Source organism: Hyla sarda, chromosome 5 (assembly GCF_029499605.1).
Source record: "Hyla sarda isolate aHylSar1 chromosome 5, aHylSar1.hap1, whole genome shotgun sequence".
Taxonomy (NCBI): Eukaryota; Metazoa; Chordata; class Amphibia; order Anura; family Hylidae; genus Hyla; species Hyla sarda.
The window spans coordinates 136,662,954-137,816,386 of NC_079193.1; the positions used below are offsets into that span (position 1 = coordinate 136,662,954).

The 1,153,433-nt window shown below is 43.1% G+C and overlaps 4 protein-coding genes, 1 long non-coding RNA gene and 2 other non-coding genes across 26 annotated transcripts; 2 read left to right on the top strand and 5 right to left on the bottom strand.

Moving 5' to 3' along the window:
* Positions 1–2,138: 2,138 nt before the first annotated feature.
* ITGA9 (integrin subunit alpha 9) lies at positions 2,139–521,164 on the bottom strand. 2 transcript variants are annotated; one of them, XM_056520346.1, is made up of 29 exons: positions 520,840–521,164; positions 460,631–460,758; positions 459,850–459,956; positions 419,950–420,073; positions 408,238–408,305; positions 385,003–385,132; positions 381,813–381,898; positions 378,000–378,068; positions 370,899–371,036; positions 366,860–366,965; positions 364,928–365,022; positions 354,520–354,610; positions 346,670–346,715; positions 340,529–340,683; positions 335,098–335,258; positions 270,276–270,425; positions 236,722–236,781; positions 234,813–234,889; positions 218,277–218,427; positions 126,835–126,921; positions 105,646–105,725; positions 103,901–103,990; positions 101,698–101,806; positions 96,641–96,748; positions 78,284–78,409; positions 64,331–64,450; positions 57,841–57,942; positions 25,816–25,935; positions 2,139–6,582 (listed from the first exon to the last, which is right to left on the bottom strand). In XM_056520346.1, the coding sequence occupies exons 1-29, from the start codon at positions 521,022–521,024 to the stop codon at positions 6,484–6,486; spliced, it is 3,168 nt and encodes a 1,055-aa protein (XP_056376321.1). In that variant the 5' UTR covers positions 521,025–521,164; the 3' UTR covers positions 2,139–6,483. The 2 variants fall into 2 exon arrangements, with proteins under 2 accessions (XP_056376321.1, XP_056376322.1); XM_056520347.1 differs by lacking the exon at positions 236,722–236,781.
* On the top strand, positions 370,723–385,023 carry LOC130273470 (uncharacterized). The gene is made up of 3 exons (XR_008844004.1): positions 370,723–370,807; positions 370,922–371,024; positions 384,929–385,023. It is a non-coding gene; the product is annotated as an uncharacterized LOC130273470 (long non-coding RNA).
* A 143,209-nt stretch (positions 521,165–664,373) lies between the features above and the next one.
* Positions 664,374–833,113, bottom strand: GOLGA4 (golgin A4). Of its 5 annotated transcripts, none has more exons than XM_056520348.1 (26): positions 832,797–833,112; positions 818,966–819,040; positions 812,139–812,237; positions 806,768–806,821; positions 801,039–801,353; positions 785,431–785,478; positions 782,608–782,664; positions 759,723–759,821; positions 757,618–757,738; positions 755,626–755,813; positions 754,555–754,638; positions 746,805–746,952; positions 729,694–729,872; positions 726,484–726,615; positions 725,920–726,075; positions 710,707–714,611; positions 710,484–710,605; positions 709,247–709,377; positions 702,002–702,112; positions 701,895–701,918; positions 693,161–693,229; positions 685,044–685,119; positions 681,033–681,136; positions 676,701–676,787; positions 674,021–674,066; positions 664,374–665,284 (listed from the first exon to the last, which is right to left on the bottom strand). In XM_056520348.1, exons 1-25 carry the CDS (start codon positions 832,869–832,871, stop codon positions 674,037–674,039), a joined length of 6,489 nt encoding a protein of 2,162 aa, XP_056376323.1. In that variant the 5' UTR covers positions 832,872–833,112; the 3' UTR covers positions 664,374–665,284; positions 674,021–674,036. The 5 variants fall into 5 exon arrangements, with proteins under 5 accessions (XP_056376323.1, XP_056376327.1, XP_056376328.1 ...); XM_056520349.1 differs by lacking the exon at positions 664,374–665,284 and adding an exon at positions 673,406–673,516; XM_056520352.1 differs by lacking the exon at positions 693,161–693,229 and having other exon boundaries at positions 832,797–833,113.
* On the bottom strand, positions 697,646–697,835 carry LOC130275198 (U2 spliceosomal RNA). The gene has a single exon (XR_008844693.1). It is a non-coding gene; the product is annotated as a U2 spliceosomal RNA (small nuclear RNA).
* Positions 833,114–912,499: 79,386 nt separating the features above from the next.
* Positions 912,500–933,540, bottom strand: LOC130273474 (uncharacterized). Of its 3 annotated transcripts, XM_056520370.1 has the most exons (6): positions 931,189–933,540; positions 915,651–915,868; positions 915,183–915,269; positions 914,992–915,100; positions 914,460–914,592; positions 912,502–914,148 (listed from the first exon to the last, which is right to left on the bottom strand). In XM_056520370.1, the coding sequence occupies exons 2-6, from the start codon at positions 915,787–915,789 to the stop codon at positions 914,119–914,121; spliced, it is 498 nt and encodes a 165-aa protein (XP_056376345.1). In that variant the 5' UTR covers positions 915,790–915,868; positions 931,189–933,540; the 3' UTR covers positions 912,502–914,118. The 3 variants fall into 3 exon arrangements, with proteins under 3 accessions (XP_056376343.1, XP_056376345.1, XP_056376344.1); XM_056520368.1 differs by lacking the exon at positions 931,189–933,540 and having other exon boundaries at positions 912,500–914,148; positions 915,651–916,785; XM_056520369.1 differs by lacking the exons at positions 912,502–914,148; positions 915,183–915,269; positions 931,189–933,540 and having other exon boundaries at positions 914,557–914,592; positions 914,992–915,182; positions 915,651–916,791.
* A 3,783-nt stretch (positions 933,541–937,323) lies between these two features.
* Positions 937,324–1,100,067, top strand: LRRFIP2 (LRR binding FLII interacting protein 2). 13 transcript variants are annotated; one of them, XM_056520354.1, is made up of 27 exons: positions 937,324–937,869; positions 953,664–953,800; positions 1,000,701–1,000,787; positions 1,004,839–1,004,889; positions 1,009,388–1,009,441; positions 1,010,002–1,010,070; positions 1,027,633–1,027,674; positions 1,031,250–1,031,312; positions 1,035,524–1,035,598; positions 1,036,139–1,036,186; positions 1,038,270–1,038,314; positions 1,039,057–1,039,104; positions 1,039,198–1,039,254; positions 1,045,131–1,045,238; positions 1,048,156–1,048,200; positions 1,067,341–1,067,469; positions 1,068,030–1,068,101; positions 1,079,499–1,079,669; positions 1,080,340–1,080,432; positions 1,080,749–1,080,841; positions 1,083,052–1,083,153; positions 1,084,470–1,084,602; positions 1,085,165–1,085,214; positions 1,085,289–1,085,406; positions 1,086,350–1,086,429; positions 1,087,320–1,087,424; positions 1,098,760–1,100,067. In XM_056520354.1, the coding sequence occupies exons 2-27, from the start codon at positions 953,711–953,713 to the stop codon at positions 1,098,868–1,098,870; spliced, it is 2,139 nt and encodes a 712-aa protein (XP_056376329.1). In that variant the 5' UTR covers positions 937,324–937,869; positions 953,664–953,710; the 3' UTR covers positions 1,098,871–1,100,067. The 13 variants fall into 13 exon arrangements, with proteins under 13 accessions (XP_056376329.1, XP_056376330.1, XP_056376340.1 ...); XM_056520355.1 differs by lacking the exon at positions 1,004,839–1,004,889 and having other exon boundaries at positions 937,326–937,869; positions 1,039,198–1,039,275; XM_056520365.1 differs by lacking the exons at positions 1,004,839–1,004,889; positions 1,080,749–1,080,841 and having other exon boundaries at positions 937,328–937,869; positions 1,039,198–1,039,275.
* Positions 1,100,068–1,119,928: 19,861 nt separating this feature from the next.
* On the bottom strand, positions 1,119,929–1,120,114 carry LOC130275210 (U2 spliceosomal RNA). Its single transcript, XR_008844704.1, has one exon. It is a non-coding gene; the product is annotated as a U2 spliceosomal RNA (small nuclear RNA).
* Positions 1,120,115–1,153,433: the final 33,319 nt, after the last annotated feature.

Genomic DNA, 1,153,433 nt, shown 5'->3' on the forward strand with positions numbered 1-1,153,433 from the left:
TTAAGGGTGAAAAATAACTGGATTTACTAACAGCAGAAAGCCATTATAGCTTACATTACTCTGTGAGAATGAGGAATATTCTAATATCTCTAACATTAATGAAAAGAAAATGGATTTGTAATTCATGCTAGATCCTGTGAAGAGATCAATCAACATACTTATGTGGTTTTCATACATGTGTAGATATATATACAGTAGAATCTCCCAATAGCGGACACTCACGGGAATAAAAAAGTGTCCACTATTATGAGATGTCCCCTATTGGGAAAAAAGGCTTAAACATCTTTCTAAATGATGGAATCCTGTTCAGTACTCACTAAAGAGTGTAATAATCTACAAAACATGATTAAAAGCTAAATATAAATAAATAGTTTTGCACTGTAATAAGGCTTTAAAAAAATCTCAGCAATATAATTAAAGGTGTATTCTGGACAAAAACATTGTCTGATAGCACGGGGCCTGCCGCTGGGACCCCCCGCAATCTCCCTGCAGCACCCGGTTTCCGGGACTGGGGACGAGATGTCACGCCACACCCCCTCCATTCATGTCTATGGGAAGGGGCGTGACGGCCATCATGCCCCCTCCCATAGACATGAATGAGGTAATCATTTGGCAAGGGGGAGAATGATTTGGCACAGGGGGGGGGGGATGATTTGCCACCGGGGGGGGGGGGGGGTGATTTGGCACGGGGGGGGGGGTGAGTGAGCTTGGGGCTTAGCCACTAACTGGGGTATTGGCTGTACCCCCTGATGGCAGACCTGTGCACAAGGTAGGGTGACACATAAGCCTAGTTGTTCCCTATTGGGTGGTTTTTGTCCCCTATTGGGAGTGTTTTGTCCCCTATTGTTCCCTATTGTGTGTGTCCATGACCGTTATTGGGAATGTCCTCTATTCAGTGGGTTCAAATACATTAAGTCCTATGGGACTCTGCTGAGGAATTAAAAACTGTCCACTATTGGGAGGTGTCCCCTAATGGGAGGTGTCCACTAAGGGAGATTTTACTGTATCTACTGTATATATGCATATAAATATAAATTCTAATCTCTGTGTAATATATTTTATGTGCTCCTATACACAACAAAAACAAACTCAAAATACAAAGGTTAAAATAAGCTTCAAATTTGTCCTCAGCAACCATATGCATGATTCATATGATGACCTTCTGATGGAATTCATGTCACGTATAGATAATAGACTCAGTTTTCAGGGTTTATTGATATACAGTATGTTAAATAAATAAAAGAACAACAATATCAATATACACATTACAGTAACTGCAACAAAGGCTTTAAAATGCCTTAAGAACAATAACATTTGACTTATGTCTACTGCAAAGTAAAATGCAACTCTATACTAAGGAAAGGTTGACTTGGCAGTGAGTGCAGTGATTTTAATGTGGTAATGTTTCCATGAGTGCACTATGTCATACAGGACTCCGGTTGTTTCCCCATCCACTATTTATCAAGCTTTTGTAAATATCAAAAATGTTGTGCCTGCAAATGTAAGAAAATTGTGATCATTCTGGATGCAACCCATTGCGACCATGTTCAAGTTGCTTTAAAGGGGTTACCCAGGATTAGAAAAACAGAGATTATTTCTTTAAACAAACAGCACCACGACTGGGAGTGATATTGCAGCTCACTCCAATTGAAGTGAATGAATCCAAATTGTAAACCCCACAACCTGAAGACAGGTGTGGTGCTGTTTTTGGAAGAAATTAGCTGTCTTTTTCTATTCCTGGAAATTCCCTTAAAGGGGTACTCCACCCCTAGACATCTTATCCCCTATCCAAAGGCCGTTGGGGACCCCCGCATTCTACCATGCAGCACCCACCTGTAACAGCTTCCAGAACGGCTGGAGGCCCTCAGGCTAATACCATCCCGACCACGAGAACGGAAGATCGTAACGTCATGACTTCGTCAATGTGTGATGTCACACCTGCCCCCTCAATGCAAGTCTATGGGAGGGGGCATGGCAGCTGTCACGCCCCCTCCCATAGACTTGCATTGAGGGGGCGGGTGTGACGTCACACGGGGGCGGAGTTGTCACAATCTTCCGTTCTTGTGGTCGGGATGGTATTAGCCTGAGGGCCTCCAGCCGTTCCGGAACCTGTTGGAGGTGGGTGCTGCATGGCAGAATGCGGGGGTCCCCAGCGGCAGGACCCCCGCCATCAGACTTCTTATCCTCTGTCCTTTGGATAGGGGATAAGATGTCTAGGGGTGGAGTACCCCTTTAAAATGATAAATTACTGTCTATGGTGAGTGAAATATGAACTCTTTATTCATAACAAAATGATAGAAATATATTCAGAATTCTGTTAATATACACAACATACACTTTATATTATCTGTGTCACTGATAACATTTTGATTTAATGTTTACTAGGGACCCAAGTAAAATGAAGGAACACTCGGGTTTGATCCTAAATCATCCACATCCTGACTGCAGTCAATGCCACATTTAGCATTGTTCCAACCCAATTATAGAATGTGTATGTTGGGTGTGTCATGTTCTAATATTATCATTGATATTTTGCTCAGTCCAATCTTCTGAATGGCATAAAATCGCATATAGACAGGGGGTTGTCGTGGAGAGAAAATTTATTTAATTGTGAAATATATTTATTACATTACCATTCAGCCAGCACTAAGCTACAGTAAAAAGTGTCACTTGCTGATCAAAAATAGATTAGTAAGAACTGTGCCTCTATCTATCCCCTTACACATGGGGGGGTTGCGCTTTGTATAACTGTTTATTTTAGAAGGATACATACAAAGAATACACATGGGGGATGTTTGGCTGCTGGAACATTTTGTGATCATGAGATTAGAGTATTCCAGAAGAATGGAGCGCCTGGATGCGCATTCATGCCACTGCTTCATTCTTTATATTAGAATGAAAGATATCTGTACTTTGCCATCTACCATAGTTTGTAGGAGGAATGAAAGGAGCGGTGAGGCGCATGCACATCCCGCCACTTCATTTTGATAATAGACTCATGTCCCCATTCTTGAGATCACAGGGCATCCCAGCAATCAGCCCCCAAACTATCAGATAGTAGCCCTCTATCCTAAGGTTAAGGGATAACTTGTTAACATGGGACATACCCCCTTAAATCTGGCTTTTCACAGATATAACATCTTAAGTTAAATTAAAATATGCCAAAGTAAGATGTGCCAGATGTTGATTCTAGCATAATTTATTCCAATTTCTCGTGTCAATTGTTAAATCTGAGAAGCTTTGGGAGGTTACCACTTCCCGCTAAGCCCCATCCACAGATTTTTGCGCAAAACATCATTTAGGCAAAAATTTTTGATTTTAGTATATCAGTAAACTGGTGTATGTGGGTATAATCCCTACTATATATGCTGCTGACAGACAAGACTTTGTATGATTTGCAGAGCTTTCTTATGACATGTTTTCCTAACTGTGTGTTTACTGTAAGTTAGAGTGAACTCAATCAATACAGACTCCACAGGATAAGTATAAAACCTACAAGAACCATAAACTATAATGAGCTATAAAACTAATAAAGACCATTAAACAAGCATTGTAAGTCAGCACAGATATCTTCTCTAAATAACTATAGTATATCAACTACTGTGGAAAGAGGGATCTGGCTTCTTCCCAATTAAGTTCTTCAATTCTCATCTTGATGTTAAAGGGGTATTCCAGGATTTCTTTTTTACTTGACTATGCTACATGGGCTGTAAAGTTAGTGTAGTTCCTAATATAGTGTCTGTACCTGTGTGTGACGGTTTTCTCAGAATTCTTATGTGATTTTCACCCCACTATTTATTTTTAACAGCATACAAAATGACTGTTGTCTCAGATTTTTCCCAGGTTGCAATGCGGCCGAGGCCTGACTCACTAGTCAGCTGATGACAGGGAGCCTGTCTGCTTCAATGGGTGGAGAGAGCAATCTGCAAGTAAAGCAACAGCTGGAGGCACCCTGATTGAAAACCACAGGTCTTTTGTTTCAATGGCTGGGGTGACTGATGTGTGAGGGAGGAAAATGGCATTGTGGGATTTGTAGTCAAAAAAACATAAGTCAAACAGGAAATACAAGTTCACAAAACGCTAGCCACAGTGTTATGGTAATCTCATGATATCGCCATTTAGCCCCAAGACAAGCGCAGATCCTTCCTAAGCATGTCCGTTACTGTCTGCTTTAATGGGTGGAGGGATCGCTTGGTGGGAGTGAGATCAATCTGCAACTAATGCAACAGCTGGAGGCCCCCTGATTGAAAACCACAGGTCTTTTGAATGGATGCAGCTCATTTATGTTTCAATGGGTGGGATGGCTGATGTGTGGGAGGGAGGAAAATGGAATTATGGGATTTGTAGGCAAAAAAGAAACCTCAAACAGGAAATACCAGTTCACAAAATGCTATCCACAGTGTTATGGTAATCTCACAACATAGCCATTTAGTCTTAAGACAAGCATGGATCCTTCCTAAGCATGTCCATAATTGTGTACCAGGTTTGTACTAAAATCACCTTATGGTGGATAACTCCTTTTAATGTTTACGTGCATAGTCTTTCTACATGTCAAATGGAATTGCATCATGTTTGTCTAATTGATGAACAACAAATTCCTTCTTTTAAGAAACTACCATTGCAATACAGATATGAGGTGTACAAACTAGAGCTATGCTGTACAAAGCCTAACCTATTTTATGCATGAATAGATATCTGTCCCAACTATGGATTTGTCTTCAACACTTTATATAGAAAACTATGAATTGAATATTCAATAAGAATACTGTCTGTATTGAGTCTTTACAATCGATGTCCCTTCCACACCATGAAATTGTAGAATTAGCATTTTAAAGCACATATTCTTACATATCAATGTGATAAATAGTATAAATTGTTTGCAATTGTTTGATTCATGACAATAACTCACATTCAATTGTATGGCTGTCTCATCTGATTCCTTTTAGAAGAGAATAGTGAGAGCCTCATGCCGCACTACCTCTCTTGAAACCGGCCGGCATGGTGCGGCCTATTTTCTATAGGTAAAAATGTAATTTATTTAACACGTGTCAGGTGTCTATACTACTAACATATCCCCTATTAGAGAGCATGGTCTCAGAGAAAAAAATGAATGGAGCTTACCATGCATTTATCTCTATAATTAAATGACCGGTCGTTTGTCCGGCTTCTAGAACTAAAAGGGTCTTTAAAAAAGTGCAACATAATAACTGCTCCTTATACACTAGACATGGTCCTCTCATAAGAACAAGTCTAACATACAGTAGGTCTAAATTATGCACCACATATATTACACAAATGACAATATTACCCTATAAGATATATACTTGGTGGTAGTGATATCATTCCCTGCACTATGTAAATCAGTGATGTCCTGTCTGTAATGTATAAAAACAAAAATAAAACATTTATAAAACAGTGAAGGCATTAGAGTCACATAAACATCATATCTCTCATTTTTCCCCATATCACCTTCGGCATTATCTTCATTGTTGGCCTTTTCTGTAACTATAGGATGAGACAGTGATCATCTATAAGGTCTATATACCATAATTACAAAGCAGCAATAATGTTTTTGTTTTATTCTTCTTTACAGATAAAAGCTCACACACCTGTAGAAGTACTACACACATGCATTCGAGGTACTGAGTCTTGTGATGGTTGGGAAGTCATATAATGTATTGAAATACATGATAGTTCTAAAAGGTGTGTGTTTATGTACAGAAACACTTGTAGAAATCCATACATGTATATAATATGCAAGGACCCTGATCCCACCAAAATGAGCACTTTAAATGATAAAGCTTAGTCTAGGGCAGTGGTCTCCAATTCATGGTTCTCCTGCTGATGTGAAACTACAATGCCAAGCATGCCCTCACAGCGTGTTACTGGGTGTTGTAGTTTCCCAGAATCTGGAGAGCTCAGGATGGAAACCACTGATCTACTGAACTTCATCCCGAGGATGTGTATTAAGAATCTGCAGTTCAGTGCAACTATTTACAATTGCTTTTACCTAATAGGTTAGGTTTTTCATGAATGTACAGCTTGGTGGGATCAGTACAAGTAGCCAGGCATCAGTGTGTTAGAGAACTGTACAGCTCTTCATTACATACAGTATATCTTCAAATATAAAGACAAGTTCAGTATAAAAGTTGTATATTTATAAAACAAAAAAAAATACTTCTTGGTAATAGCTTTTCCCTGAAGTTTCACCACGTAGTTTACGATGGATTCATAAATATTGCCATTCTCTACAGCATGCTGTCTTGGCAGTGGGAACAGTCTTGCTCCAGTCACTTTATACTGCTTCAGTGGTTGCCTCGGGACACACTATTTTTAGCTAGTCAGCCTGATAAGGGAATAAACAGCATCAACAAGCCTCCGGAAAATCTGGAGAAGATTTTTTTCTTCCACATATGAAAGATACAAAAACAGAGCCAATCAACTAGCAAAAGTGTGTCAGGTGACTGGGCTGGCACATGCCGCTCACTGATTTTTCTGCACCCAGTCCCAACTTTCTTCATAGTCTTTACGATTCCTTTCTGCTTCAATGATTTCTTTGTACCTTCGGCGAAAGAATCCCATCTAAAAGAGAGGTGAAGCACAAAGAGGGTGTTAACCATAATAGAAATGAAAAGAGTAATAGAATTATTTACAGTTACAAACAAACAAAAGTTGTTTTGTTTAGAAAACCCATTTTCAAATACTCCCCTCTATAGACCCCCTCTATCATAGTCTCTTGACTCAATAAAGAACATGGACAACCCTGTTAAATCCAGGTATTCCTGATCCAAATATATACATATTAAAGTGAACATTTATCTTTATATATCTTCTCACATGTCTCCTAGACCAAAGAACAAAAGAGTCCAGAAGCTTTGGTAACATTACCATTGATTTTACTGAAAACACTGTTAACATGTCTTAGAATAAGGTACTTAATACTCTAGGACTAAATGCCCTTCATTTCATTTACACCACCCATCAATGATATGTTCTATTCTGTTTATTAATTTACAATGAGACTGAAATGACAATGTGCCCTCTATTACATCTGTATAGGCAACAATAAACATGTCCTATACACTGTAGATGTCAGGCTAGGAGAAAGTATTATTTATGCAATAAGGTAACTTATCTATAAAAGTTTTGATGTACCACCAACTATATTATATTTTTGCACTGTAGGTATGGGGGGAGTGGCTTCCCCCTTTAGTTGTGAACTCCTTCCATCCACAGGTTATTTTTAAATAGAACAAAGTATAGCTGGAACCTACACGCCTTAAGTACATATAATGCCTAGTAGTGAGTCTGCTTAGAGAGGTTATCAACTTAAGTAAAACGTATCCCTTGTCCACAGGATAGGGAATAATTGTCTGATCGCAGGGGATTCAACCAATGGAATCCCATGTGATCTCCTGAATGGGGCCAGACCCTTACCTCAGAAATGTTGGCGGCTGCTGCTTCTCACCAGAGTGCTCTGGACCCAACTTCTGAGATGCGCTGGTGCTAAACAGAAGTGACAAGCCACTCAGCCAATCACCGACTGAGATGGGACCCCGTTTTGGCTGGTGATTGGCTGAACGGCAGGTAACTGATCTTTAGCACCATCGTATCACAGAAGGTGAGGGGCCAGAGCACTTTTGTGAGATGCAGCAGACGGCAGCGTTTGAGGTGAAAGCCGAGCCCTGTTGGATCCTCTGCGATCAAACCCTTATAATGTTAGGGTTCCATCCGATATGAGGTCAGCTAAGTGCAGTGGATGGGTAACACAATTTGATCAAAATGTGTCCTAAAAGTCTTAATTTTACATGTACAGTAAATATAGCAGTAATGAAGTTTAAAATGTTCCATATGTTCAATGTTAATATGTTTGCAGAGTGCTGCTGTGCTGTCATTTTTGTATGACAAGAAATCCTTCTGATTTAAAAAATACAAATGACACTTGATAACCAATATTCTCATTTAAAAACTTTAAAAATGCAATTTCAAAAACCCTCATCCACCTCACTTTCTGACTGTATAGAACTATATTAAACAGTATAACATGTATTGGGCAAGGGTGCAGTTATTTTCCAAAAGATAAAGAAATACAATGGGGGAGATTTATCAAAACCTGTGCAGAGGCAGAGCGGTGCAGTAACCCATGGCAACCAATCAGATCGCTACTTTCCTTTTTAAAGAGACCTGTGAAAAATGAAAGAAGCGATCTGATTGGTTGCTATGGGAAACTGCACCGCTCTTCCTCTACACAAGTTTAGAGAAATCTCCCCAAATAAGATGTGAAGAAAGTAAAAATTCAAAAATGTTTTACAAAATTAAGATGAAACCAATAAAACTGTGCACATAACTTTTCTTTTACAAATAGAACACTTTTATTCCCCCCATTTTAGATTTTCTCCCAAAAAAACAGCCCTGGCTGACTACTATGGACTACGCACATAGCTTATTAAGGCATCAGCCAGAATTTCTGAGTAATGCGTTCTTACGTGCAGTATTCTGGCATGAGATCTATGGTAAAAGAGGGCCTGGTTTTCCCGAAACCACATTCACAAAGTAAACTTACAGCCAACTGAAATAATGGAACCATTCACTTCTACCAAAGGTAAAAAAATATATTTTATATTGACATTAAAATGACTTCCTTGTACTCACATATTTACTACATATTAACAACTGATTGTGCCACTAGTAGCAATAAACATATTCATTGTAATTGTACTAGGGATACAATGGTAACAGAATTACTGGAGGTTTTAGGCCTCATGAACACTGACTGCCATATTGTGGATCTGTATAGCTCAGAGCTGTAATTATAGAAATCAGATTGTATTTCTCTTTTTCTATATTTTTATTTTCAGGCTGCTGATCCTATCTTGATCACTGGGAAGGTGTTTAAAGAGGACCTGTGGCCACCTTAAAAAAACTGAACCCTTTAAAGAAGCTATGAACCCACATATATTGGGAAGAGTAGTCCATATCAAGAAACTGTCACCCCCAAGCTACTTAATGAAATTGCAAGGTAATTTTTTGGGGTTGGCCACATGCACTCTTTGAGCGTCATAAACATGGCAGTTCCATGTGCACAGGGCACAGAGAGCCCCAGCTGTTCTACACTATGTGGAACACACACACTCCTTGTTCCACTGTATAGTGCCTCCATATGGTACACTGTATTATCATGCCTCCATATGGTATACTGTATTATCATGCCTCCATGTGACACGGTATTATGGATAGATCTTGCCCTAAAACAAAGCTTCTATGTTATCAAATTTAATTACATAGCTAATAAATGTAATATAAAGCTTTTACTCTGATTAATAAAGATGATAAAGAGTTGTGTGTTTCCCTCTAAATTTGTATATATTAATATGTCCACCTGTTGATATGATGATTTTGATGCCATAATGAAATGTGGTGGATGACAAGGGGTGAAAGTCTGGGCTGCAAAACACCAGAAAAGATGCAGGTATGGGCACAGTTCTGGCTGTAAGCATACCTAGTAGCACTGATATGCTATACCAACATGCTAAGGGGGAAAGATTCAGCTAGGTGAAAATTTTTTAGGGATCTCGGCACCAAAGGGGAGTGTATGAGAAGAATGCTTTGAAATGGGCAGAAATAGCGCTACTGGCCGCTGTGGGTCTGATCTTTTGCATTGGAATGCCAGCTTTTTTCTCTGCAGGAGGTGAACAAGGACCCAAGGCTAATGTTGATGGCTGAGAGATGTAGTGCAGACTCATGTGGACTTATATTGATCCTATGCAACCCACAAGTCTCCCACCCCATTTTTCCTTACATTTGGAGCAATATAGTTAACAATCCAGGATTCTTTTTTATTTGACTGTGCTTCAGGGGCTGCAGTTAGTGTAGTTCATAATATAGTGTCTGTTAACTGTGTTTGATGGCTGGTCTAACAATTCTTAAGTGATCTTTGCCTTGGTGTTCATTAGCGAGCTTTTCCCAGGTTGCAGTGTGGCCCAAGCACTAGTCAGGTGTTGAAAGGGAGCATAGTAGTGCTTCAATGGGTGGAGCAACCACTGGGGGGGGGCGGGATCTCATTCTCCAAAGGGCTGCAGGAAATTGTAGTTTCAAGCACAGCAAGCATGGAAGGAAGAGTAGCTGTGCTGAAATTGGTGGTGTGACTGATGTGTGGGAGGGAGAAAAGTGAACTCACACTTACAAACAAGGACTTGTAGTTGGAGGGAGAAAATTACAACAGTAAATGCAGTAATTTCACAAAAAGAAAGCAGCAGCTATATAGTGGACTCACAACACAACAATTTTGCCCTAAGACAAGCACGGATCCTTCCTAAGCATATCTGTCACGATCACACCCTATCGGTCCAGCTAAGACGCTAGAAAGAGATGGTGCAAGGGTTAAGGCCACCAGACCTCTGGGTATCCACTACTAGTCCAAGCAAGTCACCAAATTAACCCTTAGATAAACGTGTTTCCACCAAATCTGATAAAAGGTATCACAGTGCTATAGCTATATATATATATATATATATATATATATATATATATATATATATATATAAATACAGGAACAAATGACATACAGGTACAAAAATATATAAAAAAGTTTTTGTAAGGCAAGTTCAGAAAAACAAAAGATGAAGTTCTTACAGCATGATGATATAGCAGTCCATGAGAGTGAGAGTCCAGCTCTTCTCTGCTTTTTGCACAGCCTTGAACAACCAACTTTGAGTCTAGCATTGTTTTAAATATCATATCTGCTTTCTTGGGAGGGAGACTCCAATCCCCCCTCCACTCTGATCCCACCAGGGGGTCTTCTCTCTTCCTGGCCCCCTTATCTGTGTGATTATATGATGGGACCAGAGTGCCCCTCACATCCTGCTGCTTCAAAAGAGCCTTTGCCTTCAAAGGAGATGTAAACAAACAGCCAGACCCCCAATAAAATGCAATACACAAAAGGATACACCATCTGAATGACCTCTTACCCATGTCTTGGATAATACATCACACACAGTTATAATTTATAATACACATATAGGATTTTAATAATCATGCCTTGGGCCTGACACCTCCCCCTTAAGATGTGGACAGAGAGATCTTGCCTCTCCAGGCTGATAGATCTGTCTCCCTTAACCATCTATTTCTTTTCCTGACACCACAGGCCCTGCATTCCCAGGCAAAGATGGCACTGAAGGGGCCTATTTCCTCATTTAGCTGCCTTTTCTCTGCAGCTAAGAGCTGTGGATTGATCTCCACATCCTGAAGGGATCCCTGGCTCTTAGCTTCCTCCACTAGGTCCAGTAGGGGATCACTACCCAGCCCTTCCTCTGGTGCACTGCATACACTGTGTACCACCTCCTCAGGGTCATAGTATGCCATATTAATGTGGTACTGTTTCTGCCTCTGACCTTTCTCATCAAGGGCAACTACATATGTGGTGGGTTCTAGGCGCTGCAGAATGGGGAAGGGACCCTCCCAGGCAGCCTGCAACTTATTCTGCCTGATGGGGTTCAGAACCATTTCCTTCTGTCCCACTTCATAGACCCGATCCCTTGCATTGTGATCATACCAGTACTTCTGCCTGGACTGTGCTGCTGTGAGGTTGTCATGTGCCAGCCCAGTCAATGTCTGCATCCTGTCCCTGAATCTCAGAGCATACTCCACCACATAAGTCTCAAGGGCAGGTAGCCCTCCTTCCCATTCTTCCCTAACTAAATCTCGGGGTCCCCGCACTTTGTGACCATATAATAACTCAAAGGGTGAGAAACCTGTAGGCTCTTGGGGTACCTCCCTGTAAGCAAATAACAGATGGGGTAAATACTTTTCCCAGTCTCTGCCCTCCGATTCTACAAATGTTTTTAACATTTGTTTCAAGGAGCCATTGTTACCGGACACTCTGTCCAACCAATGTAGAGGGTTGTGATCAGTTATGACAGTAAAATCCCTGCCATACAGGTATGGCTGTAATTTTTGCAAAGCCCAGACCACAGCTAGACATTCCTTCTCTATGACCGCATAGGCCACTCCCAAATGTCCTGCCAGGTGGGTCTCATGGGCCAACCTCAGCAGCTCTTTACTGTACTGCCTAAGAACCACTAACGGCCTTCCTCTCTCCTGGGCCGCTAACATGCCTTTGGAAAGGGACTACCAGTACAAGATATCATTTTCCCAATATACCCGATGCCCATCTGTGTCAACACCTGTATGTTCAGCACGTTGTCTCAGCCCTTCAAGGGAAGGGTCACTGTGCAGATCTTCCCGGAAATGCTCACTTCCCTCCCCCCATCTTTGGGCATCAGGGAGCACATTCCCCCAGGTGAACTAGCATCTCCACCTTCCTCTCCCTCAGTTCCAGACATAACAATGTTACAGGCATCATACACAGGGCTATCCCTCCTTCCCTCCTCCTCCTTAGGCTAACAGGATTGGGACATAGCACTCACTGCTGGTCCCTCATCCTTACATGTCACCAGGGGCACACCAACCCCTCCCCCTAGCCCATCTCCACTAGGTTTTGGCATTGGCAATGCATTGTAACCACATTTTACAATACACCCCATTCCACTTTTGGAAAACATTACAGGTTCAGTCACAGGTAAACAATTATCAATCCCCTGCACTCCCTCCCAGTTACCACATTTCACAATACACCACATTTCACTTTTGGAAAACATTACTGGTTCAGTCACAGGTAAACAATTATCAATCCCCTGCACTCCCTCTCAGTTACCACATTTCGCAGTGTCTCCCAAAGTCTCGCACAGTACCTCAGAATGAACAGGGCGCTCTCCTAGCCCATCCGGTGTGCAGGTAGTGTCCTCTGGAGCATAATGACACAGCATCCGACCCAAATCATTCCCCAGCAGAACATTGACAGGGATGTCCTCAGAGACCCCCACCTCCCGCAAACCCTTGCCTGTACCCCAATCCAGGTACACACGGGCCATGGGCACAGCAGGCCGCACACCTCCAATTCCTTTTAAGGCCATGGTTCTTCCAGGGATGATGTCCTCTGTATCCACCACTTCAGGCCGCACCAAGGTAAAGGAGGCTCCAGAATCTCGCAAACCCACTGTCACCCGGTCACCCACCGTTACACTCTGCAGGTTATCCGCTCTTTTCTCCACTGCTCCTGACACCAGAAGCATGGCTGTGTGTCCTCCAGCTACTGGTGGAGAATTCTTTTTGTTGGGGCAAGTGGCACTCAGGTGCCCAATATTGCTGCATCTGTAACATCGGCGGGTGTCCCTCTGACCCAATGTGGCTCCTGTTGCTTTTGGGGATGATGGCAAGAATTTTCCGGCTGACCTGGTGGTGCTTTGTGGATGTGTGGCTCCCCTCCAGGTACTTGCTCTAGCTTGTGCAGATCCACGCTTTGCTGCTGGTGCCCGGTTGTTGGCAAAGTCATCTCCTAGTTCTGCTGCTTCCATGGCTGTCTTGGGCTTGCGGTCCAAAATCCACTCTCTGGCTTCAAAGCTCCGTGTTTGGAGAAACTGATCCAGGACCATGAAGTCCTCCAGGGCCTCAGAGGTAGTGACTTGTAGGCCCCCAGTCAATTGCCTGAATGCAGTCCTTAGCTGACCTGCATGTTCAGTGCAGCTTTCTGTGGCGCTTTGTTGCAAAGTCCTAAATCTTTTCTGATAAGCCTCTGGAGTCAGATTAAAACTTTTTAGCAGGGCAGATTTTATTGCCTCATAGTCCTGGTCACTTTCAGAGGGAAACGAAGCAAACACATCCAGAGCTTTCCCTCGCAGCCGTGGGGTTAGATATCGTCCCCACTGTTCCTTAGGTAGATGGAACTGCCGGCAAACCTTTTCAAATCCCCTCAGGAACACATCCAGGTCACCATCTTTCTCCAACATGGGGAAATGCTCCAAGCGAGGTTTGTGGTCTCCTTGATCCTGCACATCACTGCGTGCAGATAAAGCATCCCCTCTCAGCCTCAGAACCTCCAGTTCATGCCTCCGCTGGGCCTCTCTTTCTGCCGCCTCTCTCTCTGCGGCTCATGCCTGGGCCTCTCTTTCTGCCGCCTCTCTCTCTGCAGCTCGTATCTGTGCCTCTCTCTCTGGAGCTCGTATCTGTGCCTTTCTCTCACTGCAGTTTGGTACTGGAGAAGCAGTTGGAGTTTCATATTGGCATACACATTCCCAAGGTGTTGTAAGGCAGTCTGCATAGTCCATAGTCCAAGGCCTCATGTGGAGTACTATCCTGATGGGGAGTAATGTTGTATTCCCCAGGAGATATCAGTCCTTGGATGGCAGTTCTAGCTGTAGGACTTTGCCTCATGTCACTCAGCTCTTCTGCACGGGCATCATACTCCACAAGATCAGCAATAAGTTGTTCCTTGTTCTTTCCTGCAGTAGGGATGTCCTTTTCTTGGCACATTAGCTCCAGTGCAGGCTTGGACTGCTTGCTGAAGTTCTTACAGCATGATGATATAGCAGTCCATGAGAGTGAGAGTCCAGCTCTTCTCTGCTTTTTGCACAGCCTTGAACAACTAACTTTGAGTCTAGCATTGTTTTAAATATCATATCTGCTTTCTTGGGAGGGAGACTCCATTCCCCCCTCCCCTCTGATCCCACCAGGGATCAGAGGGGATCTTCTCTTTTCCTGGCCCCCTTATCTGTGTGATTATATGATGGGACCAGAGTGCCCCTCACATCCTGCTGCTTCAAAAGAGCCTTTGCCTTCAAAGGAGATGTAAACAAACAGCCAGACCCCCAATAAAATACAATACACAAAAGGATACACCGTCTGAATGACCTCTTACCCATGTCTTGGATAATACATCACACACAGTTATAATTTATAATACACATATAGGATTTTAATAATCAGGCCTTTGGCATGACAATATCCATTGCTGTATGGCAGGTTAGTACTAAAGTCATCTTTTGTTGGATAGCCCCTTTAACACCAGTAAAACAAAGGCATTATCACCTAACATTTTTTCTCAGCTGCTTCAGACCCTGAAAGCTTTATTTAATTATACCTGGAGAGACAGAAATCTTAATTACTTGGGAGTCACCTTCCTATAATATACTTTACAGAGAGAACGTTCCCTTGCTTTTTCAGGAATTTCACTCCTTGATTTCTAAATAGCATAAACTTCAAATATCCTTATGTAGTGCCCTTATACACAATTATCAGAGTCCATTTTTTTAGATCAACCCTCTGGAGAATCCAAACTTCTCGATACCATCTGGGCATCTAAGCGTCACCTTATTTTGAAATCAGTAACATAATAAAAAATTTCCTTGGGTGGCCTTGGTATCGCAAATGTATATAAATACTACTTTCATCTTTCCCAGTTTCATTACTGGAAATTCTTGCAAGCCTTCAATAAATAGACTGTGATCAAGAAGTTGTGAATGGCTATGGTTTCCCCTAACTCCCTTCACCTGGTTAATTACCATTTCTCCACATTTGCCTCCCTTTCTTGGTCCTATGAAGTTTACCCACAACATCTGGACTTTTTGTAATGAACTATTCCCTTTGCTCTCACCAAAGTCACCCATCACGTCTTATTTATTAAAATCTTTTTAACCTTTTGTTCCATTTTAGTTTGACGTCCGCCACAATTAAACCATGGTTTGAGGATTGTCTTCCACCTTTTAAACATCTTTGACCCTTAACACAATACACGACCATGAAAACATTCCTATATTACCTTGACGTGATGCCACTTTTACCTTGTGATGTCACTTTTTTAAACCAACTCACTTTGGATATCTGTGTAAGCAGAGTGCAGCGGATGCCCCTCTGAAGCACATGTACATGTTCAAAACATAAATTTACTTAGTCAGAGATCTCCTGCATTCTTTTTGGCAGATAATATGGTCCCAGGTGTCTAAGTTCTCAGCATGTGAAACATATAAAGAAAACCATTTCCAGATTTTGATGCACTGGTAACATACTCTGCCCCTCTTCCACAAATTGTTTCCCAAGGTTTCTGATTGTTACAGAGCAGGATGTGGATCCTCTAACCTTTTTGGCTGATGACTCGGACCGTATCGGGAAGCGGAGTCTAAGGTGCCGCTAATCTTCACAAGAGCCCACCGCAAGGCAGGATGGGCTTGCTGCGGCAGGTAACCCCTAGGTCGCTACCCCCGACACGGCTGAACCACACAGGTAGCTGGGCTAGGCGAGGTACCGAAGGATAAGGCAGTAGCGTAGTCAAACGTAGCAGAATGTCAAGGCAGGCGGCAATGGTGCGAAGTCAAATAACGTAGCGTAAGGTCTGGATACACGGGTAAGGCAAAATGGAATGCTTAATCACAGGCTAGGGGCACTGAAGATCTGTCAGGGAAGTGTGGGAGGTGCAGGGACTTTATAATGTAGTGTCAGGTGTAACAACAAATTATGCGCGTACTGGCCCTTTAAATTTCAGAGCTGAGACACAGAGGAGGAGGCGGCAGCGGAGCATGGAGAGTGATGGCCTGGGATTCACATGCGGGCGCATCCCGCGATGCGAATCCCAGCCCCGCTGGCAGTCAGGGATTCAGGGACCATGTGCTCACGGCCAGAGCGCAGTGTGTGACACTGATGGATGCTGGAGATGCTGGCAAGCTGTGGAAACACTCCCACATATTTTTTTTTACAATTTACGATTTTAGCTCAGTTTTGTAGAGACATACAGAGTATTATTATGAGGGTGCTGGATATAGTGAATCTGTTAGATCCTGTGATTTACCTTCTAAATGTCCCTCCCAACTGACTGAGAAAAGTTCCTGCCGGGATGCTTTTATACATTCTCACAATGACTAAATGAATAAGTAATGCCCGACGGGTGTGGATCTGATGTGACACCTTACCAGTTTGATTTAGGATTAAACTTGGGAGCGAAGTCTAAGTATTCTCTAAATATTCACCTTTAATCCACTCCAGGATGAAGAAACTGGACTTCTGCTGCTAGAGGCTACCAGGTCGCTGTCCCAAGAGTGGTCCTGGTAAAGATAGTGGCTGGCCAGGCAGGCCAGACCGCCCCCAAGCCAGACACCAGGAAAAGGCAGAGCTGAAGCTGGTGAAACAGCCTGGAGGTAATAGCACACAGCATAGTCATGTATGTTGTTAAACAGTCAGTAGCAGAAAGCAGCTTGACTAGTTGGTGCTGGTCAGATGCAGGAGATTCAGAGAGAGTTAAAAGAGGACTCCGCCCTAGATAAGTTTGCTTCGTGCGTGATGACTCACGATACAGGGGCTGGAGTATCGTGATGTAATGGCTCCGCCCCATTGTGACATCGTGACATCCCTATGACTTGCATTGAGGGATTGAGGGGGCAGGGCATGGTGAGGGGGCGGAGTCATCACACACGGAGCAAACTTAGCTCTGTGCAGTGATGACTCAGGGGGCTGTAGGAGAGATTGCGGTGGTCCCCAGCAGCGGGACCCCCGTGATCAGACATCTTATCCCCTATCCTTTGAATAGGGGATATGATGTCTAGGGTGGAGTACCTATTTAAGCAGCCACAAGGTAATGATGTAGCAGTGCTGAATATATTCTAGTAACAGAAGGATGAATTACTGGGTATCATGCCCGGATCCACCGCACCGTTCGGCCGTAATCTTCTATTTTCGGAATATGCAAATGAGGTGCTAACTGGCACTGTCCGGGCTAACTGGCACTCTGACATCAGTGCCACTGGCCACAGCGCTGCCCAGCTCATCAATATTCCTCCCCTCTCTCTTCATTACAGAGTGAGGAGAAGAGGGAGAGGCGGAGGGAGGGGAGGAATATTGGTGAGCTAGGCGGCGCTGTGGCCAGCGGCACTGACGTCAGAGTGCCAGTTAGCCTGGCCAGTGGCAGTTAGCACCTCATTTGCATATTCCAAAAACAGAAGATTACGGCCGAACGGCGCGGAGGATCCGGGCACTGTAAGGACCAAACTGATCAGCGTCCCCCACACTACCAGCCAGTACCGCTGGTTAGTGCAGGGGGAGAAAGCTGACAGTTTTCCTTTAAATAGGTAATAGCAGGCAGAGAAATGTGGAGGACACCTTAGGAAAGCTCATGCAGCACCTTTAAATTGCAGTCAGTGCATGTGTGGCCCCTAGAGGGCTGATCAGGAACTGCAGCCAAGGGGGAAGCAACAAAAAACAAAACCATCCACCTTTGCTTGATTATATTGAATGATAACTTTCTCTGCTATCTTCTCCCCTCCCTCTCCTCTTTCCCTTCTTCCTTCTTAATGTGCATTTTTTTGTTCTTGTGTTATGCATTGTTAAGCTGAGCTTTCACTGTTTAGATATTGGCGAACCTGTTTTCTAAGATTAGCTGTTGATGCTCTCTTTACCACATTGAAGTGATTGCCTGTTTAGGAGACTTTTGCATTCTATATGTTTATGATACCTTGCCATCATGGTTACACAATCTGATGTTTTGATGTTTAATTTGCTACTTTTGTTGATCACATGCACTCCTTTCTGGTTTTGTTTGGGTTCCTGCCAGTTCAAATTGGCACACTTTACTTATGTTCACTTTAGTTTTTTTTTGCTTTTTTGTTTTCAATGGTTTGTATAATCAGAAAATTGATCATATGTAAAATCGTAAAATCTGTAAAAGCTGTTATTTTATTAAAAAAAGTAAAATAATTGCTAGTCTATCCAAACCTCTGAAGCTTATAAAGTGAAATATTTTGTAAAGTAATTTGCATTCTGCCCTGAACCCAGTTTCCTTTACCTCAGACTATACACAGAGCAATCATAAAAAAAAACTTGGCTCCCGCATTAATGCAATGTGGCTGGGGTGTTCTTCATTATTGGTCATTAATTACTTCCAGGAACCAAAACGAGAAAAGGAATGTCACAATAAAATGAGCAAGAGGATATCCACAAAGGGAAAATCAAGGAATGCATCTTGGAATGTCCTTTTCTCACAAAGACATCGGCCAACAGAATTCAAGGGAATGCCAGAGGACATAGCAGAAGCAACTCTATTATGGTTTTTTTAGATAAGCTTGGATACGTTTCTTGATTAAAAGCACACAGTATTTTTTAGCCTTACATGCTGTAAGATCTTGGTTCCCCACAGGATAACTATGAAGAGTCTAATTTCCCTGCTAAGAAGTCTTCAGATTTCCATGCGGTGACTTTTAGCTCTAACCTAATCTCAGTGTGTGTGGGTATTCCAAAAGTATTAATGCAACTTCCTACCACACTTATTAAAAAAAGGCAAACATTTTAACTGTGATCTCAGTCCTAGTTGCTAAATATCTTGTATTACCTGCAGTGTGATAAAGTTCTCTAGTATTTTTGGGATCAGCAGAATACAAGACTATGGCTATAAAGAGGTGCAGAAAGTTCTAGACCAGACCAGGGTTATGCTGTGGATGATGTACTGTATGTCAAGACTATAGACCAGACCAGGGTTAGGCTGTGGATGATGTACTATATGTCAAGACTATAGACCAGACATGGGTTAGGCTGTGGATGATGTACTGTATGTCAAGACTATAGACCAGACCAGGGTTGGGCTGTGGATGATGTACTATATGTCAAGACTATAGACCAGACATGGGTTAGGCTGTGGATGATGTACTGTATGTCAAGACTATAGACCAGACCAGGGTTAGGCTGTGGATGATGTACTGTATGCAGGGTTGGGCTGTGGATGATGTACTATATGTCAAGACTATAGACCAGACATGGGTTAGGCTGTGGATGATGTACTGTATGTCAAGACTATAGACCAGACATGGGTTAGGCTGTGGATGATGTACTGTATGTCAAGACTATAGACCAGACATGGGTTAGGCTGTGGATGATGTACTGTATGTCAAGACTATAGACCAGACCAGGGTTAGGCTGTGGATGATGTACTGTATGTCAAGACTATAGACCAGACCAGGGTTAGGCTGTGGATGATGTACTGTATGCAGGGTTAGGCTGTGGATGATGTACTGTATGTCAAGACTCTAGACCAGACCAGGGTTATGCTGTGGATGATGTACTGTATGTCAAGACTATAGACCAGACATGAGTTAGGCTGTGGATGATGTACTGTATGTCAAGACTATAGACCAGACCAGGGTTGGGCTGTGGATGATGTACTATATGTCAAGACTATAGACCAGACATGGGTTAGGCTGTGGATGATGTACTGTATGTCAAGACTATAGACCAGACCAGGGTTAGGCTGTGGATGATGTACTGTATGTCAAGACTATAGACCAGACATGGGTTAGGCTGTGGATGATGTACTGTATGTCAAGACTATAGACCAGACATGGGTTAGGCTGTGGATGATGTACTGTATGTCAAGACTATAGACCAGACCAGGGTTAGGCTGTGGATGATGTACTGTATGTCAAGACTATAGACCAGACCAGGGTTAGGCTGTGGATGATGTACTGTATGCAGGGTTAGGCTGTGGATGATGTACTGTATGTCAAGACTATAGACAAGACATGGGTTAGGCTGTGGATGATGTACTGTATGTCAAGACTATAGACCAGACATGGATTAGGCTGTGGATGATGTACTGTATGTCAAGACTATAGACCAGACCAGGGTTAGGCTGTGGATGATGTACTCTATGTCAAGACTATAGACCAGACCAGGGTTAGGCTGTGGATGATGTACTGTATGTCAAGACTATTCAGAAGCATTTATCACTGTACCATATAAACATTTAGAACAGAAATTCTGGGAACTCTGATCCTGATCATTTAACCATATAGATTAGATATCATTTAACCATATAGATATAGATAGTGATTTTGGACCATTGTGGGTTGTTAAGGCAGCAAGGGCTTAACAAAGGCCCCAAGGCCTGCCATAGTACAGTATATGACTATAAGGCATGAGGCAAAGCCTGATAGATTGCTTGTCTGCTTTGATATACTGAGCATACTAAAGCATTACATCAAAAACAAATGTATTGTAAAGCCTCCTAGTGGGACTAAAAATACTTATAATAGCAGATAATAACAGTGCCAAAAATGTGGTTTTATTTTCTCATACTTTTAATGTGGTTTTAAAACCACATAAGGGCTTTTAAAGGGGTATTCTAGTGAAAAAAAAGTTTTCATATCAACTGGTTCCAGAAAGTTGAACAGATTTGTAAATTAGTTCTATTAAAAAATCTTAATCCTACAGGTACTTATCAGCTGCTGAAGTTGAGTTGTTCTTTTCTGTCTGACAACAGTGCTCTCTGCTGGCACCTCTGCTTGTCTCAGCAACTGTCCAGAGCAGGAGAGGTTTGCTATGGGGATTTGCTTCAACTCTGCACAGTTCCTGAGACAGACAGAGGTGTCAGCATAGAGCACTGTTGTCAGACAGAAAAGTACAACTCAACTTCAGCAACTGATAAGTACTGGTAGGATTAAGATTTTTTTAATAGAAGTAATTTACAAATCTGTTTAACTTTCTGGAGCCAATTGATATGAACAAATTTTTTTTTAATATGGAATACCACTTTAGGCTATGTGATACAATCCATAAGAGAATACATATCTAAATACTGACTACTGAGCTATTGCAAGAGTGTTGATCTGATAGATCAATGTTATACTATGATATTACATTATTCCCTAAGAGTAATCAAGAACTTGCTCATACATATCCCCTAGGGGGGGGGGGGAAGTGTTAGAAAAACCCAGCAAGTTTTTTATTTAAATTTTTTTATACTTTTCCCAATAGTTTTTTTTTTTTTATCACATCTAATAATAGATTAAATAAAACGTGATTAGAAAATCCCATGTTCATTTAAAACTCCACAAAAAAACAGATCATGGTGCAGGCCAATTACAAAGAAACTTACAGATAACATTGAGATCCCTGATAACCTTGCATACTATACTCGGCCCGTGGCATCAATCATAAAATGGACAGGTGCATCTTCACAGGAGTTTCCCAGGAGTATAGTATGCAACACTGAGTTTCTTTGTAACTGGCCCACACTGGCTTCCATAGTGTTGACCATTGAGTATAGTAGCTCCCACGCCGGAGAGAGCGGAGTTCCATACTTAGATCAATATTGGTAATGCTAATAACATAGTTACGATAGTTACCATCATGCTGAGGAAGGCGGTGCAACAAACTTCAGGGGCAAGTACCTTTTTATCTAGTATACAAACATAATTTCCAAGGGACTCATTTATATGCAAATATCCTTATACATATGTATGTTTTTATGCATTGATGTTAATTCTCTTCTTCTATAAAATCTTTACAATGAGTGTCTTGTAAATACAATCCAAATATGGTAAAATCCAAGCATTTAGTATATATACTAGTTGAGTACCTGCCGTTGCCCAGTGTTTTCTACCTAATCCTTGTGGAGGAGGAAAAGCAACAAAGGAGGAAGCTTTTGTCCTCATATCCCGTTCTCATATCCCAATCTCATATCCAGTCCTCATATCCCGTCCTCATATCCCCACCCCACATCCCGTCCTCATATCCCGACCTCATAACCTGTCCTCACATCCCGTCCTGATATCCTGACCTCATATCCCGTCCTCATATCCCGTCCTCACATCCCCACCTCACATCCAGTCCTTATATCCCGACCTCATAACCTGTCCTCACATCCCATCCTCATATCCCAACCTCACATTCCAACCTCATATTCCAACCTCACATCCCAACCTCACATTCCAACCTCACATGCTTCTCTCACATCCCTTCCTCATATCCCAACTTCATATCCTATCCTCATATCCTGACCTTTTATCCCATCCCCATATCCTCTCTTTATATATCATCCTTGTATGCTGTCCTCATATCCTGTTCTCAGGTGGGGCTGAGTTTTGATGAAGATATTGTAAGCCGAAAACAGAAGGGGGAGTGAATTTGTGGGAGTGGGCATGATTTGTCAGCCAGACCAATGCGCAAAAGTAAAAAATAAAAGAGGTGTGGCTTAAATGGTGGGTGTGGCTTTGTGAGATGGGGGTGGCATAAGGAGAGGTTGAGGCTTGCAAGCAGGCCTGATGCATTCACCAGGAGATGAAGAACGGAGCTTGTGGAGCAAGGTACTGGAAGCCCTATATACTTGCATTGGACTTGAAACAAAAACCCCATCCTTCAATTAAGGGGGTAGGTTGGGGTTTATTTAACTATTCTATATTTTTATTTGACATATAATAGGTGTGTGGTGAGGGTGCTGGAAGGGCAGATGTTGTTAATCCTTAGGGCAGATGGTACTAACCCTGTGTGTTCGTAACGCCAGGGCGTGGTTATCCTCTACATCACCAGAGGTATGGCCGCTGGTTCCTGAGCCAGGCATGGGGCATATACTCACGCCGATGCAAAGTTACGGAACAATGGCACTTTACTGAGGCAGACAGGGTGTTAAAGTCTTTACAGCTCAGTTTAGACGCAAGGAGATGCCCAGTGAACTTTAGGAAACTTGTTGGCTCAGGAACACCAGACAACTTCTCAGGTCTTTACTCCACTTTACCTAAGCTACTCATCTCAGAACTGACTAGGCTAGCTCCTCCCTGGTATTTATGAGAGCAATTTAGAGATGTCCCATTGGTCACCAACAAGTCACCAGTTCACCTTGCAACTTCCTTGGTAACATAGGCCTTGACAACAAAGATTTAAAGAGACAAATGCCTCAAAAGATTAACCAGCATATAACATGAAAACTTATTACACTTTATAGTCCTTAGGAGGAATGTGGACCCAGGGGAACACTGAAATGGAAGCCGCCACACAGGATGGGTAGGTGTACAGAATAACAACTCCTGTACTGCGCCACCACATGTGTACCAAGTTTTATCAAAATATCTCCAGCCGTATAGAAGTTATGCTGGAACATGCATTTCCCATAGACTTGCATGGGACTTTTAACAAAAAACCTGACCGATGCAAATGAGTGTAGGTTAGGGTTAAACAAACTATCCTATACAGTGGGGATCAAAAGTTTGGGTGTCCCAGGTAACAATTTGTATTAATGTGCATAAAGAAGCCAAGGAAAGATGGAAAAATCCCGAAAAGGCATCAAGTTACAGATTAGACATTCTTATATGTCAACAAAAGTTAGATTTTATTTCCATCATTTACACTTTCAAAATAACAGAAAAAAAAAATGGCGTCTGCAAAAGTTTGGGCACCATGCAGAGTTAATATCTTGTACTGCCCCTTTTGGTAAGTATCACAGCTTGTAAACACTTTTTGTAGCCACTGGGCTGTCTGTCACGCACTGCTCTTTTAAGGTCTATCCATACATTTTCAATTATGTTGAGGTCAGGAGATTGTGAAGGCCATGGCAAAACCTTCAGTTTACGCCTCTTGATGTAATCCCTCGTGGATTTCGAAGTGTGTTTAGGATCATTATCCATTTGTAGAAGCCATTCTCTCTTTAACTTCAGCTTTTTCACAGATGGCATCAAGTTAGCATCCAAATTTTGCTGAAATTTTATTGAATCAATTTTTCCTTCTACTCGTGAGATGTTCCCTGTGCCACTGCCTGCAATATAACCCCAAAGCATGGTTGATCCATCCCCAGAGGTTCTTTTCATTAAATTCTGTTTCCCTTCGTCTCCAAATGTACCTTTGCTCATTCCGGCCAAAAAGTTGAATTTTAACCTCATCGGTCCACAGAACTTGTTTCCAAAATGCATCAGGCTTGTCTATCTGTTCATTTGCAAAGTTCAAACGCTGATTTTTGTGGTGAGGACGTAGAAGAGGTTTTCTTCTGATGACACTTCCATGAAAACCATATTTGTACAAGTATCTCTTTATAGTGGAATAGTGTACCACAACTCCAGTGTATGCCAGATCTTTCTGCAGGGATTGTGCAGTCAAACGTGGGTTTTGAATAGTTTTTTCTCACAATCCTGCGAGCTGTTCTGTCGGATATTTGTTGGTCTTCCAGATCTTGCTTTAACTTCCACTGTTCCAGATGACGGACATTTCTTAACTACATTCCGAACAGAGGATATTGACATCTGAAAACCTTTTGCTATCTTCTTATAACCTTCACCAGTCTCTGTGTCAGCAGTGCGTTCCTCCTGGGTCTCCTACCATAGCGTTTCATTTGATTTAAATGTCGACGGATAGTTCGCGTTGACTCTGATGCTCCCTGAGCCTGCAGGACAGCTTCAATATCTTTGGAACTTGTTTGGGGCTGCTTATCCACCATCAGGACTATCCTGTGTTGACACCTTTCATCAATTTTTCTCTTCTGTCCACGCCCAGGGAGATTAGCTAAAGTGCCATGGGTTGCAAACTTCTTGATAATGTTGTGCACTGTGGACAAAGGCAAATCTAGATCTCTGAAGATGGACTTGTAACCTTGAGATTGTTGATATTTTTCCACAATTTTGGTTCTCAAGTCCTCAGACAGTTGTCTTCTCTTTCTTTTGCCCATGCTTAGTGTGGCACACACCACAATTCAAAGACTAAGTGAACTTCTCTCCTTTTTATCTGCTTTCTGGTGTGATTTTTATATTGCCCACACCTGTTTCTTGCCCCAGGGGAGTTTAAAGGAGCATTACATGCTTGAAACAATCTTATTTTTCCACAATTCTGAAAGGGTGCCAATAAGTTTGTCCAGCCCATTTTGGAGTTTGGTGTGACATTATTTCCAATTTGCTTTTTTTCCTTCATTTTTTGGTTTAGTTTCAATAAAAACAAAGGGAATAAACATGTGTATAGCAAAACATGTGTTACTGCAATGCTTTTCTGTGAGAAATACTTAATTTTCTTGAAAAATTTCAGGGGTGCCAACATTTAGGGCCTTGGCTGTATTAGGCTATGCCATATCAGATAAATTTACTATAAAGTGTCCAATCCCTTTAAAAGTAACCTTTTTTTTTAAACACTGTATAATCTGTCTAGTAAAGTTTCTTATGATTACAAATACATTCCACAATCCTGGTAGCTTACCTTCCACAGCAGTACAGCTAGCAACAGAAATATAAGGATCCCAACTAGTAAGCTAATGGCAATGATCCAACCCACCACATAACCACGTGGTTCTTGATTGTGTAATGCCTCAAAGACCACCTGTTGAGAAAAAGGAAAAGGGTTTATATAGTGAAAATGTAGTGAAAACAGGCTTCACTACCAAGCATACAATGTACTCAGACTTCTTCAGACGACTTTTTCACCTTTTGATATATTAAGGCCTTCTGCAAAAATAAAATACAAAATCTAATTTCCCCTGATCAGTCTGTACCACATAATGAGAATATGAAAACATATTGCATATTTGATAAAAGGAAAAACTAAAATTTAGCATGAACAAAAGTATTTTCACCCTTTGGTATCAAACTTGAAAGTTAGCTCTGGGGCCTCCCATTTCTCTTGATCATCTCTGAGATGTTTCTACAACTTTATTGGAATCACCTGTGGTAAATTCAGTAGATTGCACAGGATTTGGAAAGATTCAGCACTATCTACATAATGTCTCACAGCTGACAATGCTAATAAAAGCAAAATACAAACCTTAAGCAGGAAAGAACTGCCTGTACAGCTCAGAGACAGGATTGTCAGGAGCCACAGATCTAGAGAAGGAACCAAAACATTTCCACTGCATCTTAAAAAGCAAAATGGCCTAAATAATTCTTAAATGGAAGAATTTTGCAAAAACCAGGACTCCTACCTACAGCTGGCGGCCCAATCACACAAATTAATCAGTGGAAGAAGGGCCTTGATAATAGAGGTGACCAAGAACCCAAAGGTCACTCTGGCTGAGCCCCAAAATCCTATGTGTGGATGGGAGAAACCTTCAGAAGGTCAACCATTACTGCAGCTCTTCTCTATATTGGGCAATATGGCAGAATGGCCAGAAAAAAAGGCCTCTCCTCAGTAAAAGACACATGAAAGCAAAAAAGCCCCTTAAAGACTCTCAGATGGCAAGAAACACGATTCTTTGGTATGATGAGACCCATTGGTTAGGGCAGGATATAAAGGTTACAGACTCTCTCAGGTTAGTCACGCCCCCTGAAGAAGCGGCATAACAGCAAAACGATCGTTGGGGTTCAGGTGTGGGTATGGTTTGGTACCCTTTATTGCATACTTTTGGCAGGTATTACTCTTGTATCCTACCAGCTACCGTGGCATTTACTCCTTATACTTGCATATTTTGATGTATTTGTGTCCTACCATTGTCCTATATCTTTGTATGTCCACCAGTGCCTATCCATTCTTTGTTCCAATTTTAATATCTATTTTTTATCACTAAATTGTATTAATAAAGTTGATTTTGTACATTCTATTACTTTTCTGTTTATTGTGTGGTATGGTTCTCTTTTTGGTGTCATGATGAGACCTAGATTGAACTTTTTTCGGCATCAATTGTAACCGTCATGTCTGGAGGAAACCAGATACTGCCTAATAATACCTGCCTAATATCATTCCTACAGTGAAGCATGGTAGTGGCAGCATTATGCAGTGTTTTTTTTTTTTTTTTTTTTTCAATGGCTGGGAAATGATAAATTTAGTAAATAACAGAAATGTTTTTAGTGAAAACTTGATTCAGAGTATTTTGGTCCTCATACTAGGCTGAAAATTCACCTTTCAACAAGACAATGATCCTCAGCACACAGGCAAGGCAACACAGGACTGGTATCGGGACAACTTTGTGAATGTGCTTGCGTGGCCCTGACCAAAGCCCAATTGAACATCTTTAGAGAGACCTTAAAAATGGATGTCCATCAATGGTTTTCATCCAACTGGCAGGGCTTAAAGGGGTATTCCAGGCCATAACTTTTTTTTATATATCAACTGGCTCCGGAAAGTTAAACAGATTTGTAAATTACTTCTATTAAAAAATCTTAATCCTTCCAATAGTTATTAGCTTCTGAAGTTGAGTTGCTGTTTTCTGTCTAACTGCTTTCTGATGACTCACATCCCGGGAGCTGTCCAGCTCCTATGGGGATATTCTCCCATCATGCACAGCTCCTGGGACGTGACATCATCATTGAGCAGTTAGACAGAAAACTTCAGAAGCTAATAACTATTGGAGGAATTAAGATTTTTTAATAGAAGTAATTTACAAATCTGTTTAACTTTCCGGAGCCAGTTGATATATAAAAAAAAGTTTGTGCCTGGAAAACCCCTTTAAATATGAACGTCAGAGAAAAATGGCAGAAAATCCCAAAATCCAGCTCTGCGAACCTTGGGGCATCGTACCCAAAAAGACTGGAGGTGATGTAAAGTTTTCCTCGATTCATAGAAAACTGAGAGCGCAAGCGCAGCACTCCGCTGACAGCATAGGGCTAACGTAGGCAGTGTTAGGAGCGGAGCCCTGCACATGCACAGTTGTCTGTACAGCGCAGGGCTAGCGGGCAGCTTTCCTCCACTACGCAGTTAGCGTAGGGAGGCTAGTGTATGTTCGCGCTCCGGGTATGTAACTAGCGTAGGTAGCGTTGTGTAGCAGGCAGGGAGTGAGGAAAACCAGTGTAGGGTTAGAGTAGTTTAACATTAGTGTAGCGTATCTAACTTAGATTGTAGCATAGTTAGCGTAGCTTAGGTTTTAAAGTGAAAGGAGCTAGGTTATAGGTTTTAAAGTGACTACAACTCCCAGCATGCCCAGGCAGCCTAAGGATGTCCGGGCATGCCGGAAGTTGTAGTTTTGCATGTTTTACAGTGAAGGGACTACAACTCCCAGCATGCAAAGACAGCTAAAGGCTGTCCAGGCAGGATGGGAGTTGTAGTTTTACACAGGTGTATCGTAGTTGGTGTAGCATAGTTAGCGTAGCGTTAGCGCAGTTTTAGTGTAGTTAGTATAGTATAAGCGTAGTTTTACACAGGTTTAGCGTCGTTAGCGTAGTGTTAATGTAGTTTTACACAGATTTAGCATAGTGTAGTAGTGTAGTGGTAACATAGTTTTACATAAGTTTAGCGTAGTTAGCGTAGTGTAGTGTTAGCGCAGTTTTAGCATAGTTAATGTAGCGTAGTGTTGGCATAGTTTTATTCAGGTTTAGCGTAGTAAGCGTAGCGTAGTGTTAGCGTAGTTTTTACACAGGTTTAGTATAGTTAGCGTAGCGTAGTTTTACACAGGTGTAGTGTAGATAGCGTAGCGTAGTTTTACACAGGTGTAGTTAGCATAGTGCAGTATTAGCATAGTTTTACACAGGTGTGGTGTAGTGTAGTGTAGTGTTAGTGTAATATTACACAGGTGTAGCATAGTTAGCGTAGCGTTAGCACAGTTTTACACAGGTGTAGTGTAGCTAGCTTAGTTTTACAGGCAGATAAAATGTAATTTAGAGAGTGCAGCATAGGGTGTAGCTTAGCTTAGTCATACAGTGAAGGAGCTACAACTCCCAGCATGCCCAGACAGCCAAAGGCTGTCCAGGCAGGATGGGAGATGTAGTTATTGGACTCTGCTACGTTAATGTAACAGAGGCCACTGCGCTCTGCTACATTAAAGTAGCAGGGCCATTGTACTCTGCTACGTTAACGTAGCAAAGGCGAGTACGTCCTTGTACGTAATGTAGCAGAGGCTATTGCGCTCTGGTAAGTTAATGTAGCAGTGGCGAGTGTGCCCTGAGCTGCGCTAGTTAGTTCATTAGGGGTATACAGCTTTCTATATAGATGGCTGTATACCCTATATAGATGGCTGTATACAGAAGGCCACTTACCCACCTCCATTACTGCTCCGTCACTAGATGTGGAGCAACACAGGAAGATAACCGAACTGGGACGGGGGTGGTAAGTTTGGCTCTCCAGGGGAATAACCCTCAAAAATGTACTCACCCATTTTTTTTGTGTTTCTCTTCTCGTTTTAGATACGTGAATGCGTAGGACTACATCGGATTTGGTGGACTGCGAAGATGACCTGCATTTTTTTGTTTGTTTTAATAAAACGAGGACTGAGGGGGAGTGTTTTTCCTAATAAAATGTTTTAACGTGTGTGTGTGTTATAATTTTTTTTTTTTATTACTTTACAGGCTTAGTAGTGGAAGCTGTCTTATAGACGGAGTCCATTACTAAGCCGGGGCTTAGCGTTAGCCCCAAAACAGCTAGCGCTAACCCACAATTATTAACCTGGTACCCACCGCCACAGAGGTACCTACCGCGAAGAGCCGATACTAACAGGCCCAGAGTGCCAAATATGGTGCTCTTGGGCCTAGGCGGTAAAAGGCTGGCGTTATTTACGCTGGGGAGGGCCAGTAACAATGGTCCTCGCCCACCCTGGTAACGTCAGGCTGTTGCTGTGTGGTTCCCCCGTCTTTTCATTCTCAGCCAGATATCAATCAAACAGCTTGATGTTACCAGGGTGGGCGAGGACCATTGTTACTGGCTCTCCCCAGCCTAAATAACGCCAGCCTGTTACAGCCTAGGCCCAAGAACACCATATTTGGCACTCTGGGGCTGTTGATATCGGCTCTTCCCGTTACCCCTGTGGTGGCAGGTACCAGGGTAATAATTGGGGATTAGCTCTAGCTGTTTTGGGGCTAACGCTAAGTCCAGGCTTAGTAAAGGACTCCGTCTATAAGTCGGCTTCCAATACTAAGCCTGTAAAACAGTGATGTCCAAACTGTGGCCCTCCAGATGCTGCAAAACTTCAAATCCCAACATGCCCAGATAGAAAATGACTGTCTAGGAGTGCTGGAGGAATTCTGGGAGTTGTAGTTTTGCAACAACTGGAGGGCCACAGTTTGGACATGCCTGCTGTAAAGTAATAAAAAAAATAAAAAAAAGTTAAAACATTTTTATTAGGAAAAATACTCCCCCACAGCCCTCGTTAACCATTTTATCAAAACAAAAAGAAATGCAGGTCATCGTCGCAGTCCACCGAATCCGACGTAGTCCTCCGCATTCACATATCTAAAACAAGAAGAGAAGAAAAACACAAACAAAAGTGGGTTAGTAAATTTTTGGGGGTCTCTGCTACTTTAACGTGGCAGAATGCAATTGCCTCTGCTACTTTAACGTAGAAGGACGTACTCGCCTCTGCTACATTAACGTAGCAGAGTGAAATTGCCTCTGCTACTTCTGCAAAATACAACTCCCCTCATGTCTTTGGCTGTCTGGGCATGCTGGGAGTTGTAGTCCCTTCACTGTATGACTAAGCAAAGCTACACCATACGCTACACTCTCTAAACTATGCTTTATCTGCCTGTAAAACGAAGCTAGCTACAATACACCTGTGTAACACTACGCTAATCCTATGCTACGCTATCTACACTACACCTGTGTAAAACTATGATAATACTGCACTACGCTATCTACACTACACCTGTGTAAAACTACGCTAAGGGTACGTTCACATGAGTGGACCCACAGCGCAATTTATGCTGCAGACCTGCCGCTGAAGGACCCCTGCATGGTGGCTTTACATGTGCTACGAGCAGACACACTGCTATGCGTACCCTGTTTTCCCGAAAGTAAGCCCTAGCAGGATTATCAGGGTGGGCTGCAATATAAGCCCTACCCCGAAAATAAGACCTAGGCCAGGGGCAGTCAACTGGCAGATGGCGGTCCAGATCCAGACCGCGGCCGCCAGTAATGCCCGCAAACCCCCCCCCCCCCTTTGGCTGGTCCCGTGGCAAGTTACCGTAATTGAACCGGGGCAGGGACGCTGTCGCTTTAAAACGTCCGTGCATATGCCGTGTACCTGCCTCCGGCTGCTAAGCAACAGAAGGAGATCCCGCCGCCGGCAAGAGCTGCAGCTTCCGTACAGTACAAGTTGCGGACGCTACCGTATGAAGGTGGGGAAGGGCTGGTCTCCGCTGGGGATGAAATATGTACCATAGTTTATTATGGCAGAGGGGTGGGGGGCACTGTAGGAGAGTGGAGGACGGGAGAAGGGGAGGATGGGGGGCTGTAGCAGTGGGGAGGATGGGGGGCTGTAGCAGTGTGGAGGATGGGGGGCTGTGGAAGGATGGGGGGCTGTAGCAGTGTGGAAGATGGGGTGGGGGTGCAGCATCCTCCACACTGCTACAGCCCCCCATCCTCCAGACTGCTACAGCCCCCCATGTTGTTCAAGGTACATAAATAAATAAGCCCTACCCTGAAAATAAGCCCTAGTGTGTTTTTTGTGACTAAAATGAATATAAGACCCGGTCTTATTTTCGGAGAAACACGGTAGTATACTCGCACAGCTCTCGGCCTAGCTCATGGAGCAGGGGGAGCGGCCGCAATGTGTGCGAGTACACCGCGCATGCTCGGCAACTCGCACATAGCAGTGTGTCTGCTCGTAGCGCTTATTGCTGTTCCGAGCAGGCACATGTAAAGCCACCATGCAGAGATCCTTTAGCAGCAGATCTGCAGCGTAAAGTACACTGTGGGTCTGCTCGTGTGAACGTACCCTATACTACGCTACGCTATCTACACTACACCTGTGTACAACTACGCTAATACTACACTACGCTAACTACACTACACCTGTGTAAAACTACGCTAACACTACACTAACTACACTACTTCTGTGTAAAGCTACGCAAACACTACACTACGCTAACTACACTAAACCTGTGTAAAACTACGCTAACACTACGCTAACTACGCTAAACCTGTGTGAATCTGCGCTAACACTACTCTACGCTAACTATGTTATACCTGTGTAAAACTACGCTAACTACGCTAAACCTGTGTAAAACTACGCTATCACTTCACTATGAAAAAAGCTGTGTAAAACGACGCTAACACGATGCTACGCTAACTACGCTAAAGCTGTGTAAAACTACGCTAACACTACACTACGCTAACTACACTAACACTGTGTTAACGCTAGACTAACTACGCTACACCAACTACGCCACACCTTTGTAAAACTACAACTCCCATCCTGCCTGGACAGCTTTTAGCTGTCTGGGCATGCTGGGAGTTGTAATCCCTTCACTGTAAAACATGCAAAACTACAACTTCCAGCATTCCCGGACAGCCTTAGGCTGTCTGGGCATGCTGGGAGTTGTAGTCTTTTTACTTTAAAACCTATAACCTAGCTCCTTTGACTTTAAAACCTAAGCTACGCTAACTACGCTACACTAATGTTACTACTCTACACTAATGTTAAACTACGCTAACCCTACACTGGTTTCCCTCACTCCCTGCCTGCTACACTACGCGACCTACGCTATTTTCGTACCCGGAGTAAACTGCGCATGCGCACACCGTTTTCTATGGACTCCTCTGAACAACTGTGCATGCGTGAACATACGCTAGCCTCCCTATGCTAACTGTGTAGTGGAGGAAAGCTGCACGCAAGCTCTGCACGGTACAGACAACTGTGCATGTGCAGGGCTACGCTAGAGCTACTCTCCTAATGCTGCTTACTTTAGCCCTACACTGTCAGCGGAGTGCTGCGCATGCGCTCTCAGTTTTCTACGAATCAAGGAAAACTTTACATCAGAGGCTGTAAACGATACCAAAGGTGTTTCCACTATTGAGCGCAAAATAATGGGGGGACTAGAGTTTTTATTTCAGCATAAGGTTGCAACATAATCAAATGTGAAAAAAGTGAAAGCTTTATTCTGAGGATATAAAAGTGGTTGCTGATACTTTGGAATTACAAGAAAATGTGGTTAGGGAAATAAAAATGTGGTTCTCACTCTTATCTGTTTATTTGTAGATTCTTTGTACTACATTCCATGTGTTGAGGATTTAAAACATTAATAAATAAATACATTTTAGACATTCTACTGCATGTGTTAAAACTATGAAGAAGGTAAACTCACTTAATAGAACACTGACTGGGACTGTACTTTTTACCGTGTAAGGTATGAAAGTTTCAGAAAAAAACATATTACATTCACTGTACACCAGCATCTATAATGTCATTTATAGCTCCTGTAGGCTACTGAATTTCACTTTTCAATGTGTTAAAACATTTCCATCTATATAATTTGGTTTAGTGAAAGCTCTGTACAGTTTTATGGACATTCTTATAAATCCTAGACTGAATGGAGTCTACAGTATACATACATCTACCATATGTGATATTTCCAAATATTCAATCCAAACAACAAATATATCCACATCCACAGTTAAAATCAAAATGATTCTACCCCGCATTGTAAATTAGGATCATTTGCTTAATGTACAAACTTTTAGCCCATGAAAAAAAAAAACAATGAAAAAACAAGGTAAATAGCTGAACAGAAGCCTCAGAATTATCCAGCTTTCAACATAGAATCCCTCATAGGGCACACATTTGTGAATCAGACATGGCCTCAATCATCAAGGGCTTCATTAGTTGCATCAGGTGCACTTGAGATAAAATACATTAAATACCTGGACTGCAGCAGTGTCCCTGTTCCAGCCAGTGATTGGCTGAGCGGGCAAGTAGAAGCAGGTAGAAAAGGATGAGTAGCAAATGGAAACTGCAGTAAGGGGACTGGGGGTGGGTAAGTATCTTTCTTTCCCAATGGCCCCAGCACTATATCACACAAACATAGTCCGTTGCGGATCAATAATTTTACAAGGCAATCACTTGACATGCCATACATACATGACAAAATACATGATATTACAAGGTTTTCCTTTTAATATCAACAGTTGTGGATCCACCATAGCGAATCTTCAGCCTAAAATCTGTAGCGGATCCAGTGTGTGTAAATTTGTAAGCAGGATGTGTCAGATATATATATACCTATGACTGATGCTGCTCACTTGCATCTATCATACATAGAGTCCCATTAAAAATGAAAATAAAAAGTACAAACTTTTGGGCTCCGTCAGGTAGTGTGGGGGGTGGGGTATACGAGCCTGTTTAACACATACATTGGAACCTATCCCAATACTTATATTAAATGGACAATTCACAGCATGGATGTCAGTGAGGAAGAACGGGACAGGGCAGTGGTGTGCGGGGGGAAGTTCTTAGGGCAACGAACCGTATCGCTCAGCTGAGCTTCATCAGGCCCCTCTGGGTGAGCGATACGGTCCGTTGTACACACCGTCTGTAGGAGGAAAAATTAACCACTCAGGGCCTGCTTGGTTTCCTTTGGCCCTGGAAATCTGTATCGTGTGGAGGACAAAATATATCTAACCAAGTATCAGGAAATCCTACAAGAAAGCATCATGGCTTCTCTGACAATGATACAAAGTATAGTCCACAAATATTTGTTTTAAGATGAAGTCCTAAAACAAAATCACTGAGATGGTTTGAATTGGGGTCTCCAAATTACCAAATGTCCACATGTTCTAGGTAGTAGTCATATAGAAAAATGTAAGCGAATAGAGGAGCCACCCATTAAGCAGAAAATAACACAATACTTAAAGGGGTATTCCAGGAAAAAAAATGTTTTTATATATATCAACTGGCTCCAGAAAGTTAAACAGAATTGTAAATTACTTCTATTAAAAAATCTTAATCCTTTCAGTACTTATGAGCTTCTGAAGTTAAGGTTGTTCTTTTCTGTCTAAGTGCTCTCTGATGACACCTGTCACGGGAAACACCCAGTTTAGAATAGGTTTGCTATGGGGATTTGCTTCTAAACTGGGCATTTACCGAGACAGGTGTCATCAGAGAGGACTTAGATAGAAAAGAACAACCTTAACTTCAGAAGCTCATAAGTACTGAAAGTACAATCATGTATAGGGCCCAAAGTCAGATGAACAAACATACAAACATTTTGGCTAACAGGGATAACAAAACTTAAAGCGTACCTGTCATAGTGCAAAAAAAGAATATATATATATATATATATATATATATGTTACTCACTACCTAATGCTGATCATGTGCATATAATCTTTATGTGTCTCGGACCAATATATCCAGAGATATAAGCATTTATCTGCTGTTCAGTTACTTTTCCATCTTGCAGGCTGAAGGGGGCGTGTCTGTCTGTCTCCCTCACAGTGATGACTCATCTGCTCTCAGTCGGAGCGAGCCTGAGCTGTCAGCCAATCACCGCACTCTACTCTGTAACCCTTTCCTCTCTGGTTTCATGCTGTACATGTTACACAGAGGAAGATGCTTGTAGCTTGCCTGCAGTATTCCTAAGCCATTATGGCAAGTTCATAACAGGATAAAATGTATAAATATAAGAATAGATCTTTATAAAATTAGATTTTTTAGATAAAAGTACAGCATTTTTATGAATACATTTTACATTACATCTGTTTTATCTTTTCTTAGTAAAGCTATGGGGACAGAGATGTCTCCGTGGTCCTAGTGCAGACTTATTCACTCAGTGCTGCATGCACTCAGAGTCTCCGACCGGATTTAGTCTGAATAGAGATTCCGCATTGTGAACCTGGCCTTACAAGATCTGATGGTCTCACACAGCTTTTCTAGGCTCCTGAATAGCACATTTGCTTAGTTCAGCAACCATATGGCAGCAATTCTAGGGATTATTGCATGCTTTCTGAAATTTGCCTGGTCATAAAGTAATATAGCTATAAGTAGAAATGCAATTCTGGAGCATAGAAAAGCTAGGTGAGAATATCTGACATAGCTTTTCCATGCTCCTGAATGGCATATCTGCTTATAGCTATATTACTTTATGCACTGGGAAAAATCAGAAATTATATAATAATCCAGGCAAGGGTGGCCATGCAGTTTATGTACAGTTGAGCTTTTACAAGCTCCTGGCACATTCAGGAGCTTGGGAAAGTTGGGGGATGGTGTGGAAGAGGTTTTGCAGCCAAATGTTTTTTTTTATTGGATACATTTTAGTGGGAGTGGGTAGGAATGTATTATTAAACAACAAATACCCCTGAGGATTCCAGGGCATTAATCTAAGCAACAACTTTTAGGGGTGCCCCCCCCCCCAAAAGAGGTTAACCCTAAAACTAGAAATCCACCCTAATTTTGTTAAAATTCCCAATGCTTTGTTTCGACCATTTAAAGAAATATGATATGGAGACAAAAAACTGTGTGTGTGCTCATTAAAAACACAGCCGATGCTCAGTCAGGTCACTGTGAGAGTCCTGTAGATTATTGAGTAGTTCTATAATAATAAGCTTTTAGCTGTGGACATTCACTAATATATTACTGCTGGCATGTATGGCTGCTTATTTAAAAGGTGATGCTAGCCATCCGCCCCCCGACGTTTCGTCAGGCAACGCTGACTTCCTCAAGGGAGCCGGACTCGCACTGGGGTGCACATATCCCCCCCCCCCCCCCCCCCCATGTGTATAGCAGTGTGTGTATGAACATTCCCATACAGGTGGGGGTATGTGCAGAGCATTGCACCCTTGTTTGTAGCACAGACTATGGTGCAATGCTCTGCACATACCCCCACCTGTATAGGAATGTACATGCACACACTGCTATACACATGGGGGTATGGGCAGACTGCAGAGCATTGCACCCCAGTGTCTGTAGAAGACCCTAGGGTGCAATGCTCTGCAGTCTGCACATACACCCCCCCAATGTGTATAGCATAGCAGTGTGTATATGTACATTTAAATACAGGTGGAGGTATGTGCAAAGCATTTCCCCCTAGTCTGTACTACAGACAAGGGTGCAATGCTCTGCACATACCGCCACCTGTATAGGATTGTACATACACAAACTGCTATACACATGGTGGGTGTGTGTGCAGACTGCAGAGCATTGCACCCTTGGATCTGTGGAAGTCACTAGGGTGCAATGATCTGCAGTGCACGTAGTCCCATGTGCAGCAGGGGCCGGGGATGCAGCAGGGGCTGGGGACGCAGCAGGGGCCAGGGACGCAGCGACTATCCTCCAGGGCCGGTTCCACAAAATCCAAGGAGACAAAGGAGAGAGGCACAGGAGTTCATGCAGTGGAGGCTGCTGCAGGATTTTGCGGCACTCGCGGGACCCGCAGGCATCAGCCTCCGGAATGCCCGCATATTTTGAATTGTTCTCGCGCCCGCCCGCAGCAGCCTCCTGACATAATTGTGAATGTGTCCTCCACAGGATGCGAGGTAAGGCCTCTCAATGCTCTGTAGGGGCTGAATTAGCAACTAACCTTGGTGCTTGTGAGGATGCAGTGGAGAGAAGGGGGGGCCTGATTGACTGCCTGTGTGTGCGTGCTCTCTGTGCTCGTTCACAAGCAGTGCGTTCCCGTGCATACACTTTATAGGGATCTCCAATACTGGATACCGGTATGCTTTACGGCCAGTATTTAGTATGCTGCAAAATCTAGACTGGTCTGTCTGGCTTAAAGACAGGCGACCCCAAGTGACAGCTATTTTGAGCTTTAATTTCGGGTGAAAATCTAATTTTTGTTTTATAGTTGTATATTGTGAAATGGCATATTATAATGAGTCCTTCAATGTTCTGCACTGCACGTAGCCCCATGTGCAGAGGCCCTGGCTGGAAGGATAGCAAAGCCACAGTCATTAACAGACCCAGCCGGGGATGCAGCAGGGGCCGGGAACATACCTATACAGGTGGGGTATGTGCAGAATATTGCACCCTAGTGACTTCCACAGATCCAAGGGTGCAATGCTCTGCAGTCTGCACACACCCCCACCATGTGTATAGCAGTTTGTGTATGTACAATCCTATACAGGTGGCAGTATGTACAGAGCATTGCACCCTTGTCTGTAGTACAGACTAGGGTGAAATGCTCTGCATATACCTCCACCTGTATATAAATGTACATACACACACTGCTATGCTATACACATGGGGGGGGGTGTATGTGCAGACTGCAGAGCATTGCACCCTAGGGTCTTCTACAGACACTGGGCTGCAATGCTCTGCAGCCTGCACATACCCCCATGTGTATAGCAGTGTGTGTATGTACATTCCTATACAGGCGGGGGTATGTGCAGAGCATTGCACCATAGTCTGTGCTACAGACAAGGGTGCAATGCTCTACACATACCCCCGCCTGTATGGGAATGTTGATACGCACGGATTAGGAGCTTTTTACATGAATACATAATGTTTTATGACATATATAGACAGTGGTCTATGCAAACAGAGACGATTGAAATGAAAATGTAGTTATCCCCAATGCTATGGTGGAAGATGGAGACAAAGTCCACGCTTATCCACCGAGCCAAGGTTTGCTGTAAGGAAAGGCTACAACACTCATAATGGCTGAGACCTGTCCATCCAGCCAAACAGGGTCTGTTGTATAGGGAGGTCTAAGAGTTAGGCGCATTGCCTTTCTTCTTCCACCATTTGACACCCCATTTAGCTCTTTTTCAATAAGTTTTGTTATCCCTTCACCTCACGCCAAAAAATTTGAATTTTGCCACTGAAAAAGATGGTTCTCCCCAAAACGCGTCTGAGTACTATTGGCTACTATCCAGCAATCTTATTTGCCATTCCTATCCTTGACAAGGACTTAACCTTCATTTTCAAGCACTGGAGTCCCCTACCTGGCAGACCACCATCCACCGAGCAACTGCCACAGCACGAGGACGCGGCCGCAGAGTGTTCTGCCCATCCCCGCTCCCGCAATCCCTTATCCTCGCTGCCGGCAACTCACCTATCCAGGGCCAAACGCAGCTCCGAGCCATCTGTCTAACAGACCTAGACATCTGCCAAGACATCTTCACCACAGACGGGACAAACTCTCAAAGAAGATTGCAGGTATTTTCCATCAGGCCGGGTGAGTTGTGAGCAGCAGTACCCATGCCAACCTGCACACCGCTATTTTATTAATAATTTTTTATTGCATTTTATTACCCTTGTCAAGACTGGTAACCACTATTTTAAAACTATTATTTATGCCATAATATGATAAACTGCTTTTAACATATATTATACCAACTACTGTCTCTGTAGCAAGTGCCCTGTCCTATTTTAAACTATTTAATAAAGTATAAAATATTTTGAGACCAGCCACATCTCTAATCGTATTATTCCCAGTAATACGCGCACAAAGTACTAACTGTGCCTAGAGGTCTGAATTTTCCAATTTTTCACTAAATCCAAGAACACTACCAACACCTCAGGAACACTGCCAGAAGCTGGTGTTCGGCTATACATTATGTTTGCAGCAGGTCCTAACAGCAGTACCAAAGATGTTTTTCAGGAAGAGGTTAAATAATTCTGTAGTAGTCATTAAAAGTGGCATTTATTGTTGAATTTAGAGAAACCACTTGTTATTTTAGTTGTGTTGGGATACTTTAATTGCTCTTGTGCATTTGGCCAATTTTCTGAGCCACAGCATGGTAAAATTGGCATGTAACCTTAATTCTATGGTATGATCTATGGCAGGGGTCTCAAACTCAAATTATCCGGGGGCCACTGGAGGTAGCAGCCGGGTGAGGCTGGGCCGCATGCGCCTCATCATACGCCCCTCATCATCCACCAGCAACACCCTCCACCAGCAGTAGCACCCCCATCATCCACCAGCAACCCCCCCCCCATTCCTCCTACCCCGTGTGGTAATAGCATGAGCTGACAGATGATGGGGGTGCTACTTCTGGGGGTTCCCCACATTAGGTAGGCAGCAGGTTCCCCACATTAGGTAGGCAGCAGGTTCCCCAGATTAGGTAGGCAGCAGGTTCCCCACATTAGTTAGTAGCAGGTTCCCCACATTAGGTAGTAGCAGGTTCCCAACATTAGGTAGGCAGCAGGTTCCCCACATTAGGTAGTAGCAGGTTCCCCACATTAGGTAGAAGCAGGTTCCCCACATTAGGTAGGCAGCAGGTTCCCCACATTAGGTAGGCAGCGGGTTCCCCACATTAGGTAGGCAGCAGGTTCCCCACATTAGGTAGCAGCAGGTTCCCCACATTAGTTAGTAGCAGGTTCCCAACATTAGGTAGGCAGCAGGTTCCCAACATTAGGTAGGCAGCAGGTTCCCCAAATTAGGTAGAAGCAGGTTCCCCACATTAGGTAGAAGCAGGTTCCCCACATTAGGTAGACGCAGGTTTCCCACATTAGGTAGTAGCAGGTTCCCCACATTAGGTAGCATTTTCGATTACCCCCTTCGCCCCCCCCCCACTCTCACACACACACACAGACAGACACCCACACATGCACACACATACACAGACAGACACACACACATGCGCACACACATAGACAGACAGACACACACATGCACACACACATAGACAGACAGACACCCACACATGCACACACACATACACACATGCACACACACACGCAGACAGACACCCACATACATAGACAGACACATACACATGCACACACACATAGACAGACAGACACACACACATAGACAGACAGACATACACATGCACACACACATAGACAGACAGACACACAAGCAGACAGACAGACACACAAACACACACATAGACAGACAGACACACACACACATAGACAGACAGACACACACACATAGACAGACATACATACACATGCACACACACATAGACAGACAGACACACAAGCAGACAGACAGACACACACACACACATAGACAGACAGACACACACACATAGACAGACAGACACACACACACACATAGACAGACAGACACACACACACAAGCAGACAGACAGACACACACACATGTACACACGCAGAAAGACAGACACACACACACACATAGACAACCTTACATAGTTACATAGTTAGTACGGTCGAAAAAAGACATATGTCCATCAAGTTCAACCAGGGAATTAAGGGGTAGGGGTGTGGCGCGATATTGGGGAAGGGATGAGATTTTATATTTCTTCATAAGCATTAATCTTATTTTGTTCCAGGAATGTATCTAATCCTGTTTTAAAGCTGTTAATTGTTCCTGCTGTGACCAGTTCCTGAGGTAGACTGTTCCATAAGTTCACAGTTCTCATGGTAAAGAAGGCGTGTCGCCCCTTGAGACTAAACTTTTTCTTCTCCAGACGGAGGGAGTGCCCCCTCGTCCTTTGGGGGGGTTTAACCTGGAACAGTTTTTCTCCATATTTTTTGTATGGGCCATTAATATACTTATATACGTTTATCATATCCCCCCTTAAACGTCTCTTCTCAAGACTAAACAATTGTAACTCCTTTAATCGCTCCTCATAGCTAAGATGATCCATGCCCCATATTAGTTTAGTCGCGCGTCTCTGCACCCTTTCCAACTCCGCAGTGTCCCTTTTATGGACAGGTGCCCAAAACTGAACAGCATATTCCAGGTAAGGCTGTACCAATGATTTATAAAGGGGGAGTATTATGTCCCTGTCCCTTGAGTCCATGCCTCTTTTGATACATGACAATATCCTGCCGGCTTTGGAAGCAGCAGCCTGACATTGCATGCTATTCTGTAGTCTGTGATCTACAAGTACACCCAGATCTTTCTCTACCAGTGACTCTGCCAGTTTAATCCCCCCTAAGACATACGATGCATGCAGGTTATTAGTACCCAGATGCATAACTTTACATTTATCCACATTGAACCTCATTTGCCAAGTGGATGCCCAGACACTTAGTCTATCCAAGTCATCTTGTAACTTATGCACATCCTCTATAGACTGTACTGTGCTACAAAGCTTGGTGTCATCTGCAAAGATAGAAACAGAGCTGTTAATACCATCCTCTATATCATTAATAAATAAATTAAACAACAGCGGGCCCAGTACAGAACCTTGGGGTACACCACTAATAACCGGGGACCAATCAGAGTACGAATCATTGACCACCACTCTCTGGGTACGATCCATGAGCCAGTGTTCAATCCAGTTACAAACTAAAATTTCCAAACCCAAAGACCTTAACTTACCTGTCAGACGTCTATGAGGGACAGTATCAAATGCTTTAGCAAAATCCAGAAACACTATATCCACAGCCATTCCTCTGTCAAGGCTTCTACTCACCTCTTCATAAAAGCAAATTAGATTGGTTTGACAACTTCTATCCTTAGTAAACCCATGCTGGCTATCACTTATAATACAATTATCCCCTATGTATTCCTGTATGTAATCCCTTATAAGTCCTTCAAACAATTTACCCACAATGCACGTTAAACTTACCTGTCTATAGTTTCCTGGGGAAGACCTAGAGCCCTTTTTGAAGATTGGTACCACATTCGCCTTGCGCCAGTCCCTTGGCACAATACCAGACACCAGAGAATCTCCGGAGTAGTGAAGAAAACTGTGTCTTGAAGCGTTCTGTGTCCCGAATAGCTGAGGAAAGTGCTGAGTCACTGCGCCGAGTGCTGAGACACTGTGATTGGTTGATGGGAGGGGGGTGCAGTCTCTGCTCTGCTCAGGACACAGAACTGCTTCAAGACACAGTTTTCTTCACTACATACCTGGCGCGGGCCACAAACTTTGGGCCGCAAATGGCCTGTGGGCCGGGAGTTTGAGACCCTTGATCTATGGTATGAGGATTCAGTATGATTACAACAATACCAAAGATGTGTACTCTTTGTTTAGCTTTTTTATTTAATTTACATTTTTTTTTTAATGTTCTGACCGCTATAACTTTTTTTCTTCACCTAAGGAGGTGATGGCTGTATCGCCACTAGCAGTGAACCAGGCTTTAGCTCGGACCTTCACCTGGATAGGCGCACTGTACCTTAACTAAAAAAGTGCTTTTGAAAAAGTGGGACACCACGAAACGCTTCAAGCTGAGCTATGCTTCATTTGTACATGTCTGTAAGCTTCTATTTTGAAAGGATTTAATAAAGCCTGTGATTTTATCCACTGAACCCACAAGCACTGGATCTCTTTCCTTTGTTAACTAAAAAAGTAGTTGAATACTTGTGATCTATTCAGTATGTCATGGCAGCCAGTGAGGCACTATAAAGACCTCGGACTGCCCTGACAACCGGTCCGCACCCTGCGTTTACATTAAGCAAGTACCGATCAGCCTCCTGAACACCAATGATGCACGCTAAAACTGTTTAAATGCGATGATCCCTAATGATCACAGCATTTAAACAGTTAAATGACTGGCATGGGAATCACTCCCATGCCAGTCATTTAAATGTTTAAATGCTGTGATCTAATGTCTAATGTCAGTCATTGTTGCGCCATACTCTTTTACCGGACTCATGATGTACAGGTATGTCATAGGATGGGAAGCTGTTAAAGGGGTACTCCGGCCCTAATACATCTTATTATTGCCATTGGAAACCCCCATAATCTGTCATTCCACACACACCTTTGTGAGTTCCACACACACCTTTGTGGGCTCCGAGTGTGAAGAGTGACGACCATGGGGCCAGAGAATTGTGACATCAAGGCTCCGCCCCCGTGTGACGTCACACCCCTCAATGCAAGTCTGTGGGATATGGGAGGGGGCGTGTCGACCGCCACGTCCCCTCGCATAGACTTGCATTGAGGGGGCGGGGTGTAGCATCACACAGGGGCGGAGTTGTGACATCACGATACTCTGGCCCGGTGGTCGTCACGCTTCACACTTGGAGCCTCCAGCGCTGCGGAAAGCTCACAAAGGTGGGTGCAGAATGACAGATTGTGGGGGTCCCCAATGGCGAGACATAAGATAGGGGATATAATGTATTAGGACTGGAGTACCCCTTTAATACTACTAACAGAAAAATAAGAAAAAACAAGTGCTTACTGTCATTTAAAAGAAAACTTTTGACATCACACAGACACGTTAAAAGTTTTGATCAGTCAGGGTCTCAGTGTTGAGAGTTAGTGATAACATCCTTGATAGTCCAGGGCAGTAAAGCGGTATTCCACTGGCCAGTGTTCCGCATCTTACCTGATAACAATTGTAAGTCTGAACACAATAACATCAGTTATGGTAAATATCACCAGGACATTCTCGGAAATGTATTCATTTTCTAACTTTAGCCAGAATATAATCCTCTTGTTGCATTTGACAAAACAACAAGCGGCAGGTTTCCTAAGCTTTGCAGATTTGATTTGTGAGTGAAAAGAAAACTCAATTTGCAGAAAAGTAGCTGTTTTGCACACTGGTTCAGTATACCTGAGCCAAAAGTTTAGGATGACTATGCCAAACAGCAATGTCAGGGGAAAACGTATAATATTGTTGACCTTTTCTTACAAAAACATATTTTACTTTCTCATTGCTATGGGGGTGGTAAGTAGAGAGGAGCCATTACAGCAGATCAACTACTAGATCCTTTGCCAAGTAAAAAGGCAATCCAGAGCCACATTCCAGTTTGTGGTTGCATTCTATAATCTGCATTAATATTGAGTGTTTTAGACTGTACTACTTCACAAGCATTTCCTTAAAATCTAATGTCATGTACTATTATAATGGACAACTTTATGTTTTGCACAACTGTCTACGAAATAAAGGTGCCTCATGTTTGGAGAGTAAAATGTTAATACACTGCTCCAAAAAATAAAGGGAACACTTATCACAATGTAACTCCAAGTCAATAACACTTCTGTGAAATCACACTGTCCACTGAGGAAGCAACACTGATTAACAATCAATTTCACATGCTGTTGTGCAAATGGAACAGACAACAGGTGGAAATTATAGAAAATTAGCAAGACACCCCCAATAAAGGAGTGGTTCTGCAGGTGGTGACCACTGACCACTTCTCAGTTCCTATGCTTCCTGGATGATATTTTGGTCACTTCTGAATGCTGGCGGTGCTTTCACTCTAGTGGTAGCATGAGACAGAGTCTACAACCCACATAAGTGGCTCAGGTAGAGCAGCTCATCCAGGATAGCACATCAATGCGAGCTGTGGCAAGAAAGTTTGTTGAGTCTGTCAATGTAGTGTCCAGAGCTTGGAGGAGACCGGCCAGTACATCAGGAGACGTGGGGGAGGCCGTAGGAGGGCAACAACCCAGCAGCAGGACCGCTACCTCTGCCTTTCTGCAAGGAGGAGCAGGAGGAGCACTGCCAGAGTTCTGCAAAATGAACTCCAGCGGGCCGCAATAGTGCATGTGTCCACTCAAATGGTCAGAAACAGACTCCATGAGGGTGGTATGAGGGCCCGACGTCCACAGGTGGGGGTTGTGCTTATAGCCCAACACCATGCAGGACGTTTGGAATTTGCCAAAGAACATTAAGATTGGGAAATTGGCCACTGGCGCCCTGTGCTCTTCACGGATTCAAGCAGATTAACACTGAGCACATGTGACAGACGTGACAGAGTCTGGAGACAACGTGGAGAATGTTCTGCTGCCTGCAACATCCTCCAGCATGACCAGTGTGGCGGTGGGTCAGTAATGGTGTGGGGTGGCATTTCTTTGGGGGGCTGCGCAGCCCTCCATGTGCTTGCCGGAGGTAGCCTGACTGCCATTAGGTACCGAGATGAGATCCTCAGACCTCTTGTGAGACCCTATGCTGGTGCGGTTGGCCCTGGGTTCCTCCTAATGCAAGAGGATGATAGACCTCATGTGGCTGGAATGTGTCAGTAGTTCCTGCAAGAGGAAGGCATTGATGCTATGGACTGACCTGCCCGTTCCCCAGACCTGAATCTGATTGAGCACATCTGGGACATCATGTCTCCCTCCATCCACCAACGCCACGTTGTGCCACGTCCAGGTCTGGGGGGATATCCCTCAGGAGACTATCCGCCACTTCATCAGGAGCATGCCCAGGCATTGTAGGGAGGTCCTAAAGGCACATGGTGGCCATACACACTACTAAGCCTCATTTTGACTTGTTTTAACCCCTTAAGGACCAGGCCAGTTTTCACTGTAGGACCAGAGCGTTTTTTGCACATCTGACCACTTTCACTTTAAGCATTAATAACTCTGGGATGCTTTTACCTATTATTCTGATTCAGAGATTGTTTTTTCGTGACATATTCTACTTTATGTTATTGGTAAAATGTTGTCGATACTTGCATCATTTCTTAGTGAAAATTTCCAAAATTTTATGAAAAAATTTAAAATTTAGCATTTTTCTAGCTTTGAAGCTCTCTGCTTGTAAGGAAAATAGACATTCTAAATAAATTATATTTTGATTCACATATAAAATATGTCTACTTTATGTTTGCATCATAAAATTGACATGTTTTTACTTTTGGAAGACACCAGAGGGCTTCAAAGTTCAGCAGCAATTTTCCAATTTTTCACCAAATTTTCAAAATCAGATTTTTTCATGGACCAGTTCAGGTTTGAAGTGGATTTGAAGGACCTTCATATTAGAAATACCCCACAAATGACCCCATTATAAAAACGGCACCCCTCAAAGTATTCAAAATGACATTCAGTAAGTGTGTTAACCCTTTAGGTGTTTCACAGGAATAGCAGCTGAAGGAGAAAATTCAAAATCTTCATTTTTTACACTCGCATGTTCTTGAATTTTTACAAGAGGTAAAGGAAAAAGATCCTCCCAAAATTCGTAACCAAATTTCTCTCGAGTAAGAAAATACCTCATATGTGTATATCAAGTGTTCGGGGGGCGCTGTAGAGGGCTCAGAAGGGAGGGAGCGACAATGGGATTTTGGAGAGTGAGTTTTTCTGAAACGGTTTTTGGGGGGCATGTCACATTTAGGAAGCCCCTATGGTGCCAGAACAGCAAAAAAAAAACACATGGCATACTATTTTGGAAACGGCACCCCTCAAGGAATGTAACAAGGGGTACAGGGAGCCTTAACACCTCACAGGTATTTCGAGACTTTTTGTTAAAGTTGGATGTGTAAATGAAGAAAAAATTTTTTTTCACTAAAATGCTGGTTTTTCCCCAAATTTTACATTTTTACAAGGGGTAATAGGAGAAAATTACCCTCAAAATTTGTAACCCCATTTCTTATATCAAAGTTGGATCAGCCTGTAGTGAGGTTTTCCACTTTGATTTTGAGTGTGACTCCATATCCAGACCTCCATGGGGTGATAAATTTGATTTCCATTGATCATTTTTGTGTGATTTTGTTGTCAGGACATTCAACTATGTAAAGACGAAAGTATTTCATACAATTAGTTCATTCATTCAGATCTAGGATGTGTTATCTTAGTGTTCCCTTTATTTTTTTTGAGCAGTGTACATTTGCCCACTACAAGAATATCATTTGTAATTAGAGAATGTAGAGGGTTTTCCCTAGCCTTGTGCTTACCTGTTCTACCTGAAGTGGCAGGCAAGGGCCTGCAATCATACTGGTTCAATTGCAATTCTGTCATTTCTCATGAATCCTCTAGTTAAGGGTGTACCATTTGATCACTGCACCTGGTCATTTAATCAGGCTGCTGGTGCTTATGTTCAGCCAAGTAAACTCATAGGTGGGTTTGGTTCTGTTCACATCATGTGTAGTTTGTATGCGTTTTCATATTCAAAAGGTGTAATAGATATTCCCATGAGGCAAAATTAATTGACCTATGACAATTGAGGCGTTTTCTAAAGATATGAAGTCTTTAAAGCGTTACTGTCGATAGAAACAACTTTTTCCCATTTAATACTTCCTTAAAAACTAAGCATTTTCCTATTATACTTAATTTTATTGCTAAAGATGTGAAAGAAATGTTTAAAACATGGCCACTAGGGGTCTCTGTCTTTTGAAATTTTGATAACAAACCCTGGTATCTAGGGCTCTTTGGTCCTGACAATAAAGAAAGGGACTGGAATTCTGAAGGTAGGGGGAGTGGGGGGGTTCTATCTCCCCTGCTGGCTCCCGTGCCTCAGTACAGTGTATAATCCAGCTTTCAACTGTGTGAGGACCTGTGAGATCCAGACAAGATGCAGACAGCTTGCAGCCTCTTCAGAAGGCGGCATCAAATGCAGCAGAGCTGAATTAGGTGACTTTAGCAGGCAGGTGGTGTAACAACACAGCAGGGAAGCTCAGGTGCAGCAAACTGGAACACTGAAACACTGGAACACAACAGACAGGAACACAGCAGGGAAGCTCAGGTGCAGCAAACTGGAACACAACAGACAGGAACACAGCAGACGACAGCAACTTTCACTGCAGTAAACTACAATGTTGCTCACCACAGGAAGGGAGGAGTGCTCTTTTATAGGTGGTGCCTGGAAGGAATTGGCTGGGAATCTATTAGGGAGTGCACACTGGCCCTATAAGTCTCAGCCAGTACTTGCGTGCAGCCTCTGGAGGACAGAGGAGAAACTGCAGCCATGGCAGAAACAGGACATGGTACAGATCAGGCTGCATGATGTAAGTAAGAAATAGGACACAAAGTACGCCAGTGGTTTTCAACCAGCGGCATTACACTGTGGTTTTCAAAAATTGCTGTGTTTTTACTGTGATTTGCACTAATTCAGTAAATTTGCATTATTGTTGCTGTTACTTTTTTTTCTTTTCTTTTGCTATTATCTATTTTACTATGGAAAATGTGTTAAAGATACTTTATCTAGCATTTAAAGGGAATATGTCATTAGAAAATGACCTATTAACTAAGGCTGGGTTCACATCACGTTTTTGCCATACTGTTTTCAATCCGTTTTTCTAAAGAAAACCGTATGGTAAAAAAACGGATGGAACAGAATGGGAAAAAGTAAACCGTATGCGTTTTTAAACAGTATACTGTTTTTAAAAGTGCATACAGTTCTGTCAGTTTTTATAGAAAAAAAAACATATGTTTTTGAACATTTTGTCCATTTTTAATGGGAGGGGTCTTGGGTGGGGACTTTAGGATTCAAATGCGCATGTGCAAAGTAAAAAAACGTATACGTTTTTCACGTATGGAACCGTATACATGTGCGTTTCCCATTGACGTCCATGTTAAAAAAAAACGGGTGCGGTTGCAGTACGGTTTTTAAACCGGAGTCAAAACCGTGGTTGACCACGATTTTGTCTCCGGTTTAAAAACCGTACTGCAACCGCATACGTTTTTTTAACATGGACGTCAATGGGAAACGCACATGTATACGGTTCCATACGGGAAAAACGTATACGTTTTTTACTTTGCACATGCGCATATGAATCCTAAAGTCCCCACCCAAGACCCCTCCCATTAAAAATGGACAAAATTTTCAAAAACGTATGTTTTTTTTTTCTATAAAAACTGACAGAACTGTATGCACTTTTAAAAACAGTATACTGTTTAAAAACGCATACGGTTTACTTTTTCCCATACTGTTCCATCCGTTTTTCCCCATACGGTTTTTGATAGAAAACATATGCGGGAACCGTAGTGGAAAAACGTAGTGTGCACCCAGCCTTAATCAAGTTTTTATGTTAAACATACTGTATAAGAATGTCTGGTAATGTTTTATCTCCTTTTCAATTTTACACAGTGGTCCCTCAACATACAATATTAATTGTTTCCAGAAGGACCATTTTATGTTGAAACCATCGTATGTTGAGTACATATCTCTATGGAAAACTGGTAATTGGTTCCAGGACGACCATTGTACGTTGAGTTTATGGGGAGTGTTTAACAAACCAGTGTGCCTCCAGCTGTTGCATAACTACAACTCCCAGCATGCCTGTACAGCCATTGACTGTCTGAACATGCTGGAAGTTGTAGTTTTGCAACTGCTGGAGGCACACTGGAAAAGCCTAGGTGAAGTTTTTGTTTCCAGCAACATGAAAAGTACTGCCATGATAGACTAGAGTGGGGACATGTTCCCTTTCTCTAAGGGAACTATGGAAACAGAAACAACCAATGGGAAACCCTCACATAGACACCTCGCTTCTGGGATCACTCCTCCTCCCAGCATCCCCCGCTTTGCCGTCACCCCTGACTCCTGTGACTCTCCGGACTTCACCCCTTTCCCGGGCTGTGCCCCCCTTACCCTTCCCGCTACCACCATCTTCTCCAGGACACCGGGCGTGTAACATCTGTATACAGAAGAGCTTCATGTGACAGGTGTCGGCTGCACTGTAATAGCCGTATAATATCCAGCAGCGCTGTCACCTGTCATACAGATGTCATCCCAGTCAGGTGAGTGAATGTTACTCCCACTCCTACACGGGCCCAGCCTTCTGTTGTGCCCGCCGGACGGCCCTGGCTATCCAGCAGCTGCTGAAGCAGTCAGCACTGCTGGATAGCCGTTTTTGCGATGGAACTGACACAAAGAAGCAATGTATGTTGATGCTGCCTTCAATATACGATGGGCTCTGAGAGGCCATTGTATGTTGAAAGGATCATATGTGGGGGCCATCGTATGTCGGGGGACCAATGTCATTTTTATTATGAAACAATCCTAAAATCTTGCAGTTTTCATTCCGACCACTAGGCTTAATGATAAGCTGACATTCCATTTCTGTACAGATCATTTTCCAGCAGTTTCCTTCTTATCACAGACTAGATTACAGTGAAAGGTAACAGCAGAGTACAGGTAACAGATTATTCCCAATAGCTAATGTTCAGAGCTCAGACACACACACACACACCATGGAAATACCTCTGCACAGAACACAAATGCATACGGTCAGCTCTACACTATGGTTGTCTACATCGTTAGGGACTACTGTAAATTTCTAAATTCTGTTAAAAACAGGTTAGGAAAGATGGCTGCCCAATATTAAAGGAGAAGTCTCATGTACAACAATTTAACCTCTATCCAAAGGATAGGAATATTGATGAGGTAGGCGGTGCTGCAGCCGGCAGCATTGATGTCCGAGTGCCAGTTACACCGCCTGTGCCAGTTAGCACTTCATAAGCATATAGGGAAAAACAAAGATATCGGCAGAACGGATCCAGGCACAGTAAGCATCAGCCAGTACCGCTGGTTAGTGTGGGGGAGCAAGCTCACAATTTTTCTTTAAAGAACATGTTTTAGTATCTGCACTAATCAGTAAAAAAAAAAAAAAAACCTGCAGGTGATACGTTCCCTTCAAAGGCCATACCCCAAGATTACCACTTATTACCTATCCACAAGTATCTGATTGGCAAGATTCCCACCAATCTCAAGAACTGGTGCCCTTTCTCACCCAGTGTAAATAGAGCAGCAATAGGGAATATAAATAGCTGCTCTATTCAGTCTTTATAGGACCGATGGCTGAATACAGCACTTGGCTATCTTTACCAGTTCCATAACACCTGAATTAAGTGGCCAAGTGCCCGCTTGACTGCTACTTCATTCACATGGAAGCACCTGGAACCCAAGTTCTCGTCATTGGTGGGGGAGACAATGGTTAGACTCCCACTGATCAGATAAGTATCACCTGGCCTTTGGATAGATAATACATTATAATTTCAGGATAACCCTTTAGTGCCATAAATATGGAGGGGGAGGGGAGCAATTTCCATACACTGTGCTCTTTAAATTTATAGGAAACAAAGTTCTGTACATACAAAATGTTACGCCGAGCGCTCCGGGTCCCCGCTCCTCCCCGGAGCGCTCGCTACACTCTCGCTACTGCAGCGCTCCGGTCAGATCCACTGACCCGGTGCGCTGCGATACCGCCTCCAGCCGGGATGCGATTCGCGATGCGGGTGGCGCCCGCTCGCGATGCGCACCCCGGCTCCCGTACCTGACTCGCTCTCCGTCGGTCCTGTCCCGGCGCGCGCGGCCCCGCTCCCTAGGGCGCGCGCGCGCCGGGTCTCTGCGATTTAAAGGGCCACTGCGCCGCTGATTGGCGCAAGTGGTTCTAATTAGTGTGTTCACCTGTGCACTCCCTATGTATACCTCACTTCCCCTGCACTCCCTCGCCGGATCTTGTTGCCATTGTGCCAGTGAAAGCGTTTCCTTGTGTGTCCCTAGCCTGTGTTCCAGACCTCCTGCCGTTGCCCCTGACTACGATCCTTGCTGCCTGCTCCGACCTTCTGCTACGTCCGACCTTGCTTCTGTCTACTCCCTTGTACCGCGCCTATCTTCAGCAGTCAGAGAGGTTGAGCCGTTGCTAGTGGATACGACCTGGTCACTACCGCCGCAGCAAGACCATCCCGCTTTGCGGCGGGCTCTGGTGAACACCAGTAGTGACTTAGAACCGGTCCACTAGCACGGTCCACGCCAATCCCTCTCTGGCACAGAGGATCCACCTCCTGCCAGCCGGCATCGTGACAGTAGATCCGGCCATGGATCCCGCTGAAGTTCCTCTGCCAGTTGTCGCCGACCTCACCACGGTGGTCGCCCAGCAGTCACAACAGATAGCACAACAAGGCCACCAGCTGTCTCAACTGACCGTGATGCTACAGCAGCTACTACCACAGCTTCAGCAATCATCTCCTCCGCCAGCTCCTGCACCTCCTCCGCAGCGAGTGGCCGCTTCAGGCCTACGACTATCCTTGCCGGATAAATTTGATGGGGACTCTAAATTTTGCCGTGGCTTTCTTTCTCAATGTTCCCTGCACTTGGAGATGATGTCGGACCAGTTTCCTACTGAAAGGTCTAAGGTGGCTTTCGTAGTCAGCCTTCTGTCTGGAAAAGCTCTGTCATGGGCCACACCGCTCTGGGACCGCAATGACCCCGTCACTGCCTCTGTACACTCCTTCTTCTCGGAAATTCGAAGTGTCTTTGAGGAACCTGCCCGAGCCTCTTCTGCTGAGACTGCCCTGTTGAACCTGGTCCAGGGTAATTCTTCCGTTGGCGAGTACGCCGTACAATTCCGTACTCTTGCTTCAGAACTATCCTGGAATAATGAGGCCCTCTGCGCGACCTTTAAAAAAGGCCTATCCAGCAACATTAAAGATGTTCTGGCCGCACGAGAAATCCCTGCTAACCTACATGAACTCATTCATCTAGCCACTCGCATTGACATGCGTTTTTCCGAAAGGCGTCAGGAGCTCTGCCAGGATATGGACTTTGTTCGCACGAGGCGTTTTTTCTCCCCGGCTCCTCTCTCCTCTGGTCCCCTGCAATCCGTTCCTGTGCCTCCCGCCGTGGAGGCTATGCAGGTCGACCGGTCTCGCCTGACACCTCAAGAGAGGACACGACGCCGCATGGAGAATCTCTGCCTGTACTGTGCCGGTACCGAACACTTCCTGAAGGATTGTCCTATCCGTCCTCCCCGCCTGGAAAGACGTACGCTGACTCCGCACAAAGGTGAGACAGTCCTTGATGTCAACTCTGCTTCTCCACGTCTTACTGTGCCTGTGCGGATATCTGCCTCTACCTTCTCCTTCTCTACTATGGCCTTCTTGGATTCCGGATCTGCAGGAAATTTTATTTTGGCCTCTCTCATCAACAGGTTCAACATCCCGGTGACCAGTCTCGCCAGACCCCTCTACATCAATTGTGTTAACAATGAAAGATTGGACTGTACCATACGTTTCCGCACGGAGCCCCTCCTAATGTGCATCGGACCTCATCACGAAAAAATTGAGTTTTTGGTCCTCCCCAATTGCACTTCCGAAATTCTCCTTGGACTACCCTGGCTTCAACACCATTCCCCAACCCTGGATTGGTCCACTGGGGAGATCAAGAGTTGGGGTACCTCTTGTTTCAAGGACTGCCTTAAACCGGTTCCCAGTACTCCTTGCCGTGACCCTGTGGTTCCCCCTGTAACCGGTCTCCCTAAGGCCTATATGGACTTTGCGGATGTATTTTGCAAAAAACAAGCTGAGACTCTACCTCCTCACAGGCCTTATGACTGTCCTATTGACCTCCTCCCGGGCACTACTCCACCCCGGGGCAGAATTTATCCTCTCTCCGCCCCAGAGACTCTTGCTATGTCTGAGTACATCCAGGAAAATTTAAAAAAGGGCTTTATCCGCAAATCCTCCTCTCCTGCCGGAGCCGGATTTTTCTTTGTGTCCAAAAAAGATGGCTCCCTACGTCCTTGCATTGACTACCGCGGTCTTAATAAAATCACGGTAAAGAACCGCTACCATCTACCTCTCATCTCTGAACTCTTTGATCGCCTCCAAGGTGCCCACATCTTTACCAAACTGGACTTAAGAGGTGCTTATAATCTCATCCGCATCAGAGAGGGGGATGAATGGAAAACGGCATTTAACACTAGAGATGGACACTTTGAGTATCTGGTCATGCCCTTTGGCCTGTGCAACGCCCCTGCCGTCTTCCAAGACTTTGTTAATGAAATTTTTCGTGATCTCTTATATTCCTGTGTTGTTGTGTATCTGGACGATATCCTGATTTTTTCTGCCAACCTAGAAGAACACCGCCAGCATGTCCGCATGGTTCTTCAGAGACTTCGTGACAATCAACTTTATGCCAAAATGGAGAAATGTCTGTTTGAATGTCAATCTCTTCCTTTCCTAGGATACTTGGTCTCTGACCAGGGACTACAAATGGATCCAGACAAACTCTCTGCCGTCTTAGATTGGCCACGCCCCTCCGGACTCCGTGCTATCCAACGTTTTTTGGGGTTCGCCAATTATTACAGACAATTTATTCCACATTTTTCCACCATTGTGGCTCCTATCGTGGCTTTAACCAAAAAGAATGCCAATCCTAAGTCATGGCCTCCTCAAGCGGAAGACGCCTTTAAACAGCTCAAGTCTGCCTTTTCTTCGGCTCCCGTGCTCTCCAGACCTGACCCATCTAAACCCTTCCTATTGGAGGTTGATGCCTCCTCAGTAGGAGCTGGAGTGGTCCTTCTACAAAAAAATTCTTCCGGGCATGCTGTTACTTGTGGTTTTTTTTCTAGGACCTTCTCTCCGGCGGAGAGGAACTACTCCATCGGGGATCGAGAGCTACTAGCCATTAAATTAGCACTTGAGGAATGGAGGCATCTGCTGGGGGGATCAAGATTTCCAGTTATTATTTACACCGATCACAAGAACCTCTCCTATCTCCAGTCTGCCCAACGGCTGAATCCTCGCCAGGCCAGGTGGTCTCTGTTCTTTGCCCGATTTAATTTTGAAATTCACTTTCGGCCTGCCGATAAGAACATTAGGGCCGATGCTCTCTCTCGTTCCTCGGATGCCTCGGAAGTAGAGCTCTCTCCGCAACACATCATTCCTCCTGACTGCCTGATCTCCACTTCTCCAGCCTCCATCAGGCAAACTCCTCCAGGGAAGACCTTCGTCTCTCCACGCCAACGCCTCGGAATCCTCAAATGGGGTCACTCCTCCCATCTCGCAGGTCATGCGGGCATCAAGAAATCCGTGCAACTCATCTCTCGTTTCTATTGGTGGCCGACTCTGGAGACGGATGTTGTTGATTTTGTGCGGGCCTGCACTGTCTGTGCCCGGGATAAGACTCCTCGCCAGAAGCCCGCTGGTCTTCTTCATCCTCTGCCTGTCCCCGAACAGCCTTGGTCTCTGATTGGTATGGACTTTATTACAGACTTACCCCCATCCCGTGGCAACACTGTTGTTTGGGTGGTCGTTGATCGATTCTCCAAGATGGCACATTTCATCCCTCTTCCTGGTCTTCCTTCAGCGCCTCAGTTGGCAAAACAATTTTTTGTACACATTTTTCGTCTTCACGGGTTGCCCACGCAGATCGTCTCGGATAGAGGCGTCCAATTCGTGTCAAAATTCTGGAGGGCTCTCTGTAAACAACTCAAGATTAAATTAAACTTTTCTTCTGCCTATCATCCTCAATCCAATGGGCAAGTAGAAAGAATTAACCAGGTCCTGGGTGATTATTTACGGCATTTTGTTTCCTCCCGCCAGGATGACTGGGCAGATCTTCTACCATGGGCCGAATTCTCGTATAACTTCAGAGTCTCTGAATCTTCTTCCAAATCCCCATTTTTCGTGGTGTACGGCCGTCACCCTCTTCCCCCCCCCCCCCTCCCTACTCCCTTGCCCTCTGGTTTGCCCGCTGTGGATGAAATATCTCGTGATCTTTCCACCATATGGAAAGAGACCCAAAATTCTCTCTTACAGGCTTCATCACGCATGAAGAAGTTTGCTGATAAGAAAAGAAGAGCTCCCCCCATTTTTTCTCCAGGAGACAAGGTATGGCTCTCCGCTAAATATGTCCGCTTCCGTGTTCCTAGCTACAAATTGGGACCACGCTATCTTGGTCCTTTCAAAATTTTGTGCCAGATTAATCCTGTCTCTTACAAACTTCTTCTTCCTCCTTCTCTTCGTATTCCTAATGCCTTTCACGTTTCTCTTCTTAAACCACTCATCATCAACCGTTTCTCTCCCAAACTTGTTTCTCCCACTCCTGTTTCCGGCTCCTCGGACATCTTCTCCGTAAAGGAGATACTGGCCTCCAAGAAGGTCAGAGGGAAAACCTTTTTTTTGGTCGATTGGGAGGGTTGTGGTCCTGAAGAGAGATCCTGGGAACCTGAGGACAATATCCTAGACAAAAGTCTGCTCCTCAGGTTCTCAGGCTCTAAGAAGAGGGGGAGACCCAAGGGGGGGGGGTACTGTTACGCCGAGCGCTCCGGGTCCCCGCTCCTCCCCGGAGCGCTCGCTACACTCTCGCTACTGCAGCGCTCCGGTCAGATCCACTGACCCGGTGCGCTGCGATACCGCCTCCAGCCGGGATGCGATTCGCGATGCGGGTGGCGCCCGCTCGCGATGCGCACCCCGGCTCCCGTACCTGACTCGCTCTCCGTCGGTCCTGTCCCGGCGCGCGCGGCCCCGCTCCCTAGGGCGCGCGCGCGCCGGGTCTCTGCGATTTAAAGGGCCACTGCGCCGCTGATTGGCGCAAGTGGTTCTAATTAGTGTGTTCACCTGTGCACTCCCTATGTATACCTCACTTCCCCTGCACTCCCTCGCCGGATCTTGTTGCCATTGTGCCAGTGAAAGCGTTTCCTTGTGTGTCCCTAGCCTGTGTTCCAGACCTCCTGCCGTTGCACCTGACTACGATCCTTGCTGCCTGCCCCGACCTTCTGCTACGTCCGACCTTGCTTCTGTCTACTCCCTTGTACCGCGCCTATCTTCAGCAGTCAGAGAGGTTGAGCCGTTGCTAGTGGATACGACCTGGTCACTACCGCCGCAGCAAGACCATCCCGCTTTGCGGCGGGCTCTGGTGAACACCAGTAGTGACTTAGAACTGGTCCACTAGCACGGTCCACGCCAATCCCTCTCTGGCACAGAGGATCCACCTCCTGCCAGCCGGCATCGTGACACAAAATACAACAAATCTCATCTTTCCCCTTGAAGAAAGAAGTTATGAGACTTTCTGTAGGCCCCCTGCACAGTATATAGAAACTCAATACAAGAGCAATGTGTAGGATCTCATGTATACAGCCAACACAAAGAATAGTTAGAATGCTCATAGTATATCACGAAGTATGTAAACCATGTTTTATCTGACCGCAAACCACCACATTTTTCTATGTTATCTGAGGCAGAACAATACAACATTTTAAGCCTTACACAGAGTAAAATGAAAACAATATAAATTAGGCATAATATCAAAATGTTATAGTACAGTTTTGAGGTAAAAAAATAACTTGGAGGTAACACACATATAAATAAGTATGAACAAAGGAACAAATTAATTCTACTTACGGTTGCATCCTGCGAGTTCCCATGTGGTACTTCTACCGCCCGTAATTTTAGATCTACTGATAAATGAGCCAGGGTCACAAACTGAATTACTGAAGAACTGTCCTGTGGAGCATAACATATTATAATGAAAGAATCATATTAGTCTACATAATGTTACACAGGAAACATGAGAACATCATGAGATATATAGCCTTCTATGGAGATTTACCAGATTAGTCTACATAATGTTACACAGGCAACATGAGAACGTCATGAGATATATAGCCTTCTATGGAGATTTACCAGATTAGTCTACATAATGTTACACAGGAAACATGAGAACATCATGAGATATATAGCCTTCTATGGAGATTTACCAGATTAGTCTACATAATGTTACAGGCAACATGAGAACATCATGAGATATATAGCCTTCTATGGAGATTTACCAGATTAGTCTACATAATGTTACACAGGAAACATGAGAACATCATGAGATATATAGCCTTCTATGGAGATTTACCAGATTAGTCTACATAATGTTACACAGGAAACATGAGAACATCATGAGATATATAGCCTATGGAGATTTACCATATTAGTCTACATAATGTTACACAGGCCACATGAGAACATCATGAGATATATAGCCTTCTATGGAGACTTACCATATTAGTCTACATAATGTTACACAGGAAACATGAGAACGTAATGAGATATATAGCCTTCTATGGAGATTTACCATATTAGTCTACATAATGTTACACAGGCAACATGAGAACATCATGAGATATATAGCCTTCTATGGAGATTTACCATATTAGTCTACATAATGTTACACAGGCAACATGAGAACATCATGAGATATATAGCCTTCTATGGAGATTTACCATATTAGTCTACATAATGTTACACAGGCAACATGAGAACATCATGAGATATATAGCCTTCTATGGAGATTTACCATTAGTCTACATAATGTTACACAGGCAACATGAGAACATCATGAGATATATATAGCCTTCTATGGAGATTTACCATATTAATCTACATAATGTTACACAGGCCACATGAGAACATCATGAGATATATAGCCTTCTATGGAGATTTACCAGATTAGTCTACATAATGTTACACAGGAAACATGAGAACATCATGAGATATATAGCCTTCTATGGAGATTTACCAGATTAGTCTACATAATGTTACACAGGAAACATGAGAACATCATGAGATATATAGCCTTCTATGGATATTTACCATATTAGTCTACATAATGTTACACAGGAAACATGAGAACATCATGAGATATATAGCCTTCTATGGGGATTTACCATATTAGTCTACATAATGTTACACAGGAAACATGAGAACATCATGAGATATATAGCCTTCTATGGAGATATACCATATTAGTCTACATAATGTTACACAGGCCACATGAGAACATCATGAGATATATAGCCTTCTATGGAGATATACCATATTAGTCTACATAATGTTACACAGGCAACATGAGAACATCTTGAGATATATAGCCTTCTATGGAGATTTACCAGATTAGTCTACATAATGTTACACAGGCAACATGAGAACATCATGAGATATATAGCCTTCTATGGAGATATACCATATTAGTCTACATAATGTTACACAGGCAACATGAGAACATCATGAGATATATAGCCTTCTATGGAGATTTACCATATTAGTCTACATAATGTTACACAGGCAACATGAGAACATCATGAGATATATAGCCTTCTATGGAGATTTACCATATTAGTCTACATAATGTTACACAGGCAACATGAGAACATCATGAGATATATAGCCTTCTATGGAGATATACCATATTAGTCTACATAATGTTACACAGGCAACATGAGAACATCATGAGATATATAGCCTTCTATGGAGATTTACCATATTAGTCTACATAATGTTACACAGGCAACATGAGAACATCATGAGATATATAGCCTTCTATGGAGATTTACCATATTAGTCTACATAATGTTACACAGGCAACATGAGAACATCATGAGATATATAGCCTTCTATGGGGATTTATGCTATAAACATTGGAGATATCTCAACTGCATGTTTGTTAAAGGGGTACTCCGGTGGAAAACTAACTTTCTGAAGCCAGGTGATATGAAGAAAACAAACAGATTTGTAAATTACTTCTATAAAAAAATGCTACAGAGGAAGTTGAGTTGTTCTTTTTTGTCTGACCACAGTGCTCTCTGCTGATACCTCTGTCAGGATCGCACAGCCACTGCGGGCGCGCACATGGTGAAACAGATAGCACATCGATCACGAACCATCGAATGTTCTTTCCTTTTTTTCACAGGATAACCAAGTTTACCTATATTACATTAGGTTACCTCTATCCTTTGATTGCTGTGCATAGGTGTACTTAGCCCCTGAGGAGGCCACCGCTATAGGTGGGCCGAAACGCGTTGGGTGTTGTACAGTAATTTACGTCTGAATCCACTCTGTTTATTGTATTTGGTCAGTTGGACCGCTATATTTAGGCGTAACTAAGACAGTTATACTCTATACCTTTTAACTGTGAGTTATTTCTGTGTGCTAATTGTTCACGGAGCACAATCAGTCTCCTTACTCGATATACTATATCTTGCACTATATATGTGTTTCTTAACAGCATATTCATTAAAAGTTAAATTTTAGTTTACTCCCCCTCAACATTCTTATTGACACCTCTGTCCGTGTCAGGAACTGTCCAGAGTAGGAGAGTTTTGCTATGGGGATTTGCTTCTACTCTGGACAGTTCCTGACATGGACAGAGGTGTCAGCAGAGAGCACTGTGGTCAGACAGAAAAGAACAACTCAACTTTCTCTGTAGTATACTGCAGCTGATAAGTACTGGGAGGATTAAGATTTTTTTAATGGAAGTAATTTACAAATATGTTTAACTTTATAAAGCCAGTTTATTTGAAAAATAAATAAATACATTTGTTTTTCACCAGAGTAACCCTTTAATATCTGCTCATATGGCATGAGGAGTGTATTTTTAGTTATGGAATGCATCAACTGTTAACACAACTATGCACAGTGTATTATGAAAATATTGTATACTTATATAGAGAATGGATACTTAAACATAAGGACTGACTAGCTAGTAAGAAACCAGGGTTGCATCAGCTAATGTAGCCTATTAGTTTGTTACCACATCTCAGAAATATATTCTTTCCATACATACAATATTTTGTTCAAAGTGACATTTTACAGGCAAAAAGTGCATATTTAAGTAACTATGTCAAAGAAAGTGAGAGAGAGAGAATTTTGGCAAACTGTTTATGTTTATGAAGTAAGAAAGAAATTTGTATTATTCTGCAAGGTACAGTGATCCCTCAACTTACAATGGCCTCAACATACAATAGTTTCAACATACAATGGTCTTTTCTGGACCATTGTAACTTGAAACCAGACTCAACATACAATGCTATGGAATCTGCGAAACGTGTCAATGGCTGGAAGAACCGACCAATCAGAACGGACATTTCACTGGTAAAACCCCTGTAGTTCTAAAGTGCATGCACTGACTGGTGTCTGGTAGCGCCCCCTACAGTATAGGGAGGTATTACAAGTTCTGTACTCTTTACCTGTACCAGGATTAGCTACTCCTTTGGACACCAGGTGAGGGCGGCTCCATTTTCCTTTATTTATAGGACATTGCATGTTCTGCACAGGACCCTGAAGAAGCTTCTGCCCCTTATATAGACCAGTGTTTCCCAAAGAGGATGCCTCCAGCTGTTGCAAAACTACAACTCCCAGCATGCCCGGACAGCCGAAGGCTGTCCGGGCATGCTGGGAGTTGTAGTTTTGCAACAGCTGGAGGCACCCTGGTTGGAAAACACTGACATAGACAGTGATTTACAGCTCCCAGCAGATCTTTCTTACTTTTATATGTAAGTACTTGCTTTATCTATATTAGTTATCTTCTTCTTTTTCTTTAATCCTGACTTTTTCCTATTTTTGGATGACCTTTTGGGGCATCAGAACCAATTACCAGGTTTCCATAGAGTTCTGGTCTCAACATATGATGGTTTCAACATACAATGGCCGTCCTGGAACCAATTAATATTGTAACTTGAGGGACCACTGTATATCTGTTCCAAACAGGATCTCACCTAGACTGTCTACCAACCTTTACTGTTCATATATTTTCCAAGACAACAGGGTAGAAATATATACACTGCTGCTGTAATAGTGGCATACAGCTGTTTACAAATATAAACAACATGTAGATCTAGTTTCTTTTTTATTTTTTATTTTTACAAATAAGCCAGTTTATGAACCAATAAGTCAAAGATGTTTTTTCAAGAAAATATGATTGTATATGACAGTTTATGCTTAATACATCTATTGTGTCAAGTAGCTGCATAGTGTTAAAGAGATATTCCAATAAAAACCAACTGGTGTCAGAAAGTAATACCGATTTGTAAATTACTTCTAGTTAAAATTTTTAATCCTTCCAGTACTTATCAGCTGCTGTATACTTCAGAGGAAGTTGCATAGTCTTTAGGTCAGACACTATGTTCTCTGCAGCCAGAGCAGGAGAGATTTGCTATGGAGATTTGCCCCTGCTATGGACAGCTCCTGATCATGACAGAGATAGTAGCAGAGAGCATCGTGTCTGACTGGAAAGACTACATGACTTCCTCCAGAACATATTTATATATATATTCATAATTACTGGAAGGCTTTAGATTTTTAACCAAATATGTATAACTCGCACTCAGACCCCCGCGATCTACCATTTAGCCCATATCCTTCGGATACATTTTTTTTCAAGATACTTGTCCTTTAAGCCCGGCTCTCACCCTTGCCGATACCCGAATGTGGGGTCATGGGCAGCTGTCTTCAACATCATTTCCTATCCTGCAAGACTTTGCTACTTATAGGTACAATATTATATAAAGTAATTGTTTTTCTTTGCAATTACTGTTTATTTCTGAAGATATAATATATAATGAATTGCATTACTGCTATATCAACTATGAATGTAAATTGGGGGTCCTTAGAACACTTTTTGATCAAAACTTGTCCCCATTCCACCACGTGGAGTTGGCTTATTTTAGATGGGACATACATTTTAACATGTGCCATAGCAGCATGCACATCTATCTTCATCTTATTAATAGAGGTGCTGCAGTCATTATATTAATAGAGGTGCTACAGTCATTACCGTATTTTTCACGGTATAAGACGCACTTTTTCTTCCCCAAAATGGGGGGGGGGGGGGAAGTTGGTGCGTCTTATAGGGCGAATACACACCTGTCAGGTCGGTCCCGGTGGCCATCAACGGCCGGGACCCGCGGCTAATACAGGACATCACCGATCGCGGTGATGCCCTGTATTAACCCTTCAGACGCGGCGATCAAAGCTGTCGCCGCGTCTGAAGGGAAAGTGACACTAACCCGGCTGCACCAGGAGGGACCTTACCTGCCTCCTCGGTGTCTGCTCCGTGCCGGGTTCCTTTGCATGGCCGGCACTCTCCTTCGTCGTCATCACGTCATCGCGCACGCCATCCCGTCATCCAACAGGAGCGGTGTGCATAGCGACGTGATGGCGGCGATGGAGAGCGAGGATACCGGGCAGCAGTGACATTCCGGAACGACGAGGACACCCCGGGGACGCAGCGACAGCGATGGAGGGCGACATCCAGGGCAGCGGTGATGAGCGGTAACGGATCCGGAGCGGCGGGGACACATGAGTATTACCTCCTATACCAGTGGTCTTCAACCTGCGGACCTCCAGATGTTGCAAAGCTACAACTCCCAGCATGCCCGAACAGCCAACAGCATGCTGGGAGTTCCGCTGGTTGAAACATCTGGAGGTCCGCTGGTTGAAGATCACTGTGACCTATACTTTACATTGTATTCTAGATTTTCCTCATTTAAAATTGGGTGCGTTTTATATGCCGGAGCGTCCTATAGGGCAAAAAATACGGTATATTAATAGAGGTGCTACAGTCATTATATTACATAAGGATCTAATCTCAGTATAGTTGACCTAAAAAGATAACAGGTTAATTCTTGGCTTCATAGGTTTTTCTGTATTTTTATTTAATTTTTTGGGGTAAACTGCCACTGCATTTTTTGAGTCAAAGTCAGAAGTGGATCCAGCAGGAAGAAGTATAAATCCTTCCTTTACATTTTCCATTCATTTTAAATACATTTTAACGCTTTGGCTCAAATCTCAAATACTGCAGGGGGAGTCTTGCAAAAAAAAATAAAAACAGCAGAAAACAACCAGTGTGGAAACCTAGATTGACTAAAGAATATCAATATATATTTATTTACCGTATATATTTATCCAGAAAAAAAAGAGATCCTCCAGCAGCATATCAAGGTAAACATGGTACTACTTTATTGAAAAGGATAAAACATGATCATGACAAAGATGCAGATTAAAATCACACCGTGCTGACGTTTCATATATATATACTTATATACAATATCATGTATTGTAATCTTACCTTTTTCAATATCTCTGTATTCAGCAGTGTAAGCACATCAATAGTTTGTGTTTCTTCTTTTGCTAATGATGTGAAGTTGCAATTCACTTCTAAACATGGCCAATTTGATTTGTCACAATCCTAAAAGACAAAGTATATTTTTAATCAGGATGAAGATATGCTGTAATATATATCTGTAGAATTCTGGTAGGAGAGACATGCAGAAAAAAAGTGACCCGTTATCTTTATTCTGTAGGTCAATACGATTACAACAATACCCAATTTGTATGGGTTTTGTTTTATTTTACTGCTAAAAAAAAAACCAAAAAAACAAAACTTTTTTTGTCTTAAAGTAATATGCTTAAAACCACACTATTCTGACCCATAACTTTTTTATTTTTCCGTCTATGCAATTGTGTGAGGGCTAATTTTAATACAGTGATCTACAGATTTTATTGATACCATTTCTTTTCTGTTTAGATCGGACATTTTGATCACTTTGCATTAATTTATTTTCTGATATATGATGCAACCAAAAATCAGCAATGTTTTTTTTTTTTTTGGTTTATGTTTCTTAAAGGGGTACTCCCATGGAAAACTTTTTTTTTTAAATCAACTGGTGCCAGAAAGTTACAGATTTGTAAATCACTTCTATTAAGAAACCGTAATCCTTCCAGTACTTTTTAGGGGCTGTATACTAAAGAGAAATCCAAAAAAGAAATGCATTTCCACTGATTTCATGACCACAGTGCTCTCTGCTGACCTCTGCTGTCCATTTCAGGAACTGTCCAGAGCAGAAGAAAATCCCCATAGCAAACATATGCTGCTCTGGACAGTTCCTAAAATGAACAGCAGAGGTCAGCAGAGAGCACTGTGGTCATGACATCACAGGAAATGCATTTCTTTTTTGTATTTCTCTTTAGTATACAGCCCATAAAAAGTACTGGAAGGATTAAGATTTCTTAATAGAAGTGATTTACAAATCTGTTTAACTTTCTGGCACCAGTTGATTAAAAAAAAAAAAGTTTTCCATGGGAGTACCCCTTTAACTTAAATTGGGAAAGTGTGGGGGGGGGAAGAAATGTTATTACTATTTTTAAAACCAGTCCCATAGGGGACTACTGCGAGCAATGTTTGGATTGGTTATACTGTGAAATCAGTGCTCTGCCAGTACGGTCTGCCTAAGGGTGGAGCCACCCTACTGCCATCTTAGCTGAGACAGCGGCCATCAACGCAATAAGATAATGGCATGAATGGATTTGTTATACACACAAAATATGCAAGAAAATCATTAGTCCAAAACTGAATAGGCCCATATAACCACAGTTTCTACCGGAAGGAGACATATGACATTAGAATCTACTATAAACTATTAACAAATCTTGATAGAAAATATCTACAAAATTGCAGTTTTCTTGTGTATGTCAGGAATGTGAATGTTAACATCTGGGGGAACCAAGCAGCTCATGCCCTTTGCTATAGGGCACGCATACAATTGCTATCACAACATCTCACACTATGCCTTTCTACATAATATCTCTGCTACATAATATCAGAAATATTTTGACAAGAGGATAACTGATGTTGTAAAAATATACTAACTTTACTTCTTAAAATGTCAGATGTAGTAACAGGAAGAACGTTATATAACTACAGATGAGAATAGCTAACAGGCCTGACATATTTTATTTTTCTAGACAACTCATGAGAGTGAAGAACAAATTCTCCTCTGTGTCTATACATTGCAATCTAAATATTGCTTGTTAATAATGGCAAATTACCATATGAATGAGCCTGGATGGGTAAACTATGTGCTCTTAAGCCAGTGAGAAGATAAATTGTCTTATAAAGTTACAGACAATTATGTAACTATAATAATAAATATTATTCTAAAACTGTCTTCAGAAAAATGGAAGTTCCCTATGACTTTCATTTCACTGCTTAACCCATTTAAGCTTTAACCCCTTAAAGGAGATGTCCGGTGCTCACTTTTTTTATTTTATCAGTTCCGGGCTGAAAAATAAAAGATTTTCTCTTACCTGCCTACGCTCCCCCGATTCTCAGGTACAGGCGTTCGGTCCTCGGGCTGTATTCTTCTTACTTCCTGTTAGCCCGTCACGTCACACGGAGCTTCAACCTATCACCGGCCGCAGCGATGTCCCGCCTCGGCCGGTGATAGGCTGAAGCTCCGTGTGACGTGCGGGCTAACAGGAAGTAAGAAGAATACAGCCCGGGGACCGAACGCCTGTACCTGAGAATCGGGGGAGCGTAGGTAGGCAAGAGAAAGCTTTTTTTTTTTTTTTTTTTTTTTTGCAGCCCGGAACGGATACAACATGCACCTACATGATTAAAATTGTCATCTTCTGACCCCTATAACTTTTTTTCGCACATGGGGCTATATGAGGGCTCATTTTTTGTGCCGTGACCATTCTTATTTTGATGAAAGCTTTTTATTAGCTTTTTTATGGTATATGAAGTGATCAAAGTTTTGGACTTTACGTGTGCACCATCAACCATGCACTTTAACTAACCTTATAGTTTAATAGTTTGGTACCACATATAATTATGTTTATTTTTTGATTACGTTATTTTATTTAAAAAAATGGGAAAAGGGGGGTGATTCAAACTTTTATTAGAGAAGCGGTTAATTTACTTTTATCAACCTTTTTTTTTCCACACTTTTTTTTTTTGCCCCAGTTCTGAAACCACTTAAAAAATAGTCATTTGGAAGTCTGTATACTGTCTTTCCATTTCAATCATTGTATTTCCCGGTTGAGCAGTACTACAAATCCCAGAACTCATTGTTTCCCCTCTCACCACAGCCCTCTCTGCCTACTCTCCTCCCACAGCACTCCTGTCAGTTCCCGCCATGCTGCAGAACACTGCATAGCATAGCAGAACATTGCAGCCAGTGGCGTAGCCATAGAGGTTCCCAACCAGGGTGTCTTCAGCTGTGGCCAAACTACAGCCAAAGACTGGAGGACAGATGGGGGGGGGGGGGTAGGGGGGGGGTGGAAAAGGAACATCGTGGAGGACAGGGGGGGGGGGGTTGGGGGGAGGAGCATGAATAAGCCCCCCTCTGATCTCCTTTTCCAATACCCCCCCTGAAAAAGGAGCATGGAGGGGGACAGGGAGGTGGAAAAAAGGAGCATGTAGGAGGTTGGGGGTTAGAAAAGGGGCATGAAGCGCCATTCATTTATGGCATGGCTATGAAGTTAGCACAGGAACTCCTGCGCTCACTTCATAGAAGTTGCGCATAGTGACATCCTCTGATCTTAGAAGCCAGTGTTTTCCAACCATGGTGCCTCCAGCTGTTGTAAAACTACAACTCTCAGCATGCCTGGACAGCCAAAGGCTGTCTGGGCATGCTGGGAGTTGTAGTTTTGCAACAGCTGGAGGTGCCATGGTTGGAAAACACTGACTTACAGTAAATATCTTAAAGGAGTACTCTGGGATGCAAAAATTCATTCAGACTGCCGACAGTAAAATAATAGATATACATACCTTCTGTCGCTCCCCTGGTGCCTCCAGTAACCCGCTCCGGCCTCCGCTGCGATCCTTTTCCTGGTTGCCGGTGGCTGGTGAGGCATACTGACAATCACCGGTCACAGCGAAGTCCTGCCTCGGTCGGCAGCGTGCAGTGTGACTCACCGACCACCGGCAACCAGGAAAAGGATCGTGGCGGAGGCCGCTCCCCTGGTGCGTATATATATTTATTATTTTACTGCCGGCGTCTGAATGAAAATTTTTGCATCCTGGAGTACTCCTTTAAGTTAGAGAAAAAAATTATATATAGTGGAAACCTCTCTTATCATAAATCATCCTGTACAGATTAACATTAGGGTAGGGTTACATGTCTGCGGATCCGCCGATGACTTGACTCTATAGAGTGCCTCCTGCTGTTTTCCCCCCTGTGTGCTGCTCACAAAAGCAATCTGCCACTAACAAGCAGCCACAGGTCCGCAGGGACCTGTGAGTCACCATGGGCACGTGCAGTGTATTCTGAGACATCGTGTAATGGCAGATTGCTGCTGCAAGCAGGACATGGGGGAAAACAGCTGGAGGCACACTATAGGGTCAAGTCATTGATGGATCAGCAGCAGAGTAACAGACTACTGATCTGTTACATGTGACCCTACCCTAAGGGTGCGTTCACGTGTGTGTATTTTTGCTGCATATTTGCTTCAGCAGATTTTGCTGATGTGTGTGCATGTATGATGTGTGTATGTACTGTATGTATGATGTATGAATGATGTGTGTGTATGTATGATGTATGATGTGTGTAAACAAGATGTATGTATGATGTGTGGAGATGTATTCTGTGTGGGGGGATCTGGAGGCAACACGTGTATGTATGATATGTGTGTGTATGTATGTATGTATTATGTATGTGTGTATGTACTATATGAATGATGTGTGTGTGTACTGTATGTGGCAGTATTATATTCAGGGGGTACAGTGGGTGGCAGTATAATATTCAGGGGGTACAGTAGGAGGCAGTATTATATATAGGGGTACAGTAGTTGGCAGTATTATATTCAGGGGGTACAGTAGGAGGCAGTATTATATATAGGGGTACAGTCGTGGCAGTATTCAGGGGGTGCAGTAGAAGGCAGTTTTATATTCAGGGGGTACAGTCGTGGCAGTATTCAGGGGGTGTAGTAGGAGGCAGTTTTATATTCAGGGGGTGCAGTAGGAGGCAGTTTTATATTCAGGGGTACAATAGGAGGCAGTATTATATTCAGGGGTACAGTAGTTGGCAGTATTAAATTCAAGGGGTACAGTGGGTGGCAGTATTATATTCAGGGGGTACAGTAGGAGGAAGTATTATATTCAGGGGGTCCAGTAGGAGGCAGTATTATATTCAGGGGGTACAGTAGGAGGCAGTATTCAGGGGGTACAGTAGGAGGCAGTATTATATTCAGGGGTACAGTAGGAGGCAGTATTATATTCAGGGGGTACAGTAGGAGGCAGTATTATATTAAGGGGGAACAGTAGGAGGCAGTATTATATTCAGGGGGTACAGTAGGAGGCAGTATTATATTCAGGGGTACAGTAGGAGGCAGTATTTTCAGGGGTACAGTAGGTGGCAATATTATATTCAGGGGTACAGTAGGAGGCAGTATTATATTCAGGGGTACAGTAGGAGGCAGTATTATATTCAGGGGTACAGTAGGAGGCAGTATTACATTCAGGGGATACAGTGTGTGGCAGTATTTTCAGGGGGTAAAGTAGGAGGCAGTATTATATTCAGGGGTACAGTAGGTGGCAATATTATATTCAGGGGTACAGTAGGAGGCAGTATTATATTCAGGGGTACAGTAGGAGGCAGTATTATATTCAGGGGTACAGTAGGAGGCAGTATTATATTCAGGGGATACAGTGTGTGGCAGTATTTTCAGGGGGTAAAGTAGGAGGCAGTATTATATTCAGGGGGTACAGTAGGAGGCAGTATTATATTCAGGGGGTACAGTAGGAGGCAGTATAATATTCAGGGGGTACAGTAGGAGGCAGTATTATATTCAGGAGGTACAGTAGGTGGAAGTATTATATTCAGGGGGTACAGTAGATGACAGAATTATATTCAGGGGTTACAGTATTTAGCAGAATAATAATGATTGTTGTCTTCATACAGAGAATGAGGATCTACTGACAGTGAGAACCTATGATGTCCGGGCGTCAGACTCTGCAGAGAATATGGAGCTGGAAGACTTCCTGACGTCTGGACCAGATGAAGAAGAAAAGAAAAGACAACAGAGAAGACGTCACTCAGGTCACTGATATTGTGTTTTCTCTTGACTGTCCCATCAGCTGTAGTCACTTGTTAGTTCTGCAGTGATGATAGGTGACGATGTACCCTAATCTGTGGCTCTCCAGCTGTTGCAAAAATACAACTCCCATAATTCCTGAGGCTCTCCAGACATGATGGGAGTTATAGCTTTACAACAGCTGGAGAGCAACTGGAACCAAAGTGATAGGTGGGGGTCCCAGCAGTTGGACCCACTCCAGAAAAATGGGCTGCTTATTCTTAAATGCCTGGGCCTATGTTTTGTCTGTCTGGCCCTGCCTGTTAGTCACTTATATAGTTGTGTATTCTACTGACTGTGTCCCATCAGTGCTGTAGTCACTGATATCTTTGTGCGGCTGAGTAAGCGGTCGTCCGGGATTGGGGAAGCATGTCGTCGGGTGGTGGTGGTGGTGGTGGTGGTGGTGGGGGGGGGGGGGGCGGCGCGTCCCAGGGCAATTTTTCGCACCGGGGCCCTGGGGTTTCTAGCTATGCCCCTGATTTCAGCTGTTTTCATCCTAAGTCTGCTCCTCTGCCTGTGGCACTGTTCAGTACAAGGCAGCATGGTGCAAACACACCTCATTCTTCCCTAAATGTTTCAATAAATATATATGTGTATATGATGGAGACAGTAATGTAGGCAGTAGGGGCTAGTCAGAGGTGGAGACATCACTCAGATCCAGTAAAGTGTTCTGAGACAGCAGAAGATGTGTTGTCTCGGGAAGGAGCAGCCAAGACAACACCACACTGAAAATGGTAGAAATAACTACAAAACTTTTTGTGAGGGGTAATTCAGGCAAAAACATGCTAAAGCCAGTACAAGTAGTGATGACACCGTATTAGTAAGTTATATGTCATGGAGTGATAGTTTTTTTTACATACAATTTTCTGATTCCAGAATATACCTTCAATGCTCTATGATGGATATACCCATCGATAGGATGCCGCAGGTTCTGTCCAGTACCCATGGGATTGTGGCAAAAGCTTGACTGTAATAGAATAGTGACTGTGGAATGTATGGTGTTTGACAGAGGGAGGGGCCTTCTTGACCGTCTATAGGCACCCTGCAATCTTGTCACAGCCAGGTCTGCCATTGTTTTCTAGTTTCATTTTTTTCCCTTGGGATTTTCCAGCCTACCACAACATATGGCAGACAGTTTATTGTATTAAACATTAACAAATATATGGGATATACAAGCTAAAAGATATCTGCATGATATCTGCAAATTGTGACTGTGTGTAATGGGAGAGCAGAAAAATTTGCCATTTGCCAAAGAGACATTGGGGGAGATTTATCAATACCTGTCCAGAGGAAAAGTTGCAGAGTTGCCTATAGCAACCAATCAGATCGATTCTTTCATTTTTGAAGAGGCCTCTATGGTCAACTCAGCAACTTTTCCTCTAAACATGTTTTGATAAATCTCTCCCATTTCGCCTGCACCTCAAAAAAAAAAAAAAACTGTAATTTTGGGGTTTTTATTTAGTCTGCACTGTGCAGTATAAGCTATACTTTGATGTCATACTGTGGGTCATTATGATTATGAGCATTCTAAATTTATATGGTTATTATTTAAAATGTGTTTAATTAATGTTGCATAGATGATGACATTTTTTATTTTACATGTAGCTGTATGTGGTGGACTTTTTTACAGGATGAGTTGTAGTTCTTTTTAGTACTATATTGGGGTATATATGACCAGGGCCGGACTGGGTGTGAAAACCAGCCCTGGAAAAAATTACATACCAGCCCCATAGTGTTGCGTCATTATACCAGCACGTCGTCATTTTCTTGTTCATAAAAGTAAACCAGGGGTAGACACTCCTGTTGCCACTCCACTCCTGTTGCCACTCCAGATGATGCTTTGCAAGCCTTATTGGAGATGTAGTCCAAAACATCTGGAGAGTCGAAGGTTACCTACCCCTGCTCTAAACCAAAAATATATCATATTGCAATATATAATACCATCACCCTAGTCTTTCTCCCTCAACCTATTTACATTTCCTTCCCCACAAATATATATAATATTAAAATATATAACCACCACAGCCCAAGTTGCCTAACTTTAGGCCCCTACATAATATAATCTAAAAATGCCTCATCTCAAATTCCCATGTCAGATCTTTCCTGTCCTCCACTCTTTCCTGCGCTCTAATACAATGCTGACTCCCCTCCTGAGCTCTAATACAATGCTAACTCCCTAATCTAATACACTGCAGACCCCCCTACCCCTAATATACTGCTGATCCCCTTCCCCTAATACACTGCTGTTCCCCTCCCCCTAATGCTGCCCCCCCCTCCTCTCCCATCCCCCCTAATACACTGCTGATCCCCCTCCCATCCCCCCTAATACAATGCTGACCCCCCTCGGATCCCCCCTAATACAATGCTGATCCCTTCTCACCTAATACAATGCTGATCCACCCTCCCCTAATATTATGCTGATCGCCCCTCCCCCTAATGCAATGCTGATCCCCTCTCCCCCTAATACAATGTTGATCCCCCCTACCCCTAATACAATACTGATTCCCCCATCTCCCTAATACAATGCTTAGTTCCCCATCCCCCTAATACAATGCTGATTCCCCCATCCCCCTAATACAATATTGATCACCCCCTCCCCCTAATACAATGCTGACCCCCCTCCCCTTCCATCCCCCCCAAAACACTGCTGCCATCCCCCATAATACACAGTTCCTCCACATTAGGTGTGCAGTATAGTTCCCCCACATTAGGTGCAGTATAGTTCCCCCACATTAGGTGCAGTATAGTTTCCCCACATTAGGTGCAGTACAGTTCCCCAACATTAGGTTGACAGTATAGTCCCCCACATTAGGTTGACAGTATAGTCCCCCACATTAGGTGCAGTATAGTCTCCCACATTAGGTGCAGTATAGTCCCCCACATTAGGTGCAGTATAGTTCCGCCACATTAGGTGCAGTACAGTTCCCCCACATTAGGTGCAGTACCGTTCCCCCACATTAGGTGCAGTACCGTTCCTCCACATTAGGTGCAGTGCCGTTCCCCCACATTAGGTGCAGTGCCGTTCCCCCACATTAGGTGCAGTGCCGTTCCCCCACATTAGGTGCAGTGCCGTTCCCCCGCATTAGGTGCAGTGCCGTTCCCCCCGCATTAGGTGCAGTGCCGTTCCCCCGCATTAGGTGCAGTGCCGTTCCCCCGCATTAGGTGCAGTGCCGTTCCCCCGCATTAGGTGCAGTGCCGTTCCCCCGCATTAGGTGCAGTGCCGTTCCCCCGCATTAGGTGCAGTGCCGTTCCCCCGCATTAGGTGCAGTGCCGTTCCCCCGCATTAGGTGCAGTGCCGTTCCCCCCGCATTAGGTGCAGTGCCGTTCCCCCGCATTAGGTGCAGTATAGTTCCCCCGCATTAGGTGCAGTATAGTTTCCCCGCATTAGGTGCAGTTTAGTTCCCCCACATTAAGTGCAGTACAGTTCCCCACATTAGGTGCAGTATAGTTCCCCCACATTAGGGGCCATAGCAGTAGGTCCCGGGACTGGAGGTGGGGTGGTAGGAACACTGAAGATGACGTGCCGCTGGTCACTTACCATGCGTGCGCGTCCTCCTCACTCCTCCGCTCTGCTATGTTACTATGGGTGCATGCACGGGATGTCAGTGACGTCCCTGCATGCACTACCTCCCGGCGGCCTCTGCGTTTTTAAAGTTAACACGGGGCCACAGAGTGGTAACCGGGCATCCTTGTGTCCCGAATTTTTCTTTATGGGACACAGGGATGTCCCTAATGTGACGGGGGGCCCCCTCCGGGCCCGGAGCAGGCAATATTGATCACCCCCTCCCCCTAATACAATGCTGACCCCCCTCCCCTTCCATTCCCCCCAAAACACTGCTGCCATCCCCCATAATACACAGTTCCTCCACATTAGGTGTGCAGTATAGTTCCCCCACATTAGGTGCAGTATAGTTCCCCCACATTAGGTGCAGTATAGTTTCCCCACATTAGGTGCAGTACAGTTCCCCAACATTAGGTTGACAGTATAGTCCCCCACATTAGGTGCAGTATAGTCCCCCACATTAGGTGCAGTATAGTCCCCCACATTAGGTGCAGTATAGTTCCGCCACATTAGGTGCAGTACAGTTCCGCCACATTAGGTGCAGTGCCGTTCCCCCGCATTAGGTGCAGTGCCGTTCCCCCGCATTAGGTGCAGTGCCGTTCCCCCGCATTAGGTGCAGTGCCGTTCCCCCGCATTAGGTGCAGTGCCGTTCCCCCGCATTAGGTGCAGTGCCGTTCCCCCGCATTAGGTGCAGTGCCGTTCCCCCGCATTAGGTGCAGTGCCGTTCCCCCGCATTAGGTGCAGTGCCGTTCCCCCGCATTAGGTGCGGTGGTAGGAACACTGAAGATGACGTGCCGCTGGTCACTTACCATGCGTGCGCGTCCTCCTCACTTCTCCGCTCTATGTTACTATGGGTGCATGCACGGGATGTCAGTGACGTCCCTGCATGCACTACCTCCCGGCGGCCTCTGCGTTTTTAAAGTTAACGCGGGGCCACAGAGTGGTAACCGGGCATCCTTGTGTCCCGAATTTTTCTTTATGGGACACAGGGATGTCCCTAATGTGACGGGGGGCCCCCTCCGGGCCCGGAGCAGGCGCTCCATGAGCGCCAATGATGATCCGGCACTGGCGGCCGCTGGAGGGGAAAAAAAATGCAGCCACATGTCGAGGCGGCCCCAGGGCCGGCGACCCACCGGGAAATTTCCTGGTATCCCGGTAGGCCAGTCTGGCCCTGTATATGACTGTTTTGTTCTGGTTCACGTTAACTTTTTTTTTTTATATATTATTGGAATATTTTTTTGTAGATAGTCTAATACTGTTCCTGCACTTTAACTTTTAATCATCTGAATGCATCTGTAATACATTTTAATACTTTTGTATTTCAATGTAATATACCTATCCGCTTTACACTGACAGGCCACATATTAGGCTTATAGGGTGACAGAGGGAGCCCCAGTCAAAACAATGAAATTCTACAATCTGCAGTATGTTACAACTGACATCTGCTGAGCATGGCATGGGCACAGCTCTAAAGTACAGTTTGGTGTGTTAACTATCTTCTCACAGCGCCATTTAAAAACAAAATTACTTTCACATCACAAAGATGTGCAGGGGCAGGTCAAAGCAGGGAATATGGAGTTGGCTCCCCAACTCCATTGCACAGAGCTGCGCAATGCAGCTAGAAGATTAAAGACCTCTAACACTGGAAATACTTCATAAATATAATAAAAGACCCTGCAATTTAATGCTGTTCACCTGCACTATAACCCAGTATATTGGGTTTAGTGCAGGTGAACAGCCTGTCAGTTTCCCTTTAAAGTTAGTTAAAATATTACTTTAGTATGTGATGTCCGCACTTATTTTTCATTACTACTGGGCAAACACAATCCTGCCTTTGTGAGTGTTAGGAGAGGAAAAATGACCATCCCTTAAAACAGAAGCGAAGACTCACAAACCAACTTGACGTTCACTTTATCTACATCTATAAACAGAATGCTAAAACCAGAGGTTATAAATGTGGATCAAACTAGCATACCCACCGCTCAATGACAAAACATATTAAGGCTTCCTTCACACTGCTGTTAGAATACGTCAGTGTGACGGCCATCGGAGGAGCTTGGGGGAATAGTGGGAGAAAAATTACTGCATGAGCTGTCTTCTTCTCCCGCTAGTCCCGTCAAAAAATAATGGTGCCCGATAGCCCCATTATAGTAAATGGGAGTCGTCGGGACCTGTTGTTGTCTGATGCTCCTCGTCGTGAGAATAGCTGTTAAAGTCACAAAAAGAAAAAAAAGAGAGACTTTAACGGCCTTTCTCAACGGGGAGGAACAATGGCAATGTGAAAGGGGGCTTAATTCCCTTTCATATGACTTGCCATTACAGCTATAAGATGGAATGGTAAGCGAGATATGAGATGTTTTGTAATTTAATACAGTGCTTCTTCAAATTAGGGGATGTGCTGCCGCTTCCGACACGCCTCCTTCATGTAGTTCTATGGGAGAGGCGGGGAGGCAGCGTTCGCTCAGTGAGGTCAACCCTACGCGCATTAGCCAGCGCACAGTGCAGCAATGCTGTGGCCCCGTTTGGGAGATTGCAGGGATCCCAGAGTTTGGACCCCCGCGATTAAACACTTATCCCCTATCCTGTGGATAGGGGATAAGTGTTATATCACTGCAGATGTCCTTTAATATGCAGAAAGAAAAGTGCAGAGCACAAAATTAACTCATGTTACATACTTTGTGATATGTCTTATCAGAGAAAAATGTCCCTTTGTCCACATGTCTCCTCCTCCCTTGCCTCCTGCACTGTTCACCAATTGCTAAAATCTGTTTTGATAGCAAATCTACCTCCAAGGAGAAGAGGCAGCAATCCAAGGGTAATAACATAATAATTGATTTACCCAGTATCAAACAGAAACAACAGTTCTTCTATAGAGTTTTTTTTTTTGTGATGAGCTTGATTATTAACCCTATGAAAGATTATTTACACTCATGTAAGTAGATACATATTTTTCAACACTCTAATTGCTCTTGAAGATTACCCCTTAGAAAAACAAAAAAACATAAGTCTATTACTACTTCACAACGAGGTAAGAGATTCAAATGTGTCACCAAATATCTGTGTAAGAGCAGAACAATAAAAACACAGAGGCATATAGACAGGGGCAAATACAAAAGTTGACAACAACATTTTGCCTGTTCTTGGTTGTCATCTCACTACCACTGAAGAACCAAGAAGCCACTAAGTGCCGGTGGACCACAGAGGCTTGGCAAGGAAATGTGGTTATCATAGGTCCAACTAAGCAGATTTACTGTTATACTACCTGTCATCTGAAACGATGGGGGTCAATGTTTATAGGTAAATATGTTTATGTCTATGTAGGTATTTATCTAAGCTTACATTGTAATATAACAAACTGCATGCCTATGGCCATGTAAGTCCAGTATGTATCTTTATGTTGTAAGAAAGTTTGCACATTGGCAGAAAAATACAATTCAGACATTTACTTATCAATACGTAGGTTACATTTTTCCTTTTTGAGCCAATAAACATGACAAGACATGTTGTTCTGCATAACTGCAAGTAAACCATAACTGGTGCAATCCACTGCTTGGTTTTCTTGTTTCCGAGACTTTGAAAGAAGTGGCTATGGATATGCTTATCATCTGATTCATGCCAACACATTCCCACTACAGTTGTCTGGTAAGAAGGAAGGTGGTAATCAGGACCCCCCATTCTAGTGATCGGTAAGGGTCTAATTTCTTACAGTAGACTCTGAAGCACTTGTTTGTCCATTTGCAGGAAGATGAGGAGAGAATACAGGAATGAAGTTCAATATAAGAAAAAGCACAGGAATTGGAGAAATATTGGGCCTCATTTACTAAGCTGAAACCGACCAGTTTTTGTCTGGTTATTTTGCCTGAGATATGTCTGAGACATGTCTGCGCCAGTGTGTGACAGTCTGCGCCTGAAAAATCTGACAAACCTGAAAAGGGGGCATGGTCTGTCGCAAAAGGGGGCGTGGCCGGCCAAAGGGGGCGTGGTTTCACAACCCGACCGATTTACTACGGAATTCACAGAAAATCCTGTGAGTAAATGGCTGGAAATATCGACCTAGAAAAATCTGGTCAGAAAATGTTCCCGACTTTTCCCAATAGTAAATAGAGAGGAATCCTGCATGTCTGAAACAACTTTTCCCACTAGTAAAAACCCGACAATCTTAGTAAATGAGGCCCATAATGTATGTGGCTGCTGAGGTGTCTGGTAACCTCTTTCCCACTCTCTATCCACAAAGCTGTGATGTCTAACTGATGGAATAAAGTAAGCATTTAAAGGAGCACAGCAGCCATAGACACTTATCTCCTATCTGCAGGATAGGGGATAAGTGTCTAATCATGGGGGTTCTGACCGCTGGGACCCCCCCCCCCATCTCCCGTATGGGGACCCAGCTGTACCGCATCTCTGCACGGCTAATGCGCATGAGACACAGGCATGCCCCCCTCCATACAGCTTTGTGGGAGAGGCAGGGATGCATGAACGCTGCATCACCGCCGCTCTCACAGGGATAGATGGAGAGGGCAGAGCCAAAGCCCCATACAGGAGATTGTGGGGGTCCCAGCATTCGGACCCCCCGCGATCAGACGAACAAGAAAATAAAGTACTTACCAACACTTTTCGGCCTGATTTTTTGAAGAATGAAAATATTGTGTGAAAGATGTTTTCCTTTTCTTGTGGGATCACACATGGTGCTGGATTTTTGTGAAATGTACAGCGTGCTTTGTCTTGTATAATCTAAGGAAAGAGAAATACATGCCATTGTTTAGTTTGTGCTGTACTGTGCATTGCAATGTTTACTATGACCAGTCATATATTAAACTGCAGTAATAATTCTCCAATCCAAAAAAACTGTGTGAGACTGGGTTCACACAGTATCAAATAAAGAAAAAAATTACAGTATGGCTCCTTTCACACTACCGGTATGCCCCGTCAAATACGGCCGTCAAACTCTTTTTTTTTTTTTGTAAGTTTGACGGCCGTCATTTTGACGAGTCATAACGGGCCCCGATAGACCCCATTATAGTATATGGGGTCTGTAAGGTGCCATTATTTTCAGAGAGAATAACGGGATAAAAAGATGGTGCAAGGACTATTTTTCTCTCGCTATTCACGGATCGCGAATAGTGAGAGAAAAAATTGTGAGAAAAAATGAACCCCAATTTAATAAGAATCTAAAAAACCAGGAGGTAGTGATACAGTCTAATATCATTAAAAAAGTTGGTTGGACCTTTATGGGTTAAAATGGAATGAAAGTCAACATTTATCCCTACAGCCAATAAAACAACACTTTTCCTTGTGCTACATACCACAGCCTTACCAGAATTCAAGAAGGCTGTGGTATGTATACAAGATCCTATGCATCCAAGTATCCTGCTGTTTGGTTGACAATAAAAGGTTACTAAGATAATTCCCATTCTTTACCCACAAAAAAACTTCTAAAGTCTTAGAATTAGTAATTAAAGAATTTCTAAATACTTTCTAATTTAGGTAAACTAGAAAAATGGTCAGAACTCTAGAAACTGACATTTAAAGCAAGATTCCCAATGCTGTTGTGCTCCGGCCCATTCAGGGGCTGATCAGCTTTTTTTTTTTGCATCGAACGGACCCTAAACATGTTGTAGCTCAACTGACACCGCCAGGTCTCAACAGATCCCATTGATTTGTTTGGGGTTTCCAGTATTTTAGGGAAGTTGTAAAACCCAAGGGCTGAATATAGAATATGTGATACAATCTAAGGAAAGGGATTTAGGGGTTAATATTTCAGAAGACTTAAAGTGTACATGTCAGATCCCACGAAAAAGTAAAAAAAAAAAGAAAAGAAAAAAAGGTATATGTTACTCGGTACCTAATCCTGACCATGTAGATCTAATTTGTATGTCTTTATCACCTATATTTATTATAAAAATACCTCTTTTTATTAGCTTACAGTGTTAGAAATCCTCTGAGGGGAAGGGGGCGTGTCCCTCCCTTGTGGTGGTGGGAGGTGATTGGTGTGTCTGGTCATGTCATGGACCAGCCTTATGCTGCTGCAGGACTGGTTAGTGTCCCAGAAGGTGACATCTCACTTGGAGTATTGTGCACCATACTGGAGACGTATGTCCAGAAGGATATAGAGTTACGAGAAGGGCTTCCAAACTAGTACATGGATTGCCAGATAAAACTTACCAGGAAAGGTTAAAGGACCTTAACATGTATAGCTTGGAAGAGATGAGAGAGGGGATATGATAGAAATTTTTCAAATATATAAAGGGAATCAACACAGTAAAGGAGGAGAGTATATTTAAAGGGGTATTCCACCCATGGACCCATCCAAAGTATAGGGAATAAGATGTCTGATTGCGGGGGTTCCGCCACACAGAATGCTGCACAGTGATTGCGAAGGTTCCAGTGGCGGGACCCTTGCAATCAGACATCTTATCCCCTATCCTTTAGATGGGGATAAGATGTCTTTGGGTGGAATACCCCTTTAAAAGAAAAAAAATTATCACAGAAGGACAAAGTTTTAAAGTTGAGGGGCAAAGGTTTATGCAGTAATATTAGGAAGTATTACTTTACAGTGAGAGTAGTGGATGCATGGAACAACCCTCCTGTTGAGGCGGTAACTGCAAACACAGATAAGTAATATAAGCAAGCATGGGGCAGGCATAAGGTTATCCTTCATACAATATAGGGCCAGGGACAATAGATAGTATTAACAATATTGGGCAGACTAGATGGGCCAAATGGTTCTTATCTTCCAACACATTCTATGTTTCTAATAAAGAAACAATTCACATGTACCTTCTGTACTGTACCTTCTCCATTGTCTCAACTTAAACCTACTAGTGGGTTAAATGGAGATATGCCTGCTGAACTGTCTTCTTCTAAACACTCCAAGCTGTTTTAATCAATACAGATACACTCAGATTCCTTTCAGACATCTAAGACTTTGGCTTCTTTCCCATAACTAATCCCTTGTTAAGAGATTTTCCAAGAGACCTTATAATGCCTAAAAAAAGAGACCACTGATGCACATCAGAGCTAATCCTGCTTCCAGCGTACAGTATTACTTTTTACTAAAGTTATGCCTTTCCATTTGGTTCATTTCAAAACCAGTTGTCAAACTGAACAGCAAACACTTCTAAAGAAACAGCAGGTTAATTGCATACAGACAAATGATAGTGCCGAAAAACCTCTCCCACAGCACACATGCAATGTTCATAAAGAACATTAATAACCCAAATCACAATATATTACAGATGATGATGTCCCATCTGTTTAGAATATGGTCTGATAAAGGTAAGGTATAACATATTTGCATGACTGCAGATTAGTCCTACAAAAAATAATATACATGTAAGTCATGAATACTAATTTGTAATACTATGACTTTTAAAGGGAACCTGCCACAGGAACAGTTGTGACAAAAAGGATATTTCATTGGCATCTGGTAGCCAATATATATTTTTTAATCAGAAAAGGTATAGAAAATGACATATTTAAATTCAAGATAGCTGGACATCAAGTGTTAAAACCCTTTACTCAGTACCTAGTTTATGCACCTTCGCAAGTGATTAAAGCCTACAATATTCTTGGGTAAGATGCCAAAAGGTTTACACACCTGGATTTGGGGATTTTCTGTCATTATCTGCAAATACTCTCAAGCTCTGCCAGTTTGGACGAGGGCCATTGGTAGAAGACCTTTTTAGGGCTGACCGGCTTCTATGAGGAGGTCAGTTATAGACAGGATCGGTGGTAGGTTTGATACTGTGCCATACAAAAGGTTAGTACATAAAATGCGGAATCTGGGACTAAGGGAGGATATTTGTATATGGGTTAGCAACTGGCTCAGAGATAGAAAGCAGAGGGTGGGTAGCAATGGAACTTACTATGGTTTGGTGACAGTTACAACTAGGGTACCGCAGGGGTCAGTACTGAGTCCACTTCTCTTCAATATGTTTATTAATGACCTTGTAAAGGGATTATAGAGTAGAATTGTAATATTTGCAGTTGATACTAAACTGGGTACGGTGATCACCACAGAGGAGGATAACATAATATTACAGAGGGGTATACACATAGTAAATGAAGTTTAAAGTTTTAAGGTTATGTACTTGGGCCATGAAAACAAAATGTACAGTTATGTGATAAATCATTAGACATTAGGTAAAAATTCTACCAAAATAGACTTGGAAGTAGTGGTGGACAGTAAGCTTAACTTTAGTGATCAGTGCCAGGCATTTGCTGCCAAGTCTGACAAAATCATGAGATGTATCAAGAAAGGCACAGAAGCTTGTGACAGGAACATAGTTTTGCCTCTGTTTAGATCATTAGTCAGACCGCTCATGGAGTATTATATTTTGGGCACCTGTATATAAGAAAGACATGGCTGAACTGGAGAGGGTGCAGTGGAGGGCGACCAAGATATTTAATAGTATGGGTGGATTACCGTACCAAGACAGCTTATCAAGCTTGTGGTTATTTAGTTTGGAGTTAAGACGTTATGAGGGTGATTTGATCACAATGTACAAATATTTGAATGGACAGTACACAGATCTTTCTAGTGATCTTTTTATACCTAGGCCAATAACAGTGACAAGGGGGCATCATCTACGTCTAGAGAAAAGAAGGTTTCACCATCATAACAGACAGGGATTCTTTACTGTAAGAGCAGTGAGACTATGAAGGGGTGCTTTTCTTGAAAAATATAATATTACAGGTTAAGAATACTAGATTTATGTGGATAGAAAATTGATATAGGGATTTATTCTGACTGCCATATTACAGTCGGGAGGGAATTTTTCCTCTGCTATGGGGCAATTGGCATCCTTCTTATGGATTTCATGGTTTTAGGTTGAACTCAATGTACTCTTGTCTTGTTTTCAATCTTACAAACTATGTTACTATGTAGGTCTTGATTGAGTTTATGTAAGGGCTAAGCAACTCAAAGATGTTCAGAGAGTTGTCCCAAAGCCACTTCTATGTTGTCTTGAGTAAATTTTCATTAAGAATATCTCTGTACTTCATATTTCCCTCAACCGGTCTTCACTGTAGGAACTGTATTAGGCAGCTGCTTAGCAGTCCCTGGTTTTCTCCAGACATAAAGCATACAACTAACGCCCAAAAGATGGATTAAATTTCATCAGAGCAGATAATTTTGTGAGGGTGGTTTCTACCTAACTGGCTACCTAAGTACATACCTGGCTGCCTTATTTCATGCCTGGATGCCTATCTACATACCTGGCTGTCTACCTACATATCTGGCTGTCTAACTACATACCTACATATCTGGCTTACGACTACATACCTGGATGCTTAACACAGTTTTTTCCTCCTCCCCTTCAAAAAATTGTAACGCTTTACATTTTGCACCTACAGACTCATATAAGGGCTTGTTTTTTTTTACTTGTAATGACTAATAACAATCTGTGGCAAAAAAAAATATATAAATATTTGGGTTGAAATAACAATAATAATATTGGTCTCAGTTTTGTTCAGATTTGGTCAGTAACAGTATATGGTAATATGTATGATAATATTCCTCCTCATATACTGGTACTATTGGTAATATTAGTCTCAGTATACAGGTTTTGGTCAGTAACAGTTTGGTGGTAATATGTATGGTGAATATATTTCCTCCTATTATACTGGTAATATTGGTCAGTATGACATATATTGTCATATATTGGTCAGTATGACATTTATTGCCATATATTACCTCATATTAATAAATATACTTTATTCTCTTTTATTTCCTCTATATTCCCTTTTCAATCCCTATATTATTTCCATAATTTTTCATATTCCGTTATACTCATTGTCTTACAGTATATTATTATCCCTTATATCCCTTTTAGAGATGAGCGAACTTACAGTAAATTCGATTCGTCACAAACTTCTTGGCTTGGCAGTTGATGACTTATCCTGCATAAATTAGTTCAGCTTTCCGGTGCTCCGGTGGGCTGGAAAAGGTGGATACAGTCCTAGGAGACTCTTTCCTAGGAATGTATCCACCTTTTCCAGCCCACCGGAGCACCTGAAAGCTGAACTAATTTACGCAGGAAAGTCATCAACTGCCGAGCCGAGAAGTTCGTGACGAATCGAATTTACTGTAAGTTCGCTAATCTCTAATCCCTTTTTTCAGTATATATATATATATATATATATATATATATATATATATATATATATATACATTTCTTTTTTTTTCACCTATCAATCCATCCCTGGTATCTAGTGGCTTACTATCATTAGATTTAGTTATTCCCTCAGCCGTGGCTCCCGCCGCGTCTCTGGAGGCTGACGTCACAGCTGGTGATCAGCTGTTTTCCCGCCCTGTATTTTACCTCAAACCACACTGCTGCTCGCTGTTCCTGTCAGCAGACATCGTGGTCGGTGATGCAGCCGATATCCCTGACTGCCGGTCTCTTCATACAGTCCTGTGTCACCACCTACTGTTCCAACTCAGCTCTTACACTTCTCTAATATCCTTTATTGCCTTATAGATTTATTGTGTATTTATATATATATATATATATATTCTTCATATCTCCCTTATTATTGTTTTCCCTTGCTCTATCATCCTAATTATCTTGTAGTTCATACATTCATTGCCTATATATATCATTAGCTGAATTTATTGATTAATTCATATATTTTAGTCCTAATTCATTAATTAATTATTTTCAGAATTTATTCATCATTATTACAAATTTTAATACTTTTTTAAAATGTTTTCCTGTCAGTGTGTGTGTGTGTATATATATATATATATATATATATATATATGTATATTAATTCATTATTCATCATTATATCATATATTTACACATATTCTTTTGATTAAATTACTATTCACAAATAATTAATTTAATAATTAATTTCTAATATCTGTGCTATCTGTTATTTATTTACATATTTATAATATTTTTCCTGAATTAATTTTCCATATACAGTACAATGGCAAATGAATAACAAAATAAAATGTTTTTTCCACAACCTTATGAAATGGTGGAAGAAGGACTTTTACAGAGCATGGTGGACCAGTCTGTTAACAAATCCGTACAGACTGCTGTTAGGTCCGCTATATCATCAGTTTGTGATGTTATAGCTGTCAGTGGCTATGGCCCTTACCCGTCCAAATCCTAAACACTCCCCCATATGGGTCCTTCCACACCCTCGGATCTTTTTTGGTCAGCCGAGAACTCCACATCTAATAAGGCTGAAGGTATGAAGCCAGGAAAATCTTCCCATAAACCACACTTCAAAACTACCGTTCCTGTTTTACCAAAGCACCATAAAAAATAAAAGAAATTGGAGGACCAGGAAAAATGTAATGCTTTGACACCATGCAATATAAATGATGTACCTAAGTCACACCCATTACCCTTGGCCTCTGAGGAGAAAAGTGGTCATTTAAGGCCTCTGCGAAAGCAAAGCCAATTAATATTACTATTTCATCCAGATCAGTCCTCTGCTTATGAGGCTGAATCCTTGGAACTAGAAGATAACTCAGCCTATGAGGATATATCTGATGATGATGGAGAATATGATGATGTTTTTTGTGTGGAGGATCCCGATTCTGTCATATAAGACAGTGAAGGAACACCCTATTTTGACCCTGGTTTAATAAAACATCAAAGGTCGGGCAAGTGGATCCCTCACCCACAGGTTTCAAAATATATTTCTTTATAGCTTAAAAAAATCCATGGATAAGGATATCAGAAGTAAACTTAAATAGGCACTGTCAGATATAAAAACTTTTGATATGTTGTAAAGTATGCAAAAACAATAGGTTTTGCAATTGCTTTCATTAGAACAGTTTCAGTATTTCATATTGAAAAAGCCAGTAAAAGAACTGCCCCCCTCTGCCTCATGGAATGCATTCAGTGCTTCTGTGAACACTGCTTCTTCCTGGACTCCGGGACGTTTTGGAGGGGAGAGGGGCTGTACACACTGCAGAGACTCATGTGAAGAGAGAGGGAGGGGGAGGGGGAGGGGCAGGAAGCCTGCTGCCGGCTCTCACACTGCAGACATCAATGAGAGAGGCAGAAACATGCATTGCAGATGAAAATGTAAGCGTCCAAGCATGTGTGTGTGTGTGTGTGTGTGTGTATATATATGTGTATGTGTGTAGATCAGTGTGTCTCTAATGTGTATGTATAAGAATATATGAACCCAGTGTGTGTGTAATAAAGGGGGGACTACAATCATATCCTCATGCTGTTTCAAAACTAAAACTCCCAGCATGCCTGCACAGCCACATGATGTGTGGGCATGCTGGGAGCTGTAGTTTTGCAACAGCTGGATGCACCCTGGTTGGGAAGCACTGGACTGAGGAGTGAGGGAGGGGGAGGAGGGGAAGTGGTTATCACAGTGAGTACCCGCCCCCCTGCTTCTGGTAGATAAAATTAAGCTATTTCAGAAATAAAGCTAATTCTGAGAGAAATGTAGGTCACAGACACATACAAAGTACATGTACATGATCAGGATGAGATACTGCGCAACATATAAAAAAAATTTTTTTGAGTGATCTGACGGGTACGCTTTAAGTCCGAATGCCCTAGACCCCCACTTCCAAACAAGTTGTCTAATACTCCGGACTTAGATCCAACACTCATAAATGTTTTATCTAAATCTGGAAAAAACCCTAAGAAAGGAGTTGATAGGTCATTTCGTACTGTCCAAGACAGATTTCTTGACCTTCTCAGCCCATTGACAAAAATACTGGATCTTACGAAGGAAGCCTCCTTATCAGGAGAGCCTATTAACCTTACGGTTCTTAGGGGTTGGGCACAAAGGGCTATATGCCTTTTTGGTAGTGCCAACTCCTCTCTATGCACTGAATGTAAGAGGTCCATTCTCATGAGGCTAGACCCTCAATTAGCCCATTTGGCCACTAATGAGTCTAATGCTAATGATGGTTATCTCTTTTGACTCTTTTATCAAAGAGATGAATAAATATGTGGGGCTTTTCAAGACTCTCGACAAAGCCCAATCCTCACTGAAAAGAGTCTTTCAAGGTCACATCTTTGGCCGAGCTGGGAAAAAAAGGAGTAGTTTTACCAGCCAACAATCCCTGAGGGACAATCTGAGGGACAATCCTATAGAGGCCCCCTACCACCACCTTGCACAGACAGATACTCTCTACCATAGGTCTCTTTCAACCCCACACCATTCTTCCCAACAAGAGGAAGACCCTAGAGGGCTAGAGGCCACAGAGGATATACTAGGTCTAGACCCGCTGCAGGTAAGTGCTCTTCCTCCGTATTCTTCCCTCATTCCCTTGGGAGGAATGTTAATGCATTTTTTCCAGAACTGGTCTGTGATAACATCAGACTCATGGATCCTCAATACAATTTTGGGGGTATCAAATAGAATTTGTGAATCCCCCAAATCAAATTAAACTACCTCATCCCATTGTTTTTTCTCAGACAGATCAAGATCTTATACACCAAGAAATCAGGGAACTATGTTACAAAGGCGCAATCATTCAGGTTCTAGAGATGTCGCGAATTGTTCGCCGGCAAACAGTTCCCGGCAAACTTAGCATGTTCGCATCGCCGGGCGAACATATGTGAAGTTCGATTCTCCCCCTATACTTTACCATTGCGGTAAACTTTGACCCTGTGAGTCAGAGTCAGCAGACACATTACAGCCAATCAGCAGCAGTCCCTCCCTTCCAGACCCTCCTACCTCCTGCACGGATGCCATTTTAACTTCATTCGGCATGCTGCAGGCTTAGAAAGTGGAGGGACAGAGAAGCTGCTCCTGCTGTAATAGGGAAAGCGATAGCTAGGTTGCTGCTAGGTGGTGTATTCAGGGTCCACTTTACTCCTAAAGCACTAGTCTAACATCTGCTTTAAGGATAGCACCCAAAAAAGCCCTTTTTAGGGCTCAAATATCAGTCCGTGTGTCTTGCAACAGCTGGAGGCACCCTGGTTGGGAGGGAACCGCTGGTTAAAAGGGGTACTCCAGTGTAAAACTTAATTTCCTTCAAGCAACTAACTACAATATTAAAAGGGCTATAAGTTCAGTCCGTGTGTCTTGCAACAGCTGGAGGCACCCTGGTTGGGAGGGAACCGCTGGTTAAAAGGGGTACTCCAGTGTAAAACTTAATTTCCTTCAAGCAACTAACTACAGTATTAAAAGGGCTATAAGTTCAGTTTGTGTGTCTTGCAACTGCTGGAGGCACCCTCGTTGGAGACCTCTGCTTAAAAGGGGAACTCCGCTGGCAACCTTTTTTGCTCATTGACACACTATGTGATGCCTAAAGGGGGGCTCTATGTGCTTTTCCATGGGAGTTTTGCCATGGATCCCCTCCAGCACGCCACAGTCCAGGTATTAGTCCCCTTGAAAAAAAAAGAATAAAAGTATAATAGAGATATGTTGTAGTACATAAGTACTACAACATATCAAAAAATAAAGTTGGTGACAGTGCCCATTTAACTTTACTTTCCTGGAAAAGCTGGTGAGTTGCCCATAGCAACCAATCAGATTGCTTCTTTCATTTTTCACAAGGCCTCTGCAAAATGAAAGAAGCGATCTGATTTTTTTCTATGGGCAACTCAGAAACTTTTCCTGGAAAAGTTTCTGAGTTGCCCATAGCAACCAGATTGCTTCCTTAATTTTTCAGAGGCCTTTTCAAAAATGAAAGAAGCAATCTGATTGGTTGCTATGGGCAACTGCACAATGCTTCCTCTACACTGGTTTTCCGCATATGCGCATGTTCGCGAATATTGAGCCCTACCTTCTTTAACCCCTTAAGGACCCAGGACGTACAGGAATGTCCCTGCTTTTTCCGATACCTGCCGCGCGCCGGGCAGAGATCGGAACCGGATGCCTGCTGAAATACTTCAGCAGGCATCCAGGGCAAACGCCGTGGGGGGATATGTAGGCCCCCCATGTCGGCGATCGTCGCAAATCGCAAGGGAATTCGCCCCTGCGATCTGTGGCGATACCGGGCTGATCGGGTCTCTGGGACCCGACCGCCCGGTAATTTTGCATGATCCCGGTTGTCACAGCCAGCCAGAACCATGCTAAAGTATAGGAGCGAGGTGGCAAGCCTGCCACCTCCTCCTATCCCCTTCGATTCTTCGGTTAGCTAACCGACCAATCGCAGGGGGAGGGCGGTTACTTCCTCCCGCCCTGTCCGGCCCCTGGAAGTCCGGAAAGGACAGGAGGAAGACCGGAGGACGCGGCGGGGGACGGGGGAGTGCTGGGGCCCGGCCCGGTACTTACATCGTCCCTGAAGACCCGGATCCCGGCGATGAAGACGGCGGCGCCGGTGACAGGTGAGTTTCTCTTCAGCCGCGGTCGGGCCCTTTACAGCAATGCACGTCGCCGTAAAGCGACATGCATTGCTGTAATGGGACCCTGTATACTACAACTCCAAGCATGTCCAGACAGCCCTTGGCGTCTGGGCAAGCTGGGAGTTGCAGTTTGGCAACATCTGGAGGTCCACAGTTTTGGGACCACTGTGCCCTTCCAGATGTTGCAAAACTACACATCCTCAGCATGCCCTTACTGTCCAGGCATGCTGGGAGCTGTAGTTCTGTAACATCTGGCCCTTCAGATGTTGCAGAACTACAACTCCCAGCATGCCTGGACAGTTTTGGCATACTGGGAGTTGTAGTTTTGCAACATCTGGAAGGGCATAGATTGGGTACCACTGTATTAGTGGTCTGCAAACTGTAGTCCTCCAGATGTTGCAAAACTACAACTCCAAGCATGCTGGGAGTTGTAGTTCGGCAACATCTGGCTCTAAAGATGTTGCCGAACTACTACTTCCAGCATGCCTGAGAATGTTTGGGAGTTGTGGTTTTGCAACAACTGGAGGCACACTGGTTGGGAAACATTGTCTGTTTCCTAACTAAGTGTTTCCCAACCCGTGTGCCTCCAGCTGTTGCAAAACTATAACTATCAGCATGCACTGATAGACTGTGCATGCTGGGAGTTGTAGTTTTGCAACAGATGGAGGTCCCCCCCTGTGAATGTACAGGGTACATTCACATGGGCAGGGGGCTTACAGTGAGTATCAGGCTGCAAGTTTGCGATGCAGCAGATTTTGCGTGGCAGCTCAAACTCGCAGAGGGAAACTCGCTGTAATCCCCCGCCCGTGTGACTGTACCCTAAAAACACTACACTACACTAACACAAAATAAAATAAAAAGTAAAAAACACTACATATACACATACCCCTACACAGCCCCCCTCCCCTCCCCAATAAAAAACGTCTGGTACGCCACTATTTCCAAAATGGAGCCTCCAGCTGTTGCAAAACAACAACTCCCAGTATTGCCGGACAGCCGTTGACTGTCCAAGCATGCTGGGAGTTTTGCAACAGCTGGAGGCACCCTGTTTGGGAATCACTGGCGTAGAATACCCCTATGTCCACCCCTATGCAAATCCCTAATTCAGGCCTCAAATGCGCATGGCGCTCTCTTTGGAGCCCTGTCGTATTTCAAGGCAACAGTTTAGGGCCACATATGGGGTATCGCCGTACTCAGGAGAAATTGGCAAAAAATTTTGGGGGGCTTTTTCTCCTTTAACCCGTTATGAAAGGTAAAGTTGGGGTCTACACCAGCATGTTAGTGTAAAAAAATTATTTTTTTACACTAACATGCTGGTGTTGCTCTATACTTTCCATTTTGACAAGAGGTAAAAGGGAAAAAAGTCCCCCAAAATTTGTAATGCAATTTCTCCCGACTACGGAGATACCCCATATGTGGGCGCAAAGTGCTTTGGGGGCGCACAACAAGGCCCAGAAGGGAGAGTGCGCCATGCACATTTGAGGTGATTTGCACAGGAGTGGCTGATTGTTACAGCAGTTTTGACAAACGCAAAAAAAACAAAACCCCACATGTGATGGAATGTAATGAGGGGTGCAGTGAGAATTTACACCCCACTGGTGTCTGACAGATCTTTGGAACAGTGGGCTGTGCAAATTAAAAATTTTGTACAGCCCACTGTTCCAAAGATCTGACAGACACTAGTGGGGGGGTAAATGCTCACTGTACCCCTTGTTACGTTCCTCAAGAGGTCTAGTTTCCAAAATGGTATGCCATGTGGGTATTTTTTGCTGTTCTGGCACCATAGGGGCTTCCTAAATGCGACATGCCCCCGAGCAAAATTTGCTCTCAAAATCCAAATATGACTCCTTCTCTTCTGAGCATTGTAGTTCGCCCGTAGTGCTCTTCAGGTCAAATAATGGGGTACCTCCATACTCAAAAGAGATGGGGTTACAAATTTGGGGGGGTATTTTCTGCTATTAACCCTTGCAAAAATGTGAAATTTGGGGGAAAACACATATTTTAGTGACATTTTTTTGTTTTTTTTTTACATATGCAAAAGTCGTGAAACACCTGTGGGGTATTAAGGCTCACTTTATTCCTTGTGACGTTCCTCAAGGGGTCTAGTTTCCAAAATGGTATGCCATGTGGTTTTTTTTTTTTTTTTTTTGCTGTTCTGGTACCATAGGAGCTTCCTAAATGAAACATGCCCCCAAAAAACCATTTCAGAAAAACGTACTCTCCAAAATCCCCTTGTCGCTCCTTCTTTCTGAGCCCTTTACTGCGCCCGCCGAACACTTTACATAGACATATGAGGTATGTACTTACTCGAGAGAAATTGGGCTACAAATATAAGTATACATTTTCTCTTTTTACCCCTTGTAAAAATTCAAAAATTGGGTCTACAAGAACATGCGAGTGTAAAAAATTAAGATTGTGAATTTTCTCCTTCACTTTGCTGCTGTTCCTGTGAAACACCTAAAGGGTTAAAACACTTACTGAATGCAATTTTGAATACTGTCGGGGGTGCAGTTTTTATAATGGGGTCATTTGTGGGGTATTTCTACGATGAAGACCCTTCAAATCCACTTCAAACCTCAACTGGTCCCTGAAAAATTGTGAGTTTGGAAATTTTGTGAAAAATTGGAAAATTGCTGCTGAACTTTGAAGCCCTCTGATGTCTTCCAAAAGTAAAAACTCGTCAATTTTATGATGCAAACATAAAGTGGACATATTGTATTTGTGAATAAAAAAAATTATTTGGAATATCCATTTTCCTTACAAGCAGAGAGCTTCAAAGTTAGAAAAAATGCAAAATTTTCTAATTTTTCATCAAATTTTGGGATTTTTCACCAAGAAAGGATGCAAGTATCGACAAAATTTTACCACTATGTTAAAGTAGAATATGTCACTAAAAAACAATCTCGGAATCAGAATGATAAGTAAAAGCATTCCAGAGTTAATGTTTAAAGTGACAGTGGTCAGATGTGCAAAAAATGGCCGGGTCCTAAGGTGTAAAATGGCTGGGTCCTTAAGGGGTTAATGGTATAGGGAACCATGACTAGTGCATTAACTCTGTGATTTTTTTTTGCCCATTGAAACCAATTGACCCATTGTGGTCTATGGGGATCTCACAGCATGTAAAACAGTAAGATAAGCAGGACTGTCTTAGCAGCACAGTGGAATGGGAGACCACCATGAGTTTGAGTCCCGGGGTGGGACAGAGTGTTACAGTGCTGTGGTTTAACTTTACTGGAAAAGCAGCTGAGTTTCCCATAGCAACCAATCAGCTTCTTTCATTTTTCACAAGGCCTCCGCTAAATGAAGGAAGCAATCTGATTGGTTGCTATGGGCAACTCAAACTTTTCCTCTGGACAGGTTTTGATAAATCTCCCTCTATGGGGGAGATTCATCAAAACCAGTGTAGAGGAAGAGTTGTGCAGTTGCCCATAGAAACCAATCAGATCGCTTCTTTCATTTTGCAGAGGCCTTGTGAAAAATGAAAGAAGCAATCTGATTTGATGGGCAACTCAGCAGCTTTTCCAGGAAAGTTAAACCACAGCACTGTAACACTCTGTTCCACCCCGGGACTCGAACTCGTGGTGGTCTCCCATTCACTGTGCTGCTAAGACAGTCCTGCTTATCTTACTGTTTTACATGCTGTGAGATCCCCATAGACCACAATGGGCCTATTGGGTTCAATGGGCCGAAAATCACAGAGTTAATGCACAAGTCATAGTTCCCTGTACCATTAAATAAGGGAGGACTCAATATTTGCGAATATGCGCATACATTTTCGCATATGCGCATACATTTTCGCATATGCGGAAAAAAAATGAATATTCGTAAATTACGAATATATAGTGCTATATTCGCAATATTTGCGAATTCGCAAATATGTGATATTCGCGATTAAAATTCGAATTGCAAATATTCGCGAGCAACACTACTAAAGTCAATCTGCAGAGAGATCTGATCTGTCTTAAACAAACAATTGGTCTCTCTTCGAGCTATCGCTCGGATAGTAGGCGTTTTATCAGCATCCTTCCAGGCGATATTCCCAGCTCCCCTCTATTACAGAGCTCTTTAGCGCCTAAAAGTCCAACATTTATGAAACGGCTTGGGATATTCTGACGAGATATCCCTCACTTTAGAAACCAAAGATGAACTACTTTGGTGGTTACACCATATTCAGACATGGAATGGGAAAGCCATCTTCAACCCTCTTCCAGATTTGTTCATAGAATCAGATGCCAGCCGTACAGGATGGGGCATTCGCTGTGGTCCACTTTCCACAGGAGGGAAATGGTCAGAGGAAGAATCCTTTCTTAATAAATTGTCTAGAACTCTTAGTAGGGTTTTTTGCTCTCAAGAGTTTTGTGAAAGACAGAGCCCACTGTTGTGTCCTACTTTGGATGGACAACATTTCAGCCGTGCAATATATCAATCGGCTAGGGGGCACCAAATCCAATCTTTTAGCCAATATCACCAAGGATTTTTGGCATTTCTGCTTGAACAGAGATATAATTTTGGAAGCGGAATATCTCTCAGGTCTATCCAATTCCATTGCAGATTGGATTTCCCGTTATCTAACGGGAAACTGACTATTTGAAACTAGACCCCTCCATTGTTCATCAATTCAACATTCTGTTGGGTCCTCGACATCTAGATCTGTTTGCATCCCAATTAAATCGTCAACTACCCCAATTCTTCAGTTGGCATCCGGATGCAGAATCTCAAGGAGTAGATGCTCTCCTCCAATCCTGGCCCCCTCATAATCTGTATGCATTTCCACCTTTTGCCCTAATATTGAGAGTTCTATTGTTGACAAAATCTCAGAGATAGACTCTGGTCCTCATAACTCCTCTTTGGCCATCTCAGACTTGGTTTCCCCAAATTTTAGGAATGACAACCGATTTTCCACGAATTCTTCCATCCATTATCCTGGATCCTGCGGGGAACCCTCATCTGTTAGTCAGGTCAGGCCTTTTATCTCTGATAACCTGGTTCATTTCAGGTCAACAGAATCTGGTCTCAAACTTTCACAATCAGCTCAAGACATCCTATCAGATGCATGAGCTCCAGATACCAGATCTGCTTACGGACCAGTCTGGAGATTATGGTCTAATTGGTGCATTCAACAGGAATTGGATCCCATACACGCACCTATAACTCAGGTACTTAATTTCCTGTCCCATTCTTTTGACACAGGTAAGGCTTACTGTACCATCAATGTAAATAGGTCAGCTATATCCTTTTATCACGCACCTATTCATAGTTTACCTATAGGAAAGCATCCATTGATTTGTAAATTAATGAGAGGTATTAAATTTACAAGACCTCCTTTACCCAAGTATCAATCTACCTGGGATGTTACTTTAATTCTTAATCTTCCTAATTCCTGGGACTATAATGATCATCTCCCTTTAAAGTTTCTATCATTCAAACTGAGTTTCAGATGTCCGAGCCCTAGCTATATCTAGTAGACAGCTCTCTCCTCAAGGTGTGACCTTTTTCATTCACCGTCGAACCAAGACTAACATCCATTCAGTTTTTTATCAATTTTTTCCCCAACAAGAAAAACTCTGTGTAGTTAGATGTTTACAGACGTATGAACACAAAGCTGAAGCCCTTGGACCTTCTTCAGCGTCTCAATTACTAATTTCCTTTCGCAAACCTCATTTACCTGTTTCTTCATCAACCCTTGCTAGATCGGTTACTCAAACCATGTCTTTAGCAGGTATAGACACTTCTATTTTGGGAGCTCATTCAACCAGAGGGGCTATGTCCACTCAAGTTAGACAGGCAGGTAGACCTGCTCCTCATGTATCTATGGTTTTATTTTAATTGCATGTGTATATATATTTGTACTTGTTATTTGTACATATTGTTATGTAATCTTCGAACATGCATAATGTGAAGTCTCCCGCTCATGTAAAAAAAAAAAAAAATTGGAGATTTTCCTAGTCCGTTATGATGGAAAATATGAATTTTATTAGACAGGAGACGAACATTATCCCTCCTGATATCCCTTCCCTGTTCTATTTACCTGTTTCCTTTTATTGCAGTTTAATGAAACCTCATTGCTGAAACTACTTCTTCATCTTTGCATGATGGAATTCATCTGTTTCTGAAATTTTCCTGTTGATCTTTGTTTCGGTCTTGTTCTACGTTCCAACAGACTATAGACATTACCTTTATTGTGATTTCCAGTTTGCATCAATTAAAGAGGAATCAGTTGACCTGTGGAGACTCTATATCCCCTATAATGCCTTATGATTGGCTGTCACTCCTACCTAATTTGCATGTTTGAATAAAGTTTTCTGTTAACTATATATTAACCCTTTTGCTGCTGGAGTAGTAAATTAAAGATTTAAAGGGGTACTCCCGTGAAAAACATTTTTTTAAATCAACAGATTTGAAAATTACTTCTATTAAAAAATCTTAATCTTTCCAGTACTTTTTAGGGTCTGTATACTACAGAGGAAATGGTTTTCTTTTTGGAACACAGTGCTCTCTGCTGACATCATGACCACTGTGCTCTCAGCTGTCACGCCCCCTCGCATAGACTTGCATTGAGGGGGGCGGGTGTGACGTCACACGGGGGTGGAGTCGTGATGTCGCGATCTTCCGTGACTAGGGGTGGAGTACCCCTTTTAGTACAATTGGTGTTTCTTGGGGTGAGGCATAGAAGCTTACCAGTTATTTTCATACCAGTTACCAGTTATTTGCATTTCTTAAATGTTACACGTAAAACAATGTAAGTCAATGGATAACAGAGTCGTGACGTCACAATCTTCCGATCTTGTGGTCGAGATGGTATTAGCTTGAGGGCCTCCAGCGGTTCCGGAAGCTGTTACAGGTGGGTGCCGCATGGTAGAATGCGGGGGTCCCCAGCGGCGGGACCACTGCCATCAGACATCTTATCCCCTATCCATTGGATAGGGGATAAGATGTCTAGGGGTGGAGTACCCCTTTATCTTGTAGAAAAATGAAGAGGTATGGAATTCAGCTCTTATGCAAATAAAATCCATGTTTATTCCAGTAGAACAACACAGGATCAAAAGAGGTTACGCGTTTCAAGTGCAAGGCGCGTTCTTAGTCATACACATGTGTATGACTAAGAGCGCACCATGTGCTTGAAACATGTAACCATTTGTGTTCCTGTGTTGTTCTACTGGAATAAACGTGGATTTTATTTGCATAAGAGCTGGATTTCATACCTCTTCATTTTTTTGTTCTTCGGTGTTGTCCAGCACCTGGATCCGTGCTCCATCTGTCCAGGTCGGGGTGAGCTGGTTTTGTCTTTTTCCACTTACTTAACTTGTACTTACAGTAATGAAAAAGTTTAGTAAATTATTTTTTTTTTAACTATGTTTGTCTGCACTTGTCTTCTGATATAGACAAAACAAATGAGGGAACAGAGACCCAAACACGACACTTAACTAGACCTGTAATCAGCAATTTGTGCTTTCAGTTTTTGCCAACATCTATACAACATGTTAACAGATTCAGTCTAAAGAAGACCTATTAGGCTGCAGTATATTGTTTCTGTAATCCTGCTGTATTGATTCCCTGCTATATTAATCTCTGTACTTAACTTTTTCTCTGTACTCAACTTTTCAACTTTTGGCTGTACTGTACTTACAGAACTAATAAAAAAAAAAAGTTATTAGCATTAAAACACTATACTTACTATGATGTCTTGGATCAGAAACATCTCGGCTCCAGAAGCCGAAAGGTGATTAGGAAACAAAATTTTGATGGATGATCCAGGTAAAGTACTAGGTCCAGCATTGAAAACCTGAAATTGTAGATGACATGCACATGAACAAGTAAGATAAAATCTTCAGATACTAACAGCAGTATTGTGTTTTATTTTTACATGTAATAAAAATTTATGTGAAATGCTACCATTAAATTTCCGAGCAGAATCCGCTGGAAAAACTGCTTGGAAATTCTGCTGCAGCAGAGTCCTATTGATTTCAGATTCCTATTGATTTGTTGCTCTGTGCACATTGTTTCTGTGGACTCCAATTGGAAATGCATTGTTGTCTATTGAGATGGTGCATTTCCAAGTGGTCCTAGCGCCGGCAGTACATGCAAATGTGCAGAATGCCCGTGTTTTCCAGGCAGACATTCCACACATTTGCTGCCATGTGGACGTAGCCTAAAGAGGTACTTCAGAGGAAAAAGTGTTTTCAAATCAGCTGGTCCAGAAAATTATACAGATTTGGAAATAACTTCTATTTAAAAATCTAAAGCCTTTCAGTTCTTGTGTAGCTCTTTACAATCTGAGCACAGTGCTCCCTGCTGCCACCTCTCTCAGTGTCAGGAACTGTCCAGAGCAGGAGAGGTTTGTTATGGGGATTTGCTCCTACTCTGGCCAGTTCCTGACACAGACAAAGGTTTCAGCAGAAAGCACTGTGCTCAAACAGGAAAGAACTACACAAATTCCTCTGGAGCATACAGCAGCTGATAAGTACTGGAAGATTTAAGTTTTTAAACAGAAGTCATTTACAAATATGTATTTCTGGTACCAGTTATTTTAAAAATATTTATTTTACCCATTTATTCAAAATATCACTAACAAACATGAATGCTATCATGAATTATACAGGTAAAAGATAGTTCTACAATCAACAAATATATAAGTATAAATGACACATTACAAGGAGAACAGTGGTCAGTCAACCTTACAATCTAAAAGATTATCATTTTTGACATAGAATGAAGGATCTAGATACTTTATAATTTATCAAAAAGTAAATTGTATTGTCTTGCATATGTATGCATAGAGAACATATGGTTCTAACCATAGATTATATAAAACATATCCAACTGCTTGGCATTTCTGCCTATTATAATACCACAGATTCTAGCTATTTTTAGGGAAATTGATAGTAATTTATCTAACCCCCTATCTACTATGTAACAACAGAAATATGTGTAGATGCCAATGTTTCCAACATTGCTGTTTAGTAAAGTCGAATAGAAGAATGCATCAATTCGCATGTGCCGCCCCGTAATCAGATTGTGCTTGCATTAGATTTTGCTGATGGAAGCCAGGCTGCCAGATGTCAGTCAAGACAAGCAGGGGCGGTGTCCCGGTACAGGACCTTGTCCTGTCCCTTGTCTAAAGTCCCCTCAGCTAGAGTCCCTCCATTCATATAGGGCTCTCCTGCAGGGCTTGCCCTTGGTTGCCCCATGTAAAGTGTGTTTATATTTATCTAAGGTATAGAAAATATATGTACAGGACCTTAGAGGTCACATGATGTACGGTTGTGATGTATAAAATGTTCAAGGACCTTAGAGGTCATGTGATGTACCCAGAGTTCACTGGGTTCATAACTTGCAGGTTTTCTGACCAATGAGCTTAGTCCATCCCCTTATTATATAAAGGGCTGTAGTCAATCAATTCGGTCTCTTGCCTCTTAGTTCCTGCTCTTGTTCCTGCACTACAGAAGCACAATCATCTCATCAGCATCAATTCAATTCATCTAGGCCAAAGCCTAAGAACCTGCAGCCACTAAACGTGAGTTACTCAAAGCTCCATCAATCAAATCCTGTGTGACTACTACCAGCTCAAATCTTCTAAATTAGTAGCACAGTGGCCTGCATAAAAGCTCATTGCTTCCAAGTCCCAGCAAACCTGTGAGGAACCTGTATCTCGGTTCACTCTAGAAAAGACTGTTATGTTAAAGACTTTCATAATTTCCGCAAGTAAAGTCTCTTCAGTTTATTCCTGAAATCTGCTGTGGACATTCAGTTATTTGTCCCTGCCGTTTGTGGGACGGTTGGCGGTAGGAACATTACTATTGAGGAAACCTCACCCTGGTGTCACGACAACCAAGGGTTAATACCACCAGGCCCTACACTACCACTGCAACACCCCAGTCACCGTTACTCTCCTGGTTCACCACACAGGGCTTGATCTAGAAGGCACAGAGGCAGGGTTGAACAGTAGATGGGCTGGATGAAGCTGGGGCCATGCCTAGAAGGAACAAGCCCCATGGGCTTTTTAACCTAATTGGCATATGAAGAAATCTGCGCATATTTTGGTACAGACAAGGAGCATGAATAAAAAGGATGCATCACCTGAATTTTACTACTATTATACAGTGTGGTTACTTTGACTCCTTAAATCCTGGAACCTTTCAACAGTTATTTTAATGTCAAACTGCTAACAGCATGATATAGGTCATTTAATTATATTCTAGACATGCTATGAGTAATACATTTGTGGCACACGGGGGAACCTGAGCTATCGTGATATCACACGGGCAGGCCTGAGTCATGAAGTCATCTCTTCAATTCCTCGCCTCCCTGCTGCAAATACGCCTCCTCCAAGATGACTGATGTCACTCCCTGCTTGTGACAACAGCACGAGTTCACATGCAGGATTTCAGACGAGTGTGTTCTGATGTCACAAGGAGGAAGGACTGTCAATTCTTAGGCAGGAAGTGTACTTGCAGAAGGTAAAAGAGGAATTACAGAGATGACACTGTACTTGAGCACGCACTGCAAACGAAGTTTACTATGTTAGTGCATTATTTAGGCAGACAAAGCACAGGCTATGTGTAGAATACATACTTAATGGCCTACATCATGCTGCCAGCAGGTTCCCTATACGTACGCCAAATAGTTGTATAGTAAACAACATATTCTATATCTGCCTCAATTCTTTGCAAGTGGTACAAGTGGTAATCTTCCTTTGTTTTTTTGTTTTTTTTATCTTTGTGTTTTTTTTTTTACCAGTTGCTTAGCACCAGATTTTATTTTTAAAGAGTGAACATATGCTTCAATTTCAACATGATTTTCCAGTGCTGGGAAAAAAATTCCTGTGGTCACTACTGTTTGGTAAAAGAGCATAAACATTGGACATAATTTCATGTCTGCAGAACAAATATATACAGTCATGGCCTAAAATGTTGGCACCCCTGAAATTTTTCTAGAAAAATTAAGTATTTCTCACAGAAAAGGATTGCAGTAACACATGTTTTTCTATACACATGTTTATTCCCTTTGTGGGTATTGGAACTAAACCAAAAAAGGGAGGAAAAAAAGCAAATTGGACATAATGTCACCCCAAACTCCAAAAATGGGCTGGACAAAATTATTGGCACCCTTTCCAAATTGTGGATAAATAACATTGTTTCAAGCCTGTGCTGCTCCTTTAAACTCACCTGGGGAAAGTAACAGGTGTGGGCAATATAAAAATCACACCTGAAAGCAGATAAAAAGGAGAGAAGTTCACTTAGTATTTGCAGTGTGTGCCACACTAAGCATGGACAACAGAAAGAGGAGAAGAGAACTGTCTGAGGACTTGAGAACCAAAATTGTGGAAAAATATCAACAATCTTAAGGTTACAAGTCCATCTCCAGAGATCTAGATTTGCCTTTGTCCACAGTACGCAACATTATCAAGAAGTTTGCGACCCATGGCACTGTAGCTAATCTCCCTGGGTGTGGACGGAAGGGAAAACTGATGAAAGGTGTCAACGCAGAATAGTCCGGATGGTGGATAAGCAGCCCCAAACAAGTTCCAAAGATATTCAAGCTGTCCTGCAGGTTCAGGGAGCATCAGTGTCAGCACGAACTATCCGTCGACATTTAGGTGAAATGAAACGCTACGGCAGGAGACCCACAAAGAACATGAAAACGCAAGACTACGTTTTGCCAAAATGAACTTGAGTAAGCTAAAATCCTTCTGGGAAAACATCTTGTGGACAGATGAGACCAAAATAGCTTTTTGGTAAAGCACATTATTCTACTGTTTACCAAAATCAGAATGAGGCCTACAAAGAAAAGAACACAGTACCTACAGTGAAATATGGTGGAGGTTCAATGATATTTTGGGGTTGTTGTGCTGCCTCTGAGTCCAGATCTAAATCCCATTGAACACCTCTGGAGAGATCTTGAAATTGCTGTTGGGAAAAGGCACCCTTCCAATAAGAGAGACCTGGAGCAGTTTGCAATGGAATAGTGGTCCAACATTCCGTCTGAGAGGTGTAAGAAGTTTATTGATGGTTATAGGAAGCCACTGATTTCAGTTATTTATTCCAAAGGATTGCAACCAAATATTAAGTTAAGGGTGCCAATAATTTTGTCCAGCCCATTTTTGGAGTTTGGTGTGACATTATGTCCAATTCATTTTCTTGAATTTTTTTATAGGGGTGTCAACATTTACGCCCATGACTGTGTGTGTGTGTGTATATATATATATATATATATATATATATATATATATATATATATATATATATATATAATGTATATATTGACATTTATCCTTAGAAACGAACAAGATTAGAATGTGGTGTGGAATGTTTTTCCAGGATTTTTCTGTGGGTTTTCGGCATTTAAACTACATGTTACTGTACCGTACAAATAGAGCTTTGCTCAATCACTCTTTTACTATTTACTGGCTGCGGTGACCAGAAGGCATTCCCTACCAAGTGTCTCTGAGCTTACTCAAAATTATGCTTGTACTCTACCTTTTTATGACATTTGACCCATCGAGACAAAAATGTCTTCAAGAACGTTATAACTAAACAATCCTAAATGTGATCTCAAGAGTTCCCCAGTGCAAATTTACATCTGATGACAAATTGTCACTACAGTACCAATGTTTAGCTGTTGGTTAGATGCCTGGATGGATATCAAAGGAAAGTTTCCCAGGCAACTAAACTGAACAAAAATACTATGCCATGTTTTGTCACAAATATTACTAAAGCACAAAATAAAGCAGACCTGAAATGTGAAATTAAGAGGCTGGAAATGACATTCCTGATCCTGGAGCAGGATAAAGTTTGAAACATCCACTGTATCGCCATACACAAAAGAAGAAGGGGACACAGTCCTGAATAAAACAAAGAAATACATGCTTTGCATTGAGGTCACACATTTCCATTAGGTCAATGACTTATAAGTTGCATACATTTTTATGACACAAGCAACATTCATAGCTTTGCTAACATATTTAAAAAAATGCCATAGCTAGTTGTGCTACAGGTTAATAATTGATCAACGGTTTTAGTTGCATCATCAGAAAGGTACCAATTTTTAAAGGAAAAAAAAACTATCATACAAAAAAACTTAGGAAAGGGATAAGTTTTAGATTGCTGGGGGTCCAACCACTATGGGAGAGCCGAAGATAGCCAGACGGCTCTCCCATAGAGATATATGGAGGGGGCATGGCCATCTGGGGCGGGGGTCGTGATGCACCACTCCCAGTGAGAGCCAGGGCTCCCTACTGGAGATCATGGGGGGCCCCAGCGCTCACACCCCCTGAGATCTAAAACTTATTTTTGCGTAATTGTGCGATTACATTGCAGAGCTGCAGATGGGTCCCCTAGACCCCAGGGGGATTACCAGCATTTAAAAGGGGAGCTCCGTTTCCTTGCTTTTAGAGCTCCACTCCCCAGCATCCGGAAGTTATTGTTCCGAACGATGTGTGCACGGTGCTTCCATGTTCAGGGCCGCCCCTCGTGACGTCATGCCCGCCCCCTCATTGTCACGCCCGCCAATAACAATAACTTCCGGACGCTGGGGAGTGGAGCTCCAAAAGCAAGGGAACGGAGTACCCCTTTGATGTTTAAATGCCGTGATCGCTATTGAACATTTAGCCATTTCAATGACGGACATCGGAGCCAGCACCGATGTCCGTCATTACCTGCAGATGTCAGCTGCTGACCATGTTCTCCTCCCCCGACTCATGACGTACCGGTACGTCATAGGTCGTGAAGGGGTTAAGAGCCGAGGAACATGCTCAATCACCCAAGTGCGTAAAAAAGTTAAAACATGTCACATACACATGTGCTACTGGCATCCACCTTGGTGTTAGTTTGGGTGTCAGCCAAGGAGCCATAAAACTGATTGGCATCCCTGACGAAGGGACAATCCTAGTGAACAAAGAAAATATACAATGTGGCACAGTGAAAAAAAGATAAAATTAATAAGTGAATGTCCACTGTGTAGAACAGCCTGGCCCTCTCTGTGTGGTTCTCCATTCTGTCTTGGTGGTCTAACACACTGCCAACTAACAGAACAGATACTACATATGATCTTAGCCAAAAGGTCAAGAAGCTTCCTTACTTCTGCACTTTGTTTCGTTTTACTGTTATGACCTTGACACCCTACACCTAGTAATATAGAGTCCATCACTATGGTATGAGCCACTATGTATGGCCAACTGCAAGCAATCACAGGCTTCACAGGCTGTAGTTGGTCATATATACTATATATATATATATATATGTGTGTGTATATAAATATATATATATATATATATATATATATATACACAAAGGGGTAAGACGTTTTCTGAGGGGAATGGTGGATGGAGATTTAATAGGCAATTAGCACTCCACTGGGAATTCTGGGAAGAAAAGATATGCAAAGCAGCTTAATGCCATTGCCTTTTTAGCGTTTCACTCCAAATACAGAGGTGTAGAAACCAACTGGCAATTTATGCCAAGCCACAAATCTCTCCAGAAGGAGAGAGTACCTACCTCAAGGAGAATTCTTACCCCTTTGACCCACATAAACAGGCATATCATGAAGCCAAGCCAGCACACCCTGCTCTGTACTGACAAGAGGTAATCACCCCAAAACATCTTTCTGCAGATGGGTACTCCCTTCTTCTGAAATATAAGGTTTTTCTGATATCACTACTTTTCTGATGAATCACTGTGTATGACACTAAATTGTAAGTATTTATATTACCACTAACTAAATAAATAAATAGATGTATTACACACTTATAGGAAAGAGTTGTGAACTCGCCATCAAAGATAACTGTAATGTATCCTGTTTTTACAGCCTGAGAACTGAGGCTGGATGAAAGCTGGTGCCGGAAAGTTTGATATATAAACATGAAAAGAATGTGATTTTCCACTGGGATGAAAACTGTACACTTCCCTTTATTAGTGTAAGATGCCAGGGTGTCACTTACCCTGTTACTGATGAGTCCACTTCATGCTTCAGGGGCACAGCCAGAATCAGGGTGTTGTCATGTAAAGTTTCTGCTCTTTCATTGTTTCCACTGAGAAGAAGATAGAAGAAAACAATTATTTAATCTCCCTAAGTTTTTTTTTTTACATATCAAGTAGAATAAACTATCACTTATGTTACTTAATATGTGAAAATCTGTAAGAAACAAGAACACAAGGAATAAGGTAGATACAAGACTGCTGACTAGGCTCTCTTCCCTCACAATGCAGTAAAGATCAGAGGCGGCTCTACTATTAGGCGAGTTAGGTGGCTGCCTAAGGCCTTGCGACCACCTAAGACGCTGCCCCTAAGAAGCTAAAAATTAGTGCCAATGTGTACAATTTACACATCGGCACTCAGCATTGTACAGGAGCAGGGAAAGTGAATCCCTGCTCTTGTACTTTTACCACTGCTCCGCAGCACTTACACTGCAAGCCCTGCGCGATGAAGTCATTTCATTGCACATGGCATGCAGTAGAAGTCCTGCACTGCACCAGGAGCCTAGACAGGAGGATGCAGAGGGCTTGGTCTCAACGTGGGAGGGAAGGTTAGGTGAGTAGAATTTTTATTATTTTTTTGGAAGGGACCTATTGGGGGCATCTACCTTTATATTGACTGATTGGGGAGGGAGGGGAACACTGACCAAGTTTGGCACAAACAAGCAGATTTTTCTCTAGGTTAAGACCCAGCTTTCCCAGATTTCTGGTGAAACAGTTATAATGCAACCACTACCTCTGTATTACATTATGCATGGGTATAGCTGCAAACAAGAATCAGGATGAAAACCTTGTGGGATCTGTAACAGTAGCTCAATCTCCCGTCACCTAGCTTTCCCAGATTCCTGATGGGCAAGTTATGATATCTACTGTTCCTGTGCTGCATTAGAACTATGTAGACTTATTAGTACTGTGGGAGATAATATTCATAGGATCTGTAACAGAAGCCTTATAGGCTTTCCCTATACTCCTGTTAGGCAATATATAATACTCATTGCTCAAGTAGTGCATCATAACTAAGAACACTCATAATCAGGAATCTGGATGACAACACTGGAAGGATATTGATTTATGGGGGGGGGGGGGGAAATCAGTATCAGTATGGTGCTATTATTTAGTTACTATGTGGTGGTAATGGTAGTGGTCATGGTGTGGCGGAATTATTTGTCACTTGTATACTGGTATTATTGGTGACATTGGTCTGTGTATTAGTGGCTTTCTTTTTCATAACAGTATAATGGTATTATATAGTCACTACAGTAGTAGTTTATCATCCTGGTGTTCATCCAGAAGGTCAACGAAGGCGGCAAGGAGGCGTAGTCAAATAATGTAGCAGAAGGGTCAAGTACACGGGCAAACAGCAGACAAAGGAACACTTAATCTCAGGCTATGGGGCACTGGGGCGGAGCTGCCTAAAATAAGCTAGCAGAAGGACCAGGCCCCAATCAGCAGTGCACTGGCCCTTTAAATCTCAGGAAGCTAGCGCACGTGTGCTCTAGGAGGCGGGGACGAGTGCACCGGGAACCACAGAGAGGAGCAGGTAAGGGACGGGTCGCAATTTGTATGCGGGCACGTCCCACAATGCGGGGAGAGTGGGGAGGTGAGCGCTCACGGTCGAACATATTTTTCCCACAAAACAAATGATAACAAATAATGTAGTAGCTATAAAATAACAAATAATCAACTATATGAACAGTAAATATTATGTTACCTATGGGCAGTGACCAGGAACTGAAGAACATCATCTTCTCCAGATAAGCGGCTAGTATCAAAGATCACACTGAAGTCATACTAGGAGAGCGAATAAAGGTGGGTTTTAAATTAGATCAACTCTCATGAGTTTGACACATTTACAGTGTTACAGTGAACGTTTCTTCTAAAATGTAAATCATTGAGTCAAGCTTAAAAAATCTTTAGCAATATCTGTTTCTAAAAATCCAGGTAAAAAAAGAATATGCCACACTGCAGAACTTACAGGCAGTGTATATGGATAATAAACAATGAAATCATAGGAAACAGTTATTGCACACAGTGATGTCACAGTTGTTGGTTTAGGGCCACAGTGATGTCATGGTACATTGTTAATAAATACTGTGAGGTCAGGAATAATGACAGAGATAATAAATACAGCGATATCATAGATAATGGTTAAGGACATGCAGCACATGTATAAAAAACATGGCATCACAACACAAATATAATATGCAGTGATGTCACAAAACAAGAATAATGTCACCGAAAACAGTGATGTCAAAGTTCAACACAATTATAATGCGCACTGTAATCAAAGTACAGAGATTACTAATGCCCTGATAACAAAGTGCAGGGGTAACAGACATAGTAATAAAACTATAAGATAGTCACACAGCCTTAGTCTCTGCAGACTGGTCATTGGGCCCTTTCACTCCCTAAAGCTCTGCTACAACTGTAAAAACTACCCTCACTACAGTTATGCCCTTGCCCATATAGTGCTGCCACCTAACTCATCACAATGTTCACCTGCTACAACATGTGTCTGGCTGCAGGGGTCACTTGTCCATGTCAAGAAGGGAAAGGAAGTACAGAGACAGGCAGGGGCCAGAAAATGTCAGGACAAGAGCAGTGGAGGATGGGTACGGTGAATATGACCTCCTTTATTATCTATATTATTTATTATCTGATACCAATTTGAGGCATTAAAAAAAAAATAATAATGACAGTAAATAAGTGTCCAGACAAACCCTTAAAGGGTCTGTCTAATTGTTAAGACTTACCAGTGAAAAGGGGATAAGAGTCTAATACTGGGGAAGGGGGGGAGAGGGGGTCAGAGGGACATTAAGCGGGACAACGTGACTGCCAATCCAATGACAATGGGAAACTCAGAACCTTGTTCTTATGATCGTGGCAGACGCCCCCACAATCATACTACAGGAGAAGTGTTAATTGTGCTCCGCTTCCCGGCAAGCCAATCGATCCGTACATTTTTCTACATAGACTTCAATGCAGAAAAAAGTACGGATCTCTCAGCCAGGGAGTGGAGCGCAATACCACTTGCTTCCCCGGCCTGATCTATTTGCCAAAAGTTGTAATGCTTGAAATTAAGCTCACATTGCATGAATAAATACAAAAGTTTTTGTTCCTAATACATAATTATATAAAAAGTCCATATTCCTACTCCTTTTCTCCAAAATAAAATACATAGAAAACTTCATAGAGAGGTGATTCCCCATAACTTATCTAACCACAACTAGTCACCCTTTGTTTCTCACCTCCCAACAAATCTCTGCTCCATCCCCCCCCCAATCCCCATCCCTTCCTCATCCCAATCCTTGATATCACTTAAAAAATATAAACTTTTTTTAAATTATTTGGATTAGCAGACCACTTTCATTAAATTCACAAAACCCTTAAAGGAGTAGTCCAGTGGTGACCCAGTGGTGAACAACTTATCCCCTATCCTAAGGATAGGGGATAAGTTTGAGATCGCAGGGGGTCCGACCGCTGGGGCCCACTGCGATCTCCTGTACGGAGCCCCGACAACCCGCGGGAAGGGGGAATGTTGACCTCCGCACGAAGCCTTCGGCAATCTCAGGCTCTGCCATAGAGATGTATTGAGGGGGCATGTCGGCCGCCGCTTCGTGCGGAGGTCGACACCCGCTATCTGGCCGGAGAGCCAGGCCCCCGTACAGAGAGATCGCTGGGGGGCCCAGTGGTCGGACCCCCCGTGATCTCAAACTTATCCTTTAAAGGGGTACCCCAATGGAAACCCTTTTTTTTTTTTTTTTAAAGAACCGTTGCCGGAAAGTTAAACAGATTTGTAAATTTCTTCTATGAAAAAAATCCCAATTCTTCCAGTACTTATCAGCAGCTGTATAATACACGGGAAGTTATTTTCTTTTTGAATTTCCTTTCTGCCTGACCACAAGTGCTCTCTGCTGACACCTCTGTCAATTTTAGGAACTGTCCAGAGTAGGAGCAAATCCCCATAGCAAATCTCTCTTGCTCTGGACAGTTACTGACATAGACAGAGGTGTCAGCAGAGAGCACTTTTAGCAGCTGATAAGTACTGGAAAGATTAAGATTTTTTAATAGAGGTAATTTACAAAATTGTTTAACTTTCTGGCACCAGTTGATTTAAAAGAATATGTTTTCCAGTGGAATACCCGTTTAAGACAAGTGCTAGAAATTCACCATGGGGGAGATTTATCACAACCTGTCCAGAGGAAAAGTTGCTGAGTTGCCCATAGCAATCAATCAGATTGCTTGTTTCATTTTTAACAAGACCTCGGCAAAATGAAAGAAGCAATCTGATTGGTTGCTATGGGCAACTCAGCAACTTTCCCTCTGGACAGGTTTTAAATCACCCCCCATGTCTTCACCATGTACCCTTATCCATATATATTTCAGGATCATGGTTATGAAAACTTAGGACAACCTCCCCAAAGTAAATTTATTATGAACTGATACCATTCAAATACATAGCCCCTGCTTATAGTATTGAGAGTTTACCTTCTTATTATGAATTCTGGCTGAAAGTATTCACTCAACCCCAACCCCCCACATCCTCCCCATCCTTGAACTTTTTTACATTTTGCAATGGTAACTGCTGCGAAAGTTGGTTCTACCTATAGACTTGGAAATACTTTTGTAAGCAACAGATCATTTCTGTTTGTGCCACAATTAAGGGTATTTTGTCTATATAAGTATATTTGAATTCCATTTGTAACAGTAGCAAAATGGGTAAAAAAAAAGTCCTTTGTATTTGACACAGATATTTACCTTCTTTTACTGAACTAGGAATGCTGCCATACAATAAGCCATTAATGTGAGGAACTAATGTGCAGTGCATACATCTGCTGACACGTGCATGTTCATTCATTAGAAAAAACAAAATCAGACTATGCTAGTAACAAAACAATAGAATCTGTCAAGACTCCAGAAGTTTCTATGTGATCCCAAGCCAAACTGATAACCTCAAGCCACACATAACCTCCCAAACAGAATTTAAATAGAAGCCATGCAGCAGCCTCTATTACTAAAATGTGAACTGCTTAATTCCAGAGAAGCTAAGTTCCCCCAACTACTGACAAGCAATATGGTATAATGGAGACGTATGATAATAAGTCAGTAGGCCATTATATCTACAATCCCTATTAACCAAATGAAAATATATATGGGGGGGGGGGGGTATCCACATATGGGAGACATGAGACTGTTAGAAAAAGAGTACACGTAGTCCTAAAACACCTGACTTAAACAGAAATATTGGATAGATAGATTTATGGTGGACAGATGCATGAATAGATTGGCTGGAACTGTAGTTTTCCAAAACATGAACAAAATAATTATTTGTCTGCAGTTTTAGCACAAGGCCAAATTATGTACTGGACAGCACTAAAACATAAAGTACAGAAACATAAGGATTCAAACAGTCCGTACCCTGCCCATGTATATGCACCTGTAACTAAAGAGGCTTACACATGTAAGTGATGCAAGATTGCAGTTCGTGTCCCTCACATGTAGTTATTGGTAGTATGGGTCATATTTAATATAACGGTATGAAGTTATGAAGTAAAGGACCTTATCTGTCTATACTGGGACCATTACATTACCTGTTTATGATGCAAACAGTCTATTTGTGGCAATGTAAGGGCGTAGGGGCAGAACCACTCAATGCTGTATGACACTACTAGATCAAGCTTGAGGCTCCTCATTACGGGTATCGCATAGGAGAAGTGAATTCAGGAGACAGCAATTCAGGCAGGCTGTGGGAGACAGGCTGTGTATGTGAGGACAGGGCTAAGGGCCTTTCTACAGCCTGTGTAGGTGCCATTAAGTTATACGTTACATTAATTATGCTGTACTAATCCTGAATTATATACTAATAATTGATTGTACTGTATCTGCTGCAATCAGTCAGAGTCTTGAGTCGAACGGGCACACTGGAGAAGTGCAGGGACAACTTAGGGATATTCCTATTAATGTTGGACTCCTGCTTTCAGGGACGTACACACATACGCTTCAAAGGGGGCTCTAGCCCCTGCCCTTTTTTGCAGCTGCCCCTTTAATGCCCTTTTTTTTTTTGTACATCTACAGCACTGCTCAAGTCCAGGCAGGTTGTCAGCAAAACTCCTGATTCACATAACCCACCAACCCCGAGCCCCCCTCCTTCTCCTTCCCCTCCCCCTCTGGTCTGCTTGCTCTCTCTTTCCAGTCTGGCCAGCGCAACATGCCCCCTGAACCTATCCTGAGGCTCCCAGGAGTCCTCTTACTCTCAGGATCCGTACATTAGAGCGCAGGGGCTGCCTGGGTAAATGACGTGCGCACGTCTGCTAGTTCACCTGACCCCAGCAGCGTCATTACAGCAGAGGAGTCCGCGCTCCTGTTTCCCTCTGCATTCCTGAAGTGTCTCCGGTGATCTGTCTGCCCTTTGCCCTGCCTGCCCCGGTAACTCACAACCTCCAGCACACAAGAAAAGAAGGCACTGGACAGTCTGTAGTGCCATCTTGTGTCCTGGAGGTTTTGAGCTTACCTAATAAAATTAAATAATGTAAACAAAAATGAACATATGTGGTATCGCCACGTGTGGAAATGTCATAAAAGTTAAAAAAATCTAAAGTCCTTTAGAAGTTATTCTTGATAACTTCATGTATGAGAAAAAACTGTATAAGCAGTGAATAAAAATTCCAATAAAAACTACAGATCACGGCGTAAAAATTAGCCCTCGTATGGATAATTAAACCTTAACAGAAAAAAAGGAGCATTTTTTCATTTTTGCACTTTTGTATTTTCCTCCTTTCAATTTTCCACCAACAGACCCATATGAGAACTTGTTTTATGCGCTATCAATTTTACTTTGTAATGACATCAGTCATTTCACCACAAAATCTACAAAAATTATTTGTGGGAGAAAATTTAAGAAAAAGACACCATTTTGTTATTTTTTTGTGGCTTCCGTTTCAACGCAGTGTACTTTTTGGGTAAAAATTACACCTTATATCAATTCTCTAGGTTAATACAGTTAACAAGACACCCAATTTATGTAAGTTTTATTTTATTTTACTACTGAGAAAAATTATAAATACATGCACTAAAATGAGTATGTTTAAAATGTGAAGTAATAGTATTATAGTTTTTAGTCTTTATTTGTAATTCAATTTATATAGTCCATTTTTATTATCGCATACATATAATTTTTTAACATCTAGAGGATGCTAAAATACTTCGAAGTGAGATATGGAGCTGAACTTGCTTCAAAGCCGGTAAGTAATGGCTGTTATCAGCAGCCAGAATGCAGTTAATGCCAGACCTCGGCGATCACAGCAATGTCCGTAGCTAACACTTTAGATGCTGTGATCAAAGTTGATTGCGGCATCTAAAAGTGCAAATTACTGGTGCCAGTGGGTTTTAGGGGGGCTGATTGGGACCTACATCGGGTGATGCAGGGTCCTATTTAACTGACATGACAACGGAGGCCCCTACCTCAGGAATTGTGTTTTGTTAAAGGGGAACTCCCATACAGAACATATTACTCCCTATTCACAGGGTCCAACTGCAGGGACCCCCTCTCCCCCACTCTCGAGCCGTGCACCTTGGCTCTTCTCATGTACGGAGTGACCTCAGCACCATGTATGGATTACTGTCGACCACTGCGCGAAGAGGTGGCTGACACGTCCCTCTGTGTATCTCTATGGGAGAACCAGAGATACATGAACGCTGTATCTCCGGTTTTCCCATAGAGATACACGGAGGAACATGTCGGCCACCTCTTCGCGCAGTGGTCGACAGTAATTCATGCATGGTGCTGAGGGCGCTCTGTACATGAAAAGAGCCAGGGTGCACGACAGGAGATAGCAGGGGGTCCCAGCGGTCAGACTCTCTGCAATCAGACAATTATCTCCTATCATGTGAGTAGGAGAGGATAAGATGTTCTGTACCAGAGTTCCCCTTTAACATATGTAAGGCTTTTACTAACATTTCAAAAAAATTTTTTTTATAATTAAGTGCCTTTTTATTATTTGAGCCCCTGCCCTCCAAAATGTCTGTGCACATCCCTGCCTGCTTTAGAACTGACACGGCACTGTTAGTGCACACTGACAGCTGGCGATCCTCTGACTATGACAGTGGCTTCAGCCCAGTGCCCATGAGGGTGGACAGGGCTCCTGCTTTGCATAGGTGGCTGGGTTTATGACATCATCTTCTATTACTTTCTATACAGGGAGATGTCCTCACAGTGTACCAGGTATACAGACAGATGCGGCTCCTGTCTTGCCACGGGATCAAGGGCGGATACAGAGTCCCCCAGACCCCTTTGTCCCCCAGACCCCTCTGTCCTCCTGATCCCTTTGTCTTCTCCAGCCTCCTCTGTCCTCTCCAGTTTACTCTGTCCTCTCCAGACCCCTTTTTCATCTGTCTCCCAGACCCCTCTTTCCTCTGTCCCCCAGAACCCTCTGTTCTCTGTTCCCCAGACCTGTCCCCTGTCTCCCAGATCCCTCTGTCCTGTTCCCCAAACTCCACTGTCCTCTGTTCTTCAGACCGCTGGCCGCACGAGAAATTCCTGCTAACCTGCATGAACTTATTCATCTTGCCACCCGCATTGACATGCGTTTTTCCGAAAGGCGTCAGGAGCTCCGCCAGGATATGGACTTTGTTCGCACGAGGCGGTTTCTCTCCCCGGCTCCTCTCTCCTCTGGTCCTCTGCAATCCGTTCCTGTGCCTCCCGCCGTGGAGGCTATGCAAGTTGACCGGTCTCGCTTGACACCTCAAGAGAGGACACGACGCCGGATGGAGAACCTATGCCTGTACTGTGCCGGTACCGAACACTTCTTGAAAGATTGTCCTATCCGTCCTCCCCGCCTGGAAAGACGTATGCTGACTCCGCACAAAGATGAGACAGTTCTTGATGTCTACTCTGCTTCTCCACGCCTTACTGTGCCTGTGCGGATATCTTCCTCTACCTTCTCCTTCTCTGCTACGGCCTTCTTGGATTCCGGATCTGCAGGAAATTTTATTTTGGCCTCTCTCATCAACAGGTTCAACATCCCGGTGACCAGTCTCGCCAGACCCCTCTACATCAATTCTGTTAACAATGAAAGATTGGACTGTACCGTGCGTTACCGCACGGAACCTCTCCTAATGTGCATCGGACCTCATCACGAAAAAATTGAATTTTTGGTCCTCTCCAACTGCACTTCTGAAATTCTTCTTGGATTACCGTGGCTTCAACGCCATTCCCCAACCCTTGATTGGTCCACAGGAGAAATCAAGAACTGGGGTACTTCTTGTCACAAGGATTGTCTTAAATCGGTTCCCAGTACTCCTTGCCGTGACCCTGTGGTTCCCCCTGTATCCGGTCTTCCTAAGGCTTATATGGACTATTCTGACGTTTTTTGCAAAAAGCAAGCTGAGACTTTGCCTCCTCACAGGCCTTATGACTGTCCTATTGACCTCCTCCCGGGTACTACCCCACCCCGGGGCAGAATCTATCCTCTGTCTGCTCCTGAGACTCTTGCCATGTCGGAGTACATCCAGGAGAATTTAAAAAAGGGGTTTATTCGCAAGTCCTCCTCTCCTGCCGGAGCTGGATTTTTTTTTGTGTCCAAAAAAGATGGCTCCCTACGTCCTTGTATTGATTACCGCGGACTTAATAAAATCACGGTAAAAAACCGCTACCCCTTACCTCTTATCTCGGAACTCTTTGATCGCTTAAAAGGTGCCCACGTCTTTACCAAACTGGACTTAAGAGGTGCTTATAATCTCATCCGCATCAGGGAGGGGGACGAATGGAAGACCGCATTTAACACCAGAGATGGACACTTGGAGTATCTGGTCATGCCCTTTGGCCTATACAACGCCCCTGCCGTCTTCCAAGACTTTGTTAATGAAATTTTTCGTGATCTCCTATATTCCTGTGTTGTGGTTTATCTGGACGATATTCTGATTTTTTCTGCCAACTTAGAAGAACACCGCCAGCATGTCCGCATGGTTCTTCAGAGACTTCGTGACAATCAACTTTATGCCAAAATGGAAAAATGTCTCTTTGAATGTCAATCTCTTCCTTTCCTAGGATACTTGGTCTCTGGCCAGGGACTACAAATGGACCCAGATAAACTCTCTGCCGTCTTAGATTGGCCACGCCCCTCCGGACTCCGTGCTATCCAACGTTTTTTGGGGTTCGCCAATTATTACAGACAGTTTATTCCAAACTTTTCCACTATTGTGGCTCCTATCGTGGCTTTAACCAAGAAAAAGGCCAATCCCAAGTCCTGGTCCCCCCAAGCGGAAGACGCATTTAAACATCTCAAGTCTGCCTTTTCTTCCGCTCCCGTGCTCTCCAGACCTGACCCATCTAAACCCTTCCTATTGGAGGTAGATGCCTCCTCAGTGGGAGCTGGAGCTGTCCTTCTACAAAAAAATTCTTCCGGGCATGCTGTGACTTGTGGGTTTTTTTCTAGGACCTTCTCCCCGGCGGAGAGAAACTATTCCATCGGGGATCGAGAACTACTGGCCATTAAATTGGCGCTTGAGGAATGGAGGCACCTGCTGGAGGGATCAAAATTTCCAGTTATCATATACACTGATCACAAGAATCTCTCCTATCTCCAGTCTGCCCAACGACTGAACCCTCGCCAGGCTAGGTGGTCGTTGTTCTTTGCCCGTTTTAACTTTGAAATCCATTTTCGCCCTGCTGACAAGAACATTAGGGCCGATCCCCTCTCTCGTTCTTCTGATGCCTCTGAAGTAGAGGTCTCTCCGCAACACATCATTCCTCCGGACTGTCTGATCTCCACTTCTCCAGCTTCCATCAGGCAAACTCCTCCAGGGAAGACCTTCGTTTCTCCACGCCAGCGTCTCGGGATTCTCAAATGGGGACACTCCTACCACCTTGCAGGCCATGTGGGCATCAAAAAATCCTTGCAACTCATCTCTCGATTTTATTGGTGGCCGACTCTGGAGACTGATGTTATTGATTTCGTGCGGGCCTGTACTGTCTGTGCCCGGGATAAGACTCCTCGCCAGAAGCCTGCTGGTCTCCTTCATCCTCTGCCTGTTCCTGAACAGCCTTGGTCACAGATTGGTATGGACTTTATTACGGACTTGCCCTCATCCCGTGGCAACACAGTTGTTTGGGTGGTCGTTGATCGATTTTCCAAGATGGCACATTTTATTCCTCTTCCTGGTCTTCCTTCAGCGCCTCAGTTGGCAAAGCAATTTTTTGTACACATTTTTCGCCTTCACGGTTTGCCCACGCATATCGTCTCAGATAGAGGCGTCCAATTCGTGTCTAAATTCTGGAGGGCCCTCTGTAAACAGCTCAAGATCAAATTAAACTTCTCTTCTTCTTATCATCCCCAATCCAATGGGCAAGTAGAAAGAGTTAATCAGGTCCTGGGTGACTATTTACGGCATTTTGTTTCCTCCCGCCAGGATGACTGGGCAGATCTTCTACCATGGGCCGAATTCTCATACAACTTCAGAGTCTCCGAATCTTCTGCTAAATCCCCATTTTTCGTGGTGTACGGCCGTCACCCTCTTCCTCCCCTCCCTACTCCCTTGCCCTCTGGTTTGCCCGCTGTGGATGAAGTGACTCGTGATCTTTCCACCATATGGAAAGAGACCCAAAATTCTCTTTTACAGGCTTCATCCCGGATGAAAAGATTTGCTGATAAAAAAAGAAGAACTCCCCCCATTTTTGCTCCCGGAGACAAGGTATGGCTCTCCGCTAAATATGTCCGCTTTCGTGTCCCCAGTTATAAACTGGGACCACGCTATCTTGGTCCTTTCAAAATCAAGTGCCAGATCAACCCTGTCTCTTACAAACTCCTTCTTCCTCCTTCTCTCCGTATTCCCAATGCCTTCCATGTCTCTCTCCTTAAACCACTCATCCTTAACCGCTTCTCTCCCAAAGTTGTTTCTCCCACTCCAGTTTCCGGATCTTCTGACGTCTTTTCTGTGAAGGAGATTCTAGCATCCAAGACGGTCAGAGGTAAAAGATTCTTCTTGGTCGACTGGGAGAATTGCGGCCCTGAGGAGAGATCCTGGGAACCTGAGGACAACATCCTGGACAAAAGTCTTATCCTCAGGTTCTCAGGCTCCAAAAAGAGGGGGAGACCCAAGGGGGGGGGGGTACTGTTACGCCGAGCGCTCCGGGTCCCCGCTCCTCCCCGGAGCGCTCGCAGCGTTCTCTCATTTGCAGCGCCCCGGTCAGACCTGCTGACCGGGTGCGCTGCGATATTACTCCCAGCCAGGATGCGATTCGCGATGCGGGACGCGCCCACTCGCGATGCGCATCTCGGCTCCCGTACCTTACCAGTTCCCCGTCTGTGTTGTACCGGCGCGCGCGGCCCCGCTCCTTAGGGCGCGCGCGCGCCGGGTCTCTGCCATTTAAAGGGCCGCTGCGCCACTGATTGGCGCAGCAGGCCTAATCAGTATTCTCACCTGTGCACTCCCTACTTATACCTCACTTCCCCTGCACTCCCTCGCCGGATCTTGTTGCCATTGTGCCAGTGAAAGCGTTTCCTTGTGTGTTCCTAGCCTGTGTTCCAGACCTCCTGCCGTTGCCCCTGACTACGATCCTTGCTGCCTGCCCTGACCTTCTGCTACGTCCGACCTTGCTCTTGTCTACTCCCTTGTACCGCGCCTATCTTCAGCAGTCAGAGAGGTTGAGCCGTTGCTGGTGGATACGACCTGGTTGCTACCGCCGCTGCAAGACCATCCCGCTTTGCGGCGGGCTCTGGTGAATACCAGTAGCAACTTAGAACCGGTCCACCAACACGGTCCACGCCAATCCCTCTCTGGCACAGAGGATCCACCTCCAGCCAGCCGAATCGTGACAGCATGTTTTTGTGGAATAATGTAATTCTCATTGGCTGTAGTGGGGTAGATGGGGTTTGCACCAACTTCCAGCATTCCTTGAGAAAACATTACTGGATATGAAACACTGGCATTGGTCTCCTGTGTTGTTCGACTGCGGAGAGATATAAAATAATATGCATTCACGAGCTGCCAAGGATCGAATCTCTTTCTAAAGGCTTTGGCCCAAATTTATCAAACTGAGTGAGAAAAAGTGGAGTGAATTTCCCACAGCAACCAATCACAGCTCAGCTTTCACTTTACCACAACTCATTAGATGAGTTGTGATTGGTTGCTGTGGAAAAATCACTCCACTTTTTCTCTCACACAGTTTGATAAATCTGGGCCTTTATGTCAGCACTTTTCTAAATCACAGAGCACCATCAGTGGGAAGGTTGGACCAGTAACGAGTTCCATGCTGGACAAAGTGTATGCAGGTAGTGCGCACTACTACTGCCCTCTTTACATAGACTTTTGGTAATGGCTTTAGGCTTTGTATAGTAGTTACAGGGTTGTCTGTGACCTCATCTCTCATTTTCATAGTAAGAATTTAGCAATTTTATAGCCATTAGTCCTAACCTATACCTGCATCTTCAAAGACATGTCAAAACTTTTCATCTGTTTTGAGACCCTTACTAATCGATAGAATAAGCCGGGAGAAGTGCTTGCCTCTTTAGCTTGCTACTCTCTCTGTCTTTCTGCAGGAGAAGGAAACCATAGACTTACTATAGAATCTGTCTATGGCATGTTAAAAGTTTTGTTAAATGACGGTAAGGCTAGGTTTACACAGTGTATTTTCATTTTGTTTATTGTAAAAAATGTGTCTGTAAAATTGCAGAAAAGTTGTGTATAGACAACCACTTTCCTAAAGACTTATGTTGATGTTACAAATATGGACACAATTGTTCGCAATTTTATGGATAACATTTTTACAGTTAAATATGTCTGAAAATACACTACTTACACTTTAAGGCTTTGTACACAATAGGATCATGGCTTTCCAAGACTGTTACAATAAACCTGTTATTACCTTTTATGATCTCTGTTTTTTTCACACTGACTTATTATGGGTAAATCAGGTATCTAATGTTTATTTACTGTATTGAAACATACAGCATACTGCACAGTAAAGAATTAAAGGGAAAGAACTAACACAAGTGTAAACAGGATAACAAATACATGAAAGCTTTGGTGTTATTTTGGCTTTCATAATTCTTTAATACATTATGTTTTTCACATGGTTCCTATGATTGCCTTAGTATATTATAAAAGTCATAGTCAAGACAAAAAAACATTCATTAAGTATCACTTTGAAAAGAAACATTAGGTACAGTGCAAGTGAAGACCTCTCTATGAACCCCTTAGGAAACCTCACAAATAATGACTTCTTCAGCTGCCATATCCTCCTCCCACATAGGCAAGTTATGAAAGAAGACAATAATATTCCATGTGTTTGATCAATCACCAGTCACCCCTGTGAACAGCCAGGGGGTCCAGCTTTTTGATTTGGAAACACTTACAAATACAAATAATCATAAAGCATAATGTATACCACACAGAAAATCTCACAGGCACTATATGCAGTAATAAATAGAATGTATATTTTGATTACACAGAGGAACAGGCTGTACACAAGCATAATGGTTACAGTCAGTTGAAGAGGTGCAACAGGCTTTAAACGTTCATTCTAAATTGGTGGGCAAATACACAAACAGAAGAACAGGTGCAAAGAAACAGTCTCTTGCTTGGTTTTGGAAGACTCCAGAGATGGCTGAAAGTTCTTGTCCAAACATTTTATGCTGCTACAGGTCTAAGGGGGAGGGGGGTGTTGCCTAATTCGCAATGGCCAACCTAGAGATTACTGTACCAGGCTCTTGTGGGTCGATGTTCTGGTACATCTTGGGGTCTCTGCAATTGCTAGGCTTCTACCTGTTTCTGGAATTACCACTCAGCAGCTGAATGCACATAGCATGCATGCTGTCTATACTTGAATTTGAATACAGAGCACTTGGCAACACAGTTTAAGTTTAAGGTCCATAAACTGAATAACTGCCTCTTAAAGAGAACTGGTTAACTTTTATAAAGAAGACCTCCTAAAATACAATACATTATTGAATGGGCACTGTCATTTGCAAAAAGTTTTTATATAATGTAGATAATAAAATGTATGTATATTTGTAATATGCATTGGTTAAAAAAATATGTATATTTTTGGGTGAAAAATTGCTTTGTATATCTTACCACTATGGGTCCCTCAACTGTGCTGAGCACTGTCTTGTTCCTGCAGCAATTGTCTGTGTGTCTCAGCTGACAGGCAGAATACAGGAAGTGTGGGAGGGACAAGAAGGGTTCTATGCATGCTTCCGGCTAGTCAATCTGCCTGCTCTGTGAGCCGGGTGTGTGTGTCGCAGAGCCTCTGTAGAGAGCAGCCAGTTATCTGCTCTGAGGAATGAGGGAGGAAGCTCCCACATGAGATGTGAGGGCAAGCAAAGAAATGCCCATCCTCCTCCCCAGTGAACAGAATGCAGTGTGGACACCATAAACAAGGGAATTATGAGCCATAGAAAAGATTAAAACCAGGATTTTGGCACACAGGCAGGGTAAGCACCAGTAAATCTGCTGACAGGTGCACTAAAAATTATCCATTGAAATCACAAAAACTCTTTTGCCAACATGTCCAACACAAAAAATGTACAAGCCACAAGATAACCATAAATGGGGCTTTTTTTTTTTTACAGAGTCTCCTTTCCTATAATGATCATTTCGATACATTGTCCCCTATAAAGTGTTACTTTATTTTTATCTATCTGATTGAAGGCTTACAGTAGACTTAGCATACATTGTTTGCTTTCCTTGACAATGAGTGGAAAAAGGTATGATTTGTTTGTTCAGGCCATTCACCCTCATATTCATAAGCCTTTGTGATTTTCTTAACAATTGTTTTGTTTTTGTTAGTTTTTTTGCACTTGCGAGTTGTTAGCAGCATTTTGCAATATCAATTAATAATAATTAAATAAAGTATTGTGTTATCAAAGGATCTTTTTGTTAAAAGTTAGCCAGTTATTGGAAGATGTTTCTCACACCTGACACCAAATTATAAATTCCTGCACCTCCCACCCCCCTGCTGGATCTTCAGTGCACTTTGCCTAAGAAAAAGCGTTCCCATTGCCTGTTTTGCCTACCCGTGTTACCAGGCTTACTTGCTACGTTTTTTGACTACGAACCTTTGCCGCCTGCCTTGACCTTCTGCTACGTTGACTACGCCTCTATCTCATCCTCCTGTACCTCGCCTTGCCCAGTATCTGTGTGGACGAGCCGTATTGGGGGTAGTGACCTGGGTGTCGCCTGCCGCAGCAAATCCAGCGGCACCTTAGACTCCACTCCCCGATACGGTCAGAGTCATCAGCCACACAGGTAAAGAATCCACTACCTGCTCTGTGACATCCACATCCAGGTAAGTGACAGCAAGATCCGGCCATGGATCCAACTGGGGTTCCTCTGCCTAACAACTCTGATCTTATACCTATCGTGGCACTTCAGTCCCAGCAGTTGGCCCAGCAGGCAAAGCAGCTTAACCAGCTAATCACCATGATGCAGCAGTTGTTATCCGCTCAGCAGCACCTGCCACAGCCTCCTCCATCTCCAGTACAGCCTCCAGCTGCTGCAGTCTCCTCCGGGACCAGACTCCGCTTGTCTCTTCTTGATAAATATGAGGGGGATCCCAAGGCCTGTCGAGGTTTCGTGACACAGTGCTCCATGCGAATTGAGCTCATGGCAGACCAGTTCTCCACAGAACGTGCAAAGGTGGCCTCCGTCATCAGTCTCCTGTCTGGAAAGGCCTTGGCCTGGGCAACTCCGCTATGGGAACGCAGTGATGTCATCACTTCAAATCTTCAGGCATTCCTGACGGAATTTCGCACAGTTTTTGAGGAACCTGCCCGTGCTTCCTCTGCTAAGTCTCTCCCAGGGCAACTCCACTGTTGGCGAGTATGCCATCCGGTTCCGAACCTTGGCGTCAGAGTTATCCTGGAATAACGAAGCCCTCTGCGCTACTTTTAAGAGGGGTTTATCGAGTCAAATTAAAGAGGTGCTCGCTGCTCGGGAATTGCCATCAACCCTGAATGAAATGATACAATTGGCATCCCGGATCGATATTCGTTTCTCCGAGCAACGAGAGGAATTACGTCAAGAAAGGGAATCTGCATGACCCCGGCGCTATCCTCGGTTGGCGGCCGTCTTCCAGCAACCACCGCAATCTTCTACGTTGCCTCCCACAGTGGAGGCTATGCAGGTGGATCGGTCTCGTCTGACCTTGCAGGAAAGGACTCGCCGAAGAACCGAAAATCTTTATCTATACTGCGCCAGTGCAGACCACTTCCTTACGGATTGTCCTCTGCGTCCTCAGCCACAGGGAAATGCTCGCACCTAGGGTTTGTTGGAGAGGCCTCCCTAGGTGAGAATCCCTCCTCTCCACGCTTAAATATGATGGTTCAGCTTCATCTCCCTTCTAAAATGAACCTCTCAGTTTTGGCCTTCCTGGCTCCGCTGGTAACTTCATTGATGCCTCTCTAGTGCACAAGTATTCTCTGCCAGTTCTACGCCTCCCGAAACCGCTATTCATCTCCACGCTTAATGATGAAAAACTGGACTGTACCGTGCTGTACTGCACTGAACCCCTGTTGATGCAAGTCGGAGTCTCACACAGAGAGAGCTTGTCCTTCTACGTACTTCCTCACTGTACTTCTTCTCTCCTGCTGGGTCTACCTTCGTTGCAGATCCATGCCCCACAGCTGGACTGGAAAACCGGAGAAGTCCTTCGTTGGGGTCTGCACTGCAACAATCATTGTATTCACGTACGAGTGGTCAAGTTGGAACCATTGTCTCCCCCACTGCCCGGTTTGCCTTCCTTTCTTCTGTATTATGCTAACATCTTCAGTGAAAAGCAAGCCGAAGTGTTACCACCGCATCGCCCCTACGATTGCCCCATAGACCTGCTGCATTGCACCACACCTCCCAGGGGCAGAATCTACCCATTATCTGTCCCCGAAACTCAGGCCATGTCTAATTATATCCAGGAAAACCTACAGAAGGGATTCATCAGGAAGTCCTGTTCCCCTGCCGGAGCTGGTTTCTTCTTCGTAGAAAAGAAAGATGGGTCTCTACGACCTTGCATCGACTACCGCGGCCTGAATAAAATTACGGTAAAGAACCGCTACCACTTACTCTGATCACAGAGCTGTTTGATCGTCTGCGAGGGGCCAAAATCTTTTCTAAATTGGATCTATAATTTAATCCGTATACGAGAAGGGGACGAATGGAAGCCTGCATTTAATACTCGTGACGGACATTTTGAATATCTGGTACTGCCATTTGGACTCTGTAATGCGCCAGCAATCTTCCAGGAGTTTGTCAATGACATTTTTTGTGATCTCCTATACTCCTTACTCCTGTGTAGTTGTCTACCTAGATGACATTCTCATCTACTCGCCTGACCTCCATACTCATCGTTCTTACCTCCGCCAAGTCTTACAGCACCTCCGAGACAATCATCTCTATGCAAAACTTGAAAAGTGTACTTTTGAGAAGACCAGCCTTCCGTTTCTGGGGTATATTGTCACCAGTCAAGGTCTGTAAATGGACCCTAACAAGTTATCCGCCGTACTGGATTGGCCTCGACCTTCTGGCTTGAAAACGATACAGCGCTTCCTCGGTTTTGCCAATTACTATCGGCAATTCATTCCGCATTATTCCACCTTGGTTGCTCCCATCGTCTCTCTTACAAAAAAAACTGCCAATCCAAAGGTCTGGGCTCCTGAGGCCGAAGAAGCCTTTAACCCCTTAAGGACTCAGCCCATTTTGGCCTTAAGGACTCAGACAATTTAATTTTTACGTTTTCATTTTTTCCTCCTCGCCTTCTAAAAATCATAACTCTTTTATATTTTCATCCACAGACTAGTATGAGGGCTTGTTTTTTGCGCGACCAGTTGTCCTTTGTAATGACATCACTCATTATATCATAAAATGTATGGCGCAACCAAAAAACACTATTTTTGTGGGGAAATTAAAACGAAAAACGCAATTTTGCTAATTTTGGAAGGTTTTGTTTTCACGCCGTACAATTTATGGTAAAAATGATGTGTGTTCTTTATTCTGAGGGTCAATACGATTAAAATGATACACATTATTATATACTTTTATATTATTGTTGCGCTTAAAAAAAATCACAAACTTTTTAACCAAATTAGTACGTTTATAATCCCTTTATTTTGATGACCTCTAACTTTTTTATTTTTCCGTATAAGTGGCGGTATGGGGGCTCATTTTTTGCGCCATGATCTGTACTTTTTTTTGATACCACATTTGCATATAAAAAACTTTTAATACATTTTTTATAATTTTTTTTTAATAAAATGTATTAAAAAAGTAGGAATTTTGGACTTTTTTTTTTTTCTGCTCCTGTGTTGTCGAGACCAGATCCAGTCAAGCCATTTATTTTGGAAGTGGATGCTTCTTCTGTTGGTGCAGGAGCTATTTTGACACAAAAATCATCTAAAGGAAAAACTGTAACTTGCGGTTTCTTCTCTAAAACCTTCTCACCCGCGGAGAGAAACTATACAATAGGAGATCGTGAACTTTTGGCTTAATGGTTTTCTTTTCTACATCATTTACCTTGTGATTGAGCTAACATGTTGTTTTGATACTTTAGGCCGGCCTGATTACAGTAATACCAGATTTGTATAATTTCCGTCAAGTTTTACTAATCTAAAAAAAATTGAGAACTTTTTCGAATTTTTTTAATTGCAATTTTTTGACCACTGTAGCTTTTTTTTTTTTTTTTACGCATTCGAGGCTGTATGAGGGCTAATTTTTTGCACCACAATCTCTTTTTGTATCGGTACCATTTTGGTATTGATCTGACTTTTTATTTGTTTTTTTAACTTTTTTTCTGGGATACTATAAAAATTGCAATTCTGTGGTTTGGTACATTTTTTTTACATTTACGTCATTTACCGTATGGGATACAAAATGTTATATTTTAATAGTTCGTACAATTACGCACGCAGTGATACTAAATATGTTTATTTTTATTATGTTTACATGTTTTTATATAGGAAAAGGAAGTGATTGAACTTTTAACATGGAAGGGATTAATGTGTGTCTTTTAAACTTTTATTAAAACAGTTTTTTTATTTTACACTTTATTAGACTTTTAGGAGGAATCACTAGATTCCTCATATTCCTCATTCTATTGAACTCCATTGATTTGTGTGCTCTTTGATCCATTGATAGAGCCTAGTCCATTGATCCATTGACAGAGCCACGGACACCAGGGAAGCAGAGGTAAGCCTTCCGGCTACCTCTATAGTGGATCTCCTTCCTGCAATCGAGCTCCGAGGGGCGATCCACCCCACTAGCCCACCAGGGAGCATTCGCATGTCCCCTTAGACGTCGCTGTCAGCTGTGACATCGGCGATCTAAAGGGTTAATAGCCAGCCGCGGCGCATGCTGGCTATTAGCGGTGCCCCCAGCTACTAAAAACAGCCGGGGGCCAGGAAGACAACACACTGTTCGGCGATCCCGGTCTTTGTGACAGATCACCCTGTCTGTCCCCCTAATAATTGAGTCCCCCAGTACCTGTCTGGCCTGCCCTGCACTCCTCCCTCCTTACTGGAGCAGACACCCCCCTTGCAGTCAGTGGCAGAGTCCTGCTGCAGTACTGCTAGCTCTGAAATGGCACCCCCCTCATCTGCCAACTGGACAAACTTGTTGGGGTGTGCCAGTTCAGGACTAGCCTCCCTGACACTTTTCTAACTGTAACCCAGCTAGCTGCCTTACTGTCCTACACCTCCGTCCTTTACCCCACCTTTACCCCAGAGAGTACTTGCTCAGTGAGCAGGAGACTCCTCTCCAAATTGTCTATGCGTCTCAGTGTTGTCAGTTGCTCCTCAAGATCCAGGATCTGGGCTTCCAAATGAACAACTCGCACACATCTTGCACAACAATATGCACCTTCAAACTGCTGTTCAAGGATTGCATACATTGTGCAAGATGCACACTGGACTGCCTTTTCCAACATGGAGGCCATACTAGATTTGGGGATTACAAAAATTAACAGTAAAAAAAACAAAAAACAATCAAATGTTTCAATTAAACTCCCTGAACTTAAAGTCCCTTAATTTTAAGTCCCTCTCACTTTTATACTTACACTCACTTGTATACTTCACAGTCTTGTATACAGACAAATAATCACTAGCTCAAACAATCGCCTAGTGTACTTGCTTTTATAGTTACCAGAAATCACCTCTCTCTTCCCCTGCCTGGAAGTGAATGCAAAGGATAGCTGGCTGCAAACAGCTGCAATTTATCAGCTGCTAATGAATTAACTACTCCACCTGTATTCCTTCCAGACAGAGAAGGGGGGAAAAAACACAGAAATGCACTCAACAATGCTCACAATGCTTCTTACAGTATTCCCTTAATTTTAATTCCCTCTCACTTTTATACTTACACTGACTTGTTTACTTCACACTCTTGTATACAGACACACAATCACTAGCTCAAACAATCACTTGCTTTTATAGTTACCAGATACCACCTCTCTCTTCCACTGCCTGGAACACTCTGAAAATTATTTTTTCCTTTTTTTATTCCCCAGGATACTTGTATGGCCAATCATTTGATTGCTCATACAGAGTAATGCAGCACATGTGTACTTTATCGATCGTTTACATCTGTGCTTTAGCAGAGGCCTCAGGCTGCTGTGACAATGGATCACCTTCCTGCAATATGAACAATATTAGCCACTGCACCACCAATAACACATTTAAAGGAAGTTTAAATGCCTTTGTCAGCTTTCAAAATGGCTTCTAAATAGTTGATAACTGGCAAAAGTTATTGCTTTGTGCCAGCTACTAGCAGTAGCCCTTGGGTACAGAAAGCTGCCGGAAACTGCTGCCAAGGGGTTACAGGGGTATTCTGGGATTTTTTTGTTATTTGACCATGCTACAGGGTCTGTAACGTTAGTGTAGTCTATAATGTAGTGTCTGTACCTGTTTTTCATGGTGGTCTTACAATTCTTCTGTTATTTTGGCCACAATGTTTCTTTTTTACCAGCATACAAAATGACGTCTCAGTTTTTTCCAGGTTTCAGTGTGGCCCACGACATTACATCACTAGTCAGGTGATCTAAGGGAGCCTGTCTTTGCTTCAATGGGTGGGAGGGAGATCATTCTGCAAGAATTGTAATTTCTTAACAGCTGTATTTACCCTGGTCTATTGCATTGAAGGGAGCACAAGTGTGTTACAATGTGTGGGGTGGCTGATGTGTGGGAGGGAGAAAAGTGACCTAACACTTACAAACAAGGAATCATGGGACTTGTTGTTTAAGGGAATCAATTCCAACAGGAAAGAACCAGTTCAAAAAAAGATAGCCTCAGTGTTATGGTAATCTCACAACACAGCCATTTAGCCCCAAGACAAGCACAGACTATTCCTAAGCATATCCATTACTGTCTGGCAGGTATGAACTAAAATTACCTTATGGTAGATAACCCCTTTAATTTAAGCTCATGCTTACAACATAACAAAATGTGAAAGGGAATGAAGACTTCCCAAATGCATTGTAAATTGGCCACTGGAATTAACAGAGCCTACTGCAGAAGTGTGAACTTGGCCATTTAATGTGAACTTGGCAGTAGGCTCTGTTAATTCCTTTCCAGATGCCCCTTTCACCAGTAAAATTGACCCACAGTAGCCAATAATAATGGTCCCCTGTAGCCAGTCACATGGTTCCCCTGTAGCCAGTCATATTGCCTCTTTCCCAAAAATAATGCCCACAGTAGCCAGTAGTTATATTCTCTCTCCAGAGTAACAATGCCCATTTTGGTCAGTCACAATGTCTCCTGTGGCCAGTCACAAAGCCCCTGTAGCCTGTTGTCAAAATGTGGAGCAGATGCTAGCAACAGTAATAGAAAACTACAATAACAAAAAAGTTATTCTTGGCACACTTTTCTACAAATATAACTGTTGGCACAATGTTACTGATAGAGATTGTCATTAAGCCGCTTACCTTAGACCGGGACCTCATAAAGGGAAATCCTACACTGCATTTAACATAGTCATCGTCCAATAACTCACAGGAAATTCCTTGTTCTTCCTACAAAAGAGGGAGACCTTGTCTTAACAAATAAGCACAATTTTCTTTTCAGTAGTAACATTAAATATATAGAACTATGCCTATTAACTGGATCATACACATAGCACAATGTCACATTACAAGAGGAGGCGTATACAGATGAATAAAAAAATTATTTTATTAAACAATTTAGCAAAAATGACAAACAGTATATAGAGACATTTAAAATCCATTAAAAATCAATGAGCCAAATATGGATCACTGTTACCAAGTGAAAGAAAACAGAGGGGACTCAGACAAAAGGGAGATCCAGAATATGAACAGGACAAGGTATGCACAAATAAATGTGTAAAGATCTATTGCATATGTGAAAGTGCCAAACACAGCCGATGGTTCAACAGCGTGATGGTCACAGCATAAACATTCTATAGGTTACATATGTTAAGGTACTGACAATCAAAGGTGCAAAGAGTGATATTACCAAGTAACCAAACAGGTAATGGACCTCCGCACCCAACGTTTCAGCTGGAAAGACTTCTTACAGGGCCTCCGGTATCAGGATTTTATGTCTGCGGCCAGGGACACTGCTTTTGCCAGAGCTACAGATCGTATTCTATGCAGGAGTGCTAACCGCCAGAGCTGCTCCGCTAATCACTGGATGAGGCAGGACACCACTGTGGTCAGTGATTGGCTGGGCGGCACTGTGACATCTTGCCAGCAGTTTCAGCTGGCTCCTGGAAAGCAAAGTTTAACGGAGACCGACCGCAGACAGGGTGCTCTGATACTGGAGGCTACGAAACAGTGATGACGGTGAGTTGAAGATTTTATAAGACAGTCTGGGCCCATTTGTAAAATGAAAATGATAAATCTTTGACAAGCAGTACCCTAGCTACAACAGTTAAGCAATCTTTTAGGATAATACAAACAACGGTGGTAATACTTAGAGACAGATACTAATGCCACAACATAATTCTAGAATAATTTTTGGATTACCCCTTGAATTCAGTTAAATTTTTATGTAAAGCAATGAGACTGTGACAATACCAACCAGCTCTACTGACATGTGTTTTATTTTATTCTTATTTAATATTTTCCTTAGCACTGATTGGAGAGTGTATGGACCCCTCCAATCTGGTAATACCCAGTTGCCAAATTATATAAGTCTATAAGGAGTTACAGAGGAATGGTAGAATGCAGAGCTTTAAGAAAAGATGATCCAGAATTGTCATTTCATAGAAGATTTCATAGTTAATATACTCTATATTAACTAAAACATATATGTTAAATAACTGACATGGGCTCTTTACGTGGCTTGTATGTATTTACTATGATCATACCATCAGTAGAAAACGCCAACAAATGCAGTTTCCCATGTAAAAACAAAAAGAGGAAATCACACTTCTTGTTACCATAGTGTGCTAGCAGTGCAAGAAACAGTTATTTATAGCACAAGAGCCAGATTGACGTCACCATCATCATCATTAATTTGACTTAGCTGTGGGAAGCAGAGTAATAAGGAGACTGCATGCATCATTGGCTGATCATGTCAGGCCACGTCTTGTGAAAAGAAATTTCACACAAATGGGTAAAGATAGAAGTGGACCTCTACCAATGAATGGATCACAGTTAATACAAAATATCCACACAAATGACAGTATTACTACAAGCACAAAGTATGTTCTCACATGACACTAAAACTGATCTTACCAATCAACAGCTGATAAAATGTTTGCATGGCATGTTCCATGTTGAATATGCAACTCACAATTATAGATGTTGGATCATTACTTGTTGCACCAACAAATGTGAGATGAATTCAGTAACACAGTAACACAGTTTATAGGATCAAAAAAAGTCCATCAAGTTCAAACTATATTCCTACTGTGTCCCTACTTTGGTGATCTAGAGGAAGGAAAAAAAAAACCTTATGAGGTTTTTCTCAATAGAGGCTACTTGGCATTGCTATGCTTACTGCAACCACCGGGTCAGAACCCCCAATACGGACCTGGATCCCCACCCTGATTTTTTCAGGTGAGCATTTCAGTCTTATAGTCTATCTACAATTATACATCCATAGAATAGAATAAACAGGTCCGATTCTGGGGGAAGTGACGTCATGTAGAGAGGCTAGGAGGCTCCTCCTCTCCCGCATACCATCACAGCTGCCAACCTGCTGGCTTGTCTGGAGCTGATGGGGCCGGTCCGATGCGGGCAGTAAACCCGAGGAGGGTGCAACCAAAAGGGGGGGGGGGGTTTGGAAGAACAGCAGAGCCCCGGTGTCGGATGTGCACAAGAGAGGACTGGAGGGGGAGCAGGTGCCGTGACTGAGGCCAGAATTGGAGCTCGAGCTGCTGGAAGAGGTGGAGGGGCGGAGCAAGAGTCAGGTAGTGGGGGGTTTGAACTGAAGTGGAAGCCCCGGAGTGTGAGAGGCTCTGGGGGGAAAGTGCTGATGGAAGAAGATAAAACTGGGAATCGGGATATTACACCCCATAGCATTGATATGCCCTCTGATATTTCTCACTTGTTAAGCAGCTATAGATGAACACTTAAAGGCATCTTGTGCTTTCCAGATTTGCTTCATTGGAATCTGAATGTGCAGAGCTCAGTAGTTGTTTGATGGGAGCTTATGGGAAAAACTTCTAAATGTGGACTGTTTGCAGTAGTGATATACAATGGTGGCTCAAAAGAGTCAGAATTGAATGTCTGCACAGTATATCCCTAAATAAGTTGAACTGTCTTCTCATTTGATGACCTACTTACTTGATATATAGCTTTACAAGAAATACACTCTGTAACCCAGACTTGCCGCACTGGAATTTGAATGGGCAGAGTCTGATGAATTATCCAACAGCAGCTGGTATATTGGTGATATACTACCTACTAAAGAGACTGTAAACAAAAAAAAAATGGGGGGGGGGGGGGGAATCCCTTAAAGGAGTACTCTGGTGCAGAGTACTCCTGCTCCGTCCTGCCCGGGCTGCAAAAAAATGAAAATAAACCATCTCTCACCTTCCTGGGTTCCCGCGGAGTGCCACTACAGCTGAGCGGTCCTCCGGTCCATCCTCTTCATACTTCCGTGTGTAGCGAAGCGTCACATGGTGCTCAGCCTATTATGGGCCGAGGCAGAACATCGCGGCGGCCAGCGATAGGCTGAGCGCCATGTGACGTTTCGCTCACACGGAAGTATGGAGAAGATGGACCGGAGGACCGATCAGCTGTAGTGGCGCTCCGCGGGAACCCAGGAAGGTGAGAGATGGTTTATTTTCATTTTTTTGCAGCCCGGGCAGGACGGAGCAGGAGTACTCTGCACCAGAGTACTCCTTTAATGTGACGTGAGGAGTGTCTGGATAGCGACATCTTATGCTTAAGAGTGTTTGGATTCAACACCTGTATAGCATATACATTTGAAAAGATAGAGCTTGAGAAGTCCCACCTGTGGCGTCCCGAGACACGTGACATCAGAGAGCACTTAGACAGAAAAGAACAACCTTAACTTCAGAAGCTCATAAGTACTGAAAGGATTAAAACATTTTAATAGAAATAATTTACAAATCTGTTTAACTTTCTGGAGCCAGTTGATATATATAAAAAAGTTTTTTCCTGGATAACCCCCTTCACTATCTCTATTACTGTTACCACACATAACCCCTCCACCTATCCGTTTTTCTTTACACATTACACACACCACTGATTGTATACTCAACCGATACAACTACTGATACAGTTACATTCCATATACCACAGCTACATTAAACATTCTACACATCCCCTGTTTCACATGTAACTGATTCAGTTACTGATACAGTTACACTCCACATCCCACAGTTATACCACACACTATACATACAAATTGGTATATACTGTATAACATTCTATTCCACCAATACTATTTTTCTATATAAATCTATACCACTTCTCAGGTCTTAATACTATGTACTAATTCTCACACACTATACATAGATTAATTTCACAACCATATATTAACTAGCAAAATGCCCAGCCCAATCCAGGCCCACTATACTAGATCCTATTGAAGTACTAATGGGCTGTAGAGGGTCAAAACAAGGGAAAACACACTTTCTTAAATGAGAATTATTATCTTCTGAGAAAGACTTTCTAGCCATGGAGTGTGGAATTTATAGTAGTAACAACTATCAATATAAATAAGCCATCTATCCTTATCTGCTACCCCGCTACCTTGACTAAAAAGCCCACCGCCAGTACCTCAGCCCACTGACTACCCTATAAAAGGATAAAAAAGCACTGGAAGACAGAGCGAGGCAACATATAAAGACTGAAAGTATTTTCTACAAAGACTCTAATAGCAGAGCTGTCTGTGAAACTATACATTTGAGATCTATATTACAGATTAAGAGCTATAGTTGGGAGGAAGAAAAAAATAATGGCTCCAAAAAGAAATCCCACTAGCCCAGTAAAGCAAAAAACAGGACAAAGAATGGATAAATACTTAAGCCCTGTGGCAGAAAAATCTAGAAAAATATGGGAGGAAAGAAAGAGAAAAAGGCGGATGAGACTCCCCCTTGGCTTGTAGGAGTTATTATGTCAGCCATTGAGAAATGTAATACCTCAGTGGGAGGACTTATTCAATAAATTGGGACTATCAGTTCTGAAATCTCTCTTATTAGAAATGACCTCAGGCCAGTTATTACAAACCTAGCAATTGATTGGGGCCCCGAGCTGGCTGGCAGAGCAGGTTCGGGTCCTAATAAAAAAAAAAAGACTCGAACCACTGGGGGGGATGGGAGGGGGGTCTGCAGTAGGGAGGGCATTATGGCGAAAATATATATTTGTATTGTTTTTTATTATTTTTTTTTTCTTCTTTGATGTTTATTTATTTATTTCTTTTTCTCTTTTTTACACATTAGTTACTTTTGGGGCACTTAATATCGTATTTAGAGACACTGAAAATTGGTCTGACGCACTATAAATATGTGATACAAGTTGTGAGAAGATACCAATAAAATACACAAAAGGGAATGGTTAACAGAATAATAACATGGAATGTACGTGGATTAGGGGAGAAGGTTAAAAAAGTAGCGGTAATGAACTATATTAAGAAACACATGCCAGGGATAATATGTTTGACAGAGACACATTTTAGGACACAATTAGGATAGCGTATAATAATAGGTGGGGGTATCAACATATTCGTTGTATTCAAGGGGGGTATCACTGTTTGTACACAGGGGTTTTAAATGGGAAGAAAGGGAAGTTAGAATTGATAAGGAGGGTAGATTTATTTTTATTCAGGAAAAATGGGATGGAGTTGAATACTTGATGGCATTTCTGTATAATCCTCCTCCGTCTTCCACTAAAATTATTGTAGAATTTTTCAATTTCTGTAAAGGAAAAGATCTCCCTACCTTGGTAATAGGAGACGTTAATGTGGGGATGGATGAAATTGTTGATAGATTTAGGGTAGGGAGACCTAACCTAAAAATGGGTCCAACCCCATTGGCGATTATTAGTCAGGAATTGGGATTAATAGATCTATGGAGGGTACGTAACCCTGGTGATCAAGTATTCTCCTGTTGGAATAAAAACCATCAGATATTCTCAAGAATAGACTTGGCTTTAGGAATGTCCACATTTAATCAAAAATTTTTGGAAATTAAATATCTGAACCGAAGTGTATTCGACCATCCGAAATTTAAAGGGAAAGCAATAGAAGGGCAGAAATAAAAATAAATGCCCATTGGTTTAATTTGTTAGGAAGCACTGGAGATCTTGAAGGGAGGTATAAAAATATAAATATATGATTGAAGTCAATTGGGGGTCAGCATGGGAGAGGCCATAAAAGGGTAAGGGGCAAATTATTTGGAACTATTTGTAAACTGAGGAAGAAAAATCAAGAAGAAGAGAAAAGGCTGTTGAGTAGGGTAAAACAAGCGGAAGAACTTTTTCTTAACTCGTAGACAATAAAAAATAAAGAGCAGTGGGAAAGGTGTCAGGGGAAATAGACAGGTTTAATGAGGAAAAAGTTAGGAATAAAATGTTTTTTGCAGGGAAGCAAATGTTTTGGAAGGAGGGGAAAAGGAACAAATGTCTCATATCTTTGATTAAAAATGAGAAAGATAGGAAAGTTATAACTGCATTAAAAACTAAACAAGGAAATATTACTAATGATCAACGGATTATCCTCTATGGTATTGCTGAGCATTCTGACTGAATATATTCCTCTGAAGTATCCTGCTCTGATTTTGAGGTTCGGTCATATTTAGAGCAGAAATACTTCCCGGAAATATCGGAAGAGGATAGAATAGAACTTGATGCTCCACCTACTTTAAGTAAGCTAAATGGAGCTCTAGAACCAATTAGAGGGAACTCTTCCCCTGGAACAGATGGATTTCCATATGAAGTAAACCGGAGATATAAGGAATATCTTATCCCCTGTCTTTTAAGAGTACAGACAGACACATTGGATAATGGTACTCTCCCAAGATCAATGCTCCAAGCTAAAATAATACTTATTTTGAAACCTGACAAAAATCCTTGGGAAATTGAGTCTTATAGACCGATTTCACTTCTAAACACCGATAAAAAAATATACGCTAATATAAGAAAATAGGCTTCAAAAAGTAATTATTAAAATAATTCATAAAGATCAGAATGGGTTTATCCCAGAATTTATCGGCAAATGTAATCTTAGGAGATTATACACAAATATGCAAATGAATGGAGAGAAAGGGTCCCCCTCCATCCTGTTTTATGATGCTGCAAAGGCATTTGACAAAGTGGAGTGGGAATACTTGTGGGGTACAATGAAATCGTTTGGCATAGGGGAGGAATTTATTAAAATGGTGAAAATACTGTATAAGAATGCAGAAGCAAATGTGGAGGTGAATGGAGACTCCTCAAGATGGTTTTCTCTCTCTCGGGGGGCCCAACAGGGTTGCCCATTGTCCCCTCTTCTGTTATTTGGAAAATACTCAGGATTGACTAGAAATTGGGAATAATATATTTTGATGCTGTTAGGACCAGGTATAGATTTGGGCAACCCTGTAGTAAAATTTTTAAAAGAGAATGAAAAATTTAAATACCTGGGGATACAGATATTAATAGATATTAAATACCTGGGGATACAGGAGTTCCATCAATTAAATACCTTTGATTACCTGTGATAAGGGAAGTGGAAAGGAAGACTATAGCCTGGAATAAACTACCAATCTCTAAAGCAGATAAAATAGTGCTTATAAAAGCTATAATAACTCCGAAACTGCTATATTTGGTCTGTGGGACTCCCATATGGTTTGGAGATCAAATATTTAAGTGAATTATTGCTATTTTTAACTCCTTAAAGGACAACTGCAGCGGTATGACACTTATCCCCTATCCACAGGATAGGGGATAAGTGTTTGATTGCGGGGGGTCTGACCGCTGCGACTCCCGCGATCTCCCTAACGGGGCACGTAGCGTCGACCTAGAGGTCGACGGTGACGCCCCGTCTCCTCCCCGTCCCTTACAGTTCTATGGGGGAGGCGGGGAGGCACGAACGCTGCCTCCCCGCCTCTCCCATAGAGATGTATGGAGGAGGCGTGCCGGCTGCAACGTCATGCTGCGGCCGACACGCCCCCTGTACGGGACAGCCGCGTCCCCGTACAGGAGATCACAGGGGGTCCCAGCGGTCTGACCCCCCGCGATCAAACACTTATCCCCTATCCTGTGGATAGGGGATAAGTGTTAATCACGTTGCAGATGTCCTTTAATTTGGGAGAGGAAGAATACAAGAATAAAGGTGGAATGCCTTTGTGTACCAAAAGATAAAGGTGGATTATCGTTCCCAGATGTAAAAATATATTTTTAGCCACCCAACTTGCTTGGTTTATTGATTGGTGGAATGATGGATTGTTGAGATATGTATTCGAAGGCTTCCATGGGAAGTTTAAAAATATATTAGAAATTTTGGAATCTGGTGTAATGGAAGTGTGGGAGTACAGGAAAAACCCAGGGGTGGATTGTTTGTTAAAATTTTTGGTTTTGTTAATCTGTATTAAAACAAATATGAAAATAAAAAATACGGGGAATTCTAGAATAGAATAAACAGGGCACTCACCACAAAGTTTCTGCTTCAGTGAAGGTTTATTAAAGATCCTTTAGTACATCAGGTGCGATACAGACAAACACTTGTGCAGGGGTGTCTCTCTGGGCAACGGTGCCGTTTCGTGCTGTAACTGCACTTTAACAGGCCCACACGTCATCACGTTCAGAGACACGTTTAGATAACCCCTGACCTCTGTAGCCATGGATACACATAAACAACATCAGTCAGGTAAGTGAATTAAAACCAAGTTTAAAAACAATACAGAGAGATCTTACAGTAACACATTTAATTCCGTCCAGTCATTCAAGCCGACAGCCGTAATATTCATCTGGCTTCTTTTCTGTCTATCCACTCATCCCTATTGAAACCCTTGTGTGCCTGTTCTACCCTCTCGAGGCCGGTAAACTGAAAAGCATTTATTTTTCCCTTATGTATTTCATTTACGTGCCTAATAAAATGCACTGCTCCTACACCGAAAGTTACCTATTACAACTACAAGTACTATAGACTATATAAGTGGAATGGCAAGTGATTAACCCCTTAACGACAATGTATATAAATGTACTTCATGGTGACGTGGTACTTAATGCACCATGACGCACATTTACGCACTGCCATGATCGCAAGCACTGAAGCGGTGCTCACGTCATGCCCGGCAGGTCCCTGCTGCTATCATCAGCCAGGGACCCGCTGGTAATGGCGGACATCCGCGATCGTGCGGATGTCCGCCATTAACCCCTCAGATGATCAATACAGATCACAGCATCTGCAGCAGTGCGGTACTTTGAATGGAGGATCGGATCGCCCTTAGTGCTGCCGGGGGGATGGAATCATTCAGCATGGCTGCCAGAGGTCCCCCCACCTGGCTCCAGCCATCTCCCGGGGTCTTCTTCTCTGGTCTGAGATCGAGCAGACCAGAGCAGAAGATCACCGATAATACTGATCAGTGCTATGTCCTATACATAGCACTGAACAGTATTAGCAATCAACTAATTGCTATGAATAGTCCCCTATGGGGACATAAAAAGTGTAAAAAAAAAAAAAAAAAGTTAAAAAATGTAAAATAAAAAAGTAAATTTTTTTTTAATCCCCTCCCCCAATAAAAAAAGTTAAACGTCCATTATTCCCATTTTACCCCCCAAAAAGAGTAAAAACAAATAATGAATACACATATTTGGTATCGCCGCATGCGTAAAAGTCTGAACTATTAAAATATATTGTTAATTATCCCGTACGGTGAACGGCGTAAACGTAAAAAATAAAAAATGTCCAAAATTGCGGCTTTTTTGTCACATTTTATTCCCCAAAAAAATATCAAATATGTATAAAAAGTAAAACCTAAGCAAAAGTGGTACTGATGAAAACTACAGATCATGGCACAAAAAATGAGCCCTCATATTGCCCCATATACGGAAAAATTTGAAAGTTATAGGTGGTCCAAATAGGGCAATTTCAAACATACTAATTTTGTTCAAATGGTTTGAGATTTTTTTTAAGTGGTACAATTATAGAAAAGCATATAACATGGGTATCATTTTAATCGTATTGACCCACAGAATGTCATTTTTACCGGAAAGTGTACTGCGTTAAAAAAAAAAAAAAAAAACTTCCAAAATTTGCTAAATTGCGGTTTTCTTTTCAATTTTCCCACATAAATAATATTTGTTTGGTTGCGCCATACATTTTATGGTAAAATAAGTGATGTAATTACAAAGTACAATTGGTGACACAAAAAACAAGCCCTCATATGGGTCTGTGGATGGAAATATAAGAGAGTTATAATTTTTAGAAGGAGAGGAGGAAAAAACGAAAATGCAAAAATAAAATTGGTCTGGTCCTTAAGGCCAAAATGGGCTTAAGGACCAGGAGGTTTTCTAAAGGGTTAATAGCGCGCTGCACCGCGATCATTGCCGCCCGCTGTTAGCCACGGGCCCGACCTGCTATGACGCGGGGCCACGACGTATCGGTACGTCCTTGGTCCTTAAGTGGTTAAGGGGTTAAAGGGGTACTCTGCTGGTAAAAAAAAAAAAATAAATCTTAAATCAAGTGATGCCAGAAAGTTAAACAGATTTGTAAAAAATCTAATTAAAAAATCTTTATCCTTCCAGTACTTATCAGCTGCTATATGCTCCACAGGAAGTTCCTTTCTTTTAGAATTTCTTTCCAGTCTGACAACAGTGCTCTCTGCTGAAACATTTGTCCATGTCAGGAACTATCCAGAGCAGGAGAGGTTTGCTATGGGGATTTGCTCCTACTCTGGACAGTTCCTAAAATGGACAGAGGTGTCAGCAGAGAGCACTGTGGTCAGAAAGAAAGGAAATTCAAAAAGTAAAAAAATTCCTGTGTAACATACAGCAGCTGATAAGTGCTGGAAGAATTACGATTTTTAAATAGAAGTCAAATCTTTTACAAGCAGAAAAGACAGACGTGCATTGGAGCACTCACCTCGGACACCAGGCAATTTCTTTTGAAGGTGCTTTTATTTCATGCTTGTATGATGGCAGAAAACAGGGAGGTGGATAAAGATGGCAAACAAGCGGGTGGGTGATAGCCGGTGCCCAATTTAAAAGAAATTGCCTGGTGTCCGAGGTGAGTGCTCCAATGCACGTCTGTCTTTTCTACTTGTGAAGTATTTGAAGGCTATCCAAGCTTGTGTAGCACCACACACACCAAGGATCATTAATGCTGGCTGTATATATACCTGTTTGCATTGACGGGAGTCTCCTCTGCATCGAAGTTATAAACTAGTAACAGTGCCAGGTCTATTCCTCCTTCCTTACCGCATTCATTTACAAATCTGTTTAACTTTCTGGCACCAGATGATTTAAAAAAAAAAATGTTTTCCAGCTGAGTACCCCTTTAACTGACTGACTATCATTTTGTAACCATTCAGTAAGTAATTTCTTTTACTTTAGAATTCATATTGTAACCCGGTCTTGTTAATATGTAATTACCGTTGTTTATTATTCTATGTACTTATTTCTTTTCTGTCAAATATCTCTTTTAAAGAAAATTAATTCTTTAATAAAAAAAACAGTTGAACAAAAAAAGAATTCAAATGGCAAAATGAGCAGAACCCGCAGCAAAATCTTCCTGTTTGGTCTTTCAGTTTTTCTTTTTTTTTTTCTCTTCTTTTTTTCAGTCTACATTTATTAATATAATTAATATAATCTATATTAATATAATCTCTCATTGTTCTGTTTTTCTTATATGTGATAATCGGTTAATATTTGGTCAATTCTCTTAGATCGTCATCTCCTTGCAGTAAATTCCAGTTTATGGATGTGGAATTGTAGATGGACCCCTTATAAGGTTGTTGCTATTTGCCCCATACCATATGGCAATCAGAATTAAAGGGGTTATCCAGCATAAGGTGATTTTAGTACGTACCTGCCAGACAGTAATGGACATGCTTAGGAAGGATCTGTGTTTCTCTTGGGGCTAAATGTTGTGAGATTACCATAACACTTTGGCTATCTTTTTGTGAACTGGGTATTTTCTATTGGATTTCGTTCTCAAACTACAAATCCCATAGTTCTATAGTTTGTAAGTGTGAGGTCACTTTCCTCCCTCCCGCACTTCAGCCACCCAACCCATTGAAACACATGCAATGTCAAATAAAAAAAAATCCTGGAATACCCCTTTAATACTTGGATGAACGTTCTGGCCCCTATAAATTTAGTATCAATAACCTGTAAGGGTATTACTCTCCAGAAATGTATCCAGGCCCCTTTCAAACTCTTTTATTGAGCTCACCATGTCCACTACCTCTGACAGAGAAGAGAGAAATGTTCTTTCCTCTAGATGCAGAGGATGCCTACTTGTTATTAAGTCTTAAATGCATCTTAAGACTTGACTATTATCATAGCTTCATGTTCTCGATTCATATTTCTTGAATCATAGTGATGTGAACTATTTTAATGAAAACATTATACCTATTTATTTATTTATTAATTAATTAATCTATCTAGTATTGTATAAACACAGACACATTCTGATCATATATATGTATTAAAAAAAACGTTTACAGGCAATCAGAAGTTGGCATCCATTTTCTATATTGAACATGTATAGTGACAGCTACAACACTCTGAGAGGAAGTTTCTAAGACTAGAGTTTCAAGTGCCAGTCTTAAGTAAAATCCCACTGGCTTTAAGTTTTTTTCTATTTATTAAGAGGTGTGCACCCATTAATAATTCAGGCACAGCAGCTGCTGCCCATTTACTGAACTTTAAAAATGTACACTACCTCCAAAAGTACATAGATTTCAGCTAAAGTTTACTCTAGTTCTGGTCACCGATAAAGTACCAAGACCTACAAATACCATGTAGGTAAAGGTGAACATAAAAAATGAAACACCTAATAAAATGTACTGCACCACAAACAAATTATCAAAAAATATGCATATCTTTATTAGTTTAACACAAAAAGGTTAAAATACTTACAGTGATAGAATCACACAGAGGCACCAGAACACATATAGAAGATAGATATGTAGGCTAAACCCATAGGACATGTAAACATTATTTCAAAGCATGCCAGGCATAAATACACAACGCAGCAGCAAGCATTGTTACTGAGACGATGTTTTACAATAGACCTTGTTGATAAATAACCACTATAAACAAATGATTTAGTCCTACGCAACCTACTTGTTTAAGTTAATCCCACTATTGCACAGGAAGAGCATAGATGAGAGTAGTCAATCTGTTTATGGTTTCATTTGTCTGCGAGGGTGTGCATGATTTACACTGCCTTTCATCTCACAGCATAAAAAGGAAAGGGCAGCCTCCTGGGAGGAAAGAGATAACTTCTAGTGAAAAGGTCCTATTCTCTCATCTGGCATATGAAGAGCTATTATTTAGGCAATAATTACCAAGGCCGAAGTGATTTAGTCATTTATGCTCTTTCCTGTCACTGACTGATAAGGACAAAGGATGCACAATCCAAACATTTGACACATACTCAATACCATAGTTTACATTAATTCTAATTAATATAATAGTTTCTAGCTGAAGCAGAAACAATTTTTTGGCATTTTGGTTTGGAGAATTTTATTTATTACTAACTTTACCAATGAGTACATCTATATATCTATCTACAGACAAAGATGGACAAAATTGTTGGTACTCTGAACACAGAAAAACCCATGAAATAAACGCTCATTAAAATAATTTGAAATGGACAAAAATAATAATGATTAATGATTGAATTGTGGTTTAACAGAATCAGTTTGAAAAACAAAATAAGGGGGCTATGGGGCGGGGCGTGTGGGGGAGGCAACAGCTAGAGGCACACTATGGGTTGGTCACAGGTGTATCCGCAGCGTAATATATGCTGCGGATCCGTTACGTGTGACACTACCCTTAGGCTCAAAAACTGCAGTGGAAGTTTTTCAAAGAAACTGCCAAGTGGTATCCTAGACAAGTGGTATCTCAGCCCACTCCTTATAAGCAAACTGCAACAGCTGTCTCAGGTGTGAATGGTGCTTTCTCCAGACTGCATGGTTTAGCTCCTTCCACAGATGTTCAATAGGATTCACATTACAGCTTATAGAAGGCCAAAGGACAGATGAGAACAAATTGGAGCTCCACGTTTACAGACACAAAAATGAGGCATACACAGAAAAGAACATTGTACCTACTGTAAAGCATGGAGGAGGCTCAGTTATGTTTTGGGGCTGCTTTGCTGCATCTGGCACAGAGTGTCTTGAATCTGTACAGGGTGCAATGAATTCTCAAGACTATGAAGGCATTCTGGAGCAAAATGTGCTGCCCAAAGTCAGGAAGCTTGGTCTCTGGTCGCAGGCCATGTGTCCTCGAACATGATAATGACCCAAAACACATAGCTAAAACACCCAATAATGGCTAATAGCAAAACATATTCTGAAGTGACCTTCTATGAGCCCTGATCTGAATTCTATTGAACATCTTTGGAAGGAGCTAGAACATGTAGTCTGGAGAAGACACCTTAACATCTGAGACAACCGGAGCAGTATCTTAAGAGGAGTGGGCCAAAATACCTGTAGACAAGTGCAGAAGTCTCATTGAGAGTTACAGAAATCATTTGAAAGCAGTGACAGCCTCAAAAGGTTGTGCCACAAAATATTAAATATTAACCATATTTTTGTCAAGGATATTTTTTCAAAATGATTCTGTTGAGCCACATTTCAAAAGAAATGCCTGATTTTAATAAGTCATTTTTTATTCATTATTGCTTTTGTTAGTTTTAAGTTATTTAATGGAGCACTATGGGTTTTTCTGTCTTTATCGGAAGGGTACTAACAAATGTATCCACATCTTTATATAGATAGATAGATAGATTTCTTAACATTCAAATTGAAACATCAAAAAGGAAAAGTCGTGGAATCATGGAAATCACAGGATTGATAGACATCGTAAAAACATTAAATGATGAAAAACTGAATTAAAGGGGTATTCTGGGATTATTTTTTATTTGACTATGCTACAGATCAGGTGGCTAATGTGTGGGAGGGAGAAAAGTGACCTAACACAAGCAAGGAATCATGGGATTTGTAATTTAAGGGAATGAGCTCCAACAGGAAAATGGCCAGTTCACAAAAAGATGGTAATCTCACAACATAGCCGTATAGCCCAAATACAAGCACAGATCCTTCCTAAGCATATCCATTACTGTCTGGCAGATACGCACTAACATCACCTTATGGTGGATAACCCCTTTAACCCCTTAAGGACCAGGCCATTTTACACCTTAGGACCAGAGCGTTTTTTGCACATCTGACTACTGTCACTTTAAACATTAATAACTCTGGAATGCTTTTAGTTATCATTCTGATTCCGAGATATTTTTTTCGTGACATATTCTACTTTAACATAGTGGTAAAAATTTTTGGTAACTTGCATCCTTTCTTGGTGAAAAATCCCAAAATTTTATGAAAAATTTTAAAATTTTGCATTTTTCTAACTTTGAATTGGGAGTCCCTAGATGTAAACTGTAATCACTTATATGGTGTATATATCCTGTGTATTCAAAAGAATGGATGGGTCCAGCACAGTGTCTTATGCAATGACCTTCTTTATTTCAACACCTACCAATACAGGATAAAAAGTAACACATTTCAGCTAGGTAAACTAGCCTTAATCGTCAGCTGTGTACAGCTGATATCTACCTCTATATGATTCTGTGTATAATCTCTTATATGATATAAAGATCCTGTGTACATCTGGTATCTACCTCTATTTAATCCTGTATATTATCAGTTTTTTGGCTTATGGACCCTGTGTACGGCTGGTATCTACTTCTATATAATCACTTATATGATATACATATCCTGTGTCCTGCAGGTAAATACCTCTATATGGTCCAGTATGTAATCACTTATATGGTATACAGATCATGTGTACAGCTGGAATCTACCACTACATGGTAACATAGTAAGAAAGTTCATACGGTTGAAAAAAGACCAGAGTCCATCAAGTTCAACCTATAACCCTAATGAGTCCCTACTGAGTTGATCCAGAGGAAGGCAAAAAACCCTCATCTTAGAGGTAAAAATTATTTCCTGACTCCAAATATGGCAGTCAGAATAAATCCCTGGATCAACACTCTGTCTCTATAAATCTAGTATCCATAACCAGCAATGTTATCACTCTCTAAAAATGCATCCAGACCCCTTTTGAACTCTTTTACAGAGTTCACCATGACCATGATACAGCTTATATTTACCACTATATGGTCATTCTATGGGGGAATACTGGTCAGTGTATTCTGTACAGTATGGTGGTATTATCAAGTTATTGTGTGGTGCTATATATTTCCTCCTTGTATACTGGTATTATTGGTAATGGAAAAGTATCTTACCAATGTTAACATGTTTCATATATATATATATATATATATATATATATAGATTAGTTAGGAGTAGCCGTATTAGTCCAGTGATGCAAAAAGCAAAATCATCGGTAGTTGCAGTATCTTGTAATACCTTTTTTATTGGACTAACAAGATTTTGTAGAGACAAGCTTTCGGGATTCCTCCCTTTATCAAGTCATAAGCTTATGACTTGATAAAGGGAGGAATCCCGAAAGCTTGTCTCTACAAAATCTTGTTAGTCCAATAAAAAAGGTATTACAAGATACTGCAACTACCGATGATTTTGCTTTTTATATATATATATATATATATATATATATATATATATATAAAAAACAAAGGAGCAACAGCACTCAAAAAGTCCAAACGATATATAAGAATAGGTGCAGGCAACCTGTAAAAGGATCAAGTCCAACGATCCATCCAAATGTAGAAAAAGAGAGATCAGGGCAGCACTCCAATAGTGTGAAAAAAAGTTAAAATTTATTCCATCAAAGCAATGTGCAAAACAGCAGCGACGTTTCGATCCTCTCCAGCTTGAAAAAGATCCTGGAGAGGATCGAAACGTCGCTGCTGTTTTGCACATTGCTTTGATGGAATAAATTTAAACTTTTTTTCACACTATTGGAGTGCTGCCCTGATCTCTCTTTTTCTATATATATATATATATATATATATATATATATATATATATAAAAAAAACGTTTGTTTATTTTGTCTGTAGGGGTGGTGCATGAGGAGGGATTTGGGAGGAATAGGGGCTGGGCAGAGGTGTGACCCAGGGCGGTGTCTCAAAGGGGGCCCTGGCTTTATTTGGACTGGGGGCCCTGAGTGTTGTCATTCCGCCCATTCATCTGTTCATCCCCTGCATTTGCTGGTTACTTATTCCATATCTAGTCTTGTTCATTTATTCATCTGCCGTTTATCTTGATTCCGGTTTCTGAACTGTATGTTTGCACGCTATATCCTGCCCTGTTTTTATATTTATATCCTGCCTGGTTTATCTGGTTTTTTGGTTGTTTTCCCGTTAAGTTTCTGACCTGTCCCCAACTTGTACTGTATTATTTGTTTACCTTTTGCACATTGCACTTTAGCGCAGGGAGGGACTGGCTCCAAGTTGTCGATCTGCCTTTTAGGGCAAATGGGCAAGTAGGCAGGGAGAGTGTTTCTATGGACAGCTTAGGGCTCACTCTACCTGTCCATCCCCGGTCATGACAACTGTATTCACAGGCCCTCTAGGCATATATAGGTGCCACTTGAATACTCTTTGTGGGTGGCACATAATACTGCCCCTCACTTGCTACTGTAGCTGGCTCAGGAACACTATTATAGTCACAAATCACTACTGTCTTTACAGGCCCTATAGGCATAAGGTAGAAGAGAAAGAGAATGGACAAACATTGGCTATGCATCAAATGTTCCCAACATCTATATTAATATTGACATCTTCTATATGTTCTGTATATGTATATATTTTGTTATAGAATATTTATTTATAGTTTAAAATAATGTCTGGCAAAAAATATTGTTTAAAAAGGAGAAGACTGGCTTTCAAAAGAAAAAAAAAAAAAGGTTAGTCAACTCCTCCATCCTAGTACTGTCTCACCACACATGAAACACTAAACAGGTCAGGAAACATAGAACACTGTTCACACTGGACACAAACTAGACTCCCCACTCCAAACATGGAGGGACATCAATACAAAAGCCAAATTGACTACTAGCCAGCAGGCACACTCCACCGTGTGATCAAGATATTGGCCTAGAAGGAATCAGAAATATAATACACAGAACACTGGACTACTACAAAACCAAAACAGGAATATTACAAAACCAAACTCCATAACATGGAGGAATACAGATGAGGAATAATAAATACAGAGAAATGGTACAAGTAAGGCTCACAGTGTGAACAGAGACTAAGATATGGGAACGTACTAAAAGCCAACAGATGTACATAAAACCAAGTCACACCACAAAATCAATATAATAAACAGGAATCAACCATAGTTAAAAATCAGATATTAACAAACAGACTAAAAACAGTCAGAGTAAGAACTAATAAACTGCCATAGCAAAGGTAAAACTAATAACCCGCACAGAGTTCAGCAGAGCTCGGGTTTCCATAGCCCCACCCGAGTTCTCATTGGCTAATACCATTAACTATTCCTTAGCAAGGGAGAATAGTACAGAAAACAGTTAATACATAAAGCAAAGTCTGAAAAGGGCCCAAAACGTAAAAATACAAAAAGACAAAAATGGACATTACAACAGTAGTGAACATAATACATTTTTAGCAAAAACCTTCAGTACTCATTGTGCTGTCATCTCTGCCACGCATAAAGCGTTCAAAGCGTTGAAACTTAGATTTGTTAAGTAGGTTGGTGAAAATTCACACAAAAAGGATAAAAGTAACCACAAAAAAAAAACATGTCTGGAAAAGGAGTTGGTGGACAGGGTAGAGGGCAGAAGACCCCCCGCCATGTTCTCTGCAAGTAAAAATGTTAGTGGCAGTACTAGTACAGGTAGCGCCAACAGCAGCCAGGTGTTGTGTGGTAGCCGTGTCAGCCATCTCAAGTTCTCATTGCCTGAGAGAGGTTATGTGGTTTCACAGGATGGTCCAGCTTTCCTGGAATATTTCTGTCATACAACTTCTGAGAAGGAAGACTCTGACAATATGACCGGTCAGTGGATTCCTTGGTGTCTACACTCACATGGGAAGTGGAAAGGTCCATCCTAGAAGCTGTGCTTCCTAATTTTTGGCTTTGCCTCCCCCCTACTGCTACACAGAAGGATGAGAATAGCCACAAGAGAAGTTGTGTGGGGATAGTCAAGCTTTGGAGTGTGTTGGCGAGGTGGTGGAGGTAGACTCAGTGGTCAAGCCCAGCACAAGCGGGATTGGTGGTGGTAGGCTTGATGGGGATACTGTGAGGCGTCGAGGTGGCTATGCTGAAGGGGATCAAGGAGCCCAAAAAGTCCATGCAGTGAGTAGTGGTGTGGACGATGAGGAGTTTGATGTTGACGATGATGTGGTGTTGAACAGGATGTGGGAACCCCCTGGGCATGAGCTGACGTGTTCCGAGCAGGAGGGTAAGGGCAGTGTCAACGGAGAAAAGCATAGTTGAGGTAGGGGAAGAAAACCTGTGAAACGTAACAGGCGTAGGGCTGCTGGTCTGATGACCTCAGGTGACAGCAATGCTGCTGCATTTTCAGGTTCTATTACAAAAATATCCAGAGGAGGGGCACAGTCAGGTGGTGGAATCCCTGTCGAGATGCCTCACAATGTGAGGAAAATGCTGCTGCTGCTACTGATGATCCTCCAGATCCCTCTCAACTGTCTAACAGCCAGGCATCTTCCACAGGCAGCACATTTTTGGGATTTGTCTCATGTGTGTCGTGCCCTTCTCCTCCCCGATCCCTTCAGTTATCCATTAAGTGCTGACATGCTGTGTGCACCGGCTGAGCCTGGACGAGAAAACCCACATAGCGGAGGAGCTGCTACCCTGTCTGCAACAAGAGGTTTTATAATGGTTCACAGGTCGTGAGTTGACATTGGGGGATTTCATTGCTGATAACGGCACAAACATCATCAAACGTTTCTTGACAACTTGTCCAGGTGTCAAGCCATTGGTGTCTACATGCAGGAAAATTTGCATTCAGTTTAGCCATTCATATGCTTTTAAAGAGTACCTATCACAAAATAAACTACTGCTAACACTCCTCCCACCTTTAAAACAATTTTCAAAGCTTTAAAAAGCTCTGTATCTTACTGTTTTTCTTGCTCACATAGTGCAATCTCCCAGCAGGAAAAAGTGGGTGTTTCCCAGCAGGCATGACATCACTGAACACATACCAAAAAAAGTAGGTTAAACCAATGCCTCAATGTAACAAAATAGCTTATATAGATATACAAATCCCAAATATAATAAGCCAAAATAATATGATCAAACTACTAGGTACAAAATTCATAAAATTTTATTGAACATGATTAATTACTTAACAATTACCCATATAAACCATATACACATAAGACAATTAAAAAGATGGTGGGGGAGCAAAGAAAATAGCACAAATGTAATTCATAATACAATTAATATTACAATGCCATAATATAATATGCAATACAGAAATTCCAGTTAATGCAAACTTCATATGGCCAGTGTCAGAATATATAGTAGCAGACAGTAATCCCAAATGGGGGGATTAACCGGAATACAGGTAAATCCCAATGGCAGCTGGTGTAAGAGTCAAGAGACCGGCTCTCCCACCTCACTATCCATCGCATTTCGTTACTACTTTATCTAGGAGCGGTGATGGATTTAGCAGCAGCGAAACGCGTCGGAGGGTGAGGTCGGGGAGCAAGTCTCTTGACTCTTATACCAGCTGCCATTTGGACTTACCTGTATTTGGGTAATTTTTCTTGCTTTCTGAGATGGAGGCTAAATTAGATGTGTATAAGGAGAAGCAACTAAGCCAGCTTGCCACGGCTTTCCAGAAACAAATACCTTCTGAACTGGGGTGTAGTCTCCGCTCTCCACAGAGTCATGGCTCTTCCAGCACTACCCCAGCAAGAGGAAGAGCAACAGCAGCAGCAGTGGTGGCATCTTGATGTTTAAGCACATGATGGCGAAGTTTCTGCATCCTGTATGCTCTCCATGAAAGGGAAGTAAACCACCACCTAAATAACCAGGTTGAGGCTTACCTCAGCAGTGCCCTTTCTCTGACAGACACCATGAGCCCAGACCCCATGGACTTGTGGCTCACCAGATTAGACCATTGGCCAGAACTTACCCAGTTTGCCATGAATGTTCTGTCTTGTCCGCCCTCTAGTGTAGCTTCAGAGAGGGTGTTCAGCGCAGCAGGTGGCATGGTCACCCCGAAATGAACAAGATTGTCACCCAACAGCGTGGAAAAACTGACTTTTACTAAAATGAATCAGACATGGATCAGTGAGGAATTTAAACCTCCTGTGCCAGATGCCACTGATTAGACAGTACTACCACCACACAAGGAAAAGAACAAGGATCCAGCACTTCCGCAAATAGCTATCAGCTTTATTGAAGATTCGGACAACACAGAATTCAGGTAAAATGTTACGGCATCAAAATGCAGTACCCCTTTACCTGAATCCTGTGTTGTCCAAATCTTCAATGAACCTGATATCTATTTGAGGAAGTGCTGGATCATTGTTCTCTTTCTTGCTTTGTGTTGCACACCAGGCTGGGTGAGGGATCTGTGCACAACCATCTCTGAGAGTGAGCTGAACATTCTACATTGTGCTCTCTCAAGTACTACCACCATCCCTGCTAGTGACATCTGTCCGTCATGTCATGCTGTATAATAGTAACAGCACCATCACCAGCCCACCACCTTCCTGCCACTACCAGTATGCCATCTCATGCTGTACACTAGTGATATCAGTCCACCATTTCATGCTGTACGCTATTTATATCTGTCTTCCATCTCATGCTGTACGTTATTAAAATCAGTCAGCCACCACCTGCTGTACACGGGATACCACTAGTAACACCAATCTACCATCCAGTAAGGCCTACACATACACAGAAAAGGGATAATTTTATGTCTCTTTCACCTAGATTTCACACAAAAAATAACATTATTGATGCTCACTGTCTTTTTCATCTTCTCAGAGGGAGGGGGCATGTCCTTCTCTTGCCTGCACTGTGATTACTCCTCCCCCTCCCTCACTCTGCTGAATCACTGCTCTGGGGAGCCTGGCAGGCCTGTTCTGTAACCCTTTCCTCTCTGGTTTTATGCTGTACACACACACATGCACACACTGATTTTTGGAGATTGCCTGTACTCTACCACCAACGACAATATGGTGAGTGTATAAATCAAAGGTGCAAAGGTTTAGTGCCTAAAGTAAAGTAGTTTTTTTATGCATACATTTTTTTTATATGTTGTATATGTTCCTATGTCAATTATGTGTGTCATCCTTAGGCAGTGCTGGGACTTGTAGTTTTGGAACAGTTGGAGGTACAGTGTTTGGATAACTCTTTAGCCTACAGCTTTTACAAAACTACAACTCCAAGCATGCCCAAACCTCCTTTGACTGTCCAGGCATGCTTGGAGTTGTAGTTTTGTAACAGCTGGAGGCACATGTTTGGTAAAACTCTTTGTTACAGCAGTGTTGCTGCAAGCTGTATTCCTCCTGCAGCCTTGTCCATCAGCCATCTCAAGTCCATGATCCTTGGAAAAGCTGATGCTGCCATGGGATAAAGAAGTATATTAAGTATATTAAGAAAAACTATTGTTTTGCCAAGATGTACAACATATAAAAAGTTTTTTTTATATCTGACAGTGTCCATTTAACCCTATTGTTTCTGTGCTGCCATGGGACGATTCCAAACTTGATGGACTTAAAGGGATTTTGCACATTTAAAGAATGCAGCTAAATATTTTCTTTTAATTGAAACCAATGACACTTTCTTATGTAGACCTTTCTTTATTTTGATGTCCTATTGATGTCCTAACTTCTAAAAGAATCTATTGTAGTTACTTTGAGGTTGTGAAGTTAGCGTTAAAAGACTTCTGTTCATAGACTTCCTGTCATGTGACACAGTTGTAAGGTCAAATAACAGAACTTCCACACACAGAAGAGTAATAATTAGTGTTACATTTTAACAATGCAGAGATGGTGTTGAATTTTTATAATTTAGCCAATAACCCTAGTCTTAACTATCTACAACAAGCAGTGACCGAGAGCTACAACATGTACATATACTGTATTTGAACTGTTCATAAGACACATTTTCCTGTGTAATAGCATTATTGCTAAAGAAAAGAAGTAAAATATAAAACAAGCTCGAGGCATTGTGCATGGGCCAGCCTTATCTAAATATCTAGTCCCATGGAACACTTGCCTAGCAATTGTAAAATCCTGAGAAAAAGTTTATTGTTCCCTACATCGTCTACACTTTATCTGATGCACATATTTACATAAAAAGCGCTCTGTGCATTGCAAATACAGTACGTCTTGGAAGTTGTGTTACTATTTCAATCAAGTATTTATACAAAAGGCTTTCAGCTCTTGGCATGTCAGTATATTATTTTAAATCATGTTTAGAATTGTATAAAATCCAGATTTTTTTTATGCTCAGTAAAATGTGAAAAGCTTCAGTTCATGAACATCTAATTTATTAGGTGCAGTTTATTTTCCATAAGAAGGAGCCTCATTTATGTCAGATTTGACTACATGACAGATTTATGGCAAAGCCTAATGTTTATATATAAAGTTTAATGGTAGTTTGATATTAATATACACACAGCTGACTAAAATACAATAAGTAGGACTTTCTACACGCCAAGAAATCAATATCTAATCACATTTATCAAAACACTTGCTAAGAAAATGGTAAACTAAGAAAATGCTGTGCAGTTACAACCACAAATATACATTTGTTGAGTTATTAGCTGGGCTTCCCTGATAGGAAGAAGATTAATGCAGGGTTTTTAATAAAACCTATATCAACTTTGACTCCAGGACAACTAATTGACAAGTTAGTAGAGCAAAATGACAAGCACACTGTTCTTGCATCCATTCAGGTCCATGCCATTACTGGTTCTGGATTGTTCTGTGTCAACTGCATCAAAATAATGACCCTGATTTACTATTGTAAACCTGACCTGTTTTGTCGGTTTGTGTGCTAAAATGTGGCGCAGTGTGCCAGAATTTGGCGTATTGTGCCACATATTGTGTCTGCACCAGTATTTGCGACAAATAAAAAAAAAAGCCAGCCAACTCTTCATTTTAATTAGAAAACCTGAAAAAGGAGTGTGGCTGCTGGGAAAAGGGGTGTGACTGCCAAAAAGGGGCATGGCCCCGACATTTTAAAAATGTGGTGGATTTGAGCTCTGGAAAACGAGCTCAGAGCAGTTGTAAAAAAAAAAAGCAAAACATAGGAAAAAGTGCAAAACATAGGGAAACACTAGCTAATACTGTGGAAAAATACCTGTCAGGAATCAAAACCCATAAAGAAAACTACACTTCACTCTTAGCAGATCAGGTCCAATGTATGAAGGCAAACAAGCCTTCTTGTGCTTTTAAAGGGGTACTCCCATGGAAACATCTTTTTTTTTTTTTTAAATCAACTGGTGCCAGAAAGTTAAACAGATTTTTAAATCACTTTTATTAAGAAATCTTAATCCTTCCTGTACTTTTAGGGGCTGTATACTAAAGAGAAATACAAAAAAGAAATGCATTTCCTGTGATGTCCTGACCACAGTGCTCTCTGCTAACCTCTGCTGTCCATTTTAGTAACTGTCCAGAACAGGACAAAATCCCCTTAGCAAACATATGCTTCTCTGGACAGTTCCTAAAATGGACAGCAGAGGTCAGCAGAGGGCACTGTGGTCAGGACATCACAGGAAATGCATTTCTTTTTTGTATTTCTCTTTAGTATACAGCCCCTAAAAAGTACTGGAAGGATTAAGATTTTTTAATCGAAGTGATTTACAAATCCGTTTAACTTTCTGGCACCAGTTGATTTAAAAAAAAAAAGTTTTCCACGGGACTACCCCTTTAAGATACCACCTTTTCCATGTATAAAATTATAAAACCAAACAACAGGATAAAAATTTAATTTGTTTGCCTGCTACCATATGCATAAAGGATAACTCAACCCCTATATATATATATATATATATATATATATATATATATATATATGTAAACAGGCAAAGGATAACAAGAATATGTCCAACAGTTAGTGGCCTCAGCTGGTTTATTAGACAAACTGAACTGTTAGGCCATGCTCACATTGCGTAAAATATGCGGAATAACCGCATGGAAAACACGTTCAGAACATTTGAATAATCCGGCGGGCGCAAGGTTCGCTTTGAAATGCGTCGTCTCATAGACACAAATGCATTTCCGAGCAAAATCTGCAAAAAGAATACACAAGACTATTCCTTTTGTATTTGCCGGAATAGGGATTTTAGATGTGTGGGACAGCACACTATTCCGGTGTAATTCCGCATGGACATCTGCCATGTGAACATACGCTTACTGAGTGAAATATGTCCTGATAGCACATATGCTGCTTATCTCTATAAGAATGAAGCAGAAAAAAGCAGCCTACTCCATGTTTCTCCTGAAAGAATTATGGTAAAACATTTTATTGTTAGTGCATGTGCTAAAATAGATGGAAAGACATATGAATAAGCAGCTAAACATTGCTACAGGGATTTGCTGTAGTTCTCTCTGATTCCCAACAGAACAGCTCCCTAATGATAAAAAAAAAAGCTCTTTATATCAATGCTCAGCAACTAAGATGCACTGGCAAATATGTGCGCACTCACATCCACTTTTCCATAGACTAATGGAACACACACATTTCGCACTTAGGCTTCATCAGGGGAGCCCTCTGCTAAAGCTCTAGTGTGAAATGTATGTTGGGGTACATAGGTGTTGTTGTTTCAAGCAGCACACATGGCAGGTAGTCATACATTTCTGAGGATTAGGTTCTCATTTGGCCTGATATTTCTATAGTCTCCGGAATATTTTTTGTGTCTTGCTTTCTAGCTGTCCTGCTGAGATTTTTGGCACTGTTATTCATTTGTATACTGCTTTGTGACATATGTACCTGTATGTTACCATGATATGTGGCTTGTCCCCACCACCATCTACTTGTCACGGTGCCGGCTGGCAGGAGGTGGATCCTCTGTGCCAGAGAGGGATTGGCGTGGACCGTGCTAGTGGACCGGTTCTAAGTCACTACTGGTGTTCACCAGAGCCCGCCGCAAAGCGGGATGGTCTTGCTGCGGCGGTAGTGACCAGGTCGTATCCACTAGCAACGGCTCAACCTCTCTGACTGCTGAAGATAGGCGCGGTACAAGGGAGTAGACAGAAGCAAGGTCGGACGTAGCAGAAGGTCGGGGCAGGCAGCAAGGATCGTAGTCAGGGGCAACGGCAGGAGGTCTGGAACACAGGCTAGGAACACACAAGGAAACGCTTTCACTGGCACAATGGCAACAGGATCTGGCGAGGGAGTGCAGGGGAAGTGAGGTATACATAGGGAGTGCACAGGTGAACACACTAATTAGAACCACTGCGCCAATCAGCGGCGCAGTGGCCCTTTAAATCGCAGAGACCCGGCGCGCGCGCGCCCTAGGGAGCGGGGCCGCGCGCGCCGGGACAGGACCGACGGAGAGCGAGTCAGGTACGGGAGCCGGGGTGCGCATCGCGAGCGGGCGCCACCCGCATCGCGAATCGCATCCCGGCTGGAGGCAGTATCGCAGCGCACCGGGTCAGTGGATCTGACCGGAGCGCTGCAGTAGCGAGAGTGTAGCGAGCGCTCCGGGGAGGAGCGGGGACCCGGAGCGCTCGGCGTAACAGTACCCCCCCCTTGGGTCTCCCCCTCTTCTTGGAGCCTGAGAACCTGAGGACCAGACTTTTGTCTAGGATATTGTCCTCAGGTTCCCAGGATCTCTCTTCAGGACCACAGCCCTCCCAATCGACCAAAAAAAAGGTTTAAGAAGAGAAACGTGAAAGGCATTAGGAATACGAAGAGAAGGAGGAAGAAGAAGTTTGTAAGAGACAGGATTAATCTGGCACAGAATTTTGAAAGGACCAAGATAGCGTGGTCCCAATTTGTAGCTGGGAACACGGAAGCGGACATATTTAGCGGAGAGCCATACCTTGTCTCCGGGAGAAAAAATGGGGGGAGCTCTTCTTTTCTTATCAGCAAACTTCTTCATGCGTGATGAAGCCTGTAAGAGAGAATTTTGGGTCTCTTTCCATATGGTGGAAAGATCACGAGTTATTTCATCCACAGCGGGCAAACCAGAGGGCAAGGGAGTAGGGAGGGGGGGAAGAGGGTGACGGCCGTACACCACGAAAAATGGGGATTTGGAAGAAGACTCAGAGACTCTGAAGTTATACGAGAATTCGGCCCATGGTAGAAGATCTGCCCAGTCATCCTGGCGGGAGGAAACAAAATGCCGTAAATAATCACCCAGGACCTGGTTAACTCTTTCTACTTGCCCATTGGACTGAGGATGATAAGCAGAAGAAAAGTTTAATTTAATCTTGAGTTGTTTACAGAGAGCCCTCCAGAATTTTGACACGAATTGGACGCCTCTATCCGAGACGATCTGCGTGGGCAACCCGTGAAGACGAAAAATGTGTACAAAAAATTGTTTTGCCAACTGAGGCGCTGAAGGAAGACCAGGAAGAGGAATAAAATGTGCCATCTTGGAAAATCGATCAACGACCACCCAAACAACAGTGTTGCCACGGGATGGGGGTAAGTCTGTAATAAAGTCCATACCAATCAGAGACCAAGGCTGTTCGGGGACAGGCAGAGGATGAAGAAGACCAGCGGGCTTCTGGCGAGGAGTCTTATCCCGGGCACAGACAGTGCAGGCCCGCACAAAATCAACAACAACCGTCTCCAGAGTCGGCCACCAATAGAAACGAGAGATGAGTTGCACGGATTTCTTGATGCCCGCATGGCCTGCGAGATGGGAGGAGTGACCCCATTTGAGGATTCCGAGGCGTTGGCGTGGAGAGACGAAGGTCTTCCCTGGAGGAGTTTGCCTGATGGAGGCTGGAGAAGTGGAGATCAGGCAGTCAGGAGGAATGATGTGTTGCGGAGAGAGCTCTACTTCCGAGGCATCCGAGGAACGAGAGAGAGCATCGGCCCTAATGTTCTTATCGGCAGGGCGAAAGTGAATTTCAAAATTAAACCGGGCAAAGAACAGAGACCACCTGGCCTGGCGAGGATTCAGCCGTTGGGCAGACTGGAGATAGGAGAGATTCTTGTGATCGGTGTAAATAATAACTGGAAATTTTGATCCCTCCAGCAGATGCCTCCATTCCTCAAGTGCTAATTTAATGGCCAGTAGCTCTCGATCCCCGATGGAGTAGTTCCTCTCCGCCGGAGAAAAGGTCCTAGAAAAAAAACCACAAGTAACAGCATGCCCGGAAGAATTTTTTTGTAGAAGAACCGCTCCAGCTCCTACTGAGGAGGCATCAACCTCCAATAGGAAGGGCTTAGATGGGTCAGGTCTGGAGAGCACGGGAGCAGAAGAAAAGGCAGACTTGAGCCGTTTAAAGGCGTCTTCCGCTTGAGGAGGCCATGACTTAGGATTGGCATTCTTTTTGGTTAAAGCCACGATAGGAGCCACAATGGTGGAAAAATGTGGAATAAATTGTCTGTAATAATTGGCGAACCCCAAAAAACGTTGGATAGCACGGAGTCTGGAGGGGCGTGGCCAATCTAAGACGGCAGAGAGTTTGTCTGGATCCATTTGTAGTCCCCGGCCAGAGACCAAGTATCCTAGGAAAGGAAGAGATTGACATTCAAACAGACATTTCTCCATTTTGGCATAAAGTTGATTGTCACGAAGTCTCTGAAGAACCATGCGGACATGCTGGCGGTGTTCTTCTAGGTTGGCAGAAAAAATCAGAATATCGTCCAGATACACAACAACACAGGAATATAAGAGATCACGAAAAATTTCATTAACAAAGTCTTGGAAGACGGCAGGAGCGTTGCACAGGCCAAAGGGCATGACCAGATACTCAAAGTGTCCATCTCTAGTGTTAAATGCCGTTTTCCATTCATCCCCCTCCCTGATGCGGATGAGATTATAAGCACCTCTTAAGTCCAGTTTGGTAAAGATGTGGGCACCTTGGAGGCGATCAAAGAGTTCAGAGATAAGAGGTAGAGGGTAGCGGTTCTTTACCGTGATTTTATTAAGACCGCGGTAGTCAATGCAAGGTACGTAGGGAGCCATCTTTTTTGGACACAAAGAAAAATCCAGCTCCGGCAGGAGAGGAGGATTTGCGGATAAAGCCCTTTTTTAAATTTTCCTGGATGTACTCAGACATAGCAAGAGTCTCTGGGGCGGACAGAGGATAAATTCTGCCCCGGGGTGGAGTAGTGCCCGGGAGGAGGTCAATAGGACAGTCATAAGGCCTGTGAGGAGGTAGAGTCTCAGCTTGTTTTTTGCAAAATACATCAGCAAAGTCCATATAGGCCTTAGGGAGACCGGTTACAGGGGGAACCACAGGGTCACGGCAGGGAGTACTGGGAACCGGTTTAAGGCAGTCCTTGAAACAAGAGGTACACCAACTCTTGATCTCCCCTGTGGACCAATCCAGGGTTGGGGAATGGTGTTGAAGCCAGGGTAGTCCAAGGAGAAATTCAGAAGTGCAATAGGGGAGGACCAAAAACTCAATTTTTTCGTGATGAGGTCCGATGCACATTAGGAGGGGCTCCGTGCGGAAACGTATGGTACAGTCCAATCTTTCATTGTTAACACAATTGATGTAGAGGGGTCTGGCGAGACTGGTCACCGGGATGTTGAACCTGTTGATGAGAGAGGCCAAGATAAAATTTCCTGCAGATCCGGAATCCAAGAAGGCCATAGTAGAGAAGGAGAAGGTAGAGGCAGATATCCGCACAGGCACAGTAAGACGTGGAGAAGCAGAGTTGACATCAAGGACTGTCTCACCTTTGTGCGGAGTCAGCGTACGTCTTTCCAGGCGGGGAGGACGGATAGGACAATCCTTCAGGAAGTGTTCGGTACCGGCACAGTACAGGCAGAGATTCTCCATGCGGCGTCGTGTCCTCTCTTGAGGTGTCAGGCGAGACCGGTCAACTTGCATAGCCTCCACGGCGGGAGGCACAGGAACGGATTGCAGGGGACCAGAGGAGAGAGGAGCCGGGGAGAAAAAACGCCTCGTGCGAACAAAGTCCATATCCTGGCGGAGCTTCTGACGCCTTTCGGAAAAACGCATGTCAATGCGAGTGGCTAGATGAATGAGTTCATGTAGGTTAGCAGGGATTTCTCGTGCGGCCAGAACATCTTTAATGTTGCTGGATAGGCCTTTTTTAAAGGTCGCGCAGAGGGCCTCATTATTCCAGGATAGTTCTGAAGCAAGAGTACGGAATTGTACGGCGTACTCGCCAACGGAAGAATTACCCTGGACCAGGTTCAACAGGGCAGTCTCAGCAGAAGAGGCTCGGGCAGGTTCCTCAAAGACACTTCGAATTTCCGACAAGAAGGAGTGTACAGAGGCAGTGACGGGGTCATTGCGGTCCCAGAGCGGTGTGGCCCATGACAGAGCTTTTCCAGACAGAAGGCTGACTACGAAAGCCACCTTAGACCTTTCAGTAGGAAACTGGTCCGACATCATCTCCAAGTGCAGGGAACATTGAGAAAGAAAGCCACGGCAAAATTTAGAGTCCCCATCAAATTTATCCGGCAAGGATAGTCGTAGGCCTGAGGCGGCCACTCGCTGCGGAGGAGGTGCAGGAGCTGGCGGAGGAGATGATTGCTGAAGCTGAGGTAGTAGCTGCTGTAGCATCACGGTCAGTTGAGACAGCTGGTGGCCTTGTTGCGCTATCTGTTGTGACTGCTGGGCGACCACCGTGGTGAGGTCGGCGACAACTGGCAGAGGAACTTCAGCGGGATCCATGGCCGGATCTACTGTCACGGTGGCGGCTGGCAGGAGGTGGATCCTCTGTGCCAGAGAGGGATTGGCGTGGACCGTGCTAGTGGACCGGTTCTAAGTCACTACTGGTGTTCACCAGAGCCCGCCGCAAAGCGGGATGGTCTTGCTGCGGCGGTAGTGACCAGGTCGTATCCACTAGCAACGGCTCAACCTCTCTGACTGCTGAAGATAGGCGCGGTACAAGGGAGTAGACAGAAGCAAGGTCGGACGTAGCAGAAGGTCGGGGCAGGCAGCAAGGATCGTAGTCAGGGGCAACGGCAGGAGGTCTGGAACACAGGCTAGGAACACACAAGGAAACGCTTTCACTGGCACAATGGCAACAGGATCCGGCGAGGGAGTGCAGGGGAAGTGAGGTATACATAGGGAGTGCACAGGTGAACACACTAATTAGAACCACTGCGCCAATCAGCGGCGCAGTGGCCCTTTAAATCGCAGAGACCCGGCGCGCGCGCGCCCTAGGGAGCGGGGCCGCGCGCGCCGGGACAGGACCGACGGAGAGCGAGTCAGGTACGGGAGCCGGGGTGCGCATCGCGAGCGGGCGCCACCCGCATCGCGAATCGCATCCCGGCTGGAGGCAGTATCGCAGCGCACCGGGTCAGTGGATCTGACCGGAGCGCTGCAGTAGCGAGAGTGTAGCGAGCGCTCCGGGGAGGAGCGGGGACCCGGAGCGCTCGGCGTAACACTACTGTTACTGTAATCTTAGATCTTAGTGACTTGTGTACTCTTCTTTGGCCCTAGTATTTCTTAGGGTCAGTTAAAGGAAAATGGTCAGCCTGTTCACTCACACTAAAACCGATACACTGGTTATAGTGTGGGTGAGCAGAAGTCCGATGAGGGGTCACTGACTAAAATATGTACCATAGGTTACGAAGATATGTCCCACCAAAGATCTGCTGATATATTCTCTAAACAGGGCCCACCTTACCTCCAGCATGCAATTCAGAGAATATAGCAACGGATCCTCGGTGTGACATATCTCCGGACCTAAGGTATGTGTTTTAGTCAGTGACCCCTCATCGGACTCCTGTTCATCCACACTATAACCCAGTTTGAAATGGAAAAAAAAAAACCTGATGGGTAGTGCAGTGCTGCATGGGGAGACATCTCACAGCAGTAAATTAAAGATGCTAGGCCTACATGCCAAATTTCTTAGACGCATATCCATACCATGTGCTATTAATTTTAACAGAGGGACCAATGGATCCCATCTGGCACTGGAGTCTAGTTGTTACTACTATCTCTACACCCCCTTTAGCTATGTCTCTGATCTATCTATTGACAGAGCACTGTAGTGTCCTTGGCAATAACTGAATTGATAACAATTGTGCATTACTGCATTTACATCACCAGACATGACTGCTGTCACATTCACTTTTGTGACAGACTGAAAGGGTAATTGCTATTTTGCATTTTTCATTGTATGTTTACTCTGTAGTTAACTGAAGTCTTTTTTAAGCGGTCATGGTTTTAAGCAACCACGACAGGTTTACTTTTCATGTATGTGACCCTTTACATCTTAGAGTAGCAGTCCAACAGTCAGTGGCAATTTGATTGACATTACCAGCTAACATCTACAACCACACAATAATCTTGTAATCCTGAATAGGCAGTTAACATTGACTATTTAATTCCCAGTTTTGTGCCTAAAGCAGAATACACTTCATCTCCAATTCATGTTCCAAACTGCTGACACTGTTAAATAGCTGCTAGGACATGGAGACACATGGTACCTTTATATATCAGTTTGTGCTTTTATTTTCTGGTGTAAAATATTCAGAGAGTTCCGTGTCATCTACTAACCCAGAGAATCTCCTTTCTTTTTGTCCTTTATTTTCCTGGCAGTTTATCACATTTATTTCTATAAGGCTAGGTTTCCACTTATTTTTTTTGGCAAAAATGCCAATAAAAATGGCCATTCTGCCGCATGGCGTTTTTTTGTAAAAAAAACGCTGTGGCCAGATGATAGCTTCAAGTCAATAGAGAACTGCAACATGCCATATCCATTTGGCATTTTTCAATTTGCCGTTTTTCAGCTATTTTTGGCAGTTTTTCAAAAGCGACCTCTTGTTGAGACTTTGGCATTTTTTAAAGGAAAATCTTGGCATTTTCCTCCCATAGAAGTCTATGGTAGTGAAAAACACCAAGTGGGTGTTAACTTTGGCATTTTTTGCCAGCGGTTTTTATTCTTTTTTGGACAAAAAAAGTGATGGAGATACCTTTTTTAATAAAATTTCGGAGGGTACCATAAAAAAAAAATAATAATAATAAAAAAGATACAGTAGTCATGGAAATGTATCTTTTTTATAACATCATTTTTATTAATTTTTAAACAAGGATCAATTTATGTGGGCGGACAGGCAACTAAAAATGTAGCCGACAATAATAAAAATTTAGAAAGGGGCCATTGAAATGTAAAAATTATATATTTGTTATAATTCATTTTGTTCAACTTTTTATTAATAATGTATTTTAATAATGTGTTGAATAAGTGTGTGTGTGTGTTTTTAACTTTTTTCACATTTTTTTCTTTATGTTTTAATTTTTTTTAAGGTAGTACTACTACTCCCAGCATGGAACACACTGTTCCATGATAGGAGTAGTAGTACATGTACTAATTGACAGATCGCCCCGGGTGTCACTTCTGACACCCGTTGCTATCCTCCTGTACAATGTATAGGTACGGGCAGGTGGCCGGCCGCTCTTCTATGGTCCCCTGCACTGCCGTATATATACACCTATTCCTATTTCCCGTAGAGAGCTGTGATTCACAAATCTCTGTGGGAAATACGAATAGGTGTATATATACGTCAGTGCAGGGGACCATAGAAGAGCGGCCGGCCGCCCACCTGCATCTATACATTATACAGGAGGATCGCAGCTGGTGTCAGAAGTGACACCTGCTGTGATCTTTCCTTAACTGCAGGTACTACAGCTCCCAACATGGAGTACACTCTGCTCCATGCTAAGAGCTGCAGTACCTGCATTAATAGACAGATCCCAACAGCTGTCAGAAGTGACACTCCCTGTAATCTGTCTATTAATGCAGGTACTACAGCTCCCAGCATAGAGCTGAGTGTGCTCCATGTTGGGAGCAATAGTACCTGCAGTTAAGGACAGATCACAGCACGTGTCACTCCTGACACCCACTGCAATCGTCCTTCATCCTTCATCTATGAGATGCGGAGCGGCTTTTTCCTGCACTCCGCATCTCTGCTCTGTACTCCAGCCGGCCAGTGATGTGAATATTTCCCGCTGAGAGCAGGGATTGGCTGCCACCATCTGGCCAATCAGATCGGAAAATATGAATGAGTGAGATGAATTTCTATTGGCCGGCCCGGAGTTCAGAGCAGAGATGCGAGTGCTGTATAAAGCCGCTCCACATCTCTGCTATATTATGGACGATTGCATTGGGTGTCAGGAGTGACACTCGGGGCGATCTGTCTATTAGTACAGAAACTACTACTCCCATCATGGAACAGTGTGTTCCATGCTGGGAGTAGTAGTACTACCTTAAAAAATGTAAATGAATAAAGAAATAAATGTTAAACACACACTCTTTATTAAACACATTTTAACAAAATTAATTATAAAAAATATATAATTTTTTACATTTAAATGGCCCTTTTCTACATTTTTATTATTGTTGACTACATTTTTAGCTCCCTCTGTCAGGTACATCTTTCCATCCCTACTGCCATCCTTTTTTTTTTGTACCCAACAAATTTAGAAAAAAACGCCAAAGTGGCCTAAAAAGCTATTTTCACTCAAAGGCAAAAACGCCAGAAAAAACACCAGAAAAACTGCCAAAATGTAGGAAAAAGCTGCGGCAATTTTTCTGGCAGTTTTGCTGGCGTTTTTTAGGTGTAAAAAAAAAAATAAGTGGAAACCTAGCCTTACTGTGCATGGATAAGCTAAATTGTATAAAATACATGCCTGGAAACTGAAATATCATCTGGGATCAGTAACCAAATGTTTATTATTCCATCAGTGATTTGTCAGACAGACCAGAGTCCTCACCTAAATATACAGCTACTAAGGTTCCAAGGATTTTGTGTTATTGTGTTTGGAGATTTTCTACACCACATACTCTACACGCATACAGTACTTTATAATGCAACTAAAAAGCATCCCTCCAAGAACATTTATCACCAATACACAGTCTAGGTGACAACATAGTAAGGCTGGAGACTCCACTGCTGGAATGCTAGGTCCTTTTTCATAGAAAGTAGAAGAGACACGCTGCTGCTCAATTTAAAGTCTATAGATCAGATTGAGACAGATAACCTTAACCCTAACCTTAACCCTAACCTTGGTAGACTTGATAATCCTAACACTACCTTATGTCACTTAGGGTTAAAGCAATGTCTTCGAAAATCTTATGAGAATAATCTTTGTCATTGAGAAGGAACAGCTATGTATATAGACTACCAGATAAAGTGCCATTGAAAAAAAAAACATATATGCACATAGAGCTCCTTTAGAAGAGAAAAAACATAATTCTAACCCACTGTTTATTGAAAAAAATAGCATTTACTGTTTTTCCTTTAGGGTCACTTTGATGTTTTAACGCTGTCTAGCATTCAATCACTGCCAACAGATGTAGCCATATAACCAAAAGCTAAAAATACTTGATAAGATCCAGTTATACACAGATAATGCACCGTGGGTCAAAATAACCCAACTAGGTCTTCTTAGAAGCAACCTTCTCTAGGAGAAAATCCTTAGTGGGGGAAAGCCCTCATAAGCTAATCTTGGCTTATCTGTGACACTGAAAGAACGCTATGGTTACCAGAGATTTACATTTTCTGACTTACATTATAGCAAGCCAGAAAATGTATTTGCAAGAATAACTGCACAATTGTATGGACAGGAAATGATTACAATCTCTGTACGTGGCTGCATAATATGTTGGTGCTATATACGTAATCCAACAAAAATAATACACTAATAAACTAAGACATAACTGGCATCTAGAGTGTTTGCATACAATATTTAAATGTGGCATTGATGCAGCATATCCACAATGCATTCTCCTTCAACTATGTCAATGTGAACCATGGCCTTCTAAAAAAAATTACAAATAGTTTTCTTACAAGGAGTTGGTGTCCAACAGCTACAAAAACATATTTTGGAAAATCTGTAGCCAGAAACACCCAAACAGTAGCTCTACAATATATTAAAGCTTGAAACACACACATATTTTGCCAAGCTGGTTGTTGGAACATCATTGTTTATGCAGAAAGTCATTTCTGACTTCTAGGAGAATGCTTTCATATTTCCAAGGAACACTGTCCTATATCTACACTTACTGTTTTGAGATTAATAAAAACAGAATTCTTGACTTAGTAAACATTTTGACAGGTTATACTAACTTCAGGGTGTTGCATTTTTCAGGCAACTCCAATTCAAATGTTTCCCAAGAGGTCTAAACAGATGATATGATATTTCCATAATCCAAATAACCCAGCAAATCTAATAAGGTTGCTTAGTCCTGGGGAGGGCCTTTAGGCCATAATACGGAGGCAGAAAGTCAGGCATATTACGATCATCTGAAACTGATCTTAGGTGGATGTTTTATAAACATTGACAGTGACGTCTCTACCTATCCTTGAACACTGCAAGCATGAGCAAATTCATCTGTTCTTCTTCCTCTATAAATTTTCACTGCACAGATCTGTTCTCAATTTGGAATTTTGTGGGTGTGATACAAAATGCATCACACTGAACTCTCTTTCCTGTTACTTAAACCAGTTATAGGCCCAATTCCCTTTATTAAGCTGGGTATGTCTGTGACACTTGATATAAGATACAGGTCCACAATGGTAGTGAAAGTCAATGATTATATACTATCTATAACACAAGATTTAGGACCCAGGCGTATATCCTTCTTCCCCAAGAGTAGACTAACAAATACCTCACTTGCTGCATAGCATGTAATCAGTAAGTGATTAATTGTACATATCCTGATTGAATGATTGTTACTAGTGGTGAACCACAGGAGTCAATTTTGGGTCCTATTCTTATTAATATTTATTATCTTGTAGGGGGTTGCATAGTATTAATCAAGCTAAGTATTAATCTTTGCAGATAATACTAAGCTCTGTAAAGGGGTTAACACAATAGAGGACAGTGCACTGTTACAAATGGATCTGAATAGGTTAAAGGCTTGAGCTAGGAAGTGGCAGACAGGGTTAAACACTGATAAATGTAAGGTTATGCACATGGGAAGGAATAATCAAGGCTGGGATTATGTGCTAAATGGAAAAACACTGGGGGGAGACTGACATGGAAAATGATTTAGGAGTTTTAGTTAACAGTAAATTTTACTGTAGTGAGCAGTGTAAGGCAACTGCTGCCAAGGCAAGTTGAATGATAGGGTGCATCAAAGGAGGCATAGATGAACACAACATGGAAATAATTCTACCACTGGACAGATCACTAGTCAGATCACACATGAAATACTTTTTAGTACTGGGTGCAAGTGTACAAGAAAGATATAGTGGAGATATAGTGGAGCTAGAAAGGGTTCTAGTGGAGCTAGAAAGTTATATATGGAATAGGAGGACTAGAGTACCCAGAAAGATTATCAGAATTAGTATTATTTAGTTTAGAAAAAAAGAAGACTTAGGGGTGAACTAATAACTATGTATAAATGTATCAGGGGACCGTACACAGATCTCTCCCATGATCTATTTATACCCAGGACTGTATCTAAAACAAGGGGGCATCCTCTACATCTAAAGGAAAGAAGGTTTCTACACCAGCACAGACGGGGGCGGGGGCGGGGGGGGGGGGGGCGGTGGGGTCTACACCAGCAGAGACTATGAAACACTCTTCCAGAGGAAATGGTCATGTGAACACAATAAAAAAAGCTCACTGGAGAGTCCTGACATTACAGGTTATGGATACTAGAATTATAGGGACAGAATGTTGATCCATGGATTTATTCTGATTGCCATATTGGAGTCAGAAAGGAATTTTCCCTATTATAGGGCAAATGGCATCAGCCTCATAATGGTTTTTTTGCCGTCATCTTGATCAAATTAGTAGGGACACAGTAGAGATTTAAACTGAACTAGATGGACTCTGGTCTTTTTTCAACCAAATGAACTATGGGAGAAATTTATCAAAACCTGTGCAGAGGAAAATTTGACTAGTTGCCCATAGCAACCAATCAAATAGCTTTTTTTATTTTTGAAAAGGCTCTGGAGAAATGAAAGAAGCGATCTGATTGATTTTCCTCTGCAAAGGTTTAGTAAATCACCCCCTATGTAACTATGAGGTTTTTATGCATAATTTCCCCGCTTTAGGCATAGGGCTGATTTAACCCATGAAAATTTAGCCATAGCTAATAATCTATAGCTAATAGCAGTCTTTTTGCAAGTGGTTATTTCATGTGTTGTAGGGGAAGGGGGGTTGGGTAAATATAAGGTAGCAGGAAGAAAGTACACAGTGGTTGCTATTTCTAACAAGCCTCTGTGCCTAGGACCTCACCAGTTGTGAATATATCATTGCCGCAACTATTACTCACATTGCGGTAGTTGAAGTACCATGATATAAAGAATATATAAGCGGCAACAAGCTAATATAGGGTTAAATGAATTACACAGCCCACGGAATGGACAAACAACAGAGACGTGCTGTAATAAAGACCAGAATCTGGCTTTCTGCACTGTATGAACACATGGAATGTATTTCAAAAGGCAGTTTCCTCTCAGGGATCATGTATGACATCATAGTAATGCCTCTGTTTGTGTTTCCTTCTCCTATAAAATGCCACTTTATGACACTTTGCACTTCTTGTTGTTTAGGTACTTCATAAGGGGAACATCTATATGAAAAAAGTAAAAAAAATAAATAAATCCCCCAGCAAACAGTAAATCTTGCCAGACTTTTACTTTAGTTTATAGGAAGATAGCTAATGGATCCAGGAAAAAGTGTTCGAGATCCAAGACTTGTAGGATTTGTCATTTGACGGAGTGTGTAAAAACAGTGCACAATGTAATTCTGAAAAAAAAAAAAGCAAAAACTATCACTCACATCAAGGGCCAAAATATTCAACTTTAATGCATTTAAAGGGAAAATAAAAAAGTTGAGTATAAAATGTAAGGGACAAACTAAATGACTGCTCTTTACTACTGAATGTTGGAGTTTGTGCCCTTTCATTTTTCACAGGCCTTTTCAAAAATGAAAGAAGCAATCTGATTGGTTGCTGGGCAACTCAGCAACTTTACCTCTGGACAGGTTTTGCTTTCTGCAGTAAAAAAAAAAAAAATTCAAGGCATCCGGATGTTACGAGCAAGCATACTGACATATATTAATTCAAAATTTAATAAAAGATTTTTTTATATAAACTTATACTTCTTGTTTATATGACATCTTTAACTCCTTAACGCATCTTTAACATCCAATGTGGCCTTAAAGGGGTACTCCCCTGGAAAAAAAATTTTTTTAAATCAACTGGTGCTAGAAAGTTAAACAGATATGTAAATTACTTCTATTTAAAAATCGTAACCCTTCCAGTACTTTTCAGCTGCTGTATACTACAGAGGAAGTTCTTTTCTTTTTGAATTTCCTTTCTGCCTGACCACAGGGCTCTCTCCTGACACCTTTGCCAATGTAAGTAACTGTCCAGAGTAGGAGCAAATCCCCATAGAAAACCTATCCTGCTCTGGACTGTTCCTAAAATGAAAAGCAGCAGAGAGCACTGTGGTCAGACAGAAAGGAAATTCAAAAAGAAAAGAACTTCCTGTGGAGTATATATAAACTGATAAGTACTGGAAGGATTAAGATTTTTAAATAGAAGTAATTCACAAATCTGTTTAACTTTCTGGCACCAGTTTACCCCTTTAAAGGTGTACTCCGCCCCTGGCATCTTATCCCCTATCCAAAGGATAGGGGATAAGATGTTAGATCACCGTGGTCCCGCTGCTGGGGACCCCGGGGATCGCCGCTGCGGCACCCCGCCATCATTACTGCACAGAGCGAGTTCGCTCTGTGCGTAATGACGGGCAATACAGGGGCCGGAGCAGCGTGACGTCATGGCTCCGCCCCTCATGACATCACGGCCCGTCCCCTTAATGAAAGTCTATGGCAGGGGGCGTGACGACCACCACGCCCCCTCCCATAGACTTGTATTGACAGGGCGGGCCGTGACGTCACGAGGGGCGGAGCCGTGATGTAACGATGCTCCGGCCCCTGTATTGCCCGTCATTACGTGCAGAGAGATCTCGCTCTGCGCAGTAATGATAGCGGGGTGCTGCAGCAGCGATCCCCGGGGTCCCCAGCAGCGGGACCCCGGCGAGCTAACATCTTATCCCCTATCCTTTGGATAGGGGATAAGATGTCTAGGGGCAGAGTACCCCTTTAAGGACACAGTCAAATTTTTCAAATCTGACCTGTGTCACTTTATGCATTAATAACTCTGGGATGCTGTTACTTATCATTCTGATGCTGAGACAGTTTTTTCGTGAAATATTCTACTTTAAGATAAGTGTAAATTGTCGTCAATATATGCATCATATCTTTGTGAAAAATTCCAAAATTGAATGAAAAAATTCTAGGAGCGGTTTAGGAGTCTTTGGGTATCTTTTATTGTACATGGAGCTCTTTCCTGTACACAGAGCTGTCACAGCTCTGATCTCCTCACTGATCTCACTGCACTGAGGAGATAAAAGCGGTGAAAGGCAGTTTTTTCAACTGCCTTTGTTGTGATTGGTCAGTCTGGATTGATTGACCAGTCACAGCGATCGGGGGTGGTGCCAGCTGCAGGGCATCCCGCGGCCCATGTTTGTGACGATCAGCTATGACAGATGATGTCACCTTTCTGTCACATTTTTTTTAACAGGGCCCTTGGGGTGACCCCCTAGGCAAAGGAAGCCCTCTACTTGGCACTCACTAAAATATAACTTTTAATGTGTTTATTAAAATATAAAAATAATAGAAAACTCACACATGATTAAAATTATCAACGGTTTGTCTCACTCTTGTATTGGGATTCATTTTTATCCCTTTTACATATACATCCCCCAAGTGAGCACCAGGAAAATCGGACTAACCCGACACTGCATTGTGAAAAGCCAAAAAAAGGGTCATGGTCTGTTGCAAAGGGGGTGTGACCGGGCCAAAAAGGGGCGTGATTTCATAACCCGACCTATTTACTATTGAATTCACAGAAAATCCTGTGAATAAATGGCTGGAAATTTCCACCTAGAAAAAGCTTTTCCTTGTAAATCTGAATCCTCATAGTAAATAAAGGGGAATGCTACAAGTATGAAACAAAATTTCACACTAGTAAAAACCAAACACTCTTAGCAAATGAGGCCCAATGTCTATGTAAAATGTGTCTTTGTTACAGAGGATGGTCCTTGTGGGTTTAGGTGAGAGGAAAAAGAGCTGAACACATGACAGAATAGGACGTTCCTGATAGAAAATATCAGATGCACGGCCATCAATTTTATACCCTGGGGAAACCCCTGTTCTTCCTCAAGTTTGACTAGTAGTTGCAATTTTTTTTTACATAGGTTATTTTATTAAATTGTAACCATCAGTTCAGAAATCTTTTTAGAACCAGTGGGGAGAAGCACATAGTTGTGTATTGCTTTTCCCGATTGTCTCACACTAACTGAAGACGAATCCATCTTCAGTGAGCACATGACAGTGGGGAAAAGCCATGCTCATCCACACTCTTCTCCTGCCTGGTTCTAACGATCAGTGGGGGTCTCAGTACTCAGATCCCACCAATGAAAAGTTTTGACATGTCTCTATGACAGCTGAGATGAGCGAATTTTTGAAAAATTTGATTAGGCCGAAAAAATCTGTTTCGGTCCGAATTTATTTGTGGCAAATTGCTATTGAAAAAAGCTATTTTTGGCCTACAGAAAGCCTCAAAAGGGGTGTAGAACACTGTGCCTTGCTGTAACACGCATAGGGTGTGTGCTGGGTTAGTGAAATAATACTGTTATTCAGTAAGACATTCAGCTCAGAGGCATCGCTTTTAGAATCACTGTCGCAGAGCGGTACAATGACAGAGCCTGAGGGTAGCATCAATATGAGGAGACCATATAGTGGCTGAATGACACAGCGTGGAGGTGTTAGCAACATGAGGAGACCATATAGTGGCTGAATGACACAGCGTGGAGGTGGCGGCAGCATGAGGAGAACATATAGTGGCTGAATGACACAGCCTGGAGTTGGCGGCAGCATGAGGAGACCACATAGTGGCTAAACACCCGCTCTGATGCCAAACTACTGGCTGGGCAGGACAGCTTTTCCAGGGCAAACTCTGCTAGTTGCGGCCACAAAGCAAGTTTGGCTGCCCAGAAGTCCAGTGGATCTTCAAGGTGTGTTGGCATGGTCATGTCAAGGTATGCCACCACTTGCTGGCTCAGGTCCTGCTCCAGGTCTACCTGCTGCTGATTAGTTGATTCACTATGCGGGTGAAGAAAGCTACTCATCATCGACTGTAGACTCAGGCTGCTGCTGATGGAGCTCGTACTGTTCCCGTCACCCCACCCCTCCCAGCAGCCATGGCAGTGGAAGGTGAGTGCAGAGGGCCCCCCGAGTCAGACCTGCGAGAGGATGGATGATGGCGCAGATAGGCATTGGTCAACTGACTACGTAGGATGTCTCTGTAGTAGGTCAGTTTGTCCTCCCTCTCAGTGGGTATAAAAAAGGTCCCCATTTTGTGCTGTTAGCGAGGTCCAATAAGGTGGAGAGCCAGAAGTCATCCCGCTGCCGAATGTTGACAATTCGGCGGTCACTACATAAGAAAGTGAGCATGCATCGTGCCATTTGTCCAAGTGACTCAGAGGGACTCTCTGCCTCCATCTCTACTGAATACTGCCACGGTGTGTCTGGGTCCTCTGTCTCACCTTCCACATAACCCTCTAGCTCCTCTAGCTGCTCCTCCTCTCCTGTCAGATGACTAGAAAAACCGCCCATCTTGCGAAACCTAAACTTCATGACTCTGATGAAATCCATGGCTATATGAGTCCACGGGTATCCGGAATTGGCAAGGGCTGCAAGAGTCCAGCAGGTTTCAACCGAGGAGTTTTGTCACGAGCACAGGTAGTACAGGAACTTACATAGTCAGTGACATCCCGCTTGAGATGCGGCCACCAGTAGTGTCGAGAGATGAACTGAAATGATTTCTTGATCCCCAAGTGACCAGCCAACAGTGAGGAGTGCCCCCAACTGAGGATATGACGTCTGAGACGAGGAGGTATGAATGTCTTCCCAGGTGGGACTTGAAGAAGAGAAGCTGGGCCGCAATAACCAGGCACTCAGGAGGAATTATATGACGGGGAGAGAAATCCTGATCAACAACATCGGATGATCTAGAAAGTGCATCGGCTCTAACATTCTTCTCAGCGGGACAAAAATGAATGAAGAAGTTGAATCAGGAGAAGAAAAGCGACCATCTTACCTGACGGGGATTCAGGCATTGTGCAAATTGTAGATATAAGAGGTTTTCGTGATCCGTAAATATGCTGACAAGATGTTACATAGTTACATAGTTAGTATGGTTGAAAAAAGACATACGTCTATCAAGTCCAACCAGGGAATTGAAGTGAAGGGTGTAAGGGGATAAGGGAAAGGGATGTAGTTTTATAATTCTGCATTAGCATTAATGTTATTTTGTTCCAGGAATGTATCTAACCCTGTTTTAAAGCTGTTAATTGTTCCTGCTGTGACCAGTTCCTGAGGTAGACCGTTCCATAAATTCACAGTCCTCACGGTAAAGAAGGCGTGTCGCCCCTTTAGACTAAACCTTTTCTTCTCCAGACGGAGGGAGTGCCCCCTCATCCTTTGGGGGGGGTTTAACCTGGAACAGTTTTTCTCCATATTTTTTGTATGGGCCATTTATATACTTATATACGTTTATCATATCCCCCCTTAAACGTCTCTTCTCAAGACTAAACAATTGTAACTCCTTTAATCGCTCCTCATAGCTAAGATGTTCCATGCTCCATATTAGTTTAGTCGCGCCTCTCTGCACCCTTTCCAACTCCGAGGGTCCCTTTTATGAACAGGCGACCAAAACTGAACAGCATATTCCAGGTGAAGCCGTACCAATGCTTTCTAAAGGGGGAGTATTATGTCCCTGTCCCTTGAGTCCATGCCTCTTTTTATACATGACAATATCCTGCCGGCTTTGGAAGCAGCAGCCTGACATTGCATGCTATTCTGTAGTCTGTGATCTACAAGTACACCAAGATCCTTCTCTACCAGTGACTCTGCCAGTTTAATCCCCCCTAAGACATACGACACATGCATGTTCTTAGTACCCAGATGCATAACTTTACATTTATCCACATTGAACCCTCTAAAAGATGGCACCATGTGTAGAACCCTCTAAAAGATGGCACCATTCTTCTAAGGCAAGTTTGATGGCGAGGAGATCCCGATCGCCAATAGAATAATTCCTTTCTGCAGGAGAAAAGGTCTTGGCAAAAAAAAAAAAAATAGCAAGTTATGTATTTGCCCTTAGGGGTTTTCTGAGTCAAAACTGCGCCTGCTCAAACGGACGATGCATCTACCTCGAAAAAGAATGGCCTTTCAGGATCAGGTCTCAAGAGAAGAGGTGCAGAAGCGAAAGCAGATTTTAACCAAGAGAAAGCCTCCCTGGCCTCAGGAGACCAATTCTTGATGTTACTGTTCTTTCTGGTAAGGGCTACAATTGGGCCAACCAAAGAAGAGAAATGAGGAATGAATTGAATGTAGTAATCAGCAAACCCCCAAAATCGATGAATAGCCAGTAGACCAGAAGGACGTGGCGAGTCCAAAACTGCAGAAAGCTTGGCAGGATCCATCTGTAGTCCTTGATGGGAGACAATGTAACCCAGAAAAGGAAGACTTGTTCTCTCAAAGAGTTGTTTCTCCAGCTTGGAAAACAGATGATTCACTCAGAGATGCTGCAGGACTTGGAGGACATGAAAACGATGAACTTTCAGATTGGGAGAAAAAATCTGAATATTATCCAGATAGACTACCATGCAGGTATACAGCAGATCACGGAAGATGTAATTTACAAATTCTTGGAAGACTGCGGGAGCATTGCAGAGACCGAAAGGCATGACAAGGTAGTCAAAATGGCCATCTCGGGTGTTAAAGGCCGTTTTCCATTCATTGCCTTCACAAATGCAGATTAAATTGGGTGAACATTCTGGCCCCAGGTAGACGATCAAAAAGTTCTGAAATCAGGGGCAGAGGGTAGTGGTTTTTGATTGTGATCTTGTTATGTACCCAAGCAAGGACAGACAGATCCATCCTTCTTTAAAACAAAGAAGAATCCTGCCCCAGCTGGAGCGGTGAATTTCCGGATGAAACTTTTTTGAAGGTTTTCTTGGATATATTTTGCCATAGCTTGCATCTCAGGTACTGACAGCGGATAAATTCTTCCCCGGGGAGGTGTAGTGCCAGGTTGGAGATCAATGGGATAATCATAAGGAGGATGCGGTGGAAGAGTCTCTGCATGTTTCTCACAGAATACATCAGCAAAATCACGATAAGGGGCAGGAATGCCCGATTTGACAAGAGGCAAAGGTACAACCTTAGGCTAGATGGACTCCAGACAGTAACCTTGACAATAAGTTTCCCAATGAGAAACCTCTCCAGAGTTGCAGTCAAACTGCGGAGAGTGACGCTGAAGCCAAGGAAGTCCAAGAAGGAGTTCAGAGGTACAATGAGGAAGCACTAAGAACTCTATCTTCTCCTTATGTAACACCCCTGCTTGCATGGTGAGAGGTTCAGTGTGGTACAAGACCATACCCTTCAGGTACTCTCTGTTGACAGATGAAATAAATAATGGCTTAGCAAGCCGAGACCAGAGTAGCATCAATAAAGTTTTCCACGGAGCCAGAATCCAAGAAGGCGGAGAGCGAAGACTTTGTAGAGATATGGATTAGAACAGGACGTGGAGACGGATTACTCTCACTCAGGGACGCCTCTCCTACGTGCTCTAGGTGCGACCGTTTCCCTGACACTTGTAACGCCGAGCCCCGCTTCCCCTCCAGAGCGCTCACGGCGTTACTCTCCTACTTGCAGCGCCCCGGTCAGCGAGTCGGACCGGGAGCGCTGCTCTGTGTCCCTTGGCGGGGATGCGATCCCCGTGGCGGGACGTGCCCGCCCACGGGTCGCATCCCGTGTCACTTATCGGCCACGTCTTTCTGCTCAGTTCCGGCACGTGGCCCCCCTCCTTAGGGCGTGCGCGCGCCAGGTCTCTCAGATTTAAAGGGCCAGTGCACCATTAATGGGTGCCTGGCCCAATTAGTTCTAAGCACTCCCCACTCCATAAAAACCCACTTCCCCTTCCTGTCCCTGCCGAATCTTGTTGCCTTGTGCCCTGAAAAAGCGTTTCTGTGTGTTCCATTGCCTGTGTATCCAGATCCTTGCCTTTGCCCCTGACTACGAACCGTTGCTGCCTGCCCTGAACCTTCTGCTACGTCTGACCTTGCTCTTGCCTTGTCCTTGTGTACCGCGCCTGTCTCAGCAGTCAGTGAGGTTGAGTCGCTATCGGGTGGAACGACCTGGGGGTTACCTGCCGCTGCAAGTCCATCCCGCTTTTCGGCGGGCTCTGGTTAAAACCAGTAACCCCTTAGATTCCGTTCCCCTTGTACGGCCCACGCCATCACCTCACTGACACAGCGGATCCACCACCTGTGTCCTCCCCGCATACCAGTCCGGATCCTGACAACACTGAGGACGTAGAGTACACTCTGTAAGAAAATGCTCAAGTTCTCGTTGCGTCAACGGGTTCTTTCTTGAGAAGAAAGTCTAATGTGGTCCACCTGCATGGGCTCCTCTGCTGGTGGAGTTGGTTGTGGATGACGTTGAAACACGGGAGCCAAACGGGAAAAAAGCAGAGACCGGACTGTCTCTCTCTCTCTCTCTCTCTTGGCGTAACTCCTCCTGTCTCTCAGATAACCGCACATCAGTTCGAGTGGCTAAATTGATGAGATCAGTCAGAGAATATGGAAGATCTTGAGCCGCCAAGGCATCCTTGATCCTACTTGAGAGACCTTTTTTAAAGGTAGCACACAATGCCTCATTGTTCCAGGCTAGTTCAGAGGCCAGGATGCGGAACTGTACTGCGTATTAATTTATGGAAGAGTCTCCTTGGCAGAGATTCAGTAAGGCCGTTTCCGCTGAAGAAGCCCGGGCCGGTTCCTCAAATATATTTTGGAATTCTGCTGGGAAAGTCCAGAGATTAGAGGACAACAGGTCATTGCAGTGCCACAGCGGGGTAGCCCAGGCCAAAGCCTTCCCGTAAAGAGGACTGATGATAAAGGTCACTTTAGCATAATCCGTAGGAGCTGCTGCACAAGTGCAGAAAGTTGGGACATCTGCTGTGCTTTTTGTTCAACCAGACTGTCGTGCAACAATGATAGAGAGATCGGCAACACTTGGCAGAGGAATCTGGGCTGGATCCATGGCCGGATCTTACTGTAAGCGGCTGGGTAGTGGATCCACTGGCCTGTGTGGCAGAACCGTAACAGGGAGCAGAGTCTAAGGTGCCATTGGTTTTCACCAGAGTCCGCCGCAAAGTGGGATGGACTTGCTGCAGCTGGTGGCACTCAGGTCGCTACCCCTGGCACGATCTGTCCACACAGGTCGCCAGATGTAACTTGGCACAGATGGAAAGATGCAGTCAGGACTAGCACAGGTCAGAAGGCAGGCGGCAAAGGAGCAAGGTCAGGTCACGGGCACTAGGTCAGGAGGCAGGCGGCAAAGGAGCAAGGTCAGGTCACGAGTAGGTCAGGAACACAAACTAGGCAATCACAGTAAGTACACTTTCTCTTGGCACAAGGCACAAAGATCCGGCACCATGATAGGGAGGTGCTGGACTTAAATAAGGTCTGCCCAGCAGCAAAACAATTAAGGGCGCACTGGCCCTTTAAATGTTGCAGTGCCGGCGCGCACACCCTAAGGAAAGAGGAGGCGCACGCTGCTGACAGACAGACAGATAGGGGATGGGAGCACTGCAGGGTAATGAGATTGCTGGGGCTCGTGTGCGGGCTTGTCCCGCACAGCGAGTTCCAAGGCCACCACGAACATATATAGGGGTGCACTAACAGCCAGGCTGAACGGCCGGGTTGTAAAAGATGAAGCAGTGTAATCCTGTAATCCTGGTGACTGACTAATAATGTGGCTACCTCAAAGGGCCTGAGCCAACGGCAAGTGTCACGTATGAGCTGCCACTGGTTGACATTGAAGTTACACAGGGGAGTCCCTCTATCTGCTTGGATCATCAAGAAATCGGTGATGGCTTTTCTCTGTTCGTAAAGTCGGTCCAACATATGGAGGGTGGAATTCCAATGTGTGGAAAATTAACAAATCAGACTATGTTGAGGGATGCCGTTCTGACGCTGCAGCTCAAAGAGGGTGTGCTTTGCGGTGTACGAGTGGCTGATGTGCATACAAAGTTTCCTTCCCATTGTAGGATGTCTTGCAGATAGGGGGAACACTTCAGGAACTGCTTGACAACCAGATTGAACATATGTGCAATGCAGGGCGCATGTTTCAGGCTTCCTTGTTACAGCGCAGACAAAATGTTCTTCCCGTTGTCGGCCAAAATGGTTCCCATTTCCGATTTTTGTGGAGTAAGCCATGAATCGATTTCTTGATGAATACCTTTTAGCAGTTCCTCCCGTGTGACTCCGTTCCACAAGGCAAAACAAGTGAAGAACAGCGTGACACCGCCGTACCCTGCACATATGGTATGCTGGAGGGGCACTGAGACTTGTCCATGCAGTGGAGGCTGAGAACAAGGTGGAGGATGAGGAGGCGGAGTCGTACACTGTCACAGGACCAACTGCCTGAGAGCGTGGAAGCGGAAGCAGCGTGACCTGTCCAAGTTGCTGTTGTGGCTGTGCAGGAACCACATTCACCCAGTGGACAAAAGGACATGTACTGTACCTGACCATAACTGGACCAGGACTGGACCACCTTCTGTTCCACAAAATTGTGCAGGGCTGTTACTGCCTTCTTCGCAAAGAAATTACGGCTTGGGACTCTCCACCTCGGCTCGGCACAAGCCATCAGTTCTCTGAAAGTTGCAGAGTCCCCCACTTGAAAAAGGAGGGACAAGCACCAGCAACTTGGACAGGAACACATTCAGCTTCTGCGCCATTGGATGAGTGGGTGCATACTGTTGTCTCTCGGACATGGCTTTGCCGAAGGATTGCAAGTGGAATGACTGACTCAAAGTAGGGGGAGCAGGAGCATCTGGAGCGACAGAAGATGGGGAGGACACACAGCTCCCTTCGGCTGAGGTAGTGGAGCTTTGGCTGGCTGAATCAGGGAGCAGCGTGCCACTGGGTGATGCAGCAGGCTGGACCATCACATCGGAGCCACGGTTCTCCTAGGCCGCTTTATGGTGATGCTGCATATGTTGACGCACGGCCGTTGTGCCAACATTTAGACCCTGGCCACGCTTCACCTTCTGCCGACACATCATGCATGTGGCCAGGTTAACATCCCCTGGGATGCTTGATGAAAAACTGCCACACCGCCGAGTAGCTGATTTTCCCACCAACAGTCCGCACTAATTGACTGTTACTGCGGCTGACTCCAGGAATCCCTATTCTACTACCTCCCGGTAAGGTAGGCAGCCGCGAAGCAGGTGGTCTACCCTGGGCACGTTTGGCTCCAGACTTTCCACTTCTGCCACCATGCTGACTGCCAACCATGCTACCACCTTGCTGGCTCAGCTGCTGCCTCAGGGGCAACCTTAAACCCTCTTCACCTGACGATTATGAAGCCCCTTCTGCACCCGGCTCCCAAGTGCGATCGGCTTCATCATCATCATCATCATCATCATCGAGTTGTGTCTACACATCACTGATGTCCTACTCAGGTTCCTCAAAAGTGTCTGTTTCAGGAGCATGAATGCTCGCAATACTACCTCCCACGCCACTCTCCTCATCACTACTTGCCCGCCTAGTGAAGAAAGCGGCAGATGTCTCCTCCACTTCTTGGATGGGCAGTAGCTTCTGACTGTCCTCTAGTAGATCGTTCTCACTAAATAGTGAAGCTGAGCCCACATCATAAGATAATTCTGTGGAGGAGGGAACAGCATAGGACAGAGGCAATGGGAGGACAGGGACTGCTCCCGGGCCATGCCAACTGAGGGTTGTGTCTGAGGAACCCACCGACTCTTGACTGGGGGTGTCAGATGTCACTTGTGATGAAGTGGATGACCATGTTAACCATTCGATGACGGCAGATGGGTTGCTGGTCAAGACATGACCGCTAGCTGATACCGGGAGCTTAGGCCTCTTGCTGCGACTACTGCTGCCACTCGCCCGTAGTCTGCTGCGACCTCTGCCTGATGAATTTAGGTCTCTGACACTTCTCTGTGCACGTCCTGCCACTTCTCTGCCTGATATACTTGGTGCGTATATGAGGGAAGTACAATACGCTCCACTAGGCATAAAACAGTATTTGTCTACAACACCAGCAGGTGTGTACTTTTGGCTGGCCTTTCACAGTATCTAGGCCCTTAAGACTTTAACAGAAACAAAATGGTACACCACTTAACAGGTTACACCACAGGTTACACTTAATAGAAGACAATATGCTTTTAGTGCTCTGCTTACCCTAACTGGCTGGCTTCTATTAGCTTTTTAGTTGTTGTATACACCAGTGCTGCAGCACACAGTCGCTGTGTACTACACCCAAAATTGCACTTTCTCTCTCAATCTCACTCCCTTCCCTACCATTGCTTCTAGGCAGGATTTGGGCTTGAGGTGAATCGCTGCTGTAATAAAGCATTTCTGCGCAACACACTGCTCTCTGTCCCTCTCTGTAATAGAATGCTGATGTGACTTGGAGGTGAATCGCTGCTGTAAAAATGCATTTCTGTGCAACACACACTCCTGTCTGTCTCTTTCTCTCTCTCTCTGCAATAAAAGGCTGAAGTGACTGGCTGCAATATTGCTGCCTATCATATAAATCAAGGACAACATATTTCATATGCAAATATATTTATTCAAGTAAAACATAAGTTTCATATAACAACTTTTGGGGGCCAGTGGTGTTTACATATACATATGTTATGTATATGTAAACACCACTGGCCCCCAACAGTTGTTATATGAAACTTATGTTTTACTTGAATAAATATATTTGCATATGAAATATGTTGTCCTTGATTTATGTGTTTTTGTTCTAACATATTTCCTTTACCCCAGACAAGTAATGTCTACACAAGTTACGTCTATGCGCTGCCTATCATATAAGGCTGTGACATCACATGGGTGGCTGGCTGCTGGTAGGCTGCATGCTTCATGTGATTAAGGGTCATCCCGCCTACTCGCTTTCCCAGGATTCCTTGCCCCATGTCCTCACATGTACGTTCACCATTTTAGATGCCCTGGAGCCTGGACCGCACTAAATGGAGTTTAATTAAATGATTTGCGCAATCAAATCGCGGCGTTATTCGCATTTGTTGCAAATCAAATTTTTCCTGAAATTCAGAACAAATTCAGATTCATCAAATTCGATTCGCTCATCCCTGACAGCTACAATTAACTTTGGATTTACTAGCAATTTACTAGGATTTACTAGGTCCAGCAAAGGTATTACTTGGTTTGTTAGTCTAAGAGCTATCCATCACTCTGGTCAGTTCTATGTGTCATTTACAGCTCACAGAATGCCTTTAGGAACTGATAACTTTATCTGGCATTGCCATGTACTATATTGGACTTGTTTGGCAGATTAAGGTGCAACCCATCCTAGAGTTAGTATATCTCAACCATATCTGGTGCATGAAATAACTTGTAATAACAGTAGAACAAATTACTGTAAAAGGACACCTTTAGATGTTTTAAGAAAGTTTATGCATTGCTTTTGAGCTGTTCCGTAGACCACATGATATTGTGGTGGTAGTATTAAAGGGAAACTGACAGCAGGGTCACCTGCACTAACCTGTATATACAGGTATATATATATATATATATATATACCGTATTTATCGGGGTATTCCACGCACCGGCCTATAACACGCACCCTCATTTTACCAAGGATATTTGGGTAAAAAAAGTTTTTTACCCAAATATCCATGAAAAAATGAGGGTGTGTGTGTGCGTGTATACCCCGATATACCCCCAGGAAAGGCAGGGGGAGAGAGGCCGTCGCTGCCCGCTTCTCTCCCCCTGCCTTTCCTGGGGTCTACAGCGCTGCTGTCGGCCCTTTTCACCCCCTGGTTATCGGCGCCGCTGCCCGTTCTGTCCCCCTGACTATCGGTGCCGGCGCCGATAGCCAGGGGGAGAGAAGCGGCGCCGACAGCCAGGGGGAGAGAAGGGGCAGCGGCACCCATTGCCGGCGCCGCTGCCCCGTTGCCTCCCCCCATCCCCGGTGGAATAATTACCTGAGTCCGGTCCGCGCTGCTCCAGGCCTCCGTCGTGCGTCCCCAGCGTCGTTGCTATGCACGGCGCGGCGCTCTGACGTCATGCGCCGCGCCGTTCAGCGCATAGCAATGACGCCGGGGACGCACGACGGAGGCCTGGAGCAGCGCGGACCAGACCCAGGTAATTATGCCACCGGGGATGGGGGGAGGCAACGGGGCAGCGGCGCCGGCAATGGGTGCCGCTGCCCCTTCTCTCCCCCTGGCTGTCGGCGTCGCTTCTCTCCCCCTGGCTATCGGCGCCGGCACCGATAGTCAGGGGGACAGAACGGGCAGCGGCGCCGATAACCAGGGGGTGAAAAGGGCCGACAGCAGCGCTCTAGATCCCAGGAAAGGCAGGGGGAGAGAAGCGGGCAGCGACGGCCTCTCTCCCCCTGCCTTTCCTGGGGGTGTATCGGCGTATAACACGCACACAGACTTTAGGCTAAAAATTTTAGCCTAAAAAGTGCGTGTTATACGCCGATAAATACGGTATATATATATATATATATATATTCATATACAAAAAACTAGGGCTGTTCCATTACTGCTATTAGTTTAGTTAGGATATCTCCCATGGTGCAGGAAGAAAGCTAAATTAGCCACATGACGTTTTCTTTGGCTTGAGGCAGACTTTTCCTGTCATATTCCATGATCTCATTAGAAATGTAAAAGACACACCCTGTTTTAACCAGCCGCTGCGATACTTTCTAAACTTGTGACACATTACTGAAAAAACATAACTCAGCTATTTATGGATCAGAGATTTCACCTATTCATGAAAGGGACATGCTAATACAACAATATCACACAATTCGGGAAGAAAATCTAAATCCTGTCCTAAATCTTGTGTTATTTGTAGCACAATTCTACAGTAACTACTACTGCAATGAATGAGTTAACTCCAGGCTGAACCTTCTCTTCATATAATGCATCCCTTCTTTCTCTCCCTAGACAAACTGACTACACCCTTACTCAATTACAGCCATGCTCTTCCGATAGTATAACACAGCTTTTGGTAGTATAATAAGTGTATAGAAGAGAAGAAGGGAAAAATGAGGCAATAGAGACCTTGTGTGCATTCAACCCTATCAACTCCATATTAAGAAATGCCTTTTCTCCACAGAAAACTGCTACAACTTCCAGTACTTCAGATATGTACATTTATAGGATTATATATAGACTAGCTAAAATTCCCGGATATTCAACAAATGTATCAACAAATGCATGTTCCAGGTAAGCAATGCCATACTAAAAAACATCCCCCTTATTGATAAAAGATGCCCGGTAATAATGTATGCTTGTAATCTGCAGTTTGTGCTTAGATTATAAAATATAAAGCAGACCTGTCAGCAGGTTTTCAGAATATAAAGTAAGGACATGGCTGTATAGAGCTTTTGACCCCGAATCTGCACATACTTCTGATTAGTTAAATGACCCCTCCAGAGCTGAGATGTTAGAGTTTAACCCGATAACGACCATGGACGTCTATACTCGTCCAATGGCCGTTACCGGGGTATGATGCGGAATCCCGACTCGAGCCCGCGTCATACCGGCCAGCCCCCAGCTGATTCCTGTAGCTGGGGGCCGGGGTTAATAGCCAACATGCGGCGATCGCCGTGGCCGGCTATTAACCCTTTAGATCGCCGCTGACAAAGTTGACAGCGGCATCTAAAGGTGCCTGTATTCAGTCCCTGGTGGTCCAGTGGGGTGTATCGCCCCCCCCGCAGCGCGATCGCGTGGGGGGGGGGGGTTGGCGGACGATTCACTACTGAGGTAGCCTGAGGGCTTACCTCTCCTGCTGCGGCGGCTCCGATGCTCTGAATGCTGCGGCGGCTCCGATGCTCTGAATGATTATCAATCGAGCGCAGAGCACACAAATCATTGTGGTTTTATGAAACCACAATGATCTGTATGAGGAATCTAATGATTCCTCCTAAAAGTCCCCTAAGGGGACAAAAAGTGTAAAAAAAAAAAAATTTAAAAAAAGTTTAAAAACACACACATTAACCCCTTCCTTATTAAAGGTTTAAATCACCCCCCTTTTCCCAAATTCCATATTTAAAATATGTAACCATAATAAAAATAGACATATGTGGTATCGCCGCGTGCGTAAATGTCCGAACTATAAAAATATATCATTAAGTAAACCGCACGGTCAATGGCGTACATGCAAAAAAATTCCAAAGTTCAAAATAGCGTATTTTTGGTCACTTTTCATACCATAAAAAAGGAATAAAAAGCGATCAAGAAGTCCTATCAAAATTAAAATGGTACCGACTAAAACTTCAGATCACGGCGCAAAAAAATAGCCCTCAAACCACCCTGTATGCGGAAAAATAAAAAACTTATAGGGGTCAGAAAAGGACAATTTTAAATGTATAAATTTTTGTGCATGTAGTTATGATTTTTTCCAGAAGTACGATGAAATCAAACCTATATAAGTAGGGTATCATTTTAATCATATGTGCCTACAGAATAAAGATAAAGATAAATGATTTTTTTTTCCGTTTCGCCATACATTTTTGTGTAAAATGACTGATGTCATTACAAAGTAGAATTGGTGGTGCAAAAATTAAGCACTCATATGGATTTTTAGGTGCAAAATTGAAAGGGTTATGATTTTTAAAAGGTAAGGAGGAAAAAGCGAAAGTGTAAAAACTGAAAAATGCTTGGTCTTTAAGGGGTTAAAAAAGATATGCAAATTAGGCTTTGGAGCCCTCTGAGTGTTCCTCTTGGCTGCTAAAACCCAGCGCAGTTTGGCCTCCTAACCAGTTAGTCATTCTCCTCTGTACACTGGTCACCTCCTCTACTCTCTCTAATATAACAGCCAAAGAGAATGTCCAGTGGACTCCAAAGCCTATTTTGCATATCTTTTTTATTTTCTGATATCACAGCACTGGCGGGGTCAATTACCTAAGGAAAAGCACGCATGTAAGCATATGTGGGTCATGTGTGGGTCATGTTAATGACGTAGTACGGTAAACAGCATTAACATAAAAAAGTCCAAAGTTGCTGATTTTTAGTCACATAACATTGCTGAAGGAGTGGAATAAAAAGTGATGAAAAAGCCACATACATGCAAAAGTGGTACCCTCACTAGCAGCATATATGAATTACAGCAGTGAATATGGAAAAATAAGAGAGTTATAGGGGTCAGAATAAGACAATTTTAAGCATACTTATTTTTTACAAAGTTTGATTTTTGTACCTGTCGTCAACAAAAACTTTTTATATAATGTAGATAATAACATTATATGTATATTTGTAGTATACACTGGTTAAAAAATGTGTATATTTTTGAGGGAAAAAATGCTGTCTCTGCAGCTATTGCATATTTGTCCCTGTGAGGAGACCAAATACAAGAAGTGAGGGCAGGACAAGCAGGGCTCTGTGCAGGCTCTTGGCTTGTCAATCATCCTTGTGTGTGAGCCAATAGCATATCACAGAGTCTCACTGCACAGAGCCCTGCTTGTTCTCAGTGCACAGAGCCCTGCTTGTCCTCAGTGCACAGAGCCCTGCTTGTCCTCAGTGTACAGAGCCCTGCTTGTCCTCAGTGTACAGAGCCCTGCTTGTCCTCAGTGTACAGAGCCCTGCTTGTCCTCAGTGCACAGAGCCCTGCTTGTCCTCAGTGTACAGAGCCCTGCTTGTCCTCAGTGTACAGAGCCCTGCTTGTCCTCAGTGTACAGAGCCCTGCTTGTCCTCAGTGTACAAAGCCCTGCTTGTCCGCAGTGTACAAGGCCCTGCTTGTCCTCAGTGTACAGAGCCCTGCTTGTCCTCAGTGTACAAGGCCCTGCTTGTCCTCAGTGTACAGAGCCCTGCTTGTCCTCAGTGTACAGAGCCCTGCTTGTCCTCAGTGTACAGAGCCCTGCTTGTCCTCAGTGTACAGAGCCCTGCTTGTCCTCAGTGCACAGAGCCCTGCTTGACCTCAGTGTACAGAGCCCTGCTTGTCCTCAGTGTACAGAGCCCTGCTTGTCCTCAGTGTATAGAGCCCTTCTTGTCCACCCTCACTTACTGTATTTGGACTCCTCATAGAGACACACAGGCAATAGCTGCAGGGACAAAAAATATACATATTTTTTAACCAATGTATATTACAAATATACATATAATGGTATTATCTACATTATATAAAAAGTTTTTGTTGATGACAGGTACACTTTACAGTACTATAGTAACAGGCAAACATGTAAATTTGGGTATTGTTTTTTAATTGTATTGACCCACAGAATAAAGAGAACATGGCAGTTTTACCATAAAGTGCGTAAAGACAAAAAACCCTGAAAGTAGCAAAATGGCTTTATTTCAATTTCTTCCAATAATAAATCCACAAACTATAATAATTGTTTTAGTTGTGCCTTACATTTTATGGTAACAACTCGAGCTGAACTATCTTTATGTGTTTCAGACTAGAAAAATGATCATTTGTCTTTGATGTTTTAAGTATAAGGTTTCACTTATGTCAATGATTGGATTTACATCTGGACTTTTAACCATGCTACTATGTTTCTTATTTGTAAATATAATTGCTACATGTATTTAGAACTACAGTGCATGGAGCATTAACATCACATCGGTTTGTGCAAGAGGTGCCAGAAGGTTTCTCGCCAAGATATTCTTACTCATTCTTTGTAAAGATCAAAATATTTTATTTTGGTCTTTTTTCTTTCATTACATAGTCAGAACATGTAACACTGGCTGGTAATTGTAGGCTAATAAAGAAATGCTATGCTTATGTCCAAGCTGTTGTATTGAGGGATGAGGTTTCCTCCCTTTGCTTACTGTAACATTCAATTAATTGCTAAGAAACCTGAAATATTATCAACAACAATATGGCAGCACACCAAGCCAAAGCTAAAAAAGGACAAGACTTCAAGGCACAGTTAACATTTCATAGAAAATTCATGAGACAAAGACAAAACAATGTAGATTTTAAAATTTTAATACGCAGAAATACATTGGTCAACTCCCTTTCCTAACTTAAAGGGGTTTTCTTCACTTGAAAACTCCTAGAGGCATAGATTGGAGGAAAAAAATGAAAAACACTTACCCCTCAGATTGCTCCCGGTCCAGCACTGCCATTGCTTTGAAGTGTACATGATATCTAAAGCCAATGATTGGCCACAGTGTCTCAAGTATGGAGATGTCACCAGGGTACTTTCGCTAAGGACTCTGGAGTGAAGGTAGTGGTGGACTGGACAGGCTGAAGAGGTGAGTATAAGTTTTTTCCCCCACCCAATTCATGCTCCTTTTTAGTAAACTCGGAAAACCTCATTAACCATATTAAACACCAACAAAACCCATATGTGATTATACCTGAAAATCATGGTTGGTTAGGGATATTCTACCAACATTATGGTTGGTTATATGGGGCAGAGTAACAAATAACCCAAGTACAAGGAAAATCAGTTTCAGCTCCTCTTTAGCTGAAACATCAGGGGAATACCTCTTATTGCCCCTAACTGGTCAGAATCTATTTGATCCAGTCATTCATCTTAAACCACTTACTTATTTAATATAGTGTAAAAGAACTGATCCTCGACATCCACATGGTGATAGGTGTCTCATATCCCTCTTCTGGAAATGTTGCGTTCCACCCTCCAAGGTGGAACTGTACACTCATATTGAGTATGTACACTTCATTTAGTGAGTACCTATCTGCTGAGTAAGTTCCACCCCACATGGACACTGTAGGACATTTATGCAGCAACCATACACCAACTGTATAACTGCTGGCCTATACTACTTTCTCCCTTATTTAGCTATACTCTTTTTTTTTTCCCCATGTCCCCGTTCTATCACACACACATACACAAAGAAAAAAATTTAGTTCATGGACAATGTAACAGCTGTAATAGGGTCTTCCACCTACCATGTAACATTTATAATGCTGGTAGGCCTCGACTAAACAAAGATTCCAATGAAAACAAAGATTCCTGCTGTATAATTTTCAGAAAATGTATACACAATTGGTAACTTCCAGCAATTCATTAACCAACCAAGATAATAAACATGTATGATCATTTTCCATTGCTTATATAAAGCTAACATATTCCATGGCATTAAGGAATTGTCACCATGTAGATTAGTCCCTGTTCAAAATGGGGCATAGAATCTAGTTTTCATAGGAAACCAATAAAGATTTTTCATACAATATTCATCATTTGGGTGTGCATTGCTTTAGTGCTTTGTCTTTGCCTTTGGTGTATATTGTGCTTTTCTGGCACTTGATAGTATAGTACCCCATATTTATTCTGTATGTTGAGCCTCCTTTCGTTTATCATTTTGTTATTGTTTCATGTTTGTACACCTGCAGAATTGCTAAAAAATGTGTGACTTTCGTGTATCCTTACATTTACAACCTACATCTATGGATTTTTGCGTAAGCGTCATTTATTAAACACAACTTATATTTGGCGAAAAATGTAATGCAGATAATAGCTTGAGTTACTCATGTCTTTTATGTTTAGTTTTTTTTTTTACATTACTTTATTACATTATTTTTTTTTTAATTCTCCATTATTTAATAGTTGAATTAAATAACTGCTCACGCTTGTCTGCCATTATATCTACTGCTGCGAGAGAGATTCTTAGTGCTACGTAACTTGTCACAAAGCAATAACTCAAAGCATGCATTTACACATATGCAACGGTTACCGCAGGTGGTAGTGGATCCTCTGGACCTGTGTGGAAGATGACGTGAGCTGTACCAGGGAGCGGAGTCTAAGGTGCTGCAGAACCCACCGCAAAGTAGGATGGTCTTTCTGCAGCAGGCGGCACCCAGGTCCCTACCCCTGGCACGACTCGACCACACAGGCTGCTAGGTGTATCAACCCCTGGCACGACTCGACAACACAGGCTGCTAGGTGTATCAAGACTCAGGAGGGATGACCCGTAGAGAGGCTGGCAGGAAGGCAGGACAGGCGGTACAGTAGCATAGTCAGGACGTAGCAAGGTCAGTAGGTTGGCGGCACAGGAGCGTAGTCAGGTCACAAGCTGAGTAGTCAGTAACACAGAAAGGCAAACACAATGACTGCTTTCTCTGAGGCACTAGGCACAAATATCCTGCAAAGAGGTGTGGGAGGTGATTACACTTATAGACAAGGGACAGGTGAAAGCAGCTATCAAGGGTGCACTGGCCCTTTAAATGTCAAAGCACCGGCGCATGCCCCGGCGATGCAAGACTACAGGTGTAACAGCAGATAGGGAAGGTGCGTTACGGCCCGAGATTCACATGCGGGCACGTCCCACGATGCTAATCCCGGGCCCGCCAGCAGAAGCGGACGGTAGAGGGTAGCGCTGACATACAGCGTGTCCAGCCGGAGCGTGTAACAGAAGACCCAGACACAGGAGTAGAGACGATGTGCTATTATGAAAACCTGTTGATGATAAATGGCTTGAGAAGGGAGACGTGGGAAGAATTAGGGATGCATAGAGAAGATGGCAAACGGAGCTTGTAGGAGACTGGATTAATTTTCTGCAAGACCTCGAACGGTCCAAGTAGTGAGGACCCAACTTGTAACTGGTGATCCTGATATGGATATACTTAGAAGAAAGCCAGAACCTGTCACCAGGGAAGAAAGTTGGAGGAGACCTTCTCTTCTTATCCGCCTGAGACTTCATACGGGAAGGGGCGTGCTCCAAAGCGTGCCAGGTTTCTTGCCAAATGGTCATGAAATCCCGTAACTGTTCATCCACCGCTGGCACACCAGAAGAGACTGGAAGAGGAAGAGGAGGACGAAGATGAAGACCATAGACAACAAAGAATGGTGATGTCCTCGTAGACTCAGAATCCTTGCGCTTGTAAGAGAATTCTGCCTAAGGTAAGAGATCGACCCAATCATCCTGTCGAGCTGAGACTAAATGACGGAGATAGTCTCCCAGGATTTGATTACTCTCTCTACCTGGCCGTTGCTTTGTGGGTGGTAGGTAGAAGAAAAGTCCAGCTTGATATTAAGGCAAGAGCAGAGAGCCCGCCAGAACTTGGAAACAAACTGCACTCCTCGATCAGAGATGATGTGAGATGGAAGGCCATGAAGGCGGAAGATATGCTGAAGAAAATGTTTCGCCAGTTGCGGAGCAGATAGAAGACCAGGCAAAGGAATGAAATGAGCCATTTTGAAAAAATGATGAACTACAACCCAAATGACCATATTGTTGCTGGACGGTGGCAAATCAGTAATAAAGTCAATAGCGTTGTGAGACCATGGAGTTTCCGGAATAGACAAAGGTTGTAGAAGGCCCGCTGGTCTCTGCCTGGGAGTCTTGTCGTGAGCACAGATAGCACAGGAACGCAAAATCTGTGACATCGCATTCAAGGTTTGGCCACCAGTAATGCCGAGAAATAAGTTGGACAGACTTCCGTACTCCAGAATGACCCACCAGCATGGCAGAATGTCCCCAGTTCAAGACTCTTTGTCTCAGCTGAGAAGGCAGGAAAGATTTCCCAGGAGGAACATGCAGAAGATTGACAGATGTAGCATAAACCAATCGCTCAGGTGGAACAATGTGTGTAGGAGTGGAGTCCAGACCAACATATCGTAAGATCTAGAAAGAGCATCGGCTCTGACATTCTTGTCCGCAGGATGGAAATTTATAAAGAAATAAAACCTGGAAAAGAAAAGGGACCATCTGGCCTGCTGGGGGTTCAAGTGCTGAGCAGACTAGAGGTATCATAGATTTTTATGATCTGTGAAGATGCTAACAGGATAAGATGAACCCTCCAGTAGATGTCGCCATTCTTCCAAGGCAAGTTTAATAGCTAGGAGTTCCCGATCTCCGATAGAGTAATTTCTCTCTACTGGCGAAAAGGTTTCGGGAAAAAGCCACAGGCTACAGCTTTGCCCTTTGGAGTTTTTTGAGTAAGGACAGCCCCAGCTCCTACGGATGAAGCATATACCTCCAAAAAGAGGAGTTACAGTTCTTTTTTGTGAGAGCCACCATTGGGGCAGCCAAGGCAGAGAAATGTGGAATGAATTGTCGATAATAGTTGGCAAACCCAAGAAAGCATTGAATAGCTCGTAAGCCAGTAGGACACGGCCAGGCCAAAACTGCAGACAACTTATTAGGATCCATCTGTAGACCTCATTAGGAAACAATGTAACCCAGAAATGGAAGACTGGATTTCTCGAATATGCATTTTGGCAGTTTGGCATAAAGATGTTTATCTCGGAGGCGCCGTAGAACTTGGTGGACATGAGAGCGATGGACCTCCAATTTGGGCGAGAAGATCAGAATACCATCTAGGTACACCACTTCACATGTATAGAGCAGATCTTGGAAGATGTCATTGACAAATTCTTGGAAGACAGCCGGGGCATTACAGAGGCCGAAAGGCATCACGAGGTACTCAAAGTTTCCATCCCAGGTTTTAAAGGCCGTCTTCCATTCATCTCCCTCACAGATTTGAATGAGGTTATATGCTCCCCCCAAATCCGGCTTAGAGAAGACCTTGGCACCACGTAGACGATAAAAAAAAGTTCAGAAATTAAAGGAAGAGGATGGCGATTCTTGATTGTGATCTTGTTTAATCCCCGGTAGTCAATACAAGGAGGAAGAGAACCATCCTTCTTCCCGACAAAGAAAATAAAGCCCTTTTTGAGATTCTCTTGAATGTATTTTGCCATCGCTTGTGTCTCTGGAACAGACAAAGGATAAATTCTTCCCCGAGGAGGAGTAGTCCCAGGCTGTAGGTCAATAGAACAGTCATAGGGACCATGTGGTGGAAGAGTCTCAGCCTGTTTTTCGCTGAATACATAAGAATAGTCTTGATAAGGAAGAGGCAGACCCGGCAGAGAAGAAGGTGAAGAGACAGACTTGGGCTGGGTAGACACAAGACGTTATAGACACAAATTCTCATTGCGTCGACGCACATCAATTCAAGTGGCCAAATGGATAAGCTCACTCAGGGTAGACGGAGGATCACGAGCAGCGAGAGCATCCTTGATTCTACTAGACAAGGCCTCGTCGTTCCAAGCCAGTTCAGAGGCAAGAGTGCGGAATTGAACCACATAGTCATCAACAGAGGAATTCCCTTGGCCGAGGTTCAGAAGTGCCGTCTCGGCCGAGGAGGCCCATGCGGGTTCTTCAAACACATTGCAGAATTCTGAGAGAAAGGCCTGGAGGTTTGAAGACACATAATTACAGATCATTGCGATCCCAGAAGGGAGTAGCCCAGGCCAGGGCTTTACCGGACAATAAACTGACCACAAAGGCCACTTTAGCTTGCTCCGTAGGAAACTGATCCACCATGAGCTCCAAATGCATAGAGCACTGAGTCGTGGAGAAGGATAAGCAAAGCTTGGATCCGGAAGGAGCTTCAGGTACAGGAGACACAGGCTGCTAGGTGTATCTAGACTCAGGAGGGATGACACGTGGAGAGGCTGGCAGGAAGGCAGGACAGGCGGTACAGCAGCGTAGTCAGGACGTAACAAGGTCAGTAGCCTGGCGGCACAGGAGTGTAGTCTGGTCACCAGCGGAGTAGTAAGGAACACAGAAAGGCAAACACAATGACTGCTTTCTCTCAGGCACTGGGAGCAAAGATCCGGCAAGGGGGTGTGGGAGGTGATCACACTTACAGAGAAGGGACAGGTGAGAGGAGCAATCAAGGGCACACTGGCCCTTTAAATCTTAAAGCACTGACACGCGCGTCCTAGGAGGCGAGGACATGCGTGTCGGTGATGCGAGACTACAGGAGAAACCAAAGATAAGGAAGGTGAGTGAAGTCCCAAGATTTGCATGTGGGCACGTCCCGCAATGCGAATCCCGGGCCCGCCAGCAGAAGAGAATGGAGCAGGGGAGCGCTCACGGACAGCATGTCCGGCCGGATCACTAGGTGTAACAGCAACTTTTTAGAAACCCAATGGACTGATCCTTGGATCACCTTGGTTACTTATTCTTGGTTGTCTATGGCTCACGCCATAATTGACTTAGGGTTTAGTGTGTTTTTCAGGATTGGGGATTGATACTCCCCAACTGCCGTGTTGCATGAATTTATAGGGGATAAGTTTGTTTATTTTTTGGGGATGAGTTTATTTATTTTCTTTTTTACATCTTTAGTGTTCCCTTGTAGTAATGTATGCCTATTTGTCTGCTATTTATTAGCTATAGTATGTCTGCCAGACTTCTTGGCAATTGCTAAGATAGCTGACATGCCCAGAAGAGACTTTGGTGCGCTTTTGCAGAGTAGTATGGACGCCATTGGTTTGCTTATGGTGTGCTCTAAGATTGTCTTTCTGCTCTGTCTCACCCCGGTCAGCTTTCCTATGCACACAATGCTGCTGGGCAGGTGCACTGCTATGTAGTCCACACTTGTTTATTTACATAATGGCAGCCATGTTTATTATCTTATTAGTAAATTATGTGTTTTATATGTTGCACTTGTACTTTTTTCTAACTAATTAGACATTAATTTATATTAATATGGACTTCATGAGAGGTCTTGTTATATATCTCTTATGCACTGACCACCATGTATACACTGTATTTGTGCATTATTCATGAACTTTATAGACAATTTTATGGTTCAATAAGTTGTATTAACTGTCACAAAAAGTGTAATTTCTTACAGTATATACAATCCACCCAAGACGAGGTCACAGCCTCGATTACTGAAAAAGGGGACGAGGGTGGACAGTACTGTAACAAAAACGTAGTATCATATCCACCAACACAAAACAGGTTACACGGGGACAGATGGAAGTGATCATTTAGTCAGCCAAATTTCAAAGGCCGGGAATTAGTGATCAAGCAGACCAAGTTGCAAAGAAAACAGGGGGCTGGTCAGCATCTGTGGAGTGAAGCTCTTCCATCCTGTAGAGGTGTTTTATTGCCTTCACCTACATGCAATGAGAGGAGGGGTGGTCAACTGCCAAACACAAGATATGATATGCCTGCTGTCTATGACAAAATGCCTTATGAGTCCCTTCTTGTTACGGCCAATAGAGTGAGGGAATACCAACAACAAGGCTATAGAAGGGGTAGGCGTAATGGCCATATCACAAAAGTGGTTGCAAAAAGTTAAAGGGGTACGCCACTGCAAAACATTTTTTTTTAAATCAACTGTGCCAGAAAGTTAAACAGGTAAATTACTTCTATTTAAAAATCTTAATCCTTCCAGTACTTATCAGCTGCTGTATACTACAGAGGAAGTTATTTTCTTTTTTAATTTCCTTTCTGTCTGACCACAGTGCTCTCTGCTGACACCTCTGTCCATGTCAGGAACTGTCCAGGGCAGGATAGGTTTGCTATGGGGATTTGCTCCTACTCTGGACAGTTCCTGACATGGACATATGTGTCAGCAGAGAGCACTGTGGTCAGACTGAAAAGAACAACTCAACTTCCTCTGTAGTATACAGCAGCTGATAAGTACTTGAAGGGTTAAGATTTTTTTATTGAAGTAATTTAAATTTGTTTAATTTTCTGACACCAGATGATTAAAAAAAAAAAAATGTTTTCCAGTGGAGTACCCCTTTGAGACCTCCCGCCAAAGCACTGACACAACTCTGCAACTTCCCTTAGAGTAAGGCGGTGGTCCCTTGAAAAAGTGAGCCATGGAACGGCATTGGGGCACAGTGGTACGCTGACAACAATGGGTAAGCACTAAGGCACTTTCCCTGTGTGGATATGAATAGCACCTTAATTAATCCCATGTTTACTATTGCATTTTTGCACATGTGAGGTGATCAGGAAGCAGCAGGACTCATTACTTGGTAGCACTAGACTGTGTGTACAGTAGATCCTGGTTATATGTGGTCCTTCCGCCTATAATTCATTATTCTATTTTTGTCATACATAGGGGGTTTTTCATAGCTACTATGATTCTGGTTTAAGGTGTATGAGCCATCCATTTTTGCACAAAATACATTATATACTGGTTAATGAATTGCCTAGCTAACATACAGCTAACATTGTACCTCTACAGCAGTCCAGGCACTGTGCTTATGTCCATCTCTTCCACATGTTGAGGTGTGTTTTTTAACATGCAATTTATTTGTGTTAATAAAGATTTTGTTATTAATTTAAGTGGTATTTAAAACTCCATTCTTTTCTTTTGGTGGTACGTAATGTATAGAGGAGTTGCCATTTCTGGTTAATTGGTATGATCAAGAGGCTAAGTTTCTAGCCTTTTTTTGGGGGGGGGCACCAAGAAAAAGGCCAATTCTGCCGCATGGCATTTTTTCAGGCAAAAGAGGCTGCGTCCAGATGTTAGCTGTACATCAATGAGAAATCACTGAGAAATCACAAAAATCTTATTCCACTTGACGTTTTTTTAAATAATTTTGGCGTTTTTTCACTCTTTTTTGGCGTTTTTCAGCTTCTTGTTGAGCCACTGGCGATTTTTTTTTTGTCAAAATCGTGGCGTTTTTCTCCCATAGAAGTTTATGGGAGTGAAAAAATGCCAAGAAAAACGATATGTGGATTTTAACTTTGCCATTTTTGCAGGCGGTTTTTATTCTTTTTGGACTTTATTCATAGGGTACCATTAAAAAAAATTTTTTATAAAAAAGATACAGTAGTGAAGGAAAAAATTGTATCTAATGAAATGTATCTTTTTACTAACAAAATTTGTATTCATTTTTAAAACAGGGATCAATTTATGTGGGCAGGCGGGCAGGGACCTAAAAATTTAGCTGACAATAATAAAAATGTGATGTATGTGTGTTTTTCCCTTTTTTTTCTTTATTTTGTAAATTATTTTAGGTAGTACTACTACTCCCAGCATGGAAAACACTGTTCCATGATGGGAGTAGTAGTACCTGTACTAATTGACAGATCGCCTATTGCGATCCTCCTGTATAATGTATAGATGCAGCCAGCCGCTCTTCTATGGTCCCCTGCACTGACGTATATATACACCTATTCATATTTCCCGCAGAGAGCTGTGATTGGCCAGATGGTTCCGGCCAATCACAACTCTCTGTGGGAAATATGAATGTGTGTATATACGTCAGTGCAGGGGACCATAGAAGAGCGGCTGCCCGCATCTATACATTATACAGGAGGATCACAGCGGGTGTCAGAAGTGACATCTGCTGTGATATTTCCTTAACTGCAGGTACTACTACTCCCAACATGGAGCACACTCTGCTCCATGCTGAGAGGTGGAGTAACTGCATTAATAGACATGGCAACTGGTGTCAGAAATTAAACTCGCTGCGATCTGTCTATTAATGCAGGTACTAAAGCTCCCAGCATGGAGCAGAGTGTGCTCCATGTTGGGAGTAGAAGTACCTGCAGGTAAGAACAGATCACAGCAGGTATCACTACTGACACCCGCTATGACCGTCCTGTCTATAGCAGAGATGCAGAGCGGCTCTATACAGCGCTCGCATCTCTGCACTATACTCTGGCCGGCCACTCATTCATTCATATTTCCCTCAGAGAGCGGTGATTGGCTGCAACCATCCGGCCAATCCCCACTCTGGGCGGAAAATATGAAAGAGTTATGTTCTATTCACATCACTGGCCGGAGTATAGAGCAGAGATGCGAGTGCTATATAGAGCCGCTCACATCTCTATCTGCTATATTATGGACGATTGCATCGGGTGTCACGACTGACACTGGGGGCGATATGTCTATTAGTACAGGTACTACTACTCCCCTCATGGAACAGTCTGTTCCATGCTGGGAGTAGTAGTACTACCTAAAAAAAATTAAAAAATAGAGAACAAAAAGTGAAACACACACACTTTATTAAAATTAATTACAATTTAGTTCTAAAAATTTTTAATTTCGTTAACTAAATGTTTTTTTTTATCACTACTGCATCCTTTTTATTTATTTTTTTGGTACCCAACAAATTTTGGGTACCAAAAAAAACGCCAAATGTGCCAAAAATGCAATTTCCACACGCCTGAAAAACATCAGACACAGGAAATTGCACTGGCGTTTTTTCTTGCATTTTTTTCAAACAAAAAAAACAAGTAGAAACTTAGCCTGATAGACACCATAGACACCATAACACATCATGAGATATTTGCAAGGCGGGTGTCAGTTTGGGTTCTTTTGTTTATTAACTTCTCATAGAGATAGAGCATGGATCCTGGACCTGCTGAGCAATGCCAGCATAATGGAGACCCTGACAGATAGCATTCATGTAGTTTTACAGGAGTTCTGTACCACTGTGTAATGATCTTATAGTTTAGCACATGGATTCTACAGGAATCAGGAGAGAGCCAATGTGTGAGAATAAAGGACTTGTGCCAGTGCTCAGGCAGGAGGTCCCCAACCAATTTACTAACCCAAGAGGTCATGAATCCAGGCTAAAAGTCCCCCATCTCATTCTGCATAATAACAACATATGACAAAGAAATGGCATGACAAGGGCCTTAGTGGCAGCACAATTCTGACCAAATGGAGCAAGAGTGTCCAGAAGATGAGTTTTATTATCACATGCTGTTCTCTAGAACAAAGCAGCTATGTTTTTGTTTTGTCGGAGAACCCATTTAACATATACTCATTTTTACTGGATACCACTGTTTGAAATAATATAGTGTATATTTAGGATGTACATCATGAGCATACTTGTTGATCTGAACATAGCCCAGAGGAAATACACTATTCAGGGCAGGATTAAGGTTAGTGGAAGCCACTGGGCAAAATGTTTCAGGGGTTCCTCTTCCTACCTCGGGATCCAAGATCCCACCTGACTCCCTAACGCAGCCACTTAGTAGCAAACTGCCAGGTCCTCTCCACTGAAAAGTAAAGACGATATGGAGAATACTGAGTCAGCAACTCGCATCCAGGAGACTATAAGTAGGAGGGGGGTGGGGGGCCCCTTGTGTTCCTAAGATGTGGAGTCCCAGATTTTAGAAGTACATACATTGAACTAAACAGATAGTGGTCAACAGGTCAGATCCATAATTTACTTTCAAAATCCCAAACACACCACTCCAGGTCATTACCGAATCACGGTAATCCCTGCTACAGGACAGAAGTATTCATTGTGCTGAACTGTGAAATGGCCATTTTGTAGCTATATTCTTTACTAGATGGTACATACATAATTCTTCTTAATACCAATATACAGCACATACCAAGAAGGCCCCAAAAGGCAAGAGGATAACTGGATTTTTAGACACACAAGCAAAACTCAAGCAAGTACTGTGTCCAAAACTAACATGGTTCATATAGCTGTTGTTGACCTCTACATACAGAAGATTTATTTGTGCTTATAAAGAAAAACATAAGTCTTGTCTGAAGGTGTTGCTGCGAAGAGATCACAGACACATATAATACTGTGTAGACAAATCCTCTAGCGAAAAATGGCAGAATGTCAGGGTAACATAATAATATACTGGGAAATATATACATTCCGGAAGGTGAAAGGCCAAAAACTATGACATTGCAAACTGAGACAACAGCAAGTGCAGTCTGTATAAACAGTGAAAAGCACATTCCTAACAATTAATAATACAATGCTTAATAGTTTTAGCAGAGATGGTGCTTCACATCCACATAAGTCCCCATTGGGGACTATAATTTACATTGCCTATGCATCACTACGTATGTGTTTTAGGTGCGGTGACTAGAGATGAGCAAATTTTTTAAAAATTCGATTCGGCCGATTCGCCGAATTTTCCAAAATTATTTGTTTTGGTCTGAATTTATTTGCAGCAAATCGTTATTAAAAACAGCTATTTCTGGCCTACAGAGAGTCTCAATAGGGGTGTATAACATTTTGCCTTGCTGGGTTAGTGAAATAATACTGTTATTCAGTATGACATGCAGATCTGAGGCGCCGCTATTAGAATCACTGTCGTAAAGCAGACAATGACAGAGGCTGAGGAGACAATTTAGTGGCTGAATGACAGAGCATGGAGGAGGCAGCAGCATGAGGAGACCATATAGTGGCAGAATGACACAGCCTGGAGTTGGCGGAAGCATATAGTGGCTGAATGACATAGCCTGGAGTTTGCGGCAGCATGAGGCGAACATATAGTGGCTGAACGACACAGTGTGGAAGTGGCGACAGCATGAGGAGACCATTGAGTGCCTGAATGACCAGCGTGGAGGTGGCGGCAGCATGAGGAGAACATATAGTGGTTGAATGACAAAGCCTGGAGTTGGCGGCAGCATGTTGGCGGCAGCATGAGGAGACCATATAGTGTTGGAATGACAGAGCGAGGAAGTGGCGGCAGCATTAGGAGACCATATAGTGCCTGAATGACACAGCGTGGAGGTGGCGGCCGCATGAGGAGACCATATAGTGGCTGAATGACACAGCCTGCAGTTGGTGGCAGCATGAGGAGACCACATAGTGACTGAATGACACAGCATGGAGTTTGCGGCAGCATGAGGAGAACATATAGTGGCTGAATGACACAGCCTGGAGGTGGCGGAAGCATGAGGAGACCATATAGTGGCTGAATGACACAGCCTGGAGTTGGCAGCAGCATGAGGAGACCATATAGTGCCTTAATGACACAGCCTGGAGTTGGCGACACTATGATGAGCACATATAGTGGCTGAATGACAGAGCGTGGAGGTGGGGGCAGCATGAGGAGAACATACAGTGGCTGAATGACATAGTCTAGAGGTGGCAGAAGCATTAGCAGACCACATAATGGCTGAATGTCACAGCCTGGAGTTGGTGGTAGCATATAGTGGCTGAATGACACAGCCTGGAGTTTGCAGCAGCATGAGAACATATAGTGGCTGAATGACACAGCCTGGAGTTGGCAGCAGAATATAGTGGCTGAATGACACAGCTTGGAGTTCGCGGGAGCATTTGGAGAACATATTGTGGCTAAATGACACAGCCTGGAGGTGGCAGCAGCATGAGGAGAACATATGGTGGCAGTATGAGACAGCTTGGGGGTGGCCGCATCAGGAGTCCTGAAAGTGACCCGGTGACAGAGTGGTGCGGTGGGTGGCAATACCAGTACCTGGTGATGAAGGTGGGTGAAAAAGGAGAACTTCGCATCAGATGTGTGGCGTCAGGAGGATGGCAGGATCAGAATAATAGCTGAGGCAGGTAGGCAGAAGAAAATGGTGTCTTTTGAAAAAGTGTTAATGTGCACATTGAGGATATGCATAACCTAAAACGTAACTTTTAATAATATGCTTAGGATAAAATATATGGAGGCACATTTTTTTTTATCAAACAAAAGGAAAGGTGTGCAAAAAACATTATGTGCCACCTACACCACCAAGTATTGATGTGATGCAAAGACTTCTAAAAGGTAGAAGGGAACAACGTATAGTCCATTGTAACTGGTGGAGGTAAACACTTCCCCTGTAAGGCCCTACTCTCGCACTATTAATTCCCTTCTTGGCAAGTGTTACTCGCCCTAAAAATGGCAGCCCCACACAGGAAACTCTCTATTTCCCCCTACAAACACTGCCATTTCCCAGGGTTTTTAGGTGGACATAGGGATTGGTTCCTGTGTGGGGCCACCCTTTTTAAGAAGAGTAACACTTTCCTCGAAAAGGTGGAAGGGAACAACGTATTGTCCATTATAGCAGGTGGGGGTAAAAACTTCCTCTGGTGGTGCAGGTGGCACATGGTGTTTTTTGCACACCTTTCCTTTTGTTTGATTTCAAAAAAAAATTTGGGTACATATATTTTATCCTAAGAAAAGTTACGTTTTAGCTAATGCATATCCTCAATACTTACTTGTGGTCTAATGCCAAAGAATATCTGTAACTGGGGGGCAGCACCTTAAATATGTTTTGCACTATCCATATTTGTGAAGTGTTGATGTGGCACCATGGTCAATCTATTGTGATGCATCAGGCATTGGTGGGTGGAAATCCTGGCTGATCCATGCCTGATTCATCTTCACAAATGTCAGTCTCTCCACATTTTTTGTGGACAGACGAGTTCTCCTTGAGGTTACTATGGCCCCGGCAGCACTAAACACCAGCTCTGATGGCACACTACTGGCCGGGCAGGACAGCTTTTCCAGGGCAAACTCTGCTAGTTGCGGCCACAAGTAAAGTTTGGCTGCCCAGCGGATCCAACGGATGTTCAAGGTGTGTTAGCATGGTCATGTCAAGATATTCCACCACCTGCCGGTTCAGGTCCTGCTCCAGGTCTACCTACTGCTGATGAGTTGCTTCACTATGCGGGTGAAGAAAGCTACTCATCAGCTACTGTAGACTCAGGCTGCTGCTGATGGAGCTGGTACTGCTCCTGCCACCCCACCCCTCCCCAGCAGCCATGGCAGTGGAAGGTGAGCACAGAGGGCCCCCCTAATCAGACCTGCAAGAGGATGGATGATGGCACAGACAGGCATCGGCCAACTGACTACATAGGATGTCTCTGTAGTAGGTCAGGGTGTCCTCCCTCTCAGTGGGTATAAAAAAGGCCCCCATTTTGTGCAAGTAGCGAGGGACCAATAAGGTGGAGAGCCAGAAGTCCTCCCGCTGCCGAATGGTGACGATTCGGCAGTCACTATGCAAGAAAGTGAGCATGCATCGTTTCATTTGTGCAAGTGACTTGGAGGGACTCCCTGCCTCCATCTCCACTGCATACTGCAACGGTGTGTCTGGGTCCTCTTTCTCACCTTCCATAACCCTCTAGCTCCTCTAGCTGCTCATGCTCCTCCTCTCCTGTCAGATGACCAGAAAAACCGCCCATCTCGCAAAACCTAAACTGTGCTCCACTGTGCCCCTCCCCCTCTTCCTCCTCCAGTTCAGCCCCCACAGGGCTCATGTGGCCGGGAGAAGTAGGCGCCATGTCTCCAGTGCCCTAACCAGCCATTGTTTCCAACACGTCTTGTAGTAGATGAAACAGTGGAATGACATTGTTCATTCCGTAATCCTGGCGACTGACTAATAATATGGCTTTCTCAAAGGGCCTGAGCAAACGGCAGGTGTCACGTATGAGCTGCCACTGGTTGACATTGAAGCTACACAGGGGAGCCCCCCTATCCGCTTGGATCATCAAGAAATCGGTGATGGCTTTTCTCTGTTCGTAAAGTCGGTCCAACATGTAGAGGGTGGAATTCCAACGTGTGGAAATGACGCAAATCGGACTATGTTGGGGGATGCCATTCTGATGCGGTGTACAAGTGGCTGAAATGCATGCAAAGTTTCCTTCCAATTGTTAGAATGTTTTGCAGATGGGGGGAACACTTCAGGAACCGCTTGACAAGCAGGTTGAACACGTGTTCCATGCAGGGCGCATGGCTCAGGCTTCCATGTCGCAACACAGACAAGATGTTCTTCCCCTTGTCGGTCACCATTGTTCCTATTTCCAGTTTTCGTGGAGTAAGCCATGATTCGATTTCTTACTTTCAATAGTTTTTTATTGGTTTTAAAACATAAAAGAAACAAGTAACCACAGTGTTACATATACATATATCAGCAAGTATTCCGACGCTGTCATCTCCCTGTGTCCCCCAACTGTTTGGGGCCAGGCGAACACAAATTACAGAATACAACATTAACAGTATACAACAAATCTGTCTGTCTCTTTCCTCTATCATAACATCTTGGGAAGCCTTCACTGCTGATTTTTAATCTTCATTTTCATTTTCAAGTCGTGCTTTGCTACTTTTAGGAACATGCGTCACAATGGGCTTAAATGCTAAATTCTATAATTTGTAATGATTTATGTCAAAAATATGCTTCTTAATAGGCATCTTCATTTTGGTATCCCCCGTAGGAGGCTCTCTCCCTGCCCCTATGTTAGAGAAACTCCTTCAATCAACTTTAATGCTGTAAGCGGATGCTGCCCAACCCGACCATCTGATGTGGAATTTAGCTAACGATCCCGAACCCCTGGCCAGTGTGTATTCAAACGCATAGGTCAAATTAAGTCTATCTACTACTGTTGTGCGTGTAGGTATTGAGGCAGTCTTCCAGCATCTAGTCAGTGCTATTTTTGCTATTATACAAAAAATACAAAAGAAATCCCTCATTGCATGTGGTATTTCATGCACACCTATAAACAGAAGTACTAGCTGTGGAGACCAATGCACCCTAGCTCTCTGAATCTCTGTCAACAGCGCTCTGCAGTCCTCCCAGAATGGTTTTATTAGAGGGCACTTCCACAATATGTGGATCAATGTACCTTTCTGGTCGCAGCCCCTCCAACATTTGTTAGTAGAGCCCGGATAGGCTAGCGCCATTTTGTCCGGCGTGAAATACCATCTTAAAATGGTTTTGTAAGCTGATTCTATGTGTGAGGAACACTGCAGAGCCCTGTGAACACCCCGGAAAGCTCTCTGCCATTCCCCAATTGGTATAACAATGTTCAAGTCTCTCTCCCATAGTCTAAGCGGATAGGATTTATTGCAAGTGTTCGTTTGAGTATATAGTAAATATAGTGGTGAGAGCCCTTTTATCTGTGAAGCTAGATATGTAAGGGTGGTAGGATTCATGGAGATCTGAGTCGGTTTCAATGATCCCAGAAAATGACGAATTCTAAGAAATTTATAAAAATCAGTACTAGGTAGATTGTACTTCTTCTGTATGTCCCCAAACGTCATTAGTCCATACTCCTCATATAGCTGTCCAATTGTGTTAATATTAGCTTTAATCCAGTTTGACAGGTCCATATCTCGTATGGAAGCTTGAACAAACGTCAACGGTAGGCTCAAGGGGCTCATGTCCACCCGGCCCTCCATTTTCGATAGGTAACTGGACCACGCCCTCAGAGAGGCGCGAACCATAGGGTTGCGGACAGTCGGGACCTCTACATTCCATACTGGAGTGTATAAAATGTCATGTAGTGAAAATGGATCTACTGATAAACTCTCTATCTTCACCCAAGGGGGGGGGGGGGGGGAGGACGACCACCAATGTCTCAGGAAGGATACCAATGTGGATACATAATATCCTTTTATATCTGGAGATCCCAAACCTCCTGCTAATTTAGATTTGGCCATGATAGCTGCATTCAAACGAGGTTTCTTACCGGCCCAAATAAATCTAGAGAGAATAGACGTGGCCTTCCGAAAAAAGGATTCTGGTATGTGAATTGGCATCGTGCGAAACAAATACAGTAACTTCGGCAGTAAAAACATCTTGAACGCCGCTATGCGGCCCATCCAAGATATCTCCATCGAAGAGTATTTATGTACCGCAGAGGTCAAGTCCGCTAACAATGGTTCATAATTTAGAGCATATAAAAGGGAGTGTGGCGAAGCCAAGTTGACTCCCAGGTATTTAATGCTATTAGGGCACCATTCAAAGCTATATGTAGACTTCAAGGACTGCGTAATACAAGGTGGGAGATTCAGTGGGAGTGCTTGCGTCTTGTTTGTGTTTAAATGATAATAGGAAAGCACTCCATATTCCTCTATAGTTTTCATGGCCTCCGAGAGAGAGGACAGTGGGTTGGTCAGGGATAGTATAACATCGTCTGCATATAAAGAAATGAGGTGCGAAACACCAGCTATATCTACTCCAGATATATTATTGTTTAACCTAAGGGCCTGGGCTAGGGGTTCAATGGACAGGATGTATATTAGAGGGGAGAGGGGGCAGCCCTGTCTCGAGCCATTTGTGATCAGAAACTCCCTAGATAGGGAACCATTCGCCAATACTTTGGCTGTGGGACAGGAATAAAGAGAGGAAATAGCAGTGAGAATAGGACCTACGATACCCATCTGCTGTAGGACCGAGAAGGCAAACGACCAACGGAGTCGGTCGAATGCCTTCTCGGCGTCCAGGGCTAGGACCAAAGCCGGGGTGCCCTCAGTTTCTAGATTATAAAAAACATTCAGGAGCCTACGTGTGTTATCCGATGTTTGTCTTCCAGCTACAAAGCCTGCTTGGTCTGAACTAATTATGGAGGGTAATACAGCGGCCAATCTAGAAGCTAAAAGTTTCGCTAAGATCTTTATATCTTGATTTAATAAAGATATAGGGCGGTAGTTTTGCGGAGCATCTGCAGATTTACCGGGTTTTGGTAAAGTGGTTATAAGTGCCTGTAAATTTTCCTTGGGTAATTTCCCAGTCAGCATAGCTGTCTGGCAGAATTTAAGCAGATATGGGGATAGGAGTATAGCATATTTTTTATAATATAAGCTAGAAAAACCATCGGGTCCGGGTGCTTTCCCTACTGGTAAAGATCTTATGGTATCCAACAGTTCTTGATGACTAATCTCCACATTAAGCGCCTTTATTTGTCCCTCTGTAAGAGAAGGCAAGTTCAATTTAGTCAAATAATGTTGAATAGCTGGCATGGGGTCAGTCTCAGGCAGTGCCCGGTCTCCTAAATTATATAAATGGGAGTAAAAGGTTGCAAAACCGTCTGCAATGTCAGCCGGGGTATATAACTTAGTTTGCAATGTGGGATGGATTAGGAAGGGTATTCGGGATTTAATTTGTCGTTTTTTAAGTCGTTGGGCTAGCAGCTTACCTGCTTTGTTATCTTGAGCATAATAACGTGCTTGTAACTTTCGGTGTGCTTTTTCATATGTGTGTAAAAATAAACTGCGAAGTTCCTGCCGTATAGAAAAAAGAGAAGAAGCAGTTAGTGTGGAAGGAGAGGAAATATTCTCCCGTTCCGCTATTTGTAGGCGGGACAAGACATCTTTTAGTTTACTATCCCTTTGTTTTTTTAGTATGGAACTGTATTTGATACAGAGACCCCTAATAACTGCTTTATGGCAGTTCCAGAGGGAAACAGGACTGTCTACCGTAGTATTGTTTATGTGAAAATATTCAGTTATATCCTTTTCAAGCCTTCCAGAATATTCACAATGAGATAGCAAAAAAGGGTTAAGTCGCCATGAGTGTGCACGGGGGGAGGACATAGTATCTTTCAGTTCTATGGATATAGCTGCGTGGTCCGACCACTGAATAGTTTCTAAAGGAGTACCCGTAACTGAATTTAGTAAAGATGCACCAATCAAAAACATATCCACTCTAGAATAGGAATTATGTGCAGCTGAATAGAAAGAAAACGATTTGTCTGTGCCATGTTCAATTCTCCATGGGTCATATAATTCCCTCTCCCATGCCCACCTGGCCAGAACTGAGGAAGACGCTCTAGTATGTGAAGTGGTGTCTAGAGCGGGATCCCACACTGAATTATAGTCACCCCCGAGTATCAGTGACCCCCACATTTGTTTCATTATCTTCCTGTAAAGTGAATTGAGAAAACCCAACTGTCTTGCATTAGGAGCGTATAACGAGACCAAAGTTAACGGGATACTATTAATCGTGCATCTCAAAATGACATATCTACCCTTTGTATCAGCATAAACTTCTTTCAGCTGGAAAGCTACTGTGTTTTTAATTGCTATCAAGGAACCCCTGGACTTAGTTTTGTAGTGAGACTGAAAAATATGTGGATAAGCTGTGTGCTTCAGTCTAAAGGCGTCCCTTGAGAGCAAGTGCGTTTCCTGAGCAAATATCACATCACTTCTAAGCGCCTGTGCCTCTTTCCAGAAATATGAACGTTTACAAGGTGTATTAAGCCCATTAGTATTGATACTACCTATGCGGATCCCCATTGGACCAGCATAATTCCTCTATATAACTAAGTTGAGTGCCTAAGTAACGGGAAGGGGTGTGTGTCTCCCAGCCAGCACCCACACCCCTACAGTGCAGAAGCAAAGCATCACTAACGAAGGCATGAGCATCATTTAAGCGACTTAGACAGAAAAAAACTTTCACCATAAAGAAAAACATAAAATAAGAAAAACACACGAGCCATAGGCCCAACTCAGAAGAGCCCAAAAAACGAAGTGGGGCAACAGTCCAGTCCGAAGCCATAAGTGGACCTACACAGCCCTCCCGAACCTGTAGATAGTAAAATAGTTTCCGTCACCAACTTCAGCTAGGCTACAGCCCATTCTTTTCGTATCTTGGGAGCCGAGTTGGTAGATCTAGATGATCTGCCTTGGATTGGAGGTAAGTTCCATGATGAGAGGAGAGATTGTCCCTCAGACGCTGAGCGAATGACGTGGGTTTTATTGTCCCTTCGTACCAATAAACGAGCAGGAAATCCCCATCTGTATGCGATATTTGCTGACCGGAGGGCCAGAGTGATAGGTTGCAACAAACGTCTCGCTTGCATTGTTGCCGCTGACAAATCAGCATACACTGCCACCTGATGGTAGGGGGCAGGGAGTCCATTATTTTTCCTAGAGTACTCCATAATTTTTTCTTTTATGGTAAAAAAATGGACCCTTGCCAGTATATCTCTTGGGACCGATTCGTCCAAATGGCGGGGTTTAGGTATCCGATGAGCTCTGTCGACCTCCAGTTCCTGAGGTGTGCAATCTGGTAGCACAGTGTGGATTAAGGAGCGTACATATGAAGGGATGTCCATAGGCTGTATTGACTCCGGGACCCCCCTCAATTTAAGGTTGTTGCGGCGGCTCCTGTCCTCCAGGTCAGCTATCTTTTCTCTTAGCATAATGACCTCCTCCTCCAACTCTGTATGGGAGTCTATTAGTATGTTGTGAGATTCAGAGAATTCCTCCATCTTGTTTTCAAGGTGATCTATCCGCCCACCAAGTTCATCTATGGTGCTGTTCAGTGGGGATATTGTTTTTTGCATATCTTGTAAAAAGGTCTGTCTCAGTATCAGTAGCATATTTTTCATGGCAGTGTCTGTCAGTGGTGCTCCAGACACCTCCAGTGAGCAAAGAGCACCCAGTTCCTCCACCTCCCCCTCCTCAGCGACCAGCAAGCCCTGTACCTCCGCTCTGGGTGATGTGCAAGCTGCCTCCTGCGATGAGCCGAGTTCTGGTGTCGTGGCTGGAGGAGGGGAGGCCGGATCCAGCAGTGCAGGCCCCGCTCCTCTTCCATGCAGGCTCCCCGAACGGAGCGCCGGACTTTCGCGGCCGCCATCTTCTGTGTGATTCCTCTCCCCGTTCTTTGCTGCCAAGGAGCTGTGCAGCGCCGGGTCTGACGTGGATCTGCGGGGAGGAAGTTCAACCTGTATGCGAGGTGGGTCCGGAGAGCGGGGCCGCAATGTTTCTGCGAATGTCCCGGAGTCGGCGCCATCTTGCTCCCTCTGCTTGCTTCTTGTGAAGCTAAATTTAGCTAGAGTCCCTTGCCGTGCGATCCTTTTTCTGCGACCGGACATGCTGGGTGATGGTTCCCCCACTTTTTGAGCCAAAAAAGATCGTGGTGACCGCTTGTTTAGTTGCTTTTTCGGGCTACAGGATCGGAGCTCCTATGCTATGCAGCCATCCACCTCGGCAGCCAGACCACGCCCCCATATGATTCGATTTCTTGATGAATGACTTTTAGCAGTTTCTCCCTGTGTGACTCCATTCACCAAAGCAAACCATGTGGACGGGCAATGAGACTTGTCCGTGCAGTGGAGGTTGAGGACACGGTGGTGGATGAGGAGGTGGAGTCGCACACTGTCATAGGACCAACGGCCTAAGAGCGTGGAGGCAGAAGCAACGTGACCTGTCTAAGTTGCTGTTGTGGCTGTGCAGGAACCACATTCACTCAGTGGGCCGTATAGGACACGTATTGTCCTTGACCGTAGTTACAGCTCCACACGTCGGTGCTGCCATGCACTTTGGTACACACCGACAAGCTCAAGGACTGGCCCACCTTCTGTTACACAAAATTGTACAGGGCTGGTACTGCCTTCTTCGCAAAAAAAAAACCATGGCTTGGGACTCTCCACCTTGGCTCGGCACAAACCATCAGTTCTGTGACAGGTGCAGAGTCCACCACTTGAAAAGGGAGGGACTGCAGCACCAGAAACTTGGACAGGAGCACATTCAGCTTCTGCACCGTTGGATGAGTGGGCGCATACTATTGTCTGTAGGACATGGCTTCGCCGATGGATTGCTGGCGGAATAACTGACTCGAAGTAGGCTCAGCTTTTGCCTCATGGGCAACCTGCAACCCTCTTCTCCTGATGATGATGAAGCCCCTTCTGCACCCGGCTCCCAAGTGCGATCGGCTTCATCATCATCGAGTTGTGTCTGCACGTCACTGATGTCCTACTCAGGTTTCTCAACAGTGTCTGCTTCAGGAGCCTGAAAACTCCCTCCCCCGCCACTCTCCTCATCACTACTTGCCCACCTTGCGGAGGAAGCGGTGGATGTCTCCTCAAATTCTTGGCTGGACATTAGCTGCTGACTGTCCTCTAGATCGTCCTCTCTAAATAGTGGAGCTGAACCAACAACATAAGTTACTACTGTGGGGGAGGGAACAGCATAGGACAGAGGCAATGGGAGGACAGGGACTGCTCCCGGGCCATGCCAACTGAGGGTTGTGTCTGAGGAACCCACCAACTGTTGACTGGGAGTGTCAGATGTCACTTGTGATGAAGTGGATGACCGTGTTAACCAATCGATGACGGCAGATGGGTTGCTGGTCGAGACACGACCGCTAGCAAATACAGGGAGCTTTGACCTCTTGCTGCAACTCCTACTGCCACTCACCCCTAGTCTGCTGTGACCTCTGCCTGATGAATTTAGGCCTCTGCCACTCCTCTTAGTGCGTATATGAAGGGAGTACAATACACTCCACTATGCTTAAAACAGTATTTGTATACAACACCAGCCGGTGTGTACTTTTGGCTGGCCTTTCACAGTATCTTAAACCCTTAAGACTATAACAGGAACAAAATAGTACACCACTTAGATGTACGTATGTGGTATGCACTTATGAAGGGAGGACAATGCGCTCCAGTACGCTTAAAACAGTATTTATGTACAACACCAGCCGGTGTGTACTTTTTCCTGGTCTTTCACAGTATCTAGGCCCTTAACACTTTAACAGGAACAAAATAGTACACCACTCAGATGTACATATGTGGTATGTACTTATGAGGGGAGGGCAATGTGCTCCAGTACACTTAAAACAGTATTTGTGTATAACACCAGCCGGTGTTTAGTTTTGGCTGGCCTTTCACAGTATCTAGGTTCTTAAGACTTTAACAGGAACAGAATAGTAAACCACTTAGATGTATGTATGTGGTATGCACTTATGAGGGGAGGACAATGCGCTCCAGTACACTTAAAACAGTATTTGTGTACAACACCAGCAGTACACACCAGTGCTGCAGCACACAGTCGCTGTGTCCTACATCAAAATGGTACACTGGTACAATGGTGCTTAACAGATAACATTATGCTTTTAGTGCTCTGCTTACCTAACTGGCTGGTTACTATTAGCTTTTCAGTTGTTGTACACCAGTGCTGCAGCACACAGTCACTGTGTACTACACCTAAAATTGCACTTTCTCTGTCAATCTCACTCCCTACCTTATCAGTGCTTCTAGGTTGGATTTGGGCTTGAGGTGAATCGCTGCTGTAAAAAAGGTTTTCAGTGCAACACACTGCTCTCTGTCCCTCTCTGTAATAGAACGCTGTAGTGACTGGGAGGTGAATCGCTGCTGTAGAAATGCTTTTCTGTGCAACACACACTGCCCTCTGTCCCTCTCTCTGTGCAACAGAACGGTGATGTGACTGGGAGGTGAATCGCTGCTGTAAAAATGCTTTTCTGTGCAACACATAGCTCTATGTGTTCCTCGCTCTCTCTGCAATAAAAGGCTGGAGTGACTGGCTGCAAGATGGCTGCCGATTATATAGGGCTGTGACATCACAGGGGTGGCTGGCTGTTGATAAGCTGCATTTGATTCAGGGTCATCCCGCCTACCCTTGTTGCCACCTTCCCAGGATTCCTTGCCCCATGTCCTCATATGTGGATCCGCCATTTTAGATGCCCTGGAGCCCGGACCGCACTAAATGGAGTTTAATGAAGGGATTCGTGCAATCGAATCACGGCGATTTTCGCATTCATTGCTAATTGAATTTTTCCTGAAATTAGTACCGAATTAGGATTTGTCAGATTCGATTCACTCATCCCTAGTGGTGACGTTAGGGCAACTTTGTATCCTATAACTGGCACTAGAGACAGAGACAAGGTGGCGCACGCAGTGATAATCTGGCCCATCTTGGTAGCCATGTTAGACACTTTTTTCTTTTTCTTGTAGCATGGTTAACTAACTTTAGACCAGTATTTTGCAAAAAATGTTGCGCTTAAGAACTCTTGTTTTTTATGTCACACCCCTTTCTAGACACATTAAAAACTATTCAGTGAAAAACATGTGACCAAACAAGTGACCAAAAAACATAAAATCTGGGGGCAAGGCATGTACGCCATTTTTTTTAATTTATTTATATTTTTGTGTAAACCGAACCAAAATTCTGTTATATTTAATTTGAACTATTTTGCATTCAGGTTACCGCTAACCTTTTCAGATACCCATGGGAACTGTGGTATGATCACAGCATCATAGCAGTTTCTTAGTATAGGCTTGCTGTCTTTGTAATACCTATAATACCTTAATATCCATAATAAAGCACAACATTTTGGCAAAGCAGGCTGCCTTTATTTGCTCTGTATAAACATAGTTTAGTATGGATATACAGGTGTGAATAAAACAAAAAGTTAATACCAAGAAACTCAGGCAATGCTGAGATCTTAATCTCCTGAATATTGGCTTTTGTGGGACCAGCCGCCAGAGTGATCACTTGCTCCATCAGTTGCCCCCACTGCTGACTCCACTGCAGCCTAAAGGTGTTCATACACTTGTTCTTGCTTATGTTCTCAGGAGAGATCTGCCACAATGATCCCCTTTCCCCTTTCACAACAAATGCTAACTCAGCCGACCTGAGTGTACAATTGTATGGGGCTGTTGACAGAGATACTGTAGTTGTGTAAGTGTACATCCAGTTAAGGCCATTCATTATCTTATTGTTTCAGTGGGGTAAAGGTCTTGCTAGCTATGGACACTTATGCACTGGTTTTTAATAATAGAGACAGTAACAGGGAAGGGGAATGAGATAAATAACAGATTAAAGTGTGGAGGGGTTGGTGGCTAGAGAACACATGGAATAGAGAAAGAGAGTAGAGCACACAAGACAGTCTGAAGGAAAGAATCACATGGACTGTGTACAAGTGTAGATAAGAATAGAGCTCATACAGCAAGCTGCAGAGGCTGTAGAGGGGAAACCAAGCAAAATATTTAACAAAGACCTATGGAGAAAATTTTTTGCACTATAATATAAGTACAAAGCAAGAAAAACAATGTTTATAAAAGACCTTTACAGGAAATGTAAAGAAAACATGGTTTTCTTTTGCCACTCTCTGGATTATAGTTTGTACTCCCATTCCTACGTTCCCCCGTTGCTCCGATATCGGCCTCACGGTACTCCACTGCGATCCTCTTGCTGCGGGACAGTAAGGTCACAGAGCCATTGATAGGCTGAGCACACTGTCATGTAAGGAGGTGATACGCTGATGGCTCTGTGACGTTACCGTCCCCAGAAAGCAGCAAAAGGAACGCAGCGGAGGACCATGAGGCCGCTACCGGAGTACCGGGGAAACGTAGGGAGGTGAGTTAAAGTTTATTTTGTTTATTTTTGCAGCCCGGGCACAGGAGTATGTAAAATTCATGCAGTACAGATGTCCTTTAAAGGGAACCAATCATCAGGTTTTACCCTATATACCGCTTGGCAAAGTGTTATATCGGGTAAAATCTTTATCCTCACCATCCGCGGGGGACGCTCTTACCCCCAGGGATGGTGAGGATATGAACTTATAAACTAGTCACCACCGTGCCCGTAAGTAGTCCCCTAGGCTGAGAGCTTCTCTCACCTAGTCCCTTTCTTCGTCCAATCAATCAAGCGGAGGGGGCATCAGTGCCGGCCGAAGAAGGGGACTAGCTGAGAGGAGCTCCCCGCACAGGGGACTACTTACGGGTGTGGCGGTGACTAGTTTATAAGTTAATATCCTCATCATCCCTGGGGGCAGAAACGTCCTACGGGGATGGTGAGGATAAAGATTTTACCCTATATAACACTTTGCCAAGCGTTATATAGGGTAAAATATGATGATTGGTTCCCTTTAGGAATAGTAATCCTTGGGTTTTTGGCTTTAATAAACCTACATATAAAATAATTTGTTTGCAGAAAGAGTTTTCTTCTTTGTTGCACAACAAAGCAGAGAAATTGAGAACAAGATCAGACATCAAAAAGTACTTGACTGCCTGGAGCAGTGTCTTTGACCCCTTAAGGACACAGCCCATTATGACCTTAAAGGACATCTGCAGCGTTACAAACACTTATCCCCTATCCTCAAGATAGGTGATAAGTGTTTGATCGCGGGGGGTCCGAACGCTGGGACCCCCTGTGATCTCCTGTATGGGGCCACGGCTCTCCCGTGCAGGGGGCGTGCCAGCCGAAGCATGACGTTGCGGCCGGCACGCCTTCTCCATACATCTCTATGGGAGAGGCGGGGAGGCAGCATTCGTGCCTCCCCGCATCCCGCATAGGACTGTATGGGGACGGGGAGGAGACGGGGATAAGTGTTTGTAACGCTGCAGATGTCCTTTAAGGTCATAATGGGCTGTGTCCTTAAGGGGTTTATGTTGATACTCTGAAAATTTGAAAATTTAGCATTTTTCTGACTTTGAAGCAATCTGCTTGTAAGGAAAGAGGACATGTCAAATAAATTACATATTGATTCACATATACAATATGTCTTCTTTATGTTTGCATCATAAAGTTGACATGTTTTTACTTTTTGAAGACATCAGAGGGCTTCAAAGTATAGAGGCAATTTTCCAGTTTTCCACAAAAATTTCAAAATCTTAATTTTTCAGGGACTAGTTAAGTTTAGAAGTGAATTTGAGGGTTTTTATGTTTAGAAATCCCCTACAATGGACCGCATTATGAAAACTGCACCCCTCAATGTATTCAAAATGACATTCAAAAATCTAAATCTCGATTTTAATGTTAATGTAGCCACATTTTTTTTTCATTTTTACAAGGGGTAAAAGGTAAAAAGGCCCCCCAAAACTTGTAATTCATTTTTCTCTCGAGTAAGGAAATACCTCATATGTGGATGTAAAGTGCTCTGTGGGTGCACTAGAGGGCTCAGAAGGGAAGGAGCGACAATGGCATTTTGGAGAGCGAATTTTGCTGAAATGGTTTTTGGGGGGCATATCCCATTTAGGAAGCGCCCATGATGCCAGAATCATTGAAGAACATTAAAAAAAAAAAAACACCTGGCATACTATTTGGGAAACTACACTCCTCAAGGAACGTAACAAGCGGTACAGTGAGCCTTAACATGTGATTGACGAACGTTCGTTAAGTTGGGACGTGAAAATGAAAATAAAATTTTTTTCAATAAAATGCTGGTGTTACCGCTAATTTTTTATTTTCACAAGGGGAAATACGAGAAAAAGCCCCCCAAAATTTGTAAGCCCATATGTTAATGTTAAGTGCTCTGCGGGCGAACTACAATGCTCAGAAGAGAAGGAGCACCATTGAGCTTTTGGAGAGAGAATTTGGTTGGAATGGTTTTCGGGGGCCATGTGCATTTACAAAGCCCCCCATGGTGCCAAAACAGTGGAACCCCCCCCCCCCCCCCACATGTGAACCCATTTTGGAAACTACACCCCTCACAGAATTTTATAAGGGATGCAGTGAGCATTTACACCCCACTGGAATTTGACAGATCTTTGGAACAGTGGGCTGTGCAAATGAAAAATTACATTTTTTATTTTTACGGACAACTGTTTAAAGAATCTGTCAGACACCTGTGGGGTGTAAATGCTCACTGTACCCCATATTACATTCCATGAGGGGAATAGTTTCCAAAATGGGGTCACATGTGGGGGGGGGGGGTCCATTGTTCTGGCACCATGGGAGCTTTGTAAACACACATGGCCTTCAATTCCAGCCTAATTCTCTCTCAAAAAGGCTGATGGCACGCCTTCTCTTCTGAATTGTAGTTCTCCCGCAAAGCACTTTACATCCACATAGGGGTATTTCCTTACTCAGAAGAAATGTTGTTACAAATTTGGGGGGCATTTTTCCTGTTACCCCTTGTGAAAATCAAAAAATTGGGGTAACACTAGCATTTCAAGGAAAAAAACAACACATTTTTAATTTTCATGTCCAACTTTAACGGTAATTTGTCAAAGACCTGTGGGGTGTTAAGGCTCACTATATCACTTGTTACATTCTGTGAGGGGTGTAGTTTCCAAACTGGGGTCACATGTGGGTATTTTTTTTTTTTTGAATTCATGTCAGCACCGCTGTAACTATCAGCCACCTCTGTGCAAATCATCAATTTACATGGTTCATGGCGCTCTCTCACTCCTGAGCCATGTAGTTCATCCGCAGAGCATTTTACACCCACATATGGGGTATTTCCATACTTTGAAGAAATTGCATTCGAAATTTTGTCGGTCTTTTTCTCCTTTTACCTCTTGAGAAAATGAAAAGTATGGGGCAACACCATAATTTTTAAAAATAAATTTTTTTTACACTAACATGCTGGTGCAGCCCCCAACTTTACCTTTTCATAAGGAGTAAAAGGAGAAAAATCCCCCCAAAATTTGAAATACAATTTCTCCTGAGTATGGAAATACCCATATGTGGCCCTAAACTGTTTCCTTGAAATATGACAGGACTCCGAAGTGAGAGAGCACCATGCACATTTGAGGACAAAATTAGGGATTGCCTCCGCTACCAAAAATATTCTACGCCAGTGATTCTCAAACAGGGTGCCTCCAGCTGTTGCTAAACTCCCAGCATGCCTGGACAGTCAGTGGCTGTCCGGAAATGCTGGGAGTTGTTGTTTTGCAACAGCTGGAGGCTCCGTTTTGGAAACACTGCCGTACGAGATGTTTAAAATTTTTATTGGGAGGGAAGGGGGGGACAGTTTAAGGGGGTGTATATGTAGTGTATATGTAGGGGGTATATATCCTGCTGTTGCAAAACTACAACTCCCACCTTGCACTGACTGCTGGAGGCACACTTATTGGAAAACCTTGAGTAAGGTTCTGTTACCTAACTCAGTATTTTCCAACCAGTGTGCTTCCAGCTGTTGCAAAACTACAACTCCCAGCATGTACTGATTGCCAAAGGGCATGTTGGGAGATGTAATTATGCTGGAGGCAGCTGGAGGAACGCAACTACAATTCCCAGCATGCCAAGACAGGCGTAGGCTGTTTGTGCATGCTGGGAGTTGTAGCTTTGCAAGATTTGGAGGGCCACGGTTTAGAAACCACCGGACTGTGATCTCCAAACTGTGGCCCTCCAGATGTTGCAGAACTACAAATCCCAGCATGCCCAGACAGCAAACTGCTGTGTGGGCATGCTGGGAGATGTAGTTTTGCAAGGTCTAGAGGGCCACAGTTTAGAGATCACTGTGCAGTGATTTCTAAACCGTGGCCCTCCAAAATCTTGCATAGCTACAGCTGGAGGCTCCGTTTTGGAGGCAACAACTCACCTGACAGTTGAAGGATCATCGCAGCCACCTCACACAGAGGATCGCCGCAGAAAGGAGGATCACTGCCGCAGAGAGTAGGATCGTCGCTGGTAAGGGACCTCCGGCGCCGCTCCCAGCACAGTTCCCTTGTTCTGCCTGGACTACCATGGGTGAGCAGAGCGGGGGAACTGAACTTTAACCCCCCATCCCCGAACTGCTATTGGTCGTTCGCTTCTGACCGACCAATAGCAAAGATAGGAGGAGTGGCACTCCTGCCACCTCACTACTATCCCTTCAGGGGGATCTGGGCTGTCCAAGACATTATTTTCTGGGTCACTGTCCAAGACATTATTTTCTGGGTCACCGGAGACCCGTATGACCCGGAATCGCTACAGATCGCCGTTTTGAATTGACCGGCAATTGTCGACATGGGGGTGTTTTTACGGGATGCCTGCTGAATGATTTCAGCAGGCATCCTGGTCCGGTCCCTGCCGCTCGCCCTTGGTCCTTAAGTGGTTAAGCTCATGCAACAAAAAGTGTTGCAGTTTGACAGGGAAATAAATTCACAAGCTTTTCACACTGAGAAACCGTCCCACTGTGGCTTGAACCTTTTTGCCTGCAATAAGGGTATGGCAACATTTTTAACATTTTTTGATTGTGATACCAAGAGGATATCTAGTGTTGTTATAATATTTTTTTCCCACCTGAAGTATTCTTTTAAGGCTATGCAGAACACAGGAACTGTTATGGAAGTGATCTAATTAGCAGTACAGTTAAATAATAGTAATTATTTAGTTAAAACTCCAGGCAGCACCTTCTTAGTTGCTCTGAATGGATGCTGGCCATAATAATTCACAGAATAAAGTATAGAGTAAATTTTAAGCAATGGAGCAAGCGTCTTGATTCAAGTTACTAGACAAATAATCCTTTGGCCGGTACCTTACATTTTAAAGAATAAGCTATTCAGAGTTGGCACGGGCCGTCTGCTTCTTAATGACCTATGCAGGCAATGGAAAAGAGCATTCAGAAGTTGAATCCTGAATCTGCAAATTCAAACTTTAGCAGAATTACAATATATATATATATATATATATATATATATATATATATGTGTGTGTGAATATATGCACACACACACACAGGGCTCAAGTCTTGCAGGAACACACATACACACAAACTGCATGGCAACTTTACTATATACACCTCACTAGTACAAGGTTGAATCCCCCTTTGCCCTCAGAACTGCCTTCATTATTCATGACATACTTTCTACAACGTACTGGAAACATTCCAGATATATTGCTTCATATGCACATGATGGCAATACTCAGTTGCTGCAGATCTGTCAGCTGCACATTCATAATGTGTATCTCCCGCTCCACCATATCCCAAAGATGCTCTATTGGATTGAGATCTGGTAACTATGAAGGCTATTGGAGTACAGTTAACTCATTGTCATGTTCAAGAAACCAGATTGAGACAATGTGAGTTTTGTGCCATGGTGCATTTGCCTGCTATCAGAAGATGGGTATACTGTGGCTATTGAAGGATGGGCATGCTCAGCAGCAATACTCAGGTAGGCAGTCGCGTACTTAGGTTCCCAAAGTGCACCAAGCCAATTTCCCCATCACCATTACCCCACCACCAGCCTGAACCATTGATACAAGCCAGAATGGATAAATTATATGTTGTTAAGTCAAATTCTGACTCTTGATCCTGCCATCTGAATGTCACAGCTGGAATGAAGACTCATCAGACCAGGCAACATTCTTCCATTGTTAAATGTCGGCGAGCCTGTGCAAATTGTAGCCTCAACTTCCTGTTCGCAGCTGACCCAAGTGGCACCCGATGTGGTCTTTTGCTGCTGTAGCCCATCTGCTTTAAGGTTCAATGTGTTGTTGATTCAGAGATGGTATTCTGCATACCTTTATTATAACAAGTGGCCACGTTGCCTTTCTGTCACCTCAAACCAGTCAGCCTATTCTGCTCTGACCTCTTAAATCAACAAGGCATTTTGTCCATATAAATGCTGCTTACTGCATATTTTCGACTTTTTAGGATCATTCTCTAAACCCTGGAGATGGTTGTGTGTAAACTCCTTAGTAGTTTAACAGTTTGTGAAATATTCAGACCAGCCCGTCTGGCACAAACAACCATGCCTCAAAGTCACTTAAACACCCTTTCTTCTCCATTCTGATGCTGAGTTTAAACTTCAGCAAGTTGTCTTGATGACATCTACATGTCTAAATGCATTGAGTTACTGCCATGTGATTGGCTGATAAGTTATGGATGTTAACAAACAACTGAACAGGTGTACCAAATGAAGCAGTCAGTGAATACATCCAATTTACAGAAAAGCAGAACTTCAAAAAAGAAAAAAGTCCAAAACAGTTGCTGAGTGGTGCTCCTACAAAAACCCTGTCCAAAGGATAACCAACAGCAAAGAGAACTGCAGCAACCAAACAAAATGTGCTATTCTGGTGAATTATGTTTTCTTTTACATAATTTGGATGTATGTGCATCGCTTACAGTACTGGAGAAGAGATACAACCAGAAAATTCTTTAGGAGGAAGGAAAGCCCACAGAGGTAGTGTGATTCTCTGGGCAGTATTCTGCTAGAAAAAGGCTTTCACATTCATCTAGGTGTTATTCCTTAAAGGGGTTTAAATCAACTGGTGCCAGAAAGTTAAACAGATTTGTAATTACTTCTATTTAAAAATCCAGTACTTATCAGCTACTGTATGCTACATAGGAAGTTCCTTTCTTTTTGAATTTCTTTTCAGTCTGGCCACAGTGCTCTCTGCTGATACCTCTGTCCATGTTAGGAACTATCCAGAGCAAGACAGGTTTGCTATGGGAATTTGCTCCTGCTCTGGACAGTTCCTGACATGGACAGAGTTGTCAGACAGAAAGAAAATACAAAAAGAAAAGAATTTCCTGTGTAGCATACAGCAGCTGATAAATACTGGAAGAATTAAGATTTTTAAATATAAGTAATTTACATATCTTTTTCACTTTCTGGCACCAGTTGATTAAAACAAAATAATGTTTTCCACTGGATAGTTCACCCTACTCCACTGCAAAAAATTGTTCAGGAATAGATTAAGGAGCATGACAAAGAGCTCAAAGTGTGGACTTGGCCTCCAAACTTTGTAGAGTCTCATCACTGCACTTGCAACAAGTGACAGATTAGTGACATATGATTTCTGTTTCCTAACTCAAACTATTGAATATCATATGAGATTCATCTTCATCCTGTCACCTTGTGAAGGCTTTATCCCTGTCAGCTCTTATACACAGAAGAGAAGTGTCATGCTGAATCTCATAGGCTACACTAGAGAATCTGCTCACAAAACAGACAGGCAGTGTGAGTCAGGAGGGTAGACACGGGCCCTCATTTACTATTCTAAACCCGACTTCTTTTGTCAGGTTTTTTTGTCGCATCTTTGTCTGCGCCATGTCGCAGACATCGTGCACCAGTCTGCGACACGATGCGACATTTTTTCCCGACGGACCCGATGTGGATTCTCCCAAACCCGAAAAAGGGGCGTAACCCGACATTTCTGAGCTTTCCCACGTATTTATAAAGGTTTCCAACCCGAATTTGTTGAATTGTTGTGGATTTTTTCCCGACAGCTCAGAGGAGTTGGAAACCAAAACCAACAAAACGCACGTGCGACAAACAAGATGCGACATAATAATAAATACCAGGGGAAAAAAGCAGTCGGGTAAGAAAGCAACATAGACTTACAACCCGATTTTCTAAGTAAATGAGGGCCATGGTGTATATACATATATTTATGGACTCGCATGCCCCAGTATGGCCTGTTACCTAATTACTTCATGACAAGTTAAATAGATAAAAGGTCTGGAGATCATAACAAGTGTTTCGGAACTTACAATATGTGGTCCAAGAAGTTGTCAATGCAAATGAAGGAGACCAGTATGCAAGTTGTATTCTAGAACAGACAAGGGTAAGCTAAATTCCTGTTCTCGGCCTAACTCCAAATTAATGGGAGAGCGCAACTTTGAATGGATACTTCTATGATAAAAAGAAAAGCCATAGTATTATTTGTAGACTTAAGTAGGACCCAGAATCAGCTACTTTTTGTCTGGACTGTGAAGGGAATTGTGGTCAGAATAATAATAAATAGCAATGTGTTGTCTTTCTGGGAGACTGATCCAAGGACATTGTGTAATATTCATAAAACACTTTGAGAAATCTTGTGTTTTATGACTTGTAAGGACTCTGGTAATATTTCCTATTTTCTAATTGTTCATAGCATTTGCATAGAGTTCTACTTAGTGAGATACTCAATAGGATTACAACTACACGTGACACTCAAGTTATTGGATGAACCTGATCAGAAACAATGCATTCTTACATAGGCATGCCTTAGAGAGAATCTATATGAACTCATCTCTTTTATTCAGATAGTGCTCGATGGAAATCAATATCAATAAAAAATTCAGCAGTACCATGGGACGACATCATCACATTTTTTTCTTGCTAACCCAATTCCAGGATGAAACATAAAATGGAAGTAAATGTAGAAAGCTTCGATTTACCTTGAAACTTGTGCTTAAAGGGGTACTCCACTGGAAAACAATTTTTTACAATCAACTGGTGCCAGAAAGATGAACAGATTTGGAAATTATTTCTATCTTAAAATCTTAACCTTCCAGTACTTATCAGCTGCTGTATGCTGCAGAGGAAGTTCTTTTTCTTTTTGGATTTCCTTTCTGTCTGAACACAGTGCTCGCTGTTGACACCTCTGTCCATTTTAGGAACTGTCCAGAGTAGGAGCAAATCCCCATAGCAAACCTATCCTGCTTTGGACAGTTCCTAAAATGGACAGAGGTGTCAGTAGAGAGCACTGTGTCAGACAGAAAGGAAATTCAAAAAGAAAATAACTTCCTCTGGAGCATACAGCAGCTAATAAGTACTGGAAGGATTAAGATTTTAAAATAGAAGTAATTTACAAATCTGTTTAACTTTCTAGCACTAGTTGATATAAAAAAAAAATGTTTTCCAGGGGAGTATCCTTTTAACAGACATCTCTGCATACAGCTCCCCACACGGCGTATTTTATTTCTTTATTAGCGGGAGTCCAAGATAAGAAGGTCAAAAATAATTTCTTGCTGCCATCACTTAATAACAGTGCTCACAAGCCGAGTCATTATGTACCCGTGAGGAGATCTTATCTCCATCATACCTTAACTATGTTTTATAGAATGTTTCAGCACTTAAATCCCTATGAGATGAAAAGCCGTTTCGATGACCTCTGAGCTATTCAGCATACCAGCATGATGTTAGAGCCGGAGTTAATTTCTCAAACAAGACTAATATTTGTTTGAATCCAGATCTTTGCAGTCATTCAGAGCTGTATATTAAACTTTAGAAACTTACCTCCTGCCACATTTTAATAAAGTATAGCTCCCTTGAAAAGTTGAAGAAAACATTGGTGTCGTAAGCGTCATCCCCTTTGTTGGAGATAGAGATGTTAAGTGAAATATTCTTTACGGCTCCCAACGCCAGGTATTCTGTTGTGGAGTCATAGCTGCAGACACAAAAGTAACAGATATATTCACTTTATAATGACTTAAAGGAGGCCATGGCTATACTACAATTTCCATTGTACTATCCTATCCAAAGCTATGTCAAGTGACTTGAATTACAGGATGAAATCATTTTTACCTGTTTGGGCGCATTCACACAATGAATTATTCCTAAAATTTGTTGTGGATTTGAATCATAATTCCTGGCAGAAATCTAAGGTGTGGATTTGCAGTCTGAGATGCAAAAAATATATAGCTCCTTACATTCAGATACATGCGGATTCATTCAGATTCATCCCTTTAAATTTTAAATAATTTTTTATATTTTTACCTTCTATTTTCATGTTAATCATTTTGACTTTACAATTGGTTTACTATTCATTCTAATTGCTTTTTTCTTTTTTGCCTGGGGATGAGTGTGACATAGCTAAAGGATTACTAGACTGCAGAACCAGTTGCTTTTATGATTCCTAACAATAGTTCCTGGCCCTCAGATACCCCCAGGACTTATGGTAGAATAAAACAATGAGCCCCATCACCAGTCATGCAAGAATATTATACATGGTCATATCAAATTTCAAAAACGACAACAATGGCAACTCACTAGAGATTTAAGTGACCAATGGAGGTAGTAGTCCTGCAGGAAGTAGTAGTTGTCTTGTAGAAAGACTCAGATAAGAGCAACAATAAACACATAAAAAAAACAACACAGACTGAGGAAATATCTGACAATGACAGGAACAAAAATTCAATAGAGAACTCAATTAAGAACACCAGAGAAACTCCCCAAATGCCTAAAACACATAGGCAGACTTGAAAAACACAGACAACAAGGCAACTGAGACTAAACTAATTTGTATATCCAGCACTCTAGGCGAGTAGCTGGGCCCTTACATAGACTTAAAGTATGTTTACATGTAAAATCACACCTTAAATGCTTTATGTGAACATACCCTTAATGCTTGACCCAAAACCAAGCACAACAAGGCTCCAGCAGAGACCATTACTCTAGCAGAAACTCACCCACTATCAGAAACCATCTAAAAATTAAAAGACAGGGGAAGACAACATGTTGTAACTAGTCCTGTCATATATAACAATGACCTGGGATACCTGGCACGCAAATATAGATTGAGGCAATACCACTCTTTTCTATGCACCCCAGAAATCACACATGGCTTATCCGAAGAATAAACTAACAATATACTATATATCCGAGAATGTGTATGTGTGTGTGGTGGTTGGGGGGGGGGGGGGGGGGGTAGTGGCGGAGGTAGTGGTTGCCAATGATTTTTATATATAGCACAGCCAGCAATATAGAGGTGTATAAGTGTATACATGTCACTGTCATTAGGGTAGCAAATAACAGCTAAAAGTTGATGGAGCTGTTAATGGGAGAGAAGCTAGTGTCTCAATTATTTCTAGCAGGTGTTGGCTTTATGCCACTGTTATAATCATGTTTATGTAATCCTATCTAGGAATGACAAAGACAAAAAATGTAGGTTGTTGGGGTGAAGCCCTGTATTGCCTTTATATTAATACAGCACAGTACATGGGTATTGTGTTGACATCTACTAGAAACAACTGTTGTAGATTCAGTCAAGTATACCAGGCAAAATAATATGCAGTGCTATTTTGTCCAGTAAAATGCCAGAAAACAAAACCATAATGTAGATGTGCATAAGGCATAGTACAACATCTCCATATGTATATTTGGATGTTGCAACCAGGGTCATAGCTAGAAACCACAGGGCCCCGTTGCAAAAAATTGCCCTGGGCCCCTCTACCCCCTGATGACCCCCTTTTCTCGCACAAAGACATCAGTGACATACTATTACATACATCTGAATATAATCCTGCCACACATTGTACCCTCTGACTATGCCCCCCATATAGCATCAGGCACCCATACTGCGCACATATAGTAGTAGGCCCATATGCTTCCCAATATAACAGTAGACCACCATACTGTCCCCATATACCATATGGGGACAGTATTGAGGGGGTTACTATTATATGGGGAAATATAAGTATGAGTGCCTACTACCCTCTTCCACCATATGTACCAAACTGAAATAAAAAAGCACAAACGGATTGGCTCCGTAGTGTAACACCAGAGTACAATCGGTAACGCTATGTGTGAACTGTGCTTACCACATGAAGTTGTACTACAACCAAGTACAACAATGGATCAGAGCGTATCATCAAAGTGTTTCTGCAGCTTCTTCCCGCTGGAATAAAATCACAATAAAAGCAGAAAATCTCCAAACAAGAGGGCAGGATGTATAGGAGCGCTGAGACCAGGTAAGAGCTTAAAAGGTTTATTGCCACAATGCAACGCGTTTCACGGTTACCCACTTCATCAGGCATGCCTGTTTCCGGGGTCCACACTGCTTCTGGCTCCAACGGTGTCCTGCTTTGTTGCTATGCGCTGTGCTGAGCAATGACGAGTGGACCCCGGGAACAGGTAATTATAAAACCGGGGATGGGGGAGGTAATGGGGCAGTGGCGGTGGCGGTCTCTGGACCCCAGGATAGGCAGGGGCAGAGAAGCGGGCAGCGACGGCCGTCTCTGGCCCAGCAAAAGCCGCTGCAGTTCATTGATTTAAAGCGCCCGCTTTAAATCATTGAACTGCAGCGGCTTCTTTGGGGCCAGAAACAGTTTATCAGGGTATACCCGCACACACACACACGCACCCTCATTTACCAAGGATATTTGGGTAAAGAACTTTTTTGACCCAAATATCCTTTGAAAAATGAGGGTGCGTGTTATAGGCCGGTGCATGGTATAACCCGATAAATACGGTAATACCAGAATAAAATTCATGACCATCATACAGTCATGGCAGTAAATGTTGGCACCCCTGAAATTTTTCTAGAAAATGAAGTATTTCTCACAGAAAAGGATTGCAGTAACACATGTTTTGCTATACACATGTTTATTTCCTTTGTGTGTATTGAAACTAAACCAAAAAAGGGAGGAAAAAAAAGGAAATTGGACATAATATCCCACCAAACTCCAAAAATGGGCTGGACAAAATTATTGCCACCCTTTCAAAACTGTGGAAAAATAAGATTGTTTCAAGCATGTGATGCTCCTTTAAACTCACCTGGGGCAAGTAACAGGTGTGGGCAATATAAAAATTACACCTGGAAACAGATAAAAAGGAGAGAAGTTCACTTAGTCTTTGCATTGTGTGTCTGTGTGTGACACACACTAAGCATGGACATCAGAAAGAGGAGAAGAGAACTGTCTGAGGACTTGAGAACCAAAATTTTTGAAAAATATCAACAATCTCAAGGTTACAAGTCACCAGAGATCTAGATTTGCCTTTGTCCACAGTGCGCAACATTATCAAGAAGTTTGCAACCCATGGCACTGTAGCTAATCTCCCTGGGCGTGGACGGAGGAGAAAAACTGATGAAAGGTGTCAACGCAGGATAGTCCGGATGGTGGATAAGCAGCCCCAAACAAGTTCCAAAGATAATCAAGCTGTCCTGCAGGCTCAGGGAGCATCAGTGTCAGCACAAACTATCCGTCGACATTTAAATGAAATAAAACACTATGGCAGGAGACCCAAAAGGACTCCACTGCTGACACAGAGACATAAAGAAGCCAAAATGAACTTGAGTAAGCCAAAATCCTTCTGGGAAAATGTCTTGAGGACAGATGAGACCCAAGATAGAGCTTTCTGGTAAAGCACATCATTCTACTGTTTACCGAAAACGGAATGAGGCCTACAAAGAAAAGAACACAGTACCTACAGTGAAATATGGTGGAGGTTCAATGATGTTCTGGGGTTGTTTTGCTGCCTCTGGCACTGGGTGCCTTGAATGTGTGCAAGGCATCCTGAAATCTGAGGATTTTGGGTCGCACTGTACAGTCCAGTGTCAGAAAGCTGGGTCTTCCAGCAGGACAATGACCCCAAACATACGTCAAAAAGCCCCCAGAAATGGTTGGCAACAAAGCGCTGGAGAGTTCTGAAGTGGCCAGCAATGAGTCCAGACCTAATCCCATTGAACTTCTTTGGAGAGATCTTAAAATTGCTGTTGAGAAAAGGTGCCCTTCCAATAACAGAGATCTGGAGCAGTTTACAAAGGAAGAGTGGTCCAACATTCCAGCTGAGAAGCTTATTGATGGTTATAGGAAGCTTATTGATGGTTATAGGACTGATTTCAGTTATTTTTTCCAAAGGATGTGCAACCAAATATTAAGTTAAGAGTTCCAATAATTTTGTCCAGCCCATTTTTGGAGTTTGGTGTGACACTATGTCCAATTTGCTTTTTTCCTCCCTTTTTAGCAAAACATGTATTACTTTCTGTGAGAAATACTTAATTTTCTAGAAAAAAATTCAGGGGTGCCAACATCTACGGCCATGAATATGGCAACTGTGTTGGTACACACAGATAAACATACTTTTTTTCTAGTTCAGTCACACTCATTAGTGACCCGGAATCACTCTTTCGTATTGGCATTTATATTGCATCTTTTTATCTGTATGTTTCATGCCTGATGAAGAGCCTGGTTTAGGCTTGAAATGCAAGAGTGCGAAGAACCCAATGAAATAAAGCTGTTTTTATTATCCAAATGAATTGGACCACTGTCTATTCCTTTTTTTTTTAAGAGTCTCACACTGTTCATGCTCATTAACTCCTGCATGATATTGGATCTGAGATAGATCATTATATACAGTGGATATCTCTCCACATAATTTGTTATTGTGTCACTAATGCTCTAGTGACTAAGGTGCATTCATTGTAAAAGCAAAAAACCCTTTAAGGGTATGTTCACACTGAGAATTTCCTCTATTTATTCTGGGTAGGGATTCCCAGTTCAGCAGTGGTAGGATCACACTGACCTGGACTATCACCATTGATGTGTGAGGTGCAGAACTGCGCCACGTGCATATTTATGTCGGCCCCTACCCTCAGCTGTGCGGAGATTTCCGAACATACAGCAAGGGGAGGGGAAAGCCGAGATGGGCAGGATGCAGTTCTGCACCTCCCTCGTCCCTCCCTCAGGAGGAGGACGTAGATTCTCACAGCCCCGCTCCTTGACGGAGAGTTTTACAGCTGTGAAAATCTATGTCCAGGGGCAGTGGGAATCTTGCTCTTCCTGAAGAGGGTTCATGAAAATTTACATCCAGGAGCATGGCTGTGATAATCCCTCTCCTGCCAAGGGAGGTGCACAGCCCCCTGGACCTGGATTTGAACAATGGCTCAGTGACACCACCACAAGTAGAGATTTTTACAGCCCTGCTCCTGGATGTAGATTTTCACAGCTGTCAAACTCTATGTCCAGGAAGGGGGCTCTGAGAATCTATGGAGCTGTGTATGGGGCGAGGGAGGTGCAGAACTGCTTCCTGCCCACCTCTGCCTTCCCCCTCCCCTCGCTGTATGTTTGGGAACCTCCGGACAGCTGAGGGGAGGGGTCGACGTAAAAATGCATGGGGCGCAGTTCTGCGCCTCACAATGGCAATCCAGTCCACACAGAATTCCACTGAAAGAATGAACATGTTCATTCTTTTGGTGGAAATTCTGCAGAGGAAATTCCACAGCCACAATACAGCAGCAGAATACCATTGACAACAATGGGAGACTGGTGCAAAGCAGATTCTCAATGTGAAATGTCCCTCACTCTCCCAGTTACTTAGAGAAGAACCACTTTCCATACGGAGCCAAGTAAAAAAAAATAGGTAGTGAACATGTGCCAGCTCTGCATGCATCAAACATTCCCATCAATTTGTCTTATTGGCAGAATGCTTTCCACCTGAACTTTAGTCACTTTTATTCCCTAATATTCACTGTACAGTCCCCCATGCCCCCTGCCCCTCCCCCTTATCTACCTGCACTATGAAGAATGGTTTTGTGTTTTCAGTAGCAGAGAAGGGCAGGGGTGAGCAGAGTGCTGAGTGCGATGGAGGATGGGGGGGGGGAGGGGGGTTGTGATGACAGGTGGGTCCAGGGTTTGCTGGATTCTGAAGTCAAGCTCCAGGGAGGGAGGTGACTTACAAGGGGCTTGCTCCTGTGACTCCGGTATAGATTCTAGTCAGTCTCTCCCACATGTAAAGTAATCAAAGTTTATGTTCAGCCTCAGCGCTCCAGATGGACGTCACCACGCAGCGACATACGTAGCCTGAGCACTTCCCCCATACGGAGCACAGGTAAGAAGCTGCCGGCAAGTACTGACTCTTCTAGCAAAGCTCACTGCTGTTAATGGGAACTCTGCAAGAAAACTGTGCTTTTCTTGCAGAGGCGTGCTTTGCTTGCTAAAGTGTAATTATATAGCGATACACAGGAGGGCTTTTCCGAGGTGGCTGGAAAAAAATGGTATTGGCAGGGGGGCCTGCAGGGGCTATGGGGCCCTGGCTGTGGGGCCTGGTCGCTATGGCGACGTTTGCGACCTCTACAGCTAAGCGACTGGTTGCTACCAAATATTAACAAAAAATTATTGATATTTTATTTAAACACAATGACTCAGAGTTTTCAATATTGTCTAATCTTTAAAGTGGTTATCCACCATAAGGTGTAAATTGTTGTGAGATTACCATAACGCTGTGGCTATGTTTTTGTGAACTGGGTATTTCCTCTTGGATTACGTTCTCAAACTATAAATCCCATAGTTCCATGCTTGTAAGTTTGAGGTCCCTTTCCTCCCTCCCAGACATCAGCCACCCCACCCATATAAACACAAATGAGTTGCATTCCATTCAAAAGACCAGTGTTTTCTAACCAGGGTGCCTTCAGCAGTCACTCCACCCATTGAAACACACAGGCTCCCTATCACAACCTGACAAGTAATGTCACATCACGACGCACTGCAACCTTGGAAAACCCGAGACCTGAGTAATTTTGTATGTTGTTAAAAAAAAATTTGATGCGAAAATCACAGAAGAATTGCGAGACCACCATCACACACACAGGTACAGACACTACAGTGGGGATCAAAAGTTTGGACACCCCAGGTAAAAATTTGTATTAATGTGCATAAAGAAGCCAAGGAAATTATGGAACAATCTCCAAAAGGCATCAAATTAAAGATTAGACATTCTTATAATATGTCAAGAAAAGTTAGATTTTATTTCCATCATTTACATTATCAAAATAACAGAAAACAATGGCACCTGCAAAAGTTTGGGCACCCTGCAGAATTTATAGCATGCACTGCCCCCTTTGACCTGCCAGTGTCATGGATTGTTCTCAATCATCATCTGGGAAGACCAGGTGATGTCAATTTCAAAGGTTTTAAATGCCCAGACTCATCTGACCTTGCCCCAACAATCAGCACCATGGGTTCTTCTAAGCAGTTGTCTAGAAATCTGAAACTGAAAATAGTTGATGCTCACAAAGCTGGAGAAGGCTATAAGAAGATAGTAAAACGTTTTCAGATGTCAATATCCTCTGTTCGGAATGTAATTAAGAAATAGCAGTAATCAGGAACAGTGGAAGTTAAAGCAAGATCTGGAAGACCAATGAAAAATATCAGACAGAACAGCTCGCAGGATTGTGAGAAAAACAATTCAAAACCCATGTTTGACTGCACAATCCCTCCAGAAAGATCTGGCAGACACTGGAGTTGTGGTTACACTATTCCACTATAAAGAGATACTTGTACAAATTTGGTCTTCATGGAAGAGTCATCAGAAGAAAACCTCTTCTACATCCTCACCACAAAAATTAGTGTTTGAACTTTGCAAATTAACATATAGACAAGCCTGATGCATTTTGAAAACAAGTTCTGTGGACCAATGAGGTTAAAATTTAACTTTTTGGCCAGAATGAGCAAAGGTACGCTTGGAGACGAAGGGGAACAGAATTTAATGAAAAGAACCTCTGTCCAACTGTTAAGCATGGGGGTGGATCAATCATGCTTTGGGGTTGTATTGCAGCCAGTGGCACAGGGAACATCTCACGAGTAGAAGGAAAAATGGATTCAATAAAATTTCAACAAATTTTGGATGCTAACTTGATGCCATCTGTGAAAGAGCTGAAGTTAAAGAGAGGATGGCTTCTACAAATTGATAATGATCCTAAACGCACCTCAAAATCCACGGGGGATTACATCAAGAGGCGTAAACTGAAGGTTTTACCAAGGCCTTCACAATCTCCTGACCTCAAGATAATTGAAAATCTATGGATAGACCTTAAAAGAGAAGTGTGTGACAGACAGTCCAGAAATCTCAAAGAACTGGAAGACTTTTGTAAGGAAGAATGGGTTACCTCAAAAAAGAATTGGAAGACTCTTGGCTGGCTAAAAAAAGCATTTACAAGCTGTGATACTTGCCAACGGGGGCAGTACAAGCAGGGTGCCCAAACTTTTGCAGACGCAATTTTTTTGTTTTCTGTTACTTTGAAAGTGTAAATGATGAAAATAAAATCCAATCTCTTGTTGACATATTATAAGAATGTCTAATCTGTAATTTGATGCCTTTTGGAGATTTTTCCATCTTTCCTTGGCTTCTTTATGGCCATTAATATTCATTTTTACCTGGGGTGCCCAAACTTTTGATCCCCACTGTATATTATGAACTACACTAACTTTACAGCCCCTGTAGCATAATCAAATAAAAAAAATTCTGGAATACCCATTTAAACTAGACAGTCTACGGATGTGCTAGTTTATCGCATTGGCTTACGCTGTTTGAAAAATTTGTCACATATTCCTACTTTTTGAATAACTTTGTATACCAACTTTGCACCTGATGTAAATTTTGGAGCATTTTGTCTTGACTATTTCCTGTTAAAGGGTAGCTCCCACCATCCTATTTTTTTTTTTTGCTAGTCCGTTCCCCCCCCCCCGCCCCCCCGCTACGGCACTAGCCCGTTCCCTCCTCCCCCCCCCCGCCCCGCATACCCCGTTCCCTCTTTACACTTGCAGTTACTGCAGAGTCCGGCAGCGGGCGTGCAGGAACAGCGGCGGCAACGAGGCGGCGGCGATGTGCGGGAGGAGTGGCCACCCAGCCAGTGGCCGGGGAGCCAATGCGCTCGCTCCCGCCTGTCTGATTGACAGGCAGGGAGCGAGTGCAGCCTAACTGAAAAAGGACTCATTGTCACTCCAAAATCAGTCCTTTTTCAGTGGCCGGTTTTTAAATGTAAATTAAACCTTTTTAATGGAAAAAAAAATAATGAAAGTATATTAGAGATATGTTGTAGTACATAAGTACTACAACATATCAAAAAATAAAGTTGGTGACAGTGCCCATTTAGGCCATGCTATCTTGTTATGTAACACCTGGAGAATGTCTAAAACACCACTTTACCACTGTGTCTAGAACTCATAAATAAATGTGTTATGTAGTTTAAACACAGAGTTGAGGAGAATAAACTTTAGTTTATTTTTATGATTGTCTCTCATTTCATTGTTTTAGCCTGATAATGTGTTTTTTTTTGGGGGGAGGGTAGAAATAATATTGTCATGTAATAATAATGGATAATAATTTCTTACAACACTTTGGATACTGTAGAGAAGCCAGGTGTTACCCCCTGAAGGTTCTGGAACAACATGAAGGAAATCATGATAAATAAATTGGGTTGTATTTATGGGAAGAGTGGGCTTGTAACATATTTTAGACACTCGCAGAACAATGCATGGGAAAAAACCTGTAAGAGACCTAACTATGATAGATATAAATATAAGTGGATGTTGTATTCCTAATAAAACTTTCACCCCTTAAGGACTCAGCATTTTTCCATTTTTGCATTTTCATTCTTTCCTCATCACCTTCTAAAAATCATAAAACTTTCAATTTTGCACATAAAATTCCATATGATGGCTTATTTTTTGCGCCACTAATTTTACTTTGCAGTGACAATAGTCATGTTAAATCCACGGCGAAACGGAAAAAAAGATTAATTGACAAAATTAAACACAAAAAGGCCATTTTGTAACTTTTGGGGGCTTCTGTTTCTACGCAGTGCATTTTTCAGTAAAAATGATACCTTATCTTTATTCTGTAGGACCATACGGTTAAAATGATACCCTACTTATATAGGTTGGATTTTGTCGTACTTCTGAAAAAAAATCATAACTACATGCAGAAAAATGTATACGTTTAAAATTGTCATCTTCTGACCCCTATAACTTTTTTATTTTTCCACTTACGGGCTCATTTTTTGCGCCGTGTTCTGAAGTTTTTATCGGTACCATTTTTGCATAATCTGACTTTTTGATTGTTTTTTATTCATTTTTTTATGATATTAAAAGTGACAAAATTACAGATTTTTTTTTTTTTTTGCAATGTTATAGCTCCCATAGGCGGCTATAACACTGCACACTGATCTTTTACCCTGATCCCTGCAAAGCCATAGGTTTGCATGGATCAGGGTAATAGGGGGTTGATTGCTCAAGCCTGTAGCTCAGGCGACAGAGACAGGTGAGGGGATCTCCGCTCGCGTCCTAGCTGATCGGGACATCGCAATTTTATCGCGAAAGTCCCAATCAGCCCGACTGAGCTGCCGTGAAGCTTTCACTTTCATCTTGGATGCGGCAATCAACTTTGATCGCCGCATCCGAAGGGTTAATAGCGCACGGCACAACGATCTGTGCCGCGCGCTATTAGCCCAGGGTCCCGACTATCATTAGGAGCCGGGACCGACCCGGTGTGATGCGGGGTGACCTCGGTTGATTGCTCAAGCCTGTAGCTTAGGCTTGGAGCAATCAAATGCCGATCGGACGCAACAAACACTGGTGAGTGGATCTCCGCTCGCGTCCTAGCTGATCGGGACATCGCAATTTTATCGCGACAGTCCTGATCAGCCCGACTGAGCTGCCGGGAAGCTTTCACTTTCATTTTGGACGTGGTGATCAACTTTGATCACCGTGTCCGAAGGGTTAATAGTGAGCGGCACAACGATCTCGGCCGCGCGCTATTAGCTCAGGGTGCTGGCTATCATTAGCAGCCAGGACCGACCCGGTGTGATGCGGGGTCAAGGCATGACCCCGTCTTAAACACTGAGACCGGACACAGGGCGTACAGGTACGCCCTGAGTCCTTAACCCCTTAAGGACGCAGGGTTTTTCAGTTTTTGGATTTTCATTTTTCCTCCTTACCTTTTAAAAATCATAACCCTTTAAATTTTCCATCTAAAAATCCATATTATGGCTTATTTTTTGCGTCACCAATTCTACTTTGCAGTGACATTAGTCATTTTACCCAAAAATCCACGGCGAAACGGACAAAAAATCATTGTGCGACAAAATCGAAGAAAAAAACCCATTTTGGGGCTTATGTTTCTACGCAGTGCATATTTTGGTAAAAATTACACCTAATCATTATTCTGTAGGTCCATACGGTTAAAATGATACCCTACTTATACAGGTTTAATTTTGTTTAAAATCATAACTACATGCAGGAAAATTTATACATTTAAAAATGTCTTCTTCTGACCCCTATAACTTTTTTTGTTTTCCACATACAGGGCGGTATGAGGGCTCATTTTTTGCGTCGTGATGTGAAGTTTATATCGGTACCATTTTTGTTTTGATCTGACTTTTTGATCACTTTTTATTAATTTTTAATGGTATAAAAAGTGACCAAAAATACGCTTTGAACTTTGGAATTTTTTTTATGTGTACGCCATTGACCGTGCGGTTTAATTAATTATATATTTTTATAGTTCGAACATTTACGCACGTGGCGATACCACATATGTTTATTTTTATTTACAATGTTTTATTTTTTTTATGTGAAAAGGGGGGTGATTCAAACTTTTATTAGGGAAGGGGTTACATTTATTATCTTTATTAACACTTTTTTTACTTTTTTTTTGCAATGTTATAGCTCCCATAGTGACCTATAACACTGCACACACTGATCTTTTACAAAGATCACTGGCGTGTATTAAAACGCCTGTGATCAGTGTTATCGGCGCTTGACTGCTCCTGCCTGGATCTCAGGCACGGAGCAGTCATTCGCCGATCGGACACCGAGGAGGCAGGTAAGGTCCCTCCTTGTGTACTGTAAGCTGTTCGGGACGCCGCGATTTCACCACGGCGGTCCCGAACAGCCTGACTGAGCAGCCGGGATACTTTCACTTCAGACGAGGCGGTCAGCTTTGATCACCGCGTCTGAAGGGTTAATACAGGGCATCACCGCGATCGGTGATGTCCTGTATTAGCCGCGGGTCCCGGCCGTTGATGGCCACCGACCCCATATAACGCTGCGGCATATTGCGGGAGCCGGCGGAGGACGTAAATATACGTCCTTCGTCGTTAAAGGGGGTTCTCCGGTGGAAAACTTTTTTTTTTTAAATCAACTGGTGCCAGAAAGCTAAACAGGTTTGTAAATTACTTCTATTAAATAAATCTTAATCCTTTCAGTACTTATTAGCTGCTGAATACTACAGAGGAAATTATTTTCTTTTTGGAACACAGAGCTCTCTGCTGACATCACGAGCACAGTGCTCTCTGCTGACATCTCCTACTCTCTCTCCTGATTTTCTCCTACTCTGGACAGTTCTTAGAATGGACAGAGATGTCAGCAGAGAGCACTGTGATCGTGATGTCAGCAGAGAGCTCTGTGTTCCAAAAAGAAAAGGATTTCCTCTGTTGTATTCAGCAGCTAATAAGTACTGGAAGGATTAAAACATTTTAATAGAAGTAATTTACAAATCTGTTTAACTTTCTGGCACTGGTTGATTAAAAAAAAAAATTCCACCGGAGTACCCCTTTAATGTGGTTAAATATGAATGCCTTGTCATAATAATGGCTACAGAATATAACACGGACTGTTCTATTCACTTAATGCAGACTAAGAAACTACACATAGAAGCGATCACTCAGAAAGAACTTTGCTGGGGAACGAGCTGATATCCGCTTCCTTCTCTGAGAAGCACGTTGTTGTATGTATAGCTCACACAATGAATACAAAGCATACCAGCCAGCTCCAGCATCTACTATAAATCTTCCATACTAGCTGCTAAGTCATAAAATGGTCTCTGCTGAATGGGGAAAAAAAGCCCTTTATAAAAATGGATTTCCCTGCACACGCATGATTCATAATACCATGTACATAAACACTTATTTGTGGGCTAATAACTTGCAATTGGCACCGTGCACCAGGCTCTCACAATAATAGAATAAATCTTATGTTTACACAAAGCTTCTAGTTATGAGCTGCTGTTTTTGTATGTTCACTACTGGGTTTTAGAAGCAACAGTCCCGATAAACTTACAAAGGTTTTCCCATAGTGGAGCTACATTGATAGGCTATAACACATAAACACATTCACTGATCTTTACAATCCATGCTCTTTGGCTCTGACTTGTCTGATCTGTATTTTGAATCTTAACATGGACAATCCAAAATACTACTACCGCCCCTGCCCCCTTCCATTACACCCCAACAAAAACAACATTTCTGACATTCCCTTCACTAGTCATCACCCACCACATTATCGAGTAAATATGTTTTTTAAAACTGAATGTGACACACGTGGCAGTCCACAACCTATCCCCTTATACGTTTGCCTTTACCTCCTAATACCTCCCCAATTGTCGTCCCTGATGCTCATAAGCTTTTTATTTCTTGTTTATTCTTTTTTTTTATTCTGTGTATCACTAATTTACTATATCAATACATCAGACTCTCTCCCACCAAATTTCAGAAGCAACCTGATACCTTGAGAAAGGCTTGCAACCTGCAATAGTCGGTGTTCAAGGTGTGAGCTAAAGTTTGGATTGCCACTGAAAACAATGGAATATGGACTCCAAAATACCATTAACCCTCATGGGGCTAGGCGGCTGCCCAAGCAATTGAAATCAGTAGCTAAAAGATAGAGTCTGCCAAGTGCTTAAGAGGGAAGACAGATGGGATTTTTACTGATTCTGATCCCTCTGTGTATAGAATAAAGGCAGTAACAGGATTTCTATATACTTGTCTTACTCACTTTTTTATTTTTTAAATAGGTTGGGCTAATAATTTTTCTGAATAACTAATTCTGAATTACACCCCCATCATGTCTCAGGATGTACCTCAGGTTTTTATTAGTTTTCACCCTTATAACTATCCAGTAGTCACTCTTTCTGCCTACAATTTGTATAGCCTATTGGATGTAATAGTTTGTTTGAATATATATATGTGGTGGCCCAGTATGGAAGATGTTGCCCCGTTCCCTTGCTGTCCGTCAGGCAGCCTCCTTCAGTATCCCCAGGGTCCCTTGCACCTGTTTCCCCCTGTACATATGTTCTGCAGTGTATTGTATTATAAAATGTGTTGTATCTTTAAGAGTTATGTCATGTGATTGTTATCCAGGAGGTACCAGTGACCAGGTGATCTCAAGAGTGACCTCTGTGCTCCCTGCTAGTCTCCCCCAAATAAGCCCTGGGTGAGCTACCTTCTCGCTCTTAGCTCTTGCTTCCTGCTGAGGTCCAGTGCAGTTGTGCCTAGTGTGTGTGTCCAGAGTGTTGGAGACCTCAAAGTCAAGTCCTACAGCCACCATCAATTCAAGTAAGAAAAAGTCTTTATGAGTCAAGTCAAGTCAGTCCCTGTCATCTGTCAAGTCAGCGTGGTATGTATTCAATTGTCCAGTCCTACTACAAGTCCCAGTAAGCCCTTAAGGTCTCTGCGTCACTGGTCACCTCTTTGGGTCCTTGCTGAACTGTATAGACTTTACCAACTGTCTACCCTCAGTAAAGCTGCCGTTGTCCATAACTTGGCGTCAGTGTCTTTATTGCCCCCGTGCCTAGCCCAGGATCCGGTGGTATATCTTCCGGTGGTTTTAGGCTAAACCGCACCCTGGCGTCATGAATACAAGGGGTTAATGCCATCTGCCCCTAGGATAACAACATCTGCCCTCATCACACCCCGCTACCACAACTTTTGGCATCCTACGAACAAGATACGGGTGTGTACCTTATGCCGCAAGTCCTCCCCTAGTCTGAACTGTGTCCAATATTGTCTGCAAAAACCGAATGCCCATGCGATATAAGTCTGCGCCAGAAAGTGTATGGGACTTTGCAAATGAAAAGTGGTTTACTCGTGGCGCTTGTGAAATAGAGGTGGAGGTGATGAAAAGTACTGTGTTATCCATGTGCAAGTTTAGGTCTGAAGCTATGTTACGTTGCAAAGTATTGCCTGTTCCTGGAAGGATTAAAGATGTGCTGGAGAAGTGCGTGAAAATGTCCTGCGCTGGTCAGCGTCCCGTCCCTGGGCGTGGAAACCATGTTGCTGCATCCATGCCGTAGTGGAACTGTGAAGATCTGCCACTTGTTGCCGGGGGAGCGGAAGTCAGCGCTGCACCGCTGATGCACTTCCGTCCAGCAGCCATTTTCCCGAAGCCCTGAATAAAAGGAGCAGCGCTGCCGGATCCTCCCAGTTTGCCAGAAGTCAGTCAGAGGAGCAACATGGCGGAACAGGCAAGCACACGTGCAGAGAGTCCCAAGATGGCGCCAGAGGCCCGGAAAGTTGCCGCGGCACAAATGTTTCAGGAGCTGGCAGATCATTTACAGTGTATCTTATGTTGTAGTATCTTCTTTCAATACATTGCTGTCTGTAATAGTGCCCCCTATCTACCATTAGGGGGCAATATTCCATCTTTAAAATGAATTCATAAAAAGAAAAAAAGAGCACTGACATAAGCTTCTGGATATTATATAATGCAGCACAAATTTAAGGATGACTACGGGTCATGTGTGTTTCTGCCAGGTGTGTAAGCCTATTAGCTATGTCCTGACAGCTATACAAATATAAACCTAATTATTATGGGATGGATGATGCCAGTATTATAACTGCCTGACAGTCAATTCACATTAATTTTAATCTCTATAGGAGAAGTTATTTATAGTGTTATGCCAGTTTTCAGGTGGAGCCCCCCCCCTCCCCCAACACACACACACACAAATAAAATTATGGCACACATATGCTTTGCAAAGAAGTTAAAACTGCTTTGGTTTTAGTGATGTTCTTGCCACTTAAATGGGCATGGTTTACCTGGATGGGACCAAACGGAATTCCATTACAGAGGTTAGCATAAATTGTAAGAGAAATACGCAGATCTATGTTTTAGACTGATGTAGAAAACACAAGTGTAAGTTACTCTGGCCCTAATAAATCTTATCCCCTATTCAAAAGATAGGGGATAAGATGTCTGATTGCAGGGGTCCTGCTGCTGGGGACCCCTGGCATCTGTCATTCAGCACCCACATTTGCAAGCTCTCTGCAGCACTGGAGACTCGGACTCACATGCACACTCGGAGCCTCCAGCGCTGCGGAAAGCTCGCAAAGGTGGGTGCTGAATGACAGATCGTGGGAGTCCCCAGTGGTGGGACCCCTCCGATCAGACATCTTATCAAGATACAAGATGTATTAGGGCCAGAAGGGTCAGAGTACCCCTTTAACATAACCTATTGTTTATTTAGTAGAAATAAACCCAGAAAATCTTTGGCACTCACCTTGACAGCAGTAACCTTCCCTTCAGTTGCAAATCAGCAGGGCAGTCTTCAGAGCGACAATTCCTTTCAAAAAAAGTCTGAAAAGAAATATGGACCAAAAAATTAGAATTCCTCATTGTTCCCTTTAAGTCACTTTGTTTAAATTAAAATCTGCAGCAGAAAATCCTGAGCATCAAATCTGCGTACGTGTGAACGTACCCTAAAGTAGCATCATTGAAAAACTGACATTAATCAGACTATTTTATATTTAGGTATTTTTACATCAAGCTGAAAAAAGTGATTGTCCAATATATGCGGCAACAGGTCTAATAGATGTGTAAAGATCTAGTAGAAACAATCCCAGGCATTTGCCATAGGCAGATGTCTATTTTAAATAGCCAGGGCTGTAAGAACATGGGATGTCTGTCCTGGTGCCACTGCTCTCTGATTGGTGGCCCTTGACACCGAGTGACACTTACAGCGCCTGAAGCAGAGGGAAGCAGCCGATGAGGCTCAAGCTAGGCAAGTATATTACAGTCCCACCTTGTCAAATTGCATTCATCAGCCTGTCTGCGACCGTCGGAGGTGGTCAGGAAAGCCAAATGCTGGGAAGTTACACAGTTTGGCCAAAGTGGGGACGTTGCACAACTGCCATTGACTTTAATGGATGTGGTGTAAACGGTGCAAGCCTGCGGGCTATTCTGTTTGCTTAAAGGGGTTTTCCACCATAAGGTGATTTTAGTACCTACCTGACAGGCAGTAATGGACATGCTTAGGAAGGATCTGGGCTTGTCTTGGGGCTAAATGGCTATGCTGTGAGATTACCATAACACTGTGGCTAGCTTTTTGTGAAACGGTATTTCCTGTTTGACTTTTCTTTTTTTGACTACAAATCCCATAATTCCATTTTCCTCCCTCCCACACATCAGCCACCCCACCCATTGAAACATAAATTAGCTGCATCCATCCAAAAGACCTGTGGTTTTCAATCAGGGTGCCTACAGCTGTTGCATTAGTTTAAGATTAATCTCTCTCCCACCAAGCGATCCCTCCACCCATTGAAGCAGACAGGCTCCCTGTCATCAGCTGACTAGTGAGTCAGGTCTCGGTTGCATTGCAACCTGGGAAAAATCTGAGACAACAGTCATTTTGTATGCTGGTAAAAATAAATATCGGAGTGAAAATCACAGAAGAATTGTGAGAAAGCCGTCACACACAGGTACAGACACTATGTTATGAACTACACTAACTTTACAGCCCCTGTAGGATAGTAAAATAAAAAAAATTCCTGGAATACCCCTTTAACTTCTGGAGTCAATAGGAGTTACGTGCATTGTGAAACTTCCCCACTTCAGCTGCTTACAGCTTTCCTAACCACTTCCAGCGGCTGCAGACAGGCCAGAGGTACACGGAAAAGGCAATTTGACGAGGTGGGACAACCCCTTTAACTAATAAATAAGTATGCACTAACTTGGCTGGTTCCCATATCTTTTTCAGTGGAAGAGATGCAGAAGAAAGACTCTGACAAAATGAAAATCATTTTAGAAACCCCCCACTCGCAAAGTACGAGTAGAGTTATGGGTATGATTATTAACCCCTTAACGACAATGTCCTTAACGCACCAGGACATACATTTTTGTCCTGTACATTTACGTTCTCTACAGGCACAGCAGGTCCAGGCTGCTAAATAAATACACATACAGTGCGGCAAAAAAGTATTTAGCACCAATTGTGCATGTTCTCCCACTTAAAAAGATGAGAGAGGCCTGTAATTTTCAGCATAGGTATACCTCAACTATAAGAGACATAATGAGAAAAACTAATCCATAAAATCACATTGTCTGATTTCTAAAGAAATAATTTGCTGATTATGGTGGAAAATAAGTATTTGGTCACCTACAAACAAACAAGATTTCTGGCTCTCACGGACCTGTAACTTCTTCTTTAAGAGTCTCCTCTGTCCTCCACTCGTAACCTGTATCAATGGCACCTGTTTGAAATTGTTATCAGTATAAAAGACACCTGTTCACAACCTCAAACAGTCAAATTCCAAACTCCACTATGGTAAAGACCAAAGAGCTGTCTAAGGACACCAGAAACAAAATTGTAGACCTGCATCAGGCTGAGAAGTGAGGAAATAAACTGTGGGAGCTATTATTAGAGAATGGAAGACATACAAGACCACTGATAATCTCCCTCGATCTGGATTTATGCATTAATAACTCTGGGATGCTTTTACCGTTTATTCAGATTCCAAAATAGATTTTTCGTGACATATTCTACTTTAACATAGTGGTAAATTTTCATCGTTACTTGGTGAAAAATCCCAAAATTTCATGAAAATTTAAATTTTTTTAACTTTGAAACGCTATGGGGGAGATTTATCAAAACCTGTCCAGAGGAAAAGTTGCCCAGTTGCCCATAGCAACCAATCAGATCGCTTCTTTCATTTTTAACAAGGCCTCTGCAAAGTGAAAGAAGCGATCTGATTGGTTGCTATGGGCAACTGGGCAACTTTTCATCTGCACAGGTTTTGATAAATCTCACCCTAAGCTTTTAAGGAAAATGGATATTCAAAATAAATTATATATTGATTCACATATACAATATGTCTACATTTGTTGACATGTTTTTACTTTTGGAAGACATTAGAGGGCTTTAAAGTTCAGCGGCAATTTTCCAATTTTTCACAAAAATTTCGAAATAGGAATTTTTCAGGGACCAGTTCAGAATTGAAGAGGATCTGAGGGGCTTTCATGTTAGGGGTAAAAGGAGAGAAATCCCCCAAACTTTGTAACCCCATTTCTCTCGAGTAAGGAAATACCTCATATGTGAATATAAAGTGCTCCGTGAGTGCACTAGAGGACTCAGAAGGGAAGGAGCGACAATGGGATTTTGGAAAGTGAGTTTTGCTTATATTTTTTTTTTTGGGGGGGGGTAATTACAACCTAATGTGGGGGGAACTATACTGCCAACCTAATGTGGGGGGAACTATACTACCAACCTAATGTGGGGGAACGATACTGCCAGCCGAATGTGGGGGGAACTATACTGCCAACCTAATGTGGGGGAACTACAACCTAATGTGGGGGAACTATACTGCACCTAATGTGGGGGAACTATACTGCACCTAATGTGTGGAAACTACAACCTAATGTGGGGAACTATACTGTGGGTGAACTATACTGCACTTAATGTGGGGGAACCTCAATCTAATGTGGGGAACTATACTGCACCTAATGTGGGGAACTATACTGCACCTAATGTGGGGGAACTATACTGCACCTAATGTGGGGGAACTATACTGCACCTAATGTGGGGGAGCTTTACTGCACCTAATGTGGGGGAACTATACTGCCAACCTATTGTGGGGGAACTATACTGCCAACCTAATGTGGGGGAACTATACTGCCAACCTAATGTGGGGGAACTATACTGACAGCCTAATGTGGGGGAACTACACTGCCAACTGAATGTGGGGGAACTACAACCTAATGTGGGGGAACTATACTGCCAACCTAATGTGGGGGAACTACAACCTAATGTGGGGGAACTATACTGAGAACCTAATGTGGGGGAACTATACCGCCAGCCTAATGTGGGGGAACTACAACCTAATGTGGGGGGAACTATACTGCCAACCTAATGTGGGGGAACGATACTGCCAGCCGAATGTGGGGGGAACTATACTGCCAACCTAATGTGGGGGAACTACAACCTAATGTGGAGGAACTATACTGCACCTAATGTGGGGGGACTATACTGCACCTAATGTGGGGGAACTATACTGCACCTAATGTGGGGGAACTATACTGCACCTAATGTGTGGAAACTACAACCTAATGTGGGGAACTATACTGTGGGTGAACTATACTGCACTTAATGTGGGGGAACCTCAATCTAATGTGGGGAACTATACTGCACCTAATGTGGGGAACTATACTGCACCTAATGTGGGGGAACTATACTGCACCTAATGTGGGGGAACTATACTGCACCTAATGTGGGGGGAACTTTACTGCACCTAATGTGGGGGAACTATACTGCCAACCTATTGTGGGGGAACTATACTGCCAACCTAATGTGGGGGAACTATACTGCCAACCTAATGTGGGGGAACTATACTGACAGCCTAATGTGGGGGAACTACACTGCCAACTGAATGTGGGGGAACTACAACCTAATGTGGGGGAACTATACTGCCAACCTAATGTGGGGGAACTACAACCTAATGTGGGGGAACTATACTGAGAACCTAATGTGGGGGAACTATACCGCCAGCCTAATGTGGGGGAACTACAACCTAATGTGGGGGAACTATACTGCCAACCTAATGTGGGGGAACTACAACCTAATGTGGGGGAACTATACTGAGAACCTAATGTGGGGGAACTATACTGCCAGCCTAATGTGGGGAACTACAACCTAATGTGGGGGAACTATACTGCTAGCCTAATGTGGGGGAACTACAACCTAATGTGGGGGAACTATACTGACAACCTAATGTGGGGGAACTATACTGCCAATCTAATGTGGGGGGAACTATACTGCCAACCTAATGTGGGGGGACCTATACTGCCAGCCTAACGTGGGGTAACTATAACCTAATGTGGGGGAACTATACTGCCAACCTAAAGTGGGGGGACCTATACTGCCAACCTAATGTGGGGGAAATACAACCTAATGTGGGGGAACTATGCTGTCAACCTTATAACTCTTTTATTTTTCTGTATATGGGGATATATGAGGGCTCATTTTTTGCACTGTGATTTGTAATTTTCGGTACCATTTTTGTTTTGATGGGACTTTTCAATTGCTTTTTAGATTATTTTTAATGGTATTTGAAGTGACCAAAAATGTGCAAATCTGGTTAGTGCACTATTACGACTTTTGGGGCCCCACTTTTGATTTTGCCCAGGGCCACGCTAAGCCTAAAACCGGCCCTGCCCATATGGTGCCAGAACAGAAACCCCCTCCCCCACATGGCACACTACACCCTCGAGGAATGTAACAAGGGGTATAGTGAGCTTTAACACCCCACAGGTGTTTGACAACTTTTCGTTAAAGTCAGATGTGTAAATGAAAAAGTTTACATTTGGCTTTCGGAAAACACATTTTACTGAAATGGATTTTGGGGGCATGTCGATTTTAGGAAACCCCTATGGTGCCAGAACAGTGGACTCCCCCCCCCCCCCCCCACATGTTTGGAAACTATACCCCTCACAGAATTTAATAAGGGGTGCAGTGGACATTTACACCCCACTGTCGTTTGACAGATCTTTGGAACAGTGGGCTGTGCAAATGAAAAATGAAATTTTTCATTTTCACGGACCACTATTCCAAAAATCTGTCAGACACCTGTGGGGTATAAATGCTCACTGCACCCCTTATTACATTCCGTGAGGGGAGTAGTTTCCAAAATGGGGTCACATGTGGGGGGGAGGTCCATTGTTCTGGCACTATGGGGGCTTGTAAACACACATGGCCTTCAATTCCGGACACTCCTTCTCTTCTGAGCATTGTAGTTTGCCTGCACAGCACTTTGCATCCACATATGGGGTATGTTCTTACTCAGAAGAAATGGGGTTACACATTTTGGGTGGAATTTTTTCCTATTTTTAGGGTAACAGCAGCATTTTAGTAAAAAAAAAAATGTTTTTCATTTTCCCATCCAACTTTAACGAAAATTTGTCAAACACCTGTGGGGTGTTAAGGCTCACTATACCCCTTGTTACTTTCCGTGAGGGGTGTAGTTTCCAAAATGGGGTCACACGCGGGTATTAATTTTTTTGCGTTTATGTCAGAACCCCTGTAAAATCAGCCACCCCTGTGAAAATCACCAATTTAGGCCTCAAATGTACATGGTGCGCTCTCACTCCTGAGACTTGATGTGCATCCACAGAGCATTTTACGCCCACATATGGGGTATTTCCGTACTCAGGAGAAATTGCGTTACAAATTTGGGGCGTCTTTTTCTTCCTTTTACCTCTTGTGAAAATAAAAAGTAAGGGGAAACACCAGCATGTTAGTGTAAAAATGTTAATTTTTTTACACTAACAGGCTGGTGTAGACCCCAACTTTTCCTTTTCCTAAGGGGTAAAAGGAGAAAAAGCCCCCCAAAATTTGTAATGCATTTGCTCCCGAGTATGGAAATACCCCATATGTGGCCCTAAACTATTTGCTTAAAATACGACAGGGCTCCGAAGTGAGAGAGCGCCATGCGCATTTGAGGACTATATTAGGGATTGCATAGGGGTGGACATAGGGGTATTCTATGCCAGTGATTCACAAACATGGTGCCTCCAGCTGTTACTAAACTTCCAGCATGCTGGAGTTGTTGTTTTGCAACAGCTGGAGGTTCTGTTTTGGAAACACTGCCGTACAATATGTTTTTCATTTTTATTGGGGGGAGGGGGGGGGGGGGGTGACAGTGTAAGGTGGTGTATATGTAGTGTTCTCCAAACTGTATAGTGGTATCCAAACTGTACCCCTCCAGATGTTGCTAGGCAACTCACCAGCTTCCGTAGTCTACCAGGGAGCCAGCTGCACGTCGCCGCCCGTCATCGCTGCCCGCCGCCACCTGCTGCCGCTGGTAAGTGACCTCTGGCACCGGTCACCGTCAGTTCCCCTGTTCTGCCCTGAGTACTGTTGGTGGGCAGAACGGGGGAACTGAAGTTTAACCCCCCGCCCCCGATCTGCTATTGGTCGGTCGCTTCAGACCGACCAATGGCAGGGATAGGAGGGGTGGCACCCCTGCCACCTCACTCCTATCCCTTCAGGGAGATGGTGGGTGTCTTGGACACCCCCGATCTCTTTTATTTTCCGGGTCACCAGAGACTCTATGACCCGGAATTGCCAGAATCGTCTCAGGACCCCCTCGGCGATGTGCCAGGATGCCTGCTGAATGATTTCAGCAGGCATCCTAATCTGGTCCCCGACCGGCTAGCGATGGGGACCGAAATTCCCACGGGCGTACCCATACGCCCTCAGTCCTTAAGGACTTTGAAACGGCCCGCCGTCCTTAAGGGGTTAAAATTCAGGCAATGTGATTTTAGGGATTTTTTTATGCCTCTCATAGTTGAAGTATACCTATTATGAAAATGACAGGCCTCTCTTACCTTTTTAAGTGGGAGAACTTGCATAATTGGTGGCAGACTAAATTTTTTTTTGCCCCACTGTATTTGGTATCGCCGCATGTATAGATTTCCCAACTATTAAATTCAATTTTAACTATCCAGTACATTGAACAGCATAAACATTAAAAGTAAAGTCCAAAACTGCTGCGTTTGGTCACATCCCATTCCAGAAAAATGAAAATAAAAAGCAAATAAAAAGTCACATATACCCGAAAGTGGAACCAATAAGTACCACAGATCACGGCACAAAAGATGAGCCCTCATGTGTACGGAAAGATTAAAAAGTTTGAGTACAATATTAGTAAGGCATGTTAAACCCTTGAAAAGTTAAAAAATTGCAGTTTTCTTCTCAATTTCCCCACAAAATAATATATTATGGCAAAAGGAAGCTGGCTGTGTACTTAGGCCAAAATGGGCTGTGTCCTTAAGGGGTTAATCGCGGACCCAACTAATGGCAGATTTGACACTCATTCTGACTGGTACTTGGTAACATAGAATATTAGGAACTGTACCAGTCTTCACAGGATAGGGTGACTGTTGCTGACCTCTAGGACTCTCGCTGAAAACAATAATGGAGATAAACTGTCCCCCGAGTGAATGGACTGAATTCATTCTCTGTAGGATCTCTGAATGTTGCTGAGAGCTAAACTCTCCTATGTTCAGAAGTCCCACAGGCAGTGAATGGGGTGGTAGAAGAACATGCAAGCTGCTGCTCCATTCAGTCCAAGAAAAACTGACCTCCATTTTTGGTATCAGTGGGGGTCAGAGTGGTAGGACCTCCACCAATTGGATACTTCTCTCCTATCTTGTGTATAAAGGAAAACTTTTAATCTTGGGATAACCCGTTAATATTTCTGCTTATAGTGCAAGATCCCATTTTAGGCTCCCTGTTTTCTCATTATTTTTTTTACCGCCCCTTTTGTGCTAGGTGATATTCATTCAGTGCATTCACAAGGCTATACTTATCCATCTCATCTATCTGGCATTTGATTTTGCTGAATAAAGCTAATTTAGCAGTGTTTAAGAATTTGCTGATTCGCTGCACTGAGACATATGGTTGTCAAGCTGCCAGCTCCTTCATCCATCAGATTGGCATATTTCCATGCATGATGCTCTTTTAAGCTGCTTGCCAAAGCATTTGTCTTGAAGTATTAGGGCTGATCATGAAATGTAATCTATTGTTGTTTTTAACTATTACATCCCAATCTTGGTAGAACTAGTTATAGATCCTTATCAGATATCTTTTAGACAATAAACAAATAATTATAATCACATAGAGGGAGATTTATCAAGGGATTTAAGCAGCTTTTATTGCTTACTAGAGTCGCACAAAAAGTCGCACGTGCGCCTAAGCAATTTTTTGAATGACTCTTGTGGGTAAGCAAAAAATACCAATCTGCTCTACCTAAGCAATTTTCAGTTTTTACTTTGCAGAGGTTCAGGATTTATCATTGCGAAAGTCGCACGTAAGCAAAAAAAATTGGCAAACCCCCTTCAATATAGTCTACATTTTTAAATTATATTACAAATATTACTTCTAACTTTATGTTAAGAATATTAAATAACTAAAGTAATTACACATTAATGTAACAACTGCACAACTATATGAGAGCAACTATTGTAGCATACAACTTCATAACTATTTCCATTTTCAGAGAAGAGCTTAATGAATTGTTACAACTGTAATAGATACAGTCATGGCCGTAAATGTTGGCACCCCTGAAATTTTTCAAATAAATGAAGTCTTTCTCACAGAAAAGGATTGCAGTAACACGTTTTGCTATACACATGTGTATTCCCTTTGTGTGTATTGGAACTAAACCAAAAAAGGGAGGAAAAAAAGTAAATTGGACATAGTGTCACACCAAATTCCAAAAATGGGCTGGGCAAAATTATTGGCACCCTTAACTTAATATTTGGTTGCACACCCGTTGGAAAAAATTACTGAAATCAGTCGCTTCCTATAACCATCAATAAGCTTCTTACACCTCTCAGCCGGAATGTTAGACCACTCTTCCTTTACAAACTGCTCCAGGTCTCTCTTATTGGAAGGGCGTCCTTTCCCAAGAGCAATTTTAAGATCTTTCCACAGATGTTCAATGGGATTTAGATCTGGACTCACTGCTGTCCACTTCAGAATTCTCCAGTGCTTTGTTGCCATCCATTTCTGGGTGACATATGTTTGGGGTCATTGTCCTGCAGGAAGACCCAAAATCTCGGACACAAACCCAGCTTTCTGACACTGGGCGATACAATGCGACTGAAAATCTGTTGGTAATCCAGATTTCATGATGCCTTGCACATATTCAAGGCACCCAGTGCCAGAGGCACTTAAGTTCATTTTGGAAAAATGTAGTCTTGCTTTTTTATATGTCTTTGTGTCAGCAGTGGGGTCCTTCTGGGTCTCCTGCCATAGCGTTTCATTTCATTTAAATGTCGACGGATAGTTGACGCTGACACTGATGCTCCCTGAGCCTTAAGGACAGCTTGAATATCTTTGGAAGTTGTTTAGGGGCTGCCTATCCACCATCCGAACTATCCTGCATTGACACATTTCATAAATTTTTCTCTTCCGTCCACGCCCAGGAAGATTAGCTACAGTGCCATGGGTTGCAAACGTCTTAATAATGTGGACAAAGGCAAATCTAGATCTCTGGAGATGGACTTGTAACCTTGAGATTGTTGATATTTTTCCACAATTTTGGTTCTCAAGTCCACAGTTCTCTTCTCGTCTTTCTATTGTCCATGCTTAGTGTGGCACACACAGACACACAATGCAAGGACTAAGTGAACTCCTCTCCTTTTTTATCTGCTTTCAGGTGTGATTTTTATATTGTTACTTGCCCCAGGTGAGTTTAAAGGTGCATTACATGCTTGAAACAATCTTATTTTTCCACAATTTTAAAAAAGTGCCAATAATTTTGTCCAGCCCATTTTTGGAGTTTGGTGGGATATTATGTCCAATTTGCTTTTTTTTCCTCCTTTTTTTGGTTTAGTTCCAATACACACAAAGGGAATAAACATGTGTATAGCAAAAAGTGTTACTGCAATCCTTTTCTGAGAGAAATACTTAATTTTCTTGAAAAATTTTAGGGGTGCCAACATTTACGGCCATGACTGTAAGTTTATATGTTTATTCTTAATATACATACCACTTATATTTTCATAAAACATTTTACAAACAATGCCTTCTTATCTGTTGACTGACTCGTAAATCACATAAAGGAGAAATAAAATGAACTCTTCACAGCTGCACATTACAAAGTTATGTAACTTTGTAATGTGCATCTATTTGCAGTATAAAGCCTACCCTTATCTTGCATCTCTGCATCTTCTGCGATAACTGGTGTCTACCATACTAAAGTGAACCACGGCCATTATATCAACGCCAAGTTACTGTTTACGTCACCGTCTACAGCCACCCTGTGAGTGATTCCATGCTACCCTTCTCATGAATAATCATAACTGAGCATGCTGAGCCTTCCTTGATTGGCTTAGCACATCTCATTTGATTCTCCACGTCTTGGACAATCAGCTTCCTAACAGTGTGCATGCGCAGTTGTCTCGGTTGGGCCAGTGAGCAGTGGAATGGATGCAAGGGATGATGGGACTTGTAGTAATTTGGCAGCGCTGGGAGGAACATTCAGGAAAAGCTGCGTTTATTTTACTTACTTTCACTAACCTTCCTATGTTCCCCTGGAGCTCCGCAACAGCTGATTGGTCGGCCGGGCTGTCTACTTCCTACTTCCCTTAGCCCGGGACGTCACGCAGTGCTTCAGCCTACCACCGGCCACAGCGATGTCCCGACCGATCAGCTGTTGCGGAGCTCCGGGGGAACGTAGGAAGGCAAGTGAAAGTTTGTTTTCTCATTTTTGCAGGCCGGGCAGGATGGAATAGGAATAGTCCGTACCGGACATCTCCTTTAAGTGTGTTTGGATAATTAAAATTTTTTATGGTTTTGACTAGGGATTCACCGAAAGGGAAATTTTGGTCCAAAACCGAAAATTTAGGTTGTGCTTGGCCGAAAACCGAAAATGCATTGTTCGCCCACTGTTTTTGCAGAACTTCTGACCTCTATAACTTTTTTTATTTTTCTGTAAATGGGGATGTTTGAGGGCTGATTTTTTTTTAATCACTTTTAATGAAGTTGTTTCTGATTAAAACTTTGGTGTTTTTTATATTTACGTTATCAAACGTACGGGATCATTAACATAATGCTTTTATGAACCAGACATTTACGCACCTGGTGATACCAAATATGATTTATTAAAAATTTTTACACTTTAAACATTTTTTTATAGGAAGATGGGAATTTTATTTTTTGTTGGGGAGGGGCTTATTCATTTTAATTAAAACTTTTTTTTTGTTACACTTTTATAGTCCTAGACTATATATTGCAATCTCTAGACTGCAGGTACAGATCAGTGCTCTGCATATGCATAGCACTGATCAGCGTTATCTGTGATCTACTTCTCTGGTCTGCTCGATGGCAGACCAGAGAAGAAGACCCTATGATGGCAGCAGGAGGCAGGTGAGGAGACCTCCGGCTGCCATTTTAGCTGACCTGAGCCATGCGGCCATGCTGCGGGCAATCAGATCAGCCACTGGAACTGCCACAGATGTCATGATCAATAATGATCACGGCATCTGAGGGATTAATGCCGGATGATCGCTGATGTCCAGCAATACGTGCAGGTCCCGTGGTCTATGATGCGAGCGCAATTCCTGCACTCATGTGATAGCCACATCGGGACTCGGGGCATACATGCACATCCTGGTGCACTAAGTCCCGGTTGCCCAGGGCGTACCTGTACGCCCTGTGTCATTTAGGGGTTGGACCGCGCCCCCAAAAGACTTCGGCCCAGAATTCCATCAGCCGAAAATGCCGAAAGGGGCATTTTCAGCCGATAATTTTAGGCGGCCGAAATTTCTGTGCATCCCTAGTTTTGACAATGGATACCGGTATCTCCTTTAAGGGAATTAGCTACATAGAGGTAGGGTTCCTGTTATTAGTATGTCCTATAGTCTCCAACTACTGTGCAGCTGAGCTCAGAGAAAACTGACACTAAAGGTTGCCATACATTTGCAATAACTGTCAGCTAAATGTTCATTCGACATGGCTAAACGTGTATCCTCTATGCAGAGAGGAGAGGTAAACTTTAGGGTCAGACACCTGAACTCTCCCCTAACATCATCTCTTAAAGGAGAATTGGGAGGCTGTCACACATAATATACTGTTTGCTGAACAGGCCTTCTTTGGTGGATTTCGGCCAACATTTGTATAAAATATGTATGGGCACCTTATGTTGAATTCTTCAGAGCTTTTTCTCTACAAAATGTCTCTGTTGATGCATTCTGTATCTACCCAACCAGTGTTTTTTTTCCTTCTCTGTGTCCACTTCAGCTCCATTGCTAATCTGTACTATTGTGGAAAGAATGTTGGGCAAGGTCAGTTTCTCTGTTTTACATTAACAATTCCCAAAACCTCTTGCATACACTCTGTATGTTTGTATGCAAACTCTGTAGGTTTGTATGCAAATATAGTGTCCAGTAAGTTCCTAGTAAGTTTCCTTCCTCTTCTGGCAGCAGCAAAAATAGCCCCCAGTAAGTTCCCCAGTCAGTCTTCCCCCCTGTGCCATAAATATGGTCCCTGGTAAATTTCCCCATAGAATGTTAGATAATAATTGCACAACGGAGTCTGGAGTAGTGAAAAAACAATAAAACTTGCATGCTCACAAGTGCATTCTGATAATAAGTTTCTCTAACCATGGTGTAGATTAACTGTGCTACTGCACAGGCTCTGTTCTCTCCCTGACAAGCAATGTACTCTAGATACTGAAACATGTTCATTGTTCATGTGTTTCTATTTTCTGAATTAAAACTTCAACTGCATGTCAGGATTATTTTATAATATAGATAGAAAAATGAAAAATTCTAAAAATATGTTTAATATAAAAACTTAATTGAAACAATAGATCATTTTCTCATGACACAATGGGGGAGCTTTATCAAAGGATTTAGACAGTTTTTTTCCCGACTAAAATTGTCGCACATAAAGTCGCAGTCTAAACACGTGCAACTTTTTCACGACTTTTGCTTAAGAGGATTTTTAGAACATGATGCATTCTAGTCTATTTTAGACGGAAAAATGCATTGGTGCTGAATTTATCAAAAGCAACTTTTCGGTGAAAAGTCGCATTGACCTAAAGTACTCTGAAATGTCAGACCATGCTGGAGCAGGTTTAAATACAGTCTAAAGCATAGATCTCGAAGTCTGTGTGCAGAATTTATCAAAGGCCGTGCGACTTTTGATAAATTAAGCGCACAATAGACTAACCCTCTGTAGGTTGGTCTATATTGATGCAGGAAATAGACAACTTTGATATATCTCCCCCCCCCCCCCCCCCCATTGCCTTTAAGGGGTTAAATCAGAACATGTGCAAAATCACAAAAGTATGTCTGCTTATTTAGAGCTAAATTACTGTGGTAGTTAAGGGGTAAACAGAATGTGTTCTACAAAAACAGAAAAGTCTTATAACAGAAAAGTCTTATAACAACAACTGCCAACACTAAACTTGTGAAACTGTTTCAAATATTGAAAACAAAGAGCTGAGACAACAGATATGTTAGGATTTTAGTAGAAGTTGAATCTGGCCTACAGCGCTTCCCTGTGATTCCAAAGGTCATAGGAAAAATACAGGAAGCTAGTATGACAGTACTCCAGTCTTTATATCCAAAAGCCAGAAGATTTTGGTTTGTAGAAAAAAAATCTTTATTTCAGCAGATATGTTATAAAGCTTCTCCAGTCAGCCACATTTCCTGAGATAGAGTTCAAACTGTTTGATATTTCCTGAACAACTACAATAACGCGTAAGTGCATCTCTAACTATGTTGAGATGAGAAAATAGCACCAGAGCTGTATCTCCAAGTAAGGGTGGGTTCACACTACGTTTTGTCCCATACGGGAGCGCATACGGCAGGAGGGAGCTAAAAGCTTGCGCTCCCGTATGTAACCGTATGCGCTCCCGTATGCCATTCACTTCAATGAGCCGACCGGAGTGAAACGTTCGGTCCGGTCGGCTCATTTTTGCGCCGTATGCGCTTTTACAACCGGACCTAAAACCGTGGTTGACCACGGTTTTAGGTCCGGTTGTAAAAGCGCATACGGCGCAAAAATGAGCCGACCGGACCGAACGTTTCACTCCGGTCGGCTCATTGAAATGAATGACATACGGGAGCGCATACGGTTACATACGGGAGCGCGAGCTTTTAGCTCCCTCCTGCCGTATGCGCTCCCGTATGGGACAAAACGTAGTGTGAACCCACCCTTATACTGATTCTCCTGCTGAACAATTGGACCAGAGAGTGCATAAAGCCAGGGGTGAGATTAAACCAGTTCTCTGGTTCCCAAGAACTGATAAAATAACAGCTGGTTCTGCAAACTAGGGAGAAGGTGGATTCCCAAACCACATACATAAGATGTATTTACAATTACCGTAAATTCTAAGCGGCCTACTGTATGTGCGGTACAGTATGTGGCTTAATTTCATGTGGGGTACAATATATAGCTAAATTTCATGTGTGGGGTACAGTATATAGCTAAATTTTATATGTGGGGTACAGCATGTGGATTAATTTCATAAGAGGGTACAGTATATGGATTCATTTTATACGTGGAGTAAAGTTTATGGCTTAATTTGATATGTGGGGTACAGTATATGGCTTAATTTGATATATGGGGTACAGTATATGGCTTAGGCTACTTTCACACTGCCGTTGTGCCTTGTCCTTAAACGGCCGGTAATTATTTTTTTCAGCCTTTAACGGGCATTATTGGGACGGGGCACAACGGGCAATAACGGGTCCCGATGGATCCCATTTGCTATACTGTGGTCTGTCGAGCGCCGCTAATTTGTAGCAGGAGTAGCAGAAGAAACAGACAGCGCTATTCTCCTCGGCTTTCCCGACGGTCGCCACACTGCCGTGTCCTAACCGCAGTGTGAAAGCAGCTAATTTCATACGTGGGGGTACAGTATATGGCTTAATTTAATATGCTGGGTAAAGCATATGGATTCATTCCATATGTTGGGGTACAGTATATGGATTATTTTCATATTTAGGGTACAGTATACGGGTTAATTTCATATGTTGGGGTACAGTGTGTGTAATATATTCATATATGGAAGCACAGTACATACATTTATTCAGACATGGGGGTACAGTGTGTTAATTTATTTATGGGGCATTTTATATTATTAATTCATATATGGGAAAACTCATTTGTGAAGCACAGTATATTATAATTGATTTTTGGGGGCATAGTGTATTTTGAATTTCGGGTCTATCGTGTACATTATGAAGAATTTCTGGAGTGGCACAGTTTTAGAGTCTATAGTATGTAGCAGTAGTATATTGGGTGGTAGTATTAGATTCAGAGTGTACAGTGTGTGGCAGTATTAAATTTAGAGGGCACAGTGTGGCAAGGTTATATTCAGGGGCACAGTATCTAGCAGGATAGTAATTATTATTGTCTTCATATAAAGATTAAGAATTTGCTGACACATGAGGAGTCAATGTCGATTCATAATCTCTTTTCTATACAGCAGAGCCTGCTTAACTCTACTCATCTGTAACATTATATTTTGGATAAAATGGCAGAGCTGTAATTTTTTATAACATTTTAATAAATACCATTTTAGTGTAATTTTAGGTCTTACCAAGATCTATATCAGGTGACCAATCTTCTAGTTTACACAGCCCCTTAAAAGGTTCTTTCTAGGGATAAGCGAATCGAATCTGATGAATCCGAATTTGTTACGAATTTAAGGAAAAATTTGATTCGTATGAATGCGAATATCACCGCGATTCGATGTGCGAATAGCTTCATTAAACTCCATTAAGTGAGGTCCAGGGCATCTAAAATGCCGGATCCACATGTGAGGACATGGGGCAAGGAATCCTGGGAAGGTGGGAACAAGGGTTGGCGGGATGACCCTGAATCACATGCAGCTGCAGCCTATCAGCAGCCAGTCACTCCTGTCATTGGAAAAAGAGATGAGTGGATGGGCACCACAAAAATAATGGTAATATATTGAATTGGGTGCAAACAGTGACCGAAATATACAACTAAACCTCCAGTAGAAAACAGCTGATCACTATATTCAAATGCACAACCAAATAATAATGAATAATATATAACCTTTATTAGGAAACACAACACACAGTTAAAAACACTTAAAAAGATACAATCCTAGGTGGAGGAAAGATAAACCTCAAAACACCAAGCCCCCCCAGGGGGAAAACATGAAGGAAAAACCTGTCCTGTGTACAAATCAATCCCCTGATACACAAAACCTATTCACAATATTGCACAGTAATACAGTACAAAATATAAGGTGCAAAAAATAGCAGCGACTGTAATGTGAACAATTCACAATAACAGGGAATAAATGCCCCAATGATAATGCCGCTAAGACCACCTATGCGACCAGGAGAGTATAGTAGCTAAATGCAAAACATAGGACAGGACCCCTCACCACCCTGGGAGGACACAGCAGCTCCACGCGTTCCGCCACCTATTGGTAGCTTCCTCAGGACTCCTGTCATGTCACAGCCCTATATAATCGACAGCCATCTTGCGGCAAGTCACTTCAGCCTTTTACTGCAGAGAGAGAGACAGACAGCAGTGTGTGTTGCACAGAAAAGCCTTTTTACAGCAGCGATTCACCTCCCAGTCACATCAGCGTTCTATTACAGAGAGGGACAGAGAGCAGTGTGTTGCACAGAAAAGCTTTTTTACAGCAGCAATTCATCTCAAACCCAAATCCAGCCAAGAAGCACTGATAAGGAGGGGAGCAAGATTGAGAGAGAAAGTGCAATATTGGGTGTAGTACACAGTCACTGTGTGCTGCAGCACTTGTGTGTACAACAACTGAAAAGCTAATAGTAGCTAGCCAGTTAGGGTGAGCTGAGCAGTAAAAACATATTGTCCTCTATTAAGTGTAACCTGTGCATGCATCTAAGTGGTGTACCTTTTTGCACCTGTTAAAGTCTTAAGGGCCTAGATACTGTGAAAGGCCAGGCAAAAGTACACACCTGCTGGTGTTGTAGACAAATACTGTTTTAAGTGTACTGGAGCGCATTGTCCTCCCCTCATAAGTGCATACCACATATGTACACCTAAGTTGTATACCATTTTGTTCCTGTTAAAGTCTTATAGGCCTAGATACTGTAAAAGGCTAGGCAAAATTACACACCTGCTGGTGTTGTAGACAAATACTGTTTTAAGCATACTGGAGCGCGTTGTCCTCCCCTCATAAGTGCATACGACATACGTACATCTAAGTGGTGTATCATTTTGTTCCTGTTAAAGTCTTAAGGGCCTAGATACTGTGAAAGACCAGCCAAAAGTACACACCTGCTGGTGTTGTAAACAAATACTGTTTTAGTGTACTGGAGCGCATTGTCCTCCCCTCATAAGTGCATACCACATATGTACTTCTAAGTGGTGTACTATTTTGTTCCTGTTAAAGTCTTAAGGGCCTAGATACTGTGAAAGGCCAGCCAAAAGTACACACCTGCTGGTGTAATAGACAAATACTGTTTGAAGCGTAGTGAAGCGTATTGGACTCCCCTCATATGCGCACTAAATATGTCAGGCAGAGAAGTGCCTGGACGTGCACAGGCCTAAATTCATCAGGCAGAGGTTGCAGCAGACTAGGGGCGAGTGGCAGCAGGAGTCACAGCGAGAGGCCTGAGCTACCGGTATCTGCTAGCGGTCATGTCTCGACCAGCAACCCATCTGCTATCATAGATTGATTAACACGGTCATCTACTTCATCACAAGTGACATCTGACACCCCCAGTCAACAGTCGGTGGGTTTCTCAGACACAACCCTCAGTTTGCATGGCCCGGGAGCAGTTCCTGTCTTCCCATTGCCTCTGTCCAAGCATTCAGGCTCCTGAAGCAGACACTGTTGAGGAACCTGAGGAGGACATCAGTGACATGCAGACACAACTTGATGATGATGAAGTCGATCACACTTGGGAGCCGGGTGCAGAAGGGGCTTAATCATCATCAAGAGAAGAGGGTTGCAGGTTGCCCGTGAGGCAGCAGCTGAGCCAGCAAGGTGGTAGCATGGTTGGCAGTCAGCATGGTGGCAGAAGGTGAAAGTCTGAAGCCAAACATGCCCTGGGTAGACCAACTGCTTCGCGGCAGTCTACCTTCCTGGGAGGTAGTGGGACCGGGGTTCCTGGAGTCGGCGGAAGTAGCAGTCAATCAGTGCAGACTGTTGGTGGGAAAATCAGCTACACGGTGGTGTGGCAGTTTTTCATCAAGCTTCCAGAGGATGTTAACCTGGCCACATGCAAGATGTGTCGGCAGAAGGTGAAGCGTGGCCAGGGTCCCAATGTTGGCACCACAGCCCTGCGTCAACATATGCAGCGTCACCATTAGGCGGTCTGGGAGAACCGTGGCTCCGATGTGGTGGTCCAGCCTGCTGCATCACACAGTGGCATGCCATTCCCTGTTTCAGCCAGCCAAAGCTCCACCACCTCAGCCGAAGGTGTGTCATAACCATCTTCTGTCGCTCCAGATGCTCCTGCTCCTCCTACTTTGAGTCAGTCATTCCGGCAGCAATCCATCGGCGAAGCCATGTCCAAGCGACAACAGTACGTGTCCACTCATCCAACGGCGGAGAAGCTGAATGTGCTCCTGTCCAAGTTTCTGGTGCGGCAGTCCCTCCCTGTTCAAGTGGTGGACTCTGCACCTTTCACAGAACTGATGGCTTGTGCCGAACCGAGGTGGAGAGTCCCAAGCCATCATTTGTTTGCGAAGAAGGCAGTACCAGCCCTGCACAATTTTGTGGAACAGAAGGTGGGCCAGTACTTGAGTCTGTCGGTGTGTACCAAAGTGTACAGCGGCGCCGATGTGTGGAGCTGTAACTACGGTCAGGGACAATAAATGTCCTGTACGGCCCACTGGGTGAATGTGGTTCATGCACAGCTACAACAGCAACTTGGACAGCTCACGCCGCTTCTGCCTCCACGATCTCAGGCTGTTGATCCTGTGACTGTGTGCAACTCCACCTCCTCATCCTCCACCGTGTCCTCGGCCTCCACTGCACAGACAAGTCTCAGTGCCCCTCCAGCATACCATGTGTGCATAGCACGGCGGCGTCACGCTGTTCTTCACATGGTTTGCCTTGGCAAGGGAGGAATTGCTAAAGTCATTCATCAAGAAATCGAATCATGGCTTACTCCACGAAAACTGGAAATGGGAACAAGGGTGACCGACAAATGAAAGGACATCTTGTCTGCGACAAGGAAGCCTGAGAAATGCGCCCCCTATAGCACATGTGTTCAATCTGGTTGTCAAGCGGTTCCTGAAGTGTTCCCCCCATCTGCAAGACATCCTAACAATGGGAAGGAAACTTTGCATGTACTTCAGCCACTCGTACACCGCAAAGCACACCCTCCTTGAGCTGCAGCGTCAGAACGGCATTCCCCAACATAGCCTGATTTGCGACATTTCCACACATTGGAATTCCACCCTCCATATGTTGGACCAACTATACGAACAGAGAAAAGCCATCACCGATTTCTTGATGATCCAAGCGAATAGGGGGACTCCCCTGTGTAACTTTAATGTAAACCAGTGGCAGCTCATATGTGACACCTGCCATTTGCTCAGGCCCTTTGAGGAAGCCACATTATTAGTCAGTCGCCAGGATTACAGGATGAACAACATCATTCAACTGCTTCATATACTACAACACGTGTTGGAAACAATGGTGCCTACATCTCACACATCTAACAGCCACATAAGCCCTGTGGGGGCTGAACTGGTGGAGGAGGAGGAGGGGCACAGTGGAGCACAGTTTAGGTTTCACGAGATTGGCAGTTTTTCTAGTCACAGGAGAGTAGGAGCAGGAGCAGCTAGAGGAGCTAGAGGGTTATGAGAAAGGCGAGACAGAGGACCCAGACACACCGTGGCAGTATGCAGTGGAGATGGAGGCAGGGAGTCACTTGCACAAATGGCACCAGGCATGATCACTTGCTTGTGTAGTGACCGCCGAATTGTGACCATTCAGCAGAGGATGACTTCTGGCTCTCCACCTTATTGAACCCTCACAAATGGCACAAAATGGGGGCCTTTTTTATACCCACTGAGAGGGAGGACACACCGACCTACTACAGAGACATCCTACGTAGTCAGTTGGCCGATGCCTATCTGAGCCATCGTCCATCCTCTTGAAGGTCTGACTAAGGGGTCCTCTGACTAACCTTCCACTGCCATAGCTGCTGGGGAGGGGTGGCAGGAGCAATACCAGTTCCATCAGCAGCAGCCTGAGTCTACAGTCACTGATGAGTAGCTTTCGTTATCCGCATAGTGAAGCAACTCAGCAGCAGCAGGTAGACCTGGAGCAGGACCTGAACCAGCAGGTAGTGGCATACCTTCACATGACCATGCCAACACACCTTGAAGATCTTTGACTTCTGGGCAGCCAAACTTGATTTGTGGCCATAACTAGCAGAGTTTGCCCTGGAAAAGCTGTCCTGCCCAGCCAGTAGTGTGCCATCAGAGCGGGTGTATAGTGCGGCCAGGGCCATAGTAACCCCAAGGAGAACTCATCTGTCCACGAAAAATGTGGAGAGACTGACCTTTGTGAAGATGAATCAGGCATGGCTCAGCCAGGATTTCCACCCACCAATGCCTAATGCATCAGAGTAGATTGACCATTGTGCCACACCAACACTTCAAAAATATGGATAGTGCAAAACATATTTAGGGCGCTGCTCCCCAGTTACAGACATTCCTCCGCATCAGACCATATGTGAGTATTGAGGATATGCATTACGTAAAACTTAACTTTTAATAATATTCTTAGGATAAAATAAATGTACCCAAATTTTTTTTATAAATCAAACAAAAGGAAAGGTGTGCAAAAAACACCATGTGCCACCTACACCACCAAGTATTGATGTGATGCAAAGACCTCTAAAAGGTGGAAGGGAACAACTTATGGTCCATTGTAACCGGTGAGGGCAAAAACTTTCCCTGTAAGGCCCTACTCTCGCATTATTAATTCCCTTCTTGGCAAGTGTTACACGCCCTAAAAAGGGCAGCCCCACACAGGAACCTTTCTATATTTGCAACTACAAAAACTGCCATTTCCCAGGATTTTTAAGAGGGAATAGAGAGTTTCCTGTGTGGGGCCACCCTTTTTAGGGTGAGAAACATTTGCCAAGAAGGGAATAAATAGGGCGAGAATAGGGACTTACAGGGGAAGTTTTTACCCCCACCTGCTACAATGGACAATACGTTATTCCCTTCCACCTTTTAGAGGAAAGTGTTACTCGTCTTAAAAAGGGCATTTAAAAAGGATTTTAAAAAATTTGGGTCCATATATTTTATCCTAAGCATATTATTAAAAGTTAAGTTTTACGTAATGCATATCCTCAATACTTGTGCATACTAACACTTTTACAAAAGAGACCGTTTTCTTCCGCCTACCTGCCTCAGCTACTATACTGATCCTGCCACCCGCCTGATGCCACACATCTGATGCCAAGATCTCCTTTTTTTCACCCACCTTCATCACCAGGTACTGGTATTGCCACCCACCGCACCACTCTGTCACCAGGTCACTTTCAGGACTCCTGATGCTGCTGCCACCTTCAAGCTTTCTCATTCTGCCACCATATGTTCTCCTCATGCTGATGCCACCACCAGGCTGTCTCATTCTGCCACCATATGTTCTTCTAATGCTGATGCCACCTCCAGGCTGTCTCATTCTGCCACCATATGTTCAGCCACTATATGCTGTCACCAACTCCAGGTTGTGTCATTCAGGCACTATATGGTCTCCTCATGCTTCCGCCACTTCCAGGCTGTGTCATTCAGCCACTATATGTTCTACTCATGCTGCCACAAACTCCAGGCTGTGCCATTCAGCCACGATATGCTGCCACCAACTCCAGGTGGTGTCATTCAGCCACTATATGGTCTCCTCATGCTGCTGCCACATCCACGCTGTGTCATTCAGCCACTATATGGTCTCCTCATGCTGCCTCCACCTCCATGATGTGTCATTCAGCCACTATATGGTCTCCTCATGCTGCCGCCACCTCCACGCTGCGTCATTCAGCCACTATATGGTCTACTCATGCTGCCGCCACCTCCACGCTGTGTCGTTCGTTCTCTATATGGTCTCCTCATACTGATGCCACCTCCAGGCTGTGTCATTGTGCCGCTCTGTGACAGTGATTCTAATAGCGACCCCACTGATTTGCATGTCATACTGAATAACAGTATTATTTCCCTAACCCAGCATACCCAGCATACACCCTATGCGTATAACAGCAACAACCCTATTGAGGCTCTCTGTATGCCAGAAATAACTGTTTTTAATAGCGATTTGCCGCAAATAAATTCGGACCGAAACAAATTTTTGGGTAAAATTCATTGAATTGTCCGAATCAAATTTTTCCAAAATTCGCTCATCTCGGGATGTTAACAGGACTGACTGCAAATGTAACATCTATAAGGGCAACTAGACTATTCTTTCTTGGTTGAAAAATACATCAGACAGTATGGATTGTATTGGTATATTTCTACCATTTCTTGGAGATAAAGTCCTTCAAATGTGTAGGAAAGCCAAAAAATCCCCTCCAGCTTCTATTGAATGAACATGCAAGCTGCTCCATGGAGTCAAGCATTTTAACTGACTAACAATAGCAGGTATGCAATAACCTAACTAAAGTCATTCTTCGCATGGTAAGATCATTTCTCTCAGCTGGGAGCTCAAAAATTACGAAACTTTAAGTTATCTTAAATGTGTTGCAGATGTGTCAGCTTGTGGAAGCAGCATTAGCATTAAGACATTGTGACAAAATTAACTGTTTACTTGAAATATGCCATCATGTACATCACATTAAGATGGAGGTATGACCTCATAAGAAGAAAGAGGATTACATTAGACAAGCCACAATACATATTAGTAAATATTCACCGTTAGCAAGGCACCATTTGCTTTCAGTTCAATATATATCCAGCTAATATTTCAAAGAAATGTACCATACCTTACACAATCGTGTCTTTCCACACATGAGAGATATGCCACAAAAATGTAGAAATCAGGCTTTCCTCCAATTAAGTTTGGGTCTAAAATCCAAATACAGGCATTGGATGTTGGCATTATAACAGCAACCTTCACTCCAGCTACATTGCAGTGCTAGGAGTTGGCTAGATTTGTTAGAAGCCACCTGAGAGATCTCTGTGAAAAGGGGGCTTGATCTCTTAGGAAAGGGCTCCCAGTGTAAGTGCTAGGCCTGTGGAAGCTACAGCATGGAGGAAACCCAAGTGTAGTGAGACAGGCCAGGCAACTAGTGCTATGGAGCAGTAGGCTCCAAACTAATAGTTAGGGACACTGTTCTGTATAAGTTAGCGCTCAGCTGAGCAGGTTTTTGTTTTGTCTAATGTCCATATGGTTGCCAAAGTTTACTTTGTGGATGAAGAATAATGCTGGCTGAAGTCTGTTTAAAATAAACATTGCTGTGTTTGGAATGCAATTTGTGTTGTGCCAACCATCGCAGATGCTGGAGATGGTGATCCCCGCAAGTGAGTAACCCCTCCAGCTTGTCACACAGATATGTCAAAAGTTTTGATTGTTCAAGGCCCTAGTGAGGCTGTGCGATTAACTCCCTGGCGCATGGCTCGATCTGCATTATTACAGGAAATGGGCATGGGCGTGTTACATTTTGGTCAATAGAAGAAGAAAAAAATTATGAATTGTGATCTGAAAACTTATGAACTTAGACATGCATTGGACTAAACCCCACACAATCACACAGTGAGTTAAAACAAAAACAAAACAAAAAAAAACTCCCTGGAAGCAAACATATAAGAATAAACAGCAACAAACAAAGAGTCCAGCTAACTTCCTACTGTATTAACATGTTGCACACTTCTGCCGGGGATTAATTGAGCAAAAATATACTTTAAGTACAAACATTTTATCCCTGCCATTGCTGAATCCAGACACACACCATCCTGTCAGCAATTGAATGTGTAGTTTTCTTTCCTCTTACTGGAAGCAGACACTAAAGTCCCCATTTCCTTGCATTATTCTTCTGAATAGTGGTTGAATTTAAAGCACAAGTATAAAACCATATGACTAAACCCTCATCTTTATCTCCAGCCTAATATATGTACCATATGCTTTGTCTGTGAATTTCACAGGGACAAGTAATTGTTGAAGATAAAACTGATCAGTTTAGTAATACAGTATATGGGTAGACAACAAAAAGGCTAAATTGAAAGACAGAAGACAATGACATGAGATGTATTGATCTGGCGTGCAGAACTACCGTATATCGCTTTGTATGGTTCATTGAAAAAAATTGGTATTTACAATTCATTTACTTTCTAATGCTAACATAGTATTTCCCTTTACTTGGGTTTCATTCATCCTTTAAACATAAACATGCACAAAATAAAGGATAAGGTTGTAATCTTTCCACTACAGCGACCTAAACACAACATTGCTCTTTTTTTTCTAGATGAAAGATGTGTTTCCAGATGGAAATGAACAGTAAAGAGGTCACTACCTGTTCTATAATCATTTCCTAAGTCTTGTCATCAAGTCCCATACAATAGTGAATACAAGGTAATATTTATTTAGAGCTATTATTAATCTTTCTTTATAGAGATGGAAAACATTAGTAAATTGCTGTCATTGCATCTCTGATAAAAATGTTTTAGGCTACGGTCCCAAGTAGCACTAATGCAGCCTGTTTCATGTTGTGCAAAATGGGCTGCACAGCGGGAAATACTGCGTATTCTGCACTGAGCATACGCTAGCAGCTAGCTGTGTTCAGTGAGGTTTGGGGACGGGGCCACGCATCACAGGCTTGCCGGCTTGTTACAGGCTTGTCAGCAAGGGCCCCCCCCCCAAAAAAAAACCCTACTGAACACACAGAGCTGCTGCCAGCTAGCCCTGTGTGTATGCTCAATGCAGAATACGCAGCGTATTTCCCGCTGCGCAGCATGAAACTGTAGCTTTAAACTGTATTATCTAAGCAGAACTTAATTTCTTATTAGTAGACAGCCACATATACAGTATGGTAGAACTATTGAGAAACATAAGGACTATTCAAGAAGTTATACTGTACACGTATAATATCAGACAAAAGATGTTTGGGACCCATAAAAATCCTTAAATAATTAAACAGCTGTGCATCAAGCATTGTAGTCTAATCAGGAATACACTACCTCTTTAACTACCTAACAAACATACTAAGGGAGAAAACACCAACAAATAAACATAAGTTTATCTTTATTAACTGTTTTATTAGTTACACTTTGCTAGTAACAATTTGGACCCCCTGTTGCAAAAATGCCTTTATTCTTCATGGCATACAATCTACAAGGCGCTGGAAACATTGCTCAGAGATATTGTATCATGCAGTTCCTGCAGATCCTGCTGCATATCCATAATGTGAGTCTCCCATTTCACCACATCCCAAATGTGCTCTAATGGATTGAGATATGGTGACTGTGGCGGCCACTGGAGTACAGTGAACTCATTAGCATGTTCAAGAAACCAGTTTGAGATTATGTGAGCTTTGTGACATGGTGCATTATTCTGCTGGAAGTAGCCATTAGAAGATACTGTGGTCATAAACGAATGGACATGGTCAGCAACAATATTCAGGTAGGCTGTTCCTTTAAACAATGCTCAGTTGTTACTAAGGTGCCCAATGTGTGCCAAAAAAAATGGCCCCCACACCATTACACCTCCACCAGTATGAACTATTGATACAAGGCAAGATGGATCCATGCTTTCATGTTGTCTACACCAAATTCTGACCCTGCCATCTGAATGTCGAAGCTAGAATTCGAGACTCATCAGACCAGGCAACATTCGTCCAGTCTTCCGTTGTCCTCCTTTGGTGAGCATGTGCAAATTGTAGTCTCAGTTTCCTGGTTATAGCTGACATAAATGGAATCAGGTGTGGTCTTCTACTGCTGTAGCCCATCTGCTTTAAGGTTTAATATGTTGTGCAGTAAGAGATAGTATTCTGCATAACTTGGTTGTAAGTGGTTATTTGAGTAACTGTTGCATTTCTGTCATCTCGAATGAGTCTGCCCATTCTGCTTAGACTTCTGACATCAACAATGCATTTTTGTCCATATTTATATTATTTCAGACCTTGTCCGACCATTTATTGTAAACCCTAGAGATGGTTGTGTGTGAAGAGCCCAGTAGTTCAGCAGTTTCTGAAACACTCAGACCAGTTTGTCTAGCACCAACAACCATGCCACGTTCAGAGTCACTTAAAGGAAAACTAAAACGAGTTTTAGGCTGCCCAACCAAGGGCAGCATAAAACTAGTGCAGGCATTGCAAGTCCTGGGCACTTTGATGCAATCTAAGACACTAGGGCATCTCTGAGTAATGATAGTTTAAAAATGCTGCAGGGATCCGGCTAAGTAGTATTTGGGGCGCATCCCATGTGTCTCTGATACTCTATGTGTCCCATGTATACACTGCTAAAAGGAGACATGCCAGCAGCCTGGGGAGCAGCCATTGGGACATAGCCCAAGGAATACTTACCCGAGGACTAGGACTGCAATTGCTCTTGCTGCCATGTGATTAGCTATTTGTTTTAATTTGCAATAAAAAAAATGGTGGCAGCACTCACCAATGGTGCAAAATTCCAATCATCTTTATTAGATCAACAGCTAACAACAGCATACAGCATAGGGGGATGTGGAAAGGAATGGGCTATTTATATTAACAAGCAATTTTACCGATGTACCTAGAAATGTGGCCAGTGACTGTGTTTTCCATCATATACTCATAAATGTTGAAAATGGCGGCATTGTTATCAGTTGTAGCTGGCATTTCTAAAGCCATATGATAATCCTTAACCTCTTAACGACAAAGGACGTAAATGTACGTCATGGTGACGTGGTACTTAGCGCACCATGACGTACATTTACGCGCTGACATGATCGCGAGTACCGGAGCGGCCAGCAGCAAGGGACCCGCCCGTAATGGAGGGCATCCTCAATCGCGCGGATGTCCGCCATTAACTCCTCCGATGCCTTGATCAATACAGATCACGGCATCTGCAGCTGTGCGGTACTTTGCACGGATGATCGGATCGCCCGCAGCGCTACCGCGGGGATCCGATCATCCAGCACGGCGGCCAGAGGTCCCCTCACCTGGCGCCGGCCGTCTCCCGGGGTCTTCTGCTCTGGTCTGCGATCCAGCAGACCAGAGCAGAAGATGACCGATAATACTGAGCAGTGCTGTGTCCTATACATAGCACTGCACAGTATTAGCAATCAACTGATTGCGATGAATAGTCCCCTATGGGGACATAAAAAGTGTTTAAAAAAAAGTAAAAAAATTTAAAATAAAAAAATAAAAAAATTTGAAAAATCCCCTCCCCCAATAGAAAAGTAAAACCGTTTTTCCCATTTTACCCCCAAAAAAGCGTAAAAAAATAATTAATACACATTTTTGGTATCGCCGCGTGCGTATAAGTCTGAACTATTAAAATATATTGTTAATTATCCCGTACAGTGAACGGCATAAACGTAAACATTTTTTAAAAAGTCCAAAATTGCTGCTTTTTGGTCACATTTTATTCCCCAAAAATTAATAAAAAATGTATAAAAAGTAAAACCTAATCAAAAGTGGTACTGATAAAAACTACAGATCATGGTGCAAAAAATGAGCCCTCATATCGCCCCATGTACGGAAAAATTAGAGAGTTATAGGTGGTCAAAATAGGGCAATTTCAAGCATACAAATTTTGTTAAAATGGTTTGAGATTTTTTTTAAGCGGTAAAATTATAGAAAAGCATATAACATGGGGATCATTTTAATCGTATTGACCCACAGAATAACGAAAACATGTCATTTTTACCAGAAAGTGTACAGCGTGAAAACAAAACCTTCCAAAATTAGCAAAATTTCGTTTTTCTTTTCAATTTTCCCACATAAATAATATTTGTTTGGTTGCGCCGTACATTTTATGGTAAAATAAGTGATGTAGTTACAATGTAAAATTGGTGACGAAAAAAACAAGCCCTCATATGGGTCTGGGGATGGAAATATAAGAGAGTTAAGATTTTTAGAAGGCGAGGAGGAAAAAACGAAAATGCAAAAATAAAATTGGTCTGGTCCTTAAACCCTTAAGGACCCTTGACGTACGCGTACGTCATGACACAATGGTACTTAAGGACCCATGACGTACGCGTACGTCATGGACAATTCCGGCCCCCACCGCGCACCGGGTGGGGATCGGACCGGGATGCCTGCTGAAATCATTCAGCAGGCATCCCGTGCAAAGGCCCAGGGGGGTCATCAAACCCCCCCATGTCGGCGATCGCGGCAAATCGCAAGTGAATTCATACTTGCGATTTGCGCGATTCCGGGTCATTACGGGTCTCTGGCGCCGAAGATCCACTTACCGATCCGGAGGCTGCGAGTGACGGAGATCGGCGGGCGGCTACGTCGTGTGGCTGGATCCTACGGAAGCCGGTGAGTTGCCTAGCGACATCTGGAGGGTACAGTTTGAGACCACAAGATAGTGGTCTCTAACTGTAGCCCTCCAGATGTTGCAAAACTACAACTCCCAGCATGCCCAGACAGCTGTTTGGGCATGCTGGAATATGTAGTTTTGCAACAGCTGGAGGGCTACAGTTTGAGACCACTATATAGTGGTCCCTAAACTGTAGCTCTCCAGATCTTGCAAAACTACAAATCCTAGCATGCCCAAACAGCTGTTTGCTGTCCGGGCATGCTGGGATTTGTAGTTTTGCAACAGCTGGAGGACCACAGTTTGGAGATCGCTTTGCAGTGGTCTCTAAAACTGTAGCCCTCCAGATGTTGCAAAACTGCAAATCCCAGAATGCCCAAACAGCTGTCTCGGCATGCTGGGAGTTTTAGTTGTGTACCTCCAGCTGTTGCATAACTACATCTCCCAGCATGCCCTTTGGTGATCAGTACATGTTGGGAGTTGTAGTTTTGCAACAGCTGGAGGCACACTGGTTGGAAAATACTGAGTTAGATAACAGAACCTAACTGAAGGTTTTCCAACCAGTGTGCCTCCAGCTGTTGCAAAACTACAACTCCCAGCATGCACGGTCTGTCAGTACATGCTGGGAGTTGTAGTTTTGAAACAGCTGGAGGTTTGCCCCGCCCCCCCATGTGAACGTACAGGGTACATTCACACGGGCAGGTTTACAGTAAGTTTTTTGCTTCAAGTTTGGGCTGCGGCAAACTCCTAGCGGGAAACTTACTGTAACCCGCCAGTGCGAATGTACCCTAAAAACACTACACTACACTAACACATAATAAAGGGTAAACACTACATATACGGGGTGTATATGTAGTGTTTACCCTTTATTATGTGTTAGTGTAGTTACACTGTCCCCCCAATAAAAATTAAAAAGTATTGTACGGCAGTGTTTCCAAAATGGAGCCTCCAGCTGTTGCAAAACAACAACTCCCAGCATTTCTGGACAGCCACTGACTGTCCAGGCATGCTGGGAGTTTAGCAACAGCTGGATGCACCCTGTTTGGGAATCACTGGCGTAGAATACCCCTATGTCCACCCCTATGCAATCCCCAATTTAGTCCTCAAATGCGCATGGCGCTCTCACTTCAGAGCCCTGTCGTATTACAAGTAAACAGGTTAGGGCCACATATCTCCGTACTCGGGAGAAATTGCACTACAAATTTTGGGGGGCTTTTTCTCCTTTTACCCCTTAGGAAAAGGAAAAGTTGGGGTCTACACCAGCCTGTTAGTGTAAAAAAATAAACATTTTTACACTAACATACTGGTGTTGCCCCATACTTTTTATTTTCACAAGCGTTAAAAGGAAAAAAAGACCCCCAAAATTTGTAACGCAATTTCTCCTGAGTACGGAAATACCCCATATGTAGGCGTAAAATGCTCCGCGGGCGCACAACAAGGCTCAGGAGTGAGAGCGCACCATGTACATTTGAGGCCTAAATTGGTGATTTGCACAGGGGTGGCCAATTTTACAGCGGTTCTGACAAAAAATAAATACCCACATGTTACACCATTTTGGAAATTACACCCCTCACGGAATGTAATAAGGGGTACAGTGAGCATTTACGCCTCACAGGTGTCTGACAGATTTTTGGAACAGTGGTACGTGAAAATGAAAAATGTAATTTTTCATTTGCACAGCCCACTGTTCCAAAGATCTGTCAAACGTCAGTGGGGTGTAAATACTCACTGCACCCCTTATTAAATTCTGTGAGGGGTGTAGTTTCCAAAATAGGGTCACATGTGGGGGGGTCCACTGTTCTGGCACCACGGGGGGCTTTGTAAATGCACATGGCCCCTGACTTCCATTCCAAACAATTTTTTTCCCAAAAGCTCAATGGCGCTCCTTCTCTTCTGAGCATTGTAGTGCGCCAGCAGAGCACTTGACGTCCACACATGGGGTATTTCCATACTCAGAAGAGATGGGGTTTCAAATTTTGTCCTATTACCCCTTGTAAAAAAAAATAATTTGAGGGAAAACTAGCATTTTAGTGGGAAAAAAATAATCATTTACACACCCAACTTTCACGAAAAGTCGTCAAACACCTGTGGGGTGTTAAGGCTCACTGGACCCCTTGTTATGTGCCTTGAGGGGTGTAGTTTCCAAAATAGTATGCCATGTGGGGGGCTTTTTGCTGTTCTGGCACCATAGGGGCTTCCTAAATGTGACATGCCCCCCAAAAACCATTTCATAAAAACTCACTCTCCAAAATCCCACTGTCGCTCTTTCCCTTTTGAGCCCTCTACTGCGCCCGCCGAATACTTGACATACACATATGAGGTACTTTCTTACACAAGAGAAATTGGGTTACACATTTTAGGAAGATTTTTCCGGCGGAAAAACATTTTTTTTTCTTTTTTTAAATCAACTGGTGCCAGAAAGTTAAACATATTTGTAAATTACTTCTATTAAAAAATCTTAATCCTTCCTGTATTTATTAGCTGCTGAATACTACAGAGGAAATTCTTTTCTTTTTGGAATGCTTTCTGATGACATCACGAACACACTGCTCTCAGCTGATGTTATTATTATAATAATAATAAGCCTTTATTTATTGTTGTCCTTAGTGGGATTTGAACCCAAGGCCCCAGCACTGCAAGGCAGCAGTGCTAACCACTAAGCCACCATGCTGCCCTTAGCATACATCTGCTATGCACGGTTGCTAAAATGGACAGAGATGTCAGCAGAGAGCACTCTGGTCGTGATGTCATCAGTGTTCCAAAGAAAGGAATTTCCTCTGTAGCATTCAGCAGCTAATAAGTACTGGAAGGATTAAGATTTTTTAATAGAAGTAATTTACAAATATGTTTAACTTTCTGGCACCAGTTGATTTAGAAAATAATTTTTTTTTTTTTAAATCCACCGGAGTACCCCTTTAACTGTTTTTTTTGCACTGTGAAAAAAAAAAACATGTTCATTTTCCTATTTGTTTTTTTGCATATATTCTTAATGCATTTAATACTATTTATCTGTAGCTAAATGTGTGCACAACTGATGCAGGCCCAAAATCATCTTCAGGCCTTATTACACAGGGCGTCCATCAGCTAAAAAGGCCACTAATTGCTCTGTTTAATATCCCCCCCTTTTCTTTTTTTTACTTGAGCGCATTATAGAAGAGTTTGTTTTTTCTGCATCTGTTTATTAGACAGCACTCAATATGAGGACCATCACTTCCCAGAATGCAAATCTGAAGCTATACACAACAAGCAAAGAATGTTTAGCTGAACCTGGCAGCCTGTAAACTTTAATAAGGTTATAATACAGGCAGCAATTCAAGAACAGTACAAGACAAGTAAACTGTCTGATTGCAAAGTTTCTGTATATTCTAACTATTGTAAATGATAAAAAGGTGATGCTATAAAATATCTCTCTCTAAACCAGCTGACCTCCTATGGGTAGGTCATCTGTGATTCTTTAAGCTAATAGACACTGACAGAAAAATAACCATTTCACTCATCATGTCAGTTTTAACATGAACTACTAGTAATTTAGATATTTGTTTGGGTTTTCTTTAAGACTCCAGATCTAAGTGACTGCATGCTCCTGTCCACACTGGTTATAAATCAGGGAAGCGTGACCCAAATCTAATTGGAAGGTTGTGACCCTTTTAGTGTGTATACCAGGGAATCATTTCCCTTTGTGTCCTAAATGGTGTTAATCATTAGAAGTCTCTGAGCAGATTACATTTAGTAGTTAAGTATCGCCTGATATCAAGCTACTGTGCCATATAAATGTCATAATATAGAAATTAAAGCATAATATTTTTAAATCAAATTATGTTTGTTGGGTCTGTGACTTTGGGACACAACCGATTCTCAGATGGAAGTAGTCCTGGCAATATTTTGTTAAGGACAGCTATGGTGGTTCACAGACCCGTTTCCAATCAGTAAAGTAATTTTGAAAAAAAAATCGAAATTTAATCTAGCAAGGATAAGCACCACTAGACTATACTTTATAGAATGCATGCCAAAATGTGTCATAACAATACTATGGTCTAGTTATATAAGCAGACTAGACGCTTTGAGTATCACTCCTGAAGAAGCTGATGTACAATGATATTCACAAGGAAACTTATTCCACACAAATCTATAGGGGCATGATTGGTATGTACATTTTACATGATTTTTGCCCCAAACAAATAATAACTGTCATTAAAAACAAATTTTTGCAGAGAGATAAGAAAAAACAAGGTGGTGCGCACCTAGTGAAGATCGCCAGATATTGGTATACTATGGTAGAAAGGGAAGATTCGCCTTTTACCGGAAGGTGTTATGCTAAGAGCACAACACCTGTATTCCTGATGTGAAAGAATGGTCAGCTGTCCCACCGGTATAGAGAGTCTGGTATCGGAGTAGAATAAGCCATGAAATCGGACAGCAGAGGTCATCAAATTGGGACATCATATGAAACGCTGGACCATCGAAGATGCAGAGTCAGGCTTGAAAATCCAGCTAGGTTATTGTTTAAAACATATAAAACAATGCCTTTCATAAGGTGTTTCGAGACTGGACCAGTCTCTTCGTCAGGTATACAAGTACTGATAAAAGAGGTACATATATATTGAACCACAAAGAATAGTTCCAGGTCATGACAACGGATGGTAAACAGTTAATGTACGATACATAACACACATAAAAAATACTTCTATCCATAAAATGACAAGAAGATGGAAGTAATCAGCTAAAACGCAATCCAGCCTGTCAAGAGGGACATCAAAATATGTACATATATGTTTTGTGGTATCGGAGGTGCGATATTACTTATATAGTTGGAAGAACGGTATTGGGTATAGTAGGAAGAACGGTATAGTAGGAAGAATGGTAGTGCCCTCTTGCGATCAAAACAGCAAGTGCATCTGCTGGTAGCAGGGACGTGACAAATTGTGATGACGGTATACATAGTATTGACTCTAAAAAGTAGGCGGAGCCAGAAATGAACGGCGGACACGGAGGAAAACATTTTAATAAGAGGAACGGAACGGTAAGTAATATACTTTCTATATGTTAAGCATCCTATTGCTAGTTGTTGAAGGGCAAATATACTGAATGGTTTGGTACCACAAAGTTGAAGCAGTTGTCATTGTGATCCACTCCCTTACTGATCCAACCTTTTTTCTGCATAAAAGTCTATGCAAAAAAAAGGACGTATCTCCCAGCTCCCAGCAGGCCAGAGAGCGGTGTGCAGTAGCATCCGCTTCATCTGCTAATAATTCATGATTGCAGTGGGTCTCAATGCGATCAAACAGCTTTTTGACATATTAAAGCAACATGTCAAAATCTGTTTTTAACAACAGTAATTCTATAATTTAGTATATTGATAAAATTACACTATATTCTGTATCTGCTCAGAATATACATAGTATTCTACCATGTTTAGGTTTAACATACTCAACTATGAGTGGGTTTTTTGTATGTAGTTGCAATAGTTTTTAACATTATTTTGGTGTTACATAACAAATTATATGTTATATGTTTATATATATATATATATATATATATATATATATATATTGTTGGGATTTCACTCTGGGTTAGCTCTGGGATCATCCTTGACACAGACACAGGACACATTTCTACTTCCTTCAGCAGGCAAACAACAATAGGTTTCAGGACAAACAGGGACAAACAAAATCCTAGGCCGTCTAGCCACTGACTACAAAATACAGCATGCCCCGACTATCAATTAAAAGGCTTTTTCCTGCCAGTTGAAACATGCGTCCTGCAACCTTTTACTCACTGTTCACACACAGCATTTGCGGCCTCTTGCCTTTTTGTTCTCAGACCCCTTGTCTGTCTCATACTGGAAAATGAACACTTCACCTATGTTACCACAAGCTGTCACAGTCCACGTCACTGTTGTGGATCACTCACAGAGCCTGGCTGTGTGCTTCTTGCAATGATCCTTGCCTCTCCCACACAGCCACCTTGCTGTCTTCTGTGGAGAGTCCAGACTATTCTGTTTCCTTTCCTTATGTACTGACTTCCCACAGTTCTGCTGGCCTCATTGATTAGGCACCTGATGAGTATCTCTGCTAGCTCACCTAGGATAAAGGACTGGGAAAAACACCCTTTCATTGCCCTCAATCCTGCCTCAAAACAGGATTATATTTAGCTGTAGACTTTCTATTACGTTCCTGACACCCTGTAAAGACTGGATAGGCTGCATAATGGGCCTTTTTTCTTTTAACCTGATCTCTCTAAGGCTATAGACACCTTGGTACTGTCATAAGAAATTTCCTACCACTTCCTGCCGTAGATTCTGTGTTACTCCTTCATCTAGTTGGCTACAGTGCTGTTTCTGATATACTGTGGATAAAACAACACAGTTTCTAGTTTTGTAGCTCACTGTCTACCACATCCTACTATTTGTTTCAGAGATAGGAGGAGACTGAAGAAAATATAATGGGCAAATCATATTGTGGAAATGGAAGCATCCATGTCTGTCAGGACACGGTGTGGTGCTGATATAATAGTGACTACAGCTGCATTCTGGATACAAAGACATCACAACCGGCATGTATTATTAGAAGGGGAAATGACCATATAAGGTGTCTGAACCTAGGAGTAGGCTTCAAACTGCATACCAGAGAGTCTGAAAATAAGCATCGTAGTTTGAATATCGCAACTTTTTAAATTCAATGTTACCACACGAGCTGTCATAGTCAATCATATAAAAAAAAGTACAAAACAAAAACATAACATGGCACACTTCTATCACTCTATCTGTTCTACTCATCACATTTTTTATCTTACCTGATTTCTCTGTGCGATCTTTTGTCCCTTTTTCCAGCGAAGAATAGGCTTTAGAGCAGGCAAGTCCTTCTCCTCTTTTCCAATAACATGTTCTCCAAGACTATAGGATGTTTCAAACACTATGGGTGAAATGACATCTTTCACTCTGCACTGCAAATAAAAAAAAGAGGTATACAATCTAATTAGCATTATTAAATACTAGTATTATTAAGATAATAGTAAGCTAAATATGAAATAAATCTAATATTAGCATCTTACTAAACATCATATAGTGCTTAGTAGACAACACACATTACATAGTTGCTCTCAGCCAATTATTTATTTATGGTAGCTAGTGATGTCAGCTCTATGGGGGAAATGTATCAAGATGACATACAGTAAGATTCTCTTTGCTGCACTAAGGAACCAATGAAAGCCGAGTTGTGATTGGTTGTTATGGGCAGCAGTAAGACAACTGTTGCCCAGTAAGAAAACTGTTGATTGTTATGGGCAACAGTAAGAAAATCTAAAAGACAGCTTTATGAATCTCCCCCTAGGTACCGCCATGCATTGACAAGCTTGATAGAGACGTTTGTAGCAAATGATTATACACATTACTCAATTCAATGTTAGTGATATCTAACACCCAGGGGCACAGAGTAGTAGCTAATGATCCAGTGTTTTAATGGTGTTGCCATCCCTGGGTTTGCTGACACGGGCAGCAGAAGAAGGTGCCAGTCTAAGAGAAAGTCATTATGGTGCTCTTTGTCTGAATTGACATGGCAGCAGTAGAAGCATTGTATGGTGGTGTCTGTAGGTGGGGCTGAGGCAAATCATATAAAACCTCTGTGTTAGGGCCCCTGGAGAGGAGAGTATGTATGCTGAGAAAGTGAAACATGCTGAACGATTGGGCAGAGGTATAAGCAGCCTGAGGATGAGTGGAGTCCATCTGGCTAAAGGGTGGGACAGCAAAATGTAATGAAAGATGGATAGAAGCTAGAAAGTAGATATATGCTGGTAAATGTAAGAGGTTGTTGGGAGCACTGAAACAGGGCTGGAAAAACATTATTGGACACTCAGACTAGGAGACAGTGTGCCTTGAGTAGAGGAAGAATGGATCATGTCTACAGCTGACTATACCGGGGAATCACTGCTAAGGGCTCAGCCTCCTGGAAGTAAGAAAAGGTACCAAGACTCAAAAAGTTTAAAAGGAACTACAACTGTTAAAAACATAAGCATCAACATTATGCCCAATTCTTCAAAAATTACTGAAGGAAAGGTGAATTCTTTATGAATCCTGCTGAAAAAGACAGGTTGTCCTTAGACAAGTGGCTGATGCAGCCCCACAAAACATCTTATGGCAGTGGTAAGAAGTAGCCAGACCCATGGCAGAATGCATAGGCGTGCGCAGCATATTGCATTAGGGTGTGCACCCTAAAGCACAAACTCACGCCGCGCGCATGCATATATATATATATATATATATATATATATATATACACACACACATATACACACACAAATACACTCTTGCTTGCATGCACACATACATAAACAGACCTGCACAATTTGCTCATGCACTCAGTCCCCCCTCCCCACCTTACCTAGACAGGACCATATAGAGATATATACCCCCTCCCACCCAGTAGGCAGGTAGTATGCCCAGATTAGACCCCCCCCCCAGTAGACAGGTAGTACCACCAGATTAATCCACTCCCCTCAGTAGGCAGGTAGTACGCCCAGATTAACCCTCTCCCCCCCAGTAGGAAGGTAGTACCCCCAGATTAACCCCCTCCCCCCAGTGGGAAGGTAGTACCCCCAGATTAACCCCCTCCCCCCAGTAGGCAGGTAGTACCCCTAGATTAGACCCCACTGTCTGATACCTCTGCTGCTGCAGTTGCCGGGAATTCAGGGCAGAACCTTCCCCAGTCCCCAGATAAGGGCTTGCACAGCTATGCGTAATGCGTGGTAATGATGTTCGAGCACGTCACGCTCTCAGAATACCTAGGGCTGGTGTCAGGATGTAGTAACGCTGGCCCTTCAATTCTGGGAGCGTGACGTAAGCGAACTACAATACGAGGCCTATGCGCGTAGCTGTACTTAACTGCGGGGCGGGGACATCCTGAGTTCCCGGCAACTACAGGTGAGTCGGGCACAAAAATAGAAGCCAGAGGCCGAACGGCTTTAGTCTCTGCCTCCCGCTCCAGGCTCTTGCACTGCTGGCCCGGCCGGCCAACAGGTCGAGCTGCCGAACCGGGATAGAGGCAGGAGGATGGCCCAGCACAACAAGCACCTGGTCTGCTCAGGGCTCCGGGCCAGCTCGGGGCCCCAAGCAATTGCTTGGTTTGCCTGTCCTGTAGCGATGGGCCTGAACAAATGCACGGCAAGGCAGTGCAGCACGGAGGTGATAAGAGCCTCAAGTTTGAGGATTGATTAGGGTGTGCCCAGGCACACCCTGCACACCCCATGTGCAAGCCTATGGCAGTATGGTAAGGAGCAGCTAGACCCATGGCAGTATGGTAAGGAGCAGCCAGACCCATGGCAGTATGTGGGTTTCGGCATGGGTCATCAGCCATTTTGGAGCAGCCTGACTACCAGGCCTTGGTAAAAATAGAAACCAATGCAGCTGCTTTGCCCCAGTGGATTAACCCACTTAAACTATGAAACATGTGTACCACTATACCCCATTATGCCGCTATATGTACCAACCAAGTAACCATCAAAAAAGTTGTGCCTTAATGTGTGGGGAGAAAAAAAGCTGTTTACTTGTACCAACAAGTGTCTGTGATATTCCAGTGGGGTAATACCCCAACCTTACACTCCTCATTTTAACCCATAACATATTGGAGGAAACTTACAGTTGTACAGGTATATTTATTTTACCAGGAACCATTTTGAATTAGTATCTATTATGCTTTTTACCTGACAGAGGTAAAAAGCCATTAAAGTGTACCTGTCGTTAACAAAAACCTTTTATATTATGTGGATAATAACATTACGGTATATGTATATTTGTAATATGCATTGATTAAAAAATGTGTATATTTCTGTCCCTACAGCTATCATCTGTGTGTCTATGTGAGGAGACCAAATACAGGAAGTGAGGGTGGACAAACAGGACTCTGTACACTGAGGACAAGCAGGGCTCTGTACACTGAGGACAAGCAGGGCTGTGTGCAATGAGGACAAGCAGGGCTCTGTACACTGAGGACAAGCAGGGCTGTGTGCAATGAGGACAAGCAGGGCTATGTGCAATGAGGCTCTGTGACATGCTCGCGACTCACACAGCAGGATGATGGCAGAAGCCAGGAGTCTGCACAGAGCCCTGTTTGTTCCGTCCACACTTCCTGTATTTGGACTCCTCACAGAGACACACAGGTTATAGCTGGAGAAACAGCATTTTTTATACCCAAAAATATAAAAAAATGTAATCAATGTATATTACAAATATACATATAATAGAATTATCTACATCATATCATGTTAAGGACAGGTACACTTTAAAGGGGTACTCTAGTGGAAAAAAAATTTTTTTTTAAATCAACTGATGCCAGAAATTCAAACAGATTTGTAAATTAATCTAGCAAAAATATGGAGAGGCTCTTGTCAGTCTGACTACCAAATCGACCTGTTATAATTTGTAATTATATTATGCACAATAGATGTAAATTGCATGGAATAGTGGAGTCCGTGTCACACAGGGCCCTTGTGATAACACGGCATCACCTATAAGTGGTAATAAAATTTCAATTCAATATCTAAAATATATGAATAAAATCTATTTAAACTGTGACCACCATAAAATATGTAAAATGAATTAATAACTTCCCAATAAAATATATTCAATTACAAATTCATAAGAAATTCAAAGTTCATAAAAATCAGCTCCAGAAATTACTTATTGTCCATATAGAACATATAGATCAAGTGCCAATAGTGCTCCAATTAATAAAATGTCACTGTAGCAAATCACTTGTCAATTGCTGGTAAAAGTCTTATGTGTTATAACCAATAGCAACTGCCAATCAAAGTGGTGTAACCAATGGTAACCGTCGATTCACTCCTATAGATACCAGTACTATGCAGCCAGCAAAATTACAGCAATCCTGTACTGTATATGCAATTATCGGCAATAGATAAATTGTAGCAGTATATGATACTTTTATGCTCACCACCCGTTTGTAAGGACAATCAGCCGGCATTAAGCCCTTACCTGTGTCAAAGGACAATCAGCCTGTCATTCAGCCCTCAAGCGCGCCTATCAATACAAAAATGGTACCGCTAAAAACTTCAGATCACAGCGCAAAAAATTTGCCCTAATACTGCCCCGTATGGGCAAAAATTCAAAAGTTACAGGGGTCAGAATATGACAATTTTAACCCACCGTTTTTTCCTCCTTACCTTTTAAAAATCATAACCCTTTCAATTTTCCACCTAAAAATCCATATTATGGCTTATTTTTTGCATCGCCAATTCTACTTTGCAGTGACATTAATCATTTTACCCAAAAATGTACGGCGAAACAGGAAAAAAATCATTGTGCGACAAAATCGAAAACAAAAACGCCATTTTGTAAATTTTGGGGGCTTCCGTTTCTACGCAGTGCATATTTCGGTAAAAATTATACCTTATCATTATTCTGTAGGTCCATACGGTTAAAATGATACCCTACTTATATAGGTTTGATTTTGTCGCACTTCTGAAAAAAATCATAACTACATGCAGGAAAATTTATACGTTTAAAAATGTCATCTTCTGACCCCTATAACTTTTTTATTTTTCCACGTACAGGGCGGTATGAGGACTCATTTTTTGCGCCGTGAAGTTTTTATCGGTATGATTTTTGTTTTGATCGAACTTTTTGATCACTTTTTATTAATTTTTTAATGGTATAAAAAGTGACCAAAATACGTTTTTTTGGACTTTGGAATTTTTTGGCGCGTACACCATTGACCGTGCGGTTTAATTGATATATGATATATTTTTATAGTTCGGACATTTACGCACGCGGCGATACCACATATGTTTTTTTTTTGTTTTTTTTTACACTGTTTTATTTTTTTTATGGGAAAAGGGGGGTGATTCAAACTTTTATTAGGGAAGGGGTTAAATGACCTTTATTAACACTTTTTTTTTACATTTTTTTTGCAGTGTTATAGGTCCCATAGGGACCTATAACACTGCACACACTGATCTCTCATCCTGATCACAGGCGTGTATTAACACGCCTGTGATCAGTGTTATCGGCGCTTGACTGCTCCTGCCTGGATCTCAGGCACGGAGCAGTCATTCGTCGATCGGACACCGAGGAGGCAGGTAAGGGCCCTCCCCGTGTCCGGTCAGCTGTTTGGGACGCCGCGGTCCCGAACAGCCCGACTGAGCAGCCGGGTCACTTTCACTTTCACTTTACAAGCGGCGGTCAGCTTTGACCGCCGCTTCTAAAGGGTTAATACCGCACATCGCCGCGATCGGCGATGTGTGGTATTAGCCGCGGGTCCCGGCCGTTGATGAGCGCCCGGACCGACGCGATATGATGCGGGATCGCGGCGTGATCCCGCTTCATATGGCGGGAGCCGGCGCAGGACGTAAATATACGTCCTGCGTCGTTAAGGGGTTAAACGTATAAATGTTTTACTGCATGTAGTTATGATTTTTTCCAGAAGTACAACAAAATCAAACCTATATAAATAGGGTATCATTTTAATCTTATGGACCTACAGAATAAAAGATAAAGTGTCATTTTACCGAAAAATGTACTGTGTAGAAACAGAAGCCCCCAAAATTTACAAAATGGCATTTTTCTTCAATTTTGTCGCACAATAATTTTTTTTCCGATTCGCCGTAGATTTTTGGGTAAAATGACTGATGTCATTACAAAGCGCAAAAAATAAGCCATCATATGGATTTTTAGGTGCAAAATTGAAAGGGTTATGATTTTTAAAAGGTGAGGAGGAAAAAACGAAAGTGCAAAAACGGAAAAACACTCTGTCCCCAAGGGTTTAATATCAATGATCTATGCAGAGAAAAAATCTGGTTCCCATCTGGCCAGGCCTTTTAAAAAGGGTACTTCGCTGGAAAACATTTTTTTTTTTTTTTTATCAACTGATGCCAGAAGGTTAAACACATTTGTAAATTACTTCTATTTAAAAATCTTAATCCTTCCATTACTTATCAGCTGCTGTACTCTCCACAGGAAGTTATTTTCTTTTTGCATTTCCATTCAGTCTGACCACAGTGCTCTCTGCTGACACCTCTTTCCATTTTAGGAACTGTCCAGAGCAGGAGAGGTTTGCTATGGGGATTTGCTCCTACTCTGAACAGTTTCTAAAATGGACAGAGGTGTCAGCAGAGAGCACTATAGTCAGACAGAAGAGAAATTAAAAAAGAAAATAACTTCCTGTAGTATACAGCTGCTGAAAAGTACTGGAAGGATTAAGATTTTTAAATAGAAGTAATTTACAAATATGTTTAACTTTCTGGCATCAGTTGATTTAAAAATAAATGTTTTCCAGCGGAGTACCCCTTTAAGGACAATGGAGCTAATCTGATTGTGTGGACCCAGCTTTAGTCATTTCAAAAATGAACATAGTTCCCAGAACTACCTTAAATATTGTCAGTTTTGGTAATTGTGGGTTAAACAAACCTTTAAGAACTGGGGATTCAGCATATTTAGTTTCATTTATGTACAACTGAATGAGCCACAAAGATTATTTCTGTACTACCAGTTATCATATTGGAAGTATATTTGGATGTCTGTAAGGCACAATGCTACATTCTGGTTCCAAGAGAACAAAAACATATTTCTTAAAAGATCACATATAGTTGATTTACACTCTTTATTTTTTGCATATGTGTTAAAGTGGTTGTCTAATCTGAAAAAAACTCACCAGGACTCTCATCTATAAGCCAAAATAGAAAGCAACTTTCTACAGTACCCGCATATCCCTTCAGTATACTGTACATACTGCAAATGATTTATTAAAGAAGAGTGTAATGCTTTATTTCTCCTGTGGTGGCACTGTAAAAAGCAACAAGTGATCTATTGTTTTAATCAAGTTTTATGTTAAACATACTTTTTTAGGAATTTTTTTTTTCTTATTTTCCATTTTACTTACAATATTATAAAATTATAAAATAATCCTGAAATCTTGTAGCTTTCATTTTGACAATTATACCAGAAACTAAGTTGACACTTTGCGCTCTGTTAAAGATGGTGAGGAGGAAGCTGATGCTAAGTGATCTAAACAGCATTACAATAAAAATATAAACATCACAAGTACTGTATATAGATAAGACAATAGCAGCTCAGTCCCTTACCTGTAGAGTGAACTCTGTATAGGTCACAGAGCCTGTTGTGGCACATTGGCTAGGGGCCGAGGCAAGTGCTTTCTATCACCCAAAGTGCAAGAAAAAGTGCAAACATGTCACACTAAAAAAATGTGCACAAAGGATGTGGTCTATCGCTAAGCCCTTCTCCGACAGGAGAGAGGCCCCCCAACAAACCTACCCTTCACCTCCGGGCCAAAAGGCACCTGCAAGGTTCCAGGTTCGATGCCCCTTTTTGCCGAAGCTACTAAGGGGCGACAAATGCCCCTGGCTTCAACCTAGGCGTTAACCAAGGTATCAGCCAAGGAGCCATATACTGATGGCATCTTGACCGAAGCCAAGATGTCGAGGGGTTGCAGGGAGGTGAGGAACCTAATGGACACACACACACCTCCCCTAGACCGCCAGGAGGCATCCTGACAATCCTATGTACAAAGAAAAACACGAACGTTGCACAGTGACATACAAAAATAATAAATAAGTGAAAGAGTGCAGATATACTGCCGGGTCATCCGGCGGATCTATAAAAATTTCCCTGATCCTAGCCAGAAGGCCGGGATACCAAGCGTGAGTGCCAAAGGTGAAGAGTATGGTGCAGTGCGTTCACTCAGTGAGTTAACACCCAGTGAGTTTCGGCACCTCAGGGTCACCACTCCCCGAGGCACAGAAGTACCTCGGCTCTACACCCCCCAACCTCATTGCGAGACCCGGAGGAAGCTGGTCACATCGGGGCAGCCGTTGAGCTGATTCCTCAGAACCAGCCCTGGAACGCCCCTGTCCACCTGCCTCCTACCATGTAGCACCCATCCCCACCAACTCCATACCGGCGTAGTCTGCCACCGGCATGAAACTGTAAGAACAGATACTACACTACACAGTAGCTAAGGGGGAAAAGCCAAAAGCTAACTACAGGTGAAGGACATTGCTGTAGGAAATGGGGAAAGGCACTGCTGTGATTATTAGGTGAAGGCTACATGCATTGCTGCTGCTACTACTAGAAAAAATAGGTAGGCACCAGTGTAAATATTTTTAAGACATCACTGTTGTTGGGAAAGGATTCTACATAGACTATATTTGCAGAGTACTGCTGTGACCACTGAAAGAGAGAAGGATGGCCATGTTTGCAATTGAAGGGGTGCATATACAAATAAACAACTGATTTGGCATATTTCTAACATAAGAGTGTTTTGAAGGAAAAGTAGAGAGGGCAACGAGAGGTGGGGATGAGGGATATAGCAATTTATGCAACCTGTAAACATACATCAAATAACCCAAACATACTTGTTCCCACTTTGTTTAAATGTAGGAACATTCCTTGTCAAAATGCCACCCTATGAAACATTCCATCTGCCTTTGCTGTCTGCCCGAGTCCCCAGCGATTAATCATGAACTGTGCTCCAGAAACCAAAAGGAAAGTCTGCTTTATTGTCAAGTATATATACAGTATAACAACACATTTTATTTCTAGTACCATTAAATGTATTAGACTTGTGCTCAAAGAATGAAACAATGAATATGCTCAGTTTTAGAAAGTCAAAAAATGTTGCACAACAGTATGTAAACTCTTTCTTTGACATTGAACACAAAATGTGAGGAGTTTAATGCAAACAGAATTGCAAAGCTGTTAGGGTATAAAAGCAAACTATATACACAGAATTGTATATGTAATTAACCCTACAAGGGGGTCTAAATCACTCCCAGCAATATTAAACCAACAATAAAATACCAAATAATAAATTGTACAATGGGAAGGTGCCTAAAACATAACCTTTACTAAGTCATTAAAAGCCACCAAAAATTTAAAATAAGTGCTCACGTGCTAACCCAAAAATAAGGTATAACTCAAGGGTTAAAATTGAATGGATACATAGATTAGATACTTCAACTGCAACGGTATAGTCAATCTACCCAAGTATAATCAGTGATTCATTATATGCTCCCAACGTGTTTCTACCATGCTCAAATGGCATTCTCAGGGGAGGCTTGAACAGCTTAAGATGTCAAAAGATGTACAGGTGAATATATAGACAGATCATATACAGAAGCTGCCCTGAAGTTCAAACATGAAGCTGCGCAATCATCACATTGGGTATCTATCCTGGTGGGCATCATATATAGACAGATGCATGTTACATAAATATGGAGATCACAATGAGGGTCCGGGGCTCCGGGTGTTCAGAGCGCATGATAGCTGCACTTACTGTTGGGCTCCCCGCCACTGCAAGTTTGTGCGCTCCATCCATGGTGCCCTCTGACCAGACAGGAGATCGCAGTACATATCATCTTTTTGCAGGTTGAAGCAACAGTGTGGTTATGGAACCCCTTGTATTTATTTACAGGTATACCTGATGTCCATATATGCACAATACAGCTGCTTATTTTTCTCACAGGATACCCTATATCTGGTGCATATCCCTGTTTTAATTGCAGGTACCGGGACCCTCATTGTGATCTCCATATTAATGTAACATGCTTCTGTCCGTATGTGGTGTCCACCATGTATTTTCTTACAGGAAAGATACCCAATGAAAAGATTGTGCAGCTGCCCATTTTTGAACTTCAGGGTAGCTTCTGTATATGATAAGTCTATATATTCACCTGTACTGCTGTTCAAGTCTCCCCTGAGGACGCCATTTGAGCATGGTAGAAATGTGTTCAGAGCATGTACTGAATCACTGATTATACTTGGGTAGATTGACTATATCATTGCAGTTCACACATCTAATCCTATACCCATTCAGTTTTAACCCTTGAGTTATATCTTATTTTTGGGTTAGCACGTGAGCACTTATTTTTGATTTTTGGTGGCATTTAATGATCTTCCGGATCCATTTTTGATATGGAATGTGCCCTATGAGCAATATCTTCGGATTCGTAAGAATTGTACTTCATTTGAGGATTTTTCAAAACAATCTCTTACTATAAGTGATCGTGTTTTAGAGAAGGGTTACCCTAAATCGATATCATCCCAGGCATACAATAAAGTGAAGAATAGACAACAATCCAATCTTGTATGTCCTAAACCTCACAATAAATCATGTCAGGCTAATAAATATGCATATAATTTTATTACCAACTTCAACTGTGCAGCTAATGATGTTAAACGGATTCTAAGGAAATATTGATCCATTTTAAAAGGTGACCACTTATTGGGTGACCACCTCCCAGTACAACCAGGCGTCACTTTCCGCAAGTCTATGAACCTGCGGAATTTAGTTGTCCCCAGTAGAATGAAAAAGATAGATCTATTATAGATTCTACCATTACAACTCAAAAAAGCACTCTTCCGTGCAATTAAAGAGTGTATTAAACACTCTTTTATTTACCATATTTCCCCCCAAAAAACATACCTAATAAAAACCTGTAACAATTGTGATAGTATGTATGCAATTTATCTTCTGTCCTGTTCTTGCAATCTTCAATATGTGGGCCGCATTGTTCAGACAGTGCGGTCCCGCACGAACAAACACAGATCTAATGTCAAAAAACGTTACATGCTACATAGTGTGTCCCGTCACCTTGTACAAAAACATGATGGTACTTTTGACTTCTTAAAACTGGTAATTATAGAAACGATCCCTTCTTATGTACACAACAGATTTCCGAAATTGATTAATAGAGAGTCCTTTTGGATTTTTACGTTGGATACGCTCTTTCCGCGTGGTCTTAATGAAACCACTGAAAACGCAAGGTAGCATTTGGCGGTTTTTATTATTTTTTGTTTTTCATTTTTTATCAATTATATATATATATATATATATATATAGATGAAAATCAAATCAAGACATTTTTGATTTGCATCTGCATCACTGGACTAACACGGCTACTAAAATTTACTATATATATATATATATATATATATGTGTGTGTATATATTATAAGCATATATTTGTCTAATTCTTGATTGGATATACTTTTTAACTTGGTATGCATATGTCTTTGTATTTGTATTATATTTTGTTATTTTTGATGTTCTGTCTAATTAAGGATTAAATGGTGTCGTATAAATACCATGCACCCTCCCTGTTCTCAATATGCCTGATGAAGTGGTCTTCCACGAAACGCGTTGCATTGTGGGTAATAAACCATCTTATCCCTGAACGAGATCCACGCACCTTGCTTGATCCTGAGATTTCCTTGGAGGTGTTTGTGTGGTGTATTATGCTGTTAGTCCTGGTTGTCAGACCCACAAGTCCTAGCACAATTGCAGGGTCTAATGACCTGAACTAAGAGCATTGTAAAGCTCTATAGGGGAGATTTATCAGAACTTGTGCAGAGGAAAAGTTGCTGAGTGAACCATTTGCAACCAATCAGATCTCTTCTTTCATTTTTGAAAAGACCTATGAAAAATAAAAGAAACAATATGATTGGTTGCTTTGGGGAACTGGTCAACTTTTCCTCTGCACAGGTTTTGATGAATCTCCACCATATGATCCTGTTAATTTAGGTCATTAGACCAATAATCAGTCCTGGACTTGCAGCCTTATTATGCTGGTATGAACCTGGCCTATAACTGAAGAATCTGTCTAGAAACCTATTTTATTTCACCTGCAAAACTAGTGATAAAATAGAAATGCTGAATGTGTATGGAGAAGATGTAATACTATATGTGGACTGGTAACTATGGTGTTCCAAGATTTTTAACCCAAATCAACATGTTGCATTTATCTTTTCTTATCAAAACTGAAACACTGAATTTAAAAATAGAAATTCTGTTAAAGACTCATTACAGTAAATTTGCAGTCTGCTTTCAATATTCGCCACCCAAAACCTTATTAGGGTCTATTCACATGTACAGTATCCTGCGCAGATTTCATGCACATAATTTGATGCGCAGGATTTGAAGCTGTGTTCAGTCAATTAGTTTACATTGAAATCTGCAGCAGAAAATCCTGTGCATTAAATCTGTGCAGGGTACTGTACGTGTGAATACACCCTTAAGGTGTATTAACATTTTGGCCTCAATTTTTCTTATTACATAAAAACTGTTGTTTCCAATCTGCAATAGATCCGCCATTGCAGTAAATACACCTTTATGATATGTAAAGTTGTGGTGGACCCTTTTCTTACCAGAAGATATAGCCACTGGAATCAACAAACACTATTCCTAAGGCTTAGGCTATATAGTCACAATGGGTGTATGACATGTTTCAGATTTTAAAATTGCTGTTTCGCTCTGCCTGCATCATGCTGCATCACATCTAGTGAAAATAAATTAAATGTATTACAACACCCAAGTTGCCATGACCATGATTTGAAATTCAGAAGAAATCTATTCATGGTGAATTTGAGGTTTCAGTGCCCACACTATGTGGTTGCAGCCAAAGTTCTCCCCGCACCGGCTCCAGCATTTGGAACAGTTTGTTCCAAACACTGAGCAGCGGAGTACCCCTTTAATGGTAATGCAATCTTATTCTTTTGAGATTAGCAACAGATGCTCTTTATGACGCTCTGGTAAAATGAAATCTCAGCTGTGATTGGTTCCTATAGGCAAATCAGATTAATAAATCTGGCCCACTGGTTTTAGTTTTTATTTAAAGGGGTACTCCACCCCTAGACATCTTATCCCCTATCCAAAGGATAGGGGATAAGATGTCTGATCGCGGTCCTGCCGCGTCCTGCCGCTGGGGACCCCCGCAATATAGCATGCAACACCCACCTGTTTTTTGTCCGGAAGCGCTGGAGGGTCTTGGGTCCCGACCACGGGAACGGAAGTCCGATCAGACATCTTATCCCCTATCCTTTGGATAGGGGATAAGATGTCTAGGGGTGGAGTACCCCTTTAACTTTCATAGTCTGCATGGGAATTTCACAACAAGCCTGTACCAAAATTTGTATTTGTAAACGTATTCACACAGCAAAAACTGTGTAAGTTTTAATAAACATTGTAATTTTCACAGTGATTCTGTACGTTTCATGGCATAAGCCGATTCAACTGCAAGGTGTGAGCACACCATGATCTTTACACCTCCCAACTATGGGTGCTGGCGTCAGTCTATGGGCTGAACTACTATACTCACATATACTGCTCAATGATCTCTCCTTTTCTTCAGTTAGAGAGGCAACTACAACTATGCGACTAACCTCACAGGCCTGTATGCATTTAGTTTGAGTTGAAAAGTTCAGGCAATTGCAGCATTAAGACTTTATAATCTTGTCTAACATTATTACCATAATAGTAGCAATTCCAAACACTTTTCTTTTTCATGTGTGTGATCTAGAAATATTTGATCACTATGAGGGTATTAAATGGTCTTTTGGTCCATCAGTGACACCATTTCCATATGACACTATTTTGAAGATATAAAGACAGTTCAGAGAATGTTTGCAGTCTTCAATTCCATTAGGATTTGTCTACAGCTATACTTATTCTTGGTAACACAAGCTAGAGGGCCCTGCTGTGGAGAAAGGCCAATTATGTCAGCATGTACTGTGGGGGCTAGCGTTCTGTCACTGTGACAACGCAGAGTCCTGATGCCTGTGGGTCCGGAGGTGTTGGGAACCAAGAAACCCGAAGTCACTCAATAGCATGCATAGAAAGACAAAAAGGTACTGTGGAAGAAGCACGATCTGCGCAAAACTTTGCCGGCAGTCGCCTCCACCCTGAGTGCCCTGCTGTCAGCCTGAAGTCGGATCTGTCCGAGAGGCCATAGAAGTCGGTCTGCTGTTTCCTCGCGGGGAGTGCAGGTACCTTTTTGTCTTTCTATGTATGATACTTATTCTTGGCTTTCTTAAACTCCTTCACAGTGATTTAATTCACGTTTATTTTACTCCAAAAATAAAAAATGATCACACAGCTTCTCAGTCAGATTTATGGTTTTTATACATGGTGTATTGATTTAGAGATGAAGTCCCACTTCCTGTTTCCCAATGTCTTTGTATGTCTCTGTGTATGGCCAAGAATGGTCTGTAGTCTATCCAAACAGCGTCAAACACATGTCCTCTAATCCAAGTCCCACAAACAGATTGTCAGATCAACTCATTTTTAAACAAACAGACAAAACCTAGAACATGATGCATGATGTCATACAGTGAAGTATGTTTTATGTAACATAGCAACGGTCATGACTTTCTTCATGAGCATGCTGTTGTATTAGATCTTCTCCAGCTTTTATAAAATCATGTGCATTTGAACTTCCGTTCAAGTTATTTTTATTCTTCTTTCTTAACTTCTATTTAAATGTATTTTACATTAGTAACGGCAGATTTTGGGTTCAGCTGAGTCTTAGTTCAATGAGCATAAAATACTGTGCATGGCTTTGGCATGACTTGTAGAACGGGAAGCACTGACAGATCTCTTGACCCATGGATTGGAACAGTATTGTTACCACACAAAAGGATTGCAAACATTCAAGCATTGTCGACTAACAGAATGTCAAAAGCTTTTTAGCAGGGAATAAATGAATAGACCTCCTACTGTCTTTACAAGGCGGGCGCAAAGGTCTATGAGCACTACCTTGATTAAGAATAAGAATACACTTTCTATACCTTTATATTGACCTAGTGTTAATTAAATCTAAGCTTTAGTGTTAGGTTTTGTGTTTCCAGGCTTCAGCAATCCTTACTGTAGAGCCAAACGCTGATCTGATAACTTGATTGTCACTACATTGAGTCATGAAACTGTGCCACTGCACTTGTAATACCACACGTGCTGCATATCTTACTCTATTCTTTCCTATTACTATTTAACATTCATTACTTTTCATACATATTATAATTCTCCTGATGAGTCGGTCAAATCAGATGAATTGCGTTGGTACAGAACAAAAGGGTCTTTCTAGGGATTGTACAAAGGGATATATCAGGGCAGGGATTGTCCTTTTTAGGGCTAGTGCCTTGAAAGTCCCTGTGCAAGCAGGAGTAGAGGCATTTGGTGATAGGCCATAATAGGGACAGTGTCCCATCCTGATATATAGGATTCCTGTCATTAGCCCCTCCTCAGCTCTGCTTTTTAGTGACCCTAAAACTTTATTGTAGGGATCTGCATGGTGATGCTGTAGGATAGGGTAAAAGCTAACTTTTTTTTATCACTTGATTACTCATTATGCAGGATCTTAAATGAAGGCCACTACCTTGTATAGATACAATTATTGCTTGTAGTATTTTGGTTTACTACTTATCTATGGTTTCCAATTGTCAGCTACCTGTTTGTGATTCCCATCTTGGTCTGGGGGGACTGTCTATGTGCTGTTGGGTATGGTTTGAATGGTTATAATATAAGTTGCTTTTCAGATTGCCCTGTCATTCTGATTCGTTCTCTTGGATATATAATTGGTCCAGGTAAAACCTGGCAAAGTACTGCGAACCCCCCACACTGCATAAGTCACAGGCTTGCTTTAAAAAAAGAAATATATATATATACATTTTTATTTAGGAAGAAGAAACTGTGTCAGTCTTTTGAGAAGATGATTGATATTTGACTTTAGTCACACTATTCTTTCTTAATACTCCTAAATAAACACATTAACAAACAGATTAAACAGTCTCATGAGAGACAGCCTGCTGATAACCCGGTAGTTGGAGAGCTGAACTCATGAACAAAACAGCCCTGAAATAGCAAAAAAAGGGGGGAAAACAAACAGGATGACGATTAGTAATACAGAAGTCACATGCACATCACCAGATGGTTTGATTTAAACAAAAAAACAGTGGGAATTTTAAGAGTCAAGATTTCTGGGAATGTAAGAGTCTAGAGTGGGTTGCTTAGGAAAACATACAGAAGAGGATTTTCATTAACGTGCACAAGATGCTTGAGAATACTTTCCACTCAACGCCATGCTATGTCATATATACTGTATTACAGAACCTAGAAGGCATTTATTATCTTCTGCCTACTGCAATCAGAAATGTTGTCAGCAAATGTGACTCTTCACATTCATTTGCTTTTCCAGTCTTAACTTAAAGAAAATACATACCGTATATACTCGATTATAAGCAGAGTTTTTCAGCACGATTCCTTTTTCGTGCTGAAAACGCCCCCCTCGGCTTATACTCAAGTGAACTCTCCGCCTGTCAATCCCTTCTCAGTGGTCTTCAACCTGCCGACCTGCAGATGTTGCAAAACTACAACTCCCAGCATCGGCTGTCCGGGCATGCTCGGAGTTGTAGTTTTCCAACATCTGGAGCTCCGCAGGTTGAAGACCACTGATGAAGGGATTGACAGATGGTGATGATGAAAGGGGGGAGATGATGACGGGGGTCTGGATGATGACAGGGGGGGATGATGACATGGGGGGGATGATGTATTTCCCACCCTAGGCTTATAGTCGAGTCAATAACTTTTCCTGGGTTTTTGGGGTGAAATTAGGGGCCTATTAGGGGCTTATATTCGGGTCAGCTTATGGTCGAGTATATACGGTACTACCATTTTGTCTGTCTTCACTGCCCAATAACCTGTAAATAGTCCACAAGATCTGCTTGCAGATCATTCTTGTAAAAGTTATGTAACAGCACAATACATAGAAACATAGCCCCCGTGGATCTGTAAAGCTATTCTGTTCCTCTCCTGGCACAGTAGATACATTTTTCTACGGTATGCATATTACTGAGCCTAAATTTGTAAACTATGTGGTTAGCCACAGGAAAGAAACATGCCCATTAGCTCTGCTTGGGGTAGCAGGAGTATCAATTTTAGTACGCAGCATTTTCTCAATAGTTTGTCTGCTTTGCCTATCGTGCACATCTAGAGCAAAAGAATTTATATTGCTTGCTTCTCCTCATAAAGGTGTTTAGATACATGGCCATCAATATACATGGTAGTGAAAAATGAAGCGTTAATATGCATATCTGAAAGACTGCCCATTACTATCACAGCCAGATAATGAAATAAATAATGTTTTAAGGCAAAATTAAAGCCATGCCAGGGAAAAGTCATATGCAGCTCCTAGAGCAGCATACAATGAGCCTCACAATTGCTCAAGAATACTCCTAGTGGAATACGAATAAGATATGAATCAGCTCTTACTGACGTGATAATGAGAAGCACATATGGTCTTTTAGTATGACTTACAGTAAATCATTGAAATGTGGCTTAAATCAGTTATATACATTATCAAGAATAGTTAACAATAATAAACATAATCTTTCTCAGTCATTTTTTTCTAGATCACAGAAAGTTCCCTTTAGAGTCTGAACACTAGTTCTTAACCTATTTCTCACACACAGAACTCTCACTCTATATTGTCAACCCAGCATACTTTCATATTTAAATATACGAGAATTTGATATGGTGTCACATTAAAGGTTGGTACAAGGATAGGAGGAAAATGTGTGTAAGTGAGTAAGTAACTGGCTCAGTGATAGGAAACAGAGGATTATTATTAATTGCACATACTCTGATTGGGTGACTGTTACTAATGGGGTACCACAGGGCTCAACTTTTAGCCCCTAGGCCCCAAGCCCTTGTATAAATATATCAGGGGGCAGTACAGAAATTTCTTGCATGATCTATTTATATGCAGGACTGTATCTATAACAAGAGGGCATCCTCTACATCCTCTAGAGGAAAGAAGGTTTCTACACCAGCACAAACAGGGTTCTTTACTGTAAGAGCACCCTGCCAGAGGAAGTGGTCCTGGTGAACTCAAGAAAAGAGTTCAACAGGGGCCTAGATACGTTTCTGGAGAGTAATAACAGGTTATGGATACTAGTTTTATAGGGACAGAAAGTTGATCCAGGGATTTATTCTGATGCCATATTGGAGTCTTGAAGGATTTTTTTCTGCCTGGTATGGGGCCACTGGCTTTAGCCTCATAAGGATTTTTCTTTTCCTTCCACTGGATTAACATTGAAGATACACAGTAGGGATACAAGTTGAACCTGATGGACATTTATGTTTTTTCAATCCTGTGAACTATGTTTCTATATTACATTAACTTAACAACGTAACAGGACTGAAATGCAATATCAGAAGAAGTACAAGACAAAGTATATAAAGTAGTAATGCAATGATACCACTATTGGTGCCAATAATAGACATTTGCACGAGTTATTGGGCAAATGTGCCAATACCTATTTTGATACCATTACTGTCCGCTTCTGGTCTTGGAACGCCATTGAACGCGCAATACTATACACCCTCGGTCATGATGCTTGAGTGGTGCAGCCGAGCGGCGCTTGTCGGGAGTTTGCAGAGGGCAGTTTACAGTAAGTGTGGGGCCACCATCTGTAGGATGGCTGAACATGTAACAGTCCAGGCAGCATTGCTCTTTAACAGTCCAAAGTGTTTCCAAAGTGCATTTTTAATACACTGTGGGGGAGATTTATCAAAACCTGTACAAAGGTAAAGTTGCCCAGTTGCCTATAACAACCAATCAGATTGCTCCTTTTATTTTGCAGAGGCCTTGTTAAAAAGAAGTGTGCTGATTGGTTGCTATGGGCAACTGGGCAACTTTTCCTCTGGACAGGTTTTGATAAATCTCCCCCTGTGTGTACAGACAAGAACCTTATTATAAACTTACTTAGAGCACATATATTTTTTTTAACAAAAGGGACACAAATTTTCAGAGATTTGATAGACACATTTATTAAAATACACCTGATAATATGCTGTGTGAAGTAGCCTACAAGTATACTGTATTGAAAAATATGGTGCATCTACATAAATCCCAAATCAAACCTTTACTTTAAAGTCTGGTAGTATTTACTGTACATTAAATGCAATGAATGCAACAGTAAAGTCACAAGTTTTATAATAAAGCTTTGGTTCCTTCATTTTTAGTGCAAAATTTATTTACTTGGCTAGGTTATGTCTTAAGCGATTTCTTCACAATAACCATTCCTTTTATATACTTAATTTCTCAAAAACTGTTCTAGCAACAACGATTCACTACTTCTGTAGAAAAATGACAGAAAATAAGTAAGTATAGGTAAAGTCCAATGCTCTTATTCAACGTGAATTTCTCACCCCTTACTGTGGAGTCTATATGTCTGTTGGTCATTAGGCATATATCAAGGGATGATGGGGTGACACTAAGTTCCCAACATAGCTGGAAATATCCAAGAATGTAAAGATTTAAACAAAGCAGACCTCTACCTGAGAGACAACGTTACAGCCATAAAAGGAGAAGGTATGCATTATACGCTTTAACTTGACAGCTGTGAAAAAGGGAGAGAAACCCAGGGTAGAGTATGGCTTTAATAGAAGAGTGCGCTACCACCTGCTGTTCCTGATTACAAGCCTGGCTCCCATCCAAGTGGGACATACATACACTATGACTTACTCTCTACATTAAGTAATCTGGAATGAATGTTTTATTTAAAAAAGGTAATTCTTAAAAAATAATCCTTATACTTTAACTAAAAATGAACAGGAAAACAAAAACTCAGTCTATGCTAGTCTGCTCTCGTTGCCATACATGAAATCAATGGGAATTTCACCACTCAGGGTCTTTTAGGGGATTAGCGTCTGTATATATAAAATTCCACTCTTAAAACCAGCTGTCTTACAAAGGGAAACCTTTGAGAAGCATATGCATGGCCTTTGTTAGATCGGTATGATTTTATTTTCTTGTTTGTATATCCTGTAGCGGTTCACAAAACCTATGTGAAATATCACACCACAGCTGTATGGCCAGGCTGACCTTAATAAGAAATACTACTAGAAATATCTATGCTGTGCTGTATTCAACTGTATTCTAGAATTAAAGCATGAACGCCAGAAGAAACTCACTTATTTCACACCTCCCGAAATCCTGAATACAATCAGATATGGGGCCACCTATAGACTTTACATTCCGTATATACTCAAGTATAAGCCGAGTTTTTCAGCAAGATTTTTCGTGCTGAAAACGCCCCCCTCGGCTTATACTCAAGTGAACAAAAAAACTTTTCTGGCTTTAGCTGTGAGGGGATGGTCCCGGCCGTCCATCTCCGCCCGTGCAACCCTGTTCAGTGGTCTTCAACCTGCGGACCTCAAGATGTTGCAAAACTACAACTCCCAGCATGATGGGAGTTGTAGTTTTGAAACATCTGGAGGTCCGCAGGTTGAAGACCACTGCCGGGCCTTCGTCATCATCCGGACCCCCCTATTGTTTTCTACTCACCTCCCTTCGGTGGGAAGGAAGCGTGAGCTGGTTCGGGCCATTCATTTTCGACCACCTATGCTGCAGGTGGGGAGGGTTAGTCTTTCCGGGCTGTCCATCTTCACCGGGAGACCATCTTCTCCGCTCCGGGCCGGCCCCAGACTAGTGATGTTGCCTTGACGACGACGCGTAAGGACGTTCATGCGTCACTGTGCGTCATCATCAAGGCAACGTCACTAGTCCGGGGGCCAGCCCGGAGCGGAGGGCCTCCCGGTGAAGATGGACAGCCCGGAACGACTAACCCTAGTAGTTTTGAAACATCTGGAGGTCCGCAGGTTGAAGACCACTGAAGGGATTGACAGGCGGTGATGATGACGGGGGGGGGGGGAATGATGACAGGGGGTGTTAATGACGGGGGTATGGATGATGACAGGGGGGGATGATGTATTTCCCACCCTAGGCTTATAGTCAAGTCAATAACTTTTCCAGGGTTTTTGGGGTGAAATTAGGGGCCTCGGCTTATATTCGGGGGCAGCTTATACTCGAGTATATACGGTAATTTTTATGAGCTATCGGATTCTCAAGGTTACTAATCTGTGTTAACAAGACCAACATCACTGTAGTTAATTCCAAATCATCTGCTTTTAGTGCCCTATTACACAGACTGATGCATGCTCTAAGGCTGTGTTCACATGTTGTGGCTAAGTAGCATTACTGCAGCTAATTATCGCACATGTTTTTTCCACGAATTACTAACATCATTATGGTAAAAAGCTAAATTTTTTAAGTAATTTCGATAATTTATGGCATAAACACATGTAATAAATAGCTGTGGTACTGCTTCCTGAACGCAGCCTAAATAATAGGATGTTCATGTAGATTGGTGCTAGTCTATTAGGCTATTTTCCCTTGCCGATGCATCTATATCCTCACTGGCGAATCTATTAGGCTATGTTCACATGCCAGCACTAGGACTGCTTGGAAATGAGCCATCTCCATAGATAGCAATGCAAGCGGAATCTGCAGAAAGGATATACATGTCGCAGTGTGCACAGTGCAGTAGAATCCCATTGAGTGAACATGGCCTTACAAGACTCGACTGTCATGCAGGGAGGGTTGACAGATTATGGATTGTTCATGCAGCCCTTTTTGCCATCATTCGACAATGTGAAGTGCTTTTTGACAGACATTAGAATAAAGCAATCAGCCGGTGAACAAGTGCTTGCTAGCTCTTCGACTAATCACTGGCTGTTTTATACGGGACGATAATGGCCTGTTCTCATGATTATCGGTCTGTGTAATAGGGCCATAACACATTAAAGTGAATCTGTGACATTGCGCATTGTGCCCTATCTGCAGCACATAATAGAGCAAAAGGAGCTGAAGATGGATATATAGTATTGTCTAAAAGCATGCACGCAGGGATGAGTGCCAATCTGCGAGTAGAACTGCCCTCTGGACTTGTAAGGGAATAAAGGTGAAAAATATAACATACTTGTCAACACTTAAATAGGCAAAATTAGGAAATGCCCACTTTTGGGTCAAATCTGCTAGAATGTCCAACCAAAATCTGATCTGTTGATGTACTGCTACCGTATATACTCAAGTTTAAGTCGACCCGAATATAAGCCGAGGCCCCTAATTTCACCCCAAAAACCCAGGACTCGACTATAAGCCTAGGGTGGGAAAAACATCATCCCCCCCCCCCATGTAATCATCCAGACCCCCGTCATCATCACCACCTGTCAATCCCTTCATCAGTGGCCCGGCCCCGGAGTAGTGATGTTGCCTTGATGACGACGCACAGGGATGTTCATGCGCAACGTCCTTGTGCGTCGTCGTCAAGGCAATGTCACTAGTCCGGGGCCGGGCCCGGAGCGGAGAAGAGGGCCCCCCGGTGAAAATGGACAGCCCGCAACGACTAACCATCCCCACCGGACAGTCCCTGCAGCATAGATGGCCCAGACCAGCTCACCCTAACTTCCCACCGAGGGGAGGTGAGTACAAAACAAAAGGGGGGGGGGCTGGATGATGACGAAGGCTGCAGTGGTCTTTAACCTGCCGATGGCTGTACGGGCATGCTGGGAGTTGTAGTTTTCCAACATCTGGAGGTCCGCAGGTTGAAGACCACTGAGAAGGAATTGACAGGCGGAGAGTTCACTCGAGTATAAGCCGAGGGGGGCGTTTTCAGCACGAAAAATTTTGCTGAAAAACTCTGCTTATACTCGAGTATATAGGGTATACTGAATCTTTTCCCACAAAACCATATACCAATCTGATCAGCTGCCCATTCTCTATTATCTAGTGCCCTCATACTACATGTTTAATGTGACAGATTTTCTTTAATTTACTCGCTGTGGGAACAAAACATCCTTATCTGATATTTTACGGAGTATCACACCTATTTTGTTTAATATTTTTTTAAACAATAAATCTTAAAGGTGGTATTCCTATCTAAAGAAGCCTTCCTTTATCTACAGGATATGGGAAAACAATCTGATTGGTGGGGGTATGACCGCTGGAACCCCTACCAATGGCAAGAATGGAGACAAGATCAGAGGGCACTAGGGAATAATTGGAGTGCTGGCCATTCATGCATTGTGCACTCTGTTCATACTTGGGGCAATTTAGTCCCCATTCCCTGAATCAATGAGGGTTGCAGTGGTTAGGCCCCCATTGATCAGCTTGTTATTCTCTATCCTGTGGATAGGGGATAACTTCTTCAGATGGTAATACCCCTTTAACTGCATTGTATTTCCTTGAGGGCCGTGGATATTTGTATCTGACCTATCTCTGGAGAAGGACTGTTGGAGCGAATTGATGCTTTTAAGGCCAATCAATGTTCCCTGCTGCCATCTGAACAGACACAAACATTTACACCTCAATATAAGCAATATAACAATGGAAAAAAGAAAGCATTACAAAACCCAAGGTATGGGATTCACTACAAAAACCATAAAGTCTGCAACATCTTTAAACATGCTAAATACTAAACCGCAGAATAATTTCAACACAATTAATCAAATAAGAACCATTTGTAATGAAATAATGTCATAACAAGACAAATCACCCATTAAAGCAGAACAAGTAGGATAGTATGTAATAGTGTGATGGGAGTTTTAAGGCATTCTTGCAGCTGTGTTGTTTTGACATTATTTCAATAAAAGTGCTATTTATGAAATTGTGCAGACATTACATTGTAGTTTAGTATTTACACCAGAACGTCTGATTTTCCCATTTATAGAAATATAAAAGTCCAACCAGCATCTTTTGTATAAAGACTTTATCTATCTATATTATCTAAAATATATCTAATTTGCTGTATAATGGAATTTACCTCCCTCTTAGACATGCATTGTGGATAAACAAATATTGCTATTTGACAGCTGGTTCACAGCGCAGCGCACTAAACCCAATAAACTGGGCTATTGTGCGGGTGAACCTGAGTAAAGTGATGTACTACTAAAATCAGTCCAGCCATTTATGAGTTACAGACTCCATTGCTAGTATGCAATTATGGATGGAGGTGGGAGCTGGCTTTCCGAGCTTCCCGGCCTCCTTCCTTCCATATGCCCGCCAATCTTCTGCATATGCATAAAGCTTCACTTTCATGCCCTATGAGAGCCTATGCCCACATGAGCATAGCAGAGCCCAGGCACATCTTCCGCCTTATTACTTCTCACGTCCTAGGAGGCCCTATAGGGTGCTTCCAGCTGTTCTCCCTCCCTGTTCTGCTTGCAGCAGCAATCTGCCGCTACAAGCAGCCAAACAGGGGCAGTGAGTCTCTGCGTGCATGCACAGTATACTGAGACAGCTATAGGGTCAGATGCGGATCCATTACAGGTGACCCTATCCTTAGGCAGGTAATGAGGCCTAAAAAAAGATGGATTGAGTTGGATTATAGGTATGGACTGACGGCTTCCCAGATTTGCCTCCGTTTGAGACTAAGCACAGGTCACACTCCAATAGCAAATAATTTTACTAGACATGTCAAACAACTGTCTCCTCTACATTATTTCTGAATGTTACCTGAAAAGATTGGTTTTAGAAGATTAAGGGGGAGATTTATCAAAACCTGTCCAGAGGAAAAGTTGCCCAGTTGCCCATAGCAACCAATCAGCTCGCTTCTTTCATTTTTAACAAGGCCTCTGCAAAATGAAAGAAGCGTTCTGATTGGTTGCTATGGGTAACTGGGCAACTTTTCCTTTGCACAGGTTTTCATAAATCTCCCCCTTCGTGTCTATTCACACGTATAATATTCTGCACATATTTGATGTGCAGGATTTGAAGCAGCAGATTTTAATGTAAACTGAATGACTAGACACAGCCTTAAATTTACATACTAATATAGTTCATGAGGTTGAAAAAAGACCAGAGTCCATCAAGTTCAACCTATATCCCTAATGAGTCCCTACTGAGTTGATCCAGAGGAAGGCAAAAAACCCTTATACTAGAGGTAAAAATTCCTTCCCGACTCCAATATATGGCACGATATATGGGGAACTCTGGTGGAAAAAAAATGTTTTCAAGTCAACTGGTGCAAGAAAGTTAAACAGATCTGTAAATAACTTCCATTTAAAAATCTTAAAGGGGTATTTCAGGCCAAAACTTTTTTTTATATATCAACTGGCTCTGGAAAGTTAAACAGATTTGTATATTACTTCTATTAAAAAAATCTTAATCCTTCCAATAGTTATTAGCTTCTGAAGTTAAATTGTTGTTTTCTGTCTAACTGCTCTCTGATGACTCACGTCCTGGGAGCTGTGCAGTTCCTATGGGGATATTCTCCCATCATGCACAGCTCCCGGGACGTGACATCATCATTGAGCAGTTAGACAGAAAACTTCAGAAGCTAATAACTATTGGAAGGATTAAGATTTTTTAATAGAAGTAATTTACAAATCTGATAATTTTTATATATATATATATATATATATATATATATATAAATAAAATAAAAAAGGCTTTGCCTGGAATATCCCTTTAACCCTTCTAGTACGGTACTTATTAGCTGCTTTATACTACAGGTATACTACAGAGAAATTTGTGTAGTTCTTTCCAGCCTGACAATAGTGCTCTCTGCTGACACCTCTGTCCGTGTCAGGAACTATCCAGAGCAAGAGAGGTTTTCTATGGGGATATGCTTCTAATCTGGACAGTTCCTGACATGGGCAAAGGTGTCAGCAGAGAGCACTGTTGTCAGACAGAACAGAAATTCACACATTTCTCTGTTTTATACAGCAGCTAATAAGTACTGGAAGGATTGTTTAATAGAAGAAATGTACAAATCTATTTAACTTTCAGGCACCAGTTGATTTGAAAACATTTGTTTTCTACTTGATTCCACCGGAGTTCCCCTTAAACCTGCAACATGGATAGACCCTCAAATCGTATTATATATTTAATTTCCATCTACCACTAGGTATGAAGCCTAGAGAAGAGATGTAATATTCTTATACTGTTATATAAAACACTGATGATGCCCTTCATTAAATATTCAGTCCAGCACCAGTAAATAAAAAGGATATTAAAAAGCTGGGGCTGGTTGAAAGAAGGAAGCTCAGTTCAAGAGATCTCTCACAGAATGTGTTAATACCAAAATAAAAAATAAATAAACAACTGGGCAGAACAATGCACACAAACAGGTCCCAACGGATCCCTCTGATTTTAATGGAGTCAGTCTGGTTTTTGTCTGATATCTGGTAGACAGATTTTGAAAAGGATAAGCCTTTCTCTTAAGAAGCATATGCTGGGCTACTGGTAGAGTGTTCCTACAGAGATGTTTGGCCAATAGGTTGTCAGAAATGTATTTTGTTTTAGTTAATAGGAATAGTTTTAGGAATAGTTTATTCCATTCAGTACACAAAAAATATCACCCCAATGATAAGTACTGGAAGAATTATGATTTTTAAATAGAAGTAATTTACAAATCTGTTTAACTTTCTGGCACTAGTTGATTAAAAAAAAAAAATCGACTGGAGTACCCCTTTAATGTCATATATGACAAACAGAAGGCTCACATGCAATGTAAAGAGAGAATTATTGCGTAAAATAGTTAAACGAATTGCAATTTTCTATAGACTTTCATACATCACATTTTTTATATTAAAAACATGGATGTTTTTCATTCCTATTTTACAGCCGTATTTCCCATGTAATTTTACAATAAATGAACCTTTTAATGTATTCTGCACTCATAAACTATTCTAGGAATATTCATAATTATACACAATGTAGATATTGTGCAGGAGAAATATTGGCACACGTGTTATTATTAAATACTCAGAACCACTTCCTAAAATATTGCTATGCAACTTAACGCAATCCTTAACACGTATATTGTCAGCACCCTGTCATTCTCACTTCACATTTTCCCTATAATGCATTTCATTATCTAAATTACTCCTTGTGGGACCAAAGTAAGAGGATACTTAAGACAGTATTTTACGGTGCCTGTCTTTCAAAAGGTGTCAATATCTGTTACAAAGTGAACAGAAATTGTAAACTGATAAACTGTAAATTGCTACTTCACCTGCATAGTACATAATGGCCCTGATTTACTAAGAGTGTTGTGTAGGTTTCTTTGTGGGTTTTGTATTCCCTACAATATTTTCTTCACTGTATTTACTAAGGTTTCTCTACATTTTCCACTTTCCCTACATTTTTTTTTTTTTTTTACCCATGATCTGATCTGTGGGGTTTTCCTCAGCTCAAATCCACCACATTTTCTGTGGAAACCTTAGTAAATATGTTTGGTTTTTGTGAAAATGTTGGGGACACCCCCCTTTTTTGGTGACCACGCCCCTTTTCCTTACAGCCAAACCTCTATTCGGGTTTTCTTAGTAAAATGGACAGTTAGTCGGGTTTTTTTCAATTCTGACACAAATTCTGGCGCACATTCTGGCACAATTCGCCAGAATCTGGCCCACAACCTGACAAAACATATGGGGTTTGCAATAGTAAATGGGGGCCATTAAGTCTGGAGTGGTTAACAACAGCCGTTTGTAATCTTATGACACTGTCCCACATACTTCAGTCGTTGAGCTTGGACTTCCATATTGTTGAGTGGATTAGGCATTGGCTGAATGACAGACAACAGAGGGTTGTTGTCAATGGAGTATATTCAGAGAAAAGTCTTGTTACCAATGGGGACCTCAGGGATCTGTAATGGGACCAATTTTGTTTAATATCTTCATTAGTCATGTTGCTAAAGTTCTCGATGGTAAGGTATGTCTTTTTGCTGACGACTCAAATATATGTAACAGGGTTGATGTTCCTGGAGGGATTTGTCATATGAAAAAGAATTTGGGTAAACTAGAGGAATGATCAGAACTCTGGCAACTGAAATTTAATGTGGATAAGTGCAAGATAATGCACCTGGGGCGTAAAAACCCTCCGGCAGAATATAGAATATTTGACACAGTCCTGACCTCAGTATCTGAGGAAGGAGATTTAGGAGTAATTATTTCAGAACACTTAAAGGTAGACAAACAATGACAAAGAGAAGCAGGAAATGCTAGCAGAATGCTTGGGTGTATAGGGAGAGGTATAAGCAGTAGAAAGAGGGAAGTGCTCATGCCGCTGTACAGAACACTGGTGAGACCTCACTTGGAGTACTGTGCGCAGTACTGGAGACCGTATCTCCAAAAGGATATAGATACTCTAGAGAGAGTTCAGAGAAGAGCTACTAAACTAGTACATGGGTTGCAGGATAAAAATTACCAGGAAAGGTTAAATGACCTTAACATGTATAGCTTGGAAGAAAGAAGAGAAAGAGCGGATATGATAGAGACTTTTAAATACATAAAGGGAATAAACACAATAAAGGAGGAGAGCATATTTAAAGGAATAAAAACTACCACAAGAGGACATAGTTTAAAATTAGAGGGGCAAAGGTTTAAAAGTAATATCAGGAAGTATTACTTTACTGAGAGAGTAGTGGATGCATGGAATAGCCTTCCTGCAGAAGTGGTCGCTGCAAATACAGTGAAGGAGTTTAAGCATGCATGGGATAGGTATAAGGCTATCCTTCATACAAGACAGAGATAGGCATAAGGCTACCCTTTATATAAGGTAGGGACAAGGACTATTCATAAGTATTCAGAATATTTGGCAGACTAGATAGGTCAAATGGCTCTTATCTGCCAACACATTCTATGTTCACGGAAAAGAAAAAAACTTTTTTTGTCACCATGCTGCATATCGTTATGTTTATTTTTTTATGGGAAAAGGGGGGGTGATTCAAACTTTTATTAGGGAAGAGGTTAAATCACATTTATTAACTTTTTTTTTTTACACCATTTTTCTGTCCCCATAGTGGACTATTACATGTAATCTTCTGATTGCATACACAGTTCAATGCTATGCCATAGCATATATCAGTGTTATCCACGCTCTGCTGATCCAGCCAGTTTCACCGTGGCCGCCCCGAACAGCCCGACTGAGCTGCCGGGAATGGTTTTATTTTCATTAGACGCAGCAATCAACTTTGATCACCACGTCTATGAGGTCAATGCTGGCATCACCGCAATTGGTGATGTACGGCATTAGACATGGGTCCTGGTGGCTAATAGCCGCTGGGACCACCAGGCTATGATGCGGGGTCAGCCCGTGAGCCCGTGTCATAGCAGGGGAGCGGGGAGCGGGTGCAGGGCCTACAGGTAGGAGGTTAATAAACTTGCAACACTCTTGGCATGCTACATTCAGAATTAACTAAATGAGACTGACTAGTTCGGCTTTTGCGGCCCTATTTAACCAGGGCCACATTAAGTCTAAAACCGTCCCTGACCAGAGGTATCTTTAAAGGGAATCTGTCATCAGGTTTACACTGCCCTATATGAGAGCAACATAAAGTAGTGGCAGAGACCCTGATGACAACAATGTATCATTTTTACAAGGTTTAAAGGAGTTATCCACCATAAGGTGATTTTAGTACGTACCTGGCAGACAGTAATGGACATGCTTAGGGAGGATCTGTGCTTGTCTTGGGGCTAAATAGCTATCTTGTGAGATTACTATAATACTGTGGCTAGCTTTTTGTGAACTGGTATTTCCTGTTTGACTTTTCTTTTTTGACTACAAATCCCTCAATTCCAATTTCCTCCCTCCCACACATCATCCACCCCACCCATTGAAACATAAATGAGCTTCATCCATCAAAAGACCTGTGGTTTTCAATCAGGGTGCCTACAGCTGTTGTATTAGTTGCAGTTGATCTCTCTCCCACCAAGCGATAGCTCCACCCATTGAAGCAGACAGGATCCCTGTCATCAGCTGACTAGTGAGTCAAGTTTCGGCCGCATTGCAACCTGGGAAAAATCTGAGACAACAGTCATTTTGTATACTGTTAAAAATAAATATTGGGGGGGCGGAGCCTAGCCACGGACAGACATGGACGTGTGAGCTCGCAGCTCTCCCGTCTGTCTAGAGGAATAACACCCTTAACTACCACTTTTCATGCCGAAAATGGTCAAATATGGCAAACAAACACAGGGTGACCCGGGCGAGTCGCCCAAACCCGGAAAAAGCCAGGCGGAGATGTCTAAATTCTTTAAGAAGAAGGGCAGCATCTCCCCCGCCAGGCATTCCAAGATGGCGCCGGACATAACCCTGCTGGAGGCCTCCGGAGATGAAGACGATCTAGACAGCGGAGGGGAGGATGGGACTCCGACTATACTCACGCCACATTTCCTGAAAACTTTTATGAAAAAGGCCCTAGCCCAGGCAGTGAAACCAGTGATGTCTGAGCTTGCGGAGATAAAATCGGACATCCAAGCAATCGGCTATAGAACTGAAGTGGATTCCGCATGTGCGGCCTAAGTGGCTCATTCCTCCGCTGCAGCTGACCGGGTGGAACTGATGGAGTCTCGCCTGAATTCAGTCTACACACAAATAGAAGATCAGGAGAACCGCAGTTGGCGCAAAAATGTCCGGCTCAAAGAGTCGTGGGCTGCTGATACGCTCCCTGGAATAGCCTGCAAGATTTTCGCAGGTCTGTTGGGCCAAGAGCGCGCGACAAAAGTAGTTATCGAGAGGATTCACAGAGCCCTCAGACCAAAACCTAAACCGAATGAGCCACCCCGAGATGTAATTTGTGGACTGCTATCATTTGTGGACACCGTGGAAATTCTACGTGCAGCGCGGGAGAAACGGCCTATTTCCTACGGGGAAGTTGAATTGGCTCTCTATCAGGACATTGCGCCATCTACTCTTGCGAAGAGACGCCTGCTGAGACCATTGCTGGAGAAACTTAGGGAAAGGAACCTACAATACGCATGGTTGTTCCTATTTGGCCTCTCAGTTATAAATGGAGGCCGCAGGATCACCATCCGCACACCGCTGGACCTTGAAAAAGCGTGGTCGGCACTGGACATCTCACTTGTGGAGGTCCCCTCTTGGCTTCCAGTATCGGATCTTGCACCGTTGCCATCACTTCCAAGACCGGAGGATTGGAGGATCGTATCTTGCACCAAACCGGGCAAAGCCCGGAAGAACCCGGTGAAGGATGGTCCACCCCCTCGCTGACCTCCCGTGGGCTCCGTGAGTACTTATTCATGGGATTATGATCCCTCAGCCCTGACGGAGCCATAGAAGCCACAGCCCGGCCTATCTTACCAATGTTCCAGTCCCATATACCGGTAGACTGTATACCGCTGATTATCCCCCCCCCCCCCCAGTGACTTGTTACTTCACTCACTATTGCCCACCAGTGACTTGTTGCTTTACTCACTATTTCCCCGTCCCCCCCTGAAGTCCTTGTTTACCTCTGTAAGCCCCTGAGCTTTGCACTCCGATTCCGCCTGCACTCTGCAGTGATGACTACTCACCTGAGCTGATATCGACTCTGTCACTGGACTGCGTTGAGTTGGTTCTCCCCCCCCCCGTCCCTCCCTGATTTTCCCCTTTCTCCTAATTTCCCTCTCCCTAATATCAGTCCCCTGTCAGAATTGTTGTCAGAATTGCTGGACATGTCTACGTTTCCACCTTTGCCCCTATGATGGAGGACATCGAAGCACCAAGGAGAGCCCTACCCATCTAACAATATGATTTTGTTTCATTTTTCACATATATTTTATAAGTGATATTCTCCTCGCATGTGTACGTTCTCAGCTCCTTAGATAGAGGTCGTTTATTTCGTGGGGGACTAAACTAAAAAAGGGATATAGGAAGAAGACAGATGAGCTACTCTCTGCTATCTCAGCTCTTGAGAGGCTACATAAGAGGACGCAGGTTGAGGCCACTCTTTCAGATCTTAAGGGACTGAGAGAGCAACTTTTATTTCATCTCCACGACCGATCCTCCGATCCTCCAAAGCATACTTACACCACAAGCAGAAAATTTATGCGCACGGTGACAAGGGTGGGAGACTGATGTCAGCCCTTCTTAAGAAACGGAGAGCCAAACAACACATTCACCACATTAAGAGCAAGACGGCTCCATACTCAGTGACACTCCTCAGATAGCTAGCGCTTTTCAATCATTCTACTCTGAACTGTACAATCTTCAACTGACTGATGATTCTAACCTGTCTACTCCCCTCTCTGTAGCCCAAACGGCCTTCCTTCAGACTTTAAATCTCCCCACGCTTGATCCCTCCATGGCCTCGTCCCTGCTTTCCCTGGTGACTAAGGAGGAAGTGCAAAAAGTTATCAAGCCCTTTCCACCTGGGAAGAGCCCGGGACCTGATGGTCTGCCCCTGAAATACTACACCTCATTTTTAGAGCTACTCACAGCTCACCTTTCTGATTCCTGCAACTCTCTATTAACTGGTACCCCACTCCCCCGTCAGTCGCAAGAGGCTCATATTACATTGATAGCTAAAGAGGGGAAGGATCCGTCGGAGTGTGGCAGCTACCGACCAATATCCTTATTAAATCTGGACTTGAAAATCTGGGCTAAGCTGTTATCCATACGGATCAAGAAACTTTTACCCCATTTAATTGCCCCAAACCAGTCGGGATTTGTCCCAGGTAGGGAGGGGAAGACTAATACACTCAAACTGCTGTCGTCCATACATTATGCACAGTCTCGGAAAATGCCATTGGTCCTTCTCGGTGTAGACGCCGAGAAGGCCTTTGACAGAGTTAGCTGGTCCTTCATGAAAGCGACTCTTCTCCGTTTTGGCTTCCCGGAGGAGTTTGTCGCAGCTATTTTCTCTATCTACGCCTGCCCTTATGCCTCCCTGCAGATCAATGATACTCTGTCCGCACCGTTCCACATCACCAACGGCACCCGGCAGAGATGCCCCCTGTCTCCCACATTATTTGTTCTTGTGATGGAGTCTTTGCTCATAAAGGTAAGACAAGTGCCTGAGATCGAGGGTTTTCAGACCCCAGAAGGAGAGCTTAAAGCACTTGCTTTCGCAGATGATCTGCTTTTTTTTTCTATCTGCCCCGTAGAGGTGTATCCTGAGCCTGGTGTCATTGTTTGAGGAATTTGGTAATCTCTCTAACTTTAAAGTTAATGTCCACAAATCTGAACTATTAAATATCACGTTGCCCTGTAGTAGATTACCCCACCTTAAATAGTCATCCCCCTTCCCTTGGGCCCATTCCTCCCTAAAATACCTAGGCGTGCATATTATTCCTTCCATCCCACAACTTCATTTAGCCAATTTTAAACCCCTAATTGCGGAAATACAGCAAATTATGGTAGACTTTGATAATCCTCTAATTTCCTGGATTAGAAGACTTAATGTTTTACAAACTTGTGTGGTCCCCAAGATCCTGTATAAGCTTAATATGTTGCCGGTTGCATTTCCATCCTCCTTCTTTCTCTCAGTCCGTAGAATCTTCTCACGTTATCTGTGGAGGAACAAGAGACCTAGAATGGCGCACACACTTTTGACCAGGCCTTCTCATAGAGGAGGCATAGGGGTCCCCAACATTCAAGCAATCTACAAAACGATACAGATTAGAAGGTGGATCCTCTGTAGTTCTGCCCCCTCTCTATCTGCACCCTCATTAGAGCATTGGGAGGCGACTTGGGCACGTTGGGCATATGGAGAGGATTTTCTAAAGGACCTCTGGCTTCCTAAGAAACGTAACTACTCCTTTTCCCATCCTTCTCTTCTCTTCTAGGGTCTTTTCACTGTCTGGTCTTCCTCTGCTCCTATTCTCTCCCCTTCACTTTCCCCTCTTCTCCCAGCTGCTCTCATTCCTGATGTCGTGGGTCGGATGTCGCCGACGCACAGCACTTTATGGTCGAGACTAAAGGGTTGTACTGTGAGTCATTTGCAGAATTGCTGTAAAGCATTCTTAGAGAAGTTCCACCCTTTGAGACATATGACGACTTTTGAAACTACTTTGCGATCACCCACATGTCGTTCACATAAGCTCTCTTTTGTCAGAAGACTCTGTGAGTCCATGCTCACTACTTCAATACCAGGTTACTCGACCTCATGGGAAAAGGAACTGGGTGTAGCTCTCTCTCCTTCTGAAAAGGAATATGTTCTCAAATACTCGCAAGGCTTCTCCCGCTGTATTAGGCTCTGGGAGATGCATTTTAAGCTTCTCTCTAGATGGTACAAAACACCGGAATTTTTACATGCACACGGTCTCAGCAACTCAAATCTATGTTGGAGATGTGGTTCCCATGTAGGTAATGTCACGCATATATGGTGGACCTGTCCTTCCCTTAAACCCTTTTGGACTAAAATCGCAGAGGCAATACATTTTATCTTTCCCACATCACCCTCTCTTCAGCCTTACATGGTCCTCCTTGGGAGACCATCTCTTAATTTTCAGCCCCATAGGAATTTGTTGTTGTCCCACCTTTTGTCTGCTGCTAAATCTTTGATCCCCTTGAAATGGCTGAATACCACTCCACCTACTATTATGGAATTGGAATCTAAGGTTCACCAGATATGCCGATTTGAGGAAATGTCTAGTAGAGTGGAACGTGCACATGGAAAATTTCTGTCCGTCTGGTCTCCCTGGTTCAAATACTGCAAACTGCGTGATGTCTGAAATCTAACTACTGAAATTATCTATATCTTAGTCAGAAAACTAATGTGTGGACGGCATGTTAATTGTTAATTGTTGGCATCATATGACTGCCCCTCACCAATGGGATTGAGCTTGGCACGCTCTAGCAGTACTATGCATAACCTTAACTACTCCTCTTACTCTTCTCTATCATTGACCCCTCCCCCTCCCTCCCCCACCTTCTCCTACTCTTCCCTTACTCTTCCCCTCCCCACCCTTTCTTTTTCTCTACCTTTCTCATGACCATAATAATTTCTATACATCTTTCACACGTGACTTGCCTCTGAATAGGTATAACATTTTGTCACCCTAGCGACTTACTTAACTTGTTAGTTTGTTGTTTGTTTATTATTTCTTGTACTGTTTAAGGGCTCTGTGTAGTCCTACTTGGATGTTAAGTTTTTGCTCTATATGCCATGTTATCTTCCTTGGTATTGAAAATGAATAAAAACTTATTTGACAAAAAAATAATAATATTGGGGTGAAAATCACAGAAGAATTGTGAGAAAACGGTCACACACAGGTACAGACACTATATTATGAACTACACTAACTTTACAGCCCCTGTAGCATAGTCAAATAAAAAAAAAATCCTGGAATACCCCTTTAACTCCTTGGGGACGGAGGGCGTACCTATACGCCCTCAGACCACTCCCTTTCTATAATGCGGGGCCTATAGCAACGTCCAGGACCCGTGGCTAATAGCGCGCGGCACCAGTTGAACACCGCATCTAAAGTGAAAGTAAAGCCCTGCCGGTTAGCTCAGGGGGCTGTTCGGGATCGCAGCAATGAAATCACGGCATCACAAACAGCTGTAAAGACAGCAGGAGGGTCCCTACCTTCCTCCATGCTGTCCGATCACCGAATGACTGCTCAGTGCCTGAGATCCAGGCATGAGCAGCCAAGCGGCAGAATCATTGATCAATGGTTACCTATGAGAAACCATTGCTCAATGTAAAAGATCAGTGTGTGCAGTGTTATAGCCCCCTATGGGAGCTATAATGTTGCAAAAAAAAAAGTAAATAAAGGTCATTTAACCCCTTCCCTAATAAAAGTTTGAATCACCCCCCTTTTCCCAATAAAAAAAACTGTGTAAATAAAAATAAACATATGTGGTATCGCCGTGTGCAGAAATGTCTGAATTATAAAAATATATAATTAATTAAACCACACGGTCAATGGCGTACGCGCAAAAAAATTCCAAAGTCCAAAACAGCGTATTTTTGGTCACTTTTTATCTCATGAAAAAATGAATAAAATTGTTATAAATGAATAAAAGTGATCAAAAAGTCTGATCAATACATAAATGGTACCACTAAAAACTTCAGATCACGGTGCAAAAAATTAGCCCTCATACCAAAATCAAACCTTCAGCCTATCACTGGCCGAGGCCAGACATCGCTGCGGCCGGTGATAGGCTGAAGCGCCATGTGACGTACCGGGCTAAAGGAAGTAGGAAGTAAACAGCCCGGCTGACCGATCAGCTGTTGTGAAACTCCGGGAGAACATATGGAGGTAAGTGAAAGTTTTTTTGTTTTGTTTTTGCAGCCCAGGCAAGACGGAATAGAAAAAGTTTGCGCCGGACATCTCCTTTAATGAAGTCAATTTTATAAAATCTGTGGTTTTATCCAGGACACCGAGTACAGCTCCGTAGTCCTGATATTGATATACATGTGCTTGAAAGTCTTGGACATTCATAAACTGCTGCTCCCTCTGCTCACCAGCAGGGATTAGGGATTGTTTCATTCCCCTGCAGCACTATCACCGGGGAAAATTAAGAATGACTTAGAGTCAGTACCCATTACTATGATTATCAAATAATGCAATTTCCCCCGCAGATTACAGAAGAACACTAGTGTACCTGCAAGGGGGCAACCTGTTAGCTTGATTCTACAATTATTATGATGGCATTTACAACTGTCTTAGTAACCCGTCCATGACTTCCTACAGGAAATCAGGTAACCAGTACCGCCAATATACAGTATACTGCATACAATTATACTAGAAAAGAAAACTATTGCTTCTGTTCTTACCCACTCAAATGTGCTGTCCTTAGCTTGTACCTACTCTGCTTATATTGGAAACACATCTCTTTAATGCTGTATATAATGAGAGAAGAGTCATGTGTTTATAGGGATACCGGTAATTGAATTATCATGGTGAAACATATGTTTCCATGCAGACATACTGGTTATTAAATGAATTCTTACATAATTCTGCAACTACATGCACATACTGAGCAGAGGATTACCAGGCGTCTAGAAGGATACCCGCTCCCAGAAACATTTCAGCAAAAATAAATATAACAGTCTCTTGTAAACCCTTCATAAAAATGTATATATATATATATATATATATATATATATATATACACACATACACACATATATATATATATATATATATATATATATATATATATATACATACATACATACACAGTGGGGCAAAAAAAATATTTAGTCAGCCACAAATTGTGCAAGTTCTCCCACTTAAAAAGATGAAAGAGGCCTGTAATTTTCATCATAGGTATACCTCAACTATGAGAGACATAATGAGAAAAAAGAAAACATAAAATCCCATTGTCTGATTTTTAAAGATTTTATTTGCAAACTATGGTGGAAAAGAATTTATTTGCAAACTATGGTGGAAAATAAGTATTTGGTCACCTACAAACAAGCAAGATTTCCGGCTCTCACAGACCTTCTTATTTAAGAGATTGCTCTGTCCTCCACTCGTTACCTGTATTAATGGCACCTGTTTGAACTTGTTATCAGTATAAAAGACACCTGTCCACAACCTCAAACAGTTACACTTCAAACTCCACTATGGCCAAGACCAAAGAGCCGTCGAAGGACACCAGAAACAACTGTAGACCTGCATCAGGCTGGTAAGACTGAATCTGCAATAGGCAAGCAGCTTGGTGTAAAGAAATCAACTGTGGGAGCAATTATTAGAACATGGAAGACATACAAGACCACTGATAATCTCCCTCGATCTGGGGCTCCACGCAAGATCTCACCCGTGGTGTCAAGATGATCGCAAGAATGGTGAGCAAAAATGCCAGAACCACATGGGGGGACCTAGTGAATGACCTGCAGAGAGCTGGGACCAAAGTAACAAAGGCTACCATCAGTAACACACTACGCCACCAGGGACTCACATCATGCAGTGCCAGATGTGTCCCCTGCTTAAGCCAGTACATGTCCGGGCCGTCTGAAGTTTGCTAGAGAGCATTTGGATGATCCAGAAGAGTATTGGGAGAATGTCATATGGTCAGATTAAACCAAAGTAGAACTTTTTGGTAAAAACTCAACCAGTCATGTTTGGAGGAAAAAGAATGCTGAGTTGCATCAAAAGAACATCATACCTACTGTGAAGCATGGGGGTGGAAACATCATGATTTGGGGCAGTTTTTTCTGCTAAGGGACCAGGACGACTGATTCTTGTAAAGAAAAGAACAAATGGGGCCATGTATCCTGAGATTTTAAGTGAAAACCTCCTTCCATCAGCAAGGGCATTGAAGATGAAACGTGGCTGGGTCTTTCAGCATGACAATGATCCCAAACACACTGCCTGAGCAATGAAGGAGTGGCTTCGTAAGAAGCATTTCAAGGTCCTGGATTGACCTAGCCAGTCTTCAGATCTCAGCCCCATAGAAAACCTTTGGAGGGAGGTTAAAGTCTGTGTTGCCCAGTGACAGCCCCAAAACATCACTTCTCTAGAGGAGATCTGCATGGAGGAATGGGCCACAATACCAGCAACAGTGTGTGCAAAACTTGTGAAGACTTACAGAAAACGTTTGACCTCTGTCATTGCCAACAAAGGGTATATAACAAAGTATTGAGATGAATTTTTGTTATTGACCAAATACTTATTTATTTGCAAATAAATTCTTAAAAAATCAGACAATGTGACTTTATGGATTTTCTTCTCATAATATCTCTCATAGTTGAGGTATACCTATGATGAAAATTACAGGCCTCTTTCACCTTTTTAAGTGGGAGAACTTGCACAATTGGTGGCTGCCTAAATACTTTTTTGCCGCACTGTATGTATATACGTGTATATATATAGATAGATAGATATTGTAAGCATTTTTTTTGTTTTAGAAAACATTTATTATTTTTATTTACTGGTTAATTTTATATATTTGTATCTCTTTACATACATAGATTTTTATTTATTTTTTACTAACAGTTCTGTGCATTTTTTTTTTAGTTAATCCAAATATTTTTACAGACTTCCATTAACTTCCTGCATACATCACCACATAAATGTTACTCACATATAAAAACATACACACTTTCAGGATTTACCATTAACATTGGGAAACTTGGAAATGTCCGTCTAGTTGGGGAGGTACTATGTATTTTACACTTATATGCTAAAGAGTTTCTCTTTTGAAGTCTTATGTTTGGTTAGAACCATATAAGGATGTAACTGATATCGGAATACTCTAAGATGTTTGTACAAGATAGAGAAAATGTTAACTAGTCTAAGAACAGTCTTTGGATGTTTCATATGAGTGTAACATCACTTCCTAGTTGTTTCTATTATTTCTCAGGTTAGATACTGTATGTTTAATAAGTATACTTAAATGTAAAACCTGGAAGACAGATGTGATTTTAAATAATGTAGATTGTCACGTTATTGTGACTGTCTAGACCTGTATACACATTTATATCGTTGTGATATTTTACTTTTCAAGTTGCAATTATTGTACTGATGCATTTTTACTTCTGTGAATAAAGTTTATAAAATAAAAAAAAGAAATGTTGCTGTGCACTATCTATCTTACAATTTTTATCCTTAGTAATTGATTTCAAACATAAACCTGATGACAGAACTCCAGGAATACTATCATTAAAACTGGTGTTGGTTCTGTGCAAAGTCTGTCATTAAAAATGGCTGTGGTCAATTGGATCTGATCAATGGCTCTAGAACAATTGTTCTACAGCAGGTAAATGTACTAAACACACACTTAATATGTCTGTATTTATTGTAATATTCATAAATAAGTCACACATTTGCAACCAACACATATCGGGGACGATTTATCAAAACCTGTGCAGAGGAAAAGTTGACTAATTGCCCATAGCAACCAATCAGATAGCTTTTTTATGTTTAGAGGCTTTTTAAAAAAAATGTAAGAAGCATCTGTTAGGTTGCCATGGGGCAACTAGTCAAAGCACCTGCATCAGTTTCCGGGCCCCTTGTCTGCCATTTTCACAGCAGTAGCAGCTTGACAAACCTCTCTTAATGTAAAGATATGCAGAAAGCTACTTATATTCTATCGAGCACATGATATTCATGCCGTGCAGAAAACATCTGTTTTTTGGCAAGACTGATCACCTATGTGATTTACGTAGCATTAAATCATGTCAAACCATGTCTGAACCACATACTGCACTATACATTTGGCCCCATGAGTCCTCTTACCGGTTCTGTTTATGGCTACATTTCACTGATCAATATGTTAAGAAAGACATTGGTATCTTAAACATGTGAAACCGCCGCATGGTTGTTGGTAGTTGAAAATGTCTAGCCTAAATCATAGAAATACAGGAAAAGATATCTCAAGAAAAGCAAACACTCTCAAGAGAAATCCAGCAGGCCATCAAAAATATTTAGGCTGGTTACAAAAAGGTTTAAAAATAAGCTCTGGCAGTTCCACAGATGCCTTTAAAGAGACAAATAGCAAACAGCAGTCTTTTCCAGCTATTTATGACTACATCATCAGAGAGGACTTTTTCCTTTGAGTCCTCTGTAATGAAATTTTCTCTACTTGGTTTTGGCACAGACAGTAAGTGTCAGAGAAAGGACAACCTTTCAGACGGGTCTGCAGATAGAGAGTGCAGCTGTGTTTATGTCCAGGCCAACCAGATGTGGACAGGCTGCCAGATGTACCAGTCAATTTAATCCCTCTGTTTTACTCTCTAGTGGCCACATTTCACACCCTAAAGAACCAGATTATATTTAATGTGGCAGAACAACTTGAATGTGGTTTGCTTTTATTCCCAAAATCTAGAGAATGCCTGGGTGATTGTGAAACAGACTAGCTGTATCTACACATCTATTTCTAAGGACTTAAATAATAACATAATAGGGAAATAATAGTTATAAAATAAAGTTTAAAGGTAAACCAATATGAAGTGGAAAGTGTTAAGGGTCAGAAGAGAAGCCAAATAAAAACTCCATAATTCTCCCATTGATTGTTGCCCTAAATCCCACTCCTGGAACCCTCTGAAGAGGTAATGTAGTACAACATGGCAGACATTCGGAATCTACCTGAATGGGGCAGCTCTTACACATGGCAAATGCCTTACAAACATAAAAAACAGTTGTCTACAGCGCCATATATATATTATATATATATATATATATATATATATATTAACAAAATATAGGGCAATATAGGGCAATGGATATGAAAAGTAAGGATTATATTATTCTGAATACAGTGAAAATCAATATTGCACAGGCAGTGCTCTTCTAAAAGAAGATGTCCAGAATACATAGTGTATGATGGAACAAAACAAAAAAAAAAAAAAAAAAAAAAAATATATATATATATATATATATATATATATATATATATATATCTTCTATAAACAAATCCTAGTTGTTTGGTTATGAAAAAAAGCTTGAGCCAAGGTGACATACATTTTCCATATTACTGCAAACTGCCTACATCATAAATCTCTGCAACCACCAACAATATAAGGTTATTTACCTAGTTAAACACTACTTTTCTTGTGCTGCCGGCCCTCAACGCAGCTTTACATCCTTTGTCGTCTGCTTTGGTTCAGGGTCAGTTTCCTTTCCAAAATCAACTCAGAGAAAATATGTAGTGATTTCCAATAAAAGGAGGCAGTTTTACCACGGGGAGCTGCAGGTGGGCATAACATAAAATGCTAAGAAGTCCTAGCGGAAATCTAAATATTCCCATGCCAAGGTAATCAATCTGTAGTGGTTTCAGTGGTTTAGAGAACAGTACATTACTGTTTGGCAGTAAATATATTATCTTGCTTTGAGAAGAAACCGTTATGGATCATGACGTGTCTACAGAATCACATAGGATTTTCTATAACAGGATAATGTGAGCTTTAAATAAGAGTTGAACACAGGCTGGTGGTGGGGTAATGGGGATCTGATACCAGGAAAGACCCTTTAGGTAATGTCATCTGAATAATGTCTTAGTAATAAATTAATGGTTGCCTTCCTCCTCAGTGACCCCTACTGGATAGCTAGCAGAACTGAGAGGAACCAGTTTGCTGTTTTTTTTATAGAGTTCCTGCTTTTAGCAGAAATATGTGACTGCTGGCTGGTAAATCGTAGATTTAAAATGGAAATATAAACTTATTTTTGGTTTTCAGTTATGATATATTCAGGAAATATCTTTGATTTAAAAAGCTGGTTCAAGAAGTTATAAATCCGATCTGTGAAAGCCTTGTTTTCTCTAAAAAGACAGTACAAGGGAATATAAGAAAATTCACAATTTATCTTGTTAGGGAAAAATTACTCTTTCTCCACTTATCAGGATCCTTTCTTCCAATGACCCATTGTTCAAATCAAGTTTTTATATTATCATATTTTTAAAGAATTATAGTGATGTTTAATCTAATTTTGCATTTCACTATGTACATCTTACAATTATCATGAAATCTTGCAATTTCAATTCTGACCACTAGGGCTAAAACTAAGCTAAGACTTCCTGTTCTGTACAGATAAATTCCCAGTAATGCCTTTATTCTTAGTACAGACAAGGAGAATAGTAAATGTTAACATCATTAAAGATAAAACAATGGATCTACCACCATGCAAAGCAGAGCTTAGCAACCCGCTTCCCTGTAGAATGACCTCTAAGAAGTTCACAGAGAATGCCCAGTAGCATCTTCAATTCATCTGAACGGGACAGCCTAAGTCTATTGTTGTCTATGCCCATATCTCTAAATGCTGTTAAAATAGCTCAGGTGTGATGACAGCCCCCATAATACTGTACAAAAAAAGGAAATATACATAGGAACTGATTAGAAAAAAAACATATTTTAGTATCTGCCTCTAACAAAACAAAAAAAAAATATTAGATACATTCCCTTTAAGTTTAGGTTACTCTATGGAGAAAGAAGGAGGAGTGGCTAGTAACTTTTATATCTTACCCCTGTGATTTACAGCTTACACTGCTAAGTGCTGCTCTACAATGTCCTTTATGCTGCTACTGCTTCTGAGGGTGTGCTATAGAGATATATCTATTCCTGGGTGTGTATGCAGTGTATGGGGGACAGTGTAGCTGCTAGTCTTCAAGGTCTAGGTCAAGGACACCAGAAAGTTAGAGATGGTACCTACAGAAGAATGAATTGGTAATAAATACCATATACAAGTTACGTACAAGTTATCACCACATAAACAAAAAACAAAACAAACATAAATGGGATTCGATTATCCACTGACATGCCACTTTCAAGCATCTAACCTGAGTCAAGTCTGACTATGTATTGTTTCAAAATCTGCATTGTCTTAAGGATCACAAATGCAGCGTCTACTGTTTGGTTTAATAAATTATTATTTACATGGGATAAGTTGCCTTGGATTGTTCTCTCATTTCCATTAAAGTTTATTTCCAAAAGAAAAATCCCAAAAAACAAGAAGCCAAGAAAAAGCTATGCTTAATAAAACATGTGGCTGGTGTCTATAAACAAAATGAATCTTATGTCCTTGTAAAATAAAGATATTAGTGTCATTAGTTCAAATGTTGACGGTTTTCTCATAGATTATATTACTGCATGACCTATCTATGGCATCCCACGGGGGGAGGGGCACTGGAGATTTATTAATACTGTCATAGAGGCATGGAGCAAAAAACTGAAATATATTTTTAAAGAAACATTAAATGCGGCACAATAAGTTAAATACAAGTTGGTAGACAATGTTACGCATTACAATTTCTTACCACGCCACATGGCTGCAGAACATAATAAGAACTCCAGTCTGAAATGGCATCAAATTCTGCTGTTTCATATTTCAAAACTGAATTAGCATTTTCTTTGATGAATTTTGCGCAAGATTGCGTAAAAAAGTGGCGCAAGGCACATTTGCCAATGGTATTTAACCTTGTTTATGCCATGTGTAAAAATGTTTAAATGGGGCATGGCATCAGAAATAATAATATGCAGCAAAAAGTTATTAAAGTTAGCACCACCAAAAATGTAGTGCAGACTTAGTGTAGACAGTGTAAGATACGACTAATTTTCAAACAGCCTGCGTCACTGATAATAATCTGGTGCAATCTAAAAGCTATGTTCCCACGAGCAATGTCCGCGCTGAAAATTTCCGTACGGACATTGCCCCAACAGCATATGCTGGCACTAGGACCGCTCGAAAATGTGCTGTGTCATAGACGGCAGTGCATTTCCGTGTGGACTCAGAGAAGAAAAATATGTGTATTCTTTCTGTAGAATCCAGAATCAGGATTTCTGCAGTAGAAACATCTCTGGGACTCTGCTGCTGTAAAATCTCTGCACAGAAATTCCATCATGTGAACATACCCTTAGGATCTATTCACACGGGCGGAATTTCCGCTTGCTGAATTCCACTCAAATGAAAGCCCAATAGACTTCTATGGGATTCCACACTTCTGAATTTACTCATGCAGAATGACAGAAAAGAAACTGTGTGGAAACTTAGCATAAGGCAGTTTTTAAAAATGTCCCCCATTATAAGATTTAGCAAGTCTAAGTGCTGGCCTTGTAGAAAACCCAAGGACTGAAGAATGGGGGGATAGCTCCACAATAAAAGCATGGGTAACAAAATTAAAGGGGTTATCCAGTAGAGTTTTTTTATTTTATTTTTACAATTTTGGCAATTAACAACTTTCTGGAAGGAAGAGGATCGCCACCGTGGACCAGAGCAGGACACCAGAGGCACCAGAGTGCTTCTTTAATTCTTGCTTCAAATTAAAAAGACTGAATTGCGATATCAGACACAGAGCATGGATAGAAGTGGTACTGGGAGTAAGCAGCAACATTTTTCTACCCTCATACAACCTACAACTTTATGTGGCCACTCTATAAATAGAAATTGCCAATAAGGGCCACATGCCTTAGAAAAAAACACAGCATCTATTTTACCTACATTATAACTAATAAAAGGATAGATCATAAAGCAGCCATATGTACCGAGCATTGAATATAATAAAAACAACATTGTTAACTTTACTAAAGTCCCTTCATTTTATAAAAGCTGCATTGTTATCTGTTAAATAAAAGAATTTTGAGGAAATAATTAAAAACTATCTAGTACACCAGGTTTTTAACAGTGGCTAAGGCTATTTGAAAATCTGCCACATCTTTTAAGCTGTCTAGTCTAAGTTTTTTTGGACAAAAGATGCTAAAATTCGAAATAATTATAGTAGGCAAAACTCTTCTGTACACCAACCAATTAGATTGCTTCTTTAAAGGGGTACTCCACTGGCCAGGGTTCGGATGTAAATGTTCTGAACTCTGTTTTCGCTCTGAGGGGGTCAGCCACGCCCCTTGTGACATCACGGCCGAACGCTGGCCAGTGGAGTACCCCTTTAATGTTTTAGAGGCCTTTTTAAAAATCAGAAGCAATATGATTGGTTGCTATGGGCAACTGCACCTACTTCCTCTACTTCCTGCACCTACTTCCTCTACCTTCTACATCAATGGTGTCCCTTCACACAAAAATACTCAAAATTCTTTCCATGGAAAACATTAAAAAGGTCTTTATCATCGGCACAAGTTCCTTTCAAAAGAAAATGAAACTGCAACAAATGACAAATACTAAAATGTAAAAATCGCACCAAAATTCACATGACAAATACACTTTGGGGTTGGAAAATGTCATGCGTAAGTGTAAAAATCTAGAACACTCCCCTTTTGAGCATAGTACAGTATATAAATCTAATTTATTCAGTGTGAAAGCATTTGAAAAAAACTAAATGTTCAGTGCTAAAATGCTGTGATTCCTTTTGAATACATACCCCATATTATTAAAGGGGTACTCTTGCATTTAAAAACTTATCCATTATATATTTTAGAGAAGTGAGTACATCTCACATTGGGGTGATAGTTTCTTTCCTCGGAAGTAGAGATGAGCGAACTTACAGTAAATTCGATTTGTCGCGAACTTCTTGGCTCGGCAGTTGATAACTTATCCTGCATAAATTAGTTCAGCTTTCAGGTGCTCTCGTGGGCTGGAAAAGGCGGATACCGTCCTAGGAGATTCTTTCCTAGGACTGTATCCACCTTTTCCAGCCCAACGGAGCACCTGAAAGCTGAACTAATTTATGCATGATAAGTCATCAACTGCTGAGCCGAGAAGTTCGTGACGAATCAAATTTACGGTAAGTTCGCTCATCTCTACTCGGAAGCCCCCCATGCAAAGTGGCAAAAATATATTTTCGGTGTTAAACTGACCGCCCTGACCTTAACTTCAATCTTATAATATTAATGATAATGTTCCCAAAGGATATATGAGGATCCACTTGCTGTTGGTCATGAAGTGCAGAGATAATAGATATATATATATATATATATATATTTCTCAACAGAGACTGTAAATAAATATGAATTAGAATCATAATTTATAAATATACTAGATACCATATCTTAGCATTAGGTGTATAACTTCTAATTAAGCTGTAAAACATTTTGAGGGGCATTTACAAATCTTTTACTATGTAGTCTGGTTTTTACCCTGTTTTTTTCTACTTCATTTTTGACTATGTGCGACAGATTTACTAAATTGTTGCACGGCATTCATAAATTTGGCACACATAGGCAAAAGTGGAAAATTAACTTCATGTAGTAGAAAAAAATAGTCTGTTCCTTTTTCCTGCTGTCTGAATAGGTTTGGCTGCTAGGTTTCCTTCTGGATCTTTTGTTTTTGAGTTTTTTTTTTAGCTTTTTCACCACATCTAAATAATTCAATAACTAAATTGTAGTCATGGCTCAGAATAGTGGTAAACGGCGTTTAGTGTGTGTGTGTGTTTATTACATTTCTTTAACACTGTTTTTTTCTCCCTAAATGTACTTACACTTTTTTTTTTTTTTTTTTGTTACTTCTTCTACAGATCCGTGTATCCTGTGGACTCCTTCGGATTCAGTGGACTACTTCGACGACCAGCATTTTTCTTTGCTTGATGTTAATAAAATGGTTAACGAGGGCTTGTGGGGGAGTGTTTTTTTGTAATAAATTTTTTTTTAAACCTGTTGTGTTTTTTTTTTTTTTTTTTACTTTACTAGACAGGCTTAGTAGTGGAAGCTGTCTTATACACGGAGTCCATTACTAAGCCGGGCTTAGCGTTAGCCACAAAAACAGCTAGCGCTAACCCCCAATTATTACCCCGGTACCCAACGCCACAGGGGTGCTGGGAAGAGCCGGTACCAACAGGCCCGGAGCGTTAAAAATGGCGCTCCTGGGCCTAGGCGGTAACAGGCTGGCGTTATTTAGGCTGGGGAGGGCCAGTAACAATGGTCCTCGCCCATCCTGGTAACGTCAGGCTGTTACTGTTTGGTTGGTATTTGACTGAGAATAAAAATAAGGGGGACCCTATGTGTTTTTTTTAAATATTTAATTATTTATTTAAAAAAAAATATGCATAGGGTTCCCCCTATTTTCATTCTCAGCCAAATACCAACCAAACAGTAACAGCCTGATGTTACCAGGGTGGGCGAGGACCATTCTTACTGGCCCTCCCCAGCCTAAATAACGCCAGCCTGTTACCGCCTAGGCCCAGGAGCGCCATTTTTGATGCTCCAGGCCTGTTGGTACCGTCTCTTCCCGGCACCCCTGTGGCGTTGGGTACCGGGGTAATAATAGGGGGTTAGCGCTAGCTGTTTTTGTGGCTAACGCTAAGCCCAGCTTAGTAATGGACTCCGTCTATAAGACAGCTTCCACTACTAAGCCTGTCAAGTAAAGTAAGGAAAAAACACAACAGATTTTAAAAAAATTTTATTACAAAAAACACTCCCTCACAAGCCCTCGTTAACCATTTTATTAAAATCAAACAAAGAAAAACACTGGTCAAAACGCTGGGAGTTGTAGTCTTGCAACATCTGGAGGCACCCTGGTTGGGAAACACAGTTTTAGGCCAGTGTTTCCCAACCAGGGTGCCTCCAGATGTTGCAAAACTACAACTCCCAGCATGCCTGGACAGCCAAAGGCTGTCCAGGCATGCTGGGAGTTGTAGTCTTGCAACATCTGGAGGCACCCTGGTTGGGAAACACAGTTTTAGGCCAGTGTTTCCCAACCAGGGTGCCTCCAGATGTTGCAAAACTACAACTCCCAGCATGCCTGGACAGCCAAAGGCTGTCCAGGCATACTGGGAGTTGTAGTCTTGCAACATCTGGAGGCACCCTGGTTGGGAAGCTTGGGCAACTTACCGGCTTCCGTAGGATCCAGCGCCGCACGACATTGCCGCGCGACAGTGCTGCCCGACGATCTCCGTCACCGATCGTCGCTGGAGCCTCGGAAGGGTAAGTGAACGTCTTCGCCGGTCCCCTTCAGCTGTTTAGTTTTGCAACAGCTGGAGGACTACAGTTTACAGACCACAAACCAGTGGTCTGCAAACTGTAGCCCTCCAGCTGTTGCAAAACTACAACACCCAGCATGCCCTGACAGCCAAAGCTTTTCAGGGCAGGAGCCCGGGCTGACATTACACTGCAGCCGCCTGGGCTCCTCATACTGCCTCCCCGCTACCCTCACTTATGGGGACACTGATATACATCCCCCCCTGTGCCGCTCAGCTCCCGCTGCTACAAGACTACAACTCCCAGCGTGTCCTCACTGTAAGGCTGAGGACATGCTGGGACTTGTAGTCTTGCAACAGCAGACAGATGGGAGTTGTGTGGCGCTGGCAGGTGAGAGGGGTGGGATGTAAATCACTGCAGTGTCCCGGTAGCGCAGTGAGGGTAGCGGGGAGAAAGTATCGGAGCCCGGGCGGCAGTAGCTTTTCCTGCTCCATGTTGGAGCTGGAGTAAATTTAGTCAATTTTTACGGCCGTTGCGACAGTTTATTGCGCAACTGCGACTGTCTCAGTTAATAAATACCTGACCACTGCAAGTAAAAAATTAAAACTTGCGTAAATCAAGCGGGAATTTTTTTTTTTTTACTTTCTAGCTCTTGCTAGAGAAAGTTGCACGAAAAATAGGGTAGGCGCAATTGCGAAAATTTTGCGCCAAAAATAGTCAAAAAAAATGACTAAACCCTTTAGTAAATGCCCCTCTTTGTCATTAGTCTTTAACATGGCTGTACTTGGTGTCTGTCACAGTAATAACAACAATATAAATATTGAAATACCATGCTACAGGGTAGTAAATGCAAGTTGGTGAAAAACGTCACCTAAAATAGAAATATCATATCAAGGTTTTAATAACATCACAGTCATACGGTCCATATTGTGGTCTTGAATCCAAAATGTATTTGATCTTTTGTTGCACATACTACTACATGTGTCCTCTTAACATTCTCTTCCCTGAGAAAAACAGCAGAGTCATCCCCACTGCCCTCTAGTATAACCACAGAAATAACTATCACATTCAGCTTATTTAGTGGTTTCTACCGTTATGCCTTCTAGGGAATTGAGGGCAGAGGTATGGGCTGTGGTTTGTCTCTTCAAATGAAAGTATTAGAAGAAGCTTAGCAGTTCTCTTTAAAAGAAAACCAAAATTAAAATAAAACAAGATTCTATATGAAATACTTTTTGATCCTCATCTGGAAGGCTTATGTCTCTTTCAACAGAAGTATTTCCCATATGCTTTAGTCTAATGATATGGGCCAAGTCAATGGAATCTTTGCTTTCCAAATTGGCATAAAATAAAATAAAAAATTGACAAAAATCAGATTATAAAAATTATGCTAGAAGAGTGTTTCTTTTCTTGTGTTTTTTTTGTTCTGACTTTTGTCTAGATTAATTCTAAGGCTTTTCTCACATTTCTATTAGGAGCCTCCCTTGAAGATTCAATAAAATATCTGGGCACCCTGAAAGAAACCCTATGGACCCCCATTAGAAGAATGCCAATTGTACAGTATATAAAAAATTTACCTCAAATTACCTCCAGAGCTCCTGCGGTGCCTCCAGTCTCCTGCTTTGGTCCCTGGCTGTGAACCTCTTCCTAAGGAAAAGCATGGAACTTGGGCCCAGAGTGACATTAGGGGCCCAAAGTGTCATACTGTTGCTCAGTCAATCACTGGCCAAGCCAGGACATTGTTGTGGGCATTGATCGGCTGAGCGGCAGTATGACACTCTCGGCCCAAGCATTCCTCTTTCTCTCAGGAAGAGGATCGCAGCCAGGGACCGGAGCAGGAGACCGGAGGCACCTCAGGATTTTTCCGAACTCCCCTCCTGCCTGATAACACCTTTAAGCCTCTTGGTCGTCTCAGTTCACCAGAGCTTCACAGGATGCCACTGGAGTCCTCAGTAGGGTTTAGGACAGGACATGTGCTCCGGCCAGTCCATTACCTATGCCTTCAGCTTCTTTAGCAAAGTAGTGGTCGTCATGGAGATGTGTTTGGAGATGTTATCATATTGGAATATTGCCCTGCAGCCCAGTCTTTGAGGGGAGGTGATCATGCTCTGCTTCAGTATATCACAGTACATCCCGGCATTCATGGTTCCCTCAATGAGCTGTAGTTCCCTAGTGCCAGCAGCATTCATGCAGCCCAGACCATGACACTCCACCACCATGTCTGACTGTAGGCAAGACACACTTGTTGCCACACGTGCTTGACATTATCTGATCCAAATAAGTTTTTCTTGGTCTCATTGGACCACAGGGCATGGTTCCAGTAATCCATGTCCTTAGTCTGTTTGTCTTCAGAAGACTGTTTGCAGGTTTCTTGTTCAACATCTTTAGAAGAGGTTTCCTTCTGATGTAAATCTACTTTTTATTACAATGGTGTTTTCACAATCATTCAATATATTTTATTTTAATGTAGCCTTGGCAAGTCTGGAGTTGTCAGCAGTCCATTACTTCTTTCAATTCGCTTCTGTTTATAATACAGGAAATGCTGCGACCATGATGAAAAGAAAACTTAATCATATCTATTGCTGCAGCCGTTCAAGCAGGATTGATCTGTCTGACATATTGCTTGACTTCATACTGTACACACTGGACTTGATTAAATGAGTCTCTTGCTCATCCCATCCTGACTGCATTGAATTAGGCTCCAGCAAGTGGTTCTATCCTCAGCCTTACCTCATATCCTAATCAATAATGTGCAGAAACTATAAGACCTCAAAGTGCTGCTGTCTGTCTGACGGCTTCAATTAGATAGGATTTCTTAATAATCCCTAGAAATATCATCAGAACATTAATGTTTGTCTTGCTATCATGTAGATACACAAGAGGTAATATGCAGGGCAGTGGGATCCTATGCCATAAAATCATTCTTTACTTTTACTTTTAATAAAACGTTTCTATAAAATTGTGAGATACCCATATAACTGTAATAAGAATAAATAATCTTCCTCAACTGGTCAAAAGTCAGTGGGGTGCATTAGTCACACAAACCTGTTAACACGCATAAGTTACGCTCAAAGAATGTGTTTTAAAAAGTACCTGTCATCAAACCATAGTTTCTAAACTAACTCAGATTATATTCCCTACTTCTACACCCCTACTTCTTTTTTTTTTTTATTACAACTTCCACATACAAAATATCATAAAAAGTATAGTATGACACATAACACATAATTTATTCATAGAAACCCTTCCCTCCCACCCTCCCTACTATCCCTGTCAGAAGGCAAAAAATAAAAATAAATAAATAAATAAATGAATTGGAATTTTTTTTTTTTAACTAATAAGAAGTATGGGAGATCTCCAGTCTTCTTACTCATCCCACTCTTCCCATATTGCCTTATACCTGATTAAACCTCTCCTGGAGTTACCAGCACACGATTCCTCATATTTCTTAACCTTAAGGACTAACCTGTTCCATTCTATTATATTTGGACCCGTATTCTCAAAAAGTCCTCTCACGATAACCACCTTAGCCAACATAAGAATACGATTTACTAAGTCACGATGTTTCCCAACATTACACAGATTACCTAAAATAACCTCTGTGCCCAGCCATTCTTTCTTAAGATTAATTTTATTCCCAATGGTCTGAAATATCTTCGCCCAGAATTGCCTCACAATTGGGCATGTCCACAATAAATTAATCAAATCTGTACCTAATGTACCACACTTAGGGCAGTCTGACTTCTCCCAAAATCCTATCTTTTTTGATTGTACCGGTGAGTAATAAAAATGGTGAATTATTCTTAATTGCATAATCTGGTGCCTTTTGTTAATTGAGCATTTTTTAACATTCCTGAGAATGTCATCCCATGCTTCCTTTGTAATTGGACCAAGGACGGTCTCCCATCTCCTCTTTTTATTTTCTTGAAACTTAACTGGCACAGTTTTCAAGATTAATCTATATACAAAATTTAACCTCTTACCCCCCTCAAAATTCATATAATCTATCACCTCGTGTGTAAATATCTTAAATTTCCCTTTCTTTTTAGTGCATCTATATGCTTCCCACAACTGTATATACCAAAACTTGTGTTCATTTTTTAGACCATACTCACTCTGTAGTGTATAACATTTTTTAATCTCTCCGTTTAAAAAAATCTGTGCTACATATTTAATACCCTTGTCTTTCCAAAAGTCACACCCCAACCTTTTCTTAAATTGTTCCTGTTCTATATTATCCCAAATCATAGTATTCCCTATACTACCTACAATATTACATCTCTTCTTAACTACTTGCCAAGTTTTCCTAAATAAACCTATTAATAAGATATGGGCCACTTCTTTCTTCACTGGAAGCCCCCCTTCCACAAATTCAAAAAAAGTCTCATATTGACCTCTATATTCCTTAAATAATTCTGCCCAAGTTGCTTCCCTCCACCCTTGTTTTATATTCTGAAGCTTCCTAGCCAAGTACAACATGAAATCCGGCAATCCCATTCCACCTTCTCCTTCCACCTGTGCCCACCTTACATATTTCATTTGTACCCTACCTCTCCCCCAAATCAAATTACCCATCAAAGCCTCCAATCCTCGAAACCATTTCCCCGGGATCCAACATGGGGATGCTTCCAAGACATATAGCACCTACGGAAGAACCACTTCCACCATTTTAATAAGACCCATCCTATCTGCCATCGAGAGAGGAAGTTTTACCCAAGCATCAACTTTTTTTCTTAACTTACTCATCAGCTTAGTTAGATTACACTGTATAAAGGAACCTACTGAGGGTGACAGTGTAATTCCCAAATAATTCAAATTCTCCCCTTCTGACAAAATCCTCACCCCCATGTCTCCCTTAACGCTACCCGGAACCAGTGGCATTAAAGACAATTTACTCCAATTAATTTTAAGACCAGAGAGCTTCCCAAATTCCTCCACAATTTTAATTGCTTCTGGGACCCCCTCAAATGCATTATCTAGGAACAAAGGATATCGTCTGCATGCATAAGCAATTTTTCTTCTACTCCTTTAATCCCGAACCCCCTGATACCTCCCGCTTTCTTAAACTTCCATGCCAGAGGTTCCAAAAATAACACAAATAACATTGGAGAAAGCGGACAGCCTTGTCTTGTACCTCTTCCAATCGACAGTTGTGGTGATAGAGATCCATTAACTGCTACCCTGGCCCTAGGATTCTTATATAGTAATTTGATCCACTCTACAAACTCCCCCTCAATCCCAAACTTTTTAAGAACTCTCCAAAGGAACCTCCACTCCACCCTGTCAAACGCTTTCATTGCGTCAAGTGACAGGGTGGAGCGGAAGGGACCCGAACCCAGATCAATATTTACCATTGCTCTCAACAAGTTATTGTGAATTAAGCGTCCCGGGACAAACCCGGTTTGCTCAGCTCCTATTATGCCAGACAAGAACGGGGATAATCTCCTGGCCAGGCGTTTCGCCAAAATCTTGGCGTCTGAATTTATCAAGGAGATAGGGTGGTAAGATTCAATATTTGTATTATCCTTCCCTTTTTTGGGAATTAACACTATTTTAGTTTCAAGCATGGAGGGAGGCAGTTCCCTAACCCTCCAAGCTTCCTTCAGTACAAAACAAAGGATAGGCAATAAAACTTCCCCATACTCTCTATAGATTGCATAAGGGAAGCCATCCATCCCTGGGGCTGATGTACCTGAACAACACTTCAGTGCCTCTCCTAACTCCTGTACTGTAATTTCTTTATTAAGGCTTTCCAGGTCTTCCTTCTTAATCTTTGGTAATTCAATTTCTTTAAGATATTCATCTATCTCCCCCTCCTCTGACAATCCCTCTGTACTATATAGCTGTTGATAATATAATTGCTCTATCTTTTGTAACTCCTCCCGTGATGTCTGCATAACTCCATTACTGTCCCGTAGGGCTAGGATTTCTTTACTTTCCCTCTGAGCTCTAACCAAGTTTGCCAATAATTTCCCTGGGCGGGCCCCTTCCACAAAGTCTTTCTGTCCTAAGAAAAAGACCATATGTTGGGCTTTTCCTAAATAATATTCTGCCAATTTATCTTGTACTAATTCTAACACCTTAAAATTTTCTCCCGAGCACGTTTCTTCATATCTCCCTTCTGCAAATTTAACCTTCTCCTTCAGGTCCTGTTCCATCTTTTTAAATTCCCTTTTTTTCCTTTGTATTTCCCTATAAAGAATCCCCCGTAACACCACCTTAATAGTATCCCACGGGCGGTATTAAGGCTACACCCCTACTTCTACTACTTCTAACACCCCTCCTGCACTAAAAAAATGCACTAAAAAATAAAAAATTCTGATCTTTAAAAAGCTCTGCATCATACCTTTCCCCTTGATCACATTGTGTGAGCTCCCTGCAGGAGAAAGTGGGCGTTTAACAGCAGATGCAACACACTGAAGCCTGTGAGAGCTGTGCCTCACCATGTCCCACATGCACTTACTGAGTTTGGTCTCCTGCCAGGCTGGGAGGAGACCAAACTAACTGTTTAAGGCTACTTTCACACTGCCGTTTCTGCTCGGCAGTGTGAAGGCCGTTAGGAGATAGCGGGAAGACAGCAGGAGAAAAATCTGTGCTTGCGCCGTCTCTTTCTCCCGCTATCTTCCAGTGGAAAAACGTCCGCCAGAGAATCCCATTCAAGTGAATGGAATCCTCTGTGCCCGTTATGCCTCCCGTTAGACTCCGTTACAATAACGGACATAAAAGGGGGGGGAAAAAAGAGCCCTTATCTCCGTTTGTATCGGGGCCTTTCACATAGTGTGAAAGTAGCCTAATTTGCGCAGTGAACAGAACAGAGACTCCTAGTGGCATTTTTTCAATCACATTAAAAACATATAACGGTTGAGAATTTTTACGGCAAGTAAATAGCAAAATGTCTTATAATTACATAAGAAACAAAATATTAAAAGTTTAGTTTGGTGACAGGTACTCTTTGAGGTAGTATAAATAAATGTCATATTATCTTCTATACATTAACAAGGAAGAAATGGCTACTTAAATCATATGGCCAATAATCTAACAACATTTTATAAGCTTCACTTTGAACTCAAGACTATGGGGGAGATCTATCAAAAACTGTGTAGAGGAAAAGTTGCCTAGTTGCCCATAGCAACCAATAAGATTGCTTCTTTCTTTTTTAACAAGGCCTCTGCAAAACAATCTGGTTGGTTGCTATGGGCAACTTGGCAACTTTTCCTTTGCACAGGTTTTGATAAATCTCCCCCTATGTTCTTGCACTGTTTCCTCATCTTCTAAATAAAGCAGTATTTATTGTACTGAATGTCATAGACTACTATGGTAGTTTTTGACTACCATAGTATAATTCAAGTCTCAGCCTCAGATAATTCAAGTAAAATGGAAAGCTTAAACAGATTTCCTAATTACTTCTTCTTTAAAAATCTTAACCATTCCAGTTTTTATCAGCTGCTGTATGTTCCAAAGAAAGTTCTTTTCTTTTTGAATTTCCTTTCTGTCTGACCACAGTGCTCTCTGCTGACACCTCTGTCTATTTTAGGAACTGTCCAGAGCAGAGGCAAATCCCCATAGCAAACCTATGCTTCTCCAGACAGTTCCAAAAATGGACAGAGGTGTCAGCAGAGAGCACTGTGGTCAGACAGAAAGGAACGTCAAAAAGAAAAGAACTTCAAAAAAGAAAAGAACTTCCTGTGAAGCATACACCAGCTGATAAGTACTGGACGGATTAAGATTTTTAAATAGAAGTAATTAACAAATCTATTTAACTTTCTGGCGCCAGTTGATTAAAAAAAAAAAAATTCCCAGGGGAGTACCTTCCCCTTTAAAGCAAACTAGACGTAGAGGGGGCTGTTCTCACGCACAATCATTTAAGAAAAAATTAGGGATCCCAAAGGATAGGAGGTTGCATATGCAAATGCTTTGTTTAAAAAAGCACTCTTTTTTTTACATTTTCTGCCTTTTTGGTAGTGCACAGAGAAAGCAGCTTCCAGTCCACTGTGTGGTTTGGAAAATAAGAAAAGTAACTGTGCTACTCTTTCCCATGCCTACATTACCAACAGGATGGAAAAAATCTTTGAGTGCTTTTTTAATATTAATTTGTTTTGTTTTTTTTATTTAAGAAGACCGATACATCTCTGCAACTCTCTTTGATGATGTTTATTGACACTTCATAAGTCTATCCCACATAATATTTTATAAGAAGCAAGGCATACTAGTTACATTAGGTCCACTTTTACTCACAGTTTCTTTAGAAAGATTATTATAACCTTTAAAGGGGTACTCTTTAACATTTTTTTTTAAATCAACTGGTGCCTGAAAGTTAAACAGATTTGTAAATTACTTCTATTAGAAATTTTGGATCCTTCCAGTGCTTATTAGCTGCTGAATACTACAGAGGAAATTATTTTCTTTTTGGAACACAGTGCTCTCTGCTGACATCTCTGTCCATTATAAGAATTGTCCAGAGTAGGATAAAATCCCCATAGCAAACATATGCTGCTCTGGAGAGTTCCTAAAATGGACAGAGATGTCAGCAGAGAGTCTTGTGCTGGTGATGTCAGCAGAGAGCACTGTGCTTGTGATGTCAGCAGAGAGCACTGTGTTCTAAAAAGAAAATAATTTCCTCTGTAGTATTCAGCCACTAATAAGTACTGGAAGGATTAAGATTTTTTAATAGAAGTAATTTACAAATCTGTTTAACTTTCTAGCACCAGTTGATCCACGCTTCAGGCCCGGACTAGTGATGTTGCCTTGACGACAACGCACAGGGACGTTGCGCATGAACGTCCCTGTGCGTCGTCGTCAAGGCAACGTCACTACTCCAGGGCTGGGGCCGAAGCGCGGAGAAGAGGCCCCCCCAGTGAAAATGGACAGCCCGCAACAACTAACCATCCCCACCGGACAGTCCCTGCAGCATAGATGGCCCGGACCAGCTCACCCTAACTTCCCGCCGAGTGGAGGTGAGTACAAAACAAAAGGGGGGGGGGGGCTGGATGATGATGAAGACAGCAGTGGTCTTCAACCTGCGGACCTCCAGAGGTTTCAAAACTACAACACCCAGCATGCCCGGACAGCCGATGGCAACTAAATTGACAGGGGGTGATGATGAAGGGGGGGAGGAGGGGGGTGATGACGAAGGCCGCAGTGGTCTTCAACCTGCCGACCTCCAGAGGTTTCAAAACCGGGCTTGCTGGGAGTTGTAGTTTTGCAACATCTGGAGGTCCGCAGGTTGAAGACCACTGATGAAGGGATTGACAGGCTGAGAGTTCACTCGAGTATAAGCCGAAAAATCGTGCTGAAAAACTCGGCTTATACTCAAGTATATACGGTAGCTTAATTTTTTGTTGCACCTGGCAGGAATTTTTTTTGCATAAATGGCCTGCAAGAAAAAAAATTACATTTTGTTTACTTTACATTCCCATTACTACCACTGAGACAATCCTGAAAAAATTCAGTGGAAAACACTAATGCTGGCTATATGCATTGGATAAAAAGCAGACAGCTCTTGGCCGGTGAGTTGTACATTGGAGTGTGAAAATGATCTCCCTCAAAACATGCAAGGTAACAATGAATAGTGGCAATGTAGGAAAATGTCAAGTATACATATGTGCAAACTAACAAATTATTAGATGTGCTCTACACAAAGTCATACACACAAGAATGTAAACTATTGTTCAGACAATATTTTCAACTGATTTAGAGAAAACGTAATATCTGATATCATATTAACTTGAGCAGCTCAATACAACATAACACGTCACTCTGTACCTGCTTACTATGATGCCTTTTCTGTAGCCAGAAGCAAGAATTGGATTTAAATAAAGTGGACAAGTACAATTCTACCCTTTATACTTTTCCTGCTTTTTATAATCCAATTCTCGCTAAGTCAAAAAACTAAAACAAAGACTTAATTAAAAAAGGCACCAAGAATCCAGGCACTGAATATAAAGTGAAGACATTTTTTTTTGATCCCCTGCTGATTTTGTACATTCTATAATTCCGTATATAATATCATTGGAAGGTTTATTTGAACAATAAGAGATAGAATAACAACAAAAACTCCAGTCATGAATTGAAACAAGTTGTAAGCATTTGAACTCCTATGAATCAGCAAGATTTCTGGATTCCAGGTGTCTTTTATACAGTTACACGGCTTTGATTAGGAGCACTCTCTTAAAAGGAGTGCTCCTAATCTTAGCTGTTTACCTGTATAAAAGATACCTGTCCACAGAAGCAATCAAAAAGATTTTAAATTCTTTACCGTGGCCAAAGAGCTGTAGAAGGATGTCAGGGACAAGATTGTAGACCTATAGAGGGCTGGAATGGGCTACAAGACCATCGCCAAGCAGCTTGATAAGTTTACAGCAAATTAAAGAAACACTAAATAACTGTCAATCTCCCTCAGTCGGGGGCTCTATGCAAGATTTCACTTTGTGGAGTTTAAATAATCATGAAAATGGTAAGGAATCAGTCCAGAATAACAAGGGATGATCCTGTGAATGATCTCAAGGCAGCTGGGACCATAATAACCAAGAAAACAATTGGTAACACACTACACTGTGAAGGACTGAAATCGTGCAGCGCCCAAAAGGTCCTCCTGCTCAAACAAAACACATGTACAGGCCTGTCTGAAGTTTGCCAATGAACCATCAGGCAGCCATATTTTCACAATCCAATGAAATGTGTAACCACCATGCTTAGAGAAACCCCTTGTCATGCCAGTATGTAAAGCATGTGTCACGATGCCGGCTGGCAGGTAGTGGATCCTCTGTGCCAGAGAGGGATTGGCGTGGACCGTGCTAGTGGACCGGTTCTAAGCCACTACTGGTTTTCACCAGAGCCCGCCGCAAAGCGGGATGGTCTTGCTGCGGCGGTAGTGACCAGGTCGTATCCACTAGCAACGGCTCACCTCTCTGGCTGCTGAAGATAGGCGCGGTACAAGGGAGTAGGCAAAAGCAAGGTCGGACGTAGCAGAAGGTCGGGGCAGGCAGCAAGGATCGTAGTCAGGGGCAACGGCAGAAGGTCTGGAAACACAGGCAAGGAACACACAAGGAACGCTTTCACTGGCACTAAGGCAACAAGATCCGGCGAGGGAGTGAAGGGGAAGTGAGGTGATATAGGGAAGTGCACAGGTGTAAACACTAATTGGAACCACTGCGCCAATCAGCGGCGCAGTGGCCCTTTAAATCGCAGAGACCCGGCGCGCGCGCGCCCTAGGGAGCGGGGCCGCGCGCGCCGGGACAGAACTGACGGAGAGCGAGTCAGGTACGGGAGCCGGGGTGCGCATCGCGAGCGGGCGCTACCCGCATCGCGAATCGCATCCCGGCCAGAGGCGGTATCGCAGCGCCCCGGGCCCGGAGCGCTGCAGTGAGAGGAGTGTAGCGAGCGCTCCGGGGAGGAGCGGGGACCCGGAGCGCTCGGCGTAACAGTACCCCCCCCCTTGGGTCTCCCCCTCTTCTTGGAGCCTGAGAACCTGAGGACCAGACTTTTGTCCAGGATATTGTCCTCAGGTTCCCAGGACCTCTCTTCAGGACCACAACCCTCCCAATCCACTAAAAAGAAGGTTTTCCCTCTGACCTTTTTAGATGCCAAAATTTCCTTGACGGAGAAGATGTCCGAGGAGCCGGAGACAGGAGTGGGGGGAACAGATTTGGGAGAGAAACGGTTAATGATAAGTGGTTTAAGAAGAGAAACATGAAAGGCATTAGGAATACGAAGAGAAGGAGGAAGAAGAAGTTTGTAAGAGACAGGATTAATCTGGCGCAAAATCTTGAAAGGACCAAGATAGCGTGGTCCCAACTTATAGCTAGGGACACGGAAGCGGACATATTTGGCGGAGAGCCATACCTTGTCTCCAGGGGAAAAAATGGGAGGAGCTCTTCTTTTCTTATCCGCGAATCTCTTCATGCGTGAAGAAGCCTGTAAGAGAGAATTTTGGGTCTCTCTCCATATGATGGAGAGATCACGAGAAATTTCATCCACAGCGGGCAGACCAGAGGGCAAGGGGGTAGGGAGGGGGGGAAGAGGGTGACGGCCGTACACCACGAAAAACGGGGATTTGGAGGAAGATTCAGAGATTCTGAAATTATACGAGAATTCGGCCCAAGGTAGAAGATCTGCCCAGTCATCCTGGCGGGAGGAAACAAAATGTCGTAAATAGTCACCCAAGATCTGGTTAATTCTTTCTACTTGTCCATTGGATTGAGGATGGTATGCAGAAGAAAAATTTAATTTAATCTTGAGTTGTTTACAGAGAGCCCTCCAGAATTTAGACACAAATTGGACGCCTCTATCCGAGACGATCTGCGTAGGCAACCCGTGAAGACGAAAAATGTGTACAAAAAATTGTTTAGCCAACTGAGGCGCTGAAGGAAGACCAGGAAGAGGGATGAAATGTGCCATTTTGGAGAATCGATCAACGACCACCCAAATAACAGTGTTGCCATGGGATGGGGGTAAGTCAGTAATAAAATCCATACCAATCAGAGACCAAGGTTGTTCGGGAACAGGCAGAGGAAGAAGAAAACCAGCGGGCTTCTGGCGAGGAGTCTTATCCCGGGCACAGATAGTGCAGGCTCGCACAAAGTCCACCACATCAGTCTCTAGAGTCGGCCACCAATAGAAGCGAGAGATGAGTTGCACAGATTTCTTGATGCCCGCATGACCTGCGAGATGGGAGGAGTGACCCCATTTGAGGATTCCGAGGCGTTGGCGTGGAGAAACAAAGGTCTTTCCTGGTGGAGTTTGCCTGATGGAGGCTGGAGAAGTGGAAATCAGGCAGTCAGGAGGAATGATGTGTTGAGGAGAGAGTTCAATTTCAGAAGCATCTGAGGAACGAGAGAGAGCATCGGCCCTAATGTTCTTATCAGCAGGCCGAAAGTGAATTTCAAAATTAAATCGGGCAAAGAACAGAGACCACCTGGCCTGACGAGGATTCAGCCGTTGGGCAGACTCGAGGTATGAGAGGTTCTTGTGATCGGTGTAAATAATAACTGGAAATCTTGATCCCTCCAGCAGATGCCTCCATTCCTCAAGTGCTAATTTAATGGCTAGAAGCTCTCGATCCCCGATGGAGTAGTTCCTCTCCGCCGGAGAGAAGGTCCTAGAAAAAAAACCACAAGTAACAGCATGCCCGGAAGAGTTTTTTTGTAGAAGGACAGCTCCAGCTCCCACTGAGGAGGCATCAACCTCCAATAGGAAGGGTTTAGATGGGTCAGGTCTGGAGAGCACGGGAGCCGAAGAGAAGGCAGACTTGAGTCGTTTAAAGGCGTCTTCCGCTTGAGGAGGCCAAGACTTGGGATCGGCATTTTTTTTGGTTAAAGCCACAATAGGAGCCACAATGGTAGAAAAATGTGGAATAAATTGCCTGTAATAATTGGCGAACCCCAAAAAACGTTGGATGGCACGGAGTCCGGAGGGGCGTGGCCAATCTAAGACGGCAGAGAGTTTATCTGGATCCATTTGTAGTCCCTGGCCAGAGACCAAGTATCCTAGAAAAGGAAGAGATTGGCATTCAAACAGACATTTCTCAATTTTAGCATAGAGTTGATTGTCACGAAGTCTCTGAAGAACCATACGGACATGCTGGCGGTGTTCTTCTAGATTGGCCGAAAAAATTAGGATATCATCAAGATATACAACAACACAGGAGTATAACAGATCACGAAAAATTTCATTAACAAAGTCTTGGAAGACAGCAGGGGCGTTGCACAGGCCAAAGGGCATGACCAGATACTCAAAGTGTCCATCTCTGGTGTTAAATGCTGTTTTCCACTCATCCCCCTCTCTGATGCGGATGAGGTTATAGGCGCCTCTTAAGTCCAATTTAGTAAAGATGTGGGCACCTTGGAGGCGATCAAAGAGTTCAGAGATGAGGGGTAAGGGGTAGCGGTTCTTAACCGTGATTTTATTAAGTCCGCGGTAGTCAATGCAAGGGCGTAGAGAGCCATCTTTTTTGGACACAAAGAAAAATCCGGCTCCGGCAGGAGAGGAGGATTTACGGATAAAGCCCCTTTTTAGATTCTCCTGGACGTATTCAGACATGGCAAGAGTCTCTGGGGCAGAGAGAGGATAAATTCTGCCCCGGGGTGGAGTAGTGCCCGGGAGGAGGTCGATAGGACAATCATAAGGCCTGTGAGGAGGTAGAGTCTCCGCTTGTTTTTTGCAGAAAACATCCGCGAAGTCCATATAGGCCTTAGGGAGACCGGTTACTGGAGGAAGCACAGAGTTACGGCAAGGGTTACTGGGAACCGGTTTTAGACAGTCCTTGGAACAAGAGGGCCCCCAACTCTTGATCTCCCCAGTGGACCAATCCAGGGTTGGGGAATGAAGTTGAAGCCAGGGAAGTCCAAGGAGAATTTCCGAGGTGCAATTGGGGAGGACCAAAAGTTCAATCCTCTCGTGATGAGATCCGATGCTCATTAGAAGGGGCTCCGTGCGGAAACGTATGGAACAGTCCAATCTTTCATTGTTTATACAATTGATGTAAAGGGGTCTGGTGAGACTGGTCACTGGGATGTTGAACCTGTTGACGAGAGAGGCCAAAATAAAATTTCCTGCAGATCCAGAGTCCAAGAAGGCCACAGAAGAGAAGGAGAAGGCAGAGGCAGACATCCGCACAGGCACAGTAAGACGTGGAGAAGCAGAGTGGACATCAAGGATTGTCTCACCTTTGTGCGGAGTCAGGGTACGTCTTTCCAGGCGGGGAGGGCGGATAGGACAATCCCTCAGGAAGTGTTCGGTACTAGCACAGTACAGGCAGAGGTTCTCCATGCGGCGTCGTGTCCTCTCTTGAGATGTCAGGCGAGACCGGTCGACCTGCATAGCCTCCACGGCGGGAGGCACAGGAACAGATTGCAGGGAACCAGAGGAGAGAGGAGCCGAGGAGAAGAAACGCCTCGTGCGAACAGAGTCCATATCTTGGCGGAGCTCCTGACGCCTTTCGGAAAAACGCATGTCAATGCGAGTGGCTAGGTGAATAAGTTCATGAAGATTAGCAGGCATTTCTCGTGCGGCCAGAACATCTTTAATGTTGCTGGATAGGCCTTTTTTAAAGGTCGCGCAGAGGGCCTCATTGTTCCAGGATAATTCAGAAGCAAGAGTACGGAATTGTACGGCATACTCGCCAACGGAAGAATTACCCTGGACCAGGTTCAACAGGGCAGTCTCAGCAGAAGAGGCTCGGGCAGGTTCCTCAAAGACACTTCGAATTTCCGAGAAGAAGGAGTGTACAGAGGCAGTGACGGGGTCATTGCGGTCCCAGAGCGGTGTGGCCCAAGCCAGGGCTTTTCCAGACAGCAGGCTGACTACGAAAGCCACCTTAGACCTTTCAGTGGGGAACTGGTCCGACATCATCTCCAAGTGTAATGAACATTGGGAAAGGAAGCCACGGCAAAGCTTAGAGTCCCCATCAAATTTATCCGGCAAGGATAGTCGTAGTCCAGAAGCGGCCACTCGCTGCGGAGGAGGTACAGGAGCTGGCGGAGGAGATGGTTGCTGGAGCTGTGGCAGTAACTGTTGTAGCATAACAGTCAGTTGAGACAGCTGTTGGCCTTGTTGCGCAATCTGTTGTGACTGCTGGGCGACCACCGTGGTGAGGTCAGCGACAACTGGCAGAGGAACTTCAGCGGGATCCATGGCCGGATCTACTGTCACGATGCCGGCTGGCAGGTAGTGGATCCTCTGTGCCAGAGAGGGATTGGCGTGGACCGTGCTAGTGGACCGGTTCTAAGCCACTACTGGTTTTCACCAGAGCCCGCCGCAAAGCGGGATGGTCTTGCTGCGGCGGTAGTGACCAGGTCGTATCCACTAGCAACGGCTCACCTCTCTGGCTGCTGAAGATAGGCGCGGTACAAGGGAGTAGGCAAAAGCAAGGTCGGACGTAGCAGAAGGTCGGGGCAGGCAGCAAGGATCGTAGTCAGGGGCAACGGCAGAAGGTCTGGAAACACAGGCAAGGAACACACAAGGAACGCTTTCACTGGCACTAAGGCAACAAGATCCGGCGAGGGAGTGAAGGGGAAGTGAGGTGATATAGGGAAGTGCACAGGTGTAAACACTAATTGGAACCACTGCGCCAATCAGCGGCGCAGTGGCCCTTTAAATCGCAGAGACCCGGCGCGCGCGCGCCCTAGGGAGCGGGGCCGCGCGCGCCGGGACAGAACTGACGGAGAGCGAGTCAGGTACGGGAGCCGGGGTGCGCATCGCGAGCGGGCGCTACCCGCATCGCGAATCGCATCCCGGCCAGAGGCGGTATCGCAGCGCCCCGGGCCCGGAGCGCTGCAGTGAGAGGAGTGTAGCGAGCGCTCCGGGGAGGAGCGGGGACCCGGAGCGCTCGGCGTAACAGCATGAGAAACCTCTGTGGAACACCTTAAGCCAAAGTGGCCTGCAAACCACCAACTGTGACCGGGTTGAGGACCACAAGCCTAAGCCATCCCTCCTTAGCCCCATGTGCGCTCACTCTGCACTGCATCATGTGCTAACAGAATTAAAGCAATTTCTATGGCAATATAAAAACATATTAAGTAAAACAGATAAATAAATAATAATCTCAATACTTAAAAATATCTATATAATAAAAAAATCTAGAAACTTAAAAAAGGTTTTAAAAAAAAAGCAATAATACCGGCATAACAAAGATCTGTCAAAACTAGGAGCAGATCACTCCATGAGACAGTCTGGCTTTTCAACATCCAAGCAATATGGAATTCCATACCTAGCCATAAAAAATAGCCTGAAAGTTATAAACTGACAGCAAATTTTCACATTGGTCAGCCAACTCCTTTGTTCAGGGATCTGTCCTGCCTTTCAATAATAATATATACATTTATATTGAATATTCTACTGATATGCATATAAACCTGTAGATCAGCAGGCCTATATGTATATCAACTGTACAGCACATTCTTACTGATTTTAACAGCCATAACAGTACACAATACAACTAGCCTAGTATAGATTTAATATGGAATGGAAGATGACAGCTCAATCACAAAATGTTATACTAGTCAATATAACAAAAACATACCTTTACATGTGCAAGATACTGGTCACACATCTCTCTCATGTGGCTGAGCTGGAGTTTGTCACTGATGTGCGCAACAGTTTCTCCAGATGAGACCAAGAACACCCTGGGCTGCTGACCACTTTCTCTTTTCACAACATCCGCAGTTAAATTGTACATCAACTCTGTAAGATAAGGTCAACTGTCAGAATTTCTAAATCTTTGCCCATAAAACTAAATCTGTACATGTAGGCGTTTGTCGCCTCAAAAGAAAAAAACTGCATTTGCTAAGAATGTCTAATCCAGAAGCAGGACAACTTGTTTTACAAGTCTTCTTGTAAAACGATTTGTGCAAAAAATGGTGACTAGTGATAAGTTTAAAAAAATGATTTGCATCCACATGAAGACATGACCATTCCTTGCACAAATATTTAAACATATTTCTCATATACAGTATAAGGTAAAAAAAAAAAATAATATTTTAAAGTAGTGGAGTACCTCTTTAAATATCACCTGTCTAACCCGGGAAGAACTGCAGCACCATTAAAAAAAAGCTCACGATTGGCAAAAAACCTGGTCCAGTTGGCACTTACCCCTATGCTCTAAGGAAATTAAATTTTTTCTAAATTTAAATGGGGTCTATGGCAAAATAAATTTTTTAAAAAGTTTTAAGGTTTGCCTTAAAAATACAAGGGAACCTCGCTTGCCTATTCCATTTCCTGGTGACATCTCGACACAAATGAAATGTCCACTCAATCACTCAAATACTACCATCGTTCCTTCCCCAGCATGTTCTGTATGAGACACACTGCCAGTGGCCATTGCCAGATTGTCAATATGACTGTCAATACAGTGAATGCAGCAAAACATGTCGGAGTGTGTGTTTGTTTACTTGTAAAAACAGCTGGTGATTATCAGAAATAGGTTTTTTTTAGTTTTGAAAAATAGATGGCTGATGATTCACCTAATAACTATGTATATAACATATTATATAGAGAGATCTGTTTTATTATATATTAATACCGAGGACTGTATCCATAACAAATGAACATCCTTTGTGTCTAGAAGAAAGAGGGCTTCTATATCAACATAGAAGAAGATTCTAAACTGTAAGATCAGTGAGACTATGGATGTCTATTTCAGGGGAAGTTGTAATGGAGAACTCACAAAAAGAGGTCAAAAGTGGACTGAACCCATTTCAGGAGTGTAATAATATTGCAAGTCATAGTCACTATATTATTGAAGGGGGCCATTGATCCGGAAGGAGTCCTTTCCATAAAGAACCCTGGCTTTTACCTTTCTCTCGATCACCGCAGGATCGTATGCTGAATTTAGTGGACTTATGTTGGACCTATGTTTTTTTTCAGCCTTACAAACTATTTTAAAGCTCCAGCTAGCAACACCTCAACCATTAAAGGGGTATTCCAGGCAAAAAGTTTTTATATATATCAACTGGCTCCGGAAAGTTAAACAGATTTGTAAATTACTTCTATTAAAAAATCTTAATCCTTCCAATAGTTATTAGCTTCTGAAGTTGAGTTGCTGTTTTCTGTCTAACTGCTTTCTGATGACTCACGTCCCGGGAGCTGTCCAGCTCCTATGGGGATATTCTCCCATCATGCACAGCTCCCGGGACGTGACATCATCATTGAGCAGTTAGACAGAAAATTTCAGAAGCTAATAACTATTGGAAGGATTAAGATTTTTTAATAGAAGTAATTTACAAATCTGTTTAACTTTCCGGAGCCATTTGATATATAAAAAAAAGTTTTTGCCTGGAATACCCCTTTAACTGGACAGTTAGAAACCAATAAAAATGCTTTTAAAGGTCACAGTCAGGTTATCGTAATGTAAGCCTCCAAGATAAACAGTTCATAAACTCAGACTCGTGGACAAAATATTTACATAGAAAACTGACCCTTCCTGGTAACCTGAATATACTCAAAAACAGAAACATTCAGTCAGCTCTAGATAACTAAAAGACAAAGGATAACATAGAGAAAACTGCAGGTAAAATAAATCCACACACTGTAAAGTAAGCAAAGGGAGAATAATGATATGAGAACCATATAAATATTATTTTACTAAGATAAATATTCAATGGCGTAGTTTACAGTTTGCACAAAAGGCAAAAATGTAAATTAAATATGTATAAATATACAAAAAAAGCTGCATTTACATATAAAGAAATAAGGAGTATAATACATATAACACAATTTATTTTAGTATTAAATGTTCTTTAAGGAATATTAAATTATCTAACCAGAGAAATAAAATGTATACCGTAGTTATAAGAACAGATATGCAGAGGACTAGTCTTATATTATTCATTAAGAAGCATTGTGTAAATCAAGAAAAGGTGTTCAAGGGCCTAAATATAGTATTGATACAACAAGTCAGCTACAACACCCCTGAATTTTTTACAATTTTATTTGAAGATTTTTATTATCTGCACTATACAATGTATTTGGGAAGTTTCTAGATACCTTCACTTTTTCAAATTTTTTTATGTTGCAGTCTTATGCTAAAGTAATATATATATATATATATATATATATATATATATATATATATACATATTCCCAATCATTCTGCATTCTACCCCATAATGACAATGTAAAAAATAGAATTTTAGAACGTTTTGCAAATTTATGAAAAATAACATTTGCATGAATATTCAAAACCTTTGCTATGACACTTAAAAGTTAGCTTAATCTTAATCATCCATGAAACATACAGAGATCTTTGGTCATACAGAGATATTCTGATCCAGAATGCTCTGGACTTCAGATTTGGCCAAAGGTTCACCTTCCAGCCAGAGCCCTGACCTGAACCCTATTAAACATATCTGGAGAAACCTGGAAATGGCTTCCCCCAACCTTTTCCATCCAATCTGACAGAGCTTGAGAGGATCTGCAGAACAGAATGGCAAAATATCCCCAAATCCAGTTGAGCAAACCTTGTGACCCCATACCTAAGAAGAATGGAAACTTTAATCGCTCCCAAAAGGTTCTTTAACAATGTACTGAGTAAAGGGTCTAAATACTGGGTTATATGAAATGTGAAAGAATTTTAGATGGCTCTAACGTACAGCAGTGACGTCTTTATTCCAGCCCGACAGGTACAGACATAATCCAGGCCAACAGGCTATTTTATGCTAGTTGCACTTTCTCATGATCTATTAAAGGTCATGAGGAAGCATAATTGGCGTGAAACGGCCTGTTGGCTTGAATTGCGTCTGTACCTGTAGGTCTGGAATAAAGACGTTACTTCTGTACCATGAATGCCTTCTGATATTCTTTCATATTTCACATTGGACCTGTTTTACTTAAGTGGATTGAGCCCCATGGAGGTGATTTCAGTACTTGGGGATTTTCTCTGTGCTAAGTTCCTATTCACTCGTGCCTGTGGTTGGGTGTGAGAGGCTGTGTCGGTGATTACTATTGTTCTTTTGTTTGTCTAAATACTTATATCAATGCAATATTTTAGTTTTCCTTTTCAATAAGTTAGTAAAGATTTGTAACATTCGGTTTTCACTTTGTCATTATGGGGTACAGAATGAAGGTGGGGGGATGATTTAACAAAATGTTAATGACAATAAATGTGTTTGGGTCTATATATTTCAGTCATACCATTAAAACCACATGCCTAATATTGTGTAAGTTCTTCTCTTGAAGACAAAACAGCTATGATTGGTTGAGTCATGGACTCCACATGACCTCTGAAGGTGTTATGTGGTATATAGGGATTTAGCAGCAGACCCTTTAAATCCTTCAAATTACACAGTAGGGCCTCAATGGATGAACTTGTTTTTCCTGCACATCTTATAGAAGCTTGATTAAGATCTGGGGAATTTTAAGGCCAAGTAAACACTGTGTACTCTTTGTCATGTTCCCCAAACCACTCCTAAAAACTTTGCTGTGTAACAGGGCTCATTATCCTGCTGGAGATGCCTTTGCCTTAAAGGGGTCTACAGGTCTGCAACAATGTACATTTGGTGGTACATGGCAAAGGAACATCCATATGAATGCCATCACTCAAGACTTTCCAGCAGAACATACCCCAGAGTAATATACTCCCTCCACTAACTGGCTTCCTTCCCATACTGTATCCTGGTGCTATATGTTTCCTAATGAAATGACACAGATGCACACGGCCATACTTATGATGTAAAGGAAATGGCGATTTATCACACCAGGCCATCTACTTCTACTATGCCATGGTCCAGTTCTGATGTTCACTTGTCCATTGTAGGTGCTCTGGGTGGAGGATAGCTTGGGCACTCTGGACAGTCTCTGGCTATACAATTAAATGCACTGGGTCTTCTGTGAACTTTCTATCATAGCCAGAACTAACTTTTTCAGTAATCTGATTGAGCCTTAGTAACCTTACAGCAATTTGCGCTACAGTAGCCCTTTCATGTGATCGGGACAGATGGGCTGGGCTTTACTCTTAATACAAAAGCCATGGCTGCCCAAGACTCAGTTGCCCTTTCCCTGGGTGGTCTCTCCTAAGACCATTTTTGTTAGGTGCTAACCACTGCATGCTGGATACACCACTCAATGCCTCCCCTCAGTGAGATCTGACCCAGCTGTCTAGTCATCACAACTTGGCTCTTGTCAAAGTGTCTCAGATCCTTCTAATTGCCCAGTTGTCTTTCTTCTAACACACCATCTTCAAGAACTGACTGTTAATTTGCTGTTAATTATATATTTTCCTTGACAGATGTCATTGCTATGAGATATTAAGGATCAATGTTATTTTTGAGGCTTTAATGTCATAGCTGATGTCAATATAACTGGAGTGGACTTATAAAACAGCAAATCAAAATACAATACATGTATTTAAATTATACTGAAAGCTTCACACTATAGAAGCACTCAGTTCAGAATTGTCACAACATGTTACTAACTGAAATTACACGCCATATACATATTTATCTAAACTTACATGTGAATGTATGTTAAAAAGGAAAAAAAAAAACAGCTTTCTAAATATGTGAAAATAGATTACACAGCTTTCGTGCGCCATTATTATTTCCATTATGGCACTTTACCACTACAGGATGTAAACATTGACAGGAGAATTGACAATGGTGTGTAATTTAGTAGGTGAGTATTGTCTCTTTTGCTACTTAAATATATTCATCAAAACACTATTGTAACAGCTGAACAACTCCATTAAAACAATATTTATAACTCAGAACATAACATTTATAATATAACCCATACTGATTTGAAGAACACCCCCATAAGCTGTTTAGTGAGGTGACCAAAGGCTGCCCCATTCAGACAAAGAAAAAATGGAAAGGTGGCCTACTCATGTCCATGGCTCTCTTCATTCACTTCATTGGCAGGTATGTTCACCTTTTTCATAACTAAATAAAATACTAATCAATATAAGCCCTTTTTTATAGTTATTATCTGTATCCGCATTGAGTAAAAATCTCATTTACCTATTTCACCAGGAACATGTTTGCCACGAAACCGGAAGCAGACAGTAATATTGACACAGTTCACATTTTGTGTCCCATCATGGCACTGTGGTGCAGTGATGTTAATGGCGTTTGGCAGGATTATTGAGGCATCCACAGTAATAACTGGTCTTGCTCTGATAAATAAAAGAAAAAAAAACTGTATATTTAGTATACATTATTTATACCTATATATTTGTGTATATATATATATATATATATATATATATATATATTATCATAAATACAACCACAAAATACCCACAACACCCACAAGATCTAGAGATTAGCATTTCTGTTGTAGCTATGTTTAAACCTGTCTCACATTGCAGATATACTAAAATAACATCCTATATGTCACATTTATAGCAATACAACATACATTATTACAAAGCTTATATATACATAAGAAAAGTGTTTTTTAATTGACAATAGGGAACATGTGAACATGGCCTTATAGAACAGAGCTAAGCAGACTGATATTTGGGTAATATAACTAGTAATTTATAAGTAGTCATGTGGGCAGTCCTACCCAGTGATTGACAGCTACCAGTGTATAATTGTACATATAAAGAGAGCTATCATAACTTATTAGCACCACCCACATGACTAATTATCCCAGTATAAGCAGAGGGTTACATCAACAAATGACAAGTTATCCTGGAACATTTCCTACAAAACTATATATCAATTTGCTTAGCTCCTCCTGCTCTATAGCTCTATAATATGCTGCCTGCTGATTGGACTGATGTGACAGGTTCCCTTTAAGACTACTTTTCCAATATTTACGTAAAAATTTAGGTATTTGTCATATAACAACACAGCCAAATGAATAAAAGAAACAAGTAGAACATCTGAAATAGTAAAAAATATCTTTGGGTTTCAGGAAAAAAGAAAGTAAACTTTATAGAAATCTGTAAAATTTGCACGTTTGCTGAACTGCACTCAAATTGGGTAGGAACAAAAATATGTATTAGGGTGAATTACTCGAGTAATTCCTCTTGAATTCTCCACTCCAAATTAATTCACATCTCCTCTGCCAATTGACCTTAATGTTTTTTCCGCAGTCCTGTAAACACTGCGAAAATTCTGCTAGCGGAATTCCGATGCTGAATTCCGTTCCGCTTGAAGAAAGAGCATGATCATTCTTCAAGCGGAATCCGCTAGCAGAAATCAATAGAAGTCAATGGTAAAAATAAATTCCGCCCGACATCGTTTTCACGCAGAATGTGCGCGGAATTTGTGCGGCATTCGTGTGGAAATTGCTGAAAAACCCTTCACTACTTTCTTCTGCACGCAATTCCGCGTGCCATTCCACGCATATTCCGCGCAAATTTAGCACGAAAATAAAATTCTTTTTTCCGCGCGTAAATTTTTCGGTGTGAATTCCTCTTGATTTACTCCGTGTGAACGCACCCTTAAACAGCACCATATAGATTTAATACATTGCCTAACGCTATGGAGATGCCTTTCGATAACACATAAAGTCATAACTCTAAGGGTACATTCACACTGAGGAAATCGCCAAACTTCCTCAGTGGATCTACACAGTTCAAACTGCCTCTCAATCAGTGATTATTTTGCACTGAACATGCAGCTGAAATAAGTGTCAGAATAGATAGTTCAATTGATTGATGGGACTTTTCTTGTGGATTCCGCAGACAGAATGAACACGTTCATGGAAATTCCGTAACAAAAATTCTACTATCTGATCTGAGCAGCAAAATTACCACTCAAAGCAATGGGAGGCTGCTGAAGCAGATTTTTTATAGTGTAAACTTACTCTAAAAGTCATCTATAAAACTAAATGAACGTTAATAGAATGTATTGCCAGGTACAGCCTACTACTCTGTGATAATTAGATTACAACACTTAGGCTTCCAACATCTGCACTTTTAGTGACATTTCCCATAGTGTATTGTTATCAACATCCTTGTGCATCATCTGTATCACCAGGAAGGGAAAAGGTCAGCAAACAAATGACAAAGAACTTGGCAGTCTTCCAAGTGTTTTCACCCCAAGAGGATAAAGATGCTTAATGAAACTCAATTTCCGTAATTGTTTGCTTGTATGAGCCAGGCAGGAAAATTGCAGATTAGAAGAGTCAGATTCGCTACAGTAATCTCAGGAGTGTGTCTAATGCAATTCATGGCCCCTCTACAAGCATTTAACTCCCTTGGTTGAAAAAAATGTAAGGAAAATCGAATTCCGTGTGTCTTACAGGCAACACTCAAAGGATAGTTCAAAGAAGGAATAAAAAACAATCTAAGAAATCAGAGACATTCAGGTTTCAGCACAAGAGATACTGAATGTTATAAACAAGGAAGGGTTGAAAGGTCATTAGCTGGTTGTCTTAATGACTGAAACAGCATTTGTCTTTGGAGGTTCTGTCAAGACTCAGAAATGTGAAGAACAGAAGATCAGAAACCCACGAATCCCATCACGTGTAAATATCTAAACTTCCCACACAAAATCCAATCTCCATTTATGTCTCTCCTAATCTCACTGTGAACTTGCTGAGTGCATTTATCACTTTATAACCAAATATACCTATATATTTAATCAAATTGTATACGTTCCCTTGAAACACAAATTATATAGCATAGGTAACAAAATGACCACTGACATATAAACCAAAAAATGCCTATAGAAATAACAAAATACTCAATAATACTCAACATTACATGTTTTTTTAAATGACACTAGACAAGGACATAAAAACAACAGAGGCATACCATATATATAGTAAAAATTAGTACTTTATGGTATATATCACACATTAATCCATATGATATACTGAACTTAATCAGACATAATCAGTATGATATCTGTTTGATATCTTTGCTATCCTTAGTACTTAAATTGGCAATATGGAGAGGAGTTTGCGGCTCAATGAGCTAGCAGTCTATGGAGCAGAGGTGGGAAGAATAGGGGTATGGAGATACAGAAGAAGGGGGCAGCTACCTTTGTGACATTAAACGGTGAGGTAGAGGGATAAGGAGGCTAGTCCTGATGTATAAAACTCCAGCAAGTTTGCCAGGTTGGCGGATGAGGGGGGTGTTGATTCAAAGCTAGCAATGCTGCAGCAAGACATTGCCTGTGACAGTCAGGGGGGTATCTGCTCCATTTAGGATGAGAGGAGGTGTGCAGGCAGGTAATGGTAGTGGGTATTCAAATATTAGGGGGCACACTGGGCAATCTGTCACAAACACCAGGATCGTCAAACAGTATGTTGTCTCTATTTGCACTCAAGTTTGGCACATCGCAGATCGGGTTGCCAGATTACTGGGAGGGGCTGTTGAAGACCCAGCAGTCATGGACCCAGCAGCAGACATTTGGCACCAATGACAAAGTAAGAGGTAGGTGGAGTGTCTTTACAAATTAAAGAACTGGGCTGACTTCTCTGTCACATACAGACTCCATCGTAGTGGCTGGCTACACCTCAATGGGGAGGGTACAGCTGTGCTCTGGAAGAAGATAGCCAGAAGGGCTATGGTTTAAACTAGAGACTGGGGGAAGAGGGCAATTACACTAGTAAAGCACAAGGCAGTGTAGATAGAGAACTGGGACTTAGTAATGAACCTGGGGGTGGAGAGAAGGGAGGGTTTAAAATAGTTAAGGGGCCAGGCTTAACAGAAAGAAAAACAAATGCACAGCTAAACTGCATTCTGACTAATGCTAGACGTCTGACAAATAAAGGTCTGGAGTTGATAATGTCTGAGGAATGTTATGACATAGTGGGAATAACAAAGACATGGCTGGACAATAGCTATGACTTGGCAACTTACAGGGTTACAATTTATTTAGGAATGATTGGAAAAATCGTAAAGGGGAGGGATTTGTCATAATGTCCATACTACACTGCAGATGGATATATGTGAGGGAAATGATAATGTGGAGTTATTATGGTTAGAAATATGGTTAGATGGTTATTATGGTTAGAAATATAGAGAAAAATAATAAAATACTGATCAGAATTTGCTTAAAGGGTTATTTTGGGATCTAACATTTTATCCCCTATCCCCTGCCGCTGGGACCCCCCACAATCTCGCTGCAGCACCCTTATTGTATGCTAGATGATTCCAAGACTGGAGATGTGACGTTACGCCCCCTTCCATAGACATTAATGGAGGGGGCGTGGCGTGATGTCATGAGGGGGCGTAACGTTACGTCATGTCTCCAGTCTCGGAAACCGGAGGTTTCTGAAACTGGAGACGCAGCTCGGCATACAATGCGGGTGGTGCAGCGGGATCGCGGGCGGTTCCAGCGATCAGACAACTTATCCCTTATCCTTTGGATAGGGGATAAAATTTTAGCTCCCGGAATACCCCTTTAAAGTCGCCAAATGTAATAGAAGCAGCAGAGAATCTACTGTATTACAGATAAGGCAGCAAATCAAAATGAGGTTTTTATGACATATTTCTGTTACACATTTGCTGTGATATTCCTTTCTTTAAACATCAGATAGTCATGACTATGTATTCATTAGCACAATCTTATTACTGTTACTATAAATTATCTTATTTTACTTCTTATTATTTTTTCCTTTCCTTTCAAAGTTTATGGAAGTGCTCATGATAATAAATACTAGAAAATTGTATATATTATTAATAAATTCAAAATGATTTACTGCATATCACATTTAAAATTGGTTAGATCCAGTACACAGATTTAGGCAGTCCAAAATTAGCATTATGACCATAATTTAGAACTGTCTAAACAATATCAGGAAACAACTATTTGTTTGCCACTCTTTTGCATTTTGTAGCAGTTTTCATTGCATACAAGATAGTATGGTGCTTTATATTATATATATTTATTTACAAATAGCGGTATATATATACAGTATATATACCGTATGTATATTTACAAATAGCGGTGTGTATATATATATATATATATATATATATATATATATGGGAAAGAAAGAGAGAGAGAGAGAGAGAGAGAGAGAGAGCAAAGTGCAAAAATCACAGCACCAAGCAGGTTCAGGATCTTGTGTAAAAAGCTGGAGTCTTTTATTTAACCACAAACTAATGCAACATTTCAGCAGCAGTAGCTTGACAAAGGCTACTACTGCCGGAACGTTGCATTTGTTTGTGGGTAAATAAAAGACTCCAGCTTTTTACACAAGATCCTGAACCTGCTTGGTGCTGTGATTTTTGCACTTTGCTGTATCTACACCTGGGTTGGTTGCCTGGTTGATCAGGGGCAATACAGAGATCTCTTTCATGATTTATTTATACCTAGGACTGTATCTATAACAACCGCTACATCTAGCTACTACTACATCTACTCCAGCACAGACGGGGGTCTTTACAGTAATAAAGGGGGTGTGGATAAATTTCTGCAAAGTAATAACATTTCAGTTTATGGATACTAGATTTATAGGGACAGAATGTCAATCCAGGGATTTATTGTGATCACCATATTTGGAGTCAGGAAGGAATTTTTCCTCTGTCACATTAGGGATTTAGGTTGAACCTGATGGTTGTCTTTTTTCGACCTTATGAACTATGTTTCTATGTTACTGTGTTTAGCATGGGACTACACACAGGTGTGTGTGTAGAGTAGTAGTTAGAAGCAGGGGATCGTTGATTTCGAACTTTAAAACTACTACATGCTAATACCCATGTAACACAGCAATCCCGTGCAGACTGGATCTGGCAGAGTTGAAAAATAGCAATTAAATATTAATATTATAAGGTGACACTTTAAGAGTCCCCATACGGACATGGGGACTGCAAACAGACCATGTTGGAACCTTGCACACTACAGTCTTGGGCAGATAATATAGGGGCAGAGAACTAAGATTAAAGTTCTTGATATAGGCCACTTACAAAGTGTGATAGCTTTTTAAAAGCAGTGCATTTATCAATATTTTTTTCTAGGGTACCCCTCTGAAGAAGTTCTCTTCTACTCTTCTATGGTCTGATTCTTAAACTGCTTGCAATAGGACCAGCTTACACTGCATACCAACTAATGGGAATCATTCTTTTGGCTGTACATAAGCTACTTTCAGCACATATCTGTCCAATGAATCCAGATCATATGGCAACATCATTATTTGTGTTTTATTAGTTCATATAAGTTTGTGGCTCTGTGTAAAAGATTGGTTCTCACCTTAGAAGTACCACACTGTCTGACATAAAAGCCCCGATGGTCACATCTGAAAAAACAACAAACAAAAAAACTAAACAAATGATCAGCCATAAATATTGGGTACTGTAAAGCGATAAAAGTTAAAAATCATTTAACCAATTCTCCACCTTCCCTGTTGATCTTAAAGATGTTGTAAATTCAGAAGTAGAGATGAGCGAACTTACAGTAAATTCAATTCGTCACAAACTTCCGGCTCGGCAGTTGATTACTTTTCCTGCATAAATTAGTTCAGCTTTCAGGTGCTCCGATGGGCTGGAAAAGGTGGATACAGTCCTAGGAGACTCTTTCCTAGGAATGTATCCACCTTTTCCAGCCCACCGGAGCACCTGAAGGCTGAACTAATTTACGCAGGAAAAGTCATCAACTGCCGAGCCGAGAAGTTCGTAACGAACCGAATTTACTGAAAGTTCGCTCATCTCTAGTCAGAAGAATGAGTAAGGCCTACAGGGTTTTATGTCAAGCATAACATATATGAAAGATAACTAAGTACATTAACACATAACAAATGAGCACTGACCATATATGCCCAATGATTGTTCAGTATGCCCTTATGTCATGCTTACAATCTAAAATGGTATTCGTAAATCTCTCCAAATGTGCTTCTGAGGACAGCTACTTTGCAGTGATTTTTTTGTAGTGCACAATGCACTCCAGTTCTGCAAAAGTAGCTGTAGTGTTGGATTTAGTTTAGATTACAGGACACATTTTTAAAGGCTCATATTCGTGCCTGCATGTTGATTTCTTTTTCTTATTACATTTTTAAACTTGGCATTTCAAAAGTATTTTTAAACTATATTTATTCTATATTTTTAATTTTTGAATGGAGTCTGGAGATTACATTTGGTGTGGCTTGCTTTGAACTGGAGGCATGTTTGCTATTGCTGCTTTGTGCTGCAGATTACTAAAATTATGGTACAAAGTGCGTGGTTTACTGTGATCACGGTAAAAACATGGCAGTTCTGCAAAAAAACACAATGTTTCAACACAGCCTCAAAATAAGCAAAGACTTAATGGACAAGTCTCACAGTAAAAAATTGTTCAGCTTTTAGTGCAGAAGGTAAAGTTATATAGGTTTGTAAATCACTTCCATTACCAGTGCTGCTTAGAAACAAGCTTTATCTGCATTCTTCTGTCTGACAGGAAATTCAGCTGTTCCAGATTTTCATGACTTTCGACCCCCTATTCAGGCTGTTATCAGCAGCATCCCGGGGCCGTGACGTGACAATTACCCAGAAAACCCCTGTGCTGCAGAGAGCTCCCTGTGCTCGGCCTTAGCCCCTCCCATCTGATGAATATTCACACTGTCCTCCCTCTGTTCTGCAGTGATTGGCTGAGCAGCACTGCCTATATGCCGGCTGATTCAGATCATAGCAGTGTCAGCAAACAGGCTGATTCTCTCCCCTCTCATTGTTAATGTTTTTACACTGAGAACGGAGGAGAGGGGGGAGGGGAGGGAGCTGTCACACTGAGCACTGGGGAGAGAGGAGTGCAGGGCAGAGAAGGGGGGAGGTGATTGTGCCACCTTAAAGCTATTTCACTGAGAGGAGGAGGGGGAGGGAAGGATTTTACAGTGTAAAACTGCAGCTTTAACTCCAGGGTCCCTCTCTCTGAGCACTGAGATTACATTGTGTTTCCTCGTGGCCACCCTGCTGTATAGGGCTATGATTGGAGCTCAGTGTTATGTGGCCACCCTGCTGTATAGGGCTATGATTGGAGCTCAGTGTTATGTGGCCACCCTGCTGTATAGGGCTATGATTGGAGCTCAGTGTTATGTGGGAGTGACTAACATAAGTTAGGGGAGGTAACAAGCTCTCTGCTCAGGCAGCTGAGAGCAGGAAATGTGAGCAGTGCATGCAGGGAAATGTAGTCTTTGAGATCACAGGCATAGCCACCATAACCAGGAAGTAACTGGAATTTATGAGCTGAATAGCCGGTGAATGGGGGCTGGAAAAAAAATCACAAACATGTCAGAGAGGTGGTAGGTGAATATACTATGGAATGGCTAGGTATTTTTTTTTTCTTTGCTGCATGGGATATCTTCTTTAATTTACCACCTCAACAAATATATATTTTTAAGCATGTGAAAATCTTTTTTGGAGGTGGGTTCTTACTTACCTCCTTATTGGATTTGAATTTAGATGAATCTTTTTTTATTGACTTTTTATTTTTTTGCATTTGTTTCAAATTTCTTTTGCATTTCAAAATTTGTAGACAGTACACTGGTAGAAGTTGATAGTGTTACCGCTACAGTACCGCTATTGAGGTGCCACAAACACAGCCTGAACCATAAACCTGTATGAGGTCTCTAAAGAATACAATAGTAATTTCTCACAATTGCATAACGTATGACTGGCATTTTCCTTCCTACATTTTTTTTTTTAGGAATTTAAATTGGCAAAGAAATGTAAAATTTTGGTGTAAGATGTACAAAAGTGGGGCAACACCAAAACTTTACAAATGTTTAAGCAATACAAGGGAGCTAGGAAAATTTAGCTGCCATTGTCTTCATTATATCACAGAACATTCTTGTGTGGCATAACTTATAAATAACAATGAGTAATGGAAAGTTTCCAGGCTCTTCTAATAGCTGAGTTTAGTTTAGAGGAAAGAAGGTTTCTACACCAGCACAGATGAGGGTTCTTTACTGTAAGAGCAGTGAGACTGTGGAACTCTCTGGCAGAGGAGGTGGTCATGGGGAACTCTGTGTAAAAGTTCAAAAGGGGTCTGGATGCATTTTTGGAGAGTAATAATATTGCTGGTTATGTATACTACATTTATAGGGACAGAACGTTGATCCAGGGATTCATTCTGCCATGAATTGAGTCGGGAAAGAATTTTTACCTCTAGTATGAGGATTTTTTGCCTTCCTCTGGATCAACTCAGTAGGAACTCATTAGGGATATAGGTTGAACTTGATGGACTCTGATCTTTTTTCAACCTTATGAACTATGTTACTATGATGCCTAAGTGACATATGTATATGGTGCATCACCCCAGGTCATATATGGAACGTTAAAGAGCTGTGCAGCAGAAGTAGACGACAAGTTCACAATCACATATGTCAGCAAGTTCTTACTCCAAAACCTACAATTTTCCCTACCAATCCTTCTCTTATTACGCCTTCATCTCTAAACTCCTGAAATGCTTAGTGTACACTCACCAATCTCTTCTTCTGTATCTATGTTTGGTGTTTGATACTGTAGACCACCAGCTCCTACTCAGCATGCTTTATTCTACTGACCGTAAAGAGGTATTACCATTTAATAATTTGATTGCCTATCACTAAAATATGCCATAATTTTAAGATCAATGGAGGTCTACCCTCTGAGACCATCACCAGCGCTTGTATATCCATGAGTCTACTTCTGACTTTTTCACTGGACAACAAAGTTCTCAAGCAACCCAGCAGTGCAGGAAACTGCAGCTGGCCCATTTCTTTAAATGGAGCTACATAGCAGTTCCTACACAGCTGGGCTGCCATTGTACAGAGGACAATCATTGAAGGTGATGCATCAGAACACCAGTGCTGTGTCTCATCCATTCTTAAAGGGCAACTGCTGCGAAATACACTTATCCCCTATACACAGGATAGGGGATAAGTGTCTGATCGCGGGGAGATCCAACTGCTGGGGCCCCCGTGATCTCCCAAATGGGGCCCTGGCATTGCTGCGCTGTGGCCGGCAACTGCGCGTAGCGTGAAGCTCAGTGAGCTTGACGGACACCCCCCTCCATACAGCTCTTGGTAAGCACGAACGCTGCATCCCGCCTCTCCCATAGAGATACATAACGGCAGGTGCGCCTCTTGCACAGGAGAGCCACGGCAGGAGATCGTGGGGTGTCCCAATGTTCAGACCCCCCTGCGATCAGACACTTATACCCTATCCTGTGGATAGGGAATATGTTTAATTTACTGCAGATTTCCTTTAAGATCAGAAGGGGTCCCATAGGTTGGACATCCCACCAATCACTTAGCTTCTCTCTTCCCTTTAGCTGTTAAAGAAAATGTATCATCTACATTTTTCGCGATTAGAGTCAGATAATGAAACGGTTGTTCTTTTTTTTTTAAATCATAGTTGTAATGTTTGTATTCACTCTTTTTTGTACATTATTATATGGGCTGCCATCTTCATGAGCTATTTTTAACAACATTTAGTAATATTCTTTACAGCAGGACCCTTAGACATAGACAAGAATAGACTGAGGTTGTCCTATCAAGATGAGTTGAGATGCTACTCAGCAACCTCTGTGAAGTTTTTAGAGGTCATTCTACAGGGAGGGGGGGATGCTGAATGGTGGTGGATCCAGTGTTATCTCACTACTGGTTTCCCCTTTCACTGTACTCCTTGTCTGCTCTGAGAAAAAAGGCACTACTGGGATATAATCTGTGTAACAGTGAGCGCTCCGGTCTCCTCCTCTGGATCGGAGCGCCCGCTGTCTCTGCCCCGGTCCACTGTGTCCCTGCGCGTCCTGGTCAGACAGCGGGAGCGCAGGGTCTCCTCCGTCGGGGATGCGGTTAGTGTGGCGACCGGTCCCCGCACACATGCCACATCCCATGTCCACTTACCCGCGGCCCCGTCCTCTTACACTGCCTCTGCCTCCCTCTGCCTCCTTAGGGCGCGCGCCGGCTTCATGAAATTTAAAGGGCCAGTGCACCATTGATTGGTGCCTGGTCCTCACTGTTCTAATAAAGGTTTCCAGACCCTTCCTGCCCTCGCCGGATCTTTGTGCCTCGTACCAAGAGAAAGCGTTCCCTATCATTATAGTGTTCCCTGCCTGTTGCCAACCCTTGCCTGTGACCTTCGCCTCTGAACCCGTGCTGCCTGCCTTGACCTGTTGCTAGTGATTACCGCTTCTGATCCTGTGCCGCCTGCCCTGACCTTCGCTACGTCTGACTACGCTTCTGCCTGTTCCTCCTGTACCGTGCATATCTCAGCAACCAGAGGGGTCGAGTCGCTATCTGGTGGAACGACCTGGGGGCTACCTGCCGCAGCAAGACCATCCCGCTTTGCGGCGGGCCCTGGTGAAGACCAGTAGCTCCTTAGATTCCGTTCCCTGGGTACGGCCCACATCATCACTCCTCTGGTCCAGTGGATCCACCTTCAGTTATCTGCCCGGACCGTTACAATCTGTTTAGAACAGGACGTCTGTCACGATTCGGCTGGCTGGAGGTGGATCCTCTGTGCCAGAGAGGGATTGGCGTGGACCGTGTTGGTGGACCGGTTCTAAGTTGCTACTGGTATTCACCAGAGCCCGCCGCAAAGCGGGATGGTCTTGCAGCGGCGGTAGCAACCAGGTCGTATCCACCAGCAACGGCTCAACCTCTCTGACTGCTGAAGATAGGCGCGGTACAAGGGAGTAGACAAGAGCAAGGTCGGACGTAGCAGAAGGTCAGGGCAGGCAGCAAGGATCGTAGTCAGGGGCAACGGCAGGAGGTCTGGAACACAGGCTAGGAACACACAAGGGAACGCTTTCACTGGCACAATGGCAACAAGATCCGGCGAGGGAGTGCAGGGGGAGTGAGGCATAAGTAGGGAGTGCAAAGGTGAGAATACTGATTAGGCCTGCTGCGCCAATCAGTGGCGCAGCGGCCCTTTAAATGGCAGAGACCCGGCGCGCGCGCGCCCTAAGGAGCGGGGCCGCGCGCGCCGGGACAACACAGACGGGGAACGGGTCAGGTACGGGAGCCGAGATGCGCATCGCGAGCGGGCGCGTCCCGCATCGCGAATCGCATCCCGGCTGGGAGTAATATCGCAGCGCACCCGGTCAGCAGGTCTGACCGGGGCGCTGCGAATGAGAGAATGCTGCGAGCGCTCCGGGGAGGAGCGGGGACCCGGAGCGCTCGGCGTAACAACGTCTTAGCTTAGGTTTAGCCCTAGTGGCCATAATGGAAATTGCAATATTTAATGATAATTAAAAAATATAGCTAGTAAAATTCTGAAAAAAAACAACACAAATAAAAAAATTAAATTAAATTAAAAAAACTGATTTATTTACTGGGTCATTTTTTGGATGACACATTCCCTTTAAAGGGAAACTGACAGCCGGTTCATATTCACTAAACCTAATAAATATGTTTATAGTGCAGGTGAACCTGAGTTAAGTGATGTATTATTCACTCTGATCCATAGTTTCATTGTAGACATAGAGACTCCGTTGCTAATATGTAAATATGCGCCTAAGTGCAATGGAAGCATGAGCCAACTCTCTGAGTTTCCCAGCCTCCCCTCTGCTGCCATATGCCCACTAGTCTATGAATATTCATATCCTTTTCAGAATAGTCACATGGGCATAGGTTGTCATTATGTTGCCAACAATAGGATTCTGCTGCACCAGAATTTCCAACTGAAATTCTGGATTAAGCAGAATTTCGGACAGAAATTCCATAGTGTGAACCTACCCTTTTGCACTGATTTATTCTTGTCTTGACTAAATCTCATTGCTAATTGGTTTTACCCTCTAATGCACTACACTGATGCCTCTACCCTGTGCCACTTCATCCACTGCACCTTTCTATATATACTCTGTATGTCCGCTTGTAGCTTGGATTTCCTGCTGTAGCCTGTGCCTGTGCGTAGCAGATGTGCAGCGGGAAATCTGTGGCCACAAACGGACACACAGAGCTACCCTTCCGCAGCAGGGAGCTCACTTGTGACTGCCGATAGAGCAGAGTGAAATACACTGCAGATGCGCTCAGTGTGACCCTACCTTTAATCTATGTTGGTTACAGTTGTTCACACTGGTCATACATGTTACTGGAAGATGGACAGACAACATTTCTGGGCATGTTTTGGGAATGCTCTTTTCCTAAAAGATTGTTAATTGTCTAGAGACTCTTGAACAAACATTTCAAACACGGCCAACTTTCAGACAAAAAAAGTTTGCAATCGCTCAGCTAAAATGAACATTCTTTGTTAAATTTCTCCCAGGAAACAATTATTTTATCTGAAATGAGACATTTTCATCAATTTTAATCTAATGTGCAAAACCTCTGTATTATCCCCACTCATCAGTCATCAACACGAAACTTGGTACGCTATAAAGTTAAAAGGCTATCTGTCTGTAGTGTATGTGTAGTTGATGCGTGTGTTTATACTGTCAAAGGAGAAATGCTTTCAAACAAAAGACAAACAGCATGTCAACTTGGAATTCAGCATTTTGGTCAATTACAGCCTTAAATTGCCTGTAAGATTACAATGTGAATTGGGATTTTATACAACTCATATACTTATCATAGTAAAGTTAAAAAATAAAAATAAAAAAAAGCTATACAAACAATTAACAATGTAAATGTTCCATCCCTTCCAATGGCATGGGACAAAGGGTCATGAATAATACAGACACTTAGAATAAACTTTCAGTGTAGAGCATAAGCCTTTTTTTATATAATGGTTATGGACTGTTCTATAAAATGTTAGTATCATAAGTACATAGGGGAAGATTTATCATAGGATTTAGACTATTTTTTCTCGTCTAAAATTGTCGCACAGAAAGTCGCAGTCTAAATACGTGCAACTTTTTTGCGACTTTTCTTTAGAGGATTTTTAGTACATGATGCATTCTTTTTGGCGAAAATTCGCATCGGGCAAAAGTACGCTGAAATGTCAGACCATACTGAAGCAGGTTTAAATACACCGTAGATCCCGAAGTCCGTGCGCAGAATTTATCAATAGCCTTGCGACTTTTGATAAATTAGGCGCACAATAGACCAGCCTTACGCATGTAGGTTGGTCTATATTGATGCGGAAAATAGACAACTTTGATAAATACCCCCCATAATGTATAAAAAGATTGCTGCAAATTCTCAAACTTACCTACGTAACCATTCTTATCCATATCAATGCCTCCAGAAATTGACTGCCCAAACATCTTCAGAGCTGGATTAATTTTTCTCCCAGCTATCCGCTATAGGGAAATATGAGAATAAGCTTAAAATTAATAGTATTAATATGCAATTTTAAAACCTAATAGAAACCAGGAATATCCAATGTCAGATAGATCCCTGACCTCTCATCTATAAAATCAGAACACGTGAGTACATAAAACACATTTCACAATCCAATAAGGCTATGTTCACACAATGGAATTTCTGCAGCAGCAGAGTCCCATTGATATCAATTGCATTCTGTTGCACTGTTCACACAGCAGAATTTCTGTGCCAGAATGCTCTGCAGGCACACAGTTGTTGGGGTGATGTTTGCACAGAAATTTTCTGTGCAGACATTCTCCCGTGTGAACATAGCCTCACACAATTTTTCTTCAACTAAAGATATGGTGGGAGATTTATCAAGGGATTTAAGCAGCTTTTATTGCTTACAAAGGTCGCACAAAAAGTTGCATGTGCGCCTGAGCAATTTTTGTGCAACTTTTGTGGGTAAGCAAAAAATACGAATCTGCCCTACCTAAGCAATTTTCAGTTTTTACTTTGGAGTGGTCTTGGATTTATCAATGCGAAAGTCGCACAGAAGCAAATAAAAGTTGCAAACCCCCTTCAAAAGGTCGCAAGTGTAAGCAAGGTCAGACCTGGCTTACAAACTTGCTTATGACAGCATTTGCAAAAAGCAGCACAAAAAGTGAGACTTTTTGTGCAAATTTTTTAACTTTCATTTTCACAGGAACCGTCTGACGAGCGGGTAGGAGATGTACACATCTCCGGGCCACGCAACACTACTACAACTCCCAGCATGTCCTTACTGTAAGGACATACTGGGAATTGTAGTTGTGCGGCAAGGGGGGAGTGTGTTAGATGGGCGGGCGGATGACAAGCATGTCACCCACCTGCACCGCATGACTACAACTCTCAGCATGTCCTTACTGTAAGGGCATGCTGGGAGTTGTAGTCATGCAGTGGGGGCAGGTGACAAGCTTGTCACCCACCTGCACATCTCCCCCCAGCCCTGCTGCATGACTGCAGCTCCCATTATGTCCTTACAGTAAGGGCATGCTGGGAGTTGTAGTCATGCGGTACGGTGCGGGCGGGAAATGTGCGGGTGGATTGCAATAAATGTACTAACCTATTTTCCTTGTTTGTTTTTTTTCCTTCTCATTTCAGATCCGTGTATCCTGTGGACTACAACGATGACCAGTGTTTTTTTTTTTTTTGTTTTTGTTTAATGCTAATAAAATGGTTAACGAGGGCTTGTGAGGGATTGTTATTTGGAATAAAAGTTTTTTAAACATGTTTTTTTTTACTTTACAGGCTTAGTAGTGGAAGTCGTCTTATGGACGGAATCCATTAATAAGCCAGGGCTTAGCATTAGCCCCAAAAACAGCTAGCGCTAACCCCTGATTATTACCCCGGTACCCACCGTCACAGGGGTGCCAGAAGAGCCGCTACCAGCAGGCCCGAAGCGTCAAATATGGCGCTCCTGGGCCTAGGCGGTAACAGGCTGGCATTATTTAGGCTAGGGAGGGCCAGTAACAATGGTCTTTTTCCAGCCTGGTAATGCTTGGTTGGTATTTGGCCAAGAATGAAAATACAGGGAACCCTATGTGTTTTTTTTCCCCCATAAATAATTAAATAATAAAAGAAAAATGCATTGGGTTCCCTATATTTTTATTCTCAGCCAGACACCAACCAAACAGCAAGAGCCTGACGTTACCAGGGTGGGTGAGGACCATTGTTATTGGCCCTCCCCAGGCTAAATAATGCAAGCCTGTTGCCGCCAAGGCCCAGGAGCACCATTTTTGAAGCTGCAGGCCTGTTAGTACCGGCTCTTTTGACTCATGTGAGCCAAATTTATCAACCCCCTGTGATAGTATGATAAATATGTCACACATAAGCAAACACAAAGCAAAAAAAAAAATAAAAATTCCCCATGGTTTTAATGATTATAAAACAAAATAATACAACTCTCGTGCTGACCAGCTTATAGGGGTACTACGCCCCTAGACATCTTATCCCCTATCCAAAGGATAGGGGATAAGATGTCTTATCGCGGGGATCCCGCAGCTGGGACCCCACGATCTCTGTGCAGCACCCAGCGTTCGTTTAGAATGCTGGGTTCAGGCAGCGGGCGGCCATGACGTCACATCACGCACCCTCAATGCAAGTCTATGAAAGAGGGCGTGGAGGCAGTTACGCCCCCTCCCATAGACTTGCATTGAGGGGGCGTGGCATGATGTCACGAGGGAAGTGGTCTTGACATCACGACTCTCGTCGCCTGCTCCAAGCATTCGGAACAAAATGTTCTGAACACTGGGGCAGCGGAGTACCCCTTTAAACCACCAACATCTGATTCATATGAATAATGAATGTGATGTATAATTTATAGCGGACATCACATTTACCCAAATAATATTATTAGGTTGGGTTCACAGTATTTTGGTCAGTATTTTTAGCCAAAACAAAGAGTGGAACTGACAGAAAAAAAACTATAATGGAAAGATTTGGCTTTTTCTGTGTTCTTAACCCCTTAAGGACCCAGCCAATTTTCACTGTAGGACACGGCCATTTTTTGCACATCTGACCACTTTCACTTTAACCCCTTAAGGACATAGGGCGTATCCATACGCCCCCGTTTCCAAGTCCTTAAGGACCGAGGGCGTATGGATACGCCCTGAGCATTTCCGGCCCCCGCCGCTAGCCGGAGGGGAGCCGGGGCCGGATGCCTGCTGAAATCGCTCAGCAGGCATCCCGGCATATCGCCCAGGGGGGTCATTATGTCCCCCCATGTCGGCGATTGCCGCAGATCGCTGGACAATTCAGTCCAGCGATCTGCGGCGGATTCCGGGTCAATCGGGTCTCCAGTGACCTGATGACCCGGAATTACTGGCTGATCGGGGCCGTCAGAGACGGACCCGAACAGCCAGAGCCAGCAGGGGTGAGGTGGCACTGGGGCCACCTCACGATCGCCCTGATTTGTCGGCCGGATTCCCGGCCGACCAATCAGGGCGCCTGCTGCGGGTGTCACTCCCGCAACCCGCTCTGCCCCTCTTCCGGAGGACGTGAGCGGGTGCGGGAAGACGACCCCCGGTGCTGGGGACCCCGATCCCCGGCGTCCCTGTTGGGATCGGGGCCCCAGGAGCGACGGTGGCGGCGAGGGACTGACCTGTGCGGCGGCATCGTGGAGCAGCAGCAGGAGGTGAGTGACAGCCTCCTGCTGTTGCTTAGCAACAGCTCCCAGCATGCAAAAAGGGCATGCTGGGAGCTGTAGTTATGCAACAGCAGGAGGCAGACCACCACAACTCCCAGCATGCCCTTATGGGCATGCTGGGACTTGTAGTTTTGCAACAGCTGGAGGCACATTCTTTCTATGGAAAAGTGTACCTTCAGCTGTTGTATAACTACAACTCCCAGCTTGCACAATCAGCTAAAGTGCATGCTGGGAGTTGTAGTGGTGCATCTGGTGGTTGCATAACTACAACTCCCAGCATGCCCGTTGGCTGTCGGTGACTGCTGAGAGTTGTAGTTTTGCAACAGCTGAAGGCACACTGAGTTAAGTAGCAAACCAGTGTGTCTCCAGCTGTTGCATAACTACAATCCCCAGCATCCCCAGCCAATGTAGTATGCCTCCGGCTGTTGCATAACTACAAGACCCAGCATGCCCTTCCGCTGTCTGTACATGCTGGGGGTTGTAGCTTTTGCAACAGCTGAAGGCACACTGGTTGCAAAACACTGAGTTTGTTTCCAAACTCGGTGTTTCACAACCTGTGTGTCTCCAGCTGTTTCAAAACTACAACTCCCAGCATGCACTGATAGACCGTACATGCTGGGAGTTGTAGTTTTGCAACAGCTGGAGGTATTCCCCCCCCCCCCCCCCATGTGAACGTACAGGGTACACTCACATGGGCGGAGGATTACAGTAAGTATCCGGCTGCAAGTTTGAGTTGCGGCAAATTTTCTGCCGCTGCTCAAACTGTCAGCGAGAAACTACTGTGAACCCTCCGCCCGTGCCACTGTACCCTAAAAACGCTACACTACACTAACACAAAATAAAATAAAAAGTAAAAAACACTACATATACACATACCCCTACACAGCCCCCCTCCCCAATAAAAATGAAAAACGTCTGGTACACCACTGTTTCCAAAACGGAGCCTCCAGCGGTTGCAAAACTACAACTCCCAGCATCCACTGATAGACCGTACATGCTGGGAGTTGTAGTTTTGCAACAGCTGGATGTTTCCCCCCCCCCCCTCCCCCCCAATGTGAACGTACGGGTACACTCACATGGGCGGAGGATTGCAGTAAGTATCCGGCTGCAAGTTTGAGCTGCTGCAAATTTTCTGCCCCCATATGGGGTGTTTTCTGAATCGGGAGAAATTGGGCTTCAAATTTTGGGGGGTGTTTTCTGCTATTACCCTTTTTAAAAATGTAAAAATTTTAGGAAACCAAGCATATTAGGTAAAAAAAAGTTTTTTTTTTACATATGCAAAAGTCGTGAAACACCTGTAGGGTATTAAGGTTCACATTACCCCTTGTTACGTTCCCCGAGGGGTCTAGTTTCCAAAATGGTATGCCATGTGATTTTTTTTTGCTGTTCTGGCACCATAGGGGCTTCCTAAATGCGGCATGCCCCCAGAGCAAAATTTGCTTTCAAAAAGCCAAATGTGACTCCTTCTCTTCTGAGACCTGTAGTGCGCCAGCAGAGCAATTTTCACCCCCATATGGGGTGTTTTCTGAATCGGGAGAAATTGGGTTTCAAATTTTGGGGGGTATTTTCTGCTATGACCCTTTTTAAAAATGTAAAATTTTTGGGAAACCAAGCATTTTAGGTAAAAAAATATTATTTTTTTTACATATGCAAAAGTCGTGAAACACCTGTAGGGTATTAAGGTTCACTTTACCCCTTGTTACGTTCCCTGAGGGGTCTAGTTTCCAAAATGGTATGCCATGTTTTTTTTTTTGCTGTCCTGGCACCATAGGGGCTTCCTAAAGGTGACATGCCCCCCAAAAACCATTTGTCGCTCCTTCCCTTCTGAGCCCTCTACTGCGCCCACTGAACAATTAACATAGACATATGAGGTATGTGCTTACTCGAGAGAAATTGGGTTTCAAATATAAGTAAACATTTTCTCCTTTTTATCCCTTGCAAAAATTCAAAAATTGGGTCTACAAGAACATGCGAATGTAAAAAATGAAGATTTTGAATTTTCTCCTTCACTTTGCTGCTATTCCTGTGAAACACCTAAAGGGTTAATACACTTACTGAATATCATTTTGAATACTTTGGGGGGTGTAGTTTTTATAATGGGGTCTTTTATGGGGTATTTCTAATATGAAGACCCTTCAAATCCACTTCAAACCTGAGCTGGTCCATGAAAAATAGCGAGTTTGAAAATTTTGTGAAAAATTGTAAAATTGCTGCTGAACTTTGAAGCCCTCTGGTGTCTTCCAAAAGTAAAAACTCATAAATTTTATGATGCAAACATAAAGTAGACATATTGTATATGTGAACCCAAAAAAAATTATTTTGAATATCCATTTTCCTTACAAGCAGAGAGCTTCAAAGTTAGAAAAATGCAAAATTTTCATTTTTTTCATCAAATTTGGGGATTTTTCACCAAGAAAGGATGCAAGATACCACAAAATTTTTACCACTAAGTTAAAGTAGAATATGTCACGAAAAAACAATCTCGGAATCAGAATGATAACTAAAAGCATTCCAGAGTTATTAATGTTTAAAGTGACAGTGGTCAGAATTGCAAAAAATGCTCTGGTCCTTAAGGTGAAAAAGGGCTCGGACCTTAAGGGGTTAAGCATTAATAACTCTGGGATGCTTTTACCTTTCATTCTGATTCCGAGATTGTTTTTTCATGACATATTCTACTTTAGGTTAGTGGTAAATTTTTTTCAATATTTGCATCATTTCTTGGTGAAAAATTCCCAAATTTCATGAAAAAAATTAAAATTTTTCATTTTTTTAACTTTGAAGCTCTCTGCTTACAAGGAAAATGAATATTCCAAATAAATTATATATGGATTCACATATACAATATGTCTTCTTTATGTTTCCATCATAAAGTTGACATGTTTTTACTTTGAAGTATAGCAGCAATTTTCCAATTTTTCACATTTTCAAAAACGAAATTTTTCAGGGACCAGTTCTGTTTTGAAGTGGATTTGAAGGGCCTTCTTATTAGAAATACCCCACAAATGACCCCATTATAAAAACTGCACCCCTCAAAGTATTCAAAATGACATTCAAAAGGTTTGTTAACCCTTTAGGTGTTTCACAGGAATAGCAGCAAATTGGAGAAAATTCAAAATCTTCATTTTTTACACTCGCATGTTCTTGTAGACCAGTTATTGAATTTTTACAAGGGGTACAAGGAGAGAAATCTTGCTAAAATGTGTAACCCAATTTCTCTTGAGTAAGAAAATACCTCATATGTGAATGTCAAGTGTTCGCCGGGCGCAGTAGAGGGCTCAGAAGGGAAGGCGTGACAGTGGGATTTTGGAGAGTGAGTTTTTCTGAAATGGTTTTTGGGGGGCATGTCACATTTAGGAAGCTCCTATGGTGCCAGAACAGCAAAAAAAAAAAAAAAAACACATGGCATACTATTTTGGAAACTACACCCCTCAAGGCACGTAACAAGGGGTCCAGTGAGCCTTAACACCCTACAGGTGTTTGACGACTTTTCGTTAAAGTTGGATGTGTAAATGATTTTATTTTATTTTTTCACTAAAATGCTAGTTTTCCCTCAAATAACATTTTTTTGCAAGGGATAATAGGACAAAATGCCCCCCAAAATTTGTAACCCCATCTCTTATGAGTGTGGAAATACCCTATGTTAGGATGTAAAATGCTTTGCGGGCGAACTACAATGCTCAGAAGAGAAGGAGTCACATTTGGCTTTTGAAAAGCAAATTTTGCTGAAATGTTTTTTTTGGGGGCATGTCCCATTTAGGAAGCAACAATGGGGCCAGGAAAGCAAAAAAAAAAAAAAAAAAAACAACATGGCATACTATTTTGGAAACTACACCCCTCAAGGCACATAACAAGGGGTCCAGTGAGCCTTAACACCCCACAGGTGTTTGACGACTTTTCATGAAAGTTGGATGCGTAAATGATTTTTTTTTCTTCCCACTAAAAAGCTAGTTTTCCCTCAAATTCAAAATTTTTGCAGGGGGTAATAGGACAAAATGCCACCCAAAATTTGTAACCCCATCTCTTCTGAGTATGGAAATACCCCATGTGTGGACGTCAAGTGCTCTGCTGGCGCACTACAATGCTCAGAAGAGAAGAAGCGCCATTGAGCTTTTGGGAAAAAAATTTGTTTGGAATGGAAGTCAGGGGCCATGTGCGTTTACAAAGCCCCCCGTGGTGCCAGAACAGTGGACCCCCCCACATGTGACCCCATTTTGGAAACTACACCCCTCACAGAATTTAATAAGGGGTGCAGTTTGTATTTACACCCCACTGGCGTTTCACAGATCTTTGGAACAGTGGCCTGTGCAAATGAAAAATAAAATTTTTCATTTTCACGGACCACTGTTCCAAAAATCTGTCAGATACCTGTGGGGCGTAAATGCTCACTGTACCCCTTATTACATTCCGTGAGGGGTGTAGTTTCCAAAATGGGGTCACATGTGGGTATTTCTTTTTTTGCGTTTATGTCAGAACCGCTGTAAAATCAGCCACCCCTGTGCAAATCACCAATTTAGGCCTCAAATGTACATGGTGCGCTCTCACTCCTGAGCCTTGTTGTGCGCCCGCAGAGCATTTTACGCCCACATATGGGGTATTTCCGTATTCAGGAGAAATTGTGTTACAAATTTTTGGGGGTCTTTTTTTCCTTTTACCGCTTGTGAAAATAAAAAGTATGGGGCAACACCAGCATGTTAGTGTAATTTTTTTTTATTTTTTTACACTAACAAGCTGGTGTAGCCCCCAACTTTTCCTTTTCATAAGGGGTAAAAGGAGAAAAAGCCCCCAAAATATGTAGTGCAATTTCTCCCTAGTACAGAAATACCCCATATGTGGCCCTAAACTGTTTCCTTGAAATACGACAGGGCTCCGAAGTGAGAGAGCGCCATGCGCATTTGAGGACTAAATTAGGGATTGCATAGGGGTGGACATAGGGTTATTCTATGCCAGTGATTAACAAACAGAGTGCCTCCAGCTGTTGCTAAATTCCCAGCATGCCTGGACACTCAGTGACTGTCCGGAAATGCTGGGAGTTGTTGTTTTGCAACAGCTGGAGGCTCCGTTTTGGAAACACTGCCATACAATATGTTTTAAATTTTTATTGGGGGGGACAGTGTACGGGGGTGTATATATTGTGTTTTACCCTTTATTATGTGTTAGTGTACTGTAATGTTTTTAGGGTACATTCGCACTGGCGTGTTACGGTGAGTTTTCCGCTAGGAGTTTATGCTGCGGCGAAAAATTTGCCGCAGCCCAAAGTTGAAGCAGGAAACTTACTGTAAACCTGCCCATGTGAATGTACCCTGTACGTTCACCTGGGGGGAAAACCTCCAGCTGTTTCAAAACTACAACTCCCAGCATGTACTGACAGACCGTGCATGCTGGGAGTTGTACTTTAGTAACAGCTGGAGGCACACTGGTTGGAAAACCTACAGTTAGGTTCTGTTACCTAACTCAGTATTTTCCAACCAGTGTGCCTCCAGCTGTTGCAAAACTACAACTCCCAGCATGTACTGATCGCCGAAGAGCATGGGAGAGGTAGTTATGCAATAGCTGGAGGTACGCAACTACAACTCCCAGCATGCAGAGACAGCTGTTTGGGCATGCTGGGATTTGCAGTTTTGCAACATCTGGAGGGCTACAGATTTAGAGAACACTGCAAAGTGATCTCCAAACTGTGGTCCTCCAGCTGTTGGAAAACTACAAATCCCAGCATGCCCAGACAGCAAACAGCTGTTTGGGCATAGGAGTTGTAGTTTTGCAAGATCTGGAGGAATACAGTTTAGAGATCACTGTATAGTGGTCTCTAACTGTAGCTCTCCAGCTGTTGCAAAACTACATATTCCAGCATGCCTAAACAGCTGTCTGGGCATGCTGGGAGTTGAAGTTTTGCAACATCTGGAGGGCTACAGTTAGAGACCACTGTATAATGGTCTCAAACTGTACCTCCAGATGTTGCTAGGCAACTCGGATCCAGCCGCCCGCCGATCTCCGTCGCCCGCTGCCTCCGACGCCCGCCCGGATCGGTAAGTGGATCTTCGGTGCCGGTCCTCTGTCGTTTCCCCGTTCTGCCCCGCCTATTGTGGGTGGGCAGGACGGGGAAAACTAAAGTTAACCCCCCCGCCCCCGATCTGCTATTGGTGGTCGCTTCTAGACTACCAATAGCAGGGATAGGAGGGGTGGCACCCCTGCCACCTCACTCCTATCCCTTCAGGGGCAACGTGGGTGTCTTAGCCAACCGCGATCCCCCTTATATTCCGGGTCACCGGGTCACCATAGACCCGTAATGACCCGTAATTGCGCAAATCGCAAGTGTGAATTCACTTGCGATTTGCCGCGATTGCCGACATGGGGGGGTCTAATGACCCCCCTGGAATTTTGCACGGGATGCCTGCTGAATGATTTCAGCAGACATACCGGTCCCGGAATTCTCCATGATGTATGCGTATGTCATGGGTCCTTAAGTACCAGGGTGTCATGACGTACGCGTACGTCAAGGGTCCTTGAGGGGCTAAAGGACAACTGCAGCGTTTTAACACTTATCAAATATCCATCCGACCGCTGGGACACCCCCCTCATTTTCCTGAACGGGGCCCCCGCATTAATGCTCATTGAGAGCACTAATGCACATAGTGTCGACCTCCACGCCCCCTCCCCATACAGTTCTATGGGAGAGGTGGGGAGACACGAACACTGCCTCCCCACCTCTCCCAAAGAACTACATAGAGGAGGTGTGTCGGCCGCAACGTCATGCTGCGGTCGGCACGCCTCCTGCATAGGAGAGCCGCAGCAGAGCCGTGGCCCCGTGCAGGAGATCGCAGGGGGTTCCAGCGTTTGGACCCCCCGCGATCAAACACTTATCCCCTATCCTGTGGATAGGAAATAAGTTGTTTTCGGCCGCAGATGGCCTTTAAAACAACCCTGGTTTTGCCTAAAATTCCGAACAAGATACAATGTGTGGACTCAAGCTTATTAACTGAACTGGGCAAGCAAACAAAATTTTAAACAAAATATAAACTCTATAATAACGTCAGAATGGATTTTAAGAAACATGCAACAGTATATAAAGGCAGAACTACTTTTATGAAGTATTTTTTCCATCTATTAAAAGTCATTGTAATGCACTAACCATTGAATACTTAGGGACAATGCCATCTTCATCACCATGATATATGTAGACCGCTCCTACATAGTCATCTTCTTTTGGAGCCCCAATAGCAACATCTGTTTACAAAAAGACAAGAAATATGTGGATAATGTAAAACAGATAGGTTGGCAATAGAATTCTCTTGGGGCAAGACATTCATATTGCTTCTTTAAGGAGAAATTAAATATTGAAAATTAATAGAAATGTTTAGCTTCTGCCCAAATTCACTTTACAACTTTCTGTTAGGCACTACATGGTTATGCAACATGTCCATAGCAACCAGTCTGTCGCAGGTCTATCTAGAATCTATATACCGGTATATAAAATGTTATGTATGCATGTATGTATGGATGTTCCAGCAAAACTTCAAAATGGTTGGAGATATTTCAATGAAATTTAGTACACAGGTTACATATATGTCAACTAAAAACATAGTAGTGTTAAATCAACCCCAATTCACCCCCTTATGCAATGGTGTTTTTTTTTTGTCTGAAGTCCTATGCAAGTTTATGGGACTCCCAGCACATCTCTTGATCGCATTACTCTCAGGCTGCAGAGACAGCCCGGGATTTTTGAACATCCTGCTGACTGTCCAGCAGGTAGGTGCAGAGAATAGTTAGTGTGGGGGTCAGATATAAGGATCGGGTATGAGAACAGGATATGAGGAATGGATGAGAGCCACAGTGTTGCCTTTCCTCTCCTACAAGGTTTAGGTAGAAAGACCCAGCAACATCAGGCACTCAGCTTCTTTTCAATAAACTGAGAGCAGAGCAGAACTTTTTATAACAGCTCAAAATGCATGGCTTCACTTTAATCCACCGTTTTAATAAAAAGTTAACGTTTTCCCAGTATACACTAGTGAGTGATACTGACTATACACTAAAGGTGATTTACCAGAGTAGACGATACTCACTGTAGTATAAAACAGTATCTAATGGATACATGGCTGTTAAGAATTTTTGGCAGAAAAGCTTAAATATACATTGTGCTAAGTCAAACACCTCAACACTCTCCTCACACAATGATATCTGCATGTGAAACTGTTGCATATAGGAATAAAAGGAAATAACACCATTGATACGAAAGTAAAGGGCTTTAAGTCTTTGTGCTAAGCTTCTACTTATATGTTATCAGGAAAAGATACCAGACTGCATTTTGATTTTATTTCATGTAAATATTTGATTGCAAAACTAAAGTCTATGGTATTAAAATATAAATGATATATTTTGATATAAAAACACATATACAATTCGGCATGGAAGTAAATATGCCTGCTAGGTCCTAGTCATTGATTTTCATGAACACATCTTTAAAGTATTCTATGCTTGAAATGTTATCCCCTATCCACAGGATAGGAGTTAACAAGCTGAAAGTTTAGGGTCTGACTGCTGGGACCCCCATTGATCACAAGAATGGGGTAAAATTGTCCTCCAAATGAATGGAGTGCACCAAGTGTACATTCTTTGTGAGGCTTCTGAACATTGCAGAGCGCTAAACACTTCTGTGCTAACAGCCTCAATGTTACAAGTATAGCAAAATCTAAATATTCTAAATATTTAATGTTCAGTTTTCTTGTTTACAGAAGAGCGCAGTAGCTTTATTATTTTTGCATTTACATTACAGCCAAAGCAGCGTGCACAGGTACATTTTGATCACTATGCTTAGAGGTGCTGACCATTAATTTTTTGACAAAAAAAAAATAAAAATATATATATATATATATATATATATATACACAGACTTAAAGGGGGTTTTCCAGGATAACTTAATAGTTTATTAACTGCCTCTCTGTGCATTAAAACAACAAAAGCCAGCATACTTACCTCCCCGGCTCCCCCAGCGCTGCAGCTGTCAGATCTTCTGTACATGGTCTATGAGAAGAAAAAACTTAGATTTGTAATACTGGATAATCACCTGGATATCCATCATCATCGATATCTCCAAGGTTTGCCATGCTTTCTCCGAAGTGTGCATTATATGCATTGTCTCCATTCAATGAAATCTGTTCATCCATTACACCCTAGCAAACAGGAAACAAAAGAGGAATCATGGAAACAGTGCATTAGTGATGTAGTTAATAGAAATCTATCCTAATAAACAATAGCGTGTTTCACAGTCAGGAAGCACCTAAGAAGATAATAAGCTTTCTAAATAACACCAGGGAGTATGTTTTTTATGTAGACTACAAACATATATAAAGAGTAAAGACATACTACTACAGTAAGTATGATTTATGGGAGGGGCCGCCACGCCCCCTCCCATAGACTTGCATTGAGGGGACGGGGCGTGACGTGACACGGGGGTGGAGTCATGATGTCACGGACTTCCGTTCCCGTGGTCGTGACCCAGACCCTTCAGCGCTTCCGGACAAGAAACAGGTGGGTGCCGCATGCTATATTGCGGGGGTCCCCAGCGGCGGGACCCTAGGGATAAGATGTCTAGGGGTGGAGTACCCCTTTAAAAGAGTACAACAACAAAAAATAAGTGAATAAGTGAAAAAAAAAGTCAATTAACCCTATCCTTAATAAAAGTTTGAATCACCAGTTTTCCCAGTTTTTAAAATAAAATAATGTAATCAAAAGTAAACTTATTCATATGTGGTACCCCCATATGTTTAAATGTCTGAACTATTGAAATTTAAGGTTAGTTAAAACACATGGTTGATGGCGTACACATACAAAAATACCAAAGTCCAAAACTGTGCATTTTTGGTCCCTTCATATACCATTAAAAAAAAAAAAAAAGAGCTGAAAAAGTCCCATCAAAACAAAAATGGTACAAATAAAAATGACAAAAATAAAAAATGATCCCGTATGCGGAAAAATAAAAAAGTTATAGAGGTCAGAAGAGAACAATTTTAAGCATAATAATTTTGGTGCATGTAGTTATATGTGTGTAGTTAAAAGCAGTTATACCCAGAAAGTCTGAAATGAGTCAACTGTCACTGGATTCACCCACCAATGATTGAAATGCTTCTCCCTATGCACAATGCAGGCAGCTGCTTTCCAGGCGTAAGTGCTCCTAAACTATACAACCCTACAGCATCAGGGATAGAGAGGCCATTGACTTGTATACTTACACTATGAACAGTGGTCATTTGTTTAGGTAAAATGAAGCAATGCTTTTAGGTACAACTTATTTACTAGTTTTCTACCAAATTGTGTTAAAAAATGTGAATGAACAATGCAATGTACAATCTGGCATTGCTTAGTATTTTGTATTATATTCCCTAAAAGGCATGGGCTGTGTTGGGAAATATGGTGCACACTGCCATTCCATACTGGCATGAGGCCAATGTTTCCCTGCCAGATGTTACAAACACACTTGTAATTTCCTTTACAACCATTCTGAAAGGCAATCCCAAAAGACCGAATAACAATTCAATTTCTGTAGTAATTCAAAAATAATTTTTAATTTTTTTAATGAGTCTATCGAAAAAAAAAATATAAGTATACAAATATTGGAAGACATAGAGAAGTTGCTCATATCGAAGGGGAAATAAAATTAATTGAAATAGACTTTGTAAACCAGAGAGATTTGAAACAATGTCAGGCAATAACCAAACCCCTTTTAGATCCGAGATGATAGAAACCTGATTAACATAATGGGTTTACTAGAGAGGCAGTAAACTGAATATCTTCCATTTCCAGCTGGCAAAGCCGTACATCCATGATTTGTCTTTTCATGTTGTAAGAAACACTCATAAGAAAGAAAGACCCGCAATTGTTGAAACCCTGCCAAATGTAATTCTGGGTTACGAAGTCTGTAAATTCTAGGAAATGACTATACGTCTGCAAGTAAAATAGATTTATGTCTAAGGGAAATCAACAGAGAGGAGGCCATAGAGGAGTAAATGCACTCCTCTTAATATAATCCTAAAGAAAGCAAAGCACATGGGTAAGCTTTTAAAGTGACAGTAAAACAATTAACAGATTGTCCACTGAGAATACATTAAAATGTCTCTAAATATGAATTAATTTCACCATATACCGCACAACCAACATGTATCTCAATGCGCCAAAGCACCTGGCTGAACAATCAGGTGAAGACTTTGTTTGCATGGTGCAGTGCTTATGCAAATTTCCAATCAAATCTTAACCCCTTATGGACCTGGCCAATTTTATTTTTGCATTTAGTTTTTTTTGCCTTCTAAAAATCATAACTCTTTTATATTTTCATCCACAGACCCATATGGGGGCTTGTTTTTTGAATAACCAATTTTACTTTGCAATAACATCACTCATTTTACCATAAAATGTATGGTGCAACCAAAAAAAACATTATTTATGTGGGGAAATTGAAAAGAAAACTGCAATTTTGTAAATTTTGGAAGATTTTGTTTTCACGCTGTACACTTAACAGTAAAAATGACATGTATTCTTCATTCTGTGGGTCAATATGATTAAAATTATACCCATATTATATGCTTTTCTATAATTGTACCGCTCAAAAAAAATCTCAAACTATTTTAACAAAATTAGTATGTTTAAAATTGCCCTATTTTGACCACCTATAACTTTCTAATTTTTCTGTGTACGGGGTGGAATGAGGGCTCATTTTTTGCATCGTGATCTTTAGTTTTTATTGGTACCACTTTTGCTTATATTTTACTTTTTATAAAAAAATTTTTTATAAAATGTGACAAAAAAGCTGCAGTTTTGGACTTTTTATTTATTTATTTTTTTTTTTACATTTATGCCGTTCATTGTACGGGATAATCAACATTTATGCATTGCGGAAATACCAAATATGCTTATTAATGATTTTTCAATATTTTTTTTTACTTTTTTTTTATTTTCTTACTTTTTTTTTATTTTTACACTTTTTATGTCCCCATAGGGGACTATTTATTGCAATTATTTGATTGCTAATACTGTTCAGTGCTATGCATAGGGCATAGCACTGATCAGTGTTATCGTGATCTTCTGCTCTGGTCTGCTCGATCTCAGACCAGAACAGAAGACCCCTGGAGATGGCAGGAGACAGGTGAGGGGACCTCTGGCCACAATGCTGGATGATCCATTTTAAGTGCCGCACTGCCACAGATGCCGTGATCTGTATTGATCACGGCATCTGAGGGGTAAATGTCCGCCATTATCAGCGGGTCCCTGGCTGCTGACAGCAGCCGGGACCTGCCGTGCATGATGCAAGCACCGATTCAGTGCTCGCGGTCATGTACATAATGTAAATGTATGTCATGGTATGCTAAGTACCACCCCACCATGACGCACATTTAAGTCCGATGTTGTTAAGTTGTTAAATGGGCACTGTCAGATACAAAAACTTTTTAGATGTTGTACATCTTGGAAAAACATTAACCTTTCTAATATACTTTATAAGAAAAATGTAATTCCTTTTTATAGAAATCATGGCCTATAACATCATGGCTTTGTCCAAGCTGAAGCACAGGCATGTATTATATGGCTCAGCAACACCTCCTTGACACCTGAGCTCTGAGCATGATATAGAGCTGACAGATTATCTTTAAGAAACTAAAAACTAAGACACTACTTAATGCAGATAAAACAAGTCCTTACAAATAAAAGTCAGAAATAATTGCTAAAAAATATACATTTCGTTATACATATACATTAAAATAGTTTCAAGTTATAATGACTGAGGAGAAATCAGGATGAAAATGTTGTAATGTGAGACCACTGTAACTTAGTTGGACCATTTTATTTCCTTTCATATATTAAAATCTAATATTAAAATAAAAATTCTATGCAGTAATTCCTTAGGTATTTCTGTTGTTTCCTTTCTTCTTTCGTAGACTCCTGAATTGCAGATTGCAGACGGAAATGCTTATTTGATGACTTGTGGTCATTGAGATGAGACACGTTTCAGTATAACTGACAGATGGTAAAACTTTTATATGCAAGACACATATTATATAGTATACTGGACAAATATTTATTTCAAAGTAAAGACTTGTCTCACAAGATATACTTACATTTCCTCTGTTTATGTACACAGTAACTTGTCCTTCATCTCTAACCTCGGAGTACATGGGTGCCCCAACCAAGAGGTCTGATAGGCCATCAGTGTTCAGATCAACTGCACATAAGGAGGAGCCAAAGTAAGAGCCCATCTGTAACCAAGTTGAGTCATAACAAAGCATTCAGTATTTCTGCCCATGTAAAGATTTTCTGCATTTAGTTATGAGAATAAGATTAAAGATAACAAGCTTGTTTGTTTGTCTGGTTCAAAGGGGAGAAAAGGGAGAGTGCTTCTTGGTGTGATAAAAGAGAGGTACTCAGTATAAAAATGAAATAAGACAGCAGCTCACCAGATTTGGTTGTGTAACATCATACACAACAATGGTAAGCTCATCAAGAGGTAGTGTATCCGCAGCCCTCCGGATAGGCAAGGTATTCAATCGGTCTGGCTTCAAGGAGAACGCCGGCTCCACGTGGCGCAGGATACAAAAGGAATGGAGATCAGATAAAATCGAGGTCGTTTATTTTCCAAGATGCAACGTGTTTCGCTGCGGGAAAGCTGCTTTCCCGAAGCGAAACGCGTTGCATCTTGGGAAATAAACTACCGCAATTTTATCTGATCTCCATTCCTTTTGTATCCTGCGCCACGTGGAGCCGGCGTTCTCCTTGAAGCCAGACCGATTGAATTGTTTGTCTGGTTTGGCATAGTGAATAATACTTATTACACTTTTTTCTTCAATAGTCTATATCACGGTTGATCTCATCACATTGTAAGGGTATGTACACATTTGTTTTTTTAAGGCTCATTTTCAGGCCTTTTGAGCCTGTTTTTTTTATTTTTGGCCTCTGTAGGGCCACCACTTGCGCAAAAGAAAGTAGATATTGGTGAAACAGGAGAACCAGGAGAACCAATAGAAGGACTGTGTAGCAAAAAGGACTGTGTAGCAAAAGAGCGTTGCTTTGTATCATATGCAACTTATTTATTAAGGCTTCTAAGTGGCATTAAAGGACATTTTAAAGCACTTCTTCATCGCGTTATGTGATGCATGTTACATAAGTTCTGCAAACTGGAGTACCTATTGGCTGATGTTCATCCTACAGTCACTCCAAAAGTATCAAAAACAAAAGAGAGATACAACATTTGTGTATACTGTCGTGTATGTAGTCCTTTACTGGGTTACATGCAATTTTTAATATATATTGATGTATGTACAGAGCATTTATATCATGTTCCAAGCTTGTCTTTTACAGGTGCTGAGCTTAATGACTGCTGCGGAGGGATTACATTTTATAGCAATATATATATATATCATCATGCCATCCAGTAGTAAGCACACTTCCCACTAAAGCTCTACTACAAACATTGTTCTTCAGCAATTACAACAGGACACTTCACTAATCTATTTAATGGCCTGGTTTAGCATATTCAATAACTGCCCATAGTCATGTTAATGTCCACTTGACAGTGATCAATGAGCCCAATTACATATTAGTGACATTGATCTTGTAACATAATTCAACAATTTAATAGTCATGAGGTTAAGAGCAGCAGAGTGTAATAAAATAGATAACACTTTAGGAGGCAGCTCACTTGAATGGCAATATTTATTAGGGTAGTACCTGCCCTCAAGTAAAATGCTTATGTCACTGAAATGATCATAGTTTTAAACATCATAGTATTATACATAGTGTATAATAGTGTTATGATGAATAATCATAATACTATTTAGAAAATATATATTTTCAAAAATATATTTTGAAAATATAAGACACATTGGCCCTGATTTACTAAGAGAGGAGTGTAGTTTTCTTTGTCGGTTTTAATTCCCTATAATTGTTTTTCCCTACATTTTGATTTGTTTACACAAGTTCTGATCTTTCGGGTTTTTCTCAGCTCAAATCCACAAAATTTTCTGTGGAAACCTTAATAAATATGTTTTTTTGTGAAAATGTCAGGGACACGCCCCCTTTTCAGTGACCACACCCCTTTCCCCTAAAACCACTCCCCTTTTCGAGTTTTCTGAGTAAAATTAAACAGATTTGTAAATTCCTTCTATAAAAAAATCTTAATCCATCCAGTACTTATTAGCTGCTGAATACTACAGGGGAAATTATTTTCTTTTTGGAACACAGAGCTCTCTGCTGAATCACGAGCACAGTGCTCTCTGCTGACACCTATGTCCATTTTAAAAACTGTCCAGAGTAGGAGAAAATCCCCATAGCAAACATATACTGCTCTGGTCAGTTCCTAAAATGGACAGAGATGTCAGTAGAGAGCACTGTGCTCATGATGTCAGCAGAGATCTCTGTGTTCCAAAAAGAAAATAATTTCCTCTGTAGTATTCAGTAGGATTTAAAAAAAAAAGTAATTTACAAATCTGTTTAACTTTCTGCCACCAGTTGATTTAAAAAAAAATTAAGTTTTCCACCGGAGTACCCCTTTAAGTGGTACAGACAACCCACTGCAAGCTTGGAAGATTTTAGGCTGGGATACACCAATCTAAATATCTGCTTTAAAGGGGTTCTTTGTTTTGAACAATTTCAATGTGCTAGAAGGATCCCTGGACAATAAGCAGATTACAAAAGTTTCCTTGCTATGATCCAAGAGATCAGCTGCTATCTGTGGGTAAACTTGGCAGCAAGTGTTCAAAATCCCCGCAGCACCACTACAGGTATTTCCCGACAAGTGTATATATGCTCATTTCTGAACCCATTTTGCTCTTGTGAAATTTTCCTTACACAGTACAAATGATGAAATCAATGGTTTGTCTACGTTATTCAGAACAGAACAACTTCTATACAGAAAGAGACATTCTTTGAAGATGCTGTCCACTTTGGCAACTAGAGCAAGACACCCCTCTATTACTTCACAATTTCCTAACAAGGTATATGAAAAGTTTAAACTGGACAACCCCTTTCATGAAAAAGAAAATATAGTAGCAGATAAGGCTCATTCCAATTATAATCACCTAGTCTGAGCAATCCACATTCACTCCATACCCCAAGGAGAAAAATAAACTGAAAATACACTATATGTGGAGCTCAAGGATAAATGGACAAAAAATATATAAATCCATATACCAGTCAGTGACAGCTCCATATGATATGCTGACCGGTATATGTGTTTTAATAACTATATTGGATTTATTTTTTGTCCATTTATCCTTGAGCTCCACATATACAGTGGGGCAAAAAAGTATTTAGTCAGCCACCTTTTGTGCAAGTTCTCCCACTTAAAAAGATGAGAGAGGCCTGTAATTTTCATCATAGGTATACCTCATCCATGAGAGACGTAATGAGAAAAAAATCCATAAAGTCACATTGTCTGATTTTTAAATAATTTATATGCAAATTATGGTGGAAAATAAGTATTTGGTCACAAACAAACAAGCAAGATTTCTGGCTCTCACAGACCTGTAACTTCTTCTTTAAGAGTCTCCTCTGTCCTCGACTCATTACCTGTATTAATGGCACCTATTTGAACTTGTTATCAGTATAAAAGACACCTGTCCACAACCTCAAACAGTCACACTCCAAACTCCACTACGGCCAAGACCAAAGAGCTGTCGAAGGACACCAGAAACAAAATTGTAGACCTGCACCAGGCTGGGAAGACATAAAGGGGTACTCCGGTGAAAAACTTTTTTCTTTTAAATCAACTGGTCCCAGAAACTTAAACAGATTTGTAAATTACTTCTATTAAAAAAATCTTAATCCTTCCTGTACTTATTAGCTGCTGAATACTACAGAGGAAATAATTTTATTTTTGGAACACTGTGCTCTCTGCTGACATCACGACCACAGTGCTCTCTGCTGACATTATCATAATAATAATAACTCTTAATTTATATAGCACTTACACCTATTTGTAGATGTTGTCCTTAGTGGGATTTGAACCCATAACCCCAGTGCTGCAAGGTAACAGTGCTAACCACTGAGCCACTGTGCTGCCCTAACCATATATTTGCTAAAATAGACAGAGATGTCAGCAGAGAGCACTGTGGTCATGATGTCATCAGAATCTCCTCTGTAGTATTCAGCAGCTAATAAGTACAGGAAGGATTAAGATTTTTTAATAGAAGTAATTTACAAATCTGTTTAACTTTATGGCACCAGTTGATTTAAAAGAAAAAAGGTTTTCACCGGAGTACCCTTTTAATCTGCAATAGGCAAGCAACTTGGTGTGAACAAATCAACTATGGGAGCAATTATTAGAAAATGGAAGACATAAAAGGCCACTGATAATCTCCCTCGATCTGGGGCTCCACGCAAGATCTCACCCCCGTGGTGTCAAAATGATCACAAGAACGATGAGCAAAAATCCCAGAACCAAACATGGGGACCTAGTGAATGACCTGCAGAGAGATGGGACCAAAGTAACAAAGGCTACCATCAGTAACACACTACGCCGGCATTGAAGATGAAACGTGGCTGGCTCTTTCAGCATGACAATGATCCCAAACACACCACCCGGGCAATGAAGGAGTGGCTTCATAAGAAGCATTTCAAGGTCCTGGAGTGGCCTAGCCAGTCTCCAGATCTCAACCCCATAGAAAACCTTTGGAGGTAGGTTAAAGTTTGTGTTGCCCAGTGACAGCACCAAAACATCACTGCTCTAGAGGAGATCTGCATGGAAGAATGGGCCAAAATACCAGCAACAGTGTGTGAAAACCTTGTGAAGGCTTACAGAAAATGTTTGACCTCTGTCATTGCCAACAAAGGGTATATAACAAAGTATAGAGATTAACTTTTGTTATTGACCAAATACTTATTTTCCACCATAATTTGCAAATAAATTCTTTAAAAATCTGATTGTCAGGAATGGACAGGGAAGGAATGCACACTATTCTCGCCCACTCCCCCTGTCCCTGCCTACTTGCGTACCTGTCCTAAATAACAGGTCAACAACCACGAAGACAGTCCCTTCCTATATACATGAGAGGCGTATTTGTCAAAATAATAAACTACAATGACACAGACTTAGGTCCGGGGACAGTAGGATAACAGACAGACTAACAAAGAAAGAGTAAACACTAACACAATAAGTCCAATGTCAACTATCCACATCTGAAGCCAGGAGATGTCACAGTACAAAATCGCTAATACCAGAGAGAATAGTCAGAGAGAGGAGCCAAAGGTTCAAAAAGCCAGATATAACAAATACAGATGATAGCTAGCTAGAGTACAAACTGAGCTCTATAGCAGGCACTGACTGGAAGTAGACTGTCAGCTAATATGGGGCCAGAACAGGTGCTCCAATCAAGGTCAGCTGACCAGTCAGACAGTCGGTCAAAATCCAGCAACAAACAACAACAAAGAACCTGTCAGAACCTTTTAACCCTATAGGTTCTGACAGTGATTTTATGGATTTTTTTTTTCTCATTATATCTCTCATAGTTGAGGTATACCTATGATGAAAATTACAGGGCTCTCTCATCTTTTTTTAAGTGGGAGAACGTGCACAATTGGTTGCTGACTAAATACTTGTTTTGCCCCACTGTAGTGTATTTTCATTTCATTTCATGAATAACCCTGTATTTGTAGTGTAACTAAAATAAGTAATACAGTCAGGGTATGTTCATGGGGAAAACCTATGAACATGTGCTGTACCACACCTCTGATCTCTGCTCAGCACCAGGAGGGCCAGCCATGAAGCTCCAATTGATTCCAATGGAAGCTTCAGAGTATAACTGTATGGAAACAACTGACATGTCACTTCTTTTTGGCTCAGTCCCCATCTCCCATTAAAGTAAATGTGAGTGACATGGATATCAACTTTCCTTGTCAAAAAACAATGAAGGGTTTGCCAGTGTGAACATACCCTTACAGGTAAGCTGCTAAGTCACTTGTCTTACCAGAGACATACAGCATATGGGAGAAAAAAACAACATCAAATAGTTTTCATTAGTACAGTAGTACCCCCAAAGTATGCATAAAAATTCCACACAACCCTTACCTCCATGACCAATGTATTTATTAAACAGAAGTTTTACCTTTTCAATCTACCTGCTCCATGAATTGTCACAAAATAGTCCAAAAAATATGAAAGCAACTGTGTGCAAGAATAATGATACCCAAAGGTGTTGTATATTAATTTTCTCACACACGGATAAACTGTCCATACATATTATCTGGCCTGTCCATACAAATTAGCTGGCCATTGTATGAGTGCTGTTTTGGCAGCGTATGCAAGTTCACTGTAATGGGGAAAGGTATAATACAGTTGCCAGGAATGTTCAAATCCAACATACTTTATCCTTCTTTCCTCCAACATCTGTCACTGAAAAACTGTCAGCTACTCTTATACACATTAGATCATTGATAAACCAAAAAGAAAGGGCTCAATCAGTATAAATCAATTTAGAACATGTCTCAGGTGTAGGTAAATATCAAAGAATATCCAAAAAGTCACACCGAGATCAAAAATAATGTAAAGCAGTGTACAATCTTTATTATCAAAAAGTGAGAAATTAAAAACAATTAAAAGGAACAGGAACAGACAGACTACTGAGGTATCCAATTGTAAGGGTATAGAAATGGGAATATGGTGCAAACATCGGATATATCAAGCAAGAAGATAAACTCCAATCCTGTGTATACATACATAAAATAGTACTGGCTGTATAAAATAAATACTAGCACACATATCAATGTAAAAGTATACACACAGAATAAAAGAAAAATACACACTAGCCCAAAAATAAAGAGGCCCGCAGGTAAGCTAAAAGGTTCAGTTATAAAGTGCTAATCGGTTGGTAACAACAACAGGAATTCTTGGACTGATGCACTGCAAACCACAGCCAGTCCAACTAATCCTGTAAACAAACGCCTCAAAGTATATCAAACTAGTAGCAGGCATAAGATGAACCATGCGGACGTCATACCCCACTCCAGGACACCACCCCAACGTTGTTTTGCCAATAGGCTTCCTCAGGGAATGTCTGGCCAACCCAGCCTGAATTAAAATGAAATATGTATGGCCAGTTATATAGCAGAATGCCAGTCCAGGCATGATGTTGTATCACACATCGGGTCAGCAATACACAGGAATTCAACCAAAATTATTATTGATATACATGATTGTAGAAGAAATGTAAAATAACCTGAAAACTCACCTTTTTGCCCAATGCTTGAAAAATCCTAACAAGTGATCCAGATGGCTTATCTGATCTAAAGATATAGACCTAAAAAAAAGTCAAATGAGATGGAGATTTCTTGGCATCAAATGCACCCGTAGCATATCTATTATTTTTTCCCTTGTTCTAAAGGCTGACATTAATAACATGAAAGCATTGTTTTGTATCCCAAAATACTGTAGAACAACTAAGCAGAGGTATCTAGTATAAGGGTTTTTAGAAGATGTAAAATGTAGAACACTGGCGTTGATGATATGACTATTTATTTTGTACTAATTATAATCCAAAAATAAATTACATACATATAAAATTCATACATAAAATAGAGATAGCAGCAACTGATAAATGGACGGCATGGGATGCTAAAATGATGATAACAGCTTTTAGCAAACAGATATAAGGGGCCTTACTACTCAAGGTAAATGCCTCCATACAATGTCAAGGGTACAGGTTGTCCAGCAATTCCGTGTAAAATTGTAGACTTTATTCCAAACGGTAAAACATATGAGACAAAACTTCACCTATTCGGCAACACACACAGAATGGACGCTATTCGAACGCATGCGCGATCTTGATCAGCTGATCAAGAACGCACATGCTTTGGAAACGCATCCATTGCGGGTGTGTTACCGACTAGGTGAAGTGTTGTCTCATATGTTTGACCATTTGGAATAAAGTCTAAAATTTTACACAGAATTGCTGGATCGCCTACCTAATTTTCTTTACTCATTCGTATGAAGTGTGGCCAAGCTTGGATCCAGGCAAGACCAGAAAGGAGGTGAGCTGAAAATACTCTGCATTCTTTGCTATAAGGGTACAGGTTGTGCATATAGGGGGAGAGTTATCAAAACCCGTCCAGAGGAAAAGCTGCTCCATTGCCCATAGCAACCAATCAGATTTCTTCTTTCATTTTTGAACAGGCCTATGAAAAATTAAAGAAGCATGCTGATTGGTTGTTATGGGCAACTCAGCAACTTTTCCTCTGGACAGGTTTTGATAAATCTCCCCCAGAGATTTAAAGTGCAAGTGCCAGCTCATGCCAAACATACTCAAATACAGAGCAATACCCACATGTACAAATCAAGCCAGGAGCACACACGATGGGTGGACCTCCCTAGGAATTGATCCCCGGCCCTATGACACAAGTACAATAAGCTGGGACAGGCACATCCTTGACTTCATGGATGTGTCCTTGCCCAGGCTACTTAGCTCCAAAGTGGGACAGGAACCATGTGGAGCCTCACTCTTTGCTGGGATCTGAGGAGATGTGGTGGGAGGACAGAGGGGTTGGGGTTGGGAGGGAGTAAGGAGAAGGAGGAGAGTGGAGATTGTGGGGAGGAGTAGAGGAGTATGTAGGAAGAGAACGAAGGGGGGAAGGGCAGAGTGGTCTGGGGGAGGAGGACAAAGTGGTCTTGGGGGAACTTAGGGATCTGGAGGAGAAGGGGAGAAAAAGAAGAAAAAAACCCTCTTAGCCCTTGGCACAGCAAAACATAGGGGAGGCTAAAGAAGTGGGTTATAATTAGCAGTGGGTAGCTTAGGCAGGAAACTGTGCCTTTACATATTATGATAGTGGAGATGGAGAAGTGATACGCCATACTGATAAAGCATGTCAATATAGCCAGAAGCAAACCATTCCACTGTCACTAGGAAATTTCATAGTGGTTGCTGGTGAGAGCAGCATACCAATATCAGCCATTAAAGGTTACTGATGTAATTTTAAAATCATTATCAAATTATTTGTAGCTCCAAGAAACATAACATTTCATATATATATATATATATATATATATATTAGCTAAGTTTTTGACTTAATATCCCGTCCCCATATCCCGTCCTCAAATCTCAACCTTATATCCCATCCTCATTTCCCGTCCTCATATCTCAACCTCATATCCTGACCTCCTATACCGTCCTCATATCTCAACCTCATATTCCGACCTCCTATCCCATCCTCATATCCTGTCCTCATATCCCAACCTCCTATACCATCCTCATATCTCAACCTCTTATACCGACCTCCTATCTCAACCTCATATCCTGTCCCCATATCCCTTCCACATATCCCGACCTCCTATCACGTCTTCCTATCTCGACCTCATCCCGCCCTCATATCCTGTCCTTATATCTCGACCTCCTATCCTGACTTCCTATCCCGACCTCCAATCCTGTCCTCATATCTCGAACTCATATCCCATCCTCATATCCCAACCTATCTCAACCTCAAATCCCATCCTCATATCCCAACCTCCTATCCTGTCCTTCTATCTCAACCTCATATCCCGACCTCATATCCCGTCCTCATAGCCTGACCCCATATCCCGTCCCATCTTTGTGAGATGGGCCGTGGCTTGCAAGCCGGACTGACACATTCACCAGGAGATGGAGAGCGGAGCTTGTGGTGTAAGGTACTGGAAGTCCAATATACTTGCAAGTCCAATATACTTGCAAAGGGGTACTCCACCCCTAGACATTTTATCCCCTTTCCAAAGGATAGGGGATAAGATGTCTGATCACGGGGGTCCCGCCCCTGGGCGGAACCCCCGTGATCAGACATCTTATCCCCTATCCTTTGGATAGGGGATAAGATGTTGAGGGGTGGAGTACCCCTTTAAGTACTGGGGTAAGGTCAGAGACATTGGACATAAGCTATGGATCAAATCAGGACTCAGGATGTAGTCAAGCACAGCGCAATGAGGGTTTAAATTGCAGTCCTTATGATCAATGTGAGCCAAAGTATAACTTGCCTTTATTAACGGGATATGACAAGGGTGAAAAAAGCAGAAACTTATGTCTGGCTGAGAAGGTATAATGTTGCCATGCTGACATGATACTATTACACCTTCCCCAGACAGTACATTGTGCTAATACAGGGAGGAACAGGGGGGATGCTGCTGAAACAAGAGGTCAGTCACCTTATGTCTATGTTACACTCATGGTATATTTGCTTTCAGTTGTGGAGTATTGTGCTCTTTTTCTAGCATTGGTACTTTCATTCTTTATGCACCCTTAGCACTATCACATGCCAGATTTTGCCCAATGTGATTTGTGGAGTTTGTGATACTGTGGCAAGGAAAGGGTGTATTTCCTTGGCTCACCCTGTAGAAACCTCCACTTGTGGCCTAATGAATGAGGCAGCAGAGAGGGGAGGTGTTTATAAGGATGAGATTCAGTGTAATCTTGGCTCTCCCTAGGAAACAGCAGGCTGGCTGTAGGGAGACACGGGCCCTGTTGAGGAAACACACAGCCGGAGCTGTAAGTGGTCCAAGTACTGGTGTGAACTGTGAGTAACAGGTTGCAGGAGGCACATGTTTAACTGGCTGAGGGTAGCTCACCAGTTAGTAGTCAGGGCATGCTGATATGTGTAGTCAGTGACCAGACAGTCGTTATGTTTCTTTTTTCCTGCAACCTGTCTAAATAAAGCTGGCAAGGTGCCAGACTTGCATCATGAACTGTTGTCTGCTGATTTATTGAGAGGAAGCATGTCCCGTGGCAATGTCCAGGACGATCCCAGAGCTAGCCTTACAAGTTGTTAAGATCAGTATTTAAAATCAGCAAAAATATAGCTGGCTTGAGATTTCTTTCAATTTAAAATTAAATTACAACCAGAATGTACAACTGTACAATGTACAATCTGTTTTTCACTTGCAGTTCAGGTGCCCCTTACAAACAATACGTAATATCTAATAATAACTCAACAGTTATAAAGGAAACTAAAGTTCATCGCTTTTGTGGAAGTGAGAAAGGCAGTTTTAAGTGTGTCGCATGCACGTTGCATAGTGAAGGAAGCCTCACCTTTCCGATGCCACTATCTCGGGGGGCTCCACCTACTATATCCATGGTGGTGGATTGTGAAAAGTGACCAGCAGTGACCGCATATCCTGCAGTGTAGAAAACAGGGAAAATTAAACAGAACATGAGATTATTAGGCAGTACTGTCTAAAACACAAAGCTTTTCCACATAATTACATAGTTTATAAGGTTGACAAGAGTTCATCAAGTTCAATCTAAAACCCTACTGTGTTGATCCAGAGGAGGGCAAAAAAAACTTCCTTGAGGCTAGGTTTCCACTTGTTTTTTTTTTTTACACCTAAAAAAACGCCAACAAAAAAGCCATAAAAACTGTTTTTTACTGGTGTGTGGAAACAGCAAATTTTGTACCCTGTGGAAGTTTTTTACTGTCTTCAGGGTACCACTCTGTGGGTCAGATGCTGAGCGCCCGGTACACAGAGGTTAAGGAGATGAGGAGTTATGAGGACGAGTATATACAGCTATCTATAGATAGCTGTATATAGTGTATACCGCCCAAGGGGTTAACCTACACTGTACAGAAGTGTAAGTTAACTCTTTCCTTACTGGGCTGGTGGATAGCGCTCAGCTCAGCAAAGGGTTAAGTGAGCCAGCAATGTGTATACTGTATACACATTGCAGGCTCACTGTAACTTCTTACTGGGCAGCAGATATAGGACATACATCTACTGCTCAGCATCAGCTGTTCTCCCGGCTCTGTTGCCGTGACCACAGCTGAGTCCCGACATTCACATCAGTACGATCGCAAAGGTGTCAGGAGGAGTGACATCCGCTGTGATCTGTCCCTTACTGCAGGCACTACTCCTCCCAACATGGAGCACATTCTGCTCCATGCTGGGAGCTGTAGTACCTGCATTAATAGACAGATCGCAGCGAGTGTCCCTACTAAGACCCGCTGTGATCCTCCTGTATAATGTATAGATGCGGCCGGCTGCTCTTCTATGGTCCCCTGCACTGACGTATATATACACCTATTCATATTTCCCACAGAGAGTTGTGATTGGCTACTGGAACCATCTGGCCAATCACAGCTCTCTGTGGGAAATATGAATAGGTGTATATATACGGCAGTGCAGGGGACCATAGAAGAGCAGCCACCCGCATCTATAAATTATACTGAAGGATTGCAACGGACCCAGGGCGATCTGTCAATTAGTACAGGTACTGCTACTCCCATCATGGAACATTGTGTTCCATGCTGGGAGTAGCAGTACTACCAAAAAAAGTTTTTAAAAAAGTGAAAAACACACACACACACACACACTACATTTTTAGTGCCCTACCCGCACACATAAATTGATCCCTGTTGAAAAATGTATTAAAATTTTGTTATAAAATAGATACATTTCGTTAAATACTATTTTTTCCATCACTACTGTATCTTTTTTATTTTATTTTTTTATGGTAACCTATGAAATTTTAATAATAAAGGTATCTCCATCACTTTTTTGGATCGCTAAAGTCCAAAAAAGAATAAAAACCGCCTGCAAAAATGCCAAAGTGAAAATCCACAGACTTCTATGGGAGGAAAACGCCAAGATTTTCCCCAAAAAACGCGATCGTCTCAACAAGAGGTCGTTTTTTAAAAACTGCCAAGGAGCCCAAAAACACCAAAAGGATTAAAAAAACGCCAAACTGAAAAACACCAAGTGGATCTGGCATTTTGAAGTTAACTATTAACTTGCAGCTAACATTTGGGCGCAGCGTTTTTTTCACAAAATGGGCGTTTTTATTGGCGTTTTTGCCCCCCAGAAAACAAGTGGAAACCTAGCCTGAGGCAGATGCCAAATGCCCCATAACAGAAGAAAAATTCCTTCCCAACTCCATTATTACAATCAGAATAATTCTCTGGATCAACATTCTATCCATATAAATCTAGTATTCATGACCAGTAATATTATATTTAAAAAAAAAAAACATCCAGGCCCCTTTTGGACTTGTTTATTAAGTCAGACATTACAATCACAACATCATGTGGCAGAAAGTTCTATAATCTTTATGCTTTTACAGTAAAGAATCTCTGTGATAATGGTGAAACCTTCTTTCCTGTAGTCATATATGTCCCCTTGTCATGATTTCCTTCCTAGGTATAAAAAGATCACTAGAAAGATCTCTGTACTGTCAATTCATATATCTGTACACTGTGATTAATTTACCCCTAAGGCGTCTTTTACTCAACCTAAATAACCCAAAGCTTGATAACCTGTCTTGGTCCTGTAATCTTCCCATACCATTAATTATCTTTGTTGCCCTCTGTTACCAGTTTAGTGTCATCTGCCAATATAAAAAGTCTACTCTGTAATCCCTCTACAAGGTCATTAATAAATATATTCAAGAGAAGTGGACCCAGTACTGACCCCTGCGGTACCCCCACTAGTAACTTTTACCCAACCAGAGTAGGTTCCATTGACACCCACCCTCTGCTTCCTGTCACTGAGCTAGGTAATAACCGATTTACATATATATTTTCCCTTAGTCCCAGCATCCTCATTTTATGTACTATCCTTTTGTGTGGAACAGTATCCAATGCCTTAGAAAAGTCTAGATACACAAAATCCTCAGCCTACTTTCAGCATCTAATAGGACTATGGATATTTGACTTTGTTAAATAAATTGAAACAATTCTCACACCCTTCTGTACATATTGCGGCATCACTGCAACCAGGACTGCCAATTGATGTATAGTATTATCAGTCTCCAGATAAGGAAAGATTATCACATAAAATACTTTTGCAAGAAATTGGGGGTAATGTATATGTTTCAATGGTATTAATCAATCCAGTTTTTTTTTTCCTTATTAAAAACACATTCTCAAATATGAAAGACATATTAATCTTGTGAATGTTGCTTCATAAGTGTTATCCTCACCCATACACATATAGAGGTGTTATGGAACTGCTTCAGTGAGGAACTTAATATGTAATTTATGTGGCACTGTGTGATATTGTAGTATACAGCACTGCAGTACAGAGCAACACTATTCTCCTGTACCATATCAAAATGCTAATTATAGAAATCAAAAGTTTACAATGTGACTATAATAATGAATATTATTATAATAAAAAATACTGTTTTCTTTTTTTTCTTTTCTTTTCTTATAGAGACACCCGACAAGACACTGGTGCCACTCATGAGGGGTTGACAGATCCACTTGAACCAAAAAGGAGATACTTGCCTAAATATGTGTAACCTTTAGCAATGACAGCTTCATTATTCAGCTTGAAGTATGTGTTGTCAGTAAGATTCAGTACTTTAACTGTGCCTGTCCAGTAATACGATCCTGGTGCTCCCATAACTACCAGCTCCTAAAAAGAAAGAAGAAATTTAGAGTGTAAATATACTTGAGTATTTATGGCAACAAAATGTAACAATGTAGAATAATGGTTTTCATATTTTTAGCTGATGGTGTGAAGTGAGGTTAATATTAGAGATGAGCGAACTTTTGAAAAATGTTATTCGAACGATTCGCCAAATTTTTGGAAAAAAATTGGTTCAATCCGATTTTATTTGCGGCGAATCTATATTAAAAACAGCTATTTCTGGCCTACAAAGAGCCTTAATATGGGGTGTTGAACACTTTTATATCTTCTCACACGCATATGGAGTGTGCTGGGGTAGTGAAATAATACTGTTATTCAGTATGACATGCAGATTACAGGCATCGCTTTTAAAATCACTGCCGCACAGCAGCACAATGAGTCTGGAGGTGGCATCAGTATGAGGAGACCATATAATGGCTGAATGATACAGCGTGGAGGTGTTGGCAGCATGAGGAGACCAATGGTGGCTGAATGACACAGCGTGGAGGTGTTGGCAGAATGAGGAGACCATAAATTGGCTGAATGACACAGCTTGGATGAGGCTGAAGCATGAGGAGACCATATAGTGGCTAAATGACATAGCGTGGAAGTGTTGGCAGCATGAGGAGACCATATGGTGCCTGAATGACACAGCTTGGATGAGGCTGAAGCATGAGGAGACATATAGTGGCTGAATGACACAGCGTGGAGGTGTTGGCAGCATGAGGAGACCATACAGTGGCTGAATGACACAGCGTGGAGGTGTTTGCAGCATGAGGAGACCATAAAGTGGCTGAATGACACAGCTTGGATGAGGCTGAAGCATGAGGAGACCATATAGTGGCTGAATGACACAGCGTGGAGGAGTTGGCAGCATGAGGAGACCATATAGTGGCTGAATAACAGATCATGGAGCTGGCAGCAGCATGAGTAGACACTAGGGCTTCACAATCCCTAAGATTAAAAGATGAATTTTGAAATTCAAATTGAAGATTTATGGTAGCTAGTGCTACCATTAAAAAATGTAGGCCCAGACCCAGGCCCAGCAGCATCAGTAAACCATATATTGCCTGTATGACACAGCCTGGAGTTAGAGATAGGAGACAGAAAAAAAGAGGACAGCGCCTCGCGTAATACTGTGGGCTGAAAACCTGAGTGCCCTTTGAAATGATGCTCACCTTTGGTAAGTCTTGGTATCAAACATATCACCCCACACAGGGGGTAGGATGTGGTGGAGATGTGGTACCGCTGGTTGCAGCCCGCAGTGATGGCCGGTCTCCCGTCGGGAATCGGCAAAAGTCGAGCAGGATCAGTACAGGAAAAATAGTTCTGCTTATGGCGCTGCCTTGTGGATATCACAGTCACGGAGGAGACGGTGTAAAAAAGTTACAATGTATTTATTAAACACATTTAACCTTTTTACATGGTGTGCAAGATGCGTTTCAAAGGATAGTTCCTTCTTTATCAATTGCTACAGAGACATACAGTGATAGAAACATATATGTGTGTTTTAGGCACCAAAACCGCTGGACAGAGGTCAGGGTTACATTTGGGCGGAGCCAGAATGACACACGTTAAAATAACATTATTGTGTCATTAGTTGTCAGGGAGAAATGCTGTCAGTGTGATGAGGTGGCGACCAATGGGAGGCCAGGGAGCAGTTACGTCATCTGCTATTACATGTAGGACGTGCCCGGCCGGGCTTGTCCTAGTGATGCAGATTGGAGCCGATGTTCTTCTATTCGGGAGTCACGGGAGATATGAAATAGAGTAGCGGCCAAACAGCCTGTGAGTATGTGATGTCTTTTGGACCAATCAGAAGAATGCCGACTGATTTTTGCAGAAACAGAGTTTGGGGCGTGGTTAGGGTGTCCGGTAAGCCAATAGGATTGGATTGTGTGATGGTCTGTGGACCAATCACAGTTGCGCCTACTGTTCTTATGAACATAATAGGTGAAATGAAGATTATATAGTGTGTTCAATGTATTCATTGAATCCCATGGGGGTCAAAGTTTTCATTTTAAATATCCAGTAATTTTCCCTCCTGCATAGCTGCGTGTATCTTCTGTTTGTGGATGCGGGAATCTCTTTTATCGGGGTGACTGTAAAGCCGGTAAAACTGCAGTTATGGTGGGAAGCTGTATGTCTCGATATGCTGTGCAGTTGGTATCCGTTCTTCACATTGGAGCGGTGTTTGTTCATTCGGCTACTCAGCATTTGTGTTCTCCTTCCGATGTATTGGATGCCACACGGGCATTCGAGGAGGTAGACTATGAATGAGGATTTGCATGACATGCGGCTCCTTATTTTGTAGGTGTCCCCTGTAGTCTTTGATGTTATTTATTTACATCGGTTTTTGATGTTGGCACAGCATTTGCAGTTTGTGCCGCAGCATCTATAGACTCCCACTATTTTGTCTTCACCTGTCAGGAGATGTTTTTTGCTAATGGTTTTGAGCTTGCTGGGGGCCAGGATATTCTTCAGTGACCTGGTTTTCCGGAAGATAATTTGTGGTTTAGCTGGAATTACATCTTTCAAGAAGGGATCCATGAGTAGAATCTTCCAATGTTCCTCTAGGATTTTCTTGATATTTTTGTGGTCAGTAGAGAAAGTGGTAAGAAAGTTGTATGAAAAACGGTTTGTCTCTCCAGTTACTTTCTGGTCAGTTGTTTTTGGTTGTAGGCAGGTCTCTTGAGATAAGGTACCGGCTTTCTTTTTGCTGTTTGTTGTGAGTGATTTGGGATATCCTTTAGCTTTGAACCTTGTGTCCAAAATCTTGCTCTGTATTTGGAAGTCTTTTGTGGAGGTACAGTTCCGACGGATCCTCTTATACTGTCCATAAGGGATGTTTTGTGTCCATTTTTCTAGATGACAACTCGTGTAGTCCAGGTAGCTGTTTACATCCACACTTTTAAAGAATGTTTTGGTTGGGATTTTGCCCTTATTGTGTGATACTATTACGTCCAGGAATTCTGCATCATTTTTAAATAGGATGGATGTGAAATTGACATTCCAAGTGTTATTGTTAAGGGAGGTGATGAATTGATTGAGGAGATCTGATGTCCCATCCCATACAATAAAAATATCGTCAATGTATCTTTTGTAGGTGATACAATGATGGTAAAGGGGATCGCGATATAGTAGTTGGTCTTCAAAAGCACCCATAAATAAATTTGCGAAACTGGGTGCGAATCGTGTCCCCATCGCTGTGCCACAGTGTTGCCTGAATATGCGGCCATTGAACTGGAAGAAATTGTGTTTCAGTATGAAATTGATGGCATCTTTTTGGGGTTCCGGCATCTTGGGATCTTCTTGAAGGTAGTTGGATACGGCAGATAGACCTTGATTGTGTTGGATGATCGTGTACAATGAGGATATATCCATTGTCAGAAAGATATAGTGATCTTGCCACTGCAGGTCGATGATGGATTTAATAAAATCACTGGTGTCTTTGGTGTATGATTTAAGTTTACACACGTATTTCTGCAGATGGAAGTCGAGGTATTATGAGAGATTTGAGGTTAAAGAATTAATTCTGGAAATGATGGGACGTCCGGGGGGTTGAGTGGGGTGTTTATGAACCTTAGGCAAATGGTAAAACAGAGGTGTGTCGGGTTCATTGATTTTGATGTAGCTGTATTCCTGTTTGTTCAAGATGCCATTCTTCAGTCCCTTGTCCAGCAGGGAGGTTAATTCCTCTGAGTAGGGTATGGCTGGGTTTTTGTCTAGGACTTCATAAAAGGATGAGTCGGAAAGGAGGCAGTTGGATTCGGAGATGTAATGCTCACGATCCATGATGACTATGCCGCCGCCCTTATCTGCAGATTTGATGATGATGGATTCATCTGAAGACAGCGTTTTGATGGCTTTTTTCTGTTGTGTATTCAGATTCTGGACATAACATTTTTTTGTATTTTTAGCTAGGTCCTCAAAATCTTTAGATACTCCAGCCATGAATGTTTCAATGAAATTTCCGCGGTGGTGGGTGGGGTAGAAGGTAGACTTCGGTTTCAGCCCGGTGTTGATTGGCGGGGGTTCAAGTGTAGTTAGGTATACATCCTTGTGATTATCTGAGGATGCTGATGTAGTTCCTTCATTTGGTACTGATTTGGCTAGGTTAAAATGCCTTTTGAGGGTTAATTTGCGGATAAATGCATTTAGGTCTAGGAAGAGGTCAAAGTCATTCGACCGGCTAGATGGGCAAAAAGATAAGTCTTTGGATAGCACACTGAGTTCTATTGGTTTAAGAGCTCTTTTGGAGAGATTGAAGATTGTTATGGTTTCAGTGGTAAGTTCTGAGCTCCCTAGTAGCGAGGTCATCGGGGGAGTAGTTATTGGTGGGATAGTTTTTTCCTTTTTGTGTCCTCCTCTTCTTCCTCTCTTCCTTTTCTTTTTGTCCTCTGGGGGCGGATAGGTGTCGCTATATGAACCGTCTCCAGTGCATAGAATGTTGGATCTGGAGTCTGGCCCAGAGTCGGAGGAAGCCTTAAAAAAGACTCTGAATGGGTATGCCTGTTCCTAGGTGGCTTCTGGTCTACAGCGATAAGATCGGGGTTATTGCAATGTGTGTAGAAATGGTTGGAAGAATCTGGGTTGTTGATGTTGGGAGTTGGAGTGATACTCCCGTGGGTAGTGATGAGTGAGTCTTCAAAAATAGAGTCTTCAGGTATGGTTGCGGTTCTGGATGGAGAGAAACATCCTGAGGGTAAAAGATTGTTGTTTTGGGGGTACATTTCAAGTAAATCATCCGTAATCCTGATGGGTTTCGGGATGTTGTTAATTGTTTTTTTTGTTTAGAGGCTTGGTCGGACTTTTCTTCGTGGTGATCGACCGAAGAGATTTTCTTGGTGCCGGGATAGGTTTCTTGTTCCCAAGGGGTGTGTTATTGGAAGGTTGTTTGATGCTTGGAAGGCGGTGTCTTGGAGTTTTGGCTTTTGGTTTATTATTTTTTATATTGTTGTTATTTGTGGTTGATGTATTTATTGTATTTATTGTTATTATTTTTATAATCAGACCTGTCTCTATTCAATTTGTTGAGTTTTTTAGTAGCTAACTCTTTCTCAGTTTGGAGGTAGTGTTTTTGTCCCAACCCGTGTATTCATTTAGATGCTTAAGTTCAGACAGTTTAAATATGCAGTCATCAATCTTATCAGAAAAATTAAATACAAGGTTATTACGTTTCTCAATCAATATATCAAGCAAAATGCGAGAACAGTTATGCAGTGCAGTGTCCCATTTAGAAAGCACATCTGGGTCATCTTTAAAGGAGGCTGCTGCCCGTAGTCTGAGGCCTCTCGGTATAATGTTCTCAGAGAGGTATACGGACAGGAAAAAAGAGTCTAATTGGTGTTGTATCTCAGTCTTGGATAACGCTTCAAATTCAAAGAAAAGTCCACGCATTACCTTAAATTCAATGTCATGGATGGCGGAGTTGCTCTTGGTAACTGGAGCTTCCATAGGTGTATTCTGTGGTAGCTGTACCAGGTTCCGAAAGGTGATGTCCCTTTTGTGAATCCTTGTGGTTTTCAGATCCATCTTGTCTGTAGATAGTCGAATCGGGAGTAGTGTACGCTGTCGCTAAAATCCACCGGCTGATGCTAGCAGCAACCAGTTGCTGGAAACACCAATAGTGATTCCAGATAATGATGCAAGAGATAGGAGACAGAAAAAAAGAAGACGGCGCCTCGCGTAATACTGTGGGCTGAAAACCCGAGTGTCCTTTGAAATGATGCTCACCTTTGGTAAGTCTTGGTATCAAACATATCCCCCCTCACAGGGGGTAGGATGTGTTGGAGATGTGGTACCGCTGGCTGCAGCCCGCAGAGACGGCCGGTCTCCCGTCTGGAATCGGCAAAAGTCGAGCAGGACTCCCATGGGATTCAATGAATACATTGAACACACTGTATAATCTTCATTTCACCTATTATGTTCATAAGAACAGTAGGCACAACTGTGATTGGTCCACAGACCATCACACAATCCAATCCTATTGGCTTACCGGACACCCTAACCACGCCCCGAACTCTGTTTCTGCAAAAATCAGTCGGCGTTCTTCTAAATGGTCCAAAAGACATCACATACTCACAGCCTGTTTGGCCACTACTCTATTTCATATCTCCCGCGACTCCCGAATAGAAGAACATCAGCTCCATTCTGCATCACTAGGACAAGCCCGGCCGGGCACGTCCTACATACAATAGCAGATGACTTAACTGCTCCCTGGCCTCCCATTGGTCGCCACCTCATCACACTGACAGCATTTCTCCCTGACAACTAATGATGCAATGAGGGATATTTATTCCATTGGTCGCTTCTCATCTCAGACGTAACAGCGACAATTACCAAATCATTTTTTGCCTAATACACTAAACTGATATTCTTATGCACCTCTAGCATAGGTCATGTAACACCAACTATGCATATTGGATTTATATCTTTTTGTTACACAATAATGTTATTTTAACGTGTGTCATTCTGGCTCCGCCCAAATGTAACCCTGACCTCTGTCCAGTGGTTTTGGTGCCTAAAACACACATATATGTTTCTATCACTGTATGTCTCTGTAGCAATTGATAAAGAAGGAACTATCCTTCGAAACGCGTCTTGCACTATGTAAAAAGGTTAAATGTGTTTAATAAATACATTGTAACTTTTTTACACCGTCTCCTCTGTGACTGTGATATCCACAAGGCAGCGCCATAAGCAGAACTATTTTTCCTGTACTGATCTTGCACAGCCTGGAGTTGGCTGAAGCATGAGGAGACCATATAGTGTCTGCATAACACAGCCAGCAGTTGGCAGCAACATGAGTAGACACTAGGGCTTCACAATCACTAAGATTAAAAGATGAATTCTGAAATTTAAACCAAAGATTTTGGGTGGCTAGTGCTACCATAACAACATTTTTATTCCCAGACCCAGGCCCGGCAGCATCAGTAAACCATATATTGCCTGAATGACACAGCCTGGAGTTGGCTGAAGCATGAGGAGACCATATAGTGTCTGAATGGCACAGCCAGCAGTTGGCAGCAACATGAGTAGACACTAGGGCTTCACAATCCCTAAGATTAAAAGATGAATTCTGAAATTGAAACCAAAGATTTTGGGCAACTAATGCTACCATAACAACATTTTTATTCCCAGACCATGGCCCAGCAGCATCAGTAAACCATATATTGCCTGAATGACACAGCCTGGAGTTGGCTGAAGCATGACAAGCATGAGGAGACCATATAGTATCTGAATGGCACAGCCTGGAGTTGGCAGCAGCAGTTGGAGTAGACACCAGGGATTTACAATCCCTAAGAAAAAAAAGACAAATTATGAAATTTTCATTGAAGATTAAGGGTAGCTAGTGCTACCATAAAAAATGTTTACGCCCAGACCCAGGCCCATCAGCATCAGTAAAGCATATATTGGCTGAATGACACAGCCTGGAGTTGGCAGCAGCATGAGGAGACCATTGAAATTTATGATTTTTAAATTGAAATTTAAGACTTTGAAATTGAAATCTAGGATTTTGAAATTGAAATTTCACTACTCTGCCTGACATACTTATTGCTTATATGAGGGGAGTATAATACGCCTCACTTCGCTTACAACAGTATTTGTCTAGAACAGCAGCAGGTGTGTACTATTAGCTGTCCTTTCATAGTATATAGACTCTTGACAGATTAACAGGTACAAAATGGTACACTTCTTAGATATAGGTATGTGGAATGCACTTATGAGGGCAGAAAAATTTGAAACAGTACGCTTAAAAATACTTATTTTTACCTGTGTCCCAGATTCCAAAATTCCTTTATAATCAGAAATTGTCAGAATACCACCTGACATTCAAAACAATAAAATGATACATACGTTCTCTGAAGAATAGGATCCTTCATTAGATGATAATATGAGTATTGTGTGTTCCAGTGACAATACCTCATCGGAGGAACAGGAAAACATGATACAACTTAATTCTGCAACTAAAGAACCACAACAAAGAATTAACGACTTAAAGCCTTCTGGAACTGAGGAACTTCAAAATGGTACCACCTGGGATAGTCAGTTAATTCCAACAGCCGGTGGTCAGTATCCACAGTTCCCTGTATCCACAGTTCCCTAGTCCTTGGCAATATTCCTTTTATTACTGGTTTGGTATCAACATGGAAATAATGCTGGGAGAGTAACTCAAGGATACCCACATGTTTCCTACAATACACAGTCATTATATGGATATCATATAGTGGCGGAATTACACAGCCTGGAGGTGGCTGAAGCATGAGGAGACCATACAGTGTCTGAATGGCACAGCCAGCAGTTGGCAGCAGCATTAGTAGACACTAGGGCTTCACAATCCCTAAGATTAAAAGATGAATTCTGAATTTTTAACCGAAGATTTTGGGTAGCTAGTGCTACCATAACAAAATTTGTATTCCCAGACCCAGGCCCAGCAGCATCAGTAAACCATATATTGTCTGAATGACACAGCCTGGAGTTGGCTGAAGCATGAGGAGACCATATAGTGTCTGAATGGCACAGCCTGGAGTTGGCAGAAGCAAGAGGAGACCATTGAAATTTATGATTTTTAAACTGAAATTGAGGGTTTTGAAATTTTACTTTTAACTCCCAAGTTTTAGTGTCCCGGGCCCCGGTGTGTGGGTACAAAGGACCAAATCTAACAAGGAGTCACATATCACATGGCAGCACAATGACAGAAGTTACACAGGGAAGTTCCCCTATTATCAAGAAATCGGTGATGGCTCTTCTCTGTTCGTACAGTCGGTCCAACATATGGAGGATGGAATTCCAACGTGTGGCAATGTCACAAATCAGACTTTGTTGTGGGATAACATTCTGCCGCTGCCGCTCAAGGAGGGCGTGCTTTGCGGTGTACGAGTGGCGGAAGTGCATGCAAAGTTTCTGTTACGCCGAGCGCTCCGGGTCCCCGCTCCTCCCCGGAGCGCTCGCTTCACTCTCCCCGCGGCAGCGCTCCGGTCACGTCCTCTGACCCGGGGCGCTGCGATTCCGCTGCCAGCCGGGATGCGATTCGCGATGCGGGTAGCGCCCGCTCGCGATGCGCACCCCGGCTCCCCTACCTGACTCGCTCTCCGTCTGTTCTGTCCCGGCGCGCGCGGCCCCGCTCCCTAGGGCGCGCGCGCGCCGGGTCTCTGCGATTTAAAGGGCCACTGCGCCGCTGATTGGCGCAGTGGTTCCAATTAGTCTTTACACCTGTGCACTCCCCTATATCACCTCACTTCCCCTTCACTCCCTCGCCGGATCTTGTTGCCTTAGTGCCAGTGAAAGCGTTCCTTGTGTGTTCCTTGCCTGTGATTCCAGACCTTCTGCCGTTGCCCCTGACTACGATCCTTGCTGCCTGCCCCGACCTTCTGCTACGTCCGACCTTGCTTTTGCCTACTCCCTTGTACCGCGCCTATCTTCAGCAGCCAGAGAGGTGAGCCGTTGCTAGTGGATACGACCTGGTCACTACCGCCGCAGCAAGACCATCCCGCTTTGCGGCGGGCTCTGGTGAAAACCAGTAGTGGCTTAGAACCGGTCCACTAGCACGGTCCACGCCAATCCCTCTCTGGCACAGAGGATCCACTACCTGCCAGCCGGCATCGTGACAGTTTCGTTCCCATTCTTAGGATGACTTTCAAATGGGGGGAACACTTCAGGAACTGCTTCACAACCAGATTGAACACGTGTGCCATGCAGGGCGCATGGCTCAGCCTTCCCGCAGGCAAGATGTTCTTCCCGTTGACAGTCACCATGGTTTCCATTTCCAGTTTTCGTGGAGTAAGCTATGCTCTGATTTCTTTATGAATTACTTTTTGCCATTCCTCCCCTGTGTGACTCTTTTCGCCAAGGCAAACACATGGTATGCCGAAGGGCCACTGAGACTTGTCTGGGCATAGAAGGCTGAGGACATGGTGGAGGATGAGGAGGCGGAGTCGCACACTGTCACAGAACCAGAACGTGGAGGATGAAGCAGCATGACCTGTCCAAGTTGGGGTTGTGGCTGTGCAGGAACCACATTCACCCAATGAGCCGTAAAGGACATGTATTGTCCCTGACCGTAGTTACAGCTCCAGAGGTCGGCGCTTCCGTGCACTTTGGTACACACCGACAGGCTGAAGGACTGGACCACCGTCTCTTCCACAAAATTGTGCAGGGCTGGTACTGCCTTCTTCGCAAAGAAATGAGGGCTTGGCACTCTCCACCTCGGCTCGCACAAGCCATCAGTTCTCTGAAAGATGCAGAGTCCACCACTTGGAAAGGGAGGGACTGCAGCACCAGCAACTTAGACAGGAGCACATTCAGCTTCTGCGCCATTGGATGCGTGGGCGCATAGTGTTGTCTCTTGGACATGGCTTCGTCGATGGATTGTTGGCGGAATGGCTGACTAAAAGTAGGAGGAGCATCTGGAGCGACAGAAGGAGGGTATGACACACAGCTCCCTTCGGCTGAGGTGGTGGAGCCTCGTCTGGCTGAAAGAGGGAGCGGCGTGCCACTGGGTGATGCAGCAGGCTGGACCACTACATCGGAGCCACAGTTCTCCCAGGCCGCTTTATGGTGGCGAAGCATATGTTGACCCTGGCCACGCTTCACATTCTGCCGACATATCTTGCATGTGGCTATGTGAACCTCCTCCGGATGCTTGATGAAAAACTGCCACACCACGAGTAGCTGATTTTCCCACCAACAGTCCGCACTAATTGACTGCTACTGCCACCGTCTCCAGGAACCCCTGTTCCACTACCTCCCGGAAAGGTAGGCTGCCACTAAGCACGTGGTCTCCCCTGGGCTCGGTTGGCTCCAGATATTCCACTTCTGCCACCACGCTGACTGCCAACCATGCTACCGCCTTGCTGCCTCAAGGGCAACCTGCAACTCTCTTCTCCTGATGATGATGAAGCCCCTTCTGCACCCGGCTCCCAATTGCGATCGGCTTCATCATAATCAACAAGTGTCTGCACATCACTGATGTCCTACTCAGGTTTCTCAAAAGTGTCTGCTTCAGGACGCTGAACCCTGGCAACTCCCCCTCCCACGTCACTCCCCTCATCACTACTTGCCCGCTGTCACGATTCGGCTGGCTGGAGGTGGATCCTCTGTGCCAGAGAGGGATTGGCGTGGACACGCGGTGGACCGGTTCTAAGTTGCTACTGGTATTCACCAGAGCCCGCCGCAAAGCAGGATGGTCTTGAAGCGGCGGTAGCAACCAGGTCGTATCCACCGGCAACGGCTCAACCTCTCTGACTGCTGAGATAAGCGCGGTACAAGGGAGTAGACAAGAGCAAGGTCGGACGTAGCAGAAGGTCAGGGCAGGCAGCAAGGATCGTAGTCAGGGGCAACGGCAGGAGGTCTGGAACACAGGCTAGGAACACACAAGGAACCCGGAGCGCTCGGCGTAACACCCGCCTAGCAGAGGAAGCAGCGGATGTCTCCTCCACTTCTTGGCTGGGCAGTAGATGCTGACTGTCCTCTATTAGATCATCCTCAGTGAATAGTGGAGCTGAACCCACAGCATAAGATACTTCTATAGGGGAGGGAACAGCATAGGACAGGGGCAATGGGAGGACAGGGACTTTTCCCGGGCCATGCCAACTGAGGGTTGTGTCTGAGGAACCCACAGACTGTTGACTGGGGGTGTCAGATGTCACTTATGATGAAGTGGATGACAGTGTTATATCAATCGACGACAGCAGATGGGTTGCTAGTCGAGACACGACTGCTAGCTGATAACGGGAGCTCAGGCCTCTCGTTGCAACTCCTGCTGCCACTTGCTCCTAGTCTACTGTGTCTTCTGCCTGAAGGATTTAGGCCTCTACCACTCCTCTGTGCACGTCCTGGCACTCTGCCTGACATACTTAGTGCGTATATGAGGGGAGTACAATACGCTTCACTACGCTTAAAACTGTATTTGTCTGGAACAGCAGAAGGTGTGCACTTTTGTCTGGCCTTTCACAGTATCTATGCCCTTGACAGATTAACAGGTACAAAATAGTAAACTACTTAGATGTAGGTATGTGGTATGTACTGATGAGGGCAGGAAAATGCTCTAAAGTACACTTAAAAAAAAGTATCTGAGTGCAACACCAGCCGGTGAGTACTTTTGCCTGGAATTTCACAGTATGTAGGCCCTTGACAGATTAACAGGTACAAAATAGTACACTACTTAGATGTACGTGTGCGGTATGCACTGATGAGGGCAGAAAAATGTGCTACAGTACACCTAAAAACTCTGTATTTTTGTAAAACACCAGCCGGTGATTACTTTTGTCTGTCCTTTCACAGTATGTAGGCCCTTGACAGATTAACAGGTACAAAATAGTACACTACTTAGATGTACGTATGCACTGATGATGGCAGAAAAATGCGCTACAATACGCCTAAAAAGTCAGTATTTTTGTAAAACACCAGCTGGTGATTACTTTTGGCTGTCCTTTCACAGTATATAGGGTCTTTACAGATTAGCAGGTACAAAATAGACACTACTTAGATGTATTTATGTGGTATGCACTTATGAGGTCAGAAAAATGCGCTACAATACCCTTAAAAAACGTATGTTTGTAAAACACCAGCAGTACACAACAGTGCTGCAGCGAAAAAAAGCTATGTACTGAACACAAAATTGCACTTTGTCAAAGACTATTAGGAATGGACTGCTGTGTATTATACCGTCTACAGACTAGTATAACCAGCAAATGATTTTTTGTGGAACAAAGACACAGAATTGCACTGAAAAAAATATTCCTGCCTCCTCTGCTAAGGTTTATGTGCTAAGGTTTATGAAGTTGAGGCAGCTTGTTGAAATGTATGAGGCAACACACAGCTATGTGCCCCTCTCTGTAATACTATGCTAAAGAAAGTGACTGGCTGCAGCTGCAGTAAAAATCCTTTTCAGCGAAAAAAAACCACTGCTCTCCATCCAAGAGAACGCTGATGTGACTAGGAGGATGATTGACTGCACCTGTCTCTGCTGTGACACACGCACAGGTTCTGCATCCTTTGATCCTTCTGCAGGGTATTGTGATGAAGTGACTGGCTGCAAGATGGCTGACGATTATATAGCGCTGTGACATCACAGGGGTGACTAGCTGCTGATAGGCTGCATCCTGCATGTGATTAAGGGTCATGCCGCCTACTTCCCTTCCCGCCTTGTCTTCCCGCCTTTCCAGCGTTCCTTGCCCCATGTACTGACATGTGGATCCACCATTTTAGATGCCCTGGAGCCTGCACCGCAGTAAATGGAATTTAATGAAGCAATTCGCGCAATAGAATGGCTGCGATATTCGCATTCGTTGAAAATCGAATATTTCCTGAAATCCGTAACGAATTCGGGTTCGTCAGCTTCGATACGCTCATGACTAGTTACTATGCTCTCTGTGGTGTCCTCCATCACATAGGTTACTGGGAGAAAACTACAATTTGTCTGCTCCTTATATTTCAACTAAGTCACTGACTCCATTATTAGCAATTGTTGTTATTATGAACTTTGTAAAATACTTCCATGACGATAGCCTCTATCCTGTTACCAAACCTATGATGGGTAAGATCCCAGAGATGCTTGTGCATGTACTATACACCCTAAAGCTGTAAAATAAAAAGTAAAAATTTCCATATATTTGGTTTTTTTATTTGTATTTAATAATGTGTTATATTCAAGTATATGAAAAAGTGGCTGTCAGTGCACACATTGTTTAAAAAATGGCCATAATTCCAACATTTGGGGAAGAAGACAGTGCACAGGCAGAAAGTGGACTTCATTTATATACACACGTGATGGGCTGAAACGTAATCTTTTACACAAAGCTAACTAAACCATATGTCAAATACAGATGATGCTTAAAAAAAAAAGTGAGTAGGAAAACCACAAAAATAGACATTATTCTGCATTCATTTAGTAGTTGAAAAATATTAAAAATTTTAACATTTTGAAAAGCATTTAGATTATATAATTTCCGAATTCCTAGTCTTGGTAATCCATTCCTCCTACACATATAAGCAATATGTTATGTAAACATATTACAAATAAATAGTGTGACAAAATGATATTGCTACTTTGATATAAAACAAGATGCAAATATTGGAAACATCTCTCAAGTGACATACAACTATCAGAAAAGGGTCACACATTTGCACCCCATAAACCATATTCCTGATCATCTTAGGGTTTCACTTCCATGAAGAACCAGGGTTAGAAGGAAATCCTATATGGCCAAGTTTATATTTGGTTTTAAGGCATTGGCAGCAAGAAACCGAGTATGATAGATTTAGAGAATATGCATGATCTATAAAAAGTGTTGTTATTCCGGCATTCCTTTTTTTATTGTTTTATTTGGGATCTGATGACATCTTTATGGTGTTCCATGGTCACCTTGCCTGTATAAAATTAAGTTTCTGACATCTGTTTTGGATCTGAAATTATCTGTTCAGAAATGTCAAACATATTTGACGATACAAAAAGCCAAAGCTCATTATTCTGTTAGCAGGGAGAATAAAACTGTTTTCTTGGAAACTCCAAGCAGTACAGATTTTTTTAAAGGAAATCTGTCACCAGTGTCACCTGCACTAACCTGTCGGTACCGACAGATAGTGCAGGTGACACTGATGACAGCGGTACTTACCCTGTCCCGTTCCTTGGGGGGGATTTTCGGTAATCTCCTCTGTTAGCTCCGCTCCGGGCACCTTGCTTGGGGTACAGGTGTAGCTTACTGACGTCACCACTGCTGTTCTCTCATAGCGGGACCCAGCAGGGAGCAGCAGAAGTGACACCAGTAAGCTCCGCCCATGCCCCAAAATGCGCTGCTGCTCTCTGCTGGCAGCAGCGGTGACGTCAGTAAGCTCTGCCCGTGCTTCAAGCCGGGTGTCCGGAGCGGAGGTAACGGAGGAGTTTACCGAATATCCCGGCCACGGAAGGGGACAAAATGGGTACCCTTGTCATCAGTGTCACCTGCACTACCTGTTGGTACCAACAGGTTAGTACAGGTGACACTGGTGACAGATTTCCTTAAATGGTAAATGTGATTTACTGGGGCATATTTCTAAACATTGGATATGTGTAACTCTTCTGCACCATTTCTCCCAACACAGGGCACATGTGTTTGGGAATACAACATTCCTACAGATTGATGCCAAGTTCGTGTTTGAGGAAAGTAGTGTGACCTCATTGATATGTTTCCTTTATAAGCAAATCGTAAAGAAATCCTAAAAGTAAGTAAAGCTTATTATAATAATTGACTAAGCATCATGTGTTCAGATCTTGGAGGCTGCAGTTTGAGAGGAATGGATTATCCGTGTATATTGTACATAGAATGCTAAGCAGATGTTTTTGTGCATTGTCTCTCTTCTGGAAGGACGGATCAGGTACTTTAGAGAAGGAAAGGAAAAAGCTGGTGCTTTAGAGAAACTGCTCTGATGGTAACAGACAGTGAAGGCAAAAATGTACCAATATTAATGTACTACTATACTGTAGTTGGTAGAAACCTATAAAACATGTCAAAATGATAGTCCATTGAGTTTAAACAACTATACACAATACAATACACACTATAGTGAACTGGGAGCTGACTTTCTAAGACAGATACTTTATGTAACAAGTACTGAAGAATCCAGGTCAACATTTGTGAATTTGCTTCCAATGTAATGTATAGCATCTATGTTAAAATACATAACAATGATAGTTTACCATATTTAAAATCTAAAAATATAAAATAATCAAGGGTATAACTATGAAAAGCACAAAGCTACAACTGATATATATGATTTTACAGTACCAGCTTACACAAATTATACACTGTTTAAATGTCTCAATTTACTCTAGTAATAAGGATATACAGTGGAGCAAAAAGTATTTAGTCAGCCACCAATTGTGCAAGTTCTCCCACTTAAAAAGATGAGAGAGGCCTGTAATTTTCATCATAGGTATACCTCAACTATGAGAGACATAATGAGAAAAAAAAAAACATAAAAGCACATTGTCTGATATTTAAAGAATTTATTTGCAAATTATGGTGGAAAATAAGTATTTGGTCACCTACAAACAAACAAGTCTGGCTCTCACAGACCTGTAACTTCTTCTTTAAGAGCCTCCTCTGTTCTCCACTTGTTACCTGTATTAATGGCACCTGTTCGAACTTGTTATCAGTATAAAAGACACCAGAAACAAAATTGTAGACCTGCACCAGGCTGGGAAGACTGAATCTGCAATAGGAAAACAGCTTGGTGTGAAGAAATCAACTGTGGGAGCAATTATTAGAAAATGGAAGACATACAAGATCACTGATAATCTCCCTCGATCAGAGGCTCCACGCAAGATCTCACCCCGTGGTGTCAAATCGAATCGAAGTACGGTGAGCAAAAATCCCAGAACCACACGGAGGGACCTATTGAATGACCTGCTGAGAGCTGGAACCAAAGTAACAAAGGCTACCATCAGTAACACACTACGCTGCCAGGGACTCAAATCATGCAGTGCCAGACGTGTTCCCCTGCTTAAGCCAGTACATGTCCGGGCTCGCCTGAAATTTGCTAGAGAGCATTTCAATGATCCAGAAGAGGATTGGGAGAATTTCATATGGTCATCGTCGTGTTTGGAGGAGAGAGAATGCTGAGTTGCATCTAAAGAACACCATACCCACTGTGAAGCATGTGAGTAGAAACATCATGCTTTGGGGCTGTTTTTCTGATGACTGATCCGTGTAAAGGAAAGAATAAATGGGTCCATGTATCATGAGATTTGAGAGAAAACCTCCTTCCATCAGCAATGGCATTGAAGATGAAATGTGGCTGGGTCTTTCAGCATGACAATAACCCCAAACACACTGCCCTGGCAACGAAGAATTGGCTTTGTAAGAAGAATTTTAAGGTCCTGGAGTGGCCTAGCCAGTCTCCAGATCTCAACCCCATAGAAAACCTTTGGAGGGAGTTAAAAGTCTGTGTTGCCCTGCAACATCCCAAAACATCACTGCTCTAGAGGAGATCTGAATGGAGGAATGGACCAAAATACCAGCAACAGTGTGAGAAAACCTTGTGAAGACTTACAGAAAACATTTGACCTCTGTCATTGCCAACAAAGGGTATATAACAAAGTATTGAGATTAACTTATGTTATTGACCAAATACTTATTTTCCACCATAATTTGCAAATAAATCAGACAATGTAATTTTATGAATTTTTTTTTCTCATTATGTCTCTCATACATGAGGTATACCTATGATGAAAATTACAGGCCTCTCTCATCTTTTTAAGTGGGAGAACTTTTGGTTGCTGACTAAATACTTTTTTGCCCCACTATAGCTACCGAAATGTATGATCTGACCACTCCTGACACATTTAACTGGTGGTAAAATGGTGAAGAAGAGACTGACGAAACATACGCATAGCTGAGGTAAAGACTTTACTGAGAAGAAAAAGGGACAAGGTTCAGAAGAAATCAGGGTAAGGTTGGGTTCACTTATGTCCGGCATCCGGCATAGGTGAACTCAGCCTAGATCTTTACGCAACTGATGCCACAACTGATCACAAGTTGTCATCAGTCGTATGGCATCCGGTGTCCAATGTTTCTGGACAGCAAGCTGCGATCCCCTGTCTGGTGCCCTCCGGCGTGTCCAACCATCCGGCGTTAAAATTGAGACGCTGGATGATTGTGAACTGTCTGATCAGTTCTAGCATCAGTGCACACCGGAGAGAAACTGTGCCTGACAACTGATATATGTGAACCCAGCCTAAGATCACAGACAATAGAAAGACCTTAACAATTCATGAGCATAACTTGCCTTCAACTGAAGGGCACCAGGGATCCAGAGCATGAATGAAAACCCTGGGTGTCATAAACAAAATTAAATAATACAATATATGAATATAGCTGGTTTCATGTCTATGCCTATTTGTTTCACAAAAAAAAATTAATATTTCTTACACATCATTAAAAAGGATCTGTGGCCATCACCCAAAAATGTTATTGCATTATCAGTAAATTGGGCACATTGATCATACAACTTTTCAGAGTTTTTAGATATGCCCTTACGTATACGCCCTACTCTGAGATATGTGAGTTAATAATTGCTCTGACAATTCAGGTAATCGGACAGAGGGCATCAACTTAAATTTAAAAAACTAAGTAAATATCAGGATTGGTGGGATTATTCAGTCAGGGGGTGTGTATTTGGCATACACACCCCTCAATGTAAAACACTCACACTACCTGACTCGCATATTTAAAATTTATTTCACGCCCATCTGACTCATTCCCTGAATTTTCAGACAAACTATAAAGGATTGTTCACACTGTGGGCATTCTGCTGTGGAAGTACAATTGCAGCAGAGTGCCATTGCTTTCAACAATATTCTGCTGCTCTGTGCAGATTGTGGAATCGTTGCAGCGGAATTCCACTGGTGGAATGATCATCCGCCCAAAGAATCAATATGTTAATTTTGGGCAGAATTTTACACCTGCGCGGTCCTGCCACTGATGGCTTCAGTGGCGCCCACTGCATAAGGACATTCAACCAGCGGAGTTCCGCAGTGTGAACAAGCACAAACCCTCATATCTCAGGCACGGAAGGGCGGATCAAGAAACTGTAAAAAGGTGTATGATTAGGGCACCATAAGCCCCTTAATGATAGTAACTTTTTCCGTGGGTTGACCACAGGCTCTTTTTAAGAATTATCACAAGTAATTCTATAGGTAGAAAAAAGAAAAACTCAGGGGTTACATCATCAGAGATTGCAAATTCACAAATGCGTATCTGGAAACTCTTGCTCATGCTAAAATGAACCTGATACATTGTACATGTGGAACTCCCTATAAAAACAAAATTCTCACACATTCTACTCCTACAGAATATTACATGCATGGCAAGCTGCGGCTGACACCCAATTCTATATTTATAGTACCTTTCTAGTAGTGTGCATACAATCTGCAGTAAATGTGCCATAAACATGAAAGGAAAGCTCAGCATGGGTGGTGAGGAAAGTTTGCTGGTTAGAGAGGTTAAGTATATTTGGATGCAATTCATAGACACACCAGGAAGCATCTGCTGCTGATAGAGCTGTAACTGTTATCAGACACGAGTGATTTCTGCTCATGGACTATTCTCCATTCTGCCACCTGTTTCCTTTCTGTCCTGCTGCACTAGGTAGAAAAAATGCTGAAGAACCCTGGAGACCTGAAATCACAGTATCTACTACTGGTATGCATTCACTAACATATGGAAATAAAATAGAGTTTATACCAAATCAAATTATAATAACTTTTCGGATATTCACTCCTGACTTTGTAACAACCATTGGGCATGGACCCACTGTGCCAGCTAACCAGTTTGTCTTTGGGCTACTCCTGAGGGTGTTATATAATTGTTACCCTGCTTTTTACCCTTTAACCACTATACAAAAATCTGGAATTCGCTGCACAGGAGCACTAGGTTGCTACCTCTAGGAGTGGTCCCGGTGTTGGTGACCACTGGCATTGCGGGTCAAGAGAACCAAGGGGTCAAGCAAGAGATTAGTCTGGATATAGGCAGAGGTCTATGGTGGCAGTGTTTGTGAGTAGTAAGAGCAGGTAACAGGTCAGGGCTGGTTGCACAGGTTTATACTCAGAAAAAGGCTGGGGCCAGACATAGTTCTACAGCATAATACAGAGTGGTGGGAAAAGACAAGTTCAGGAGGTAGGCCAGGGTAAAACACAGTAATAGATCAGCATGCAATAGAACACCTTGACTAGACACGAGCAAGCAAGAAAGTAAATGGATAATATGCCTGTTGATAGACAGAAATTGGCTTCATAATTATTTTGGCTACATGTCATTGTAGTTTTAGTGGGGCAATGTGCTATATAAAACGGAGACAGACAGTGGGCGCTAGGGATACTAAAAGATGAGCAGCATGTTGCCCCAATGCTTTTCAGACCATCACAATATTAAAGGGAAACTGAAAGATAGGTCATCCTCACCAACCTGAATATACAGGTAGTTAGTGATGGTGATTCTGGTGATTCTATATGTCAGGAACAGCTGAATGGATTGGGGTAAAGAAATTTGCAGAGTCTGTTTGCATATTACAATTTTGTGCTATATGTTGGGAACAGCAGAATGGATTGGAGCAAGAACTACATTGTTTTACTCAAGCTCACCCACACTAACCACCTGTATCTTCAGGTTAGTCAGATTGTTTTATCTGTCAGTTCCCTTTAAGAGTACATCACCTGACTAGTGCACAAAGCTACCAACTACCATAGATGTATGCTGTAGGATCGTCTCAGCTACCAGAGATCTATGTTGGAGGACCATCTAACCTACCAGACATACATGCTGGAGAACTGGCATCTTTTTCTAGTCATCATGGCAAAATGTAATATGAATTTGGGCACAAGTGTACTTTTAAAACAGACCCCCAGAAGTGCAGCACCAAAAGGCATTAGATGCCCCCACAACTCTCTTAAAGCAGGTTCTACTTTACAATAGATAACACATATTTGGACCATCACATAACAGATACCAACAGTGTCCAATGAACCCCACTGATCGACATGATGTCTGCGGTTTTGATAGAAAGAATACTGTAAATTCTTCTTTGTTTTCCTACTAAATCGAGAGAACTGCCAATGGAAGTTCCAAAGCCTCTGGCGGAAGTGTGAACTTCTGAGAGGTAACGTAAAAGGCTGGTGGAAGATAAGTGGGGATGGTAACTATTTTTAAGCAGTAAAAATAAATTATTATTACATATTTGGGGTAATTTAGTCACCAGAAGCTCCTAAATACCTCAACATCTGTGTCGCACCTAGGCCGTAGTCACATGTCAAAATGTCCACCCGGAAAAAAGAATTGACTTCGGAATTTCTGAAGCAAATGTTTCTGCCACATTCCACTCAGAAATGATGCCATGAATGGCCCCTTACAGTATATCTGCTTGTATCCTGAGCACCATTACATCCAGACAATCCTGTCTTGGGAACATCCTTTTCTTGTGTATTTATCAGTATTAATGTTGTGCCACACCATTCAACACCACATAAAAGATAACAATAAAATGTGCAAGTCACAGAAAATCTAGGAAGGAAGTCCCTGCCTCTGTGAAGCTGACATTCCACCAAAGAAAAATGCAGATAGTGTATTGGCTAGGAATCATCCATTGTAACAGGTGATCCAGAATGGCTGATGCACATAAATAGATCACTTGTACACATAAATCAGTTATAAATGACAAAGCTATAACAAACTGTATATCATACTCAGAGGTGCAATGTCTGAGATGCCACTAATATCGGTGTATTTACTATATAATTTGAAATGTTTCTCTCCTCTCAGAATGGGTGATGTTCACTGAAGAAGAGGGAGACACAAAATGACACAAATTCCAAGCTTAGTAGGTTTCAATTTCAGTCTATGGGACAGTTTCGCCAAATTTCTTAAGAGGTGTGCACCTCCTTTTTTATTTTCTTTGTGACCATTTTTTTGTTAGTGTTGTCAATAATTTTTATATTCTTTTGCGACTCCTGAACTGAATCTGACAACTCGAAATCTGGCCATATATTTCAAGTAGCTGTGAGCCAAACACTTGCTCTGCTGACACCTATCTCTTCTGATACCCCATACACAGACATTTTCAGTTCAGATTGGCTTGCAACATTGCAACTTACAACATTGAATGTACCGACCCTTCTTTTCCCCAACATCTGCGGTTGGGAAAGAGTACGGCCATGTGGACACAGCGAAATATCCGCAATTCCACATAAATTCCGCCACAATTCTGACGGAATTTCCGCAGAATTCTGTGTTCTCAAAACACAGAATGCTGCTGAAATTCCAAGCCCCATTGACTTTACTGGGATTAAAGGGGTACTCCGGTGCTTACACACCTATCTATCACGCCCCCTCCCGTAGGCTTGCATTGAGGGGCGGAGCGTGACGTCACACGGGGGCGGGGGCGTGACGTCACACGCCGCCGGCCCTGCGGTCGACCGTAATCAGTCCCGGAGCGAACACACTCCGGGGACTGTTTAAAAACGGGGTGCCGCGTGCATGATCACGGGCGTCCCCAGCTGCGGGACTCCCGCGATCAGGCATCTTATCCCCTATCCTTTGGATAGGGGATAAGATGTGTAAGCACCGGAGTACCCCTTTAAGCCTTGGAATTCCACAAAATTAAAGACAGGTCTTAAAATCAGTGGATTGCAGAGTTTCTGCTGTGGAATTTCTGCCGACAAACAATCGTTGTGGGGATGGGACAGCGTAATCCTATTAAAGTGAATGGGCAGTAAATTTCGGCAGAACTTCCGACTGAATTTTTTTTGCGTAATTCCGCACGGAAATTCCACCATGTGTACAAGGCCTAAGGAGGCCTACATACACATCAGATGGGGTACCGATCCTACAGAAATCAGTGAGTTTCAATGACAATAATCTAATCTAAGTATGTACTTAGGAGAATCATTATTAGACTGCACAGAATAGAAATAATCAATTAAAATACATACGAATAAAGTAAGCAGTACTATGATCGGAGAAGGGGCTGGCGTGTGGTTTTGCAAATCTCAAAAAACATTCAGCTAAGTGTTGCATAATGAGTTCAGCAAAGAATTACCCTCATTTAAAAGAATCCAGAATAGAAAACCCCAAAATATTTAAGCTACTTTGGCTTTATATTCTGGACGTTCTTAACCAACACAAGAGAGTGAAGAGTGAAGCGTGTGATTAAAGGGGTTAAGATTTCACTGCAACATTTCTGCTATGGCTATATTTGTAGAAATACTATACCTACTAAAAGAGCAGCTGTGAGAATGGAAGGAACGTGCAGGCCTCCTTTTTCGGCCTGGCTTTCATTAAACTAGGAGGACACTCAATTGACTTTGAAAATGATAAACATTATCCACCTAAACTCTGGATTGCAGACTTTCTAAAGGATAATAAAATAGTAAGGGGGTTATTGCACCGGATTCCTTAATAAAGTCTCCAATTGAGGAGAAGAAACAGCTTTTAGTCTAAAACTCACTTCTTTAGGTTTTTGTGTTCCCTTCACATAAATATTTGGACAAACCTTAAATAACTTTTTATGCCCCTCCTAAAAAATGATCAATTAACAACATTAACAAAGGAACTGTTCATGTAAAGAACATTACCGACCTCCATGAAAGATCCTGCAATCCCGGCTTGGCATGAGCCATGTTCCTCACCATATTTCTTCTTGTATTCTGGAAGGAACATAAATGATAGCGTAGTTATAGCAGTCTGTACAGTTAGCTCTGGCTGTGTGAGGCCTAACATTGTTACACACAGTATATCTTACCACATATACCACCCAACCACAAAAGCCTAAACCTCAGCCAGTTTGGGAAATGACTGAGCCACAAGTATGTAGGCCTGAAAACGACTGCATTCCACATTCGTTTCAGAGCCATGCTGTCGTCTAAGTTGAGAGATTGTGGTAAGTATTATCACATTAATGGTGAAAGAACTGTATAACTGCAGAATGTTGCTAAAATATACATCTAAAGCTAATTCTAGCTGGAAAGGAAGAGTTAACTAAATGAAATATGGATTTAGCTGTGAAAGCCCATAGACTTACATTTGTTATTATTCATATTTGTATAGCAATGTTTCACACTTCTATAAACTGAACTTATTAACAAAGGTTTATTTTCTACACTCCTGTTTTAAAATAAGATGTATTAAAGCTGCATTAAAGAATACAGTATTCTGTGTATGAAAAGAACATGTATACGATAGTTTTGTGGGAAAATACTATACGTAAGAGGATGTGAATAAACACTGGCTTATTTTACATGAAAGGAGTAAAAGGCTGTGAAGAAAACTGCAAGGCACAATAAAACAATACAACGTCTCTTGTCTTTGCACTCAACTTTGCACTGCTGTACTTCTTTGGGTAAAATCTTTGTAGTACAGTCTATAAATATTAGGGGTGATTTGCAAAAGATGCATCATAAAATCAAAAAAATAGCACACAGTGTTAGGACAGCCCAGGTATAAAGTAAAGCGATGGCCGCCTATGAGCCAAGTAACAGACAAGGGGGCCCATCTGAGGATCCACAACACTTAAAGGGGTACTCCACCCCTAGACATCTTATCCCCTATCCAAAGGATAGGGGATAAGATGTCTAGGGGTGGAGTACCCCCTTTAAATTGTTTCCGCAGTGCTAAGATCAGGATACAGTGGAAAACTGACAGAACAGAGAGCCATTGGCTCTCTATTCCATCACTTTCTCTAGGCTGGGGCTACACATTATACAGGGTAAAATATGGTTTCTTACCAGGTCCTTCTTGGCATTTGCTAAAGTGGTGGCTTTTGAGCATGCAGCTGATAACAACATGGTTTGGGACATTTTCAAACTTCATTTACGCCACTTGGGCGGATGTCAAGGACACTTAGGCGGAGTACATCAGGACCTAGTAAGAAACCTTAGTTTACCCTATATAACGTGTTGCCAACAGTTATATACAGTGAGATCTGGGGAAAGGTTTCCTTTAATGTGTGGGTGCCTAACTATATGTGGGGGCACAACTACAGATGGAGACACAAAAAGGGGACCCGACTATAGTTGATGGCACTAAGAGGAGGCCTAACTACAAATAAGGAACACAAAGTGGGGGTCTAAATACAAAGTGTGAGGGCACAATGAAAGGCTCTTTATACATGTGAGGACAAAGACGGGAACCTTCCTACAGATGGTGGAACAGGGGGGGGGGGGGGGGGTTGAGATGGAAGCACAAGAGGAGGCCTAACTACAATGAGTGGGCACAAAAGAAAGGCCTAACAAAAAACAAAGCTAATTATGGTGTGGAGGCACAAAGGGGGCCCTATTACTTTGTGAGGCCTAAATGAAACATTATTATAATGTGGAGCATTATTATAATTTGAAGTACAATGATGGGAAGTATGTGTAGGTGGCAAAAAGGTGAGGGGGTGCAAGAAAAGAGAAGAGCCTCAGATCCTGCAGATTCTGTGTATATATGTTGTGACTGGAAGAAGCTGGTGTGGTGGTCTGAGCTTGATGGAAAGGGAAAGTGAAATGTCACTTTGTATACAGTTTTTATTTAGTAACAGTATGGTGATAATGTGGTGTTAATGGTGTGTTGGCATTACTTGGCAGCAGTATATTGTTCTGTTTGCTCATGGCATAGTCATTATTTGTTCTTTGTCCCCTAATTCTGAAATACATACTGGGAATACAGCTTCATGCATGAATTTAAAAAGTCTTAATCTGGAAATGAATATGACACCATACAGAACGTCTGTACACACAACTTTTTGCACTTGGTTTCCCCACTAGAAGTAGTGCATGACTGTTACAATGTAGCCAATAAATACTCCAGAATTACAGCTTGGCCACTGAATGATGCTTTCTCTACTCCATTTCTTGGGAGATTGCTACTAGAAACACTAGAACTAAAAGTGTGTGTGGTCCACAGATTGGTGCATCATAAAATGAGGAGCCCAGTAAGGACATACTGCAGTCATCTTTACATTATGTTTACTATCATTCCTTAGACAGAGCCTGGAGATTCCTGCTGAATGTATTTCTTCCACAAGCAATAAAACTAGACATGCCATCTTTGAATTTGGTCCTGCAGAGCATCACTGTCCTGCAGAGGATGTCATGTATAACTTCAATACCTTATTTGAGCTGCCACTTTTATACATCTTCATTGTATTCACTTATAGATGTTATTTTATGCTTTTTGATTACAAGATTATTGTCTAAGACATTGCATGACTATTATTTTACAATATGATCCAGGTATCATTATAGAATGCCACGCTGATGTCATATGCCGACTGGTCCCTTATGCCCTATGCAGTGGTCAAAAAAGCTGTGTGGCTTCCTCCTCCTTTGCTGGCCAGGAGGTGCTAAGACTACTACATACATCCCTGTATACAGAGCCAACTTGCTAATACCGTCTATTATCTAAAACCATGATGCAATGAAGTAATGCCGCAGTACAGCATAGAATTCGGATCTTTTATGAATGGTCAGAAAACTCTTCTCTACACAGAAAGAGAACGAGGCTTTAGCTTTTGTATTTTGCAAAACTATATTTGTTTTTGTTGTAGAGCTACAGTATTATATACAATAAATATAGGTACAGTATATTTCCGCAACATCTCTGCCTATTAGACCCTGGCCTCAGGAACACAGTACTTTCTATATTGAAAACTATTCCACAAAGCTGTAAGATGTTTAATGGAGTGGAAATGCCTGTAAATCCCTCACATCCTATGGGTATTGGAGTTAGTTAGGGATATATTTCATTCTAGGGTATAGGAGTTATGAACCAACATATTGTTGGTCATGTCAGTTAAAGGCGGGGAAACAGGAAAAGAATGATGTAATATTACATATGGCAAACCCTCTTGAAGTGAATTATGCTGATGTCTGGAAGCTATATACAGTGATCCCTCAACTTACAATGGCCTCAACATACAATAGTTTCAAGTTGAAACCAGACTCAACATACAATGCTACGGACAGTCCAGATCTGTGAAACGTGTCAATGGCTGGAAGAACTGACCAATCAGAATGGACATTCACTGGTAAAAACCCCTGTATTACTGAAGTGTATGCACTGACTCGTGTCTGATAGCGCCCCCTACAGTACAGGCAGGTATTACATGACTCCATTACTTTTTAGGACACTGTGTGTACTGTACAGGACCCCAAAGAAGCTCCTGTCCTCTGTATAGACCAGTGTTTCCCAAGCATGGAGCCTACAGCTGTTTCAAAACTACAACTCCCAGCATGCCCGGACAGCCTTTGGCTGTGCGGGCATGCTGGGAGTTGTAGTTTTGCAACAGCTGTAGGCTCCCTGCTTGGGAAACACTGACACAGACCGTGATTTGCAGCTCCCAGCAGATCTTTCTTACTTTTATATGTAAGGACTTGCTTTATCTATATTAGTTATCTACTTAGTTTTCTTTAATCCTCACTTTTTCCTATTTTTGGATGATATTTTGGTGCCTTTAGAACCAATTACCAGGTTTCCATAGAGTTCTGGTCTCAACAAACAATGGTTTCAACTTACAATGGTCGTCCTGGAACCGATTAATATTGTAACTTGAGGGACCCCTGTACTTTGCTTTCTAAATAACAGGTTTGTAAAAATAAAAAATGTTTCCAATGTGCATCACTTATCAAAGCTGAGGCACTGTGAAACTGCCCTTATGACACACAGCAACCAATCAGGGCGGAAATAAAAACCCGCACTGTGATTGAATGCTATGGGCAACAAGGCCATTTTTTCTTGTTAGACAATTTTATTAAAATGTTAGGGTATGTTCACACTGAGGAAAATGACCTCACAGAGATTTTGAAGTTGAAAGCTTATGGCTGCTCCATGCTAAAATGAACTGGTAATGAAGCAGAATTGGCACTTATTTTGCACGGAATTTGGAGCAAAAGTTCCATTGACATTGGAATTCTTCTGGAGGCATTTGGATCTGCGTTGGAATATTCTGTGCAGAAATTCTGTTGTGTAAACATAGTCACTGAAATCCTGTTAAAATCATAGGAAGTCTGATTCAAGGTGGAAATACTTCAGAATTTAAAGAGTAACGCTCCATTCACAGTATATGTTGCTCCGTTTTAAAGGGGTACTCCCGTGGAAAACTTTTTCTTTTAAATCAATTGGTGCCAGAAAGTTAAACAGATTTGTAAATTACTTCTATTAAAAAAATCTTAATCCTTCCAGTACTTATTAGTAGCTGAATACTACAGAGGAAATGGTTTTCTTTTTGGAAGACAGAGCTCTCTGCTGACATCATGACCACAGTGCTCTCTGCTGACATCTCTGTCCATTTTAGGAACTGCCCAGAGCAGCATATGTTTGCTATGGGGATTTTCTCCTACTCTGGACAGTTCGTAAAATGGACAGAAATGTCAGAAGACAGCACTGTGGTCATGATGTCAGCAGACAGCTCTGTGTTCCAAAAAGAAAACCATTTCCTCTGTAGTATTCAGCAGGTAATAAGTACTGGAAGGATTAAGATGTTTTAATAGAAGTAATTTACAAATCTGTTTAACTTTCTGGCACCAGTTGATTTAAAAAAAAATAAAAAAGTTTTCTACAGGAGTACCCCTTTAAGGACCCGTTACAATGTCCTGTTAAGAAAACCCTTAAAAACGACTGTTAAACGGCCGTTACAAAATCCCATTCAAGTCTATGGGATTTTTTGATTATCCGTTAAGACCTGTTATAGCCCGGGTGATAACGGATAATCAATAAATCCCATAGACTTGAATGGGATTTTGTAACGGCCGTTTAACTGCCGTTTTTAAGGGTTTTCTTAACGGGATATTGGAACGGGTCTTTAAAACAGAGAAACATATAGCGTGAAAGTTGCCTAAGAATCAGCATGGATTCCACCAGAAATTACCCTCGCTGTCATAAAAAATTTTTTTTTACATGTCGCACAGATTACTTCCGTGAAATAAAAGTTCTACCTCCTGGTATCTGCATTGCTACGGCACTGCTGTGCAAAATGGAGGTGGGGAGCCGGCTTGTTGAGCTCACCTGCCTCCTCTATATGCATCACTTTGCCCACCCACCAGATGAATATACTAATTTCTTCACTCTCACATCCTAGTGATGTGAGAGCCTGAGGGCACGTGAGCGCTCTTCTATTGTAGCAGCGTTGGCGCTGCACCATTGTAGGCTCTCACGTCACTATGACATGAGAGTAAAGAAATTAGAATATTCATTGGATGGGCAGGCAAAGCGCTGCGCGTAGAGGAGGCAAGGGAGCTCTGTAGCAATACAGATACCAGGAGGCAGAAATTTTATGGACCAATTTATGTAAGAGACCCCTCATTTTAAAGGGGTATTCCAGGCCAAAACTTTTTTTTTTATATATCAACTAGCTCCGGAAAGTTAAACAGATTTGTAAATTACTTCTATTAAAAAATCTTAATCCTTCCAATAGTTATTAGCTTCTGAAGTTGAGTTGTTGTTTTCTGTCTAACTGCTCTCTGATGACTCACGTCCCGGGAGCTGTGCAGTTCCTATGGGGATATTCTCCCAGCATGCACAGCTCCCAGGACGTCACATCATCATTGAGCAGTTAGACAGAAAACTTCAGAAGCTAATAACTATTGGAAGGATTAAGATTTTTTTAATAGAAGTAATTTACAAATCTGTTTAACTCTCCAGACCCAGTTGATATATATATATAAAAAAAAGTTTTGCCTGGAATACCCCTTTAATTATGTTTACCTATACTACAACCCAGTGGATTGGGTTTCTTTGGGTGATCCGCCTGTCAGGTTCCCATTAACCCCTTAAGGACCCAGCCAAATTTCACCTTAAGGACCCGAGCATTTTTTGCACATCTGACCACTATCACTTTAAGCATTAATAACTCTGGGATGCGTTTACTTATGAATTTGATTCCAAGACTTGCATCATTTCTTGGTGAAAAATGTAAAAATGTGTTGAAAAATTTTAAATTTAGCATATTTCTAACTTTGAAGCTCTCTGCTTGTAGGGAAAATAGACATACCAAATAAATTATATATTGATTCACATATACAATATGTTACTTTATATTTGCATCATAAAATTGACGTGTTTTTACTTTTGGAAGACATCAGAGGGCTTCAAAGTTCAGCAGCAATTTTCCAATTTATCACAAAATTTTCAATATCAGTATTTTTCAGGGACCAGTTCAGTTTTGAAGTGGATTTGATGGGTCTTCATATTAGAAATATCCCATAAATTACCCAATTATAAAAACGGCACCCAACAAAGTATACAAAATGACATTCAGAAAGTTTGTTAACCCTTTAGGTGTTTCACAGGTATAGCAGCAAAGTGAAGGAGAAAATTCAAAATCTCAATTTTTTACACTAACATGTTTTTGTAGGCCCAGTTTTTGAATTTTTACAAGGGGTAAAAGAAGAAAAATCACCACAAAATGTGTAACCCAATTTCTCTTGAGTAAGGAAATACCTCATATGAGAACATAAAGTGCTCTGTGGGTGCACTAGAGGGCTCAGAAGGGAAACGACAATGGGATTTCGGAGAGTGAATTTTGCTGAAATGGTTTTTGGGGGCATGTCACATTTAGGAAGCCCCTATGGTGCCATAACAGCAAAAAACAAACAAAAAACACATGGCATACTATTTTGGAAACTACACCCCTCATGGCACGTAACAAGGGGTACAGTGAGTCTTAACACCCCAAAGGTGTTTAACGACTTTTCGGTAAAGTCGGATGTGTCAATAAAATTTTCTTTTTCACTAAAATGCAGTTTTTCCCCAAATTTACCATTTTTACAAGAGGTAATAGGAGAAAATGTCCCCCAAAAGTTGTAACCCCATTTCTTCTGACTATGGAAATACCCCATGTGTGGATGTCAAGTGCTCTGCTGGCGCACTACAATGCTCAGAAGAGAAGAAGCCACATTTGGCTTTTTGAAAGCAAATTTTGCAGAAATGTTTTTTAGGGGGCATGTCGCATTTAGGAAGCCCCTATGGTGCCATAACAGCAAAAAAAGCCCCACATGGCATACTATTTTGGAAACTACACCCCTCAAGGAACGTAACAAGGGGTACAGTGAGCCTTTACACCCCACAGGTGTTTGACAAATTTCCGCCAAAGTTGGACATGAAAATGAAAAATTCGATTTTTTTCACAAAAATGCTGTTACCCCAAATTTTTCATTTGCACAAGGGGTAATAGGAGAAAAAGATGCCCAAGATTTTTAACCCCATTTCTTCTGAGTATGGAAATACCCCATATGTGGATGTAAAGTGCTCTGCGGGCGAATTACAATGCTCAGAAGAGAAAGAGCACCATTGGGCTTTTGCATAGAGAATCCGTTTGGAATAGAAGTAGGGGGCCATGTGCATTTACAAAGCCCCCATGGTGCCAGAACAGTGGAACCCCCCCCCCCCCCCACATGTGACCCTATTTCGGAAACTACACCCCTCACGGAATGTAATAAGTGGTGCAATGAGCATTTACACCCCAATGGCATTTGACAGATCTTTGGAACAGTGGGCTGTGCAAATGAAAAATTATTTTAATTTTATTTTCATGGACCACTGTTCAAAAAATGGGGTGTAAATGATCACTGCACCCCTTGTTACATTCCTTGAGGGGTGTAGTTTCCAAAATGGGGTCACATGTGCGGGGGTCCACTGTTCTGGCACCATGGGGGCTTTGTAAATGCACATAGCCTTCAATTCCAGACACATTCTATTCTGAGCATTGTAGTGCGCCCACAAATACTCAGAAGAAATGGTGTTTTAAATTTTGGGGGGCTTTTTTTCCTATTACCCCTTGTGAAAATTAAGAATTTAGGATAACACCAGCATTTTTGCGAAAAACTAAAAAAAAATTATTTTCATGTCCAATTTTAACGAAAATTCTTCAAACACCTGTGGGGTGTTAAAGGGGTACTCCGGTGAAAAACGAAAAAAAATTTTTTAAATCAACTGGTGCCAGAAAGTTAAACAGATTTGTAAATTACTTCTATTAAAAAATCTTAATCCTTCCTGTACTTATTAGCTGTTGAATACTACAGCGGAAATTATTTTCTTTTTGAAGCTGTCTGCTGACATCATGAGCACAGTGCTCTCTGCTGACATCTCTGTCCATTTTAGGAACTGTCCAGAACAGCATATGTTTGCTATGGGGATTTCCTTTTACTCTGGACAGTTCCTAAAATGGACAGAGATGTCAGCAGAGAGCTCTGTGTTTCAAACGGAAAAGTATTTCCACTGTAGTATTCAGCAGCTACGGTAATAAGGAAGGATTAAGATTTTTTTAATAGAAATAATTTACAAATCTGTTTCACTTACTGGCACGAGTTGATTTTAAAAAAAAAGTTTTTCACCAGAGTACCCCTTTAAGGCTCAATATACCCCTTGTTACATTCAGTGAGGTGTGTAGTTTCCAAAATGGGGTCACATGTGGGTGTTTTTTTTTGCGTTTATATCAGAACCACTGTAACGATCAGCCACCTTTGTGCAAATCACCTCAAATGTACATGGCGCTCTCACTCCTGAGCCTTGTTGTGCACTCACAGAGCATTTTACGTCCACATATGGGGTATTTCCCTACTCAGGAGAAATTGCGTTACAAATTTTGGGGGTCTTTTTTTCCTTTTACCTCTGGTATTGGGCAATACCAGCATGTTAGTGTAAAAAATTTAATATTTTTACAATAACATGTTGGAGTAGACCCCAATTTTACCTTTTCATAAGGGGTGAAAGGAGAAAAAGCGCCCCAATATTTGTTAGGCAATTTTCTCCCAAGTACAGAAATACCCCATATGTGGCCTTAAACTGTTGCCTTGAAATAAGACAGGGCTCCAAAGTGAGAGAGTGCCATGCGCATTTGATGCCTAACTTAAAGATTTGCATAGGGACAGACCCGGTTGCAAGAATTAGACTAACTGTTAGCCTGTACATTCACATGGGGGGAGGCAAACCTTCAGATGTTGCAAAATTACAACTCCCAGCATGCTCTTTGGCTGTCCGTGCATGCTAGGGGTTGTAGTTTGCAACAGCTGGAGGCACACTGGTTGTGAAACACTGAGTTAGGTAACAAACTCAGTGTTTTGTAAACAGTGTGCCTTCAGCTATTGCAAAAGCTACAACCCCCAGCCTGCACGGACAGCCGAAGGGCATGCTGGGACTTGTATTTATGCAATAGCTAGAGGCATACTACTAAGACTCCCTGCATGCCTTTTGGCTGCCCATGCATGCTGTGGGTTGTAGTTATGCAACAGCTGAAGGACTACTGGTTGCAAAACACAGAGTTTTTAACTTAACTCAGTGCTTCGCAACCAGCGTGCCTCCAGCTGTACCAAAACTACAACTCCCAGAATGTACGGTCTATTATTGCATGCTGGGTGTTGTAGTTTACAACAGCTGGAGGTTGCAAAACACTGAGTTAGGTAACAAACTGTGTTTTGCAACCAGTGTGCCTTCAGCTGTTGCAAAACTACAACTCTCAGCATGCACTTACAGCCGAAGGGCATGCTGGGACTTGTAGTTATGCAACAGCTGGAGGCACACTACTGCAACTCCCAGCATGCCCTTTGGTAGTTTGTGCATGCTGGGGGTTGTAGTTATGCAATTGCTGAAAGCAAAGAAAAAATGTGCTTCCAGCTGTTGCATAACTACAACCCCCAGAATGCACAAACTAGCAAAGGGCATGCTGGGAGTTGGAGTTGTGCCTTCTGCTGTTGCATAACAACTACCAGCATGCCCTTTTGTACATACTAGGCAACAGCAGGAGGCCAGCCTTACCTCCTGCTTCTGCGCACGTACTGCCTGTCATCCTGCCACCGCCGCTGTCTCACTCATGGGGCCCCGATCCCGCAGCCGATGCCAGGGATCAGGGGTCCCCACTAGAGGTACACACTCCCTGCACCTGCTCTCTCCCTAGGGGTGGGCGGAGCGGGTGCCGTAAGAGACACCCCCACAGCAGGCGTCTTGAATCAGGACGATCATGAGGTGGCACCAATGCCACCTCACTCCTGCTGCTAAAGGGTGATAGGTGCCGTGTCGGACTGCACCTATCACCCTTTTTTTCTGGGTCACCGGGGATCCTATTGATCCGGAATCGCCGCAAATCGCTGATCTGAATTGATCAGCGATTTGCGGCGATCGCCAACAAGGGGACCCCGCCAGGGGTTTGCACGGGGTGCCTGCTGAATGATTTCAGCAGGCATCCCTATTCGGTCCCCGCCCGGTGCGTGGTGGGGACTGGAATTCCCACGGGCATACAGGTACGCCCTGGGTCCTTAAACGGGTTATCCAGGGAAAAAAAAATTTCATACATCACTTGGCTCCAGAAAGTTAAACAGATTTGTAAATTAAATAAAATTAAAAGCGGAGTGGCTCCTGAGTGGCTAACCCAATATAGACCTGGGCAACCCAATAGTGACACCAATACCCAAGGTGTCCAAAAAATATTGTAAAAACTGGTACATAAAGAATTGGGGCTCAAAGGTCAAAGATAGTGGATCCAAATGGTAGGTATGAATAACAGCGATTTATTAAAGATCTAATAAAAATTTACAAGATTGTTTATTACACTATCTTGTATATTTTTATTAGATCTTAAATAAATCACTGTTATTCATACCTACCATTTGGATCCACTATATTTGACCTTTGAGCCCCAATTCTTTAAATTTGTAAATTACTTCTATTAAAACATCTTAATCCTTTCAGTACTTATGAGCTGCTGAAGTTGAGTTGTTCTTTTCTGTCTAAGTGCTCTCTGATGACACCTGTGTCGGGAACTGTCCAGAGTAGAAGCAAATCCCCATAGCAAACCTCTTCTACTCTGTGCAGTTTCCGAGACAAGTAGAGATGTCAGCAGAGAGCACTGTTGCCAGACAGAAAAGAACAACTCAACTTCAGCAGCTGATAATTATTGGAAGGATTAAGATTTTTTTAATATAAATAATTAACAAATCTGTTTAACTTTCTGGAGCCAGTTAATATTAAAAAAAAAGTTTTTTCCTGGAATACTCCTTTAAGTCCCAGGATGTCAGGGCATACCTGTATGCCCTGGGTCCTTAAGGGGTTAAGCTTTGTTGCATGGCAAGAATGTACAAAAATCCTATGGGAGAATTTATCAACAGTTTTTTTGGTTTAGAAAAATCGCTAAATTTGTGCAACATTTTGTTAAAGTGATTCGGACCAAAATATACCTTGGTACATACTTTTGTTATTTCACTTTGCAGTGTTTGCTGATTTATGAAATTAACCTTTGTTTTGTTCTGAAGTGATTTGTTGTTTTTTGCGGATGTGCGCCAAATTTATCAATCCCTATGCATATTAGGACAAATATACACTTACCTTCATAGCAAGGTAAAAGCTTCTTCCCATTGGCCTGCAGATTTGGTGGGAGAATAACGCAGGAACCATACGGAAGTATGAGCTCACTTTCATAGTAAATATTCTTCCAGCGATGAGCACATGCCTAAATAGATATCACAGATATAGTTAATAAGGAAGAGGAGCTAATCCCTAGTGAAAACAAACATAGTTCTATCCACACTGCCAGCAGGGAGCTTCCACATGTAAAGGAATGCAGATGGATATAAACTAAGAACAGCTGTCATGCTAGGTTTAGCTTCTGTCATTGCAGGACTGTAATATTTTATTTATTACCAAGTATTATTGTTCTGGGAGGCTGCACCTGTGGAGCGAGGACTGACACTACTTCTTGCATGTTATGAGAAAGCACATCATATCAAGGTAGGTATAGTCTAGGGCAGGGTACTCAACTGGCGGACCGCGGTCCAGGTCCGGACCAGTCATCTGGACCTCCAGCTGGATCCCCCTTATTCATTGCAGGCCTCAAAACATGTCAGGTCGCCGCACTAGTAGTTAGAGCAGTGTGAGGGCAACGGGAGTGCTGCCGCAGTGCAACTATTAGCAGCGGGTCCGGGGTTGAAATCGATGCCTATAAGGAGCGCAGAGGGAGCAGCACTGACCGCGCTACACATTATGCTGCCACAGCAGGTCCATTTCCTTCATCCTGAGCGAGGGCTCTTTAAAAATCTGTGCAGTGCCGGACAGGTCAGGGGCTGCTGGGAGCAGACGAGCACGTTTGCTCCAAGCCCCTGACAGGTCCCTGCGTCTGACCCCACAGATCACTGGCAGTGCACAGAAACAGCCCCCTCTGCGCCAACTCACATTTTACCAGCGGCACTGGAGGGTGAGTGTACTGCCTGGTGGAGGAGTGAGAAGACTGAGGGGGTGGTGAGGAGACCCATGCATGGATGGAAGGATGGGGAATGTGTGTGTGAGGAGACCGTGGATGGATGGATGGGTTGGGGGGGGGGTGAGGAGAATTAATGGATGGGGGGGTGAAGAGACTGTGGATGGATGGGGGTGAGGAGACTGTGGATGGATAGATGGGTGGGGGGGCAGTGAGGAGAATGAATGGATGGGGGGTGAGGAGACTGTGGATGGATGGGGGTGAGGAGACTGTGGATGAATGGGGGGTGAGGAGACTGTGGATTGATGGATGGGTTGGGGGCGGTAAGGAGAATGAATGGATGGGGAGGTGAGGAGACTGTGGATGGATGGGTTGGGGGGCGGTGAGGAGAATGAATGGATGGGGGGTGAGGAGACTGTGAATGGATGGGGGGTGAGGAGAATGAATGGATGAATGGATGGGGAGAGTAGCGTGGCATCATTAATTCTGGGGGCACAGTGGCATCATTAATTCTGGGGCACAGTGGCATCACTAATTCTTGGGGCACAGCGGCATCGCTAATTCTGGGGGCACAGTGGCATCGCTAATTCTGGGGGAACAGTGGCATCACTAATTCTGGGGGCACAGCTGCATCATTCATTCTGGGGGTGCAGTGGCATAATTAATTCTGTGGGCACAGTGGCATCACTAATTCTGGGGGCACAGTGGTATCACTAATTCTGGGGGCACAGTGGTATCACTAATTCTGGGGGCACAGTGGTATCACTAATTCTGGGGGCACAGTGGCATCACTAATTCTGGGGGCACAGTGGCATCACTAATTCTGGGGGCACAGTGGTATCAGTAATTCTGGGGGCACAACAGCATCACTAATTCTGGGGGGCACAGTGGCATCACTTATTCTGGGGGCACAGCGGCATCACTAATTCTGGGGGCACAGTGGCATCACTAATTCTGAGGGCACAGTGGCATCACTAATTCTGGGGGCACAGTGGTATCACTAATTCTGCGGGAACAGTGGCATCACTAATTCTGGAGGCACAATGGCATTACTAATTCTAGGGGCACAATGGCATAATTAATTCTAGGGGCAGAGTGGCATAATTAATTCTGGGGGCACAGTGGCATCATTTATTTGGGGCACAGAGGTACAATAAGTTGGTACAGGGCACACAGTGTTTGTTGAAAATGTATTTGGGGACATAGCGTGTGGCAGTAATATTGTAGGGGAATAGTGTGTGGCAGTAATATACCAGGGGCATAGTATGTGGCAGTAATATACCAGGAGCCAAGTGCATGGCAGTATTACATTCAGAGGTACAGTGTATGGCAAAGTTATTTTCAGGGGTACAGTGTGTAGCAGTAATATACCAGAGGTACAGTGGTTGGCATTATTATATTCAGAGGGTACAGTCAGGGGCATGGTGTGTGGCAGTTTTATATTCAGGGGCACAGTGTGTAGTAGTAATATACCAGGGGCTCAGTGTGTGGCAGTATTATATTCAGGGGTACAGTGTTCGGTGTTAATATATTCTGAGGGTACAGTGTGCAGCATTATTATATTCAGAGGGTACAGTGTGCGGCAGTATTATATTCAGGGGTACAGTGTGTGGTAGTATTATATTCAGGGGTACAGTGAGTGGCAGTATTATATTCAGGGGTATAGTGTGTGTCAGTATTATAATCAGGGGGTGCAGTGTGTGGCAGTATTATATTCAGAGGTACAGTGTGTGGCAGTATTATATTCAGGGGTATAGTGTGTGGTAGTATTATATTCAGAGGGTACAGTGTGTGGTAGTATTATATTCAGGGGTACAGTGTGTGTCAGTATTATATTCAGGGGTACAGTGTGTGACACTATTCAGGCCATACGTCCTCCACACTTCGGTTGCTCGTTTGGCACTGAGGCCGCTATTTGTGAACAGGCCTTAGCGTTCAGCTTGGACCTTCACCGGATGGCACACTTGGATAAGCGGACCCTCACAAAAAATAGCTGAGTACCCCATGTCTAGGGCTACACGCTCAAACCACATCTAGTCGAACACAAGTTGATGACCACAAAATGTGTGTGATTTGTCTGCGACAAAGTGTCATACTGGGACCATGTGACTACTTTAGAGTGCAATTTGGCTGCAGGTCGCACACAATTTAGAATCTGCACCACTCATTCCATGCTAAAAAAAATGCAGGCATGTCGCAAGTAAGTCACAGTAATACACTGCTTACATTGAAGTCTGGGCTGTCAAAGTCATGTGTACCCTGCAACCAAAATGAATGTCATCATGCAGTTCTAGCCATTTGCTGAACACTCTGGAAGAATGGACTAAGCTCAAAGGTGTCTCCACAGACTTCAATGGAAGTCTTCAGCATCCTGATAACACTTGGCCCAGGGACAACCTTTGATGTCATGGAGGATTGGAAAAGACCTTCCAAAATATTTCTGTCTTTTTTTCTTTTTTTAACCCCTTAAAGACTTGGGGGGAAATTATCAAAACCTGTGCAAAGGAAAAGTTTCCCAGTTGCTCATAGCAATCAATCATCGCTCCATTCATTTTGTAGAGGCCTTGCTTAAAATGAAAGAAGTAATCTGATTTTGCTATGGGCAACTTTTCCTCTAGACACGTTTTGATAAATCTCCCCTTAGGGTTTTCCCATTTTTGCACTTTAGTTTTTTCGTCCTTCCCTTATAAAAATCGCTTTCAGTTTACAAATAGAAGTAGATAGTAGGAGTCGGCACTCGTATGTAGCTGTGGTGCTCGTGGACAACCTAGCCGAAACATGTCCTGCGTGTTACAATTCTGCTCTTATATAGCAAGTATGTGAATAAAGCACCAAAGGTGATTTTAGCAACATCGTGAGTGCCGGGATTCTTTTACCTCTCCTGATTTTAGTAACATAGTTTGTAAGGTTGAAAAAAGACCAGAGTCCATCTAGTTCAACCTATAACCCTAATGAGTCTCTACTGAGTTGATCCAGAGGAAGGTAAAAAAAACCTCATACTAGAGGTAAAAATTCCTTCCCGACTCCAAATATGGCAGTCAGAATAAATCCCTGGATCAACATGCTGTCCCTAAATATCTAGTATACATAACCAGCGATGTTATTATGATATCATTATTCTCCAAAAATGCATCCAGACCCCTTTTGAACTCTTTTACAGAGTTCCCCATGACCACCTCCTCCGGGAGAGAATTCCACAGTCTCACTGCTCTTACAGTAAAGAACCCCCGTCCGTGCTGGTGTAGAAACCTTCTTTCCTCTAAACGTAGAGGATGCCCCCTTGTTATTGATACAGTCCTGGGTATAAATAGATCATGGGAGAGATCTCTGTACTGCCCCCTGATATATTTATACATAGTTATTAGGTCTCCCCTAAGCCTTCTTTTTTCTAAACTAAATAACCCCAATTCTGATAATCTTTCTAGATACTGTAGTCTGACCCTTTTATTCCCATAGGATATATACATCTTACAGTGAGAATTTAAGATATTCCTAAAAAGTCTCCCATTTAGTGTCAGTATTCATATTTTTGAGGACATTATCCCATTTTATATTGTTAAGGGATTCTCTGAGTTGATTGAACTTTTCTTTCCTAAAGTTCATTGTTTTTGTGGCCCCTCGAGAGTTTCCCTTATTTAAGAACAAGTTAAAATGTATTATATTATGATCACTATTTCCTAGGTGTCCATCTACGTGCACATCAGTTACTCTATCAGATGGTTAATATTAAGTCTAGTAGGGCACCCCCTCTGGTTGGGCCCTGCACCATTTGGGACAGATAATTGTCTTTAGCTATAGTCAGAAACCTGTTTCCTTTATGAGATTCACTGGTCTCAGTCTCCAAGTTTATATCAGGATAGTTAAAGTCCCCCATTATTATCACCTTATTATGATTTGCTGCCTTGTTTATTTGCTTCAGTAGTTGAATTACTAAATTGATTTTGATTTACCTCTGTTAAAAAATTATAACTTTGTGCAAGAAAATTCTCTTCTGACCTGGGGATGTATGATGACCCCTTTTTTTTTGCACCGTGATCTGTACTTTTTATCGGTACCATTTTTGTTTTGATGGGACTTTTTGATCGCTTTTTATAAAAAAAAATTGGGTATGCAAACTGACCAAATACGCAATTTTGGACATTGGTATTTTTTTTATGTATACGCCATTGACCGTGCAGTTTAATTAATATTATATTTTTATAGTACTCTCTGTTTCATGCACAGGCAGAGAGCTAGTGCTATTCACTGCCTATGGCCAGACAGCACTTGCTGAGTTTGGTCTCCTGCCAGGAGACCAAAGTCTGTGTTTTTGAGCAGATGGAATGTGGTGTGGACCAGAAGGGAGACCCCTAGTGGCCAGATTTATAAGGTCATGAAAGAGACATAAAAATACTTTTTTTACGAGGAGTAAATTACAAATCTTATTTATTTTACCAGCTCTATTATATGCAAAAAATAATTTTATTGACAGTCTATAAAACAATGAACAAATAAACAGGCTAACATGTAATGTACAGTAGAGCTATGCCCTCCAGAGCAGGAACTATTCTTTGCAGCAGCATGGCTAATAGAAGAGCAGACTTAAAATGAAACATAAGTATGTTATGTTATGTGTCCCATATCACTTCCATAAACTTCCATCCATCAAGGGTTACCCTGTACTACAGTTCTGACATTTTATTCATGAACTGGGAACCTCAGCATGAACCCTGCTGTATGTTCCTCACACGCAGTAGAGGAAATAAAAAATTAAAATAATTCAGTATATGGAATTTTAGGCTGGAATTATTTAAGATTCTTATTAAAGATTGGACAAGACTGCATCTGTAAGGGAAATCTATGGGGCCTTAAAGGGGTATTCCAGGCCAAAACTTTTTTTTATATATCAACTGGCTCCGGAAAGTTAAACAGATTTGTAAATTACTTCTATTAAAAAATCTTCCAATAGTTATTAGCTTTTGAAGTTGAGTTGTTGTTTTCTGTCTAACTGTTCTCTGATGACTCACGTCCCGGGAGCTGTGCAGTTCCTATGGGGATATTTTCCCATCATGCACAGCTCCCGGGACGTGACATCATCATTGAGCAGTTAGACAGAAAACTTCAGAAGCTAATAACTATTGGAAGGATTAAGATTTTTTAATAGAAGTAATTACAAATCTGTTTAACTTTCCGGAGCCAGTAGATATATATAAAAAAAGTTTTTTCATGGAATACCCCTTTAATAATACTGTTTGGGAAAAAACAACATATGCAACTAATGGATTTCCTGTTGTAAGTTTGTTTTATACAAATGCACACATTTACAAATGTTCTCAATAAAATGCTGTGAAAAAGGAAATCTGTCAAATAAACGGCCTAAACAACACTGTCATTCTTACTTGTAAATGAATGCCTGTTGTAGAATTCCTGCACATGTTGGGGGCACGACACACGATTCATGAACCATACATGACTTGCAATAAAACAAAAAATGTGTTCTCCTGGCTCAAGTCTTCACCACAGAACATCTCACATGCACAGTCATCCACATGTTTAAAGGATTAACTGAGCAGTAGAAATCGCGGTTTTCCCTTAATTTTTGGAACATCTTGAGATGATTGTAACACTATGACTATTGTAAAGACTTGTAGCAATTAAAAGCTCGGTCAGGCCCGTCCTTGTTGGCACGTGAGGGGAGAGGGTGCCTGTGATTCCGTATACACAGCACACCCAATGTTAATGTGGTGAGGGTGTTAGAGGGCAGATGGTATTAACCCATGGTTATACTATACACCACCCAAGGTATAGCCAATGTATAGCCAATGATTCCTGGGCCAGGCGCAGGGCAAATAATCACTTTAATGTAAGGTTACAGAACGACTCTTTACTGAGGCAGACAAGGTGTTAAAGTCTTAACAGCTTAGTTCAGGCCCAAGGAGATGCACAGTGAACTTTAGGAAGCTTATCGGCTTGCTGGGACTTGTAGTGGATTTTGACTGACTTGTGCAATCCTCGCTGAATTTAGTAATTTGACAGACTTGACTATCTTGACTAGACTTCTTCCCTGTATTTGTGCTTACTGCCAGGCTTTGACTTTCACCTGTAGGGGTTAACTGGTAGTAGATGCGTGGCTGCGTGACTAGGCCTCAGGCCTTCCTCAGGAACACAAGACAAACTTCTCAGGTCCTCACTCAAGCTGTACCTCAGCTACAACTCCAACTCTCAACTGCACTAAACTAACTCCTCCCAGCTATATATGGGAGCAATTTAGAGATGTCCCATTGGTCACCAACAAGCCACCTGTTCACTTTACACCTTCCTTGGTAACATAGCCCTTAGAAACAGTATTTAAAGGCAAAATAACATAGTATTACTACTCACAGCATTACATTAGCTCAAATATAACTTTATGTTATAAAAGAGTCCTGAGGAGTTTGGGGCCAGGGGACATGGACTGAGTCTGCCTGATAGGACTGACAGGGGTACAGAATGCCACATTCTGTACTGGCCACCACATTAATGTGACTGCACAAATGGCAAATTGTGACGGTAAAATAACATTTTTGGGGAGTATATAATATACTGCCTAACTTTTTAGTTTTATCTATAATATAATATTTGTTATATTTAGTTTTATTGGCATCTTTACCATGATATAACTGTAAAATGTGCATCCATCATCCCAGTGACCATTCATTGATAGCATTTCTTTGTCAGGTGCTGGTTTAAGCTATCTCCCATGACTTATTTATGTGTATTTGCTGAAAAAAGCAGGAGCAGTCAAATATGCCGATACCTCTTTAATAAACAATATCTTCCTTTACTATCAGTAACATTGAGGATGCAGTGCAAACTGCAGGCATCATGCTTATGTGTCCTGTGTGGTCTCCTCATAGCAGCAGAGGGAGAGGGAGGGACATAGAGGGAGCTGCAAGTCACGCACCCGCATGCGCAGTGCACTCATACACCTGGAGGCCTCAAGCCTAACCTACAGCCACATGTCAGTAAGGCAAGTCATCTCTGTATGCTGTCACTATCTTCAGTCAAGTCTATGATAATCATCGTGGCTGCCCTAAAGTCTGTCAAGTCACTGCAAATCCAAGCAAGCTGCAAGGTCCCCTCCGTGTTACTGGCCACCTCTATGGGATCCTGGCCTAGTTTTAAAGACTGTTACCATCTGTCTACCTCAGTAAAGCTACCGTTAACCCTGACCTAGCCTTGGAATCTAATTTGCCCTGCATAACTAGAAATAGCAGTGCTACCGTTTGGGTGGTTATCGGTAAAACCACGCCCTGGCGTTACGAACATTTAGGGGTTGATACCATCTGCCCCTGGGCTATAACATCTGCCCCATACACCTCACCTTCACACCCCGTGGCTCACCACAAAACTTTGGCATCACGAACAGGATACGGATGTGTGCCTTAGCCATAAAGCCACAAGTCCCCCTAGTCTGAGCCTGAATTGTGCCCAAGAAAAATGGAAAGTTTGTGCTAGAAAACTGTACAGGACTTTGTCATTGTAATGTGTCTCTACCGTGGCACTGATAAAGTAGAGGGGAAGGTGAAGAAAACTGTGTTGTGTATTGTTGAAAAGTCTGTGAAAGTGACAATGTGCAAGATCAAAATTGAAGCCATGTTACGTACCAAAATGTCTGCCATTGTACCTGCAAGTTTTAACCAGTTGGTCGAGAAGCGCGTGATAGGGTCCCGCCAAAGCCAGCGTCCCGCCCTTGGGCGTGGGGATCGTGTTGCTGTGTCCAGTCCGAGGTTGAACCCTTGTTGCCAGGGGGGGCGGACAATGAGGATGCACCGCTCCATCACCTCCAGTCCCAGGCCCCGCTGATGATGTCCTTTCGTCCAGCGGCCATTTTGGTGAAGATCAGTATAAGAAGCGACGCGGAGCCCGACCTCTTCAGTTCAACGGAAGTGCTGGCTGAGAGCAAGAAGATGGTGGAGTCACAGCAATACACCTGTACTGAGAGTCCCAAGGAACCGGAGGACCACCTGATTGCCGCGGCACGGGTGTTCCAGGAGTTATCGTATCATCTGTACAAGCTGTCCATCGGGGCCGATGACGTCCACCTGAAGGAGCCTCTGCCAGAGGATGATGGAGAGTGGGTCGCAAACCCGACAGAAGGTACACCAGAGTCGTGAGGTTGTCGCCCCATCAACGGAGCTGGGGTTCCTGGGCAGAGATACAGACGGAGGAGTCGGAAGTAAGTACCCCGGCTGAGGCCACGTTCTCTACCCCTCCATCTACCCCCAGTCCAGAGCCTGCGCCCCAGGTCCAACAGCCTCCAGTACTTTCCCCAGTCACCACCACTACCTAGATGGCTGTTTGGTGACAAGCCCGGATTGATCCAATATATGAGGGAACATCTCCTTCCCCTGCCAGGGAAGCCCCTTCCATCAGTTCCTCCGGCCCAGTCCGAAAGGGCCAGAAGAGACGCTGTGGTTGCTGCTATCATGGAGGAACTGGGGGCCCAGAGATTAGAAAGATGTGGGCCTAAGCCAATGCCGTTTGATGTGCAACATAGGCAGCAGCAAGACACCAAAAAGCTGGAGGCTCTATATATACAGAAGATACAGCACCCCCGGGAGGGTGAACCACTCCTGGAGCGCCGTCACGCCACTGTATTCATGTTCAACAAAGTAAGGGGGTTTGGTACCCTTTTGGACTGCCGACACGGGGGTACTCTCCCTGTGAACAGGAAGGCTGTGCAAAGAGACTATCTCCCCTCAGCTATGCGTTCTCTAGAGAGCGGGAAGATCATGGAGTACATGCCTGTGCAGAGCATGAGAGGAGAGTGGGCAGCTGCGGTGACTCGCCCAAAGAATCCCACTCAGCTTCCATTTGTTTACTTCCCCACAGACGACTGGGATGCAGATCCCTTTGGACTACAATCACCAATAGTCAGAGATGCTGTCCAAAAGGAGAAAGATCATCTGCCCAAGGCGCCAGCGATGGTTCCAAGATACTTGTACAAGTCTGGGATTTTTGCTCACCGTTCTTGTGATCATTTTGACACCACGGGGTGTGATCTTGCTTGGAGCCCCAGATCGAGGGAGATTATCAGTTGTCTTTTATGTCTTCCATTTTCTAATAATTGCACCCACAGTTGATTTCTTCACACCAAGCTGCTTGCCTATTGCAGATTCAGTCTTCCCAGCCTGGTGCAGGTCTACAATTTTGTTTCTGGTGTCCTTCGACAGCTCTTTGGTCTTGGCCATAGTGGAGTTTAGAGTGTGACTGTTTGAGGTTGTGGACAGTTGTCTTTTATACTGATAACAAGTTCAAACAGGTGCCATTAATACAGGTAATGAGTGGAGGACAGAGGAGACTCTACACCCCTTAAGGACTGAGCCCTTTTTCACCTTAAAGGAGTAGTCCAGTGGTGATTCAGTGGTGAGCAACTTATCCCCTATCATAAGGATAGGGGATAAGTTGCAGATCGCGGGGGGTCCGACCGCTGGGGCCCCCTGCGATCTCCTGTACGGAGCCCCGACAGCCCGCTGGAAGGGGGCGTGTCGACCTCCGCACGAGGCGGCGGCCGACACGCCCCCTCAATACAACTCTATGGCAGAGCCGAAGCGCTGCCTTCGGCAATCTCCGGCTCTGCCATAGAGATGTATTGAGGGGGCGTGTCGGCCGCCGCCTCGTGCGGGGGTCGACACCCGCTATCTCGGCGGAGAGCCGGGGCCCCGTACAGAGAGATCGCAGGGGGCCCCAGCGGTCGGACCCCCCGCGATCTCAAACTTATCCCCTATCCTTAGGATAGGGGATAAGTTTTTCACCACTGGACTACCCCTTTAAGGACTCGGCCATTTTTTGCAATTCTGACCACTGTCACTTTAAACATTAATAACTCTGGAATGCTTATCATTCTGATTCCGAGATAGTTTTTTCGTGACATATTCTACTTTAACATAGTGGTAAAAATTTTTGGTAACTTGCTTCCTTTCTTGGTGAAAATCCCCAAATTTGATGAAAAATTTGAAAATTTTGCATTTTTCTAACTTTGAAGCTCTCTGCTTGTAAGGAAAATGGATATTCCAAATAATTTTTTTTTAATTCACATATACAATATGTCTATGTTTGCATCATGAAATTGACGTGTTTCTACTTTTGGAAGACATCAGAGGGCTTCAAAGTTCAGCAGCAATTTTCAAATTTTTCACAAAATTTTGAAACTTGCTTTTTTTCAGGGACCAGTTCAGGTTTGAAGTGGATTTGAAGGGTCTTCATATTAGAAATACCCCACAAATTACCCCATTATAAAAACTGCACCCCCCAAAGTATTCAAAATGACATTCAGTCAGCGTTTTAACCCTTTAGGTGTTTCACAGGAATAGCAGCAAAGTGAAGGAGAAAATTCACAATCTTCATTTTTTACACTCGCATGTTTTTGTAGACCCAATTTTAGAATTTTTACAAGGGGTAAAAAGGAGAAAATGTTTACTTGTATTTGAAACCCAATTTCTCTCGAGTAAGCACATACCTCATATGTCTATGTTAATTGTTCGGCGGGCGAAGTAGAGGGCTCAGAAGGGAAGGAGCAACAAATGGTTTTTGGGGGGCTATGGGCAACTCAGCAACTTTTCCTCTGGACAGGTTTCGATAAATCTCCCCGACTGAGTGGAATGTAACTGGGGCACTTGCCCTAAAAAGGGTGACACCCCCCCCCACCCCTTCTGATGCCTCAGGACCCTGGCACCTGCTTTATTACCTGTCTCCACAGCCATTATAGAGTGCAAAATGCAAAGTAAAATGTGTGATGTATTACATTTTTTAGTCCTTTTTTTTGCATTTTTTTTGTGTGACTTATTAAATGGTCGCAGGGCATTTGATAAATTTTGTGGAGAATAGACATTTTCTGAAATTTCACTCTTCACATACACCAAAAAGCTAAGCTAAGTCTGGGCTGGTGTAGAATTGCGACTTTTAAGGTGGTTTTTGCGACTTTTTTGCAACAGTCGCAGTTGATAAAGTCATTACCACTGCATAAGACTAACCCTTAACAGCTGTTCTGTACGCTCTTTTTATAAAAAAGGTGTAAACCCAAAAGTCGCAAAAAATAGCCTGAGGGGCAGCTCTGCGCTCAAATAGAGATAAATCTACACACAAAAACCTGCTCTATAGACAATGATAAATGCCCCTGAATGTGCTTAAGGGGGTTATCCAGGAAAAAACTTTTTTTTATATATCAACTGGCTCCAGAAAATTAAACAGATTTGTAAATTACTTCTATTAAAAAATCTTAATCCTTTCAGTACTTATGAGCTTCTGAAGTTAAAGGAGTAGTCCAGTGGTGACTCAGTGGGGAACAACTTATCCCCTATCCTAAGGATAGGGGATAAGTTTGAGATCGCGGGGGGCCCCAGCGGTCGGACCCCCCCCGCGACAGCCCGTGGGAAGGGGGCGTGTCGACCTCCGCACGAAGCGGGTGTCGACCCCCGCATGAAGCGGCGGCCCGCACGCCCCCTCAATACAACTCTATGGCAGAGCCGGAGCACTGCCTTCGGCAATCTCCGGCTCTGCCATTGAGATGTATTGAGGGGGCGTGTCGGCCGCCGCTTCGTGCGGGGGTCGACACCCGCTATCTGGCCGGAGAGCCTGGCCCCCGTACAGAGAGATCGCGGGGGGCCCCAGCGGTCGGACCCCCCGCGATCTCAAACTTATGCCCTATCCTTAGGATAGGGGATACGTTTTTCACCACTGGACTACCCCTTTAAGGCTGTTCTTTTCTGTCTATGTGCTCTCTGATGACACGTGTCTCGGGAACCACGCATTTTAGAAGCAAATCCCCATAGCAAACCTCTTCTAAACTGTGCGGTGCCATTTAAATTGATCCACGGCATTTAGTCAGTACGCCGCACACTGAGTCCACACAATGCACACCAGGGAACGGGAGTGTATCATCTCTCGGGAGCTTCCATATTAGGGAAGCAGAGTTGTCACCTACTTCATTGGTCTCTTTATTTGTCATCTGTTGCTTGATTTTCTATAGGAGTCTATAGTGTGTTGTGACACATCTGACTTTTGTGCTATATCAGCTATTATCTTTCTGGTACCCGTGGATTATTTGAACCAGGGCTCCAGTATTACCAGCAATTTAGGATTATGCGATTTAAGATCTCTTCTTGAGTATTCCAACAGTACATCACCCAGTCATCTTGAGTATACACAACTCTATGGGAAGTTTCTATTTGGGCAAGGAACGTATTGTCATATCTATTGAAAGTAAAATAAAGGATTCTCATTCCCATATCTGTGGCCTATGTGGATGAATTCATCTAATTTATCTGTAGCGTCTATTTTTGACTCAGCATCATCGTGCAGCTATTACGTGTCATTTATGTATCACGTGTGTCTCACTATTTTTGGTATTTAGATATTGTATATATTTTTTTTATATGTGGTGTCTTGTTTATTGATTATTAAATATAAAGGTATGTTGACTGTTCCTCCGAGCCCTGATGAACCCCAAATTACAAGTTAGGGTGAAACGTGTAGGTCATAAGGAGTAAGAGTTTAGACATAGTAGGGGAGATTTATCAAAGGATTTAGACTGTTTTTTCCTGTCTAAATTTGTCGCAGAGAAAGTCGCAGTCTAAATATGTGCGACTTTTCTGCGACTTTTGCTGTAGAGGATTTTTAGAACATGATGCATGCAAGTCTATTTTAGACGGAAATGCATTGGAAAATGCATTGGTGCTGAATTTATCAAGTGCGACTTTTGTGCGACAAGTCGCATCTGCCCAAAATACGCTGAAATGTCAGACCATGTTGGAGCAGGTCTAAATGCAGTTTAAGCTGTAGACCCTGAAGTCTGAGCACAGAATTTATGAAGGGCTGTGAGACCTTTGATAAATTAGGAGCACAATAGACAGGAGACTACCACATACGCTGGTCTATAAGCATACCCAGAATAGACTAGATTAGTAAATGTCCCCCATTGTGTCATTTTACTGTCTATTTCTTAATTTTTGACATTTTTGGTTTTGTACATCATTTATATCCCTTGTCCCTGTCCACACGTATTCTAGTCAGCGCAAGGGGTTAGACTAGGCAGGGTTGGCTAGGTCAGGTTATTCACCTGTATCCTATACCCCTCCCTGGATTTATGTTTTTCATCTTGTGATATATATGATGTAGCATTTTTGAGCACTTTATTGTGAGGCATTGTCTTTCTTTTACAGTGATCTTTAATAAAAGTAAATATTTTAGCTTATTGTGTATATATTTTTGGCCTCATTGGTAGATTTAAGTGGATTTACTATTTATAATTTATCTCCAAGGGTGTACGTATCAGTGGTTGAAGGACCATATATTTCCTTTCTTTGGCCATGATCAGAGAGCACTTAGACAGAAAAGAACAACCTTAACTTCAGAAGCTCATAAGTACTGAAATGATTAAGATTTTATAATAAAAGTAATTTACAAATCTGTTTAACTTTCTGGAGCCAGTTGATATATATATATATATATATATATATATTAGGGATGTAAGAAAAAATCGATTCTCGCGATAATCGCGATTTTTCATTTGCCGATACAGAATCGATTCAAAATATTTTTGAATCGATTCTTTTAGGGATGTGGAATTTTTAATAAAACGCACTTTTCTTACCTGCCAACGAGCCCCCGGAGCTCCGGTACAAGTGTTCGGTCCCCGGGCTGTATTCTTCTTACTTCCTGTTAGCCCGGCACGTCACATGGAGCTTCAGCCTATCACCGGCCGCAGCGATGTCCCGCCTCCGCTGGTGATAGGCTGAAGCTCCATGTGACGTGCCGGACTAACAGGAAGTAAGAAGAATACAGCCCGAAGACCCAACACCTGTACCGGAGCTCCGCGGGCTCGTTGGCAGGTAAGATAAAGTGCGTTTTATTTTATTTTGCAGCACCGGAGTACTAGATCGCCGCTGTCAAAGCTGACAGCGGCGTCTATTGGGATCTATGAATGCTCCCAGGTGGGCGATATATCGCGATGTATCGTCACCTAGACGGTATCGCGATATATCGCGATATATCGAATCGTCACACTGGTATCGCGATTCGAATCGAATCGCCAAATTCTTGGCGATTCACACCCCTAATATATATATATATATATATATATATATATAAAGTTTTTCCTGGATAACCCCTTTAAATATAAATAGTAAAATGGTTTAACAGTGCAAAAGCAAAAATTAACATTTTGATATGTCTATACCCCAAATTTTAAAAGTGGTTCTGGATCATACTATAAAGTTTAAAGGGGTACTACGGTGGGAAACTTTTTTTTTTTTTTAAATCAATTGGTACCACAAAGTTAAAGGGGTAATCCAGTGCTTAGACATCTATTCCCTATCCAAAGGATAGGGGATAAGATGCCTGATCGCGGGAGTCCCGCTGCTGGGGACCCCCGTGATCTTGCACGCGGCACCCCGTTTGTAATCAGTCCCCGGAGCGTGTTCGCTCTGGGTCTGATTACCGGCGACCACAGGGCCGACGGCGTGTGACATCACGCTCCGCCCCTCAATGCAAGCCTACGACAGCTATCACGCCCCCTCCCATAGACTTGCATTGAGGGGCGGAGAGTGACATCACACGGGGCGGAGGCATGACGTCACACGCCGCCGGCCCCGTGATCGACAGTAATCAGACCCGGAGCGAACACGCTCCGGGGACTGATTACAAACGGGGTGCCGCGTGCAAGATCACGGGGGTCCCCAGCGGCGGGACTCCCGCGATCAGGCATCTTATCCCCTATCCTTTCAATAGGGAATAAGATGTCTAAGCACCGGAGAACCTCTTTAAACAAATATTTAAATTACTTCTATTAAAAAATCTTAATCCTTCCAGTACTTATTAGCTGCTGAATACTACAGAGGAAATTATTTTCTTTTTGGAACACAGTGCTCTCTGCTGACATCACAAGCACAGTGCTTTCTGATGACATCTCTGACCATTTTAGGAACTGTCCAGAGCAGCATATGTTTGCTATGGGGATTTTTTCCTACTCTGGACAGTTCTTAAAATAGACAGAGATGTCAGCAGAGAGCACTGTGCTCGTGATTCAGCAGAGAGCTCTGTGTTCCAAAATGAAAATAATTTCCTCTGTAGTATTCAGCAGCTAATAAGTACTGGAAGGATTAAGATTTTTTAATAGAAGTAATTTATAAATCTGTTTAACTTTCTGGCACCAGTTGATTAAAAATAAAAAAAAGTACGTCCTGTCCATTCCCGGCCCCCCGCCGCTAGCCGGAGGTGAGCCGGTGCCCGATGCCTGCTGAAATCGTTCAGCAGGCACCGCGGCATATCGCCCAGGGGGGTACATGATGACCCCACATGTCAGCGATGGCCGTAGATCACTGAACAATTCAGCCCAGCGATCTGCGGCGGATTCCGGGTCAATCGGGTCCCCAGTGACCCGAAATTACTAGCTGATCGGGGCCGTCTCTGAAGGCCCTGAACAGCCATAGCCATCAGGAGTGAGGTGGCACTGGTGCCCCCTCACGATCGCCTGATTCGTCAGCCTATTTACCGGCCGACCAATCAGGGCACCTGCTGCGGGTGTCACTCCCGCAACCCGCTCCGCCCCTCTTCCGGAGGACGTGAGCTGGTGCGGGAAGAAGACGCCGGGAGCTGGGGACCCCGATCCCCGGAGTCAATGTTGGGATCGGGGCCCCAGGAGCGGCGGCGGCAGCGAGGGACTGACCTGCAGCGTGGATCAGGAGTTGGAGCTGAGTGACAGTCTCCTGCTGTTGCTTAGCAACAGCTCCCAGCATGCAAAAAGGGCATGCTGGGAGCTGTAGTGATGCAACAGCAGGAGGCAGACCACCACAACACCCAGCATTCCCTTATGGGCATGCTGGGACTTATAGTTTTGCAACAGCTGGAAGCACATTTTTTCTATGTCAAAGTGTACCTTCAGCTGTTGTATAACTACAACTCCCAGCTTACACAATCAGCTAAAGTGCATGCTGGGAGTTGTAGAGGTGCATCTGCTGGTTGCATAACTACAACTCCCAGCATGCCCGTTGGCTGTCGGTGACTGCTGAGAGTTGTAGTTTTGCAACAGCTGAAGGCACAATGGATGTGAAACACTGAGTTAATAGCAAACCAGTGTGTCTCCAGCTGTTGCATAACTACAATCCCCAGCCAAAGTAGTATGACTCCAGCTGTTGCATAACTACAAGTCCCAGCATGCCCTTCCGCTGTCCGTACATGCTGGGGGTTGTAGCTTTTGCAGCAGCTGAAGGTACACTGGTTGCAAAACACTGAGTTTGTTACCAAACTCGGTGTTTCACAACCAGTGTGCCTCCAGCTGTTGCAAAACTACAACTCCCAGCATGCACTGATAGACCGTACATGCTGGGAGTTGTAGTTTTGCAACAGCTGGATGTTTCTCCCCCCCTCCCCCCAATGTGAATGTACAGGGTACACTCACATGGGCGGAGGTTTACAGTAAGTATCCGGCTGCAAGTTTGAGCTGCGGCAGAAAATGCGCAGCTCAAACTGCCAGCGAGAAACTACTGTGAACCCCCGCCCGTGCGACTGTACCGTAAAAACACTACACTACACTGACACAAAATAAAATAAAAAGTAAAAAACACTACATATACACATACCCCTACACAGCCCCCCTCCCCTATAAAAATGAAAAACGTCTGGTACGCCACTGTTTCCAAAACGGAGCCTCCAGCTGTTGCAAAACTACTCCCAGTATTGCCAGATAGCCACTGACTGTCCAGGCATGCTGGGAGTTTTACAACAGCTGGAGGCACCCTGTTTGGGAATCACTGGCGTAGAATACCCCTATGTCCACCCCTATGCAAATCTCAAATTTAGGCCTCAAATGCGCATGGCGCTCTCACTTTGGAGCCCTGTCGTATTTCAAGGCAACAGTTTAGGGTCACATATGGGGTATCGCCGTACTCGGGAGAAATTGTGTTACAAATTTTGGGGGGTATTTTCTGCTATTACCCTTTTTAAAAATGTTAAATTTTTGGGAAACCAAGCATTTTAGGTAAAAAAAAAATTTTTTTTTTACATATGCAAAAGTCGTGAAACACCTGTGGGGAAAAGGTTCACATTACCCCTTGTTAAGTTCCCCGAGGGGTCTAGTTTCCAAAATGGTATGCCATGTGTTTTTTTTTTTTTTTGCTGTTCTGGCACCATAGGGGCTTCCTAAATGCGGCATACCCCCAGAGCAAAATTTGCTTTCAAAAAGCCAAATGTGACTCCTTCTCTTCTGAGACCTGTAGTGTGCCAGCAGAGCACTTTTCACCCCCATATGGGGTGTTTTCTGAATCGGGAGAAATTGGGCTTCAAATTTTGGGGGGTATTTTCTGCTATTACCCTTTTTAAAAATGTAAAATTTTTGGGAAACCAAGCATTTTAGGTAAAAATTTTTTTTATTTTTTTTACATATGCAAAAGTCGTGAAACACCTGTAGGGTATTAAGGTTCACATTACCCCTTGTTACATTCCCCGAGGGGTCTGGTTTCCAAAATGGTATGCCATGTGTTTTTTGTTTTTGCTGTTCTGGCACCATAGGGGCTTCCTAAATGCGGCATGCCCCCAGAGCAAAATTTGCTTTCAAAAAGCCAAATGTGACTCCTTTTCTGAGACCTGTAGTGCGCCAGCAGAGCAATTTTTCACCCCCATATGGGGTGTTTTCTGAATCGGGAGAAATTGGGCTTCAAATTTTGGGGGGTATTTTCTGCTATTACCCTTTTTAAAAATGAAAAAGTTTTGGGAAACCAAGCATTTTAGGTAAAAAAAAATTTTTTTTTTACATATGCAAAAGTCGGGAATCACCTGTGGGGTATTAAGGTTCACTTTAGCCCTTGTTATGTTCCCTGAGGTGTCTAGTTTCCAAAATAGTATGCCATGTGTTTTTTCTTTGCTGTCCTGTCACCATAGGGGCTTCCTAAAGGTGACATGCCCCCCAAAAACCATTTGTCGCTCCTTCCCTCCTGAGTCCTCTACTGCGCCCGCCGAACAATTAACATAGACATATGAGGTATGTCCTTACTCGAGGGAAATTGGGTTTCAAATACAAGTAAAAATTTTCTCCTTTTTACCCCTTGCAAAAATTCAAAAATTGGGTCTACAAGAACATGCGAGTGTAAAAAATGAAGATTTTGAATTTTCTCCTTCACTTTGCTGCTATTCCTGTGAAACGCCTAAAGGGTTAAAACGCTGACTGAATGTCATTTTGAAGACTTTGGGGGGTGCAGTTTTTATAATGGGGTCATTTGTGGGGTATTTCTAAGATGAAGACCCTTCAAATCCACTTCAAAACTGAACTGGTAACTGAAAAATAGTGAGTTTGAAAATTTTGTGAAAAATTGGAAAATTGCTGCTGAACTTTGAAGCCCTCTCTAATGTCTTCCAAAAGTAAAAACTCATACATTTTATGATGCAAACATAAAGTAGACATATTGTATATGTGAACAAATTTTTTTTTTATTTTGAATATCCATTTTCCTTACAAGCAGAGTGCTTCAAAGTTAGAAAAAAACTAAATTTTCATTTTTTTCATCAAATTTGTGGATTTTTCACCAAGAAAAGATGCAAGTTACCATAAAATGTTACCACTATGTTAAAGTAGAATATGTCACGAAAAAAACAATCTCGGAATCAGAATGATATCCAGAGTTATAAATGTTTAAAGTGACAGTGGTCAGATTTGCAAAAAACGCTCTGGTCCTTAAGGTGTAAAATGGCCTGGTCCTTAAGGGGTTAAAGACTTTTAGTTTGTATTCACAGATCACACATTTAGTTGTCATATATGTCTCTAGCCATCCTTGCCACCATATAGACTCAGCACACACATTTATTTTCTTGTTAAATTAAGTAAACCTGATTTCATACACTGTATACCGTATATAAAAGACTTTTTCACTGCTTTGTTTAGATAAGATAGATGTAAAGTGAAGGGGATGTCGTGGCCACAGGACACGTTTCATGCAGCTTTGTATATATTGTAAGTATAATATATACATTGGACAAAAAAAAAAAAAAGATTTTCCAAAGAGGAAACTGGTTATGAAGACTGATCAGGAAGGAAACATTCATAGAAACAAAGATAATATTGTACATGTAAAGTCACAGCAGGGTCAAACCAAAAAAGGTAAAAAGGAGCAATGTATATGACAGATCACATGGCTAGACTATATTAACTGTTGTGTAGGAAATATCAGTAGATAGATTTGTGTTATAAGGACAGTCATTGACAACCAGCATTTTCTGTTCATATGTAAACCATACAAATGCATGATGTCAGGCATCTGATAGGATAGAAATATCTTGTCCATGCAAAATGCTACTTGTCAGTAATATGATCTGAATTGTCACAATGATGGTTATCACCCCAATAACCATTTACATTATATGTGGTCAGAATAATGAAAGTAACAATAAGCTTACAGTACAGTCAATAAAGGAGTACTTCACCCCTAGACATCTTATCCCCTATATAAAGGATAGGGGATAAGATGTTCGATCGCGGAGGGGGGGGGGGGGGGGGGGCGGGTGTTCAGCGGCGGGATCCCGGCTGCATTACCCCAGACATCTAGTGCATGGAGTAAACTTTGCTCCATGCCGGATGACTCGCGATGCGGAGGCTCGTGAGGTCACGGTCACGCCCCTCTCGTGACGTCACGGCCATGCCCCTCAATTCAAGTCTATGGGAGGGGCCCAAGGATTTCATATGTATGTGTTTGTGTTGACCTGTTTATGGCTTAGCCATCTTTTCTTACTTGTTTAACCCCTTAAGGACCAAACCTTTTTTTCCACATCTGACCACTGTCACTTTAAGTATTAATAACTCTGGGTTCCTCTTACTTATGAATGATATTCCAAGCTTGTTTTTTTTTGTGACACATTCTACTTTAACATAGTGGTAAATTTTTGCAGATAGGTGCATAGTTTTTCAAAATTTCATGAAAAATTTTGACATTTATCATTTGTCTAACTTTGAAGCTCTCTGCTTGTAAGGAAAATAGACATTCCAAATAAATTAGACATTGATTCACATATACAATATGTCTACTTTATGTTTGCATAATAAAGTTGACATGTTTTTACTTTTGGAAGACATCAGAGGGCTTCAAAGTTCAGCAGCAATTTTCACAAAATTTTCAAAATCAGATTTTTTCAGGGACCAGTTCAGTTTTGAAGTGGATTTGAGGGGCCTTCATAATAGAAATACCCCATAAATGACCCCATTATGAAAACTGCACCCCTCAAAGTATTCAAAATGACATTCAGTAAGTATGTTAACCCTTTAGGTGTTTCATGGGAATAGCAGAAAAGTGAAGGAGAGAATTCAAAATCTTCATTTTTTTACACTTGCATGTTTTTGTAGACCCAGTTTTTGAATTTTTACAAGGGGTACTAGGAGAGAAATCCCCACAAATTTGGAACTCAATTTCTCTTGAGTAAGGAAATACCTCATATGTGTATGTATGTTTGGGGTTTTCCCACAAATTTTACATTTTTATAAGGGGTAATAGGAGAAAATGCCCCCCAAAAATTGTAACCCCATCTCTTCTGAGTATGGAAATACCCCATGTGTGGAAATCAAGTGCACTGCAGGCGTACTACAATGCTCAAAAGAGAAGGAGCCACATTTGTGTTACGCCGAGCGCTCCGGGTCCCCGCTCCTCCCCGGAGCGCTCGCTACACTCTCGCTACTGCAGCGCTCCGGTCAGATCCACTGACCCGGTGCGCTGCGATTCCGCCCCCAGCCGGGATGCGATTCGCGATGCGGGTGGCGCCCGCTCGCGATGCGCACCCCGGCTCCCGTACCTGACTCGCTCTCCGTCGGTCCTGTCCCGGCGCGCGCGGCCCCGCTCCCTAGGGCGCGCGCGCGCCGGGTCTCTGCGATTTAAAGGGCCACTGCGCCGCTGATTGGCGCAAGTGGTTCTAATTAGTGTGTTCACCTGTGCACTCCCTATGTATACCTCACTTCCCCTGCACTCCCTCGCCGGATCTTGTTGCCATTGTGCCAGTGAAAGCGTTTCCTTGTGTGTTCCTAGCCTGTGTTCCAGACCTCCTGCCGTTGCCCCTGACTACGATCCTTGCTGCCTGCCCCGACCTTCTGCTACGTCCGACCTTGCTTCTGTCTACTCCCTTGTACCGCGCCTATCTTCAGCAGTCAGAGAGGTTGAGCCGTTGCTAGTGGATACGACCTGGTCACTACCGCCGCAGCAAGACCATCCCGCTTTGCGGCGGGCTCTGGTGAATACCAGTAGTGACTTAGAACCGGTCCACTAGCACGGTCCACGCCAATCCCTCTCTGGCACAGAGGATCCACCTCCTGCCAGCCGGCATCGTGACAGTAGATCCGGCCATGGATCCCGCTGAAGTTCCTCTGCCAGTTGTCGCCGACAGATAGAGCAACAAGGCCACCAGCTGTCTCAACTGACCGTGATGCTACAGCAGCTACTACCACAGCTTCAGCAATCATCTCCTCCGCCAGCTCCTGCACCTCCTCCGCAGCGAGTAGCCGCTTCAGGCCTACGACTATCCTTGCCGGATAAATTTGATGGGGACTCTAAATTTTGCCGTGGCTTTCTTTCTCAATGTTCCCTGCACTTGGAGATGATGTCGGACCAGTTTCCTACTGAAAGGTCTAAGGTGGCTTTCGTAGTCAGCCTTCTGTCTGGAAAAGCTCTGTCATGGGCCACACCGCTCTGGGACCGCAATGACCCCGTCACTGCCTCTGTACACTCCTTCTTCTCGGAAATTCGAAGTGTCTTTGAGGAACCTGCCCGAGCCTCTTCTGCTGAGACTGCCCTGTTGAACCTGGTCCAGGGTAATTCTTCCGTTGGCGAGTACGCCGTACAATTCCGTACTCTTGCTTCAGAACTATCCTGGAATAATGAGGCCCTCTGCGCGACCTTTAAAAAAGGCCTATCCAGCAACATTAAAGATGTTCTGGCCGCACGAGAAATCCTTGCTAACCTACATGAACTCATTCATCTAGCCACTCGCATTGACATGCGTTTTTCCGAGAGGCGTCAGGAGCTCCGCCAGGATATGGACTTTGTTCGCACGAGGCGTTTTTTCTCCCCGGCTCCTCTCTCCTCTGGTCCCCTGCAATCCGTTCCTGTGCCTCCCGCCGTGGAGGCTATGCAGGTCGACCGGTCTCGCCTGACACCTCAAGAGAGGACACGACGCCGCATGGAGAATCTCTGCCTGTACTGTGCCGGTACCGAACACTTCCTGAAGGATTGTCCTATCCGTCCTCCCCGCCTGGAAAGACGTACGCTGACTCCGCACAAAGGTGAGACAGTCCTTGATGTCAACTCTGCTTCTCCACGTCTTACTGTGCCTGTGCGGATATCTGCCTCTACCTTCTCCTTCTCTACTATGGCCTTCTTGGATTCCGGATCTGCAGGAAATTTTATTTTGGCCTCTCTCATCAACAGGTTCAACATCCCGGTGACCAGTCTCGCCAGACCCCTCTACATCAATTGTGTTAACAATGAAAGATTGGACTGTACCATACGTTTCCGCACGGAGCCCCTCCTAATGTGCATCGGACCTCATCACGAAAAAATTGAGTTTTTGGTCCTCCCCAATTGTACTTCCGAAATTCTCCTTGGACTACCCTGGCTTCAACACCATTCCCCAACCCTGGATTGGTCCACTGGGGAGATCAAGAGTTGGGGTACCTCTTGTTTCAAGGACTGCCTTAAACCGGTTCCCAGTACTCCTTGCCGTGACCCTGTGGTTTCCCCTGTAACCGGTCTCCCTAAGGCCTATATGGACTTTGCGGATGTATTTTGCAAAAAACAAGCTGAGACTCTACCTCCTCACAGGCCTTATGACTGTCCTATTGACCTCTTCCCGGGCACTACTCCACCCCGGGGCAGAATTTATCCTCTCTCCGCCCCAGAGACTCTTGCTATGTCTGAGTACATCCAGGAAAATTTAAAAAAGGGCTTTATCCGCAAATCCTCCTCTCCTGCCGGAGCCGGATTTTTCTTTGTGTCCAAAAAAGATGGCTCCCTACGTCCTTGCATTGACTACCGCGGTCTTAATAAAATCACGGTAAAGAACCCCTACCCTCTACCTCTTATCTCTGAACTCTTTGATCGCCTCCAAGGTGCCCACATCTTTACCAAACTGGACTTAAGAGGTGCTTATAATCTCATCCGCATCAGAGAGGGGGATGAATGGAAAACGGCATTTAACACTAGAGATGGACACTTTGAGTATCTGGTCATGCCCTTTGGCCTGTGCAACGCCCCTGCCGTCTTCCAAGACTTTGTTAATGAAATTTTTCGTGATCTCTTATATTCCTGTGTTGTTGTGTATCTGGACGATATCCTGATTTTTTCTGCCAACCTAGAAGAACACCGCCAGCATGTCCGCATGGTTCTTCAGAGACTTCGTGACAATCAACTTTATGCCAAGATGGAGAAATGTCTATTTGAATGTCAATCTCTTCCTTTCCTAGGATACTTGGTCTCTGGCCAGGGACTACAAATGGATCCAGACAAACTCTCTGCCGTCTTAGATTGGCCACGCCCCTCCGGACTCCGTGCTATCCAACGTTTTTTGGGGTTCGCCAATTATTACAGACAATTTATTCCACATTTTTCCACCATTGTGGCTCCTATCGTGGCTTTAACCAAAAAGAATGCCAATCCTAAGTCATGGCCTCCTCAAGCGGAAGACGCCTTTAAACAGCTCAAGTCTGCCTTTTCTTCTGCTCCCGTGCTCTCCAGACCTGACCCATCTAAACCCTTCCTATTGGAAGTAGATGCCTCCTCAGTAGGAGCGGGAGCGGTCCTTCTACAAAAAAATTCTTCCGGGCATGCTGTTACTTGTGGTTTCTTTTCTAGGACCTTCTCTCCGGCGGAGAGGAACTACTCCATCGGGGATCGAGAGCTACTAGCCATTAAATTAGCACTTGAGGAATGGAGGCATCTGCTGGAGGGATCAAGATTTCCAGTTATTATTTACACCGATCACAAGAATCTCTCCTATCTCCAGTCTGCCCAACGGCTGAATCCTCGCCAGGCCAGGTGGTCTCTGTTCTTTGCCCGATTTAATTTTGAAATTCACTTTCGGCCTGCCGATAAGAACATTAGGGCCGATGCTCTCTCTCGTTCCTCGGATGCCTCGGAAGTAGAGCTCTCTCCGCAACACATCATTCCTCCTGACTGCCTGATCTCCACTTCTCCAGCCTCCATCAGGCAAACTCCTCCAGGGAAGACCTTCGTCACTCCCCGCCAACGCCTCGGAATCCTCAAATGGGGTCACTCCTCCCATCTCGCAGGCCATGCGGGCATCAAGAAATCCGTGCAACTCATCTCTCGTTTCTATTGGTGGCCGACTCTGGAGACGGATGTTGTTGATTTTGTGCGGGCCTGCACTGTCTGTGCCCGGGATAAGACTCCTCGCCAGAAGCCCGCTGGTCTTCTTCATCCTCTGCCTGTCCCCGAACAGCCTTGGTCTCAGATTGGTATGGACTTTATTATAGACTTACCCCCATCCCGTGGCAACACTGTTGTTTGGGTGGTCGTTGATCGATTCTCCAAGATGGCACATTTCATCCCTCTTCCTGGTCTTCCTTCTGCGCCTCAGTTGGCAAAACAATTTTTTGTACACATTTTTCGTCTTCACGGGTTGCCCACGCAGATCGTCTCGGATAGAGGCGTCCAATTCGTGTCAAAATTCTGGAGGGCTCTCTGTAAACAACTTAAGATTAAATTAAACTTTTCTTCTGCTTATCATCCTCAATCCAATGGGCAAGTAGAAAGAATTAACCAGGTCCTGGGTGATTATTTACGGCATTTTGTTTCCTCCCGCCAGGATGACTGGGCAGATCTTCTACCATGGGCCGAATTCTCGTATAACTTCAGAGTTTCTGAATCTTCTTCCAAATCCCCATTTTTCGTGGTGTACGGCCGTCACCCTCTTCCCCCCCTCCCTACTCCCTTGCCCTCTGGTTTGCCCGCTGTGGATGAAATAACTCGTGATCTTTCCACCATATGGAAAGAGACCCAAAATTCTCTCTTACAGGCTTCATCACGCATGAAGAAGTTTGCTGATAAGAAAAGAAGAGCTCCCCCCATTTTTTCTCCAGGAGACAAGGTATGGCTCTCCGCTAAATATGTCCGCTTCCGTGTTCCTAGCTACAAATTGGGACCACGCTATCTTGGTCCTTTCAAAATTTTGTGCCAGATTAATCCTGTCTCTTACAAACTTCTTCTTCCTCCTTCTCTTCGTATTCCTAATGCCTTTCACGTTTCTCTTCTTAAACCACTCATCATCAACCGTTTCTCTCCCAAACTTGTTTCTCCCACTCCTGTTTCCGGCTCCTCGGACATCTTCTCAGTAAAGGAGATACTGGCCTCCAAGAAGGTCAGAGGGAAAACCTTTTTTTTGGTCGATTGGGAGGGCTGTGGTCCTGAAGAGAGATCCTGGGAACCTGAGGACAATATCCTAGACAAAAGTCTGCTCCTCAGGTTCTCAGGCTCTAAGAAGAGGGGGAGACCCAAGGGGGGGGTACTGTTACGCCGAGCGCTCCGGGTCCCCGCTCCTCCCCGGAGCGCTCGCTACACTCTCGCTACTGCAGCGCTCCGGTCAGATCCACTGACCCGGTGCGCTGCGATTCCGCCCCCAGCCGGGATGCGATTCGCGATGCGGGTGGCGCCCGCTCGCGATGCGCACCCCGGCTCCCGTACCTGACTCGCTCTCCGTCGGTCCTGTCCCGGCGCGTGCGGCCCCGCTCCCTAGGGCGCGCGCGCGCCGGGTCTCTGCGATTTAAAGGGCCACTGCGCCGCTGATTGGCGCAAGTGGTTCTAATTAGTGTGTTCACCTGTGCACTCCCTATGTATACCTCACTTCCCCTGCACTCCCTCGCCGGATCTTGTTGCCATTGTGCCAGTGAAAGCGTTTCCTTGTGTGTTCCTAGCCTGTGTTCCAGACCTCCTGCCGTTGCCCCTGACTACGATCCTTGCTGCCTGCCCCGACCTTCTGCTACGTCCGACCTTGCTTCTGTCTACTCCCTTGTACCGCGCCTATCTTCAGCAGTCAGAGAGGTTGAGCCGTTGCTAGTGGATACGACCTGGTCACTACCGCCGCAGCAAGACCATCCCGCTTTGCGGCGGGCTCTGGTGAATACCAGTAGTGACTTAGAACCGGTCCACTAGCACGGTCCACGCCAATCCCTCTCTGGCACAGAGGATCCACCTCCTGCCAGCCGGCATCGTGACAATTTGGCTTTTGGAAAGCAAATTTTGCTAAAATGGTTTTTGTGGGGCATCTTACATTTAGGAAGCCCCTATGGTGCCAGAACAGCAAGAAAAAGCTCCACATGGCACACTAAAAAGCTCCACATGGAAACAACACCCCTCAAGGAACGTAACAAAGGGTACAGTGAGCCTTAACACCCCACAGGTGTTTGATAAATTTCCGCTAAAGTTGGACGTGAAAATGAAGAATTCGATTTTTTCACAAAAATGCTGGTGTTACCCAAAATTTTTCATTTTCACAAGGGGTAATGGAGAAAAAGCTTCTCAAAATTTTAACCCTGTTTCTTCTAAGTATGGAAATACCCCATAAGTGGATATCAAGTGCTCTGCGGGCGAACTACAATGCTCAGAAGAGAAGGAGCGCCATTGGACTTTTGGATAAAGAATTTGGTTGGAATGGTAGTCAGGGGCCATGTGCATTTACAATGCCCCCCGTGGTGCCAGAACAGTGGACCCCCCCACATGTGACCCTATTTCGGAAACTACACCCCTCACGAAATGTAATAAGGGGTGCAGTGAACATTTACACCCCACTGGCTTTTGACAGATCTTTGGAACAGTGGGCTGTGCAAATGAAAAATTGAATTTTTCATTTTTACGGACAACTGTTCAAAAAATCTGTCAGACACCACTGGGGTGTAAATGCTCACTGTACCCCTTATTACATTACGTGAGGGGCACATATGGGAGGGTCCACTGTTCTGGCACCATGGGGGCTTTGTAAATGCACATGGCCTTCAATTCCAGACATATTTTCTCTCCAAAAGTCCACTGGCACTCCTTCTCTTTTGAACCCTGTAGTGCACCAGCAGAGCAACTTTACATCTAGATATGGGGTATTTATATACCCAGAAGAAATGGTGTTACAAATTTTGGGGGGCTTTTTTCCTATTACCCCTTGTGAAAATGAAAAATGTGGGATAACACCAGCATTTTAGTGAAAAAATTGAAAATTTTCATTTTCACATCCAAATTTTATAAAAATTCGTCAAACACCTGTGGGGTGTTAAGGCTCACTATACCCCTTGTTATGTTCCATGAGGGGTGTAGTTTCCAAAATAGGGTGAGATGTGGGTGTCTTTTTTTTTTTTTTTTTTTGCGTTTATGTCAGAACCGCTGTAACGATCAGCCACCCCTGTGCAAATCACCTCAAATGTACATGGTGCACTCTCACTCCAGAGACTTGTTGTGCTCCCGCAAAGCATTTTATGTCCACATATGGGGTATTTCCTAAATTGCGTTACAAATTTGGATGGTCTTTTTTTCCTTTTACCTCTTGTGAAAATTAAAAGTATGGGGCAACAGCAGCATGTTAGTTACAAATTTTCATTTTTTTCCAATAACATTCTGGAGTAGACCCCAACTTTACCTTTTCTTAAAGGGTAAAAGGAGAAAACGCCCCCCAAAATTTGTTAGCCAATTTCTCACGAGTACAGAAATACCCCATATGTGGCCATAAACTGTTGCTTTGCAATACGACAGGGCTCTGAAGTGAGAGAGCGCCATGTGAATTTGAGGCCTAAATAAGGAATTTGCACAGGACGGACCTAAATGCAAGAATTAGACTTGCCTCCGATACCAAAAATACGCTACGGTAATGTTAAAAAAAAATAATAATAAAAAAAAGGGTTCCTCCATCTGTTGCAAAGCTCCCAGCATGCCTGGACAGTCAATGGCTGTCCGGCAATACTGGGAGATGTTTTGCAACAGCTGGAGGCTTCGTTTCGGAAACAGTGTCGTACATTAAATTTTTTGTATTTACTTGGGGGGGGGTTGTAACTGTGTAGGGGTATGTGTATATGTAGTGTTTTACTTTTTATTTTGTGTTTGTGTAGCGTAGTGTTTTTACACAGTTTCCCGCTGGGAGTTTGAGCTGCAGCAAAAAATTTGCAGCAACTTGCAGCGAATCTCCGGCTGTTGCAAAACTACAACTTCCAACATGCCCTTTAGCTGTCCGTGCATACTGGGGGTTGTAGTTATGCAATAGCTGAAGGCACACTGGTTGCAAAACGCTGAGAGTTTGTTACTTAACTCAGTGTTTTGCAACCAGTGTGCCTCCAGCTGTTGCAAAACTACAACTCCCAGCATGTATGGTCTATCAGTGCATGCTGGGAGTTGTAGTTTGCAACAGCTGGAGGCACACTGGTTGTGAAACACTGAGTTTAGGTAACAAATGCTTTCAGCTGTTGCAAAAACTACAACTCTCAGCATGCAGTGACAGCTGAAGGGCATGCTGGGACTTGTAGTTATGCAACAGCTGGATGCATACTACTAACATTTCCAGCATGCCCTTTAGCTGTCCATGCATGCTGAGGAGTTGTAGTTATGCAACAGCTGGAGGCACACTGGTTGCATAACAAAGAGTTTGTTACTTAACTCAGTGTTTCCCAACCAGTGTGCCTTATGCTGTTGCAATACTACAACTCCCAGCATGCCCAGACAGTCGAAGGACATTCTGGGAGTTGTAGTAGTAGTGTCTAGTGGTGTCCAAACTGTAGCCCTCCAGATGTTGCAAAACTTCAACTTCAAGCATGCTCAGACTGCCCAGGCATGCTGGGAGTTGTAGTTCTGCAAGATCTGAAGGGCCAGATGTTACAGAACTACAACTACGAGCATGCCTGGACGGTCTGCACAGTGGTCTCCAAACTGTGGCCCTCCAGATGTTGCAAAACTACAACTCCCAGCATGCCCAGACAGCCTTCAGCTGTCTAGACATGCTGAGAGTTGTAAATTGGCAACTCCTAGAAGGCAGCAGTGAAGATCACTTACCACCGATCTTCACTGCTCCCTCCGCTACTGTCTACGCCACCGCCTCCACCTCCTTACTGCCGCCGAACCACCGCTGCCTGCCGCCGGTCCTGCCGAGCTCGCTGGTCCCTTTGCTTCCTCCTGCACTCTGGTACCCGCCGCTATCTTCCCTTCACTCTGTCCGGAAATCAAGGGGCAGGCAGAGCGGGGATTTCAACTTTAATCCCCCGCCCCCACCTGCCAATGGTCGGTCACTCCTGACCGACCAATGGCAGGGGATAGGAGGAGGTGGTACCCCTGCCACCTCGCTCCTATCCTTTAGGATGATTGGGGCTGTCTCTGACAGCTCCAATCATCTCTATTTTCCGGCAAAAAAAAAGGGCTCTCGAAAAAGGTCAGAAAATATCTTTTTGCCCCTTGAGATCTATTTAGAAAAACTGTATCCCCATATTAGTGACATGTTTGTAGTTAATATAGTTGCTGTTATTTCAAATTGATCTGCTTTTCTTTACTCCATATCCTCTCCACAGGCTTGCCACACACTGTGCCCTCTGAATACAACATTGCCACACACTATGCCCCTGAATATAATACTTTCACGCATTGTGCCCTCTGAATAATATTCAAACACATTGGCCCTCATTTACTATTGCAAACCCGACATGTTTTGTCGGGTTGTGTACCAGATTCTGTCGCATTGCGCCAGAAAATCTGTCTGTGCCAGATTTTGCGTCTGAGATTGCACCAGAATTGTAAAAACCCCGACTAACTCTCCATTTTGCTTAGAAAACCCGAAAAAGGGGCATGGCTGCAGTGAAAGGGGGCGTGGTCTCGGAAAAGGGGCGTGTTCCCGACATTTTCACAATAACCCACTAGAAAATGTGGTGGATTTGAGCTGAGGAAAACCAGACAGATCAGAGCATGTGTAAAAAAAAAAGCAAAGTGTAGGGAAAGTGGAAAATGTAGGTAAACCTTAATAAATACAGTGGAAAATAAATTGTAGGGAATTAAAACACACAAAGAAACCTACACAACACTCTTAGTAAATCAGGGCCATTGTGCCCTCCTAATATAATACTGCCACACACTTTTCCCTCTGAATATAATACTGTCACGCACTGTGCCCTCTGAATATAATACTGCCACACACTGTGCCCTTAGAACATAATATTGCCACACACTGTTCTCTCTGAATATACACTGCTCGAAAAAATAAAGGGAATACTTAAACAACACAATGTAACTCCAAGTCAATCACACTTCTGTGAAATCACACTGTCCATTCAGGAAGCAAAACTGATTTTACAATCAATCATACATGCTGTTGTGCAAATGGAACAGACAACAGGTGCAAATTATAGGCAATTAGCAAGACCACCCAATAAAGAAGTGGTTCTGCAGGTGGTGACCACAGACCACTTCTCAGTTCCTATGCTTCCTGGCTGATGTTTTGGTCACTTTTAAATGCTGGCAGTGCTTTCACTCTAGTGGGATCATGAGACTGAGTCTACAACCCACACAAGGACCTCAGGTAGTGCAGTACATCCAGGATGGCACATCAATGCGAGCTGTGGCAAGAAGGTTTGCTGTGTCTGTCAGCATAGTGTCCAGAGCATGGAGGCACTATCAGGAGACAGGCCAGTACATCAGAAGATGTGGAGGAGGCAATAGGAGGGCAACAACCCAGCAGCAGGACTGCTATCTCCGCCTTTGTGCAAGGAAGCGCAGGAGGAGCACTGCCAGAGCCCTGCAAAATGACCACTAGCAGGCTACATATGTGCATGTGTCCACTCAAATGGTCAAAAACAGACTACATGAGGGTGCTAGGGTGCTATGAGGGCCCGACGTCCACAGGTGGGGGTTGTGCTTACAGCCCAACACTGTGCAGGATGTTTGGCATTTGCCAGAGATCACCAAGATTGGCAAATTCACCACTGGTGCCCGGTGCTCTTCACAGATGAAAACAGATTCACACTGAGCACATGGGACAGATGTGACAGTCTGGAGACGCCATGGAGAACATTCTTCTGCCTGCAACATCCTCCAGCATGACCCGTTTGGCGGTGGGTCAGTAATGGTGTGGGGTGGCATTTCTTTGGGGGGCCGCACAGCCCTCCTTGTGCTTGTCAGAGGTAGCCTGCCTGCCATTATGTACCGAGATGAGATCCTCAGACCCCTTGTTAGACCATATGCTGGTGCTGTTGGCCATGGGTTCTTCCTAATGCAAGACAATGCTAGCCCTCATGCAGCTGGAGTGTCAACAGTTCCTGCAAGAGGAAGGCATTGATGCTATGGACTGGCCCGTTCGTTCCCCATCGAGCACATCTGGGACATCATGTCTCGCTCCATCCACCAATGCCATGTTGCACCATAGACTGTCCAGGAGTTGCCGGATGATTTAGTCCAGGTCTGGGAGGTCCATCCGCCACCTCATCAGGAGCATGCCTCCTTGTATAGTCATAATGGCCCTCTCTGTAGCTACTAGCCAGATATCATATGCCCTCCTCCACATGATAAGTAGTCATGTTATCTGATCTTCTTTGAATCAAATTAAAAACCATACTGCAGCCTGATCAGACTATAAAATAACAAACTACCCCATGCTCACTGTACTCAGCACCTGGGCTCTGGTCCGCCCCACTCCGCTGCCCAGACTACCACAAGGCACTGTAGTAGACTAAAAGATCAGACCTGAACAGATATTACATACAACAGCAAATTCTTTACTCATCAATATTATAAGGAATATAAGGAACAATGAATGCCACATTGAGAAGAGGTAAAGCTCCATAACATGCGTTCAGTGTCAGACATCATTCCACCCGAACCATTCTTGTGTCAGGTTTACATGGACAGCTGAGCTTTTTACAGAATTGTACAATAACAACCTGAATAACAAGAAGCTGTTCACATGAGATGGGATTTTTTTTTACATTTTAAACATCATGTGGTCAGTTCTCATTACAGAGACCAAAAAGGTGTTAACCAGACTTCAAGGAAAATTACACCAAACCCCGGGAGAATAGGAATGGTTGTCAGTGACCTAAAGAACGGGTTACATATGGATGACATCTTACTCTTCATGTGATCACAATTACTTTAAAGGTCAGCCCCATCTGGATCAGATGACCTCTTCTGCTGAAATCATTGTTTACTTTACATAGATGAACAGAGGCTAGGAGTGCACAGGAATGTGAGTCCTGAGCCCTGGCTAATGTAAGGAGAGACTTCTAGTCACGTCTGCTTAGATGGATACACTTTGACTTCTCATCAATGAATCACAAAGAATAAATTGAATTATGTCATTTAGTAAATCTTGACTGAACTATTAACATAACATCTTCCAATCTATACATATACTGATGTCTCCATGCCAGGGCTTAAAACAGCGGTAAATGTGGTGTGACCATGCAGACATCAGCACTAATGTTAGAATAGCAATACAGGGTAGTAATAGATATCTAAATATATATATATATTTATATATATATATATATATATATATATATATATATATATATAAAAAAGAAGTGAAGCAGCACTCTCAAACAGAGCCAAATCTGTGGGTGCAGGCAAGCTCAGGGACCCCGGTCCTGGGTCCAAAAGTGCTCAGGGAAGAAAAATAGAGATGACCAACCAGGAGATTGTAGCTGGGAGGGGAGGGGTCTGAGAGCTGCATGGAGGAGCATGATTATAGGAAGTCAGTAGTACAGGACAGTCTGACATCCTGTAAACATATCTATAGCAATGTCATTTTCTGGTTGTCAGACTGGTCACATGACATGGCTACAGTAGCAGCTGCTGATCTGGCATGAAAAAATGCAACTGCGGAAATACTGGGGTGAGTTAGCATTATATGAGCAGTGCTTCTTTAACTTTTTGTCTTTTCAAGAAGCCACATTTTCACTCCAAAGCAGAAAAACTGATTATAAACTCCTCGAGGTGACAAAATCTGACAAGAGCTAAATGTAGCAATGGGCTTCCACTTTCATAGGAACACCATGGCTTCATTTACAAACATTAGCCCTACCTTTCTGTGTCTCCTAACATGTGGAGACTCATGCCTGCCTCTTTTCACTCCTTTTCTGATACGAGATAACCCCTTGTGTGTTCATTAATTCTTTAAAATTATAATCTAAAACAGACTGCAAATTGATAGACAAATCCGGCCGTGTGAACGAGCCCTAACGATGATTTTGTGAAGATACATGAGTAATAGATACAAGTGGCACAGATGAACTCTACACAACTTTTACTTATAAAAGGTTTAGTTCATCCAAGGCTTTGCATGTGTCAATTCTCTGGACACAATAAACATTTTTATACATAAATTACATTTTGATGCAAAATTGCATAAAGCCTCCTGTGAGTGTAAAGTGCTGGTTGGCATTCTGATAAAGTGTACAAATGTACGGCAAAAGGGTTAAAAAATACAAGCAACTTCTAGGTCCAGAGAGCCCTACGGATGACCTAACTGATGCCGAATCTTTTTAGGGGCATCCTAAAATCCTAATGTCCTAATACAGCCCTACAATTATGAGCCTTACACCATGACTCAATAGACATAGCCTAATAGACATTTACAGTATTTGAAACGTTTCATTTGAAATGCTTAACAAGGATCTACGATCAGGATCCATAACAGAGATGGACTTATCTGAGTCAGAAAAATCTACTTTTCCAAAATCTGCACAGCTGGAAAGCATACTGGAAAGACTTATTCAGGCATAGAAAACTCTGGAATGTTTAGTAGCACTACTGGTTAAAGCATTTTTACTATTTGCGTTTAAGACTCTTTTATTATATACAAATGGGTGAAAGAAATATAACAGGATTTTCTTAAACCTACTTCCTGCAATTGTAAGACAGATGGGAGACAAATGTATGTCATCTGGGGCCTTAAACACTATTTAGCAATGACATCCTGTTAATAAAACATTGAGGGAATTATCTATAGCTAATAGCTGCCTCTTATAGTATGCTATCAATCTGCATATCATAGTCTACCGTCACTTTCCATAGTACGGGGCCTGATACCAAATACTTATACCAATATATAACTAGATGCACAGGGACATCACAGAGGGGTCCTCACTATATTAACCATAACATATAGCCAATGGATAGGGGGGGCTATATCATGCTACATTTGTATGTGCCCACCCTGATTTCCTTATAGCATTATGTTGTCAGTATCAAGCAAGAGAAGAGAGCGTAGAGAAAAAGGAAAGGTTGACAAGTAATTGGGAGTCTTGTTTCCAGTCCTATATGGCTCCAACTTGCTCTTTTTTAATTGTTATTTTTGTTAACAAATTGTATAATGATTTAGTAAGCATACTATTTGTCACAATCCAGCTTTACCTACTCAAATCATCCCCACTAGAAGGAATGGTTGCAGATATTGAAATATGTGCAATTCTAAAGTTCTGTGCTAAAAATATACCGTAATGATGAACACTGCTTAAAGGAGTACTCCCCTGGAAAACATTTTTTTTAATCAACTGGTGCCAGAAAGTTAAACTGATTTGTAAATTAGCAATATATAGAAACTAGGAGAGGCTCCTATCTGCTAGTTACCTTGATCCGAGCAACTCAAATAGTACCTATACCCACGGTGTCGGAAAGTAAAGTGATTAAAAGGAAAATTGAGGCTCAGGATCTTGAATACTGGATAGACATTAATTAATTAACTGTTTCAAATATGTAATGTGCTCCATGATGCACAGGGCCCTTGTGGGTCAGCGGGGACACAAAATACAACTTAATAAATTATAAAATTACATAGATAGCATAGAATAAATTATAATATAAAAATATGTAAAAAAAAAAAAAATACAATCAGTATAAAAGCCACACGTCTGTGGATATTCCAGCCTGTAAGAATAAAATAGTGGTGCATGTGTCTTTTGAATAGAAAAGAATATGTAAAGTGCAGAATTGTACTGTTCAATGCGCTGTTTGTAGAATGAGTGGTTCCGTTGGCAACAATGTAACAATTATTGCATGGTAACAATGTAGCAATGTCTGGTATACTAGCAGTGTTTATGAGCAAACAGTAGCAATGTTAAGTATACTTGCAGTACTGAAGAGCTGAAGGATAGATCACCGCTTAGAGACTCGGCCGTCTCATATGGATAGCGGCGATAGTGGGCTTCAATGATGGGGACTGCAGCGCTTCATATGTGGCATATGCTGATAGAGACTCAGCCGTCCCAGAAGTTACAGCAATAATGAAAGATCTAGTTTTTTTTAGGCTGTACAGGTAATCCCCAATGCGGTCAGAGGGTATATGGTGTCCTCGTGGCCGTGGCAATGCGCATAAGTACCTGGGGCTTAGCGGATGCCGTAAAAGCGCAACAGCTGTATTCTAATATAGAGGCTTGATATATGTGGCGTTAGTAGCGGAGCTGGACGCGTTTCAAGTCCTCCATAGGACTTTTCTTCAGCAGCTTTAAGCATCTTATATCTTTCTATTATAATGTATTCTATGCTATCTATGTAATTTTATAATTTATTAAATTGTATTTTGTGTCCCCACTGACCCACAAGGGCCCTGTGCATCACAGAGCACATTACATATTTGAAACAATTAATTAATAAATGTCTATCCAGTATTCAAGATCCTGAGCATAAATTTTCCTTTAAATCCCTTTAGATTTGTAAATTACTTCTATTTAAAAATCTTAACCCTTCTAGTACTTATCAGCTGCTGTATACTACAGAAGAAGTTATTTTCTTTTTGAATTTCCTTTCTGCCTGACCACAGTGCTCTCTGCTGACACCTCTGTCCATGTCAGGAACTGTACGGAGCAGGATAGGCTTGCTATGGGGATTTGCTCCTACTCTGGACAGTTCCTAAAATGGAAATAGGTGTCAGCAAAGAGCACTGTGGTCAGACAGAAAAGAGATTCAAAAAGAAATTAACTTCCTCTGGAACATACAGCAGCTGATTAGTACTGGAAGGGTTAATATTTTTTAAATAGAAGTAATTTACAAATCTGTTTAACTTTCTGGCACCAGTTAATTTATAAAAAAAAAATGTTTTCCGGTGGATTACCCCTTTAACATAGTGTGAAAAGACCCTAATATAACAAGTGGTTTGTCCACATCAACATTTTCAATTGTTGCCTCATGTGTACTTGAGTGGACTGACTAGGGCTTTGTTGTCTTTGATCTTTGATGGCATATTCAAAATATCAAGAGAGTGGCACAAAAACGTTAGAAATCACTGCCTTGCACAAACAACAGAAGAATAGAGAAGGATAGCAAAGACTCTCAATGCTCCTAGAAATCCTATAAAAGCATAGTTCACAAGTCCAATTGTCCCTGCCATTTAAAAACAAAAAACAAAACAATCATTAGAAGGAGCATAGTAGCGCAATTCAATCCCTGGTTTGCAGCAATCTCCATCTGCTTCACTGAATGGCCCCATAGACTTAAAATAGAGCCGTCCAGTGAAGGACTAAGAGTTGAGAGTAGGGGACTGAAGCACGCTACTGTGCACTTCTTCCTATGTGTGGTAGCATTTCATTTTAGGCTTATGCCACACTAGTGTCATAGCTTATATCTAGAGATGGGCAAATTTAAAAAAAATTAGATTTGGCCGATTCGATACGAATATATTCGCGGTGAATCACTGTTAAAAACAGCTATTTCCAGGCTTCAGAGAGCCTCAATAGGGCTGTAGAACACTTTGCCTTGCCGTAACACGCATAGGGAGTGTGATTACAGGCGTCACTATTAGAATCGCTGCAGCAGAGCGGCACAACAACAGAGTCTAAATGTGGCAACAGGGTCTGGAGACGTATGTCACTGCCTTCACTGTGGTTGCTTGCAGTCTTTGAATGGGGAGTGCTTCCTGTGATGATCTCAATTGGCAGACTATAAAATGACTTCTAAGCTCTCCCTGCCTGCAGTGATGCGGGGTTGAGGTCAATGGATTTCCCCTGTGCTGAGCTCTCTGTATTGTCAGTAACGCTGATTAGTGACCACACAGTGTCTGCTCTCTCTAGCTAGTCGAATGTGGATTCGCTGCTGTAAAGATCTGTATTGTCAGTAGTGCACACACACAGTGATTAGTGCGCACACACAGTCTCTGCTCTCTCAGGAAAACGCAATGGCTGCCGAATATATAGGACTGTGACACCACAGGGCTGGCTGATGATGGGCTGCATGCTGCCATATGATTCAGGGTGATCCCGCCTACCCACCTTCACAGACCTCCTTGCCCCATGTCGTCACATGTGTAGCCGCCATTTTAGCCCCCGGCCCGCACAAAATGTAGTGAATGAAGTGATTCGTTACCACAAAGTGCAAGGAAATTTGGATTTGTTCAGAATCTAATTTTTCATGAAATTGGAACGAATATACTGGGTATAAACAAAGCTTGTTTAATCATAGTCTTTATACTTGACAGCTATGAGCAGACAGGCATACAATGAAAAAGGTCAGTTTCAGGGAAAGGTTAAGAATATGGCCGGTGAACTGTAATTGGTGGGCATGGTAAAATAAGGGCAATAAGAGATGATGTCTTATAAAGCAACATATAAAAAACATAAAGGGGTTCTCCGGTGCTTAAACATCTTATAACCTATCCAAAGGATAGGGGATAAGATGCCTGATCGCGGGAGTCCCGCCGCTGGGTACCCCGTGATCTTGTACGCAGCACCCCGTTTGTAATCAGTCCCCGGAGCGTGTTCGCTCCGGGTCTGATTACCGGCGACCACAGAGGCAACGGCGTGTGACGTTACGCCTCCGCCCCTGTGTGACGTCACGCTCCGCCCCTCAATGCAAGCCTATGGGAGGGGGCGTGACAGCTATCACGCCCCATCCCGTAGGCTTGCATTGAGGGGCAGAGCATGACGTCACACGGGGCAGAGGCGTGACATCACACGCCGTCGCCCCTGTGGTCGCCGGTAATACGCTCCGGGGACTGATTACAAATGGGGTGCCCCGTGCCAGATCACGGGGGTCCCCAGCGACGGGACTCCAGCGATCAGGCATCTTATCCCCTATCCTTTGGATAGGGGATAAGATGTCTAAACACCGGAAAACCCCTTTAAAGGACTTGTTTGATATGTTAGAAAAATATTTTTGTCGTGGAGTAACATTTACTATAGAAACAAAATACCACATTAACATAGTTATTCAGTGGAATCATTTTAATACTATATTGCAAGGGGGAGAAGGAAGGGGGGGGGGGAATTTGACACAGTGTCTAGAAGCCTCCATAGGCAGTGATATAATGCCAGATCCTAAGGAAAATGTAATAGACAACATCTAAGGACAAAGTGCAACTTCAAGGTGCAGAAAGGTTTCTGAACACCATGTTTTCAAAGACAAATGTGACATACATTCCTATAATAGCTCCAAAAACCTTAATAATAAGCTAAGAACCAGAACATGGTATTAGGAGATTGAAGTGTATTCTAGCTATTACTCACAGACTCCATATAATGTCTCTACAATATCAAAAGAGAATTTAACTAGGAGGTCTACTTTAAAGGTGAATTTTCAACCCAGTGTTTTCTTCTTCGATGACCTATGTACCTACAATCTAACAAAATCAGTTAATCTTGAGACTCTTTTCTGTCTGTATTCTGCAATGAGCCAACAGTGTCATATTTTTCCTATTCAGTAACAAAGAGACCATTCACCAAAGCACATTCCATTTCCTAAAGAAAATGAGGACATGATTATTTTTTATCATGTGAAATGTAGGTAACTGAAGACCAGACCAAGCTGGACAAAAAACATGGCCCGGGGCATAGTCAGAATGTGGTACTCCTGACCTCTGTGACATTAAGCAGTGGGTGCTACACTTCACTCTGTGGTTTAACTGTGCAGCATCATGCTGCCCCACGGCATAAAATGCCATGATGTTTTACTTATCAGACTTTCAGTATAAGACCCAGGAGAATGAATCACATAGACTGCAACTTATTTTTATATAAGTGTGGACAAGTAGCAGTAGATGTAATATTAGTCAAGTATATACCGTACTTTATTAATGATGGGTGCATATAAACTTACCAGAACACTGCCATCAGCCTTTGACTGTCTTGCCAGAGTAACTCCCATCCACTCTTCATCCCTGTCCTCTTTACATGTCTTTCCACAATAACTCCCTCGACTGTTTCCTAAAAGGAGAAGTTGCGAGAAATGAATCCACGTTGTGCTCAGCACAAGTTACAGCATGGCACATAATGACTATAAGCAAATATTCTTAAAAAGCAACTTTAGTGTTGTGGATCTAATGGTAGAAGAAGCTTCAAATGTTCTCTTCATTTTAAAGTCTACCTGTCATTAGCAAAAACTTTTTATATAATGTAGATATGGTGGTGGTGACAGCTGTTTTGGTCCTGAGTGCACTTCTACAGGTCTGTCACCGCTGGTATCATGCTAGTGTCCGTGCCTGTCTGGGTGCTGGATAAATAATTGCACCATGAAGAAATAATGCCACTTTAGGGCACCGCCTATTACAACAATGAAGCAACTCAGTTTAGCTAGTTTCAACCTGTGATCCAGGTTGCAAGAGCAGCAGCCACTTTATCTGAATGGCCTTGGAATTTTCTCAAAGCACTTTCCTTATGCCCTATTAGGGCCTATGGACAACATAGGGGAATGACCCCATTTGGGACCGCATGGAGCTCCCTCGGCAGTAACAGCTTATTGTCCAGGGACTGTATTTCTGGACTAGTCAACTGATTGTTGGCGACTTCAGTCTAAGAAGGGACAGCCCCTTTAAATTTCATGACATTGTACAATCTCTCCAACAACATAAAAATACTGTTAGTTGTTTCAAGTTACTTACCTCTTCCAAGATCCAGCTCTGTACACTTCTTGTCTGGATTGCTGTGAACTCTACATTTAAAAACTGCCCCAGGAGCTTTTAAGAATGAACTATATTTAGAATCTGCTTTGGGGGCTCCAACAAGTATCCTAAAACAGAAAGTAAAAAATGTAAATATAGGCAAGGTTAAAAAAAGGCACATTTTCTGACATTTATATTACTACATTTTATTATTTGTAAAATTTCTAAATTTGTAAACTCTTGTCTGAATTATGGAAATGATGGGGTGAGGAAACTGTCACGAGTGATCCGACACTAATACTTTAGATAGACACTTGAAGCAGTAGGGCTAAATGTTTATTCTAATTATTCAAATTACTCTACAATTTTGCAGTATTAGTTTATTAGAAATATTAGCAACAAGAAACTTATGTGCTCAGCAGTGTAGTAGTGTAGTAGTATGTAAGTTACAGAATTCTTGGCCAATTTGTACCAAAACAGCGGTGTACACAGCCTGGACTATTGTTTTTTTATGTGTTTTAGACACTTTTTGCTCATCAAAGAGGCAGTGGGTATGACTTGACATGACATGAAACAGGTGTGTCGTTAAATAAGACACAGTGGCTCAACAGTGTAATTTTGGTGAAAATATTGACATAAACTAAGCCAATCAAAAAGGGGACAACAGTGTCTTAAGGTGTACCGGATTTGACATATAGCATCAGTCACTTTGACAAATTCCTTTAGTCTGGTCTAAATTTACACTGTTAGGGTGGGTTCACACTACGTTTTGTCCCATACGGGAGCGCATACGGCAGGGGGGAGCTAAAAGCTCGCGCTCCCGTATGTGACCGTATGCGCTCCCGTATGTCATTCACTTCAATGAGCCGACCGGAGTGAAACGTTCGGTCCGGTCGGCTCATTTTTGCGCCGTATGCGCTTTTACAACCGGACCTAAAACCGTGGTCAACCACGGTTTTAGGTCCGGTTGTAAAAGCACATACGGCGCAAAAATGAGCCAACCGGACCGAACGTTTCACTCCGGTCGGCTCATTGAAGTGAATGGCATACGGGAGCGCATACGGTCACATACGGGAGCGCGAGCTTTTAGCTCCCTCCTGCCGTATGCGCTCCCGTATGGGACAAAACGTAGTGTGAACCCAGCCTTAGACAGAATTTGTAAATCTTTTGCATTGTCTCAAAAGATATAGCCAACAGGTTGGTATTCAGTTTCAAACATAGAAAGTTTTTTTTTAAAGAACAAAAAAACTGCACAGTTCATTCCAGGAACAATTTTGCCCCCAGTCTTTGGGTCAGTGGGGGTCACTGGAGTTGGACCTCAGCTAGTTATCACCTATCCTATCAATACCCTTTTTAATAATTTATACGTACATCAAAATGGTTCTATTGACGATATAACAAGTCCTCATACAGCTTTCTTTTAAAAAAGCAAAAAACACGCAAAACACACGTTAAAGGGATTTTTCTGGGATTCTTTTAACCCCTTAAGGACCGGGGGGTTTTCCGTTTTTGCATTTTCGTTTTTTGCTCCTTGCCTTTAAAAAATCATAGCTCTTTCAATTTTGCACTGAAAAATCCATATGATGACGTATTTTTTGCGCCACCAATTCTACTTTGTAATGACGTCAGTCATTTTGCCCAAAAATCTACGGTGAAGCGGGGAAAAAAATCATTGTGCGACAAAATTTTGGGGGCTTCCGTTTCTACGCAGTGCATATTTCGGTAAAAATTACACCTTATCTTTATTCTGTAGGTCCATACGATTAAAATGATACCCTACTTATATAGGTTGGATATTGTCGGACTTCTGGAAAAAATCATACATGCAGGAAAATTAATACGTTTAAAATTGTCATCTTCTGACCCCTATAACTTTTTTATTTTTCCGTGTATGGGGCTGTATGAGGGCTCATTTTTTGCGCCGTGATCTGAAGTTTTTAACGGTACCATTTTTGCATTGATAGGACTTATTGATCGCTTTTTATTCATTTTTAAATGATATAAAAAGTGACCAAAAATGCACTATTTTGGACCTTTGAATTTTTTTGCGCGCACGCCATTGACCGAGCGGTTTAATTAATGATATATTTTTATAATTCAGACATTTCCGCATGGGGTGATACCATATATGTTTATTTTTATTTACACTGTGTTTGTTTTTATGGGAAAAGGGGGGTGATTCAAACTTTTAATAGGGGAGGAGTTAAATGATCTTTATTCACTTTTTTTTTGCAGTGTTATAGGTCCCATAGGGACCTATAACACTGCACACACTGATCTTCATCATTGATCACTGGTTTCTCATAGGAAACCAGTGATCGACGATTCTGCCGCATGACTGCTCATGCCTGGATCTCAGGCACTGAGCAGTCATTCGGCGATCGGACAGCGAGGAGGCAGGTAGGGGCCCTCCCGCTGTCCTGTAAGCTGTTCGGGATGCCGCGATTTCGCCGCGGCTATCCCGAACAGCCCACTGAGTTAACCGTCAACTTTCGCTTTTAGCCGCGCGGCTCAGCTCTGAGCGCGCGGCTAAAGGGTTAATAGCGCGCGGCGCCGCGATCGGCGCTGCACGCTATTAGAGGCGGGTCCCGGCTTCACTATGACGCCGGGCCAGCCGTGATATCATGCGGGGTTACCGTGTAACCCCGCGTTATATCAGGAGAGCAGGACCAAGGACGTACCGGTACGTCCTTGGTCCTTAAGGGGTTAATTTGCTTATATGCTACAGGGGCTATAAAGTCTAGTTAATAATCTAGTGTCTGTACATGTGTTTCATGGTGGTCTTGCAATTCTGTGATTTTTCAGAGGTCTTTCCAAAAATAAAAGAAGCAATCTGATCACTAAGGGCAACTGGTGGACTTTTCCTCTGCACGTTTTGATGAATCTCCTCTCATACTGTATAATTTATGTTGTGAATGATGTACAAAGTCATTGTAAGAGATAAGGAGAATACCAGATTTTTAGTCTATTATTACCTAGATATACTCACTTTTACTCTCTGATGTAGCTTGGGTTGTGAGCACCCAGGGAAAAATATAACCTCCCCACCAGGACAACATATTACTACTGCAGTGACTAAATAATACCATCATATTGAAATACTTTAATTAATTACTTTGATTAATGTCACCCCCAACCCCTTGTCTTCACCCGTTTTACTGATATTCCTAAATATTCCTCTCTGGAAACAACCCCTCTAGAAAGGGACTTTAAAATAAAACAGAAATTCTAAAGACTTGAAAGAAATGTGTAGATGTTTTTTCAAACCGAGGACACTGGTATACACTAGAGACATGACACAAGGGACCGCTACAGGCAAAAAGAAAGACAAATTGTAATAGACATTGGAATGAGGCCCTGATCTATGCCATCAAGTCTACGTCTTAGAGAAAAAAGAAGCCACTTAAAGGGGTACTCCACCCCTAGCATCTTATCCCCTATCCAAAGGATAGGGGATAAGATGTCAGATCCCAGGCGTCCCGCCGCTTGAGACCCCCGGGATCTCCGCTGCGGCACCCCACTATCATTACTGCACAGAACACGCTCGCTCTGTGCGTAATGACCGGCATTACAGGGGCCGGAGCATCGTTACGTCACGGCTCTGCCCCCTTGTGATGTCACGGCCCGTCTCCTCAATACAAGTCTATGGGAGAGGGCGTGGTGGCCATCACGCCCCCTCCCATAGACTTGCATTAAGGGACGGGCAGTGACATCACAAGTATCGCCGGTCACTATGCACAGAGCGAGCATGCTCTGTGCAGTAATAATAGCGGGGTGCCACAGTGGAGATCCTTTGGATAGGGGATAAGATGTCTAGAGGCGGAGTACCCCTTTAACTCTGCAATAACATATCTTACTCTATTATCACCTAAATGGAGCAGGCAGGTCAATCACAAGTAAATCCAGAACAGAAGATCACATCTCTGTTTGTCTAGGTTTATTTCACAGTTTTTTCAATCAGAAAACAGATAATCTCAAACACTGAGATATTAGTTGTTAACATATATTATAGTAGAAAACATTTTCATTAGGGTTTACAAATTGTATTGATTTTTATTCTGGCATTTTGAGACATCAAAAACATTGTTGAACTTCAATGATACCAATGTCTGCTAAAAAAACAAATAAGCAATGCTAGGCTAATGTTTTGGGGTGCAGCATTTTTTTCCAAATTCCTCAGATATTAAACCAATTGAGCATATGTGGGATGTGCTGGAAAAAAAACTAATTTAATCCTTAGAGGGATCACCAAGGTACCCTGATAACATTTTGGTGCCAAACACCACAGGACATCTTCAAGGGTCCTTATAGTTAAATGCGGTGCTCAGGTGTTTTCACAGAGTGAAGATTACTGCTATTACTGTCTAAAGGGGGGGGGGGGGTGCTGCTGCTACTATTACTACCTAAAGGAGGCTGCAACTACTACCACGCAAAGGGAACTGACACTACTACTATCTGCTGCTACTACTACCTAAAGGTGGGCTTCTAATACTACTACCTAAAGGGGACTACTAAAGGGGAGCTGCTGCTTACACCTACCTAAAGGGGGGCTGCTTCCACTACCTATAGGAGGCTGCTACTACTATACATGGGGGGGGGGGGGCTACAGGGGCAGATATCTATACAGGAACCTAACTACACATGGCAGTAATGGGGGTAACCATGTGAAGGACCTGTCTACCTACAGTAGAGACCTAACTACCTAATGGGTGACCTACCTACTCTTCCCCAACCCACTTATCTACCCATTTTACTGTGTGAGACACTAAGTGGGTTATTATTACTGTATGGAGCATTATAGGTGCTTGAAAAGTGCGGAGCCTAAAATGTTTTTCTGCCAGGTTCTGTGGAGATGAGATGTGGCTGGAAAAAATGATCATGATATTCTGGGCCGGATGGAGAAGAAAAATTGAACAACAACCACTATATGGTCACTGTATGGGGAAAACATTTCCACCATATAAACTGGTATTATCAGTATTATTGGTATCAGTATACAGGAATTGGTCAGTAACAGTATGATGATTGGTAATATTTCCTCCTTGCATACTGGTATTATTGATATTATTGGTCTCAGTATACAGGATTTGGTCAGTAACAGTATGATGGCAATATGTATGGTGATAATATTCCTCCTTGTATACTGGTATTATAGGTAATATTGGTCTCTGTATACAGGATTTGGTCAGTAACAGTATGATAGTAATATGTATGGTGATAATATTCCTCCTTGTATACTGGTATTATTTGTCATATTGGTCTCAGTATGCAGGATTTGGTCAGTAACTGTATGGGGGTAATATGTATGGTGATAATATTCATCCTTGTATACCGGTTATTTGATAACTATATGATTTTTTTTAGATATACATGTGTTTGTTTATTTATCTCTCTCTCTCTCTCTCTCTCTCTCTCTCTCTCTCTCTCTCTCTATATATATATATATATATATATTTAAAATGTTTTTTTTTTTACCGTTATATACCCTATTACACTCAAATATGACTGACACTTTACCCCCCTCCCCTTTGTGGCTCCCCCTTCACACAGCCACACCAATAACAGAAATTGGATGCTTAGTCTACAATGCCCAGGCCTATTTTCGGTCTCAGTCAGGTCCTGGTGAATTCTAGATAAATTTTGAAACCATCTTTAGTCCGATCATATCAATTTGTGTAGCTGTACAGAGATGGGTTATTTTGCTTATTTGGGTACAGACTTACAAGAATAGTTTGTCAAATTTGCTTTATATATGGTAGTGTTTATTTTGGTTTGTGGATGTATAGGAATAGTGGTATTCCCTAATTATATTTTCGGAGTGTAAGACTAAACCAACGGAACTGCAAGAAACCACATGAGCAAAACCATACAAATTCCATGCACATGTTACTCTGGACAAATCTGAACCCTTGACACCTATTTGACTGCACAGTCTATTAGTTGTCATCAAGCAGATTTTGTCTAAAGGAAAAGAGCAATACTAGGCATTTCTGGAGAGGAGAGTTTCACTATAAATACAGCTATTCATATTTTCATTTGTGAGCAATAGACTTTATGTAATAGCAGTATTAGATGAGCCAAATGGTTCTTATCTGCCGACACATTCTATGTTTCTATGCCGAGAAAATATATTAACCAAAAATAAAATGAACGTGTTTCATTTTATAGAGGACTTATGGCACACTTGGATGATGATCAAACACAAAATATTAAAATATTACAGGTGTCATAATTTGACTATATTTCTAAAATATATATATATATATATATATATATATATATATATTGGTCTTGGGACCTCCCCGCACCATCCACACATTCCTCTCTCCCCTCAGCACAGCCCCGATGTCTGCTTACCGGTTGTAAAGATGCTCTCACGGTAATAAAGACAAGCAACAAGGTGGTGAGTCGCAGCGTTTTCCTTCTTTATTGTTTCATATATATATTAAGTTCAACTCTCTATTGTGTTGATCCAGAGAAGGGCAAAAAAAAACCTTATGAGGCTGATGCCGACTTCAATATGGTAATGAGACTAAATCCCTGGATCAATGTTCTGTCCCTATAAATCTACTATTCGTAACCTGTGATAATATTACTCCCCAGAAATGTGTCCAGGCATCATTTGAACTCTTTTATTGAGTTCACTATGACCACCTCCTCTGGCAGAGAGTTCCATGGTCTCACTTTTATCACAGTAAAGAACCCCCATCTGTGCTGGTGTATAAACCTTCGTTCATCTAGACATATACGACGTCTCCTTGTCATAGATACAGTCCTGGGTATAAAAAGATCAAGGCAGAGATCTCTTTACTGCCCCCTGGTATATTTATATATAGTTATTTGGTTCCCCTTTAGCCATTTTTTTCTAAACTAAATAACCTTAACTCTGAACATATTTCTGGGTACTGTAGTCTTTTCATTCCATGTATTACTCCAGTTGCCTGTCTTTGAACCCTCTCTAGCTCCACTATGTCTTTCTTGTAGTCAGTCGTCCCCAGGGTTTTCCCACTTAATACATAATCCCAGCCCGGATTTTTCTTCCCCATGTGCATAACCTTACATTTATCAGTGTTGGACCTCATCTGCCACTTCCCAGCCCAAACCTCCAATCTATCCAGATCCATTTGTAATAGTGCACTGTTCTCTATTGACCACTTTACAGAATTTAGTATCAACTGCAAAGAATGACACTTTACTATAAAATCCCTCTACAAGGTCATTAATAAATATATTAAAGAGAGTTGGGCCCAGACCTGACCCTGTGGTAACTCACTAGAATCACCCAATCAAAGTATGAACCATTAATAATCACCCACAAGCCAGTTACTTACCCACTTACACACATTCTCCCCCAGCCCAATCCTTCTAATTTTATGTAACAATCTTTTATGTGGCATCGTATCAAATACTTTGTAGAAATTAAGATATAGGACATCCAGCGATCCCCACCTCAGTCCAGTCTGGAGCTCACCTCCTCAAAAGAGCTGATCAGGTTAGTTTTACAGGACCGATCCCTTAGAAACCCATGATAATAATGAGTCATATATTTATTTTCATTGAGATACTGCAAAATAACGTCTCTTAGAAAACTCTCACATAATTTACATACAACAGAGGTTAAACTAACAGGTCACTTTTTGACCCCTTTTTGAATATTGTCACCATATTTACTATTCACCACTGACCAGTCCTGTCTTCATTTAAATTTAGGCTTGGAGTCACACTGAGAACAGGAAACAATGACATCCTCTGCACAGAGCTGGGAATATATAGGAATATATAAAGAAATAGAGGTTATTGGTAAGGTATATAGTAACTTTTTATATTGAACTTTTTCTATAATTTCTGACTTGAAACAGATCTGCAGATAATCCAGAGCAAAATGTACAATAACAGGGTTTGCTTCCAGATTCTTTGTTCTCCAAAAATAGCATTGAGAAAAAATTTACAACAAATTGATACCTCTTCTTCTTGAGTAATTGACAAGCTACAGATTTAAGAATTCGTACCATGGGTCAATTTCCAATACAAACATTTCCTCTGCATGTGCTTGAGATCAGTTCAAGTATAATCCACATGCACTGTACAGTAATCCACTGCAGATTACTGTAGCAGCCAGCAGAGGATCTGTACCATGAATTTAAATTACATGAATTTAATGTACCGTGAATTTATCCTAAAAGGCGGAATTTAAATGATTAAGACTATGTTTTTGGAACTCACTTTCAGACATATAACTTTCATGTTACATCTTAATGAAACATTAGAGAAGGCAGGGGTTTTTCCCCACTGAATTGCATCAAAGGAAAACAGTCATCCTGTTCACCCACACTAAACACAATACACTGGGTTATAGTGCAGTTGACAAGGAGACTGATGTGGGATCTCTGACTAAGATACGTACCTTCAGTCCGACATGGTGTCCCTCTGATGGTCTACTTCTATCTTCAGTGAATTGTGCACTAAAGGTGTTCCTTCCGGGTGAATTTGAATATTCATGGTCTCTGGTCACGTGAGCACCTGCGCCTACTGAGCGCTCACGTGACCAGCCCCCATGAATATTCAAATTCACCTGGCGGGCCCGCCTCCTGTGTGCAATTCACCTAAGAAAGAAGCGAACCGCCAGAGGGACACTGCTCCAGGCTGCAGGTACATATCTTAGTCATCGGTCTCCTGTCCACCCGTACTATAACCCAGTATATTGGGTTTAATGTGGTTGAACAGAATGACCGTTTTTGTTAAAGGACAGAAAGGTTGTCCATACTAACATGAATTGGGTAATAGTGCAGGTGAAGCTGATCACTACAGTGTTTCTATTTTCGGGCTATGTTACCCGAAACAGCGCTATCTGCAGATGGGAACTCTTTCCTTCTGCAGAGATCTCTGGCTTGGCATTAAATCTCAATCTGTTCCTAAAACTCTGTAGTTGGAGGGAAAAACTGATGGTTAGGAAAAACTACCTGAAAAGATGGTGTAAATAAGCTGCTTTGCATATAAAATTTTCCTTCAGTAGTCAAATTATGGGGTGTCACTTTTATTCCCAAAGGGACATAATGGTAACCATTAGAGAAGAGCAAATCAAAGCTGATGAACCCGAATTCGTTATGTATTTCATTAAAAAATTTGATTTGCAACGAATGCGAATATTGCCGAGATTCCATCGCGCAAATCGCTTCTTTAAACTCCATTTACTGCGGTCGAGGCTCCAGGGCATCTAAAATGGCGGATCTACATGTCGGTACATGGGGCAAGGAACGCTGGGAAGGCAGGAAGGCAAGGCAGGAAGGCAGGAAGGCAAGGCGGGAAGGCAGGTAGGCGGGATGACCATGAATCACATGCAGAATGCAGTCAGTCACTCCAGTGATGTCACAGCTCTATATATTCGGCAGCCATTTTCCGGCTCGTCATTTCATTCATTAAACTGCAGAGAGATAGGATGGACATCGCTGCGTATATGTTAAACAGACAAGCTTGTTGCAGCAGTGTTTCACCTCTTAGTCACCTCAGCCTTCTGTAGGACACAGAGCACAGTGTTTTTGCACAGAAATTTATTCCTACTGCAGCGATTAACCCCTCATTCACTGTGAACAGCATTGTATTACAGGGAGGGGCAGAGAGCTGTGTTGCCTCAGCTGCAGAAACGTTTTCAGAGGAGGGAGAAATAATTTTTTAGGGCAACTAGCGTACTGTAGCACATTTTTCTGCCCTCATAAGTGCATACCTACATCTAAGTGGTGAACTATTTTTGTACCTGTTAATCTGTCAAGGGCCTAAATACTGTGAAAGGACAGCCAAATGTAATCCCCGGCTGGTGTTTTACTCTTATACATATTTTTAAGTGTACTCTAGCGCATTTTTCTGCCCTGTTTGTTCCACCACAAATGGTCTGCTGGTTATACTAGTCTGTAGATGGTATAATACATACCCAGCAGTCCATTCCCAATAGTCTGTGAAAGAGTGCAATATTGTGTTTGGTACATAGCAACTGTGTGCTGCAGCACTGTTGTGTACTGCTGGTGTTGTGCAAAAATATTTTTTTAAGCATACTGTAGTAAATTTTTCTGCCCTCATAAGTGCATACCACATACCTAAATCTAATTAGTGTACTATTTTGTACCTGCTAATCTGTCAAGGGCCCACACACTGTGAAAGGACAGCCAAAAGTAATCACCGGCTGATGTTTTACTCCAATACGTTTATTACACGTACTGTAGCGCATTTTTTTGCACTCATAAGTGCATACCACATACCTACATCTAAGTAGTGTACTATTTTGTACCTGTTAATCTGTCAAGGGTCTAGATACTGTAAAAGGACAGTCAAAAGTACACACCTGCAGCTGTTCTAGACAAATACTGTTTTAAGCGTAGTGAAGCGTATTGTACTCCCCTCATATATGCACTAAGTATGTTAGGCAGAGAAGTGCCAGGACGTGCATAGAGGAGTGGCTGAGGCCTAAATTCATCAGGCAGAGGTCGCAGCAGACTAGGGGCGAGTGGCAGCAGGAGTTGCAGCAAGAGGCCTGAGCTCCCGGTATCAGATAGTGGTCGTGTCTCGACCAGCAACCCATCTGCCGTCATCGATTGGTTAACATGGTCATCCACTTCATAACAAGTGACATCTGATACCCCCAGTCAACAGTCGGTGGGTTCCTCAGACACAACCCTCAGTTGGCATGGCTCAGGAGCAGTCCCTGTCCTCCCATTGCCTCTGTTCTATGCTGTTCCCTCCCCTACAGAAGTATCTTATGCTCTGGGTTCAGCTCCACTATTCAGTGAGGATGATCTAATAGAGAACAGTCAACAGCTACTCCCGAGCCAAGAAGTGGAGGAGACATCTGCTGCTTCCCCCGCTAGGCGGGCATGTAGTGATGAGGAGAGTGATGTGGGAGGCGGTTTTGCCAGGGTTCAGAGTCCTGAAGCAGACACTGTTGAGGAACCTGAGGAGGACATCAGTGATGTGCAGACACTTGTTGATGATTATGAAGCCGATCAAAATTGGGAGCCGGGTGCAGAAGGGGCTTAATCATCATCAGGAGAAGAGAGTTGCAGGTTGCCCGTGAGGCAGCAGCTGAGCCAGCAAGGTGGTAACATGGTTGGCAGTCAGCATGGTGGCAGAAGTAGAAAATCTGGAGCCAAACGTGCTTCGCGGCAGCCTATCTTCCCGGGAGGTAGTGGAACAGGGGTTCCAGGAGACGGCGGCAGTAGCAGTCAATCAGTGCGGACTGTTGGTGGGAAAATCAGCTACTACTACTTGGCGGTGTGGCAGTTTTTCATCAAGCATCTGGAGGAGGTTCACATAGCCACATGCAAGATATGTCGGCAGAAGGTAAAGCGTGGCCAGGGCCCAATGTTGGCACCACGGCCCTGCGTCAACATATGCTTTGCCACCATAAAGCGGCCTGGGAGAAACATGGCTCAAATGTAGTGGTCCAGCCTGCTGCATCACCCAGTGGCACGCCGCTCCCTCTTTCAGCCAGCCAAGGCTCCACCACCTCAGCAGAAGGGAGCCTGAGCGGGAGGCACCGCGATCCCGAGGGGACAAGGAAGCTGGCGCTCTGGTCCGGAGGCGGGGACTAGAGCGTTCGCTGTGACAAGGGGTTAAACTCCCCTAGGGTAAGTAACAGGTGTTGGTAATGTAAAAAAAAAATCACACCTGAAAGCTGATATAAAGGAGAGAAGTTCACTTAGTCTTTGCATTGTGTGTCTGTGTGTGCCACACTAAGCATGGACAACAGAAAGAGGAGAAGATAACTGTCTGAGGACTTGAGAACCAAAATTGTGGGAAAATATTAGCAATCTTAAGGTTACAAGTTAATCTCCAGAGATCTAGATTTGCCTTTGTCCACAGTACCCATGTAACTGTAGCTAATCTCCCTGCATGTGGACGGAAGAGAAAAATATTGATGAAAGGTGTCAATGCAGGATAGTCTGGATGGTGGATAAGCAGCCCCAAACAAGTTCCATAGATATTCAAGCTGTCCTGTAGGCTCAGGGAGCATCAGTGTCAGCGCGACCTATCCATCGACATTTAAATGAAATGCTATGGCAGGAGACCAAGGAGGACCCCATTGCTGACACAGAGACATTAAAAAGCAAGACTACATTTTGCCAAAATCCTTCTGGGAAAACGTCTTGTGGAAAGTTGAGACCAAGATAGAGCTTTTTGGTAAAGCACATCATTCTACAGTTTACCGAAAACAGAATGAGGCCTACAAAGAAAAGAACACAGTACCTACACTGAAATATGGTGGAGGTTCAATGATGTTTTGGGGTTGTCTTGCTCCCTCTGGCACTGGGTGCCTTGAATGTGTGCAAGGCATCATGAAATCTGAGGAATACAAACAGATTTTGGGTCCCACTGTACAGCCCAGTGTCAGAAAGCTGGGTTTGCGTCCGAGATATTGGGACTTCCAGCAGGACAATGACCCCAACATACATCAAAAAGCACCCAGAAATGGAGTGGCCAGCAATGAGTCCAGATCTAAATCCCATTGAACACCTGTGGAGAGAACTTCAAATTGCTGTTGGGAAAAGGGGCCCTTCCAATAAGAGAGACCTGGAGCAGTTTGCAAAGGAAGAGTGGTCCAACATTCCGGCTGAGAGGTGTAAGAAGCTTATTGATGGTTATAGGAAGCGACTGATTTCAGTTATTTTTTTCAAAGGGTATGCAACCAGATATTAAATTAATGGTGCCAATAATTTTCTCCAGCCCATTCTTGGAGTTTGGTGTGACATTATGTCCAATTAGCTTTTTTTCCTCCCTTTTTTGGTTTAGTACACACAAAGGGAATAAACGTGTATAGCAAAACATGTGTTACTGCAATCCTTTTCTGTGAGAAATACTTCATTTTCTTGAAAAATTTCAGGGGTCCCAATATTTACGGCCATGACAATTACGTGTGTCTTTTTTTTTTAACTCATATCTAATAGAAACGATCAATAATAATCTAACCAAATGCAGCTAAATGCTTGTAGTGCTGATATGATATAAACCCTTTAAATACCGAGAGAAATCTTACTTTGCACAATGGAAATCGTTCTTTAAGCTGCTTTTTTAATTTCCAGAAAAAATGACTTCAAGGTCTGTGCTGGAGGGACTTGCTGGGATGGATTCCTGTAACAGTTTTAATGCATTTGGAATGTGAAACAAAGCATATGATGGAGCAGAGCCAAGGATATGTCAAAGAGGCCTTCCGACTTCTCTTCCCAAAAATAGGAAAACCTAACCAAACAGCATGTGTGTGGACACTGTATGACAATGTTCAACAAGAAACAGGGAATATATTTCCCAAAAGCGATTTATGGCTATAAATTGCAGAGTCCTGCTGACATGTCTTTCCATCATGGTGCTTGCACGGACACTATCTAATATTAGTCCAGTTCATTGAGTAAACACGGCAGAATGGAAATGCAGACTAGTTCATTTTCACAAATCAATGCAGCCATCAGCTTTTCATTTCTTACTTACAGAGTCATTTCCTTTTACTCAGCAATTTATTACTGGTTTTACTTTACAAAGCTAATCGCTATTTTGCCTAATGTTCTGGCGGGGGTAAAGTCCATTCGCCCGATATTCAATTGTCCAGGGGACATTCCATTAAGTTCTCCTGCTCTATTAACTATAATCCACTTGGCTGTTCTGCAACATTTACAGCGAAGCTCAAAAGTACATGGAATGCAATACATACTCCTTAAGAATGTACATGCAAGCAATAAATCAAGGACACACATTGCCAATTATTAGTACAGTACAAGCAGAATTTGTTACATTTTCTTATAAAGTATGAACATTTATATATATTTTTTTTAATGATTTAAAGAAGTTGTATCACTACAACAAAGCCTCTCCATATGTTCTGTAAGGCCATATAGATATCCTAAGGGAGGCTCCTCAGTTCAGGACCCTCCTCTATGAGTCTCTGCTCTGTAAGACCTACCATTACATAAACCAGTGTATCCCAACCAGGGCGCCTCCAGCTGTTGCAAAACTACAACTCCCAGAATGCTCGGACAGCCGTTGGCTGTCTGGGCATGCTGGGAGTTGTAGTTTTGCAACAGCTGGAGGCACCCTGGTTGAAAAACACTGACATAAACTGTATTTCATTCAAATGGCAGAATACTACATTTCCTGTGCAGCAGTCACAATCTGTAGCCAGAAATGGCTTCCCTGGCCAAAACAAGTCTGAGGTCAGCTTCTTTTAAAAAAAAGAAGTTATCATGGCAAGACAATCAATCTAATAGACAGCAATAGTGTGCCTATCTATATCTATTTTCCATAAGGCTAAGTTTCCATTTGGTTTTTCTCCTTGCAGTTTTTGAGCCAAAGTCAGAAGTGGATCCATAAGGGAGGAGAAGTGTCGGCCCTTCCTTTATATGTCCTATTCCTCTTGAATACACTTCTGGCTTTACCAAAACTGCAGTGACAGCTATCCAAAAACTGCCAGAAAAAAAACCAAGTGGAAACGTCGCCTTATGGAGAAGGACAAACAAAATCAGAAACTGCAATATTTCTTATTATAGAAAAAAGCCTTTCTCCATTTATTACTCCTCTCCTTATAGAATCTATAGTATCTGTATAGTGTCTACATACTTTGCTCATTGTTCATATCACATGCATTGTTTTATCTTATTGTTTATATGATGTACCTAAACTAATGCTGCTTTAACACTACAGTGTATTCACCGTTATTGTACATCCGTTATCTGTATTAATGGATCATAAAAAAACAGAGGAAATAACGGGTGCTAACGGCTGAATAACGTCCGTCAAAATAATGGGCATATTCATCCGTTAAGACCTGTTATAACATCCGTCATGTACTGTTATTTTATGGCCGTTTTAATACCTCTGCCTACAGACTCCCGCATCATGGGAGTAGTAGTTCCCCCGCTGCGGGAGTCTGCCAGTGGCTGTTGAGGCTACATTAGTGTTTGTACTACTACCCCCATTATGGAACAGACTCTCTTCCATGATGGGGGTTGTAGTACAGGGACTTAGGGATTGATCGCACCTGGTCTCACTTCTGAGACCAATGCAATCAGAAGTTATTAAACAGGGGAGCGGGCGGCATGCTCGTCTCCCCTGCGATGTACGGTGTGTTTTAACTTTCGCTTTTAAATTCCCCACCAGGAGCCCTGAATGGCCAGCACCGAGGAGCCATTCAGGGCTCTGTCAGGGAATTTAAACTACTAAATGTATGCCCCCCCATGCATATTTATAATAATTAATTGGCCCCAGTGTGTTTATAATAATTCATTGGCCCAAGTGTGCTTATCCCCCCCCCCCCCTCGCCCAGTGTCCTTATTTCCCCTCCCACTGCCTGCTCCTCATCTTCTTGGAGCAGGGTAGCAGCGGGACAGTCGGGAACCAGCGGCGGTGATATGGGGGGGGGGGGATCATACATTTACACATGGTGGAATAAGGGGACGCACTGAAGTTTAAAAACCCCACCGGGAGCCCTGAATGGCTCCTCAGTACCGGCCATTCAGGGCTCTCGAGGGGGAATTTAAAAATATAAGTAAAATACATCATACATCACAGGGGAGCGCAGCATGCCACCCGCTCCCCTGTTTAATAACTTCTAATCACATCTGGTTTCAGAAGTGAGACCCGGTGCGATAAATCCCTCAGCCCATGTACTACAACCCCCATCATGGAACAGAGTATGTTCCATGATGGGGGTAGTAGTACAAACACTAATGTTGCCTCCCCAGCCGCCGACAGACTCCCGCATCCGGGGAACTACTACTCCCATTATGGAAACAAGTCTGTTCCATGATGGAAGTAGTAGTAGTCCCAGCTGTGGGAGTCTATAGGCTGAGGTGTTAAAATGGCCGTACATGACGGATGCTATAACGGGTCTTAACGGATGAATATGCTGTTATTTTGACGGACGTTATTCAGCCGTTAGCACCCGTTATTTCCTCCGTTATTATACATCAGTTTTTACACAGAAAACAGATGTTTAACCCCTTAAGGACTCAGGGTTTTTCCGTTTTTGCACTTTCGTTTTTTCCACTTTCGTTCTTACCTTTTAAAAATCATAACCCTTTAAATTTTCCACCTAAAAATCCATATTATGGCTTATTTTTTGCGTCGCCAATTCTACTTTGCAGTGACATTAGTCATTTTACCCAAAAATGCACAGCGAAACGGAAAAAAAAATCATTGTGCGACAAAATCGAAAAAAAAACGCCATTTTGTAACTTTTGGGGGCCTTCGTTTCTACGCAGTGCATATTTCGGTAAAAATTACACCTTATCATTATTCTGTAGGTCCATACGGTTAAAATGATACCCTACTTATATAGGTTTGATTTTGTCACACTTCTGGAAAAAATCATAACTACATGCAGGAAAATTTATACGTTTAAAAATGTCATCTTCTGACCCCTATAACTTTTTTATTTTTCCACGTATGGGGTGGTATGAGGACTCATTTTTTGCGCCGTGATCTGAAGTTTTTATCGGTATGATTTTTGTTTTGATCGGACTTTTTGATCACTTTTTATTCATTTTTTAATGATATAAAAAGTGACCAAAATACGCTTTTTTGGACTTTGGAATTTTTTTGCGCGTACGCCATTGACCGTACGGCTTAATTAATGATATATTTTTATAGTTCGGACATTTACGCACGCGGCGATACCACATATGTTTATTTTTTATTTTTTTTACACTGTTTTATTTTTTTTATGGGAAAAGGGGGGTGATTCAAACTTTTATTAGGGAAGGGGTTAAATGACCTTTATTAACACTTTTTTTTTACATTTTTTTTGCAGTGTTATAGGTCCCATAGGGACCTATAACACTGCACACACTGATCTCTAATGCTGATCACTGGCGTGCATTAACACGCCTGTGATCAGCATTATCGGCGCTTGACTGCTCCTGCCTGGATCTCAGGCACGGAGCAGTCATTCGTCGATCGGACACCGGGGAGGCAGGTAAGAGCCCTCCCGGTGTCCGATCAGCTGTTCGGGACGCCGCGATTTCACCGCGGCGGTCCCGAACAGCCCGACTGAGCAGCCGGGTCACTTTCACTTTCACTTTAGAAGCGGCGGTCAGCTTTGACCGCCGCTTCTAAAGGGTTAATACCGCACATCGCCGCGATCGGCGATGTGTGGTATTAGCCGCGGGTCCCGGCCGTTGATTAGCGCCGGGACCGACGCGATATGATGCGGGATCGCGGCGCGATCCCGCTTCATATCGCGGGAGCCGGCGCAGGACGTAAATATACGTCCTGCGTCGTTAAGGGGTTAATAACGGATGAATACTCATAGTGTGAAAGAAACCTTAGAGACACTCTTCCTGTAGCATTTGTAGCTTCCCTTACACATGTGACTCTGTAGTAACAGCATAAAATGAAGTGAGCAGATTTTCTGTGAATCCACATTAGAATGGGAATTTTTTTTATCTGAGTGACTTTTATTGAGGCATGGTCATCAGTACTAGACTAGCTGAGCAAGTATTTTAAAACTGCCACCCTTGTGGGCTTTTCTTTTTTTAAAGTGACTAGAGTATGACAAGCTTGATGTGACCGAAAAAACAAATCCAGAAAAATCACACGGCTGAAAGTGTGCAGAATGTCCACCCGGAAAACACAGTTGGAAACGGACTGTCTAAAAAACTTGAGGACAAAAGTTGTCAAAGAAGGATATCAAGACAATGATACGGTCATGCACACTGCAGCTGAATAGAACGCTGGTGTCCAATTAACGTGTCTGGATGTACGGATGGGCTATAACAGCTTACGACCAGTTCCACTGCCAAAGCTATCTAAGGGAAACAGAAAGATAAGATGACAATAGGAAAAAGAGAGCAAAAACTGCATCAGTGGAAAAAGATGGTGAGATGGATCCAGATGACTGTTGCCCCATGCTGGGATGGTCAGAATTTGACACAAGAGGCATAAATCGATGAGCCTTGCCTTTCACATATCAACAGCCCAGGGAGGTTTAGGTGGTAAAATGGTCTGTGGACTGTAATCTTGGCACACTTTGGGTCCTTTCATAAATGTGGATAGATGTACGGACAGTAGTGCTTATCTAAACATTGTGGCCCACTAAGTTTGTCCCTTCATGACAGCAGCTTCCCCTATAGCAGAAAAACACTTGCAACAAGAGTTGTATAGCTATGAATCAGCTTGCTTCAGATCTTAATCCTATACTGCATCTCTGGGATAAAGTAGAACGGGCTATTGACAACATTCAGCACCTCCATCTAATGTGTGACAACTGTGAGAAACAACCCTACTTGCAATATTCCTGCAGAGTGGTTTCCAAACCTAATGTAGTCTATGCCACAACAAATGGTTCTGATGTGGTTCTTAAAGGGGTACACCTCTGCCCGTGTCAGGAACTGTCCAGAGCAGGATAGCTTTGCTATGGGGATTTGTTCCTGCTCTGGACAGTTCCTGACATGGACAGTGGTGTCAGCAAAGAGCACCGGGGTCAGACAGAAAATAAATTCAAAAAGAACTTCCTGTGGAGCATACAGCAGCTGATAAGTACTGGAAGGATTAAGATTTTTAAATAGAAGTCATTTACAAATCTGTTTAACTCTCTGGCATAAGAAAAACCCCTTTAAGGCCAAAAAAAGGTCTAAAGATCTACTACATGGATGATGGGTGTCTCTAAAAAAGTGGCCATTCTGTGTATGTCCACTATAATCTTTATGCTTGGTGGTGGTTTGATAGCAGTGTGATACATAAAAATATAGATCGTAGATTTATATGCATTGCTCACGAGATCTTTCAAGCTTTATATATAGTTACATAAAGTTTACACCACTCTATTTCTACTCCATCAATGCTATTTTCACTGACATTGCTTCACTTGGACCATTCTTTTATAGAAAACACTTCACAGTGAACATAAGCCTAGAAAAAAAATCTCCTAAGTAAAACCAGCTTCACAAGCAGCACCGGAGGTCTGAAATGAAGCGATGAGTGCCACAGATGGTGTGAATGATATGAAGAACTGTACTTATTACTACACATCCCTGCGGCTGGACATTATCTACATCAGGTGTGAGCTGACATTGTGCAATTGATCTAAGAGACCTTGTCCTGCAACTCCAGATAAAACCAAGTACAATATATAAGTGCAGGTCATCTCTCTTCTTGTCATACCCTGCATTACTTTGATGTGGGCTCATTTGATAATATACAGAATACAATCACAGATGGGACTCCTATGTGGCATTATCTTATTCTCTGCTTTCCTTTATTGTTAAATGAATTCAGTTTTATTCAGTGATATTAAGGGTTTGTTTTACCAATATACAACATTTCCACTAGTATGAACACAGACCATACCAAAGGGTCATTGAAAATTGGCCTCTACTATATATTTCTTTGAAACACTGTGCAATCGTGGGAGTTGATCCACTGTGCAGGTAGCCGGAGTGCTTACCTGTTCCTCAGTGACTGCCGTAGATCTGTATGTGATTGAGCATACTCAATCAAATGAGCACAGATCACACAGATCAATAGAGTTCAATAGGACTGCATTGATCTGTATGAGGAATCTAACAATTCCTCCTAAAAGTGTAAAAAAAAAAAAGTTTCATAAAAGTTTAGAAAACACACATTAACCCCTTTCATATTAAAAGTTCACATTACCCCCCCTTTTCCCATTTTCCATACCAAAATAAGCAAACATAATAAAAATAAACATATTTGGTATAGGCGCGTGCATAATTGTCTGAACAATTAAAATATAACTTTATATATCCCATCCGGTCAATGGCGTTAATGTAAAAAAAAGATAAAAGTAAAAAGCGTTCAAAAAGTCTGATCAATACCAAAATGGTACAAATATAAAAAGCAGCTTACGGTACAAAAAATTTGCCCTCATACAGTCTGGTATACTGAAAAATGTTACAGAGGTCAAATTTATTTTTTTTTTATTACCGTATTTATCGGCGTATAACACGCAATTTTAAAACTTAAATTTGAGGCAAAAACCCTACCTACATGTTATACACCGATAAATGTGCTGGTCACTGATTTAAAGGGGTACTACCGTGCTGACAACTTATCCCCTATCTAAAAGATAGGGGATAAGTTGCCTGATCTCGCACGCAGCACCCCGTTACCATCAGGACCCAGAACGAACATCCGCTCCGGGTCTGATGACGGGGCCAGTGATCGTGATGTCACAGCTCCGCCCCCGTGTGACGTCACGCTCAGCCCCTCAATGCAAGTCTATGGCAGGGGGCGAGACAGCTGTCTCGCCCCTTGCCATAGACTAACATTGAGGGGCGGAGCGTGACGTCACATGGGGGTGGAGCCGTGACGTCACGATACTCCGGCCCCGTGATTGGCAGTCATCAGACCCAGAGCGATGTTCTCTCCGGGGCCTGATGAGAGCGGGGTGCTGCGTGCGAGATCACGGGGGTCCCCAGCGTGATCAGGCAACTTGTCCCTTATCCTTTAGATAGGGGATAAGTTGTCAGCATGGTAGTACCCCTTTAAAGCAGCCACAGTTCCGGCTGCTTGTTAAAGATCAGCAGCCCGGCCGCGGCCACTTTAAATCAGTGACCAGAGGCGACTGCTGCGGGCCCATACTCCACTGCTTTTCATGTTTTTTATTTTCCTTACCTGGCCATGCTCCGGCAGACTCAGGTCAGGCGGCAGGTCATACGGGCTGTGCGGCCAGAAAAGAATGGCGGGTGACGACTCCTGCTGGCTCCTCTGCACGGCATCAGGGACGTCACTCATCATTCCCTTCAGCCACCGATGGTCACTGTTCTAAAGCTGCCGCTGCAAGGCTGCTGAACTTTAACAAGCAGCCAGCGCTGCGGCCACTCTCCTGTGGCGGCTGGAGGGAATGATGGGTGATGTCCCTGATGCCGCGCAGAGGAGCCTGCAGGAGCGCAGCCAGGTAAGGAAATATAAAAAGCAGGGGGAGGGATAGAGAGCAGGGGGAAGGGATAGAGAGCAGGGGGAATAGAGAGCAGGGGGGAGGGATAGAGAGCAGGGGGAATAGAGGGCAGGGGGAAATGATGAGCAGGGGGGAATTATGAGCAGGGAGATAGAGAATAGGGGGAGATGATGAGGCAAGGGGTAAATGATGAGGCAAGGGGTAAATGATGAGGCACGGGAATCACAGGGGAAAGGAGGAACAAAGGCAAAATAATGAGGCACACATCAAAGGAGGGGGTAAATGTGGCACAGGGGCTGATAAAGGGTGAGGAAAGATGTGGCATGGGGGGGCAAACTGAGGAGCAGGGGGATTCAAAGTTGGGGGCATGATGAGGCATTTAGTTCAGAGCTTTCATTCATTAATTTTACATTTATACATTTTTTACTCAGATTTCCCTGTTAAGATGAGGGTGTGTCTTATACGCCAGTACGTGGTACACGCCGATAAATACGGTAAAAATGTTTCGAATATATTTACATTTGTAAAACATGACGGAAACTAAACAAATTTGTTATAGCTGTAATCAGGCTGACTTAAAGTTTTATAATAACATGTAAGTTTGACCAGAAGGTGAATGTCGTATATGGCAAATATTTTTTTGTTTTGTTTCAGAGCATAAGTTATGAAAAAATGTTAAGTGTCATTACAAAGTACAATTGGTCCCGCAAAAAACAAGCCCCCATATGGGTCTGTAGATGGAAAAATAAGAGTTATGGCTATTATAGGGTGAGGAGGAAAAAAATGAAAGTGTAAAAACTAAATAAATAAACTGATAAAGACCTTATTTACGTACTATTTTGGGTGAAATTGTTTTGTGTACCAGGACAAGTGGATTTTCATAAGGGACAAGTAGATTGTGTTCTATTTTAGTCCCTTGGACAAGTAGTTTTTCTTTTAAATTTCCAAACCCCTCATACACAAATGAGGTATAAATGGTATTACCCACATGTACTAATGTTCATTTTAATCACAACTGTACATGTGTTCTAAAAAAAATCATTGGATTGCTATTAAGGTGTATTTACACACACCGTTTCTGCGTACATTTTTACAGAAATTTGCACAAAATCTCACTACAATTTTGCACATTTGTGTAAAAAACATAACTGCTGCATTTTTTGTTATGGGTCACATGGAAAAAAAAACACACAATGGGGCTTTAGATTACTAATAAAAAAAAAAGCAGTTTTTATTGGCTAACAGCAGACATGACAAAGAAGAATACCAAGATTTTGTTTACTATGAAAAAAAAAGTTAGACTTCCCTAATGTATAATTTAACCATTTATGCTTGTGAGTGGTTTTCAAATGCAATTGACAACCCCATGTGAAATACACTTAAATGGGTAATAAACCTGTAGCTACACACAATTATTTCTACAAGGATTCAGCTGCCGAGAGAATTGCTTTGATCACATATCACTCACAACCTATCCTGGGATGACCTTCTCCGCAATATAAGCCTTTCTACTCCAGTGTCCTAAATATTCACTTTACAAGTAGTAAAGCAGCTAATAGGGTAACACCCCATTAATCAGGATTTGATGTTCCAGTACAATATTCTAGTAAGCACCACTTTACAATTGCGAAAGATTCCTGGGGTGTCGAAGACGCACTGGTTTTGTCAATAACAAAAGTCAACCAAATGGAAATAAACATGGCAGTATTTAGGCCAGTATTTTACATCAGTAAATGTAAACCAAAACCAGGAGTGGGTTCAAAACACAGAATCGGTGCAAATCTTTCTATTATACTTTTTCTGTGGGGCACTTTCCCCATTGACCCCTAAGCGGCAAGCAGTGGTGGTGTGAGACCGGGAGTGACAGGAGAGATAAGAATAGAGAATTTTTTCCCTCATTTCTGCTCCCAATCCCTACCCCCTGGCAATCTGTTCTGCGATCGGAAAAACTCTTATATAACAATACACTATAGGGAGAATTTATCAACAGGTCTACAGCCTTTATTGGTATAAAAAAGTCACAGAAATGTCTCTGTTGCACAAAATTAATGCATAAAGTTAATGTTTGCATAAAGTGATTTCGACTAAAATGACTTTGGTACACACTTTAGTTTTTTCCCTTTGCAGTGCGGTTGCAGAGTTATGAAGTGTGACTCATAAGTGTGTTGCAAAATCCTCAATTTGTTAGGAAACTGCGCTAGCCCAGATCTGGCTTACAAAACTGGCCGTGGAGAGCAATTTAATTTTTTTTTGCAGATTTAGAGCTGGGGCAAGGATTTTTGCCACCCTAGGCAAAAGCTAATTTGACACGCCCCACCTTACTTACTACGCCTTACTTACTTACTACTGGGGTGACACACTGTAACAAACCCCCTCCTCATGTAATCTCCTTACTACTGGGGTGACACACTGTAACAAAACTCCTCCTCATTGGTTCTCCTAACTAATGGGGTGACACACTAACAAACCTCATCCTCATGTAATCCCCTTACTACTGGGGTGACACACTGTAATAAACCCCCTCCTTATGTAATCTCCTTACTACTGGGGTGACACACTGTAACAAACCTCCTCCTCATTGGTTCTCCTAACTACTGGGGTGACACACTAAGTTTCTGTCAGGACCTGTGTGGAGACCCTGGGGGAGATTTATCATTGCTTTTAGAGCATTTTTTTTGTCTACGTTTTGGCGCAGTTCAGGCGCAAGCAGCATATTTTTGAGACTTTTATGCGCCTTTTGATATAGACAGTTTTTCTCTTTTTGCCTAAATGTAGAACTTTTTCTTTTTGACCATGCAGTGGTCACGTATTTATCATTTGCGACTTATGTCAAAAGTCGCTATTTTGTGTGCAAAGGTACACCACCTACCAGTAGGCGTGAGAATCACTTCTACCTTCCACAATTCAACCTTTAACCTCTTGAGGATGATAGCATCCCACTCCCCTTCTGTGACAGGAGCTGAGCGTGGGTCATAGCTGCGTGGTCCTGGCGGCTATCTGCTACCAGGACCCATCTCTAATGCCAGACATCACCGATCATGGACACCGCAATCAAATTTGATTGTAGCATCTAAAATGTAAGTGAAAATGTCCAGGCAGCTCTGTGAAATTAAGTAAAAACACCTAACCTGACAAATTCAGGACCCGGGAAAGTGTCTACTTCCCTCCCTCACAAGCGTCTAGAAAAAGTGTATGTGGTAGAGCTTTTCCCACCACAGCAGAGCTGCGCAAAATTCATCTTCCTGCTGCAACTTCTTGATAAACAAGATCCATGCTAGATAAACCCACCACCCAAATAAACATGGTAAAATAGCTCTACCGTAGACAGTCTTTGATAAATCTGGGCCAGTGTGCAGTAACATTCTTGCCTATAGGTGGAGCCGACCCTGTGTAGATTTGAGACCAATTGTGTGAAAAATTGCACAATATACATTCAAGACCACTGCAAATATTAAACAGACTATTGCATAGATACAAATAGATGAACTTTAGCTCACCCAATTGTAAACCCAAGTCTTGGACTGATGCAGACAAACACCCTCGCTGAGAAAACTTGAATACAAAGAATGTCCAGCGCAGAAGGATGCACTTAAAAATCCATTTTTTCCAAAGGTGCACATGTGGATACAATTAATGGTGAAGCACTCATGGTGCCCATAGTCGCACCCCATGGCATAGCTACACAATATTAGAAAAAAGTGTCTTAAAGGGGTACTCCACCCCTAGACATCTTATCCCCTATCCCAGTGGCGAACCTTTTTGAGCGCAAGTGTCCAAACCGTAATGCACGCCAAACTTTTGTTCCATCAAAGTGCCAGCACAGCAATTAAATCAGAATACTGATGTGTGTGGGGTGATGTATGTTTGAGGGGTGCTGTGTGTGTTTTTGAGGTACGGTTTGTCTAAAGGTGCTGTTTGTGGGGGTGCTGATTGTGAGGTGCTGTTTGTGGGGGTGCTGTGTTTGTGTGTTTGAGGGGTGCTGTGTGTGAGGTGATGTGTGGCTGAGGGGTGCTATGTGTGTGTTTGAGTGGTTCTGTGTTTGAGGGGTGCTATGGGTGCTGTGTGGGCGATGGGGTACCTAATACAAAATACATACATAAAATACATTAAAAAAATGTTATTTCAGCTACCGTGTTGCATGTTAGGGTGGTGCTGCAGTAGTTTTTAGTGTACAAAAAAGAAAGTTGCAACAACACTCTTGGTCAAAAATGGAGGCTCTTAGCGCACTTTTTGATCAAAATGTGTGGCAATTTTTCCTTTTCTTTTTACTTTGTAAGTTGGGGGTGTGGCACCCTCTTTAGCCGTGCACCCCACCCCTCTCAGACTGGAGGTGGTTTAGTCAATGGCTGATCCTGCATGTCACACAGTCAGAGGCCATATGCACAGCAGAGGTGAGTTATCATGTTAGGGTCCCATCCCATATGAGGCCACCTCCGCGTGGTGGATGAGGGGACACATTTTGATCAAAAAGTGCGCTAAGAGCCTCCATTTTTGACCAAGAGTGCTGTTGCAACTTTCTTTTTTGTACATTTTGTATTTGCCACAGCAACGGGCACCTGTGTATTAGGTTGTTGTGCTGGCTATTTTTCCTTTTCTTTTTACTTAGTAGTTTTTAGTATTTTTGCTGGTAGAAGAGCACGGACTGCAGAGAGTGGGCCGTGTCCCGTGTATCAGAACAAAGGAAACGAAAAAAGGTGCCACTTTCAAGGTGCTTGCAGTTTTAAAACATCAAACCTTTAATCTGTATACATTATAAATAGAAAAAGGTGGACATCAATCATAAAAGAGAAGCAAAACTCCAACACGTTTTGAGCTAAATGTAGTTTAGCTCAAAACGCACTGGAGTTTCACTTTTCTTTTATGATGTCCACCTTTTTCTATTTATAATGCATACATATTAAAGGTTTGATTTTTTCATATTACATGCACTTATATCCTTGGAAGAGCTGGAGGCAACTTTCTTTTATCTTTTGTTCTGATTCATAATACATATATACATACGCCATACATACATACACAGATCATACACACATAAAATACATATTTATATATATATATATATATATATATATATATATATATATACACACACACATCATACATACTATACGCATACATACAAACATCATACATATATAATACATGCATACATCATACATATACAATACATACATCATACATATGCACATCATACATTATACATACACAAAGCCATAATATATACATATACACATCATACATAAATACATCATACATCCATAATACATACATAATACACACACCATACATACATAATACACACCATACATATTACACACATCATACACACATACATCCCACCCCCCTCCCGCCCACGGTCGCCTTACCCCAGTCATTTCTCACCAGCTTTGCACCATCGCCCACTTCTTCCTCACGCCGAGGAATGGACACCCGGCGCCAGGAGTTGCGGCCAGGATCATCCCAGGAGGTGGAAGCAGACGTGCGCAGCTGCGGGGCAGACCCTGCGCCTTCCGTTAGCGCAGCAGTGTGCGCGGCCGGGGAAGGGGGAGGAGCGGCCCGAGGGGATAGAACGGCCGGAGGACGAGGTGATAGAGTGGCCGGAGGACTGGGGGGATAGAGCGGCTGGAGGACTGGGGGATAGAGCGTCCGGAGGACTGGGGGGATAGAGCGGACGGAGGACGGTGGGATAGAGCGGCTGTAGGAGAGGGGGATAGAGCGTCCAGAGGACTGGGGGGATAGAGCGGACGGAGGACGGTGGGATAGAGCGGCATTAGCCGCAAGTTAAAAATAAATAAATTTTTAGACATCCCGCAAAGACAGACGGCCGGCCAACCGGTGTGCCCTGAAAGGCATCCATGGCGACCTATGGCCGCGTGCCCACAGAGGGGGCTCGGCGTGCCACCTGTGGCACGCGTGCCATAGGTTTGCCATCACTGCCCTATCCAAAGGATAGGGGATAAGATGTCTGATCGCGGGGGACCCCCGGAATATAGCATGCGGCACTCACCTGTTTCTGCTCCGGAAGCGCTCGAGGGTCTGGTTCCTGACCACGGGAACGGAAGATCGTGATGTCACGACTCTGCCCCCGTGTGACGTCATGCCCGCCCCCTCAATGCAAGTCTATAGGAGGGGGCAAGACGGCCATCACGCCCCCTCCCATAGACTTGCATTGAGGGGGCGGCGTGACGGAGCAGCGGCAGGACCCCCGCAATCAGACATCTTATCCCCTATCCTTTGGATAGGGGATAAGATGTCTAGGGGTGGAGTACCCCTTTAATCTTAAACAAAAGTTGCAATGAGGAGTCTCTAAACTGGAACTGAGACAAATTGTGGATAGGGGATAAGATGTCTGATCGCGGGTGACCCCCGCAATATAGCATGCGGCACTCACCTGTTTCTGCTCCGTAAGCGCTCGAGGGTCTGGTTCCTGACCACGGGAACGGAAGATCGTGATGTCACGACTCTGCCCCCGTGTGACGTCATGCCCGCCCCCTCAATGCAAGTCTATAGGAGGGGGCAAGACGGCCATCACGCCCCCTCCCATAGACTTGCATTGAGGGGGCGGCGTGACGGAGCAGCGGCAGGACCCCCGCAATCAGACATCTTATCCCCTATCCTTTGGATAGGGGATAAGATGTCTAGGGGTGGAGTACCCCTTTAATCTTAAACAAAAGTTGCAATGAGGAGTCTCTAAACTGGAACTGAGACAAATTGTGGATAGGGGATAAGATGTCTGATCGCGGGTGACCCCCGCAATATAGCATGCGGCACTCACCTGTTTCTGCTCCGGAAGCGCTCGAGGGTCTGGTTTCCGACCACGGGAACGGAAGATCGTGATGTCACGACTCTGCCCCCGTGTGACGTCATGCCCGCCTCCTCAATGCAAGTCTATAGGAGGGGGCATGACGGCCATCACGCCCCCTCCCATAGACTTGCATTGAGGGGGCGGCATGACGGAGCAGCGGCGGGACCCCCGCAATCAGACATCTTATCCCCTATCCTTTGGATAGGGGATAAGATGTCTAGGGGTGGAGTACCCCTTTAATCTTAAACAAAAGTTGCAATGAGGAGTCTCTAAACTGGAACTGAGACAAATTGTGGAACAAATTAATACCACAAAAACAGGATATAACCAGTGATAAATTCCCCACAATGTACTTTCACTCTTCTTGTGGCATAACATGTAGGAGACAACTCAGTGACTCAGGTAAAATACTTATTATAAGTCACTGGGATTGTCGCTGTTTTCCTCACAGCTTATATAAAAGTACAGGAGCAAGCTTACAGTCTGGTTACATGACAAGGTCGGGCTAACTCTATCCTTGATGTTATCAGTAAATAAAGTTCTGGATACAGCAGTTTTTTAGAAGGTCATTGAAATGCTAAAGTCCTTTTATGGACAAACTTTAAGCCTAAAAGGAAAACAAAGCAGCCATACAGCAAGCAAATATACAAGGACTGTAAATGAAAGAGAGTTAAAGGCATTCGTGTCCTCATCTGGCCAGGAGACTGAATTACATGGAGCTACAATCAGTCTTCAGTTACCAGACATGGCTTTCTCATACAACCTAGTGCAGATTCCTGCTGACAATGATGTTTCTGGATCACAGACATGTGGTGTACCCAGGCAGGTCAGCCCCCACCGGTCTCCGCAGAACCCCACAGGACAGGAATCATTTTCATATGGACATAGCAGGTTTCTTGGGGGTTTACTCAAACTGTAATGAGAAACGCAATGGTATAGAATGTAGATAAGTTAAATTCCACTGTAGCCAGGGGACTGGAATAATCCATGATACTTTATACTTGCAAGGCTGCAACCTTTGAGCCCCATAAAGCCAACCAGTCTAGAACTCCACAATTATGGGGGGAACAGGGGGAGACACATTGACAGAGGCTTTGGAGAGAGGCAATTATACAAGGTAGCAGAGCTCTGTGGTGGTATGTCAGGCTACTTTTAACCCCTTCAGGACAGTGTCATTTTTGACCTTAAAGGGGTACTCCGCTCCTAGACATCTTATCCCCTATCCAGAGGATAGGGGATAAGATGTCTGATCGCAGGGGTCCGGCTGGAGGGACCCCCTGCGATCTCCAGGTCACCACCCCAGAGTTCTGAACATTTATGTTCAGAATGCCGGGTTGGAGGCTTCCGTGTTTGTGTTGTCACCACAGCCGTCATATATGGAGGGGGCGTAAAAGCTGTGGTCACCTGTCATCTGGCACGGAGTGGAGTTTGCTTTGTGCACCGGATGACTGGGGTGCCCGCGCTGGAGAACATTGGGGGACCCAGCGAGATCAGACATGAATAGAGGATAAAAAGCCTGTGGATGGAGTACCCCTTTAAGGACCATTTTCCAAATCTTTTCTTCTTTATGGTGTGGTAACTTGCGTGACCAATTGTACTTTGTAATGACACCTCTGTTTTTAGCATAAAGTGTATTTTTTTAATAGAAGTAATTTACAAATCTGATTAACTTTCTGGAACAAGTTGACTTGAAAAAAAATTGTTTTCCACCAGAGTACCCCTTTAATTTCACATTTACAATATGTCTACTTTATGTTGGCATTATTTGTTAAATGTTCTTTTACATTTATAAAAGTCACAGGGCTAAGAATATTGGCAGCATTTTTCAAAATTTTAGAGAAAATTCAAGATCAGATATTTTTAGAGACCAGTTCACTTCTGAAGTGGATTTGAGGGGCTTGTATGTTAGAAGCAGCTATAAATACCTCCGTTGTAAAAACTGCACCCCTCAAAATGACATTTGGGAAGTTCATTAACCCTTTAGTTGTTTCACAAAAATTAAAGCAAAGTGGAAGTAGAATTCAAAAATTGCAGATATGCCATTTTGCTTCCTTTCTTTTCTGTAACACAGAAATGGATGTTTTTTATTGGTATCATTTTGGGGTACATGTAATTTTTTTGTTAGATGGTATGAATAAAAAAATCAGTTCTGCCATTTTTTTTCTTACATTTCGTCATTCTCCATGCAGTATAAATGACATGATATCTTTTTTCTGCAGTTCAGTATGATTATGGCGATATACTTATTTGTATGGATTATCACATTTATAGTCACAAAAATAATTTTTTTATTGAAAAGTTTTTTTAGTGTTACCATATTCTGAGAGCTGTAACTTTCAAATTTTTTTATTATTTTTTTTTACAAAAGGAGCTGTGTGAGGTCTTGGTACTTATGTGGGTACGTCTGACATTTGAATCAAGTTCTATTACATTTTTACTGAGGCAGGATTATCAAAAATGTGTAATTTTATTCTGCCGATCGGTACAATTATAGCTATACCACATTTATGTACTTTATTTTATGTTTTATTATTCTTACCCTATAAAAACTATTTTTGATTTTGAAAAGTCATGTTTGTGAATGGCTATTTTCTGAGAGCCATAATTTTTTTTTTTTTTATATCGACAATGTTGTATGGCGGCAATTTTTTTCTGGGATACCTTGACATTTTCAATGGCACCATTTTGGGGTACATATGACAATAATAAGAGGTCGTTCAGAGGTCTCTGGTTGCCATGGCTACCATCGAGACCCCGCAATTGCATTGCGGAGTCTCCATGGAGAACAGAGTGGGCTTCCTCCCTCTGTCATCCCGATTGGTGCTGCAGTCATACTGATTGCAGCACTGAAGGGGTTCACTGTCAGGATCGGATCTCCGCTCCTGACTGTTGCGGTGAGTGCCTGGCAATACACTGCAGCCAGCTTCTGCCACGATCACCCACCTGCAGTGCCGGGAATGAGAATGGACGTATATACGTCTATTTTCATCAAGGCACCGCAAAAATTGATGTATATTCATTTGGGGGAAGCAATGTATTTGCAGTGTCCATAGGAGGTGTACACTTTCAGGATTTCTTGATGGATGCCAATGTAAAAGCACACATTGTATCTGTAGACTATAAGCTCCCACTGAAATGGTCTAACCTGTTTTAGAGCATGTTCTCACTTGGCGTATACGCAGCGTATTTCACGCTGCGCAAAATCTGCAGCAGCAGCGGGAAATACGCAGCATATCCCTCGCTCACCATACACACAAGGCTTTCCGGGGGCAGCCCTATGTGTGCAGTGAAAAAACTCACTGCACACATAGGGCTGCCGCCGGAGATCTTGAGTGGAGCCCCAGATTGAGGGAGATTATCAGTGGTCCTGTATATCTTCCCTTTTCTAATAATTACTCCCAGCGTTGATTTCTTCACACCAAGCTGCGTGTCTATAACAGATTCAGCCTTCCCAGCCTGGTGCAGGTCTACAATTTTGTTTCTGGTGTCCTTTGACAGCTATTTGGTCTTGGCCGTAGTGGAGTTTGGAGTGTGACTGTTTGAGGTTGTGGACAGGTGTCTTTTATACTGATAACAAGTTCAAACAGGTGCCATTAATACAGGTAACGAGTGGAGGACAGAGGAGACTCTTAAAGAAGAAGTTAGGGTGCATGCACACCACGTTTTTGCTATACAGTTCCCGTATACAGTTTCAAGTTAAAAACTGTACGGGACCGTATAGAAAATTGTTGCATCGACTTAACCTTGTAAACCGTATGTCAAACGCATCATCCAGTTTAGTCCGTTTTGCGTCTTATACGGTTTCATCCGTTATTTTACCTGTACCAAAAACCGTAGTCTACTATTTTTTTTGGTCCGGGTGGAAAACCGTATTAAACCATATGCGTTTTTTTTTTTTACATGGGAGTCAATGGGAACCGTACAGAACCGTATGTGCGTACGGTTCCATCCGGTTTTCACCATACGGATTTTTACTTTGCACAGTTTTTTTTCTTGGAATATCAAACCAGTGAAACTTCATTCAAAATGGAGTGAAAAGTTAAAAACGTATACGTTTTTTTCTTAAAGAACGGATGCAACCGAACATCATTTTTCAAAACTGTATAAAGTTTTTAACCGTATACCGGTTGAAATTTGTACACACACGTTTTTGATACAGTTTAGTCAGGTTTTAAGGAATCCATTTTTCATCAAAAACCTGATACAGGAACTGTATTTAAAAAACGTGGTGTGAATGCAGCCTTACAGGTCTGTGAGAGCCATAAATCTTGCTTGTTTGTAGGTGACCAAATACTTATTTTCCATCATAATTTGAAAATAAATTCTTTAAAAATCAGACAATGTGATTTTATGGATAGTTTTTTTCTCATTACGTCTCTCATAGTTGAGGTATACCTAAGATGAAAATTCCAGGCCTCTCTCATCTTTTTAAGTGGGAGAACTTGCATAATTGGTGGCTGACTAAATACATTTTTGCCCCACTGTGTGTCAGATACTGTATGTTATGTAAGATACTATATATATATATATATATATATATATATATATAGTATTGTATATCAGAAATGTCATATATTTCACTCATTTTTCTAAAAGATTCCATTTGCTGCCAACAATGTGACATGCTACGCAAAACAATACTTATGACATCAGGAAGACATTGCTCTCATTGGAGGGCCCACCCTAGACTGGCCTGTCTATGAACATCTGGTGGGCGTAAGCAATGTATAGCCCGGAAGCCTGAAATCCTGGAAATCGCTATTTCATTCACAGGCCACGCCACACTGACATACTCATTTGTCATATAGTATGGCAGGACCTGTAATGTATTAATGTGAAACTGAATGGTAAGCTCTCTGTTTAGGAAAAACTGTGCTAAAATTGTGTCATGAGATGGACACCTTTCTAAAAGATTTTACCACCATATGCACAGGATGGAGCTCTAGCTTGACTTGCCAAAGAGTAGGACCCCCTCCGGCTCCTCAGGCTTTGCCCACATTATGACTGAACAAGTGTGCCTTAAATAACCGCCAAGTTGCTAAAGTGCCCCTAGGTGCATAAACCAGTGAGGGGTGTAGTATCGATAAGGATATATATATTTTTTGTTTGTTTACCTGCATGTTACATTGTGTGTCTCTATATTTCCATGGGTTGCTCCCCAAATTTCTACCAGTAGAGACTAAGGGTCTCTCTTTTCAAATAATCCTTAGAGCAAAGTATATAGGTTCCGCACTTGGTATGTGGTATGCTCAGAAACTGCAACTTGTCTTCTTCATTTAGACAGCACTAGGAAAACATAAAAAAAACACAAGTGCTGCTTCCATATACTTGGGTGCACTCCTTTATTATGCTATTATCCCAAACAGGCAATCGCTTCCACATTAACCCCTTAAGGACCCATGACGTATGCATAAGTCATCACACCCTGGGTCTTAAGGACCCATGACGTATGCATACGTCATGGTCTTTTCCTGGTCTCCGCCGCTCACCCGGCGGAGATCGGAAGCGGATGCCTGCTGAAATCCTTCAGCAGGGATCCAGGGCAAACGCCGAGGGGGGCCATGTAGGCCCCCCATGTCTGCGATCGCCGCAAATCGCAAGGGAAATCACCCTTGCGATCTGCGGCAATACCGGGCTGATCGGGTCTCTGGGACCCGACCGCCCGGTAATTTTGCATGATCCTGGCTGTCACAGACAGCCAGGACCATGCTAAAGTATAGGAGCGAGGTGGCAAGCCTGCCACCTCCTCCTATGCCCTGCGATCCGTCAGTTAGTTAACCGACCAATCGCAGTGGGGGGGGGGGGGGGGCGGTTACTTCCTCCCGTCCTGCCCGGCCCCTGGAAGTCTGGAGAGGACGGGAGGAAGACCGGAAGATGCGGCGGGGGACGGGGGAGTGCTGGGGCCCGGCCCCGGTACTTACCTCGTCCCTGAAGACCCGGATCCCGGCGATGAAGACGGCGGCTGCGGCGACAGGTGTGTGGATCTTCAGCCGCGGTCGGGCCCTTTACAGCAATGCACTTCGCCGTAAAGCGACATGCATTGCTGTATTGGGATCCTGTATACTACAACTCCCAGCATGCCCAGACAGCCCTTGGCATCTGGGCATGCTGGGAGTTGCAGTTTTGCAACATCTGGAGGTCCGCAGTTTTGGGCCCACTGTGCCCTTCCAGATGTTGCAAAACTACACATCCTCAGCATGCCCTTACTGTCCAGGCATGCTGGGAGTTGTAGTTCTGCAACATCTGGCCCTTCAGATGTTGCAGAACTACAACTCCCTGCATGCCTGGACAGTTTTGGCATACTGGGAGATGTAGTTTTGCAACATCTGGAAGGGCACAGATTGGGAACCACTGCATTAGTGGTCTGCAAACTGTAGTCCTCCAGATGTTGCAAACTACAACTCCAAGCATGCTGGGAGTTGTAGTTCGGCAACATCTGGCTCTAAAGATGTTGCCGAACTACTACTCCCAGCATGCCTGAGAATGTTTGGGAGTTGTGGTTTTGCAACAGCTGGAGGCACACTGGTTGGGAAACATTGTCTGTTTCCTAACTCAGTGTTTCCCAACCCGTGTGCCTCCAGCTGTTGCAAAACTATAACTACCAGCATGCACTGATAGACTGTGCATGCTGGGAGTTGTAGTTTTGCAAAAGCTGGAGGTCCCCGCCCCTGTGAATGTACAGGGTACATTCACATGGGCAGGGGGCTTACAGTAAGTATCAGGCTGCAAGATTGCGATGCAGCAAATTTTGCACGGCAGCTCAAACTCGCAGCGGGAAACTCGCTGTAATCCCCCGCCCGTGTGACTGTCCTCTAAAAACACTACACTACACTAACACAAAATAAAATAAAAAGTAAAAAATACTACATATACACATACCCCTACACAGCCCCTCTCCCCTCCCCAATAAAAATGAAAAACGTCTGGTACGCCACTGTTTTCAAAATGGAGCCTCCAGCTGTTGCAAAACAAAAACTCCCAGTATTGCCAGACAGCCGTTGACTGTCCAAGCATGCTGGGAGTTTTGCAACAGCTGGAGGTACCCTGTTTGGGAATCACTGGCGTAGAATACCCCTATGTCCACCCCTATGCAAATCCCTAATTCAGGCCTCAAATGCACCTGACGCTCTCACTTTGGAGCCCTGTCGTATTTCAAGGCAACAGTTTAGGGTCACATATGGGGTATCGCCGTACTCGGGAGAAATTGCCTTACAAATTTTGGGGGGCTTTTTCTCCTTTCACCCCTTATGAAAAGGTGAAGTTGGGGTCTACACCAGCATGGTAGTGTAAAAAATTTTTTACACTATGGTGTTGCCCTATACTTTTCATTTTGACAAGAGGTAAAAGGGAAAAAAGCCCCCCAAAATTTGTAATGCAATTTCTCCCGACTACGGAGATACCTCATATGTGGGCGCAAAGTGCTCTGGGGGCGCACAATAAGGCCCAGAAGGGAGAGTGCGCCATGTACATTTGAGGTGATTTGCACAGGGGTGGCTGATTGTTACAGCGGTTTTGACAAACGCAAAAAAAACAAAACCCCACATGTGACCCCATTTCAGAAACTACACCCCTCACGGAATGTAATGAGGGGTGCAGTGAGAATTTACACCCCACTGGTGTCTGACAGATCTTTGGAACAGTGGGCTGTGCAAATTAAAAATTTTGTACAGCCCGTTACGTTTTTTTTTTTTACGTATGCAAAAGTTGTGAAACCCCTGTGGGGTATTAAGGCTCACTTTATTCCTTGTTACATTCCTCAAGGGGTCTAGGTTCCAAAATGGTATGGCATGTGGGTATTTTTTGCTGTCCTGGCCGCATAGAGGCTTCCTAAATGCGACATGCCCCTGAGCAAAATTTGCTCTCAAAAAGCCACATATGACTCCTTCTCTTCTGAGCATTGTAGTTCGCCCGTAGTGCACTTCAGGTCAACTTATGGGGTACCTCCATACTCAGAAGAGATGGGGTTACAAATTTTGGGGGGTATTTTCTGCTATTAACTCTTGCAAAAATTAGAAATTTGGGGGGAAACACAAATTTTTTAAATTTTTTTTTACATATGCAAAAGTCGTGAAACACGTGAAACGCTCACTTTATTCCTTGTCACGTTCCTCAAGGGGTCTAGTTTCAAAAATGGTATGCCATGTGGTTTTTTTTTTCGTGTTCTGGCACCATAGGGGCTTCCTAAATGCAACATGCCCCCCAAAAACCATTTCAGAAAAACGTACTCTCCAAAATCCCCTTGTCGCTCCTTTCCTTCTGAGCCCTCTACTGTGCCCGCCGAACACTTTACATAGACATATGAGGTATGTGCTTACTCGAGAGAAATTGGGCTACAAATAGAAGTATACATTTTCTCTTTTTACCCCTTGTAAAAATTCAAAAATTGGGTCAACAAGAACATGCAAGTGTAAAAAATGAAGATTGTGAATTTTCTCCTTCACTTTGCTGCTATTCCTGTGAAACACCTAAAGGGTTAAAATGCTGACCGAATGTCATTTTGAATACTTTGGGGGGTGCAGTTTTTATAATGCGGTCATTTGTGGGGTATTTCTAAGATGAAGACCCTTCAAATCCACTTCAAACCTGAACTGGTCCCTGAAAAATTGTGATTTTGGAAATTTTGTGAAAAATTGGAAAACTGCTGCTGAACTTTGAAGCCCTCTGGTGTCTTCCAAAAGTAAAAACATGTCAATTTTATGATGGAAACATAAAGTAGACATATTGTATATGTGAATAAATTTTTTTCATTTTTAGTGGGGAGGGGAGGGGGGCTCTGTAGGGGTATGTGCATATGTAGTGTTTTTTACTTTTTATTTTATTTTGTGTTAGTGTAGTGTAGTGTTTTTAGGGTGCACTCATATGGGCAGGGGTTCACAGTAGTTTCTCGCTGGCAGTTTGAGCCGCAGCTCAATCTTGCAGCCGGATACTTACTGTAAACCTCCGCCCCTGTGAGTGTACCCTGTACGTTCACATTGGGGAGGGGGGGGGGACATCCAGCTGTTACAAAACTACAACTCCCAGCTTGCGTTGACAGACTGTACATGCTGAGAGTTTTAGTTTTGCAACAGCTGTAGGCACACTGGTTATGTATCACTGAGTTTGTGACCTAACTCAGTGTTTCACAGCCAGAGTGCCTCCAGCTGTTGCAAAACTACAACTCCCAGCATGTACAATGCATGCTGGGAGTTGTAGTTTGCAACAGCTGGAGGCACACCGGTTGTGAAACACTGAGTTAGGTAAAAAAAACTCTGAGTTTCACAACCTGTGTGCCTTCAGCTGTTGCAAAACTACAACTCTCAGCAGTCACCGACAGCCAACGGGCATGCTGGGAGTTGTAGTTATGCAACCAGCAGATGCACCACTACAACTCCCAGCATGCACTTTAGCTGTTTGTGCAAGCTGGGAGTTGTAGTTATACAACAGCTGAAGGTACACTTTTCCATAGAAAAAAAGTGCCTCCAGCTGTTGCAAAACTATAAGTCCCAACATGCCCATACGGGAATGCTGGGAGTTGTGGTGGTCTGCCTCCTGCTGACTTCTCGCACCCGATCACGTCCTCCGGAAGAGGGGCGGAGCGGGTTGCAGGAGTGACACGTGCAGCAGGTGCCCTGATTGGTCAAATCAGGTCGATCGTGAGGTGGCACCAGTGCCACCTCACCCCTGCTGGCTATGGCCTGTAATTCCGTGTCACCGGGTCACTGGAGACCCGATTAACCCGGAATCCGCCGCAGATCGCTGGGCTGAATTGTTGGGACCGGAATTCCCACGGGCGTATGGATACGCCCTGCGTCCTTAAGGACTCGGAATGCAGTGCGTATTCATACGCCCTGCGTCCTGAAGAGGTTATAATATTCACCTAAAATTCTATATGATAGCTTATTTTTTGCGTCACTAATTCTACTTTGTAATGACATTAGTCATTTTACCAAAAAATCTACGGTGAAACGGGAAAAAAAAATCAATGTGCGACAACACTGATGAAAAAAACACTATTTTGTAAGTTTTGGGGGCTGCCGTTTTTACGTAGTACATTTTTTGGCAAAAATGACACCTTATCTTTATTCTGTAGGTCCATACGGTTAAAGTGATACCCGACTTATATAGGTTTGATTTTGTATCACTTCAGAAAAAAATCATGAATACATGCAGGAAAATGTATACGTTTAAAATGGTAATTTTCTGACTCCTATAACTTTTTTATTTTTCTGTGTTCAGGGCGCTATGAGGGCTAATTTTTTGCACCATGATGTGTTCTGATCAGACTTTTTGATCACTTTTTTGTGGTATAAAAAGTGATCAAACATGCGCTATTTTGGACTTTGAAATTTTTTTTGTGCATACGCCATTGAACGTGCGGTTTAAAAAGCGGTATATTTTTATAATTCGGACATTTCCGCATGCGGCGATACAACATATGTTTATTTTTATTTACACAGTTTTTTTTTTATTCTTGGAAATGCCGGATGATTCACACTTTTATTAGGGGAAGGGATAATTGAAAGGGTTAATGATTTTTTTACACTTTTCTTATGCAATATTATAGCTCCCATAAGGGGCTATAACATTGCATGTACTGATCTTTTACACTGATTGATCCATCTCCATAGGAATAGATCAATCAGTGTTTTCAGCGATTGATTGCTCAAGCCTGGATCTCAGGCTTGAAGCATTCATTCGGCGATCGGACAGCGCAGGAGAAGGTAAGAAGACCTCCTCCTGTGCTACAGCTGTTCGGGATGCCGCGATTATGCTGCGGCGATCCCGAACAGCTCCCTGAGCTAGCTGGGGACTTTCACTTCCGTTTTTAGCCGCGCGTACGTCATGGGTCCTTAAGGGGTTAAGGACAGGGCCAATTTTATTTTTGCATTTTCATTTTTTCCTCTTCGCCTTATAAAAATCATAACTCTTTTATATTTCCATCCACAGACCCATATGAGGGCTTGTTTTTTGCGTGACCAATTTTACTTTGTTATGACATCACCTCTTTTACCATAAAATGTACGGCGCAACCCAAAAAATATTATTCATGTGGGAAATTGAAAAGAAAACCGCAATTTAGCAAATTTTGGAAGGTTTGTTTTCATGGTGTACACTTTATGGTAAAACTTAAATTTTTTTTTATTCTGTGGGTTAATACGATTAAAATGATACCCATATTATATGCTTTTCTATAATTGTACCGCTTAAAAAAAATCTCAAACTATTTGAACAAAATTTGTATGTTTGAAATTGCCCTATTTTGACCACCTATAACTTTCTCCTTTTTTCGTATATGGGGTGATATGAGGGCTAATTTTTTGCGTTGTGATCTGTAGTTATTATTGGTACCACTTTTGCTTAGGTTTTACTTTTTATAAAAAATGTTATTCATTTTTTTTGGAATAAAATGTGACAAAAATGCAGCAATTTTGGCCTTTTTTATTTTTTTACGTTTACGCCGTTTGCCGTATGAGATAATTAACAACATATTTTGATAGTTCAGACTTTTACGCACACGGCGATACCAAATATGTTTATTAATTATTTTTTTACGCTTTTTTGGGGGTAAAATGGGAAAAACGGATGATTTACGTTTTTATTGGGGGGGGACCAGAGCAGAAGACCCCTGGAGACGGACAGAGACAGGTGAGGGGACCTCCATCCGCCATTATGGATTATCGGATCCCCCCAGCCGCGCTGCGGGCGATCCGATCATCCATTTAAAATACCGCACTGTCGCAGATGGCGTGATCTGTATTGATCACGGCATCTGAGGGGTTAATGGCGGATATCCGCGCGATTGTGGATGTCCGCCATTACCGGTGGGTCCCTGGCTGCTGATCGATTCATGCGCGGCAGGTCCCGGCTGCTAACACCGTACGTCATGGTGCATTACGTACCACGGCACCATGACGTACATTTACATCCATTGTCGTTAAGGGGTTAAAGGGGTTCTCTGCTGCAAAACATCTTTTCTCCTATCCAAAGGTTAGGGAATAAGATGTCTGATTGCGGGGGTCTTGCCCATAGACATGAATGGAGGGGTGTGGCTTGGGGCACGGCCATGACATCATGATCACGGCCTTTGGCTCTGAACATTCTGAACAAAATGTTTAGAAAGCTGAAGCACCGGTGTACCCCTTTAACTAATAGAAACAATGTACTAAAGCCATAACACACTGAAAATAATTTAAAGGGGTACTCCGGACCTAATACATCTTATCCCCTATCCTTTGGGGCTCCGCCGCTGGGGAACCCTGCAATCTGTCATTCCGCACCCACCGTCACCCCCCCCATAGACTTTCATTGAGGGGGCGGGTGTGATGTCACATGGAGGCGGAGTTGTGGCATCATGATACTCCGGCCCCGTGGTCGTCACGCATCACTCTCGGAGCCCCCAGTGCTGTGGAGAGCTCACAAAAGTGGGTGCAGAATGACAGATTGTGGGGGTCCCCAGCGGCGGGACACCCGCGATCAGACATCTTATCCCCTATCCTTTGCATAGGGGATAAGATGTGTTAGGGACGGAGTACCCCTTTAATACTAGTAGCTGAGAGACATGGACATTGCCAGGGAGTGTAGTTTTTAGGAGTAAAGCTTATAAATCAGTTCCTGCTGAGACAGGGTACCCTAACCCACAATGCTTAGCCTCACCTTTGTTATTTATGTGATGGCATCCAGATAATACATTATAGCCTTATATTAATATCATGATTATTATTGTCATATCAATTTTTATTAGGCTGGAAATGTTAGTGTATTTTCTTCACTTTCCAAACTTTATATACAAAAGTGGCTAAGATACTTGACCCAACCCCTTAGCTTTTATGAAACTGTGCAGAGGTAAATTGCCCAGTTGCCCATAGCAACCAATCGGATTGCTTCTTTAATTTTTCAGAGGTCTCTTTAAAAATGAAAGAAGCAAGCTGATTGGTTGCTATGGGCAACTGAACGACTTTTCTCTGCACAGGTTTTGATAAATCTCCCCCAGAGTTATTAAATTGATTTTAAAGGGGTACTCCAGTGAAAACCTTTTTTCTTTTAAATCAACTGGTGGCAGAAAGTTAAACATATTTGTAAATTACTTCTATTAAAAAATCTTAATCCTTCCTGTACTTATTAGCTGCCGAATACTACAGAGGAAATTATTTTCTTTTTGGAATGCTCTCTGATGACATCACAACCACAGTTCTCTCTGCTGACGTTATTATAATAATAATAACACTTTATTTATTGTTGTCATTAGTGGGATTTGAACCCAAGTCCCCAGCACTGCAAGGCAGCAGTGCTAACTACTGAGCCACCATGCTGCCCTTAGCATACATCTGCTATGCATGGTTGCTAAATTGGACAGAGATGTCAGCAGAGAGCACTGTACTCGTGATGTCATCAGTGTTCCAAAAAGAAAGGAATTTCCACTGTAGCATTCAGCAGCTAATAAGTACTGGAAGGATTATGATTTTTTAATATAAGTAATTTACAAATATGTTTAACTTTCTGCCCCCAGTTGATTTAAAAGAAAAAAGGTTTTCACCGGAGTACCCCTTTAAGACTGTCCTGCCAAGAAGTAAACTATCTTTATGTAAAAAAGTCAGAGAAAAGCATGCAAGGCTAAAGGCAGGGTTCTCCATTGTCCAGTAAGCAATGCTTAAAGGGGTATTCCAGGAATTAAAAAAATAGCATTTTTTGTTTCAAAGACAGCGCCCTCCTTGTCTCCACTTTGGGTGTGGTATTACAATTTGGCTCCATTCACTTCAATGGAACTGAGCTGCAGAACCACATACAAACTGGAGACAAACAGCAAAAGGTCTTTGAAAGAAAAAAGGCCTGGAATACCCCATTAATAACGGGCAAAGACTGCTACTGGCGTTATGGCCTAATAATGGACAATATCATTGAGGGCCTGAATATAAACAACCAGTCTCCTGTCAGCCTCATCTGAGTAGCCCTCAATAAAATACTGCAGTAATGGCTCCTGGCAACCACAGACCAATCCTTATTGCAGAAGCGTTGTTGGTATGTCATGCCATGGCATCTATACCATCGTCAGCAGACTGGCAGATAACACTAATAACATAATAGTAACATACAAACCCGTTGCCTCTTATCTTGTTAATGGAGAATTAACTTTGGTGATCAGTGTCAGGCAGCTGCTGCCAAGGCTAACAAAGTCATAGGATGTATTCAAAAGAGGAACAGAGGCTTGTGACATGGTCAGAGTTTTGCCTCTCAATAGATCACTAGTCAGACCACAAATGGAGTATTGTGTCCAATTTTGGGCGCCTGTATAAAAAAAAGGACATGGCTGAACTGGAGAGGGTGCAGAAGAGGGAGACAAAAGTTATTAATGGTATGGGAGGACTATAATACCAAGACAGGTTATCAAGCTTAGGCTGTCTGGGCATGTTGGGAGTTGAAGTTTTGCAACAGCTGGAGGCGCCCCTGGTTGGGAAACACTGACCTATACCATATACTACTTTATAGTCCAACATGCTGGGAGTTGTAGTTTTCCTTTGGAGCAGCTACTGAGCCACAGGCTGTATCAGGGAATGCTAGGAGTTGTAGTTAGTAACTAAATGCAACTCCTGAATTTAATTTAAAAAAAGTGATAAAAAACTACAGATCGGGGTGCAAAAAAAAGACCCCCTTATATAGGCCCGTATAAGGAGAAATCAAAAAGGTTATAGGGGCCAGAATATGTATCCTGTGATGTCACGCATATATAATAAATTATGCAAATTAGCATGGTCGGCATTTTTTTTGCAAGTAAGGTGGCAAGCCTAGACATGGAGTGCCAACGGATCTGCAGTAGCAACCCATAGCACCTTAATGTGTTGCTGTCGTTGTTTCCACAACCACAGCTTTGCCATGTATAGGAGCCGTTTGGAGCTCAGAAGCTTTTATTAAGATTATAAATTAAGCATTCATTTTTGTTATATCCCAACATTACATCATGTTCTATAAAGGAAGATTCCTTTTAAGGATATAGGATTCTGTGGCTATATACTTTACTTATGTATACAGGGATTCACTAAAGGAAAGGCTGACACATATGACATGCAATGCACACACAAGCCTAGCCCCTGATGCCTGCTTTATCCTACATTCTTCATTTAAGCATATACACAGGAATGGAAAGTGTAAAGCACTCTAAATCCCATATGAGACCTTGTACACGCAGCTATGAAGGTTATCTACAGAGCTGTCCAGCCAGGTCCTGTTATATCTCAGGCAAAGTAATAGGTAAAGAGAAAAGAAGGAGAGGACAGCACTTCGCATATTTAAATTACCGTAGGGACCCCAGCTGTGAATCTGCTCACCTGGGGTTGGTCTTGGTCAATGTGTGTCACCCTCCGTAAGAGGTCGGACGAGCGGTCTCAGGCTGCAGCCGGCAGGATCTGGCCGAACACTCAATGAAGAGGTCGGCAAAAGCGATGAGTAGACAAGGAAGGAAAAAATTATCTGCAATGGCGCTGCCTTATGGCGACTCGGTAGTTCAGGCAGGTATTACGTATAACAATCCCATTTATTGATGTATACATCACAAGATACAGCTGAGTGGCTGACCTTGCTGTATCCCCAGACGTACTAATACTAAGACTAGAACAACAAAAGCTAATATCTGATTGGCTGAATAGCTTGTTTTTGAAAAGGCTGACTGGCGCCTCCAGCGTCGACATGCTCCTGATTGGTCACACAGACGAACTTGTACCAACCAATAAGCACAGGGAGTACCCTAGCATCCAGTCATCTACATCGGCATTGGTACTATTGGCCCCTCAGGATTTGAAGATGTCTTCACCAATTGGTCACCATTGAAGCGCGTGACTATATAAATAGAAAACTTCAAACCTATTCTCCCGCACAACAGATGACGTCACGGCCGCCCATTCATGTGATTGGTTACCTGATTTTATGAATGAAATGGCACAAACTCTTTACTAGAACAAATCCATACTGACAAATCACCACTGCTATTATATATTTTATAACCATATATGCCTTTTCTCACTTTTAACACTATAGTTTTATCTCGTACTATGTTTTATCTCGTACTAGCCAACCCCTGACCCGGGGTGTTTTGGCGTTTTTTTTAGCTCTTTAAATCCCACTGTATTGTATATTCTTAGATTTTGCAATTGAGAAAGAGGAAGGCTACCCTCGAAACGCGTCTTGCATTTTTGTCCTCATATGTATACATCAATACATGTGATTGTTATACGTAAAACCTGCCTGAACTACTGAGTCTCCATTGCAGATAATTTTTTCCTTCCTTGTCTTCTCATATCTCAGGCAAGGCCTGAGCCAGAGAGAGTTCAGTTTATATAGTCATAGTAAACTATGGATTTTGGCTATTCTGTGTCCAAAGCAAGCATTCATAACATGACTGATTCATATGATGGAGCTGTGAACACACACCAGTCCAGCTTGAATTGCAGTCATGATGGGGAAACGGTACATGCTGGAAAGTGTAACTGCGGCTTTCCTCTAGAAATCTAGAAATACTAATCTACCGGCCCTTAGGATATTCTACAGGAACAGAGAGTCTCAAGGTCCTGCATCCTTGCATGTGGGACATGAATGGTGGTGGGTCACAACGTATTGGGGTTAACTACAGATACGTGAATTTACAGTTTGCAGATTTGTTGCAGAGAAGCATGCACATGCTATAGAAACATCCCCATCCTCATGTATGGAATGAATTATCGGTTGACAGAATTTCTGCCATATGCGAATATACCACTAGAATTTTAACCTCCACCAATGTTATTGATATTCTGGGTAGGTAGACAAACAGTATATATACTAAGCATGCTAACAGGTGTTCTGCTACAAGTCACTACACTCTGTCTATAGCCATTAGATAGGGTGCTGGATAGAGGAATATAGGGTGTTATCAGTACTCCATGTCCTGCAGGAAAAAGGAAGGGAAAATATTGGATGCAGGATAACCTATGCAAACAAAAGAAAGGCCAGTGAGAAGAGGAGATCTGCATTTTTGTATAAATGATTCTATTTGATGAAATGCTGTGCTAACATGGATGCAATGAGCAGTGATGTTAGTAGTGAGACACAAGACATTGATTCCAACAATATGGAGTCTGTATAGCGACACAAGCAGTCCTCAAGTTGTCTACTACAGTGCTGGGTATGCTCCATGTACCCTGTATGGTGCCTATCTACAGCCCCATATTACAGGTATGATGGGACTTAGTTATGCAGCTTATTAGTAACCTGTAAGTAGCTATAGGGGATGGGGGCTGATCACATACCTGTTTACAGCATCACCCAGAAGCAGAGAAATGGGATTCCATCACATAGTTGTGAATATGCAGTGGTGATAACAAAGTATACATACTGAACTTTTTACACCTTTAAGTCTCGTTCACATGGGCAGATCCACAGCATGGACGATGGACCCCTACAGTGTGCCTCAGATGTGCTTGGTCAGAGCTGCCGCAGGCACATCCGAGACACATAGTAGGGGTCCATCGTCGGCGGATCCGCAGCGTAAAATATGCTGTGGATCCGCCCGTGTGAACAAGCCCTTAATGTGATACTATGGTTTTAGGTCCGGTCCAAAAGCGCATACGGGTCAAAACTGAGCTGACCGGAGTCACCGTTTGACTCCGGTCGGCTCCTTAAAGTAAATGGAGTCATGGGCTGATCCGGCTGGGGTACGGATCCGGCACCCGTATGTAAAAAAACGTGGTGTGAATGCAGCCTTACATGTCTTTTTACGTGTCTAGCATCTATATTTGGCAAGTCCAAGGCAAGCACTGAGCTCGCCCTCACTCACCATGCATTTACTTCCTCCATGAGTCTTATTTTCTGTTTTTTTTAATCCAATCTGTAACTCCTTTCTCTCTGTTTTCAGACAGGAGTCTGATAGGACAAGAGTGAGCACAGAGGAGTGCTAATCTCAATCTCACTTCCTGGACTTTGTCCCAGCCTGTGTCTTCAGCTTGTGCAAAGTTGATTCAGCAGCCAGACAAGACCACGTTTTGGATGGCACGGGGACTTCTAGTGGTCTTTTTTTTTTATAAGCCATGATTTCTATTAAAAGGGGCTAATATTTTTATGAAGTATATTAAAAGGATTAATGTATTCCCAAGATGTACAACTTTCGAAAAGATTCTGTTTCTGACAATGCCCATGACCGTCATGCCCCCTCCCATAGACATGAATGGAGGGGGCATGACGTCACGTCACCAGTCCCGTAAACCCGGAGGTTTCCAAAACTGGAGACGCAGTTCCCACATAGAATGCGGGTGCTGCAGGGAGATCACGGGGGGTCCCAGACGACAGGCCCCCCGCGATCAGACATCTTATATTTTTGCCCGGAATACACCTTTAAAGTGACTCACAAATCACAAATAAAGTTCAGTTGACATTTTCCTCTTGTATCTCAGAGCAAAAGCCATGGTCCACAGAGAGCTTTCAAAGCATCAGAGGGATCTCATTGTTGAAAGATATGAAAGAGTCAGGAGAAGAGTACAAAATAATTTTTTTAAGCAATAGATATACTATGGACCACAGTGAAGACAGTCATCAACAAGTGGAGAAAATATGGCACAACAGAGACATTATCAAGATTTAAATGTCCATCCAAAATTGATGAAAAGTCTGAAAGGAAACTGGTCAGCTTCCAAAAGACCTACTGCAACATCAAAGGAACTGCAGAAATTTCTGGCAAGTACTGGCTGTGTGCTACATGTGACAACAATCTCCTGTATTCTTCATATAAAAGGACAATGGGGTAGGGTGGCAAGACAGAAGCCTTTTCTTACAAAGAAAAACATCCAAGCCCGAAGGAAGTTAGCAAAAAAAATAAATCAAGTCCCCCAAAAGCACGTGGGATAATGTGTTATGGTCTGATGAAACCAAGCATGAACTTTTTGGCCATAAATACAAAAGGTATGTTTGGCTAAAAAACAGCACTGCACATCACCCAAAGAACACCACGCCCTTAGTGAAGCATGGTGGTGTCCACATCATGCCGTGGGACTGTTTTTCTTTACCTGGAACCAGAGCCTTAGTCAGAGTGGAGCCTAATCTTGTAGATTTCCCTATCTTCATTGCTCTGTTTTTTTTTAGAATCACTAAATGCTAGATTTCAGTTTTTTATGATTTTGGCCACTTCTGCTGAGTACCACAGTGGTCTCTTCCTTTTTCTGCTTATACTGACAAGTCTAATGCAATTTTCTGTGGCCTTCAATAATGCGTCTTTTAAGTAGTCCCATTTCTCCGGGACTCCATGTAATCCATTCCAGTCTGATAGGGACTCATTTATGACAAATCTCATTTTTGAAAAGTCTGTTTTTCTAAAATCTAAAACTTTTGTTTTTGTGTGGTGTGACTCCTTCACTGTTCTTATATTAAACCACACTGACTGGTGATCACTAAATCCCAAGCTTTCACCTACAATAACATCATATACCAAATCCCCATTTGTGAATACCAAATCAAAAATGGCCTCCCTCCGGGTTGGCTCCTCAACCAATTCTTTAACTTGGCCAGATGGTCTATATATCACACCTACACGAGTTATATTATTACCAAACTGCAATGTAACCCAAACTGACTCTATGTTGGCCTACTAACTTGTATTAGCTTAGATTTTATGCTATTTTTCACATACAGGGACACTCCTCCTCCTTTCTTGCCTTCTCTGTCTCTTCTGTATAAAGAGTACTCTGGTATGGTTATGTCCCAGTCATTACTTTCATTAAACCATGTCTCAGTAACAGCCACTAAATCTACATTCTCAGATGCCATTATTGATCCAAGATCATTAATTGTATTACCTAAACTGTGAGCATTTGTAGTCAGGACTCTGAACTTGTCATTTCTTAACCTCTGTGCTACTGACATGTTCTGGCATTGTTTTAGAGGGCAATTTGACTCATGGATTTTCACTCTTTTGCCCCCCTCCTAGTTTAAATACTCTTGAGTTCACTGAGTACATTTGTTCCTTTGAGAGAAAGATGAAAACCATCTTTTTGTACAGTTCCTTTCTATTCCAAGTAGAGCTATCATGAGACACAAAGCCAAATTCTTGCTCTTGACACCATTTACTAAGCCATAAGTTGAACTCCTTAATGCGCCTCTGCCTATCATTCTGAACATTATGCACAGGCAGAACTTCAGAAAATGAAACAGTGGATGCAAAATCCTGTACACCATTACCGAGTGTGATAAAAGATCCCTTCACCTTTGAAACTTTATTGCAAGCCAGATCATTTGCCCTAAGATGGACAAGAACATCCATGTCCCCTTCCTGCTTTGCTTGCTTAACAATATTAAGAATATGTCTTCTATCTCTTCTAGCAGTAGCACCAGGGAGACATCTCACAAAACCATTTCCTTAAGCTCCACACTTCTTATGATTGAATCACCCAGCAACAGCTGCTTACTTTCAGACTTCACTTTATCTTTTTTGTCCTTGGCTGCAGTCTTGCATACATTAGACATAGGAGTCGATGGTTCATCACCCTTTGTGCTTGAGCCAATATCGATTTTGCCCTTACATTCTGAGAGTGCTTCAAATGAATTATGGAGAACCACAGACTGTGAAACATGTCTTCTATCCACAACTCTAAGTCTTCCAGAACCTACAGTAACCCATCAACCATTTCTAGGGGTCCTCTGTGGCAGTGGCATTGCAGCAGTCCAAGCCTGAGTTTGTTTAACAGATAATTTAAACATCTCAGATTTAAAAAATGCTATTTCCTGCTGCAGTAAGGAGAACTGTCTAAAGATCTGACAGCATCCAAACCCCCAAAGAGTGGAACATGAAATAAATGCACAACAGTTCCCGCACTGAACCAAGTCTGCCATTTTAAAGAGGAGAAAATTTAAAACAAACAAATCTTACCTTTTTTAGATTGTATCCACCTCCAGCCTACCTCCTGACTATCTCTGCAACATATCTTCAATGCACTCATAATAGCAGCACTTTGAATATGCAGCTAATGACAACAACCCAAATCACCCATCTAAATCCACAAAACCATGGCGTCACCATAAGATTAATTTAGTAGAATGGCCCAGCCAGAGCCCAGATCTTAATCCAAATGAACATCTGTGGGGTGATCTGAGGAGGGCTGTGCAAGGAGACGTCCTCACAATCTGAGAGATTTGGAGCTCTTTCACGAGAGTGGCAAATATTTCTATGTCAAGATGTGCCAAGCTTATAGATTCCTACCCAACAATACTTGTTGCTGTATTATTAGTTTATGGGTGTGCACATTTATGCAACTAGGTTAGAGCGTGTTATTTTTTTTTCTCTTTCCCCCTAAAAGATTTCAGTTTATTTTGCAATTGAATTGTTCCTGTTATAGGTCACATTGAAGGTAGAAAAAGTTCTTACATGATTTATCTTTGTCTCATTCTTTGACATCACACAAACCTGGCATTTAGACTTCTTATATATACTGTTAAAGATGACTTCTTTATTCAAAATTTTCAGACAGCAAAAGACAAAGCACGGGTAACACATTTCAGGAACATCCAGCTCTTGACTATGGGCCGGATGTGCCTAAAATGCATCGGTGTTGCCTTTTGTTGCATTTTATGCTGTTTGGATGATTTGAATAAAGTAGCCATCTTTGATATACATAACAGAAGCGCTGGTATGATTTTCCTTTGCTTGTAGCAACAAGCAACCAACTAGCATTTTTCTTCATGGTAGACCATGATGCACCGGTAAAGTCCAAAAAAGAAAAAAACTAGCGGAAAGTTATGCTGGCGCATGATGTCAGAGGAAGACTAGTGAGTTGAAACTGTCACATAAAATGAAACACTGCCCTGCTACTTTCTTTAGGGAGAATAGGATGATGGAGTGAGGAAGCCCCTACAGAAGCTGTAGGCCAAGATTGCTGCACAGCAGAAAATGAACCAGTCTCCTCTGGTAGTAGGCTACAAAGGAGTAGGGCAGATCCAAGTCCAATAGAGCTTGGGTAAGCAAATTTAATAAGTTGTAAAGTCATCCGGTAATCGGTGGCGATGCAGAGAACCAGGCACTGTAAGCTTGTCTTACTTCATTGGTGAAAAGAGTAACTGCAAAAGCATTAAAGTTATGGAGCTCTGCAAAAGCAAAACTGCTCCCAAGTACTGCTGGTCACAACCTCCATTATAGAGGGTTTTTTTAGGCAGCAGAATTAACAAAAAATCTGTAATTCTGACCTTTTCTTTTTATGGAGTTCACTGTTCAAAATAAATAATATGATAGCTTTGGGTAGGTATGGATGATAAACTTTATTGATCTTCTTTTTACAACACTCTTGAGTACCACTTGTCTAGGCAATCGTTTGATGCTTCTGGAATTAACTTCCACACTTTGCTATTGCAGTGTATCACACCATTTATAAGGGTACGTTCACATGTTAATAGCTCGCAGCGGGATTCACTTGAATAGGTCTGGCGAAAATCTGCGATAGTGGCAAATTTGCGGATTGAGTGCAGACCCCTTCAAGTGAATAGTTGTGAAATTTGCACCAGATCTCCCCATTGCAAAGTATACGCGTGAAGAGCATAAACACAAATTGCCCCTTCGCTGGAGCTAATAGTGGGTGCAAAACTATCTTAACTTAAATCTTCTTATTATTTCTCAAAGAGACGGGCCAAGCTGCTCAAGTGTCATGGCCTAGCATGCCTCCTTGCAGCCCCTCTTTGACTGATCTACAGAGCCATGTAAAATAGTCAAGAAGGGGCTGGTGAGGGCGAGTAAGGGGGTGACAGGCTGTGATACCTGAGCAGTACAGCCCCACCTCCTTGACACTTGGCTGAAAAATAGAAAGGCAATATTATATGTCTTGCAACCACCATTAGCTCCAGAAAAATGAGTTTGATTTTATACCCTACAGTTATCCAACAATATTGGCAGCTTTAAGCAGCAAATACAGCTGACAGACTTCATTTAAATCGCAACTGTCATGAGGTTTGGAGCATATAACCTAACCACAGTGTGTGTATGGTGTGTAAAATGTGTCTGCAGCCTTGCTTTTATCCCTCTTATTATGGCTTTTATTAGCTCAAAAACACTTTTATACGCAGCCACTGACAGTCGGATAGGCGTGGCGGGGTTCGCTATGCACCGCGGCCGCCACGCCTATCCTCTGTACATCGGTGGCGGGACCGCTGTGTGATTGACACACAGCTCCAGACGCATGTGCCCCTTATCTTTCATATGTAAGCGCTCACCGACATTTCTTTACAGAGTGAGCGCTCTGTCTGACACGTCCGTGCTCCCGGGCAATACTGGAGGCACACAGTGAGCGCTCTCTCCCTCTAATGAATGCAGAAGAGTCCAGCGCATCTCCCGCACGGGGAGAAGTTAGAAGAGAAGGCGCACAGAGGTGTCAGACAGTGAAAGTGAGCACTCGCGCTCTGTAAAGAAATGTCGGCGCTTACATACGAACGATAAGGGGCCTTTGTGTCAATCACACAGTGGTCCCAGCGCTGGTGTACAGGGGATAGGCTTGATGGCCACGGGGCATAGCGAACCCTGGCCAAACCTATCTGACTGTCAATGGCTGCATATAAAAGTGTTTTTTGAGCTAATAAAAGCCGCAATAAGAGGGATAAAAGAAAGGCTGCAGACATATTTTACACACCATACACACATTGTGGTTAGGTTATATGCTCCATACCTCATGACAGTTGGGCTTTAAACAATCAGGATAAGAATCATCTCCAACCTCAGTTGATAGAGCGGATTGTTGGGTGTATAATCGCGCCAGCAACCACAATTCATGGCACAAGCACTGTTCCCATGTCATCACTTTTGCATACCCTTCAGAAGCTCCTATGAATAGCACAGCAGCTATAATGCAATAATCACTGGGCAGGAAGGTGTAAAAGTTAATCCTTTAGTAGAGTATGTTGTCATAATACAGCATCTTGTACGTTGTACCGTACCTTGTGTGGTAAGTCCCAAAAAGTCAGAGTTCCTGCGTACCGGTAGGATCCTCCTAGTGGGATAACCCTTAGTCACCTCTTCCTACTTTAATTTTACATGTTTGGTGTATATAATTGTATATAATTTATATATCTGTATAGTACTTCCAGGACCTTAGGTCACATGACTACTAAGCCTACTGTTAAGGTTAAGCTTAAGGACCTTCCAGGTCACCTGAGTGGGTCACATGATGTACCACAATGCTCTGTGAAAGGACTGACAGTTGGTGGGAACCAATAAGCTATGAGTCTGCCCTTTGCCATATAAGGGCTCTGTTACCCAATCATTGTTCTCTTTCCCTTGGGATATGACAGCGAGCGGAGCTCTGTGCAGTTTTGCAAGAGAACTTAGGCCTGAAGCCTGCTCACTTCAGCCGAATACCAAACCATGAGTTCAACTAAACTCAATCCTAAATCTACGTGACTACTGAACCTAAAACCAAACCCTAAATTCAGTGGAACAGCATAAAGCAAGCCTCAGAGCTTAATCCCTACAAGGTCCCAACCAACTGTGAGGAACTGTGAGTCTGGTCCTCTGTAAAGACTGTTACTACTATTAACCTGCATAAACGTTGCAGTAAAGTTATTTCCAGTTTACTAAACCTCCGGTTGTGGGCAATCCTTTATTCCTCCCTATCGTTCCTGGGACGGGTGGCGGTAGGATATATATATATATAGAGAGGAAGAACCCTCACCCTGGCGTCACGACAGTTAAGGGTTAATTCAACACCCTTTCATCACTGCACAGCTACACCCTTCCTACCCTACTTCCCCACAAGCTCACCACAATCTAAAGGAAGATGGCGTGATTTAACAGGCACACAGTGGTATAATGCTGACCCATAGACTTCTATGGACAAGCACTAGAGCTCTGCATAATTTGAGCTGAAATACAGTCGCGTGCATCAAGTCCATTTTACAGGGCTGCCATGAAGTCTCATGCAGTGACATGTCCCTTCCCTGTCACTTACAAGAACAAGTAAACTCACATGAGCAGTAAATCCAGCACAGGCCCCAACTGATGAATGTATAGCCTTTGCCTCTAGCACAGACCCACCATTCCAACCAAAGTCCAAGTAGCAACTAGAAGGTCCAATCCAGCATAAATCAGAACTAGTAGATCCACTCCAATCCAGGAAGGTTAAGGTTTTTAAAAAGGCATAAACTTTATTTCCTGTCACAGTTAGAATACAAACACATGCGGCATTAAGTGTGGATGAATGCCTTTGATGGCGTGTGTTCACACTTAATAATACGGTATATTCCTTTGTATTCTATCTGTGATGTGAAATAAAGTATATGCCTTTTTAGAAACCTGGAGTGGATCTTCTAGTCATCTGCAAGACAAGGGCTTCTCTCACAGACGCCATGATAAACCCCTGTGTGCAGTGCACATACACAGGCAGCAATGTCTGGATTATTATTAGCATCACATCTAGTAAAGTGGCCCATACCAATAATAGTGTTATGTTTAAGGCAATTGATCATACAAAAATGTTCTATGGTGATATTTAGGGGTGTCTCTCCATAACTTCACTGTACAGGCACAGCGCCTTTAGTCCGTCATTTTAGGGGTACATGGTAGTAACAGTGAGGGCAATCCTTTTCTATTATTTAGGTCAGTAATCTACTGTAAGAGGGGTCTAGAGGACAGTAGAGCCTGTGCCCTTTTAGCTATTGTTACCAAATATTTCATCTGTTTCTTTATGAAGGGAGACATTTATAAGTATACATTGTTATGTCATTCTGGGCTATGATTTTCTTTTCTATTAGTGCATGCATGATATTAGTGTAGTGCCCACATATACTGTACATACTTCAGAGCCCGGTGCAGATGCCAACCTCCCTCTGCAGTTCTGTGCACCCCCTGCCAGTTATAGGTCACGAGCAGCCTAGCGTAGCCCACTCCCTGCTGCCTGCTTTTGCCTTATACCCTACTGTTAAGATTAGGGGGGGGGGTGTTCCCTGTATATTTTTATAAACTCTGACCCTCCGCTGCTACCATTGCTCTAGGAAGGGGGTGCTGACCCGGCCACTTACTCTTCTTTATGTCACTGTTACTGCACTCATATAGTTTCCCTGTCATGCTGGTAAAAGTAGAACTAAGTGCTTCCTTATGATGAGAGGTGTTCCCACACCCAGCACTAACAGAGAACATTCTTCTGAGAAAGTCCCAGTAATAAGACAAGGACCAACTGGAAGAGCTGAAAGCAGAAAATTCCCACAACTTTAGGAGCAAAGCCTGAGGCAGTGGGCGGAGGGGGAGAACACAGGAGAGATGCTACACAACTCCTCACACACCGCACCATCAGTGTGAATACAGCACATAGATAGTAAGAAATCACATCACTGACCATACACACGATCCCTACAGACAAAAAGCCCTCAACATGGACTCTCCAACTGTATAGAAAGTTAAATGAAACATGCACTCTATTCCTCCACAGTGACGTAGCCATGCCACCCCTATGGCTTCTCAGGTAGAAATCATTGCTGTCCTAAAACTACAGTCCCCGACCTCTGCTCCCGGGGACCACGTGTTCCATTCAATTCACTTTATTTATCAGTAACATTGAGTAGCCTGGCACCTAAAAAATCTAGTATAACAGGAAAGGCACCTGGGTATCCCATACAAGAGTAATGAGTAACCAGGATGTCCCCACATGAAATTAGAAAAGAATATTTATTAGAAGACAAGGGTTGTCCTTCCATAAACTGCTCCATATTTCTTATTACAATATTTTATGATTTCAGTTATGTCAATTGATAATGTGGTGAGACGTCATGTCACATATATGATACCTAATAATATGATGAGTTACACAAGTGATGGAGACAGTATGCCTCAGTGTGTCCTTCATGGCATGTGCCCTAGGGGAGCCCAGTGTACAGTCAGTGTGCCCTCCAGTACTATGGCATGTGCCCTAGGGTAGTTCATTCTACAGTCAGTGTGCCCTCCAGAACTGTGGCATGTGCCCTAGGGGAGCCCAGTATACAGTCAGTGTGCCCTCCAGTACTATGGCATGTGCCCTAGGGTAGTTCATTCTACAGTCAGTGTGGCCTTCCAGTACTATGGCATGTGTCCTAGGGTAGTTCATTCTACAGTCAGTGTGCCCTCCAGTACTATGGCATGTGCCCTAGGGTAGTTCATTCTACAGTCGGTGTGCCCTCCAGTACTATGGCATGTGTCCTAGGGTAGTTCATTCTACAGTCAGTGTGCCCTCCAGTACTATGGCATGTGCCCTAGGGTAGTTCATTCTACAGTCAGTGTGCCCTCCAGTACTATGGCATGTGCCCTAGGGTAGTTCATTCTACAGTCAGTGTGCCCTCCAGTACTATGGCATGTAACCTAGGGTAGTTCATTCTACAGTCAGTGTGCCCTCCAGTACTATGGCATGTGTCCTAGGGTAGTTCATTCTACAGTCAGTGTGCCCTCCAGTACTATGGCATGTGCCCTAGGGTAGTTCATTCTACAGTCAGTGTGGCCTTCCAGTACTATGGCATGTGTCCTAGGGTAGTTCATTCTACAGTCAGTGTGCCCTCCAGTACTATGGCATGTGCCCTAGGGTAGTTCATTCTACAGTCAGTGTGCCCTCCAGTACTATGGCATGTGCCCTAGGGTAGTTCATTCTACAGTCAGTGTGCCCTCCAGTACTATGGCATGTAACCTAGGGTAGTTCATTCTACAGTCAGTGTGCCCTCCAGTACTATGGCATGTGTCCTAGGGTAGTTCATTCTACAGTCAGTGTGCCCTCCAGTACTATGGCATGTGCCCTAGGGTAGTTCATTCTACAGTCAGTGTGCCCTTCAGTACTATGGCATGTAACCTAGGGTAGTTCATTCTACAGTCAGTGTGCCCTCCAGTACTATGGCATGTGTCCTAGGGTAGTTCATTCTACAGTCAGTGTGCCCTCCAGTACTATGGCATGTGTCCTAGGGTAGTTCATTCTACAGTCAGTGTGCCCTCCAGTACTATGGCATGTGCCCTAGGGTAGTTCATTCTACAGTCAGTGTGCCCTCCAGTACTATGGCATGTGCCCTAGGGTAGTTCATTCTACCGTCAGTGTGCCCTCCAGTACTATGGCATGTGCCCTAATGTAGTTCATTCTACCGTCAGTGTGCCCTCCAGTACTATGGCATGTGCCCTAGGGTAGTTCATTCTACAGTCAGTGTGGCCTTCCAGAACTATGGCATGTGCCCTAGGGTAGTTCATTCTACAGTCAGTGTGCCCTCCAGTACTATGACATGTGCCCTAGGGTAGTTCATTCTACAGTCAGTGTGCCCTCCAGTACTATGGCATGTGCCCTAATGTAGTTCATTCTACCGTCAGTGTGCCCTCCAGTACTATGGCATGTGCCCTAGGGTAGTTCATTCTACAGTCAGTGTGGCCTTCCAGAACTATGGCATGTGCCCTAGGGTAGTTCATTCTACAGTCAGTGTGCCCTCCAGTACTATGACATGTGCCCTAGGGTAGTTCATTCTACAGTCAGTGTGCCCTCCAGTACTATGGCATGTGCCCTAGGGTAGTTCATTCTACAGTCAGTGTGCCTTCCAGAACTATGGCATGTGTCCTAGGGTAGTTCATTCTACAGTCAGTGTGCCCTCCAGTACTATGGCATGTGCCCTAGGGTAGTTCATTCTACCGTCAGTGTGCCCTCCAGTACTATGGCATGTGCCCTAGGGTAGTTCATTCTACAGTCAGTGTGCCTTCCAGAACTATGGCATGTATCCTAGGGTAGTTCATTCTACAGTCAGTGTGCCCTCCAGTACTATGGCATATGCCCTAGGGTAGTTCATTCTACAGTGTGCCCTCCAGTACTATGGCATGTGTCCTAGGGTAGTTCATTCTACAGTCAGTGTGCCCTCCAGTACTATGGCATGTGCCCTAGGGTAGTTCATTCTACAGTCAGTGTGCCCTCCAGTACTATGGCATGTGCCCTAGGGTAGTTCATTCTACCGTCAGTGTGCCCTCCAGTACTATGGCATGTGCCCTAATGTAGTTCATTCTACCGTCAGTGTGCCCTCCAGTACTATGGCATGTGCCCTAGGGTAGTTCATTCTACAGTCAGTGTGGCCTTCCAGAACTATGGCATGTGCCCTAGGGTAGTTCATTCTACAGTCAGTGTGCCCTCCAGTACTATGACATGTGCCCTAGGGTAGTTCATTCTACAGTCAGTGTGCCCTCCAGTACTATGGCATGTGCCCTAATGTAGTTCATTCTACCGTCAGTGTGCCCTCCAGTACTATGGCATGTGCCCTAGGGTAGTTCATTCTACAGTCAGTGTGGCCTTCCAGAACTATGGCATGTGCCCTAGGGTAGTTCATTCTACAGTCAGTGTGCCCTCCAGTACTATGACATGTGCCCTAGGGTAGTTCATTCTACAGTCAGTGTGCCCTCCAGTACTATGGCATGTGCCCTAGGGTAGTTCATTCTACAGTCAGTGTGCCTTCCAGAACTATGGCATGTGTCCTAGGGTAGTTCATTCTACAGTCAGTGTGCCCTCCAGTACTATGGCATGTGCCCTAGGGTAGTTCATTCTACCGTCAGTGTGCCCTCCAGTACTATGGCATGTGCCCTAGGGTAGTTCATTCTACAGTCAGTGTGCCTTCCAGAACTATGGCATGTATCCTAGGGTAGTTCATTCTACAGTCAGTGTGCCCTCCAGTACTATGGCATATGCCCTAGGGTAGTTCATTCTACAGTGTGCCCTCCAGTACTATGGCATGTGTCCTAGGGTAGTTCATTCTACAGTCAGTGTGCCCTCCAGTACTATGGCATGTGTCCTAGGGTAGTTCATTCTTCAGTCAGTGTACCCTCCAGTACTATGGCATGTGTCCTAGGGTAGTTCATTCTACAGTCAGTGTGCCCTCCAGTACTGTGGCATGTGTCCTAGGGTAGTTCATTCTACAGTCAGTGTGCCCTCCAGTACTGTGGCATGTGCCCTAAGGTAGTTCATTCTACAGTGAGTGCCCTCCAGTACTATGGCATGTGCCCTAGGGTAGTTCATTCTACAGTCAGTGTGCCCTCCAGTACTATGGCATGTGCCCTAGGGTAGTTCATTCTACAGTCAGTGTGCCCTCCAGTACTATGGCATGTGCCCTAGGGTAGTTCATTTTACAGTCAGTGTGCCCTCCAGTACTATGGCATGTGTCCTAGGGTAGTTCATTCTACAGTCAGTGTGCCCTCCAGTACTATGGCATGTGTCCTAAGGTAGTTCATTCTACAGTCAGTGTGCCCTCCAGTACTATGGCATGTGCCCTAGGGTAGTTCATTCTACAGTCAGTGTGGCCTTCCAGAACTATGGTATGTGCCCTAGGGTAGTTCATTCTACAGTCAGTGTGCCCTCCAGTACTATGGCATGTGCCCTAGTGTAGTTCATTCTACAGTCAGTGTGCCCTCCAGTACTATGGCATGTGTCCTAGGGTAGTTCATTCTACTGTCAGTGTGCCCTCCAGAACTATGGCATGTGTCCTAGGGTAGTTCATTCTACAGTCAGTGTGCCCTCCAGTACTATGGCATGTGCCCTAGGGTAGTTGATTCTACAGTCAGTGTGCCCTCCAGTACTATGGCATGTGTCCTAGGGTAGTTCATTCTACAGTCAGTGTGCCCTCCAGTACTATGGCATGTGTCCTAGGGTAGTTCATTTACAGTCAGTGTGCCCTCTAGTACTATGGCATGTGCCCTAGGGTAGTTCATTCTACAGTCAGTGTGCCCTCCAGTACTATGGCATGTGTCCTAGGGTAGTTCATTCTACAGACAGTGTGCCCTCCAGTACCATGGCATGTGCCCTAGGGTAGTTCATTCTACAGTCAGTGTGCCCTCCAGTACCATGGCATGTGCCCTAGGGTAGTTCATTCTACAGTCAGTGTGCCCTCCAGTACTATGGCATGTGCCCTAGAGTAGTTCATTCTACAGTCGGTGTGCCCTCCAGTACTATGGCATGTGTCCTAGGGTAGTTCATTCTACAGTCGGTGTGCCCTCCAGTACTATGGCATGTGCCCTAGGGTAGTTCATTCTACAGTCGGTGTGCCCTCCAGTACTATGGCATGTGTCCTAGGGTAGTTCATTCTACAGTCAGTGTGCCCTCCAGTACTATGGCATGTGCCCTAGGGTAGTTCATTCTACAGTCAGTGTGCCCTCCAGTACTATGGCATGTGTCCTAGGGTAGTTCATTCTACATTCAGTGTGCCCTCCAGACTATGGCATGTGCCCTAGGGTAGTTCATTCTACAGTCCGTGTGCCCTCCAGTACTATGGCATGTGCCCTAGGGTAGTTCATTCTACAGTCAGTGTGCCCTCCAGTACTATGGCATGTGTCCTAGGGTGGTTCATTCTACAGTCAGTGTGCCCTCCAGTACTATGGCATGTGCCCTAGGGTAGTTCATTCTACAGTGTGCCCTCCAGTACTATGGCATGTGTCCCAGGGTAGTTCATTCTACAGTCAGTGTGCCCTCCAGTACTATGGCATGTGTCCTAGGGTAGTTCATTGTACAGTCAGTATGCCCTCCAGTACTATGGCATGTGTCCTAGGGTGGTTCATTCTACAGTCAGTGTGCCCTCCAGTACTATGGCATGTGCCCTAGGGTAGTTCATTCTACAGTCAGTGTGCCCTCCAGTACTATGGCATGTGTCCTAGGGTGGTTCATTCTACAGTCAGTGTGCCCTCCAGTACTATGGCATGTGTCCTAGGGTAGTTCATTCTACAGTCAGTGTGCCCTCCAGTACTATGGCATGTGTCCTAGGGTAGTTCATTCTACAGCCAGTGTGCCCTCCAGTACTATGGCATGTGCCCTAGGGTAGTTCATTCTACAGTCAGTGTGCCCTCCAGTACTATGGCATGTGCCCTAGGGTAGTTCATTCTACAGTCAGTGTGCCCTCCAGTACTGTGGCATGTGCCCTAGGGTAGTTCATTCTACAGTCAGTGTGCCCTCCAGTACTATGGCATGTGCCCTAGGGTAGTTCATTCTACAGTCAGTGTGCCCTCCAGTACTATGGCATGTGTCCTAGGGTAGTTCATTCTACAGTCAGTGTGCCCTCCAGTACTATGCCATGTGCCCTAGGGTAGTTCATTCTACAGTCAGTGTGCCCTCCAGTACTATGGCATGTGCCCTAGGGTAGTTCATTCTACAGTCAGTGTGCCCTCCAGTACTATGGCATGTGCCCTAGGGTAGTTCATTCTACAGTCAGTGTGCCCTCCAGTACTATGGCATGTGTCCTAGGGTAGTTCATTCTACAGTCAGTGTGCCCTCCAGTACTATGGCATGTGCCCTAATGTAGTTCATTCTACAGTCAGTGTGCCCTCCAGTACTATGGCATGTGCCCTAGGGTAGTTCATTCTACAGTCAGTGTGCCCTCCAGTACTATGGCATGTGCCCTAGGGTAGTTCATTCTACAGTCAGTGTGCCCTCCAGTACTATGGCATGTGTCCTAGGGTAGTTCATTCTACAGTCAGTGTGCCCTCCAGTACTATGCCATGTGTCCTAGGGTAGTTCATTCTACAGTCAGTGTGCCCTCCAGTACTATGGCATGTGCCCTAGGGATGCCCAGGTCTGCAGTGAGGTCCAGTGATCTTACCATCTCGTGTCGTCATGGTAATGCTCCAGAACCGCATAGCCGAAGAAAGAGCCATTAGGACCTTGGAAGAGCACAGGGTGATCCAGATCTATATTGTAGGCACACACCAGGCTGACGGTCACCAGCCCCAGCAGCACTTCATAGGCACTCCTGCCAGCCGCGCACCCGGGTCCTGCAGCCATCATCCCGTGTCAGATACCAACTCCAGAAAAGTGATGCCAACTATGTACAGTCTCCAGGGGGCAAAGCTGTAGCGAGAGGGCGACTACTCAGCTGGCTCCTCTCACCAGCACTACGGGGCACACTGCTGAGTCCAGGGAGTGGAGGAGTGCAGAACTCTGAAAACACTTCTCTGGAAACTACTGCGGCCCACGCCATCTAGTGTACGTTATGAGGTAGTGCAGGATGATGTACTGTACTCTATTCATCCCCATAGGATGCGCATACACTGGAATCTCTACAGGCTCAGATTTACAATTTACAGACATGAAACACTTTCTATGAATAGACTGGAAAATCAGAAGTGATTGAGGAAGCTTCTAGGTACCATCTCTAGAATTTCATCAGATTAGTATTATTTATACAGAGGAGCCTCACTCCTTGGACCCGCCGCGATCCTCATTACAGGGCGGGATGCGGCCGCCCACTTTCCCGCCTTTCATTAACAATCACAGCAGGTCTCAGTCTTAAGACCCGCTGCTTAAACAACTTTTGACAGGTCTGATTGACATGTCAAAGTTTCTCCTTGCTGGGCTGAGTGCTATCCACCAGTCCAGCAAAGAAAGGGTTAATTAGTGTTACTGAGCGGTGGGTTTGTATACAGTATACAGCCTTTACTGTATACAACAGAAGATCCACTTACCAAGCTTGTTCTAAGGGCCATCGTCTTCTTCTGTAGCCCCGCTTCCAATGACGTCATCATTAGAGGGGATTCAGAAGAAGATCAATGGATCAAGATCAGGGGGGTACAGCCAGTACTCCAGTAAGGGGCCTGGGCTCTCAGGCCCCTTACTGCCCCCCCCCCCCCCCCCCCCCCCTCAGTGGGTGATTTCTCAATGTTTCCTGAACAGGGTGCCCCCAGCTGTGGCAAAAATACAACTCCCAGCATGCCCAGGCATGCTGGGAGCTGTAATTTTGCAACAGCTGGAGGCACCCTGGATGAGAAACACTGATCTATCTCATATCTATCTCATATATATATAACTCTATCTCTCATATATATTTATCTATCTATCTCATATCTATCTATCTCATATCTATCTATCTATCTATCTCATCTATCTATCTCATATCTATCTATCTCCTATCTATCTCATATCTATCTATCTATCTCATATCTATCTCATATCTATCTATCTCATATCTATCTATCTCTTATCTATCTATCTATCTCATATCTATCTATCTATCTCATATCTATCTATCTATCTCATATCTATCTCATATCTATCTCATATCTATCTATCTCATATCTATCTATCTCTTATCTATCTATCTATCTCATATCTATCTCATATCTATCTCATATCTATCTATCTCATATCTATCTATCTATCTATCTCATATCTATCTCATATCTATCTATCTCATATCTATCTATCTCTTATCTATCTATCTCATATCTATCTATCTCCTATCTATCTCATATCTATCTATCTCATATCTATTTATCTCATATCTATCTCATATCTATCTATCTCATATCTATCTATCTCATATCTATCTCATATCTATCTATCTATCTCATATCTATCTATCTCATATCTATCTATCTCATATCTATCTATCTCCTATCTATCTCATATCTATCTATCTCATATCTATCTCATATCTATCTATCTCATATCTATCTCATATCTATCTATCTCTTATCTATCTATCTCATATCTATCTATCTCCTATCTATCTCCTATCTATCTATCTCATATCTATCTCCTATCTATCTATCTATCTCATATCTATCTATCTATCTCATATCTATCTATCTCATATCTATCTATCTATCTCATATCTATCTATCTCATCTATCTATCTCATATCTATCTATCTATCTATCTCATATCTATCTATCTCATATCTATCTCATATCTATCTATCTATCTCATATCTGTCTATCTATCTATCTATCTATCTATCTATCTCATATCTATCTATCTCATATCTATCTATCTCATATCTATCTCATATCTATCTATCTATCTATCTCATATCTGTCTATCTATCTCATATCTATCTATCTCATATCTATCTCATTTCTATCTATCTCATATCTATCTCATATCTATCTCATATCTATCTATCTATCTCGTATCTATCTATCTATCTCATATCTATCTATCTATCTCATATCTATCTATCTCATATCTATCTATCTCATATCTATCTATCTCATATCTATCTATCTCATATCTATCTATCTATCTCATATCTATCTCATATCTATCTCATATCTATCTATCTCGTATCTATCTATCGCATATCTATCTATCTCATATCTATCTCATATCTATCTATCTCATATCTATCTCATATCTATCTATCACATATCTATCTATCTCATATCTTTCTATCTATCTCATATATATCTCATATCTATCTCATATCTATCTATCTATCTCATATCTATCTATATCTATCTATCTCATATCTATCTATCTCATATCTATCTATCTCATATCTATCTATCTCATATCTATCTCATATCTATCTATCTCATCTATCTCATATCTATCTATCTCCTATCTATCTGTCTATCTCATATCTATCTATCTCATATCTATCTATCTATCTCCTATCTATCTATCTCCTATCTATATGTCTATCTCATATCTATCTCTATCTCATATCTATCTATCTCCTATCTATTTCATATCTATCTATCTCATATCTATCTATCTATTTCATATCTATCTATCTCATATCTTTCTATCTATTTCATATCTATCTATCTCATATCTATCTATCTATTTCATATCTATCTATCTCATATCTATCTATCTCATATCTATCTCTATCTCATATCTATCTATCTCCTATCTATTTCATATCTATCTATCTCATATCTATCTATCTATTTCATATCTATCTATCTCATATCTATCTATCTATTTCATATCTATCTATCTCATATCTATCTATCTATCTCATATCTATCTCATATCTATCTAATATCTATCTACAAAAGAAAAAACATTTGCAGCACTCAAACAACGATTAAAGTGAAAAAAGTGGAGCCTTATTCCATCCATAAAGCGACATTTCGTCTGGCTCACTCGGCCATTATCAAGCACAGTATAGACAGAAAATGCATCATATAAATAAGGGTAACAATCGTGTGCGACAATTTACAATAAAGTGCATCAATTTGCAGAAAAGTGCATAAATAATTTATATTATTTGGGGCATTTTCTGTCTATACTATGCTTGATAATGTCTGAGTGAGCCAGCCGAAATGTCGCTTTTTGGATGTAATAAAGCTACACTTTTTTTTTTCACTTTAACCCCTTCCCGCTATATGACGTATGCATATATCATGAGCGGGCTCCCGCGATAGAAGGCGGGGTCACGCGCTGACCCCACGTCATATCGCGTTGGTCCCGGTGTTCATCACCAATCGCATTGATGCCCGGTATTAACCCTTCAGACGCGGCGATCAAAGTTGATCGCCACGTCTAAAGTGAAAGTAAACTTTGCCAGTTAACTCAGTGGAGCTGTTCAGGACCGCTACGATGAAATCGCGGTGTCCCGAACAGCTTGCTGGACAGCGGGAGGGTCCCTACCTGCCTCCTCGCTGTCCATTCGCCGAATGACTGCTCAGTGCCTGAGATCCAGGCAGGAGCAGTGGAACGGCGATAACACTGATCAATGCCCGGCTATTGCCTGGCAGTGATCTGTGTAGAAGATCAGTGTGTGCAGTGTTATAGACCCTTATGGAAGCTATAACACTGCAAAAAAAAGAAAGTGTTAATAAAGATCATTTAACCCCTTCCATAAGAAAAATAAGAATCACCCCCTTCTCCCAATAAAAAAAAAAAAAACTGTAAATAAAAATAAATAAACATATGTGGTATTGCGTAAATGTCCGAACTATAAAAATATAATGTTAATTAAACCGCACGGTCAATGGCGTACACGTAAAAAAATTCAAAAGTCCAAAATATCGTATTTTTGGTCACTTTTTATACCATAAAAAAGTGAATAAAAAGCGATCAAAATGTCCAATCAAAACAAAAATGATACCGATAAAAATGTTAGATTACGGAGCAAAACATGAGCCCTCATACATCCCCATATGCAGAAAAATAAAAAAGTTATAGGGGACAGTAGATGACATTTTTAAACGTATACATTTTCCTGCACGTAGTTATGATTTTTCCAGAAGTAAGACAAAATCAAACCTATATAAGTAGGGTATCATTTTTAACCGTATGGACCTACAGAATAAAGGGAAGGTGTAATTTTTACCGGAAAATGCACTGTGTAGAAACGGAAGTCCCAAAAGTTACAAAATGGCATTTTTTCTTCAGTTTTGTCGCACAATGATTTTTTTTCTGCTTCGCCGTGGATTTTTGGGTAAAATGACTATTGTCACAGCAAAGTAGAATTGGTGGCGCATAAAATAATCCATAATATGGATTTTTAGGTGAAAAATTGAAAGCATTATGATTTTTAGAAGGTGATGAGGAGAAAATGAAAATGCAAAAACGGAAAATACCCCACGTCATTAAGGTGTTCATTATTATTTGAGTGCTGCAAGTATTTTTTCTTTTGTATCTGAAGAGTCCTGGACCAAGACTGTTTGTTGGCGGGTACCTTCATCTGTGCATCCTGGTTGTGCTGTTTCTGTGAATTGTTGGTTTATCTATCTTTCTCATATCTATCTATCTCATATCTATCTCATATCTATCTACAGTATCTATCTATCTATCTATCTCCTATCTATCTATCTAATATCTATCTCATATCTATCTATCTGTCTATCTATCTCATATCTATCTATAGTAGCTATCTATCTCATATTTATCTACAGTATCTAGCTATCTCCTATCTATCTCATATCTATCTATCTATCTATCTAAAGTATCTATCTATCTCATATTTATCTCATATCTATCTATCTCATATCTATCTACAGTATCTATCTATCTATCTATCTATCTCATATCTATCTCATATCTATTTACAGTATCTATCTATCTCCTATCTATCTCCTATCTATCTATCTATCTATCTATCTATCTATCTATCTATCTACAGTATCTATCTATCTATCTCATATCTATCTATCTCATATCTATCTATCTCATATCTATCTACAGTATCTATCTATCTATCTATCTACCCAAGGTAGTAAACCGCAGCACTAAGAGGATAAGGTGCAAAATGAAGTGATTTATTCCATACTAACACTGAGCAGCTGCCATGCAGCCTTTTTCAAGCATCAAGAGTAGTGACACACAGGAAGTATATATATATATATATATATATATATATATATATATATTTGTTATATCTATCTATCTATCTCCTATCTATCTAATATCTATCTCATATCTATCTATCTCATATCTATCTATCTCATATCTATCTATCTCATATCGATCTATCTCATTTCTATCTCATATCTATCATCTATCTATCTCATATCTATCTATCTCATATCTATCTATCTCATTTCTATCTATCTATCTCATTTCTATCTATCTATCTATCTCATATCTATCTATCTATCACATATCCACCAATCTCATATCTATCCACCTATATCATATCTATCTCTCATATCTATCTATCTATCTATCTCATATCTATCTCATATCGATCTATCTCATATCTATCTATCTATCTATCTATCTATCTCATATCTATCTCATATCGATCTATCTCATATCTATCTATCTATCTATCTCATATCTATCTCATATCGATCTATCTCATATCTATCTATCTATCTATCTCATATCTATCTATCTCATATCTGTCTATCTATCTATCTGCTATCCATCAATCTCATATCTATCCACCCATCTCATATCTATCTATCTATCTAACACAAACAAGAATAAATTAGCCAGCACTACTGATACCAAACTACTATATGGACCTGGCATACAGGTGCATGCTGCTAGGCTAAATATACAGCAACAGGAGAATACAGAAGCACACTGCTAGCACAAAGATACAGATAAAACATAAAATGCTATACAACTATAGTGCAAAAAATGAAAAAGTGAAGTACTTAGCTCACAATTTGGCGGCCAAATAGTTTGGACCATCCCACCACGGTAAGGTGACCTCATTGGGACGGACCCTACACTGTGAATATGCCTCTGTACAATCAGTTTAACAGGCATTGCAAGGTCTAAGAAGTCCAGCACCTTATACACACCTAATAGAGGTGGGTGGGGTGCAGGAGCCAACATGGAGGTGGCCACTCCCCCGTATGTATAACACAAACAAGGATAAGTTAGCCAGCACTACTGATACCAAACTACTATATGGTGTGGCAGTATTATTCTCACTTGTATACTGGTATTATTGGTAATATTGGTCTCAGTATACAGGATTTGGTCAGTACAGTATGATGGTAATATGTATGGTGATAATATTCCTCCATGTATACTGTTATTATTGGTAATATTGGTCTCAGTAAACAGGATTTGTTCAGTAACAGTATGATGGTTATACGTATGGCGGTAATATTCCTCCTTGTATACTTTTATTATTGGTAATATTGGTCAGTTTACAGGGGTGTCAGGAAGAGCCAGTATTTCTCCTGGGCCTAGGCAGTAACAGGCTGACGTTATTTAGGCTGGGGAGAGCCAGTAACAATGGTCTTTGCCCACCCTGGTAATGTCAGGCTGTTGCTGTTGTTGGTATCTTGCTGAGAATGGAAATATGGGGAGCTACACACTTTTTTAAAAATAAATAAATAAATATATATGGGTGTGTTTCCCCGTATTTCCATTCCCAGCAAGATACCAACTAAACAGCAACAGCCTGATGTTACCAGGGTGGGCGAGGACCATTATTACTGGCTGTCCCGTGCCTAAATAACATCAGGATGTTACCGCCTAGGCCCAGAAGCTCCATTTTTGATGCTCCGGGCCTGTTGGTAGCGGCTCTTTCGGGCACCCTTGTGGTGGTGGGTATTGAGGTAATAATTGAGGGTTAATCCTAGCTGTTTTTGGGGCTAATGCTAAGCCCCGGCTTAGTAATGGATTCTGTCTATGAGACGGCTTTCACTACTAAGCCTGTAAAATCAATAAAAAAAAAAAACACAATACATGTTTTAAAAAAGCCCTCGTTAATGATTTTAATAATAAATAATAAGAATTTTTTTTTAAACGCAGTAGTCCACCAAATCTGAAGTAGTCCTCTGCATACACAGATCTGAAACAAGAAGAAAAAAAATACATGAAAAATGGGTTAGTACATATTGGGAGAGCGGCCACGAAGCAGTGCGTTCCCAAACAGGGAGCCTCCAGCTGTTGTTAATGTACAACTGCCAATATTTCCAGAGAGCCAAAGGCTGTCTGCAAATGATGGGAGTTGTAGTTAAGTAACAGTAAGCCTCTGGCTTTGGCTGTCAGGGAATAATGGCAGTTGTAGTTTAAAAACAGCTGGAGGCTCCCTGTTTGGGAACACAAGGGCCTCTTCACATAAAAAAAAAAAAGCCTTTTAAAAACAAAAAGGCATGCTGAAAATGCACAATGTAAACAGACTCATACTTACCAGCCTTGTTCTTGGTCGTTCGATCTTCTCCTGTAACCCTGCATCTAATGATAACATCATTGGAGGAGGGGCTACAGAAGAAGACCGATGGCCCACGAACAAGCTTGGTAAGTGGCTCTTCTGTTGAATACTGTATACAAACCCCCTCCAAAAGGTTAATTAGTGCTTAGTAACACTAATCAACCCTCTCATTGCTGGACTGGCGCATAGTGCTCAGCCCAGAAAGAAACAACTTTTGACATGTCAGTAAGACATATCAAAAGTTGTTGATCGCAGTGGGTGTCACTCCTGAGACCTGCTGCGATCCTGAATGACACATCGGGGAAGTGGGCAGTATTACTGAGCTCCAGAGATATTCTTTTATAAATAATTGGGTGTTTGGATCAGCAATTTAATTTTGAGCAATCAAATATCTGAAAGACACAGTAATAAAAGCGGTTTATTGGATGAACAAAAAATGTGCAATATGCATCAAAACAAAAGTAGACAGGTGCATAAATTTGGGCACCCCAACAGAAATATCACATGAATATTTATTTGAGCCTCCTTTAGTAGAAATAATGGCCTCTGGATGCTTCCTATAGCCTGTAATGAGTATCTGGATCCTGGATTTGGACCATTCCTCCTTGATAAACATCTCCAGTTCAGTTAGGTTTGATGGTCGCCGAGCATGGACATCCCGCTTCACATCACACCACAGATTGTCAATGATATTCAGGTCTGGGGACTGGGATGGCCATTCCAGAACATTGGACTTGTTCCCATAAATGCCAGAGTAGATTTTGAGCAGTGTTTTGGGTCCTTGTCTTATGTCCAGCCCTGGAGTCATCTCAACTTTGTGACTGATTCCTCCACATTATTCTCAAGTATATGCTGAGAGTGAAATCCCTGCGATCCTCATCTTTAACAAGACTCCCAGTACTGGCTCTGGTCACACAGCCCCACAGCATGATGGAACCTCCACCAAATGTTACTGTGGGTCACAAGTGTTTGTCTTGGAACGCTGTGTTCTTTTGACACCATGCATAACGCCCCCTGTTACGACCAAATAACTCCAAGTTTGTTTGTATTAGTCACAGCACCTTCTCCCAAAATCAAGCTGGGGTGTCAAAATGTGTGTTTGCATACCTGCTGATACAAATACCTAATTATTTATAAATGAAAACCATGGAAATTGTCAACTTTTGCAAATGACTGTATAGTAGATGATAATACCTGACCTAGTGTAAAGAACCGAACACTACATTGACCAGGTATAGCAGGACAGACACATAGACATAACATTATTATTCCAGACACCACAGAACATGGGCATAAGTCTATCGATTTTATGCATATTTCTTTAATGGAATGAAGAAAAATGTGATCATTCACATTTCTCCAGGGACAGAAACTTTAGAAACCTTCACAAATACATCTATATGAAAATTGTATCCACCTCCACCTTTAAAGGTCCTTTAATTAACTTTCTATTATACATACCAACGTAGTCTGCCCACCAAATTATTTTATCCTTTCCCATACTGTGTATACAGTATATATATAAGAGGCACTGTAAATTATATAACAGGGAATAACACTTTCGACAGCCAGCATCCAAACATGAGCAATGGTCATGAGCAAAATTCTTTTTACCTAGGATTTTCTCAAGGGGAAAGAGTGCTAAATGTATAATATCTAAGCAGTGCCGACATAGGCAGCAAAGTGCCATTTATAAGCAATAGTCTATAAACTGTGCCAGCTAACTGAGCCATACAATAGTGCTGAGGAAATGTAATGGTTGTCTAGGTATTGGTTTCATACATGCTAGTCTGGGTAGTAAAGTGGTTATTTGTAATTACAGTGGTCCCTCAAGTTACAATATTAATTGGTTCCAGGACGACCATTGTATGTTGAGACCATAACTATATGGAAACCTGGTAATTGGTTCTGAAGCCACCAAAATATCATCCAAAAATAGGAAAAGGTGAGGATTAAAGAAAAAGAAGTAGATACTGTAAGGGGTTCCTCCTTGGGGATTAGCTCTGGGATCGTCCTGGTCACTTGCCACAGGACACATTCCTCACAATAACACAGCAGACCACAGTTCCTCATACAAGTCTGGCTCCTCGCCAGCTTTATTTCCACAGGTTGCAGGTAAAACAAAACATAAACAGGAACAAAAATAAAGCCCTAGACCGTCTGGTCACTGACTATACATGTAAGCATGCCCTGTCTATCAACTGGTGAGCTTCCCTCATCCAATTAAAAACCTGTGCCACCTGCAACCTGTTTTTCTACCAGTTCACACCCGAACTTGGACCACTCGCAGCGCCTTCTGCGTGTTACCTAAACAGGGCCCGTGTGTCTCCCCCTTAACAGCCAGCATACCGTTTCCAAGGGAGAGCACACATTAGACTGAGTCTCCATCTCATATACACCTCCCTTCTCTGCTGCCTCATTACTTAAGAAGGAAGCAGGTGAGAGCTTCTGCAGGGTGAGCCAAGGAAATACACCCTTTCCTTGCCACCTTGTCACATACCCCCCCCCCCCCCCCTTTGCTCAGACCACCGGGAGGGAGCACATATGTTTGAAAGGCAGAAACCATCTGCCTTTCCTTTCTCTTGGACAACTTTTGTCCCACAGTCTCTGAAGTCCTTGACTTTTTTCTTCTGGACTTTTACCAGCCACCAATTGCAAGTCTCTCGGTCACACCTCTCCAGTACCAGGTTCTTCACCCTGGTATGGGCAGGGTTCTTGAAATTAAGGACCGAGAGGACCGATACTTCTAACCTTTGTCTTCTTCTGGCTTGCCGGACCTCTGCCTCTGCTTCAGAGAATCTTTCGGCCTCAGTGGCTTCACCCACCACTGTCTTGTTCTCTGTAGCTTCAGAGGACCTCCGACACGGGTCCATGTCAGTTTCAACTTTAGAGGACTTCCCACCTGGATTCAGCTCAGTCCTAGCTTCAGGGTACTTCTTACAGGGCTTCGCCTCAATCTTAGCATTAGAGGACTTTTTGGCTTTCAGAGAAAGCATCCCTGTATCCTGTAACTTTAGCCCCAGAAGCCTTTCTTGAGCCAATTCCACCATATCTTGGTCTCTGCTCTCTTTTAGGACTTCCTGGTCCTCTTTCTTTTTTTCCTATTTCTGCTGCTTACACTGGAGCTTAGCGGACTTAATCCTCTCACTGTCAAGTAACTCTGTCAAGTCCCTGACAGTATCTTCCGAAGACAGCAATTGTTTTCTCAATTGTTCATTGTCCACCAGCACAGCCACCTGCTTGTAGAGTTGCGCTCCCAGCAAAACCAAGGTAGCTACGTGGGACCTTCTACGCGTTTCGTTCTGCGCTTCCAGACTCTCTTTTAAGATCTTCATGTCATCTTCCAGCTTTATATATCTCAGCTGCTCACTCAAGAGCTTTGCGGAGATCATCTTCTCACTGTCCAGCAACTGTTTCTTGGTCTTCTCTAACTCATTGATAGATTTTCCACTGTCACCAATCTGTTCAGAGAGATCTGAGATCTCCTGTTGCAAATTCTTGTTTTCATGTTGCAGAGTCTCAACTTGTTCCAGGGCCTCCTCAGACTGCTCACGGAGCAAGTCATGGTCATGACGAGTAGATTGAAGAGCATGTGCAAGGGCATTTTTCGCCTTGACTTCCTCCTCAAGTTGTCTCTTAGCTTCAGAGAGACACTCTCCAGATTGCTGGCAAGAGCATCAACTTCCATCTTCATTTCATACTTGTCTTTTTCAATTTTTTCCATGGCTACTAGCCTAGCCTTGTGATCACTCCACAGAGCCTGATATGTACCATGTAGAAGACTCACTTCTTCCTCCTGGAATGGCATCCGCTTGGCCAGGCTCTCTACTTCACTCTCCTTGCTGGTCACAAGACCCTGGGAGTGGGACAGTTCATCCTGCAGAGCCACGAACTCACTTTTGTGGTGCTCCATGACTTTTTCCAGCTGAAGTCTCGCTTCTTGCTCTTTCTTAAAGCCAGCAAGCGATTTGTCCCTCTCCTCTGTCAAGCGATGTACCTCTTTTTCTTTCTCCATCAACTTCACAGAAATCATTTGCAGGGTTTCTTCCATATTCTGGATCTGCTCCAGTTTTTTCCCAAGGCCAGCTTGTCTTTTCCGAGACCTTTTACTGACAGCGGTCTCCTCACTCTCGCTGTTAGACCTTGAGACATCCTCTGTCAGACACTCGACCCAGCTCTTCTTCATCTCTAGATGAAGTATCCCCCTTTTCCGGGGTTGCGGCCACTTGTGCCTTGTTATTATCATCAACAACAGGTGCCACCGACACCTGGCACTCTTCATCTCCCACCACGTTGGCAATTCTGGAGACTCTTGCTAAACACTGCCGTCGGACCGGCAATGCCTTGATGGTAAGTTCGTTGCCCCTAGCAACAACTTCAATGTTCTGACCATGGTGGATCACTACTCCAAATGGGTTGTCGTAGTACTTGTTAAAGACCTTACAGCCAAAACAGCAGCCCAGATGTTCTACTCCAATTGGGTACAAACCCTTGAGTTTCTAGAGTCTGTCCTAACGGACTGAGGAACCGCCTTCAAGGCCCAACTCTTCCAGGAGCTGTGTCATTTCCACGCCTGTAAGAAACTTCGGACTACAACTTTCCACCCTCAAGGGAATGGGCTCTGTGAGTGCACCAATCAAGTCTTCATCCATATGTTGCGAGCAGCTTCTGTATCCAAGCATGAAGAGTGGCCCCGATTGTTGGAGATTTATAACAACCATTGTTCTACAGGGTACACTCCTTTCTACTTGATGATGGGGTGGCATGGGCAGCTGCCAAAGGACCGGACGTTTGGGCTTCAGGCCCCATTTAATAACTCCCCACAAGCCTCCATGGAGTGGGTCTCTGACCATCAAAGAAGGATCCAGGAAGCAAAACAGATTTTTGGCAAAAAAATGGGCGGGGCTCAACGAAGACAACAGCAAGATTATAACAGTCATGCCTCCATCACACCCCTCCAGCTAGGTGACAAAGTCTGGCTGCGGAAGTTCCCGAGTACTCATAAACTGGACTCTATGTGTGCTACAGAACAATACTTAGTGACGGCCATACCCTATCCAGCCGCAAGTTGTCCATCGTAACAGAATCAAGCTGTGTCTCAAGGAAGACCTACCCGTGCTCCCAGCGCCTTCTCCATTGGCTGTCTGACCTGCGAGGGAGTATGTATCCACCCATCCATGAATGTCTCTATGTTCTCCCCAAGTCAGCCTGGGGTTTTCTGTATCTCGCCAAACCCGGGACGGGTACAACCAACCTTAGTCGCCACACCAGTCCCATGTCTCTGCCAACAAGTCCAAGTCCTGCCAATCCAGAACAGCTACTTGTTCTAGAATTCGATGAAAGAGAACCTGCTCCAACTCAAGTTGTATCTAGAGCTCCCGAAGAAGTAGGTGTTCCTGATTCTCAAGAAGTGGTGGTGCGTAGGTCCTGACGGTCCACGCAAGGCCAAATCCCAGCCAGGTATAAAGACTAAAGTACCATATAAAGTCATGTACTACACATAGTCCACTGACCCCACGATAAGTCATGCACATATGTCTATATTTACATTAGGGCTGTAGCATTTCCTGTAAGTACCAGTCCACAAGTGTCAATGATAAGAAAGTTTAATGTCTAATATTTTCTTGTGTCCACGTGCCCAGGATACTTTACTGGCCAGAAGGTATTCCTGTTAACTCACTGCACATGTACAAAAATAAGATAACCAATGTCCAATGTTGTCTAGCAATGTATAGAGTTCTGGGGGAAAGTGTGTCCAACCGAGGGACCCCAGTAGCCAAGGCATTGGGTAAATAGCATCCGGCAGCCCAATCTGAAAGAGTTATGTATATTGTCCTTTGATCATGTTACTACAGCAGTTACAAGGTTACTGAGCCTCCACATGTTTTGAGTGTGTAAGGACATTTTTATGCCACTTGGACTCCTTTTGTTCACCTGTTTATTACCACCAGACCTAGATATGGACTGTCATGTCTGTATTGGCCTGTGTTCACACACAGCTATTGGTTTGCTTGTGTGTGAACAGTTTTATGTTCCCTGCCCAGGGAATAGTTAAAAGCCTTTGGCTTTCTAGCCAATAGGACTTAGGGTGTGTCTATTTAATATCAGCCCACTCTAGCCTCTGGGCTGGTGATTGACTTCATTATATCCTCACTTGCTAAGATGCTGGACACGCTGCACGGAACTCTTGGTAAAACACTCTTTGTTTGAGCTTTTAATCTACTATCCCTGTTTTAGCATGCACTTTGTATTTTCTAGTTTTAGCCAAGGTTATGTGACATGCTCTTAGTTGATTTTAAGCTGGGTTTGTTTAGTCGGTTTTAGGATTTATATGTGTCTGTTCACACTGTGTTTTCTCTTCCGTTTATATGAAGTTCTGTGTTTTATATTTCTGTTTTCCTTCTGGGTCAGCTTCTGACCACACTGTGAGTGTGCCGCTGGCCAGTAGTCATTTGGATTTATTATTAATGGCTACTCCTTTAGTAGAGTGGAGTGTCCAGTTTGTGTGCCCAGTGTGAACAGTGTCCTATATTCGATCCCTGGTACTGCTCCATGGGGACTCCTTGTCTACAGGAGGTGTTCGGAGGTATTGCTATTCCCATCTTGTGTTCAGTGTGAATAGTGTTCTATATTATATCCTGTGTATTTAGGCATCCCTGTTACCTGTTCCTGGGGACTCAGAGGGTTTTGTTATTCTTGCGTCTACTGGAGGTGTTCTGAAGGGATTGCGACTTATCCTGTCTTGTGTTCAGTGTGAACAGTGTTCTATAATTATATCAAGTTGCATCCTTTTTTCTGAGTTGTAACTAGGGATCGACCGATATCGATTTTTTTAGGGCCGATACCGATACTCTGTGGAGGTTAGGGCCGACAGCCGGTAACGTATACCGATATTCCGGCATAAGTTATCGGCTATTTATCTCCCCCAACGACCCCAAACCCCCCCCCGCCCCGGTGACACCGCTGCAGATCATTGATTTAAAGCAGGCGCCTTAAATCAATGAACTGCAGCGGCTTTTGCGGTGCCAGAGACCGCTGCCGCCCGCACGCTTCTCTCCCCCCTGCCTTTCCTGGGGTCCTCCTGATTCCTACCACCTGCACACCGCGCCCCCACTGCACCGCCCCGGCCAGAGACCGCCGCTGCCCCATTGCCTCCCCCATTCCCAGTTTTATAATTACCTGATCCAGCATCCTCCTGAGCTGTCACTGTGCGCACTGACGGTGATGTCGCGTTGAGGATGTCACTCGTCATTGCGTAGTGCACAGCGTAACACAGGACACCGCAGGAGCCAGAAGTAGTCTCTGGGCGGTGCGGTGGGGGGGTGCGGCACAGTGCGGTGGTGGGGGATGCGGTGCGGTGGTGGGGGGTGCGGCGGGGGCGGGGCATTATCGGATTATCGGCAAGGTAATTGCCGATAACGTCCAAAATCGTGAATATCGGCCAAACCGATAATCGGTCGATCCCTAGTTGTAACTTGGCATCCCTGTTACCTGTCCATGGGGACTCAGTGTCTACTGGAGGTGTTCAGAGGGATTGCGATTATTCCTGTTTAGCGATAGATCCCGTTCACCTGTCCGTGGGGACTCAGAGGGTTTTGTCATTCCTGTGTCTACCAGAGGTTTTTCTAGGGGATTAAGCTTATTCCTGTTTTGTTCTGGAGTATGTTTAGACTTATCCATTTTCCTGTCTGGTGTTTTGAACTCTATATGTTTATTAGTTCTTTATTCAGATCTTTGGAGTTCTGTTCATTACCGCTTACCTATAGTGTCCTCTGTTCATGACCACTGAGTCCTCTGTTCATGTCAGCTGATAGTGTCCCCTGTGCTGCTCACTGATCTGTGTCCTCTGAACTTAATTCTATGGAGTTCTATGTTTCTGTATGTTTCTGGTTTGTGACCGACTATTTGTTAGTATGTGTTTTTATTTAAGCCCCTGCACTTTAGTTCAGGGAGGGACCAGCGCCAAGTTGTCGATCCACCGGTTAGGGTGGATGGGCAAGTAGGCAGGGAGAGCGGTTTTAGGGTCAGTTTAGGGCTCACTCTCCCTTTCCCCCTGGTCGGTCACTGGCATGGATGTTGTTTGAAATGCCCTAGGAACTGTCTGTGGCCCCTGTGGTCATTCCAGTCCTCCGCCCTCCAGGACTGGGTGTGGAGGGCGACTTCAATAAACATGGGGAGTTTGTGGTAGCCCAGTACAAGATAATGTTTCCCCGTACCCTTCTCCTTCCCTGTCAGGCAGAGTCCCTTTATGTCCCCAGGGCCCCCTGCAGTGTTATACCTTATGTACATATGTTATATGTTAAAAGTGTAATGTTTCTTTGTAATTACTGTGACCATGTGCTTGTTATCCAGGAGGCACTAGTGAACAAGTGACATCTCAAGTGACCTATGGACTCTTTGCTAGACACCCCTATAAAACCAGGGGTGGAGCTACAATCTCTCTCTTCCAGCATTCTTGCTCCTGCTGAGGTCCATTGCAGTCTTCTCAGTGTGTGTGTGTCCAGAGCATTGGAGGCCTTAAGCCTAAAGTCTGCAGCCACAAAGACAGCTCAAGTAAGCTCATCTTCATGTCAATTGTCAAGTCAGTCAAGTCAAGTCTTCTATATAGTTACCGTGGCCTGCACTAAAGTGTCTCTACATACTGCAAGTCCCAGCAAGCCTGCAAGGTCCCCCTGTGTCACTGGTCACCTCCTTGGGATATTGGATGTACTGCATAGACTGTATCACCTGTCTACCCTCAGTAAAGCTACCATTGTCCGTAACTTGGTGTCGGTGTCTTCCTTGCCCACGTGACTAGCCCAGGACCAGTGGTATTACCTTCAGTGGTTAAGGCTAAACCACGCCCTGGTGTCACAACAAGAAGGGGTTAACAACATCTGCCCCCATGCCACATGAGAAAAACATGCATATGTGTCTTATTATATACAATCATGGCCATAAATTTTGGTACCCCTGAACTTTTTCTAGAAAATGAAGTATTTCTCACAGAAAAGGATTTCAGTAACACGTTTTGCTATGCACATGTTTATTCCCTTTGTGTGTATTGAAGCTAAACCAAGAAAGGAAGGAAAAAAAGGAAATTTCACATAGTGTCACACCAAATTCCAAAAATGGGCTGGACAAAATTATTGACACCCTTTCAAAATTGTGGAAAAATAAGATTGTTTCAAGTATGTGATGCTCCTTTAAATTCACCTGGGGCAAGTAACAGGTGTGGGCAATATAAAAATCACGCCTGAAAGCAGATAAAAAGTCTTTGCACTGTGTGTCTGTGTGTGCCACACAAAGCATGGACAACAGAAAGAGGAGAAAAGAACTGTCTGAGAACTTGAGAATCAAAATTGTGGAAAAATATCAACAATCTCAAAGTTATAAGTCCATCTCCAGATATCTAGATTTGCCTTTGTCCACAGTGCGCAACATTATCAAGAAGTTTGCAACCCATGGCACTGTAGCTAATCTTCCTGGGCGCGGACAGAAGAGAAAAATTGATGAAAGGTGTCAACACAGGATAGTCCGGATGGTGGTTAGCAGCCGTAAACAAGTTCCAAAGATATTCAAGCTGTCCTGCAGGCTCAGGGAGCATCAGTGTCAGCGCGAACTATACGTCGACATTTAAATTAAATGAAACGCTATGGCAGGAGACCCAGGAGGACCCCACTACTGACACAGAGATATAAAGAAGCAAGACTACATTTTGCAAACTTGAATAAGATAAAGTCCTTCTGTGAAAATGTCTTGTGGACAGATGAGACCAAGATAGAACTTTTTGGTAAAGCACATTATTCTACCGTTTACCGAGAACGGAATGAGGCCTACAAAAAGAACACAGTACCTACAGTGAAATATGGTGGAGATTCAATGATGTTTTGGGGTTGTTTTTCTGCCTCTGGCACTGGGTGCCTTGAATGTGTGCAAGGCATCCTGAAATCTGAGGATTACCAACAGATTTTGGGTCGCATTGTACAGCCCAGTGTTAGACAGCTGGGTTTGCGTCCGAGATCTTAGGTCTTCCAGCAGGACAATGACCCCAAACATATGTCAAAAAGCACCCAGAAATGGATGGAAACAAAGCGCTGGAGAGTTCTGAAGTGGCCAGCAATGAGTCCAGATCTAAATCCCATTGAACACCTGTGGAGAGATCTTAAAATTGCTGTTGGGAAATGGCACCCTTCTAATAAGAGAGACCTGGAGCAGTTTCAACATTCCGGCTGAGAGGTGTAAGCAGCTTATTGATGGTTATAGGAAGCAACTGATTTCAGTAATTTTTTCCAAAGGGTGTGTAACCAAATATTAAGTTAATGGTGCCAATCATTTTGTCCAGCCCATTTTTGGAGTTTGGTGTGACACTATGTCCAATTTGCTTTTTTTCATCCCTTTTTTGGTTTAGTTCCAATACACATGTAATATCCCGGTACAGGACATGGTCCTGTACTACCCTTAGGCCCTGTCAAGTTGAGACCCTCAGTGAACTGGGGGCTCCCCTGCAAGGTCTCCCCCTGTTGTTTCCAGAATGTTGTGTGTATTGCTTTAATGCCTAGACAGTATCCTAATGTATAGGTAGTACAAAGGACCTGTGGGAGGTCTCAAGGACATGTGTAAGTCTGTCACATGTTATGTTATGCAGTCACATGATTTGTTGTCACATGTTCTCCCAGAGAGCACCAGCTTAACCTATGACCCGCAGCTTGACCAATGGGCTTTAGTCCAGCCCCCCACTACATAAAAGGGCGGCCATTACAATTCATTCTCTTATATTAGCTCTTACCACCTGCTACCTGACTGAGCACAGCAACCACCAGAGATCTCAGTGCAAGTGATCAGTATCTGAAAGACCCCAAAAGCTACAGTCATTCCAGTAAGTCTCAAGTCTATGTCTGCTGTCACTGAAACTAGTCAAGTCCATTCTCGAGTCAAGTTAATTACAAGTATATTGGTCCAGCAAGCTGCGAGGTCCTTCTGGGTCCTGGCAACCTCTCTGGGAAATCTGGCCTTAGCTGTGAAGATAATTCCATCTGTCTTATACTCAGTAAAGCCTCCATTTGACCATAAGTGGTTGTGGAATCTCATTTCACTACTAACAACTGGGATGACGGAGAAACCGGGCGTGTGGTGTTCCGGAACCCTAAAACCACACTGGCATCACGAACACTAGGGGTTAACAACATCTTGCTGCCGGGCTTAATACCATCTGATCCCACCACTCACACGGCCACACCCGTGGTCCCCCCATACACCCGTAGGTCACCACACACACAAAGGGAATAAACATGTTGTAAGGATTCCTCCTTGGGGATCGTCCTGGACACTTCCATGGGACACGTTTCCTCTCAATAAATCGACAGACAACAGTTATTCATGCAAGTCTGGAACCTCGCCAGCTTTATTTAGACAGGATAAAATCCTAGACCGTCTGGTCACTGACAACACATATCAGCATGCCCTGACTACTAACTGGTGAGCTACTCTCAGACAGTTAAACATGTGCCTCCTGCCACCTGTTACTCACAGTTCACACCAGTACTTGGACCACTCACAGCTCCGGGTGAGTGTTTCCTCAACAGGGCCCATGTCTCCCCCTTACAGCCAGTCTGCTGTTTCCTAGGGAGAGCCCAGATTACAGTGAACCTCATCCTTATAAACTCCTCCCCTCTCTGCTGCCTCATTAACTAGGCCCAGGTGGAGGTTTCTACAGGGTGAGCCAAGGAAATAGACCCTATCCTTGCCACATTATCACAATTTGTATAGCAAAACATTTGTTACTGCAATCCTTTTCTGTGAGAAATACTTAATTTTCTTTAAAAATTTCAGGAGTGCCAACATTTACGGCCATGACTGTAGTATATGTAAACTTCTGGTTTCAACTGTATGTATAGCGTATATAAAATATTACCCCAGACACCCAACAAAATAATAGCCTCATAAACAGTGTGTTACATTATGCGCTCCAGCTGCACAGGCTGGCCGTGAGCATATGGTCCCGTTACCTGCTGCTGCCAGCGGGGCCGGTATTCGCATCGTGAGACGTGCCCTCTTGCGAATCCCAGCCTGTCACTCACCTAATGCTTCTCCTGCACCCGCCTCTGCCACTCTGCTCCAGCGCGCGTGTCCCCGTCCCCTAGGGCACGTGCATGCCGGAACTTTAAGATTTAAAGGGCCAGTGCGCCCATTAGTGAAGTAACACCTGTGGCTCATTGATAAATTCCTCCACCTCCCACACTTCCCTGCTGGATCTTTGTTGCCCTAGTGCCTGAGAGAAAGTGTTCCTGAGAGATGCCTTGCCGTGAATCATACCCTTTGCTCCGTGACCTAACCTTGCTCCTTTGCCTCCTGCCTACTGACCACTTGCTACATTCCTGAATACGCTACTGTGCCGCCGCCCTGACCTTCTGCTATCCTGACCACAAGTTTCCTTATCCCACCTGTGCCTCGAATCTCCTCAGCCGCCTGTGTGGTCAAACGGTGCCATGGGTAGCGACCTGGGTGCCGCCTGCTGCAGCAATCCATCCCACTTTGCAGAGGGCTCTGCTGAAAACCAGCGGCACCTTAGACTGCGCTCCCTGGTACAGTCCGCTCCCTGGTACAGTCCAGCGGATCCACTATCATCAGTGTTCCAGTCTACTGAAATGTGAGTGTTACACAGTGACTGTCAGATGGTATTTCTATATTCTCCTATAAAGGTGCCGAATGTTATAAGGTGTTGGTTTAGCCTCCGAATTCCACAGATTTATATCAGGTTGATCATATGTGAGAAGTCCAATCCATAGAGGCCTAACCTTGCAACTAAAAGGGGTACTTCGATGGAAAAATTTTTTTTTAAATCAACTGGTGCCAGCTGTCTGTCCACAGCGCTCTCTACTGACACCTCGGTCCATGTCAGGAACTGTCCAGAGCAGGAGAAAATCCCCATAGCAAACATATGCTGCTCTGGACAATTCCTAAAATGGACAGGTGCCAGCAGAGAGCACTGAGGACAGAAAGAAAAGAAATCCAAAAAGAAAAGAATTTCCTCTGTAGTATACAGCAGCTAATAAGTACTGTAAGGGTTAAGATTTTTTAAAAGAAGTAATTTACAAATCTGTTTTGGTACCAGTTGATTTAAAAAAGCTGGTGCACCCCTTCAAAGCATCTGCTGATAACAGTTTGGCATCAAGTACCACAGGTCACCTTCAAAGGTCTTGGGGAGTCCATGCCTTAAAGTTTTATTAGTGGCACAGGGGTCATCCACAATATTAGGCAGAAAGGGTTAGTGCTGTGACAGTATATAGTGTCAGACAGGAAATGTCAGAATACACAGTTCTCAGAGAAGTGATTTCTAAGCACCAATGCACAAATGCTCATAGGTCACTGCCTCCTGAAATAAAACCTGCAGCTAAACACATTCAGAGATATTTGCAGTCCCAAGTAATATAAAGGCACTTCTATATTTGGCATGGTGCCTGGAGCTAGAAATGCCTCTGTTTGGGTTGGCACTGCTGAGAGACATACAGCTCTTCCATTTGAGTTTTATTTAAAGTTAGTGTGGTGGGCACCCTGGGTATTGTATGCTGGCTTGGGTAATGGTGACAAACAAACAGTTTGTGATGCTAAAAATTATGTGGTGGGCATTATGGGGCTTGTAGTCCTTGCAGACAAACTAGCTTCTTGCTTGACGGTTTTACTTGAAATTGAGCTGAATTTAGCTGTTTAATTTGTAGGAGATTTAGGAGCTGACAGACACTGACTTTTCGCTTCATCTGGGAATCCTGAAGTAGGGCTAATGGCCAGACTGGACCTATATGGAACTTGACTTGACTGAACTTGAATTGGACAGTACAAGGTCTGGTTGGCTGGGTCAGAAGGTTACTGTCACTTTGGAATGGAATTAGTGCTGCAACTGGATCTACTTAGGCCTGACCTCGTGTGGTGAGGCACAGGTCCACATCAGAGGTATAGAGGTGACCTCCACTTTCTTCTCCTCCTCACACTACACTGAACTGACTCCACCCTGTCTAGCAGCCCTGGTTGGCTAGAAGCAAGCATGTATAGTACCCTTAGTATCCTCCTGCACAAACAGGTTAACGTCTTAGGGCACAGTAAGGCATAAAAGTGCATAAACCCCTTAAGGACCACGGATGTACGAGTACGCCCTGACGTCCTGGTACTTAAGGACCAAGGGCGTATGTGTACGCCTGTGGGAATTCTGTTCCCCTCCACTCGCTGGGTGGGGACCGGACCAGGATGCTTGCTGAAATCATTCAGCAGACACCCCATGCAAATCCCTGGGGGGTCCTGAGACCCCCGCCCATGTCGGCAATCGCCGCAAATCGTTGATCAACTCAGACTGGCAATTTGCGGCAATTCCAGGTCAATCGGGTCTTTAGTGACGCGGAAAAAAAGGGTGAATGGTGCTGTCCAAGACAGCCCCATTCACCCTTACCCAGCAGGAGTTGATCACGTGATCGATCAGTTGGAACGACCGACCAATCACTACCCTGCTGGGCAGTGATTGGGGCAGCGATCTGGGAGGTGATCGGGGCCGGCAGGGGTCTCCTACCTTTGCCTGGCCCGGCAGGGGTCCCCTTAGGAGCGGCGTACAAGAGCAGCAGGAGCTGTGGCAGGAGCGGCGGTGGTCCCGTTAGCGCAGGCGGCAGGATATAGCAGGAGGTGAGTCCTGTTCACCTCCTGCTGTTGCTTAGCAACAACCCTCAGCATGCACAGCCAAAGGGCATTCTGGGTGTTGTAGTTTTGCATCAGCTGGAGTTCCAACTACAACTCCCAGCATGCCCTTTGGTAGTCTGTGCATGCTGGGGGTTGTAGTTATGCAACAGCTGGAGGCACATTTTTTCTATGAAAAAGTGTGCATCCTGCTGTTGCATAACTACAACTCCCAGCATGCACGGACAGCCAAAGGGCATGCTGGGAGTTGTAGCAGTGTGCCTCCAGCTGTTGCAAAACTACAACTCTCAGCATCCCCTTCGGCTGTCAATGCATGCTGAGTTGCAGTTTTGCAACAGCTGAAGGCACACCGGTTGTGAAACAGAGTTTGTGTCCTAAGTGTTTCGCAACCAGTGTGCCTCCAGCTGTTGCTAAAATTCAACACACAGCATGCACTGAGAGACCGTACATGCTGGGAGTTCTAGTTTTGCAACCGCTGCAGGCACACTGGTTGCGAAACACTAAGTTAAGTAACAAACTCTCGGTGTTTCGCAACCAATGTCCCTCCAGCTGTTGCATAACTACAACTCCCAGCATGTATGGTCTGACAGTGCATGCTGGGAGTTGTAGTTTTGCAACAGCTGACGGTTTGCCCCCCCCCCCCCAGGTACAGGGTACAATCACACGGGCGGGTTTACAGCGAGTTTTTTGCTGCAAGTTTTAGATGCAGCAAATTTTCCACCGCATCTCACACTCACAGCGAGAAACGCACTGAAAACCCCCGCCCATGTGAATGTACCCTAAAAACACTACACTACATCTACACAAAATAAAAAGTAAAACACTAAAACAACAAACATAGGATAGGTAATTTAACCCTTACTCACCCCCCATTTGCCAGGGTCGGGGTTTTTGTTTAAAGTCCCATACAAGTCTATGGGAAATATATGTTACTGCATAACTTCCAAACAGCTGGAGATATTTTGATAATACTTGGTCACATGTTACTTATATGTCCACTGAAAATCTAGGATAGTTCATTTAACCCTTAACTACCCCCATTTGTGAGGGTCGGGTTTTTGTTTAACCCCTTAAGGACCCAGCCATTTTACACCTTAGGCCATTTTTTGCACATCTGACCACTGTCATTTTAAACATTAATAACTCTGGAATGTTTTTAGTTATCATTCTGATTCCGAGATCATTTTTTTGTGACATATTCTACTTTAACATAGTGGTAAAATTTTGTAGCGTTTTAACCCTTTAGGTGTTTCACAGGAATAGCAGCAAAGTGAAGGAGAAAATTCACAATCTTCATTTTTTACACTCGCATGTTCTTGTAGACCCAATTTTTGAATTTTTACAAGGGGTAAAAGGAGAAAATGTATACTTATATTTTTAGCCCAATTTCTCTTGAGTAAGCACATACCTCATATGTCTATGTAAAGTGTTCGGCGGGCGCAGTAGAGGGCTCAAAAGCGAAGGAGCGACAAGGGGATTTTTGAGAGTACGTTTTTCTAAAATGTTTTTTTGGGGGTATATTGCATTTAGGAAGCCCCTATGGTGCCAGAACAGCAAAAAAAAAACACATGGCATACCATTTTGGAAACTAGACCCCTTAAGGAACGTAACAAGGAATAAAGTGAGCCTTAATACCCCACAGGTGTTTCACGACTTTTGCATATGTAAAAACATTTTTTTTAATTCACTAAAATGTGTGTTTCCCCCCCAAATTTCAAATTTTTGCAAGGCTTAATAGCAGAAAATACCCCCCAAAATTTGTAACCCCATCTCTTCTGAGTATGGAGGTGCCCCATAAGTTGACCTGAAGTGCACTACGGCGAACTACAATGCTCAGAAGAGAAGGAGTCATATTTGGCTTTTTGAGAGCAAATTTTGCTCGGGGGCATATCGCATTTAGGAGGCCCCTATGGTGCCAGGACAGCAAAAAATATCCACATGGCCTACCATTTTGGAAACTAGACCCCCTTGAGGAACGTAACAAGGAATAAAGTGAGCCTTAATACCCCACAGGGGTTTCACGACTTTTGCATACGTAAAAAACAAAAAAAAAATTTTCACTGAAATGTGTTTACCCCCCAAATTTCACATTTTTGCAAGGGTTAATAGCAGAAAATACCCCCCAAAATTTGTAACCCCATCTCTTCTGAGTATGGAGGTATCCCATAAGTTGACCTGAAGTGCACTGCGGGCGAACCACAATGCTCAGAAGAGAAGGAGTCATATTTGGCTTTTTGAGAGCAAATTTTGCTCGGGGGGCATGTCGCATTTAGGAAGCCCCTATGGTGCCAGAACAGCAAAATAACCCCCACATGGCATACCATTTTGGAAACTAGACCCCTTGAGGAACGTAACAAGGGGTACAGTGAGCATTTACCCCCCACTGGTGTCTGTCAGATTTTTGGAACAGTGGGCTGTACAAAATTTTTTATTTGCACAGCCCACTGTTCCAAAGATCTGTCAGACACCAGTGGGGTGTAAATTCTTACTGCACCCCTCATTACATTCATGAGGGGTGTAGTTTCCGAAATGGGGTTTTGTTTTTTTTGCGTTTGTCAAAACCGCTGTAACAATCAGCCACCCCTGTGCAAATCACCTCAATTGTACATGGTGCACTCTCACTCCTGAGCCTTGTTGTGCGCCCTCAGAGCACTTTGCGCCCACATATGGGGTATCTCCGTAGTCGGGAGAAATTGCATTACAAATTTTGTGGGGCTTTTTTCCCTTTTACCTCTTGTCAAAATGAAAAGTATAGGGCAACACCAGCATGTTAGTGTAAAAAAATAATTTTTTTACACTAACATGCTGGTGTAGACCCCAACTTCACCTTTTCATAAGGGGTGAAAGGAGAAAAAGCCCCCGAAAATTTGTTAGGCAATTTCTCCCGAGTACGGCGATACCCCATATGTGGCCCTAAACTGTTGCCTTGAAATACGACAGGGCTCCGAAGTGAGAGAGCGCCATGCGCATTTGAGGTCTGAATTAGGGATTTGCATAGGGGTGGACATAGGGGTATTCTACACCAGTGATTCCCAAACAGGGTGCCTCCAGCTGTTACAAAACTCCCAGCATGCTTGGACAGTCAACGGCTGTCCGGCAATACTGGGAGGTGTTGTTTTGCAACAGCTGGAGGCTCCATTTTAGAAACAGTGGCGTACCAGACGTTTTTCATTTTTATTGGGGAGGGGGGCTGTGTAGGGGTATGTATATATGTAGTGTTTTTACTTTTTATTTTGTGTTAGTGTAGTGTAGTGTAGTGTTTTTAGGGTACAGTCACACGGGCGGGGGATTACAGCGAGTTTCCTGCTGCGAGTTTGAGCTGCCGCGCAAAATTTGCTGCATCGCAGCCTGATACTCACTGTAAGCCCCCTGCCCACAAGAGGGGGGGGGGAACCTCCAGCTGTTGCAAAACTACAACTCCCAGCATGCACAGTCTATCAGTGCATGCTGGTAGTTATAGTTTTGCAACAGCTGGAGGCACACGTGTTAGGAAACACTGAGCTAGGAAACAGACAATGTTTCCCAACCAGTGTGCCTCCAGTTGTTGCAAAACCACAACTCCACAACTCTGCCGTCGTCGATTGGTTAACACGCTCATCCACATCATCACAAGTGACATCTGACACCCCTAGTCAACAGTCGGTGGGTTCCTCAGACACAACCCTCAGTTGGCATGGCCCGGGACCAGTCCTTGTCCTCCCAATGCCTTTGTCCTATGCTGTTCCCTCTCCTAGAGAAGTATCTTATGCTGTGGGTTCAGCTCCACTATTTACTGAGGACGATCTAATAGAGGACAGTCAGCAGCTACTTGGCAGCCAAGAAGGGGAGGAGACATGCGCCGCTTACTCCACTAGGCGGTCAAGTAGTGATGCGGAGAGTGACGTGGGAGGCGGTGTTGCAAGTGTTCAGGGTCCTGAAGCAGACACTGTTGGGGAACCTGAGGAGGACATCAGTGACGTGCACACACCTGTTGATGATGATGAAGCCGATCGCAATTGGGAGTCAGGTGCAGAAGGGGCTTCATCATCATCAGGAGAAGAGAGTTGCAGGTTGCCCTTGAGGCAGCAAGGCGGTAGCACGGTTGGCAGTCAGCGTGGTGGCAGGAGTGGAAATTCAGGAGCCAAACGTGCCCGGGGGAGACCACCTGCTTCGCGGCAGCCTACCTTTCCGGGAGGTAGTGGAACAGGGGTTCCTGGAGATGGCGCCAGTAGCAGTCAACTAGTGCGGACGGCAGGTGGGAAAATCAGCTATTCGGCGGTGTGGAAGTTTTTCATAAGGCATCCGGAGGAGGTTCACGTAGCCACATGCAAGATCTGTAGGCAGAACGTGAAGCGTGGGCAGGGTCCCAATGTCGGCATCACGGCCCTGCGTCAACACATGCTTCACCACCATAAAGCGGCCTGGGAGAACCGTGGCTCCGATGTAGTGGTCCAGCCTGATGCATCACCCAGTGGCCATCCGCTCCCTCCTTCATCCAGCCAAGGCTCCACCACCTCAGCCAAAGGGAGCTGTGTGTCAAACTGACCTTCTGTCGCTCCTGCTTCTCCCGCTTTTAGTCAGCCATTCCGCCAACAATCCATTGGCGAAGCCATGTCCAAGAGACATCCAATGGCACAAAAGTTGAATGTGCTCCTGTCCAAGTTGCTGGTGTTGCAGCCCCTCCCTTTTCAATTGGTGGACTCTGCACCTTTCAGAGAATTGATGGCTTGTGCCGAGCCAAGGTGGAGAGTCCCAAGCCGTCATTTCTTTGCGAAGAAGGCAGTACCAGCCCTGCATAAGTTTGTACAAGAGAAGGTGGGCCAGTCCTTGAGCCTGTCGGTGTGTTCAAAAGTGCACGGCAGCGCCGACGTGTGGAGCTGTAACTATGGGCAGGGACAATACTTGTCTTTTATGGCCCACTGAGTAAATGTGGTTCCTGCAAAGCCACAACAGCAACTTGGTCAAACTGCTTCCTCCTCCACGCTCTTGCTCTCAGGCAGTTGGTCCTGTTACAGTGTGCGACGCTGCCTCCTCATCCTCCTCCGTGTCCTCGGCCTCCACTGCACGTCCAAATCTTGGTGGCCTTTCATCGTACCATGTGTGTAGGGCACGGCGGTGTCAAGCTGTTCTTCACATGGTTTGCCTTGGCGAACGGAGTCACACGGGAGGAACTGCTAAAGTTCATTCGTAAAGAAATCCGAGTATGGCTTACTCCACGAAATCTGGAAATGAGAACCATGGTGACCGACAACGGGAAGAACATCGTGTCCGCGCTGCGACAAGGAAGTGTGAAACATGCGCCCTGCATAGCACACATGTTGAATCTGATTCAACCTATTTGCAAAACATCCTGAAAATGGCAAGAAAACTGTGCATGCACTTCAGCCACTCGTACACCGCCAAGCACACCTTCTTTGAGCTGCAGCGTCAGAACGGTATCCCACAACATAGTCTTATTTGTGACGTTGCCACACGTTGGAATTCCACCCTCCATATGTTGGACAGACTATACGAACAAAGAAAAGCCATCACCGATTTCTTGATGATCCAAGCAGATAGGAGTACTCCCCTGTGTAACTTCAATGTGAACCAGTGGCAGCTCATACGTGACACCTGCCGTTTGCTGAGGCCCATTGAAGAAGCCACATTATTTGTAAGTTGCCTGGATTACGCCATGAACGACGTAATTCCACTTCTACATTTCCTATAACAAATGATTGAAACCATGGCTGGTCACGGAAATGGAGACATTGCGCCTACATCTCAAGGCTACATGAGCCCTGTGGGGGCTGAACTGGAGGAGGATGATGAGGGGCAGAGCGGAGCACAGTTTAGGTTGGATGAGATGGCCGGTGTTTCTAGTCATCGGACAGGAGAGGAGGAGCTGGAGCAGCCAGAGGAGCTGGAGGGTTATGAGGAAGGTGAGACAGAGGACCCAGACACACCGTGGCAGTATGCAGTGGAGATGGAGGCAGGTAGTCCCTCCGAGTCACTGGCGCAAATGGCACGATGCATGCTCAGTTGCTTGCGTAGTGACCCCCGAATTGTCAAAATTCGTCAGCGGGATGACTTCTGGATCTCCACCTTATTAGACCCACCGTCCCAGAATGGGGGCCTTTTTTACACCCACTGAGAGGGAGGACAAACTCACCTTCTACAGAGAGATTCTATGTAATCAGTTGGCCGATGCCTATCGGCCACATGATCCATCCACTCGCATGTCTGACTCGGGGGGGGGGGCCCTCTGTGCTCACCTTCCACTGCCATGGCTGCTGGGGAGGGGAGGGGTGGCAGGAGCAGTACCAGCTCAATCAGCAGCAGCCTGAGTCTACAGTCGCTGATGAGTAGCTTTCTTCACCCGCATAGTGAAGCAACTCATCAGCAGCAGGTAGACATACCTGTGGCATACCTTGACATGACCATGCCGACAACCATTGAAGATCCACTGGACTTCTGGGCAGCCAAACTTGATTTATGGCCGCAACTAGCAGAGTTTGCCCTGGAAAAGCTGTCCTGCCCGGCAAGTAGTGTGCCATCAGAGCGGGTGTTTAGTGCAGCCGGGGCCATAGTCACCCCAAGGCGAACTCGTCTGTCCACTAAAAATGTGGAGAGACTGACGTTTGTCAAGATGAATCAGGGATGGCTCAGCCAGGATTTCCAGCCACCAATGCCAGATGCCTCAGAGTAGATTGACCATGCTGCTACACCAACATTTCCCAATTATGGTTGGTTATGAAACCCTCTTGGGTTATCAATTAGGGTTATGAAACCCTCTTTGGTACTGCCATTGCCTGCTCCTGGCTCATCCTGTGTCTTTCAGGAGCTACTTGCCTCACTGATGCTTCTGGCCTTGGGCCTTTAATTTTTTGAAGTTTAGCAGTAGCTAAATACATGCTTAATGCAAATGTCAACATTGATCTTTAAATGTAAGGGGTTATGAAACCCTCTTGGGTACTGCGAATGCCTGCTCCTGACTCATCCTGTGTCTTTCAGGAACTACTTGCCTCACTCTCGCTTCTGGTCTTGGGCCTTTAATTTTTGGATGTTTTAGCAGTAGCTAAATACATGCTTAATGCAAATTTCAACATTGATCTTTAAATGTAAGGGGTTATGAAACCCTCTTGGGTACTGCGAATGACTGCTCCTGACTCATTCTGTGTCTTTCAGGAACTACTTGCCTCCCTGATGCCTCAGGCCTTGGGCCTTCAATTTTTGGATGTTTAGCAGTAGCTAAATACATGCTTAATGCAAATTTCAACATTGATGTTTAAATGTAAGGGGTTATGAAACCCTCTTGGGTACTGCGAATGCCTGCTCCTGACTCATCCTGTGTCTTTCAGGAACTACTTGGCTCACTGATGCTTCTGGTCTTGGGCCTTTCATTTTTGGAAGTTTAGCAGTAGCTAATACATGCTTAATTTAAATTTCAAGAATGATCTTTAAATTCTTGGCGCTCTGCCAGGGCCTTCTCCTACCCCGCCGGGGCCGATCCGAGGACCTCACTAAACCATCCAATCGGTAGTAGAGATATGCGGTGTATACAAAGGGCAGGGATTTAATGAACCCGAGCTTATGAGCCGCACTTAGTTGTGATTCTTCTTTCCTGGCAAATAATTGCAATCCCTGATCCCTATCCCTACCTGCACCTGTTGGTGAAAGATAGACACGCTGGTCCGTTCACTGTTTTGCGTGTGCAGCCCCGGACATCTGAGGGCATAACACACCTGTTATTGCTCGATCTCACGATTGATCGTGAAATGTAAGGGGTTATTGAAGCCTCTTGGGTACTGCTGATGCCTACTCCTGACTGCTCCTGTGTCTTTCAGGAATGACTTGACTTCATGATGCTTCTGGGCTTGGGATTTAATTTTAGTATTTTTGAAATACATACTGTTACGCCGAGCGCTCCGGGTCCCCGCTCCTCCCCGGAGCGCTCGCTACACTCCTCTCACTGCAGCGCTCCGGGCCCGGGGCGCTGCGATACCGCCTCTGGCCGGGATGCGATTCGCGATGCGGGTAGCGCCCGCTCGCGATGCGCACCCCGGCTCCCGTACCTGACTCGCTCTCCGTCAGTTCTGTCCCGGCGCGCGCGGCCCCGCTCCCTAGGGCGCGCGCGCGCCGGGTCTCTGCGATTTAAAGGGCCACTGCGCCGCTGATTGGCGCAGTGGTTCCAATTAGTGTTTACACCTGTGCACTTCCCTATATCACCTCACTTCCCCTTCACTCCCTCGCCGGATCTTGTTGCCTTAGTGCCAGTGAAAGCGTTCCTTGTGTGTTCCTAGCCTGTGTTCCAGACCTCCTGCCGTTGCCCCTGACTACGATCCTTGCTGCCTGCCCCGACCTTCTGCTACGTCCGACCTTGCTTCTGTCTACTCCCTTGTACCGCGCCTATCTTCAGCAGCCAGAGAGGTTGAGCCGTTGCTAGGGGATACGACCTGGTCACTACCGCCGCAGCAAGACCATCCCGCTTTGCGGCGGGCTCTGGTGAAAACCAGTAGTGACTTAGAACCGATCCTCTAGCACGGTCCACGCCAATCCCTCTCTGGCACAGAGGATCCACTACCTGCCAGCCGGCATCGTGACAGTAGATCCGGCCATGGATCCCGCTGAAGTTCCTCTGCCAGTTGTCGCTGACCTCACCACGGTGGTCGCCCAGCAGTCACAACAGATTGCGCAACAAGGCCAACAGCTGTCTCAACTGACTGTTATGCTACAACAGTTACTACCACAGCTCCAGCAACCATCTCCTCCGCCAGCTCCTGTACCTCCTCCGCAGCGAGTGGCCGCTTCTGGACTACGACTATCCTTGCCGGATAAATTTGATGGGGACTCTAAGCTTTGCCGTGGCTTCCTTTCCCAATGTTCATTACACTTGGAGATGATGTCGGACCAGTTCCCCACTGAAAGGTCTAAGGTGGCTTTCGTAGTCAGCCTGCTGTCTGGAAAAGCCCTGGCTTGGGCCACACCGCTCTGGGACCGCAATGACCCCGTCACTGCCTCTGTACACTCCTTCTTCTCGGAAATTCGAAGTGTCTTTGAGGAACCTGCCCGAGCCTCTTCTGCTGAGACTGCCCTGTTGAACCTGGTCCAGGGTAATTCTTCCGTTGGCGAGTATGCCGTACAATTCCGTACTCTTGCTTCTGAATTATCCTGGAACAATGAGGCCCTCTGCGCGACCTTTAAAAAAGGCCTATCCAGCAACATTAAAGATGTTCTGGCCGCACGAGAAATGCCTGCTAATCTTCATGAACTTATTCACCTAGCCACTCGCATTGACATGCGTTTTTCCGAAAGGCGTCAGGAGCTCCGCCAAGATATGGACTCTGTTCGCACGAGGCGTTTCTTCTCCTCGGCTCCTCTCTCCTCTGGTTCCCTGCAATCTGTTCCTGTGCCTCCCGCCGTGGAGGCTATGCAGGTCGACCGGTCTCGCCTGACATCTCAAGAGAGGACACGACGCCGCATGGAGAACCTCTGCCTGTACTGTGCTAGTACCGAACACTTCCTGAGGGATTGTCCTATCCGCCCTCCCCGCCTGGAAAGACGTACCCTGACTCCGCACAAAGGTGAGACAATCCTTGATGTCCACTCTGCTTCTCCACGTCTTACTGTGCCTGTGCGGATGTCTGCCTCTGCCTTCTCCTTCTCTTCTGTGGCCTTCTTAGACTCTGGATCTGCAGGAAATTTTATTTTGGCCTCTCTCGTCAACAGGTTCAACATCCCAGTGACCAGTCTCACCAGACCCCTTTACATCAATTGTATAAACAATGAAAGATTGGACTGTTCCATACGTTTCCGCACGGAGCCCCTTCTAATGAGCATCGGATCTCATCACGAGAGGATTGAACTTTTGGTCCTCCCCAATTGCACCTCGGAAATTCTCCTTGGACTTCCCTGGCTTCAACTTCATTCCCCAACCCTGGATTGGTCCACTGGGGAGATCAAGAGTTGGGGGCCCTCTTGTTCCAAGGACTGTCTAAAACCGGTTCCCAGTAACCCTTGCCGTAACTCTGTGCTTCCTCCAGTAACCGGTCTCCCTAAGGCCTATATGGACTTCGCGGATGTTTTCTGCAAAAAACAAGCGGAGACTCTACCTCCTCACAGGCCTTATGATTGTCCTATCGACCTCCTCCCGGGCACTACTCCACCCCGGGGCAGAATTTATCCTCTCTCTGCCCCAGAGACTCTTGCCATGTCTGAATACGTCCAGGAGAATCTAAAAAAGGGCTTTATCCGTAAATCCTCCTCTCCTGCCGGAGCCGGATTTTTCTTTGTGTCCAAAAAAGATGGCTCTCTACGTCCTTGCATTGACTACCGCGGACTTAATAAAATCACGGTTAAGAACCGCTACCCCTTACCCCTCATCTCTGAACTCTTTGATCGCCTCCAAGGTGCCCACATCTTTACTAAATTGGACTTAAGAGGCGCCTATAACCTCATCCGCATCAGAGAGGGGGATGAGTGGAAAACAGCATTTAACACCAGAGATGGACACTTTGAGTATCTGGTCATGCCCTTTGGCCTGTGCAACGCCCCTGCTGTCTTCCAAGACTTTGTTAATGAAATTTTTCGTGATCTGTTATACTCCTGTGTTGTTGTATATCTTGATGATATCCTAATTTTTTCGGCCAATCTAGAAGAACACCGCCAGCATGTCCGTATGGTTCTTCAGAGACTTCGTGACAATCAACTCTATGCTAAAATTGAGAAATGTCTGTTTGAATGCCAATCTCTTCCTTTTCTAGGATACTTGGTCTCTGGCCAGGGACTACAAATGGATCCAGATAAACTCTCTGCCGTCTTAGATTGGCCACGCCCCTCCGGACTCCGTGCCATCCAACGTTTTTTGGGGTTCGCCAATTATTACAGGCAATTTATTCCACATTTTTCTACCATTGTGGCTCCTATTGTGGCTTTAACCAAAAAAAATGCCGATCCCAAGTCTTGGCCTCCTCAAGCGGAAGACGCCTTTAAACGACTCAAGTCCGCCTTCTCTTCGGCTCCCGTGCTCTCCAGACCTGACCCATCTAAACCCTTCCTATTGGAGGTTGATGCTTCCTCAGTGGGAGCTGGAGCTGTCCTTCTACAAAAAAACTCTTCCGGGCATGCTGTTACTTGTGGGTTTTTTTCTAGGACCTTCTCTCCGGCGGAGAGGAACTACTCCATCGGGGATCGAGAGCTTCTAGCCATTAAATTAGCACTTGAGGAATGGAGGCATCTGCTGGAGGGATCAAGATTTCCAGTTATTATTTACACCGATCACAAGAACCTCTCATACCTCGAGTCTGCCCAACGGCTGAATCCTCGTCAGGCCAGGTGGTCTCTGTTCTTTGCCCGATTTAATTTTGAAATTCACTTTCGGCCTGCTGATAAGAACATTAGGGCCGATGCTCTCTCTCGTTCCTCAGATGCTTCTGAAATTGAACTCTCTCCTCAACACATCATTCCTCCTGACTGCCTGATTTCCACTTCTCCAGCCTCCATCAGGCAAACTCCACCAGGAAAGACCTTTGTTTCTCCACGCCAACGCCTCGGAATCCTCAAATGGGGTCACTCCTCCCATCTCGCAGGTCATGCGGGCATCAAGAAATCTGTGCAACTCATCTCTCGCTTCTATTGGTGGCCGACTCTAGAGACTGATGTGGTGGACTTTGTGCGAGCCTGCACTATCTGTGCCCGGGATAAGACTCCTCGCCAGAAGCCCGCTGGTTTTCTTCTTCCTCTGCCTGTTCCCGAACAACCTTGGTCTCTGATTGGTATGGATTTTATTACTGACTTACCCCCATCCCATGGCAACACTGTTATTTGGGTGGTCGTTGATCGATTCTCCAAAATGGCACATTTCATCCCTCTTCCTGGTCTTCCTTCAGCGCCTCAGTTGGCTAAACAATTTTTTGTACACATTTTTCGTCTTCACGGGTTGCCTACGCAGATCGTCTCGGATAGAGGCGTCCAATTTGTGTCTAAATTCTGGAGGGCTCTCTGTAAACAACTCAAGATTAAATTAAATTTTTCTTCTGCATACCATCCTCAATCCAATGGACAAGTAGAAAGAATTAACCAGATCTTGGGTGACTATTTACGACATTTTGTTTCCTCCCGCCAGGATGACTGGGCAGATCTTCTACCTTGGGCCGAATTCTCGTATAATTTCAGAATCTCTGAATCCTCCTCCAAATCCCCGTTTTTCGTGGTGTACGGCCGTCACCCTCTTCCCCCCCTCCCTACCCCCTTGCCCTCTGGTCTGCCCGCTGTGGATGAAATTTCTCGTGATCTCTCCATCATATGGAGAGAGACCCAAAATTCTCTCTTACAGGCTTCTTCACGCATGAAGAGATTCGCGGATAAGAAAAGAAGAGCTCCTCCCATTTTTTCCCCTGGAGACAAGGTATGGCTCTCCGCCAAATATGTCCGCTTCCGTGTCCCTAGCTATAAGTTGGGACCACGCTATCTTGGTCCTTTCAAGATTTTGCGCCAGATTAATCCTGTCTCTTACAAACTTCTTCTTCCTCCTTCTCTTCGTATTCCTAATGCCTTTCATGTTTCTCTTCTTAAACCACTTATCATTAACCGTTTCTCTCCCAAATCTGTTCCCCCCACTCCTGTCTCCGGCTCCTCGGACATCTTCTCCGTCAAGGAAATTTTGGCATCTAAAAAGGTCAGAGGGAGAACCTTCTTTTTAGTGGATTGGGAGGGTTGTGGTCCTGAAGAGAGGTCCTGGGAACCTGAGGACAATATCCTGGACAAAAGTCTGGTCCTCAGGTTCTCAGGCTCCAAGAAGAGGGGGAGACCCAAGGGGGGGGGTACTGTTACGCCGAGCGCTCCGGGTCCCCGCTCCTCCCCGGAGCGCTCGCTACACTCCTCTCACTGCAGCGCTCCGGGCCCGGGGCGCTGCGATACCGCCTCTGGCCGGGATGCGATTCGCGATGCGGGTAGCGCCCGCTCGCGATGCGCACCCCGGCTCCCGTACCTGACTCGCTCTCCGTCAGTTCTGTCCCGGCGCGCGCGGCCCCGCTCCCTAGGGCGCGCGCGCGCCGGGTCTCTGCGATTTAAAGGGCCACTGCGCCGCTGATTGGCGCAGTGGTTCCAATTAGTGTTTACACCTGTGCACTTCCCTATATCACCTCACTTCCCCTTCACTCCCTCGCCGGATCTTGTTGCCTTAGTGCCAGTGAAAGCGTTCCTTGTGTGTTCCTAGCCTGTGTTCCAGACCTCCTGCCGTTGCCCCTGACTACGATCCTTGCTGCCTGCCCCGACCTTCTGCTACGTCCGACCTTGCTTCTGTCTACTCCCTTGTACCGCGCCTATCTTCAGCAGCCAGAGAGGTTGAGCCGTTGCTAGGGGATACGACCTGGTCACTACCGCCGCAGCAAGACCATCCCGCTTTGCGGCGGGCTCTGGTGAAAACCAGTAGTGACTTAGAACCGATCCTCTAGCACGGTCCACGCCAATCCCTCTCTGGCACAGAGGATCCACTACCTGCCAGCCGGCATCGTGACACATACATGCTTAATTTAAATTTCAACATTTATGGTGCAATGTATGGGGTTATTAAACACTCTTGGGTAGTGCTTTTTTCAAATTTTCTGATAATTATCACAGTAATAAACTAGAATTTTTCAGAATAATAACCATTACACCATTGAACGCTTGTTGCGTGTGATTTTTTAAAGTAAAATTTCAAAAAAAAATACGGAGAGGGATGAACTCTGCTTCTTTATTTCATAAAAAATTATTTTATAGAAGAATGTCTTTTGGTGGTCCACCGTCCTGCATTATGGAGTCTTCTGGACTCTTGGATATGCGCTTGTTCTTAAACAAAGGTACAAAAAACAAAAATGGCTGGTCAGGGCTATGGAGATGTTGCGCCTACATCTTACGGCCACATGAGCCCTGTGGGTGCTTGTGAGATTAGGTCCTTTGTACCCACACGGCGGGGTCCGGGACACAAATTTTGACTTAAATTTCAAATAAAAAAATCTGACATTTCAATGGTCTCCTCATGCTGCAGCCAACTCCAGGCTGCGTCATTCTGGTAATATATAGAGAGCACCCACTGTCCTAAATTTTCGTAAATTTTTTTTGTCAAACTGTTTGTCATTTTTATTAGGGATTGTGAAGCTTTGGTGCGTACTCATGCATCAGCCAACTCCAGCCTGTGTTATTCAGGCAATAGATGGTTTACTGATGCCGCTGCTGGGCCTGGGTCTGGGAATTTCAAATTTTCTTGTAGGTAGCACCCGCTATCCAAAAGTCTTCTTCATAAATTTCTACAATTGTTGTTTTTTTTTGGGGGGGAGGGGGGGGGGGGATTGTAAAGCCCTGGTGTGTACTCATGCATCAGCCAACTCCAGGCTGTGTCATTCAGGCAAAATATAGGTAGCACCCGCTGTCCTAAGTATTCTAAAAATTTGTTTGAAAATGGTTGTTTTTTCTTTGGGATTCTGAAGCCCTGGTGTGTACTCAATGCTGCTTCCTGTTACACTCTGTGAGCCCGATGGTCCTGTGACAGTGTGCTACTCCGCCTCCACATCCTCCACTGTGTCTTAAGCATCCACTGCCTGGACAAGTCTGAGTGGCCCTTCAGCATACCATGTGTGCAGGGCACGGCGGTGTCACGCTGTTCTTCACCTGGTTTGTCTTGGCGAAAAGTCTTGGAAACAATGGCCGGTCAGGGCAATGGAGACATTTGCGCCTACATCTCACAGCCACATGAGCTCTGTGGGGGCTTGTTGGATTTGGTCCTTCGTACCCACACGCTGGGGTCTGGGACACTGAAAGTTTGTTTTAAATTTCAAATCAAAAAATGATGGCGCTGCTGGGCCTGGGTCTGGGAATTTCAAATTTTCTCATAGGTAGCACACGCTATCCAAAATCTTTTTCAAAAATTTCTAAAATTGTGGTGTTTTTTGGGGGGATTGTGAAGCCCTGCTATGTACTCATGAATCAGCCAACCCCAGGCTGTGTCATTCAGGCAATATATGCTTTACTGATGTTGCTGTGGGGGCTTGTTGGATATGGTCCTTCGTACCCACACGCTGGGGTTCGGGACACTGAAAGTTTGTTTTAAATTTCAAATAAAAAAATGATGGCACTGCTGGGCCTGGGTCTGGGAATTTCAAATTTTCTCATAGGTAGCACACGCTATCCAAAATCTTTTTCAAAAATTTCTAAAACTGTGTTGTTTTTTTTGGGGGGGGATTGTGAAGCCCTGATGTGTACTTGTGCATCAGCCAACTCCAGGCTGTGTCATTCAGGCAATATATGGTTTACTGATGCCGCTGTGGGGCCTGGGTCTGGGAATTTAAAATTTTCTCATAGGTAGCACCCGCTATCAAAAATCTTCGGTTTAAATTTCTTAATTCATCTTTTAATCTTAGGGATTGTGAAGGCCTAGTGCCTACTCATGCTGCTGGCAACTCCGGGCTGTGCCATTCATCCACTATATGGTCTCCTCATGCTGCCAACACCTCCACGCTGTGTCATTCAGCCACTATATGGTCTCCTCATGCTGCCAACATGTCCACACTGTGTCATTCAGCCACTATATGGTGTCCTCATGCTGCCAACACCTCCACCCTGTGCCATTCAGCCACTATATGGTCTCCTTATGCTGCCAACACCTCCACACTGTGTCATTCAACCACTATATGGTCTCCTCATGCTGCCAACACCTCCACTCTGTGTCATTCAGCCACTATATGGTCTCCTCATGCTGCCAACACCTCCACCCTGTGCCATTCAGCCACTATATGGTCTCCTCATGCTGCCAACACCTCCATGCTGCATCATTCAGCCACTATATGGTCTCCTCATGCTGCCAACACCTCCACGCTGTGTCATTCAGCCACTATATGGTCTCCTCATGCTTCAGCCTCATCCAAGCTGTGTCATTGAGCCACTATATGGTCTCCTCATGCTGCCAACACCTCCACGCTATGTCATTCAGTCACTATATGGTCTCCTGACACTGATGCCACTACCAGGCTCTGTCATTGTGCTGCTGTGTGGCAGTGATTCTAAAAGCAATGCCGGTAATCTACATATTATTCTGAATAACAGTATTATTTCACTACCCCAGCACAGTCCATATGCGTTTTAGAACACAGCAAAGTGTTCTAAACCCCTATAGAGGCTGTATGTAGGCTAGAAATAGCCTTTTTTAATATAGATTTGCAGCGAAAAAATTCGGATCGAAACTAACTTTTTCGGAAAATTTGGTGAATCGGCCGAATCGAATTTTTGAAAAGTTCGCTCATCTCTACATAGAACCATAGCGTCTGGGCTCCTCCTAATTTCATGCAGCATGACAAATCACAAAATGGACAAATTTGGGCATGTAAATGGATAAAAATAAGGGGTCTTCTTTTATTCAAAAAGTGGGGGCCTGGCTGCTGAGATCCTACTGATCATCAGAACAAAGGAACAAAAGAGTTTTCTTGGTCCACAGGGATAAGTCCAGCCATTGCTATCAAATACTGCAATGGTTTCTTGCACTGTGGATCTACAATCAAGCTGTGACTTGTAATATACCAGAGCAAAGTGCTCAACTTTTCCCTAAGAAATTCAACATATATTTCTAGGGTGTATTCACATGCGCAGTATTCTGCCCATATTGGATGTGCAGGATTTGAAGCTGCAGAGTTTATGCTGCCGATTTCAATGTAAAGTAAATTATTGAACACAGCATCAAATATGCACAAAGTACAGTGACCGAATATACTGATACTGAATAAAACCCGGAGTAGTTACTTTATTTTTCCTCCAGGCCTAGATGGCGACTTCTTCCATCAGGCTTGTTTACGCAGAATCTGTCAGACAAACATTAGGCTCTGCACTTTTCCTGCATCTTGTACCTATACAGACTTTCTATCCATAGTGCTCCACACTGTGATAATGCCTCTTAAATAGTGTGCCCCCTCACAGTAGTTACTCTCCTTATAGTACCACCTCCAGTAGATTGCCCCATACAGTAGTTACCCCCATAAAAGTGCTCTGACACAGTAGTTTACCCATCAATAGTGCCCCCACACAGTGGTGACCCCCACAGTAGTTTGATCCAAATATAGTGTAGTGATGTTCCGATATCGGGATCAGTGCTGTTACTGGACATTTGCATGAGGTCTTGTACTCGTGCAAATGTTCCTGATACCTATTTCAATACCTGCCAGGGCTTTGAGGCCAGGAGGGGCGCAGAGAAGCATGGTGAGCTGTGGTGTCACAGAGTTACGAGTGACGGTACAGCTGTCATACTAAGTGATAAGTGGAGGGAGGACAGACAGCATCACTTCTGGAGTTAGGGCTTCTGGTCACTAAGAAAGCTGGATGACAAACAGTACAGAGTGCAGGGCTCACAGTACTTCGGCTTTATGTGTACTGCCTGGCATTCAGCTTTCCCAGTCTCCTGAAGGGAATATCTGTCTGCTGAGACAGCCGCATTAAAGACATAAAGTACCAGATGTCACACTAGTAGTATGCCATTCAGGAGACTTATAAAGCTGGGGAAGTTCTGTAGGTCCTGCACTAAGACTCCTGAATGGCAGAATACTAGTGTGACACTTCAGAATATTAGTGTGACACTTCAGGTACTTTACTCCATGTCTCCTCTCCAATATGGCTGCTTCACCAGACAGATACTCCCTTCAGGAGATTGGGAAAGCTGAGTGACAGGCACTTTCCCAGTCACCTGAAGAGAGCATATACCCATATAGTGACCCATACAGTGGATACACATATACATACACACACATTACCTGTATATAATTACATTACTAACAGGCATGCAAGCACAGTTAGGCACAGGACATTTACACACATACACACTTTTTATGCAAGATTAGGCAGATTTAAGGGGTCCACATCTTGTGGAGCCACCAGCTTCTCTGTCCAGCCTGCAGCCCTTCCCTCCTGCTTTCCCCCGAATGCAGAGCTGTATACAGCAGGAGGCCGGGGATCTTACTGAGGGGAGGGGAATGGGCCCGGGAGAGAGGAGAGGGGTTGGGGTACATCTTCCTGTCTGTTTATGGGGAAATGCTGAGCCCGGGAGCTTCCAAGTAGGTAAGTCCTGCAAAGTCCATGCTGGGCAGGGGGACCTTTTTACTTACATGCAGTGTGGAGTGCAAGTGGAGGGTGACAGCCTGCGGGCCCCTGTACACAGTGCTCCAGGTCTGGGCCCCTGACAGCAGTACTGCCTGTAAAGGGGTAACAGAGGGGTGTAGAAAGGTGTACATGGGTAACAGGTGTGTAGAGGAGTGTACATGGGTAAGAGAGGAGTGTACATGGGTAACAGAGGGGTGTACATGGGTAACAGAGGGGTGTAGAGGGGTGTAAATGGATGACAGAGGGGTAAAGAAGATTATACATGGGTAACAGAGGGGTGTACATGGGTAACAGGGGTGTTGGGGGTGTAGAGGAGTGTACATGGGTAACAGAGGAGTGTAGAGGAGTGTACATGAGTAACATAGGGGTGTACATGGGTGAAAGAGGGATGTAGAAGAGTGTACATGAGTGACATAGGGGTGTACATGGGTGACAGAGGGGTTTAGAGGTGTCTACATGGGCGATAGATGGGTGTACATGGGTGTAGAAGAGTGTACATGGGAGATGTAGGAGGTGACAGAGGGGTGTAGGGGGTGACAGAGGGGTGTACATGGGTGACAAATGGGTGTAGAAGAGTGTACACGGGTGACAGAGGGGTGTACATGGGTGGCAGAGGGGTGTAGAGGAGTGTACATGGGTGACAGATGGGTGTAGAGGAGTGTACATGGGTGACAGATGGGTGTACATGGGTGACAGATCGTGTAGAAGAGTGTACATGGGTGTCAGGGGGCATAGGGGGTGACTGGGGTGTAGGGGGTGACAGAGGGTTGTACAAGGGTGTAGAAAAGTGTACATGGGTGACAGGGGGCATAGGGGGTGACAGAGGGGTGTACATGGGTGACAGAGGGGTGTAGGGGGTGACAGAGGGGTGTATATGGGTGTAGAGGAGTGTACATGGGTGATAGATCGGTGTACATGGGTGACAGAGGGGTGTACATGGGTGGCAGCGAGGTGTTGCAGAGTGTACAAAGAGGAGGACGGGTGACAGAGCAGAGAACAGATGGTAGGAAGGGGTGATGGGGTAGACAGAGGGTGGAAAGGGGGGTGACAGTGGGTAGACATGGGTGACAGGAGGTAGACAAGGGGGTGGTCAGAGGGGTGGATAGGGGGGAGGTGAACATGCGTGACAGGGGGATGGACCATGGTGACAGAGGGGTGGACAGGAGTGATAAGGTGGTAACAGAGGGGTGGACAGGGGTGACAAAGGGACAGAGGGGTGAATAGAAGGTGGACATGGGTGACAAGGATGTGGTCAGAGGTGTGGACAATGGGGGGTGAACATGGGTGACGGGGATGGACAGGGGAGACAGAGGGGTGGATAGGGGATGGCCAAGGTGGACATGGATGACAGGAGGGTGGACATGGGAGACAGGGGGTCAGAGGGGTGGGACAAGGGGGTAAAAGAGAGGTGGACAGGAGTGACAAAGGGACAGACGGGTGAATAGGGGGTGGACATGGGAGACAGGGGGTGGACATGGGATACAGGGGGATGGACCAGGGTGACAGTGGGGTGGACAGGAGTGACAAGGTGGTAACAGAGGGGTAGACAGGGGTGACAAAGGGACAGGGGGGTGGACATGGATGACATGGATGCGGTCAGAGGGGTGAACAATGGGGGGTGAACATGGGTGACAGGGGGTGGATAGGGGTAACAGAGGGGTGGATAGGGGGATGGCCAAGGTAGACATGGATGACTGGAAGGGGGATATGGGAGACAGGAGGTCAGAGGGGTGGACAAGGGGGTTAAAGAGGGATGGACATTGGAGACAGGTGGGTGGCCATGGGATACAGGGGGGTTGAACAGGGGTGACGGGGTCAAAAGGATGGACAGGGGTGGCAAGCGGGTAAAAGAGGGGTGGACAGAATAACAGAGAGGGGTGGACAGGGGTGACAAGTGGGTAAAAGAGGGGTCGACAGGAGTGACAGAGAGGGGTGGGAAGGGGTGACAAGGGGAATAATAGGAGGTCGACGTGGGTGACAGAGGGGTAAACTGGGGGGTGAACATGGGTGACGGGGATGGACAGAGTTGACAGGGGGGTGGACATGGATGACAGGAGGGTGAAAATGTGAAGTGGGGTGGGTGAACAGGGGTGGACAAGGGGTTAAAAGGGGTTGACAGGGGTGACAAAGGGACAGAGGGGTGAATAGGGGGGTGGACATGGGGATGGACAGAGGTTACAGAGGGGTGGCCAAGGTGGACATGGATGATAGGAGGGTGGACATGGGAGACAAGGGGTGGACATGGGAGACAGGGGGGATGAACAGGGGTGACGGGGTCAAAGGGGGGACAGGGATGACAAAGGGACAGAGGGGTGAATAGGGGGGTGGACATGGGGATGGACAGAGGTTACAGAGGGGTGGCCAAGGTGGACATGGATGATAGGAGGATGGACATGGGAGACAAGGGGTGGACATGGGAGACAGGGGGGATGAACAGGGGTGACAGGGTCAGAGGGGGGACAGAGGTGACAAGTGGGTAAAAGAAGGGTGGACAGGAGTAACAGAGATTGGTGGACAGGGGTGACAAGGGGGTAAAAGAGGGGTGGACAGTAGTGACAAAGATACAGAGGGTTGAATAGGGGTGGACATGGGTGACAGAGGGGTAGACTGGGGGGGTGGTCAGAGGGGCGGACAGGGTGCCGGTGAACATGGGTGACAAGAGGGTGGACATGGGAGACAGGAGGGATGGACAGGGGAGACAAGAAGGGGGACAGGGGTGGTGGACAAGGGGGTAAAAGAGGAGTGACAGGTGTGACAAAGGGACAGAGGGGTGAATAGGGGGTGGACATGGGTGAAAGTGGGTAGACGGGGGGGGGTGAACATGGGTGACAGGGATGGACAGGGGCGTGGACAAGGTGGACATGGATGACAGGAGGGTGGACATTGGTGATGGGGGGAAGGGTGTATATGAGTGACAGGGGGAGGATGGACATGGGTTACGGGGGAGGGTGGAAATGGGTGACGGGGGAGGGTGGACATGGTGGAGGGGGGAGGGTGGACATGGGTGACGGGGGGAGGGTGGTCATGGATGATGGGGGAAGGGGATACATGGATGACGGGGGGTGGACAGGGGTGAGAAGGGGTAACAAGGGGGAGGTACCTTAAGAAAGCCGGGTTGTTCCTGCTTAATGGAACCAAAACAAGGAGGGGTATCCAGCTCCCAGGAAGAAATTTATATTTAAAAGTTTAATGAATCCATTTTAAAGGATGTGTGAAAAAAAAAACACCCAGTGAAGATAAAAACCCTTACTCCAACGCGTTTTGGACCAAAGGGTCCTTAGTCATGGCACAGGAGGGAATGTAAGCTGACCTTTTATACTCTTCATGTGTCAGCACATGATCCGGGGGAAAAAATCCCATCCTCCATCTGGGAGATGGCGTCTGCCGTCATTTCCTGTAAGGGATTCCAGGATTTCGACAACATTAACCCATTCCTGTATTATATTTAGTTTACGTAAACCACTAGTCTAGGAAAACAATGTATATACCCTCGTGCATATATGATATAAATGGCCTTGAATGATAATTAATCATCAACTAACACTATCGAAATCATTAATTAGGCCTAAATGATAAAAAATGAATCTTTATTAGAACATAAACACATAAAGACATAAATACATTTCACTGACAGTACAGCATTGTGTCTCTTGATCCGATAAAAAGCACAGATCACAGATCAGGTAGGGAAGGGGTAAAGGATACAAGTGAACCCCTACTCCTTAAAGAACCCTACCTAGTCTAAACCCTTGCCCTCACTAAACGATAAGTGTGGACAGGGTAAGGATGGTATCAATATTCCATTAGAAATAACAACATGAATTAAATAGATTTATATGGCATCTCGTGCTCCCTTTCCAACACGTTTCTCCCTTAGCAGATAGCTAGGGTTCATCAGGGAATGGAGGAGAAAAAGTACATATAAATATATAAAGTATTGCAGATGGTGTACCGTGGTGAAGTAAAATCTAATAATGATAAAGATAAAGCACAGTTGAGTAAGTCAAAACTGCATGTGATAACAGTCGGACGTCAGAGCTTTCATTCAATATATATAATATACGTGGAATGATGAATCCCTTTTGTTATAAATATGAAGCTGGCCCAATCCAGAATACGGCCAAAATAAGGTGGGTATAACTCTGTATTAGCCCCACAATGGCACATCAAAATTAGTGAGGTAGTCACTCTGCCACAAGCTGCCACCCGAAGCATGTCACACGCAATCTCCCAATAGGGGAGTTGATCAGGGCCAAAAGGGCTTCCTCAAATAATGTTACATATGAAGAATCATTTCAAGATATAACAAAGAGGCTGCAAAAAAGAGGCTACAGTATCAGTACCTTGAATAGAGCAAAAATTATAGTTGACAACAAGAACCGCAGCGATTATCTTAAATCAGGCATTAAAAAGTTAAAACCGCAGACTTTAAAAAAAAACAACCATCCAGTGACATTTTCTACTCCCTATAGCACCCAATTTCACATGATCAGAGATATTGTTAAAAAAACACCTACCTGTGTTATATGATAATGAGGACAATTGTAAGATCTAATGGAGTAAAATTTGTCACGAAAAAAGGCAAATCATTACAGGGAAGATTGTCTAATAGTGACTTCAAGGAAAGTTGGGACAATTGCTGGCTGAGCACAGTGGGCAACTATAAATGTTCCCGTATGAGGTGCAGCCTATGCAAACATATGACACATACCAAACAATTCTATTCTCCAGTTAATGGAAAAATTTACAATATTAAATCTTTTATAAATTGTGAGACCACACACGTGGTATATTCTGCAAGTTGTACGCAGTGCAATGTACAATACATAAGCTGCACCTCAAGAAAACTTAAAAAGCATTTCTATGAACATTTCAACATAAAACCAGGGGCGATTAGTGGTTCTCGTGCACTTTCTGGCCTGAGCAGGCATATCTTGGAAGTACATTCAGGAGACCCACAGTTTATCATGGTCACAGGTATAGAACTCGTGCCTCGCCCCCAGAGAGGAGGGGACTGGCCTCATGTAGTCTTCAAGAGAGAGGCGTTCTGGATATTAAAGTTATACTCTCGTTACCCAAAAGGGTTACATTTCCGAAACAATTTGTCTTATTTTTATTGCACCTCTACTTTTGTATGCCGGAGGATTGTTTTTTAAGTCTGGAAAAGGTTTTTCTGAAGTACCTTGGAAAAGGTTTTTTCAGAGAATCACAAAATATTGGGAAAGAGTTTCAGTGATTAGGTTGCATATATTTAAAAAAAACTTTTGTATAGTCTGTTTATATATGGAGTACTGGATACTTCTTTTCTCTTTTTTGTATTTAGTTTTTTGGTCTTATTCTTTTGTATGATTAGATTTTTCTGAAATGCTTATCGTCTGAATGGACGTTTATATCTAAACTAAATATAATACAGGAATGGGTTAATGTTGTGGAACTCCTGGAATCCCTCCCAGAAAATGACGGCAGGCGCCATCTCCCAGTATAAAAAGATCAGCTTACATTCTCTGCTGTGCCATGACTAAGGACCCTTTGGTCCGAAACGCGTCAGTGTAAGGGTTTTTACCTTCACTGTTTTTTTTTCTTTCAAGCATCTTTTAAAATGGATTAATTAAACTTTGGACTTTTAAATATACATTTTTTTCCTGGCAGCTGGATACCCCCCCTTGTTTTGGTTCTATTACCTAATTGCACTGAGGAGACGGCTCGGGATCTTCCTGGCTTCCAAAGCATACGAGTGCCCGGAATCGATTCAACAAGAGCAGTGAGCTGGCTACAATTTTTTCTTTGACTGTTCCTGCTTAATGCCTTCTGTGGTGGACCAGAAATCCGGCGCAGCATCCCCAGTGAGTTCATCCCTTTCTCCCCTTCACTACACCAGTCTGTGCCTGTGTGGAGGCTGTGTGCTCAGAGCGCACGCTGGCTTCCCTTCCCCCTGTGGCACCGTGAGTAACAGGCGTGCAGGTCGGGGTGGGAAATAAAAAAAAAAAAAACGATTTCCCACAAGAGCGTCACAGCACACCGGCAAGGAATCACTGCTTTAGACTGTTCAGGTAGTTGTTGCTTCTTGAGGTCTTCTGTTGTATCTCAGGTTTATATCTTAAAATGTATTTCCATGTAATAGGGTTTTACTATATCTTTATATGTTTTCAGCATGCACTGAGCCTAATGTAAGTGTAAGGGGTTAACTGTCTTCACCCAAAATCCTTATCTTTACTGTGAAGACAAAACGTCACATCTGCAGCTTTCACATTGTTAGAAGGAGTTTGCTGACCTGCCTACCGTGTCCCGCTACAAGTGGATGCTTTGGGGACAAGAGCAAAGCTTTCAAGAAAGAGAGGTCTAGGTTTGGGTATCTTTAGAGCCAGCTGTCCAAGCAACACATTAACATCTCAATATCCCTTGTGAATGCCCTTAAAGAAAGTGTCGTCTCAGAACAACCTATAGTAATGTAAGTCACGGAAGGGATCTTTGCAATTTTACCACAGCACACTCCACCCGTGACCCAAGACCCCTAAAGTAAGCCTGTTTAAATTGGACTACAGATAGACCAAGTTAAATCTAGTCTAATGTCAAGTCTAGTCTCAAGTCAAGTCTAATCTCAAGTTAAGTCTAGTCTCAAGTCAAGTCTAGTCACAAGTCAAGTCTGGTCTCAAGTCAAGTCTGGTCTCAAGTCAAGTCTAATCTCAAGTCAAGTATAGTCACAAGTCAAGTCTGGTCTCAAGTCAAGTCTAGTGTCAAGTTAGGTCTCAAATCAAGTCTCAACTCATAGACTAATGTCTTACATGAAGTCTCATCCTGTAAGTGCAGTGTAGGACAGGCCAAACCCACCGCACACCTCTGAGCCTAGCACGTAGCACTAGGGATTAAGACCAGTTTGTGCAGGAGGACTATGAGTCTCAAAACAACCAAATTTCTCAAGGACTGTGACAGTGAAATACTACCAGCTATCTCTAACCATTGTGTTCCAAGTTTGTATGATCTCAAGTGTCTTCTACTGTATTGGAAGAGACACAATACAGATAGTGTGGGCTGGCAAACAGGGCTCTGTGCAGGGCTCTGAGGACAAGTGGGGCGCTGTGCAGTAAAGCTCTGTGACATGCCTCCGGCTCACACAGCAGGCTAACTGACAAGCCAGGAGCCTGCACAGAGACCTTCTTGTCCTCCAACATTTCCTCCAGCACAGAGACACACAGGCAATAGCTGCAGGGACAACACAGCATTTTTCCACCCAAAAATATATATATTTTTAACCTTTAACCATGTACTGTATATTACAATTATACATATAATTTTATTATCTACATTATATAAAAAGTTTTAGCAAACACCAGGTACACTTTAACCCCTTAACGACCACGGACGTAAATGTACGTCCTGGTTTGACGGGACTTCCCGCACCAGGAAGTACATTTACGTCCTGTGTATGACCGCGAGCATCGGAAGGGTCCTCGCGTCATACACGGCAGGTTCCGGCTGCAGCAGCTGGGGACCCGCCGGTAATGACCGACATCCGCGATCGCGCGGATGTCCGCCATTAACCCCTCCGATGCCGTGATCAATACAGATCACGGCACTTTGATTGGATGATCGGATGCCGCGGGGATCCGATCATCCAGCATGACAGCCGGAGGTCCCCTTACCTAGCTCCGGCTGTCTCCCGGGGTCTTCTGCTCTGGTCTGCGATCGAGCAGACCAGAGCAGAAGATCACCGATAATACTGAGCAGTGCTGTGTCCTATGCATAGCACTGCACAGTATTAGCAATCAAACGATTGCTATAGATAGTCCCCTATGGAGACATAAAAAGTGTTAAAAAAAAAGTTGAAAAATGTAAAAATAAAAAAAACGTGAAAAATCCCCTCCCCCAAAAAAATTTAGATTGTCAGTTTTTCCCATTTTACCCCCAAAAAGCGTAACATTTTTTTTAATAAACATATTTGGTATCGCCGCGTGCATAAATGTCCGAACTATCAAAATATAATGTTAATTATCCCGTACGGTGAATGGCGTAAACGTAAAATATTTTAAAAGTCCACAAATGCTGCTTTTTTGTCACATTTTATAAAAAATAATAATAATAAAAAAATGGTCTAAAAGTTTTATGTAGGCAAATGTGGTATCAAAAAAAAAGTACAGATGACGGCGCAAAAAATGAGCCCTCATACCGCCCTATATACAGAAAAATGAAAAAGTTATACAAAAATATAAAAGTATCTAGCCATGGGTATCATTTTAATCGTATTGACCCACAGAATAAAGAACACCTATCATTTTTACCGTAAAGTGTACAGTGTGAAAACAAAACCCTCCAAAATGTGCAAAATTTAGGTTTTCATTAAAATTTCCTCCCTAAAATTTTTTTTCTGGGGGTTTGCCATACATTTTATGGTAAAATGAGAGGTCTCATTACAAAGTACAATTGGTCACACAAAAAACAAGCCCTTATATGGGTCTGTACATGGAAATATAAAGGAGTTATGGATTTTAGAAGGCGAGGAGGGAAAAACGAAAACGCAAAAATAAAATTGGCCTGGTCCTTGAGGTGAAAATGGGCTTGGTCATTAAGGGGTTAAAGAGGCTTAACCATGCATACACACCATCATGATATTAATAATGCTAATAAGCAGGATTATTTAAGCATGTCATAAATGTACAATCATGCACTGTGTCACAAACTGTAGGTTACATGCCGAAAGACCGCCACATGTGACAATTTATTTATGTCAAAAAGAACCAAGGGAAGTTGAAGACCCCTGGAATAAAGGTAGGGAGACCATGTACTTATATAGGCTATGTGTCTCACCAAGACAACACTCAATGGCCCAGATTTATCAAACTGTGTGAGAGAAAAAGTGGAGTGATTTTCCCACAGCAACCAATTACAGCTCAGCTTTCACTTTACCAGAGCTCGTTAGCAGGGCTGTGATTGATTGCTGGGGAAAAATCACTTCACATTTTCTCTCACACAGTTTGATAAATCCGGACCAATATCCCTGAGGAACCATGATTGAAGACATCACAGAGAAATTCATTGGGTAAGTAGTTGAGTTTAAAGTGGCCGCAGGCCTGCAGTGGAATGACCAGGATGTGGAAAGACAGACATGTTATGTTATACAGTGGTCTCAAACCCTGCTGTCAGTGCTGGCAGGTGGCAAGTGACATTGGTCGCTGGGCCCAAGCCCCCTAACACTCCACGCTGGTGATGGTGGCCCTGATGGTTTCTATAGCACTATCCTTGTTTGGATTTCCATTTTTTGGCCAGATGTCCTTTTATGTACACCTAATAAAAGTTAAGTTTTAGGTGAATAAATGTGAACTTATTAAAAGTTGCGTTTTTTTGTTGTTGATAAATATTGCTTTGATGTTCTAGTTTAATGTAATAGTTTCTACTGTTAATATATTTACCTTAATATATTTACCTTCTTGATGGTTTAGAGGTCTTTTAAATACAAAAATTGCCAGTTTAACTTTTGGAGGGGAATTTCGTAGCTATACTTAAAACCTTTATGAGTATAGGAATGAGTTTTGACTTGTTATGATGCTCTAAAAAACCAAGTCAATATGTAGGAAGAATATTGAGTGATATGCAAAAATGTTACTTCAAGCAAATAACCTTCAAAAGGCCTTCACAAATATGCTACCTACTTATTTCATTCTTATATTCTTAATTCTTGCTCCTCTATTTAAGATATCCAGTGTATCATCTGCCCACCTCTGATGTAAAACTGCCCACTCCTCAAATCCTGTCATATCCCTCCATAAAACATATACTAAATAGCAATCCTCTGGCATTTGTACTGAATGAGTCACTAAGCAGTAAAAGAATTTACACTGTGCCTGAATGTTAGTGTTTCTGGCACTTTTTTGGCACAATTTTTCTATAAACACTTTCATGTATATGACACACACCCTATCTACAGATATACAAAATATTACAGTAGGTATCTTGTTAGTACAAAACTTTAAAATAAATAGACATGGGTAAACATAAACTAGGGAAGAGCAAAGGAGAAAAATGTTTGTTAGTGTTTAGTACACAGAGAACATGGCATCCCATGGATCCTAAAGCTGGCAATATACTTTTAATAACTGTTGGTAAAACGCTCATTAACCCCTTAAAGACCAGGGTTTTTTCCGTTTTTGCACTTTCATTTTTTCCTCCTTACCGTAAAAAAAATCATAACTCTTTCAATTTTGCACCTAAAAATCCATATGATGGCTTATTTTTTGTGCCACCAATTCTACTTTGTAATGACATCAGTCATTGTACCCAAAAATCTACGGCGAAACGGTAAAAAAAACCATTGTGAGACAAAATTGAAAAAAAAAAAACGCCATTTTGTAACTTTTGGGGGCTTCTGTTTCTACGCAGTAAATTTTTGGGTAAAAATGACACATTCTCTTTATTCTGTAGGTCCATACAATTAAAATGATACCCTACTTATATAGGTTTGATTTTGTCGTACTTCTGAAAAAAATCATAACTACATGCAGGAAAATGTATACGTTTAAAATTGTCATATTCTGACCCCTATAACTTTTTTTATTTTTCCGCATATGGGGCAGTGTGAGGGCTCATTTTTTGCGCCGTGATCTGACGTTTTTAGCGGTACCATTTTTGTATTGATCAGACTTGTTGATCGTTTTTTATAAATTTTTTCATGATATAAAAAGTGACCAAAAATACACTATTTTGGACTTTGGAATTTTTTTTCCGCGTACGCCATTGACTGTGCGGTTTAATTAATGATATATTTTTATAACTCGGACATTTCCACACGCGGCGATACCACATATGTTTATTTTTATTTACACTGTTTTTTTTAACCCCTTATGGACCTAGGGCGTATGGATACGCCCTGGCTTTCTGGTACTTAAGGACCCAGTACGTATCCATACGCCTGTGGGAATTTCTGTCCCCGCCGCGCGGTGACCGTACCGGGGTGCCCCGCGCAAATGCCCCATGTCGGCGATCGGCGCAAATCGCAAGTGAATTCACACTTGCAATTTGCGCCGATTCGGGTCTATGGTGACCCAATGACCCGGAATAGAAGGGGGATCGCGGGTGTCCATGACACCCACGATCCCCCTGAAGCGATAGGAGTGAGTTGGCAGGGGTGCCACCGCTCCTATCCCTGCTATTGGTCATTAAGACGCGATGACCAGTAGCAGATCGGGAGCGGGGGGCTTTACTTTTGGTTTCCCCGTGCTGCCCACCCACAATAGGCGGGGCAGAACGGGGAAACGACACAGGACCGGCACCGAAGTCCACTCACCCATCGGTGATGGCAGCGGGCAACGACCGACGGCGGCGGCAGCGGGCGACGATCGATGGAAGAAGAGGACGGCGACGCAGCTCCGCTGATCCTACGGAAGCCGGTGAATTGCTTAGCAACATCTGGAGGGCTACAGTCTGAGACCACAAGTGGTAAAAGCAAAAAAAGACCCCCAAAATTTGTAACGCAATTTCTCCTGAGTATGGAAATACCCTATATGTGGACGTAAAATGTTCTGCGGATGCACAACAAGGCTCACGAGTGAGAGCGCACTATGTACATTTGAGGCCTAAATTGGTGATTTGCACAGGGGTGGCTGATTTTACAGCGGTTCTGCCATAAACACAAAAAAATAAATGCCCACATGTGACCCCATTTTGGAAACTACACCCCTCACGAAACGTAACAAAGGGTATAGTGAGCCTTAACACCCCACAGGTGTTTGACAAAATAGTTGGATGGGAAAATGAGAAATATAATTTTTCGATAAAATGCTGGTGTTACCCTAAATTTTTCATTTTCACAAGGGAAAAAAAGCCCCCCAAAATTTGTAACCCCATTTCTTCTGAGTAAGAACATACCCCATATGTGGCTGTAAAGTACTCTGCGGGCAAACTACAATGCTCAGAAGAGAAGGAGCGCCATTGGGATTTTGAAGAGAAAATTTGTCCGGAATTGAAGGCCACGTGTGTTTACAAAGCCCCCATAGGGCCAGAACAATGGACCCCCCCACATGTGACCCCATTTTGGAAACTACACCCCTCACGTAATGTAATAAGGGGTGCAGTGAGCATTTATGCCCCACAGGTGTCTGACAGATTTTTGGAACAGTGATCCGTGAAAATGAAAAATTAAATTTTTCATTTGCACAGCCCACTGTTCCAAAGATCTGTCAAACGCCAGTGGGGTGTAAATACTCACTGCACCACTTATTAAATTCTGTGAGGGGTGTAGTTTCCAAAATGGGGTCACATGTGGGGGGGGTCGACTGTTCTGGCACCATGGGGGCTTTGTAAACGCGCATGGCCCCCGACTTCCATTCCAAACAAATTCTCTTTCAAAAAGCTCAATGGTGCTCCTCCTCTTCTGAGCATTGTAGTGCGCCAGCAGAGCCCTTGACGTCCACACATGGGGTATTTCCAAATGGGGTTAAAAATTTTGGTGGTCATTTTCTCATATTACCCCTTGTAAAAATGTAAAATTTGGGGAAAACACAGCATTTTAGTGAAATCATTTTTTTTTTCATTTACACATCCAATTTTCACAAAAAGTCGTGAAATACCTGTGAGGTGTTATGGCTCACTGTACCCCTTGTTATGTTCCTTGAGGGGTGTAGTTTCCAAAATAGTATGCCATGTGTTTTTTTTTTTTTTTTTTGCTGTTCTGGCACCCTAGGGGCTTCCTAAATGCGACATGCCCCCAAACACCATTTCAGCAAATTTTGCTTTCCAAAAGCTAAATGTGACTCTTCTTCTGAGCATTGTAGTTCACTCGCAGAGCATTTTACGTCCTAACATGGGGTATTTATATACTCAGAAGAGATGGGGTTACAAATTTTAGGGGGCATTTCGTCCCATTACCCTTTGTAAAAATGATAAAAATTTTTTTTCATTTACACATCCGACTTTAACGAAAAGTCGTCAAACACCTGTGGGGTGTTAAGGCTCACTGGACCTCTTGTTACGTGCCTTGAGGGGTGTAGTTTCCAAAATGGTATGCCATGTCGGGGTTTTCTGCTGTTCTGGCACCATAGGGGCTTCCTAAATGGGACATGCCCCCCAAAAACTATTTCAGCAAAATTCACTCTCCAAAATCCCATTGTAGCTCCTTCCCTTCTGAGCCCTCTACAGTGCCCGCCGAACACTTGACATACACATATGAGGTATTTCCTTACTCGAGAGAAATTGGGTTAAAAATTTTGAGGGGGATTTTTCATCTATTACCCCTAGTAAAAATTCAAAAACTGGGTCTACAAGAACATGCGAGTGTAAAAAAATGAAGATTTTGAATTTTCTCCTTCACTTTGCTGCTATTCCTGTGAAACACCTAAAGGGTTAACAAACTTTCTGAATGTCATTTTGAATACTTTGAGGGGTGCAGTTTTTATAATGGGGTCATTTATGGGGTATTTTTTTTAATAAGAAAGCCCTTCAAATCCACTTCAAAACTGAAGTGGTCCCTGAAAAATTCAGATTTGGAATTTTTTTTGAAAAATTGGAAAATGGCTGCTGAACTTTGAAGCCCTCTGGTGTCTTCCAAAAGTAAAAACATGTCAACTTTATGATGCAAACATAAAGTAGACATATTGTATATGTGAATCAATATATAATTTATTTGGAATATCCAAATAATATCCAAGAAATGATGCAAGTATCGACAAAATTTTACCACTAACATAAAGTAGAATATGTCACGAAAAAACTGTCTCGGAATCAGAATGAAAGGTAAAAGCATCCCAGAGTTAATAATGCTTAAAGTGACAGTGGTCAGATGTTCAAAAATGGCCGGGTCCTTAAGGTATATTTGGGCTGGGTCCTTAAGGGGTTAAATGGGAAAAGGGGGGTGATTCAAACTTTTATTAGGGGAGGTGTTAAATGATCTTTATTCACTTTTTTTTGCAAAAAATGGGACTATAACACTACACACACTGATCTTTTACATTGATCACTGGTTTCTCATAGGAAACCAGTTATCAATGATTCTGCCGCTTGAGTGCTCATGCCTGGATCTCAGGCACTGAGCAGTCATTCGGCGATCGGACACCAGGAGGCAAGGTAGGAGACCCTCCTCGTGTCCTACAGCTGTTGGGGATGCCGCGATTTCGCCGCAGACATCCCGAACAGCCCCCTGAGCTAACCGGCAGTGATTTACTTTCACTTTAGACGCAGCGTTCAACTTTGAACGTGGCGTTCAAAGTTGAACGCTGCGTCTAAAGTGAAAGTAAATCACTGCCCGTTAGCTCAGGGGGCTGTTCGGGATGTCTGCGGCGTGGCCCCGCATCATAGCGGGTAGGGCCCAGCCTCTAACAACGGCCGGGACCCATGGCTAATAGCACGCGGCAATGATCGCGGTGCCGCGCGCTATTAACCCTTTAGACGTGGCGTCTAAAGGGTTAATAGCGCGCGGCACCGCGATCATTGCCGCGTGCTATTAGCCATGGGTCCCGGCCGTTGTTAGAGGCTGGGCCCTACCCGCTATGATGCGGGGCCACGTCGTGGCCTGGCGTTATAGAAAGGGAAAGGACTCAGGACGTACCGGTACGTCCTTGGTCCTTAAGTGGTTAAACAAGTGTTTAGTATACAAAGAACATGCCTTCCCATGGAACCTCAAGCCTGCCGTACACTTTTAATAACTGTTGGTCTAACGCTTATTTGGCCGAAAGTTATCTCTCCTGTTCTCGCAATACACATGAACGTTCAATGTTTATGTGTTGTGTGTAGGTTGAGGAAGGGTGAGACACAAACACATGTGGTGCCACGGAGTGTTAGTAGAAATACCTGATCACTTTGTGACGCCAGGACACTGTTATCATATACACGGTCATGAGGACATGAATGAACACACCAACATCAGGTCACAGATAATTGTCTTTACTGAACTGGGTGCAGATGGCAATATACAGACAGCTTTTTGTGGGTGAGCGAGTGCAGCGTAACCCCTTGGGAGCCCTGTTGCCTTCCTGGGACTTGTGGTGCTTTCACCAAACAGATTAATACTGACTTATGAGACAGGGAGATGAATCCTGGTAGGGAGGGTTCTGTCAAGGTACTGAAGCCTTCTCCACCGAGGCATGAACTTCCACCATGCGAGAAATCCTTGCAGAATTACCAGAGAGAGTAGATTTGAGCTAGGCCTTCCCTCAGAGCACACAGCACAACAAACCTGAACCAGACTGTGGTTCAGCAGTAACTGAGACAACTCCTCCCCCCACTACACTACATAGGGGACACTTTATGGGTTCCCATTGGCAGGCAGGGTCATATAGGACTCACTGCTCACTAAGGGCACAGTAACAGAATAACATATACATATAACAACAATATAATTAATTTCGCTAAATATATTATTTTGCAATAGAATCTGAACATAATTAATATAACAGTAAGTCTCTGGTGGGCCCAACACCTTGTGCTACCAAGCTGCCTGAAACATTCCAAAGCCACAGGACAGCTATTGGTGCTGGGACACCACAAACTCCCCCTCTAAAATGCAGCCGACCTCAGCACCCAGTCCTATCAGCTGATGAGTGGTGAAGTGCAGTCCTTGAGGTAAGAGGAAATGTTCATTAGTCCGAAGGTCACGTAAAGTCACTTCCAGATTAGAGTTGGTGCCTTTTGTTCAACCAAATGCTTTGTGTTGTGGATTGTGCCCATTTGCAAGTGGGATGCGGGGCTATTACCCTTGTAACTGCATCTAGCATGCGGAATCACAAACATATAAGACAATACGCACATAGAATCCTGCCTTGACATACACCGTGGGTTACATTAGTCACTTCTGAGGGAACTCTGGAAGTCGGGCTGGCGCTGCCGTAGGCTATCATTTAGCAACCGGTCCTGTGCCATGGGGCCCTTTGACTTTTAGCATCTTCTCCCTACTACGAACTTGAGTCCTCCTCCTTGGTCACACCCAGGGACAGACAAAGACAGACAGCTCCTTCCACAACAAATTTTCCTCCTTGAATTTCTGGGGCCCTCATGCTCTTCATGAGACACTTAAAGTGTACCTTTCATCAACAAAAACTTTATATAATGTAGAAAAAAAACATATGTATATTTGTAATATACGTTGGTTAAAAAAATGTGTATATTTTTGTCCCTACGGCTATTGCATGTGTGTCTCTATGAAGAGTCCAAATACAGGACAAGCAGGGCTCTGTGCACATAGGAAAAGCAGAATAGTGTGCACTGAGGCTCTATAACATGCTCCTGGCTCATACATCAGGATGATTGACAAACCAGGAGTCTGCACAGAGCCCCGCTTGTCCTGCCCTCACTTCCTGTTATTGGACTCCTCTTAGACATAAACAGACAATAGCTGCAGGGAAAGCATTTTTTCATCCAAAAATATGCACATTTTTTTATCAATGTATATGACAAATAGGGATGTCCCGATTCCATTTTTTTAAGAACGAGTACGAGTACCGATACTTTAATTCTAGTACTCGCCGATACCAAGTACGAGTACTTATATTTTAAAGGGAATCTGACACCAGGGTGACCCGTTCTCTGGCGCTGTTTACCATGTTGATATGTGGGTCCTTGTTGTGTACAATGGAGGCGGCTGCTGTAATATGAGCCAAGATTTCTCTCTTCTCCATTGGACAGAACATGGAATTTGCATTTGCGGCGAGACCGATGACCACATGGTGAGCAACGTTAGAAACCGGGTCACCTGCACTATCTACCTATAAATCCAAGTTAGTGCAGGTGACTCTGCTGTAAGATTGCCCTTAATAGTAGGGAGTATCCCCTTGCAGACATCAGCAGCAGCCCCCCTTGTAGACAGCAGCCCCCTTGGAGACATAAGTAGCAGCCCCCCTGTAGACCACAGCCCCCCTTTAGACAGTGGGCCCCCATTTAAACAGCAGCAGGGTCCCCCCCTTTAGACAGCAGCAGGGGCCCCCCTTTAGACAGCAGCAGGGGCCCCCCTTTAGACAGCAGGAGGGCCCCCCTTTAGACAGCAGCAGGGGCCCCCCTTTAGACAGCAGCAGGGGCCCCCTTTAGACAGCAGCAGGGCCCCCCATTTAAACAGCAGCAGCCCCCCCTCCCCCGTTTAAACAGCAGCAGGGCCCCCCCGGTAGACATTAGTAGAAGCCCCCCTCCTTGCAGGCAGCTCACCTCCTCTGTCGGGTGCGGCCGTTGCACTGTCCCGTTCTCCCATCATCCGGTCCGCATCATGTCGTCCTATGTAGGAGCATGTGACATTTACGTCACTCTGCTTCCTCCGTAGCGTTACGCCGGGCGCAAGGGAGGAGGCGGAGTGATGTATATGTCACATGCTCCTCCATAGGACGACATGATGTGGCCCGGAGGACGGGAGAATGGGGCAGTGGAGCGGCAGCAGGTATCGGGCATGGTATCGGGGACATTAAACGAGTCCCCGATACCATGCAAATAGCTAGTACCAGTATCGGTATCAGGACATCCCTAATTACAAATATACATATAATGGTATTATCTACATTATATCAAAAGTTTTTGTTGGTGACGGGTACACTTTAAGACATACTGCATAAAACATAGAAAGATAATACATTCTAACTGGAATTGATAAGACATTTTTCCTACTGTCAGGCTATATGCATTAATCACAACAGTAATTTTAAAAAAGCAAGATAAGATAAAACATCACAATAGAATAAGCGCACTTTAAGAGTTAGGTTATACCGTTATACTGCTCTAGACAATCCTAACTAGGCAAAAGATTTTAAGGCACTGTTAGCATTTGGGCAACCAACTAGGAAGGCACAAGAAAATGTAGAGCGTTCTCGGCATAGCCGGGCACATAAGCATTTTGGCTACTTCGTGACAAAAGGTCAGGCACATTTCTTGAACTGTTGCATACCTTAGAACAGGAACATGTAGCAGAACTGGGGAATTTTTATGAATGTCCTGCACAGGCTGGTGAAAGCTAGATAAATTTATGAACTTAGGCTCTGATGCGAAAAACAGTGTAGTGCAGGAAAAACAGGAAAACAGACAAGGCTTGCAAAGGGATGAGAATTATTATGGCTCACCTCCTCCTGTGATGCAGACCTCCTCCTCTGATGTGGAGGCTGGGGGGTCTCAGAAGGTGTAGTGATACTTTGTATCCAGGAGACCCTGGACACATAAGACCCTGAGATGGGGGGGGGGGCTGACAGTAAGTACGACCTGGATAGAGGCAGCACCCACTGCATGAGCTGCTGTTGATATGGTTGGCGCCCGCTCTTTCGGCCATACCTTAGTGCAAGGGGGCCGTGGCGTTGTGGTCGGGAGGGGTATTGCTTCTCCCTTGGCATGGTGGTAGCCTGAGGAAAAGTCGCCGGCTCCAGTAGTTAGGATGCCCAGTCGTGAGCTGATGCTTTCTTCTCCAGCAGAGGGACAAGGACTTCTTGCATGTACCGGAGTAGTTGGGGCTCATCCCCGAAGACCTCCCGTGGCTTGGGCCTCACAGGTGGCTCCGGCTCAGGATCTGGCACAGCAGCAGATGCTGGTTCGGGACTGGAGCAGTAGGGCGGGGAAGTGAACCCTGTACCAGAAGGGGTACTAACCTCTGACGATTCACTCCAGAGCTCAGCCCAGGATCCCCACGAGGTGAAGTGGGGCAAGAGCCTCACTGGTGATGGCGCCCTCGAGGACGCAGGAGACAGCACACTTGGACTGTCTCCAGCCGGCAGCGTCCCGGTGACTTGCTGGCGTCGCCGACGAGGTCTTTCCAGATGATTGCAAGGGCCGCAAACACTTCAGCCGCTGCCACCACTTGCTTGGCTGAGCTTCTCACGTGGGCTCTCCATCTGGGTGCTCTCTATTCTCTCACAAGACGAATCTGGTGGGTGGAGTCCTGCTGCTGGCTTTATAGCAGGCTCCCCCAAAATGGCCCTAATTCCAAAGATGTATAACTAAGGGCCCTATTAGACGTCCCAAGCCGCATTGTAAACAATCTGATCTTTTAGAGAGCCTATTACATCGCTAAATCGTTCTTGAGAAGCACTAAAATCATCTTGTCATCACTCTGAAGGGTCACTAACCATGCAGTTTTTTTTAAATCTTTTGAAAGGTACAGGTATGTTTTAAGGCACAGAATACATCCATCTTAAAAAATATCTATCATATTATCAGGTCATATTCCCCTAATAATGCCTTGCAACCAGGTGTGTCATTATTAGTTTTGAACATGCAGAATGGCATTGAGATTTATTCATAGTGGTGCCTGCCTTCTCCTTTGGGTCAAGATTTATTTGATCTCACCAATTTTTTTTGTTACATTTCCCTTTAACTCCTAAAGGACTTAGGGTTTTGGCACTTTTGTTTTTTCCTCCTCAGTTTCTAAAAATCATAAGTCCTTTAGGAGTTAAAGGGAAATGTAACACGTAATTATAATGGTCAATTAAAATGGTGAGATCAAATACATCTTGATCAAAAAGAGATGGTAGGTATTAGGGGTTACGCTGCGAGCGCACCCCTGTTCTGTCCCCCGGTCCCGGCGATGCCGCTGTCCACATGTCGGGATGCGGTCGCAGGTGTCCGCCGGCCCGTAACTTACCTTGCCACGCTTCTGCTCCCTCTGTCTGCTGGCGTGCGCGTGGCCGCTTCTTAGGGCGCACGCCAGCTCTCACAAATGTAAAAGGCAAGTATGCCCTTAATTGGTTCTTGCAAATTAGTGAAATTATAAGTGTTAGCACTTCCTCTATTGCCGGATCTTTGTGCCATAATTGCCTTAGAGAAATTTGTGTCATGCCTTGTTCATTTGTGTCTTGCCTTGCCGTGTATCCTGACCTTGCTCCTGTGCTGCCTGATTTCTGCACTTTTGCTACATGACCTGACCTTGCTACAGTGCTGCCAGCCCTGACCTCCTGCCTGTCGCTTACTACGAGTTGCCTCATCCTTCCTGTGCCACGTTACACCTCGGCAGTTGTATCAAGGGTAGCGACCTGGGTGCCGCCTGCCGCAGCAAGTTTGTCCGGCTTTGCAGCGGGCTCTGGTTAATAACAGCGGCACCTTAGACTCCGCTCCCTGGTACGGCCCACACCATCATCCACACAGGTCCAGCAGATCCACCTCCAGGCGTTACAGCAGGCACTAATATGAATAAATCTCAATGCCATTCTGCATATTCAAAACTAATAATATCACAGCTGGTTGTAAGACATTATTAGGGGCATATGACCTGATAATTAGTGTTGCTCGTGAATATTCGCAATGCGAATTTTATTCGTGAATATCGCATATTCGCGAATTTGCGAATATTCGCGAGTATAGCACTATATATTCGTAATTGCGAATATTGTTTTTTTTTTATCACAGTACACATCACAGTGATCATCCCTCTCTGCTTCCAGCATGTGTCGTGTAAAGAAGGCTCTAATACTACTATGTGAGACTGGCGTGCGAATTTTCGCATATGTGTAAATTTGCATATGCTAATTTCCGCATATGCGAATTTTCACTTATGCTAATTTTTGTATATGTTAATTTTCGCATATGCGAAAATAAAACGTGAATATTACGAATATGCGAATTTAGCGAATATATGACGAATATTCGTCCATATATTCGCGAATTCGAATATGGCCTATGCCGCTCAACACTACTGATAATAAGATAAATATTTTTTAAGATGAATCGATTCTGTGCCTTAACATTCCTGTACCTTTCAAAAGATTTTTTATAAACTGCATGGTTAGTGACCCTTCAGAGTGGTGACAAGATGATTTTAGTGCTCTCAAGAATGATTTAGCAATGTAATGAGATCAGCTTGTTTACAATGCGGCTTGGGACGTCTAATGGGTCCCTTAGTTATACATCTTTGGAATTAGGGACTCCGGTACTAGGCTATGTTATTGTCCAATAAGGCAGATTCCCTTTAAACCCATCCTTCTTAATACTATGTGGTCTATTTTATTTTCTATTTCTTCTAACAGAATATTTTTGCAACATAATTAGTTGTTGGCAGATGTTACATGTGAAGCTGATGCTGTCTACATTTAATTGTGTCCGGTATAAGTCTATAGCTAAAAAAAATTTGCAAATTAAGTGGCTCCCTAGGACACTATCAAGATGGAATAAATCAGCCCTTGACACACAGCTAGGATTTAGGTATAAATCTTATGACACCTTGAGCCAAGAAAAAAACATTTGAATCAAACTATAAATATTCTCTTTGTCATATGACCCTGACCACTTATGCTATGGAAGATATTTCATCAGTATAAACTGACATACAGATTCCGATTTCATAATAAAATATTATACGTATTTTTTCTAAAAGCATCAATCGAAAATAAAATTGAAGCTATAGTTTGAAACCACTCTAAAGATTATATTAGGGATTATATTTATCAGTCCCCTATATTAGGTAACCAGCATAGGTTCCACACATTAGGTAAGCAACATAAGTCCCCTACATTAGTTTGGAAGCATTTCCCGCACATTAGGCTGGCAGCAGTTCCCCACATTAGGTAGGTAGCATACGTCCCCCACATTTGGTAGGCAGCAGTTCCCCCAGGAGCGGAGGTCGGAGCACCGAAGCTGAAGTGCTAGTAACTTACAATGGTCTCACCAAAAAACTATGAGGCCAATTATGGAAAAAAAATTTAAAACTTTATTGAAAATGTAATAAAAATGTACATAAAATTACACAAATAATAAATCGGTTGTCACAGAACACATACTGCAAACATGGTGAGTATATCCCCAGTATAAAGGAAAGATACAATAGTGAGTAGACTTATTCAATGCAAATAGTAAGATTTACAAAGGTATTAGTATGGAACATAAAGGATACCAAGAGTGAGAAAATGCATATTAGAATAAGACTATCACCTATAACAGCCTATACAAGAAGGATGACATGGTGAAAATCAGTGAATACGTCACGCCCCCTGACGAAGCGGCAAGCGAAAATGCGTTTGGGGTAGGTTGACCTGTCCCATGATAGGGTGCATGACCGGTTTTTACCTATATTCATTGATTTTCACCTTGTCATCCTTCTTGTATAGGCTGTTAAAGGTGATAGTCTTATTCTAATATGCATTTTCTTACTCTTGGTATCATTTATGTTCCATACTAATACCTTTGTAAATCTTACTATTTGCATTTAATAAGTCTACTGACTATTGAATCTTTCCTTTATACTGGGTATATACTCACCACTGTAAGAGCAGTGAGACTGTGGAATTCTCATGGGGTCATGGGGAACTCTAAAAGAATTTAAAAGGGGTCTGGATGCATTTTTGGAGAGTAAGAACATTGCTGGTTATGTATATTAGAACTATAGGGCCAGAACGTTGATCCAGGGATTTGTTCTGACTGCCATATTTGGAGTCAGGAAGGAATTTTTACCTCTAGTATGAGTTTTGTTTTGCCTTCCTCTGGATTAACTCAGTAGGGACTCATTAGGGATATAGGTTGAACGTAATGGACTCTGGTCTTTTTTCAACCTTATGAACTATGTTACATGTTTTCAGTATGTGTTCTGTGACCACCAATTCATTATTTGTGTAATTTTATTGTCATGATTCGGCTGGCAGGAGGTGGATCCTCTGTGCCAGAGAGGGATTGGCGTGGACCGTGTTGGTGGACCGGTTCTAAGTTGCTACTGGTATTCACCAGAGCCCGTCGCAAAGCGGGATGGTCTTGCAGCGGCGGTAGTAACCAGGTCGTATCCACCAGCAACGGCTCAACCTCTCTGACTGCTGAAGATAAGTGCGGTACAAGGGAGTAGACAAGAGCAAGGTCGGACGTAGCAGAAGGTCAGGGCAGGCAGCAAGGATCGTAGTCAGGGGCAACGGCAGGAGGTCTGGAACACAGGCTAGGAACATACAAGGAAACGCTTTCACTGGCACAATGGCAACAAGATCCGGCGAGGGAGTGCAGGGGAAGTGAGGTATAAGTAGGGAGTGCACAGGTGAACATACTGATTAAGCCTGCTGCGCCAATCAGTGGCGCAGTGGCCCTTTAAATTGCAGAGACCCGGCGCGCGCGCGCCGGGACAAGACAGACGGGGAACGGGTCAGGTACGGGAGCCGGGATGCGCATCGCGAGCGGGCGCCTCCCGCATCGCGAATCGCATCCCGGCTGGGAGTGATATTGCAGCGCACCCGGTCAGCAGGTCTGACCGGGGCGCTGCGAATGAGAGGATGCTGCGAGCGCTCCGGGGAGGAGCAGGGACCCGGAGCGCTCGGCGTAACAGTACCCCCCCCCCTTGGGTCTCCCCCTCTTCTTGGAGCCTGAGAACCTGAGGATAAGACTTTTGTCTAGGATGTTGTCCTCAGGTTCCCAGGATCTCTCCTCTGGGCCACAGTTTTCCCAATCCACCAAAAAAAATCTTTTACCTCTGACAGTCTTGGAGGCCAGAATCTTCTTCACAGAGAAGACGTCAGATGAACCGGAAACAGGAGTGGGAGAAACAACTTTGGGAGAGAAGCGGTTAAGGATGAGTGGTTTAAGGAGAGAGACATGGAAGGCATTGGGAATATGGAGAGAAGGAGGAAGAAGGAGTTTGTAAGAGACAGGGTTAATCTGGCACAAGATTTTGAAAGGACCAAGATAGCGTGGTCCCAGTTTGTAACTGGGGACACGAAAGCGGACATATTTAGCGGAGAGCCATACCTTGTCTCCGGGAGCAAAAATGGGGGAAGTTCTTCTTTTTTTATCAGCAAATCTTTTCATCCGGGATGAAGCCTGTAAAAGAGAATTTTGGGTTTCTTTCCATATGGTGGAAAGATCACGAGTCACTTCATCCACAGCGGGCAAACCAGAGGGCAAGGAAGTAGGGAGGGGAGGAAGAGGGTGACGGCCGTACACCACGAAAAATGGGGATTTAGCAGAAGATTTGGAGACTCTGAAGTTGTATGAGAATTCGGCCCATGATAGAAGATCTGCCCAGTCATCCTGGCGGGAGGAAACAAAAAGCCGTAAATAGTCACCCAGGACCTGATTAATTCTTTCTACTTGCCCATTGGATTGGGGATGATAAGAAGAAGAGAAGTTTAATTTGATCTTGAGCTGTTTACAGAGGGCCCTCCAGAATTTAGACACGAATTGGACGCCTCTATCCGAGACGATATGCGTGGGCAAACCGTGAAGGCGAAAAATGTGTACAAAAAATTGCTTTGCCAACTGAGGCGCTGAAGGAAGACCAGGAAGAGGAATAAAATGTGCCATCTTGGAAAATCGATCAACGACCACCCAAACAACTGTGTTGCCACGGGATGAGGGCAAGTCCGTAATAAAGTCCATACCAATCTGTGACCAAGGCTGTTCAGGAACAGGCAGGGGATGAAGGAGACCAGCAGGCTTCTGGCGAGGAGTCTTATCCCGGGCACAGACAGTACAGGCCCGCACGAAATCAACAACATCAGTCTCCAGAGTCGGCCACCAATAAAATCGAGAGATGAGTTGCAAGGATTTTTTGATGCCCGCATGGCCTGCGAGGTGGGAGGAGTGTCCCCATTTGAGAATCCCGAGACGCTGGCGTGGAGAAACGAAGGTCTTCCCTGGAGGAGTTTGCCTGATGGAAGCTGGAGAAGTGGAGATCAGACAGTCCGGAGGAATGATATGTTGCGGAGAGACCTCTACTTCAGAGGCATCAGAAGAACGAGAGAGGGCATCGGCCCTAATGTTCTTGTCAGCAGGGCGAAAATGGATTTCAAAGTTAAAACGGGCAAAGAACAACGACCACCTAGCCTGGCGAGGGTTCAGTCGTTGGGCAGACAGGAGATAGGAGAGATTCTTGTGATCAGTGTATATGATAACTGGAAATTTTGATCCCTCCAGCAGGTGCCTCCATTCCTCAAGCGCCAATTTAATGGCCAGTAGGTCTCGATCACCAATGGAGTAGTTTCTCTCCGCCGGAGAGAAGGTCCTAGAAAAAAAACCACAAGTAACAGCATGCCCGGAAGAATTTTTTTGTAGAAGGACAGCTCCAGCTCCCACAGAGGAGGCATCTACCTCCAATAGAAAGGGTTTAGATGGGTCAGGTCTGGAGAGCACGGGAGCAGAAGAAAAGGCAGACTTGAGATGTTTAAATGCGTCTTCCGCTTGGGGAGACCAGGACTTAGGATTGGCATTTTTCTTGGTTAAAGCCACGATAGGGGCCACAATAGTGGAGAAGTGTGGAATGAATTGTCTGTAATAATTGGCGAACCCCAAAAAACGTTGGATAGCACGGAGTCCGGAGGGGCGTGGCCAATCTAAGACGGCAGAAAGTTTATCTGGGTCCATTTGTAGTCCCTGGCCAGAGACCAAGTATCCTAGGAAAGGAAGAGATTGACATTCAAAGAGACATTTCTCCATTTTGGCATAAAGTTGATTGTCCCGAAGTCTCTGAAGAACCATGCGGACATGCTGGCGGTGTTCTTCTAAGTTGGCAGAAAAAATCAGAATATCGTCCAGATAAACCACAACACAGGAATATAGGAGATCACGAAAAATTTCATTAACAAAGTCTTGGAAGACGGCAGGGGCGTTGCACAGGCCAAAGGGCATGACCAGATACTCAAAGTGTCCATCTCTGGTGTTAAATGCGGTTTTCCATTCGTCCCCCTCCCTGATGCGGATGAGATTATAAGCACCTCTTAAGTCCAGTTTGGTAAAGATGTGAGCGCCTTGTAGGCGATCAAAGAGTTCCGAGATAAGAGGTAAGGGGTAGCGTTTTTTTACCGTGATTTTATTAAGTCCGCGGTAATCAATGCAAGGGCGTAGGGAGCCATCTTTTTTGGACACAAAAAAAAATCCAGCTCCGGCAGGAGAGGAGGACTTGCGGATAAACCCCTTTTTTAAATTCTCCTGGATGTACTCCGACATGGCTAGAGTCTCTGGAGCAGACAAAGGATAGATTCTGCCCTGGGGTGGAGTAGTACCCGGGAGGAGGTCAATAGGACAGTCATAAGGCCTGTGAGGAGGTAAAGTCTCTGCTTGCTTTTTGCAAAAAACATCAGCATAGTCCATATAAGCCTTAGGAAGACCGGATACCGGGGGAACCACAGGGTCCCAACAGGGAGTACTGGGAACCGGTTTAAGACAGTCCCTGTGACAAGAAGTACCCCAGTTCTTGATCTCTCCTGTGGACCAATCAAGGGTTGGGGAATGGCGTTGAAGCCACGGTAATCCAAGAAGAATTTCTGAAGTGCAGTTGGAGAGGACCAAAATTTAAATTTTTTCGTGATGTGGTCCGAAGAAGGAGTGTACAGAGGCAGTGACAGGGTCATTGCGGTCATAGAGCAGTGTGGCCCATGACAGAGCTTTCCCAGACAGAAGGCTGACTACGAAAGCCACCTTAGACCTTTCAGTAGGAAACTGGTCCGACATCATCTGCAAGTGCAGGGAACATTGCGAAAGAAAGCCACGGCAAAACTTAGAGTCCCCATCAAATTTATCCGGCAAGGATAATCGTAGGCCGGAAGCGGCCACTCGCTGCGGAGGAGGTGCAGGAGCTGGCGGAGGAGATTGTTGCTGAAGCTGTGGTATAGCATCACGGTCAGTTGAGACAGCTGGTGGCCTTGTTGCGCTATCTGTTGCGACTGCTGGGCGACCACCGTGGTGAGGTCGGCGACAACTGGCAGTGGGACTTCAGCGGGATCCATGGCCGGATCTACTGTCACAAATCGGCTGGCTTGAGGTGGATCCTCTGTGCCAGAGAGGGATTGGCGTGGACCGTGTTGGTGGACCGGTTCTAAGTTGCTACTGGTATTCACCAGAGCCCGCCGCAAAGCGGGATGGTCTTGCAGCGGCGGTAGTAACCAGGTCGTATCCACCAGCAACGGCTCAACCTCTCTGACTGCTGAAGATAAGCGCGGTACAAGGGAGTAGACAAGAGCAAGGTCGGACGTAGCAGAAGGTCAGGGCAGGCAGCAAGGATCGTAGTCAGGGGCAACGGCAGGAGGTCTTGAACACAGGCTAGGAACATACAAGGAAACGCTTTCACTGGCACAATGGCAACAAGATCCGGCGAGGGAGTGCAGGGGAAGTGAGGTATAAGTAGGGAGTGCACAGGTGAACATACTGATTAAGCCTGCTGCGCCAATCAGTGGCGCAGTGGCCCTTTAAATTGCAGAGACCCGGCGCGCGCGCGCCCTAAGGAGCGGGGCCGCGCGCGCCGGGACAAGACAGACGGGGAACGGGTCAGGTACGGGAGTCGGGATGCGAATCGCGAGCAGGCGCCTCCCGCATCGCGAATCGCATCCCGGCTGGGAGTGATATTGCAGCACACCCGGTCAGCAGGTCTGACCGGGGCGCTGCGAATGAGAGGATGCTGCGAGCGCTCCGGGGAGGAGCGGGGACCCGGAGCGCTCGGCGTAACATTTATGTACATTTTTATTAAATTTTCAATAAAGTTTTTCAACATTTTTTCCATAATTGGCCTCATAGTTTTTTGGTGAGAGTATTATATAGTGGCCTATGGTACTATAATTGTTTGTAGTAAATTTTTGGCTAATAACTTGCAATGGTGGCCAGCATGTGCGTCCTCCTGTACGCTGCTCTGCTCCTATTGGCACACGGCTGGTACGTAAATGACGTCACTGCATGAGCTACCTACGGACAGCCACTGCATTTTTAAAGTGGCTGCTGGCCCACAGAGGATTAACTGGGACATCCTTGTGTCCAGAAAAGATCTTTCGGGACACAGGGATGTGCTAAATCCTGACAGGACAGGGGGCTGCAAAATATCATCCTGCTGTCCTCAATTGGCCCACAGGCCACGAGTTTGAGGCCCTTGGTCTATGTGTACAGCATGTTGGCTTATGATGTGCTGATAAGCACTGCCAAAAAAACACTTTTGATAAAATTATATCAAGTTGAGCAGAAGAAATTACGCTACTGCTTATTGACTGATACTTTAATTATATTATTTCCCTAAAGGGCCATCTAACAGTAATTAAAAAGAAAAAGCTTAATTAAAAGAATTTATCCCAAGCACCTTCTTACAATAAACAAAAAACAAGTATTAACCATATTAAGCAATGTAATGTTATTTAGAATGTCCACCGGGGTCCTGCAGCCACCATGAAGGGCAAGACAGCACCATAGTATACTGTACTTCAGTCCTCTCGGTTTCTCCCTCATCTTCTGGGATTTCCCTACACTGTAACCTTGACAGCAACAGTGTAATCCTCATCCCTTGGATATCTATTGGTTGTTATTTGGTGGCATATCTAGGTCTTTGGACTTCTATCTTTAGTCCTCTTGGTACCCACGAGTCCGGGTGTTTGGTCCTGGTGCTCCCTGATTGGGACAACATCGTTATCACTAGCTGCACATGGTTACTTTTTTGGTCTTACTGCATATGTGTAATATCCTTGCATTCATCAAGCAACTGTCCAATTGGCTGGGATATCATTTGGCCATGCACATAACCTTATGTTATGGCTACATTATTATGTTATATTATTATCTGAATGTGGTATAATGTTGGAGTTTTGTCCATGTGCACAATATAGTTTTTGACCAAACAAACACCTGTATCTCCTGGTGACTGCTTGACTGACTATCTTTGACCCACTGACGCTGCACTAACCTATCTTTACGTATCTTATTCGTTGTATCTAATATTTTGTATTAACATTAGTTGTGCCTAATCATGTCATCTAACATTTATGTGATTATCAATCCTGCTATCTAATATATCTTTACGGGGTTTGTGTTACCTCTTCAGCCTCCTCTCGTTCCCTGACGAGCCCCATCCATTATTGGGTGAAACGCGTTGGTAGAGAGGTTAGCTCATTTAGTATTATCATCATTATATTTCTCTGTTTCCATTCCCCATCCACACTTAGTTCAGGAGTGTCCACCTTAGATAGGTAGGAACTTCACCTGTACCCTATTCCCCCCATCCCCCACGCTTTGTGGATTGTGTTTAATATTTTAAACGCTCATTTCTGTATATATTGTATGTTGGGCACTTTATTTTTGAGTATATAATAATTTCTAATATCTAGGTTTGCCTAATTGGTGTTTTCTTCTACTTCTAATATTTAGAATGTAAATCTGTTTTTCCTTACCCCTTTTAGCCGCACAAATAGTGGGGAATTCTTTGCCCTGTGGACTGATAGTTCAATTATTTTTTTAATAATTCCACTATACAACAAAATAACCCCCTACACTCTACCTCATGTGTAATTACCTGAATAGAGACTGTATAGGAAAACTGAAGGAGTCCTGTGCTGCTGAAAGGACTTAAAGAAAAACAAATTTACATTCTAAATTGTAAACCTCCCTTAAAGGGGTGCTGTGGGGAAGTAAAGAAAAATGGCCCAAAGCCACCATAATAGCTGTTCTGTGTCCCCTGTAGTTATCCATGTGATTTTGCCAGCTCCTGTGACCCCTGTTGTCTCCTGAATATTCTTTTTTCCTTGCTTGCAGCCCAGACTACAACTTTCAGAAGTCAGTGCGGCTCTGTGTAATGGCTGCCAGCAAATTGCTTTGTGTGCATGCTGTGTTGTTGTAAACGCAGTGAGCAGCACACACTGTACATGTCTTTTCTTTCAAACTATCCTTCCCCCCAGCAATAAATCATGCTATGCTCTGAATGGCAGTAGTCAGTGATAAGAGCAGTGTTATGTGTTGAGGAGACGCTGAACTGGGGAAGGGGAGGTGGGGCTGTAAACAAGACAGAAATCACGTGGTCTTTGTCTTCCAGGAGGGTGGGAGCTAGTCTCTGTGAGGGCTTTGCATAGAAACAAGGTGTATCTGATAATTATGTTTTTCAAACGTATGTAAGTGACAGCTGAAAGAGGGAAACTGCTCTATATAGCTAATTAATGATATTTACATAACTAAATAGGTTGGTGAGAGGGAAAGGATGGGTTATGGGTTTAGTTCCCCCGAGTACTCTTTTAAGTTTTATCAGCAACACAAATCTCCTAGGGAGGGATCTCCTGAACAGATCCTAAGACAGACCTTCTAAGGAAAGTGTCCTCAGAAGATCATTGACAGACATTTATCAAGGGGTTTAGTCAGGATTTCTTTACTATAATTGTCGCTAAATTGTCGCAACTGCGACTACGTGTGTTTTTGTGCGACAATTTGCGTGAAGAACAAGAAAAGCAAGAAAATTCAAACTTGCTTACGTAGTTAATTTTTCAAAATGGATTTGCTTTAGTTAGGTATTTATTAACTGCGACAGTCGCAGCTGTGCAATAAAATGTCGCAACGGCCGTAAAAAATTGACTATATTTACTCCAGCTCCAACATGGAGCAGGAAAAGCTACTGCCGCCCGGGCTCCGACATACTTTCTTCCCGCTACCCTCACTTCGCTACAGGGACACTGCAGTGATTTACATCCCACCCCTCTCACCTGCCAACACACACTCATCCCACCCCTCTCACCTGCCAGCACACAACTTCCATCTGTCTGCTAACTGTTGCAAGACTACAAATCCCAGCATGCCCTTACAGTGGGGACACGCTGGGAGTTGAAGTCTTGTAGCATCGGGAGCTGAGCGGCATGGGCGGGAGATAAGGGAGGATGTATATCAGTGTCCCCATCATTATTAAGTGAGGGTTGCAGGGAGGCAGTATGAGGAGCCCGGGCGGCTGCACTGTAATGTCAGCCCGGGCTCCTTATAACATATACCGGCGCCGCAGACTCCTAAATCCCCTGCTGTCATTTCACATTTCCCACTGGGTCCTGTGATTGGCCAGGACCAGCAGCCAATTACAGGACCCGACCGAAACAGTGACATGATTAGGGGATATAAGAGTCTGTCACCTGCGCTGTGCCCGTCCGTAACCCCCCTCCCCGGCCTTCACCTACACTGTTCCTGGCCTCCGCCCCCACCAGCACCCCTCTCACCCCCCCACCCCCCAAGCTTGTCACTTGCCCACACATCTCCTGCACCACACAACTACAACTCCCAGCATGTCTTTACTGTAAGGGCATGCTGGGAGTTGTAGTCGTGCGGGGTGGGATATGTGCGAGCATTTCAGATCCGTGTATCAAGTGGACTCCTTCGGATTCGGTGGACTACTTCCATGACCAGCATTTTTCTTTGTTTGATTTTAAAAAAATGGTTAACGAGGGCTTGTGGGGGAGTGTTTTTTGTAATAACATTTTTTTTAAAATGTTGTGTTTTTTCCTTACTTTACTTGACAGGCTTAGTAGTGGAAGCTGTCTTATAGACGGAGTCCATTACTGAGCTGGGCTTAGCGTTAGCCACAAAAACAGCTAGCGCTAACCCCCAATTATTACCCCGGTACCCACACCACAGGGGTGCCGGGAAGAGCCGGTACCAACAGGCCCGGAGCATCAAAAATGGCGCTCCTGGGCCTAGGCTGTAACAGGCTGGCGTTATTTAGGCTGGGGAGGGCCAGTAACAATGGTCCTCCCCACCCTGGTAACATCAGGCTGTTACTGTTTGTGTCACGATTCGGCTTCCAGGTAGTGGATCCTCTGTGTCAGCGAGGGATAGGCGTGGACCGTGCTAGTGGACCGGTTCTAAGAGGCTACTGGTTTTCACCAGAGCCCGCCGCAAAGCGGGATGGTCTTGCTGCGGCAGTAGCAACCAGGTCGTATCCACTAGCAACGGCTCTACCTCGCTGACTGCTGAGAAGGCGTGGGACAGAAGGACTAGGCAGAGGCAAGGTCAGACGTAGCAGAAGGTCGGGGGCAGGCGGCAAGGTTCGTAGTCAGGATGGGTAGCAGAAGTTCAGGTACACAGGCTTTGGACACACTAAACGCTTTCACTGGCACAAGGCAACAAGATCCGGCCAGGGAGTGCATGGGAGGAGATCAGATATAGCCAGGGAGCAGGTGGAAGCCAATTAAGCTAATTGGGCCAGGCACCAATCATTGGTGCACTGGCCCTTTAAGTCTCAGAGAGCTGGCGCGCGCGCGCCCTAGAGAGCGGAGCCGCGCGCGCCAGCACATGACAGCAGGGGACCGGGACGGGTAAGTGACCTGGGATGCGATTCGCGAGCGGGCGCGTCCCGCTGTGCGAATCGCATCCCCAACGGCCAAGACAGTGCAGCGCTCCCGGTCAGCGGGACTGACCGGGGCGCTGCAGGGAGAAAGACGCCGTGAGCGCTCCGGGGAGGAGCGGGGACCCGGAGCGCTAGGCGTAACAGTACCCCCCCCCTTAGGTCTCCCCTTCTCTTTGTCCGGTAACTGCCTCCCCTGGGATGAGGACACCGGGAAAGAATGGAGGGTTTCCTCAACGGCAGGCAGTACAGCAGGAGTGGGAATGGGGAGGGAGGGCAGAGGGCGAGGCCTGGCACGGGGCAGTGTGACACCAGGACGGGGGCCATGGGGAGGCACAGAGGCTTGCCTGACGGGACTGGGAGGGGGGGAGAGGCACTTCCTGTGGCAGGCAGAGTCCCAGTTCCTGATCTCCCCGGTGGTCCAATCAATGGTGGGGGAATGAAGCCGGAGCCAAGGCAGACCGAGGAGGACCTCAGAGGTACAGTTGGGGAGAATGAAGAACTCAATCCTCTCAAGGTGGGGTCCAATAGACATGAGGAGGGGCTCTGTGCGGTAACGCACGGTGCAGTCCAATCTGGCTCCGTTGACCGCGGAAATGTAGAGCGGCTTGACGAGACGGGTCACCGGGATGCTGAATTTATTAACAAACGACTCCAAAATAAAATTTCCAGAGGCACCGGAGTCCAAGCAGGCCACGGCTGAGAGGGAGGAGTTGGCTGAAGAAGAAATCCGCACGGGTACCGTGAGACGTGGAGGAGCAGACTTGGAACCAAGAGACGCCACACCCACGTGAGCTGGGTGCGTGCGTGCGTTTCCCAGGCGTGGAGGACGGATAGGGCAATCCACCAAGAAATGCTCGGTACTGGCACAGTAAAGACAGAGATTTTCTTCCCTACGGCGATTCCTCTCTTCCTGGGTCAGGCGAGACTTATCCACTTGCATGGCCTCCTCGGCGGGAGGCCCAGGCGTAGATTGCAACGGATACTGTGGGAGAGGTGCCCAGAGATCTAAGTCTTTTTCCTGGCGGAGCTCTTGGTGTCGCTCAGAAAAACGCATGTCAATGCGGGTAGCTAGATGGATGAGTTCTTGCAGATTGGCAGGAATCTCTCGTGCGGCCAGCACATCCTTGATGCGACTGGATAGGCCTTTTTTAAAGGTCGCGCAGAGAGCCTCGTTATTCCATGATAACTCGGAAGCAAGAGTACGAAATTGGATGGCGTACTCGCCCACTGAAGAATTACCCTGGACCAGGTTCAACAGGGCAGTCTCGGCAGAAGAAGCTCGGGCTGGCTCCTCGAAGACACTCCGGAGTTCAGTGAAGAAGGCCTGGACTGTGGCTGTGGCAGGATCATTGCGGTCCCAGAGCGGAGTGGCCCAAGACAAGGCCTTTCCTGAAAGAAGGCTTACTACGAACGCCACCTTAGACCGTTCTGAAGGAAACAAGTCCGACAACATCTCCATATGCAGGGAACACTGAGACAAAAATCCACGGCAGAGTTTAGAGTCCCCATCAAATTTGTCCGGCAGGGACAAGCGGAGGCTAGGAGCAGCCACTCGCTGCGGAGGAGGTGCAGGAGCTGGCGGAGGAGATGGTTGCTGCTGTAGCAGAGGCAGAAGTTGCTGTAACATGGCGGTCAACTGCGACAGCTGCTGTCCTTGTTGGGCAATCTGCTGCGATTGCTGAGCGACCACCGTGGGAAGATCAGCGAGACTTGGCAGCGGCACCTCAGCGGGATCCATGGCCGGATCTACTGTCACGATTCGGCTTCCAGGTAGTGGATCCTCTGTGTCAGCGAGGGATAGGCGTGGACCGTGCTAGTGGACCGGTTCTAAGAGGCTACTGGTTTTCACCAGAGCCCGCCGCAAAGCGGGATGGTCTTGCTGCGGCAGTAGCAACCAGGTCGTATCCACTAGCAACTGCTCTACCTCGCTGACTGCTGAGAAGGCGTGGGACAGAAGGACTAGGCAGAGGCAAGGTCAGACGTAGCAGAAGGTCGGGGGCAGGCGGCAAGGTTCGTAGTCAGGATGGGTAGCAGAAGTTCAGGTACACAGGCTTTGGACACACTAAACGCTTTCACTGGCACAAGGCAACAAGATCCGGCCAGGGAGTGCATGGGAGGAGATCAGATATAGCCAGGGAGCAGGTGGAAGCCAATTAAGCTAATTGGGCCAGGCACCAATCATTGGTGCACTGGCCCTTTAAGTCTCAGAGAGCTGGCGCGCGCGCGCCCTAGAGAGCGGAGCCGCGCGCGCCAGCACATGACAGCAGGGGACCGGGACGGGTAAGTGACCTGGGATGCGATTCGCGAGCGGGCGCGTCCCGCTGTGCGAATCGCATCCCCAACGGCCAAGACAGTGCAGCGCTCCCGGTCAGCGGGACTGACCGGGGCGCTGCAGGGAGAAAGACGCCGTGAGCGCTCCGGGGAGGAGCGGGGACCCGGAGCGCTAGGCGTAACAGTTTGGTTGGTATTTGGCCGAGAATAAAAATAAGGGGGACCCTATGCGTTTTTTAAAAAATAAATAATTAAATATTTTAAAAAAACACATAGGGTCCCCCCTATTTTTATTCTCAGCCAAATACCAACCAAACAGTAACAGCCTGACATTACCAGGATGGGCGAGGACCATTGTTACTTGCCCTCCCCAGCCTAAATAACGCCAGCCTGTTACCGCCTAGGCCCAGGAGCGGCATTTTTGACACTCCAGGCCTGTTGGTACCGGCTCTTCCCGGCACCCCTGTGGTGTTGGGTACCGGGGTAATAATTGGGGGTTAGCGCTAGCTGTTTTTGTGGCTAACGCTAAGCCTGTCCAGTAAGTAAAAAAAAACAAAAACACAACAGGTTTAAAAAAATTTTTATTACAAAAGAACACTCCCCCACAAGCCCTCGTTAACCATTTTATTAATATCAAGCAAAGAAAAACGCTGGGAAAGCCCTGCTCATAACATGAGAATAGCCCGTATTCAGAAATACTATGATTTTTAATAAATATCTGTAACTACACAGATGAACTCTGCCCGGGAGAAATTCCAATACAACTGAATGCAAAGTGGGCAGGAAAATGAGGAGCTCCAGCGCTGCATAAAGAAAGTTGCATCAATAAAGTTATTACACCCCATCCCAGTTCATATGTTATTTGATTTACCAATTCATATTTTTTGTGATTGCACTAATATCTAATATTCAAATTTTATATCCTGTCATTTTATGTATCCAACCCCCCCTATGACCTTATGACCCGGCAGCACTTCCATGTCAGTACATTTAAGTTGGCGCGTTCTTATGTCTGTAATACATACTTCCTCGTGAAGAATCCTATTCGGATTTGAAACTTTTAAGTTGCACCTTTTTCAATAAAATTGCCTTTTAAACATCCCTTGGCAATTTCATCTCTAAGGAAGGCGCCACCCGGAGAGTCCTAATTTTTATCTTTTCCTTAGGATGAGAAAGAGATGGAGAAAAGAAATGTCTAGCCAGTTTCCTAGGTAGACGACAACTGTGAAGTCCTCTCATAGTAACATAGTCTTTAAAGGTAAAAAAAAAAAAGAGTCCACAGAGTTTAATCGCTTAAGGACCCAGGGTTTTTCCGTTTTTCCATTTTCGTTTTTTTTCCTCCTTACCTTTAAAAAATCATAACTCTTTCAATTTTTCACCTAAAAATCCATATGATGGCTTATTTTTTGCGACACCAATTCTACTTTGTAATGACGTCAGTCCTTTTACCCAAAAATCTACAGCGAAACGGAAAAAAAATCAATGTGAGACAAAATTGAAAAAAAAAAAAAAACGCAATTTTGTAACTTTTGGGGGTTTCCATTTCTACACAGTACATGTTTCGGTAAAAAAATGACACCTTCTCTTTATTCTGTAGGTCCATACGGTTAAAATGATACCCTACTTATGTAGGTTTGATTTTGTCGTACTTCTGGAAAAAATCAAAACTACATGCAGGAAAATTTATATGTTTAAAATTGTCATATTCTGACCCCTATAACTTTTTTATTTTTCCGTGTATGGGGCGGTATGTGGGCTAATTTTTTGTGTTGTGATCTGAAGTTTTTAGCGGTACCATTTTTGCATTGATAGGACTTATTGATTATTGACTTTTCATTCATTTTTTCATGATATAAAGAGTGACCAAAAATGCACTATTTTGGACTTAGGAATTTTTTTGCGCGTACGCCATTGACCGTGCGGTTTAATTAACAATATATTTTGATAATTCGGACATTTCCGCACGCGGCGATACCACATATGTATATTTTTATTTTTATGTACACTGTTTTTTTTTTGTGGGAAAAGGGGGGTAATTCAAACTTTTATTAGGGGAGAGGTTAACCCCTTAAGGACTCAGGGTTTTTCAGTTTTTGCACTTTCGTTTTTTCCTCCTTACCTTTTAAAAATCATAACCCTTTCAATTTCCCACCTAAAAATCCATATTATGGCTTATTTTTTGTGTCACCAATTCTACTTTGCAGTGAGGGCTCATTTTTTGCGCCGTGATCTGAAGTTTTTATCGGTTTGATTTTAGTTTTGATGGACTTTTTGATCACTTTTTGCGCGTACGCCATTGACCGTGCGGTTTAATTAATGATATATTTTTATAGTTCGGACATTTACGCACGCAGCGATACCACACATGTTTATTTATTTTTTTATTTACACTGTTTTATTTTTTTTATGGGAAAAGGAGGGTGATTCAAACTTTTATTAGGGAAGGGGTTAAATGACCTTTATTAACACTTTTTTTTAAAAAATTTTTTGCAGTGTTATAGGTCCCATAGGGACCTATAACACTGCACACACTGATCTCTCATGCTGATCACTCTCATGCTGATCACTTTTTTTTTGCAGTGTTATAGGTCTCATAGGGACCCATAACACTGCACACACTGATCTCTCATACTGATCACGCCTGGATCTCAGGCACGGAGCAGTCATTCGTCAATCGGACACCGAGGAGGCAGGTAAGGGCCCTCCCGGTGTCCTGTAAGCTGTTCGGGATGCCGCGATTTCACCGCTGCGGTCCCGAACAGCCCGACTGAGCAGCCGGGAAACATTCACTTCAGACGCGGCAGTCAGCTTCGATCGGTGATGTCCTGTATTAGCCGCGGGTCGGCCATTGATAGCCGCCGGGACCGACCCGATATGACTCGGGGACACCGCTTGACTGCTCATGCCTGGATCTCAGGCACTGAGCAGTCATTCCGCGATCGGACAGCGAGGAGGCAGGTAGGGATCCTCCAGCTGTCCTGTAAGCTGTTCGGGATGCCGCAATTTCATTTTCGGCATGGTTTCACTTTCATTTTAGACACGGCGTTCAACTTTGAACGCCGCGTCTAAAGGGTTAATAGCGCACGGCACCGCGATCAATGATCAATGCCGCGTGCTATTAGCCACGGGTCCCGGCCGTTGTTAGAGGCCGGGCCCGACCAGCTATGATGTGGGGCCACGCCGTGGCCCCGCTTTTTAGATCAGGAGCGGACTCAGGGCGTACGCCATGGGTCCTTAACAGGTTAACCTAAAATACTACTGTGTTAATCCAGAGGAAGGCAAAAAAAAAAGGGCTGATACCAATTGCACCGTGAGGAAAATGTTCTTTTTGACTTCAATATGGCAATCAGAATAAATCCCTGGATCAACATTCTATCCACATAAACCTAGTATTCATAAACTCTAATATATTTTTTAAGAAAAACATAAAGGTCTGCCTTGAACTTGTTTATTGAGTCAGACATCACAACATCATGCGGCAGAGTGTTCCATAGTCTCATTACTCTTACAGTAAAGCATCTCTGTCTGTTATGATGCTGAAACTTTCTTTCCTCTAGACATACAAGATGCCCCCTTGTCATGTGTAAGGAAGAAAGATGCACCAGGGAGCGGAGTCTAAGGAGCCGCTGGTTTTCACCAGAGCCCGCCAAAAAGCGGGATGGACTTGCTGCGGCAGGTGAACTCCCAGGTCACTACCCCTAGTAAAACTAACCTATAGGGGCGGCCGAGGTGAGACGTGATACAATTTAATAAGAAAACTCAGGGTAAGGCAGGAAGGTCAGGGTAGGCGGTTAGGTACGTGGTCAGGAAACGTAGAAAAATGGAACTGGTACACGGTATAGACTAGACACTGCAAGGAACGCTTTCTCAATGGCTACAAGGCACAAAGATCTGGCAGCGGTCAACAGGAAGTGCAAACACTATATACGGTCAGCACCCGGCAAGGACCAATTACCGGTGCACTGGCCCTTTAAATCTCAGAGAGCCAGCGCGCGTGCCCTAAGAGACGGGTATGCGCACTCCCGCTGTAAGAGGAAGCAGAGGAGCCAGAAGCGTGGAGAGATAAGAACAGCTGGGTGAATCAGTTCGCCCGCAGCATGACATGCGAGCTGCGGTGCTGCCTGTCCCTGAAACAGGACAGGGAGATGGGCTGAGAGTGCGCCTGCAGCCAGCATGACTGGCTGCGGTGCGACATATAACATCATGGTTACCGGCCTAGGTATAAAAAGATCACTAGAAAGATCTCTGTACTGTCCATCCATATATTTGTACATTGTGATCAAATAGCCTCTAAGACATCTTTTCTCCAAACTAAATGACCACAAGATTGATAATCTGTCTTCCTCCCATACCATTAATTATCTTTGTTACCCTCCTCTGGGGCCCAAAATTGGACACAATACTCCTTGTGTGTTCTGACTAATGATTTATGTAACACTCACATTTCAGTAGACTGGAACACTGATGAAAGTGGATGCACTGGACCTGTGTGGTAGATGACTCGGACCGTACCAGGGAGCAGAGTCCCACCAGAGCCCCCCTGGCACGGCTCGACCACACAGGCGGCTGAGGATATTCGTGGCACATGTGGGATAAGGCAACTCGTGATCAGAATAGCAGAAGGTCAGGGCTGGCGGCACAGTAGCGTAGTCAGGAATGTAGCAAGTGGTCAGTAGGCAGGCGGCAAAGGAGCAAGCTCAGGTCACGGAGCAAAGAGTATGATACACGGCAAGGCAACTCTCAGGAACGCTTTCTCTCAGGCACTAGGGCAACAAAGATCCGGCAGAGAAGTGTGGGAGGTGGAGGTGTATCAATGAGCCACATGTGTTACTTCACTAATGGGCGCATTGGCCCTTTAAATCTTAAAGCTCCAGCAAGCGCGAGCCCTTCGGGGCGGTGACACGCACGTCAGAGCAGAGAGGGCGGGGGCAGGAGAAGCACCAGGTGAGTGACGGGCTGGGATTCACATGGGGGCGCATCCCGTGATGTGAATCCCAGCCCCGCTAGCAGCAGCAGGTATCGGAAGAACTTGGGGGCCATTCAACTGGCCCACGACGACCATGGTGGGTGTCAGGTCCGAGCATTCCTAGATGAACAGTTTCCTGGAAAGTGGATTGGTCGTCGTGGGCCAGTTGAATGGCCCCCAAGGTCTCCCGATCTGACCCCCTTAGACTTTTATCTTTGGGGTCATCTGAAGGCAATTGTCTATGCTGTGAAGATACGAGATGTGCAGCACCTGAAACTACAGATACTGGAAGCCTATGCTAGCATTTCTCCTGCGGTGTTGCTATCAGTGTGTGAAGAGTGAGAGAAGAGGGTTGCATTGACAATCCAACACAATGGGCAGCACATTGAACACATTTTATAAGTGGTCAGAAACTGGTAAATAACTCATGAAAGAATAAAGTTACATTAAAACCAAGCATATCATCGTTTTTCTTGTGAAATTCCCAATCATGTGTCACATGACCCTCTTCCTATTGAAAAAACTAAAATTGGATTCAAAATGGCCGCCATGGTCACCACCCATCTTGAAAAGTTTCCCCCCTCACATATACTAATGTGCCACAAACAGGAAGTTAATATCACCAACCATTCCCATTCCACATAAATGGCCCACCCTGTATATCACCTTTATGGTCCCTTTGCTTCTCGTTGCTAGCTAATACAGCCTTGCACATTTTTTTTTGTTTGGCCTTGTACTGACAATAATGCATCCCTCAACATTGAAACTGCAACACCAAGAAAGAAAAGTTAAAGGGGTTATCCACCATAAGGTGACTTTAGTACTTACCTACCAGACAGTAATGGGCATGCTTAGGAAGGATCTGTGCTTATCTTGTGGCTAAATGGCTGTGTTGTGAGTCCATCATAATGGTTCAGCTTTCTTTTTGTGAAATGGCTATTTCCTGTTGGAGTTCCCTCCCTCCAACAACAAGTCCTAGGATCCTTTATTTGTAAGTGTGAGTTCACTTTTCTCCCTCTCACACACCCCACAGTCACCCCACACTTTGCAGCTGAGCTATGTGTATGTGTGTATTAAACTACGATTACCTGCAGCCCTTTGAGGAATGATTTCCTTCCCACTCAGTGGTTGCTACATCCATTGAAGCAGACAGACTCCCTTTCAACACCTGTCTAGTTATGTAATGTCTTAGGCTGCACTGCAACATGGAAAAAGCCTGAGATGACACTCATTTTGTATGCTGCTAAAAATAAACATTGGGGCAAATATCACATAAGAATTACAAGACCACCATCAAACATAGGTTCAGACATTATATTATGAACTACACTAATTTTACAGCCTCTGTAGCATAGTCAAATACAAATAAAATCCCAGAATACCTCTTAAGGAATTGTGAACAGGATCGATGGACATTTTAATGATATGCAACTGATAAAAAAAAAGTATTACATATTTAAGACATCAATATTGAGTATGATTACCATGTGCAGAAATACACACACTTTCAATGAGTTTTCCTATAAACAATGTTTTTAATAGTTTTCTGAGGAATGTTTTGCCACACAGAAAGCATTTATACATGAAAATCATCAAGTTTCACTGTTGGCAGCTACCTTTGAAATTGCAACCAATAATGTCCCAAATGGGAGACAAAACTGAAGAACCTGCAGGCCTCGGTAGCATGATTACAGAAGCACAAGCAACATGAAACCTCGCATTATGTTGAAAAGTGGTTCCTGTGACACTTTGGAGAAATGCCCATACCATTACCAAGTTGTTAGCATACCTACAATGAAGAATAGAGGGGTCTAACTACTGTACATTGCCCCCCCCCCCCCCCCCCTTATACTATAATCCTAGGAGTAGGACCAGTGTGACATTCCTCCATGAAGTTCTTTTTGTGACATTGCTCTCCAGCTTTCATTGCGTATAAAACAAATGAAGGACTTATTGCTGAAAAAGATAGATCTCCATTCCAGCCTCCATTGCTGTCCCGCCCTGCACCATGATAGAACAGCTATGTGGGGTCAATGGAACACCTATAGCTGGGTGTCTGGCTCATAGCCCAATATTACACATGTCTTCTGATGATTGGTATAGACACTGGGCTTTGTATGTGATGTCCATTTTCACTCACAGTACAGAATGGATCACTGCACACCAATCTTTTAATCCGATGATCCATCCGTGCATATTTTTTTAAGCAGTGTGTTAGCATGTTTATGTGTATTAATAAGCACATAGCAAAAAAATATATGGGCATTCTATCTATTTTGTTGTTTTGAGCATTTCACTCACAATAATTTCTATAAGTTAAACACTAATAAAAAGGTTGGTGACTTTGGTGACTCAATATGACTTTCACATTTACAACAAGATACATTTGTGTAAAATATCTGCCTCACTAAAGCTGAACTGGAAAGACCCTACTGTGAAGTTAAAACATGCAGGACCACAACTTAAACAATACCTTATTTTTTGCTGCTTAAAATGTGAATATACAATAAAGATGAGATTTGGGAAAAAAACATGTAGGGCCAAAATCAGCAACAATGGCCGACATTTATCATTGTCTTTAGACAGTTTTTAGTGTCTACAAAAGGCGCAAAAAAGGTGCAAGAAGGGTTTATTTGCACCTTTTTTGTGCCTTTTGGTTTACACATTTCTGCTGATTTGGAGTTTCAATCCGATTTTGGCAATACACATGATATGGACGGGTTTTATGAACTGCGCCTTTTTGTGAAAAGGTGCAAAGCCACTGAAAAGTCTCTAAAACCACACCAGCCCAGACTTAGCTTATCTTTTTGGTGTATATGAAAAGAGAAATTTCAGAAAATGTTTACCTGCTCAAAATTTATCAAATGCTCTGTGACCATTTAATAAATTTGGTGCTCCTACATATTACCAGCACACCTACAATGATAAATGCCAGCCAATGTCTATTAGGCATTCATGGCCCTACAATAGACGGGCTGTGCAATTGACGTCACACACTCTCTCCACAGAGCATGAGGTGGAATGTATCTGCAGGGAACTTTATTTTTATGCAAATATAGTCGCTGACACAGGAGCTATGCTGCTTGTGTGCAATGCTGTATTGTGTCATTGAGTCACACAAAATTCTAGTAGCTGGCACAAAACCAGCAAATCCTCTGTGTCTGAAGTGACAGAGCGAAAGTCCTCCTTGCTGAAAGCAGGAAGAGAAAATGGGCTCTGCTCTGCTATGAGCTTTAAAAAGCAGATGATAAAATCCCTTTAACTTGTTTCTCCATCCCCCACCACACCTACTTCTCTTATCTCAACAGATGATTTTGCTATATATTTTAAACATAAGATCGATAACATCAGAGAAAGCTTCAACTTCTTCACACCTGTCCAATGCTCTTCCCCCTCAAATAATCTCATCTCTCAAAAATTACCAAAAACACGCTCTCCAAACTATTCTCCACATCACACCTCATAACCTCATAATAATAATCACAATTCTCTGTACATTTTCTCCTTGACCTTTCCTCTGCCTGTGACACAGTCGACCACTTCCTCCTGCTAAAAACTCATTCATTCCAAGACATCACAAATTTGTCCCTATCCTGGATCTCCTCATACCTCACTAGCCGAACATACATTGTCTCCCACTCGCACACAACCTCCCAACTTCACCCTCTTACTGTTGGAGTCTCCCAAGGCTCTGTCCTGGGGGCCCCTACTCTTCTCCATCTATACTTTTAGTCAGATAATAGAATCCCATCGTATCCCTTCTATGCTGATGACACTCAAATCTACCTCTCTGGTCCAGATGTCACCTCCCTTCTTTCCAGGATCCCAAGGTGTATTTTGGCTGTATCTTCCTTCCTCTCCTCCTGCTTATTAAAAATCAACATGGAGGAAATAGAATTATTTTCTCCTTCCCCCATCTTGCTTAACCCTTTTACCCGATCTATCAACCACAATTGTTATCCTGTAGTGGGTGGGCGGATAGCATTACCTACACATCCACTGCAGCATAGCCAGGCAGCCCTGGAGAACATGTGACTTATGAAATATTGATTGTGGCCACATGGAATGCTGGGAAAGGTCAGGGACAACAGTTAAATAAAAAAAGCTTGTACTGCAGTACTTCCGGGTCCCGTGAATGAAAACAGAACAAAGCTGCTCACATAGGTAATAGGGCCATATTTACACAGTATTATAAGTTGGCATCCTCGCCTGAAAGGTCAAAGAAAAAAAAAATATCTCTTTAAGGTGGATTTTTATGTTGTCCATATGACTAGTTTTGACCTTAACACCCTGAGGACACAGCCCAATTATTTTTGTAATTGAAGAAAAAGAGCGTTAGATTGTGCTGAAGAGGGTTTCTTCTAATGAAAATACATGGATCAGTGCAGGGAGATAAAATACATTGACAGCTTGTGGCAAGCTAGGAGAACACCTGGCTGTTTCATTGACTTTTTTGTTGGTCACGCCTTAGGTGCGCTTAAACGGCATCGGGTTAAATCACTTGGGGTGCTGGTAACCGGAACGCTGGATGTCATTGGCAGTATCTAAACAAGGTAATTGCCTACCTTTTTCCTTCCTGCTCTAACAAATTCTCTTTTTACGGGCCAGTGACATTCATGAAATTTTTTTGCTGCATTAAAACCTTTATGCTGTTCATTTAGTTGAACTTGTTCATTGCCTCTGCATGTGACGTAGCCAGCTAGGCCTTGGGCACTTTGGAAATCAGCGGATGATTTAACTTGGCACCGTTTGAGCTGACCTGTGGTGGAAAAGTCTGCTAAATGGAGCCCGTCGCTCACAGCTTTCCACAAGCTGACAATGTATTTTATCTCCCTGCACTGATCCATATATTTTAACAAAAGAACCCCTCTTCAGCACAATCTAAAAGGGTGAGTGAAACTTTTTTTACTCCTATTGCCAATACAACCAATGTTTTTTTCCCGTTCTGCACCCCCCTTTCATTTGATACAGAGCTGACTAAAGCTGCAGACTTCAGCTGACTAGTGGACATCGGTATCAAGTCCCCCTTCAATTTTGGAATTTAGTATTTTTTTTTACATTTATGCCGTTCATGGGATCATTAATATTATATTTTAACCTCTTAAGGACGCAGGGCGTATGGATACGCCCTGCATCCCGAGTCCTTAAGGACGCAGGGCGTATCCATACGCCCGTGGGAATTCCGGCCCCCACCGCTAGCCGGTTGGGGACCGGAGCCGGATGCCTGCTGAAATCGTTCAGCAGGCATCCCGGCATATCGCCCAGGGGGGTCATTATGCCCCCCCATGTCGGCGATCGCCGCAGATCGCTGGACAATTCAGTCCAGCGATCTGCGGCGATTCCGGGTCAATCGGGTCTCCAGTGACCCGGTGACCCGGAATTACTGGCTGTTCTGATGGCCCCGAACAGCCAGAGCCTGCAGGGGTGAGGTGGCACTGGTGCCACCTCACAATCGCCCTGATTCGTCGGCCGGATTACCGGCCGACCAATCAGGGCGCCTGCTGCGGGTGTCACTCCGCCCCTCTTCCGGAGGACGTGAGCGGGTGCGGGAAGACGACCCCGGGTGCTGGGGATCCCGATCCCCGGCGTCCATGTTGGGATCGGGGCCCCAGGAGCGACGGCGGCGGCGAGGGACAGCCTGCGATGGAGCAGCAGCAGGAGGTGAGTTACAGCCTCCTGCTGTTGCTTAGCAACAGCTCCCAGCATGCAAAAAGGGCATGCTGGGAGCTGTAGTTATGCAACAGCAGGAGGCAGACCACCACAACTCCCAGCATTCCCTTATGGGCATGCTGGGACTTATGGTTTTGCAACAGCTGGAGGCACATTTTTTCTATGGAAAAGTGTACCTTCAGCTGTTGTATAACTACAACTCCCAGCTTGCACAAACAGCTAAAGTGCATGCTGGGAGTTGTAGTGGTGCATCTGCTGGTTGCATAACTACAACTCCCAGCATGCCCGTTGGCTGTCGGTGACTGCTGAGAGTTGTAGTTTTGCAACAGCTGAAGGCACACTGGTTGTGAAACTTAGAGTTTTTTTTTACCTAACTCAGTGTTTCACGACCGGTGTGCCTCCAGCTGTTGCAAACTACAACTCCCAGCAGTCACCTTACACCATGCTCCGTACATGCTGGGAATTGTAGTTTTGCAACAGCTGGAGGCACACTGGTTTTGAAACACTGAGTAAGGTCACAAACTCCGTGATACATAACCAGTGTGCCTACAGCTGTTGCAAAACTAAAACTCTCAGCATGTACAGTCTGTCAGCACATGCTGGGAGTTGTAGTTTTGCAACAGCTGGATGTCCCCCCCAATGTGAATGTACAGGGTACACTCACATGGGCGGAGGCTTACAGTAAGTATCTGGCTGCAAGTTTGAGCTGCAGCAAATTTTCTGCAACAGCTCAAACTGCCAGCGAGAAACTACTGTGAACCCCCGTCCGTGCGACTGTACCCTAAAAACACTACACTACACTAACACAAAAAATAAAATAAAAAGTAAAAAACACTACATATACACATACCCCTACACAGCCCCCCTCCCCTCCCCTCCCCAATAAAAATGAAAAACGTCTGGTACGCCACGGTTTCCAAAACGGAGCCTCCAGCTGTTGCAAAACAACAACTCCCAGTATTGTCGGACAGCCGTTGACTGTCCAGGCATGCTGGGAGTTTTGCAACAGCTGGAGGCACCCTGTTTGGGAATCACTGGCGTAGAATACCCCTATGTCCACCCCTATGCAATCCCTAATTTAGGCCTCAAATGCGCATGGCGCTCTCACTTTGGAGCCCTGTCGTATTTCAAGGCAACAGTTAAGGGTCACATATGGGGTATCGTCGTACTCGGGAGAAATTGGGCTTCAAATTTTGGGGGGTATTTTCTGCTTTTACGCTTTTTAAAAATGTAAAGTTTTTGGGAAAAGAAGCATTTTAGGTAAAATTTTTTTTATTTTTTTTACATATGCAATAGTCGTGAAACGCCTGTGGGGTATTAAGGTTCCCTTAACCCCTTGTTACATTACCCGAGGGCTCTAGTTTCCAAAATGGTATGCCATGTGGGGTTATTTTGCGGTCCTGGCACCATAGGGGCTTCCTAAATGCGGCATGCCCCCAGAGCAAAATTTGCTTTCAAAAAGCCAAATGTGACTCCTTCTCTTCTGAGACCTGTAGTGCGCCAGCAGAGCACTTTTCACCCCCATATGGGGTGTTTTCTGAATCGGGAGAAATTGGGCTTCAAATTTTGGGGGGTATTTTCTGCTTTAACCCTTTGTATAAATGTTAATTTTTTGGGAAACCAAGCATTTTAGGTAAATGTTTTTATTTTTTTTTACATATGCAAAAGTCGTGAAACACCTGTAGGGTATTAAGGTTCACTTCACCCCTTGTTACGTTCCCCGAGGGGTCTAGTTTCCAAAATGGTATGCCATGTGGTTTGTTTTTTTGCTGTCCTGGCACCATAGGGGCTTCCTAAATGCGGCATGCCCCCAGAGCAAAATTTCCTTCAAAAAAGCCAAATGTGACTCCTTCTCTTCTGAGACCTGTAGTGCGCCAGCAGAGCACTTTTCACCCCCATATGGGGTGTTTTCTGAATCGGGAGAAATTGGGCTTCAAATTTTGGGGGGTATTTTATGCTATTACCCTTTTTAAAAATGTAAAACTTTAGGGAAACCAAGCATTTTAGGTAAAAAAATTTTTTTTTTTTTTACATATGCAAAAGTCGTGAATCACCTGTGGGGTATTAAGGTTCACATTACCCCTTGTTATGTTCCCCGAGGGGTCTAGTTTCCAAAATGGTATGCCATGTGTTTTTTTTTTGCTGTTCTGGCACCATAGGGGCTTCCTAAAGGTGACATGCCCCCCAAAAACCATTTGACGCTCCTTCCCTTCTGAGCCCTCTACTGCGCCCGCCGAACACTTTACATAGACATATGAGGTATGTGCTTACTCGAGAGAAATTGGGTTTCAAATACAAGTAAAAATTTTCTCCTTTTTACCCCTTGCAAAAATTCAAAAATTGGGTCTACAAGAACATGAGAGTGTAAAAAATGAAGATTGTGAATTTTCTCCTTCACTTTGCTGCTATTCCTGTGAAACCCGTAAAGGGTTAAAACGCTTACTGAATGTCATTTTGAATACTTTCGGGGGTGCAGTTTTTATAATTGGGTCATTTATGGGGTATTTCTAATATGAAGACCCTTCAAATCCACTTCAAACCTGAACTGGTCCCTGAAAAAAAGCGAGTTTCAAAATTTTGAGAAAAATTGGAAAATTGCTGCGGAACTTTGAAGCCCTCTAGTGTCTTCCAAAAGTAAAAACTCATCAATTTTATGATGCAAATATAAAGTGGACATATTGTATATGTGAATAAAAAAAAAATTATTTGGAATATCCATTTTCCTTACAAGCAGAGAGCTTCAAAGTTAGAAAAATGCAAAATTTTCAAATTTTTCATCAAATTTTGGGATTTTTCACCAAGAAAGGATGCAAGTTACCAAAAAATTTTACCACTACGTTAAAGTAGAATATGTCACGAAAAAACAATCTCAGAATCAGAATGATAACTAAAAGCATTCCAGAGTTATTAATGTTTAAAGTGACAGTGGTCAGATTTGCAAAAAATGGCCGAGTCCTTAAGGTGAAAAAGGGCTCAGTCCTTAAGGGGTTAATAGTTTGGACATTTCAGCATGTGACGCTATCAAATGTTTATTATTTTTATTTGTAAAATGGAAAAAGTGGGTGATTTAAAGCAGACCATAGAAGAAGAGAGGTGGTCCAGGAACAGGGGAGCAGAGCTCTGGCTACCATCTTGACCCATCAGACCACAGCGACTGCATTGTGGGTGGTCTCTTAAAGCCCCTGTTATACTTCAGGTGCAGTGATCAGTATTGATCACAACATCTAAAGGGTTAATGCTGGGCGACAGCATGTCTGTCATTGGTAGCAGTCAGGACCTGCTGTCTATGAACCTAGCACAGCTTCAGCGCTTGGTTCATAGTCTGGTAGAGACTCAGGATGTACATGTATGTCCTGGTGTGAAAATGACCAGACAGCCGGGGTGTACTGCATCCTCTACAGGTTAAAGGGGAACTCTGGAAAAAAAAAAGATTTCTAATCAACTGATGGCAGAAAGTTAAACAGATCTGCAAATTAATTCTATTTAAAAATCTTAATCCTTCCAGTACTTATCAGCTGCTGTATACTACAGAGGAAGTTGTGTAGTTGTTCTATACAGACACAGTGCTTCCTGCTACCACTCTCCTCCCTGCTTAACTATCCAGAGCAGGAGAGGTTTGCTATGGGGATTTGCTACTGCTCTGGAAAGTTCCTGACACGGACAGAGGTTATATGACTTTCTTCAAGGCGTACAGCAGCTGATAAGTACTGGAAGACTCGAGATTTTTTATTTTTAATAAAAGTAATCATACAACCTTTCTGTCACCATTTGATTAGATTTTTTTCTCCAGAGTACCCTTGTAAAAATAATGCCCTATTATATAGAAATACATTTTGAGTTTATTATATTCCTCTTCCGATTATAATTTATATACCTTCATACTCTGATATTTCTATATACAAGGTTGACCAATTATTATTTTACATTTATGTACCATATATTTTGATTATTCTCTTGCCTCTCAATATGTTCACAGTTGTTTTTCCTCTTTTCTGTACATCACAACTGATTTTAAATACATCTACATCCTGCGATTCTTTTTTTCCAATATTTTTTTTATTCCAAATATCAACATGGTGTTTGTGGTTTTTCTTTTCCTGGCACAAATGTGTATCGTAGTGGTAGAAGGACCTGCTCCTGACATTTGCAGAAAGTTTGCACCCTTCTTCAGTTAACCAATTGGCTGATCCATGTTGGCATGTGTGAGTTTCCCTTTGAGAATGCTGTTCTACAATAGATGTAGCCCTGGAAATGTGCACTTATTTTGTATGAATCCTGCCACTTTCCTTAATGTGCTCATCAACCTAGGTCATGCACAATTTGCATTTGCGAACACCACTGTGTTGTGGAGAGTTATCAGGCTATATTGGTGCCGGTATTGTGAACGCAAACCAAAAAAAATATATAGAGAAGCTGCTAATCAGCCCCTTATGTGGATACAGCGAAACCTGTGCAAAGGACCAGTAGAAATGTAGGGGGGGGGTTGCTTTCGGACTACCAGAAAGGCAAATTTCAGTAAGCTAATTTAAACTTTGTATTTAATCCTATGGCAGCACTGGGAAAACTGATGGGACAATTCAGCAATAATAGAAAAAATGGGGTGGGGGGAGGGGGATCACATAGCTGTTGGTGATGGCATCAAGCTTGTAATGATTTATCATGTTTCACATTCTTACTCTATCTGGACAGTGTGGCTTTTGATGAAGCTTTACCTTTGTTGGAGCCATGAAATTGCAGGAAAAGAGACTCTGAAGACTGAATTGCTTGAACAGAAGAACTGCTCTCCTGACATCAAGCTTATGTAACCTTTTCTGCACTTCTCCAATGGGCTGTTCAAAGCAGCTTGGCAAGAATATCTCCTTATTGATGTCTAAAGAAGCCACCTTAGGTAGAAAACCAGGTTACATGTGAAGGATCAAGCAACTCTGGCGAGTCCTGAGATAAGGTTCTTTACAAGATCGGGTCTGGGTAGGGTCCCACACATTTTGTTTTAGTTATGATAACCAGACAGAAAGTCTTCCAGGAGAAAATATTTGAGATATTTCAGAAAGTGGCACCAAGTGAGTACGCTTACTAAATCATGCAGAATGACTTAAAGATCCAAGTAGACATTCTTTGACCGGTGGTTGCAGGTTCTTAATGGCGTTAAAGAATCATCATGAAAGTGGTTGAGTCAGAGAATTTACAATTGAACATATATAATTCATGTCTGAAAACAGTACTTTTAAGGTGTTGTGTATAAAGTGATGCAATGACTGGAACATCAGAATTTGAAAATTCTGGCTACTCTGTTATACACCTTAATGGTGGAAGGTCTGGTCTACGTGAAGCCATAAGGATGTCAAACACTTCTTCCACCAAACCTTGGTCCATAAATCCCTGCCAGTTTCCATGCTGTCAGATGAAGCTTCTGTGGACAAAAGTGGCAAACTGTAACATCTGCGCTCCGCCCAGTCACGCGGGCCGTGAGCGCTCTCTTGTCATGTCTCCGTTGCCGGCTGGGCTGGGATTCGCATCGCAGGACGCGCCTGCATGTGAATCCCAGCCCGTCACTCACCTCCCCGGTCTTTCTGTTCCTACAGCCCTGGCATGTGTGCCCCTGCCTCCTAGGGCACGCTCGCGCCGGAGCTCTTACATTGAAAGGGCCAGTACTCATTTAATTAAGTGTATTCACCTGTGCTTTTGTTATGAAATACTTGCTTGTATCCCAGACGGATCTTTGTTGCCTTTGTGCCCTAGAGAAAGCTACTGTGTTTCTGTGTTCCTGATTTCTGTGTACCAGATCCTTGTTCAGTTATTTGACCTTGCACCTGTGCCGCCAGCTCAGACCTACTGCTACCTTGACCATGTCTTGCCAGTTTCCTTCTGTGCCATGCCACATCCCAGCAACCTGTGTGGACGAGTCGTGCCAGGAGTATCGACCTGGGTGCCACCTGCTGCAGCAAGACCATCCCACTTTGCGGCAGGCTCTGTTGAAAACTCCGCCTCTGGCATGGCTCACGTCATCATCCACACAGGCCCGGAGGATCCTCCGCCTGCCGTGACCCATTACAGTAAGATCCGGGCATGGATCTGCCTTTGCCAGATGTCTTGGATCTTTCCACCGTCGTGATTCAACAATCGCAGCAGTTAGCCAGTCAGGTGCAATAACTGAATCAACTCTCAGCAGCAACAACAGCAGCCACCTGTTCATGAGCCCCCTCATGTGTCTGCAGCTTCTCCTGGGACCAAGCTGTGTTTGTCCTTGCCTTCTAATTATGATGGAGATACCAAGCGGTATAGAGGCTTTGTGACACAGTGTTCTATACCTCTAGAACTCATGGCGGATCAGTTCCCGACGGAGTGTGCTAAAGTGGCGTTTGTGGTCAGTTTACTGTCTGGAAAAGCTTTGGTCTGGGCTACTCCTCTCTGGGATCGTAAAGATCCGGTCTCCTTGAACCTGTCGGCCTTCCTTGCAGAATTCCGCAATGCATTTGAAGAACCCGCGCGAGCCTCCTCTGCCGAGATGGCTCTTCAGAACCTCTGCCAAGGGAACTCCTCCGTTGGCGACTATGCGGTTCAGTTCCGCACACTCGCCTCTGAACTTTCTTGGAACGACGAGGCCTTGTGTGCTACCTTTAAAAAATGACTTTCGTCTAGAATTAAGGATGCTCTCGCGGCACGACATTCTTTGACTAACCTTAGCGAACTTATTCATTTAGCCACTCGAATCAATGTGCGTTTTGCCAAGGGGCAGATAGAGCTTCCTTTGGAAAAAGAACCTGCCCGAACACGGCGATTACCTCGTCTGGCACCCGTGTTAAAACATCCACCTCTACTGTCTACTTTGCCTCCTGCCGAGGAGGCTATTGAAGTGGACCTTTTTAGTTTAATGCAGCAGGAAAGATCCCTTCGACGCAATAAGAATTTGTGCCTATATTGTGCCAGTCCGGAGCACTTTCTCAAAGACTGTTCTGTACGTTCCTCCGCGTCCGGGAGAGCGCTCTCATCTTGGACAAGTAGGAGTGGCATTCCTTGATGTGAATATTACCTCTCCTCACTTGACCACCCCAGTTCAAGTGTTTACCTCTGCCAAGACTTCTTTCATCGCTTTTGTTTTTTGGACTCTGGTTCCACTGGCAACTTCATTGGTGCCTCCCAGGTCCATAAACACCGTCTTCCAGTGATGCATCTTGCCAAGCCACTTGTTGAGGACAATTTGGCTAAGATCACTGTCTCATGCCTCCTCTTAAACCTGCTAATAAAAGCTTCAGAGCCGACGCTCTTTCCAGATCCTCCGATGTCGCAGTATTGGACTCCACACCAAAGCATAATGTTCCTCATGTGATATCTTCTGTGCCTATTAAATTCAGACATAAAGTCTAGCATTGAGGACATTCTACTTTGCCAGTTGGTCACCTTAGAAGATTGAAGACTCCACGACAGAAAGCTGCAAGTCCCTTACAGCTTTTTGCCCATTCCAGAAACCCCTTGGTCTCATGCAGTGGGGAACTTTCTGAGTTCCAAAGAAGAGGGGAAGGCCAAAGGGGGGGGGGGGGGCCGTACTGTAACATCTGTCTCCGGCCAGACACGCTGACCGTGAGCGCTCTCTTGTCATGTCCCCGCTGCTGGCGGGGCTGGGATTCCCATCGCAGGATGCGCCCACATGTGAATCCCAGCCTGTAATTCACCTCCCTGGTCTTTCTGTTCCCGCAGCCCTGGCACGTGTAGGCCAGTACTCAATTAATTAAGTGTATTCACCTGTGCTCTTGTTATAAGTACTTGCTCCTCCCTTTTATCCTGGCCGGATCTTTGTTGCATTTGTGCTCTAAAGAAAGCTACTGTGTTTCTGTGTTCCCGATTTCTGTGTACCAGATCCTTGTTCCGTTATTTGACCCTGCACCTGTGCGGCCTGCACTGACCTACTGCTACCTTGACCACGTCATGCCAGTTTCCTTCTGTGCCACGCCACATCCCAGCAACCTGTGTGGACAAATCTTGCCGGGGGTAGCGACCTGGGTGCTGCCTGCCACAGCAAAACCATTCCGCTTTGCAGCGGGCTCTGGTGAAAACCAGCGGCACCTTAGACTCCGCTCCCTGGCTCATGTCAGCATCCACACAGGCCCGGAGGATCCACCACCTGCCGGGACCCGTTACAAGAACTCTGGCATAATGGTATCTCCATGAAGCATCATCTTGAAGGTTAAGAGGCAACCAGGCTTTCCTGGGCTAGAAGAAGGGATTGCTATGGCTACTACATGATCTTCCACAATCTGGCAACTATAGGCCAGTAAGTCTGACATCAATAGTGGGGAAATTAATGGATACCTTACTAAAGGATAGGATTGTGGAACATCTAAAATCCCATGGATTGCAAGATGAAAAACAACATGATATTACTTTTAAACCTTTGCCCCTCTAATTTATAACTATGTCCTCTTGTGGTAGTTTTTCTTCTTTTAAGTATGCTCTCCTCCTTTACCGTGTTGATTTCCTTTATGAATTTAAAAGTCTCTATCATATCACCTCTGTTTCTTCTTTCTTCCAAGCTATACATGTTAAGGTCCTTTAACCTTTCCTGGTAAGTTTTGTCCTGCAATCTATGTACTAGTTTAGTAGCTCTTCTTTGAACTCTCTCTAGAGTATCTATATCCTTTTGGAGATATGGCCTCCAGTACTGTGCACAATACTCCAAGTGAGGTCTCACAGTGGCATGAGCACTTCTCTCTTTCTACTGCTTATACCTCTCCCTATACATCCAATCATTCTGCTAGCGTTTCCTGCTGCTCTATTACATTGTCTTCCTACCTTTAAGTCTTCTGAAATAATTACTCCTAAATCCCTTTCCTCAGGTACTGAGGTCAGGACTGTGTCTAATATTCAAAATTCTGCCTGAGGGTTTTTACGCCCCAGGTGCATTATCTTGCACTTATCCACATTAAATTTCAGTTCTGACCATTCTTCTAGTTTTCCTAAATTCTTTTCCATTTGGCGTATCCCTCCAGCAGCATCAACCCTGTTAAATATCTTTGGGTCATCAGCAAAAAGACACACCTTACCATCGAGACCATTTGCGATATCACTAATGAAGATATTAAACAAAATTGGTCCCAGTACAGATCCCTAAGGTACCCCACTGGTGACAAGACGTTGCTCTGAATATTCTCCATTGACTACAACCCTCTGTTGTCTGTTACTCAGCCATTGCCTAGTCCACTCAACAATATGGGAGTCCAAGCTCAATGACTGTAGTTTATTGATAACACAGAGTAGAAAAAAGGAATAAGACTCAGCTCACCAACAGCAGGATAGAAGACTGGAAATTCACTTCAGATATAGAAAGCAGGGCAAGCAAGCAGCGGGCCGTTTCCCGGAGAGGAACATCAAAGAGGGCAAAAAAGCAGGGGCCTCCAGCTGCTCCAAGCAATGGTAATGAGAAAGTAGATTAAAACTTCACTTTTACTTCATATAGTTAAAACCAAAGGATATCCATGGAAGTTAAAAAGCACACATGATACACCGACGCATTTTGAGCCATAGATGGCTCTTAGTTGTGGCAGTGTGTTTGCAGGCAAAAGCCCCTTATAAAGTATACATGTCCAATGAACCTAGCGTAAACCAGCGACTTGCTGGAACCGGAGATAGAATGACGTGTAACTTTCCATGTTTCGCCAAGAACAAAGCCACAAAACAAGAAATGGAATCCAAAAAGGTAGGATGGAGAACAAGGAAAACAAGGAAAATACCAATATGAAAAAACTGAGCTGTAGACACCAATGTGGAGGGTGGTATGTTAAGAAAACAATGTTGATAAAATTGTGTGGAAAGGGTTAAAGAATATTCCAAGCAAAAATAAATAAAAATATGCAGAAAATACAGATATATAACCATTATGCATCTCAGACCTCTTTCCATATCAACAGTATGTTTGTTATAGTGTGAATGTCTCCACATAAGGCATCTACCTCATTATATACACAAAAGAAAAAACGCATGCTAACAGAGACTTGAAATACTAAAGTCCAGGCAGTAGATTAGATAAGAAACAATTGAATAAATGTCTCAAAATAAAAAAGTGTAAAAATGAAAATGAATATGAAAATCAAAAATTAATAATTAAAAAATTAACAAAAAAAAGGGGGGAAATATATATCATTAGGTGAATTGTGCATATATTATTCTGGAAGTTTCGCAAAAATTCACAATAAATTATTATCAGTAAAATATAGTTAATCAATATGTATATGGACAAGATGCTCCAAGTATATGCAGTGTGCTACAGAGGAAGTTTATGTCCAAAAATATGTCACATTGAGTAACCAAATATAAAAATGAATTAAAATGAACATAACTCAGAAAAAAAAAAAAGGAAAGAAAATTGCCAGGCTGTCAGACATGCACACAAGATGCAGAAAAATGGTAATATTGTGTATGTGTATATATAATATTGACACATGTATCTGTGTCTGACAAAATTACATGTGCATCAGTATATGTACATGAGATCATGTCTGGCATTCATTCCCTGGGGGTAACGGGAATCTAGGGTCAAGATCCAGAATGCTTCTCTAGACCTTAGCTTTTTAGTACGATCCCCTCCTCTACGAAACGGAAATACACGTTCGATCCCAATAACCTCGAAGCCAGTCGGATCTCCCTGATGGTAGTCTCTGAGGTGTCTGGTGAGACCAGATACAGATCGATTACTTGTGAATGTATTGGTAGTGCATCGAAAATGCTCTGCAATGCGCGTTTTAAGTTTTCGGGCTGTACTACCCACATATTGTATCTGGCATTTTGTGCAAGTAACCAAATAAACCACGTGAGTGGAATTACAATTTATTAATGTTTGAATAGAATATTTTTGTTTGGTTATTGTAGACGTGAAAGTGGAAGTGTTAGTTATGAAATTGCAGCAGGTGCATCTAGTAGCATTGCAATGATAACATCCTTTTGTTGTTAGCCAATTTGTGACAGATGTATTCGAAGTGAAGTCACTAGGAGATAAAATATCTCCAAGACACTGGCCTTTTTTGGCTACAAACCTAGTGCCATTTTGCAATAAATTAGCAATCTCGTCATCCTGATACAGAATGGGCAGGTGTTTCCGTAGAACGTCACAGATATTTTTAAAATCACTACTGTAAAGCGTTGAAAAAGTAGGTATATAGGTTGAATTTGCATTGGATGGAGAAGAGGATTCACATAGGTATGTTTCCCTGTCCTTAGAGTCTGCAATGCGTTGTGCTCTATTCAAAATTGAGTTGTTATATCCTCGTTTCTTGAGGCGTTTTTGAATATTTTGGCAGGTTTTGAAATATGCAGATGGACTAGAAGAGGCTCTTTTAGCACATATAAACTCCCCAATAGGTAAATTGTGTGTAGGATGATTGCTTTTTGCATGCAATATATTATTACCTGCACTAGGCTTGCGGAACAATTGCGTGTGAACAGTATGATTGTCAGGATCACCAGTGAGAGTCACATCCAAAAAATTGGTGGTGGTGTTGTTGTCCATGTGATATGTAAATTTCAAATTGTGAGAGTTACGACTGAGGTAATTAATAAAAAGGACAGCCTCATCCTTGGTCCCCCTCCACACCAGGAGGAATATAGATGAACCTCCTCCCATTGGGACATGTATAGGTTTGCCAAGGAGGGTGAGAACTTGGCACCCATGGGACAACCAGTTGTTTGAAAATAAAATTGACCATCAAATGAGAAAAAATTATGCTTTAGGACAAAAGAAAGCACATCCAGCATATATTGTTTTAGAATGTCACTGTTGTTGGAATATTTGTTAAGGTGAAAACTCACAGCTGCCACATGAGGCATACAGGTGTAAAAAGCGGTGACATCGCACGATAGCCATTTGTCATCTGTACTCCAAGAAAATGACTGTACAGCTTGTAATAGTGTTTTTGTGTCACGTATGAAAGCCATAGCACGGGATACAAGGGGTTGTAGTAAGTGATCCAGCCATCCCCCTAAATGTTCTTGAAGTGAGCCGATTCCGGCTAAGATCGGACGGAGTGGAGGGGGAAATGTATTTTTGTGGATTTTTGGCTGTCCATGAAAGATAGGGCATATAGGAAAATCAGGTGATAAGTGGACCCCTTCATAAAGCAGTTTGTTAATTTTCATTTTTACAGTTGCGGTGGGGTTGGATGTAATTTTCCTGTATGTGGTTGTATCTTCAAGCTGTTCTAAAATAAGTTTTTTGTACAATAAATTGTCCAAGATTACAACTGATCCTCCTTTATCAGCTTGTCGCACTACAAAGTTTTTATTTTTGTTTCGATTTTGAAGATCCATATTTTGAGTGCGATTAAGATTAGGGGTAGTTGTGTTTGGATTGACAAAAACTGTTTTTAGATCCACCTCCACTCGATGTTGAAAAAGATCCATGGATTCCACTCTTGAGTTGACAGGATAAAAAGACATGTTACTGGTGGAGAAACTTTTGTGTGTTTCCAAAATAGAAGATTCCATTTGTGTGACAGTGGACATATCTTGCAAATCAATAAGATTGAGTAGTGCTGATTGATCCTGGAATAACGATGACAAAGGGAGAGAATTCTTGCCAGTATCATTTAAAGAAGAAAAAGGCATGTGCTGTTGTGTAAGCTGTGGAGTTTCATGTGAATCCTCATGCAAAAAATATTTTTTGACAGTTAAGGCCCTCATGAAACGATTTACGTCTTTAATAGTTTGGTACAGATCCCCTCTTTTGGTGGGGACAAACGTAAGTCCTTTAGATAGTATATTTATTTGTTCTGCAGTGAGAATAGTAGCTGATAAATTGAGTACAGATAAATCAGTGTGTTCTGGATGCATTACTGGTTGCGTTTGTTTCTTGTCTTTATTCTTGTGCTTGCGCCCTGCTCTCCTTGTGGGTCCACTTTTTCTTTTCCTTTTTTCCTTTGTAAATCCATTGATAAAAAGAGGAAGGAGCTGTGGGTGGCAGTGACTTTAAAGATGAATCCGTTTTATGAGAATATTTAGATGTAGGATATCGCTGAGTGTCTATATTGGTCGATTCTTCATAATTGGAAAAGTCTGTACAATTATCTGTACTCTCGTTATCAGAAGAACTGAAAGCGACATTTTTATTGATATGTTGGGTAGTATAATTATTGGGATTCTTGAGAATGGAACGAGGTGTGGATCTACGGTTTATGTGCCATGTGTAAACTACATTGTCGGCATAGTCCTTCAAATCCCTTTTAAATTAGCTTTTTTTGATGTTAGTAATAGCCTCTTCCACGGTGTATTTCCATGTCGTAGAGGAGGGGATCGTACTAAAAAGCTAAGGTCTAGAGAAGCATTCTGGATCCTGACCCTAGATTCCCGTTACCCCCAGGGAATGAATGCCAGACATGATCTCATGTACATATACTGATGCACATGTAATTTTGTCAGACACAGATACATGTGTCAATATTATATATACACATGCACACCACTTGTAATATTACCATTTTTCTGCAGCTTGTGTGCATGTCTGACAGCCTGGCAATTTTCTTTCCTTTTTCTTTTTTCTGAGGTTATGTTCATTTCAATTCATTTTTATATTTGGTTACTAAATGTGACATATTTTTGGACATAAACTCTGTAGCACACTGCATATACTTGGAGTATCTTGTCCATATACACACTAATATACATCTTGATTAACTATATTTTACTGATAATAATTTATTGTGCATTTTTGCGAAACTTCCAGAATAATATATGCACAATTCACTTAATGATATATTCCCCCCCCCCCCTTTTTTTGTTAATTTTTTAATTATTAATTTTTGATTTTCATATTCATTTTCATTTTTACACTTTTTTATTTTGAGACATTTATTCAATTGTTTCTTATCTAATCTACTGCCTGGACTTAAGTATTTCAAGTCTCTGTTAGCATGCGTTTTTTCTTTTGTGGATATAATGAGGTAGAGGCCGTATGTGGAGACATTCACACTATAACAAACATACTGTTGATATGGAAAGAGGTCTGAGATGCATAATGGTTATATATCTGTATTTTCTGCATATTTTTATTTATTTTTGCTTGTAATATTCTTACCACAATTCTATCAACATTGTTTTCTTAACATACCACCCTCCACATTGGTGTCTACAGCTCAGTTTTTTCATATTGGTATTTTCCTTGTTTTCCATCCTACCTTTTTGGATTCCATTTCTTGTTTTGTGGAAATTTTGCACCACTGGTGCAGATAGATGGGAATTGACAGCGCTGTCCACAACCAAGGAAAGTATTTATTTTTTCTTTAGTACTTTATTAAAACATGTAACGCGTTTCAAGGACGCTCCGTCCTCTTCCTCAGACCGTCTGATTTAAGAGTGAATCCGTCTATCCCAGGATCCACACAACCACCCGAGAGGGAAAAAATTGTCACACTCATACGAGCGTTGTGCCTCCATTCAGCACAACTGAATCAGGTGAGTCCTCTCATTAATCGGGGCCTGTCCGCTATCATATCGTTCTTCACAGGGAGCGCTTTTTTGTCTTTTCTTTATTTCTTGTTTTTTGGCTTTGTTCTTGGCGAAACATGGCAAGTTACACGTCATTCTATCTCCGGTTCCTAGGTTCATTGGACATGTATACTATATAAGGGGCTTTTGCCCGCAAACGCACTGCCACAACTAAGAGCCATTTACGGCTCGAAACGCGTCGGTGTATCATGTGTGCTTTTTAACTTCCATGGATATCCTTTGGTTTTAACTATATGAAGTAAAAGTGAAGTTTTAATCTACTTTCTCATTACCATTGCTTGGAGCAGCTGGAGGCCCCTGCTTTTTTGCCCTCTTTGAAGTTTATTGATAAGTCTTCTATGTGGGACAGTGTCAAAAGCCTTACTAAAATCCAGATATGCGATGTCTACTGCCCCTCCGCCATCTCTTATTTTAGTCACGGAGTCAAAAAAAATCAATAAGATTTGTTTGACATGATCTCCCTGAAGTAAACCCAGGAAGTATTACTTTACCGAGAGAGTAGTGGATGCATGGAATAGCCTTCCTGCAGAAGTGGTGGCTGCAAATACAGTGAAGGAGTTTAAACATGCATGGGATAAGCATAAGGCTTTCCTTCATATAAGATAAGGCCAGGGACTATTGATAGGATTCAGATTATTGGGCAGACGAGATGGGCCAAATGGTTCTTATCTGCCGACACATTCTATGTTTCTTTGTTACACATTCTATGTTTCTCTCTATGAGGGAAGAGGGCCAAAAACATACACATAAAGGTCTCTTCAGTTATTTGACACTCTGTCTGGAAAGTCCTTCTTGTTGACTTAGCAAAATCTGTGTAACTTCTTGTTGACCTTGGAAGCCATTTTTCATATCTAGGAGACACAACTTTATGATCACCCATTGGAAGAATTCTGCATGTAGGCTCCATTTTCCCTGGATCATAGGATGGCAAATGAGCCATTCTGCTGTCAGGATCACAATCCCTTGGAAAGGACTTCCACAATTTTGGACAGGTGATTCTCAGCCCAAATTGTTTGTTTTTATTTCAATTTCACCCCACAAATCATGTTTTTAGTAAATCTTACGGTAAAATAAAGAAATGTTAAAAAGTTAAAAGTACTATTGGTTCTACAAAAAACAAGCCCCTATATTGCTTCGTAGATAGAAGCCAAGGAGGAAAAAGCAAAACCACAACTGGCCTGGTCCTTAAGGGCTTAATATAGTGATTAACCAGCATTTTTATTAAACAGTAAAACTCTTCTAGCCCTTTCAGTAAAGACCAAAAGAAAGAACAACATTGAATGAAGTTGTACATGAACTGCGAAAGAGCAGTGAGCTACAACCTGTGGCTCTGCAGCTGGTGCAGAACTACAAATCCCAGCATGCCCTGGCAACCAAAAGCTGTACTATAGCAGTACATGCTTTTTATTGTGTTACTGCCCCTTACGCATTACTGGTAGTTGTCATTGTCTGCTGGGAGTTGTACTGTTGCACCAGCTACAAAGCCACAGGTTGCAGATCTCTGCTCTATAGCACAACCTGTTGGGAGTTGTACTTTTGGGTCAGTTTCAGTTTTAGGCCAAGCACTTCCTAAATTCTTAGTGCGCCACTAAATATGCCTGCATTTTTTTAGGCTTAAAAATGCCAGAAAAACTGCCACTGTTTTTCCCTGCGTTCTTTCTGGCGTGTTTACCTTTGTGTGAAATTTGGCTTTTTGGCCCCTTTGGCATGTTTTATTTATTTTTTTTCAAAAATTTGTCGGGTACCGAAAAAAAAATTTTTTTTTAGGTAGTGCAACTACTCCCAGCATGGAACAGACTGTTCCATAATGGGAGTAGTAGTACCTGTATTAGTAGACATATCGCTGAAAAATGCCAAAATTATTTAAAAACGCCAAGTGGATCTGGCATTTTTACTATTGACTTGCAGCTAACATCTGGACGCGATGTTTTGAAAAAACACTGTGTGGGAAAATTGGCATTTGTTACAATGTTTTTGCAAAAAAATCCTCAGTGGAATTCCTGCCTAAATAACCCCTTTAAAATACTTGAGGCATAAGTGATAAGCTCAGGAAACCTGGAGCCAATCCTAGCCAGAGATCATAGGTATTAACTCCTTAAGGACCAAGCCCATTTTTACCAGAGCCTTTTTTGTACATCTGACCACTGTCACTTTAAGCTTTTACTTTTCAATCTGATTCCGAGAATGTTTTTTCGTGACATATTCTACTTTATGTTAGTGGTAAATTTTTTTGATACTTGCATCATTTCTTGGTGGAAAATTCCAAAATTTCATTTAAAAAAATAGAAAATTTAGCATTTTTCTAACTTTGAAGCTCTCTGTAAGGAAAATAGACATTCCAAATCAATTATATATGGATTCACATATACAATATGACTACTTTATGTTTGCATCATAAAGTTGACATGTTTTTACTTTTGGAAGACATCAGAGGGCTTCAAAGTTCAGCAGCAATTTTCCAATTTTTCACAAAATTTTCTAAATCGGAATTTTTCAGGGACCAGTTAAATTTTGAAGTGGATTTGAAGGGCCTTCATATTAGAAATACCCCACAAATGACCCCATTATAAAAACTGCACCCCTCAAAGTATTCAAAATGACATTCAGTAAATGTGTTAACCCTATAGGTGTTTCTCAGGAATAGCAGCAAAGTGAAGGAAAAAATTCAAAATCTTCATTTTTTACACTCGCATGTTCTTGTACACCCAGTTTTTGAATTTTTACAAGGGGTAATAGGAGAAAAAGCTCCCCAAAATTTTTAACCCAATTGCTCTCGAGTAAGGAAATACCTCAAATGTGTATGTCAAGTGTTCGGTGGGCGCAGCAGAGTGCTCAGAAGGGAAGGAGCAACAATGGGATTTTGTAGAGTGAATTTTGCTGAAATGGTTTTTGGGAGGCATGTCGCATTTAGGAAGCCCCTATGGTTCCAGAACAGCAGAAACATCCCCACATGGCATACCATTTTGGAAACTACCCCCCACAAGGCACGTAACAAGGGGTCCAGTGAGCCCTAACACCTTCCACAGGTGTTTGATGACTTTTCGTTAAAGTCGGTTGTGTAAATGAAAAAAATTTTTTTCACTAAAGTGCATTTTTCCCCCAAATTTACCATTTTTACAAAGGGTAATGGGAGAAAATGCCCCACAAAATTTGTAACCCCATCTCTTCTGAGTATGGAAATACCCCATGTTATGATGTAAAATGCTCTGCGGGCGAACTACAATGCTCAGAAGTGAAGGAGTCACATTTGGCTTTTGGAAAGCAAATTTTGCCGAAATGGTTTTTGGGGGGCAAGTCGCATTTAGGAAGCCCCTGTGGTGCCAGAACACCAAAAGAAACCCCACATGGCATACTATTTTGGAAACTACACCCCTCAAGGAACGTAACAAGGGTACAGTGAGCCTTAACACCTCCCAGGTGTTTGACGACTTTTTGATAAAATTGGATGCGTAAATGAAAAAAAAAAATCTTCAAACACCTGTGGGGTGTAAAGGCTCACTATATCCCTTGTGACATTCCGTGAGGGGTGTAGTTTCCAAAATGGGGTCACATGTGGGTATTTATTTTTTGGGGTTTATGTCAGAACCACTGTAAAATTAGCCACCCCTGTGCAAATCACCAATTTAAGCCTCAAATGTACATAGTGTGCTCTCACTCCTGAGCCTTGTTGTGCGTCCGCAGAGCATTTTATGCCCACATATGGGGTATTTCCGTACTCAGGAGACATTGCATTACAAATTTTGGGGGTCTTTTTTTCCTTTTACCACTTGTAAAAATAAAAAGTACGGGGTAACACCAGCATGTTAGTGTAAAAAAATTTGCACTAACATGCTGGTGTTGCCCCATACTTTTCCTTTTCATAAGGGGTAAAAAGAGAAAAAGCCCCCCAAAATTTGTAGTGTAATTTCTCCTGAGTACGGAAATACCCCATATGTGGCCCTAAACTGTTTCCTTGAAATATGACATGGCTCCAAAGTAAGAGAGCACATGCGCATTTGAGGACTAAATTAGGGATTGCATAGGGGTGGACATAGGGGTATTCTACGCCAGTGATTCCCAAACAGGGTGTCTCCAGCTGTTGCTAAACTCCCAGCATGCCTGGACAGTCAGTGGCTGTCCGGAAATGCTGGGAGTTGTTTTGCTAAAACTGGAGGCTCTGTTTTGGAAACACTGCTGTACGATACATTTTTCATTTTTATTGGGGGGGGACAGTGTAAGGGGTCATTTCACTGCGGTGAAAAATTTTCAGCAGCTCAAACTTGATGCAGGAAACTCACTGTAAACCCGCCCATGTGAAACCTCCAGCTGTTTCAAAACTACAACTCCCAGCATGTACAGACAGACCGTGCATGCTCAGAGTTTTACTTTTGCAACAGCTGGAGACACACTGGTTGGAAAACCTTCAGTTAGGTTCTGTTACCTAACTCAGTATTTTCCAACCAGTGTGCCTCCAGCTTTTGCAAAACTACAACTCCCAGCATGTTCTAATCGCCGAAGGGCATGCTGGGAGATGTAGTTATACAACAGCTGGAGGTACACAACTACAACTCCCAGCATGCCGAGACAACAGTTTGCTTTTTGGGCTTGCTGGGATTTGCAGTTTTGCAACATCTGGAGGGCTACAGTTTAGAGACCACTGCACAGTGATCTCCAAACTGTGGCCCTCCAGATGTTGCAAAACATCAAATCCCAGCAAGCCCAGACAGCAAACTGCTGTATGGGCATGCTAGGAGTTGTAGTTTTGCAAGATCTAGAGGGCCACAGTTTAGAGACCACTTTACAGTGATCTCCAAACTGTAGCCCTCCAGCTGTTGCAAAACTGCAAATCCCAGCATGCTCACAAAGCTGTCTTAGTATTCTGGGAGTTGTAGTTTTGCAACATCTGGGGGGCTACAATTTAGAGACCACTGTATAGTGGTTTCCAAACTGTAGCCCTCCAGATGTTGCTAGGCAACTCATCGGCTTCCGTGGTATCCAGGGAGCCGCATTGCCGTCCTCTGCTGCCGCGGATTGCCGCCTGCTGCCACCGCTGATCGCCGCCCGCTGCCGATGGATAAGTGGACCTTCAGTACCGGTCTCTATCAGTTCCCCCATTCTGCCTGGACAACAGTGGGTAGGCAGAGCGGGGGAACCAAATGTTAACCCCCGCCCACGATCTGCTATTGGTCGTCGCTTCTGAACGACCAATAGCAGGGATAGGAGGGGTGGCACCTCTGCCACCTCACTCCTATCCCTTCAGGGGGATCGTGGGTGTCTTGGACAACTCCGATCCCCTTATTTTCCGGGTCAACGGGTCATTGGAGACCCGTATGACCTGGAATCGCCGGTGTGAATTCACCGGAGATTTGCGGCAATCGCCAACATGGGGGGGGGGGGGCTCAGGACCCCCCTTGGGCATTTGCACGGGGTGCCTGCTGATATATATATGTAGTCAACCCAGTCCGGTCCCCACCCAGTGCGTGGCAGGGACTGAAATTCGAACAGGCTTACAAGGGTGTACGCCCTTGGTCCCTAAGTGGTTAAAGACATGTTCACATGTATAGCGTATTACAGGAGAAACAAAATGGATGGTGATTGTAGAAATCTCATTAACACGCAGAGTAAAATTTGCCAAAAAATCAACACAGAAATAGACAAGCGGTGTGGAGTCACGTTATGCTAGGGATCTATTGCAAATTTGCTTCTGCAGCAAAAAAACTGCAACTAATCTGCATCAAAATCCACACAATTTAGTTCTAAATTGCAGCTACGGCTTTAAATGTTCCATGTAGCCTCACCCTAAGGCCATGTTCAAATGGTTGAAAATGTGCAGAATGTCTACATTTGCTTGATTCAGGAGCAGGACCACTCGGAAGTGTGCACTCTTCATAGACGGTAATTCATTTCCGAGTGGAATCCGCTGGAACTTGAAATGGTTTCATATTTCTGCGGATGCCAGAATTGGGATTTCAGCGGCAGAAACATCTGCCACTGAAATTTCGCCGTGTGCACAGTGCAGCAGAATCCCGTTGAAATAAATTCCCATGGAATTCCACTCAGAAATACTGTGGTGTGAACAATTAGGGAAACATAGCATAGCTATTGGTGAATGTATGAGGGCATAGTTTCAGCCGCATGCTTCAACCTGCATATGGGAATGTGGCCTAAAGGCATCAGGAGTCTTCTGCTGAACCAATAAGCCTAATAACTGAGCTCAGGCCCACTGTATCATCTAATACTTTTCTGTCCCAACACAACCTAGTTAGTGAATAAAAATATTTAGAAAAGCACAAATATCACTTTAATATTAAATGTGCAGCACATCTAAGTCCCCTTATTCTGTATAACCCTCCTGCCGTCTCCCATAATATGATCTCACTGTGAGGCACAGTATGATAATAGTTTATAATAGCAGAATGCTTGAAGTTTAACATATATCTGCTTATCTTTGATAACTTATTGTATTTTTTGGAAGGTTTTCATAGCACCAGCTCTTTGTGTGCCCATACAGAGTGGCCTTTATATGCATTCCAAATAGGTGTTAGTTTTATGAATTAACTTCTTAGTAAAAATCAAGTGAAATGCAAGCGATTTTCCCTACTGGACAGGGAACAGCTCTCAAAATCGTGATAAATAGGTTATTGTTCTCCTTGGGTTTTCACACAAGTATTGCATGATAGTTATCACGTGAAATAATAAACACAGAAAAGCTGAATAATAAAAAGCAGATGTTCCATGAATCTACTCTCAATCTACAAAAGCAGCAATGGAATTTGGACTTTTGGACAAGTGACCCAAGCTAATTGCAACATGCTTTATTTTTAGAGTGAAATTTTAAGGAGGTATAAATAATGTGCAACTGAAAAGACTGACTTACCAGTACTAACATACTGAACGGAGTATAATAGAGCAGCCCTGATAGGGATCCCAGGTATTGGGACGGTGGCATGTCGCATTTAGGAAGCCCCTATGGTGCTAGAACAGCAACAACAAAAAAAAAAATGTGAGACATGAAAATGAAAAATTAGATTTTTTTCATTTAAATGCTGGTGTTACCCCAAATTCTGCTGAAATGGTTTTTGAGGTCATGTCATATTTAGGAAGCCCCCGTCGTGCCAGAACAGCAACAAAAAAAGAAAAAAAAACACAAGGCAAACTATTTGGAAACTACACCCCTCAAGAAACATAACAATGGGTACAGTGAGCCTTAAAACCCCACAGGTGCTTGACAAACTTTCGTTAATGTGGGACATGAAAATGAAAAGTTTAATTTTTTTCACTAATATGCCCCCAAAATGTTTAACCCCATTTCTTCTGGAGAATGAGTCTGGAAATACCTCATATTTGTACATAAAGTGCTCTGCAGGCGCACAACATGGCTCAGAAGAGAAGTAGCGCCATTGGGCTTTTGGAGAGAGAATTTGGCTGGAATTGAAGTTGGGGGCCATGTGCATTTACAAAGCTCCCATGTGCCAGGACAGCGGAACCCCTCACATGTGCCATTATTTTGCAAACTACATCCCTCAGGGAATGTAGCAAGGGGTACAGTGAGTATTTACACCTCACAGGTGTTTTTTTTTTCACTAAAATGCTGGAGTTACCCCACATTTTTCATTTTCACAAGGGGTAATAGGAGAAAATACTCCCAAAATGTGTTACCCCATTTCTTCAGAGTATGGAATGTACATCTTGTGGATGTAAAGTGGGTGATTTTTCAAAACCTGTGTAGAGGAAGAGTGGTATAGTTGCCCATAGCAGCCAATCAGATTGATTCTTTCATTTTTAAAGAGGCCTGTGAAAACTGAAAGAAGCGATCGGATTGGTTGCTATGGGCAACTGCACATCTCTTCCTCTACACAGGTTTTTATAAATCTCCCCCATAGTGCTCTGCGGCCACAACACGGCTCAGAAGAGGAGCACACTTGGGCTTTTGGAGAGCGAATTTGGCTGGAATTGAAGTTGGGGGGGGGGGGGGGGTCATGTGCATTTACAAAGCTCCCATGGTGCCAGAACAGCAGAATCCCCCACATTTTTACTTAAATGCTGGAGTTACCCCAAATTTTTCATTTTCACAATGGACAATAGGGGAAAAAGCCCCACAAAATTTGTAGCCCAATTTATCTCGAGTAAGGAAACACCCCATATGTGGATGTAATGTGATGTGTCAGCTCGCAACAGGGCTCAAGACTCATAGAGCTATGTTCGCATTTGAGACCTACTGTATGACATATCAGTAGCTGACGGTTACATGCATTCAGAGGGAAATAAAAAAAAGAAACATCCACATGTGACCCAATTACAGACAGTACACCCCCTGAAGAATGTGTATAGGGGTGAAGTGGGCATTTTGAATGCATGGGTGTTTCATAAATTTATTTTACAGAAATGGATGAAGTGTAGTTTTGAAAATGATGGCCTAGAGTATAGCCAAAAAGTTAAAATGATGCCCGCCCCAAACCCTATGCTCTGAATCATCATTCTAAGAATGTGATGTGTGTGTGTTACACTATGCGCTCCGGCCTCTCACGCTGGCCGTGAGCGCATGGTCCCCTCACTTTCTGCTGCCAACGGGGCTGGGGCTCGCATGCGAGCCCCAGTCCGTCACTCTCTGGGTATTTCTCCCGCCTCTGCCTCCACCTCTCTGCTCCGGCGCGCGTGTCCCCGTCCCTTAGGGCGTGCCCGCACCGGAGCTTTAAGATTTAAAGGGCCAGTACGCTCATAAGTGTAACCACCTGTGGCTTGTTTATAACTTCTTCCACCCTCCTCAGTTCTCTGCCGGATCTTTGTTGCCTTGTGCCCTACAGAAAGCGTTCCTTTGTATCTCAGCTGCCTGCCTACTGAACTCCTGCTACGTCCTGACTACGCTACTGTGCCGCCTGCCCTGACCTACTGCTATCCAGACTACGAGTTGCCTCATCCCTCCTGTGCCTCGCATCTCCTCAGCCGCCTGTGTGGTCGAGCCGTGCCAGGGGTAGCGACCTGGGTGTCGCCTGCAGCTGCAAGCCCATCCTGCTGTGCGGCGGGCTCTGGTGAAGACCAGCGGCACCTTAGACTCCGCTCCCTGGTACGATCTGAGTCATCTGCCACACAGGTCCAGCGGATCCACATACACCAGAGTCCTGTCTTCAGAAATGTGAGTGTTACAGTGTGTCCCTAAACTGTTGCCCACAAATGCAAGTGACTCGTTGACCCATGATCCATTTTTGGAAAAAAATACCCCAAGAGATCTTATCGGGGTATTATGTGAAGGTTTTTTTGGGGTTTAAAATTTGGATGACAATGTACTCTGGAGTGGTACATTGGGGTCAAATTATGGGAAATAAAAATGGGGTAAGAGGATTAGAAATTTCGAACTCCATGGAAGTGTGGTACTGAAGAAATTGTTAATGCAGAGGTCCAGGACATGTGTGGTGGTGTCCTTCCTTATCCCCCTCCTGCAACACACTCTGCATTTTTTTGGGGACCGTCCCTTCTTTCCAGTGTGGGGGACCTCACCTGGGATGATCCGGGCGACTACAGTTACAGAAGTACTCAGGCCCGATCTTTCCCAGTCACCAAAGATCATGGCTTTGAGGACAAGATCAGGGCCCTGAGGACTTCCTCTTGGAACTGAAGGAATGTCCCTGTGTTGCCAGCGTACTGGGACAGTACAAAAGAGTTGTACTTGGCAACCTGGACCATGTAGACTGCAACTTTTTTGTAACATTCCCGTGTTTTTCGCATGGCATTGTATGGCTTGAGAACTTGATCAACTCCCCTTATATACTGGTTATAGTCCAGAATACAATCATGTTTGAGGACCGCTGCTGCGGCACCTCGCACAGGGACAGGGGTGATGCCATTACCGTTAATTGTTGTCAGCATAAGGACCTACCTCTTCTCCTTATACCTGACCAGCAACAGGTTCTCACTGGTAAGGACCCTGGTCTCACCACTGGGTATAGGTGTCTGGAGGGAATTGGTTGGGAGGCCTCTTTGATTTTTCCGCACCGTCCCACAAGTGACTGTGGATCTGGCGGCAAGGGATTTCAAAAGAGGGATACTGGTATAAAAGTTATCCACGTCCAGTGGTAACCCTTATCCAGCAGTGGATGCAAAAGGTCCCACAGGAGTTTCCTGCTAACTCCTAGAATGGGGGGGACATTCTGGGGGTTCAAGACGAGACTCCTTTCCCTTATACACTCCAAACTTGTAAGTGTACCCTGAGGTACTCTCACAAAGTTTATGAGTTTCACACCATACTTCACCCAGGTTCTCTCATACTAGTATGGGTCACTGGGTCACTTGTATCAGGAGTTTATGGCCTCACATTGCCGCCGCCTTCTGGGGGGCTCATCATCACTAGATTTTTTTTCTAAAGTATTTATTTAAGTTTCGCAATTTAATTAACAACACCACCCACTGTGGAACAAGATAGAACATATAAACAGCAGTAAAACAGAAGGGTGCATCTGAGACCCAACCGGAGGAAGCACAACACTTACAGACCCACTCACACACCTTCAATACACATCCCGGTAACCCCAACCCAGCCCCCTCCCGTAAGAACAGCAGCACACTTAGAAAAGCTATTGGGATAGTCTATCCGGGGGTTTCCGCCAACACATCTAGCAGAAGCCAGGGGATCCATACCTTGTCAACTTTCTTAGGGCACTTACGACTTACATACAGAGCAGGGGAGGACACAGACATCAGAGGGCCCCTGTGCAAAGAATATGCCTGCCCCCCCCCCCCCCCCCCCCCCAGGTAATATGTTTGCTAGGTAAGCGGGTAGTACGTTTGCAAGTAGTACATTTGCTAGTTAGGTAGGTAGAACATTTTCTAATTAGGTAGACAAGTAGTAAATTTGCAAGATATTTAGGCAGTTAGTAAGTTCAGTTGGTAGGAAGGCAGGTAAAATGTGTGGTGCTAGGTAGGTAGGTAGGCAGGTATAAGTTTGGTTGGTAGGTGGGTAGCCATGTAACATTTGGTAGGTAGGCCCTTTGTCCAGTGTTTTCCAAACAGGCTTTGACTGTTTGGCCATGCTGGGAGTTGTAGTTTTGCAACAGCTGGAGGAACCCAGGTTGGGAAACAATGGACTGAGGACCTACCTACCAAACCTGAGTGCCTCCAGCTGTTGCAGAACTAAAAATCCCAGCATGCCTGGACAGCTAAAGACTGTCTGGGGGAATGCTAGGAGTTGTAGTTTTGCAACAGCTGGAGGAGCCCAGGTTGGAAAATACTGACTAAGGAGGTGTTTTCAAAACAGTGTCTCTCCAGGTGGTCCAAAACTACAACTCCCAGCATTCCCGGATCAGTCTAGTGAATAGTGAGTACAGCTCTGGAGTATAATACAGGATATAACTCAGTACATAAGTGATGTAAAGTGACCCTATACAACGTGACATCTTATACAACGGGTGGCACCCATTGTGCAAAATCTAACTATTGCGATAAATGAAGGCTCACTTTACATTACTTATGGTGGAAGCAGCAGGTCACTCACCTCGTCTCCTAAGGAAACTTTTAGATTTGACTGTTGTGAGGCTCCTCAGGTTCTGTTATATGAATGGCGGCTCTGGAGTATAATACAGGATATAACTCAGGATCAGTACAGGAAAAGTAATGTAATGTATGTACACAGTGACCTCACCAGCAGAATAGTGAGTACAGCTCTGGGGTATAATACAGGATATAACTCAGGATCAGTACAGGAAAAGTAATGTAATGTATGTACTCAGTGACCTCACCAGCACAATAGTGAGTGCAGCTCTGGGGTAAAATACAGGATATAACTCAGGATCAGTACAGGATAAGTAATGTAATGTATGTACACAGTGACCTCACCAACAGAATAATGAGTACAGCTCTGGAGTATATTACAGGATATAACTCAGGATCAGTACAGGATAAGTAATGTAATGTATGTACACAGTGACCTCACCAGCAGAATAGTGAGTGCAGCTCTGGAGTATAATACAGGTTATAACTCCGGATCAGTACAGGATAAGTAATGTAATGTATGTACACAGTGACCTCACCAGCAGAATAGTGAGTACAGCTCTGGAATATAATACAGGATATAACTATTATAATTACTAGGTTCACACTGAAAAATCTTCAGACAGCAATGCATTTCTGAGCGGATCTGCAAAAAGATCTGCACGGTCCTAGCGCCACCCAAAGGGATCGCTTCTGGAGATTCATCAATGTGAACCAAGCCTTACACATGTGAGAAGGGGATTACACATGTGAGAAGGGGATTACACATGTGAGAAGGGGATTACACATGTGAGCAGGGGATTATTATAATCCTCCACTCATATATATGTAACATCTCTCCAACACATGTATAATCTAATAATCTCCTCCTCACATTTATAATCGCAAAATCAGATTATACATGTGAGGAGGGGATTATACATGTCAGGAGGGGATTATACATGTGAGGGTGGGATTATACATGTCAGGAGGGGATTATACATGTGAAGAGGGGATTATACATGTCAGGAGGGGATTATACATGTAAAGAGAGGATTATACATGTGAAGAGGGGATTATACATGTGAGGAGGGGATTATACGTGTGAGGAGTGGATTATACATGTGAGGAGTGGATTATACATGTGAGGAGGGGATTATACATGTGAGGAGGGGATTATACATGTGAGGAGGGGATTATACATGTGAGGAGGGGATTACACATGTGAGAAGGGGATTACACATGTGAGAAGGGGATTACACATGTGAGCAGGGGATTATACATGTGAGGAGGGGATTATACATGTGAGGAGGGGATTATACATGTGAGAAGGGGATTACACATGTGAGAAGGGGATTACACATGTGAGCAGGGGATTATTATAATCCTCCACTCATATATATGTAACATCTCTCCATCACATGTATAATCTAATAATCTCCTCCTCACATTTATAATCGCAAAATCAGATTATACATGTGAGGAGGGGATTATACATGCCAGGAGGGGATTATATATGTGTCAGGAGGGGATTATACATGTGAAGAGGGGATTATACATGTGAGGAGGGGATTATACATGTGAGGAGGGGATTATACATGTGAGGAGGGGATTATACATGTCAGGAGGGGATTATACACGTTAGAGGATTATTATAATCCTCCCCTCACATATATTTATCATATCTCCCTCACATGTATAATCTGATAATCCCCTCCTCACATTGATAATCCCCTCACATATATAATATCATAATCAGATTATATGTGAGGGGATTATACAGGTGAGGAGGGGATTATTATAATCCTCCCCTCACATATATGTATTATCTCCCCCTTACATGTATAGTCTGATAATCCCCTCCTCACATTTATAGTCCCCTCACAAGTATAATCTCCTAATAAGATTATATGTGAGGGGGTTATTAGACTATACAGGGGGAGATGATACATACATGTGAGGGGAGGGTTATAATAATCATTATTATCCTCCAATCACATGCATAATTTCTCCCCCCCCCCCCCCCCACACACACACAATCGCAACCCTGCACCCCCCCCTCCCTCCCTCCAATCCTCACCCCACCCCCCTGCCAAACAACCCCTACCCCTCAACTCACTTGTAATCCGGATGATATACCGGTCCATCTGGCGGTGAGTGACGCTGCAGCCTGGAGGCCGTGTGGGGGCTGTAAATCACTGATAGAGAGGAGCGGAGGACTCCTCTCTGTTCCGCTCCTCTCATCTCTATGATGCCCGCGGCCCGCCGTGACGTCGCACGTCACGTCAGCGGGCGTGACTATTTCCCAGGCAGCCACAGCGGTCCTGGGATAGTGGCTGCCTGTGGAAGATTGACGGCGGAGGTGGTGGCAATGAATTAGAAAAAGGCCCCCTCCCAAAAAAGGTAGCGGGCGGCGGCGGTTGTGGGCCCCCTCCCTCCCTCAGTCTAAAATTTTGACGCCTGGCCCGCCTGTTTCCCAGCCTGGGATGTCATGACCAGGGCCCCGAGTGGGGGAAAAGGGGCTAGCTGCTTTTGGGCCCCCAGGAATGAGAGGGCCCGGGGCAGCCGCCCCTTTTGCCCCAGGTTAAAGACGGGCCTGGCCCCAGTGGTCAGTGAGTGACTGTCACTCACTGACTCGCTAACAGTTTCAGTTCCGGCTGGGCCCCCCTGGGCTCCTGAGCCCCTGTGCAGCTGAACAGGCTGCACATATGGTATGTCCGCCCCTGATACAGAGCCTGGTATAATGGGACATATTTGTTAACCAAAGTCAACCAATGAGACAGCGGGGGAGGGGAAGTGTCCTTCCAGGTCATTACTACCACTTTACCGACACAGAACAGCAGGAAGTGAATCAGTAGGCATCTATTTGAGCTAGAAACCACCTCATTAATGACTCCCAGTAGGCATACCACAGGGGTGAGTAAGAAAGGGAAGTCTAGATTGTCAGCCAAAAACCCCATCACCTCCCTCTAGAAGAGAACAATGACGGGACAATCGCACACAACATGCAAAAAGGTACCGATTTCGGAAGAACAGCGGAAACACAGATCAGACGAAGAAACATCAATGTGTTTCACATTTGCAGCGGTATAATACAATCTCAAAACATATCTAGATTGGATCAACATATCTCTACTACTGACTACTGTGGAATAATAAGAGCCTTCAACCTCCTTCCACTGACTTTCAGACAAATCCGGGATGTCAGCCACCCATTTATAAAACGCTAGTGAGAAAGGGCTAGGCCCCAGTGTCTGGAGGAGAGCATAGGCCTCAGTTAGAGGTTTAGAAAGATCTGTAGTGTCCAGGAGAAGCTCTACCTCAGAAAACACAGGAGTAAACGTCAGGGAGCCAAACTGCGCTTGAACCGCATGCCTAAGCTATATACCAATAAAAGGCATTTCCAGGGATGCTATAATGTTCCCTGATGTCCAAGAAGGATAAGAAAACCTGATCCTCCCCAAGCAAGTGGATCACAAATTTGACACCATGAAAACCCCAGAAACTGGCCTCCTGTAACCCATGTAGGTGAGGGAAATGTTCATTCCCACACAAGGGTGCTCTAGGAGATACCAGAGGCTGCGGAAATTCCCTCGACACCATGGACCATACTTTAGCTATAGTTTGAAGGGGAATAGGAAAGGAAGAGTGAGAGTGATACCTGTAGAGTGTGTTAGCAAGAGCTTCATAGGAACCCATAATTGCTCCAGCCAAGGCCGTCGTGGAATTGGACAGATCCAGATCGATCTACCACACTGGATAGACCAGTTGGGAGGCAAGAAAATAGATATCAGGGGCAGCTAAGCCTCCATGCCGCTTAGGAGCCTGGAGGTTTTCCCTGCCAGTAGAAGGATCCTAGAGGACCACATAGTGTACTAAAATATTTCCTAGAGGGGATCATGGGAGCTAAATGGAAAAAGATTTAAAAAAATGTAGGGAGATAAATCATTTAAAAAATATTGATCCTGCCAGCTAAAGAGAGAGGAAGTGAGGACCAGGCAGAGAGCTGCTCCACAGTGGAGCGTAAAAGCATCTCCAAGTTCAGGGTGAGATAGTCTGTCAGGGACGCAGTCACCTCCACCCCTAAATATCTAAAACGGGAATCCAATTGCACCCCTGCCAGAAGAGAGGACGGGAAGGGAACACCAGACGAAAGTGCCATTAGGGAGGACTTAGCCCAGTAGTCCCGCAAGCCTGAAATCAAACCAAACCAGTCAAGTAGATCAATAAAGGACAGGAGAGAACCCCCAGTATCCGCTAAATATACCAGAGTGTCATCTGCATAAAGGAAAACCTTCTCGACAATAAACCCTCTGAGAATACCACAGATAGCAGGTTCCCTGCGTATAGCTGTCGCCAACGGCTCCATTGCCAGCGCAAAAAAGAAGGGAGATAGCGGGCACCCTTGCCTTGTCCCCCTACCCAGGAGAAAGGAAACAGAAACATCCAAGTTAGTTCGAATACAGGCCCTAGGACTATCATAAATTAAGTGAACCCAAGTACAGAATTGGGGACCAAACCCAAACGCAACTAGCACCTCCCACAGATAAGGACACAACACAAAGGCTTTGTAAATATCCAGACTAACCACCACACCAGTAGGAAAGCCCTCCCCTACCGCTGCTATATTGAGTTGCAGACACTTCACGTTTACATCAGTGGCCATACCGGGCATAAACCCAGTTTGGTCAGGATGAATGATAGCATTAATGACCCCATATAGGCGAGTTAGCCAGCACTCTAGCCAAGATCTTAATATCAACATTCAAAAGAGAAATAGGTCTATAAGAATCAGGCAGCAGCGCATCCTTTCCTGACTTAAGTAGCACTACAATCAACACCTATCATCCCATGAGGAAGATCACGTATTGCCTGTTCCACCTCTTCAACTGTATATGGGGCATCTAATGCCTCCCCCTGAGTGTGACTAAGCGTGGGAAGGGATAAGGCATGTAAAAAAACAAAATTTTCCCTTGACAGGGAATAGAAGGGGCAGCATACAAAGAGGAGTAAAAGTCCCTAAAATTAATCAACTGCGGGTCAACCACCACAGCACCCTCTCTGCCTTTAATGCACGGGATAGAGGCAGTAGGGCGACTAGCCCTCGCTAAATACGCCAACAGTTTACCATTTTTATCTCCGAATTCAACAAGGCAGCCTCTCTATCAGCTAACCGCAACTGGACCCTATATTTCTGAATGACCAACAGAGATCTCTGAGCTTTAGCCCACGCTCTCTCGTTCTCAGGGGATGGGTTCCTAACATACTCTGCCTCCAGAACACTCACCTCCTGCGACAGCCTGCCCTCCATAGCCAACCTAACTTTCTTCTAGCCCGCAACATCTGCTATAAAGGTACTCCTAACCGTGGCTTTGTATGCATCCCATTGACAGATGCATCGGACGCCAGACCAGATCAATTCGAGAGAATGACCTATGGGCCGCAGAGTAAAAGGAAAATGCAGTCGGGTACTTCCACCTCCAGAGGTCGGTTAGGTCCAACGCCAAGCGCCAGGTATTAAATGAGGAGGAGTGGTGTGGTCGAGCATCAGATCAGGAGCCACACTGAAATCGCCTACGAAGAGGACAAGATCAGAGGGAAAAGATAACAGTTTGTCAGTAATGAGTACCAGCACAGAGACCTGAAAAGGAGGAGGCACATAAACAGAGACAAGAACAAAGGAAAAAGAACCCAGATAACAATGTAAAATTACAAATCTCCCAAAGTGGTCACAGGCTGCCTGTGAAACCACTAACGGCAGGGTCTTGGTGATTAACACAGAAACACTTCTAGCATAATTGGAGTATGATGCCTGGTAGCCCTTCGCTATCCAAGCCCTTTTTAGGGCAAGAACATTCTGACCTGTGATATGAGTCTCCTGTAAACAAATAATGTGAGGAGAAATGGCGTTTCAAAAAAAATCTAGACATAAGGCCCTTTTAAACTTATAATTAAGCCCCCGAACATTCTAACTACCTTCAGATCCCCATCATGAAAGATAACAAACACTGCATATGCCCAGGAAAACCCACAGGAGGACTAAGACAGTGGAGGGCAGAGCACCGGGACCACACGCAACCAACATAAAGACAAACAGGGCATCCACTGCATCCACCCAGTGAAGAGCATCAGTTGGAGAAGTAAAGCAATTAGTAGAGGCCCCATCCACCACTCTCAGGAGAACAGGATACAACATCGAGAAGCGGCACGCCACTTCACCTCCGCTCCGCTTCCATCACAAACGACCAGGGAGGGACGTGGAGGTCCACCAAGAGGAGGAGGCCGAGTCGGAACTCGGTGGGCCCGCTCTACGGAGAAATAAGGAGAGAATGTGTCTGCAGGAAGAATCTCCTTCAGCCATGTTTCCAGGAACAGCACAGGGTAATTCCATTCCACCTCCTCAGGGAGGCCCACTAAGCGTATGTTATTTCCCCTCAGGCGGTTCTCCATATGATCCATGCAATGCAGAACTCCCGTAACCTGATGCTGCAGGGAATCAACCCGCTCTGGCAGAGGGTGCAAAGTATCTTCCACCGCAGAGACCCTACACTCCCCTTCCTCAGTGCGCTCACGTATCTTTTGGGTCTCATGTCGCAAAATAACAAATTCCTGCCGCAGTTCATCAACTTTAGTCACCATAACAGATTGAGGTAAAGGCAGCAAAGAGCACCGTGAACCGATGGCCCATAGCTGTAGAGTCATAGAGAGGCCTTTCAGGGGACTGTTGCTGCTGAGGAGTCAGTGACCCTTCAAACAATGACAGAGGTGGATCAGGAGAATTACCCCCAGGACAGTCCTTAGGTCTGGAGAACTGGCTCAGCACCTTCACCGCCTGCACAGATACTTTGGTAGCAAACGGGGTCTGAGCACCAGGAACTCAATGAGAAGGGCCACACGAACGGGTGGACCCATAATCAGAGGATGCTTCCTCCTCAGAGGTCGGCCGCAAGGCTTCAGCATATTGTTTGTATTTCTTACTCCTGTGACTACCACGGGGGCCACCCATGATTGACAGGGCCACACACAGAGCAGGCAGAAAGACCTCTATAAAGATGTCAGGCAGGAAGCACTACAAGTCCCAGCAGTCCAGGGCCCCACAGAGAGCAGGTAGAAAGGCACTAGGTAGATAGATCAGGCCTGAGGGGGACCCCAGCGGATGAGGTAGTCCACAGAAGGCAGAGGAAGCACCACAAGTCCCAGCAAACCAGGGTCACACAGAGAGCAGGTAGAGAAACACTAGGCATAAGAGGCAGTCCACAGGAGACCGCAGTAGCACCACAAGTCCCAGCAGGCCAGGGCCTCATAGAGAGCAGGTAGAGAGGCTCTAGGGACTCAACAGAGGGCCAGGCAGTCCACATAAAGCAGAAAGAGCACCACAAGTCCCAGCAAACCAGGGTCCACAGAGAGCAGGTAGAAAGTAGTGTTGAGCAGCATAGGCCATATTCGAATTCGCAATATTTCACGAATACATGGACGAATATTCGTCATATATTCGCTAAATTCTCATATTCGTAATATTCACGTTTTATTTTCGCATATGCGGAAATTAGCATATACAAACATTAGCAGAAACGAAAATTCGCATATGCGAAAATTATCATATGCAAATTTTCGCATATGCGAAAATTCGCATGCCAGTCTCACACAGTAGTATTAGAACCTTCTTTACACCACACAAGCTAGAAGCAGAGAGGGGTGATCACTGAGATGTGTACTGTGGGAAAAAAAAACTGAATATTCCTAATTACGAATATATAGTGCTATATTCGCGAATATTCGCGAGCAACACTAGTAGAAAGTCACTTGGCAATATTGCAGGCAATGAGGGGTATTGTAGGGAGTAGACAGACCCCAGAGGCCAGTGCAGTTACCACTAGTCCCAGCAAGCACTCAGCCAGGGCCCAGATGTACTTACTCAGCAACAGATAGCAGCCAGGAGCAGAAAAGGGTATCAGGCTCCAGCCTGGTCTCACAGCGTGATGTCAGCAGCTGCACTTTCCCTCCAGCGGGAGCAGCTATGACCACCAGGAAAGAAGGCCCCACCCCCGAAGGCCGAAGATGGTGCCTTGTCTTCAGGATGGCCGAGGGTCCAGAAGGGTAGAAGATCCAGGGGAGGCCCCCACAGCTCACCCGCTCCAGCCCGCATCGGCTTTGGCCCTCCACCTCATTCCTCTGTCCAGCGCCGCAGGCCACAGTCACCAGAAGCCACCCACACTACTCAGCCACTGAAGCTGGATCACAGCAGCATCCTGTTCTCCTGCACACAAAGCGACCGAAGGCATGAAGACAGACAGCGACATGGGTAAGATTTCAGGGGTTTATAATAGCAGGGCAGTGGGAGCTCCTAGAGCGCACATCCGCTCACTCCCGCATCCAGGCCACGCTCCATCATCATCATCATCACTAGATGATGAGGAGGACAAGGAAGACAACAGAAAAGTGAGTTCTTCCTTGTCCTTACTGGCACAGTTGGTGAGCATCATTACTGCATTTAGCCTGGCCCTAACTGGGATACCTTTTGGCAATTCTATTAGTACATAAAGGGTGTACATAGCTTTACTAATACTACATGACCTACATTTCCTACTGTGCTTTACTCTCTAAAAACAGCCATTGTGTAGTATGTGTAGAAAATGCTTGCAAACGATTCCCAACATTTTCCATGGAAGTATGATTAATGGAACATATTTTATAATGTCCAACTAGGGAACACAATTGTGCCATGCAAATACTTAAAGAGTGGTAATAGAAGTACTAGAAGATAGATTTTATAGGCTTACAGTATGTGGTGACCCCCATCCTGTCATCTCTGTCTACTATTCTGAAGATTCTTGTTATTAAAGACCTCCATCTTGGCACCAGCCTCAACTGGCTCCCTGTCTACTTAATTCTTTTTGACAAGCATGGAGTGTTTACCCAACTGTCATGGGGTCTTAAGCACAGTGGCCCCTCCCCTCCATAAGTTTGCCTGGTGCAGATGGCAACCCTGCCAAAGGAAAGGTGGGGAAGGGGTCCAAAGGCCATTTTGCCAAATGGGAGAATAAGTAGTGGTATTATATAACAGTGCAGTGATGTGATGGTCATGATAATTGCATAGAAATCTAATAATGATGACTAAATGACAATTAAAGGTGCAAATTTATACTCATGAGCCCCAATGCTAATTTCGTAACAGGATGCCCCACCTACCATGTGCCATTTACAATTCTGGTGTATTCGTATGTGGCCAAGAGGCTTTTGTCACTGCTACCTCTGCACCCACTGTAGGCAGGCAGGGACCAGGTATTTCACACTGTTCCAGCCATATTATATAGTTAGTTTGTAGTTTTAGGAATATGTAGTATTAAATAGTACATAGAAATGAATTTGTTTTTCTAAAAATAAATAACTAAAATAACATTAAATGTGCAAGAGAAAATCTATGCGGATCTCAGAAACCATATAAGGATTTATTTTGTGTCTTAGTCTATTTGTCTGAACTGTTTCATAATGTCTACTGATCTCTTCCAAGTTTTCAAAGTGTTTAGCAATATTCCATTTATGCTGCTGTGTATGTGATTTGTAAAAGTTCCCTTACACAATGCAGATTGTTTTTTTAGGGTTATTTAGATAAAGCTGCTAGAGCATGATGTCATTTACATGTCTGGGAAGACAAAGTGTGATATCACTAGCTATATTTAGCCATTCCAAAGTTAATAAACTGAAGACTTTAAAATGAGTTGAGTGAGCAAAATATAAATATAAAAAATGTATTACAAAGTTTCATTTAAGGAAATGAAATTAATGATGAAATCAAAATGACAAACATAAATTACAGTGTTGATCACAGATTTAAGATTATAGAGTTTGATACAATGCCAAGCTTGTCTGGCACTGTTCTAGGGGTGGGATTAACAATTGAGCATTTGGATAATGTGGATGTGTCTCCGCCTCTCCCATAGAGATCAATGTAGGGGGCGTGTTTGTACCAGTTGACCTGCTGTGTGCAAATGTCACACACAGCAGCTCAGCCGGGGCCAAGTTGGGGCCTCGTACAGGAGATCACATGGGGGTCCCAGTAGTCACACTCCCCCTGATCAGACATTTATCCCCATAGCACTGGACATCTTCCTTAATGTGGGTAATATCCGTAATATCTGTACCCCTGTTCATAATTGTGCCAAGGGACTGGCTCAAGGCAAATGTGGTGCCAATCTTCAAAAAGGGCTCTAGGTCTTCCCCAGGAAACTATAGACCGGTAAGTCTAACGTGCATTGTGGGTAAATTGTTTGAAGGACTTATCAGGGATTACATACAGGAATACATAGGGGATAATTGTATTATAAGTGATAGCCAGCATGGGTTTACTAAGGATAGAAGTTGTCAAACCAATCTAATTTGCTTTTATGAAGAGGTGAGTAGAAGCCTTGACAGAGGAATGGCTGTGGATATAGTGTTTCTGGATTTTGCTAAAGCGTTTGATACTGTCCCTCATAGACGTCTGACAGGTAAGTTAAGGTCTTTGGGTTTGGAAACTTTAGTTTGTAACTGGATTGAACACTGGCTCATGGATCGTACCCAGAGAGTGGTGGTCAATGATTCGTACTCTGATTGGTCCCCGGTTATTAGTGGTGTACCCCAAGGTTCTGTACTGGGCCCGCTGTTGTCTACTTTATTTATCAATGATATAGAGGATGGCATTAACAGCTCTGTTTCTATCTTTGCAGATGGCACCAAGCTTTGTAGCACAGTACAGTCTATAGAGGAGGTGTATAGGTTACAAGATGACTTGGATAGACTAAGTGTCTGGGCATCCACTTGGCAAATGAGGTTCAATGTGGATAAATGTAAAGTTATGCATCTGGGTACTAAGAACATGCATGCATCGTATGTCTTAGGGGGGATTAAACTGGCAGAGTCACTGGTAGAGAAGGATCTGGGTGTACTTATAGATCACAGACTACAGAATAGCATGCAATGTCAGGCTGCTGGTTCCAAGGCCGGCAGGATATTGTCATGTATAAAAAAAGGCAACGACTCGAGGGACAGGGACATAATACTCCCCCTTTATAAAGCATTGGTACAGCCTCATCTGGAATATGCTGTTCAGTTTTGGGCACCAGTCCATAAAAGGGACACTGTGGAGCTGGAAAGGGTGCAGAGACGTGCGACTAAACTAATATGGGGCATGGAACATCTTAGCTATGAGGTATTAAAGGAGTTACAATTGTTTAGTCTTGAGAAGAGACGTTTAAGGGGGGATATGATAAATGTATATAAGTATATGAATGGCCCATACAAAAAATATGGAGAAAAACTGTTCCAGGTTAAACCCCCCAAAGGACGAGGGGGCACTCCCTCCGTCTGGAGAAGAAAAGGTTTAGTCTCAAGGGGCGACACGCCTTCTTTACCATAAGAACTGTGAACTTATGGAACAGTCTACCTCAGGAACTGGTCACAGCAGGAACATTTAACAGCTTTAAAACAGGGTTAGATACATTCCTGGAACAAAATAACATTAATGCTTATGAAGAAATATAAAATCCCATCCCTTCCCAAATATCGCGCCACACCCCTACCCTTCAATTCCCTGGTTGAACTTGATAGACGTATGTCTTTTTTCAACCGTACTAACTGTGTAACTATGTAACGTCTGTTAGGTGCAAATGAGTGAGGCAAGAGCTTAGTCAATAAGTGCTGGTAGACAGAAGATAGTAAAGGTAGGCAGGAAATGAAACCATCTGTTGATTAGAAAAAAAGCCATGAAGGACATTAATAACTCGTGGGGTCAGAGAAGGATGTCAATAATTGTCCTGAAGGACAAGCAGTGCACAGTTAAATTGCAACTGAATAAAATGCTGGTGCGTGGTATTAAAGTCCTTTTACTCAGGCAGATTATCAGGCAAATGATTGTTCTTAGGAATTTTTTTCCCCAATAATTAATGATCTTTCGTGCGGCCAATAAAATCATTATCAGCAGCACCGCACCCTGTGTGAACGCGATGTGTGGCTGAATGATGATTTTAAAGGGCCGAGTGAGCGATCCGGAGAATTGGGGAGCCGTGTAAAGGCTCTGCAAAAAAGCACAGAGAATGCGCTAGTTATCTTCCTCCCAATTGTCCACGTAAAAAAGGGACTTTACATGTCCGAGTTCACAATTCACCGCTCCTTACATGGGTTATAACAGCTGACCATCAGTTCTATTGCCAGAAACAGAAATGCAACACTCTAGTAGACACGTGTGCAAAACTGGATCACTAAGCAGCTGAAGAAAACTGGATACAGAATTCCATTATGCCATGCTAACACGAATCAAGCATTAACCCCTCATACAAGATATCAACAATTCCAGCTGCTGGAAGTGGCAAATTTGTGGGAGGACTGTTCGCTTGGCACATCCTGGGTCTTTTGATGCCTCTGCATGGACATTGGGGATTAAGCATTGTGGCCAACTGAGCTCATCCCTTCATGGCAGCAGCTTACCTTATGGCAAAATCACACTTTCAGCATCATGACACAAAGTTAATATATTCATAGCTTGGAACCAGAAGATGAAAATGTTCCTTGATTATTCGGTCTTGACAGGCACCAGATCTTAATCCTATAGAGCAACAAAGGACTGGTTGTCCACAGGTGGTCAGTATATCCATTTAATTAACCATAACATTGAGGAGCTATCTTGTCCATATGGGCCAATATTCCTGCAAAGTTATTTCAACACCTAGTGGAATCTATGGCACAATATATTGTAGTGGTCCTGAAGGCCAAAGGCGGTCCAAAGGGGTCATTTAGTGTTCCCTATAGATGTTACAGAATAGCAAACAAACATAGTAAAACATTCAGACACTTTTCCCCAGAAGGTTGATCAGTCGTCAGTAACAAAGCAATAAAAATTCCTTAAGGCTCTATTTACATTGTTTTATTAACAATTTTGCCATATGCACTGGAGAAGGTTCTGATGCGTACATCAGATGGATTCATAGGCTTTCCCTGTACGGGAACAGCACAGCAGACTGTGCCATTACATACAAAGGTTACCATTATTAAAAGAAAAACGCTCTGTAAAAGGAACCTATGAAACCCCGCAAAAAAAAAAAAAAAAGAGAGAAATGGAAAGCTTTGACTTCATAGACACAGTACATGCTACCCACAGCAAACAGTACCTACTTCTGCTCAGCGACCTTTGATGAACCCTTGTGGACAAATTTCTTTTACATGATATGTTTGCTATATTGTGATATTTACAGTATACGTTATGGATTCTCAGGGTGTATATATACATATATATACACACACACACGTCTTCAGCCAAGCATGCATTTCCATTAGGGAGAAGGGAGTAATCTACTGCCAGACACTTCTATCGGTAGCTTGTCTCAAGGGAGAACAAAAGAATTGGGGTGTTGAAAGTCAGCAAGCCTGATCTTTCTCTCTCCTGACATTATCGGTCAGGGGGACAACCCACTAATGATGGAATGTTCGGCTATTTTTTTGAATTGTTTATAGGGGCCTTCAGCACTCTTCTAGATTAGAAGAAGATAGAAACTTCCTTCAGCTTTCTAATTTTGCTGCATTTTAGTGGTCTTAACCCCTTATGGACTCAGCGTTTTTCAGTTTTTGCATTTTCGTTTTTTCCTCCTTTCCTTTTAAAAATCATAACCCTTTCGATTTTCCGCCTAAAAATCCATATGAGGGATTATTTTTCGCACCAACAATTCTACTTTGTAATGACATCAGTTTACCCAATATCTATGGCAAAACAAAAAAAAAATCATTGTGCGACAAAATTTAAGAAAAAACGCCATTTTGTAGTTTTGGGGGCTTTCTTTTCTCCACAGTACATTTTTTGGTAAAAATGATACCTTCTCTTTATTCTGTAGGTCCATACAATTAAAATGATGCAAGTAGAAAAAAAGTTGATTGCACTCACCCACTAGTGAAGTTAAAATGTCTTCTTTATTGGAACATCGTTAAAACAAGCTGAAGGGAGGGGTAGAGAGATGCGGTCAGCGTGAGCTGACTAACCGGCCAAGGCCTTGGCCGGTCAGTCAGCTCATGCTGACCGCATCTCTCTACCCCTCCCTTCAGCTTGTTTTAACGATGTTCCAATAAAGAAGACATTTTAACTTCACTAGTGGGTGAGTGCAATCAACTTTTTTTCTACTTGCATATTGCATTTACAAGGTCTGAACTTCTGATTAGCACCCCCTGAATCCATCACCTCTGCGCTGTTCCACGCTCCACACTGTGTCTTTAACCCCTGATATCCCAGCTTTGGTGCCTGCCTTGTCTTTCTCAGCCCAATTAAAATGATACCCTACTTATATAGGTTTGATTTTGTCTTACTACAAAACATAGCTACATGCACAAAAATTAATACATTTAAAAATGTCCTATTCTGACCCCTATAACTTTTGTATTTTTCCGCATATGGGGATTTATGAGGGCTCATTTTTTGCGCCATGATCTGAAGTTTTTCTTGTTACCATTTTTGTATTGATCAGACTTTTTGATCGCTTTTTATCCATTTTTTCATGATATAAAAAGTGACCAAAAATACGCTATTTTGGACTTTGGAATTTTTTATTTTTTTTTTTAAGTGTACACCATTGACCGTGCGGTTGAATTAATTATATATTTTTATAGTTCGGACATTTAGGCATGTGGCGATACCATATATGTTTATATTTATTTTCATTTTTTTTATGGGAAAAGTGGGGGGTTTCAAACGTATTAACCTGTTGGGGACGAAGGGCGTATGCATACGCCCTTGCGTCCTGGTACTTAAGGACGAAGGGCGTATCCATACCGGACCGGACGGGACCGGGGTGACTGCTGAAACCCCCCCCCGATGCCGGCGATCGGCGCAAATCGCAAGTGAATTCACACTTGCGATTTGCGCTGATTCCGGGTCATTACGGATCTATGGTGACCCGGAATAGAAGATCGCGGTTGTCTAAGACAACTACGATCCCCCTGAAGCGATAGGAGTGAGGTGGCAGGGGTGCCACCCCTCCTATCACTGCTATTGGTGGTCTAGACGCGACCACCAATAGCAGATCGGGGGCGGAGGGGTTTACTTTCGTTTTCCCCGTCCTGCCCACCCACAATAGGCGGGCCAGAACAGGGAAAACGAAGAGGACCGGGTGCCGATGTCAACTTACCCCTCCGGAGGCTGCGGGCGACGGGGATCGGCAGCGGCGACGGAGATCGGCGCAGGCGGCGTGCGGCAGAAGACAGCTCCCTGGATCCTATGGAAGCCGGTAAGTTGCCTAGCAACATCTGGAGGGCTACAGTCTGAGACTGTAGCCCTCCAGATGTTGCAAAACTACAACTCCCAGCATGCCCAGACAGCTGTTTGCTGTTTGGGCATGCTAGAATATGTAGTTTTACAACAGCTGGAGGGCTGCAGTTTGAGACCACTATATAGTGGTCTCTAAACTGTATCCCTCCAGATCTTGCAAAACTACAACTCCTAGCATGCTCAAACAGCTCTTTGCTGTCTGGGCATGCTGGGATTTGTAGTTTTGCAACATCTGGAGGGTCACAGTTTGGAAATCACTGTGCAGTGGTCTATAAACTGTAGCCCTCCAGATGTTGCAAAACTGCAAATCCCAGCATGCTCAAACACCAAACAGCTGTCTCACCATGCTGGGAGTTGTAGTTGCGTAACCTCCAGCTGTTGCATAACCATCTCCCAGCATGCCCTTTGGCGATTAGTACATGCTGGGAGTTGTAGTTTTGCAACAGCTGGAGGCACACTGGTTGGAAAATTCTGAGTTAGGTAACAGAACCTAACTGAAGGTTTTCCAACCAGTGTGCCTCCAGCTGTTGCAAAAGTAAAACTCCCAGCATGCACGGTATGTCAGTACATGCTGGGAGTTGTAGTTTTGCAACAGCTGGAGGCACACTAGTTGGAAAATACTGTTAGGTAACAGAACCTAACTGAAGGTTTTCCAACCAGTGTGCCTCCAGCTGTTGTAAAAGTACAACTTCCAGCATGCACGGTATGTCAGTACATGCTGGGAGTTGTAGTTTTGCAACAGCTGGAGGCACACTGGTTGGAAAATACTGTTAGGTAACAGAACCTAACTGAAGGTTTTCCAACCAGTGTGCCTCCAGCTGTTGCAAAAGTACAACTCCCAGCATGCACTGTCAGTGCATGCTGGGAGTTGTGGTTTTGAAACAGCTGGAGGTTTGTCCCCCCATGTGAACGTACAGGGTACATTCACACGGGCAGGTTTACAGTCAGTTTCCTGCTTCAAGTTTGGTCTGCGGCAAATTTTTCGCTGCAGCTCAAACTCCTAGCGGGAAACTCACCGTAACCCGCCAGTGCGAATGTACCCTAAAAACAATACACTACACTAACACATAATAAAGGGTAAAACACTACATATACACCCCCTTACACTGTCCCCCCAATAAAAATTAAAAACGTATTGTACGGCAGTGTTTCCAAAACGGAGCCTCCAGCTGTTGCAAAACAACAACTCCCAGCATTTCTGGACAGCCACTGACTGTCCAGGCATGCTAGGAGTTAAGCAACAGCTGGAGGCACCCTGTTTGGGAATCACTGGAGTAGAATACCCCTATGTCCACCCCTATGCAATTCCTAATTTAGTCCTCAAATGCGCATGGCGCTCTCTCACTTCAGAGCCCTGTCGTATTTCAAGGAAACAGTTTTGGGCCACATATGGGGTATTTGCGTAATCGGGAGAAATTGCACTACAAATTTTGGGGGGCTTTTTCTCCTTTTACCCCTTATGAAAAGGAAAAGTTGGGGGTTACACCAGCCTGTTAGTGTAAAAAAAAAAAAATTTTTACACTAACATGCTGGTGTTGCCCCATACTTTTTATTTTCACAAGCGGTAAAAGCAAAAAAAAGCCCCCCAAAATTAGTAACGCAATTTCTCCTGAGTACGGAAATACCCCATATGTGGGCGTAAAACGCTCTGCGGATGCATAACAAGGCTCAGGAGTGAGAGCGCACTATGTACATTTGAGGCCTAAATTGGTGATTTGCACAGGGGTGGCTGATTTTACAGTGGTTCTGACATAAACGCAAAAACATAAATACCCACATGTGACCCCATTTTGGAAACTACACCCCCCATGGAACGTAACAAGGGGTATAGTGAGCCTGAACACCCCACAGGTGTTTGACGAATTGCCATTAAATTTGGATGGGAAAATGAAAAAAAAAATATTTTCACTAAAATGCTGGTGTTACCCTAAATTTTTCATTTTCACAAGGGAAAATAGGAAAAAAGCCCCCCAAAACTTGTAACCCCATTTCCTCTGAGTAAGAACATACCCCATATGTGGATGTAAAGTGCTCGGCGGGCGCACTACAATGCTCAGAAGAGAAGGAGCGCCATTGGGATTTTGAAGAGAAAATGTGTCTGGAATTGAAGGCCACATCAGTTTACAAAGCCCCCATAGTGCCAGAACAATGGACCCCCCCCCCCACGTGACCCCATTTTGGAAACTACACCCCTCATGTAATGTAATAAGGGGTACAGTGAGCATTTACGCCCCACATGTGTGACAGATTTTTGGAACAGTGGTCCGTGAAAATGAAAAATTTTATTTTTCATTTGCACAGTCCACTGTTCCAAAGATCTGTCAAACGCCAGTGGGGTGTAAATACTCACTGCACCCCTTATTAAATTCTGTGAGGGGTGTAGTTTCCAAAATGGGGTCACATGTGGGGGGGGTCCACAGTTCTGGCACCACAGGGGGCTTTGTAAACGCACATGGCCCCTGACTACCATTCCAAACTAATTCTCTTTCCAAAAGCTCAATGGCGCTCCTCCTCTTCTGAGCATTGTATTTCGCCAGCAGAGCATTTTACGTCCTAACATGGGGTATTTCCATACTCAGAAGAGATGGGGTTACAAATTTTGGGAGGCATTCTCTCCCATAACCCTTTGTAAAGATTGTAAATTTGGGGAAGAAACTGCACTTTAGTGGAAAAATTTCTTTTTTCATTTACACATCTGATTTTAATGAAAAGTCGTCAAACATCTGCGTGGTGTTAAGGCTCACTGTACCCCTTGTTACGTGCCTTGAGGGGTGTCGTTTCCAAAATGGTATGCCATGTGGGGTTTTCTTCTGTTCTGGCACCATAGGGGCTTCCTAAATGTGACATGCCCCCCAAAAACCATTTCAGCAAAATTCACTCCAAAATCCCATTGTTGCTCCATCCCTTCTGAGCCCTCTACTGCGCCCGCCGAACACTTGACATACACCTAGGAGTAGACATATTGTATTTGTGAGAATATAAAGTAGACATATTGTATTTGTGAATCAATATATAATTTAGTTGGAATGTCTATTTTCCTTTCAAGCAGAGAGCTTCAAAGTTAGAAAAATGCTAAATTTTCAAATTTTTCATCAAATTTTGGAATTTTTCACCAAGAAATTATGCAAGTATCGACAAAAATTTACCACTACCATAAAGTAGAATATGTCACGAAAAAACAATCTCAGAATCAAATTTATAAGTAAAAGCATCTCAGAGTTATTAATGCTTAAAGTGACAGTGGTGACAGTTTTTTGCAAAAAAATGCCCCCGACCTTAGGGTTATAATGGGCTCCGTCCCCAAGGGGTTAAAGAAGGGGATAAATCACATTTATTAACTTTTTTGCAGTGTTATAGCCCCCATAGGAGACTATAATATTCAGTACATTGATTGCCAGCCCTGATCAATGCTATGCCATAGCATTGCACTGATCAGTGTTATTGGCGGTCTGGATCTGAGGCTTAGAGCAATCAATCGCTGAATTGGACGCGCAGGAGGAGGTAAGGGACCCTCCTGGTGCGTCCTAGCTGATCGGGACACCGTGGTTTCAGCCGGGAATGCTTTTTTTTTACTTTAGACGCCACAATCAACTTTGATTGCCGCGTCTAAAGGGTTAATAGCGCACATAACCGCGATCAGTGACGTCCACTATTAGCCACAGGTCCCGGCTACTGTTAGCCGCCAAAACTGACCTGATATGGCGCGAGGTCTCCGTGTGACCCCGCGTTATATCGTGGGAGCATGACATACAGGTATGCCCTGCGTCCTTAAGGAACTATTTTACTTAACCCCTTAAGGACTCAGGGCGTACCTGCATTGACAATCCAACACAATAAGCAGCACATTGAACACATTTTATAAGTGGTCAGAAGCTTGTAAATAACTCATGAAAGAATAAAGTTACATTAAAACCAAGCACATCATTGTTTTTCTTGTGAAATTCCCAATAAGTTTGATGTGTCACATGACCCTCTTCCTATTGAAAAAACTAAAGTTGGATTCAAAATGTTTGACTTCAAAATGGCCACCAACCATCTTGAATATACTAATGTGCCACAAACAGGAAGTTAATATCACCAACCATTCCCATTTTATTAAAGGAGATATCCAGTGATGAACCCAGTGGTGAACAACTTATCCCCTATCCTAAGGATAGGGGATAAGTTGCAGATCGCGGGGGGTCCGACCGCTGGGGCCCCCTGCGATCTCCTGTACGGAGCCCCGACAGCCTGCGCTGCCTTCGGCAATCTCCGGCTCTGCCATAGAGATGTATTTAAGGGGGCGTGTCAGGCGCCGCTTCGTGCGGTGGTCGACACCCGCTATCTGGCCGGAGAGCCGGGGCCCTGTACAGAGAGATTGCAGGGGGCCCCAGTGGTCGGGCCCCCCGCAATCTCAAACTTATCCCCTATCCTTAGGATAGGGGATAAGTTTTTCACCACTGGACTACCCCTTTAAGGTGTATCCATATAAATGGCCCACCCTGTACATCCACATATGGGGTAACGTGCTGGGTGCACAGCAAGGCTCAGAAGTCATAGAAATCTTTTTGCATTTGTGGCCTATGGCATATAAGTAGCTGACTGTTACATACAGTCAGTCAGAGGAGAATACAAAAATGAAACACCCACATGTGACACCATTACAGAAAGTACCCACCCTGAGGAATGGGTATAGGGGTAAAGAGGACATTTTGATTGCACGGGTGTTTCCTAAATTTATTTTCCAGGAATGGATGAAGGGTAGCTTTTGAAAATTGCAATTTTCAACCTATACTCTGCTTCATCTTTCTGGGAACAACTAACATGTGTGTCCGAATTGTCGCCTGGAAACACAACAGAGCTCATGACTGAGAACTCTTAGCATTTGAGGCTGATGTTTCTTACGGACCTAACAGTTACATACATTCAGAGGAAAATACAAGAAAGGAAGACCCACAAGTGAGCCTATTACAAACAATACAGCACCTAGAGAAGGTGTATAGGAGTGAAGTGGAACAGACAGGTGTTTCCTAAATTTAATGGGGGGGGGGGGGGGGAATGGAAATTGCAATTTTAATACTGACATGCCAATTCCCAGAATTATGACCAAGAGTATAGCCGAAAGTAAAAAAAAATGCCCGCCCCAAACCTAATGCTCTGAATCATCATTCTGGGAATGTGATATGTGTGGCCATCCCTATTTTGTTACCTCAAATGCCCCGCTCCCCGCTCAGGTGGGGAGAGAGCGCTGCGCATTTGAGGCAACTGCAAACCCCCAATGCTGTTGACTATGTGTCCCATTACCCTTTTTTTTTGAGGGGGGGGGAATATTGGAGTTATTGGCAAAGAGTTTTTATTTATTTATTTTTAGTGGGTGTTTTGGTCTTAAATTTGGAAGACAATTTACTCTGGACTGGTACATTGGAGTCGAATTCTGGGGAATGAAAATCAGATGAAAGGATTATAAATTTAGAACTCCATGGAAGCGTGATACTCCCCCTGAAGCAGTTGTTAATGCAGAGGCCCGGATGATCGGCGCAAGTGTCACGCTAAGTGGTGGTGTCCTTACGAAGCCCCCTCTTGCTACTCACTCTGCATTTTTTCTGGGATCGCCCCTTCTTTCCAGTGTGGGGGACCTCACCTAGAAAGTGTTGGCCGGGGGCCCACAGTACCAGAGGTGCCTTTAGAACTTCCTCTTGAAACTGCACGTATGTCCCTGTGTTGCCAGCATACTGGGACAGTACAAATTAATTAAAAATGGCAACCTATATTATGTAGACTGCAACTTTTTTGTAATTTTAGTTTTTTTCTGATTTTAGTCCAGAATACAATCGGGCTTGAGGACCGGTCCCACGGTACCTCGCACAGGGACAGGGGTGAGGAGGCCAAGGAAATGAGGAAGGTGGGGTCTTCCTCATCCTCTGAGGCACTTTCAGTGTCTGAGGCAAGTATGGGATATGCCTCCTCCGCTGAAAACGCCCTGCGGGCCATTTCCCTACTCTAATGGGGAGTGAAGTATATATATGTGAGGGGAAAAACTTTATTTGTGTATGTGCTGTGTGTGGTGTGGTGTGGTGCGATACTACCTCCCTAACCCGCCCTAACAGAAAAAATATAAACTAAAAGGGGAATAAAACCTTTTTCTTTAAATGGACTTCTAGCGCCAAAAAAAAAGCCCCGTGCCAAAAAAAAGGATGTACCTAATCAGTGGTGTGCGGACTCATTAGTACTTGGTGGTGGCAGGGAGCGCAGAAGTCAGTGGGGGTCCGGCCACTCAGCCCAAAACAGTGGATGGTGGCACGTACAGACCCCCACAAAAAATACCCGAAAAAAAATCATAAAATGCTTAACCCCGAAAAAATCACTGACAGCGGTGGGGCAGGCCGCACACAGAGGTACAGTCCGTCCACACAGCACAGGCCTGCTACTGGTGGCACGGACCTCCTATAAATGCAAACAATAAAAATAAAAAAGCCGGGGTCTGGCCGCTGAACGGAATGGCCGCGTAGAGGAAGAGCTCCTGCTATGCACCACTGAATCTACGGCTTTTACTGCCGCTAGCGACTAACCAGCCTTACGGGGATCTAGCTGACGACAATGGCTACCTTTGGCAGAAAACGCAACTCCAAAACGGGGCGCTACAAACCGATGCAGCAGTTTTTTCAGGTCGGCTCCAAGAAGATGTCCGAGACCAAAGATGGCGCCGAGGAGCGCACAGTGCGGGAGCCTCACACGCGCGAAGCCTCTAAAAGAACCAACTCGCAGAGAGGCGGCGCTGCATGGAACCCTTCCCGAAATGGCTCTAGTGAAGAGGGACAGCCTCGCAGGTTGCACTATGACCTACCGGATCATGGAGGGGACCCGGGGATGTCTTCCCGCCGCCGATATGGTGAGTCCACTCCTAACGACTCCCGTAGCTCAGCTCCGAGAGAGCCCGCGGCCCCCGCCGGAGCCCTGCCAGGCCCGGTGGATATGGATATACCTTCTGTGTCCCCTCAAATCAGCCCACTCAAGCAACGTCCCAGGCTTCAGGCCCCGGAGGGCCTGTTAGCCCCCTCTAACCCAGATGACACCCTTCCACTGCCGGAACCGGACTTATTTAACACTTACCCCACCTCGGACTCAGTGGTCTCGGACACTACCCTGAAGGATATGCTGCTGGCATTCTGCAGCACCCTGCACAAAGACTTTAGCCAACTGCTTAGACCTGTCCAGGCATCTATTCACCAGCTGGACTGCAAAATGGCCCACACTGAAACTAGCCTGACTAACTTTGCGGCAGCGCATAATCTGTTGGCTGATTCACATGATGACTTGAAAGACAAAGTGGCGGCCTTACAATCAAAAATAGTAGATGCCGAAGACAGAAATAGGCGCAATAACGTAAAATTTAGGGGCATCCCTGAGGATATAGCGCCATCCCAGCTCATGCATTATATTCAGGAACTAGCCCATACCCTATTGCCTAACATGGAATCCTACTTCTACAGCATTGACAGAGCTCACAGGGTGCAGAAGCCTCGCTCATTACCGGAGGAGGTCCCCAGAGACGTTTTGGCACGTTTTACATTCTTCCAGACCAAAGATAAACTGCTCCAGTTTTCTAGGAAGCATCCCAAACTCCCAGCCCCCTATGATGGACTTAAAATGTATGCAGACTTGTCGGCCGCCACTTTACAGGCCAGAAGAGATTTTAGTCAGCTGACTGGACTTCTTCGTGAACTTGATATGCCCTACAGGTGGGGATACCCGACTAAAATACTACTACAACGTCAAGGCCGGACCTTTGTCTTCTCCTCAGTGGATGAGGGAATGGACGCTCTTCATGCCTGGGGCCTCCTCGCAGATGAAGATCCATGTGAGCATTCCACGCCTTCCGAGGACCCGCCAGCTAGAGACTCTGACCTGCCCAGACCTATTGATGCTACTAGCCCTGGTTAACTGAAGGTGCAATGCAGACCTTTGTATGTGTTTATTGAATATCTCCACACTTCCCTTAGCGCTGGTATTACTGAATGTAACATACCGCCTGGTTCAAGCTTTATTGCATGTTTTCTCTTTCCCTCCTTCTCAACCCCCTAGTTTCTTACCTGTTGTGATTTTTGTTTCCAATTTCTACTTAGACAGTCTCTGACGCAGTGTGACATCCCTGTCTAGGTGTCAGAAGACACCAGTCAGGTTTTTAACTGACACAACAGTAACCTTTACTAGCACATCTTATCTAACCCATTGGTGTGCCCTGTTTTAAGCAGACTCCAGATACTTGGTAGAACTGTGTGTAACGTACCACCTGGTGCGAACTGTACTACGTCTTTTCCCTACTTCTTTCTCTTCCCTTTCTAGCTTTACATTTATTATAGTGTCTATTCGGTTGTGAATCCGGACAGTATCTGTTGCAGTGTGACATCCCTGTCTAGGTATCACAGACGCCAGTCAGGTTTTTAAACTCTCCTCCAGCAATCCTTCTTAGCGCAATATATCTAGCTCATAGATATGCCCTACTTTGAGCAGAATCTAAATATCCTGTAACCATTAAGGTGTTGTGTGACATCCCTGTCTAGGTGTCAGGAGACACCAGTCAGGTTTTTAATCCCCCCTCATAATCCGCATCTTCTCGTCTGGAGTGGCGTGTGTGTGGTGGAGTAGCATTTAGCGCAGATTCCTATCCCCATTTCACTACATTCTGGTGTGGCGCGACACCCCTGCACGGGTACTGGGTGCTCCCGGCCGGGGTCCTACGGCACTCTGAACATACCTTGCCGCAGCCCTCTCTGACCCCTCCACTGCCTGGTACTCCAATATGGGCATCAACATTATTTCGCTCAACGTTAATGGCCTGAATAGCCCATTTAAAAGGCAACTCCTATGGAGGGAACTAGAACGCAGACGTGCGACGGTGGCCTGTATACAGGACACCCACCTCTCAGCTACTAACACCCCATCCATTCGCCATAGGTGTTTCCCACATGTACTCTACTCCACCTATCGGTCCAAAAAGAGGGGCGTCCTGATTGCAGTAAGGGACAATGTAGATTTTCACATCACAGAACAGATTGTTGACCCCAATAGTAGATACTTAATATTACTCTGCTCCATTGATGGGATTGCTTATACGATTGCTAACCTATACGCTCCCAACTCCCACCAGCTTAGATTTTTTAGGAAAGTATGGAAAGTGATAAACAAACACAAACAGGGGAACCTACTGATATGTGGCAATTTTAACACAATCTCTGACCACAACCTTGATACCTCTCATCCAACGATCAGACGAAGGCCCTCACTGACGGATACTCTGAGAGACCTTGATCTCTTCGATATGTGGAGACTGCACCACGCATCAGAACGCGACTACTCCTACTTTTCCCCCAGATACCACACATATTCCAGAATCAACATGATACTTACCAGCAGATCGCTTATAGATAGAATTGAATCCACAGCTATTGGGGAAATCACTTGGAGCGACCACGCTCCTGTTCTCATGACTATTTCAGACAAAATGCCGCATCACAGCGATTTTGTATGGCGAGCAAACACACACATTATTGCCCACTCTGACCACTCGCAAACCCTCGCTAACACTCTATCTGATTACTTCCAACAAAACTGCACGCCAGAAGTGACGGCCCCCACAGTTTGGCTTGCCCACAAAGCGGTCATAAGAGGTAAATTCATACAACTAGGGGCGTATCTTAAAAAACAGCGTACTCTGCACACTGATGAAGCACTAGCACGAATTGCCACGTTGGAAGCCATCCAAAAGTGCAAACCCTCACCGGAGACGGCCTCAGAATTGATGAGAGAAAGGGTACAACTGCGCAGGCTGCTGCTTTATCAGTGTGAGAAGAGCTTTAAAAAAACTAGATTAAAATATTACTCAAGATAACAAAACTAGTGCCTTACTGGCAAAAAAATTAAAACCGGCCTACATTAAACAAAAGATCCCTCATATGGTCCACCCGTTTACTGGTAAAACGGAATTGGCACCTAGAGCTATTGCAAATGCCTTTCGGGACTATTATGATGCCCTGTACAACCTCAATAGAGACCCCGCTGTTCCCCAACCTATAGCTCCTCAAATCTCTGCTTTCCTCACCTCTTTAAACCTACCAAAACTCTCAGACACAGCAGTAGACTCCTTGAACAGACCGATCACGTCTCAGGAGATCCTAGATGCGATTTCTTCGCTCCCGAGCAACAAAGCGCCAGGCCCAGATGGTCTGCCTAATGAATACTACTCAAAATTTAGCACTATATTAGTGCCTCACTTACTGAGGGTGTTCGGGGGGGCCATGGAGTCAGGTAGCTTCCCACAAGAAATGTTATCGGCATTGATCACCACTATTCCCAAACCTGTGAAATCGACTGACAATACGGCCCACTTTCGCCCCATATCCTTACTAAATAGCGACGTTAAAATATATGCCAAAATACTCTCCACTCGCCTTGGCCCTTTCATGCCCCAGCTACTTCATAAAGACCAGGTGGGGTTTACCTACGGAAGACAGGCTTCTGATAATACCAGGAAAGTGACCTCCTTGCTACAACACTCGGAACACCTTAAACTCCCCACAGCATTCCTTACCTTAGACGCAGAAAAAGCCTTCGACAGGGTGAACTGGCAGTACGCGTTCTCAGCCCTTGAGGCATTTGGCTTCTCTGGACCTATTATTGGGGCGATCAGGGCTCTTTACTCCAACCCTGCTGCTCGTGTCTTTACCAATGGAGTATTATCTGACCAGTTCACCCTGTCGAACGGTACGAGACAGGGCTGCCCTTTCTCCCCCCTTCTTTTTAATCTCTCCATCGAACCCTTAGCTCAAGCTATCCGAATGCACCCAGGCATTAAAGGCATCCAAGTAGGCTCCCACGAACACAAATTAGCTTTATTCGCTGACGATGTCCTGCTGTTCCTGACTGAAGTAGAAACGTCCCTACCCAACCTGTTTGATGTGATAGCCAAATTCAGTTCTATCTCCTACTACAAATTGAATACCTCTAAATCCCAGCTCCTACCCTTCCACCTACCTAACAATGTGCTTCTTTCCCTCCAATCCAGATTCCCTTTAGACTGGCAGGATCACGATGTCTCCTATCTAGGTATACAACTTACCAACCCCACTTCCCATCTTTTCAAGTCCAACTTCTTACCTATGTCTAGCTTACTTTCCACTTCCATGACAGCATACTCTAAAACCATTCCATCTTGGTTCGGGCGTATAGCTGCATTTAAGATGATGCTTCTTCCGAAGATACTGTATCTTTTTCGCACCATTCCCATAACTATCCCACAGTCATACTTTCGCTCCCTGCAGAGACAAGTGTCCCAATTTGTGTGGGCCTCCAGAAAACCCAGAGTCCCTAAACATATAATGACTGCACACAGACTGGGCGGAGGCCTCGGTCTCCCCCAAATGGAAGACTATTATATTGCAAGCTTACTTGACCAAGCACAACACTGGTGGTCCCTTCACCCAGACAAATTGTGGATTGACATGGAGACTACCTATTCCTATCCCTGTTCTCTAAAATCCCGCATACTGCTACTTACAAGGAACCTCAGTCCACCTAAATCGCATATCACAGCACTTACGTCTAATGACAGAGCGTGGAAATATGCCCTTAGGACATTCTCCCTGGACTCCACGTGTTCACTCTCTGACCTGCCCCTAGACTATATAGAATTCCTCATCCCTGACTTAGACCTTAAACTGTGGGGAACACATGGCATTTATTCAGCCAAAGACCTCCTCAGTCCTATGGGCGACGTCAATTTTTCTTATTTACGGGACACGAACCATCTGCCGCACAAAGAATTCTACAAATCTCTACAAATTAGGAGCTTAGTAACAGTTAGTTTTGCAACTGAACACAAAATGCCTACTAGCTGTCGTAGATACTTGAACAGCGACTCACATGCAGACAGAGGTATCACCTTTTTTTTTTACAACCTGTTACATGACAAAAAGAACATAACTAAACAACACTATATGAACAAATGGGAAAAAGACATCGGCCGGGAATTTACCACTGACCAATGGACAAGCACCTTCAACTACATGCGTACCCTGTTTAGAGCCACTAACCACCAAGAGGCGATCGCTAAGACCATTTACAGATGGTACTTTACCCCCTCCAGAATACACCTGATGGACTCTACTTATTCTAATCTGTGTTGGAGAGACTGTGGAGAAGTAGGGAGTCTTATCCACTTATTGTGGAGCTGTCCTAAAATTGCACACTTATGGAAGGGGATAGAGCTGCTGGTCCACAGACTGACACAGATCAAACACCCCCTGAAACCTGAAACGGCTCTCTTACTGATTGACCTAGATACGTTTTCCCCTGATGTGAGGATGCCCCTTGCTCAACTATTCATGTCCACTAAACTACTACTTACTAGACAGTGGAAGTCAAACCAAATACCCCACCTGTGTGAGGTTATTAATTTGGTCAATCTCACCTGTGCCTACGAGAGAGCGTTCGCATTTGCACACAACACCATCCACAAGTACCGGAAACAATTGGAAGTTTGGCTATCTAGTCCTCACTGTCCTCTCAGGTTTAGAGACGAGGTTACTTGAAAGATTGTTACCTGCTTATTGTTTTTTCTCTGGATGACTGTGCCATAGCCCACGTTCCCTAGGGCTACACTCCTTTCTTGTTCTAATGTTCAGAGTGTATCATCACTCTATGTGGAGATCCTATTAGATAGGCTCCGCCTACTGTTGTTCCCTATTGTTTATTTTGTATTAATGCTTCTATACTTGTATACATTGTCATTGTAGATTTTATGTTGATCTCTGAAATACTTCAAAATAAAAAAAATTTTGAATAAAAAAAAAAAAAAAAAGCCGCTATAACCCGAAAAAGTGCCTGCACCACAAAAAAAAAAAAAAAAAAAAAAAAGACGCTGATTAGTACTACGGGACTGATCAGCGGTGGGAGGGCTTTAGCTGATACTGGCGGCAGACTGCAGCAACCAAGTAGGGCCGGGGTCACGCAGCTATAAGTGCTACCAAGTACACCTACGTATGGTACGCTGAAAAAAACAAAAAAATTATAAATCTTTTTTTTAACTCCTAACTGTCCCTACCTAATCTAAAGCTTTCCCTGACTGCTTTGTGTGCCAAGGGGCCACAGAAAGGGGGCAAGGGGGTACTTTATTTTAAACTTTTTTCACTATGAGTGGGGAGATAGCAGAAGGGGGCTCTGCTCTGTCCTACACACCAGATCTCTCAGAAATGGTGGGCAGAATGGAGCAACATGCTCCTACACCCACCTCCCCCTCCCCATACTGCTGAGATTGGTGCAGTCACTACGGCCACCCAGTCACAGCTGTACTGGGGGGTGGCAACACTGCCACCTCCCAGTACTGTACGGATGATGATTGGCGGTGTATGTTACACCACCGATCATCATCCTTATCCGGGTCATGGGGTCACATGTGACCCACGTGACCCGGAAGTGCCACAGACCGCCGGTGAGTGTTAACCGGCGAACTGTGGTGATCGCCAATACGAGGAGGTCTCAGGACCACACCCCCCCGGCCCCCCTCGGCGATGTGCCAGGATGCCTGCTAAATGATTTCAGCAGCCATTTCGGTCCGGTTTCCGACCGGCTAGCGGCGGGGGACCGGATTTCCCATCGGCATACCCATACGCCCTACGTCCTTAAGGACTAAGGATGCAGGGCGAATGCATATGCCCTGCATCCTGAAGAGGTTAAAAACATTTTTTTTAAATATACATGTTCCCCCTAATAAAATAAAAAAAGTAAAAACAAACAAACACCAATCCAACAAAGTTGGTATGTGCAGAAATGTCCTAGCTATTAAAATATAATGCTCATTATCGGGCATAAATGTTTTACAGTAAAGTCAGCTTTACTGCAAAGTGCACTACATAAAAAAAATGCTTTAATGGTTGCAAATTAGCATTTTCTTTTCATTTTACCCTTGAAAAAAAAAAATTCTTTGCAAAGACAACTTTCATTTTACCATGAAATATATGAAACAGTACAATTGGTACTACAAAAAAAACAAGCCCTTATATGGCTCTCTGAATGGAAAAAATAAAAGCGTTAGGAAAATAAAAGACAAGGAGAAAAAACTAAAATGCAAAAATGAAATTTGGTTGTGTTCTCAAGGCCCAAATAGACTGTGTCCTTAAAAGGGGTACTCCAGGGAACTAAACCCATAGCCCATCCTTTCCCTCTCACCAACCCATGTATTTGTCTAAATTTAATTCATTAGCTATATACAGCAGTTTCCCTCTTTCAGCTGTCACTTACAGGCAGGAAATGAGAGAAAAATTTTATTCTCAAATCCACCTTTTCTTGGTGTAAACCCCTCACTGAAACTAGCCCCCACCCTTCAGGACAACGCCCCCTGATTTCTGTTTGGAGATTGTGAAAAAAGCAGTGAAGATTCTTATTCACAACTGAGCACATAGCTGCTGTTTTTCTGCTGAATATCTAATCACTGACTTCTGCTATTAAGAGCATAGCAAGATTTATTGCTGGAGGAAGGATAGTCAAAGAAAAGACATGTACAGTGTGTGAGCTGCAGTGTAAGCATGAACACAGATAGAGAGCAGTTGGCTGGCAGACATTGCACAGAGCTGCACTGACTTCTGGGAGTTGTAGGCTGTGCTGCAAACAAGTAAAGTATTTAGGAGACATCAGGTGTCAAAGGAGCTGCAAAAACCACATGAATAACTACAGAGGACACATAACAGGTATTGTGGTAGCTTTGGGGCATTTTCTCTTCCCTGGAGTACCCCTTTAAGGGGTTAGTTACTTACTTTGAAGGTAAATCATAGGATATTTAGAGGCAACAGACAGAGCAAGATATAACGGTAAAATCGTAAATTTGGAATGCATTCACATCCTTATTTTTTGGCTGTTTTTTCTGTTATCCACAGAACTGTGCCAGTTGTACTTTTCTCCATCATATCAATTTAAGAATTAACCAAATTAATCCCAAAACAAATGTTGACAATGGTTCAAATATTACAGTCTTGTCAATGTGCACCAGAGGTAAACGTCTATGTAGTGCAGTACTAAAATATCATTTTCTGCTAATTTTTACTTAGAACTAAGATCTATTTGTAAAAAGCATAAACTAACATGTTTAAACCAAAAATGTTTTATATGTTGTACATCTTGACAAAATATTAAACTTTCTAATATACTTTATTAGAAGAAATGTTTATTTCCTTTTTTATAAAAATCATGGTTGTGTCCAAGCTGAAGCACAGGCAGGGACAAAATCCAGAAAGTGAGGGTGGGTTAGCAATCTTCTGTGCTCTCTCCTGTCTGATAGGACTCCTGTGTGTTCTCTCCTGTCTGATAGGACGGGAGACAGCACAGAGGAGTCCTATCAGACAGGAGAGAACACACAGGAGTACTATCAGACAGGAGAGAGCACAGGAGTACTATCAGACAGGAGAGAGTACAGAGGAGTGGTATCAGACAGAAGAGAGCACAGAGGAGTACTTTCAGACAGGAGAGAGCACAGAGGAGTACTATCAGACAGGAGAGCACAGAGGAGTGCTAGCCCACCTTTACTTTCTGGACTTTGCCCATGCCTGTTCTTCTGCTTGGGCACAGCCATGATTTTATAAGCCATGATTTATATGAAAAGGAAATAAAATATTCTTATGAAGTATATTAGAAAGGTTAATGTTTTGCCAAGATGTACAATACATAAAAAGTTTTTGAAGGGGTGTTAGCAGAGAGCACTGCACTGTGGTCAAACTAGAAATAAATAAACTAAACTTCCTCTGAAGCAAACCGCAACTGGTAAGTACTGGAAGGATTAAGATTTTTAGACAGAAGTAATTTCCAAATTTGTTTAACTTTCTGGCACCTGTTGATTGGAAAAAAAAAAAAAAAAAGTCTCCACTGGAGTACCCCCTTAAAAGGGTACCCTGCCCCTAGACATCTTATCCCCTATCCAAAGGACAGGGGATAAGATGTCTGATCACGAAGGAGCTGCTGTTGGGGACCCCTCTGATCTCTTCTGCAGCACCCCAAACATCCGATGCAAGGAGCGAACTTCTCTACGTGCCTGATGACTGGCGATGTGGGGCGGGGGCTCATGACGTCATGGTCACGTCCCGCTCGTGAAGTCATGGTCATGCCCCCTCAATGCAAGTCTATGGGAGGGGGTGTGACGGCCGTCACGCCCCTTCCCATAGACATGCATTGAGGGGGCGTGGCCGTGATATCACAGGCCTCCGGCGCTGCACCCGACACTCTAAACAAACGCCGGGTGCAGTAGGGAGATCGCGCAGGTCCACAGAGGCAGGACCCCCGTGATCAGACATCTTATGCTCTATCCCTTGCATAGGGGAGAAGATGTCTAGGGGCGGAGTACCCCTTTAAGGCCAGATTTACACTAGCATAATACAGGTGCATTTTTGTGTCCATATTAAGGCCATGAGTCCCGAGTCCAAATAAGGGTCTTTTACCCCAAACTGACATATGTATTATGTTTGTGTGAGTTGGGCCTTACTTTTAAAACTACAATGTCATACAGGTAGAGTTGATAAAGACTACCCAGTGATGCAAAAACCTGCAAATATATTTCACAAATAAAAGGCACAATAAGGGTTACTTTGGTAGTTTATAGTGAACGATTAGAAGTCTTGCAATCAGGTCTTATTCCACTTAGGCCTATTGAAAGTTAATTATAATAATACCAATTTGCTGTTATCTGCATAATGACATTTTCTGTAGATCAACCTTTTATATTGCACATGTGCATCACATTGTTCTCCTACGCACATATGATTGTATTTTTTCCCTCCAGCACTACTATACAGGCTCCTTTAATTGTAGAACTCCATGGTTTCATTTAGTAGACATTTGTAGGACTTCTCACTTGAGAAGATTGTCACTTGGGAACCATTGACTGTTATTGCAGAAATGACTACCAATGTTTTTCCTGCTTGACTTAACTTAATAAAGGTAAATTATGTAACATTTAAAGAGTTAAACTAAAAAGGCAAGCAAAAAATGAAATGACAACAAAGTTACTTTTTTTAAATAAAATGTATTCTGCTCTCTATTTTTCCAAGATAAACATTTAAACCATCACAAAAACAGAATTTTAATACATTAACGTATTGGCTATTTACAATATACAGTAGTGTATTCAATTATTTGAAAATATAGGTACAAAAGCTAGGAGAAACCCTAATGAGGCACTCCAATATAGGATAGTTCATCATAGATGAAAAGTTAAAGAACTGGCCCATAGCAACCTAAATGAAACCTAGGGGAAGAGAAAATTATGCAAAGCAACAACTGATCAAGTGAGTGCAGTCTTCAAAATTCCTCCCTATAGTAAAATATTGCACAATCATTTAACACAACATGAAAAGGAAACCGAACACAGGTTTTATGATTAACCACCTCAAAGAAAACCAGATTTCTTTTACTATCTCTATGAATCCAACAAAAACTATGTTAGAGGGTTAAGACATTCCAATAAAAAAATAAAACCCTGGAAATAGGATGTAACCAGATAAAGTGACAGGACATGCTGGTTAGTGGGAGAACCACAGCTTGCCTCAGCATGCTTAAAAATGTTATCAGTGGGTTTAACATTTAAAGTTCATTTAAACATTTAGTCTATTTAAAGTTAGCAATATGTTAGGATCATACGCAGTAGATAATGCAAACCGTTGTACCCGATAAGTGATTCAGTCTTCAGCATTTGTTTGAGAGTTAAACTAGAAGAAAAATAGACTGTGACACTGTGGTCACTATGTAGCATCAGCTCAACTCAAGGCAATAATGGTAAAAGTTCTTAATTGCTAAACATTTTATACAGTTTTGGTTCTCAGTTCATTCCATTGGTAGCTGGAAGAAAGAAAAGCAGATATCCACAGGAAGCAGCATCTTGAAGACGACATTACAAAAGTCTTCAGGAAGACGATCTCAGCCATGACTATAAAGGAAACATGAGAACAGTCACTGCAATGTTCAGATCGAAGTCAAAAGACTAGTCAAATACTTTGTGAAAAAAAAATAACATATAATAAAATAAAAAAATCTGGAAATCATGCACAGAACTGCAGACAGGGGCAGGTAGCTGATGGATATCATTTGTTTCAACTCCCCATCTTTAAGCTTATGGCCATTGGCAAGGTTATAAAATAATGTTTTCCTTCCAAACTGAAGTGTCACAGATTTGGTGCTGAGCTGCAGCATTAAAGTTTACTCCCTCACCCCCGCTTGGATTCCAGCACTGAGCGCTGTACATCAATCATGCAGAGCCAGGAAGGGGTGGGAGTGGGAGAAGGCAAGCATGCTGCAGCACATCACCATTTTTAGGACACGAATTTGGAAGTAAAACAGTCATTTGAATTTAGAAAAAAAAAACAACTTATAGTAGGTATGAATAGTTGTATATCCCCATCAGCTATCTGTTCATGTCTGCAGCTCTGAATTGACAGATTCCTTTTAATCATGAAAGTACATCCGTATATCCCTGCACTGATAAGAGTTCTTAGAACATAGTTGTTGATTATAATCCACACAACTTGCCATTCAAAATGAAAACAATATGCATTAACAAATTAGGGTAACTAGGTCTGTTAAGACCACATACAGTACACTGCCAAGCTCCAATCAAAACCTACAAGTTATGTTTTATTTCACTTTCATGCCCTGTCATTTAAGAAAGCCATTGCCCATAATAGACAAGGGACCAGAGGACATGTCGCTTAATATTTATACTTTGTTTAATGCAGTTTTACACCCTCAAAACAGGCAAAAGTAAATTTCGTGAACATTTGGCTTTGTTTCCACACGCTATTAAATGCATTGGACTGAAACCACACCCCTATTCATTCAACAATCTAGCATGTGGGAACACAACCTTATAAATCAAGTATTAATAAATTAAGACAGTATTTTAGCAGATCGGGTGGATAAAATTTTACCTGTTTTGGGTTAGCCCAGAACAAAATAGAAAAAAAAAATAAAAAATAGCTAATTTGTAGCTAAAGGGCTATATTTCTTTACTTACGATGTTTAAAGGAGTAGTCGAGTGGTGAACAACTTATCCCCTATCTTAAGGATAGGGGATAAATTGCAGATCGCAGGGGGTCCTACCGCTGGGCCCCCCCCACAATCTCCTGTACGGGGCCCTGACAGTCAGCGGAAAGGGGTCGTGTCGACCTCTGCACGAAGCGGCGGCCGACACGCCCCCTCAATACAACTCTATGGCAGAGCCGAAGCGCTGCCTTCGGCAATCTACGGCTCTGCCATAGCGATGTATTGAGGGGGCGTGTCGGACGCCGCTTCGTGTGGTGGTCGACACCTGCTATCTGGCTGGAGAGCCTGGCCCCCGTACAGAGAGATCACAGGGGGCCCCAGCGGTCGGACCCCCTGCGATCTCAAACTTATCCCCTATCCTTAGGATAGGGGATCCGTTTTTCACCACTGGACTACCCCTTTAATGAGGACTATACCCATAACAGAACATATATATTAAGAAATATATTTTTCTATAAAGATTTTTTTTTTTTTTTAAACATTACTCAACACAGCACATGCAATTTAATTTCAGCATGGTGGCTTAGTGGTGAGCATTTTTGCCTGGTAGAAAAGAGTTCCTGGGTTTTAAATGGTATCAGAGTAACATCCGCATGGAGTTTGTATGTCCCGTGGGTTTCCTCTGGTCAGTGCAGTTTCCTTTCACACTTCTAAAAACATACTGAGATTGTGGGCCCCAGTAGACACAAGGGCTGAAGTGATAACTCTGTACAGTGCTGCAGAATATGTAAGTGCTATGGAAATGAATAGAAGGTTTTCTATGTAGACAGGGTCAGCAGAGGATGATGGATTTGTCTACAATCTAGAATTGGTGAGTCCATAGTCTAATGTAAAAGTTTCCATCAGTCAGTACATGGTCTAATGTATGGGTTGTCCCTAGCATAATGTAAATGCTGCCCTGAAATGTCTACTGTCTGGTGTAAAGGCTGCTGCTAAAATGTCCACAGTCTAGGGTCACAATGCTTTTCATTTGCGTTGGTTTACGTTTGCAAATTTGGCAAAAAAAGTGCCCTTTGGCACCTAAATGTGAAAGCTTTAAAAAGGTATATGGATTCTGAGAATAAATAGGTTAAAAACAGGAGAAAACCAATATCGATAAAAAAAAAACAACCATTAAAAATGGAAAGCAGTGAAGAAGCAGCAAAAAGCTACAAGGCAAAGAAAATTGTACTGAACAGAAAAAGCATCAAAAGTAGCTGGAGCCAGAGGCTCATTGCCAAAGAAAGTAAAATGAATCCTGAAATGTTCTACAATTATATAAATAGTAAAAAGGTTAAAAGTAATGAGGGAGGAGTTGTGGAGGATAAAAGCAAAATGTATACATTTTTTCTACACTATATTCACAGAGGAAAATGAAAATGGACCACTAAAGAGGACCTGACACTGCTCCTGACCTGCCTCTTTTAGTAAATACTCATATTCCTCATGACATTTATTTTTCCTTATGGCAACAGACATGTAGAGGAACAGGTTGGCAAGGATACAAATCCCTTTGAACACTGTTCCCAGAATACACTGTTCCTTCATATTGTGGTGCATGGATCAGTCAGCAGGAAGAAGTGCAGAGACAAACCCCCATATGATTATTTGGTCATATACCGTAAGTCTATTAAGAATAACACCACCACCACAACATACAGCTATAAAAGATAATCCTAAATGGTTATTTCATGAGCAATACAAGTAGTTACTAAATGGTCAGAAGAGGACACAAATTGAAGGGAATCGGTCAGCAGTATTTACTGGTAAAAGTTACAGATACTATTGGATAGCTGTTAGGGTATAAAAGCAAACTGCACCTTTCCTGGAGCTGATTGTAGGTGCCAAACTTATAAAACTGTATTTTTATTCTACAGCCAAGGGTCAAGGATTCGGGGCCAAGCTGCGCAAGTACCATAGTTTGGCACATCTCCTTGCTTGCTCTCACCTCGAATAATAAAGCCCTGTGCATCAGTCATGGAGCAGCCAGGAGGTTAGAGAAAGTGAGGAGGTGTGCCAGCCTGTGGCACTTGAGCAGCAATCTAACAGTGTATGCAGCTCCCAACATCAATAATCGCTGACAGACCTAGGTGGCAGGACATATGTTTACATTTTCGCACTGCTTGGGTGTAAAGGGAGAGGTATAAGCAGTAGGAAAAGGGAAGCGCTCATGCCGCTGTACAGAGCACTGGTGAGGCCTCACTTCAAGGCTGTCTCTCTAAAATGATATAGATAAGTTTTGAAAGAGTTCAGAGAAGAGCTACTAAACTAGTACATGGATTGCAAGATAAAAACATACCAAGAACGGTTAAAGGACCTTAATATGTATAGCTTTTAAGACAAGACAGAGTGGATATGATAGAAAATTTTAAACACTGTAAAGGAGGGTTGTATACTTAAAAGAAGAAAAACCCCTGTATTGGGCACTGTCAGATACAAAAACATTTTATATGTTGTACATCTCAGCAAAACAAGTTTTTGTAATATACTCAATAACAAAATTGTCATGTTTTAATAAAGTAAACTGCCTTTGAAAATAATGCCTATACCTCCTGGGACACTGAAGAGTCCTGCAGCTGCATCAGTGTGTCCATGTGTCATGGACAAGAGATGACTGATGGACAAGGCTGCATGTGGGGACTAGAGTCTGCTCTGCTCGCCCCGGCCTGTCTGGCAGTGGGAGTGCATGGGTGCCAGGAGCGAGCGGCGCATGGATCTACAGCATCAGGGACACAACTATATATTTCTGTTAGTTTTTCTACCAGGCTATTGTCTTTTACTATTTCTACTCTGCAGCTCTGTGCCTCACAGAGCTTCCATAATGCCCTGATAGCCTGTATAACAGCAAGAGAGTGACAGGTTGGGGATGACTGGTATACAGGCTGTCAGGGCATGATAGGAGTTGTAGTTTTATAGGAGTCCTCCCCAAACAGTATACAACTCCCATCATGCCCTGAAAGCTTGTATATCAGTCAACCCCAACCTGTCACTCTCTTGCTGTTAAACAGGCTATAAGGGCATGATGGGAGTTGTAGTTTTATAACAGATGGGGTGTGACTGTTTGCATAGGATTCATAAAACTTCAACTCCCATCATGCCCTGATAGCCTGTATAACAGCAGGAGAGTGATAGGTTGCAAATGACTGATATACAGGCTGTGAATACATGATAAGAGTTGTAGTTTTATATGAGTCCTCCCAAAAGAGTCACTCTCCTCCAGCTATAAAACTACAACTCCCCACATGCCCTGACAGCCTGTGTATCAGTCATCCCCAATCTGCAACTCTTCTGTTTTACAGGCTATCAGGATATGATGGGAATTGTACTTTTGCAGCAGCTGTAGGCACAGATTGTAACAACACTGCTGTAAATCAGTTTTCCCAATCATGTGCCTCCAGCTGTTGCAAAACCGATCCTGCTTGCAGCAACACTGCTGTAAAACAGAGATAAACCAATCATGTGCCTCAAGCTCTTGCAAAACATCCTTTGGATGACCAGGCAACTTAGAGTTGTAGTTTTCAATTGGCAGCATTTCAAGTGTGTGTATGTGTCTCTACAGCATAAAACCACAAAGGAAACTGTGCAGTGATTGGCTGATTGCCAGGCTCGCTCCCGAGACCAGTGAGTCAGAGCAGACTAAGGGTGGGGGACAAGCCCCCTCCCCTCTGAAAGACTTGAAATGACAGTGAGAAAGATCAGGCCCCTTTCACACTACTGTTGTCACAGGGTTGAGTGATAGCCGCCGGAGCCGCCAGGGAGAATAGCAGAAGAAAAGAAAAAATACTGCTTGCGCTGTCTTTTTCTCCCACTGAAAAACAGCGGCGCCCGACGGACCCATTGGGACCCGCTGTTGCCTGTTGCGTCCTGTCCTGTTTTGCACCAGATTTCAGATATCACAGGGTAAGGTAGGAGGTTCTGGGTGCAGGCAGGCCCTCACAAGGAAGGCCTCCCTGCAGTAACAGGTAGGGGGTCCTTTGACCAGCAGGGTCAGATTCCATGAGGAGAACCATAATAGGCTATCTACCTTAGATACCCGCTACTGGCTAAGTCTACTTGTATATATTGATATTTGTAATTTTGTAATTGTCCACAACTGCAATTATTGTGCATTTTATAATTTGTTTATTATTAAAAGCTATGTTTTAGACCTCTGTGTTTTTCCTATTCTGTAGATCTGTCGATACATGTTATATCACCGTTTTACCTATAGTTTTTTTGAGAGAAATATAGGTCATAGACACACAAAAATTACATGTACATGATCAGGATTAGGTACTGAGTAACAAAACAGTTTCTTACAGCCAGGGACCCACCAGTAATGGCAGACATCAGCGATTGCACTGATGTCTGCCACTATCCCCTCAGATGCCATGATCAATACAGATGCCCTATGCATAGCACTGAACAATATTAGCAATCAAATGATTGCTATAAATAGTCCCCTATGGGGGACATAAAAAGTGTAAAAAGAAAAAAGGAAAAAAAAAAAAAAAGGAAAAAAAAAAAATGTGAAAAATCCCCTCCCTTAATAAAGATGTTAATAGTCCATTTTTCCCATTTTACCCCCAAAATGCGTAAAATCCCACAAAACAATAAATATATTTGGTATCGTAGCGTGTGTAAATGTCCGATAAAAATATAATGATCAGAGATGAGCGAATTTACAGTAAATTCGATTCGTCACGAACTTCTCGGCTCGGCAGTTGATGACTTATCCTGCATAAATGAGTTAAGCTTTCAGGTGCTCCCGTGGGCTGGAAAAGGTGGATACAGTCCTAGGAGACTCTTTCCTAGGACTGTATCCACCTTTTCCAGCCCACTGGAGCACCTGAAAGCTGAACTAATTTATGCAGGATAAGTCATCAACTGCCGAGCCGAGAAGTTTGTGACGAATCGAATTTACTGTAAATTCGCTCATCTCTAATAATGATAATGATCCCGTACGGTGAACGGCATAAACGTGTATAAAAAAAAAAAAAAAAAAAAAGTCCAAAATTGCTGCTTTTTGACATTATATTCCCCCCAAAAATTATTTTATATCACATATACGCAAACATGGTACCGATAAAAACTACAGCTCACGGCGCAAAAAATTAGCCCTCAAACATCCCTGAAAATTGAAAACGTTATAGGTGGTCAAAATAGGGCAATTTTAAACATACTTTTTTTTATTTTATTTTTTTTAAAGCAGTACAATATTCGAAAAGTATGTAATCATGGGTATCATTTATATTGTATTGACCAACAGAATAAAGAAAACATGTCAATTTTACCTTAAAGTGTACAACGTAAAAGCGAAACCCTTCAAAATGTGCAAAATTGCAGTATTCATTTCAACTTTCCCACACAAATAATATCTTTTTTGTTTTGCCATACATTTTATGATAAGATAAAAGGTGTCACTACAATGTACAACCGGTCACGCAAAAAATAAGCCCTCACATGGGTCTGTGGATGTAAATATAAAAAAGTTATGATTTTTAGAATGTGAGGAGGAAAAAACTACAATGCAAAAATAAAATTTCCTGTGTCCTTAAGGCCAAAATGGGTTGTGTCCTTAAGGGGTTAACAAGCCATACTTTCTCAAAACTCTAATATTTCCTTTTCACTGTCCTCTTGAGTACTGTATCTCACTAGTAATTGGTCATCCCCTCTCCAATCTATCATTAAATGCAGCAGCCAAGTTAATCTTCCTGTTCATCCACTGAACATATGCCCCACACCCCATAGCCAGTGGTTGCCCATTTACTGTACAATTCAGGTTGAATAGATTTTTGTCACCCACAATGCTTTCCCAAGCTGAATCTCCCTAAATCTTCTCCTTTATCTCTGTCTACTTGTGGTACACATTCAGAAAACTGAACCCCCCCCCATTCTCCAAGACATTTCTTGAGCTGTACCAGTTCTCCAGAATACAATACCTATACAAAGAGACTAATTTCCAACATATACAATTCTAAGCATGTCCTAAAAACACTTCTTCGTAGACATGCCTACCACATATGAGAATTCCTTCATTGACATATGAGTATCCCTTCATTGAAGATGTCCCACACACTCCATCAACTTCATATCTGTACATAAGCAGATACTGGCAGGTAAATTACTCACAAAGCTTAAAAGGAGTTATCCAGGAAAAACTTTTTTTTAATATATCAACTGGCTCCAGAAAGTTAAACAGATTTGTAAATTACTTCTATTAAAAAATCTTAATCCTTTCAGTACTTATGAGCTGCTGAAGTTAAGTTGTTCTTTTCTTTCTAAGTGCTCTCTGATGACACCTGTCTTGGGAACTGTCCAGAGTAGAAGCAAATCCCCATAGCAAACCTCTTCTACTCTGTGCAGTTCCCGAGACAAGCAGAGATGTCAGCAGAGAGCACTGTTGCCAGACAGAAAAGAACAACTCAACTTCAGCAGCTGATAATTATTGGAAGGATTAAGATTTTTTAATAGAAGTAATTTACAAATCTGTTTAACATTCTGGGGCAAGTTGATATAAAATTTTTTTTTCTTCCTGGACTACCCCTTTAAGTGTATTGTATCAAAGTCAAATACAGAGGTGTGTCTCCTGATTTATTTATAACCAAGGGGCATTCACGGCATCTATAGGAAAGAAGGTTTCTGCATAAACATAGAAAAGGGATTCTTTACTGTAAGAGTAGACTTCGTAACTCTTTACAAGAGGAAGTTGTCATGCTGAACGCACTACAAGGGTTTAAAACGCATCTGGATACCTTTATAGAGTATAGTAATACTACACACTATGAATACTAGATTACTGGAGATTGTTCAATGTTTCAGTAATTTATTCTGATTGTTGTATTTAGCATTAAGAAGGAATTTATTCCCTAATGAGGAAAACTGGCTTTTGCGTCATCGGTGTGTGTGTGTGTGAGAGAGGAGGGAGTAGGATGTGTCTGTCTTCCTCTGGATTAACAATGCAGGAGAGTATATGCACAGATAAGTCTTTATATATGGCTTCTATGTTACTATACTTTATTACTTCCTGGAAACAGTACTAACCAATCAACATTTCTTAAACAATAGACCCCAATCCTTTCAGTTGCCATACAGCACACACATCCTGCAGCATTGTCTACACACAATGATGTGGGTCTCTCCAATATTGCTGTCCTGGGAACTTATTCAAAATGAAAAATAAATAACAAAAACATGGAAAAAAACATCTACATTATTTCTCTTCAGATAAGTCAAAATAATACAAACAGCATAAATACAAAAAAAACATAAGAAGCTTTTCATTTCAAATATTGTGCTACAGTTACCAAAATCAGATTTTTTTTAGCTGGTCATACGCTAAACCCATATCACTTGTATTTACATAAGAAGAATAAAACAGGAAACAGAAACAAAGATTTTGAATAATAATTAAAAAAATATATATTTAATTTGTGAAATATTTCTTAAAAGTGAAAGATAGAATGGAGTATGATGATGGATGGACGTGATACCATAAGCCAGAAAAGCATTCACAGGACAATTAGTATGAGACAAGACAAGGGTCAATCACACTGCAGAAAAGTTCTGATCTACAATTGCAGACAAATACCGAGAAGAACTCTGAATAGGAATAAAAGGCTTAATGAAGAGGATATTTTAGAATACAACACATTTCTTCACTCACCCGCAGGCTAACTGATTCAGAAGATACCACTGCGAGGCGGGGTAAACTACAAAGCCAGGGAGAAAAGAGCTTAGTGCAGTTAATTTAGACATGGAAGGTTAGTCATACATATGCCTATGCAGATTAGCATGGACACATTACTTGGTAACTGATGAGGCGCACTGAAAGACTAAACCATACGAAGACATGCACTATTCTAATGGGCTTTTACGTCCAGCAGAGCTGATAATGCTGAGCCGATTTAAGATCCATCAAGAATCTTTTAGAATAAACAAGCTTATATCAAAGAACTTTTGTACATACAGTTCTTGTGCTGTTGGAAGCAATGAAAGAACTATGGTGCTATAAGCCCCTTAAAGGGGTACTCCAGCCCTAACACATCTTATCCCCTATCCCCTTTGGATAGGGGATAAGATGTATGATCGCGGAGGTCCCACTGCTGGGGACACGTGCAATCTGTCACTGGAAGCTCCGAGTGTGTAGCGTGACGACCACGGGGCCGGAGTATCGTGACATCACGATTGTTACAATTGTGGCATTAATGGTAATCTATCCAATTTCTCCTTGTACTAACATGACACTAAACCATGTGTTAGCACATAAAGAGCAAGTGAAGGATTCTTCATAAATGCTGTAGTGGCACAAGCAGGAAATGTTTTGAAAGTGAAACATATGAAAGTGAAATGTAAAATATAACTGATGAGATAGACTGGTGGGAATCAGTTAAGAAGATGTCATTCTCAGTCTCACAGCGTTACACATATGTATCGTTACTATTCCACCATGAAATACAATATTAGTGGCAACACAGAATGAAATTCGAGACATAAGGTTAGTGGAATTAAGGCTGAAACATAAAAGCCCCTTTTCAAGGGTATAAAACATCAAAAATATATTTTTTTCTACTATTTGCTCTGTCTACAAACAACGCAGATAATTTCATTTCCATATTAAGCTTATCATCCAAATGAAGGAACATGACAGTGTGGATGCTACTAATTAACCCAGGGGTCACTCAAGTTACATAAAGGGTAAATAAGCGGGCTGGAAAACCAGAAACCAATTCCATCATTTAACCCCTGAAAGCACATCCCTCTAACCCCCAAAAAAACAAAGTTCCATACAGCATTTCAATGTCAGGCAGGAAAGCCTTCATGCCACAAACAAGCTGGCATAATTTACAATTGAAAGCAAAAGGATCTGGTAACTTTCCACTGTTCATGTAAATGGAAGAAAGAACTGAAAAGAGGCAGTGTTAAGGCCACATGGATTTAACACAGGCAGATTCATCTTTGATTTTTTTCAAAAAATCTGCAACAGATTATTAAAACTAAAAAAACTCAATACATGATCATGTCCTTCGACAATACTCTTCACTCTTGAATAGTCAGCATGTACCGTATATACTCGAGTATAAGCCGACCCGAATATAAGCCGAGGCCCCTAATTTCACCCCAAAAACCCAGGAAAAGTTATTGACTTGACTATAAGCCATCATCCCCCCTGTCATCATCCAGACCCCCGTCATTAACAACCTCATCATCATCACCCTGTCATCACCCCCCCCTTCATCATCACCGCCTGTCATCATCACCGCCTGTCATCATCACCGCCTGTCATCATCCCACCCCCCCTTCATCATCACCGCCTGTCATCATCCCCTTATCCTCCCACCCACCCCCTTCATCATCCCCTTGTCATCATCCCACACCCCCCCCCCCTTCAACATCCCCTTATCATCCCACACCCCCCCCCTTCAACATCCCCTTGTCGTCGTCATCCCACCCCCACCCCCCCTTCAACATCCCCTTGTCGTCGTCATCCCACCCCCACCCCCCCTTCAACATCCCCTTGTCGTCGTCATCCCACCCCCACCCCCCCTTCAACATCCCCTTGTCATCATCCCACCCCCCTTCAACATCCCCTTGTCATCATCCCACCCACCCTTCACCATCCCCTTGTCATCATCCCACCCACCCTTCATCATCCCCTTGTCATCATCCCACACCCCCCTTCATCATCCCCTTGTCATCATCCCACCCCCCCCCCCCCCACGAAAAATCGTTTTGAAAAACTCGGCTTATACTCGAGTATATACGGTAATTCACCTCTGCGAAAAATAATCTACCCTAACTTAATCTAGGGTTTAAAGCTGGACGTGTGGTGATCAGCTGATTCTCAAGCTGGGTTCAATATTAAAGAGTTACTGTAGTTAAAAACAACTTTTAACATGTTGATCACACATATGAAAAGTTGTTGACTGCACCAGGTCTCATCCTGAGTCCTACTGCGACTAATTAGGCCAGGAGTAGTGGGCGGCATTTTGCTTCGGTCCCAGGTTGGCCAGGAGAACCGTCCATTTCTCTGCATAGAAGTCTATTAGATTTAAGACTACATCAAATGTAATTCTTATTAAAGGAATAAAGAAAATTGTCAATACATCCAAGATTAGTTGCTTACATAGCCACCCACTATCTCCCCTAACAGAAACACATGGCTCAGGTAATCTGAGCATGCATGTTAAGTGCCATAGGAAGAGGAAATAGACCCCTGTCAGATTCACAAAGCATAGGATGTCTCCATATCATCAAAAGCAATGTCAATTCCATCTAATACTATGATCAGCAGAGCAAGTCTTCTAAAAATCGTTGGATGCATGAGACATAGTGATAAGTCTTACCACAGGCCGGGACTCTTCTCTTTCCAAGATCTTTTGAGCCTGATCAGCTGGAAATTTGAGTACCATAGTGATAACTTTTGCCATGGTCTATAAAAAAAAAAAGAAAGAAAAAAAAAAGAAAGGTGCATTAAAAACTTTAAACAAACAATATATTTATAGAACTATACAATTTCCTGGATCCTCCCACTGCCCTATCTTCATCAGCAGATCAGCACACAAAAAGGAGAAGGCAGCAGATTCTGCCCAACTACCTCTCTCTGCTAGAAGAGCTTAGAAGAACTTGGTGGAACAGCTTCTTGGATTCAACTGTAAGTGTTTCGAAATACATCCGCATATTAATACAGAGGAGTCGGAGTCGGGAGTACAAAAAATTGCGGAGTCAGAACATTTATCTACTGACTTCACAGCCCTGGTTAACAGTGTTGACGTGTTTCTGGCATTTGTAAAAACTTCTGACATATCACAAAACATCAAAAGTTATGTTTGAGCAGGGTCAGGGTATTCAGACACTAATTGATCATTAGAAAGAGCCGGGAGAAGCTTGTGGCAGAATGCTGCTCTAACCAGAAATCAGATTCTATAGTATGTCTTTGAGTTGGTCTCCTGCAGTAAGATAGGGAAAGCAATGAACCAGGATGAGAAGTGTTGGCCACGTGCTTTCCCCAACTGGTTCCAACAATTGGTAGGTGTCTGAACAACCAGACCCTGACTGATAAAAACTTTTGACATGCATTCTGTTACTCATTACGTACAAAACATCTAATCTGTTCTCTATTAGAGATGTCTACAACCATCCTGTGAAAAAGGTTTCTGCCTTGTATTTAACCCCTTAAGGACTCGGCCCATTTTGGCCTTAAGGACTCAGACAATTTTATTTTTACATTTTAGTTTTTTCCTCCTTGCCTTCAAAAAATCATAACTTTTATATTTCCATCCACAGACTAATATGAGGGCTTGTATTTTGCGTGATCAGTTGTCCTTTGAAATGCACTCACTTTACCATAAAATGTATGGCGAAACGAAAACAATACTATTTGTGTGGGGAAATCCAAAATTTGCAAAATGGCGGTTCTATTTTTAAAGGTTTAGTTTTCACGCCGTACAATTTACGGTAAAAATTAAGTGTTCTTTATATTTTTGGTCAACACTATTAAAATGATACCCATGATAACATACTTTTCTTTTACTGTTGCGCTTAACCCCTTAAGGACCAAGGACGTACCGGTACGTCCTTGGTCCTGCTCCCGTGATATAACGCGGGGTTACACGGTAACCCCGCATCATATCACGGTGGGCCCGGCGTCATAGTGAAGCCGGGACCCGCTGCTAATAGCGCGCAGCGCCGCACGCTATTAACCCTTTAGCCGCATGCTCAGAGCTGAGCCGCGCGGCTAAAAGCGAAAGTAAAAGCTGCCGGTTAACTCAGTGGGCTGTTCGGGATAGCCGCGGCGAAATCGCGGCATCCCGAACAGCTTACAGGACAGCGGGAGGGCCCCTACCTGCCTCCTCGCTGTCCGATCGCTGAATGACTGCTCAGTGCCTGAGATCCAGGCATGAGCAGTCAAGTGGCAGAATCATCGATCACTGGTTTTCTATGAGAAACCAGTGATCAATGATAAAGATCAGTGTGTGCAGTGTTATAGGTCCCTATGGGAGCTATAACGCTGCAAAAAAAAAGTGAATAAACATCATTTAACCCCTCCCCTATTAAAAGTTTGAATCACCCCCCTTTTCCCATAAAAAAAAAAAAAACAGTGTAAATAAAAATAAACATATATGGTATCACCGTGTGCAGAAATGTCCGAATTATAAAAATATATTGTTAAACCGCTCGGTCAATGGTGGTAGCGCAAAAAAATTCCAAAGTCCAAAGTAGTGCATTTTTTGGTCACTTTTTAGATCATTTAAAAATGAATAAAAATCAATAAATCAATAAATCCTATCAATGCAAAAATGGTACCATTAAAAACTTCAGATCACGGCGCAAAAAATGAGCCCTCATACACGGAAAAATAAAAAAGTTATAGGGGTCAGAAGATGACAATTTTAAACATATAAATTTTCCTGCATGAAGTTATGATTTTTTCCAGAAGTACGACAAAATCAAACCTATATAACTAGGGTATCATTTTAATTGTATGGACCTACAGAATAAAGATAAGGTGTCATTTTAACCGAAAAATGTGCTATGTAGAAACGGAAGCCCCCAAAAGTTACAAAACGGCGTTTTTTTTTTTTCAATTTTGTCGCACAATGATTTTTTTTCCGTTTCACCGTAGATTTTTGGGCAAAATGACTGACGTCATTACAAAGTAGAATTGGTGGCACAAAAAATAAGCAATCATATGGATTTTTATGTGCAAAATTGAAAGAGTTATGATTTTTTTAAAGGCAAGGAGCAAAAAACGAAAATGCAAAAACGGAAAAAACCCCGGTCCTTAAGGGGTTAAATAAAATTGCTAACTTTTTGACCAAATTAGTACGTTTAAAATCCCTCTATTTTGAAGACCTATAACTTTTTCATTTCTCCGTATAAGCAGCGGTATGAGGGCTCATTTTTTGCGCTGTGATTTGTACTTTTTATTGATACCATATTTGCATATATATATAAAACTTTTAATACATTTTTTGGGGAATAAAATGTTATAAAAAAGCAGCAATTTTGGACTTTTTTTTCTTCTACGTTCACGCCGTTCACTGTACGGTGTCATTAACATTATATTTTTATAGTTCGGATATTTACACACGCAGCAATATCAAATATGTTTATTAAATAATTTTTTTTTTTTTTTTTTTTTTTTTTACACTTTTTGGGGGTGAAATGGGGAAAATAGGACATTTTACATTTTTATTGGGAGAGGGGATTTTTCACATTTTATTTTTACACTTTAAAATAATCCCCATAGGGGACTATTTATAGCAATCATTCGATTGCTAACACTGTTCAGTGCTATGCATAGGACATAGCACTGATCAGTGTTATCAGTCGTCAACTGCTCTGGTCTCCTAGATCTCAGACCAGAGCAGAAGACCTGTGGAAGGCAGCGGAGGCAGGTGAGGGGACCTCCGTCCGCCGTTCTGGATGATCGTATCGCCGCGGCAGCGTTGCGGGCGATCCGATCATCTATTTTAGTGACCGCAGCGCTGCAAGTGCCGTGATCTGTATTGATCACGACGTCTGAGGGGTTAATGGTGGACATCCTTGCGATCGCGGATGTCGGCCATTACCGGTGGGTCCTTGGCTGCTATTAGAAGCCGGGACCTGCCGCGCATGACCCGTGCATCTCTCTGATGCTCCCGGTTATGTATAGGATGTAAACGTACGTCCTGGTGCGTTAAGTACCACCTCACCAGGACGTACATTTACGTCCTGCGTTGTTAAGGGGTTAAAATAAATTGTGGATGAAATGATTTGAATATACAGTGCTCTCTCAACTCACAATGGCCTCAAAATAACATTATCAACAAATAATGCTATTTTCTAGACCATTATAACTAAAAACCATCCTCAAGATATCAATGCTATGGACACACCAGATGTGCAAAACGCGTAAATGGCTGAAAGAACTGACCAATCAGAATGAGCATGTCAGTTGTAAAATACTGAAGTGCATGCACTGACTGGTAGAACCACCATACATTACAGAGAGGTACTACATTTTCTATACTAATCTTTACGTGTGCCAAGTTAGCTGTACCTTTAGACACTAGGTGGGTGCGGCTCTATTTTACTTTTGTACTTTTTATTTTACTTGTGTACTGAACAGGACCCCAAAGAAGCTCCTGCCCTTGAAGACTCACATTTTCCAGCAACTTTTTCTAACTTTTATAAGTAAGAACTGGCTTTTTCTGTATTAGTTTACTACAAATTTTTCCGATTTTTGAATGATATTTTGGGGCTTCAGAACCAGTTACTGTACCAAAATTCCATAGTTATGGTCTGAACATACAATGATCATACTTTAACCAATTAATATTGTAACTTGAGGGACCAGTGTATTGTGAAATCATGTTTGCAGTTTTGACACAAACCAGTAGATGTCAGTACAAGCTGCACCTTCACATATGAAAAATGTGTGTGTTTTTCTGTTTTACTGAAAAAAGGGTAGTGTGATATGTATAGGTCAATGTATTACCCAGTAATGATCATTACTGCCACACGACATAACAGGACATTATGTGTTTCTTTGCATGTTTTTTTAATTTACTTGCATTACTTACATTGTATTCATAAAGATTCAGACATATGCACATTCCATAAAGTATGAGAGTGAGTTTACAATCTTTACATTCTTTCTATGCAGGTACAGTATGTGTTATGAAGCTCCTTACCTTAGTTTCCCTTCCCATCATATACTCAAACAAAACTTTTCTCAAGTACTCAAATTCTGTAGGCTCTCCAAAACCAGAAACATCTGTGTACCGATGATTGACACCTGTAGTGAGAAAGGAAGATCTCAGTACTAATGTAGTGTTGAAAAGAAGCATTGAGACCTACTGATGGACGATCCAATTTTAAAGAGTCATTTTGAAAAAAATCTGGCCTCACATTCCATAGAGGTAAGAATTAGAAACATGGTTGCTCCAAGAAGACTAAGGATAAATGCAGTGAGTAAAAAAAAAAGTCCGACAAAACACCCCCAAAATCCAAGAGGGTTCTAAAGAAGCGGAACACATTCCTGTTTATGCTGTAAGAACATATCCAATGTGAGAACTACATTTCGTTCCACCTTCACGCGCCAATCCTCCTCCATTAAGAACCATCTAGACTGTCACTCCTACTTATTTATTTATAACAGAGTGGGGTCCAGACTTCTTGATGGGAGGAGTGAAATAAAAGTAATAAATGCAGGAGGAGAACAATGAAAAAAAAAAGTAAGAAACAGGAGAAAAAGGGGAAGGGGTAACTTAGACCATTTGTATAACCAAAGCATATTTATTGAAAAATATATCTAAAAGTGTATAAATATATACAGGAAATTAGATCTTATACTGCGGCCCCATGCAAAATAGCAAAGATTGTCTAAGTGCTGCATTGAAAACAATGGTATTCTCCTGCAAGTGGAACTATGTTGCTGCCCATTGACTTCAATAGCTGATTTCAGCTATTGTCAGACATATTATAAACCTACATATCTCAGGACCAGTAGAGTGTATCAGGGCACCCTAAACTATTTAACCCCTTAAGGACCCAGCCCATTTATACCTTAAGGACCCGGCCGTTTTTTGAACATCTGACCACTGCCACTTTAAATATTAATAACTCTGGCATGCTTTTACTTTTCATTCTGATTCAGAGACAGTTTTTTTCGTGACATTCTACTTTATGGTAGTGGTGAAAATTTGTCGATACTTGCATAATTTCTTGGTTAAAAATTCCAAAATTTTATGAAAAAATTGAAAATTTTGCATTTTTTTTTTTTTTTTACTTTGAAGCTCTCTGCTTATAAGGAAAATGGATATTCCAAATATATTATATATTGATTCACATATAAAATATGTGTCTTTAAGTACCAGGAAGCCAGGGCGTATCCATACGTCCTAGGTCCTTAACAGGTTAAAGGGGTACTCCGGTGGAAATTATTATTTTTTTTTTAAATCAACTGGTGCCAGAAAGTTAAACAGAATTGTAAATTACTTCTATTCAAAAATCTTCCAGTACTTATTAGCTGCTGAATACTACAGAGGAAATGCTTTTATTTTTGGAACACAGTGCTCTCTGCTGACATCTCTGTCCATTTTAGGAACTGTCCAGAGCAGCATATGTTTTCTATGTGGATTTTCTCCTACTCTGGAGAGTTCTTAAAATGGACAGAGGTGTCAGCAGAGAGTACTGTGGTAATGATGTCAGCACAGAGCTCTGTGTTCCAAAAATAAAAGAATTTCCTCTGCAGTATTCAGCAGCTAATAAGTACTGGAAGGACTAAGATTTTTTAATAGAAGTAATTTGCAAATCTGTTTAACTTTCTGGCAACAGTTGATTTTCCACCGGATTACCCCTTTAAAGAAAAGCTGACAGCTAGTTCACTTGCACTAAACCCAATATACTGGGTTATAGTGCGGGTTAATAGCTGAGGTGTAACTCACATATTTAGGTGAAGCATTTCCTGCCTGTATCTAATTTTGCAGCTATTGCACAGCTTTGTGCAATGGAGGCAGGGAGCCGACTCGCCTAGCTCCCCTTCGTCATCAATATTCATTGCCTGGGGCAGAACGTTCTGCTCCTTGCTACACCTGCAGTGCTTGCATATTCCGGAAGGGGGCGAGCTGGGAAGGGACTATTGATGAGACAGGGGAGCTGGGTGACCTGGTTTCCCCATCTCCATTGCACAAATCTGGCAGAACTCAGGAAAAACTTCACCTAAATATGTGAGTAACCGCTCTTTTTACAGTTAATCAACCGCACTATAACCCAGTATATTGGGTTTAGTGCTAATGAGCTAGTTGTGAGTTTCTCTTTAACAATAATGCAATCCCATTATTTGGGTAGGTCACCTTAACCCCTTAAGGATCAGGCCCATTTTGGCCTTAAGGACCAGACCAATTTTATTTTTGCATTTACGTTTTTTCCTCCTCGCCTTCTAAAAATCATAACTTTTATATTTCCATCCACATACCCATATGAGGGCTTGTTTTTTGCGTCACCAATTGTACTTTGTAATTACATCACTTATTTTACCATAAAATGTATGGCGCAAGCAAACATTAATTATGTGGGAAAATTGAAAAGAAAACCGCAATTTAGCAAATTGTGGAAGGTTTTGTTTAAACGCTGTACTCTTTATGGTAAAAATGACATGTTTTCTTTATTCTGTGGGTCAATACTATTAAAATGATAACCATGTTATATGCTTTTCTATAATTGTTCCTCTTAAAAAAATCTCAAACCATTTTAACAAAATTTGTATGTTTGAAATTGCCCTATTTTGACCACCTATAACTTTCACATTTTTCCGTATATGGGGCAGTATGAAGGCTAATTTTTTGCGCCATGATCTGTTGTTTTTATCAGTACCACTTTTGCCTAGGTTTTACGTTTTATAAAAAAAAATTTTTAGGGAATTAAATTTGACAAAAAAGCAGCAATTTTGGACTTTTTTCATTTTTTTTACATTTACGCCGTTCCCCGTACGGGATAATTAACAATATATTTTAATAGTTTAGATTATTAGGCACGCAGCAATACCAAATATGTTTATTATTTATTTATTTATTTTTTACTTTTTCTTTTGACGTTTTACCTTTTTATTGGGGGGAGGAGATTTTTCACATTTTTTTACTTTTTTATATTACATTTGTTTAGTTTTTTACACTTTAATAGTCTCCATAGGGGACTATTTATAGCAATCATTTGATTGCTAATACTGTTCAGTGCTATGCATAGGGCATAGCACTGATCAGTGTTATCGGCGATCTTCTGCTCTAGTCTGCTCGATCTCAGACCAGAGCAGAAGACCCCGGGAGAAAGCCGGAGCCAGGTGAGGGGACCTCCGGCTGCCATGCTGGATGATCGGATCCCCGCAGCAGCACTGCGGGCGATCCAATCATCCATTTAAGTAATTTACAAATCTGTTTAACTTTCTGGCACCACCGGAGTACCCTTTAACCTCTAGAGGACATGCGACAAACATGTACGTCGCAAGTCTGCTAAGGGACTTTACAGTGAACTCTGGGGGCGGAACTTCCTTCAAAGCCAATGAGAAATGGCTGCCATCAGACAATGGCAGTGAGTCTTGGCAGAGTCTAAACTCATTGCTAAAATCAGTTGCTAGTTAGCTTAGCGGGCTGATCGGGACCACTCTGCCGAAACCGAAGGGTCTTGATCAGGTGAGATGATGGAGGAAGGATCCCTATCCGCCTCCATATCAGCAGATTCTCCAAACTTGTAGGCAGCCTCAGCAGCCTGTACAAGTGGAGCACTTATAACACTGAACAATACTGTGTGATAGCACAGCATTGTCCATTGTTAGCAATTGAAAGATTGCAGGTAATAGCTCCATAAACATATGTGGTATCGCTGTGAACTGAGATGTCAGAACTATAAAAATAAAATAATGAAATCACACACTGAATTTCATAAAATAAAAAAAAAATTCAAAATACCTAGAGATCAAAAAGTTTCATAAAAACATAAAAAATGGTACCGATAAAAATTAAGAATCACATATACAGAAAAATAAATAAATAAAAGTGTTATAGGGGTTAAGAGGGCAATTTTAAGCACACTAATTTTCTTACAAAAAGTTAAAAATTTTTTTTTTTTAAATTAGGCATTATTTTAATCGTATTCACCAACACAAAAAAAAAATGTGCTTAACATACAAATCAGTAAATGTTTCCCACCTTTATAAGGAGTACCAAGGGGAGTCACAAACACACCATGTGAGTAGTTTTTTAACTGGTCTTCCAAAGTGTTGATCTGTAAAAATAAAAGGTGGATGAAAGGGAAAAGAAAAATACAACTAAAAGGTAGCTATAGGAATATAAATAAAATTTATAAATAAAATTTAAATAAAAGTTCTGCTCAAGACCCCTGTTCTTTATTAGCATTTCTAATTCTTTATGCTGGCAGGCTCCATCTTTACCAAGCATTTAGTATTTGGAAACAATTACACAATAAGCTTTAAAGGAGTACTCCAGTGGGAAAAAACCTTTTCAAATCAATTGGTGCCAGAAAGTAAAACAGATTGGTAAATTACTGTATGTTCCAAAGGAAGTTGTGTAGTTTTCTTTCTTTCTTACTGCTTTCTGCTGCCACCCTCTGTCTGTGTCAGGAACTTTACAGGGCAGACGATGATTTGCTTTTACACTTGACAGTTCCTGACATGAACAAAGGTGTCAGCAGAGAGGATTGCGGTCAAAATGGAAAGAACTACACAACTTTCTCCGGAGAATACAGAAGATGGATAGTACTGTAAAGATTAAGATTTTTAGGGCAAATCTATTTTGAAAAGTATAACAAATTAAACAGCATCGAAACAACAACTGCATAAAGAAACCAGTGGACCACGAAATACATAATAGGGGACACGCATGTCCGCAAAGTAGTTAAAGGCAGATTAGAGAAAATACAATGTCACAGTAGATAGGAATAACCCAATAAATCACTCATAAAATGTTACGTGGTGTACAGAGATCATCAAGTAATAAAAGAGAAAAAAGGAAGGAAGGAAGAAATAAGAAACCAGACACAGACAAAGGAACATACAAAGGGCGAGACAAGGACAAGGAAAAACATCACAGAAAAGGAGGAGGGAAGGGCTGGGAGGGTGGAAAGGGTGAGAGTTCACGACAACCAACAAGAAAACTCGGGCATCTCTCGGAAAGAGTCCCACGAGTACCATACGCTAGTTAAGGCGTCGATAGTATCGTTATCAGTAGAAACCAACTCCTCCATTCTGCGTATACAGTTCAGTGTTTCCACAAACTCCAGTCTAGATAAAAGGAGATCCAAGAAAAGGGAGATGAATCGCGCTGCCACAAGAAGTATATATGGGTAAATTTATTGCACACAAAGGATCCACGGAACGGCTTTGAAACGCGTTGCGTGGATCCTTTGTGTGCACTAAATAAATTTATCTACATTTGAACCTGGACGCTGGGAGCCGCAGCAGCCGCGATTACAGGATTCCTGATCAAGAGCATTGAGTGTTGTGCCTCCATTCGCACAACTTGCATAGGTGAGTGCATTTTGATTGGGCTCTTCACTATCTCATCCATCAGGTTCCATTCAGGGGCGTGCACTCTGTTCTCTTTTGTACAAACTCCAGTCTAGAAGGCGTAATTGGAGATTTCCAGTGTTGCAGGATTATGGTCCAAGCAGCAAAGGAAATGTGGCAATAAACCTTTCTTAGCAACCGAGACAGAGCATGAATAATCAGATAGAATTGCATTCTCGGACAAAAAAGAAAAAAAAAAAAAAAGAGTCAGAGCAAACCTGATTAAAAAAGGTTGTATACAGAAGCCCAGAATGGACATATCAAAGGGCAATCCCATCATGTATGGCGTTAAGTGTCAATCGCACCGCCACAGTGCTAACATGTTGCTGAAGCTGAGGGGAACAGAGAGATAAAGTAAGAAGAAACATTTTAGACCGATCCTGTTCTGTGAAGGCCTTGCCCAAGTCTGCCTCCCACTGTAGAATATACTTTGGTTTAGGGATAGTAGGGATCGACAGATATAGTTTTTTTTAGGGCAGATTTATCCCCCCGCGACACCGCTGCAGATCATTGATTTAAAGCGGGCGCTTTAAATCAATGAACTGCAGCGGCTTTTGCGGTGCCATAGACCGCCGCCGCCACCCGATACTCTCCCCCTGCCTGTCCGGGGGTCCTCCTGAGTCCTATCCCCACGACCGCCCCCCCCCCCCCCCCCAACACCGCTCCGCGCCCCCTACCACCCCACCGGCCCCATTGCCTCCCCCATCCCCTGTTTTATAATTACCTGTTCCCAGGGCCCGGGGTCCACTCTATATCTGGCTCCGGTGGCGTCCTCCTGAGCCGTCACTGTGCGCACTGACTGTGACGTCAAGTCACGTCACTCGCCATTGCACAAAGCGTAACGCAGGACGCAGCAGGAGCCAGAAGTAGCGTGGACCCCGGGAACAGGTAATTATAAAACCGGGGATGGTGGAGGCAATGGGGCCGGTGTGGTGCGGTGGGGGATGCGACGCGGTGCGGTGGGTCGCCTGGGGTTGGGGGGCGGCGCATTATCTGATTATCGGCAAGGTAATTGCCAATACCGATATTGCCCAAAATCATGATTATTGGCTGATAATATCGGCTAAACCGATAATCGGTCAATCCCTCAGGGGTAGCCTCAGTTTCTTGTTTCAGCACTCCATAGACCAAGGAGACAGTATGAGTCAGGGAGGAAGAAAGCATGCACAGCTGCTGAAACGGAGTAAGCTTTCTATGGATTTGATTCTTGGGCAGGAGAGACAAATAAAAGTGATGAAGCTTGCCATAGGAGAGCCAATTGTCCGGGATTGAAGGAGATGGAGCCAGAGGAGGAATAAAATTGTCCCCAGAGAGGGCCCGACAAAGACGTGACCTGGTGCCTGGAGAAGGTCCCAGCAGGGAACGATTTCCAGACACATCAGTGTACAACGGATTACTGAACAAGGGAGTCAAGGGACCCGGTCGAGAGGACAGACTCCTCTGAACCATAATAGAATCCCATATAGGGAGCAAGACCCTTGAGATGTACGGAATAGCCAAAACCGAAGGGCGAGATTCAGGGGAAGCCATGGCAACACCACTGGATGAACATGGGAAAGACTGTGTTCAAGGGCGACCCATTGTTTAGAAGGGGAGTGGTGATAAAACATCCAACAATCTGGTGCAGACCGCAGCAAAATAATACAACGAAGGTCAGGAAGGCCAACACAGTCTTTCTCCTTATGCCTTATCAGAAGATGAGCAAGTCTTGGGCCCCCAGGGAACCATATAAACTTGGAGCATATAGAACGCAATCTCAACAGAAAAGAGGCCGGTATGCAAATGAGTAAGGTCTGCATCAGTTCAAAAAACTGAGAAGCAAAGTCCAACACCACAATCAGCAGAATAGTATTCTATCAGGAGTACAGCAGCTTACAAAAGGTACAAAGTCCCATCACGGAGACAGTGCAGCAAAGGAACGTGGTCACTGACTGCCACCGTTCTCTTCTGGGTGCATTTATCGGGCAGATAGGTGTCGGACAGTCAGGCAAGGCCACCAAAGGCAGCTCCAATGTAGCCAAGAACTTAGGTAATTAGGTCCCCCAAGTTCCAAAACAGGGCAGTCTTGCCATTATTGCGGACGATCAATTGAAAGTGAAATTCTCATCTGTAGTATGGCTCTGTAGCAAGTCCAGAAGTGGTAGCAGCACCTGGCGGAGCTGCAAGGTGCATCTGGCAAGGTATGGGCATAGAGCAACAAGGTATGGGCGCCCTCATAGTCGATCAGACCGATGTTCTCTAGCTGCCAGCATAATCTGTCCTTCTCTTCAAAGGAATTGACCCTGCATACTACATCCATCGGAGGGGTGTTATTAGGAGGTTTAGAGCCCAAAGAGCGATGGATACAATCCAGTTCGACTGGGGTGGAGCCATTAGTGCCCAGAGGAGTAGCAAAAATCACTTAAGCAACAGCAAAAATCACTTGAGTCCAAAGCAGAGGGGGCTACTGTCGTGTTCCTTCTCATGTACTGCAGATCAGGACTTCACTGTGGTGGCCATCTTGGGAGCAGACACAAAGAGGACCTCCAAAAGACTCAGGATCAAGCAGGGCGCATGGAACTCAGGTGAAACAAAGACGGTTTATTACCCACAATACAACGCGTTTCGTGGAGAACCGCTTCATCAGGCATGTTGGGAACAGGGAGGGTACATGGTATTTATACATAGAGAAATTAACCCTTCGATATACAGAAGGAATTAACATATAGACAAAATACACAAATTGCATACAAATAATTACACATAAAAACTATATAAAATATATCAAATAGATATTATCAAAGAAAAGTCAAGAAATCACTGCATGCTACTTTGCAATCTCAATGGATTTGTTGGGACCCCAAGGAAATAATGTATTAAGAGTGAAGATCCAAAAGTACTCTCAATTAATTTCTGGAACCCATTATATATCTGTAAAGGAATGGTTTCTCTAACTACCAGACTCAAAACATCAAAATTATTATTATGGTTCTGTATTAAGTGGTGAGATACAATATGTAGCATGTAGTGATTTCTGACAGACCTATGTTGGTTCATGCGGGACCTCACTGTCTGAACAGTGCGGCCCACATACTGCAAAGCGCAAGCACAAGTTAAAAGGTAAATTACGAAACCACTATCACAGTTGTTGTAGGATTTTATCGGATAACTTTGTTTGGTGCTATGAGAAGAAAAAAAACTAGTGGAGTTTTTTTTTATCATAGAATAACATTTGCATTTGTTCCTATTGCATGGAAAGGATCCCTTTTGTGATCCCCCGGAAGAATCTAAAGAAAGTTTAGTCTTTTTTATTTGGCTTGGGGCAACTAGGTTACGTAAATTCATAGGTCTATGAAACGTGACCCCTGGATATACAGGTAATAATTCATTTAATAGGGGGTCACTTTTTAAAATCGACCAGTATTTTTTCAAAATAAATTTATCATCATTAGATGTAGATGTACAGTTAAAATTTGTTATAAAATTATAAGAATATTTTTTGGAAGATTGTATATCTTCCGATTTCTTATCAGGTCTCGGATATACGAGATCTGATTGGTGTTTAAATTTAACATTGTTATACACCTGGTTAATCAAAGCTTTAGGGTAACCTTTTTCTAGGAAACGATTACGGATCGTGACATCACTTCAAATGTGGTGCAATTTTTTTCGTATGCGGAGATATTGTCTGTAAGGTACGTTACTAATCCATTTCGGATAGTGTGAACTGAACTGTTTACATCCACTGCTTTAAAAAATGTTTGTGTAGCGATGTTACCGACTTGGTCCTTTTTAATAATAAGATCCAAAAATTCGATCTCGGTCAAAGAGGTATGTATAGTAAACTTTAAACCCCACTTACTATTATTGAGTTCCTCTAAAAATTTGTGGGCTTGACTGAGCGATCCTGTCAAAATAATAAATAAATAGTCAATAAGTCGCCTATAAAAGGCGACATATTGACTGAACGTAGGAGACTGTGCGATGTGCTGGCACTCGAAACGCCCCATGACCAAATTGGCATAACTAGGGGCGAATTGAGTGCCCATCGCACAGCCTCTTGTCTGTCGGTAAATGGTATCATTGGATGAAAAAATATTGTGCTCCAAAATAAAAGATATCGCATCAACTAAAGATGTGGCTTGAACTAAGGAACCTTGGGAGCAGGGTTGCCGGTCGCCGAGGCTGTTTGGATTCCAAAGAACTGTCAGATGGTACGGGGGTCACCAAGGGGGAAGATCAGCAGTGTCCCATTGTTTCCATGGAGCAGGTCATAAGAGAGGAAGGATCTCTGTTCACGATATGGTGGGGAGAAAGCAGGCATGGAGACAGAGCCACAGCAAGCCATGCCCCCCCCCCCCCCCCCCATGATTAAATGGGAACTCTGTTTGGAAAAAAAGTTTTCAAATCGAATGGTGCCATATAATTAAACAGATTTGTAAATTTATTCTATTAAAAAAATCTTAAACCCTCTAGTACTTATTAGCTGCTGTATACTACAGATATACTTCAGGGAAATTTGTCAAGTTCTCTCCAGCCTGACAAAAGTGCTCTCTGCTGATACCTCTGTTCGTGTCAGGAACTGTCCAAAGCAGGACAAGTTTTAAATGGGGATGTGCTTCTAATCTGGACAGTTCCTGACACAGAGGTGTCAGAGAGAGCACTGTGGTCAGACTGGAAAGAACATTACAAATTTCTCTGTAGTATACAGCAGATGATAAGTACTGGAAGGCTTCAGATTTTGAAATAGAAGTAATTTACAAATCTGCTTAACTTTCTGGCACCAGTTGATTTGAAAACATTTGTTTTCCACTTGTTTCAACTGGAGTTACCCTTAAGATTTTTGAATAGAAGTAATTTACAAATCTTGTTTTTCAATGGAGTACCGCTTTAAAAAGAAGATGTCGTAAAAAGTAGAAAAAGCAAAAACTACTGGAGGAACCAAGGTATTGGTGACTCTTTGCACTATACTACACTGCTCAAAAAAAATAAAGGGAACACTAAGATAACACATCTTAGATCTGAATGAATGAACTAATCTTATTAAATACTTTCCTCTTTACATAGTTGAATGTGCTGACAACAAAATCACACAAAAATTATCAATCGAAATCAAATTTATCAACCCAGGGAGGTCTGGATATGGAGTCATACCCCAAATCTCAAAATCAAAGCGGAAAACCACACTACAGGCTGATTCAACTTTTATGTAATGTCCTTAAAACAAGTCAAAATGAGGCTTAGTAGTGTGTATGGCCACCATGTGCCTTTAGGACCTCACTACAACACCTGGGCATGCTCCTAGTAAGGTGGTGGATGGTCTCCTGAGGGATGTCCTCCCAGACCTGGGCTAAAGCATCTGCCAACTCCTGGACAGTCTGTGGTGCAACATGGCATTGGTGGATGGAGCGAGACATGATGTCCCAGAGGTGCGGGGAACGGGCGGGCCACTCCATAACATCAATGCCCTCCTCTTGCAGGAACTGCTGACACACTCCAGCCACATGAGGTCTAGCATTGTCTTTCATTAGGAGGAACCCAGGGCCAACCGCACTAGTATATGGTCTCACAAGGGGTCTGAGGGTTTCATGTTGGTACCTAATGGCAGTCAGGCTACCTCTGACAAGCATATGGAGGGCTGTGCGGCCCCCCAAACCGGTCATGCTGGAGGATGTTGCAAGCAGCAGGACGTTCTCCACGGCATCTCCACACTCTGTCACATGCTGTTTTCATCTGTGAAGAGCACAGGGTGCCAAAGGCGAATTTGCCATATCTTGGTCTTCTCTGGCAAATGCCAAACATCCTGCACGGTGTTGGGCTGTAAGCACAACCCCCACCTGTGGACGTCGGGCCCTCATACCACCCTCATGGAGTCTGTTTTTAACAGTTTGTGTGGAAACATGCACATTTGTGGCCTGCTCGAGGTCATTTTGAAGGGCTCTGGCAGTGCTTCTGCTCCTCCTCGCACAAAGGCGGAGTTAGCGGCCCTGCTGCTGGGTTGCTGCCCTACTACAGCCTCCTCCACATCTCCCGATGTACTGGCCTGCCTCCTGGTAGCACCTCCTGACTATGCTGACAGACACAGCAAACCTTCTCTCCACAGCTCGCATTGATGTGCCATCCTGGATGAGCTGCACTACCTGAGCCACTTGTGTGGGTTGTAGACTCCTTGTCATGCTACCACTAGAGTGAAAGCACTGCCAGCATTCAAAAGTGACCAAAACATCATCCAGGAAGCATAGGAACAGAGAAGTGGTCTGGGGTCAACACCTGAAGAACCACTCCTTTCTTGGGGGTGTCTTGCTGATTGCCTATAATTTCCCCCTGTTGTCTATTCCATTTGCACAACAGCATTTGACATTGATTGACAATCAGTGTTGCTTCCTGAGTGGACAGTGTGATTTCAAAGAAGTGTGATTGACTTGGAGTTACATTATGTTGTTTAAGTGTTCCCTTAATTTTTTTGACAGTGTATAATTGAATATCGGTCTATTGGGAAAAGCGTACCTGTGATGATCGATCTACTAACCACCGTTATTCAAGCAATAAACCTTCATGCACAAGTCTGTCCATGAAACGGAGCCTATGTGATCAGATCACATCACTTAAATTGCTTTATTATTCATTTTTGGTTACAGCTTTATGTTGCACCTGCTTTTTGTCCTTATTCTAAAGCATGGATAATAAAAGTACCAAAATAATTAAAGACCATATAGAAATTGGACATAAAAATAATATAAAAGAAATCCCCAAACAGCTAACCTTCTCCTTAAGTTCCTGCTCTTTAAGTTTGGCATCATTCAGTTGTGTGGTTTTCTTTGCCAATTGTGCCTAAAGTAGACAAAAAGGAGATTTTTTGGAACTCACCGTCAAATCTCTCTTGTAGCCTTCAGTGGGTGGACACCATACTGATGAGTATATGCTCTTGCCACTAGAAGGCGCTAACACTATGAAAAAAAATTGACTCCTCCCTGGCAGGATATACCCGCCCACAAAGCAGTCACAAAGCAGTAGGAGAAGCCAACAAAGACATAAGTCCGAAGGACCCCGGAAAAGAATCATGTAAAAAGAACCAGAAAAGATCATCCGGACAAAAAAGGAAGATATGGGTGGGTGTGGTGTCCCCTAATGAAGGCTATGAGAAAGAGATTTTACAGTGAGTACAAAAAAATCTCCGTTTCTTGGTTGCTCTTCATTGAGGGACACCTTGCTGACGGGACGTACCAAAGCAGTCCCCGAGGATGGGAAAAACAACCACTAGAGAAAGGGAAACCGTCAGAGACCGAACACACTCGTCCGTAAGGGGTTCAGATGAGACCCCAGGCCAGAGACAACCGAGGCACAGAAAATGATCTCCCGGAAGATCCCTCGTCCATGGAGATGGACTAGGATATCAAGGGAAGGGACAGTCTTTTGCAGAGACTAAACCTACGGTCCATACAGAGAGACAAGAAAAAGGTCGATTAGGAAGCCAGCTGGGCTAGAACCATTCCGGAAGGAAGTAGGAAATCAACCCCAAGGAACACAGAACCAGACAGAGGGATAGCCCGGCTGGGAAACAAAAGATGGAAAAGGGCTCAACAAGAGAACCCCATCTAGAGTTGACCGATTCAAGGGAACATGGCGGAAAGACGCCAGAGAGAGCAGCGTACACCTGAGCAGAAGGCGAGCACAGGAGGTGGAGGCGGAGAGATGGAAACAGGCTCTAGAGCGATGACCCGAACATCTGGAGACCCAAAACCCCTGTCCCAGGGGCCCACCGTGAGCACCCAGAAGGTGAAGAAATTAGCTTGACTGGTGTAATCCGGATGACTCGAACGCCAACGCACTGCCCCCCCCATCTCGGGAGTACATGGACCCTGAAGGTGGAGACAGAAAGCAATAAAAGCCAAAAACAGAATGGATCGCCCTTAAAAAAGGGCATCCCGGAGCGACAGTCATGGGAACTGGAGGTTCCCAAGTCACCTGGAAGATGTACACGGAAGGATAAACAGCCAAGAAGGAGCAGAAGACCCTGAAAAGGAGCATCCCAGAACACCAGAGCGGCTGACATGGGAATTGGAGGTTCCTGTGTCTCCTGGAAGACTTCCAGCTGAAGGGGAAGGAAACCCAACGGCCGCAAAACGCTCCGGGAGACTGCCGTGTTGAGACAAGAAGCGCGGTAAAGAAAGACCACCCCACAAAATCGCGGAGAAGTCTGGGCAGGATCGCTACCCATGCCCGAGACCTAAACCATCACTAAGGCCCAAAGAACCAGGAGGGTCAACCCAAGGAGGCTAACCAGAGTGGGACCCCAGCAGTCCGAGAAGACCAGAGCACTTCGAAGCAACATGCCATCAGGACGGGAATGGAGGGAAAAAACAATGATCCCTGTACCCCCTGTGGAAGGGGGGATTGACAAGTGCGCCAAGTACTGTCAGAGCAGGGAAATGCCGCCCTAAAGCAACGGGACAAAGTACTGGGTGGATGTGGTCCCCCAGGAACCCTACGACAACATATAGAGGGATCGGAATTCGGGACACAGGTGCTGGGCAAAGAAACAAAGACTTGGCTACGAATGCGAGTAAAAAGCACATGCACACCGCAACCAACAGCGTTAAGGGGGAACGCCCCATCGGGGTGAAACCTTGGACCAGATGGGTGCCAACTGAGCCATCCTAGACGTGTCTAAGGCAACAGAGCAGATGCCTGAGCCACCCTGCACAGGAAACCAGGAAAATACCTGGAGGCAGAACATGATCACAGGAAGGCCCGAGGCACACCACACTGAACAGAATGGAGGGTGGGCTCTACACGTGAAGAGGACCTTAGCATACGTAGGGGCACAGGTTACCTCACGATAGTAGTAGGGTACCAAACTGTAGACACGAAGGAAACCGCAGACATCCAGAAGTCCAGCAGAATGGAGGACAGACTAAGCACCCAATGGTGTGTCACAACCATGCCCCTAGCAGATCAACGTGGCACTCTTAGAAAAGGGGAACAAACAGAGAGCAGCTGTAGCCATGAAAAGCCATGGAACCTGCAGGAGACACCCACACCCTATCTCCTAATGGTGCTACACACCAGGACTGCTGTCGCAGATGCAAGAGATCAGGGATGCATGTGGGGCAGGAAACATGCAGACAGAAGAAGTCCCCTGAACCCATAGAGGCACACTTTGTGGAACTTCATGTGGAAGGAGTCGCGGGAGTGGCAGGAATGGGGGGTGGTGACCTGGTGGATTAGAAAGCCATGCAGACACAGTGTGGCTATTTGGCATAGGGATCATGGCCACACTGGGTACCGCTTTTAGAACCACATACTAAAGTGGGCTACAAGCCTTAAGCCACGAGAGCGGCAGGCATGTGGAGAGGGACCTGGTAAAGTAGGGAATCCCACAGACCAGCATGTGGCGCATTGCAGAGGGCCCATGGAGCAACATGGGGAGACCCACTCGGAACTATGCCTAGGCAGTGCGTTACCTGAACTTCCGCCACGCTGTGCAAAGTGTATGGTAGTTGACCGGCGTAGCAGCAAACTACGGGGACAGCCGTCCGGCTGACTGTTGGAGGATTCCTGAGCACACAGGAACATTGTGCGGCCAATCTTATGGGCGACCCGGTGGTGTAGGAGACCATGCAGACTAATGGCTGGCTAACTGGCAGCAGTCCCTTGTGCCTGCAAGAACCCTCTGACAGAGTCCTCACACCAACAGTGAGGTACGGGAAGCCACAGCTATGCATGCAGCAGCCCAGAGATGGTAACCCGACAGCAGAGGAAACTGTGCAGACAACGGTCTGGCGTAATGAGTGCCCCTTCAGGCGCTGGTGATAAGTAGTAATGAGCGGCAGGGGTCATATTTGAATTCGCAATATTTTTCGCTAATGTATTGATGATTATTCGTCCTATGTTCCTGAAATTCGCATATTCGCTGTGTTCGTTCACTTTTTGTTCCATGCGAGAATTCGCATGGAAAATGTACATAATTTGCATGTGAAAAAAATTAATATTCGTCATTACGAATATATATAGCACTATATTCTAAATATTTGCAAAATCGTGAAGTGCCGATATTCATTTGCATTGCGAATATTTGTGCCCAACACTAGTGATAAGGGGACACGGTCAGATAGGCAATAACTGTGCCCCTTTGACGCATGTGAAAGGGCAGTAAAGCCAAGAAGCCATGAATAGAATCCCATCACCAAGGGAGATCGGAGGAGGCTTAGGAGCCGTGGATTGTATCCCCTTCATCCTGCATAGGGTCCAAAGGACACCCTAGGGCACTCCATCGGACACCGTGCACTAGCAGTGCTAGTGCACTGCTTTGGCAGGGTACCTACCGTTATCGGCTCTGCGGGCAGATACCTTGGCTAACGCCAAGGGGGATGCCGGGAGCATTTGTGGTCCCCTAGTAGCTTCGGCGAAAAGGGACATCGAACCTGGAACCTTGCAGGTACCTTTTGGTCCGGAGGCGAAGGGTAAGGTTTGTTGGGGGGCCTCTCTCCTATCGGAGAAGGGCTTGCGATAGACCGCATCCTTTGTGCACGTTTTTTTAGTGTAACACGTTTGCACTTTTTCTTGCACTTTGGGTGAATCGAGAGCACGTTCCTCGGCTTTAAAAAAAACACTGTGCACTAGCAGTGAGGTACCGGAAATTCAGCCACAGATACATCAGCCCTTGGAGAAGCGACGGGTGGCAGAGAAAACCATGCAGACTGGCTTACTGGTATGGGTCCATGTAGACAACAGTGCACTCCAGCGGTCACCTCGCACTAGTAATGGGGTACCGAAATCCAGCAGCGGACGCGGCAGTTGGGAGATGAGTGACAGGTGAGACTACTGTCTGGCCTAATGAAAGCAGGTGTAATCAATGGCCACGCAGGGACACTTCCATGGAGACCTCGCACTGGACGTGGGGATCCGGGACAGCAGCCGTGAATGTGGCAGCCTGTGGAGGAGGGAGTAATTTATGTAAACATCAAGGACATCTGCGGACATGGCACACGTCATGATAACAGGTGGTAGAGGAGAAACAGTCCTGACTGTAACCCCAGTATCTTCCAAGGGATCATGAAATCCCTGGCACAACCCGCCACAGCGAGTCACATATGTCTCTGACAGAGTGAGAACCCTGGCGAAAGCAGGTATGCCAAAGGCATACCTCAACTGACTCAATGCAATGTGTCATATCAGGTCCCATACAGGGCGATGGAGACAAGGGGCCCCCGTATACAGTCCCAGAAAAGAGAGCCCAACAGATATTTTTGGTGCACTGTACCCGAATATACTGCCATATCGGGTCAATGCATGGGGCGACAGAAGAAAGCTTCTAAATCAGCCCCAGTTCTCAAAAATCCATTTAATATAAGGTCCCCAGATAGGGGACATATCAGATATTAAACTGAAGATACAGATACTACACTTGATCTTAGCCAAAAGGCCGAGAAGCAATAGATAGTACAGGCTAAGGCTGTAATTTTGTGTCCCCAGAGGTCACAAGGGTGCATGGAAAATAAGGCAATTTAATTATAAGCCACAAGAGGGCGTCAAACACCAATAAATGGTCTGAGAGAACAGCAGCAGAGATTAACTTTTTTTTTTTTTTAGATATACACACTAAGTAAGGAAGCATGGGGAACAAGGCGCCATGCGCTGAATCTGTCCTTATGATCCCCAAAGGTAGAACGGACTAGGAAGCCCACACCATGTCCCTCATGCAGGGACACTAAGGAATACTCATGCTGCAGCCTCGGAGCGGCGAAGGTATGGAGCAGCACGCTTGGAAGCACCTGCTAAGGTGTCACACAGCTCCAAGGCCAGGGGACACCTGCGGACGCCATCTTCAATACACACCTCAGGCGTCTTCAACCAGCTTATGGCCACGCTGCATCATACCAGGCTAAGATAGCGGGGCGAGCAGGGGCAGCGGGGAACCCGACCCTGGGCACAACTTCCAGGCGTTGGCGAGAAGGGGTTAAAAGTACATACTCTATGCCTGGGCCCCTTCATCGCATATGGGGGAAAAGGTAGCGCCATGCTCCTGAACCCCCACCTGAAAAAGGGAAACAAAAAGGAGAAAAAAACCTAACTAAACAGCCCTTAATAGAAAATAGTAAAAAAAAAGACCAGGTCACGGGAGCTCCCAGACACGTGTCTTGCCTCCTACTGACACTAGCTAAAATGGATTACCTCACTTCCAGTGGGCGGGTATATCCTGCCAGGAAGGAAAACACTTTTTTGTTCTAGTGGCAAGAGCGTTAACCATCAGAAAAGTGTCCCCCAATGAAGAGAGACCGAGAAACAGCAAATAACACAACAAAGAACGTAAAAAACAAACTAGTAAAATACATAGAGTGTTTTCATTCACTGACAGAAAATGAATATTTTGATAAGAGTGAGGAACTGAAACACACATGATGGCAGGTGCAACATGTCATTCCTTTTGGTGCACCATGAATAATAAATTTAGCAGCCATTATAAATCTGGGCTAGTGTATCTCAGAAAGATGTAGAGGGATTAACATTAATTAACCTAAAAGCAGGTAATCCTCTGTAAATTTACTACACGTTATCCTAGATGAACTTTAAAATACATATATAACCGTTTTGTGCTACTTATTCAGGAAATGTTATTAAATTGATTCCTGCTGTAAGAAGCAATGCAGCTGTCAGTCACAGCCATCTATCCTCCTCCATGTGATCACACAGCCACGATGTCCAACATGTTAAAATTAGTAGCTCCCTTGAAAATATTTTTAACCCTTAGGGCACGTTCACACTATGGAATTCCCACGGAATTCCATGAGCAGAATTCCGCGGTGTGAACCTAACACTAGTATGAATGGGTCTCTGTGAGACCCGTTCACACTGCTGAATTTCAGCGGCGAAACATGTTCATTCTTTGCGCATGATTCATCGAGCATTGCATAGCGGTCAATGGTAACGGCACAGTGCCCCGCGGCCCTAGCGCCAAAGTATTTTCGGCGGCGGCCCCCAGACAGAATCTCCACTCGCAGAATTAAGCGAGCAGAGATTCCGCAGTGTGAACGCACTCTTAGGCCTCTTTATTACAAGCCCATTTTGCATTTGTATTACATCTGTAATACGAAGTTCATGTTAATCTATGGGGTTCATATTTATATAGGTGTATAGCATACACCAGAATTTAAAAAAAGCCGCATGGGCTGCTTTCATCTATTTCATTGATGGAAAACACTCACTAAGGGCTATGGAGAGAGATTAAAATACAGATGCATCTGTATGTGATCTATGTTACAACAGCATGCCATCTAAGTGTGCATTCACATCATGATTTTTCTATATGGTTGCATAATACATTTTCAATTTGAAAACTGTATGCAACCGAATAGAAAAACATATACATTGACCTACCATACAAAAACTTGCACAACTAGATGTATCCGGTTGTGTAAGCTTTTGTATGTGTAAGTTTTTTTTTCTGTGCAAAAAACCATCATGGACATGTCTGTTTCATGATTGAAGCAGTAGTAGGAGGGACGGCTCCTGCCGGGGAAGAGAAACAAAAGGGGTAGATCAGCTCACCAAATCCATATGTGTCAAGCATCAGGCAATAGTCCCGGAGCACGGACGCAGGGAGCCGCCACTCCCCGTGAGACTGAGAGGAGAAAAAATGGAAGGGGTCCAGCTCCTGGGTAGGTAATCCAATAAAACTTAACCTTTAATGGCAACCAATTAAAACATGGAAAGTCGCCACAGAGGTGACGAGTGACATGTCACTAAAAACAAGGGGGGGGGGGGGGTGAAACGCCGACGCGTTTCGAGCAGTTGCTCTTAGTCATGGCGTTGGTACCTAGTCACACGGGGGTTTAAATACCCTCTGGCATATGGTCGGGTCCCACCGTGGAAAAAACTCCCCGCCTCCGTCCAGCAGGATGTGACGTGGCATAGGGAAGGTAGTCAAGAAAAAAGAAGGTGCGGCCAGGTAAGAACTGACTAGGTGAAAAAAGATGGCCGATTAACCCATGCGTAACCCGTATGTCAATACATACTACGTGTACAGGCATGCGGTATGTGCGAACAATGCAGTGTAATAGTGCAGCGGCCGCTAGTGGGATCATCATGGACATGTCTGTTTCATGATTGAAGCAGAAACCATCATGGACATGTCTGTTTCATGATTGAAGCAGTAGTAGGAGGGACGGCTCCTGCCGGGGAAGCCTGAGGCATTGTAGTCATAGGCTATGGTTTTTTGCACGAAAAAAAAAAAAAAACAAGGCTTCCCTGGCAGGAGCCGTCCCTCCCACTACTGCTCCCATCATGGACATGTCTGTTTTATGATGGAAGCAGTAGTAGGAGGGACCGCTCCTGCTGGGGAAGCGGGTGGGAGTGCATTGCGATCAGTAGAACAGTATAATTTTAAAAACCCTGCCAAGAGCCGTGAATGGCCACTCTGTGCCGGCCATTCAGGGCTTCCGGCGGGCTATTTGAATATGAAGTGTATACATCTCTAGGGATCGGTGCAGTGCAGCGCAGCATGTCGACGCTCCCCTGGTTAATAACTTATGATCGCAGCGGGTCTCAGAATTGAGACCTGATGTGATCAATCCCTTAGCCCCTGTACTACTACCCCCAACATGGAAGAGACTCTGTTCCATGATGGGATCAAAGTACAATCACTACTGTTTCCCCAGCCGCCTGCAGACTCACGCAGTCAGAGGAATTACTACTCCTATCATGGAAATGAGTTTGTTCCAATATGGGAGTAGTAGTACCCTCCAGCAACGGGGGCATCTGTGGAATTACTTTTCACAGATATAAAAACCGTATACTGTTTTTACATTGCACAATTTTGCATTTGGTTTTGCCAGTTTTTTTGTTTCCCGTTTGGGGAGGGAACCTATACCAAAAAAGGAATTTCAAAATCAGGATGTGAATGCAACCTAATTTTGCATCCATTTTTTAAGTACAGATCAATTACCTGCCTAGAAGACAGCCCATCAGTGTTTACTGTACAGAAATACAGATGCCACACTAATCTCATTTGTAATATTTCCATATATTGGATCCATATTATGGATATTTACTGTAAATGAGTGAAGCTCTGTTCACATCTGCTTTGGAGGCCCCCAATTCATTATATTTGAGGTGATAAAGCGCAGCATGCAGCAACGGCACCACCTGCTCTTAAGACCAGGGGGAAGAGTAACAAGAGGAACAATAACCCATTTGGTTATTCTGTTATATCTGCAGCAGCCACCCAGATGACTTGCCTATGGCAAGTCTATAGCAATGGGCGATCCCATTCTCCCAATAATAAGGGGTTCTAAACCTCTTGAATTTAAAGGGGTTGTCCAGGAAAAAACTTTTTTATATATATTAACTGGCTCCAGAAAGTTAAACCGATTTGTAAATTAAGTTTTTTCCTGGATAACCCCTTTAATATCAAGTCTAATGTGTTAAATGTATAACTCTGTTTCATTTAAAAAAAAATAAGATAAAATAAAAAGTAGACATTGTCATTGGTTCTTACTTGAATCTCGCCTTGATCCTTATCCTAAAAGGGGAAGAAAAAACAATGTATTTGTTTTGTAGTACAGTGTTTTTCTATAAATTCTATACATCTATTCAGCATCCGACCTCTGCTTCTTGAGCTGCCTCTTCTTCCTGTCTCTTTGACAGCTCTTCCTGCATCTTTTCTAGTTGCTCCTGCAATTCAGTTACTTTAGCTGTCATTTCTTCTTCTCTTGCCTACAACAGGTTAAAATGTCTGTAAGAATCAAATACATTTAAAAGAATGCAAACTCAAGTACTACAAGATGTACAATAACTTAAGAGTTAACTCATCACAGCAAAAAGAATCATTTAAAGTACCTGTCATCAACAAAAACTTTTTATATAATGTATATTACAAATATACATATAATGGTATTATCTACATTGGTTAAAAAATGGGTATATTTTTGGGTTGAATAAAAAAAAAAAAAAAAAAAAAAAGGCCATTCCTGTAGCTATTGCATGTGTGTCTCTATGAGGAGTCCAAATGTGGGAAGTGAGGATAGGACAAGCAGGGCTCTGTGCAGGCTCCTGGCTTGTTAATCATCCTGATGTGTGAGCAGGAAGTGTGTCAAAGACCCAATGAGCCCTGTTTGTCCACCCTCAGTTCCTGTATTTGGTCTCCTCACAGAGAAACACAATATCTGTAGAGACCGAAATATACACATTTTTTAACCAATATATATTACATATACTGGTATTATCTACATTATATAAAGTTTTTGTTGACCACAAGTACACTTTAAAATGCCTGACAAAACATAATTACATTTTTATCTAATAGTTACTAACAAATCTATGAACATGAAATTAAAAGTTAGAGTATGCAGAGGATCGCAGGAGGAAAGCACACCATGCACACCCATGGCTGGTACCTCTTGAGACCAAGCAATAGAGAGTAGTTTGTTCCAATGAACAGAATGTAGCTTTATGTGACTGAAGAATATTCTTTGCAGCTCCTAGAACAGTACATGTGTGCCATAAACAATGGAAAAACGCATCTATGCCAACACTAGTTGAGTATTTTGGTCAAGCTTTGTATTTCATAGCTTAACCATGCAGAAGATTTAAAACTGGGTATCCTTACAATGGGCCATCAATATCACATCACTCCAATGAACTCAGTGTTTACCAGGCACTGCTCCATATTTTAGGAGTGGTTGTGCCTGGTATTGCAGCTCAGTCCAATGTACCTGAATGGGACTGATAATCCAATATAATAAAAGATGCAGGGGGCACTCACCGGAGTAGAAAGAAATGCTTTTATTCCAATAACATTTAGGGTGCTAGATGCATGGAATGGCCAACAGTCTGTTTTGCACGACAAGGGCGATGAGTTAAAACTGTTTTTGGTCCCGCTGTATACCTCTGTGCAGCAATCTGTCTTCTCTGCTTATACATTCTGACAGAATCAGGCCGTATAGGCAGAGCACTGACAGCACTGATCTGTGTTATGCAACAGCAAAGCACTGAAGATTTTTAAGCAATCTATTGATAACGTGTAAAGAAAAATATTTGGTATCACCATGTGCAGAAATGTCCAAACTATTAAAATGTAATTAAAATATAAAAATATAACCCTATATAGTGAAGGGCGCACATGTTAAAAAGTAACAAAGCCTAAAATTGCTGCTTTTTTTTATCACATTGCATAAAAAAATTGATAAAAAGTGATCAAAAAGTAACAAATACCAGTGTTCATTTTGTAGACTTTTTTTTTTATTATCACAGTTTTGGTAATAGCATTGAGAATCACTATCCCAAGCAAAGATCACCAATTTTATAGAGCACAAATGTTAGAAATGCTTGGTAATGGTTAAAATGCTGCAAAGGAAATGCGCCAGTTTTGAAGCCACAAGCAAGACTGAATGATTTCAGTATATTGGCTTAAAGATATGTTGGTGTTTTCTCTTAGGACCAGCACCAAAATCATCTTCTAAGATGTAATATCCCTAAATATTGTAAGTAAAGCTCTCATTGATTTCAATGGCCATGCATTTAGGATATTGTGTCTGAGATAGCTAGTGATGAGTTATGCTGAAAAGGTTTTCCATGCACTGGTATTGTACTGGTGACTGGTGGTGGTTAAACTCGACAAACTTCATGGCTTTAACCAAATATAAATCCAAGATGTGTCTGAGGCTCACTTAACTATATTTAAATGTGCACTTTCATAAAAACAAATTTTTGCTATTGCACTCCTTATGGCAAATTAAAAATATTTCTAATGTACTTTGTTTAACCCCTTAAGGACCAGGCCATTTTACACCTTAAGGACCAGAGCGTTTTTTGCAATTCTGACCACTGTCACTTTAAACATTAATAACTCTGGAATGCTTTTAGTTATCATTCTGATTCCGAGATTGTTTTTTCGTGACATATTCTACTTTAACTTAGTGGTAAAATTTTATGGTAACTTGCATCCTTTCTTGGTGAAAAATCCCAAAATTTGATGAAAAAAATGAAAATTTTGCATTTTTCTAACTTTGAAGCTCTCTGCTTGTAAGGAAAATGGATATTCAAAATAAAACATTTTTGGGTTCACATATACAATATGTCTACTTTATGTTTGCATCATAAAATTTATGAGTTTTTACTTTTGGAAGACACCAGAGGGCTTCAAAGTTCAGCAGCAATTTGGAAATTTTTTGCAAAATTTTCAAACTCGCTATTTTTCATGGACCAATTCAGGTTTGAAGTGGATTTGAAGGGTCTTCATATTAGAAATACCCCATAAATGACCCCATTATAAAAACTACACCCCCAAAGTATTCAAAATGACATTCAATAAGTGTATTAACCCTTTAGGTGTTTCACAGGAATAGCAGAAAAGTGAAGGAGAAAATTCACAATCTTCATTTTTTACACTTGCATGTTCTTGTAGACCCAATTTTCGAATTTTTGCAAGGGGTAAAAAGGAGAACATTTTTACTTGTATTTGAAACCCAATTTCTCTCGAGTAAGCACATACCTCATATGTCTATGTTAATTGTTCGGCGGGCGTAGTAGAGGGCTCAGAAGGGAAGGAGCGTCAAATGGTTTTTGGTGGGCATGTCACCTTTAGGAAGCCCCTATGGTGCCAGGACAGCAAAAAAAACCACATGGCATACCATTTTGGAAACTAGACCCCTCAGGGAACGTAACAAGGGGTAAAGTGAACCTTAATACCCCACAGGTGATCCACGACTTTTGCATATGTAAAAAAAAAAAAAATAATGTTTTACCTAAAATGCTTGGTTTCCCAAAAATGTTACATTTTTAAAAAGGATAATAGCAGAAAATACCCCCCAAAATTTGAAGCCCAATTTCTCCCGATTCAGAAAACACCCCATATGGGGGTGAAAAGTGCTCTGCTGGCGCACTACAGGTCTCAGAAGAGAAGGAGTCACATTTGGCTTTTTGAAAGCAAATTTTGCTCTGGGGGCATGCCGCATTTAGGAAGCCCCTATGGTGCCAGAACAGCAAAAAAAAACCACATGGCATACCATTTTGGAAACCAGACCCCTCGGGGAACGTAAAAAGGGGTAAGGTGAACCTTAATACCCTACAGGTGTTTCACGACTTTTGCATATGTTAAAAAAAAAATTTTTTTTTACCTAAAATGCTTGGTTTCCCAAAATTTTTACATTTTTAAAAAGGGTAATAGCAGAAAATACCCCCCAAAATTTGAAGATCAATTTGTCCCGATTCAGAAAACACCCCATATGGGGGTGAGAAGTGCTCTGCTGGCGCACTACAGGTCTCAGAAGAGGAGGAGTCACATTTGGCTTTTTGAAAGCAAATTTTGCTCTGGGGGCATGCCGCATTTAGGAAGCCCCTATGGTGCCAGGATAGCAAAAAAAAAACACATGGCATACCATTTTGGAAACTAGACCCCTCGGGGAACGTAACAAGGGGTAATGTGAACCTTAATACCCCACAGGTGATTCACAACTTTTGCATATGTAAAAAAAAAAAATAATAATTTTACCTAAAATGTTGGTTTCCCAAAAATTTTAGATTTTTAAAAAGGGTAATAGCAGAAAATACCCCCCATAATTTGTAACACAATTTCTCCCAAGTACGGCGATACCCCATATGTGACCCTAAACTGTTGCCTTGAAATACGACAGGGCTCCAAAGTGAGAGCGCCATGCGCATTTGAGGCCTGAATTAGGGACTTGCATAGGGGTGGACATAGGGGTATTCTACGCCAGTGATTCCCAAACAGGGTGCCTCCAGCTGTTGTAAAAGTCCCAGCATGCCTGGACAGTCAGTGGCTGTCTGGTAATACTGGGAGTAGTTGTTTTGCAACAGCTGGAGGCTCCGTTTTGGAAACAGTGGCGTACCAGACGTTTTTCATTTTTATTGGGGAGGGGAGGGGGGTTGTATAGGGGTATGTGTATATGTAGTGTTTTTTACTTTTTATTTTATTTTGTGTTAGTGTAGTGTAGTGTTTTTAGGGTACAGTCGCACGGGAGGGGGGTTCACAGTAGTTTCTCGCTGGCAGTTTGAGCAGCGGCAGAAAATTTGCCTCAGCTCAAACTTGCAGCCGGATACTTATTGTAATCCTATGCCCATGTGAGTGTACCCTGTACGTTCACATTGGGGGGGGGGGGGAACATCCAGCTGTTGCATAACTACAACTCCCAGCATGTAGGGTCTATAAGTGCATGCTGGGAGTTGTAGTTTTGCAACAGCTGGAGGCTCCGTTTTGGAAACGGTGGCGTACCAGACGTTTTTCATTTTTATTGTAGGGGTATGTGTATGTAGTGTTTTTTTACTTTTTATTTTGTGTTAGTGTAGTGTAGTGTTTTTAGGGTACAGTCGCACGGGCGGGGGGTTCACAGTAGTTTCTCGCTGGCAGCTTGAGCTGCAGCAGAAAATTTGCTGCAGCTCAAACTTGCAGCCGGATACTTACTGTAATCCTCCGCCCATGTGAGTGTACCCTGTACATACACATTGGGGGGGACATCCAGCTGTTGCAAAACTACAACTCCCAGCATGTACGGTCTATCAGTGCATGCTGGGAGTTGTAGTTTTGCAACAGCTGGAGACACACAGGTTGTGAAACACCGAGTTTGGCAACAAACTCAGTGTTTTGCAACCAGTGTGCCTTCAGCTGTTGCAAAAGCTACAACCCCCAGCATGTACGGACAGCGGAAGGGCATGCTGGGTGTTGTAGTTATGCAACAGCGGGAGGCATACTACTTTGGCTGGGGATGCTGGGGATTGTAGTTATGCAACAGCTGGAGACACACTGGTTTGCTACTTAACTCAGTGTGCCTTCAGCTGTTGCAAAACTACAACTCTCAGCAGTCACCGACAGCCAACGGGCATGCTGGGAGTTGTAGTTATGCAACCAGCAGATGCACCACTACAACTCCCAGCATGCACTTAAGCTGTTTGTGCAAGCTGGGAGTTGTAGTTACACAACAGCTGAAGGTACACTTTTCCATAGAAAGAATGTGCCTCCAGCTGTTGCAAAACCATAAGTCCCAGCATGCCCATAAGTGCATGCTGGGAGTTGTGGTGGTCTGCCTCCTCCTGTTGCATAACTACAGCTCCCAGCATGCCCTTTTTGCATGCTGGGAGCTGTTGCTAAGCAACAGCAGGAGGCTGTCACTCACCTCCTGCTGCTGCTTGATCGCCGCACAGGTCAGTCCCGCCGCCGCCGTCGCTCCTGGGGCCCCGATCCCAACATTAACGCCGGGGATCGGGGTCCCCAGCACCAGGGGTGCACGTCCCGCACCCGCTCACGTCCTCCGGAAGAGGGGCGGAGCGGGAGTGACACCCGCAGCAGGCGCCCTGATTGGTCGGCCGGTAATCCGGCCGACGAATCAGGGCGATCGTGAGGTGGCACCAGTGCCACCTCACCCCTGCAGGCTCTGGCTGTTCGGGGCAGTCTCTGACGGCCCCGATCAGCCAGTAATTCCGGGTCACCGGGTCACTGGTGACCCGATTGACCCGGAATCGCCGCAGATTGCTGGACTGAATTGTCCAGCGATCTGCGGCCATCGCCGACATGGGGGGACATAATGACCCCCGTGGGCAATATGCCGCGATGCCTGCTGAACGATTTCAGCAGGCATCGGGCACCGTCTCCCCTCCGGCTAGCGGCGGGGGGCCGGGAAAGGACAGGACGTACTCCTACGTCCTCGGTCCTTAAGGACTCGGAAACGGGGGCGTAGGAGTACGTCCATTGTCCTTAAGGGGTTAAAAAATGAAGTTTTCTATATTTTGTGTTTAAAAAAAGCTGCCACTAGGTGTCCCTTCCCAGTCTGTGAATCGGACAAACTGAGCAGAAAATACACAGCAATATCAAGGTAGAAAAAAATTATAATTAAAAAAATAAAGGCAGTGGGTGGTTTATCATGACGGGGGCAGTGAACTGGAAGGATTATAAAATTTAACAAGATCATCACAGATACTCTTTATCCCCTTCCCTCTTTGGAGATTGTTCATTTTTTCACTTTTGTTTTTTCCTCCTCACCTTCTAAAAATCATAACACTCAATTTTCCAAGTAAAAATCCATAAGAGGGCTTGTTCTTTGCGGCAATAATTTTACTTTGTAATACCATTACTAATTTCACTACAAAATCTACAGCAAAACCAGAAAATAATTATTTGTGGGGCAAAATTAAAAAAAAAGCGACTTCTGTTTCTATGCAGAGCAGTTTTCGGTAAAATTGCACCTAATATTTATTCTGTAGGACCATACGGTCGCAAGGATACCCAATATATATATATAGGTTTGATTTTATTTTACTACAAAAAAAAATTATAACTGCATGCACCAAAATTAATATGTTGAAAAATGGCCTCGTCTGACTCCTTTAACTTATTTTTCCATAAGGGGCGGTATGAGGACTCGTTTTTTGTACCGTGATCTGAATTCTTTATCAGTACCATTTTTGTTTTGATCAGACTATCGCTTTTTTTTTTATAGGAGGCAGGTTGGGATCCTCCTTGTGTCCTGCAAGCTGTTCGGGACTCAGCGAATTCACTGCGGCGGTCCCGAACAGCACTACTGAGCTAACCGGCAATGTTCACTTTAGTTTTAGACGTGGCGATCAAGTTTGAACGCCACGTCTAAAGGGTTAATGCCAGACATCAGCCCGATCCCGATGTCCGGCATTAGCCGTGGGTCCTGGTTGCCTATTGCAACCGGGAACCACCGGTAAGATGCGCGCTTACCTGTTGAGCGCGCGTCATACCTCGGGAGCCGCAGATGGACACTAATGAAGATCCATTTGCAGCAAGGGGTTAAGGAAAACTATCTTCATTCAAATACACAGATTGTGTCGAGAAATATATGTAATTGATTAGTACAAAGATAACTCCGTTACCTCCAGAATTTCTTCATACTTCTTGACTGTTCTTTTCAAATCATCTTCCTTCTCTGCAATCTTTTTATGGAGCTGGGTTGTTTCTATATGATGTGATTGTAATATTTCTGCTTCAACCTCTTGAGCTTTACCTGGATCAAGCAAATAGGTCATTAGATAGTAAACACACTCACAAGTAAATGTTTGGTTCAGACCACTAAGGCTCAGATTACCCGAAATTAAATAACAGTCACAACACTGCTAGTACAAAAACTGTTCTGGTCTATATTCAAAATGTCAGATGAAATTACTAACATTCCCAAAGATTATAGATTGTAATAAAACAGTGACATAGCTTGATGGTGCACTGGAAGGGATGTGAAAAGGATTAAGAAATTTCCCTGAACGTTTTAACCTAGAGTCAAAGCAAATAAGTCATGATCACATTACCAGTATGTACTTTTAAAAGTGGTATTCCGGTATCAGATAATTGTATTTAAAACAAGACTATCACCCTAAGATGCATAACTTGCTCATCTAATGTCAAAACAAACTGTAATGGCTTTAGCATGCTTGTGTGCGATTCACCATTGACAGAAGTTGTGCAGTTCTTTCATTTTAAGTGTGGTATTGTCACCAGCTCACATTCCTCTCTTTCTCGCAAGACAATAGATCGTCATTTGCTGCCACAGGACGAGTGGCTGGATGTGGTCTCTAAGCTCTATACCCACTCACTGAGTGATGCCATCCCCTCTTAACAAGCCGCTCCTACATCCTTCAGCACTTTCTCCCTGTCATATACACATATATCTTTATGGAAGGATATGGGTTTGTAGCTTTTTTTTTTTCTCCGCACAAGGCAATATGGTACAGAGTAGCATTCGGGGAATGAATACAGCAGGTGTTACAACCTGTGCAATAGTCTGCTGTGAAATGAGATGTTCTAAACAACATTAGGTGGGAAACTGTCAGTAGTGCTGGGGAGGGGAATAGGCAGGATGGGAGGACTGTAATGAAGAGCTGAGGTAAAGCAATGAACTCTGGACATTTTGTGCTGAATAACTGCTTAACCAGAAAGCAAAGAACTGGAGCTCCAAAAACAAATGGATTTTTGGTGGTTTCAGAACTGGGACAGAGAGGTAAGCAACGATATATGCTTCTGCAGCATTATTTTTCATTTATTTTTTGCCCAATGTCATCATCTCTGCTTTGGGGAGAAAATGCTAAATATAATAGACATAAAAAATAACCATCTCACCAATTGTCTCTTGAACAGCAATTTCAAGTTCACGCTCTTTTTGTGCCATCTGTGTGTTAAATTCCCTCATGAGCTGTTTTAAGGACGAATTGTGCTTTAACTCTTGATCTTCTTGTTCATACCTATGTGAAATGACAAAGTTTTACTGTCAAAAGGAAACACATTAAGGAATGAACATGTAAAACAGCATTGTAGGAAAACTAAATGATGTAACCCCACTTACTTGATTTTCTGTTCAGCTTCCTCTTGTAGTTCCTTCTTTAGCAAATCTAGCTCTTGATTATGTTCTTTGCGTAAAGTCCTCAAATCCTTTTGAAGCCTAGTCACTTCCTTACGGAGTTTCTGTATTTCCCCTTCTGCCTCTTGAAATTTTGCCTTTAATGTATTCTCCTGAGATTGAATTTCATCAAAAAGTATTTTGAGTTCTTGATAAGATTTTAATCTTTCTACTAATTTTTCATTACAAGCTTTCAACTCTGAATCTTTCACAGCTAACTGCTCCTGCAGAGAAAGTAAATCCTCCTGATGTTTGGCAGACAGTTGTTCCAGTCTAAGCTTCTCTGCTTCCTTATCAGTTATCAGGGACAACTCTTTATCATTTATGATCCTTTCACTTTCGTTAAGCTTTTGTTGACTGGTCTCATTCAAGTCTTCCAGCTCTTTGATTTTCTTTTCTTTTAGCAGCAACTCATCCCTAAGGCTAAATAACTCATTGTCCTTGTGAAGGTGTTGCTCTTGTAGAATGCCATTATTCTTTTCAAGTTCTTCTTTCTCCTGGATCAAACTTGCTTGTAAAGCCTGGCCTTCCTTATGTAGATGATTCTTTAGACTTTGCAGTTGCTCTTCTAAATATAGCTTAGATTTTTCCTTCTCTTCTAGCTGCGACATCAGTTGCTTCTTAACCGACGCAATTTTTTGTTCTGCTTTTTTCTTGAGATCTGCTATTTTTTTGGCACTTTCACTAGTCAGTTGCTCCTCCAATGTTTTCAGAGCCTTATCTTTGCTCTCTGTTAGCTCTACTTTTAGTTGTTCCCATTGAATTAGTTTTGCATTACTATCTTCTTTCAAGCTTGAGATTTCATTTTCTAGCCTGAGTATTTGCTGCTGTGCTTCCATAGAGTGACTGTCATTTTCTGAGGAAATATTTTGGATATGTGAAAGCTGCTCTACAAGATGACTTTTTTCAATACTCTGTTGCTGAATTTGCCTTTCTACCTCTTCTATCAAACACTGTTTTTCTTTTGTTAATGTTTCAACTTCTGCCTCCAATTCCTGAATTTTTGAGTTCTGACGTTCTATATTGGTGGTCAACTCAAGGGCCAAACTTTCTCTGCTGGCTTGATCCTTTGCTATGTTGTTACGGAAATGTTCAAACTCTTCTTTGGCAGTCTTAATTTCTCCATCTTTTTCAATCAGCTGTTTATTGGCAATTTCAGTCTTTTCTTGTAAATCCTTAATGGTTTGGTGATTTTGGGTAAACCTAACTTCAGCTTTTTTCTTCCACTCATCTAGCTTGTTTTTCAATTTATCTGCTTCTTTCACAGAGGCAGCTTTTTCTTTATTCAGATCTTTAATATTTGATGTCAGGTCTTGGATCTGCTTAAGTAATTGCTGTTGACTTTCATTGTGCTGGGAACTGATAAAAGCTATAGCTTTCTCCTTTTCTTCCAAGGGCAAACTGTTCTCAAGTTTTAGCTTAAGTTCATTTACTTCAGTGTCTCTCTCTTTTAGTGCAGCAGTCAAAGATGTAACCGTATTGATATTTTCTGAGAGTTCTTTTTTTAGCTGTGTAATGCAAGACTCCTTTTCATCAGCCACTTTTTGCTGGTTACCTCCCTCTTTCTGCAAGGTTTCCTTCTCTATGGAAACAGTCTTTAGTTCTTCTTTCAAAACCAAAATCATATTTTCTTTTTCATGCAAATTCTGGCTGCTTTGTGTCAAGGACGCATTTACAGTCGTATAGTCATTGAATAATTGATTAATTTGCATTTCTAAGTCTTGGATTTTGCCCACTTGTTTTGCAATGGGTTCTTTCAATTTACTTGCTGCTTTCTCACAAATGCTAACTTTAAGCAGCAGTCTATTAATGTGATCATTGTATTTACTACTTAGTCCAGATGTTAATGATTCTAATAGTGACACAGCCTCTTTGCAGAAATTTCCAAATTTCTGTTCATGTTCAAGTTGTAGTTTTCTGCACCAAGCGTCTTTCTCTAAAAGCTTTTCTGACCATTCTTTTGCAAGTGTAGCAGATTCATCACTGAGAGACATTTCTAGTGATTGACATCTTTCTTCTGTTTTACATAGTTTGTCAAGTAAACTGTTAATTTCGCTTTTATTTGCCTCCACTGATGCCTTTAGGTCAATAAGTTCTGAATCAACCATGTTTTTCTCATTTACTAGTGACACTCGCTCATTTTGTAACTTTTCAAGCTCAGATTTTACGTTTTTTTCACTCTGGGTCAAAGACAGAACCTGAACAGTCATCTCTTTTAGCTTCTCTTGAAATTCAAGGAAAGTAATATCCAAGCTATTCTTCTCTTCCTTTAGTGCAATAATATCTTTGTCTACTTCCTCCTTTTCTTTGCTGATGTCACTGAACCGCTGTGTAATCTCCGTTATCTCCTGATCTTTCTCCTGAAGTTCAGCCTCATGTTTTTCCTTCAGTTCCTCCACCTGCAGGCTAAACTTTTTCTCCCAATTTTGTGCAGTCTCCTGTAATTCCCTCTGGTGAGCCTCTTTGACACTGACAATTTGCTCTTTATGGTTCTGTTCCAGCTGAGACAAAGCATCATTAATTCCAGCGGAACTTGCATGGGCCATTTCCAGCATTTTATCATTAAATTGCTTCTCTTTATCATCTAACTCAAGCTGTTTCTTTTCCAACTCTTTTTTGAGTTTACTTTCCATCTCAGAATATTTTTTCTTGGAGGTTTCTTGCATTTCTTTTAGCCTTTGCTTCATTTTTTCAATCTTGTTGTCTTGGCTTTTAGCTTTTGCTTTGTAATCTTCTTGTAAAGATTCTATTTTCTTTTCTTTGGAAGATACATTTTCTTTAAGTTGGTTAATAAGATGGTTATGAGCATCTTTAAGTTTCTGAATTTCATTTTCCTTATCAGCAGAAACCCTGTTCAGTTCATCTACTTGAGACTTGTATTCATTTATCTTTGTCTCAGATTGCAGTGAAAGATCATTGACAAGCGTGGCCTGCTGTTCAATTTTTAGGTTTAAGCTTTGTACCTGCTCTTTATAAGTATCCAGCTCTGCAGTTAAAAGCTTTAGTTTTGACTCCTGATCTTCAACTAATTGCTTAAGTTGGTTCCTCTCCTCAGTTATGAAGTTTAACTTCTCCTGTATATTTTTTATCTCTGTGGTATGGTGCTCAATTTTCTCCTGTGCCTTCTTCTGATATGAACCATGTAGCTCATCCAGTTGGACCGTCATTGTTTTTAACTCCATATCAGCCTTTTTAACAGCATCCTTTAGTTGCTCATTTTCAAGCTGCAAATGTTCCATCTCCTTCTTATTTCCATCTAATAAAAGCTTCAAGTGGTTAATTTCCTCTTTTAGATCTTTTTCTACACCTTGAGTCAGAATCTCCTTCTCTTTTTCAATTGCATCAATATGATTATGGTGCTGCTTCTGCAGCTCAACAAACTGACCTTCATATTCTAGTTTTATTTTGTCTCTTTCGTTCTGACATTCCAAAAGCTTCTCTTCATTTTCCTGACATAACTTTAGAGCTTCAGACAATTCAGATGATAGTGCTTCCAGTTCGGTTTGCTTTATGTCTAATTTTTCTAAGGTTTTTTCATTCATTTCTTCAATATGAGCCTGAAATGCACGCTCTTTTTCTTTTAATTGAGTATCACATTCTTGTTGGCACTTCTCTTTTATTTCAGCGATCTCTGCCCGATGTTCATTTCTTAAACTTTCAAGCTTTTCTACTAAATTCTTTTCACTATCCTGATTACAAAGTTCAAGCTCTTGCTTGTGTTTCTCAATAATTGCTGTTATTTCTGCATTGTGCTTGTTTGTTTCACTTTCCAGCCGAGTAAATAATTCTTCAGATTTTGTGTCACTGTCCTGAGATGTTTTTGCAAGGAAACTTTCCAACTCAAGAATTCTCTGTCAAAAGAAAAATTAGGTTCTAAATAAAAGTATAAGAATGACATGACACAAACATTGTGATTGTTTGCTTTAACATAAGAGATGCAAATCTGTCAGGTTATAAACAAAAAAGACCTCCATCTCTTTCTCTGAATTACATGATGGAGTATGTAATTTCTGACTCCCAAGCATAGTTTTTTTTAACCCCTTAACCCCTTAAGGACCCAGCCATTTTACACCTTAGGACCCGGCCATTTTTTGCACATCTGACCACTGTCACTTTAAACATTAATAACTCTGGAATGCTTTTAGTTATCATTCTGATTCAGAGACAGATTTTTCGTGACATATTCTACTTTAACATAGTGGTAACATTTTGTGGTAACTTGCATCCTTTCTTGATGAAAAGTCCCCAAATTTGTTGAAAAATGTGAAAAATTTTGCATTTTTCTAACTTTGAAGCTCTCTGCTTGTAAGGAAAATGGAGATTCCAAATATTTTTTTATTTTATTCACATATACAATATGTCTACTTTATGTTTGCATCATAAAATTGACGTGTTTTTACTTTTGGAAGACACCAGAGGGCTTCAAAGTTCAACAGCAATTTTCAAATTTTTCACAAAATTTTCAAACTCACTATTTTTCAGGGACCAGTTCAGTTTTGAAGTGGATTTGAAGGGTCTGCATATTAGAAATACCCCATAAAAGACCCCATTATAAAAACGGCACCCCCCCACAAAATATTCAAAATGACATTCAGTCAGCGTTTTAACCCTTTAGGTGTTTCACAGGAATAGCAGCAAAGTGAAGGAGAAAATTCACAATCTTCATTATTTACACTGTCATTTTCTTGTAGGTCCAATTTTTTAATTTTTACAAGGGGTAAAAGGAGAAAATTTTTACTTTTATTTGTAGCCCAATTTCTCTCTAGTAAGCACATACCTCATATGTCTATGTAAAGTGTTCGGCGGGCGCAGTAGAGGGCTCAGAAGCGAAGGAGCGACAAGGGGATTTTGGAGAGTACGTTTTTCAGAAATGGTTTTTGGGGAGCATGTTGCATTTAGGAAGCCCCTATGGTGCAGAACAGCAAAAAAAAAAACACATGCTGTACCATTTTGGAAACTAGACCTCTTGAGGAATGTAACAAGGAATTAAGTGAGCCTTAATACCCCACAGGTGTTTCACGACTTTTGCATATGTAAAAAACAACAACATTTTTTTCACTAAAATGTGTGTTTCCCCCCAAATTTCACATTTATGCAAGGGTTAATAGCAGAAAATACCCCCAAAATATGTAACCCCATCTCTTCTGAGTATGGAGGTACCCCATAAGTTGACCTGAAGTGCACTACGGGAGAACTACAATGCTCAGAAGAGAAGGAGTCATATTTGGCTTTTGAGAGCAAATTTTGCTGGGGGGGCATGTCGCATTTAGGAAGCCCCTATGGTGCCAGGAAAGCAAAAAAAAAAAAAAAAACACATGGCATACAATTTTGGAAACTAGACCCCTTGAGGAGCGTAACAAGGGGTACAGTGAGCATTCCCCCCCCCCCCCCACTGGTGTCTGTCAGATCCTTGGAACAGTGGGCTGTACAACATTTTTTATTTGCACAGCCCGCTGCTCCAAAGATCTGTCAGACACCAGTGGGGTGTAAATTCTCACTGCACCCCTCATTACATTCCGTGAGGGTTCTAGTTTCCGAAATGGGGTCACGTTTTTTTTTTTGCGTTTGTCAAAACCGCTGTAACAATCAGCCACCCCTGTGCAAATCACCTCAAATGTACATGGTGCACTCTCCCTTCTGGGCCTTGTTGTGCGCCCCCAGAGCACTTTGTGCCCACATATGGGGTATCTCCGTAGTCAGGAGAAACTGCATTACAAATTTTGGGGGGCTTTTTTCCCTTTTACCTCTTGTCAAAATGAAAAGTATAGGGCAACACCAGCATGTTCGTGTAAAAATTTATTTTTTTACACTAACATGCTGGTGTAGACCCCAACTTCCCCTTTTCATAAGGGGTGAAAGGAGAAAAAGCCCCCCAAAATTTGTTAGGCAATTTCTCCCGAGTACGGCGATACCCCATATGTGGCCCTAAACTGTTGCCTTGAAATACGACAGGGCTCCAAATTGAGAGTGCCATGCGCATTTGAGGCCTGAATTAGGGATTTGCATAGGGGTATTCTACGCCAGCGATTCCCAAACAGGGTGCCTCCAGCTGTTGCAAAACTCCCAGCATGCTTGGACAGTCAACGGCTGTCCGGAAATACTAGGAGTTGTTGTTTTGCAACAGCTGGATGCTCCATTTTGGAAACAGTGGCGTACCAGACGTTTTCATTTTTATTGGGGAGGGGGGCTGTGTAGGGGTATGTGTATATGTAGTGTTTTTAACTTATTTTATTGTGTTTTAGTGTAGTGTTTTTAGGGTACAGGGGATTACAGCGAGTTTCCCGCTGCGAGTTTGAGCTGCCGCGCAAAATTTGCTGCATCATAAACTTGCAGCCTGATACTCACTGTAAGCCCCCTGCCCATGTGAATGTACCCTGTACATTCACAGGGGGGGGGGGGGGGAGAACCTCCAGCTGTTGCAAAACTACAACTCCCAGCATGCATGGTCTATCAGTGCATGCTGGTAGTTATAGTTTTGCAACAGCTGGAGGCACATGGGTTGGGAAACACTGAGTTAGGAAACAGACAATGTTTCCCAACCAGTGTGCCTCCAGTTGTTGCAAAACCACAACTCCCAGCATGCCCAGGCAGCCGAAGGGCATATTGGGAGTAGTGGTTACACAACAGCTGGAGGAGCACAGTTTGGGGACCACTGTGTAGTGGTGTCCAAGCTGTAGCCCTCCAGATTTAGCAAAACTACAACTCCCAGTATGCCAAAACTGTCCCGGCATGCTGGGAGTTGTAGTTCTGCAACATCTGAAGGGCCAGATGTTACAGAACTACAACTCCCAGCATGCCTGGACAGTAAGGGGCATGCTGAGGATGTGTAGTTTTGCAACATCTGGAAGGGCACAGTGGTCTCCAAACTGTGGACTTCCAGATGTTGCAAAACTGCAACTCCCAGCATGTCCAGACGCCAAGGGCTGTCTGGGCATGCTGGGAGTTGTAGTATATAGGGTCCCATTACAGCAATGCATGTCGCTTTACGGCGACGTGCATTGCTGTAAAGGGCCCGACCGCGGCTGAAGAGGAACTAGCCTGTCGCCGCTGTCTTCATCGTCGGGATCCGGGTCTTCAGGGACAAGGTAAGTACCGGGGCCGGGCCCCAGCACTCCCACGTCCCCCGCCGCATCCTCCGGTCTTCCTCCCGTCCTCTCCGGACATCCAGGGGCCGGGCAGGGCGGGAGGAAGTTACCGCCCCCCCCCCACGATTGGTCGGTTAATTAACCGACGGATCGCAGGGGATAGGAGGAGGTGGCTGGCTTGCCTCCTCGCTCCTATACTTTAGCATGGTCCTGGCTGTCTGTGACAGCCGGGATCATGTAAAATTACCGGGCAGTCGGGTCCCAGAGACCCGATCAGCCCGGTAACGCCGCAGATCGCAGGGGTGATTTCCCTAGCGATTTGCCTACATGGCCCCCCTTGGCGTTTGTCCTAGATGTCTGCTGAAGCATTTCAGCAGGCATCCGCTTCCGATCGCTGCCCGGGGCGCGGCAGAGACCGGAGAAACACCAGGACGTACTAGTACGTCCTGGGTCCTTAAGGGGTTAAGGACCAAGCCCATTTTGACCTTAAATAGGCTCTGTCAGATATAAAAACTTTTGATATGTTGTAAAGCATGCAAAACCAATAGGTTTTGCAATTGCTTTCATTAGAAAATTTTCAGGATTTCATACTGAAAAAGCCAGTCAAACAACTGCCCCCGGCCTTATGGAATGCATTCAGTCCTGCTATGTACACTGCTACGTCCTGGACGTTTTGGAGGGGGGAGGAGCTGTACACATTGCAGACTCATGTGAAGAGAAGGGGAGGGGCAGGAAGACTGCTGCCAGGCTCTCACTGATGTCTGCTGTGTGAGAGAAACACATGGCATTGCAGATGAAAAAGTAAGTGTCCCTGCATGTATGCGTGTGTGGATATGTGTGTATGTGTGTATATCAGTGTGTCTATCTAATGTGTATGTGTAAGAATATATGAAGCCAGTATGTGTAATAAAGGGGGACTACAATCATATGCCTCCAGCTGTTGCAAAACTAAAACTCCCAGCATGCCTGCACAGCCAAATGATGTGTGGGCATGCTGGGAGCTGTAGTTTTGCAACAGCTGGAGGCACCCTGGTTGGGAAGCACTGGACTGAGGGGAGGGAGGGGGAGTGGTTATCACAGTGAGTACCTGCCCCCCTGCTTCTGGTGGACAAAATTAAGGTATTTCAGAGATAAAGCTAATTCTGAGAGAAATGTAGGTCATAGACACTAAAAAAAAAAAGTACATGTACATAATCAGGATGAGATACTGAGCAACACATAACAGTTTTATTTTTTGAGTGATCTGACGGGTACGCTTTAAGCACCAGAGCATTTTTTTGAAAATCTGACCACTGTCATTTTAAGTATTAATAACTCTGGGATGCTTTAACTTCTGAATTTAATGCCGAGATTATTTTATTGTGACATATTCTACTTTATGATAGTGGTAAATTTGCGTCGATACTTGCATCATTTCTTAGTGAAAAAGTCCAAAATGTCATGAAAAATTAAAAAATGTAGCATTTTTCTAACATTGAAGCTCTTTGCTTGTAAGGAAAATGGAAATTCCAAATAAATTATATATTGATTCACATATACAATATGTCTACTTTATGTTTTCCTCATAAAGTTGACAGGTTTTTTGAAGACATCACAGGGCTTCAAAGTTCAGCAGCAATTTTCAAATTTTTCACGAAAATTTCTAACTATGAATATTTTAGAACCAGTTCAGTTTTGAAGTGAATTTGAGGGCCTTTAAGTTAGAAATACTCAGTAATGGACCCCATTTTGAAAACTGCACCCCTTAAAGTGTTCAAAATGATATTCACATTATTTTTTTTTAACCCTTTAGGTGTTTCAAAGGGCAAAAAGAGAGGAGAAAATTCTAAATCTTCATTTTTTACACTAACATGTTCTAGTAGCTAACTAACATTTTTTTCATTTTTACAAGGGGTAAAAGGAGAAAAAGCCCACCAAAATTCGTAACCTCAGAAGGAGCGACAATGGGATTTTGGAGGGCGAATTTTGCTGAAATGTTTTTTGGTTGGCATGTCGCATTTAGGAAGCCCCCATGATGCCAGAACAGCAAAAAAAAAAAAAAAAATAAACATATGGCACACTATTTGGGAAACTACACCACTCGAGGAACGTAACAAGTGCTACAGTGAGCCTTAACACAACACAGGTGATTGACAAACTTTTGTTAACCCCTTGGGGACGGAGCCCATTATGACCCCAAGGACTGGAGCATTTTTTGCAAATCTGACCACTGTCACTTTAAGCATTAATAACTCTGGAATGCTTTTACTTATAAATTTGATTCCGAGATTATTTTTTCGTGACATATTCTACTTTATGTTAGTGGTAAATTTTCGACGATACTTGCATCCTTTCTAGGTGAAAAATGCAAAAATGTCATGAAAAATTAGAAAATTTAGCATTTTTCTAACTTTGAAGCTCTCTACTTATAAGGAATATGGATATTCCAAATAAATTATGTGTTGATTCACATATACAATATATCTACTTTATGTTTGCATCATAAAATTGACGAGTTTTTACTTTTGGAAGACATCAGGGGGCTTCAAAGTTCAGCAGCAATTTTCCAATTTTTCTCAAAATTTTCAAAATCGGAATTTTTCAGGGACCAGTTCAGGTTTGAAGTGGATTTGAAGGGTCTTCTGGTTAGAAATACCCGATAAATGACCCCATTATAAAAACTGCACCCCTCAAAGTATTGAAAATGACAATCAGTAAGTGTGTTAACCCTTTAGGTGTTTCACAGGAATAGCAGCAAAGTGAAGGAGAAAATTCAAAATCTTCATTTTTTACACTGGCATGTTCTTGTAGACCCAGTTTTTGAATTTTTACAAAGGGTAAAAGGAAAAAAATCCTCTCAAAATTTGTAACCCAATTTCTCTCGAGTAAGAAAATACCTCATATGTGTATGTCAAGTGTTCGGCGGGTGCACTAGAGGGCTCAGAAGCGAAGGAGCAACAATGGGATTTAGGAGAGTGAGTTTTTCTGAAATGGTTTTTGGGGGGCATGTCCCATTTAGGAAGCCCCTATGGTGCCAGGACAGCAAAAAAAAACACATCGCACACTATTATGGAAACGACACCCCTCAAGGAACGTAACAAGGGGTACGGTGAGCCTTAACACCCCACAGGTGTTTGACAACTTTTTGTTAAAGTCGGATGTGTAAATGAAAAAAAAATATTTTTCCACTAAAATGCTGGTTTTTCCCCAAATTTTACTTTTTTACAAAGGGTAATAGGAGAAAATGCCCCCCAAAATTTGTAACCCCATTTCTTCTGAGTATGGAAATACCCCATATGTGGATGTCAAGTGCACTGCGAGCGAACTACAATGTTCAGAAGAGAAGGAGCACCACTGAGCTTTTAGAGAGATAATTTGTTTGGAATGGAAGTCGGGGGCCATGTGCATTTACAAAGCCCCCCGTGGTGCCAGAACAGTGGACCCCCCACATGTGACCCCATTTTGGAAACTACACCCCTCACGGAATGTAATAAGGGGTGCAGTGAGCATTTACACCCCACTGGCGTTTGACAGATCTTTGGAACAGTGGGCTGTGCAAACAAAAAAATTTAATTTTTCATTTTCACAGACCACTGTTCCAAAAATCTGTCAGACCCCTGTGGGGCGTAAATGCTCACTGTACCCCTTATTACATTCCGTGAGGGGTGTAGTTTCCAAAATGGGGTCACATGTGGGTATTTATTATTTTGCATTTATGTCAGAACCGCTGTAAAATCAGCCACCCCTGTGCAAATCACCAATTTCGGCCTCAAATGTACATGGTGCGCTCTCACTCCTGAGCCTTGTTATGCGCCCGCAGAGCATTTTACGCCCACATATGGGGTATTTCCGTACTCAGCAGAAATTGCGTTACAAATTTTGGGGGTCTTTTTTTCCTTTTACCTCTTGTGAAAATAAAAAGTAAAGGGCAACACCAGCATGTTAGTGTAAACATTTTTTTTTTTTACACTAACAGGCTGGTGTAGACCCCAACTTTTCCTTTTCATAAGGGGTAAAAGGAGAAAAAGCCCCCCAAAATTTGTAGTGCAATTTCTCCCGACAGGGCTCCGAAGTGAGAGAGCGCCATGGGCATTTGAGGACTAAATTAGGGATTGCACAGGGGTGGACATAGGGTTAGTCTATGCCAGTGCTTCCCAAACAGGGTGCCTCCAGCTGTTGCTAAACTCCCAGCATGCCTGGACAATCAGTGGCTGTCCGGAAATGCTGGGAGTTGTTGTTTTGCAACAGCTGGAGGCTCCATTTTGGAAACACTGCTGTACAATACGTTTTTTATTTTTATTGGGGGGGACAGTGTAAGGGGGTGTATATGTAGTGTTTTACTCTTTATTAGGTGGTAGTGTAGTGTAGTGTTTTTAGGGTACATTCACACTGGCGGGTTACGGTGAGTTTCCCGCTAGGAATTTGCGCTGCGGCGAAAAATTTGCCGCAGCTCATACTTGAAGCAGGAAACTTGCTGTAAACCCGCCCGTGTGAATGTACCCTGTACGTTCACATGGGGGAGGGGGGGGGGGGGGGCGCAAACCTCTAGATGTTGCTATGCAACTACTCACCGGCTTCCGTCGCATCCGGGAGCCGTCCTCTTCTGCCGCACGCCGCCGCAGATCTCCGTCACCGCCGCCGATCCCCTGCCTCCGAAGGGGTAAGTGGACTCCGGCGCCGCTCCTCTTCGTTTTCCCCGTTCTGCCCCGCCTATTGTGGGAGGGCAGGACGGGGAAAACAAAAGTAAACCCCTCCGCCCCAGATCTGCTATTGGTGGTCGCGTCTAGACCACCAATAGCAGAGATAGGAGGGGTGGCACCCATGCCACCTCACTACTATCGCTTTAGGGGGATCGTGGGTGTCTTAGACACCCGCGATCCCCCTTCTATTCCGGGTCACCGGGTCACCATAGACCCGTAATGACCCGGAATCGGCGCAAATCGCAAGTGTGAATTCACTTGCGATTTGCGCCGATCGCCGACATGGGGAGGTCTAATGACCACCCTGGGCATTTGCACGGGGTGCCTGCTGATAGATATCAGCAGTCACCCCGGCCCGGTCCCCGCCCGGCGCGCGCCGGGGGCCGAAATTCCCACGGGCGTATGGATACGCCCTTCGTCCTTAAGTACCAGGACGCAAGGGTGTATGCATACGCCCTTCGTCCCCAACAGGTTAAAGTGGGACGTAAAAGTGAAAAATGAGATTTTTTCACTAAAATGCCGGTGTTACCAAAATTTTTCCCAAGGAGTAATAGGAGAAAATGTCCCACAAAATTCGGAACCCCATTTCTCTCGAGTAAGAAAATACTTCAAATGTGGATGTAAAGTGCTCTCTGGGTGCACTAGAGGCATCAGAAGGGAAGGATCCATTGGGTTTTTGGAGAGCAAATTTTGCTGAAACAGTTTTTGAGGGGCATGTCGCTTTTAGGAAGCCACTATGGTGCCAGAACAGCATAAAAAAAATGTGTACACCCCTCAAGGAACGTAACAAGTGGTATAGTGAGCCTTAACACGCCACAGGTGATTGACCAATTTTTCGCTGAAGTTGGCGTGAAAACAAAAATTTTTACTAAAATGCTGGTGTTACCCCAAATTTTTCATTTTCACAAGGGGTAATAGGAGAAAAAGCCCCCCAAAATTTGTAACACCATTTCTTCTGAATATTGAAATACCCCATATGTGGATGTAAAGTTCTCTGCTGGCACACTACAGGGCTCAGAAGAGAAGGAGCGCCATTGAGCTTTGGGAAAGAGAATTTGGTTAAAATGCAATTCGGGGGACATGTGCGTTCACAATGCCCCCATTGTGCCATTGTGGACCCCCACGTGACCCCATATTATAAATGACACCCCTAGCGGAATGTAATAAGGGGTGCAGTGAGCATGTAAACCCCAATGGTGTTTGACAGATCTTTGGAACAGTGGATTTTTTTTTTTCATTTTCATGGACCACTGTTCCAAAAATTTGTCAGACACCTGGTGAGTTTAAATGCTCACTGCACCCATTGTTACATTCCGTGATTGGGGGGTCCACTGTTCTGGCAGCACGGGGCTTTGTAAACACACATGGCCTTCAGTTCCAGACAAATTCTCCCTTCAAAAGCCCAATTGCGCTCCTTCTCTTCTGAGCATTGTAGTGTGCCCACAGAGCACATTACATTCACATATGGGATAACACCAGCATTTTTTTTGTGATTTTATTTTTTCCCATTTTCACGTCCAAATTTAACGAAAATTCGTCAAACACCTGTGGGGTGTTAGGGTTTACTATCCCCCTTGTTATGTTCCGTGAGGGGTGTAGCTTTCAAAATGGGATCACATGTGGGTATTTTTTTTTGTGTTTATGTCAGAACCGCTGTAACAGCCATCCCTGTGCAAATCACCAATTTAGGACTCAAATGTACATAGTGCGCTCTCACTCCTGAGCCCTGTTGTGTGCCCGCAGAGTACTTTACGTCCACATACAGGGTACTTACATACTCAGGTGAGAAATTAATTTTTTTACACTAACATGGTAGTGTAGACCCCAACTTTTCCTTTTCATAAGGGGTAAAAGGAGAAAAAGCCCCCTAAAATTTGTAACGCACGCATAGCGTTTGCCTCCGCCACCAGAAATATCCTACGCAGTGATTCCCAAACAGTGTACTCCCAGCATGCCCAACAGTCAGTGGCTGTGAGTAGTTGTTTTGCAACAGCTGAAGGCTCCGTTTTGGAAACAGTGCCATACGAGACGTTTTTCATTTTTATTGTGTGTTAGTGTAGTGTAGTGTTTTATGGGTACACTCACACAGGCGGGGGTTTACAGAGAGTTTCCCGCTGGGAGTTTGCCGCAGCTCAAACTTGAAGCAGCAAACTAACTGTAAACCCTCGCCCATGTGAATGTACCCTGTACATTCACATGGGGTGGGGTGTGTGTGGGGTGTGTGTGGGGGGGGGGGGACCTCCAGCTGGTGCAAAACTACAACTCTCAGCATGCACTGACAGACTGTGCATGCTGGGAGCTGTACTTTTGAAACAGCTGGAGGCACACTTGTGGAAAACCTTGAGTTAGGTTCTGTTACCTAACTCAGTATTGCTGTTCGTGCATGCTGGGAGTTGTAGTTTTGCAAGATCTGGAGGGCCACAGTTTAGAGACCATTGTACAGTGATCTCAAAACTGTGGACCTCCAGCTGTTGCAAAACTACAAATCCCAGCATGCCCAGACAGCAAACTGCTGTGCGGGCATGCTGGGAGTTGTAGTTTTGCAAGATCTGGAGGGCCACAATTTAGAGACCACTGCATAGTGATCTCCAAACTGTGGCCCTCCAGATGTTGCTAGGTAACTACTCACCTCTTAGTTCACCGCCCGCCGCACGAGCAGGAGGATCGCCGCCCGGTAAGCCATCTCCACCACCGCTCACATCACAGTTCGGGCAGAGCGGGGGAACCAAACTTTAACACCCCCCAATCTGTTATTGGTATTATAGCAGGGATAGGAGGGGTGGCACCCCTGCCACCTCACTCCTATCCCTTCAGGGGGATCAGGGTTGTCTTGGACAGCCCTGATCACCCTTATTTTGCAGACCACTGGAGACCAGTATGACCCAGAATCGCCGCAGATAAACTGTAAACAACCCAGCTTGATTGCTTTCAGAATCCCAACAACTTCAACCAGATAGGAGGGTCCCAGGGCGCTGTGTTCCACACGTGTGTGATTCCCAAAAGGTGAGCCACCTCTATACATTTATTGCATAAATGTCTAAGATGGGAATGCTTCTAAATAGTCTGAAATCCACTTCTTCACATAAGATACTAAAGACTACTGCTCTGTTCCTTGCAAAGTTTTACCATAAAGTTCCGCTTGGCTAGCTCAACAAACACCATCAATAGGGTTTTTCTATATTTGTAATATCCCTTTAATGGTGGGAATTCACAAGCAATCTTAATTAAAAAAAATAAATCACTAGTAGAAAACACATGTACAAGTCCCAGTTCTATAGTTCACAGAACATTCTGATATGTGCTCTCAGTATAAATAAAAACTGAATTTTTTATATACTAAAAAATAAATTGCAATGAAGATGAAGATAAGCAGTTGAAAAGGTGATGTAACCTACAGTTCTGCATTCTTCGAGCTCTTGTTGCATTTCCTGAAGTTGGTTTTCAGTTTGTGTTTGAATGGCTTTCTTCTGAAGTTCCATCTCTTCTAAAGCAAGTAATGCTTGCTGTTCTTTTTCCTGCACAGCATTCAAATGCTCCTCCTGACTCTTTGTCTGTGGTGAAGTATAAAAAGACCAGGAAATATAAAAGTGTACTGCAATCAAAATATCAATACTGGAAATACTTTAGTGTGTTCTTGTGTGTTAGAACTAAGATGACTCTACAAATACAACAAAGGGCTTGTAAAGAAAAAAACTATTGTAAACAGAATTTATTAGTTAAAAATAAAGTGTACACAATTAGTTTTAATGTTTTTTTTTTTTTTTTCTTTTAAGGAAATATTGCCCTATCTATGACAGAAAAACATGTATACTATGTAAGGAGTATCTGCTTCCTAATCTGTCTCTGTATATGCAAAAGCCTTGGCTCTGGCAAACAGCTGATCCGTGAGGGTTCTGGGTATCAGACACCCCTCCTCAAACCAATCCGATATTGAGAGATTCAAAAAATGTTTTACTTACAAATGTATTCTTTAACTTTTCTTGATACTCCTCTTCCAACATTTTTAGTGTTTCATTGTGTTCCTGCTCTTTAGTCTTTAAGGATTCAGCATGTAACTTTTCCAGCTCATGAATACGCTCATCACAGCTTTTCTATAAAACATGAAAACTGGACATGTTATCAAAAATTACCTCAAGAAGGAATCACACAGGAGGATAGAATATGTAACATGCAAAATGTAATAAAAAATTAAAATCAAGCAAAATGTGCGAAAAGAAGAACTCCAAGGTGACTGTTTCAGAAGGAGAATGCCATGATTTTGCTATAACCATTTTCAGTATTCCTGTCTGTGATTATATCCAAGTAAAGCAGGTCACAGCATTAAAGCAGCCAATATGCAAAAGGCTGTGGACTTTTATTGGTTACCAGCAGTGCAACTTTTCGGCTATAGCATTTGTCAAGCATGATTAACAAGTGAAAATAATGCATATTATATTATATATATATACTACAAATATTTGTGATTGGTACAAATACAGGTATGAGTGCTTACCCACATCTCTCTCATTGGTTGATATTCACATGTGATGTTGTAGTCATAGTGATGAAAATAGTTTATCAATAATCAAATAAAGTCATACAAAATCCAACATCATAAAATCTACATTGATTTCTAAACCACAAACCATTTAGCGCTGACCTGTTCTATGATGTAAATGACAATAGTTCACCGACATCCAGAGTCTCTCATTCCTGTTTGTAAACAATTAAACAGAGCATGCGTGTAACGTGTGTAGCCACGCCCATTGCACATTCTGGTAGGGGAATTCTTGCCCATAACCATACTTGACCATTTTGATAAAGAACACAGGCTTCGGTCCGTGCGGGTCAGCATCTGACTTTCGCTACAGGTCCCTGCGTATCCGCGGGTTCACACTGCGATTTGGAGATGATGTATTGTCTGCGGCACCATGGTTTGATCCTTGCGCATGCACGCTCCGGGAACACACATGGACCGGAGCTTGTCAGAACGTTCTGCGAGTGTGCGGAGAACTGACACATGCGCTCTTTATCAAAATGGGCAAGTATGGTTATGGGCAAGATTTCCCCTATCAGAAAGAGTCAGAGGGCATGGCTACACATGTTACACGCAGGCGCTGTTCAATTGTTTACAAACGGGAATGAGAGACTCTGGATGCTGGTGAACTATTGTTATGTACATCATAGGTCAACAGGTCAGCACTAAATGGTTTGTGGTTTAGACATCACTGTAGATTTTATGATGTTTGATTTTGTATGATGCACTTAATTTATATATATTTGATTATTGATAAACAATTTTCGTCACAATGACTACATTATCACATGTGAATATCAACCAATGAGAGATATGTGGGGATGTGGCTTCCTTATAATAGTAAGCACTCACACCTGTATTTGTACCAATCACAAATGTTTGTACCATATATATGCATTATTTTCACTTGTTATTCTTGCTTGACAAAGGCTAAGTTATAGCCGAAAAGTTGCACTGCTGGTAACCAATAAAAGTCCACAGCCTTTTGCATATTGGAGTTGGCTGCTTTAATGCTGTGACCTGCTTTACTTGGATGTTAATGCTCTGGACTGGTTATCCGGATGGTCATCTGCATAGTAGCTGGGACTGGTGCTTTCCTCCATATCTCTACATGTCTGTGATAATAGTTAGGATAGATTTCTTAAAAGTCATCATGTTCACTTTCACTACTACTTTTTTAGGGCTGCGTTCACACAGCCGTCTAGACCCGTCCCATTCTTCTTCCGTCAAAAATAAAATCGGACTTTAGAAAGAAAAAAAAAAACAGACAATAGGGGATGCAAGCGGATGTTATGCATTTGTATCCATTAATGTTCAGTTAATAAACAAAAATATATTTCTTTTTTGTTCTGAGCATGCTCAGAAGTAAAAACAGATCAAAAAACGGATTGAAAAAACGGATGACATTAGAGGCTCATCAGTCTTCCATAGACTTCAAAGTAAAATTTACTGTATGTTTTTTCTTCTGTTTTTTTGAGGGAAGAAAAAATATTGCATGTCAGTGCAGACAGGTACAAACCGATGTAAACGGATTATAATAAAAATCCCATTGACCTGAATGATTTTTTTTAACCCGTTTTCAATCCGTTTACAGCCTGCAAGAACAGAACCGAAACGGGGACAAAAAAAAACGGCCGTGTGAAAACACCATAACCCATGACGTATCTGCACTTTACTCGAATATTGGAGAAGAACTTGTGTAGAGGCAGTATCAAATATGAACTTTTGGCTGAATAAACAGATACAGTTTTACTGGATGGTATAGGATTAATTTTGGGGCAAAATGCTTTTGGTTTTTACAAATGCATTTACCGGCAGATCAGGGGCTGTGTGAGGGGGATTCGTTTTGCCCCTAGTTATGCAAAGTTATGGGGTGATTTGCACGTATATTGCATACTATAAACATTTCAAAGATAACCTTTTTTTTTTTTTTTTTTTTTTTTTTTAAGTGAGCAAGCTATGCATTTTGTGGATACCCTTAAAGTGAAACGGTCACCTCAGTACAGGTACGGAGGTGCAGTTCCCGTTGTATAGAGCAGAACTTGAAGTAAAAGCGGGTGCTTTTACTCACATTCACTGTGGTCTGTAAAGGAAAATTCTTACTTTATTCTGACGTTGGGCCACAGTCGGATGGGCCGGCCGACTCCCTCAGCGGCACGCCCCCCTCCCCGCTCCTAACATGGAGCGCTGCACGTCAATCATGCTGATCCTACATGATTGACGTGCAGCGCTCCATGCTAGGAGCGGAGAAGAGGCGGGGAGGCGCCGCTGTGAGTAAAAGGGAGTACCCGCTTTTACTTCACATTCTGCGCTATGTAATGGTAACTGCACCTCCTTACCTGTACAGAGGTGACAGTTTCCCTTTAACTGTAAACAGTGAGGTTTCCAATTTACCCTTCAGTTTTTTTTTTTTTAAACACTCACGTATCTTATTTAATCATTTTACGGAGAAAGGTTATCCTATATCCTAAAAGAATTTCGATCCAATGCTTTCAACAGGACCCGTTCTTCAAAATAAAAAGATTAAGTGATCCTGAATACTAGGACCACCCTTTGGATAGGGGATAAGATGTCTAAGCACCGGAGTACCCCTTTAAACAATAGGCAGTTTTCAGGACACATTCCCTTTAAAAGTCAGTGATGAAATTAATACCTTCATAATATCCACCACTTCTTGCTTTACACGACTAAGTTCCTTTTGGATTTTCATGCGCTCCTCCTCACTTGCTTGCTCTATGGCTTTAATGTGTTCTTCCATTTCTTGCTTGCCTTTTTTGTGGGCATCTTCTGTGCTTTGTGAGGCACTTACAGCTTTCTCCAATTGTTCAAATGCTGAAATGAGAATATTATCCAATAACTCCATTATCAACTAAAAGTGAAAAATCATTTCAACTGTCTTTATATGCTTCATACACATGGGGCAATAAAAGGGTAATTCTATCAATAAAGTTGACAAAAAAAACCCCTACAAGAATTAACATAAAACTTATGGAGTACCTGTCATCAAACCATATTTTCTAAACTAACTCAGAATATATTCTCTAACTACTACTAACACCCCTCCTGCCCTTTAAAAAGCTCTGTATCATACCTTTCCCCCTGCTTGCAAGGAACAGAACAAAGCCACCTAGTGGCAGTATTTCAATCACATTAAAGGGGTATTCCAGGCAAAAACTTTTTTTTTATATATCAACTGGCTCCGGAAAGTTAAACAGATTTGTAAATTACTTCTATTAAAAAAATCATAATCCTTCCAATAGTTATTAGCTTCTGAAGTTTTCTGTCTAACTGCTCAATGATGATGTCACGTCACGGGAGCTGTGCATGATGGGAGAATATCCCTTGCGTGATGGGAGAATATCCCCATAGGAGTTGGACAGCTCCCGGGATGTGAGTCATCAGAAAGCAGTTAGACAGAAAACAGCAACTCAACTTCAGAAGCTAATAACTATTGGAAGGATTAAGATTTTGTAATAGAAGTAATTTACAAATCTGTTTAACTTTCCGGAGCCAGTTGATATATAAAAAAAAAGTTTTTGCCTGGAATACCCCTTTAAATACACATAGAAGGTTGAGAATTTTATCAGCAAGTAAATAGCAAAGGGTCTTATAATTACATAAATACAATATATTAAAAGTTTAGTTTGGTGACAGGTATTCTTTAAAGGGGTACTCTTACTCTATGCAGTGTTTTTCGCTTTCCATTTTTGGTCAGGGACCCCAGATTAGGAAAAAAAGAACCCAAACTTACCTTTCTCGCTGCTGTGCCACCGCTGGTATGATGGAGCTCCGGATAGTGTAGAGCTCTGCTTTAGAGTTTGGGGATATGACCCACCTGCTTAGACAATGAGCGGCTGCAGCGATGTCTCACATAAGCGGCTGATTGGCTAAGTGGGCGTGTCACTGCATACCCAAACCTGGAAGCACCGCACAACAGGAAACAAAGTTCCGTGATACTGGTGGTGGCACGGTAGCAAGAAAGTTTTTTATTTTTTTTATTTATATATATATATATATATATATATATATATATATATATATATATATATATATATATATATATATATTATATATATATATTTATTTATTTAATGGCTTCACTGAATAGTAAACTGGATTTGTTCCTAAATGTACTTCACTCGTACAACGATTTTGCATTTTTTAGGCCTTTGTAAAATAGTTCTCCTTCCTTCACGTTCTATCCTATTTGTCTTCTCTTCTGTCTTCGTCAGTTCCACTAATGTTTAAAATGTCCCTGTAATTTAACAAAACTTTGGACATGTCACATAGATCTGCTGCTTGTATAAATCCTTCTGGAATAAATCAAGATGCATTGAATGAATGCTGGATCACTGTTCATTTACAAATTATGTAACAGGGACATGTCACATTTCTCCCCGCTAGTCCCAAAAATCAGTAGATGGTCTTCGCACCATGACCCAAACAAATCATCATTTTTGAAATGTTTTGTTAAATGACAGGGTGATTTAATATTTAAACATCTGCTCAATAAGTTTTCCATATCTAAGATTGACTTTCTTTTCATATGCAAAGTTGCTCCTCCCTAGAAGAAAAATAAACAGTGACACCTGTTTACTACCAAACCCCCCCCCCCCCCCCCTTTACACTCATTGGTTACAGAAAATTCGTCAGATTTTGTTTCTCTCATGTTGATTGGTAATCTTAGTGTGATTAAGTCTCCTTTTGCACTACTTTCAATATTAGTTTTGAGCAACCTTATACTACCTTTTAAACATATTTTTAATCTTTTTCTTCTGTAATCTGTATAAAATAATACAGTTAAAACACCCTTAAAGGGGTTATCTGGTCTGGTTATAAAAAAATGTATCCCCTATTCAAAGGCTCTGAGCTCTATGATCCCTGCACCCCCCCCCCCCCCCCCATCTTGGATGGTCACAAGGTGCTACTGCCTGTTTGGGGACCACAGAAAGGAGAATTAAAAGGAGTTGTCCTATTGTTCAAAACGTATCCCCAATTCATAGGATAAGGGATGCATGTCTGATTGTGGGGGTCCAACCACTCTTGCGAGTGACAGCCTGCTCCTTCAGTGGGGCTGTGGGGGACCACAGCCCCACTGAAGGAGCAGGCTGTCACTCGCAAGACCAGTTTGCCTTCACCTCCTTCCCACACAAACTCCAATAAAAAGGTAAGTTGTCACCGGAAAAATATACACCTGTGCATCCTTAACTTTACCTGCCACATGTGTGTGCGTCCACTGCTGAAGAGTAAGCACCAATGTAAGGTAAAGAGGTTATCCAAGAATGGAAAAAACAGCACCACAACTGTCAGTTTGTGTGTGGTATTGCATCTCAGTTGCAATTAAGTGCATGGAGCCAAGTATTATGCCGGAATAAACAGTCATTCATACTGAGCAGTGTTCTGAAACATCGCTCTAAGATAACGCACTGCAATGCAAACCAACAAAATAACATGTACTAGACTACATGCACTGCAAGGATCTACTACAGCCTTTTCTTGAAAGGTACAGCAATTAAAGGTAGTATTCCGGACTGAAGTCCCAAACGCACAAACAAAAAGAAGTTCCTCTTACTTAACAGTAATGTTGCTGCTCAGACAATTTTACCATCAAATGTACCATTCTATAATAATATGTTTTACTAGTTTTACACCATCTATTGACATATTATAGATACTTTTGCCATTGGTGACACATGCCTATACAACAGAATATGTTGGAGCCTTCTGTCAGAGAGTGACACAAGAGTTAAGAGAGTTAAAAGAGTTAAACGTATGTCCCTGTTAGGTGTGTGTATGTACTCATCCCATTAAGCCCAAATTGCTCTATATCTAATTAAGCCTCTTCTGGAGTTCCCACTTCAACATTTTCCATATTTTCTAACTTTATGGACCAACCTATTCCACTCTATTATATTTGGACCCATACTTCAAAACAACCCTCTCAAGATCACTACCTTAGCCAACATAAGGTACGATTTACTAAATCTCAACCTTTCCCAATGCTACACAAATTCCCTAAGATAACCTCTGTGCCCAGCCACTTGCACAATATTTTAAGACATAGCTAACAGATAGCAGCCAACATGGTTTTGCCATTGTCCATATTGGATTTCCACCTTGATGAAGTTTTCTAATCCTTTCAAACTAACAACTATGTTGATGGGGCCATGCTTTCCTTCAATCAGAAAGCTCAGAAAGCTCTGTAATTTCCCATTTAAAATGTCTATTTTAGGTATATTGACTGGCTGCTTTATCCTAGTTTAAAATCAATACCATCTCTAGTCAAAGACACAAATGAGTTTCTGGGAGTAATTAACAAAATCCCTTGGCAACCTGGTAATCTACTGTGTAGTATTGATATAGAGAGTCTATACTGTACACCAATATCAATCAAAACATTGCGGTCTCCTGCATATCAGAACAACTCCAGGGTTCAGACAGAAGTCTGGAGTTTAGGGAGTTCATATTAGAGGGTCTTTCTCTGGTTCTGTCCAACAATATTTTTCAGTTCAATGAAGTATGGTATACATAGAGAAGTGGTGTAGCTATGGGGACACCGGTAGCATGCACCCTAGCAAATTTTTATGTTGCAGTGTTAGAAAAGCGTTTCATGTTTTCAGAAGCCAATCCATACCGCCATTTCATTTTGGATTATGTACGGTTTGTGGATGATGTTCTTATTGTTTGGACAGGACCAGAGAAAGACTTTGTTTCTTTTGTTAATTTTTTAAACGTGACCAATGATATGAATTTACATTTCACACAAAGTAAGTGACCGTGAAATTGTAACAAGTTACATACAGTAGGATACAGAAAACCCCCAGCAGGTAATTCACTGCTTCACTATACCAGTTACCATCCGTCACATGTTAAAAAAGCAATGCCCTATGGGCAGTATTTGAGACTCCGTAGGGTTAACAGCACCTTAGAGTCATATGATATGCAGGCAGACAGCCTCACTATGAGACTGCTTAGTCGGGGGTACCCGAAGGCAGCCTTAGAAACCGCATATCTAAAAGCTAGACGCCAAGACAGAGATACTCTACTATCAAAAACCCATTGCTCAAAACGTATGCAAAAAAATGATAAAACTAAACCCTCTAGATTCTGCTTTGTCTTTCAACACAGCCCTCTGTCCAATACCATCAAACAAACAATAGAAAAAAACTGGTATTTCATCCAAAATGACCCCTCCTTGGCAGATTACAGTGCACAAAAACCTATTATTGCATTCAAACGGGTCCCTAATTTGGTAGATATCTTAACCAATAGTAAGTACTGTGAAAAGAAAAATGAGAATTGGCTAAAAAAAAGTCCTTACCTAATGGTATCCACAAATATGGTAATTGCAAGTGGTGTTATCAGTTAGATGCCAGACCCAATTATACTTTAGGAGGTGTAGATATCACAGTTAGGAATTTTATTTGCTGCCGCAGCAGTTTTGTAGTTTACGCAATGGTGTGTCAGTGCGGGCGATTTTATGTGGGCAGCACCACTCGCCCTATGCACACACGGTTCCATGAGCACATATATTCATTGAAATCAATGTGTGATTCAACATTTACATGAGTTGCACGGAGGAAATCCTGCATCCCTAAAGTTTTTTGGTCTGGAAAAAATCCCAGTAATAGAAGGTATGGATAGAAAAAAATTTTGCTTAAAGCCGAAGCGGTCTGGATACTCCGCACCATGGCCCAGGGGCCCCTGGGCCTTAACGATAAGATTGATTTTGGAGTTTTTTTTGTAATTAATACATTTTTGTAACTACTATACTGTTCTGCATTAACTGTGCTAATGTTTTTATCATGGTTTTAATCACATGATCTCTTTGTAACACCTGATCAGTGACGTAACACGGGGCGGGTATTTTACCTGTCCTGGCGTCACTGACAGGTGGAGTCTGAAGAAGCCCGCATGCGCGGGTGAAACGTCTGTTACCATCACGCCTGCGGCGTCCTGCACCCCTGCCCTCCACACGCTGTTTTTATATGTCTCTTCACCGGTCCTGAATGAATAAGAAAGTTTGTACCTGCTACTGCGGTGAGTGCATCGTTTTTCCTACCACTATTACATTGTCTATTCGATTTGTGCTTTACTCGCGTAGCAGCACCGCCAGCACACCTGAGATCACTCCCAGTATAGCGGCCACTGCATAAAGCGGAACGGTGTGGATTGACAGTGGGAGAGCTCTAAGGAAGTATCCTGCGGTTGTGCCGGATGTGATTTGTTTCTCCTATTGCATATAATTTACAAATATGTTTAACTTTCTGGCACCAGTTGATTTAAAAAAAAAGAAAAAAAAAAAATGTTTTTCCACCAGAGTACCACTTTAAGGTGAAAATGAGCTGCGTCCTCAAGGGGTTAATACTTTCTGCCAGGGGTTAAAGGCTTCTCGTGTAGTAGCCTGGAAAAATACCACGAAGAAACCCAATCAAAAATAAATGGTACATAGTGCCAACACTAACTAACTAAGTCTGTGGCCACATTAAAGCCAATCCCTTTTACAAAGGGAGCCGGCAATGTTGACTTGATGACATCCAACTTCAGAAAATCACATCTGCTATACGTGGGGGATGCACCAGCAAGCCATACAATTCTTCAAACAGAACAAGAGGTACTCTTTGAGAGCTCACTGCTCTGGCTCACAGAGTTGTAACCAAAACAGATTTGACTCAATGATATCCGTAGCTGGAGAAGGGTCCTATGGAGATGCAGGGGGGAGATCAGTCTCTTATGGTACAGCCTTAGAGCAGAGAGCAACTGAGAGCAGGGGAAAAAAGCTCCCAATTTGGCCGTTTAAATTCAGATTTTAAAATGGAACATATTTACACAAATGACTATTTTGCACAGTGCTGCATGATGAAAAGTTGTCATGTGAAAAAAAAAAAGAGATACAGGGACACTTTAAAAGAAAATGTCCTTCTGCTGAGATATGTCCTTTACCATTCATGTACTGTATTTAATGTAATAGAAGCATAATCCTATATAGGGACATCATAGAAGGCTGACATTGAATCCATTAGGCCTCACTGTTGAGAAAGTTTGAAATTTAATAATACATAAAAAGGATTTATAATTTCTATGATCGTTTTAGGAGTTAAAGCAATTTTTTTTTATTTATTTTGCCATTCTGCTGGGCTGCTACAATGAAGGCCTACAGGCTTCTGGAGCCCAACACATCACACTGCTCTGAGCTAATTGATCTTTTCAGGCTTGGCATGTTACATCATACTGCCACTCAGCCCATCACTGGCCGAAGAAGGTGATCCATGTGGCCGGCAATTAGCTTAGTGCAGTGTGTCGTGTCAGGCACCAAAAAACTCAAAAGAAGATTGGGTCGGCAGATGGGAGAGCTATAAGAGGCGGCACCCATGGAACTGCGGAAAGTAAAATAAGGTTTATTACTTTCACTGCGGCAGCCCGGGCAGAATGATAAAATAAAAACTACTCTCCTTTAAGAGTTTTTTATTTTTTTAAAACACCATTTGGCAGGTACTCTTGTTTACAGTGCCTTTAAAATAAAATATAAATGGTAGGGTGTCTGAAAAGCCATAATCAATAGATATCTAACCAAATTTACTGCACAGACTGAAATGCATACTTTGATTGTCTGAGCAGCAAGGATATTTTCTTTTTATTTATTATCCTAAAATGATAACTAATGAAAATAAACAACCCTTACCCCAATCCTGTTCATACAAGGCTTGGGAAGAGCACCAATAAATGGCATGCATGAATACACAAAATAAGATGACTCGTGTAAGAGAATATGAGGCTAGCAACATGATCAAGTTATGTAAACAGGGACAAGATAAAAGAAACTTCTGGAATAAAAACAATCCCATAGTAAAGGTGATATGGACCTTTACAACCAAGTTTTCTATTCATCCACCATACCAACAATTAAATAAAAAAAGTAAGTAACTTAGATCTGATTAAAGCATCCCTCTAATACCTTGGTGCTTTTTTGTCAATTTTCAAATTGATGTCCATTTCAAATCGGCACCTAAATCCTTGCACAGGGTGAAGTCTTTCTGCTTCCTGGAGTATATTACTGTTTGCTATGGGACAGAGCAGATGCCTGCTATGTGGACGAATCGATAAGCTCTGTCTCGTAATGCAGAGCAATATGTGGCAGGCGCGATGAGAACGAAGCCCCTTTGGGTTTTTAGGTGTGAAATTTGAAATGAATCCCATTTAGACAAATGACTGTTGTGCACAGTGCTGCATGATAATAGTTTGTCTAAAATGCATTAGAGTATTGTCCTTCAAGTATTGTCCTAGCTTTTTGTCTTTATCTATGTAGATCTACATGTCTTTATATATTCAACTAGAGACCATGGGGAAATAAATGCCAATTCTGTGACAATATCATGGACTATTCTGTGCCTGACGCTCCAAAATGTGCCCCACTTTTTGATCAACTCCTTGGGGGAGATTCATCAAGACCTGTGCAGTGGAAAAACTGACCAGTAGCCCATAGCAACTAGTCAGATAGATTTTCATAGGTCTTTACAAAAATGAAATATGCAATCTGATTGGTTGCTATGGGCAACTGACCGACCTGTCCTCTGCTCAAGTTTTGTTGAATATCCCACATTATGTTAGGTTGAAAGCACAGTTCAAAACTGCCTCTCTGAGTTTTAAAACATCACCCGTATTTGTCAAAATGTCACCATCATTTTGTGGCACATATTTTCACACATTGCATACCATGGTAAACTTGGTGGAATGAAAAATGTTGGCGCAGATGCACCAAAAACATGAAAAGATGTACATTTCTTTCATTTATGGGAAGCCACATACAGGTGGAGCAGACATCCAGAGTGCTCAATATTTTTCATTTAATCCCACTCCATGCATATACTCTGACCCCTCCAGGTATAACCCCATTTCTTCCCAGATTTGTACCCAAGTGTATATTTAAAGGGAATCTGGCACAGACAGAAGACAGCATAAGTACAGGGAGATGCATAGGAGCTCTAGACAAAATTTGCTTCATTTGTTTTTTCACAGAAGATGAATCTGAGGAAAAGAAAAATGAATGAGAAGAAGGACACCTATACATAGAAGGGTATCACGTGCACGAGGTTTAGCTATCCCAATCTGATACTATACTTTAGTAATACAATGCTTTGTTTACTTTATAGTCTCCTGAAAGGGTGTTGTCAGATTCTAAATTTAACCCTTAAGGACCCAGACCATTTTCCCCTTAATGGAGTACTCTCGTGGAAACCTTTTTTTTTTTTTTTTTTTTTTTTTAAATCAACTGGTATCAGAAAGTTAAACAGATGTGTAAATTACTTCTATTAAAAAATATTAATCTTCCCAGTACTTTTTAGGGTCTGTATACTACAGAGGAAATGGTTTTCTTTTTGGAACAGAGTGCTCTCTGCTGACATCTCTGTCCATTTTAGGAACTGTCCAGAGCAGCATATGTTTGCTATGGGGATTTTTTTCCTACTCTGGACAGTTCTTAAAATGGACAGAGGTGTCAGCAGAGAGCACTGTGTTCCAAAAAGAAAACCATTTCCTCTGTAGTATTCAGCAGCTAATGAGTACTGGAAGGATTAAGATTTTTAATAGAAGTAATTTACAAATCTGTTTAACTTTCTGGCACCAGTTGATTTAAAAAAAAAAAAAAAAAAAAAAAAGTTTTCCACGGGAATACCCCTTTAAGGACCAGAGCATTTTTTGCACATCTGACCACTGTCACTTTAAGCATTAATAACTCTGGGATGCTTTTACCTTTCATTCTGATTCAGAGATGTTTTTTTCTTGACATATTCTACTTTATGTTAGTGCTAAATTTTTGTCAATGCTTGCATAATTTCTTGGTGAAAAATGCAAAAATCTGATGAAAAATGTGAAAATTTTGCATTTTTTACTTTGAAACTCCCTGCTTATAAGGAAAATGGACATCCCAAATACATTACACAGTATATTGATTCACATATACAATATGTCTACTTTATTTTTGCATCATAACGTTGACATGTTTTCACTTTTGGAAGACATCAGAGGGCTTCAAAGTTCAGCAGCAATTTTTCCAATTTTTTTCTCAAAAGTTTCAAAATCAGAATTTTTCAGGGACCAGTTTAGTTTTGAAGTGGATTTGAAGGGCTATCATATTAGAAATACCCCGTAAATTACCCCGTTATTGAAACTGCACCCCTCAAAGTATACAAAATGTTAACCCTTTAGGTGTTTCACAGGAATAGCAGCAATGTGAAGGAGAACATTCAAAATCTTCATTTTTTACACTCGCATGTTCTTGTAGACCCAGTTTTTTAATTTTTAAAACCCCAAAAATTGCAACCCAATTTAAGTGCTCTGTGGGTGCACTAGAGGGCTCATAAGGGAAGGAGCGACAATGGGATTTTGGAGAGTTTTTCTAAAATGGTTTTTGGGGGGCATGTCACTATTTTGGAAACTACACACCTCAAGGAACGTAACAAGGGGTATAGTGAGCCTTAACACACCACAGGTGTTTGCCGACTTTTCGTTAAAGTTGGATGTGTAAATTAATTTTTTTTTCACAAAAATGCTGGTTTTTCCCCAAATGTTACATTTTTACAAGGGGTAATAGGAGAAAATGCCCCCCAAAATTTGTAACCCCATCTCTTCTGAGTATGGAAATACCCCATGTGTGGATGTCAAGTGCACTGCGGGTGCACTACAATGCTCAGAAGAGGAGTCACATTTGGCTTTTGGAAAGCAAATTTTGCTGAAATGGTTTTGGGGGCATGTTGCATTTAGGAAGCTCCTATGGTGCCAGAAAAGCAACAAACAAAAAAAACACATGGCACACTATTTTGGAAACTACACCCTCAAGGCAGGTAACAAGGGGTACAGTGAGCCTTTACACCCCACAGATGTTTGACAAATTTCCGCTAAAGTTGGACGTGAAAGTGAAAAATGTGATAGTTTTCACTAAAATGCTGGTGTTACCCCAAATTTTTTCATTTTCACAAGGGGTGAAAGGAGAAAAAGCCTCCCAAAATTTTTAACACCATTTCTCCTGAGTAAGGAAATACCCCACATGTGGATGTAAAGTGCTCTGATGGCGAACTACAATGCTCAGAAAAGAAGAAGTGCCATTGAGCTTTTGAAGAGAGAATTTGGTTAGACTAAACGTTGGGGGGCCATGTGCATTTATAAAGCCCCCGTGGTGCCAGAACAGTGCCCCTCCCCCCAACATGTGACCCCATTTTGGAAACTACACCCCTCACACAATTTAATAAGGGGTGCAGTGAGCATTTACACCCCACTGACGTTTGAAAGATCTTTGGAACAGTTGGCTGTACACATGAAAAATAAAAATTTTCATTTTCACGGATCACTGTTCCAAAAATCTGTCAGACACCAGTGAGGTGTAAATGCTCACTGCACCCCTTATTAAATTGTGTGAGGGATGTAGTTTTCAAATTGGGTCACATGTGTGGGGGGGGTCCACTGTTCTGGCACCATGGGGGCTTTGTTAACACACACATGGACTTCAATTTCAGACACATTTTCTCTCCAAAAGCCCAATGGTGCTCCTTCTCTTCTTGTAGTTTGCCCGCAGAGCACTTTACATCCACATATGGGGTATTTCCATACTAAGAAGAAATGGGGCTACAAATTTTGGGGGGCTTTTTTTTCCTATTTTTCCCTTGTGAAAATGAAAAAAGCAGGGTAGCACCAGCATTTTAGTGAAAAAAAATTTTTGTTCTTCATTTTCACATCCCAATTTAACAAAAATTCGTCAAACACCTGTAGGGTGTTGAGGCTCACTTTACCCCTTGTTATGTTCCATGAGGGGTGTAGTTTCCAAAATGTATTGTTTTGTGTTTGTGTCAGAACAGCTGTAAAATAAGCCACCCTTGTGCAAATCACCAATTTAGACCTCAAAATGTACATGGTGTGCTCTCAGCCATATTGTGCGCACGCAGAGCACTTTGTGTCCTCATATGGGGTCTTTTCTTCTTTTTACCGCTTGTGAAAATTAGAAGTATGGGGCAACACCAGCATGTTAGTGTAAAAAAAAAAGAATGTTAGACTAACATGCTGGTGTACCTTTTCAAAAGGGGTAAAAGGAGAAAAAGCCTCCCAAAGTTTGTAATGCAATTTCTCCCAAGTACGGAAATTCCCCATATGTAGCACTAAACTGTTTTCTTGAAATACGACAGGGCTCTGATGTGAGAGAGCGCCATGCGCATATGAGGACAAAGTAGGGGTGGACATAGCTGCATTCTACGCCAGTGATTCCCAAACAGGGTGTCTCCAGCTGTTGCTAAACTCCCAGCATGCCTGGACAGTCAGTGGCTGTCCGGAAATGCTGGGAGTTGTTTTGCGACAGCTGGAGTATGTGTATATGTAGTGCTTTACTTTTTATTTTGTTTAGTGTACTGTAGAGTTTTTAGAGTACATTCACACGGGCGGGGGTTTTACAGAGCGTTTCCCGCTGGGAGTTTGAGCTGCGGCGGAAAATTTGCCACAGCTCACACTTGCAGTGAGAAACTCACTGTAAACCCCTGTACATTCACAATATGGGGGGGGGGGGGGGGGAGTGGGGGGGGGGGGCAAACCTCCAGCTGTTGCAAAACTACAACTCCCAGCATGCCCTTTGGCTGCCCGTGCATGCTGGGAGTTGCAGTTATGCTACAGCTGGAGGCACACTGGTTGCAAAACACAGTTTGTTACTTAAACAGTGTTTCGCAACCAGCGTGCCTACAGTGGTTGCAAAACTACAACTCCCAGCATGTACAATGTCAGTTCATGCTGGGAGTTGTAGTTTGCAACAGCTGGAGGCACACTGGTTGCGAAACACTGAGTTAGGTAACAAACTGTTTCGCAACCAGTATGCCTTCAGCTGTTGCAAAACTACAACTCTCAGCATGCATTGACAGTGCATGCTGGAAGCTGTAGTTAAGCAACAGCTGGAGGCACACTACTACATCACCCAGCATACCCTCTGGCTGTTTGTGCATGCTGGTTGTTGCAGTTATGCAACAACTGGAGACAATTTTTCATAGTAAAAAAGTGCCTCCAGCTGTTGCATAACTACAAGCCCCAGCATGCACTAACAGCCAAAGGGCATGCTGGGAGTTGTAGTTTTGCCACCATCTGTTGCAAAACTACAAATCCCAGCATGCCCTTTGGTTGTGCATGTTTGGAGTTGTTGCTTAGCAATAGCAGGAAGCTAACAACTCCCCTCCTGGTGTATACTGCCGCCGCCACTGCTGCCCGGGCACCTCTGCCAACGAACGAAGCCGACTCGAGGGACCCTCCACGTCAATGGCAGGGTTCCCACCACCCCCCCCCCACGGACAGGTAAGGGACCCCCTACTTGCCCGATCACCTCCCAGCAGGCTCGGTGATTGATCGGTCATCCGAACCAATCACGCGATCGTGAGGTGCCATACCATCTCACTCCTGCTGGTAAAGGGTGATAGGTGGCATCTTGAACACCGCCAATCACCCTTTTTTTCTGGGTCACCGGATACCCGATTGACCCGGAAACGCCGCTAATCGCTGGTCTGAACCGACATGGGGGGGTCCTAGGACCCCTCCAGGGGTTTGCACGGGGTGCCTGCTGAACGATTTCAGCAGATATTCTGGTCCAGTCCCTGCCGTTCACCGTCCCTGGCAATTCCCCCCTGCAGGTGCAATACAGTCTGCACCAATTCATATGTAATACATGGTCAAGCTGAGTCCTTCAGAACAGGAATTACTATTTGGTGTGTCTCTTCACTCTAAGGTGCCCCATTGACGATGTCCAAATGTCAAAAATATTTCCAAATATTGCATTTGAAATGACAACGAACAACATCGAGTCCTACAGACAGAACTTCAACTAATACTTCTAGTTGTTGGGAGTTGGCACCTCTTAAGCAGGCTAACCTGGCCCATTGACACAGAGTTTACCAGTTGTTTCAAAAAGCTGTAGAAGCACCAAAAATAAAAAACTAAGAAATGCCCAAAACAATACCAGGAAAAACAACTCAGAAGAGAACTTCAACAAGCAAACAACCAAGCTTACCAGTAAAAAGGAAATCGGCAGGAGCTATGTCTCCCCAATGAAGACTCGGGAGAAAGATTTTAACTCCTTAAGGACAATGGACGTATATTTACATCCATTGCCCGCTCCTGTTACATGACGCAAGGAGCTGAGCACACTTTATACCTTATGGGTCCCAGTTGCTATCAGCAACCAGGACCCATGACTAATACCGGACATCGCCAATCGGGCAAGGTCTGGCATGGTCTGGAGAGAAGGGGTAGAGGATATCCAGCCACATAGACTTAAGAAACCACTTTTCTGGATATTTCCACTTGTTTTCCTGAAGAGGGTGAACATCTGTAGTCCTTGGTCCTCTATCTGGAAAAGTTGAAAAGGACTAGGGGTTAAGACTCTGAAGTCTTAGGGTCCTGAAGGCAGAAGGTGTCCCCAATAGCTGTAACTATCCTGCCCATATCGGAAATCCTCTTCAGACTGAGACAAAAAGCTCACTAAGAGACTCAAAGCAGCCACTGGAGACTGAGAATGGGCAGCTGAGGAAGATCTAGGTGCCCACATGGAAGACAGAGAAGGAAATAAAGAGTGGGGCTCTATATATTGCTTGAAAAGAGTCTTTTCGAACAGCTACTCAGAAAAAGAGCGCATAAAGGCCTGAGTCTGCCTCCTAGTGACACTAAGGACTAGACTAGACATATTGTATATGTGAATCAATATATAATTTATTTGGTATGTCTATTTTCCTTACAAGCAGAGAACTTCAAAGTTATAAAAATGCTAAATTTTCTAATTTTTCATCAAATTTTGGAATTTTACACCAAGAAATGATGCAAGTATCGACGAAAATTTACCACTAACAAAGTAGAATATGCCACGAAAAAACGCTCTCTGAATCAAATTCATAAGTACAAGCATCCCAGAGTTGTTAATGCTTAAAAAGTGACAGTGGTAAGAATTGCAGAAAATGCTCTGGTCCTTAAAGCGCAACTGTCATCAAATCTGGGCCATATAACCTACACCCAGCCTCTAACGTGTGCAGATTGTGTATTGGGCAGTGTTTTTACCTTCTGTGTGCCGTCCTTTATTACCTCAAAAAACTGTTTTGATGGAAGCCACACACAGTCAGATAGGTGTGGGTGGGGTTCGCAATGCCCCACCTCTGCCACGCCTATCCCCTGCACGTCGGCTCTGGGACCACTGTGTGATTGACACACAGGTCCCAGCGCATGCGCCCCTTCGCTTATCCCCTGTGCGCGCCACGGCGTGTCGTCATGGTAAGCGCTCGCTCCCGCTGCTTCCCTCCTCAGTGCACATGCCCAGTGCTAGAGGCAGGGACCGCGCTTCCTCTCTGCCTCTAGGCACTGGGAATAGAAGCAACACAGCGCGCGTCTCCGGTCACCGGCACAGCAAGAAAGAAGAGGATAGCGGGCACTATAAGATATTCAGTAATAATAAAGGTGCACATCTGACACATGCCGCGGCGCGCACGGGGGGATAAGTGAAGGGGCGCATGCGCTTGGACCTGTGTGTCAATCACACAGCGGTCCCAGCGCCTGACGTGCAGGGGATAGGCGTAGCGAAGGTGGGGCATTGCGAACCCTTTCCACGCCTATCCGACTGTGCGGCTTCCATCAAAACAGTTTTTTGGGGTAATAAAGGACGGCAGACAGAAGGTAAAAACACTGCCTAATACACAATCTGCACACAGTACAGAGGCTGTGTGTAGGTTATATGGCTCAGATTTGATTACAGTTGCGCTTTAAGGTCAAAATGGTCTCGGTTCCCAAGTGGTTAAAAATCAAAAGCTAGAATCTGTTTACTATGGACAACTGCACCACTGTTCCTCTTCACACAGTTCAATAAATCTCATCCATTGTGCTTTGGGCTTTCTGCCTAGAGACTATGTACCCTTATAAAGAATCTTGAATACTTTTATACTATCATTTGACAAGGCAAAGTATCTGCTACTCATATCAGGTCCTGTTGCTGTCAAAAGAAAACTCTTACAGTAAGTACTGTACTAATACACATACAAGCTTATTTATGGGGTATCCTACAGCTGACACCCAATGCTGATGCAAACTCAGCTCCTTAGCCCACACAATCTTTGAATAATGCTTAATGGTGCTGTGCATTTACTAACCTCCACTATCGCTATACATGTACAGCAGGGTGCAGGAAGGAGTTAAACCCAACATTGCCATTTTTCTCCTTTAGACCTCAATTTGTTTTTTTTCACTGCTCAGAAGATAAAAGAGAAGATTTTTTTGTGCCTCTTCTCTCATTATTCATGAGAAATCATTGAATCACATGATCAAAGAATAACATGACTTGAAGTCATAAAGGGTTGACCAGAGTGATCACGGTGGTGGTAAGACATAGAAAACCATGTGCTCACCTAGAGCTGATCCCACGCTGTTTACAGCTTTCTGTTCTCCGACCCAACACATTGGAAATACGCACTAAACCAAGCACAGACTGGGGCAGAGAACAGAAGGCTGTGAGCAGCGGGAATGATGCCTGCAGGAATGTACATGCTTTATGAGGGTTTATTGCTACCCTGAGCACAAATGTTTTTCTGGATAAGTCCTTTAAAGGCTTCTAAAAGCCAGAATATAAGAGCTAGAGCTTAGATCGTGGCATATCAGTGGCCAAAATAATGGTGGTTTCATTATTATAGATCTAATATTCATGGCACACCACATGTGTGAAGTTAAGAAGCAACATTAGACTTTTTAAGTCCTGGGTCTGTGTATTTCTAAGGGAGGGAAAGCTGCAGATAGGAATAGGCTCTGATCATTCATCCTGCTGTTATATCTTCCCCATTTACAACCTCGAGTAAGCTGAGAGAGAGGGGGGGGGGGGGTGTTGGCAGGGGGATGGTGGAACAAACTTTTTTTGTTCTGAATATTTTATATATGCATGCAAGCATAAATACAGGTGACATGTACTGTGTTGTACTCTATCCTGAATTGCATACTTCACATACTTATTATTTATGCCTTAGACTTTGCTTGGGTCAGACTTTCAGGCCATGGGGGTAGGCAAATGAAGTGCACAGCAGGGGATCAAGGGGGGATGAAGAGACAAAGGAGTGGCACAGGGGGTGGTGATCGAGTGGGATGAAGTGGCACAGGGGGTGAATGAGCGGATGAAGAGGCATAGGGGTGAGCATGGGGTGGACAAAAGTGGTCCAGAGTGTAATCAGGGTGGATGAAATGCCACAAAGGGTGAAAAGGGAGGGGAATTAACTGGCACGGGAGGTGATCAAGGGGTGTGAAGAAGTGGTGCAAGGGGTAGCAGCCACATTTGTATTGCTGATACGGGTATCACATCATAGGATGTGTGACATCATATGTGCAATTGGCGGTATGTGTCACAAAACTATGCATGTCTTTAAAAGGATGTCACCAATATGAAACGTTTGGGAAGCTAAGCTGTAAGGAAATCTGCAAGTAAAATCCAGAGTGTGTAATCTGCAAGTAAAATCCAGAGAGTGTTCCAGAGAACAACATTTATCATCAAATCCACAGCACTTGGTAAGGATTGTATGCAGAGGCTTTACACACTATATTACACACTATTTTCTTGCATGAATCCAAGGCATTACTTGTGATCATATCCTTAGTTTACAAAGTCTGCTTTCAAGAGTTCTCTTATTTTCACACATCCAGAAAAAAAGCCAGCTAATAAAAGGAAATTCGACTGGTCATTTCAAAGAGTTGTAATCATCTGAATTTGGAATGATAAGATGTCACACTTACCTGCTTTTTCAGATTTTTCTTTCTGTTCTTGTAACTGTTCACATTTACTAGTTAAATGCTTGACCCGTGTTCGAAGTTGTGAAACCTCTTCTTCCTTTATCATTAGAGTCTCATGCATCTGTCTCTTAGTCTCTGCAATGACCATTCCCTAGAAAAGACCAGTAAATTGCACACAAAAAAAGACAAAGACCGTCAAAAAATGTATGATACATTTTCCTTTTTTATGCCAGATCAGTAAGCTCCTGTTTCTACAGGTGAATGGAATAAAACCTTAACCATTCCAATACTTCTCAGCTGCTGTATGCTCTAAAGAAAGTTGGGTAGTTTGATCCAGTCTGACCACAGTGCTCTCTGCTGCCTCCTCTGTCCATGTCAGGAACTGTCCAGAGCAGGAGTAAATCTCCAAAGATAAAGGAGATTTTTTTATGCTTACCGTAAAATCTCTGTCTCGGAGGATCCATTGAGGGACACAGACCATCGGTATATGCTGCTGTCACTAGGAGGCTTGACACTATGGTAACAAAAAAATCGTCCCCTCCCAGCAGGGTATACCTGCCTACAGGCACCTGAGCTAATCAGTTTTAGTCCTAGTCCTAGTACTAGTCCTAGTAGGAGAGGACCGACAGGTCAAAAAAAAAAAAAAAAAAAAAAAAAAAAAAAAAGCATGAACTGTCCGAGAAAACCACAGAATAAAAAAAATCAACCGAACACAACCTCGGACAGGTAACCGAACCAGGAACACCAGAGAAAAAAGGGTGGGTGCTGTGTCCCCCAATGGATCCTCTGAGAAAGAGATTTTACGGTAGGCATAAAAAAAAATCTCCTTTTCTCTATCGGCTCCATTGGGGGACATAGATCATGGGACGTACCAAAGCAGTCCCTAGGGTGGGTAAAGGAAACCCAGTCAGAAGGAAGACTGGACCACTGCCGCCTGCAACACCTTACAGCCCAGACTAGCATCGGCGGATGCTAAGGTATGAACCTGGTAGAATTTCGTAAAGGTGTGCAAAGATGACCATTTGACCACTTTACAAACTTTCGAAGCTGAAGCCTTGCTGCGGAGAGCCCAGGATGCCCCGACAGAACGAGTTGAATGAGCAGAAACCCTGAAGGGTGGGGTCTTCCCCTTCCGAAATAGCAGGTCGGATCCCCCGAGAAATGGTGTCCTTTGAAGCAAGTTGTCCTTTACGGCGACCCTCCGTAAGAACAAAAAAGTCACACTGTCGAAAAGAAGCAGTGACTGTGAGGTAGGTCCGAACAGCCCTCACCACATCCAGTTTGTGGAGCAATCGTTCTGTGGGATGAGATGGAGCCGGACAAAAGGACGATATCCTCATCAAGATGAAAAACAGAAACAACCTTAGGTAAAAAGGACGGACGAAAAACAACTTTGTCCTGGTGGATGACCAGGAAGGGAGAATGGCAGGAGAGAGCTGCCAACTCTGAAACTCTCATGATAGAGGTAATTGCAATAAGGATCACCACCTTCCAGGAAAGGAGACAAAGAGGAACCTCCCTGAGAGGTTCTGAGGGAGCACCCTGCAAGGCACCAAGAACTAAGTTCAAGTCCCAAGGGGGTATAGGGGATCTGTAAAGAGGGGGTGCATGGGCCACTCCCTGAAGGAAGGTCCGGATATGGGGATTGGATGCTAAAGGATGTTGAAAGAGAATGGAAAGGGCCGAGACCTGACCCTAAAGGGAGCAGAGAGCTAACTGTTGTTCTATCCCCGACTGCAAAAAGGAAAGAAGTCAAGGGAGACTGAAAGTAACTAGAGAAAAGGAGTGAGATTCACACCAACGAAAATAAGATCGCCAAGTACGGTGGTAAATCTTCGCAGAAGAGGGCTTGCATGCCCTGATCATAGTGCAAATCACTTGGGAAGAGAAACCTCAAGCCCTCAGAACCGCGGTCTCAACCGCCATTCCGTCAAATGCAACGACAGTAAATTGGGGTGGCAAATGGGATCTTGAGAGAGAAGGTCTGGATGAAGAGGGAGGCGCAACGGTACATCGTCTAGTAGTCTGACCACGCCGGCGTACCACACCCTCCTGGGCCAGTCCGGAGCCACGAGAATGGGGCGGGGGGGACGGGACGCCCTCTGCTTTGAGCTTTCTCAGGACCCTGGGAAGGAGAGAAGAGGAGGGAAAAGATCGGGTAGGGCAAACTCCGCCCAAGGGATCGACGGGGCATCCACGGCCAGAGCCAAGGGATCCCGGGACTTTGCCACAAAGTGAGGAACCTTCTGGTTGTGGCGGGACGCGAATAAGTCCACGTCCGGAGTGCCCCAGAGGTTGCAGATCTCTGCAAACACCTCCGGATGAAGAGACCACTCGCAGGGGTTGGCTGAGGATCGACTGAGAAAGTCTGCTTCCCAGTTTTTCACTCCCGGAATGTGAATTGCTGAGATGGCCGGAACGCTGAGCTCCGCTCAGAGAAGAATCTTGGACACCGCGGCCATCGCCGCCGAGCTGCGAGTGCCGTACTGGCGATTGATATATGCCACAGCAGTGGAGTTGTCCGACTGAACACGAACAGGATGGTCCCGAAGAAGGATCTCCCGATGGCACAGGCAAAGATATGTTAATGGGGAGAAGGGCTTCTTGGGGGGACCAAAGGCCCTGGACTGTACGGTCCCTGAAAACACCTCCCCAGCCCGAAAGACTGGCATCCATCGTGACGACTTTCCAATGGAGGGGCAGATAGGAGCGCCCTTGTAAAAGCAGGGGGAAATGAAGCCACCACAGAAGGGAATGGCGAGACCTCTAAGGAAGAATGATCCTGCGATCGAGAGATAACGGAGATATGTCCCACCGGCATAGAAGCGCAAGTTGAAGCGGACAGTAATGAAACTGGGCAAATGGAACGGCCTCCATGGCCGCCACCATCCGACCCAGGACCTCCATGCAAAAGCGAATGGAAACTGGAACAAGGTTCTGGAACATCCGAACTCCTGACAAAAGAGTCAGCCGCTTGTCTGGCAGAAGCAGAATCCGGGCGTACGCTGTGTTGAACTGGAGTCCCAGGAAAATTAGAGACTGGGTGGGAGAGAGGTTGGCCTTGTCCTGATTGACCATTCAGCCGAAACGAGACAAGGCCTGAAGGGTGAGACGGAGACTCTCCAGGTTCTGGGTCCTGGTTGGAGCCTTGATCAGGAGGTTGTCCAGGTATGGGATCACTGAGACACCACTCGACCGTAAGAGGGCAATCACAGGTACTAGGACCTTGGTGAAGACCCTCGGAGCAGTGGCCAGACCAAAGGGAAGGGCCACAAACTGAAAATGGCCTTCTGGAACTGCAAAGCGGAGATACCGCTGATGTCCTGAAAAAATTGGAATGTGGAGGTAGGCATCCCGGATGTCCACTAAGGAAAGAAACTCTCCTTGATCCATGGAGGCCACGACCGAACGGAGAGACTCCATGCGGAAGTGGCGGAGATGTTAGTTGAGGCGCTTCAGATCCAGGATCGGGTGAACGGAACACCCTTTTTTGGGGATCACGAAGAGGTTGGAATAAATACCCCGAAAATGCTCCTTGGGAGGAACAGGGACAATTACTCCCTGAATAAGAAGGGACTGGAGCGCGCCACTAAAGGCCCTTGCCAGAGAGGGGGACCGGGGGGCCCGGGAATTAAAAAAACGATCCCATGGGAGAGAGGCAAACTCGATCCGGTATCCGTTGGATATAACATCCCCGAACCAGGAGTTCTGCATATGTGCAGACAAAATGTCCCGGAAGAGTAACAGACGACCTCCCACCCGAGAAAAATCCGCGGGTGGGGGGCATCCCTTCAGGCAAAGGTAGGCTTGCGAAACGGCCGGAACGGTTATCCGATTTTCTGGAGGGACGGGTCTGGAAGGAGGGAGCCTTCTTGTCCCCCGAGGGCACCTGTCTGGACCACCTATTGGAACCAAACGCCCGAAAGGACCAAAAGGAGGTCGTCTTTCGACAGGAAGAATCGTGAGCCTTATTTTGAGGTAACAGGGAACTTTTACCACCTGTCGCCTCTGAGATAATTTCATCTAGGCGCTTACCAAACAGTCGAGAACTGGTAAAAGGAAGCTCCATCAGAGATTTCTTAGAAGCAGCATCCCCGTCCCAGGCCGTGAGCCACATGGATCGACGAAGAGCCACCAGGTTACCTGTGGCAAAGGCTGCACAATGGGACGACTGCATGGAAGCAGAACACAGAGACACAGAGAGCTAAGCCAGCCAATTCCTCCACGGGGGGGGGGATCAGGAAAGAATACCCCGGCAGAGTTGAGAAGCCCAGACAGAAAGGGCTTTTGACACACAGGCAGAAGCAAACGCAAGAAGAAAGGAAGAGCCCACTGCTTCAGAAGGATAATTTTGCCAGTCTCTACCCTCTTGTCCGCCGGATCTTTGAAGGAAGCTGCATCTGCTAATGGCATGGTAGTTGCTTTTGATAGGTGGGAGACTGATGGATCCACTGTTGGAGGAGAGGTCCACCAAGCAATAATGTCCTTGGCGAAGGGAAATTAAACCATCTTAGTTTCTTGAAGGATGTCAGGATCCTTGTCAGGATGCTTCCAGGCAGACTCCAGCAAGGCTTCAAATTCAGCATGAGAGCTGAAAACTTTGGGTTCAGGTCGGGAACGATGAAAGGAAACTTCTGGAGCGACGTCCGAAGTTCCTGGGTCCTCTAGGTGAAAGGTGTCCCTTATGGCCAAGATCAAGGTGTCCACCATGTCGGGCGAATCTGTTTGGTCCTCTGAGTCAGAGGCAGAACCCTCATCTTCCAGTTCTCCAGCAGAGTGGGAACGTGTGAAGGCAGCCTTGTTTGAAGATTGTGAAACTGACCTGATACACGGTTCTTGAGAGCCAGAGCGGTGACCAGGAGAGTGTCCCTTAGAAGAGGGGCACTTACGGGAAGCTGGAGCAGAGGAGCGATACCTATGAGGGAAGTGCCTATGTCTGCTAGCAGACTCTGGAGATGAGTCAGAGGAAATACCCCTAGTACGCTTGTGAGAGCGCTTAGCATAGGGAGAAGGAGAGCGGGTCTCTCTAGAGGGTCGGCATAAGGAAGACCTCTCCAAGGCAGTCACCACAGAACGGAAGACCGGAGCCAAGTCGGAAATAGACTGGGAGAGGGAAGACACTCAGTCCGGAGGGATAGCAGAGCCCACAGGGTCTGGAGGGGGGTCGTGACTAGAAATAACAGGAGGGTCAGGGGGTTCAGTGGTGCAGGCGGAACAAGTGGGTTCAGCAGAACCAGACATTTTCGTATTGCAGCCCTTGCATGTATAATAGATGATGACCAGGTCCCCATAGCTGTCTAAAGGGAGGGACAGTTCTGGGTTCGGACATAGCAAAAGAAAGTAAAATGAAAAAGCCTCACCCAGTGTATGTGTCCCCAGCAAAAGGTAACAGTTGTGATAAGAACTCCGGTCTGCCGCTGAGGAGAGAGACAGGAGGGGAGGAGCGAAGGACCAATGGGAAGAGTGAGCCCAGACTAGGCTACGACATCTCTCGATGGCCCTAAGAAACACTGCTGCGCGCGCACAGCACTAACTGGCAGAGAAAACCAGCAAGAGCCCACGGCCATATGAAGAAAACTGCCGACGCCATAATGGCACTCCCAAACACCTGATGAGCAGAGAGCGTGTGGAAAAGAGCCGTCGGCAGCGCGTGGCCGCCGACAGAATTAATGTAAAATCAGCGCTCCGGTCGCATCGGGCAAAGCGAAGAGGCCAAAGCGAGGTGCCGGCGCTTGCCTGTGAGCGCGGGGAAGAAGCCGTTGGCAGCGCGCGGCTGCTGAAGAAGAAGAAGAAGAAGAAGAAAACTTAGCGCTTCAAAGGTGCCAGTGCCTGCACACAGACAGGCGCATAGTTAAAAGAGTGAGGCAGGGAAAAAAATGCACAGTCCTACACCACTGACCATAGAAAACCCTACCCACGTGCAAAAAGGTAGGGAAGGGGTTGTCCCAGCAACAATAAAGAGGAGTGGGCTCCAAGTAGGGGATCTCCAGAGGTTGAAAGTCCCTGAAACCTGAAAGAAAAGGGGAGAAAATACTCACCTTTGTCAGATGAACTTACCTAATTAAGTATTCAGTCAGCTTTTAGTCACCTGCATCATGCCGGGTTGTAACAGCGAGACGAGCAGGAAAGGTAGGGGGACCCGGACCCATGAGGTACAACCCCAGGCGCTGACCGTTGGTGGAAAGGGGTTGACAGTACATCCACGATGTCTGTGCCCCTTCTTCGTAAATGGGGAAACAGTGAACCCGGTGTTCCTAAGTCCCCACCTGAAAAAAGGAAAAGAAAAGGGAGAGAAAAACCTAACTAAACGTCCCTAATCTCAAAAATAAAAAAGAATTGACCTGGTCTGGAGAACCCCAGACCAGTGTCTGCCTCCTATAGACACTAAGCTAAAACTGATTAGCTCAGGTGCCTGTAGGCGGGTATACCCTGCTGGGAGGGGCCGACTTTTTTGTTACCATAGTGTCAAGCCTCCTAGTGACAGCAGCATATACCCATGGTCTGTGTCCCCCAATGGAGCAGGTAGAGAAACCTCTCCTGCTCTGGACAGTTCCTAACACTGACAGAGGAGGCAGCAGAGAGCACTGTGGTCAGACTGGAAAGAACTACACAACTTTCTCTGTAGTATACGGCAGCTGATAAGTACTGGAAGCATTGAAAGGGTACAGAAACCCCTAAACATCTTATCCCCTATCCAAAGCATAGGATAAGATGTCTCATTGCGAGGGTCTGACCGCTGGGCTCCCCTGCAATCTCTGACGCGGCACCCCAGTCCGCTGGTGTAGGGAGTGAACTGCGCTCCACGGGCGACCACAGCCCTCACACCCCTTCCAATTACGTCTATGGGAGGAGGCTAGACGGCTATGTACTAACTCTCACGCCCCTCCAATAGACATGAATTGAGGGGGCGAGGCGTTATCAACACGGAAGCACCAAACTTCAGTATCCATTAACACAGCGGTGGCGGGCCAGAGATCGCGGGAGAGCCCAGTGGCTGGACCCCCCACAATCAGACATCTTATAAGATAAGATGTCTAGGGGGTGGAGTACCCCTTTAAGATTTTTAAATAGAAGTATTGTAGAGATCTGTATACATTTTTGACACCAGTTTATTTCAAACCTTTTATCCAAAGGAAAGGGGGTAAGTGTCAGATTGCACTGTAATAACAGCCGCTGGGGAAAACTAAAGCAAAATCAGCACCAAAATCCACAAGGTAGATTTCTGTGTAAACATACCCGGATTTTGAGAGACCAACAAAAACTATTGGTTATTTTGTGACTATAGAATAGGATTAACTATGACCATATACAAAGCCTTAGGCTAGGTTCACACTTCGGAATTTCCGCCTGCAATTCCGCTTTGAAATTGCAGGCAGAAATTTTGCTTACTAAAATGTATTGTATAATGAATGGGTTTTCCGTTCACAAATTCCGCTTCAAAAATTCTGAAAGGAAAATCCGCTTTAAAATTTCCCCATGAAGTATGCTCATTCTTCAGGCGGAAATACTTGCATTACACATTGCAGTCTATTGGGGACTGCAATGTCCGCGCGGTCCTAGCGCCGACTGATTCAGACGGTGCTGGCCGCACTCGGAATCTCCGGGTGGAAATTTTCTGTCTGGAGATTCTGCAGTCTGAACCTAGCCTAATTGTGGTGGGTAAAATAAGTGGTCACTGAGAAAAGGTGCCAAGTCAGCACATCTGAATTAAGTGTAAATCTTAGGTGGACATTAATCAGAGTTGGAAATTTACCTTATCTTGTTCCAGTTGCTCAACCAAATTCTTGGCATCCCTCAGCTGGGTTATCAGCTTGGTCTTCTCACTGGTGTGAAGTTCCTGGAATTGAAAACACTACTTATAACAAAGAACACTTCCCTTCTTAGCATATTTTCAGGAAAAAAGTGATGTAACTGCTCATACAGGGAAATATAACATAAGAAATCAGAGAAAATGTTCTATATATAATAAAGCGTTACATAATTTTCTAGTCTGTACATATTTTATTATTACAAACTGACATTCTAATAATTAATGGGTTGGTAAAGCATTCAGTCCATTTACTACTGCATTTGGGTCCCATATATCCCCTATCCGGTTCTCCTTTAATATCTTTGCACTTCACTCCATTTAACTTTCTCTCATCCCTGATTTGTCTCCCTGTCCCAGCCACTGACCCCCCACATTCCACCCATGCATGATGCTGCCACCACCTAGTGGTGGTGGCAGCATCATGCATGGGTGGAATGTGGGGGGTCATACTTTACTGCAGCAATGGTAATGGGCAGGTGATAAGCAGTGTCTTGTTTCCTCCAGACATGATGCATAGAATTAAAAAGGTTAGAAAGTTCACTTTTGGTTTCATCAGACCAGAGAATATTGTTTATTTCAGTATGAGAGTCCTATAGGCATGCTTTCATGAATCTTTTACTGAGCAGAGACTTCTTTCTGGCCACTCTGCCACAAAGCCCAGGTACAGTGCTGCAGTGATGGTTGACTTTCTAGAAGTTTCCATTATCTGCACACAGGATCTTTGCAACTGAGCCAGAGTGACCACTGAGTTCTTGGTCACCTCTCTTACTGAAACCCTTGTCCTTCCCCCTCCCGATTACTTAGATAGCGGGGTTGGCCAGCTCAAGCAGTCCAAGTTGTTCTAAACTTCTTCCATTTACAAATTATGTGGCCAATGTGCTCTTGGGAACTTTGAGTGCAGAAATATTTTCTACTCTTTCTCTAGATCTGAGCCTAAACAAAATCCTGTCTTTACAAAAGATTACAGAACAGAAGCATATATTAAAAAAAATAATAATAAATTACCACATGTACCTTAACTTTTTCAAGCTCTTGGAGCCTCTCCTCGAGTTGATTCTGTAGAGCTTCTTTTTCACTGCTTAGCTGTGCACACTTTTCTTTATGTGTCCGAATCATCTCTTTACATCTCTGAAGGAGGTTCTCTTGGCGTTTAACTCTAACTTGCAGAGCATCAAGTGTGTTTGCCCCATCAATGCTTACATCTTGGGGACAAGAACAAAAAAATTACATCTAATTAAACCCCATTTGCTGAATGTTAACACATTGTCTATAATGAATAATTTCAGCACAAATATTTTAACCCCTTAAGGACCCGGGGTTTTTCAGTTTTTGCATTTTCGTTTTTTCCTCCTTACCTTAAAAAAATCATAACCCTTTCAATTTTGCACCTAATAATCCATTTGATGGCTTATTTTTTGTGCCACCAATTCTACTTTGTAATGATGTCAGTCATTTTACCCAAAAATCTATGGCGAAATGGAAAAAAAAAATCATTGAGAGACAAAATTGAAAAAAAACAACACAATTTTGTAACTTTTGGGGGCTTCCATTACTACACAGTACATTTTTCGGGAAAAATGACACCTTATCTTTATTCTGTAGGTTCATACGGTTAAAATGATAACCTACTTATATAGGTTTGATTTTGTCGTACTTCTGAAAAAATTCATAACTACATGCAGGAAAATGTATACGTTGAAAATGGTCATATTCTGACCCCTATAACTTTTTTATTTTTCCGCGAATGGGGCGGTATGAGGGCTCATTTTTTGCGCCGTGATCTGAAGTTTTTAGCGGTACCATGTTTGTATTGATAGGACTTATTGATCATGTTTGATTCATCTTTTCATAATATAAAAAGTGACCAAAAATGCTAAATTTAGCAATTTTGAATTTTTTGCGCGTACGCCATTGACCATGCGGTTTAATTAACGATATATTTTTATAATTCGGACATTTCCGCACACGGCGATACCACATATGTTTATTTTTATTTACATTGGTTTTTTTTTATGGGAAAAGGTGGGTGATTCAAACTTTTATTAGGGGAGGTGTTAAATGATCTTTATTCACTTTTTTTTTCCCCCCAATGTTATAGCTCCCATAGGGGGCTATCTATAACACTGCACACACTGATCTTTTACATTGATCAGTGGTTTCTCATAAGAAACAACTGATCGATGATTCTGCCGCTTGACTGCTCATGCCTGGATCTCAGGCACTGAGCAGTCCCTCGGCGATCGGACAGCGAGGAGGCAGGTAGGGATCCTCCGGCTGTCATATAAGCTGTTCAGGATGCTGCGATTTCGCCACGGCGATCCAGAACAGCTCCCTGAGCTAACCGGCATTGTTTCACTTTCACTTTAGACGCGGCATCCAACATTGAATGCCGCGTCTAAAGGGTTAATAGCGTGCGGCACCGCAATCAATGCCACGCGCTATTAGCCACGGGTCTCGTGTTCGAGGCCGGGCCGGGCCCGACCCGTTGTGACGCCGTGGCCCCGCGTTATAGATCGGGAGCGGACTCATGACGTACGCGTACGTCATGGGTCCTTAAGAGGTTAAAGGACATCTACAGCAAAAGACAACTAGTCCCCTATCCACAGGATAAGGGATATGTGTCTGATCGCTGGGGGTGCGACCGCTGGGACCCCCGCGATCTCCTGTACGGGAGCGGCTAATGTGCGTAATGGTACGCCCCCTCCCCATGCAGTTCTATGGGAGAGAAAAGATATTGGGGGAGATTTATCAAAACCTGTGCAGAGGTAAACTTGCCCAGAGCAACCAATCAGCTTGCTTCTTTCATTTTTATGAAGGCCTGTGAAAAATGAAAGAAGCAATCTGCTATGGGCAGCTGGGCAAGTTTTCCTCTGCACAGGTTTTGATAAATCTCCCCCATTATTTGTACATTTTATACATACTTAAGTGCATACAAAGTATTTCTATGCATGCTTCTTATGCACTTCATTCGCAACCTACTAATTTTATAGGTGCTTCTGAACTTACCAGGTGTGGGAATGCTGTCTGCTTCTGCTTCCTGTCCAGTGCTCTGATTTTCAGTCTCTGACGAAGTGACTGATGCCTCTGGCTCCTGTCCCTTTCCAAACCGCTGTTTAAGTAAAGTTACCTGAATTAAGTAAAAACAGCAGTCCGTCTGTAACACAGCCCTTACTGAGTCGTATACATATAAAGTGCCAAAGATAGGATCGGACCCTTTCAAATTTAGTAAGAAAAGGTATTCCTACATTTTTCCCCCCTACATTGAGCCATATTATGCATGTGTAGATGCAGTCTTCTAAAAAGGAGTACGATTTTTTTTCCTGCATTGTGGTGTGATAGCCCTGTCTTGCACATGATACAGATGAAATAACAATTGGCGCTCGACTCTCTTCATGAAGTGATAATTAAAAAGAGCAGTTAATTACCAAACTGTACACAATGCAGTTTTTGTACTGTCTTCTGACCGTCCATGGTCACATGGGTTTGAGTAAACCGTTTAACTGCAAAATTCTGTGGCCTTAGACCCTATGGCTGCACAATTACTGTATTTATCAGCGTATAACACGCACTGGCGTATAACACGCACCCCCATTTTAACAGGGAAATTTAAGTAAAAAAGATAAAATGTGAAATAAATGACTAAATGCCACATCATCCCCCCAACTTCATTTTCTTCTACACCTCAGTTTGGTCCTGTCCCCTCCAGTGCCACATCATTCCTTCCCTTTTTGTGCCACATTTACCCCTCTCATTGCCACCCCCAATGTCTCATCATTTCCCCGTCATAGACCACCACTAGCCATACAGACATTAAGCCTTTAGTGCCTCCCCCACCATCATTTCCCTGTCTCATCATCGCCCCACCCTGTCTCATCATGTCCCTCATCATTCCCCCCTCATTCCCCCCCACCCTTTCTCATCATCCCCCCTCATTCCCCACCTCATCATTTCCCCCTGTCTCATCATCCCCCATCATTCTCCCCCCCTCATAATTTCCCAGTCTCATCATCCCCCATCATTCCCCCCCCCCCTCATCATTTCCCCATGTCTCTCATGCCCCCCCGTCTCATCCCCCCCATCATTCTCCCCCCCTCATCATTTCCCCGTCTCATTCCCCCATCATTCTCCACCCTCATCATTTCCCCCTGTCTCATCATCCCCCCATCATGTTCCTCCTATGGCATCCAGTGGTCTTCAACCTGTGGACCTCCAGATGTTGCAAAACTACAACTCCCAGCATGCTCGGACCGCCAACTGCTGTCCGGGCATGTTGGGAGTTGTAGTTTTGCAACATCTGGAGGTCCGCAGGTTGAAGACCACTCTTCCCCTTTCCTTACTTGTCTGCGCTTCGGCTGTCTTGCAGGGTCAGTGAAGCAGATGAGTTACGTCCTCTCCCGGCTTCTCTGTGCGGCACGTCACTTTTCGGCGGAGACTACAGGAAATGAAAAGTGACGTGAGTGATGCCGGGAGAGGACGTAACTCATCTGCTTCACTGCCTGCAAGACCCTCCGCCTGACCTGACCTGCCAAAGCGTAGACAGGTAAGGAAAATAAACTAAAAAAAGCAGGAAAGAGGGAATGATGAGGGAGGGGGAATGAAGTAAAAGTAAAAGTGAAACTCACTTGTTTTCTCCTGCACTATCCACAGGAACTGGTGGATAGTGTGGGAGACACTGATTAAAAGGTAGCGCAGATCCGGGCAAGGTAGGGCTCATTTTATTCAGTGTCTCCCGCACTATCCACCACACCAGTACCTGTGGATAGTGCAGGAGAAAACAAGGGAGGAGACGCCGCTGGTCACTGATTTAAAGTGACCGTAGCTGTGCTGTTAATACTTAACAAGCAGACGCTGCTGCGGCTGCTTTAAATCAGTGACCAGAAGATTTATTGGCGCATAACACGCAGGCAGACTTTTTGCCTTAAATTTAAGTTTTAAAAGTGCGTGTTATACGCCGATAAATACGGTATATAGGAGAAAGAGCAAGCTAAATTGTATAGCCATTAAAAAAAAGTCACAAACAAACCATTCAGAACATTTTTATTTTTAACTGCATCTCGACCAGGTGTATTCTACTACGCCAGAGTCCTTAGCCGGATGCAGCAGGTCATTACCTGAGTTTGCAGCACACTGATTAGCTGGTCCTTCTCCTCCAGAGAGGCATCAAATTCTTCCTGCAGGTGTTTTTTGGCTTGCTGATCCATCTGAAGTTCCTATTGGAAATTATTAAGAGAAGTTGTCTTGTGAATCTTTTCAACTTTCTATTACAGTCATGAAAATTGCTTTTCAGATCTGTAATTTATGGATTTGCCTATAATACTATTTTCAGTTGAATAAATACTGTCCTGTAGAGGACTTGAACAGAAATCTCAGACTTATTTTGTTCACTGTTACTCCAGATTAAGCTGTGGTTAAAGAACATGCCACCCTCACATCCAGCACAATAGGAGACATTTATCAAAACCTGTGTAGAGGAAGAGTGGCACAATTATATCAACCAGATTGCTTCTTTTATTTTTAAAAAGGTCTCTGAAAAGTAAAAGCAGCGATCTTATTGGCTACCATGGGCTACCGGTTTTGAGAAATCTCCATCATTATATTTATATTATAATTTTAAAACTATTTAGGCAAAGTGGTCAGGATTGTAATGATAGATGGTCACACATAGTACATTTTTCTAGAAGCAGACAAACAGGGCTTTTCCCGCCACAACCGTGTGTGTGAAAGTAAGGTTTGGAGGTGAACCCGTGCGTCAGCAGGGGTGTGGAAATTAATATAAAAATAAATAAAATAAAAAAACACCTGCTAAATTGGGAGCACAATCTACTTGTCCCTCATGACAATCCATCTTTTCCGTTTTTGCACTCTCGTTTTCTCCTCCTCCTCGCCCCAAAACAGCCATAACTCTTTTGTAATGACACCTTTAATTTTTCCATAACATATGCTCCGAAACAAAATATAAAAAATATTTGGTAAATTTTTAGGCAAAATATATAAAATTTATAATAAAATTAAAAAATGTAGCAAATTTGGTGGTTTTCTTTATTGCGCCATTAAAGTGGTTCTCCGGTGCTTAGACATCTTATCCCCTATCCAAAGGATAGGGCATAAGATGCCTTATCACAGGAGTCCCGCCACTGGGGACCCCTGTGATCTTGCACGCAGCCCCCCACGTTTATAATCAGTCCCCGGAGAGTGTTCGCTCCGGGTCTGATTACCGGCGACCACAGGGCCGACGGCGTGTGACGTCACGCTCCGCCCCTCAATGCAAATCTATGGGAGGGGGCGTGATAGCTGTCATGCCCCCTCCCATAGGCTTGCATTGTGAGCGGAGCGTGATGTCACATGGGGGCGGAGGCGTGATGTCACACGCCGTCGGCCCTGTGGTTGCCGGTAATCAGACCCGTCCGGGACTGATTATAAACCCCCGTGCAAGATCACGGGGGTCCCCAGCAGCGGGACTCCCGCGATCAGGCATCTTATCCCCTATCCTTTGGATAGGGAATAAGATGTCTAAGCACTGGAGAACCACTATAACCTTGTGGTCAAGCTAACATGTTATTTTGATACTTTAGGTTGGCCTGATAACAGCAGCATCTAATTTGTATATTGTGTCAAATTTTACATACTTTTAAAAAATTCTTAACTTTTTAGATTTTTTTTATTGCCATTTTCTGACCCCTATTTTTTCGTATACGAGGCTGTATGAGGGCTAATTTTTTGCACCATAATCTGTTTGTATCAGTACCATTTTGGTATTGATCTGACATTTTAAAATAGCTTTTTACTTTTTTCTGGGATGTTATAAGAAATTGCAATTCTAAGGTTTGGTATTTTCTATTTTACAATTATGTAATTTACCATACAAGTTACATAATGTTATATTTTAATAACTCTGACAATTACGCACGTCTAACAAATATGTTTATTTTTATTATGTTTACATGTTTTTTTAATATAGGAAAAATGTTTTTTTTATATGGGAAAAGTGGGTGATTTTAACATTTAATATGAAATGGGTAAATGTGTCTTTTAACCCCGTTTTTGCACTTTCGTTTTTTCCTCCTTACCTTTTAAAAATCATAACCCTTTCAATTTTCCACCTAAAAATCCATATTATGGCTTATTTTTTGCGTCGCCAATTCTACTTTGCAGTGACATTAGTCATTTTACCCAAAAATGCATGGCGAAACGGAAAAAAAAATCATTGTGCGACAAAATTGAAAAAAAACGCCATTTTGTAAATTTTGGGGGCTTCCATTTCTATGCAGTGCATATTTCGGTAAAAATTACACCTTATCATTATTCTGTAGGTCCATACGGTTAAAATGATACCCTACTTATATAGGTTTGATTTTGTCGCACTTCTGGAAAAAATCATAACTACATGCAGGAAAATTTATACGTTTAAAAATGTCATCTTCTCACCCCTATAACTTTTTTATTTTTCCACGTACGGGGCGGTATGAGGCCTATTTTTTTGCGCCGTGATCTGAAGTTTTTATTGGTATGATTTTTGTTTTGATCGGACTTTTTGAGCACTTTTTATTCATTTTTTAATGTTATAAAAAGTGACCAAAATACGCTTTTTTGGACTTTGGAATTTTTTTGCGCATACGCCATTGACCGTACGGCTAATTAATGATATATTATTATAGTTTGGACATTTACGCACGCGGCGATACCACATATGTTTTTTTATTTATTTTTTTACACTGTTTTATTTTTTTTATGGGAAAAGGGGGGTGATTCAAACTTTTATTAACACTTTTTTTTTGCAGTGTTATAGGTCCCATATGGACCTATAACACTGCACACACTGATCTCTCATCCTGATCACAGGCGTGTATTAACACGCCTGTGATCAGCTTTATCGGCGCTTGACTGCTCCTGCCTGGATCTTAGGCACGGAGCAGTCATTCGTCGATCGGACACCGAGGAGGCAGGTAAGAGCCCTCCCGGTGTCCGATCAGCTGTTGGGGACGCCGCGATTTCACCGCGGCGGTCCCGAACAGCCCGACTGAGCAGCCGGGATACTTTCAGTTTCACTTTAGAAGCGGCGGTCAGCTTTGACCGCCGCTTCTAAAGGGTTAATACCACACATCGCTGCGATCGGCGATGTGTGGTATTAGCCGCGGGTCCCGGCCGTTGATTAGCGCCGGGACCGACGCGATATGATGCGGGATCACGGCGCGATCCCGCTTCATATCGCGGGAGCCGGCGCAGGACGTAAATATACGTCCTGCGTCGTTAAGGGGTTAAACTTTAAACTTTTTTTTTTTTGACACTTAGGGGACTTTTAAGAGAAATTATTAGATTCCTCATACAGACCAAAGCAGTTCTATTGAACTCAATTGATCTGTGAGCTCTGTGCTCCATTGATAAAGCCTGGTCCAACCAGGCTTTATCAATGACAGAGCCATGGTCCCTAAGGAAGCAGATGTAAGCCCTACGGCTACCTCTACAGTGGATCAGCAATCTAAAGGGTTAATAGCCGGCCGCAGCGATCGACGAATGCTGGCTATTAGCGGTGGCCACCAGCTACTGAAATCAGGGCCACCGAGTATGGAGCGGGCTCCAGTGAGGAGCCCGCGTCATGAACCCTGAGCGCTGCCGTGCTTGTCAGTGGCTTTCAGGTCCGGCCCTGCTTACCCTAGGCAGGGATAGAGGCCAAAAAAATTCACCTGCCAGTCGGGCGATAGGATTTGCACCTCCTTGGTTAGTCATGTGAGCTTGCTGGGCCTGCCTCCAAACCTTACTGCACACACAGGGCTGCGGCAGGGAAAGCCCTGTGTGTCTGCTCATAGCCAAATGTGCAGCGGATTTGTGGGAAAAAAAATCTGCATATGTGCTATGTGTGACCCTACCCTTAAAAAAAATTTCTTTTTTTTAATATTCCTAAAAAGCTAGTCCTAAAAGTAGCAATTTCTTTTTACTGCTAGTACTACAATACTACAAAGTCCAGTGCACTGTCTATCATGACAAAAACAAATGTAGTACCCAAGCTTAACACTCAGCCCATTTGGGCCTTAAGGACTCAATACGATTAAAATGATACCCACGATAACATACTTTTCTATTACTGTTGCGCTTAAAAAGAAAAAAAAAAATCGCAAGCCGTTTAACCAAATTAGTATGTTTAAAATCCCCCTATTTTGAAGACCTATAACTTTTTTATAACTTTTTTTTAATTTTAAAACTATAAAAATTTTTGGGGAATAAAATGTTATTAAAATGCAGCTATTTTGGACTTTTTTTTTTATGTTCACGCCTTTCACCGTGCGGTATCATTAACATTTTATTTTAATAGTTGAGATATTTACGCATGCAGCGATAGATACCAAATATGTATATACATTATTGGGGGAAGGGGTTTTTCACTTTTTCTTTACTTTTATATTTACATTTTAATAGTCCCCATAGGACATAGCACTGATCAGTATTATCAGTCATCTTCTGTTCTGGTCTGCTCGATCGTAGACCAGAGCAGAAGACCCGTGAAAGGCAGCGGAGGCAGGTGAAGGGACCTCCTGCTGCCATGCTGGATGATCAGATCGCCGTGGCAGCGCTGCGGGTGATCAGATCATCCATTTTAGCGTCCGCAATGCTGCAGATGCCGTGATCTGTATTGATCACGGCATGTGAGGGGGTTAATAGCTGCTATTGAAAAAGGAGTCTCCCCGAAATGCGTCTAGCACTCTACCCTACCCTAATGACCACCTATAGGATCCAATTCAAGTTATCCAGACTTGCAACAGCTGGAACCCCCTGCAATAGGGACCACTGTTTGAGACAAACCCGGAAGTGCTCACTCCAACAAGTGAACGCCGTCCATACACGGTATTTGGATCATCACTGCCTGCGTCCACTCACCACAGCTGCTTGCCGCAAAACTCTCCACACCATCAGAGGAGCCCTGAGACTTTACTGCACAGACGCACCGGGCCAGCCGCCGAGCAGAGCCAGTCCGTTCCACGGAGCCCAGCACATCAGGTGCTACCATCTCAGGGATACAGAGCGGTGAGTGGTGCAGAAGCACCAACAACTATCTACCTACCTACCTACAACTATTAACTTTTGTTGCAACTTACGATACTAACTCTGACACCATCTGTTACAATCATTGCGATCAGAACACTCGCTATACTAATCTGCCAAAAGCTATGGCCAAAGTCTACTGATATTCGGTCAGCAACAGACTAATAACTGCTATACAATAGGTGGCTGCTATATGGACTAATTATTTTTACTATTAATTATTTTCTATAATTTTTTTTTTCTTTTCTACTTTTTATCTAATATTATGGTATATTATCATTGCATTAATTTGTATGTTGTCTAGTCCATAGCAAGGGCCCTGCTTGGACTATTCTGTGTAATTTAATAAAATACTGTTATATATACAACCAGTCATATCCCAACTATTTCCTACTCTTACAATTCTACACCACATTTCACATACAAATATATACCTTGAGGTCTGCATCCATTTCTTTTATTGCTTTCACTAATTGACACGTGGGTTACGTGTAATGCAGAAACCTCGGTACATATTGTTTCCACATCTATTAGTGTGAGCCCCCCAATCTCCTTTTATATTATAGTTCATAACAGAGTCTGTACCTGTGCTTGATGGCTGGTCTCACAATTCTTATTTGATCTTTGTTTAAAATTAATGTTATCAGGTTTTTCCAGGTTGCAGTGCGACCTGAGACATTACATCACTAGTCAGGTGTTAAAGGGAGCGTGAGTGCTTTAATGGAGTGACCGCTGGGTTGGTGGGAGATCATTCTCCACAGGGCTTTATGTGTGATGATGTGTGGGAGAGAGATAATTCACCTACCACATAGAAACAAGGGATCCTGGGGATTGTAGTTGGAGGGAGGGAACAAGAAACAGGAAATAGCCAGTTCACAAATACAAGCCAGTAGCGTGATGGGGACACTGAATACGGCCAATAACCATCAAAACAAGCACTTGCTAAGCATGTCCATTTCTGCCTGGCAGGTAAGTACTAAAGTCACCTTATGTTGGATAAACCCCTTTAACACCTTAAGGAAGCAGGGCACACAGGTACGTCCTGCGTCTGGACCCGCACTTTAAAACACGCTCACGAGCTGTGAGCTTCATACCCTGTGGTTTGCCATCAGCAGCCAGGACCAACGATTAATGTTGGAAATCGCCAATTGGGACGATGTTCTGCATTAACCCTTTAGACGCTGCAATCAAAGTTGATTGCGATGCCTACATTCAGGAAATTAGCTTGTCAGCTAGCTCAGCGGGCTCATCAGGACAAAGTCTTGCGGTCCGGTACAAAGGACAGCAGGAGGGCCCTTACCTGCCTCCTCACCGTCAGTTCAGTGCTCCAGGAAGCCTCAGCAGTCTGGCGTGATGTAGCACGGATTACACGCATCAATGTAAATAAATAAATGTGAATAAGCTCCCTCCCTAATAAAAGTTTGGATCAGCCCCATTTCCCATTTTATAAATGTAATAATGTAAACAAAAATAAACAAATCATATGTGGTATGGTCGCGTGTATATGTGTCCAAACTATTAAAATATAAAACATTAATTAAATCGCATGGTCAAGGGCGTACACTCAAAAATAAATACCAAAGTCCAAAACTGTGCATTTTTGGGTCACTTCATTTACCATAAAAATAAATTAATAAAAAGCGATCAAAAAGTCCCATCAAAACAATAATTGCACAGATAAAAACTACAGACCATGGCGCAAAAAATGAGCCCTCATACATCCCAGTTATAAGGGACAGAGGAGGACAATTTTAAAACATACTAAAGACTTTGTATGAAAAGTTTTAAAGTAATAAGTAAAATTAAATAAAACCTAAACAAATTGGGTATCGTAATCGTATGGACCTACAGAAGAATGATAATATGTCATTTTTACCAAAAAGTGTATTGAGTAGAGGCAGATGCCTCATTTTCTCTCTGCTCCTTCCTTTGCACACCCTATTAAAACTAAATTTCCCAGCAGTCCTCACTAGAGATGAGCGAACTTACAGTAAATTCGATTCGTCACGAACTTCTCGGCTGTTGATGACTTATCCTGCATAAATGAGTTCAGCTTTCAGGTGCTCCCGTGGGCTGGAAAAGGTGGAAACAGTCCTAGGTGACTCTTTCCTAGGACTATATCCACCTTTTCCAGCCCACCGGAGCACCTGAAAGCTGAACTCATTTATGCAGGATAAGTCATCAACTGCCGAGCCGAGAAGTTAGTGAGGAATCAAATTTACTGTAAGTTCGCTCATCTCTAGTCCTCACTGCCAACACCTTTAAAGAGGAGACACAGCTTGGTGTTGTGATTTCAGAAGAAGGCGTGGCTTCACGATCTACGATTGTGGGAGGATGACTTGGTTGGACGATGCTAGAAAGGCAGCGTGGCTTACAAGGCAAGGACGTTGAAAGCCAGTACAAAGTGTCCCATGATCTTTCTCGGTTTTAGGGGGGGGGGGGTGAGGAGACTGAGTGGATGAAAGATGACCAAGGTTTGACTCTCCCTAACACCTGCACAAAGTATGGGCAAGTAAGCATATGTGCTGAATAGGAAGAGGGGATTAAAGGAGTACTCTGTCAGGTAAGAGATATCAAAATTAAGAGGCTGAAAGCAGCGGAAACAGGCAAGTTACGCATTTGCGTAAAACAGCGCAACCATGCATGCTACTCTGTTTACGTAACTCCTTACTTAGCTTACAGGGCTATGCCATTTGTACTTTTCCCATTAAAGTCAATTGTACTTTTGAAAATTTTGTAACGTCCCCACTTCGGCTATGCCCACAGACAGGATTCAGGAAATTAGCTTGTCAGCTAGCTCAGCGGGCTCATCAGGACAAAGTCTTGCGGTCCGGTACAAAGGACAGCAGGAGGGCCCTTACCTGCCTTCTCACCGTCAGTTCAGTGCTCCAGGAAGCCTCAGCAGTCTGGCGTGATGTAGCACGGATTACACGCATCAATGTAAATAAATAAATGTGAATAAGCATTTGCGTAAAACAGCGCAACCATGCATGCTACTCTGTTTACGTAACTCCTTACTTAGCTTACAGGGCTATGCCATTTGTGCTTTTCCCATTAAAGTCAATTGTACTTTTGAAAATTTTGTAACGTCCCCACTTCGGCTATGCCCACAGACAGGATTCAGGAAATTAGCTTGTCAGCTAGCTCAGCGGGCTCATCAGGACAAAGTCTTGCGGTCCGGTACAAAGGACAGCAGGAGGGCCCTTACCTGCCTCCTCACCGTCAGTTCAGTGCTCCAGGAAGCCTCAGCAGTCTGGCGTGATGTAGCACGGATTACACGCATCAATGTAAATAAATAAATGTGAATAAGCATTTGCGTAAAACAGCGCAACCATGCATGCTACTCTGTTTACGTAACTCCTTACTTAGCTTACAGGGCTATGCCATTTGTGCTTTTCCCATTAAAGTCAATTGTACTTTTGAAAATTTTGTAACGTCCCCACTTCGGCTATGCCCACAGACAGGATTCAGGAAATTAGCTTGTCAGCTAGCTCAGCGGGCTCATCAGGACAAAGTCTTGCGGTCCGGTACAAAGGACAGCAGGAGGGCCCTTACCTGCCTCCTCACCGTCAGTTCAGTGCTCCAGGAAGCCTCAGCAGTCTGGCGTGATGTAGCACGGATTACACGTTGTTTGGTTCAAAACCTAGAGAATCAGACTCCATCCTTTTAAGAATATATCAGACGGTGATACACAACTAGCACTAGGACCTGAAGAATTATAATGCTGAACTGGGAGAACGGTTATTTAACAGAGCAAGAAATGCAGTTTGTTAAATCTCATGACAGAAACAGATACAAAAAAAGGGTTATTTTAATCATTATTTTTTTGCACCTATGTAAATATGAAAAAAAGGGGGAGAGAGATATTGAACAGGTGACTGGAAAACGTGAAGCAACTACTCAATACAGTAGTGAATTCAAAGCAATCAGCAACATCATTAAAAAGAATATGCCGATTATACACACAGATCCTGAGTTTCGGACGGCATTGAAGGGGGGCATTAGGTGTGTATGCAGGAGAGCCCCAACTTTGGGCCAGACTTTATCCCCCAGCCTCTTCTCTACCTTTCCAAAAAAAGCCTCTACTTGGCTTAATTGCCAAGGTACATACAAATGTGGATCTAGAAAGTGTATTTGTTGTAATTACATGAACAATTCAGTGTCATTTACATCTACTAGCAACAATAAGATATTTAACATCAGACAATACATCAATTGCAACACAGCTGGAGTTGTATATCTGTTTACGTGCCGTGCCTGCAATGTGCAATATTAGAGTACGAAAACATCTATCAGATATTGCACATTTTCAGGCACGGCACGTATCAATGGTCAGCAAGCATTGTGCTGAGGTACATGGTGGAAATACCTCTAGTCTGGTGGTACAAGGTATCGAGAGGGTGGACAAACCACTGAGAGGTGGAAACCTGAGACAGAAGGTGTTGGATCGTGAAATATACTGGATTCTCACCCTTGAGACTAGGATACCGCTAGGTCTGAACAGGAGACTGGATACGATCTTGCACTATTAAATGAGTGGGTTGTTATGACCGTGGCACTATGACAATCCGAATACTATTATGTATGTCTTAGTTCATTCACGTTTTCCAGTCACCTGTTCAATATCTCTCTCCCCCTTTTTTTCATATTTACATAGGTGTAAAAAAAAATAATGATTAAAATAACCCTTTTTTTGTATCTGTTTCTGTCATGAGATTTAACAAACTGCATTTCTTGCTCTGTTAAATAACCGTTCTCCCAGTTCAGCATTATAATTCTTCAGGTCCTAGTGCTAGTTGTGTATCACCGTCTGATATATTCTTAAAAGGATGGAGTCTGGTTCTCTAGGTTTTGAACCAAACATATACAACTGGTGCATAAGATTTATTTTAACAATGTCTTCATTTTTTTATACAATGAATTTTGTTATAAATGTGATGAAATAAAGATTTGATACGTACGTTTTAACATTGTTTGTAATTATATGTGCAGGTGGGATGTCACATGATTCGGGGCTTAGCCCCGCCCGGGACACTACCACCCTGCATATATAAACGATCTAAGTGCTTGTAACATGTGTATGACTAAGGCCTTGCTGGCCGAAACGCGTCACGTTACCTGAGTGTCCGATGTTTCCCATGGCAACTATGCAATAAAGCAGCTCAGTTTTATACGTGTGTGCGCTGGACATTCTTCTTTTGCACATATGTTTATTTTATTTTTTTTACACTGTTTTATTTTTTATATGGGAAAAGGGGGGTGATTCAAACTTTTATTAGGGAAGGGGTTAAATGACCTTTATGAACACTTTTTTTTTACATTTGTTTTGCAGTGTTATAGGTCCCATAGGGACCTATAACACTGCACACACTGATCTTTTACACAGATCACAGGCGTGTATTAACACGCCTGTGATCAGTGTTATCGGCGCTTGACTGCTCCTGCCTGGATCTCAGGCACGGAGCAGTCATTCGCCGATCGGACACAGAGGAGGCAGGTAAGGGCCCTCCCGGTGTCCGGTCAGCTGTTCGGTCCCGAACAGCCCGACTAAGCAGCCGGGTCACTTTCACTTTCGCTTTAGAAGCGGCTTTGATCGCCGCTTCTAAAGGGTTAATACCGCACATCGCCGCGATCGGCGATGTGTGGTATTAGCCGCGGGTCCCGGCCGTTGATGAGCGCCGGGACTGACGCGATATGATGCAGGATCGCGGCCCGATCCCGCTTCATATCGCGGGAGCCAACGCAGGACGTAAATATACGTCCTGCGTCGTTAAGGGGTTAAAGGGGTATTCCAGGAAAAAACTTTTTTATATGTATATATCCACTGGCTCCAGAAAGTTAAACAGATTTGAAAATGACTTCTATTAAAAAAATCTTATTCCTTTCAGTACTTATGAGCTAGGTTGTTCTTTTCTGTCTAAGTGCTCTCTGATGACACCTGTCTCGGGAAACGCCCAGTTTAGAAGAGGTTTGCTATGGGGATTTGCTTCTAAACTAGGCATTTCCTGAGACAGGTGTCATCAGAGAGGACTTAGACAGAAAAGAGCAACCTTAACTTCAGAAGCTCATAAGTACTGAAAGGATTAATATTTTTTAATAGAAGTAATTTACAAATCTGTTTAACTTTCTGGAGCCAGTTGATTATATATATAAAAAGTTTTTTTCCTGGATAACCCCTTTAACCCCTTAAGGAGCCAGCCAATTTTCACTGTAGGACCCAGCCATTTTTTGAACATCTTTCACTTTAACCCCTTAAGGACACAGCCCATTTTCACCTCTAGGACGCAGCCCTTTTTTGCACATCTGACCACTGTCACTTTAAACATTAATAACTCTGGAATGCTTTTACTTATCAATCTGATTCCGAGATAGTTTTTTCGTGACATATTCTACTTTAACATAGTGGTAAATTTTTGTGGTAATTTGCATCCTTTCTTGGTGAAAAATCCCAAAATTTGATGAAAAAATTGAAAATTTTGCATTTTTCTAACTTTGAAGCTCTCTGCTTGTAAGGAAAATGGATATTCCAAATATTTTTTTTTTGGATTCACATATACAATATGTCTACTTTATATTTTCATCATAAAATTGACAAGTGTTTACTTTTGGAAGACACCAGAGGGCTTCAAAGTTCAGCAGCAATTTCACAATTTTTCACAAAATTTTCAAACTCGCTATTTTTCATGGACCAGTTCAGGTTTGAAGTGGATTTGAAGGGTCTTCATATTAGAAATACCCCATAAATGACCCCATTACAAAAACTGCACCCCCCAAAGTATTCAAAATGAAATTCAGTAAGTGTTTTTACCCTTTAGGTGTTTCACAGGAAAAGCAGCAAAGTGAAGGAGAAAATTCAAAATCTTCATTTTTTACACTTGCATGTTCTTGTAGACCCAATTTTTGAATTTTTACAAGGGGTAAAAGGATAAAATTTATAGCCCAATTTCTCTCGAGTAAGCACATACCTCATATGTCTATGTAAATTGTTCGGCGGGCGCAGTAGAGGGCTCAGAAGCGAAGGAGCGACAAGGGGATTTTGGAGAGTACGTTTTTCTGAAATGGTTTTTTGGGGGCATGTTGCATTTAGGAAGCCCCTATGGTGCCAAAACAGAAAAAAAAAAAACATGGCATACCATTTTGGAAACTAGACCCCTTGAGGAACGTAACAACGAATTAAGTGAGCCTTAATACCCCACAGGTGTTTCATGACTTTTGCATATGTAAAAAAAAAAAATAATAATTTCACTAAAATGTGTGTTTCCCCCCAAATTTCACATTTTTGCAAGGGTTAATAGCAGAAAATACCCCCCAAAATTTGTAACCCCATCTCTTCTGAGTATGGAGGTACCCCATAAGTTGACCTGAAGTGCATTACGGGCGAACTACAATGCTCAGAAGAGAAGGAGTCATATTTGGCTTTTTAAGAGCAAATTTTGCTCGGGGGGCATGTTGCATTTAGGAAGCCCCTATGGTGCCAGGACAGCAAAAAAAAACGACATGGCATACCATTTTGGAAACTAGACCCCTCGGGGAACGTAACAAGGGGTTAAGTGAACCTTAATACCCCACAGGTGTTTCACGACTTTTGCATATGTAAAAAAAAAATTTTTTTTTACCAAAAATGCTTGGTTTAGCAAAAATTTTACATTTTTAAAAAAGGTAATAGCAGAAAATACCCCCCAAAATTTGAAGCCCAATTTCTCCCGATTCAGAAAACACCCAATATGGGGATGAAAAGTGCTCTGCTGGCGCACTACAGGTCTCAGAAGAGAAGGAGTCACATTTGGCTTTTTGGAAGCAAATTTTGCTCTGGGGGAATGTTGCATTTAGGAAGCCCCTATGGTGCCAGGACAGCAAAAAAAAAAAAACGACATGGCATACCATTTTGGAAACTAGACCCCTCGGGGAATGTAACAAGGGGTTAAGTGAACCTTAATACCCCACAGGTGTTTCACGACTTTTGCATATGTAAAAAAAAATTTTTTTTTACACTAAAATGCTTGTTTTCCCCCAAATTTTACATTTTTACAAGGGATAATAGCAGAAAATACCCCCCAAAATTTGCAACCCCATCTCTTCTGAGTATGGAAATACCCAATAAGTGGACGTGAAGTGCACTGGGGGCGAACTACAATGCTCAGAAGAGAAGGAGCATCATTGAGCTTTTGGAGAGAGAATTTGGCCATGTGCATTTCCAAAGCCCCCCCGTGGTGCCAGAACAGTGGACCCCCCCACATGTGACCATATTTTTAAAACTACACCCCTCACGGAAGGTAATAAGGTGTGCAGGGAGAATTTACACCCCACTGGCATTTGACGGATCTTTGGAACAGTGGGCTGTGCAAATTAAAAATTTTATTTTTCATTTTCACAGACCCATGTTTCAAAGATCTGTCAGACACCTGTGGGGTGTAAATGCTCACTGTACCCCTTGTTACATTCCGTGAGGGGTGTAGTTTCCAAAATGGGGTCACATGTGGGTATTTATTGTTTTGCACTTATGTCAGAACCGCTGTAAAATCAGCCACCCCTGTGCAAATCACCAATTTAGACCTCAAATTTACATGGTGCACTCTCCCTTCTGAGCCTTGTTGTGCGTCCCCAGAACACTTTGCGCCCACATATGGGGTATCTCCGTCCTCAGGAGAAATTGCGTTACAAATTTTGGAGGCTTTTTTTCTTTTACCGCTTGTGAAATTTTAAAGTATGGGGCAACACCAGTATGTTAGTGTACAAAAATGTTTTTTTTTTTTTTTACACTAACATGCTGGTGTAGACCCCAACTTTACCTTTTCATAAGGGGTAAAAGGAGAAAAAGCCCCCCAAAATTTGTTAGGCAATTTCTCCCGAGTATGGCGATACCCCATATGTGGCCCTTAACTGTTGCCTTGAAATACGACAGGGCTCCAAAGTGAGAGCGCCATGTGCATTTGAGGCCTAAATTAGGGATTTGCATAGGGGTGGACATAGGGGTATTCTACACCAGTGATTCCCAAACAGGGTGCCTCCAGCTGTTGCTAAACTCCCAGCATGCTTGGACAGTCAATGGCTGTCCGGAAATGCTGGGAGTTTTTGTTTTGCAACAGCTGGAGGCTCCGTTTTGGAAACACTGCTGTAGGATACGTTTTTCATTTTTATTGGGGGGGGAAGGGGTGGTGGGGGGGGGGGCAGTGTACGTGTGTATATGTAGTGTTTTACTCTTTATTTTATGTTAGTGTAGTGTAGTGTTTTTAGGTTACATTCACACTGACGGCGGATTACACTGAGTCTCCCGCTAGGAGTTTGAGCTGCGGCTGCTGCAGCTCAAACTTGAAGCAGGGAACTCACTGTAATCCGCCGCCAGTGTGAATGTAACCTGTACATTTACATGGGAGGGGGGGGCAAAACTACAACTCACAGCATGCACTGACAGAACGTGCATGCTGGGAGTTGTAGTTTTGCAACAGCTGGAGGCACACTGGTTGGAAAATACTGAGTTAGGTAATAGAACCTATTACCTAACTCGGTATTTCCCAACCAGTGTGCCTCCAGCTGTTGCAGAACTACAACTCTCAGCATGTACTGATTGCCAAAGGGAATGCTGGGAGATGTAGTTATGCAACAGCTGGAGGCACGCAAGTACAACTCCCAGCATGCCGAGACAGCCATTTGCTGTTCCTGAATGCTGGGAGTTGTAGTTTTGCAAGATTTAGAGGGGTTCAGTATGGAGATCACTGACAGTCTCTAAACTGTGGCCCTCCAGATGTTGCAAAACTACAAATCTCAGCATGCTAAGACAGCAAACTGCTGTCTGGGCATGCTGGGAGTTGTAGTTTTGTAACATCTGGAGGGCTACAGTTTAGAGACCACTGTCAGTGATCTCTAGCCTGAACCCCTCTAAATCTTGCAAAACTACAACTCCCAGCATGCCAACACAGCAAACAGCTGTCAAGGCATGGTGGGAGTTGTAGTTTTGCAACATCTGGAGGGCGACAGTTTAGAGACCACTCTCTAAACTGTCGCCCTGCAGATGTTGCTAGGCAACAGACTCCTGGACACGCGGCGTCATACTCACCTCCACCACCGCCATGATCACAGCCGCCGCCGGGTAAGTGATCGCCGCTGCCGCCGCCGCTACTACACGGTTCCCCCCGCTGTGCCCGGACACCGATGGGTGGGCATAGCGGGGGGAACCGAACTTTAACCCCCCCGCCCCCAGTCTGCTATTGGTCGGTCGCTCGGCCGATCAATAGCAGGGATAGGAGGGGTGGCAACCCTGCCACCTCACTCCTATCTCTTCAAGGGGGATCGAGGGTGTCTTGGACACCCCCGATCCCCCTTATTTTATCGCGGAGCCGCCGTTGATGGGCAGAGGGAGAGCGCTCCCCCTGCAAACACCATAGATGCCGTGATCAGAACTGATCACGGCATCTATGGGGTTACTGCTGCCGGGACCGGCGCGATCGCGGCCCCGGCAGCTGCGGTGGGACTCCAGCTGAGTCCCACCCGCGATCTCCTGCGCTGCCCGCGGCAGAGCAGGAGATCGCTTGGACGTATGCATACGTCCATTTGCGCGAACGTGTAATTCGCCTGGACGTATGCATACGTCCAATAGCGGGAAGGGGTTAAGCATTAATAACTCTGGGATGCTTTTACCTTTCATTCTGATTCCGAGATTGTTTTTTCGTGACATATTCTACTTTATGTTAGTGGTAACATTTTGTTGATACTTGCATCGTTTCTTGGTGAAAAATTCCCAAATTTGATGAAAAAATGTAAAAATGTTTTAATTTTTTTACTTTGAAGTTCTCTGCTTATAAGGAAAATGAATATTCCAAATACATTATATATTGATTCACATATAAAACATGTCTACTTTATGATTGCATCATAACGTTGACATGTTTTTACTTTTGGAAGAGATCAGAGGGCTTCAAAGTTCAGCAGCAATTTTCCAATTTTTCACAAAGTCAAAATTTTTCAGGGACCAGTTCTGTTTTGAAGTGGATTTGAAGGGCCTTCATATTAGAAATACCCCACAAATGACCCCATTATAAAAACTGCACCCCTCAAAGTATTAAAAATGACATTCAAAAGGTTTGTTAACCCTTTAGGTGTTTCACAGGAATAGCAGCAAATTGAAGGAGAAAATTCAAAATCTTCATTTTTTACACTGGCATGTTCTTGTAGACCCAGTTTTTGAATTTTTACCAGGGGTAAAAGGAGAGAAATCTTCCTAAAATGTGTAACCCAATTTCTCTCGAGTAAGGAAATACCTCACATGTGTATGTCAAGTGTTCGGCGGGCGCAGTAGAGGGCTCAAAGGGAAGGAGCGACAATGGGATTTTGGAGAGTGAGTTTTTCTGAAATGGTTTTTGTGGGGCATGTCGCATTTAGGAAGCCCCTATGGTGCCAGAACAGCAAAAAAAAAAAAAACACATGGCATATAATTTTGGAAACTACACCCCTCAAGGCACGTAACAAGGGGCCCAGTGAGCCTTAACACCCTACAGGTGTTTCATGACTTTTTGTTTAAGTTGGATGTGTAAATGATTTATTTATTTTTTTTCCACTAAAATGCTAGTTTTCCCCCAAATTTTAAATTTTTACAAGGGATAATAGGATAAAATGCCCCCCAAAATGTGTTACCCCATCTCTTCTGAGTATGGAAATACCCCAAGTGTGGACGTCAAGTGTTCTGCTGGCGAACTACAATGCTCAGAAGAGAAGGAGTCACATTTGGCTTTTGAAAAGCAAATTTAGGCTAGGTTTCCACTTGGTTTTTTTTCTGGCAGTTTTTGGAAAACTGCCACTGCAGTTTTTGAGCCAAAGTCAGAAGTGGATCCATAAGGGAGGAGAAGTATAAGTCTTTCCTATATATGTCCTATTCCTTTTGAATACACTTCTGGTTTTGGCTCAAAAACTGCAGTGGCAGTTTTCCAAAAACTGCCAGAAAAAAAAACAAGTGGAAACCTAGCCTTAGGAAGCCCCTATGGTGCCAGAACAGCAAAAAAAAAACAACACAAGGCATACTATTTTAGAAACTACACCCCTCAAGGAACACAACAAGGGGTACAGTGAGCCTTTTTTCACCTCATAGGTGTGACAACTTTTTGCTAAAGTCGGACGTGTAAATGAAAAAATTTTTTTCTCACTAAAATGCTGTTTTTTCCCCACATTTTACATTTTTACAAGGGGTAATAAGAGAAAATGACCCCCAAAACTTGTAACCCCATTTCTGCTGGCGCACTACAATGCTCAGAAGAGAAGGAGCTTTTGAAGACAGAATTTGGTTGGAATAGAAGTCGGGGGCCATGTGCGTTTACAAAGCCCCCCCCCCCCGTGGTGCCAGAACAGTGGATCCCCCCCACGTGACCCGATTTTGTAAACGACACCCCAACAAAGCCCCCATAGAGCAAGAACAATGGACCCCCACCCCCACATATGACCCCATTTTGGAAACTACACCCCTCATGTAATGTAATAAGGGGTACAGTGAGTATTTACACCCCACTGGCGTTTGACAGATCTTTGGAACATTTTCATGGACCACTGTTCCAAAAATCTGTCAGACACCTGTGGGACGTAAATGCTCACTGTACCCCTTATTACATTACATGAGGGGTGTAGTTTCCAAAATGGGGTCATATGTGGGGGGGGGGGGGTCCATTGTTCTGGTTTTATGGGGGCTTTGTAAACACACGTAGCCTTCAATTCCGGACAAATTTTATCTTCAAAATCCCAATGGCGCTCCCTCTCTTCTGAGCATTGTAGTTCGCCCGCCGAGCACTTTACATCCAAATATGGGGTATTTTCTTACTCAGAAGAAATGGGGTTACAAATTTGGGGGGGGGGGGGGGGCTTTTTTTCCTATTTTTCCTTGTGAAAATGAAAAATTTTGGGTAACACCAGCATTTTAGTGAAAACATTTTTTTTTTTTTTCATTTTTCCATCCAAATTTAATGAAAATTCGTCAAACACCTGTGGGGTGTTAAGGCTCACTATACCCCTTGTTACATTCCATGAGGGATGTAGTCTCCAATATGGGGTCACGTGTGGGTATTTTTTTGTGTTTATGGCAGAACCGCTGTAAAATCAGCCACCCCTGTGCAAATCACCAATTTAGGCTTCAAATGTACATGGTGCGCTCTCACTTCTGAGCCTTGTTGTGTGCCCCCCGAGAATTTTACGCCCACATCTGGGGTATTTCCGTACTCAGGAGAAATTGCGTTACTAATTTTGTTTTTTGTTTTTTCCTTTTACTGCTTGTGAAAATAAAAAGTATGGGGCAACACCAGCAAGTCGGTGTAAAAAAAAAATGTTAAAAAAAATTTACACTAACAGGCTGGTGTAGCCCCCAACTTTTCCTTTTCATAAGGGGTAAAAGGAGAAAAAGCCCCCCAAAATTTGTAACGCAATTTCTCCTGAGTACGGAGATACCCCATATGTGGCCCTAAACTGTTTTCTTGAAATACGACAGGGCTCTGATGTGAGAGAGCGCCATGCGCATATGAAGACAAAATAGGGGTGGACATAGCTGCATTCTACGCCAGTGATTCCCAAACAGGGCGTCTCCAGCTGTTGCTAAACTCCCAGCATGCCTGGACAGTCAGTGGCTGTCCGGAAATGCTGGGAGTTGTTTTGCGACAGCTGGAGGCTCCGTTTTGGAAACACTGCTGTACAATACATTTTTCATTTTTATTGGGGGGGGGGGGGGGGGGGCGGAGACAGTGTAAGGGGGTGTTTATGTAGTGTTTTACCCTTTATTATGTGTCAGTGTAGTGTTTTTAGGGTACATTGACACGGGCGCAGTTTTACAGTGAGCTTCCGGCTAGAAATTTGCGCCGCAGCTCATACTTTAAGCAGGAAACTTACTGTAAACCTGCCCGTGTGAATGTACCCTGTACGTTCACATGGAGGGTCAAACCTCCAGCTGTTTCAAAACTACAACTCCCAGCATGTACTGACAGACCGTGCATGCTGGGAGTTGTAGTTTTGCAACAGCTGGAGGCACACTGGTTGGAAAACCTTCAGTTGGGTTCTGTTACCTAACTCAGTATTTTCCAACCAGTGTGCCTATAGCTGTTGAAAAACTACAACTCCCAGCATGTACTGATCGCCGAAGGGCATGCTGGGAGATCTAGTTATGCAACAGCTAGAGGTACGCAACTACAACTCCCAACATGCCGAGACAGCTGTTTGCTGTCAGTGCATGCTGGGATTTGCAGTTTTGCAACATCTGGAGGGCTACAGATAGAGACCACTGCACTGTGATCTCCAAACTGTGGACCTCCAGATGTTGCAAAACTACAAATCCCAGCATGCACAGACAGCAAACTGCTGTGTGGGCATGCTAGGAGTTGTAGTTTTGCAAGATCTAGAGTGCTACAGTATAGAGATCACTGTGCAGTGGTCTCTAAACTGTAGACCTCCAGCTTTTGCAAAACTGCAAATCCCAGCATGCCCAGCAGCTGTCTGGGCATGCTGGGAGTTGTAGTTTTGCAACATCTGGAGCGCTACAGTCTCAGACTGTAGCCCTCTAGATGTTGCTAGGCAACTTACCAGCTTCCGTTGGATCCAGGGAGCCGTCCTCTTCTGCCAAACAACATCGCCGCCCGCGCCGATCAACGCCGCCGATCCCGTCCCGCAGCTTCCACCGATGGGTAAGTGGATCTTCGGCGTTTGGTCCCCTTTGGTTCCTTGTTCCCCAGTTCTGACCCGGAATCGGCGCAAATCGCAAGTGTGAATTCACTTGCGATTTGCGCAGATCGCCGACATGGGGGGGGGTCTGATGACCCCCCTGGGCATTGGCACAGCGCGCGGCGGGGACCTAAATTCCCACGGCCGGTCTGGTACGCCCTGGGTCCTTAAGACCCAGGTACAGAAGGCGTATCCATACGCCCTAGGTCCTGTACAGGTTAACAACGAAGGACGTAAATGTACGTCCTGGTGAGTTGGTACTTAACGCACCAGGACGTACATTTACGTCCTAAGCATAACCGCGGGCATCGGAGCGATGCTCGGATCATGCGCGGCAGGTCCTGGCTGTTGATCGCAGCCAGGATCCCGCCGGTAATGGCGGAAACCCGCAATCCAGCGGATGTCCGCCATTAACCCCTCAGATGCCGTGATCAATACAGATCACGGCATCTGCAGCATCACGGTCACTTAAATGGATGATCGCATCGCCCGCAGCGCTGCCGCGGCGATCCGATCATCCAGAACGGCAGACGGAGGTCCCCTCACCTGCCTCCGCTGCCTTCCGGGAGTCTTCTGCTCTGATCTGCCTTCCCGCAGACCAGAGCAGAAGATGACCGATAGCACTGAACAGGATAAGCAATCGAATGATTGCTATAAATAGTACCCTATGGGGACTATTAAAGTGTAAAAATAAAAGTTAAAAAAATAAAGTAAAACATTTTTTATAAACTCCCCTCTCCAATAAAAACGTAAATTGTCCCATTTTCCCTATTTCACCCCCAAAAAGTGTTAAAAAAATATTTTATATACATATTTGGTATCGCCGCGTGCGTAAATATCTGAACTATTAAAATGTTAATGATACCGTACGGTGAACAGCGTGAACGTAAAAAAAAAAGAAGTCCAAAATAGCTGCTTTTTTATAACATTTTATTAAAAATTTAAATAAAAAAGGTATTAAAAGTTTTATATAAGCAAATATGGTATCAATAAAAAGTACAGATCACGGCGCAAAAGTGAGCCCTCATACCGCCACTTATACGGAAAAATGAAAAAAAGTTATGGGTCTTCAAAATAGGGGGATTTTAAACGTACTAATTTGTTAAAAAAAAAGTTTGTGATTTTTTTTTTAAGCGCAACAGTAATAGAAAAGTATTCAGGTAGAAGAAACAGACATGAACGCACATCTACAATCTTGTATAATGATCTAATTGCTTCTCAGCATAATATCAAAAACTAACAGGTTGTTAGTATAAATTTTCGATCAAAAAGTACCAAGCCCACTCGCCACGTCAAGGCCACCTATTTAGAGTGGGTCCCTAACGTCCCTAGCATAAAATGGCGTAGCACTGGGCGGCGACCACCACCTCCGGGACACCAGTGCCCACGGGGGGGGGGGGGGGGGGGGGGCGGGGGTAACGACCCACTGGCAGAGCGGCCCCAATGCCACTCAAACCACCCCCCCACAGACATGGCGCCACGGCAGCAACGGACGCCGCACAGCACCACACCAGTGTGAACAGGATGCAAAAGCTCACTTAACTTGCTCTCCCAGTCAGACTGGGAGGCTGCTAGGAAAGAAATGGCCCTAGTGTAGCTAACTACTACTTATATAGGGTTGGGCTGAGGGGGTGGGGAAGAGTGCAGACACATGTTTAAAAAAAAAAAAAGGAGGAGATAGAAAACACAACGTAAATTCAGGTAGAAGAAACAGACATGGTCGCAAATCTACAATCTCATTGGCATTGGGGCCGCTCTGGCAGTGGGTTGTTTCCCCCTCCCTACCCCCCCCCCCCCCCCCCCCCCCGTGGGCACTGGTGTCGCGGCGGTGGTGGTCGCTGCCCAGTGCTACGCCATTTTATGCTAGGGACATTAGGGACCCACTCTAAATAGGTGGCCTTGACGTGGCGAGTGGGCTTGTACTTTTTGATCAAAAATGTATACTAACAACCTGTTAGTTTTTGATATTATGCTGAGAAGCAATCAGATCATTATACAAGATTGTAGATGTGCGACCATGTCTGTTTCTTCTACCTTAATTTGTAATAGAAAAGTATGTTTTCATGGGTATCATTTTAATCCTATTGACCCAAAGAATAAAGAACACGTAATTTTTACTGTAAATTGTACGGCATGAAAACGAAACCTTCCAAAATTAGCAAAATTGCGGTTTTCAAAAGAACACAAATAGTATTCTTTTGGTTGCGCCATGCATTTTATGGTAAAGTGAGTGATGGCATCACAACGGACAACTGGTCGCGCAAAAAACAAGCCCTCATACTAGTCTGTGGATGAAAATATAAAAGAGTTATGATTTTTTGAAGGCGAGGAGGAAAAATCGAAAAACTTAAAAATAAAATTGTCTGCGTCCTTAAGGCCCAAATGGGCTGCGTCCTTAAGGGGTTAATGAAGGTGTATGCCAAAAGGCGGAGGTGGACATTTATCAATATGTGTCTGTGTGCCACTTCACAGACTTTTTTTTTTTTTGCTGCTGTGTTTTTGGCTTTTGTGCGCCAAATATCTTAAGACGCAAGATTTTGATACATTTTGAACAAATGAAAAATCACCTTAAAACTTGCTGTAGGATGTCATTTTGTAAGGCAAGGCAGAGGTGGTATACATTGTGTTTTTTTTTTGTTTTTTTTTAATTTGCGCAATATTTTTGCATCTAAAAAGAAAAAGCAGTTGATAAATCTTATCCACTGCATAGTCAAAGATGTATCTTTATCCACTGTATAGCCAAAGAAGTATATTTTGAAATTGCGCCAGATTTCAGGCTATAAAATGTCAGGAAGGCAATGATAAATGTTCCCACAGTGCTTTTTTTCCCAGATGCCCAATAATTAAGCTTGACCATCTCTGTGGTAAATAAATACGAGTAAACAGCAGCACCTCCTGCAAAGACCTACTTTTTTCTTGTTATTATTAGCTTGTTGGTACACTACTCTACAGCCATTGAATGGGGTCAGTAGTGCAGCAGTCGGACACAAAGATAAACTTCCAATAGACTTGTGCCTATTCTTTAGCACAACCACCCCAGGTGAATGTACACATGTGGTGAGGTGGCTTGTTCACTGGAAGCCTTTACTCCCATAGGAATGAATGGAGCGCGTGTCGGCTGCAGCACAGGCTCCTCACTGAGCGCCGGGTCCCGTCCCAGTGATTACGGGGGGCCCCAGCGGTCGGACTGCCCGATCAGCTACTTATCCCCTATCTTGTGTATGGGGGATAAAATATTTTTTCACAGAGATCTTTAAGTAAAGGCAGAGGGTCAAAACATACCTCCCGTAGCTCTCCTATTCTTCTTAATGCCTTATCCTGGCTTTGGCTTAAAATTGACTGTAAAAACAAATATTACAAAAACAACGAATATAAGTAAGGTAAAGAAAGCGATACAAAATTAAAATAGATTGGTAGATGGATAATGAAAAATGTAAGATGGAAAATGCATACAAGTCAATAGAACCAGTTTTCTAATATTCATTAGCAGCTGGTAACATAGATTATTAAAGGGAACCTGTCATGAGATTTTACCATATATAACAAGTGGCGGGAGAGATTCCTGCCAGCAGCTTTGGTGAAGATTTGAAAGGTGTCCCATGTCAGCCCATAAGGAGTCCCCTGGGTGGGAGCCATTCTCTTCAATTCCCGTCTACTCAGGTTGTAATCACACTTCTCTCAGCCTTACTCAGCCTATGTCATCACTCTGCTCCATCTGCTTAGGCAGCAAAGCTGTGATGTAGGCTGTCAATTACGTTGAGGGGGTGTGATTACAGCCTGAGCAGACAGGACTAGAAGAGAATGGCTCTAACCCAGGGGGAACCTTTAAAACTTCATGTCTTCATATAAATGAGAGGTGATCTATAGAATATACATGCTGTAAGCACACATGTGGACACTCTTAGTAGTCAATGCAAACAGTTCTCAACATTTGTCCCAAATAGATCTCTTGGATAAAGCAGTGAAACACATCAGGGGTCTATAAAGTGGTCTATATTGTGTTAGTCTACATTTCTGATTATACCAGTCCTGAATGTTTGTTCATGTGCACATTTGTTACAAGTGTAGTCCTACCCTAGGGTTTTCATGTAATTGGGATTCTTTTACTTTTCAAAATACAAGTTGTCGATGTGCGACCATGTCTGTTTTCTCTACTTTCTTCTATCCCCTTTTTTTTTTGCTGTTCTTCCTTGGTCTGTACTCTACCCCTCCCCCCAGCCCTATATAAATGAGCAGGAAGCTGCTCTGGGCCCTTTCTTTTCTGGTAGCCTCCCAGTCTGACTGGGAGCACATGGTAAGTGAGCTTTTAAACCTTGTTCACACCGGTGTGGTGCTGTGCGGCGTCCATTGCTGCCGTGGCAGCATGTCTGTGGGAAGGCACGGCCCTGGGACTGGTTTGAGTGGCATTGGGGCTGCTCTGCCAGTGGGTCGTTCCCCCTGTGGGCACTGGTGTTGCGGCTGTGGTGGGGTGTTGCGGAGCCTGTACTTTTTGATGAATTTATGCTGAGAAGCAAGTAGATCAAAATACAAATTGTGGATGTGCGACCATGTCTGTTTTCTCTACTTGAACTTGCATTCTTTTACTTTTCCCTCTTTATATTTGGGATTGTTTGCATTGATTACTAATAGTGTCTGCACGTGTACTGACAGCATATATACTCTATAGAACACTCCTCTATTTCTGTTGTACATCATCATTACCCCCATGATTGGTCTTTTTTGTGTGTGTTCTTTTATGCTTTTATAAAGAATAAACTTATGGTTTTATATTCTCTATTAGTTTTTTCCTGTAATTAACGGAGTGGTGGTTTAAACTCAATGGGACTGCTGAAGATGGAGTGTTGCACCCAGCTAACTTTGGCAGTTCCATGGATTTTGAATGGAGTGATAGTGTGCTTGTTTGCCAGTCACTGAACTGAAACAGGGTTTAGGAGGCGGACACCACAAACGATTAGAGAGTCTGTCTGTGGTCATCCCTCCAATGATCAGACACTTAAAAATAATGTGTCATTAGATTCACGCTGCCCTACCTGAGAGCAGCATAAACTAGTGACCAAAACGCTAGAGTCTATTCACACATAAACAGCATAATGTACAGAATCTATTTAATGCGAAGGATTTGAAGCTGCAGATCTGAAGATGTGTTCAGTCATTTAGCTTGCATTGAACTCTGCAGCTTCAATTCTTGAGCAGGATAATGTACTTTATGTGTGAAGAGACCCTCAAGGTTCTTCAGCTGCAGGGTGTTGTAGTGTTTACATAGTGTTATGTCACATACTTTAAGATGGCTTCTTGCGGAGGTCCGTAAAAAGCACTTAAAGCATAATGCTGCATTCACACTATGTTTGCAGCCTATGGCTGCCGGATCTGGCTGGGAAATTTAAAAAACGGGAGCTCCCGTATTACAGCCGGATTGGCGGTGAAACCCATTCACTTTAAATGAGCCGACAAGAGTCAGATAGTGACTCCGGTTGGCTCATTATTGCCCCATATCAGGTTTTGTGACCAGACCTAAAACTGTAGTATACCAGTACGGTTAGGTCCGGACACAGGGCAAGAAAGCCATCTGGAGTCCCTATCTGACTCTGGTCAGCTCATTAAAGTGAATGAGAAGCTGCACGGGTACGGATGGAATACGGGAGCTCCCGGTTTTGAAATTTCCCAGCCAGACTGGGCAGCCGTAGGCTGCAAACGTACTGTGAATGCAGCCTAACTGTAATCACGCTCCAGGTGATCTCTGCTTAGATCTCCCGCAACTTCGTAGACCAAGACTACAGAAGTCCGGAAACAGAATTGTCTAAAGTTCTAACACTTGTATTAGACTTCAGGCAAATCCATATCCTGATGGTTGTAATTTCAGACTATGATGTTGCGGGAGATTTAAACAGATATCCTGCCACCAGAGTGCGATTGGACTTACCTTTCATGGACGCAGAACAGACACAAAACCTCTTATGGATAAACTATAAGATCCTCTGTCCTGAAGAGCGCTGATCACAAACCAACTATTACCCCATCATATGGTATTGTGTTACAGCAAGTCTACTGTTGCATTGTTAAACCATTAATTATCCTCTAACACATTACAAACAGATTAAATCTCACCTGTAGTTTTTCTTTGTCCCTCTGAACCGTTCTGTATGCTGTGACTATCTGTAATGCAAAATGACAACATAATGAATAAATCAGCTACCGAGTAACCTAATGTCTAAGACAACTGACAAAAACATGTGACTTATGTAGCAGGAGTATAGTCCTTTTAATGTGTGATGCCCCCTTCTGCTCCAAACTATGGGGGAGATCAATCAAAATATCTGTGTGCAACCACTTTACAGACTTTTTTTGGGCTTCCTTGTGCCAAATTTATCAAAAACGGTGAAAAATTTTGAAAAATTTTGCACAAATAAAAAAATCACCTCAGAAGTTGCTGTAGGAGGACATTTTTCTAAGGCAAGGCAGAGGTGATATGAATGTGCATTTTTTTAAGTTTTTTTTTTGAACATTTGCGCATTATTTTTGCGCCTTTAAAAAAAAAAAAGTTAATAAATCTTGTCCAATGCATAGTGAAGAATCAAGAACTGTATTTCATAGTCACTTTTACCAACATTGTCTACTTTGAAATTGCGCCAAATTTTTGCACAAAAACTCCAAATTACAGCCAATAAAATTTCAGAAAAGCAATGACATTTCCCCCCTATGTCCTCCTATAATGATATCTATTAAATAGCAACACTTGACTGGAGGGACCAGGGATCTTAGTCTCTTAACAGAAAGAAGTATTATGATCACGAACAATAGAAATCGTTGCCTAGGACACATTTTAATTAAGTTTCTCGGTCGCTCTTCATATGGGACACCTTACTGATGGGTATATGCTCTTGCCACTAGGAAAAAAAAGTTGTCTCCTCCCTGGCAGAATATACCCGCCCACCTGCAGTGAGGTAATTAGTTTTAGCTAGTGTCAGCAGGAGGCAAGACACAGGTCTGGGAGCTTCCCAGACCTTGTGTTTTTTTATTTTATTATTTTCTAGTAAGGTTCATTACTCCTTTTTGTTTCCCTTTTTCAGGTGGGGGTTCAGGACACAGGACATTAATGAATGCACCGTTAACCCCTTCCCACCAACGGCCAGCGCCTAGGGTTGCACCTAGGGTCCAGGTCCCCCTATTTTCCCTGCTCGTCCTGTCTGTTGCAGCATGACATGATGCAGGTGACTTAAAAGCTGGCTGAAGACATCTTGAGGTGAGTGTGGGGGAGGGGGGGGGGGGGGGAGAGCTGTGTTTTGTGCATATTAGGTCCTGTGGAAGACAGCCGCCGGCATTTTGTAGCAGCTCCCTTCACAGGAGTTCTCGCTGGCTCACCTCTGAACAGCCTCGCTGTTCTTGTTTCCAGTATGATTTTCTTCCTGAGGGGTCTGCTCTGCGGGCGGGAGTCCAGGGCCCTGGTGGGGCACATGGCCACCCTTCTTACTGCCCTGAATCTGCGCTCCGGGAGGCCAGACTGCGCCTCCTCTACTTTATTAACTGGGGACTATGGCGGCATAGCTCCGCCCTTCTTCCCCTGGTCAGCGCACAAGCCGGGAGTCCATACAGCTCCTCCTCCCCGGCTCGCGCACTGCTGGAGTTTCTAGCGCCGCCCTCCTTCCCCGTTGCCGGGGCTCAGCGCGGGCGAAAGCGCCTTGGCTCCCGAGGCAGCAGCCTGGCAGGAGCTCTAGGTCCGGCCTGTTATTCTCTCCTACCGTCGCCGCTCTAGGGGCTTGCTGTCTGCTGGTCATAGTTGCTGCGGGCAGCACTTACAGGGTTGTGGCACCCTCTTGTGCCAATTCTGGTATTGCAATTTTAGTTTTATTGCAGCCTTAGCCGGCATTGTTGTTCCCTGTCGTGGAGCATATGAAAACCGTTGTGGCGGGTTGTTTCCAGGGATTCAAGTCCCCTTGGAACCTGCGGGTCATATTCCAGCAATATGTTCCCTTCTGCCACTGAGTGCCATACAATGGGCAAGTTCTTTTGCTCTCCTGCCAGACGCTCAGGTTTCTTTTAAGATTCCTCATCTGTCAGGTCTGCTGGCCAATCATCCGAGGGGTGTTTTTGGCATGTCATGCTTGGAATTCCCTTCTCCACAGGCTATCGCATCCGCGGTTAGTGCTACAGATCCCCTCATGCAGCGCACGACCCTCAGGGGAATATTCCTGCGTGGGCATGGATTAGACCTGATATTATGCCAGACTGTAGTCTCGGCCATTTCTCATTTCATGGCTTCCGCGTCCACGGCTCACACTCAGTACTCCACTGCTGGTGGGGTTGACGTATCTGCGGCTGGAGTCCGGTACCTCACTACTGTACGAGGTGCCGACGGGATGAATTGTTGTCTGCTATGGAAACCATACCAGTAAGCCAGACTGTGATCTGCATGGTTGACTACACCGCCTGTCATGCCTCAAACGGCTGAGGTATCTGCAGCTGGAGTTACGGTACCTCACTACTGGGTGAAGTGTCTGTTGGGGTGAACCGTTGTCTGCCATGGACCCACACCAGTCGGCCAAACAGTGGTCTGCATGGTTGCCTCCACCACCTGTCATACATCAAACGGCTGACGTATCTACGGCTACAGTTCCGGTACCCCCTACTGTGTTCAGTACACTTAGAACAGCGTGTCCCACGGACACTATACGGGATCTCAGAAATGCATTCCACGGCTCCTTTGACTCCCTATATCTCTCAGGGGGTGGGGTTTCTCGGCCTCCCCACCCTCCCATCTATGACAAAGGGGCACTGTTCCCTTTTCGCCACACGCCTGCGTGTTATTGTTCAGCCAGACTGTTGTCTACACTGTTCCCGCCGCCATCGGTCTCTGACCCATGGGCTGCCACGGACATAGCCAGGTTTCCCGTACCCCACAGATGGGTGGGGGATCTGAAGTAGGGTCCCTACAGGGACACGGGATTGGTACCAGTCGGACAATCCTTCGTCTGTGGGGGGTTTTCTACACCACCAGATCGCCCATTGGATAGGCCGCACTCTAGTACCCTGCTTTCTGTGGGAGGTTGAATGGAGTGACCCTGGGTGCTCAGGAATCCTACGCCTGCTGGCCAGATTGTTTTCCGCATGGTTTACTACTACGTCGGATCAACTACCATACCCCTTCATCCCGTGGACGGTAGTTCAGGTTACCCACTGCCACAGCGTAGTTTTGAGTGAGTCACCCCCTGTTGCACCATGAGCTTTATAAAATGCACCACAGACTGGTTTACAGGGTTATCTACTTGGCCAGGACTCTCTCCACATGCCTGCTACTCTGTCTACAGGCTTGTATCTCACTTCACTCTGTTTCCGTAGGCGGGACCCGGCGTGGCCACGGTCCCTTTGCCACATAGCCAGACTGTCTCTCCCTGGTGTTCTAATAAACCTGGTCACCTCCCCCGTTTCTGCCGATGATGCAGTCTGGTGTCTCTCTTCCAGGTGCGGTTCCGCAGAGTGTATACCTGTGAGTTCTTGGATCCCTTTCTATCTGTAAGTCACTCTGTGTCTGCTTTTTTCCTGCTCCACATTCATGCTTCATCGCCTGGGTCTGTGTCTGCAGCCTTGGTGTCTGGCACCATTAGGAAATGGGGTGTGGGCTTTTTTTCTGCAGGTTCCAGGGACTCTCTCAGTAACGGCAGCATCACTCTGTTCTCCTTTCTTAGGTTGCGATGTTGGTCTGCTAGAGGCATACCTCCCTTCCTGCTGGTCCCTTGGATGTCTGGGTTTTCTTTCGTGTCTGCAGTCCCGATACCCCTCTGCTATCTGGGGTACCCATGTCTGCGTTCCTATATATTCTAAGACCGCTCTGTAGGTGTAGAGCCCACCTTTTCCCTTTGTTTGGTGGGTTGAGCCTTGGGGCTTCTGGTGATTTTGTTTCTGCAGTTGTGAGCACTTCTGTTCTGACATGGGGCCTGCTGGGCGACAGTCAGTTCAGCCGCTCCCTAGGCCTCCATGTGTTTTTTCCGGAGACTGGCTCTCAACATGTCAATTTTTGCCCATCTCCAGTGTACAGGATTCCGATCCATTTTGGGACACAAGGTAGCCTGGGGGCTCCTTCCACCCAGTACTTGTCCCGTTGCTGTGGGGCAGCATCTCCTTGCTCCTACTGCGCCTGGTGCATTTTGCCAAACGTTTCGCAGACGTCTGCTTTCCTCACTCTTCAGGGGTTCATCTTCCAGGTGACTTTACGTCTTCAGTTTACCTGTCGGTCTCTCCGTTATCCGAGATACCCCCTCTCCCACCCCTTTTTCGGGGTGGTTACCACTCCTTCAGGGTCCATGTCCTCCCGGGTTGGAGGGCGTTTGGCCCATCCGCATTACAACAGTACAGAGATTGTCGCCTTCTTGGTGTTCATGGCGGGCCCCTGGGAGAGGGGTCTTTGGGTATGCAGCTGTGCAGGTCTTTGCTCTCATGCACCGGACATTTTCATAGAGTTCAGTCTTCTTTTTTTCCTGTGGATTCTTGTCTCTCTATATGACCCGGGTGTCTTGGGTCTATACAGAGGACAGCCCTTCCTTGGCATCCTAGTCCATCTCCTTGGACAGGAGATCTTCCGGGAGCTCAATTTCTGGGTCGAGTTTGTCACCGACCTGTGGTCTAGTACGCAGGCCTTGTGGACACGCGAGTTCGGGCTTGGGACTAATTCCTTTTTTCTGGTGGTTGTTTTTTCCCACCCTATGGGACTGCTTTGGTACGTCCCATCAGTAAGGTGTCCCCCAATGAAGAGCGACCAAGAAAAGGAGATTTTTTTGTACTCACCGTAAAATCTCTTTCTCGTAACCTTCATTGGAGGACACCGCACCCACCCATTTCTTCATTTTTTCCGGACTATTTTTTCCGTTTCTTGGGTTGTTTATCCGGGATTCCTTTCTAGGGTACTTCGGCACATATTTCTTTGTTGGCTTCTCCTACTGCTTTGTGACAAAGCGCATTACCTCACTGCAGGTGGGCAGGTATATCCTGCCAGGGAGGAGACGACTTTTTTTTTTCCTAGTGTCAGCGCCTCCTAGTGGCAAGAGCATATGCCCATCAGTAAGTTGTCCCCCAATGAAGGCTACGAGAAAGATTTTACAGTGAGTACAAAAAAATATTTTTTCATAAAAAAAATGTTTTTGGGGGGGGGGATGGGGTTGTTCATTTTTAGGCAGTGGACTTCACGGTAAAACTGAGTGTTGTGTGTTATTTTTATTCAGCGGGTCAATACGATAAAAAAAATGCACAGATTTTCTATTATAGTACCAGTTTTTAAAAAGTCAAACAAAAAAAATGAACATTAAAAATGCTTTAAACTGGCAAGTTCTGACCCTATAACTAAAATTTGTCCGTAAATGGGTCTGTACAATGTCGTTATTTTTTGACAATGTGTCATTGTTTAGATAAGTATTTTTGGATCGCTTTTATAACTTTTTTCTAATTTATGATGTCGTCAAAAATCTTACGTTTTGGCGGGTTTACTTTTTTTCTTTATTTTATGTTTACACTTAACACCACACAGAATCATAAACATTATGTTTTAATCCCTAGGGGACCGAGCCCATTTTGACCCTAAGGACCAGAGCATTTTTTGCAATTCTGACCACTGTCAATTTAAGCATTAATAACTCTGGGATGCTTTTACCTTTCATTCTGATTCCGAGAATGTTTTTTCGTGACATATTCTACTTTAACATAATTTTTCGTCGTTATTTGCATCCTTTTTTGGTGAAAAATCCCCAAACTTTGAAACTCTCTGCTTGTAAGGGAAATGGATATTCCAAATAAATTATATATAGATTCACAAATACAATATATCTACTTTATGTTGACATCATAAAGTTGACATGTTTTTACTTTTTGAAGACATTAGAGGGCTTCAAAAGTATAGCAGCAATGTTCAAAATTTTACATTATAGAAACTACACCCCTCAAAGTATTCAAAATGACATTCAGAAAGTTTGTTAACCCTTTAGGTGTTCACAAGAACAGCAGCAAAGTGGAGAAGAAAAATCTAAATCTGCATTTTTTACACTAATGTTCTTGTAGACCCATATTTTTTTATTTTTTCAAGGGTAAAAGGAGAAAAAGCCCCCCAAAATTTGTAACCCAATTTCTCTCTAGTAAGGAAATACCTCATATGTGGATGTAAAGTGCTTTGTGAGCGAACTAGAGGGCTCAGAAGAGAAGGAGCGACAATGGGATTTTAAAGAACTAATTTTGCTGAAATGGTTTTTGGGGGGCATGTCGCATGTAGGAAGGCCCCATGGTGCCAGAACAGCAAAAAACACCCCACATGGCATACTCTTTTGGAAACTACACCCCTCAAGGAAAGTAACAAGGGGTACAGGGAGCCTTAACACCCCACAGGTGTTTGACGAATTTTCAATAAAGTTGGACGTGAAAATGAAAATTTTTATTTTACTTACTAAAATGCTAATGTTACCCCAAATTTTTCATTTTCACAAGGGGTAATAGGTGAAAATGTCCCCCAAAATTTGAAACCCCATTTCTCTCAAGTAAGGAAATACCTCATATGAGGATGTAAAGTGATCTGCGGGTGCATTAGAGGGCTCAGAAGGGAGGGAGCGACATTTGGCTTTTGGAAAGCGAATTTTGCTGAAATGGTTTTTGGGGGGTATGTCTCATTTAGGAAGCCCCCATGGTGCCAGAACAGCGAAAAACACCCCACATGGCATACTATTTGGAAAACTTCACCCCTCAAGGAACGTAACAAGGGGTACAGTGAGCATTTACACCCCACTGGCGTTTGACAGATCTTTTTTAACAGTGGGCAGTGAAAATGAAAAATTACATTCTTCATTTTCACGGACCGCTGTTCCAAAAATCTGTCAGACACCTGTGGGGTGTTAAGGCTCACTATACCCCTTGTTACGTTCCGTGAGGGGGTAGTTTCCGAAATGGGGTCACATGTGGGTGTTTATTTTTTTGCGTTTATGTCAGAACCACTGTAACCAGCCGCCACCCCTGTGCAAATCACCAGTTTAGGCCTCAAATGTAAATAGCGCGCAATCACTCCTGAACCTTGTTGTGCGCCCGCAGAGCTTTTTACATCCACATATAGGGTATTTCCGTACTTGGGAGAAGGTTTTTTTCCCCCATTTACCTCTTATAAAAATGGGGCAACACCAGCATGTTGGTGTAAAAAATAAAATACTTTTACCCTTAACATGCTGGTGTAGACGCCAACTTTACATTTTCATAAGGGGTAAAAGGAGAAAAAGCCACCAAAAATTTGTAGCGCAATTTCTCACGAGTACAGAGATACCCCATATGTGGCCATAAACTGTTGCCTTGAAATACGACTGGGCTCTGAAGTGAGAGAGCGCCATGCGCATTTGAGGCCTAAATTAAGGATTTTCATGGGGTGGACCCGGATGCAAGCGTTACACTTGCCTCCGCCACCAAAAATACTGTATGTCAGTTTTCCCCAAACAGGGTGCCTCCAGCTGTTGCAAAACTCTCAACATGCCTGGACAGTCAATGATTGTCCGGCAATACTGGGAGTTATTTAGCAACAGCTGGAGGCTCCGTTTTGGAAAAACTGACGTACAAGACGTTTTTATTCTTATGGTAAGGGTGTAGTGTATATCTAGTGTTTTACTCTATTTAGGGTTAATGTAGTGTTTTTAGGGTACATTCACACGGGCAGAGGTTTACAGTGTGTTTCCAGCTGCAGTGTAAAAATTTGGCGCATCTCAAACTTGAAGCGGAAAACTTGCTGTAAACCCCTGCCCGTGTCAATGTACCCTGTACATTCACGTGGGAGAGTTCAAAACTACAACTCCCAAACTCCCAGCATACAGGTACGCCCTTGGTCCTTAAATACCAGGGAGCAAGGGCGAACCTGTACACCCTTCATCCCCAAGAGGTTAACCCCTTGGGGACGGAGCCCATTATGACCCTAAGGACGGGAGCATTTTTTAAAAATCTGATCCCTATCCCTTTAATTATAAATAACTCTGGGATGCTTTTACTTATAAATTTGATTCAGACATTGTTTTTTCGTGACATATTCTACATTATGTTAGTGGTAAATTTTTGGGAATTTCTTGATGAAAAGTTCCCCAAAATTCATTAAAAATCAGAAAATTTGTCATTTTTCTAACTTTGAAGCTCTCTGCTTATAAGGAAAAGGGACATGTCAAATAAATTACATATTGATCCACATATACAATATGTTACCGTATATACTTGAGTATAAGCCGGGTTTTTCAGCACGATTTTTCGTGCTGAAAACACCCCCCCTCTGCTTATACTCGAGTGAACTCTCCACCCGCAGTGGTCTTCAACCTGCGGACCTTCAGAGGTTTCAAAACTACAACTCCCAGCAAGCCCGGGCAGCCATCGGCTGTCCGGGCTTGCTGGGAGTTGTAGTTTTGAAACCTCCGGAGGTCCGCAGGTTGAAGACCACTGCGGCCTTCGACATCATCCAGCCCCCTCTCACCTCCTTTAGTTCTGTACAGTACTCACCTCCGCTCGGCGCTGGTCCGGTGCTGCAGGGCTGTCCGGAGAGGAGGTGGTCCGGTGGGATAGTGGTTCCGGGCTGCTATCTTCACCGGGGAGGCCTCTTCTAAGCGCTTCGGGCCCGGCCCCAGAATAGTCACGTTGCCTTGACAACGACGCAGAGGTACGTTCATTGCCAACGTACTTCTGCGTCATTGTCAAGGCAACGCCTCTATTTCGGGCCGGAAGCGCGGAGAAGAGGCGCCCCCGGTGAAGATAGCAGCCCGGAACCACTATCCCACCGGACCACCTCCTCTCCGGACAGTCCTGCAGCACCGGACCAGCGCCGAGCAGAGGTGAGTACTGTACAGAACTAAAGGGGGGTGAGAGGGGGCTGGATGATGTCGAAGGCCGCAGTGGTCTTCAACCTGCGGACCTCCGGAGGTTTCAAAACTACAACTCCCAGCAAGCCCGGACAGCCGATGGCTGCCCGGGCTTGCTGGGAGTTGTAGTTTTGAAACCTCTGGAGGTCCGCAGGTTGAAGAACACTGAGGGCGGATGATGAGAAGAGGATGATGAAGGGGGGGTGTGGGATGATGAAGGGGGGTGGGGATGATGACAAGGGGATGATGAAGGGGGGTGTGTGGGATGATTACAAGGGGATAATGAAGGGGGGTGGGGATGATGACAAGGGGATGATGAAGGGGGGTGGGGATGATGACAAGAGGATGATGAAGGGGGGTGTGGGATGATGAAGGGGGTGGGGATGATGAAGGGGGGTGTGTGGGATGATTACAAGGGGATGCTGAATCGGGGTGGGGATGATGACAAGGGGGGGATGTGTGGGATGATGACAAGGGGATGATGACAGGTGATGATGATGAGGGTCTGGATGATGACAGGCGGTGATGATGATGAGGATGTTAATGACGGGTCTGGATGATGACAGGGGGGGGGATGATGTATTTCCCACCCTAGGCTTATACTCGAGTCAATAACTTTTCCTGGGATTTTGGGTTGAAATTAGGGGTCTCGGCTTATACTCGAGTATATACGGTAACTTTATGTTGGCATCATAAAGTTGACATGTTTTTACTTTTTGAAGACATGAGAGGGCTTCAAAGTATAGCTGCAATTTTCCAATTTTTCACAAAAATTTTAAAATCAGACTTTTTCAGGGACCAGATAAGTTTTTAAGTCAATATGAGGGTCTTTATGTTGGAAATCCTGCACCCCACAAAGTATTCAAAATGACATTCAAAAAGTTTTTTAACCCTTTAGGTGTTACACAGGAATAGCAGCAAAGTGGAGGAGAAAAATCAAAATCAATTTTTTTTTACACTAACATGTTATTGTAGCCCCCTTTTTTTCATTGATAAAAGGGGTAAAAGGTAAAAAAAGGCCCCTCAAAACTTGTAATTCATTTTCTCTTGAGTAAGGAAATACCTCATATGTGGATGTTAAGTGCTCTGTGGGCGCACTAGAGAGCTCAGAAGGGAAGGAGCGACAATGGCATTTTGGAGAGCGAATTTTGCTGAAATGGTTTTTGGGGAGCATATAGCATTTAGCAAGCCCCCCCCCCCCCCCCCCCCAGATGACATTCAAAAAGTTTTTTAACCCTTTAGGCGTTACACAGGAATAGCGGCAAAGTGGAGGAGAAAAATCTAAATCAAAATTTTTTACACTAAAATGCTGGCGTTACCCCAAACTTTTCATTTTCAAAAGGAGTAATAGGAGAAAATGCCCCAAAAATTTGTAACCATTTCTCTTGAGTAAGGAAATACTTCATATGTGGATGTAAAGTGCTATGTGGGTGCACTAGAGGGCTCAGAAGGGAAAGAGCGACATTTGGCTTTTAGAGAGCGAATTTTGCTGAAATAGTTTTTGGGGGGCATGTCGCATTTAGGAAGCCCCCATGATGCCAGAACAGTAAAAAATAAAAAAAACACATGGCATACTATTTTGGAAACTACACCCCTCAAGGAAGGTAACAAGGGGGTAAAGTGAGCCTTAACAGCCCACAGGGGATTGACGAACTTTCGTTAAAGTGGGACGTAAAAATAAACAATTTTCAATTAAAATGCCAGTGATACCCCAACTTTTTCATTTTTACAATGGGTAATAGGAGAAAACGCCCCCAAAAATGTGTAACCCCCCCATGGTGCCAGATCAATGGACAACCCCCCCCCCCCCCAGTGACCCCATTTTTTGTGGGTGGTTTTTTTTTTTGCGTTCATGTCAGAACTGCTGTAACTCAGCCACCTCTGTGCAAATCACCAATCTAGGCCTCAAATGTACATAGTGCGCTCTCACTCCTGAGCCTTGTTGTGCGCCCGCAGAGCATTTTACACCCACATATGGGGGTTTTCTCCTTTTACCTCTTGTGAAAATGAAAAGAATGGGGCAACACCAGCATGTTAGTGTAATTTTTTTTTTTTTTTTTACACTAACATGCTGGTGATGCCCCCAACTTTTCCTTTTCATAAGGGGTAAAAGGAAAAAAGAGGGGGGGGATGGGGGACATGTAAGGGGGTGTGTATGTAGTGTTTTACTTTTTAATTTTGTGTAGGTGTAGTGTAGTGTAGTGTTTTTAGGGTACATTCACACAGGCAGCAGTTCACAGTGAGTTTTTCACTGGGAGTTTGACCCACTGTAAACCCCCGCCCGTGTGAATGTACCCTGCACATACATATGGGGGGGGCAAACCTTCAGCTGTTGCAAAACTACAACTTCAAGCATGCACTGACAGACCGTACATGCTGGGAGTTGTAGCTTTGCAACAGCTGTAGGCACACTGGTGGGGAACCACTGAGTTAGGAAACAGACTCTAGCTCAGAGTTTCCCAACCAGTGTGCCTCCAGTTGTTGCTAAACTTCAACTCCCAGCATGCACTGACAGCCGAAAGGCATGCTAGGAGTTGTAGTTAAGCAACAACTGGGGAAGAACAGTTTGGAGACGGCTAAGTAGTGGTCTCCAAACTGTAGCCCTCCAGATGTTGCAAAACTACAACTACAAGCATGCCAAGACTGTCCAGGCATGCTGGGAGTTGTAGTTTTGCAACATCTGGAGGGCTACAGTTTGGAGACCACCATATAGTGGTCTCCAAACTGTGCCACATCAGATGTTGCAAAGCTACAACCCTGCCACCTTGCGTCTATCCTTTAGAATGGTTGGAGCGGTCTGTGAGATCGGGTCACAAGTGCATATACTGCCGCACGAGACCTGCGGGATGTGGGGGAGATATACTACCGCACGAAACCTGGGGGTAGGCGGGGGAGATGTACTGCAACACTGGAGTGTACTGCCGACTGCCCAAGTTGCCACAGCACAGGGACAAATCAGAGGAAGAGGCAGTGTAGTGCCGGTGTGCAGTTCTTCACCTCATACCAGAGAGAGTAGTTGAAAGCCATACCCCCATTTTAGGTCACGCCCCCGAAATTATCGACAGGAAATTCCCACAGCCGAAAAGGCCGAAAGGGGCATTTCAGCAGCCGAAATTTCGATGCATCCCTAACAATAATCGGCCCACAAATCGATTATGAAAATAATTGTTAGTCACAATATTACAAACAATAGGTCATTTTCTGATGACACATTACCCGGGACAATGACCATAGGAATTCATCAGTAACATAATAAAAAGACTATCCTTTATTAATGTATATTGTGTACTATAATGTTTAAATCTCCAATGAAGATGCCAGCCTGAAAATAGAACCATGTATCATCTAAGCATGGACTGCTGGGAGTGATAAAGTATCACATACTACATTCCTCTCACATTACATAAGGAAGAATTTGTGCTCTAAGGACAAACATACAAGACAGAAGGGAAACAACAAACAGACAGCTTGCACATATTTGTATTTAGGGGCCTGTAACTTAATATTAACATGTAGACTAGAATGTGTAATGCTAAAAATAGCCTGGGAATCAACTGGATCACACATTACAGGAAAATAAATGCCGGCTTGGTGAGCGATCCAATTGTTTTAAGGATCGATAATGGTTCTGGAGTGGTGCTAAAGATGGAGCCTGTACCAGCATGGCCTGAGGTGGGCTCTTCTACGCACAGACCAGCTTCTCCTCATGTTCAGTCCATGCACTTGGGCTTTGTTTATGTCGACCTTGCCTTAGACTACAAAAAGCTAGCTGCTATAGTAGTGGTGCATTTGGCATCAGATATGAAAGAAGAACTAGCCACTCTCCTCACCTCTCTACACAAATTGCAATCTGAAGTGACTAGCGCATGTTAGGAGCATAGAAGGGGGTCGACCAGCATGTGGAAATAATGGAGGATGAGGCCGCAGGCAATTGTGTGTAGAGTCCAGGTACAGAATGTAGTTCTGTACAGTCCTAAAGTCCCCTGAGGTAGAGTCCCTCAGGTCCACAGGGCTCTCCTGCAGGGTCCCCCTAGGTCATTATTATGGTATTCTATTGTGTATTAATTATGTACATTGTATAGCGAATATAAGCTATGTACAAAGGTTATTAGGATATTTACCCTGTATAGGACCTTCCTAAGGTCATGTGATATGTGATCACATGATACCCAGAGTTCCAGAGACACAGGTAACCACAGGCAACCAGCTATCAATGGGCTTTAGTCCAGCTCCCGATATATAAGGGGCTGTAGTCTCCACACTCTCTCTTAGTTCCTGGACATTAAAGCAAGTACAAGTCAAGTCCAGCATAGCTAGGCCAAAGCCTATAAATCTGCAGCCACATCTAATCAGAAAGTCTTCTATGTCTACAAGTCAAGTCTCTACTGTCCCTATCAGTCATAACAGTAGTACAGTGGTCTGCATCATTATTACTACTACAAGCCTGAGAGGTTCCCTGTGTCCCAGTCACCTCTATAGAAGTTGGCTACCTGTAAAGACTGTTATACTGCCTTCTTCAGAAAAGTTCCAGTTGCATCAAAACCCTGCTTTGGACTCATTTAATATATGCAGTTTTGGGTTGGCTGTCAGCGGTGCCCTAAACTATAAAACCACAGCCTAGCATCACGAACACTAAGAGTTAATAACATCTTGCCCCAGGGGTTAATACAATCTGACTCCACCACTCACACCGCTACACCCGTGGTCCCACCATACAACGGTGGCTCACCACATATGCATATGTCCGCATTTTAAAAAGTGAAAATGAGAAGTGGTGGGTGAGAGTCGACGACATGGAGATTCGCTCTCGCAGGAACAACCTGCACATCGCCAGCCTCCCAGAAGCGGTTAAACCCCAGTACCAGCAGGCACTGCGTGAGACAGAACTCCCAGAGATGCTGGGTTTCTTCCATCCTAGAAAGGTCAAACATGCTCACAAAGCAGAGACTATACTGTGCAAGCATGCAAAAAACAATTACTATTTTTATTTACTACTCTATGGACATAGCCCATAAGTGCAAGGAATTTAGCAATATATGCACTGCTCTCTATAAATGGCGAGTCAAGTTCCAGCCATACTCTGTATTATGGACTCCATATAGGGGATGCTCATACTTTCTGTTAGCCTGCTGGGATGACCGACTACCTAGGCGAGGAGGGTCTTTTTCAAGAGATGGGGACTCTACCTGGCCAAAGGAGTGTTGCTATGCTAAGGAGTGAATCTATACACAGTGTTCACTAGCTGCACCAGACCAACATTCCTATTCTCCTGGATGCCACACCAACAGTTTGTCTAGTTGCATGCCCTGGTCTGCCCCAAGGAAGAAGCGTCCGGCCTGAGTGGCTCATCTGGAGATTGTGTTTGCATATGCCCAAGTATCACTTCTGATTGTGGGGACATTCCTTATTCTTTCTTATTTTTCTCCTGGTGCTCCTTCAAAATTGAGGTCAGCTTCTTAGTTTTGTTTAGATTCTTTTTGGACATATGTTCTCTTACATAAATGTGGATGAGAACTTGCTCTCTTCTGCTGTCTGCTTAGTTTTGTTTGGTGTGTCAAGCGGGAGGGGGCTTACCTTACATGTGAGGAAAAAATAAATAATTAATGTGGAGAAGTAAGATGCTTACTCATGGTTCTTCAGTATTTTGCAGTCTGTTTTATGTTTGTTTGTTTTTTATTTACGCACCGTATGTTATTTTACATGCTCCACACCACAGCACCACACCTATAAGGAGAGATTATCCATTGACAATGCTATACCACGAATTGCCCTTATGCAAATAATATCCTGGAATGTTAAAGATCTCAGGTCGCCTAATAAATGGATTGTCATATTGCGACACGTGGGGAAATTGCACACTGACATAGATCTGTTGCAGGAGACAAATATTGCCATGGCTGATTTCTTTTGCCTAAAGAAGCTGTAGGTTGGCATGGACTACAAGTCATCATCTCAAGCATTAGGCTGGAATCTCAATACTTCTACACAGACAAATTTCTCATACTGTGGTTAAGCATGAAAGCCAAACTGCAGGCAGATTACTTCACCTGGTGATCCAAACATGAGTGGTACATTTAGTCTATAAAATATCTATGGCCCAAAGAGTCTAATGCCCCAACGATGGGATGCCCTGTAATCTCCCTAATGGGACCACGGCTCCCTGAAAGGAGTGTGTGCTGCAGACAGCTTGCTCTTTATTCATTTTCTTTGTAAGCAGAATAGATACCAGAGTACAGCACTCGGGTCTCTTCTGCGCTCCCACAGAGAATGAATGGTGTGTGTGCCACCTGCAGCAAGACAGAGTCTTGTTCAAGAGATTGTGGGGTGTGCCAGCAGTCAGAACCCCCTCGATCAGACACTTAACTTATCCCCTATTCACAGGATAGGGGTTGTCTTTTACTGGACTTTTTGATTAAAATTAGGCATTTTGTACTTCCACACTTTACTGTCTGTTCAGTAGGATGTGTTATGTAAGACTGTGCACTCTCCTGATGCACATGAGGTTTCTCTGCTAATTCCCAGTGAATACTGATTTAGGACCAACTTACTGCTTCTTCAGACAGAATGCAAGCTGCCCTAAACAACACACTGAATTCTATTAAAAGGTTTACAAGGCTGCAGTACTAAAATGCTGATTTTGAAAAATAACAGTCTGATTCCCATGTACTACTGCAGGCTATCACATTACTGTATTAGTGCACTTCACAATGAATGTCTGTTTAGGCCTATCGACATAGCATTATAGTGGCTATTAAAAGAACCAAAAACTATGCAAGCAGGTGACCTTAGCATTAGTAAAGGCAAAAAGCAGTTCATCTACCTTGTACTACAAAGACAATTATTTTAATAGCTTTGTTCCAGTAACAGACATACCTCGGAATACTTCCCACGATAATTTCCCAAGCTCTTCTCCATCCGATGAAGTCGATGAAAAAGTTGCTCTTTAGTGAGTCCTTCATGACCACCCAAAGCATCTTCTGCTTCACTTTCAATATCTGAAGATGGGTCAAACAAAGGCATTGAAGTGTCCCCATCAATACGGTTCAAGGAATCACGTGAACCACTTCTCACAAGCGATTCTTTCGATGAAGATCGGAACAATGTTTCCTTTACTGGGCTGCGAAATAGTGACTCCATTGAAGGGACGCGGAGCTGAAGCTTTTGCGCAAAAGACTGAGGTTCGTTCTTCTGCAATAATCAACATTTAACTGCATTAGAAACACATAACGCAGCCAAACTAACTCTTAAAGTGGTTTTCTGGGTTGCAGCCATAATCCACTGTAGAAAATAGTAAACAGCACTCACCATCCAAATGCAGTATAAAATCTTTGTCTTTATTTCGTCATAAAAAAATTATATAACATGCTGGCAGGCTAGCTGGGAGAGAGGAGGACGAGGAGACAGCAGCGGTACCTACATCACGCACCTTCTGCGCTTCGTTAGGCTATTTTTTAATGACGAGATGAAGATTTTATACTACATTTGGATGGTGAGTGCCGTTTACTATTTTCTATGAATATTTATGCAACTGCATGGACTAGTGTACCCTTCACACACTAGACCATATACTGGATTGAAACAGAGCACCACATCTGGCATTTTTATCACCCATACCCCCTGGCATTAAGGATTCAGTAGTAGACTTTTTTCTCTATAATACTATACATAATCCACTGTAGGGCTGCAGCTAACAATTATTTAAATAATCGATTATTTGTCAATTATTTTATCGATTAATCGGAAAATATATCAAAATGCCAAAAAAGGGTTCAGCTGATTCTACTTGAAAAATGATGTACAATGGCAATATTAAAAGTTTCTAGCATATGATGTGACCAAAGAGCAGCAATTTTGTATATTTTTTTTTCTTTTTTTTACATTTATGCCGGTTGCCGTACCGGATCATTATTAATGATCCTGTACATAAACCAGCATAGCTCTGATACTGCCGCATGGGTAACTGTCTTAACTTTTAAAATAAAATGTTAATGATTCACTAATATTTTAATAGTTCAGACAGTTAGCCATGCGGCAGTATCAAATATGTAAAAAAAAAAAAAAAATAAAAAAAAAAAAAAATTATTTCACTTTTTTTGTATAGCAATAGGAAAAGGGGGAGCTCATTTTTATTTGGGGAGCAGTTCATTTACATTATTTTTTTTTAATTACTTTAGTCTTTTTATATAGCACTCCTATACACATGGGAGTATGTGCAGACTGCAGAGCATTGCACCCAACCCACGTCTGTAGTACAGACTCTGTAGTAATACAGACAGACACTAGGGTGCAATGCTCTGCAGTGTGTGTAGTACACACTATATACTAGTACTGGCCCCACCAAGCTTACTATTGCAGACTGTTATGACAGAGACCCACGCCACCCGTCTGTCGCTATCTTACAGTGCTGCAACCGTGTCCAGCGGCACCCGCCTGGCTCTGGGACTGGGGTCAGATACTGTTAACTTAAAGAGGCTGCTGCAGCCTCATGACTGCTGACGCCCGGCATCCCTTTGCAACGGATCGGCCGATTATTCGATAACAGGATTCGGCAACATCGAATCCAGTTATCAAATGTTATCAATAACATCGATTAAGCGTTGCAGCCCTAATCCACTGCAGTGATCTCTATAGAACTATAACCAAAATGACTTTTTATCTGATTTCAACTAGAAGGATTGTGCTATACCTTCATTAAAGGGAAACTGAAAGATGAAAGAACACCACTAACTTGAATATACTGGTGGATATATTTTTCCTTACCTCATCCCAATAAGCCGTTCCCAAGATAAAGCATAATCTAGGAATATGCAGATGAACTCTTAACTGCATCAGAGGCAGGTTTGAAGACTATCTGCACCATCAATGCCTTCGCCTGGGTCCCATTCAAGCTCATCAATATTCATGTCCTTGATAAGTAAGGGGGTGCGAACAGGACCAAGGGGACGGCGTCAGAGGTGCAGATAATCTTCAAACCTGCTGCCGAGTTAATTTGCACATTGCAAGATTGGTGACAGATTACTAATAGGAATACATCATATTACTCAGGATGACCCAAACTAACTACCTGTATATTTAGGTTAGAAGGCTTGATACATCTGTCAGTTTTCCTTAAGGGTTCATTTACATTTAATAGATTATACCTTGTCCTTCAATAAGAGCGCCCTTCAAAGAGCCACAAGAACAATGAACTTTAAGAGGGCAAATTTTGATCAGCTCAGAAAAGCCCTTAACATTATAAATTAGGATAACGTCCTCAAAAACACAAATACAGACACTAAATGGAAGAGGTTTAAATTCACTCTGAGAGGTACCGTATTTATCGGGTTATAACACGCACCGGCCTATAACACGCACCGGCCTATAACACGCACCGGCCTATAACACGCACCGGCCTATAACACGCACCGGCCTATAACACGCACCGGCCTATAACACGCACCGGCCTATAACACGCACCGGCCTATAACACGCACCGGCCTATAACACGCACCGGCCTATAACACGCACCGGCCTATAACACGCACCGGCCTATAACACGCACCGGCCTATAACACGCACCGGCCTATAACACGCACCGGCCTATAACACGCACCGGCCTATAACACGCACCGGCCTATAACACGCACCGGCCTATAACACGCACCGGCCTATAACACGCACCGGCCTATAACACGCACCGGCCTATAACACGCACCGGCCTATAACACGCACCCTCATTTTTCCAAGGAAATTTTGGTTAAAAAGTTTTTTTTAACCAAAATATCCTTGGAAAAATTAGGGTGCGTGTGTGTGCAGGTGTACCTCGATAAACTGTTTCTGGTGGCTTCTGCAGTTCAATGTTTTAAAGTAGGGATCGACCGATTATCGGTATGGCCGATATTATCGGCCGATAATCACGATTTTGGGCATTATCGGTATCGGCAATTATCTTGCCGATAAGCCGATAATGCCCCGCCCCCCGCACCGCCCCCACCGCAACGCGACCGCCACCCCCTCGACCCGCTGCACCGCACCCCCGACCCACCGCACCGCGTCGCACCCCCCAGCGTGATGCTAGGCGGTATACCGGTATGGATTTTTTCCCATACCGCTATACCGGTCGGGCCCCTCCCCCACCCTCCGAGTCAATAAAAAAATTAAACTTACCCGTAATGGGGGTGGTCCAGGCCATCCTTCCTTCATGTAGTGTCCGGGGGCGTTCCGGGTGGAGGGTGGTCCGGTCCGGGCTGTCCTTCTCCCACGGTCTTCTTCTCCACTCCGGGCAGGCTCCGGCCTAGTACGCTGCATAGACGCCGCTACGTCGTGACGTCAGGTGCGTCGCTGCGCACGGGCGTCACTGCGCAGCGACGTCTATGCAGCGTACTAGGCCGGAGCCTGCCCGGACTGGAGAAGATGACCGTCGGAGAAGAAGGACAGCCCGGACCGGACCACCCTCCACCCGGAACGCCCCCGGACACTACATGAACGATGGATGGATGGATGGCCCGGAGCACCCTGGCAGGTAGGGGAGAGAAGCGGGCGGTGGCGGCGGCGGTCTATGGCCCCACAAAAGCCACTGCAGATCATTGATTTAAAGCGCCCGCTTTAAATCAATGATCTGCAGCGGTGTCGCAGGGGGTTAAATAGCCGATAACTTATACCGGAATATCGGTATAAGTTATCGGCTATCGGCCCTAACCTGCACCGATTATCGGTATCGGCCCTAAAAAAAACTATATCGGTCGATCCCTAATTTAAAGCAAGCGCTTTAAATCATTGACGTGCAGTGGCTTCTGTGGGGCCAGAGTGCCGCTGCTCTATTCCCTCCCCGTCCCTGGTTTTATAGTCAAATATCCCGCCGCCACTGCACAATTCACTCCCCGTCCCCGGTTTTATAGTTTCATGTGCCCTGGGGACTGCGGTCCTTCATGCTCCGGCAGTCTCCTGATTTGTCACTGTGCACCGCGCACTAACTGACAAGTAACGTCGTGTTGAGGACGTCACTCGTCATTACGCAGCTCACAGTGACAGATCAGGAGACCGTCGGAGCATAGAGGACCGCAGTGCCCAGGGCACATGTAACTATAAAACCGGGGACAGGGAGGGAATCGGGCAGTGGGACTCTGGCCAGGCAGAAGCTGCTGCAGTTCAAGGATTTAAAGCGCCCGCTTTAAATCATTGAATTGTAGCGGCTTTTGCGTGGTCACAAACAGCCTACCGGCGTATAACACGCAGAGAGAATTTAGGCTAAAAATGTTTGCATAAAAAATGTGTTATACGCCGATAAATATGGTACATACCGTATGGGGAAAAAAAAGAATCAGAAACAAGAGAAAGCCAATTTGGATGAAATAAAAATGTAAAGTGGGCAATAAATGACAAAAAGAATGCATTTAAGCTACTAAAATAGGAGGGCAGTTAAAGGGGTACTCCGCCCCTCGACATCTTATCCCCTATCCAAAGGATAGGGGATAAGATGTCAGATAGCCGGGGTCCCGCTGCTGGGGGCCCACGGGATCGCGAACCATCATTACTGCACAGAGCGAGTTCGCTCTGCACATAATAACGGGCAATACAGGGGCCGGAGCATTTTTACGCCACGGCTCCGCACCCTTGTGCCATCACTGCTCCGCTCCCTCAATACAAGTCTATGGGAGGGGGCGTGGCTGTCATCACACCCCCTGCCATAGACTTGCATTAAGGGGGCGGGTCGTGATGTCACGAGGGGTGGGGCCATGACGTCACGCTGCTCCATCCCTTGCATCACCCGTCATTACGCACAGAGTGAACTCGCTCTGTGCAGTAATGATAGCGCGGTGCCGTAGTGGCGATCCCGGGGGTCCCCGGCGAGCTGACATCTTATCCCTATCCTTTAAGGAGCTTTAAAAAGCTATAGGGAAAAAACATAAAATATGTGTAAGAAAAAAAAAATAGATAAAAACAGCAAAAAGGGAGACAGAAAGAATTGCCAAAGAGAGTAGGACTAACAACCAAATGTTCTTGAACTACTTAACTAGTAAAAAGTTTAAAAGTGAAAGTGTTGGCCCTTTCAAAAAAAAATAAAAAATGAGGGAGAAGTTAGACGGTGATGAGGAAAAAGCAAATATATTAAAGCAGAAGTCTCATGCCCAATCAGTACAGAAAACGTATCCCCTATCCAAAGAATAGGCAATATGTTTTAGATTGCGGGGGGGTCCAAGCGCTGTGGCCCCCACGATTGTGATTACAGAGCCCTGGCGGGGGCCGCCACAGTTTTTTTTTTTGGCTCAGTGATAAGAGGTACGCTGTAAGTTTGTCAAAAGGACTTTAGAATGAAATGAGAGAGCAAGAAGCTACATGGCTCAGGAACCAACTGTTCCCTCTACTCTACTGAAAAATGTTCTAAACAGATTTATTACAAGATTAGACTAGAAGACTTTAGCAGAGGAGAGATGGTGGCTGGAGACTGAGCCCTTCAGTTACCTTACGTAAAAGAATGCAGGCTGTAGAAGAGAAACTGAGCAAAATATTGAATTAAGACCTACGGAAATATTTTTTGTACCCCATAAGTAAAAATTATTTAAAAAAAAAACCCTGCATACTTTAAATCTCAAGTAAAAGCTATATTACAATGTAGCGTTTACCTGACTGGAGATGGGATCATTGCCATTCATGTTGTCCGCAGACCCTGATACATTCTGTTGGAAATAATAACAAAACTTATAACATGTGCAATGTGGGGTTAACTGAGTTTATTAGTTACAAGACTCACTGAAAAAAGTATAGTCTGTTAGATTTGCAAAACCAAAATTATCTTCATAGGAGTTTAGTGCTAAATGTATACAGGACAATATAGAAAGGAAACTACATAAAGAGTGTAAGTATGAGCGGCAACATTTATCATTGTCTTTAGATTTTTTTGTGTCTAGAAAAGGCACAAAAAAAGGTGCAAGCAGGGTTTATTTGCGCCTTTTGGTTTACACATTTCTGCTGATTTTGAGTTGCTATCCACTGATTTTGGCAATACACATGATATGGAAGGGATTTATGAACTGAAAAGTCACTAAAACTACACCAGGCCAGACTTAGCTTAGCTTTTTGGTGTATGTGAAGAGAGAAATTTCAGAAAATGTGACCTGCACAAAATGTATCAAATGCTCTGTGACCATTTAATAAATTTAGTGCTCCTACATATTACCAGCACACACAAAAAAAGGTGTAGAGAAATGCTTCACTTACACCTACAATGATAAATGCCAGATAAATGCAATAAATGCACCTAGATCATTATCACATTCTAAAACTGGCCTAGACCATTCAATTGTTAAATGATTTAACAAAACATCTATAGAATCTACAAACAGTCTGTTAATGTGGGCTAGAAGAATTGGATTTTAATTTGTCTAAACCACTTCATTTGGGACAAGTGGCACAGTGGCTCTAGCAGTCACTCATTTTCCCTAAGCCTTTTTATGGGGAGTCTGAGAGGTTGGTCACACAGCTAACGTGTGTCTGAATGCATTTTCGGAATTGACTATAAAATAACTTTTAATGCAAAATTACACAAAAAAAATGAAAAATAATAGTCCTGTATACATTCATGCACAAACTTCTACTGTTATGAGCTAAACTACTGGGTCAATTGCATGAAATATATGAGCATATGTTTTCATACATACATCTTTTCCCACATACAATTACTATATTAGTCAATATTACAGGACATGCTATGTTACTTGTTTTCTTTTTATTACCAATTTCCTCTCACCCATGCAATATATTTATTAGTGTCTGGATATATGCATTACAGAAAGCTATTGACTTATTTGGGAGCTTAAAAGAAACCTGTCATCACGTTCATGCTGCCTGAACCATGGGTCCCTGGCTGCTTCTCCCAGCTCCTCCAGTCTTGATAGATCTCTCCTTATTAGGGACTAGAAACAGATCTATTAATTGAGGCTGAAGGGGCAGGGTAAAGCCCACATGGAGTGCCACAAAGACTGGTGGTTCAGGAAGCATAAGAGTGATGACAGGTTCCCTTTACTTAGAATTCCAGCTAATCATTCAGTTCAATGCTGACTGAATATTTTGAATGTGTAAACACTTGGCATTCCCCATTGGGTGTTGTAATAAGTAGCTTTACCAGTCGGGCCTAGTCTTTCCCCACTAGGCCATGCCTTTTTGTGAATGGCCAAAAGGGTGTCTGAAGTATACACCCAATTATATATTAGAAATGATAGGCGACAGGATGCCTGCAATGTTATAATACCTTCAAGTATTTTTGTTGAATAGTTTCGGAGTAGCATGCTACCTCTGCTTTATAGCGAATGTACACTTTTTAACCCCATGTTGCCCTTAGGTCCAACATTTTCTACTGAATAATTTTAGATATATTTTAGAATATATCTTTATAGTAATCGACCACCATTTTTGCAATACAGAAGAATCCGTCACCAGGTTTATGCTGCTGAATTTATGGCAGCATAAAGAAGTGACAGAAACCCTGATTTCTGCTCGATGTCACTTATTTTGCAGTTATTCTAAAATAGTTGTTTATTAGTGGCAGAGAAGTCCCAGAACACTAGTCCTCTATATAGAAGACATGCTCTGTAGTCCCTGGTATTCATGAGATGTGGTGCCCCAGGACCACCTGTGGACTAACTGGTTTCTGTCATTTAGCAGCAGGAGCAGGACCATAAAATTCAGATTTCCGCTGTTGCCACTAGACGAAACTCAGGAGCTAATCTTCTACGTGAATGGAACAGCAGTGGACATGCTCAGCCACCACTCCACGCACTCTCAATGGGACTTCAAAAGGCAGATGAGGACTGTACTTTGCTATCATTAGAAGTCCCATGGGATTGGTGGGGTTCCAGCGATCCGGCCCCCAGTTTGCTGCCAGAAAACAGGGTCGAGGACTACGGCTTCATACTACCTGTGTGTGATATACACATACAGAAGAATACAGTATCTCACATACGAGAGTACACCACTCACATTTTTGTAAACAACACTGCTCAAAAAAATAAAGGGAACACTTAAACAACACAACGTAACTCCAAGTCAATCACACTGCTGTGAAATCACACTGTCCACTCAGGAAGCAACACTGATTGACAATCAATTTCACATGCTGTTGTGCAAATGGAACAGACAACAGGTGGAAATTATAGGCAAATAGCAAGACACCCCTAATAAAGGAGTGGTCCTGCAGGTGGTGACCACAGACCATTTCTCAGTTCCTATGCTTCCTGGAATGTTTTGGTCACTTTTGAATGCTGGCGGTGCTTTCACTCTAGTGGTAGCATGAGACTGAGTCTACAACCTACACAAGTGGCTCAGGTAGTGCAGCTCCTCTAGGATGGCACATCAACGTGAGCTGTGGCAAGGTTTGCTGTGTCTGTCAGCGTAGTGTCCAGAGCATGGAGGCGCTACCAGGAGACAGGCCAGTACATCAGGAGATGTGGAGGAGGTCGTAGCAGGGCAACAACCCAGCAGCAGGACCGCTACCTCTGCCTTTGTGCAAGGAGGAGTAGGAGGAGCACTGCCAGAGCCCTGCAAAATGACCTCCAGCAGGCCACAATTGTGCATGTGTCCACTCAAATGATCAGAAACAGACTCCATGAAGGTGGTATGAGGGCCCAAAGTCTACAGGTGGGGGTTGTGCTTACAGCCCAACACTGTGCAGGACGTTTGGCATTTGCCAGAGAACACCAAGATTGGCAAATTTGCCACTGGCGCCCTGTGCTCTTCACAGAGGAAAGCAGGTTCACACTGAGCACATGTGACAGACTTTAGTCCAGGTCTGGGAGGACATGCCTCAGGAAACCATCTCATCACCTCATCAGGAGCATGCCCAGGCATTGTAGGGAGGTAATATGGACACACACACTACTGAGCCTCATTTTGACTCTTTTAAAGGAGTAGTCCAGTCCTGGAAAACTTATCCCCTATCCTAACACCCCAAGATCTCCTGTACGGGGCCCTGGCAGTCCGCGGGAAGCGTTGACCACCGCACGAAGCGGTGGCTGACATAGCCCCTTAATATTGCGCTATGGCAGAGCGCTCCGGCTCTGCCATAGAATTGTATTGAGGGGGCGTATCAGCCACCACTTCGTGCTGTGGTCAGCACGCCCCCTTCCAGCGGGCTGCCGGGGCCCCGTACAGGAGATCATGGAGGGCCCCAGCGATCAGACCCCCCCCCCCCCCCCCATGATCTGAAACTTCTCCCCTATCCTTAGGATAGGAGATAGGTTTTTCTGTACTGGACTACTCCTTTAAAGACATTACCTTAAAGTTGGATCAGCCTGTAGTGTGGTTTTCCACTTTGATTTTGAGTGTGACTCCATATCCAGACCTCCATGGGTTGATAAATTTGCATTGATTATTTTTGTGCAATTTTGTTGTCAGCACATTCAACTATGTAAAGACTTAAGTATTTCATACGATTAGTTCATTCATTCAGATCTAAGATGTGTTATCTTAGTGTTCCCTTTATTTTTTTGAGCAGTGTATGTTTTCATGGTACAACTTTAATGTTTTGTCCCCTCTAACCTGGGCCCAATAATGAATTCTCCCTCCCTGAGGTCATGTGACTGTTAGGCTAGGTTCACACTATGGAATTCGCGCCTGCAATTCTGCTTTGAAATTGCAGGTAGAAATTCTGCTTACTAAAATGTATTGTATAGTGAATGGGTTTCCATTCACAAATTCACACTTCAGAATTTGTGAAGCGGAATTTGTGAACGGAAAATCCGCTTTGAAATTTCCACCTGAAGAATGGTGCTCCTCATTCTTCAGGCAGAAATACTCGCAGAACCCATTGCAGTGTATTGAATTCAGTCAGCGCTGGCCGCACTCGGAATCTCTGGGTGGAAATTTTCTGCCCAGAGATTCTGCAGTGTGAACCTAGCCTTAGTGTTACAAGGTCTCAGGTATGAATGGTGAGCAGTCTCTGACACAGACTGAGGTGGCCGCAGAAAGCACTGTGGTCATACTGGAGAGAACTACACAAATTCCTCTGAAAACACAGCAGTAATGGAAGGCTTTAGATTTTTTTGTTGTTGTTGTCAAGGTTTAGACATTAAAGGGGTATTCCGGGCAAAAACATTTTATCCCCTATCCAAATGATCGGGGATAAGAGGTCTGATGGGGGGGCATGATCTCCCTGCAGCACCCGCATTCTATGCAGGAGCTGCGTCTCCAATTTCGGAAACCTCCGGGACTGGGGATGTGATGTCACGCCACACCCCCTCCATTCATGTCTATGGGAGGGGGCATGATGTCCATCCTGTCCCCTCCCATAGACATGAATGGAGGGGGCGTGGCATGACATCACGTCCCCAGTCCCAGAAACCCTGAGGTTTCTGAAACTGGAGACGCAGCTCCCGCATAGAATGCGGGTGCTGCAGGGAGATCGCGGGCGGTCACAGCGGTGGACCCTCCGCGATCAGACATCTTATCCCCTATCCTTTGGATAGGGGATAAAATGTTTTTGCCCGGAATACCCCTTTAATGGCTCACTTATGTGAGATACTGTATATTTAAGACATTTTTGCCAAACATTTTTTACACTTAAATATACTATACAAAAAAAATAACTTTCAGAAAGTGTCTTATGGCCTCTTAAGATGGTAACCTATCATGTCCTTGGGAGTGGGACACAACATATGTATGGCTCAGGTTTGTGGATATTATGTAGTCATAACTGTCTAAAAATATGTATAGATGTAAAGACCACTTAAAACAAAAATACCAAACCTGACTGTTAATGCTGCAGGTTATTGTGTCAGAAGCAATAATGGGCAATTACTGCATTTGCTTTGTCCAGAAAGAATTATGAGCAAGCGTTGACCTATTATCACAGAAACAAGTTAATTATATTAAACACCCACATTGAAGCACACAAACATTTAGTGCAGAATACTAATACAAAGTAGCAGGGAATTACTACTGGAAGGGTCTAGAAGCAGATCTAGAGTAATTCCACTTCCTAAAAGGAATGGGTGGACTCACCACACTGCCACTCTGGGGTCTGGACCGTTTGGTGTGGTCCAGAGCAAAAATAGTGTATTCAGAGAGTAAAGCAGGCTCTGCTATCATCCCGGCCAGCAGCTGTGCCACACAATACAATGGGGAGACAGATAATCAGAAGGTTTTTTTTGTCACATTGCACTTCTTACTCTGTGTAGTACCGTATTTCAATTTAAGACTGGGGTACAGTAACAGTTTTCTGGGCAGAGAAGTTTATATAAAAAAAATAAAATAAAAAGCTTCTGAGTGGAGTGAAAATGAAGAATGAATACTCACCTGCCTCTATTCCCCCCACCCACTGCTGCCATTGTGACAGCACATAATCTTTGCTGCAGTGGAATTGATTCTGGAGGCCCATTCCACAGTTACTGTACATGAAAATCTCATAGGTTTTATGCACATAAACACATGCTCTTACCAATGTTGATCAAATGGACACAGTAGTAAATGACCCTGTTACCAACATAACATAACTTTTGAGTACATGTAATCTATAGTTAAAATCCAGTATTAGCTTTGCTTTTTTTTTGTCAATCACCATCCCAGTCATATATTAGGCTACAGCACCTCAGTTGCTGTATTTTGTCGGTGCCATTTTGGGTTTTCTAATATATGTAATAATTATAATGTAATTTCTATTCTATTTATTTATTTATTTAGCTTCCTCTGTTGCAAAGTTAAGTTTTTAGTAGGTATATATCACTATTACATAGTAAGGAGTCATGGTTTGCTTACTATATAAAAGGCCTTGTGGTTCAGTTATGTCAAAGTTTTTTAGGCTGTTTAATGTTACAGCCAATTAAATTTTCTTTCCGCTAAGAGCCATAACCATTATTTCCTTGTCCACAGAGCCATACAGGGGCTTGATTTTTGCAGGACGTGTTGTACTTTTAAATGGCATTTTTCATTTTATCACATAATGTTATCTAGAAACCAACTCATTGTGGTTTGCTTAGATTATCAATACACTTGCAGCAAGAGGTTGCCAGCTGATTGTGTAAAAGAAGTGTGTCTGGTGTCACCGTGAGTTCAAGCAGGGGGTCCAAAGAGGAAGACGACTGGCCTGCCGCTATGATAACAGAAGGCAAAGGGGAATGATGACTTAAAGGGGTACTCCGCCCCTAGACATCTTATCCCCCATCCAAAGGATAGAGGATAAGATGTCAGATCGCCGGGGTCTCGCTGCTGGGGACCCCCGGGATCTACCATGCGGCACCCCACCTGTAGCGGCTTCCGGAACCGCTGGAGGTCCTCAGGCTGAGTCCATCTCGACCACGGGGACGGAAGATCGTGACATCACGACTCTGCCCCCGTGTGACGTCACACTTCGCCCCTCAATGCAAGTCTATGGGAGAGGGCCAGCCAGCCACAGAGACAAAGTCTGAGCCTGCTGCAGCTGTCTGCTTCTTCTTGGTTCTTGTGACTTTTTTTGGGGAAGAACAAAAACACTCAGCTCATTTTATCTTCACTGCACCTGGAGGAACATTAAAAAAAATAAATAAATAAAAACTCTCTGCCCATAAAACCTCTTTAACATAACCCCACTGCCTCCATGGGGATTAACATATAAGTTCTCCATGACCAAACACGCAGGTTAATAGGGCCATAGTGGGTATTAACTTCCCAAAAACCTTTTTTCCCCTAACTAAGGGATTGTCCGGGCCACTAATGTTTTGGGAACAAAAAGTATTCACGGTTATGTAAGAATTTTTTTTCTGCAAGTAAAAAAAAAAAAAAAAAAATGTAAATATGTATATGCGCCTGCACCAATGGTTCACTGTTCAATAGTGACTCTTCTGGGAGTTGGGAGTATAATACAAGAACACGATAATCGACATATATTTGTCTAAAGTGTTATGACCAGCCTGGGGCCTCTATCTGTGTGTCTGTGCTGGAATTTGGAATGAAATAAAACTTTGACTGCACAGACATGGAAGTAGACAGCTGGTAAGTGAGGATTCTTTCAACCTTTTAGAGCCCCGGACAACCCCTTCAACATGTATGGACTGCTTCATTGCTCTATTTTAGGCTAAGAAAAAACAAGAATGACAACAAAAGAAATTATAAAAAAAAAAAAAAAAAAATAACCATTAGAAATAACCTTCTAGTTTGAGTGAAAAAATATACACACCTTGTCGTCATCAAGTATCATTAGTATAGTACAGGCATAGGCAACCATCAGCACTGCAGATGTTTTGGACTACATCTCCCATGATTCTCTTACAACCAAAATGCTGGCAAAGCATCATGGGAGATGTAGTCCAAAACATCTGCAGTGCTTAAGGTTGCCTATGCCTGGAATAGTAATTTCCCACATTATTACACTCAATGACAAAAAAAATAAAAATAGTGCCCCCAGTTAGAAATGTCAGATTGCTGCCATTCTCAGCATGCAGTTATGTCTCACATATGTAAATGAATTATAAGTATGGTCTGGTTTGACACTGGGCCTTGCCACAAGAGGCTGTAAAAGTGCTCCCCCCTATCAAAAGCTTCTCAAATGCCACTTTTGGGTACTGTACCTATTGTTCAGAGATCGTTGACTGCTAAATATGCCTTTACAACACAACCAAGGACATTTTGGACCAGTTGAACGACTGAAAAGGGGCTCATGAATGAACAGAGAAACAGGACGGACCTTTCAAGGAACCGTCCACTGTCTAGACCGTTCTCACCACGCTGTTAGGAGGTGCTGGGCACAGTCATTTCACAAGGGCATGCAAAACACAGCTTTGGACTGCCCAGGCAGACTACCAGTAGAGAGGATTGTTTCATTAACAAACAAGCGCAAACAACTCCCACAGTTTCCTTGTCCACCATGCAGATACAGTTGGGCACCTTCATTCACAGTGGTGTCTTAAGTAACCTGGATTACTACGGATTGGAACCATATTTTTAGGTATTGCATACAATGGTGGGTCACCCCTATATGAGGGACACCTACGCCTATTTGGGCCTTCTGGATAATACTTAGTAACACACAGCAAGGGTTTTCCAGGAATGTCTCCCCCAAACTACAACACTTCTCTGGCCTGCCCAGGTGCCAGATTCATCAAAAATTGCGCATTTATGGCAAGCCAGTATTGGCAACCTTCAAATGTGCAGGATCTACAAGCATAAACATCTGTGGGCAAATGTGCAGCTGGATAACATACGGAACCTGTATGGTGCCACAACCAATCCTATCTCATCTTGTATTAAGGTTAGAGGTGGCTCAAAAGGGCACTAGAGGCTTGTTTTATTTATCTGTACAGTATTTGTAAATCAATATCCTTTCGCTCTTATATTGAAATCACTTACATATATCATTAGCTTCACATATAAAGTTTCATTCGATGCCAACATCTCATTCTTGGTGCTTTATATTTTTGTCATTGAGTATTTATAAAACATGATTAAACCTACACTATATTTGGTTGTCCTTTATGTCATTATGCAAAGTGCACAGGACACATTTTTACTATTTGTATACGGTATATTGTTTTGCTTGGCAAAATACATGTATATACAGCTATATACACCTGCCATCTCTGCAAATCACTGGTTGCAGTAGTATTGGCTGACCAGGCAAGTCCTGCATCAAGCACTCATCTAGGAAGCAGGAAGTAGAGAGAAGATCAGTGGACCAGGACAAGGAAAAATGGGAGCATAGCACAGGGTGGGCCATTTATATGGATACACCTTAATGAAATGGGAATGGTTGGGGATATTAACTTCCTGTTTGTGGCACATTAGTATATGTGATGAGGGAAACTTTTCAAGATGGGTGGTGACCATGGCGGCCATTTTGAATCCAACTTTAGTTTTTTCAATAGGATGAGGGTGATGTGACATCAAACTTATTGGGAAATTCACAAGAAAAAACAATGATGTGCTTGGTTTAACGTAACTTTATTCTTTCACGAGTTATTTTCAAGTTGCTGACCACTTATAAAATGTGTTCAATGTGCTGCCCATTGTGTTGGATTGTCAATGCAACCCTCTTCTCCCACTCTTCACACACTGATAGCAACACCGCAGGAGAAATGCTAGCACAGGCTTCCAGTATCCGTAGTTTCAGGCGCTGCACATCTCGTATCTTCACAGCATAGACAATTGCCTTCAGATGATCCCAAAGATAAAAGTCTAAGGGGGTCAGATCGGGAGACCTTGGGGGCCATTCAACTGGCCCACGATGATCAATCCACTTTCCAGGAAACTGTTCATCTAGGAATGCTCGGACCTGACACCCATAATGTGGTGGTGCACCATCTTGGTGGAAAAACTCAGGGAACGTGCCAGCTTCAGTGCAACAAAATCTTCTGCGTAAACTGAGGGTCCTGTTCCAATTTTTGTTTTGCCCATTCTGCAGCACCTGAAACTACGGATACTGGAAGCCTGTGCTAGCATTTCTCCTGCGGTGTTGCTTTCAGTGTGTGAAGAGTGGGAGAAGAGGGTTGCATTAAAAATCCAACACAATGGGCAGCACATTGAACACATTTTATAAGTGGTCAGAAATTTGTAAATAACTCATGAAAGAATAAAGTTACATTAAAACCAAGCACATTATTGCTTTTCTTGTGAAATTCCCAATAAGTTTGATGTGTCACATGACCCTCTTCCTATTGAAAAAAATAAAGTTGGATTAAAAATGGCCGACTTCAAAATGGCCACCATGGTCACCACCCATCTTGAAAAGTTTCCCCCTCCCTCACATATACTAATGTGCCACAAACAGGAAGTTAATATCACCAACCATTCACATTTTATTAAGGTGTATCCCACCCTGTAGAACAGAAAAGCAGGGCACTCACCATCGGCGTTAAAAACGTATTCTTTATTTCAACTTGAAGTGTACAGGTGCATACAGAAAGCAGGCATGGACGGACACAGGTGCGGGGATGGCTCCACGGGCTTGTGGAGCCATCCCCGCACCCTTGTCCATCTGTCCCTGCTTTCTGTATGCACCTGTACACTTCAAGTTGAAATAAAGAAGAAGTTTTTAACGCCGATGGCGAGTGCCCTGCTTTTCTGTTCTACTTGTGCTATGTTGGATTGTACTTCTACTAGTGCAGTGAGCACCACCTGACAGGTGAAGCTGTCGGAAGTTTGCCTATAATATCCACTCCTAAGGGTGATTGTTATCATTATCAGTGCAGAGTGTTTCTACAAGTGTATTTGGGAAAATGGGAGCAGCAGATGACGGGTAGGCTTGGTCTCTTTCTCTAATCACACTCTCATTACTCGAACAGCATAGAATTTTTAAGATAACACTGGAATACTATTTTAGATTGGTTGAACAAATTTACATCTAAAAAGGGGTTGGTTTAATGGCACAAGTATAAAATTCTGCCAACACTATTCAGATGAATGGGATAGTTGCAGAAGTGATTGCAACAAATCTGCCACATGTGAATTTGGGCTGGGCTAATACCAAGTATCATAAGTATTGAAGGGGATACCAGTATACGTATACTACAGCATACTTGTAGCAGGCCCATTTCAGTTTGGGTTTTGACTGAACACAGTCTACCATAATGGGTATTCTTACTCTATTTCCTCAACATATTTTTATTTTACAGGACTCAAAAGTGCTGGAGGCAATGTTTTAGGTACTGCAAACAAAGTATATGAAGGGAAACCGAATGAACATACTATCTAATCAAATACGTTCAGTCTATCAACTGTTCCAAGTATCTCGCAATATATGCTGGTATATATTTTTCCCAGTATCCTAATGAAATACTCAATAACAGTGAGTGCCCAGCATTTCTCTCACAGAGAAGATCCCTAACCTTAGAATACTGAAAATGAAAGAGAAAACACTAAACTCTAGTGAAAGAATGCTAAAATACAAAGTAAAAAAAACTTTTTAGCCAGCTATCACAATTAAAAATGGCAAGTGAATATAATTTAATATATGTCACCCCCATTAACCTATTGATTCAGGCTGTGGAGCACCACCCGTGCACCAAGCCTGTCGCCCAAATAAGGAGGACAACATTTGAATGGAGTGATGGATCAGGCATAGGTAAGTATCATCAGAGTCACCCGCACTACCAGCCTGTACCAACAGGTTAGTGCGGGTGACACTGAAGACAGATTTCCTTTGATATATTCACATATTTTCTTGCCATAATTGTATAAGCTGATAACTAAAAACTTTCTATTTTGTATTTTAGCCACTTCTGGTGACAGATTCCATTTAAAGTGAAAATTCAGGGGATAATATGTATCTTTTCAGACCACACTTACAGATTTTTACTTAGTATATTTAGGCATTTGTAGTCAGTCAAATCAACCAAGAAGGCAGAATGGAGGCTTGGCAAGAAATTATAAAGGGAAATACATAAACTAACAGGCTACCTATGCATATACCCTAGTATAGAAGTATTTCTGTTAACTGTAAACTACAGTTTTCACCCTGACATAAAAACATGAAAGTATACCTGTCCTAAAAAAAAAAAAAAAAAAAAAGAGGCACTGAGTGTTCACTAGAACAAGCAGTGACAAAAGTGCACTACCATGTGCTTCTCGCCCTGTTGAGACAGTGCACACTTAAAAAGCATGTTGCAGCCTGTTGGAAAAGGAAAGAATCATTTTGTGGACTCCATTCACTATTTCTGGAAAGATGCATGAATAGCCATTTTTGACAATATATCAAAGCACGATGCCTCCAATGTATGTGATAAAATAACACTTTATAGCTAGGTTCAGTTATTGTAAATTTACTAATATTAAAAATTACAATTCACTTGTGGACATCTTACAAATATCAGTGGTACTAGTCAGATATTAAAGCTGAAATCATAACTAGGCTATAGACTGACCTCTTTGTCTGGAGTAGCCATGCTGTCATCCTGCTGGTCGGTCGAGGATGTACGACTTCTATTCCCCGATTGGCCCTAATAGAGAAAAGTTTATTCAAGTAAATAAGTGGAAACTCACATAAGAGGTTTCATTCAGCTTACTGTTTCTATTACTACTTCCTAAAGCTCTATTGTTTGGATGTTATGCTTAAAAAAAAAAAAAAAAAAAAAAATAAAACTATATACACCTGATGAATACATCTTTGGTTTTACACATTGATAAAATAATTAGTATTGTTGAAAACCATCTTCCACTCCCAAAATTATCCTCTATCCATAGAATAGAAGATAACCTGATGGGTGGGGGTCCAACCACTGGGAACCTCAATGATGTAGAAAGCGGATGAAAACTGTCCCCCAAGCGAATGGAAAGCTGCACACTTACACTGCCAGCACTTTGTTCATTCTCTATTGGGTGTCCGAATATAGATGAGCTCAGACGCGCTCCATTTATTGCGTGGACAATATGCTTCCGCTACCTGGACCGGCTGTTTCCAGCGGTCAGACCACCCGTCAATCAGCTTGTTATTCCCTATCCACAGGATAGGGGATAACTTTTGAAGTTGGGAATATCCCTTTAAATTTCTATGTCCAACATGAAGAAGCTGACAGAAGGATCAGGATGCAAACCACATTATTTTATTCATTTTCAGACGCAATTATATGCAATTTTCAACTGACGGATGGTTTGAAGCGGTGAAGTTTTTCCACCACAGATTTTAGCTACAAGGCAACTTAATAGGCATCTTTTTAAAAATGCTTAGAGTTTTGTACAGATTCTTTCCCCTATATGTTAAAAGGGTTTTGCAAAGTAGATCAATATGTATTGTGATGTCATTTTACATATAGGATCTGAACTGGAAATCCAGAGCAAATTTGCCTGTCCGACTGAAGCCTAATGTAGCTAAAGACGCTCAATGTCAGAATTGGGTAATAAAGTAAGGCAGCGGCAGAAAGTTCACACTCCTCTCCTCAACCCTGACAGTACTTAGAGACCTCTTTTACAGTATCTTAATGCTTCATGGAAAAAGACTGCAACCCCCATAAGTACTCTTCTGCATAGTCTCTCTGCTATTTAACCCCTTAAGGACTCAGGGTTTTTCCGTTTTTGCACTTTCGTTTTTTCCTCCTTACCTTTAAAAAATCATAACCCTTTCAATTTTCCACCTAAAAATCCATATTATGGCTTATTTTTTGCGTCGCCAATTCTACTTTGCAGTGACATTAGTCATTTTACCCAAAAATGCACGGCGAAACGGAAAAAAAAAATCATTGTGCGACAAAATCGAAAAAAAAACGCCATTTTGTAACTTTTGGGGGCTTCCGTTTCTACGCAGTGCATATTTCGGTAAAAATTACACCTTATCATTATTCTGTAGGTCCATACGGTTAAAATGATACCCTACTTATATCGGTTTGATTTTGTCGCACTTCTGGAAAAAATCATAACTACATGCAGGAAAATTTATACGTTTAAAAATGTCATCTTCTGACCCCTATAACTTTTTTATTTTTCCACGTACAGGGCGGTATGAGGACTCATTTTTTGCGCCGTGATCTGAAGTTTTTATTGGTATGATTTTTGTTTTGATCTGACTTTTTGATCACTTTTTATTCATTTTTTAATGTTACAAAAAGTTACCAAAATACGCTTTTTTGGACTTTGGAATTTTTTTGCGCGTACGCCATTGACCGTACGGCTTAATTAATGATATATTTTTATAGTTCGGACATTTACGCACGCGGCGATACCACATATGTTTATTTATTTATTTTTTTACACTGTTTTATTTTTCTTATGGGAAAAGGGGGGTGATTCAAACTTTTATTAGGGAAGGGGTTAAATGACCTTTATTAACACTTTTTTTTTACTTTTTTTTTGCAGTGTTATATGTATTAACACGCCTGTGATCAGCATTATCGGCGCTTGACTGCTCCTGCCTGGATCTCAGGCACGGAGCAGTCATTCGTCGATCGGACACCGAGGAGGCAGGTAAGAGCCCTCCCGGTGTCCGATCAGCTGTTCGGGACGCCGCGATTTCACCGCGGCGGTCCCGAAAAGCCCGACTGAGCAGCCGGGATACTTTCAGTTTCACTTTAGAAGTGGCGGTCAGCTTTGACCGCCGCTTCTAAAGGGTTAATACCGCACATCGCCGCGATCGGCGATGTGTGGTATTAGCCGCGGGTCCCGGCCGTTGATTAGCGCCGGGACCCACGCGATATGATGCGGGATCGCGTCGCGATCCCGCTTCATATCGCAGGAGCCGGCGCAGGACGTAAATATACGTCCTGCGTCGTTAAGGGGTTAAAGGGGAACCGTATTCTGCTGATTTTGTATGTTGTAAGGTGAAGATTTCGTCTGCTTCACACCTATGCGCTTATTTTAGCTGCAGTTTCAGCTCAAGTTAGAAAGAGAAACTGGTGTATAAGAACATACAGTTATAGCAATGTCTTACTGTTTGGGGAGGGATGGTTATAGCATATAATAAAATAGTAAAAAAAATGCAATGCAATTTTTAGTAGTCTTCTCACTGTATGCATGTGTATACATATAAACGTAGAACATTATAGGGGGATCTACGCGGTGCCCCTAGTGTCGATTGTTCCATCCAGCATAAATAATATGAAAAATAGGACTACCAGTGTCCAGGATGTGCTCTATAAAACTTAACTTTTAATGTCAAATTAAAGATATTAACAAGTGTCTAGTGTTATGACAAAGGTATGAATAACTCGGTCTAATTAAAGACACTAACAAGGTGTGTTCGGGACTCTGCAGGGCCCAGCCAGTCCCGAGTCACCTCTCACTAGAGGGTGCAGTTTAGTTGCACGCCTATAGAGAATAGTAATCAAAAAACCCAACGCGTTTCTGCTCGCTTGTATATAGCGGGCGTCCTCAGGGGGTATAAACAAAAGAATAAATCAATGACCGAGAGGATATGATATGTATATTCAGTCATCCATATCCATCAACTGTTAAGAGAAAGGTACATCTCTATATATGCAAAATAGAGGAGTCAAGTATACAATGACATCCATAGCATAATATATAAATAAATACAGTGACCCAGGAGCCTGAAAAAAAATTATTTTTTTCTATACCTAATAAAACCTGCAAGGTATAATGTATGCAAGGTGTTTATTCCTGTAGGGAAGAAGAAAGCTGTCCCTAGGGTCACTTATGCACACAGAGATATGATGCAGTCGGCATAAACCAGGTCCACCTATAAAAGAAAAAAAAGACCATTTTGAGGGAACGGACCTGAAAAGAAAGCCCCACACTATACGCTGATAGTGTATAATTACTCACGGTTAGCCGAACTGTAAACTGTATGCAGGCGCAGTCCCGCTATCAGCGGGAGCCGGAGTTGTCCGGCCGCTCTCTCCTCGTGTGGGGAGCGAAGGCGTCTGACGTCACATCCGTCGGCTATTCTGCTTATATGCAGCGCGGCGCGCACCGCCCCTATGATGCCAAAAGGGGCGTGCGATCGCATGTAAACAAAGACACGCCGCGCTGTCATTGTCAAGTAGCAGATGCCGATGTCTGTAGGCGTATTAGTTAAATAGTAGAAGAAAAGGTAAGGAAAGGAGGAATTCAATTATTCTGGATACAAACTATAGATGGCGAGAAACCGAGGCATAGCTGACTAACAAACCCAAGTCATTAATCTTTCTAGTGTCCATCTCTGAATTCCAGACGCAAGTCCTTCTAAAGGGCCTCTCATTTGTTCCCTCAGTCAACCATGACCCTTTTGAATGGACTAAAGATCTACATCTATTTGCCAGAAAATTTAAATGGCACAAGTTCTTTAAAATGAAAGACAAAAGAACTTGTGTAGATCATGGTTTGACTGAGGATGAACTTGCAGTCGCCAGACAATTAGTTGGACTAATGGATGAGGGCGAGCGAATAGAAGGCGAGGGACACTTTACGGACCTTAGGCCAAATAGTAAACTGTTTCCCCCTGTATCCGATACGTCGTGTATAGATGTATTCCTGGAATTAGTTCTGAGGGACCTCAGAACAGTTCCCACGACGAAGGGATACAGGGACAACCTTTCATTCATGGAGAGACGAGCCCTGTCTGAACTCCAGCACAATGACAAACTTATCATAAAAGCGTCTGATAAGGGCGGTAATATCGTCCTTATGGACAAACCCAAATATATACGGATGGCCAAAAGACTTTGAGATGACAGAGACACTTACGAGATCCTTCCCTCTAATCCGACGTCGGCCTACTGTAGAGAACTTAATGTGATCCTCAAAATAGCCCTTGAATATCTATCACCTACCGCTCCCACGATCCCCAAGTTTTACGCCCTTCCCAAAATTCACAAAGGCCTGTTACCACTTAAATGCCGCCCTATAGTGTCAGGCGTGGGAAGTGTTACGCAAAACGTGGGGTTCTATATTGACAAGGTTCTTCGGCAATTCGTATTCAGCTTACCCTCACACTTGAGGGATACGATGGATTTGCTGAAACGCATTGAGGGGATCACTGTCAACAATAATACTCTGATGGCTAGTGTAGATGTCGAGGCTTTATACTCGTCCATCCGCCATACAGTGGGCCTACACGCGGTTGAATACTATCTCAGTACACGGGGATCCCAGTTCCAAGAGCATAACCAGTTAATACTTCAGTTGTTACATTTTACTCTTACAAGAAATTACTTTCTCTTTCAAGGTCGTTTCTTCCACCAGCTCAGGGGCACCACGATGGGGAGCCCCTGTGCCCCCAGTTACGCGAACCTCACCCTGGGCTGGTGGGAGGCGACCACTTTGTTTTGTGATGAGCAGGAACACTTTAGTGACTTAGCCATAATTTGGCTGAGGTATATTGACGACGTGTTTGTTTTGTGGAACGGGACTAGAGATGACTTTTCCCGATTAATACAATCTCTTAATCAAAACAGTCTGGGACTGCTCTTTACTCACGAGATTCAGGATAAAGAATTGGCGTTCCTGGACATCAAGATATTCATTGATAGTGACCATACCTTGCAGAGTACAATTTTTCGCAAAAAAACATCCACTAACAGCCTCTTGAGGTGGGAGAGCTGCCACCCGGGCCCCCTCAAAAGGGGGATCCCCAAGGGGCAGTTCTTCCGCCTCAGGAGGAACTGTTCAAGAACCCAGGACTTTCAGGTGGAGGCCCAAGATATGATTACAAGATTCAGAGATAGAGGCTATCCACAATACATTATAAAACAGGCATACAGAGAGGCAGCATCCAGACCACGCACGGAACTACTAACTCCAAAAACAAGAGAATCCAATCACTCACATCAAGCGAGAATAATTGGAACTTTTGATAAAATGGCTGCTCCAATACGGGAGATTATCTCCCGCCATTGGGAAATTCTAAGAATGGACACTGATCTCCTTGACTTAGTAGGCATTAAACCTCAGATAACTTATAGACGAGGTAAAAGCTTGGGAGACCTTTTGGTACATAGTCATCTTTCCACTAATGACACTCAGGTACATACTTGGCTTAATAGTTCTAAACCTCCACAGGGGTGTTTCCAATGCGGACATTGTCGTGCATGCCAATATGTCTTGAAAAGTACCATGGTTCCACAGTCTTCGATCAAAATCAAACAATTTATGAATTGCTCTTCTACAGGTGTCATCTATGTAGTTGTGTGTACCTGCCCGCTTCTTTACGTAGGAAAGACCATTCGCCCTTTAAAAAAAAAAAAGAATTTTGGAACATGTGGGCGACATACGCAATGCACGAGACACCCCGGTGGCAACACATATTATAGAAGTACACAGAGGAGACCTGAGCCAGATCAAATTTATAGCAATCGAAAAAGTAACTCCCTCTGTACGTGGAGGCAACCTGGACAGGTTGATCCTACAAAAAGAATGTAGGTGGATATACCACCTAGATTCGATATCTCCCAGAGGTTTAAATGAGCAGCTCCATTTTGCATGTTTTTTATAATTTACACTACCCCCATACCTCTTCCCCACGGGTGTTTTCCAGGTAGTTAGGGACGACCTTAGCTGGTCTGACAGGAGTCAACTATCACCCAAACCCTATAATCCACAGGGCCTAACAGTTACAGTCTAGGAGGTTCCTGTGCGGGACCGCCCTTTTTAGGGCGGCCACCCCGCCTAGGTTTAGGGACTGATTACAGGGCTTACTAGGGTGAGTTCAGGATCCCTAGGGCCCCGCTATCCCCACTCCCTCCCCATAGACAGTTAGGATCGGCCCTCCCTCCCTATCCTACCTTACCCTCACCCCCTATTTGAGGGTTACTTTACAACTAATAGTAGTATTACAACCTGCCGTGGAGTGGTCTGGATTCTTGCCTCCATTTTATCTTCTGTATATTTAATAATCATAGCCCCAGTAAGGGGTTTTGATATCTCTTTACAATTACATATTATCCTAATACCCCGACTGTGGGATGTCCATAGATACACCAATCTTGGATTAGAACAATGCATTTTTGATAGCATTGTCCCTACACCAGGTTCATCTGCATATTGACCCCCTCTGTCAATTGCGACAATGACAGTTATACATGAGCGACAGTCAGCTATGCCTCGGTTTCTCGCCATCTATAGTTTGTATCCAGAATAATTGAATTCCTCCTTTCCTTACCTTTTCTTCTACTATTTAACTAATACGCCTACAGACATCGGCATCTGCTACTTGACAATGACAGCGCGGCGTGTCTTTGTTTACATGCGATCGCACGCCCCTTTTGGCGTCATAGGGGCGGTGCGCGCCGCGCTGCATATAAGCAGAATAGCCGACGGATGTGACGTCTGACGCCTTCGCTCCCCACACGAGGAGAGAGCGGCCGGACAACTCCGGCTCCCGCTGATAGCGGGACTGCGTCTGCATACAGTTTACAGTTCGGCTAACCGTGAGTAATTATACACTATCAGCGTATAGTGTGGGGCTTTCTTTTCAGGTCCGTTCCCTCAAAATGGTCTTTTTTTTCTTTTATAGGTGGACCTGGTTTATGCCGACTGCATCATATCTCTGTGTGCATAAGTGACCCTAGGGACAGCTTTCTTCTTCCCTACAGGAATAAACACCTTGCATACATTATACCTTGCAGGTTTTATTAGGGATAGAAAAAAATTATTTTTTTTCAGGCTCCTGGGTCACTGTATTTATTTATATATTATGCTATGGATGTCATTGTATACTTGACTCCTCTATTTTGCATATATAGAGATGTACCTTTCTCTTAACAGTTGATGGATATGGATGACAGAATATACATATCATATCCTCTCGGTCATTGATTTATTCTTTTGTTTATACCCCCTGAGGACGCCCGCTATATACAAGCGAGCAGAAACGCGTTGGGTTTTTTGATTACTATTCTCTATAGGCGTGCAACTAAACTGCACCCTCTAGTGAGAGGTGACTCGGGACTGGCTGGGCCCTGCAGAGTCCCGAACACACCTTGTTAGTGTCTTTAATTAGACCGAGTTATTCATACCTTTGTCATAACACTAGACACTTGTTAATATCTTTAATTTGACATTAAAAGTTAAGTTTTATAGAGCACATCCTGGACACTGGTAGTCCTATTTTTCGTATGCATGTGTATATACAGCATCTATGGGTGGAATTTATCAAGTGTGGTGTAGGTACACAAATAAGTTTTCTACACCTAAAATGTGTGTGGTGGTAATGTGTACATCCGCCAAATTTATTGATTGCTTGCATGGCATGTGATAAATATGGTAGGAGGACACTTTTCTTTTTGTATAGTTCCTCCTCTTTTTTTCGGACTTCTTTACCCAAGTGCGGTCCACAAACAGTTTTGAAAGTCAGGTCTGAGCTGATGTAGTTTTGAGACAAATTGAGCCAGGGCTTGATAAATTCTGATCATGGTGCACAGGTTTTTGTCAGCCCTTTCACATAGGATAAGTCAATCCTTTAGAAAAAAAAAATAAAATGGTGTTACCTACCTCCACCTCCCTTCCTGCCTGTGTTGGGCACTCCGGTGTTACAGGAGCAGTGGACGTCAGGTGAACACAGCAGCCTCGGTGGTGACGCTCTGTACTATGGAGCATCACGGTGAAGCTAATGATTGGCTGCGGCAGTCATGTGACACTGGAGAGCCGCCCAAAGACAGTAATAACAGTGACACTGGGGGAGATGTGGAGACAGTAATGAATGCTCAGATGAGATCACATAACATCACGTTGCGTAGCGACGTTACGTGCAGCATCCTGGCTCCTAACTTTTTTTTGCTGGCTACTAGTTTCATAACAAAATTAGTCAAACCCTGAATTGAGGACTTTGTGACAAATCGCACCGGATACATTCAGGACCACTGCAAATAGTTAACCAGACTATGGCATTGCTACGCAATTTTAGAAGCAGCAGCTAAAACAAAAGCCTCAGTGAAAAGTCAACTGCAACAAAATCGGCAGCACAAAACAGGGTAAAAGCAATGATAAATTTCACCCTCAGTTTTGTATAATGGTTCTTACTAGAAAAGGCCTATAACAGTGGTCTTCAACCTGCGGACCTCCAGATGTTGCAAAACTACAACTTCCAGCATGCCCGGACAGCCGTTGGCTGTCCGGGCATGCTGGGAGTTGTAGTTTTGCAACATCTGGAGGTCCGCAGGTTGAAGACCACTGGCCTATAGCATTGGATCACAAGTGTGTTCAAGGGCACCTACAGAGAAAAGAGGTGTACTAGCCTTGGCGTTGCCTATCCACTGCACTTGCTGCCACATGTATGTCTAGAAGTATAACTACATGTAACAAATGTAAAAAAGGATTTCCAACTGCATTATTTGCCTCATTTAAGCAGTGAGAGGCTTTCACCTGGCCAAATACAGCTTGGTGGATGTTTGACATATGAGTTTCCCATGCTGATCTACAGCTTGTAAAGATCAGCATTGGATGTGCAAAGTAACTGCTCCAGGGCATATGCACTAGCAAGCTTTGGAGCTGTCAGCGTTACAGAGATACTGGGGGTTCTGTGTGCCAGCACTTTTAGCTGTTTATGCAAAGATGAAATAACAGTGACCAGAGGTGTCAGCTAAGAGCCCTTTGGTAAGACTGGAAAGAACTACACAACTTCTTCTGGAGCACACAGCAGCTAAGTACTGGAAAACATAAGATTTTTAAAAATATGTACATTTACAAATCTGTATGATTTTCTGACTTCAGTTGATTTTAAAACATTTGTGAATGACTTCTATTTAAAAATCTTAATCCTTCCAGTACTTATCAGCTGCTGTATACTCCAGAGGAAGTTCTTATCTTTTTGAATTTCCTTTCTGGCTGACCACAATGCTCTCTGCTGACACCTCTGTCCGTGTCAGAAACTGTTCAGAGCAGTAGAGGTTTTCTATGGGGATTTGCTCCTACTCTGGACAGTTTCTGACATGTACAGAGGTGTCAGCAGAGAGCACTGTGGTCAGTTCCAAAAATAAGAACTTCCTCTGGAGTATATAGCAGCTGATAAGTACTGAAATTATTAAGATTTTTAATTAGAAGTAATTTACAAACCTGTTTAACTTTCTAGCACCAGTTGATTAAAAAAAAAAAAATTCTATGGGAGTGCCCCTTTAACCCCTTAACGACGGAGGACATAAATGTACGTCCTGGTGAGGTGGCACTTAACGCACCAGGACGTACATTACGTCCTAAGCATAACCGCGAGCATCGGAGCGATGCCCAGATCATGCGCGGCAGGTCCCGGCTGCTAATCGCAGCCAGGGACCCGCCTGTAATGGCGGACATCCGCGATCCCACGGATGTCCACCATTAACCCCTCAGATGCCATGATCAATACAGATCACGTCATCTGCAGCATCGCGGTCACTAAAATGGATGATCAGACCCCGGGAACAGGTAATTATAAAACCGGGAATGGGGGAGGCAATGGGGCAGCGGTGGTCTCTGGCCGGAATAAATAGCCGATATACCGATATTTCGATATAAGTTAAGTTATCGGCTATTGGTCCTAACCTCCACAGAGTATCGGCCCTAAAAAAATATCGATATCGGTCGATCCCTATCGGGAAGCGCCCAGTTTAGAAGCAAATCCCCATAGCAAACCTCTTCTATACTGGGCGGTTCCCGAGACACGTGTCATCAGAGAGCACTTAGACAGAAAAGAATAACCTTAACTTCAGAAGCTCATAAGTACTGAAAGGATTAAGATTTTTTTTAAAGAAGTAATTTACAAATCTGTTTATCTTTCTGGAGCCAGTTGATATATATATATATATATATATATATATATATATAAAAAAGTTTTTCCCTGGATAACCCCTTTAAGGACCAGGCCAATTTTATTTTAGCATTTTAGTTTTTTCCTCCTCGCCTTCTAAAATCCATAACTCTACAGACCCATATAAGGGCTTGTTTTTAGCATGCCCAATTGTACTTTGTAATGAAACCTCTCATTTTACCATAAAATGTACGGCGAACCCAAAACATTTTTTTAGGGAGGAAATTTAAATGAAACCCACAATTTTGCACATTTTTGAATGTTTCGTTTTCACACTGTACGCTTTACGGTAAAAATGACGTGTTCTTTATTCTGTGGGTCAATACGATTAAAATGATACCCATGGCTAGATACTTTTATATATTTGTACCGCTTAAAATAAAAAAATAAATAAAAAAAAAACGAAAACTTTTTGTACAAAATCAGTAATTTAAAATCGCCCTATAAAACTTTTAGATCATTTTTTTATAAATATATATATATATATATATATATATATATATTATATATATATATATATAGATATTTTTTTTTTTTTTTTTTATAAAATGTGACATATAAGCAGAATTTTATGGAATTTTTAAATTTCTTACGTATACGCCGTTCAATGTACGGGATCATTAACATTATATTTTCTCGCGGTCATACACAGGACGTAAATGTGTGCTAAGTACCGCCACACCAGAACGTACATTTACTTCCGTGGTCGTTAAGGGGTTAAACAGCATACCAATCAACTGGTCAACTTTTCCGCTGCACAGGTTTAGATAAATCTCCCCACTTAACTATAAAAACCATTATACACTCCAATGGTTGGGGGAAAAAAAAGTTACTGAGCTCCTATCTGCTGTTACTTGTGCAGTAAAACATTACATTACAAACCAAATAAACCAGTTTTACATGTTCCAACATAAATGCATCTGCTGTTCACAGACCTGTATAACTGGCTTCCTACAGGAAAGTGCTGTCCGCATTAACTGGTGACATACTGAAAGTCTCATGTACCCATATGTGTACACCACGTTGGAATGTGCTACATACGGGAATGTGTTCAGAATACAGAATATTGGTAAAGATTTCAGGAACATCATTGTGATCATATGCAACATATAACCTGAAGTCACAAGTACTGAAAATATATTAAAGGGATATTTTTATCAACTTGCTCCAGAAAGTTAAACAGATTTGTAAATTACTTCTATTTAAAAATCTTAATCCTTTCCGTACTTATGAGCTGCTGAATTTGAGTTGTTCTTTTCTGTCTAAGTGCTCTCTGATTACACGTGTCTCGGGAATTGTCCAAAGTAGAAGCAAATCCCCATAGCAAACCTCTTCTACTCTGTGCAGTTCCCGAGACAAGCAGAGATGTCAGCAGAGAGCACTTTTGCCAGACAAAAAAGAACAACTCAACTTCAGCAGCTGATAATTATTGGAATGATTAAGATTTTTTAATAGAAGTAATTTACAAATCTGTTTAACTTTCTGGGACCAGTTTGTGTGTATATATATATATATATATATATATATATATATATATACATATATATATACACACACACACACACGTTTTTTCGTGGTATACCCCTTTAAGACATTTTGCAATAGGTAAATGTGTATAGATCTCATAGGTAAATATGGCTAAACTAACCGCTACATATACTATTGAAGTTACATTTCTAATGATATCAGAATGTGTGATGTATACAGTGAATGTAATATACTAGTCATAAGACTGTTGACTTACAAATCTATATTTACCTACAAGATCTATATATACTTACAGTCACAAGTCACAGGTTCCACAGCGGATCTGCGTTTCTCCAAATCAGTGGTCTTAAACCGTGGCCCTCCAGATGTTGCAAAACTTCAACTCCGGGCATGCTGGGAGTAAAAATTTTACAACATCTGAAGGGCCACAGTTTGAGACCACTGCTCCAAATGAACGGACATGTTCATTCTCTCTGCGGAATCTGTTAGTAAAGTCCCCTGTGGAGGACTTTGCTAACTCTACACAAAATTCTACACAAAATAAGCGCCGATTTATATGCAAAGAAATTTTGCTAGGAGGCGTCAACTAGGGATCGACCGACTACCGCTTTGGCCGATATTATCGGACAATATTCACTATTTTGGATTATATCGGTATCAGCAATTACCTTGTCAATAATCCGACTTTTCCCAATAATAAATAGAGAGGAATCCTGCAAGTCTGAAACAACATTTCCCACTAGTAAAAACCTGACACTCTTAGTAAATGAGGCCCTTTGTGGTGAATGGGGATTTCGCTGTCCCATTCACACGGCGGGAATTGAGAAAAAATCATTGAACACAAAATTGTGAGGGAAGTCAGTTTGTTATACATTTTCATATACTCCTTTTATATTTTATACTCCATCTTGTATTTCATCAGCCATGTTGTCTATAAGCCGCCATCTTGTCTGTATTTCTTTCATTATGAACTGTACTAGTAATTATAACCAGGAAACGTGATCTAAGGCTACCTAGTTTGAAGACATTATACATACATTGTCCTTCCTGCTCAGGCTGGGTTCACATCACGTTTTATGCAATACAGGACCGCATACGGCTGGGGGGAGCTAACACCGGGCGCTCCTGTATCCCTGCCGTATGTGGCCCATATGTAATGTATTTCAATGAGCCGACCAGAGTGAAGCGCTGACTCCGGTCGGCTCATTTTTGCCCCGTATGCGGTTTTCCCACCGAACCTAAAAAAGTGGTAGATACATTACATATGGGCCACATACGGCAGGGATATGGGAGCGCCCGGTTTTAGCTCCCCCCCTCAGCCGTATGCTGTCCCGTATTGCCTAAAACGTGATGTGAACCCAGCCTTAGAGACAAGACATCTGTTTGTAACCATATATAATTTGGCAGTGTGCCATCCTTTCATGTATTAGAATCATGCTTTTTGTAGTAAACATCAGAAGAGTCTGTATACAGCTTAGGAGTCTGTCTTTCTTCTCCTAGGCCTAGTAATTTATAACTATCCCCCTAGTAATTTATAACTATCCCCCTAGTAATTTATAACTATCCCCCTAGTAATTTATAACTATCCCCCTAGTAATTTATAACTATCCCCCTAGTAATTTATAACTATCCCCCTAGTAATTTATAACTATCCCCCTAGTAATTTATAACTATCCCCCTAGTAATTTATAACTATCCCCCTAGTAATTTATAACTATTGCTTTGGAATCAAAGAACTCATAGACGGGATCCATTGAATTCATAATCAACGTCTTTAAATTTGGCAGAATACTTTGCAGAATCCTATTAAATTCAATAGGGGTTTGAATTTCGGCTTTGTTCTGAGCACACAGAAATTCGGCCAAAATTCCACAGCAAGCTTTTCAGCATGGTATTAGAGCGGGGTCACATTTCCACTGGCTGAACATCCAGTTTTCTGACAGGTCTGACACCAGTACTTGAGGCCTAATCCTTATTAATAAGTCTCGGTCATACACAGTGACACAAGGTAATCCTAGAGCAGAGCCATGGAGCAGTGACTGGTGCTGGCAGTGCCATCATACCTGTGCCTGGGGGTGCAGGCTGCTCCGGACCGGGGACTGCTCCTCAATAATCTTCTGCTTCAGTTTCTTGAACATGGTGAAGGCGGCGGAGGGTTCAGCAGTACAGGGTGAGGGCTAGGCTTCCTACCGGAGGAGTCACAGTGGCAGCAGCTGCTGAGGGAAGACACGGAACACACTGGGCTCTACAGGGTTACATACTATTTACACATATAAACATGGAGCCTGGTACAGCTTACGTTACAGTGCCCGGCTCTTTCGCTTCCTGGTGGTCGCCTACACTAGCACTAATTGACGCGCAGAGTCATCTGCGCATGTGCGGCCAACGTGGAGCTACTGTGATGTAAAGTTTTCTCCAATCTGTGGAAAACGCCATGCGCATGCGCGAGTTCACGCCATTAGCGTACGCTACGCTAATTGCGTAATGTATGCGTAATGTCACGCATGCGCAGTAAACTCGCGCATGCGTATGGTGTTTTTCACAGATTGGAAAATACCTGCGCGTGGTTCTCAGAAAACTGAGAGCGCATGCGCAGCTTTCCTCCACTACGCAGTTAGCGTAGCCAGGCTAGCGTAAGTTTGCTGGAGTAGGTAGCGTAGTGTAGAAGACGGGGAGAGGGAAACAAGCGTAGCGTTAGCGTAGTGTAACATAAGTGTAGAATAGCTAGCTTAGATTGTAACGTAGTTTAGGTTTTATAGTGAAAGGAGGTAGGTTATAGCTTTTAAAGTAAAGAGACTACAACTCCCAGCATGCCCAGGCATGCTGAAAGTTGTAGTTTTGCATGTTTTACAGTGAAGGGACCACAACTCCCAGCATGCCCAGCTAAAGGCTGTCCAGGCAGGATGGGAGTTGTAGTTTAGCTTATATTACATTGAAGGGACCACAACTCTCAGCATGCCCAAACAGCTAAAGGCTTTCCAGGCACGCTGGGAGTTGTAGTTTTACACACGTATAGAGTAGTTAGCTTAGTGTTAGCGCAGTTTTAGCGTATTTAGCGTAGCTTCGTGTTAGCGCAGGTTTAGCGTATTTAACGTAGTGTAGTGTTAGCGCAGGTTTAGCGTTTTTAGCGTAGCTTAGTGTTAGCGCAGGTTTAGCGTATTTAGCGTAGCCTAGTGTTAGTGCAGTTTTAGCGTATTTAGTGTAGTGTAGTGTTAGCGCAGTTTTAGTGTATTTAGCGTAGCTTACTGTTAGCGCAGTTTTAGCATATTTAGCATAGCTTCGTGTTAGCGCAGGTTTAGCGCATTTAACGTAGTTTAGTGTTAGCGCAGGTTTAGCGTATTTAGCGTAGCGTAGCGTTAGTGCAGTTTTAGCATAGCTTAGTGTTAACGCAGTTTTAGCGTATTTAGCGTAGCTTAGTGTTAGCACAGTTTTTTTGCGTATTTAGCGTAGCGTACTGTTAGCGCAGTCTTAGAGTAGTAGGTTCAGAGTAGTATTAGCGTAGTGTTAGGGCAGTTTTAGCATAGTTAGCGTAGTTGTTACGCAGGTGTAGTCAGCTAACTTAGTTTTACAGGCAGATAAAGCGTAGTTTAGAGAGTGTAGCTTAGCTTAGTTCTAAAGTGAAGGGGCTACAACTCCCAGCATGCCTAGAGAGCTAAAGGCCGTCCGGGCAGGATGGAAGTTGTAGTTTTGCAAAAGTAGCAGAGGCACTTGCGCTCTGCTACATTAAAGTAACAGAGGCCATTGGGCTACGTTAACGTAGCAGAGGCGAGTACGTCCTTGTACGTTAAAGTAGCAGAGGCAGTTGCGCTCTGCTACGTTAATGCAGTATTCAGCCCTCTGTATAGATGGCTGGATACAGTGATCAGAAGGCCACTTACCCACCTCCGTTCCTACTCCGTCACTGGACGTGTAGCATCGCAGGAAGATGACGGAGCTGGAACGGGGTTGGTAAGTTAGGCTCTCCAGGGGAAGATCCCCCAAAAATGTACTAACCCATTTTTTTGTGGTTTTCTTCTCGTTTCAGATACGTAAATGCGGAGGACTATGTCGGATTCGGTGGACTACGACCATGACCTGCATTTTTTCTTTTGTTTTAATAAAATGGTTAACGAGGGCTGTGGGGGAGTGTTTTTCCTAATAAAAATGTTTTAACTTGTGTGTGCTTTTTTTATTTATTACTACTTTACAGGCTTAGTAGTGAAAGCCGTCTTGTAGACGGAGTCCATTACTAAGTCTGGGCTTAGCGTTAGCCCCAAAAACAGCTAGCGCTAACCCCCAATTATTACCCCGGTACCCACCGCCACAGGGGTACTGGGAAGAGCCAATACCAACAGGCCCAGAGCGCCAAATATGGCGCTCTTGGGCCTAGGCGGTAACCGGCTGGCATTATTTAGGCTGGTGAGGGCCCATAACGATGGTCCTCGCCCACCCTGGTAACGTCAGGCTGTTGCTGTTTGGTTGGTATTTGGCTGAGAATGAAAAGACGGGGAACCACACGTTTTTCTTTTTTGTTAAAAATAATTAAAAAAAATGTGTGTGGTTCTCCGTATTTACATTTTCAGCCAAATACCAACCAAACAGCAACAGCCTGACGTTACCAGGGTGGGCAAGGACCATCGCTACTGGCCCTCCCCAGCCTAAATAACGCCAGCCTGTTACCGCCTAGGCCCAAGAGCGCCATATTTGGCGCTCTGGGCCTGTTGGTATCGGCTCTTCCCGGTACCCCTGTGGCGGTGGGTACCGGGGTAATAATTGGGGGTTAGCGCTAGCTGTTTTTGGGGCCAACGCTAAGCCCAGACTTAGTAATGGACTCCGTCTACAAGACGGCTTCCACTACTAAGCCTGTAAAGTAATAATAAATTTAAAAAAAGCACACACAAGTTAAAACATTTTTATTAGGAAAAACACTCCCCCACAGCCCTCGTTAACCATTTTATTAAAACAAAAGAAAAAATGCAGGTCATGGTCGCAGTCCACCGAATCCAACGTAGTCCTCCGCATTCACGTATCTGAAACGAGAAGAAAAACACAAAAAAATGGGTTAGTACATTTTTGGGGGATCTTCCCCTGGAGAGCCTAACTTACCACCCCCGTTCCAGCTCTGTCATCTTCCTGCGATGCTACACGCCCAGTGACGGAGTAGGAACGGAGGTGGGTAAGTGGCCTTCTGATCACTGTATCCAGCCATCTATACAGAGGGCTGAATACTGCATTAACGTAGCAGAGCGCAACTGCCTCTGCTACTTTAACGTACAAGGACGTACTCGCCTCTGCTACGTTAACGTAGCCCAATGGCCTCTGTTACTTTAATGTAGCAGAGCGCAAGTGCCTCTGCTACTTTTGCAAAACTACAACTTCCATCCTGCCCGGACGGCCTTTAGCTCTCTAGGCATGCTGGGAGTTGTAGCCCCTTCACTTTAGAACTAAGCTAAGCTACACTCTCTAAACTACGCTTTATCTGCCTGTAAAACTAAGTTAGCTGACTACACCTGCGTACAACTACGCTAACTATGCTAAAACTGCACTAATACTACGCTGTACCTACTACTCTAAGACTGCGCTAACAGTACGCTACGCTAAATACGCTAAAAACTGTGCTAACACTAAGCTATGCTAAAACTGCACTAACACTACGCTACGCTAAATACGCTAAACCTGCGCTAACACTAAGCTACGCTAAATACGCTAAAACTGCTCTAACAGTAAGCTACGCTAAATACGCTAAAACTGCGCTAACACTACACTACACTAAATACGCTAAAACTGTGCTAACACTACGCTATGCTAAATATGCTAAAACTGCGCTAACACTACACTAAATACGCTAAAACTGCGCTAACACTACGCTAAATACGCTAAAACTGCGCTAACACTACATTACACTAAATACGCTAAAACTGCGCTAACACTAGCTACACTATATACGCTAAAACTGCGCTAACAGTAAACTACCCTAAATATGCTAAAACTGCACTAACACTAAGCTACACTAAATACGCTAAAACTGTGCTAACACTACACTACACTTAATACGATAAAACTGCGCTAACACTACACTACACTAAATACGCTAAAACTGCGCTAACAGTAAGCTACGCTAAAAATGCACTAACACTAAGCTACACTAAATACGCTAAAACTGCGCTAACACTACACTACGCTAAATACGATAAAACTGCGTTAACACTAAGCTACACTAAATACACTAAAACTGCACTAACACTACACTAAATACACTAAAACTGCACTAACACTACACTACACTAAATACACTAAAACTGTGCTAACACTACACTACATTCAATACGCTAAAACTGCGCTAACACTAAGCTACACTAAATACACTAAAACTGCGCTAACACTAAGCTACACTAAATACGTTAAAATTGCGCTAACGCTACACTAACTACGCTAAAATTGTGCTAACACTACGCTAACTACTCTATACCTGTGTAAAACTACAACTCCCAGCGTGCCTGGAAAGCCTTTAGCTGTCTGGGCATGCTGAGAGTTGTGGTCCCTTCAATGTAATATAAGCTAAACTACAACTCCCAGCATGCCTTGGCAAGCTGGGAGTTGTAGTCTCTTCAAAACCTATACCCTACCTCCTTTCCCTATTAATCCTAAACTACGCTAAATTAAAACCTACGCTAGGTACACTACACTAATATAAATCTATGGTAAGCCAAAGGCTACACTACGCTACCCACTAACTACGCTACGCTAATTTCCACGGCTACGCTAAGAGATAAGCTATTAACGTAAGCCTATGATCTTAACTCTATAAAGTATTTTCCAATAAGCTAAATTTACTACTGCGTATGCGCAGGTTTATGCTAGCACTACAGGTCTATGCTAATAGCGTAGACTCGCGCATGCGCATAGCACTTTTCACAGATTAGAAAATACTTTACATCACCGGTATTTTCCAATCTGTGAAAAATGCCATACGCATGCGCGACATTACGCAGACATTACGCAATTAGCGTAGCGTACGCTAATAGCGTGAACTCGCGCATGGCGTTTTCCACAGATTGGAAAAAACTTTACATCACCGGTGATGTAAAGTTTACCTCGATACGTAGAAAACTTAAAGCGCATGCGCAGCACTACGCTGACTAACGTGGGCAGCGTTAGTAGCGTAGCTGTGCACATGCGCAGATGTCCGTAACGTGCAAACAGTTTTCTACGATTCGTAGAAAGCTAAGAGCGCATGCGCAGCTTTCCTCCGCTACGCAGTTAGCGTAGAGAGTCTAGCGTAAGGTAGAGTAGCGTAGTGTAGAAGGCAGGGAGAGAGAAAAACCAGCGTAGGGTTAGCGTAGTTCAATATTAGTGTACCGTAGCTAGCTTAGATTGTAACATAGTTAGCGTAGCTTAGGTTTTATAGTGAAAGGAGGTAGGTTATCGATTTTATAGTAAAGAGACTGGAACTCCCAGCATGCCCAGGCAGCTAAAGGCTGGGCATGGGAGTCGTATTTGCGCAGTTGTAGAGGAGTTAGCGCAGCGTAGTGTTAGCGCAGTTGTAGAGTAGTTAGCACAGTTTTAGCGTAGTTAGCGTAGAGTAGTGTTAGCACAGTTTTAGCATATTTAGCGTAGTGTAGTATTAGCGCAGTTTTAGCATAGTTAGCATAGCGTACTGTTAGCGCAGTTGTAGCGTGGGACACGCAGCATGATGAGGCATCAATAATAAGACAGCATGATTGAATGGAAATCTAAGCACAGCGGCTCCACAGCATGGGACACGCAGCATGATAGGGCATAAATAATAAGACAGCATGATTGAATATACACAAGATTTGCACAGGGGAAAATAGAAATAGTGATATTGAGACATAAAAAACTAATTCATCTTAAATAAATTTGTTTAAAACCATGCATGTTTCCTTTTTCTTTCATGGCAAATTAGTTATCAGATGCAATCAGATGTCTGTATCAATAATTATATTTATATTTATATTCTTATTAGTGATGGGTTGAAATGTATTACCATGTTATATCAATAATGGTAATGGATAGGGAATTTTGATATATATTTTGTGGCTAAAATACATTGATAAAAAGACACAACTGATGTATAAATATAATATATAATATGAAATATATATTAAGATATAATATAAAAAAAAATATATATATATAAAATGATGATAAGTGCAAAATGATAGTAAGTACCAAACCTAGTGGGGAGGGAAATTATGATGACCAGCGGTAGATGTAAGTAGCAGTGCACATTATAGGACCGTTTCCACCATTTCATTGAGCCCCTTTGGTGCTACTGTTGACAGCTTATACATCCAGTAAATCTCTTTCTTCTTTAACGTATCGAACCGATTTGCAGTGTCAACCGGGATATGATCAACTGGAGTGACCGTATAGATGTCCTGTTCTCCTGGATGAAATGTGGCGCAATGCCTGGAGACCCCATGAAGTAAGAATTTATTTTTAACATTTTGTCTGTGTTTGTTTAACCGATTACGAAGAGGTTGTATAGTCCGACCTATGTATTGAAGTTTACAACGACACTCAAGTAAATATATAACATAGGAGGAACTGCATGTTAACCTATGTTTTATTGTGAATTTCTCCCCAGTAACATTTGAGGAAAATTCAGTCCGTTTGTTCCGGATTTCATTGCAACCAGGGCCGGATTAAGAGCATCATGGGCCTGGTGCTGAGAATTTTTCTGGGCCTTTTTATGAAAATATTTTACATAATATATAAAATGAAAGCGCAAAGCAATTTTATTAAGACAAATTAAATAATTTAATTAACATTTAAGTGTGATAACAGAAATGTGTAGAAAAAATGTCTTTGTTTGTAACAGTAGAAAACAGGTTAATTAAATAAAGCCATAATAAATACAACATTCACAACAATAGAACGTAAACCATTAGAGTGCAGTATTACTCCAAGCATCATAATCACTACAGCCTGCTGTTATGGTTATGGTGCAGAGAGTAAGTTATAAACACAAAAACAGGGTTATTCACTCAACCCTTAATTGCATTTTAACCTAAACAAATAAAACAGCCAGATTAAATTAAACTACATATTCACTTTTCTTGCCTTTTTGCAAATTCTTCAATTGTAGAATCAAGCTTAAGTTCACTCAGCAACCCATTTTCAATGCATAACAGAGAGAGTGCATTTAAACACTCCTGACCCATGGAAGATCTTAGTTCATTTTTTACACGTTTTAATGTTGAAAAAGAACGCTCACCACTGCAGTTGCTGACCATTAGACACAAATACATGCGGAGGGTCACATGTGTGTATGGAAATGCACCGACCAGGGATTGTGGGACCACAAACTTGTACATTTGTATTTCTTGACTTTCGTTAGCGACTTTATTTGCAGGTGAAGACTGGTACATTTTGAAAAGAGAGGCAAACTGTACAATTTCTTCTGCAAATAGGGGGTTGAGATCTTCAGGATATTGTGTCACTAGTGTTCTGGCTTTGGAGCATAGACTATCTGTTGCTAGAGTGCACATTTCTGACAGTAAGCCAAATCTTTCCTGAATGACACTGTATGCTGCTTGTCTGTGTCTCAGTGATTCGGTCAGTTGGTCAATTATAAGATAAAAGGTATGCACTTTAAACTTCTCAGAAGGTGTCATATCAGCATCAGCATCTTCTGCATCCCCATAGTCCCACCTCCTATTTCTTTTAATTTTCCTTCCACGTTGAAGCTGGTAGTCCTCGCAGCAGGCAATATTTTTGCCCTGCTGTTCAAATTCAGAAAATCTAGAACGGAGAGACTGCACCAAATCCTTCAGAGAGCTCAGCATGCCTGTTGCTGTATGCAAATCTAATTTTGCATCTTGGAGACTCTGACTGGTTCTGTGAAACATGAGTAAAATAACAGACCATATTTCAATCATAATTCCAGTTTCCAGCTGATCCATAACACTGCTTAGGCCCTTGGCTTGTAAACAGATCTCTCCCTTTGTGGACTCATCATTCAAAATATTTGCCAGGACTTCTTCGATAATACTATACCCTTTTTGTAAGGCATTCACAGCATCATGATGAGCAGACCAACGGGTATCAGCTAACCTCTTTAATGTGGGTATACCACACGTTTTGAAGTGGTTTGTTGACAGATTCCACCGATGAGTTGAAGCAGAAAAAAAACAATATAACTGTTGAACAAAATTAAAGAATGAAACTGCAACTGGACACCTGTTTACAGCATTTTGCCCTACAAGGTTTAGTGAATGTGCACAACAAGGAATGTATTCAGCCAGTGGATTTTTTCCCCGTATTAAGGCCTGCATACCATTATATTTGCCACTCATATTAGATGCATTATCATATGACTGGCCCCTGCAGTCTTTGATGGAAATACCATTTACTTCCAGAAATTGAAGAACTGTGTTTGCCAGTTCCATACCAGTATGTCCAGATATTGGGATAAATGTTGTAAAACGCTCCACTGGACCACTGGCAAGTACATAGCGAAAAATAATGGTCAGTTGATCAGAATGTGCAATGTCAGGGTGTGGAATCAACAGAAATTGAATAATATTTGGCTTCTTTAATTTCATTCACAATTTTCTGTAGCTCTTGCTGACCAATTAATTCAATAAACTCATCACATATTGGGGATGACAGGTACGATATGTGACCTCTTCCCTTGTTGCCATGCTTTTGAATATGTTCGGCAAGGAATGGATCATACTCAGCTAACAGCTCAAGGCAGCCCAAATAATTCCCATTGTGTACTGATCCAATAACTTCATCACTACCTTGAAAAGGCAGACCTCGTGATGAAAGTAGCTTTATAACACTCAGGATACGGCAAAGTATTTGGTGCCAATATCTTTTCTGATTCTCAAACTGTTTAATCAGATCTTTGTCTATGCGTTGACCAGACGTTTTTCTCATGATAAGGGTTTCAATTGCTTTTCCATGAGAAGCACTATTTTCATGCCTGCTTAAATCTCTTGTGGCATGTCGCCAATCTAAATAACCAGTTGAAGCCAAATGTGTTTCGTCTTTCGAAAATAGTTTGCAAAGAGCACAAAAAACCAAGCAAGTTTTTGGAGAATAACACAGCCAGTCGCGCTTAACTTTTTCTCCATTCAACTGTTCTCGGAAAAACAAAGACTTTGTACAGTGTCTTGTAAACGTTTCACCTGGACATGTCTTTTCTGAGGCACTAAAATCACTGTCCATATGTTGACAGTTGGCAACCCCATGTTCACAGAAATATTCCCTCAAGGCATCACAAATATTCCACTCTCCAATATCATTTGAATAAATGTCCTCTTGCTGTTCTATTATATTTCCATAGTCCAACTCAGTGGATCCACTTGTTTCTGCACTAGTTGCACATGTAGCACTGCTTAAACTTGAAGCACCTGAAGTGGAAGCATGTATATCAGTTAAACTGCTTGTTCCAGGTGTGCTTTTTACACAAAAGTCTGTAATCTTTTTTGTTTTAGACAAGAATTTTTCCATTTGTTTTTCTTCATTTTTCTTAGCTTTCAGCTTCTCCCAACCACTACGTTGTTTTTTCATCCTTTATGTGTAAAAAAAGAGAGACTATCTTTACTAAGGATGGCCATGTACAGTACTTTCTATAGGAGCTTCCACAGACTGTGGTACGGTAAAACTCCTATCCTTATATATTGATCCAGACAGTGAAGGTAGTCCGGTATAATTCCCATCATTAAATAGGGATCAAGACACTGATGGTGGTACGGTATAACTCCCATCATTAACCCCTTAAGGACACAGCCCATTTTCACCTCTAGGACGCAGCCCTTTTTTGGACATCTGACCACTGTCACTATAAACATTAATAACTCTGGAATGCTTTTACTTATCAATCTGATTCTGAGATTTTTTTTTTCGTGACATATTCTTCTTTAACATAGTGGTAAATTTTTGTGGTAACTTGCATCCTTTCTTGGTCAAAAATCCCCAAATTTGATAAAAAAAATTAAAAATTTAGCATTTTTCTAACTTTGAAGCTCTCTGCTTGTAAGGAAAATGGATATTCCAAATATATTTTTTTTGGATTCACATATATAATATGTTTACTTTATATTTTCATCATAAAATTGACGAGTTTTTACTATTGGAAGACATCAGAGGGCTTCAAAGTTCAGCAGCAATTTTACAATTTTTCACAAAATTTTCAAACTCGCTAGTTTTCATGGACCAGTTCAGGTTTGAAGTGGATTTGAAGGGTCTTCATATTAGAAATACCCCATAAATGACCCCATTACAAAAACAGCACCCCCCAAAGTATTCAAAATGACATTCAGTAAGTGTTTTAACCCTTTAGGTGTTTCACAGGAAAAGCAGCTGTCACGATTCGGCTAGCTGGATGTGGATCCTCTGTGTCAGCGAGGGATTGGCGTGGACCATGTCGGTGGACCGGTTATAAGATGCTACTGGTATTCACCAGAGCCCGACGCAAAGCGGGATGGTCTTGCTGCGGCGGTAGCAACCAGGTCGTATCCACTGGCAACGGCTCAACCTCACTGACTGCTGAGAAGGCGTGGGACAGAAGGACTAGGCAGAGGCAAGGTCAGACTTGGCAGAAGGTCGGGGCAGGCGGCAAGGTTCGTAGTCAATGTGGATAGCAGAAGATCTGGAAACACAGGCTTTGGACAACACTAAACGCTTTCACTGGCACAAGGCAACAAGATCTCGCAAGGGAGTGCAGGGGAAGTGAGGTATTATAGCCAGGGAGCAGGTGGAAGCTAATTAGGCTAATTGGGCCAGGCACCAATCATTGGTGCACTGGCCCTTTAAATCTTAGAGAGCTGGCACGCGCGCGCCCTAAGGAGCGGAGCCGCGCGCGCCAGGACATGACAGCCAGGGGCCGGGACAGGTAAGTGACTTGGGATGCGATTCGCGAGCGGGCGCATCCCGCTATGCGAATCGCATCCCCGCCGGCAATGTCAGTGCAGCGCTCCCGGTCAGCGGGTCTGACCGGGGCGCTGCAGAGAGAGGAACGCCGCGAGCGCTCCGGGGTGGAGCAGGGACCTGGAGTGCTCGGCGTAACAGTACCCCCCCCCCCTCAGGTCTCCCCCTTTTTTTGTCCGGCAATTGCTTCACATGGGACGAGGACACTGGGAGCGATTGTAGGGTTTCCTCAAAGGCAGGCAGTACAGCAGGAGTGGGAATGGGGAGGGAGGGCAGAGGGTGAAGCTTGGCACGGGGCAGGGAGTCACCAGGACGGGGGATATGAGGAGGCACGGCACAGTCCCGATAGGCCTTGGGGAGACCAGGCACAGGAGGAGACACTGAGGCCCAACAGACGGGACTGGGAGCAGAGGTGAGGCATTTCTTGCGGCAAGCAGGGCCCCAATTCTTGATCTCCCCGGTGGTCCAGTCAAGGGTGGGAGAATGATGCTGGAGCCATGGCAGACCGAGGAGGACTTCAGAGGTGCAGTTGGGAAGGACGAACAATTCAATCTTTTCGTGATGGGGTCCAATGTACATTAAGAGGGGTTTTGTGCGGTAACGCACAGTGCAATCCAATTTAACTCCGTTGACCGAGGAAATGTAGAGCGGCTTGATGAGACGGGTCACCGGGATGCAGAACTTATTAACCAAAGAGTCCAGAATAAAATTTCCAGAGGCACCAGAGTCCAAGCAGGCCACGGCTGAGAGGGAGGAGTTGGCAGAAGGAGAAATCCGCACGGGCACCGTGAGACGTGGAGAAGCAGACTTCGTACCAAGAGACGCCACACCCACGTGAGCTGGGTGCGTGCATGCGTTTCCCAGACGTGGAGGACGAATAGGGCAATCCACCAAGAAATGTTCGGTACTGGCACAGTACAGACAAAGATTTTCTTCCCCACGGCGAGTCCTCTCTTCCTGGGTCAGGCGAGACCGATCCACTTGCATAGCCTCCTCGGCGGGAGGCACAGGCATAGATTGCAAAGGATACTGTGGGAGAGGTGCCCACAGATCTAGGTCTTTTTCCTGGCTGAGCTCCTGGTGTCTCTCAGAAAAACGCATGTCAATGCGGGTGGCCAAATGGATAAGTTCTTGCAGGTTGGCAGGAATCTCTCGTGCGGCCAGCACGTCCTTGATGTTACTGGATAGGCCTTTTTTAAAGGTCGCGCAGAGAGCCTCATTATTCCAAGATAATTCGGAAGCGAGAGTACGAAATTGGATGGCGTACTCGCCTACTGAAGAATTACCCTGGACCAGATTCAGCAGGGCAGTCTCGGCAGAAGAAGCTCGGGCTGGTTCCTCGAAGACACTACGGACTTCAGCGAAAAAGGACTGGACTGTGGCTGTGGCAGGATCATTGCAGTCCCGGAGCGGTGTGGCCCAAGACAAAGCCTTTCCAGATAGAAGACTCACTACGAACGCCACCTTAGACCGTTCTGAAGGAAATTGGTCCGACAACATCTCCATATGCAGGGAACATTGAGACAAGAAGCCACGGCAGAGTCTAGAGTCCCCATCAAACTTGTCCGGCAGGGACAAGCGGAGGCTAGGAGCGGCCACTCGCTGCGGAGGAGGTGCAGGAGCTGGCGGAGGAGATGGTTGCTGCTGTAGCAGTGGCAGAAGTTGCTGTAACGTGGCAGTCAGCTGCGACAGCTGCTGTCTTTGTTGGGCAATTTGCTGCGATTGCTGGGCGACCACCGTGGGTAGGTCGGCGAGACTTGGCAGCGGCACCTCAGCGGGATCCATGGCCGGATCTACTGTCACGATTCGGCTAGCTGGATGTGGATCCTCTGTGTCAGCGAGGGATTGGCGTGGACCATGTCGGTGGACCGGTTCTAAGATGCTACTGGTATTCACCAGAGCCCGACGCAAAGCGGGATGGTCTTGCTGCGGCGGTAGCAACCAGGTCGTATCCACTGGCAACGGCTCAACCTCGCTGACTGCTGAGAAGGCGTGGGACAGAAGGACTAGGCAGAGGCAAGGTCAGACGTAGCAGAAGGTCGGGGCAGGCGGCAAGGTTCGTAGTCAATGTGGATAGCAGAAGATCTGGAAACACAGGCTTTGGACAACACTAAACGCTTTCACTGGCACAAGGCAACAAGATCCGGCAAGGGAGTGCAGGGGAAGTGAGGTATTATAGCCAGGGAGCAGGTGGAAGCTAATTAGGCTAATTGGGCCAGGCACCAATCATTGGTGCACTGGCCCTTTAAATCTTAGAGAGCTGGCGCGCGCGCGCCCTAATAAGGAGCGGAGCCGCGCGCGCCAGGACATGACAGCCAGGGGCCGAGACAGGTAAGTGACTTGGGATGCGATTCGCGAGCGGGCGCGTCCCGCTATGCGAATCGCATTCCCGCCGGCAATGTCAGTGCAGCGCTCCCGGTCAGCGGGTCTGACCGGGGCGCTGCAGAGAGAGGAACGCCGCGAGCGCTCCGGGGAGGAGCAGGGACGCGGAGCGCTCGGCGTAACAGCAGCAAAGTGAAGGAGAAAATTTTTTACACTTGTATGATCTTGTAGACCCAATTTTTGAATTTTTACAAGGGGTAAAAGGATAAAATTTATACTTGAATTTGTAGCCCAATTTCTCTCGAGTAAGCACATACCTCATATGTCTATGTACATTGTTCGGCGGGCGCAGTAGAGGGCTCAGATGCGAAAGAGCGACAAGGGGATTTTGGAGAGTACGTTTTTCTGAAATGGTTTTTGGGTGGCATGTTGCATTTAGGAAGCCCCTATGGTGCCAAAACAGCAAAAAAAAACACATGGCATACCATTTTGGAAACTAGACTCCTTGAGGAACGTAACAAGGAATTAAGTGAGCCTTAATACCCCACATGTGTTTCATGACTTTTGCATATGTAAAAAAAAAAAAAAAAATTTCACCAAAATGTGTGTTTCCCCCCAAATTTCACATTTTTGCAAGGGTTAATAGCAGAAAATACCCCCCAAAATGTGAAACCCCATCTCTTCTGAGTATGGAGGTACCCCATAAGTTGACCTGAAGTGCACTACGGGCGAACTACAATGCTCAGAAGAGAAGGAGTCATATTTGGCTTTTTGAGAGCAAATTTTGCTCGGGGGGCATGTCGCATGTAGGAAGCCCCTATGGTGCCAGGACAGCAAAAAAAAAACACATGGCAAACCATTTTGGAAACTAGACCCCTTGAGGAACGTAACAAGGGATAAAGTGAACCTTAATACCCCACAGGTGTTTCACGACTTTTGCATATGTAAAAAAAAAAATTTTTTTACCAAAAATGCTTGGTTTAGCAAAAAATTTTACATTTAAAAAAAAGGTATTAGCAGAAAATACCCCCCAAAATTTGAAGCCCAATTTCTCCCGATTCAGAAAACACCCAATATGGGGATGAAAAGTGCTCTGCTGGCGCATTACAGGTCTCAGAAGAGAAGGAGTCACATTTGGCTTTTTGGAAGCAAATTTTGCTCTGGGGGCATGCCGCATTTAGGAAGCCCCTATGGTGCCAGGACAGAAAAAAAAAACACATGGCATACCATTTTGGAAACTAGACCCCTTGGGAACGTAACAAGGGGTAAAGTGAACCTTAATACCCCACAGGTGTTTCACGACTTTTGCATATGTAAAAAAAAAATTTTTTTTTTACACTAAAATACTTGTGTTCCCCCACATTTTACATTTTTACAAGGGATAATAGCAGAAAATACCCCCCAAAATTTGTAACCCCATCTCTTCTGAGTATGGAAATACCCCATAAGTGGACATGAAGTGCACTGGGGGCGAACTACAATGCTCAGAAGAGAAGGAGCATCATTGAGCTTTTGGAGAGAGAATTTGGCCATGTGCATTTCCAAAGCCCCCCGTGGTGCCAGAACAGTGGACCCCCCCACATGTGACCCCATTTTTAAAACTACACCCCTCATGGAAGGTAATAAGGGGTGCAGGGAGTATTTACACCCCACTGGCATTTGACGGATCATTTTCACAGACCCCTGTTTCAAAGATCTGTCAGACACCTGTGGGGTGTAAATGCTCACTGTACCCCTTATTACATTCCGTGAGGGGTGTAGTTTCCAAAATGGGGTCACATGTGGGTATTTATTGTTTTGCACTTATGTCAGAACCGCTGTAAAATCAGCCACCCCTGTGCAAATCACCAATTTAGTGTACGTGTGTATATGTAGTGTTTTACTCTTTATTTTATGTTAGTGTAGTGTAGTGTTTTTAGGTTACATTCACACTGACGGCGGATTACACTGAGTCTCCCGCTAGGAGTTTGAGCTGCGGCTGCAGCTCAAACTTGAAGCAGGGAACTCACTGTAATCCGCTGCCAGTGTGAATGTAACCTGTACAGTCACATGGGAGGGGGGGGGGGGGGCAAAACTACAACTCCCAGCATGCACTGACAGAACGTGCATGCTGGGAGTTGTAGTTTTGCAACAGCTGGAGACACACTGGTTGGAAAATACTGAGTTAGGTAATAGAACCTCATACCTAACTCGGTATTTCCCAACCAGTGTGCCTCCAGCTGTTGCAGAACTACAACTCTCAGCATGTACTGATTGCCAAAGGGAATGCTGGGAGATGTAGTTATGTAACAGCTGGAGGCACGCAAGTACAACTCCCAGCATGCCGAGACAGCCATTTTCAAGATTTTTGCAAGATGTAGTTTTGCAAGATTTAGAGGGGTTCAGGCTGGAGATCACTGACAGTGGTCTCTAAACTGTGGCCCTCCAGATGTTGCAAAACTACAAATCTCAGCATGCTAAGACAGCAAACTGCTGTCTGGGCATGCTGGGAGTTGTAGTTTTGTAACATCTGGAGGGCTACAGTTTAGAGACCACTGTCAGTGATCTCTAGCCTGAACCCCTCTAAATCTTGCAAAACTACAACTCCCAGCATGCCAACACAGCAAACAGCTGTCAAGGCATGGTGGGAGTTGTAGTTTTGCAACATCTGGAGGGCCACAGTTTAGAGACCACTCTCCAAACTGTCACCCTGCAGATGTTGCTAGGCAACAGACTCCCGGACACGCGGCGCCATACTCACCTCCACCGCCGCCATGATCACAGCCGCCGCCGTCATCTGGAGCTCCACTGCCGGGTAAGTGACCACCGCCACCGCTACTACACGGTTCCCCCCGCTGTGCCCGGACACCGATGGGTGGGCATAGCGGGGGGAACCGAACTTTAACCCCCCGCCCCCAGTCTGCTTTTGGTCGGTCGCTCCGCCGATCAATAGCAGGGATAGGAGGGGTGGCAACCCTGCCACCTCACTCCTATCTCTTCAAGGGGGATCGAGGGTGTCTTGGACACCCTCGATCCCCCTTATTTTATCGCAGCGCCACCGTTGGTTGGCATGGGGAGAGTGCTCCCCCTGCAAACACCATAGATGCCGTGATCAGAACTGATCACAGCATCTATGGGGTTAATGCTGCCGGGACCGACGTGATCGCGGCCCCGGCAGCTGCGGTGGGACTTCGGCTGTGATTGACAGCTGAGTCCCACCCGCGATCTCATGCGCTGCCCACGGCAGAGCAGGAGATCGCTTGGACGTATGCACCCAATATGGGGATGAAAAGTGCTCTGCTGGCGCATTACAGGTCTCAGAAGAGAAGGAGTCACATTTGGCTTTTTGGAAGCAAATTTTGCTCTGGGGGCATGCCGCATTTAGGAAGCCCCTATGGTGCCAGGACAGAAAAAAAAAACACATGGCATACCATTTTGGAAACTAGACCCCTTGGGAACGTAACAAGGGGTAAAGTGAACCTTAATACCCCACAGGTGTTTCACGACTTTTGCATATGTAAAAAAAAAATTTTTTTTTTACACTAAAATACTTGTGTTCCCCCACATTTTACATTTTTACAAGGGATAATAGCAGAAAATACCCCCCAAAATTTGTAACCCCATCTCTTCTGAGTATGGAAATACCCCATAAGTGGACATGAAGTGCACTGGGGGCGAACTACAATGCTCAGAAGAGAAGGAGCATCATTGAGCTTTTGGAGAGAGAATTTGGCCATGTGCATTTCCAAAGCCCCCCGTGGTGCCAGAACAGTGGACCCCCCCACATGTGACCCCATTTTTAAAACTACACCCCTCATGGAAGGTAATAAGGGGTGCAGGGAGTATTTACACCCCACTGGCATTTGACGGATCATTTTCACAGACCCCTGTTTCAAAGATCTGTCAGACACCTGTGGGGTGTAAATGCTCACTGTACCCCTTATTACATTCCGTGAGGGGTGTAGTTTCCAAAATGGGGTCACATGTGGGTATTTATTGTTTTGCACTTATGTCAGAACCGCTGTAAAATCAGCCACCCCTGTGCAAATCACCAATTTAGTGTACGTGTGTATATGTAGTGTTTTACTCTTTATTTTATGTTAGTGTAGTGTAGTGTTTTTAGGTTACATTCACACTGACGGCGGATTACACTGAGTCTCCCGCTAGGAGTTTGAGCTGCGGCTGCAGCTCAAACTTGAAGCAGGGAACTCACTGTAATCCGCCGCCAGTGTGAATGTAACCTGTACATTCACATGGGAGAGGGGGGGGGGGCAAAACTACAACTCCCAGCATGCACTGACAGAACGTGCATGCTGGGAGTTGTAGTTTTGCAACAGCTGGAGGCACACTGGTTGGAAAATACTGAGTTAGGTAATAGAACCTCATACCTAACTCGGTATTTCCCAACCAGTGTGCCTCCAGCTGTTGCAGAACTACAACTCTCAGCATGTACTGATTGCCAAAGGGAATGCTGGGAGATGTAGTTATGTAACAGCTGGAGGCACGCAAGTACAACTCCCAGCATGCCGAGACAGCCATTTTCAAGATTTTTGCAAGATGTAGTTTTGCAAGATTTAGAGGGGTTCAGGCTGGAGATCACTGACAGTGGTCTCTAAACTGTGGCCCTCCAGATGTTGCAAAACTACAAATCTCAGCATGCTAAGACAGCAAACTGCTGTCTGGGCATGCTGGGAGTTGTAGTTTTGTAACATCTGGAGGGCTACAGTTTAGAGACCACTGTCAGTGATCTCTAGCCTGAACCCCTCTAAATCTTGCAAAACTACAACTCCCAGCATGCCAACACAGCAAACAGCTGTCAAGGCATGGTGGGAGTTGTAGTTTTGCAACATCTGGAGGGCCACAGTTTAGAGACCACTCTCCAAACTGTCACCCTGCAGATGTTGCTAGGCAACAGACTCCCGGACACGCGGCGCCATACTCACCTCCACCGCCGCCATGATCACAGCCGCCGCCGTCATCTGGAGCTCCACTGCCGGGTAAGTGACCACCGCCACCGCTACTACACGGTTCCCCCCGCTGTGCCCGGACACCGATGGGTGGGCATAGCGGGGGGAACCGAACTTTAACCCCCCGCCCCCAGTCTGCTTTTGGTCGGTCGCTCCGCCGATCAATAGCAGGGATAGGAGGGGTGGCAACCCTGCCACCTCACTCCTATCTCTTCAAGGGGGATCGAGGGTGTCTTGGACACCCTCGATCCCCCTTATTTTATCGCAGCGCCACCGTTGGTTGGCAGGGGGAGAGTGCTCCCCCTGCAAACACCATAGATGCCGTGATCAGAACTGATCACAGCATCTATGGGGTTAATGCTGCCGGGACCGACGTGATCGCGGCCCCGGCAGCTGCGGTGGGACTTCGGCTGTGATTGACAGCTGAGTCCCACCCGCGATCTCATGCGCTGCCCGCGGCAGAGCAGGAGATCGCTTGGACGTATGCACCCAATATGGGGATGAAAAGTGCTCTGCTGGCGCATTACAGGTCTCAGAAGAGAAGGAGTCACATTTGGCTTTTTGGAAGCAAATTTTGCTCTGGGGGCATGCCGCATTTAGGAAGCCCCTATGGTGCCAGGACAGAAAAAAAAAACACATGGCATACCATTTTGGAAACTAGACCCCTTGGGAACGTAACAAGGGGTAAAGTGAACCTTAATACCCCACAGGTGTTTCACGACTTTTGCATATGTAAAAAAAAAATTTTTTTTTTACACTAAAATACTTGTGTTCCCCCACATTTTACATTTTTACAAGGGATAATAGCAGAAAATACCCCCCAAAATTTGTAACCCCATCTCTTCTGAGTATGGAAATACCCCATAAGTGGACATGAAGTGCACTGGGGGCGAACTACAATGCTCAGAAGAGAAGGAGCATCATTGAGCTTTTGGAGAGAGAATTTGGCCATGTGCATTTCCAAAGCCCCCCGTGGTGCCAGAACAGTGGACCCCCCCACATGTGACCCCATTTTTAAAACTACACCCCTCATGGAAGGTAATAAGGGGTGCAGGGAGTATTTACACCCCACTGGCATTTGACGGATCATTTTCACAGACCCCTGTTTCAAAGATCTGTCAGACACCTGTGGGGTGTAAATGCTCACTGTACCCCTTATTACATTCCGTGAGGGGTGTAGTTTCCAAAATGGGGTCACATGTGGGTATTTATTGTTTTGCACTTATGTCAGAACCGCTGTAAAATCAGCCACCCCTGTGCAAATCACCAATTTAGTGTACGTGTGTATATGTAGTGTTTTACTCTTTATTTTATGTTAGTGTAGTGTAGTGTTTTTAGGTTACATTCACACTGACGGCGGATTACACTGAGTCTCCCGCTAGGAGTTTGAGCTGCGGCTGCAGCTCAAACTTGAAGCAGGGAACTCACTGTAATCCGCCGCCAGTGTGAATGTAACCTGTACATTCACATGGGAGAGGGGGGGGGGCAAAACTACAACTCCCAGCATGCACTGACAGAACGTGCATGCTGGGAGTTGTAGTTTTGCAACAGCTGGAGGCACACTGGTTGGAAAATACTGAGTTAGGTAATAGAACCTCATACCTAACTCGGTATTTCCCAACCAGTGTGCCTCCAGCTGTTGCAGAACTACAACTCTCAGCATGTACTGATTGCCAAAGGGAATGCTGGGAGATGTAGTTATGTAACAGCTGGAGGCACGCAAGTACAACTCCCAGCATGCCGAGACAGCCATTTTCAAGATTTTTGCAAGATGTAGTTTTGCAAGATTTAGAGGGGTTCAGGCTGGAGATCACTGACAGTGGTCTCTAAACTGTGGCCCTCCAGATGTTGCAAAACTACAAATCTCAGCATGCTAAGACAGCAAACTGCTGTCTGGGCATGCTGGGAGTTGTAGTTTTGTAACATCTGGAGGGCTACAGTTTAGAGACCACTGTCAGTGATCTCTAGCCTGAACCCCTCTAAATCTTGCAAAACTACAACTCCCAGCATGCCAACACAGCAAACAGCTGTCAAGGCATGGTGGGAGTTGTAGTTTTGCAACATCTGGAGGGCCACAGTTTAGAGACCACTCTCCAAACTGTCACCCTGCAGATGTTGCTAGGCAACAGACTCCCGGACACGCGGCGCCATACTCACCTCCACCGCCGCCATGATCACAGCCGCCGCCGTCATCTGGAGCTCCACTGCCGGGTAAGTGACCACCGCCACCGCTACTACACGGTTCCCCCCGCTGTGCCCGGACACCGATGGGTGGGCATAGCGGGGGGAACCGAACTTTAACCCCCCGCCCCCAGTCTGCTTTTGGTCGGTCGCTCCGCCGATCAATAGCAGGGATAGGAGGGGTGGCAACCCTGCCACCTCACTCCTATCTCTTCAAGGGGGATCGAGGGTGTCTTGGACACCCTCGATCCCCCTTATTTTATCGCAGCGCCACCGTTGGTTGGCAGGGGGAGAGTGCTCCCCCTGCAAACACCATAGATGCCGTGATCAGAACTGATCACAGCATCTATGGGGTTAATGCTGCCGGGACCGACGTGATCGCGGCCCCGGCAGCTGCGGTGGGACTTCGGCTGTGATTGACAGCTGAGTCCCACCCGCGATCTCATGCGCTGCCCGCGGCAGAGCAGGAGATCGCTTGGACGTATGCATACGTCCATTTGCGCGAACGTGTAGTTCGCCTGGACGTATGCATATGTCCAATAGCGGGAAGGGGTTAAATAGTGATCCAGACACTGATGGTGGTACGGTATAACTCCATTCATTAAATAGTGATCCAGACACTGATGGTGGTACGATATAACTCCCATCATTAAATAGTGATCCAGACACTGATGGTGGTATGGTATAACTCCCATCATTAAATAGTGATCCAGACACTGATGGTGGTACGCTATAACTCCTTTCATTAAATAGTGATCCAAACACTGACGATGGTAGGGTATAACTCCTATCCTTATATAGTGATTCAGACACTGATAGTGGTACGGACCGGTATAACTCCCATGATTAAATAGTGATCCAGACACTGATGGTGGTACGGTATAACTCCTATCCTTATATATTGATCCAGACAGTGAAGGTAGTTGGGTACAACTCCCATCATTAAATAGTGATCCAGACACTGATGGTGGTACGGTATAACTCCTATCCTTATATAGTGATTCAGACAAAGATGGTGGTACGGTATGACTCCTATCCTTATATAGTGATTCAGACAAAGATGGTGGTACGGTATAACTCCTATCCTTATATAGTGATCCAGACACTGATGGTGGTACGGTATAACTTCTATCCTTATATAGTGATTCAGACAAAGATGGTGGTACGGTATAACTCCTATCCTTATATAGTGATTCAAACACTGATGGTGGTATGGTATAACTCCCATGATTAAATAGTGATCCAGACACTGATGGTGGTATGGTATAACTCCCATCATTAAATAGTGATCCAGACACTGATGGTGGTACGGTATAACTCCTATCCTTATATAGTGATCCAGACACTGATGGTGGTACGGTAAATTAAGTCAGATAAAAGACAGACAGCAGCTAAAATCACTGATTTCAATAATAATGTTATGCTTTATGGCCACAGCTCTCACTATGCTTAGCCAGCCTTCTATCTGACTGAGCTTCTTGAGAGTTACTGCCCACAAGCTGTGGACTGTGAATCTCAAGAAGCTGGGTCAGATAGAATGCTGGCTAAGCATGCTGAGACTAGAGAGGTCCATAAATCAGATCAATGCACTCTGTCTGTGTCACAGTTTGTCACTTCCCAGGTTCCCCTCACTGGGGTTGGGGATCAGACAGTCAGTCACCTGCAGGAATATAATTTACCTGCTTAAGCTTTCTTGTCTCCGGCTGGCTGGCTCAGGCTGAGTCTCTCCAGATAACATGATGTGGGCTCTGTCTGTCAGTCTCAGGCGGTGCTCTGCAGTAAAATGACCGCGGGGTGTGCGCACACAGGACGCACAGAGCGGAGCGTGGAGCAGGGGTGGATCCAGATTCTAGTCTCGGGAGGGGCACTATTAGAGTATTTTGTGTTGGCGGACAGAAAATAAGGTGTTGCTTAAAGGAAATCTGTCATCAGAATCACCCGCACTAAACCTGTTACACAGGCTTGTAGTGCGGGTGATCCTGATTAAAACGCTCCTTACCTGGTTAAAAACAGTTCAGCGGTTCTTCAGATATCTTTATTTTTAGTTTTCTGTTATTCCCTGGCTTGGGACTCAGTGGGAGGTGTTATCATCTGGGACTCAGCCACACGTCATTCTAGCTGGGCGGAGCTGCCGCCCGGCTCATGAATATTCATGAACTTATCCTCGTAGTCTAATTCCTTTTTCTAGGTCTGGTGGGGAGGGCCGCGAGGATAAGTTCATGAATATTCATGAGCCAGGCGGCAGCTCCGCCCAGCTATAATGACGTGTGGCCGAGTCCCAGATGATAACACCTCCCACTGAGTCCCAAGCCAGGGAATAACAGAAAACTAAAAATAAAGATATCTGAAGAACCGCTGAACCGTTTTTAACCAGGTAAGGAGCGTTTTAATCAGGATCACCCGCACTACAAGCCTGTGTAACAGGTTTAGTGCTGGTGATTCTGATGACAGATTTCCTTTAAGGTACTTACAATATTAAATGTATCATACAGTCCTAACCTTCTTTAAAGGGGTTCTCCGGTGCTTAGACATCTTATCCCCTATCCAAAGGACAGGGGATAAGATGCCTGATCGCGGGAGTCCCGCAGCTGGGGACCCCTGTGATCTTGCATGCAGCACCCCGTTCATAATCAGTCACGCTCCGCCCCTCAATGCAAGCCTATGGGAGGGGGCGTGACAACTATCACGCCCCCTCCCATAGGCTTGCATTGAGGGGCGGAGCATGACGTCACACAGGGCGGAGGCGTGACGTCACATGCCGTCGGCCCTGTTTTCACCAGTAATCAGACCCGGAGGGAACACGCTCCGGGGACTGATTATGAACAGGGTGCCGCGTGCAAGATCCCGGAGGTCCCCAGCAGCGGGACTTCCGCGATCAGGCATCTTATCCCCTGTCCTTTGGATAGGGCATAAGATGTCTAAGCCCCGGAGAACCCCTTTAAGACTCATAGGCCATGTTCACATGTCAGAATTTCTAATGTGGAATTCGGCACAGGAATTCCGCTGTAGCAGAGTCCCGTTGAATTCAACAGGATTCTGCTGCGCTGTACTCACGGCAGAATATCCATGGCAGATGTTTCCAGCACGGAAATTCCGTTTTCTGTATCCGCAGAAAGAATGAACACGTTCATTCTTTCTGCAGACACCGCATGGAATGCTTAGCCATCTAGGAGACGTCTGTCCGCACTGAGATTTTCCCTGCGGACAAATAGGATATGTTTGAACAGATATATCAATATTACAAAGATCATAAGACATTTTAAGCAGTTTACGTATAGTATATTAGAATGTTTACATAAACAGGACTACACATAGGACACATGGTCAAACATTTAGTGGGAGATTTATCAAAACCTGTCCGAGGAAAAGTTGACCAGTTGCCCATAGCAACCAAAGCCTTTTTACAAATGAAAGAAGCAATCTGGTTGGTTGCTATGGACAACTCAGCAACTTTTAGACTGGAAGAAAGGAGATTTTGTCTCATGCAAAGGAAAGGGTTTTTTACACTAAGAACAATAAGGATGTGGAATCCTCTGCCTGCAGATGCGGTTTTATTAGTCTGTACAGACGTTTAAACAGCAACTGGATGAATATTTGCAAAAACATAACATTAAGGGATATAGGCCCTGATTTTTTTAGCATGTTGTGATGCCCGCGCTGTAGCATGTTGTGATGCACGCGCTGTAGCATGTTGTGATGCCTGCACTGTAGCATGTTGTGATGCCCGCGCTGTATCATGTTGTGATGCCCGCGCTGTAGCATGTTGTGATGCACGCGCTGTAGCATGTTGTGATGCCCGCACTGTAGCATGTTGTGATGCCCACGCTGTAGCCTGTTGTGATACCCGCGCTGTAGCATGTTGTGATGCCCGCGCTGTAGCATGTTGAAGTAAATTATTTTGAGTATAATAATCAAATATACCAATTGCCACAGAATGGGAAAGTGCTAAAAAAGTTTTTACCATTTAAAACTACGGCAACTTTTAGACTGGAAGAAAGGAGATTTTGTCTCATGCAAAGGAAAGGGTTTTTTACACTAAGAACAATAAAGATGTGGAATCCTCTGCCTGCAGATGCGGTTTTATTAGTCTGTACAGACGTTTAAACAGCAACTGGATGAATATTTGCAAAAACATAACATTAAGGGATATAGGCCCTGATTTTTTTAGAATGTTGTGATGCCCGCGCTGTAGCATGTTGTGATGCACGCGCTGTAGCATGTTGTGATGCCCGCACTGTAGCATGTTGTGATGCCCGTGCTGTAGCATGTTGTGATGCACGCGCTGTAGCATGTTGTGATGCCCGCACTGTAGCATGTTGTGATGCCCACGCTGTAGCCTGTTGTGATACCCGTGCTGTAGCATGTTGTGATGCCCGCGCAGTAGCATGTTGAAGTAAATTATTTTGAGTATAATAATCAAATATACCAATTGCCACAGAATGGGAAAGTGCTAAAAAAGTTTTTACCATTTAAAACTACGGCTCCCAGTATGACCTTAAATATGTGGTGAGGGGATGCTGGGAGTTGTTGTTTCACCAATCATTGTTGCAGAACTTACAAGTGACTACAGCTCTGATAGGACATAGTGAGGAGAATACACAATAATATCAGTGACTTCAGGTGACGTCTTCTCTATAGTGAGGAGAATACACAATGATATCAGTGACTACAGGTGACATCTCTATAGTGAGGAGAATACACAATGATATCAGTGACTACAGGTGACATCTTCTCTATAGTGAGGACAATACACAATGGTATCAGTGACTATAGGTGACGTCTTCTCTATAGTCTTTTCTATAGTACATACCGCCAGGACTTGTTCCAGCTAAATGTTCACTCAGCAGAACTTGATACCCAGATGGTTCCTTGTCAGGATTCGGCAGGCTGGCGTGGACCGTACCGGTGGACCGGTTCTAAGTTGCTACTGGTATTCACCAGAGCCCGCCGCAAAGCGGGATGGTCTTGCTGCGGCGGTAGCAACCAGGTCGTATCCACCGGTAACGGCTCAACCTCTCTGACTGCTGAGACAGGCAAGGTACAAAAGGACAATGCAAGAGCAAGGTCGGACGTAGCAGAAGGTCAGGGCAGGCAGCAAGGGTTGTAGTCAGGGGCAACAGCAGAAGATCTGGAACACAGGCTTGGGACATACACAAAACGCTTTCTCTGGCACAAGGCAACAAGATCCGGCAATACTGGGAAGGGGAAGTGAGGTTATATAGTCGTGGAGCAGGTGGCAGCTAATTACAGTGATTGGGCCAGGCACCAATCAGTGGTGCACTGGCCCTTTAAATCTTAGAGAGCTGGCGCGCACGCGCTCTAGAGAGCGGAGCCGCGCGCGCGCCAGAACGTGACAGCCGGGGACCGGGACAGGTAAGTAGCTTGGGATGCGATTCGCGAGCGGGCGCGTCCCGCTATGCGAATCGCATCCCCGTCGTCAGTGTCAGTGCAGCGCTCCCGGTCAGCGGGTCTGACCGGGGCGCTGCAGAGAGGAAAACGCAGCGAGTGCTCCGGGGAGGAGCAGGGACCCGGAGCGCTCGGCATAACAGTACCCTTAGGTCTCCCGCTCTTTTTGTCTCCTTGTCCCTTCAAATGAGATGAGAACATAGGGGGCGACTCTTGAGTTTCCTTCCGGAAAAAGAGAAGTCCTGGGTAGCTACATCAGCGGCAGGCAATCCAGAAGAAGTGGGAATGGGGAGGGGGGGCAGAGGGTGAAGCTTGTCACGGGGCAGAATGTTACCAGGAAGGGGGCTATGAGAAGGCAAAATCTCGACTTGTTTTTTGCCGAGAATATCCTGGTAAGCCTTGGGAGGGACCTCAGGAGTAGGGCAAGTGGGAGAAGATGTGAGGCATCGTTTGTGACAAGCAGGGCCCCAATTCTTGATCTCCCCGGTGGTCCAGTCAAGGGTGGGAGAATGACGTTGGAGCCATGGCAGACCGAGGAGGACTTCAGAGGTGCAGTTGGGCAGAACAAAAAATTAAATTTTCTCGTGATGCAGTCCAATGCTCATAAGGAGGGGTTCTTTGCGGTAACGCACAGTGCAGTCCAATTTTACTCCGTTGACTGAAGAAATGTAGAGCGGCTTGACGAGACGGGTCACTGGGATGCAGAACCTATTAACAAAAGAGGCCAGAATAAAATTTCCCGCAGAACCAGAGTTCAAGAAGGCCACAGCTGAGAAGGAGGAGTTGGCAGAAGGAGAAATCCACACAGGCACAGTGAGACGTGGAGAAGCAGAATTCACACCAAGGGACGCCACTCCCATTTGAACAGGGTGCGTGCGTTTCCCAGACGCGGAGGACGAATAGGGCAGTCCACTAGGAAATGTTTAGTACTAGCGCAGTACAGGCATAAGTTTTTATCTCTGCGACGAGACCTCTCTTCATGGGTCAGGCGAGACCGATCCACTTGCATAGCCTCCTCGGCGGGAGGCACAGGGGTACATTGCAAAGGATACTGGGAGAGAGTTGCCCAGACATCAAGGTCCTTTTCCTAGCGGAGCTCTTGGTGTCTTTCAGAAAAACGCTTGTCGATGCGGGTGGCCAAAAGGATAAGTTCAGACAGGTTAGCTGGAATTTCTCGTGCGGCCAGTACATCTTTGATGTTGCTGGATAAGCCTTTCTTGAAGGTCGCGCAGAGGGCCTCATTGTTCCAGGCTAGCTCTGAGGCAAGGGTACGAAACTGGATGGCGTATTCGCCTACAGAAGAAGTTCCTTGGACTAGGTTCAGCAAAGCAGTCTCGGCAGAGGAGGCCCGGGCTGGCTCCTCGAAGACACTACGGACTTCAGCGAAGAAGGACTGGACAGTGGCTGTGGCAGGATCATTGCGGTCCCAGAGCGGTGTGGCCCAAGACAAGGCCTTTCCAGACAGTAGACTAACTACGAAAGCCACCTTAGACTGTTCTGTAGGAAATTGGTCCGACAACATCTCCAAATGTAGGGAACATGGAGACAGGAAACCACGGCAGAGATTAGAGTCCCCATCAAATTTGTCCAGCAGAGACAAGCGGAGGCTAGGTGCGGCCACTCGCTGCGGAGGAGGTGCAGGAGCTGGCGGAGGAGATGGTTGCTGCTGTAGCAGTGGCAGAAGTTGCTGTAGCATGGCGGTCAACTGTGACAGCTGCTGTCCTTGTTGGCCGATTTGTTGGGATTGCTGTGCGACCACCGTGGGAAGGTCAGCGAGACTTGGCAGCGGCACCTCAGCGGGATCCATGGCCAGATCTACTGTCAGGATTCGGCAGGCTGGAGGTGGATCCTCTGTGTCAGAGAGGGATTGGCGTGGACCGTACCGGTGGACCGGTTCTAAGTTGCTACTGGTATTCACCAGAGCCTGCCGCAAAGCGGGTTGGTCTTGCTGCGGCGGTAGCAACCAGGTCATATGCACCGGTAACGGCTCACCCTCTATGACTGCTGAGACAGGCGCGGTACGAAAGGACAAGGCAAGAGCAAGGTCGGACGTAGCAGAAGGTCAGGGCAGGCAGCAAGGGTCGTAGTTAGGGGCAACAGCAGATGGTCTGGAACACAGGCTTGGGACATACACAAAACGCTTTCTCTGGCACAAGGCAACAAGATCCGGCAATACTGGGAAGGGGAAGTGAGGTTATATAGGCGTGGAGCAGGTGGGAGCTAATTACAGTGATTGGGCCAGGCACCAATCAGTGGTGCACTGGCCCTTTAAATCTTAGAGAGCTGGCGCGCGCGCGCCCTAGAGAGCGGAGCCGCGCGCGCCAGAACGTGACAGCCGGGGACCGGGACAGGTAAGTAGCTTGGGATGCGATTCGCGAGCGGGCGCGTCCCGCTATGCAAATCGCATCCCCGTCGTCAGTGTCAGTGCAGCGCTCCCGGTCAGCGGGTCTGACCGGGGCGCTACAGAGAGGAAAACGCAGCGAGTGCTCCGGAGAGGAGCAGGGACCCGGAGCGCTCGGCGTAACATTTCTCACTATGTCAGTGGATTCCGATCCTCTATATGAAAACAATAATTATAATACTGCCAAACACTGTATCCTTTGAATATAATACTGGCACACGCCGTACCCTCTGAATATGATACTACTACACACTGTACCCTCTGAATATAATACTGCCACACACTGTACCCTCTGTATATAAAACTGCCACACACCGTAACCTCAGAATATATTACTACAACACACTGAACCCTCTGAATATAATACTACCACATACTGTGCTCTCTGAATATAACCTTGCCATGCACCCTCTGAATACAATACCGTAATGTATTGTGGCCCATAAAAACCATACTAACCCAAAAATTCCTCATAATATACACTATGGCCGACATGTATAATTGTCTTTAGACTGTTTTTTGTGTCCAAAAATGGTGCAAAAAAAAGTTGCAAGGAGGGTTTATTTGTGCCTTTTTTGCTCTTCAGTTGCAATCCACAGATTTTGGCAATACACATTATATGGACAGGTTTTATGAACTGCACCTTTTTGTGAAAAGGTGCAAAAAAGGCGCAAAACCACTGAAAAGTCTCTAAAACTACAATAGCCCAGACTTAGCTTTTTGGAGAGAAATTTTAGAAAATGTGACTGCACAAAATTTATCAAATGGTCTGCTACCTTTTAATAAATTTGGTGCTCCTACACATTACCAGCACACAAAAAAAGGTGTAGAAAAATGATGCACTTACACCTACAATGATATATGCCGGCCTATACCTCTGAAATGCAAAACACTCTGCCCCCACACATATAATTATAACCTGTCCTGTTCCCCCTACATAATAATATGTAATATATATATGAGGGGCACATGGCAGGGGGGCATTATATGTGAGGGGCACAGGTCATGGGGTATTATATATGAGGGGCACATGACAAGGGGGGGGGGTCCTGTCATGTGCCCCCACATATAATGTCCCCCTGTCATGTGCCCCTCATATATAATACCCCATGTCCTGTGCCCCTCACATATAATGCGGCTGCCCCCGACATGTGCCCCTTACATATAAATTGCCCCTCTCACTTTAAATTTTCTCTCCCCCCTTCTCACACCTGTCACCTTTCTCACATAATAATATATATAATATATTATAATGCACATATAATGCCCCCCTGACATATGTCCCTGACTTATAATGCCCCATGTCCTGTGCCCCTCACACATAATGCCCCATGTCCTGTGCCACTCACAGGGGGCATTATATGTGAGGGGCACAGGACATGGGGCATTATATATGAGGGGCACATATCAGGGGGCATTATATGTGGGGGAACATGACAGGGGGGCATTATATATGAGGGGCACAGGACAGGGGGTATTATAAGTAAGCGGCAAATGTCAGGGGTGCACTATATGTGCATTATATTGGCGACGGGGGGAAAGCTGACAGCTGACAACTGACAGCGTGGCCTTGGTGGCGCCACCGCGCCTCTCACTGGCTGCCGAGCGCAGCGTGTCTGAATGAAGTTGGGGGGGTGCAGTGCAGGGCCGCGCAGGCCCTCTTTGTTGTTATCGTGTGCGCTGGGCGGCCTATGCGGGGGCGCTGGGCGGCCGGTGCGGGCCGTCTGTGCAGGCCGCTGGGCCTATTTTTTGTAGGGGCCTGGAGCGGCAGCTCCATCCGCCCCTACGTTAATCCGGCCCTGATTGCAACACAGGCATCTCTAAATGTTGCATCTATAGGATCCTGTGGGTAGAAGGGATTTCTTTAATACTGATTTCTGTTGTTTAATGATGCTGGGTGCCAAGATGTTTTTTAGAGTAGGGGCTCTCCGATATGTGATTGATGGTTTGTTTGGAAGAATATTGCACAATATTACACATTCTGTAAAATGTGCCAGTGTTTATTCAGAGTTTTTTTGATATTGCTAGCAGAATCACAGAAAGTCGTAATAAAATTGAGTCTTTGCACATCACCGACATTCCTTTTTTCTTTGGGTTTAAGGCATTCTAATTGCGTCTGATCTTTTACTTTATTAAAAGCATCCCGGACAATTGATCTTGGGTACTTCTTTTCTTTAAATCAATTGGATAAGATTTGAGCCTGTGCCAAAAAGGTCTCATTATCTGTGCAGTTTTTCTTGATCCTTTTATACTGTCCATACGGCACATTATTTAGCCATTGTTTTTGATGAGCACTGTCATACTCCAGATAACTGTTTACATCCACCGCTTTAAAGTATGTGGACATGATGTAGCTGGAGTGGTTATGTGTGATGTTTAAATCCAGGAAATTTATGTTATCATCACTATATTCAATGGTGAACTTGATCCCCCAATCATTTGAATTGAGGTGGATCAAAAAGGAATCTATGGATGTTGGTGGGCCTTTCCATAGGAAGAACAGGTCATCTATGTAACGGCAAAACAGGTGGATGTGGGAATGATATTCTGGTCTTCCCATGATGTATTTGCTCTCAAATGCCCCCATGAATAAGTTGGCATATGAGGGTGCCACCTTTGACCCCATAGCTGTACCGTTACACTGATGGTATACCTGTTTGTTGTACACAAAATAGTTGTTGTCCAATATGAATTTTAAGACTTTTATAATAAAATTCCTATGTTCCTTCGTGATGTTAATGTCTTTGGCCAAATATTCATCCACACATTGTACTCCAATGTTGTGACTAATATTGGTGTATAGTGATGTAACATCACAGGTTATTCGATATACACCTGGTTCCCATTTAGTACTGAGCAGTTGTTCTATGAGTTGAGTTGAATCACGAAGATAACTAGGTAGTGCTGTGGCATAATCCTGAAGGTACAAATCAATATAGTGTGACAGATTGCTTGTCAAGCAATTTGTATTTGATATAATAGGATGCCCTGGAGGTCTGGTAAGGGACTTGTGAACCTTAGGCAAGAAATAAAAGTATGGTTTGTTATCATTATTATATTGTAGGAATTTGTATTCTTGTTTATTCAAGATACCTTCACACAACCAATCATCAATCAGTATATTATATGCAGCGAGGACCCCTTTGTATGGATCTCCAGTGATGCTCCTATAGAATTTGGCATCTGATAGTATATGCAATGATTCTTCTTCATAGTATTCCAAGCTCATCACTACCACCCCGCCTCCTTTGTCCGCTGGACGGATTACCAGATTTTTGTTCTTTTTCAGACTGGCTAGGGCTTCTTTTTCTTTCTTGGATAGATTGCTCCTGTTTGGATATTTTCTATTTTTATCCATTTTTTGGAATTCATCAAGAACCAAGTCTGAAAAGACTTGGATGTGGGATCCCTGTGCATGCACTGGGTAAAAGCTTGATGGAGCTATTACATCCTGGTGTTTAACATCATCACTGGGTGGCCCAGAACTGGAGATTGTATCTGAATATTCTTTAATCCCTGTTTTAAGGGCAAAAACCGTTGTAGTGTTAGCTTCCTTATGAAACGGTTAAAGTCCAGAAAAAGTTGAAAGTCATCCCCTGTAGATGACAGGCAGAAGGAGAGACCTTTCTGCAACAACATTGTTTCATATGGGTTAAGTGCCTGGTCAGATATATTAAATATTTTTGTAGTAGTTTTCCAAGTGGTTCTGTCATTTATGCTTATTGTTTCTGGTCCTGATGGTGACAGATTTGTTTGTCTTTTCTTTCTCTTACCTCCTCTTCTCCCTCTACTTCTCCTATTTTTCGTTTGCTCCTGTTGCTCAGGAACATACCCGGGATGTTGGTCGTCCTCTGTATGCCCGACACTAAAAAATTGGGTGAAGTTGTAGTTGTAATTTGTTGTTTTTGTTGTTTTGACGCTTTCTCCTCAATCTCCTTTACAAGTAGGGAGATGGGAGACTTTTGGGTGTCATCAAAGGGATCGTTTGGACAAACCTTATTGCTAATGAATCTGATATGTTCATCCCCCTTCTGTGAGTTGCCATCCTTCTTGAGGAAGGGAGCTAAGCACCCCTTGTTATCAGTGTAGTTAATAGTAATGATATTCTCTTCCTGAGTGTTGTCTTCGTCCCTAACTGGTTTCCCAGTTAGTGGGGTGACTTCATCAAAGTCAATTAGTTACATTGTTGGATCCCGCATCGAGATATTCAATCCTGTTTGTATCCCTTGTGGGTTACCTGTCTGTTTGAGTTTCTCACTGAACTCTATGTATTTTTAAGAGAGGCTCATGCTAGCTTGTAAGAATAGAGAATTAGGTGTACCCATACTGGTTCTCCTTTTATCTGGAGTGGCAAATCCATTTTTGGCCGGAATCGCCGCTGTTGGCTGGATCTCATCTGGAACTTCCAGTTTTTCTGTTCCAGAGGCCACATTGGTAATTTGTGGTTCTTCTAGTGGTTTCACCTTATTCCCAGGGGATTGGGTACCTATATCCATCCTAGTGGTGGAACCCGTCACTGTTATACTCTTTCTATTCACCTCATTATTTCCATGAGTTTTTGTTGTCACCGGATGTTTTGGTGTCCCTTGTGGTCCAGTTTTGGAGGATTTTCTGTACTTAGCATTAGTATAGTATTTCGTGTTGTAGTGTTGATCCACATCATTTTTGTTCATTGCCACCGGGTTCTTTTGTCCCCGGGTGTAATTCCTAGTTTTGTTTGTGATTAAAGTAGTTTTAGTCTTATTCACAGTCTGAGTATCTGTTTCATCATCCTGATTTTTTACAGTCTGTTTGTTCCAGGCCCAAGGATTGCCTTGTGCGTAGTCCGACCTGTCTCTAAGAAGCTTATTCCCTTTCTTTTGGATGATTTCCTTTTCCATTTTATTTAAGCAATTACTGATATTGTTATTAATTTTGTGATAATCCTCAAAAACATCAAACCTATCGAGCTGTTGTAAGATGTTACCTATGCTCCTATTCAATTTATCACATAGTGTATTACGTTTTTGGCACAAAAAAAATCAACATTTTAAATGTACATGAATCAATTAACTCAAACCACTCATTAGTATACACTTCATCATTTTTAAAAGTAGAACCAAAGGTGATCCTGAGTCCCCTAGAGGCTAGCATGAGCCTCTCTAAAAAATACATAGAGTTCAGTGAGAAACTCAAACAGACAGGTAACCCACAAGGGATACAAACAGGATTGAATATTTCGACGCGGGATCCAACAATGCAACTAATTGACTTTGATGAAGTCACCCCACTAACTGGGAAACCAGTTAGGGACGAAGACAACACTCAAGAAGAGAATATCATTACTATTAACTACACTGATAACAAGGGGTGCTTAGCCCCCTTCCTCAAGAAGGATGGCAACTCACAGAAGGGGGACGAACATATCAGATTCATTAGCAATGAAGTTTGTCCAAACGATCCCTTTGATGACACCCAAAAGTCTCCCATCTCCCTACTTGTAAAGTAGATTGAGGAGCAAGCGTCAAAACAACAAAAACAACAAATTACAACTGTTACGCCGAGCGCTCCGGGTCCCTGCTCCCCCCCGGAGCGCTCGCGGCGTTCCTCTCTCTGCAGCGCCCCGGTCAGACCCGCTGACCGGGAGCGCTGCACTGACATTGCCGGCGGGGATGCGATTCGCATAGCGGGACGCGCCCGCTCGCGAATCACATCCCAAGTCACTCACCTGTCCCGGCCCCCGGCTGTCATGTCCTGGCGCGCGGCTCCGCTCCTTAGGGCACGCGCGCGCCAGCTCTCTAAGTTTTAAAGGGCCAGTGCACCAATGATTGGTGCCTGGCCCAATTAGCCTAATTAGCTTCCACCTGCTCCCTGGCTATATTACCTCACTTCCCCTGCACTTCCTTGCCGGATCTTGTTGCCTTGTGCCAGTGAAAGCGTTTAGTGTTGTCCAAAGCCTGTGTTCCAGACCTTCTGCTATTCCTATTTCACTACGAACCTTGCCGCCTGCCCCGACCTTCTGCTACGTCTGACCTTGCCTCTGCCTAGTCCTTCTGTCCCACGCCTTCTCAGCAGTCAGCGAGGTTGAGCCGTTGCCGGTGGATACGACCTGGTTGCTACCACCGCAGCAAGACCATCCCGCTTTGCGGCGGGCTCTGGTGAATACCAGTAGCAACTTAGAACCGGTCCACCGACACGGTCCACGCCAATCCCTCGCTGACACAGAGGATCCACATCCAGCCTGCAGAATCGTGACAACAACTACAACTTCACCCAATTTTTTAGTGTCGGGCATACAGAGGACGACCAAAATCCCGGGTATGTTCCTGAGCAACAGGAGCAAACGAAAAATAGGAGAAGTAGAGGGAGAAAAGGAGGTAAGAGAAAGAAAAGACAAACAAATCTGTCACCATCAGGACCAGAAACAATAAGCATAAATGACAGAACCACTTGGAAAACTACTACAAAAATATTTAATATATCTGACCAGGCACTTAACCCATATGAAACAATGTTGTTGCAGTAAGGCCTCTCCTTCTGCCCGTCATCTACAGGGGATGACTTTCAACTTTTTCTGGACTTTAACCGTTTCATAAGGAAGCTAACACTACAACGGTTTTTTGCCCTTAAAACAGGGATTAAAGAATATTCAGATACAATCTTCAGTTCTGAGCCACCCAGTGATGATGTTAAACACCAGGATGTAAAAGCTCCATCAAGCTTTTACCCAGTGCATGCACAGGGATCCCACATCCAAATCTTTTCAGACTTGGTTCTTGATGAATTCCAAAAAATTTATAAAAATAGAAAATATCCAAACAGGAGCAATCTATCCAAGAAAGAAAAAGAAGCCCTAGCCAGACTGAAAAAGGACAAAAATCTGGTAATCCGTCCAGCGGACAAAGGAGGCGGGGTGGTAGTGATGAGCTTGGAATACTATGAAGAAGAATCATTGCATATACTATCAGATGCCAAATTCTATAGGAGCATCACTGGAGATCCATACAAAGGGGTCATCGCTGCATATAATATACTGATTGATGATGGGTTGTGTGAAGGTATCTTGAATAAACAAGAATACAAATTCCTACAATATAATAATGATAACAAACCATACTTTTATTTCTTGCCTAAGGTTCACAAGTGCCTTACCAGATCTCCAGGGCATCCTATTATATAAAATACAAATTGCTTGACAAGTAATCTGTCACACTATATTGATTTGTACCTTCAGGATTATGTCACAGCACTACCTAGTTATCTTCGTGATTCAACTCAACTCATAGAACAACTGCTCAGTACTAAATGGGAACCAGGTGTATATCGAATAACCTGTGATGTTACATCACTATACACCAATATTAGTCACAACATTGGAGTACAATGTGTGGATGAATATTTGGCCAAAGACATTAACATCACGAAGGAACATAGGAATTTTATTATAAAAGTCTTAAAATTCATATTGGACAACAACTATTTTGTGTACAACAAACAGGTATACTATCAGTGTAACGGTACGGCTATGGAGTCAAAGGTGGCACCCTCATATGCCAACTTATTCATGGGGGCATTTGAGAACAAATACATCATGGGAAGACCAGAATATCATTCCCACATCCACCTGTTTCGCCGTTACATAGATGACCTGTTCTTCCTATGGAAAGGCCCACCAACATCCATAGATTCCTTTTTGATCCACCTCAATTCAAATGATTGAGGGATCAAGTTCACCATTGAATATAGTGATGATAACATCAATTTCCTGGATTTAAACATCACACATAACCACTCCAGCTACATCACGTATGACAGTGCTCATCAAAAACAATGGCTAAATAATGTGCCGTATGGACAGTATAAAAGGATCAAGAAAAACTGCATGGATAATGAGACCTTTTTGGCACAGGCTAAAATCTTATCCAATAGATTTAAAGAAAATAAGTACCCAAGATCAATTGTCCGGGATGCTTTTAATAAAGTAAAAGATCAGACGCAATTAGAATGCTTTAAACCCAAAGAAAAAACGAAGATCGGTGATGTGCAAAGACTCAATTTTATTACAACTTTCTGTGATTCTGCTAGCAATATAAAAAAAAAACTCTGAATAAACACTGGCACATTTTACAGAACGACTCCACCTTGTGCAATATTCTTCCAAACAAACCATCAATCACATATCGAAGAGCCCCTACTCTAAAAAACATCTTGGCACCCAGCATCATTAAACAACACAAATCAGTATTAACCCCTTAAGGACTCAGGGTTTTTCAGTTTTTGCACTTTCGTTTTTTCCTCCTTACCTTTTAAAAATTATAACCCTTTCAATTTTCCACCTAAAAATCCATATTATGGCTTATTTTTTGCGTCGCCAATTCTACTTTGCCGTGACATTAGTCATTTTACCCAAAAAGGCACGGTGAAACAGAAAAAAAAATCATTGTGCGACAAAATCAAAGAAAAAACGCCATTTTGTAACTTTTGGGGGCTTCCGTTTCTACGCAGTGCATATTTCGGTAAAAATTGCACCTTATCATTATTCTGTAGGTTCATATGGTTAAAATGGTACCCTACTTATATAGGTTTGATTTTGTCGCACTTCTGGAAAAAATCATAACTACATGCAGGAAAATTTACATGTTTAAAAATGTCATCTTCTGACCCCTATAACTTTTTTATTTTTCCACGTACAGGGCGGTATGAGGACTCATTTTTTGCGCCGTGATCTGAAGTTTTTATCGGTATGATTTTTGTTTTGATCGGACTTTTTGATAACTTTTTATTCATTTTTTAATGGTATAAAAAGTGACCAAAAATGCGCTTTTTTTGACTTTGGAATTTTTTTGCGCGTACGCTATTGACCGTGCGGTTTAATTATTGATATATTTTTGTAGTTCGGACATTTGCGCACGCGGCGATACCACATATGTTTATTTTTTTATTTTTTTTACACTGTTTTATTTTTTTATGGGAAAAGGGGGGTGATTCAAACTTTTATTAGGGAAGGGGTTAAATGACCTATATTAACACTTTTTTTTTACTTTTTTTTTGCAGTGTTATAGGTACCATAGGGACCTATAACACTGCACACACTGATCTTTTACACAGATCACAGGCATGTATTAACACGCCTGTGATCAGTGTTATCGCCGCTTGACTGCTCCTGCCTGGATCTCAGGCACGGAGCAGTCATTCGCCGATCGAACATGAGGAGGCAGGTAAGGGCCTGTAACCGCGGCGGTCCCGAACAGCCCGACTGAGCAGCCGGGTCACTTTCACTTTAGAAGCGGCGGTCAGCTTTGACCGCCGCTTCTAAAGGGTTAATACCGCACATCACCGCGATCGGCGATGTGCGGTATTAGCCGCGGGTCTCGGCCGTTGATGAGTGCCGGGATCGACGCGATATGTTGCGGGATCGCGGCGCGATCCCGCTTCATATCGCGGGAGCCGGCGCAGGACGTAAATACGTCCTGCGTCGTTAAGGGGTTAAAGAAATCCCTTCTACCCACAGGATCCTATAGATGCAACATTAAGAGATGCCATTTTTTGCGCCGTGATCTGAAGTTTTCATCGGTATGATTTTTATTTTGATCGGACTTTTTGATAACTTTTTATTCATTTTTTAATGGTATAAAAAGTGACCAAAAATGTTTTTTTTTTTACTTTGGAATTTTTTTGCGCGTACGCTATTGACCGTGCGGTTTAATCATTGATATATTTTTATAGTTCGGACATTTGCGCACGCGGCGATACCACATATGTTTATTTTTTTATTTTTTTTACACTGTTTTATTTTTTTATGGGAAAAGGGGGGTGATTCAAACTTTTATTAGGGAAGGGGTTAAATGACCTATATTAACACTTTTTTTTAACTTTTTTTTGCAGTGTTATAGGTCCCATAGGGACCTATAACACTGCACACACTGATCTTTTACACAGATCACAGGCATGTATTAACACGCCTGTGATCAGTGTTATCGGCGCTTGACTGCTCCTGCCTGGATCTCAGGCACGGAGCAGTCATTCGCCGATCGGACATGAGGAGGCAGGTAAGGGCCTGTAACCGCGGCGGTCCCGAACAGCCCGACTGAGCAGCCGGGTCACTTTCACTTTAGAAGCGGTGGTCAGCTTTGACCGCCGCTTCTAAAGGGTTAATACCGCACATCACCGCGATCGGCGATGTGTGGTATTAGCCGCGGGTCCCGGCCGTTGATGAGTGCCGGGACCGACGCGATATGTTGCGGGATCACGGCGCGATCCCGCTTCATATCGCTGGAGCCGGCGCAGGACGTAAATACGTCCTGCGTCGTTAAGGGGTTAAAGAAATCCCTTTTACCCACAGGATCCTATAGATGCAACATTAAGAGATGCCTGTGTTGCAATGAAATCCGGAACAAACGGACTGAATTTTCCTCAAATGTTACTGGGGAGAAATTCACAATAAAACATAGGTTAACATGCAGTTCCTCCTATGTTATATATTTACTTCAGTGTCGTTGTAAACTTCAATACATAGGTCGGACTATACAACCTCTTCGTAATCGGTTAAACAAACACAGACAAAATGTTAAAAATAAATTCTTACTTCATGGGGTCTCCAGGCATTGCGCCACATTTCATCCAGGAGAACAGGACATCTATACGGTCACTCCAGTTGATCATATCCCGGTTGACACTGCAAATCAGTTCGATACGTTAAAGAAGAAAGAGATTTACTGGATGTATAAGCTGTCAACAGTAGCACCAAAGGGGCTCAATGAAATGGTGGAAACGGTCCTATAAACCGATATGTGCACTGCTACTTACATCTACCGCTGGTCATCATAATTTCCCTCCCCACTAGGTCTGGTACTTACTATCATTTTGCACTTATCATCATTTTATATATACGGTATATTTTTTTTATATTATATCTTAATATATATTTCATATTATATATTATATTTATACATCAGTTGTGTCTTTTTATCAATGTATTTTAGCCACAAAATATATATCAAAATTCCCTATCCATTACCATTATTGATATAACATGGTAATAAATTTCAACCCATCACTAATAAGGATATAAATATAATTATTGATACAGACATCTGATTGCATCTGATAACTAATTTGCCATGAAAGAAAAAGGAAACATGCATGGTTTTAAACAAATTTATTTAAGATGAATTTGTTTTTTATGTCTCAATATCACTATTTCTATTTTCCCCTGTGCAAATCTTGTGTATATTCAATCATGCTGTCTTATTATTTATGCCCTATCATGCTGCGTGTCCCATGCTGTGGAGCCGCTGTGCTTAGATTTACATTCAATCATGCTGTCTTATTATTGATGCCTCATCATGCTGCGTGTCCCATGCTGTGGAGCCGCTGTGCTTATATTCTCAATCATGCTATGCCCTATCATGTTGCGGGTCCTATGCTGTGTGGCCGCTGCGCTCAGATTCCTAACATCTTGTGCGCCGCGGCTACATAGTAAACACACGCTAGCTTTCACTTCCCCTTGATACTTCATTATAGTAAATACATCCCAGCGAATGTCTACTCTGTTTCTGTCTATGTATCACAACAAAATGCCACGTAGTAGCGCATGCGCTCTAATGAATTGGAGCCATGTGCCAATGTTGTTCTGACGTTTCCCTTTTTGTTTACAAAACGCTACATAGTAGCGCATGCGCAGTAACAACTCACAGCTCCGTGACAATCGGTCTGTATGTGAGCTTCCAGCGCTGCTCAAACAGCCCTCTGGCCCTTTATTATATGTTTTATAATGAATTTGTGTATATATCTTACTGAGAGTGTATATGTATTTACTTTTCCTTTGTGTTTTTTTGCTTTTATGATGTTTTAATATGTATAATGTGATGACCTTTTACCCAGATGCAGAGTGAGCCCGGGCTTTTTAACCACGAGTGCTTGCAGTGTATTTCATATGCCTGAGGAAGAGCCTTGCATAAGGCTCGAAACTAATGGTTGCAATAAATTCCTTTTATACCAAGAATTTCTTCTGCTTTGGCATACCATTTACTAAATTGGAGGGGAAGCGCTTTGGAACTGAGTCCTCATTTTTATGTGTTCCATGATATGGTTCACACGCCTGGAATCTCATATTTGGCACTCTGGACCTGTTGGTATCAGCTCTTCCCGGTACCCCTGTGGCGGTGGGTACCAGGGTAACAATTGGGGGTTAGCACTAGTTTTTGGGGCTAACACTTAGCCCTGGCTTAGTAATGGACTCTGTCTATAAGACGGCTTCCGCTACTAAGCCTATAAAGTAATAAAAAAAAAACCTCTGCTACATAAAAAAAACTCTGCTACATTAACATAGCAGAGTGCAATTGCCTCTGCTACTTTTGAAAAACTACAACTCCCATCCTGCCTTTGGCTGTCTGGGCATGCTGGGATTTGTAGCCCCTTCACTGTATGACTAAGCTACACCGTACGCTACACTCTCTAAACTACGCTAATTCTCCCTGTAAAACTAAGTTAGCTACACTACACCTGTGTAAAACCGTGCTAACAGTATGCTAACTACACTACACCTGTGTAAAACTGTGCTAACACTACGCTACGCTAACTACACTACACCTGTGTAATATTACACTAACACTACACTACGCTAACTACACTCAAAACAGCGCTAACACTACGCAACACTAACTACACTAAAACTACGCTAACACTACACTATGCTAACCACGCAAAAACTGTGCTAACACTGTGCTACACTAACTATGCTAAAACTGCTCTAACACTACACTAAATATGCTAAAACTGCACTAACATTACGCTAAAACTGAGCTAACACTACACTATGCTAAATACGCTAAAACTGCGCCATCACTACGCAAACTATGCAAAAACTGCGCTAACACTACGCTAGACTAACTACACTAAAACTGCTCTAACTCTACACTACGCTAACTACACTAAAACTGCGCTAACACTACACTTCGCTAACTACTATAAAACTGCGCTAACACTACGCTATACTAACTACTCTAAAACTGCGCTAACACTACGCTACACTAACTACGCTAAGACTTCGCTAACACTTCTCTGCGCTAACTACTCTAAAACTGTGCTAACACTACGCTACACTAACTATGCTAAAACTACGCTAACACTACACAAAGCTAAATACGCTACAACTACGCTAACTACGCTAAATACTCTAAAACTGCGCTAACACTACGCTAACTACGCTAAAACTGCGCTAACACTAAGCTAACTACACTAAAACTGAGCTAACACTACACTACACTAACTACGCTAAAAGGCTCTAACACTACACTATGCTAACTACGCTATAACTGCACTACAACTACGCTTCGCTAACTACTCTAAAACTGCACTCACACTACGCTACACTAACTACGCTAAGACTTCGCTACCACTACCCTACACTAACTACGCTAAATCTGCGCTAACACTACGCTGCACTAACTACGCTAAAACGGGTCTAACATTACGCTACAATAACTGCGCTAAAATGGCTCTAAGGTATTAACGTATTAGCGTAAACCTATGCTAAAACTGCGCTCACACTACGCTACACTAACTACGCTAAGACTTTGCTACCACTACGCTACACTAATTACGCTAAATCTGCACTAACACTATGCTGCACTAACTACTCTAAAACTGTGCTTACACTACGCCATGCTAACTACTCTATACCTGTGTAAAACTACAACTCCCATCCTGTCTAGACAGCCTTTAGCTATCTGGGCATGCTGGGAGTTATGGTCCCTTCACTGTAAAACATGCAAAACTACAACTGCCAGCATGCCTGGGCATGCCGGGAGTTGTAGTCTCTTTACTTTAAAACCTATAACCTACCTACTTTCACTATAAAACCTAAGCTACGCTAACTACGTTACAATCTAAGCTAGCTATGCTACACAAATCTTAAACTACGCTAACCCTACGCCGGTTTCCCTCTCTCCCTGCCTTCTACACTACGCTACCTACACCAACTACATACTCATGCTCATACAGTTTTCTACGAACTACTCTGCACAATTGCGCATGCGCTAACTTACGCTAGCCTCCCTACGATAACTGCTTAGCGGAGGAAAGCTGCACATGCGCTCTTAGTTTTCTACGAATCGTAGAAAACTGCTTGTGCGGTATGGACAACTGCGCATGTGCAGGGCTAGGCTAACACTACGCTCCTAACACTGCCTAAGTTAGCCCTACGCTGTCAGCGTAGTGCTGCGATGCGCTGTAAGTTTTCTATGGATCAAGGTAAACTTTACATCACAGGGAGGCTAAACTGACGGCCAACGTGCATGCGTCTCAAAGTTTACAATAGTCTCGCAGTAAACTTTATGACACCATTTAGAGCAGCGCATGCGCTCTTTCCTGTTTATTCTTCTATCTTCTGCACTGCTGGAGTCTGTAGTTTTTAAAGAAGTGGAGTTTATGTGCCGTGCACCAGCTGTGTCATGTACTTTCAAAAAAAATCTTATCTAAGTGTTAGTATTATAACATATTTTATATTTCGCTTCCAACAGAGTCTTTACAGGAAATGTACCCATCGGGATGGGAAGGGAAACTAGGGAGATATTAAACAGCAATTTTCACAACTATCACTAGATGTCACTACATTTTTTACACTCATGGTAAATCACACTATGTTCTTTTCTGTATTTCTTGATACTAAGTTGCAAAAAGAAGCTACAAATGATTGACCGTTTACTTGCTGAAATATTTACAGTTGTATAATGGAATCTATAGAAAAAAATAGAAAAATTTGTCAAAACATTTGTAGGGCTAGATTATTGATTTTACCTGTTTTGATTATCATCATCTTGGAATATATTTTTTACATGGGGATTCTGGGTGGAATATTATGGTAACACATGCCAAAACATTTGACCTATTTCTGATAAGACTATGGCTATAAATATCTTTTTTACATGGGATTATGAGCAGAATATCATGGTTACAGATGCCAAGGAACACATTTGACCTATTTCTGATAAAAATATGGGTATAAATATTTTTACATGGGGATTATGGGTGGAATATCTTGGTAACACATGCCAAGAAATAACTGTAAAAACAAAAAATGAACAACAGCGCTGCGTTGTGCCATTACTAAAACAGGTGAGCTGGTCCGCTTATCTGATCATGTTGAGATAAGAGCTCAACACCTATTCTGGCATGTTGCAAGTAAAATCTTTCGGTAGCTGCCTTGACCCGCACCCATCCAGGACATTCCTGCTATAGAGATTTCAGATGCCTAGAAGAACCGGGAACCTGCTGTGGAGAAAAGCTGGGTTTTCAGGGGCACTCACCGAATGTGCAATTTTATACACATTTTACATACATGATAAGATTTATACACACTGAGTGCTGACAGTCCGTGCATACATAATTAATATACCAAACAAGAAGGAAAGAACTCCTAGCCATGGCCGTAAATGTTGGCACCCCTGAATTTTTTCAAGAAAATGGAAGTATTTCTCACAGAAAAGGATTGCAGTAACATATGTTTTGCTATACACATGTTTATTCCCTTTGTGTGTATTGGAACTAAACCAAAAAAGGGAGGAAAAAAGCAAATTGGACATAATGTCACCAAACTCCAAAAATGGGCTGGACAAAATTATTGTCACCCTTTCAAAATTGTGGATAAATAAGATTGTTTCAAGCATATGATGCTTCTTTAAACTCACCTGGGGCAAGGGTGTGGGCAATATAAAAATCACACCTGAAAGCAGATAAAAAGGAGGGAAGTTCACTTAGTCACTGCATTGTGTGTCTGTGTGTGCCACACTAAGCATGGACAACAGAAAGAGGAGAAGAGAACTGCCTGAGGACTCGAGAACCAAAATTGTGGAAAAAATATCAACAATCTCAAGATTACAAGTCCTTATCCAGAGATCTAGATTTGCCTTTGTCCACAGTGCGCAACATTATCAAGAAGTTTGCAACCAATGGCACTGTAGTTAATCTTCCTGGGCGAGGACAGAAGAGAAAAACTGATTAAAGGGGTAGTCCAGTGGTGAAAAACGTATCCCCTATCCTAAGGATAGGGGATAAGTTTGAGATCGCGGGGGGTCCGACGGCTGGGGCCTCCTGTGATCTCTCTGTTCGGGGCCCCGTCTCTCGGCCCAGATAGCGGGTGTCGACCCCCGCACGAAGCGGCGGCCGACACGCCCCCTCAATACATCTCTATGGCAGAGCCGGAGATTGCCGAAGGCAGCGCTTCGGCTCTGCCATAGAGTTGTATTGAGGGGGCGTGTCGGCCGCCGCCTCGTGCGGAGGTCGACACGCCCCCTTCCCGCGGGCTGTCGGGGCTCCGTACAGGAGATCGCAGGGGGCCCCAACGTTCGGACCCCCCCAGATCTGCAACTTATCCCCTATCCTTAGGATAGGGGATAAGTTGCTCACCACTGAGTCACCACTGGACTACTCCTTTAAAGATGTCAATGCAGGATAGTCCGGATGGTGGATAAGCAGCCCAAAACAAGTTCAAAAGATATTCAAACTGTCCTGCAGGCTCAGGATCATCAGTGTCAGCACGAACCATCCGTCAACATTTAAATTAAATGAAACGCTATAGCAGGAGACCCAGGAGGACCCCACTGCTGACACAGAGACATTGAAAAGCAAGACTACATTTTGCCAAAATGAACTTGAGTAAGCCAAATCATTCTGGGAAAACGTCTTGTGGACAGATGAGACCAAGATAGAGCTTTTTGGTAAAGCACATCATTATACTGTTTACCCAAAACGGAATGAGGCCTACAAAGAAAAGAACACAGTACCTACAGTGAAATATGGTGGAGGTTCAATTATGTTTTGGGGTTGTTTTGCTGCCTCATGCACTGGGTATTGAATGTGTGGAAGGCATCATGAAATCTGAGCATTACCAACGGATTTGGGTCGCACTGTACAGCCCAGTGTCAGAAAGATGGGTTTGCGTCCGAGATCTTGGGTCTTCCAGCAGGACAATCACCCCAAACATACGTCAAAAAGCACCTAGAAATGGACGGCAACAAAGCGCTGGAGAGTTCTAAAGTGGCCATCAATGAGTCCAGATCTAAATCCCATTGAATACCTGTGGAGAGATCTTAAAATTGCTGTTCCAATAAGAGAGACCTGGAGCAGTTTGCAAAGGGAGAGTGGTCCAACATTCCGGCTAAGAGGTGTAAGAAGCTCATTGATGGTTATAGGAAGCAACTGATTTCAGTTATTTTTTCAAAGGGTATGCAACCAAATATTAAGTTAAGGGTGCCAATAATTTTGTCCAACCCATTTTTGGAGTTTGGTGTGACATTATGTCCAATTTTCTTTTTTTCCTCCCTTTTTTGGTTTAGTTCCAATACACACAAAGGGAATAAAAAAGTGTATAGCAAAACCTATTACTGCAATCCTTTTCTGTGAGAAATACTTCATTTTCTTGAAACATTTCAGGGGTGCCAACATTTACAGCCATGACTGTATATAAATGAAATGACTGACGTGATAATACACATAAAAAAGGGCTCTGGTAAAACAATTAGTATGTATGTATCGCTGTAATCAAATAGGAGATGTATTATTTGGTAGAATGGGATACATTTGTCCACGATGTTGCAGAATGGTATGCACACCATAACCTTTTGTATCTTTATATATATATATATATATATATATATATATATATATATATTAACAGTGCCACATTTGAGGTACAAATTTACTATTGATGAAGTGTCAGCCAAATAACATTCTGTGGTGTGACTGGTAGTGTGCTTGCTGTAACTATCCTTGTTGACTGGAAGTTGCTGGTTCTAGTCCTCCTGCATTAAAAAGTGCTTCAGCACATAGCTTTATATTATATTGGTGGCTATTTCTGTAAATTGTCCAATAATTCAATACCTCAATACTTGAAGATGTATAGAATATAAAATACATATTATATAAAAAGGATTGTAAATTAGGTTAGTGTAACAATCTAATCATTGGAATAGGACATTCCTCAACCAACATCTAGGCAATATCAGGAAATTCGACCAACTGCACAGTTGTGCAACCATGGGCCACTAATACTGTAAAAAAATCTACCCCACTGAGCACATTCCAGACGGGATTTCAAATTGGATGCAAGTTTTGAACAATAAAGAAATGTTTTGGATACATAGATTGGAAACCCTACAGCCACAAGGCCTAAAGGAAGCAACAGAGGTTATCAGACAAAACCCCCTAGTAACCAACCCACTGGAGTACTATTTAGTGAGCATCCTGAACCCCTGAATAGAGCCCCTCAGCCCCATAACACCCGATATATAAGGGCACCCCTCCAACATCTAATGACATACAGTTATTACAATCCATAGATGCAAACACAAATACAATATTATCCATATCCACCAGGGTATGATAATGATAATGTGAATAAAAAATCTGATTTACCCCCTAGAAATACAATTATAAGTAACATAAATTAATAGGACATAAATATATAAGGATTTATTACGGAATTGTCAATGTATATTGTGGATTTTTTGTGGAGCCTCTATATATATATATGTTTATGTACTGGAGCATAAGTTTAAATAAATGTAAAAATATATACCAACATCAATATTTACAATATTGTCCACACTTCCAATGGGTCCCAGAGATTTACCTCTCTCCTGTGGGCCATGATTGGTCTGCCCACACTCTGGGTTTTAGTATGTTTTGGTGGGACCTGGAGATCTTGCTCACAGCAAACAGTAAGGAATGTCCTATTCCAATGATTAGATTTTACACAAACCTAATTTACAATCCTTTTCATATGATATGTATTTTATATTCTATACAGCTTCAAGTATTGAGGTATTGAAATATTATACAATATACAGAAATAACCAAGATAATATGAAAGTATGCACTGAATCACTTTTTCATGCTGTCAGTGGGATTTGAACCAGCAAACTCCAGTCAACAAGGATGCTTACAACAAGCACACTACCAGTCACGCCACAAAATATTCTTGTAATTGTAATATTTGTACCTCAAAAGTGGCACTTGTAATTAAAAAATATTTTTTTTTAAACGGTGTGCATTCCATTCTGCCACATTGTGGACAAATGTACAGTGGGGCAAAAAAGTATTTAATGGTCAAACCATGAAGCTTTTATTAAGACGTAAGTTGCATGGAAAGTACAGCTTCAATTACCAACAGCGGTCTAGAGACCGAAGTAACACAATAGAAAATATACAGTGGTAAACTTACATAACAATCATAGAGAAGTGGTTCCCATAAAAAAATAAAAGGAGGGTAATAGTAGTACAAAAGATTAAACCAGTTGGCCGAGCTCTAAAGAGTTCAGAAGTAGGAACAGAGTGAGACAAACAAAAGGATTCAAAGTAGGGTAATCCCTGTCAAGTCAGGAAATCATATAGTCTAGTAAGTTTGTCCGAGGTCCACCAATAGAAGCTCGACGGAGTCAAACCCGGAGGGAAGAGAGGATTAGACAGATTAGGCAATAGAGGGGAGACAGGAGACTGAAGGTGAAACTTAAAGCGAACCTGACGCCAAAGAGACAATGAGTATAGGCCCACAAGGGGCGAGGAGGGCACCAGGGTAGAGATTGGGCAAGAAGACCACATAAACACTGCACATGAATGGGGAGGCAAGCAGTGAATTTTCTAGGAGCCCCAGATGGAGCACTGACAAGTGCTAGTTGAGCTAAATGAGCCGCGTAATAGTATTTCAAGAAGTTCGGGACCAATAGACCCCCTAGCTTCTTATTAAAGTACATTACGGACTTAGTGATGCGTGGTTTCTTGTAGGCCCAGATATATGCAAAAACATCCTTCTGTAAGGAGAGTAAATCAGATTTGACTATAGGTATAGGAAGAGAGCGAAAAAGGTAGAGGAGACGAGGCAAAATGAACATTTTAATTACATTTACCCTTCCCAGCCAGGACAAGTCCGCCCGTATAGAACGGAAAAGTGGAAGGTGGTTATAGCTGTAGAGGGAACAAAGAGAGGGGGTTAGTTTAATGCCAAGATAAGAAAGGCCGGAAGAGGAGTTTCGAAAACCAAAGTTAAGGGAAATAAGGCGTTGTAAGGACTCTGGGACATTGAAATATAGAATTTCAGATTTAATGATATTTACAGAAAGGCCCGAGCAGGCAGAAAAGTCAGTAAGGATGGAAAAGAGATTGGGTAGGGATACCAGGGGTTCCGTCAGGGTCAGCAAAAGGTCATCAGCGAACAGATTGATTTTATATTACGAGGCCAGGATTGTAACCCCTTTAATGCTTGAATTAGACCGAATCAGAGTCGCCAGAGGCTCCATCACCAGGGCAAAAAGCGCCAGGGAGAGAGGGCACCCCTGGCGAGTCCCCTTCCGAATCCTCAAAAGCTGTGAGGAAGAGGAGGGTAGCTTCAAATAGGCAGTGGGAGTAGAGTAGATGTGGTGGAGAATTTGAATAAAGGGCCCAAAGAACCCGAATTTAGAAAGCACCGCAAACAAATACTGCAATGACACACAGTCAAATGCCTTTTCTATGTCCAACGACAACACTGACAAAGGTGTTGCCGAGGCATTTGCCCATTGAATCAAATCACGTACCTTTCTAATATTATCAGGCGCTTGGCGACCAGGCACAAAGCCTACCTGATCCTGGTTGATAAGTGATGGCAACATTTGTTTAAATGGGCAGCCAAAATTGAGGTTAGCAACTTGGAATCCACGTTTAAAAGTGATATAGGCCGATAGTTAGCAGTATGGAGTGGGTCCTTATGAGGCTTACGGAGAATAGTAATAAGGTCATCAAGGGTGAGAGGAGAGGGTGACATAAGGGAATTAAAGAGGAGAACTAAATGGGGAACCAACAATGGGGCAAATTTCTTATAGCAGCTGGCAGAGAAGCCATCAGGCCCCGGGGAATTCCCTAATTTCAACCTAGAGAGAGCGTCAGTGACCTTCTCAGGTGCAATAGAGGCGTTCAAAGTCTCTCTAGCGTCAGAAGAAAGATGAGGAAGAGAGATAGAGGATAGAAAACCATCAAGAGTAGATGAGAAAGAAGAGGGGCGTGGAGGTACTGTGTAGAGGGGTGGAGTAATAAGAGAGAAAAGCATGGTATATGCTATCAGGATGGGAGGAGCAAATACCAGGGCGCAAATGGAGGCTATGCACTCTATCAATGGAAGAGGTCTTCTTTAGCATGCCTGCCAGAAGACGATCAGGCTTATTAGCAAATTTATAATAAGTAGCTTTAGTACATCTCAAAGCCTTCTCGACCACAGTAGACTGAAGTGCGTCCAGCTGGACCCTGGTATCCTGGAGCGACCTAAAAAGATATGTAGAGGGGTCCTGCTGGTGTGCATAGGTTAGACGCAGGAGTTTGGCTTCCAGCGCCCGCTGAGTTGCCGCCCGATCACGCTTAACCCCAGTAGCCAGGGAAATCACACGTCCCTGAATAAAAGATTTATGGGCCAACCAAACCCATTTAGGATCAGAGGTAGAGTTCACATTAGTGGTAAAATAAGAACTGAAGTCTTCCTCAAGTTGTTGCTTAATTCAAGGCATAGTCAGGAGGGACTCGTTAAGTCGCCACCTAAAAGGACATGAAAGGGAGCACATAAAATCAAAGGCCACCAGAACCATGTTGTGATCGGACCAAGCTGACGGAACATGTCGAGCATACAGTAGTTGAGGCAATGCTCGAAGGTTAGTTAGAATCCAATCTATTCTAGTATAGTGATGTTGTGCAGGTGAGTAATAGGTGTAGCCACGAGCAGAGCCATTATGCTCACGCCAGACATCCGCTAAAGAGCCCTCTATAAATAAAAAGGTAAGGCGCCGTTGTTGGGTACCTGATCTGCGAAATGGGGCAGAATTAGAACGGTCCAGCTTACCATTATTGACCATATTGAAATCTCCAGCCCAAATCAGAATATCATAGGTCAGGGACGCGACAACGTTACAAAGTGTCTGAAAAAAGAGTAACGGGGAGTCAGTGGGTGCATAAGAATTAACTAAACAAAGAGTTTTGTCATACATGGAGCCCAGCAGCACCAGAAATCTACCCTCCGGGTACACACGAGTTTCAGTAACCTGGAAAGGAGTTATGCAAGAGTAACATCACCCCTCTAAACTTAGACACATAGGAAGACACATGAAAGCGGGTATGCGATCTATGAAAAAAACGGGGCATTGAGTCAATAGTAAAATGTGTCTCTCGGGTAGACAAATAACATCAAAATGGGGAAATCCATAATTCCTATGTCAGGATCCGGGCTGGTAGCTGGTAGCGGAGGCTGGTGGTGGATCAGCTGTGCCAGAGAGGTGATGACGTAGGCCATACCAGGGGAACGGAGTCTAAGGAGTTACTGGTTTTCACCAGAGCCCGCCGCAAAGCAGGATGGTCTTGCTGCGGCAGGTAACCCCCAGGTCTTTCCACCCAGTAGTGACTCAACCTCTCTGGCTGCTGAGATGAGGCAAGGTACAAGAGGATCAGGCAAAGGCGGAGTTAGACGTAGCAAATGGTCAGGGCAGGCAGCACAGGTTCACAGGCGGAAGTCAATAGCAATGGGAACGGCAACAGGCAGGGTAACACAGCAACAAGGAATGCTTTCTCCCAGGCACAAAGGCAACAAAGATCCGGCAGGAGGCTGTGGGAGGAGACGGTACTTATAGGCAGTGCACAGGTGAGGCCTAATTAAGTCCAAACAGCACTCCCTCACACAAGGCTTAACCCTTAATAAACCAGTTTGGACCAGGCACCAATCACCTGTGCACTGGTCCTTTAGATCTAAGAGTCCTGGTGCACGCGCGCCCAAGAGAGCGGGGATGCACACGCCGAGATGCCGAAGCGCTGCCTGGGGACACACGCTGTGAGCGCTCCGAGGCCAGCAGGGGGCCCGGAGCGCTCAGCGTAACACCCTAAAAGCTTTACACAGTTTGTGGGGGGAGTTAAAGCCCCTAACATTATGGGAGAGAATCTTACTCATCATGGAGGGGCATAAAAGTGCTAGAGGAGGCTTCTAGCAAGGAGTATGAGGGAGAAATAGGGGGGTCAGCCAGCAGGATAGGGAGCGAGAGCTAGAGGCTCAAAATTACCCAAAATTACTAAAAAAAACGGAATAAACAATTCAAACAAAACAAAATAAACAAACAACACTGACAAATCAGGAAACATAGACCGCAGAGCATTGCACACCATCTTACTTCCCAAACCCCTTGGGAGTGGGTATGGATACTGGAGAAACAAAGGAAGGCAGAAAGCAAACAGTAGCCAGAAAATAGAGGAGGGGAGGGGAACAGGAGGTAAGGGTGAAGCAGAAAGGAAGACCAGGAGAGACAAGGTAGGAGAAATAAAGAAAGGAGGAAGGGCCAGTAAAGGATCAAAAAGCACTTGAAAAACAGGATAACGTCCCGAGCATTGCAGGCGACATCTGGAGGTAATCACAGGAATCAAGATGGAGGTCACCCACAGCAACATAAAAGGGCCATAGGGTCCACTGCAGCACAGGAGAGCGTCCTGAACATCATCGGTGGCCCCAAAGAGGGATCACGGCAACAAAGACAAAGTCCTCTCAGATTGGGGGGTAAAAACAGGTGAGTCTAAGCAGTGCAGGTGAGCGTCCCGAACAGGAGAGTCGGTAGCCCAGAGCAACCACAGTATGTAAGACTAAGTCCTCTCACAACAGCACGCTGAGGTTTCAAGGGGCGCAGAGGGCAACTTACGCTACCCCCAACAGGAAAGATACAGTCCCCATAGCCCAGAGTCGTCCTCACGGTGGGGCTGTGGGCAGCTGCGGAGGACAAGGAGCCCGTCGGTCCTTTAGCACAGTAGACCAGGTTCTAGTCGGGCAACCCTGTCACTGTGGTAATGGAGAGGGATCCACCATGGCCAGCTTGAGTGAGTTGAAAACATCCCGGGCCTCAGGAAACGACTTGACAATATGCGTACGGCCGTGCAGTTGAAAAGTGAGTGAAAAAGGGAACCACTAATGGTACTTTATGCCTTCTTTCTGGAGAGCCAGAGCAACCAGCTGAAATTCCCTGCGGCGGGCCAGAGTCGTGGGAGCCAGGTCAGAATACAAGTGCACCGATGGTGCCATGCCAGGGAGCATGGGTGCATTCCTGGCTGCTCGTAGCAAAATGTCCCGAACCTCCGGGTAGTGCAGTTTTAAAACTACATCCCTGGGGGTGTCAGGGTTCTTTGGTCTAGCTAGGGCCCTATGAATCCGATCAAATCGGAGCATCTCCGGTTCAAGCTGCAGGGCCAGGTCATAAAACAGGGTGGTAACAGTCTTACCGAGGTCCGTGAGCTCCTCCGGGAGTCCCTGGATGCGTAGCTTTGCCCGGCGGGTCCCATTCTCGAGGACTTCTAGCTTTAGTTCCAGAGCCTGGATCTGCGCCACGTGTTCGTCCAGATCATGGCGGTCGGTCTCTATCGCGTCAGTGAGTTCATCCAGCTTCACTTCCGAGTCCGCCACCCGTTTCCCCAGGTCCTGGAGTTGAGAAGAAATATCAGAGACCGCCTTAGCCAGGGATTTCTGGAACAGGTCCTTGATGTTGCGGTACATAGCCACTGGCGATATGTCCTCTGTGGCAGGAGCTTCGTCCTCATCGGAAGGCTGCGCTGGTGAGTAGGAGCTAGGCCCCACTCTAAATCCGGGATGGACTGAGAAAGTCCTTGAGAAAGGTTCTTATTCCTCTTTCTGGAGGAGCGGGACATGTTCCCCTCCACGAACAAGTGAGTATCTGCCAGGTCGGAGTCGCAAGCGGCGCTAATAAGGGCTAAATATCTGGTGCGACCTAGCCGTGAGCCGCGCGCATGCACCTCCTTGGTGCAAAAAAGTATTTAGTTAGCCACCAATTGTGCAAGTTAAGTTCTCGCACTTAACCCCTTAACCCCTTAAGGACCCAGCCATTTTACACCTCAGGACCCGGCCATTTTTTGCAATTCTGACCACTGTCACTTTAAACATTAATAACTCTGGAATGCTTTAGGTTATCATTCTGATTCCGAGATTGTTTTTTCGTGACATATTCTACTTTAACATAGTGGTAAAATTTTGTGGTATCTTGCATCCTTTCTTGGTGAAAAATCCCAAAATTTTATGAAAAATTTGAAAATTTTGCATTTTTCTAACTTTGAAGCTCTCTGCTTGTAAGGAAAATGGATATTCCAAATAATTTTTTTTTTATTCACATATACAATATGTCTATTTTATGTTTGCATCATAAAATTTACGTGTTTTTACTTTTGGAAGACATCAGAGGGCTTCAAAGTTCAGCAGCAATTTTCCAATTTTTCACAAAATTTCCAAACTCACAATTTTTCATGGACCAGTTCAGGTTTGAAGTGGATTTGAAGGGTCTTCATATTAGAAATACCCCACAAATGACCCCATTATAAAAACTGCACCCCCCAAAGTATTCAAAATGACATTCAGTCCGCGTTTTAACCCTTTAGGTGTTTCACAGGAATAACAGCAAAGTGAAGGAGAAAATTCACAATCTTCATTTTTTACACTTGCATGTTCTTGTAGACCCAATTTTTGAATTTTTACAAGGGGAAAAAGGAGAAAATTTATACTTATATTTGTAGCCCAATTTCTCTCGAGTAAGCACATACCTCATATGTCTATGTAAAGTGTTCGGCGGGCGCAGTAGAGGGCTCAGAAGCGAAGGAGCGACAAGGGGATTTTGGAGAGTACGTTTTTTTAAAATGGTTTTTGGGGGGCATGTTGCATTTAGGAAGCCCCTATGGTGCCAGGACAGCAAAAATCCCCCACATGGCATACCATTTTGGAAACTAGACCCCTTGAGGTACGTAACAAGGAATAAAGTGAGCCTTAATACCCCACAGGGGTTTCACGACTTTTGCATACGTAAAAAAAATAAAAATAAAATTTCACTAAAAGGTGTGTTCCCCCCCCAAATTTCACATTTTTGCAAGGGTTAATAGCAGAAAATACCCCCCAAAATTTGTAACCACATCTCTTCTGAGTATGGAGGTACCCCATAAGTTGACCTGAAGTGCACTACGGGCGAACTACAATGCTCAGAAGAGAAGGAGTCATATTTGGCTTTTTGAGAGCAAATTTTGCTCGGGGGGCATGTCGCATTTAGGAAGCCCATATGGTGCCAGGACAGCAAAATAACCCCCACATGGCATACCATTTTGGAAACTAGACCCCTTGAAGAACGTAACAAGGCATAAAATGAGCATTTACCCCCCACTGGTGTCTGTCATATCTTTGGAACAGTGGGCTGTACAACATTTTTAATTTGCACAGCCCACTCTTCCAAAGATCTGTCAGACATCTGTAGGGTGTAAATTCTCACTGCACCCCTCATTACATTCCGTGAGGGGTGTAGTTACCGAAATGGGGTCACATGTGGGTTTTTTTTTTTGCGTTTGTCAAAACAATCAGCCACCCCTGTGCAAATCACCTCAAATGTACATGGCGCACTCTCCCTTCTGGGCCTTGTTGTGCGCCCCCAGAACACTTTACACCTACATATGGGGTATCTCCGTAGTCGGGAGAAATTGCGTTACAAATTTTGTGGGGCTTTTTTCCCCTTTACCTCTTGTCAAAATGAAAAGTATAGGGCAACACCAGCATGTTAGTGTAAAAAGTTTATTTTTTTACACTAACATGCTGGTGTAGACCCCAACTTCACCTTTTCATAAGGGGTGAAAGGAGAAAAAGACCCCCAAGATTTGTAAGTCAATTTCTACTGAGTACGGCGATACCCCATATGTGGCCCTAAACTGTTGCCTTGAAATACGACAGGGCTCCAAAGTGAGAGCGCCATGCGCATTTGAGGCCTGAATTAGGGATTTGCATAGGGGTGGACATAGGGGTATTCTACGCCAGTGATTCCCAAACAGGGTGCCTCCAGCTGTTGCAAAACTCCCAGGATGCCTGGACAGTCAACGGCTGTCTGGCAATACTGGGAGTTGTTGTTTTGCAACAGCTGGAGGCTCCATTTTGGAAAGAGTGGCGTACCAGGCGTTTTTCATTTTTATTGGGGAGGGAGGGGGGCTGTGTAGGGGTATGTGTATATGTAGTGTTTTTTACTTTTTATTTTATTTTGTGGTAGTGTAGTGTAGTGTTTTTAGGGTACAGTCACACAGGCGGGGGGTTACAGCGAGTTTGAGCTGCCGCGCAAAATTTGCTGCATCGCAAACTTGCAGCCCGATACTCACTGTAAGCCCCCTGCCCATGTGAATGTACCCTGTACATTCACAGGGGGGGGGGCAAGTTGTTGCAAAACTACTACTCCCAGCATGCCTGAGAATGTTTGAGAGTTGTGGTTTTGCAACAGCTGGAGGCACACGGGTTGGGAAACACTGAGTTAGGAAACAATATTTCCCAACCAGTGTGCCTCCAGCTGTTGCAAAACCACAACTCCCAAACATTCTCAGGCATGCTGGGAGTAGTAGTTCGGCAACATCTTTAGAGCCAGATGTTGCCGAACTACAACTCCCAGCATGCTTGGAGTTGTAGTTTTGCAACATCTGGAGGACTACAGTTTGCAGACCACTAATACAGTGGTTCCCAATCTGTGCCCTTCCAGATGTTGCAAAACTAGAACTCCCAGTATGCCAAAACTGTCCAGGCATGCTGGGAGTTGTAGTTCTGCAACATCTGAAGGGCCAGATATTACAGAACTACAACTCCCAGCATGCCTGGACAGTAAGGACATGCTGAGGATGTGTAGTTTTGCAACATCTGGAAGGGCACTGTGGACCTCCAGATGTTGCAAAACTGCAACTCCCAGCATGCCCAGACGCCAAGGGCTGTCTGGGCATGCTGGGAGTTGTAGTTTACAGGGTCCTATTACAGCAATGCATGTCGCTTTAGGGCGACGTGCATTGCTGTAAAGGGCCCGACCGCGGCTGAAGATCTACTCACCTGTCGCCGCCGCCGCCGCCATCTTCATCGTCTGGATCCGGGTCTTCAGAGACGAGGTAAGCACCGGGGCCGGTCCCCAGCACTCCCCCGTCCCCCGCCGCGTCCTCCGGTCTTCCTCCTGTCCTCTCTGGACTTCCAGGGGACCGGGCAGGAAGGGAGGTAGTAACCGCCCCCCCCCTCCTGCGATTGGTCGGTTAACTAACCGACGGATCGCAGGGAATAGGAGGAGGTGGCAGGCTTGCCACCTCGCTCCTATTCTTTAGCATGGTCCTGGCTGTCTGTGACAGCCGGGATCATGCGAAATTACCGGGTGGTCGGGTCCCAGAGACCCGATCAGCCCGGTATCGCCGCAGATCGCAAGGGCGCCCCCCTCGCCTACATGGCCCCCCTCGGCGTTTGCCCTGGATGCCTGCTGAAGGATTTCAGCAGGCATCCGGTTCCGATCTCTGCCGAGCGGCAGAGACCGGAAAAAGCCATGACGTATGCATACGTCATGGGTTCTTAAGACCCAGGGTGTGATGACGTATGCATACGTCATGGGTCCTGAAGAGGTTAAGGACCGAGCCCTTTTTCACCTTAAGGACCGGAGCATTTTTTGCAATTCTGACCACTGTCACTTTAAACATTAATAAGTCTGGAATGCTTTTAGTTATCATTCTGATTCCGAGATTGTTTTTTCGTGACATATTCTACTTTAACTTAGTGGTAACATTTTATGGTAACTTGCATCCTTTCTTGGTGAAAAATCCCCAAATTTGATGAAAAAAATGAAAATTTAGCATTTTTCTAACTTTGAAGCTCTCTGCTTGTAAGGAAAATGGATATTCAAAATACATTTTTTTTGGGTTCACATATATAATATGTCTACTTTATGTTTGCATCATAAAATTTATGAGTTTTTACTTTTGGAAGACACCAGAGGGCTTCAAAGTTCAGCAGCAATTTTGAAATTTTTCACAAAATTTTCAAACTCGCTATTTTTCATGGACCAGTTCAGGTTTGAAGTGGATTTGAAGGGTCTTCATATTAGAAATACCCCATAAAAGACCCCATTATAAAAACTACACCCCCCAAAGTATTCAAAATGACATTCAGTAAGTGTATTAACCCTTTAGGTGTTTCACAGGAATAGCAGCAAAGTGAAGGAGAAAATTCAAAATCTTCATTTTTTACACTTGCATGTTCTTGTAGACCCAATTTTTGGATTTTTGCAAGGGGTAAAAAGGAGAAAATTTTTACTTGTATTTGAAACCCAATTTCTCTCGAGTAAGGACATACCTCATATGTCTATGTAAAGTGTTCGGCGGGCGCAGTAGAGGGCTCAGAAGGGAAGGAGCGACAAATGATTTTTGGGGGGCATGTCACCTTTAGGAAGCCCCTATGGTGCCAGGACAGCAAAAAAACACACATGGCATACCATTTTGGAAACTAGACCCCTCAGGGAACGTTACAAGGGGTAAAGTGAACCTTAATACCCCACAGGTGTTTCACGACTTTTGCATATGTAAAAAAAATATATTTTTTTTTACCTAAAATTCTTGATTTCCCAAAAATTTTACATTTTGAAAAAGTGTAGTAGCAGAAAATACCCCCTAAAATTTGAAACCCAATTTCTCCCGATTCAGAAAACACCCCATATGGGGGTGAAAAGTGCTCTGCTGGCGCACTACAGGTCTCAGAAAAGAAGGAGTCACATTTGGCTTTTTGAAAGCAAATTTTGCTCTGGGGGGCATGCCGCATTTAGGAAGCCCCTATGGTGCCAGAACAGCAAAAAAAAAAAACACATGGCATACCATTTTGGAAACTAGACCCCTCGGGGAACGTAACAAGGGGTAATGTGAACCTTAATACCCTACAGGTGTTTCACGACTTTTGCATATGTGAAATTTTTTTATTTTTTTTACCTAAAATGCTTGGTTTCCCAAAATGTTTACATTTTTAAAAGGGTAATAGCAGAAAACACCCCCCAAAATTTGAAGCCCAATTTCTCCCGATTCAGAAAACACCCCATATGGGTGTGAAAAGTGCTCTGCTGGCGCACTACAGGTCTCAGAAGAGAAGGAGTCACATTTGGCTTTTTGAAAGCAAATTTTGCTCTGGGGGCATGCCGCATTTAGGAAGCCCCTATGGTGCCAGGACAGCAAAAAAAAAAAAAACACATGGCATACCATTTTGGAAACTAGACCCCTCGGGGAACGTAACAAGGGGTTAAGTGAACCTTTATACCCCACAGGTGTTTCATGACTTTTGTATATGTAAAAAAAAATTTTTTTTTTTACCTAAAATGCTTGTTTTCCCAAAAATTTTACATTTTTAAAAAGGGTAATAGCAGAAAATACCCCACAAAATTTGAAGCCCAATTTCTCCCGAGTACGGCGATACCCCATATTTGACCCTAAACTGTTGCCTTGAAATACGACATGGCTCCAAAGTGAGAGCGCCATGCGCATTTGAGGCCTAAATTAGGGATTGCATAGGGGTGGACATAGGGGTATTCTACGCCAGTGATTCCCAAACAGGGGGCCTCCAGCTGTTGTAAAACTCGCAGCATGCCTAGACAGTCAGTGGCTATCTGGCAATACTGGGAGTAGTTGTTTTGCAACAGCTGGAGGCTCTGTTCTGGAAACAGTGGCGTACCAGACGTTTGTCATTTTTATTGGGGAGGGGAGGGGGGCTGTGTAGGGGTATGTATATATGTAGTGTTTTTTACTTTTTATTTTATTTTGTGTTAGTGTAGTGTAGTGTTTTCAGGGTACAGTAACACGGGCGGGGGGTTCACAGTAGTTTCTCGCTGGCAGCTTGAGCTGCAGCAGAAAATTTGCCGCAGCTCAAACTTGCAGCCGGATACTTACTGTAATCCTCCGCCCATGTGAGTGTACCCTGTACATTCACATTGGGGGGGGGGGGGGGGACATCCAGCTGTTGCAAAACTACAACTCCCAGCATGTACGGTCTATCAGTGCATGCTGGGAGTTGTAGTTTTGCAACAGCTGGAGACACACAGGTTGTGAAACACCGAGTTTGGTAACAAACTCAGTGTTTTGCAACCAGTGTGCCTTCAGCTGTTGCAAAAGCTACAACCCCCAGCATGTATGGACAGCGGAAGGGCATGCTGGGTCTTGTAGTTATGCAACAGCCGGAGGCATACTACATTGGCTGGGGATGCTGGGGATTGTAGTTATGCAACAGCTGGAGACACACTGGTTTACTACTTAACTCAGTGTGCCTTCAGCTGTTGCAAAACTACAACTCTCAGCAGTCACCGACAGCCAACGGGCATGCTGGGAGTTGTAGTTATGCAACCACCAGATGCACCACTACAACTCTCAGCATGCACTTTAGCTGATTGTGCAAGCTGGGAGTTGTAGTTATACAACAGCTGAAGGTACACTTTTCCATAGAAAGAATGTGCCTCCAGCTGTTGCAAAACGACAAGTCCCAGCATGCCCATAAGGGCATGCTGGGAGTTGTGGTGGTCTGCCTCCTGCTGTTGCATAACTACAGCTTCCAGCATGCCCTTGTTGCATGCTGGGAGCTGTTGCTAAGCAACAGCAGGAGGCTGTCACTCACCTCCAACGATCCACACTGCAGGACTGTCCCTCGCCGCCGCCGCTGCTACTGGGGCCCCGATCCCAACAGGGACGCCGGGGATCGGGGTCCCCAGCACCCGGGGTCGTCTTCCCGCACCCGCTCACGTCCTCCGGAAGAGGAGCGGAGCGGGTTGCGGGAGTGACACCCGCAGCAGGCGCCCTGATTGGTCGGCCGGTAATCCGGCCGACGAATCAGGGCGATCGTGAGGTGGCACCAGTGCCACCTCACCCCTGCAGGCTCTGGCTGTTCGGGGCCGTCTCTGACGGCCCCGATCAGCCAGTAATTCCGGGTCATCGGGTCACTGGAGACCCGATTGACCCGGAATCCGCCGCAGATCGCTGGACTGAATTGTCCAGCGATCTGCGGCAATCGCCGACATGGGGGGACATGATGACCCCCCTGGGCGATATGCCGGGATGCCTGCTGAACGATTTCAGCAGGCATCCGGCCCCGGCTCCCCTCCGGCTAGCGGTGGGGGCCGGAAATGCTCAGGGCGTATCCATACGCCCTCGGTCTTTAAGGACTTGGAAACGGGGGCGTATGGATACGCCCTATGTCCTTAAGGGGTTAAAGGGGTACTCCCGTGGAAAACTTTTTTTTTTTTTTTTTTTATCAACTGGTGCCAGAAAGTTAAACAGATTTGTAAATCACTTCTATTAAAACATCTTAATCCTTCTAGTACTTTTTAGGGGCTGTATACTAAAGAGAAATCCAAAAAAGAAATGCATTTCCTCTGATGTCATGACCACAGTGCTCTATGCTGACCTCTGCTGTCCATTTTAGGAACTGTCCAGAGCAGGAGAAAATCCCCATAGCAAACATATGCTGCTCTGGACAGTTCCTAAAATGGACAGCAGAGGTCAGCAGATCACTGTGGTCATGACATCAGAGGAAATGCATTTCTTTTTTGGATTTCTCTTTAGTATACAGCCCCTAAAAAGTACTGGAAGGGTTAAGATTTTTTAATAGAAGTGATTTACAAATCTGTTTAACTTTCTGGCACCAGTTGATTTAAAAAAAAAAGTTTTCTACGGGAGTACCCCTTTAACCCCTTAAGGACCAGGCCATATTACACCTTGGACCAGAGCGTTTTTTGCACATCTGACCACTGTCACTTTAAACATTAATAACTCTGGAATGCTTTTAGTTATCATTCTGATTCCGAGATTGTTTTTTCGTGACATATTCTACTTTAACATAGTGGTAAAATTTTATGGTAACTTGCATCCTTTCTTGGGGAAAAATCCCAAAATTTTATGAAAAATTTGAAAATTTTGCATTTTTCTAACTTTGAAGCTCTCTGCTTGTAAGGAAAATGGATATTCCAAATAAAAAAAAATTTGATTCACATATACAATATGTCTACTTTATGTTTGCATCATAAAATTGACGTGTTTTTACTTTTGGAAGACACCAGAGGGCTTCAAAGTTCAGCAGCAGTTTTCCAATTTTTCACAAAATTTTCAAACTCACTATTTTTCAGGGACCAGTTCAGGTTTCAAGTGGATTTGAAGGGTCTTCATCTTAGAAATACCCCACAAATGACCCCATTATAAAAACTGCACCCCCCAAAGTATTCAAAATGACATTCAGTCAGCATTTTAACCCTTTAGGTGTTTCACAGGAATAGCAGCAAAGTGAAGGAGAAAATTCACAATCTTCATTTTTTACACTGGCATGTTCTTGTAGACCCAATTTTTAAATTTTTACAAGTTGTAAAAGGAGAAAATGTATACTTATATTTGTAGCCCAATTTCTCTCGAGTAAGCACACACCTCATATGTCTATGTAAAGTGTTCGGCAGGCGCAGTAGAGGGCTCAGAAGCGAAGGAGCGACAAGGGGATTTTGGAGAGTACGTTTTTCTGAAATGGTTTTGGGGGGCATGTTACATTTAGGAAGCCCCTATGGTGCCAGAACAGCAAAAAAAAAAACACATGCCATACCATTTTGGAAACTAGACCCCTTGAGGAACATAACAAGGAATTAAGTGAGCCTTAATACCAAACAGGTGTTTCACGACTTTTGCATATGTAAAAAAAAAATTTTTTTTCACTAAAATGTGTGTTTCCCCCCAAACTTCACATTTTTGCAAGGGTTAATAGCAGAAAAGACCCCCCAAAATGTGTAACCCCATCTCTTCTGAGTATGGAAATACCCCATGTGTGGACGTCAAGTGCTCTGCAGGCGCACTACAATGCTCAAAAGAGTAGGAGCGCCATTGAGCTTTTGAAGAGTGAATTTGTTTGGAATGGAAGTCAGGGGCCATGTGCGTTTACAAAGCCCCCCATGGTGCCAGAACAGTGGAACCCCCCACATGTGACCCTATTTTGGAAACTACACCCCTCACATAATTTAATAAGGGGTGCAGTGAGTATTTACACCCCACTGGCGTTTGACAGATCTTTGGAACAGTGGGCTGTGCAAATGAAAAATACAATTTTTCATTTTCACGGACCACTGTTCCAAAAATCTGTCATACACCTGTGGGGCGTAAATGCTCACTGTACCCCTTATTACATTACGTGAGGGGTGTAGTTTCCAAAATGGGATCACATGTGGATATTTATTTTTTTGCGTTTATGTCAGAACCGCTGTAAAATCAGCCACCCCTGTGCAAATCACCAATTTAGACCTCAAATGTACATGGTGCGCTCTCACTCCTGAGCCTTGTTGTGCGCCCGCAGAGTATTTTACGCACAGTATTCTGTACTCAGGAGAAATTGCGTTAGAAATTTTGGGGGTCTCTTTTTCCTTTTAACGCTTGTGAAAATAAAAAGTAAAGGGCAACACCAGCATGTTAGTGTACATTTTTTAATTTTTTTTACACTAACAAGCTGGTGTAGCCCCAACTTTTCCTTTTCATGAGGGGTAAAAGGATAAAAAGCCCCCCAAAATTTGTAGTGCAATTTCTCCCGAGTACGGAGATTTGAGGACTAAATTAGGGATTGCATAGGGGTGGACATAGGGGTATTCTATGTCAGTGATTCCCAAACAGGGTGCCTCCAGCTGTTGCTAAATTCCCAGCATGCCTGGACAGTCAGTGGCTGTCCGGAAATGCTGGGAGTTGTTGTTTTGCAACAGCTGGAGGCTCCGTTTTGGAAACACTGCCATACAATACGTTTTTCATTTTTATTGGGGGGGGGGGGGGCAGTGTAAGGGGGTGTATATGTAGTGTTTTACTCTTTATTATGTGTTAGTGTAGTGTAGTGTAGGGCAGTGTTTTTAGGGTACATTCACACTGACGGGTTACGGTGAGTTTCTCGCTAGGAGTTTGCGCTGCGGTGAAAAATTTGCCGCAACCCAAACTTGAAGCAGGAAACTTACTGTAAGCCTGCCCGTGTGAATGTACCCTGTACGTTCACATGGGGGGGCAAACCTACAGCTGTTTCAAAACTACAAGTCCCAGCATGTACTGACAGACCGTGCATGCTGGGAGTTGTACTTTTGCAACAGCTGGAGACACACTGATTGGAAAACCTTCAGTTAGGTTCTGTTACCTAACAGTATTTTCCAACCAGTGTGCCTCCAGCTGTTGCAAAACTACAACTCCCAGCATGTACTGATCGCCGAAGGGCATGCTGGGAGATGTAGTTATGCAATAGCAACTACAACTCCCAGCATGCCGAGACAGCTGATTGCTGTTTTGCAACATCTGGAGGGCTACAGTTTTAGAGAACACTGCAAAGTGATCTCCAAACTGTGGTCCTCCAGCTGTTGCAAAACTACAATTCCCAGCATGCCCTGACAGCAGTTGTTTGAGCATGCTAGGAGTTGTAGTTTTGCAAGATCTGGAGGGCTACAGTTTAGGGACCACTATATAGTGGTCTCAAACTGTAGCCCTCCAGCTGTTGCAAAACTACATATTCCAGCATGCCCAAACAGCTGTCTGGGCATGCCGGGAGTTGTAGTTTTGCAACATCTGGAGGGCTACAGTTAGAGACCACTGTATAATGGTCTCAAACTGTACCCTCCAGATGTTGCTAGGCAACTCACCGGCTTCCGTCGGATCCAGCCGCACGCCATCGCCGCCCGCTGATCTCCGTCGCCCGCAGCCTCCGTCGCCCGCCCGGATCGGTAAGTGGATCTTCGGCGCCGGTCCCCGTCGTTTCCCCGTCCTGCCCCGCCTTTTGTGGGAGGGCAGGACGTGGAAAACGAAAGTAAACCCCCCCGCCCCCGATCTGCTATTGGTGGTCGCGTCTAGACCACCAATAGCAGGGATAGGAGGGGTGGCAACCCTGCCACCTCACTCCTATCGCTTCAGGGGGATCCTGGGTGTCTTAGACACCCGCGATACCCCTTCTATTCCGGGTCACCTGGTCACTATAGACCCGTAATGACCCGGAATCGCGCAAATCGCAAGTGTGAATTCACTTGCGATTTGCCGCGATCGCCGACATGGGGGGGGTCTAATGACCCCCCTGGGCATTTGCACGGGATGCCTGCTGAATGATTTCAGCAGGCATCTCGCTCCGATCACCGCCCGGCGCACGGCGGGGAGTAGAACTGCCCATGACGTAACTGTACGTCCCTGGTCCTTAAGACCCAGGGTGTCGGGACGTACCGTTACGTCATGGGTCCTGTAGGGGTTAAATGGGCACTGTCACCAGATTTTTTTTTGATATGTTGTAGTACTCATGTACTGCAACATATATCTAATATAGATCTATTATTATTTTTTTCATTAAATTAGTTTATTTTACATTTGAAAACCGGCCACTTGGGGTCTCCCTCCTAGTGGCCTGCTGCAGGCTGGCGTGATGTCATGTATGAATTTGGACCGATGCCGGCCGGGCATCGGTCCTAATTCATTCAGCCTGCGCTCGCTCCCTGCCTGTCAATCAGACAGGCAGAAGCAAGTGCTGAGAGCGCATTGGCTCCCTGGCCTCACGCTGGCATATACGCGGCGCTGCTGCTGGACGCAGCACTTGGGTATGTCTGGAGCGGGGAAGGGGGGTGGTTGATAGCACCATGGCCATAGCAAACTTATTGTTTTCGGCAGGGGCCGGGGCGGGGCTGGGGATATGACGAGCGCCGCGGACATAACAAATTTATTGTTCTCGGGGGGGGGGGGGGGGGGGGCTGCACAGGGTGCCACCAGTTGTTTCACCACTACAACTCCCAGCATGCCCTGACAGCCAATAGATGTCAGGGCAAGCTGGGAGTTGTAGTGGTGAAACAGCTGGAGGCACCCTGTATAGGTGGACTAAGGGCGGAAGTGGCCCCCCCAGCAGGCATCAGTTATGTCACGCCTGCTGGGGAAGTCTGACTGGTGTGAGAACTCTATCAGGCAGACAAAGGCATTTCTAAAATAGTAAAAAAAAAAAAAAAATTTAAGGCAGGGAGGGGGTTAGGGATAGATGGGCAATAGGCAGGGACAGAGAAAAAAAAAATAAGGATGGTGGGAGCTACTCTTTAAAAAGATGAGAGAGGCCCGGACAACGAAGGAGTGGCTTCATAAGAAGCATTTCAAGGTCCTGGAGTGACCTAGCCAGTCTCGAGATCTCAAACCAATAGAAAACCTTTGGAGGGAGTTGAAAGTCCGTGTTGCCCAGTGATAGCCCCAAAACATCACTGCTCTAGAGCAGATCTGCATGGAGAAATGGGCCAAAATACCAGCAACAGTGTGTGAAAACCTTGTGAAGACTTACAGAAAACATTTGACCTCTGTCATTGCCAACAAAGGGTATATAACAAAGTATTGAGATGAACTTTTGTGATTGACCAAATGTGGTGAGCCACGGTGAATGGCGGGACCACGGAGTGTAGCGGTGTAGGTAAATGGGGCAGATGGTATTAACCCCAGGGGCAAGATGTTATTAATGCCTAATGTTCGTGACACCAGAGTGGTTTATGGGTATCAGGAACCACCAAAACGATATCTCCGCTATCCCAATGACTAGGCAGTGAAATGAGAGTCTACGACCAGGTTATGGTTTAATGGAGGCTTTACTGAGGTCAGACAGTTGTTATAGTCTCTACAGCTCGACCAGAATCCCAGAGAGGTGGCCAGGAACACAGAAGGACCTCGCAACTTGCTAGGACCAATTATACTTGTAATGGGCTTTAGATCATTGACTTTAGGCTTGACTGGACTGTAGGTAGTAACAGCAGACATAGACTTGACTTACTTGAAGTGATAGTAGATTTGAGGCCTTCGAAGAAGCTGAACAGTAGCACTCAGACATCTGGTCTCTGTTCCTCAGCAGCAAAAAGAGCAAAATAGACAGATTGCACCACCTCCCTTCCTTATAAAGGAGGTCTGTACTAGAAGCCCATAGATGTGTTACTTGGCATCTATAACCATGATATTCCTCCCATAATCCACATGCAAAAAATATATTTTATTGGTCTATTCACATGTACAGTATTCTGCGCAGATTTAAAGGAGTAGTCCGGCGCACACTTTTTTCATTTTATCCCGTCCGGGCTGCAAAATAAAAGAAAACATACTTTCTCTTACCTGCCAACGAGCCCCCGGAGCTCCAGTACAGGTGTTCGGTCACCGGGCTGTATTCTTCTTACTTCCTGTTAGCCCGGCACGTCACACGGAGCTTCAGCCTATCACCGGCCGAGACGGGACATCGCTGCGGCCGGTGATAGGCCGAAGCTCTGTGTGACTTGCCGGGCTAACAGGAAGTAAGAAGAATACAGCCCGGTGACCGAACACCTGTACTGGAGCTCCGGGGGCTCGTTGGCAGGTAAGAGAAAGTATGTTTTCTTTTATTTTGCAGCCCGGACGGGATAAAATGAAAAAAGTGTGCGCCGGACTACTCCTTTAATGTCAGATTTGATGCGCAGGATTTTCTGCTGCAGATTTCAATGTAAACTGAATGACTGAACACAGCTTCAAATCCTGTGCATCAAATATGCGCACCATATCTGTGCAGAAAACTGTACATGTGAATAGACCCTATAGCCATATTTTTATCACAAATAGGTCAAATGTGTTACTTGGCATTTGTAACCATGATATTTCTCCCATAAGCCCCATGTAAAAACATTATACCCATATTCTTATCAGAAATAGGTCAAATGTGTTACTTGGCATCTGTAACCATGATATTCTTCTCATAATCCACATGTAAAAAAAAAATAAAAAAATTATTGCCATATTCTAATCACAAATAGGTCAAATGTCTTTCTTAGCATCTGTAACTTGATATTTCACCCATAATCCCCATGTAAAACCAATTATTATACCCAAATTCTTATCAGAAATAGGTCAAATGTGTTACTTGGCATGTTTAACCATGATATTCCACCCATAATTCCCATGTAAAAAAATATTTCAAGATGATGATAATAAAAACAGGTAAAATCAATAATCTAGCCCTACAAATATTTTGACTTATTTTTTTATTTCTATAGAATTTACTACGATTCCATTATACAACTGTAAATATTTCAGCAAGTAAATGGTTAATTGTTTGCAGCTTCTTTTTGCTACTTAGTATCAAGTACTACAGAAAAGAACATATTCTGTGATTTACCATGAGTGTAAAAAGTGTAGTGACATCTAGTGGTAGTTATGAGAATTGCAGCCAATCATCCCATCATCCCACTATGCTGTTTAGTATGTCCCGGGGAATTGGACAGTCCATCTAGTTGTATGGACCTCTGAAGAGGCACAGGCTATGGTCACACTAGGCTAGATTAAAGGGGTACTCCAGTGGAAAACTTTTTTTTTAAACTTTTTCTGGTGCAGAAAGTTAAACAGATTTGTAAATTACTTCTATTAAAAAAAAATCTTAATCTTTCCAGTACTTATTAGCTGCTGAATACTACAGGAGAAATTCTTTTCTTTGTGGTACAGAGAGCTCTCTGCTGACATCACAAGCACAGTGCTCTCTGTTGACATCTCAGTCCATTTTAAGAACTGTCCAGAGTAGGAGAAAATCCCCATAGCAAACATATGCTGTTCTGGTCAGTTCCTAAAATGGACAGAGATGTCAGCAAAGAGCACTGTGCTCGTGATTCAGCAGAGAGCACTGTGTTCCAAAAAGAAAATAATTTCCTCTGTAGTATTCAGCAGCTAATAAGTACTGGAAGGCTTAAGATTTTTTCATAGAAGTAATTTACAAATCTGTAGAAATATATATATTAGGGCTCAGGGTTTGAGACAACTGGACAGTGTTTAAAGTAATATTTCAATTTATTGATTGTATATAATGTGACAATTGAATATTAGATAAAATGTAAATAGCAGCAACTGCGTCTCACAGGGCCCTTGTGTAGGCGCAGCACCAACTATTAAGAACTATAGCATATGTATAGTACAGTATATAAAATATAAAAAAATATACTTGTAAAAAATTATAAAAGATATAAAATAAGAATATAGAGACCACCATAAACATATATATAGAGAGGGATCTGGGTGGGAGAGTCTTAGTCCATCCTCTATGGTAAATAATCTCCTCTCATAAAAAAGTCCTGCTCATATAGACCGGTTCTGGTATTGTGGTAACCAATGGCAACCATAAGGTTAGTAACCCGTAGCAACCGTTCTGATGAGTCCGGCTATTTAAGCACTTCAACGTTTAAGTAGAAGATAAACTTTATATTTGTAGACAATATTCAACATGAACAGCTAGTGTGCAGTCACTGTTAATATGCATGCATATTTGTATGATACTTTGTATCTCACCGCTCCCGAATACTGATGCGCTGAACTTCACGGGGATGCTGCGATCTCCTCCTGATGCGCTGTGTAATCCTGCAGTGTATTAGCACTGAGTAGCTGTCTTGGTAAGCGGCAGCATCACCGGAGACTCGGCCGTCTCCCACAGTGGTGATGTTGGTAGATGGTGGATTGCGGGTGGTGTTGTCGCAGCGGTTCTGCGGATGCGCACGTACATGTGCCGGTGGCGTCCTCGTGGCAGCGAGGCGCGGATGTCTCCTTCACCGGGTGTCGGGTGATTGACAGTTTATTGTCCGGTATCGGACTGCTATTGACTTAAGCAGGGCAAATATACTGGTGGTATCAATAGGTATTGAGGGGACGCTGGACGCGTTTCAGGACTGTCTCAGTCCTTTCTTCTTTGCTGCTGAACCCTTAAGGACACATGACGTACTGGAACGTCATGTGTCCGCTCCAGATCTATAACGAGGGGTCTCTAACAACGGCCGGGACCCGTGGCTAATTGCGCGCGGCATTGATCGCGGTGCCGCGCGCTATTAACCCTTTAGACGCGGCGTTCATAGTTAAAAGCCGCATCTAAAGTGAAAGTATGCCGGTTAGCTCAGTGGGCTGTTTGGGATAGCCGCGGCAAAATCGCGGCATCCCGAACAGCTTACAGGACAGCAGGAGGGTCACTACCTGCCTCCTCGCTGTCCGAATGACTGCTCAGTGGCTGAGATCCAGGCATGAGCAGTCAAACGGCAGAATCATCGATCACTGGTTTCTTATGAGAAACCACTGATCAATGTAAAAGATCAGTGTGTGCAGTGTTATAGGTCCCTATGGGAACTATAACACTGCAAAAAAAAAAAGTGAATAAAGATCATTTAACCCCTTCCCTATTAAAAGTTTGAATCACCCCCCTTTTCCCATAAAAAAAAAAACCACAGTGTAAATAAAAATAAACATATGTGGTATCGACGCGTGCGGAAATGTCCGAATTATAAAAATATATCATTAATTAAACCGCACGGTCAATGGCATACGCGCAAAAAAATGCCAAAGTCCAAAATAGTGCATTTTTAGTCACTTTTTATATCATGAAAAAAGTCCTATCAATGCAAAAATGCAAAAGCAAAAATGGTACCGGTAAAAACTTCAGATCACGGCGCAAAAAATGAGCCCTCATACTTCCCCATACGCACAAAAATAAAAAAAGTTATAGGGGTCAGAAGCTGACAATTTTAAACGTATAAATTTTCCTGCATGTAGTTATGATTTTTTCCAGAAGTACAACAAAATCCAACCTATATAAGTAGGGTATCATTTTAATCGTATGGACCTACAGAATAAAGATAAGGTGTCATTTTTACCGAAAAATGTACTACATAGAAACGGAAGCCCCCAAAAGTTACAAAACAGCGTTTTTTTTTTCCAATTTTGTCTCACAATGATTTTTTTTTTCCGTTTCACCGTAGATTTTTGGGCAAAATGACTGGCGTCATTACAAAGTAGAATTGGTGGCGCAAAAAATAAGCCATCAAAAGGATTTTTAGATGCAAAATTGAGAGTTATGATTTTTTAAAGGCAAGGAGGAAAAACGAAAATGCAAAAACGGAAAAACCCTCGGTCCTTAAGGGGTTAAGGACATAGGGCGTACTTGTACACCCTACACCCGATCCCGGTGTTTAAAACGGGGTCATGCCGTGACCCCGCATCACACCGGGTCGGTCACGGCTGCTAGTCATAGCCGGGACCCTGGGCAAATAGCGTGCGGCACCGATCATTGTACCGCGCGCTATTAACCCTTCAGACGGGGCGATCAAAGTTGACCGCCGCGTGTGAAAGTAAATGCTTCCCGGCAGCTCAGTCGGGCTGATTGGGACATCACGATAAAATAGTGATGTTCCGATCAGCAAGGACGCAAGCTGAGATCCCCTTACCTGTCTCTGCGGTGTCCGATCAGGGTTTGATTGCTCCAAGCCTGAGCTACAGACTTGAGCAATCGAGCCCCTATCTCGCTGATCCATGCAAAGCTATGGCTTTGCAGGGATCAGCATAAATGATCAGTGTGTGCAGTTAACAAAGGTCATTTAACCCCTTCCCTAATAAAAGTTTGAATCACCCCCCTTTTCCCATAAAAAAATGTGTAAATAAAAATAAACAATTGTGGTATCGCCGCGTGAAGAAATGTCCGAACTATAAAAATATATCGATAATTAAATCGCACGGTCACTGACGTACGCGCAAAAAAATTCCATAGTCCAAAATAGAGTATTTTTGGTCACTTTTTATAGCATGAAAAAATGAATAAAAAGTCCGATCAATACAAAAATGATACCGATAAAAACTTCAGAACACGGAGCAAAAAATGAGTCCTCATACCGGCCCATACGTGGAAAATTAAAAAAGTTATAGGGGTTAGAAGATGAGAATTTTTAACATATAAATTTTCCTGCATGTAGTTATGATTTTTTTTCCGAAGTACGGCAATATCCAACCTATATAAGTAGGGTATCATTTTAACCATATGGACCTACAGAATAAAGATAATGTGTTATTTTTACAAAAAAAAAAATGCACTGCGTAGAAACGGAAGCCCCCAAAAGTTACACAATTAAATTTTTTCTTCAATTTTGTCGCACAATGAATTTTTTTTCTGTCTCGCCGTGGATATTTGGGTAAAATGACTGTCACTGCAAAGTAGAATTGGTGGCGCAAAAAATAAGCCATCATATGGAATTTTATGTGCAAAATTGAAAGCGTTATGGTTTTAGAAGGTGATGAGGAAAAAATGAAAATGCAAAAAACTGAAAAACCCTGCGTCCTTACGGGGTTAAGAGCTTGGTGCTGAAGATTTTGACGGACCTTTTTATTAAAATATATAAATTGAAAATGCAATACAAAGCAACTTTTTTTTTCTTTTTTTACACAAATGCTCCTGAATGACAGATATGCCATTCAGTAGCATGTAAAAGCTAGGTGAGAAATTGTCACCTAGCTTTTCCGTGCGCCTAAATTGCATGTCTGCTTATAGGCACATCTGTCTATCTATTATAAACAGATTTGCCATTCAGGAGCAGGGAAAGCTAGGTGAGAACTTGTTACCTAGCTTATCAGTGCTCCTGAATTCCATTGTTGTTTAAAGCCTATAAGCACATCTGACTATAAGTTATAGGAAAATCTATCTATAATAGCTGAGCTATTATAAGCTGAAATGGCACTCAGGAGCACAGAAAAGCTAGGTGACAATTTCTCAACAAGCTTTTCCATGCTCCTGAATGGCTTTCGTCTTTACATAGTTGAATGTGCTGACAACAAAATCATACAAAAATGATCAGTGAAAATCTAATTTATCAACCCATGGAGGTCTAGATATGGAGTCAAACTCAAAATAAAAGTGAAAACCACACTACAGACTGATCCAACTTTGATGTAATGTCCTTAAAACAAGTCAAAATGAGGCTCAGTAGTGTGTGTGGCCTCCACGTGCCCGTATGACCTCTCTACAATGCCTGGGCATGTTCCTGAGGTGGAGGATGGTCTCCTGAGAAATGTCCTTCCAGACCTTAACTAAAGCATCTACCAACTCCTGGACAGTCTGGGGCGCAACGTGGCGTTGGTGGATGGAGGGAGACATGATGTTCCAGATGTGCTCAGTCAGATTCAGGTCTGGGGAACAGGCATCAATGCCTTCCTCTTGTAGGAACTGCTGACACACTCCAGCCACATGAGGTCTAGCATTGTCTTGCATTAGGAGGAACCCAGGGTCAACCGCACGAGCATCAGGGGTCTGAGGATCTCATCTCTGTACCTAATGGCAGTCAGGCTACCTCTGGCAAGCAAATGGAGGGCTGTGCGGCCCCCTAAAGAAATGCCACCCCACACCATTACTGACCCACCGCCAAACCGGTCATGCTGGAGGATGTTGCAGGCAGCAGAACATTCTCCACGGCGTCTCCAGACTGTGTCACGTCTCTCACATGTGCTCAATGTGAACCTGCTTTCATCTGTGAAGAGCACAGGGCACCAGTGGCGAATTTGCCAATATTGGTGTTCTCTGGCAAATGCCAAGCATCCTGCACGGTGTTGGGCTGTAAGCACAACCCCCACCCGGGGAAGTCGGGCCCTCATACCACCCTCATGGAGTCTGTTTCTGACTGTTTGAGGGGACAAATGCACATTTGTGGCCTGCTGGAGGTCATTTTGCAGGGCTCTGGCAGTGCTCCTCCTTGCACAAAGGCAGAGGTAGCAGTCCTGCTGCTGGGTTTTTGCCCCCCTACGGCCTCCTCCACGTCTCCTGATGTACTGGCCTGTCTCCTGGTAGCGCCTCCATGCTCTGGACACTACGCTGACAGACACAGCAAACCTTCTTACCACAGCTTGCAAAGATGTGCCATCCTGGATGTGCTGCACTACCTGAGCCACCTGTGTGGGTTGTAGACTCAGTCTCATGCTACCACTAGATTGAAAGCACCACCAGCATTCAAAAGTGACCAAAACATCAGCCAGGGAGCATAGGAACTGAGCAGTGATCTGTGGTCCCCACCTGCAGGACCACTCCTTTATTAGGGGTGCCTTGCTATTTGCCTATAATTTCCACCTGTTGTCTGTTCCATTTGCACAACAGCATGTAAAATTGATTGTCAATCAGTGTTGCTTCCTGAGGGGACAGTGTGATTTCACAGAAGTGTAATTGACTTGGAGTTACATTGTGTTGTTTAAGTGTTCCCTTTATTTTTTGAGCAGTGTATTATGGTCAGTCATAATACAAATACCAACATTACCGATAATACAATTATGTAAGGCCCAAATAATACCACCACACCACCAGAAACACTACCATTACGAACAAACAGTGACTTATACTGGGCTATGAAGAGAAAGCTAGGCAGACTCCACTGAGACAAAAGAATGGCAACACACTTCAAATAAATTATAATGAAGAGCAGGGAGTGGAAAAACGTTTCTAGGGGTGCATATTTGAATAAATGAAATTGTACCAAATATATGACAAAAAATAAATGCAAATGACACTCGCCCATTAAAATGTCAAATCTTTATTGTTGCATAAGTAAAAATGTTCTCAGGCAGAGAGTCCGTGTTCAGCATAAAAACTGGCTCACCTGCAAGGTGAGGCTAATGAATCGTTTTGCGATATGTCCGCTTTCTTAGGGCTTAGAGAACCTCAAATCACAACTCGCCTCAGCAGAATCTGTCAAACAAACATTTTAGACTCTGTACCTTCCTCACCTATTCCCAGTCTACATAAATTTCCCATTAAAACAGCCCAAAATAATAATAATGTTCCCCATGATGTACCACACAGTACAGTACCCCTTTTGTGCCCCATACAGTGTGTAGGTAGATCATTAGATAGGTAGGTTGTCCCACATTAAGTAGCTAGGAAGGTGCCCCCTCATTAAAAGGGTATTCTGCCCTTAGACATCTTATCCCCTATCCAAAGGACCCCTGTGATCTCCTTGCAGCACCCCGCATTCTGTGTCAGGTGCTGCTCCAGTCTTGGAATCCCTGGGTTTCCAAGGCAGAAACGTGTGATAGGGGATAAGATGTGGACAGTGCTGCGGCCAGTGATTGGCTGAGAAGGCAGTTCCTGTTGGGATAAAAACATCAGTAGGGTAATGATCTAGGACCAAGAACGTTGGTGTAGCAGCTGCGGGAGATTGAGGGAGGTGAGTATGGATTATCTTTTTTATGCCACAATGAGCCATATATAAAAATTTTTTATACCTGGATAACTCCTTTAATTAGGTCTTCCTGATAAGTAAGTCCCCCCATTAAGTAGGCAGTCCCCCCCTTTAGGTAGGTATGTCCCTTTATCAGGTAGGTACGTTCCCTCATCAGGTAGGACTCCCCCAGTAGGTAAATTGGGCCCAAAATAGATATGTCCCCCTAGGTGGTAGGCAGGTAGAGCTTCCGTCCTAGGTAGACAGGGCCACAGATAAAAATGTCCCCCATCAGGTAGGAAGGTAGGGCTCCCCCAGTAGGTAGACAGGGCCCCAGATAGATATATCCCCAATATGGTAGGCACGTAGGGCTCCCCCGGTAGACAGGCCCCAAAGATAGATATGTCCCCCATCAGGTAGGGCTCCACCAGTAGGTAGACAGGGCCCCAGATAGATATGTCCCCCATCACGTAGGGCTTCTACAGTAGGTAGAAAGGGCCCCAGATAGATATGTCCCAAATCAGGTAGGGCTCCCCCAGTGTTAGACGGGGCCCAAGATAGATATTTCCCAAATCAGGTAGGGCTTCCCGAGTGTTAGGGTCCCAGATAGATACTTCCCCCACCAGGTAGGGCACTAACAGTAGTTAAATAGGGCACCAGACAGATATTTCCCAACTAGTTGGTAGGCAGATAGGGCTCCCCCAGTAGGTAGACAGGGCCCAAGATAGATATGTCCCTTATCAGGTAGGCAGGCAGGGCTCCCCCAGTAGGTAGACAGGGCCCCTAGATATGTCCCCCATCAGGTGGGCATGTAGGGCTCCCCCAGTAGGTAGACAGGGCCCCAGATAGATATGTTCCCCATCAGGTAGGGCTCCTCCAGTAGGTAGACAGGGCCCTAGATAGATATGTTCCCCATCAGGTAGGGCTCCTCCAGTAGGTAGACAGGGCCCTAGATTGATATGTCCACCATCATGTAGGGCTCCCCCAGTAGGTAAATAGGGGCCCAGATAGATATATCCGCCCAGTTGATAGGCAGGTATGGCTGCTTCAGTAGGTAGACAGGTCCCCAGATAGATATGTCCCCAATCAGGTAGGGCTACCCCAGTAGGTAGACAGGGCCCCAGATAGATATGTCCCCCATCAGATAGGGCCCCAAATATATATATATCACCCATCAGGTAGGCAGGAAGGGTTCCAAATAATTATACTCCCTAAGTAGATAGGTAATTTTAGTATGCAAATGCGCATGTGCAAAGTAAAAACTGTATACAGTTTCCCGTAAGGAACCATACACATGTGCGTTTCCCATTGACGTCCATGTTAAAAAAAAGTATGTGGTTGCAATACGGTTTTTAAACCGGAGACAAAACCGTGGTCAACCATGGTTTTGACTCCGGTTTAAAAACCGTACTGCAACCGCATGTTTTTTTTTTAACACGGACGTCATGTGGGAAACGCGCATGTATACGGTTCCATACGGGAAACTGTATACGGTTTTTACTTTGCACATGCGCATTTGCATCCTAAAATCCACACCCAACACCCCTCCCATTAAAAATGGCCAAAATTTTCAAAAATGTATGTTTTTTTTTTTTTTTTTATAAAAACGGACGGAACCGTATGCACTTTTAAAAAACAGTATACAGTTTAAAAATGCATACGGTTTACTTTTTCCCATACGGTTCCATCCATATTTTTGCCATACAGTTTTCTTTAGAAAAACTGATTGAAAACAGTATGGCAAAAACGTGGTGTGAACCCAGCCTGACTCTGGTCGGCTCTTATAAATTAATGAGATGCGGTAATGAAGCCGTATGAAGAAATCGTGCTGTGAATGCACCCTTAGTCAAATTCAATGTTAATAAATAACATAGATATGATTTGTATTTTTATAAGGGAATGTTCACAGTAAAATTGGCACTTAAAATTCCACCTCCAAAGCCATGCAGAATCTGCAGATTTTCATTCAGATATTAAAACTCTTATTTATTTCAGTGGAAGAATCGATGCATAAATGCACCAAAAAGTGACTTTTCTCAAGCTAAAAAATCTGTAAAATGATCTTCAAAAGCCACACAGGGTTGGTGTGAAAATACAGTCTTGAACATCTTAAAAATAGGCCAAATTACTTTGCTAAATTGATTAAAGTGTATCTATACTTTCACAACTTCTGACATGTTATAGAGACGTGTCAGAACTTGTGATAGGTGGTGGTCTTTCGCTGCACCGAAAAACCATGTCCATACTCAAGACAGCGCTTCTGTTCTGTCCCTCTAGCGATCAGTGGGGTTCTCAGCAGCGAGAACACAACCAATCACAACTTCTGATATGTGTCTCTAACTTATGAGAAGTTTAGGTAGACTTTAAATTTAAGTATATTGCAAGGTTAACACACATTAAGGAAGCATTCCCACCTGGCATATTTTGCTGCGTATTTGCTTCTGCGTATTTTCCTACCCATTGACTTCAACGGGAAAATAAAATACGCAGCAGCAAATACGCAGCAAATACGCCAGGTGGGAACGTACCCTTATACCTTATTTCCAATAACAGGTTGGGATACTGAGTAGCTAATAACTTTATAGTAGTAACATTTAATATAAACAAGTAAGTCACAGTGTTTGGTGTAGATGTTTTATAAGCAGTTGTAAATGTTAATAGAAAGGTTTACTTGTGTGACATTACTTAAAATCATCAGCCTACTGAGGGAAACAGTGTGACTTCATTCCACTTGATGAAGGGTCTGTTTTTTATACAGCATAAAAAGATGTAGAACAGAGGTCTGAGAAATGTTGGGTGTTCATAAAATATTTACAGGCTATTTTGAAGTTCATTAGTTCTAAAGCAGTTAAAGGCCTGGTTGTTTAAATATTTATTACTCTTGTTCTATGCTAAATTGTATTGCAGTAGAAACTCTTCTCTAGATGGTTTTCAGTTTTACGGTAGGGGCCCACAGGGCAGATACGCAGCGTATTTGATGCTGCAAAAAAATCTTTGGAGCAGGGGGAAACAGGCTGTGTCCACGCTAGGAGCAGACACAGGGCTTCCCCCGCTACAGCCCGAGCGTATTTCCCACTGCTCGGCAGATTTCTCGCAGTGTCAAATATGCTGCGTATCTGTCCTATATGACGCTACCCTAAATAGGTATAAAATAACTACAAACCTTTATTTTTTTATTTCTAATAATCTGTAGTTTTTATTGGTACTGTAATGACATAGCATAACGCCAGCGGTTGGTAGCCGCCAGCATGCAGCACATCCTGCTGCTCACCTTGGCCGAGCCACAGGCCCGGTTCCTCCTCCTCCCTTGGCTCCAGGGTTTCTGGCCTGCTCGGTCAGCTGCCACTTACCAAGACCACTCTTTGGGGTACAACCTGGTGTCTCCTCTGCAGCTGAAGTCCAAATTCCACATCCTGGAGTGGAATTAACGGTGAAAACCAGGTAAACACCTGGATTCAGCTCCCAAGTTTGGCCCAAAGCAAATCTGGTAAGGAGCTTAGTGGGTTCACACCCTTTGGGGGGTTGAACATAGATTGGACCCATTGATCACTTTTTATTCCATTTTTGTGGGAGATGATATAATAAAAAAATAAAAAACACAAAAACACATTTTTGATCATAGTATTTTATATATTTCTATGTTCATGCCATTTACTGTGCAGTTTTGATAATATAACATTTTAATAGTTCTGACAATTCCCCACATGGCAATTCCAAATATGTTAATAACATTTTTTTTTTTTTTTTACATTTTCTTTTTTTTTTGGGAAAAAGGGTGGTGATTTTTTTATCTTCCAACCTCCCTGAACTACAGTGATGTTACATACTGCTGTTTAAAGGGGTATTCCAGCCTTAGACATCTTATCTCTGATCCAAAGGATATCCATATACATGAATGGAGGGGGTGTGGCATAATGTCACAAGGGGGCGTGGCTTGACATCACGTCTCCATTTTGGGAGCAGCCCCCTGCACGGAATCTAATGCCCTATACTTTGGATAGAGGATGAGATGTCTAAGGCCAAAATACCCCTTTAAATGCTGCTGTTAGTTTTGACAACAGCATCTAAACAGCTTATATAGTCACCAACAGAGAACATTCCAAGAAAGCTATTAACGACGGCCCTTAGCTGCTCAAAGCCGACGTGCGCTGCTAGGTTTTAAATCGGCTTGAGTCCTAAGCAGCTTCATACACACTTAACCTTATAAAGGGAAATTTACAGCCAGTTCACTTGCACTAAACCCAAAGACACTGGGTTATAGTGTGGGTTTATCTGAGTGAAAAGATGTCTTATGTACGAAAATCTGTTGAGCCGTTTCTGAGTTATATTTCCCATTGTTAGTAAGCAAATTTTGCCCTTTGTGTAATGGAGGCGGGTGCCGGTGTAGTGAAAAAAAAACTGTGATCTGCGTCCCAGGCTTCTTTGCCTCCATCCTCCTGGCTCAGACATGCCCGCCCATCTTCTGAATATTAATAATTCTTCACTCACACGTGCTAATGACATGAAAGACTGTGTCCAAGCGAACGCTCTACTATTCTGGAAGTCAGGTGTAGCAAGGCTTTAGTGGAGCCGAATTCATGGGCACGAAAGTCATGCCTGTGATATGCTCTTCAAGCCACCAAAAAGCCTTTAGAAAAATATTTTTTAGCCCCTAAAATCACGAAAGAGTCTTACAATATTGATATAAAATGGTAATTTGGATAAAGAAAGTAAATGATGCATGAAACAAAGTTTTATAAACAATAAATTGTCTATTATACCTACTACAAAAAAAAAGAAGTTAATCTGTGTAATAATGTGATATGACAAAGGGAGAAAGTATTAAACACATGAAGAAAGGGAGGAGCAAAAAGGCATGGAAAGTCAAGTCAACATCTGAAATCAATCAGTAATTAAAAAGCAGTCCAGACTCTTGTCAGTGGAAATTAATATCAGTTGGTTCAGTCCCAACCAGGGGCGTAGCTATAGAGGTTGCAGTCGCACCAGGACCTGGTGCCTAAGGGGGCCCCAAAGCACATTTTCCCCATAAGAGGCCAGTATTATAATTGGCAGATAGGGCCCCTGTTGTAGATTTTGCATCGGGGCCAAGAAGCTACAAGCTACGCCTCTGGTCCCAACTGATGGTCTTTAAAAAAGTCTCATTGCCAAGGTGTCACACAAGACACATCTCATGATGGGTAAAAGCAAAAAGCTGTCTCAAAACCTTCACAACCTAATTGTTGCAAAATATAGCAATGACACTGGTTACAGGTGCATTTCTAAGCTTCTGAATGTGAGCACTGTTCGTGAAGCACTGAGCATTGCTGTAACACGGAAGAGGAAAGACATTCAAAATTTGTCTCAACCAGGTGCTCCTTGCAAGATTTCTGAGGAGTGAAAAGAACAACCAGAAGAGTTGTCCAAGAGCCAATGAACACTTATGGAGAACTTTAAAAACACCCAGAAGCAGGTACTGTTGTCTCAAAGAAAACAGTAAGTAATGCACTCCGCCACCATGGTCTGTATGTACACTCACCAAGCAAGACTCCCATGCTGAATAAAAAGCATGTTGGAGCTTCTTTAAAATTTGCTGCACAACATTTAGAAGAGCCAGTGAAATACTGGTAGAATATAGTGTGGTCAGATGAGAGCAAAATTTACATGTTTGGATGTCATACTAAATACCGTACCATGTTTGGAGGAGAAATGGCACTGCACATCACCGTAAAAACACCATAACAACAATGAAATCTGGTGGTGGGAACATCATGGTGTGGGGCTGCTTTTCAGCAAATGGTACAAACTTCACATAGTTGAAGTTATGATGAATGGGCAAATTTACCAAGATATTCTAGATAAAAATCTGCTGCCATCTACCAGAATGAGATCCCATATACACACTTGAACATCAATTCTATACGCCAGTAATAAACTTTATTGAGAACGTCATTAGATTAAAACAATTAAAAAGGGACAGTATAGCCAGACAAAAAGGAGTTGGTAAGGTAGGTAACATATCATAAATTAGCATAAATGTATAAGTGCAGAACATGACATAGTTATTCCTATCTAAACAGTAGGGCCACCAGTACAACAAAATATAAGTTACACATAGCAGTCATGTAGAAAGTGCACAGAAAACAATAGCTAAATAAGGAGGTCACTGAATAGATGGCCTCCAGCGAGTGGTCAGGAGAAAGGGGAAAAGCAAATGATAGTGTGCAAATAGGAGCTCAAAAGAACTGCGGGATACCAATCAATGCCCGCCCATCTTGAGCACAAAAAGCAGCATTGCCATAAAGCTTCCCCACTCACAGAGCACAAGCTAGGAGACATAGACAGTGTACCTACCCACACAACACCAGCACCCCAACGTCGTTTCGCCGTTTGGCTTCCTCAGGGAGTATGACCAAATCTAGTTTGTGGGGGTATATATACATCATATCAGCCAATAGGGATTTCACAAATAGATAATTCATATACAATTCACCTGGTTAGGAAGCATGGTCCCGGTATCTGGCGCCATCTTGGCGTGCATCGCGCATGCGCGATGACGTGGTGCGTCCACCACCGTCATCCCGCGAGAACCAGGAAGTAATCCGCGCATGCGCGGTGCACACCAAGGATCGGGATATTATCATTAGTAAATGCGCAAGCGAACATCATAACATATCATCCCAAAGACAACAAAATAGTAATAGATAAGAGAGAAGGCGCCATTGAAAGAGAAAAAGACAGAAAACAAAACAAAAATAGAGAGAACGGCATACAGCAGAAAAGGCGCACCGCACAGGTAACCAACATTGAAGGATAAATATCTCAGGCTAACAAATAGCCAGGCAATCCATGGAGCAGAGGTAGTGTAACGGCCAGGCATAGATACACACACCCTGGCGGGGGTTCAAACCCCCATACTGGGAGCAGAGAAATTTTTGCTTTTTCTTTTAAATTAAATAGTGAAAAAGTGCCAATTAAAGTGAAAGTGAATGTAAGTGAAGCATGCACAAATAAATGTGCAAAAAGAAAAATTATGAACACTATATAAATCATAAGCATATTATTGCTATGATATATATAAAACCCATAATTATGTGCAATGGGATAGAAATTGATGATTATTGATAAAAATAAAAAATATATATGAAAACCATAGTGTAACCCACAAATGTGTGAAAGTCTATAGTCAAGTGCAAACACTCCTAATTAATGTGTGTGAAATCATACAATATACTACAAATGTATAAAAAATATGAAAAAAGTGAAAAATATGTAAAGTTAAATAATTAGTGACTATATGTATTAATTACAAAGTGTGTATCAGACAATGCAACTATTAATCCACACCTCAGAAGACAATTTATAATAAAAAATATATCAAACATTTTATTAGAGAAAAGCTATATATAACAAAGTTCATATAATACACAGTTGCTGGTGGCCCTACTGTATAAAGTGACTAGTGCTTTGCTGCTGATGATCATCAATACTCTCTTCAAACTTCCAAACTTTATTGGACACAGGACCAATTTTCAAAACCCTACAGAGTATGAAAAAAATTTATATATATGTAATAAAGAAAAAGAAGGTAGAAATTAAAATCATTAAAACCACAAAACTAAAAACAGGATCAGATAGCAATAACTAATATTAATAGAAAGACATTTTTTTTTATATACTATCACAGAAAGTCACAGGTACGAGGCAAAGCTATTGTATTCATTAAGGCCATAGGGAGTAGTGGTTCTCAACTTATAGATCCACATAGTTTCCTTCTGTGCCAAAATCTTTCTCCAGTCTCCCCCCCCCCCCCCCCCTTGGTCCAGGTACCACTCTGTCAATACCTCTCACCTTGAAGAGTGTGCTGTTACAGTCATGATACTGATGAAAGTGGCGAGGTACAGTCTTTAGCTTCTGTAGATCTGTTTCCTCCTTGGCTGCTTCAATTCCTAAGACATGTTCACGTATTCTCCGACAAAGTTCCCTGCAGGTAAGTCCAACATAAATCATGTTACAAGGGCAGGTGGCGTAGTAGATTACTCCTGTGGTAATACAGGTAATAGGGTGTGTAATCACATATCTCTTGTCTGTACTTGAGTTCCAAAATTCATTTGTGGTTTCCACATTTGGACAGGCTACACCCCCCTCACAGGGTTTACAACCCCATTTTGGTCCTTTTGACCCAAATAGTCGCTGCACTGTTTGTCCTTTGTGATGACTGTGTACCAACATGTCTAAGGTTTTTAGATCTCCGGTAAGTAATTGAAGGTTTATGCGATATATATTGTGACAATATCGGGTCCATTTGTAAAATTGGCCAGTGCTTACACAAAGCTCTTTGTAGTTGACGCCACCTGGTATTGTAGGCAGATATAGATCTTACCTGCTCATTTCCCTTTTTCCTCTTGGACTGAGTAAGCAAATTGCCTCTCGATGTATCCTTAGCTCGTGCATAGCCTCTGGTGATATCCCTTTCTTGATATCCCCGTTCCCTGAAGCGTAGAGACAGATCATTAGCTTGTTTTTCAAAATGTTCATCCGTCGAACAAATCCGTCGGATCCGCAAAAACTGACCTGTCGGGATATTGGAAATAAGTGGACGAGGATGAGAAGAGGAAGCGTGAAGAAGGGTATTAGTAGAAGTTTTTTTACGGTACACATCTGTTGAAATATAGCCATCTTGGTCAACATCAAACAGTACATCCAGGAACTCCATTTGCGACCTCCCTTATTTATAAGTCAGTTTTATATTTAGTTCATTGGTGTTCAGATAGGTCATAAATGTGGACAGCTCCTCTACCGTACCCTGCCAGACAAACAGAATGTCATCTATATAGCGGCCCCAGTGTAGAACTTTTTCAATCTGGGGAGCAGGTTCAGTCATGAATATGGTCCTCTCCCACAGCCCCAGGAATAAATTGGCGTATGAGGGCGCACAAGACGCCCCCATCGCCGTTCCCTGGAGCTGTAGGAAGACCACATCCCTGAATAGAAAAAAGTTATGCATTAATGCAAACTGGAGAAGTTGTAAAATAAACTCACTCAGTTCTGGGTCTAAATCCGACATCATTAGGTAGAATTGGGTGGCCGCCAGTCCATCTGTATGTCTGATTGATGTATAGAGAGCTTCCACGTCACAAGTGACTAGAAGGGTTTCGTTATCCAACTGAACATCATCCATTCTTTTTAGGATGTCTGTAGTATCCTTGACATGAGACGGTAGAGACTCAACCAGAAGTTTTAAGAAATGGTCCACATATCTGCAAATAGGTTCACAGAGAGAGTTATTGCCAGAGACGATTGGACGACCAGGTGGATTTTCCAACTGCTTATGTATCTTTGGTAAGAGATATAATGTTGCAGTGGTTGGGTTCTCTGGCAGTAAGCTCTCTAATAGTTTTTTTAGTAATGAGGTTGCTCTCGTATGCATAATCCAATATATTTGACAGTTCCTCTTTAAATTTCTGCATTGGATTGAATGTCAAGCGTTTATAGCAGAGATGGTCTCTCAACTGCCTCTGTGCCTCACGTTCATACATGGGTCTGGGCCAAAGGACGACATTGCCCCCTTTATCCGAAGGTTTGATAACAATGTCGTCCATTTGGCCCAACTCCATTAATGCCCTTCTTTGTGGGGCAGAATGATGAAGATGAACCAAGGGGGACATTTTAGTAAGACAATGAACCCAAACACACAGCCAAGAAAACTATTGAATAGCTTCAAAGAAAGAAAATAAAGCTACCAGAATGGTCCAGACAATCACCCGACTTAAAGGGGTTATCCAGGAAAAAACTTTTTTTTATATATATATATCAACTGGCTCCAGAAAGTTAAACAGATTTGTAAATTACTTCTATTAAAAAATCTTAATCCTTTCAGTACTTATGAGCTGCTGAAGTGTAGTTGTTCTTTTCAAGTGCTCTCTGATGACACCTGTCTCGGAAACCAGAGTAGAGTAGAAGCAAATCCCCTTAGCAAACCTCTCCTACTCTGTGCAGTTCCCGAGACAGACAAAGGTGTCAGCAGAGAGCACTATGGTCAGACAGAAGAGAACAACCCAACTTCAGCAGCTGATATCGATCAGCAGGCACCCCACACAAATGCCCAGGGGGGTCATCAGACCCTCCCATGTCGGCGATCGGCGCAAATCGCAAGTTAATTCCCACTTGCGATTTGCGCCGATTCGGGTCTATGGTGACCCGATGACCCGGAATAGAAGGGAGATGGCGGGTGTCCAAGACACCCATGATCCCCCTGAAGCGATAGCAGTGAGGTGGCAGGGGTGCCACCCCTCCTATCCCTGCTATTGATCATCAAGACGTGATGACCAATAGCAGATTGGGGCGGGGGCTTTACTTTCGGTTTCCCCGTCGTGCCCACCCACAATAGGCTGGGCAGAACGGGGAAATGACATAGGACCGGCGCCGAAGTCCACTCACCCATCGGCGACGGCAGCGGGCGACGATCGACGGAAGAAGAGGACGGCGATGCAGCTCCGTGGATCCTATGGAAGCTGGTAAATTGCTTAGCAACATCTGCAGGGCTACAGTCTGAGACCACTATAGAGTGGTCTCTAAACTGTAGCCCTCCAGATGTTGCAAAAGTACAACTCCCAGCATGCCCAGAGAGCTGTGTAGGCATGCTGGGATTTGTAGTTTTGCAACAGCTGGAGAGCTACAGTTTGAGACCACTGCACAATGATATCTATACTGTCGCTCTCCAGATTTTGCAAAACTACAACTCCCAGCATGCCCACATAGCAGTTTGCTGTCTGAGCATGCTGGGATTTGTAGTTTTACAACATCTGGAGGTCCACAGTTTGGAGATCACTGTGCAGTGGTCTCTATAAACTATAGCTCTCCAGCTGTTGCAAAACTGCAAATCCCAGCATGCCCAAACAGCAAGCAGCTGTCTTGGCATGCTGGGAGTTGTAGTTGTGTTCCTCCAGCTGTTGCATAACTACATCTCCCAGCATGCCCTTCGGCAATCAGTACATGCTGGGAGTTGTAGTTTCGCAAAAGCTGGAGGCACACTGGTTGGAAAATACTGAGTTAGGTAACTGAAGGTTTTCCAACCAGTGTGCCTCCAGCTGTTGCAAAAGTACAACTCCCAGCATGCACGGTCTGTCAGTACATGCTGGGAGTTGTAGTTTTGAAACAGCTGGAGGTTTGCCCCCCCCATGTGAACGTACAGGGTACATTCACACAGGCAGGTTTACAGTTAGTTTTCTGCTTCAAGTTTGGGCTGCGGCAAATTTTTCGCCGCAGCACAAACTCCTAGCGGGAAACTCACCATAACACGCCAGTGCGAATGTACCCTAAAAACACTACACTACACTAACACAAAATAAAGAGTAAAACACAACATATACACCCCCTTACACTGTCCCCCCCCCCAATAAAAATGAAAAACGTATCGTACGGCAGTGTTTCCAAAACGGAGCCTCCAGCTGTTGCAAATTACCAACTCCCAGCATTTCCGGACAGCCACTGACTGTCCAGGCATGCTGGGAGTTTAGCAACAGCTGGAGGCACCCTGTTTGGGAATCACTGGTGTAGAATACCCCTATGTCCACCCCTATGCAATCCCCATGAAGTCCTCAAATGTGCATGGCGCTCTCTCACTTCGGAGCCCTGTCGTATTTGAAGGAAACAGTTTAGGGTCACATATGGGGTATTTCCGAACTCGGGAGAAATTGCACTACAAATTTGGGGGGCTTTTTTTCCTTTTACCCCTCATGAAAAGGACAAGTTGGGGTCTACACCAGCCTGTAAGTGTAAAAAAAAGACCCCTAAAATTTGTAACGCAATTTCTCCTGAGTACGGAAATACCCCAAATGTGGGCGTAAAATTTTCTGCGGACGCACAACAAGGCTCAGGAGTGAGAGCATATTATGTACATATGTAAATTGGTGATTTGCACAGGGGTGGCTAATTTTACAGCGGTTCTGCGATAATTACAAAAAAATAAATACCCACATGTGACCCCATTTTGTAAACTACACCCCTCACGGAACGTAACAAGGGGTAAAGTGAGCATTTACGCCTCACAGGTGTTTGACAAAATAGTTGGATGGGAAAATGAGAAAAAAAAATTTTTTCGCTAAAATGCTGGTGTTACCCTAAATTTTTCATTTTCCCAAGGGAAAATAGGAAAAAAGCTCCCCAAAATTTGTAACCCCATTTCTTCTGAGTAAGAACATACCCCATATGTGGATGTAAAGTGCTCTGCGGGCGCACTACAGGGCTCAGAAGAGAAGGAGCGCCATTGGGATTTTGAAGAGAAAATTTGTCCGGAATTGAAGGCCACGAGTGTTTACAAAGCCCCCATAGCGCCAGAACAATGGACCCCCCCCACATGTGACCCCATTTTGGAAACTAAACCCCTCACGTAATGTAATAAGGGGTACAGTGAGCATTTATGCCCCACAGGCGTCTGACAGATTTTTGGAACAGTGATCCGTGAAAATGAAAAATTTAATTTTTCATTTGCACAGCCCACTGTTCCAAAGATCTGTCAAACGCCAGTAGGGTGTAAATAATCACTGCACCCCTTATTAAATTCTCTGAGGGGTGTAGTTTCCAAAATGGGGTCACATGTGGGGGGGTCGACTGTTCTGGCACCACGGGGGGGCTTTGTAAACGCACATGGCCCCCGACTTCCATTCCAAACAAATTCTCTTTCAAAAAGCTCAATGGTGCTCCTCCTCTTCTGACCATTGTAGTGCGCCAGCAGAGCCCTTGATGTCCACACATGGGGTATTTCCATACTCAGAAGAAATGGGGTTACAAATTTTGGTGGTCATTTTCTCCTATTACCCCTTGTAAAAATGTAAAATTTGGGGAAAACACAGCATTTTAGTGAAAATTTTATTTTTTTCATTTACACATCCAACTTTTACAAAAAGTCGTGAAATACCTGTGAGGTGTTAAGGCTCACTGTACCCCTTGTTACGTTCCTTGAGGGGTGTAGTTTCCAAAATAGTATGCCATGTGTTTTTTTTTTTTTTTTGCTGTTCTGGCACCCTAGGTGCTTCCTAAATGCGACATGCCCCCCAAACACCATTTCAGCAAAATTTGCTTTCCAAAAGCTAAATGTAACGTCCTAACATGGGGTATTTATATACTCAGAAGAGATGGGGTTACAAATTTTGGGGGCCATTTCCTCCCATTACCCTTTGTAAAAAGGATAAATTTGGGGAAAAAACTGCATTTCATTTTCATTTACACATCCCACTTTAATGAAAAGTCGTCAAACACCTGTGGGGTGTTAAGGCTCACTGGACCCCTTGTTACGTGCCTTAAGGGGTGTAGTTTTCAAAATGGTATGCCCTGTGGGGGTTTTCTGCTTATGTTCTGGCACCATAGGGGCTTCCTAAATGTGACCCCCAAAAACCATTTCAGCAAAATTCACTCTCCAAAATCCCATTGTCGCTCCTTCCCTTCTGAGCCCTCTACTGCGCCTGCTGAACACTTGACATACACATATGAGGTATTTCCTTTCTCGAGAGAAATTGGGTTACAAATTTTGGGGGGATTTTTCATCTATTACCCCTTGTAAAAATTCAAAAACTGGGTCTATGAAGATTTTGAATTTTCTCCTTCACTTTGCTGCTATTCCTGTGAAACACCTAAAGGGTGTATTTTGAATACTTTGAGGGGTGCAGTTTTTATAATGGGGTCATTTGTGGGGTATTTTTAATAAAAAAGCCCTTCAAATCCTCTTCAAAACTGAAGTGGTCCCTGAAAAATTCAGATTTTGAAAATTTTGTGAAAAATTGGAAAATTGCTGCTGAACTTTGAAGCCCTCTGATGTCTTCCAAAAGTAAAAACATGTCAACTTTATGATGCAAACATAAAGTAGACATATTTTATATGTGAATCAATATAACATTTATTTGGAATATCCATGTTCCTTATAAGCAGAGAGCTTCAAAGTAAAAAAAAAAATGCAAAATTTTTAATTTTTTCTTCAAATTTTGGAATTTTTCACCAAGAAATGATTCAAGTATCGACAAAATTTTACCACTAACATAAACTAGAATATGTCACGAAAAAACTGTCTCGGAATCAGAATGAAAGGTAAAAGCATCCCAGAGTTAATAATGCTTAAAGTGACAGTGGTCAGATGTTCAAAAAATGTCCTTAAGGTATATTTGGGCTGGGTCTTAAGGGGTTAAAGGGTATTTCAGGCAAAAACTTTTTTTTTTTTTTTTTTTTTTTTATATATCAACTGGCTCCGGAAAGTTAAACAGATTTGTAAATTACTTCTATTAAAAAATCTTAATCCTTTCAATAGTTATTAGCTTCTGAAGTTTTCTGTCTAACTGCTCAATGATGATGTCACGTCCTGGGAGCTGTGCATGATGGGAAAATATCCCCATAGGAGCTGCACAGCTCCTGGGACGTGAGTCATCAGAAAGCAGTTAGACAGAAAACAGCAACTCAACTTCAGAAGCTAATAACTATTGGAAGGATTAAGATTTTTTAATAGAAGTAATTTACAAATCTGTTTAACTTTCCGGAGCCAGTTGATATATAAAAAAATACCCTGGCCTGGAATACCCCTTTAAGCTCATTGAAGATCTATGGAAATAACTGAATATCATGATTCAAAGAAAAGGCCCATGGAACCTTTGTTATTTGAAGACTGTATGAAGAAAGGGCTAAAATCAAACCATGCGACTAGTTTCTTCATACAATAGGCAGCTTAAATTTGTCGTGACCAAAAAAGGTTTTTTAAATAAATTATTACACATAACTTAATTTCTGAGCTTATTTGTTTAGGTTTCTTTGTATGAAGGGGCGGACTGACAATACTCAGGGCCCCCGGACCAAATAAATCAAGGGCCCCCTGTGAGACTCTGCCCCTATCCCACCCAAATCCCTCCTTATGTCCCACCCCTATGGTAGACGCAAAATAAAATAAAATGATCTAAATCTAAAATACATTAATGTAGGTAAGAAAATTTTCCATGACCAATAATACCGGTAAAAAAGGAGGAAATATATACCACCACACAATAACTGGATAATTCCGCCATATGTACTGAATAAAACCACTATACACAGACAAGTATTCCCCCATGCAGTGCCTATATAGTGGTAGATACCAACTGTACACAGGATCTTTCACAAAGGCGCCTCTTTAAAAAGATTCAACAAAACCTGTGTAGAGGAAAAGTTGAACCTTGTAAGAGAAATGTAAATTTTGTCTAACCAGATTAAAATTTTCCTCTATACAGGTGTAGAGCTAGAGAGAGAGCACTTTTCGGTAAAAAAATTGACCTGTCCTCTTCTGACCTCTATAACTTTTTTTATTTTTTCGTATACAATGATGTGATTTTTTGAGCCATGAACTGTAGTTTTTAACAGTAACATTTTTGTTTTGATGGGACTTTGCGATCGCTTTTTATAAAATTATTTAGGGTAGACAAAGTGACCAAAAATATGCAATTTTGTACTTTTTTTTTTTTTACATGAACTCCATTTAACGGTGCGGTTTAATTAACATTATATTTTTATAGTTCGGACATTTACACACACGGTGATACCACATATGTTTATTTTTGTTTACATATTTATTTTTGTTTTTTAAATGGTTAAAAGGGGGGTGATTCAAACGTTTATTAGGGAAGGGGTTAAAGGAGTACTCCGCACCCCTAGACATCTTATCCCCTATCCAAAGGATAGGGGATAAGATGTCAGATCACCGGGGTCACACTGCTGGGGACCCCCGTGATCTCGGCTGCAGCACCCACCTGTACGGCTTCCACCTCACACCGGCAACGCTGGAGGCTTCGGATCCCGACCACAATGGCGGAAGAGCGTGACGTCACGACTCCGCCCCGTGTGACGTCACGACTCCGCCCCGTGTGACGTCACGCCCCGCCCCCTCAATGCAAGTCTATGGGAGGGGACGTGACGGACCTCCCATAGACTTGCATTGAGGGGGTGGGGCATGACATCACACGGGGCGGAGTCATGACAACCACGTCTGTGTTCGGGATCCGAAGCCTCCAGCGTTGCCGGTGTACAGGTGGGTGCTGAAGCCAAGATCCCGGGGGTCCCCAGCAGCGGGCCCCCCGCGATCTGACATCTTATCTCCTATCCTTTGGATAGGGGATAAGATGTCTAGGGGTGCGGAGTACCCCTTTAATTCACATTCATTAATTTTTTTTCCCATTCTTTTACACCATTTTATAGCCACCATAGGGGACTATTGGATGCAATTTTTGGAGTGCATACACTGTTCAATGCTATGCCATAGGTGCTCGATTGCTCCAGGCTGCTGAGGCACCAGGTTTTACTGTGGTGGTCCTGATCAGCTCCACTAAGCTGTTGGGACTGTTTTTTTTATTTCAGTTGATCGCGGGGTCTAAGGGGTTAATGCCGGGCATCACCGGGATCGGCTATGACACGGGCTCAACTCCTGAGCCCACGTCATGGAAGGGAAGCGGGCCAGGGCGCACAGGTACACCCTGCATCCTTAAGGAGTTAAATAAGTGGGACTGATAGGTGCACTGAAGGTTCAATATGTGTGTCAGTGGCAAATCTTTCATGACTCCATGATTGATTTAGTGTACACTGTATTCCAAGGCTAGACAAATCCCATGAGCCAGGTCACCGTGGTGATTAAGAATTTTGTGGTGTTACAGGAGCAGTGGATGTCAAGTGAGCAGGGCCGGCCTTAGGTGTTCAGGTGCCCTGTGCGAGCTAACCTTGTGGCGCCACCCCCCCCCCCCCTCTATTACCCCATAAACATACACAAAGAGGAAAAAAAATCTTTGTAACAAATATTTTTTTTTTATATTTAATCATTCCCCTGCCCCCTTAATCAGTCCCATGTCCCCATTAATCAGATGCAGTATAGTTCCCCCACATTAGGTGCAGTATAGCTCCCCACAGTAGGTGCAGTATAGTTCCCCACATTAGGTGCAGTATAGCTCCCCACATTAGGTGCAGTATAGTTCCCCACATTAGGTGCAGTATAGTTCCCAACATTAGGTGCAGTATAGCTCCCCCACATTAGGTGCAGTATAGTTCCCCTACATTAGGTGCAGTATAGTTCCCCTACATTAGGTGCAGTATAGTTCCCAACATTAGGTGCAGTATAGCTCCCCCACATTAGGTTGGCAGTATAGCTCCCCACATTAGGTGCAGTATAGCGCCCCACATTAGGTGCAGTATAGTTCTCCACATTAGGTGCGGTATAGTTCCCAACATTAGGTGCAGTATAGCTCCCTACATTAGGTGTAGATAGCTTCCCCACATTAGGTTGGCAGTATAGCTCCCCACATTAGGTGCAGTATAGCTTCCCCACATTAGGTTGGCAGTATAGCTCCCCACATTAGGTGCAGTATAGCTCCCCACATTAGGTGCAGTATAGCCCCACATTAGGAAGAAGCAGGTTCCCCACCTTAGGTGCAGTATAGCCCAACATTAAGAAGAAGCAGTTTCCCCACATTAGGTAGTAGCAGGTTCCCCAAATTCAGAAGCATTGTCGTTCCCCCATTCCCCCCCCCCCCCACCGACTCACACACAAACACAGGCAACCACACATGCACACACACACAGACAGACAACCACACATGCACACACACACAGACAACCACACATACACATAGACATCCTTACCTGACCTGCGCTTCTCTTCTCTCCGGCGGCGCCCTGACGAGTGACATCACTGACGTCCTGTGCGGGTCTGCGGAGGTACGTCACGTGTGACGTCCCTCTTCAGACTCGGGCCGCCAGCCATCAGGAGACGCGGAGGAGGTCAGGGTAAGTGAAGTCGGGGTGTAATGAAGAAAACTGTGCCCTGAAGCAGAATGTGACCCTCCGCATAGGGACACAGTTGAGGGAGGGTAGTGGGAATGTAATGAGAGGGAGCGGCCTGCAAAGAAGAAAACTGTGTCCCTGAGGGTCACATTCCGCTACAGGGCACAGTTTTCTTAATTACACCGGCACTTAGCGCTGCTTGCACGAAGCAGGGCTAAATCCCGGGCGTCGGGCAATACAAATTATATATACTTGGTGCGAGCTGTGTCGGCCGCCCGGCGCCCCTGTTGCTATGGCGCCCTGTGCCGCCGCACAGCTCGCACACCCCTAAGGCCGGCCCTGCAAGTGAATGCTGCAGCCAATTAGGGACCTCTGCAGTCCCGCTCTGTACTCAGGGATACGGAACATCACTGCCAAAGCAGCTGATTGGCTGCAGCAGTCATGTGACACTGGAGCACTGAAAAATAAAAAAGTTATAGGGGTCAGAAGATGAGAATTTTTACGACAAAATCAAACCTATATAAGTAGGGTATCATTTTAATCGTATGGACCTACAGAATAAAGATAAGGTGTCATTTTTACCGTAAAATGCACTGCGTAGAAACGGAAGCCCCCAAAAGTTACAAAATGTCATTTTATCTTCAATTTTGTTGCACAATTCATTTTTTTTTTCCGTTTCGCCATGGATTTTTTGGTAAAATGACTAATGTCACTGCAAATTAGAATTGGTGGCGCAAAAAATATGCCATCCTATGGAATTTTATGTGCAAAATTTAAAACATTATGATTTTTAGAAGGTGATGAGGAAAAAATTAAAATGCAAAAATGGAAAAACGCCGAGTCCTCAAACCCTTAAGGACCCGGGGTTTTTCTGTTTTTGCATTTTCATTTTTTCCTCATCACCTTTAAAAAATCATAACTCTTTCAATTTTGCACCTAAAAATCCATATGATGGCTTATTGTTAGCGCCACCAGTTCTACTTTGCAATGACATCAGTCATTTTAGCCAAAAATCTACAGCAAAACGGAGACAAAATTGAAAAAAAAAAACGCAATTTTTTAACAGTTTTGTGGGCTTCCGTTTCTACACAGTACATTTTTCGGTAAAAATGACACATTCACTTTATTCTGTAGGTCCATATGATTAAAATGATACCCTAGGTTTGATTTTGTTGTACTTCTGAAAAAAATCATAACTACATGCAGGAAAATGTATACGTTTAAAATTGTCATCTTCTGACCCCTATAACTTTTTTATTTTTCCGCGTATTGGGCGGTATGAAGGATAATTCTTTGCACCGTGATCTGAAGTTTTTAGCGGTACCATTTTTGCATTGATAGGACTTATTGATGGGAATTGGAATTTTTTTGCGCGTATGCCATTGATCGTGCAGTTTAACCCCTTAAGGACCAGGCCATTTTACACCTTAGGACCAGAGCGTTTTTTGAACATCTGACCACTGTCATTTTAAGCATTAATAACTCTAAGACGCTTTTACCTATCATTCTGATTCCAAGGTTGTTTTTTCGTGACATATTCTACTTTATGTTATTGGTAAAATTTTGTCGATACTTGCATCGTTTCTTAGTGAAAAATTCCAAAATTTGATGAAAAAATTGAAAATTTTGCATTTTTCTAACTTTGAAGCTCTCTGCTTGTAAGAAAAATGGATATTCCAAATAATTATTTTTTTTATTCACATATACAATATGTCCACTTTATGTTTGCATCATAAAATTTACGATTTTTTACTTTTGGAAGACACCAGAGGGCTTCAAAGTTCAGCAGCAATTTTCCAATTTTTCACAAAATTTCCAAAATCACAATTTTTCAGGGACCAGTTCAGGTTTGAAGTGGATTTGAAGGGTCTTCATATTAGAAATACCCCATAAATGACCCCATTATAAAAACTGCACCCCCCAAAGTATTCAAAATGACATTCAGTCAGCGTTTTAACCCTTTAGGTGTTTCACAGGAATAGCAGCAAAGTGAAGGAGAAAATTCACAATCTTCATTTTTTACACTTGCATGTTCTTGTAGACCCAATTTTTGAATTTTTACAAGGGGTAAAAGGAGAAAATGTATACTTATATTTGTAGCCCAATTTCTCTCGAGTAAGCACATACCTCATATGTCCATGAAAAGTGTTCGGCGGGCGCAGTAGAGGGCTCAGAAGCGAAGGAGCGACGAGGGGATTTTGGAGAGTACGTTTTTCTGAAATGGTTTTTGGGGGGCATGTTGCATTTAGGAAGCCCCTATGGTGCCAGAACAGGAAAAAATACCCACATGGCATACCATTTTGGAAACTAGACCCCTTGAGGAACGTAACAAGGAATAAAGTGAGCCTTAATACCCCACAGGTGTTTCACGACTTTTGCATATGTAAAAAAATGTTTTAAAAATGTCACTAAAATGTGTGTTTCCACCCAAATTTCACATGTATGCAAGGGTTAATAGCAGAAAATACCCCCCAAAATTTGTAACCCCATCTCTTCTGAGTATGGAGGTACCCCATAAGTTGACCTGAAGTGTACTGCGGGCGAACTACAATGCTCAGAAGAGAAGGAGTCATATTTGGCTTTTTGAGAGCAAATTTTGCTCGGGGGCATGTCGCATTTAGGAAGCCCCTATGGTGCCAGGACAGCAAAAAATACCCACATGGCATACCATTTTGGAAACTAGACCCCTTGAGGAACGTAACAAGAAATAAAGTGAGCCTTAATACCCCTCAGGGGTTTCACGACTTTTGCATACGTAAAAAAAAAAAAAAAAATTTCACTAAAATGTGTGTTTCCCCCCCCCAAATTTCACATTTTTGCAAGGGTTAATAGCAGAAAATACCCCCCAAAATTTGTAACCCCATCTCTTATGAGTATGAAGGTACCCCATAAATTGACCTGAAGCGCACTACGGGCAAACTACAATGCTCATAAGAGAGGGAGTCATATTTGGCTTTTTGAGAGCAAATTTTGCTCGGGGGGCATGTCGCATTTAGGAAGCCCCTATGGTGCCAGGACAGCAAAATAACCCCCACATGGCATACCATTTTGGAAACTAAACCCCTTGAGGAACGTAACAAGGGGTACAGTGAGCATTTACCCCCCACTGGTGTCTGTCAGATCTTTGGAACAGTGGGCTGTACAAAATTTTTAATTTGCGCAGCCCACTGTTCCAAAGATCTGTCAGACACCAGTGGGGGGTAAATTCTCACTGCACCCCTCATTACATTCCGTGAGGGGTGTAGTTTCCGAAATGGGATCACATGTGAGGTTTTGTTTTTTTTGCGTTTGTCAAAACCGCTGTAACAATCAGCCACCCCTGTGCAAATCACCTCAAATGTACATGGTGCACTCTCCCTTCTGGGCCTTGTTGTGCGCCCCCAGAGCACTTTGCGCCCACATATGGGGTATCTCCGTAGTCGGGAGAAATTGCATTACAAATTTTGGGGGGCGTTTTTCCCTTTTACCTCTTGTCAAAATGAAAAGTATGGGGCAACACCAGCATGTTAGTGTAAAAAAAATTTTTTTTTACACTAACATGCTGGTGTAGACCCCAACTTCACCTTTTCATGAGGGGTGAAAGGAGAAAAAGCCCCCCAAAATTTGTTAAGAAATTTCTCCCAAGTACGGCGATACCCCATATGTGACCCTAAACTGTTGCCTTGAAATACGACAGGGCTCCAAAGTGAGAGCGCCATGCGCATTTGAGGCCTAAATTAGGGACTTGCATAGGGGTGGACATAGGGGTATTCTACGCCAGTGATTCCCAAACAGGGTGCCTCCAGCTGTTGCAAAACTCCCAGCATGCCTGGACAGTCAACGGCTGTCCGGCAATACTGGGAGTTGTTGTTTTGCAACAGCTGGAGGCTCCATTTTGGAAACAGTGGCGTACCAGACGTTTTTCATTTTTATTGGGGGAGGGGGGCTGTGTAGGGGGCTGTGTATATGTAGTGTTTTTTACTTTTTATTTTATTTTGTGTTAGTGTAGTGTTTTTAGGGTACAGTCACACGGGCGGGGGGTTACAGCGAGTTTGAGCTGCCGCGCAAAATTTGCTGCATCGCAAACTTGCAGCCTGATACTCACTGTAAGCCCCCTGCCCGTGTGAATGTATCCTGTACATTCACAGTGGGGGGGGGGACCTCCAGCTGTTGCAAAACTACAACTCCCAGCATGCACAGTCCATCAGTGCATGCTGGTAGTTATAGTTTTGCAACAGCTGGAGGCACACGGGTTGGGAAACACTGAGTTAGGAAACAGACAATGTTTCCCAACCAGTGTGCCTCCTGTTGTTGCAAAACCACAACTCCCAGCATTCTCAGGCATGCTGGGAGTAGTAGTTCGGCAACATCTTTAGAGCTAGATGTTGCCGAACTACAACTCCCAGCATGCTTGGAGTTGTAGTTTTGCAACATCTGGAGGACTAGTTTGCAGACCACTAATACAGTGGTTCCCAATCTGTGCCCTTCCAGATGTTGCAAAACTACAACTCCCAGTATGCCAAAACTGTCCAGGCATGCTGGGAGTTGTAGTTCTGCAACATCTGAAGGGCCAGATGTTACAGAACTACAAATCCCAGCATGCCTGGACAGTAAGGGCATGCTGAGGATGTGTAGTTTTGCAACATCTGGAAGGGTACAGTGGTCTCCAAACTGTGGACCTCCAGATGTTGCAAAACTGCAACTCCCAGCATGCCCAGACGCCAAGGGCTGTCTGGGCATGCTGGGAGTTGTAGTTTACAGGGTCCCTTTACAGCAATGCATGTCGCTTTACGGCGACGTGCATTGCTGTAAAGGGCCCGACCGCGGCTGAAGATCTACTCACCTGTCTCCTCCGCCGCCGTCTTCATCGCAGGGATCCGGGTCTTCAGGGACGAGGTAAGTACCGGGGCCGGTCCCCAGCACTCCCCCGTCCCCCGCCGCGTCCTCCGGTCTTCCTCCCGTCCTGTCCCGACTTTCAGGGGCCGGGCAGGGCGGGAGGAAGTAACCGCCCCCCCCCCCCCTGCGATTGGTCGGTTAACTAACCGACAGATCGCAGGGGATCGGAGGAGGTGGCAGGCTTGCCACCTCGCTCCTAGGCTCCAGCATGGTCCTGGCTGTCTGTGACAGCCGGGATCATGCAAAATTACCGGGCGGTCGGGTCCCAGAGACCCGATCAGCCCGGTATCGCCGCAAATCGCAAGGGCGATTTCCCTTGCGATTTGCGGCGATCGCCGACATGGGGGGCCTACATGGCCCCCCTCGGCGTATGCCCTGGATGCCTGCTGAAGGATTTCAGCAGGCATCCAGTTCCGATCTCTGCCCGGCGAGCGGCAGAGACCGGAAAATGCCATGACGTTGTGGAACGTCATTGGTCCTTAAAGCCCAGGGTGCCATGACGTTCCACAACGTCATTGGTCCTTAAGAGGTTAATGAACAATATATTTTTATAATTTGGACATTTCCGCACGCGGCGATGCCACATATGTTTATTTTTATTTACACATTTTTTTTAATGAGAAAAGGGGGGGTGTTTCAAACTTTTATTAGGGGATGGGTAAATGATCTTTATTCCCTTTTTTTTGCAGTGTTATAGCTCCCATAGGAACCTATAACACTGCACACACTGATCTTTTACATTGATCACTGGTTTCTCATAAGAAACCACTGATCAATGATTCTGCCGCTTGACTGCTCATGCCTGGATCTCAGGCACTGAGCAGTCATTCGGCAATTGGACAGCATGGAGGCAGGTAAGGACCCTCTGGCTGTCTTGTAAGCTGTTCTGGATGCCGCGATTTTGTCGCAGAGATCCTGAACAGCTCACTGAGCTAACCGGCATGGTTTTACTTTCACATTAGACGCGGCGTTCAACTTTGAACACTGCGTCTAAAGGGTTAATAGCGCAAAGCACCATGATCAGTGCTGCGCGCTATTCGCCACGGGTCCCGGCCGTTGTTAGAGGCCATGGCCCCGCCTTATAGAATGGGAGCAGACTTATGACGTACCAGTACATCATGGGTCCTTAAGGGGTTAAGTTTTTACCTCCATAATATTCTGTCATTACTGTCCCCTCATCTCCCCCAGGTGTCACAGTTATTACTGTTCCCTCATCCACCCCCCCCCCCCCCCCATCATCATCATCAGCCTGACACACCAGGAGAGATAAGGGGAAAGTACTGATTGTGACACACAATGAGAGATGAGGGGACACTAATGACTGATCATATGACATAACATAACATCCCATTGCGTGCTGACATGTAACATGGGTGCGACATCCTAACTTTTTTTTGCTGACTTCTAGATTTATAACAGATTTGTCCATCCCTGCTGTATACAATTGCCATTGTAGTATATAGTATTGGGCATATGTATGATGATAATATTCCGCCACTTATACTGGTATTATTAGTAACATTGGCCTCAGTATACAGGACTAGGTCAGTATATATATATGTACATTATGGGGGAAATTTATCAATACCTGTCCATAGGGAAAGTTGTTGAGTTGCCCATAGAAACATAGAATGTATCGGCAGATAAGAACCATTTTTCCCATCTAGTCTGCCCAATAATCTGAATCCTATCAATAGTCCCTGGCCCTATCTTATATGAAGGATAGCCTTATGCTTATCCCATGCATGTTTAAACTCCTTCACTGTATTTGCAGCAACCACTTCTGCAGGAAGGCTATTCCATGCATCCACTACTCTCTCAGTAAAGTAATACTTCCTCATATTACTTTTAACCCTTTGCCCCTCTAATTTAAAACGATGTCCTCTTGTGGTAGTTTTTCTCTTTTAAATATACTCTCCTCCTTTACCGTGTTGATTCCCTTTATGTATTTAAAAGTCTCTATCATATCTCTTCTGTCTCTTCTTTCTTCTATACATGTTAAGGTCCTTTAATCTTTCCTGGTAAGTTTTATCCTGCAATCCATGTAGTAGTTTAGTAGTTCTTCTCTGAATTCTCTCCAAAATATCTATATCCTTCTGGAGATACGGTCTCCAGTACTGCGCACAATACTCCAAGTGAGGCATGAGCACTTCTCTCTTTCTACTGCTTACACCTCTCCCTATACATCCAAGCATTCTGCTAGCATTTCCTGCTGCTCTATTACATTGTCTTCCTACCTTCAAGTCTTCTGAAATAAATTACTCCTAAATCCCTTTCCCCAGATACTGAGGTCAGGACTGTGTCAAATAATCTATATTCTGCCCGAGGGTTTTTACACCCCAGGTGCATTATCTTGCACTTATCCACATTAAATTTCAGTTCTGACGATTCTTCGAGTTTTCATAAATTCTTTTCCATTTGGCATATCCCTCCAGGAACATCAACCCTGTTACATATCTTTGAGTCATCAGCAAAAAGACACATCTTAACATCGAGACCTTTTGCAATATCACTAATGAAAATATTAAACTAAATTGGTCCCAGTACAGATCCCCACAGGTACCCCACTGGTAACAAGACCTTGCTCTGAATATACTCCATTGACTACAACCCTCTGTTGTCTGTTACTCAGCCACTGCCTAATCCTCTCAACAATATGGGAGTCCAAGCTAAATGACTGCAGTTTATTGATAAGTCTTCTATGTGGGACAGTGTCAAATGCCTTACTAAAATCTAGATATGCAATGTCTACTGCCCCTCCGCCATCTATTATTTAGTCACCCAGTCAAAAAAATCAATAAGATTTGTTTGACATGATCTCCCTGAAGTAAACCCATGTTGTTTTTCATGTTGCAATCCATGGGATTTAGTTGTTCCACAATCCTATCCTTTAGTAGGGTTTCCATAAATTTCCCCACTATTGATGTCAGACTTACTGGCCTATAGTTGCTTGATTCCTCCCTACTACCTTTCTTGTGAATGGGCACGACATTTGCTAATTTCCAATCTTCCGGGACCACTCCTGTTACCAGTGATTCGTTAAATAAATCTGTTAAAGGTTTTGCTAGCTCACCACTAAGCCCTTTTAATAATTTTGGGTGTATCCCATCAGGCCCCTGTGACTTATTTGTCTTCACTTTAGACAGCAAATGTAGAACCTCTTCCTCTGTATAGACACATGCATCAAACAATTCATTAGTCTTCCTCCCTAATGGAGGTCCTTTTCCTTCTTTTTCTTCTGTAAAAACTGAACAGAAGTATTCATTAACCCCTTAATTACCAAGCCCATTTTCCCCTCAAGGACCAGGCCAATTTTATTTTTGCATTTTCGTTTTTTCCTCCTCGCCTTCTAAAATCCATAACTCCTTTATATTTCCATGTACAGACCCATATAAGGGCTTGTTTTTTGCATGACCAATTGTACTTTGTAATGAAACCTCTCATTATACCATAAAATGTACGGCAAACCCCCCAAAAAATTGTTTTAGGGAGGAAATTTTAATGAAAACCTGAATTTTGCACATTTTGGAGGGTTTTGTTTTCACACTGTACACTTTACGGTAAAAATGATAGGTGTTCTTTATTCTGTGGGTGAATACGATTAGAATGATACCCATGGCTAGATACTTTTATATTTTTGTACCGCTTAAAAAAAATCTAAAACTTTTTGTACAAAATCAGTAATCTATAATCGCCCTATTTTGACCACCTATAACTTTTTAATTTTTCCGTATATAGGGCGGTATGAGGGCTCATTTTATGCGCTGTCATCTGTACTTTTTTTAAGATACCACATTTGCATATATAAAACTTTTAGATCATTTTTTATTAATTTTTTTTTATAAAATGTGACAAAAAAGCAGGATTTGTGGACTTTTTTAATTTTTTACGTTTACGCCATTCACCGTACGGGATCATTAAAATTATATTTTGATAGTTCGGACATTTACGCACGCGGCGATACCAAATATGTTTATTTTTTTTTTAAATTACGCTTTTTGGGGGTAAAATGGGAAAACCTGACAATTTTCATTTTTATTGGGGGAGGGGATTTTTCACTTTTTTTTTTACTTTTTATTTTTACATTTTTCAACTTTTATTTTTTTTACACTTTTTATGTCCCCATAGGGGACTATCTATAGCAATCGTTTGATTGCTAATACTGTGCAGTGCTATGCATAGGACACAGCACTGCTCAGTATTATCAGTGATCTTCTGCTCGATCGCAGACCAGAGCAGAAGACCCCGGGAGACAGCCGGAGCCAGGTGACGGGACCTCCAGCTGTCATGCCGCAATGCCTCGATCTGTATTGATCACGGCATCGGAGGGGTTAATGGCGGACATCCGCGCGATCGCGGATGTCGGCCATTACCGGCGGGTCCCCGGCTGCTGCTAGCAGCCGGAACCTGCCGTGTATGACGCGAGCACCCTTCCGATGCTCGCGGTCATACACAGGACGTAAATGTACGTCCTGGTGCGGGAAATCCCGCCAAACCAGGACGTACATTTACATCCGTGGTCGTTAAGGCAGTCAGCTATCCCTTTATTCTCTTCTACATACGGTACCTTCCTTCCTTTGTTTTTAATTTAGTTATTCCTTGTTTTAATTTAAATATCTGAAGAATGTCTTATCCTCTTTTTTCACAGACTGAGCTAGTTTTTCTTCTGCTTGTGCTTTAGAAGTTCTTATGACTTGCTTGGCCTCTTTCTGCCTAATCTTGTAGATTTCCCGATCTTCATTGCTCCGGGTTGTTTTATAATTACTAAATGCTAGTTTTTTTATGATTTTGGCCACTTCTGCTGAGTACCACAGTGGTCTCTTCCTTTTTCTGCTATTACTGACAAGTCTAATGCAATTTTCTGTTGCCTTCAATAATGCATCTTTTAACCCTGCATTCCGAGTCCTTAAGGACGCAGGGCGTATCCATACGCCCGTGGGAATTCCGGTCCCCACCGCTAGCCGGTTGGGGACCGGAGCCGGATGCCTGCTGAAATCGTTCAGCAGGCATCCCGGCATATCGCCCAGGGGGGGTCATTATGCCCCCCCATGTCGGCGATCGCCGCAGATCGCTGGACAATTCAGTCCAGCGATCTGCGGCGATTCCGGGTCAATCGGGTCTCCAGTGACCCGGTGACCCGGAATTACTGGCTGTTCGGGGCCGTCTCTGACGGCCCCGAACAGCCAGAGCCTGCAGGGGTGAGGTGGCACTGGTGCCACCTCACGATCGCCCAGATTCGTTGGCCGGATTACAGGCCGACCAATCAGGGCGCCTGCTGCGGGTGTCACTCCCGCACCCGCTCCGCCCCTCTTCCGGAGGACATGAGCGGGTGTCCCCAGCGTCCATGTTGGGATTGGGGCCCCAGGAGCAGCGACGGCGGCGGCGAGGGACAGTCCTGTGATGGAGCAGCAGCAGGAGGTGAGTTACAGACTCCTGCTGTTGCTTAGCAACAGCTCCCAGCGTGCAAAAAGGGCATGCTGGGAGCTGTAGTTATGCAACAGCAGGAGGCAGACCACCACAACTCCCAGCATTCCCTTATGGGCATGCTGGGACTTATGGTTTTGCAACAGCTGGAGGCACATTTTTTCTATGGAAAAGTGTACCTTCAGCTGTTGTATAACTACAACTCCCAGCTTGCACAAACAGCTAAAGTGCATGCTGGGAGTTGTAGTGGTGCATCTGCTGGTTGCATAACTACAACTCCCAGCATGCCCGTTGGCTGTCGGTGACTGCTGAGAGTTGTAGTTTTGCAACAGCTGAAGGCACACTGGTTGTGAAACCCATTTTTTTTTTACCTAACTCAGTGTTGCACGACCGATGTGCCTCCAGCTGTTGCAAACTACAACTCCCAGCAGTCACCTTACACCATGTACCGTACATGCTGGGAGTTGTAGTTTTGCAACAGCTGGAGGCGCACTGGTTTTGAAACACTGAGTAAGGTCACAAACTCAGTGATAAATAACCAGTGTGCCTACAGCTGTTGCAAAACAAACTCTCAGCATGTACAGTCTGTCAGCGCATGCTGGGAGTTGTAGTTTTGCAACAGCTGGATGTCCCCCCCAATGTGAATGTACAGGGTACACTCACATGGGCGGAGGCTTACAGTAAGTATCTGGCTGCAAGTTTGAGCTGCAGCAAATTTTCTGCAACAGCTCAAACTGCCAGCGAGAAACTACTGTGAACCCCCGTCCGTGTGACTGTACCCTAAAAACACTACACTACCACAAAAAATAAAATAAAAAGTAAAAAACACTACATATACACATACCCCTACACAGCCCCCCTCCCCTCCCCAATAAAAATGAAAAACGTCTGGTACGCCACGGTTTCCAAAATGGAGCCTCCAGCTGTTGCAAAACTCCCAGTATTGTCGGACAGCCGTTGACTGTCCAGGCATGCTGGGAGTTTTGCAACAGCTGGAGGCACCCTGTTTGGGAATCACTGGCGTAGAATTCCCCTATGTCCACCCCTATGCAATCCCTAATTTAGGCCTCAAATGCGCATGGCGCTCTCACTTTGGAGCCCTGTCGTATTTCAAGGCAACAGTTAAGGGTCACATATGGGGTATCGCCGTACTCGGGAGAAATTGTGTTACAAATTTTGGGGGGTATTTTCTCCTTTTACCCTTTTTAAAAATGTAAAATTTTTGGGAAAAGAAGCATTTTAGGTAAAAAAAAATTTTTTTCTTTTACATATGCAATAGTCGTCAAACGCCTGTGGGGTATTAAGGTTCACTTAACCCCTTGTTACATTCCCCGAGGGGTCTAGTTTCCAAAATGGTATGCCATGTGGGGTTATTTTGCTGTCCTGGCACCATAGGGGCTTCCTAAATGCGGCATGCCCCCAGAGCAAAATTTCCTTCAAAAAAGCCAAACGTGACTCCTTCTCTTCTGAGACCTGTAGTGCGCCAGCAGAGCACTTTTCACCCCCATATGGGGTGTTTTCTGAATCGGGAGAAATTGGGCTTAAAATTTTGGGGGGTATTTTCTGCTATTACCCTTTTTAAAAATGTAAAACTTTAGGGAAACCAAGCATTTTAGGTAAAAATTTTTTTTTTTTTTTTTTACATATGCAAAAGTCGTGAATCACCTGTGGGGTATTAAGGTTCACATTACCCCTTGTTATGTTCCCCGAGGGGTCTAGTTTCCAAAATGGTATGCCATGTGGTTTTTTTTGCTGTTCTGGCACCATAGGGGCTTCCTAAAGGTGACATGCCCCTCCAAAAACCATTTGACGCTCCTTCCCTTCTGAGCCCTCTACTGCGCCCGCTGAACAATTAACATAGACATATGAGGTATGTGCTTACTCGAGAGAAATTGGGTTTCAAATACAAGTAAAAATTTTCTCCTTTTTACCCCTTGCAAAAATTCAAAAACTGGGTCTACAAGAACATGCGAGTGTAAAAAATGAAGATTGTGAATTTTCTCCTTCACTTTGCTGCTATTCCTGTGAAACCCGTAAAGGGTTAAAACGCTTACTGAATGTCATTTTGAATCCTTTGGGGGGTGCAGTTTTTATAATGGGGTCATTTATGGGGTATTTCTAATATGAAGACCCTTCAAATCCACTTCAAACCTGAACTGGTCCCGGAAAAAAAGCGAGTTTCAAAATTTTGTGAAAAATTGGAAAATTGCTGCGGAACTTTGAAGCCCTCTGGTGTCTTCCAAAAGTAAAAATTTTATGATGCAAACATAAAGTAGACATATTGTATATGTGAATAAAAAAAATTATTTTGAATATCCATTTTCCTTACAAGCAGAGAGCTTCAAAGTTAGAAAAATGCAAAATTTTCAAATTTTTCATCAAATTTTGGGATTTTTCACCAAGAAAGGATGCAAGTTACCAAAAAATTTTACCACTAAGTTAAAGTAGAATATGTCACGAAAAAACAATCTAGGAATCAGAATGATAAGTAAAAGCATTCCAGAGTTATTAATGTTTAAAGTGACAGTGGTCAGATTTGCAAAAAATGGCCGAGTCCTTAAGGTGAAAAAGGGCTCAGTCCTTAAGGGGTTAAGCTACTCTACACTACGCTTGTAACCACTACGTTAACTATGCTCGCGCACGCAGTTTACTAGACTTGCTAGTCCTTATTCTAACTGCAGAGTCTGTAGTGAACTGCGCATGCGTTCGCGTTTTCTACGGACTCCCAGAAATCTTTACAGCACGTACATTACTATACGGGGACAAACTATACTATGCAGCTTTCCAGCTGTTACACAACTACAACGCCCATCATATCACAGTTATTCGAGCACGACATGAAGTAGTTCTGCACCAGCTGGAAGCCTCAGGTGGTGAAGTGCATAGTCACGTCCTCCACACTAGGCAATAAGGAGCCTCCAGTCTGTGAGCCCGTGAAGCGGCCTCATATACGGCACGGCTACAGCTCGGCGCAGACATGACGTGAGCGTTACGGGTCGCAGCTTCCTCTCAGTCACTGACAAGCGTCCCCCATTCCACCGCCCCCATTCCGTACCGCTCTGACGTCACGGCGCGGCAGGCTGTGGTCGCCCTGTTGCGCATGCGCATGGTACGTCACCGGCCGGACGTTGAGCGAGAAACCTCGAGAGAAAATAGGCACCGGGGTGACACCGAGTGTGTGGAGGTAGGTGCTCAGCGCCGTACTTTGGACTCACAAGCTCCCGCAGCTCCGGTGGGGTTCACCTGCCCCGAATAGGTCCAGCATGGAGCCTCATACACACTCAGCAGACAGGGAAGTACAATGGAGTGTGACAGCGCGTAGTGCTCTGCCTCATCACTGGGGGACACCACAGTATAGGAGGGCGTCACCGCGGTGTATGAGGCTGTCACCTGCAGAGCGAGGTGCTCAGGATGAGGGGCTGCCGCATATTTGCTTTTTCTTTGTAGCCCCCCAGTTAGCGTCTGGTGGCACAGTACGGGCACATGTGGGTGAGGCTGGGAGGGGATTCACCACCTGTGAGATCCTTCACCTGTCTACAAGGCTTGTTGTGGCACTATGTACATACAGGGGCGCGGCTCCCCCAAGAGCTGACAATCTAATACATCAGGTCAATAATGTACTTGCTGCTTTTTATTAACACTTCTCAATAAGGCTTCCATGTGTTGTGTTTTGCTTTGGGAACCTATTTCTGTTAGCCAGTGTGTCATAGTATTTTAGGGATCAGCCGTAATATGTTGGGGTAAATGATTCCCCTGCAGTGCCACAGGAGGGGAAATGATACATTACGTAGTTTTCTTAAAGCATCACTGTCCTTTTATATAAACTTCTGGCATTGATGTCTGTACTAGGTCTCTGTCCTGAGTAGTACTCCCATCACCAGGCCGGCCACTAGATCTGGCTGATACAATCAATAGATTAAAATGAAGGACAGTAGGGCTGGGCGGTATGGCCAAATATGTGTATTGTAGTGTATTTGTAACTTATGGCGGTTCCACGGTATATAACGTCCTCCTGTTTGTTGCGGCCTTGGCGCTGACACTCTTTATACTGTGCTGTATCCCTATGCCCGGGCTGCAAAATGTAAACAAAATAAAACTAACGCATGTTCTGACGTCGGCCTTACGCTAGGGACGTGAACGTTTCGCGGACTAATCCTCGCAACCCTTGACAAAGTGGATTAGTCCACGAAACGTCGGGGAGGCTGTTGTCTAGGTTTTAACCAGCGGCAGATAGAAATAAATACAATAACAGGACTGGAAGTCTATGAATAGGTAGGTGACACAGGTATATCCTGTACACCAGCCAGTATAATACATACCATAGCTCTAGTGATACCTGTACAAGTAGGGGGTTATCACAATACCCTCACTGTGAATTCAGTCACCGTGCCGCTGATAATTTTAAAACGTGTGAAGGGGTTAATTTTAAAACAATAATAACAATAAAGGTTATTTTAGGGGAGGGGATCTAGTAAGGGTGTATCCCCGTGAGGGGGCAACCCCTTAAAGGTTGTTCATTATTGCATTACCCTGAGACCCTCAGGGACACATTTATGTTTGTATCCATAATTCATTCATTCCCGAGGGGGAGGGGCCAAACCAGTATTGCGGTATTGGTTAAAATTCATATCGTGCAGCATCAAAAATTTCGGTATTCGGTAAGAACGGGTATACCGCCCAGCCATAGTAGACAGATCACCCCATACAATGCCCCACCTGTTACCATGCTGTCCAGGTTATATGCCTCTGTAGTCCATTTGATGACAGCCATAACTCTGCCCTATCTACCCCACAATTTCAGGAGATATATACCAGATCTTTTCCTCCTGTGTGGCGTGAATGTTCGGTGACATGCACAATTCTTAGCCTGCAGGATCTCTTTATGCTGTTGGGTCCACTCAGCCGGTTTACTGTGGGTGGAGAACTGCCAACACATAACTGCTGTAAATGTACAGTAAGGTGTATGGTAGGAACACAGGACATATTGGAATGCTTGGTTGTGCTGGGACCTCCCGAGAAATACACACTTCCTATAGCTTCATTTCTAGTAATTGATGTTAGTCCAGCCGGTCTTACGGTAGCCTCCTTCTGTCTTTTCTAGACATGGCTCAAGCTACTGATTCTTGTATGTATGAAACCCATGTAAAAAGGATGCAATGTTCGTACATATAGTGGTGTGTGCATTCTTCAGGATGTCAATAAACTGCGTTGTCCCTTTAAGGCTGCGTTCACGCGGCCATCTAGACCCGTCCCATTTCTCCCGTCAAAATAAAAAACAGACTTTAAAAAAACGGATGCAAACAGATGTTATCCGTTTGTATCTGTTTTTGTTCAGTTAATAAACAAAAAAAAATCTCTTTGTTCTGAGCATGCTTGAATGAAAAAACGGATTTACAAAATGGATGCAAACGGGTGACATTAAAGGCTCATCCGTTTTCCATAGACTTATACGTTAAATTTACTGTATCCGTTTTTTTGGAGTAACAGGATTTAAAACAAAAAAACCCCCACTTTTTAACAGATTCCCCGCACCTCAAGGCAGTCGGGTTTTCAAGTTCAGTAATTCACTATTTTTCTGGTGGGTTTTAAACCACAACTGTTGGGTTAACAGGAAAATGTCGGGAACACGCCCCTAATTATGGAAACCACACCCCTTTAGTCAGGTTAAAAAAATACTCTGAGTAATTGGAAAACCGTCGGGTTTTTACCAGTAAAATGTGTCGCACAAAGTGTTGCAGAGGACGTGCGAGACAAATTGTGTCGCATAACCCGATAAAGAGTCGGGATCACGTTAGTAAATCAGGGCTACAGGGTATGTTATCATTGGTGTGGTACTCTAGATTACAATCCGTACTGAAGCCTTTTGTATACTGAGAATTCCGCCTGACATAATACTGTGGCATATTTCACAAGAGATGGGCATACAACATATCACCATGAAGATCTGCAGCAGTAGACGTTCTCTGCTTTGATCTGCCAAAAGGGAGCATCTTTCTTATTTAGGGGTGATCCTAATAAAGATTGGTGACAGGCAAGTGCCTTACTCCCTGCAATCCATACTTGACGTAGTGCGAGGTAGAAAGTCACAGCAAAGAGCTACTGACTGTTCCTTTTAGCAAAATGACATGTTGCTATTTACTGTCAGAACTTGTTTTAAGACTTGTATGTACCATTTAAAAGGAGTACTACAGTTTCAGCAAAAAGAATAAACAAATATACGTAAGAAATTGTATTATAAGGAGTGATGCAATTTTCTAGTTGCACTTTCTGTATAGTTTTTTTTTTTTTTTAAATATGGCTTAAGGTGGTGTAACAATACTTACCTATGCCATGCCACTGCAGCTGATGCTCCCAGGCCGCACTCATCACTGTTTATTGCTGATGATGCCTGCTCAGCGACTTAGCCACGGCACTACTGTGGCCAGTGATTGCTTGAGCAGGGAAGTTCCTGTAGGGACAACATGTCACCGAGAACCAGGAAAAAGCAGGGATGAGAATAGGAGCGTCGGCTTGGGTTAGGTAGGTATTACTACTTTAAAATTAGTTTTAATGAGTGTCAGGTCCAGATAAATATATGTCTGGAGATCTGGAGCCATCCTAGATAAAAATGCTAGATGCAACATACTGGATCTGTTGCATCCCGTGTCCTATGTGCTGAAATAGGACATGGTGCCGAATATATGTGAACCTGGCAGAAGATGATTTTAACTAGGAAAATTATTTACTTCTAATGGCTAAATATTTCTCTCGTGGTCATGTGATCGGCACTCAGGTATATGGCAGGGACATTGAATTCCTATCGCCCAACGCCCGGGACATGCAGTTCCGGGCGCCGGGCAGGTGAATTTTTCTGGCCCTCAGCCCGGCTTCGGGCAAGCAGGGCCGGCCCTGACAAGCGCTGCGGCGCTCTGCAGTCTGTATGGAGCGGGCTCCTGACTCGACCCTGTGGATAGAGGATAGGTTGTTTTTTGCTGCAGATGTCCTTTAACTCCTTGGGGACGGAGGGCGTACCTATATGCCCTCAGCCCACTCCCTTTCTATAACGCGGGGCCATGCCGTGACCCCGCGTCATAGCAGGTCGGGCCCGACCTCTAACAACGACCGGGACCCGAGGCTAATAGCGTGCGGCACTGATCGCGGTGCCGCGTGCTATTAACCCTTTAGACGCGGCGTTCAAAGTTGAATGCTGCATCTAAAAAGAAAGTAAGACATTGCCGGTTAGCTCAGGGAGCTGTTCGGGATCGCTGCGGTGTCCAGGACAGCAGGAGGGTCCTTACCTTCCTCCTCGCTGTCCGATCGCCGAATGACTACTCAGTGCCTGAGATCAAGCGACAGAATCATTGAGAAACTGATTTCCTATGAGAAACCAGTGATCAATGTAAAAGATCCGTGTGTGCAGTGTTATAGGTCCCTATGGGAGCTATAACATTGCAAAAAAAAGTGAATAAAGCTCATTTAACCCCTTCCCTAATAAAAGTTTTAATCAACCCCCTTTTCCCAATAAAAAAATAAACTGTGTAAAAATAAACGTGGTATCGCCGCGTGCGGAAATGTCCGAATTATAAAAATATATCCTTAATTAACCATGCCCGCACGGTCAATGGCGTATGCGCAAAAAAATTCCAAAGTAGCATATTTTGGTCACTTTTTATATCATGAAAAAAATGAATAAAAATTGATCAAAAAGTCTGATCAATACATTAATAGTACCGCTAAAAACTTCAGATCACGGCGCAAAAAATGAGCCCTCATACCGCCCCATTCGCGGAAAAATAAAACTTATAGGGGTCAGAAGATGACAATTTTAAACGTATAACTTTAGCATGTAGTTCTGGGAAAAAATCATAAGTACAATAAAATCAAACCTATATAAGTAGGGTATCATTTTAACCCCTTAAGGACCAAGGACGTACAGGTACGTCCTTGGTCGTGCTCCCGTGATATAACGCGGGGTTACACGGGAACCCCGCATCATATCACGGCGGGCCCGGCGTCATAGTGAAGCCGGGACACGACGCTAATAGCGCGCAGCGCCGATCGCGGCGCAGCGCGCTATTAACCCTTTAGCCGCGCGGCTAAAAGTGAAAGTAAAAGCTGCCTGTTAACTCAGTGGGCTGTTCGGGATAGCCGCGGCGAAATCGCGGCATCCCGAACAGCTTACAGGACAGCGGGAGGGCCCCTACCTGCCTCCTCGCTGTCCAATCGCCGAATGACTGGTTTCTTATGAGAAACCAGTGATCAATGATAAAGATCAGTGTGTGCAGTGTTATAGGTCCCTATGGGAGCTATAACACTGCAAAAAAAAGTGAAAAAAAAAAAAGTGAATGAAGATCATTTAACCCCTCCCCTATTAAAAGTTTGAATCACCCCCCTTTTCCCATAAGAAAAAAACACAGTGTAAATAAAAATAAAAATAAACATATATGGTATCACCGCATGCGGAAATGTTCGAATTATAAAAATATATCGTTAATTAAACCGCTCGGTCAATGGCGTACGTGCAAAAAAATTCCAAAGTCCAAAATAGTGCATTTTTGGTCACTTTTTATATAATTTAAAAATGAATAAAGTCCTATCAATGCAAAAATGGTACCGTTAAAAACTTCAGATCACGGCGCAAAAAATTAGCCCTCATAGCGCCCCATAAACGGAAAAATAAAAAAGTTATAGGGGTCAGAAGATGGCAATTTTAAACGTATTAATTTTCCTGCATGTAGTTATGATTTTTTCCAGAAGTGCAACAAAATCAAACCTATATAAGTAGGGTATCATTTTAATCATATGGACCTACAGAATAAAGATAAGGTGTCATTTTTACCGAAAAATTTTCTACGTAGAAACGGAAGCCCCAAAAGTTACAAAACTGCGTTTTTTTTTCAATTTTGTCGCACAATGATTTTTTTTTTCGTTTCACCGTAGATTTTTGGGCAAAATGACTAATGTCATTACAAAGTAGAATTGGTGGCGCAAAAAATAAGCCAACATATGGATTTTTAGGTGCAAAATTGAAAGAGTTATGATTTTTTAAAGGCAAAGAGCAAAAAATGAAAATGCAAAAAACAGAAAATCCCCCCCGGACCTTAAGGGGTTAATCATATGGACTTACAGAAAAGAGATAAGGTGTCATTTTTACCGAAAAATTTACTGCGTAGAAACGGAAGCCCCCAAAAGTTATAAAATGGTGTTTTCTTAAATTTTGTCGCACAATTATTATTTTTTTTTTGTTTCGCCGTAGACTTTTTGGTTACAATGTCTGATGTCATTACAAAGTAGAATTGGTGGCACAAAAAATAAGCCATCATATGGATTTTTAGCTGCAAAATTGAGAGTTATGATAATTTAAGTAAGGAAAAAAGGAAAGTGCAAAAACTGGAAAACCCTCTGTCCCCAAGGGGTTAAGGGTAGGGTCACACGTACTTTATTTTGCTGCAGTCTATGGGTAGAAAAATACGCAGCAACAAATGTGCAAAAATATTCGGCACGTGTGACCCTACCCTAATTCACGCATTCAGTATTCTGCACATATTTAATGCGCAGGATATAAAGTTGTGTTCAGTGATTTAGTTTACATTGTAACTTGCAGCTTCAAATCCTGCACATCATATATGCGCAGGATACTGTACTTGTAAATAGATCCTCAAAGTGTAACCAAAGGAAAACCTTCGCATTCGTGTCCTCCAGATGACTTAGTTGTATGTCCACCTGTCTGGTGACAGATGCACAATAACTATCAGTAGTTTTGTAAACCCAATATAGTACTGTGACACAGTGACATCCATAGAAATAACCCAGCTTGATTCATCAGGAACAGTAAAGTATAGTAAATTCCTGTAAGAGATTGCGGGACATCACTGCGGCTGGCGATATGCTGACTGCAGTGTGATGTTTGGAGCCTAAGAAGTACGGAGCCGAGCAGCAGTGGAGGAACGGGACACCGATACCGGAGCAATGGGGGAACGTAGGAAGGTGAATTAAAGGAGTACTCTAGTGCAGAGTATTCCTGCTCCGTTCTGCCCGGGCTGCAAAATAAATGAAAATGAACCATCACTCACCTCCCTGGGTTCCCGCAGAGCGCCACTACAGCTGTTCGGTCCTCCGGTCCATCCTCTTCATACTTCCGGGTGTAACGAAGCGTCACATGGCGCTCAGCCTATTGCCGGCCGCCGCGATGTTCAGCCTCGGCCGGCGATAGGCTGAGCACCATATGACGCTTCGTTACACCCGGAAGTATGAAGGAGATGGACCGGAGGACCAAACAGCTGTAGTGGCGCTCTGCCGGAACCCAGGGAGGTGAGTGATGGTTCATTTTCATTTATTTTGCAGCCCGGGCAGAACGGAGCAGGAATACTCTGGACTAGAGTACTCCTTTTAAGGTTTTCTATTTATTAAAAAAAAAATTTATTTATGTTTTTTGCAGCTCGGGCACAGGGGACATAAAAGTTTTCCGCTGCATATCTCCTTTAAATCTCCCCCACAGACTTTCATAGCTAATATATGTGTACAGTCCTCAAGAGATTCTAGGGTGGGATATGGCGTATTCTAGCTACTGTGTAGCTGTAAACGGTTATTTTGAACAGTAACGATTTGTTTGCAAAACACCATTGTATTAGAGACCTATTGTGTGGAAAGTTTACAGTTTTACAGTAATCTTGGATTGCTCATCTGAGCTTTTTTACAGTGCCAACCCCCTGGTTATCATGCCTTATCCACCTATATTCTATTATCACTACATTTGATGCATATTTTATTGTACTAATTTTACTGAACTATTAGGATTGCTGAGTAAGGTGACCGCAAGGGCCCTGCGATCCCACCTCAGCACCGCTATCACCATTTTTGGCAGAATTTTATCTATGAATAAGTGTCAATTTATTTAAAAGTTAAAACTGTCTTCTGAACTTTCATTCTACAATTCACTCAGTCTGTCCAATCTATCTCTTCTTTTACCCTCCTTCCTATCTCTCGCTCTCCCTGTATGTCCCCCTTGCTACAGTCATGGCCGTAAATGCCACCCCTGAAATTTTTCTAGAAAATGAAGTATTTCTCACAGAAAAGGATTGCAGTAACACATTTTTTGCTATAAACCTGTTTATTCCCTTTGTGTGTATTGGAACAAAACCAAAAGAGGGAGGAAAAAAAGCTAATTGGACATAATATCACACCAAACAACAAAGATGGTCTGGACAAAATTATTGGCACCCCTTCAAAACTGTGGAAAAATAAGATTGTTTCAAGCATGTGAGGCTTCTTTAAACTTACCTGGGGCAATTAACAGGTATGGGCAATATAAAAATCACACCTGAAAGCAGATAAAAAGGAGAGAAGTTCATTTAGTCTTTGCATTGTGTGTCGGTGTGTGCCACACTAAGCATGGACAACAGAAAGAGGAGAAGAGAACTGTCTGAGGATTTAAGAACCAAAATTGTGGAAAAAATATTAACAATCTCAAGGTTACAAGTCCATCTCCAGAGAACTAGATTTGCCTTTGTCCACAGTGCACAACATTATCAAGAAGTTGGCACTGTAGCTAATCTCCCTGGGCGTGGACGGAAGAGAAAAATTGATGAAAGGTGTCAACGCAGGATAGTCCGGATGGTGGATAAGCAGCCGTAAACAAGTTCCAAAGATATTGAAGCTGTCCTGCAGGCTCAGGGAGCAGCAGTGTCAGCGCGAACCACCGGCAACATTTAAATGAAACGCTATGGCAGGAGACCCAGAAGGACCCCACTGCTGACACAGAGACATTAAAAAACAAGACTACATTTTGCCTAAATGAACTTGAGTAAGCCAAAATCCTTCTGGGAAAATGTCTTGTGGACAGATGAGACCAAAATAGAGCTTTTTGGTAAAGCACATCATTCTACTGTTCTGTATTCTACGGAATGAGGCCTACAAAGAAAAGAACACAGTACCTACAGTGAAATATGGCAGAGGTTCAATGATGTTTTGGGGTTGTTTTGCTGCCTCTGGCACTGGGTGCCTTAAATGTGTGCAAGGCATCATGAAATCTGAGGATTACCAACGGGTTTTGGGTCGCACTGTACAGCACAGTGTCAGAAAGCTGGGTTTGTGTCGGAGATCTTGGGTCTTCCAGTAGGACAATGACCCCAAACATACATCAAAAAGCAATACTATAACCTACAACTCAGTAGTCAGCCAACTATACAATTTATATCCTACAAAAACTGACAGCAACAATAACGTACCAAAATTGTACAACTTTATTGGGTATAAACTACAAAAAATGAGGACCCCACCCCTAAAAACATCCCACCCTTAAAAAACATACACCCCAGAACAAGGCAGGATACACCCCAAAATACAACCCACCAGGATATAAAAGTCAAATAAGTTTCATTACAATGCAGCATTAACAACTACATAATGATAATTACCTGGTTGTGACATGGCAAAGTGGGGGTGAGGCGCCATGTCACAACCAGGTAATTATCATTATGTAGTTGTTAATGCTGCATTGTAATGAAACTTATTTGACTTTTATATCCTGGTGGGTTGTATTTTGGGGTGTATCCTGCCTTGTTCTGGGGTGTATGTTTTTTAAGGGTGGGATGTTTTTAGGGGTGGGGTCCTCGTTTTTGTAGTTTATACCCAATAAAGTAGTACAATTTTGGTACGTTATTGTCAGTGTTTGTAGTATATAAAATACATCAAATAGCACCCAGAAATGGATGACAAAGTGCTGGAGAGTTCTGAAGTGGCCAGCAATGAGTCCAGATCTAAATCCCATTGAACACCTGTGGAAAGATCTTAAAATTGCTGTTGGGGAAAAAAGGCGCCCTTCCAATAAGAGAGACCTGGAGCAGTGTGTAAAGGAAGAGTGGTCCAACATACCGGCTGAGAGGTGTAAGAAGCTTATTGATGGTTATAGGAAGCGACTGATTTCAGTTATTTTTTCCAAAGGGTGTGCAACCAAATATTAAGTTAAGGGTGCCAATAATTTTGTCCAGCCCATTTTTGGAGTTTGGTGTGACATTATGTCCAATTTTCTTTTTTTCCTCCCTTTTTTGGTTTAGTTCCAATACACACAAAGGGAATAAACATGTGCATAGTAAAACATATGTTACTGCAATTCTTTTCTGTGAGAAATACTTCATTTTCTTGAAAAATGTCAGGGGTGCCAACATTTATGGCCATGACAGTACACACCATAGCCCACCCTAGAATCTCTTGAAGACTGTACACATTTATTTTATTAGCGCCGCTTTCTTCCAGTTAGCACTTTGGGTATTTTAGTGCCTCAGTGCCTTAAAGCAGAAAAGTTTTCCCTTATGTTAATAGCTGAAGTTCTTTTATCTACCCTTTATTACCTGTAACGTTGCTAGTGAGTGATGGGGAGGGGGGCATACCGCATCCGGTGACACCCTGACTGGCCTGCCTGCGCTTAATAGCTGCACTCCAACTATCCCGCAACAACCAACAAATAAAAAATATTAATAACATACTATGCCGCACCATGAATATCCGTACTCTGGAGGCTTTTTTGTTAAATTTTGAGCCCGCATTTTGTGACGTTGGTGGGCGGAGTCTTGCATCACTGCGCTGAGGTCGGAGTTTATGTCGGGAAGGAATACAGCCCAACATCAACAGGCAAATAAAAAATTGTGAATTCACAAAAAACACAAACAAAAAAAGGCATTGTACGTTACCCACCTCAAAATGTGCATGAAATACTATGAATGTTCCTTTTTATTTTTATTTTTTTATTTTTCTTAAGGAAAAATTTTAGTGCCACATATGGGTTATTAAAGTAGTCTGTAAAAATTCTTACACAATTATTTTGTGCCTTATTCTACTTTTAACACAACATTAATTTGAAAATGTAGTGGGTACACCAGCATGTACGTGTCCTAAAATGATCATTGTGTGCAGTGTGTAATTTCAACCTTAAAATTGAGTTATTAGTTAAAAAACATTTTTTTCTCTAAAATTAACATTAATGTAGTAGCTTTGTTTCATGATGCAAAACAAGAACAGTTGTTAAAGTAAGTGTTAATGTCCTTTTCTGCAGACGTATGCACTTTCTGTAAGCCAGGTCGGACCTGGAATACATATGCGGCTTTATATGGAAATGCAACTTTTTCTCTTCATATAGTGACTATCGCATTTGATAAATACATGACCACTGCAAAGTAAAAAGAAGAAAAAATTACTACGTGAGCAGATTTCAGAAATGTGCTTTGGAATAAGCAAAAATCAAAAAGTCACAGCATGTATAGAAAAGTCACACGTGCGACTTTACGCAAAAATAGTGATATATGGAGCTTGATAAACCTCCTTCTATGTCTTTGGAATGTACTCTATAGAGATGTACAGTAGGAGGCACACACTCCCCCTGTACTATAGAAGACCAGCCAATCTTCTGATAAAGTCTACTAGAAAAGCTGTTTTTTTTTTTTTTTTTTTTTTTGCTGGGAAAAATTTAATTCTGTGTGGCTTTTCCCCTGGTCCAGACAACTTTTATTTTTTATTTTTTTTTATTTTTTTTTACTATATTCTGCAGAAAAAGAAAAAAAAAGTGTTAGCAGTATTAACCATGTGACATGTGACATTATGATATGCAGTGGAGCGTAGACACAATTTTCACACACAACCTGAATTATACAATTAAAATTATAATATACTTCACTCATATTTTCTAAAAGTAAGCACTTGGCACATTGTGAAAATTCCCTTAGCATTTTGGGGGAGATGTATCAAAACCTGTCCACAGGAAAAGTTGCCCATAGCGACCAATCCACGCACTTCATTTTTAACAAGGCCTCTACAAAATGAAAGAAGCAATCTGATTGGTTTTTATGGGCAACTGGGCAACTTTTCCTTTGCACAGGTTTTGATAAGTCTCCCCCTTAATGTTTGCACCTTCATGCAGTTGGAATAAATGCATTAAAACTAAAGTTTGTGACTAAAAGTCTTGAACAAGCAGAGCTGTAGATGCATCGTGCCCCCTAAAAACTAAAATTCGAGATGTGCAGCATTCTTGTATGCTTCTTTCATTCCCTGAAATATAACAATTGGGGAGAATCCTGAATGATCTTCTGTTACTCCTAGAACTTTATTAAAAAATTGACATCTGGGTGTAACCAGTAGGAGTGTGTTCATACTTCATACACATTCTTACACTAACCTACACAGTATAAGGACCCATGAACAATACGGATTTTCCTGCCTGGATAAATTCTGGCCACTGGAATGAATTAGTGATATGACCAGATATGCGACATCCTCATTGAGGGCAATGCAGTTTCCGGTGGAATTTTGCCAATATTCATCTCTGGGTGGAAATTCTGTAGTGTGCAAGGGCCATTGGACGAATAGACTTGTCCTTAGGACAAGGGAAATGGTAGCATACATTTTTAGGAGGAATAACAGGAATAGCACAATGCAGAGTAATAGACAAAATGGTTAAAAATGTCTTATTTTATGGGGAATAAAAGTATTCACTTAAAACAGAACAGGTCCTCTTTAAATGAAGCTTCATCAATGTGGCACATTATGAGATATTTTGGGGTTTTCTCAGTGGATGTCTGGTGTCTTCTTTCCCCAGCCTCTTTCTATATTTGTCTGCCTGCTTTTACCACATGCATAACTTTGTCCGTGTTAATTATAGTTGTGGTTTTCTTTGCTTTGTGCAATTGAGAGAACAAATTGGAAACCCCAACGGACGAAAAAAAATGGTGTCTTAGAAATGCAACAAAACCACATTTTTGTGTAAATAGTAGGTGTCGGGTTATGTTGTTTTAAATTTTTTTTTTTTATAACAATAATAAAGGTACACAATACTAAAGTTATTGCACCATATATAGTACCTTCTTTATATCCGGATCTTTCCTTCTTGTTTAGAAAAGTTGTTGGGCTTGTCCAGTCAAAATTAAACTTATCCCCTGTCCACAGCATAGGGAATAAGTAGCTGATCGCTAGGGGTCCGACCACCAGGACCCCGGCTCTCAGTTAGGAGCGTGTGCGATAGATGGCCCGCCCTCTAGTTCTATGGTAGCGCAGAAGAGACTCCAGTACAGCACTCATGCATCTCCAGCGCTCCCATAGAAATGAATGGGACATGTGCCATCTACCGCATGCGCTCCTCACAGAGAGCCAGGGTCCTTTTCCAGAGATTTCGGGGGTCCCAGCAGTTGGACCTCTCTCGATCAGCTACTTATTCTCTATCCTGTAGATAGGGGATAAGTTTGTTTTGGCTGGACAACCACTTTAAACGGTTGCCGTCTAAGGACAAGTTGGCTCCTCTTACAATGGCAAAAGGTGTATGGCGCGAGCTCCTGACTCAAGCCCACGCCATACGTGTCCACAGCTTATTCTTGTAGCCGTGGCTGCTGTTAATAGCTGACATGCGGCGATCGCTGCGGCTGGCTATTAACCCTTTCAATCGCCACTGTCAAAGTTGACAGCGGTGTCTAAAGGGGCCTTTAACCAGTCCCTGGTGGTCTAGTGGGGTGGATCTGCCCCCCCCCCCCCCACAGCGCAATCCTGAGTTATCCACTGTGGAGGTAGCCAGAGGGTTTGCCTCTCCTCTGGCACTGGTCCCCGCTATGTGATTGATAGAGCCTGGCTGAGCCAGGCTTTATCAATCAAGCGCAGAGTTATTTGCCGGTATGCTCCGGCAAAATTACGGCTGGCAAACTGCAAAAAATAAAGACATTTGATGGCCGATTTTACCAGAGCACACCGGCATTGTGAAAGTGTTAAGAAAAAATATGCGCAAATGTCTGAAATATAATAATATAACGTTAATTACACCGCATGGTCAATGGCGTTTACGTAAAAAAAAAAAAAAAATACCAAAGTCCAAAATTGCATATTTTTGGTCACTTTGTATACCTTTAAAAAATTCTATAAAAAGCGGTCAAAAAGTCCCATCAAAACAAAAATTGTCCCGATAAAAACCTCAGATGACGGCGCAAAAAATGATCCCTCACACATCCCCGTATACAGAAAAATAAAAGTTATAGGGGTGAGGACAGTTTTCAACATACAAACTTTGGTGCAGGTAGTTATAATTTTTATTAGGTTGTAAAATAAAAGCTATATAAATTAGGTATCATTGTAACTGTATGGACCTACAAAATAATAAGGTGTCATTTTTACTGAAAAGTGCACTGCGTAGAAAGTTAGAAAATGGCATTTTTTTTTTTTGCCCAACAAATATTTTTTTTCTGGTTTTGCCATAGATTTTGTGGTGAAATGATTGATGTAATTACAAAGTGATATTGGTGTGCAAAAAAAAAATAATCACTCATATGTAGGTGCAAAATTGAAAGTGTTAAGATTTTTAGAAGGTGAGGAGGAAATAAAGAAAGTGAAAAAATGAACAATAGCCCGCTACTTAAAAGCGTAAAGGGGTTTCCCTGGAATATAGATTATTTTTATTTGATGGGGTTTTGCAAAGAAATGGTATTGATTGTGTATCCTGTAGTCACTGATCAGTGGAGTTCTGCCCCCCCCCCCCCCCCAGAAAGGACGTTTGAGTGAGCCACGGCACAGTTTACACAGCTCAAAGCCACGGCTTCCTCCATTGTGTTGTCGTCATGCTGGGTTATGTAGTGCTTCCTCTCTCGGCACCGAGTAAATATTCATTGCAGCATCACTCAATTCTGTACATGGCCCCTTTTCCCTTGTGAATAATATAAAAATCCAATATACTCATCTGTTAAATCCTTGCGCTACCCATTACTGCAGCTTCGGTTTAACCCACCTCCTTTGTTTAACTCCCTGCAGTGATGACATGCCCAGGTACCCTGCAGCCAGTCGGTGGTTTTGTGCCAATGCTGCTTAGACCAATGCTTCTCATTTATTCATATAACCTCTTTAAAGGAATATGTAAGCAGGTCTGAGCCTACCAAAAGGGTGAGATGACATCTGTCCTATAAAGTCACCAGTCATATCTATTTCTCCAATTGTACTAATTATACTGCAAAGAGAACTGAAAAAAGTTTAGAGTACCTGCCACCAAACTAAACTTTTAATATATTGTTCCTTATGTTATTATAAGACACTTTGCTATTTACTTGCTGTTAAAATTCTCAACCTTTATATATTTTTAATGTGATTGAAAAAAATGGCCACTAGGTGGCTCTGTTAAAGTCAAACAGTTAATTTGGTCTCCACTTGGACATGCAGAAGTCCAAACTCAGGTAGTGCATGCGGGGCATGGAGAGGCACAGCTCTCACAGGCTTCAGTGACATCGTGCCTGCTGGGGAACCCCCACTTTCTCCAATCAGGAGCTCACACAATGTGAGCAAGGGGAAAGGTATGATACAGAGATTTTTAAAGCTCGGAAGTGTTTTTTAAGGGCAGGAGGGGTGTTAGGAGTAGTTGGGGAATATAATCTGAGTTAGTTTAGAAAATATGGTTTGATGACAAGTACTCTTTAAACAACTTGCATCCACATGCAAATGAGCAGCTTGATGTCGATCAGAAGCGGGAGGAGGGTTTATAGCTGAAGAGTCAGGATACTTTCCAGACTTATACTGCCAACTTCATATTGACATAATGGTTGGTGGCAGTATTATTAAAAGTTACACTCTGTGTCATACATGGCTGTGACAACTTTTTGGAGGCCTAGATCCTGCTTTCCTCAAGCACAGTGGCAACTATGATTTGACAATGGAGCCATCATTTGTATACATGGCATGAAAATCTTTCAAGCTTCAGGCACAAACCTCCCTACGACACATGTTGTGGAGGTATATGATGCATGCTTATTGGATCGTTTAGGTGACCAATTCATTTTATAGGGATGTTATGGTCAGCAAACAATCTTCATGAATCCAGCATGTTTTTTATCCATATGTAGGCTATGGATAAAAAATCAGTCTTCATTTACTAAATGATCACTTGGAATACAATATAGGATACTGTAAAAAAACATTTTGGCTTTCATGTAGTGGTGTCTATAAGACTAAACACATTTTATGTATTAATTCATGTTTTGTTCCTTGCAGACTGGCAGCTGTAAATTTGGCACAGACAATTGGAAATAGCATTAAATATGGGGACTCCTGGATCTGGTAGAAAGCGTAACCAAACTAAGGACAGGTTCTCTGCAGAGGATGAAGCCTTGAGTCACATAGCAAGAGAGGTAAGATTTGCTTTATAATGACGCAGCAAAAATAGTATCTGACAGAGTGACAAATGTGCTTTAAATGAGCTCTGGGGCTGATGTTTCAGCTTGTTATATTGGAAAGCATACAAGGGCTTGAGAGGACTGAGATGAAAATCATCTGAATCATGGTGATGTTGGTTAAGGCAGAAAGACCGTGACTGCATATAACTTGTGTTGCCCAGTGTGTGCTGTCCTCTTCTTAATGTACCAGAAGTGGCTTTTGGTTGCACACACGAAGGATGACAAGACTTCATTAAAGGGGTACTCCACTGCCCCAGCTTTCGGAAGATTTTGTTCCGAACACTGGGTGTGGGCTGCAGGGGTCGTAACTACATGACTGCGCCCCTCGTGACTTCACACCATACCTCCTCAATGCAAATCTATTGGAGGGGTCGTGGCAGCCACAATTGGGTGGAGCAGCAGAGATAATTTTGCAACAGCTGAAGGCACCCTGATCTTTTGAACTTATGATGATTTGTGCTGCAATAGGTGGGGTGGCTGATGTGTCAGAGGGAGGGATGTAAATTCACACTTACAAGCATGGAACTATGGAATGTGTAGTTTTCCAACAGGAAATATAGACAGATAGCCTGGCAGGTATGTACTAAAATCACCTTATGGTGGATAACCCCATTAACTCTTTAGATGTTGCAGTCAAAGTTGATTGCAGCTTCTAAAACAGGGAAAAAACATTGTTGGTTAGTTTAGGTACTAAAGGGTCCCTAACGGCCTTAGCAGCCTGTAGTAATGGGGTGCCAACAACACTTAACAATGCTGTATTATGGCACAACATTGTTCAGTGTTTGCAATCAAAAGATTACACATAATAGTCTCCTATGGGGACTAAAAATAGTGAAATGTTCCAAACAATATTATTACTTGTGAATAAGCCCATCTCTTAATAAAAGTTTGAATAAGCCCCCTTTTTCTATTTTTCAAATAAATTAATATAAACAAATATAAACATATTTGGTACTGTCACATGTGGAAATGTCTAAACTATTAAAATACACCATAATAAAACCGCATGGTCAATGGCATAAACGTAAGAAAATAACAAAGCCCAGAATTGCTGATTATTAAATCCCAGATAAATATGAATGACAGCAGAGAAAAATATGCCCTCATACAGTATTATATACATCAAAATAAACCTGTTATAGAGGTTCAGAAGAGGAAAATTTCAACCCTTTAACCCCTTAAGTACCCAGGACGTACTAGAACGTCCTGGCACCCTGGGCTTTAAGGACCCAGGACGTACTAGTACGTCCTGGTGTTTCTTCGGTCTCTGCCGCGGCCCGGGCAGAGATCGGAAGCGGATGCCTGCTGAAATGCTTCAGCAGGCATCCAGGGCAAACGCTGAGGGGGGCCATTGCGGGACCTTTGCAGCAGTCCAGACCACCGTAAAGCAATCTGGACTGCTCCATCTGGTCCCCTTACACTTCAACTCCCAGCATGCCCAGACAGCCCTTGGCGTCTGGGCATGCTGGGAGTTGCTGTTTTGCAACATCTGGAGGTCCACAGTTTGGAGACCACTCTGCCCTTCCAGATGCTGCAAAACTACACATCCTCAGCATGCCCTTACTGTCCTGGCATGATGGGAGTTGTAGTTCTGTAACATCTGGCCCTTCAGATGTTGCAGAACTACAACTCCTAGCATGCCTGGACAGTTTTGGCATACTGGGAGTTGTAGTTTTGCAACATCTGGAAGGGCACAGATTGGGAACCACTGTATTAGTGGTCTGCAAACTGTAGTCCTCCAGATGTTGCAAAACTACAACTCCAAGCATGCTGGGAGTTGTAGTTTGGCAACATCTGGCTCTAAAGATGTTGCCGAACTACTACTTCCAGCATGCCTGAGAATGTTTGGGAGTTGTGGTTTTGCAACAACTGGAGGCACACTGGTTGGGAAACATTGTCTGTTTCCTAACTCAGTGTTTCCCAACCCTTTGTGCCTCCAGCTGTTGCAAAACTATAACTACCAGCATGCACTGATAGACTGTGCATGCTGGGAGTGGTAGTTTTGCAACAGCTGGAGGTTCCCCCCCCCCCCCCTGTGAATGTACAGGGTACATTCACATGGGCAGGGGGCTTACAGTGAGTATCAGGCTGCAAGTTTGCGTTGCATCAAATTTTGCACGGCAGCTCAAACTCACAGCGGGAAACTCGCTGTAATCCCCTGTCCGTGTGACTGTACCCTAAAAACACTACACTACACTAACACAAAATAAAATTTGTAATGCAATTTCTCCCGATTACGGAGATACCCCATATGTGGGTGCAAAGGGCTCTGGGGGCGCACAACATGTACCATGTACATTTGAGGTGATTTGCACAGGGGTGGCTGATTGTTACAGCGGTTTTGACAAACGCAAAAAAAAAAAAAACACAAGTGACCCCCATTTCGGAAACTAGAACCCTCACGGATTGTAATTAGGGGTGCAGTGAGAATTTACACCCCACTGGTGTATGACAGATCTTTGGAACAGTGGGCTGTGCAAATTAAAAATGTTGTACAACCCACTGTTCCAAAGATCTGACAGACACCAGTGGGGGGTAAATGCTCACTGTACCCCTTGTTATGTTCCTCAAGGGGTCTAGTTTCCAAAATGGTATGCCATGTGTTTTTTTTTTTTTTTTTTTTGCTGTCCTGGCACCATAGGGGCTTCCTAAATGCGACATGGCCCCCGAGCAGAATTTGCTCTCAAAAAGCCAAATATGACTCCTTCTCTTCTGAGCATTGTAGTTCGCCCGTAGTGCACTTCAGGTCAACTTATGGGGTACCTCCATACTCAGAAGAGATGGGGTTACAAATTTAGGGGGGTATTTTCTGCTATTAACCCTTGCAAAAATGTGAAATTTGGGGGGGAAACACACATTTGAGTGACATTTTTAAAAAAAATTTAACATATGCAAAAGTTGTAAAACACCTGTGGGATATTAAGGCTTACTTAATTCCTTGTTACGTTACTCAAGGGGTCTAGTTTCCAAAATGGTATGCCATGTGTTTTTTTTTTTTTTTGCTGTTCTGGCACCATAAAGGCTTCCTAAATGCAACATGCCCCCCAAAAACCATTTCAGAAAAACGTACTCTCCAAAATCCCCTTGTCGCTCCTTCGCTTCTGAGCATTCTGGCATATGAGGTATGTGCTTACTTGAGAGAAATTGGGCAACAAATATAAGTATAAATTTTCTCCTTTTACCCCTTGTAAAAATTCTAAAATTGGGTCTACAAGAACATGTGAGTGTAAAAAATGAAGATTGGGAATTTCCTCCTTCACTTGCTATTCCTGTGAAACACCTAAAGGGTTAAATCGCTGACTGAATGTCATTTTGAATACTTTGGGGGGTGTAGTTTTTATAATGGGGTCATTTGTGGGGTATTTCTAAGATGAAGACCCTTCAAATCCACTTCAAACCTGAACTGGTCCCTGAAATATTGTGAAATTTTGTGAAAAATTGGAAAATTGCTGCTGAACTTTGAAGCCCTCTGGTGTCTTCCAAAAGTAAAAACACGTCAATTTTATGATGCAAACATAAAGTAGACATATTGTATATGTGAATTAAAAAAAAATATTTGGAATATCCATTTTCCTTACAAGCAGAGAGCTTCAAAGTTAGAAAAATGCTAAATTTTCAATTTTTTTAATCAAATTTGGGGATTTTTCACCAAGAAAGGATGCAAGTTACCACAACATTTTACCACTATGTTAAAGTAGAATATGTCACGAAAAAACTGTCTCGGAATCAGAATGATAACTAAAAGCATTCCAGAGTTATTAATGTTTAAAGTGACAGTGGTCAGATGTGCAAAAAATGGCCGGGTCCTAAGGTGTAAAATGGCTGGGTCCTTAAGGGGTTAAGTACCAAGCCATTTTTTATTTTAATAGTTCAGACATTTACGCACGCGGCGATACCACACGTTTTAGGTTTTATTTTTTTATTTTTTTTACATATCATTTTACATTTGAAAAATGGGAAAAGGAGTGATTTAAACTTTTATTACAGAAGGGGTTTAATACATATTTATAACTATTTATTTTTAGTCTCCATAGGGGGAGATGATCAGTGTTATTATCAGTGCTCCATTGCTTCATCCTGATATAGCTGAATGCAAGGCTGGAGCACTGATCGGACAGCAGGGAGGAAGGTAAGAGACCTCCCGCTGTCCCCTCAGCTGATCGGGATGCCGCGGTTTAGTTGCGGCAGTCCCGATCAGCCTACTGAGCTAGCCAGATTTACCACTTTTAGACACCGCGATCAACTTTGATTACGGCGTCTAAAGGGTTAAAGGGTACCTTTCATCAAAAAAACTTTTGCTATATTATAGTTTAATGTATGCAGAATAACTTTCCAATAGCATGTTATTAAAAAATATGCTTCTTTCTATTTAATTTTTCCCTTTGAAAACATTACCACTAGGGGTCTCCCTACCAGTCCTTTTTTATACATTTCAGACTCATGCAGGAGTCCTAAATCTCAGACTGCAGCCGGGACACAGGCAAACTCCGTGGCAGGGAGCAATGCTGAGTTTGTCTGTGTTCCTGCTGCAGTCTGAGATTTTGGACTCCTTCATGAGTCTGAAATCTATAAAAAAGGACTGGTAGGGAGACCCCTAGTGGTCATTTTTTCAAAGTGGAAAATTAAATAGAAAGAAGCATATTTTTAAATAACATGCTATTGGAAAGTTATTCTGCATACATTAATCTATAATATATCAAAAGTTTTTTTGATGAAAGGTACCCTTTAATGCCAGACATCAGCCCAATGTACGTATATGTCCATTTGCAGGAAGGGGTTAAGCATGCAAATTTTTTTTACAAAAAAGTTTATATATATATATATATATATATATATAATATATTTATATTTAGTTTTTTAGTAGTAATATAGAATAAAACCTATATAAATTGGGTATTGCTGTAATCGTATAGACCTACAAAATAAATATAACATGTAATTTTTTACTGAAAATTGCACTGCATAGAAACTGAAGCCTCCAAATTTGCAAAGTGTTAGTTATTTTTTTTTTTTTTTTTTTCCAATTTCACCTCACAAAAAAAAAACATATGGGTCTGTAGGAAAATTGAAATGTGAGTTATGGCTATTAGAAGGCAAGAAAGAAATAATAATAATAATTTAAAAAAAAATGCTGTGCCCTTAATAGAAACTCTGTTACTTACAACTTATCCCCTATCCGACCACTGGGATCTGGGATGCCCCGTGATCTCCTGCCCGCTACTCCACCTCCATGCATCTCTAAGGGAGAACTCGGAGATACGAGTGCTGTATCTCTGGCTCTTTCGTAGAGATGCATTGAGGGTGCAGGCGTGCATGGGGAGAGCTGAGGCGCCGTGCAGGAGATTTTTGGGGGTCCCAACAGTCGGACCCCTACTATCAGACACTTATCCCCTATATTGGGGACAGGAGATAAGTGGTTTAGGGTTACCCCAGTGGAAAACAAATGTTTTCAAATCAACTGGCATCAGAAAGTTAAAAACATTTAAAAATCTTAATCCTGCCAGAACTCATCAGCTGTTGTAAACTACAGAGAAAGTTGTGTAGTTCTTTCCAGTCTGACCATAGTGCTCTCTGCTGACACAGCTCTGTCCATGTTAAGAACTGCCTAGAGTAGAAGCAAATCCCCATAGCAAATCTCTTCTGCTCTGGACATGGACAGAGGTGGCAGCAGAGAGCAATGTGGTGAAACTGGACAGAACTACAAAACTTCCTCTTGAGCATACAGCAGCTGAAAAATACCAGAAGGCTTAAGATTTTTAAATAGAAGTAATTTAGAAAGGTATTTAACTTTTTGGCACCAGTTGATGTAAAGAGTACCCATCATCAACTAAGCTGTCCCTAATCCCTCCCCCCAATCTGTCCCTGACTCTCGCTGACTATCCCTGTCTATATTTTTACCCAAAACCCCATTTAAATACCTTTTTTAGATCCCCTGTGACTGCTCAGGCTCCTGCCGTGAGCGAGGGAGAAAGGGGGCGTGGCCCGGCAGGCTTGACATCATCTGAAGCCTGTCAGTCCGCACTTCCGCCCTTCTCCTTCTTCAACATCAGAGTGTAACAAGAGATCTCCCCGGGCAAGGTGAGTGAGCGCAGCAGCATTGTGGGACTTGTACGCTCTGTGTCCCGAAGCAGTCATTCATTGTCCTGTAGTAGCGCAGCAGCACGTGGGGACTGATGTGCTCTGTGTCCCGACGTGCTGCCTTGCTACTCCGGGACAATGAATGACTGCCTCGGGGCACAGAGTGCACAAGACTCGATCCTCTTCTGTGCTGCCCTGCGCTTTACTGACATTTGGCCAGATGAAGTGGCTGGCCATGTCAGAAGCGCCCGTGCTGCAGGCACAGCGCTCGCTCCTGCATGTCTGATTGACAGGCGGGGAGCTGCGCTGGGCTCATCAGTGTCCGGCTTTGCTGAGATTTTGGACTCGGGACATGTAGGGAGACCCCCTAGTGGTCGTTTTTTAAAAGTAAAAAAAAATAAAATAAAGATACATTTTTTGTTAATCACATTGATTAACAAAATATAAAAAGTTTTTTTGGCGACAGGTACGCTTTAAAAACCCATTTAAACCCCTTTAAATTTCCGGAGTTCCCTTGTTAAGCCAAGCAGCAGAGAATTCAAAATTTGGCATGGACCACATGGATCCTGGGATTTATGATTTTATAGGAGCCGGTAAGCCAGTGAACCTAGAGGTTTGCTTCAGGTTTTGGTGGTTTGAGGTTTATGAAGTTTACGTTCATGTTGTTTTACTGGCTCCTAAGGCTATGTTCACACTGCAGATTTACCGAGCGGAACTCCACTGGAAAATTCTACTCTGAAATTTTGCTTAATTTACTGCATGTTGTGTTGAACAAGGATTCCGCTGTCCCATTCACACGGTGGAATTTCCCCTGGGGAAATTCCGCTTTCCGGATTCTTCAAAAACATTGAACCTGTGTTTAAATTTATCAGAATCCTATTGATTTGTTTCTTTCTCACCACTGAGAACAAATGTGCGCATGACTGAGTATGTATGGGGAACAGGTGGAACAGAGGTTTAAAGGAAATCTGTACTGCATGAATTTTACATATTCTTGTGCCCAGGCTGCAAAAATAAACAAAATAGACTTTAACTCCCTTTCCTACGGTCCCCCGTTGCTCCAGTATTGGCCTTGCGGTCCTCCGCTGCGGTCCTCTTGCTGCTTCCTGGGGACGGTAAAGTCACAGAGCCGTCAGCGTATCACCAGCCGCATCGATGTCCCGCCTCGGCCGGTGATAGGCCGAGCGCACTGTCATGTACGGAGCTCTGGCTGGCTTCTTACATGACAGTGTGCTCAGCCTATCACCGACCGAGGCGGGACATCGATGCGGCTGGTGATACGCTGACGGCTCTGTGACGTGGAGCAACGGGGGACCGTAGGAAGGTGAGTTAAAGTTTATTTTGTTTTTTTGAAGCCCGGGCACAGGAATATGTAAATTTCATGCAGTACAGATGTCCTTTAATAAAACACTATTTATCTAACAGCTTTTTAGTGTATGATCACCTTAAAGCTGTACGCCGCCCCTAGACAGCTTATACCCTATCCATAGGATAGGGGATAAGATGTCTGACCGCGGGGGAACTTCGCTCTGTGCCTGATGACTGGCGATACAAGGGCCGGAGACTCGTGATATCACGACCCGCCATCTCAATGCAAGTCTATGGGAGGGGGCGTGGCATCCATCATGCCCCCTCCCATAGACTTGCATTGAGCGGGCGGGGCATGATGTCAAGAGTCTCCGGCTCCTGCATCGCCAGTAATCTGGCACGGAGCGAAGTTTGCTCTGTGTACCGGATGACTGGGTACTGCAGGAGAGATTGCGGTAGTTCCCAGCGGCGGGACCCCTGCCATCAGACGTCTTATCCCCTATCCTTAGGGGATAAGATGTCTAGGGGCGGAGTACCGCTTTAACTGGTTGCCGTCTAAGGACCGTTGTATGACGCGGGCTGCCGACTCAAGCCCGTGTCATTCCGTCCCCCAGATGATTCATGTAGCCTGGGGCTGGCGTTAATAGCTGACATGCGGCGATTGCCGTGGGCGGCTATTTAAGGGTTTGTGCGCTGCCCTGACTTTCGGAGCTTCGCTCACAGCGTCCGGAAGTTTATTACTCCGAACGCTGTGTGCAGGCTTCCGTGTTCGCAGCCGCCGGGCGTGACGTCGCCCGGCCCCTCGCTACGTCTCGCCCGCCCCCTCAACGAAAGTCTATGGGAAGGGGTCGCGACCGCTGTCACGCCCCCCCTTCCCATAGACTTTGGTAGAGGGGGCGGGCTTGACGTCACGAGGGGGCGGCGAGACGTCACAAGGGGGCGGGCGAGGGGCAGGGTGTAACGTCACGCCCGGCGGCCGCGAACACGGAAGCCCGCACACAGCAATCGGAGTAATGAACTTCCGGACGCTGTGAGCGGAGCTCCGAAAATTAGGGCAGCGCACAACCCCTTTAACCCTTTAGATCGCCGTTGCGATCCACTGCTGAGGTAGTCATAGGGCTTACCTCTAGTCATATGCCGGCTGCTGCGATGAGAATGATAAAGCCTGGCAGGGCCAGCCTTTGATCTGTGTGCTCTGCGCTCGACTGATAGTGTGGTTCTATGAAACCACATTGATCTGTATGAGGAATCTAATGATTCCTCCTAAAAGTCCCCTAAGGGGACTAAAAGTTGAATTAAAAGAAAAAAAAAAAAACACCCATTAATCCCTTCCTTATTAAAAGTTGAAATCGCCCCACTTTTCCCAAATTCCATATCAAAAATATGTAACCATAAGAAAAATAAACATGTGTGGTATCGCCGTGTGCGTAAATGTTCAAACGAAATAAATATATCATTTATTAAACTGCACGGTCAATGGCCTACCTGCAAAAAATTTCCAATGTCCAAGACGGCGTATTTTTGGTCACTTTTTATATCCTGGAAAAATTTATAAAAAGCGATCAAAAATGGTACCGCTAAAAGCTTGAGATCACAGCGCAAAAGAAATGAGCCCTGTACATGTAAAAATAAAAAAAAGTTATAGGGGTCAGAAGAGGACAATTTTAAACGTATTAATTTTTGTGCATGTAGTTTATGATTTTTTTTCCCTGAAGTATGACAAAATCAAACCTATATAAGTAGGGTATCATTTTAATCGTATGGAATTTACTGCGTAGAAACGGAAGCCCCCAAAAGTTACAAAATGGTGTTTTTTCTTCAATTTTGTCGCATAATGATATATATATTTTGGTTTCGCTGTAGATTTTTGGGTAAAATGACTGATGGGGGTGCAAAAGATAAGCCATCATATGTATTTTTAGGTGCAAAATTGAAAGGGTTATTTTTTTTAAAAGGTAAGGAGGAAAAAATTAAAGTGCAAAAACTGAAAAACTCTGCGTCCTTAAAGGGTTAAAGCAATTGTAGAGGGTTAAATAAACATGGATGCTTACTTCCATGGTCAGATTGCTTCTTTAATTTTAAAAAAGGCCTCTGCTAAAAAAAAAAAGAGCACTCTGGTTGCTATGGACAACAGGTCAACTTTTCCTCCTGCACAGGTTTTGATAAATCTTCCTAATAGAGCCTTTGTAGCAAACCCCTAGAGATTGTCAGCCTTCTCTACACACACTAGGGAAAGCTGTCAATTGAGCAAAACCTGTCCTGTGCAGAGGAAAAGCTGACCAGTTGCTCATAGCAACCAATAAGATAGCATTTTTATTTTTCAGAGGCTTGTTTAAAAATAAAAAAATAAATCTAATTGGTTTCTATGGGCAACTGGTTAACTTTTCCTGTGCACAGGTTTTGAAGATATCCTTATGAATATGAAGGACACCAATCTGCATACTAGTATTCTCTGTTGTGTGCACAAGATCAGTAGTCCTGGATATTCTTAGGGAACACTTAAACAAAACAATGTAATTCCAAGTCAATCACACTTCTGTGAAATCACACTGTCCACTCAGGAAGCAACACTGATTAACAATCAATTTCACATGATGTTGTGCAAATGGAACAGACAACAGGTGGAAATTATAGGCAATTAGCAAGACATCTCAAATAAAGGAGTGGTTTTGCAGGTGATGACCACAGACCACTTCTCAGATCCTATGCTTCCTGTCTGTTTTGGTCACTTTTGAATGCTGGCGGTGCTTTCACTCTAGTGGTAGCATGAGAAGGAGTCTACAACCCACACAAGTGGCTCAGGTAGTCCAGCTCATCCAGGATGGCACATCAATGCGAGCTGTGGCAAGAAGGTTTGCTGTGTTGAAAACAATAACTTTGTTAGCACCGCTGTGCTACCCCGTACCCCGCTCTCTCCCCCCGTGTTGAAATCAATAGTTTTGTATGGACCGCGGCGCTACGCCGAACCCCGCTCCCCCTGCTCTGTTGAAATCAATAGTTGGCACGGCGCTACCCCGAACCCCGCTCCCCCCCCCCCCCCCCCAGCCATATACGAGTGCAGAGCAGCAGCTGCGGCGCGTATATGCCGGGAGACGGGGCCGGTGTGTGATGCCAGGGAGCCAATGCACTCTCAGCGCTCGCTCCCGCCTGTCTGATTGACAGGCAGGGAGCGAGCGGAGGCTTAATGAATTAGGACTGATTGCCCGTCCGGCATCGGTCTGAATTCAAGCATGACGTCACGCCAGCCGGCCACTAGGAGGGAGACCCCTAGTGGCCGGTTTTTAACATTAACCCCTTAAGGACCATGAACGTACGCGTACGTCTAAGCACCCTGGTAGTTAAGGACCAAGTACGTACGCGTACGTCCGTGGGAATTTCGGTCCCTGCCGCGAGCCGGGCGGTGACCGGACTGGGGTGACTGCTGATATCGATCAGCTGTCACCCCGCGCAAATGCCCAGGGGGGTCATCAGACCCCCCCCCATGTCGGCGATTGGCGCAAATCGCAAGGGAATTTACACTTGCGAATACGGGTCTATGGTGACCCGGAATATAAGGGGGATCGCGATTGTCCAAGACACCCACGATCCCCCTGAAGGGATAGGAGTGAAGTGGCAGGGGGATGACTCCTATCCCTGCCACCCCTCCTATCCCTGCTATTGGTGGTCTAGACGCGACCACCAATAGCAGATCGGGGGCTGGGGGGGGGGTTTACTTTCGTTTTCCCCGTCCTGCCCACCCACAATAGGCAGGGCAGAACGGGGAACCGAAGGGGACCGGGCGCCGACGTCCACTTACCCCTCCGGAGGCTTCGGGCGACGATAGGTGTCGGAGATCGTCGGGCGGCGATGACTTGCAGCAGGGTCCCTGGATCCGACGGAAGCCGGTAAGTTGCCCTGCAAAATCTGGAGGGCTACAGTCCGAGACCACTATACAGTGGTCTCTATACTGTAGCACTCCAGATGTTGCAAAACTACAACTCCCAGCATGCCCAGACAGCTGTTTGGGCATGCTGGGATTTGTAGTTTTGCAACATCTGGAGGGCCACAGTTTGCAGTGGTCTCTATACTGTAGCTCTCCAGATGTTACAAAACTGCAAATCCCAGCATGCTGGGAGTTGTAGTTGCGATCCCTCCAGCTGTTGCATAACTACATCTCCCAGCATGCCCTTCGGCGATCAGTACAATCTGGGAGTTGTAGTTTTGCAACAGCTGGAGGCACACTGGTTGGAAAACCTTCAGTTAGATAACAGAACCTAACTGAAGGTTTTCCAACCAGTGTGCCTCCAGCTGTTGCAAAAGTACAACTCCCAGCCTGCATGGTCTGTCAGTACATGCTGGGAGTTGTAGTTTTGAAACTGCTGGAAGTTTGCCCAACCCCCCCCCCCCCCCATGGGAATGTACAGGGTACATTCACACAGGCAGGTTTACAGTAAGTTTTCTGCTTCAAGTGTGAGCTGTGGCAAATTTTTCGCCGCAGCCCTAACTCCTAGCAGGGAACTCACTGTAAACCTCCGCCAGTGCGAATGTACCCAAAATACACTACACTAACACAAAATAAAGGGTAAAACACTACATATACACCCTTACACAGTCCCCCCCAATAAAAATTATAAACGTCTAGTACGGCAGTGTTTCCAAAATGGAGCCTCCAGCTGTTGCAAAACAACAATTCCCAGCATTTCTGGACAGCCACTGACTGTCCAGGCATGCTGGGAGTTTAGCAACAGCTTGAGGCACCCTGTTGGGGAATCACTGGCGAAGAATACCCCTATGTCCACCCCTATGCAATCCCTTATTTAGTCCTCAAATGCGCATGGCACTCTCTCACTTCAGAATCCTGTCATATTTCAAGGAAACAGTTTAGGGCCACATATGGGGTATTTCCGTACTCGGGAGAAATTTCACTACAAATTTTGGGGGGCTTTTTCTCCTTTTACCCCTTATGAAAAGGAAAAGTTGGGGTCTACACCAGCCTGTTAGTGTAAAACATATATATTTATTACACTAACATGCTGCTGTTGCCCTTTACTTTTTATTTTCATAAGAGGTAAAAGGAAAAAAAGACCCCCAAAATTTTTAACGCAATTTCTCCTGAGTACGGAAATACCACAGATGTGGGCGTAAAATGATCTGCGGACGCATAACAAGGCTCAGGAGTGAGGGCACACCATGTACATTTGAGGCCTAAATTGGTGATTTGCACAGGGGTGGCTGATTTTACAGCGGTTCTGACATAAACACAAAAAAATAAATACCGACATGTGACCCCATTTTGGAAACTACACCCCTCACGGAATGTAACAAGGGGTATAGTGAGCCTTAACACCCCTCAGGTGTTTGACAAATTCTCAGTAAAATTGGATGGGATAATGAAAATAAAAATAGCGCCATTGGGATTTTGAAGAGAAAATGTGTCCGGAATTGAAGGCCATGTGTGTTTACAAAGCCCCCATAGTGCCAGAACAATGGACCCCCAACATGTGACCCCATTTTGGAAACTACACCCCTCACGTAATGTAATACGGGGTACAGTGAGCATTTATGCCCCACAGGTGTCTGACAGATTTTTGGAACAGTGGTCTGGGAAAATGAAAAATGTTATTTATCATTTGCTCAGCCCACTGTTCCAAAGATCTGTCAAATGCCAGTGGGGTGTAAATGCTCACTGCACCCCTTATTAAATTCTGTGAGGGGTGTAGTTTCCAAAATGGGGTCACATGTAGGGAGGTCCACTGTTCTGGCACCACGGGGGGCTTTGTAAACGCACATGGCCCCTGACTTCCATTCCAAACAAATTCACTCTTCAAAAGCTCAATGGCGCTCCTACTCTTTTGAGCATTGTGGTTCGACCGCAGAGCACTTGACGTCCACACATGGGGTATTTCCATACTCAGAAGAAATGGGGTTACAAATTTTGGGGGTAATTTTCTCCTATTACCCCTTATAAAAATGTAAAATTTGGGGAAAAACCAGCATTTTAGTGAAAAATTTAGTTTTTTTCATTTATACTTCCAACTTTAACAAAAAGTCGGGAAATACCTGTGAGGTGTTAAGGCTCACTGTACCCCTTGTTACGTTCCTTGAGGGGTGTAGTTTCCAAAATAGTATGCCATGTGGGTATTTTTTACTGTTCTGGCACCATAGGGGCTTCCTAAATGCGATATGCCCCCCCCCCCCAAAACCATTTCAGCAAAATTTGCTTTCCAAAAGCCAAATGTGACTCCTCTTCTGAGCATTGTAGTTCGCCCGCAGAGCATTTTACATCCTAACATGGGTATTTCCATACTCAGAAGAGATGGGGTTACAAATTTTGGGGGGCATTTGCTCCCATTACCCTTTATAAAAATGGTACATTTGGGAAAAAAAACTGCACTTCAGTGAAATTTGTTTTTTTCATTTACACATCCGACTATAACGAAAAGTCGTCAAACACCTGTGGGATATTAAGGCTCACTGGACCCCTTGTTACGTGCCTTAGGGGGTGTAGTTTCCAAAATGATATGCCATGTGGGGGGTTTTCTGCTCTTCTGGCACCATAGGGGCTTCCTAAATGTGACATGCCCCCCAAAAACCATTTTAGAAAAACTCTCTCCAAAATCCCACTGTCGCTCCTTCCCTTCTGAGCCCTCTACTGCGCCCGCCGAACACTTGACATACACATATGAGGTATTTCCTTACTCAATAGAAATTGGGTTACAAATTTTGAGAGGATTTTTCTCCTTTTACCCTTTGTAAAAATTCAAAAACTGGGTCTACAAGAACATGTGAGTGTAAAAAATGAAGATTTTGAATTTTCTCCTTCACTTTGCTGCTATTCCTGTGAAACACCTAAAGGGTTAAAACACTTACTGAATGTCATTTTGAATACTTTAAGGGGTGCAGTTTTTATAATGGGGTCATTTGTGGGGTATTTCTAATAAGAAAGCCCTTCAAATTCACTTCAAACCTGAACTGGTCCATGAAAAATTCAGATTTTGAAAATTTTGTGAAAAATTGGAAAATTGCTGCTGAGCCCTCTGATGTCTTCCAAAAGTAAAAACATGTCAACTTTATGATGCAAACATAAAGTAGACATATTGTATATTTGAATCAATATATAATTTATTTGGAATGTCTATTTTCCTTTCAAGCAGAGAGCTTCAAAGTTAGAAAAATGCAAAATTTACAATTTTTTCATAAAATTTTGGAATTTTTCACCAAGAAATGATGCAAGTATCGACAAAATTTTACCACTTACATAAAGTAGAATATGTCACGAAAAAACATTCTCGGAAGCAGAATGAAAGTTAAAAGCATCCCAGAGTTATTAATGCTTAAAGTGAAAAAAAAAAAATAGATTTATATTAGAAATATGTTGTAGTACTACAACATATCAAAAAAAAAAAGTTTGGTGACAGTGCCCATTTAACCTCTTAACCCCTTAAGGACACATGACGTTCTCATACGTCTCCATTTCCGAGTCCTTAAGGACACATGACGTATGAGAACGTCATGTGTTTTACCGGCCCCCCGCAACCATCTGGAGCGGAGCCGGTGCCCGATGCCTGCTGAAATCGTTCAGCAGGCATCGGGGCATATCGCCCAGGGGGGTCATGATGACCCCCCCATGTCGGCGATGGCCGCAGATCGCTGGACAATTCAGTCCAGCGATCTGCGGCGGATTCCGGGTCAATCGGGTCTCCAGTGACCCGGTGACCCGGAATTATTGGCTGATCGGGGCCGTCTCTGACAGCCAGAGCCAGCAGGGGTGAGGTGGCACTTGTGCCACCTCACGATCTCCCTGATTCGTCGGCCGGATTACCGGCCGACCAATCAGGGCGCCTGCTGCGGGTGTCACTCCCGCAACCCGCTCCGCCCCTCTTCCGGAGGACGTGAGCGGGTGCGGGACGTGCACCCCGGGTGCTGGGGACCCCGATCCCCGGCGTCCCTGTTGGGATCGGGGCCCCAGGAGCAGCGGCGGCGACGACGAGGGACTGACCTGTGCGGCGAGGATCGTTGGAGGTGAGTGACAGCCTCCTGCTGTTGCTTAGCAACAGCTCCCAGCATGCAAAAAGGGCATGCTGGGAGCTGTAGTTATGCAACAGCAGGAGGCCGACCACCACAACTCCCAGCATTCCCTTATGGGCATGCTGGGACTTGTAGTTTTGCAACAGCTGGAGGCACATTCTTTCTATGGAAAAGTGTACCTTCAGCTGTTGTATAACTACAACTCCCAGCTTGCACAATCAGCAAAGTGCATGCTGGGAGTTGTAGTGGTGCATCTGGTGGTTGCATAACTACAACTCCCAGCATGCCCGTTGGCTGTTGGTGACTGCTGAGAGTTGTAGTTTTGCAACAGCTGAAGGCACACTGAGTTAAGTAGTAAACCAGTGCGTCTCCAGCTGTTGCATAACTACAATTCCCAGCATGCCCTTCCGCTGTCCGTACATGCTGAGAGTTGTAGTTTTGCAACAGCTGAAGGCACACTGAGTTAAGTAGTAAACCAGTGTGCCTCCAGCTGTTGCAAAACTACAACTCCCAGCATGCACTGATAGACCGTACATGCTGGGAGTTGTAGTTTTGCAACAGCTGGATGTTTCCCCCCCCCCCCCCCCCCCCCCATGTGAATGTACAGGGTACACTCACATGGGCGGAGGATTACAGTAAGTATCCGGCTGCAAGTTTGAGGTGCGGAAAAATTTCTACCGCAGCTCAAACTGCCAGCGAGAAACTACTGTGAACCCCCGCCCGTGCGACTGTACTCTAAAAAGACTACACTACACTAACACAAAATAAAATAAAAAGTAAAAAAACACTACGTATACACATACCCCTACACAGCCCCCCTCCCCAATAAAAATGAAAAACGTCTGGTACGCCACTGTTTCCAAAACGGAGCCTCCAGCGGTTGCAAAACTACAACTCCCAGCATGCACTGATAGACCGTACATGCTGGGAGTTGTAGTTCTGCAACAGCTGGATGTCCCCCCCCCCCCCCAATGTGAACGTACAGGGTACACTCACATGGGCGGAGGATTACAGTAAGTATCCGGCTGCAAGTTTGAGCTGCGTCAAATTTTCTGCCGCAGCCCAAACTGCCAGCGAGAAACTACTGTGAACCCCCGCCCGTGTGACTGTACTCTAAAAAGACTACACTACACTAACACAAAATAAAATAAAAAGTAAAAAACACTACATATACACACACCCCTACACAACCCCCCTCCCCTCCCTAATAAAAATGAAAAACGTCTACGCCACTGTTTCCAAAACGGAGCCTCCAGCTGTTGCAAAACAACTACTCCCAGTATTGCCAGATAGCCGTTGACTGTCTAGGCATGCTCGGAGTTTTACAACAGCTGGAGGCACCCTGTTTGGGAATCACTGGCGTAGAATACCCCTATGTCCACCCCTATGCAAGTCCCTAATTTAGGCCTCAAATGCGCATGGCGCTCTCACTTTGGAGCCCTGTCGTATTTCAAGGCAACAGTTAAGGGTCACATATGGGGTATCGCCGTACTCGGGAGAAATTGCCTAACAAATTTTGGGGGGTATTTTCTGCTATTACCCTTTTTAAAAATGTAACATTTTTTGGAAAACAAGCATTTTAGGTAAAAAAAAATATATATATTTTTTTACATATGCAAAAGTCGTGAAACACCTGTAGGGTATTAAGGTTCAAATTACCCCTTGTTACGTTCCCCGAGGGGTCTAGTTTCCAAAATAGTATGCCATGTGTTTTTTTTTTTTTGCTGTCCTGGCACCATAGGGGCTTCCGAAATGCGGCATGCCCCCAGAGCAAAATTCGCTTTCAAAAAGCCAAATGTGACTCCTTCTCTTGAGACCTGTAGTGCGCCAGCAGAGCACTTTTCACCTCCATATGGGGTGTTTTCTGAATCGGGAGAAATTGGGCTTCAAATTTTGTGGGGTATTTTCTGCTATTACCCTTTTTAAAATTGTAAACATTTTGGGAAAACAAGCATTTTGGGTAAAAAATATATATATATATATTTTTTTACATATGCAAAAGTCGTGAATCACCTGTAGGGTATTAAGGTTCACTTTACCCCTTGTTACGTTCCCTGAGGGGTCGTGTTTCTAAAACGGTATGCCATGTGTTTTTTTTTTTTTTGCTGTCCTGGCACCATAGGGGCTTCCTAAATGCGGCATGCCCCCCAAAAACCATTTGTCGCTCCTTCCCTTCTGAGCCCTCTACTGGGCCCGCTGAACAATTAACATAGACATATGAGGCATGTGCTTACTCGAGAGAAATTGGGTTTCAAATACAAGTAAAAATTTTCTCCTTTTTACCCCTTGCAAAAATTCAAAAATTGGGTCTACAAGAACATGCGAGTGTAAAAAATGAAGATTTTGAATTTTCTCCTTCATTTTGCTGCTATTCCTGTGAAACACCTAAAGGGTTAATACACTTACTGAATGTCATTTTGAATACTTTGGGGGGTGTAGTTTTTATAATGGGGTCTTTTATGGGGTATTTCTAATATGAAGACCCTTCAAATCCACTTCAAAACTGAACTGGTCCCTGAAAAATAGTGAGTTTGAAAATTTTGTGAAAAATTTCAAACTTGCTGCTGAACTTTGAAGCCCTCTGGTGTCTTCCAAAAGTAAAAACTCATAAATTTTATGATGCGAACATAAAGTAGACATATTGTATATGTGAACCCAAAAAAAATATATTTTGAATATCCATTTTCCTTACAAGCAGAGAGCTTCAAAGTTAGAAAAATGCAAAATTTTCATTTTTTTCATCAAATTTTGGGATTTTTCACCAATAAAGGATGCAAGTTACCATAAAATTTTACCACTAAGTTAAAGTAGAATATGTCAGAAAAAACAATCTCTGAATCAGAATGATCACTAAAAGCATTCCAGAGTTATTAATGTTTAAAGTGACAGTGGTCAGAATTGCAAAAAATGCTCCGGTCCTTAAGGTGTAAAAAGGCCTGGTCCTTAAGGGGTTAAGGACTTAGGGCGTACCTGTACGCCCTAAGCCCGGTCCCAGTGTGAAAAATGGGGACACGCCGTGACCCCGCATCACACCGGGTCGATCCCGGGTGCTAACGATAGCCAGGACCCTGGGCTAACAACGTGCAGCACCGATCGTTGTGCCGCACGCTGTTAACCCTTCAGACGCAGCGATCAAAGTTGATCGCCGCGTCTGAAATCGAAAGTAAACGGTTCCCGGCAGCTCAGTTGGGCTGATCGGGACATCGCGATAAAATCGCGATGTTCCGATCAGCTTGGATGCAGGCGGAGGTCTCCTTACCTGTCTCCGCGGCGTCCGATCGGGGATTGATTGCTCCAAGCCTGAGCTACAGGCTTGAGCAATCGAGCCCCTATCTGACTGATCCCTGCAAAGCTATGGCTTTGCAGGGATCAGCATAGGAGATTAGTGTGTGCAGTGCTATAGGTCCTGATGGGAGCTATAACACTGCAAAAAAAAAAGTGAAAAAAAAAGTTAACAAAGGTCATTTAACTCCTTCCCTATTAAAAGTTTGAATCACCCCCCTTTTCCCATAAAAAAAAAAAAATCTGTGTAAATAAAAATAAACATATGTGGTATCGCCGCGTGTGAAAATGTCCGAACTATAAAAATAGATCGTTAATTAAATTGCACGCCAAAAAATTCCAAAGTCCAAATTTGTGTATTTTTGGTCACTTTTTACAACATGAAAAAATTCATAAAAAGCGATCAAAAAGTCTGATCAATACCAAAATGGTACCGATAAAAACTTCAGAACACAGCGCAAAAAATGAGTCTACATACCGGCCCGTACGCGGAAAAATAAAGTTATATGGGTTAGAAGATGAGAATTTTTAACATTATAAATTTTCCTGCATGTAGTTATGATTTTTTTCCGAAGTACGACAATATCCAACCTATATAGGTAGGGTATCATTTTAACCGTATGGACCTACAGAATAAAGATAAGGTGTTATTTTTACCGAAAAATGCACTGCGTAGAAACGGAAGCCCCCAAAATTTCAAAATGACATTTTTTTTCTTCAATTTTGTCGCACAATGTTTTTTTTTTCCATTTCGTCATGGATAAAATGACTGTCACTGCAAAGTAGAATTGGTGGCGCAAAAAATAAGTCATCATATGGATTTTTAGGTGCAAAATTAAAAGCATTATGATTTTTTAGAATGCGATGAGGAAAAAATGAAAATGGAAAAACGCTGCATCCTTAAGGGGTTAAGGTTCCTTTTCCACGCTGCAAGGTAAGTAGGAATAGGTGACGCTGGCATTGAACTCAGAGAGCACATGCTTGCCTTTTCCAAGGCTAGAACATTGGGGGACATTTATCAATGTTGGTGTAAGGTAGTAAAGATTTTACCCCTGTTTGCTTTGTGTATTGTTTGCACAGTTGCTCAAAATTTACCAAAAAGGTGCACAGGACCTGATAAATTTTGCACAATTATAGAAACTAGTGAGCTGCTTTAAGTTTAAAGTTTTATTGGCTATAGCTTTGTGCTCTGGCATCTGACACTTTTGTTCATGTCTTATTAGGTGGTGTAGGTTTGTGGCAAAAAACACCTCTAAATTGAATTTGCGCAAATAACAGCCCATTCTGGCCTTACGGACACATACAATTTTCTTTTTGTTTTGGTTTTTTCCACCTCGCCTTCTAAAATTCATAACTCTTTTATATTTCCATCCACAGACCCATGTGAGGTCTTGTTTTTTTGCGTGACCAGTTGTACTTTGTAATGACATCACCCATTTTACCCTAAAATGTATGGTAAACCGAAAAAAATTATTTTGTGTGTAAGGAAATTTTAATTTAAAATCACAACTTTGGGGGAGGGTTTTCTTTTCACGCTGTACACTTTACGGTAAAAATTACATGTTTTCTTTATTCTCTGGGTCAATATGCTTAAAATGATACCTATAGTTACATACTTAACTCTTACTGTATTGCTTTTAAAAAAATCTCAAACTTTTTATTACAAATTAGTATGTTTAAAATTGCCCTAATTTGACCACCTCAAACTTTCTCATTTATTTGTTTGAGGGGATGTGTACGGGGATGTGTGAGGGCTAATTTTTTGCGCCATGACCTGTAGTTTTTTTTTTTAGTACCACTTTTGCGTATATGTGACTATATTGGATTTTTTTTTTCGTTTATGCCGTTCACCATACAGGATAATTAACATTATATTTTTATAGTATACATTTACGCACGCAACGATACCAAATATGTTTATCATTTTTACGCTTTTTCTTTTTTTAAATTAAAATAGTGAAAAGGGGTGATTTCAGTCTTAAAGGAGTACTCTAGTGCAGAGTATTCCTGCTCCGTCCTGGCCGGGCTGCAAAATAAATGAAAATTAACCATCACTCACCTCCCTGGGTTCCCGCTAAGCGCCACTACGGCTGATCGGTCCTCCGGTCCATCTCCTTCATACTTCCGTGTGTAACGAAGCGTCACATGGCGCTCAGCCTATCCCCAGCCGAGGCTGAACATCACGGCGGCCGGCGATAGGCTGAGCGCCATGTGACGCTTCGTTACACCCGGAAGTATGAAGGAGATTGACCAGAGGACCGATCAGCTGTAGTGGCGCTCAGCGGGAACCCAGGGAGGTGAGTGATAGTTCATTTTCATTTATTTTGCAGCCCGGGCAGGACGGAGCATGAATATTCTGCACTAGAGTACTCCTTTAATTGGGAGAGGGTCTTTTTCAAACAATTGTAAACTTTTTTTTTTTACATTTATTTTACACTTTTTTAGTACCTATTGGGGAATATCTATAGCCTTACTGTTTAGTGCTATACCTATGCATAGCACTGATCAGTATTATTTGCGATCTTCTGCTCTGGTCTGCTGGAAGGACATAACTAAGTTTGAGAGCGTGCCAAAAATGACGCCGACCCTGGGGAAATGAACTGCGAAGGTAAGAAAGGGACAGCCAGGAATCTCCAATAAGAAAGTCTACTGCCCTAAATCTGCCCAACTTAACCCAGCTACCAAACAGTGGGTTAGAAAGACCTGGGGGAAATGTAGGGTTTATGAGAATGGAATACATAGCAGATATGGACCTAGTTAAGGCATGTCCTTAGAAGCTGGTCACAGAGCTTTAATGTGGCAGAAGGGAGAGAGTGGTCCACAAAAAAGAGAAAGAGAAAGGTAAAGGTAACCAATCGGCAGATTTTAGCATGTATAACGCTAAACGATGCGTTATATATGCTTAAATCACTATCCTTACCATCCCCGGGGGACATTTGTGGGTCCATGGATGGTGAAAATATTAAGTTATAAAGTTCCCCCGGGCTGCCCAGCAAGTAGTCCCCTGGGCGGGGACTTACACTTACTAGCTCCTGTTGCTCCGGCCATGGCTCCGCCCCGACGGCTTGAATGACGGCTCGCGTCATTGCTCTGCTCCTTTTAGCAGACGGAGCAGAGCAGTGAAGCGAGCCGTCAATCAAGGCGAGGGACCACGACTGTCCCTGGGGGCACAAATCCCCCGGGTATGGTGAAGATAGTGATTTTAGCATATATAACGCATTGCTAAGCATTATATATGCTAAAATCTGCTGATTGGTTCCCTTTAAATTAGAACAAAGAAAGGTCTTCAGGACTCATTGAGCCCCTGGGCAAGTTCCATTGAGTGATTTCATCTCCAGAGAGAGACAAGGTAATCCAAAGTTCTGCAAGAAGTCATCAATAGCAGGAGATGCATGGGCATACGAAACCTCAGAAGAAAGATTATAGAAAAAAAAAAGACATCAGCTATCTGTGAGGAAAGTGCAAACTAAGCCATTGTAGGCCTTTGAATTTTAGAAACAAACGACCGAGCCCTTTGCAAACGTAAGGCCCTGGCTAAAGCTTTCCAGGACTTGTTGCCAAATTCATAAAAAAATAAAAAAGCAGGAGAAACCTATTGCGGTATAACGGTATAAAAGCAGTTGACTAGAGATTTTTACCCTTCAAATAAGGTCAAATGCCGTAGCTTGTTAAGAAGGCCACATTACTCATCTTTCATTGCCAGAGAACATATGTGGCGTTTATCTAAGCCAGCTACCTTAGGAACCAAGGCAGAGACCTGGGCTGTGTGCTAATGCCCCATAATGTAGCATTTTGGGCGTCCCAGACGTGGGTCTGCAGGACATCAGGTGTGGCATTAGAAGCAAAAAAAAAAAAAGGGGGTTGAGGTCAGAATGAACAGAAAATCCGTCAATCTGATCTTGGAGGAGACTCTTATCTAACTGCCAGTGCCCAGTGGGCTAAGAAGCCAAAGAGAACTTGATTTGTAAGGAAATCAGATCATGATCTGAAACATTATATGGGATCTATGCATGCTTAAAGAACAGAAAACAAGTGTGAGAAAGGAAAATATAGTCCAACTGAGAGTAAAGATTATGAGGATGAGAAAAGAAAGTAAAATCCTTGTCCGAAAGATCCATTAGCTGGATGTGTGAAGAGAGCGCTTCACCCTCTGGAGCAGGAAAATAAAGGGATGGGTGACTAAAAGTAGAAGAATCCAGAAGAGAATTAAGGGCCATGTTGAAGTGCTCCACAGCAAGTATCTTACATTCCAAAAGGCCCACCTGACTGTTATTGGGGGAGAGGGCTGTACCAAGTGTGAAAAGGACCACAGAAAACCTTTGCTTGACAAACACAAACCTACCAGCGTCATCTAATCATGGGTGAGATACTCTCATTGTGTCGACCGAGAAACGAGGAACTATACTGCCTTTGTCTTGAAGTTAGGAAAGCAGCTGTGATAAGCATCTGGAAACCTGTGATTAGCAAGATGTTGCAATTGGTCAGATCTGACAGATTCATTTCTTAATAAGAGAGAAGAACACTTTTCAGGGGTTTGAGCAAAATCACATTAAAGGGGTACTCCACTGATAAAAACATTTTTTTTGTCAACTGGTGCTAGAAAGTTAAACAAATTTGTTAATTATTAAAAGTAAATGGGGCTCAAAGGTCGAAGATATCTGGTTTAGAATAATTTGTATTTATTAATATAGAATATAAAATGAATTAAATAGGGAATGCACAGGGCCCTTGTACTCCCCTAATTAATTTAATATACAGTAAAATATATATATTAATCCCAATATAAAAATAGCAACTAAAAACTAAAATTCAATACAAACTAAAAATAACTGTAAAAATTATTCTGCGATTTGAGCCTGTGTGATCAATATAGCGATCGGCTAATCCTGTAGAGCAGCACAGTACAAATGTTCATTCCTGTTCACAGATACAATGTAGCAGCTGCAGATAACAATAAGTCAATTAGTATTGTATCTGTCCAGCCAGTGGCAACTAAATTCCACTGATATAATGATACAGTATAGCGCTTTGTGGATAGTCGCTTGAGATCCATCTTTAAGTGTCTCTGTATATACCGCAAATTATCACATCAACCAGTTGGCAATATAATCCAAAAAATGCTCACCGCTCCCGGGATACCATGGATCTCCCTTCGGTGTAGTCCTGTGGACCGGCTGTATGGTGTATTTCGCCCGGTGACTGGCCTCAGTCAGGGATCGTGCTGCTGGAGTCTCGGCCGACTCCTAAGGACGCTGCACTTGGTGGTGGGCACCGTTTGGGGGGACTGCAGCGCTGTCAAGCGGAGTCCCTTGATCAAACCAACTGGGAAAAAAGGCGGTCAGCAAACATCGAATCCTTGTTGTAGATAGCCCGGTTAGCTTTAAACTTGTAATTAAAGTAGCGGCTGGATGCGGTATACAGAGTGGGTGACCCGGCGGCGTTCCTCGTGCACAGGTCGCGCGCTCGGGAGATAGCACACTGTAACAAATGTCTTGGATCTGTCGGATGATCGCTAGTGCTGTTAGGCAGATGTTCTATATTAGCAGGCTCAATATCGCATATTTAGAATCGCTGGACGCGTTTCAAAACCATCCTCGGTTTTTTTTTCAGCAGCGGAACGTGTGAACTATAACATAATGGTGGTTTATATACCTTAATACACGCCCCTTCATAATGACCTAAACTATGACCTCACATCCTGGGCAAAAAAATTAAATGAATGGCATTCTAGAGAAATGAATGGCATTTTAGAGAAATAAAGAGATGAATAAACTCTATTTATACTTGTCTATGAACATATCAACACTTAAATAAAAATTTAAATAAAAATTTTGCAAAAAGTATATAACATTACAAACTGTATACAGTTGTAATAATAACTAGAGACATATGGGGATAAATCTAAATCTTGATCACATTCTAGAAATATTAGAAAATAATAATAAATAAATAAAAATATAAGAATAAGAAAAAAATGAATAAAAAATGAATAAAAATAAAAATAAAAAATATATATGAATAATGAGTGAAAAATAAATGAAAATAAATAAAAATAAAAATAAAAATAACAATACAAATAAAAATAGAAATAATAAAAATAATTAAAATAGAAATAAAAAAAAAAGTAATAAAGACGAATAACAATAAAGTAAAATGAATAAAAATAAATAAATACAGAGACTACCTGGGCATCTCATAATAATAGTGGACATATATGACAATATAATGGGACTCAGAAAGGTGTACCATTTTGAACAATCAGATTCAGGGCTAATAACTCTTCTATAGATAAAAGTTATTAGCCCTGAATCTGATTGTTCAAAATGGTACACATTTCTGAGTCCCATTATATTGTCATATATGTCCACTATTATGAGATGCCCAGGTAGTCTCTGTATTTATTTATTTATTTTTATTCATTTTACTTTATTGTTATTCGTCTTTATTACTTTTATTTTTATTTCTATTTTTATTATTTCTATTTTTATTTTTAATTTGTATTGTTTTATTTTTATTTATTTTCATTTATTTTTCACTCATTCATATATATTTTTTATTTTTATTCATTTTTTATTCATTTTTTTCTTATTCTTATATTTTTATTTTATTTATTATTATTTTCTAATATTTCTAGAATGTGATCAAGATTTAGATTTATCCCCATATGTCTCTAGTTATTATTACAACTGTATACAGTTTGTAATGTTATATACTTTTGCAAAATTTTTATTTAACTTTTTATTTAAGTGTTGATATGTTCATAGATAAGTATAAATAGAGTTTATTCATCTCTTTATTCATCTAGAATGCCATTCATTTAATTTTTTTGCCCAGGATGTGAGGTCATAGTTTAGGTCATTATGAAGGGGCGTGTATTAAGGTATATAAACCACCATTATGTTATAGTTCACACGTTCCGCTGCTGAAGGAAAAACAGAGGATGGTTTTGAAACGCGTCCAGCGATTCTAAATATGCGATATTGAGCCTGCTAATATAGAACATCTGCCTAACAGCACTAGCGATCATCCGACAGATCCAAGACATTTGTTACAGTGTGCTATCTCCCGAGCGCGCGACCTGTGCACGAGGAACGCCGCCGGGTCACCCACTCTGTATACCGCATCCAGCCGCTACTTTAATTACAAGTTTAAAGCTAACCGGGCTATCTACAACAAGGATTCGATGTTTGCTGACCGCCTTTTTTCCCAGTTGGTTTGATCAAGGGACTCCGCTTGACAGCGCTGCAGTCCCCCCAAACGGTGCCCACCACCAAGTGCAGCGTCCTTAGGAGTCGGCCGAGACTCCAGCAGCACGATCCCTGACTGAGGCCAGTCACCGGGCGAAATACACCATACAGCCGGTCCACAGGACTACACCGAAGGGAGATCCATGGTATCCCGGGAGCGGTGAGCATTTTTTGGATTATATTGCCAACTGGTTGATGTGATAATTTGCGGTATATACAGAGACACTTAAAGATGGATCTCAAGCGACTATCCACAAAGCGCTATACTGTATCATTATATCGGTGGAATTTAGTTGCCACTGGCTGGACAGATACAATACTAATTGACTTATTGTTATCTGCAGCTGCTACATTGTATCTGTGAACAGGAATGAACATTTGTACTGTGCTGCTCTACAGGATTAGCCGATCGCTATATTGATCACACAGGCTCAAATCGCAGAATAATTTTTACAGTTATTTTTAGTTTGTATTGAATTTTAGTTTTTAGTTGCTATTTTTATATTGGGATTAATATATGTATTTTACTGTATATTAAATTAATTAGGGGAGTACAAGGGCCCTGTGCATTCCCTATTTAATTCATTTTATATTCTATATTAATAAATACAAATTATTCTAAACCAGATATCTTTGACCTTTGAGCCCCATTTACTTTTAATACATTGTCCCTATTTTTTACACCGTGGGTATAGGTGTTTGTTGGGTCGCTCGGGTCTTTAGTGACGGTCAGATAGACAGGAGTCTCTCCATTGTGTTTATATTAAATTTGTTAATTACTTCTATTTAAAAATCTTAACCCTTCGAGTGCTTATCAGCTGCTGTTTACTACAGAGGAAGTTCTTTTCTTTTTGAACTTCCTTTCTGTCTGACCACAGTGCTCTCTCCTGACACCTCTGTCCATTTTAGGAACTGTCCAGGGCAGGAGCAAATCCCCATAGCAAACCTCTTTTGCTCTGGACAGCTCCTGACATGGACAGAGGTGTCAGCAGAGAGCACTTGTGGTCAGACAGAGAGGAAGTTCAAAAAGAAAAGACCTTCCTGTGGAGCATACAGCAGCTGATAGGTACTGGAAGGGTTAAGATTTTTTAATAGAAGTAATTAACAAATCTTTTTAACTTTCTGACATCAGTTGATAAAAATAATAATAATAATAATAATAATATTTTCCAGTGGTGTACCCCTTTAAGTGGAGCCATAAAATGTATGGACCCTCAGGGAAAAATTACACAAACCACTCATCACTCACCACTCACACTAAGCAAACAACCCTGCAAAGATACAGATAGAAGAATTGAGGGGGGGGGGGGGGGTGAAAGAGGACAAAACCAGAAGCAGGAGAGACAAAAGCTGGGGACAAAAAGAAGAGCAAGAAAGGAAAAGATAACCACTAGCTCAAGGAAGAAAGAAAAGGGGTTAGCGCCTATAAGCAAATAACGCTAATTGCATTGGATCAAACTAGAAAGGTACAACTAGTGAAAGAAACCTCACCAACCCATCCTACTTCAAGTGGGAAATACAAAAGGCCACACACGTATGGTGAAACAGTAATGTACAACAGGAGGAATCTAGGCAACCGCTTGCCAAAAATGAAACCGCACCATTCCCATAATCTGGACAGGAGACTGGAGCCTTCAGGACCAGACACGCGAGGAGAAGTAGAAAAGGGATGTAGGGGGAAAATGAGGAAGAGCGTATAAAAAATAAAATTAAAATAAAGGGGGGAGGGTCAATCGCAATAAAGAATGACAGGAAAGGGGAAAAACAAAATGGAGAGGCAAGAGAGCAGGAAAGGGTCAAATAAAAATTGGTAAACATGGGGAACCTGGATAAGGGAAGCAAACCGACAAAAAGCAACATATGTATGAAATCACAAGAAAGCAACTCTGTCGACGTGGTCATCCAGGTCTGCTATGGTAAGCAAGGCCTACATCATGTATTTCACCTCCACCAGCAATTGGGGCTGGAAAGCAGACTGAATCATGTCCACCATGGTTGGAGACCTGGCAGATTGCACGGCACCTCCGTGAGGTGTAAGAAGAGGAGTATATTGCTTGCTGAGCTTCAGCGGCATGGCTGTAAGGTCGGCAGCCCCATATTGCATTTGGGGAGAGGAGGATAGCGAGTCGTAGGACAGTGAGCAAAATGCATAAGGGAGTTCACTGTAGGTTGGGAGGTTTAGCAGATGTTCTGTTTGTGTAAAGTGCTGCACAGGGAATAGACTGGCTGAAAGTCCCTATAGTAGGTGAGCGGTGCCTGGAGCTTTGGAGAAACGCATGCTCATATGCCCATGTCAAAGCCACGCCCCTGATAACTTAGTATGCATGAGGTCCCGCTCCCTCCACTCACTGGCTGCTGGTTGGCAACAGCAGTCTACCTATACTCTGTATACACAGCTGCCAATCAGCGGCTGGTGGGCAGAAGAAGCAGTGTGGCACAGCACTCCGTTTATTACGAAAATGGCTGCAATTAAGAATATAAATATGTCCTTCTGTTCAGCATCTCTCACTAGGTTGTGCTGCCTTGAGAGCAGTATAAAGCTATTGACTAATCCTCTTTAACCTGTTGGGGACGAAGGGCGTACAGGTACTTAAGGACGGAGGGTGTAACTGTACACCCCTGGGAATTTCGGTCACCGCTGGGTGGGGACCGAATCGGGATGACTGCTGATATCTCTCAGCAGGCATCCCGTGGTAATGCCTAGGGGGGTCCTGAGACGCCCCCCAATGTCGTAGATCGTTCAAAATCGCTGATCAATTCAGATTGTCGATTTGCGGCGATTCCGGGCTGATCGGGTCTCTGACCCGATAGCCCGGGAAATAGGGATGATCAGAGCTGTCAGAGACCCCTCCGATCATCCTGAAGGATAGGAGCGAGGTGGCAGTGGTAGGGGGGGGTAGATGGCAGCAGGTACCTGAGGGACCGGCGACCCTCGACGGGATTGGCGGTGGTAAGCAGGCGGCGGAGAAGCGGTGAAGGTAGCAATAAATAACTGCTGCCTTCTAGGAGTTGCCAAACTACAACTCCCAGCATGCCCAGACTGCCAAAGGCTGTCTGGGCATGCTGGGAGTTGTAGTTTTGTAACATCTGTAGGGCCACAGTTTGGAGACCACTGTGTAGATGGTCTCTAAACTGCGGTCCTCCAGATGTTGCAAAACTACAACTTTCAGCATGCACTTGCTTTCGGGACATGCTGGGAGTCGTAGTTTTGCAAAATCTGAAGTGGCACAGTTTGGAGACCACTATACAGTGGTCTCCAAACTGTAGCCCTCCAGATGTTGAAAAACTACAATTCCCAGCATGCCCAGACATTCAGGGATTCTGGGTGTGTAGTTCTGCAATATCTGGCCCTTCATATGTTGCAGAAATACAACTCCCAGCATGCCTTGACAGTCTCGGCATGCTTGGAGTTGTAGTTTTGCAATATCTGGAGGGCTACAGTTTGGAGACCACTACTTAGCGGTCTCCAGACTGTTCTTCCCCAGTTGTTGCATAACTACAACTCCTAGCATTCCCAGACTGTCCGGGCATGCTGGGAGTTGTAGTTCTGCAACATCTGAAGGGCCAGATATTGCAGAACTACACGCCCAGCATCCCTGACTGTTTTGCAACAGTTGGAGGCACACTAATGGGGAACCACTGAGTTAGGAAACAGACACTAGCTCAGTGATTCCAACACGTGTGCCTCCAGCTGTTGCAAAACTACAACTCACAGAATGCACTGACAGACCATACATGCTGGGAGTTGTAGTTTTGCAACAGCTAGAGGCACACAGGTTGGAGTCACTGAGCTAGAGTCTGTTTCCTAACTCAGTGGTTCCCCACCAGTGTGCCTACAGCTGTTGCAAAACTACAACTACAAGCATGTACGGTCTGTCAGTGCACTCTGGGAGTTGTAGTCTTGCAACAGCTGAAGGTTTGGGGCGCCCTCCCATGTGAATGTACAGGGTATATGTCCGGCAATACTGGGAGTTGTTGTTTTGCAACAGCAGGAGGCTCCATTTAGGAGACACTGCCGTATGAGCCTTTTTTCATTTTTATTTGGGGTGGGGGCGTGTAAGGCGGTGTATATGTAGTGTTTCACTTTTTATGTGGTAGTGTAGGGTTTTTAGGGTACATTCGCACTGGTGGGGGTTTACAGTGAGTTTCCTTCTACAAGTTTGAGCTGCGGCAAATTTTCCGCCGCAGCTCAAACTCGCAGCGGAAAACTCACTGTGAACCCTCGCCAGTGCGAATGTACCCTAAAAAACCCTACACTACCACATAATAAAAAGTGAAACACTACATATACACCCCAGGGGTGTGGAAATTTTATTAAAAAAACTACTTGTCCACGGGACTAAAATAGACCAAAATCTACTTGTCCCTCATGACGATCCACTTGTCCGGGCCAATTTTCGCTTTTACGCTCTGATTTTTTCCTCCTCGCCCTATAATAGCCATAACTACCTACTATAATGACACCTTTTAATTTTTCAATAACATATTCTCTGAAACAAACAAAAAAAAAATATATATATATATATATATTTAGGGAAGTGATATTGAAATAGTAAAAGATAATTTTGCAGATTTGGTGGTTTTCTTTTCTACGCCATTTACCTTGTGGTTGAGGTAACATGTTAGTTTTATACTTTAGGCCGCCTGATTACAGCCATACCAGATTTGTATAGTTTACGTCACCAGGGAGCATTCACATCTCCCTTTAGACGCCGCTGTCAGCTTTGACAGCGGCGATCTAAAGGGTTAATAGCCAGCCGCGACGATCGCCGCATGCTGGCTATTAGCGGCGGCCCCCGGCTACTGAGAACAGCTGGGGGCTGCAGAGTATGGATCGGGCAGGAATCTGGAGCCCGCTCCATACATACTGCAGAGCGCCGTATGCATCTCCCCGTGCAGACGTGCCTCCTCCCCTCAGCTCTCCGAAGCTACAGCTGGGGGGAGTGAAGGCAGAGGACGCAAATCTGCACGGGGAGCAAGAAGCCATGCCCCTCATCTCCCCCCACACGTCTGCAGAGCAGGGGAGAGAAGACAAATACACAGCTTCTCATCTCCCCTGCTCTGCTTCGGAGGACACAGGTTTTTATTGCCGGGGGCTGCAGAGTATGGAGCGGGCAGGAGTCGGCAGCCCGCTCCATACAGACTGCAGAGGTTCGGGCGACTTGTCAGGTCCGGCCCTGCTTGCCCGAACCCGGGCTAAGGGCCGGACAAATTCACCTGCACGGCACCCAAAACTGCTTGTCCCGGGCGTCGGGCGATAGGAATTCCACATCCCTGCACCCTCTTACACGTCAACCCCCCCCCCCCCCCAAATAAAAAACGAAAATCGTGTCATACGGCAGTGTTTGCTAAACTGAGCCTCCAACTGTTGCAAAACAACAACTCCCAGTATTGCCAGACAGCCATTGACTATTACAGAAAAAAGAAAGCTAGCAACTATATGATGCTGCACACAAATAAATTATTTAATCAGTCTCTTGTGCCATACAAAAAACATCTTTATTTTAATATGAAAAAAAGGAGAGTATACAGACATTTAAAAACAATTAATAAACATGCATTCTGCATGGAGGAATATAACCCTTTACACCCACCCCGTGCTGGGTAAATGACCCACTCTTCAGGGAAAGGACAATCCTGCCACAAAAATTGCTGAATAGCGAGTAACACCAGTTTCAAATATATAATGCAGTTAATACAAAACATTCACAAAGGTAATAACATAAAGATGAAATCAATTCCACACTGTCCAAATAGAAGCATACCAACTGACATGCATCTATCCAACTATCCTAATGGCTAGCAGGTCAAATGAAGGTAAATACCAGTCCTAGTAAAGTGCATGTGACATGAGAGAGATGACAGTCTCTAGCTAGTAAAGGTGCAATGGCAGAATGTCCTCATCCCAAACACGGGGGGCAACAGACCCCACGCATTCCGCCTTCAACTAGGAAGGCTTCCTCAGGAGTGATCCATATACCTCTCTCCCTCTTTTATCTTGTAGTAAATGATATACACCTGTGATATTACCTGTATGGCGTCTAACTCGGTGCCCGGAGTGTCGTGATGAGAACAAGGCTTGGCTCTCCAAGCCATACCCAGAATGAGGCTTGGCTCTCAATACAATGCACTGAGTGTCATAATGAGAACGAGGCTTAGCTCTCTAAGCCATACCCAGAATGAGGCTTGGCTCTCAATACAATGCACTGAATGTCATAATGAGAACGAGGCTTGGCTCTCCAAGCCATACCCAGAATGAGGCTTGGGTGGCATAGCATGGGATAAAAGCGAGGCTTAACTTTCCCCACTGTGACCATAGTGAGGCTTGGTTATTAAAGGGGTACTCCGGTGGTTAATTTTTTTTACTATATTGCATCTTCTTTGTAAGTTTAGTTTTTTTGCAATATACATGTGTTATATGTTTTGGCAGCATGTGTGTGTTTATCTTACCTGTTTGTTGGGCAGGAAGTTCTGTAGTTCTGAGGGTTTTCTTTTACTGTTGTCCACAGTTCTGAGTCTGTTGTGGACAAGATGTCACAGCTTTTTTTTTTTTTTTCTTTCTCTGTCTGCATGAGAGGAATAAGCCACGCCCCCTCATCTCATCCAGCTGAGTACACTTCCCCTCCCCTCCCCCTGCTCTGTATTCTAAGGACACAGGTCTGCACAGGAGAAAGAACACAGAGAAGATAAGTGTTATCTGAAGAGGAGGATGATAAGGTGCACGGGCTGGGGATGTATGGACTGCAGGGGAATAAATCTCATACTGGGAATGATCTCTATGGGGGAGATTTATCAAAACCTGTGCAGAGGAAAACTTGCCCAGTTGCCCATAGCAACCAATCAGATCGCTTCTTTCATTTTTCACAGGCCTTCATAAAAATGAAAGCAGCAAGCTGATTGGTTGCTATGGGCAACTGGGCAAGTTTTCCTCTGCACAGGTTTTGATAAATCTCCCCCTATATGTGAAAGGGGGGGGGACACGTTGACCACCGGAGTACCCTTTTAAATATTGTACACTGTGTTGGAAGCGCATAGTCTGTATGGCACAGTTGTGTGTGATAGTATACATCATGCGCACAGCGTGAAAAACGCGCAGTGCGCATGACGTGATTGTCTTGAAATGAATAATGAAAGGGATATCTCCAAGACTGTCTATTCTATCTGAGAGAATTACTGAACTTTGACCAAGAAGTATTTTTGTTGGTCCATTTTGAACATCGTTCAATTGAAAAAGGAAAAATAAATCAAACAATAATAAATCCAAAAATTTGAGAAAAAGATGAAGAACTATAAAACAAACAAAATGATAATAGTGAGGATGAATGTAAATAAAAATAAGTATAAATATATAAAAAAAAAACAATAAATAAAAAATGAAAAGGGGGGAGAGGGGAGAGGATTGAAAGGGTCTATATAATGCCTAACAAAGATTATGTTGGTAAATTTTAAATAAGCAAGCAAACTGGGCATTACCTTGATTTCGTGCTGGTGGTTTTTTGAGCAAGAATATTAAAGGGGTATTCCAGGCAAAACCTTTTTTTTTTTTTTTTATATATCAACTGGCTCCGGAAAGTTAAACAAATTTGTAAATTACTTCTATTAAAAAATCTTAATCCTTCCAATAGTTATTAGCTTCTGAAGTTGAGTTGTTGTTTTCAGAGCCAGTTGATATTGATAAAAAAGTTTTGGCCTGGAATACCCCTTTAACCCCTTATGGACTCAGGGTTTTTCCGTTTTTGCACTTTCATTTTTTCCTCCTTACCTTTTAAAAATCATAACCCTTTCAATTTTCCACCTAAAAATCCATATTATGGCTTATTTTTTGCGTCGCCAATTCTACTTTGCAGTGACATTAGTCATTTTACCCAAAAATGCACGGAGAAACGGAAAAAAAATCATTGTGCGATAAAATCGAAGAAAAAACGCCATTTTGTAACTTTTGGGGGCTTCCGTTTCTACGCAGTGCATATTTCGGTAAAAATTACACCTTATCATTATTCTGTAGGTCCATACGGTTGAAATGATACCCTACTTATATAGGTTTGATTTTGTCGCACTTCTGGAAAAAATCATAACTACATGCAGGAAAATTTATACGTTTAAAAATGTCATCTTCTGACCCCTATAACTTTTTTATTTTTTCACGGACAGGGCGGTATGAGGACTCATTTTTTGCACCGTGATCTGAAGTTTTTATTGTTATTGATCGGTTTTGATCGGACTTTTTGATCACTTTTTATTCATTTTTTAATTGTATAAAAAGTGACCAAAATACGCTTTTTTGGACTTTGGAATTTGTTTACGCGTACGCCATTGATTTAATTAATGATATATTTTTATAGTTCGGACATTTACACACGCGGCGATACCACATATGTTTTTTTTTTTTTTTTTTTTTACACTGTTTTATTTTTTTTCTGGGAAGGGGTTAAATGATCTTTATTAACACTTATTTTTTTACATTTTTTTTGCAGTGTCATAGGTCCCATAGGGACCTATAACACTGCACACACTGATCTCTCATCCTGATCACAGGCGTGTATTAACACGCCTGTGATCAGTGTTATCGGCGCTTGACTGCTCGTGCCTGGATCTCGGGCACGGAGCAGTCATTCGCCGATCGGACACCGAGGAGGCAGGTAAGGGCCCTCCCGGTGTCCGGTCAGCTGTTCGGGACGCCGCGATTTCACCTCTGCGGTCCCGAACAGCCCGACTGAGCAGCTGGGTCACTTTCGCTTTCGAAGTGGCGGTCAGCTTTGACCGCCGCTTCTAAAGGGTTAATACCGCACATCGCCGCGATCGCCGATGTGTGGTATTAGCCGCGGGTCCCGGCCGTTGATGGGCGCCGGGACCGACGCGATATGAGGCGGGAGCCGGCGCAGGACGTAAATATACGTCCTGCGTCGTTAAGGGGTTAATAATGGTAATAGTCATGGTTATCCCATCCTTAAAATACAAAAAAAACTGCAGATATGACTGTCCTGGCAGGCTGGGAGTCTTGCAACAGCTGGAAGCACCCTGTTTGGGAAACACTGCTGTAGGGTTTTGTTGGAGACAAGCACCATCCTTGTAAAGAGCTCTGCGGGCAAACTACAATGCTCAGAAGAGAAGGAGCACCATTGGGCTTTTGAAGAGCGCATTAGGTTGGAATTGAAGGCCATGTGCGTTTACAAAGCCCCCATAATGCCAGAACAGTGGACCCCCCCCCCACATGTGAACCCATTTTTGGAAACTACACCCCCTCACGGAATGTAATAAGGGATACAGTGAGCCACACAGGTGTCTGACAGATTTTTTGAACAGTTGTCCGTAAAAATGAAAAATTTTATTTTTCATTTGCACAGCCCACTGTTCCAAAGATCTGTCAAATGCCAGTGGGGTGTAAATGCTCACTGCACCCCTTATTAAATTCTGTGAGGGGTGTAGTTTCCAAAATGGGGTCATTTGGGGAGGATCCACTGTTCTGGCACCACGGGGGGCTTTGTAAACGCACAAGGCCCCGGACTTCCAATCCAACCAAATTCTCTCTCCAAATGCTCAATGGCGCTCCTTCTGTTATGAGCATTGTAGTTCGCCCGCAGAGCACTTTACATCCACATATGGGGTATTTCCATACTCAGGAGAAAAAGCCCCCAAATATTTGTAACCCCATAAATTCTATTACCCCTTGTGAAAATTAAAAACTTGGGGTAACACCAGCATTTTATAGAATTATTTTTTTTTTTATATGTCCCAATTTAACAAAAGTTCGTCAACCACCTTTGGGGCGTTAAGGCTCACTGTACCCCTTGTTACGTTCCTTGAGGGGTGTAGTTTCCAAAATAGTATGCCATGTTGTTTTTCTTTTTTTTACTGTTCTGGCATCATGGGGGCTTCCTAAATGGGACATGCCCCCCAAAAACCATTTCAGCAAAATTCGTTCTCCAAAATGGCATTGTTGCTCCTTCCCTTCTGAGCCCCCTAGTGCACCCACAGAGCACTTTACATCCACATATGAGGTATTTCCTTACTAGAGAGAAAATTAATTACAAGTTTTGGGGTGCCCTTTTACCCTTTACTCCTTGTAAAATGAAAACAATGTGGCTACAATAACCTTTCCGTGCAAAAAAATTTGTTTTTGATTTTTCTCCTCCATTTTGCTGCTTTTCCTGTGAAACACCTAAAGGGTTAACAAACTTTTTGAATGTCATTCTGAATACTTTGAGGGGTGCAGTTTTCATAATGAAGTCCATTGTAGGGGATTTCCAACATAAAGACCCTCAAATTCACTTCTGTTCACTTCACTTCAAATTGCTGCTATACTTCAAAGCCCTCTGATGTCATCAAAAAAGTTAAATACATGTCAACTTTATGATGCAAACATAAATTAGACATGTTGTATATAGAGAGAGCTTCAAAATTAGAAAAATGCTAAATTTTCAAATGTTTTCTGAAATTTTGTAATTTTTCACCATGAAATGATGCAAGTATCGACGTAAATTTACCTAACATAAAGTAGAATATGTCACGAAAAAACGATCTCTGTATCAAGTTTATAAGTAAAAGCATCCCAGAGTTATTAATACATAAAATGATAGAGGTCAAATTAGCATAAAATGCTCCCGTCCTTTGGGTTATAATGGGCTCCGCCCCCAAGGGGTTAAATAGATTCATTAGCCTACAGGGGATTTCTACAGCATCATGATGTTAGTGATAAACAGATGTTCATTATAGTCTATAGTAGGAATCAACTGAATATCGGTTTGGTCGATTTTATTGGCCGATATTCATGATTTTGGACATTATCGGTATTGGCAATTACCTTGCCTGTAATGCCCCGCCCGCCCCGGCCAGAGACCACCACCGCCACCGCTGCTCCATTGCCTCCCCCATCCCCGGTTTTATAATTACCTGTTCCCGGGGCCTGGGGTCCGTGCTACTTCTGGCTCCTGCGACGTCCTGCGTGCTGCGCAGCGCTATGACTAGTGACGTCCTCAGCGCACAGTGACAGCTCAGGACGCCGCCGGAGCCAGAAGTAGCACCGGCCCCCGGGAACAGGTAATTATAAAACCGGGGATGGGGGAGGCAATGGGGCAGCAGGGACCAGGTGGGGGGAAATAGCCGATAACTTATACCGATATTTCGGTATAAGTTATCGGCTATCGGCCTGAAAGAATACAGATTATCGGTATCAGCCCTAAAAAAAATCTGTATCGGTCGATCCCTAGTCTATAGGTTATCTATGCCTATGTTTGACATATAGGTTGGGAGCTTTTCCTCTTATAAAATGCAGCACAAACCCAGCGTTACATGTTCATACACAGTGGATATGTTAACAGCAGTATATTAGCTGTGTGACAGCAGAAATGCCTTGTACATTCCTTCCCCCTCCTCCATTCCTTCCCCCTCCTCCATTCTTTTTTTTTTTTTCTTGTGAAGTACTTTCAGTTTAAATGTTTTTCTGTCATGGGGATTTGTGTCCCTGTTCCCAGGGACTTTCCTAGACTATCTTTTTTATAAACAAAAAGAGATTTCTAGATCTTGCAGTGGAATTTCTGCGTATGTTGTGGACCCACTATATGGATTTTCACCATTTATTTCACTGAGGAATAAAAAATCTGCAGATACAGATTATACATAGATTATTTTTATAAAGAAATGTTTACATTCTGTGGCAAAACCCCCTACAAATTTCTATGATTTTGCTGGAGAATTGCCGCTGCTGATTTACAAGCTGTTTTGCTGTGGGTTTAGTCCACAGTGGACCTGTCCTGTGTGAAAGTACGGTAAAGTTATGAATTGGTGGTCAGGTGTGGAGACTTTTATGGATAATGCTGCATACTATTTATAATGATATCAATTAAATTCCAATAATAGAATAGCTTGTAATGGTTTTATAAATACTTTGCATTATTGCATTTTATTTGTGAGTTTTCCCCAGGTATAGACTTAGGCCAGGTTCACATATGATTAGTGATCTTGCATTGTTGCACCAGATAAACCAAAGTTGCTCTGGATGCAAAGTTTTCTTATCAGGTAAATGTGAACACGGCCTTATAGATTGCAGCCATCTTTAACAGTCAGTAGGTTATTTCTTCCTCTCATAGCTTAAAAAATGTCTTGATACACTGCTCAAGATAACACATCCTAGATCTGAATGAATGAACTAATTGTTTGAAATACTTTAGTCTTTACATAGTTAAATGTCCTGACAACAAAATCACATACAAATTATCAATGGAAATCAAATTTATCAACCTATGTTGGTCTGGATATGGAGTCACACTCAATATCAGAGTGGAAAACTACACTACAGGCTCATCCAACTTTGACGTAATGTACTTAAAACAAGTCAAAATGAGGCTCAGTAGTGTGTGTGGCCTCCATGTGCCCGTATGACCTCCCTACAACGCCTGGGCATGCTCCTGATGAGGTAGTGGATGGTTTCCTGAAGAATGTACTCCCAGCCCCTGACTAAAGCATCCGCCAACTCCTGGACAGTCTGTGGTGGATGGAGCGAGACATGATGTCCCAGATGTGCTCAGTCGGATTCAGTTCTGGGGAAAGGGCAGGCCATTCCATAGCATCAATGCCTTCCTCTTGCATGAACTGCTGACACACTCCAGCCACATGAGGTCTAGAATTGTCTTCCATTAGGAGGAATCTGGACACTACATTGACAGACACAGCAAACCTTCTTGCCACAGCTCGCATTGATGTGCCATCCTGGATAAGCTGCACTACCTGAGCCTTTTGTGTGGGTTGTAGACTCCGTCTCATGCTACCACTAGACTAAAAGCACTGCCAGCATTCAAAAGTGACCAAAACATCAGCTAGGAAGCATAGGAACTGAGAAGTGGTCTGTGGTCACCACCTACAGAACCACTTCTTTATTTGGGGTGTCTTCCTAATTGCCTATAATTTCCATCTGTTGTCTGTTCCATTTGCACAACATCATGTGAAATTGATTGTCAATCAGTGTTGCTTCCTGAGTGGACAGTGTGATTTGACAGAAGTGTGATTGACTTGGAGTTACATTGTGTTGTTTAAGTGTTCCCTTTATTTTTTTGAGCAGTGTATATAGGCACATAAGTCAGTGTGGGTTAGCAGATGGCCTTGCTATCAGTAGGCAGTTAAGCTGGTTTCTGTGCCACATTGTGAAACTCGGAAGTTGTTGTCCTATATATAGTATTCAATACATGGTGATCAGCTGTTGTGCCCTCTATGAAGACCCCACAGTCCACAAGTGCCAACAGGTGTGATCTTCACACGTGGAGACTTTTGCTGAATGGAAAGACACAGTATATAGGAGACCCTCAAGTTTTATTTGTATTCCTTCTGCATTGTCAGCATCTTTATAGAAGAATGGTGCTTTTTCCTGCAGTTTGGGGCCTGATGGCATCATGCCGCAAAGTAACAAAGAAGCACAGCGGTCCCTTCATTCTTCAGATTGTAGAGGTCCCACTAACCAGAATATTGGAGTATACCATAACAATATGTCATCACTTTGTGAGATCGAAAACTCACTTTACCTCCTAAGTGATGGTAAGATTATCCTAAGCAATAGAATTTGCTGGAAACCTTTGTATGCTTTGGCTTGTAGTTATTTTTATCATTCCACCAAATCTTGCCAAGACGGTTTCCATTTTTGTAAATCCTCTGTAGAGATGGGCGGTGCTGAGGCAACTGTTTGAGGACACCTGTCTGGTTGGAGGAATATATGTTAATGTGAATGCACATAGAACAAACTACTTTGTGTAGGTTACAGTCAGTGAAATTATAAATGTGAGCACTGTAAATAATTGATGGAAGCAATCCATAGGCTGGGATTAGGTGTAGCACCTGGACTTCATGAAATATGCACATGCAGTAGCAAAGTCCATGACTGTAGACTGGTTCTTAGTTACTGGTTTTAGTGCACCTGTAGATTATAAACATTACAAATGTTCATTTACTAAAATTCCTGATGGCCAGACTTAGTGGAGAAAATGCATCTTCCTGCTTTATTGCCTTATTAGTAACGACAGCTTTCATGGTGTGTAAGATATGACAACCATGTTAGAAATGGGACTGTCACAAAACTGAAATACAAGGCAGCTGTCACTATAGCTCAGTGTGATAAAATGTCTAGGCTTTGCAGCTAAAGAAGCGTTCAGACAGGAATAAAGTGCTTATCTCTACTAAGAAAAAATATAACCCAGATCCAACTGTTTTGTAAAGTGAAAAATAAGATGCTTATTAGCCCTCACCATTTTTAATTGAAAGATACCTAAACGTCATGACTGTAGTGGACATAAGGAAGCAACAGCTACAAGCGTTTCTCGCCTGTGGTAACTGGCAGTTAGGAAATGTGTATTAATGCTTGTAAATCTATAATGGTGTTTTTCTATTTTTAGTGGATGTAGAAATTAGGCCGGTTTCCCTGTTTTTGTTTTGTCTTGTAAAGCCATGGAAACATGTTTTCCAGCCAAACAGGCACTTTTTTCTTCTGTAAATCTTACTACATGCAGCTTAATTCTGTGTAGAGTTGCCAGTAGTGTATGAATGATTGGCGCAGGCCAGAACACATCATGTGCTTTTAGTCATCAGCCTTAAAGGGGTCTCCTTTGTTGAACATACACCTATTTATTAGAGCAAGTTTAAGAACCCTTAGTATCAAAGTGACTTTATATGCTATGACGTTCACTGAAAAGCCAGCAGTCAGGCACTGTACTATTCTGTTAGCAGAATACAGGCTGCCATCTTATCTGTATATTCAGTGTTTTATTGAGGTGCTCCCTGGCAACATTTCTATTCTGATTGGCTAAGCATTCTAAATAATTTAAACTACTCTCCCTTGTACGTTTCTATAGCTGTCGTCTAGTAGCTCAAGAACAGCCATGTTTCTTGTCCAAACCTAAAGGTGTGTTTAATTAGAAAATACCCTTCTCGGTATGTGGCCCCTGGGGCTTCCTGCAAAAGACCTGATTGTGCTACAGCCGCAGACAATGAAACTTGTATGTAAATGAGACCATGAGTGCATACGGCTTTATTTCTGGCACACAGACTTTACAATCTGCTTACCTAAAATATCTACATTGTATTAAAGCGGACCTGTCAACAGAAAAACCTGTGTGTGAATATGCCCATGGCTAGATAGGGAATTCCGAGCATATCTTTTTTAACTAAACCGTTCTTTACAGCGCCAAGGTATAAGCCTTTTTATTATTATGTAAATTAGGCTACACATGCCCAGAGGGCCGTTCTCCACTGTAAAGGTAGCCAGAGGGCTTACCTCTACTTCCTATGGAACCATGGCTCTGTCATTGATAGAGCCTGGCCGGGCCAGGCTTTATCAATGGAGCACAGAGCACACAGATCAATGGAGTTCAATAGAACTGCATTAATCTGTATGAGGAATCTAATAATTCTTCTTAAAAGTCCCCTAAGGGACTAATAGTGTTTAAAAAAAAGTTTAATAAAAGTTAAAAAGAGAGACATTAACCCCTTTCCTATTAAAAATTTTAATCTCCTCCTATTCCTATAAAAAAAAAAAATCATAAACATAATAAAAATAAACATATTTGGTATCTCCGCATGTGCAATTCTCCGAACTATTAACTATTAAAATATAACATTATATATCCCGTACGGTAAATGAAGTAAATGTAAACAAAAAAACAAAAACATCTTATCCCAAAATAAAATAAAATCGATACCAAAATTGCAATGATACAAACAGATTACGGCGCAAAAAAATGAGCCATCATACAGCCTGGTATAAGAAAAAAAAATGGCAATTAGATTTTTTTTTAACGTTTAGAATTTTTTAAAAATGTTTTAAAACATTACAGAAACTTTACAAATTGGGTATTGCTGTAATCAGGACAACTTTAAGTATCAACATAACAGGTCAGTTGGACCTCAAGGTAAATGGCGTAAAAACATATATATATTTTTTTTGTTTCAGAGCATTGGTCCACAAAAAAAAACAAGCCCTCATATGGGTCTGTAGATGGAAAAATAAGAGTTATGGCTATTATAGTGGGAGGAGGAAAAAAAAACAACGTGCAAAAACTGGACAAGTAGATTATCATGAGGACACAAGGGATTGGCCTTTGTTTTAGTCCTTTGGACAAGTAGTTTTTTTTTTTTTCCACACCTCTGGTGATACCACTGTACTCCTCATTTTGAATTTTTCAATAAAGAATATTTTATAAAAGATCATTTGAATGAGTGGCCATCCATAGGATATCAGGATATCCAAGTCTGCCAATATGAGTGCCAATTGTATAGAGCAGCTCTCAATTGTGGCCAATGGAGGGGAGTCCCTAGTGGGAAATCATCCTACATGATGCTCATATGTTCTTAGGCCATATCAAAGTGGTTGTCTTTGTGATGGCCCCTATAAAGAAGCCTGTCCTTGTTATGATTTGCTTGCCTTATGTCACATACAGTCAGTAGCATTAAAGGTAGTAGTCCCAGCTCAATCATTCCGGATTTCTCTGCTCCTCCAGCCTGTGCAGCAGCCAGAAATGGTCGGGAAAGCTGACAGCAGCCGAAGTTGGGAAGTTAAATTGAGACTTTAAAGGGGTATTCCGGCTTTATACATCCTATCCCCTATCCAAAGGATAGGGGATAAGATATATGATCGCAGGGGTCCTGCCGCTGGGGACCCCGCGATCTTGGTACAGCCCCCGGCATTGTGTCGGGGCACTGCCTCTGAAATACGGACATGACATCACGGCCATGCCCCCTAGTGACGTCATGTCCCCGTCTCGGTGGCAGCGCCCCGGCACAGAATGCCGGGGGCTGCACAGAGATCGCGGGGGTCCCCTGCGGCACGACCCCTGCGATCATACATCTTATCCCCTATCAAGATGTATAAAGCCGGAATAACCCTTTAATGGGAGTTAAACAAATGACGTAACCTCTCGGTCCATGCTGTTTACAGAATATCCTGCATGGCTGTGCTGTTTGCTTGCGCAACTCCCATTAAAATCTATGGGAGTTATGCAAATTGCTTATCTTCCCCACTTTAACTTTAATCTTCCCCACTTCAGCTTTCCAGACCACCTCCACCTGCTGCAAACAGGCCAGTAAATTGGAGAAAGCCAGAAGGACCGACCTGAGAGAACCCCTTAAACATTTAACCATTTGTATTAGAGAAGGATTTGGTATTAGAGAAGGATCTTATTTTCTCTATGAAAGATCCATTAAAACAGTTGTTGTCTCTAATAGTTTGGTCAGGTACAGAGGTACAATTTCCGAAATGTATAACTTCATTGAATGACAATACGTATAGCATGTCTTTTACCAGCATTTTTGACAAATTTAGTCTAGTATTTTTAGACGTGGAATTAAAAGTAATAAATTAAGCTTTACAGGTCGAATGCTATCGATTACCCACTGCCACTAATGCACTGTTACGGTACGAGAGCTATCATCCGCAACATGTTAAAAAAAAAGAAAAAAAAAAAGCTATACCCTTTGGGCAGATGGTAAGATTAAGGAGAATTAATTCTAGTGAGGAATCTTCTTTTAATACAAGAGGACGAACTGTGTGAACGGTTACTTAAAAGAGGCTATCCTAAGCATTTGTTAGAAGAGGCAAAAAATCGTGCGGCTACCATCCCTCGTGAACAATTATTATTCAAACCGTCACGAAAGAAAAATATAAATGCAATTACACCAGCACTTCAAAGAATAAGTCACAAGGGGAAATAAAAAAAATATAAAAAATAAAACTTATTCTTTTTCATTTGATTTTAATGCTATGGAAAGACCCATACATAATGCTATTTAAAATAACTGGCATATTAAAAGAAACAATGGATTCCAGACCTCGAATTTCTCTTAGAAGAACATAAAAACCACTGCGATGTTTTGGTTAAAAATTGCATGACTCGATCTGGTGATACATGTAATGATTGGTTGAAAAAACTATTACCACAGGGAAATTATAGATGTGGACAATGTAAAATTTGCCAGCACCTGTACAATACTAATATATGTTTAGGTCCAGAAACCATAATCATTAAACAATTCATTACATAAAAAACCAGTTTTGTAATCTATGCATTAGTTTGTAATTGCGGCCATTATTATATAGGACAAACTATTAGACCTATGTATGTACGTTTTAGAGAACATCTGCGATCACTAATAACTGGAACGGGTTGTCCAAGATTTGTGAAACATATGATGAATGTTTATGATAATAATACTTCAAAATTACTGTTTTTAGGTTTGACGGTCCAGGAGATACCTAGTAGAGGAGGGGACAGAAATAAACTATTGTTACAGAGAGAAACCGGGATTTTACGCACTGAACCCCTTGGCCCTTTGGGCTTAAACAAACAGAGCGATTTAAAGGGGTATTCCAGGAAAAAACTTTATAATCAACTGGCTCCAGAAAGTTAAACTGATTTGAAAATTACTTCTATTAAAAAAATCTTACTCCTTCCAATAATTATCAGCTGCTGAAGTTGAGATGTTCTTTTCTGTCTGGCAACAGTGCTCTCTGCTGACATCTCTGCTTGTCTCGGGAGAGGTTTTCTATGGGGATTTGCTTCTACTCTGGACAGCTCCAGAGACACGTGTCATCAGAGAGCACTTAGACAGAAAAGAACAACTCAACTTCAGCAGATCATAAGTACTGAAAGGATTAAGATTTTTTTATAGAAGTAATTTACAAATCTGTTTAACTCCCTGGAGCCAGTTGATATATACATTTTTTTTTTCCCTGGATAACCCCTTTAAGTGTATTTCCTCCTGAGTGTTAAACAGTGTTAAATGATAGTTGCCCACTGGTTAGTAATTTTCCTGTCAGTTGGACAATTAAGTGATTAACCCCTTAAGGACCACAGGTTTTTCCATTTTTGCACTTTCGTTTTTTCCTCCTCACCTTTTAAAAAATAATAACCCTTTCAATTTTGCACCTAAAAATCCATATGATGGCTTATTTTTTGCACCACCAATTCTACTTGGCAGTCACATAAGTAATTTTACCCAAAAATCTGCGGAAACAGAAGAAAAATCATTGTTTGACGAAATTTAAGAAAAACGCCATTTTGTAACTTTTAGGGGCTTCTGTTTCTACGCAGTACATTATCTTTATTCTGTAGGTCCATATGATTAAAATGATACCCTACTTATATAGGTTTCATTATGTCATAACTACATGCAGAAAAATTTATACGTTTAAAATTGTCATCTTCTGACCCCTATAACGTTTTTATTTTATCGCATATGCGGCAGTATGAGGGCTCATTTTTTGCACCAGGATCTTAAGTTTTTAGCGGTACCATTTTTGTATTGATCGGCCGTTTGATAGCTTTTTATGAATTTTTTCATTAAAAATACCTTATTTTGGACTTTGGAAATTTTTTGCGTGTACGCCATTGACCGTGTGGTTTAATTAATGATACATTTTTATAGTGCAGACATTTACACACGCGGCAATACCACATATGTTTATATTTATTTTTATTTACATGTTTGTTTGTTTTTTTTCTATGGGAAAAGGGGGGTGATTTGGACTTTTCTTAGGGAAAGGGTTAAATTACATTTATTAACTTTTTATTTTTTTTTACACTTTTTTTGCAGTGTTATAGCTCCCATAGGGTGCTATAACACTGCACACACTGATCTTATACACCGTTCACTGCAAAGCCATAGCTTTGCATTGATCAGTGTTATCAGGCTTGGATCAATCAATCGCCAAAGGGACACGCCGGAGGAAGATAAGAGGACCTCCGCTCGTGTCCCAGCTGATCAGGACACAGCATTTTCACTGTGGTGGTCCCAATCAGACATATAGAAAAAATCACACTGCACATAATTTGCCTTTTAAAAAATTCTTCTTTTTAGTAACATAAACCCGATCAGCCCCACTGAGCAGCCGGGAAGCTTTCACTTTCGTTTTAGACTTTCGTCTAAAGGGTTAATAGCGTGTGGCACCACGGACACTATTAGCCCCGGGTCCCGGCTTCAGTTACATACCGGGACCGACCCGATATGACACGGGGTCATTGCGTGACCCCGCGTTATATCGCGGGAGCCGGACAAGGACGTAAATATACGTCCTTGGTCGTTAAGGGGTTAAAAAGCTAGTTATTATATCTGCTGATTTCTACTATACAAGTAAATATTTTACCATATTATTTGTAAAACTATTTGTAACTGTCCTGTACCTCCTTGGTGAAAGAGAGAAAATATTCTTGCGCATTTATAACTGTGCATACATGAGCCTCCGAGTATTATTTTTGTTGGTGTAACTTTTTTAATGTTTTTATTATAATGTGTTTTACCTTTTTGCATACTGATAAAGTTGTTCACATCTCAGATATAAAGGTGGAGGGGAGGTGTTAGAGGTAATGGCCATGATTAAGCGCATGTGAGTGAGAAACAGCCTGTCGGCCAATGTTGTATCTCTGACTTAAAGGAATAAACTTCGCAGTGGCACCAATACTAGTGCCTCCTTACTTCTTCTTTTAAGCTTGAACATTGTTTCTCTCCCGGAGGATTGAGCTCGGTGACCAGCAGAGTTTCTTGTGCCCAGGTGTAGGACTGTATTCACACTGCCTCCCGCTCATTCAGGTACGGGGCAGTGCAGTACTTGCTTTCTTCTACCTATGGACTTATATTCCAATGTAGGGCAAGCCAGGTCACAAGGACAGGGGACCTACAGTTGATAGGCAGGACTGTTCAAGTGAGGTAAGATAGGGTCCTTAACAATACATTTCCTATGAACCCCACTGGGTCTGGCATTACTGTATATGGACACATTATCATCAGTAGGTATAATCGATAACGCATTGTAGCAAATACTACTGTATTTTTTTCACTGGTCACACATTGCCACTATTTGTATTGTAGTGTTTTATTGTGAGGAATAAAACAACCACTTTTTGGAGACAAAACTTAAATAAATTGAATTAAAAAAAGTTAACTGTTGTTTTCCTTTTGATCAGGCGGAGGCAAGGCTGGCAGCAAAAAGAGCAGCCCGGGCAGAAGCACGAGATATCCGCATGCGAGAGCTCGAGCGACAGCAGAAGGAGGTAAATCCTTGAGTTTCATCTGTACAGCATTGGCTTTTACTTACATGGTTTAAGGCCAGTTTTACACCTGCATACAGTCATGGCCGTAAATGTTGGCACCCCTGATTTTTTTCTAGAAAATGAAGTATTTCTCACAGAAAAGGATTGCATTAACACATGTTTTGCTATACACATGTTTATTCCATTTATGTCTATTGGAACAAAATCAAAAAGGGAGGAAAAAAATCAAATTGAACATAATGTCACAACAAACTCCAAAAATGAGCTGGACAAAATTATTGGCATCCTTTCAAAATTTGGGAAAAATAAGATTGTTTTAAGCATGTGATGCTCCTTTAAACGCACCTGAAAGCAGATAAAAAGGAGAGAAGTTCACTTAGTCTTTGCATTGTGTGTCTGTGTGTGCCACACTAAGCATGGACAACAGAAAGAAGAGAAAAAGAACTGTCTGAGGACTTGAGTACCAAAATTGTGGAAAAATATCAACAATCTCAAGGTTACAAGTCCATCTTCAGAGATCTAGATTTGCCTTTTTCACAGTGCGCAACATTATCAAGAAGTTTGCAACCCGTGACACTGTAGCTAATCTCCCTGGGCGTAGACAGAAGAGAAAAATTGATGAAAGGTGTCAACGCATTATAGTCCGGATGATGGATAAGCAGCCTCAAACAAGTTCCAAAGATATTCAAGCTGTCCTGCAGGCTCAGGTAGCATCAGTGTCAGCGCGAACTATCAGTCAGCATTAAAATGAAATGAAACGCTATGGCAGGAGACCCAGGATTACCCCACTGCAGACACAGACATATAAAAAAGCAAGACTACATTTTACCAAAATGGACTTGAGTAGGCAAAAATTCTTCTGGTGAAACATTTTGTGGACCGATTAGACCAAGATAGAGCTTTTTGGTAAAGCACATCATTCTAATGTATACCGAAAACTGAATGAGGCCTACAAAGAAAAGAACACAGTACCTACAGTGAAATATGGTGGAGGTTCAATTATGTTTTGGGGTTGTTTTGCTGCCTCTGGCACTTGGGTGCGTTGAATGTGTTCAAGGCATCATGAAATCTGAGGATTACCAACAGATTTTGGCAACAAAGCGCTTGAAAGTTCTGAAGTGGCCAGCAATGAGTCCAGACCTAAATTCTATTGAACACCTGTGAAGAGATCTTAAAATTGCTGTTGGGAAAAGGTGCCCTTCCAATAAGAGAGACCTGGAGCAGTGTGCAAAGCAAGAGTGGTCCAACATTCCGGCTGAGAGGTGTAAGAATCTTATTGATGGTTATAGGAAGTAACTGATTTCAGTTCTTTTTTCCAAAGGGTGTGCAACCAAATATTTAGTTAAGGGTGCCAATAATTTTGTCCAACCCATTTTTGGAGTTTGGTGTGACATTATGTCCAATTTTCTTTTTTTCCTCCCCTTTTTTGGTTTTGTTCCAATACACACAAAGTAAATAAACGTGTGTGTATAGCAAAACATATGTTACTGCAATCCTTTTCTGTGAGAAACACTTTATTTTCTAGAAAATTTTCAGGGGTGCCAACATTAAGGCCATTACTGTATTACAGATGCATTTCAGTGTTTGTATGAAGACCACAAGTCCTGGCCTGACTGCTGGTCTCTTAACCCTGACTGACCGGGGTCAGTTCAGGTCATCAGACACATAGTCGGTCCGGGACTTGCAGCCATATTATGGACACATATATGCACCTGTTTTATGTCATTGTGCGTAACGGCTATGGGAGAAAACGTGATTTGAACCCAGCCTAACTCAGGCTATATCCCACCAGCCCTATAAAACCAGTTCTGTGCAATATTTCATGAATTTGTCCCACGCACATTAAAATCACTGCGACATTTGTTTTTTTAAACCTTCACAGACAGTAGATAATGGGGAAGATTTATGAAAACCTGTGCGGAGGAAAAGTTGCTGCGTGGCCCAGAACAACCAATCAGATTTCTTCTTTCATTTCTCACAGGCCTTTAAAAAAAGGATAGAAGCAATCTGATTGGTTGCTCTGGGCAACTCAGCAACTTTTTCCTTTGGACAGGTGTTCATAAATCTTCCCCTATGTCCTTAAACACACATAACTGAAATCAGTTTTCTGCTTCTCTACTTTTGGCTGCAATGAACAATTTAACTCTTTAGGATTTGTGGCAGTCATGGTTGTAGTTAGAGATGAGCGAACTTAGCAGTTGATTACTTATCCTGCATAAATTAGTTCAGCTTTCCGGTGCTCCCGTGGGCTGGAAAAGGTGGTTACAGTCCTAGGTAAGAGTCTCCTAGGAATGTATCCACCTTTTCCAGCCCACCGGAGCACCTGAAAGCTGAACTAATTTATGCAGGATAAGTCATCAACAGCCGAGCTGAGAAGTTCGTGACGAATCGAATTTACTGTAAGTTCGCTCATCTCTAGTTGTAGTGGTAGCACGTGAGACCATTAAATATGCTGGTTTATTATTATATGATATATCTTTTGTTGAGTGGGAAAGATTTCTTCCAGCACAGTTCATTTTTATATCTTTAAAATATCAACAGGAAGAAACTTTATGGTTATTCAGGTTAAATAATTGATACAGATATTTGCCGTCGCTCGACTGTAGAGGTTTTAGCTAAACATGTAGCATCCCTGCTGTTGTCCTGCACTTATAACAGTCTAATCTGGGTGTACAGAAGTGTCCGAATACATTTCTGAAGAGTTGCTGAATTTCTGCTTATGTTTATAGCAACAGTTTTCATAGGTCAGTGCTATAAATGTCACCTCTGGCTTTGGATATTTAATGTTTGTGCATATGTGCAGTGCCTCTAAACCTTCTGTCTTCAGTAACATTACTGCCTAGCAACTTGTTGGACTGGAATATCGGACAATCCAGGCTTTTGCTCTGCCTAGTAAATATAGTACAGATGTAGCAGCCTGGCATATGTTTAACACTTCGGGGCACTTTCTTTTTTTCCCCCAACATCATGCTGATTTGTTTGGTTGCGTGGCATATTCTCAGGAATGTCAGTGTCATTTTGGGAGGAGTGCTATTTGTATTGAATACTGAAGAAAGCATGCAATATTGTATAGAACACTGAAATAATCCACTTAGCACATAATTCTGTTGTCAAAAAAAATGAATAAAATAAATATATACTGTGTGTGTGTGTGAACAGTTTTAATTAAGATATCTTTCCCAAACAAAACTGTGAACACAGCTCAATATAGACTTAAAGGGGTACTCCCACCCTAGACATCTTATCCGCTATCCAAAGGATAGGGGATAAGATGTCTGATCTCGGGGGTCCCGCCGCTGGGGACCCCCGCAGTATTGCATGCGGCACCCACCTGTTTTTCGTGCGGAAGCGCTGGAGGATCTGAGTCGCGACTACGGGAATGGAAATCCGTGACGTCAGGACTCCGCCCCCGTGTAACGTCACTACCGCCCCCTCAATGCAAGTCTATGGGAGGGGGCGTGCTGGCCGTCACGCCCCCTCCCATAGACTTGCATTGAGGGGATGGTGGGAGTACCCCTTTAAGTGTAACTGTCACTTTATTTTATATATTTACTTATACCTCTTTACCATGTGAGAAAACAACAAAGATGGAAATCTGCGGCAATATCCTTATGTAACACACCTTGAACCTACTCTAACATTTCCAAATATACTGTAGCTTTTTTTGAGCCCACACAGATCACTAGAATGGGCGTCCTAAGTCACGTATTCCTTCTCACCGAATGGCTGTTAATGAGGAAATTCACAGGATCTGTGGTCAAGTTGGTCTGCAGCCTTTCCTTTCACGGCCCCACTGAAGGCGGCAATGTCTCTCATCCTTCCCTTCAACTCCTCACCACAAAACTGCAATGAAAAGGATTTCAGACCCCCATTCTAGTGCACTGTTGGGAACACAGCAATGGAGTATTCAGTGTTTATAAACTTATCATTGGTGGATGAAAACATATCCTGAACATACTGAAACTGTTGGTAAAATATTTTGGAAATTTTCGGCCTGTATTTGAAGCTTTGGAGGTATTTTATTCTGACATTTCAGTGTTGCCTTTTCTAGCACAGCCATCGATATCATGATAGAAAATGGGGACAAATTCAAAAGTGGATGGTAGGATGATAGTGCCGGTTTTGCATGATTCTTCATTGTGACCCATAACTCTTTGGAGTGAAGTGAATTACTAACGGATTGTTCCATACCGAATTGTGTTGGTTTTCTCACAGAAAACCTTTGTTATATCCTTTCACTGTATAAATTGCTCTTGTGGGGAGATCAGAGCCTGCCTGAGAAGAATCCCTTATCATGTGCAGCATGCCCATCCGATAAGTAATATTGCTTGTGGGCCATGTGATTGGCTACAACGCTGCACATCTCTACCTCTACAAGCATTCGTTATATTGCAAATAATAAAGATTTCTATATACATTTAATGATATCAATATGCAATGTAGAACCCCTACCATTGCCCAAAATTGGAGTTTTAAGTTCCTTTCTTTATTTTAGTTTTTTTAATTTATTTTTTTTTTACAAGATTTCTTTGGATAAGATCCCAAAATTGCCCAAAAATTTTTTTTGTCTTGTGTATGGACTAGGGAGGGCTAAAGGCAATGGGATGTTAGAATTGGTTCAGGAATAGAGCATTATTTAGGCATTTTATTTTATAGATCTGGTCAACTTCTAGGACTTCGTCAGCTGGTCTCACATATGATTGGCTTTTGTATAAAATATTTACATTCTGTTACGATTGTTACAGAAGCTCTGAAGATTATATATATATACACCAGTGACATTAGTGACACCCTCTTCTTGTCCTGCTCCTTTTCTATTTTAATCCCCACACTACAATACAGCATGTGTCAGGAGAGTCTGGTAAAACATTGAGGGAAAGTGGGGGAGGGCAGCTTTGTTTCTTCACATACAGCTGTGACCAAAAGACTGACACAAATCTAGGTTTTCACAAAGTTTGCTGCTTCAGTGTTTTCAGATCAAATACATCAAGTTTATGCAAAGACTCACTATTTACAGTTTTGATCTTTCCTTTTTGAAGACTTCTGCCGTTCTCCCTGACATGCTGCATATCAGCTTTTGAGCCACATCCTGGCTGATTCTTGTTTAACCATTACTTGGAGTTTATCACCATTTCTCTGTTTTTCTTTGACAATTGACCACAGGTTCTCAATGGGATTAAGATCTGTGGAGTTTCCTGGTCTTGGACCCAAAATGTCAATGTTTTCTCCCCCCACCCCCCTCCCCCCCAAGGTACAACACTAGACGTTTTGTTTCAAGAGGTTACATGCAGGTATTTAATATATAAATATTTGTAAATTACTTCTATTAAAAAATCTTACTCCTTCCAATAATTATCAGCTGCTGAAGTTGAGTTGTTGTTTTATGTCTGGCAACAGTGCTCTCTGCTGTCATCTCTGCTTGTCTCGGGAACTGCACAGAGAAGAGGTTTGCTATGGGAATTTGCTTCTACTCTGGACAGTTCCCAAGACACGTGTCATCAGAGAGCACTTAGACAGAAAAGAACAACTCAACTTCAGCAGCTCATTAGTACTGAAAGAATTAAGATTTTTTAATAGAAGTAATTTACAAATCTGTTTAACTTTCTGGAGCCAGTGGATATATAAGAAAAGTTTTTTCCTGGATAACCCTTTAACCCCTTAATGACGCAGGATGTAAATGTACATCCTGGTGAACTGGTACTTAACGCACCAGGACGTACATTTATGTCCTATGCGTAACCGCGAGCATCGGAGCGATGCTCACATCATGTGTGGCAGGTCCCGGCTGCTGATAAGCTGCTGCAGCCAGGGACCCGCCCGTAACCCCTCAGATGCTGTGACCAATACAGATCACAGCATCTGCAGCATTGCGGTACTTTGGATGATCGGATCACCCGCAGCACTGCGATCCGATCATCCAGCATGACAGCCGGAGGTCCCCCTCACCTGCCTCTGCTGCCTCCCGGCATACGTAACCGAGCTAGGGCTCTAGCAGGAGCGCAATGTTTCTCATGCGATCTCTATTGTGGCGGGTGACGTCAGGAACCAGAGCGGGCTTCAACTCAAGGTAAATCCTGGATAGTCCAAACAGATGCCGGTGTATATAGTACTATGTTAACACAAATAAGACCCTAGACGCGTTTCAGGGTACTTGACATAATCGCACGACCCCTTCTTCAGTAGATGAGAGATGATTTAGGATGTTTAATATTGTGTTAAATGAACACCTTTTTGTAAGGACTTTTTTTTAATTGTTCATTTGCTCCCTGAATGCAAATTTACACAACTTTCTAAAAAGTGTTGATTAAATATGTCCGACTAGTTTGCTACAGTTCTTCTGCTTCTAACAATATTCTGCCTTCTGTCATTATTTTTAGTGTGTTGGCATTGGGATCCACACTTTGTTTTATTCAATTGTGATGTCCACACATAGCGTGTGTGTGTGTGTATGTATGTATGTGTGTGTATGTGTATATATATATATATATATATATATATATATATATATATATATATATATATATAGCGTGGATTTCCCTCACAGAATTTCCATGCGGAAAATACATAGCAGTTATATTAGCATTAAAGTGGATGTATTTTTAAGAAATCTGCACAGAAGTCCTTTCTGAGAAGTCAAAATTCACATTAAGTGTCAGAAATTCTAGTTTTTGCACACAAAGTGAATAAGACTCTGTAAATCTCAATCACCCACTGGTAAGTAATCTGCAGTGGATATTGAACTGTGTCAGTTTAGCTGCGGATTTATTGCAGACTTTTCCCAATTACTTTGGAGGGGAAACTCAAAATCAGCGAACAGCCCATAGGTGTAGATTTTGCTGTGGATCCGACTTTTAGTTACTTTTAAGAAATACTGTACATACAGGAGCAGGAACTCCTATTTTCCCCCAGACTTCTTGCTCCCGTACAGTACTGAGCAATGATGTATACAGTATTTTATGTATTACAGCTTACTACTATACTGGAATCCACCACATTTTCTGTGGAAAACTTAGTAAATATGTTGGGTTTTTTGTGAAAATTTTGGGAACACGCCCCTTTTTTTGATGACCACACCCCTTTTCCCGACAGCCGTGCCCCCCCCCCCCCCCCTTTTTTTTTTTTTTTTTAGCAAAATGGAGAGTTAGTCTGGGTTTTTTTCAATTCTGGTGCAAATGCTGGTGCAGAGAGAATTTCTGGCGCAATGAATCTAACCAGAATCTAGCGCACAACCCGACAAAGCATGTCGGGTTTGCAATAGTAAATGAGGGCCAATGTATAGGGTTTGAATCAGACTTGCGACTGTGGGAAATCTGCAGCACTTCTGACACATGTCGCTGTAGCCTAAGGGGTATGTTCACACACCAGAGTGTCCATGCCGAATTCCACATAAATATTCTGCACGGACATTCCTAAGCAGTAGAGTCCCATTGATTTCAGTGGGATTCTGCAGCTCTGTTCACATGGCAGAAATTCTGCAGCAAAAACATCATAATAATAAACACAATAGTAATAAAACAAAACTATTATCCACATTTAATATCGAATAAAGTTAGCATGTCAGTTTTGACCCTACAGTGAAAAAAATGATTGTCCTCAAAATTGCGCAATTGCATTTATTTATTTTATAATTTTTTATTTTGTCCTACAATTTTTTCTGGCTTTACAATTAATTGTATGGTAAACTAAAGGGTGCTACATATCGGCTGAAAATAGCTGTCTTGGGGAAATGCCGAAACAACAAAAAATTTGCCGATATTGACCCACCTCCCCTGCCCGCCCACAGCTCAAGTTACAAACACTGCCAGTGCCCACCAATCTGAAGCCCCCGCCACTTGCTGTCACTCTGCCAAGACCGCACTCAGACTGACCTTCTGTGCGAGCGGCGAAAATTGGCTTTTGGACCCGCCTTCTGCCTGCTGAAGGAGTAAGTTCTCCTTCAGGTCCGCTCCTCTGCAGATAGTGGGCGGGTCCAATAGCCAACCTGCTATTGGCTATTGCATTTTGAAATAGCCAATAGCAGGTTTGCTATTGTTTTCAATTATTGCAGTACGATCTTACCTTAGTTAAATAGTAGACGCGGTGATGGATGAAAATTGCCGAAGAGAGAGTGGGGAGGAGCGAGGGCAGAGCCCGAGTTGAAGCCACGCCCCCTCATCCCCCCTCCCGGAGGATGGAGAGCGGAGCGCTGCATTTTGCAAGAAGACGGGGAGAAGTCATTTTCGGTTTCGGTATCTGTTTCGGCTGGACATTTTTTATTTTTTTTTTTTATTTATTTTTTTTTCCGGTTTCGTTTTGGTTCTGAAATTTCCATTTCGGTGCACCTCTACTAATAATCATCTCTGAACTTTTCAGTGGAAAAATTAAAAACAATATGGGTCTTGGAAGGTGAGGAAGAGAATAAAAAGCCAAAAAAATGTATTCTTGGGTCGGGAAAGGGAAAGCATGCAACATGATTTCTTGGATTTCATAAAACAGATTTTCACAAGCATTTTTTCTTTGATGTAATATTACTGTAAAATTCTTTGCACTTAACCCATTAGAGTGCATATATTTGTTTTCTACTGCAAAATGTAATATTTGTGTACTTTGTTTTCTTCAAGGAGGATTCCGACAGGGCCAGGTACTCTCACCGGTCCAGTCAGCGTCCTTATCTGGTTTGTATCTCTTAACTTTTCGGTCCGTTTGATGTTTTTCAGATATTTGTGTTTCCATAAATATGTGACCAATAAACAAGACAGCTGGATCCTGAGAATGAACAGACCTGATTTGTTAGGACATTCCGTTTTAGTTTCAGTGGATTGTAAACCTGTCATTAAAACTGTTATACCTCTGCCAGTCACACTCCGGAAACAACATATATAGAGCATTAGTAACTTTACAAGATAGACCATTGATCTGCTTATCTTCATTACTTACATTGTATTGTATACTCAGGTCTGACGTTGGCCAACTATTTTCCTTCTGCACAATAAGCCTGTTCTACATGCTGTGCAGTCCTTGTAGCCATTGTATTTATACTTTTTGGTAAATTGAGCTTCAGTTTATCACGTTTCTGTAGTGTAAAAAGAGATAAGTTGGCAACTGAACCTGCAACGTTATCTCTCATTGAAATTTGCTCCAAAAGCACATATACAATTTTAGAAATTTTACAGGTAATAGAAGCAATGCTAAATCAATATTCCAATAAATAAATAATTTTTTACCTTCTACATAGAATTCATCTGTAGATTTGAGTGGCCTAAGCAGGGGCAGAGAAAGCACTTCGAGGAGGAAAGATCTTGTGGTGCGTAACCATGGTTTGCCTAGTGTGGTGTGTGATCTCTAACAAATCAGTTCATTTATATATATGTTACTTACCACATTTATCGGCATGCAGGTTTTTAAAAGCATTTTTAAAACTACTACTTAACGGATAGTAAAACTGATGCAGATGATAAAAAGATGCCTTGGCTTTTATAAAGAGAGGTCTTTCTTACCTTTACATTGAAAAACTGCATCTGAAAACCTGAATGTTTACCTCTACAGCATGTTCATTATTGGGTGGATTCTGCACAGAGAAGCTGCAGGTCGACTCTCACAACCACATACTAAACCAGGACCTTTTCACCACTTGAGAACAAAGGAAATGTTTTTGAAATCTTAGTTTTTCAGCCAAAAATAACTTCACATAGGACTGTCAGATATGATGCGTAATGTGATCATTTTTTAGCCAAGAAAGCTTTAGAACATACAAAAATACCCCACTTCCTACCTGGTCTTTATATGAGATGAATACATAATACTAAGGTGGAATTGATCAACTGGCGTGCACCTGCAAAATCTTGTGCACAGTGGGGGAGATTTATCTAAACCTGTCCAGAGGAAAAGAGAGACCAATCAGCTCTATTCTTTCAAGACCTCTGCAAAATGAAAGAAGCGATCTGATTTCCTTTGTACAGGTTTTGATAAATCTCCCCCAGTGTGTTTTTATTTTGCACATTGACTTGCACTGAAACGATCATCTAATTTTACTCTATTTTTATGTTTTCTGCTCTGTTCCAGAGCCAGGCTGGGTGATGCGAGTAGAGAGCCACCCCATAATATTTATCCCCGATCTTTTATATATATATATATATATATATATATATATATATATATATATATATTTATTTATTTGTGTTTTTATTCTTAAATGTCAGTGTGTTAGTATAAAAATAGTTTTTACCGAGGAAGCCTGTGTGTGGGGTTCATATAGCGTCAATCTTATGTCAGGTTTTTTTTCCCCCCAGCATACTGTGCATGATATGGTAGCCCAGTAATCTACGTACTGCCATTTGAATAACTATGGAGTGCAAAAATTAAGTAAAATGTTTTTAAAATCTAAAAATAGTTTTGTATGCTCATTGGAAAGAGTCCTATTGGGTTATGTTCTCACTGAGGAATTGGAGAGGAATTTACTTGAGTAATTCCGCTCACTAATTCTGCCACGAATGAAAGGTCCATTGACTTTAACCTCTTAGTGGACACAGGGCATATCTGTACCTGTCCTGCACCTGCTCAAAGTTGATCACCGCTTCAAATCTGTAGAAAAAGCATTCCCGGCAGCTCAGTCGGGCTCATCGGGACCACCGTGGTGTACCGATCAGCTAGGATGCAAGAAGAGGGTCCCTTACCTGCCTCCTGTGCGTCCGATCGGCGATTGATTGCTCCAAGCCTGAGATGCTTGCATAGCATTGATCAGTGCTGGCAATAAATGTACTGCAATGTCCTATGGGGGCTATAACATTGCAAAAAAAAAAAAGTTAATAAATGTGATTTTAACCCCTTCCCTAATAAAAGTTTGGATCACCCACTGTTCCCATTTAAGAAAAAAAACCATAAATAAATATAAGCATATGTGGTATTGCCGCATGCGTAAATGTTTTAACTATAAAAATATATTGTTAATTAAACCGCACGGTCAATGGTGTACACGTAAAAAAAAAAAAAGTTCAAAATAGCGTACTTTTGGTCACTTTTTATACCATAAAATAAATGAACAAAAAGCAATCATAAAGTCAGATCAAATAAAAAACGGTACTGATAAAAACGTTCAAAAAAAATGCAAAAAAGGAGTCCTCATACATCCCCATATGCAGAAAAATAAAAAAGTTATAGGGGCAGAAGAGGACATTTTTAAACGTATACATTTTCGTGCATGTAGTTATGATTTTTTCCAGAAGTAAAACAAAATCAAACCTATATAAGTAGGGTATCATTTTAATCATATGGACCTACAGAATAATGAGAAGCTGTCATTTTTATCTCAGAATGCACAGCGTAGGAACAGAATCCCCAAAAGCTTCAAAATTGTGTTTTGTTTTTTTCTCTTCAATTTTTGTCCCACAATGATTTTTTATTATTATTTTTTGGAGGTTTCCCTGTAGATTTTTGGGTAAAATGACTGATGTCATAACAAAGTAGAATTGGTGGCGCAAAAAAAGCCATCATGGCAGTCTGTAGGTGCAAAATTGAAAGGGTTATGATCGGTTAATAAACTTTCTTCTTCTCTGTTCGCACTGAGGAATTTCCGCAAGTAGAATTCGGATGCTGAATTCTATTCTGCCAGACGATTGAACATGTTCATTGTTCTGTCAGAATACATTTGTTAAAGTTGTTTGAAATCAATGGGCCTTTTTTTTTCTCCTGAGAAAATCAGTTTGGAACGAAATTGGCTGAACTTTCTCTCCAACATCATTTGCTCCTCCACCTGAATTCTGCTTGTATATTCTTCTTCCATTCTGCTATATTCACATGGTGAAATGTCCACGATGAAAAAAAATTTGGCGCCACAGCATGCCAGCTCTAGGAAATGTTTGGAAATGTGCTGTCTCATAGATGATAATGCATTTTTTTGTGGACTCTGCAGAAGAATTAGACTTTAAATAATGTCTGTTCCTTTTGCAGACACCAGAATTTTAATTTCTGCTCTAGAAACATCTGGAGCGGAAATTCTGCCGTGTGAATAGTGCAGCAGAATCCCACTGAATCTCTGTTGGTAATTCTAAGGATTTGTTCACATGTGCGAATGTTCGTGCAGAAATTTCCATGCAGACATTCCCCTGGACAGCGGACCACAAGCAGAAGATGCCTGTTCTAGGACCACTTGGAAATGTGCCATCTCATAGACAGCAATGCATTTCCGTGCTGACTCAGCAGAAAGAATAGACATGTCTAGTCTTTCTGCTCACTCCAGATTCAGGATTTTTCAGCCGTGTGCACAGTGCCAATGAAGAACGGATATCTCTACAGTGCCAAAAAGCATCAATTATTAGGCGCACACAGCTGTCAATCAAGGAAGTGTGTCCATGACGTAGGTGATGATGCATGGACACAGCAGGACTAGTATGGGTCCAAGCAGGCAGGGGGAGCAGTTGTTTGACTGGCTTTTTCAGTAAGGATCGACCAATATCGATTTTACCGAGCGCTGTTACCGATGGTGATGATCTGTCACCTTTCAGGCCGATAGCCGATAACTTATACCGATATTCCGGTATAAGTTATCGGCTATTTCAGACACCCCCCGGCGGGCAGATGCCGCTGCAGATCAATGATTTAAAGCAGGCGCTTTAACCCCTTAAGGACCAAGCACGTATGAGTACGTCCTTGGTCCCGCTCCCGTGATATAACGCAGGGTCCCACGGTGATCCTGCATCATATTACGGCAGGCCCGGCGTCATAGTGAAGCCAGGACCCGCCTCTTATATTGTTAACCCTTTAGCCGCGCACTCAAAGCTGAGCCACACGGCTAAAAGTGAAAGAGAAAGTGCCCAGCTAGCTCAGGTAGCTGTTCGGTGAAATCGCGGCATCTCGAACAGCTGTACTACAGGAGTAAGGTCTCTTACCTTCCTTCCTGCAGTCCGATCGTCGATTGAATGCTTCAAGCCTGAGATCCAGGCTTGAGCAATCAATCGCCGAAAACCCTGATCAATGCATCCCTATGGAGATGCATTGAACACAGTTAAAGATCAGTAAATGCAATGTTATAACCCCCTATGAGGGCTATAATATTGCAAAAGAAAAGTGTAAAAAAAATCATTAACCCTTTGAATTATCCCTTCCCCTAATAAAAGTCGAATCACCCGGCATTTCCAATAATAAAAAAAAAAACTGTAAATAAAAACAAAAAATAAACATGTCCGATTTAAAAAAAATATACCGCTAATTAAACCGCACGGTCAATGGAGTACGCGCAAAAAAATTCCAAATCCAAAATAGCGTATTTTTCGTCACTTTTTATATCATGAAAAGATTAATAAAAAGCGATCAAGAAGTCAGATCAATGCAAAAATGGTACCGACGAAAAATTCAGATCACGGCACAAAAAATGAACCCTTGTAGCACACTGAACACGGAAAAATAAAAAAGTTATAGGGGTCAGAAGATGACAATTTTAAACGTATACATTTTCCAGCATGTAGTTATGATTTTTTTCTGAAGCAATACAAAATCAAACCTATACAAGTAGGGTATCATTTTAACCGTATAGACCTAGAGAATAAAAATAAGGTGTAATTTTTACCGAAAAATGTACTACGTAGAAACGGAAGCCCCCAAAAGTTACAAAATTGCTGTATTTTTTCAATTTTGTTGCACAATGATTTTTTTTCCCGTTTCGCCGTAGATTTTTGGGTAAAATGACTGATATCCTTACAAAGTAGAATTAGTGGCGCAAAAAATAAGCCATAATACAGATTTTTAAGTGCAAAATTTTAAGAGTTATGATTTTTTTAAAGGTAAGGAGGAAACAACGAAAGAGCAAAAACCAAAAAAACGCCCGGTCCTTAAGGGGTTAAATCAATGAACTGCAGCGGCTTTTGCCGGGCCAGAGATTGCTGCTGCTGCTGCCCGCTTCTCTCCCCGGCCTGTCCTGGGGTCCTGAGTCTAACCACCACAGTTGCCCACATATCGCCGCCGCCCCCCATCCTCTGCCCACATACCGCCACCGCCCCCCCCATCCTCTGTCCACATAACGCCGCCGCTGATCCTATTTTTCAGTATGAAATATTGACATTTTTCTAATAAAAGCAATTGCAAAACCTATGGGTTTTTGTATCTGACAGGCCCATTTAAGCATAAATAGATCATTTGTACACTGCTCAAAAAAATAAAGGGAACACTAAGACAACACATCCTAGATCTGAATGAACTAATTGTATGAAATACTTTCGTCTTTACATAGTTTAATGTGCTGACAACAAAATCACACAAAAATGATCAATGGAAATCAAATTTACAAACCCGTGGAGGACTGGATATGGAGTCACACTCAAAATCAAAGTGGAAAACCACACTACAGGCTGATCCAACTTTGATGTAATGTCCTTAAAACAAGTCAAAATGAGGCTCAGTAGTGTGTGTGGCCTCCATGTCCCCGTATGACCTCTCTACAACACCTAGACATGCTCCTGATAAGGTGGCGGCTGGTCTCCCAAGGGATGTCCTCCCTCCTAGACCTGGACTAAAGCATCCACCATCTCCTGGACAGTCTGTGGTCCAATGTTGGTGGATGGAGCGAGACATGATGTCCCAGATGTGCTCAATCGGATTCAGGTCTGGGGAATGGGCGGGCCAGTCCATAGCATCAATACCTTCCTCTTGCAGGACCTGCTGACATACTCTAGCCACATGAGGTCTAGCATTGTCTTGCATTAGGAGGAACCCAGGGCCAACAGCACCAGCATATGGGTCTCACAAGGGGTCTGAGGATCTCATCATGGTACATAATAGCAGTCAGGCTACCTCTGGTAAGCACAAGGAGGGCTGTGCGGTCCCCCAAAGAAATGCCACCCCACACCATTACTGACCCACTGCCATACCAGTCATGCTGGAGGATGTTGCAGGCAGCAGAACGTTCTCCTCGGCGTCTCCAGACTGTCGTGTCTATCACATATGCTCAGTGTGAATCTGCTTTCATCTGTAAAGAGCACAGGGCCCCAGTGGTGAATTTGCCAATCTTGGTGTTCTCTGGCAAATGCCAAACCTCCTGCATGGTGTTGGGCTGTCAGCACAACCCCCATCTGTGGACGTCGGGCCCTCATACCGTTTCTATTTCTGACCGTTTGAGTGGACACATGCACATTTGTGGCCTGCTGGAGGTCATTCTGCAGGGCTCTGGCAGTGCTCCTCCTGCTCCTCCATGCACAAAAGCAGAGGTAGCGGTCCTACTGCTGGATTGTTGCCCTCCTACGGCCTCCTCCACAAATTCTGATGTACTGGCCTGTCTCCTGGTAGGGCCTCCATGCTCTGGACACTACGATGACAGACACAGAAAACCTTGCCACAGCTCGCATTGATGTGCCATCCTGGATGAGCTGCACTACTTGAGCCACTTGTGTGAGTTGTAGACTCTCTCATGCTACCACTAGAGTGAAAGCACTGTCAGCATTCAAAAGGGACCAAAAAATCAGCCAAGAAGCATAGGAACTGAGAAGTGGTCTGTGGTCACCACATGCAGAACCACTACTTTATTTGGGGTGTCTTGCTAATTACCTATAACTTCCACCTGTTGTCTGTTCCATTTGCACAACATCATGTGAAATTGTTTGTCAATCAGTGTTCCTTCCTGAGGGGACAGTGTGATTTCACAGAAGTGTGATTTGACTTGGAGTTACATTGTGTTGTTTAAGTGTTGTTTAATTTTTTGAGCAGTGTATGTAAACACAAAATGTTATGCATGGTAGTAGTAATGTTAACTATTGTAACAAATACAAAGCTGCTCTTGCAGTTTTTTTTTTTTTTTTTCCTGTTGAAGCCAGAGAGATTCAGTTAACCCCTTAAGGACGCAGGACGTAAATGTACTTCCTGGTGCGGTGGTACTTAACGCACCAGGACGTACATTTACGTCCTGTGCATAACCGCGGGCATCGGAGCGATGCCCGTGTCATGCGCGGCTGATCCCGGCTGCTGATCGCGGGCGTCCGCCGTTAACCCCTCAGGTGCCGGGATCAATACAGATCCCGGCATCTGCGGCAGTGCGCGATTTGAATGAATGATCGGATCGCCCGCAGCGCTGCTGCGGGGATCCGATCATTCAGAACTCCGCACGGAGGTCCCCTCTCCTTCCTCCGTCTGGCTCCCGGCGTCTCCTGCTCTGGTCTGTGATCGAGCAGACCAGAGCAGAAGATGACCGATAATACTGATCTGTTCTATGTCCTATACATATAACAGATCAGTATTAGCAATCATGGTATTGCTATGAATAGTCCCCTATGGGGACTATTCAAGTGTAAAAAAAAAATGTAAAATAATGTTAAAGTAAAAGTTTTAAAAAAAAAAAGTAAAAAAATCCCCTCCCCCAATAAAAAAGTAAAACGTCCGTTTTTTCCGATTTTACCCCCCAAAAAGCTTAAAATTTTTTTTTATAGACATATTTGGTATCGCCGCGTGCGTAAATGAATAGACATATTTGGTATCGCCGCGTGCGTAAATGTCCGAACTATTAAAATAAAATGTTAATGATACGGTGAACGGCGTGAACGAAAAAAAAAAAGTTCAAAATTCCTACTTTTTTAATACATTTTATTAAAAAAAAAATTATAAAAAATGTATTAAGTTTTTTATATGCAAATGTGGTATAAAAAAAAAAAGTACAGATCATGGCGCCAAAAATGAGCCCTCATACCGCCGCTTATACGGAAAAATAAAAAAGTTAGAGGTCATCAAAATAAAGGGATTATAAACGTACTAATTTGGTTAAAAAGTTTGTGATTTTTTTTAAGCGCAACAGTAATAGAAAAGTACATAATAATGGGTATCATTTTAATCGTATTGACCCTCAGAATAAAGAACACACATCATTTTTACCATAAATTGTACGGCGTGAAAACGAAACCTTCCAAAATTAGCAAAATTGCGTTTTTTCGTTTTAATTTCCCCACAAAAATAGTGTTTTTTGGTTGCGCCATACATTTTATGATATGAGTTATGTCATTACAATGGACAACTGGTCGCGCAAAAAACAAGCCCTCATACTAGTCTGTGGATGAAAATATAAAAGAGTTATGATTTTTAGAAGGCGAGGAGGAAAAAATGAAAACGTAAAAATTAAATTGTCTGAGTCCTTAAGGGGTTAAAGTACTCCACTAGAAAACATTTTTATTTTTTTATTCAACTGGTGCCAGAAAGTTAAATAGATTTGTAAATTACTTCTATTTAAAAATCTTAACCCTTCCAGTACTTATCAGCTGCTATATGTTCCAGAGGAAGTTCTTTTCTTTTTGAATTTCCTTTCTGTCGGAACACAGTGCTCTCTGCTGACACCTCTGTCCATTTTAGGAACTGTCTGGAGCAGGATAGGTTTGCTATGGGGATTTGCTCCTACTCTGGACAGTTCCTAAAATGGACAGAGGTGTCAGCAGAGAGCACTGTGGTCAGACAGAAAGGAAATTCAAAAAGAAAAGAACTTCCTCTGGAACATATAGCAGCTGATAAGTACTGGATGGGTTAAGATTTTTAAATAGAAGTAATTTACAAATCTGTTTAACTTTCTCATACCTGGTGATTAAAAAAAAATAAAAAAGGTTTTCCAGGGGAGTACCCCTTTTAATAGAGAAACATTTACTTACTTGCCTGTGTACTATTATAATACACACACACACAAATATGGCATGCACTGTTGTGGATGAAACAGCCACTTATGTACCAATGGACATCACCATAATAAAAAAAATGACCTATACCATATAAGAAGTAATGTGGTTGGACAGAATATCTAGAACACTAACTGTAGATCATATATTTTTATTAAAGGAGTACTCTGGTGCAGAGTATTCCTGCCCGGGCTGCAAAATAAATGAAAATAAACCATCTCTCACCTTCCTGGGTTCCCGCGGAGCACCACTACAGCTGATCGGTCCTCCGGTCCATCCTCTTCATACTTCCGGGTGTAAAGAAGCGTCACATAGCGCTCAACCTATCGCCGGCCGAGGCTGAACATCGCGGCGGCCGGTGATATGCTGAGCGCCATGTGACGCTTCTTTACACCCGGAAGTATGAAGAGGATGGACCGGAGGACCGATCAGCTGTAGTGACGCTCCGCAGGAACCCAGGAAGGTGAGGGATGGTTCATTTTCATTTATTTTGCAGCCCGGGCAGGACGGAGCAAGAATACTCTGCACTAGAGTACTCCTTTAATGACAGGACCCCTTTGGCACATAATAGAGCTGGAATATATTGAGTAATTGACAAATATAACTCGAAAACCACATTTATGTCAGTTATTTCCCACTCTCCATCTAATACAGATGCTAATGTCTTGACAGAAGTAGGCAGTGGTAATCTACTCCTAACCTTGTTATCAAGAATGCCCCATACAGGCTCTAGAAGTCTAGTGACTGGGCTGACCATAGTAGATGCTTTAGATAATGTTCATGCTCCTTGAACCAAAGATCCAGTACATCGGGTAATGTGGATAGGAGCATTTTCATCCTGGATCATTGCATTACATCCGGATCATGGGATGAAGTTGGTCACTTAGAATACCTAGTTACTTTATTTTCGAAGTCAACTATGTGAAAAAAGTGCTGTGATATTGTACCACTGTTTAATTGAACAGGAGCTGATCTGGCCACTGTGCAGTGAGCATAGCCAACTGCTGCCAGCTGCATTAACAACATAGATCCCACCACTGCAGCCCTGTAGAATCGCTGATCGGCTGGCGTGTCAGGTCGACAGCACCCTATCCTGAGTATAGGCCATCGATCAATTATTCCTGACAAGACGCCCTTAACTGCCCAAGTTCTCATCCAGCCACACTTTCTTAGACAGCAGAGAAAGATGTGTTGTCTCTGGAGGGAGGAGAAGCCAGGGAACTTCTCAGACACCGGGAAACTTATCTGAAGATGTTTTCCTGGGCTTTACATACTAAGATTTAATAAAGTAGACAATGACACCCCCAGCAACTCAAGTCACAAAAATCTTTCCCCTTTCCCCCATTACTTTCGTTGTCAGGTGTGTCAGTTCGAGTTCAGCCTGTTCATCTAAAAATAGGCATGTTATTTTCTCTAATCCCTGTTGCAGATCACCTTTTCTAGGAAAGGAATAAGTATCTACACATGCAACAGGCCAATTGAATGCTAGACTATCGCTAATTGACAACCAAAGACACCAACCTGCAAAATCAAGCCAAGAGTTTATAAAAAAAAGGAAATTAACTTTATGAGAGCGTATAAACACACATACATTAAGATATAGAAGAACCAATGGTGAAAGTCTGATCTATATAACACAATAAATTGCCGCATACTTAGTCTGCATACTTCAACAAGAGTGCAACATGAACATATATAGGCACACAATAGCGCAAAGAGATATACCATGCTGTATTACTAAACATTGATAATAAATGCATTATAAATAGATACAAAAATAAATGCACAAATAATACACAGTATAAACCCCAGCATACAACTCTGAGTTGCCGACCCCTACACATGTTTCACACTTGTTGTGCTTCCCCTGAGGATTTAGGATCTAAGCTTGCTTCATTGACAGCAATTGCGGTATTTAAATAGCCAAATAACATGTGGCACAGGTTTTAAGAATCTGAACAGTACTTCTGCAACAAAGGGTAATAAGTTAATATAAAGGCCATATTGTCTCTCTGATCAGTATAAGCAATCCAATTATTACTTTTAAAACTCCCCTTTGTAAACATAAAAGGTGTAAAAAAAAAAAAAAAAATATGTAAGTAAGCCCCTACTGTAAAAAAATTGACCCCCCCCCCCCTCTAAAAGTAGAAAAATAATAAAATAAATCAACATATTTAGTATCGCTACAAGCAGAATATAATGTTAATGATTCCGTATGGTGAACATTGTAAAGGTTAAATTCCACAATCTTCATGCGACTTATATTACTTTGGTTGTGCCATTTACATTTACGTTAAAATGAAAGGTGTCAACTGGTTGCACAAAAAACAAGTACTCGTATAGGTCTGTGGATAGAAAAATATTGATGCTCCCTCTTAAAAGGCAAGAAGGAAAGAACAAAAGCGCAAAAATAAATAAATAATAAAGTTATAGGAAACAGAATAGGGCAGTTCTAAGCATATTTATTTTCTTAAACACCTTACGGACATCGAGGCCCTAGCAGCTGTACGTGCTTCATACCCAGTGGGACCCATTGCTAATGCTGTATATCACCGATCGGGATGAAATCCGGCATTAACCCTTTTATCGCGGCATCTAAATGCAGCTGCCTCAGGGAGCTTGTCTAATGGAGCGCCTATAACACTGATCAATGCTGTTCAGTGTATGTAATCGAAAGATTGTAGGCAGTACTTTCCTATGGGGCCTAAAAAATAGTGGAATTTTTTTTTTAGAAATAGGCCCCTTTCCTAATAAAGGTTTGAATCACCAGTTTGAATCTTCTCATTTTTTGTAAACAAAAATAAAGATGTGAGGTATTACCATGTGGGAAAATATGAAAATTAAAATCTAAATGTAATTAAACCACATGGTCAATGGCATAAACGTAAAAAAAAAAAAAAAAATTGGAATAATACAAAAGTACAGAATTGCTGTTTTTATTTTTGCCCACTTCAAATGGCAATTTTTTTTTCATAAAAATCGATCAAAAAGTCCCATCAAATCTAGGGATCGACCGATTATCGGTATGGCCGATATTATCGGCCGATAATCGCGATTTTGGGCATTATCGGTATCGGCAATTATCTTGCCGATAAGCCGATAATGCCCCGCCCCCCGCACCGCCCCCACCGCACCGCGACCGCCACTCCCTCGACCCGCCGCACCGCCGACCCACCGCACCCCCCACTGTGATGCTAGGCGGTATACCGGTATGGATTTTTTCCCATACCGCTATACCGGTCGGGCCCCTCCCCCACCCTCCCAGTCAATAAAAAAATTAAACTTACCCGTAATGGGGGTGGTCCGGGCCATCCATCCATCGTTCCTGTAGTGTCCTGTGGGCGTTCCGGGTGGAGGGTGGTCCGGTCCGGGCTGTCCTTCTTCTCCCACGGTCTTCTTCTCCACTCCGGGCAGGCTCCGGCCTAGTACGCTGCATAGATGCCGCTACGCCGTGACGTCAAGTGCGTCGCTGCGCACGGGCGTCACTGCGCAGCGACGTCTATGCAGCGTACTAGGCCGGAGCCTGCCCGGAGTGGAGAAGAGGCCCGCCGGAGAAGAAGGACAGCCCGGACCGGACTACCCTCCACCCGGAACGCCCCCGGACACTACAGGAACGATGGATGGATGGCCCGGACCACCCTGACAGGTAGGGGGAGAGAAGCGGGTGGTGGCGGCGGCGGCCACTGCAGATCATTGATTTAAAGCGCCCGCTTTAAATCCATGATCTGCAGCGGTGTCGCAGGGGGTTAAATAGCCGATAACTTATACCGGAATATCGGTATAAGTTATCGGCTATTGGCCCTAACCTGCACCGATTATCGGTATCGGCCCTAAAAAAACGATATCGGTCGATCCCTAATCAAATCAAAGACATTACAGATAAAAACTACATATAACTACATATATTTCTGCACAAATTGGTCATGCCTAAACTAATAGCACACAAATAATTAAATGTTACCATTGAACACACCATGTAAACAATGGAAAAAGTATGTGAACCCCTAGATTAATGATATCTCCAAGAGCTAATTGGAGTAATATATTACCTACAAGCCCAACACTGCTAATGATTTAATCAACAAAACCTACAATATTAGCCCAAAGATATAATCAAAAATGCATCTTTATTAATGTATACAAAACAGGTAGAAAAAACACCCATAAAGTGACCCACCCTTAAAAAACCCCCATGGTTTTTTTTTAAGGGTGATCATTTTATGGGTGTTTTTTCTACCTGTTTTGTATACATTAATAAAGATGAATTTTTGATTATATCTTTGGGCTAATATTGTAGGTTTTGCTAATTGGAGTAAGTTGTCATCCAACTTGAGTCCAATCAATGAGATGAGATTGGAGTTGTTGGTTACAGCTGCCCTGCCCTATAAAAAACACCCACCAGTTCTGGGTTTGCTTTTCACAAGAAGCATTGCCTGATGTGGATGATGCCTTGCACAAAGGAGCTCTCAGAAGACCTACGATTTTGAATTGTTGAGTTTCATAATGCTGGAAAGGGTTATAAAAGTATCTTCAAAAGCCTTGCTGTTCATCAGTGCACGTTAAACAAATTGTCTATAAATGGAGAAAGTTCACTGCTGCTACTCTCCCTAGGAGTGGCCGTCTTGTAAAGATAACTGCAAGAGAACAGCGCAGACTGCTCGATGAGGTGAAGAAGAATCCTAGAGTGTCTGCTACAAAAGTCTCTGGCATATGCTAACATTCCTGTTAGCAAATCTACAATACATAAAGCACTAAACAAGAATGGATTTCATGGGAGGATACCACAGAGGAAGCCACTGCTGTCCAAAAAAAATTGCTGCACGTTTACATTTTGCACAAGAGCACCTGGATGTTCCATAGCAATACTGGCAAAATATTCTGTGGACAGATGAAACCAAAGTTGAGTTGTTAGGAAAAAACACACAACACTGTGGAGAAAGAGGCACAGCACACCAACATGAAAACCTCATCCCAACTGTTAAGTATGGTCATGGGGGCATCATGGTTTGGGGCTGCTTTGCTGGGTCAGGGCCTTTAATGGATTGCTATCATCAAAGAAAAAAGGAATTCCCAAGTTTATCAAGACATTTTGCAGGAGAACTTAAGGCCATCTGTCCACTAGCTTAATCTCAACAGAAGATGGGTGTTGCAACAGGACAACGACCCAAAGCAAAGAAGTAAATCAACAACAGAATGGCTTAAGCAGAAGAAAATATTCTGGATTGGCCCAGTCAGAGTCCTGACCTCAAACTGATTGAGATGTGTGGCATGACCTCGGGAAAGCGATTCACACCAGGCATCCCAAGAATATTGCTGAACTGAAACTGTTCTGTAAAGAGGAATGGTCCATAATTACTCCTGACTGTTGTGTACGTCTGATCTGCAACTACAGGAAACGCTTGGTTGAAGTTATTGCTTCCAAAGGAGGTTCAACCAAATATTAAATCCAAGTGTTCATATACTTTTTCCACCTGCACTGTGAAACTTTACATGGTGTGTTAAAAAAAAAACAAAAAAAAAACATAACATTTAATTCTTTGTGTGTTATTAGTTTAAACAGACTGTGATTGTCTATTGTTATGACTTAAATGACACATTTTATGACCAATTTGTGCAGAAATCCATATAATTCCAAAGGGTTCACATACTTTTTCTTGCAACAGTATGTCTGGCCTAGTGTCCTAACCTCTTAAGGATGCAGGGCGTACCTGTATGCCCTGCGCCCGGTCCCGGTATTTAAAACGGGGTCACGCCGTAACCCCGCAATATACTGGGTCGGTCCTGGCTGCTAATGATAGCCGGGATCCCTGGGCTAATATCGTTGTGCTGCGCACTATTAACACTTCAGACTTTGATCGCCACGTCCAAAACGAAAGTAAAAGCTTCCCGGCAGCTCAATGGGGCTGATCGGGACTATCGCCATATCGCGATAAAATCGCGATGTCCCGATAAGCTAGGACACGAGCGGAGTTCCCCTTACCTTGCTCCGTCGTGTCCAATCAGCATTTGATTGCCCCAAGCCTGAGCTACAGGCTTGAGCAATCGAGCCCCTAGAACGCTGATCCATGCAAAGCTATGGCTTTGCAGGGATCAGTGTAAAAGATCAGTGTGTGCCGTGTTATAGCTGCCTATGGGAGCTATAACACTGCAAAAAAAAGTGAAATAAAAAAGTTAATAAAGGTAATTTATCCCCTTCCCTAATAAGTTTGAATCACCCCCCTTTTCCCATAAAAAAAAACATTCTCCAAACCAAAAAGAATATATATATAATCTGTGAAGTGAAATTGAAATAGTAAGAACATTTTGCAAATTTGGCGGTTTTCTTTTCTACGCCATTTACCTTGTTGTCATCTAACATGTTGTTTTGATACTTTAGGTCGCCTGATTACAGTAATACCAGTAATACCAGATCCATCCCACTAGCCCACCAGGGAGCATTCACATGTGCCTTTTATATGCCGCTGTCAGCTTTGACAGAGGCGATCTAATGAGTTAATAGCCAGCCACTGCGATCGCCGCATGCTGGCTATTGGCGGCAGCTCCCAGCTACTGAGAACAGCCGGGGGCTGCAGAGTATGGAGCGGACAGGAGTCGGGAGCCCGCTCCATACAGACTGCTGAATGCTGCCGCGCTTGTCAGGTCCGGCCCTGCTTGGAGACGAGGACCAAAAAAGTTAAAGAAAAAGTTTGATATGTCTTCTTTCTTTTGTATCCACAAGGACTGCACAATATGGGTAAAATGTGCAATTGTGATTATGGGCTTAAATATTGTGATTTTGATATGCAATATAATAAATAAATGGTGAAACTTCCCTCCCCCCCCCCCCCCATTTCATTCTCCTCCATTTCACATCTATCCACTGCCCATTTCACATCTCATCCCCCCATGTCACATTCTCCCCCCCCCATGTCACATTCTCCCCCCCCATGTCACATTCTCTCTCCCCCCGTGTCACATTCTCCCCCCCCCCGTGTCACATTCTCCCCCCCCCCCCGTGTCACATTCTCCCCCCCCCCCCCGTGTCACATTCTCCCCCCCCCCCCATGTCACATTCTCACCCCCCCCCCCATGTCACATTCTCCCCCCCCCCCCCATGTCACATTCTCACCCCCCCCCCCCCAATGTCGTATTCTCCCCCCATGTCACAATCTTCCCCAGGTAGGTAGCTTTTTGTAATGCAGCAATACACTGGGTTTCCCGGACGGTTTTCAAGTCTTCCGCGGGATCCGGGTTACCTAGTGTGTTTGCAGCTGAAAAAGACCTTTTCCCTTCAGCCAATCCCTGGATTGACACGTTGATCGCTGCGGCCAGTGATTGCCTGAAAAGGGAATGGTCCCACTTGTATGGAGAAGAGGAGACATCGGACCTCATGGAGACGAACGGCATCTGCAGGGACCGGGAGTAGGCGAGCAGAAGTTTATTTTTATTTTCCTCCCTGTGCCCTTTTACTTAGCTCAGTGTTTTTCTATGAGGGTGCCTCCAGCTGTTGTGAAACTACACCCTTTGGCTGTCCGGGCTTGCTGGGAGTTGTAGATTTGCAACAACTGTAGGCACCCTGGTGGGGAAAAACTGACTTTTAGTATTTAAAGTCTGGGCGGCCCCCCGCCTGCAGCAGCACACGGGAGCCAGCCCGAGCAGATAATCGCAAGTTTTCCCGGGGGGGCCGTATCGCTATATCGCTAAAAGCAAAAATCTTGATTCGATTTCTTTTGCCATATATCGTGCAGCCTAAGTATCCACTCTTGTGGACTGCTTCAGAAACTTCCACAAATGCCACGCGTTTTAGCCTTGTAATGCTCAGGTTTGGAACATCCATATACTATGTCTGTTAAGTATTTCTTGCATTCCTGCAGGAAAACTAACTCATGCTTCTAAGATCATGGAAATAAATGTAGCTGATGAAAAGCCTTAGAGAGGGGGAGGCAGCTCCTTCCATTAAAACCATAATAGGAGCCTTTTTCCTGACTCATGAGGCTGATCATATGCAGCTTTGTGCCAGTGCTTACTCATATCCATTTGCTTCTGGTGGATGACGAATAACAGGGTGTGACCTGTTTCGGGTTTCCTGTTCTCTTAGTTTCTAGCCAGTTGTAGATCTGTGCCAGTATTGTTAATTGGACAGATGCAGCTGACATAGTGTAGAAAGAACACTTTGCATGGTTGTGTTCTCTTTAAACTGTTTGTTTGGTTAGTTATGTATCCTAGGGGACAGCAGAATTTAGTTTTCTTTGACCCAGTACATGACAGCATAGAAGGCAGTGAAAAGAAGAGAACCAAACATGCAGTCCTTCTGTAGATCTCTGCCCTCTAAGATCTGATGTAATATAGCCAATTGGCCAGAACTATGAAATGGACACAGATTCTAACATTTTGAGATTGTTTTAGAAATAGATTTTTTTTTTAGTTATGTTTGAGGGCACAGTTATACTTACCTACCCTGATGGCCAACAGGTGCCATTCCAACTCCTCCTGGCTTCCCACTCTTCATTCTGCTTCCTGGGTCCTTTTGACAAGGTGTCTCAACAGGAACTGCTTGCTCAGGAACCAGTTAGTGATGGTAATGAGCCGGGACTGGCAGGAGTTGGAACGACAGTTGTGAGGTAACATAGTAACATGGTTAATAAGGTTGAAAAAAAGACCAGAGTCCATCAAGTTCAACCTATACCCCTAATAAGTCCTTACTGAGTTGAGTTGATCCAGAGGAAGGAAAAAAAAAAAACCTCCTACTAGAGGTAAAAATTCCTTCCTGACTCCAAATATGGCAGTCAGAATAAATCCCTGGATCAACGTTCTGTCCCTATAAATCTTGTATTAGAGTTTCTTTTTAATGCACACCCAGTGTCTGTCTGGCCTCCATATAGATCAAGTATAGACTACCTTTGGCACTGTAGATGCTTTGGACTACATCACCCATGATGCTCCCACAATACTGGCAAAACATCATGGAAGGTGCAATCTAAAAACATCTGCATTGGCAAAGGTTGCTTATGCCTGGTCAGCATATTATATATGAGAATGTTGTAAAGAATAGAAATATTTACTTTTTTTCTGTTATATATTGCATCCCTGCATCAAACAGAAAGGTGTGTCTGGTTTGTGAGGCATCTATCACAGACTCTGAAAGGCTCCTGAAACATATGCAAAATAGTGGGAAAAACATTACTTTACCGCACCTTTATTCTGTGGAGTTGTTATTTTTCCTTTTATGACTTTCTTACTACTTTTCTTTTTTTCAGTTTGATTTGCCAAAGGATTCATCCAGGAAAAGTGTACTCTCTGTATGTAATGGGTTTATGTGCACAGCGTGACATCTGCCTTACACTAAAGAATTTTATAGTGTGTTCCCCTTTCACTAACTACCTCTGTAATATGTATTGTTCTTCTTGCATGTGATTTTCTTCAGATTGTACCTACCACTAGTCGGTGGCCTTGTTGTGCGCCCGCAGATCACTTTGCATCCACATATGGGGTATTTCCGTACTCAGGAGAAATTGTGTTACAAATTTTGGGGGGATTTTTCTCCTTTTACCCCTTATGAAAAGAAAGTTAGGGGCTACACCAGCATGTTAGTGTAAATATATATATATATATATATATATATATATATATATATATATATATATATTTTTTTTTTTTTTTTACACTAACATGCTGGTGTTGCCCCATACTTTTCATTTTAACAAGAGGTAAAAGGAGAAAAAGACCCCCAAAATTTTTAACGCAATTTCTCCCAAGTACGGAAATACCCCATATGTGGACGCAAAGTGATCTGCGGGCACACAACGTGGCTCAGGAGTGAGAGAGCGCCATGTACAATTGAGGTCTAAATTGGTGATTTGCACAGGGGTGACGGGTTACAGCGGTTCTGACATAAACACACAAGAAAAAATACCTACGCCTTCACCCCACAGGTGTTTGACGAATTTTTGTTAAAGTTGGATGTGAAAATTTTAAATAGATTTTTTTCCCCCCTAAAATGCTGGTGTTACCCCAAATTTTTTATTTTCATGAGGGTAATAGGAAGAAAGTCTCCCAAAATTTGTAACCCCATTTCTTCTGAGTATGGAAATACCCCATATGTGGATGTAAAGTGCTCTGCTGTTGAACTACAAGGCTCAGAAGAGAATGAGCACCATTGGGCTTTTGGAGAGAGAATTAGGCTGGAATTGAAGGCCATGTGCGTTTACAATGCCCCCATGCTGCCAGAACAGTGGACCCCCCCCCCCCCCCACATGTGACCCCATTTTGGAAGCTACACCCCTCATGTAATGCAAAAAGGGGTGCATTTACACCCCACAGGTGTCTGACAGATTTTTTGAACAGTGCTCCGTGAAAATGAAAAATTTTCATTTGCACAGCCCACTGTTCCAAAGATCTGTCAAACGCCAGTGGGATGTAAATGCTCACTGCACCCCTTATTACATTCCGGGGGGGGGGGGTAGTTTCATAATGGGGACACGTGGGGGGGGGTCCACTGTTTTGGCACCATGGGGGCTTTGTAAACGCACATGGCCCCCAACTTCCATTCCAACCAAATTCTCTATTCAAAAGCCCAATGGCGCTCCCTCTCTTCTGAGCATTGTAGTGTGCCTGCAGAGCACTTTACATCCACATATGGGGTATTTCCGTACTCGGAATAAATGGGGTTACACATTTTTACCCCTTGTGAAAATGAGAAATTGCGTCCCATTTTAAAGGGGTACTCCGGTGTTTACACATCTTATCCCCTATCCAAAGGATAGGGGATAAGATGCCTGATCGCGGGAGTCCCGTAGCTGGGGACGCCCGCGATCATGCCAACGGCACCCTGTTAGTAATCGGTCTCCGGAGCGTGTTTGCCCCGGGTCTGATTAAGGTTGACTGCAGGGCCGGCGGCGCGTGACGTCACGTGATAGCTGTCACGCCCCCTCCCGTAGGCTTGCATTGAGGGACAGAGCGTGACGTCACACAGGGGCGGGGGCGTGACATCACACGCCGCCGGCCCTGCGGTCGACCGTAATCAGTCCCGGAGCGAACACGCTCCGGGGACTGATTACAAACGGGGTGCCGTGTTCATGATTGCGGGCGTCCCCAGCTGCGGGACTCCCGCGATCAGGCATCTTATCCCCTATCCTTTGGATAGGAGATAAGATGTGTAAGCACCTGAGTACCCCTTTAACGAATCACCAGTGGGGTGTTAAGGCTCACTTTACCCCTTGTTACATTCCTTTTTTTTTTTTTTACTGTTCTGGCATCAGGGGGGCTTCCGAAATGCAACATGCCCCCCAAAAAGCATTTCAGCAAAATTCGCTCTCCAAATGTTGCTCCTTCCCTTCTGAGCCCTCTAGTGCACCCACAGAGCACTTTACATCCACATATGAGCTATCCTTTCGATGGGGGATAAGATGTTTTTGGCCGGAATACCCCTTTAATGCATAAAGTGATAGAGGTCAGATTTGAAAAAAATGCTCCTGTCCTTAGGGTTATAATGGGCTCCGTCCCCAAGGGGTTAATAGAAGTAATTTACAAATCGGTTTAACTGTCTGGCACCAGTTGATTTAAAAAAAAAAGAAAAAAGTTTCCATTGGAGTACCCCTTTAAAATATTAAAGGGGTATTCCAGGAATTTTTTTTTTATCTGACTATGCTACAGGTTCTATAAAGTTAGTGTAGTTCATAATATAGTGTCTGTACCGGTGTGTGTGACGGTTTTCTCACAATTATGTGATTTTCACACATATATTTAGTTTTTAACCGCATACAAATTGACTGTTGTCTCAGATTTTTCCCAGGTTGCAATGCAGCCGAGACTTGACCTCATTAGTCAGCTTATGACAGGGAACATGTCTGCCTCAATGGGGGGAAATGATCGCTTGGTGGGAGAGAGAGATCACTCTTCAACTAATGCAACAGCTGTAGGCACCCTGATTGAAAACCACAGGTCTTTTGAATGGATTCAGCTCATTTATGTTTCATTGGGTGGGGTGGCTGATGTGTGGGAGGGAGGAAAATGGAATTATGGGATTTATAGGCAAAAAAGAAAAACTCAAACAGGAAATACCACTTCACAAAAAGCTAGCCACAGTGTTATGGTGGACTCACAACATAGCCATTTAGCCCTAAGACAAGCGCAGATCCTTCCTAAGCATGTCAATTAATGTCTGGTAGGTACATACTAAAATCACCTTATGGTGGATGACCCCTTTAAAGGAGTATTCCAGTTTCACAAAATTGTATTTAAATGACTATCACGCCACGATAAATAACTTACTAATATAGTGTTATCACAGGTGTTGCGTGATTCATACCTTACAGGAAGTTGTGTAGTTCTTTCATTTTTTATGTGGTATTTTCTCCAGCTCCCTGGCTCCTCCTCCTCCTCTCTTGAGACAACAGGTCATCTGCTATCTCAGGAGGTGTGACTGATTGTTATATCTGACCTTTAGCCTGCGTCTTCTGTGACCATTCATTACAACCTACATCACCACCTCCCTGTCAAACACCACCTCCCTATATGAATGAGAATGAGTTGTGTTTACAGCATGCTGCTTTGTGATGACCAATGCCACAGACAGAGGCACTGCAACTTCAGTGATTGTGTGATAGTCTGCTGTGAAATGAGATGTTCTGCAACAGCTCTGGGCAGGTTTGGTGTGGGAGGAATGTAAGAGCTGAGGGAAAGCAATGCATTCCAGGACTTGTAGTACCAAGCAACTGCTCTACTAGAGTACTACTTTAAGGCACTTGAGCAACGCACAACTAGTAGCTGGATGAATGTATTATGTGTAATGTTACCTTTGAGTGAATCAGTGACCATTATTATGTTTTTTTTTATTTTTTTTTGTTAGAAACCATTTTTTTTTTTTTTTTTACAGAATCATACCTACAACTCTTATGGAAGCAAGAATAAATCCTCTGTATCCAGTAAAGACTTACTGGTTAGTACAGAAAGTGCCAACACTGGTTATAAATCAGTGCTGCTTGTAACCATCACTACTCATGGTTCAGTAACAAGATGACTGCAGAGGAGTTTTGTAGATGAATCTGTGGGAAGCAATAGTTGCATATCTTCATTCTTGAGGGTGGTAAAGCCAAGCAGAGAACATTTTAGTACATTACTGAAAAATTGGCATGCAAGGGCTCCTGTAGGTGTCATGCCAGTTTTTGAGACTATTATGGCCATAAAGACACATTAGTATTTAGGTTTAAGACTTTTTGCATCTTACTTTATGCGTGACTAAAAGGGGTACTCCGGCCCCAAGACATCTTATCCCCTATCCAAAGGATAGAGGATAAGATGTCTGATTGCAGGAGCCCGCCTTTTAAAAGGACATTTTCAGGTTGTGGCATGGACAAGACAGATCATACCTGACCTAGAACTTGTGATCTCTAATCTATAGTAAGAGTTTTGTAACATGTTAACATTTGTCATAGACATACTGTAGAAATTGTTCTAGGAGTTTTTACACTGCTTCATAACCTTGGACGTATTGGCAAAACATGATGTGTATGCAGTCCGAATCTCCCCTGTTGTTCATTCTGCTAAAGTGTTCCTTTGGATCTAGACTGATCTGTGACATCCTGTGAACATTTTACTAGTTTATTAGGGAGGATTTTTTTTAAAGACAATTTGTTTTATTATTTATAAATGTTCTTTATATGTACAGCTCACCTATTTATTGCACTACATTGCCTTCTCTTACTGTGAAGAATCATCCATTACTTAACCCCTTAACAGCGCAGGACATAAATTTACGTCCTGGTGCAGTGGTACTTAACGTCCTATACATGACTGCGAGCATCGGAGCGATGTTCGGGTCATCCACAGCAGGTCCCGGCTGCTGATAGAAGCCAGGGACCGCCAGTAATGGCCGACATCTGCGATCGCGCGGATGTCCGCCATTAACCCCTCAGATGCCGTGATCAATACAGATTACGGCATCTGCAGCTCTGCGGTCACTAAAATGATGATCAGATCGCCCGCAGAGCTGCCGCTGAGATCCGATCATCAAGAATGGCAGACGGAGGTCCCCTCAGCTGCCTCCACTGCCTTCCAGGGGTCTTCTGCTCTGGTCTGAGATCGAGCAGACCAGAGCAGAAGATGACCGATAACACTGATCAGTGTTATGCCCCATGCATAGCACTGAACAGTATTAGCAAACGATGATTGCTATAAATAGTCCCCTGTGGGGACTATTAAAGTGTAAAAAAATTTGAAAAATCCCCTCCCCCAATAAAAATGTAAATTGTCTGTTTTTCCTCATTCTATTAAAATAAAATGTTAATTATCCTGTACGGTGAACGTAAAAAAAAAGTCAAATTGCTGCTTTTTTTTTTTTATAACATTTTATTCCAAATAAAATTGATAAAAAATGTATTAAAAGTTTTATATATGCAAATGTAATATAAAAAAAATTACAGATCACAGCGCAAAAAATGAGCCCTCATACCTCCACTTACCGTATATACTCGAGTATAAGCCGACCCGAGTATAAGCCGAGACCCCTAATTTCAACCCAAAATCCCAGGAAAAGTTATTGACTCGAGTATAAGCCTAGGGTGGGAAATACCTCATCCCCCCCTGTCATCATCCAGACCCGTCATTAACATCCTCATCATCATCCCCTTGTCATCATCCCACACATCCCCCCTTCATCATCCCCTTATCATCCCACACATCCCCCCTTCATCATCCCCTTATCATCCCACACATCCCCCCTTCATCATCCCCTTGTCATCATCCCACACATCCCCCCTTCATCATCCCCTTGTCATCATCCCACACATCCCCCCCTTCATCATCCCCTTATCATCCCACACATCCCCCTTCATCATCCCCTTATCATCCCACACATCCCCCCTTCATCATCCCCTTATCATCCCACACATCCCCCCTTCATCATCCCCTTATCATCCCACACATCCCCCCTTCATCATCCCCTTATCATCCCACACATCCCCCCTTCATCATCCCCTTGTCATCATCCCACACATCCCCCCTTCATCATCCCCTTATCATCCCACACATCCCCCCTTCATCATCCCCTTGTCATCATCCCACACATCCCCCCTTCATCATCCCCTTGTCATCATCCCACACATCCCCCCTTCATCATCCCCTTATCATCCCACACATCCCCCCTTCATCATCCCCTTATCATCCCACACATCCCCCCTTCATCATCCCCTTGTCATCATCCCACACATCCCCCCTTCATCATCCCCTTATCATCCCACACATCCCCCCTTCATCATCCCCTTGTCATCATCCCACACATCCCCCCTTCATCATCCCCTTATCATCCCGCACATCCCCCCTTCATCATCCCCTTATCATCCCACACATCCCCCCTTCATCATCCCCTTATCATCCCACACCCCCCCCCCCTTCATCATCCCCACCCCCCTTCATCATCCCCACACCCCCCCCCTTCATCATCCTCTTCTCATCATTCGCCCTCAGTGGTCTTCAACCTGCGGACCTCCAGAGGTTTCAAAACTACAACTCCCAGCAAGCCCGGGCAGCCATCGGCTGTCCGGGCTTGCTGGGAGTTGTAGTTTTGAAACCTCCGGAGGTCCGCAGGTTGAAGACCACTGCGGCCTTCAACATCATCCAGCCCCCCCTCTCACCCCCTTTAGTTCTGAGTACTCACCTCCGCTCGGCGCTGGTCCGGTCCTGCAGGGCTGTCCGGAGAGGAGGTGGTCCGGTGGGGAGGTGGTCCGGGCTGCTATCTTCACCGGGGAGGCCTCTTCTAAGCGCTTCCGGCCCGGAATAGAGGCGTTGCCTTAACAATGACGCAGAAGTACGTTGGCAATGAACGCACCTCTGCGTCGTTGTCAAGGCAACGTGACTATTCTGAGGCCGGGCCCGAAGCGCTTAGAAGAGGCCTCCCCGGTGAAGATAGCAGCCCGGAACCAGTATCCCACCGGACCACCTCCTCACCGGACAGCCCTGCAGGACCGGACCAGCGCCGAGCGGAGGTGAGTACTCAGAACTAAAGGGGGTGAGAGGGGGGCTGGATGATGTTGAAGGCCGCAGTGGTCTTCAACCTGCGGACCTCCGGAGGTTTCAAAACTACAACTCCCAGCAAGCCCGGACAGCCGATGGCTGCCCGGGCTTGCTGGGAGTTGTAGTTTTGAAACCTCTGGAGGTCCGCAGGTTGAAGACCACTGCGGGTGGGGGAGTTCAATCGAGTATAAGCCGAGGGGGGTGTTTTCAGCACGAAAAATCGTGCTGAAAAACTCGGCCTATACTCGAGTATATACGGTATATGGAAAAATGAAAGTTGTAGGTCAGCAACATGGACGATCATTTTAATCGTATTGACTCACAGAATAAATAAAACATGTCTATTTTACTGTAAAGTGTATAGCATGACGACACCTTCCAAAATTTGCAAAATTGCGGGTTTCTTATCAATTTCCCCACACAAATAGTATTTTTTTGATTGCGCCTTCATTTTTTATGGTAAAATGAGTGATGTCATTACAAAAGACAACTGGTCGCGCAAAAAACAATCCCTCATACTAGTCTGTGGATGAAAATATAAAAGTTATGCTTTTTAGAAGGCGAGGAGGAAAAAACAAAAACTTTAAAATAGAATTGTCTGAGTCCTTAAGGCCCAAATTGGCTGAGTCCTTAAGGGGTTAATGTAATAACGTGTTATATATTTAAATGTATGAGTAACCATCTAAACCACAAGCAATATCAATAAAATGCAAACAATTGGTAGGCTTTAATGTGCATTTTAAAATGAAATATTTGAAATATTAGGCAAAGATCAAATCTGGCTAAAACATAAAGTGACTGACACCAGCCAGAAACCCAACTGGACAGTAAAGCCAATGGGGTCTTTTCTCTGGTCTTGTTCATGCAGCTCCTATCTAGCCATGTCATTAAGCTGTCTTCTCAACAATAAAAAATAAATGTATTGTGGCTGTGTATGTAGCATGCGCCAATAAAGAGGGGAGTGAGAATAGTTTGGAATAATGACTGGGGTATCATTCACGTTAATACATATATAGCAATTCCAGCATTGCTAAACCTGACCGACACTTACAACTATAACATAATTGCATTTACATTTTTCTATGGCCTGTCCGTACTCTGCTGTAGCTTTTTTAATATAATCTTTTCTACCTCTTACAGAAGGGACTTTATCATGATCAAAGAAACTATAGCAGCCTCAAATATAGCAAACCCATCTCCACCTACCACACTCGGGTCTGTTCTGTTTGCTTGGTGTACTTGTTGACGTCTTGTGTGCTTTAACCACTAAGGTGCACTTTGGAGTTATCAGAGCTGTTTTTGCTGGCATGTTAGATTAAGCAATAATATGAATGCATATAGATACTATGTTCTGCCGCCATACAAGGCCTGCACATGTAAATACAGATGTTCATACAGGAGGAAGCTTTTACAGCCAGATGACTGGAAACAGGAAATACTGTGATTGCTTCTCCTTGAAGTGGGGCTGGTTCTTAGAACTGATTCTTGCACAACATGTTTGTTCCAGTGATAACATGCATCAGATAAAAGTAGCTACTAGCAAACTAGTTACTTTGTGTTTTTGTTGTTTTGACTGCCAATAAATTCTGTCCTCTGTGATGGTAATACACAAATAACTAACACATTTTTAACTTCACATTTCACATACAAAAGTAACCAAAGTAATACTCTGCAAATAACTTAATAGTAAAAGTGTGGCATGCCATGTTACTATTGACATGTTTAATGTATCCTTTAAATATTTTTTCCATGTAGTCCTCTTCACTGTACAGTGATCCTCTTGCCACTTCCAGAAGTTCCAGGGTTAGTATTATATTAGTTATAAAATAGGAGAATAACTATTCCAGACCGATCTGCTTCACAGGGTTTTCTTGCACTTAAAAACTTATCCCCAGGATAGGGGACCAGTGTATGATCGCAGAGGTCTCACCGCTGAGACCCTTCGCAATCTTTAGAACAGGGCCTCTGCTCTCCCTGCATGTTGGCATGCACTCCTGGCATTGCGGTGTTGGCATGCACTCCTGGCATTGTCTATCGGAGCGCCGTAGATACCAGAGTGATATATTCTGGTATCTCTATCGCTTTATGCATGGGAGGGGTGCCATGCTGAAATACCCTTTTAACTACAGAATCTTTATTATTTAGGTTGTATTATTATGAAGCAGCCTAAGAAAATATTTATTAGTATAAAAGCTTTAATATACAACCTAATAAGATACATCATACTAGCTTTTAAAAGGATTTTTCAGACTTATTTTAAAACCCCAGTGCAGCCTGCTGTGTGTGTAAAGTACTAAACTACACCATACTCACCTCACCTGGTTCACTGCCATTGCTCTGGTCTGCCCTACTGTCTGTTTTTACTTACTTGATGTTGCTCTGCTGCTGATGCTCTGAACCCACAGCAGCCAATCACTGAGCAAGTTCAGAACATCATCAACAAAGTGTTGGGAGCACGTCATGAGGATAAGCAGACACAGCACTCACCGATGCAAGCAAATTGGATTTATTGTATATCCAGAATAACAGGACGCGTTTCGGCAATTAGCCTTCCTCTGCTGTCTGCTCTGGACAGCAGAGGAAGGCTAATTGCCGAAACGCGTCCTTTTATTCTGGATATACAATAAATCCAATTTGCTTGCATCGGTGAGTGCTGGGACCTCCTTTTTACATTATATGATTGTCTCTCCTCGTGCACCACCATCACTCAGTTAGTGCCGATCTTTCCTTTTCCTTCAATAAGTAGACACAGACACTCAACTAATTCAGAGTGTTGTTGTTGGATCAGGTGAGATGAGTATGGCCCCAGCGGTCGGACCCCCCCACGATCTGAAACTTATCACCTATCCTTGGGATAAGGGATAGGTTTTTCACCACTGGATATCTCCTTTAAGCTTGCACTCAGTCCAGTGCTTTGCCAATGTCATCCGGTACACACTGCATGCTGTCACTAGATCCAGTGGTTCCATGCAAAAGAAAGTGGGACAAGTAACTTTTCCTACATTAGATTCAATTTTGTAAGGTTGATCTGTCGGCAAGACAAAAAAAAAAAAAAACAGCCAACTGCAACATCTTTCCAAAAAAACGTGGGATAAATTTATCAATGTTTTTTGTGTAGATTTTGGCGAAAAATGTTCTAATGATTTTGAGCAATTGCATTGCACAAAACTTTGTGACTTTAAAGGGGTACTCTGGTGGAAAACATTTTTTATTTTATTTTTTATTTTTAAATCAACTGGTGCCAGAAAGTTAAACAGATTTGTAAATTATTTCTATATAAAAAATTCTTAATCCTTCCAGTACATATTAGCTGCTGAATACTGCAGAGGAAATTCTTTTCTTTTTGGAACACAGAGCTCTCTGCTGACATCATGACCACAGTGCTCTCTGCTGACACCTCTGTCCATTTTAAGAACTGCCCAGAGTAGGGGAAAATCCCTATAGAAAACATATGCTGCTCTGGACAGTTTCCAAAATGGACAGAGATGTCAGCAGAGAGCACTGTGTTCCAAAAAGAAAACCATTTCCTCTGTAGTATTCAGCAGCTAATAAGTACTGGACGGATTAAGATTTTTGATTAGAAGTAATATACAAATCTGTTTAACTGTCTGGCACCAGTTGATAAAAAAAAAAAAATTCCACTGGGGTACCCATTTAACGCCAGTTTTCTGGTGTTAGCATTCCCCCATATGTGTATGACATAAGCCTAAAGACTACATATCTGAGAATGCATATGACATAATAAAAATTGGTTCAGACTTGGTCAGCCAGGCACCCATTATATTGTCTTTTGTTCATATAGAAGTTTTTTCTTTGGTTATTAGCATCACAGTGAATTAAATCTCAGGACGAGTTAGACTCTTAATACAAAATGTTTTTTTCACAGACTTCTCCAAAGCTAAGCACTAGTTTGGCTCGAAGTGCCAGTTCGGTTTGTATTTGCAGTCTGCTTGATCCACTGTTGTGCAGTGCAAAAAACTATTTGGTTTATTTGATGGGAAACAATATTTTGGGCACGAGGGAGCGGCATTCACATTGAAGGTTGTTTTTTGTGCTGCTAAGATATTTAATGTAATGTTTCTTATACCATTGCCTTTACCAGATATTCGTTAAAATTCATTTAAAGTACTTGCTAGGTGGCTGTTTGCTTGTCATTGGAAGCATGTCTTGGAGATGGCTTTGGACATGGCTTATGCCACTTCCAGATCGATGAGGACTAAATAAGTACTATTGAGTCTGCTAATTTTATTGTTATGGGGAATGACATTTAAATGACAAATTAGGCTAGGATCTAAATATCACTATGGGGGAGATTTATCAAAACCTATCCAGAGGAAAAGTTGCCCAGTTGCCTATAGCAACCAATGAGAGCCCTTCTTTCATTTTGCATATGGAGGACAGGTAGAAAATCCCTCTTTTAGGCGCTGCTTCTCCAAATGGATACACTCGAGTTGATAATAAAATAAAGATAATTTTATTTTCACCAATGACGCGTTTCGGGTATTAACCCTTCCTCAGATTGTCATCCTTCATTTTGAAAAGGCCTTGTTAAAAATGAAGAAGCGAGCTGATTGGTTGCTATGGGCAACTAGGCAACTTTTCCTTTGCACAGGTTTTGATAAATCTCCCCCTATAAGTTCATAGTGGACTTTTTCTCTCCTATGTTTTTTTAGACATCGCTCTACGAAGATGGTTTTATTAATTCATACACTTCCAGACCTGTAAGTCTCATCTTTCTTGTAGCTTGTATTGTTTGCAAACTGCGGTAGTCTCAGCTATTGATTCTATTTTTCTTGTACCAATACAATCACCAGCCATCTGAGTACAGTTGCAGTTCGTCCAGAGCCAGCTCATCAAGAAGCAGTCCTGTGGTGAGAGCTTCTCCTGCATGGGTGTGCGCACAGTCCATAGAACAAATATATGTGTACCGTGTTAGCCCATAGCTGTAAATGGTAAAACATTTTAAGTGAACTTTCAAGACCGGTCTCTTCATAAGTCATTAACACAGTATCTGAAGAAAAACATATTTATGCACAAGAAGACCTGTGAATTAGACAAATGATGGAATGCTGAGGCATCCATATGTTAGGGGGATTACAGATCTAAGGCCATCATTTAGACCATTTAGAGTGTGAAAGATCAATTGTCCGATGACATTGATCTTGTTCATGGTTTTGATGTCTCCTCGAGTTTTGAGGTAATATATGTACACTTTTTGCATTGTACCTGGAGTTGTTGGAGAGGACAGTGAACTCCTAACAATATTTCTCAGATTAGAGGGCTGCCTAAAAGACAATTGGGGTGTCTAAAAAAAATATATATATATATTTTTTTTAATTTTAATATTGGGTTTAGTTTTTGTGCAGCTCCCCTCAGTGTGACTCCAGATGTTTGTTGTAAATGACTACCAGAGGTTCCTGATGGTTTCTTGTCTTGTTCTGTATTATAGGAGTTCACTTCTTGGCGTTCTAGTGGCTCTGACAATTTGCTTTTGAATTGTTTTTGAAATATGTTTTTGATGCTACCAAGGTGTTTGTTCCTATCTGCAGGGTTTGAACATATACCGTAGCTTGACTGTATGCAGTGGAGTTTTTTATGTGTTTGGATGGAAACTATCCCATCTGAGTTATGTTGGGCGGACAGTTGGCTTTTGGTATAGTGATGGCTCTATGAAGAGACGATATCAGGTCTCGAATGCTAACTTTTTGGTCAAACTCTATTACAGTTGGCCATTAAAAAGTATTAACCGCTTTTTTTGCCCTGTTGCCCAGTCCAAGTCATTAACAGTGCTATTCCCCAAATAAATGAATTACCAAATAGTGCTGGGTGATATACCGGTTTATACTGAATACCGAAACTTTTTCCTTACACGATATAAATTTTTCCCATACCGCAATACTGGTCTGGCCCCTCCCCCCCCCCCCCCCCTTCGAATGAATGAATTATCAGCCGCAGATGAGTTGCGGCGGCGCTTTAAATGAAGGAAATGCGGGCCCTCTGCGCTTTAAATTAATGAAATGCGGGCCGTGGTGCTTTAAATGAGTGACTTGCGAGCCTCCTGCGCTTTAAATGAATGACTTGCGAGCCGCCGTCACTTTAAATGAATCTGATGTGAGTCGCAAGCTGTCACCTCCCCCTGCAAGCGCTAAAAGCCTGGCTTTTAGCGCTTGCAGAGTGAGGTGACAGCTTCTGGCTCGCAACTTAATCGTTTCCAGCATCGGCGGCCCGAAAGTCATTCATTTAAAGCACCGATGGCTCGCAAGTCATTCATTTAAAGCGCCGGTGGCTCGCAAGTCATTCATTTAAAGCGCCGGTGGCTCGCAAGTCATTAATTTAAAGCGCCGCGGCCCGCATCTCATTAAGGAGATGGAGGAGAGAGGGGGTGGGGTTAAGAGAAATATAGAAGCGCCCTAGTTCCTCAAGCGGGGGGGGGGGGGGTGGGGGGGAGGGAGGAGGAGGAGGGAATACTGTTAAATACAGTGGAACCGGCTTAACTAGCAAAATTAGCGTGATTTTCATTTTTGGTCATACCTCCCAGCACTATTACCAAAGTATGGGGTCATTCAGTAGGAGAAATATTTTCCAGACAGAGGCAGGCTAGCTTAAAAGAATGTGTGTCCCTTAGCCAATGGTTGACTAAGTAGGGTGGTTCTTTGTGTCAAGACTAAGCCAGGTAGTTGAAGGGTACGTTCACACATACAGGATCCTGCACAGATTTGAGGTGCAGGATTTGTAACTTCAGATTAGAAGCTGTGCTCATTCATTTAGTTTACATTGAAAATAGTTTACATTGAAATCTGCAACAGAAAATCCTGTGCATCAAATCCTGCGCATCAAATCTGTGTACGTGTGAACGTAACCTAAATCAGCAGGTACCTGGTGAGTGTTGGACTGGAAACAGTAGGAGATCAGTTAGGTAACACTAGAGTGTCAACCTCATGTGCTCAATGCCAGTTATCACTGGTGGTGGATTGCTTTCTGTTGTGCAAAGCAGCCAATAACAACTGATAAATTAAAATGAGCGTCTTCTCACAAGCACAGAAGACTTGAGGTGGGTATTTTGAAAATAAATAATTAGGACACCAGGGGCACCATAATTGCCATATAGCAGCAATATCTATACACAGATGGATTTCCTTTATGATTCCACTCTAATTCTAATCTAACAGAGTAGACAAGATAAATATTGTTCAAACAAGAACTGGAGTAACGTTTAAAACTTAGCTTTTAATACGTGCTCATTAAAAGATCACTAAATTATCAAAATCAATACACACACAAAAATATCAAAAGAGTAAACGTGACAAATATTCATAGGACCTAATATTCCAAGAAAAGCCAAATGATCCTCACAAATGTAATGCTACATCCAGTAGCAAACAATAGAGTAGTTCCAACAACAATGGAAAGAAATTAGCTGTCCTCTGCCCTACTCTAACAGAGTAGACTAATACTGTAGTTCAGTTTTCCCCTAAATTGCTTAGAGGGTTAGTCAACCATATCCATTTATAACCCTATATGCTGCAAAGACATATTTGTAATGTAATAATTATTACTAATAATATTGTGTTCACTGGTTGTATTTTATGGTTACAGCCATGTACCCACTGTCACTATAGAAAGTACAGTCATGGCTGTAAATGTTGGCTGGCACCCCTGAAATCTTTCAAGAAAATGAAGTATTTCTCCCAGAAAAGGATTGCAGTAACACACATTTTGCTTTACACATGTTTATTCCCTTTGTGTGTATTGGAACTAAAAGAAAAAATTGAGGAAAATAAGCAAATTGAACATAATGTCACACCAAACTCCAAAAATGGGCTGGACAAAATTATTGGCACTCTTAACTTAATATTTGGTGGCACACCCTTTGGAAAAAAAACTGAAATCAGTTACTACCTATAACCATCAATAAGCTTCTTACACCTCTCAGCCGGAATGTTGAACCACTCTTCCTTTGCAAACTGCTCCAGGTCCCTCTTATTGGAAGGTGCCTTTTCCCAACAGCAATTTTAAGATCTCTCCACAGGTATTCAATGGGATTCAGATCTGGACTCATTACTGGCCACTTCAGAACTCTCCAGCACTTTGTTTCCATCCATTTTTGGGTGCTTTTGGATGTATGCAAAAGAAGGATTCATGGAATAGCTCACAGATCAAGACCAAGATTGAGTTAGACCGAACTGGCCAAATGTTGCACCAATACCCTAGGTGCAATAAGGTTAAACAGAAAAAAGAGAAAAATTTGGAGCTCAAGGTCTAAAAATATATAAGTGAAGATGAGTTAAAAATAAATGTATTTATTGTATTGAATAAAAGAAACAATCAAATGCATATACACGGTCCACCCACAGGGCCCTTGTGGGTGGGAATGGCAAGATAAATGTACAAATAATGCAAAGAAAGAAAAAATATAGCAGCATAAGAAATATATAAAATCTAAAATGCTGAAAAATGCCACCACTCAATTTCGGTAAAAACAATACTGATAGCAGTGTTCCAATATGAAAGGGGAGGGGGGGATTAATCCTGTGAAAAATGCAGAGCAAAGCAATTCATAGAATTGTCATGCGGTATATATGCAAAGATTCAGTTTTGGCAACATGTAGTCTTGCTTTTGTATGTGTCTGTGTCAGCAGTGGGGTCCTCCTGGGTCTCCTGCCATAGCATTTAATTTAATTTAAATTCCAACGGATAGTTTGCGCTGACACTCCCTGAGCCTGTAGAACAGCTTGAATATCTTTGGAACTTGTTTGGGGCTGCTTATCCACCAACCGGACTTTCCTGCGTTGACACCTTTCATCAATTTTTCTCTTCCGTCTACGCTCCGGAAGATTAGCTACAGTGCCATGGGTTGCAAACTTCTTGATAATGTTGCACACTGTGGACAAAAGTAACTCTAGATCTCTGGAGATTGTAACCTTGAGATTGTTGATATTTTTTCCACAATTTTGGTTCTCAAGTCCTCTCAGAGTTCTCTTCTTTCTGTTGTCCATGCACACACAGACACACAATGCAAATCTAAGTGAACTTCTCTCCTTTTTATCTGCTTTCAGGTGGGATTTTTATATTGGCCACACCTGTTACTTGCCCCAGGTGAGTTTAAAGGAGCATCACATGCTTGAAACAATCTTATTTTTCCACAATTTTGAAAGGGTGCCAATCATTTTGTCCAGTCCATTTTTGGAGTTTTTACGTCAAATTTGATTTTTTATTTATTTTTTCTCCCTTTTTGGTTTAGTTCCAATACACACAAAGGGAATAAACATGTATATAGCAAAACATGTGTTACTGCAATCCTTTTCTGTGAGAAATACTTCATTTTCTTGAAAAATTTCAGGGGTGCCAGCATCTACGGCCATGACTGTATAGTAAGGATTATATTGTATTCATTGTGTAAGTACTGATGTTTGCTGGAGTTCAATGATTGTGAGTCTTTGTTGAAAAATTTAAGGAAAACCAATCCTAGTCTTAATGGCTTTTTACATAATGTATATGTATTAATAGAAAGAAAAATCCCTTAATTTATTATAGGGCATCTTTGCGCACTCAAGCTCCCTAATACAGTAGTGTGTCTTGATACCATAGATTCGCTGCTTGAAGTAATCTCCAAATCATACATTAATGGGGAACTTCCATCTCTCCATTGTCACATAGCTATTAGTGTTTGATGCGGTTACATGATAGAAGGAATCTTTGTTAAATGTCGGGCATGCCGTAACACTCATACCCTATTGACTGCTCTACCTGGGACAGGAGCCTGAACATTTTGTTGTGTTTCATTGCTTGTAATGAATGGTAGAAAACCAGTTCTACTATCTTGGACATGTCTGTTTATATGCTGCATTTCATCGTGTTCTCTGTAGTGTACAGATGATGAGGGCTCTGTGTCCTCATATAGTACCGGACAAGGACGAAGAAATAGTGTGGTGAGCTCAGTTGCATGCGTGTGCTTTTCACACAATTTTAATAAGTTTGCTGCTTTTGTGAATTATCAGTAATGAAGAATTGCCACCCCAAGACAAGTTCACTTCACAGATGAGCATTGTATTTTTCTCTTGCTATTAACTGCAATAATTGGGGTTGTAAACCATTGGTTGGCAGTTTAACATTCTACAGTTCTATTTTCTCTTTGTGGTTATGACAGTATGTATGCATGTTTTTATTTATTTTATATGTATTTGTAGAATAGTTTTGTCTACTACCTGTAATACCCACTTTTTCCATTTACCGGTTATTTTAAGTATGATAATTTATTGTATGTATACTTCTTACTGTATGTCAGAAAAAGCATTTGATACAAAATTAATCTTTTAGTGGCGCTTATTACTTTCCAATCCACTGTTAGCTCATTGTTAGCTGCATTGCCATCAGCCCTACCACTTTTCTTTGAGTTGCAAATGTAGGTGTGTACTTTTATGTTTTCCCTCCTGTTATTAGGGTTTCTGCAGCAGTTATGCTGAGCATTACCAGATACATTGCTCTAGTTGCTGCAGAACCCCATAATTTTCTCAGGTGCACCAAAACTTGTCTAAGAACAGAGAATGGTAAGGTTTTTTGGCATATGAAATGTCTCTTTCCTTTCTCAAAAGAAGCCTTTATTGTACATATTACAGGGTATGCTGTTACCCATGGTGGTGTTTATCTGTATCTTATTATAATGTTTTAATGGAAAGGTATTGTGTCGCTTTATATTATTGGTCTTGAGTTTCTAAGTTAGTTTTTGTTTTTCCTGCGTGTCTCCAAGTTATCAGACTTTTCAGACCAGAGTGAATCTGCAGCGGATTATTTTAGTCGCTCCAATCGTAGGGGAAGTATTGTGTCTGATGATATCAGCCTCCCTGATCTCAATAATGTGAGTCATAATGCATGTAGAAACTGCTGTGTGTATTACGTAGTGTTTCCCTATTGATGCCCTAACCCATTTTCTCTCTCTTTTTTTTTTTTTTTTTTTTTTTTTAAGTATGGCAAGATTTTGTTGATGTTAAAGCATACCTGTCAGATTCCCCCCCAAGGAAAAAATTATTTAACATGTTAGTACCTAATCCTAATTTTTTTGCCTCTATCACCTATATTTATTATTAGAAATACCTATTTTCATTAGCTCACAGTGTTAGTAATCCTCTCAGAGGAAGGGGGCGTGTCCGTCCTTGTAGAAGGTGATTTGTCTGTCTGCTCATGCAGCCTTGTCTATGAGTTGTCTCTTATCAAGGACTCATGGACAAGCCTGATGCTGCTGCAGAACTGGTTAGTGCCCCAGTAGGTATGGGAACCCCTAGCGGTGGGTCTTTCAGAAGCCATTTTCTTAAATATTCAAAAAAAATGTAAACAACCATATTGTAAAAGGGCTTTAATTTTCATAAGTAACAACATATGAAAAGTTTTTGGATCGGACAGTGCCCATTTAATATGTGGTACTAAACGTGAAAATGTGACTAACATGAGCTTTGGATGTCCAAGTGTTTTTTTTTGTTTTTTTTTTTGCAGTGGGCCACTGCAGAAATGTATGTGTGCATGGGCCACACTTATTTTTATATTATTGTGTCTTCCTAAAGTAGAAGTATGAGCATCAAGTTGGCCTATCTTTATAATGGATCAATGTAGAACTTAATATTTCTTATTGTACACTAAAAACATACCCAAATGACAGCAAAATCAATCAAATACAATATGATCAGTGGAATGAATAAAAAAAAAAGATAAGACAGTGCCACAAATGATGCAAAGAATGCACAATTACTTGTATCTGTGCAAAATCACACGCTAAAAGTATATAGGAGGGGGATAGTGGGGGGGAGGGACGTAAGGGAAGGGGCTGGGCCTGATGCTGCAATGGCCCCTAACTATCTAATCCTAGTCAATGGTCCCTATATTCTACCCCTAATCCAAGGCAAAGTGTAACGCCCTGAAAAGGGCGGCCCTGGACCGGAACCTACCCCTCGCTAATATCTGCCCTGTCCCTAGATTGATGCCACAGTAAGGGAAAGGCTCTGTCTCACTAGTGTATGCTATCTAACTCATGAGAATGGGAGAAGGAACACAACCCTGTTGGCCTATTGCCAAACACACCATAGATGTAACGGGTAGGTATTGTACCCAGTCCTAGTGCATTTATATGGTCGACAACCTGCTGCAATTGTATCAAAAAATAACAAATGCAAATAAACAATAACCCCCTGCAGTGTGACGGCATCAATCAGCAAGTGAATGGATGGCTGAGGAAACTGCACAATAAATATAGCAGAGAATAACGAGTGCAGATATACCCTGATTATTTATCTGAAATGTAAATAAGGTCAACACCAAAGAAAGAGGCCACAAGGTAACACACATGATAACATTATTAAATATGCATAAAATAGACATACAGGCCGACATTTATCATTGTCTTTAGACTGTTTTTTGTGTCTACAAAAGGCGCAAAAAAGGTGCAAGCAGGGTATATTTGTGCCTTTTTGTTTACACATTTCTGCTGATTTTGAGTTGCAATCCACTGATTTTGGCAATACACATGATATGGAAGGGATTTATCAACTGAAAAGTCTCTAAAACTGCACCAGGCCAGACTTAGCTTAGCTTTTTGGTGTATGTGAAGAGAGAAATTTCAGAAAATGTGACCTGCACAAAATGTATGAAATGCTCTGTGACCATTTAATAAATTTAGTGCTCCTACATATTACCAGCACACAAAAAAAGGTGTAGAAATCCAGGGGCTGAGGTGAGGTATCTCAACACAGGGTGCACAGTTTGGTATTTATCTTTTTACTGCATTTGTCTTCCTTTTAGGTGGTTCAATAGTGCTCTTATACTTTTTACTTTGCTTATTATTTGCAGCTATTCCAAGTGATATGCACTATGTCCCTCCACTGATTATATCTGTTTCCCTTATACATCTGTAGAATACCTTTGAGAATACCCCTCATTTTTCTATTCTGATATCTGATTTGCCTTTATTCATTTTAACGTATGTCTATTTTATGCATATTTAATAAAGTTATCATGTGTGTTTTCCATTTATGGTTACCTTGTGGCCTCTTTCTTTGGTGGTGATTGCTGTGGTGGCCATGGGTAACGAACTCTAGAGCTGTTATTTTTTGGTGATTAATGTAAATAAGGCGCATCAATAACAATAGGTGCTAATGTATCTTAAAATGGATACCTCACCCTTATGCCAATGAGAGATGTATACACTAAAGAGAAATCACTTTAGCGTGTTATTTTGAACCGATACAAGTAGATGTGCGGTCTTTGCATCATTTGTGGCACTGTGTTTTATCTTTTTCATTCCACTGACCATATTGGAATATGTGATATTGCTGGTTATGTACTTGATGGATGTTTTTAGTGTACAAAAATAAATGTTAAGTTTTAGTGTTTTCTTTGATTTGCTTGTTGATCTACAGTTGGCTCAGTGAGCTTTTGGATCAATGTAGACAATAATGGACTGTCTGTATAAGAACCATATTGATTATTCTCATGAAATGTAATATGAAATCTCATCAACCACCATGTGATACTCAGATTTAACAATGCTTTAGTTTTGCAGATTACTGTGGAGCTTGGCGTGAATTTTTAAGAATTTTTAATTACATTTGTTATTGTAAGCAAAAGATTAATATTAAACGTTGTTGTTGTTAAGAGATAACAAAGATATTGTCGTCTACAGAGATGATTTAACATTTACATCTGCTGATGTTCTATTTATGTAATACATGTTGGCTGTCTTTCATTTATATTGCTTTATTTATTTTCTGTTTTCTCTATTTTTATAGCTGGACGAGAAGAGTGACAAGCATTACATTGAAGGTTATTCCAGGGTAGGAACAATTTATACTACTCCTGTTCCAAATATATAGTTTGTATGCCCCATGTACATATCACAAGTAACAGTGGTCCAAGTTTAAGAACCTATGTTATTCTTATCTGAACCTTTAAAAAATAAATAAAAAAAAATTACTTTAGGAAAAATATTTAGTTTTTATCTTCGAGCATTCGAGTGGTGAGTGTAACCAGCCACACGCTCCTTTTCTTACTAGGTGTCTCCGTTTCCTCCAATATGATGATTGCTCCAGTCCCAGTTGCTCTTAACTGACTAGCGCTCTCTAGTGTGGCTGGAAGTCTGTTCATCAGATGCTCAATGGGGAGATTTATCAAAACCTGTGTAGAGGAAGAGTGGTGCAGTTGTCTATACCAATCAGATCGCATATTTCATTTTCAGAGGCCTTTTAAAATAAGAAAGAAGCTAGCTGATTGGTTGCTATGGGCGACTGCATCACTTTTCCTCTAAACAGGTTTTTATAAATCTCCCCCACTCTGTATCTCCTTGTGACTTCCAGTCCACGGTGCAAGCTCTGTGTGAATAGTCTAGTTACTTTCAGGGCAGCAAGACTGGAACTGGCGTCATAGCAGGGAAACTCGGAAGAGGGATACAATTCTTTAGCAGAAGGTTTCTTTAAAGTGGTATTCTGACCCTAGACATCTTATCCCATAGACATGAGTGGAGGGGGCGTGACGTGACATCACGAGGGGTCGAACCCCAGCATTCTCAGCCCTGGTTTATTAAAATGTGTGCGAGAAAAACTGGAGAAGTTTTTCCACAGCCACCAATCACAGCTCGGCTTTCATTTTACCAGAGCTCTTTAAGATAGGAGTTGCAGTTTTTCTCCCAAACATTTTGACAAACAATAGCCATTATGTCAAACAAGTTGGTGCTGTAAAATTTATTTATAAAATTTATTTATTCTGACAAACATTTTGATAAAAGGAGTCATGATTGAATCAAATCTATTTTAAATGATTGTATTTTTAGATTGTCCATTGCCAAGTACTTAAATGCTCACTGTTGTTTTAAACAGCTTCCCTCCATTTCATAGCCTAAATGGTCCTTACCCCAGAAAAACTGCTCTAAGATCTTGATCACTAGGTGTCTCACTTGTCTACAGTCTGTCTAACCCTTCCAGTACTTATCATCTGCTGTATGATCCACAGGAAGTTCTTTTCTTTTTTAATTTCTTTTCTGTCTGACCACAATGCTCTCTGCTGACACATCTGTCTGTCTCAGGAACAAATCCCCATAGCAAACCTATCCTGCTCTTGACAGTTCCTGAGACAGACATATGTGTCAGCAGAGAGCACTGTGGTCAGACAGAAAAGAAATTTAAAAAGAATAGAACTTCCTGTGGAGCATACAGCAGCTAAGTACTGGAATGGTTAAGATTTTTAAATAGAAGTAATTTACAAATCTGTTTAACGTTCTGGCACCAATTGATAAAAAAAGAAGAAAAATTTTTCACCGGAGTTCCCCTTTAACCCCTTAACCTGTTAAGGACCATGGACGTACGCATACATCCTAACTCCCTGGTACTTAAGGACCAAGGACTTACGCGTACGTCGTGGAGAATTTCGGTCCCTGCCGCGCGTCGGTCAGGGTGACTGCTGACATCGATCAGCAGGCACCCTGCGCAAATGCCCAGGGGGGGTCATCAGGAACACCCCCCCCATGTCGGCGATCGGCGCAAATCGCAAGTGAATTCACACTTGCGATTTGCGCCTATTACGGGTCTATGGTGACCCGGAATATAAGGGGGATCGCGCTTGTCTAAGACACCTATGATCCCCCTGAAGGGATAGGAGTGAGGGGCAGGGGTACCACCCCTCCTATCCCTGCTATTGGTGGTCTAGACGCGACCACCAATGGCAAATTGGGTGCGGGGGCTTTACTTTCAGTTTCCCCGTTCTGCCCATAATAGTAAGCGGGGCAGAATGGGGGAAAAGACAGAGGACCGGTGCCGACGTCCACCTAACCGTCGGCGATGGCAGCGGGACGCGATCGGCGGTGGCAGCAGGCGGCAGAAGAGGACGGCTATGCGGCTCCCTGGATCTTACGGAAGCCGGTGAGTTGCCTAGCAACAGCTGGAGGGCTACAGTCTGAGACCACTATACGGTGGTCTCTAACCTGTAGCCCTCCAGATGTTGCAAAACTACAACTCCCAGCATGCCCACATAGCAGTTTGCTGTCTGGGCATGCTGGGATTTGTAGTTTTGCAACATCTGGAGGACCACAGTTTGGCAATCACTGTGCAGTGGTCTCTAAAACTGTGTAGCCCTCCAGATGTTGCAAAACTTCAAATCCCAGCATGCCCAAACAGCTGTCTCGACATGCTGGGAGTTGTAGTTGCGTACCTCCAGCTGTTGCATAACTACATCTCCCAGCATGCCCTTCGGGGATCAGTACATGCTGGGAGTTGTAGTTTTGCAACAGCTGGAGGCACCCTGGTTGGAAAATACTGAGTTAGGTAACAGAACCTAACTGAAGGCTTTCCAACCAGTGTGCCTCCAGCTGTTACAACTCCCAGCATGCACGGTCTGTCAGTACATGCTGGGAGTTGTAGTTTTGAAACAGCTGGAGGTTTGCCCCACAGGGTACATTCACACGGGCAGGTTTACAGTAAGTTTCCTGCTTCAAGTTTGGGCTGCGGCAAACTCCTAGCCGGGATACTCAACGTAACCCTCCAGTGCGAATGTACCCTAAAAACACTACATTACACTACACTAACACATAATAAAGAGTAAAACACTACATATACACCCCCTTACACTGTCCCCCCCCCCCAATAACAATGAAAAACGTATTGTTCAGCAGTGTTTCCAAAACAGAGCCTCCAGCTGTTGCAAAACAACTCCTAGCATTTCCGGACAGCCACTGACTGTCCAGGCATGCTGGGAGTTTAGCAACAGCTGGAGGCACCCTGTTTGGGAATCATTGGTGTAGAATACCCCTATGTCCACCCCTATGCAATCCGTAATTTAGTCCTCAAATGCGCATGGCGCTCTCTCACTTCAGAGCCCTGTCGTATTTCAAGGAAACAGTTTAGTGCCACATATGGGGTATTTCCGTACTCGGGAGAAATTGCACTACAAATTTTGGATGGCTTTTTCTCTACACCAGCCTGTTAGTGTAAAAAAAATTAAAATTTTTACACTAACATGCTGATGTTGCCCCATACGTTATATTTTCACAAGCGGTAAAAGCAAAAAAAGACCCCCAACATTTGTAACGCAATTTCTCCCGAATACGGAAATACCTCATGTGGGTGTTAAATGCTCTGCAGATGCACAACAAGGCTCACGAGTGAGAGCGCACTATGTGGCTGATTTTACAGCGGTTCTGACATAAACGCAAAAAAATTAATACCCATGTGACCCCATTTTGGAAACTACACCCCTCATGCAACGTAACAAGGGGTATAGTGAGCCTGAACACCCCACAGCTGTTTGACAAATTTTCATTAAAGTTGGATGGGAAAATAAAAAATGAAAAAATTCTCACTAAAATGCTGGTGTTACCCTAAATTTTTCATTTTCACAAGGGAAAATAGGAAAAAAGCTCTCCAAAATTTGTAACCCCATTTCTTATGAGTAAGAACATACCCCATATGTGGATGTAAAGTGCTCTGCTGGCGCACTACAATGCTCAGAAGAGAAGGAGCGCCATTGGGATTTTGGAGAGAGAATGTGTCTGAAATTGAAGGCCATGTGTGTTTAAAATGCCCCCATAGTGCCAGAACAATGGACCCCCCATATGTGACCCCATTTTGGAAACTACAGCCCTCACGTAATGTAATAAGGGATACAGTGAGCATTTACGCCCCTCAGGTGTCTGACAGATTTTTGGAACAGTCGTCCGTGAAAATGAAAAATTGTATTTTTCATTTGCACGGCCCACTATTCCAAAGATCTGTCAAACGCCAGTGGGGTGTAAATACTCACTTCACCCCTTATTAAATTCTGTGAGGGGTGTAGTTTCCAAAATGGGGTCACACGTGGGGGGGTCCACTGTTCTGGCACTACGGGGGGCTTTGTAAACACACATGGCCCCGACTCCCATTCCAAACAAATTCACTCTCCGAAAGCTCAATGGCTCTCCTTCTCTTCTGAGCATTGTAGTGCGCCAGCAGAGCACTTGATGTCCACACATGGGGTATTTCCATACTCAGAAGAAATGGGGTTACAAATTTTGGGGGGTCATTTACTCCTATTACCCCTTGTAAAAATTTGAAATTTTGGGGGAAAGCAGCATTTTAGTGGAAAAAAAAATTCATTTGCACATCCAACTTTAACGAAAAACCTGTGGGGTGTTAACGCTCACTGGACACCTTGTTACATTCCTTTAAGGGGTGTTGTTTCCAAAATAGTATGCCATGTGAGGGTTTTTCTGCTGTCCTGCTACCATAGGGGCTTCCTAAATGGGACATGCCCCCAAAAACCATTTCAGCTAAATTTGCTTTCCAAAAGCCAAATGTGACTCCTTTTCTTCTGAGCATTGTAGTGCACCCGCAGTGCACTTGACATCCACACAATAGGGTATTTCCATACTCAGAAGAGATGGGGTTACAAATTTTGGGGGACATTTTCTACTATTACCCCTTGTAAAAATGTAAAATTTGGGGGGAAAGCAGCATTTTAGTGAAAAAATTAATAAATTCATTTACACATCCAACTTTAACGAAAAGTAGTCAAACACCTGTGGGGTGTTAAGGCTCACTGGACCCCTTGTTTCGTTCCTTGAGGGGTGTAGTTTCCAAAATAGTATGCCATGTGTTTTTTTTTTTTTTTTTTTTTTTTTTTTGCTGTCCTGGCACCATAGGGGCTTTCTAAATGTGACATGCCCCCCAAAAACATTTCAGAAAAACTCTCTCCAAAATCCCATTGTAGCTCCTTCCCTTCTGAGCCCTCTACTGCCCCCGCCGAACACTTTACATACACATATAAAATATTTCCTTACTTGAGAGAAATTGGGTTACAAATTTTAGGAAGATTTCGCTCCTTTTAACCCTTGTAAAAATTCAAAAACTGGGTTTACAAGAACATGCGAGTGTTAAAAATATAGATTTTGAATTTTCTCCTCCACTTTGCTATTCCTGTGAAACACCTAAAGGGTTAACACACTTACTGATTGTCATTTTGAATACTTTGAGGGGTGCAGTTTTTATAATGGGGTAATTTATTAGGTATTTCTAATATGAAGGCCCTTCAAATCCACTTCAAAACTGAACTGGTCCCTGAAATTCTGATTTTAAAAATGTTGTGAAAAATTGGAAAATTGCTGCTATTCTGATGTCTTCCAAAAGTAAAAACATGTAAACTTTATGATGTAATCATAAAGTAGACATATTGTATTTGTGAATCAATATATAATTTATCTGGAATGTCTATTTTCCTGATAAGCAGAGAGCTTCAAAGTTATAAAAATGCAACATTTTCAATTTTTTCATAAAATTTTGGAATTATTCACCTAGAAATGATGCAAGTATCGATGAAATTTTACCACTAACATAAAGTAGAATATGTCACAAAAAAACAATCTCTGAATCAGAATGAAAGGTAAAAGCATCCCAGAGTTATTAATGCTTAAAGTGACAATGGCCAGAAGTGCAAAAAACGCTCTGGTCCTTAACCTCTTCAGGACGCAGGGCGTATGGATACGCCCTGCATCCTGAGTCCTTAAGGACGCAGGGTGTATCCATACGCCCGTGGGAAATCCGGTCCCCACCGCTAGCCGGTTGGGGACCTGAGACGGATGCCTGCTGAGATCGTTCAGAAGGCATCGTGGCATATCGTCCAGGGGGGTCATGATGACCCCCCATGTCGGCGATGGCCGCAGATCGCTGGACAATTCAGCCCAGCGATCTGCGGCGGATTCCGGGTCAATCGGGTCTCCAGTGACCTGGTGACCCAGAATTACAGGCTGTTCGGGGCCGTCTCTGATGGCACCGAACAGCCATAGCCAGCAGGGGTGAGGTGGCACTGGTGCCACCTCACGATCACCCTGATTCCTCGGCCTGTGGGTGTCACTCCCGCTACCCGCTCCACCCCTCTTCCGGAGGATGTGAGCGGGTGCGGGAAGTGGACACCGGCAGCTGGGGACCCCGATCCCCGGCGTCAATGTTGGGATCGGGGGCCCCAGGAGCGGTGGCAATGAGGGACTGACCTGAAGCGGCGGCTTGCAGCATTAGGAGGTGAGTGAGAGCCTCCTGCTGTTGCTTAGCTGGGAGTTGTTGTTTTGCAACAGCTGGAGGCGCACTGGTTGTGAAACATTGAGTTAGGTCACAAACTCAGTGATACATTACCAGTGTGCCTACAGCTGTTGCAAAACTAAAACTCTCAGCATGTACAGTCTGTCAGTGCATGCTGGGAGTTGTAGTTTGGCAACAGCTGGATGTTCCCCCCCCCCCCCCCCAATGTGAACGTACAGGGTACACTCACATGGGCGGAGGTTTTCATTAAGTATCCGGCTGCAAGTTTGAGCTGCGGAAAATTTTCTATGAGCCCCTGCCCATGTGAGTGTACCCTAAAAACACTACACTACATTAACACAAAATAAAATAAAAAGTAAAAAACACTACATATACACATACCCCTACACAGCCCCCCTCCCCTCCCCAATAAAAATGAAAAACGTCTGGTACGCCACTGTTTCCAAAACAGAGCCTCCAGCTGTTGCAAAACTACTACTCCCAGTATTAGCAGACAGCCACTGACTGTCCAGGCATGCTGGGAGTTTTACAACAGCTGGAGGCACCCTGTTTTGGAATCACTGGTGTAGAATACCCCCATGTCCACCCCTATGCAAGTCCCTAATATAGGCCTCAAATGCGCATGGCGCTCTCACTTTGGAGCCCTGTCATATTTCAAGGCAACAGTTTAGGGTCACATATGGCGTATCGCCGTACTCGGGAGAAATTGTGTTACAAATTTTGGGGGTATTTTCTGCTTTTACCCTTTTTAAAAATGTAATATTTTTGGGAAAACAAGCATTTTTTTTTTTTTACATATTCAAAAGTCGTGAAACACCTGTAGGGTATTAAGGTTCACATTACCCCTTGTTACGTTCCCCGAGGGGTCTAGTTTCCAAAATGGTATGCCATGTGTTTTTTTTTTTTTTGCTGTTCTGGCACCATAGGGACTTCCTAAATGTGGCATGCCACCCAGAGCAAAATTTGCTTTCAAAAAGACAAATGTGACTCCTTCTTTTCAGAGCTCGGTAGTGCGCCAGCAGAGCACTTTTCACCCCCATATGGGGTATTTTCTGAATCGGGAGAAATTGTGCTTCAAATTTTGGGGGGTATTTTCTGCTTTTACCCTTTTTTAAAATGTAAAACTTTTGGGAAACCAAGCATTTTAGGAAAAATTTTTTATTTTTTTTTTACATATTCAAAAGTCGTGAATCACCTGTGGGGTATTAACGATCACTTTACCCCTTGTTATGTTCCCCGAGGGGTCTAGTTTCCAAAATGGTATGCCATGTGGTTTTTTTTTTTTGCTGTTCTGGCAACATAGGGGCTTAAAGGGGACATGCCCCCCAAAAACCATTTGTCGCTCCTTCCCTTCTGAGCCCTCTACTGCGCCCGCCGAACACTTTACATACACATATGAGGTATGTCCTTACTCGAGAAAAATTGGGTTTCAAATACAAGTAAAAATTTTCTCCTTTTTACCCCTTGCAAAAATTAAAAAATTGGGTCTACAAGAACATACGAGTGTAAAAAATGAAGATTGTGAATTTTCTGTGAAACACCTAAAGGGTTAAAACGCTGACTGAATGTCATTTTGAATACTTTGGGGGTGCAGTTTTTATAATGGGGTTATTTGTGGGGTATTTCTAATATGAAGACCCTTCAAATCCACTTCAAAACTGAACTAGTCACTGAAAAATAGTGAGTTTGAAAATTTTGTGAAAAATTTGAAAATTTCTTCTGAACTTTGAAGCCCTCTGGTGTCTTCCAAAAGTAAAAACTCATAAATTTTATGATGCAAACATAAAGTAGACATATTGTATATGTGAACCAAAAAAAATATTTTTTTTGAATATCCATTTTCCTTACAAGCAGAGAGCTTCAAAGTTAGAAAAATGCTAAATTTTCAATTTTTTTCATCAAATTTGGGGATTTTTCACCAAGAAAGGATGCAAGTTACCACAAAAGTTTACCACTATGTTAAAGTAGGATATTGTCACGAAAAAATAATCTCGGAATCAGAATGATAACTAAAAGCATTCCAGAGTTATTAATGTTTAAAGTGACAGTGGTCAGAATAGCAAAAAATGGCCGGGTCCGAAGGTGAAAAAGGGCTAAGTCCTTAAGGGGTTAAGGCCAAAATGGTCCTGGTCCTTAAGGGGTTAAGGACCCAGCCATTTTTTTCACATCTGACCACTGTCACTTTAAGCATTAACCCCTTGCCGCAGAACTCCGGGTTTTTACAGCGCTGCAGCACAGGAGTGTTGTGAAGCGAACTCAGGAGTCAGGACCTGTGACTAATGCGATCAAAGTTGATCCCCGCGTCTAAAAGTGAAAGTAAAACCATCTCGGCAGCTCAGTCGGGCTAATCGGGACACCACGATAAAATCGCGATGTCCCGATCAGCTGGGACGCAACAGGAGGGTGCCTTACCTTCCTCCTGCACTTCCGAACGGCGATTGATTGCTGCAAGCCTGAAATCCAGACTTGAGCAATCAACCGCGGATAACACTGATCAATGCAAAGTTATGTCTTTACAGTGATCAATGTAAAAGATCAGTGTGTGCAGTGTTATAGGTCCCTATGGGAGCTATGACACTGCAAAAAAAAAAAGTGAAAAAAAAAAAAGTGAATAAAGATCATTTAACCCCTCCCCTAATAAAAGTTTGAATCACCCCCCCCCCATTTCCCATAAAAAAAACATGTAAATAAAAATAAACATATGTGGTATTGCCGCGTGCGTAAATGTCCGAACTATAAAAATATATCCTTAATTAAACTGCACAGTCAATGGCGTACGCACAAAATGCCCCCCAAAATTTTTAACCCCATCTCTTCTCAGTATGGAAATACCCCATGTGTGGACGTTAAGTGCTTTGCTGGCGCACTACAATGCTCAGAAGAGAAGGAGCGGCATTGAGCTTTTGGGAAAAAAAATAGTTTGGAATGGAAGTCAGGGGCCATGTGCATTTACAAAGTCCCCCTTGCTGCCAGAACAGTGGACCCCCCCCACATGTGACCCTATTTTGGAAACTGCACCCCTCGCAGAATTTAATAAGGAGTGCTGTGAGTATTTAAACCCCACTGGCGTTTGACAATTACATTTTTCATTTTCACTGACCACTGTTCCAAAAATCTGTCAGACACCTGTGGGGCATAAATGCTCACTGTACCCCTTATTATATTACGTGACTGGTGTAGTTTCCAAAATGGTGTCACATGTGGGGGGGGGGGTCCATTGTTCTGGCACTATGGGGGCTTTGTAAACACACGTGGCCTTCAATTCCGGACACATATTCTCTTCAAAAGCCTAATGGCGCTCCTTCTCTTCTGAGCATTGTAGTTCGCCCGCAGAGTACTTTACATCCGCATATGGGGTATGTTCTTACTCAGAAGAAATGGGGTTACAAATTTTGGGGGGCTTTTTTCCTATTTTCCCTTGTGAAAATGAAAAATGTAGGATAACACCAGCATTTTAGTGAAAACGTTTTTTTTTTTTTTTTTTCATTTTTCCATTCAACTTTGAAGAATTTTCATTTAACATCTGTGGGGTGTTAAGGTTCACTATGCCCCTTGTTACGTTCCGTGAGGGGTTAAGTTTCCAAAAAATGTATTTTTATGTGTTTGTCAGAACCGCTGTAAAATCAGCCACCCCTGTGCAAATCACCAATTTAGGCCTCAAATGTACATAGTGCACTCTCACTCCTGAGCCTTATTGTGAACCCGCAGAGCATTTTACGCCCACATATGGGGTATTTCCGTACTCAGGAGAAATTGGGTTGAAAATTTGGGGGGTCTTTTTTTTTTTCCTTTTAACGCTTGGGAAAATAAAAAGTATGGGGCAACACCAGCATGTTAGTGTAAAATTTTTTAGTTTTTTACACTAACAAGCTGGTGTAGCCCCCAACTTTTCCTTTTCATGAAGGGTAAAAGGAGAAAAAGCCCCCCAAAATTTGTAGTGCAATTTCTCCCGAGGACGGAAATACCCCATATGTGGCCCTAAACTGTTTCCTTGAAATACAACAGGGCTCCGAAGTGAGAGAGCGCCATGCGCATTTGAGGACTAAATTAGGGATTGCATAAGGGTATTCTACGCCAGTGATTCCCAAACAGGGTGCCTCCAGCTGTTGCTAAACTCCCAGCATGCCTGGACAGTCAGTGGCTGTCCGGAAATGTTGGGAGTTGTTGTTTTGCAACAGCTGGAGGCTCCTTTTTGGAAACACTGCCATACAATACGTATTTCATTTCCATCGGGGGGGGGGGGGGCTGTGTAGGGGTATGTGTATATGTAGTGTTTTTTACTTTTTATTTTATTTTGTGTTAGTGTAGTGTAGTGTTTTTAGGGTACAGTCGCACGGGCGGGGGTTCACAGTAGTTTCTCGCTGGCAGTTTGAGGGGGGACAGTGTAAGGGGTGTATATGTTGTGTTTTACCCTTTATTGTGTGTTAGTGTAGTGTTTTTAGGGTACATTCGCACTGGCGGAGCTCAAACTTCAAGCAGGAGACTTAATGCAAACCTGCCCGTGTGGATGTACCCTGTACATTCACATGGGGGGGGGGGGGGGGATTTGCCACGATCGCCGACATTGGGGGGGTCTGATGACCCCCCTGGGCATTTCTGCGGGGTGCCTGCGGATCGATATCAGCAGTCACCCCGGTCCGGTCCCCGCCCGGCGGGGACCGGAATTCCCAAGGGCGTACCTGTACGCCCGGAGTCCTTAAGACCCAGACACATAAGGCGTATCCATACGCCCTGGGTCCTGTATGGTTATGGACTCAGGGCATATGAATACGCCCTTGCATCCGGGTACTTAAGGACGTAGGACGTACCTGTACTCCCTGGCCCCGTTACTGGGGTTTCAAGCGCGCTTAGTAGTTGAGCACGCTTCATTCTCCGTGGGTCCCGGTCGCTATCAACAGCCAGGACCCAGGGTTAATGCCAGACACCGACGATCAGGCCCATGCCCAGTATTAACCCCTTAACCAAAGTTGATTGCGACATCTCAAATGATAAGAAATAGACCGGTCAGCGAAGCTAATCGGGACCATCACTGTTAAATTGCAATGTCCCGATCAGCTGACCTGCCTCATAGCCGTCCTATCAGTGATCTGATGCATGCAGCCAGCCATGGTGGGCTGGAGCAGCAGAGCATAGACAGTGTATACAATGGTGTATGCAAGATTGCATGGTATAGCTCCCTATGGAGACTATTAAAAAAAAAAGTGTTTAAAATTTTCTTTTTTTTTTATAAATGTGACTAACCCCCCCCCCCCCCCCCCCCAAAAAAAAAATTTATAAAAGTTTGAAATAACCCCCCTTTTCCCTTTTTTTTTTTTTAAACAAAATGATTACATTTAAAATAAACATATGTGGTATCCCCGTGTAAATGTCTGAACTGTTAAAGTATAAGGTTAGTTAGTTGCATTTTGGTCACTTCATATAACATAAACATTTTTATAAAAGCGATCAAAAAGTCCCATCAAAACAAAAATGGTACCAATGGTAATACAGACTACAGACTACGGTGCAAAAGATGAGCCCTCTTATAGCCCCATATGCAGAAAAATTTAAAAGTTAAAGGGGTCAGCATATGACAATTTTAAACATACTAATTTTGGTGAATGTAGTTATATATTTTTTTTTAAGTAGAAAAACAAAACATACATAAATTGGGTATCCTTGTAATCGTATGGACCTACAGAATAAAGATAAGGTGTAATTTTTACCGAAAACTGTACTGCGTAGAAACGGAAGCCCCCAAATGTTCCAAAATGGCGTTGGTTTTTTATTTATTTCACCCCACAAATATTTTTTTTTCACACAGAATATGTTATAAAATAAGTGATGTCATTACAAAGTACGATTGGTGATGCAAAAAACAAGCCCTTATATGGGTCTGAAGGTGCAGAGCAGGAAAAAACAAAAGGGCAAAAACGAAAATTGTCTGGGTCCTTAAAGGGGTATTCCAGGCTAAACCTTTTTTCATATATATACATATATATATATATATATATATATATATATATATATATCAAAAATGAAAAAAATAGGGAACCTTTAAAATGTTAATATTTATTGTATCCATTAAAATATGAAAAAAACTTTTTGGAAAAAATCACACCACGTGAAAAAACTAAGAATGTATTGCCACCGCCATATGTTGGTATCTTTCTTGGTGCTCACCTCTCCACATTAATTCATACAGATGAGAGCCCCAACATTGTATTCTTATATTCTTATATTAACGCCACAGTCTTTTGATCACTGTTCACACTTCTAGTAACGACACAGTCTTTTGATCACTATACACACTTGGTTTTTAGAGCCAAGCGAAAATAATCATGCAATTTTCGCAATTGGAATCCATTAAACTGTTAGTAATTTACTGCATCCAGTGCCATATACTTTAGATCACTGTTCACACTTCTAGTAACGCCACAGTCTTTTGATCACTGTTCACACTTGGTTTGTAGAGCCAAGAGAAAATATTCATGCAAATTCCGCACTTTGAATCCAAAAAACTGTTAGTTAAAAACGCAGACATTCATATATAATAAATATTACGGACAATCACTGAAGCGTGTTCCCATAACATCAAAAGGAACAGTGCATGTAGTAAATCATCCATTTCAAACATATGGCACTGGATGCAGTAAATCACTAACAGCTTTACGGATTCAAATTGCGGAATTTGCATGATTATTTTCTCTTGGCTCTAACCAAGTGTGAATAGTGATCAAAAGACTGTGTCGTTACTAAAAGACTGTGGCGTTACTAGAAGTGTGATCAGTGATCTAAAATATATAGCACTGGATGCAGTAAATTACTAACAGTTTTTTGGATTCAAAGTGCGGAATTTGCATGAATATTTTCTCTTGGCTCTACAAACCAAGTGTGAACAGTGATCAAAAGACTGTGGCGTTACTAGAAGTGTGAACAGTGATCTAAAGTATATGGCACTGGATGCAGTAAATTACTAACAGTTTTATGGATTCCAATTGCGAAATTTGCATGATTATTTTCGCTTGGCTCTAAAAACCAAGTGTGAATAGTGATCAAAAGACTGTGTCATTACTAGAAGTGTGAATAGTGATCAAAAGACTGTGTCGTTACTAGAAGTGTGAACAGTGATCAAAAGACTGTGGCGTTAATATAAGAATATAAGAATACAATGTTGGGGCTCTCATCTGTATGAATTAATGTGGAGAGGTGAGCACCAAGAAAGATACCAACATATGGCGGTGGCAATACATTCTTAGTTTTTTCACGTGGTGTGATTTTTTCCAAAAAGTTTTTTTCATATTTTAATGGATACAATAAATATTAACATTTTAAAGGTTCCCTATTTTTTTCATTTTTGATATATTTATACGAGTTGGGAGACCTACATCCTTTGGATCATTATAGTTTTTTCTATATATATATATAAAATATATATCCACTGGTTCCGGAAAGTTAAACAGATTTGTAAATTACTTCTATTAAAAAATCTTAATCCTTCCAATAGTTATTAGCTTCTGAAGTTTTCTGTCTAACTGCTCAATGATGATGTCACGTCCCGGGAGCTGTGCATGATGGGAGAATATCCCCATAGGAACTGCACAGCTCCCTGGATGTGACTCATCAGAGAGCAGTTAGACAGAAAACAACAATTCAACTTCAGAAGCTAATAACTATTGGAAGGATTAAGATTTTTTAATAGAAGTAATTTACAAATCTGTTTAACTTTCCGGAGCCAGTTGATATATAAAAAAAAGTCTTGGCCTGGAATACCCCTTTAAGGCCAAAATGTAGAATAGGTGAAAGAATCCCGGCACTCAAATTCTTATGAAACAATTTGTCCTTTTATTTCAGCATTAAGGCATCTACATGGTTTGTACATGTCTTAATGCAGAAATAAAAGGACAAATTGCTTCACAAGAACTTGAGTGCCAGGATTCTTTCACCTATTCTACAGTTATTTTATCCATGGACACCGCAGTCCACAGTGCTGACCTCACTTTATCCAATTTCTTAAAGGGGTAGTCCAGTGGTGAAAAACGTATCCCCTATCCTAAGGATAGGGGATAAGTTTGAGATCGCGTGGGGTCCGACCGCTGGGGCCCCCTGCGATCTCTCTGTACGGGGGCCTGGCTCTCCGGCCAGATAGCGGGTGTCAACCCCCGCATGAAGCGACGGCCGACACGCCCCCTCAATACATCTCTATGGCAGAGCTGGAGATTGCCGAAGGCAGCGCTTTGGCTCTGCCATAGAGTTGTATTGAGTGGGCGTGTCGGCTGCCGCTTCGTGCGGAGGTCGACACGCCCCCTTCCCGCGGGCTGTCGGGGCTCCGTACAGGAGATCGCGGGGGGCCCCAGCGTTCGGACCCCCCGCGATCTGCAACTTATCCCCTATCCTTAGGACAGGAGATAAGTTGTTCACCAATGAGTCACCACTGGATATCTCCTTTAAGGCCAAAATGGGCTGAGTCCTTAACCCCTTAAGGACGCATGACGTACTCAAACGGCCCCTTTTCCGAGTCCTTAAGGACTCAGGAAGTTTGAGTACGTCCTGTCAAATCCTGGCCCCTCGCCGCAAGCCGGAGGGGAGCCGGTGCCCGATGCCTGCTGAAATCATTCAACAGGCATCGCGGCATATCGCCCAGGGGGGTCATGATGACCCACCATGTCGGTGATGGTCGCAGATCGCTGGACAATTCAGTCCAGCGATCTGCGGCAGATTCCGGGTCAATCTGGTCTCCAGTGACCCGGAATTACAGGCTTTTCGGGGCTGTCTCTGACGGCCCCAAACAGCCATAGCCAGCAGCGGTGAGGTGGCACTGGTGCCACCTCACGATCGTCCTGATTCGTCGGCCGATTTCCCGGCCGACCAATCAGGGCGCCTGCTGCGGGTGTCACTCCCGCAACCCGCTCCCCCCTCTTCCGGAGGACGTGAGCGGGTGCGGGAAGAAGGCCCCGGGTGCTGGGGACCCCGATCCCCGGCGTCAATGTTGGGATCGGGGCCCCAGGAGCGGTGGCGGCGACGACGAGGGACTGACCTGCAGCGTGGATCGTTGGTGGTGAGTGACAGCCTCCTGCTGTTGCTTAGCAACAGCTCCTAGCATGCAAAAAGGGCATGCTGGGAGTTGTAGTTATGCAACAGCAGGAGGCAGACCCCCACAACTCCCAGCATTCCCTTATGGGCATGCTGGGACTTATAGTTTTGCAACAGCTGGAGGCACATTTTTTCTATGGAAAAGTGTACCTTCAGCTGTTGTATAACTACAACTCCCAGCTTGCACAATCAGCTAAAGTGCATGCTGGGAGTTGTAGTGGTGCATCTGCTGGTTGCATAACTACAACTCCCAGCATGCCCGTTGGCTGTCGGTGACTGCTGAGAGTTGTAGTTTTGCAACAGCTGAAGGCACACTGAGTTAAGTAGCAAACCAGTGTGTCTCCAGCTGTTGCATAACTACAATCCCCAGCATCCCCAGCCAAAGTAGTATGCCTCCAGCTGTTGCATAACTACAAGACCCAGCATGCCCTTCCGCTGTCCGTATATGCAGGGGGTTGTAGCTTTTGCAACAGCTGAAGGCACACTGGTTGCAAAACACTGAGTTTGTTACCAAACTCGGTGTTTCACAACCAGTGTGCATCCAGCTGTTGAAAGACTACAACTCCCAGCACGCACTGATAGACCGTACATGCTGGGAGTTGTAGTTTTGCAACAGCTGAAGGTATTCCCTCCCTCCCCCCCCCCCCCCCCCCCCCAATGTGAATGTACAGGGTACACTCACATGGGCGGAGGTTTACAGTAAGCATCCGGCTGCAAGTTTGAGCTGCGGCAAATATTCTGCCGCAGCTCAAACTGCCAGCGAGAAACTACTGTGAACCCCCGCCCGTGCGACTGTACCCTAAAAACACTACAGTAACCTAACACAAAATAAAATAAAAAGTAAAAAACACTACATATACACATACCCCTACACAGCCCCCCTCCCCAATAAAAATGAAAAACGTCTGGTACGCCTATTTCCAAAACGGAGCCTCCAGCTGTTGCAAAACAACTACTCCCAGATAGCCACTGACTGTCCAGGCATGCTGGGAGTTTTACAACAGCTGGAGGCACCCTGTTTGGGAATCACTGGCATAGAATTCCCCAATGTCCACCCCTATGAAAGTCCCTAATTTTGGCCTTGTCGTATTTCAAGGCAACAGTTTAGGGTCACATATGGGGTATCGCCGTACTCGGGAGAAATTGTGTTACAAATTTTGGGGGGTATTTTCTGCTTTTACCCTTTTTAAAAATGTAAAATTTTTGGGAAAACAAGCATTTTAGGTAAAAAAATAAAAAAATCGTGAAACACCTGTGGGGTATTAAGGTTCACTTAACCCCTTGTTACGTTCCCCGAGGGGTCTAGTTTCCAAAATAGTATGCCATGTGGTTTGTTTGTTTTTTTTGCTGTTTTTGCACCATAGGGGCTTCCGAAATGCGGCATGCCCCCAGAGCAAAATTTGCTTTCAAAAAGACAAATGTGACTCCTTCTCTTCTGAGACCTGTAGTGCGCCAGCAGAGCACTTTTCACCCCCATATGGGGTGTTTTCTGAATCGGGAGAAATTGGGCTTCAAATTTTGGGGGGTTATTTCTGCTATTACCCTTTTTAAAAATTTAAAACTTTTGGGAAACCAAGCATTTTAGGGGAAAAAATTTTTTTTTTTTCTTTTACATATGCAAAAGTCGTGAATCACCTGTGGGGTATTAAGGTTCACTTTACCCCTTGTTATGTTCCCCGAGGGGTCTAGTTTCCAAAATGGTATGCCATGTGTTTTTTTTTTTTGTTGCTGTTCTGGCACCATAGGGGCTTCCTAAAGGTGACATGCCCCCCAAAAACCATTTGTCGCTCCTTCCCTTCTGAGCCCTCTACTGCCCCCGCCGAACAATTAACATAGACATATGAGGTATGTGCTTACTCGAGAGAAATTGGGTTTCAAATACAAGTAAAAATTTTCTCCTTTTTACCCCTTGCAAAAATTGGGTCTACAAGAACATGCGAGTGTAAAAAATTAAGATTGTGAATTTTTTCTTTCACTTTGCTGCTATTCCTGTGAAACACCTAAAGGGTTAAAACACTGACTGAATGTCATTTTGAATACTTTGAGGGGTGCAGTTTTTATAATTGGGTAATTTATGGGATATTTCTAATATGAAGACCCTTCAAATCAACTTCAAAACTGAACTGGTCCCTGAAAAAAAGAGAGTTTCAAAATGTTGTGAAAAATTGGAAAATTGCTGCTGCACTTTGAAGCCCTCTGGTGTCTTCCAAAAGTAAAAACACGTCAATTTCATGATGCAAACATATGCAAGTAGACATATTGTATATGTAAATTTAAAAAAAAATTAGTTGGAATATCCATTTTCCTTACAAGCAGACAGCTTCAAAGTTAGAAAAATGCTAAATTTTCAAATTTTTCATCAAATTTTGGGATTTTTCACCAAGAAAGGATGCAAGTTACCACAAAATTTTACCACTATGTTAAAGTATAATATGTCATGAAAAAACAGTCTCGGAATCAGAATGATAACTAAAAGCATTCCAGAGTTATTAATGTTTAAAGTGACGGTGGTCAGAATTGCACAAAATGGCAGAGTCCTTAAGGTGAAAAAGGGCTCAGTTCTTAAGGGGTTAAGGGTTTAAAGGGGTACTCCAGCAGAAAAAATATGTTTTTAAATCAACCGGTGCCAGAAAGTTAAACATATTTGTACATTACTTCTATAAAAATAATCTAAATCTAATCTTCTAGTACTTATCAGCTGCTGTATACTACAGAGAATGTTGAGTAGTTTCCAGCCTGACCACAATGCTCTCTGCTACCCCCCTTCTCCATGTTAGGAACAGTCCAGAGCTGGGAGGTTTGCTATGGAGATTTTCTCATTCTCTGGACAATTCCTGACGTGGACAGAAGTGGCAGTAGAAGGGTCTGGTTTTTTTGTTACTGTTTTTATGTGACACACTTGTTTTGTCTAAAGGAATCCTGCATTAAAGCGTACCTGTCATAGTGCAAAAAAATAAAAAGTGATATGTTACTCAGGACCCAATCCTGATCATGTGCATATAATTTTTATGTGTCTCGGACCTATATATCCAGAGATATAGGCATTAATCTGCTGGTGAGTTACTTTTTCATTGTGCAGGCTGGAGGGGGCGTGTCAGTCTGTCTCCCTCACAGGAGCAAGCCTGGGCAGTCAGCCAATCAGTACTCGCTACTCTGTAACCCTTTCCTCTCTGGTTTCATGCTGTACATGTTACACAAAGGAAGATGCTTGGAGCTTGCCTGCAGTAATCAGAAGACATTATGGTGAATTCATAACAGGATAAAATGTATAAATATAAGAATAGATCTTTATAAAATTAGTGCAAGGATTTTTTAGATAAAAGTACAGCATTTTTATGAATACATGTTCTATCTGTTTTATCTTCTCCTAGTAAAGCTGGATGCTAATCAGCATAGCTGTCACTATGTGTGTCATTCATCTTTCACAGACTCCTGAATGTCTGATCAATTTCTTTGTCATTCAGGAGTCCGAGAAAGCTTTGACCATTTCAGCATGCTGGGAGTTGTAGTTTAGTAGCAACTGAAGCTGCAATGTTTGTAAATAACTGTGTTAGAGCAGTGTTGCCTCCAGCTGTTTTAAAACTACAGCTCCCAGCATGCTTTACGGCCGGTATCCAGTATGCTGTAAAATCTAGACTAGTCTGTCTGGCTAAAAGACAGGTGACCCCTAGTGGTGGCTATTTTGAGCTTGAATTTCAGGTGAAAATGTAAATTTTTTTTTTAACAGGTGTATATTGTGAAATGTGATAATATAATGAGTCCTGCAATATATGAAAAGTTTTTAACAATGACAGTGCCTCTTGAAATGTTCAGAGTTTACCTACATATCTATTTCTTTTGTTTTTGAAGCCATCGTCTCGTAATGCAACCTCTGGGCTTCCTGGAACCTTTACACCTCTGAGTGGGTCATCGTCTCGAAGAGGCAGTGGAGATGCTAGTAGTTTAATAGATCCAGATGCTTCTCTAAGTGAATTACGGGTAAGGATTTAAAGAGCATGCACCTTCCTGATCTATCTGTACAGGAGTATTCCAGGTATACCTCACACCTTGGAAGAAGCTTTGAATAGATACAGTACATCATTTTTAAATAACCTTTTTTTTTTTTTTTTTTTTTTTTTTTCCGGAATGGCCATATTCCTAGAAAGCACAAGTATTGCTTGTTGACTTTTTAATATTTTGTGTTGACTTAGCCATAGTTTGGTTGGGTAGGTTGTAAAATAGGTGAGAACTAAGTATAAAACATTTGGTGTTATAGAGCACACAATTCTTGATATATTCCTTGTTTACTGTCAATTTAGGGTTTATCTAATCTTAATCAATGATTCATCGCTGTTGGTAACAATCCAAGATGAACATTGAAAAGAGTAAATGTAATCCGATTCAAGAATTTAGTTTTTTTAATTATATGATTTGTGATCATTTTGAGCCTCTTGTTTGTACAGTCACTTTATTTAATTCGTTATTGCTTTCCACAGCAGTTTTATTTGTTCTATATTAACTTTTTGCAATTTGATAGTATGGTTCATTGCCTTCTACAGGATATCTATGATCTTAAGGACCAGATTCAAGATGTAGAAGGGAGATACATGCAGGGGCTAAAAGAACTAAAGGTATCAGGGTTTCAAGGGTTTGCTTCACTGCCCATTTAAAAGCATGCTTCTTGGATTGCAAAAATGGAGCACGTTTCTTTCTGCTCCTTAACGGACTGCTCAGGGCTTAACTAATACTTTAGTAAGTGAAATGTCACAGCAAAGCATGAGCCATAAATGTTACATTCCACCAATGTAGAATACTATACTACTGTTTCTTTTTATATCTTTTTACTATATAAACAATTGAAGTGGGAAATAATATGGGCATCGGCGCTGTAGAGCCCATTGGTCTGGAGAAAGAAACTATTAAATATTCTTTATGTCTTCTAGCTTACGAAGCTGAGTGGATTCCTTTTTTCTTTTTTTCTTTTTTTCTTTTTTTTCCTCTAAAAGAAAAAACTGCACTTTTCGACCACATTACATTGAAACCTACCTTTCAAAGGTTATCTGTTTTTTGTTGCTTCAAGGAAGCAGTTTTCTATTAAATTGGATATTTTATGGTGAAATATTTTAGGATGTGTGAATCTGCATTGCTCTTTTAAAAGCTGATAACATATTTTATGAATTTCCAACAAAAGTAAAGTTGCCTTATTTAGGCCCAGTTTTAGCCATCTGTGACTTAACCCCTTAAGGACCGGGGTTTTTTCCGTTTTTGCATTTTGGTTTTTTGCTCCTTGCCTTTAAAAAATCATAACTCTTTCAATTTTGCACCTAAAAATCCATATGATGGCTTATTTTTTGCGCCACCAATTCTAATTTGTAATGACGTCAGTCATTTTGCCCAAAAATCTACGGTGAAACGGAAAAAAAAATCATTGTGCGACAAAATTGAAAAAAAATGCAGTTTTGTAACTTTTGGGGGCTTCCGTTTCTACGTAGTACATTTTTCGGTAAAAATGACACCTTATCTTTATTCTGTAGGTCCATAGGATTAAAATGATACCCTACTTATATAGATTTGATTTTTTAAGACTTCTGGAAAAAATCATAACTACATGCAGGAAAATTAATACGTTTAAAATTGTCATCTTCTGACCCCTATAACTTTTTTATTTTTCCGTGTATGGGGCGGTATGAGGGCTCATTTTTTGCGCCGTGATCTGAAGTTTTTAACGGTACAATTTTTGCATTGATAGGACTTATTGATCGCTTTTTATTCATTTTTAAATGATATAAAAAGTGACCAAAAAAGCACTATTTTGGACTTTGGAATTTTTTTGCGCGCACGCCATTGACCGAGCGGTTTAATTAATGATATATTTTTATAATTCGGACATTTCCGCACGCGGTGATACCATATATGTTCATTTTTCTTTTTATTTACACTGTGTTTTTTTTTTTATTGGAAAAGGGGGGTGATTCAAACTTTTAATAGGGGAGGAGTTAAATGATATTTATTCACTTTTTTTTTTCACTTTTTTTTTGCAGTGTTATAGGTCCCATAGGGACCTATAACGCTGCACACACTGATCTTCTATGCTGATCACTGGTTTCTCATAAGAAACCAGTGATCGATGATTCTGCCGCATGACTGCTCATGCCTGGATCTCAGGCACTGAGCAGTCATTCGGCGATCGGACAGCGAGGAGGCAGGTAGGGGCCCTCCCGCTGTCCTGTCAGCTGTTCGGGATGCCGCGATTAGCCGCGGCTATCCCGAACAGCCCGACTGAGCTAGCCGGCCACTTTCGGTTTCACTTTTAGCCGCGCGGCTCAGCTCTGAGCGCGCGGCTAAAGGGTTAATAGCGCGCGGTGCCGCGATCGGCACTGCGCGCTATTAGAGGCGGGTCCCGGCTTCACTATGACGCCGGGCCCGCCGCGATATGACGCGGGGTTACTGTGTAACCCCGCGTTATATCAGGAGAGCAGGACCAAGGGCGTACCTGTACGCCCTTGGTCCTTAAGGGGTTAAAGTGGTACTCCGGTGAAAAACTTTATTATTATTTTTTTATCAACTGGTGACAGAAAGTTAAACAGATTTGTAAATTACTTCTATTAAAAAATCTTAATCCTTCCTGTACTTATTAGCTGCTGAATACTACAGTGGAAATTCTTTTCCGTTTGAAACACAGAGCTGTCTGCTGACATCATGAGCACAGTGCTCTCTGCTGACATCTCTGTCCATTTTAGGAACTGTCCAGGGTAAAAGGAAATCCCCATAGCAAACATATGCTGTTCTGGACAGTTAATAAAATGGACAGAGATGTCAGCAGAGAGCACTGTGCTCGTGATGTCAGTAGAGAGCTCTGTGTTTCAAACGGAAAATAATTTCCACTGTAGTATTCAGCAGCTAATAAGTACAGGAAGGATTAAGATTTTTTAATAGAAGTAATTTACAAATCTGTTTAACTTTCTGTCACCAGTTGATTTAAAAAAAAAAAAAAAGCTTTTCACCGGAGTACCCCTTTAATACTTCAAATCAATTTAATCAGAAAACAGGACAGATTTTGGGCACTGTATTTCACAATATTAGCTTCATACAAGTGTTGATTTAAACATGTACATATTGAGAAGCCTCTAAATCTGTATACAGTGAGCTTCTCTTAGTGGCAACTGCTGTTTACTTGACTTTCATTATTTTCCATTATAAACATAAAACAGGAAGCAGTAGCAGCAGTTCAGTTCTAGTTTCATGGCCATAGGGGGAGATTTATCAAAACCTGTCCAGAAGAAAAGTTGCTGAGTTGCCCATAGCAACCAATCCGAAAGCTTCTTTCATTTTTTACAAGGCCTCTGCAAAATGAAAGAAGCGATCTGATTGGTTGCTATGGGCAACTGGGCAACATTTCCTTTGCACAGGTTTTGATAAATCTCCCCCTAATAGTGTGGTCTATATCTATGGTAGACATGTTTACTCAGCTCAGTGGACAGTTGGGTTAGGATTTCTGCTCCCCATCACAGCAGATTACTGGTAGCGGGGCAATATGTCACTTGCAGATCAGCAGACCTGCAGTTGGCCTGAAGTTGCAGCCATGATACAGCCTTTTTTTTTTTTTTTTTTTTTTTTTAAACATTTATTTTCCCCTTTTCAATAACAATAATTATGCATTCTCTATAAAATTACATTTCCGTTTTTCTTTACATGCTCATCAGCATTACAGAAAAATGTGTCCTTTTTTCCCTCTTCCCCCCTCCCCTATACATTTCTCAAGTCCAGTTCCAGTGCCCTGTCCGACCCACATCATCCACATACTCGTGTTACCAATTGGATAATACTTCTCATCTCCTCCCCTCTCGTATCACATCTCTAACTAAATCGCCATATAGTTAGACAAAACAGATGAAAATAAAACAGTAATATTGATGCAGTATTAAAATAGTGTTGTGGCCCCTTCTTATTTAGCATAAATCTGACATGAATTTAGAGGAGAATATCTCTGTACATGTGCAATCCGACAGAGCCTGTATGGCTCAGTACTGAGTTTCCACCCAGAGAAATCTTGGTTTGAGATTCTGGTGCAGCAGCCTTCCATTGTCTCTAGTGTGATTCTGTTGCACTGGGCACACTGTTGAATTTGCACTGTGGAAATTTACATTCTGAACTCTGACGAAAGAATGAGCATGTAAACGGGCTGCTCACAAGACTCCTCTGCATGGCTGCATTTTTCAACATAGCAATAGAAAACAAGGCAGGTTCCAGCCAGCAGTGATAAGTCCTCAGGTTATTCAAATCAGGATAAGAACCACATGCAAGTGGTAACAGCAGATAAAAGGCATGCAATAGAGCATGGAAATTAGATCATGGATGCATTTCAAGTTATGTGACCCTTCATCTAAGCATGAACACAGGTAAGTCTAGGCTTTTTTTTTTGATAATTTCCAGTTGGAAAAGAAGAGGGTGGAGAAAAAAGTGTCTACACACCTCTACTCCACCCACCAAGAAGAAAGACCATCACAAATATAACAGCGTTAAAAACACATAATGTGAATAAAGCAAGAATAGCGTTAACCCAAACTAAAGCAAAACAAGTTGATGGTGCAAACAGAAGCGCAATACAAATGGGACTCCACATCATTATGATAATCTATAATGCAAACTAATATCTGACCTGTAATTGAGGCCACTTGGCTGAGAGGATTGCAAGGTGTAAATCCAAAACACCGCTCAGCCAATCACCTCCTCGCAGCGATCTATTGACCACATCAATGCCATGAAAGGGAAAAGAAGTGTGATCCCCGGCGTGCCTTTTATCTGCAGTTACCATCAGCATGTGGTTCTTATCCTCGTTTGTACAAACTGAAGAATTTTATCACCTCTGGCTGGAACTTTTTTTTTTTTTTAGCGAAAGAATGGGCATCTTTCGGCAAAATACTGCACAGAACTGCATTGCTGTCAATGGGAATGGTGCGTGTCGTAGTGTGTATGGGCCCTGAGGGTAGACAGTTAACAAATTAGCCCTGGACTAATCACACAGCCACAATAACTAAGATGGCACATCAGAGAGGAAGTGGTCAGCAAGCCTGTGGGCTAGGTCCCTGAACTTTCCCTACAAGAGGGGGCTATATAGGGCTGAAAGGAAATATTAACCCCTTAAGGACGCAGGGCGTACCTGAATGCCCTGAGTATTTCCGGTCCCCGACGCTCACCGGGCGGAGACCGGGATACCTGCTGAAATCATGTCTGCGACCACCACCAATCGCCCATCAATTCAGATATGCGATTCCAGGCTTATCAGGTCTCTGTTGACCCTATAGCCCGGAAAATAGGGATGATCGGAGATGTCACACATCCCCGATCATCCTGAAGGAAAGGAGCGAGGTGGCAAGGGTGCCACCTTCTCCTATCCCCTGCCATTGGTCGGTTAGGACTAACCAACCAATGGCAGTTGGGGGGGCGGGGGGGGGGGGGATGGGGGTGTGTTACAGTTGATGTCGGCCAGAGGGGGGGGGAGATGGCTGCGCGTATCGTGGCGGCGGGATCGGCGGCAGTAAGGAGGCGGCGGAGCAGCGGTGAAGGCAGCAGTGAAGATCAGTGGTAAGTGATCTTCACTGCTGCCTTCTACTTGGAGTTGTAGTTTTGCAACATCTGGAGGGCCACAGTTTGGAGACCACTATACAGTGGTGCCCAAGCTGTAGCCCTACAGATGTTGCAAAACTATAACTCCCAGCATGCCCTGACAGACCATGCACGCTGGTAGTTGTAGTTTTGCAACAGCTGGAGGTTGGGAAACACCGAGTTAAGTAACAAACTCTGTGTTTTGCAACCAGTGTGCCTCCAGCTGTTGCATAACTACAACCCCCAGCATGCACGTACAGCCAAAGGACATGCTGGAAGTTGTAGTAGTATGCCTCCAGCTGTTTCATAGCTACCACATCAAGTCCCATCTTGCCCTTCAGCTGTCACTGCATGCTGAGAGTTGTAGTTTTAGCAACAGCTAAAGGCACACTGGTTACAAAACACTAAGAGTTTGTTACCTAACTCAATGATTTGCAACCAGTGTGCCTCCAGCTGTTGCAAACTTCAACTCCCAGCATGCCCTTTGGATGTCCATACATGCTGGGAGTTGTTCTTTTGCAACAGCTAGTAACAAAGTAACCGTAACAAACTCTGTGTTTTACAACCAGTGTGCCTCCAGTTGTTGCATAACTACAACTCCTAGCATGCACAGACAGCCAAAGGGCATGCTAGGAGTTATAGTTTTGAAACAGCTGGAGGTTTTCCCCCAGGGTACATTCACGAGCGGGCGGGGGTTTACAATGAGTTTCTCGCTGCAAGTTTGAGATGCGGGAGATGCGGCAATTTTTTTCCGCTGCAGCTCAAACGCCCAGCGGGAAACTCTCTGTGGACCCCCGCCCATGTGAACGTACCCTAAAAACACTATACTACACAAAATAAAAAGGAAGACACTACATATACACATAACCCTACACATTTAAACCCCCCCCCCCCCCCCCCCACCAAAAAAAAAAGAAAAGTCTGGTATGGCACGGTTTCTAAAACGGTGCCTCCAGCTTTTGCAAAACAACAACTCCCAGTGTTGCTGGACAGCCATTGACTGTCCAGGCATGCTGGGAGTTTTGCAATACCTGTAGGCACAGTGTTTGGGAAACACTGCCGTAGGGTAATTTTGGTATCGGAGACAAGACTAATTCTTGCATCCGGATCCGTCCCTTTGCAAATCCCTAATTTAGGCCTCAAATGCGCATGTCGCTCTCTCACTTCGGATCCCTGTCGTATTTCAAGGCAACAGTTTAGGGCTACATATGGGGTATTTCTGTACTCGGGAGAAATTGCCTAACACATTTTTGGGGGGGCTTTTTCTCCCTTTACCTCTTATGAAAAGGTAAAGTTGGGGTCTACTCCAGCATGTTGTTGTAAAAAAATAAAACATTTTACACTAACATGCTGGTGTTGCCCCATACTTTTCATTTTCACAAGAAATAAAAGATAAAATAGACCCCCAAAATTTGTAACGCAATTTTTTCCTGAGTACGGAAATACCCCATATGTGGACGTAAAATGCTCTGCGGAGGCACAAGGTTCAGGAGTGAGAGAGTCATGTACATTTGAGGTGATTTGCACAGGGGTGGCTGATCGTTACAGCAGTTCTGACATAAATGCAAAAAAAAAAGTGAGCCACAAATTTCGAAACTACACCCCGCACTGAACGTAATAAGGGATATAGTGAGCCTTAACACCCCATAAGAATTCTCGTGAAAGTTGGACGTTAAAATTATTATTTTTTACTTCGCCCACAGAGCACTTTACTTCCACATTTGGGGTATTTCCATACTCAGAAGAAACAGGGTTAAAATTTTGGGAGTCTTTTTCTCTTATTACCTCTTGTGAAAATAAAAAATTTGGGGTAACACCAGCATTTTGGTGAAAAAAAAATCTAATTTTTCATTTTCACGTCCAAATTTACCGGAAATTTGTCAAACACCTGTGGGGTGTAAAGGCTCACTGTACCCCTTGTTACATTCCTTGAGAGGTGTTGTTTCCTAAATAGTGTGCCATGTGTTTTTTTTTTTGCTGTTCTTGCACCTTCTCTTCTGAGCATTGTAGTGTTCCCGCAGTGCACTTGACGTCCACAAATGGGATATTTCCATACTCAGAAGAGTTGGGGTTACAAATTTTAGGGGGGCATTTTCTCCTTTTGCCCCTTGTAAAAATTTTTAATTTGGGTTAAAATCAGCATTTTAGTGAACAATTTACACATCCACAAAAAATCATCAAACATCTGTGGGGTGTAAAGGCTCACTGTACCCCTTGTTATGTTCCTTGAGGGGTGTAGTTTCCAAAATAGTATGCCATGTGTTTTTTTTTTTTTACATTTTTTCTCTGTTCTGGCACCATAGGGGCTTCCTAAATGCGACATGCCCCCCAAACACCATTTCAGCAAAACTTACTTTCCAAAAGACAAATGTGACTCCTTCTCTTCTGAGCATTGTAGTGTACCCGCAGAGCACTTGATGTCCACACATGGGACATCCATACTCGGAAGAGATGGGGTTACAAATTGGGGGGGGTACATTTCTTCCTATTACCTCTTGTAAAAATGTAAACATTTTGGGGGAAAACTATGCATTTTAGTGAAAAACTGTTTCAGAAAAACTCACTCTTCAAAATCTCATTGTTGCTTCTTCGCTTCTGAGCCCTCTAGTACAAAGTAAGGGTAAGGGTATTTCCTTACTCAAGAGAAATTGGGTTACAAATTTTAGGGTGATTTCTCCTTTTACCCCTTGTAAAAATAAAAAAAATTGGGTCTACAAGAACATAAGAGTGTAAAAAAAAAAAATGAAGATTTAGAATTTTCTCCTTCACATTGCTGCTTTTCCAGTGAAACATCTAAAGGGTTAACACACTTTCTGAATGTCATTTTGAATACTTTTTAGGGGTGCAGTTTTTATAATGGGGTCATTTATGGGGTATTTTTAATATGGAGGCCCCTCAAATCCACTTCAAAACTGAACTGGTCCCTGAAAATTCTTTGAAAAATTGGAAAATTGCTGCGGAACTTTAATGCCCTCTGATGTCTTCCAAAAGTAAAAAAAATTTCAACTTCATGATGCAAACATAAACTAGACATATTGTATATGTGAATCAGAGAGTTTCAAAGTAAAAAAAAAATTCAAATTCAAATTTTCCATCAAATTTTCTAATCTTTTTTTACCAAGAAATGATGCAAGTATCGATGTAAATTTACCACTAACATAAAGTAGAATATGTCACGAAAAAACATTCTCTAAATCAGAATTAAAAGTAAAAGCATCCCAGAGTTATTAATGCTTAAAATGGGAGTGGTCAGATGTGCAAAAAATGCTCTGGTCCTTAAGGTGAAACAGGCTGAGTCCTTAAGGGGTTAAATAAAGCACTAAATTGAAGCTGCTACATAAAATGGACCGGCTGAAACTAATTTATCCCCTATCCAAAGGATTGGGGATAAGTAGTTTATCACAGGGGGTCCAACCACTGGAGTCCTCAGCAGACATCGGGACGGGTTCCAGCGCTCAGTGAGGAGCCAGGGTTGTCTACTGGTAGTCTGCATGCTCTACATTCATTTCAATGAGAGCATTCATTTCAATGAGAGTACTCGGGTCTTTTCGTCACTTCCATAGAAATGAATGGAGCACGTGCTGGCTGCAGCATGCGCTCCATTCATTTCTATGGGGTTGCTGGATTTCCGTCCTGGAGATCGTGGGGACCCCAATGGTCGGACCCCCTGTGATCAGCTACTTATCACCTATCCTGTGGATAGGGGATAAGTTAGTTTTCGCCAGAGTATTTCTTTTAAAGGGGTACTCCTGTGGAAACCTTTTTTTTTTTTTTTTTTATCAACTAGTGGCCCAAAGTTAAACAGATTTGTAAATCACTTCTATTAAAAAAATCTTAATCCTTCCAGTACTTTTTAGGGGCTGTATACTAAAGAGAAATCCAAAAAAGAAATGCATTTCCTCTGATGTCATGACTACAGTGCTCTCTGCTGACCTCTGCTGTCCATTTTAGGAACTGTCCAGAGCAGCATATGTTTACTATGGGGATTTTCCTCTGCTCTGGACAGTTCCTAAAATAGAAGTGATTTACAAATCTGTTTAACTTTCTGGCACCAGTTGATTTAAAAAAATAAGTTTTCCACGGGAGTACCCCTTTAAGGATCACTTGACCTCCTTAGAAAAGAGACAGTCACTTTGTTCATGTAACTTATTGCTCAATGCTAGCTGGACCTCTCACAGGCTCCATCAGCTCCTGTCACTGCAGTCTTCCTCCTTCCCCGTTCACAGCGTGCAGGTCATGTTGCTGAAAGTAGGAGTTAAGAGGTGGCATGTGCTGATCCTTTCAAAGGACAGATCAGGACATACAACAGCCTTCTGGGTGCAGTACACAGCCAGGTAGATAATATAGATATATTGTAAACTTTTTAAAGAGGACAGCATTTTTTTTACATATTTAGATAAATAGTCAGTTTGGGAATAGAGAATAGTCCATAACAGAAAAAATGTGCCTGGTACATAACTTGCTCAGCCCTTCTATTTTAAAAATGTAGGAAGTCTGTAGTAAGAGTCATGTACAATTCTGTATTAAGACTTTTTTTATGTATTCTAAACACATAAACAGTTGGTATGCCACTTTTTTCTGTTTTTAAGATGAGTATTTTTACTGTTTATAGAAATGTATTTTATTTGTTTTTTCCTATTTTATGTTGTTCTGGGCCTATCAATTAATATGATGGCCCAGATTCCCTTACTAAACCGTGTTTACTTTAGTATAGGTGTAGCTGTTACCTTTTTCTCACTGGTGGTTTAGTATACTGTGCTTTATAATCATCCTGTCATTGCTGTACTAGAAATCAGTTCTCCATATACTGAATTCTTGGTGATACTGGGCTACACTCGTGCTTATATACAGCAGCCAGTCCGAGAAGAGGAAGAAAAGAACAGCAGTCCAAAACAGTAAAGAGACAGGAGACACGCTGTAGCTAAACTATTTTGACTGATCATGGCTCTGCCTTTAAAGGGTAACACAAACTTAAATGAATTTATCCCCTATCCACAGAATAAGGGAATACATGTGAGATCACTACCATGGGGGTGGGGGGGGGGGGTCAGACCAGAACCCTCATGAACTAGTTTTATGAATTAAAGGGGTAGTCCAGTGGTGAAAAACTTATCCCCTATCCTAAGGATAGGGGATAAGTTTGAGATCGCGGGGGGTCCGACCGCTGGGGCCCCCTGCGATCTCTCTGTACGGGGCCCCGGCTCTCCGCCGAGATAGCGGGTGTCGACCCCCGCACGAGGCGGCGGCCGACACGCCCCCTCAATACATCTCTATGGCAGAGCCGGAGATTGCCGAAGGCAGCGCTTCGGCTCTGCCATAGAGTTGTATTGAGGGGGCGTGTCGGCCGCCGCCTCGTGCGGAGGTCGACACGCCCCCTTCCCGCGGGCTGTCGGGGCTCCGTACAGGAGATCGCAGGGGGCCCCAGCGGTCAGACCCCCCGCCATCTGCAACTTATCCCCTATCCTTAGGATAGGGGATAAGTTGCTCACCACTGAATCACCACTGGACTACTCCTTTAACAGTCACAACATCTTGTGGCAGTGAATTCCGGATTCTCACTGCTAAGGTAGAGAAGCCGATCTATAGTGATGTTGAACCTTTTTTTCTTTATGGTTATATATGTCTGTATCGAAACATTACTGTCAGAATCCCTGTACAGTCCATTGATATATTTGTACATTGTAATCACATTTCCCCTAAGACATCTTTTCCCCAAACTAAATAACCCCAAGCTTGATAACCTGTCTTGGTGCTGCACTCCATCCATTCCGTTAAAGTCCCACATTTTACACCCTATCCCCAATCCCAATGATAGAGGATAATTGTCTTATCTTGGGGGGTGCAACCACTGCAACCTTCTTTGATCTTCAGAATGGCATTCAGCTTTCCTCGTGCACAGAGTGGAAATCAGCAAGTTCCCTTTATGCATCGCTATGGGAGAGCTGGAGATAGGAGTACAGCGCTCGTGTGTCTCCCCCATAAAGATGAGTGTTGACCTTCTCTCTGTTCAGGAGGAGAGCTGGGGGTTCTGGCGGCTCTGAGGGTTGTCAAGGTAGAATTCACATTGACTTCCATAAGAGAAATTCAGCAACGCAACATCCTTCCATGTGATTTTGCAGCGGTTTTTACAGTGCAGTTATAGTTCTATCCTTGTAAAAATAAACTAAAATATCGACTTTTATTTTGTTCCATAAAAGGGTTGTATCTTTTTTTACTAAACTATTAACCGATGTCCTTGCACAAAAACTATCATGGCAATATCTCTACGCTGCTCATAACTACTGCATGCCTCCTTGTTTAACCTTGTGTTTGTCAGCACTGCCTGCTACCAACTAGTTGATGGAAACTGCAAAGAAAGGTTTATAGCTGTCATCTTTACCATGGGCAGCATTTGTAAATGTTAATAATGTTCATTTTTGCAGGACTCCTTAGGAGAAGTGGAGGAGAAATATAAGAAAGCTATGGTATCAAATGCTCAGCTTGATAATGAAAAAGGCAATCTTGTATATCAAGTAGACACACTGAAAGACGTCATTGAGGAGATGGAGGAACAAATGGCAGAATATCATAGAGAAAATGAAGACAAGTCAAGGGTAATATATAATATAATATAATTTATGGTATGTCTATTTGGTCCATATTAGTGATGTGCATTGTCACTGAAAAACAGCTGGGCACTCTCGGGCTACTTGTACCTGACATGGGGTAACTAACATTAAAGTATTTTTTTTCTTCTCGGTACCATGCTCTGTCTTATTATATTTCTACAAAAGTATTACCAGGTGTAGATCTACCATGAACAAGGATGAAGGCCACTAAAGGCAGATAAAGCTTCTGAGGGGAGCTTCAGGTTTTTGTTGTGTACACACAAACAAACATTCATGCATACATACATACACTGTTACACATTGCCTCAGCAGTCTTAGGTTGAAGGGGAAAAAAGTAATTGTTAAAAAAAAAAAAAATAGGTTCTGTTCACAATTTGTGTACTCTGTATGCACATGTGGGGATTATTCTCTGACCTATACCTTTAAAGTATGCCACACAGTAGCCAATTCAGGTCAGCCATTGGCTGGAGTGGTTAAAAACTGGTTGTGGCCAACAGCTATGTAGGGTAAAAAAAAATAATAAAAACAAATGCTAACCTAAAAAATGCTAATGGCAAAGAAGCCCTGTCTTTTTCTATGTATAAGAAAGCTATGGTAACGGATGGACTAATAAACTTTGCTTTTGTTAGTTGACTTAATTGTGTGTATTTTATAGGAATTAGAAAGACAGAAGCATGCATGCAGCATTCTCCAGCACAAGTTGGATGAACTTAAAGAAGGTATTCGCCAAAGAGATGAACTTATAGAGGTATGGGTTACTTGCTTGGATATTATTTGAGCCTGATGAAACCTGACATGTGCATCACTAGCTAAAACCTTGCATTTATAAACAGAAAGATCTATGAAAAGGGTCTATCCTGATGCATCTGGTATTATTACCACTATGTAAAATGTATGGATTAAAGAACAATATTGCCTTTTCCTTCCAGTTGTCTCAGTCTAGTCATAGTCTTGTTTTTCAGTACAGTTAACCTTTTCTTCCTTTTTTAATATAAAGATCTCCTTTTGTATTTCTCCTCTCCATTTGTTCCTTTCTCTTTTTCTCCTTTGTAATCTAACTCTAGGACAACCAACATTTGCAGCAGAAAGTAGACTCTCTAACCAGAGAGGTGTATGATCTGCAGGAAACAGTTAACTGGAAAGATAAAAAGATTGCGGTAGGAAAAGCACATAGCTGTAGTAAATAGGAAGGCACTGCATGGCTTGTTAGGAGCAGACCAACACTGGCATGCCGACATTCAGAACATCAGTAAATTACACTTGATAACTGTTTGTATTCTTTAATGTGTTCCTGTCATTTCAATAGTTTTTGTTTTGCTTCAAAAAGGTCCAAAACTCTGCGCTGATTAGTGCCCTTATGTTTCTTAAAGGGGATGGGGGCTCCGAATGGCACACCTGCCTTTACACAGTCATAGAGTTACATGATGCAATGCTGGGGCAGATTGGTGGCAGCTTACTGCCCCCTCTACAGCATGTTTTGTTAGTTGATATAAGAATTGTTGAACTCAATTGACCTTTTACTTTATTCTGCACTCTGCATACTGTTAAAATAAGGTTTCCAGTTTTTGGAAATCTGGCCCCATAAATCAGAGAATTGGACTACAAGTGGTCACTGTGCGTTTACTTCTTGGCAGGCCTGTTTTGCTCACTTGCAATGACTAAAACTTGTAGAGTTACCACTAGGCGGATTCCAATTGCTAAAGCGTTAAAATATTAAAATGTCCGTAATCGGTACAGTAAAAATCACAGTGGGTGGAGTGGACTTAAAACTTCTCTGTTTCCTTTGTAACTCCTAGTTCATGATATGGAAGTGTTTCTTACATATTTAATCAGCCTCTAGGCCAGCTATTCCCTGCCCATACTTGTCCATGTTTGAGTAATTCTGACATTGCCACGTATGCCATTACCTTAGTGTCAGTAGTTTCACTTTAGGTTTTACACAAGCCAGCTTGTTACATTTAGCCCCAGATGACATGTCTCTTCTAATGTAAATACACTTGGTTTTCCTTGGCAATTGGCCTGTTCCTAACAAGTTACAACTGCATGTCAGTATCTTTAAAGGTTCCATAAAATGTATGTGCTGTGATCCAGTGTATACTTACTAATAATCTGTGTTTTGCAGTGACTGTGGCTAAAGTGCATGACAGATCTGCAAGTCTTATGGAAATGTCTTACAGTTTTGATGGTTAGACCTTACAGAATTCATATTTATGTGTGAGGCTGCTGTTTAGGAACAGCTCAAGGCTATGTAGACAGCTACTGCCCTTCTTATCAGTCTGCTTTATTTTCCCAGGTTTACAGGAAATGTTGGTTTCTTGTTAACCCTGTATTACAAATAATAGTTCGTAATAGTTAGTAATTTTGAATAAATTTTACAAGTAGCTTTGGTTTTGTACTGTTTCCAAGATGCATATTTCTCAGTTGCATTAGACTACAGTACAGTATCTAAGTTGGCAGCGGTTTAGCAGTAGTTGTAATGAAATATCAAAGGTTTTTTATTTGGGGGGGGGGGGGGGGGGGGGGCGGCGGTTAAGGTTTTTTCCTGTTAAGAAAGTTTTCTTCATCTTGATTCTTTGAATAGAAAAACAACTTGACAGGTCCCTGACTTGCACCAGTTTTCTCAAACACAAAAAAAGTTGGTTGAACCTGCACATTTTGTCAGGACCTGCTGTCTTTTTGTTTATTGTGGTGTGCAGACTGATACCTGACAGATTTTCATGAAAAAGGGAGTAAATAAAGGGGTATTATTTATCCTTATTATTTTGTGGCATGGTGAATTTTCACACCCTATTTTTTTTTTTTTTTTTACCTCAAGGGAGATATGCAACCAGAAGTGTCCAGCAGTGACATACTTTTCCCCATCAAGTACACATGTTAAGCTTGGTCAAACTGAGCAACAATGTGTATGGATAAATGGCCACCATTAGATTGTATAGCCATGCTGTGCTTATTTACACAAATACTATACAAGGCCGCAATACAGCTGCTTCAGTGGACACACTGCATGATTCTTTACATGAAGAGTCATTTTTAGATACATGGAACAGTGGGAACATACCTCGATGGGCTTAAAACAGCACCACCTCTAAAGCAGAGATCACGATCTCCGCTCAAAGGTCACAATTTAAGTAATGCATTTTACAGTGTTTTGGCATTTTAAATACTAAAAACCGTCAAATTCAGATGATTCAGATCATTCCTATGCTCTTCTAATGGTTACATGGGTAGACCTCATGATCATGTCCACGTTGTATGTCTCTGTGTGTACATGTTCCTATTCTCTCCAGGTGTATTTCACTTTCTTTCTCTCTTCTTTCTCCTGCTGTCCCTGCCTTTCCTGTTTTTCTGGTTAACTGCCTGCATATAGGCACTAGAGAGGCAAAAAGAGTACTTTGACTGCATTAGAAATGAGCGGGATGAGCTCAGGGATGAGCTGGCAGATGTGAAAGGCAAAATGAAGATAGGAGAGGTACGGTATGTTAGCCATTCCATGTCTCTGATTGGCAAGGGCAGCAAAGTGGCAATGTGTTTTTATTTACCCATTTTTCTATAGGAATATGTTGCTTAGAGGAAAGGAAACTAGGTATGTTCAACCCGTATAGGATTTGCTGTTATATTTACTGCATATTTTGTGCAGCTCATTTTGCTACCTATTAACTTCAGTGAGTAGCATAATCAGCTGCAGAAAATAGGTAGCAAATCCTGTACATGTGAATGTACCCTAAGGGCAGGTTTACACATAACGGATCTGCAGTGTATTTAACCCTGTGGATCCGCAGATGACCTGACCCTATATTGTGCCTCCAGCTGTTCAAACACCCCCCCCCCCCTTGCAGATTATGATGTAAACAAATTGACTGGACACATCTACAGCTTCAAATCCTGCACATCACATATGTGCAGGATCTTGTACATATGAATACACCCTAGGAATACAAATACTTTTATATTAACAACCATGTGTTTTTTTTATTTGGTGCAAACCACTACTACTGTCTCCTTTTAGTAGGACTGGTGTAATGTATGCCATTCTTTGTAACCTGCCACTCGTTTCAGGCCACGTGAAACACTGACAAAGCTCCTTATCATAGTGATCTATGGTTAACTTTGGCACCAAGTCATTGGGGCAGAACACTGGCCCAGATAGAATTATTTTTTTTTTTTGCTGTATTCATATAGTCATTGTGTTTTCTATGCAATTCTTTTATACATCTGACACAACACACTGAAACATTACCCTTCTTAAGTAAAATGTGTAGTATTGCATACAGCAATCCAACAAAAACTATACATGAGCATTGTATGCTGAGGTTATATGCCTACCTTGTAGGTTTTGTTTACATCTTAACATGAGTAAATACAACAGAAGTATTCCCAGATATACATCTCCAAATGGAAGTCTGATGTTTGCCACTTTGTAGGTATATGTTAGCAATTATTTGTTTTTATTACTGTGTCTTCTCACATTGAAACATGTCAAAGACCGTGCTTTCCTATATAAAAAAGGATTCTCGGCCTAGAGTATGCCAAAAGAACCTTCTTTGTTTTGAAAAAGTAAAGATAGAAACTTCTTTAAATGCTATATAAATGTGTATAGGGCGTAGTGGCCACAATGAATCCAATTCTTGGAACTAGTTTTCCTTATAAAGTCACGATTTATACACCAATGTGTTTGGTACATTACTGATAGCTCTGTACCTGATCTATATGTATACTTAGTTTGTGTGTCAATGTATTTGGTTGTCTGATGGATTCCTTGTAGACTTGTTTTATTTCTCTTTCTAGAAACACGGTTTAGTTATTATTCCAGATGGTACTCCAAATGGTGATATCAATCACGAGCCAGTGGTTGGGCAAATAACTGTTGTATCCCAAGAAGCTGCTCAAGTTTTGGAATCAGCTGGAGAAGGTCCACTTGGTAAATAAACTGTTATAAATTGTCTACAGATTAAAGGTAGTAAGTTTGAAGGGGGCTGTCTGGGACAAATGCCTAACAGCTCCAAATGTTATAAAGTAAAAAAAATGTAGCCATATTATTTATTCATACCCCCCTCCCCACTGTTTCAGTGCTGCTTTCTCTCTGGTGGTCTTTGACTGTACTGCAGTAATGACATCACATATTTTATTCACATCACGCTGCAGCCGATCACAGGACTCAGCACTCTTGTGCATAGGTTGCAGTTGGTTGCAGCATCAAATGTAACTCGAGCAGCTGATACTGGGTAGACTCTTGGCTGTTTTGAGCTTCTGACCACCTCTAGCTGCCTTGATTATGCTTGAGGGGGCCGGAGGTGGGACCAGCATCTGTCGGACAGCTATCCTCTGAATATACCATAAATGTTCAGATGGGATTACCCCTTAATATTCCCTGGCAGTGTTGTGCAGGACAGCTGTGCTAAAACTGAGATTAGTTGATGCATGTAGAGCATTGAATTGTTTTAATTGTAAATATCTTTTATAATAAAAATGTTTTATTTTAGATGTAAGGCTACGGAAACTTGCTGAAGAGAAGGATGAGCTTGTATCACAGGTAAAAACAACGGTTTTCTTTTTGTAATTTATTTGCCATGATGAAAAATGTGATCTGACCTCAATGTCTTATAGATAAGGAAGTTAAAGCTGCAGCTTGAAGAAGAGCGCCATAAGAATGTTAGAAATGACACAGTTACAGACTCTACAGGACTGGAAAATGGTTCTGATCTACAGATGATTGAAATGCAGAGTAAGTTTATTGCAATAAAAACATTTGGTGCATATCACCCTGTATATGTATACCTTGTAGTCATTAGATACATATATTGGTGAACACACTTATAGACACATCACCAGTGAGCAGTAGATCATTTTGGTTAGTTAATATACTGTTATTATACTTCTATTGCAGATTTAATCTGTTGGATGTTAGAAATTGTTGAGTTTAATGTTGTGGGATGAATAAACTCATTCATTGGTTACTTAAATGTTAAAGGGTACCTGTCATCAAATAAACTTTTGATATATTTTAGATTAATGAATGTTGAATAACTTTCCAATAGCATGTTAATGAAAAATATGCTTCTTTCTAATGTATTTTTCCTGATCAGTCCTGTCAGCAAGCATTTCTGACTCATGCTGGAGTCCTAAACACTCAGAGCGGCCAGCCTGCTTTGTTCACAGCCAAACAGGCTGTGAACAAAGCAGGCTGGCAGCTCTGAGTGTTCTCCTTTGTGAACAAAGCAGACTGGCAGCTGGTAGTGTTTAGGACTCCAGCGTGAGTCTGAAATGCTTGCTGCCAGGACTGGTAGGGAGACCCCTAGTGGTCATTTCTTCAAAGTGGAAAATTAAATAGAAAGAAGCATATTTTTTAATAACATGCAATTGTAAAGTTATTCTGCATACATTAATCTATAATATATCAAAAGTTTTTTTGATGAGAGGTACCCTTTAACTGATAAATTTTGTTGTAACTCTTTATAGTGCCGATGTTATATGATGTATGTGCCATATTCCTTGCATTAGGTTCTTGTTTTGTAAGACTTGAGCCAGTAGCCTTTTAAGCTTTCTAATGATTTTATTTGTAGCAAGCAGATTTCTTCCTTTTACTTCAAGGGTGTTAAGTGAAGCTCATAAATAGAAGGATCAGTTCTTTTAAGTTATTTTTGCTAATGAAGCTCTTTTGTATCTAGGGGATGCCAATAGACAAATTAGTGAATTCAAGTTCAAACTTTCAAAAGCAGAACAAGATATAACTACACTAGAACAGAATGTAAGTGCTTTTTGTTGTCATTTTCCTTATGCTTACATATACCTTGGTCTAAGGAGTATTTTACATTTTGCATAAATGGAAACTTTCATCCCTCTTTCTATTTAAAAAAGCTTCCTAGATACATTTAGTGCTACATAGTTAGATATTTTTTAAGGGGGAAAAATGAGTTCAACCTAAAACCCTACTGAGTTGATCCAGAGGTTGGCAAAACAACACCCCCCCCTCCCCCTTATGAGGCTAGTACCAGTTTCCCCATAACAGGGAGATATCTTCCCGACGCCAATATGGCGATCAGAATAAATCCCTGTATCAACGTTCGATCCAAATAAATCTAGTATCCATAACTTGTAATAGTATGTTTTTCTAGAAAAACATCTAGACCGCCTTTGAACTTGTTTATTGAGTCAGACATCACAACATCATGTGACAGAGTTCTATAGTCTCACTTCTCTTACAGTAAAATATCCCTGTCTGAGAGGATGGTGAAACCTTCTTTCCTCTAAAGGACTGACTGTATACTAATGGCAATTACAGGAAAAAGTTTGCCAAAATAATAATTCAGAATACTTTTATTTTCCACAATAACTTACTGAACAAAAAAGTTAAACCACTCTATATGGGCAGCTAGTTACAAATGGTATTTATAGCAGCCAGCATCTGCCAGTTATGACACGGGGCCAACTCATGGGCCTGCTGCATATTCCCCTAACCTGACCTATGATATACGTCAAGGGTCAGAAAAGGGTTAAAACAAAACAAAACTTTTTTTTTAGTATTCAAACCCCAACCGATAACTAGAACTAAATCTCCCCCATTGTGTATATTTTCTTTTCAAAAGGTTGGTTCTTGTCTTTTAAATTTTTTATTTAATTTCATTGCCATATTTTTAGGTTCTAAGGCTTGAAGGACAAGTGGTAAGATATAAATCAGCAGCAGAAAATGCAGAGAAGGTAGAAGATGAACTAAAAGCTGAAAAGAGAAGACTTCAGAGAGAGGTATGGAAAAACTAGAAGGATTGAGTTTTCGCTGTGACCCTCCCATTTGATACTTATGTGGGGAATATTCTGTTCAAAGAGGTGTTTTTAAAGGGACATTCCAGAATTGTTTTCTTTAACCTTTGAGCCTATTATATCAAGTTATAATACTGTGGAATATCAGTGCTCAAAAATAAGTGGAATCAGCCTTCTAGGAGTGGACAGAAATTAAATTGTTCTGAATACAGGGTTTAAAAAAATGTTTAACAAAAAAATCCCACAAATGTTTCCAAAAAATTATAAAAAAAAAAAATCCTTTAAAAATGTTTTTAATAAAAACATTTTAGAAGAAAAAATGAGGATATAGCTGGTTCTCTGTTAATAAATGTCATTTTTTTTTTTTTTTAGAAATTATTGAATAGATCAGCCCTACAGCTACAGATTCAGATGGTCAATATCACAATAAAACATATAATAAAATGCAATGAATATGCTGTTTAGTGAATGCAATCTGACGCCTTACTGAACTTAAATCCAAATGGTAATTCTGGTACAAGGATCCTAACATAGGATGTATACATAATGTAAGGGCGTCTTTGAAGGAAAAATAGTATCTTCGATAGTGCTGAGTGCTGATTTGGAACAGTTTATGGCAGTCTGTTAGTACTACGGCACAAACAATTTGAGATAGCAATAAATCCAGTTGGAAAGAAAATTATGACAAACTACTCATCTGTAATAGTTATGCCTGTAATAGTTATGCCCCGAAGTAGCGATCGTAGCTGTGTATGGGTGAAGCGAAGAATGTAGCTGTGAGAAGATAACGGTGAGAAGCGCTTTATGATATACAGCCATTGATAAAGGAGGACTCCCCAGAAACGCGTCTAGCGATACCCACGCAATCTACTAACTACCATTGCCACCCTACTACTTCTGCAAATTCTTATCAGCTCCTCGCAAGCGCTGCAGTCCCTGCAAGTTAGGACCACCGCATGGTGTGTTTACGTGCCTAACTGCTGCATGAGGATAGCTCTCTGATCAGGTTTCCCAGCGCTACTTGTGCGACTCAACTACCATCATCCTGAGCCGGATGACTGTCCGTGCTACAGAGCAGCTAAGGGAGCCGTCACCTGCACGCTATACGATACAAACAGCGCTTCTCACGGTTATCTTCTCACAGCTACGATCTTCTCTTTACTCGTACACAGCTACGATCTCTACTTCGAGACCACAGGTAAAAGACATCTTTAGGCCGGGAGAAGCCCGTGCCAACCTGTGGGGCATAACTATTACAGATGAGTAGTTTGTCATAACAATTTTATTTCCACCTGGATTTATTGCTATCTCAAATTGCTTGTGCCGTAGTACTGACAGACTGCCATAAACTGTTCCAAATCAGCACTATCTAAGATATTATTTTTCCTTCAAAGACGCCTTTATATTATAACTATACCGGTTATAACAACAGGTATACATCCTATGTTACGATCCTTGTACCAGAATTACCATTTGGATTTAAGTTCAGTAAGGCGTCAGATTGCATTCACTAAACAGCATATTCATTGCATTTTATTATATGTTTTATTGTGATATTGACTATCTGAATCTGTACCAAGGGCTCTGCTCAGATTCTAGTCTTATATGCTTATTTTATAAAGCTATTCAATTATTTCTAATAGAATGTATGTATGTTGACAGAGAACCAGCTACATCCTCATTTTTTTTTTTTCAAACAATCTATATATATATATATATATATATATATATATATATATATATATATAAAAACTCAACGTGTGTGTGTATGTATGTATGTGTGTATGTTCCAGCATCACGTCCAAACGGCTAAAGATATTAACATGAAACTTGGCACACATGTTATATATGTCAACAACAAACATAGGATAAATAATTTAACCCTTACTCACCCCCATTTGCCAGGGGCGGGATTTTTGTTTAAAGTCCCATACAAGTCTATGGGAAATGTATGTTACTGCATAACTTCCAAACAGCTGGAGACATTAAGATAATACTTGATCACATGTTACTTATATGTCCACTTAAAATATAGGATAGTTAATTTAACCCTTAACTACCCCCATTTGTGAGGGTCGGGCTTTTTGTTTAAAGTCCCATGCAAATCAATGGGAAATGTATGTTCCCACACAACTTCCGTACGGCTGGAGATATTTCAATACCTGGTACACATATTACAGGACGGGATATAAGGTTGGAATAGGAGGTCGAGATATGAGGATGGGATAGGAGGACGGGATAGGAGGTCGAGATAGGAGGGGATAGGAGGACGGGATATGGGGTTGGGATATGACAGCAATATATGAGGATGGGATATGAAGTCAAAAGCTTCCTCCTTTGTTTATTTTCCTCCCCATCAAGGATTAGGAAGGAAAAACTGGGCAACACCGGGTACTCAGCTAGTATGTATATATATATATATATATATAGATATAGATAGATATAGATATAGATATATATATATATAGATATATATATATATATATATATATATATATATATATATATATATATATAGCAAAAATAGACAGTGGCACTGTCTATTTTAAAGATATTAACATGGAACTTGGCACACATGTTACTTATATGTCAACAACAAACATAGGATAAATAATTTAACCCTTACTCACCCCCCATTTGCCAGGGGCGGGGTTTTTGTTTAAAGTCCCATACAAGTCTATGGGAAATGTATGTTACTGCATAACTTCCAAACAGCTGGAGACATTAAGATAATACTTGATCACATGTTACTTATATGTCCACTTAAAATATAGGATAGTTAATTTAACCCTTAACTACCCCCATTTGTGAGGGTCGGGCTTTTTGTTTAAAGTCCCATGCAAATCAATGGGAAATGTATGTTCCCACACAACTTCCGTACGGCTGGAGTTGTGAGGTCGGGACAGGAGGTCGGGATATGGGATTGGGATATGACAACAATATATAAGGACTGGATATGAAGTCAAAAGCTTCCTCCTTTGTTTATTTTCCTCCCCAACAAGGATTAGGAAGGAAAAACCGGGCAACGCCGGGTACTAAGCTAGTATAAAAAAAAAAAAAAAAAAAAAAAAAAAAGCTAATATATATATATATATATATATATATATATATATATATATATATATATATTTTTTTTTTTTTTTTTTTACATTTTGGGGATTTTATTATTTTTTAAAAAATTTTATCAACCCTGACCACACCCAGAAGGCTGATTCTACTTATTTTTGAGCACTTCTATTTTCTTGGCACCATTGGGTACTGTGGAATATCCTCTATTACCGGTCCTCTTTTCCCTATTAGTGTCCTGTTTTCATGTATGGGATACACACCTGGAAGTGATGGTGTTCAGAGACAACAGAAAAATAAAAAAAAGACTTGATCTTTCCCAGCGTTTCATGCAGCCAGAGACAAAGTCAGATGGTCTCCAGGGGGCGTGTCTATGCTGCAGTGGATGGGCAAATAGCATTACTTTAGTAAATACCTTCCACCCTGCTATCCTTCCACCAACTGCAGCACTTATGACATATTGTCTCTGGCTGCATGGAATGCTGGGAAGGGTCAGAGACAACAGTAAAATAAAGACTTGCACTACAGCAAATCTGGGTGTGGGTCCCATACATGTAAATGAGACAAAGCGTCACACAAAGATAATAGCATATTACCGTATATACTCGAGTATAAGCCGACCCGAGTATAAGCCGAGACCCCTAATTTCAACCCAAAATCCCAGGAAAAGTTATTGACTCGAGTATAAGCCTAGGGTGGGAAATACCTCATCCCCCCCTGTCATCATCCAGACCCGTCATTAACATCCTCATCATCATCCCCTTGTCATCATCCCACACATCCCCCCTTCATCATCCCCTTATCATCCCACACATCCCCCCTTCATCATCCCCTTGTCATCATCCCACACATCCCCCCTTCATCATCCCCTTATCATCCCACACATCCCCCCTTCATCATCCCCTTATCATCCCGCACATCCCCCCTTCAATCCCCTTATCATCCCACACATCCCCCCTTCATCATCCCCTTGTAATCATCCCACACCCCCCCCTTCATTATCCCCTTGTCATCATCCCCACACCCCTTCATCATCCCCACACCCCCCCTTCATCATCCTCTTCTCATCATTCGCCCTCAGTGGTCTTCAACCTGCGGACCTCCAGAGGTTTCAAAACTACAACTCCCAGCAAGCCCGGGCAGCCATCGGCTGCCCGGGCTTGCTGGGAGTTGTAGTTTTGAAACCTCCGGAGGTCCGCAGGTTGAAGACCACTGCGGCCTTCAACATCATCCAGCCCCCTTTCACCCCCTTTAGTTCTGTACAGTACTCACCTCCGCTCGGCGCTGGTCCGGTCCTGCAGGGCTGTCCGGAGAGGAGGTGGTCCGGTGGGATAGTGGTTCCGGGCTGCTATCTTCACCGGGGGCGCCTCTTCTCCGCGCTTCCGGCCCGGAATAGAGGCGTTGCCTTGACAACGACGCAGAAGTACGTTGGCAATGAACGCACCTCTGCGTCGTTGTCAAGGCAACGTGACTATTCTGAGGCCGGGCCCGAAGCGCTTAGAAGAGGCCTCCCCGGTGAAGATAGCAGCCCGGAACCACTATCCCACCGGACCACCTCCTCACCGGACAGCCCTGCAGGACCGGACCAGCGCCGAGCGGAGGTGAGTACTCAGAACTAAAGGGGGTGAGAGGGGGCTGGATGATGTTGAAGGCCGCAGTGGTCTTCAACCTGCGGACCTCCGGAGGTTTCAAAACTACAACTCCCAGCAAGCCCGGGCAGCCATCGGCTGTCCGGGCTTGCTGGGAGTTGTAGTTTTGAAACCTCTGGAAGTCCGCAGGTTGAAGACCACTGCGGGTGGGGGAGTTCACTCGAGTATAAGCCGAGGGGGGTGTTTTCAGCACGAAAAATCGTGCTGAAAAACTCTGCTTATACTCGAGTATATACGGTACACAGAATTATAAATTGGCTTCATGGGCTCAAGGCTGAAAAAAAAAACCTTTAACTGTGTTGCTCACGTAAAAACAGATTTAGAATTTTTGCTTTTTAAAGAATAGCTATATTTTAACCCCTTAAGGACCAGGGTTTTTTCCATTTTTGCCCTTTTCATTTTTTCCTCCTTACATTTAATAAATCATAACTCTTTCAATTTTGCACCAAAAAATCCATATGATGGCTTATTTTTAGCGCCACTAATTCTACTTTGTAATGACATCAGTCATTTTACCCAAAAATCTACGACGAAACAGAAAAAAAATTGTGACAAAATTGAAGAAAAACTAAATTTTGGGGGCTTCCGTTTCTACGCAGTCACCTTACCTTTATTCTGTAGGTCCATACGGTTAAAACGATACCCTACTTATATAGGTTTGATTTTTTTCATACTTTTGGAAAAAATTATAACTACATGCAGGAAAATGGATAAGTTTAAAAGTGTCATGTTCTGACCCCTATAGCTTTTTATTTTTCCACGTACAGGGCAGTATGAGGACTCATTTTTTGCGCCGGGATCTGAAGTTTGTAGTGGTACTATTTTTATAAATTTTTTCATGATATAAAAAGTGACCAAAAATACGCTATTTTGGACTTTGGAATTTTTGGGCGCGTACGACATTGACCATGCGGTTTAATTAACAATATATTTCTAGAATTAGGACATTTCCGCATGCAGCGATACCACATATGTTTATTTTTATTTACACTTTTTTTTTTTTTTTTTTTTTTTTTAAATGGGAAAAGGGGGATGATGCAAACTTTTATTAGGGAAGGTGTTAAATGATCTTTATTAACTTTTAGCTCCCATAGGGGGCTATAACACTGCACACACTGATCTTTTACATTGTTCAATGGTTTCTCATAGGAAACTATTGATCAATAATTCTGCCGCTTGACTGCTCATGCCTGGATCTCGGGCACTGAGCAGTCATTCGGAGATCGGACATCAGGAGGCAGGTAAGGGGATCCTCCTCATGTCCTACAGCTGTTCGGGATGCCGCGATTTCACCTCGGTGGACTCGAACAGCCCCCTGAGCTAGCCAGGGGTAGTTTAGTTTCACTTTAGACGTGACAATCAAATTTGAATGCCGCATCTAAAGGGTTAATAGCCACGGGTCCCGACCCGCTGTGACACAATGGCCCCGCGTTATAGAAAGGGAAAGGACCCAGGACGTACAGGTACGCCCTTGGTCTTTAACAGGTTAAAAGATACAGGCTAAAGCTTGGCAACATGAATAACTTGTTGTGTGGTCAATAAATATGCACCTTTATGCAAACAAATGTATACCAGGTATACATTGATAAGATGTATTTCTCTATCGGCTCCATTGGGGGACACAGACTGTGGCATATGCTGCTGTCTTTAGGAGGTATGACACTAAGGCAACAAAGAAGTCGGCTCCTCCAAGCAGGATATACCCACCTCCAGGCCCTGAGGTAATCAGTTTTAAGCTTAGTGTCTAAGGAGGTGGACATGGTCTGGAGTTCTCTCCAGACCAGGTCTTATGTTTTATTATTTTCCTAGATTTAGGGATGTGTTAGATTTTTTATTCTATTTTCTTTCCTGTTTTCAGGTGGGGACTCAGGAACTGCGGCTCACTGTTTCCCCATTGCGAGTAAGGGGGCACAGACATTGCGTTTATGCACTGTTCACCCCCTCTCGCCAACGGTCAGCGCCTGGGTTTGTACCTCATGGGTCCGGGTCACCCTATCTCCCTGCTCGCCTAGCTCGCAGATGGTAGCCCGGCATGATGCAGGTGATAAAAGCTGGCTGAAGACTTCATGAGGTAAGGTCTTCTGACTGAGGTGAGTATATTTCCCTTTCTCCTTAGGTGCAGATTTGCAACATCTGGAGACCCTCAGTTTTTGGCCCACCTTTCTCATGGGTCTAATGGGGCTGGCCTGGACAGGGGGTCATTTATTACTGGGGTAAGCAGTGGCAGTTTGAATGGGGCACAACTTTCTATACTTTATTCATATATATATATGTGGAACGACTGTCTGTGTGGCCTCCCTCTAAACAGTTAACTGGAGTGTTAGCCACTCCTTTACTCTGTTAATACTGTAACTCTAAACTGTCTGGTTCTGCTGAACCACTTGTTCTGCGTGCTCCACTGCTCCCCCAGACCCCCCCTGCTACTCTACCCCGGTTGTTCTTGCAGACCCGGTGGGTTCGGCCGCCCCTCCAGCCTGGGTTCCCTCCCTCACCCAGTCTATATCCGACTTGGCTCAGGTCTCTCGTTATGTGGCACTGCCTTGGAGAGGCCCTCCCTACACTGGCCCTCCGAAGGGTCCCGCTCTCCCCCTATTCTGACGTTCTCGCAGCATCATAGGGGTATGTCATCTGACTCATCCCCCGAGTCTTCTGGCAGGCACGGGCGCTCCCCTAGCAGGCATTGCCCCGTTACTCCGACCTGTAGCAAGCGTCGCTCTCCATACCCGCGTACCAGGTCCGTCTCTCTCTCTTCCAGGGCCGCCTCACCTCGTTCCCATTCACCTGGAGAACTTATGGAAGAAGTCTCTGATTCGGCCTCCGACTCAGAGGACCACACGGATGTGCCTGATGTGGTGTATTCAGTGCTTGCGGCCATAAGAGACCCCTTCCATCTAAAGGACCCAGGAACTTCGGACGTGGCTCCAGAAGTCTCCTTTCTTTGTGCCCGACCGGCACTCAGGACTTTCAGCTCTCACGCTGAATTTTAGGCCCTGCGGGTATCCGCCTGAAGTCACCCTGACGAGAAGTTTCAGGAAATGAAGATGGTTCAAGCGCGGTATTCCTTCGCCAAGGACCTCATTGCTCGGTAGACCTCCTCTCCAACTGTGGATCCGCCGGTCTCCCGCCTCTCTAAGGCGCCTACCCGACCGTTGGCTGATGCGGCTGCCTTCAAGAATCCAGCGGACATGAAGGTGGATATTTTGGCAATCTCTGCCCTTGAGGCAGCAGGTTCTTCCTGCTTTTGCTTCTGCCTGGGTGTCAAAGGCCCTTTTAGAATGGTTTTCCAACTCCGCCAGGGTAGTCTTCAAGATCCTTCCGGAGGATTTATTTAATCTAGCTCTCCGATACTCCGCAGCCGGAGATTTTTCTGTGTTCTGCTTCCATGTGCAGCTCCTGTGCTGCCTTTACCACAAGCTACCTGGTAGCCACCGTCCCTTCATGGGGCTTTAAGCCTGGAATGCGGACGCCACCTTCAGGAAGTGAGGCGACGGGTGGAAAAAGAGTTCTTTATTACCTCTGGTAAGACTCACAGAACCGCTTTCCGTCGTAAGTTCTCCTTCCGGTTCTGCGGACCTTTGGTACCAACAAAGGGTCCAGCCAGGCGCCTTCATGGGAAGAGGGCTCCTCTTTCCGATCCCATTCCTCCCGGAGGTCGGCTATCCTTTCCGTCCGTTTGGCGGCCCCACCAGGCACCCGTAGGCCTTCCTCAGCCTGAAGGGTCGCCCCAACCCGCCGACTCCTCTCGGGTGGTTGGTCGCCTCTTACCCTCCGGGATGCCTAGACATGCAGCTTCAGGGGAACGTTTTCGAGGTTTATTCCAACCTCTCTGTGGTCTCCAAGAAAGGCGTTTCTGTTCGCCCAGTCTTGGTTCTCAAGTATCTCAGCCAGCATCTTGCGTTCCCATCCCGAATGGAGTCTCTCCGTTCGGTGCTGGCGTCCATGGTTAAAGGGGAGTTTTCGTTCCTCGGTGGACATCAAGGATGCCTGCCTCCACTTCTCATTGTTTCCCGGTCATCAGCGGTACCTCCGCTCTGCAGTTCCGGACAGTCATTTTCTATTGTGGCTATCCATTTTGGTCTGGCCACTTCTCCGTGGACCTTTACCAAAGTCCTGGCGCCTGTGATAACGGACAACAGTTGTTTCCGTGATACTTATTTGGACTACCTCCTGATCTGAGCTCCAGCCAGAACCCAGATCCTGGAGAGTCTTAGTCTCAACCTCCAGACCTTGTCTCACTTCGGTTGGATGGTCATTTGGGACAAGCACAACCGCTCTCCTGGGGCTCCAGTTCGATGCGGCCTCTGCCCGCTTTCGATGCCGTCGACTCTTTTCAAGAGTCTGATGACTTCGGCTCCCTGCTCCAGTTTCCATTCGCTTTTGCATGGATGTCCTGGGTCGATTGGCCATTGGCCCAGTTTCATCACCGACCTCTTCAACTGGTGATTTTCTTACGGTGTGACAGGTCTCCATTGTCTCTCGGCCGCAAGATCGTTCTCTCTCGTCAGTCTTGTCGGTCCCTTCTATGGTTGCTTTGTTTTCCCCCTCATTTTTTTCGAGCGTGTTCCTTCCTGTCCATCCCGGCCAGTCTGTCAGGCTGGGGAGGTGTTTTCATGGACCGCCCTGTCTGGGGTCTTGGCCCCCCGAGAAGCTTTTTCCCCTTCAACATTTTGGGGCCTAGGGCAATTCTTTCTTTGTTGCTTCTTGGGAATTTCCCTCCTGGGCGGAACTCAGGTTTCCGGCCATCTCAGTTATCTTCAGTCTGGCCGTCCCTGGGATGTGATCTTCTCGGCCGGTCCTCAGTTGTCCAAGGCCACTGGTCCCTACATCCAGGGGTGTTTGCTGTGATCTGCAACCCCTGGGGCGCTCCAGGCGTGGACCTCTGCTTGTCCTGCCACAACCGAAGCATTCCTCTCTCTTGGTCGAGCCTTGCCCTACCTTGTCTATTTGGTGGTCGGGCTTTGCCTTACCTTATCTGTTTCCTCCCTTTCTTCTCTTTTCGGGGTCCTGAGGAAACTCTCAGTGGGACGTTTCCGCCATTCTTGTGGCCCAGCCTGGGCCCGGCGGGCATGGTACGTCGTCGTGGTCAGGCTCCTGAACAACTTAACGTTGCGCCTTCCCTATCGTCCAGACTTCCTATCTCAGGTCTCCTGTGCCAACCCTATTACCGTCTCTGCTTTGACGGCGTGGCGGTCGAGACCACGGTTTTGAGAGCAGCGGTTTCTCTTCCCAAGTCATTCGCACCATGCTCAAGGCTCGTAAGTCCTCCTTGGCAAAAATTTACCACCATACCTGGCGGTCTTATTTTAGTTGGTGTGAAGCTCAGGTCTTGTGTCCTGTTACCTTTTCGGTTTCCCGTCTTCTCTCTTTCTTGCAGTCGGGATTGGAACTGGGGTTGTCTCTCAGTTGCCTTAAGGGTCAGGTTTCGGCCCTTTCTATTCTTTTCCAGCATCCTCTGGCTTCTAATTCTCATGTCCGGACCTTCCTTCAAGGAGTGGCGCATGCTGCCCCTCCTTATCTGTCACTTTCTCCCCCTTGAGACTTGAATCTGGTTCTGGGGGTACTCAAAGGTGCCTGGTGCTTCACCAGGACAAGGTGGTCTTCCGGCCAGATCCTTCCTTTTTGCCTAAGGTTGTTTCGGCCTTTCATCTCAATGAGGACATTGTTCTTCCGTCCTTTTTGTCCCGCTCCTTCTCATTCTAGGGAGCATTTACTCCACAAACTGGATGTGGTTTGGGCTGTTAGGTATTACCTCTTTATCTCTTCTTCGTTTCGTCAGTGCGATTCCTTTTTTGTCCTTATGGAAGGTCATCGTAAGGGACAACCTGCTTCCATGGCTACCACTTCTCGGTGGATCCGGTCTGCCATTTCGGAAGCCTATCGCTGTAGGGAAAGATTCCTCCCTTCAGGGTTGTGGCTCATTCTACCCGTTTCTGTTGGGGCATCCTGGGCTCTCCAGAACAAAGCCTCGGCCTCGCAGATTTGCAAGGCGGCTACTTGGTCGTCTTTACACACTTTCTCGGGGTTCTACCCGGTTCATACCTTCGCATCGGCTGATGCTAGTCTGGACCGTAAACTGCTGCAGGCAGCAGTGGAACAGCCGTCTGCCTGACTGATTATCTGCCCACCCAAGGGACGGCTTTGGTACGTCCCACGGTCTGTGTCCCCTAATGGAGCCGATAGAGAAAAGGAGATTTTTTAACACTTACGTAAAATCTCTTTCTCGAAGGATCCATTGGGGGACACAGCTCCCGCCCTTTTGGGTTTCTCTTTGGTTCTCTGTCCGAGGGTGTGTTCAGTTATCTTTTCTTCTGGTTCTCGGACAGTTCCTGTTTTTTCCTTGACCTGTCGGTCCTCTCCTATTGCTCTTGTACTAAAGCTGATTACCTCAGGACCTTGAGGCGGGTATTTCTTGCTGGGAGGAGCCGACTTCTTTGTTGCCATAATGTCATACCTCCTAGAGGCAGCAGCATACACCACGGTCTGTGTCCCCCAATGGATCCTTCGAGAAAGATTTTACGGTAAGTGTTAAAAAATCTCCTTTTTTACCTGTGTGAGTAAGGTTTAAAAAAAAAAAAATCTTAATATGTTTTTGTTTTATTTAACAGCTTAGAACCACTCTGGACAAGATGGAAGAGATGGAGATGACAAATAGCCATTTAGTAAAGAGGTTAGAGAAGATGAAGGCCAACCGGAATGCACTGCTTTCTCAACAGTAAAGAGGATTACCATACAACAACTAAATGCACTGCTCCACAAAACATTGCGCCTTTACTTGGTCCTACTATAGACATTCTTCTTAGCATCCTTGGTGCATATAATGGCTGAGCCTGCCGGGTTCTTGACAGCAGAGTGACTTTGTCGATGTTTAATTTATGAGAGAAGTGAAAAACTAGTATTAATACATTAATACGCCTTGATGATTTCTCCTTTTCAGCACACTGATTTGGGTAGATCTCTGAGGTGAGGCGCAACACGCTGGATTCCTGGTTTTTCATAGGATATTATTTTTCTTCACATTGTTATAATCAACTTTATTCACTCTCATTTCTTTTTGTGGTTTGCTGCTTACCTATGCTGGTGAACTGAAACTACTGCATGAGGAGGAATTTCTGCTATAATTCATGCCTATCCAATACTGTACTGAGGTTGAACAGACCAGATTCCACCGAACCCCTTCCCTGCATAGACGAGTCATGGATTCATGGATGCGTTATTATTTGCCAAAAATGTATATCAGAGGAAATATCACATGGTGCACCTTTTGCTGAGCAAGTGCCCAGACCAATTTTTAAGTGTCTTACATTGTCACAGAACTCCAGAGCAACGGGGAAGGGGTTAAAAACGCCAAGTGCCTTCCTCACTGTAATTTCAACTAATTCCTTTTCAAAACTATCCAATGGAATTATGCTAACATTTGTTCTTAGGAATCTTACAGTTTGGGGGGATGTGCATTCATTAAACTTTATACATTTTGAACAAAAAATACTTTTTGTAAAAATATTTTAATTTGTATACAAATTGTATAACATCAGACAGGGGCTGTATATTCTTTTATTGCATGGGTGATGGCATAACTGTTAATAGTATTTTAATGAAATTAATTGGCTAATATTAAGAATCAGCCCCATACAGGAAGTCAGATGTATTTTGTTGTACATTATAAATATGATCTGTCGCTCAAGTGTACGTGAACTTAATAGAGTAAGCAAATTTCCGGGGACCTACTTATAGAGACTTTAATGGTCATGTTAAAGTTTTGAATTTCGTATTTATTTAGGATTATAATACCAACAATTTTTTGCAGACCAGAAAAATATTCAAGCATGAAAAAGGGCTAATTTATACCTGCAATTTTATTTTGAAAGAAAGATTATCACAAAAATGTACCCAATTAAAATGGTCACTTTAAACAGGCAACTTTACAGTGATCTCATGTTTGTTTTACATTTAATCTGCGTACTTTATGTATCTAGGGCTGGAAAATCTAATGCACCTGGAAAAGTTAAACCTAGGATCAGCACATCAGAGGAAAGAGAGAGAGATGATCACTGCGGAAATCACAGTAACAATGATGCCTTTTTAAAACACAGCAAAATTGTATTTGGTTTTTACCGTCATTTGGGCAAAACCTGGCAAACACTCAGGAGTAACGCAGCTCGGTAACACAATATGTGAATACAGCCTTAACCCCTTAAGGACAATGGATGTACTCCTACGCCCCCGTTTCCGAGTCCTTAAGGACCGAGGACGTAGGAGTACGTCCTGTCCATTCCCGGCCCCCCGCCACTAGCCGGAGGGGAGCCGGTGCCCAATGCCTGCTGAAATCGTTCAGCAGGCATCGCGGCATATCGCCCAGGGGGGTCATTATGCCCCCCCATGTCGGCGATGGCCGCAGATCGCTGGACAATTCAGTCCAGCGATCTGCGGCGATTCCGGGTCAATCGGGTTTCCAGTGACCCGGTGACCCGGAATGACTGGCTGTTCGGGGCCGTCTCTGACGGCCCCGAACAGCCAGAGCCTGCAGGGGTGAGGTGGCACTGGTGCCACCTCACGATCGCCCTGATTCGTCGGCCGGATTCCCGGCCGACCGACCGATCAGGGCGCCTGCTGCGGGTGTCACTCCCGCACCCGCTCCACCCCTCTTCCGGAGGACGTGAGCGGGTGCGGGAAGACGACCCCGGGTGCTGGGGACCCCGATCCCCGGCGTTAATGTTGGGATCGGGGCCCCAGGAGCGACGACGGCTGCGGGACTGACCTGCAGCGTCGATCAGCAGGAGGCAAGTGACAGCCTCCTGCTGTTGCTTAGCAACAGCTCCCAGCATGGAAAAAGGGCATGCTGGGAGCTGTAGTTATGCAACAGTAGGAGGCAGACCACCACAACTCCCAGCATTCCCTTATGGGCATGCTGGGACTTAGGGTTTTGCAACAGCTGGAGGCACATTCTTTCTATGGAAAAGTGTACCTTCAGCTGTTGTGTAACTACAACTCCCAGCTTGCACAAACAGCTAAAGTGCATGCTGGGAGTTGTAGTGGTGCATCTGCTGGTTGCATAACTACAACTCCCAGCATGCCCGTTGGCTGTCGGTGACTGCTGAGAGTTGTAGTTTTGCAACATCTGAAGGCACACTGAGTTAAGTAGCAAACCAGTGTGTCTCCAGCTGTTGCATAACTACAATCCCCAGCCAAAGTAGTATGCCTCCCGCTGTTGCATAACTACAACACCCAGCATGCCCTTCCGCTGTCCGTACATGCTGGGGGTTGTAGCTTTTGCAACAGCTGAAGGCACACTGGTTGCAAAACACTGAGTTTGTTGCCAAACTCTGTGTTTCACAACCAGTGTGCCTCCAGCTGTTGCAAAACTACAACTCCCAGCATGCACTGATAGACCGTACATGCTGGGAGTTGTAGTTTTGCAACAGCTGGATGTCCCCCCCCCCCAATGTGAATGTACAGGGTACACTCACATGGGCGGAGGATTACAGTAAGCATCCGGCTGCAAGTTTGAGCTGCAGCAAATTTTCTGCTGCAGCTCAAACTGCCAGCGAGAAACTACTGTGAACCCCCCGCCCGTGCGACTGTACCCTAAAAACACTACACTACACTAACACAAAATAAAATAAAAAGTAAAAATCACTACATATACACATACCCCTACACAGCCCCCCTCCCCAATAAAAATGAAAAACGTCTGGTAAGCCACTGTTTCCAAAACGGAGCCTCCAGCTGTTGCAAAACTACAACTCCCAGCATGCACTTATAGACCCTACATGCTGGGAGTTGTAGTTTTGCAACAGCTGGATGTTCCCCCCCCCAATGTGAACGTACAGGGTACACTCACATGGGCGGAGGATTACAGTAAGTATCCGGCTGCAAGTTTGAGCTGCAGCAAATTTTCTGCCGCAGCTCAAACTGCCAGCGAGAAACTACTGTGAACCCCCCGCCCGTGCGACTGTACTCTAAAAACACTACACTACACTAACACAAAATAAAATAAAAAGTAAAAAACACTACATATACACATACCCCTACACAGCCCCCCTCCCCAATAAAAATGAAAAATGTCTGGTACACCACTGTTTCCACAACGGAGCCTCCAGCTGTTGCAAAACAACTACTCCCAGTATTACCAGACAGCCACTGACTGTCCAGGCATGCTGGGACTTTTACAACAGCTGGAGGCCCCCTGTTTGGGAATCACTGGCGTAGAATACCCCTATGTCCACCCCTATGCAAGTCCCTAATTTAGGCCTCAAATGCGCATGGCGCTCTCACTTTGGAGCCCTGTCGTATTTCAAGGCAACAGTTTAGGGCCACATATGGGGTATCGCCGTACTCGGGAGAAATTGTGTTACAAATTTTGGGGGGTATTTTCTGCTATTACCCTTTTTAAAAATGTAAAATTTTTGGGAAACCAAGCATTTTAGGTAAAAAAAAAATATATTTTTTTTTACATATGCAAAAGCTGTGAATCACCTGTGGGGTATTAAGGTTCACATTACACCTTGTTACGTTCCCCAAGGGGTCTAGTTTCCAAAATGGTATGCCATGTGGTTTTTTTTTGCGGTTCTGGCACCATAGGGGCTTCCTAAATGCGGCATGCCCCCAGAGCAAAATTTGCTTTCAAAAAGCCAAATGTGACTCCTTCTCTTCTGAGACCTGTAGTGCGCCAGCAGAGCACTTTTCACCCCCATATGGGGTGTTTTCTGAATCGGGAGAAATTGGGCTTCAAATTTTGGGGGGTATTTTCTGCTATTATCCTTTTTAAAAATGTAAAATTTTTGGGAAACCAAGCATTTTAGGTAAAACATTTTTTTTTTTTTTACATATGCAAAAGTCGTGAATCACCTGTGGGGTATTAAGGTTCACTTTACCCCTTGTTACGTTCCCTGAGGGGTCTAGTTTCCAAAATGGTATGCCATGTGTTTTTTTTTTTTGCTGTCCTGGCACCATAGGGGCTTCCTAAAGGTGACATGCCCCCCAAAAACCATTTGTCGCTCATTCCCTTCTGAGCCCTCTACTGCACCCGCCGAACAATTAACATAGACATATGAGGTATGTGCTTACTCGAGAGAAATTGGGTTTCAAATACAAGTAAACATTTTCTCCTTTCTACCAATTGCAAACATGTGAGTGTAAAAAATGAAGATTGTGAATTTTCTCCTTTACTTTTCTGCTATTCCTGTGAAACACCTAAAGGGTTAATACACTTATTGAATGTCATTTTGAATACTTTGGGGGTGTAGTTTTTATAATGGGGTCATTTATGGGGTATTTCTAATATGAAGACCCTTCAAATCCACTTCAAACCTGAACTGGTCCATGAAAAATAGCGAGTTTGAAAATTTTGTGAAAAATTTCCAAATTGCTGCTGAACTTTGAAGCCCTCTGGTGTCTTCCAAAAGTAAAAACTCATTAATTTTATGATGCAAACATAAAGTAGACATATTGTATATGTGAACCCAAAAATGTTTTATTTTGAATATCCATTTTCCTTACAAGCAGAGAGCTTCAAAGTTAGAAAAATGCTACATTTTCATTTTTTTCATCAAATTTTGGGATTTTTCACCAAGAAATGATGCAAGTTACCATAAAATTTTACCACTAAGTTAAAGTAGAATATGTCACGAAAAAACAATCTCAGAATCAGAATGATAACTAAAAGCATTCCAGAGTTATTAATGTTTAAAGTGACAGTGGTCAGAATTGCAAAAAACGCTCCGGTCCTTAAGGTGTAAAATGGCCTGGTCCTTAAGGGGTTAAAGGGGAACTACCGTGGAAACTTTTTTTTTTTTTTAAATCAACTGGTGCCAGAAAGTTAAACAGATTTGTAAATCACTTCTATTAAAAAATCTTAATCCTTCCAGTACTTTTTAGGGGCTGTATACTAAAGAGAAATCCAAAAAAGAAATGCATTTCCTGTGATGTCCTGACCACAGTGCTCTCTGTTGACCTCTGCTGTCCATTTTAGGAACTGGAGAAAATCCCCATAGCAAACATATGCTTCTCTGGACAGTTCCTAAAATGGACAGCAGAGGTCAGCAGAGAGCACTGTGGTCATGACATCAAAGGAAATGCATTTCTTTTTGGATTTCTCTTTAGTATACAGCCCCTAAAAAGTACTGGAAGGATTAAGATTTTTTAATAGAAGTGATTTTCAAATATGTTTAACTTTCTGGCACCAGTTGATTTAAAAAAAAAAAAAAAAAAAAAAAAGTTTTCCATCGTAGTACCCCTTTAACCCCTTAAGGACTCAGCCCATTTTGGCCTTAAGGACTCAGACAATTTAATTTTTACGTTTTCATTTTTTCCTCCTCGCCTTCTAAAAATCATAACTCTTTTATATTTTCATCCACAGACTAGTATGAGGGCTTGTTTTTTGCGCGACCAGTTGTCCTTTGTAATGGCATCACTCATTATATCATAAAATGTATGGCGCAACCAAAAAACACTATTTTTGTGGGGAAATGAAAACGAAAAACGCAATTTTGCTAATTTTGGAAGGTTTCGTTTTCACGCCGTACAATTTATGGTAAAAATGACATGTGTTCTTTATTCTGAGGGTCAATACGATTAAAATGATACCCATTATTATATACTTTTATATTATTGTTGCGCTTAAAAAAAATCACAAACTTTTTAACCAAATTAGTACGTTTATAATCCCTTTATTTTGATGACCTATAACTTTTTTATTTTTCCGTATAAGCGGCGGTATGGGGGCTCATTTTTTGCGCCATGATCTGTACTTTTTTTTGATACCACATTTGCATATAAAAACTTTTAATACATTTTTTATAATTTTTTTTTAAATAAAATGTATTAAAAAAGTAGGAATTTTGGACTTTTAAAAAATTTTTTCGTTCACGCCGTTCACCGTACGGGATCATTAACATTTTATTTTAATAGTTCGGACATTTACGCACGCGGCGATACCAAATATGTCTATAAAAAATGTTTTTTACGCTTTTTGGGGGTAAAATAGGAAAAAACGGACGTTTTACTTTTTTATTGGGGGAGGGGATTTTTCACTTTTTTTTTACTTTTACTTTTACATTTTTTTACATTTCTTTTTTACACTTGAATAGTCCCCATAGGGGACTATTCATAGCAATACCATGATTGCTAATACTGATCTGTTCTATGTATAGGACATAGAACAGATCAGTATTATCGGTCATCTCCTGCTCTGGTCTGCTCGATCACAGACCAGAGTAGGAGACGCCGGGAGCCGCACGGAGGAAGGAGAGGGGACCTCCGTGCGGCATTATGAATGATCGGATCCCCGCAGCAGCGCTGCGGGCGATCCGATCGTTCATTTTAATCGCGAACTGCCGCAGATGCCGGGATCTGTATTGATCCCGGCACCTGAGGGGTTAATGGTGGACGCCCGCGAGATCGCTCCGATGCCCGCGGTTATGCTTAGGACGTAAATGTACGTCCTGGTGCGTTAAGTACCACCTCACCAGGACGTACATTTACGTCCTGCGTCCTTAAGGGGTTAAAGTTTTTTTTTTTATCACAAAGATAAATAGGCACAAACTGACACCTTTGGAAATTAAACATATTTTTAATGTATAAGCAATTCTGAAAATGTATTGTTTAAAATATTTATCTATCTATATATAGATTATATATACATACAGTGGGGATCAAAAGTTTGGGCACCCCAGGTAAAACATTTTTATTAATGTGCATAAAGAAGCCAAGGAAAGATGGAAAAATCTCCAAAAAGCATCAAATTACAGATTAGACATTTTTATAATATGTCAACAAAAGTTAAATTTTATTTCCATCATTTACACTTTAAAATTACAGAAAACCAAAAAATGACGTCTGCAAAAGTTTGGGCACCCTGCAGAGTTAATATCTCGTACTGCCCCCTTTGGCAAGTATCACAGCTTGTAAACGCTTTTTGTAGCCAGCCCAGAGTGTTTCAATTCTTCTTTGAGGTATCTGCCCATTCTTCCTTACAAAAGTCTTCCAGTTCTTTGAGATTTCTGGGCTGTCTGTCACGCACGCAATTATGTTGAGGCCAGGAGATTGTGGCCATAGCAAAACCTTCAGTTTATTTCTCTTGATGTAATCCCCCGTGAATTTCGAGGTGTGTTTAGGATCATTATCCATTTGTAGAAGCCATCTTCTCTTTAACTTCAGCTTTTTTCACATGGCATCAAGTTAGCATCCAAAATTTGCTGACATTTTATTGAATCCATTTTTCCTTCTACTCGTGAGATGTTCCCTGTGCCACTGGCGGCAATACAACCCCAAAGCATGATTGATCCACCCCCATGCTTAACAGTTGGACAGAGGTTATTTTTATTAAATTCTGTTCCCCTTCTTCTCCAAACGTACCTTTGCTCATTCCGGCCAAAAAGTTCAATTTTAACCTCATCGGTCCACAGAACTTTTTTCCAAAATGCATCAGGCTTGTCTATATGTTCATTTGCAATGTTCAAACGCAGATTTTTGTGGTGAGGACGTAGAAGAGGTTTTCTTCTGATGACTCTTCCATGAAGATCATATTTGTACAAGTATCTCTTTATAGTGGAATAGTGTACCACAACTCCAGTGTCTGCCAAATCTTTCTGGAGGGATTGTGCAGTCAAACGTGGGTTTTGAATTTTTTCTCACAATCCTGCGAGCTGTTCTGTTGGATATTTTTCTTGGTCTTCCAGATCTTGCTTTAACGTTCACTGTTCCTGATGACTGCTATTTCTTAATTACATTCCGAACAGAGGATATTGACATCTGAAATGTTTTGCTATCTTCTTATAGCCTTCTCCAGCTTTTTGAGCATCAACTATTTTCAGTTTCAGATTTCTAGATAACTGCTTAGAAGAACCCATGGTGCTGATTGTTGGGGCAAGGTCAGATGAGTCTGGGCATTTAAAACCTTTGAGATTGACATCACCTGGTCTTCCCAGATGATGATTGAGAACAATCCATGACACTGGCAGGTCTCAGCTTTGCAAAGGGGGCAGTGCATACTATAAATTCTGCATGGTGCCCAAACTTTTGCAGATGCCAATTTTTTTGTTTTCTGTTATTTTTAAATTGTAAATGATGGAAATAAAATCTAACTTTTGTTGACATATTATAAGAATGCATAATCTGTAATTTGATGCCTTTTGGAGATTTTTCCATCTTTCCTTGGCTTCTTTATGCACATTAATACAAATTTTTACCTGGGGTGCCCAAACTTTTGATCCCCACTGTATTTATGTATAGATAAAGATATATAAACAGTATCTCTCATAAATACCGTATTTATCGGGGTATACCACGCACCGGCATATAACACGCACCCTCATTTTACCAAGGATATTTGGGTAAAAAAAGTTTTTTACCCAAATATCCATGGTAAAATGAGGGTGCGTGTGTGCGCGTGTATACCCCGATACACCCCCAGGAAAGGTGGGGAGAGAGGCCGTCGCTGCCCGCTTCTCTCCCCCTGCCTTTCCTGGGGTCTAGAGCCCTGCTGCCGGCCCTTCTCTCCCCCTGGCTATCGGCGCCGCTGCCTGTTCTGTCCCCCTGACTATCGGTGTCGGTGCCCCATTGCCGGCGCCGACAGCCAGGGGGAGAGAAGGGGCAGCGGCACCCATTGCCTGCGCAGCTGCAACGTTGCCTCCCCCCATCCCCAGTGGCATAATTACCTGTTGCCGGGGTCGGGTGCGCGCTGCTGCAGGCCTCCGGCGTGCGTCCCCTGCGTCGTTGCTATGCACGGCGCACTGACGTCATGCGCGGCACGTAATTTTAGCCTAAAAAGTGCTTGTTATACGCCGATAAATCCGGTACATACACCCCTCACATTTTTTGTAAAAATGTTATTACATCTTTTGTGTAAAGTAGTGGGTGCACAGCCTGTGTTTAAGACAGTGTTTAATGTTGTTGTTCCCTCATAAGACAGCCATTGATGTCTAAACCTTAGCAACAAATGCGAGTACACACCTAAGTGGAAATGTCTCTATCATGCGACATGTTATTTTTACAAGATGTCCGGTGCGAATGGGGAGCAGGTGTCTTCAATTTGTAACCCCCATAATACTGGTCACTGGAAGTTCAACTCATGGCAAAGAACTCTATGATAATCTTAAATGGAGAACTGTTGCTCTATATAAAGATGGCCTAGGCTATAAGAAGACTACTAAGACCCTGAAACTGAGCTGTAGCATGGTGGGCAAGACCATACAGTAGTTTCACATTGGTACACATGCTTAGCGTCCTGTTCAGAGGTTGTCTTTGGAAAATAGATATGAGTGCTGCCAGCATTGCTGCAGCTGTTAAAGGGATGCAGGGGGGGGATCAGACTCAGTGCTAAGACCAAACGCCGCAGACAGCATCAAATTGGTCTGCATGACTTTTGTCCCAAAAGAATGCCTCTTCTAAAAATGAAACACAAGAGCCTGCAGTTTGCTAAAGACAAGCAGACTAAGGACATCGATTACTGGAACCATAACCTGTGGTCCGATGAGACCAAAAGAAACTTATTTGGTTCAAATGGTGTCACGTTTGTGTGGTGGCAACCAGGTGAGGAGTACAAAGACAAGTGAGTCTTGCCTACAGTCAAGCATGGTGGTGGGAGTGTCTTGGTCTCTGGCTGCATGAGTACTACTGGCACTGGGGAACTAAATGCCAATATGTGCAGAACATACTGAAGAGCATGATCCTGTCCCTGCGGAGACTGGGTCACAGGGCAGTATTCCAACTTGAGAACAAACACACCTCCAAGATGACCTTGCTAAGGGTAAAGGTAAAAGACTGGGCAAGCATGTCTCCAGACCTATACCTTATTGGGTATCTGTGGGGGATCCTCAAAGGGAAGGTGGGGGAGCACAAGATCTCTAACATCCACAAGTTCTGTTATGTCGAGTAAAAGAGGACTCCTGTGGCAACCTGTGAATCGCTGGTGAAATCCATGCCCAAGAGGATCAAATGAAAACTGACGAACTGTTTACCTGCATTCAACCAAGTATACTGGGTTATAGTGTGGTGGAACAGCTATAAACAAAAAAGTAATCACTTACAGCAATCCGTGCAGTATTTGTAAAGTTATGTGTTTTTTTTTCTTTCTTGCAGTTGTATTGCGCAGTTCTGTCCAGACCCCATAATGAATATGCTAATGCCTGCTGGGGGGAAAGTGTGAGGCAGTGCCCCTACCTCTCTTACCCCCCGGCAAACATTAGCATATAGAGGGGGAACTCAGTGAGCTGGCTTCACCCCATCATTGCGCAGAGCTGCGCAATACAACTGCAAGAAAGAAGACACGTAACTTTACAAATACTGTAAAGATTGCTGTAAGTGATGACTTTTTTTTTTTCAAATCTGTTCACCTGCACTATTATCCAGTATATTGGGTTTAGTGCATGGATCAGCTTGTCAGTTTTCCTTAAAGGTAGTGCTGGAAAATAATAGTGGCCACACAAAATATTGAAATTTTGGGCCCAATTTAGACATTTTCACTTAGGGTTGTGCTTTCTTTTGTTCCCAAGGTTTAGACATTAATGGTTGTACGTATTTTTTAGGCTAAAATTTTTAGCCTAAAGTCTATCTGTGTGTTTTACGCCGATAAGCCGCTGCAGTTCAAGGATTTAAAGCAGGCACTTTAAATCAATGAACTGCAGCGGCTTTTGCAGGTGCAGAGACATGCCGTCGCTGCCGGCTTCTCTGCCCCTGCCTGTCCTGGGGTCTAGAGCCCTGCTGCCGCCGCTTCTCTCCCCCTGGCAATGGGGCAGCGGCGCCGATAGCCAGGGGGAGAGAAGGGGCAGCGGCATCCATTGCCGGCGCCGCTGCCCCGTTGCCTCCCCCATCCCCGGTTGTATAATTAACTGTTGCCAGGGTCGGGTCCGTGCTACTTCTGGCCTCCGGTGTGGTGTCCCCTGCGTCGTTGCTATGCGCTGCGAGACGCAATGACGAGTGACGTCACTCGCCATTGCACCGCGCCGTGCAGAGCATAGCAACGACGCAGGGGATGACATATCGAAGGCCAGAAGCAGCGCGGACCCGACCCCGGCAACAGGTAATTATACAACCGGGGATGGGGGAGGCAACGAGGCAGCGGTGCTGGCAATGGGTGCCGCTGCCTTTCCTGGGGGCTTGTGCGGGGTCAGAAACAGTGTATCGGGGTATACACATGCACACACACACACACACACCCTCATTTTACCAAGGATATTTGGGTAAAAAACTTTTTTTACCCAAATATCCTTGATAAAATGAGGGTGCGTGCCACACGCATGTATTGTATATATTTTGCTGTTTTCCTTGGATACTATTGTCTTAGGGCATCCACGGAGACGGGCATGCTCAATTCAACTGCACATTCCTCGTTATTTTCTATTGTGTATACAAGAAAATGGGATTGTGGGAAAGTGTGTTCTCTATTTCATGGCATCAGCATGGTTGCAGTTTTAGAGATGAAACCAGTAAGTGATCAGATCTGTTGGGAAGGATAAATGTTTAATGATATAGGCTATTTTAAATAAAAATAAAAAACACACCCTCTAACCCCTTATGGACTAATATGTCTCTGAATGACCAACCCTGATTGATTGTTTTTCAATCTGGAATGTGTGACTGTTTTCACATCAAAACAAAAATGGTACCAATATAAACTATAGATAACGGTGCAAAAAAATGAGCCCTCGCACATCCCTGTATACGGAAAAATAAAAGTTATAGGGGTCAGAAGAGAACAATTTTAAACATGAAACCCATAAAATGTGAGTATCCTTGTAACCGTATGGACCTGCAGAATAAAGGTAAGGTGTCATATTTGCTGAAAAGTACAGTTTTGTTTTTTTCAGTATTAACTCACAAATCATTTTTTTTCCTTTGTTTCGCCATAGATTTTGTGATAAAAGGATTTTCATCACAAATTAAAATTGGTGGTGCAAAAAACAAGCCCTCATATAGGTCTGTATGTGGAAAACTGAGTTATGATTTTTAGAAGGTGAGGAGGAAAAAACAAAGGTGCAAAAATGAAAAAAAACCTGAGCTGTACCTCTGCTTAAGCCATACTTTATTGCTTGGCCATGTGGTGGGACCCAGAAAGAGAGGTGCGCCCTTTGAACATGCAGTTTCATTACACATACATCAATACTACATATGTTTATGGTTTATTTTTTGTACATTATTATTATTTGAAAAATGGAAAAAGGGGGATGATTTAAACTTAATAGGGAATGCTTTCTGTTCGGTTGTTGACCAACATGCCGTAGGATATTCCTGCGGCTCCTCTTCCTCCTCCTTTCTTCTCCATACACCCTGTGCTGGCTCCCTGCACTGAGTACTTTGCTCTCTGCCCATGGATGTTGATGCTCTGGTTGCGGAAATTCGGATGGCATGGCGGGGTAGCCTGGGTGGATCCTCCGGCTGTGGGGATGAAGCTGGGGCACCTAGTTTGTGGTGCTGTGCTGTGATGTCACTCAATACCACTGACATCACTAGGTGTAAACAACATCTCACCTTTGCTGTGTATGTGACTATGGAGCTAGTTGGTGATGTCGTCTATTATGGCCTTCATAGAAGCAACAGGAGATTGTTGCATCCATCTAGAACCAAAAAAGTGAGAACATGAGGTTCTCCGGATGTGCTTAAAATATAACTTTTACTAGTAGCAATTAAAATTATTAAACTATTATAGGTGTTGGTTATTGAAATAGCCAAATGGCAAAATTAAACAGAGAAGAGTGCTGTTTTATGGATAGTTGCTGAGCCCAGCCAACATCCCTATTGCACAATCACTGTTAAAACGTAAGATAAATAGACAGCCAGCGCAATCACTGGACAAGGTACGTAACAATAACTTGATATTATGATAGAATTTCCACCAACGCGTTTCTGCCACAGTTTATGGTGGCGTCATCAGGGAGGAATATATAACTATCTTTCTATTATCCAGATAGGTACCACAAAATATATAAAAATCAATTAATGTATATGCCAAAGAAACCTAAAAAGGAAAGCATAATAACGATTTTATATAAAAACAGTGGAATAAGGCATGTAGCATATTGCCCCAGGTAGCTTATGGTCAGTATCACCGCCTGTAATGAAAAGAAATATGCAGATCCACTGTCTATATTCAGAATCCTGCGATCCACCTAGAAAGAAAAGCAGGAGAAAACTCTTTCACAATTGTGTCCTGTAAGAGAGCAAAATCCATAGATCTGTTCAGTGACAGTCTATAGTACTCACGGTTTCAACGGATCAGTAGAGTAACAGCGTGAGACACCTGCAATCCTGCAGGGAGCCGGGGATTACCGGCTCACTCGCGGGTTCCAGCGAGGAGATGGCGTCTGACATCACATCCGCCCAATGCCGTTTAAATATGCGCTGACCACGCCCACTGAATGACACCACTACAGGGGGGCGTGCGCGTTCGAATGCGATTGACAGCGCAGAACAGTCGCGGCTCGGGCGGTGTACATAGAGAATAAAATGTCAGGTAAGTTTAGTGTTGGACCACTTAAAGCAACCGCATCACTGAATATATTGAAAGGCATAAGAGGCAGATTAACCCACTAATGCATTTTTAATGCTTCTTCACTGCTGTCCTGTTTTAGTAATTTAAATGCTTTATTTTTGTCATTTATTGCCCACTTAACATTTTTATTCATCCATATTGGCTTTTCTTTTATTTCTGACCCTTTTATTCCCATAAGGTATATACATCTTACAGTGAAAATTTTAGATATTCTTAAAAGTCTCCCATTTAGTGTCAGTATTGTTCTTTTTGAGGACATTATCCCATTTTATATTGTTAAGGGCTTCTCTGAGTTGATGGAACTTTTGCCTTCCTAAAGTTCATTGTTTTTGTGGTGCCTCGAGAGATTCCCTTATTGAAGAACAAGTTATAATGTATTAGAGTAATTAATGTGCAAGTAGATGGACACCTAGGAAATAGTGATCATAATATGTCAGGTACGTTGGGGTACGTTGGTTAATATTAAGTCTAGTAGGGCATCCCCTCTGGTAGGGCCCTGCACTATTTGGGACAGATTTAGTTATAGTCAGAAACCTGTTTCCTTTATGAGATTCACAGGTCTCAGTCTCCCAGTTTATATCAGGATAGTTAAAGTCCCCCATTATTAACACATCATTTTGATTTTCTGCCTTGTTTATTTGCCACAATAATTGATCTTCCGGCTCTTCCATTATGTTTGGTGGCTTATAGCAAACCCCTATCAGAATTTTTTTGTTTTTATCTCCATATATTTCTACCCATAATGACTCCACATTATCATTTCCCTCCCAAATATCCTCCAGCAGTGCGGCCTTCAAATTGGACTTTACATAAAGACAGACTCCTCCCACTTTCTGTTTTGTCCAATCCTTCCTGAATAGACTATAACCCTGTATGTTGACCGCCCAGTCACAGCTATCGTCCAACCAAGTCTCTGTTATACCGACTATGTCTTAATCCTCCTCAGAAATTTTCAACTAGAGTTCGTCAGTTTTATTGGACAGACTTCTGGCATTAGTCAACATGCACTTCAATGGTGTATGTTATTTTTTCCTATAATGCCTATCCCTATTAACTATTCTAACCCCTCCCTCCGCTCCACCCCCAGGTACATTATTAAGTCCCCCGTCCCCCCCCCCTCTATCTACACTATCTTCCCCCTCTATGTTGTTGTAGGTTCCCTCCCCCCCAGTCCCTAGTGGCTGCAGAGTGATGCCAGCCCGGGCTCCTGTTAACATATTACGGAGCCACAGAGTTTCTATATCCCCTACTCTAATATCAAATTTCCCGCTGTGCCCCGTGAGTGGCTGGTCGGTTCTGGCCAATCACGGGACCCAGCGAGAAATGTGAAATTACATATGGATAGAGATACTCGCCGGCGCCGTTATGTGTTTAAAAGGAGCCCGGGTAGGCATCACTCTGCAGCCGCCCGGGCTCCATCATATTTTCTCCGTGCTACCCTCACTGCTAATGATGGGGACACGGACTTATATTCTCCCCCGCTTGTCTCCCTCCCGCCCGTGCCGCACATCTCATGCCCGCTATCTGCTACAAGACTACAACTCCCAGCATGCCCTCACTGTAAGAGCATGCTGGGAGTTGTAGTCTTGCAACAGTTAGCAGACATATGGGAGGTGTGGAGCATTGGCGGGTGGGAGACAAGCTGGGGGGGGGGATGTAAATCAGTGTCCCCATCATTAGAAGTGAGGGTAGCGAGGGGAAAATATGACAGAGCCCGGGCGGCTGCAGAGTGACGCCAGCCCGGGCTCCTTTGTACATTTGTTATATCATATTTCCCGCTGGAGCAGTGAGCTTGGCTGCCAGCGGGAAATATAAAATTTCAGGTACGGTCCGGGCTGGCATACATTTACAGAGTTTTTGAGGTGTTGCGACTTTTTGTGCAACTTTCGCACTTGATAAATCCTTGACCACTGCAAAGTGAAAAATGAAATTCACATTGGTAAGCACTTTTGTAGCTTTTTGCTCACAGCCAAAAGTCGCACAAAAATTTGCTTAGGTGTTCATGCGACTTTTTGTGCGACTTATAAAATAAATCAAACCTACATAAATTTAGAGCTCTTCTTTTGCTTACAACTTTAAAAAAAATTATTACTTCATGCACCAAAATTTGTATGTTTAAAATTGTCATCTTCTGACCCCTATAACTTGTTTGTTTTTCTGCATACAAGGCTATATGAGGGCTCATTTTTTTGTGCTGTGTTCTGTAGTTTTTATTGGTACCATTTTTGTTTCGATGGGCCTTTTTGAACGCTTTTTATTAATATTTTTATAGTATATGATGTGACCAAAAATGCGAAATTTTTTACTTTGGTATTTTTTTACGTGTACGCAATCAACCGTGTGGTTTAGATAACCTCATATTTTAATAGTTCGGACATTTATGCACGCGGCAATACCACATATGATTATTTTTATTTTTATTACATTATTTTATTAAAAAAATGGGAAAAGGGGGGGGGTGATTTAAACTTTTAATAGGAAAGGAGTTAATTAACTTTTCTTTTTACATTTTTTTTCTTTTTACCCTAGCAGGCATGGAGCAGTAGATCGCCAATCGGACGATGGAGAGGCAGGTAAGGACCCTCTCATCGTCCGGTAAGCTGATCGGGACATCGCAAATTTGTTGCCATAGCCCCAATCAGCTCCACTGAGCTGCTGGGATTCTTTCACTTTCCTTTTAGACGCTGCAATCAACTTTGATCGCAGCCTCTAAAGAATTAATGCCAGGCATCAGCCCGATCGGTGGTGCCCGACATTAGCCGTGGGTCCTGGCTGCCCGTAGCAACCAGGACTCACCAGGTTTAACATGTTCTCCACTGGTGAGTCCTTAAGTACCATAACATCAGGGCGTACCTGTATGCCCTGCATCCTTAAGGGGTTAAAGCAGTGGTAGCAATAAAAATAAACAGCGGTAGCCAGAGACCCGGGGCTATGGGCTATGAGCCTGAGTCCCCCCCCCCCCCCCCAACGATGCCCCTTCCCTATGCTACACTGGCTTTTTGGGTTGTATGACTGGTTACATTATTTAGCTGAAGGTAGTGAGCACCTCACTGACATGCTAGCTAATAGGCTGATGCAGGCTCAACCAGTGACATCACTGAGGTCTGTAGAGAAATGTTTTGCTCTAGCCAAAAAAATGTTTATAAATATTTGACCACATATGGAATATTCGGTCTCATTTTTCTTTTGCTTCCTTTACCCTCTACTTTTTGCCCCTCAATGCTCAATTTCCATATTTAAATGTTATGATTTAGCCCTTAAGTGAGTAGTGATGACTTATTAAGACCTTCTGATAAAGAGTGTAAAGGCAAAGAAGTAGATGTAAAAGGATAGATGGTAACAATGGCCAATGAGGTGAGCCGAGTCATAAGAGGATGTAGGCCCCCTGTGCAGTTATGACCATGTTGGCCAATGTGATTGTAATTGTAAAGGTTGTGTTATCAATTATTATTAATAATAATATTAATAAAAGCAAAAGGGACATGGCTGAACTGAAGAGAGTGCAGAGGAGGGCAAGAAAGAAAAATAATGGTATGGGAGGATTACAGGTCCAAGACAGGTTATCAAGCTTGGGGTTATTTAGTTTACAGAAAAGACGCCTTAGGGGCGTTTTGATCACAATGTACAAATATATGTAAGAACAGTACAGAGATATTTCTAGTGATCTTTTGATAATTTTTCCTCTGTCAATTGGCATCACTCGTTTTTTTTTTTTTTTGCCTTTCCCTGGATAAACACACTAGGGTTTTAGGTTGACTTGATAGACTTTATGTATGTAACTGTGTGTGTGCGGTGGCCCAGTGCAAGCTTTTCCTAGAGTTTTCTGTCATAACATGCTTACACGTCTCCGGGGCAAACCTAGTCTTGTATTGCGTTGCATTTCTGTATAGCAGAAAGCAAAATCTAGTTCCATCTAAAACTCCAAACAGATGCAGGAGTTTCCCCACCTCCACCCTCCTAGCCTGGGAAAGGAGGTGGAACTTCTTCTTTTCTCTAGAGTAGTCTAGTCCTGGCTTCAGTTAAGGACATTTGTTAGTTCCTCAGATCCTGTCCCATACCACACATTTCTAAGAAGACTGAGTTCTGTGAGCCAAGGTATAGCTAATGTCAGACATACCTTCAACAAATAGGCCACACTGTCACTAGTTTGGTCTACAAGCACATCAAGCCTATTGCCTAGTCCTAAAGTTCCAATTAAAAAATAACTAGATTTTTAGCATCTTTTTAGCAAGAGGTTTAGTGAAGTTAAGTTGCACAAGAACTTTGTTGCCTACACTGGATCTAGTTTTGTCTCTGGTCGGATCTATGCCTATCTGTTAAGTATTGGGAACTTCCACTGGATACACTTTCTGTTGCAGTTTGCCATAAAAGAAAGTGGAGTTCTACAGTTTCTCTTGCTACTGTTCTCCTCATGAGAATCCTTGTACAATTAGCTTAAGTAATCTGGACATCAAGCTAGTCCATTAGAGGGCAGGTGCAAAACCACACTCACAAGCATGGGCCAACGGCCACACAATGTTACTGATGTTAAGGAATTGTAGTTTCTAATAGGAAAATGGACAATCACATAAGATGCTATGCTCAACTGCCCATTTTCTTCTCTGTTACTCTGAGTACTAAAGTAGATGCAGGGTAGGTCCCCAGTAAGTTTGCAGGCCCTTTCTTGCAGGTTGATAGGGTCACTCTCCCCATCAATAATGACCCTTTTGTGTCAACATAAAATAAAAAATAAAAACTCACCTCTTGTTTCAATGCTGAGCAGCAGGAACCTCTTCCTGTTCTTGTGGAGATGGCACAATATAGAGATATAGAGATTTTGCACAGAGCTCAGGCCATAGGCCAATATTGTTATGCGGCCTACAAGATTTAATGAGGAAGCAGGAAGCAACTAGCTCTCTGCTCCATCAAGCCTGCAAACTGCATCAATTCAATGACAAAATTACAGTTTTTCACCCAAATATTATGCTTATGCGGGTAGAATACGTATAAACGGAGAATACGTTTATATATATGTGTGTGCATATATATATATATATATATATATAATATACCGTATATACTCGAGTATAAGCCGACCCGAGTATAAGCCGAGACCCCCAATTTCAACCCAAAATCCCAGGAAAAGTTATTGACTCGAGTATAAGCCTAGGGTGGGAAATACCTCATCCCCCCCTGTCATCATCCAGACCCGTCATTAACATCCTCATCATCATCCCCTTGTCATCATCCCACACATCCCCCCTTCATCATCCCCTTATCATCCCACACATCCCCCCCTTCATCCCCCCCTTCATCATCCCCTTGTCATCATCCCACACATCCCCCCTTCATCATCCCCTTATCATCCCACACATCCCCCCTTCATCATCCCCTTATCATCCCACACATCCCCCCTTCATCATCCCCTTGTAATCATCCCACACCCCCCCTTCATCATCCCCTTGTCATCATCCCCACCCCCCTTCATCATCCCCACACCCCCCCTTCATCATCCTCTTCTCATCATTCGCCCTCAGTGGTCTTCAACCTGCGGACCTCCAGAGGTTTCAAAACTACAACTCCCAGCAAGCCCGGGCAGCCATCGGCTGTCCGGACTTGCTGGGAGTTGTAGTTTTGAAACCTCCGGAGGTCCGCAGGTTGAAGACCACTGCAGCCTTCAACATCATCCAGCCCCCTCTCACCCCCTTTAGTTCTGAGTACTCACCTCCGCTCGGCGCTGGTCCGGTCCTGCAGGGCTGTCCGGTGAGGAGGTGGTCCGGTGGGATAGTGGTTCCGGGCTGCTATCTTCACCGGGGGCGCCTCTTCTCCGCGCTTCCGGCCCGGAATAGAGCCGTTGCCTTGACAACGACGCATCTGCGTCGTTGTCAAGGCAACGTGACTATTCTGAGGCCGGGCCCGAAGCGCTTAGAAGAGGCCTCCCCGGTGAAGATAGCAGCCCGGAACCACTATCCCATCGGACGACCTCCTCACCGGACAGCCCTGCAGGACCGGACCAGCGCCGAGCGGAGGTGAGTACTCAGAACTAAAGGGGGTGAGAGGGGGCTGGATGATGTTGAAGGCCGCAGTGGTCTTCAACCTGCGGACCTCCGGAGGTTTCAAAACTACAACTCCCAGCAAGTCCGGACAGCCGATGGCTGCCCGGGCTTGCTGGGAGTTGTAGTTTTGAAACCTCTGGAGGTCCGCAGGTTGAAGACCACTGTGGGTGGGGGAGTTCACTCGAGTATAAGCCGAGGGGGGTGTTTTCAGCACGAAAAATCGTGCTGAAAAACTCGGCCTATACTCGAATATATATATATATATATATTCCGCCGAAATCACTTTTAAACCCATTTCCACCTTTTTTTCCCTTCTCTTCCTCTTAATTTTTTTTCACGTTTTTCTCCTTTTCGCCTCTTTTCTCTGCGTATTGTTCTTCTTTTTCTTTTTTTTCGTCTAATGCATACCCTATCAATGCAGCAATGCTTATTCAATACCGCCAGCAGATGGAGACACTGGGGGATAATTTTCTAAGGATTTATACTGATTTTTCCTGTCTGAATTTGTCGCACAGAAAGTTGCAGGCCAAATATGTGTGACATTTCTGCGACTTTAGCTTCTAGAGCATTTTTACAACATTATACATAGGTGCTGAATACATAAAAAGCGACTGTTCAGCGACAGACAAGTCGCATCGGCTGAAAGTAGGCCAGAATGTCAGTCCATGTTGGAGCAGGTTTAGATACAGTCTAAAGCATAGATCTCAAAGTCTGTGCACAGAATTTAGCAAGGGCCTCGCACCTTCTGATGCATTAGGTAGGTGCACAATAGCATAGCCTAACCCTCTGTACTTTGGTCTATATTGATGCGGGACATAGACAGCCAGCTGATGACCAATCCATTAGTGCAATGGATGGCTGGAAGCATTTGTCTTTGCCTTTGCAATACCACAGAAGCAATGCATGGTCAATGTACAGCAATGACACACCTGTGTGAACAGCCAGGAGACCCCCCATGTTATGTCAATTAGGAACATTCAGCACCCACCCGCTATAAGACAGCTGCCTATCATGTCATGCCCTACCTGCACAGGTGTGCTGGCTGCTCAGATGATCCAATTAAGGAGGCCATTTAGTCAGCAGCAGCAGAAGTCCTGTGCCTGGACGCTCCAACAGCGGCCAGACACAAGCAGCAGCAGCACCACCTTTTGTTTTTCGGCTGCAGCAGCAGCAAGGCCCACAGGGCTGGCTAGCTGGCTAGCCAGCAAGCAGGTAGCAATGAAAGTAGGAATCTTTCTTTTTAACCCTGTAAGGGGGTGGTGCACTGTACCCGAAGATACTGCCATATCGGGTCAATGCATAGAGCGACGGAAGCAAGCTTTGAAATCGGCCCCCGTTCTCAAAAATCTATTTAATATATGGTCCCCAGATAGGGGACGTATCAGATATTAAACTGATAAGAACAGATAAGGTTTCAACAAAATTTTATTGAATAAATAAGAAACCATACAAAATTTAAAATGCAAAATAATAAAAGGTTCACATAAGTTTTAAAATACAAATAATAAAACCAGTAATAAAAGGAGGAAAAATAAAAATGGCAGGATAAAACATTATACAAATGTCATAAAAACTGATTATATTGTTATTTCGTTCCATAGAGGCAGACACCACATGGATGCTTCCTCGCTGGCCCCCAGCTGTTTCTTGTCTCTGAGGTAATAGATGTACATCTCACTCAGGGCCAGCTTTATACAGTTTTTAACATCAATAAAATCATGTTTAAAAAGTAAGATGTTCCTAACTTTCCAGATGGCATTTTTAAAACAATTAATAATCATCCAGCAGATCATCTGCTGTTTAAAATTTGGGCAGTTAAAAAGACCGTAAAAGACACATTCGTGATTAAAATCTTTTAGGTCGCAGGCCCACTTCAAAAGTGGGCCTACCTTCCTCCAAAGCTCCCGTGCAAAAGGGCAGTTCCAAAATATGTGCAGCACTGTTTCGTCCACTCCGCAGCCATCTCTCGGGCACTTGGCTCTCGCCACCAGTCCTCGCCTGTGCTGGAACTCACGAGTAGGGAGGCACTGGTGGACGATTGCCCAGGCAAGATCCCTGTGTACATTCGCCAGAAACTTCCCGTACACGTTCCGCCATACCTTTTTGGATCTTGCCTGTGTGAAATTGGACACTGCCAGGGTAACCTCACTCCGCCTGAGGACCTTTGATACCTTTCTCTGGTCCCCCAGTATGTCAGGCTCCAAATCTTGGAGACCTAGGAGCCTGACTGTCTTTTCACACCACATAATGTTTTGGGGGACACAGAAGCACAAGAGCGTTCAGATGGATGCGCAACCATCTTTTAAAAACCATGCCCGCAGCGTACCTTAAAAAGCAGCTAAAAATGCCATCGGATTTAATCATTTTAAAACAGAAATACTTTATATAAAAGAAAGTAAAAAGGTTAGGAACATCTTTCCCGACATTATCTTTATTTTTGTACATAAAATCACGCTTTAATTTCTCCATTTTTGAACCCCATAAAAAAGTAAAAACAATTCTAGTTACTTTTTTAATGTATAAAATAGATGGAGGAAATACCATGGCAACGTATAGCATAATAGGGAGTAAAACCATCTTTATTATTAAAATCTTCCCCTCCATGGTAAGGTTTCTAAGATTCCACATTAAAATCTTCTTCTCCATCTTAGCTATAGCTGAATCCCAGTTAGGGCTCCCATCATTGACCTGGTTAAAAACAATACCTAAAACTTTAATTTGATCCTGTTGCATTGTGACTCCTGGGGTGATGGATGAATCCCAGGAGCCAATATAAAAACAGGTCACATTTATCTGTGTTTAGCTTAAAACCAGAGACCTCGCAGAAATAGCTGGTGTTCCTCAATGCCCCCCTCATGGATGGAGAGTCCGGGCACAGTATGGTGACATCATCCATGTACCCCAACACCTTTAGATGGGTCCCTCCTCCACCAGGTATTGGTACGCCTCTTACTACCCGGTCTTTTCTGAGGAGGGCCATCAGTGGTTCGATTGCGCAAATAAAAAGGAGTGGGGACAGGGGGCAGCCCTGTTTGACACCTGATAAAAGAGGAACACCGCTGGTTAAAAAGCCATTAACAGAGACTTGACTAAAACAGGATCGGTATAAAAGCATGATTCGGCTTAAAATCGTTTCAGGCACTGCCATCTTTTTAAGAACTAAAAACAGATATTCATGGGAGACCCTATCAAAGGCTTTTTCAAAGTCTAAGGATAAAATTGCTACAGTTTGATTTCTATCCTTAAAATACCATAAAACATCTCTTAAAATATTTAGGGATTCAGCTATAGACCTTCCAGGTACCCCACAAACCTGATTTGGGTGAATTAATTTATGAATAAAAGGTTTAAAATGGACAGCCAATAACTTGGCTAAAACTTACATACATATATATATATATAGAGAGAGAGATGGAAATACTTTTTTAAACATGTTTTCACCTCATTTTTACCTTTTTTTTTCTTCTCTCCATATTTCCTTCTTTCCTCCTTTTTTCCTATGCTGCTGCTTCTTATTTTTCTTCTTTTTCAGACCCTATCATTGCACTATTGCTTATTCAATACCACCAGCAGATGGAGACACTATATTACAACATTAGTTGTGAGCAGCAGTTTGTACAAACAAATGCCTCATAGCTGATGTCCTATCCACCTAGGCACATAGGCACCACCTATTGTCTTTTGCCTGCAGTAGGGGCCCACTGGACTAGCCAGCAAGCAGCTGCAGCAAATAAACAGGTAATCTTTCTTTCAAACACTGAAACCTGGTGGTGCACTTAATATATGCTACCAGATAGGGGACATATCAGATATTAAACTAATATAAACAGACACCACATTTGATACCAGCCAAAAGGAAGGATGAGAAGTGATAACTGTGAAAGGGGAGGAACCAACGCTGTCCCCTTCACATGCACCATCACTACTTGTAGGAAGGGGAGGCTGGCTGGCAGCCTCCCATACACACTCTGGCTGGGTGGCAGTCACCCACCAGTACACACAGCAGACCCTAAACCCATATCATTATTGCTAAGCAGGAAGATTGGAGTCCATTTCACTCTGATGGACCATTTTTAAATGCAATCCATAACCTGGCTTTGGCAGGAACCCTTCTTACTCCTCCTACTTGCATTTGATACTGGGTTTAGGATCTGCATAGGAAACACACACACAAGCACACACACACACAAGCACACACTTACCTGTGTTGCCTGCTGACGCCTCCTTGGCTGTCCCCAAACGATATAAAACCAACAGCCACGGGAAGCTGTAAGGATAGAGGACATACCTGCATCCTATTGGACTCACTTGTCTTGGTTAAATCTAGCTTATTTGACAACCTATGGTGCTGCTGCTTCTGCTCATGGCAGTGCTGCTTCTGACAAGGCTGTTCTTTGGTGGGCCTAGGCGACATCACAATCTCCATGGTTACATACACAACAAAGGTCAGATGTTGTTTACACCTGGCCATGCCAGTGGTATTGAGTAGCATATCACAGTGCTAAGGGTCCTGGATGCAACAATCTTTCAATGGGGAATAGCCGCACTGAGTTTGTCAAGTGCACCCATGTTTGCAACTCCAACAATACACACATATGTATGTATGTATGTATGTGTATCTATCTACCCCCCTCTCACCTGCCAGCGCAACACAACTCCCATCTGTCTGCTGTTGCAAGACTACAAGTCCCAGCATGGCCTTACAGTGAGGACACGCTGGGAGTTGTAGTCTTGTAGCAGCGGGAGCTGAGCGGCGCGGGCGGGAGACAAGGGGGGGGTAGCGGGGAGGCCGTATGAGGAGCCCGGGCGGGAGACAAGGGGGGTAGCGGGGAGACCGTATGAGGAGCCCGGGCGGCTGCACTGTAATGTCAGCCCGGGCTCCTGCCCTGAGAGCCATAGGCTTTGGCTGTCAGGGCATGCTGGGTGTTGTAGTTTTGCAACAGCTGGAGGGCCACAGTTTGCAGACCACTGGTGTGTGGTCTGTAAACTGTAGTCCTCCAGCTGTTGCAAAACTAAACAGATGAAGGGGACCGGCGAAGAAGTTCTCTTACCCTTCCGAGGCTCCAGCGACGATCGCTGACGGAGATCGTCGCGCGGCAGTGTCGTGCGGCAGTGTCGTGCAGCGCTGGATCCTACGGAAGCCGGTAAGTTGCGCAAGCTTCCCAACCAGGGTGCCTCCAAATGTTGCAAGACTACAACTCCCAGCATGCCTGGACACCCTTTGGCTGTCCGGGCATGCTGAGAGTTGTAGTTTTGCAACAGCTGGAGGCACCCTTGTTGGGAAACACTGGCCTAAAACAGTGTTTCCCAACCAGGGTGCCTCCAGATGCCATTGGCTGTCCAGGCATGCTGGGAGTTGTAGTTTTGCAACAGCTGGAGGGCCACAGTTTGCAGAACACTGGTTTGTGGTCTGTAAACTGTAGTCCTCCAGCTGTTGCAAAACTAAACTGCTGAAGGGGACTGGCGAAGAAGTTCACTTACCCTTCCGAGGCTCCAGCGACGATCGCTGTCGGAGATCGTCGCACGGCAGTGTCGTGCAGCGCTGGATCCTACGGAAGCCGGTAAGTTGCGCAAGCTTCCCAACCAGGGTGCCTCCAGTTGTTGCAAGACTACAACTCCCAGCATGCCTGGACAGCCTTTGGCTGTCCGGGCATGCTGGGAGTTGTAGTTTAGCAACAGCTGGAGGCACCCTGGTTGGGAAACACTGGCCTAAAACAGTTGGGAAACACTGGCCTAAAACAGTGTTTCCCAACCAGGGTGCCTCCAGATGTTGCAAGACTACAACTCCCAGCATGTCTGGACAGCCAAAGGCTGTCTAGGCATGCTGGGAGTTGTAATCTTGCAACATCTGGAGGCACCCTGGTTGGGAAACACTGTTTTAGGCCAGTGTTTCCCAACCAGGGTGCCTCCAGATGTTGCAAAACTACAACTCCCAGCATGCCTAGACGGCCTTTGACTGTCCAGGCATGCTGGGACTTGTAGTTTTGCAACATCTGGAGGCACCTTGGTTGGGAAACACTGTTTTAGGCCAGTGTTTCCCAGCCAGGTTGCCTCCAGATGTTGCAAAACTACAACTCCCAGCATGCCTAGACAGCCTTTGACTGTCCAGGCATGCTGGGACTTGTAGTTTTGCAACATCTGGAGGCACCTTGGTTGGGAAACACTGTTTTAGGCCAGTGTTTCCCAGCCAGGTTGCCTCCAGATGTTGCAAAACTACAACTCCCAGCATGCCTAGACAGCCTTTGACTGTCCAGGCATGCTGGGGCTTGTAGTTTTGCAACATCTGGAGGCACCCTGGTTGGGAAACACTGGCCTAAAACAGTGTTTCCCAACCAGGGTGCCTCCAGATGTTGCAAAACTACAAGTCCCAGGTTGGGAAACACTGTGCCCGGCCTCCGCCCCACCTTACTGTAAGGGCATGCTGGGAGTTGTAGTCCTGCAGCTGGGGGCAGGGGACAAGCTTGTCACTTGCCCACACATCTCCTGCACCACACAACTACAACTCCCAGCATGTCCTTACTGTAAGGGCATGCTGGCAGTTGTAGTCGTGCGGGGCGGGAGATGCGTGAGCAGGTGACAATAAATGTACTAACCCATTTATTTTGTTTTCTTCTCATTTCAGATCCGTGTATCCTGTGGACTCCTTCGGATTCGGTGGACTACTTCGATGACCAGCGTTTTTCTTTGTTTGATTTTAATAAAATGGTTAACGAGGGCTTGTGGGGGAGTGTTTTTTGTAATAAAAAATTTTTAAAACCTGTTGTGTTTTTCTCTTACTTTACTAGACAGGCTTAGTAGTGGAAGCTGTCTTATAGACAGAGTCCATTACTAACCTGGGCTTAGCGCTAGCCACAAAAACAGCTAGCGCTAACCCCCTATTATTACCCCGGTACCCAACGCCACAGGGGTGCCGGGAAGAGCCGGTACCAACAGGCCTGGAGCGTCAAAAATGGCGCTCCTGGGCCTAAGCGGTAACAGGCTGGCGTTATTTAGGCTGGGGAGGGCCAGTAACAATGGTCCTCGCCCACCCTGGGAATGTCAGGCTGTAACTGTTTGGTTGGTATTTGGCTGAGAATGAAAATAGGGGGGACCCTATGCGTTTTTTTTTTAAATAAATAATTAAATATATTTAAAAAACGCATAGGGTCCCCCTATTTTTATTCTCAACCAAATACCAACCAAACAGTAACAGCCTGACGTTACCAGGGTGGGCGAGGACCATTGTTACTGGCCCTCCCCAACCTAAATAACGCCAGCCTGTTACCGCCTAGGCCCAGGAGCGCCATTTTTGACGCTCCGGGCCTGTTGGTACCGGCTCTTTCCGGCACCCCTGTGGTGTTGGGTACCGGGGTAATAATTGGGGGTTAGCGCTAGCTGTTTTTGTGGCTAATGCTAAGCCTGGCTTAGTAATGGACTCAGTCAATAAGACAGCTTCCACTACTAAGCCTGTCTAGTAAAGTAAAATAAAAATAAAACACAACAGGTTTAAAAAAAAATTTATTACAAAAAACACTCCCCCACAAGCCCTCGTTAACCATTTTATTAACATCAAGCAAAGAAAAACGCTGGTCATCGAAGTAGTCCACCGAATCTGAAGGAGTCCACAGGATACACAGATCTGTAGAAGAAGTAACCAAAAAAAAATAAAGTGTACATTTAGGGAGAAAAAAACTGTGTTAAAAAATGTAATAAACACACACACACACACACACACACTAAACACCGTTTACCACTTCTGAGCCATGACTACAATTTACAGTGATCCCTCAACTTACAATGGCCTCAACATACAATAGTTTCAACATACAATGGTCTTTTCTGGACCATCGTAAGTTGAAACCAGACTCAACATACAATGCTACAGACAGTCCAGATCTGTAAAACGTGTCAATGGCTGGAAGAACCAACCAATCAAAATGGGCATTCACTGGTAAAACCCCTGTATTACTGAAGTGTATGCACTGACTGGTGTCTGGTATTACATGTTCTGTACACTTTACCTGTATCAGGGTTAGCTGCTCTTTAGGACACCAGGTGAGGGCGACTCCATTACTTGTTTGGGACATTGCCTGTACTGTACAGGACCCCTGAAGAAGCTCCTGTCCTCTACATAGACCAGTGTTTCCCAAGCAGGGTGGCCCCATCTTTTGCAAAACTACAACTCCCAGCATGCCCGGACAGCCTTTGGCTGTCCAGGCATGCTGGGAGTTATAGTTTTGCAACAGCTGGAGGCTCCCTGCTTGGGAAACACTGACATAGACAGTAATTTACAGCTCCCTGCAGATCTTTATTACTTTTATATGTAAGGATTTGCTTTATCTATATCGGTTATCTACTTATTTTTCTTTGTCACTTTTTCCTATTTTGGATGACATTTTGGTGCCTTTAGAACCAATTACCACGTTTCCATAGAGTTATGGTCTCAACATACAATGGTTTCAACTTACAATGGTTTTCCTGGAACCAATTAATATTGTAACTTGAGGGACCACTGTAGTTATTGAATTATTTAGATGTGGTGAAAAAGCTAAAAAAAAAAACTCAAAAACAAAAGATCCAGAAGAAAACCAGCAGCCAAACCTATTCAGACAGCAGGAAAAAGGAACAGACTATTTTTTCTACTACATGAAGTAAATTTCCCACTTTTGCCTATGTGCGCCAAATTTATTAATGCCGTGCAACAATTTAGTAAATTTGTCGCACATAGTCAAAAATGAAGTAGAAAAAAACAGGGTAAAAACCAGACTACATAGTAAAAGATTAGTAAATGCCCCTCATAGAGAGAGAGAGAGATGGAAATACTTTTTTAAACATGTTTTCACCTCACTTTTAACTTCTTATTTTTTCTTCTCTCCATGTTTTCCTTCTTTCCTCCTTTTTTCCTATGCTGCTGCTTCTTATTTTTCTTCTTTTTCAGACCCTATCATTGCACTATTGCTTATTCAATACCACCAGCAGATGGAGACACTATATTACAACATTAGTTGTGAGCAGCAGTTTGTACAAACAAATGCCTCATAGCTGATGTATTATCCACCTAGGCACATAGGCACCACCTATTGTCTTTTGCCTGCAGTAGGGGCCCACTGGACTAGCCAGCAAGCAGCAGCAGCAGCAAATAAACAGGTAATCTTTCTTTCCAACACTGAAACCTGGTGGTGCACTTAATATATGCTACCAGATAGGGGACATATCAGATATTAAACTGATATAAACAGACACCACATTTGATACCAGCCAAAAGGAAGGATGAGAAGTGATAACTGTGAAAGGGGAGGAACCAACGCTGTCCCCTTCACATGCACCATCACTACTTGTAGGAAGGGAGGCTGGCTGGCAGCCTCCCATACACACTCTGGCTGGGTGGCAGTCACCCACCAGTACACACAGCAGACCCTAAACCCATATCATTATTGCTAAGCAGGAAGATTGGAGTCCATTTCACTCTGATGGACCATTTTTAAATGCAATCCATAACCTGGCTTTGGCAGGAACCCTTCTTACTCCTCCTACTTGCATTTGATACTGGGTTTAGGATCTGCATAGGAAACACACACACACACAAGCACACACTTACCTTACCTGTGTTGCCTGCTGACGCCTCCTTGGCTGTCCCCAAACGGTATAAAACCAACAGCCACGGGAAGCTGTAAGGATAGAGGACATACCTGCATCCTATTGGACTCACTTGTCTTGGTTAAATCCAGCTTATTTGACAGCCTATGGTGCTGCTGCTGCTTCTGCTCATGGCAGTGCTGCTTCTGACAAGGCTGTTCTTTGGTGGGCCTAGGTGACATCACAATCTCCATGGTTACAAACACAACAAAGGTCAGATGTTGTTTACACCTGGCCATGCCAGTGGTGTTGAGTAGCATATCACAGTGCTAAGGGTCCTGGATGCAACAATCTTTCAATGGGGAATAGCCGCACTGAGTTTGTCAAGTGCACCCATGTTTGCAACTCCAACAATACACACATATGTATGTATGTATGTATGTATGTATGTATGTATGTGTGTATGTGTATCTATCTATCTATCTATCTATCTATCCACCCATCTATCTCTCTATATATTTATCTCTCTCTCTCTCTATATGTATATATATATATATATATATATATATATATATATATATAATTTTTTTTCTTTTAAATATATATATATATATATATATGTATATACATATAGAGAGAGAGAGAGATGGAAATACTTTTTAACCCCTTAAGGACTGAGCCCTTTTTCACCTTAAGGACTCGGCCATTTTTTGCAATTCTGACCACTGTCACTTTAAAGATTAATAACTCTGGAATGCTTTTAGTTATCATTCTGATTCAGAGATTGTTTTTTCGTGACATATTCTATTTTAACGGAGTGGTAAAATTTTTTGGTAACTTGCATCCTTTCTTGGTGAAAAATCCCCAATTTTGATGAAAAATTTGAAAATTTTGCATTTTTCTAACTTTGAAGCTCTCTGCTTGTAAGGAAAATGGATATTCAAAATAATTTTTTTTTAATTCACATATACAATATGTCTACTTTATATTTGCATCATAAAATTGATGAGTTTTTACTTTTGGAAGACACCAGAGGGCTTCAAAGTTCCGCAGCAATTTTCCAATTTTTCACAAAATTTTGAAACTCGCTTTTTTTCAGGGACCAGTTCAGGTTTGAAGTGGATTTGAAGGGTCTTCATATTAGAAATACCCCATAAATGACCCCATTATAAAAACTGCACCCCCGAAAGTATTCAAAATGACATTCAGTAAGCGTTTTAACCCTTTACGGGTTTCACAGGAATAGCAGCAAAGTGAAGGAGAAAATACACAATCTTCATTTTTTACACTCGCATGTTCTTGTAGACCCAATTTTTGAATTTTTGCAAGGGGTAAAAAGGAGAAAATTTTTACTTGTATTTGAAACCCAATTTCTCTCGAGTAAGCACATACCTCATATGTCTATGTTAATTGTTCAGCGGGCGCAGTAGAGGGCTCAGAAGGGAAGGAGCGTCAAATGGTTTTTGGGGGGCATGTCACCTTTAGGAAGCCCCTATGGTGCCAGAACTGCAAAAAAACCCACATGGCATACCATTTTGGAAACTAGACCCCTCGGGGAACGTAACAAGGAGGAATGTGAACCTTAATACCCCACAGGTGATTCACGACTTTTGCATATGTAAAAAAAAAAAATTTTTTTTACCTAAAATGCTTGGTTTCCCTACAGTTTTACATTTTTAAAAAGGGTAATAGCAGAAAATACCCCCCAAAATTTGAAGCCCAATTTCTCCCGATTCAGAAAACACCCCATATGGGGGTGAAAAGTGCTCTGCTGGCGCACTACAGGTCTCAGAAGAGAAGGAGTCACATTTGGCTTTTTTGAAGGAAATTTTGCTCTGGGGGCATGCCGCATTTAGGAAGCCCCTATGGTGCCAGGGCAGCAAAAAAAAACCACATGGCATACCATTTTGGAAACTAGACCCCTCAGGGAACGTAACAAGGGGTAAAGTGAACCTTAATACCCTACAGGTGTTTCACGACTTTTGCATATGTAAAAAAAAAAAAAAAAATTTACCTAAAATGCTTGGTTTTCCAAAAAAATTACATTTATACAAAGGGTTAAAGCAGAAAATACCCCCCAAAATTTGAAGCCCAATTTCTCCCGATTCAGAAAACACCCCATATGGGGGTGAAAAGTGCTCTGTTGGCGCACTACAGGTCTCAGAAGAGAAGTAGTCACATTTGGCTTTTTGAAAGCAAATTTTGCTCTGGGGGCATGCCGCATTTAGGAAGCCCCTATGGTGCCAGGACCGCAAAAAAAACCCACATGGCATACCATTTTGGAAACTAGAGCCCTCGGGGAATGTAACAAGGGGTTAAGTGAACCTTAATACCCCACAGGCGTTTCACGACTATTGCATATGTAAAAAAAATTAAAATTTTTTTACCTAAAATGCTTCTTTTCCCAAAAACTTTACATTTTTAAAAAGGGTAAAAGCAGAAAATACCCCCCAAAATTTGAAGCCCAATTTCTCGCGAGTACGGCGATACCCCATATGTGACCCTTAACTGTTGCCTTGAAATACGACAGGGCTCCAAAGTGAGAGCGCCATGCGCATTTGAGGCCTAAATTAGGGATTGCATAGGGGTGGACATAGGGGTATTCTACGCCAGTGATTCCCAAACAGGGTGCCTCCAGCTGTTGCAAAACTCCCAGCATGCCTGGACAGTCAACGGCTGTCCGACAATACTGGGAGTTGTTGTTTTGCAACAGCTGGAGGCTCCGTTTTGGAAACCGTGGCGTACCAGACGTTTTTCATTTTTATTGGGGAGGGGAGGGGGGCTGTGTAGGGGTATGTGTATATGTAGTGTTTTTTTTACTTTTTATTTTATTTTTTGTTAGTGTAGTGTAGTGTTTTTAGGGTACAGTCACACGGACGGGGGTTCACAGTAGTTTCTCGCTGGCAGTTTGAGCTGTTGCAGAAAATTTGCTGCAGCTCAAACTTGCAGCCAGATACTTACTGTAAGCCTCCACCCATGTGAGTGTACCCTGTACATTCACATTGGGGGGGACATCCAGCTGTTGCATAACTACAACTCCCAGCATGCACTGACAGACTGTACATGCTGAGACTTTTAGTTTTGCAACAGCTGTAGGCACACTGGTTATGTATCACGGAGTTTGTGACCTTACTCAGTGTTTCAAAACCAGCGTGCCTCCAGCTGTTGCAAAACTACAACTCCCAGCATGTACGGTGCATGGTGTAAGGTGACTGCTGGGAGTTGTAGTTTGCAACAGCTGGAGGCACACCGGTCGTGAAACACTGAGTTAGGTTAAAAAAAAAAAAATCTAAGTTTCACAACCAGTGTGCCTTCAGCTGTTGCAAAACTACAACTCTCAGCAGTCACCGACAGCCAACGGGCATGCTGGGAGTTGTAGTTATGCAACCAGCAGATGCACCACTACAACTCCCAGCATGCACTTTAGCTGTTTGTGCAAGCTGGGAGTTGTAGTTATACAACAGCTGAAGGTACACTTTTCCATAGAAAAAATGTGCCTCCAGCTGTTGCAAAACCATAAGTCCCAGCATGCCCATAAGGGAATGCTGGAAGTTGTGGTGGTCTGCCTCCTGCTGTTGCATAACTACAGCTCCCAGCATGCCCTTTTTGCATGCTGGGAGCTGTTGCTAAGCAACAGCAGGAGGCTGTAACTCACCTCCTGCTGCTGCTCCATCGCAGGACTGTCCCTCGCCGCCGCCGTCGCTCCTGGGGCCCCGATCCCAACATGGACGCCGGGGATGGGGGTCCCCAGCATCGGGGGTCGTCTTCCCGCACCCGCTCACGCCCTCCGGAAGAGGGGCGGAGCGGGTGCGGGAGTGACGCCCGCAGCAGGCGCCCTGATTGGTCGGCCGGTAATCCGGCCGACTAATCAGGGCGATCGTGAGGTGGCACCAGTGCCACCTCACCCCTGCAGGCTCTGGCTGTTCGGGGCCGTCAGAGACGGCCCCGAACAGCCAGTAATTCCGGGTCACCGGGTCACTGGAGACCCGATTGACCCGGAATCGCCGCAGATCGCTGGACTGAATTGTCCAGCGATCTGCGGCGATCGCCGACATGGGGGAGCATAATGACCACCCTGGGCGATATGCCGGGATGCCTGCTGAACGATTTCAGCAGGCATCCGGCTCCGGTCCCCAACCGGCTAGCGGTGGGGGCCGGAATTCCCACGGGCGTATGGATACGCCCTGCGTCCTTAAGGACTCGGGATGCAGGGCGTATCCATACGCCCTGCGTCCTTAAGAGGTTAAACATGTTTTCACCTCATTTTTACCTTCTTTTTTTTCTTCTCTCCATGTTTTCCTTCTTTCCTCCTTTTTTCCTATGCTGCTGCTTCTTATTTTTCTTCTTTTTCAGACCCTATCATTGCACTATTGCTTATTCAATACCATCAGCAGATGGAGACACTATATTACAACATTAGTTGTGAGCAGCAGTTTGTACAAACAAATGCCTCATAGCTGATGTCCTATCCACCTAGGCACCACCTATTGTCTTTTGCCTGCTGTAGGGGCCCACTGGACTAGCCAGCAAGCAGCTGCTGCAGCAGCAGCAAATAAACAGGTAATCTTTCTTTCCAACACTGAAACCTGGTGGTGCACTTAATATATGCTACCAGATAGGGGACATATCAGATATTAAACTGATATAAACAGACACCACATTTGATACCAGCCAAAAGGAAGGATGAGAAGTGATAACTGTGAAAGGGGAGGAACCAACGCTGTCACCTTCACATGCACCATCACTACTTGTAGGAAGGGAGGCTGGCTGGCAGCCTCCCATACACACTCTGGCTGGGTGGCAGTCACCCACCAGTACACACAGCAGACCCTAAACCCATATCATTATTGCTAAGCAGGAAGATTGGAGTCCATTTCACTCTGATGGACCATTTTTAAATGCAATCCATAACCTGGCTTTGGCAGGAACCCTTCTTACTCCTCCTACTTGCATTTGATACTGGGTTTAGGATCTGCATAGGAAACACACACACACACACACACACACACAAGCACACACTTATCTGTGTTGCCTGCTGACGCCTCCTTGGCTGTCCCCAAACGGTATAAAACCAACAGCCACGGGAAGCTGTAAGGATAGAGGACATACCTGCATCCTATTGGACTCACTTGTCTTGGTTAAATCCAGCTTATTTGACAACCTATGGTGCTGCTGCTTCTGCTCATGGCAGTGCTGCTTCTGACAAGGCTGTTCTTTGGTGGGCCTAGGCGACATCACAATCTCCATGGTTACATACACAACAAAGGTCAGATGTTGTTTACACCTGGCCATGCCATTGGTATTGAGTAGCATATCACAGTGCTAAGGGTCCTGGATGCAACAATCTTTCAATGGGGAATAGCCGCACTGAGTTTGTCAAGTGCACCCATGTTTGCAACTCCAACAATACACACATATGTATGTATGTATGTATGTATGTATGTGTATCTATCTATCTATCTATCTATCCACCCATCTATCTCTATATATATTTATCTCTCTCTCTCTATATATGTATATATATATATTTTTTTTTTTCTTTTAAATATATATATATATATATATATATATGTATGTATATACACATAGAGAGAGAGAGTGAGATGGAAATACTTTTTTAAACATGTTTTCACCTCATTTTTACCTTTTTTTTTCTCTCCATGTTTTCCTTCTTTCCTCCTTTTTTCCAATGCTGCTGCTTCTTATTTTTCTTCTTTTTCAGACCCTATCATTGCACTATTGCTTATTCAATACCACCAGCAGATGGAGACACTATAATACAACATTAGTTGTGAGCAGCAGTTTGTACAAACAAATGCCTCATAGCTGATGTCCTATCCACCTAGGCACATAGGCACCACCTATTGTCTTTTGCCTGCAGTAGGGGCCCACTGGACTAGCCAGCAAGCAGCAGCAGCAGCAAATAAACAGGTAATCTTTCTTTCCAACACTGAAACCTGGTGGTGCACTTAATATATGCTACCAGATAGGGGACATATCAGATATTAAACTAATATAAACAGACACCACATTTGATACCAGCCAAAAGGAAGGATGAGAAGTGATAACTGTGAAAGGGGAGGAACCAACGCTGTCACCTTCACATGCACCATCACTACTTGTAGGAAGGGGAGGCTGGCTGGCAGCCTCCCATACACACTCTGGCTGGGTGGCAGTCACCCACCAGTACACACAGCAGACCCTAAACCCATATCATTATTGCTAAGCAGGAAGATGGGAGTCCATTTCACTCTGATGGACCATTTTTAAATGCAATCCATAACCTGGCTTTGGCAGGAACCCTTCTTACTCCTCCTACTTGCATTTGATACTGGGTTTAGGATCTGCATAGGAAACACACACACACACACACACACACACACAAGCACACACTTACCTGTGTTGCCTGCTGACGCCTCCTTGGCTGTCCCCAAACGGTATAAAACCAACAGCCACGGGAAGCTGTAAGGATAGAGGACATACCTGCATCCTATTGGACTCACTTGTCTTGGTTAAATCCAGCTTATTTGACAGCCTATGGTGCTGCTGCTGCTTCTGCTCATGGCAGTGCTGCTTCTGACAAGGCTGTTCTTTGGTGGGCCTAGGTGACATCACAATCTCCATGGTTACAAACACAACAAAGGTCAGATGTTGTTTACACCTGGCCATGCCAGTGGTGTTGAGTAGCATATCACAGTGCTAAGGGTCCTGGATGCAACAATCTTTCAATGGGGAATAGCCGCACTAAGTTTGTCAAGTGCACCCATGTTTGCAACTCCAACAATACACACATATGTGTGTATGTGTGTATGTGTGTATGTGTGTATGTGTGTATGTGTATCTATCTATCTATCCACCCATCTATCTCTCTATATATTTATCTCTCTATATGTATATATATATATATATATATATATAATTTTTTTTCTTTTAAATATATATATATATATATATATATATATATATGTATATACATATAGAGAGAGAGAGATGGAAATACTTTTTTAACCCCTTAAGGACTGAGCCCTTTTTCACCTTAAGGACTCGGCCATTTTTTGCAATTCTGACCACTGTCACTTTAAACATTAATAACTCTGGAATGCTTTTAGTTATCATTCTGATTCAGAGATTGTTTTTTCGTGACATATTCTATTTTAACGGAGTGGTAAAATTTTTTGGTAACTTGCATCCTTTCTTGGTGAAAAATCCCCAAATTTGATGAAAAATTTGAAAATTTTGCATTTTTCTAACTTTGAAGCTCTCTGCTTGTAAGGAAAATGGATATTCAAAATAATTTTTTTTTTTATTCACATATACAATATGTCTACTTTATATTTGCATCATAAAATTGATGAGTTTTTACTTTTGGAAGACACCAGAGGGCTTCAAAGTTCCGCAGCAATTTTCCAATTTTTCACAAAATTTTGAAACTCGCTTTTTTTCAGGGACCAGTTCAGGTTTGAAGTGGATTTGAAGGGTCTTCATATTAGAAATACCCCATAAATGACCCCATTATAAAAACTGCACCCCCGAAAGTATTCAAAATGACATTCAGTAAGCGTTTTAACCCTTTACGGGTTTCACAGGAATAGCAGCAAAGTGAAGGAGAAAATACACAATCTTCATTTTTTACACTCGCATGTTCTTGTAGACCCAATTTTTGAATTTTTGCAAGGGGTAAAAACCCAATTTCTCTCGAGTAAGCACATACCTCATATGTCTATGTTAATTGTTCAGCGGGCGCAGTAGAGGGCTCAGAAGGGAAGGAGCGTCAAATGGTTTTTGGGGGGCATGTCACCTTTAGGAAGCCCCTATGGTGCCAGAACTGCAAAAAAAACCACATGGCATACCATTTTGGAAACTAGACCCCTCGGGGAACGTAACAAGGAGGAATGTGAACCTTAATACCCCACAGGTGATTCACGACTTTTGCATATGTAAAAAAAAAAAAATTTTTTTTACCTAAAATGCTTGGTTTCCCTACAGTTTTACATTTTTAAAAAGGGTAATAGCAGAAAATACCCCCCAAAATTTGAAGCCCAATTTCTCCCGATTCAGAAAACACCCCATATGGGGGTGAAAAGTGCTCTGCTGGCGCACTACAGGTCTCAGAAGAGAAGGAGTCACATTTGGCTTTTTTGAAGGAAATTTTGCTCTGGGGGCATGCCGCATTTAGGAAGCCCCTATGGTGCCAGGGCAGCAAAAAAAAACCACATGGCATACCATTTTGGAAACTAGACCCCTCAGGGAACGTAACAAGGGGTAAAGTGAACCTTAATACCCTACAGGTGTTTCACGACTTTTGCATATGTAAAAAAAAAATAAAAAAATTTACCTAAAATGCTTGGTTTCCCAAAAAAAATTACATTTATACAAAGGGTTAAAGCAGAAAATACCCCCCAAAATTTGAAGCCCAATTTCTCCCGATTCAGAAAACACCCCATATGGGGGTGAAAAGTGCTCTGTTGGCGCACTACAGGTCTCAGAAGAGAAGTAGTCACATTTGGCTTTTTGAAAGCAAATTTTGCTCTGGGGGCATGCCGCATTTAGGAAGCCCCTATGGTGCCAGGACCGCAAAAAAAACCCACATGGCATACCATTTTGGAAACTAGAGCCCTCGGGGAATGTAACAAGGGGTTAAGTGAACCTTAATACCCCACAGGCGTTTCACGACTATTGCATATGTAAAAAAAATTAAAAAAATTTTACCTAAAATGCTTCTTTTCCCAAAAACTTTACATTTTTAAAAAGGGTAAAAGCAGAAAATACCCCCCAAAATTTGAAGCCCAATTTCTCGCGAGTACGGCGATACCCCATATGTGACCCTTAACTGTTGCCTTGAAATACGACAGGGCTCCAAAGTGAGAGCGCCATGCGCATTTGAGGCCTAAATTAGGGATTGCATAGGGGTGGACATAGGGGTATTCTACGCCAGTGATTCCCAAACAGGGTGCCTCCAGCTGTTGCAAAACTCCCAGCATGCCTGGACAGTCAACGGCTGTCCGACAATACTGGGAGTTGTTGTTTTGCAACAGCTGGAGGCTCCGTTTTGGAAACCGTGGCGTACCAGACGTTTTTCATTTTTATTGGGGAGGGGAGGGGGGCTGTGTAGGGGTATGTGTATATGTAGTGTTTTTTTACTTTTTATTTTATTTTTTGTTAGTGTAGTGTAGTGTTTTTAGGGTACAGTCACACGGACGGGGGTTCACAGTAGTTTCTCGCTGGCAGTTTGAGCTGTTGCAGAAAATTTGCTGCAGCTCAAACTTGCAGCCAGATACTTACTGTAAGCCTCCGCCCATGTGAGTGTACCCTGTACATTCACATTGGGGGGGACATCCAGCTGTTGCATAACTACAACTCCCAGCATGCACTGACAGACTGTACATGCTGAGAGTTTTAGTTTTGCAACAGCTGTAGGCACACTGGTTATGTATCACGGAGTTTGTGACCTTACTCAGTGTTTCAAAACCAGCGTGCCTCCAGCTGTTGCAAAACTACAACTCCCAGCATGTACGGTGCATGGTGTAAGGTGACTGCTGGGAGTTGTAGTTTGCAACAGCTGGAGGCACACCGGTCGTGAAACACTGAGTTAGGTAAAAAAAAAACTCTAAGTTTCACAACCAGTGTGCCTTCAGCTGTTGCAAAACTACAACTCTCAGCAGTCACCGACAGCCAACGGGCATGCTGGGAGTTGTAGTTATGCAACCAGCAGATGCACCACTACAACTCCCAGCATGCACTTTAGCTGTTTGTGCAAGCTGGGAGTTGTAGTTATACAACAGCTGAAGGTACACTTTTCCATAGAAAAAATGTGCCTCCAGCTGTTGCAAAACCATAAGTCCCAGCATGCCCATAAGGGAATGCTGGAAGTTGTGGTGGTCTGCCTCCTGCTGTTGCATAACTACAGCTCCCAGCATGCCCTTTTTGCATGCTGGGAGCTGTTGCTAAGCAACAGCAGGAGGCTGTAACTCACCTCCTGCTGCTGCTCCATCGCAGGACTGTCCCTCGCCGCCGCCGTCGCTCCTGGGGCCCCGATCCCAACATGGACGCCGGGGATGGGGGTCCCCAGCACCGGGGGTCGTCTTCCCGCACCCGCTCACGCCCTCCGGAAGAGGGGCGGAGCGGGTGCGGGAGTGACGCCCGCAGCAGGCGCCCTGATTGGTCGGCCGGTAATCCGGCCGACAAATCAGGGCGATCGTGAGGTGGCACCAGTGCCACCTCACCCCTGCAGGCTCTGGCTGTTCGGGGCCATCAGAGACGGCCCCGAACAGCCAGTAATTCCTGGTCACCGGGTCACTGGAGACCCGATTGACCCGGAATCGCCGCAGATCGCTGGACTGAATTGTCCAGCGATCTGTGGCGATCGCCGACATGGGGGAGCATAATGACCACCCTGGGCGATATGCCGGGATGCCTGCTGAACGATTTCAGCAGGCATCCGGCTCCGGTCCCCAACCGGCTAGCGGTGGGGGCCGGAATTCCCACGGGCGTATGGATACGCCCTGCGTCCTTAAGGACTCGGGATGCAGGGCGTATCCATACGCCCTGCGTCCTTAAGAGGTTAAACATGTTTTCACCTCATTTTTACCTTCTTTTTTTTCTTCTCTCCATGTTTTCCTTCTTTCCTCCTTTTTTCCTATGCTGCTGCTTCTTATTTTTCTTCTTTTTCAGACCCTATCATTGCACTATTGCTTATTCAATACCAGCAGATGGAGACACTATATTACAACATTAGTTGTGAGCAGCAGTTTGTACAAACAAATGCCTCATAGCTGATGTCCTAGGCACATAGGCACCACCTATTGTCTTTTGCCTGCAGTAGGGGCCCACTGGACTATCCAGCAAGCAGCTGCAGCAGCAGCAGCAAATAAACAGGTAATCTTTCTTTCCAACACTGAAACCTGGTGGTACACTTAATATATGCTACCAGATAGGGGACATATCAGATATTAAACTAATATAAACAGACACCACATTTGATACCAGCCAAAAGGAAGGATGAGAAGTGATAACTGTGAAAGGGGAGGAACCAACGCTGTCCCCTTCACATGCACCATCACTACTTGTAGGAAGGGAGGCTGGCTGGCAGCCTCCCATACACACTCTGGCTGGGTGGCAGTCACCCACCAGTACACACAGCAGACCCTAAACCCATATCATTATTGCTAAGCAGGAAGATGGGAGTCCATTTCACTCTGATGGACCATTTTTAAATGCAATCCATAACCTGGCTTTGGCAGGAACCCTTCTTACTCCTCCTACTTGCATTTGATACTGGGTTTAGGATCTGCATAGGAAACATACACACACACACACACACACACACACACACAAGCACACACTTACCTGTGTTGCCTGCTGACGCCTCCTTGGCTGTCCCCAAACGGTATAAAACCAATAGCCACGGGAAGCTGTAAGGATAGAGGACATACCTGCATCCTATTGGACTCACTTGTCTTGGTTAAATCCAGCTTATTTGACAACCTATGGTGCTGCTTCTGCTCATGGCAGTGCTGCTTCTGACAAGGCTGTTCTTTGGTGGGCCTAGGCGACATCACAATCTCCATGGTTACATACACAACAAAGGTCAGATGTTGTTTACACCTGGCCATGCCATTGGTATTGAGTAGCATATCACAGTGCTAAGGGTCCTGGATGCAACAATCTTTCAATGGGGAATAGCCGCACTGAGTTTGTCAAGTGCACCCATGTTTGCAACTCCAACAATACACACATATGTATGTATGTATGTATGTATGTATGTATGTGTATCTATCTATCTATCTATCTATCTATCCACCCATCTATCTCTATACATATATTTATCTCTCTCTCTATATGTATATATATATATATAATTTTTTTCTTTTAAATATATATATGTATATACATATAGAGAGAAAGAGAGAGATGGAAAGACTTTTTTAAACATGTTTTCACCTAATTTTTACCTTCTTTTTTTTCTTCTCTCCATGTTTTCCTTCTTTCCTCCTTTTTTCCTATGCTGCTGCTTCTTATTTTTCTTCTTTTTCAGACCCTATCATTGCACTATTGCTTATTCAATACCACCAGCAGATGGAGACACTATATTACAACATTAGTTGTGAGCAGCAGTTTGTACAAACAAATGCCTCATAGCTGATGTCCTATCCACCTAGGCACCACCTATTGTCTTTTGCCTGCAGTAGGGGCCCACTGGACTAGCCAGCAAGCAGCTGCTGCAGCAGCAGCAAATAAACAGGTAATCTTTCTTTCCAACACTGAAACCTGGTGGTGCACTTAATATATGCTACCAGATAGGGGACATATCAGATATTAAACTGATATAAACAGACACCACATTTGATACCAGCCAAAAGGAAGGATGAGAAGTGATAACTGTGAAAGGGGAGGAACCAACGCTGTCCCCTTCACATGCACCATCACTACTTGTAGGAAGGGAGGCTGGCTGGCAGCCTCCCATACACACTCTGGCTGGGTGGCAGTCACCCACCAGTACACACAGCAGACCCTAAACCCATATCATTATTGCTAAGCAGGAAGATTGGAGTCCATTTCACTCTGATGGACCATTTTTAAATGCAATCCATAACCTGGCTTTGGCAGGAACCCTTCTTACTCCTCCTACTTGCATTTGATACTGGGTTTAGGATCTGCATAGGAAACACACACACACACACAAGCACACACTTATCTGTGTTGCCTGCTGACGCCTCCTTGGCTGTCCCCAAACGGTATAAAACCAACAGCCACGGGAAGCTGTAAGGATAGAGGACATACCTGCATCCTATTGGACTCACTTGTCTTGGTTAAATCCAGCTTATTTGACAACCTATGGTGCTGCTGCTTCTGCTCATGGCAGTGCTGCTTCTGACAAGGCTGTTCTTTGGTGGGCCTAGGCGACATCACAATCTCCATGGTTACATACACAACAAAGGTCAGATGTTGTTTACACCTGGCCATGCCATTGGTATTGAGTAGCATATCACAGTGCTAAGGGTCCTGGATGCAACAATCTTTCAATGGGGAATAGCCGCACTGAGTTTGTCAAGTGCACCCATGTTTGCAACTCCAACAATACACACATATGTATGTATGTATGTATGTATGTATGTGTATCTATCTATCTATCTATCCACCCATCTATCTCTATATATATTTATCTCTCTCTCTCTATATATGTATATATATATATTTTTTTTTTCTTTTAAATATATATATATATATATATATATATATATATATATATATATGTATGTATATACACATAGAGAGAGAGAGTGAGATGGAAATACTTTTTTAAACATGTTTTCACCTCATTTTTACCTTTTTTTTTTCTCTCCATGTTTTCCTTCTTTCCTCCTTTTTTCCAATGCTGCTGCTTCTTATTTTTCTTCTTTTTCAGACCCTATCATTGCACTATTGCTTATTCAATACCACCAGCAGATGGAGACACTATAATACAACATTAGTTGTGAGCAGCAGTTTGTACAAACAAATGCCTCATAGCTGATGTCCTATCCACCTAGGCACATAGGCACCACCTATTGTCTTTTGCCTGCAGTAGGGGCCCACTGGACTAGCCAGCAAGCAGCAGCAGCAGCAAATAAACAGGTAATCTTTCTTTCCAACACTGAAACCTGGTGGTGCACTTAATATATGCTACCAGATAGGGGACATATCAGATATTAAACTAATATAAACAGACACCACATTTGATACCAGCCAAAAGGAAGGATGAGAAGTGATAACTGTGAAAGGGGAGGAACCAACGCTGTCCCCTTCACATGCACCATCACTACTTGTAGGAAGGGGAGGCTGGCTGGCAGCCTCCCATACACACTCTGGCTGGGTGGCAGTCACCCACCAGTACACACAGCAGACCCTAAACCCATATCATTATTGCTAAGCAGGAAGATGGGAGTCCATTTCACTCTGATGGACCATTTTTAAATGCAATCCATAACCTGGCTTTGGCAGGAACCCTTCTTACTCCTCCTACTTGCATTTGATACTGGGTTTAGGATCTGCATAGGAAACACACACACACACAAGCACACACTTACCTGTGTTGCCTGCTGACGCCTCCTTGGCTGTCCCCAAACGGTATAAAACCAACAGCCACGGGAAGCTGTAAGGATAGAGGACATACCTGCATCCTATTGGACTCACTTGTCTTGGTTAAATCCAGCTTATTTGACAGCCTATGGTGCTGCTGCTGCTTCTGCTCATGGCAGTGCTGCTTCTGACAAGGCTGTTCTTTGGTGGGCCTAGGTGACATCACAATCTCCATGGTTACAAACACAACAAAGGTCAGATGTTGTTTACACCTGGCCATGCCAGTGGTGTTGAGTAGCATATCACAGTGCTAAGGGTCCTGGATGCAACAATCTTTCAATGGGGAATAGCTGCACTAAGTTTGTCAAGTGCACCCATGTTTGCAACTCCAACAATACACACATATGTATGTATGTATGTATGTATGTATGTGTGTATGTGTGTATGTGTGTATGTGTGTATGTGTGTATGTGTGTATGTGTATCTATCTATCCACCCATCTATCTCTCTATATATTTATCTCTCTCTCTCTCTCTATATGTATATATATATATATATATAATTTTTTTTCTTTTAAATATATATATATATATATATATATATATGTATATACATATAGAGAGAGAGAGATGGAAATACTTTTTTAACCCCTTAAGGACTGAGCCCTTTTTCACCTTAAGGACTCGGCCATTTTTTGCAATTCTGACCACTGTCACTTTAAACATTAATAACTCTGGAATGCTTTTAGTTATCATTCTGATTCAGAGATTGTTTTTTCGTGACATATTCTATTTTAACGGAGTGGTAAAATTTTTTGGTAACTTGCATCCTTTCTTGGTGAAAAATCCCCAAATTTGATGAAAAATTTGAAAATTTTGCATTTTTCTAACTGTGAAGCTCTCTGCTTGTAAGGAAAATGGATATTCAAAATAATTTTTTTTTTAATTCACATATACAATATGTCTACTTTATATTTGCATCATAAAATTGATGAGTTTTTACTTTTGGAAGACACCAGAGGGCTTCAAAGTTCCGCAGCAATTTTCCAATTTTTCACAAAATTTTGAAACTCGCTTTTTTTCAGGGACCAGTTCAGGTTTGAAGTGGATTTGAAGGGTCTTCATATTAGAAATACCCCATAAATGACCCCATTATAAAAACTGCACCCCCGAAAGTATTCAAAATGACATTCAGTAAGCGTTTTAACCCTTTACGGGTTTCACAGGAATAGCAGCAAAGTGAAGGAGAAAATACACAATCTTCATTTTTTACACTCGCATGTTCTTGTAGACTCAATTTTTGAATTTTTGCAAGGGGTAAAAAGGAGAAAATTTTTACTTGTATTTGAAACCCAATTTCTCTCGAGTAAGCACATACCTCATATGTCTATGTTAATTGTTCAGCGGGCGCAGTAGAGGGCTCAGAAGGGAAGGAGCATCAAATGGTTTTTGGGGGGCATGTCACCTTTAGGAAGCCCCTATGGTGCCAGAACTGCAAAAAAACCCACATGGCATACCATTTTGGAAACTAGACCCCTCGGGGAACGTAACAAGGAGGAATGTGAACCTTAATACCCCACAGGTGATTCACGACTTTTGCATATGTAAAAACAAAAAAATTTTTTTTACCTAAAATGCTTGGTTTCCCTACAGTTTTACATTTTTAAAAAGGGTAATAGCAGAAAATACCCCCCAAAATTTGAAGCCCAATTTCTCCCGATTCAGAAAACACCCCATATGGGGGTGAAAAGTGCTCTGTTGGCGCACTACAGGTCTCAGAAGAGAAGTAGTCACATTTGGCTTTTTGAAAGCAAATTTTGCTCTGGGGGCATGCCGCATTTAGGAAGCCCCTATGGTGCCAGGACCGCAAAAAAAAACCACATGGCATACCATTTTGGAAACTAGAGCCCTCGGGGAATGTAACAAGGGGTTAAGTGAACCTTAATACCCCACAGGCGTTTCACGACTATTGCATATGTAAAAAAAATTAAAAATTTTTTACCTAAAATGCTTCTTTTCCCAAAAACTTTACATTTTTAAAAAGGGTAAAAGCAGAAAATACCCCCCAAAATTTGAAGCCCAATTTCTCGCGAGTACGGCGATACCCCATATGTGACCCTTAACTGTTGCCTTGAAATACGACAGGGCTCCAAAGTGAGAGCGCCATGCGCATTTGAGGCCTAAATTAGGGATTGCATAGGGGTGGACATAGGGGTATTCTACGCCAGTGATTCCCAAACAGGGTGCCTCCAGCTGTTGCAAAACTCCCAGCATGCCTGGACAGTCAACGGCTGTCCGACAATACTGGGAGTTGTTGTTTTGCAACAGCTGGAGGCTCCGTTTTGGAAACCGTGGCGTACCAGACGTTTTTCATTTTTATTGGGGAGGGGAGGGGGGCTGTGTAGGGGTATGTGTATATGTAGTGTTTTTTTACTTTTTATTTTATTTTTTGTTAGTGTAGTGTAGTGTTTTTAGGGTACAGTCACACGGAAGGGGGTTCACAGTAGTTTCTCGCTGGCAGTTTGAGCTGTTGCAGAAAATTTGCTGCAGCTCAAACTTGCAGCCAGATACTTACTGTAAGCCTCCGCCCATGTGAGTGTACCCTGTACATTCACATTGGGGGGGACATCCAGCTGTTGCATAACTACAACTCCCAGCATGCACTGACAGACTGTACATGCTGAGAGTTTTAGTTTTGCAACAGCTGTAGGCACACTGGTTATGTATCACGGAGTTTGTGACCTTACTCAGTGTTTCAAAACCAGCGTGCCTCCAGCTGTTGCAAAACTACAACTCCCAGCATGTACGGTGCATGGTGTAAGGTGACTGCTGGGAGTTGTAGTTTGCAACAGCTGGAGGCACACCGGTCGTGAAACACTGAGTTAGGTAAAAAAAAAAACTAAGTTTCACAACCAGTGTGCCTTCAGCTGTTGCAAAACTACAACTCTCAGCAGTCACCGACAGCCAACGGGCATGCTGGGAGTTGTAGTTATGCAACCAGCAGATGCACCACTACAACTCCCAGCATGCACTTTAGCTGTTTGTGCAAGCTGGGAGTTGTAGTTATACAACAGCTGAAGGTACACTTTTCCATAGAAAAAATGTGCCTCCAGCTGTTGCAAAACCATAAGTCCCAGCATGCCCATAAGGGTATGCTGGAAGTTGTGGTGGTCTGCCTCCTGCTGTTGCATAACTACAGCTCCCAGCATGCCCTTTTTGCATGCTGGGAGCTGTTGCTAAGCAACAGCAGGAGGCTGTAACTCACCTCCTGCTGCTGCTCCATCGCAGGACTGTCCCTCGCCGCCGCCGTCGCTCCTGGGGCCCCGATCCCAACATGGACGCCGGGGATGGGGGTCCCCAGCACCGGGGGTCGTCTTCCCGCACCCGCTCACGCCCTCCGGAAGAGGGGCGGAGCGGGTGCGGGAGTGACGCCCGCAGCAGGCGCCCTGATTGGTCGGCCGGTAATCCGGCCGACGAATCAGGGCGATCGTGAGGTGGCACCAGTGCCACCTCACCCCTGCAGGCTCTGGCTGTTCGGGGCCATCAGAGACGGCCCCGAACAGCCAGTAATTCCGGGTCACCGGGTCACTGGAGACCCGATTGACCCGGAATCGCCGCAGATCGCTGGACTGAATTGTCCAGCGATCTGTGGCGATCGCCGACATGGGGGAGCATAATGACCACCCTGGGCGATATGCCGGGATGCCTGCTGAACGATTTCAGCAGGCATCCGGCTCCGGTCCCCAACCGGCTAGCGGTGGGGGCCGGAATTCCCACGGGCGTATGGATACGCCCTGCGTCCTTAAGGACTCGGGATGCAGGGCGTATCCATACGCCCTGCGTCCTTAAGAGGTTAAACATGTTTTCACCTCATTTTTACCTTCTTTTTTTTCTTCTCTCCATGTTTTCCTTCTTTCCTCCTTTTTTCCTATGCTGCTGCTTCTTATTTTTCTTCTTTTTCAGACCCTATCATTGCACTATTGCTTATTCAATACCAGCAGATGGAGACACTATATTACAACATTAGTTGTGAGCAGCAGTTTGTACAAACAAATGCCTCATAGCTGATGTCCTAGGCACATAGGCACCACCTATTGTCTTTTGCCTGCAGTAGGGGCCCACTGGACTATCCAGCAAGCAGCTGCAGCAGCAGCAGCAAATAAACAGGTAATCTTTCTTTCCAACACTGAAACCTGGTGGTACACTTAATATATGCTACCAGATAGGGGACATATCAGATATTAAACTAATATAAACAGACACCACATTTGATACCAGCCAAAAGGAAGGATGAGAAGTGATAACTGTGAAAGGGGAGGAACCAACGCTGTCCCCTTCACATGCACCATCACTACTTGTAGGAAGGGAGGCTGGCTGGCAGCCTCCCATACACACTCTGGCTGGGTGGCAGTCACCCACCAGTACACACAGCAGACCCTAAACCCATATCATTATTGCTAAGCAGGAAGATGGGAGTCCATTTCACTCTGATGGACCATTTTTAAATGCAATCCATAACCTGGCTTTGGCAGGAACCCTTCTTACTCCTCCTACTTGCATTTGATACTGGGTTTAGGATCTGCATAGGAAACATACACACACACACACACACACACACAAGCACACACTTACCTGTGTTGCCTGCTGACTCCTCCTTGGCTGTCCCCAAACGGTATAAAACCAATAGCCACGGGAAGCTGTAAGGATAGAGGACATACCTGCATCCTATTGGACTCACTTGTCTTGGTTAAATCCAGCTTATTTGACAACCTATGGTGCTGCTTCTGCTCATGGCAGTGCTGCTTCTGACAAGGCTGTTCTTTGGTGGGCCTAGGCGACATCACAATCTCCATGGTTACATACACAACAAAGGTCAGATGTTGTTTACACCTGGCCATGCCATTGGTATTGAGTAGCATATCACAGTGCTAAGGGTCCTGGATGCAACAATCTTTCAATGGGGAATAGCCGCACTGAGTTTGTCAAGTGCACCCATGTTTGCAACTCCAACAATACACACATATGTATGTATGTATGTATGTATGTATGTATGTATGTGTATCTATCTATCTATCTATCTATCTATCCACCCATCTATCTCTATATATATATTTATCTCTCTCTCTATATGTATATATATATATATATATATATATATATATATATATATATATATATAATTTTTTTCTTTTAAATATATATATGTATATACATATAGAGAGAAAGAGAGAGATGGAAAGACTTTTTTAAACATGTTTTCACCTAATTTTTACCTTCTTTTTTTTCTTCTCTCCATGTTTTCCTTCTTTCCTCCTTTTTTCCTATGCTGCTGCTTCTTATTTTTCTTCTTTTTCAGACCCTATCATTGCACTATTGCTTATTCAATACCACCAGCAGATGGAGACACTATATTACAACATTAGTTGTGAGCAGCAGTTTGTACAAACAAATGCCTCATAGCTGATGTCCTATCCACCTAGGCACCACCTATTGTCTTTTGCCTGCTGTAGGGGCCCACTGGACTAGCCAGCAAGCAGCTGCTGCAGCAGCAGCAAATAAACAGGTAATCTTTCTTTCCAACACTGAAACCTGGTGGTGCACTTAATATATGCTACCAGATAGGGGACATATCAGATATTAAACTGATATAAACAGACACCACATTTGATACCAGCCAAAAGGAAGGATGAGAAGTGATAACTGTGAAAGGGGAGGAACCAACGCTGTCACCTTCACATGCACCATCACTACTTGTAGGAAGGGAGGCTGGCTGGCAGCCTCCCATACACACTCTGGCTGGGTGGCAGTCACCCACCAGTACACACAGCAGACCCTAAACCCATATCATTATTGCTAAGCAGGAAGATTGGAGTCCATTTCACTCTGATGGACCATTTTTAAATGCAATCCATAACCTGGCTTTGGCAGGAACCCTTCTTACTCCTCCTACTTGCATTTGATACTGGGTTTAGGATCTGCATAGGAAACACACACACACACACAAGCACACACTTATCTGTGTTGCCTGCTGACGCCTCCTTTGCTGTCCCCAAACGGTATAAAACCAACAGCCACGGGAAGCTGTAAGGATAGAGGACATACCTGCATCCTATTGGACTCACTTGTCTTGGTTAAATCCAGCTTATTTGACAACCTATGGTGCTGCTGCTTCTGCTCATGGCAGTGCTGCTTCTGACAAGGCTGTTCTTTGGTGGGCCTAGGCGACATCACAATCTCCATGGTTACATACACAACAAAGGTCAGATGTTGTTTACACCTGGCCATGCCATTGGTATTGAGTAGCATATCACAGTGCTAAGGGTCCTGGATGCAACAATCTTTCAATGGGGAATAGCCGCACTGAGTTTGTCAAGTGCACCCATGTTTGCAACTCCAACAATACACACATATGTATGTATGTATGTATGTATGTGTATCTATCTATCTATCTATCTATCCACCCATCTATCTCTATATATATTTATCTCTCTCTCTCTATATATGTATATATATATATATATATTTTTTTTTTCTTTTAAATATATATATATATATATATATATATATATATATGTATGTATATACACATAGAGAGAGAGAGTGAGATGGAAATACTTTTTTAAACATGTTTTCACCTCATTTTTACCTTTTTTTTTTCTCTCCATGTTTTCCTTCTTTCCTCCTTTTTTCCAATGCTGCTGCTTCTTATTTTTCTTCTTTTTCAGACCCTATCATTGCACTATTGCTTATTCAATACCACCAGCAGATGGAGACACTATAATACAACATTAGTTGTGAGCAGCAGTTTGTACAAACAAATGCCTCATAGCTGATGTCCTATCCACCTAGGCACATAGGCACCACCTATTGTCTTTTGCCTGCAGTAGGGGCCCACTGGACTAACCAGCAAGCAGCAGCAGCAGCAAATAAACAGGTAATCTTTCTTTCCAACACTGAAACCTGGTGGTGCACTTAATATATGCTACCAGATAGGGGACATATCAGATATTAAACTAATATAAACAGACACCACATTTGATACCAGCCAAAAGGAAGGATGAGAAGTGATAACTGTGAAAGGGGAGGAACCAACGCTGTCCCCTTCACATGCACCATCACTACTTGTAGGAAGGGGAGGCTGGCTGGCAGCCTCCCATACACACTCTGGCTGGGTGGCAGTCACCCACCAGTACACACAGCAGACCCTAAACCCATATCATTATTGCTAAGCAGGAAGATGGGAGTCCATTTCACTCTGATGGACCATTTTTAAATGCAATCCATAACCTGGCTTTGGCAGGAACCCTTCTTACTCCTCCTACTTGCATTTGATACTGGGTTTAGGATCTGCATAGGAAACACACACACACACACACACAAGCACACACTTACCTGTGTTGCCTGCTGACGCCTCCTTGGCTGTCCCCAAACGGTATAAAACCAACAGCCACGGGAAGCTGTAAGGATAGAAGACATACCTGCATCCTATTGGACTCACTTGTCTTGGTTAAATCCAGCTTATTTGACAGCCTATGGTGCTGCTGCTGCTTCTGCTCATGGCAGTGCTGCTTCTGACAAGGCTGTTCTTTGGTGGGCCTAGGTGACATCACAATCTCCATGGTTACAAACACAACAAAGGTCAGATGTTGTTTACACCTGGCCATGCCAGTGGTGTTGAGTAGCATATCACAGTGCTAAGGGTCCTGGATGCAACAATCTTTCAATGGGGAATAGCCGCACTAAGTTTGTCAAGTGCACCCATGTTTGCAACTCCAACAATACACACATATGTATGTATGTATGTATGTATGTATGTATGTATGTATGTATGTGTGTATGTGTGTATGTGTGTATGTGTACCTATCTATCTATCCACCCATCTATCTCTCTATATATTTATCTCTCTATATGTATATATATATATATATATATAATTTTTTTTTCTTTTAAATATATATATATATATATACATATATATATATATATGTATATACATATAGAGAGAGAGAGATGGAAATACTTTTTTAACCCCTTAAGGACTGAGCCCTTTTTCACCTTAAGGACTCGGCCATTTTTTGCAATTCTGACCACTGTCACTTTAAACATTAATAACTCTGGAATGCTTTTAGTTATCATTCTGATTCAGAGATTGTTTTTTCGTGACATATTCTATTTTAACGGAGTGGTAAAATTTTTTGGTAACTTGCATCCTTTCTTGGTGAAAAATCCCCAAATTTGATGAAAAATTTGAAAATTTTGCATTTTTCTAACTTTGAAGCTCTCTGCTTGTAAGGAAAATGGATATTCAAAATAATTTTTTTTTTTATTCACATATACAATATGTCTACTTTATATTTGCATCATAAAATTGATGAGTTTTTACTTTTGGAAGACACCAGAGGGCTTCAAAGTTCCGCAGCAATTTTCCAATTTTTCACAAAATTTTGAAACTCGCTTTTTTTCAGGGACCAGTTCAGGTTTGAAGTGGATTTGAAGGGTCTTCATATTAGAAATACCCCATAAATGACCCCATTATAAAAACTGCACCCCCGAAAGTATTCAAAATGACATTCAGTAAGCGTTTTAACCCTTTACGGGTTTCACAGGAATAGCAGCAAAGTGAAGGAGAAAATACACAATCTTCATTTTTTACACTCGCATGTTCTTGTAGACCCAATTTTTGAATTTTTGCAAGGGGTAAAAAGGAGAAAATTTTTACTTGTATTTGAAACCCAATTTCTCTCGAGTAAGCACATACCTCATATGTCTATGTTAATTGTTCAGCGGGCGCAGTAGAGGGCTCAGAAGGGAAGGAGCGTCAAATGGTTTTTGGGGGGCATGTCACCTTTAGGAAGCCCCTATGGTGCCAGAACTGCAAAAAAACCCACATGGCATACCATTTTGGAAACTAGACCCCTCGGGGAACGTAACAAGGAGGAATGTGAACCTTAATACCCCACATGTGATTCACGACTTTTGCATATGTAAAAAAAAAAAATTTTTTTTACCTAAAATGCTTGGTTTCCCTACAGTTTTACATTTTTAAAAAGGGTAATAGCAGAAAATACCCCCCAAAATTTGAAGCCCAATTTCTCCCGATTCAGAAAACACCCCATATGGGGGTGAAAAGTGCTCTGCTGGCGCACTACAGGTCTCAGAAGAGAAGGAGTCACATTTGGCTTTTTTGAAGGAAATTTTGCTCTGGGGGCATGCCGCATTTAGGAAGCCCCTATGGTGCCAGGGCAGCAAAAAAAAAACCACATGGCATACCATTTTGGAAACTAGACCCCTCAGGGAACGTAACAAGGGGTAAAGTGAACCTTAATACCCTACAGGTGTTTCACGACTTTTGCATATGTAAAAAAAAAAATAAAAAAATTTACCTAAAATGCTTGGTTTCCCCAAAAAAATTACATTTATACAAAGGGTTAAAGCAGAAAATACCCCCCAAAATTTGAAGCCCAATTTCTCCCGATTCAGAAAACACCCCATATGGGGGTGAAAAGTGCTCTGTTGGCGCACTACAGGTCTCAGAAGAGAAGTAGTCACATTTGGCTTTTTGAAAGCAAATTTTGCTCTGGGGGCATGCCGCATTTAGGAAGCCCCTATGGTGCCAGGACCGCAAAAAAAAAACCACATGGCATACCATTTTGGAAACTAGAGCCCTCGGGGAATGTAACAAGGGGTTAAGTGAACCTTAATACCCCACAGGCGTTTCACGACTATTGCATATGTAAAAAAAATTAAAAAGATTTTACCTAAAATGCTTCTTTTCCCAAAAACTTTACATTTTTAAAAAGGGTAAAAGCAGAAAATACCCCCCAAAATTTGAAGCCCAATTTCTCGCGAGTACGGCGATACCCCATATGTGACCCTTAACTGTTGCCTTGAAATACGACAGGGCTCCAAAGTGAGAGCGCCATGCGCATTTGAGGCCTAAATTAGGGATTGCATAGGGGTGGACATAGGGGTATTCTACGCCAGTGATTCCCAAACAGGGTGCCTCCAGCTGTTGCAAAACTCCCAGCATGCCTGGACAGTCAACGGCTGTCCGACAATACTGGGAGTTGTTGTTTTGCAACAGCTGGAGGCTCCGTTTTGGAAACCGTGGCGTACCAGACGTTTTTCATTTTTATTGGGGAGGGGAGGGGGGCTGTGTAGGGGTATGTGTATATGTAGTGTTTTTTTACTTTTTATTTTATTTTTTGTTAGTGTAGTGTAGTGTTTTTAGGGTACAGTCACACGGACGGGGGTTCACAGTAGTTTCTCGCTGGCAGTTTGAGCTGTTGCAGAAAATTTGCTGCAGCTCAAACTTGCAGCCAGATACTTACTGTAAGCCTCCGCCCATGTGAGTGTACCCTGTACATTCACATTGGGGGGGACATCCAGCTGTTGCATAACTACAACTCCCAGCATGCACTGACAGACTGTACATGCTGAGAGTTTTAGTTTTGCAACAGCTGTAGGCACACTGGTTATGTATCACGGAGTTTGTGACCTTACTCAGTGTTTCAAAACCAGCGTGCCTCCAGCTGTTGCAAAACTACAACTCCCAGCATACAAAACTACAACTCCCAGAAGAGAAGGAGTCACATTTGGCTTTTTTGAAGGAAATTTTGCTCTGGGGGCATGCCGCATTTAGGAAGCCCCTATGGTGCCAGGGCAGCAAAAAAAAAAACACATGGCATACCATTTTGGAAACTAGACCCCTCAGGGAACGTAACAAGGGGTAAAGTGAACCTTAATACCCTACAGGTGTTTCACGACTTTTGCATATGTAAAAAAAAAATAAAAAAATTTACCTAAAATGCTTGGTTTCCCAAAAAAATTACATTTATACAAAGGGTTAAAGCAGAAAATACCCCCCAAAATTTGAAGCCCAATTTCTCCCGATTCAGAAAACACCCCATATGGGGCTGAAAAGTGCTCTGTTGGCGCACTACAGGTCTCAGAAGAGAAGTAGTCACATTTGGCTTTTTGAAAGCAAATTTTGCTCTGGGGGCATGCCGCATTTAGGAAGCCCCTATGGTGCCAGGACCGCAAAAAAAACCCACATGGCATACCATTTTGGAAACTAGAGCCCTCGGGGAATGTAACAAGGGGTTAAGTGAACCTTAATACCCCACAGGCGTTTCACGACTATTGCA

Bases quoted from the DNA above. Each gene is read 5' to 3' on its own strand.
- LOC130273474 (XM_056520368.1), bottom strand. From the start codon at position 916,038: ATGCATACGAGAGCAACCTCATTACTAAAAAAACTATTAGAGAGCTTA. The intron at 914,593-914,991 runs GTAAGATCTATA...ACTTACCTGCAG, and splicing joins GGAAAAAGGGAAATGAGCAG to GGAACTTTGTCGGAGAATAC. The intron at 914,149-914,459 runs GTGAGAGGTATT...CATACTCTGTAG, and splicing joins GTAACAGCACACTCTTCAAG to GGTTTTGAAAATTGGTCCTG.
- GOLGA4 (XM_056520348.1), bottom strand. From the start codon at position 832,871: ATGTTCAAGAAACTGAAGCAGAAGATTATTGAGGAGCAGTCCCCGGTC. The intron at 801,354-806,767 runs GTAAACGCTACA...TGATTATTGCAG, and splicing joins ATGATCCCATCTCCAGTCAG to AAGAACGAACCTCAGTCTTT. The intron at 729,873-746,804 runs GTAAGTGTGACA...TTCTCATTTCAG, and splicing joins AGAAAAATCTGAAAAAGCAG to CATTTGAACAATTGGAGAAA.
- ITGA9 (XM_056520346.1), bottom strand. From the start codon at position 521,024: ATGATGGCTGCAGGACCCGGGTGCGCGGCTGGCAGGAGTGCCTATGAA. The intron at 459,957-460,630 runs GTAAGTAACTTG...TTCTCCTTTTAG, and splicing joins AGAGCTGGATCTTGGAAGAG to GAAACAGTCGAGGGAGTTAT. The intron at 96,749-101,697 runs GTCTGCTTTATT...CTACAATTTCAG, and splicing joins CTCTTAATTTCACATTTCAG to GTTTTCAATGCTGGACCTAG.
- LRRFIP2 (XM_056520354.1), top strand. From the start codon at position 953,711: ATGGGGACTCCTGGATCTGGTAGAAAGCGTAACCAAACTAAGGACAGG. The intron at 1,038,315-1,039,056 runs GTTTGTATTTGC...ATGTTTTTTTAG, and splicing joins TGGCTCGAAGTGCCAGTTCG to ACATCGCTCTACGAAGATGG. The intron at 1,085,215-1,085,288 runs GTAAAAACAACG...AATGTCTTATAG, and splicing joins AGGATGAGCTTGTATCACAG to ATAAGGAAGTTAAAGCTGCA.